This window comes from Anoplolepis gracilipes, chromosome 5, assembly GCF_047496725.1.
Source record: "Anoplolepis gracilipes chromosome 5, ASM4749672v1, whole genome shotgun sequence".
NCBI classification, from domain to species: Eukaryota; Metazoa; Arthropoda; class Insecta; order Hymenoptera; family Formicidae; genus Anoplolepis; species Anoplolepis gracilipes.
Window position 1 is genome coordinate 3,701,499 of NC_132974.1, and position 969,240 is coordinate 4,670,738.

The window sequence follows — 969,240 nt, forward strand, 5'->3', positions numbered from 1 at the left end:
TATGACTTTATTTCGTAGAAATAAACACATAAAAGCTGTTTTTAATTATACATATCATTACATACATATTATTTATTTGTAAATTACAGTCGATTACAACTGAATAGCTGCTGGCTACAGAGGTGAATGACACAATACAGTCTCTCAGTAAAATCTAAACTTTATGTGAGACTTTTGTCTTATATATATATATATATATATATATATATATATATTTTTTTTTATTGGCATTTTAATTTTCTCATACTGATACATTAATATTTCTTGGCACTCTATAGTATTAATTATATACACATTTTAATATAAAATTATGTAAAAACTATATTGATGTTTTTATTACATAACCAGAAGAAATTAGTTTATAATAAATATGTATAACAAATGCATGCAAAAGATAATCTAGTCGATAAATTTTGATATATATAAATAACACTATAATCTTCACATAGATCATGTGTTATTTTTAAATTAATAATGAGAACACAGAAAAAAAACACTATTACTTTATTACATATTGTTTGCCGGTGCGATAATTTTCCATGATTTGCTAGTATTTAATAAACACAACTCTTTAACAAATTAAAAACAATTGCGTTATATAATACGAATCCTGCATTTGTATTTTCTGTTTCTTACACAAAGATGAATATTTATTACATTTTATACTTATCATAAAATTGTGCATTTATATAAAACTTAATAAAACAGACAAAATCGCGTGATTTGATATTATATTTGAGATTATATAAAAAAATCATTTATTTAGACAAAAAAAAGTATAAAAAGAAATGATATATAAAAAAGTTTACTGAAATTGATAAGTCGAAATACTGTATTGTAATTAAAAATTATATCAAAATTTTTACTAAATTAAAATTTAAGATAATAAAGATTTAAATAAAACTAATAATTTATTTTAGAAAATCTTTATATTATTAATTGTTTAATAATATAAAGATTTTTATGTAAATCACCATAACTTTGAATATTATTATGTTATTAACCATGGAAAATAGTACTGAAACGCGAATTAATATACTAATAATATGACATTATTTATAGTGAGATTAAGGCATTATTATTACATATAATCATTCATAAAGTGTTGAAAATGAATATCATTAACATCATTACAATTTCTGCGAGTCTAACAAAATATAGGCTTCAGATAGCGCATTCAACTCGAGAAATCGATGACGTATATCATATTCGACACACGTGTCAAGATGCGCACACATGTGTATAACTCTACACATGAATGCTTTCAGTTATTTGCGCCGTTTGGCACGTGATATTGCCTTCACTGGTCTCAAGCGTAATATGGAATGTATATGGAATGATAAACACCTTTTTTTGTTTAGCATGCAATTTTATTATGAATAGCGCGGAAAATTCTCACAATTATGTAAATAGGATGGCACAATTTTTAATATAAACAGTCTAGTTTTTTATTAATACAAAATCAATTCTTTCGAAAATGTAAAAATGGGAAACTGCTTTTCAATTTTTAATAAGTTAAATATATGTTATAATGCTTGAATAGATCATAAAAAAATTTATCTCTTTTGAAATTAATTTAAATTAGATTTAGTTTAAAATATTTATTTGCATGTAAAAAGATATTAAAATTAAATCTTGATTATGAAAGATAACAGTAAAATTTTTTTGTTAAAAAAATTCGAAGATAAAAGTAAAAAACGAGAATTCTGTTTTATTCTGCATTTGCACATAAATATTTAGTTTAGTATTTATACTATTTATAGTTTGAAATAAGTACATGTCAAGCACCACAAATTGAAAAAACCAAAGATACTGGTTATATTTGGAATTTCATTAATATGAATCATCATATTCATCAAATTCGTTATATAAATTGAAATTGGCATAACGGAAATATAATAGTTTAATGAAAATTAAATTGTATAACCACTGTTGCACAAGTACATCTGATTTTATTTACAACAAAGTAAAATAACGTTTAATTTCATGCTATACTTTTAATTATTTTTCTGCATCTATCATAATAAACAGAAAAATATTCAACGTTCAAAAAAACTACATAATATTTTTGTCATAATATCTGTCATTAAAATTTCTTCTATTATAAAATTCTTACAGTATAATTAAAGTAAATTCTATTTGCCTATAATTTGTAACAAAGCCAGCTGTTGTTAAAAGTTAAAATACACAAATAAATAAATGATTCTTTTTAACATGTATAAATTATACTGACAGTTAATATATAAGTTTATAAATAAAATATTTTCATATTGAGAATCATATATAAGCCGCGTAAAAATTTTATATCGGATTTACATATGGAGTATAGATAAGACATACAAAAACCTGTCCTTATCGTTATCATTGATGGGCATCACTCGACGCCGCTGTTGTTTCAAAATCTAGCGCGGAGTTCACTTTCCACGTTCCGTACGTGGTGGAACGATGAACCGCGTAGCGAGCAGCGAGCAGGCGCTCGCAGCGAGGCACGGCGCATGCGCTTAGTATACTGCGTTGCGCTTAACCACGATGGTTGATTGTAACGACATAGAAATGTCGCGTGTGCCAATTCTGGTAATTCTGGGTGCTACGGGTTCCGGAAAATCGAGACTGAGTATCGAATTAGCTCGCCATTTCTCGGGGGAGATTATCTCGGCGGACAGCATGCAGGTAAGCATTGTATAATGATCGATTCTCGATACGTAACCTCGCGACGAGGTTAGGTGTCCGTGACACGACTTTCCAACGTGTTTACCGTGTTCGTGAAAAATGATCTTGAGAAGGCGCTATTATCCAAAAAGTTTTGATCTATGATCAAGATTTGCATTAGATTTATATTGTTTATGCGAATAATTGAATTAAATATTTTCTTTACTGATGCTGTATATTTTCAATATTATATGCGTTTCTTTAATGATGTTATATATTTTCAATATTATGAGTTTTCAATAGTGACGTAATTATATGCTAAGAAAGGTGTAAAAACAAGAATAAAATTACAACAAGAATAAATAGCGCTTTTAATTGATATTCTTATTAATATTATACGAAAATATTCGCACGCGAGAATGCGAAAGATGTTGAGATGCTCATGTGTTGTTATTGCGAAATTATATTTCTATTTTTCTAATTTAAGTCATTTATTAAGATAATTATAATCTAAAATTAAAATCGCTATCTTTGATAGCAAATACAAAAACATTAGTAAAATTAGTAAATAAGTAATTAAATTATTATAAATAAGTAAATAAGAATTTATTATCCATTATACATCAAGTATATATCTTTCGACTCTAGTCTTATATAATTTTTCTTATGTGATTGTTATGACTATCCGATATCGCTTATTGATGATGTCACGAGTAAGCGTAAATTATGCTTGTAAGTTAAATCGGTCTGTTCTGGCTACTTTTTAAATTGGTTTGATGAGACACTTGGTTAGAGCAATTTACGGGAGAAGAAATGTAGTGCTTTCTCTCTTTCTCTTGCATAAATCACTTTTTGACGTCAATGGCGTAAAATGATGATAAAACACACGTAAGAAAGCTCTTAAACAGTATTTATGTTTCCACGTGACAGTTATAGATTCCGACGTATCTCGTAACGTAAAACAATATGTTTTGTTATCATCAACGTGTCATTGTTTTAGCGTCATCGTACTTATTTTAATTTTCGTCGTCGTCCGCCAAATAGTTATGAATTGAGTTTTTAGTAAAAAAAAATTTACTATTCTAAAAAAGAATCAAGTCTAAAAATTTAATATATTAAATAGTTATATATAATGTATAAATAAAACATTTAATTAGAGTTCGCGATAGAGTCTTCTTTTATGTGACAATGAATTTTTTTTTGCGAGATTGTAGCACGTGTGTGCTTTGCGTGGGATCACGCTCAGAGCCTATAAATTAACTATTAATTGTCGCGTACGTATACGTATACATTAATACACGAGTTAATAATCTAATCTCACGACCTTGACACGTGGGTTAATCGCAGTCGTTATCCTTCATATAAATTGAATTCTATCGACAGACCTGTTGCAAAACTTCCGGCCAAGCGAATTTCCGGTGAATTAATAAAGATGATGTGTTCGTCTTCGTCGATACGGTGAAAAGTCAATGGTTCTTATATTTGCTTGTTTTTTTACTTGTTTTTAACAAATTAATTTTTTATTCTTTTTGTACGCGTGCATATATAGTATCAGTAATTAATTTAGAAAATCAATAAGTAATTATAGAAAATTATTTACTTGAAAAGAATTACACGATCGAATACTTTAGATTTAATAATTTTTTCTAACGTTGATATTAATATTTTTACTTCTAATTAAAAAAAATTATTTATAATTAAAAGTTTATTTTATATGAAGTTTCTTTATATGAACTCTGATTTACATATAAAAGAGATTATTTTGTACTAAATTTTGTAAATTATTTCTAGACTTTCTAACTTGTATTCTATAGAAATCCATTCAGCTAGATAAATGAAAAAGAATATATGTACATAAAAAAGTGTAATATTATATAAGAGGTTAAGTTATTCTTAAGATTCGCCTTGAGCGATGTACTTGAGAATTGATTCTCTCTATAGGCGTTTTTAAATTGAGATTTATTTCCAACCATTCACGAATACCCCTGATATATAGTAGTCATTTTTATTGAAATGCAAGATTCTCAATATGATTGTTAATTTAATGATCTCCGAATTTTGGCACGTGTTTTTCAATAATCTTTTTTCATAATAAATAAAGAATAGTAATGAAAGAGAGAGAGAGAGAGAGAGAAGAGTGAGTTTTAATAGAAAATATTTCTATATTGAAAGGCCATCAATAATATATATTTGTTTTAGCTCTTTCACTTTTTAATCTCGATTTATTTGATATTTAAAATTCGTCTCTTTCGCCCACTAAAGAAAAACTCTACGCGTATGTTCGATTTTCGTAGTCTAGTCGGTAATTTCTCGCCTTTGCGTTTATTTCTGTATCTTTTTCACGTGGAGCATCAGCTCCAAATTTTTCTTCCGCCATGCGTGACTTCACTCTTGTGCATAAATCACGTGCTCCCGAGCGGCCACGGCGTGACGCCTACACGTGCCGAAAAAAAAAAGATTTAGAAATTTCTGCTCTCGCAGACTGTCGATTCATATGAAACTTCAAACGATGCGACCTCGCTTGGGGAATCGCGATCAGTACCGGGATTGTTTCTTCTCGAGCGAAAATCCCTTAGAGACACATCTCACATGACTAGACGTCGTACGAGAATGTCTTTAATCTTTGTATGAAGCCTGGCTTTAACCGTGCTAGATATACGTAATAATAGTCATTGAATTTAGTAAGAAATTTTGTTAGATATTTTTATTTTTAGTTTAGACGTTTTTCCTTCACAAATATTTCAAATTATGAAAAAATTATATTTTACTATTTGTTTTTAATTTTTTTAAATTTTGTAATAGATTATATATCTAATTAAATTCTGCTCTATTTGTAATTTTACAAGAAGAGCGTATTATATTTTTTCACCATTTCTATGATGAATTTTTTTGATGAGTCACTAAAATTGAAATTTCACTCAAATGCTTAGAAACTTAATTTGATTAGAAACAGGTCAGACAGACAAATGTACGCCGAAAATTATTCTCCTAGAAATACGATAGATCGGCATTTCATTTCTGAAATATTCAGCGCATAGAATTTTAATATTGCTGTTATGGAGACGTGTTGGAATTTCACCGAAATATACCGTGAGCGAGTCTCTTGTATAATAATATATCTTAATGTCTATTAAGATGATTTGGCGGCTATATAGTAGAAAACCACAAAGTTCTTGGTGATTTGTGTCATGAGATTTTATTGGAGGCCGTTCTTCAACTATTCTTGAAATCATGTAGAATTGTAGAAGATCTTATAAAGAAGATGACGTTATAAAATCATAGATATAAAAGAATTTCGACTGATTCTTTAACATTTACAAGATTTTGTCAATATAACTTACTCTTAAGAATTACGTTTTTTTAGTCAAGATAATCGAGAATTACAGTTTAAATACAAAAAATATTTAATCCATCCTATAATACCAGAATTATATGTATATTATAATCACATGGCTTTTCTAATTTTACACTGTAATTGTGTGTAACATTAATTACGAACTGTAATTACATCAATCAAGAAACGCATAATTATCTCATTTTGTACGTGAATGTGTCTTTCGGCAATGTTAATTTGGCGTTTTATTACTGTTTGTATCGGTATACATATATGTATATACGCATGGTTATGATACCGCACGTGTGTAACTGCGAATTATGCAGGCCGCCGCCAACACACTTGATATACAGTTCAAGAAAGTGAATGTTTAGTCGCGACCTTTCATTAAGTCTATACACGTGGAGAAGGATGTTGGCGTTCGGGCAGCATGAAAATAGGAATGAAAATATAATTAATTTATAACTTAAATTATACTTAATGTATAACGAACTGTACATTCGAAAGGATAATTACTCATGATTGTGAATTTAACATGAAGATTTATCTCGCGTCCATATGAACACGTGCATCATCCGTTTTACTGTGCAAACTCCTGCGAATGCTATTATTATAAAGATTAAAAAAAAACTATTTCATGGTGAAATACAAAATTATCTGAGGCTTACTCATTCTCTCTAAAGATTGGTAAAACTGCTATCCGGAATAAGAGGTGGGGGAAAATGAAATAAAAATAGCGAGCGTTAAAATAATGCATTCTCTCAAAATGTATGGCGGTAATCTCGTAATACGGAACGTTTAAAGCCACGCGCTAACAAATTCGTTGATATTAATTGTGACATTGATCCACGGAAGGCAATGTACTTTGGTCTTTAAAATGTGTTCGTCGTCTCCGGTGAATTGGCTTCGTGTCGCGCATGGAAACTTTCGTTTTAACCCGCAAATGGAACTCCACGTGTGTTACACGGAAGAGAATTCGCTGCTAGGATGTTTATTTTTGCTTGCCTTTATTGTTGCATTTTACTTAAAGTTAACGTTTTCAACACAACCATTAATTAAAAATTATCAGAAACGAATATGAATTTTCAACACAATCATTAATTAAAAATTATCAGAATTTTTCGTTTTTTTCTAGCTCATTCCTCTATGTGTGCAAAATAAATATGAACTTATAAATAAAATATATATATATATATGTTTGCATTAGATATATTTTATCCGTATTTATGCGTACATTAATTATTAAAATTAGTAACGTTTAACGAAATTGTTACGTTATTTGCAATTATCATTGTAAAAAATTATGTAAAAGTTTACATAATTTTTACATCATAATAATGATAAAAATACATATAAATATAAAAATACACATATAATAACAATAAAAATACAAGTCGTTATAATAATAAAAAATACACGCTTAAATTAAAAATCATTAATGCAATAAGTAATTCCATTATTTAAATTGAAAGCAAATACTAAAAGCGCACAGTACTTTTCTCGCAAAGACTGACCTTGACAGCGATCATGCATACGGAAATGTTATAGTCGGTGACTATGGAATGCGCTTTGACAGCTACGACGGTGTGCGTTTCGTAATTGGACGATATGAAAATCGTGATAAAAATCGTAGGTTGCAGCTGCTTATATGCAGCAGGTTCCCCGAACAACCGGTTTTAAATCCACGGCGACGGCGACGCGATGACGCGAGATTTACGAGGCTCTTTTGTCGACGCGGATGCCTCGGGATACTTTCGACGGTTGTTTTATTACGGTGCTGAGTCGCAAGTGCAGCCTTTATCAAGACGTCCAGTGAAACCTCGTAACGATTATGAAGGATTAATGAATGTACTTAATTCTATAGAGCGCTCAAGTGATGTAATTGCCAATCAACATTAACATCATTTCGCGTATAATATTAAAGGAAATATGTCTCAGCAGATTTTTTTTGCGTTGCTTTTACTTTTATAGAACTATTGATTTTAACTTCATGTACAAAAGTAGTTATTTAGGTGACAAGTCTTTGAGATTGCTTGATTAAGATTGATTATCGATAATATTATTTAACACTTTAGAATTCAAATCTTGCCTAGAATTGATGAAATTGGATCTACTATTTAATTGGATTCGAATTTTTTTTTATAAAGAGACACTTTTTAATTATATGCACATTTGCTGAATCAAAGATATTTTTCTTTCCAGGATGGCAGATGCCCGGTTTACGCTGCGTGTCACTTTATCAATGATTCACTTTAGCATTTTTGTCAGATTTTAAGCGCTGGAGAATGCTGCAATAGTTCTAGAAAAAGTTGCATAAAATTATTAGAATTAAATTACACAAATTAGATTGTTCGAGACGTTGAACGTAAATGAAATTTGTATTATATCGGTGTCTCGGTCTAATTTGTTTAATAAATATTTTAATAATCTTTATGCATATCTAGAACTCTGTTCAGAAAATATATGATTGCAGAACATAAAAAAATAACACGAAATATCATTTAATGCGTTTATGTTTAAAATATATTATAAATATATAAATTTATATATATATATATATTTTTTTTTTTATATATTCAATGTCTTAACATAATATTGAATCTGAAGTACATGTTCTTTATAATTTTTAATGATAAAGAAGTGAAAATTTTATGCAAGTGAAAAATACTCATCTTATAAAAGTTATCTTAAATGTTTTTTTGATACATTTACAAATCTAGCACTTAAAATTTAAGAGACTATCTCTGTATTTTTTTTGTATGAATGAGAAACATTAGAAAACGTATATAATAAAAAAAAATTATTTTGAGGTAAATTATATTAAAAAAATCTTGAAAATATTTTTTTTTTGAATTTTAAATAATATAATAACAATATATAAAAAATCTAAAATTATAAAAATATAAAAAATATTTAGAAAATTAGAGAATTTTCAGAAAATTTCTTTATAAGATTTAAGTATTATGTTATTTCTTATTAATTATGAATTTTTGTCTTATTTTTCTTATTAAGTATGAATTATATATCTTGTGTGCAGAGTCTTTTGAAAATGTAGCATTTATCATCGATATTCTTAGATGTCTTGAAATAACGCGAGAACAATTTCGAGATTCATAAATTGTTCGAAGAATCGGTAGCGAGAAAGATCATAAACTTCTTGCGTTTATATGAACGACTCTTATTGTTTACAAATTATGTTATAGCCGATTGTAAATTCTGTATTTTCTGTAAAATCTTGTGCTTGAACGCGGAAGAGTTTTGCATATGTATCGCTTCCTATAAATTATTCTAAGTTTATTGCGTAACGCAACTCGCTTCATTCATTTAAAATATTTTATCTCGTGCATTAGTTAATGCTTGTTACGTAATATTCAAAAATATAAAAAGGAATGCTTTCAAATATATTGAAAATCAGCAACAAAGCAATTTTAATCATTTTTATCTTCCAAGGTTTTTTTATTTTGTCATTTTTCGTATTATTAAATAATATATCTTAAATTTGTGTATATATTTTTCTACTATAATTAACGTTTCATAATATATGATTGAAACAACAAATCGTTGAAATGTAATTCGACAATGTTATTAATTGTGTGCAACAAGTATATCTTCTCTATTTTGTGCGGTGTACTTTGACATAAAGTTAAAACGTGTGCGACTGATGTGTCATCTATTCTGCGATTAGGATTGCTGAGAACAGTTTGTCACACTTCCGGGACTAAGTCGGTGCATTCGCTCGTGGTATTATGTAATCCCACTCGGAGTGCACTGTCGTAATTGTATGATTACTCATACGAGATATCAGCGCTTCTTGGCGCCAAGTGGGATGACGTAGAGTTTTATCTGGAAAAAAAGAGAATAAATCGGTTTCAATGTTAATGAAAACTTTTTTTTTTGCAATTATTATCATCTTGAATATTATTAAGAATAAATATAGTCGAAATATAGTTTTATATTTTAAAAAATAATTCGAAATAATATTAAAAAAGCAAAAATTTGATTAAATTTCATATAAAATTCACAATTTTTCATATTTTTTTAATTTAATAAAATTAAATATAAAATTTTTTGTCTATTTTATACATAGTATTTTTCAATTATTTATTTCTTAAAAATTAATATTTTGAAAAATTAATTAAGAAAAAATTGACTTAAAATTTACTAATGAAAACATTCACAACACTTATTAATATATTATATTTATTATCAATTTTATACTATTGTATTATTACTACTGGTTGTAAATTTATAAAGCTACCACGATAAATATGATTGTGCAGTGCATACAATTATGTATTATATATATTATTTAATGAAATGATTACATAAACGTGTTCAACAGAGAGCGAAATAATATTTATGTATCCTTATTAATTATTTTAATTACGTTAGGATTTAGTTTATTTGACCAGCTTTCTTAATAAAAGCTTTTCACACATCGTTTAGACATAGACGAGCGTATGTTAATGCTCAATGACAAAAATACGGTTTTACGGTTATCGACCTCAAAGTGCCCAGACGTTTTTCAGACTAACACCGTTCAAATTCGTGACTATATATATATATATATATATATATATATATATATATATATATATATATAATTTGTAGGTCGAGCGAATAGAAATTTTATAATAATAGTTAGTAGCAATTCAATATCGTTTATTTCAAATATTTTTATTGTGTGATGATATTCTTTCTGAACTGATGAATTTTAATTAAAATAGAGAAGAAAATAAAAGAGGATTATAAAAAATTTATTATTGTACGTATTAATAGCTTCGCGTATTTCTTTTGTAAATATTATAAGTTGATAATCTTTTTGCGTCATAAGTTTTTATAATGAATAATAATACAAATGTATCTTTTCGCGTTGTCGATAGCCATTTTGACTGAATAATTAAATGCAAGCCAATAGTAACAAATTATGGTTAAATTTGCGATGTCAAAAAATGCAATTATTTTTATAACCAATCGATCTTATCGTACTTAATTAATGCTGATATGTTTCTTGAATAGAATGTGATTTCCATATTAAATAATCAATACTATATAATTTTTAGTGATTGTATAATTAGAAAGATAAGAGATTGAAAGCAACAAGATATGTTGTCGCCTTCTTTAATATGAAACGACTACAATATAGTATTTAAGTCATAACTATGATTTATGTGGAGTAATTTAATTAGATATTACTGCGTATAAAATGTTTAAAGTAAAAAATTATAAGACCGAAAAACAGTGAAAGATCGTTATACTCGTGACTTCATCTTATCGTTTAATCAATTTTAATACTTTATAAAAGTTTTCAGTACTCTTAGAACGCTTATCATTACAAATTTAATCACACTTTAAAAGATATTGATTACGGAAAATAGAGTAATAAGATAAGACTGATAAAATTTGTTTGATCCAATTCATTATCTTGAAGCTTGTGCGCATATGAATGTGTATTGATATCTTGAGGTTATCATTGCAACTTTCTCTCTCTCTCTCTCTCTCTCTTTAATTTAACGTTTTTCTGAAATTTATAATATATTTGAGAATATATATAGTTTATCAAATATATTTTTTAAAATGTTTGGAAAAAAAAAGAAAATAATCTGCAAATATTACTGGACTTTGTAATTGCATTTATCAGATTTATCTGTTTTTTGAGTCTTTAATCCTTCCAAATGTTGAATATATTGTAAACAGCTCATATCGTAGGAGTTGTTTTTCTCTATAAAAATGCTGCAACAGCATGCGGCAACAAATTTGCGACAGAAATGCCGAGTTTAGTAAGCAATATAGAACAGTGCTACGCAGAAATATATCTTGCAAACATATATCTTGGCTTATTATATAGAATTTAATATGTACATACAATTTTGTCGCATTGCGACAATTTCCGCGATTCTCCGAAGAATTCGTGTCATGAATGGGATTGAGAACAATTAACAGTGTATATATATATATATATATATATATATATATATATATATATATAAAGCTATATTATTTCATGGAAACTCATAATAATATAATTAAAAGTTCTGATTTTATTTTCAATAAAATTATTAAGTAGATCGATTTGGAGATATTGTGCAGTTTATTTTAATTTATTTTTTATAAGTAGAAATGGGTCCCATATCTTGTATGTATTTATTGAGCGTAACTTCAATAAGGTAATGCTGTATTACGGTTTTATTGGAAAAGTCACAGTGTTGCTTTGTTGTTTTTCTTATCGATAAGTCGTGCAAAACACTAAAGTGTAAAATTTAATTGACTCGTCAATTAGAACACGATCGTTAAGTGTTTTTCTGGACTAACAAGGAAAAGCCGAACGATTAATATCCTTTTATCGATTCTTATTTTACGCATTAATAAACAATTTTCTTCTTAACGCTGCGAACGGTATAACAAGATAACATAAAATGCTTTTGTGAAAGAAATGTAAAGGGCGCGTTTAGATTATTTGACAAAATGAGAAATAGGAGAAATTAGATCTTCGTTATATTTTATTTACCCTTTAATTATTACTTCATTACATGATGATTATGTAGATGGTAATCATAATCCCCTACAATAATAAGCCATAAGAAATGGCGATAATTTAATTAAATGGCGAAACTTTCGTTGAAATAAAATCGACAGCGCGTGTTGACTCGTTTGATAAATTAATTTTTTTCTTACAATATTACTGAATTGTTTTCTAAAAAAGAACGGGCTTTCTAAAATTTGTTTTACATATACATATATAGATTTGATTATTAAAACAAATTAAAACTTGACTGTATGTATTTATTACATAAATTTGAATATTATTGATAGAACGAATATTAAAATATGACATTCGAAAGGAAATGTAACACATGTAAAACTATAATATCATAGCACACCTAGTAATCACGCATAATAATTGAGGGTTAAGAAGTAGCATCGCAGAGAGGATAGAGGCGGACAAGCGATCCTCTGCATGTGCATTCTCGCGAACGTATCCGGGTGAGTTAGCTCATTAGCATCGTAGATTTCTGCTAATTATCGTAAACGTCAAGTAGACGTAGTAGGTACACAAACCCCGTCAGTTGAGAATCCGCGAGAGTTCAACGTTACAGGGGCATTAACGCAGCGAGTTCCATGATTTCTTGGATGACGGGTGTGTATAACGATTTCTCGTCTCGTAATTTAATATCTGTTAAACTTGTTCTCGCGCGTATTCTGTTTTTTTAATCCGTCTCATTTTTTAAGAATACTTCCCTTAAGTAAGGTTTATTACAATTTATCGCACACATTGCTATAACGCGTTCCACGTTGATAGAAATAACTGACAGATCCGAACGGAATGGTTTTCATACCAATTGAAATCGAAAATTATTACTGTTGTGCGTTTTTTGTCAAGCACCAGTACCTAAACTTACGTTTAACTGTCATTTATCGAAGTAGTAGTGTTGGTGAAAGTATTTACTTATCACTAATTCAAAACTTTGTTTTACGAAGTATGAAAAAATAAAATTTGTACCCTGGGCTACAGTATCAATTATTATGTTTTTAGTTTTATATTTTATATACTTTCTCTATATTTTATTATATGTAAAAAAACTTGCTTTACTTTCTCTATTAAATATTAATAAATTTATTTAAGATGAATATCCTAATATAATTTTTGAATATTAATATGATTTTGATAATTATTATACATATTATTGTTAACAATGAGATATTTGTTATCTCATTTTTAACAAAGTATATGCATGCAGTGCGTATTTGAATTATGTAACTAAAATTAATTAGTTATGTATTAATTAGTCTAAATGATTATAAAAATTTGAAAGATTACAAACTATTAAAATTAAGTATACAAAGTAGCGGCGATTTCAAACTTAATTCTGAAATGTTTTTCATCCTTTTAGTGTTCTCTGTGGATTTTTGAAATCCTCAATTTTAGATGTTTGAGATATTTTAGTTGAATTGATTTGTGATAGATGTGACGATTTTGCGTGTGATCTCAGAAACATTTCCAAAATTTGTATTACACTTCGGAATTGGGGTTAAAAATGTGAGCATAAATATTTAGAGGACGGAATGAAGGGGAGAGATCAAAGTGTATAGTAGATCTTGGCATGTCTCGCCTACGCAGGTCGATGATTTACGGATGATCGCAGACAACAAGGTGGAGAAGACGGAGGACCGGTTTCTGAACTTGATAAGAGGATGACGTGAGAAACTCTTGAATCGGGAACATACGGGGGAGAGGAAATGCAAAGTCTTCCGCGATGATGATCGAACGAAGACGCTTCGATCGTAAGAAGGAAGCGAGACAAGGAAAGAAAGATGGGGGGAAAAAGAGAGAGAGAGAGAGAAAGGAGACGAGATCGTTTGTATGCACCATTCTACTTCACCAGACCAGTTTTCGTGTAATATACCCCAAAGCAATACGGCTCTGCGCGGAATACTTCAAGGGCCGGTTCCCTACATGTGCTCTCGGGCTTGTCATACTTTCAGATTAATCTACTTGAATGGTACTTGCCCTAAGGACTGCCGCACTTGCATGCTTCCGTAATTCCGGGGTTTATCGGTCGATGAAAATGATCGAAGGCTTGATTGTAGATCACATATGATCTTCGCTGACTGACTAAAAAAATATACTTTATTTTATACATCGATATCAGCTTAATGAGTATGTTCATCTACAGTTATATAATGGTAATTTACGATGCATTTAGATTAATAGCAAAAATTTTTTTTTATGAATTTGCAATCAATTTTTTAACAGAATTTTTTTTAATTACAGATTGCTATTTGTCACAAATCTTTATCTTTTTTAACGTTTAATATTTTCATTCGTTATAATTAATTAAAATTTTGTTTAAAAAACATTAAATAACATTAAACTTATATTAAAAAGAAAGGTTTTGCTATATATTTGCAATATAGTATTATTTAGAAAAATTATCAATTATTTTTATCTTTACGATTTTGTAAAGAATATTGAGTTAAAATTACGTAAAGAATTTACATTAAAAGTTAAAATGTTTTATTTTTATTACCAGATACATACATTTTATTTTATGCATTTGATCTTATACTTTTTAAATATACACAGCTCGAATCTGATGTGATTTCGTAAAATATATAAAAATATATGCAATATATATTGAAAAGTATTTTAAATTCGTCACTCTCGCGAATCTCGTCAGTATTTTAACGAAAATATTTTAGAGAAAATTTCATTTATAAGTTTTTGTAGCGGGAATAATTGTTCGGTATGAATAATGCACGTCGCACTTGTTTAATCATGGACAATCTTTAATTTCTTTTAGAACAACGGATGTTCATGTCGCGGACTTACATACATAATTCATTTCATTTGTCGGCATTTAAGTCCCATCCCCAATTTTCATTGACTTGTACTCATAGTTAGCGATCCGGTTGGTAGCAACTGCTGTGAAAAGTGAGCCGACAAAGAAATTCCGCGTTCCCGAGAATTTTTACAGCACGACTCAGGGACTCTTAAGTGCACGTAGTCGTTTGCATATGAACGTTGCTTAAGATTCCATGAATGCACTCTAGAAGCGCTGTTCTACAGAGTTTCCCCCCTACTCTCTTCTTAAACTTTTTATATCTTATACGAGATATTTTGGAATAATTATACGAATAAATTAATCTAAATATATATAGCGTGAATTTTATTCACGCAATATATATTATGATCGCTATGTTTGTAACTTAATAATTTTGCTTAAATTTAATTCTATTATACAAGAAATATGTGGCGTTTTAATTTTAATTTTTCATATTATGGGTTATATATAGTCTTTATTAATTTTAATCATTATCATTTTATTTGAATTTTTATTAATATAACGTGCATGTTATGTATGCACCATTCATAATATGAGTGCATGCGAAGGCTGTTTCTTATTTTTAACAATACAGAAAATAACTTCAGACGTAAGAAAATTTTTACGTCTCGTTAGGCTATCAAATACTTGAGTTGATAACTCGATTATCGTAGTTCTTCAATGTTAAGAGAACCGACATTATTGAATGTCTTTACTATTTATAAAATAATTATTTTTATATAGCATTATCTGAAAGAATAAAAAATAATGATAAGAGTATTTTTCATCTCGCTAATAATTTAAATAACACTCGCGTATAAAACGATCGCGGATGATATTGCTATGCTAAGCTCGTATAAAATAATCGTGAAATCGCTAAAATATTAAATTGCAAAATTATCCTTTGAAGAATTACATAAGATCCGAATCCTCGATGAATATTAAAAAGACATGATATTTCACGAGTTACGTGAGGCGAAATTGAAGTTTTCATTTGCGTGTTCGCTTTAGGAAGTCTGTATATCGCCAGTGTCCTTCAATCGAACATTCTGCAACGTGTGCGCGTTGATTTCGGACGAAGTCGTCTAAGCGATTCTAATGTCGCGACAGCAACAACGTGTTGCTATGTGGCCTGCTTAGCACCGATTAAATATTCAACGTAGCAAAATCCACGTGTACTCTTCTTCCTCGCTTGATTTGTCGCTCTTGTAGTTGGTTCAGAACCTATCACACTAGAATTTAATACACTCTAGTCGTTTTTTTCGACAGAAAATTATTTTAGAAAACGTTATTTCGGAAAATATCGCACAAATATTGCGCTGTATAAATGTGAATTTTATATTAATCGTAACATGCTTCTCTAGTCTTTTCGTAACTTCAACTTCAGGAAACCGTGAAAGCGCCGTAGAAGCCATTGTTACCACGTAGTTTAAAGTTTCTTGGAAACCGAAATATACGTCGATTGGTAAATCTTGCGTAAATTATCCCACGATTTGCCGGTGACTTCGATAATTGCCGTTGCGAGCGTTGGGAGGTCTTTCGCCGAACGAAGGGTTTCTTGAGCGTTATAAATCACGGTGCTATATCCTCAGTCCATGAACTTTCCTCTTTTCGCATCGGGCACCGTTAGATTCGTCCGATTGGCTAACACGACGTGATACTTCTCCGGTCTGCTTCTTCAGACTTCACGACCTTGAATCTAAGAACATCGAGTTCTTCGGGGTCTGTTTCTCATCTATTTCTGAACTCTTGAATTAGATTTGTCTAGAGAATGGCCGCGACTTCCGCCAACGTCGTTGTCGTGGAATGCCACTTACTCGCTGACGAACTGATTATAAAACGAATAAAAAAAAAAAGAGAGAGAAAAGACAAGAAAGATAAATGGTATTTCGTTCTTCTTTGAACTTTGAAGTGAGTTCCGACGATCGCTCTACTTAAACTGCCGATTAATTCTTCCAGCTAGCTATTGCTTCTTAGCAGTATTTGTGATTGTGTAATACCTGTTCGGCGATTGGACTCGAAATTGAAACTATTTATCCTCGTAAGTTTCAATATCCAATTTTTTATGGAAAATCCTTTCGTAACTTGCGTTACGTCAGTTTTCAAGGTCGTACTTTTAAAAGTTAAAGAGCAAAAAAAGATATTTTCTGATTGAAAACTTAATTCAGGCTTATATTACTGGAATTAAAAAAAATCCATACATACATATATAATTTTGTATGTTTCTAATTTAAAATACGTAGTCTTGAAACTTGAAGCATTCTGTAGAACTCTTATAATTGCCACTGAAGCAACTGATTCGTTGTAACGGCTTACTCGTTACGATATCTTATTCACCTGTCCAATTTAAAAGCGTTAGGGACTATATGAGGAAGAGAGTACAACCTGTGTTCTCATTACACGAAAGTGAGTTTGGAGATACTAATCGAATTATAACATCTTCAATCATATTTAGAAGGGATGATATGCATATTCACTTCTATCACATTTAAAATTGCCAGATGTTTCTTTTTATAGAATGTTCTTAAATATAGAATAGAAATTGTGTCGAATATATAAAAAAATTTTATCAACTTTATTTATTATATAGAATATATATGATAATAACAAATCAAATATTTATATTTAAAAACTTAATGTTTAATATTTTTGTTTAAAAAATAAACCATAGAAAATATTCAAATCAAAATATAGAAAATTAAAATCTAGAACAGTTTTTTTCTTGATATTGAAAATTAAAATAATAAATTTGTACGTATTCAGAATATTTTATCAAATTTTATAGCACTATAATATCCGAGAGCATAATGTTACAGAGTACAAAATATAAGCGAAATATATATAGCATCCAGTACGATTTCCGCTAATTTTGTTAATGAAAGTCATTTTATTTCTGTCTTTGAGTTTTGTTGATACCGTGTTTTTATCATGTTATTCAAGATCTGTCATTTTCTTCTTTACACCGAACTCTTTGACAGAATGCGTGAAAGGAAAATACTACCAAACATACTAAATTGAATAATTAATTTCGGCAAAAACGGCGAATGATAATCAATATTCAAATTGCGCATTTATATTTGTTTGCGATCACTTCTGAAACAAAATGTGAAAAATTATATCGTGATATACAAATACATATACATATGTTGCTTCATTTCTTCAAATAAATTGATAGATTATTTATGTAAAAGTTTTCTTAACATTTGTTTCGAACTGTCCTTTGATTGCTTATCAATCGATATCGTTATATTTATTCGATTCTTAAACCACTGAATATAAAACAGTTTGTCTGACAAGTGGCTGATGAATGAAGGCTAATGAAGGTTGTGAGCGTAATCATTCAAGATATCCCAACGTGTACCGGAACGTTGGAAACCTGTTTCATCGAACGCATCACGCATCTAACGGATTGCTAGGCATGCCGATTAAACTCTTCACGAAATCGATAGATCTCATTCCATCGATGTCGAAAAGCTTTTTTTATTATTTAGAATATGTCTTTAAAAAACTTATTATAAGTACTTAATATTAATTGTCATCTGTACGGCAGCCAATATGTTAATTTTACAAGCCATAAAAGTATTGAATTTTACAGTATGGGAATAATATTCGTTGGGGTGGAGGGGGGGGGCCGAGCGATTTAAATATCTTGATATTATTGCCACCTGCGGCTTTAAAGTTCAAATAACTTACGTCATTGACAAGATAATATTGATATGCGTGCGAAGTTCTTTTGCTTATAAAATGACTGATAGAATCGGTAATGAGTTTTTATACGGTAAGACCGACCCGATATAATTTATCAATCAATAATTGGACTGGTCAGCAAAAAAAACGCCATTAGGCGCATCAAATAATTAAGGAATTCCTACTGGAGAGTCTTATGTTAGTGAATGATTTCTTAGAAGTAAAGTGTGTTAGCACGTGTCTGATTTCGTTTTTACTTCGAGTACGTGTTATACGAGTCCTGCAATCATTCTTTCGTTTCCTTTCTTTCTATTCCTTTACTATTGCGTAAGCAAGTCACGCAGCACCGATGAAACTTTGTTTGGTATAACCGGTCGATTAACGAACTAGAAAAGTGATTGAAGGTTCTATTGATCCTCCAAGCACGTACTTCACACTCGATTCTTTTTGAATTGAAGGAGAAAGAATATAATTGTGCCATAGGTAATGCTAAATTGTGCCATATTTTTTTACCCCAAAATACAGGAATATCGATACGAAAGACTGCTAATTAATTGATTATCAAGTAGATCGATAATCGGCGAAGTCGGTGCAAAGATATTTTTGGAATATCATTAATCTTATCGTTTTACTGTCATAACATAATTAAAAAATTTTTCTAAAATTTGATTTGTATAGATAACTCTATGATTATAATTTTATTAATATCTTGAAAATGTACAATTCTATTTTTTTCAATTTTATATATGCTTTTGCTGCAAAATATATTTATTATCTACTGATGGACTATTTTTGAATTGTGCATATGATTGAGTATAATTTATTCGTTAATAATTATTAATTCATTTTTACATTAGCACCTATATACCGGCTTTTGGTTTTTACAACACCGAGCCTTAGCAGGACTTACAATAATTAGTTAATTTCAAGTAGCAGCTGCTCGATCGATAGCCGATCACTGTTTCCGAGAACTTTGCCGATACTTTGTACGTATATTATGTTGCTGTACCACTTTTGTCTTCAACGTTCCCTCGTTGCAGAAGTGATATACGAAATTTCTTTGATCATCGCTATTTTAAATTAAATTTTATTAAAGATAAAATTTATTTATGTTTCTCTCGCAATATTAATAGAAACTTTTTTTCAACATCATATTTTTCTCTACGTGAAAATCATCCTTCACGCGCGTAATGACCTCGAACTCACATATATGTTACTTTATCGAAAATCATTGCCCATCAATAAACTTGATTGTAAAACAAATTTCCGAATAAAAAAATATCGATAGTTATTCTTCATTTGAATAATCGGATTGTGTTACTAGTACTAAATCTTATTAGTACTGTATTCTTCATTTGAATCATCGGATTGTGTTACTAGCACTTAATCTTATTAGCATTATTTTAGTATTTTACTCAACTATTCTGATATAAGCTTGTGTTAGGTTACAGAAAAATACACTTGTAACATTCAACTTTGACAAATGATATCAAATTATAGTCATTTGTACGTCAAAAGACTTTAATTTTGTACACATTGAAAAAAACTAAAAGAACATGATGGCATTTATAAGGCTTATTTAAAAGAAAAATAATGACTTTGACGAAATTCACGAACGACATTTCGATATTATTTGTGTTATTAAATGTCTGAATCGAGAGGAGTCCATAAAAAATTAGAAAATAAAATTATAAAATAATTAATAATCATGTTAGTGTGTTAATTTATGATTTTATCGAAAACTTGATAATATTTCTTGTTCCACTTCTGCACTTTCATCATGCTGCATTCGACTCCAATTTAATCTGACGACTCTGCTGGATCACAGTCACACCTGCATTATTTGTATTTATTTCTGACCGTGAATCACACAAGCGTCGTAATTAACGAAATTATTAGACCTGTCAATTTTTTATTCATATCTTATTTATCAGTTGTTTGTAACGAATTATAATTTCTTGTTATTTTGCTTTTAATTACGGTAAATATTCTGATCTATACAGGTGTACAAAAGTCTGGACATTGTAACTGCGAAAGTAACCACGGCGGAAAGACAAGCAGCACCACATCACATGCTGGACGTCGTGGATCCGCTGACCAACTTCTCCGTAATTGACTTCAGGGATATGGTTTTGCCGATTGTAATTTACACATCATTTTCGTTCCTTTTTTTCCAAAGATTTTGGTTGACGTTTAACGCGGCAACCATCCTAACATTACTACAACAATAAGGATGATTGTGTTTCACCGGCTTGTTAGTAGATATCTGCAGCATAATTTAGAGTTAGAGTTTTATTTATTAATGTATATAATTATTAGAGTCTATTAACATATATAAATTTTATAAAATAACTGAAAATTTAATTCAGCACGATAATAATAATTATTATATATGTATATACGTACATTAATATATTCTGTATCTAATTTAATGAGTAAGGATGCCTTCGTATGCTAATCGTAACGTCTGGAAAATAATGAGAATGATTAAAAAATCCATAAATCGAGATTATCGCAAGCAGATAAAATCTTCATTGGGCGAATCATCTTTCTCAGAACGTGTTAATGAAAAACGTACAATGAGTTCTTAATGAATCATACATATTGAAAGTGATACTTTTTTCGTTCTCTTTGTTTCGAGCCGCACAATTAACTTATTGTTGTATATTAAGAATTATAATTGTGCCGATTGGATATTTCGCGCGCGGCTTCATAATCACGATTGGTTCGCGCGAAATTGACTTCGTAAAATAAAGATCTTGAACGAAGCCAATCGGAACGCCCCTGATCCTGCGAAGACCTTGATACGATCATTAGCCACGGTCTCGCGCGGAATGCTCGGTGGTAAGATACTCTTGGTTGTACTCTGCCTCGACGCTCTGTTCCTTTTCCTATCGATGTAGATAGACAACCTGCTGACCAGGAGAAAAATGCCCGTTGTCGTCGGAGGTACAAACTATTACATAGAATCTCTGCTATGGGAGATACTTATAGCCGATCCGAAAGATCCGTCAGTGCAAGCTGATTCAAGCGCGACCAATCCGAGCGCATCTGTTGAGAATAAATTAGATGAGCGATATAACTTACGGGTCGAACGACAGAATGGCGATGACGATGATAATGAAACGACACCAAAGAAGTTGAAATTCGACGCGAGATTATGTGATGATAGCAACGAGGAACTACATCGAAGACTGATGGAGATCGATCCAGAGATGGCGCGCCGATTGCATCCTAACAACAGACGGAAAGTCATAAGGTAAGATTGCATTTATTTGTACAATATTGATAGGTAATTTTTGGAATATTGATGATTAAACAAATATCACACAAGAAATTATATACCCGACATTTTTAATTATATTAAATATAAAATTAATTGTTTAATTAATGTGAAAGATGTTTGAAAGAAAGTTAATGTGTCCAATGCACATCGTGTTTTATAAATATAATACATTTATTAATAAATATATTTAACTTAATTTATAAATGTATTTAAAATTATCATAAAAAGTATCATTTTAAAACTAATAAATATATTTAAAAATATGAATTTATTAGTTTTAAAATAATACTTTTTATGATAATTTTACTTTTTACTCGCTTCTTATAAAATTTTTAAAATATTTAAAATGAAATTGACAGAGATATATCTGAAATAGAATAAATTTGTCGAATTTGCATTGTGCAACATTATTTTTGACTGATAAATATTATTTATCGCAGCATGTTAAAGATATGAAAAGTTGAAAATTTTTTTTTGCATCCGATATCGAGCAGTTAATTACAGTTAGTGAAGTTTTACTGAAATTTACCAAGTCAGCTTCGTCAATGTTATAGGTTATTTAATATTCAAGAGATATAATGTCAGTTGTCACATTACATTTAAAAATTAGAAGAAACAGACATTAATCAAACGGACGGTGATATCTCTGGCGCATATGTAGGCATTAATTTAATTCATTGAATTCATTAGCATTTTCCATTCGAACACGGTGCAAGTAAGTTTCAAGGCGACAATCATAAAATCTCAAAAACGTTCCAAGCTTACGAAATCCTACTTTCTTGCGCCGCGATAAAATTCTGACCTACTTTCGATAACAGAACGAAGCTATAGCTGGCTTCGTTATCGGTTCGACAAGATATAACACTACATCTTACTGCGACAATATAAATGGAATTAATCATTATGATAAGCACGTTTCGTTAAAGGAAAAGTCTTCTATAAATAAATCTATTGACTTCCTTTTGTGTTAAATTTAAATCATACAAGAAATCATGGAAAAAATTGCATGCAAGATATGTTCAGGTGTCTAGTATTGTGATTGTATAATTTGGTTTGAAAATGAGTTGATAAAATTCAGAGAGTAACAGATAACGAAAAGTTAACACCTGAATCGATCCTACGTTCATAGCCGTCTCGTCGAACAGCCAATATATTTGAGTTTTTTTTTTTATTAATTAGTAATCACTTTCTACCCAAACATCAGCTTTAATATGACACTTGCAATTTGGTCAGCGTTATCTGAATGGAATATTTAGGAGAATGTTTCATTATATAATCGATTTATAAAATTCTGACTTAATTTTGACGAGAATTTTGAATAGTCAGACTGTGTGTGTTTATGTCGGATATATATATATATATATGTATATATAAATAGAATCTGTGAACTAATTAATGCCATGCGCGCTTTTGTTCTTGAATAAATAATTAATTGATGGACGCACCCGTAGAATGATATTGCAGATAATCTGATTTCTGCCATTGCGAGCAGAGTTTATGTTAATATTGATGATATTCATAGTTTCGTAATATCTAAAATCTTGTCAATAAATTTCCTTTATTTAAATCTGGATTTCCGGAAATTAATTCTAGAATTTAAAAAATATTTAAACATAACATTTCAAATATGTCTTAAAATTAAGTAATTTAAAATAAAATTAAAATTAAAAAAAAATTCTGTATATTCTGAAAATATTAAATGTTAATATATGAAAGAGACATTGATATTAAGATTATCTATGATAAATTGAAATTACGTCTAAATGAAGATAATTAACTTACAAACTTATACATTTTAATTCATGTCTTGGTAGATCGATTAATAAATAACCAATCAACTTTCTTTAGTATTTATAATTAGAATAATTTTTATTATACTATTTAGCTTTTTTTATAGATACAGTTTTTACATTGAAATGTTCAAAATATCTTTTCAAATTTCACAGATCCAGATTTAGATAAAGGAAATTTATTGACAAGGTTTTAAATATTACAGAACTAATTGCAAAATATTTTCTCGCATTTATGTATGTTATGATTCCATAATCAACTTTGGCATGTATCTAATTATTTAGAATTTATAATTTAAAAAATATAATGTATTTATAATTTTCTTTTTTATTTAAACTTTTTTATTTACGATTAAAACTTTGTTTGAAATTTATTTAAAATATCTCGGCTTTGGCATTTGATTTATTATAAAGGAGTGTTTACTGTTATCTTTTTTAAGCAATCGACTGATAGTATACATCGGCAGATTGTAAATGTGTCGTAACTATAACCGTAGGTCAGTGGAGAGTCACTTGGACAATTTTTTCAATCATGCTCATTATATATAATAAGATATAGATACGGATCGATGTCGAAAGATATTCAGGACACACAAGTGAATGAACTTAATAAAAATTAAATATGTGCATTATACATGCAATAGAAAGGAAGTTAAATATATAGAATCCAAATATACATATATTAAAAATAAATTTCTCTTATTTTGTTTGGAATTTACATTTAAAATATTTGCAATTTATCTGGAATTTAAATTAATTTAATTATATATCTATATAAAGTTTACAATTTTTTCAAGTTGTCTATGTGTATGTGTGAAATTGAATTTAGATAATTTAATATTATTGTAATTTTTTGTAGCTTTGGAATTTATAATTATAATTTTTTCAAAATTATTTAAAATTTAATTGAGATACATTATAATCTGCCTGTTTAAATTTTTCTGTTCAGATTCAAAATTTTTTTAATTTGACATTCTATATTAAAATTATAATTATCGTAAAGAGCTGTAATTTTGATCATATATTCAGTAATATGATTAATTTTGATACTCAAAATATTATAATCACAATTATGATCACGTAATTCTATTTATAAAATTTACTTTATGTATCACATTTCTTGTTGAAGACGCGCGTAAAATTCGATGCAAAAAGGAGAGAGTCGCAGTTTTCGCCAGAGTAGGTCCACTTCTTACTTTGCCGGCGTTTTTCACAGAATCGCGGACTTGTAAAGCTACGTTCACAGTTACAGTAATTCGCGCGGGGCATGACAACGAACGACGGTGATCGAATCCCGAAGCGTTCAAATGGATATCTCTACGCAATCGTCATCAATCAAGCGAGCAATTTTTTCCTGCGTTATACGTCACGATAATTGAAACTACTTCGTGTATCCGCTATTTTCGATTAATTATGATTAACGGTCCGGCACGTACCGCGCCACGACTAACATCATCAATGAATGTCGAGACGGTAGAATGATGCATTTCCCCACGTTCCTTTGACCTGACTTCAGCTTCTGTAGGATTTGCGTGTCCAGCTCCCGGTAGATCGTATACAATCGCTTTCTCTGTGTGAATGCGACATCGTTGCGCAAGACGATCGACAATGGCCAATTAGAGCAGGGTAGAGGCAAAGCAGAGCAGGGCACACGTCTTTTGGACAACTGTTACGCTTTCACAGTATGTCCACCAATGGCAGCTGCGCCTCGATAGAGTACCTTTTTCCTTCGTGGCCACCATCCTGCACACTTTCATCTGGTGCATGAAAAGACGTCGAACCCTATAGAATATTTTGGATCGGGTTGGGTTAGGTCAGGCAAGGATCTCGTGCGTCGCCAGCTGTCGTATCTTTCTTCCTTTATCCTGTCACCTTACTCAGCTCAGAGGTTTCAAGTTATATTTATTCGATGCTTCCGAAGCATCGAATAACGAGCGTCCAATTAACTTTCCGATTACTTCTTTATACAAGCATCACATCATATAAAAGTTGCTCAAAATCTTATTATTAAAAAGTATGATTTTTTTATAGCATTTATCTTTCCTATTACCATTAATCATTTTTTAACATATCTAGAATCAATATTTACTTAATTTCTTTCATTTTACTTTTATTTACAACATTATCTTATCATCTTAACGTGAAATAAAAATAGTTTTTGTTTCTATTATTGTATATTATATTTAATAAATTGATCTATTTTATTAACAATCTATATATATCTATATATGTTTATGGATTGAAAATACAATACAAAATTAAATAATATTATTAATTTACAAAATTAATAATTTACTCATCGATAAATAATTGATTTGTCTTTTTATTAACGGCTTGTGTTTGATAAGTTTCATTAGTATTAATAGCGACTTGATTAAGGATTTTAGGATACACATTAAATATTTATTCGTCAGATAGTCTCATCATGTAGTCAACGAAATTCAGTTCCTTTGATGGTTTCTTTACGAGGGACCGACATTATTTTACTACAAACGTTAAAATGTTATGAGCATCGTCCTTTACAATTTGCACTTTAACTTTTTAATACTCTCTATACGTAATAATATTTAACGTATAATACTTTCAACACACATTTTCTAAGAATTGACCGGATCGATTGCGAGTATTTTTTTTTTTTTTTTTTTACAAAAAGCTGTATAATAATTAAATTGTAGTTTTCTTCAATTCTTGTTTGCTTTGATACACAATGCGATAAGTCGAAATGGAGCTGACAAATTGCAAAATTATTAGAGAATTTTGCGACGGATATGTCTTCGTATATTTCTAAAACTTGAACGATCCTTTTTATGCTTTATTTATTTATTATTATGCCTAAGGGACTCATAGAGCTTAAGAGCCTTGTTCTGAAATATTTTTTTATGTATCGCCTCGTCGTCGCTACGACTCGTAAAAAATTCTTTTCTTCTTGCATCGATGTTTTTAGTAAAGTGATAAATTTTATAATCGATTGACTTTTTGAAAGCTTTATTTGTTATAGCAGTTTTCTATTCAAAGTTAATTACAAAACACAATTATTTTGAAAATTAATCTTATTTTATATCTTTTATTTTTTTATTTTATACAAATTTCTTTTATTTTTTAAATATATTTTTTTAAATATATTTATTTACTTAAAAAAGCTTTTTTATACTTAATAATATTTCTATGAATATGTTTTTATCACATATTAATATATACATACTTAATTGATAGGATATAGTTAATTGATATATTTCTTAAATATTTATCTTGATTAAAGGAAAATTTTATTCATTTAATTTTTTTGTTTGTCTAACAATTTAAACCATGTTAGATTAAAATAGCACGGATTTATTGTAATGTCGATATCGATGAAATGTGTGTGATGTTTTTCCTATTTAGTCTTCCTATTAGTATGACGAAGAGTCCCAAATCGCTCTGGTTTCGCTCCTTTCTCTGACTTCGGTGACACGTCGATGATGTCCTCGTCTCGTATGCGAACGTACGTAAACACACGTGGAGCGTGAAAATCACGATTACTCGTAAAACAGCCATCAATTTACCGAGGATAAAAAAGTGAGCTTACTTATTGCTTATTGATAGACATATCGTGCACGCGCGCGTGACGAGAATTTCGTGTATATATTATGTAAATTTGTGTAAATCTTCGCGCTCTTCTCTTTACACACATGTGTCAAGATATTAATAATTTTGAAGTTATAAAAACTTAAAAATATTGGATTTTTGGTTGGATAATTGATAGGTATTCAAATTATGATTAGATATAAAATGAGAATTACAGAAAATGAATATATGCACAAGATAATAATATTCACACAGTACTTTGTTGAAAATAGTTAAATTGTAAAATTGTATAAAATTTTAGATGAATTACTCATTTATACAAAATAATATTATTCTAATAATCAACAATTTCTAAAACATTCAATTTTTAACTTGATCAAGAAAAAGAGAGACGAAAATATACTTTGTTCTTTCATATTAAATATAATTACTTACAAGTAATATATCTATCGCAAACAAGAAAGGATTAGCTGAGTTAATTAACAGCAATCTGTAGACTAATTTACAACATATTTGCAACGTTATATTGAAATATTTAACTCTTTCCCGCTCTTGAATTCATTACTTTCCATAGATATCTTAAGCTGGCAGGACCAAATCAGCAAAATCAAATGGGACCTAATGGATTATTTAGTACTTATTTTGTGTTATTTTGTACCACCAAAAATAATGTTGTACCTCATGCCAATTCAGAAAAAATCGTGGCGCTGTTAACTTAATATTAAACTAGCAGGATCAAAAGAAAAAATTAAAAAAATAAAACAAAACAGATACAATTAGTACTGAATTTGTACTAATTTGTACCCCGTGCCAATTAAAAAAAAATTGTGGTCCTGCTAACTTAATATTCAACTATCGTAATAAAAACCATTAAAAAATGAAAAATAAAAATTGATCTGATTAGTACTAAATTTGTATTAATTTGTACCACCGAAAATAAATTTGTACCCCGTGCAAATTAAAAAAAAATTGTGGTCCTGCTAACTTAATATTCAACTATCGTAATAAAAACCATTAAAAAATGAAAAATAAAAATTGATCTGATTAGTACTGAATTTGTATTAATTTGTCCCACCGAAAGTAAATTTGTACCCCGTGCAAATTAAAAAAAAATTGTGGTCCTGCTAACTTAATATTCAACTATCGTAATAAAAACCATTAGAAAATGAAAAATAACAATTGATCTGATTAGTACTGAATTTGTACTAATTTTTTAATTGGCACGGAATACAAATTCATTTTTGGTGGTACAAAATTATTTTCGGTAGTGCAAATTAATACAAATTCAGTACTTCGGCGCGCGGCGCGGCGGTCCTTTCCCCCACTATGTCCTATACCGTGTCTTCCTACGTCACGCATACCAAGGATACAAACAAGGACGCGTCACTATTTTTTACAAAGGATATTCGGCATACCTACGTATATTATTTTATAGGCATAAGGAATTTGTTATCTTACATCGTCACACAGTGTTCGGCGCTCGACCTTTACAGACATAGCGCGCTGTTGCTCTTGTCATACGTACGGCGATATTCGAAGGAATAGGTATGCGTACTTCGTATATACCGTATTATTCTTTAAAATACGATTAGCTATTATTATAATCTTTATAATTAGCAATTGTTAACATAATTGATTAACTCTTATGATAAACTACACGATTTTTTCTGAATTGGCATGGGGCACAAAATTATTTTTGGTGGTACAAAATAGTACAAAATAAGTACTAAATAATCCATTAGGTCCCATTTGATTTTGCTGATTTGGTTTTGCCAGCTTAAGAGAGCAGCTACTTTCCATAATGTGCCGATTGTAGCTTTTTTGTACATAGCACAGTAGAAAGTTTTAAATTCTGTAGAAATGTTACATATTTAACAAGGCAATTTTTCTCAAATAAATCAAAAAAGTTTGGCCGTGCGAAATCAAGAAGAATGAATCAAGAAGAGCGGATTTTCACAAAGTTAAGGCTGTAAATTAGGCTTAATTTAATAAGCTTATGGTTAGCATAATTTCTCCGATCCACGATCTAAACTACAAAACCCTGGCGAAAATATTTCGTAAAATTTGAGATATAATCTGTGAAGAATTAGGAAATATATACAGATAATAACTACATCATGCAACAAAATGATAACACGTTTATAATATTCTCTTATATATTTTTGGAGTATTCTAATAATATATCTTAAACTTATTTTTTTTAAATACATCTTAAACTTATAATAATTTTTTAAATATATCTTAAACTTATAATCTTAAACTTATTTTTTATTTTTATTTTATTGTAACAAGTATAGTAGAAAATGTTAAAAAATCTACATTTATATTGCAACTTCTGTTTTAATATTGATCAAGTTAAAATCGTGACACGCGAAAGAGAAATGTAATTTAATCATACGAACATATGTATATATTGTATTATACTGTACAGATTATTATCTTATATATTAATTAAATTTTCTTATTCTATATATATATGTGTTCTCTCTCTCTCTCTCTCTCTCTCTCTCTCTCTCTCTCTCTCTCTTTCTCTTTCTGTTTCTCTCTCTCTCTCTCTCTCTCTTTTTCTTTTTTTCTTTTTCTTATGTTATATAATGTAATTCTGGCAATACATGAATGGCAGTTATGTAGAAAGAAGATTAATGAGATAATATCTCGCTGCATCCTCGCATGCATTGCAGTAATAACATTCTCTGTTAAGACGTTAAGGCAATTTACTCTTAAAGACAACGTAAGTACATGTACGTGCAAATAAATATGACTCTATGATATCTTTTCTCTCTCTGATAATTATACTTTGTAAGAAATTCGAGCGCAAACGTGTATTAATTTTTTTATAAAAATCACGGTTTCGCGTGTGTCAAAATTGTTTTAAATAACTTATTTTTTAGATTTATTTGCAAACATATAAAAGATGTAAGACAATTAAATAATGTACTTATTTTATACATATATTATTCATTAATTATGTATATTAACCGCGATTTGAGTGACGATATTTTTTTTATTATAAGCACTCGCGGAGAAACTTTACTGAACAAGTTGCTAAGGACAGTATAGTGCAAATGCGCGCGAGAAATATACCTTGTTCTAATAATTGCCGTTCAAGAAATTATCTCGAGGATAGCCTTCAAGCAACTTCGCAATTCACATTTCTGAGTTATTCCACGATGTAGAAGTCGGGATGCAGAATTTCTTCCTCGCACGGCGCGCGCACGCGAGTAACGGGAAGAAAAGAAAGAACGAGCCGGTTTTCGCGGTAATACTAATTTCACTGAATCAGCACTCGAGATAAGCTACTTGCGCGGGGCCATGATTTATGACCGCTCCTAAACAAATTATGTAGATCGCGGTATTTGATTAGCGGCGAACACTGTAGTATAAGGCCAATATAGCGCCACGTGCATGGCGCTGATAAGGCAACGCCTTAGTCCCTTTTAATATCTGATATTTATACGGATTTGTTTGACTTTTGTTTCACAAGATTTCTTCACAACTCCTCTCATCTCGAATTCGCCTAATATTTTTATATACATGTACGTACATACAATGACATTATGATCGACTCACCGGTCGAAATTTTGAACTCTTAGCTTATAACATAAGCTTCAGGGTGGTGCAAGTATGAAACATGTGTTAAATATGAACATATTGTTTTGCTTTATATTTAATGCATAATAAATAAATTCATTTCTTAATTTATTGTTTAGCGATAAAAAATATATTTATTTCTTAGAATTTCTTTTTAAATGAGACAGTTGATGTATTTTATTGAATTTCATAGTACCTAATTATAATCCAAAATAATTGTGTGAAACTTTTTTTTATATGAATATTATATTAAGTTATATTTTGTGAAAAAATTTCGCAAATTCTTTCAATCGCTTTTTAATGAACCTAGTTCTTTGTCGCGCGATATGGGCTTAAAACGCGAATAGTAAAGGGAATGTGTCTTTATCGTGGTCAGTGTAGCACCATTGACCCCGCCGCTTTAATAAAGCAGCGGGTTTTCGACTCGATCTGTCTGGACACGCCCAGTGATCCTTTCACGCTCCTTTTCCATCTCCTTGTCTCTCCTCATTCGCCTATCTTCTTCTTTCTCTTTTTCGTTCTCTTTCTCGATCTCTGGCCGGCGCGCGCGAAACAAATTTCGATCATACTTTTACTTCGTCCAAAAGAAGATACTGCGCCGCCGGGGATCTCTGGAACGCACGAAGTTCTGAAGTAATTAAACAGGTATAGTTTAGGTCGTCTTCGCGAAAAAAAAGATTATATACTTTGTTTCAGACTCGTCGGTCGAGAAGTTTCGTACCATGTGCGAAGTATCGAGTATCGTTCGCATTATTAAAAAAATACAATTTTAATTGAAAAGAGGTGATAATTGAATAAATTGATATTATATTATACGCGAGTGATTCTCTTGCATATGAATAATCAGAGAAATATATATAATCGATATCACAAAGAAAGTATATGCACTGTGAAAAATTGCCTAAGAATTTTTCACACATTTTTGTCTGAATTTTCAGATCTGAATATCTGAAAATAATTTCAGACAATCTGTCTTTAATCATCAGAGTCATTTTCCTGAAAGTTCAGGAGAATGTTTGAAAATTCAGACACTCTTCTAAAAATTCAGACAGTGTCTGTAAGGAAACTTCAGACACTCTTTGTCTACAGTTATTTTTTACAGTGTAAGTTTATTAAACTTTTCTACCAAACTATTATAGAAAAAAAATTAATATATTTTTTATTTGTTTATTCTATAAAAATACATGGGGGTTTTTATTTTTTATTCAATTCTTTTCATTCAGATTTTTTAAATCCTTTATACACAAATTTTTTAAGTAATTCTTTTCTCATGTCTTTATGTCATCCTTTTCTATGCCATGCGCGTTACTAACTTCTCTCATCAGAAAATTTGTTTGTAAGCTCTTTAATCTTTTCGATACTCCTGAATCCTTCACCGCCCCTTTTAAGCAATATTCAAATGTACGAGCCTGTCCCAGAGATGCGCGCTTTTTCGCGATATAAATCGCCACCAAATATTTCACCATTTCGCTGGCAATGCACTCCGAATCGCAACTACAAGCTGTTCAGGACAGACCATAAAAAAAGGCAATGAAACTGGACGCTTTCTGAACAAGGAATAGAAGGTCCAGATCGTTCGAGGAAAGTGAGGAAGATATTCCGAGTGCGCTTCGCTGAGACAGAGCCTTGCAATCACTGTTTGAATCTTTGCCAAGTGTTGCTGTCGCACTCCAACCCCTCGATGACTTCTCATGGACTTCTCATAGTACCTCTAACCAACCACGATAACTTCTTCCTTCTTCCAGACTTCAATCTGTCGGTAGTAATCGCGCGTTTTATCGACTCGTTACATTGCTTTGCGGTAATTTGGTTAAATATGGACGAGTATTTTTGCCAGCTGCGCTTGCTCACCTGTCAGGCTGTCTCGCGTAATTTCTCCTGTTTGATAAAAATATGATAGCGATGTTTTATTAAGACCGATTCTGTTTTTCTCTCAAGGGAGAATAAAAAGTATATCTTCAATATGTCGAAATTGCAGTACTTAATTTTTTTCTAACGCAAAAAAAATAGATTGAATAAAAGTAAACGCACATACAAATATCAATTTTATATTGTATTGTTCTGTAAAGTTATCAAAATAAAACTTGTATTCTTTGCTTTTATCAATCAATATAGAAATAGGAGGAATATTGAAATTGCAGGAAAAATGATTTTTAAGAAAATTGTTCTGTTATTTCATTATACGCGCATAACATTACACTTTTCTACTATATACAGGGAATAAGAATAGGGATTTCTAATCAGATATTGTAATAATGCAATACTATAATAATAATACGTAACAAATCTCCCACGAGACAATAGCCAGAATGCCTCGGGTGCGATAAAATATGGTCTATTGGGAATAATCGATACTACCATAAAATACGTCAATGTCCGTTTCATCAATAATAATAGCTATAAGGATCCTGCAATGTGGGTTGCGCCCCTTCTAATGTCACAATATTACAGTTTGCATCTCATTATCAACGATATTGAGAAGTTTTTATATTTAAATCCATTGTTCTTTTAAACTTTTCTGATCTTGAAAATTCAGAAAAAAGAAGAATTTGCACGTAGATGATCATCATTCGAATATTACTGTTGTTTGTAACGTAAGGAAACAATGTTAACGGATATTAAATAATATTAATTAATTCTTGGTTTGATATTTATCATTTCATAACTGAATATGTGGAATTATTTTATATTCCACAGAGGAAAAAGACGAGAATTAATTTTAAGAATTTTTAGTCGAAACTATTTCAAAAATTCTTTTTTTTTTTCGTTAATTCTTAAGAGAGTTATGAAGGAATAGTTGTGAACTTTTAGAAATAACATCTGACGTGAGAGTTTGTGTTTCAATCTCGCACACTCGCAGATGCAATTTTTTACAGATTTTAAAAATCTTTTTTACTAGGCTTCTAAAGTCGTTTGCAAAAGTTTACCAATATTGTGTTATGTTATTCCAGGCGCTATATCTCTTGCACGGATATACTATAGAACTTTTTATATTAAATAAATATTGTTATGACGTAACTGTCATTTTTAAATTTTTTAGCATTTTTATATGAAATTATTAGCCCCCGCGTGTTGTTTTTATAAGTACTTTAATTGCGAAGAATTTATCAATCCTCGTAGCAAAAAAAAAAAATTTTTTTTAAATCTAATTCATAGTTTGCCGGTAATTTTGGATCTCATTTAATTAAGTTCTAAAATAATATGTTTAGCTGAACTTTGTAAATATTTCTATCGCCGTTGTATTTTTATTTCCGATTTAATTTGTACTGCTAATATAAAAGTAATTATATATAAGACTAACAATAAGAAGAATTTATACAGGATAAAATAGATTAAAAATATTTTTTTAGAGACATGTTGATGTTTTTATGATTAGTAAGAATGATGCAATTCCCAAGAGATTACCTTGAGGTAGTTAATAATATGTGCATTGATAATTGATCTGTAATATTATTCCGACTAATATTATTCTTTTGAAAAACACTTGTTATTTTTATTTTTTTTGTACACGCTGCTAATCTTATTACAATGTAGACCTTACATTTTAATCATAAAGATCAATTTAAATGTTTCATATATATGTATATTAAATTAAACGAAAATAAAGTTTGACTAACGGCCTATCGATTAATCTCTCGAGTCTTTTTTAATCACAAATTTTTATCAAGATTGTGAAGGCTAAAAGTTACTCCGACTTTTTTAAAAATTTGTCAGACATTTTTTAGCGCCGAGCGATTATATAATAAAATAAAATCGTTAATAAAATAAGAATGATGTTATTTTGCAAACATTTTCAGAAATGACGCACGGATGTTTTTATTTTTTATGTATAATATTCATTAACTATTAAGTCACTATATATGGAATATTTATGCACGATACTTCTACAACTTCGAGAAAAATGGTAATATTCAAGAACGGCATAAAATATTAAAATCATTATAATGCGGAAGTTCAGAAAGCGTAGTTTTGCGTTTTCAATGTCTCAAGAATTATACGCGTGCATGTATACGTCACCCATGCTTATATAAATAACCAAATTTATAAATTATTAAATCATTACTATATAGAGATATTTATTCGATTCCGTAAAAGGAGATAATATTACCGTGTTGTAAACTATTCGAGTGATTGTAACAAGACACTGGGAAAATGTTAGCAAAGGTGGGTGGTACGACGAGGGACACGTGCGTACACGTGTGACGCACAACTAACGGACTACTTAAAGTGCCTGTTCCGTAAGAAATCGTCGAGGGCTCTCGGTGCTGCACCGTTACGTAACGTTCCGGTAGGGCGTGTTCCCACTGATAAATTCCATAACGATCCGAGTATGTGATAATTACGATTCGTGATCGAAAGATCAACAAGGAATGACTTGTCGATCAAGCTCAAGCGATTGAGAAAAAAATAAAATTGAGCGTACAAAGTTGCTTGCTTTACGGAGTTAATTTGAGAAACTCGGTTGGGTCGATAATTTCGCATCAACTTTTTAATAAAAACGCGATGTTTATATACGTGCTATTAGTGAGTTTTCAGCACAACGAGGTATGCAATCGTATCTTGTAATTAAATTTTTGGACGGTCTCCAATATCATAAATATTTTTAAAAAATAAAATTGATTCAGTTTTAAGCTTTATTATCCCAAACTTTACTTTCTACGATTGGGCAGCATCAAAATTTTTGCGAATATTTTTTCCTTTCTATCTCGTTGTTTTTTCATGATTACTTTATGTTTTCATATTAATTGGTAATATGATTCACATCGATGTTGTTCTGTTTTATACATATAATTTGACACGCTCTGCATTATAATTTACCACTTGTGATAAATTTTATAGAGGTTTTGTAAATTTAACTTAGGTTTTTCAACATTAAATAAGATCGAAATGTACTATTAAAACAACTGCTTTTTTGTTCTTATTCGACGGTTTTATCAAGAGTGTTTGCTTTAAACTTTGATATTCCATTTTTATCTTCTCTTTCTATTCCAGAAAGTTATTTTTAATTATTTTTTTGCATATATTTATCAAGGAATTGACTATCTTTAATTGAATTTTAGCACTAAATTAAAAGAAAGTTAATTTTGTTTTGTATTTTACATTAAAATTCAAAGTCATAGAACTTTGAGCTCGAAATATACGTCATGCTTACAATTAAAACAAGATAAAATACAATATAGCCTATTCAACATAAATACCATATATTAATTAATTTCTGATGGAGAATTCGTGTAATTATCGTGTAAATCATAGAATATTTTCTGCGATTAGATATTTAATGCAATTATAATAAAAATAAAATATCCGCGCGATATATATATCATATTGTTACATATAAAGAAAATATAAAAATTATTTTATATAGCTCTTAATTGCCTAAGATTTTTTAAGCTCATCTAGGTTTCTAGTCACGAACTGATGTCATTGTGAGCACGATTATCAACTTTATAAATGCAAAATGTTTAATATAATAGCGGAATAAAAGCGCTTTCTGTTATAAATTTAAGATTCCATGTACGTTCATTATAAGTTGCGTTAGCTCATTATTAAATGAGACCTTTTCGGTAGCCATTTATTATAATGAGCGTGTGTAAGCATGCGTAACAACTCTGCACTTTGCGGTTGGTCTTTCAAGTAAGTTCAATGAAATAATTCCAATAATTTTTTTTCAACATTATAGCTAATATTATAGCTAATATGCGTTTTATTTCAGGTTCATTGAAATTATGATAGTCTCTGTTGTATTAGTAGTGCAACAATTATGTAATTATATTGCAATTAGCATATATCATTTTTGTTCGAGGCTTGAAGGAGAAGGATGTTGAAATTAAAATAATTTCTATTATTTAACTCTTTTTTTAATTTCTCGAGGAATTTTGTTTTAAATCATTAGACTACTAGACTTTAAATATTTTTGCTGTAGACGTATAGAATTTGGCATTTTAAGTTCATTTCATTGCTTATTACAAATCTTTCATAATTATCGTACAAATATTTAAATTTTTAACAGATTAATATGCATATTTAATCGAATATAAACAGAAAATTGTAAAAAAATAGCAATAGAATGTTATTTTATAGAGAAATATAAATTTCGCTTTAGAAACCGTGCATTCTTGTGAAATACTATTACATAGCAAGTAATATCATTTTATTTTGAAAGTATTCCCGGGAAAATATATGACATTCATACTTATCCGTTAGTTATGCTTATCCCTTTATATGATGGTATTTACTTGCCATTCGGCGCAATTTATAAAATGGCCGAGTAAATTTGCTTGTTAAGTTGGTCTGTTGGCAAATAATGTTGTTAGGAAATTTATTCGTATACGTCCGTCTTACATGTTCCATTCGACCTTGCGGTCAAATAACAAATTGCAATCTTTAAATATGTTTATGCAATTATCAATGAGTAATTTTTATAATTCACCTCTTTCTTTGTCACATTACTTGGTATTGTACAAATTTTCTTTTCGGTGACACAGCAATGAATTAATCGATTTTACAGCTACAAAATATTTCAAAAATTTTTGCAATATTAATTTTCTCTCTCATTAAATAATTAAATTTGCTTTAGAAATGTCTACTATAATTTAGGCGCTAATATAAATTAACATGGTATGAAATTGTCAAATTTACATTACTTTTAAAACAAAGAACAAGATAATCATATTTTCAGATAAAAATGATTAACATCGAACGACAATTTGTTCATAACTATTGACAAAATTTTATCGATTGACACTTTCCGTTTTCATATTTTTACATCATCTCCCGTTACATTGTGTACTTTATCTTTATGACGTTTACCTTTATTTTTAACCATAATAACGAACTTATTGACGAATGACTTGATCGTTGCGTACGCGATAATGCACGTCACACAGGCTTATTAGATGTATTTTATCATCTCATGCTGGCTTTCGCATTGATGTTAAAAAACAATTACGTATTTCGTTATCACGTTTGGCTGGCCATTTCCTACGCTCTGCATCTCGACTGGCGCCGAGTGTAACATCGTGTCCGATAACTTTTCTTTCGATATTCTCATCGTTTCCTTTTCATCTCGCTTCGCACCACCATGAAAAGAGGACGCTAAACGTTTATGTTCACACCAAAGGTGTCCGGTGTTTCCTAAATGGACGTATGTAATATATCGACCTACCTCGAGGAAAACGCAAGAGACCGAGGTCTCGAGTCAAGCCGTTAACCTGAATCTGAACGTTTATTAGCGCCAGGACCTAAATATGAACAGGTGGTCTATACTTTATTTGATTACGAATTGCCGGTCGTCGATGATAATGATTGAAATAGTTGTACACTTGAGTGGCGCACGTGTTCACTGATTAAAAAAATTCCGTGACGTTTGAGAACTTGATGGCCAAATGATATATAATCATTCTCAAAATGAAACTCTCCGAAAAGTTAGAAATTCGAATTGGAAACAAAGTGTTATGATATTACAATCAATTATTTCTAGAGTATAGAGTAAACTCAAAAAATTCTTACGTATTTTAATACAGTAAATAAAATAGATTTCAAATAAAATTTGTAACGACGTAAGAAATATTATTGATTGACATTAGAAAAAAAAAATTTTTGATTGGAATTTTTTAGGAAAGGATAATCTTGATTTCGCAAACTCTTGCTTCATTTTGTCAATAGGTATTACATCTCTTATATACAAAGACTTTGCGGGAATATTGTTTATTCAATACGTCAATTATTAATATTTCTCAAGTGGTTAAGAGATTTATTTGAAATTTGCTCCAGTTCATCGAAATACGTAGGAAAATTTGAGATAATCTGGAAATCAATTTTGTGAAGGAGTATAATCATTCCGCCTATTCTCATCGTGATTTCAATTGCGCTACACCCAATTCTCTGGAAATTTTTCTGTTTTCTCATGCGACACAACATTCGCGGTTCGTCGGATTCCCGAATAATCGTGCGTATCTCGACGATGAGAATAGTCTAGGGTGTCGGCAAGGGAACGTGCCGACGACGGAAGCGCCGTTAAACGACGGCACTATTATTGGAACGCGGGTGGAATTACGTTACGCTTGTCTTTTATTAGATGACGGCGGCCACGGTAGTCCCGCCTTTACTGTTCTTCCTACTACTTGAATTCGTCGAGACTCCTGCGGGATGACTAAGGTCTGTTCGCGCTCTCCTTTTTGGCAATGCTCCAGAACTACTCTCCGGCGAGAGATAGATTTTACCCACGAGTCTCTACCTTTCTTTCTCTTTCTAGTCTTGGCACAACCTTGGCCAAGCAAGTACTTCTGTCATTGCCACTCGGAATGAAGTACCTCGACGAGATTTTTTTCAGCGGAATACGCCATAGAAAACAAAATGTTTTGTTTGCTTTATGGGAAGTAAAACGATCAATTTTGATAAAGAAAATTTTTACTCGTGTTTAGATTTCAGTCCTGAAAAGGATATTCAATGTATACTTTCCTTTATTATAGCTAAAATGTGATTGCTATTAATTACAGAATTAGTTTATTAATTTATTAATTATACAAAATTGACGCAAAGCTTAGCATATTCATAATTATACGTCTATACAAATATCTTATTTTTTAATAGAAAGAGGAAGGGAGGAGGAGGAAGAAACGAAAAGACTGCTACATTCATTACAATAAAAATTTTTAATTTTTTAAGTAGATTTTTATGTGAAATTTTCATCGTTGTTAAGATGTAGTGCCATCGTGTAATAATTGATGACTGAAAAGTTGATTGCAATATACTGTAAGATGCTCGAAAATTATATTTTTCTTTTAGCGGTGCAAATTTTAACTGCAGCAAATAATTTACAAGTAGAGAGAAGGATGCTAATTTCATTGTGTGCCATTGTAATTTTCACAAGGAGCAAATTCTCAGGGCATTGATATTTTAAATCTGTTCTGTCAAAAATCACAGATACATACATGAAATATTTCACTCATTTTAGCTAACATGAGAGGTCTGTAGAAAGAAAATTAAAATTTTGCAATGAATGTGAATGAATCAATAATATCTTTGGCAGTACACTTTCTCCTTCAATTAAAATATGAAACTCTAACTTTTTGTACGATTGCACAATAGTTTTTTTTTCTAGAATCTTTTATTTATCAATTATCAATATTTATCAATTAATAAAAACAAAATACTATATATAATATAAAATTACACATATTGTGTGATTAGATAGCATTAATAAATTGTTGTCTGTAGCTGAAAGTTACTTTTATTGATAGTGTTTAATATTATGAAACGTAAGCATATCAAGAACATTTCTCTTCTTGTTATCTACTAATCGACTTGTATAATATGAAAGTTTAAAGGATTATCCGACAAACGCAATAAATCTAATGTTCGCCACAAAAACAGCCGATATCAAATCTTCTCAAAGAGAGATGTCCCCTTTTCTGATACTCCCACTCATCAGATCTTATCATCCCCGTTAAAATTTAGTTATCAATATAAGTAGAGAAATTATACAATTCTAGTAATAATATCACTATCTGCCGTACTTTGTATCGTGGCCGTGGAGTCTATATCCCGTCGCGGCGGTACAATTTATGGCAACGAGTTTGCTCGCCTACGAACGAAAATGCGAATGGAAAGTGGCCTTTTGCCGCGCGGAACGGCTCGTAAAATTCTAATCTCGTATTATCTCTGCGGCCGGCGTACGTACGTTCTCCTTGCATATTTCGCTTTATGTGCCTTGTTCGCGCGCAGTGGTAGCGAGCATGACGTATGTTGGCGGATCGAGAAATCTAACGCAAGGGAAAGTACGACATAACGAATCGCTCGCATTTGGTGTGTATATATCTGTGTAAATGTGTACGTGCACCTATCGCTAGATTTAACGCTGACCCCATTCCGCTGTTCCAAATACAACGTGATGCAAAGTACGTGTAACATCGTTCGCGCATTCGACGCCGATCGGAAATCGGAGCGTGCGGGGGCGATCGACTTGAGAGAATCTTGAAGGATAAGATGATCGAACGTGTGGCGACAAGCGACATGTGCGTGTTACTCGATGGCACGCGGATATTGTTTCATACATGAACAATAGTCGAATATATCCTCTGATAGTGATAACTCTGGAATTGGATCGACCGGTTTGGTTTTATTCTATTCTTTATAGATACTGAACAAACGTTATGAATAACTCGAATGTGTTAAAAACGCCATAGCGGATCTATTATATTTATAATACTTTTATATAATTATAATATTATAATATTTATATATTATTATAATCGTATAGTATATAATATATAGTATAATTATAATATTAATACTAATGTTTATAATATTAATAATTTAAGGAACAGTATTTTTTCATGTTATATAAAAAAGATCGATTAGAGAAAAGATTACAGCGAAAGAATGTAAATATAATTTAAATTTTGAATTCTTTCTTTTTTTTTAAATAATTAAATTATTTGTTCGAGAAAAGTAACATGTCTCCCTTGTTATTAATTTTACTAATTTGTATATCAATTTAAATTGGCAGTTTTTAGTAAAAATATAAAGTAAATCTTCCAATGGAATTGCATGTTGTGGGAGTAACGCGTTATGAGAGGTATCTTAAGATTGATAGCCCGAGAGAAAGTCGTCTTTTCCATCCGCCGTCTTTTTCAATTCCAGTCGATTGCGCGCCGCTAAGAATTGCACAATCGATACCGGACGATTTGCGTCCCTGGAGAAAAGCGGGAGACTTATAAGAAATGGCGAATCGAAGTCGCGATGCGGATCGGAATCGAATCGTAGATATTTGTTTCAATTTTTTCACTGCGGCTTCTTTCATCTTGGCAGTCATCGCTGTATCTTACTATCAAAATAACTTCTCTGCGTATTGAATATGCAAATTTAGTTTGGAATTAGTTTGTTTCAAATTTAACGCGATAACGCGAATTCTTAAATTTTTGACGTACAATTTTTATGAGAATTCTGGACCAGCGCGATACGGAGCGAATCTTGACGATAAAGTCATGGACGTGTTGTGATATCAATATCTGCGCCACGTTTCGTGAACCGACTTAATTAAACGAAAATTATTTAATGAGGACCTCATCAAATATCTATCTTTATCCGAGCGATTCTCCTCGTCCCATAGATTAAGCCTAAATTTGCTTTGATAATTCGGCCGATGAACCACTCAAGCACTCGCATTCTTTCTCAATGTCTGCATATGAAATTTTGTATTTGACGAAGATATCTTTGAGAGGCATCGAAATGTTTCGCACGACTGACAAAACAATTCCTGGGATCCGTTCCACTTCAAGCTTTTCGCTTCATCGACTTTTCAGAGTATACTGTGACAAGTAATTGAAAAATGCAGCATCATAGTCGCGAGAGATGTAATATAGATATCGAAAAATGGATACTATATAATAATAATTACCTATATATATATATGTCGAGATTCGAAAAATGTGTAAAGACGGCAATCGGAAAAAAGCAGTTAATAGCAGTTCCTAAATACACTCTCTAATTCGAAAATGTGAATTTGAGTAGAAATTTTCATTTAATAATGTTCTCACGATATTTTAAAAATTTTAATAGAAAGCATATTTTAAAGTGTAAAATATTTAAATAATTTATATCGTGTCAATTATAATTAAAGTGGCTTTTGTATGACTTAAAAAGAAATTATGAATATTAACTGTCTTTTTGCTCTTTAAGCTTATCAATTGTTTTATATTGCAGTAACTCTGTTATAAGTATACATAAGATATTATATTATTATATATTCGTTAAGTGTTATATATCATTCAATCAATCTTAAATATAAAGTCAACAATTATATTAATGATTTGAAGATAATAGTGTTGTATGTGCGATTCGATGTATTATTTTATTATGTAACGAAAGAGTGTTCAAAATCACCATCTAGTTAATTATTACGAACTACATCCGCTGTCTGTCGGAGAATATACGATTCTCCGATCTCTGATGATACGAAAAATCATTGTTGTTCCATGTCATAATCAACCGATTGTTGATGACAAAAAAATTGCACGACTTTGAAAGATCTGTGACGATGGTTACTTTGCAAGCCATTAGACGTGACATTGATTCGTGTTGATAAGTAGGTGGGTGTGCTCTGATCCAATAATCGTGTGACTCGATGAAAGTTTCAGATTAATTATAGTCCGGAATACCATGCCGGATGTTTAGGCATTTAGGACTTCAACTGCGAATGGGCCCAGTTATTCTATGTAAATTCTGAGAACAGCATTAATACATACACTCCGGATTTGTACATCTACAAAATTCATTACATACATATGCATGTAGCTCTTTAAAATTTATAATTAGCCACAAAATAGATTTATATTGTTATTTTGTATATTTTATTCGCAGCACTTTTTATAAATATAACATTATTTGTTGTAACAAGCAATCTATATATTTTATACATTTCGTAATAATTGAGAGAAGATATCCGATCAGATTGTAACGAAAAATATTTTTTTGAAATATTAACAAGAGAGACATACATGTACCATTAAATCTATTCTACTTATGAATATCTTTTTGTATTTGTTTATATTGATTATAAACGTATATATCTTAATAGGCTTTTATAATATTAATTACATAATTCTCTCATTCTTTATTTTTTAGTTTATTTTTTCGTGGTAAAAGGGATATGTATTAGATATATTCAAATAAATATATTTAAAATAAAGATTTAATTTATTAATTTATTCGATTTAAAGTTGATATTTTTCTTTTTTCTCGAATGAAAAATATCCTGAAAGAGAGAGAGAGATAGAGAGAGAAACTTTATCTGTATTATAAATATTTTAAAAAATCCGATTTCCGTTTCTCCGTTTTCTCATCGATGGCAAATTCCCGCGAATGATTGAATTTCGCTTACTAGCTTATAAAAAATGTAACATGAAGTGCCACATTGTGCTTGCCCATTGCGTTGCGCGTCCATTCCACATTTTCATAATGCTTTGTGAGAGAAGCCAACGATGTGATTTAAAAACGACTACAGCCGCTATTCAGACGCGTGGCTTCTTAACATGTTGCTTTAACTCGCGTTACGTTGAAATTCTTCAGCAAACCTGCTTACTAAAGTCGAGCGTCTAAGATATGCGAGCCGCGGAACAACCACTAAGCGAAGTTGCTGGACAAGTTTAAATTGTCTTACAGAAGGAAACTCCGAGAAGATTTTTAACGATGTCTTTCCTTTATATAGATGCAAAGTTTCTTAACTGTACATGTATTTCACGGAAGTATTCCTTATAACAACTGTGTATTTATTAGAGAGTCTTCTTACAAGAAAATATAATATTTTTGCACACACACACACACACACACACACACACACACACACAAAATAAAAATGACACTGAACTGAAACAAAACAATTCTCAATGAATATTTTCAATGAAAATGTTTGCTATCAAGATTCGCTTTCGAGAATAAATCTTTTAAGAACACAAGTTTAAAATTAATTGATATGACTAAACGAGAAAACTGAAACTAGACTAAAAGGCAATATAATTATTTTTTAATATTAAAATTGAAAGCAGTGAACCTTTATAAGTTTCTGATGAGATTATGAGAGATGATTTCTTATTTGTAATATTATCGCGCTTAATATTAATATTAATATTAATATTATTATGATGAAAAGATTATACATACTATATAGGTAGCATCTCTTTCTCCATCCGTAAACATCTCTTTTTATGTTTGTAGTATGATGATCTTAGCTCATAGCCTAACCTAGGCCAATAAATTTTATCCGATTGCCAGAGACATTCGGGTCATTTACCTCGTTTGCGGCGCCGTTTCCTTCACAGAGCGATGCGCCGTCGGTGTGTCTAATTTTCATCTTTTTTTTTTCTTTTTTCGTCTGCCCCCCCCCCCTCACTCTTTTCGTCGGACTCGCTTAGAACGCTGACGACCGCGTCACGGAAATAGAAAGCAATGCTCAAACCCGACGTCGTCGACAAGTTAACCCAAGTTGAAGTTAACTTTTAGACCTCTCCCGGGATCCATTTTGTCGGCGATGATGACGACGACGACCCAGTCACGGAATTAGGCAACCCTCATCGTCCATCGGCGCAGTCGAAATGATCGTTAATTCTGGAGATAGCTTTCGCCACAAGCTTACAAAGAGGCTTTTGTTTCTACTATCACTGGCCAGCGCGTGTCCGACATGTATTTATACACGTGGTCGCACTTGTCAGAAATTTGTCATGCTCATCGCATGTTCGTTCTCATTGAGTCACACTATCCTTTTGCTGTTTTCGCAGATAAATGTCTGAACCTAATCGGCAAATCAATCACGCAACATTGTCGAGATTTAAATTGCAATGGCAATTTATAATTAGTTTACATCGAGCATGATACTTTGATATTTATTGAAAAGCAATCACTTTCAAACCTGCTTCATGCGAGACACTGTTTGTTACCAATTTGATACTAGATATTTAAAACGTCGAGATAAAAATCATGATGTTATATAGCGCCTGTTAATCTGTTAAAGCGTGTAATTAACGATTACTAATTATAAAGGCGAATTATTCTCGGTATTTCCTATCATTTTTAAACGATTTAATAATCCAATTCGCGCCTTCACATGACAACGATTTGTGATAATTTAGGACAGACTGATTTTTAAATGAAATATTTTTGTGCCGTCATTTGTCACTTGATATAAAATTTTGGGAGTTTGATCACGGATGAACTTAAGCATATCTGGACGAACACCATCGAGACGTTTGCCGATTTCATAAAGTGCTTGCTATAGTAATAAAAATAACGTCGAACGCGAGTCTTAAATCGAGGAATTTAGTACTGGACGATTAAATAGACATGCATTTCTATGATTGACAAGTTTATGAGGCTGCGCGAAATCAAGTTAGCTCGCTTTTGAGTATAAACATGTGTTGTATCCATATAATACACGCATTTATTGATGTAAAAATAAAATATATATATATATATATATATATATATATAATAAATTCTTTTATTGTATAATTCCCATAATTTATAGCTTTGTATTTATCAATGATATATAATGAGAACATATTTTTAATCTAATTACTTAAAGCGTTTATTTCTGTTTCGGTACATTGTTTAAATGTAACATTTGATATACTCTCTTAATAAATAAAATTAAAATATTGCACAGTATTAATATATTATGAGGATTGATAAATCGATAATACATATGTATATATATGTATATATATATATATATATATATATATATATATATATATATATATATACATCATAATATATTAATACTGTGCAATATTTTAATTTTATTTATATATATATATAATTTTCATTAAATAATGATAAATTACTGACAAATTTTATTACATATTAGCTTTCGTATTATAATTAATACATCAAAAATTTTACATTTTTCTTTACGAAACTATAAAAAAGTTTTTTAAAGTCAACACATGATACGATTGACATTGTGTTATTCAGTTCTAATTAAGAGACTTATCTAGTTAATAAATTTTACATGTACAATTATAATTTCATAAATAAGTAATAGAACAGATAGGATTAAGATTCTTTAAAAAGCGTAGTTGAAGATTTTGTGTTTTGAATTTGTGTTATAGATCTTTGGAAGTTTTTCATCAACACGGAAAAACACATTCAGAGCTTCTCGAAGCCCAACGTACCGCCGGTGGCTGCGGATTAGGAGGACCCCTTAGATATCCAAATTCCATTATCTTGTGGCTGCGCTGCAATAAGGTATGTTCAATGCACATTCTTTTGATAAATTGGATTTCATATATATTAATGAAATCAATACCAACGTACTATTGTCACAGACAGACCATCTGATGTATTACCAAAATAACGACGAAACTATTCTCTGCTTGAGTCTATTATTGTATTTGCTAGAACATTACTTTTCACAGTCTGTCTTTGTCAGTATATTTATTGGTTTTCGATTCATTTTTCCCTTAAGCAGAAACCGTAAGATAATAACAACTTTGTTTAAACAAAGTTTGTGGCAGAAAATTTACCATTTTCTAAACCTTTGAAAAGTTTACGTGTTGAAGCTCTTGTTTTTAAGAATATGTAATGAAAACGTAATTTTAGATAAAATAAATTGCAGCTAATTCGACTCTAATCATTGATTTAAGCAGAAAAGACATTAACACTACTGAGCATATAGTACTATCGCCTTGTGTAGTTAAAGTTTATTATGTGCTCAATATGTCTTGGGGTTCGTTTTATCGACGTCCTAGAAGCATCGTACTATTTGACGGAGCCATGTTCAGTATACCGTGATAAATATTCATAAATATCACTTTACGAGTGCGATAGAAAAATTCGAAGGACAGGAATTATCGCCGTTTACATGAGAACGTGCGAAAATGTCGTATAAATGTCACGTTTACTGTTAAAAATTATATTCTATGCGATGTTTTTTTCTCGATTCATTACCGTAGTGCGCTTGCAAGTTTTTCTTTGAATTAATTTATGAAGATAAGACTATTGGTTTTCGACTGTAGATTTTAACTGAGAAATAATATTATATCGCACGTTCTCAGCAGCACTGTTCGTTTTCCTTGATAAACGATAAAATTTATCGCCTTCGAATGCTAGTTGGTCTGGTTTATCATCGCCTACGATAGGTCGAGATAATTGATAGTGCCACTTTCAAGAGATACTTCGTTTAGCCTACCATTCTTAAAAGACATAACTGTCCAAGGATTCTCGCGGCAAAAATCACAGAGAGCATTACATGGCCGAGTTAATCTAACTTATTATAATTTAACGCGATATCAGGATTACGCTGTTATCAAAATGTAATACCATTTCACAACGAATGTTTGTATTAAATCACGTGTGCTTTGAACGATATTTTGAAGAGATATAAATTATAGGCCAATTACGAGGTGGTGGCGTTGATTGCATATCTTGCAAATTTATCGAATTTAATATGTAATCACGTTATATAAGCGGATTCCGGACAAAAACGGACAGAAATTTACATTCTAGTTGGCGTGTTATTTTATCGGGAATGTTTATTGAAGTGTAATTTAGAAGTAGCAGCGGAAATACCGATTGGCAGCTACACTGTCACGCGAACTATCATTTTTCCAGTAGCGCTTTCCGCGTTATTAATTGATCTACATCGTTCTGCTACATTGACTCGCTCGTAAATAGAAAAACAATTTAAGAGATACTTTCTGATAATAAATATCAGAATTGGCTGCACAAAGTATGCGAGATATCTTGTTTCAACATTTGCTGTAATAAATTTCTATTGCTTTTTTAAAGTATTATCCATAGCATGTTGTATAAACTTAAATAAAATATGGTTCTAGTTCTTATTAACTCTTATGTGCACGTAGATTAATATTATTTACTATTGTAAGCATATGAGCAAATTAAGGCTTACTGCTTCGTATTATAACATATAATTTTATGATGAAACAAAAAAGTAAATAATTAGTTAATAAGTCATTATTTATTATTTTTTATTTTAATTAGAAAGTACATATAATATTTTAATAGGAATATATTCTTAATAACATTATATTAAATGCAAAGATAATATATGTGGAATTAATGAATTCATAACATTAACAATTACAAAGAATAAATCGTAATTGCTTTGATATAGAAATTTATTATATTTAATTTTAACATATTAAATTTTTAATATACATATTTATATAAATATTAATATGACTATACATATAATTAATTAATCGAGATTTTTATGCATTAGTACTTTTTCTGACTAATCATTAAATATTTCATAGAAATTGTCTCATTTCCGTATCATACATTATTCTGATTTATTTTATTGTATAAAATAAAATTATGAGATATGTATAAAATAAAAATATGAGATATGTATAATAAAATAAGTCGGAACAAAGTATGATATGAAAATTCCTTCTATTCTATTTTATTTTATTTTTTATTAAATATTTTATAATTTAATACTTTTTATCTACTAACAATAGTAATTAATGCAAAAAGTAATAAAAGAATCTTCACGTAATTGCACATTTACCCTTGTTTCGCAATCACAAATTTGGCTTTATATAATCCGAGAAGCGAAATATTTTCGTAAGAACGTTGTTTCCATTCAGCAGTTAAACTACCAAAATTATACACATTTACACAACGTGCAGAGTCCAGTTCTTAATTAATACACGAATTGATTAACCTTCGTTTGATGTTTGAGCGAGACTCGCTGTCGTAAAAGTAAAAGCGAAGCCGATATATGCTAATATCACCGGCCATTTTAACGCGATATTCGAATCACAGTCTGACTGACACAGATACCGCGTACACGAAAAACCACCGTATCCTAGATATTGCGCGAAACGAATGATCGGATAGGTTGATTTCGAAATCGGAAGTCGATCCCTCGGCCTTGCCTGCTGCACCGGTTGAGAATTTCTTTAGTGCTACGTTTACCGCAAATCTGCGGTCCTGAGACTTTCCCTAAGAGCGTTAAGTAACGGCGTGTTCCCCGGTAAGGTCCCGTTCACACCATATTTCTCAATCGAATGTACTACGCCGTACTATAATGTAGTGGACAATGAATGGAGTTATATGTTTTATTTTGCATGGAACAGTATTTTCTAGTCATTTCATAGTTATTCTATGTAACTTTATCGTAGGTATCTCTGCCATTTATAAACACACACGGCACGTTTTATATTATATCGACTGTAATTGTGTCATTAACAAGTACATTATCAGTAAATAATTGCGTCTTTGATAAAATTGAGTTAAAAACACTATTTTACAATTTTTATCTTATTTTGATTTAATTTTCGATAAGTTTAAAATTTTTTCACTAAAATCTAATTTAAAATTAATTTGCAGAGACAACTTTTTTATGTAACTTATGTTTAATTTAAAACATAGGTGTAAGCTGAATTCAGAAAATGTTTAAGTGTCAAAATTATTAACTTTCAAATATAAAGAATGTCTAAATAATTGATAATGCATGATAATAAAACATAAATGTATTACTTGCATTCTTTGTGACGTAATATTTTTTGTGAATCTATTGAAAAAAAGAAGGAAGCAACGTAAAAACGGTTTAACATAGTTTGTACATTGCATGCATGGATCACTAACTGCGTTTCGCGAGTAGTCGCACTGGAATGTCGTATTTTTTTGCCATGGTGCAAATACCCCCTCCTCGCTACCTTTCCATCGATTCTTTACAATCACTTGCACATACGTGCGTGTACGTACGAACGCATACAACGTCGAACTTCCATCCCTCCTCCATTAGGTACTCGAGAGTGAGAGGCGATACGATTTGCTTTTCCCGTTATCGGTTGCAACCGCCACCTTTGATAGAGTGGATCGATTAAGTTCTCTCGCGCAATCGTGGACCTCATTGCCTAGATTAGTTGCAAAACTGCGAAAGAACTAGTGATTCCGAAAGATTAGATTCTGAGATATGCTCATGCAAATGCATAAAATGAACAAGGTAAGATAAAAGATGTAGCAAAATAAAATAAAATAAAATAAAATAAAATAAAATGAAAATAATATAGGCTAATAAGGGAGAAGAACACTGGTAAACACTGATAGAAAATTTGTCAAATGAATTACGAAAGATAATTTTTTATTTTGATTGTGGTTGGTTTTTTATGTCAAAATAATGAAAATGAAGACATAGTTGAAATCACACATGTCATCGACAATATTGAAATATTATAGAAACCATTTATCAACTCGTTATCATCTCATACCACAGACATCTGGCAGTGTATAAATAGTACTACGCCAAAATTATCTCTGTGCCTTGAATCACTAGTTATAATTTAAGAACAACGGCGACGGTTGTGTCACTCGGTCATTAACTGACATTCCGATTTCCGTCATTGCGTTCCTGGTATTAATAAATGTATATCGTATGTCACAAATGTATTTTTTTACTTCCGCGATAAATATGACGTCTTTAAATTTTTACAAACTTATCTCAGAGTTAAAATGTATATCAAAAGCTCATATTATATTACAATATATTATGTGAAAGGTCTCAAAATTCACTTCGCATTTTGTCGTTCTTTTTTTATCGAGATTTCCGAATACATTTCTCCATCTCTACAACGAAAGTTTTCTGTTAGCGATAAAGATAGAAAATAAAGAAAGCCGGATTTTTCAAACGCGCAAAAACTTGATTTTGAAGTTGCCAGCGAGAGAAAAAAAGAGACTAATAAAGTTTAATACGATGAGACATTTAAATTCACATAAACGTTCGCATTTGCTTTTCAATTCGAAAAGCATCTTTCTCGTATATTCGTTGAACAGTATCATTTTTATTAAATTCTAAGATGTCTTGAATTCATTAAAACTGAGAAAGAATTTGCGTGACAGCAAATATAAATTGAAGATGCTGAATAACTCTAGGTGGGTCAATTTTCTTGTCATTTTCTGCAATGATGATTTCCATTTGGGTCAAAATATTAATTCGGACTAGACAAACATGCACAAGATCTTTAATATGGCGATTTTATTTTATCAGTTGTTAAAGCCGATGAGTATATTAAACAATTTCTTGTCGAGACCGATGCGCCATAAATATTCGACAGTTTGTCGCATTTCGTCCGCATTGCGGATGAGAAAGCGCGGCGGGATTGTGAAAAATTCCAGTGACAAGTATGCTTTACGGATACTTGTTCCGGCCGTGTTAAATTCCGTCGACTGCCAAGAAGACAAAACTATCGCGAGAAGTTTTAGCAAAGTCCCGGACACGGTTGCTAGATCGGCGATGAATAAAAGTACGAAGCGATTTTTCCAGCCGCGAAAATTAATCGGAAAAATCGCGAAGTCACTGACTTAGCCGTCTAACGGATCTTACAATTATTATGCAATGTTGTATAAGCGTGTGCTTAAGTATGCTTAAACGGGTGCATCTTTACGTCTTAAAGCAGTTCAATTTTGGAAAGTTTTCTCTGGAATATTATCTGAACAAATATATAAACTTTTGCTCTATTATTGTTCTAATATTTCTTTGAACACACCATTTTACTTAAATCAATTTAAAATGTATATAATACTTAAAATATATATAATTACATCTGTATAATTATTTATTGTCTAATAATTTAGTATCATATTTTATTATTCCATTAATTAATTGGATAATAAGATGTGATATATATGCAATGTATTATTCGATATATGCTTCTTTAAAAAATTAATATATTATTATTACATGATATTATTGCATGAAATGTAAACATATCCAGAAAATAACTAGCCGTTTATAATTAACAGAGATTTTTTTCGTTCAAAAACAAATTATTTTTATGATCCCTACGTGTTATTAATGTTTCGACTTCATTTATTTGTGCAAAATATAACTGTTTGTCTGCTACTTATGTCATTGATGTTTTGCATTAAGTCTTTCAAACGACAATTTCCTAGTTTCCCATTCCCCGGAAAGTTCATGGTCGCTGCAAATGTATACGCTGCAGTTTGTATAAACAATTTGCGCTTGATATTATTCAGTGACTCATTTAATAACTTCATTTGTAAATACATAAACAGAACGTAAAATTGCACTTTATTATTGCAAAAATATATATAGTTTTGCATTCGTTAAGCATTATTAAGAGTTACTTACGTCAAGGGAAAAATTATTTATTCTCACTCAAAAATATTTTGCTATTTCTAGATAAATTTCTAGGTATCACATTAAAATTTAATCGCTATTTTTCATATCTGCCAGAATATTGTTTGTCACATATAGAATTTATAACAGCAATATTCTAACAATACTTCTGGAATATTTCCCATTGCTTAATATTAATCACAAATATATTTGTCCTTAACCGGATCAGCACTACAGATAAATTTTATATGTAAATTATATTATACAGTATAGATATAAATTCTAATTTTTCACATCCAGAAAATTTTTGCTATAATTGCAAAACTATTTTTTAAATACTAAGTCTGTACAAGTTTCTAGATTCAAAAAATAGGATACACTCATACACATTTACAATGTACTCTATATGATACCCTAATGATTAAAAAAGATAATAAACGTTGATAACAATTGAGCCAAAATTTTGTTATTTGCGTAACGTACTTAACCAAATAAATTTATTAGATTTATTAAAAAAAATTATTACAAAAATCTAAGTAAGTTTTATGACAAGATTTTATTATGTTTACATTATGTTTTATAAGTTAATTTACAAATTTATTATTTTTTATAATATTAATTATGTCAATACTAATAGCATAATTAAATTAAAACTATTTTTATATTACATTATTAATAATGTCTAGACTTCATTTACTCGGGCAAAATAGAGCTGTTTGTCTGTTATTCATGTTTTTGCATTAAATTTTCCTCCGGTAACGATTTCCTTTCTGATTTTCCTGTTACAAAGATTACAACCTCTGCAAACGTATGCTTTAGTTTGTTGAAATTTGAATTTGAAATCGTTAATCGACGGAACTCTTTTTATTTTTTATAAAGAACTCTTAAACTCTTTAAGAAGAAGCTATAACTCTAATCAGAACTATAAAAATTGCATTTCGGGATGCTAACTTTACACACCCTAACAATTGAGCAAAAATTTTATTATTTATGTAACGTATGACGCATGTAATTAATCTTATTTTAGATATGTTAGATTTATTAAAACTGTAAATAAATCTTCTCATAGAGTTTTTATGCTTACACTATGTTGTAAGCTAATTTACAAATTTATTAATATTAATTATGTCAGTACTAATAAACATTAATAAACATCATTAAATTTAATAATATTTTCATATAATGAATTGTTTGAGACAACTTGTAAATAACAGTCGCAAGATCTGAATTATGTACATTTTATGACTTAGAAAATTCTGTTTTCTTTTCCGAAGAATTATGGAAGTGTAACTTTATTCTCTCAAATTACGTTTCAGTCTCTGTTACGAGCCGTATTTTCTTATCGTCCATGCAGACTCGAGTAAATTATGCAAATTTTCTTGGGAAATTAAACTGTACCTTCTCCAAACGGGCCGTTAAAATAACATTCTATTGCAATTATATTGCATGTATATTGATTGTTTTTATTAAATTATTACCTTTTTAAATAAAATTGTTTTAAACAAACTTTTATACATATTGTTTGTTACATGTATAATTAAAAAATGCTCTGCATATATATATATATATATATATATATATATATATATATATATATATACACATACATTTTTTTAAAATATTTATATGCGTTATTAAAATATTAAACATTTAAATTTATTCTTTTAGCTTAATTACTTATATAAATAATTACAATTAAAAATATTTGAATGAAGTATCAAAGAAACGAATTTTATAAATAGGATATGATGAATTAATTTAATTACTATTAATTAAATTGAATATTATTAATGATTAATTTAATTATGATTATTAATTATTAATTTAATTAATTTGCTAAAAATATACAGAGAAAATGGAGTTTACATAATAGAATTGTAGGAACTCAATTTTGTAATACTCGCGAAAATATATATTATTATTGCTGTATTGGCTATGCAATTCATGGCGCGAAAGGAAATATAAATCAAAACAAGTGATTTATAAAATGTTCACGAGGTATAATGAAAAAAAATCAACCGCTTAATATTATCAGATACGATCGACATACGAAGCGTAAATGTACGTTGAGAATGACATCCGAGACGGCCGAAGGCGTCGTGCGCGACGAGCGTAAAATTCGTCTGACTTAAGTCGGTCTGTCGCTACTTCCTATAGCCACTTACTGGAGCCCACCTATATGTATAATACGTCTGCGTCGGTACATAGTCCCGTGTCGTGTGCGTGTGTACGCATTCTACCGTACGTCTCTCGTACATGCAACGGTGGAAGAGAAGGGGGGAGTTTCTCGTAGTAGTGTGCACGTGCACCGGCCATGTTATTTTTATGAATGGCTCACTGGCTACGTAATCCCCGCGCGTCACCTAGAGTGCCGGCCGGCGTTCGATAACTGAGAAAACTGAATGAATCGCGCAGTTTTTAACGATATTTAGTAATTTCGACGTTACCATCTACGAAAATTCCCTGAAAATATCGTTAAAATATCAATTTATGACTTGTAAAATTTTCAAAAAAAAAAAAAGAATTTAAAATTTTTATATTTTATCTTTTTAAAATGCTTTTGGTTCTTTAAATATTTTAATTTATAACATGCACTTTAATTTAATTTAAATATGAATATTAAAATCAATTTTTTGAATTATATGTTTGTATATATTTTTAATTAAATATTATTTTTGTAATATATAGAGATTTATATATAGAATTATATATATAGAATAAATAAATGTGTTAATAATTAAAATAGTATCATTAATTTTTTTGGAGAAAGAATTTTCATAAAATTATGACTCTGGAAATGACGAGTTTAGGAAAATTGTCGATATAATGAAAAACTTGTTTGTTAACTTATTTGATAATAATATTAGACGCAATTAAGTTTATAATGTAATTTAGTATATTGAGCATTCCTTTCAGCGGAACGCTGTTCTAAGAAGAGATAGATGATCGATTTTCTGTGGTTAGTGAATGACATGACCAGCTCAGTTGTCTACGATGTTTGTTGTTCTAGTTTGTACAGAGCCGCGTGATAAAACACGTTTACATTATATCACGTTATGTAATGGAATATTTTATGCGAAACGCTTCCGGAATTCCGCGCTAGTTTTCAAGGAACAGAACTATCGTGCGATAAGAAAGATATTGATGACTTAGATGATTCTATTTTCTGTTCTAAGAAATTTTATAGTAATATAAACTTTGGTCTCAAGTTATGTTGCAAGTTTTATTATTTTACGTAAATCAAGTATATTAGATTTATTTTAATCAAGCAGAAGGACTTTTTTGAAGGCTTTTTTAAGATTTTGGCGAGTAATTTCATAAGTCTTTCGTATCGATTTCTTTTTATCAGAAATTCTGCTGCTCGATCACTATTTATGAAGATAGGAAAAGTATCATTGATAGTATACTCCATAAGGTAAAACTCTACATGAAACATCTAAATATAAGTTTACTTCATTTCAAACAATACGATATATCGCCCGGTAAAAAACGTGAGAAACTTACAAATCGGTCAACGCAAATTATAGAACTTGTGTAAAATTATATCTTCTGTTTTTCGCGAGAAGAATATCATTTACATTTACATGATTATCTGTATCTCAAACTTCGTCAAGCACGTTTTGTATGGGAATGTCATTTTGCGTGTTCAGAAGAGAAAGAGGGAACGCTTCCTGTTATCTAAAGAACGTACCGCGATGGGAAAAGGGTCATCGAATGGCCCTGAGTTCGGGGTCATCCGTCTCGGAGGATGTCTCGAGACGTTAATTAAAATGTGCCGCGCATCTGGTCGCGTATGCCGTTTCTCTTTCTGTCGTATTATCTCTCTCTCTTTTGTCTCCCCACTCCCCATCGACCGTTTCATTCTTCTTGCGCTGCAACTCTTTACGCGATATTATGCTTGCGATCGCACGCAAGCGATTCCCGCTTGCGATTTTTAAAGCGCCCGAGGAGTGTCACTTGGATAGCAGCTGCTGGCTTGTCTAAGCGACAGGTCGCGATAGGCGGCTCGAGGATGTGTCGTCATTTCCTGCCGCCAATCGACCGATTACTGAGCGGCCGGCCGCTATGCCCTTTGGAGCAGGACGGGGAACACGTGGTTATGCCTTCGACGATACCCGATAGTTACATTTCTCGCAAAAACGAAAACGGTCCCGGTATGCGACCTTCAGACATCGCGACAAAAAGAGAATCGGTCAATCTGCTTTGATTCTGACAATTAAATAGTAATATAGGTTTTTTCGTGAAATTCAAAATGTATTTGAGATGTGATAAAAATAGAAAAATGAACGTTATTTAAATGTTAATATTATAGTTTATTAGCGACTCGATAGGAGATAAAAAGAGAAAATTCACATCGACTAACTAATTATATCTAACGGGATTTATTGAATTATGATGAATAATAGTTATATTAGTGTTTTTATTGTTATGTATATAAATAAGGTTCATTGTTTTCAGACACGGAAATAATACACTTGCTCGCGTACAAGTCGGTTCAGTGCCGTCCAATATCCTTTATTGCCGATAATAAAGCGTGGGTAGTAAAGTCAGGGATTGTACTGCCGTTTTAATAGCAAAGAAAGGCGAAGGTCACTCAGTAAAACATTATCTTTTCCATTTTATGTGAGTAGTTTATTTTCTTTCACGATGATTATCTGTCACACTCTTGCGTTCTATTCCTAGACGATAATTTTATTATAATAGACTAAGAAGAGATAATGATGTATTTAATAAATATTATAAGAAAAGTTATTATACCTAATATTAATATTTTATTGCTAAAAGTCCAATTTCTTTGTCGTATATAATGTACGCATCTAACTGAAAGAAAAAGTATGCACACATTATATTGTTATCAAATATGTGATAATATTTATTATAATATTTATTGATTTTTAAATTTCCGGCAGATGTATAAATGCAGTTCACATCTATAAATTTTCGGTTTTCGCCGGCTTCCTCTCAACTTTGTCGGCAATAAAATTGAAAAAAGTGGTATAAACGACAATCTGTACGGCCAGCCGTTCGACTCCGCTCTTCTCAGCGGGAGTATCCGTAGAAATTTATTTCTCACATCCACGCGCTATTTCGCAGACTCTAGTCGTAATTTCTGGCCTTTGTGGCACTACGTTGGAGAACGCGTTGAGTCAGAGTATGGTCGATCCACCAGTTCAGTCATTTACATGTCAGTAAAATTGAAAAATTCAGAAAATAAAATTTTAGAAATAGAATTTCGTTATCAAAAAATAAAATTGAGTTTTTTTTAAATAAAATAAAATAGAGTTAAAGTAAAATAGACCTAAGAATAAAATAAAGAGTTAGAAATTATGAAATAATATACCTAAGTATAAAAATTCTTCAATTAAAACTGATGATCATTATACAAAGAGAAAGAGAGTTATATGATATAAAAATAATATTTAATTAAATATATATATATATATATATATATATATATTACTTTTTTATTTTTTAATATTACACAATAGTCACTTATGAAAATATGTAAAAAGTCACGAAAACAAAACATTTCACTGAAACGAGTAGTAAATGTACCGCAAATTTATTCAATTGCCCTTTAGCATTTTGATTATATCAGACTAGATCCGGCATGAAATCTCTGCAGGAGATTCTTATCACTTTCTTATCGAGTTAAGTTTCCTCAAGTCGCTCTTCAAAGGAAGCTCGCAGAACGCATTCTCGACCAATACTCCTCTTGTTTTTTGGACCAGGATTGAGCTACCTCTTTTATCGCGGTTTCACAAAAATCTTCATCCCGGAAACCACTCGTGCCTCCAATCTATACCTCAGAATCCGGGAAGCTGTCGATAGAGAAATCCATTGAGTCCTTCAGCCACGAAATCAAAGTCTTCGGTAGAAAAATAGTGTAGTTTTTATCCATAATTGTCCACTTTCCGATTTATTACATTATTTACTTATTACTTTTTAATTGCTTGTACATTTTATGTAGTTTACTATAGTTATAGTAATCATATTTTTTTTTAATAAATAATTGATGTATTACTAATACATTTTAAGTTATACTGAGAGAATTTAAAGTTAATTGTAAAAGACAAATTATAATTAAGAACACACGTAATTAAAATTAAGAGAACGCGTATTATATTTTGTATAATTAAAGCACTTGAAGATTTTTAAGCACCGCATATTACGATTTTTTTATTTCGAACAATGAATTTCTTTTGAAAGTTGAAAATCATGAATTTCTTCAAGAAATAACTAGATCTTAAAAAATTATAAAAGCTTTAAGAAATTAGAAATTTCCGGAAAAAGATTTTATTATTATTTTATATTTTCATTGTAAATAATTATACTATACATAATATATTTACAGTAAAATGATAATATGGCTGTTAAATATGGCTCTTTTTTTAATACGACTGAAGATTTGCGACCATCGTCCAAGCAACATCTGAAACTTTTGACATGCGAAGCATCTTTTAAAATTAGACGAGCCTCCCACGATGTTGGTACCGTAGTGTGAATGCGCTCTTAATACGGTGGGCGCTATTAATAAAGCAATTATAAGGGCTACGACCGCTATCGTGGTTACTCGGTTACGAGTTCGCTCGCAAAATTTGTACATGCTATCAGAATTTAATCGACTCTCTCTCTCTCTCTCTCTCTCCCTTTTTCTTTCTTTAATAAATAAAATATATATCTATAGAGATAAAAAACTAGTAATTTAAAGAAATATTTTATAGCATACACACGTGTTTCTATAATTTTAAAATATTGCCAGATAGGTTCCTATTTCATGAAAATTATATTTATATCTTTTGATCTGATTATTGGAAAACTAATAAATAATAACAAGTCAACCCTCGGTTTAATATCACCGAGTAAGAAGGCTCAAAGTTATTTTTCCTCCGGGACCGAGGGATGCACGTCACGTGGGATCAGAAATCGCTCACCTCGGGAAAGAAGGCTCGAAGACAAACTTTCTCGCGTTTCGGGAGTGCCACGCGGCGTCAGCTTTTTCTGTTGCCGATCTTCTCATTCCCCGCCTCGCTTTTTATCGGTCGCGTCTCGCATGCGGATCTGACTGCGCGGTGGTTTTAGATACCACGGCACGCACGGCATTTCCGGCAACTCGACCCAGCAACGGCGCATCGCAACGATCGAATGCAGTGGTGGATAGCGACGAGAAGGAGAATGAGAGAGAACGAGGAGGAGAGAAAGAGATCTGGAAGCTGTCGCACTTTTTTTATTTGACTCTAATTCGCCGTAAGGATGAGCGAAACGGATGATGACGCATGTCGCGACGAGGTTACGACCGTTTGTACAGTCGGGTGCATTAATGATGCGTTCGATGCTCTCGTATTCGAATACGGTCAAATTTTTCTGTAATTAAAGATACACCCTTTTTATTTACACAATTCCGTTCCGTGTGGTTCAACCGCTTCGTATATACAAAAAATAAACAGAATTGATGAGTTGTGTGTCGTTAAGTATCCCTATGAATGTAAACGCGTCGGACATCATTGATGCATCCGATTGTACGCACTCGCGCCCATGCAGTCAGCGGAAACCACGGGAAGGATTATCGCCCAGTGACAGGGGTACTTCTTTCCAGACGTTCGTTAAGAGTTAAAAGCTATTTCTTGTCCTCAACACCGACTATATATTTCCACCACGTCCGCCGAACCTCCGGAAGTGGACGGAATTAAAACGGTGATCTCCTAATCCGTGGGTTCCAACATGATAGTATTATGTTTATGAATGTGAAACGGAAGTTTCCTCAATTCATCGAATATGCGTTTTGCTTTGGTATGTTGAGGAATAGTTAGTTTCGGTCATACAATGAATTCAGGTTTACAAAGTTTTCTATTTCTTTTTAGCCATTACAATAGATATATTAGAACTCTACATATTTTTCTATATTTTAATAGCAGAGAAAATTTTTATTATTTTTATAATACAGCATGTCCTGAATAAATTGTTTTATTATAAACTATTGTTTTTTCCTAGGGCGCACAAAATAAAGAAGAAAATTCTTGCAAATATTAATTTAATATAAAAATGTACGAAAATTAAATAAAATATAAAAGCAATCATTAAATTATATGCACATGTATAATTAAAAAAATTTTTTTTAATTTATAACTAAAAGTAATCACGAGTTCATATTGCATAATTGATCATAGATATCGAGTAATTATTTAATCATGCATAATAAAAATTATCTTTCATTTCAAACTCATAAAGGAATAAGATAAAAGAACTGACTCATAGAATTCGAAATGCATTGAAAATGCGGATGAATAATATATTACAACGACTTGATTATGCGTATTGGAAATTTCATTTTTTTATCTCTAAAATACATAGTAAAGAAAAAGGATGAGACAGCTGCGACTTACAGCTTAGGTATCGTTGTGTACACGATCGTTGTGTTGAAAGCGTTCGACCAATAAAAGCGCTCCAATTACCAGGTGAAAGACGGACGTTAACTACGTTCCTCTCGCCGTTCGCGATGCGGTAGAACGTAGTAAAATTAAATAGCTCTTGCAACGTAATAAAGTACAAGTTTCATTTCGCTGAATACTACGAGCGAATGAAGTCGCTAATGTCGCGTCATTAACTCATACATTGTGTCGGAAATTTATGTGCGGCGTGCGCGTGAGATACAGTGCGGATTTACGCTACGTAAATGGATTTTACTACTTATCACGAATATAGAATTATATATAAAATAGAATTCATCACCTTCCACAATTAAAGAGATATAATAATTCCTTCGCGCTTGCATCCACTACATATTATTATCTCTTGTTTATGATGAAAACAATATTGTAATTTAATGAGACAAATCTAAACATCGTGAATAAGTTAAATAATTGTGAACCATATGCAGTATTTTTTTACATACGTGCTTCGCTAATTAAATTCGCGTTTAAAAGTTTTATCCATTTTTTATGCTTTTTTCAATAGCATATATTATTACAAATCAGCTGTTAGATTTTAAAATAATATTTTTAGTTTTGGAGGTATTAATCGATTGGCATTTTCCCGTCTCCTCTAATTAATTTTCTTAGATTACAATTATGATTACGAGAAAAATAATAATTAGAATTAATTTGAAACTTTTATACAAAATTTACTTTGTTAGCATTAGATTCGCTTATATTTTTTGATAGCGGAGCAATTTCTGCGTTCTTAGAATTGTGTTTCGGCAGTAGGGACTGGGATCCTTTCGTGTTCGTGCCCTTGCTTGTTAATGCCTTAGGTCACACATACATATACGCGCAAGGCACGCACATATGGCGGCTTCTTTGCTTCTCTTTCTCTTCCTATCGTGCCGCCCCTTCGATCAAGAAATTATGCCCAACGGACCTGCATGGAGTTCGCGGTCAGAAAAAAAATGCGTGCAAATTTCGACGAAAATCCAAGATGAATAGAAATATTATTCGATTTGTTTAATTTCAATATTTTTCTGATTATATCAATTTTATTTTTTACGAACATGTCAAATTTTAGCTTCAAATTAAATATAATATTTAACTGAAATTGTATTAATAAATAAAAGTTCTTTTTTTTCTATATAAAGAGTTCCTTTTTTAACATAAAGATAAGGAAGTGAGAGAATGTTACTTCCTTTTTTTTACAATTTTATTTAATATATTGCCTATTTTAATAATCGCGATCATGTGCGCGGAATGATTACGTTTTTATTTTTATTATTTAGGATCTGGTAAAAGAACATTCTCAAGTTTCTTGACATTTAAATGTACTCTTGGCTCGATATTATTAACCGGCCTATCGATCTCATTAATTAAGACTCTTATTAACTATAATTATTTATTGTCTGGCTGAAAATTTACACGCTTGCCTTTTATATCTTCTTGCTTGCAAATTGATTTTCTCAATAATGTAAGACGTATGAGGCTGTGCTATATTTACATTGCGAATTCTCCATTTTATTTTTAGCAGTTTTTTATAAAATGTAAATTTATGGGCGACAAAATGCAATTACCTATTATTATATTTCCAATATTACATATAATATCCTAGACTCTATTTTATTTCACTATACATGAAATATAGATATGTTCTTATTTTTCTTGTACATCTATATAATTGTATCTCTTTTTATTTTGCAGTTGTCAAAATAAGATTAAGATATAGTACAATCTAAATTTTTTAGTTTTTTTTACATGTTAAAATAAGTTTTGCTTGTTAAACTCTTAACAGAAATAAATGAATTATAAGTGGACAAATCTTGGACAATATTCCTATTATGTGCGTTGTTTTTTTTTTCTGACGGCATTGCGTTTTATTTCATCTCGCAGCGGTTCTTTTTTGTAGGTCTAAAAAATGAACGCAAACGACCAGATTCGCACGAAAGTGTAGCTGATGCCGTGGGCATACCCTTTCGATTTTCCACGAAAATCATTTGTCTAAATTACAGGATGAATCTATCTCTCTTTTGCCTGTTTGTAACTCGTAACATTATAGAGAAAAAACACTTTGCATTTGCGTGCCACATTATACGATTCCAGAAAATGTACTATTCTCTGAAAAAACTGGGGAGATCGCAGACACTGAACTGGTCAATGGCCCCTTACCGGAAACTATCCCAAATTCTTCCCAAACGTACGTTTGACATTTACAAACACCTAATAATAAAATAAGAGAAGTGTTCTCTGTTCTATTTTAGAATATAAGTCTAAATTTTTTAGAGTGAAATTTTCACTCTAATCATGGAGTCACTGACCAGTTCACTTCATGTGGAGTAAACATTCACTTCAATAGAGTGAATTTATTCACTCCAAGATAAAAAGTGAAAAATTTCACTCTTATTTTTAAAGTGAAGTCCACTCCTGAAAGTTAACACTCGAAACTTCACTCCAATTTAAAGTGAAATCGCCTGCGTAGTTCTTTCCGCGTGTCACTTTTAAGTTGGAATAGCACAGCATAGGCGACAACGTACATAAAAAAAATGTCAGTGAAATATCATTCTTTTTAAGGAGTGAAGGATAAATCCAATAAAGAGCGAATAATTTCACTTTTTCGAAAAATTGAAATTTCGCTCTACTTCGACTGGCAGTATTTTCATTATTGCTTGGAGTGACTCCAAAAAATTTAGAAAGAAGATACGCTTATTTGCTTGAAATATTAAAAGACGTAAATGTCTACAGGTTTTTTTTTTATATTTTTTTCCGTCATATTTTCTTGCATAATACATAAATTACTTGATGATATTAATAAAACATAAAACAAAATTACACTCAAATCAATATGACTTACGTCATAAGAAACGATAAGATTATACCAAAAAACGCGAATCGCAAATCAGTAAATATATTACATTGCAAATTTGAGATGTCGGATAAACACGAAGATGCTACAATATACACATACATATATGATGAGATGACCGATACTCTTATACGTGTTATGACAATCGTGCATATAGTTATCCTTCGCCTTCTCTGGGCCAATCGAAGGAGATTAATGTCGAGGATTAATGTCGAGCGTCGTTCTCCTCCGAATTGCATCAGCGTCGCGGAATTCACGCCTGTTGCGTGCGTCGTTTCGTCGTTTTATCCGCGATCGTGTCTTATCCGTATGATCTAATCGCGTATTCCCGGTAGCGCCGCCCACACGACGACAATGACGACGGGACCCCGGGCCTCGCGTTTGTATGCACGCGGTTACCGAATCCGGCGGAGCGCCCGGGCCTTTGACTTTTTCACCTCCAGACGGGATCATTGATTTCGACGAAGGCCGCGGCGCAAAAAACGCGCAATACAACGCCTAAGCTATTTGCGGAACGTCCGTATACCTCCCTGTACTATCGAGTATTCCTTTTGTTTGTATTCTTATTAGCTCTCTCGTGTTCACTTTCAATTCATAAAGCTCACATTGAAGATCAGATACGATTCCTTCCGTGAATATTTATGTATATATTAAAGAATAGTAAAAACTATTTTGCAGACCTACATTTCTAAATTTGCTATTACATAGGATATTAAAGATTTATTTTAAATATGAAATTGTACATGCATTATGCATTTCTGTGCTTTGAATTTTTTTTCTTTCTTTCATATAGAGATATCAAATCTCTTTGAAAGAGAGACAAGAAATATCTTTTGCTGTCATCAGCTATCCTGTTTTGTAATCGCGTTAATAGAGTTATACATAAATTATGGGAGCTGTTCTGATGAAGTGTCAACGATTATAAATGCTCGACTCGACAATTGTATCTCTTACTTTACATTCGACACGAGAAAATTGAACGCCGAATTCGCCATATCATCACAGATACCATCTCTCAATGTTACCCACGTGTCGTACGTCAGACGTAAAATCTGTCATAAAGTCGCGAGCACGCACGCAGATACACATGGAATGTAGTTAAACCGCATAGTGATCGCATGTAGCTATTAAATACTGATTTTGGGCATCTCCTTGCGTCATCGATGGCTTTGCTCTTTCGGGCATCGCATGAATGAAACGAGAAGAAGAAAGCATGTACGTATATGTCCGCGTGCGCTCGTGCGTGTATGTGTGCGTGCGCGCTCACGTGCGTACATGTAGGCGTGTGTAGTGCGAGGCTCCAGCATTTAAATGGGATTTAAAGCGAACGCACAGCCGAAACGGGTTGCGGAGGTCGCGTTTTAACCATGAACGACCGTGAGAAACGATTCGGCGTCGCTCTTGATTTATACGCATCGCGTCTCCGTTACGTTTTATAGTGCTATAACGAGCACTCTCTCGTACAAAGTTCTTACACAATCGACGATTTCTGTCTGAACAATGAGACGCCGACGAAAACAGATTAAAATCCGATACTGCATACAGTAAATCGAGTCTCATAAGATTCGAGACACAAATTAATTTGGTTATATATATCACATACACATATAACAATTTATAACACGTTATACATATATACACCTCATTTAACTCTTTCTCTCTCTCTCTCTCTCTCTCATATATATAATTTAAATTTAACAATTTTATTAATTAATATGATTTGCTTTTCGATATAAAAAGCTGTTATAAACGCTTGTTAATTTATCACAATTTTATATATACAGCCTTGGTCAAAATTAGGTACTCTTACTCTCTAAATTTTTTAGAGTGGAATCTCACTCTAAACAATAATGAAAATACTGCCAGTCGAAGTAGAGTGAAATTTCAATTTTTCGAAAAAGTGAAATTATTCGCTCTTTATTGGATTTATCCTTCACTCCCTAAAAAGAGTGATATTTCACTGACATTTTTTTTATGTACGTTGTCGCCTATGCTGCGCTATTCTAACTTAAAAGTGACACACGGAAAGAACTACGCAGGCGATTTCACTTTAAATTGGAGTGAAGTTTCGAGTGTTAACTTTCAGGAGTGGACTTCACTTTAAAAATAAGAGTGAAATTTTTCACTTTTTGTCTTAGAGTAAATAAATTCACTTTATTGAAGTGAATGTTTACTCCACATGGAGTGAACTGGTCAGTGACTTCATGATTAGAGTGAAAATTTTACTCTAAAAAATTTAGAGAATAAATTTTCCATATTTCTTATTTTGTTAATAGTGTATAAATACTAAAAAGAATAAAAAATTTTTTAAAACTATCGATCTTTAAAGCTGAAATTATTTGCGATATTATTTTCAGATATGTCTGAAAAACACAGATTTAGTTTTAAAATTATATATTTCGGCTAAAAAAATTGTAGGAAAGTTTAAAAAAAAAAAAACATTTTGTAGGCAAAATGTTGTAGTTTATGGAACTTGACTTCAATTTTTTTTACTGAGCTGCAGGGTGTTAAAAATACAATAAAATTTTAAGAAACAAAATAATGTTTTTTTTATTAAAGCACAGAACAAGGAAAATAGAAAAATTTTTAAGATTACGGATAGCAACTTTAATGCGTTATTAATACATTAAAAATTTTTGTATACATAATTTTGAAATTAAATCTGTGTTTTTCAGACATGTTCTCGATACTCCGCGAAAAATTAACGCAAACGAAAAATTAAAAAAACATTTTAAAGCTTGAAATTTCAGCTTTAAAGTGCTATCGATAGTTTTCAAAAATTTTTTAATCTTTTTAATATTTATATACTATTAACAAAATAAGAAATACGAAAAATTTAAGGTGTCTAATACTTTTGACCAAGGCTGTATATGCGCGCGCGCGCGCGTGTGTGTGTAGTTGTCATGCACGTGTGCGTGCGTGCGCGCGCGCGCGCTAAATGATGTAATGTATATATTATTAACAATTTTTAATCAATTAATACGGTTTGTTTTTTTATAAGCTTTTAAACAGTTTTTATAAACGCTTACTAATTTATTACTATATTTACAAGTGCTTTTTTTAAATATATATTTTGCCTAATTTGTTCCATAGGCGTGAACATTGAGTAGTCTTGAAGACATTAAATGTTTTCAAATATTAGATTTAGATACGTTTACGCAAAAAAAGTGCGTATATACTTGATATACTCTTTTTCATCGATAACATCTTTAAGCAAACTCTTTGTCATTCGATTATCTTGTAACATTTGCACGTGTCTAATTTTGGGACAGTCGATTAAATCTCGAGCTTGAAGTTTGCATATCGCGATCTAGCTGCTTGCCGAGCGTTTATTTAATTACGAGTGTTTGCTAATGATAGCGAGTGTGTTTCTACTCTTCACATTCCGCAGGCCGTTGTAACGACATCACTATATGGAAGGTGCTTTATTTTGCTGCTCCCATTATCGCCACTTAATCGTATTCAGCCGACCATTTATTATTATTTATCGGTACTTATCAGTATTATTTTATCATTAGTGAGAATTATTAACAACTGAATCTAATTACTTTAAATTTTACGGTCTGCGGAATACTTGTTCGGCCTCGACTCGGACATTGACCAAGGCCTTCGAGCAATATGATAAAATACCAAACGAAGAGCTAAAATTGGAAGCAACATTTTTATAACTAAACCTTTTGCGTGCCTAATACGATTCCTTGTTGCGTAACAACGATCTTTTACGCAGAAATTAGTGCAGCTCTCTGATTCATATTCACGCGTTTCTGCGACACGTTAGATAACTGAACCGCAGTACCGCGCATAATCGCATTTACCATTAAAGTTTACATGCATGCAGCCGCGTATATGCATCATGCGTTTAACTGTATCTTTGTGCAGTTAAACGCATCATCTCTCGACTTGTTCTTTTTTAGACTGTTTCGAAAGATATTCAGTCGGTTACGAAATGAGTCGTACGCGATATATTCGATAGTAAATATTTTTCTATTATCCTCGTGAACACGGCGCCATGATATTATTACACGTGATCGCTCTTTCACAGCGATCTTTTGTATGTATGTGTATATATATATATATATATACATATATATCGGAATAGAGCGTATAAACGTACTTTTATTTGCAGATTGTATGTCATGAGTGATGTATGGCCCGTGTAAAACCGCTCAAAAACCAACGACACGCATGGCCTGCCGGGAATTTTGCACAGCTCGAGGACATGTTGCCTTCTAACGTCTTTGCCGTTAACCAAGGCCATATAGAAGAGAAATAATTGCAAAACTCCTCGGTGGCTATCAAGGCCACCGAATTTTTATTTCCTTTCTAACGGAACAGAACCGCGATATTTCTGGTGTCGTTGAACGGTCGATCGATAGCAAGGTCTGGCCTTGGTATTGAGCCTACATATTGATCGATCTTTCCTTGATGGTATCACGATCTGAATAGGGGCAGTTACCGAGATGTGACTCTGATTCATTCGACAGTGCTTTGCCCGAGCATAAAACGATAACGAACGTGTCCTACAAATACAATTTTACGAATACCAGGACATTTTTGTATATGATTGGCTCGCAAGTACTTTCAGTACTTTCTATGCAGCACTTTCACAAATTTGCTTCAGGCTGTAAAAATTTCAGAACTCTTTGCTTTAACAGAGTTAATGTTAATTAATATTAATTATCGTTAAGAAAATAATTTAATTAAATTTCTAATATGTTTATCTGTTTCTAAACTTTATTATTATTATTATTATTACTATTATTATTATTATTATTATTATTATTATTATTATTATTATTTGTTGTATTATTTGTCATTCTTCAACTCAATTCACTACACATTTAGTCATAAGGCGTAATAAAACCGATTGTTAAAATGCTTATATATTATAAATTCGATTCTGTCAAATCATGAAAGAAGTGATTCAAAAAGTCGTACGATAGAATACTTAATGTCCGGTATCTCTTATATGATAGTCACTATATGTCACTACTATTCGCACGCAAGCTTAAAACGCTATAAGGAATCGCGGTCAAGCTAAAACGGTTTCGAAATGCTTATAAACGTTTCTTAATCGGGCCATATCGTGTCGGCGTTGCTGTGGTTAATTAATAAAGGGGTTCTCCTTTCTCCAAAATTTTTTGCAGAAAGTCCTAGACGACAGACTGGACGACAGAGTCGATGGCATGCTGGAGGCCGGTTTGCTGCAGGAACTACTCGACTTTCATCGCAGATATAACGAGCAACGGATTAAGTCAAACATGTGAGTGCATTTTTTTTAATATCACTGTTTCATATCGCAAAATTCGATGCAAATTTAAAGGTTTACTGTTTATCCTGTTGATTTTTTTTTCTCCCTTTTAATTTTTAGTTAGTTTCTCTCTTTTCATTTTCAGTTTAGTTATATATACACATAAATGATATTTATTATAAATTAAATGATATTCAAATTTATTATGTCAAATATGATTTTAACAACGATATATTAAAATGGCAAAAATTGTATATAAAATTTAGTTTTTATAATTTTTAATTTATTGTATTAATAATTTATAATTTGTGCAATTTTTAAACATTTGTCATAAATTCTATTATAATATTAGACGCTTATCGTTATCAAAATGTTTAAACATTTAGAAAGTAGTTAAGAATTATCTAAGATAAGAGGATTATAGACATACTTGTCTCTAAAAGAGAGATTCCCATTCTTAAATATAAAAGTAAGGATTATAATTTGCACGTAATTTATGATGCAAATTATGATCAATTAAAATAACGATTATTGTTAATATGCGAAGTAGTAGTCAGTAATATTATTTGAATTAATGCAGGACTTTATTGATTCCGATCAGTCTTGATTAACATCTTTCTTCTGAAGGAACTTTGCGAACATAATAATAAGTTTTCAAAGTTTCCTTATTGCAAATAGAAAATACAAATGGAAATACGTCAAGGATAACGAGTGAATCAGTATGCGAAGTTATAGCACTTATGTAATTTGTAGTGATAAATGAAATCGACTTTGGACTCTAGTTCCAGTACATGTAATTCCATTCATTAAAGATGCCATTTATTTTCGAGACAATTTTATCTTTTTTTTGATTATAGAAATTTCGATAAAATTTGTTAATAATATTTTATTTTTGGAGCATATCTTATCGCAACTTTGTACAACAGTGCAAGGTGAAAGGTTATTTTTATTCTTTTTATTTACTATATAAATTTTTCGATTAAATTAAAATCTGTTTTATCTAAATGAAAAGAATTTTAGCATTTTATATTAACTATTTTGATAAAATAAACATTTTCTTATAGTTTTCGTTATAATTTTATTACTTTACATTTCTGTAGATTGATTACACATTGATATCTACAAATTAATTAACAAAAATAGGTTGTACACGAGTGTCAGTTAGAAATTTATTAAGAAAAATGTATAAAAAGATGAGCTCTAACTCTATCATATTCTGAAATAGTCTATATATTTTTTATACAAATGTAATGTGCCTCTTCGCAATGACAAATAACAAAAATGTCAGAGTATAATCGATTTACATACGACAAACACGTAGATAAGAAAAAATGAGTACATAAATAATTATTCTAATTATGAAAACTATAATTCTGACATAATACGCGGTGTTTTAATTTTTCTAAATTACAATGCTTATTTCATTTACAATGAATTTGCATTTGTTCAATCTATCTTAAAAACAAATCATTAAAACATCGCAATACAAATTGTATAAATAAAATATATAAACACCAATAGAAACGTTAAATTAAGAAATTGCTAATATTACATATAAAATAATTGAAAAAGAATTTTATATTTAGTAATCTCTCTTTGTCTCCCCCCCCCCCTCTCTCTCTCTCTCTCTTTCTTTTCTGTTCTGTATTTTTTGTAAAAGAAGGAATCTCGATATTTTTCTTTTCATTTAGTAATGGACTTTTTCTACATATATCCTACTATAGTTGCAGTTGAAGATTAAAAAAGCAAATTTAATCTTCATATCTTATGTGTGCTTTATCGAATGCACGCACATTCGCACGCGTTACCATGTCAATGCCATGCGTGTCGGCAAAGCATGTGATCCGACTACTGCTCTTATATTGCTGTTAATATAGACATGCTTTATGAATGGGGCTTACATGTTTCGCCTTACTCGTTTCCGGAAGTTGCGGCCGGATGTCGGTGTGAAAATAAAGGAAGTAGCCAGCCGCTAGGAAAAGCACCGGCGCGCGATTACATATGCTCACTATTAGCACAGATGTGCGATTATGTATGTATGTCCAGTGTTGGCTCCAAAATTAATCACCATCTAATGAGCTGCCGTCTTTTTCATTCCTCCTTCTTTCATGCTTGTAGTGTTAATATGTATCAGAAATGTATATGTATATATATATATAGTTAGATAAAGCATAACTTTTACCATAACCAGTATCGATTCTGAATTTTCACCATCAGAGGATGTGATAGCGCGGAATGCTAATTACTCGGCGAATCATGGTAATTGAACAGCGCAATTAGCAACTTGACTGACGTAGGGATAGGTATATTTCTCATGTGCAAATATGTGGCTAAGTCCAAGGTAAATATGTAATCAACTCAAGTTAATGTATTTGGCAGAAAAATTACAGTTTGGTTCACACGACACGGAGAGATTCGAAAATTTAAAATTAAACATATTCGTGTTTATTAAGCGAGTATATTCAAATTACGTCGAAGTTAATCGCAAATAAACATTCGAATGCAAGAAATTGAATCATTGATTGCAGCATTGATTGCAATGTTGACGAAATGGGTGAATATAGAGGGAAATATAGGACATAGGGAAAGGTAGCAAATATCAATTATTTTATTACAACCGATGTATTGATCAGATGTGACAGGTAGTATAGTAAATTATAAGAAAATATACCACAGACGGTAGAGCAGAGAGAGTGAGAGAGCAATGGGAAAATATCACGTGCCGTGATTACGACAGACAAGTCGGTAGGGACTGCGAAGAAAGTGCGGTCTGAAAACTAATTATTTTATCACGACCAGTAGCAATGCGCCACACGGGTGATAAATAATAGCGTGGCAGAAGTTCAGTCGCGGAAGAAAACGCCATTGAAGTAACTTTCTTGATCGCAAGCCAGAAGTTAGTAAGAAATCCTGAACAGTCAAAAAAGACATTAGTTAACTTCGAGTTTACATGTAACTATTTTCACAATGTGTAAGAATCGTTTTTATAATTTAGCATGCTCCAGGGATCCAAAATTATATTCTATAAACGGAGAGAAAGAGAGAAAGAGATAGACAGCGAGAGATAAATTTATAAATATTTTAATTATACGAATGCAGAAAATTTAATTTAGTTTTTAGCATTATCACTGCTTATTCTTTCATTTGAATAGATGTAAACATATTTTATAAGGAATTATTTTCAAGCTGATTCTTTGACGCGAATTTGTATATAAGTTTCAGTTTTTCTGAGAGTTTATACCATAGTTATATTCGGTAAAGAAAATGTATTTCTTCAATTATATCTAAACTAGCCAAAACATTAATTTTTTCAGAGGGAAAAAAATTTACGACTCTCACACAATCAGTACAATTAATTAATCCATTTCGCATATTTGATGTATGGAATTTGACACTATCTTTTCCCAGGAAGGAACGGAAAGTAACGCATATCACGATAATGTTACCACTTTGCGCATCGTGTCATATTATACATATACTGCACATTTTTGTTCGACGTATGATCATGTTGATACTTATTATATATACAAGTTGAGAATGTTTTATATATTGTTTTCTCTTATTTAAGAGAAGATATAAGATTATGTAACAAAACAGGAATATTAAATTAATAATTTAATTGGACTGTGATATTAATTGCTAATTTATTATTTTTATTAATTTTTGTGTAACTATATTGTTCACAATAATACTATTTATGCATGCTTCGTTTATCACGCAGCATCAATTTAATATTAAATTGGAATTCATATACTATTCATTACAAGTTTGTTAAGTTTTGTTATTTAATAGGGAGCAATTTTTAACGTTGCTCGCGCACGCAAGCAAGCAAATCGTCGCATTAAAGTACGGAACTCCGCGGTCGGTCGCGAGTCTCGATTCTTAGTTTATTTGCTAGTGTTTCACGTCCGCGAAAGAGAAAGATCCGACCAACATTTCACACCGCGTCATCGGATTCCGCAAGAATCTGATAGCCTTCGCGAAATATTTCACTTATCTTTCGTGCGCGCGCGTTTCCTTCGCAAAGAGAATCAACGCGAAGGGAACCTATTATTATTAGCACGCAATATAACATCCACGAAGTTTGCCGGTCGCGCCAAGTTGATTGATCGTTCTTAATTCGTTTCCTCTCCTCAGAATTTCGAAAATGTCCTATATAGCGGGGCAAAATTAATTTGTAAGTGGCCTAGTTCCAAGTTTAAAACATGATGAATTTAGATAGAACGGGAGAGGAAATTGAGAATTACGACCTACTTTAGTATTTTCGAAAATTAATTAGACGATTAATATAATATACATAAAATGCATGATTTGATAAGATCAACTTTTAATACGAACCATAGAAATGACCTTTCTAAGAATTGTAGTGATATAATTTTAATATAAAGAAATTACCTGAAACAATAATTACATCTTTAATTTACTATACTTACCGTAAAATTATATAAGTGTATAGATTGGAAAGCGAAGATAAATTTTATTATCATTTAATTTTTGTTGCTCGCGAATGATTGCACAAATTTTCTTGATTCTCGTGATACATGCTGTAGTAACTCTATTTTATAATTTCCTGCTGTCAAAATGCATACTACTTTCGACATAAATCGATGATTGCTCGCCGAATCTGGGTCAACCGTTTCTATCGGACAGGCGAGCTTTGCGGCGATATTCGGCATTTTCTTGCTCTGCCAAGATCTATGTTATTGTATGGTGATAATAGCAGGAAAGTCGTGCAATGCAAATAGAGAGGCATCGGTCACGCTCGCGTTTATTGCCGGACCCGCTTATACCCGTTCGCGTACACGCGGATGAGCCGCCTCAAGCCGTCTCCGAGATTTACGCGTTGCGAAATAGTTCCGTGATCACGCGGCACAGATGGAATTGTAACGAAGAAAAAAATAGCACTCCGCGTGAGGCAACCATATTAGAACTCTCGTGCCGCGATGTAACGGGCTTCCCTTCTTAGGCCGATAAAATTAATTAGATGATTAATTGATATCGTGTCTTTATCACTTTGGTAAACTATAGTTTGCAAGTGATGCAAAATGATTATTAGAAAATTATCCGCGATATCTTTCATTACTGTTTATCTCTTCCTTATTTAGAGTTTTATAAGTTTAATTAATATATTCAATTATTTATATTTATTAATGTAAAACAATCTTAAAGATAATTATCGAAATTGATAAAATGGAACATATTAAGCAGAACCAATTATATATGTATATCTTATATAAAAATTAGATTTTATTTATTTATTTTATGACCACGTGTATCTAGTAATTTACTTCAAAGCGTACGGATCGGATCATTATTTTCGTTTTCATTTTAAACGTTATAATAAAATTGGTCACAGCTCTTCTGTAACCGGTACGACCGGCAGAGAGAAATCGTGCGAGAAACGAGTATCGGACGCGAATCGCCTCGCGATTCTTTCCAGCTGGAAGGCGCGGTCGGTCGCGTTTCTTGTCGCATCGCGTGTGCGACGTTCCTCTTATCGGTGCGATTACATAACAGGATACAGCGTTAGGTAGATCCAGTCTTGGTTATCAGTCACAGCCCGCTTCTCTCTTCGCACACAATACCGGAACGGTTTCGTGGTTCGCGATTTCTCTCCGCGTTCGCTAGCTGGCGGCGATACCGCTTCGTAACTTTTCCCACTTTGTAGCGAATAAATTTCTTATCAGAAGGAAGGACACCGCGCCTTCCGCGATCGATGCTTATTATATATCGTCCGACCGTCATTATCGCTAATTATTGCCGTCCGCCCGCGTGTATACACGCGCACGCGGCGCGACGATGCATCCGCCGCGATGGCTATGCAAATTATACGCCAGCGGTGCAATTTGCAATCGCTGTGCAATCGTACGTGCAATACGTGGCGCGTAACGAGCTAGTGGACCGGATCAAACTAAAGGTTGAGACGAAAAGCAAGATCAATTAGATCCAAATATTTGCATGTTTGTATTGACGATTAAAAGTGTAGAGATGACACCCCTTTCAACAGTATATTCAAAGAGATGATCAGCTGACCAGAAATAAATAATCATGACTCAAATATAACATTATTTTTTCTTTTCATTCAATTATGAAATATTTAGCTGAAGATGACTAATAGTATCGTGTGCTATAAATGTTTTTAAACTAATAAAGATTAAACAATGAATATAATAAGTAATAATTGCGCACTGAACTTTAAAATATAATAGCATACTCGTGATATATGAAAAATGCACGGTTTGACGTACATATTTTGTTCGTGCGTAAGAAAAAAAGTAAATGAATTCATAAGATGCTAAAAGTTAATATTTATTATTTTTTTTCTTATATGTATGGATGTCGTAAAAATTACATGTAAAAGGATATCGCGGTTGATTTAAGTAGGAAGTGTAGAGGATGTGTTGGCGGTCGTTTTAGTTTGCGTAATATAATTAATGTGCAATTCAATGAAAATATAAACACTGTCGTTTTAACAATAATGATGTATCTATGTTAATAATTATCTGCTAATTTGAATCTTAGTGATATCTTTTTTTACTCTTTAATAAAATCTTCTCTTTTAATAGAGAAAACAATAAATATATAGATGGTACATATTAATGTTAAAACGACAGTGTTTATATTTTCATATATGAGTTAGGTCAATTTCCCTAGACAAAGCATTCTGCTGCAATCTGGCGATGTTAGATTAAACTGTCAGTTCTCTTGAGCACGGAAAAGATTACATTAAGAAAAAAATAGCATTTAGTTAATTAAGTATTCATTTGATTTACTTATTGTTAGCGATGAAAAGAATAACATATTTTAACTTTAAAAGAGAAACAATAGACTTTAATAGGTTTTAAATTAAACCATTTTTGTAAAAGTTTACAGTATATTAATATTAAAGAGGATATCGATGTTTGTTGCAATATAATGACAAAAATTCATGAAATCACATTGTTGGCATAACTTCCTAAAGTATTGATAAATTTTATCGAGCCTTATCATACATATATTCAGGTCACATTATAAAATCTCAATTTAGAAACGTTCTCGACAAAATAATTAATTATAAGATAATTCATAGATAGATATAAATAGATAAATCGATTGTAAAGATGGATAGATGAATAATTGATCAATTTGTAGTTGCTTTTAATTTTTTTTTAATATTCGATATTAGCTTGTTGTTCTGACATTCTTCATAATATTATTGATTATTGACAGATGGTGATAAAATTAAAACGTAAAAAGAATGAGCCAAATACCAAACACAAAAAAATATTTTTCATTTTATCGACATTCTATAGATATTGAAAATTTCAATACATTTTAGATGTCCAGTCCTACATTCTTTAAGAAATACGATTGATCTTGGCTATCAAATTAATAGATATTAGCCTCTCTTTTCTACAAAATATTTAATTCTTTGTATTATTGCTCGATATTTTATTATTGTGGACATGTAATTCTTATTTATAACAGTTAGCAAATGTCTCTTCATCGTTAGATCATTGATAAATTGCGAGTAATAATCAAGATCTAGTTTATCGGAACTGTATAAGTGGGAATTAAATATTTTTTATGTTGTATATTTATTTGCCAATTACTTATAGACAATACTTTTGATAGTATAAATAACATTCAGATAAAAATGGCACGTGGACTTCTCGTGATATATCACGGATGATAATCATATCAATCATGAGTAACTCTCATTGCATATTATGCAAATAGATCTTTAAAAAGGAGTTTACTTTTGGAGATATATGTATGTCTCTTATCTCAATACCTTCATTAAAAACTTATTTCCCATGATACTCGATTACTTTGAACAATTGCAACTGCAATTGCAATTACCGCGCATAAAATTATCGTAGATGCCTGATGAATTCCGATTGCGCATAAAAGAAGACATTTGATCGATGAATCACAAACGACGATCAAAGATTAGTATGTTTGATCTCTTGATGCTAATACTGACTGTTTCGTAAGCGAGATGAGCATGTTTGTCGTTCAAGTGAACGATCGATTGCAACAATGTCGAAAGAAGCTATCATAATAGTGATGAACGATTACCGGGACAATCATGCGTCAGAAAGTACGGCGCTATTGTATTACGCTCTGTTAACCTGCAACGATGCCGTTAATGGCGTAATCGTGTGCAATGTAGCATACATAATCTTATTATCGTGACCGTCGTGGCGAGCCAGCGACATCAATGTAAATCGATCGGCCTTGGATTGAAAGATTGGAGGATTGTTGAATACATCACTGACAAGCGGAACCTCTCGTGTTATTATCGATCGCCTTTGGCCGAAGTTTACGACTATGTTGATACTATTTATAGATTTGTCTATATTTAAAAAGATTTGAAAAAAAAGATTAAAATTTATTAGAATTAAAAAATTTTCTTCAAATAAATGTATAGGAAAGTATTAATAAATATGTGATAAATTCCGAGATAAAATATAAATTATGATAAATTATGAGAAAAAAAATATATGTATATATCGAGAAAAGAACATTATGTATAAACTCACTTTATAATATATCTTCTTAAAAGAAGATATATTATAAAGTGAGAAACATAATTAAAAAATAATTCTGTAAAAAATAAGAAAATTTATAAAATAGTGATCAGAAGCGAAAAGAGAGAGAGAGAGAGAGAGTGAGAATTGTATAATTAAAAATATTTTATCCGTCTTCGGGTCTCTTCAAATTAAAAGTCTCTGAAAGTTTATCGGTGAAAGTTTATCTCGATACAGATTTTTATAATATCTCAAATTTTCATCTATGTTAGTACGCGAATATTAACGGATAATTCTTGTTAAAATTTACAGCTCTAAGTTATTTTTTTTTTCTAATTTTTTTAGTATGTTTCGTGACACGTTCATTATTCGCATTTGGCTGCTTGGATCTTAGTCGACTTAGATGTCGACTAAGAAAAATATAAGCGGAGGAGAAAAGATAGCGTGCTTTTCGTTTCACGAAAACTATAAATCCTAGGAATAGAGGTGAATTATCTCTCTGGCAATACCTCTACATTTCGCGATAGAGAAAATGTAATATTATACGCGTGCGGTATATATGAACTGCTTGGCAACAAGTTGTAAAAATATTTTTAGTGCAGTTACGGAACGCGACACTGATTGCTGACACTCTGTCGTTATCTTAATTACAAACTCTAGCACTCTGTTACTGGCACACAAGTGCTATCATTGCTGCTACCACAATTGTGGCTCATAGTCTCTATCGTTAAATATCATCGTGTAACTATTATCAGCATTTTATTATTATCATTATCGTACTTACTTTGGATAAAAATGTTAAAGTTACTTAAGAATGTGAAAACGAGTCTCGTTATTTTAATGAATAGCATTAATGAATAGCTACTTTTTCCTATTGATACGCATTTGAATATGTCGATATATCACGTGCAAAACAAGGAGAACAGTTAATAAGAAATGGAATAAATAATTACACTGGAAATAACAGTTGAGCCTAAAGTTTTAAATTACATACAGCTGCTAAATATTTTTATTTTATATCTTTTATATCTTTATATTTTCATTGTAATCGTATTATTAGAGAATTATTTTTTTTATTTATCATGTTTTTTACTTTTTTATTTAATAACGAAAATGAGTTTAATCGTAAAAAAAGTCACGCTTCGAAAAATTTTAAATTTATGTATTATCAAAAAACAAATATGTGTGTTCGATGCTTCGATTACATAAAGTGTTTAAGAAAGTACAAAAAATGCAAAACACCGGGGATACGTTATATCAATAAAAAAAAGATAAATGCAAATGTTAGTATTTAAGATTGAAAAAATAAAAATTAAGTCTATCCGATCGATTTTATTTATGACACATGTTGTGGAATCGATTTCGATGTTTAAGAATTAAAATGCCAGGACAGCCTGTAAAAGTCTGAGGTGCGCAGTGCGCGGGGTCGTGAATCTAATTTCTCGACAGTAGTATGCATTCGGTATTGACACGTGTGCGAATTGGCAAGGCCGACGATAGCGACGCCAATTTTTTCCTGTAACATAGTAAGTCAGTGTTACGTCGAAGCACACGATTGTTAATCGGATACGCGTGATAAGATTTCGCGCGCAAAATGGAGGCGTATCATCGATCCTCAGCTAGCATTGCATTCAAATGATCGTAATTCAGTTGACTATAAATTTGCAAAATATGCAGTTGTTATAGAATTTGCTATCAAAATTGGCAATCTATATTCCGTTAAATATTATCCAGTTTCATGAAAACTATAAATCCTAATAATAACGGCGAATCATCTCCCTGGGAATACTCTATATTTCGCGATAGAGAAAACGTAACACAAACACACACACACACACACACACACACACACGCAAACAATTCTGCGAATGGTAGTTTTCGAAGTAAAGTAACATTGATCGATAAGCATTGAATTCTGTTAATGAATTAATTATCTAATGAACAGTGAGTTTTAGAACCTGACCTTTAACTGATAACAAATACAATAAAGAACAAATAAAATCAAAGAAGCTTAACGAAATTTGTGATATAAACGTTTGTACTCTAATATGACTTATAATATGGTCAAAGAAAAAATAAAATAAATAAAAAAAATAAAATAAAAGAAAAATGATAAATTTCCGTTAGGTTCATTATTATTTTGTCCATTCAATAATGCGCCTGGAGTGCTTTATACAGTTTTATTCATTTATACATCTTGCTTCAACGACTATTTTACATTAGCGAATTATCTGAGATAAGGAGATATATTTGCTAAATTTATAATTGAACTTTAATTCGAGTGTTACATGTAAGCATGCCAACATACTCAGACGATATTACATCTCTTATTATACAAAGTTGCAATATGATGACCGTAGTCATAAATAAAAGTAATTATCAGTGTTATCTTTGCACTTCCTCTGCCTGAGCGACGCATGGCATTATGTAATTATGGCTATCGGACTACTAAGAAATCTGAAATTCTCTTTATGAAATGTTAGCGATATGCGATATACATAATTTATCTGGTTTTGAAACCAACTATTGCAATTAATTTTAGACTTTAATCACTCTTATATGCTACTTAATCAGCAAGTACGCTGACAGTTTTTAAAATATGTACATAATTAAAATTCTTAATAAACTATAAATAGGTAATAGATTCAATATAATTGAGCGCTTGGATTCTTATTTGCCTTTTTGCTTACAAGCAAATATTCCTAATATTACATTTTAAGAAAAATATTACAAAATATTTATATATAATTATATATAATTACATTTTAGAAATTCTAATTTTAATATTTGTCACACAAATTCACGCATTCCTCGCTAATTAATCTCATTGACATTGAATGAAATTTGAATATTTTTCTTTTATTTCAAAATCTTGTAAATAACGAAAAATTCATGCCGTCGCAATTTCACTTTATGGTACATTGATATTAGAAAAATGTATATTTCTCTCTCTCTCTCTTGCTCTTATAAAATTGAGAGCGCTTTGTGCGTTTTTTGCTATCTACCATAAATTCGCATTAAACGAAGATTTTAAGTTTTTACGACTAAAATTTAAAAAGCTATCCGCATTAAAAACAGCCAGCAAATACTTCGCGCGTAATTTTTCCAATTGTACAATCGCATTTATACCAGGTGCAATATCCTGATTGAAGGTCCGAGAGAGAATCTTGATTTATTGATTAACATTAATGGACGATAACACGAGGGAAGAGAGAAAGGGAGAGAGCGAGAACTCTATCGAAATGACGGGGAAAATAGAACCAGCAGACGCGATCTAACAATATGAGAGACTGTTTACATTCCAGGTTACCCGATTACACCAAAGGCATCTTTCAGAGTATCGGCTTCAAGGAGTTTCACCCTTACCTCATATTGTCCGAAGAGGAGCGCGCGAGCGAGAAGGTAAGTCGACTGTGGCAGATGGCTCGTCGTCGGTAGGATATGTCCGTGCGATCAGCAGCGTTTCTCAGCAGCTGCTTCAGTCGGGATCCCCGGCTCTTTTTCTGCACCATTAAGGTGCACCGCGCGATTTGCGACTAGCTCTGCGGTCGTATCGCTCTTCGCGGTGTCTCGCGATCCTTTTTACTCCTGTCATTGCACGGTATCGCACTTAAATGTGCGTCGTTTTTTACGAGCTTTTTTGGTTTTAATGTTGTCAAACTGTTCGGTGATACTCGCGTGGAAAGAAGGATATTCGTAAAAGGAAAATCGTACGAATGTATAAGATATGGCGCTTCTAAATTATTTTGAATATGCGTTTATATTGACAAATATATATTTTATAATATATAATTATTCTAAAAATTTAATTTTATAACTTAAAAGTACATTTTATGAAATATATTTTATAATATAAAATATTTTATACAGACGGCGCGTGTGTGTATATAATATACATGTACTGTATGTGTTGGAGAAAATTTATAAGACTATTAAAATATTTTGTAATATATGCACTTTAAACGAAACATGTTTAATTCATTAACATCTATTTTTTATTACTTTCTGATGTTGAATGTGCATATTAAATAGAAAGCTGAAACTCTGGCATATATTTTATATATAATTTTAAATTAGTAAGTTGGTTTCGTGTATTAATTATTGATGTGACGTAAGTTATCGACAAAAATAGAAAGCAATCGTATATAATATACAACTGATATTTATTTAATTTTTTTAAATTTATTTTTACAGGGTAAAAAATTACTGCAACAAGGAATCGATGATTTAAAACTCGTCACTAGGAGATACGCCAAAAAACAAAATAAATGGGTGATGAACAGACTGATTCGGCGTGGCGATCGACAGGTAATTTATTTAGCTTGTTTCAGTGTTCACACTGTAAATAGTAAATTATCTGAAATAATTCAATCCTTATAAATTATTTTTTTGTGTAATAAATAAATAAATAGTAAATTAAATTCGAGGAAAGTATAAATATCATATGATGCTTTTTGCTTTTTTCGAGGTTCCTCCTATTTATTCTTTAGATTGCACCGACGTGACGAAATGGAACAGTCGCGTCCTAGAACCTGCGGTAACGATAGTTTCCGCAATAATGCACGGCGAAAAACCTGAACAGTGTCCATTGAATGAGGATTTCCAGAACCAAAAAACTACTGACAGCAGTACGAACACATATCACTATTGCGAGGTAATAATGAAGAAGTAACTGCAACAATTTATTTATTATTCTCCGATGCATTCGTAATCAAAATCCTAATAAAAATAATTATATATAATTATTTTAATTCTTTTTAATATATTTTTATAATATCAACTTCTGAAATTTTTTTGTTTAACTCTAGATGCAGCAAATTACATTACACAAATATAGAAATTTAATAATTCTAATTTATATTAAATTTTAGATATATATAACGTTCAAATTCTATTAATATTTTGTATCTTTTTTTAACAAAATTGTGTTAAATATTTTTAAATATCAAAATTAAATATTTTTATTTATGTACTGTCTCAGGTATGTGACAAAATATTTGTCGAAGAGAATCAATGGCAGGCTCATTTAAAAGGTGGGAAGCACATGAGAGTTTTGAAAAAGAAGAAAAAAACGGAGAAGGCACAGACTCAAGAAAATCGATTGACAAATTCGTGACACGTATGAGTTTTGCTATAAATGCGTGAATATTTTTGCGTTTACATTTAGCAAGTCAAGCTATCAAAACTGTGATTATACTCGCATTGGTTATGTTAACAATGCATTTTATGAATAATTATTAATGTAAATATATCACACGCCCGGAAAATAAACTTATATTCTTAAATTCGATGAATCTTGGTCAGTTGGAAGATAGAAATAGACGTCAGTGCCTCTTCGCTATGGTAAAAAAGATTTCTGACATATATTATAACTCACCTTCTGATGGTAATATTGATCGACTATCACAGATCTTATTTCAAGCATTGGCGAGACATTACGCAACAAAAGGTAAGTTACCAAGTGAAAAATAAAATAATTCACTCCGTCGATGTATTATAAAAAATCACTTGTTTAAAATATTCTGTCAAATGGATAATGGAAAAGAACTGAAGAATAAGAAATATATAATATAAATACCTATTATTGAGGAAGATAATTTTAAATTGTAAAATTAAAAATTTTATTTTATATTTAATGGATTAAATAATATAATTGTTTTTTAAAATTAATAACTCATAGTGCGTTGTTTTTTGTGTTCAGAAAGTCATGTTAAGGACGCCTAATGTACGATAAATCAATAATCAATTGTGTAGTTATTGATACGTCAGGCGAACCACATGTACAATGTTGCAATTGTAGTATCGCATTGAAATGTAAAAGAAATGCTTTTTCAACTAGTACAAAGTTAATTCACGTGAATAAATTCCTTCCGCTCTTCTAACATATAACAATAATAAATGTCGATTACATAAACTGTTACATAATAATTCTCTACGAATGTCATATTACAACATTGTATTATGTGGAATCTTTCTTTTTAAATATAAATTATATTTCATGCAGCTGAAAATGACATTTTTTAATAAAGTGTGTTATCGCAATAAACACTGTTCATGATAATACAGTATCAGAGATAAGGTAAAAGATTAAGAACACAATTGTCGATAATTGGAATTTTTCAATTTTTTTTATGATTTGAAATATTCTAAAATTCAATATCGTTATCTTTACGACTTCTTTATAATATATCGTGATATATCACGATACAATAAGTTTTTTATCGCCACAGGATTTACTATATTGGCTATACTATAAATATGACAGCAAATATTTTTAAAATATACGTATACATGTTGTCACGCGACGCATGTCAAGAGGACACATACTTCGGTTGCATGCAATTCACCGCTTACCGAGTCATTGTACCCCGGCACGCACTAATCGCTATTACATATATGCACGTTACATTAAGGCAGGTCGCTGATGCATGTCAGCGAGAAGCACTTTCGAGTAGGAAGCGACTTGTTCATTTCACTCGGTTCACAATGAAAGGCAGATTTTTTGAAAGCGAATTTTTCGTAGCTAATTATGTACGTGAGTCTAGCAAATCTCTAGAGAGATCTTTATTTTTGCCCTTAAATATAAAAATACATATTTTCTTGACGAGTGAAAATTAAACTTTGCAGAACAAATTACCATTTTGTGCATGAAACATAAAATATTCGTATGATAAAATCGTTTTCGTGAATACGAGGGTCAACGATTTTTGTTTGCCTAAAATTAATGCAAATAAAAATCCTTGATTTTTTTGTTCGTATTTCTGTATTTATGTATTTCTGCATTTTTGTATTTGTGCAATCCATATTTTGATATTTCTCGACGCGAACGTACTTTGATTATTGCATAAATTGGAATAGAAAGCCGGTGGAACAGGCGACAAAGTGCTGTAGATTCGATTTTGCACAAAGACACGATACGCCGCGAAGTAATTATTATACGGAATAATGGCTCGCTTGCAGTCTCATAATGTGATTCAGAAAGTTAAAACAAAAAGAACTATCGATCGCGCCGTTCTACAACCAATCGCTAACTTGATTACCTTGCACATTTTTTACTAATTATCTGATCAAGTTGGAATGAATAATATATAGTTCGCATGTCCTTTACTATTCTAACAATTTATATATCCTAGAGAAAAAAACAGTAAAATGTGATTTGCTTTGTCCTTTAGATACTTATAAGAAATATTGCAAAAATTAAACGTTTACATAATGCATAGTATTTTTCTAATTCTTTTATGAACTGAAAATATTTAATGAACTCATCGCGCGCAAAATTATCTCTAAAATATATTTTTTCGAAAGTCTTTTTTCATAAATTTCTTTTCCTCCTTTACAGCTCTTTTCGCAAGAGTGACACTATTTTTAGATTTGATAGCATTTACGATCTTCCTTCCTTCATTCTGACGTTTAACGAATGAATTCTCGAATTGTTGTATGCACCTGACGGAAACATGTACTGGTATTTACGCGTCAGCTGGACAATCAGCCTCACGTTTGCCGCTTCATGAGTCATTGCCCTTGTAATTCGCGATTCTTATCGTATCTAGCGCGCTTTTCCGCCGTTAATATATGATAGTTATGCACAATGATAAGTTGATCGAAGTCGACAAACTGTTAGATGGACGATTAAATTTTTTCTCACAATATTGTCGATAATTATAGAATTGCATTTTCAGAGATTTTTATAGTCAATTTTCACATAATAATGCTATTTATTTGATTGTGATTATTTAATAGCTACAAATATGTGTTTATAAAATAAGTAAAAAATAAAATAAATAAAACGCGATGGAAATGATATATATATAACATTAATGATAATTCACATTAAAAATGATAAGTGATAAGAGTTGAATGTAACATAAAAAGTTTATCTCAGAAAAAAGTAATTATAAAGCAAGTAAGCACAGAACTTGAATAATAATAATCAATATTGTTCGTACATGAAGATCTCTTAGAATAAAATATAATTGCATCAACCTTTATAAGTTCGGCTAGTATTTTCAAATACACTTTCTACTTTATCTGTAATCTACGTAAGCATATAAAAATATGAATCCGAATTAAATCCAAACGTTTCAGTTGAGATAAAAGCGAAAGTCTGATCATTTTGATAATGTAAAATTTCCATAGTAATAAATACTTGATAATTACAGAAAGGGATTATGGAAGAAGAAGAAATTACTTTCTAATGTTATTCTTCTTTCATTAAAAGAAAAGAGTTCATTTTGAACATTTAAATTTCCATAATATGTATCTTTAGATGTTAATAATTTATAGCAATTGTGCAAGAAAATTAATTATCATGAAAAATTATAATGAAACTCATAATAAAACAAAAAAATTTAACTTCTATAATAAATCGAATTATGAAAAAATAAAAAGCCATTAGATATACATATAATAAAATAATCTTTCACCTATATATTTTAACATCTGGAATGACACATGAGAATTTTTAATGAACCGTAAAAGCGTTCCGGGAAAGCAACATTATTCAAGATGCATGCAATTTATACGAACCGTAATTAAATAAACATATAATTATGTATTTAAATAAATTCAACGTAGGGATACAGCTTCTCTTTATATCGTTGAATTGCCCGTGGAATCGCAAATTTCTGAACAGATCAGAGAGCAGAACGATACTCTCTGTTACAACTTGGCGATGTTGTGAATCCACGCTGCGGGAGGCAGTGACGTGTCGAGAGTGGGGGCGTCTGACTGGCCGCGCTGAGCGAAACTGTCTCGGCGTTTGCTTTGACAGTGGTGTAACAACCTTCGTGAGAGTTGTGTCGTGTCGTTCGTCTCAAAATTGATGAGAGCTGTCTTGCATTTTCGAAAAATTGATCGTCGCGCCTCGTCACGAGGGGGCGATTTGCACTCTCACTCGCCGCTACTCATTCAAAAGTTTAACGCGGTTCTCTCGAATAAATTCTTTATCGCACGTCAGTCGAATTAAAATCATCCTCGTTGAAATTCAAAAAGTTAAGTCCGAAGTTTTTCTTTTTTTTTTTTTTTTTTGAAAAAAATCAAAGTGCAAGATTTATTACTGCAGACAATTTAAATTCTTTTTTTTGTGAGAGAGAGAGAGACAACAGTCGAGCTGTGGATTGATTTGCTCGACACGAGATCGACGACTTCAAAACACGTTTACAAACATTCGAATAAACATTAAAGAGAAGATAAAATCAACTGTTTCTCGTATTACAGACACAAGGGCACTATTATTTCGATATTTTACGAGCGTGTTGTGTGGTTTGTGCGCATGATAAACGTTATCTACGTGCGATACAAAATTCTTCCAGGACTGAAAGGCAAGAGTCATCTTCTTCAGGAAATGTTGGTGACGGTTTCTGTCCTGTACGGAAACACATATTAATCTCTAAGGAGAACAATGTTGACAGCGCTCCTCTGTGGCTCCTCATAAAAGAGTGTTTCATCGTGCCCATCCGTTTAATAATTCGATCGTTAAGTGATATCACGACTCGTTCTGTTTCGTTAAAAGGTAAAACTAATTATTCTCATACGTCATATATATATATATATATATATATATATTTATTTATATATATAATATTTATAGTAATAATTTACATATTGTAATTTACATGTTATTATATATAACATTATATTCGTATGTAGTTATCTTTTTCTGAATCATAAAATTACTACGCGTGTGCTAATAACATAATATTTACAATTCAAATATTTGTTCCAGACAACAAATTTTAATACATATCTATTTGGATTGTAAATATTATGATATAAGGACATATGCGGTAATTTTATGATTCAAAAAAGATAACCATATACGGATATAATATTATATATAATAACACGTGTAAATTGCAATAGGTAAATTATTTCATAAATTTTAATTAGGTATATTACCAGATGTTTACAAATATTTTCTTAATTTGCTTATAAAAATATAGAAAAATATATTTAGCTGTATGAATGTAAAACTCAAATATTGAATTAATATTAATCTTTGTTTAAATTTTTAAAAATTTTTTTCTATATATTATTATATATTCCATTAAAAAATACGAATTATACTTTTATCACTCCGTTTTTATCGCGGTTTCTTTTAAACCAACTTTTAGTTTTAATCTTAAGAAGAACAGGAAATAATGCATCTTATTTATTTCACGATAAATAGCTCTAGAGATAATAATGCGTGTTATACACGCAATTCATATACATAGTCTATACATGCGTAAATAAAACTCGTGAGTGAAACAATAATTATATCGATATTATCATAAAAAGTTACTTCCGTAGGGATAACACGAAAAAGTCAGTCAATGCCAAACAACGTAATAATAAATGCAGGAAATGATTCACGAACTTGAAATTGTACCTCTGGATAGCAATCAACATATTGTCCGATAATTTGCTTGAATGATTTCCATACGAAGATTTACTCGATGACATATCTTTCCTCAATTCCGCAGTCTCTGCATACTCAACGATTTACAGGATCTGTATATATAACGGACTTTCGTGGAATTAATTTTCACATAGTGATAAATTCTAACACGTTTGTTCAGACATGCAAGGGATAAAGCACGAAAGCAAAATAAGTACTAACGGTATCTACGGCTCATGTTTGGAATTGATTTTAGCCTTATAACATACTATCCAAAACTATTATATATAATTACAAAAATAAATATTTATAAATAACAGTTACGTCAAATTATAATAATATAGTGATAGAAAGCATATTAGAACTCTGACAAACAATTAGTTATCTAGAACGAAACTGTTTAAAAATGAGAGAAAGGATAATGCATCGCATTGCGTTTAATTAACACAGTAGGTCGAGTAAACCAAAATTTATCTACATTATGCTATTTATCACGTTATTTACGACAAGCTCTGCCATGGTATCTCGACGAATTAATTTGCGCGCGAATGCAATAATGTGCACGCACACAACTCTCATATAATTAATATATTATTATTAATACGAATATCGCAACCTTTATTCTTTTGAATAATAACACTTATAATTGCCGATAGAGCGAGAATTAGTGCGTGAAAAACAAAACGCGAGTTTCATATCGAGTGGTAAATGTGATAGTCGTTCTTTCAGAAGAGAAGTTTTTTATCATCTGATAAAAAAAAATCGCAAAAATTTTCGAAACGAGCGAAATATTTCTCGAGTGAGATTTTACATTTTTTACGGTGCGATGATTTCATCTGTTAAAATGATTAACCTCACCGACGATGCCGAATAATCGGATGAATTTCCTGTTAGATTGCTTTCTTGTGCCTGGGTTTGAACTTGGAAATTGCATTTGACACATAATTGTCAATAGCTTGTCAGCCGTAAATATAACCATGATGTAACGATGAATGTTTTTTCTATTTGAGACACGGCATCTCTGATTTCATTGTTCTTGTGTAGACCTTGTTATTATTTCGGTTGCAACTTGATTAAAATATCAACGCAAAATATAAAACTTGTCTAATTGTAAGCATAAAACTTCATTTCTCTCTTTATAAAATTTTTTCAATTTCACAAAGAGCATTAAATGGATATCAAAAGATTTGATCAATTATAAATGTATTTTTTATTCTACATATTATTGATCGGAAATCGATAGTAAATTACTTAATCCTATATCGGCTTTGTCGTTAATTAGAGCATGGACCCGCCTGTCGACAATTAACAAGTAGGTCATTCGATCGTTCGCCAGGAACGTAAAGGGAAAGCATAAACGCAGATTTATCAGTTGCTGATGGCGTGTTTCATTGATCGAATGATATTATCGAAGATTCCACATCGTATAAGCACTTAACGAAAATCGATTCTCCAAATTATTAAGCTCTCCAATTTTTCTCAGTAATTGAACTTACGAGATAAAATCTGATGAAAGTAAGAAAAGCATATTTATACAATTATGTTAAAAACTAAAAATATATAATAGAAATCTAAAAGAATTTACGAATATGATCAAATAACTCGCAACTCTTATTTTTTAAATTCTTCTACTATTTTTTATAAAAACAAAATATAATTTATAATAAAGTGGAAGAGTCATTTGTAATAAAAACTTAAATGTTTTTTAATTGTAAATAAATAATTACAAATGTTTCTCTCCTCTCTTTCTTAAGTAGAAAGTAAAAGATAAAAATATATTTTAAGCTTACTATATCTCATTATTTTAATATAACTTCAACACTAGAAGATATAATATACAATGTGTATCGAGATTAGATATGTGCGATGTATGAGTGTTGGTAAGTGAATGGAAACAACAGAAAATTGAAAAAACGCGAAATTAATGCGCTGACACGTAATAATCGATAAACTTGTTCTGACGAATGTCATGACGGATATTGAAAAACGATTTTAAACGTTTGTTCGATGATTTATATGTCAAACGCGTGAACTGTATGAATGCGAAAATCGAAGAATTTGCAAGTAAACTTTCGGTATACGAACTTTATAAGAGTCACTGATTTTATTTAAATATAAAGTGAAGGTAATAATGCGGTAATTCATCATATCAAAGAAAGCACATATCTGCAAAATTTTGCATCAACTTGAAAAAATTATTCTTAGAAAATTTCAGTGCAAAAATTATTTTTTCTTATACGTATTTTGATTGAATATTTAAAATATCTTTTTTAATTTAGAAGTTTTTTCATGATGATTTCGAATTTAAATACACTGAAAAGTAGTCAATATTCTAATGTTTAAATTCTCAGTTTGAATAAAATAGTTTGAATTATTTTTCGAATTACTTTGAATTATTTTTATTCTTTTTTATATACACAATAAAAATAATATCGTTCAATAATAATATTTTCTTAGAAATATAAGGCAAAGGATATTTTATATCTACTTGACAGCTGTAATATAAAGGCAGCTATCATAGTGTTACGTCACGAGCAAATGTTAAGGATACTGAAACGGAATCTTAAATGTGCTTGGTGTACATGCACGTGAAATTAGACCGCAGCGACCGTGCGTGCACTCAGACTTTAACATTTTGTAATGCCATGCGGGTTATTTGCTCCAATTAGAGATCTACTTTGTGCCGCAATTTTCGATTTTCTGGGTTAAATCTAGCATGTTCGTAATTTATTGCTTTCGTGCTTAAGACGTTTATGTGATTTCAGGTTGCTACTAAATTGACAGTGAATGTTCGTGATGATATACATCTATAATCTAAATTCTAAATTATAACAGCTTCTGTGTTGAACAAAGACATTGTTACTTTATGTTTTTTTGTTATTTAAAAATTATTACTCCCACAATTTATACAACTATCGAAGGAATATTTCTATCGGAATTTTTAAACGTTTTAAAGTTTTATTGATTTGCAATGCAAATCGCTTTTTTCATTTTGATGAGAAATACTCGCTCTTGCTGAGCGTGTGATTTTCGCTACTTCATCACTCCACTTTCGCCTCGTCACTTCTTTCCTGCTTTCATTTACAATCAAACGTACGCCGATGCTCGTTGACGCATATGTGCGTACGACCAGAGGGGGATTTTACTTGGAGGTTTCCTGTCTTCGTCCGGGATATGACGATATCCCCCCTGCTAAGCCAATGGCGTAAGCATCCAGAAAAGTATTTTGTCTAACGAGTTCGATTCTTAACAATTGCAGTGGCGCAGCAATAATTTTTTCGCAATAATAAAAAAAAATTATTTTTAATACACAAATATCATAATCAAAAACTTATATGTATATAAGAGTATGATTAACGTTAATTGACTCTTTGTTCATAAATTTTTACAATATTATACATTAAACGTAGTAAAAATAGAATGACATTAAGTAAATTATAAAAACAAACTTTATTAAAAAATAATTAGTCACACTTTATCATTAAACACTCACATATTAAATACCGTGTCATTAACTTCACAAACAATGTGCATTCTTCTAGCACGTTCAACTTCGTACATTCTTTGAACTCATCGTTTCTTAATTATTTAATAGTTTCTGGCATGAATATCTTCTTGGTAACTTTGCTTTTCTCATTCCCATTATTGTTTGGTTTTAATGCTTCAAGAACACAATTCTAATTGTCATCGGTTGCATAATGTCATATAATGAAACGTGGGAGAATGTCTCTGTTAGAAATTAAATCGCATAATACCAAGTAATAATCAAAATAAAGCAATGACATTAATCAAATAAACTATCTCAAAAGATATCTCTATGCAGATATATCCATAAAATATCTTGAAACTTATAAGAAAATCAATGTCTCCCTTTCTTTCTTTTTTGTCATGATTCTTTTTTATCTCTACCGCATTTATCCGTATTTTAAACTTATTAGTGACATAAATGAGTTCTTCTTGAGAAGACTTCTTTCAGCAGTTTACTCCTATAACACCGGGCAGTCTTTGAAAACATCACCGAAAGTAGGTTACGGTATCTCTCGGGATTCAAATTGCTATCTTGAATTCAAGGGAACCGTATAATTTGCCTTTTTAGCACGTCGTAGCATGCGATTACTCTCTCGTTTCGATGCGACTCGCTTTTATGGCTCTCTTCTGGAAAAAGTCGGTTACTTCGTCATCGAAGTACCCTCCATATTTTTATTTATCGGACGGCGTATCGGAGCTTTAGTCTCCGGATCGTTGGATCTCCGCTCGTCAACCCCGATAATTAGTCCGTTGTGTCGTTAAAGAGGGCAGGGTCACACCATGAGAAGAAAACTCGCAAGGCACGCTTACAGACATCGTCCTCAAAGGCATGCTTCGACATATCGCGCATGTATATAACTTAACGAGGCATCATCGTGTCCTCGTACAGCATTGCTTACGATCCTCGGTGTGACATTTAAACCACGTGTACACTTACTATATATTATGTGCGCGCGCGCGAGCTAATACGTGTTAGTAGACACGTTTGTCAGGGTCGCACCAGCCCCCATCTGGACTATACTTCGTAACTGGAAAAACAATTTTCGTCGGGATAACTATTTAACAAGCCATTTATGAAAATTGAAGATTAAAACAATTTAATTTTAAAGACAATGATCGGATGATCAAAAAAGCCAATTTGCTAGATTTCTATTTTAAAGTAAAAATAAGTATATTGAAAAACATTTCGATTATTCAAATAACTAAAATATAAAAATTAACTGTCTCAGCAAATTTTTTTCGTCCGTCGTCCAAATAATAGAACAGTGTTATTCTTCTTTTCTTTGTTGTTGTATATATTATATAAACAACATTTAAAAATCATACATTATACATTTTTTCAAATCAAAATTATTAGAATTTATATTATATGTAATTCTATTTTTTAAATTCTATAGTATTTCGTATTACAAATAACTGAATATAACTGTTATATACATATATTTATGAACTAAATAAACTAATATTAATAGCTTTACAATGCAACTTTCCTTAGTTCATTATAACTATTATTAAACTTTTAATTAACACAATGTTCGTTAACATGTTAAAGTTGAAATATAGAAATATCTCCGATTCTAGCATATCACCTTTAAGACTTTTTCTTCGTGTATGTATTACAAATCGTAGACATAATAGTCTTGTTAAAGATACTTTTTTGCAAAACTAAACTTGATGACATTTATATATATATAATGCCTTGACGTACTTTGACAAAAAAGATAACTCTTTTGTCTTTTGTTTTATATGACGAAACTAATTATTCTCTTTTTATTATACAAGCACGTGTGATGAATTTATTACGTCTTTCACATTGAAAAATTGATCGATAACTATTAAAATATCTAGCAAAAAATAAATTTCACTGCACATGTTATTGAGAAAACTGAACATTAAACAATTGCATATAATAATGGTTCATAAATGTGGAACATAAATAAAAGAAATGCAAAATAAAAGATACTTAAAATTTGAAATACAAAATTATTGTGTCGCATCATATAGGTATTAGAAGTGATGTCAAGCTGGAGAGTTGTGTATGATTATGGGGAGATCTCAATTGATTTGCTGGAATTGACGCACAAAAAGGCCTTTAATAAGCGTCGATTATCCTCGCCCACAATTTCCGACGATTATCCAATCGCGGTATTGAAAGAGGTGCAAAAATCTCGTCGCAACGACATTTAACCTATTGCAATTGTGAACGCATGTTGTGTCACAGCAAATTTGTACGACGAGCATAGCAAATCTTGTAACACATTTTACAATTAATTAATCGATTAAAAAAAAGCCTACTAAATTTTCCAGAATATATATTTAAAAATACGCAATGTATGATAACAAAATATCTTCTTCGTGTATTTTTTAAAATTTTTATATGTACATATTCAAGACGAAAAATAAATGAGCTATGCAATATAAAACATATAAAATATTTAAATAAATGTCATAACAGCAAAACTCACGTTCCATCGTATGAAAAAGAAAAACGATTCTTTTTATATGATATCTTTACAGAACGAAACTTTTTATTCTTATGTCACTCAATACTATAATATTCACAGATCTGAAACAAATCTTCTTTTACATATAACATAGTCAAAAAAGATTAAATCATTTTCAAGTGAGCTACTTTTATATAAAAGGAATCAGGACCCAGTTTTATTACTATTTTGAGTTAAAGTCATTTTGGGAATTAATGTTCTGAAAACGTGTATATTAAAAGAATTAATTTCAATCTTTTATCTCTTTATCTCTTATAAACGATACAAAGATAGAGAATGAATAAATAGCAAGCCAGTATTTTACTTGTTTTTCTATATCGGAATATAAATACATTTGTAAATTAATGAGCTTTGATTTAATATTATTAAATATTCTTATTTATTACCAAATTTTAAGCTCTGTTAAAATTTAAGTAATCCAGTATAATCTAAGTATAATCTAAATTTTTGAAAATTTATGAAAATGAATTTATATTTAATTTCTCATCCAAATTTAATTTATATATTGGATTAAACTATCAGATTATTACATATATGTATATATATAAAATTTTACTGCAAATTATATACATAGCATCGATGTCATGTACATTCTTCTTCAAAAATTTTTGTTTTTGACAGAGAGATTTTCCACCATAAAAGTCATCCTCATAATTCTCACACGAGAAATATAGAAAAATAGAATCAAACATCGATTACAAAAGAGAAGTCAATGATCATGAAGTACCGTCCTTTGCAGGAAGTCTCTATCGTAAAGTGTTCACGCTGTATGAAAAATCGAAGTCGGCCACGTCAAAAACGTCTGTTTACGCGACGAGCGTTGACCCACAAAAGCATCGATGCGATCTACCACGAGCGACGCGAATGCTAATTCGATTAGCTCCCCAAGTGACTTCGGTCCACCCCGAGAGACGTCGGCTGCCCTTACGTGACGTCAGTGTCACTCCGCTGGTCCGTAAAAAGAGAATATAGTAGTAGTACCGATAGTAAGACACGTGGTATATATACAGAGACCACTCGGTATCCATTGCCCCGCACGTGTATCAATCTTATTATTATCTAGGATAATATATAGCCACGTGCGAGGAACGTCGATTCTTTTTAACAGCAAATCAATACGTCGCAATGCGCTATAGAATCAATAAAGGGATATTCGAAATTTCATTATATTCGTTTCTATTATTCACACTGATAACATGTGCTGCATTTCTCTCATATCGAGGATTTCATTTCATGAAAGTACACACACACATCTATCACTATATTTGTCAAATAGGTCGATGCTTGGTCGATACTTGTCTCAATTTCTGTGAAATTCGTGATGATATTACATATATTCAAAGCACTACTTTTAAATGTGTATGTGAATGATACTTGTCTGTTCGTGAAATCTAGAATTACATATAAAGACAAAAATTTAATGTACATCACGAGATTGAAACTATGATGGTATTTGGTATTATTAAAGCGAAAAGAGATGCAAAAAGATGCATATGCAATCTTCTACGTTCAGAAAAGAAAAGGAGAATACTCAGTCAGTGTTTTATTTTTCAAAACTGTGCAAAATAATTTACTCTTAATTATAACATGGAATTTTATAGATATATATATCCTTTAATACACAAATAAAAAATCTTTTCTTTTTAATGTTATATTATTAGCCTTAAAAATATTATATTAAAATCAATTTTTAGAACAGTTTTGTATTTTACAACACTCATATTTATTCGAATCTCCTATTAAATTAACAAAATTTTTTAAAATTCTAATCAGCTTCTCTGCCATGTTAGCATACTTTATTCTGCAAAATTATTCTTCAATGAAAGTTAATGAAAATTCCAGACACGATTCTTCAAAAACAAAATAAAATAAAATATCTTTCTAAATAAATTCTATTATCGTATTTAGCATGCTCATTAAGAAATTTTAAATTATATCTTGACATCATTGGAACGATTTACAGCTTGTCGTCATTTTCTGGATCGCGATTTCCTTCCCATAACTATATTTCTTCAATCATGTTATATTGTAATCCAATCTCTTCGTTTATTTATTAAATTGTCTTTCTTTCACATCGAATAAATTTCTCTCTGCCAATCGTTTTTCTTCTTTTCTTCTGCTTTATTTTGCTTTATTTCTAAATTTACACACAAGCAGGATCTCGATATATATTTGGCAAACAAACCACCCCCGTTCAGCGCCATCTCGCTACCCTTTCTGCGAAGCAAACCCTCATCGATTTTCCGCGCCGCCGCCGCCGCCGTTTTACCAAATAAGGAATAGACTCGAACCAACCCCCCTCCCCCTCAAAATCTACAACATGGCCGGTCGCCGGATGACAGTTGTTGCACTCGCCTCGCCTGCCCGTTGACCCCGTGACGCATTCCAGCATCCCGTACGGCGTGCACCTGTCGGCGTCATGTGTTCGCGCCGTCGGCGCCGATTACGCCGCGATTCCGCGACGGTGAGCGCCTCGAACGTCACGCGATTAATCGTGCCGCACAGAATCCCCGACGCATTCTCGTAAAATCCTGTCAGGACTCTAAGTTCGAGTTCTTCTACGATCGAACCTGCCGCCTCGTTCCGTTACTTGTGACAGTAGGTGACAAATATCACGACTTGTAATTTCGTAATATTTAAAATATTATTTGAGCCAGCGCGAGACATAATACCATTGGTTTTGTTTACATTGGTCAATCTTAATTTAATTAAACCTTTTCGTGTTTATATAATTCTAGGTTTTAAAAACAAACAAAAAATTTAAATTAAAGAAAACTAAAATATGAAATTAAGCATCTGATGAAAAGTATTTAAAAGTTTGCTTTTGCAAAATTTATTTATCAATATTATCAATCATTGTTTATATATCGATAACAATAAAAAAATATTTTATAAAAACTGAAATCTCAAATGATATTCAAAGACTGTGATAATTTTGTTCATTGTGCATCGTCGGTCATCAGTCAATCAACGAGGCGTTTGAAATTCTCAGTGTGCAGGTTCTTGAACTCTATTTCTCATTATTCGCGATTGTGTGGCATCGAGTACCAGGAGACTGTTTCGGATAGGTCACGAAATTGTTTAGTGCAATAGTCAAAGAATATCCGTTCACATTGGACTGTCGTACGCATACACACATACACATACATAGCACTTTTATTGCGGATATCGGCGTAGGTAGGTAGGTAGGTGAGATGATAGGTAATATTGTGGAACTTGTTGATTGACAAGTCAATGCAGCAAGTGCGTAATACATTTTTAATTGAAACGCATTGAGACTTTGGAATTTCACAACAACGTAATCAGCTGTATGACTTTTAATTACAATATAAATGGTTCTTCTTGTCTCGAGTTAAATTGCTTTTATTGTCTTTTATATCTATTGTATGCAAATGAAATGCAAAACAATTACAAAGAAATAATATGGTAAGTCACGTAGATTGATATTTAAAAGAAAAGCAAATTTAAAAGAAAAACATTAATGAAATCATAATCTTCGCTATAATATTAATTTTCTACAATCGTAAATCGATGTCTTTAAGTTATTCCAGTCACAAGCAATATTACAAATTATGGCCAAAACATATAATTTATTTCTCTCAATCGATAGAAAAAAATACCGTGGAAAAATTTTAAATGTTTATTGAAATGGTAATTAAATATATGAGACTTAAGAAAATGTCGAAACTTGGAATATCATATGGATTTTTTGTGCACACGAATTTATAGCTTGTATAACCGATATTCTGTTGAATTCTAATTATTTTTCTCGATAAATATTTGGAGCATAATAAAATATATATATTCGGTTTGTATTATCGTAAATTTATTTTAGAATAATAATTATCACACATATACTAACACATACTAACAATAAGTATCTACATCTTTAAGTTTTTTAAAAAAAGCGCAATCTATTTATGTTATTGCTAATTGAATTGTTTTAATAATTATAATAAAATCATTAAAAAATTAATTTTTACATCACGATCAATTTCTAATATTTTAGACTTTGAAATTTAGAGCGTACGTTTTTCATACTTATTAAAAACATATATATATTAAAAGGAGAAAAACGTAGAGATGAAATGAAACACAAATAATTGTGCACAAGAGAATATTGCAACAGACACACATGTTACTTGTTTCAAACGTTCCGCACTAGAGAATGTCGCAGGAATGTCAAATGCAAACATTTATTTCACCTTGCAGCTCACAGTACTACGTTGCACATTAATATCATCCGTAGTCATTGATAAAATATGCTATTAATCGACATTATTAACGGCACAGCAAGAATCAGTTGGATACAATAAATGCCATATTTTTTAATACACTGGCGATCAAAATTATCGCATATGCAATTTATGCAAAATTTTGCATGATTTCAAATAAGCATAACTCCGTCAAAAATGGTCGTATTTGAAAAACGTTTTTTTTATTTTAAAGCTTAAAGTCTCTATTTTAAAAAGTATTTGTCAGATTTTGAATTTCTCCTTTCTCCTTTCCGCCGCCCTTTTAAAAGTGAGGACGTGTTTCGTTTCCAAAAAATTGCATAGTTTGACGCACTCCACGGGGTGGAATAAATTTTTTTCGCCAATATCATGACAACCATCGTAAAATTTAGACTTTCCTTTGCAAATTAAAAAAATTAAGGTTGATACGATTTTTTTTCGCGGAGTTATGGCGTTTTAAAGTTACTCATGCATTTTTGGTCAATTACCGCCAGCATTAGCATTACCCGATGCGCACCACGAGGAGGTTGCTGGTCGGATTTTGCGCATCGTGTGTGTGTATGTGTGTGTGTTTGAGCGAGAGAGATGTGGAAATGTTCGCGCTTAAAAATGCGTATTCCTGCCTCGTTTTCGAATTATACGCATATTAATGCAAGCTCTAATTGTGGCTTGAGGAATTTCATGCGTTGTATTTCCAAATGAGAAACAATTTCATTTTAATGCAGCATAACATTTGTCGAAGTTAATGAGATGATTATGAAATTTAGAGAGACCACCAGCCAATCTCCAAGAATTGAAAGCAACGCTATAACAAATATGGCATGAAATTCCTCAAGCCACAATTAGAGCTTGCATTAATTGCGTGAGCGTCTACAAGAAGTAATTCGAAAACGAGGCAGGAATACGCATTTTTAAGCGCGAACATTTCCACACCTCTCTCGCTCAAACACACACACACACACACGCATGCACGCACGCACGATGCGCAAAATCTGACCAGCAACCTTCTCGTGGTGCGCATCGGATAATGCTAATGCTGGCGGTAATTGACCAAAAATGCATGGGTAACTTTAAAACGCCATAACTCCGCGAAAAAAAATCGTATCAACCTTAATTTTCTTTTAATTTGCAAAGGAAAGTCTAAATTTTACGATGGTTGTCATGATATTGGCGAAAAAAATTTCTTCCACCCCGTGGAGTGCGTCAAACTATGCAATTTTTTGGAAACGAAACACGTCCTCACTTTTGAAAGGACGGCGGAAAGAAGAAAGGAGAAATTTAAAATTTAACAAATGCTTTTCAAAGTAGAGACTTTAAGCTTTAAAATAAAAAAAAAATTTCAAATACGATTTTTGACGGAGTAATGCTTATTTGAAATCATGCAAAATTTTGCATAAATTTACATATGCGATAAATTTGATCGCCAGTGTATGTACACACACGCGCGTGTTTATAATTTATTTAAATATATGTAATAATAAAGTTTTTATGAAAAGATTATTTAGGTTTTTGTATTAAATTTAAACTTTTAGTATATTTTTTAATATTAATATAATATAATCAGCGATTATGTTCAAATTGTTTAATTGGTTCTTTTTAGAGATATACGTTATAGAGATTTAATTATCCAAAAATTTAGCTTACATCAAATAATTAATATTTCAATGAAGTTTTTATCAATTATGAAACCTATTATTTTTTAAATATTTAACTAATATTTAGATAATATCAATTTCGTTAATCAATTTAATAATATCAAATTCGTGATTGATTAAAAAATGATCAATAATTTTTTATCACACGGTATAAAAAGCCCATTAGCAATTTTTAATATTTAATGAGTATTTATATATATAAATGAATATCAAGTTCGTAATTACTGAGTCTTTAATTAATATCTAAAATTATATGAAGTTCGTATGATTACTGAAAATTAATATTTACTGTTTCAGAATCAGGTACTTTTTTTCATAATAATTTTTACTTTTTCCTAATTATTCATAAACAGCCTTGGCTGCTAAAATCAGTATCGAATTTATTTCGAATCGCGAATTTATATTCCAAAATACTATAGCTATTTATATAAATAAAAAATCAGATTTCTAGAAAATGTCAAGCATGCACAATGTTAGACGTGCATCAGGTTTGTGACGAGAGAAATTCGCGAGAAGCTTAGCAGCCGAAGATGACGAGCGCAAAATGTGCTTTAGGTCCTAAAATAACGTGGCCGTTCGTTGGTACGGCGGAATCTCGTCGTTTGCAATTTTAGAAACCGTAAAGCCGATCGTCGTTCTCTCGCACGCAAGTGACAAGTACGACGAGCTTAGTCCTCCCGAACGTGTCACTCTCTCATTGTGTGTCCTCTCAGCGCGGTAAAACTTCATCACAACGTTCCCACGTGAGTCATCGTTGGTCCTTGTCGACGACCGAATGGAACCTCTTCGCGAACGTTTCAGGTGAGGTGAGGTCAGGGGGGATATCTCGTTCGCGGAAATTGATTAACGGGATTCATCCCCTGCTGACGAGTTCGCGGAATTCATTTGTCCTACGATATATCGGTACGGATACATGTTAATCCCAGCCGTCCAGGCGTGTACCTACATGTATATCGCTCGTATGGAATTAATGATACAATGTAGTGCACAGTGAATATATAGGCTCAGGCTCTCCGGCCAGAAATTTCAATTTCATTGTAGTCTCGGACAAGTTACCACTCGTCAATCCGTGCTTCAATAGGAACCCGTATAAATGTATCTTTTGTTCGCTGATTAAATTAATCTCGAATAAATTTTCGAGAATCGTCTGTATTAGCTACAAAATATAATTCCCTGTGAGCTCCCTTCGATGTGTTTTTAGCCAGAAATCTGTGTAAGAAGTGTATTAGAACTTGTATGTATGTGTGTGACATTCCAGTGTTTCTAAAATTATAATTCCGGATTCTTCAATAAACTTTAAATGGATTCCTTTGAAGAAAAAATCTCGAACAATATAAGTTGTGTGCATACTTTTAATAGTTATTAGTAAATTCTTGATAATTTTGATTAATCTTTTTTATAAATAGTATATTTATAAATATATTTGAAGCTGCAAAACTAAAGGAAGTAAATGGGAAGAGTTTATTATGTGATTATAAAAAGTAACTATGTAAAGAAATGTTTATTTCCACTCGCTTTATTATTGTTTTAGTCACAAAATATTTTCGAATTGATCAAAATAACTGTGATTAATAAAAAATATTAGTTAATGCTGCAATTATTATTCTTGTTAGAGATTAAGTGCTTATTTGTTATTCATATTACGTAAAAACTTGCATGTAAAGCACCTTACTTTGTCTTACAGATGCCTTTCACGTTGTAAAGTGACACTTGTGGAAAGAAGCAGTACTCTTACGATGGGTAAGCTTTTGAGTCTTTTGGCTCGAGACGAGTCTACCTGTTGCACGCCTCAAAAGTATGACGTTTTCTTAGATTTCGAAAGTAAGTCATATTTATTTTTTTCATAGAGAATTTTAATATTAATTCTAAGCACTATTTTTACATGAGCTATTACGTACTAATTTTTTTTCCCACGAAAAAAAGCGAGAAAGAGAGAGAGAGAGAGAGAGAGAGAGAGAGAGAGAGAGAGAGAGATTTGAGCTATGAAAAAATATTTAAAAAATAACCAAAAACAATTAAAAAGTAACATATTTTGTATATTTTATATGTAATAAAAAATATAATCCATGAAGCGTTTCATAAATTCTATACACAACGAAAATACATAAAACATATTGATTTTGACAAAATCCGTTTGTTTTATTTCTTGTTCTCAGATGCGCAGCCATCAGATATCGAACGCGAAACGTTTGAGGCAGTGCAAAGGGTGCTAAAAAATTCAGAATCTATTTTGGAGGAAATACAATGCTATAAAGGAGCCGGGAAAGAAATTAGAGAAGCGATTTCGGCTCCCACGGAGGAATGCCAAAGGAAAGCTTATCTAACTGTAGCACCTCTTGTCGCGAAACTCAAACGATTTTATGAATTTTCCTTGGAACTCGGTATGTATCATTAACGATAACAGGTTTTTATAAATAGAGATATTATATACTTCATCTCTTGGAGATTCGATATCGACGTGAATATTGGGAAAACTTCAATCTGCATTTACTTTTAGCCACATTTATGGCGCGTACTTTTAATTAATTAAATATTAATAACTATCCGGAGCGGAATATTCCATGAAAAAATATTTCGAACAGCAGTCTCTACATCTGATTTACTTTTTTGTATTAAATATTTGTGTGGATAAAAATATATTGAGAAATATCAATGATGATAAAAATATTAAATATACATTATTTAATCTTCTGTATTTTTGCATTTTGTTTTATTAATTACTCTTAATAAATGTCAATAAAAAAAGTCAAAAGAATTCGCGAATAATATTAAATTATTCAATAGTTATTATCGTTTTTTTATTAATATATTAATTATAATATAATATATCATATATAATATAATATATCATATAATATAATATATATATAATATTAATTTTCAATTATTAATATCCCATTATATGTTTGCTTTTCTACGTTGACTATATAATCTTCTAACACATAATCAATAATAATGATATAATACATATTCAGATACATAATAATAATAAATAATCAATATAATATTACTAATAATATTAGTTAGTAATATTAATATTAATTAATTTTCACATATATTTTGCGGGAATTTATTTTGAAAATTGTTATTTTGTTAATATTATCTTCGATGTTTCGCATAAATTAATTTCGATATTTATCTTGGTAATAATTCATTTATTTACATGTGCAGAAAGGGTTGTACCGAAAATTTTGGGACAACTATGTTCGGGAAATCTCTCACCGACGCAACATCTGGAGACGCAACAGGCCCTAGTTAAGCAATTGGCAGAGATACTGGAATTTGTATTGAAGTTCGACGAACATAAAATGAAAACGCCTGCGATCCAGAACGACTTCAGTTACTATCGAAGGACATTGACAAGGGCGTCGTTGGCGCGACAGGACAACGCCGAGAAGGATCTAGTTGTCGGCAACGAGCTCGCCAACCGAATGTCCTTGTTCTACGCCCACGCGACACCCATGCTTCGTGTTCTGAGTCACGCGACCATTACTTTCTTGATGGACGTAAGTGGTATTGCTTCTCTACATTATTCTCGTTCGTGCGGCCTCCCATTGTTGCCCGGACAATTATTGATCCGGCCAGATGCTAACTGATGGCAATTAGCTGAAATTCTGCGGTAATATAGGCGGTTACTCAATGTGTCCCTTAATTATTCCCTGGTTGAAGGAACAATTCTCTGTTTCTTTCGAAATTATATGGAACATACATAAAATTGTTTACTTCATTAGCATCGAATATATTTTGATACATGATAATGTATCTTCTTTTAAAAAATCACAAATATAAAATTGTTTTTAACGACAATTTTTTTAAGAATTAATATTAGTAATTGTAATTAATAAATTATTAATATTAATAATTATAAATTAATACTGACATTTTTCAAATATATTTATATATTTTTATATTTGTATATATTTAATTTTTCAAATATATATATATATATATATATATATATTTAGTTATATGTAGAAAAATATGTGATAAACAATACTCAATTTTAGCTTTAAATTAAAAGTATAGTAAAGATACATTTTGTCTATTTCATTTATTTAATAAAACTATTTCATAAATTTTGATCACGATGACACATATACAAATATTTTTAACGTTGCAATAAATCATCATTAGCTTTTGTTCGCATTGATTGCAATGACAAATATCAGCGTTACATGATCGACATGAAATACAATAGCAAGGCAGACAGTAAAAATTTGTCCATGAAAATAATGGGTCTGCTGAAGCAGCAAATTGGCAGGTATTCTGGTCTGCGATTTAAATTATCTCTATAAACTACATCGATCAAACAAACAAATATGTCATGACGAACAGATGTTCAATATTGTACGCAAGATTTTAATTAAAATCGATGACTAAATAATAATGTAATATTGGAGGTATCTTCAATTTACGTATAATAAAAATATGCATTTTAATAAAGAACGATGTGTTTTTTTCACGTAATATAAGCTGTACAACAGAATATTAAAAAAATCTAGAAATTTATATATAGAAAATATTCGTAAATTTTTTATATAAAGAGAAAAATTGTTCTCCATTTACAATAATGTTTAACCTCCATAAAATTTTCTTTATTTTTTTAGAACGAAGATATAGCAAGAGAAAATATAACAGAAACGCTTGGTACAATGGCAAAAGTGTGTCTTCGAATGTTGGAAAATCCGTAAGTACTGTGTCTATCAAAATGCAAAGATAGCTTTTACCAAGAAATTTCTTCGAAGCTAATTTGGGAAATATTTTCTCCCAGGAATCTGTTGGCGCAATTCCAACGAGAAGAGACCCAGCTCTTTGTTTTAAGAGTCATGGTAGGTTTGGTAATCCTCTACGATCATGTACATCCCCAAGGTGCCTTTGTAAAGGGTTCGAATGTGGATGTGAGTACCAAAAAATTGTAGTGAATTTTCTATTTTAGGAAAAAGTTTCTTAATGAACATTGCTTTAACTTTTTATTAATTTATGTTATAATTTTAATTTCATAAATATGTAGGTTGAAATATTCTAAAATATATAAATAATTTTTAAGAATCTGACAATACCACGTAGAAAAATATTCATTGTAAAATTTGCAAATAGAAATCTAGTTTCATTTATATTTTTTCAAGGACAATAATAATTCTATATGTCTAATCAAACAGGTCAAAGGCTGTGTAAAACTATTAAAGGATCAGCCGCCTTGTAAGAGCGAAGGTCTGCTGAATGCCCTTCGCTATACCACGAAGCACTTAAACGAGGAGAACACGCCGAAAAATATAAAAAATCTGCTGGCCGCATGATTACCGAAGCAACGCGGCTGCTGCATCAGAAGTTGAAGCTTGCCGAAACCGCATTTTTTCTCAGATACTTCTTGAACGGTATCGTCTCAAACGACCGTCTTTGTAGCTCCGCAGATCCAAGAGTCTTATTCGTGCGTAAAGCGGTCTTCTTTTCCGCGCGCACCCGGTTTGGCGGACCACACGCGTGTTCTCGGAATTACATCAAAAGCTGCCCTTAAACTGCCGAGATATTTGAAGTTTTCGAACAAAAAAATGATTAATTGACGTTGACGTCAAATTCGTAAAACGATCGATCCCAACGTGTTCCTTTTATTTTCCTATAGTCGTCCGAAACAGTTCACGTGTGTGATTATATATTACTTATTTTATTTTTGTCGATATTACATATTACGCGAAACATTGTTGTGTCGGTGAAACTTTAACGAACATTCTCTCTCTGATTAAGCATTTAAAGTTTTTATTAAGTATTTTGATGTTTCTGTTAACGATCTGCACGAGTTTTCAATTTATAAAATCTGCTTAACGATAGGAAAAATTAAGTAAAAATCGAAATAGATTTTTGCGCACAGTGACCATTTTTTATGCAGCATTTCAACCAAAGTTGTTTATTAACCTAATTTTCGCCTGAAAGGACGAAAAGTTGATTAGAGCATATCATAGTGTATTTATAGGATAACATTGATGGTGGACTTTTGGGGGTGTTACAAAGAGAGCTTTAATCACGTTATGAATATTATGGAGATTTTTAGCTCTTGTTTTCTTTGTTGAATGGCGGGCGAGAGGGTGGATTGTGAAACTGTGAAGTGTTGTAAGTCGCAAAGTCGAATACTGTGCCCCGGCACAAATATTATTTTATCAATATAACCCCATATTTGGAAAATATTCGGAATTTATATTTGAAATGTATCCAATATATTATTGTGTGATCTAAAAATCATATTTTCTAGCTTTCCCTTATATATGATTGAAAAATAGAAGAACACCAAAGATGCTTTTAGTAGTGTATAGTAAAGTTGCGAAAACGGCAGATGTTATTTATTATTATTATTATTATCATTACAATATATATATATATATATATCATATTATATTATTATTATAAATGATCTTATGAAAGTCCTATTTATAGTAACTACCACGAACTCGCATGATGTCAGTGATGATCATTTACATATAAATAGGGATGTACAAATGTAATTGTACACATAATTTACCGTATTTCCTCCTATAAGCAACCATACATTTTGAAGAAAAGTGACTTAAATCCCGAATTTTTTGCATTAAAAAATTTATTATTTTATTATTTTACAATTAATTTTTCGCGTTTGTTTTCTTACATTTTCACAGATTAGAAAATTATTCGATGTTTCAATTTCCAGTGCTAAGTTTTGTTAATAATTTCATATCCATTATTGATAAGATCATCTTGATATATGTATAAATTTTCTGTCTTCCTACCTATCATATTTTGTTGGACAAACCTTAGGATTAGTTTTTTATACATATGACGCGCAAATATCAGGAAAAAAATTTACAGGAATTTTGGAACTGACTTTAACACAAAACATCTTCTTGCACGTTTTAGAGATTAATACTTTGAAGACTGCTTGCCGACCATAATGTGAAACCTTGTGTAATAAGTATTACATAAAAATTGAAAATCACACATTTACATAAGAATTTACCATTAAACGCTCATCAGTAGCGAACCTCAAACACTCAGAACTATATATATACAGATTGTTATCATGTATTAATGACATTCACACAGATATTACTGTTACATTGGCACTTATCCATTGTAACAAATGCCCTGAATTATTGCCTTGGTAATTTTTAAGAAAAAGATAATGAACACAGTATTCAGTTAATTTTACATTCGTTGTATGTTTTATTTCATAACGTTATTCAATGTCAATTAACACGAGAAATATTATTACCGCACATATTACGATTGTACTTGAATTAAATTAAAAACCCCTGAAACGCATAAAGTTTATAATTATTTCAATGGTTACTTTGATGATTAATTCCTCGCAATAAAAATGCGTACATTACGCGATAAACATTATATATATGATTGTCTTCACCAGACCCTTCCTTCCTTTCTACTGCTTATATTGTTGATATTATTAATTTTTCATCAATCTATGCATTCGCGTGAATTATTTTACTATACATATTTTAATAACGTTATAACTAGACGATAAAAATATCGCATAAATCTTTAATAAACAATATTTCATCATCCATATGTAAAATTATTATGTTTTATATCTTATAACGATATAATTGAAAATGTAATATTTTCAAAAAAAAAGCATTGATATTTTATTTTACATTTAAAATTTTAAATGATTAAAATAATTATAGATTGTCAGAGAGAAGTAAATATAAAGTCTACTCTTTATATTTTTTTAAAGCTTACATTTAAAACCTAAAATATGCAATTTTATTTTGAAACTGAAATTGATAAATATATTTCAGAAAGTAATCTATTTTTACTACAGCAGGTTACAAAACTATTAGGAAGACAACAAATAAGTTATACATATACATCAAGAGGATCTTATCAGTAATGGATACGATATTATTAACAATAAGTAATATTATAAACTGTTGTATTATCAGTCGGTATTTCACGAAAGCAAAGTTTTAGGTAAAAGGATCATGACTTTTTCAAAAGATGGAACATTAGAGTTAAAAGCTGCTCATGGCCACGACAGTGTTATTAAGGCGCAATTCTTTAAATATTGATTGAAAGTGGGTTGGAGTCGATGGGTGGTGCTCGGTAGAGGGATGAAAGTGGAAGGTGGAAGCTGGTCGAACTAGCGAGATGAAATGAGAAAGTTGACCAAGAAGGGAGAGACCATTTATTATATATGATAGGTGCGGTCGCTATCTTTATGGATTTTTTTCATTATAATGCAAGCCATAGCAGAGATAAATTTTTAATTATCGGCTTAACAAAATTTGATTAAAACAGTTTTTATTCTTGAAGATTCTTGCAAGTTATATATATATATATATATATATATATATATATATATATATATATATATATATATAAATATCTATGTGTAAATTATATTTTTAAATTAATTATTCATAAGTGTTTTAATACATATTCTACTGCAGAATTATATTTATTACAATATTTAAATAATAATGCGTCATAATTAAACAAACATGTTTTTTAAATGACAATACTTAAAGCTGACTAATACTTTAAAAATTTTTCTTAAACAATACAAATTTGTAAAACAAAGTGCGATTTGTGTCAGATATAATCTTGTTTTGATTGGATATTTTTCTAAAAAAATTAAAATATTATAATAGTTTGAAAAAAGAAAACACGGATTGTCGAAGTAAAGCTATCAATGATCAAATATTTTTTCTCATTATACATGCTACATATATGACGCAATGGTTTAAAATTTTCTATCATTCCTATAATTTGATATTCCACACATACACACACACATAGAATCACAAGAAGAAATAAAATATTTTTTTATTATGAAAAAATTGCATTTTAGTCTATATCAACAAATATAAATAAGGTGCAAATAAATTATTTGTGAATAAAATTTTGATTGTTGAACGCGGTACAGAAATTGTACCCAGTGAATTAACAATCGCGATTGCCATCCAAGAGCGGCCATGTTTTCGAAGGCGTCCGAGAATGTCGCCCAGCTTTTGTTTTGCCTTTAGCACGACCGCCACCGCCATCAGCACCACCCTTGTAGATTTCCCCTCCGCTCATCCCTTGCCGCTACGCACAATCCAGCGACCCTCTTTTTTTCGGGCTGGATGCTGCGGAGTGAGAGAGATGAATAGAGGGACCCCTATGGATTTTTTTTCCGTACCGCGAGAGCACCCGCTCTTCTCCGCATCCCTCCGCTCGCAATGTTTTAAGGGCTGCAACAACGTCTGGCGGTGGTCCTAAAAAAATTCAACCTCCAATTTGTAAGGTTGGCGGCCTGTTTAATTGCGATATCCAATTCCTCTTCGCAATCCATCTTTTTTTCTCTTCCTTTTCTCGCTCAGCTTTTCTCTCTTTCTCTCTTTTGTTCTTTCATCCCTCTCGTTCGCGGTTTTCAAGGCGTCGAGATGGTTCATAAGGGCTGCTCGCTCGTTAATCTTCTGAGACGTTTTTTTTTCCTCTTTTTTTTTTACCGTTTCGAGATGCGACGTCGCCTCGGTCGAGAATAATAATGAGACTAATTTGCACGACACACCTCGTACATTAATTCCTCGCACGCAGTTCTCTTTTCGAGCCGCCACTTGAAAGTCTTAGCGATACGAATCGCAGTTTTTTTAATAACGATAATTTGAGGAGAAGAAAGACGACAGTTTCAATCATACGAAGAACAACAATTTCTGCAAATATGTCGAACATTAAACCATCCGTTTCTAACATGAATATTTTTAATATTTTAATTTTCTATTAAAATTGTGATAGTGCATAATGTATTCAATAATTAAATTATTATTATATAAAATAACATCACAGAAAATAGATAGATAAGTGTCATGTTTATTATAGTTATTTATAGTTGTTTAATATAGTTATGCATAATATTTTATGTCATAAAGACAATTGAGATTGTTGTAAAATATAATTTTTTCAAAATGACATACATTTTCTCGCACACAATATATTATAAATGTAAAAATACTAAAATTTATTTAAAAAGTACACTTTTTATATTTATCTGTAATATATATTATTTATTTTTATAATCATTAAAAAATTAAAAACTTGACAATTCTCTGGTAATAAAGACATACATCGTAATTGAATTATTCCTGTTTGACAAAATCAATTTGACATAATGCGTTGATAACCTTCTATAAGAAAGTAGCAAACGGAATATTCTCACACATTTCTAAATATGTGTCTCAACAAGATTTTTGTAACAAGATGTAACTGTGCCGATTTGTGATCAACTGCAAAAAAAACTGTACTCAGCGGGCGAGTATAATGCCGGAGTTTACAGTTTCGATGAGCACCCCTCGCGCGGTTAAATCATGCCACCCCTTTCTGTCCGCTATGCGGGACATTACGCAGCCTACTCTGGTGCGGCCGGTCTAATTGTGATATCGTTTTTTTCTCACTCGGCTTTTTTCTTATCTTTTTTTCAGCTCATCGCGTCCCGCTTACTCGCTTCTCCGCGCACACGGTTTTTTTGTCCGTTATTTTCCTGCCACCCGGTAATTATGTGGGCGCGGCGGACCAAACAAGGGAAGAAGCCGATGCGGCAAGGAAAAAAAAGTCGTTTTGCATATTTAAATCCCGCACATAGGGTGAACGGAAAAGGGTAGCGAGGAAGCGCGAAGTGCGAGTGAGGCAGGATGATGGGGCGTAAAAGGGTGAGTTCCAAATAACCCCTATGACGACGAAGCGAGATGGAGAACGGCGAGGGCGCGTGCGCCACGACAATGGGCCGTGTTTGCACACCCGAAAATTGGCCGACGCAGAAAAAGTGGCGACTGTCTCAGCATGAGACAAAAACTATTTGAAAAGAAAAAAACAGTCAAAGGGAAAACGATTAATCAGAGGACACGCGCTAACTACCACCAATGTCGTCACGCTGGCGCTTATTCGAAAGGATAGTTTGCTTTCGAATAAGATGATTACAGAACGATATATCACAGATATATTACGTAAGACACATTTTTTATATTATTTGAGACTTTCAAAATACTAAATTTTAACTTTTGTATCAAATTAGATATTTTAAGTAATATTTCGAATATTTATGATTGTGCTATAATTGTGATTACAATGCGGAAATGTCGAAGGTTTATAGTAAATATATCTCTTGCGATTGAATTGTAATAAATGTATATATATATATATATGATCTCTGATGTTAATTATAAACCTATAATTTTAAATGGATTAGTTATTAATAATAGAATTTATTAAATTGTAATGTATAAAGATAAAACAAAATCTACAACTATTTTCTATCTGAAAAGTTTCACTAATCTCTAATTAATTAAATAATGTTATTATATTGCAGAATTAATTCGTAGTTTTTCTTATAATAAAGTAATATTATTTGTCATCTCTGCGCTTAATGACACACTTTTCAATCAAGCCACAAATTGATTAGAATCGCGGGAATATTTTTTTTCCAGATGCTGTCATAATGCATCACGCGCTTCGACATATAAGATACGTGAACGTAGGCCAGCATCGATCGCGGGGATTAGTCCGATCCAATTTTCCGCGGACGATAAATTAGAATTTATGAAATGAGCGTGAAAGGCGGTGCGCGAGTTCTTCGAGGGTGAGCTCTCTCGTGAGGGAAGTCCAGTTTCTGCCTGCCATCTCTATGAGCACCTTCCTCACCCCCGCAAAACTCTCGCACTCTCCCTTCTCAACCGGAACTAATAGTTTTTCCTCTGTTTTTTTCACACGATGCCCCGCGGTGCCCGACAGAATTGCATCGTTCTGGTCGTCAGCAATTTTCGTGCTGACTCTCATAAAAGTCGTTATTATATCGGTTGGATGGAAAATAATTTTATCCTCATAATATAACTTGTACTCCTATGTGACAAGAATGAGCAAAAAATAAAGAGAAAGGAAGGATAAATAGTTCAAAGTATAATTAGAGACATAATAAGAATTCTGTTAAAAATCAATTTTTCTATCTATTTTATTTTTGAATTTATAATTATTCTAAAAGATGGCAAAAATTTCAATATTGTTCTTTGTTTAACATCTGATTTATTCCCTATGTATAACGTATTTTATATTGTATACGTATATATAATGCGTGATATTTATAACATGAAGTTATTTTAAGCAGTTATTGTGAGTAATATAACAAAAAAATTACTTATACGAAATATTAAATATTATTAAATATATAAAAATATATTATTAAATATATATTATAATTACATATTTACATTCAAGATCTTATTGCTTAAATATTATAATTTTAAATGTGTTTTCTTTTGTATGCAATATTCAATTTTTAATTCTTTTTCAAATTTCTTCTCTAAATCCAATTGTATGTTTATCAATCATTATGGGGGTTGCACGTTGAGAACACTCCATTTTGGAGCGCGAAGGACTAGTCGATCCGTTCGATAGACATCGAGGACCGACAGATGTTTCCCATTTTTTCACACTCCCTCTCCTCTCTCGATGGAACACCGTTATTTTCGCAAAAAAGTACCCCGAAACCGATCGGCCGCTTCCGCACACACGTGATCATGTCCCGTTTCACGAACGGATGTTTCGTCGACCGATCGTTCCCTTTCGAGGGGTTCGGAAAATGTTTCGTCGAACAGCTCGTAAGCATCGATCTCGCTTATCGCTTTTCTTCTTTTTAGTTCAGTAATAAGTCATTGCTTTGCATGTCGTGTGTGTTATATATAAATAAATTTTCGCACAAGTATACTGTATTTTGAAATCATGACATATATATATATATATATTAGTCAATTAATTTTAAAGTAATAAATCATGAAATGACAATCTAATTATATATTATATATATATGTGTGTATAAAAATGTCGAAAAATTAATATCAATAATGTTAATATTAATATAAAAATGTTAAATTTTCTTAAAATTTTTAAGTCTCTTTCTTTTCTAGTTTTGTACACACATACGCACACACACATAATATGTAGCAATAACGAAACGAGTACTGAAGGGCTTCATAAATGGCTCCGAACTCTGACATAAAACTCCGCTTTCGGCTATTGCGCCTTACAATACCGAATAGTGAGCAACTAGGTGGCGATTATTTTTTTCACGGAGATTATAACGACGTTTGGTCATTTCCCGGGGTGATAGCCATGTAATCCTGTCGTGATACACATGGATTCGAGACTTTTCCTGGAGAAAAAATCCTAAAAACCGTAATCCTGGATAGACAGGAATAACGAGTGTTTGATTACGGACACTATGGGGCTTCGATACCACCCAGCGACTGGTAATGTCCGGGACTAAGGGAGTTATAGGCAACTGTGAGAATAAAAAAAAGTTAGGGCACACGTTCTTTGGGATAGCGTTTTGTGCTTCTGCGTCGTAGGGACGTTTAGAAACTGACATTAGATTGTCATTTCATGATTTATTACGTTAAAATTAATTCACTAATTTTTTCCGAATAGTAATAAAAAAAACATTTTCTTTTACTCCGAATCAATTTTATTATTCTTTACTTTTTATTTTTGTAATTTTGTTATTAATCGGTTAAAAATTATTTATATTTTATTACGTAATTGACATGTTAATATTAATAAATATAATAATAATATATAAGCTTATAAATAATAATATAATTAAAAATTCGTATTATTTTAATATTTGTCTTAATAATTTTAAGCTCTAAATATTTATGTACAACAGCTATCACATATCATAACTGAATTATACAAAATAATAATTTTTACAGTAGGAATCTTTTCATTGCAAAACAACTGTATAAAACATATATTTCCCTGCCTATAATAGTATATTACAATGATCATGAATTTATATTCTACAATTCCGTGAACGCGTTTCGCGATCATTTCCTATCCCTCGCTACTAGTAGGTAGGTGAGTGACCCCCTTCGGTTTTTATACAAGGGTTTTCCTGAGGGGGAACTTTTTTACTCTGAGGGGCACCCGTGCCTGGGGTAGAGTTCTTTTTTTATAGACCAGCATCTGTACCCTCGTGGCTAGAAGAGAAAAATTTTTCAGTCAGCCAGTCACTCACCTGGCCTACTTCGGGACGGTGAGTTCTGAAAAATTTCATTTCGCGTTTAACACGAGTTTCGTGTATTTTAAGTGCAACCTGTGAATGTTTAAATTTGTGTTTCTATCAATAACAAATGTGTAATAGAAAGTAGTGCGCATTAAGAATGTAATGAAATTTATCACATTGATATGTATATATTTTCATTATCAAAGTTATTAAATTATCAAAATTAATTTGTAGAGTAATACATTTTAGCAATTACAAAAATAAATTGTGATAAGAACACGTTGTTTATAGCAAATATGTGAGTGTAATAAAAGTTGTAGCAATAAAAATGATTAATTAAGTATAAATCGAAACTAAACTTTAACTATAAATCTTCAAAATAAAATATAATAGAAAAATAAAACAACAAAAGTTAAATCGCACAAAAATATTTGCCATTATAACATTCAAATATATTGTACATATTTTTATAACGATATATATAACATAATACATTAAATAATACACGCGTAAAATATGCTCTTAAAAAATTTTTAGAAGACATTCATATCTATAATTGAAAGTTTTCGTTGTACTATATAAAGAAAGTACAAAAGTGATATGAACAATTCGAGACACGAGGGAGACAGAGTCGGACCGGCCGCTTTTTATCCTCCGCTTTCGTGGCCTTTCCATTAAAAAGAAAACGTTTTTTTCTCGCGCCCTACGTTCCCCCGAGATTAAAACATTCGCGAGTGACTCGTGAACTCGTTTGTCGTTTATGCGCGCTTTCGTCCCTCCGCTTTCTATTTGATAAACGATCCTTTTCTCTGCTCGTTTCTCGCAACGAGTCGCGTAACGAAGCACCGAGCATCGTGCAGCTAATTTTCCGCAATTTCTCAAAAAAGGAATGTCGGCGGGACCTTGCCTGCGTCACCTCTTAAAACTCACCCTCAACTTTGCCGGAAAGCGAGAGACGCCAGAAAAGGACGGAAGAAAAAAAGAAGGAAAATGAGAAAGATAAAGTAACAGAAGGAAAGAGAGAGTAAAGAAAAGAGTCGAGGGAAAAGAAAAATAATCTCTTATATACGACGCCCATGGTGTAATGGAGGATATTTCGCGCTGCAAAACACCCGATCCACCCCCATCCTTCTCCCCTTCCCGCCGTCCTCACTTGCCCTCCCGCCTTTGATAATCCTGCCGTGTTGCCTGAAAATAATATCTATCTCCTGCTAGCACAAGAGAAAGAAGAAAACGGAGAACACAAGCAGAGAAAGGAATCGCAGACAGTCCTCGCTGATATATCCGCGTTATGCTATCCAAGAACAAAAATGCAATTTCCAAAAGCCCTTTCCGAAAAAAATCCTAAAATCAATTATTTCTGCTTAATTTAACGATAATTAATATAAGCGGTGTTAATATCACGAGAGGCCATTTATCTTAATGTTGGAATAATTGTAACTCTTTCATTGTCTAAATAAGTAATAAAAATGCATTTTGCAAGACGCAATTTGATTCGATGCAATGTAACAATGTGGATTTTATCGATCGGCTTACGGAACGGAACGAACGTTCGCCGATAAAAGACGAAATGGAATCTCGCGGCGGAATAATAAATTCAAAGGCGGTGGGACAAAAAACAGGAATAATAGGCGCGAGAATCGCGGCGGTAAATCAAGCGGAATCGTACAACGATAAATAAAGGTAAATGACGGTGGTGATTCATAATTAAGGAGCCGGGGACCGGCAATGCGACAAGGCGACCGCGGCTGTCCGCTGGTGAAAAAAGAAGAGCTAGCATGTGTTGGAGAAATTGTGATAAAGGAGAAGACGACCCTTTTACACGTGAAATATCGTGGTATTCTTTAATGTTAATATATAAATAATCTCACGGAAATTGCACTAATCATATTTATAACTTCATAATTTTATACATGTTAAATATAATATATAAATAATAGAGAAATAATAATTTCAGTTATGTTGAGATAGGTATTTACTATCATTGTATAATTTTTAAACATGAATTAACATATTTTTATAATTATTTCGAATAATTTGTTATCAATGTAACATAGTTGCCGCTTTTTAATATTTCTCTAAAAAAATACAATATTTTATTGTTTTAATCTTTACTCATAATTTTGTTTATAATTTAGATTTTATACATATACCTATACCACTTATTCTTTAGTAGGTATAATTAATTATTTTATGTTGTTTTAAATAAAGTATAGTTGTATCTTTCTACGCGCTTTATATTTGTTATCCTATTTATTTTATTACAAAACATTTCTATGTTATTTATTTAATTACAAAACAAATAGCATAACATTGTAAACATTGAACTCAAAATTGAATCGTTTATCTGAACTATATTTATTGATCGGCAGTTTATTTGCCATAGAAGCCCATTTTGGAATTAGGGATTCCGCTTTCTCCTACCATCGAAAAACGCATTGTAAAGTTATAGTTCAGAAACCTGCAAATCTGCATACCACATTCGAGGCAAACTAGCATCCGTCTCTAGTCCGGCGGGAGAAACATTTCTGGCATATTTGCGAGATTTCCTGGAAGACTTGGTGTATCCGCGGGTATACGCGAGGCTGTATTGGCGAACGATAACAAACCGTATCGTGTCCAAAGAAACGTTTCACAAACGAGAAATCGCTGCGCGCCCTCCCTTTGCTCCTCCCGTCGACCATGGGCAGAGCTTTCCTCCAAGTGTACTCGAGATGTACTCGCGTCTAGAATCGAGTCCCGGAGCAGCAATTATCCCGAGAAGCTCCGTCGATTTTGCATTCGCATGAGGGAATACCTGGACCGGTGGAAGGAGACAGAAAAGAAAGAGGAAGAGAGAAAGAGGAAAAGGGAGAAGGGAGAGAGAAAAAAGGGATGAGTAGACGGAATGAGGGAGACGGAATGAAAAAGAAACGGTGAAAGATAAGGAAAGCGAGAATTCCGGAGAAGGATGCACTTTGCAGTGGCGGCGGAGTATAAGCGGGCTCCATTTTGTCCTACGGGGGTCCTTAGGCGCGTTCCCCTCCCGCTCCCTCGGTCTCTCCCCCCCCCCCCCGCTCGCTACCAAGCGCTCGTATCCGATGCACACACTCATTAGAAGCTGTACACGCATGCACACGGGCGCGCGCTTTTCGCCCTCCTTTCCCCTCGCCTCTCCGCCCCCGTCTTCTCTTACTTTCTCTCTTCTTTACATTTCTTTTCTCGCTCCCTCTGTCTGTTCTACGTGTGGACCTCGAGGGTTCGTCGGAAGGGATGCTGCACGCTGCGCATGCGCAACTCGCGAGATATTGATAAAAATAAGGTCCACCCCCCCACTCACACCCCCGATGAACCAGCCCCATCGTAGGGAACTAAGGAGATATTCTGACGTCGAGAGAGCCACCCCTGTATTCTCTCTGTCTCTCTCTCTCTCTCTCTCTCTCTCTCTCTCTCCTTCTCTCCTTTTTTTTTCTTTCTGACTATCCCTGCTCATGTCTCTAGACTGAGTCTTATATTACGACATTAACATAATTATTAATATTTTTGTGGCTCTCGTCCCGTTTCTTCTCCGGTTTCCTTTGCCGTCAAGTAATATGGCATCACCACCATTATTCGCACAATGCCTGTCGTTTGTGCAACGCTAGAATTATATCATTTCTGCTTTTTTAAATTTTTCCACTTGGAATTATTTCTTGGAAAATATTTTCAAGATTGGTATGTGAAAAATACCATTTATATACATATATATATATATGATCGTTTATATTATATATTTCTTTATACAAATTAAAAATATAAGTAAAATTTAAATACATTAATATAAGTAAAATATAAGCAAAATTAAAAATAAAAGTTCGTTCTTAATTTAAACTAATAATATATCGATGCATTATTTTGATGCATTGCAAATAATTCTTTTAATTTTAATAATAATTAAATAAAGAAATATTGTATATGTTGAAAGGCAAAATCTATTTCTTCGCTTTTTTTAAGTTTAAGAAATTAATATCTCTCTATTTTAAATCAATCAAAAAATATTTTTGAACAAATCATTGTTAATGACTCTTAAACTATTAGTACTATACTGTATAGTTGTGTATTTTATATATGTATTAATATAGATAATAATTTAAGAAGTTATTACGGACACAGCGCATACAAGTACAAATTCCACAAAAAGATTTAATCCTGAGAAATTATTAGTATTTTAATCTCACTTTGTTGCCATTTTTTCCCTTTTGTAAATGAAATAAAAGTCAAAAGTTAAATTAAAACGAAATTAATTTTACAAAGTAGTTTCTTTTCGCCCCTTTAAGATTTTTAAATCGTCTCTTTTATGTTCTTTTCTTTTTCTCTATCAACATCCACCCGCGTTTCTATCTTGATTTTCTTGTCCATGTTCTCGCAGGCCGATTCGCGCCTCTGTTTTTTCCCATTTTTCCTCGTTTCTCACCCCTCCGTGCTTCGTTCCGTCGCCGCAGTGCGGCTGAAACGTTTCATTAATCCTAACGACCCGCAGCTTAGCCAATGATCCGTTGTTCCCCCGTCATTGTGCGCGAAGATTTCCTTGCGTCTCTCAAGATTTTTCTGGAGAATGAAAGAGTGAGAGAGAAAGAGAGAAAGAGACAGAAGAAAGCTCGAGTTCCGACACTATCGATCTTCCTCTAGCATTAAGTCCTCTCGTGCATTTACGACCGCCCGTGATTACGTCACTCACAGTGTGCAAATCTTTTACGGATGTTGACATTCTATGTAACTATCTCTCGAAGAAGGATGACACTTTCACTTCAGTCACACAAACGAAAAATGGAAACATTTAAATTAAGTTATAAAAACAAAGACTTTTTTAAAAATAATTTATCACTACTACTGCAGAGAGAGAGAGAGAGAAAGAGATAATTTAATTGAATCTTCGGTGCATTAATTTTATAGGCGCCTACGCATTAAATATATCGATTATATAATAAATCTGGCCGGAGCAGAATAATGAGAGGAAAAGATTGAGGTTTAAAGTAACGGTAGCAAGAAAGAGAGAAAGAACCGAGAAGGTAGACTTTAGAGTGTGCGCACACATAAATGTCCTTTTCTTGGAATCAAAGAGCATCGTCTTGGATTTTTTGGCGACTTTTTAAGAAGCATTTTCTTCCTCTCTTTACGGTCGCGGTGGAACACTTGCAGACCAAGCGGAAACAATGAGATCGCTACGGGGTTCGCAATTAAAACGTTCTGGTTCAAGTGTTTCCCTTTGAGGATGCCAGAGAATTCCAAAGGAAGGTCAGGGAGGAACAGACGAGGTTGAGGAAAGAGGCCGATCAAAGGGGATTATTTCATTAAATCGACTAATCATGCACGCGCTTTGTTCGTACAATCTCTGATGAATTGCAACGAGAAAACGATTCGTGATTTTATTTATTAACAAGCGCGTTGATCAAACAAACACATTAATCAAAGGGCAATTGCTATATTTATTAATTGTTTTAAAGTGCGCACGTGCGAATTACAATTATATGAGTATCTATCTATTCAACAAGAATAGATAAAAGTGTTATGTGAAAAGCATAAATTTTAATTAAATTTTATTTCAGTAGAAAATCAAATTAAAATTTAAATCAATGAAATTTAATTTAAGAAAGAAATTAAAAACTTGCGACACAAGTATATATAATCTAAATGTGTCATAAACTTTATGATTAAAAGAATAATTACTGTTTCTTCATGCGTTGTGATTTTCTGTTCTTTTTTTTTTATCAAAATATGTTATGTCAACAAACTTTTGCGTATTTTAAACTCTTCGGAATGTATTAGTCTTCAGAATCATTGTTAAAGAGTAATGAAAACAAGAAGATAACGACAGGTGTATGATAAGTTTAATTCAAAATTATTTTTTGTCATCCGGACACGTTTTCAGTGTCCAAGACATTCGCATCCCGAGGGTATTTAAAGACTCTCCATCGTTCTACAGAACGGTGAAAGCAGGGGTTGGGGAAAGGAACGGGGACGTCAGGGCTCCTAAGGCAGTAATCCTTCGAACTCTCGCGTACGAGTATTAGTTTCGTGTATAAGATGAATACACATACACACATATACACACAGATATGCGTTGGCGTAACGCGCACGCACACGCCGGGAAAGCCGAAAACCGCGATCAAGTAGGATTACTTCGAAGCAATATGCTCCCTCTCTCTTTCGACCGCTTCTTTTTCTCCACCACTCTTGACCTGCCTGCTGCCCCGCAAACCCCGCCGAAGACACCCCCGCAGCACCACACACACGCGAAATATGTACACACGTGCTACCCTATCTCGCGGGCAATGGCCGTTATCCGGAGAAGCAGTCTGAAATAAGAACGTGCTGTGTGTGCCAGGCGCTGAAATCGCCAATCCACTTGTTTAGATTTGCCGCTAAATACCGAAAAAAAAAAAAACGTTGACGACAAATAAATGATTTTTTTGCGTTTTCTTTAACTTGTCATTTACGTTCGATTTCATTCATATCCTTTTATTTAAAATATCTAAAACCTGATTCAAACTTTTTATGGAGTTTGTACATACTCGCAAATTGATATCACTTTAAAAAAATATAAACTTCAATAAAAAATTTATAATTTAATATAATAAATATTTTTCAAACCGGTAACATATTGTTCGGTAACTACTGTTAAACAATTCAGTATAATTTTATATATATATATATATATATATATATATATATATATATTTATTTATTTATTTATTTATAATATTGGATGAGATGTAACGCTACTTGTTTCTTACATTTTGAAACGCTTGGTAGTATAACCGAAATTTCTTCTCGGCGCCCGGTGCTTTGGACTATTTTCTTTTGTTACGACGGCTCTTATAATATACACGGAGCGAATATCATTTTCACGGCTTGCCGAGTTGACTATGTGGTCGTTTTTAAAACTTATTCTAACATCTCGATGTTAGAAATGAATATACCACGTAAATTCTGTCATCCACGATGTCTACGTTTGCTTATTAATTCGGCAATTGCTATATATCGTTATATGTATCACAAAAAATAACTATACAATATTATGCAAAACAATTGTGGAGGATAAAAAATATGTGAAAATTTGTCTTAAATTAAACATTCTGGTTACGGAAGTAATTTGTCTTAAATTAAACATTCTGGTTACGGAAGTATTCTAATGATAATATGACGATAATAATAATGATGATGATGATGATACGATGAAAGTGATTAATATTTTAAGTAACGATCCTATTTAAGTGAAGTAATTTTGGATCCAACTGTAGGAACGGCAGTAGTGTCGAGAAAGTAACGTGAAATCCAAGACGCGTCGAGCAGTCAGCCTTAAAGCGAGTTAAGGATGGTTACACAGTCGCCCCGGTAAGGTGCAAGCATAATATTCCCGAGGCGGGCAAAGTAGGTGCCGCGGTGCGATGAGACGGCGAGGTGAAGCCGGATGAGAAGTAGAAGGTATAGAAGAAGCAGTCGGTGGAGAAGAGGACAAGAAGGTGATAGAGGAAGAAGCGAGGAAGAGCACGTGGAAGAAGGTAAGGAGGAAGAAACCGAAGAAGAAGCGGAGCTGCCACCGCGATGGGAAGGGTAAGGAGGAGAGAAAACGGAGCCGAGAAAGAGAGAGAGACAGAGGGAGGGGGGAGAGGGACGAGGGTGTAACGCGGGGTAAAAGTCCGCGAGCCATTTTTCCCCATATAATTATAAGAGAGGGACTGAGCGTCTCCATGGCAACCACACACCACCCTCTTCTCGCCCACCCCCGACAACCTCCCCGTTCCCCAACTCACATACACCCCCTCATACACTCTGCACCCCGTTTACTTATATGCCGGAGGACGCGCATCAGCACACATGCGTACATATACATGCACATGCGCGCGCGCAACTAGCTAGCAATGATAGTGTCTTTGTACGTGTGCATATGTGAATGTGTGTGTGTGTGTGTGTGTGTGTGTGTGTGTGTGTGTGTGTGTATATTCGCGCGCAATGTCTCCGAACGTGAGCGCGTGTATCTTCAGTGAGGAGAGAAAAAGAGACAGAGAAATGGTATGGGGAGGAAGACGGAAAGAACGGAAAGACGAGGGCGAATTCGTGCGCGTGTCGGAGACCAGGCGTGTGCTTATACGGAGAGACGGTGAGTGGCGCAAAGGAGGAGGTCGGGAGAGGGTGAAATTAATGTATTTGTTCTGCGGCCACCCTCATATGCTCTCCTGGGCGAGAGAAGGCTCGGCTGCTCTCGCGAGGTCTCACGGCAAAGCGGATGGCCGAGACGACGTGGCCCGGCTCCACGTAGAATATCAGCCCAGCGTTATTGCTTTTGTGTGCAAAGGACGTCTGTCCCCTTCCTTCTTTCTCCTCCATCACCACCCACCACCACCCGCACCATTCCTTCGCGCTAGTCGTTTCTTCGAGGCGCGTATGTGCGCCTATATCGCGCCTTCTAGGTACGTGTCGCTGCGATTCGACTTGAATCGCGTATTAAACTCTGTTCTATTTTAAAACAAAAAAATCGTAAATAATTAATTAGTTGAATCAGAACCTATCTCGGCATATTCAATTTTCTTAAATGATATTTAATATCTATTTAATAGATTGTTGTTAATATATCTGTATATTTAATTTATTACATATCTATTTAATAGCTTGTTGTCATTTTGTATAATTGATAAAATTATTAGTGACATAATGGTAATAAATTATGTAATTATAAATTAAGATTATTTTAAAATAAAAAATCGTACTTATAATACTAAAGTTTTGTTACCTATTTGCCTTCTTAATCCATTCACACGTTTACCTTCAATAATTGCAACCCACAAATTGTTTATGATATAACAGAAAAATTTATTCTAAATTTATCAAAAAATCAGTAAAAAGAATTATTGATAGAAGAAGTATATCTTTATATTTATTAAAATTAATATTATGTTGTAATATTATAATTACGAATTTAGAGAGAAAATTGCAGTATTTTCGGCTTGAATTATCAACGCAGTAACTAGTGCTGCGCTGAGAGATGAAGGGGTGGGGTTCGTTCGAGTTCCCCTTGGAAAAAAGCTATTTAAATAGGTACGATCCGTAGTGGGTGGAGTTGGCTTGATGGTGGGTCGGTTCTCCATTGCTTCATTCTGACAAGAGGCAACCGGCCATACGAATACGTAACATGGCTGGCTATGATGCTATAGAAAAACTCTTATAAAAGAAAATATAAATAAAATCGCAAATTTATAGAATAAGTATAATTTAATATAAAGACTTTTGCAATATTAATTATACAAGTAAATATTAAAAATATTTTTAATTACAGATCTTTGAATAACTAACAAAATGCAATTATTTAAAATTTAAAAAGATTGTATTATATATTAAAAGAATATATTTAATATTTTATCTTGATTATTCTATAAGTCATTCTATATTATTTAAAAAATTGCAAGTAATAGATTAATGCTAAAAAGAGAAACTAGTTATTTCGAAAAAGTAATATTGCTAATAAATTGTATAGTCATAAAGAGAGATTATTAATTGTACGATACAAAAATTACTAAATGCAATATAAATGAAGAAAAATATAGAATTAATTGCATTTAAAGATGTTATTAACTCTCTATATTACTTCATTTTCATTTATTCTAATTTATTTTATTTGTCTCTTTGTGAAAAAAACAATTACTCGCACGTCTTAATATTATATTATTTTCTGAAGCAAGGGAGTTTAATTTCAATTCACATTCCGATCTCATATTGATGATACTGATATTGTAATGTATTGATAATTACAGAATGATACGTGATTATTGAATCAAATCCATCCGGGTGTTGCGAGATTAATATTTCATATTCCCGATATTGAGACTGCGGTTGCATCGTCGGCTACAGTTGCCGCGTCACGCCGACATTTAAAATCACCTGTCTTCATGTTTACGTCCCGCCTGGCGGGATTCTGGCGGCGGCTAGGCGATGTTGAAGGGACGTCGCTTAAACAGTGGCGCCTGGAGATTCCCGTGAATAATTGAGCCGCGTAATTTATCGCACGGAATGCAGCCGGTGGCTTCCTTTCCCCGAGTGCTGAGGATCTCCCGAACGGTAAGGGGGTCGAGGAGGGGTTATAAGAGATGTAGAGAAGAAGGAGGAGGAGGAGGAGAAGGTAAAAGAGGGATGAGGCCGAAGGTAGGTAGGTAGGTGAGAGGGGTGGGTCGGTGGAAATTGAATTTCGATCGAACACCGCCACGGCGGGAGAGAGCCGGAGGGGCGGCTAAAGCGGGATGGTGGTAGCGCGGGGAAAGGAGGGAACAGGAGAACGCGCGGGATAAAGGGAGAGACGGAAGGTGGAGGGTGGGGAAGGGGAGAGGGGAGAGTTAGAAGGAGGCTGTAGGACATTACAGGGCATCCTCCGACCCCGTCACTACGGCGAACAAATGAGCAATTCTCTCAACCCCCGTGTCCTATGATGTCCTGCACGTAGAACCTGGCAATGGGCGTCTTCTGGGTCGATCTCGAGCCATACAGGTCTCTCCCCCCTCTTCCCCACCTCTCCCTATCCACCTCACCGTCTTCGATCTTCTTCCGCCTTCTATGTACTAACGCCGAGGCTACCCCCCGAGGTGATCGTAGTTTAAAATTTCTCACACGCGGAGCTCGGAAACCACCCGCGCTTCCTCTTCTCCTTCTTCTCTTCTCTTTCCCCGTTCAGTTCCCTTCAAGTCCTACGTCGACGACAATCACCCATCACCCATCTACCCGTCCGATCGAAGCACTCGTCGTGACATCCAGCTACCACGAATGCTGACGAATTATTTTTCGCGAGTTCGCGGCCTCGGAATCTCGTCGGCGGATGCGTTGCTCTAAATTAACATTCGCGATACCTACTGTAACTTATCGATTACATAAGTATTGCCGAATATAATAGCAAATGTATTTCTATGTTCGAATGTTCTTTCAGAGTTCAAAACAGATGCAGCGGAAAGGAATGCGTTGCCTTCTCGAATGTTTTATACCGCGATGAATATATCGACGATGCTTGCGGGCTCTTGCTAGAAAATATCGAAGTTCGAAATAAAACCCCGTTTCAAGAGAAAAAGGGAGAGAGAAATTTTTTTTACTTTTTTATCATATAAAAGTTATCTTATTTTGTCATACGCAGTTTTTGAAAAGATCTTGTTAAGTGACTTAATCACTACTTCAAATAAATCGTTAAACGTGCAATTTCACATTCACATAAAAAAGATGACTGTCCTATTTACAGTTTTATCGATCCAATTTCAAGACTGTGCATTCAATTTCGTGGTTTGGAACTACGATCTATGTAATGTCACGCGATAGCTACGACGAATAAACTCGTTTATTTACGAGTTTTCGTCCCGCGAATCAACGTTCCTCAACATCCTCTTTTCATTACTCGGTGCACCTGATCTCGACGACCCCGGAACGGGAAAGGCGTGCGGCAGACACGTTAATCAGCCGGAGGTACTCGCCGTATTCTCGGTGGAGGCAAAGGACTCTGAGCGCAGAGAGAAAGAAAATGGCCGGTTCGCCATTAATTAATAATAGAACCCAGCGGAGTCGCTCGGTTGGCGGCGAGAGGAGGAGAGAGAGAGAGAGAGAGAGAGAGAGACAGACAGACAGACACATAGATAGAAAGAGAGGGGAAAGAGCAAGATGGAAAATAAGAGACCAGGAAAGATGAAGAGAGACACACAAACATAAGGGTAGTTCTCTCCGCGATCTCCGTCTCTCTTCCCTCGAACGGGTAGGGGGTGGGGCAGTCTAGGGGGCGGAAGTAAGGGGGAAGGGGGACTGGAACGGGGAATGGATTTTATGCCCAGAGCGAGATATATGGCGGCCGCTACGCCCGGGCAAAAATAATATTAATATCGGAAAGGAAAGGAGGGAAAGTTTCGCAGGCAGGCTGGCTGGCTGGCCCTGCTTCAGGCAGGGGATATCAAGTATAATCATAATAATAAACGCCCGCACACGCGGGGCGCCATTGCTGGCTCTGCCACCCCCTTCTACGGTCCTTCTCCCTCCGCCACCCTCATCGCACACACACGTCAGTGACACACATACGTATATACAAATGTTACTCTCAGGTATTATACGAACATCTTTCTCTCTCTTATCCTTTGCGTATATGTATTTTGTATGTGTGTGTGTGTGTGTGTGTGTGTGTGTGTATGAGTGTGTGTGAGTGTATGTGTCTACCGTTGAGCCAGCTATACACTCGAGGATTAGATTAGCTTCCAGCGGCTTCGCCGCAAAGGCTTATATCTGTGGGTCGAATGAGCGGCAAACAAAAATGGCTCTTCCACCGAAAAGCGCCGCGAAATCGCCTGGAATTTTTCACCAATACAACTGCCTTTGCAGCGAGCGCCGTAGATTTATGATGGGATATAGATGCAATTTCCGGGGACATTTATGCTGATTACTTATGTCGCGGTTGATCGTCATCTAGATTCAATCATCCACGCACTACATTCTTTAATAAATAAATTTCAGTTTTTCAGTTGTGCTCTTAAAGACAACGTTAATTGTTTTAAGTTAAAATAAAAAATAATTATTATCGTACATCATCAATCATTATACGATTTATCTATGTAAATGAACATTATAATGTCAAAATATTTTTTGCATATTTCATATAAAAAACTAACTTAATCGTACATCTTTTTTTGTATACAAAAATAAATAGTACTACTCGAAATTTTAGGCAATATCAAGAGATACATTAATACATTCTTTTGTAAATATTAAAATTTAATTGCAATAGATTATCTATTTCTACTTGCTTGGAATACAAAAACTGAATGCTTTGATATTTTCCGAATTTACTCGAAATGATTTATAATAGCTCTTATAATGTAGGCGTTACATAAAATTTAATATACTATGTTTCAACAATATATCATTACATAAGGTATTCGCGCGTATATGTATATATACATACTTACATACATACATACACATACACACCTGTAAAACTCCAAATTGTTCAAAGAATTCACGAAAGAAAGTAAACGTGCAATAAAACTGTACGTTATTAAAAATTTCTTATAGTAACTTTTATCTTTTGCGTCGTAATAATTCGCTTACTTTTATCTTCTTCTCCATGTTCTATTCGATTCTCAGATTTTAATCTTCATCGTCAAAGAGCAATCCTGTTACTCCAATTGCTATTGGGACGAACCGTGTTTCCATCCAAAAGACGCCATTGTTTATACGGTATCCCAAAACCCTCGATCTCCTAATTAATCCACGCGACGGATAAGATGGCTTTTCCGCTCAAGCAGACACATCCTTCGACCTGCTCCCTAATCCTCGGTCGACCACCCCGCCCTATCTTTCCTGTCGGAACACCCTCTTACCTCCCTCGACTCCCGCGAAGCTCATAGGGGGTTACGAGTAGCGCAGATGCATTTATATCGAATTGCAGCTCGGTCGTATATTGGCTCTCTCGGAATGGAGGCTTTTGTCTTGGCGCGCCTCATAAGCGTGGATTTGCCCTTATCCTTACCGTAGTTTCTTCTCTTTCTATTTTCTTATCCACCCTCTCACTCTCGCTAGCGTCATTCTCCAGTCCACGCTCGACCACCCCCGAAGTCAACTCCCCACGTTCTTCGAGTCACTGAAAACGGGGAAGGCCGTTCTCTTCGTTCATCCTCCTCTCTCTCTCTCTCTCTCTCTCTCTATTCATTGTATTTCTCTATTTCTCTCTTTCTTTGCCTATCTTTCCCTGTGCCCCCCCTCCCTCCCCCCACTCCCTTCCTCTCCATTTTTCCCTTCGTCGCTAGTTTCGAAAAAGTATTTTAGCGCACGCTCGAACGGCGCTCGCTACGATTCGTTTCATTATCATATCATTATTTTTTGCCGGCACTCATAAATTGCCTTTTTCCGTGGATTTCTCGTGCTTTATGCGTCCCACTTCTGCCATTAATGTCAGAGACCCGGTTTTACTTCCTCCTCCTCCCCCTATCACTCCACGTCTCATTTCATGACCATTTATCCGGGATACGTGACTTTCGTTGCCAAAAACACATTTTGTCCCGGCTAGTTATTAATGAACGACCATACTAGTAAGGTTTTCTTTCTTGTTGCTCTTCCGAGGCCTTATTTTTCTGTTTCAGAAGTAACTGGCAATTGACATAAACGGGAACGTATAAATTGGTTATTATTATACTATATTAATATACAATATTGTTTTACGCACACGATACAATTTCAGCGAATCGTAATGTTCTCTCTGCCACCTGATAATTCTGAGTATGTGCGTTTATTTATAATGAATATAACGTCTACAGAAGATATGAAACGCAGCAAACTTTGTATATTTCGTATTTCAAGATAATATTTCTATAAAAATATAAAGTTTTACTTAAAAAAAAAAGTTAATTAGTATCAATTTTTAATTGCTCTTAAAAAATAACTGTATGTAAAAATAGTGTGATTAACAGATAATGATGAAATAATCATAATTTATAATTTTTAATTTCACCCCTAAAATACAAATATCTTTTTTTGTAAAAATAATCTACTGTTCTTATTAAATTATAAAATTAATATCCTCGTTAAATTAATATTATTCTTATAGAAATTAAAACATTCTTTGTGGTTCAGAACAGAGATGCTGAATAAAGAATTTTGCAGACTGCAAGAAACGACGAGGTTAATGTTTCAGATCGTCAAAGACAGGTTATCAGGTATTTGATCTTAAGAAGGAACCAAGAACGGATTGCACTCCTAGTGATTAAAGTAAATCCAGGAATTAGGTTGAGGCGGAATCGCGAAGACGGCAACGTCCGTTGAGGTGGCAAGCGCGGGGAAAGGGGAATCTTGGCAATCAGTGAAATGGCAGTGAAAATAAATGAATGGAAATCAAGTCTGTCTCTTCCTCTCGGCAAGATACGGTGAACGAGAACCAGCGGCCACGTTGCAGTCGATGAAACGTCCCACAAGCTTGCACGAGCAATAAGAACGGATTGCTGAGTTAACTCGAGTCACATTTGTGATTGTAAAAAGCCTCTGCTGTTCTCTGAGACGACTCTGTTGCATTATTGCGAACGCGCCTTCGGGGAATGTAACGATAGCAGAGTCACCGATACGAAACGACACGACCGGAAGATTTATAGTCATTATGTAGCTGTCTTTAGAATTATAGTCATTTTCGAGATTTAGATCGCCATTCTTGTGTAAATTGTAAAAGCGGCTTATGCGTCGATTGCATCGACGATCAATGCAAACATTGATTAACTCAAATCATTGACATTTTTTAATTAAAATAAATAATTGAACGAAAGAAAATTAAGAAATTCAATGACTCGAAAATTTGCACATGAAATTAAATATTAATTAATATTATCGTTACAAGTGTAAAGCCGTCAGATAAAAATAGTTAAATAAAATATTTTAAAAAGTTTTATATTTAATATCGAATGTTTCTAGGTTTTAATTCAATCCTATGCCTATTTTTATAAGGAGAAAGTTTTTTCTTTTTACGCGTATTGCAATGTCTACCGAAAATTTTTCGAAACTACTGCTGAACAAACTGACAGAACACATTAAAGCAACAGTATCTATCCTTTACTATATTTCGCGTGGAATCCCTAAACTAAACTATACCTCATCCCTATCGGCGAGCAAGCATCCCTACCCTCAAGAAAGCAAGCTTAATGCCTCGGAAAAAATAACACGCGCACATACACATATATACGCGCGAGTATTCCCACACGCATCGAGATCCATGCGTGTTTTCCGTGTTCTCTTTTTTGCTTGCAGGAGGGTGGACATTTAGGGCGACAAAAAAGGACACTCTGTCTCCCGCAGGAAGCCCCCAAGAACATGCTGGAATTCGACCTCGCTGATCGATTGAATCTGCATGTTTTTCTACTGAAATTGTTCCTCACGCAATTGCTAAAGCGACGATTGTCGCTTGAATAGTTCGAATAGTTGCTTTTGTTAAACTACATGCATTCTAGCTGCTCAAACATTATATAAACATCATCATTCTATGCATTTTGCTTAATTCAAAGTCGATAATTTATTTATTTAAATTATTGCGAACATTAAATAATTTACAATGACTCCCACCCCTTTCTCTTTCCCGCGTTTTTTAATACAATATTTTGTAAAGAATTGCTACTAAAAAACGAAAAGTATTTTAATAATTGATGATTACAAATTCGATTTTCTCTCTACAAACATTTTATAAAAAATCTAAGGACATAGATATTTAATTCGCAAAGAAAGCTTAAAGAATATATTTATATTATAATTCCTTAAATAATTTAAGCTAAATTTAAATAGGAATTTAATGTGATACATAATTGTTACGATATTTTTTTCTTAGAAATGAGAAAATTTCAGCTAGATCAGTTATATTAAATATTAGTTATTACATTGCAGAGATATATTTTTACTAATTACATATTTACCTTTTACTAATATTTTTGATATGATTTCTACTTATATTTGTAATGCAAAAAGAATAACATTAATATTATCACGCCAACTGCAAGATGTTTTAAAATATTGCAACTAATTACTGTAGTCTAATTAGAAAGTTCTTTAGTAATATATATGAGAAACACAATAATTTTCTTTGCGCGAAATTATATATTATAAAAATGATATTTTCTCCGTGTTAATTAGCAGGTAATTAATTAATTTCATTAATTATTAAGCCTAATTGCTCCAAGTACCGAGCCACACCTTTCGAATAGCGCATAGGTATGCCCAGGACCGTATATCTCGCCATCCCTCTGACAAGTTACAGAGACCGTCAGGCGTATGTATCGCACACTCATGTATATCCGTCACACACATGTGCTGTATTCAGTATAATTCCCCTTCCCTCTCCCCCAACCACTCTCTTATTCCCCTCATTTGCCCCCACTTTTGCCTTTCGTGGGTGCGGCTTCGGCCATTTTGGTACCACCTACCCCTCACGCGCAGGTCTTTCACCCTTCTGGGGGGTCCCACGTATGCGCGTGTGCACACGTACACAAGCATACACGCGCCGTCGCGCGGAAAGGTGCTCCAAGTCACGGCAGAGGGAAGGGATGATAAAGGGGAAGAGGAAGAGGTTGCGGAGAAGACGGTATGGGGAAGAGGTGGCCGAGCTTATTCCGGAATCCTACGTGCAGCGAGAGGAAGACGGTGAAAGAAGAGGTGTCGTTTCGAAGAACGTTGGGGCTGGGGAAGCGACTTAATTTCTATCGCCCCCTCACCCCTCTTTTCCCTGACATGTTTCGCCTTCCTCTCGCCCCATCGTGCCGCGCAGAGTTCACTCGTTACAAGCTTCGAGCTTCGAGCCACGGTGTAACTTTCCTCGTTGGAACGCTGGTACCGATTTTTCGAAGACTCCACGGTGCTTTTTTGCTCGATATAATCTTTATCGCGAGAGAGTCTCCAGCAGGAGGCTTTCGAACTTTTTCGCCGAGACGCGATCTTGAGGGAAGATAACATACGACCCTTTAACAAAACCTTTTATAAACATTCGCCCTTATTCCACAGTTAGTGTTAAATATTTGATTCTCATATTATGTACATTCTTGATCAAAATAATTAAAGTTTCAATATAATACCTATTTTATCTATATTAAAAATACAGCATAAGAATAATTTCATAATATATTCAAGCACCAGGAGAGAATTAAAATCAAAATCATATTTATATCTTTTCGAAATACTCTCAATACTCGATTATCCCGATAATAGTAAAGTTTTCTTTAAAAATAGCTCCTTTTTGGTTCTAGCATAGATTTACCTTCAAATAAATTTTATATTTACTATAGATACATAAATATAATTATAACATAATTATTTATATATATATAATAAAATAAAAATAATATTAATTGTTATAAATATATAAATCAGATATATAAAATACATAAGATATATCCAAGAAAAAAATCGTGTATCTCGTTATATAGATTGAACGAAGATGACACATGTGCGCAACGTTCTTGATCACAGATGGCGGCACTCATATACTATTCAGCTAATATACGCAATTCGTAATTTATTTTATAAAACGCAATAAAACATCTAAATAAAAATATAGATTTTATTACTTCATTTAAACATATGCATCTACATATATAGATTCCTTTGATTCTTTCTTGTAACTTGTCTTGTTTATTATGTTATTTATATTGTTTTCATCAACAATTTTATATAATTTTTATAACATAAAGTAAAATCTCTATAGCACAATTTCATTAATTTTCAATTATATGACTAATTCTATTTCCAATATTTTTAAGATGCATATCAATGGAAAGAATAACTTTTCTTTATAGCTCATTTTTCTTTGTACTATTATTTTCTTGTAGTATTATTGCGCTTGGAAATATACGCGTTATCGTTATAGTTGCATTAATTTTATTCTGAAATATCTTATTCATATTTAAGTACAAATTTGGTGAAATTTTTTGATTGAAAAAGCAAACTCTTCACACCAAATCAAACTTATTAAAATACGAAACTTATTGTGTCGTCGTCCTAATTGTACAATTTGATCATAAATGTCATTTTATTTCCGTCACTCAAGAATCATCTTAATTCCCTGTGCAAAGCTTACAAAATTTTCCACGGAACTCGATATAAATCCACTTCCGTGCCCTTCGCCTCCTTTACCCGGCGCGAAACATGTTTCCGTGAGAGGGTGGATAGGTTATAGCAGGGGACGAAGAGGCGTAAGTGCTTCTTGTCGGAAAAATTATATGATAGCCGGCAACGCGAGCTTTTTCCCTCGACTCGGTCCTCTGCTCCTTTTCCTCTAGCTTTGGATTAGAAAATATGATTAGCTCCGTGCCGGGAGTTTATTCGGGAGCAACGGCGGGGCAGGAAGCGGGAAAAGGGGTGGCTGTCGTTCGTACCCTTCGGATTTTATAGATGACCATGGTCCCCTACGTGCCTCGGCGCGACACTTTCCGGAAAAAAAGAAGCCTTTGCCCTTCCATTATTGCGTTTAATTTCGCACAAAATATCGCAGTTGTACCAACTTTTATGGTCATCACGTGCGTTTCTTTAATGTTTGTTAGCTTGCAAAAAATTAATTACATAACAATAATTGTGGATATTAAACATAGAAAAACATTACACAATTTATATATTCTTTATGCAGAGAGAAAATTACATAAGATGGGACGTCACAATCGAGTAAGAGGTTAACGGAATTACACTTAGAAATAACGTAGGCGATGCACGTCTCGCTCATGTTTTGCTTCTATAAACTTTTTTCATCTTTCTTTCTTTCTTTCTTTCTCTATTACAAAATCCTTTTTTCTTCTCTCTCTCTCTTTCTCTCTCTCTCTCTCTCTCTCTCTATATATATATATATATATATATATATATATATATATATATATATATATCACCAACTCTTATAAAAGATCACTTCCCTTTTATCCCGCAGCAACTAACAACACAATAATACAAAATTATGTATATATGCATATACATACATACATACACATATATATATATATTGATATAACGATATAGAGATTAACATTTAATGATTTATATAATGTCTGCTTTAATTAATTACACGCTTTCATAATCTTTTGCTTTTTTTCTCATTTTTGTAAAAAGAGAGAGAGAGAGAGAAAAGGAAGAGAAATTTATCATAACTAGTTATATGAAATTTAAAAGTTAATTATATCATGATCAAATTCATAGAGCTCATAAAAATTCAATTTGTATCAAACATCATTTTTAAATGTAGCTCAAAGATCATATCGATTATCAATCGCATACGAATGCTCGAGAAATAATAAGTATTATTCGTTCAAAAGAGAGAAGAAAAGTAAGCGCGAAAAAAAAACGACAAGCTATTTCGTACGAGAGATGTCCGCCATGAGAGCATGGGGTTGTGCGACGGGGTTGACGACGATGAGTATTTCCCAGAGGAGGAACTCGGAGTCGACTCATCAGACGACCCTAGCCTTAACACCCGGGTTGCATAATAAAGCCGTGCCAATTTTTATCGAGCTGTGCCATTGTGTCCCGCACGGGAGAACCAGCGGATCCTCACCGTTTCCACCTCCGATTTTCCCGGTATTCTCTTCGCGACGCCGCGCGACAGCCCGATGAAAACTTTCGAAACGCCACGAACCGTGGACGTGCGTGGAAAAAAGTATCGGTTTTAGTAGCAAACTGCGACCGGTTTGTCGGAACCGCTGAATCAACGAGATCCCGCGTGGTAATCGGCACGAAAAGTGATGCGAACGGAAATGGCAAAAACGAATGTCTAATATTTTAATTTTGTAACCTTGTAATTCTTCAATAAGTCTAATTTTTAACAATAAAAAGATCAACAATTTCTCTCTATCTCTCAAACTTATAAAGCTTATTAATTCTATTATCTTCTATTTATAGATATTTATAATATATTTCGATTTATAGATATTAAATAATTATTTAGTTTTTTTCAGATAACATTTTTCTAAGAACCACATTTGTATTTTTTTTCTTCTCCCGCGTATCTTTTATTATCTTGTTTATTTGAAATAATTTGCTAAAGGCAATCGTAATTTGTCAATTAAAAACCACTAAAAATCGCACAAACTATCGATTTTTTCCAGAAGCGAGAAACGACTAAATGCGAAATATCGACGTTACGTCACATTTCCTTGGTATAATACTTTCAACGTGCCGGCGTACCGATGAAATTAGATTCCGGAGACGCGAGTAGCAAGCGATGCATCGGGGCGAAGAGGGGGTGATCGATGAAAAAAAAGGGCGATCGGTTTCAACCCCATCCACGAGGTATGTTTGCGACCCCAGCGGATGAGAAACGATCCCCCTGTCTCCACCGAATTTATATCGAGATCGAATTATTGATCTTTGCCAGCGCGACCGATTGCGCCGACCCCACGTGTCAATTTTACGGTTTTAACGAACTGCAAACTCCAAAATGTATCGCCGCTATTTCCTTCGGACTGGAGTGGAGTCGGCATTGCTGGCACGCTGCCAAAACTATTTCAAAAGCGGCACGTTAAAGATATATTTATAAATATGACGTTAAAATATGTAAGAATTTTATTGTACACTATATTTTATACTTTGTGAAAAAATAAGTCAGAGATATAAAATAAGATTGTTTCGTATTCTAGATTTTTGTTTTAAAAAAACTGGCTTGCAAAATTAAAACAAATTTACATCTTTCTAAACTTAAATTGCTCCTAACAATTATCATCAAGTTTATTTCATTTAAAGGCTATTGAAATATATATTTAAAAAATACAATTAAAATATATATTTAAAAAAAATACAATTTTAAAAAATAAAATCCTTTTTAACTTCTCGTCTTCTGTCCCTTTTTCCTTTTCTGTCTTTTTTCTATGTAATTAAAATTTTAAACTTTTTTACCAGAATGTTATCTGTTACATTTTGTAATTAATATATTTATAGCTGTCAAAACAACTTTAATAATATAAAACTGTAAAAAGCAAACTTAAAAAAGCAAAAGTATGTTATAAATTTTCTAATTTTTTTCTCTAAGTCAATTTTCTTAAAAATAAGTTTCGTATAAAAAAATTGTACATATTCAATATTTTTTATTTATTTCTAGACAAAAATCCTTTTTTTCGCAATCTTGGACGTAACCTATACAACACAAATCTTAAGTTGTTGGATCCATATTGCTCGCTTTGGTTTGCTTCGTCAGCGAGTCAGGAAAAGCTTAGCTTGCGATTTATCGCAAGTGGTAAAGAGATACAACGACCAAGTAATTAATCTGGCTCCAAGCGAATCGCGAGCTCCGGCTAACCAGATGTCCGACCTGTCCGATAGCAATCGGTCAATGTCCAGTTCTGTTTTAACTGCGGATTAAAGCGAACTAACTGTCAGCCGTTGTAATAGGTATGTTGGTGTAAAGGATTAAGAAACGATGTCATCTCAATGTCGTATCTCGGTAACGTTGACATTTCAAAGAAATGGCTTTTATTGTCCCTATATTACTCATATGTAATTTGTACTACTTTCATATCGAAATTGACTGTCAGTAAAGTAAAATATTTTTTCAGGTACCATTTGGCCGTTAAAATTTTATTCACTATATTAATCGTTATTTCATTTCATGTAACATACGCACTAAAATTGCAAGACAAAAAAATAATCTGGATTAATGCGGAAAATATTCTACACAAAATTCTAATATATATGTATGTCGTTGTTTGTCTCTAAAACGCTCCGTTGCCAATTATTTGCAAGCCTTGGCGGCGTTGCAGAGAACCCCCGTTCGCGTTTACAAAATTTCCAGGGTAAATCCTCGTATATGAAATTCCATAAATTACGCGTCCCCTCGCTCACCGTCACGCGTAGCGTCCATTATTATTGGCTCGCGATAGCGAGAGAGAAGAAGAAAAGCGATCCGGTGACGAGTGTCCGTCCGGTCGAAGACACCCCCTTCGCGCTGTCGGATTCACCCTTCGCCAGCCGATGCGTGATCTTTAAGGGGATGTATGTAAGCTGTGGGCGGTGAAGGCGTCGCGAAGGGACAGGGCAAGAGGAAAAAGCGGCGAAACAAGCGAAGCCGTCCTAACGGTGCCTGCTGGTGATGGTGGGGTCGAGATGAGAACGACGACGATGGTGGTGGCGATGGTAGTAGTGGTGGTGGTGGTGTAAAATATGGATTTACTTCTCCTCCAGGGCCGCGGCTTTTCCTTCGGGCTCTATCTCCACGTACGTGTACCTCTGGGCGCGTGTGACGTCATACGTGGCGCTACCAACACCATTATATCGCGGGTAAGGGGAATGGTGGTGGCGCGGGGGGGAGGGTGTCATGGCTCGTTTGTTAGACGGGGCTCGGAAGATCCAGGGGGTGTTTTGTTAGTGTTTTCTTTGCATCGTCACACGAGACGACAGTGTTTTGTCTCCGTGCGAGGAAAGAAGCGCTGAAGAGGGAGAGCAAGGGTGGCACACAGGGTGCGAGAGAGAAATAAGGCGAAGATAGAAAACGGGAAATGCTTCGGTTAAGCGCGAAGCCGGAATGGCGAGCTTTCTTGCGAGCGTCCTTAAACGATTCCGTCAATTTGGTTCTTGCAGCACTTCGTTGGAAATAAATTGTTACTGCAAGGTAGATTTTGCGTATTATTTTCATTTTCTTCTTTTTACATGAATCTATTTCTCTGTGTCATTCGGGATATCCGTGAATTTTGGAGGATAATTGTAAATACCTCAGGACAGAAATACAACATTACAGCTGTTTAAACGTTACCAAGCCGTTATTTGCAAATCGTTTTGCAAAACGTCCTAAATGCCAAGAAAAATGTTTCTTTATAACATTCAATAAATATATGCATATTACTACTTCGTTCTTATAAATCAAGTTGCTTTAATAATCTTTCGTTTAACATTATTTTCTATAATAATAAGAAATTCTGTTATTCTTTAATTAAATTAATTATTCAATACATTCGAAACATTTAGATTTTAATGTTTGACAATAAAAGAGACGAGGAATATAAAACTAAAATATTATTCAAGAATGTAACTTCAGCTATCTAGTAGATCTTAATTTGTTTAATTGAATCACACAAGAGCAATTGTTAGTTTTAATACAACAAAAATGACAATTAAAAATTTTGGAAATTTTCTTCCTCTCACTTTTATTCACACAAATTAAAGCATTGTATGCATTTCTGATTTTATTCCTAATATTACATAATTAAAAACATGTGATAATTTTTTATTTCAAGTACGCAAATGTTCACCAAAGCATTTATCAGTTAAGTATATGTAAATCGTAGTCTTACGAAAAATAAAGGAGATGCATAAAGTCTTATCGCAAAGAGGAATACCGAAAGAGGATAAAGGTGCAAGGCGTTTCGTCTATTTTTATTTTTCATTTTCATTTTCACAACATATACGAAGGATCATTATTCTCCCAACACACACCATTACCTGTTCCTATCTATCGATCCACGGCAATACTGACATTCGATCTTCCGACGGTCGTTTCCATCTTATCCGAGTATACAACCTATACCTATATATGTATATCCGTGTACCTACGTGAGTAATTTAAAATGCGATTATTGAAGGGATGTCCTACATGGGAGCGGTGCTTGTGTCGATGGACATAAGAATAGCTAATACGTGGATACGATGAGCAAAGGAAGGTCACAAGAGCGAAGGAGGCAGGAGAGACGTCGGTTGGATGGCTGCCATTAAAAGATTTCATCCACCCTCCCCGCCACTCCGTCCTCCCCTGCCCCATCCAACTCGCCCGCGGCACCCATATATAAGGGTGAGTAATCTGAGAGCCATCCCTCCTTTCTTATTTTAACCATTCTCCCTTTTCTCGCTTTCTACGCGTTTGCATTCGTTCTTGCGTGAAAAGGAAATAGCGGCTGTGAAAAAAATAGAACGTGAGAATGAGTGTATGCGCGCAATTTATATCGGTATATATTTTATGTCTTCATAAAGAAATGTTAAATTCATCTAATTGAAAATTGTGGATCAGAAAAACTACTCAATATATTCGGATGCAGTAATAACTTTGTTTAGCAATAACACGTGTTATATAATAAAAACAATATTATACTATTTGGAGATGCGTGAAAAATTATCTTTTCTTTCTACATATTAAAATAAATATTTAGAATTAGAAATTATTTAATAATTAAGCTGTCTTGATAAGATACACATTTACAGTTAAATGGAAATAATCGATAATTATATTTCTGACACAAATAAATTATAATTGTTTCTTTAATCCAAATCATAATTCATAAATATAAAAGCTGCTGTAATTATCATATATAAACATAGTACATAACATTTTAACGTGTTCTAAAATAAAACTTAAAAAAAGAGAAATGCGATGCATTGAGACATATCATAAACTATGCAATCAGAATAATATTCATAGTCGAATAACTTTATTACAGATCTAATTGCCTCGTAATTACATATGAAAAAATATTCTTTTACTTTCATTGAGCGAACAGCAGTAGGTTCTTTCTTCGAAGCACGGGTGCATAAGAACGACAGAGATGTACGAGACCGAAGGCTCGAGGACGAGCGAACGCAGACACTGCACCTAAGGGATACGTAAGAGCCAACCAGCGCACACGTACGGATTACAGAGGGTAGGATTGGCAGCTCTGATCAATATTCGATTTTTGAAATATCTCCCTCATCCCCTGTGCCGACGCTATCCTCCTCGTCCGCCGCTAACCCTCCACCTCCCCGTCCTCCGCCTTCCCTCCGAAACCCACCACCTCGCCGCGCGTCCCCGGACCCCCTCGTGGAACGTTCCTCGAAAGCTCGATACTCCATTTGTATTTTTAAACTGGAATCCCTATACTCGCGCGCGCGCGCGCGCGCGCGTGTATGCGCGCCCTGCACGTACACGCACGCAGACAGCGACACGTCCAAAGCGTCCTGCCACCACCATCGCCATTCGCCATCACCATTACCACCGCCGGCGGCGGCATCGTCCTCCGCCACCCTCGGTCTTCTCGCAACCCTCTACTACTTCTTCGTCTTTTCCTCCACCTCCGTCGACTCTGCCGCTCTACCGCCCCTCATCTTCTCTTGCTTCGCCACCGTCTTCCAGGCTGTTCTCCACTACCTCCTCCTCTCTTTCTTCTCATCCTTCTCTTCTTCCTCTCGCGTGAGCCTTCTCTTCTTCTTCGGTGTTATGTGTGCTACGAGCACGCTTTCGACTTGGCGTGTGCATACGGCGCGTCGATGTATGCGTGTGTGTACGTAGGACGCCTGGGGGCAGGGGCATACGATCCATCGGAATTTTAAGGAAATAGAAGGACACTCGATGCATACCGTCGCTGTGTAGTAATGCGCCGGTGTTGGTGGTCGCGCGTGTGAGCGTTACAGGGCCGGCGATAGCGACCAAAAGCGAAATATTCCCAGGACGACGAGATTTGACGCGGATAACAATCCCTTCAAGAGTACATTGACTCTGAGCATGTAGATCAGATTATATCACGACACTATATATGCGCGGCTAATCAATGATACTTTCGTAATAATCGTAGATAATTTTGTTCGACTCATTGAATACTTAAATCAATTTATCTGGATCACATAATCAATTGTTGTATTAATTTTCAAATTCTTTTTACAATTTTTTACGTTATTTTACATGAAATTTGAATTTCTTATCAAGTTTTTAGTCAAAATAATAGATACCGAAAATTATAAAATTGTATATTTAAATTTGCATTAGTAATATATTGTATTTTACTGTAATTTACACTTTGTGTAAGTTTTTTTATTAATAAGATTTTATGTTTATTTTTTTGTTGAATGTTTTTGATTAAAACAATTTCTAAAAAGTCAAATAATTATTATTCTAATTTTAAAAATTCAATTACACTAAATACGCAATTAATCAATTAATCGCATCATGTGCAAAAATATAATAATGTATTTAGCGAGACAAAATGATTGTTTTGTAACTATTTCAATTATCACTTGCTAAATATCCCAACACATTATTAATAGCTTCTAATTATAAATTTGCTCGTCTTATTGACTTTATTTCATCTTTATATATAATATTGAAAACATAATGGCTCGCCGCGGATGATAACTCAGTTATCTTTAACAGCATCAACATGGAGGTCCCAGACGTACGGTGGATCAATTTTCAGTTGGCCCAGTGCAAGAAAGTAGCTCTTACCGGTCCTGTGCGTCTTTATATCTCGTCCTGAGAGACGCACACCCGCGTGCACTTAGAAATACGTCTGGCGAGCCCGCCCGCGCGCTTGTTCGTTCGCTCGCTTTTCAACGAAGGATGTAGATACGTGTGTACTCTTTGGTTGAGACGCGAGGTACCTATAGTCGTTCCTCTTTATCCGGCGAATTGGAATTTCTCGCCGCGGATAGAATTCTTTCGCCAGAATCACGAGGCGCCCCCGATATACGCGCGACATCCCGGGCGTCACGTTGCGCGGGCGCATTATACATACACAATGTGATTCATCAAAACGTGGTTACGCGACCGATCGTATATCGGTGCCCGTCTGAATTTCCCGGGATGTATTTTCCGAAACGAATGGCAACGCGAACACGATTTGTCCGCGTTGCCGCGATATATTATAATAGATGCGATCATCATTTGCATCGAAGACACCTACGTGAGTATTCCGATCATTGGCATATGTTGAGACAAGACTGCGCTAGCGTGATGATATTCGATAAGATGTCGTTCGCGTTACTCAACATGATATTTATTGCCTTCTGTAGAAAACTTAGAGAAATGTTTTAGAAATGTCTTTTCCTTTTACTTAAAATTTATTTATCTACATCTTCAATTATTTTTACCTATCATGCTTTTATTTTTAAATGTATGTAAATGCGTTTTTACTGATCCAACAAAAATATTATCAAAAATTATCAATTGTGAATTAATCGTCGCATTAATAATCATCCCTGGTGATCCTAAAATAGGAAAATTAAAATACTTTTCTCAAAGCAATCAATTAAAGAAATTAAGACTGAATAAGTTTCATTTTTACATCTAATGTTATATATAATAAAGTATATCTTTCGAAAAGACAAAGTTGAAGGAAAAAAATTAATTATCAAAGAATCTTAGATATATAAAGATGGACATTTAAAATAATTTCCAAATGACTCTGATGCGTTTCGAAAAACACACCATTACTCTAAACCTGCTGTCTGTCCCGGATGCGGTCCGCGCAGCTGCACCGGCTGCCGTCGATGCAGCGACGCCGGGCGATTAATTAAACGGTGGCACGGCGCACAGCCGCTCATTAGCGGGCGTCGATTGGCTGCTGGCCGGTCACGTGACATCCACGTTGGTGGTACGGAGTGGACGCGACTGGGGGTCTGACCGGAGAAGGGGGTTGCTGGTCGGTCGGGGGCGAAGAAGGACAGACAAGCGGCGGCAACGGCGGCGGCGGCGGCGGCGGCGGCGGCGGCGGCGGCGGCGGCGGCGGCGGTGACGATGGTGGATCGGGTTGGGGTTCGGTGGGGCAGCACTGCACATTCGCTCAGTTGTTTCTGCCGACAAGCAGCCACGCCCTGCCCCTTTCGTGCCACTAAAGGCGGATATCATTGGGATTAATTAAGACGCCCACCAACAAATGATATCACGCCGCTTTCGGAGCGCCGTGTTCTGTCCCTCTTTCGTTCTCTTTCGGGGAGCAAGAGGGAATGTTAATTAGAAGAGCGGAGAATGGAGAACAGCGCCCGATTGGAGATGTTGCGCAATGGGGGTTGGTTGGCTTCGTCCGTTCGACGTCTCTACCAGAGGCGAATGGACGGTGGAGACGTTTCACGTAGTTCATGGGCGGAACGCACGGAATAATTATAAACCCAATTAAGGAAAGCGCCGGCGAGAGAGAAAACTCTTTTCACTAGGAGATTTAACAGGATCAACGAATGGCCGCGTCTCATTATGCGGCGCCGATTACCCACCTCCCTAATAGCGAGCTTATTACATGATTGTTCAGTTTCAGTTGCGTCAAGCCAATTGCTTAGTAATTAAATTTGTAAATGCAAATGACATTAGTTTGTCATAATCTTGCGCAAATGTAATGAAAATTCAATAATGAATTAGATTAATTATTAACGATACGATTAATGATTAAAATAATATTAATTGTATCAATATATATATATATATAGTTAATCATCTTTTGTATTAACTCTGCTAATTTTAATTACAAAAGAACATTTATTTTTGTGATTTTAATCATCTGTCACAGTGTGTTGCGTGTTAAATTTTTTTTTTTTTTTTTTTTTTATAGCTCATCGATACTTTCTAGACAAGTGATTAAATTTCACGAGAAATAGTCCGTTGAAAATTTGCCACGGTCATTCCTCAGCGTCTCGACTATGCCATCTCCTTTGTCGCGAGCAAATCGGAATGTAGATTCGATGCAAATTGCCCGAATGCGCCTTCGAGAGGGCTCGATTGGCCACTCGGCGAAAACGTAGATTGGATTGCCGAGCGCAACGGCTAATCACGCAATTACTCGACTCGGCTTTAATTTTATCCTTAATTAAATCCAATTCTGCGAGTATATTGGCGAGACGCTTCTGCGACCCGAGTGTTCCCGTGGTGCTCGTAATTCCGAAAAAGTAAGGTGACGCGTGATAAATTAGATGAATTTTATTACGCGGAGCGATCGATCAACGTGAGCGTCGCGTTCTTCATCCGTGCTGTGATTTTATTAACAGCAGTAATGATACATGTCGGTTAATTTGCAATTTATTATATCAATTAAATTTAATTTCATATAAAGAAAATAGATAAAATTACAAATTGATAATAGAAAACTATTTTTTTTTCGTATTTCGATTCTAAAATGAAACTGTCCAAAAAAATTATTAGCAGGCAATTACAAAACACTATGTAATACATAAGATTATATGTTAATAGAAATAATAATAATAATATAAAAATAAAAATTCCATTTACATAATATTATCGTTATAATATTAATATTTTGTTGTATTTTCAAAAATATAGAATCAGAAATATAATTATTATTATGAAAAAGAAGATGTCTCGAATTCTAAATAATAAACTCATTTGATAAAGTGTCACATCTTATCCATAATATTTTTTTTTTCTAATAACGGCATAATCCGTTTCGCCCTTGTCAAGTCGCCAGGGTTCTACAGAGCCGTTGACGAACGACCCTGTTGACATTCGCCCTTTCTATCGCCAGCTACAAAACGAAAGGAACTGAACAAACTTGCCCTGGCCGTCGTCGAGGCCTTCATATTTCATATTTCGAACACCCTCGATCCCTCTCTTGCCCGTTCGCTTGTCTCCGTATTCCTGTAAATATACGTGTATCGCGAAACTCGGAGCGAGATTAATTTCTGATCTAAGCCGAAAGCCAGGCAACTCCTCAGGGACGCTCAGTGAAAACGGATTTTCGCGAGCAAAACCGAAGTTTACAGAGTGGATCGTCCCGACAACGACTCGCCGTATTTTTATTTTCATAGAATTGCGCGCTGTCAATTTCACGGCTTCGTTTGTCATTGATTTATAGTTCCGATTTTGAAAATTTATATTTCAATTCGCTCTACTGAGCGAATGGAAGAATGCCAAGGAGGCGTTTTAACTTATTTGTTTTACGTCATTTTTATTAGAATACGCATATTTGTGGGCTTTGATTTATATACATAGAATTAAAGAAAAATTTATTAAGTTATATCGTTTGCTTCATTTTTGCTAGCTGATCAATTTTTCATCGAGCATACAAATATCAAATATAACATCTTTGAATTGAAAGATATGATAAGACTTCAATGAAAGTATCGCTGTGATTTTAGCGTGAGACGGAGATTTCCATGGTTTGTGTAAAATAAGCCCGGCGAGCGGAAGAGCAAACGAGCCCGGGCTTGTTTCTTCGCGGCTTAATTTAACACGGAGCGCGGAGCGGGAAGGTAATTTTGTTTAATTTATTAAAACCCCGGAGGGAGACCACCGTCCGCCGCCCAGCTAATGACGTAATCCTCTAAAAAGTTATAAAGTTACCGAGTTCATTTTTAAAAGCGAGCGCACCCTCGCGTCGTCCAACTACCTCCGCCCCCACGCCACTCAACCTCCTTCCTCCTGACCCCACAACGATGTCTCTTGCCGGAGATACTTACGGTACTTTTTATTACGCAGTATTTCACGTCCGACGTAAGTTACTTCTGCATATTTATACAGGTGAATAACTAGGCTCTGTCTCCACGCTAGGGCTGTTTCAACGAACTAGAGGAACAATGACGTTAAAAAGTGGCGAAACTTAATAAAAAGGGAAAGGAAGTATGATCGACGCTTAACGCGAAATTCTTTTTTCTTCATATTCTCATCTTTTTATGTCTCGTAGAGTGAGTAAGAAGAAAATTATTTCCGACACATCTGCAATAAAAATAAACTTAATAATTATTAATAAAACGTAAGATAACTATGATTTTTTTGTTAACACATTGTGTATTTTAATTTTTTATTATAATTTAAAATTTATAACATATCTCATCGTGATAATTTGTGTACTATGGTCGTAGAAATGTTAAGTCTTCAATTTCGGATATTTTAAAATGCAGTTGAATCGATAACCGATCATTTGATTTTTGAATTTACGTTATATAATTCCGGATCGCGATACGATTCAGTACGAAGCGTTTTATTTTTACATTGACGAAGCGAGATAATATTTTTCACGCGAATTTTACTATCAAACTCGCGCATTTTGAAAATGCCAGTCAGATGATTGATCTGCCGAAAAATTGTTCCATCCAATCGGCACTGTGAATGCGCGTCGGATTTCAAATTCAAATTTCGTTGCAATCGAATTAGCCGACAAAAGAGCCGTTTGATCCATTTCGTCGAGCCTGTGGCCACGGAACTCGCACAAAGTGGCGCGGCCCCAATTATGAATAATTCGGAATATAAATTCGCTTAATTTCGTAGGCTTGCCTGAAGAGCGAGAGAGAGAGAGAGAGAGAGACAGCAAGGATAAAACGGAAATTAGGGCTAACGATACCGGTCCTCGATTGCCTTTATCTTTTTCATCGTGCAAATAATACGGCCAAAATTTTGCTTATACTACTAGCGATATTATCTTTGCAATTTTGCATAATTAAACAGAATACTTTGGCGGAACTCTCGCCGATCTTTGTATCTTGCTACATCAAATTGAAGTCAATCTTTTCTTAACAGAAATGTTGAAATATAGATAATTAACAAATTAATGGCGATTATATATATAAAAAGATTTAGAACTTTAAATTTCAAAATAAGTAAATATATAAAATAAAATATTATTATGTAATTAACTTTGTTTTCCACATTTACCATTAGTCACTAGAATTTAAAAAGATAAACATATTTAAACAAACCGCTAACTTAAATATTTAGTTCAATTTTTTTAATACTGTTTTTAATTTTTCAAAATATATATTTTACGGTAGTAATAAGTACTCGTGGTATCAGCCGATCCTATTTATGCGATCCTAACTAATCCGCTCATGGACAGGAGGAACAGCTGTGCCTTTGGATTTTAATTTATTTTGATCAGGAAAAAAAAGGAATCGAGTCACCTGCTATTATCTGTATTACCAGCATTCATCCAATTGCTCACCTACACTTTATCAATGTGTCATTATATCATTAGTTTGATGTATGCATGGCGAATATGAAAAAAACATAATAGTTAATTTGATTAGTTGCCTCCAATCTTGTTTTATCTCTTTTCATCAACCAATTATTATTTCGAGTTTTATTTTGTGATTTATTTCGTTCTGTGTTCTATAAAAGAATTTTTTTTTTTTTTAATAGAACATGAAGCAGTTTTATGCAATCATGTTTATAAAAACATAAGTTTAAATACAGAATCCAAAAGTTTAAAACTTAATGACATTATTTTGCATAAATCTTTTGTTGAAAAATTAAAAAGCTATATGATACTATGCAATTTTCAATTTGATCGACAATTAAGCATTTTAATATAATACGTTAGCAATGAGAATGCAACCTTTGTTGCTGAGATTATAAAACAGAATCCAGACATCACTCGTTACGAGAGTAGCATGGTTGGAGCACCACTGGTAGGAATTCACCAAGGAGCACTCGCCAAGGTGAGCATTTTTTCTCTTCGGTTTGATTGACTAATGTCAGTCACCGAGATATCTTGAGACTCGCCACAGTAAATTCCCATTCGGTATGCTATGTAGATGAGTACAGTCTCCGGAGAAATTTCATGCACGAATACTGTATCAAGTGAAGATTTAAAACAATGATCACAGATTTTACAATCTTAACTTTGTCATGTTTTTTTTGCAATTTTACATATTTTTCAAAAACATTTTATAAATACATACTCGGCGCACTTTGCTTGTGAGATATATTTTATTAGACAAAAAATGGTGATTTTTTTAAACTTTATATTATTATATTCAAGATAATATTATATATATCTTTGTAATTTATTCATATTTTATTAGAATCTTGCAGCATAATATATAAAAGAATATGTTACAATTAATATTTTATTCACATTACCTATGTATACATGATACATATATATAATACATCTCTATAAAAAATAACTAATTTAAAATCATCAAAAAATGGTATACATTTCATAGTAATTATCATGATTTAAAAAGCACTAAATTACTATATATAGATTGGACATTTAAAAAAATAATTATATTAAGAAAAAAATATGTTTAGTAATAAATAATAAATACATAATACAAGCAAAGATAATAGTAGTTCAGATAAATGCGTTGGCAGAACAGACGCGTACGCGAATTGACTTATACTCGAACGTGAGTGTAAGTTTGCGCATACAGTAAGTATAAAACGGAGTCAAATACGATGATAAAGAGGAAGAAAGAGAGAGATAAAGAAAGACAAGCAGGAAACAGAGAGCGATTTGGAGAGAGAAGAAGAATAGAGGTTTAGTGTAGGAAGGCAAACTGGCGACCATCACCAAGTCAAATCGCCTTACAACGCGCCAGCGAATAATCTCAAATTTAAATTAAGAACGGGTCTACAAATTTAAACAATAAACGATCAGATTCGTCACGATTCAAGTTTAACGTGGAAGAAAATGGATATAAAAGAACGCATTCACGGCATTCTTCGATCTTACCTTGATCACTACGCGTGCGTTATAATTTTAAACGTTCTCTCAGTACATTTGCATATTCAAAATTAATAAACTTGAAATTAAAAAAAAAATACTGATAAAAATAACTACAAAATTTTTGTACAGTAATTTTATGATCTGATATATGATTTATAATACAATTTATTAATCAATAAATAAAATTAATAGATATAAATACAGTAAATAAATGAGATGAATAAATAAGTGGATGAGATGTGCATTTATATATTTATTTATATGTCTCAAGTATAAATATAAATCTTGTTTCAAGTAAAAAATTATTAAAGCTCCACAATATCTATTGCAGATGGATACCAGAATTAATTTTTCAGTCGAGGATTTAGCAATAGATGCCGAACATCGCTACGGAAATTCAACCTCGTTACGAGACGGTGCACGGAAACAGAAAAAAAAACAGGGAAAATATTTTGGTAACCTGCCGACCACCAAAAAGTGAGTCTCTAATTCGATGGGACCGATTCGCTGGTCGAATCACCGAGCGAAACGGGTGTCGAGAGAAAAACCGAGGACGATCCAGCGGAAGCGAGATGTTGGAAGCAAGAAAACGACGCGCTATCCTGAATGAGAAAGGGAGGACAAGGAGAAAGATACCAGCGCGAAGAGAATCGCGGTGATAGGAGGACAAGCGCGGCAAGGAAGAGAGGCGAGGGACAAGAAGCGATCGGAACGTCAGATCGGATCTCGTTGGTGAATCAAATTTGGCCAAATAAACGAAGAGACTTGGGGGGAACTGAGACGGGAAAGGGAAGGTAGGACGGGGATAAAGAAGGGGAGCACGCGGGTGAGGACTGGAGGGCCCGCGAGAACAGTTGCGCTTCGTGCGTGCATTAGCATGCGGGGAGAGCAGCTAGAAAGGGGCGCTCGAGAGAAGTTGGGACGCAAGAAGGGATGAGAAGGACGCGAGGGAAGGAAAGAGGGACGGAAGAGAGGCTTGGGAGACTTTGGCAGCAGGAGCAAGAGGACGAGAGGCAAAAAGGTTGGCAAAAAGGGACTTTTCGAACTTTCTTTGTGTGCTAAGCAGCTTCCCGGGCTACTCGGCGGAAAGCAGGACAGGGCGCTCTGTTCTTTTACGTGTCGTTTCATCACCGATACCGAGTGAATCGGGGAATCGACGCAGCGCGTAAGTGCAAAGGCTCCTTCTTTCACCGATCGTTTCGAGTCTCATAATCGAGCGGTGCGAAAGCGAACACACAGAGAACGAATAATCTAAAATCTCGGTCTGTTACACACTAAGGGCCGGCTTCTCTTTTACATCGGATTTACTTTTAATTCATGATTTCTTATCTCCTCTCAGAGACGAGATTTTAAAAAAATATAAAAATTAAAATGACTAATCATATATGTATAAATATAAATTAATAATATATAAATCGATATACCCACATAATATTATGTAATAAAGACGTTATATATTATTATATATATGTGCTTAGAAATTTGAAATTTGAAACTTTGTTCACTTTTATTTTTTTACTTCTATAATATATAGCACTATAATTTAGAAGAAGATTGAGAGAAGTGCTATCGCTTTAAAGTTTAATATATTTTATCAATGTTATCAATTTTTATTATTATCATATTTATGGCACATATTTCTGTAATATTTGTTATTTTTGCACAACTATTTATATGTGCGCGCGTATGTATGTGTGTGTATATAAAAGATATACATAAAACTTGAAAATTGATGCTTGCGCCTGTAGTTAAGCGACCAAGAAGTACTTGCGCTGATGGTGTAGTATGTCTATTACTCATGAGATGAATAATTCTGTAGCATAAATTTACCAAGTAATGTGCGCACAAAAATATCATTTTTTATAATTAGAAAAGGTCACACATTTAATTAAAGACTTATAAATATGTAAAATATATATATTAAATTTATTTTGATGTAAAAAGTTCTTGTGGAAGAATTTCCGTTTTTATTTTCAATTAGATACTCCCGACTTTTCTTTCCTATCGGAGGCAAATAAATGGTAAACTTGTATCATTCTGGAATATACCACCGAAGCCACTTTTCTCGATGTATCGATGCGACATGCAGGACGCTCCGATATTTCTCTCTCTCTCTCTCTCTCATACATACACACATACACACACACACACACACACACGCACAAGTAAAAAAGATCCTACATGAAGTATATGACGGAATAGCTCCATATATAGATATACACGACACGCCGGGACAGCGCGTTATCATTCATTGCATCTCGAACTTTTGCTCGCTTTAAAGTAGAAGCCTGTTGAATATTAAACAACAGTGTCAACAACGAGGTTCAATGTTTTTCAAGTTATGCCGCGTTATCTATATTGCGCCAATGTTGTCGGTAAACATTCATGCTTGCATTTTCAATAAGTAAGCAGATAATCACCTATTCCTCATCGCAACGACAAATTTTCATGAATTTATTATCGGTATAACGTTTCTAGTATTCTTCACAGATAATAAAAATAAGCATAACATGAAAAGAAGATATTAAATAATTAATTTGAATAAAAGAGTAGTTATAGGAAAGAAATCGATCAACATCAAACAGAATTATTTTTACATCTATAATCACGAGAGGTTTAATTCAATGATTACTTAAGTGATGATATCGTTAAAGTTAATATTAATGCTCGTGTAGTTTCACGCGATTATCAATATCGACGAAGTGGTCCGTCATGAAACATTCACGAATTAATTTACTTTTATTAATGCACAGAAACGCGTGCAGGCGGACCGAGAGAACGCAGGACAAGGGCGACGTCGCGTGAATTTAAATCGTCTTCTTAAATGGAGCGTCGGTTGTCTAGCGGGGAGATCTCGCGCACGTTTCTCGGACACGTTTCTCTTAGGGGGACTTGTAAACTTGCTGATATCGTTACATGTGTATACGCACAAAGTCTGGTTAGAGACGAACGAGAGACAGTAGCCCACGTTCGAATGTCTGTGTCATTTACACGAGAAACCGCGTTTTACACGATAAATACATCGTTTACACGCTCGCAAACTCTGCGTAATCTGCGATCAGGCAATTCCGCCCAATTCCAAATCTAGTTTATCTGTTTAATAAATTAATGCCGTTGCATGGAATCTTAATACTTTGCAGAAGTGGCTAAAGAGACATTGAAATTCATTGACCTCTTAATGATAAAAAATTATATTAAATTAAAGAGTAGCAATTAATTTTAAACATCAACGTCAAAGACGAGATTGCGTTTAATAAATAAAGGGAAATATAAGCTCTTAAATTATTCGTAACACTATATATAAAGTAATCCAAGAATATATTGCGCAATAAATGATTAAATAAAACCATTATATTATAATCATTATTATGACTTATACAAATCAATTTAAATATGGAATAAATTATAATAATCCGATTGAAATAAACGCAGGAAAAGATATTCGAATTTGAATTCAATCGAGATTTACGTTGCGTGATGTGTTTATGCCCCTTAGCAACGCAAATGATGGACTCCGTACGCCACCATATACCATAAATGCTGTTCCCTCATACACAAGCCGCATCAATTAATTTATGCACGACCGACGCACTGTTGCAACACCTCGCAACGTGCGCGCTATGTGTGGTTTCGATCCACCTTAGTCTGTTATTAAAGCAGAATTCACGCGGTTGGCTATTAACAAATCATCCTGCATATTAATTATTCAAAGCAAAACATCCGTGAAAACAGGGAAGCTTTTTTTTCTTTTACCATTCAAGATTATTCATTTAATTGTTTCAACGAAAATATCCTCGCACGATTTTTTTTTCCTTTTTTTTCTCAACATGTGAGTCACTCGAAATAATCGTCGCGAAAGCGAGTTGTGCAAATTCGCTTTAATGCTCCGGGGGAGGAAGAAACGCGCGCGGGAGATCTTCATCTCTCTGTTCCAGCGGCGACTATCGCACGCGGCAACCAATTATTACGGGGGCGAGAATATTGCCGGCGTGGTGTGTTATTAGCGCGAGAGGCGTTCGCCGCGCTCTTCTTTCCGGCCAGTGTCCGGGATCGGGAGTATCGCCGGTGTCGATCGTTACCATCTTGGTACTGATGCGACGTGTCCTTCCCCGCTGCCATAACCCGCAGATGGGCTCGCCGATAAAAAGTGTATCGCCGCTACGATCACGCGGAGGTATTTTGAATTGTTCTCGCAGCTCTCTGAACGAAAGACGGCTGGTCTTTGCCGATTTCAACAAGTTGCAAGATCATTGGACATATTAATTTCGGCGGAATATTTTTTGTGTATATAATGGATATCGTTTATGTATGTATATATGAAATTATGTTTGAATTTTAGTTTGTAAAGTCACGACTAAATACTTATTAATTATTTTGCATAATATCTCTCTTAAATCAATAGTATTATATATATTTTAAATTTGCAGTTAATATAATAAAAAAAGAGCTATCAGAGATAAAAAATAAATATGTCTAAATTAATAGGTAAATTAATTAATCTCCTTGATCTGACAATTAATAAAAAAAAAGAGCAGTAAGAATCTAGACGCTTTATACATATATTTTCCGCTTAAAAGAAATACCGATTGGAGAACTGATTGGAGAACCGATTGTATTTCCATTTTAAGAAGTGGAATAACATAATCATGATCTCGCAGAAGAATACAAATGATTGATAAATTAAATACGTTTTTAAAGAAATTTTCTTGAATCCTCAAACAAATATACCATATTCATGTTTGCAAAACAAAAAAGTATCACTCAAATAAAAATGTTCTCTTCGACAGAAAACGAAACACGGGTCTTAACAAGTACTGTTACTAAATAGCATACACTCATTTATTATGCATACTCAATCGATACATATTGAAGATTGATATATTTTACTACTGGAATTATTTATAGCTGTGCACGATAATTATACATATAGTAAGAAATGTGAGATTTATAAGGGAAACGAACAATAAGAGGACTTGTCAAAGAGAAATAGTACCAAACAAAGATTTTGTCTTTGATTCTACGAGTTCCGTATTAGACGCGTGTATTAAAGTAATCATAATTGCTGTCCATTTATTAAAATTGCAAAAATGATTAGTCTTTATAACTGCTTATATTTCCTACTAGAAGTATTAATTAACTACATAGGACTTTTAATAATACAAAATTATTTCTTAGATATTTGTTTTAAATATATCAAATATACTAAATATATCACGTATATAAATATGTATAAATTGACGAACTTTTATTTATATCCAAGATGTATTTAGCATCATTAAAAAAAAAAACTTTTATTAAGAATATCTAACAGAATTATTTATTATTACATTTGTAGTTGCATAATAATCTGATATATTTTGTATGTATAACTCGACATTTCTTCCAATAGTATACATCGATTTTATGATTACATCCTACCTCGATCCAGTTTATCCTGATCCTTCATAAAGTGTCTGTCACTATACGTGAATAAAATTGGAAACTCGCCAACAAGACAGCGGTCAGATGTTTTCTATTCGAAATACATAAATGATATGTAAAATGTAAAAGTATAAAATATACCTACATATATATATATATATATATATATATATATATATATATATATATATATGTATATGTATATGTATATGTATATGTATATGTATATGCATATGTATATGTTTATATATTTCTCTGTACGTAGATAATATATATAGATAGCACAATATATATATATATACGTATATATATCTCCCATTAATACTCTATTATGAAATGAACAATATTATGTCACATTTATGAAAGATTCATCATTCAAATTACTTAAATATTACTTAAACATTAAGTCGACTCGAAGTATTGAAACATCATCCTTCTTGCGTAAACGTTTTTGTCCCGTCGGCGACACGACTTCTCGGCACGTGACAAGAATTCATGGCGACAAGTAAACTCCGCGGTAGTTGATCGTCTTAGGGATTACACCGCAGGGCATTAGGTATTCATCTACTTTCGAAAACGCCGATCGCAACTGTTTCTTCTCCTCTCGAGAAGAAACGCGCGGACTTTATCGGTTGTCGTTCTCGAGGTCTCGTTTCACGATGGATATCGTCGTCGTAGACGCCAATCATTTGATTTAAAAATACGAGATATTTTCACGCGGTATAAGTATATCTATTCGCTCACGGAACGGTCACTCGCGGAGTAGAAAAGTATCCGCGTCCACTTTCGAGAACCGTACGTGCGCATCTGGAATGCAGACAGAGACCATAAAAAACGGTACAATTGCATTTGCCGGTGCGTCTTCGACGCACGCACGCATAACAGGATGTAATGCGGCTGCATAAAGTCTCGAATGTCTCCGCGCGCGCATTTAACCTCCTGCGCTACGTCGAATGAAGAATGTTCGATGCTGCGCACGGAATGCTGTGATGTGTGTGTTCCGCGATTTATAAAACGAATAAGAAAATCCGTGCGAGATGTTGTACGTCGATGGTGCAAATCACGCAAATTGAAAATGATATACCATATATGAACAATTACGCATTGTAATCGTAGCAAGATCAATCGACAAAAATGTTTTTTAATGTATTAGAGAGATTACAAATTTTTAACTTATTGTGTCTTCAGCTGTGCTGAATAATTTTATGTGAGAGATAATCTCTTCATTCATCGTGACAATAAAAAATGGAATTAATGTTATTTTTCAACTCGTTTATCAAAGTTCTCGTATTTATTGTATAGAAAAGATAAGAGGCAACATCATACAAAATGCGATATAAATAAAAATTAAATTTATTAAAATAATGAAATCAAGTACTATAATAGAAATTATGGAAAAGTGTTAAAGAAAAAAATGTCAAGGAAAAATATGAAAAGATTCTTTTGTTAGTTTAGAGTCTGATGAAATCTTTCGACTATTTTGACATTATTATTCGCGCTTCACTCTAACAAGATAAAAATACAAATCGTAAATGAAACAATGCTGTCAAACAGTCGCTCTCGAACAGAAAATTCCAGGACTACATTGTTATCCGTGCATTCGAAATGGGTCGTAAAAGCGTGTACTTGTTATTCCCGAAACGCGAAGAGAAAGAAAAAGAGAAGGAGAGAAACACACGCACGTAAACGCACTTACAGGCAGGACAACGGTAGACGCTAATAGCGAAAGAGGCTCTCTCTCGTGTTCTCCACCCGGCAACCGAGAAGAATTCGAGAAGAGAAGATAGCGGGAGGCGGTAAAAGGGAACGAGAGGATCAAGGGCGGTAGGAACGCGGACGAAAAGCGAAGTAGGGTCCAAGAGAAGGCCGGGAATCGCTTAATGAATTCAAATATTTGAATTACAAGAGTTGCGCCCGCGATCTCATTCATGCGGCGCAGCGTTAGAAGATAGTTGGACTTAGGATCTCGCGCGGGGGCCTGCGAGGATTTCTGCCGCTGGTCGGGATCCTCGGACACGCAATCGGCCGGTACGATCAGAAGAAAAGAAAAAAAAAACGGGAGCGAGAAAAGAAAACTGACACGCAGACGGAGGCAAAAGGGGGTGAGAGAAAGGAGAAAGAAAGAGAGAGCGAAACTATATGCCTAAAAGAAGAGGAATCACGTACGGACCGGACCAGAATCATCCGTCTCGGCTGCGGAGGATTTCATAAACCGTAGAGGTCGCAGCATCAAAATTAAGATGATATTACGGATAAACGCGCACAGTAAAACAGTGAAGAATGCTTGTTAAGACCCCGCTTGAACTAGCCGATTCGGAGACTGCTGTTTTGTTGGACAAATGGTCGAATTAATATTTACGGAGGATAATTTTAGAAATGATTATAACTAGACGGTAGTAATATATATGCGTACAGTTACCCTCTCCCCTTCGATTTTCTCTCAAAATGCCCTAGTTGTTGAACACTGCATAATTATACAATGCAATTATACAATGTATTGTATGTGGTGCTCTCGATATCTCTTGATAATTAAAAATATTGACAAAAATATTGCTAATGCATAATATCTAGGATATCATAGCTGACAAGTTTCACCGTAATTTTCAGACAGACGAGCAACAGTTTATTTAAATAAGTTAAATTTCGAGGACTGGGCCCTCTTCGTTCTCGCGCGAGGCCCTTCCAGTCTCTTGTCTCGCCATCATCTGCTTGGCAAAAGTGCCACTTCGCGGCGAGAACTTTTTCCAGGAAGGATTTCGATAAGGACACGTGGTTCCTCATCAGAAGGGCCGTTGAGGGTCGCGACTCCTTCCTGCACCGAGAACGCATCTTTGTTAAGCTTGTTAGGTTAATTTTGCGCGAAAGAGGGCTTGGTAAAAGGACGGTTCTTCACACTCATTCCCAGCGCTCTTCCATGTCACACGTGTCGAAGGTCTCTACTTCAAGAATATTGCAGAAGAGAAGGTAAATATATTCTGTCACGTCTTACAAAGCGCGTATTGCGTTGATACCTATTATGATAATTTTACGCATATTAAAAGATGTTAGAGAAAATCATTATATTTAAATTAATATTATGTAGATTATAATTAATTAGTATTATATTAAAAATCTATGTATTAAATAAGAGAACGACTTTTAGAATTTTTTTTTAGTTTAAATTCAAAATACTACTGGTTAAGTTTTATACAGCAGGAATTTCTTAAGCAACTATCTTCCAAGAAAACAAGGCTTAAATATTTTTAACTGTGTATATAGAACAGCATCGCAACTACGCATAGTTCAGTTTCGAAATGTACAATCGTTATACATATATGGAGCATGCACGCGCCATTGGCAGTGAAAGGATCAAGGGACACACTCATCACACATCGTATCTCTCGGCCGACCTTTCGCCGCATCGATCGCCATCACCGATCGATCTCGATATCCGACGACTGTCGCTTGGTGTCCATCCGGGCGATCGCTCGAATGTCAAGGTTTCCCGTCAATTTCCATAGTCGCCTATGGAAATTCTCCCAACCGCGACGCGAAATGCGTATTCTAAGATACAAACGAGAAGAGAGCGCGAGAAAGAGAAAGAGAGGGACGGAGCGATGTATCTATATAAATAGATAGAGAGAGATTTCGTTACGAATACGTGTGCGCCTTGCGTAATGACCCTCGAAGCGAAACGCATGATTCTGAGAAGCAACGAATCTATTACAATACATCACGAGCCGGTTGAACGTCCACTCGAATGTATCGTGGACGTGTCGTCGATGGAACGAAAAGAAAATCTCTCCCTTTGCGGAGAGAAAGAGAGAGAGAGAGACGTAGAATGAGGAGAGAGTAAGCGTTAGAGATCGGATCGGGCTGATTTGAATTAGAACAATAGTCGAGCTCGACGCACATATACACACATACTGCGGCGCTGTCGGTGACGTACGAGATTAATGATCCGAAAATTCAAAAATCGAGACCCCGTGGGGAGCCCCACACCTACATCCCTGTCTCTTTCTCCTTTTCTTTCTTTCTATCCCTCTTTTTCTTGCACGATTCCTCTCGCACGTTTGGTCAGACTCACAACATCAACGATGCTCATTGATCGATCGCGCTTTGTTTCGGCCAAATTAATTTCAAATGCTTCGCGATGTAGCCGATGATGCCGCGGACAGATATCTGGCTGCACTTAAATCATTCTCGCCGGGGCGCGACGGGTGTCCCGAGTCGACATTCGAATGATTCAACGATGACGGCTCTCTCGGGACGATCTCGTAGTGCGAGACTGGCCGGTTAAATTTTTTCGGAATAAACATTGAAAACAAATCGCTAACTCGAAAAATCTGATACGGTTGAGGTTACAAATTACATGCATTGTAGTCAATAAAATAGTTGAAATTCAAATCATTTTGGTGTAGCATTATGTGAGGTCAATTGACATACAATCAGCGTCCGCCTGAAATAAATCCCATAAATAAAATTATGATTTTAAGCTCAATCTTATCATAATCGTTAGACGTTACAGATATTGTTGAAAAACGTTGCCTAGTCAACTTGATATCTATGATAAATGAAAATTTATATCTTGTAGTTAATCTCGATACATTTCCATCGCCGTCATCGTTAGCGGAACACGTGCAGAGAGTCGGCGCGAATGTAAAAAAGAAAAAAACCACAAAATCACTATGGCCCATCCGTTGCAACTAAGAGTTCGTAACGTTCATAATGCGCCCTGCAGGGAGGAGAGAGCCGCGCATTCCTGCCGACATTCCACTTCGACTCCCGCTTGTGCCGCGCGGTGGTCGGTCGGTTGCATCCGCGTCGTCGAGATGCACGTGCGTCATCCGTGATGATTATTGGCGCAATATCGCGAATACGCGTTACCCGCGTATAATCCCAACAGTATGACACGCGCACATGTTGTACTACGCCGTAAATGCAACCGTCCGTCGTACCGACTCCGTACGCGGTAACGTCATGACGATATAATGCAAGAGAAGTAGCACTACGACGTATGCGCGATAAAATGCAAGGCTGCTGTGTAAATGCTAAGATTCCACCATTCTGACTTACGTGCGAAACATATAAATGCTTTATTTTTTATTTAATATAAGCTATGGTAAAAAGCGGTAAAATGATAGCAATGCAGTTAACCGGAGATATTACCCATGAACAGTATTTTTATCGCCACGAGAACAAAAATTTATACAATTTTATCCAAATTTATAAATAACTTTTGCCTGTAGTTTTGTAGTTATAATTTTGCGTCGCGCATATCACAGAATACAAAAATATAATACTATATTGAAAAATCGACACAATATAATATAAATTCAATAATCGTAACAATTTTATTCAAACTGTGATTGCAACCGAGAGTTAATATCATAATTTTATGAAAAGGTGTTATTAGACTTTATTACGGCTTTAGTTGTAGAAATATTTTAATTAAATATACACAGAAAAAAAGAATATTCTTACTTTGACAATATCTTTAGTTTCAAAATGTAAATCTTGAAACGAGATTATATTGCGTTAAACAAAGAAAATTTGCTTGGATGAAGACATTTTATATAGTTCAACCAAGAAAAATATATTCTTGTTATTTAAGAATAATTTTCTTGAATGGAGAGGAAAAAATGTTGGATAGAAAATAACACATATTTAAATCGAAGATTATAATTTTCTTAAAGTTAAAATAATTATTTTGAAATGACAATCGTAGTATTGAAATAAGAGTATAATATTGTTAAAATTTAAGATTTAATTAATTTTTAAATTCTTCCAAGAAGATTATAAATTATTGCGTATATATGAAACAATGAACGCGTTCATACGAGTATATAAGTTTTGATTTGACACTTACTTTTTTTCTGTGTATATGATAAAATTTTCGGATAATTTAAAACATCAATTGAACATAATAATCATACAGCTAATCGTTATATATTTGACGCCGCGACTCTACTCCATATCGCTTAATAAGTATATTGTACCAGTGTAAAATGCACCGGACGCGAGATACACACGCCGGAAACGGACGTTTTGTAATTGCCCTAATGAATCTCCAATGACAAAAAGGGCGTTTGAAATTTCGTCGTAATCCACATGGTAGATAGCGATCGTACGGAACGACACATACGTTGTCGGAGGATCGGTCCGAGGACCATGACGACGACCGCGTGCTCGACGATAGTGATCGGTCTTTTGTTTCCATTCATCCCTCTTGGCACCTCGACGAGCACACCCTCGGCTAAGGTATCGGCCCTACTCGTCTTCTACAATCCCGTGCGCCTTGCCGACCAGCCGGCCGGCGAGGTATGCTAATCGGGAAACGATTCTCATTTGCTTAATCGCCGACCGAGACCGCGCACTTTTAAGTCCCCTTCGGTGGACTTGTCTCGCGTCTGTCTGAAGGGCACGAGGGTGGTAAGGGACCGATGAGAATGTTTATATTTTATATCGATCTCGGATGCGGCAAAATTAAAGTGAAGTATAAGTTGAATACGAGAACGTAAATTCTTGAATAAAAATAGAAAAGTGCGAATAAACGTGATGAGATAAAAAATATAAGAAAGATAAGACGAGTTTATTATAATAAAGTTATTTCAAATTCCGATCAATTTTCCATTATAATTCCTAATTTATGTAGATAAAAGCTACATAGAAATCACGAAAATTATTTTGAAAATAAATATTATCACATTAGAGTGATAAATCAACCTGCTGAAAAATCAATAGATCACGACATATCCGGAATGAATTAAGCTTTGAAGATTATAGATCTAATGATAAATTTAAGAAACGCTTGCCTGCTGTTGGAACGTATGTTGTCACCAGTTGCCTAATTGCCGCGTAACGGAAGCACATATACGAATTTATTTTACTGGATACATACGTGACGACATTTGGACGGCGAGCGTTCCTTCAAGTGAATTTACAATCGTGAAAGTCGCCAATAAAGTGTCGATTCGTTTACGTGAAGATCGTCAGTAACCGCTTTAATCAGCAAACCAAAATTCCGGTCGCAGTCTTTCGCATCTTCGATCTTTTATATGTCTTCGTGACAGGTTTTACAAATTTGTCGTCCGGGAAATTGCATTGCACTCGCGAAAGCTACCTCGAAGAAAATCGCACAACGGTCCTTGCAAATGTCGTTTTGCGACGTCTCGCAGGATTGTGAGGACGGTCGGCACATTCTATCGACGTAACATAGCGAAATTCGTGATATTTCGAGGATGCCGACCTGAAGGATGCAGGATCTGTGGGACACCTCTCCTTCCGAGAAGGTAGCTCGAGATTCTTGTTTGTAGGACCCGTTCCGCTCGGATCGCACCGATGTGTCCGGCGTGTCTAGTGTTTCTGTCGAGAACACAGACACGACAGATTAGATCTTAGTCTACTACTATATAAATCTCTCATATTACACGCAGTGTCGGTTTTATTTGAAAGCCGGACACACAGAAAAGCTTGCGTGCCGCTGCGGTCGGCTCCCGTTTTACTATCCTACCATGCCACCGTTCTCTCCCTTGTTACTCTTTTACGATTTACTTCTTTCGTTTCTCTTCGTTTCTCTTGGAGACTTCATGTTAACGATTTGATTCTCCCTTTTCTCTCTTTCTGTCTTTTTCTCTGAGCTCGTTATCAGTATTATGATTATTGCGCGATTATCATTATGACCACGTGCAGCTGTGACGTGTACTCGAAATGAAGCCGTACCACCGTGAGGATCCAGTGCCGGCAGCCTTATCTGCTAATCTTAATTTTCCGGGTTCCCCGCCGAGGCTCTCGGGTAGATATAATGTTACCGGCGCGTCCTCTCGAGTGTGACTCGATTGCAAACGTCCCTACTAGACAGCGAACAACGTCGTTGAGAACGTCGTCGAGGGATTTAATCTTATCCGGATACTTAGGGATAGACGATGAGATTGTAGAGCCGAAAACGAGCATATGCATGCAGCACGATCGTTAAACACTTTGTTCGTGCTCTGTACCTACTAAAGTAGCCGAAGAAATTAAAATATGTCAGATTGAAAACTTAAAATATTATTTAAATGTTATTATAATCTTAGAATAATAAATGTTTAGTCAAATGTTTAGTATGAATTTTACAATGAACAACGCAAAAATAAAACTTTTCAAATGTTCCGAAATAATAAACTCATTTCTCGCCAGATAAAATGTAAGACTTATACATTAGATGAGTCTGCGGAAACATGCTAAAAACATGATTAAAGGAAATAAAATATATCAAATAATCAGAAATGAAATTATAAAGTATCGAAAGAGAAATGCACTTTAAAAAAAGTTAGTCACATCATAAAAAGGAAATAAAAATATATTTGGACAAGAAGTTGAAATGCCATAATGTACGAACGAAGGGGGTGAGTTTCGCTCGTTTCCTGTCCGCGCAAGTAGAAACAATAATAATGACAATGGTATCTCTGCGCAGGGTGGCCCTCGAGATAGTTTATTAGCGCTCGCGAGACAATGGAGGTCGGGACCCGAAAAGAAGAAGAGGAGGATGAAGAAGAAAAACGAGGAAGGAGAGAAAAGAGATGAGGTAAGATTCAGCAACGGCAGCACGAGCCGAGGTCGAGCGAAGAAGGAAGAGATCGAATAAGAAGAAGACGAGGAAGAGCTGGACCCAGGGAAGGTTCGGTCCGTATTTAAGTATGCGTGCGCCTGCCGCCTTCAAATTTATGCACGGCGACAAATATTTCAAAATCATTCCCTCCGTTTTCTCCCTCTTCTACCTCTCCTTGCTCCCTCAAACCGTTGTGGCGGGACAGAAAAGAGGACGACAGCCTTTCGCGGGAGAACCACGATAATAACGCGCACAAAGATTCCCGAGAGAACGATAGAGCAAGAGAGAGAAAGAAACAGATTGTGCGAGGCCACGGACAGGGAACAAAGCGAAGCCGGGAGCTGAAATATATTCGAAAATTTAAATCGTCTATTAGAAACAACGGGTCCCGAATGCGACGATGCGTACGCGTCGATAGGTAGAAGTTTGGGAAGAAGCGGGCCCGAAGGCGAAGGCGGAGGAGACGATGGACACAGAAAAGAAGGTAGGTCCTTTTTTCGAGACCTCTCGGTAGATCCCGACGAGAGATAAGGCGGCGCGAGGGAGGAGAGAGGAAGTATATGCGAATTATAAACCGAATGATAGTAGTCAGTGGCTCTCTCTTTCTCTCTCTCTCTCTCTTCCCCTTTCTCTCGGTGTGGGTCCCCTATGTGCGGCTACATGTTCTACACACGTGCATGCGAGTACAGTGATCAGACAGGTCGGAAGGGTCCTTCGAGAGCCCAGCTGGAGATCTCCACGCGCGCTGCTCTGGTATTTAGGATAGGATCTTACCGAGGACGTGCCGAGTGGCGACAGGATTTACAGCGAGGACACAGCGGTAGATACACAAAGAAACGTCATTGGCGAAATCTTGAGGATAGTTTTGTCGCATATTCGAGATCGTCGGAACAGATATTAAATGTATGTAGATTTCTAATACACGTTTTTAGATGTTTCTTTAATATTTTAATATATTTTTGAATATTAATATTGCTGTTATTTTTTGTACATAATATAATGTTACACTTGAATTTTAAATTGAAATTTTAATAATCAAAGATATTTTTAGAAACTATATAAAAACATTTATACATATATATATAAAAAATTTAATATATTATAATATATTATTATTATAATTAATATATATTTAATATATTATTATTAAAATTAATAATAATAATACGCAATTATGAAATCTTTTTTTCTTTCATAATTGAATATCATAAAATATTAAATATGATTACAATCGATTTGTGTGCACTAAAGACAATATTTAAATCACTTATCACTTGGCATAGATGATTGTTATCATGAATGAAATCAGCAGAGTGTCGATATCACAATAGTGTAATAGAAAGATATATTTCGAGAAAGAATGTCAGGGCCATCCTAAACATTCTTGAATTTAGATTGACTTTGTATTACGGGCAAGCATTAACAATGATTGCCGCAATTGCATTTGTCGATTTTACCCGTAAGAAGACGGCCGCTCGAATGGCAAGGCATAAACTATCGTTGATCGTACATATTTAACTTTTTATCCTATCAACCGCAGCGCAATGTTGCGGCGTAAATATAATGACGCCAACAAAATAAAATTACTAAAATACTAAAAAAAAGGATCAACGATTAACGTAAAGTATTGCTCGCATGCCGACACGACGAGTACACAGTAAGATTTTCATCGCGAGAAAAACTTGTCTTTCATGCATCTTTTCGATTTTGTTTCGTAAAACTTTGAGGATTTTATTTTGTTAGAAGTTTCAACATTAAAAATTAAAGGAGACTTTAAATTAATCTCTTAAGGAAAATTTGGCTGTTAAAAATATAATATATAAAAATCTATTGTCAGAATATTCAAATTAAAAATTGCGTACATGCTGAGCAAGAAAGAAAAGGCTTCAGGAAAGTATAATTATGACATTTTTTAAATATCTTATTAAAAGCATCTAAAAATGAATATAAATGGATCACGCTACAATTGTATATTGATTGTGAGAAATAATATCCAGATATATTTACATTGCCATTATTGATCCCTAGCGATGGTCGCACTTGAACGCACTTGAACATCATTTACATGCGACAACGGAAATCATCGACGATTGCGAATATAGCGGCGTTCGTCCGGTCCGATTGTTCCGCACGTATCGATCTGGGTTTCGGGACTTAATTTCCAGCCGTGGCCGGAGATATTAAAGCGGACCGTGTGTGTGAGACGTCGTATGTATGCAAATCCCGCCGCTTTGCCCCGTTCCGTTTCAAGAGGGGACGGATGTGGAAGAGGAGGAGGAAGAGGAGAAGGAGAATGAAGAGGGAAAGAGGAGACACCGCTTCCGTCTGGAGCATCGCTGGAGCTTCGGCAACCGCGAATATCGAACGCACGCACGCGTGTACGCGTAAGAAAGAGCACACGCATATACGCTGTTCCGCGAAAAAACGCGGACATACATTGTAGATCATATATATATATATATTATGATGGCACAACGTGCGCGCGTTCGATTCTTGTGCTCTCTAAATATTCCGTACCCCCGATCCCTCGCGCACTGCGAAACGTCACGTCAATGTCGCGGTGTACGCGTATGTATTTCCTTATGCACGCATCAAGATGCACTACCTCAATGCACGAGTATCAAGAGCGCCGTTACTGCGGAGTATTGCACTATTCTTTCAACGGTACAACGTTGTCCGAAGCAAATCAAAATAGTTTCGCTTACGTCATGAGAAGATTATTAATAAGTATCGTTTGATAAGATTATTTTGTCTCTAAGAAGATAACTTTGTTTGACAATAGAATAAAATGCTAAAAGACTACTTGATATTCGAAGGAAATAATTCACGAATATTTTTATATTTAAAAGAAATTCGTTGTAAATTTATTATTTTCATATATGCTAAATATTTTACAGTTCTCTCTTTCTCTCTGTTTTTCTTTCTTTCTCTTTTAATATGCAGAGTATATGCAAAATTGTAATATATACAAATATATACAAATATATATACATTTTATCTGCAGCATATACATAAAATAATCAACAATTGTGTCCTGCAGAAATTTCCGAAATTACAATTTATATGTTTACGCTTAAAAAATAATAAACAGGTGTATATATGTGTAAACATTCATATTATATTATGTTATGTATGTATCCTATCTACTAAAACCACATACATATGTAACTTTATACAATTTCGCTACGGCACCATTTTACGTCAAAGAAAAGAAATTCCGCACAGTTAAGGGTTGAAAAAATTCTTTAGAAGCAGACTTATATCGTAGCTACTTTTCCGCAAGTAAAATCCTGCTATTGCAACGATACTACGTACATTCGGTTACGTGTATATGTTTCTCGTTAGTTCCATTTTAAGAATCGATCGATATAATATAAAGAATATATTACAAAGAGAACTTTGAGAAGAAAGAAAAGAGAATATAAATGACACAATGTAAGTTCTGCAATTGTGATAAAACAGATTCAATAAAATTTAAGATAATTAGATCGAGATCGATTAAATAAATATTTACGCCACGATCGAGCTATAATTGAAAAAAAAAGATTTATTTACGAATCGCGATATCATAGATCTAAGCAATAACCAGAGCGATAGATTGAGCGTGTCTTTTGAAATCGAATCTTGGCCATGTCACTGTCGTCTCTTGCTGGACATTGGATAAGTAAGGGGATGACAGGTAGCGGGTGTAACCGTGTAAGGGGTTGGTCAGCGTCGAAGAGGGATGATCCTCTATGTATATATAGCGGTGGGATGTGATTTGCGGCTCGGAACATCCAAGTCCCGGATTTGAATTTATCTTATCCCGCCTCGCGATTCCCTTACCTCCCTTGGATTCATCCATCCTCTACTACTCTCCCTTCTGAATCAAGCCATGGCTGTTCAGCCGGACACTCAAATGTACTTTCAGATCTCGTTTAAGGGTCGCACATTCTCGGGTGAACTTACACGGTGAGATTCATAAAAGAGGCCACGACGAGGATTACCGTATCTGTATGCAGATTATCATGTTCCCTGTGAAAATCGCGGATCTTCTTTCAGAATTTTTCACGAGTGACATTATCGTGGCACTCAATTGATTGAGAGATGATTGTAAGGGAAGAATAAATCGAAGATGTAGCAGTAAAATTTAGCGTTCTTAAAAATTATTCAAATATAAGTTGATAATATTTATTAACTACATATTATCATTTTCAATATTTTCAGCATTATTATATTACATTAATTCTTATTCAAAATTTTAAAAAGTTATTTGTAAAATTATTATAAGGTTTTTGTTTGCAAAGATTTAATTACGGACTATTCGTGGAAATTACTATTACACATGGTCGGTTTGTAACGAAACGGGCTAACGAAATCGTGTGATCGCAATTGCACAATAGAGTCGAACTGTGCGAAATCATGCACGATTGCAATACGTTTCGCGCAACGCGTACTCGCCATTATACCCGAAACAAGCGGCTAACGACCCGCTGTTGGACGTCGATTGGCCGAATTAAGCACGATACGTGCACCCGCGTAGTCGAGCATAACCCGCGGGGATGATAATTAGCTCCGTATGAATGAGGTTTAATTGGCCCGGAGAATCAACCCCTTTTGGGGAAGTCTCGCCGGAAGCTTCTGGAGTTGCCGCGCCCTTTGACTCGGAATAAAGTGATCAAGGCCGGGTACGCATTACTCATATATTATAGTTACATTATATATTGCAATATTAATTTAGCAATATAAATGTTTAACGCGAGGAAATGCAAAAGCCTATGTAATATTTGAAAAGCATATCTTTATCATACTAACAATATTAATAGAATTGTAAATTTTTTTAGCTTAATATAACAAATTGCAAATAAAGTTATTCTTCGTTACAAAAAAAAAAAGAATAAATTTTATCACAATTTAAAAAAGCAAAGTAAATGGTACTATACTTACTATAATACAAAAAATATAATTAGTCATGACATCTTAAACACATTAACTATTTATTTCGCGTATATAAATATACATATTCCGTATATACAATAAATACATATATAACTGTTAATGTATATAAATGTACATTAACAGTTATATGTGTTTATATATATGAAAAATGAATTGTTTATATGTTTAAAGTATCGTGGCTTATTGTCTCTTCTGTATTATATTTATTACTTGTAAAATTTTATAATATATATATACATATATGTAATTTTGTGAGTGATATTTTTCAATAATTGCCAAAAAACGTCTATTGTAAGCAAAATTCATTGAAAAAAACCGACTCTGAAGCATATCAAATATAAAGGCTCACTTCTCTAGCCCTGGCAGTCACACTTGGATATTATTAGCATTGTTAACCAACTAACTCAAGCGATACTCTCTGATGTGTGAGACTCGACCCTGAATTCCAGATCATGATATTCCTCAACCCTTTCCGGCCCTCAGGCCATTCTCACTCCGCGCCCAACTCTAATTGGTGTACTAACGTAATGGTGATCCGACCAAGTGATCACAGAACCCTCTACTCTGCCGTGCCTTTCAACCCTTTTGCGATTGACGGGAATCTCTTGAAATTGCTTCGATTACGCTTTTTATAGTTGATCTCGATAACGTTGATGTTCAAGCGCACGATGATGTCAAACTATACTTTTGTTATTATTATGCTATTCTAATACATTATTATTGGTAATTATATTCTACATTTCATTTATTATTGTATATTTTTTTTATACAGAATTCAAAACCATTCGTTTATATAATATTAGTTTAGAATTCTGTTTTATGTTATTAACATCATTATTTCTCTTTCTTTGTTATTAAAATTTTTTTCATAAAATAATAAATGTTTTGTCGATTTATACGAGCGTAGAAATTAAAGTTTAATATATGTTATTGTTTTAAATAGCGGCTTATTTAGATATATGTATTTTCTCGTCGCGATGTCAACCGGGAAGCAGAATAAATCCTGATGTTTCCGGCGAACACAAATACCATCGTGGACAAAGACCGCGACGGTGATGGGTTGACGGGGACGGAACAGCAGGAACGGGGGTGAAGAGGGGAAAATCGTGGAGACGAAAGTCGTTGGAAAGGACGAAAGCACGAGGCTGGCATGACGAGTCTCGGGTTGACGTTTCATTCCCGGCCAACTCCCGCACTATGCATACTAACTAGCCTTCGCTGTGTTAGCTATATTCTGTATCTACCCTGTAACCCTCCGCCCTTCTCTCCTCTCTCTCTCTCTCTCTCTCTCTCTCTCTCTCTCTCTCTCTCTCTCTCTCTCTCTCGCCTCCATGTCGCTCGTTTCTTACCCATCGCATCCCTTCTGCGCGTTCTCTTGCTCGGCACGGCTGGTTCTTTCGAGAATAAAAAGAAAGAAAAGATAAAGAGATTCGGAGATATGATGTCCAAATCGAGCAACCCCCGATTAGCTGAACCAAGGGGATGCTGGTCACTGGTTAGTTCGCGCTTTCGCCAACAGATGTAGTGGACTGTTACTTGGCGATCTGCTCTTATCACTTTGATTAGACTTTGTTCTAACCATCATCAAGCTCTTATACAAAATTTTAATAATTAATTACTTATGTTACACGCGCATTAAATCAAACACTTAATAAAAACATCAACTATTGTTGTTTTAAATTTTTTTTATTAAATAACAAATAAAAAAATAATATTTATTTATTAATATATTAACTAAAAAAAAAAAAAAAATAAAATAAAATACTTTATAAAATATAATTTTAATACAATAATAAAATTCTGAATCTGTCTCGAGCTTCAGTATAAGCAAAATTTTACTTTTAGCAAGAGTTACGCGAGATATTAGATCAATCAACATATGCATTTATAAGAATAAGAATGCAAGAGTGTGCAGATCGAATGTGTCTGAATTTTAATAAATATAAAATTCGTGTCTATTGAGAGAAAGTATTAGCTTCAAAATATAATAATTACAAGAGTAAAGCTCTTTTTCGTGGCGATTTTTTAACGACAAATATACCGCGGGTATTTCTGCGTGTCAGCTGTGCGGAGATCTTGAGCTGACATGTTCTCGCGGAAATACGTAAGCCAATGCAAATCTCATTAGACTTACAAATCGTGGACGTATCGCATACAAGGACAATGTAGATCTCGTGAGCAATTATTCGCGCTTTACTTGAAGGAAACGAACGAAGAGAACTAGGAGGCAGAAGGTACGGAGATTGGAGAGAATTTTCCTCGCTCGGCTTCACGTAAGAGCACACACGTAAGAATCGCGCATAGAAGAAGCACGTGAATTCTGCTATAACGGAGGCAGTCACGAAATCGCGAACGCGAATCGGCCGCCTAAAGTCCTATTTTTAAACGGTTTTTTTCCCATTACCCACCTGGCAACTATCTGCAACGACGGATCTAACCATTATTTTGGTCTAGTCTTGTTTTTAACCCCCCCCTCCCCCGCTCCCTCCTTCTCTGTCGGGCCATCGCCTTCCGACCAGACCGCTCTCATCCTAAAACTCCCCCTCCTTGGGGGGGTGGCTTTTATTTGCTTTTATTCCGACGTAATTGTTGGGGCCAGTCACCACTATCGCTATTGCCTAGCGATGCCTAACCATCCAATTCGCGAATGTTTCTCTACCACGCGACTCTTTTATATCTAGTCTTACTCTGCCTACCACAACCGTGCGGGCTTCGTCCTGCGGCTAGAGGATATCCTCTACACGTGCTTCCACGAGAAAACGGGCGCGAATCGTTTCGCGAGATTGACGAGTATCACTTATTTGTGACGTGCAAAATTTCTTTTTTCTTTCCGTGCCGAAATGCATATACGGAAGAATTCTTTTCTATATAAAAATTTTTTTTTTCTATAGAAAAAATTAAAAAAATTTAAATTAAAGAAAAATCATTAAATAAAATAACAATCATTACTATATTATAAATATATGCGCTTTAAATACATTATGATACTGTCAACGTTATGACTTCAACAATCTCTTAGTTGCATTTTTATTTTTGAAAAACAAAAGGTACGTTAAATTGATGATGACTAATACTTTAAGCGACATATCTTGATCCACGTATGGCGTGTCAGGTTTTTATCATGGCACCCTATTGTCCTGCATGACAGATTACACTCAATGTGCAACTGTCTTATACGTAATCCGAATTAGTGGCGTGAACCCCTGTTCGTCCAGCGTGGCGTGAACAAAATGCGCGAATGCAAATTTCGAGCTGCGCGATTTCCCTCAACAAAATGTCGAGAGCAAGAGAGAAGCAGAGTGAGAGGAGAGAACAGTAACAGCAAGAACGGAAGGAGGGCATGGACTTCGGGAACCAGCGGGACATAGCCGAGTTTAATTATCGAGTTAAACGTAGCGAACGCTGATTTTGATGAGAGTTCCGGATTCGAATGCCCTCTCCGGTACGTGACTGTCACCCTGGCGAGCCAGTTAACTAACTAACAGTCCGGGACAGTTAGCAAGTACCGGGCACAGAAGCCGATCCGTGGGGGAGATACGGCACGTATAAACCCCCTCCCCCCCCTGTCCCCGTCTACCCCTTCCGCCAGGCCCGCCTCCGCACTCCGCGCAATGACATTGTTCGCACTCGGATTCATATTCAAATTGGCTGAGACCCGGGCGCGATTGTGATTATTGCGATTATTACTGCCGTCGATGCGCCAACGGTGTTACGGAAAGGGGGTGAAGGGGCTCGAGTTACACGCCCGCGATATTCGTCACGCTGTTAATCCTTTCGCCCCAACTCTCTACACGATGTCTCGTATTGCAAATACATATTCTTCGCATTAAAACATCCTAAATATTATTTGTCCCTATTTAATTAAAGCTAAACAGTGTCAAAGAATGTAATCAACGTTTTCGTGAAGAAAGCTTTTTTTTAAATGTAAATTTTATGATACTGTAGAAACGTCAAAAATATTTTGTTCATTACTCTTATAATGTAGATTAATCTTTTGTATTTAGATATCAAAAGGATACCCTTTTTTTCAGATGCTTTATCTTTATTTAGTCATTTATCGAAGAAACTGTGTATACATTATGAGAGGATAAAGGCAGAAAGAAATGAGAAGTTTGTAAGTTATTAAGCTCCGGAGAAAAAAATGTTGAACATTTTAACGCGCGTTCGTAAACTACGGAAGGGAATTGGCTGCGAGAGAAAGACGAAAGAACCGTAGTATAACCGCAAACGTAATCAGCGGTGAAAAATGCGGCACCTAATGAGAACCTACGCGAGAAAAAGAGAGAAGAGGGGCAAAGAACGAGGGATCGTTGAGAATAATAATAACAATAAACACAGGGTGTCGCGCTCGCGGACGAAGGATTAATGTAGCGCGAATCGTCCCAATTAAAAATCCAATTAAAGAAACTGCCGGTCGCTGCGTTAAAATTTGAACGAGGCGGGAGAGGCAGTCAACGAATCAAAATCACTTCCGCTCGATAAAGTACGCGTTCATTTGTTAATGGTTTTCCCACTGTTAAGATTCCGCCGTTATTTCTCCTCGTTCCTTCGTACGTTCCTCTCTTTCTCTTTCTCTCTTCTCCTTGCCGTTAATTCTTCACGTTCAGGCGTTAGTTTTATGGCTCGTCATTTTTTTAAGTGCAAATGAGTTCTCCGCCACCGCCTTCTTGGCGCGAAGAGAGAGAGAGAGAGAGAGAAAGATCCTTCCTTTATTTCTTTAATTTAAAAAACGAGACGATTTTTACACGGGGGATAGCTTTCCGGATTAAAAACTCCACACCGCTACGGAACCATACCAACGTTTCCTTTTAGCCGTCAACCCTCGTTTTCTTACCCTCACTTTTGACGACACAACTTTTCTCGCATAAAGCAACGTGAAGAAAGGGAAAGAGAGAGAAAAATTATATCTCTGAATTAATTACGGAATCAATCATTCTTAGATCAATGTTTCACTTTTACAGTATTGTTGATGCGTATTTTTAATTAATACTTTAATCAATCAAAAAGTTATTTTAAAAAATATATTTAGATAATATTTCTTTAGATAATACATAAAAAAATTATAAATTTTGCACAAGTTATTTTATAACAAAAAATAATTATAATTTCTTCTCTATGTGTTTAATAGATTTTTGATCTTGTGATGATTGTCCGCAATTTTGAAGCGAGGTATGCAAATTACATAAATAATATTATCTAAGTCATTCAGCACATTAATCGTTGCATTTACAATTTGTCAATCAAAATGAACAAATCTTTAAAACGACAATTATATTAAAGTCCAATGAACTTATACACGCTTCGGTGATGACGACTAGCTGTGGTACCCCGAACAATAGTAGATGAAATTAGGTAGTAATTACCAAAATAACGAGTGTACCATAACGGATGTTTGCTTCGGGCCGTGGTACTATCATTAAACACTATAATTGTCTGCATCCTGCGCGCGTTTCCGTTATCCTTCCACTTCTAAGATATCGTTTCGAGTCAACAATGTGAAAGAATCTTTCTTGTCAATCTCTTTGCAGGTTACCGGCCGATTTCGCGCTTTTTATCTTTCGATGAATATCGCATTCCACACTCAAGAAATTAAAAAGTTCTATATTGACATATTAATTAAATTATCAATTAAAAATTAATTATTGTTGTAGCGACAATTTCGTGACAGAAAAATGCGTTTTATAAATAAATATTATTATTTAAAAAATTTTTAAAAGATTTAAAAATGTAAAAATTTATAAAATCGTTTCATTTAAAATGGATTCTTCGTTTACTACACATATTATTACTACTCAGCTATTATTATCCTAGAATAATTGATATCTTTCCTGAATATAATTATAGTATTTCTCGTATAACTACAAAATCGGCCACAGAACGACATAAGTTAACTCCTAATCACATAGATACTACACAAGAAACCACTGTATAAAATATTACACAAATTTACCATAATTATATAATTATTTAAAAATAATTAAAAAGTTAAAACGTTATGTTTTACAAATTTTTTTTTTCTAAGAACAACGTAAATTGAAAAATTCTATCTGCGATGTTTTGAATTCAGATGCGGCCAGCGTAATTACAAACGACTTTGGCGAAAGAGACACATGCGAATTCACAGTTCACTCTCGTACTTTTAGCAGCCTCCCCGTCGTGTTCAAGCCGATACTTGAAATGGCTATGCGTACAGGGAATAAAGAGTTCGTTATTAGACATTCCTTCGTTACACCAACACATCCGGCAGACGTCGTTTCTCTCGCGTACCGCCGGATGAGTACGTGAACGGGTGTGTGCGCCTAATCGGGTGTGAACGCGCCTTTGTGGGGTGGCGGACGCGCGCGCGCGCGGCCGGCTCCGAGATATTGCAGGTTGTTTAATTTCGCGTGCCCACGGTGCTTTCTCGGCCGCCCCCTTTGTTTCGAACGGTTCAATTTAAATCGGACCGCTCTCTCGGTCGATCGGCTCTGACCGGGTTAGAGGAGGGTTGAGGCGCCGATCTGTTATTAATTAGAGCGGCGTCGGGCGGAAAAGAGCCGGCTCCCAGAAAAGAGCCCGAGCTATCTCTCGGTATTCTCGATTTCGGGAATCTCCCCCTCCCCCCCCCGGACGCGATCCCGCAAAACTCGTTCGCCGAATTCGCGCGAAATTAATTGCCGACCTAGCTTAGGATCCCGTTTGACTGCCAAACCGTTCGATACGTTTCTCGGTTGAAAGGGAGAGAAAGGAAGCGATTTCGTCCTTGCGTCGCGATCCTTTGTTGCGTGATTCTCCGATCGAAACAATTTATCTTTATTCACGATGTTTAGCCCATGATAGTTTACTAGGATAAATTACTAGGATGCGATGTTAGGATTGTATTGCTATGATAGATATTTATAATCATTGTTTAGCTATATAAATATTTCTCCTATTTTATAATATAATTTAAGAAATAAATAACGTAAAAATATTAAACAGAATAATTATTGAAAATATAATACCTCTTTTACACGTTTTAATGCATAGAAATATGCATAATTAATTTTAATAGGTAAACGAAATATAATTATAAGTACCTACATTTGTGTGCTTATAAAATTATTCAAACTTGGAGTACACATATAAAAATAACATTATTTTATAGTAATGTGTGTACGAGTAAAGTGTGACAAAGATTTTGCATTTTTATTATATCATTATTCTATAATTACAGAATATTTCGAATTTTGCGTAAACCAATTTATTTATTTAAAAAAAAATTTTTAATATTTAACGATGGTAAAAGTAGAACTGTTAAGATGTCGAGATTGTAATTAATTAAGTCAGCGGCAAGTGCTAAGGGTACACTGTAGGAAAAGGATCTGATCTGATGTCACAAGATTTCTTTGGAATAGCGTCCTTCCGCGAAGCTTTGCGTAATTAATTCGAGGACAATAAACTTTCTCGTTGTGAGATCTCTCGATATGTTGGTCGGCGCTTCCTTTAGCTGCTTTGAATAAACGACACGAGGAAGGCAAATTTTTATAAATGCAAAAAAATATTGTCATTAAAACAAGAACAAAATTTATATTAGTTTGTAATTAGCAATAAATAGTTTATAATTAGTAATAAGTATTAGCACTAATCTTTTATGCCATATATATATTGTATGCTATTTTTCATATATGCACTAATTTTATATGTATCAACGTATACTTGTTACTGAATGAGTCTGTACAAGGCATTTAAAATGCATTAACTTGTGGCAATTCCAAGTTCAACTTCAAAAAACTTCACTCTCTCTCTCTCTCTCTCTCTCTCTTGGAATATAATTTGCAAATAAAAAAAAAACATATAATTTTTTGGCGAATTGAGATGTACGATTTAATATAACACAGCGAAAATACACTCCGACTCCCAATAAGTTAACTTTATCGCATACATTGAGCATGTACAAGGTTGCGTCTGCAGGAGTGATTTATCCTTAATGATAATACCGCACCTGGTTTCGAGCGATCAACGAGGAATGCGCATATAAGCCCATAAAGTCATGAGGGGGGCGAGTTAAAAACGCGCGGTGCAGAAAAACCCGTCGGAACGGCGATGAAGAGGAAAAAGGGCTTATCGCTAATGAAGCGAAACGCCTTCTTCGCCATCGAGCACGGCCACTGTCTTGTAAGAAGTCTCGGTACAGCGGCCGTCATGTAACGAGTTTTGTAACGGCGAATCGAATCGAACCTGCTCGCATCAAAGGGCACCGTAAAAATCGAAGACCTTCGTATTGACGGTAGCACGGTGCCCCCGCTGGTCGCGTTAATTGAACACATCTACAGCGAAATTGCGAGATTGATTTCGTTGCACCTTTCGCGCTTCGAATCTTAAATTATTATAACTGATGTATGCGATAGCTCGAAAAAAAGCCATACACGCATTCGGTACTTGATAGAAATTCGAAAGTCTTTCCGAACCAATTATATTTATCAATATATAATTTATAGTTAATACAAATCAATTAAATTTTCCATGGTTAACACAAAGATATATAAGCTTCTTTTTAATCCAATTGAATTAAGATAATAACGCGATATCGAAAACGTTCACGTAATTCACCCTTTTAATTTTACGATACATATCAGAGACGCTTACAGAGATGCAAAGAATAATATGTATAAGTTTAAGAGAGGCGCGTCTTTTGTCCATGGAACGAGACGTCTCGACTTGCGCCGATGCCATTAAGGTGGATTAAGGCCAACGTGGCTAATAAATAAAATATAATAAGAATAATAGTGGCAATTTTGCCGGCGGCCACCGGAGGAAGTCAGGTATTATAGTGCAGCGTAATGCAATCCGAGTATTTGAATACCTAATAGTTTTCAATGCATACATTAAGCCTTAAATGCCTATTACCCTGACGGCGTTGTCCTATAGCGTCTCAGGATGCTAATTTTAGCCGGGCCGAATTCGAGCCCACGTACAATACAATACATACGTCTGTATATTCTCGTATGCGTTTCTTATGTGTATGCGACATCAACGTGTGTCTTGGCAAATGAGAAAAGGCTCGTATATAATCGTGACGACGGAAGTTTTTAATACGCCGCTTCTTCTATACACCTTGCAGGACTCAGCTCTTCGGAATTCCTTCGCATTTTACGATATTAATGCAATCTCATTACCCGAAGAAAGTCACCGATTCCTGGCAAAGAAACGTGAGCCTTTTGTCATTTTTCTTTCTCTCTCTTTTTCCTCTTTCTCTCCCTCTCTTTAAATAACAATGCTGACTATTTATTTTTCCGCTATTTACTCGAGAAAACTCGATTCACTATTCATGTTCCTTTTACTTACCGACCGTTACTTTTTTTTTTTTTTTTTTTCTTATTAGCATGCGATCATTTATTCCGACGTAATGCCCGCGTCATTTACGATAAAACTTCTGAGTATTCGGCTTAAACGCAAGCAACTTTAAATGATCGCGGAGAGAACCGGAAATTAAATCGGAAGACGGAGGAAGGCCGCGATTATAAGAGAAAGAGAGAAAGAGAGAGAGAGAGAGAGAGGGGGGGGGGCGAAAGGACGAACGTACTAATTTGCCGCGTTTGAATCAGTCTGCAAAGACTGTGATCGCGTCTTCTGGCGCGAAAGGAGAATTTCTAAGTCCTCGATATGAGTCGTGTAATCCTTCGTAATGAACCTCTCAAGATCGTCAGGAAACGTTTCAAATATTTATCCAGACGAAACGTCGTTCGCGCCCTAGCTCTTAATGGCAACTTGCCATTCCTAGTAGTTTCAAGACATTATTCGAGAAATGTTAAGCCGTCGCAGCTGCACTCGGGAACTCCGAGAAGCGAAATTTGCTACTGTCCAAAGAAGTTCTCGACTTTCTTTTGCATTTCGCATTACGTATAACGAATACAGCTATAATCCTGAGAATTTAGATGCAGTTATACACATACCTTGATGTTTCGTTGCAATTACGAATATTTTGTACGCGTTATGTACATCGAATCAAATGTAATTAATCTTGTGCCACATAATTATATAATAATACAATATGATAACATTTATCTGTATAGCTTTGATATAAATAATAACGCATATGTAATGTTTTAAAAATACAAATATATAATATTCTATAGCTTTGTCGAAAAGCACTATAGAAAGTTATGACATGATCGTTTTATAATAAAATGCGTAATAATTTACGCAATATTTTATATTTTAAATTCGTATCACATATTTGACAATATAATTTATATGTATGATAATATCAAAATATGATCTTTATGCAACAGACAAATAAAGTTTAATATCAAAATATTATTAGTTTAGTGCAATAATTAATGTTAAATACCATTATATTTATATCGATCAATATTAATGAAAATAGATTTTAAAAATATGACTCACCATGTCTGCCATCAATTTATCAACTTGGCCAAATCAATATAGGTATGTCATCAATAGCTTTCCGGAATCATTCGGCAATCGCTGGTTCATCGAAATTATTTTCGGAATTATGTTCGTATGTGGTAAACACTGCATTCCTTCGACACTGTACAGAAAATTATAATTAGAAAATCTAATCAAACTTCTTTTTATAATAGTGCATAATGATTTACACATTTTATGCTTTAAAATCGTATCTTATGTCACACTTTAATTGCGACATATATGTATATCTATAACAGAATATATCAAATTGTAATCTATGCAACGACAAATAAAGCTCAAAATCGAAATGTTTATGTTTATCGCTAAATACAACATTTTTATATACAGACCAATATTGACAATTGTATGTAATTCTATGTAAAGCTATGACCACTCATCATTGATTTCATCGAAATTATATTTCCAAAATCGCGCCCGTGCGTGGTAAATGGGTAAACTGGCGTCGTGCATTCGCGAGAGACTTTATTTGGCTGCTTCATGACAGATGGCGCGGACTGTATCGTGCAACTGCGTCTAGTTGATTTTCACTGCCGCGCCGGCGAGTTCGATTGCGGGAAGCCGCGTTTCACGTTTGTTAACGACAATAAAAGGATTAATTTTTTTTTTTTTTTTTTTTTTTTTTTCGAACTGTCCGTTAGTTTAATCACCTTTCGAGATTCACGAGTCGCGTAATTTCGATGCTCGCAGATCGATCATTGTGTGTGTTCTCTATTATAATCGAAGAGATATTCGTCCAAAGATACATTACAATATTTCCGTACGAGTTGTAAATATCACCGATATGTAAACATGTTTATATAACAAGTTCCGTAATGACACACAATGGCATTGTTCGAAAAAAAATTCGTGAATTGTTTTCAGGTACGACCTACTTTGAACTTGGGTATACGTCTGCGTCGAAAGAAACACACATCACAATACATTCTCTCAATCACGATAGATTTTGTAGTCTATTTGATGAAAGTGAGAAGACTAAAGTGAAAAGATTAAGTGTTGTGATTTTAATCGCAGTTTGTTGGTGGATTTGCGTTTGATTATTTCTAATAGGCAGGTATTGTAATCTCATTTATTTGACCTATCTAATTAATGAATTCTTCACTGAATATATATCTCTTTTTCATAACATTTATTGATACAAATACAAATGAAAGAACCGCAATTCATAATAGACAGAACGCTTAGTTAACTACAATTGAGGTTAACTACTCGATTATAGATGCGTTGATTGCTTGTATATTATTAGAAGATATGGTTTTTTGTCTTCATGGATATGAGTATTGTATAAAAATCGATAAAGAGAGCGTTCATGTAAAAAGGTGCGTGGTTTTATTGTAATTGTCGCGCGAAAATTCAGTGCAAATAACACGTTAATTGTGACAATATACTCAAATTATATCAATTACCTGAGGAATATTAAGCGCGACGATCGTGATTAAATTTGATCGGTGCTCGAGTGACGATCGCGCATTTAACCTAATTAACTTCTATATAATCGTGCTGACGTGTGAGTAAGTCAAATGAACTTGGTGACAAAGACTGCTTGCGTCACCGAATCCTGCGAAAAAATTGCTGCCCTTGTTTAACAACGTGATGGTGAGTACTTTTTTTTAAGATATATTATTATGAATATAACAAAAATCAATGTAGCAGATATGTGATGTATCGTCAAAGAAATATATATAATTTTAAAACGTTGCTGAGAAAAAAATACTGATCCTCCTGGCATTTCTTGGAAAGTTTATTTAAACCAATTTATATATAATTAATCGACATACAAATTGTTGTAAATTAATTTAAAAAATATTCTGCTGAACGTTCTTTCACTTATTATTTCTTTAAATTTCGAGATCTGTTCAATGTAAGTAATTAGAAAAACTAATTAGAAAATAAATGTCGTAATTATTTGATCTTATTATTTCATCTTAATTCAATTGGATATAATTATGTTTATATTTAAAAATATCAGTGATTGAGTCTTAAATTAAATACATGCTCGCAAAATAAAAATTGATTATTGTAAGTATCGCGAGATAAAGTATAGATCATTATCTTAATTGGAATTATTTGTAGTAATGTTTTAGTCAAAATGTATTTTTTTGTACAAAATACTGATATAATATGCCATTATTTCAAAAGTATGTTACTTCAAATTTCATGTATAATCTCATCGAAGCATATTCTCTTTTGTAATTTAGAAAATTAAAAAAAGTAGAATTATAAGATAACGTTATGCTACGCATATTAATATATTAATATATTATGTCATATGCCGTCAGTGGGAAAGGGTTATATATCATATATATTATCTCGTAATGACTTTCGATACTTTTCCGCGTTGCATTACGCAAGAAAATTTCTCGGCTTTGCACGAAATCGCGAATCTCCTCCATGTCGAATCTCCTACATTCGCAAGCGTTCCGTATCGCGATAATTAATAATGGCCGGTGAGGCTTTTGTACACAAACGTGTTTCCGAGAGGCCCTCGTGGACGAGCATAATAGCGGAGTGACCGTACGAAAAAATGAGAGCTGAAGATCACCGTCGAGATATGACCCGAGATAGCGGAGCGGGCCTTATACATTCGAGCGTGCCGGAGAGGAGCGCGGATATATCTCTACCTACGTATATATAAAACACGTGCCCAGAAAATATTTAAACCAGTTTCCACTACACTCACCGCGTCTTCTCTCCTTCCTGAGAGGAAATATGAGACAGCGGACCAGTCATTGACAATTCCGCAGAAGACCGTCTAAACGAAAAAAACCTGAATCACATATGTAATCTTTCTTCATCGAATTATAAAACTGTCAAGATTTATTCAATTCTATTTAAGTAATTAAGAAATCAAATGAATAAATATTTAATTACGACAGATTAACTAATTGAATATAAATAAATTTATATTAAAAAATATTGTGATAATTGAGTAATTAAATTAAATAATCGTAAAGTTAAAATTAAATTATACATATTGTGTGTGATAAATATTTTTTACGGATATCACATTAAAATTACTTACTAGTCTATTATTATTGATTTAATTATTACCATACGTGTGATTACTGTTTTAGTCTCATTAATTGCAACGATAATAAATATAAAGATAGTAAAATTATATTTTATTACATGATTCATTATATTTTAAAGATGATCTAATTTAAGACACTAGGAAAACATATTTCTTTATTTTTTATTATGCAAAAATTATTTATATTCGCTCTTCTTAAAAGGAGTTTGTAAATGAAAATCAAAGTATGTCAAGTTTCCAAGTGTATCACAAAATGTCGTTAATCACAAAGTACGAGCCATAGAAATAATTAGAATTAATTTAGGCGGGAATGTTAAATCTAGGCAAGTGGGCCCGCCGAACAGGAATAACTCAACCGACTCTGATTAGTCTTAATGTGTTAATTAAAGAAGATGGTTGTCTGCTTCTCCTCTCCCTCTTTCGCTCGTCTTTCTTCTCCACAGTGCTCTCCGATATGTCGCCAAAGTCTGTTGATAGGTAGGACGGCATAGTGGAATCGCGATAGGGGAACATTTGAAGGAGCGAAGGGGGTAGGGAATAGAAGAGCGGTAGAAGAGAGAGAGAGAGAGTTTACCGAGTATCATATTTTATTGGGCATCGGCGTACCGACACGCACGCACACATATTCGCTTTCACGCACACGTGCCCACCGGTCGGATCATTAATCACTATTATCTCGAGGTAATTTTTCTTCGATATAATTTCGTCTGTTTACCCCCGCGCGCGAGTTGGCGCGCGAGCCTGCACACCATGAAGAGCCGGGGCACCATTTCGAAGAGAGTGGCGCCGGTTTCTCTCTCTCTTTCTCTTCTATTCTCTTCCTCCAATGCCGTTTTCATTGTCGTCTTCTTATTTTTCCTCTCCTTCTTCTTCTTCGCGGTTCGTGAACTCACGATGTCGACTTTGTGTATACATATGCCTGCAGCTTCGTTAGCCTCGACTCGCGTGTCTCCACATCGATGAGTGTCATATTCTTTGAAACTCTTTGTCCTTATCCACGCGGGGATATCATGATCTCGAGACTCACTCTAGCTAGCGCTAAATTTGCGCGCACTACCGATCAGCTGTTTCCTCACGTTGTCATCGACGCGACAACACTTTATTAAATTTCATTTAAACGCAAACTGCTAAAGTGTAAATATGTTTTATGTAAATTTATTATAATTTGAGACAAGTATTGCTAATGTAATCGATTCCTATAATTTCTATCGCATACTACATATACGCGACTTTTTACTGATTAATTAGATAATTATACATTTTTACATTAGATAATTATACATTTGATAACAAAAAGTATTTTTTAGATACACAGCATATAAAAAGTTTATTATCAAATAATAGTTTGCATTTATCCGACGATCTTTTATGATTGTTTTATTTCTCTAATGATCCATGAAATATATCCTTCAGACATTAAGTAAATGAGATAGATATTCAAAGTAGTTGATATAATTAACGATCAGATCATCGCGTCGATTAATAAAGCAGATGGAAAAAGTTATGTATAGGTTGACTATTAAAAATTCTCATTATCTATGGAGTTCTTTTAATCATTAGATAAATTAGACATCTAACAAATATCAATAATCTTGACTCGAATATTGGATAGAACGCGAGAGCATTGAAACTAATAATAATCATTGATGCAATCGAATGAGAGATTTTTGCTGCGATTTGATTTTTTTCGTTCCTTTTATACAGATATGAAAAAATCATACTTCTAAAAGAAATGTTGAGTGGTTTGTTATTATTTCATAAATGTAAATGATTATTTTATTGTACCTGGAATTCTCTTTCGCCAAAGCATCAGTAATTTGTTAGCTTCCACGATTGGTCAGGGAAGCGTGGAACTGGCGTGAAATTGCCGTAGATACAATGCAGAATATTTCGCGTAATAACTTCCGTCGTTTCAAACATTGTTTCGACATTTCATTGTTTCGATATTTCTCGCTAATTCCTCGAGTTATATCGCGTTTTAACAATGAATCAATCACGCTATATTGAAAATGCATTAAAGTCAGATATTGTTGTTAGTAATGAACATACGTAGTTGTGTTTTATTAAATCACATTTTATTAAATGTTGAAATCTCGTTTTACAAAAGTATTGGCAGGAATTTTTTGGAACTTTACAAGAAAATAGTGGAAATGGGTAGAGGGTAAGAGAGAAGTAGCAAAAATCCACTCCAAGATACTTAAGACTCGCGATGCCATTTCCGCTCTTTTCTTTTCGTGTCTCCTCGGCGTTAAAACACTAATTCTTATCCAACCACTTGTAAGACAAATAGCTATTTACACAGTTAATGCGAGTACTTGTTCGCATACTTACCCCACAGAAAGAAAGGGGGATAACTTAGCGCCATGATCTCGACCTATTGCCGCGTCTCTGTGCTATTTTAACATTGTTTGCCTCGGGGAATATGCACTTAACTTCGCGAGTCGACTAACCAATCAAAGTTGGCGAGAGCCATTGTGTTAATTCTTTCTCGGAGCGCACTCTCTCGTGGACGCTTTTGTTCCTCACACCTTTGTCCACTCGAGAGGTAATTTTATGCCGTACAATCGATAGTTCTCCACGAATACATCAAATTTTTTTTTTTTTTTTTTTGTTTGATATTAAAAGCACAAGCGCAAATAATTATTATCTTCGCATTCACGAACAATCCGATATAATTTTTCTCGTCCGCGTAGTCTTTTTTAAATTTTTCAATTCAACCGGCCCATTTTGTAACAATTCAACGAACGTCGAAGATTAAACAAACGATTATTTTGAATGAGAACTGAAACAAAAGAAAATTATATTAGCTGCAACAGAGAATTATATGTTTCGAATTACATTCGTGTAATTCGAAGACTCCATAGAGTTTCCACATTAAGTCTCTATCGTACCTCTACCAGTAAGTACCTCTCTCATCTCCCTGCTCGTCTGTGCCATCGTAGGGACTAACTATCCTTCAGTGACTAACTAAGCGCCTCGAAGATCCTGTAGATCTTTCCATGAGATGATGGTCATTCGACCAGCGGGTATAAATCACCTACGAGAAGTGTCATCCTGGAGTCCCACCTACCCCACCCCATCCCACCGCCCCCGGCATTCCTTCATTTGAATGCAACGCTCTTTCTCTGTCTCTTTTTGCCCCCATCATGCCCCTCGATCCCTCCATCGTGACATTATGAAGCATAGACACACGCAGCAGTAAATGAATATTGTATCAGTTGGCTCTGTTGTGTTGTCGGCTCTTTTTTTTTCCTCTCTCCTCAAGTCATTGTAGCAAAGGTCTACGGAGATGAACTCTTTCGACGTGTGGAAATGAACAAAGAGGCCTGTGCGCACGTCGAATGCACACGAATCGATATGTATAATTGAAATCGATGATAACACTGCGAGAGGAATCGGGTTCTGACCCGACTAGCTTGTTGCAGCGGATTCGGTTTATTGTAATTGAAAGTTAACACATCTCTGATAATATTTGTTTGCTGTGAGAATATTTCATTTATAATTGTTCCACAGTTTTTTCACAGCTGTATTAAAATTTGATAAATAATAATTTTGAAAAATAATAATTTTTTGTACACGCAATGTATAAATTACTATAATTTATAATATTATAATATTGTATTATAAATTACGAAGGAGAAATTTTAAATTCAAATCATTAACGAGATATTAGATGTACAAAAGTGTATCCTGTATAAGATTTTATAATTATAATTATATATTTTAATTTTCTGTGAAAAATATAAGACACTAAGAAAATTATATCCTTTTCTTGCGAATGGAAATGCATGATATCTTTCGACAGTACGCATGTATGTATTGTTCGCATATCTCTTTCTAACGATCTTTCAATAGCGAATGTTCACTTCCTACGCAGTTATCGTATGATATCGAATACATACATAGCATGGTAAAGTTTGTTTTTAGCGAGAGGAGGGGGAGGGGGTGGAATGACGAGTCGACGGATTGTGAGATGTTCTTAATTAATCATTCATATTCAATAACGAGAGGCCGAGCGAGAGGGCTTTGAATACTTCGACGATGATTCTGAGGTTTATCTCCGCGTGCTCGAGCACATTAATAATTAGGAGGAGAAAGAGAAGGAAAAGAAAAAAAGAGGGAGTGAGTTTGTAGTATCACTCTGTTAGTCGGTGTTGATTCGATCAACGACTGTCTGAGATTTCTTCTTCACAGCATACGGGCGAGAGAGAAACAATCAGTGTATGTCTTTGAGAAAGAGAATGTTCCTTTTGCACAGATTGAAACGATTTATGCCACATGGTGGGATCGAATTTTTTGGTCCTCTTGTTAATCGAAATCGAACGAAAAGCACTCTGAAGATTAAAATTCTTTTCTTTTATTTGTACAGCTCATTGTAATATATTTTTATTTATTTAAATAATTACATACTTAGGGAGAAATTATATCATTCTATTTTTAATGCCTTTTTAGATATAAATAAATTTGTTTCTCTCATTTGATCCGACTGATATTAAAGACAGTATCGTTTTAAATAATTACAGAGAATCAAGTTTTATTATTTAACTATTTTTTGATAACAGAAAAAATTAATTAAAAATATATCTTCGTAATGTTTTTACTAGATCGTTCGATAATTTTTCAAATTCCATGTCATGGCTATCGCGAAATCACTTTGAAAAAGATCCGGCATGTAGTCCCTCGACACGCACAATTACAACTGTAAAGTCACGGAGTGACCGGTTAAGATCTTCGCTAATTATCATCATTTATAATTGTCCCTTCTCGTGTCTCTCCTACCGCGGCCCGACCTCGCGGAGGGTGGGAAGCAAGCGAGCAGACATATTCCGTCTTTCTCCGCTCCTCGAGGTTTAATATTTCAAATAAATGCGTGCATTAACGCGCTATCTCGGCACGATCCTCTGTTGACTCCTAACAACGTCGAGCGAGCCACTATTATGACTTATCTGACCGTAAGTCTTGTTACAATGCCTCCCCCGTTGTCCTGCTATACACCCCTGCTGTCTCCATTCCATTGCTAATAGCTGCTCTTAATATGGCATTGCCAGGCAATATCATATATGTTAAGAAGATATTAAAATATTCGATATAAAATAAATGATTTCAATTTCAAAAATTTACAAATAATATATAAACCGACATATCTAAATAAAAAGCGCGAACAAGTGTCCTACTGTTTGCAATAAAATTCAAAAATTAAAGTCTGCACAAATTAAACATATATAAACAACATATGTATTATATATGATAAAACCAAATATATATATAATTAAATTTATATGTCATATCGTATATTATTTGTTCAGATATTTCCGCATTGTTAGATTAACATCATTTATTTGATTAAACATGAACAATAGAACTATCCGGAGGTTAAAAGGTTCTCTCAGTTGGACTGATGCGTTTACTCTACGCGAGTAATAAGTCACCGGATAAAACATTCGTTGCCACTTGTGCGTATCCATTAAGAGATCGGTGGGTTCTCGTTAATTCTAATGATGCAGATCACCCCTCACCGCACTTTCGTCTCATCTCTGTCTGGAAATATGAGAAAGACGCTCCCCCAAGCAGCGTTGGTCGTGTCACGTCTTCGAATTTATCTTCGGCTCATTAATAAGAGTAGACAAGTATCGATATAGAAATAAGGGCCGAAGACAGTGGACCTAACCTAACCAAAGCGAAAGGACGAATAAACAAGGAGCAGAAGGAAAGTTAGACCAGGTAATCTCTCGTTTATCAGTCAGGTCTCCTGGTCGCGTTTCTCGGTCATCAGTCATTAACGCGCTACCGGGTATCTGTGAAAATGTTCTGCTGTTTAATGAGCCGATCGTAATGGCAGGATCTGGTCCGGACATCATTCGGTAGGGCGGACAGGTTTCGACCTTGTAACGACGACCGGCCTGTCCGAAACATTCCCGCGAGAGTTTGTAATTTCGTAACTGATCGTGAGATTCCTTCATATTTGTCCTTCGAACTTGACTGTTCTCGGGAAATTAGGATTATTTCATTTCTTGATAGATTAGAGTATTTTCAAAAAAAATTTCTTAATCTCTCCAGACTACAACAATTTTAATACAAAATTTAATTGAATGACAATGAGTTATTGTAATATCTCGAGTATTTAATATAAAAAAGAAATTTCAATTGTCATTTTTCAAACAATTTTCGATGCGGATAAATTAATATTAAACAATTAAAATTATTAAATAAAATATAGAATGAAGAAAGAGAAATTAAATATATTATTAAAAGTCAATTTTTAATATACTTAACATGTAGATAAGAACTATCATGTAAATTATAAATTTATCGTTAGCAACGCTATTCTGAAAGCGCGATAAATGTTTCAGCATCCGTGATCCATAATAGAAAAATTGCTCTTGCATATCTGGTAACGAGAGGAGAACATCATCGTAAGACACATTCCTACTCAGAGATTTCGTATCGACCGCACCCTTTAGCCGTGAGGCCCTCATACACACTTACTCTCGCCCTCTTGAAAAAAATACCACACCCCCCGCCGTGAGTCAGTTCTCCACTTCCCTCGCGCTTCTTTGCGCGCTTTCCTCTATCTCTCTTTTTCTCTTTCTCTCATCCCACTCCTAATATATATTTAATCAGGCCCGAAAGAGAGTGCGCTCGCGCGGCCGTACGAGAAGGAACTTAAAATCTCGACTCACACTCGACACACGATGGTCACCCACACTCAGACCGGGAACATTAAGCTGACACCCACACGAACGCCGCGGAGAGACCTTCCTTGTTCTTTTTCTCCCGCTCGTTCGTTCCTTCTCCCACCTGCCGTCACCAGTCGCGGCGCTCTCCTTCTCGAATGGATTCGAACACCTTTTTTGAATCAGAGGGTCAAGCGACTCGGCCGTAGATCATCTTAATGCCTCCATTGTTGTTTTAGGATGCCCGCGCCTGTACCGGGTCTCCGCCGCGATAATGTCGACGTATCTCGCGCGAGAGCAAGGAGAGAAAAAGGACGAGGAGAGAAACAGGCCAGAAAGAGAAAGAAAAGAGAGCGACAGAGAGAGAACAGAGAGGATGCGGGAGAGGAAAGAGATATGCGTTATTGACCAAATTCCAGGGCGTGTCTCGACACTTTAATGTCTTTTCGTGCCGTAGGATTGCGCCCAACGTGCGATGCACACACCGTGTATATCGCGCGCTCCCGATGTGTCCCGAACTTTTATTGCGGTCGAAAGTGAATTTTTACTTTATGCTGCGAGTCATTCGGCCCCCGACCCGACTGATCTTCCGCAGTGTGTACGGCCCGCTGAGCTTTCCGAAACGAATTCTTTTCAGAATTGGCTCATAGTACTCCTTTGTCGCGTATTATATGTCCCATCGACCGTAATGGAGAGAGATATAAGAATAATTTTCCCCCAATTTATCGTTACGCGTTGATTTTTTATTATTAGTCTCCTTTAATTCAAATCCACATAGATTACGTGAATTATGTGGCGAATTTGTCGTCAGCAAAATTATAATAATCGCGATGAGAACATAAGAGCAATCGAAATCTCTTACGAAAATATCACATCTTTATTTTTTATATTCTCTGTAAAACGTGATTCTTACTCACTGATGGTTGTGCACGGATACATCTTTCGTCTTTAGCGATATATCGGAATAATCACGCACGTTTTTTTTTTTTCTTTTTTTTTGTACATTCCACTGTACGTGGTCCATTTTTTCGATACTTTCCAACGATTTCAGAATCCGGCGTGGCGAACAGGAAAGGCCACTCTTGGTCGGCTTGTAAATCCGCTGCTCCTTGTAAATCCACCTGTAATTCGCCGGACAAGGGGACGCAAACGCGGGAAAGAAACCGAAAGGGGGAAAGAGAGAGATGGAAGAGAAAGAAGAATTACGATCGACACGGATCGCGAATTACCTTTCGGAACAGGCCGCGGTAGACACCGGAGGTCGCAGCCGTTGACATCGGAAACTACTTCGATCTTCGATTGCCCGTTCGCGCGATCCACCTGGCCTCAGATTTAGACCCCGAGAAGGGTCCGGTGAAGGGGCCCTGACCTTCGTGAAAAATTCCTTTTCGCCGAAGAAACAATCTTCTTGGCTTCTGCATAATTTAATTCACCTGCATAAGCAAAACGTAAATAAAGAAATAAATTGAAATTAGCTTTTTACATTAGTGAATTACATTACATGAAAAATTATTCCACAGTCTTTGCAAGCGGCATGAAAATTCACAAAATATTTAAAATATGTCTGAAAAAACGTTATGAAAAATTAGAACGATTGTTTAATTTCTCTATGATCTTTTTAGATATTTGCATTATGTAGATTCTTTCAAATGTTTTTTTGTTTTTATCAAAAAGATATAAAAAAGTTAAGATAAAAAATAAATAATATCGGTTTTTTATACATTAATTCTATTAGAGATTTCTTTGTATAAATTGAATATGCATTATATAGTTGCATTACAAAGAATCGATTTTTATCGATCAATGTAGATGCACTTATTGACGAAAGATAGATATCTTTGCGTAGGAGTGAGAGTAGCAAAGCAAATAGAAGATGGGGCACGTGTAATAAGAAGGGCGCAAGGTGGGAGAGGGCAAAAAAGAGCATTAAGAGTTAGACAGGTAGAAATCAGAACCCAGCCCTGACTAATCCGACCGTAGATCTGATCTCGCATCAATAACCTTAATAAACCAACAACCACTCACGCTAACGTGTAACGCACGACGCAGACGCGCGATATCACGTGGTCCTTCTCCCGGGCCCTTTAGCTCCGGGGCCCTCTACCCACAATGCTCCAGCTCGATTGGCATTTAACCCAAGGTCCCGGAGCTCTTTTACGAACCACCTTCGGACGCGCCGCGCGCGCACTCGAGCTCATCTTCGACGCTCTCAAGATCGATGAAGTTGGTACTTTTTGCCGCGGCGAAATTCAATTTGGCTCGGCACCGGGTTAGCGAATCTAAATGCGCGACCAATTCGTATCGGCGAATTGATCATTATCCTCGCGAATCCTCGGCGGATTCACTATAATATCTTGGACTCGCGATTTACTGGCAAGATACCTCAATATCAGACCTTTTTTATACATCGCGTTTTATTTCTCTTTAATATATCAATTTCTCTTTCTCTTTGCGCACTCTACCGAGATGTTGATGAAAATTTTGCAACCATCCATTCGCGCGATTTCTATTTCTACGCGGTTTTTTTTTCGGAAATATACGCACGCGCAAGATTTAGGACCCCCAAACATATCGACATAACAACGAATTTCGGCACTGTCGACTGTTATACGCGGCGAGCGACATAAACTCGGCTCGTAACGGCGTTTGCTATGGAGATTTCCTTGCTCTGGTCCTCTCACCCTCATTCGCAAGTCCGGATGAAGGAGTTGAAGACGACGGAGCGGGAGCAGGAGGAAAGGAGTAGTAGGTGGAGGAGACGTGGCATATGCATAAGCGCGAACCTTACCGGTCTCTGACACCTTCGAACCGCTAAACCTCCTGCCCGCGCCTCACCAATCTCGCCTTTTTCTTCTTCAGACCTTTTTGGCTTTCGCCCGGGCTCGTTCTTTCGTTGGTTAATTAGATTTTGATGGCCGACGCGAGCATTTGCATTTGCATGCTTTATCCCGCAGATTCGCCGTTCCTCTCGCGCTCGCATTCTTTGCTCTCTACTCTCTTTGTCAGACTGGAAACGAGGCGAGAGAAAGAGAAAGAAAGAAAGAAAGAAAGAGATAGCAGAAAGATACCGCAGAATGTTCTTTGGGCGCATTTTATTGCTTTTTCTCTGTCTCTCTCTCTCTCTCTCTCTCTCTTTCTCATTCTTCTTTTCCGCATTATTTTCTTGCTCCGCAGGGGAGAAACGTTTAGACCTGCAAACGTTTAACTCCAAAGCGATTTAGCGGCCCAGGGGCCAAGTGTCAACAAGCCCGCACTGTCCAGATACGCACGTACGATCTAAGTGCAATATTTCAAAACTCTGGCCCTTGGTTCATCCTTTCTTCTCTCTTTCATTCACTCTTTAACTTTCTCTTGTCTTTTTATTATTCCGTGACGGACAAAATCTGGTCAGCACGCCTGTCAATTTATAAGCACATCTTGTTTTCATATCTGATTCCTTTTGTTTGTTAATAATTCTTGACAATTATCAACATTGACGTTAAGCTCGAAAGTGATAATCATATAATGGCAAAAGATCATTTAAAAAAATATTAGAGACTTAGTCTCTTATATCTTATTTTATTCTCTTTGCTTTCAAAGATTAATTTTATTGTCAAATGTGGTGGCTAACATCTTTCAAAGTTTACTTTGCCATTATTTTTTCAATAAACATTCTATGTTTATTGAAAAAATAGTAGGAAAGAATAAATTGTTAAATATTTTCAAATATTGTGATATTAAATTATGTACTGATAAAAAATAAATTTTTTTCTTCAAAGCGTTTTTTTACGAATGTCCGAATAATGTAGTTAAAACTTTACATCAATGTAATAAAATTATAGCTTTGATGAGTTATGTTGCTCTTAAAACTGGATTGTATATACATAAGTACATGGTAGCCGCCGAACTTTGTTGTCGACCTACATAAAAATTCGCGAATCAGCCCGATTACGGGAGAGTTTCGCGCGTCTCGAATTCCGACACGACGGCATCGAAGGAACGAGAATACCTGGCGTGAGGGCAAACGTCAAAACACACCTCGTCCACCCACACGTGCGCGGACTCGTTCGGACTTACACGCTCGCGCACGCACGCACGCACACATACACGCGCGCGCGTTCAAGATTCCTATGGAGCGACCAATGACTGGAATGACTTGCACTCGATGTCGAACCGAAGATCCCTCTCGGTCTTCCACTCCGCTCCCCCTCGTCCACCCGTTCATCGTCTCCGTTCGGGCTCGCTCGGGTTACCTTCTCCGAGGGAGGTGCGGGCTTAATTTAATTAATTCCATGCGCCATCTTGACAAGTGTGCGCCCCGTACGTGCATCCACAGAGAATAATTTTCATACTCATCCACCTTCCCCTTCCCCTCTCCTATCTTCCGGCCCTGTCTCTCTTCTCTTCGCCGATCCCTCACCTCGTTCACCGGCTCCTCTTCGTCCGCCACCTCGTCTCACAGACCCTCGCTCCGAACGCTCGAACCGTTTCTTCGGTTATCAGATCCCCGATTCATACTCGTCAAGCGCGAGCACGCTGCGAGGAGGCAAGGGAGAGGGGGGAGAAGGGGGTTGGGAGGTCAGGAGAAAAAAAAGACGCATTTATCTGCTTCCATCTCGCTGGGATCATTTGTCTTTTTGATGTCGCGCCGTATCTGATTCGTTAATTGCGAGACCTTGCGTGTGATCGACTCTTCTCGGCTCATACAGGGAAAACGAAGAGTGTAGGAAATGAATGCGGTGCACGAGGATGATACCTCTGATACTGTTATGGATTTATCTGCAGAACGTTAGGATCGAAGTTACTATATGCTTGCTGGAACACATTCGTAAATTAATCTCGGTGATCTAGAGAGTAGGTCGATGCTTATAGGTGATAATTCGTGAATAGAATAGGTCAGGAATTTTAAACATGGATGAACTGAATAATCGTGAAAAAACATCAGACTCATAAGATTTAAAAGTTATAATGCATATAAGATCTGGTATATTAAAAAATAGATACATATATATTTTCAAAAATCGATTCACATTATACCACACAATAAAATAATTTTCTATAATATCTAAACATATTCATTTATATTGTTATCTACAACGAAACACAAATATTACACAATACAATATTACGTTAATATTTATGAAAAAATATTATGTCATATTTTATCGTATCAAATGTCATTGTTATATAATGTGAATTAATATGAAATCTGTTAGTATATGAACTAATAGTTTATGAAAACATCGGATAAAAAAATTTATGTTTAACAAGAAATTTAAAAAGAAATTATTTCGTTATTCTTTAAGACTTAAAAAGAACGCATAATTCTCAGGTTGTCAGAGTTCACACATATATAAATACTATATACATATATATGGATACATAATGAAGCATAGTGTAAAATTCACTCGCGTTGCTATTGACAGAACTTGCAAAGCTTACGGGCCAGTAAAAATTCTTGGACAGCGAGCAACAAAAGTACAGACATCAGTGGACGTGTGCGTTATACGCAGAGATGGAGATAAATCACAAATCGGTGGGCTGGATCTCTGAAACGATTTACTACGGTCTTCCCGAAAATAACCAGCGTTTAAAAAATTTCAAATAATTACGTACAGGCGAGGAACGCAAAAATGCGCGATCCGTCGGGCCACTTTGCGTTCCACCCGCGGTCGCTCAAGGCGATACCGTTGTTGAGCATCAGCCGCAGGAAGGAAAGGAAAGAAGACGAGTCCGTCATTTAAGTCACCGGCCTCAAACCTTTAGCGCAGATTTATGGGTAATCGAGCGGCAAAGGCGGCTATCATCCGCGACGAGTTACCGAGGTTTCGCTCTTCCATCGACCAGACACAATCGAAACGCTCGCCAAAACCGAAAGTTGCAAACAGAGAGAAATTTATACAACGCGATTCGCACAACAAAAGTCCTCGAAATATTCCGCTGTATTCTCTTCAGAAGGTTCTTCGAAAATCGATTCTCTCTCTCTCTCTCTCTCTCTCTCTCTCTCTCTCTCTCTCTCTCTCTCTCTCTCTCTCTATCTCTCTCTGATAAATGTTGGAATTTGCGCGTCATATCACTGTGCAGGCATTTAAGAATAAAGAATAATATATTATAGATGTGCGCTTGATTTCTTTTGCGAATAATCATCTTCTTTTAATAGTGAATAGTATATAAATATATTATAATATATTATATATAATATATTATAAAATATATATATCAAAAATAATTTTGAAATTTACATCACGAATAAAAGAAATGTCTATCAATGTTTTTTTTTTTTTTTTTTAGAATATTATCCGTTCACAAACATTTTGCAAACGTTTTGCTATCTATCATTATTGATTATCTATCATTAAAAGAAAGTGACAATTGATTAACGATACCACGTACATTTGCCATGTAGTCAAAAGACTGGGACTGATCATTCTTCAATGATCGATACATTCCTTTGTAAAACATGTCGCATTCTCACAGGATGGCATTTAAGCTCCCTAATTTCCGATCAATCAAGAAACTTTTCGTGGAAATAAAAAATAAATGATGATGATACGCCAGGCGATTTCTGTTGCTAACTAGACGCACAATGCCCTGGCATTAGAGGATCTTACGTTCGGATTAGGCTTGTCAGACTTGGTGACCACTGATGGCACAAATAAAGTCGATAAGAGAGAAAGAGACAGAGAGAAATAAGGGAGAGGTAGAGAAATCGTCGCGAGATTTTCGATATTGAAGGTGCGAGGAAGTGCGTACGAGAAGGGAGAGGAGAAGATGTGAGATAACCTCTCTCTTCATCGGGAGCGATGAGAAATAGAAAACGAAGAATGACCCCTTGAGATTGGTCCGTTGTGAGAGGTATCAGGGTATCAGGGATGATGGTCTGGAGTGAAAGAAAAAGAGAGAGAGAGATTCCCGCGATCGATAACTAACTCAGCGTGATTACTGAAAAATGGCTGTCAAACATTCTTGTCCTTTTAACTCATGGGCCACCCCACCCACAGAGATCGTCCTCTCTCTTGATTTTTTCACTGTCCCTCCAACGTCATTCTCTGCTTCTTCGCCCTCCTCGCTAGAGGAGGCTCAGACGAGAGGAGACTAATGGTTTACGAACGTGACGGGCCGTGGTTCTTCTCAACGAGCACAGATCACTAATTTCCGGGATCCTGCTGCGGGTACCGAAATCTTCTCGATTTGGTATTCGAGTACTCGTGTTCTTTAATGATTCTTTTATCGATCTTATCAATTTTACATTTTGCGATTATATTTACATCCTCTTTAATATGAATAAGCGCTCGCGAATTTTCGTGCTGCTTTTAAAAATCAATTATTGTGAATTTATTATGCTTATGTGAAGACTAGAGTTCCTAGTAGAAGAACATATTTATAATATTTGTTATATTACAGAATCTATCGTTTGAACGAATTTGCTTTCTTATAATAAATATTTCTAATAATGGTTAGACAAAATATATATTAAATATTACTTATATTCTGCTAAATACTTTATTAATCTGAATCATATGTTATAATAATCAATATTATTGAGTCTTAATTTTTTAGATATGTATGTTTTAATATAGAATCATTAAAATTAGAATGATTATTTATGATCAAATATGTTTTATTAAAGCGCAATTTTTTTTATATTCGATATTTCGCATATGGATATTCGTTCGACAATACTTCATGAAAGGTTCGTATATTTATATTATCTATAGTTGTCATCCTTTAATAGAAATGATGTGGCATCGAGTATCCCGCTATTCTGTCGAAATTTCACGCACGTATCCACCCGCTGTTACACGCGACGTAACACAAACGGAGACGCTGCTCGGTTAAAGTCAGCGGCAGCCGCTAGTGAGATTATGAACGAGCTCGACTTAAGGAAGGTCCGTCTGTGTTCAAGGGTTGTGCTCTCGCTATATTTATTTATTTTTTACCCTTCTAAGAGCTCAATCTTTTCCGCTCTAACGACTGTTATATATTTTTCTGTAAATGGTTTCTAACGACGTGGCTATCATAATCTGCCACAACGGAGTATAGTAGCGGAAGAACCTACTTCTTGAATATGCTCAAACGGAAAGTATATTATAATTTAAAATATAGAAAAAAATGAAATATTCTACAATTTATATATGGGATAAAATTTTCTTTTTCCCTATTATTTTTTATTATTTATCTTTTTATTTTTTTATCAATCAGTAGGATATATTTCAAAACTTTCTAATTTATTTAAAAAATGGACAAAATTTTTTTAGTATCTATAATCATCAATGGTTTATTAATCATGTAGAAAAAAAAGCTCACGAAAAGTTTTGGCATTGAAAGAATTAACTCATTTTTTTTTTATCAGAGAAAATGCGAAATTGAAAAGAAGCACTTTAAGCGATCCGTTTCAAATCGTGCGTTCTAGCGCATCACGAAGTGAACGCGCGCACGTCTTCGTCTTGTCGGACAATCAACGAGAATCGACGAGAACCGGACAGATAGGAGAAGGAAGGCAGAAGGAAGGGAGAGAGCGCGGCGGCGGCGGCGGCGGCGGAAAGGAAGAATAAGGAGGGAGAGGTGCGGAGGTGAATGCGCGCGGAGAATATGGCGAATGAGGCCGAGAGAGGAGAGCGGAGATCGGGTCTGGTCCCGCGTGTTGCCCGGGGGTGCCAACCGCAGGATAATAATTTTATAATTGGGGGAATTACTCTGGCTCGCCGTAGTACAGTCTCGTCCGTGTACCACGGCGTGGGAGGGTCCGCCGACATTGTTTCCATCCGGACGTACGACCGAGCGATCTCCACACCGGCTGTATCTCCGGGACGGTGCCGTGGGTGAGATATGGCCGCATAATCATCGAATCATTATATCCACTCTCGAAATACCACGGGTCCGCGTAGCCACGGCCGAATTATAAGATTACGCGCCCGCGCGCGCGGCTTACTCGTTAAAAAGATTATGAGCACTTTATCACGAGGGAGAAACCTAACCCACGGGGCCCATGGTCCATGGTCCATGGTCCATGGTCCATGGTCCATGGTGTTGCGCGCGCATCTTCCTGCCGGCGCGGCGCGGCGCGCATCCCGCCGTATCCTGAAGGTCCTGTCGCGCGGGACGGCCCGTTTAACCCGTGACCCGCGGGCTTCTCGCTGCTTCTCCGGTGTCCAGAAAAATGATTGACCCGACGTTGTCCCGCGGGACAGGATACCGTGCATGGAAAATGACGCTCTGTAATTATCGAGCGATTTAGTAATTTCATGCGAGAAGTTGCCGACCGGAGCTCCTTGGGTTCTCATCATTCATGCGTGAAACCACTCACGATCTCTATCTCGCTGTTTCACATTATTTTTTTCTCTACTCGTTCTTTAATTCATTAACGGCGACGTGTAAATGCGATTTCGTATTAATATCGGCGGTATTCAAATGCGCCAAGATCAGCGAGAGGCATCGCGGATCTATGCAATGTGTACGATCATTATCTCAGACAATTACCTCTTATTCCTCGAACCTCACGCCTTATCCGTACTGAAAGCAACAACAGAGTTGTACGCCCGCAGGGGTGTACGGAGTATTCTCTCTCATATGGTATGTTCGTAGCAACTTCTTCTAGATTGTCCGACAAGACGTGGCAATCGTGACCCTCCACCTTCTCGTTTCATCTCTTGGATGCTTTATATATTCCTCTCTTTTTTTTTTCCTCCTCAACAATGATGAGAGATCTGAATTGCTATTCTAATTCAACCAGCATCCAATCGTAAAACATCACTACAAGGTTATTTCACTGCATAAGCTCGACGCATACAAACATTATACGCGAGGCCCTTGAAAGTGCATCGTATATTATAGGGTCAATATCCTGAATCTATTTTGTGGAAATAAGTATTCTCCAAACACGAAGTATAATTGTAGTTAATTGTATTAAAACTTTGGGTTAATTTATCATATCACAATATATATGTATATATTATCTAAAATGCAATTTTATATGCCTTAAATATTTTAATGGAACTTTTGAATTAAATTTTTTTACTTTTATATATAATGTAAATTTTTGATAATAAAAATGCGATTTCTTCTTCGCAAAGCAGCGTTGTTTTGAGAATAAGTAAGAAAAGAGAATATGTCATGTAAAATTTTCGCATACTTCACAATATCGCGGTAAAAATAAAAGACAAGTAAATTGCGATAAGATTTTCTCGCACGATAAAATGACCTCGCCGCGCGTGAAGTCGAAGCTTAATATGGGCCAATCCATATTCTAATCCCTCGGGATTGCACGATTACGAGGTTCGAGCAACGAAGCGTACGATATTCGCGGCCGAATGCAACAGGGCGTGCAGATCATGGCCGAGAGGAATGATTGGGTTCGCACGAAGGATGAGAATGATGATGCGGAGAGAGGGGAACGAGGCGTTCGTATTTCGTGAGGCTGCTAAGGTCGTTGGTTAGTTGCTTGGAAATCGAAATAATGAGGCATCGCCTCCTGGGCATAGTCATTGGATCACGTGCCACTGCGGTCGCGATCATTTTCCATTATTATTGTTATCGATCGAGACGTTCCCTGCCTCTCCACCTCCCCACCTCCACTCGCTTTCTTCCTTCTCCTTCCCCTCTCCCCCGACCGATATTGTGACGACTTGTGGTGTATTTCGAAGGATAGAAATAACTCGAGTAAATTTAACTTTCGATCTCATTTCGGAATATGCATACCTGCATGATTACACGCAACCGATCCGTGGAATGGTTCGTTAAGTTTCACATCGATTCGATTTCGTCTCAATCGAACGTGAATTCAATAAGCGTCAATGAAATGAAACTATATTTTTAGAATCGCATTCTATGCATTCTCAATAATCAGATATTGTCGCTTAATTAATCCAAACATCTTTTATTGCTTGCATAGATATATGACACTTTTATATGCAAATGAATGAATTTTTTTATTCGAAAAATATCGGAAAAATAATTATTTACAATGTATCATATATTGTAAGAAAAGATTGCTACAACGATGCGTGGAAGACTTTTCATAAAATTTTGAAAGTAATAATTTCGTATATTCTTTACACAAATAAAAATCTCTCAGAATGTTTCTTGCAACACTTTTATAATTCGATATTTCGTAAGAGAGACAGAGATTGTTCGCAGGTGGTAATACAACAGATTGCAGCGAGAAATTTTTAATCCTTTTATCGTTAAGTGGCGGTCATTACCGGGCGTGCGTTATATCGAAACTTCGGCAATAAAGAAGTTCCGCAAACTGGTATACGGTTCGTTCATTACACGAGGCGGAATGGCTCAAGCGATCTTGAACGTCGGTTCCATCCACTTAGGCAGATTCTTGGGTGAATTCCAGTGGACAGCTGGTCCATCACGGAGCCGGGGGTCTAATCTAATCGCCAAAAACTAACTCTGCGCGCGCGCGAAGAGAAACTCCCTTCATTTCGTTCGCGATATACATCGCCCTTTCCTTCCTCTTCCTTGCGGTGGACTTACGAAAGTTAACAAACTTTAGGAACGTGGACCGCAACGAGAGAGAACCCCTCGAGAGGTGGCGCCTCATCCAGGGTTATTAGTAAAGTTCTTACCGCGCGTAAGGCATCTCCTTAATTACGCTCTTTTAGCGGCAGTATTAATATCGGCGAACTTTGATTTATCGCGGCAACAAAAAATTGTCGCGGTCCAGGCTAATGAGATTAAGAAATGTTGTTTTAGAGAACGCGCTATCGGATATCGTACTACAGATATTTCGAAATCTCAATTTAAACATTATTCGGTATTATGTCTAACGCATATCTCGAGTAATAAAGTAGATATCTTTATTTAATAATAGTAATTTTCGTTGTATTCAAACTAAATATTTTCCTTACATTAAGTACAATCTGTCGCAATCTGTCATGTAGCATATAATTACGAGCAGTAAGTTTACCTCAATCGGCGCAACATCATCGCTGCTACTGACTGACTTTTCTTCTCGCTTTTAGACATCGCTCTACAGATATCACTCATCGATATATGCTTACGCGTTATTCGCTAACGGTACCGTTACACCCAGCCACGCGATCGAAAGTGCAGATATATCCGGGGGTCCCCTCGACGTAGGTTCCACCGGTGTAACGTTTCGTTCCCCGTCATCGCGTTCACGCGGAAAGATAGTCGAAGCTGGTTGCGCAGATAGTTGCATGCAGCGAGCAGAACCCTAAGCGACCATTAGAGCCTGTGCGCGAGCACGGTCCGGCGGAACCGAGTTGTATAATGATCGGTAAGAGAGGTCGCGGGGTACACCTGGAGAGGGACGGAAGGGGGGCACCGGCCGGAGATGGCCGATAAGTAGAAAATCGATGATTCGGAGGCATGCTAATTCCAGGTATAGAACCCACCCGGCCGCCTTCGTGCTCTCTCATGACGGCGCGGCGCTCGCCGTCGGCATTAATGTAACGAGATATCGCGGTCGAGAGCGAGAGGCTACAACGCCGCTCTGATGAGACTCCACTCTCGTTCCCTGGATTGTGACAGTCTCCATTTTCAAGCTTGTTACCGGTAATCAGCGTTTGACATGGAAGAACGAACGGATGGCGGAGCGCGTTGAAAGCCGCGTACTCTTCTCGCATACCTCGACACACGAAAAGTGTTGGCTAATAACGGAAATGAAATCCGCGATCGATTCTATTTTTTATCCTAAAGCGTTTCAAGATTTTCATTCGTAGGAATAATTTATATAAAGAGAAGTATAGGAATATATTTTATTCTCTTTATTTTTTCGAGAGAAACCATTTGTAATTACTCGTGTAGTGCGTTTCACGTCCACGTAGCACATTACGTGTGTATATGCGATACGGAATTAAGATTTTATTTAATGTTTCGTTGTCTCCAAAACTTAATAAGTATATTTAAAGACAAGTTTCTAGTATTTTTTTTTTTCATACTTATTATTTCGAAATATATTCGGACATCTTAATTTAAAATTTTTTTTCAAATTAGTTTTATTTACTATATCATTTTTTAAATGTATATTTTTTAATTATTTTGCCTGTAGGCACTATCTGCTTTGAAGGCTGAGTAATCAACTGTTGGATTCGCCCAATGGTTAAGACTTATTGCGATTTTTTTTCTTTAGCTAGGTGCGAACGAGGCAGAATTGAACGGCGCATATAATATATTTCCATCTCAGTTACCAGCGTAGGCTATGTTGCTTAATGATGAGAATATTTCACAGGCTGAAAATCAATGGTTCGAAGAGAGCTAAGCTAATTCCGAGCGTAAAACCCGCTTCGGTCATCGTGCCCTCTCACGTGTCGAGCCGCGCTCGCCGACGGCATTAATGTAACAAGAAATTGTGGTCGAGTCGGCCGCGCGAGCCGGTGATGGCACTCTATTTGCTCGCATTATGACATTTCCCGTCTATTCCCGGGCTTGATACCAATAATCCTCGCGCGTGTGTTGCACGCTTACGTCTGTCCGCGAGGAAAGCAAGCACGTCTTCGCTTATGCAATTTGCATTCGCGCGTGTATGCGTCGTATCGGTATTCCTCATCCGTTTTCTCCATCTGCTCGCTCCCTTAGGATCGTTACGGGTTTATGTCGCGATGTGCTTAGCGCAACTCGTAAATTCGTCCGGACATCGTGCGTGTATTGCACGACGACGGCGGATTCATTCCACTGGAGATTGTCACGCTTCGAGTCTTTTCGTCGAGCGCGCGCTTCCTTATGGTTATCGGAGCAGGTAAACGAGAGAAGCCCAATTTCGATATTAATATTTTACAAGCTAAACTGTGCATAAATGTTTTCCTATCAAATGTGTGTGTGTATTTGTAAATCGATAATTATAAATTATATCAATATTAATTATTACCACTTTTTTACGGATCGAAATATATATACAAGCCACACTTGAAAGGAAGAAAGAAAAAAAAGCGATTGTATTTTCATATACAATATATTATAGAGTAAAACTGAATTAAAATACATAGATAAAGATAATAAATAAAGAGATTTATAATATATTTCATATATTCAGCACAGAGAGACGAATTTGAACTCTCTCTCTCTCGCACATAAAAAAATTGGTTATATCCTACGCCACTGTGAGCGAGTTACGCAATACGTTTCGAAGAATGGTAGGCTGAAATATTCCACGGAAATCTCCATGGTCGGACCGACGGATGGCACAAAATCCGCCAACGGTGGGCCTGACGGCCCGATTCCCGTAGGGCTAATTACCGAGGCACACTGTAATTAATCCGTTGCCGAACGACGACGCACACCGTCCGGCTCATTGTCGGGATTCGTCGGATCCCTTCTATCTCTCCCCCCTGCCGCTTCTGTTTTTCGCGTGCACGCGCGCACCCCGGACCTTTTGATGCGGCGCATATGAAAGGGGTTTTCGGGGAGGAGGGCGGAAAAGAGAACACGCGCGAGGAAAAAAACTCACGAACTCACGGGGCCCAAAGGGTGCTTCCACCTTTTCGAAACCGTGTCAGGGCTCGCTGAAAGAGGATGAATGGACGAGGGAGGACGTTTAGAAGCTGCTTTCTCTTTTTTTTTTCTTTTCTTCCACCCGCCTATTCTCTCTCCCCGAGCTCTACCTCTTTCCTCTTCTCTCTGGAGAAGAGAGGAGAGAGGGGAGGCTTCCCTACTTCATCCGAGCGCGCGTATGAGCTCCTCGGTCCCTTTTGTCCTCTGATACCGGATCGGAAATTAGCTGCCTTCCAGCTATCGCTTTGTTTTCCCACCGCACCGGGCCCCGCCCCAAAAAACTACTTATTACGCTAATTATACGCGGATGCCGCGCGCGTCCGACCCCCTTTACCGCCCACCCGCCGCTTATAATCCCCTCGGCGCGTATGTCGCGGTCTTTTTGTTCCCCGCGCGATTACCGCCAACTGTCGAACCGCGTGCCCGCTGTCGATTAAATCCGGTATTTAGGCAGCGCGCTGGAAACACCGTTGATTCGCGTCTCTTTCTCTTCCGTCGCATTCAACGTTAGCCGCTAAGTCGCGGCTCGTGAGGAGGTTAACACGCGATGCACGTTTAAAAACAGGGCTTCCTTTTGCCTGTTTCCGCATATGCGGAAGAAAAGGAAGAAAGAAAACGGGGCATCTTGTGTAAAATGACTATATACATTGGAAATGGCGGTATCGAACCTGGTGTTCTACGACAGAAAATTGTAATAAATAAAAATGACATATAATTGTCATAACACACATCTGTGAGATGATTCACCAATTCAAAATTTTCTCTTTTCTTATGTTACTTTATTCTATTATTCCTTTTTACTATTTTGTTCTATGAATTGTAAAATTATTTTTGACAAGTTTTAATTAAAAATTCGCCTCGCGAATTATCATTAATTTTATTTCGAGTTTGATCGTTGATTTTATTATTCGCCACATAGCGCAATGTGCCATTAGATTTCACACGTTTTATTTCATATAAACTACCATCTGTCATTTCGCGCAAAATTAATTCGCACGTTAACGTACATTACGAAAATGTGTCATAATGCGCTCGGCGACGTAATCATAATCCGACCGGTAATCGTCATGATGAAGGGCTTGAGGAAGGACGAAAACGTCCGCGCGACACCGTGATCGTCACGTCGGCATTAATTACTGTGTTTAGAGATAATTACGAGCCGGGCTCGCTCGTGCGCTATTTATTCCGCGTGCATTGTGCCGCTCGTCATCGCATGTACCGCTTCTCCTTCACACACGCGAACGTGCTTATTTTCGGCGAGAGAAAAGGAGAGAGGAGAGAAGAGGAGAGATAGGTAGCAGGTACGCGTGATCGCGTGTGCGTCGAACGCGGGGTGCGTGCGCTCGGGCGACGGATGTAAGCAAAGCCGCAGATGCAGTCTTTGTAATGCTAATGTTTAGTTTACTAACAGCGCAACACGGCGCCCTTCTGCTCCGTGTCTATGTGTGCGCGGGGTGGGATAAATTCGTGCCCTAATTCTCCCCCTCGTAACGCGCTATCTATTTTTTTCCTTCTCGCGCTGTCTCATTATTCTCTCGAAACAACTCAGAGCCTAATCGATAAACTATGATTCTTTCAATCGGCATAGCTCTCATATATGTATAAAGTCTGTATCTTTTTTTTTTAAATATGTTAGCTAATTTTTTACTTGTTATACTTACAAAATTATTTTGTCCCGTATTCAAATACTTCAAAGGCAAACATTATTTCGCGTAAAAATCGAGCGTACCCTTTCGACGATGCTAGAAGGTGTTATACGAGAAACCTCTGACCGCGGCCGTTCGCCTTCGAAACAAGATCCCGCAGGAAGAGATGGGCCACGCGGGGGCTCTTCACGATCCGCACCACGTTCTTCTTTAAATATTGACGGAATGAGATAAACGTATAAATTACCAGCCATCTCCAGAGGAGAAGAAGGACCCTCCGGCGCGAGCCCGTCTTCTCGTATCTTACACTCGGACGTTGATCCGGGTAGTCCGGACCGCCAGTACCAAAAAGGTGCCAAGGCGCGCCGTCTCGTTCACCTTCTTGATCTCCATCCCCTGAGCTCGCGTTATACTGTGCTGTCGAGCAACTTCCTCGAAATCTGGTATCAATTATCCCATGTAATGTACAAGCGGTAACCGCCGCTGGGACGATTATGAACACGTTAATGGTCTTCGCGTCTCGAGATGCACGACAGACGCTCACCGTGTAATTTGGTGTTATTTTACGTGCACTCAAAATACACGTACATATATTATACATATATCTGTCGCGTAATCATGAGAATTTTGGCGATATTTTTATAATGGATTCTCGCTGCTTATGTGCGTGTGTCAAAACGTCGTAGGTGAAAATTATCTTCATAAAGAGTGAGAGAGAAAAACAAACCTAATAAATCTTATCTGATACGCATTTATTTTGAACGTGATATTTATTTCTGATATCATGTTTTATATATAATTGCATATTACATGTACATGTAAAATTATTTATATTTTTATAAATAGTTTACCCCTCTTTACTTAAACCATGTTACCTACAAATAAAACTGATGCATTTTATCTTGCAAGAAGCGCATTCTCTCGTTCACATAGTTTCCCATCGCACTTAGTCGAAGACGCGCATTATGAAACGTCAGAACATACGTCATATCGCGATCAACGTGTCGATGGGGGCAGGTCGTGCGCATTCGTCAACTCATGTCTGCTCTCTCCTGCACCTAAAAGGGATTCAGGGGTTCAGGAGAAGGGGCATGTCTAAGCGGAAAGGTCTAGAGAACAGCGAAGAGAATTTCGCATAGCATCTCCCGGCATGGCATGTCCGTCAGACGATGAGGTGCTAAGTACCCTCTGGCTGATGTTCGGTCAGCCGAGAAACTATTTCTGTTCCCGGTGGCAAAAAGGGGCCGGTGGGACGCGCGTAACACACATATAGCGGCCTGCTAAGGCCAGGAACGCGCGCGATTCGACCAACAGGCCAACAGGTGCTTTATACGCGAGAAGTCCGTGCAAGAAGAATCGAGGAGAATCGTCCCCGGGGTCCCCGACGTGACGCCGGCACCTTTCGCGTTCTTCACGCGTGCGTAGATACGCGGGTCCAGTCACGACGATTACGATACCGTCCGACGACAATCCACGCGTGTCTTGAACCGTTTATCGGACGCGGAACACCTTTAGTCTTTTGCGGCGCCACGTTTGTCCGACGGCACGACTCGCGATTCTACGTAATTGTTTTCGACAAAATAACCCCCGGCAAGAAATAACGAATTACATCTTTGGATATAATCTCCACGATATATCCCATGGAATATAGAAGAATCCGACGATTCATATGTCAAGAAATTGAAATTCAATGCTGCCTTTTTGTCATCCGAATATTAATATGAATTTTTTCTAACTCTTATCCTATCCTTATATAATTTGTATATAATTCTTTCTTTAATTACAATTATTTATTTATATAATTATTTTGTATATACTTAAAAATTGAGAATTATAGAAAAATAAATTTTCTCATTTATTAAAATTTAAAACATTTTTTTTTTTTAAGATTTAAACATAGATAAATATATATTCCGAGGAAACTAAAAATAAATTTCAGGGTGATATTCTAAACTTAGCACTTTCGATTTAGATTATTGAATGATATCATTTTGCGATATTACAAATATTACGAGAAGTAAGGCGCGTCATATATGATAAATTAGCGACTTTCTCTCTTCTCCTCCGACACCTAGCTAGCATATATTAACAGAACCAATCCAATTAGCTTGTAACAAACGATGCAGCAACCTTTTGCGCCTCAACCATTAAGAGAGATCGTCACTTTAATACATTTCATAAATTGTTGTGCGTTATATTTTGCTATTGACTGTAGTACACATGTAGAAAGAAATGTCGTACGCGAATCATGGATTACTGTAGCAAACACTTCCTTCATAAATCTGCGTTTTGATTCTATTTCTACTTCCGGCACGTTGACGCAGCAGCAGAAGCGTGTCGCGATGAAAGATGGAGAGACGAAGAAGAGGGACGGAGCGAAATTGTCGTGAGGATGTTGCTGTCTCGCCGAGACGAGTCGGATTTAATCGTGGCATATGCTATTACTCCCCGATCGCGTTGACGGTGCTAGTATCAGGCGAACCTCCTCGCCAGGTGTACAGAAATCACTGCAACAACGACATGGTGTGCGCTAACATCACCAGTACCAGCAACGTCGAGCAGCGACTCGCTAACGATCCCGTAGAACATGGATGAAGGTAGACGAACAAGGGCGAGAGGAGGGGATCGTGGGTGGGTTAAACTCGAGCTTAAATATCAATCAGTGAGCAAGCGAGAGGATGCGCCGACGAGAACGAGCACTGGCGAGAGGAGAATTGATGCGGGCGGGAGAAAGAGAGATGAAACCGAGAAAGTATGAGAGAGAGAGAGAGAAACGAGACCCGTGTGGTAACGCAGAACCTTTATATGTGTGTGTCAAAGATTTGCACACCCGTGTGCCGAAGCACTTCTTCGCGGGTGTTTAATTAGCAGCTCGGCAAACCAGACGCCATATACTCAGAACTCAATCAGATCCCTTCATAAGCGCGCATCTCAGTTCGGGGCCCCTCGTATGCATAATACACTAGCCGTATGTTCCACGCGCGGACGAGATCTCTTGTATCGAGCCAATGGAGCACTGAGGGAAGGGGAGAAAGAGAGAGAGAGAGAGAGAGAGAGAGAGAGAGAGAACGAAAAATAATTGCAAATAGTTGTCACCGCGTATTATTATCGCAAATCAGCAAAGTTGTTCATTATTAATATTAATTAATGATAATAATTATTAAGATAATTAAAATTACAACTTTTTTTTATATTTTTATGTATATATTCTTTTTTGTATTTTATGAGTATTCTTAAATTAAAAAAAAAAAGAAACTAAAAATAAAGGGATAATATAATTTCAATTTTTATCTTTTAAAAGTCTCTACTATATAAATTTAAATTAAAAAATCTATCATTAAAATTAAGAATTATGAATTCAGTGATATTATCTCAATTGCAGATTTCGCGATATTCTACATATTTGATATATAATTAATATACATATATATCAGTTTAATAATATATAAATTTTAATTTATTTTTTGATCTTCATATTATTAATCGTTTAATAATTTTAATTATGAGATTGTATGATGAAATATAGAAGAAACACAGTTCACGCGAAATTACGTTTAAATATATTGAGCAGTGAATATATATCCGGAGTACCGTTGTTTACGCACAGCTGTATACCGAGAAGACGAACGATGCTGCTCGCGGCTGTTTAATTAGCAGCTCGGCTAACCAGATGCCATTTACTCAGAACTCAATCAGATCCTTCATAAGTACATCTCTCCGGCCTTCGTATGCATAATGCGCGGGCGCATACAAGCGGGTTTCGAGATAGACAACGCGAGCGAAAGAGTAATTAAATTCTGATATTGTGCTTCGGGATAATCGCGCATCCTTCAAACGAAGAGTAGATATGTTGAAGATACGCTTAACGACGAGCGCGCGATTTTAACGACGATTATTATAATTAACGATTACAAGCGAGTCATCTCTCAAAATTGCGCAGGACTTTTTCTTCCTGTGCTCGTATTTATTTATTTCGATCTCGTGTTTCGTGTCCAAGGACTGGCACATTCGAGTTTTCTTAAGATAGTGTTAATTTTAATCGTCCGTCAACTCGAGAACGTCGCGAAACATTTAGCTCGATATTAATATCCCGCTTTTAAGTACAATCTACGCACCTGCCGATCAAAATTGTGCGTTCTCCACTTGAGTCAACTTCTCCAATTACATTCAATGAAAAAATCCACAAACGGATCACTTTAGCGCGATACGTTATTAACGGAGAGAGAAAGAGAGAGAGAGAGAGAAACAGTCTACCAAGAAAATTCATTACGTCGAATGACCGCTGGAAACGATTTTATCGGAGAGGGGGAATCGGCGGTTTCGGTTCATACATAATTACCATTTCAAATGCTCACCTCTGCCCACCCAGGACTCGCTCTCGACTCCTTGTTCTATTGCACCGGGTGGTCCCGGTTCGGGGGTCCCGGGAAGTAGCAAGGTAAGTGTGGGCTTTATTATTTAGTTTCTTTCTCTCCGTCTCCTACTCGCGCGACTGTCCGTCTAATCTAGAGAGAGATTCGTCTATTCTCATTCTAATCAAGTCCGTTGCGACTTTTGCTTCAGCCTTTAAGCGTCTCGTCTCTTCGCGCCTCTTCCTCTTCTCAGCGAATCCGATCTCTTCTCCCGCGGGTATTATTATTTTAATGTCCTCTTCTCTCATATCGTATCGAATGACTTCCCCGCAACATCGCGCGACACGTGGAACACCGTTATTTTTCTAATTGACGTGTCAATAACATTTACCGATGATACTTATTTAACGCGCATGATAGGTTTCTGTTAAATTTCTATCAGCTGTTCTCGAGACGAATTGTTGTGCGATCGAACACTCGCTGTTTTTTTTCGCGGGCTATTTATCAAGGCTGGAACTCGACGCTACTTTTAAAATCCGTAATCACGTTTACATTAGAATATCTCTTTTGGTCGCAGAGAGTAATACGCCAAATGATTTACATTCGCGCAGGCATATTGGTGTGGGGATTTATCGCTGTTTTGGCAGCGGTACTTACGGATGCTAAAAAAAATTAATTTCTCAGCTTTGTGTTAAATTATTGCTGGCTGCGAGGGATTTATTGGTCGCGCAGAAATAATTCACCAAGATAATAAAGTAAATTTCGCTTATGTTAATTTTTATTTTTGTTTCCAAAATCGGTGTCGCGTTACATGAGGTTCGACTTAACTACCTGATCATAAGAGAGGCAGTAGATTGCAGTTAGCAAAATTTTCATGTTATGCGGCCGCGAAAGTTTGTTTCTTTTTCTCACTGGAAGGAAACTTGAAATTTATGACTAATATCTGATCGATCTTGATACGTAGTCCTTGAATTTCGGTAAAGATATTGATTAGTAGTCGAATTTATAACCTTAATACTGAAATCTATTCCTCGCGCACAGTTTTGTCCAGTTGCATGATTAGTATGCAGGTAGCCTCGATCTGATGACTACAGAGAAGGCGAAGGCAGTCACACGCGAAAAATCGTAAAATGCGTATCAAATGAAAAATCCAGAAACGTGCCGAAGCTCGTACGAATAACAAGCGATAGCCACCTCAGCAGCGCCTATAAATGGCAATTTCTTGGGCTCTCGTCTGTCTTTCCGCGGGAATCTTCGTCTTCACCGACACAATGTGCTTGGAAACGAGTTCTTCGGCATTTACGAGAAGACTGGTCGGAGGATCCAATGACTCGAACCTCTTGCCGACTGTATGATCTGCTTGCAGATATAACATTACATTTATTCATATATTTATTCATTTATGCAGCAATAATTTAATTAACTCACAGAATAATTTTTTTAGCATCATAATTTTATATATATATATATATTTTTTTTTTGTTTTTTCTCTTTGCGATAATTTAGTGCATGTACAATTTTTTCTTTTTATCACATCTGACAGACCATAATTGTTGCGCCATTACTTAACGTTGTTAAAATAGCAGTGAGAAAAATAAAGTATAATACGCAGACGTCGTAAATATTTTTTCTCGCCGTACTCTTGGGGATCGCCATTATCGAACCGTTTATCGTGCGCATCCGGGTCGGCCGGCGAGAGCCGTGGGCTCGTCACGCCAAAACGAATGGATAAATAGATCAACAGGAGGACGCACGGTAATATACGAGCATATACGCGCCCGAGAAGTGCCGGGAAGGAAGAGTCGTCGTGGCGGTGTATATTACGCGCACCGGGTATATATAACGTGGCACCGTTTGTGTGCCCAGTTAATTACTCGCGTAGTAAATTATCAGGTAATGAGGTGCCGGGTTCGAGCCCGGGGCCTTCTTCTCTCGTCTCTCCCCTCCGCCTCTCCCTTTTCTCCTTCTTTCTCTACTTCTCTTTCCGAGGCCTCGCGAGATATTCTGCTCTCCTCCCGTTGGACACCCTCCGGTGGAAAGAGCGAGAGAACCAATAAATCCGCCAGGGTCTTAAGGAGGGATATTGTTAGTTGTAAGGTAAATCATCTCCGCGGCTCGAAAACGGGCCTCTTCACCTTACCGCGACCTCCTCTTCGCCTCGCGAAGCCTCGAGGAGACGTTTGTTACCTCCGCTCGTCGTTCTCCGCAAGATTCTCGCAAACTTCTTTCTCTCTCCCTTTTTCTTTTCTCTCTCCTCTCTCTCTCTCTCTCTCTCTTTCTACATAGCATCGCCACTTTTGCTTTTCTCGTCTTTTTTGTACCCTCCGCGTCTCCCTTTCCCGCGCCTTCAGCTCGCCTTTCTCGCGGTCGGTTCAGTTAGCGTCAATATGCGGACACATATCCTCGTCATTAGCGTCATCGGATCCTTGATGCCTGCAGCAGCCCTTAACGCGCTAGCTTGATCCCCAGGACCGCGAAGTACCAGACTTTCCGGAATGTCTACTGATGAGACGCTCCCTTCGGGATGTTACGCAAATGCGTAAAATATCGCCAAACATAATAATTTATTACGAAGACGATACGTACAAAATGCAATTTTCTTACAGTTTGTTGAACGTATGTTATGATTTTACTTTTAAAATAAATCTTATTTTCTTTTCTTTAAGGCAATTCTAAGGTGCATATAAAAATGTTAATAATTTTTAATTACTAAAAAATAAAATATGATATACTGTCCGGTTCGTTACAGACTCTATTCACTACAGTGCTTTCAAAGTACATTTAGTGTAAAGTTGTTGCGCTAAACATAATTGATAATTTTTAAATATATATATTGCTTATACATATACGATAATTTAAATGACAGGAGGATATTATTGGCGATGTAATAGTAGAGAGATGCGAATACGAATCAGTGATATCATCACGAAAATATCCAGACGCAAAAGAATCTTAAGACACCTTCCCATGGGTCATCATTTCTTCCTTTTACTTTCTCGTACTAAGTTAGTTTTCATATTGGAGTTAGAGCTTCATTGCTAGTGTCATCACATTCCTAACGCCTGTACAATCAATCCATAGTGCCAAGGCGTGAAGTCATCGTGGGACCGTCAACGATGTCTTATAGTTCATAGAACGCAGCGGCGTAGCGTGACTGGCACTTTATTCCGATTAACCACGGCAAATTATTCTTAAGCTGGCATATATGTATGTTGTAAAAATAATGACACTTCCGGGCTCTCCCTCCTCTGGTTCAACTTGTTACCGTCGATTTATCAAACCGACAAGGGAACCTAACAAACTGATCATCGTCACTTCTTCGTCCCCCCTTTTCTTGGTCAGTTAGTGTCACAACATGCGGACACGCGGACCCCGTCATTAGTGCCATCAGATCTGTAACGCTTGCACGACGAGTCCTTACCAGCGCTTGTGTTCCGCGAAGTCCTGTTATCGTTCCTGAAACAGTAACTCGAAACCTCTCGCCAACACGTATTACATGCTCAAGCACTTGTCGTATCTTTTACTTGCAATTTAAAAGTCTTTAAAATAAATTTTTATAACAACATTTTTCGCGAAGCAGAAACAAATTTGCGATTATGAACATCATTATTTGTATAATTATATTCCTTAAAATGTATTCAGAAATAATTTTATATAAACTAAAAAAAATAATGTTATCAACATGATCGTAGAAAGTTTATTTTATTATAATTTAATTTTAGTTTATTTCATTAATTCTATAACATTACGAGTCAAATCAATACATGGCGTATATTAGCAATATTGTTGAATTAAAAAAATAAATTAAAATAAATAAAAAATAAAATAAAAGGACAAAATAAAATAAATTTTAACTATAATGATGTTATCAATTCAATATTATTTTTTTCAGTGTATATTTGTTATAATAAAATAATTATTATAATAAATAATAATTATTGATAATTATGTGCTACAATTTTATTTCAATAATAAATATAGCTTTGTAAGTAAAACAAATTTCTTTGTTAAAATTACATTCCGATATATTTTTAATTACATACATTTCTTAGAAAAAATACGCTTTACTTTATCGAAATAGTCACATAATATAATATTTATATATGTAAATAAAATATTACAAGAGGAAAAAAACCTAATTTATTAAAATTTAAATATTTTGTCAAAAATAGAACATTAAAAATAAGAATCCTAAAATATTTTCCCCTCAAGATTTTATCGCATTCTAATAAAGAGCGTGTTTTAGTTTTAGATTTTTGTCGCGCTTAAAGGTTATCATGTTTTTTATGTTCTATTATTAATTAACAAAATAATTACAATTTCATTCAAATAGTCTATAATTAATACTTCCAATGTTCTTATTATTGGCACTTGTGTAGCCCTGTTGCCGTTTATGAAACATTATTTGTTTATATAAACGTTTATATAAACATATTCAAATCTTACTCAGGAATAAAAAAATAATTATTTACTAAATGCTATATTTTCTTGTTGCAATAATAATCTCGCGTAAGTAAACTTTTAATAAAAAATAGAATATAATTAACAATAAAGCAAAATGAACGTACAAAGGAAATTTTATTACATTGAAATAATACTATGCATAGTAATTAACCTTTCATGATAACACATTTTCTTAACTGTGGGTTTTTGCAGTTATGCATGTATTTTATGTATGCTATCGGGTTTCCCATCCATTGTGTGCTTCTGCCACGCCTGCGAACCTTTCACTTAGATATACTCGCAACTGTGTAATTAGATAATTTTGTTAACACTTAATGGAGTATCACTTTCACTCGGAACGGCTTGTAACGACGTTTCTCTAAAATTGCAAACTCTATAGATCGTTTGTTTTTAAAGCGAGCTTATATTTGTTAAGTAAATGTTTTTACATTGTGAAATGTATTTCACTATGTAATTCTAGAATAGAAAGTATTTCAATTATAAATGTAAGTAGATGTTTTAATCATATATTGGAGTTTCTTCTTTTTTGTAAAATTAATCTTTTTTTTTAGAAGACTTACAATTAGTCTTTTCTAACATAAAGCTTAGAATTTTTATAGAATTTTTACATTTTATAAAATTTTTTAATAAAAAGACCTTTATACAAAGAGCCTGTATGCAATAGTCTTTCAACGAAAGACCCCGAAATCTGGTTTCTAGTTTTTGGGACTTTCGAACAAGATTTTCCAGTAGATGAAATGTCATGCGTGAATAGACAATGGATCCACAGGATTTTACCTGTCGAAATCTTGAAGTATTTAAAAGGAAACCACTTCTCCCACAGACACAGGTTTTATAGATATCTTACTAACGATTCGCTAGGGCTAGCCGTCCTCTACGCGTGACGAAGTATCTACGTTCTCCACGTTATTGTTATAGAAACAACTCTGCTGCACTCGAGTCATTAGTAGTGCAATCGTGTTGCCTTGTGTTTAACGAGTAACTCTTCAGAACTCGCGACATTATTATTCGTAATAATTTATTATCTCCTGATCCACGTCGAGGTAAATTGCGTTTTCTATCTTACGTTTGAAATCGGACGTAATACTACATTTCATTTAATTGCAGTGTCGATATTGAACTTTGTAAATGTCCTTAAAAAAACCTCTATTTTACTTCGGCGTTTAAATTGACACACATTCAAAGCGATCGATAAAATAACCATAATACTTTCATTATATTCATTATTAAATAATGTCGATTTTTATCTTGGAAAAATATTATGGCTGAATAATTTAGTCACATTTTCTTATGAGATAAATAATTATGTGAAAATAAATAAAATTGTAATTTAATCGATTCATTAGAAAAGTACGTGTAACTTATTTACTATAAATCAAAAAAAAAATTCTCGTAGCTCTATTTTGAATATGAATATGAATATCTTAAATCACTATGTAGGAAATACATTCTATGGTGGGTGATAATTAATTACCAGCGGCCAATCTTGATTTAGGCTTTCCTTATGGAGCAATGCCGTTATACATCCGGTAACTGATGTCGTGAATACCATAATATCGGTACATCGATCATGCCACGCCGTTTTAATTAACCCACGCTAAATCAAATACAATCAGATTACCACGCCTATCTCTCTTATGCATTTAACTGGCAGCATTTATTAAGACCGTGTTCATAGTAGTTAAATCATGCAGTTAAGCTTTCATATAATTCCATTACTATTATATTGCTCTCGCGGCTTTCAATTACGTAATTATTCATTAATTAAGACTATTAATTCTCATAAATTCATAATCTACAGAATCTATAATACATTAATTAGCTTGACGTATTATTCAAAAGATTAATTTATACATATGCATTATAACATAAGCATATATTCCGTCCAATTTTTTTCGGTGTCGTTTCAATTCTGACGACTTGGAGATGAAAGCCGCCGAACGGCTGCAACGAGTCCAGATCATCGTCGAGAACATCGACAGCCCGACGCGTACCGGCTTGCGTAAATCATGCGTGTCCACCGCCGTTAGTTCGCGGTTAGATCGCGGACCGCGTGCGTCCGACGACACACGTAATAATGATCGGTCAAGCTGGCAATTACCCAGCCAGCGTCTCGTGACCCCCTTCGCCCCTCTCCGCCGAATTGTCATTCAGCTGGTGAACGGCGAGGCCCGTTGTTCAACCGCGGAACTGACTGGAATATTATACGATGCTCATAACAAAAGTGCGCTCGTCCAGGCCTCCGCTGATCGCGCTGACCGCTCGTTCGCTCGCTCGTCGTCATCGTTCGCCAAGCCGTCCTCGTGGAGCTGACACGAAGAGGCCCCGCGGGATACGCCTCGAAAACTTGGCTTATGGTTTCTTTCTCTTTCTCTCGTCGCACGCTCTGACCTAGCTGGGGCTGTTCGCGCGTACTGTAACGCGGGCCTCGGGAAAAGAGCCAATGGGATTGTGCTTTGCCTACTAGAGTGGCGGACGTTATGGATTTTTCCGACTCGCGCCGGTCTTGGCATCCATGGGAACTCTTCAGGACGCGCGGCTCGCGAAGCCGTTCTCATCGGCGGTTCTCTGCTCTCGGTTTTACATCGCGCGCGTTTTTCGCTCGTTTTTCAATTCGCACTCGAGACTTGAGAGAGAAAGAGAGATGGCCACATCGGGCTTGCTGTAATAAAATCGCTTCCACCGGATCGCGCAGAGGAAGATGTCAGTTTCCTCTACTTTTCCTCCCGTTCCTCGTAGTTTAGTTTTACCGATTATCTCGAGAATAAAAGCGATGCATCGAGGCATCCATCGCGGAATGAAACGTCTTCCCACGTCGTAAATTATTCTTACTATCCTGCCGGCTACTCTTTTTAACGGTATACGCGGTACATGTATCTTTTCTGCTTCGACATATTCAAAGTATCATCCTGTACTTCAGCTGAACGCGAACTGATCTTGACTTCGGAGACTTAAGTCGTTTTTTTCCCAGTATTCTAACAATACGAACAATTTCTGATTTAATGAATGTCTTCATTTTATATATAAGACAATTTGGATGTATAAAGTTTCGGCTAAAAAAAAATCTGAAATTTCCTTTTGCGATATTTGTACACGAATAATCTGAAATCACAAAGTTTTAATTTTGCGGAGCAGTCTCAAAAAAGAAACAACATCGACTAAGAATGTAAATCGTTCTCAAGCCGCGCATAACGAATACAAATTCTCGCGTAACCATTCACGCGCGTAAACTTCTCTCGACGGCATTTAGAGACGTACAAAGAGAGGTGGATCTCTTCTCTGTACGGGGATTCGCTCGGCGTTGCGTTCACAGCATCCGAAACTCAAGTACCGACAAGGCTTTATGATCGTGAGGGGGCCGTGACTATCGTAAAAGTCATCGCGATCGATGGGCAAAAAGCTGTTCGCCGGATGATTCAGCCGCGCGTTGCATCGCGTTACATTTAGCAATGGGAAACGCCCGTCGTAAAGATGAGGACGGCGCGGTATGAGAGAGAATCGGTCGCACTTGGTCGGCGGCCTATAAAATTCAGAAGACTGAATGTAGATTTCAGGGCGCAGTGTATCGTTTGACCGTTTTGTAATCTCACGCTCTCGCCCCGGCCATGCGAGAGACTCGCCGTTAAAATGCAGTACGCATGGAATATAACGACGAAGAATATTATGACGTTGGTGCACCGTCAGAAATTTGCGCTGACAGTTCGAACGGTATTGTCACAATGTACAGTAATTATAATAGCTTTGTGGTACATGTTTCTTTTTTATTCTCGTTCCTCCCATTCTTTCGTACGTGACAAATCATTATGGTTTATTATTAGCCAGATTATCATAAAAAGAAATTCATCAATCAAATTCAGGGCTACTTTCTGGGAAAATATGGAAAACTGGGAATTCTCAGGGTCTTTTGTATCTGGAAAAATTAGGGAAACTCACTAATGGAACTCGTGTGGAATTTTACTGGGATTCGGAGAATTTTTTCGAAAATTCTTTTTTAATAATAATTTTGTTCTCATAATGTAAACAGTCAGCCGTATGTGTAAAACTAACGCCTCACTTCGTGGAAACTCACTAATTGTTGAGAGTTTTGACTTTATTTTTAATAATTCTAAAATTCTTGATAAAATTGAACAAATAGTGCTTGTTATTAAACAAAAAAAGTGACTCGGGACAAACTGAGATGTCAAGTTTACGCTACGTCTTAACTTGTTCGCTGAGAATTTTTTTAGTATTTCTTATCAAAAAGTGTTCTTATTAAAAGTGTTTATAGACTGACACAAAATCCCATTAAAGTTATATGTATGCATATATATATATAAACTATTCGACAACAGATGCGACAAAAAAAGAGTAATTCTATATAATAAGACGAAAATCAAGAGTAAAAAATTTCAATAGAGGCTTTGTTTTGTTTAGTTATAAATATTTGAAAATTCACGTAAAAATTGAAATATGGTAATCCGATTTCAGACATGAGTAAGTTACATCAGTAGAATCATCAATCAAATCGGCTGCATCGATAGTATCGGTTAAAATACACTGCGTATAAGTATGCAGTGTATTGTCATGCTTTAGGCACCTTTTATGCGAATGTTCAAATATTCATAACTAAAAAACGAAGCCTTCACCGTAACTTGTTATTCTTAATTTTCGTATTATCTTATTATGTAGAATTACTCAGTAACCCTATAAAAAAATTTACGGAACGTGAAATCAACAAAAAAAATATCAATCTTTAAATACAAATTAACAATGAATTTACAAAATGACATTTAATTTACAAATTACATTTACTTTAATATCACAAAGTTAAAGTTGATAACTGCTACCAAGAATGTGTTATGGTTACTAAGGGGACGTTATATAACAAGGTGAATACGCCACCTTACGGTAAAAAATTAAATACATCCATAAGTTGTCGATATATTACTATGTGACTTGAAAGTCACACCGGGCTGTAGAGGGTTAAATTTTGTTTCACCTGTTATTGAACACCTTGTATACACACACATATATATATATATATATATATATGTATATATATTCATTGTCTTAACATAATATTGAATATGAAGTATATATTTTTTGTAATTTTTAATGATAAAGAAATAAAAATTTTATACAAGTGAACTATTATCTCATGAAAGTTATTCAATCTTTTTTTTTAGTACATTTACAATCTAGCACTTGAAACTTAAGAGGCTCTGTGTTTTTCCTTTGTATGAGTAAAAACATAAAAAAATTTATTTTAGAAAAAGTTGTATAAAAAAAATCTTAAAAATATTCTTTTTACTTGGAATTTTCAACAAAAATGTCAAGAAATTTTCAGGGAATTTTTTACAAGATTTAATTATACTCTAAAATTAGACGATGGTTGTGGGTCTTCTCGATTTTGAAGAAGAATGTACGGGCATGTTATTTTTTTGTATTTTTATTCTTCAAAGTTGTGCATTTCTATTCTATTATTTTCTTCATTAACTATGTAATCGATAAATTATTAATTTAAAATTAGTAATAGCATCGTAGATATGCGAAAATTGTTTCTCTCTCTCTCTCTCTCTCTCTCTATCTATCTATCTTTGTCTCTCTATAATTTATAATATATAATACCATGGAAAAATTTTAATATTATTTTATACCTTCTATATAATCATTTAGGATAATTATTCGCTATCGAGTTTATTGTGAATCGCAATTTATGTATGTATATATAATATATATAGTTTCTTCAATTTATTTAAACAATTTCTTAAATGATTTTTAAAGACAATTCTTGACCATGATTTTTAATACTCGGTAGTATACTCGGCATTCACGATTTTTTACGATGTAAAAAACCAAAAGGAATGTCTGTTTCTTTTCAAACAGACGGTAAAATAATAAAAACGTTCCACACAGTATTCTCTGTAGGGATAATTGGAGGATGAGCCGCAAACGGCTAGTACGAGTTTAGCCCTACGCGACAAAAGTAGTAGAGTGGAAAGGAAGTTGAAAGAGAGAAAAAGACAAAAAAAAATATGCGAGGGAGGGCAAAGCAAATTCTTAGAATGAAAAGCAGGTTGCTCAATAAAATCTTTTGCGGATAGGCCTCTAAGAATAGCGACAGAGAAGAAAGAAAATCGTTAAAATGAACTACAAAGCGTTCAACTATCAGCTAGAATCTATCATGCGAATAACGATAAACAGGAAAATCGAACTAAGAGTGAAAGACAATGGATAGAGACTAGGATGACGATCCTGATTGTAGGCAAGGTGCACTATCGAGACATTATCCACTTAAGGAAAATTATCCTTCTTCTAACAGACTTGCAGAAAGCGTACGCGCAACAGAGTTTTCTTTTTCTCTCCTTTTCTCTTTAGCTTATTCTTCCTCTTTTATTCGGCAGTCGGAAAAATGGTGGCGAGGAATAGCCATTGTATTCGGAAGACAGAGAAGAGAAAGAAAATTCCGAAAGAAGGAACAAAGGAGCTAAGCGAAAGGAAACGTCTTGCGCGTTTTCCCATTCTCTACCGTCTATTTAAGTGTTAATCGTTGGCCATCGAACAAATTACCGGTTCTTGGTGTACATAGAGCGAAAAAGAGAGAGAGAGAGAGAAACTGCCATCGGTCCTTTTTTTTTCTAGTCATGGTTTGACGATCTTCGAGACCATCTCAGAAACGCCATACCATAAATATTTTTTCGTTGTACCCGAAACTGTTTCGCTTCTAGCCAGTTACCTTTTTTTCCATCTACAATACGACCAGGTTGTTGAGCAATCTTGCACAAATTTGTAACGTAAACAAACGGGAAATTCGTACCGTCGTACATCTCGGTAATCACTACCATACAATTCGATGAAATTGTCGGGTCTGCCTTAGGTAAGTATGAACATCACCATCACTTATCTCTCGTTCATCCTTTCTGCGTGTTTCGCGACGTGCGTCTAGCGCATAATTTTTAATCATACGCACTTTCCTATGCTCCGCAATTCACATTCCTGTACGCTATAATAGTATTCTCTCAAAGAGAGCTTGGTTTCATTACTACGCCACGATAGGTATGTACACATATTACGATTCGATCAATTTTCCAATGATTGGTACAAGCAATGTGCGATGAGCGAATATACTTAAATTAGTACCTCTTTGCTGCATATTTTTTTATCGAAGCTATTTTTAAAATTCTCTTTTAAATTATTTTTGAAATTTTAATTAAAAATATTATTGGGAGATTTAAAAGAATTTTTTTTTTCTTCCATATATACAAATCACGCATGCTACTGAATTTTGCAAAAATGCGATATCTCGCAACACGTCATCCGTACTAAGAATACAATGCAAAAATATATGACGACGTACGAAGCAATTGAATGCGTGTTCGTTCGGTGAAACGCACGCGATTTATGGGCGGCGGCGCGATTTCGCTTTCTAGTCTAGACGCGCGAAAACCGACGCGGCTGATCTGGATTCGTGTCGGGCATACGTATCGGGAGCTCGTCGCAACTGGACGCGGATAATTCTTGCGGGGGCCCCGGGGATACGTATATTTACACTATATGCATGCATGCATACATACATACACATACGCGTACGCAGACGTGCAATCGTAGGCACCAACAATCCGCCGCGCGGCGTGGGAGTTAAAATCCACGCACGCATAAATTACGTTCGTACATGCAGGAGCGCGCGATAAGTTAAGCGGTTCACGTAGACGCCGGTAATTATGGATGCGTTTAAGCCGCGGCGGTTCGGGTACGAGAATAAAATAATATACGTGAGCCAGCGTTTTTATTGCCGAATTAAGGGCGCCCGCCGAGACGTAGCTGCGTGTGTCGCGGCCTTATCTGTCCCTCGCATCTCGATCTCCGACGAAGGGAGGGCCAGATGTAACTATGCCGAGAGTGGTCTCATCTGATGCATTGAGGAATATTTAATAAAAGGCTGCAAGACGTGTGTGTAAATAACGCCTACATATTTTTCGCTAAAGAAACTTGAATGAAGGACGATTCTGCGCAAACTAAGATCTATCATAACTTAAGTTATATTAATCTGACGATCTTGTTATATAATATATGCGTGTGGTGCGACGTGATTTTTTTATTAACTTTAGATAAAGAGAGGAGATATTTCGGTAGTTTATTACTCCATTGTCTATCATGGCGAAACGATTTAACATAGCGATACGCGCTTATCGTACTAGCTACCGATTTCGCAATATTAAAATTACCGCTGAATTTCGCTAAACTACTGATCGACCGAAAATATATCTTACGTAACATCTCGGCAAACCGTTAAACCAGACGGCATTTTCAACGCCAGGTGTAACAATGGCAGCGCGTCCGAAGAACTCACGCACGTCACTACCGACCATCGGCGATTTATCGGCGATATCCCTTCGGACCCCCTTCGGTCGGGCTTCTTCCTCCGTGGTTACTACCTCCGGCAAAAGGAGAGCGTCGCGACCGCAGAACCGCGGTTATTATAAAACAAAAGGCGACGGTCGATTCCGATAATAAAGAAGAGATACGCGCGCCGATGCGTCCCCGTGGGAGCGAGAGGGTACCCCCGGGTACCCTCTCGCCGGGGAAAGGATCGAGGCAAGTCGAGAGGAAGAGAGAGAGAGAGAGAGAGAGAGAGAGAGAGAGAGAGAGAGAGAGAGGGGGGGGAGGCTTGATACTCGCGAAGAGAAGAAGGCAACGGGCGCGAAGGATGTGGTTCCACGCACCGCGATCGACTTAATTCGCGCGCTGCCCGACTCTTTTTCCGTCCGGCGGAATCATCGTGCCCCCCCCCCCCCCCCCGCGCCCGGATTGCGACGTCCTTCTTCAGCATTGCCCGCGTGCAGTGCCCCTCCGCCGTCGCATCACCGTTCTCTCCTCGTGGCTTTCTTATTTAGTACCCCTTTTACGTGCGCTGCTCTCCTCTCTACTTCTCCGCTCTCCTCCATCAACGCTGCCAGCCCGCTTACCGCCAATCATCATTTTCAATTCTCCGTGGTGTAGCGTCTCCGCCACCTTCTCTCTTCCCGTCTCCGGGTTCTCGTCTCCTCTCTCTCTCTCTCTCTCTCTCTCTTTTTTTCTTCTCCCTCCTTACCTCCCCCGCGCGCCCGCCCTCTCTTTTATTTGAGAGATATGCGTGGCCCCGTAAAAAACTTGGGAATATTATTTCCGAGACCGAAGCAACACGACTGCCGGCGGTTCCGGTCCGTGCTGCTGCCGCTGTGAGTCGTTAGTGCGTCGCGATTTGATGCGCAGACGACTGCCTCTTCTTCGGTAAACTAACGTGCAAGATCGGCCCCGCTGTGTGCGGGGAACGTCAAAACCTAACCCACACTAAGACGCAGGCGTCACTGCGAAATGAAGGTTTGAAAAGGGCTAACACAGAGTGATAAGATACCGGATGTAACATAAACGACGAATAAATTCTGTTATAAAATGTTTTCCTTCATAAGGATTTAACACCTTAGAGATGCGTGAAAATGATTATTATAATTGTCATAGAATTGTATTTATTTCTTGAGCACGAAAAAATTATTTTATACTTTTTTTCTTTTCGTATCATCTCAATTCTTCCCTTTTTTCCCCTTACTTTTACGTGAATATAATAATAAGAATAGATACGTTCGGATCGCTCAAGGTGATGTGACTTATGAGTTCTCGTAACTTCTTTTCGCGTGACATCATTTCGTCCCACAATGACAAAGAATGGTGATTTCTCTCTTCATTAGTATTCAATGTCTTTCGTTTAATGGTATCGTCGTATCAGTTGTTTCGATATTACTTCGTTTCCTCTCTTCACATTGTATACCTCTTTCCTGCCGGACGGAAAATTCCAATTTCTACTTACGTGCACTTTAACGATCCGAGTCGTGCAGGATTGTCGTGCTACATAAGGAGATTCCGTCAACCTAAGTAGAAACAAACGAACGTGTGTATGTACATGCACGCAAAATAGGAGGAGCCTGTTTGACAAAGGTGGAATCCGTGGGACGTTTAAGAGTATTTTCACGAGGACATAGATCCGCCTTCTCTCCCGTATCATTGTGAGAAGAACGAATGTTGTTTGTCCCATCGTGATCGTATTTTTCGTGCGGACCATCGTAAATTGTATTACTATCGAACAACAATGACGATTACAGATGCAGTCGCGAAACTTCTTAGTAAATCAGGAATAAATTTTCTATTTCTTATTTTCCTTTAAACTCGTATTCTAATATCTAGAATAAATATCAGGAGGAAATAAATATCAAAATTATTTTTAGTCAAAGAGATATATCAATTTATCAATTATTATGTATATTTGTATTTTTATCTAACCGCGATGCTAAACATTTTTAATTTATTTTTGTATCATGTATGGAAAAAATCCAATATATATTGACTTGTATATAAAACTTGTTTATAATATAATTCTGTATATTACATATAATAATTAATATATAATATTATATATAATATTTTTTTTATATTCGTATTATATCTATTATATATGTATATTATTTAATATCAGCATTATCAATTTATAGTATATTTGTAATATATATCAAATTTATAGTATATTTTCTAATATAGGTATATTTTACACAAAAATTGTAATTTTTTTTACGTAAAAGTAAGAAAAAAGTATGCTATAAAAAATGCGAAAGTTTATTTATTTTTCGATATCTTAAAAACATCTTGAAGCAAAAATTTTTATTAATATCTTACAAAAATTTCTCTAAAATCTATTGAAATAAATTAGATTTATTTAGCTCAACTCTGATTATGTTCTCTTTATACGATATTCTGGCAGTATCGATCGTACATATGTAAATCGTATGCAAGGATATCGTGTTTCTTCGTGACGTTCTCGAAGAGGAAGCTTTTCTATCGCGATAAATCGTCCGCACTGTGACATTATTGATACGATATAGTGAGCGTTTAAGAGCACCTCTAACTCGACAGACTCTAACTTTACCCTCGCAACTGCAACATCGTTTGTCGTTCGCGTACTGTCGCGTACTCCGCGCGATTTCTTTGTACGATTGGACCCTTGAGCCCGGTTCACACTAGCTCGGAGAGTCACCCGATCATTGGTGGAGCCCGGTGATGATGGTGTTGAGCATCCGCTGTTATTCTCTTTATCTCGATGCTCTGTTTCCCTCATCTCGTTCCCTTCACCTACATCTCCATCTCTCTCCTTTTCTCCTCTACCCTGTTCTTACGAACTGTTAAAAGCAAGGTGCCTCGACCGTCGCGGACTGGTTGGTCCGATGGTTCGATGTTGGTTGAACGACCTAGCCCGCCGGTCGCGTTCATACCGATCGCCTTCTTCTGCCTCCTTCCTCGCCTTTCCGTCCAGGCTCATGCCCATAAATATGCTTCGCGTATATACAGCCGTCTCTTTTCGATACATTTTAACGCCCGGAGTTGTAATGCCAGTCGGACGCACGCGGAGCGCCCACCTTTTATACTCGCGCGACTACGTGTCGCATTGATGGTCGGCTTGCGAATCGCATCGCATCGGCTATGGAATCTGCTGCTACAGTATGATTAACTCTAGCTACATATATATCTAAAACAACTCTACGAGAATTCTTCACCCTGTCTATATTATACATATACGTAATCGCGATAAAAACTGTATTTGAAATAGTATAATTAAAAACAGTATTTTCTGTTGATATAATCTACTGAAATAATAGAGTCAAAATAAAAAAAAAAAAAAAAAAATAACATTAGCAAGAAAACAAGATTGTCTTCTACATATGCTTTCAGAAATATTATTGTTATAACTGATAAGAAAAATATATATCATATGAAGATGATTTTGATCATAAATAAGTATTTTAAATATTTATTACGTACACACATATATTGTTATATTAAAAATCGTACATTTCATCATACGAGTGTATCGCAATAGAATTATTTATCTTGAGAAATTGTTGCACTACTTTGCATTTTTGACTATATATCCTTCCAATTTTGACAAACTTGAAAAACAGAAGCGAATTATAAACGATGCGAAGCGCGTTTATAAACGATGATTCATTCAGATTGGACGATGGTCAATTTTCACTGATGTATCAATCTCGCGAGCTCTTGAATAAATGCATTGATGTACTTGAATATATCTTGTAATAATATCTTTTTTTAATTTCATAAGTGTGTAATAATATCGTTTTTACAATACGCATGAAATATCTGTCAATCTCTCACGTCCTAACGACTATTTCCTATTTTAAACGGTTTTAATACAAAAACTTGATTATTATAAGCCTTCGATTGGCACATGCACATTATCGATAGGAGCATAATGCAGTTGTAACGCACGACGAGCCGTGTACTTTGTCCGACGACAATGATATTCCATAATTGTGCTCATGCGGCGTGAAAACCGATTTAATTTGATAAGAATATTCAAGTGCAGCGATGAAAAGGTACTGTCGTTAACTCGGACCGTACATGAAAATAACGGAACTAACGATCGAGAGGCTCGTGAGGGAAAGGAAGGGGAAAGAGGGGACAGAGAGAGAGTGCCATTAATGGCCGTAGCTTCGAAGAAAAGATTTTATAGAGACTATTGTATGATCGTCATACCTAGAGTTACCCTTGCCAACTCGTGTCGGCTCTTTGTTTCTGGATTGGCGCGTACTCCACAACGCTAAATGCTCTAGCAACGGGCGCTCGAGAGCGAGAAGGGCGCACGCGACGTATAACAACGTTGACAATACAGTCAAAACATTATTTTTTTATCCCTCTCAAGTCGCCTTCATTCTATGCATCGGGTACGAATAGTGACAGGTACTTTCGTTGCCACTTTTACGTTGCATATCGTATTTCGCGATCATTTACGAGATCAAAGTTTCGAGAGTAAACGAATTATAAGATGAAAGGAAAAAATAATTATTATAAATAGCGGTTTCGTCAATTTTTTTGTGGAAAACGTCTATTAATTGTTAATGAACTTTGTTAATAATCTCAATGTTATATTTCAATGCGTATTAATAAATACACACACGTACACAGTTTATAAAGGCGATAGATATTTTGGGAAAATGAATACGTAACAACGACAATGAGCATTAATTAATTCAGCCGTGTGATTTGGACTGTATCTTTTGTAACGCGATGAATAGAGAAAAGAGAATCGTTCGAGTTTTAAGTACAATAGTAATTGCGACATCGTTTCCGTTGCATATGTTCGCGCGTTTGAACAAAACACATATCGCGCATCTGTCGCACTTAAAATGACAATAATTGTAATTAATTTTTCCGCACGCTATTGTACGAAATAAATAATACCATACTACATTAATAACCGCAATTTTAATATAGTGAGTTCTGCAGTACAAAGAAATTGTACGTTCTACAGAACTATATATATATATATTGTATAATAATATAATGCGTAAATAATTATAATTATTTCATGATATAATGTGAGCAACAATTTAGTAAATTAATTCGTAAAATATATAAAATCAACAAGTTAGTTTTTTTCTATCTATCTTTACATCCATTTTATATTCACTTTTATTTATTACATATTTAAAAATTTGTCTAGTTTATTTTTTAACTTATTACAATTAAGTGCGTCTGTTAACTTTCTGGATCAAAAATTGCTATATTGTCATTGATGTACGAAGTTACCAACTAGCAGCTGCAACGAACCAAGTTACTTTGTTTTATATATATAATAATGATCACGATTAATCGATGTCTCTCTTCGAGTCAGGGACATATTTAACACTGTGCAATAAATATTTCTGAGATTATCGAAAATTACCCAAAAAAGAAATAACCAAATTGAGACACATTATTCTTACAATTAGTATTTCGAATTTTATCTTAAACATCTTATATACAGATATCTCATTAAATTGTTATTTCAGTATAATCACATTAAAACGAAATTAAAAATATCAAATACAATATTTACAAGGTTTCTTGTTCTAGTATTATAATTCTTTTTCTTATATTTGATATAAAAACATACACACGCTCATATATATATATGTATGTGTGTGTGTATTTTGTCATGCTGCATTTTAAGAAAAGATAGAATACAGTCTCTTGTGACTGACATACGGATAGAAGAATATAAAATTAGCACGAAGCTGGCCGTTCGCGAAATATTGCAAAACCGAGATTAGTATGTCGCACCTGTCGCAGTGAGAAGACGAGAGAAGAAGCACGCGATGAAGAACAAAGCCTCTTCGCTCCGCAACTTCTCTTGATTACTCTGCAATGTGTACGGCCCGTTTAGCGATGACACTGATGTTCTCGCGCAAGGTATCGAATACTTGACGCCATGTATTAATCTTTCGCACTCGTATGTGTGGTAATCGTCTCGCGCGCAAGATATAAATTTCTCGAGCCAAGTTTCAAATTATCGCGAGAGAATTACGAAATCAACGGCTCATTAAACTACTTAAGCGCAGTAACAAAAATTATGTAACAATATAAACATTAATTTACATATAAACATATATTTGCGCGAAATATATTACATTTATATCACATTTATTGCGATATATTATTTGCGGTATCAATAAGTAATTCTTGCTATTAAAAATATCGAATTTTCAGAATGGCCTTATGGCACAAATGCCTTGAAATTAATAATATCTCCCTCTCTCTCGCGCGCGCGCGCACGCGCGCGCACGCACATGATTTGTCGCACACACAGCCTTCAATAGAGATCGTTTCAAAGGGTGTCACTGAATCTCTGCCGATCGGACCTGATTTTGCAGCGCAATTATCATCACGATGACACCGATCTTTGTCAACCTCGTCGGCTACCCACTACATTTCTGACGTAATTCCGACACTGTGATTCTCTCTTCTTTTCTTTCTTTCTCTTTCGCACACGCGTTGCAAGAGACCGGCATCTCCGCTATGTCGCTCTTCTCTCTTCATCCCTCGGTATCTTTTTCGCCGCCCTCACCCCTCGATGCCTCTCGCGCGCTTTGCTCTCGCTGATTGTATAATTGGGAGGCAGCAACGAGCTACGTGCGTCACTCCGATGATTTAGCCTCCCCCTCGACGTCGCCTCGCCCTCGGCCAACGGGCCCTCGGTCAATCACGTCGTAATTACTTTTAATGCTGGACGACTCGGCTGACACAATATCTAACCCGTCGACAGCTCGTCCCTCTTGTCTTTCTCTCTCTATCTCTCTGTTTTTCTCTCGACATCCATCTTTCTCTTTCTCTCCCTCTCGCTCTTATTGTCTTTCTCTTCTTCTTCCCTACCGCCCAACCTTGTGCTCGTCACTCTTCCTTTTTTATTCTTGTCTCTTTTGCGCACCGTGGTCTAACTGTCCGCTCACAGCATACTTCGCACGATCGGATTAATTGGTAATAGAGAGCGCGACAAGGACCAAGCCAGGCAAATATCGCGATTAATATTGATAGGGCCACTTTGCTGCTGTTACAACCGAGCGAGCGAGCAAATACGCTCGTCGATGATATCTTGGATAGGTGTTAAATCAATGATTTTTTAAAAAAAAGATAAGCCACATTTTTATATTTTTTAACTGTTACTGACAGACAAAAACTGTCTGAAACATTTTATTTTCCCGAACTGTCTTTCTTTAAACAGACAATTGTGTATTTCTTGAAACTGCATATATGGTCAACATATTTTAATCGCTGTAGAATAAAAGAAGAATTTAGTTCAAGATTAGGCTAATTTTTTAACTAAAATTGTAACAATAAATGTATTTTATTTGCTTTACTATACATATTTAATCTTAACGCACTACATACCGTTTTACCTGCTCAAATATCAATCAATCGACTACTATTAAATTGATTATATCTCTTGGTTTCAGATTCAAGACGTTGCTTTCGATCACTTTGCGACAGAATTTTAATAAAGCAAGATTTAAACGGAACATTGGCTGCTATAATTAATATGCTCTTAATAATAACCGCTAAGTAATTTGTCTATCTAAAAGAAACCTACCTTTTGTAAATCAAATTTTTAATTGTTATCTCTTTTAATACATTTCGCACAAGATGTTTCTGCAATAAAGTTTCTAAAGTGTCGTGTATAAAAAACTTTTTTTTTTTTTTATATTACAATGTATAATTATCATAATTTTAAGATATAACACAATTTGTGGAATAATATCTATATTTTATGTACAATAGCAATATCTGCAATATCATTAGCAATATCATTAAAACATACTCGATGAAAGATGAAATATCGTGAATTGAACAAGAAATGATACGGTCGTACGATCAAACGATCCACGTCGATAAGTAATTGTCTGTACTCGAATGTTTCGTACACAATTCGAGCCGCTTCTATTTACATAATCGCCATTTCGACTTCTGCGTGGCTTATGATTACGGGAGACTCATAGACGATGTTGACAAAATTATGAGATCAGGCTTCCGAATGTCCGGAGCCAAATAGGTCGCGATGGGCCGCGTGTAGCGTGACTAAGAATCTTCCATAAACTTCGCCGAATCGACGTCACGTTGATGCTTTGTTCGAAGATTCTTATTAGAAATGCTAATTTGTCCCAGGAGTGAGTTCAACTTGCCCCGACAGCGATGAAGCATAATCGCGATCGCTCATGCCCGGTACAGAAAGATCGGCAGGAGTCGCCTATATTTCGCGGTTCCTCGGTTAGTCGGATAAAAAGAATAAACGATAAGGATGACATAAGAAGGAACAAGGAAAAGAATATGTCTATAGTCTCACAATTCGAAGTGAAGCGCATGAGGTAAAATCAGGATACGAGACGAATCGTCGTCGTCATCGTCGTCGGTACTGAAAAAGCAAGCGACTCGCCGTCGATGTCTCATCGCGTTTATTGGGATTATAAAGCGTGCAGAGGAAGGAGGGCAGGAAGGAGAGATTTGTTTGAATTATTCAAATTAGATACGAAATTGAATGCGTGCTCTGCTCGTGTGCAGGTAATGACGGCACTTGCATATAAATGGTAATTATTGTCATTATTCTGCCCCGGTCGTCGTGTCCTCTCCTCTTCGTTTTCCTCCCCCCGCCTCATCCTTCCTCTCCCTCGCTCCCGTTCGTTCTCTCTCTATCTCTTTCTCCTCTTTCCCCGCTGATTGTTCTCTTCTCTTTCCGTCTCTCTGCCTATGCGCCGTGCCCGTCGTAATGCCGTGTGTTCCCATACACTAGTTGAGATAATTATCAAAATTGTTTTATTGTTGCTATAATTAGGGGGGACATGCCATGCTGCCTCCTCCCCCTCGTACGTTCTGGACAGGCGAATATGCGCGTTTCTTCGCCGCCGTTCCCCTTCGTCCCCCCGTCTCTCATCCCTCGCCGTCGTCCCCTCCGGTCCCGTCCTACCCTCTTATTCCTCTTTCTGCGCGCGAACTATAATACGGTCAGCTGACGTTTCGCCTTCTCGAATCGCTTCCGAGAAAATCGGCCTCGCGCCGGCATCGCAATTACTCGGACCCGCAATATTGCAATCACGCGAGTTAGTCGCGAGTTCGTGGCACGGGCTCAGCCGGCCGCTTCCGTGTGAATTTTATTCGAGGCCCCGTCGCTTTGCATCGCGTTCGCGCATAAGTACATCGCGGTATGCTGCTAGTAATATCGCAAGACTCATTTGTGTCAGAAAATACGACCAATTTATCATTTCCGTTTGACATCAGGAAAACAAAGTTAGTTTAATACAATACTACTTTTCAATTATAAAACGTCAAATAACACAAACATAAATACATCAATAAAAAAGTGTACATAATAATTAAATCATATATAAATTGATAATAAAATAATTATATAAGAATTAAAACATGATAACGCTGCAGTCATCTTTAGTATGAAAATCTCAATTATTATGGCTTTTTTTAAATAAAAATAATAAAATGTGTTTAATATTATTTATTATCTTAGCAAATTTAAAGCGAATATCAAAGGATTATCTAGTAAAATTAATAATGAAACTGCTAGCGTATATACTTAAAGCTCTTTACAAGAACAGAGGACGAAAAGGAATATAGATTGTATTCACTTCTCTCATAACTACCGACGAAATCTTCCTCTTTTCTTATTTTTCTTCTTTCTATCTACACTCACACTTGTGAGCATGTCTCTCAGTTTCTGGTTTCATGATCGTCTCTCTTCGGAGGACACACAAAATCATAATAAAGCCAATAATTAAACCGCAATATATATGTGACAAAGAGGAAAATAAAAGCAACATTTCTCCTACTCATTGTCCTTTTCAGAATAAAAGAAATGCTATAGAAAGAGAATGCGAGGAGTCCTCGTTTCGCGAGCTCCGTCAAGGAAACAATAATCGTGGTAAGGATCGCACAATGACGGAATTATTAACTTCCCGGCGAATTAAAATTGCCGGATCTTTTCTCTTTTAGCACTAAAATCTTCGTTCCACCTACGCTCCCGTTTATTCCGATACCATTCTTTTCTCTGGATAAATCTTTCTCATCGTCTCGGCTTTTCCTTATTTTGTCACATTACGAGATTCTGTCACAGTATTACGTATGCGTTATAATAAGAATAATTAATGTTGATGGCCAAGAAATTGCAGGAAAATGTAAACAAATTTTCTATAAGAAGAAATTAGTAGAAAAATTAATTTACCAACTTGCATTCGAGAGAAAGTGTGTAATGCATTGAATAGCCTCTTACAGTAGTAGTTTATAAATGTCACACAGTCTATTTTAGTATTCATTCAATCTAATATTAGCAGTTATTATTTTTTCATGCTCTAAATCTAAATGAATAGATCGTATAGCTGGCTCGATCAATCTTTAAGCTTTCTACGAAGTAAAATTGCAACGTAATTACATCTTATTAAAAATAGTAGAACTAGTAATTAACAAGTCAATAACGTTAAAAATGCAGCATGTCGATAATGTTATCGAGCGCAGAATATAATTTATTTAACCTCGCAGTAATTATATATATATCGCGTTCTGCTAGACTGGCAGTCCAGTTCACATTCTAGATCTGTCAACCGATCACCCGATACTCAATTCTCCAAAACTCGATCTCGAGATCGATTTCTTTCTTATTCTTATCGATCGATAAACTCATTTGATCATTTCGCTTCGACGATTGTGAGGGTCAAAAAACAAAAGTGAGAGAATGTCACATACACGCGACCGATCAGTCAAGAAAAACTGGAGGTCATCGAGGCGTTGACGCGTTAAAACGTTCTCTCTTTGCTCTGTCTCTCTCTCTCTCTCTCTCTCTCTCTCTCTCTCTCTCTCTCTCTCTCTCTCTCTCTCTCTCTCTCTCTTCAGCCTTGTCCCTCGTTCCTCTCGATTCCTCTCAAGATCCTACATCTAGTCGAAAATAGGATAGAAAGAAGTCGCACGTCGCGCGTGCGATCGGGGCGAGAACACAAAAGATAAAGAGGAGGACGCGATACAAAAACCAATCGCTCCTAGGAGGAAACGAAAGGGGACAGAATGACAGGTTCTCTCCGTGCCGCTTCGGAGGAGAGACCTGGTGTGAGGAGAAAGCAACGAGAGAAAGACAGAGCATGGGTACATTTGAGAGTAAAGAAACGTGCGAGAAGAGAGAAGGTTATATAACTCATTGTCAGTTCTCCTTCGCGGTTGGCATCGTCGGTGGTGTCGGTCAGGGTGCATCGAGCAAAAGAACAAGAAGATGCTAAGAGCAGAAAGAGAGAGACAGGAAGGGTCGTCGAGAAAAGATGGCAAAAGGAGGAAACAAAAGGCGATCGCGTATGAGCGGCAATTAGCCCCTCTAATGGCGCGCGAAAACAAAACAAAGGAGAGGGCAAAGCGTCGAGCTCAAACACAATAAAGCCCACACTCGCGCGGAGAAAAGAGAAAGAGGAGGGATGAGAGAAGGAAGAAATAAAGAGTGCCAAGGAGGAAGGGAGGGAACAATGGCGCGCGAGCCACCGCAAGTCGTGCTGCCGTTGCTGTTTGCCGCTGTCCGATGTCGTTGTCTTTGCCTTCCTCCCTCTTTCTTGCTCTTCTTCCGTTGTTCCTTTGCGCTTTTCTTGCTTTTTTTCTTTTCTTTCTGTTTCTCGCCACTGACAACACCACGCGGCAACTACTTCCGAGTAGCTCGGGAAGGTTCGCTTTGGAAAATTAAAAGTCACTAATGAGGCTCCCTAGTGGTTGAGTCGGTGATCATTAGAATTTTTCTCTGTCTCGAGGTAACTTCAGGCTTCCACATTATCGCTAATCTTTACGCGATTTTAGTATTTTTCATTGTATACTCGTATAATTAATTTTGTTGAAGCGAAAGTATGAGTGCAGCAGTGCTCGGCTATTTTAATTAAATTAATGCAAATTATTTGCTTCAATTATGTATGCGTGCTGATTCTTCAAATTTTTCTCTTTACTCTCCTTCACGATTTCCTTTAAAATATCGATATAATTATCAATATATTAATTGCTCAGGAGATATACAGAATGTTAATCATAGCGAGTATGTAATTAAAATGTCGCTGAACACGCTCTCGACTCTCGACAATATTTCTTTTTCACAGTGATTGTGATTTTGTTTCGCGTTTAACACTCAATCTAAATTGCTGCGCAAAAAAAGTTAATTACTTTTAAGATATGTCTTCTCATGCTGATGTCGTTATTATGATCACGTAATTAACGACTATGATTTTATTTAATAATATGCATAAAACGTGTTTTAATGCAAATATATGTAAATGTAGATACGTTTGGTCAGTATATGAGTCTACAAAGTTGACTAAGAACTACACCGGAAAATAAAATGCCATTAGTAGAACAAGCAAAACGAGTTAAACCTTTTGGAATTTATATCTATATCAATTAGAGCTATAACAATTTTGTCGATTGAATATTAAAAAATTGCATAATGGTTTTCTAATACATTTGAAACTTCTGTTTTTTTTCGTCTTAAATATGCTAATTAAAGCACACTTTTATAATAAAAAATGATTACTTCTTTTTTCACATATGGGATGCCATTTCTTAACAAAAATTAATTTTGATAATTAATCTGATAAGATTGACATTAACACTGTTGATATTTGCCCATAGATGAATCGAATCGAATTGAAAAAAAGTGGGTCATTTTTAGAATTTCGGCTAACAAGAAATATAGCAGAAAAAGTAAAACATTTTCAGTAAAATAATGCGACGCGTCCGGTGTTACTTTAATTTTTGAATAAATCCACTTTTCGCAATAACACACGGTCCGACGACGGGAATGAAATTATTAATTGTCATCGAGCTACAAACTGCAAACGTTCCGTGGTCACGACGACATTTGCGAGACGTCACATTTGCGAAATGTGAAAGCAATTAGTTCTGCATTTGCGGTCAGTTACGTATAGTATGCATCTCACACACACACACACACACACACACGGGTACGTAGTCGTCGGGACGCTTAATAGAACTGTCCGTTTACTTCGTCATTACTAAGTCAATTATGTCTGCTCGCCGTGCCAGTAGACTGCCATTATTTCGTCAAGTATGAATGCGTTATTGGATTTTGCGATGTTTGCTTACTCTAAGCAGCCGCCGTCGCCGCCACTGCTTCGCCTTTTAACGGATTATATCATCTCCGCGGCGGGAGTCTTGCGAATTCACCGTATGTTTGCCTCGTAAGGTCACCGGGACGACTCATAAAATGTTGCGTCTATGATGTAGCACACAGCTCTTTGGCGTATGGTGCATTCGCTCGAATGATAAAGGCGCCGGCCCCGGGGCGCGTGTAATCGCGAGTAAACCTTCGCTGTAAATTCATATTGCGCTTCTTCCCTCTATGTCCACATAACATACTGATGCGAGGAACTTCAAACGATGGAAATTGCACGATATTTAAACTGATAAATGATGTGCCTGTTTCTCTTTTATTTTACCTTTATATTAGACGCTCATTTTGAAAGTAGAAATACAAGTTTCGCGAATTTCTTGCTGAACTTTGTTTCGAACTATAAAAAATAAAACTTGAGTAAATTGATGTCTTTTATCGAGAGAAAAAGTCGCATAATATTTTTATATTCTTAAATTTTTTTCTTTTATTCTGTTTTTAAATTTTTTTCTATATATATATATATATATATATATATATATATATATATATATATGCTTTAATTTTAATTGTAAATATTTCTACATTCATGAATTAGTAGTAATTATAAACTCGCAATGTAGTAGGAAATATATTTTCATTAATTACGTTTAATTAATCTTTATATCAAATTAATAACACTTTATAATGGATATGGCAGTCAAAGAGACTGTCAAAAGGAGCACGTCACGTGAAGGATTATGATTTCTTACAAAGCACCATCAACTTTTTTTTTCATCAACTCCGCAAGTTTTACGAGGTATACGTAGACGATATCGGTCGCAATGCACGGATAGAAAAAAAGGGGATGGAAGGGAAACTGGAGAGCCGTTGGCAAGGAGCAGCTGACGCCTCGAGTTCTTTAATTAAAACTGACCGCCCGCTTTTCTTCTTCGGCCAAGCAATAACGAGATTTATTTCATAATACCTCCGAACTCGTTCGCCGTGTGGACGAGCGTCTGCAATTTCTCAGGAGATAGCATTTTGCGGAAAAATCTGATTAAAGTAATGATCGCGATAATGGCCGCAACAATAGAAGCAATCTTGCGCAAACTTTTGAAAGGCTCTACAAGATTTACAAATACAATTTATAAACGTCTAATGAACTTCATAGCTTTAATCTATTCGTCATTAATTCACATGAGTAAGAGAAGAATTTCTTGTAATTATAGAAATGACGATGCATACAACACACATACACATACGTATTAAGCAATTGTTATAAATTTTTCGCGTAGCAAAGATATATTGATTTAGATTGTTGTAAGCAATATATAATATTTCATTCTTTCTTTCTGTTGCTTACTTCTCGCAGATTGTATAACAAAAAGATATTGTATGATATACACGGCGGCGTATGTACGAGGCAGATCGAAAGAGAAATTATGGGATTCTAATCAGAGACCATCATCAGTTTGTATCCAGCGCGCATACTTAATGTGAGAAATCAGCATGAAGAAGTAGAAATCGTCGATAGTAGAAACACGTCATTACGGCTAATTGGTGTACTGACGGTCGTTTCTAAACGTAGAAATCTTACGGCATATATAATAATATATAAATATATTCTTAAGAAATCCCGTCCAAAGTAAACAGTGACAGATGCTATTAGAAAGATTAATAATCGCCATCGTTTTTGCGCGGACACACAATGACGCACACGTGGCTCACAAATTTTCCAATTTTTTAAATTTAAATAGATATTCTCTCTCGTTATACGAATATATACGAACAAAGTGCGATGCTTCCTTATAAATCGATGACGGTATAAAATGTGATAGGCACTTTATTAAAATAAGACGACTTGAATTAATAAAATGGATGGATATTGCAACACAATTTATTTAAAGGATGAGTTAAAATACAAAAAATAGAAACGGCTTAATAGCTTGAAAATGATGATAATTAAGAAATAATTTTTTCTCACTTTTTTCTCGATTTTTTTTTTAAAGGATAAGATTTTATGAAAGGTTCAAGATCTGCGAGATTACGAAATTACTATAATTAAACATTGCTTCTTTGTTAAATTAGACAAAGTGCACGCTTTGTGAGGAGACAATATTGAAGTGGATTCTTGCGAATAGCCAACTGAGAAAGTCGTGAAATATGTTAGAAATATTAACTTTTATAATCGCATATATTTACAACGTTATTATAATATCTCACTCGTTACAAGCAAGATGCATTATTTGTATATCGGAAAAATATACTTAATTACGTGCACTTCTTTTGTATAAATAAAATTCTATTTCCTTTTTTATTTTTATACATGCTGCATAAGATTACATGTAATGATATTTTTGATTTAATAACGTCATTAACGTTTAAATATATAAAACAAATTGTTAAATATATATTGCAAAAGTACATGAGCATTCATTACATAGTTGCCTAGTTAAAAACAGATTTTACATTAGTAAATTGTTATCATCTATTTGAGTCTTTCTTATCTTAAAAGTTTATTTTAAAAGCGTTAAAACTTTATTTTAAAACATCTTGATAAAATCAAATGACGCATATGTTTAATAGTTTACCCTAAATTGTTACTGGAGAAGCTTTTATGTCACGTGAAACGTGATGATAATTCTGCATGATGCTAATAGAATATAGATTGTTATATTCTGATATGTATTTTATTTAATTCACGTGCTACTTTTTGTTACGGTTTTATGTATGCACACAATTTGTTCTTAGTGATATTTATCGTAAAAATCTGTTTGTAGATTCGGATCATTTCTTTCGAGAAAACATATCGGAGGCGCGTTTGCGTGGGCCGTGAATCGGCGAGGGAAGAGAGCACAATAAAATTTATTACGCTTAAAGCGTATCTCGTAAAATAATGACAGCGCAATACAGCGACTGCGCTCGCGTTCACGCGAATGCACCATTTATCGGCACTTGCGATGGAGATTATCACCGTCTCTCTCTCTCTCTCTTTTTCTCTCTCCGTACAAGCGTGATGGCGTCGGTCAATTATCGTCGCCGCGCAGGAAATTTAATTGATCGTGATAAACGATCAAATTGCAGAGAAGGAAGAGCTCGGTTGGTCGCAATTTTTTTTACCGCGCCCAAGTGCGAAATTAATCTTTGATATTATGTTTACGGAGTTAGCGGCACACGAATCGTTAATTCTTATCACGTTAAATTGGCCAAGTATTTTGATAAAAGTGGAAAAGTGTGTCCTTTAGAAGTGCACGAACATTTTTATTATTAATATTAATCTTGAAAAGAAATTGAAAGAAATACATCGGTTAGTAATCCTCGGAAATTATATTTTCTATGTTCTCAAGCAATTTTCCATGTATCACGAATATAACAGGTTCATGAGATATATACTTTGATGCACTCAATTAATGTGTCAGAATTTACTATGACAATAATTCGATTTATCGACAACGTGCAAAAAATTACAAATTTCTAAAACTTTACGCTCTAAGATTCATCAAGATCATCGTCCACTCGATCGGAACGGCATAATCCGACTTTTTCTGATTCGCGTGGAGCGATATTAGAATATTCCCTTTTTTCATGGATAGTAGCACGTGTTCGGAGAGACGCGCTATTTATCACGCCCAATTAATTTTACGAACGGCACGATTTTACCGAGATTGTAACCAGTTTGTTCGCCGACGATCAATATCGCGGGGATTTTTTTGCGCTGCACATCTCCGAAACGAAAATCATCATCATCACTCATCGATCAATTGATCGATTGGTGGCGAACCGTTACGCATCATTGACGAGGCGATAAGAAAGCTAGAGTGTCTACTAAACGCGCGCTGGTCAACGCACCCGTTATCCTTGTTCACCGATTTGCATATTCATAATGCTCGCAGTATGGTATGCCATAAGAATGCAGGAAAGCAAGCAACTCGAGCGACTGCAATCGTGTCTCTTGCCCTTTTGCGGCTCTGTAACCTCTTCGACTGCGAGACGTCATAAAAGTAAGTTTTTTTTCGCCTCTTGCATTATCTCCTGTCGATCCTTACGCGCGAAAATTTTCGTTCTGCTCCTTTGTCGAATCGCTTTGCTGCTATATTGTTGCTGTGTTCCACGGTATAATGACCGCATGAAACTATTATAGTGATATCTCTGACAGTTAAATATTTTCCACCCTTCGAATTTTACTGAGTGAATTTGAAATTAGGAAATTTAACATCGATTGTACATCCGCGATTAAGAGATGATTCGGGACATATTTGATATTAGACTTGATTTGATATTAAACTACAGATGTGTAAAATTTATTTTTTCAATATACATACTTATTAATCTTTATAGTCTTATCAATAGTGAATTTATGAAATAAAACGTTACATAAAAGCGCAATTTTTTTTTAGAAAAAAATGAATATATTGGAATTAATATTTAATATTTATTATTTATAAAATTACACATGAAATAATATTTATTATATATTATCAAAAATTGTATATACATTTTTTATCTACGTTCAAGATTATTGAAAAGTCATTACGAAAGAGGAGTCTATTATCATAAAACAAGCAAAGATTAAAGAAAGCATATAGTATAGCTTTTAATTTCTACATCGATTCTTGTTTAGGGAAAATTCAATGGTTTCAACACACAGCTGTTCACACTTTTACAAGAATTCGATAAAAGTGACTCGGTCAGTTTTCGACTCACAGCCGCATCAATTCAAGCAGCGAAGGTTTCGAAGTTTTCTTTATACGCTCAGCTGTTCTGCGCGCGAACACGTGCGCGCGCGATTGACAGCGGGGGCGAGAGTGTGGCGCACGCGTGTGCGTGTGTCCGCTCTCGTGTCGAGCGTCTCGCACGTGTGTATTTGCAGAGGCAAACAGCAATACATACACATGCATGCGCATATACACAACGGCATTCTATCTGGCGGGCGTCGACGCGGCGCGATGTGTGCATGCGCGTATACGCTCCCCCGCTTGTACGTGGCGTTCTACGTGCACCCACCACACACACATGTAACGGCACGCGTGTGGCGGTCTCTGTGTTGGGGACCCAAACGAAGGGAGGCGAGCCAGTAAGCTCGGGCGCGCCGGAGCGGCGAGAGCAGCCATTTTACTCGATTCCGGGTGGAAAACGTCTCGCGCTCTCGTCACGACAACGACGACGACGACGACGACGCACCACGTCGACGCCGTCGGCGACGACACTCTGCGTCGCGACGTGATAACGCAACACGCGACCGATACCGGCGATATCCGACCCGAGTTTTACCGGGTCGACAGCGCTGTCTTAAGAAGGATACGCGATCGCCGCCGCTGTGCCGTCTGCACGTGTATCACACTCACGCGAGAGAACATAGAGAGAGGTGCGCGATTGTGTGTGTGCGTGTGTATGTGTGTATGTATGTGTATGTGTGTGTGTTCCATCTCTATCGTGCACACTACGAGGAAAGCGTGCGATATATGTATGCAGCGGCGCATCCACCGCAAAGGGAGCATTATGAGTGTGAATGTTATGTATGTGTAAAAGAGAGAGAGAGAGAGAGAGAGAGAGAGAGAGAGAGAGAGAGAGAGAGAGAGAGAGAGAGAGAGAGAGTATGTGAGGGGGAGGGGAATCATAAAGAAAGACAGAGAGATTCTCGAGGTACTCTGGTAGCACGAGGTGAGGCTATTCGTTCTGCGCAGGACCGTTCAAATTCGCCGCCTGTTTTGCATACCGCGTTTTCACCGACCGTCCGCCTCCACCCCCGCGCCATCCCCGATTTCATCCGCGACCCGCCCTTCGCGATTTTCCACGACCAACCCCCTAGGATTCACTCGGGTCTGATTTCAGCAGCCGATTTTTCGTGATTATCCACATTCTTGAAAATTTCCCTCAAAATAATATTATTAAAAAATTGTTCCACTATTATTTATAAGTTGTATTAATAAATTTTAATATTTAAATACTTTAACAGTTGTTTGATTAACATATGAGTAAAAATATAAAATAACAATGAACTTATACTATTTTAATATTTTAATAAGAATTTTTTGGCCTCGTGGATTTCGTGCTGACAGGATTTCGTTGTTTATAGTTGACGACTACACTCGTCGTTATTATCTCTTTCCTTCTCTCTTATTGCATCAGCTGTTCGATCGAAGTTTCTCTTTCTCTCTCTCTTTCTCTGCAATTCTTTGGAACCATGTGTGATGAGAAATGACGGTGTGTTTTTTTACGTTATTTATTAATGGAGAATTTTATTCGTTATAATTTTCAAATATTCGGTCTCATGATTACGTCACGAACAGATCAATTGATAGAAGCAGAATTTCATAATGACCACTCTTAAACGATGATAAAATCTTTTAGGTCGTCGTGTATGTATCGATTCGTAAAGGTTGTTCAACGAATGCGAACGAAAGAGACGATAAGTAAATCTAACCGTTCATGAAAACGTAAGTTTCTTTAAACAGATTTTCAAGAATACGTCGAATTAAAAATCTTGATACTTTACATACTTTTGGTCGTAACCAATTAAATATTTGTGCTTCGGTTGTTATCGTGCGATTATGTTCGTGGTAAGCCAAAATTTCATTTGATGCAAACTCACAATAGCACCGAATTTTTTATTACGCGAACACATCAATCACGCCAATGTGCTCCATGACGACAACACTAAGCAGCATTGACCTAGAAATTCGCTAACAGAGAAGGGAATCGTGACATTTTCAAGGACTTCACTTCGAGCTGGCTATGTGCAACGAGAAAATTTTGAAAAGTTTGCCACGGACACCGGAAGTCGCGGCGATACGGTACGTTTGTAGAGCATCGCGACGCTTCGTATAAGACACGCATCATTCATTTCAAGTGCAGCGCTCACGATTGCATCAATGCTTTGATAATCAGTCTTTCTTTCTTAATCCTTGAATTGCTCAACGTTAAAAGTACTGCATTTAAATTTTTTTAAAATAAATAGCAGTAAAAATAATACTATATATAATAATATTATTATTATTCTCTCTATATAAAAATGTTATTCTTTATGTCAATAATTTATAACTTTAAATGATTGAAACAGATTGTTTTAGGTTTATTTCAAAGGACTGTTTTTTTAATTTAAAACTTAATTATCCAAGTCGTAAATGTGTCACAATAAATTAAAATCAATAAATTTGTAATTCTTTAATTATTTTCTTTTATTATTATTGCATAATAATTATGTGAAAATAAACTTTTAAAGCTAGATCTTTAAAATAAATGTAAAAAAATATTATTAATGTTTTTATTTTAAAATATTGAAAATTATTGTGTATTTAAGAAAAGGTACAATTTTTTATAATATTCTGAGTACTTCGAAAGATAGCCGCTATTATGTCAATATATAATGTGAGAGAGTTTTCGGTTAAAAACAACGCGGGAAATTCCGGCATGCAATTATTCCCAATTTATTTTCAATAAATTCACGGTGATTTCAAGCGAGAAAACGAGTGCCAAACGCGAGACTACTGATTTATACGTAGATATTGCCTACTCTATATACGTATATATGTATTTTGACATGAGTGCGTATATGATGCTCAAAACTCTCTGGCTGCACCGACCGCGTTAATGCTGTCTCGCGTAATGAGCGACTTGGCTCCAACGGACGCATATTTTCTTTTACGATGCCTAAATATAATCTTAACGATGTTCTTATGGCGTATAGAGCAGACGCGCACGCGGCTTCGCGAGAAATCCAAAATTCTGCGAGGCCTCGGGAATCGTTTGTCCGCTTCGATTCGATTCAGTTGCGTCTTTACGGAAGACTCGCGAGATATCGTCTATTTTGCGCTCGCTTTTGTGTGTTGTGTGCGTATGTGATATGCGACGAATTTGATATACTTGTAGCATTAAATTTCAAGGGTCCAATGCTACTGCTTAGTGAAATTGAAACAAGTCAGAAAGTTGACTCATGTAAATGATTTTATACATTGAATATGTAATGTAAATAAGATCTTTGATTTATGCGTTATTAAAATTAAATAATTAAATATTGAGTTTTTTTTTACACATGATTATGACCTCACTAAGCAGTAATATATCTTCTTTATATTGCTTGAATACGATTATAACAGTTAAGATGTCAAACTGTTAATGTAATTGCGTTTTCTTTCATTTGCGATGCGTTTCGTGTAGAGTTTTGTATATGTTAATAAATATGCTTGCGTCTCTCTCTCGCTTTGTCTGTTTTATTACGCTCCTTGTGTAATTGATTGTAATTGTTATATGTGCCTGTATTTCTGCTTCAATTATAATATATATTATAATACATATATACGATACTCTATATTAATTTTTAATTCTCACATATTGTATTTTATATATTAAATATATAAACGTTACAATGATTAAATTATAATATTAGCCATATATGCAGCAAAAGATTTCTTATCAATTTTTAGGTGCTAAAAAATTACATTACATGTAATCTACGAAAAATTACGTCAACTGGATATTTACATTTATATCCTCACTCAAAAATGCGACCAATAACATAATTCTATATCTAAATTCTAGTCAATTATAGTTTTGTTTCTCTCGGATTGTCTACCCGCTCCTTTTTTTCCTAGATCGTCATGATTAAGGATCGAAGTCACGTACCAACGAGTTGGCTGTCGATTGTCTAGCGATCGTGACGTGTCAGATGATTTTCTCATAAAAGCCGCGGAATAACTTTCGATCGATGATAATCAGCGATTATTATCCGCATATCCGGCGATCTTCCTCGACGTAGAGGTCTGATCGTGCCTCTTTATGATCGTGCCAAGTTCTGAACCGGCAATTTTCTGCGACTTGCAAAGTCGCGAAACAGAAAGTAGATCAAATACCGATTCTATAATCGATTGTGTAGGAAAAATCGCGTAGAGCAAAGGTTAACATATCGTTTACACAAAACTTTACGCATTTGTTTCTAAAAAAATATTGTACTTCTTTTTTTCTGATACTTTATTTTAATTGAATTATTATAAAAATTGCTGGAAAGTATTATTTCTAATGTTTATAATTGTCAAGAAGAAAAATATTTTATTAATAAAAGAATTATTTAACAGTACGTTTTTTAAATAATATTTTAATAACTAAAGAATGTTCTTGATATATTTTTATGCATTTGAATGGAAAACTATTAACTCCAATAATATTTCACAGATTTTTACGGAAAACATCAAAATGCCTGGCGTTCAATATTTAAGAAATTAGAACTGTTATTATTTTTACGGAAGGACTACAACGTCGTCGACTGCAAACGTATTCGTCACAGAAAAACTTTTTTTCATACACCTCGTGGTAACATTTGCGTGTGGTCGATTCAGGGGTACATTCATCGACACGCCAGAAGACAATTAACCGAGCGAAGCAAGTCGCACGCTTTCGTCTCGCCGTCATTTCTTTTTGAGTCTTTCAAAGGGGTTGCCAATGCAAACCTATCATTACTTCGATTATTCTTCCGTAGCGGCTAATCATTGCTGTCGCTCGTGTCATGGCCTCACTACGAATCATTACTTTTCCTACTTCGCCCCCCTTCCTTTTCTTTATGAGGCTCCGCTCCCCTGAAACGCTACCGATGCTTGTTCAAAAACAAGATGAATGAAAAGAGATTGACAAAAGTTGATTCTCTATAGAATTGTGTTTGTGCTAATTTTTTTTTGTTCTTTTTGATTATTCACTATATTAACTAAATTGAAACGATAATTAAATACCGTGCAGATATGTAATTTTTAATTACATTATTTTAATTTGTATAAATTTGAACTAGTTTTTTTATTAATGAATTTAATTTCCAGTTCTGCCGAAAGAAATTCAAATGTATAAGAAATATTTCAAATCTCTCTCTCTCTCTTTTTTTTTGACTTGAAGAAATTCATAATTTCGCAGATTGAATTCCCATTGATTTCTCTTGGTTCGTCTATTTTTTGCAGGCGTCGCTCTTTCGCAATCGCCTCATTCGACGGCCGCCCATCCATTGCGCGCCGTTTAATCCTACGCGTTCGCTCTTTAGCTCGGGCGAAAAAGCCCATTAGAAGGGAAGAAATTAAAGCCTCGCTGTGTATGCGCGGCACGAGCTTAAGGGCATTCGCGCTACCCGATCGTTTCAATCGAGCTGCCCGAGACTCGACCTCGATATAGCGAGGTGAAATGACCGACTCGCACTAACGGTCCGAGTTAATTAATCCTGGTTCAGCGATTTGTTGTTCTATTTAGATTACGGTTATATCGTGATTTTACTATTTCTCGTTATTTAGATTTAATCAGTGTGATTAAAAGATTTAAAGATTTTTATGTAATAAACATTTGAAGCCCAAAAATAAACACAGAACATCTTAGTCTTTATTTTTTAGTAAATATATATATATATATATATAAAACAAGATATTTAAAGTAAAATGTTAAAAATGATAAAAACTGAAATGCCCAATCTAATTTCACTGAAAAAAATGGATTTCAAATTGATCAAAGAACTCGTGATGAAAGGCGAGGAATCTGTGTATGGCACAGCAAAAAAAGAGTAAGTTAGTTAATCAAAGTTAATGTTGACTGATGTATTGATGCGAAGACTTGAGACTGGTGAAAATCACTCGATCAAAGCCGAATCTCGGCGAAAATCTCAGTCGATCGTCTTTTTCTCTTTCGCCGTCGTGAAATTGTCAAATGTAAATGAAACTTCTGCGCAGAATTGAATCCGCGCCAACAGCTAATTAGACATCAATACGAGCTAAACAAATTCAGTCGTAGCATCGAGAATTATTGCGTCGCAATTTCATCACAAAGATAACATAGTTGGAACCATGTTGCGATATCGCATAACGTATCAGATTTACGCTACATTCATTTTTGAACAATCTGACACGCATGACAGTTTCGTAAATGAATTACACGCGGCGTCGAAACTGGATGTGAGTAACTCGCGAGAAGCGGTGATATTCGGCATGATGAAAGGAGGATAGGCGATAAAACAACTACAAGGATGAGGAAAGTCGCGACACCGAGGGAGAGAGAGAGAGAAAAAGAATCGTGCTTTATCCGGTGCGAAAGGGACAGCGAAATATAAAATAGCAAGCGGCGCGTAGACCGGTTGGACTATATGCTCTAATTTTAGGCGATTGCCTCGCTCCCTCGCCCAAGGATTATAATTAGATACAGAAATACCCGCGAACGCCGTCACCCACCCACCCATCCGACCGACAAGACGAACAAAATCACGGAGTCGAGAAAGCTGCATACATACAGCGTTCTCGTAATTCGCGCTGCGTTCATTGTCAATCACGATGACGTTATGCATCTGCGGCTGTCCGCCCGGAATGACTTCCATAAAGTGTTTTAGAGTTAAATTCGAACGAACTATTATCGACAGATGAGAGATTTTTCTGCAGCGATAAATCTTAAGGAAGTTTAATCGCGTAAATTAATTATTGATAAATTACTGAAAACATTCTTGCGAATAAATTCTTCGACACAATATGAATGATAAAAACTTGTTTTCGATTAATCTGACAACAACGTAACTCTATTTTATAAAGATAAAATTCTTTGAGAAGAGAGAAAGCTTTTACAAAACTAAAAATGATATTTGTCCGTATAATTTATTTTCTAACAGCTATTTATAGTTTTTTTACTACAGCACATATATGAACAATTTTATAGACATTGATTAAATGCACAACAACAGTATGTGATATATAGAGACAAGTGTGTCATTTTATTAAGTTGATGAATGCATTTTTTCTGCATTAGGACACGCTATTGTATGTAGGCTTTATAATAAATTGCGGAAACCACCGTGCGTGACAGGCAAGTTTATACGTAATATTGTTTGGTCAAGCTGCATTCTAATGCGAATCAAGAGCAAAGCTAATTTTAAGGCCGCGAGTATACGCTCTGTGGCGCAACGCAAAATTGCTAATATGCTACCTCTGTCTCTATGAAATATGAGGACTGCATTTGTTGTCACCGCGGAAAAGCTTGCACGATAATAATCACATGTTCACACAGACGCATATATATATATATATATATATATATATATATATATATATATATATATATGATATTAAATTCAAATTGATATCTTAAATAATTTTCGCTAATTAAGCACAATCGACTACATGTGCTATTTTTGTAAATATATGTATACTCCAAACTGGATATTTTTAAATAAGCATTAAAAAATGCTTTAAAAAAACTTTCCAATAAGTTTTACTTTCGGCTCTTTGAAAGATCCTTAGAACATTACTTAAAGAGAGTTCAGTTCCACCCATATAAAGGTCGCGAGCGTTTCTTAGGAACTGCCGATTGGTTACGCGGTACGATCGATGCCGCGATTCCCAGGAATCCCCGGACATAGCCGGTCCGCCTCATCATAATCGGCAAATATTTATCCGCGACGCGGATAAATAATTAATTAACACGGCCAACGCGAAGGATTGGACGACGAGCGGAGCAGCTGTCGATTCCCCCTTCGTTGCCTCCCGTCACTCTCCCTATTCGTGGCAGAGTCTAGTCTAATAGAAGACAGCAGGGCTCGTTTGTGCCACGGCGGAGGGGGTTACCACCCCTAATGCGGGAGAGGTAATTATTATACGAACCAATCGATACTTCGATGAACGAATCGCCTTCTAGCCCGTGGAAAAAAGCGCGGCGCGCTTCGACGAAGTCGGCGGCATTCGAACGAAGCGGAGTCGTTAACAACCGTTCGTTTCTTTCCGTGGAAACTTCTACGCACATTGTTGCACGACGATAAATCATTGCCCCTGTTATACAATGGGCACAAAGAAGCGCGTGTGTATTACTCGTGCGCGCGTGTGCACGCAGCTTCGAATGTATGGATATTTTGACGTGCGTAAATTGTAATTTCCTAAGCAAATTCTTCGATATATTTTACTTTCACAAATAAACGCAATCTCAAAATTATTCATTTAATATATATCTTTAAAACTTTAATAAAATATGACAGTTGTTTGGCAAAATTTCTATAACATTAAGATAGGAACGAATTGTAAAATATAAGAAATAATTTGCAATTACATTTAATTAAAATTAATTATAATATAATTTGCTTGTTTGAGATTATATTATATTGAGAAATATTAATTTAACATATTTACATTAACATATTGTAAGAATAATTGAGACAAAGAAATCGTTCTAACATTGCATATTTCATTGGCGTGTTGCCGACGAGGAGTCAGGCGAACCTATTAATAATATCGATAATTACCAATTATTTTTAAAAGCAGTGAGACTGGAGTTAATTTCAGCACGTGAGCTCATGCACTCCCACGCTAGCATCTCGTGGCATGCACAATGTAATATGCACGCAATACGATACATATTGCTGAATGTTATCTCGTTTATTTCTGTTATTATTTTAAATTCCAAAACAAGTTTTACTTTGTAATAAAAAATATTTTTTACATTAAATTGCATAATTAATTATTGCATTTAAATTTTATATTTTTATAATTTTCAATTTTGTTCCAGTAGATTTTCTCTCTATTAAGTTTATTCGAGATTAAATGGATTATAAAATATTTTTTTTATTTTGGATTTGAAATTTAATTTATGAAAAATCCTCTTAAATTTTACATGGCGTAAGTAATAAAAACATTACTATTGCTTGAAAATTTTTGTTAGAAATCTAAGTATCTCTAATTCGAATTTATTTAAAAAACCGATCAACCAGAAAAATATTTTGGACGTGCAAACAGTCAAAGATATAAAAATAATACATAGAAATCTCTGGATAACCAATTGTCTTCGGCGCGATACGCGCCTGCACCAGATTACGATTGTTATAATATGGAGCTCGGCCGGTCCCACAGCCCTGCCTGATTGCTGGTTGAAAGATCAGCGGACTGTGACAGAGAGGGCCGTTTCTCTCCGGCGGGCGCGCAAGGCGTACCGGTGACACACGAGGCCGAAGAAGCTGCGGGAAGGAGGGAAAGAGAGGGAGGGGAAAACGGGGGTGGGCACTCGAGGATTCATGGTCTCTAATTTTTACGGTGTAACCAACATGCGCGTCCCGTGCCGTCTATATTTACAAGTACAAGTAGCCATTCATTAAATCCGATAATTAATTACAATCGTCTCTATTAACGGGAAGACTTAATTGCTGTTATCCGCGCGGCGCTCCGCTAGAAAAGAGAGAGAGAGAGAGAGAGAAAGACGTTGTAGCGGGGGCGGGTTTGATGGAAGAGGCCGGTCCCCAGGATATGCCTGAAGAATGGGCCAGTCGATTCGTACGGACGTTTTTTCCCTGTGCGTTTCGAACGGTAATCCTGACCGTTCGCCGTGCGAAACCGACGACGAAGTTTCACGGTTAAAGACTACGCGGATTCGTAATGAACGAGGAGCTCTTCTTTATTTTGCGTGACAACTCGATTATTTCTGAACATGAGAGTTAACGTATATCAAATTATCGAGAAAATATTTTAAGACAAAATGTCTTGGGTATTTTATTTATATGTGATAGACTTCTCGTTTAAGAAAAGCGGAGTGCAATCAGACGTCATTTTGTTTCTATTGTCAAAATACTCCTTGGGACATTGTAGAAATATATATATTATATAATACTTAAGACATTTTTTATAACAAGTTTAATGACTTTATTTCTTCCCACAAAAAAAAAAATTAGAGATTTTGTCATTTTGTTCTGTCATTAATTGTAACCTACTCTGACTCTGTTGATCGCATCATTATGCGATTTTATCCGTTCGAACTATGTATTTGTTCGACAATTGGTCTCAGTTATTACTGAATTCATTAGAAGCTCGCACTCTATATATCGTAGCAAAATATTTTTACCAAAGTAATTATGGCTTGGTAACACACCGGTAGCGTCACAACTAATTCGTGAGGTATCGCAAAAGTATACGGCCAGGCGAAGTCACCACAGCAGCAGCAACAGCAGCAATGTAGCAGTACGCGGGTTAAGACCCGCAGTAACGTCCGCGTAACTTTCGCAGGCCAAGAGTCTCGGCCGTGGCAACGGAATATAACACACACGTTCACTCATACATACACGTATGCGTGCAAGACGTACGTGGTTTCTCTTAAACGCTCGCGCGCGCGTGTCGTACGCAGACAAACGCGCGCGGCTTCTATTCGTATACGTGGCTATCTACTTACTTTAGTGGTCAGCGCGGAAGAAAAGAATTAGCTAGACGAGGGCGCGTCTCATCTAGGTCACCCACACCGTCTCACGACCGATCCAATACATGCACCGTTGTGCACACACACGTGCGTCCGCGCCCAAGGAGCCTCATTACGGGAGCACGGTGGCGAGGGGGTGTGCAGCAAAAGAGGCGAGCGTTAATTAAGAACAGACTCGCCACCCTCTAAGTAAGGAGCACTGACCAACCCTGCTCCTCCTCTCTTCTCACCCTTCTCGTCTCCGAACCTACCACCTCGACCAGCCACCACACATACACACATATACACCCGCCGTTCTTCTATTTCTTCATGGTCACCTTAACCACGGCCTTATACTCTCCACGAACTCCCACTGCGAGAGGAAAAGCCGAGAGGACTTGGTGCGAAGAAGACTGAAGGGGGACCGAGGGATGGGAGGTAGGAACGGAGAAAGAATGAGAGAAAGAAGCGCACTTTTACGTTTCTTAACGTTGTCGGATTAGACAGATTGCAACTTTGTACGTATCGCGATAATTAGAAAATGGTACGGTGTCTCAAAGAAAACGTTTTGGAGAAAAAGATCGTCGCGTATAATTTATCGGCGCTGCTCTGCGCGTCTCACTTCAACCGCCACTCTCCTCTCTGTCTTTCAGACTGCTGGTCGTAGTCATGATTTTACTCACTCTCTCTCTCTCTCCCTCTCTCACGTTTTGCCTCTGTTCTTCACTTTTCCCTGCGAAAGGAAGGGTTCTGACGTGTAGAATGTTTTCTGCGGCGATGGGAAAGGAAGACGGAGAGTGACTGCAATGGAACGTGGCAAAGAAGGATGACCGCGAAGGAAATTAACTAAGATCCGCAATATGCCACACTGACCATAATACTGTCACACACTCATTCACAAGCTGAGAATTCGCGTCGACGGTTCGTCACTTTGTTCCGATCGATTTTCGCTGCTGATCCAGCAGAAAGACACTATTGAGATTATATAGTTTTTTTGAAAATGATAGGTGACAATTTCCTAAAACTTTGATTTTAAGATCAAGTCATTTAAGAATTACAAGTTTTATTACTAAATTTAAAATGTCAAATTTGATTAACAATGCTATTTTTGAATAATATATGATACCGCAATGATAATCAAACGGAAATTAAAATATCTGTAATTTTATTAAATCCGTAAATCTTATTATAACGTTATATTATAAATGATTGTTTTTTACAGGCATACTGACATTCATCGTTATTAAATGTTTACATCTTGTTACATCTTATTAATTCGAAGAATTTTCTTTAATAATGAACGCAAGAGTGTTCCTAAATCATGACACAGCGATGATCAGTCGATCTCGTCGTGACGACACGGAGGCACACATGTTGCCAGTATTACACAATAGGTGTTCCTCTTAGACCAAAAAAAAGTCACCCAACTGTTCATCCCCCTCCGTGAACCATAAGCTGGCTCGTACTAGGGTGAGCCGCGCCTGATTGTTTCCAACAGGTTTGTCAGCTTTTGTTTCAGTCCGTTCTCATGCGCGGCGGAACTGGTCATTGCTCGAACCCCAAAAACGGTTGAACAATGACCCTTCACGGCCGTTACATTGCGCTGCAATAACGACCCCCATTACCCCGAACTCAATGAGAAAGAGAGATCTGGACGGGCTGAGAATTAATCCAACGAATCCCAACGGCAGTAGGATAGATGGATGATGAATTTAAATAACGCGATGCGATCTTGTGTGAAGCTAGGGTCTCTACATTTCCCCCCGTCTTCCGTTTCTCTACTGTCCCTAAAAAAGATATATAATTATTCTTTTTAAAAATTTATTTTTATCACCAAATGGGATCGTAATTGTAAACCCATATTTTACTATGTAAATTCCCGTTGATTACTGCATTTATATGAATTTTCAATATAGCTAATAATTTATGATTTATGATTATTTATTCATGATTTATATGAATTTTTAATAGTTAGATACATAGATTTTTATTTAGATACATAGATTGTTTTCTCAAAATTAAGATATTTATAATGCTGTAAATTATTCAACAAAAACTAAATACAAAAAGTAGATTTTTAACTCTAGATTATTATAGAGTAAATAATAGATATAAAATAATAAATTTAAACAGTATAATTTTCTCATTGAAAATTTAGTCGACGACCGAAATTTACTCGAAATATCTTATTCGATATTGCGTAATAAAATTTTGAGAAATGCCAGCGTGTTCGTTCTAGATTCTTCAAATATCTTTCCGCATTTTATGAGTGGGAGCTTAATAAGACAAATTCGCAAGGGTTCTCAGATCTCGCTAGCAAGATGTAGACGATATCACTATCTAATCTTTAATCTAATCGAAGGCTTCCTATCGTTTAAAAGTCTGATTTTGTGTGCTTTATTTATATGCACGGAAATCAATAGAAATTATGATAATCGTTTGTTCATAGTCGCTGTGACTGGACTTATTACATTAGTTTTATTGCCTCATTCTCATACATAGAGCGCACTGTGAGTTTTTATGAAATTACATATCACGTTGCTTGAACATAAAATTATTCTAACAATAAATACATAGCTTGTTTCAAATGACAAGTATAAATAACAGTTTCTTAAATAATAATGTTTTTATTTTAAGATACTCTTATGAATATCGCATGATGTGATAATTATAAATTCGTATCGTACTTATATACATTGTTTTATGCTGGGAGAAAGAATTGAGAAATGTAACGGAATATGAGATATTCTTTTTTAAGTAGAAGTTGAGTTGCACTGAACGAACGGTTCCCTTTTGCGTAATTTCGGAGACACAAACCGACGAATCCGCAAATTAAACAAACACCCTATTGACGTGCTGATCCTTCGCCGAAGAGGCATCCTAGCTCATTCGCGAGGGTGAGAAAGACAGTGGAGAAAGAAACGATTGCCACCTCCAGTGCCTTCGTTCGGCGGATAAGAAGGACCGGTATAGAGAGAACGGGGAGAGACGAGAGAGATAGAGACTTGGCAGTTCGAATGAACGAACTACACCGCATACAGGGTCTTAGCAGGACTTAACGAATATTGCTGTCGATATCCAAGAGTCCCCAATTCGACACTGCTCCCTTCAAATGTCTTTTGTCCCTCACGTGGAGACGCATCACGGATATTCGTTCGTCAATTCTTTGGTTATCAAGTTAATTTCGTGAACCTTGTCTTCTCTTCATACCAATCTCTTATCAAATACGAATCTCAATTTACTGTTGTTTTCTCGTAGTTGAAAAATTATTAAATTTTAATTATTTTATTCAACAAGTATATTTCTATATTATAGAAAAATCTATACATATTTATATTATATTTTACGTTTTTGAAAAAATAACTTTGCAAAAATCTGATATGTATAATATTTTATATAACGAAAACAGCGCGATATTTTGAAGAATAATTTATATAAAGTATAACACACAAGCAATTATATACTATAAATCGCGCAAATATTATTTATTTTGAAGTCATTAAAGACAATGTAAAGATTTTTCTAAAACTACAAATTTATAGTAGATATTATATATCTTTTCTTCTATTATCTTTTAGAAAAGACAAATTGCATATGCAATTGTGTTAAAAAAAGACTGTAGGAGCGTACTTGCATTTTGCTTGCGTAAATTAAAGCGGGGCGGATTCTTCGTTACATTACAGTTGTCTTTCGCGTATGTATCGTACAAGGGTCGAAAATGTCCAGACGCGGAGACCAGAAGGAGCCAGACGACAACCCAGATAAATTAGTACGGGTAATGAAGACTGAGCCTCGTGTCTGATTAAACAAACACAGAGAAGCGCAAATAAGTGAGAGAACGCCAGCAAGGCGAAGAGAAGAGAAAAGAGAGGTCTGAAACATAGAATGGTAAAGGAAGGAACGAAGAATGTGGCGCAAGAAGAATCTGTGATTCTTCGGACCTTTCTCTCATTTTACTTCCAATTAACTTAAGCAGACTTAGTAATACACTGCGTCCAGGTTATTGTCTACCATTCTTTCTTCGCCTTTCGTTCGCCTTTTTCTTTTCGTTTCATTTGCTCGCTGAACTATGATGTAAAGAAAAAAATTTATTGTCTGATAATTTAAGTTAATGCGAATTCACAGTTCAGTAAAGAAGCTTTATGATATAAAATTTATCTTGAATACAATTATTTTTGATTTATCATAATAATAGTTACATATGTATATAACAGATGGATTTATCGCATTTTTTAATAATTTACATTTTTCTATATTTTCATAACTAATTTATGAATTTGTAAATTCCGCTTAAATGAAGTTTCCCTTTGATATTGATTTTTATTAAATCCGCATGCAATCGCTACTGTCATGTTTTAATGACACCTTCATTTCTCTCAATGTTATTTCTAGAAATAAATCTTTTTACGGACCTCCGATTCGTCATCAGTTTATCATCATCTCATTAACATATTTTACGATCCCTTTCCCCAGTCTAAATCGAGAAATTCAAATAGAAGAGGGACGCCAGGTGTCAGACGCGTAATGTCTGTACCGTGCGCGGCGCCAGATCGTAAATTTATTTATAATCCTCGCTCTTTTTTAACTGTCCGACATCGTGCCGAAGAATTAGTGTTCGCGGATGCGACGATTTCATTCCAGTGGAACAACAAGGATGACAGTAGGCGAAAAAGCAAAAATAAGAGTCCGCGAGACGTTAATAATTATTGTCGAACCGGCCGAATCGAGCGTCAAGGCGCTCATAACGGAGGAGAGGAGAGGAAACGACGACGGCGACGCTGTTCATCGGCAAGGACGTTCAAGTTTAAATAAAAATAAAAATTCCCTCGCACGCACCAATACACTAATTATAGAATGCGCTCGAACGACCGCCGGCTAAATCGCATACGGTTACGTCGGCGCCGGAGTCTGGATTTTTCTTCTCCGATTTTTGCGACGACGATTATATGAGCACGTACTAGACGCGTCGACCGATAAATCGCGCAAAATTAATATCGTTTTTATCGGCGACACAAGATAATTAGCTGCGCTGGCTCTTGGCAAAAATGCAAACGCAAGCATGATCGAGGTGATCTCGTTCACGTTCAGATCGATCTGTTGAGAAAAGTGGTGGTTTAAGTCATAATAAAAGTTTTAACATTTATGTTTTTTGATGTTAATTTTCCTAGAAATATTAATCTGAAGAGCGTAATTTCAATGAACTTAAATTGGACATGGACATTGGACATAGATAATTCGTGACGAAACAATTTTCAGACCGTTTTCATAATGTATATTTTTTTATATATATATATATATATATATATATACTTAATATACATATATCTGGAAAATTGAATTTTCTGAAATTATATTGATTTACAAATTTCTGCTGATAAATTTATTCTACTCTAATAGACTATGAAAAATTTTATATTTTAGGAGATAAAAGATATTTGAACGAGATTTAGGTCGTGTTAAATGGAAAGTCGCATATATGTATACCTTAAATGAGAGAGTAGGTATGTCTACATAAGAAACTTGTAAATAAGTTTTTAACCGAGAAACGAAGGCGCATAAATATTTTAACGGATGATCATAAATAAGTGTTCGTATCGAGAGAGACGAAAAAAGCTTCATTCATTCTCTCTTTTGCCTTTTTATAAGATTCTCGCGTGCTCATAGAACTCGCGCGCGTTATATTTATTTTCCGTTTCTTGCATGATTAAATTTTTAGATAAAGGATCTGGCGCGCGTGCGAGACGTCTCGCGCGTGCAAATTTATTCAGTCTCCGTCTACTTTCAAATTCGACATCGTCGTTTAATGCAAATTTTTTTTGCGTTTTAGACTCGTACGAAGGATGTGACGTCAGCGATGTTCGTAGAATGAAGGTCGTGCTGATCGCAGAACGGTGAGTCACTGATTAATCAACATAGTCGTCCCCTATCCCGGCAATAATTATTTAACTTGGCAATCGAAGTAATTACCGCTCATATTGACACACCTATCCTATTTCATATATATATATATATACGTACACATGTGTATATGCGCATTACTTTTGTGTCAGATCGCCGTAGATCGGCTTGCATTATTAGAATGACTATCTGACATATCTGCTGTCACTGCCAATCACGGTGGTCTTATTCTTAAACTAATATGCATATAATAGTAAAGCTTCGCGTCGGATTGTGATCGAAATGTTACACGAACGTAAACGATATAATGCTAATAATACATTTCAGCCAAACGCAAATAGTATATCACTAGACGAGAAAAATTGTGTCACTGTTCAGCGCTTCTAAAAGACATACGTCGTTTAACAGTGACGACGACCATTTTTATTCCGCGCTTTTTTTATCATTTTAAGATTATCGTAAAATCCGAGAAAAAAATTAATCACGCGTAATTATTGATTTATTTTTCGCACATTAGCGCAATTTATACAGGAATTTTCTTCATTTACTTTCATTATCGCAATCTTGAGTTCATATAATAGAAACGTTTTTAAATACTCTGTATTTTTACGGGCAATAAAGAGATATGTATCGTCGAAAACAAAAAATGACACCACGAATGTGAAAAAATTATTCAAAGAATATATTCGGTTAATATATCTATTAAAATAAGTAGTATCGTTTAACTTTAACGTAATTTTACGGCTGAAAAAGTATGTTTTTTTCCCGTGTGTTTTATCGAATGGATAATATAGTTGAAGTAGAAAGTGAATAAAGTTTGGATATTATATCGTAGACAGATGAAGCTAAATTTAATCCAAAAATTCTTTATCTCCTCTGTATATTATATTTTATTTCGGTTAAAAACAAAATGTCCTCGGCTTTCTCAGAAAATTGGCTATTAATATCATGTTTCGTTTCTTCCTCAATTACAATTAAAAGAACATCCTACACACGCATACAGTTCCTCGAGTAGATTCAAGATGTCGACCGGTTCTCAGGACTGATTTAACACGAATACAATGAGCGATCCAGCGCCGCGGCTATTATATCTAATTCCATTCGAATAGAAAAGAACTTCGCGCATATCGTCCCTTGCCGTTTAACGAACGAAGAAAGATGAAGGAAGGAAAGAGAGATGGGAAAGGGGAGGGGGTTACCACACGCGCGGTGCCCTGGAGCGACGCGGAATCACTCAGAGAGCGCCGGCTGTTACTTCATTTTTGCGGAGCGTTTACAACGTCCTGTCCACTCGCGTGGCATCGTTGCTGGCATTTCGATGCATAATAAACGACCGGTTAGCCCTGTGCTCGCCACGGCTAACACCTCTGCCCCCTCTCTACGATGACGAGCTGCGCGTAGAGGGGTAAAGGAACTTCTCTTTTTCGCTTCTCTTCTCCTCGTCACTCCGCATCTCCCTCATCTCACTCTTCTCGTTCAACATCCATAAGCCGCATGCACTCCGACTTCCTTTGTGGACTTTCTTCCTTCGCGAGCTGCATCTAACGAGATGCGGAGAGGAATGAGAAAAGCGTACGATGCGAACGAAAAGAGACGCGTGTCGAGAGAGAGAAAGAGAGAGAGAGAGAGAGAGAGAGAGAAAGAGAGAGAGAGAGAGAGAGAGAGAAAGAAAGAGAGAGGAGGAAAGCCGTTACGAACGAAGTTTAACGAAAGGAAATCCGATTTGCACAGCGCGCGCCGGTCTCTCCCGTCTCTTCCTAACCGCGTCCGATTCTCGCGTGCACGCACGAGATGACACGCTGCGCGTTTCACGCGAGCGACGTCGTTCCAGGATATGTACTTTGTATCTTTAGTTTCTCGAAGACTGTCATATAGTTTGTCTGGAACTTCAAAGAGAAGTGGCATCTGATTAATACTTAAAATTTTCATAGTCTAGAATTTTTCTCAGCGAAAATGGCATGTTAACAGGAATATTTTTTAAGATATGAGACAATTACAATATATTAAAAGTTGTATTGATTTTATATATATATATATTTTATAAACCTAAAACTAATTTGTATATAATAACGGGAATAATATTAATAAATATTAATAACTGGAATAAATTACACTACGAATTCTAAATAATAAATCTTGTTTCGTGATTTTATACATTTTCTTTTACAAGATTATGACAGTATTTATAAACCGATGGTGTGAAATATTCGCGAAAACAACGCAAATCGATTATGATGTTCATCCGAAGGACACTCGATAAAAAACTGGAACCAGCGTGTGGTGAAACGATTATTTGCGCAATCCATTCATAATGGATATGAAAGGGTGATTTGAATTCAATCTCTGCGAATGAGTTCCATTTACTACAATTACTGCAAATTATTGTGGTACAAGATTTGCGGATTTGCATTGCGAGAAAAATTGAAGAGGCAATGTATGATAATGTAACGATAAAAAAATGTTTTTTTCTTTTTGTTTCCACTCCTCTCTTCCCCTCTTTCTCTCTCTTTTTCTCCTTCTCCAATATTTTTACTTTATAGAAAATGTATGAAAGACATTTATTACATGTCGAAATTATTATATATAAATTATTTATTATTTATTATTATTTTTTGGTTATTTGAATAATTAATAATTATAATAAAATATATTTAGTATAGAAAATTAACGAAAATTAATAAACATAAATATAATAAATATAATATTTTTACTAAAAAGAAATTGAACTTTACATTTGTTAAGAATTTTATGGTTTTATTTTTATGGTTAAATAGAAAAACGGAAAATCATAAAAATTATAATTATAATTATTAATTATATATACGTATTGGCTATTTTGCAAACATATTAACAAACAGGAATAAAAGAAGGTCGTATAAATATTATACTGACACGTTTGGATTAGTTCAAGCTTTTGAAGCTACCCGAAACCGAATGTACTCCGATCGCGGTACCAAATCGATGGTAGACATGCCACCTGTGCGACATGCCGCGAAAAAGTGGAAGCGGCGTGCATCGGAGCGATTATTTGCACCGCGCGACTATAATGGATACGGAAAGGCCGGTTTGAATTCGCTCGAATGGGCGTATGAATGGTCGCCGTTTAGCGTAATTATTGGCGCATTGTCTACGGTACAATGCCGGGCGCGAAATTGGCATGCAAAAATCGGATGCGATCCCATTGTCGGCTATTGTCCGATCCCAAGCTACCGCTGCATCGTTGCACCCCCGCCCTTTCTCCGTGTGGCCTCAGTTTTCGAATATTTCGTCGTTTCGATTCTCTCGATTCTAGTATCGTCGATAGATTTACGCAAGCTAAAGCAGGCAAAAGGAATTTCCCCAACGAGCACAGTAAATCTTGAATGAATGTGTGGGGCGCTATGGGCGCAAAAAACGCGGTTGTTGACCCATAAAAGTATTTTTCTATAATATTAAGCGGAAAGAAAAACATAACGGAGAAATTTTTAATTGTTATTCAATGATAAATATTAACAAGTAAAAATGTTTAATAATATTTAGACATTCGATTTTTATGAGAATTTAAATTGAAGAAGGCTGAAAGATTTATCTAAAACAGTTTGTATAAAAAAAATATACTTATACAAACTGCACATTCTGATAGAAACATGCTACTATTTATAAAAAAATATAATAAATATTCTGATAAATTGACCAAGTTAAAATGACATTTATAGATATGTATTTGTGCTTGGGTATCAATAGGCAATGCAACATATAAACTCACTTAAAAATTCTTACATATTTAATCTAATTCATTAATAACTAAGAAAATAGTTAAGGAATTTTTCTATAGGTGCTTTTCGTTTAGTGACACAAGCATCATCTTTTTTCAACATCCAATTACAACAAAGATAAAATGACACTGTCGACGTGTCGACGTGTGTCACTAAATGAAAAGCACCATGTGATTCGATATTTTTGCTACTTTTAAAGTTATATTGCGACCATAATGTTTATTTTTCGCATCTTCAGAAGAAAGTTAGATTTGTATAGAGGTTGAAAAGGCTGACCAGTAAATTTTGTCAGTTATTAGGCAGAGATGGTTCGGCGGTTTGATTCCGGCTCGTCTTGAGAGCAACCATGGACTTTTTGTGCGGCCAGATTGGCGGCCATTATGCCCACGAAATTGGGCCTTAATTGTGCCAGCGGTAATGAGTCGGGTTGCTCTAATGTATCGGCACCAACCAACCGCTACATAGTATATCTTGCGATACCGCCATAGTATCCTGCTATAACGGGTGACTCTTTCATCTAGTTCCTGATTTATGTCATGTATCTCTCTCATATTTCTTCTATATTTATTAAAATGTGTAACTTTTTATTATACAATGTTTTAAATAATAAATTTTTGTCAAATAATTAAAACAAAAAATTAAAAAGAAATTTAATTTTTGTTTAATTTAAATTGACAAAAATTAATTAACGTGTCTTTGTTAATATTTAAATATAATTTAAATATAATTTCCATCAAATTCTTTACAAAATAATATTAAGTATAACGTATAATTTATTCTATATTTACAAAAATTGTGTTTTAAATTATATTATGCATTATATTATTAACAAATGTTGAAACGAATGCAAAAAATATAATAAAGATTTTTTTAGACACCCAGTAGAAGCAAAGGGCAGTAGGGAATGCTACTATGTGGCGACGTAGTATTATTTAATTGCTCTTCCGTTGTTTTTTCGTCGCCAGATAATTTGTGTACCTGGCGGCGATCTTCCCTCGTCTTTCTTCTCTGTCTGTCACCCTGATCTGTCCTACATCTATCTCTTCCCGAATAGCTAGATGTTTCCCCCTCTGTCTCTCACCCTGATGCACCTCATCTCTTCTCGAGCAGTCAGTTGTCTCTCTTCCATCAGTTTATATTCTGTATAGCTTTAGTCATCGGTGAAAGAGAGAAGAAGTTGGTAAAAAGAGTACGAAAAGATAAAGGTGGAAGAGAAACAAACAACGCAAAGGACGAAAGCTTGAGAGAGAAGGTACAGGTCTACTCCTAATTGCATGTAATTACCTATGGAGGCCAATTAGCTCAGATTGGTCGGACGACCGCAACTAGCCCGGGGACTTCAGGCTCCGACAGGATCTTCGTGCCTCTTCCTCTCGAGTAAACTCACGCGAAAGCAACCAGAAATCGTCTTTACTTCGAAGATTTCTCAAGCGATAAACGAGCGGTTTTAAAGAAGAATGTGGCATGGATTCATTCGAATAATGCGGATTTACGAATGAATTACTCTATTCTCTGATAATTTATATACTTAACTCTCTCCCTCACTTTCTCTCATTCTAAATAATGTTGTTTTTAATATTTTTACCAAGATATTTTACCAGTGGTACGTTATAATACCTAAGCCCTTTGCATAACTAATAAATTAACTAATAAAATATTTTCACTCATCATACTGCTATGTCATCATATTAATGTCATTAGACTACAATATAAATTATCATCTTTAAAGTGAAGGTGAATAAGTATAGCTCATAGTGAAAAAATTAATTTTTTATTTAGAAGTAATAGAAAGACATATTGTAGTCTAAAATGACGTTAATATGATGGCAGAGCAGTATAATGAAAATATTATATTAACATTATTATATTAATTATATTAATTCACTTATTAATCATGAAAAGGGTTTAGGTATAATGATATATCTAATAGTTAATAATAATTAATAAAAATTAATTTTGGCTTAATGAATCAGGCTTTTTTCCTAATAATTTTTTTATACATTTATAACTATTGTAAATATATAAAATTGTTTTTTAAAAATTCTGTAGAGGCCAAAATTATTCTTATTGGCTCTTCTCCTTTTATTTAAAGGTTTAATAAAGGTTTAATAAAAAATTCGCAATATATCTAGGTATCGAAATATACCGATACCTCTCGATATCTAGTTATCCATATCTTTTGGTATATCTAGATGTCAAGAATTTTTTAAATTTTTATTAAAGAGAATTTTTTTACTGCGAATATAAGGCAATGTTTACAAATAAGCAACTAGAAACTTAGCGAATAAGAGCTAAACGCGAATGTCAGTGCGTCGATTTCGCAGAAAATAATTTTTCTGCGCAATTGATAAGTGTACAGGGCACATATTTTTCTTGGTATATTTTACCAATATTTTAATTCTCATTTTGGAGAATTTTATAAACCTTTTCTTACCCCCTAAAGAGACGTAGGCGAGAAAAATATTGGGCTAAAGTCGCTGAATCGGGAATCGAACCCGAGTTTTTCGCTTGCCGGGCGACTGATTTTACTACTGAGCAATTCAGCTCTCACATCATCTCTCTCGTCTATCTGTTATAAATCTATGGATATGAGAAAACCCGAGAATTATTTTATTTTTATTAAATCTTGAAATATAATTTCTTTTTTAATTTTTATAAAAAATCTATTTTTTCTAAGTTTGAGTTTGTATACGATGTAGATATCGAAAGATTACAAGACCAACACTGTCCACTTCGCTTTATACGTACTATCGTTTCCCACAATCAAGACGAATATATACCTGTGGCACTTGCGTTCGCGTGTAGTTACAAATAATTGCACGCACATCCACAGCCGTTCCCGGAACACGCACGTAATGAGCAATCAACGGTCGATTTCCTCAACCGAGAGAGCAATAACTGCTTCATCAGTGCGGAAATGTACGTAGCATGACGTAGATTACGTTATCACTTTGCAAATCGAAAATCGGACTTAACTGCATCATTGCAAATGCACTATCAGAAATTCGCTATGCTTTTTTATGATGGCTTTCAATACAGCAAGAAACATTTTCTCGATTAGATTCATTTAACCGTTCTCTAAGAGTTATCAAAATCGTAAAAGAAAAAGATAGAGTCAGATAATTTATTATAAATGTAAAATATATATAGAAGTTGTCAAAAATTTTTAATATTTTAATGTTTTTATTTTTGTATACATATAAGATGAGTTTTAAAATTATCAGGCGAACTGCATATTATACCTAGGCAGTTTGATAATAAAGATATAAGCATTAATTAATGCCTATATATATATATATATATAATTATACGTAATTCATACACGCAATCTAGAAGTTACGGGCAGGCCTTGTTACATAGGAAAGAAAAGTAGTAATCGTGCAAATGTTGTCTTCTATTCTTTCACTGGTCAGAGTTTGGCAAGCAAAGAACAAAATAGCCGATGTAATCGAAAATTATTCCAAATTTGAGGTACTTGCAGTTACCAAATTTGTGTAAAGCTTAAATTACGTAATATTATTGAAATTAAAAGGAAAACATTTAGTAGAAATTTTATATTATCAAAATAGTACAACATAAGCATTGGCCATCTTACCCAACTTTTAAGGAAAAGATGACCATATAGCGACGGAAAGATGGCCATAATATTTATCAAAAAATAGTGAAAACGAAAATAAAAATTATAGGTCATATAACAATTTACATATCTTTATAATATGTCTAACGTCGATTACGATAGCTTAACTGTAATTTATTCGATGTTATAACAGTTTTTAATTAATGCCTATATGGACAAATGAAAAACTTTGTAGGTAGTCAAAAGTAAAAATATGATATAAGATTCATAATATCGTTATTTCGAATAATGTATGCACATAAACTATTGTAAATATTGATTATCTTTGATAATGACTAACAAAGCGCACAATGTAGCAATTATTGAAAAAATTACAACTTATGGCCATCTTTTCCGTACGTCCATCATACCCTAGTTTACCCTATACAATTCATATATATATACAATTTTAAATCGATATTCCATCAATTAATTTTTAAACAATTTTTGACAATTACGTCCAGCACGACACCTACAATTAGTGAAAATGTGTCGCGCTGATGATTTTCGGCAGGTCTAATGGTGGTTCTCTTTGGATATTTCTGCAAGAGTTTTATTATACATTAGAATTATTTTTAAAAAGAGTTTCCGTTATTAATTATTTTTTAATCAATTTTTAATAACTATATTTTAACTCCAGCACAACAATAACTATAGAGAAGATAAGTAGTAGGAATAAATCATGTTTATATATTTTATTCATAAATAATTTAATAACATTTTAGCAATATTATATCATATTACAAGAAAAAATATATCTTTATTAATAACAATTATATATTTTTATAATAAAATATTGATTTTTGTATTCACAGCATTTCTTTTTTTTTTCATATCATCTTATTCGTACCAGTGAGCTCCAGATCGCGCATACGTGACATATTGTTCGCTACCGTTAGATTTTATATAATGTACTATACCAACTAAAATATATTTTTTCGAATTTAGCACGATACTTGTAGCGACTGTTTCAAGACAATGTGTGATCGTTTAGCCTATCGCTCGTCAGAAAATATTGTAGTATCAATAATGTATAGAATTCTTGCAGAACTCTCGAGAACTATCGTTAGACCTGCCGAAAATCATCAGCATGACATATTTTCACTAAGTGTCCTGCTGGACGTAATTGTCAAAAATTGTTTAAAAATTAATTGGTGGAATATCGATTTGAAATTATATATATATATGTGTGAATCTCAATTAGAATTATTGGGAACTCCTGTAAAAAATGATAATTTTCAATTTGTTTTAATACTTTAGAGAGGAAAGTGTCGTGCTAAATTCGTGAAGTTAGTGCGGTATTTTTTCAATTTTTATTTGTTAATACAAGAAATGCAGAACTCTTTTCAATTTTTATCAAGAACTGTAGAACTATGTAAAGTGCTATTAGAACTCTTAGTGTTTTTTTAACTATTTGTAGAATGTCGTGCCAGCTTCACAGACGTCACGTTCACTTCTTTGCGTTATCTTCACTATTATAACACTAACAAGAACTATAAATGATCCTTTTTGAATAGAACTAGATTTTTTTTCTTTTCTAAAGTTGATTGCAACATAGTTTTTTTTTAAATCCCTTTTAAGTTTCTTTTCAGCCCTGAAAAAAAAGAAAACGGAAGAAGATCCTCATATTATCCGTAAAAATTACATTATTAATACGTAAAAATAACATTTTTAAGCATGAAATCCATAGACTCCTTGCTAATCTTCATGCATTTGTCTAAGTAGCAAAATAGTCGAGCAGTCGAGCAAGTTAAGTTGAGAGAAAACTCAAAGGCTCATCATCTCAAATGGTCGTTTCTCATATTTCATTGATTCTAACAGGATCAATGCGTGATATGCAGGTGTTTTGCAAAAATAAATAATAGAACTCTAGACACGCAAATAAAGAAGGGTCTAAAATATATTCACAAGACTAAATGGCAACATATAATGCCGAAATTCCTAGTTTTAAAGTTCTCACACTGAAAAGTTTCTCTACCTGCACATTGCACTCTGCAGTTTCACGTCTTTTATAAAACCGTGAGAAGAGTGATTTTTGAATGGAAATATAATAAATATACTAGAACGGAGCAATAGTAAGCAACGGAGTGAGAAGGAAAAATGAGAAAAGAATTAGGCAGTAGAATTCAGCATTAGAATTAACCATCAAACGATGTAGGAGCTGTGACTAAATTTTTCTTTCTTTCTACACATTCGCATATCGTTTATCTTTTGAAAAAGAAGGGGACATCTGATTGTATTTCTGTTTATTCATCGCACAGCTGCCATTGACATATACATTTTATCTTCAAAAAGTGTCCTTTGATTTTAACGAAATAATCTATTTGTAAAATAATTTTATTATATCTTTTTATTTGATAAAAGTTAGTTTAGAAAGGAAACTATTCTCCTAAAATTTTATCCTTGCTACATAGCGTTTTTAAAAATGTTTGGAACCGCGATAGAGATAAAGAAATTTTTAAATTAACGTTATAATACTGCACGCCCGTAATAATTAAACACAATCTTTTATTGGGCGTCTCAATAACGCAGGGCATCCATGTTTTGTTCTCATTGAAATATGTGGATTTTCATCAGCTGTCCAGATTTCTTCTTAAATCGTAAGTCTAGGAAAAACAAGAAATTAATTTATGCTGTTACATAATAGTGTATCACACATATTATTTTGTATGATCAGGTGGATTTTCATTTCACTGTTTACTTGGAGGGGCTGTCCATTCTGTGGGCTCCTACAATTCATGTGAATGGGCATTCGGGAGTGATTTTCCTCGAAGTGTTTCTTCTTTTGTCACATCTTTTCTGTCCTTTTGCATCTTTGATCTATCCTTACGTTTTCTTTAAAATAAGAAAGAATATATAAACTTTTTAAATTGATGATTATTCCCAAAGATTTCGATTATTAAAATAACAGGTATACAAGGTGCAAAATGAAAAGAAAGATCTTGGACAATGAAATTCAGGTTGAGAAATCTTTGCTTTGTTATTTCGAATGTCGAAATAACAAAGCTTTAGAAAAAGCAAATATAAAAGGTATTTATACGTGCCAAAATGGGGATCGCAAGTTCAATGATCTATGTCAAGGTGACTTACTCTAGGTCAGAGTAGTTACTCAGGGTGGTTACTCAAACCTCCCTGAGTAACTACTCTGAATAACTTCCAATAGATTTTTTAGCCGTCACTCGTTGTTTATTAAAAAGTTATAAACAAAAAAAGTTTTATAAATAGATTTTGTAACACAGGTTGGGTTGGGTTAGTTTTTTTGTGGGGTGGAGGTGCAAGGGTAGGGACAAAGCCTCTCTCCCGCTCACGCATTTGTTAACTATCATTAAAAGTATAGATTTATCTTGAATATCTTTTTATAGATTTTTTTGTCTTGGTTACTTGTATTTTTTTCTCTGGGACAGTTTTGCGAAACAAAACGCTCGTCGTAGTCGACCGTAAAAATGCCAGGGTTCTCTCGAATTTGTTAATATCTTTTCTTTCACCTTCGTAGTCCTTATTTGGGATGCTGTTCCCTGTTCAAAAATTCCATAACGCTCTTTTGTCTAATCTTCCTGCCAGTTTCTTCTTGCAGAAGTAGTAATTGTAATCCTATTTTTTCCACTAATCTATCCATAAAATAATATAATTCTCAAGCATTTGTGAAAAAAAGCGCGTTTAAAAATTTACATGCTATTTATATACCGAGTTATAAAAACAGATTTATAGTTAACAGTCTAATAAGTATGAAATCTGATTACTATCCTGTATATTGCTAGTTCGAGTCTTATTATTTGAATTTTTTTTTTTTTTTTTATTTAATCTGCATTGAAGCGAATTATTGTAAATTTTTCTCGCCCGCTATAATTTTAGTTTTCTTGTTTATTTTATTTGTTTATAAGCTTTTATTATTCTCTTTACGATAGATGTCAGATTCTGAGGAGTACCCAGCATTATAGTAGCAGCAATTGCAGAAGAGCTTAACGAGGTATCATGCTGAATCGTAGAGCGTCACGATTGCTTTTAAAGCCGACATACCGTAGATCTCGGACATTACGATCGTGCAATCCTCACGTACTGATCTCGCATCGAAAAGATTGTGACGCGTGGAATCCGCAGGCTCTCGGTGGCATTGAGCCTAGTCGAAGCAGAAAAGAGAGAAAAAGAGGAAGGGGATAGGAACACGTGGTTCCCATTCATGGTGCCCGTGGTATACTACTACAGTTTGTGTGACTGGAGGTTGAATAGATGGAGGATGAAAGTCGAAGAAAGAGAAACAGAGAAAGAAAGAGAGAGAGAGAAAGAATGGGATGGCGATGCTACCGATGTTAGAGAGTAACCCCGTAAAGGTGAGGGTGAGAAACGGAATCAGAGGCGGAATCGTCGTCGTCCATGGTAGGATAGAGAAGTCCACTACTACTACATCGTCATTCTTCGAACTCGAAATAAGAGAGAGTCTTGACCTCTCGATTTGTGCCAGGTCAAAATTTTTCTTCTATTTTTTATTTCAATCTAACATCTATTTTGATGCTTTAAGCAGTCAAATCACTTTTTTTTTAAAATTATTTAACTTATAGTTTTAATCTATAGTATAGGAGTCGAAAGCTCCTTGTTTAAATCTTCTTAAAATAAAAAATTATTTGTTTACTATCTGTTTGAGATACTACAAAGATATTACAAAGAAGTTCAATACAATACAATATTTTTTTTTCTATTTTCTATTTTGTTCTTTATTTTAAATACACTGCGCTTATAAAACCGAAAGAGATGTCTTATTTTTTTAATCAAAAAAACTTAAATGATTTATATTTTACTTTTCATACATAAAATTAGGATCATTTTCTTTGAAAAATTTTTTTTTTTTGACTATTACTAGCAGTCATTTTTTTACTACATATATATATATATATATATATATATATATATATACTTAATAGTATTTAGTTTAATACGCATCTAGTATTAATATGATTTTGTTTTAATATAATCGAGAAAAGAAGTTTGTTTATTAATTAAACATGACTTCTAGCTTATGCAGAAAGTACAAAAATGTTTAAATGTCAATTAATTTTTGTATAAATTTCTTATTATTTCTTTTTATATTTCTTTGCTTATAATTCTTATGTAGTTTAGGCTGATTTCCGTTTTACTTCTCCCTGTGTTTCACTTTCTTTCTCCTACGTAGTCTTTTACAGAAGAATTTTGAACGATAAATACGCGCGACGTATAACTCAATATCGGGCCACACGAAAAAGAAGGCGGTGGGCACAGAAATGTTCGTGGTTCGACCTCGAGGGCAGACCGAGCGGGGCATTAAAAGGGAGAGGACATTAAGAACCGCCACAGATCTTGTGTATAAGGATCCGTAGCTGCGAAGAGAGGGTGAAGGGGATACCGTTGGTAGAGAAAGATAAAAGGAGGCTGGATGGTTGCAGGGGAAGGTGGCGAGGGAGGCGGAGGCAAGGATGTTCACGTATGAGGCAGGACCTCATAACTCCTTATAATGTCCTCTTTTGCGGATGCCTAGCATACACCCCCGTTCCCGTATGCCGTCTCGGGAACACCGTGAACACACTCTCTCTTTCTCTCTATCTCTTTCACTTATTCTCTCTTCCCTATCTTTTCTGTATTCGTTTCTCTCTTTCGCGCTTGCTCTTCGTCATCGTTCTCGTATTCGTCGTCCAAGTGTGGGTGGTTTGTGTATACGTGCCATAAGGCCTGCTTGCAGTCTCTACCTCCCGGCCGTTCCACCTCTCATCCTCCCTCGGGAGCCTGTGTACTTCTATATGCCCTTCTATACGAAAGCCATACCTTCGCCAAGGGAATAAGAGAGTTAATCTTGATATAATGGCCGCGACTGTCGCGGCCCACAAGACAATAGTCCAAGATATATCGTTAGCTTCGCCCTTTCGCGTCTCGGTGCCATTATACCGGCACGCTCGATTCTCTTTCCTTCTTCTCTTCTTCTTCTTCTTCTTCTTCTTCTTCTTCTTCTTCTTCTTCTTCTTCTTCTTCTTCTTCGTTGTTGTCGTTGTCGCACTTGTCTTTTTATTCGCGTTCTTATTCAGCTTCACGGGGTGTTATGGTGAACGTGGAGTTTCGGCGCAACGATAATGCGATTCGCACTCGATACGCCATCGATGCGAGCTTCGAGTTTAAAGATGGGAACACGCAGGCTTAGGCATTTCAGAACCAAAGTTGGTAAAAACCACCGATTAGAATCGCAGATTATAGTCACATATGTTGTATATATTTTATTTAATATTATTTTTTATACTATTTGATATTATTTTTACAAAATTGTGACGATTTGTATATATTGTATATTTGTATAATTGATTTTATTTTATATTACAATTTTGGAGATATATAAGTAAGTGTAAATTAAATATATCTTTAAATGCAATTAATTTTATAACAAATTTGTCTTAAGACAAATTAAAGAGAAAAGTGTATTTGTCAAAAATATTATTAATTATTGTTAACTTTAGAGGATATTTTTATTAAATTTAGAATAATATAACTACTGCTTTTTAGGCGATTATTTAAGCAAGTATTAGTAATATAGAATTTACAGAGTTTATAGAGTTAATGGAACTTTATTTGATATTATGAAAATTGTTTATGTCTGCATTTTATATCGTTGAAACAACGCCAGACTATAATTTTACCTGTTATTGCTATTTCATATTTCATTTTTATTGAACATCCAAAATGTGAAATATCAGTTTGGGAGAAAATATAAGAGTGAATCACAAGCTTGAAAAAATCTCGGACACCACAATTTTGACGAGTTACCGCGGTCCCTCTAATCATGAAGAAGAGAGACGATGAAGGGGGAGCGAAGAGCCCTACTCTCTCCTCGATACCAGAACTCTTAAAGACCTCCACCAGCTTCTCCCCATCTCCTCGTCAGCCTCGACTCCCCCGCAAAATCATAATCTGATCTCGTATTAAGGATCCGTTCTTGCGCTTCGTTCTCCTTTCTCTTCCTCCCCTCCCCTTCTTTCCTTTCCTGATACTCCCCTATTTTTATGCAGATCAGAAGTGAGCGCCCCAAGGTGGGAAGCTGCGCTATAAACGCTTTATAATCTCGGTTTCGCTCGCTTCGTGCCATCCGTTTCGAAGGGCCAACGGGCATACTTCCACACGTTCGTGACGGAAATCGATTAATCTTGAAGGGAATGGAATTACGAATTTCTCGATCGAGATAATTGATGAATAAAGTTTATCGAATAAACATGCATGCAATCGAGACATCTGTAAAATTGTACGGACGAACATCAAATTTTTATTGCAAGCTGCAGGTGTCTTTTTAATGATAGGATGTCACATACGCTATCATTGTATCTTTTCGGCCACGGATAATAGAGACTTTAAGAAGATTGACGCTTACTTTAAGCAGCAAATTTTGTAATCCTTTAATTTCGAGAATTAAACATATTTAATATGACCTATGAATATAGATTACATAGATGTACGTAATTTAAATGAACGAATATACACTTTTTTTTATCAGTTGTGTTTCTTTTATCAATTATATAATATTTATTCATCTACCTTTACTTATTGTATTTGACTTCAAAGAAATAGCCACTCGGTATTTTTACATAGTGTCTGAGGCGTCGAGATGGAAGGACGTCCGTTGATGGTGATGGGGAATCGTATTAAACGTATTCGGACGTTACTTGACAATGAATTAAGCACCCCTGGGCCCCGGTGCGACATCGAGGGGTAACCGACAGGACATACAAGGATTCGGCTGCTCCTTCTTTCGCACAATGGTTTCCGGGTTCGTGGCATTACCTCCCGAGGGGAAAAATTACCCATGAAATATTGACGGACTTTGCGATTAACCCTCCATCCAATTGCATCGCGTACGCTGCATAACCAGCACTTATGATGTTCATGTTTTTCATACAGGTGTGCTAACCGTACCTCTACCCCTGAATTCTACGTCCATTCTCCTCTATTATCAATCACGAGATCCGCACTACTTTTATTAGTAATTTACAATTGTCGAAGGAGCATTTTCTCAACACGACCGACCAAACCCTTCAGAGCGGCTACGCGCGAATACCTACTTCTAATCTCTATAATTTTAAGCAACTCGCGCGAGGTGTTTGCGTTTCAAAAATTGACCAGCCTCAACAAAAGTATCGATTACTTGAATTATACCCCACATATTATATTGTAGTCCTAATATTTTTGCTAATGGCACGAAATTATGTGAATTCTAATATTATTATTTAAATGATTATTCCTTATTTTGTTATTATTGACGATTATGTTATAATGTAAGAATAACACTAGTAAATTATATATATTTTCCTCGATTTTTTCGTGATTTACAAATACAGGATGCGTTTCCTCGCCGAAGATTACTTTATATATGAGCAAAGTTATCAATGATAATCAATGTACGTCACGCTTGTCCCGCTCCTACGAACGCTATTGTTTTTACCGGTGAGAGGAAGAACTGAGCGGAAAATCGGCCCGATAGATTCGGGGATGTTGTGCCCCTCTCGCAGCAAGGGTGATAATGCCGGTGTATTTGTGTATGTGGGCGAGCGTGCATGTTTCTCTTTGTATGTGTGTGTGTATGTGCGTGTGATAGACCGAGAGGGTAGAAACGTCGATCGCCACACAACGGCGGCCGATGCTTATAAGAATCTACTTGGCGTACTTCTCGGGTAGAGCGTATCCAGAAAGGCATCTCAGAGGGGTAGTTGGCGTGGCCATTAATTCATCTGCTCGTTGATTGCCTGGCGGCCCCCGCAGCCTATCGTTCTCTCTCTTTCTCTCTTTCTCTTTTTCTTTCTTTCTTTCTTTCTCCGCACTTTTCTAATTAATTTCTAACTTGAGGTTGGCCTCATCGGCCGACCGACCGACCGACCGACCGACCGACCGACCGGCGTTGCCTGCCCTCCTCCAACGATTTCTTCTTCGCGTGGTAAGAGGGAATGGTACGTTCTCGTCGTCACTTTTATAGGCTGGCGTAATCGATGCCGACGACGGGGGCGAAGTGAAGCAGTGACTTCTGAATAGTCTGGACAAAGCTACCTACCTACGCGCGGACTTGTAACTTTGCAAGGAGAGATCTAGGTTGATCATGTAAAGCACGCATACAGTCTGCAAATAATGTAACCAACAATTATTCAAGAATTACTTTTTTTTTGTCTTTCGCTGCTTTAAATATTAAATTTGGAGTTATAAGCTACTGACGATTTATCAATTACAACATATTTAAAAGTAGACAAATTCTTATAGTAAATCAAATATATGTAAAAAATAATGTACTTTTAGAGTTACAAAAATAATAAAATCTTATATTTAAGATATCGTTAATTTAATATATTTTAATAAGAAAATTTTAATTTCAGTATTATTAGGCCAATAATAACAGGGATATATTTAATTATATTATATAGTATTTGCAGGTATTTCATTGAATTGACGTTCGATAAATGATACATACAAATGTTCAATGCGCGCGAAATTTCTATCTTGTCTTCATGAAATACGTCGCTTCTGATATCGCGTGATATTGACTCGTCGTGTCCTCGTTTATTCGAATCATATTAGTCGCGCGCGACTAATCGTGTTAAATCGCACCACTAAAATAGAGAAAAACACGGTGTTTCTCATATACGCGCAAAATAATATCACGTCAATTTTATTCATTACATGTAATCAGGTGATGAGTACTGTTAGTGATTTCAGGTCAAGCTTATCAATTTTGGGAAAGAGATCAGTATTTTTGTTTCAGATAAACGAAATAAAATAATTTAAATCCAAAGATATCGATATCAAAGATTATCTTATATAAGAAGTTACCAAGTATGTAGTCATTATTATGTACTAGTACACGTATTATTAATTCAGATGCAAAACCTCTTAAAAAATTATTGATATTTACTTCGATAAGCTGTTTATATGTTTACTTACGAGTCCACTGATTGAAAGACTTCAAATTATTTTGTCAATGCAGTATCCAATACTTAAAAATTTTTGATTATTAATAACTATGCGATTGTGAAAAAAATCATAATTTTTATACATATATATATTCTATTTCAACAGAATTTTAATAGCTTTACAAAAGGATGTATATATTTTTTTAAACGGGATTCTGTTTAAAATATTCATCTATCTCGATTGTCGCTCATTAACGTTAACGTATCACGTGGCTTTCCGTATTCCATATTTCTTGCGTTACGTTCGCACGGGACACAAATCACGACGTTTCGATCGCGTGATTGAATCTTATTGTTATCGTGGCTCGCGGACTTGTCATTATTTCCAGTATTTTCTAAATTATCGTTATATATCAAAGCGATCATTATTCTGGTACGTTCGCGCAAAAAGGGAACATAGCCTTGATAATTAACCGCAACACATTCACTTACATAATTATAAGAATTTTAGTCCACGTTAGAGAATGATGGAGTCATTGACGCAATGCGGACACGCGTTGGATAATGCTCGGAGAAATAACCATAGCGTGACCGGACGTGTAATTTCTAAAAAAACTGCAACCCGCGCGCGCGCGTAGTCGCTCGTCATGGCGTTCCATGGCTGCAGACAGAACAAGTTTCGTAATCTCGTTGCTATATGCTTAATTAAAGTTTTAGTTTCTAGATGCAATATATCTTGAATTGTCAATTGGCAATTCGTTTTTAGTTGCTTGAGAATTGGCTATCGATGGTTTACATGTCGATATTACATCTCTCGTGTTGGTAATCAAAATAGATATAAATGATAAATAATGAGCTGTCAATAAGACTGCTGATACTGAAAAAAATCTCGATGGTAAACATTGCGAATAATTAATAAGTACATTTTTAAATTTCTCGATATTTTATCGATATACATTAAACGGATTTTTTTATAACATATTGTCACAGAAATATAATGATTTCCATATTAAGAGTTCTCGATCTTGCTTTTTTAAAATCTTTTTTTTTTTTTTTTTTTTTTTTTTTTAATAGTAAACGCTGCTTGAGATGTTAAATATAATTTTATGCGTAGAGATATCATAAAGGATCATTTTATATTGAAATTAATTGGATTATATTAAGCGCGCTAATTGATATAACTTCCAATCAATAAATAAAAATTACGTAAGAAGACGTAATTTCACGAGAGTAAGAAACCGACTTCCTTGCGCTTATCTGTCGCTGTTACAATCTGCTCTCAGTCGTTCATGGCTGCCGGCATTTTCACTTCGAGTACCTTGACTCCGGTTCGTCGATGCTTCTAACTGGCTACCCGCAGGATAGTCAGCATCTATAGCCAGTCTTGTCGCCTCGATGACAAGAACTACTCGAGCGTTTAAGAATCTTGCGTACCCGTTTTGCACCCGGTTTAAAGGACCTCGCGTAAACAAAAGGACTCCAGCATTAACCGAAAGCTGCAACACTTTTTTTTTTGCTGCCGCTTTTCTGTCTCTCGCTCTTCCTGTCTTTCTCTCTCTTTCTCGACTAAGTGTGCCATTATGTCGCTATAGACTGCGCCCTATACACGCGCGTAATAAAGCAATGAGAAAGACGGCGATCGGACGAAAGACAGAGAGAAGAGAATCGAGCGGTCTGTGCGGTGGGCAGACTTGGGGCATTGTGATGCAAATGTGTCTAATCGGCCGAGCCAGCCGACCATATGTCCGTTTGTGCGCGACGAGCCCCGACATTTGCGCTCTACACCGAGAGAGGTACACGCTAAAACCTAACCATTAATCATTATTGCGCACTAATGATGATCGCGGACATCGCTTACTTAATCGTACGTTTTGTTCCCAACAACTTCGAGCGCCGATGCGACAAGAGCTGTCGCTTTAACCGCCGCTCAACGTCGTTCCTGACATTCTTCCAGAAGAATTCCGCATTGAATTCGTGTGCGGTATAAACTTCTGTATTTACATCTTCCTTCGCATATATACTTGCTTATTCTCGATTCATTCTCTAGACGACTGGCTATTTTTGTATCTTCTCCCGTTAGCATCAATGTAAGAATAGATCAAATAAAATAGAGACACAAAGAGAGCAATTTCTAATATTAAAGTGCAAATTTGCGATAACCAAGAGTTTCATAATTTTTATTTACAAAAAATATACTTTAAATTGATTAATAAATTTATAATTACTATTAAAATTCAGGTTTTTTTATATATGCATGAAATGTTAAGTTTAATGAAAATGTTTTTTTTTTTTTTTCAATATCATAATAATACAGATGTTTTGATACGGATTATTCTGTCACGTTAATTAACTCGGATCATAAAGATTGCGCTGTATTTGAAAACGTGATTTAAAAAGAGTCAGGTGTGTCTCGACATCTGCCTTCCGTCTCGCAACTTAATTCCGAGTTTATCGCGACAACGGCAGCGGTAATTTGTACGTTCGTAACTTGATACAATTCCATCCCGATCGTCGCTCGTCATCCGGCTATCCGGCCTAACCGCGGTATCTATATGCTAATGACGGCCGATTCATTACGCAAAACGCAATACGGCGGGGGAACCATTATCTTTCTTTTTTTTTTTTTTTTTTTTTTTTTTTATCTCTTTGCGAGAGGCGCGGCGCGGGAGTGATGCCGGGGAAAAGTACGTAGAAACAGAAATGCGGGAAAGGATGTGGGAAGGGGGGGGGGGAGAAGAAAAAGAAGCGGAGGAAACGGGCGATCACCCGGTAGCAGCCGATTTCCATACGCGTTAACGGTTCGCGAACGGCAGTTGGTACTCGAGAAAGAGAGAGAAAGAGTAGGAGTGAGAAGATTTCGCGGACGCATTACCGCGAGCTCCGACGTATATTTAGGCCTCGATTATTTATGATTACGATTATCCCGGACGGCTTTCGAGCGCTTTATTGAATGTTTAGCATGTGCCGGCCACGCTAATTCTGAGCCGTACGTTTATAGCATATGGGGGTGGGGTAGAGAGGGAGAGAGCGCGATGGCTGGGAGGAGCATCATCCTCTTTCCTCCTACATGCGTTCTCCTTAGACGAGTTTTCGCTCTGTCGCTAATTCGACCCGTTCGATCAAATTACTCGCCGACGAAACAGCCTCAACCCCTCTCTCCTGCCCGTCGTTTCGCTCCCCTATACCTTCTTGCTCATGTTTCTTTTTACCCTTCCGCCGTGCTCTTCCGCCGACTAATGATCATCGTTAATCTCCCGTCTTAGCCCTTCCACAACTGGGAAATATTTTGTTCGCGATTCTATATGATAATCATTTCCGCCGTGAATTGAGCGCGAGCCGAAAAATTGATGTCTGGGAAGAGAAAAGAGAGGGGAGATTGGCCTCGAGATCGTCGGTGGATGTCGTTAACTAATTATAGTTGCGCCCGCCAAATGGTCGCCTATGCCGCCGTGAGTACTAATGAACACTTGAGTAAACACATTTTACCGTTTTCTCTTCGCATCTCGGAGCTATCTTGAAGCGGTATTGAATCGTCTCTAGTAAGTTGAATGTGCTAATGACATCGGTGGGAGAAAGGAGAGATTTCAGCTCGCAAAGTGTCGATGCTTGAAGAATCAAGACTTTCGAGACTTTCGATACAGAATATTCTATACATTGCATCTTCAATAGTCAAGATTGGTACATTTTTTTTTCAACGTACTACCGTCATTTTGTTTGTTTTTTTTTTTTTTTCTATTAATATTTAACTTATATGGTAAAATAAAAATGGCAATATCAAGAACATTAAATCTCGGCAGTAGAAAATTTTCATGCTCGGCATTTTCATATTTTAATTAATATTTAACATATCGATATTCAATCTCTATAATTTAAGAGAGCGGTGTTTACTTCAGAAATAGACAAAGTAGTAGTGTATTTAAAGTAAATATAAAATAAATATATAAGAAACTTATTTTGTTTTGTTGATTTTGATTTAAAAAAGACAAATAAAGGAATTTTCTGTAATTATTTAAAACTATTGTTTTAATCGACATATTTATAATTTCTATTATTTTATTTTGAATAAATCTTTCCTGGATATCAATATCTATTACTCCACGAAAAATAAATTGTTTAATAATACTTGATTTAAACGAAGCTAAAAATGATTATTTTCAATAGTTTTACGCATTTGAAATGTACTTAGCACACTATACTTGAGGTCATCGGAGCATCATTAAAATTTTCCCCGTTTGTGGTAGAGTACTATGTGCTGCGGTCGACCTTGCAGTCTAAGAAAAACAATGAGAAGTGGTGTGTACCGCGGGTGATACGTATGCGGGCGTGTGGCTATTTCGGGTCACAAATGTTTCGCGCTTCGACGAGTCACGCGGACCGTTGCGCCTGCCGGCGTAGGTGGCGCGCAATTTATCCGAAATAATTACCGCAACGATACCGGAACGGGTGCCGGATTTGGGACACGCGGGCGCGCCGGCACTCTATTTCGGGGCGCGGATGTTTCGACTTTAATTAATCGGTCCCTTTTGTAATGTAGGTGGCATCGCGCCGTAACATTCGAAATAACCGCGTAAGTCATAACGCCCAATAGCGCAACCGGTTCCGCGATAAATCACCCGCTATGTGTGATGCTAATTGACAAGAAGCGATTGTTAAACTTTCGAGCATTCGCCGGCGTCGGAAATCATCACCGGCCTGGCTATATAATCGCCGCTATGTGTGAGAACATTTCTACATGGAACATGATACATCTCTTGCGAGATCTTTTATGATCGAGCCATCATGTTACATGATTCATCATCTCTTACAATTTATTGAAGTTTTATATAACTGAATTTATATTAAACTTACACGTTTTTCATGTAAATCTATTTTCGAAAGAAAAAAAAAATATTCTACCTTACTTCCAAAGAATCGAATTATTCATCTTTTTAATTTTTAATACATTTTATATTTTAATATTATTTATTAGAACGTTATACGCAGTCTATCATATATATTTCATCTTATTTCATAGATTTCATACGTGAAATCACACGTGCGATCTTATATTACAACATTCATTCTTTTAAATCTTTTAATATTTTATTGAATATTAAAAAGCGATATTAAGTCACATTTGCTGCGACTTTGCAATTGTTTCTGAAATTCAGCGTGTCTCGGAGATAAACGTCAGCTATTTTCGGATGGTAACGGCTCGTGTATAAAAGCCGGTTCGTAGATAACTTCCTGTCGTAACATATGGTGAATCGCGAATAGCGCATAGCACGATTCGCTATTTCAACGAGAATGATAATTATAATTTTAGTGAGAGAGACGTGCTTTTCCAATTCCGGATCTCGAATATATTAACCGACCTACTTTAGCCGCCGTTCATTTCAGGAAAAATATTTCATTTATTCAAATAATTACCCGTCAATTAAGTACAGAATAAGCCGCAGGTAGGCGAGTAATCTGCAATAATTATCGCGTCAACTTGCGCGCGGACTGCGATCTTTAACGCCGCGGGCGCCGGATATTTCGAGCCGCGCATGTTCCGGCTTTAGACGTGAACTCATTGATAATACTTTCCGGTGAAAGCGCGTTGTACATCTAACATAATACTGCGAAAGTCACGCTTACGATACGTATTATTACATTTAACACGATGTCAGCTCGCTTGGATGTCGAATGCTTACGTCATGTTAACGTAAGCTTCTATAAATGTCGGTTTTATATTACTAACCGCTGCCAAATTTCATTTGTTCAGGAAAATTCGTCCAACACATGTCGATTATTTCGCTTCTGAAAAGATTCAGAACGACACCGAAGCCAAGAAACCTTCAAGACTGCCAGATAATTTTTTATAGAATAGCAATCTTGATGATTTAAACGAATAATTTCGCGTGCATACATATTTAAATATTAATATGCATGAACCAACTTTCTTCAACTGCTAAATATACAAGATACAAAAATAAATATCATTAGCATATAATAACACTTTGTGCTATAGGAATAATTTATCTTACATAAAAAACATTTCTTTCTTATTGTAATCGATCCTGTTGCATTAAAGCGTACACCGATACGGATAATCGAACTTGAACTATAAAAGAGAGTCATCAACAAAGCTGAGGTCTCAGCTGCAAGTGCACTTCGCACTTACAAATGGATCGTAAGATAAATTCAACGAGCGTGAAGTGTCCGTACGGCAAAGTTCACAAATTTAAGTGGATAAAGAAAGCGTCGTGTCCGACTGACAGAGTCACATTTCCACTCGTTCATATTCTATATGACTACGCGCGCTTGACAATAATAATATTATCCCTAATCGTGACTGATACTCGTCGTTAACATCTACATTCGCGCGTTCACAAGCATCTAGCTCGTTTCGATCCGTGCCGGACGTCACAGAGTACGTTTATTGAAAATAAATACACGACTCACGGCCGCCGCCGCGCCTCTCATTACAAAACTCAAAGACGAAACCGAGTCTTAAGTGCTGAGACCTTTCGCCCCGTTGATTACCGCCGACGATGGTATCGCGTGAAAGGTGTCTTTGCACTTACGGTGTTTTCCACCGGTCCAAGTCACGTGCTCAAGAGAGAGAGAAAGAGAGGAGGGGGACAAGTGCACGAGGAAAAGAATACAGCCTCTCGGCTGTACATCTCATCTTTAAATAGCGCTGGACGTCGCGCGAGCGCAACAGCAAAATCCATTTCCAAGTAGCTACGAACGTTTTAGACGGACCACCCATGACGACGTTCCTCTCTCGACGGCGTTGATCGTTCGCGCGCCACGCACTTCCCCAAGGGTTAGGTCTGCCCCGACGCTCTTCCGCGAATTAGAATTACACTTCCTATCACTAATGTCGTCCAGAGAATTCCGTAGGTGACATACCTCGCGTTTCGCATATTTTCCTTAACCTTGTAGCGTTAAATTATTCGTGCACACATTTTGCAATTTTCTTATGCAATTCTCTTAGCTCTAATTTTATAAAAATGATATAGTGACATGTCTAATAATGATATGTGTAAAAAATCTAAAGATATCTAAAAAATGTCCAAAAAAACAATGTTAAATATTATTTCTAAGACTCTCGTGCTATGTGTTTTGAAAATCTGATTCAGAAATTACAGTGTTTTGAAAGTTTTACATTTGAAGATTAAGCATCGTAACAAGCTCTATAAATTGTACAAATTACAATTTTATGTTCCTACAATTGTTCACATATAGTTTAGGATACATAAGCAATTATAATGACCTTTTTGTTTCACTTTATTATTATTCTCAGATGATCAATAGCATCTGTTACAAAGTGCTATTCTGCAACTATGTCAATTAGATTGTTTGCCTCTTTGAATTATGTCATACGAATCGAGATTCTTGACGTCACGAAATGTTAATTGTATAAGTGCATATGATATACGACATGATACCCTGAAATAATCTTTTAACGAGGACTGTACGCTAACAATTATACACGGACATGTGCAAAAGAAAACACGTAAAATGTGTTTAAACGCGTAATGACAAGAGGTGTGAGAAGTAAATGTTCACATAAGCAATGCTCAAACAACACTGAGATTCGTCTATCAATTGCAAACTACTTTTTCGAGATTCTACCTGAAACATTAAATCCAAGAGAAGATATCACGAGATGTTTTAATTCAATGTAATTCTACCTAAAGAAGACAGCCGACGTGACGTGTTGAAAATAACAAACGTAAACTATCAAGAATAGAATTGAGACAAGTATGTAATTAAATAGAAATAACTTATACTAACTTGCTAATTGTGCACTATCGCATAAATCATATAATAATACTATTAGAAACTGCTAAATCAAATAAATAAATGCTTGGTGAAATTATCAAACTTATTTTATTATATATGAAATTTTGTTCTACTATAGCTTTTTTTATGCACGTTCGTTAAATTTTCAAACCTAAGCCTTAGTTATCTATTCATCAATCATGATCTCGCGCACTGGGATCAATTACGCAGCGAGAGGCGCGAACAAACGCTGTCTCTCTTTCTCCCTCGCGAATTTCGAGTATCGCTACTCTTGACGTCACCGCGGCGTTTAATGAGCGGCTACCAGGGAACAGTTCTCTCTCCACGTCCTCCCTACTCGCGCGGGGATCGCGATCAGAGGGAGACGGAGCGAATGAGGTGGCGATGGAGGGGGCGTAGGGAGAGCGAGAAAGACAGATAAGAAGGGGAGAGAGGTAGTATCGTGTCGGACGCTGGACGAAGCGCACGCTCGATGCGAGGCAGCGCGTGCTTTCATGCGTGCGGTGATCGGAAGAAGCGGTACCAGGACCACGGCCAGTCCTGGACGTCCACGTCGTCCTGGTCGTAGGCGTCGCCGCGATCTGTCCCCGCGAGCTGCCCTGGACCAGTTCGCAAAGTGGTTACGGACATTGCAATACCGTCAGCCGTCACCGCCGCCGCCGCCGCCGACCACGCGGCACACGCACGTATACACGCGCGGCCAACACGTGAGAGCGATAGAGACGGACAGCTACCGACCGCGATCGAACACAGACGAGGATCCGCAATCGTGGCTCGAGGCGTCCTGGCGTGCAGCCGATTGGTCGACGGCCCGAGGAAGTGGTCACCGCCGACGAGATTCAGACCGGGCCGCCACGTGAGTCGAGTGCAGCATCGCGAGATAGAATAGCGCGCGCGCGCGCGCGCAAATTTCCCATCTTCGGGATACTTTCGTGACTTTCTGCATCCGGAAAAGAATTGGAAATTTTGATCGGCAGCTGCTGCTTCGGAGAGAAACTTTGCAGGTTGCGGAAGCGGGTTGTGATCCGAAAGTGTTTTGGTGTGCGGTACCAAATGCGTGCGTAAACTTGGAGAACGCAATGAGAACGTTGTAAGAAAAATGTATTAAGAGAAAGTGAAGAGAAAAACGCTTTGCTCTTTATATTTTACAGCTCAGACAGAATTTGACATTATTTCGGGATAACGTGGATCTTTTATTTCCGATAAAAAAAATGTTCATTTTGAAAAAGAAAAATCATATTAAGTAAGATATTGCGTCATTTTCATTGAAATAGAACTAATGAAATTTATGTGATTAAGAGAAAAACTTGCGAATTGTCGTTATACTCACGTGACTTTGCCGAGTCATTGTATTCATAACGGAGAAGTGGTGTGTAGTGTCTTTAAGGATTTTAATACGCCGTCTAATCTCGAGAATCATTAGAAGTCGTCTCGAGTATTCGTGCACAAGAGATAAGACATTGGTTTCGTGTTTCGTCCAGCTTGTGCTGTACTAGAGTTTTAAAATATTTATGTATTATTCGTACTAGAGAGTTTTAACATATTTATATATTACTCATATATATAAAGTAGTTGACATACAAAGTATAAAGTAGTTGACATATGGTCAGTGGGCGATTTTTGACTGAATTTGACGTTTCAAGCTAAAAGGGAACATGCAAGTGCAACGCGAGTTGATGCTATGACTTCGCCATCGATTTATTTAATTTCTGACACGGTTCGAGGAGACTGACACGTTTTGACGTTGTCGTCGCACTCGCCACGTGAGTGATCGATCGATCGCGACCTAGGACAACGTCACGTGCGCCATTCCTTCGCCGAGTACACAAAGAGTCGCGTGTTTTTTTTATTTATCCGGAAATGAACTCGGGCTAGGAATTTCCGGTAGGAAAATAAAAATTCAATTCAATGAGAGTGATAATCGAAAATCGAGGAACGAGATTTGAGTCAGTGCGATCTCGAAAATACGTGCGAAAATTGTCTTCGTAAACGAACGACAACTTGAGTCCATTCTGATTTCCTTTTCGCGATCGCCGATACTCTTCATCGTCAAGATAATAATCTTGTTGCGTTTTACGCCGAGTCTCCGGGCGACGAAGAGCGCGCGCGGTGAAACGCGTCGAATACGACGAGCGATTATATCATTAACTTGGATTATCGGCGTGACGTGAGCGTGGAAACGATTACGGGATTTGCTCGGTGATTATTACCGAGCACATCCGGAACGGACATTTCATAAGAATTTTGCAACCATTGCGAGCTATTGACACGCGTGAGACACATATAAGTTCTGGTTCGCGTAGTAACTGAGATCGCAGGAATTGCGCGAATATTATAAAGACTTTTTACAGAAAGCAGGAGTCGAGTTGCAAATGTACATTGTCAAAGATTAATCGGGACGATGATTCGTCAAGCACCGCAATAAACTCAGTGAACTCAGAATCGACGAAAATCGGAGAAAGGCAGGAAAAATAGGTAAAAAGATACGGTGCGCGCGTGCTCCGAGGAAGTGACGAGAAACTTCAGAGTCGCCTGCGGACGCGAGAAAAGTGTACCATTTAAAGACTGTCACAACTTGGATCAAACTGGATTCGTGTCTTTGGTATGTCGCCTTTTCCTCTTTTCGAGTTTCGATATTTTCGCACAACTCTCTTTCTGAGAGATGAGCAATAACAGGACAAATATGAAATATTTATAAATCTTTTTATTTTAGCAGATTGCTTTTTTAATATTTCTAATAATTGCTTGACACCCAAGTCAAATATATAGAATAACACTTTGAATATGGACAATAATATACATGTATGATTTTCTCTGAAATTGATGTCTCTGTTTCAAAAAGTGTAAGGAAAGAGGAAGTTATATGAATCTATTAAAGTAATTTAATTGAATGACATCCTAAATTAAATTGAATTTAATTTTAATGTATTTAATCCTAGTCATTGTTATATTTTAATCGAATGAGTAAAAGTAAGATGTAAAACTACCACAAACGAAGGAAAGAGGCAGTCCAAAATATCTCACAAATGGAGGTCATTCCAATTTAATGAGATAATCCAAGGAATCTAAGAAGGTTAACGAAAAATGTATTTTGCTCGGAAAAATTGCTCGATGCTTTCCATTGATCGCAATGTTATAATTAGGACAATATCGCGCAAAGCGCCGTTCCATCATTTTCGAAACGAAGAAGTAAACAATTTAAAACACAGTACGGACGGAAAACATCGCTGAAATTGGCACTTGCATTGATGGTTATTAATGATTCGTAAAGTAGTAGGTGCATCGCTCATGAACTCGGTAATTATACGATTGACACGAATAGACTGAAAAAAAGATTCAACGCCTTACATTCAATATTCAAAAATACACAAGAAAAAAACACTCAAACACAAAATGAAAAAGTTAATATATTTGAGCCATTAAAATAAAATAGAAAAGTATTCACGCATGTTTTATTTGAAGGGCTCTTTTTGTGTTCAAAAGGTAAGGCAACTTTTCGGGTGCACATTATTGCGTAAACAATGATTTTGCTTAAGAAATGCATAGATAAGTCCCCTTTTTTCTACTGATTTTACGCTTATGATTATTTCTCTGTATGAATGTGTTCCATACTGAACGTGTGTTCCATACTGACAGTGTTGACAGTAGTGTCACTTATTGTCGGTAGCTGCCAGAAACGTCCACAGTGCACTAACTACCATAAAGACCAACTAGTATAATTCACGTATAACGTAAGACGTAAACAGCATGTAAAACTGCATTATACAATGACAAAGTCATCGAAAAATTACGTTCTAACTCATTCTCTTTATTCTTAGACATTTATTTCAATATAAAATAAAGACTTGTTAAAACTTATATATAAAATAAACTAATATATATAAAATAGAGTCTCTATTAAAGCTTTATTTTACGAAGTGAAGAAAACTTATTCCAAGTGTAGAAAAAAGCAAATGTTCTCCCAAACATTTGACTTCGTAGAAAATTCGTTTCCCTTAAATGACAATTTTCCACAATTTTTCTTATTTTTTTGATTTTTTAAAACTGAATCTGTCTCTGGCAACATTGCGTGTTCTCGCGCGAACGTCGCGCTCTAATCGTTGTTGGTCGGTAAGCGAGCGAGTTAATGACAGACCGGAAGCGACGTTTAATTAAAGTACGCACGTCCGGCAGAGACGTTTTCACGAGGCTCGGTTGCTTGTCCGGCCGTTGCGTAATTCCGAACGAAGGGAAGAACAATAAATTATCGCGGCATGCACTAATAAACCTGAATTTCTAAGTACATATCGTCATTTCGCCAGTTAAAATCCCGCAGAGTCAACTGCTTTTTTTTATCAAACATTATGTGACACTTGTTATTATTATTTAATAGGTGTTAATAATACACTAACACATATTTATTTATACGATAGCATAATTGTTGTCCATTTCTTAAAATAGGATACGATCGTTATATGCAATCATATATAATTTTAAAGCTGAACATAACAAGTTACATCGATTTTGACAGCGATAAACTTATGAAATAGTGTAACAATAAAAAGATTTAGTTTTTCTTTATTCACATCTTATATATTTTAATCTTAATATCAATCTCTGTAATGTATATTTATAGAGAATAATTTATATTTTAAATATATATACATATATATAGAATATAAATTATTTTCTATAAATATACATTGCAGATATATGTATATCTTAACAAGTAATATTTTAATATTACACAATTTGTATTTATATAAAATTTTGAATACAACTTTAAAGAAACAAAAAAAGTTAAAAAAACAATTAAATAAATTAAATGATAAATTATAGAGAATTTTCGTTTTATATTAAAAGCGTCAGATAAATATATTTTCTTATGTTTCATAGCACTACTGATATTTAAAAATAATTCGACTCACAATCAGAATTGGCGCTTCGCTGGCGATGGTGTCTAAAAACGATGCAAATTTATTACTGAAAAATTAATTGATACACTGCCAATGCGACTCGTTTTGATCGCGTCGCCATGAATAACGGTACTGAACTTTTTCACGAAGCGAAACGTGAGCGATCGCCCACAATGGTTAATGACTTCTGCGAACTTAAAGCATATTAATAATTAGTTCACGGCGATTTTTAAGGTTGAAATTTATTCGATCACATTCATGCGCCAAACGTATTATAGTATATGAAAATAATATACTGATAAATATGGCAAGAACTTTTTTATATTTTTATTTTTAATCTTAATTCTAATTTCTTATCATAATTATCTTTTGATAACAAACACTTAATAATTAGAAGTTTTATAATATCTTTTAGAAACATGTTATCTTATGTATAAGTAATTAAATACATTTGCATTAATGAGTTTTGTCAAATGAGTTTTTTTAATTTATGAGTTTTATTAATTAAAAAGTATTTTTTGAAAATTAAATTGATTTTGATCTCACACATACACACACACACACCCACACACACACACACATACACAAAAATACATTCTTTTTAGATGATAAGAAAGACATAAAAGTTTTTGATATTTTTAAACATTTAAATATATTTACATATTTTAAATATTTTATGTATAACTAAAGTTTGATAAAATATTTTTGCATATTTTGAATATATATACGTATATATACATAAACAGATATACCTATATATTATACTTTTATAAATCCGAAGTAGGTATTAATCTTAGTTTTTCGTCAAGAGATATTATTTTAACAACTCTCTGAACATTTTGACGCGAGAGGCGTAAAATCAAGTGATCAAGAGTCACGAGAAGGATCCTTGTTTAAAGTAACGTAATGTCAGTCAGGTGATCCGACAAAAACCGATGAACTCGGTCGGCCGAAAGTCACGCCGGGGAGAGAGAAAACGATTTCTATGGATCATAATAAACGGACGGGCCGCGACGGACGGCCGGCCGGGTGTAAATGATTTTATTGCTAAGTGTGTTACAGAGAGAATTAACGATTCCCAGCAATTATTTCATCGTTTGGCCTTTTATACGCGAACGGTTCCTGTGGGAAAGAAGCGCGCGAGCTCTTTTCGACGCACGCGGAACCGCACCGCATCTCGTGATCGTTACAATGTAACCAATTCGTAGAAATCGTTGCCCAATTAGCGCCATCGAATCACCGGTAACGTCACGAAAGGGCAATTTCACACAATACCGATTCTGATTTTAAAAAATTCTCGTTTCCCACTTCGTTCGTTTCTGTCTTTTTTCTATGAATATTACGATTATAACATCAGAATAGTTTTATTTAATACCGCATTTCAATTTATTACAGAATATAAAGTCTATAATATAAAACAATATGTAAGGATAATGACATTTTAATGACAAATATTTTAGTAAAAATATACATATGTTGATTAAAAATATTTCCATCTATTTTACTGATTTTAATCACGATGATTTTTAACACAGGTACATATTATACGATATCTAAAAATCATGTACCGTAAGTACGCTTCTTAATCTGTGCGAATACCAGTTGCGTGTATTTGCAGTTTGAAATACGCGTTTTTTGAGAGTAATATCTAGCATCACAGCCGTTAATTATCTCAGCGCGCGGTCGCTTATTACAGCAAAAACTAGTGCGCTTAGTTAATAAAGTAAGACCTGTCAGATATGTAAATCCATTTCATGAGGGTTTATCCGTTGTATACATTGTGAAAATCAATGGAAATCAATGCGTGCAACACGACACATCATTTTATGCTCTCGGAGCAAATGATCTTTGTAACACGCAAAGCACTAATTACATTCTTGTGGATTATTTCATAACGCGTAAGAATTAATTATACTCTTGTGCTCTTAGCTCAAAGTTGTTTGGCTGACGCGATTGATAAACAGTTCTCACGTTCTCATTACGTCTTTCATCTATATATTATTGATCTTTTTGCTAAGTAATTTTCAAGAAAAACTTTATTTTTGTCATTGGTTTTGTACGTATGATTAATATTACACACATATGCTGGTCACGACGTTAGATGTAAAAATTTCTATCCATGTTATATAATAACTCAATCTGTCAAGTATAGTAAATTAATCTTTTGCAATGTTTTTTTAAGTTTTCTGGAAATAATATCTTTTACATATGTTTCTTAAAAATATTTTTAATATATATTAGGGAAGATCTTCTTGAGCGATTCTACGTGTGTTTAGGATTAATAAGACCAATTCTAAATCACCATGGATCATTTTTGCCGAAACACAGTAAATTTCCAACTTGTTGGCAACAAGTGTCTCGGCGCGTTACATATCTCGCGCGGCTTAAGTTTCAGCCGCGGACGCGCCGAATTTCCGCCACACCTGTTGCGAAATGTTTCGAATTTGCCAGCGAACAGTACTTTCCACGCAGTATCGTAATGTTCGCTTTAATTTCGGAAATTATTATGTCTCTCTTGCGCACTCGTCTCATGCACACACACACACACACACACACACACGCACGTACACACGCACATATAACTCTCATCCTCTCTATTTTTAAATATTATAGCCACATTCTCAACACCGGCTCTCATGTTCCAGTCCGTACGATTCGTCTTGCTTCTTTTTTCTTTTCTTTCATCGAAATTAATCGCGGTCGATGGATCGACGCTCTGCGGCGACTACCAATCTTCTATTTTTACCTCGCAATTCTCTTCTCGGCGAAAATAAAACTCGCGCGTGAATAAAACGATTGAGAGGCTTAAGGCTTTCAAAGATGGACCATTTGTCTATTCACGATTTTAATCATTTAAAATCGTGATTGATAATGGATTTTTTTCAATTTCTGTAATATTAATAATCTTGAATTTTAGTCGCAGATGTGCGGATTTGTACAGCATTGTCCAAGTAAAATTGTGCCACGAAGGTAGATGCAACCTTGAATACACAATGTTGTTCACTCGCTTTACTTCTGTTCCAGTTTTGTGCAATTTTTTACGATTTCAAATCAGATTTATGGGACAGTTGCGCTTCTCCATGATCGCTGCGTCCTTCGGATGATGCAGCCTAATGACGCACGGTTACGACTGACGAAGCGTCTTATTCGCGTAACATGTCGTAATCATCTCCTTGTCAATTAACACCGCGCCGAACCATGCCCGGCTTCATTACTCCACCTTTGGATGATGCGCGCATATGAAACAGAAAGAGAGAGAGAGAGAGAGAGAGAGAGAGAAATATTTTGCGTCGCCGCAATGTTCTGACTAATATTTTTTTCTGGAATCCCTATCCCATCTCGCAGGTTCGGCCTTGCTCCAGATAATCCAGATAGTCGTCAAAATGTTCGACAGTCTTTAATTTATCGTTCGACGTGATCGTTTTTCAGAAATCAACATTCAAGATTAATATCCACAATCGTCGACAGAGACAGAAAAGAAATAATCGATTCATTCAATATACCGAGAAATCAATTGCGGTATGTTTAATTACTGTACGGAGGTCACACGGACGTAATTACACGATCCTGATCCCCGTGTTGTATTGATTGTATGAACGTGATGTCATTTGGAGAAGAAGTGCGTCATGCTATTCTATATATTGAATGTAATTATATTCGATTACTATAGATAATTTTTATAGAAATTTTTATGCATCTTATATTTTATGTAAGTTTTGAATGTATTACTTGTAAAAAAATAAAGACAAAAATTCCAAAATATAGTAGTAGATATTTAAAGCATAAACTAATATTGCTCAAAAAAATATTTTAAAGAAAAATTATTAAGATTTATATTAAATAATAATAGGTTTGTTACAAGTACTAGCATATTTTTAGGAAATTGTAATATTCACTTTTTTAAACAAATATAAATAAAAATTGAAATAAATATTTACAATAATTAGCAAAATTAGTAAATTTAATCAAATTTGAAGTATATTTATTTTTATTATGAAAATTTCAAACATCGATATCTTTCTAACACTCTAGAAATCGATTCAGCGATGCAATCCAAGCATTGGTGGATATGCATTTCACGAATAATAGTCTCCTCTTTAATAATTTAGTCTCACTCAGTCCAGTTTTCAGAGACTTTAAAAGAGAAAAACTGAAATTAATTCTAAATAACGCGGTTTGTAAACCTCCATCGAAACTAACCATACATATGCATTCTAAAATTATTGACAAGAGAAAACGTTAGTACAGAGTCCTAAGTCTTAAGACATGTGCTTTTTATAAATATATTTATCTATATTTTAATTTATAAATGTTACTTAATTATAATAATCTAATATTATAAAAAATATATCATTTTTTTGAAAGTAAAAATACATTTATTATCATTTTGCCATTACATTATATTGTTATCAACCATAAAATTATGACAACACACAAATAGGTGCAACGAATAGACGAAAATAAGAAATGTAATGAAGAATATAACTAAACGATTAGAAAATATATTGTGTGATTTTTTTACCGTAAATTTGATTGCTAATCACTAAATAATCAAATTGTGTATATAATCAAATGTGATAGCAAGGATACTTAAGGTCATCGCGAACGATGATTGATTTTATAAGGGATAGAAGAAAATTGAATGCTATTAATACTTAAAATAATAATTCGAATGCATTACGCAAATAGACAGTTATTAGACGCAAAATGAGTGGCAAAATAATAATAATGAAACTATCAATCTACCGTTAAGGATGAAAAATGTAACTCTGTTAACTAGGAAATGTGGCCACAAATAATAGCATCGTAATAGCGTCTGCCCAAAAAGTTTGAATATGCAGGTGATTATTTCATGTCGCTCAAACGTACGGACATATATACTCAGCATTCCCAGACGAATATTATTCCGCCGAATGACAAAAAATTTACATTTCTGTTATTTTGTTATTACATTGTATATGCTAATTAAAATACGTTATTCAAATATTCGATGTGTGACAGAATGTTATGCGACAATTTTTTTCGAATAATCAATGAAAGGACAAAATAAGAGTATTTCTAATTAAAAATAGCATTCATGTTTTATGTAGGTTATATATGTTTTATTAAAATGTTTTATTGAAATATATAACCTTATAAAAATAATAATTATATGAACATGCATATACACACGTATAGATCTCTTTTTATACACCAGGTTTTTTTATATTAAACGAGAATTTTGTTAAACGAAATACTATGTTAATATAATAATTTCAAATATATGTTTTATTAAAATGTTTTATTGAAATATATATAACCTTATAAAAATAATAATTATATGAACATGCATATACACACGTATAGATCTCTTTTTATACACCAGGTTTTTTTTATATTAAACGAGAATTTTGTTAAACGAAATACTATGTTAATATAATAATGTTAATGTAATAAGGTTTTAAAAATATATACGTCATAAATTATATCTTGCAAAAATCTTTTTATCTTTGTGGATTAAACTGACTTTAAAATAATTTTGCTTTTTTAAAAATAATTTTACCATTATGAACAGCAATTATATTTGTAAATTATAATTTCAAATATAATTGCTGTTCATAATGGTAAAATTATTTTAAAAAATTTTAAACAAAAAACAGGTCACGCCAAGTGTTATATTCTTTAATAAAAAATCGAAAAATTTGTAAAAATAACAATTATATTTATAGCAAATATATTTGATATCTTGCACATAATTGATTTACTTTTCTGTATAGAATCTTATCTTTGTAAACCGTAAGTATTTTGTTTTGGATTCATATTCACACAAAAGGATTATATTTATTCGTCTATGTTTCAATCATTAGATGCCAAAATGTCTCTAATTTTCGCGAATCGCTCGATACACGACACCCACACGAATCCAAATATAAGCTTAATTATCAGCTCAAAGAGTACAACAAGTCGCATGACACTCGTGGTTGGACAGTTAACAGGCCTGAGTGTTTACAATCTAGCGCTTAGCGACAGCAAGTGGCAATCAAGTCGGCCAATTAATCGGCCAGTCGGGCCTGCTCGAGCTAGCTTTGTACGTTCGCGGCTCGAATTCCTTAATTTGCAACAATTATGCGCGGCCGAGTAATTATTAGGCCCGCGCACGAAGCGCGCGGTACTTTGTCCCTACGAAGTCGATGTTTCAACAATAAAATATAGATCGGACTTTTTCTTCTACATGTGTGCGCTACAGATGTGAAGAATATGAATCGCGAAATATCACACCAGGTCACACTTTCTAATTGATAAGTCTTAATTCGACGCGGATCACAATTGCGATGTAAATAACTTCTTCCTGTAATAACTTCCTAAATAACCTGTCTGTTCTTTTTTTTTGTTTTAATAATATCAAAATATTGATATTGATAAACATGCATTAAAAATATGTATGATACTCTTTTAACTTTGTTTTTATACAATTTATACATATAATTATATGTTGTACACAATTTTTTTTGTAAATTTAATGCTTTAATAAAAACCTTTAATTAAAAAACACTCTTTTTATAAAATGTCAATTTAAAAAAAGATTTAACATTTTATGAAAAGACATCTTTTTGTAAGAAAATCTTTTTGATTTTATAAAATATTTACAACATAGGTATAATGCATTATTCTAGTTTAATTTAGTTTAATGACAATCGAAATAATTCTTTCTTTGCATTATCTTTTTTTTAATAGTACTATCTTCAATGTGTTTAAATATAAATTTTTTAAAATTTATTATAATGATAGCTTTAATACGCATGCCTTAGCGAGCATTTTTCCGAAACACGCGCATAAATACGCCTATTAAATGTGAGTAAAACGGCACCAGCTGAAATAAATTATTCTTTAGCGATACCAGTTACAGTATCACTTTCCAAATCGTTTCGGTATAGGTCGGCCTGCAGTTATATAGATTTTTAATCTACACCATGTCTCGAGCAAGTCATCAGTCGATCACATTAACCTTCAAGAACGGAGGAGTCAAACATTACCAGGCTAAGAACACGTTCTTATCCTTATTGTTTCAACGCCAAGGTTCTAGATCGTAGCAACGCAAAAGTAATTGAACATCAGATTCAACTGGCAAGTGTACGTCATTAATTGGTCGTTTTTGATCCGATCTCCTATTATTATGGTTACGACCATCGTAGATCACGTGCAAAGGGGATACGGTATCGGGGAGAGAATACGTGTACACGGCAAATTACGGAGTGCTCGCGAGAAAGTTTATCAACTTAGATTAAACCTCTCTCACACAGTCCTGAAATCGGAGATTCGAGATTCCTCAGCTTTACATTTTGTTTCGTGAGACTCGTTGGATCTTAAATTTGAGATCACAAACTTGAGATCAAGAACAGATTTTTAATTCTGTGAATTTTTTTAAATTTTATCTCTCTTTAGATTGAAAGGCAATATAATGTTTCTATGTAAGAAAAAAATCATGAATATTTTATTAAAATTTTACTCTAGAAATTCACTTTTATCTTCGCGCTAATTAGTTATAAATGTATTTGAGTTTTAACGAATTAAAAGTCTGAATATTTTGAATCTTAAATACTTTGAATTTTAAAATTCTTTAACTCTTATATTTTGACAGAGGAATATTTAGGAGGCGTCATCATTTTAAAATCTTGTATTCTGATTTTACATAGATACTATGAATTGTTAAAAATTGTCTGCTACTGTATCTAAAAAATAACCAAAAAATGGAGAACAAAAGATTATGCGTGCTACGTGTTAAAAGAAAGAGATTCGGGCAGGCAAAGTGTCGTTCAAGACAGCCGGATGCATGTTGCTCGTCTGGGCAATTAATAATTAATAGCCCCCAGCGTCACAGAGACGAAAGGGCGACACTCCGTTAATTAATCGAGTCTACGTGGCCGCGCGAACGCTAATTACAATTTATAATTAAGCAGCTTAACTTCGCGAGGCCCCGAACGGCGGCCGGGCCTGACTACGTGCAATTAATATGATTAATCGTTCCGCGAATTGTCGGGACCCGGGCCCTCGACACACTGACTCTCTCTTTCTCTCTCTTTTTCTCTTTCTCGACACACAGCACTCACATTTAAAATCGCCCGTTACGATCTCCGGTTCTTCGACTCCGTCGTGATATCTGCGTGTTTAAAACGTCGCGGAAAAAAAATGAGGCGAACAGCCTTCGGGACATTGTCGGCAAAAAACACTTTTTTTCAGAGTTTTTTTATGAATAGCGATTAATTAAATTTCTAAACTAAAGTCAGAAATCTTTTTAATAACTATTAATTGTACAAAAATCTTTCTTTTTATTCTTACATACTTTTATCTTATACTCTAATCAAATTTTAAAATCTTTTATTTTTTATTTTTTACTAATCTGCATTTAATTCAATATATTATGTTTAAGCATTTTTTATTTTCTAATGTGAGAAAGAAAGAGAGAAATATTTACTTCGCTATTATTTAAAATGTTAATTTCTCGATGCATTTATTCTTTATATATGTTTTCTATTTTACAATTCATGAGTTAATCAATAAAAAGCGGACATTACGTCACGCTTAATTTCACAGCAACTTCTTCCTTGATTTAATATCGACTCTCCCAGTGCTGCGAGCATCCGATTTTTTGGTTCAGGATATACGGGCGTTTTCTCTGATTTAGGGAACTTTCTCCGCCACTTGTGCAACGAGGTGGAGCGCCGACGCGCGTTTTATGACGCGGACCGGGCCACGAGATTTACGATGTTTCCAGATACTTTATTATTTATTTTGAGAAATTCATTTACAGATTGCATTGAGACGTTTTCTGCGACACGAATCCGACTCTTACTATGATAAATCGCGAATATTTACGTAGGATGTCGTCATTATTTTATAAAACGATCGTACGTATATAATATAATAATTGCCGTCACACGAAATAAAGATAAGCATGACTTTACATTAATGTTATCTATTAATTAAATCTCGAGTGGCAATTAAGAAAAATATAGATATAAGCATTAATAATAAAACGCTGTTAAGCAAGAAAAAATAATTTTTCAAATGTAGAAGTAATATTTTTTTTTTACAAAGATATGCGTAGAAAGACATCTTAAATGTACGCTGCGAAGAATATATACCCTCGCCCTACCCACAATGGGAGAAACATTAATTACAATAATCTGATATACGAATATATCTGATGCACGTACCGGTTAATTAATCGTGGCGGCCGAATGATAGTATTAATTTTTTATAACGTCACACTACTTTCTCGAATTACTCGCGAAAAATATCGTATTATATGCAATTATATTAATACCCTCAATTACCGATCCTACGATCCATATCCGGTTATGTTCATGTAATTATAAAACCATCACAAATTTTGTTCTAGCACGTTATTTTAAAATATTATTTAAAAAAGATCCATGCATCTTTATCAAAGCCATTAAACGCATGTGCACGAAATAAATTATCATATGTTAAGAAGCATAGAACTAAGAAAGATTAAGGATGTGGATCTGAAACGTTACAATAAGCTGTTTTTTATTTTATTGTTCTGCAAAATCGCTGACCCAAGCTCGGCGAGCGAACTAAGTATCAAACGATCGATCTACGAGAGCATCGTGGAAAATAAGAAGGGACATTAGTGTGTAAATGAGGGGTTACGAGAGCGAGAGGGAGTTTGGCGAAAAACAACCTTCACCCGATATTAATAAGGAATCGTTCGTTTCTGCTGTCTAATGAAGGTACACGTAGAGGAAAGACTGCGGTGTGTGTATGTATGTGGGCGTGTTCGCGAAATAACGCACACACATACGGCGTACACGCGACCACAATGGTCGGGGGGGGGGGTAGGTCCGTAGCGGCGAGAGAGGAGATCGGACGGGGCTCTGATTGTGTTTCTCCGAATCAATATCATTAATGTAATACAGCAGAGTGTGCTTGATGAAGGCGCGATTACGCCCGGAAAAATCCACAGCACTTCTCTAATCGCGGACTCCCATCGATCGGGCGCGTAACAGATCCGCATTCTGCTTCCGGTTCTACGTTCTACCACGAGTGTTTCTGATTCAAGAATTCTCAGCGAGCGAAAGGCGTGGACGGCTCTCACGAAAAGGAAATATTATTTGGCGAAAATAAAAGTATTTTTATTCCTCTATTTTTTTAAATTATTTTTTGAGATAACATGCTGGTATGTCACACTCTCTTTCGATATTAAAAAAAAATTTTTAAGTTGATTTTATTTTAATATTATAAATTATACTAACAGTACTAAAATTAATTTAAAAATTATATACTTGTTAAATAATAAATTAAAAATTTATAAATTATCTTTTGACACAAGTATTTTAACAATTAGTACTTTAACACATATATTGAATTTTTAGTAATTGCAAGTAAATTGAATTACAAGAGCTTTATAATTCTATAGCAGATATTTTTTTCTCCTCTATTCGAGCATATATTTTCCTAATAATGAAAAATGTACGTTAAACGTTAAAGGTATTTTTTGATTATGTTAAATACTTTTCACGATATAATCTATTATAATTTATTCATTACATATACACATGTGATAATGTTTCACGTAAACCGGTTATGGATCTCTACGATTACTGTCTGCAATAATTATCTATTTTTTTTATTCTGATTGCAACACTTTACGAACAAATTGCTTTTAATTAAACTGTAGCTCAATGTTCATAATGATATTCCGTATCGATGTTTGATACGCCGATAAGCCCGTTGTCAATAGCCGACGAAAAAGTTCGATTTTAGATAATTACGCGCTTTGTTCATCACGGTCGTGATTAGAGTGCAGATTAAAATCAAACGTACACCTACAGCGACTTAATATTGGTACTCATATCGTATGTTAAACACGACGGCGCGATGACAGTCATGTTGCCAATGACCTGAACAAGTCTTGATTTCAAGTACTGCTTATAGGAAATTAACATTGTGTGAAAAATGCGGTTAAATAACGGTCTCTTGCATTTTTTTAAATATACAATAAACTAACAATAAATGTTAACAGTTTCGAAAAAAATGATTAAAAATTTTTATATTTTATATTTATATAAAATTTTAAAAATAGCAGAAAGAACATTCTTTTAGAACAAAACAACACATATATCATATAGCATTTTTTTAATATTCAAGATTCATATATAATATTATATTATTTATTATCATTTACATATCAATTATTGTTTATTAGCCAACATTATTATGTAGAAAAATGCTACGTTTTCGTTTACGGCTTCATTCACCCCCGCTCGTGATGCGAGTGCAAACATACATTAGCGCGGTCATTCGTATCTGGTGTTCTCGTCACGCTTTATCGCGACGGAGGCGCGAGGACGTTTCTTAGGTATGTAATTCATGAAAAGAATATTCAATGGAAATGCTCGGACATTGGCAATGGATATGCTCGACGTGCACTACATTGCAATTTACAGCGATCTAATCGCGACTAAAGTTCAGGGCTGTGTAGCCTCGAGCGAACCCCCGCAATACAGATCATATGATATCAGAAAAGACTCAATTTATCATCAATCATCGCATTTCTTACGATTTAATTTCTTGATGGTTTTGCGAGGATCATTTGCATAATGGAATATCCCAATAATTTGCATTTTAAATAATCAAATGTAACCTTCATAGTTTTAATATTTATTACTTAGAGAATACGAGAAATATTTTATTTTTATTGAAAGCAAAATTTATCACTGGAAACAAAAATAATTAAGAATGAGACATTAATTTTTTCTAGTCTAGTCTTTTTAATCAAATATCGAAAGCAGATGACATATTATTTAACTCTTACATATATCGTAGTATTTTCATTATTGATACTTTAAACTGAAGAAAATAAATAATTCGTTATTTTTTTGGGGGATTTAGCAAGTACAAAGCTATCCGGTTACTTAGAAAACCAGTTCACGCGTCCAACTCAATTTTTATTTCTCGAATCAAGCGTCCGTATCTCATATCCTCGTATCTCGTATTCCATCCTAGAGCGGCCGTCGCGATAGATTCCGCTAGGTATACATAGTACAGGACGAGCACGACGGTTCGCACGCTCCTCTGAATCGACCGATCGATAGCTCGCGCGTCTTTGGAGAAGCGGCGACATGCAAGCGAGAGATAAAAAGAAGTGTTAGTATTGTTGAGCATTCTCTCTCTGTCTTTCTTTCGCAAGAGAACGTGACGCGGCGGATATAAGTTCTTTTTTAAAAAATCTGATATAGATAGGTTGATGAATCATAAGTTTATTATAAACGGAGCGTTTCAGAATTTCTCACTTTAATTTTAACAGATTCTTTTAATGAAATTGATATCGATTTTTTCTTAAAAGACATTTCAAAGGAAGCCATTATATATAGTTATGGTAATTACATCTCAAATTTAATGTCTCGACATTTAATATATCTTGAGAAAAAATTTTTACTTGAATTTAAATAAACTAAAAAAATTTCAAATGAAAATAAAATTATTTTTAAGTTTATCAGAGAATCTCTCATATAAATATTAAGATAGTATAGTTCGGTAAATTAAAAATATTTTTTCTAAAAACGAAATTAACAAATACAACTACACAAGAAAAATTATTAGGCTCTCTTTAGTCAACAAAATTGCGTTTAACAATTAAATTTAAGAAATTTTCTGCAAAATTATTAATAATTCATTACATATCGATAATATATAGAAGTCGCAAAAGAGAATGCAATTGTGATAGATCGTCTTTATTCTAAGGGTAATATAGTATCTTCGATCGTTAGGTTGTGAGTTAATTAGAGACCACTGTGTATATCACTCTTTTGTCCCTTTTTTGTCCACCTTTACCAACGTGATATTTCTCGGTCGAACATGAGAACGGAAGAACCTCCGTAAGGGCTAGGCTTCACCCTAGTGGGGGTGTCGCGGTAATATCTAGTACGTGCTACAGGTCGACCGCTTATTAAAAACATCGAGCCTCGTGTAAGCGCGTCCCTTTCTACCTTTAGGGCACGAACGTTCGCGCGATACACGCTCACATAAGCGATATGTGTACACATGAAGGCATGCGCGCACACACACTCTCACCGGCAGCACGTGTATTGTAACGCGAAAGAATGTTGCCGGCTCTCGCCCTCGCACATGGGCTAAACTCGCGGCTTATTACCGTCCCTGGCAGGCAGCAACGGAGGATTATTAACTTTCGCAATTTTACGCACGGGCCCCCGATATTGTAGACTCAGCAATCCTTGTCTATTTAAATTTGCACGATCCTCGGCCCGACACGTTGCATACAGCGGTGGCTTCCTCGCGAAATTGTGTTGCATCCTGTGCAATCTCGCAGCCGGAGCTAATATGGGTATGTACGACGCCCTACGTGACCCACATTGCAGATATTTGCAAGAATTTATATGAGCACCGAGTTAATCTGCGAGATATGACTTCTGTGTATTTGCTTTTACATTGGATTTGACTATATATTTATATGTATTTATACACGCACACATCTTTAAAAAATCATATCTCAATGAGATTTAATGAGATTAGATTTAATGAAAAGATTGTATTGAATTTATTTCTGTTTTAAAATTTAAATTTGTGGAAATTATTCAATTTTTATTATTAAGTCTTAACTTATAATTAAATCTAATCATTATTAATCGAATACAAATTACGTCTATAAATTTTGCTTACTAATATATTCTGTGTTGCTTCTGAAATACCAAGCATAGGTATTTTACCGCAGAATAAATATTCTATTATAGATATCAGATTCTCGTGATTTCTCTAATCGAACATGCTATAAATCAACCAGTTCATTATGCATCTATCGATGCGGGCACGAGGAGAAATGCGATAAATCGCTATAATGATCGCCCGGGTCGTGCTTGATGTGTCGCGCAGTTACCCTTCTATTGCGGTAAATACCTATACTGCAGGAAATTGTTGCAGTGTAGCATGTCACGGTTGCAGGTGCAATTACCTGCTATCTGCGTTTGTAATCGTACCGCCACACCGCACCAACGCTTTTCACAGAACAATAGAAATGCGGCCACGGTACTTATTTATCACGCGTCTCGCTGTAAATTTGTGCCTACTGAGATCAATTTGTACGGTAAAACGAACCTCTAACCAACCGTTTGCCTCTCTTCGCATCCATTTCTCGCAGACTATTCTCGCCCCTTTCTTCCATCGTTCGCGACGATGATGTTTCTATCTAGAGCGCAAGCAATTTCTCCCGCAAAATTGGAACGAGTCTATAATTGTGTCATTCGGATTGATAATTGTCCGACTTTGCGTCGATCTCAACATTGGCAACGCAAAGACTTGGTAATGAGCCAACTGATAATATTGCTAAGTTAGAGTCGAGTAATAGTTCTCGAAATAGTTTATGACTTGCAATGAAATATATTCGTCGTGTTATATGCATGGTACAATTTATATACAACTCAATAGAATCAGACAAAATGAGCTTAAGAGAGAGAGGAAAAGAGACTTATTTACTTTTTATCTTTTTTCCAAGTTTCAAACTTTTATTTAATTAGTTATAAGTTTATAAAAATATAAGTGTAATATTTATTATATTTTATCTAGTATAATAAATCTTGTTTTTCTAAAAATTGCACGCACGCCCAATGACGAGTCAAGTAAATTAATTAAAATTAAAAGTATAATAGTATGTATAATAGTCAAATATGTATCATAAAAAAAATCGTTGATAAAAATCTTGAAAATGCGTCAAAGTTTGAAACACATTGACAAAATCCTCTGTTGAATTTCTTCCGCCGTGACAACGCCTTCGGTAATATCGCATTTCCCCAGGGAAGAAGAGGGGGGAGGGGGGGGGGAACAGAATTAACGAGACGTCATAAGGGCCGAGGCATAATTGCATTAATCAAAGGTATATAATGGGAGTAATCGCGTACTAGCGTAGTCGACTGCAACGAGCTTTACAGGATATGATAAGGAAGAATACAGACGAACGCACTCGTGAAAGAGTGGATAGAAAGAGAAAGAAATAGAGTGGGACAGAGATTGAGAGGAAGAGAAAGAGAGAGAAAGCGTCTCATAGGGGAATGAAACGGAATTAAGGAGAGAAATAATGCGACGGGAGAGAAACTGGCCCCTTCACGGAGGTTGCTCCGACAGTGATACGCACACAACTGCGTGATCGCGTGGAAAAGGCCTTGGTACACGCGTTGATGACCAAGACTCGTCCCTAATTGCGCCTGATGACACCGTGTCCTCGGGGGTGGAACCGCAGAGGAGCACCCTCCGGACGTCTTTCCTCTTTCCCCTTTTCCCTTTGGTCGTTTCTGCCCTCCTGACTGTCCGACAGTCTCGAACCCTCCGTGAACGACACGACCAGGGAAACTCTGGTCGGCCGGGACATGTGTCGTGTTCAAGCATCCGGAAAAGCACACTGGGTTATCTAGGATCTGGACCAAAATACACGGCACACACTCAAGGGTTCTTCGCTTTTTTCGTTATTTTCTTTTTTCCTGGCTTTCTCGCCAATAGATTTGCAAAGGCGACAATTGCTTTTACAATTGTATTTATTGCACCGTGACTGACCGCAAAACGCTAAGCTTTCTTACAAGCATTTGTTATGAGAAATAATTTTCATTTATCTCAATAGTAGTACTAATAGCCTATCAATGTTATATAATATTTTCCTCGAATTTATATTGTATTTTATTTGAGGGATGCAAAACCTGATGATTTCTAGGAAATAATTTTACTGCAATGCAATAGTAACAATAATACTACGTTGATTTGATGAGTACAAAGCGCCTAATAATGAATTCCGTTTGACGAGCGCGTGCTGCACCTAATGACTGGCGGGCATCATTATTTGTTTCGAAGAAAGATATCGAAGAAAAATATTCAACTGTTCCTAACGTCATTCAACATTGTCTGCTTTGAACCACCTTGAGTAAAAAGCTTGTGATATAATGGAAAATAATCGCAATCTTGAGAATATTCGCAGCATGTATAAAAGAATAAGATTTCTATTGGATATACTCGGTGTCTTTGTTAACTTCACTTTGATCGCGTTTTTTTTTTTTTTGCTGTGACTTATCGCTCGACAAGATATATAACGTCTATTATATCGCATTTAGTAAAATATGATGAAAATAAATTTTAAGCTTAATTAACTGATATTTATTATACTATAGTCTTGCGCACAGTTGTGATTTATAATTTTGAAAACTATATAGAATTTGTGAGATCACATAATCGGAAGCATATTTGGAATTGCACCAAGGAAGTTGAGATAGAGACTACCTAGTATAAAAGGAGAAATGAAATTTCTCCTAAATAGATTTATTTATTATAATTATTAGAGAGAAAGTCTATCATATTATATTTATCTATTTTTATCTAATTTGTAACTCTCTTAACAATTTCCGCGACATCTAAGCATTGACTAGGCGCCAATTCTCTTTCGGATACGACCGCGAAATGTAATTTCAACGTCGATCGATTAATCGGCGGTCAGTCTTGGCGCTGAATCGAAAATGAGTTTCGCCGGCGCGGAAGAGCGATGTACCGAGAAGCGGAGATAGAACGTCGGGCCAGGCACGTTATGAATATATTATATCTCCGGCTGCAAGGGATGCTGGCACATGCGCCGACTGGGTGGCTCCACCCTGTCTCCCGCCGGGACACTGTCTTCCTCTCTCTCCCTTCCTCTCCCTTTATCTCGCTTCCTCTCCCGCAGCCCTCTTGGTCTCTGCTTGCGCTAATTATACATGCGCTAACCAACCCACCTCCAATGAGGCCCGACCTGTCGCCCTCTCCGTAGAGAGGGTTGAACCACTCTTGTCCTCGCGGCCCGGAGGCTGGGTGGAGCGTGGACCCGCTCTCTGTGTCTACTACAAGCCTCACTTTGCTTAATTAACGCGGAGGCGTTAACTAACTTTCGCCCACCCATGCTTTGCAACCCTTTGCTTACCCGGGAAAGGGAATCGTCAAGCCGTTGATTGGCTCTTGCACGTCCCGGTACCGTCGATTCCGGAGAAACGGAGTTTGAATGGTTAATTGAGCGCGAATTATCACTCGGGATGATTTGAATTATCATAGAATACATTATAAATAAAGATGGCACTCTTACCTTTACTGCTCTAATCAGTATTTGAATATGAGAAGTATGAGAGAATACGAGAAATTATTTCCCCTGACATTAATATTAATCTACATTATTTTCAAAACTTATATTTAATGTACAACTGTAATTATTAAAACCCCATTAATTCTTAGATCTATTATAATTAATTTTGCAAATTCTCATGAATTAGCATGAATGTCTTAAGTTCTATCATAATCTGTAACACGCACATAAAATAGTTCCTATATGAGATCGTTATTGTATTCGAATATCTTGTACATCTGAAATTTATTCATCGATTGACCGTTTCGAAGTCTATCTGAAAAAAGGAACGTTGTACTTATTATAATTTTAATCATACTCTTTTGTATCATTCCCGTCACGTTTGTCTCGTCGCAACGACCTAATTCTCGACCACGAATGAGCTGCCGCAATTTCTACGAATCCCAGAGAAACTCGTAAGTCAGTATGTACTCAGAATTGACATAAACTTATTTAATTCGAGGGGTTTAAATATAGTTTATATCCATGACGTAATTAAAGAGAGCAAATGGATATTTTGATATAAAATCCGTTTTGATTTAATATCCGTAATAAACTGAAACCAGACATCGTTGACACGAACAAAATTTGACATTATCTCTCTATTGGAAATATGAATAATTTACGATATTAACGAAAGAGAAAAGAACAAACAACTGTAGCATTTATAAAATATAGCTACATCGTGCTTATCGTTATTATGTTGAAAATATTTTTATCAATATAAATCAATATTTCTTCAAAAAGATAAAATATATGCTATTCTATATTAATTGCCCAGTCAGACAGTCAGACGTCGCTTTATCTATCTGTGTCACAGCATTTACCTTCGTTATTTTCTATATTCACAGAATGGATATTTATTTCTGTGAATATTTTTAACAAATATTCCGCAAAAAAATAACGATCATGCAATGTCCAATTTACGACAGTGCCACGCACTGCTGCCTAGGTGGAAGATTTCTCCGCTCCGACATGCTCTTCGTTTCCATCGTGAAAATGACCGAGACGAAGCCGCGCAACGCGCCGGGGCAACGGGATAAATAAGAAGCGGGCGAGGAGACGAGGTGGGCGAATGCGCGCAAACACACGGCACCCGGATGAAGAAGAAAGACAAAGAGGTAGCGGTGGCGGAGAGAACAAGGGGGAAAGAGGCGGAGAAGGTTGAACGGAGGGTTGACGGTCGCGGAGGATGAGGGGAATCGAATCTCTTTTCCCTTCGCGAAAGAGGAAGAGGCCAGGAGAGAGCCGCGAAACGCGGATTCGACAAATCGAAGTGTGCCCCTCGAAGTGCGCGCGGATGGGGAGATGGCAGGGGAGCGCGAGAAACGCGAGACGACTGTGCTAGGTGAAATAAGAGAGAAAGAGAAGGAGAAAAGGAAGAGAGATAACGTGGGTGGTGGTGTGTATGTGTGTGCCGCCTTCGACGCGCAGGCCCTATGCAAAATAGCAAGGCTGGTGGGGTGACGGTACCGTTGGAGACCCCCCGGAGCCGCGCGACGGGGCAAACAACCCCTTAGTTCTGCCGTAGTAGCGGCCACAGACGCCCCCTCCACGTGTGCGTGTCGTGCGAGACGCCTTTCGCCGTCGTCGCCGTCGTCGTCATCGTTGTCGTCGTCGTCGTGGTCGTCGTCGTCGTCGTCGTCGTCGTCGTCGTCGTCGTCGTCGTCGTCGTCGTCGTCGTCGTCGTCGCCGTCGTCGACCGTTGTCGTACGTCGTCATCGTCGACGGTAGCGCCACTTCCGACCGGAAGACCCCCCGCGTTTTTGTCCCCTCCCCCTCTCCCTCGAGTGGTCATCTCCTCCCGTGTGTATAGATCCCGCGGGCCAAGTGAATCTTGCCGACTGGTTTCGCGAACGATCCCGGGATCCGCGGCGAAATATCAAGTGAAGATTAGTGAACGTGTATATACCGGAAGCGGGCTGTCCAGGGATCCTAGGAAGGATGCGACGTTACGGCTAACGTGAAATCGACTCTTAAACAAACGAGGTAAAAAGCTGGTTTCGAAATCGACACGTTTTAGAATGAATAATTAGTCCGACTTTTGTCCGGTTCTTGATGAGACTCACGATGAGCTACGTCAAATTTATTGTGAGAATCAGTTTGATCAGAAATCAATCAATGGTGTTACGCCGAGTCTATGAATCCGTAGTTGTATCCTTATCTTGTCTTCGTAGTGACTTATTTCCCAAACGGATGTAGCATGTATGGAGATTATGTAAACGATTTATGATGAAAATTACGCCGCTTTACAAACGAAGAATTTATAATCGCGAGATGTATAAAACAAAACATTCAGATTTACGATGATAATAACGACTGGTTAAGACGGCGATTTAGCTATTATAGTTTAGTATCGCTACAAGATTTCGCGCTAATCACAAGTCAACCAGAGAACGTATCATAAGAAAACATCAATGTGTAACGCGAACGATTTTGCAGGAACCTCCTCCTTTGCAACCGCGTAATTTCCACTCTTTATTCGCTCATAAACTATGCATGCATATTCGCGAAACGAAAATGGAATCGCCGAGCCATTCAAGACGGGCAATTAACGACGCCTTTTGTAATTAACATGCTCGTACGGCAACGCTCGTAAATATTACAGAGAACGCGATAATTGTCATCGCGAGGTCCGCTTCCTCGATGATTAACGAAGTTCCCGTGGGTCTTGTAATTGAGCGATTGAATTCTGGGACGAATACTCGAGATGAAGGATCCAAGATATGAGAAGGAGCGACGGACGACGCAATAAAGAAGAGGAAGGGAGGGGAGGGGGGCAGGGAAAGATTGAAAATAGGTAAAGAAGAAGTTGATTAATCGCCGATCAATTAATAGTTGCGGGACCCGGAGGCGGCCGTTACGTCACTCACTTCGGCGAGGCTCTCATTAATTAGTTATTAACGGCGCGCCGCGGTAATTACAGATGCAAATCGGTCCCATCTACGATCTACGCCCGTCATTATCTCCACGGCGATTTCGTAATCCCGACTCGATGCGAGAACGCCGCAACGCCGTGAAAAAGTGCGCGAAGGTGGAAGGTCGAGGTAAAGACTAATCGTCTTGGGACGGATCGAAAGAGTCGAAGTCGCGGATTCAGGCGTCGAGCGTCTCTTCGAAAGAAAGAGATGCGATCGGCTCTTTCTCTCTCTCTCTCTCTCTCTCTCTCTTTTCTCTTTTTTTTTTTTTTTTTTTTTTTTTTATTTCTGACGTAACGTACACATGCGAGCAATTAGGTAGATACATTTCGGGAAATTATTTATGACGCGAGAATTTGCACGCAAGGAAAAAGAGAGAGAAGAGAGAGACAGAAAAAGGGAGAACGACGCAGGTAAGTCGGAACATTCTGTGCATCGCGCGTCGATAAAATCCGACGAGTGTCTCTCTTTATACCACGTTTATGTAAACTATATACGATAATACGGTATATCTCCTCGGCGTTTAATATTTTAACGGAATAAAAGAGAGACGCCTCTCGATGTGTTTATTGCCGAATCTTCGATAAGAAGGGACGGGAAAGGGTATAAATTAAATGGAAATTTCAAGTGAAGACGAATCGCTTTCGTACGACTCGCTGTTTAACGTTTCGCGCGAGTCGTACGAAAACTAAGATGCACATACGTCCGAGAAATTATTCGCTGTCCGGGATTATTTAAGACCGCGCGCGTTTTCTTGAATAATGTGTAACTCGATGAGCCGAATCCGCGCCGCGGTTCGAGGTGGGATCCATCTTACGCTTATTGGCAAAATGCCATAAAACAAATGCGCCGATGATGGGAGAGCCGAGGTAGAAGACGTATCGCGTTCGTTTATCTTATATTGAAAAATCCATCGACGCGTTTATTTCAAACTTCTCGTCTTTTGCTCCTTCGAATTAAAGTGCGACGATGTAACGTGTTTCCGCATTTTAATAAAAATCGATCCACGAGCGCTTCGTCGCGTCGGCTAATCGTCATGAAAATATAATGGCGGATAGGATCGAATTTAAGATAAATCGCTCAACGACAAACCGACCGTTGACTTACGACTTAACACTTGACCTTTGAAAACAAGATTCCCCCCCTTCCCCCTTAATGTCGTAATCATTTCTGTAAACAAGTCAAAGATTTATCTTAACAGATCTCTCTCTCTCTCTCCCTCTCTCTTTCTCTCTCTCTCTCTCTCTCTCTCTCTCTCTCTCTCTCTCTCTCTCTCTCTCTCTCTCTCTCTCTCTCTCTCTCTGTCTGAATAATTATTTCTCTATTAATTACACTTCAAAGCTTGATCTTAATTGAAATATTACCGAGTCGTCAGTATAGAATACATATAATCGTTATTTTTTTTTATAAAAAATTAATTTTATAGATATTTTGCAAATATAATAGTATATATTTCTAATAATATTGAACTGAAATGATCATATTTAATATATGATTAATTTAAAATAATCAATCTTGTAGAAACACTTAATAAATATTAAATAAAATTTGATATGTAAAAAATATAGTATGTTAAACATGCTTTCACAATCGATGTAAAATATATAGTATCAATTATCAACATCAAAGTATGCTAAAAGTATAATTTATATGCCTGTTATTTAATATTATACGGATAATGACGCTTTATAAATTTGTCTACAACAATTTTATTACGTATAAAAATTTTAAATGAGTATGACAGTCATTGTTATTCAAAGAAATGTATACAATTTAAACGACTAATCTTTCGGTCTTGATACATACACTTTTCATAGCAAACCTAACGGGAATAAAATGCGTATTCGTTCACTTTCCATTCCTCCTGCGTTTCGTCCTCGCGTACGTCGATCATCTCTTTACGATCTACGATCTACAGTCGCGGCACCGCTGCCTGACAGGAACGAGTCGCGCGATAATTACGATAAAACCGACAGCAGCGCACCGACCGGAGTTAATTATTCAACGCCACGCGTGCGCGCCCACGTTGTGTCCCACAAAGAGAAATACTTCGAGACGATAACCCTTCGATAGGGTATTTCGAATGAAACGCGCATTAACTAGAGAATAATACATGTAGCATTTTATCCTACGCGATTTTATGACAAAAATGATGCTGAGAAAATTGCTTTGTTTATCTAAATCGATCGAATCATTAAGTTACGATAATTGATAAAAAAGTTGTTATGAATAAAAAACTAATTGTTCTGTTATTTACTTTGCACGATAATGTGTCATATTTTATCGTATACACTATTGTTCTTTTTTTATTTTTGAATTAATATTTTTAATAATATTAGTATAGATTTTAATACATGGTATATAATATATGCATTATATTTTCACTGATATAGAATGTTTTATATCATTCTATAATATTTAAAAAGATACTGTTTTTACTTGATTGATGTATGCAAAAAACGGGCCAATCTTTCTTTTTATCAATATTAATCGTTATATCTAAAAAAAATTAGCAAACATGATTATTTTTACTATTTATGTTGTTTCGAAATTAATAAGCAAACGAGAATTATTTCTTTGTTTACGAGTTTAGTAGAAATCCGCGGAACACGACATGCAGAGTTTTTTCCAAAATCGCTTGCTTGACGTAATAAAATCCCTCTCTCAAATCAAAAGTTTTTACATCGCGCGTGAGACGAAATGTTGCGTTTCCTGCCGTGCTTCGCCACGATTTTACGACGTTTCGAGCAAAATCGAAGGGCCATCACCATGGAGAGATCGGTAACGATCGTCATCTTGTTGATTCGCGAGAGATTCAGAAGTCTTCGGCAGGGATCACCGCGGGCGGTCCACGATCGCTCGTGTGGTACATTCGAGGGTGGGCAAAGAGAGGGTAAAATCCCCCGCCGAGGAGGGAGCAGGAAGGTGTTCCTTTACCGGATCGACTACCAGCAACATTGAAATCGGCTCGTTGGAGAAAGGGAGACGGGCGTAGGTGGTCATTCGTTGCTGTTTATTAATTCGAGGCGAGGCGAGATGCGCGTCCACTTTGTGCGGTTCGGTTGCTCGTTTCGCCCACGCGCTCGTCACTGCGTTTCCACCCGACACGCATGCAAGCACACACGCGTGCACGATGATAATGCATGACATTGCGAATAAAATACGCCCAGAGAAAGAGAGAGAAAGAGAGAGAGAGAGAGAGAGAGAGAGAGAGAGAAAAGGAAGAGCAAGTATATGGAATCTTCGAAACTTGAATGAAGACTTTTTTTAGAGTACTCAATAGCGCGGGGTGCATCGAGTATGCGAAAAGGACATCGTAAAAAGGCGACGATAAAGGCGTCGCTACTAAAGTGTCGCTGCCATGGTTTTTTACTAGCCACTGGTATCCGCGGTGTTATTTTATTGGTGACAAGCGTAATGAGGCGTCTGCCGACTAATCGAGTGACGGTATTCCGGATCATTAATAATTTTATTATGCGGCACAAATTATCGTTCGAAAGAAAACACGATTAATGATGTTTGATAGATGCATATATTAGCTGGTGATATCATCCGTAAATTTAAGAAATTAATTTCGTCGAACATATATTACGCGAGTATTAAAAACATTACTACCGGTATTCAGGCAGAACTCAAAATTTGAAAAAGTAAGTTTGAATTAGCAAGTTGATAAGAACACCAATCAAGACACTTATTACTTCTCGTCAACAGAATAAATTTTATGCAAATTACATTTATCGCTGTATTTTAGAAATTATAAACTTTCGATACTTTGCAATTATTCTACTTAATGTCAGATATAACATTGCACGGTGATTTGTTCGTTATATCACTTGCAAAAATAGCGAACATGACAATTCTGGGCAGCTCAGTAGTATCTATTAAGTATTATGCCTGACTTTTACAACAGCTATAAAGTTATAATTATATGTTTGTGTTCTAAAATCATGTTTTTAGACTAGTTGATGAATTCGTGCCAGAAAACCGACGTGACGCCACAATACGAAGCTATATGAAGGGTCAAATATTATATAAAGAAGATGTGTCATTCATCTACTTGAAAAGCTATAATACTTCATCGCTCATCCTTCATGAAATCGTAAAGCGAATTGTTTTGATTTTACAAACGAAAAATCCATACACAGTTTGTTTCACTAACATCCGTAGCGGCTATGATGCATTCCTCTTTCCGGACGCTAGAGGACATTAAAAATAACTGTCTAAAGGCATTCTCGTGGTGCTAAACCACCCACGTTCTCGTCTCACGTTACGATCGCGTATCTCTTTTAACGCAGTGAAAAATCTCTTGGCCGATACTTGAATACCATTATACAAAATTTTTTTTCGGATTTCGCAGGAAATCGTATCGTATCGACGGAAATAGCTGTCCGCCTTGGTAACTGAAACAACTGGCAACCGAGCAAATCGCATTTATTACATCGAAAAATAGACCGAATTTCTTCGTCGTCTAAAATTAATCCGATACATTTTGTCTAGCTTACGAATTATGTTAAAAATGTTTATTCATCGTCATAAAACAATATTTTTCTACATTTTCTGACTCTATCTTGCGCGGTCCTCTCATCAAAAAAATGCGATATTATTAATTTTAACTGTTCCTTAAGATTATTAATAAATACATTAAAAAATATATAGTTTTATCTCTTTTTAAATTATTTCGAAAATATTTGCTGCTATTTTATCTGTAAAAAATTAAGATAGAAACGAAAATATATACGTTCTAATGAATTTTAATAGAATCTGGGAATTTTGTTGATGATAAATAATTGATAGAAAGAAAGCTTTTCTCTCAAAATTTCCACCAATTTCCAATTTGTCGAGAAAAAATTGAAAGTGTGAGATCTATGCGCACATGATGTGCTATATAATTTTTTTAAATATTTATTTATTAAAAACAAGCTGTAAACACGCCAAATCTAAATTTTCAATTATGACGCACACTCGAAATCTCGACTTGGTAAACAATTTGTCGGACATTTGCGTTATATAGATGGAGGGTTCTATCCTAAAGAAGCGAGAATTACAGTCAGGATCGTAAAACTTAAAAAATATCCTGATCGAGACGCGCGCGGCGGATAACGAGGTCGGACCTCGGGGGTACTTTCCGCGCTTGAAGAGGAACATCGATGGTTATTATGGACAACACCATGGGGACCCGTTGCGTTAATATGCCGTTGGGTTGCTGTAGGTCCGCGAACTTTTTATAACATATATAAGAATATATGTATCTCTCTCTCCTGCTCTCTCCCTCTTTTTCCCCTCTTTCCACACACCTTCTCTTAACGGCTGTAAAAAATGATTCTCGCGGCGAAGGACATGTAAATTTATGAAGGCTCGGGGTCCTACGGGGTCGTCCCTTCTTCTTGGCGTGCTATATCCCTGGCCAGCTGACCCGGCCACTAGCATTGTTATGCTAACAATTAATTAATGTCACTGTAATTATACTGGCAGCACGTCACACTTCCTATTCGCATCCTTGTGCTTCCTCTCCTTCCTTCTTTTCTTTCTTTTTTTTTTACCGGCAACGATCTTCCTAACGCTTTCGAAAGATGGAAATTATGCTGATTAAAACGGTTCATTGTTTCTGCTGGTCTTTGTTGCGTCTTCAGGTGTTTGAGGAACCACTAAAGAGGCTTGCCGTACATTTCTCTTCATGCGTATTATACGTGTAAGCGAACGATTAGAAACGGGGCTCGCGCTTTGTGTACGTATTGTCTCGCGACACGCATTGTAGTTCTTTACGCAATGCGAAGAGCTATACTCGGTTTGATTAATTATTGTTTTGTGATTAGATATTTTCGTACACGCACACATTATCTTTCTTTGGCAAGAATTTCATAGAAAATTAAATAACTAATATTTATATTAAAGTTTTTTAAAAAAATATGGTATATTAATAATTAAATATTAATATACACGTATTGATAATTTAAATAATAGTTCAAACATATAAAAGACTCGCTGAGTATATAAAAAAAATAGACCTTTTGTTTTTTTTTTTATTATAAAATAAAAATTGTCACTCACCGATCGATGCGCAACAGCGGAGTTGACTACATTGATCTGTAACATACAAATATAAAATTCAAATTATAACAGCGTCCAAAAGATAATATTTCAAAAAATTATTATATGGATTGAATTTTATATTGGATGTGTACAATAATAACCAAATATTTAATAAACTAATTTTAAAAATTCTGAAAAAATTTTATTTCTTACTAATAAAGTTCTTATGAAATATAAAAATATTTACAGGATTAATCATGTAATTCAAGTCATACGTACTACACAACTAATATATAAATAAACTACTTACCCCAGGGTTGCTCCGCCGATGCCCGATATCTCTCCTAGACCTCCTCCTCCTCTCGGATTGTTAGGGTCAGCAAGGTCCATTAATTCACGTTACACTCGCAAAAAGTTTGTACAGTTTAATACACGCGATACTTTGCATGGCATTCTTGCACTTAGACGCGCGATATTTTTAACGGCACTCCCGCACCTAGATACTTTGTATGGTATTTCCGCACTTGGACGACGTCTTAAACGGAGGTACCTGCTCCTAAATTTACAATAAAAATAGATATAGATATAGTGCTACACTTTGCACGGCACACCGGAATTTCGTGATCGCGGAACAATGTCTCGTTTCACGCGAAGGATTACATTTTGAGTCAACGAAATAACTTTGAGCAAGGATTAAGTTGAAAGCGAAAGAAAAAGAGATCGACGTGAATAAAGTTTGCCCCGACTATTGTCTCAAAATATTCGAATTTCAAGTGACTCACTTAGATATAATTCGTTATGATATCATAGCGATTTGTGATATTATATCGCAGAAATTGTACTAACAAGTTGATCTAGTTTATCAAATCAAAATATATAAAGAAAAAGCGGTGGTGTTCAATGGACTACACATAAATTTATGATATGGTGACACCATTGATGAATGGTGTATGTGACAAGAGGCGAGACGGAACTAAACGACGACCTCACCTGCCCTTATCGGGCAGTCGATCGAACTCTAACCGATTCGGGCTCAATCGCTTGTCGGAGCATAACGTGCTTTTATTGAGCATTTGCGATTCATGACAATATCATATTTAGGTACTTAGCTTCCCCTTCGGGCTAAAATTTCCAGGTGCTAAGCCCTCCCACCAACATCAAAGTGTACCCGTTGGCAGGGTTTTGTCGGAAAAGCCGATGCATAGATATTTAACGTATGAAATAATTATATGCCAAATATTTTGTTTCTCGTTTTTCTGATTAATTATTAATCAATTAATAATCCATAAGAATTTTTTTATTATCTTTATTCGATTCAACGATTCATTTATTATTCTCTATACTCTACATATCAATTATTTTTTGTTATTTAATTACTTGATATTACTCTTTTAATTCGATAGTAATAAGATAAATGATAATTAATAATACATTATATATTAGACAATTTTAAAGTACAATGCAAAATATATTCGAATCAATATTAAAGAAATATTAAAGAAATTATCTCCTGTATTATAAGTATCACAATATCATAAATTAAAATTTTCATTTTTTCTATTGCTTTAGATAAATTATTTAGTCCCTCGACGATTTAGCGTGAACATAATTGACTAATTTTTTTATACCATACCTATATGTATATTTAATGTCACGATGTTACTGCTGTCGTTTATTCAAAGTTGAAAAGGTTGTCAAATAATGTTCAAATATTTAAATATTGATTTTACAGCTATTTTAAAATTTAGTTTACATTTATCTGATTTTCTAGAACAAAATAATCTCGAACAAAGAATTAGCGTTCACAAATTTGTTCACACATTTATCTGTGTACTAACCATCAATTTTTTGTTCTTGTTGCAGGACGTAAGGAGGTTCGGAGGAGAGCGTAGATGAGTTCTACTGTTTACGTCCTCGGTAAGTCATGCAAACTTGAGTGTTAAGCGAATGTAGAGATCACGCTCGCGCTGACAGGATCGCGAAATCGCGGGTAAAATATATCGCTTGCGAAAAAATTACGCAATAAAAATTCTTCTCATCTTCTATTAGGATTGGCTAATTATACATCACGCGAATAACTCCAGATAACGGATGCGTCACCAAAATGTTTAATAACTCCCTGCCTCCGCGAACATGAACGACTGCGGCATTAGAACCCCGCGTTCCATGAGTGTTTTATCGGTTCTGCATCCTTCGCTCTTCTATCAGAGAATTGATCTATCTTTGACCGCATGCACCATCAAACAGAACAGATCTGTTGCTTCATCGATGAAAAAGATATCGATTGGTGTAAGAGAACGCTATGACTTTGAAAATTTCATTTATAATTATATTAGAAATGTTTTATAGTGAATCTATAAACTCATTATTTATACTAATTTCTCAAAATTCTTTTGACGAGCTTATTATGTTTTTTTAAATTGATTGATTCATTACCGTGAAATAATTTTATTCTAGCCAAATAAATATAGATAGACTTACAGTTTTTTTATATTTTTTACAATTGAAATATATCTTATATAAACAACTTCTTTTTTATCTTTAATTTATATTTAAAGCTAAAAAATCTATTTTTAAAGACATTTTCATATATAGGATAAACATCTTTTTTTGCAAAATGATTTGCGTTTTTCAGATAATGATTCTATTATGAATATTGATACGATGCTAATACACGCATATAGACATATGACCAGTTGTAAAATATTTGCATTGAATTCTAGGAATTTGATATTTTATGATAAACTTACACACTTGACTTAACAACTACTATTTGCTATGTCATTAGTTTTAAATACAACCACGCTATTCCTTTATAATTATTGTATAATGTAAAAACATCTTCAAAGCTCCGTAAATTACGGATGCCACAAATTAAAGTCCCGTTTATGTAATTATTGTAAGAATTGCTAAACTATGTATCCATCTAATCCTCTCGATGAATTTAAATTGACGAATTTATAATCTTAGCTCTTTTAAATATTGACAAGAACTATGAAATTCTGATTATCAGATAGATTCGAGAGCGCTTTTTTTGTTCTTGTCGCTATTGACGAGCGCGCATATATGTAATTGCAACTCTAAATCAATGTCAACGAGTTTGCATCAACAAAATATGTATAGATTGAGAAATAATAGTCAGGATGGTTTGACATGTTTCTTTTGCGTGTCGATCCGCGTGCACTCATTTCGCTTTACGATATTTAGAACCGCTTACGTAGATCACTATTCGCAAAACAAAAAAATTCGCAAACGCAGGCGCAAAATAACGTCTTCTCGCATGCAAGATGCACACGGACACAAATCCATTACACGCGATAAGTTAAACTCCAACTTTTTGCGATCTATGAACATTATCTGCGAATTGCGTTTTACGAATATCGATATATGTAGACAAGCTTTTAATGACTGCCGTTAATGTCGATTGGTCACATGTTATGGCATTATACGACGTGATACGTCGTCGCGGCTAAATGCAGATTGCGCTGAGCAACAAATTAATTAACGGTCAATCGTAATGTTCTCGCTCTCGAGCATCCATACTGGCGATCGACACGTTGCGCAATTCGCGGATTTGATTAATGACTCGCGTGCTGATTAATGAATGCAAATTATCCTCGGGTTAGTGTATATGCGCGCAAAAATGTAAACCAAGCGGCGGTTTTTCGTGCGACAAGCTCGGATCGATCAGTCGCGAGAGGCACGAGAGGGTCAGTTCCAAGGTACCTCGGACCTTTTTGGTCGATTCGACTTTAGACGGTGGTTTCCTTTCAGTCTGCGCCGCAACGAGCGGAAAGGAACGAGAGAGGCGCAGGCGAAGAAGGCGAAAGGGAGGAAGAAGATATGCCTCCTCCTTCTCCCCATAAATACAGATTTAGTCGCGCGGTTTACGACCAAAAACGTGTCGAGCCTCGTGAGTAGAGCCGCGCCTAAATTATTAAAGTCGTAAACGATCGAAATCGTCGTTAAGCGCCGCGCGAAGAAACCCATCGGTATAGCGGTACCCATCTCTCCGCGTCGCCTTCGACAAGGATCGTTTTTCTCGAGGTTTCATTGTTAGGTCGCGTTAGGCGGACCTCCGATAGCCCCGGCCAGAGTTGACTCCCGACACGATCCGTCGTAGGCGACAGTAAACGGGCTGACCGCCGCGATTTTTGCGATGGACTTCTGCGAAACGTCCGTGCAGATTAAACTCGAAGATGCGGTAAGAAGACACTTACGACAGATAATCATGCGGTGACTGCGCCTACCAGTCGTGCTATGTGATCGATTTTTAGTTAGTTTCATTTCAACGCTCAAAATAATTAATTTTTTATCTATAACATTCACATGTTGAATATATTGCGAAAATTTGATTACAGAAAATTTTTTTTCAGGAAAAAATGTGTGCTATTAAAAACTTTAATGAAATAAAATTTATTATAAAATTATTGTACTTTCTCTTGTGTACAATAGATTAGTATTATTTTATATATAACAAAAAATAAGAAATGAAACATGTTTCATGAATAGATTGAGTAAACGGATTATAGTTATAATAATTAATGTCGCGCCGCGCAGTGGAAAATAAAACAGCGTAATATTTTGATGAATCAAAGATGAATTACAATAACTTCTCGCATAATGATTTAAAAATTGCTTTAATGTCAAATGAGATTCGAACGAAGAAGTGTAATTGTATAACATTAGCATATTTGCAATTATCCGAGTTTGTTCAGCGTGTTGATCGGCCATAATTATTACGATAATTACTAGATAGTCGTCACATTTATTTCTGTAGACGCGTCCGCGCAAAAAGTCCGAAACAACACGTCACGTTTCCACGTTTCATAAAGTGAATACGCCGACATGTGTTGGCGAGCGACAAGAAACACGATTAAAATTTGTAATTAAAATCAGCTGTGTGGCATATTATCTACGCAGACAATGTAGCCGTCAAATTGCAACGCGGTTACCTTACAGCAGTGCGAAAAATTTTAATTGCTACATAATTGCTTGTTATTATGTGATGATTGACGCAACGTGCTTTATTGCCGCGATAAGCATTCAAATTGAAACGCGATTATGTAACGCGGCTATGTCGATAGTTCAGTAAAGAAACGTGTCTTAAAATAAGGACTCTGCTCCATTTAGCTACGGGATGTATAAGATATGAATTATCGTGCGCGCGCGCGATCGCTATAAATATCCCTCTCCCAAGATTTCCTTATAAATAGAACGAGGAATAATTTAGTTGCACCTTGGTGCATCCGTTTTTCTCGCGGCGCGTTAAACGAGGTGCACCACGTAATGACGTTTAAGAATCTTCCTTTGTCGGATCTCGTTACTTTGTAATTTACTGCTTCCCTTTGAGCGTCGCATTAAAGATTTTCTCGTGGCACAGGCGAGAAAGAGAATACGAGATCGCGTGTAACGATGATACATGCACATGCAAGCATATCGCGTTGTATCAAAGTACGAGAGAGAAGGAAAGAAAAAGAGGACGGAGAGAGTGGCCGCGAAAAAAGGTACGTGTATATGTGTCAGAAGAACCGACCACCCGGTTTTTCGATGGTGCTCTTCACTCCGCAAATATTCTTCAAGTCTAAGTGCGCATGCAACGAGTCAAAGTCGCTAAGAGTCTATGCGTTTTGTCTTTAGTTTTCTTTTATTTCGATTTATCAAAGAGCTTCAGCGGTGAGGCTATAGCGGAAGCTACCTTTATCATTTGAATTATTATAAAATTATGTTCAATATAGCTCCTCGTTTTTCACTTTACTTTTACTTGTTTACTCTGAATTGTTTGACTAATAAAACTGACTTTTCTTTAGAAACAAATTTCAATACAACCTTCTCTTTCGCGATTTTTTTACATGTAACTTTAAATATCTTTTTATATATTTCTAACCATTGTTAAATTACAATTAATGCTTGTTATAAAAATGAGAATAAAATTTTGATTATACGAGTAAATTAATGAAATTGCAAAGTTGTATATTTCTCTGACGCATGACAGATATTAAATTATTTTTCCGTAACGCTATGCAATGATAAATTATTCAACGAAAAAAGATTGCAAAAATACGTTCGCATTGTATATTCAACAAGATAAATATAAGACATCATTTATAACATATACATACGTTTCTTATCACATATCTTTTCTTCCTGCCAATACTTATTCGTAATGAGAACAAACACAAGAGTAGAACGGAATAAACATGAGCTTACACAATTGCTTGAAAAGAGATGTTATCCAATTGCGTCTATTCTCTGGAGCGAATAAAAACTTGAGTATGAAAGAAAAGGAAGAACTTTCTTCTCTAGATCAAAGATGTAATTGTACATGCACGCATATTGCTGGTCAGAATATTTCTAAATTATTAGTGCAAAGTTTCCCTGTAGTATCTTTATATTTGAGATAAAAGTTCTTTATGTTAGATAATTGTATGCTTTTGATAGCAAATATAGTCTTATATATCTGATCTTTTCATCAAAATTAATTAATTCCTAGGATTCTCTATATAAATTCATGAGATGACTCGCGCTTTTCTCAGATGAAGATATCATTACGAATACTGATCCTCCGCTATGTGACTCGATGCATATACTTGGCGATGATCGATGATCTCTTCTTTCTCGCGAGGAAGAAATGTCCCCCGGTCTTCCCACCACACACACACCTGTCCAGAACTGTCCGGCACGTTTGAGATTAGAACCTAATTCCGGGAAGAGTTCACGCGCGCTAGAACTGCGTGCGGTGAGATGCGTGTCGGGCTACCGCGTCACGTATCGGAGATAGGTGGTACACGCACTCTCTAGGTGGCTGACTACAAAGAAGCGAAATCAATTTGCAATTTAAATCTGTCGGCGTACGTGCCCGCGGGATCATCCGATTGCCGCGCCGATGATTCCGCTGAACCTGGGATGGGTACGATAACGGCGCGCGAGATCGAGAGTCGTCCGACTGCATTTCAAAGCTCGCGGCTCACATGAATCCACAGTTCCGAGGTTCCTGACCTATGCATTTCATAGACGATGCAGAGTCTCCGCGGACGTGCCGCACCGAAGTGAGAACTCCTCAATCGATATTGTCGATTTTATATCAATCAGTCATTTATTATTATTATAGGTATTCCTGCGCGTCGTGAGAGGAGCGTCGTTTCTTCCGCTTGCGTTTTTTTTCTTTTTTTTTTTTTTTTTTTTGCGATTGTGTACTATGATCGAATTTATTTTTTAATTTTTAAATGAAGATATTACGTTGAGATTATTCTTGTGATTTTTGTACATCTTAAAGTAGATATTTTTTTATCTCTTAAAATATTATAAATGAGAATAGAATCTTTTATTTAGTAATTTTTTTTCAAATGTTATTTAAAAACTTGTTTTTAAACATTTATTACAATTTAATAATATTGTTTCCGGCATGAATAAATAATTATAAATGATATTCCTTTATTAACTACAATTAATAATATTAGATAATTTTTGTAATTACTATCGATATACGTGATTAAAAAACTTATTTTATTATATATTTATAAAGATTGAATATTTTTAGAATATTGAAGATAATATTATTATATTTTTTTCGTTTGTTTAATTTTAGGGGTATTTAAATTTACATCTTACATTAAATTAAGTATATTTCATCAAAAAAAAAAATAAATCCGTGGAAAAACTGTGTACAGTTTCTTTCGCGCGTTCATAATCTTCTAAAATGGACACGTTGATCCTCGAATTAAGAGACTCTAGGGAATAGGTCTAAAGAAAGTCTGGCTTAAGATCGTTCAAGAACAGTTTCTGTCTCTGTCTTCGTATCTGTCTTCTCGTTTCTGCAGCGGCAGTTTTTTCTGCCACTATCAAGATAGCTTGTGTAATCGCGGTTTTTGTCATATTAATTGATTCGAGCTGAACAACACCGTTAAAAAACGCATCAGTTACAAGCGATAAGTATCGGCCTGTGTTACAAAAAAATACGTAATTATTAAGTACAAGGCAATGAGTCATTGACTTGAGATGAAATCTTCCTCGATTATACATCATATCTCTCATCATAAAGAGAACGATCGAAATGAGTTATACTTATTTTTAGTTTTATTTATTTCACCAGATATATTTGAAACTCATTCACCCTCGAATAAAAAAGATGCGAATAACCCTCTAATTACGTTTCATAACGACACGTTAGTTCACGCAATCAGGCAAGTTCACAGAGATGGTAACGCGACATTTTTCGTTTCCATCCTCAAAGACGTGAGGAGTTTCCGATGGAGACGATTCAAACAAAGGAAGAGAGGGAAAGAGGGACGAACACCCTTCCCGTTTCGTCTTTTCTCAAGTAATGCCATCCCTTATGCATCCGTAACCCTCCCCCGACGCCCGTTGTCACCAAAGTCTCGCCCTCTCTTTCCTTCTTTATGTTTCTTTGTATGCTTCATCTTTCTCAGTTGTCTTCTTCTTTTTCTGCTCTTACCTCCTCCCTCTCCCTCTTTCGTCTGTCCTTCGTGTCTCACCCCTATGTCGATATTTCCCTATCGATTGATCCGCAAGGAGGCACCCTTCCCGTCACTCTGTACGGTTCTTTTTTATCTCTCTTTTCCTTCCATTCGAGCCTTTCTTTATTCGAACCAACCCATCTTTCCCCTTTCTCTGCTAACCTCTACTTTTCTCACTCTAGTGTTTCTCTACTTTGCTCCGACTTCTTTTCTTACTATCTCTATTCGATATAGGTTATATCGGAGCGTATTCTATACTATCTTTAGATTTGTAAGATTAGAGTAAAATCTATAGCCTAATTTTATCTATTTTTCAATAAATAATATATTATCTATATAATTATAAATTGTGATAATTTTACATTAATAAAAGATCTTTTTACTATATAATATAAAATTCCAGTAATATACTTTTCAACAAAATAAATGACATTATTTTAATACAGACATTATCTTACTAATAGCAAATTTAATTTTATTTGAGAAACAAATTAATTCTATTTTTTAATTATTGTTTTTATAAAAAATTATAGAAAAGAAACAACATGTAAGATTGAAAAAGAATGAGAATTAAAAAATTTTTTCAATTCAAACATTTATTTCGGTCATAACAGTTAAAAATTGAAAAAGTAACCCCGTGTTTAAATAAATAATGGTCAAATTGTATACAAATATTAATAATACAATTTGTAGATGTTTGTCAAATTCATGCTCGTTGTCAGTTCGAAGACAATTGCAGAAATCGGTTGGCAGGTGGCAACTATTCGATCTTGGGTTCGTTGTCCCTACAAGAGGCAAGAATATCGAGTTCAGAAGGGCCCTTAGAAATGGTTCGATCAGTTCGATCAGGCCCCCGTGCAGAGTTTTGCCCCTTTACACAATGTTTCTCACGTCACACAGACAAAGGAACGCAAATTCTACGTGAAAATCCGTTTCAGTGTCGATGCGTATGTCACAATGAAGCCCACATACTCACACGCATGCATGCGTGCGAGAAAGCTGGCAGCTATGCCGTGAAATCAGTTACGAAATCACGGGGTCCCGTTGCCATAAGCCCAGCGTCCCCTCGCCTCTTCTTCTCTCTCCCTTTCCCCTCTCGACCTCCGTGAGGTCGATCATTAATTTGTAACGAACCAGCGCCGCCTGTTATTATCCTACGGTTACGCGATCACGTGATTATATATACACGCACATATCGACGCGTTGATTTCACTCGCTTAATTCTATCAGAAACCACAGATTTTTATGACGGTTCGAAAATTTTACGTAGTTCCTATCATCAGATCCTGAAGAAACAATTACACTATTTAACTCGGAAATGTTGCGCATTAAATTATATAGTATATGATAAAACAAAGCTATATAAATATAGAAGCGTAATTTTGAAATTATTTTTGTATGCATATATCTGAAAAAAAGTACATATCTTATAGTTTGCGTTTAAAATTAAAGCGAAGTATTTTATTTTATATTTGCTTACATTTGCCTTTCATTTTATTTTTAATTAAATATCTTCAAAAAAATTTATATTCTTATTACTTTGTATTATTTTATAATTTTTCTAGCTATAATTTTCGAGATCTGTCAATTTAATTGCATTTTTATTTGGACATAAATTTGATCAATTATCCCGTTGCTCAATTACCGTTTTGAGATAGAATCAATTAGCTTCTCCAGAGGAATCGGCTTGAATAACTTAAGAGGAAAGCGAGAACCGTAGAGGAGATTTCTCTCGGTGTGTCCTTCTGGCGCGAGGAAAAATGATCAATGGTGAACGAGACGGGCGATTAGCGAATTCGATCGACATGCCAACCGTGCCCCAGGTCGAGCCGGGGAGAGACTATCGATCGGCACTTCCCGGAAGGTAAGGGGTCGTCGTCGTGTAATCCGTCGTCGTCCGCCCTGAAATGGAGTTATTTCGACTTGGGTTTCGATCGTCTCCACTCGACACGGCACTGTCGCGTCCTACCCGCAATCGAAAAGTTAACCGTCGGAAACGCGCCCTAACGAATACTCTCAACCCCTATTCCTCTTCTTTCTTCAGAGGAAGAAAACCGTCTTTTTTCTTTTCCATCACTAAATTACGGCCTACCACATGTCTGTCTCGTTATTTATGTCTTTGTTTTAAGATTTAAGCATAGAGCCCGCAGTTATTTATCTTATTGCGTCTTCGAGAAAATTTGAAATGCAATTGCACAATGTGTAGATACATACAACGTATTATGTCAAAATATATCGTGGTAAAATTATTTCTCGCAGGGTTAAGAGTCTTCGATTAGTATCAATATATTTAAAGAATTTAGTGTCAAGAATTATGTAGCTCGTTTTATATTATTGTATATCGTATTATATAATATACATAAATTGTTATCATGTGTTATAAAATCAAGAGCAAAAGATTGCAGTATGCATCGACGTAAACATCGGTGTAATTAAGTGCTGACCCCTTGTTAATTGCATTATCGCTGCGTCATTGTACTTCGGTCGAGTTACGAGAAATCCGATTAGTAGCGATCAACGCGACGTTACATTTGAGCACGTGGAAGATGCCGCGGGCTCGAATGAATTTGTAAGATTTGTGACGCTTTATCGTACCACTGGACGATCGATGGCGAATACTTCAGCAGTCTTTGTTTCGATGCTTCCTGCTAATGATGTGATTTTTCTTAGAAATATATCTTTTTATAGAATTTTTTTACAAGCAGATATAAAAAAAGATTAAAAGTAATACTCGGTCTTTTCTGCGAACAAATTATGTAATAGAAAGTCTCTCGTATTTATCTAAAAATTCCAAAAGACTTTATAGTTGATTTAAAATCACCTGGCTAAGCAATATTTTCCTCCTTTAAAGGGCACTTTTCATCTAGAATAAAAAATTAATCTTTCACGATCATATTTTTTTTTTACGAATCCATCAGCGTGACCAGTCAGACAATTCGTCAATCCTAAGAGTTTCATAATGTATTCATCACCATACGTGATTCTAACTATAGCAATGTTAATGGCTCGCGTTAGTTAAGCAATAACGTGTATTAATAGAGTTTAGAAATCCTCGCGACACATTGTCGGTCATAAATTCCGCCTCGCGCGCGGCATTGATGTTATAATTAAAGTCCTCGATATCAATCAATACCGGTCGCAACAAGCGTGCGTCGGCGTACGGGCATAAATTGCCGCTCGTCGAAACAACGGGGACACCTCGACTCTCTCGTGTGACGTAAATCTATATATTGTACGTACATATATATACATATACATATATATATATATATATATATATATATATATATATATATATATTTATGTTACACCCCAAAAGTTTTATATTTATAGCGTACCATTATTAGAGAACGGCAAACGTGTCGCATTACGCGAACGGCCTTTCTCTCATATAAACAATGTGTACGTGGTAGATTCGTTTCACGCGACAAACGACGGGAACATTCCGAGAAACTGAGAGCTCGACCGTAATTAACAGTTGGCGCGACGCGACGTTTAATTGCAATAATTACGATAATTACTGGCCAGCGTGGCGGGTGTACCGCGAGCACCACATCGTCCGTCACGTCACGACATGTTAACGGCAATTTGTTGTTAACATTTCGCTTCGTGTCATCGAGTGGCGGCTCGCGTGATCGTCTCGATCGATACCGCTTGAGATAAGATTGTTGATCTCGCTCGCAACATACGGTGCGCGATGTTGGAAATTTCGATCGGTATAGCACCTCGGAAATTTGTTTGCAGATCACTCTTGTCTCTTTAAGAAATATTATTATATATTTAGGTTAACGATCGGAAATAAAAATGATCTCTCGCATTCGGTTTTATGTTTTGCGTTTGTTCCAAGCAATAATGTTCTTTATTCTCGAAATTGCAATAAAAGAAATCTTTCTCGCAAATTAAAAATTTCTATTTATTTTTACACGATATGTGTAGGTGTGTGCAATTTCGTCCTTTGAACCATTTATATACTGATCACTTTTTACATTTATAGCGATATCTGAATTTAGATTGTGAGATATTTCGGAGACTCGAATAAGTGCGTTCTTCTGCATAACTCTCTTTTTGGAAAATATTAATAATATATGAACTTTTGATCTACAGCTATCCAAATTCCGCAAATCTCCACACATCAACGAAATCTTCTCTCTACAAAAAAAAAAGAAAAAAAAAACAACAGAGAGATAAATTAACGTCGAGATCTGATTTTTGAAAAATTGCTGTCATTCGCGACTGACGCAAAGTCGAGAGATGAGACAAGAAGGGCTCGAGGGCAGGCGCGAGGAAGGAAGAAACGGACCGGCATAAAACTCGCCCCATAGAATTTTTCGTTCGCACGGTTTCATTTCAATTAACGTTCCCTCGTCTCAGGAGGGTTGCCATCACTGTTTCGTGTATGTGTGTGTGTGTGTGTGTGTGTGTAGTATGTATATATACACATATAGCCTATCTCGATGTCTCGCCGATAATTGCGCCGCGGTAACACAGCCGAGTTAGCGGCTCCTAAAGGGATGGATTTCCGAACCGGTTTCGCGCATTATGCGCGATTCTCACCCCAAGGCATTCGTAAAACCTTAGGCAAGAATTCGCGCCGCGGTCGGGGGAGGAGAAAGAGGTGGTCTTGAAGACCCTCCGATCGATTCTCGGTGACTCTACGACTCTCGAATTCGCCTGATTCAATTTAGAAACCTCGTTGTGCCTTGTTGGACTTTGTATTGCTTCTGTTGTTTCGCGCTGGTGTAAATGTAATATCTGTATAAAAGTAAGAATTGCACTTAGGTATGCAATAATTAAAATATACGTAAATTAATTAGATAATAAAACAGTATAGACTTTTGTATAAAATTAAACTATTTTTTTCATTATCTGAAAAATATTAAAATACTAAATTATAATAATTTTACGTATTATTAAATTATAATTACTTGTAAAACAATAAAAAAAATGTAAATCTTTTCTAAGGTAACGAAAAAGAGAGGAGATACTCCCAGAAGTATTATAAGTTTGATATAAAAAGAATATTCTAATGTAAATTCTTTCAAAGATTGATATCTTGATATAAGCTTATATGATTAATAAACACAATTGTTTTGACATGAAACGTTGAAGAAGAAGACAGTTAAAAAAAGAGAAAGAAACTTAGCACAAAAGAGGCTTTAATACAATACAAAGATGGGACTTTCGATCGCAAAATCATGGCAATCAAAGACGCGAGACTCTCAGCGGAAGTTACGATTTCGATTATTTGCACTGCACATCTGGCAACAAGTTGCAATCTATTCCTGCCCGGTGCATCAACGTGGTAACCTCGGCGATGCGTACATACAAGCGTGTGTTATATGTGTAAAGACATTCCCCACGGCGGAGCATACAAGCACATATTTATATATCGCGTACGTGATATTCAAAGTAATTTCTAATGAGTGAATCGCGTTAAACGGAAAGTGACTAATACGAATTTAGATACGTTCATTAACAGACTGTCGTTTTTTTTTCGCTAATGTGATTTATTGCCGCCGTTTTCATCCGCTGACCCGATTCTGCAACAGAGGATGTGACACGTCGGCTCCGCAAGTCGACAACCTTCGTCGCACGCGCTTGTCTTTTTCAACTAATACACTTCCGACTACCATTCGAAATGAAATCTGAATGTGATTCAGAGTGCCAGCATTTTTATTACACGATTTACCGCGCGCGTGTCACATAGAAGGTGATTAATTATGTGCTTATTAACCAATGCAGTAGCTAAAAACGTAAACCATTCAGATGTCAGCGTTGATAATCCCGGATAAAGAATATCCCTTGTAAGATTGTTTTTAATGCTCTTTCTTTTCTGAAAATATTCTAAAGCTCATTTTAATTATTAAATTTTCTAGAAATTGACTGCTTTATATTTCTACTTAATATTTACGAGAATCTAAAATATATATTAAACGTTGCATTTATATGCAAAATAGATATTTTAAAATACTTATCTAGGCTTCTAGAATATATTTGAGGAAAGTTAAAATCATTTAATGCTATGCTACATCAGCCTTTAAAATATTTTTTTAATCTTCAATTTTTAAAAAGGGATTATAATTTTGATAATTCTTGTTTAGAATATTTTATAAATTATATAAATTTTTTATTAATTTTATATATTTTTTCTTCTAAAAGTTTAAAAGTATATATTTAATAATAATAATTAGAATATATATATGTGATTTCTTTATTTTTAACCCAACGCCAAACTAACTATATACTTATTTAATAGTTGGGCAATAACTAACTCTAACCCTTTCGCCATACCTATTGAAATTTAGAACTTGGTCTAAACGTTACAAAATCCAACTCGTCTATTGAACGAAACTATGAGTTGACGGATCAAACTCGCGGTATTAGATCCATTAAAATCGACGGTACAAAATAATTAAGTGACTTACCCCTAATCTATAATACTCGCCCCTGGCATCCTTACTGCCCTTTAACCACCGGCCTCATTCCATCATCCTCTTTCTCTCACTCTCTCTCTCTCTTCTGTTTATTTCTTTTCTTTTTTACTGCAATGCACGGAGGCTAAGAAACACGACTTCGCCAGAGTCGCACGCGTGGCTCAGCGGTGTAATTATGCCGCGCAGTGATTGGCGTGGTTCGTGGAACAGAGGGTGGCGGCGTGGCCTAAGCACGAGGGTGGCGGTCGCGGTCGGGAAGGCGAGGGGACATGCGAGGGGAAAGAGTGGTTTTTAGCTCGAATTCATTAGAAGTAAAAATCGATAAGGCGACGCTCTCGCTGCCTCCGCCGGCGGCGGTTCGCTCGGTAAAAAGAATGCGAGAGCGCCTTGGCCACCCCTGAAAGGTGGCTGCCTCTCTTTTTCTCTCTCCCTATTTCTCTCTTTCTCTCACTTTTCTATCCGCGAGTTGCACGTCTTCCTCCGCTTCCTTCATTGCCGCCACCGCACCATCCCGTTCCAGAAATCACCCTCGACCCGGGCTATCCTCAGCCTCTTCTTAGCAAGACGATACTCGGTGTTTGAGAGAGAATTGCAATTTAAGATTTGGTCGCTTTTTTTGTTTCATTTTTTTTATCACAGTTGCACTATGCGATGCTTATATCGTGCAATTGTTGCACTGTTTTACGTAATAACGTTTTCTTACAGACAATCTGAAATTGTTATCAATAGATTGTTCATATCAAAATTATGAAATAGAAAATATACCCATAAGATTTAAATTTTTCTCAAAAATGTTGTTGGTATTTATATTATATAGTTGTTGCTAAATATGTGACCAGATGAATCTTAGTGTGTACATTATAACATGAAAGAAATACACGCTAACATTACATAAATCAAATTCTTGTCAAAATCAAACAAGCGAGATCTATTTTTAAATTTGTATTATGAATACGAATTTTCGTTTTTTATTAGTGAAGTATTTAAATCAGCAGAAATAGAAATCTGAAATGTATCTGAAGTACAAGATGAGATTGTACAATGTTTAATCTGATTATTCGTTTGAGAAATATTACGCTATTGATCCTGATATTTATATAAATAGCGTTGCAAAATAGATACAATTGTGTAATAGAGACACGATGTCTAAGAGACAGAAGAAGAAGATATTGTGACTTTCTTGTTAGCGTCATATCTCGTTCTATAACAGTCGCGCGAAATGTAAATTCGAAACTTGTACCCACCACATACTATTTCCAAGTTGCGCTTATTGGCTCTTCAGTTGGATCTTTAATGATAAGTGAATGCAACTGGGATGCTCGCGTGTATAAATATGCCGTGTCAGAAATGATCGCCATGTCGTCTGCGCCGACACTCGCGCACGTGTAAATTACAAACGAACAGTCGTACAGCTTTCCAATTGTGCTTTTCCCGCCGTGTATTATAAATTCGCTCGATATCGATTACATGGTATATTGCGTATTTATGGCATAGGAAGAATTAGTTGTACACACGGTTTCTAGCGATATAACATTGAAGTACATCAGTTGACTCGAACAGAATAAAATGTGAAGCACTTTTATGCTACATTTGTCGACATCGGTGTACATTTTGGTAACATATTTTTTGTATTTATTTATAATAATCTATGATTCTTATTACACAAAGTATTATTTACTTTTAATCGAGAAATAAATTTATATAAAATGCAAATAATTTTGTATAAAATTCAAAGAGAGAGAGAGAGAGAGAGAGAGATAGAGAGAGAGAGAGAAAATTGATTTTTCTCTATCGATTCTTCTACAAAGATGATCGACTTTCGAGCTACCCATTGTTTTTCTGGGTCACCCTATGAGCATTAGCGAGGGGTCAGGGCGAGTGATGAAGGGGAAAAAGGAAGGAAAGGACGATGGGCAGACGATTGTACGGGGGTAGTTGGGCTGGTCCAAATTAACGGTTACCACTTCGGCTCAGTCATTAGGGAAAAACTTTCTTTCCACTGGCGCCAACCAATCCCGACGCAAAAGTATCTCGGGGACCTAAAAGAATTTTCAATCGAATCACAATCCGTAAAACGTTTTCGTCCTCGTTTTCACATAACCAGGACGCCACTGCCATCTCTCTATTTCGTTTTCCTCCAGCGATCCCTCCGACCAAGCCATCTCGTTTGTTTCCTCGAATACGCCATTCCAATTCCGGTTGAATGAAACGAACGATCCAAAAATGTACATCGATGAATCGGGAAGTGATAGTGTAAAATACATATTTGTATTGATAGCATGAAATTAGATAGGCAAAATAGTCGATATAAGATATAAGCGCGTACACTATGTATAATATTAAGCGATACCTTTTTTGATACCTTATTTTATCTGTTTAATTGTGTGAAAAGGATTGATATGCTAATATATAATTGATTTAATTTTCAAATTTATCATATAAGTTGAGATGATATTTGACAAATGCATACATGTCCAATTATATACTAGTGATGTTTACTATTTATAATAATTCTCATTTTTTCTCTCTCTCTCTCTCTCTGTCTCTTTTATCTTTTTTTTTAATATTTTAAAATATTGGAATTCTGTCTTTCTCTCAATCTATTCAAATTATAAATTTATAATTAAACACGATGAGAAAATGTCAATTAGAATAATAGTACGAGACGAATATATATTTTCTCTAAATAAACGTTTGAATATTAAATAATAGTTATTATGGGAAATCCTCTTTTTATGCTCTTTTTTTCTTTATTTTCTTATTTTAAACTTTTATAATAATAAAGACATGAAGTAAATGGAATATATTAGCATATCTAACAATAAGTAACACGCGAAATTTTTAATATGCATAAAACATTATCTCCAGGGAATATTTATAAGTGGTATATATATATGCATGTATTATATATATCTTATTATTTCTAATGTTTTCTAAAGTCAATAACCTATACACTCAATTACAACAGATGTGTTGTAAATGTTTCGCAAAAAATTGGAGCGACGCGTCTGAACCTCGTATATTAGATCTGTTTAATAATCTATATTGTGGAGTGCATTGACCAGCTCAATTGTCATGCCGCATACGTACTTTTCATTTTTAATGCGACATAACGTTTCACTCATGGAGCGACACAAAAAATATGAACTTTTTTCCACGAATATAAATTCGCACGATAAAGTTTCAAAATACGCGAGCACCCATAATGAATATGTATTGTCATATTTACACGCGAATAGTCTATTGCCAAAATATTCTATCTCGCGTTTATCGTAAAACCATGTCGTACTCTTTATATCCAAGAAAAACTTTTTCTCAAGACGCAATGTCTTTCGTCCTTCGTTCGCACCATCTTTACCCGGCTCTTAATTACGATCCGGCGACGACGAAAGAAGTGGCGAGGCTAGCGGTGGCTATTAACGTCCGGCGATCGAAGGTAAGAGCGTGCCGGAAAGGTAGAAAGAGAGAGAAAGAAAGAGAGAGAACGAGAGCGAGAGAGAGAGAGAGAGAGAGAGCGAGACAACGAAAAAGAGCGTGATAAAGTCGAAGCGGGAAGAAACTAGGTACTTTTATGTATTCTATACCCAACGTGTGTGGTTTCACCGATCGGTCGCGGCTACGATGCGGGAGTGTCCAGAGGAGAAAGAGAGAGAGAGAGAGAGAGAGAGAAAGAGAGACAGAGAGATAGAGAGAAAGGGGGAGAAGGATATATAGGAGGAGGGTGCGGTGAAATCGACGAAGGAAACTGGCGGGGATAATTAGGCGGCGAGAGCGAGAGGGAAAACGTTGTGGAAAGCAGGAGGTAGGAGAGGGAAAAAGGAGACTTCTGGGTAAAGCGGCGCCAGATAAGACTTAATATTTGATCGCGAATCCACCCTTGGCTCGACCGCCGAGTCAACTCGCTTCCACGTCCCCTCCTTCCCTCTCACCTCCGATCGATCTCCACTCCGTTACTTCCTCTGGACAAGGGACTACCAAAGGGAGAGGGGGGGAAAAAGGGGACAAATCTGTTGACACTACTGTCCCGGAACCTTGTTTCCGATTTCCGCGTAAACGTCCACGCGTGGGATCGGCCCTCGGTGTCGCCCGATGTCTTTCTGACGTTACGCTCGATTAACCAGCACGCGAGACGGATTTTGTCTTCGTGCGCGTCAGATCGAAAGTTTGATCAAATACTGCTCTCACGACTGCGGTGGAAGTGCAGCTTAACACAGTAGTTTTGAGGCGAAGTAAAATGTGAGGATTTTTCACTAGCTTATTCAAAACAAAAATAATAATGATGAAACGGGTTCACTGATGATAAAATCAATTTGAATTAGATTTTTATCATGCGTTTTTTTTTTTTTTTTTTAATTAATTATCCGATTTAACATCACAAGATGCATTTGAATGAAATGAAAATTGTAGTTTGAATTAATTTTGAGAATATTATATCTAAGTTTAATTACTTGGTTCGCGAGCGACAAAATGTTTTAATATCTATTTGAAGTTTGCGCTTTAATTGTGGACTATAATATTACTTGGAAAATGTTTGGTGTTCATAGGGGTTTCGTTGGTGTAACTTTAAGGGCTGCGCGCCGCCTTGTCTTCATTCCTTCGTGTCCGTGGTGAAGTCACGAAATTCGTTATGTACAATGTAAATGGCCTTCGTGACTTTAAAAGCGTTTGTTTCATTGCGCTCATTTTAATCGGGGACAGCACGGCTCGTAAACCTTCGCAAAACGTAATGAGGTATTTAAAGCCTGAGAATTCGAAGAAAGCGGATCGATTAAGCGACGCGAAGCGCTAGTTTATTCCCGTAATCATACCGCTACTTAACAAGAAGATAGGTACTTTATAATTTTTTTTTTCGTCCTTTTACTTCCAAAGTTTATTTCAAGAAATATTGGAGACTTCAGAATTAGTAAAACAAGAATATAGATTTACGCTATATTATTGTACAATTTGTGTATGCAGCATGAGTCGCTTGTTTCCTCATTTCAACTTTTATCATTTTTTTTTTCAAACAAGAAATGATTATTAAATAATTATGTAGCTTCGAAAATTTGTAAGCATATTATGAATCATCTTTCTTTTTTGTATTTTTATTTATATAATTATTTTTACATACATACATACATACATACATATACGTGTAAATTATTTTATATGTATGTATTATAAATGAATAATAATTTTTTAATCAAAAAAAATATATATCATATATTATACTTGTTCAATGATTATTAAAAGCATCTTAATTATATAAATAAGAAAAATTAAATAAGTTAAATTCTTAATATTCTATCATGGATATTAAAACTGGAAATATATTATACTTCGAGACCAAAGAAGAAGATTATAAAATTGCAAGTTCGTAATTCAACACAAGGCGTTGTCTCTCGCAAATGCACGCAAATGAAGTTTAATTACGGTATTCTGAAAACATCAGTCTCATTTGAAGCGTTTATACTGCCAACCCGATCTGTCAATTAACAGACTGACTGATTGACATTTATCGTATACGAGATCGCGTACGGATGGAGCGGTACTAATCTGTACGAGTTCGTCATCGTCGGATCATCGAACCTGCGGTCAGAGAAGACAGAGGCGTCGGGTAGGAAAACGAGAGAAGCGGGAACAACCGCGAAGAAGCTCCGTACGAGATGGTAGGTGTTGCAGAAGAAGGGTAGCCCTGCGGGCTTCTCGAAGAAATTTCCATGTCGAGGCGGCGAATCGATTAGACGCCGGTCAACTCCGACCCTGTCGAACTGCAGACTCGATATTCTCCGCTCCTCCCGCTCTCTTCGTTTCCTCCCTTTCTCCTCTTGTCTCACTGTCTCTTTTCTTCTTTCTCTCTTCCGAGACTCGAGTTCGAGCGTATAATTATCAGAGGCACGCGAGCCCACGGACTCTCCTCGAGAGGGCTCCTCTCTTCCTCCTTATCCCCGACCCGTTCTGCACCTCTCCAAGTGCCCCTCTCCTTGACCGCCTCTCCCATTCTAGTCTCCGGTTCGCTAATACTAGGAAGAAACCTAGACTTACTGGGCTCCTACACAACTCGACCCCACGCTGGAGGAGCCGCGGTACCCTATTACCATACGATTTTCATGTTAGCGCCTCCGGGCCCCCAAAGCTGCACGACCGCGCATTATACTGAACCTAATCCAAGTTGCAATGTGATGTACATATGAAAACGTTCTCATACGTAAAACTGAAGTCTCGGATATATAGTATGTATATATACATATATTACAAGTTAAAGCGTAAGTGTAGATGTAGCAAAATCATGGAATGCTGGCTAAGTAATTGTACCATACATGTAGACATTTGGTTCTAGTAGCGTAAGCGATCGAGGACAGAAAAATTCTTTAAGGAGACAAAAAAAAAAAAAAAAAAAAAAGATCGAAAATAAGTGCATCCGAAAAGACTAATATCGCGTCCGTGTTCAAGAAAAACCATTGCGTCAAAAATTCTTATTTATTTTTCTCTCTTCGCGTGTTTCTCTCTTGAAGATAGAAGCTCTTTCTACGCATCAATCAATACTTCCGTTACATGTGACTGCACGATGTTTTTAATAGGACGAAGAAGGGAATGAACGCAAGGCCCTTAGTCTACGTTAATGTTGAATTTTCCCACCGGATATACACGCATCTAGTGCAAGTGCGGCCGCGCATAATTATGTGTATACATATAGAGTTATTTGCAACAGTCATTGATGTATGCATTGACAGATAGTTTTGTTTAATTACCGGATTTAATTGAGAAAAAATGACGACGTGAACGTCGACTAACATTCGACTGAAGTATATGCGTTTCTCATCGCACATGCGTGTATGCGTGTGTTAAAACGAGAAGATTGAAGGTTTCACAATACATTCCTTTTATATACACGAAAGTTTCAACTTCAATGAGATAATTTTGCATTCATTACTCTACCTAACGTAATATATACGTTACGTGTAATTAATGAATTATTATATAATTTTGATATTAAATAGATGCACATTTATTGTCTTTTCAGGATATATTTGATCTTTCTCTTTCCTTCTTCTAATCTGTTGTAACTTCATTATTTTTCACTAAATTTATTTCAATTTTTTTTATATAATATTATCATACGACTTATTTCATTATTATTATTATTATTATATATTTTATAATTTTTGCGATTAAATTTTGTAGTAAAAACTAATATTGTCGCATCTACTAATTTATTAATAACATTCGTAATATTTTTTTTCACGCTCGGTAAAGAATTATTAGTTAGAATCAAAGAGTTATTTACTCTTCTAAGTACATACACAAAATTAAAAATAGAGATCGAAACGCATGATATTTGATAACTTAATTATGTTTGTTATTAAATAGAAATACTAAGAATTTCTTATTAATATGGAAATTTTTTATCTACATGGTAAAATTTATCGTTATTAAAGCGAAAATAAATAATAATGCGCCGCGAGGAACATCACGAGAAACACGACAGGAAATCTCGTGTTTAGAATCCGTAAAGCTTCAAGAGGCCGTTTGCATGGTGCAAAACTGTAAACGACGATCGCGGGAGTAGAGAGACTTGCCGTTGTTAGACAATTACTTATTCCCCAAGAGAGTACCGACATCGATGCAATTGTATATGTACGTGTTATTCTCCTATCAAAGTTTTAATTTACGAAACGTGAGTTATGCAGGATTCAAATACTCGAACATACCGATTCAGTTACCACAAGCCGAGCTCTATGTTTTAGTCCTTATTTTCGAGACATCGAATATCCAGATCATAATCTCTTTGATGCAAACAGAGCTACCAATGCAAACACGCTAGCGGGACACTGCGAACGTAATCAGTCATGTTGACATTGAGGAGCGATTATCTCAACAATGAAGATATTTAATGTCGATATACGAAACCTTCGAATCTTTTAAGATGTCTTATCAATTTACTGATACTCTTTAGGAGGTGAAATCTTTTTGCATACATTACATAATGTTCTCATTGCAGGTATTATTTTGGGATATATTTGATTATCAAAAGTTGTATTTTACACATACTTATCGAGTCATGTAAGTTTTGTAAGTGTGATATGCAGATTTATTGATAATTTTAAACTATATTATTTTAAATTTTCACGCACAAACTAAGAAAGTTGAATCGGACCTATAAAAGTATCAAGAGTTTGAAGAAACAAATGTGATGGTCGCGATATAAAGCTTTAAAACTCTTAAGGTTGGTAATATAAATTTTTTTGTATTGTCTCGCTGGTTAAAAAATATAACCGCGGAAACAACGAGTACACTCGCTCAGGCTTCATGATTTGCTGCAACTTTTTCGCCAGATGAGTATCCGTGTTTATCATCAATTCTACGAGACTTGAAGCTACAAATGTCGCATTGTAGTCCAGCCTATAAAATCGCTACGCTCGCCCACGCCGTGAAATCTTTTTCTCGTTTCCTCCTTTTAGTCAAGCATGAAAAACTAGAAATATTTATCGGACATATCTTCTAAATGCATCCACTCTTTGTGATTTTTTTATTCCATTTGAGGTGTTTTTGCGACAAACGAGCGATAGTATAAAATCATCTCTTGAGATAACATTGAGAACAATCAAACGCAAATATACAAAGAATATAATGTTATTAATAATGTCATCTATCAATTGTTTCATTTATTTTCGTAACTTTATTTTATATTAGAATTTTTTTTTTTGTATTCTAATAACTAATTTTATTAAAGGAATTTATGTATTCATTTAGTACATCACGTTTATGATACTACACAAAAATCTCTAAAATTTTACATTATTTAGTTCACTTACAATTATGAAATACATTTTGTACCTATATTTAAAAAAAAAGGTCAAACAATGACTAAAAAGAATACTGTTATAAATATAAAATATTGTTATAATAAAGAAAAAAAAATAAACTTGTCATGGAAAATCAATTTTCATCGTCATTTTAATGTTTGTGATTTGAGTTTAAAAAGCGGGAAAAGTCAATAGTTTTTTTATTGATTATATCGCTATTCGCTCGGTGACGGACTTTGATAAGATAGATTTACGAACTTACGAATAGATATATTTTCTAATAAATATTTATGAGGCGTGTTGCCGTGCACGATCGTAAACTAGAAACATAATTCGAAATTCGTCACGGACGCGCAGACCATTTGCATCGATTTTAACCGTCATCGTCGCCGTCTCGTCACCGTCATCGTCGTCGTTGAAGGTCCACGTGTCGTCACGTGTACCTTTACCTTCTAACGCTCATAGAAATCCCTTCATCGAAGATGCAAAAACGATCCATTTTATTGAGGTACATATAATCGAACATCCGTCCTCCAATGAGACATAGCGTCATTCTTAATTTTATTATCTCACAACATAAAGCCGTGCCATCCGCATAAATCTGCAGCCATCTTCAACGACACGCGACCATTCGAAATTTGAATATCGCCCGAGCGATTCTTGTACCAAGCCGTGCCGATCATTTGCATCATTTTGATTTTTCACTCTCATCCGCTTTGCATTATCCTCTATACTCTCACTCTTTTGACAGAGGCCTACTTTCGGGCAGATGAAACCATAACAATCCGTTATGCGAAGACACATTATACCCGTTGTAAATAAAGACACCGCATAACGTTTCGATTGGGTGATTTTTATTTTCCGAGGCGTTACGAAACGCTAAACAAAAGTATGACGACAGAGATTTACATTTAAAAAATTTTAATTGAAAAAGTTACTAATTAAAATATAAAAAGAAAATGTATTACTGTATACAGACTCGTCATTAATTATATATTTAGATACATAGATAAATTTTTAATTTCGATTACTTATTCACGTCAATGTAAAATGTATGAAAATACATGAATATTGTGAAAAATAATTTTATTAACACAAAATAACGTCATTTAACGTCTGAGATTTTTATATTCGCCGCTCGCAAATAAAAGATCTTTATCTTCCGCGGAAGAGAATGGTTGTGCGCATCACTGCTATATATTCCTGTTGCCGTGCAACTGTCGTATTGTGTATAAAGTACAACGTGTCACAGACGAACATCGCGAGTCAATACGCCCGCAGTAAAACTAAAATCGTTATTGTCACCCACGAATCTCGCCAGGATGAACGCACGGCCCTTCTGTAACGTCGCAAAAATTGGCACGTCGGGCCCTCAACGTCGTTCGGCAACTCCATTCGGATGCAGGTACGACCGTACAATTATTATCATTGTCACCCACGGGTTTCCATACTCGTCAGAAACAGCGTCCGTGGACCGCGCAGCCGTTAAAGCAGGGAGGGCCCCGTGGAATATCGCGAAGGCGACCTCGAAGGAACGCCCAAATGGTCGATCGATGGGTCGTACGCACGACAATTATTACTATCGTCATCCGGCGATCTTCCGTGCCGGTTGTAAAACGGCGCGCGAGAACTTCGTTAACGCGATAAAAATCACTACGGAGGAAAGATCCGAGAACAGAGACTAGTCAAGGTAGGCTCGAAGGAGATGCGAAATCGCGCGATCAATCGACAGTTATTGCCATCGATGAATCCCCCGCGAAAGTGTGTGTTGTATACGACAAGGAAGAGAGAAAGAGAAACAAAAAGCGGCTCGCGAAACTCGAGACATTGGGGTTTGTAACCTGGACCTTGTTGATCGCGGTAAATTTTTGTAGCAAGTTGTATTCCGCGTTCCCCTTTTTCTTCTTCTTTTCCATTCGAAAATGAAATCCTGAGCGACGTCGATAGACGCGATTAAAATCGGGGAGAAGGGCCGAACAGTTCGTTTACGACCTTCCACACTCTCGATAGCTCGAGTGGATTTAAATCGCGACGGTTTACGACGTTATCGAAATCTGTGTTACTCTGGCTCGTCTCTTAAGTAAGATAGATAATTAACAATTTTATGATATTTTTATTTGTTCCATATGGATAGAAATATCTCAAATTATTATTTAAATTACAGAAAAATAAATAATATGAAAATTTTTATATAGATAATAATAAGTAAATAAATTAAATTATGCGGAAAATTGTATTAAAATTTTATAAAAATATCGGAAATTAAACTCATTTAAATATAAAGATTAAATAAAAAGAAAATTTTTTTAAAGAGCGCATTTGGATTTAAATGTGATTAATTTAGTTATTTTTCTTGATAAATTTCTATATATAGACTTCTCTTTTTTAATATATTTTACCTTAGCCTCGTATTAATACTTTTTCGACCCTCTCTGTATATATTACATAAATCTCCATTTTTTCATGCTCGGAATGCTACTTATGCAACATCCCTCCTGTATTCGAGGCAGATTCGAGACCCCGAATAGAGAAGACTCGTGCCTCTAAGAAGCAAACAAATCATGCAAAGCAGCGTGCTGGATTCTAAGAGTGGAAATCAGAAACGATGCAAATCGCCGCTGGGCTCGTGGCGGAATTCGAATGTAATTCAAATGCAGTCGCGTGTCCTCGGTTACATCCTGGACGCGCGAGCACGCGCGACAGGACCGCGTCGCAGGATCGGCGTCGGGAAGAGAAAATATTCAAATCGGTCTTGCGAAGAGATTAGAATTAGAATCGATGTTTCGTCGGACACGTGTCTACTTATTGGGAATCGTTATACGGTTCGAAACAAACTGGATGGAAAGTGCGCGGTTCGCGTGGATGGGAGAAAAAAATATTTAAATTTTTCGACCGCCCGACACGAGCCGGATGTGACGATGCCTTTGTCATACGGTATTTGAGTGAATGATTTATTTACATTGTATGGTGAATGCGCGAGCTCCTCGTATAAGAGATGAGCTTATTAGAAAAATGTTTTACATAATACTCTCATTTTAAAAGTACGATTTATTCATTTGTTTTTTTTTTTTTTTTAATTTAATTGAAAATAATTACTTTTAATTACTTGTAATTCTGAAAGCATTGATATATTGATTATTTAAAAAAATATCGATTCCAATTGTCCTAAATATACTCATTATCATAATTAGAAGTATTTTATATTTATTTAGCGTACTGTGCGCGAAATGTAGATATCAAAATGAAGTTGTTAATTGTCGAAACGCGATTTATATAATATGCAACTTTCGAAAAACGCACAAATCCTATCACTGGTTGACAAAGGTGCGAATGCAGAAGTCACATCCCTGCTCGATTGGAATAACCGTTGCACACGAGGACAAAGCTTCTGCATCGGCGATTTAGTCCTCGAGATTCAGCGCGCCGGAACATGTCGCCATTCACAAAAGGCGCGCTCCACTTCGTCATCCCCTTTCACGTGCCGCCCATATGCAAATTTCAGGATCCGTGACCGCACGCGACCGACCGCGAACAGGATTCAAATTCAAATTTCTCGCTGGGAGGGTAGATTCGCGCCCGTTACAGGTCTTACCTTCTCGCGACGTTTGCAAAGACCTGGTACACTTGTCACCCATTTTGAATACCGATGATACCTGTCTCTCTTCAAGAGAGAGAAAGAGAGAGAGAGAGAGAGAGAAAAAGAGAAAAGAAGACGAAAGGCAAAAGAAAGAGTATAATAATAATAGCAGGGGGCCCGGCGGGGGCCCGTATCGAGCCGGAAACCGCCGCTGAAAAATATAAAATCGACCATCAGATTGTGAAAACCAACCGTCGAATCACGACTGTAGATTTCGTGAATCATGGGAAGACTATTACTTTTTCCCTTTCCCTCTTATTCACATCCTTGTTCATTCAGATCCTTGCTCGAAATAACGTGGAGTCTCTCATCGATATTAACATGCATACCTGCGACAGTCAGCCGCGCACACAACCTTTCTCTCTTTCTCTCTATCTCTCTACTTTTCATTCTAGATATTCCCACATTCATGCCCTACACATAAACACCTTTAATTCGGGCCATTGTCCTGGTGCCCGACTAGCCCAGACAGATACAGATATCCCGCGGGAACGAACTTTGTCACTCTCGATGCGCTCGACGCGGCCCACAGGGTAAATGCACACGCGGATCGATTCCTCTCCATGATGTTGAATTAGAAGGAGGATAAGGGGGTTCTAGGGACTCATGGAGAGAAACAGAAAGAAGGAGAAAGGGGGCGCCCCTTTTGAGACAATAATAGAAACAGTGCCCGTACTATACCCCTCACAGGCATGACCCAAATACCTTAAAATACACGAAGCCCCTTTCTCTCTTCCCTTTTCCTCCATTTTTCCTCTTTCCCCCGGGCTCTCATATCTGCTCTACCTTTTCAGTTCGCTGATACAATTAAAGTACGTTGCGGTCTTTAAAAGGTCGCCCCGCACCTTCGTTTGTCCGCCGATTTATGCACGGCCCGCAGGAGTGAAAAGGGAAATCTGGGACAGTGTCATGGATTCTACCTGTTTCCGGGGACCTGGACCCCGATAGCATGCCCAATCGGATCGACCCTTTCTGCTATTATAATAACCGAATCTTCGGTGTACCCTTCTTCCTACCCGAGAAATCGAAAGGGCTCGCTCTGCGTATATTCTTTGATTTGTCAGATATATCGCGGGACCCCCGCTCAGCGGTCTATAGTTCGGTTTTGTTATTAGGGACGCGTATGGCCCACCGTGCCGGAAGTCGCCTCTCTCGAATAGCAACACTATAGCTCATATACTTTGCAAGCCGTAAATTTCAAACGCTTGCGATACTCATGATTTAACCGTTGAAAATTAATACAGGATGATTAGAAAATAAGTTTTAAATAAAAAATTATATAAACAACATTCTAATTTAAAATATATGAATTTCATATTTAAATACTGACAGATAATATATTTCTCTAATAGCTCTATATATATATATATATATATATATATATATATATATATAACGACAACTTTTTTATATAAAATTAATAGACTAAGACAAATAATAACTTTTATCCATATTAGAATATCATTATTTTTCTATTCTATTAATATTTATATGAGTATTACGATGCATATAATGATGTCGTGAAGAGACTTAGGATTATTTAACAAATTGAAATTGTCAATAATTGGAATATTGAATTACGCGACACAAGGATTAACAATAAGTAAATATTTCCGATAGAAAATTTCGCGATTAAGAGAATTGCAAACTGTTCAGTCAGTAAAACTACATATTGCAACTATAAGTCTATTTATGCCATCCGGCATAGGTGTAAACAGTGTTTTAAAATGTTCATTTATTTGATAATCGAACATTATTGAACCCCATACCGTTATCTCTGCAATGAATGTTTGATGACATTTTTTTATTTTTATCAAAGCGCCGAGATAGCTGGATCCAAGATTTGCATGTCATTTTTGTTGCGAACGATAGTATTGATATTTACGATTGTGTTTAGCAGAAAAAAAAACAGATAAAAAAGTTAATCGACGAAGCTTATAGATGTCGACAGTCGAACTTTGCCTTTTATTAACGTTGAATCGCGTTTGTACGTGCCAAATATATATATGATATAAGAACAGATATTATCATTAATAGCAAGTTTCTTGAATACTAACAATAAGATTGATTATTTCATTAAAATGGCTCGTAATACCGTATGTGTTATTAAAATCAGTGCACTGTTTACTTGTCATATTAATCGCTGTCAAATTCTTTCAAAAATACTTTTTTGATTATTCCACTTTATCTCATACATTATATTAAACTGGCATACATGCAGCGTTACATTTTTGCTTATCAAATTAATTTACAATAGTCGCTAATGCATCGAGCATTAGCAGTTTCCTGCCAGCTATTCTGTTTTAGTCTTTATTACTTGAAAATATTTTAAGCACATAATAGTATTAAATAATGAAATATAAAATATTACAATATTATATATATTTGTGTGCATATAATAAGAATACAAAATATAAATAATTTACTATAAATTTTTTTAATCTGTCAAATATAACATCTCTGGAATATTTTATATGCATTATACATCACATGATTTAGAATAAATTAGTATTGCGAAATGAATAATTAATATGAATAAATAACAGTTAAAATAAATATAAATTGAATAAATTCTTACTCACACACTGCCATAGTTGCTTTACTGTTGCTCGACGCTTTTCAAATCTCCTCTCGTCCTCTCAAGTTATCAGGATTTGTTGCATTTGGTGCACTCACTTTCATTCACTCGCAAAAATACTATTTTAATTAAAATCGCGCGCGCAATAATTAGCAGAATATGAGAATCGCACGACACATTGCATGACACTCCTGATATTAATTGCGCGTGACACGCATTTTATTATATTGTGATGAAAACAACACGAAAACTTACATCGCACAAGCTATGATTTACTTGGAACTCACAATTCACGCGTCACTTACAGTGTTACATCTGTTAATAGCGAAAAAGTATACATTTTAATTTTACTAGGAGTATCTTGTATTATTAAAGCATAAATATAAATATACAAGTTAAAATTAAGAGAGAAATCTCTGCGGAATATTTCAAAATATATCATTGCTTTGCCATTTACTCAAGTGATAAATTTCGATTGATTATAAATTATATAAAATACGTATTTTAATAAATCAGACGTTGATATACCAATAAATTTCTGCATCGATATTTTACTACGTGATTGCTATATGTATAAATAAAATATATGATTAATTACAACTGTGTGAATACTTGTTATTTAAACGCATATTATTTAACTTCGAATATCTATTTATATATTCATAATGTTTTATTAATAAAAAAATTTTTAAAGATATCGATGTGTAATTTTAATCTAATATGACACGATACTAACAATAAATGAAACAAATATTAGGTTAAAACGCGATGGATTAACAATGTGGAAAATATAGAATTGAAATTCATTTGAACAGGCGATACATTTTAAATATATAAAAGTCGTGAAATAAATATATTGTTAAATTGCCTTTATATCACAACTTAATCGATAAATAGCTGTCGACATACTTGATATGCTTATGAATTGTTAATTCTTTCAATGTAATTATAATTAGAAAAGAAAGAAATGATATTTCTCGACGAATAATAAACAACATACGCGGTCCGCGCAGTTACTTTCCACTTGAGTCTTGCCGTGCGAATGACAAGGTGAACTATGGCGTATAAACAATACGCGTCTGAACTAAACATCTCGAGATAAGGTCAAACATAAAAGTGGAAAAGTTATTCATTACCATCACGAAATATTTAAATATGAAATATTTAATCACGAAAAATAAATTTATGTAGAATATTTCTCTCTTAAACTGAATCAATGAAAATGTCACTGATTAAAGTAGCAATATAAGATTTTACCAGAGAGAGATCACAATGAGAGTATGTAATATTATAATATAAAATATATTTTAAAATACCACACAATTGAAACCGTCACTGTTATTAATTGATTATTTTTCAATGAAATTTCATCGTTATACTTTTAACTAAAATCAATAATTAATGAATACTTTTTAATGATAATATACTAATTCCATAATTTAAGAGAATCGAAGTATTCTTCAATTTCTTTCCAAATTAGTAATGAATGATGAACATATTAGCATTTGTTATTACCTCAATCACTCAATTCGTATATTATTGCGCGTTTTCGATCCGAAAATGTGATTACAAATTAATTAGTAAATCTACGACAAAGCCATGCGACAAATTTTTGAAATAAGGTACCGTTAAGAAAACAGTTATCGCCCACATAAATACCGTAATAAAATAAGGATTTATAATTCTTCTATCATTTCAAATCTTACATCAAGAAAATAAGTCACACAAATTATCTTTCATAAATAATCGTCTTTGATTACAAGTTGTTAATCGCGAAAATTAATTGATTACGCGAGTTGATAATTATAATAATAATCATATTTCGAGAGATAATCCGACACGTCGTCTCGGTACACCTACGCCGGAAATTAATCATTCGCGAGATGATAATCTGTGCGTAGAGAATAATCGCATTTAGCACGTTTTAATACCTTGTCGTGAGTGATCGTATTTAGCGAGGTAATACGACGGAGCGGTTTGTGCCATCACCTATCTGCCCGAGTGTCGTCGCGTGAATGACAAGGTGACACGGTATAAACAGTTACGGGTTACGGCGCCGAATGTCGAGAGTCGTGACGTAAGCGCGCTACGTATCATAACAAATCTATTTACGACATTTATATATTTCACATAAGAGTCGACGCGGCGAACAAGGAATATAAATTGCGAATAATTATTTTATTGTCATATTTTAAGAGGGATAATTGTTTCTTTAACGATACTTGGATCGCTTCTAATTTCGGATCGTGGAATAATACCCGAATCCCGGCATTAAATATTTCAAATCGATTCTAAAAGTGAAAAGTGATCAACCTTCTGTTAATGATCTATGTAAGAGGTAGAAGAAATAAAATATGTACAATCTGTATGATATAATTTGCTAGTCCGTTTTAAATATTTCAAATTATAACCTCTGTATTTTGCGGTGTATACTCGCTATCGTTAACAGGTACTTGTTTAATTATCACATTCGCACGACACGACACAATATCATTTTTTTTTATTGCAATTGAAAATTAAACGATGAACGACTCCTAAGCATTAAAATGATGGCTGTTTTTCAAAGCAGATATTCGTAACTCTAAATGAAAAGTGAAATAAAGCATGATAATTATTGTTACATTTCACGAAATTTATGATAGTAATTATTTCATGAATGCTCTACTTTGAATATATCTTGCTTCGCATTGCAGCTATTTGTCAGAGTAAATATAATTGACATATCATTATCTAATCGAAATTATAAAGTAAAACACACACATGTATCATCGAATAAAAGACTTGATTAACGAAAAGACATGACATAACGAGCGTTTATTTTGTTAATTGATTTTTCGATAGGTACTCACAGTAGCCGATTGCGATAATATATAATATTTCTATCAGCGTTTTGATACCACAAATAATCGCATAAAACACAGCAAGTTGTAAACGAGCACTAAATAATTACCCTTTCTCTCCAATTCCATTAGAGTAGTATAGTTCAATTCCGAGATTCCGCTAGCCAGAAAAATTGGCGCGCAAATGCACGTCGTGACGAATATATTTACGTTGTGTAATAGGGAATTTCGGAATCGGACCATAGTGCTTTTTAATAAAAACATAAATGAAAAATGTCATTGCTTTGTATTGGCTACACTGTATTTTATACGATTATATGTAGCAGCGAGATACTTGTACTGCAAATATAATCGTGATCGAGCACACATTAATTTGAAGAAATAACATTAATTATAATTAATGTTCAATCAGTTGCAATTGCTATGGCAATTATATTACGGTAAGATTATTATACAGATTACGATTTATATATTTTTGAACATATTTTTAATAATGTATAAAACATTCAAACACGTAGTTTGTCAATTTGCAAGAATTAATTAAAAATAATAATCTCTAGATGAAGGTTATTACATTTATTATGCAGCTGTATTGCATAGAACGTGGAATAGAATAGCATCTATTCGTAATATAACTTAGGTTTTATTTTATCGGACCACGTATATATAGTCGAAAATCCACACAAAATCCGTGTTAAGCGCATCGTTTTTGTCCTTCTATTACTTTCTGTTCTTTTTAGAAGCAGGTGCTTATCTCGTTTCGCAGAAATCTCGTGTTCGATGTAATATTATACGTCGTCACATCTACATGAATTTAGCTTGCTTTTGTATCCGCACTGTCGTACATATATATAAACAACGCAGCTGGGCTCGCGCTACCGAGAATCCCCCCTCTCCGGCTCCTCTCCCCCTCGCGCGAGACGACAGCGAACTCTCATTTTTTGGAATAGATGTTAGTATTGTCTAGACTATCGCGAGGGTCAGATTGAATTTTTCGAGATTCTCATCAGCATTATAACCGTTACATTATGTACGCAATATTGTGTAATAATATCAAGAGTGATAAATCAAGTTGTAACGGGTCGTCAAATAACTAGTGACAAAACCTCGTATCATATGCATTCTGTCCGATACATTTATCTTAGTTTATATTCAATATAACGCGTCTACGTTTGCGTTGATGTCGCGTTTAATAGAAATTAAAACGAACGATTCACATAGTGAATAGGTATCTCGCGTAGTGTAAACTCGAAATCTCGGATATCGAACTGCCCTAATGAAACCGGAAGTCGACATGTTTAGCCGCGCTTGTGTACAGTGTGTTGTGTGCGATCATTTGTGGCGTCGGGATGTGTTTGTAGTATACATAAATATAATCGCGATCGAGGATCGTGAGTGTCGAAGAAACGGAATCAAGTTGATCCCCGTCATCATAAAATATTACAGTACGATATTATAATATATACAGTTATAAGAATCATATCGAATTACGATTTTAGATTATTGGAAATAAGTATTGCGTTTTTTTAAGTAAACGCGTTTAGTGTATATCAATCGATCGTTTTATTATGCGTAGAGATACGATACATCGCGACGGTAATCCGATAGCTTCGTGATTTTCAGTTTCGCAGTTTCGAAAGAAATAAAATTGTCCAAAAGTTACGAGAATAAATATTGTCCGCGAGTAAAAGTGCGGCAGTGCCGAGAAATGTGTCGGGAATACCGAAAAAAAAGTAATCGTGATTGTCGTAAGAACGGAATTACGTCCACCGCTGGAATTAATGCTGCGATCGCTACATTGATAATTATATTACGGTATGATATTAAGATTTATAAAAACTACTTGTGTTTCTCAATACATTACGATTTTATGTTATCGAGAATATATCGCCCGCAGAGCTTGTAATATCGGGTGTACTAAAAATAACATAGGACAATTATATTAAACACATTAGCTCTATTTTGTTTACGTTTTTTATATACTTCGCTTTCTCTCTTTCTTTGTTTCTGTTTTTCATTCTCCTCTGCCTCCCTTTCTCTCTGTCAAATATACATTTGTCTCATTTCAAATACAGAAAGTTTAAGGAAATAAAGTGAGCAGATATACCCAAAATATATTGTCACTATAGTATAAATATGGCAATTTTCTATCAAATAAATTCTTTATAGTCGGAAAAACATTGTTAAATATATTAAGTGATATATTAAAGATGATACATTAATTTATAAATAAAGCAATAATTGTTTAATATATAAATAAAGTAATAAATGTTTAATATATAAGAGGGAAAGAATTTTTCCCTGATTTTCTAAGACTCGTATTTTATACATATTTCAGAACATGGTATATCTGCTGGAAAAAATGATTACTCTTGTTCTATTTTTTATTTAAAAAACGAAATGAAAAAAAAACGAAACTCTTTTTGAACGACAGATTCGATTTCTATATCATAAAATATATAAAAAAAACGTGAATTTGAAAATATTTTTACATTGAACATTTATTCAACACTGTTTAAAAGCTTTATAAATTTGGATTATTTATATGTAAGAAATCAGATTTATATCATATTTTTAAAAAGTATACATAAAATATTTGGAAATTGTCATTTTCTTGAAAATCTGTTTAAAAATCAAATTTTGTTTAATAATTAGTTTTTAAAATATTAATTATTTTAAATATCATTTTCTTTTAAATACATTTTTTTATTTTATTTTACAGATCGACATTGTGTGCTACAATCCTGCTGTTGCGCATCGTGCCGGTAAGTAATAGTGATTTGAAATATTATAATGTTATGTAATACACATTTGTACGATTTCTCATGATAGAGAAGAAATAGTTTATTAATTGTAAGGGTCAAAACTTGGAATTTCTTGAAGGACATTATAACTCGAAATTCTTACTCGTGTACAAACATATGTATACATATATTTCTAGCTGTCATTTTCTGTCGTTTTGTGTCAAAAGATACAAAGTGTTGTGTTTATATAGTACTTTTCATTTTTAATTACATAATAAACAAAATATAATTTATCAATAGTGAAGACCCGGAAGAACTCTGTTCACAATAATTTACGTATTATTTTACATATCTATGCAATCATTTTGGCAGGATATTTATTTTTGTTGTAAAGTAATTTCTCACTTCATTTAGCAACAAATATTATAAGATTCAATAAAGTATTATAGTCGCGGTTTGTACCATTTTATTCATTTTTTCTTTTTAAAATTGTGCATGTCAATTGTTACGGAAGTGGCTTATGGGTAACTGTGGGAAAACGCGTGAGCAAATCGAGACGGAACATCTTTCGCCGCATTCCTCCATAATTCATCTTCGCTTTTCTCACTACGCTTGTCCTTTTTCTGCTATTTCTCTCTCGACTTGCGCCACGATCCGTGCTTATTCATTCAAATTCCAGGCACCTTCTCGCAGAATCGAAGACGCGACGTATTCGATATGCATTCCCATGTATACGTATATACACGCACGTATGTGCACCATACGCACCGATCAGTTGGCAAGTGGTGAACGTGGGCGTGGCATTATCACGAGCGTAATTTTAAATTAAAATAATATATTGCCACTTCGTATCACGCTACTATCTTATCTCGCTTTAATTTATTAATAATAATCACTAAACATATCGTATGTGAAATTCTCGATTAGTAATTCAATAGAAATTCGCAACGGCAGTAGAATATACTATTTCTCGAGTATACTAATTCTCGATTTCTATTTAAGTTATCAAGTATATAATGAATAAATACATAGGATATAGTTGCTAGAAAGCACATTTCACTATTAATTATTAATAGCAAAATAAAAAATATGCGTGTATAATATTTCAATTTTGATTTTAAAATTGTAAAACTTTATAAATTATATTTTTCAAAACAAAAAATGTAATTACATGTATTTATATCAAGTTTGTCCTGAATTTTGCACTAAATAATGTAATTGAGGTTTGAAAGTGACACCCTGTATAGCTACTGTTACGCACATAACTATCACCGGTGAACGACTAGATACGCATCGCTGCTTTTTTCCCATCGTGCCAAGCGATCATCGATGCGATCGCCAATTCAAATTTGAGCCTACCACCGGAGGCTAGAGAGACGGTTCTTTTACTGCGACCCATAACGTTTCCGTCGAGTCGCGAGAGAACGGCTGCGCGCACGTGGATTCTTCGAAATTAATGAACCGCGAGATTCGAAGCTGTTTGCCGAAGAGGCGCATCCGAGAGGCCTGCAGTAACGCTAATTATCTGCGCGGGTAAACTATGTGGCGGAAAATGCGAACGCTCTATTCTCGACGTCGAATCATTTTTCGAACGGCAGTATAACGAGAAATACACAATGAAAATCATATACATTATTGTGTGCCAGATATAAATACTTTTTGAGAAAATAATAATGGACTTCTATATAATTTATTTTTTCTAAATTCTAATATTTTTATAAAACTTTTGAAGACATCATTTTACGATTAAAAATCACTGTTATTATTTGATAGAGCAAAATATTATATATTGTGTTTTAAATATTAAATATTATATTTTTCTTAATTATATAAATTAAAATACATTAATACAAAGTATTTTTATAAAAATTGAAAACATTCTTAATAATGTTTAAATAGAAATATACATTATAATTATAAATATAAAAGCAACCTCGAATATCAAAATGATAACTAACATGATTAGTATAAATGAGTATTACCTATAGATTTAAACGCTCACTAAAATAGAGCAAATAAATTGGTTTCCTTCAAAATAAAGGCTGCGTGAGAGCGCATTCGTGTTGCACAAATGTCCAATAAATATAAATAAAACTTAAATTATCCGAACGACTTATCTGCGTCGCGTTAGATCGGTATCACGATCCCGGAGAAGCGATCATAGGATGTGTGTCGCTGCGGGCATCTCGCGAGCCGCATACGTCAGATGGATTTTTCTAGGTGTAGCTTCCTGTCTGACGTCACAATTAGTCCGATTATAATTACGAGCGAAAGAGAGAGAGAGAGAGAGAGAGACGCGGCCAGCGGTTACACGCCAGAACGAGGAACAGAGAGACACGCATTAACGGCGTAGCGAACGACGGTACTAGAGCTGACAAGCGGGATAATTAGGCGGGATGGGACAGGACGTGCGCATTAATTAATTAGCCCAATCTAAGTCCACTTCGCTTATTGTGCGCGCCCGTACGCGCACACGAACTGGACGCGACCTCAAAACCTATGCACTACGATTTCGAAAGCGATATGTCGCACGATCGCGCTAATGCAGTATTTCAACCAGTCATTGAATCACGAAGGTAAACCGTTAATTTTGTCGGAGATATTAGAGTTTCTGTTCACCGACAAATTTCAAATGTAAAATGTAAAACCTCTTAACTCGCCAATTCTTATCAAAGCTTATATCTATATACATGATGCATGACACATTGATGTGATATTAAAATGATATTTAATCTTCTATTATTCCGGTTAAGAATTGAAGATTTCGTACACAAGTTTTATTATCTCAATTATCAACAGCTCTCGATTTAGTAATAATAATATTTAAATTTAATTCTTAATCAAATAATCAAAATGTATAATGTCAAAAATTGAAAATTAAAAGGAATTGGCTTTTATTAAATTTGCGCTAAACGAAGATGGAGTGTAAATCCATTCAGGAATCCGTGTAGCCGGCGGCTAGTACGACTACAGATACGCGTTTTATTTAATGGGCCTTAACATCCTGACGGAGGACAATCAACCGTGAGATCCGCAATGCGGCGTCTCGATTTCCGCGCGCCCGAGCAACAAGCCATCAAGCAACGAACGTCCGGGACTTGAGATCTTTAGCAAGGCCAGACCGCCCCTGGCTACCCTGGAGTTCTCTCCCTCCGCTGCCGCATCCCTGAAAAAATAATTAATTTATGCTAACGAATGAGAAGCGTAACGGCTGGCGCTCTTAAATTCGCGCCATTGAGCGACCAAGTGTCCGTAAGTCCCTTCTGCGAACGAGAGCGTTCCTCTTCTCTCTTCCCGCTCTTTTCCTCTCGCTCGACTGGTTTCCGTCGAACTGTTCGAAACTGGTTGCAACCCAAGGGACGCGGACACTCCCGAGATCCAGGAGAGCAAAGCGGAAACGAGCGGAAGAGTAAAGGATTGAGATCGGGCCGAGTCCTTGAGGAGAAGAGAGTAGATCTCTCCATAATTAATTTTATTATTAGAAATTAAATCGCAATTCACAACGAATTCTGTTTATTTCTCGAACAATAACTTTTGCGATTACTTACTGATTTACAATGAAGCTACACTCAAAAAAATGATCTTGCAACTTCAACAAAAATTTTCTAGGTGTAAAAAATTAACTGAAACAGATAAATTATTAGCAAATGCTGTGATACTGCATATATTTTGCACTTAATTTAAATGACAGAGACAGAATTTATATCTGTACTATTAGTTTAATTTAGACAGAAAATTTTTCAATGATGCTTATCTTTAAGGCCTATTGTCGAGGACAATTTTATTTGTGTTTAATATTTGGCAATGGGATCTAAATTTTCTACAGGTATTGCTAGAATATTGCTGCTTATAAATTCTATACGTGACAAACAATATTCTAACAGATACAAAAAGTAGCGATAAATTTTAATTGAGACATCTAGAAATCTATCTATATTAGCAACATATTTTTTTGAGTGTGTAAACCGTAAAAATTATGACATTTTTTAAAATAAATAATTAATATTGTAGATATTATATTTATAGAAGATATGCTTTTTTTCTAATCTTTTAAACTTTAATTATGCGTATAGAAAATTTTTCAAGCATCAGCGAATGTATTATTAGTTATTCCGACAATAGCGGTGAATGCTTTAAGACCTTTTCAGAAATATTCGTTATCGTTCTCGCTTAATTTCTTCTCTCAGGAAAATTAAGTCGAATTCAGGTGCAACCGCCCGAATATAACTCATTGTCAGTAACAATGCGTCGTTGCAAGGACAGCTTAGACTTTTTTTCTTTCATTTTTTACGCTATAAAACTATTTTTTTCAAAAGAAATCTGAAATCTTTATCTTTCTTTACATACGTCTACTATTCATCTTGCCAACAAATTTTATCGATGCAAGTTATATTTAAGCACAAGATTTTTACGACTATGAAATATATACAGGCGCGAAAATTAATACAGCATCTTTAAAAAATAATGCAGTAAATTTTTACTGAAGCTTTAATCTGTAATTTTGAAGATACAATAATTAGAAAGCTTAGACTCTGTACAATATCTAAAAGTAATCTCTTCGTCAGATTAGATCACGCGAACGAAAACTTAGTTACATCGCAAACAACGCGTAAATTGCTGTGCTGCTTTAAGCATTGCAGTGATTGAAGGGAGCCACTCGAAAGTTACTCCCTCGGCTCCACGAAATTTTACACAGGGCACATCCGGGGAGGGAAGCAGCCCGGTGTGACGGTGGGGGGTGCGAGATGGGAATTTTATAACGAATAAAATTTTAAGCGCCTTATAAAACCCGGCAAGTGTGCACTAGCAGTCTGTAATATGGGCCGTATATCCATGCACCATCTCGTGTACATAAAGTCCGTCTCTCTTCTTCTGTCGCTTCCTTCTGAACTCCCTTCCTGCCATTCGCACATCCTCTCTAGCCCCCGCCATGGTTCTTCCTCTTTATACATTCTTCGTAATATTTATTATTTTATATGTGCTTTGTTTATTATTTCGCTACGATACAACATAGAATCTACACAATTTTAATGAGCCAGTATTATATAGCGGGCTTTTCAATGATTGTGCATATTCGCGAATTTCTGCAATATAATATGCATATAATGAGCATATAAAATAATGACGGAATAATAGTTAAAATTTTATGCGAAACATTCTAAATATAAATGGCTAATTAAAAATTGATTTTATTGTTAATCTAATTTTAAAAATTTGAGAATTTAAGTCCCATCAAAATCTAATATTTTTATAATATTATTGCCGTTGTGTTGACTCTTAATTACGATAAATAATCCAGGTATGCGTAAAACGCAACCGATTTCAAACCCAATTTTCCAACAGCACCTAACAGACACTTAGAATTGAATTAAGAATCTCGTATGCAACATGCTTTTTTATATACGAGAGTACGCGCGTGCATTGCAACTTAATGATATTTTGGAATGTAAAAATGCTCTCGGCCTAGCTAGACTCTAATTGGCTGACCGGCTATTTCTCTATGAAGAGAACTTCGGTGGCGAGAGTAAATGTATATGTTATCCATCTTTCCTTGAGGCCACGTTTCCGAGCAAATAAGGCCAGTAATCTCCTCCCTTCCTCTCTATTTATTCGCGATTTCCTGCGTTTGCATACTATAGTTGCGTACAATGTGTTTCTCTATCGAGATGTGAAATAGCCAAAGGATATAGTAATCTTTTGTTTACGACGAAGATATAACATCGAGATAAAAGACAATTAAAATAATTTTATTAATATACTATATAATCAGAGTGTTTGCTTCCTGAAAACACATGGAAAACCTTGAATTCTCAGGGATTTCTTTTTTCTTTTATCTATTCAAATTCTTAATATAATATTGAATATGAAATACATATTCTTTGCAATTTTTAATGATAAAAAAATTAAAATTTTATGCAAGTAAAAAATGCTTATGAAAGTTATTCAATTTTTTACTATATTTATAAATCTAGCACTTGAAATTAAGAGACTTGTGTTTTTATAAATGAAAAATATTGGAAAACGTATGAAAAAAAAAGTTTTTACAGAAAGTTGTATTTAAAAATCTTGCAAATATTCTCTTTACTTGTAACAAAAACATCTGGAAAAACAAAGAATTTTCAAATTTTTTATAAGATATGAATAGACACCCTGATAATAAAATGTGTCAACTTTTAATTCAATAAAATTATTATTAAATTAATTCAATACAATAGAAATGTGAGTACAATTTAAGGCGTAAATTTTATTATAAAATTATGCATTATATAAAAATGATATATGCAAATATAAAGTCGACACAAAAAGATAATTTTATTAGATTTAATGTATTTAATATTAGTAATTTTAATTTAACTTTCTCTTTCTCTCTTCTCCTTCTTTTTCTGTATGTGTATTTGTGTAGTAAAATTGTCTGCACTCAGAAACTTTATTATTTATTTGCCAAGAGTGGAAAATGAAAAAAAAAACATTGGGCAAATTAACGCAAGCGATGACAACGTGCAACAGATTTTCACCTCAATAATCAATTATTGTTTTATTGTCTGTCATCCGATCACTTTGGAATCAGTCTTATGTTAGTATCGATAAATGATGCAGCGCATTATACATGTTACTAAAGATCTATGGGATTTATGAAATTACTATTCAGATATATATACCTGACGCATTAATCGTAAGAAAAGAAATTAAAAAAAAAAATATATATATATATCCATATGAAAAAATACTTTTAATAGCAAATTGCAATGTATCTACTTGTAACATATCCTATTTGTCGCATAAGTATTAAATAAATCCCACACGATACAGCTCGAGAGGACGATGGCGTTATCTCGCGACCAAGAATCAGCGTGGTACTTTTTAATGATCGGCGAAATAACGTGTCGTTAATAAATTCTTTCACATTCCTTCCAGGCATATATATACAGTGTAACCGATGTAACGCCGGCGCTAATGCGTCTAAGACGAGATAATAAATTCCTCCGCGTGGAGAATAAAAATTGCGACGTACGTAACGCACCTGCGGGAAAACACCTGCCGAGAGAAATAAGATACAAGAGAAGAAGACGTGGTCTCCTGTAAACGCCGTAAAATCTAGATGCTGCTTCACGCAGCCGTACACAGAATGAACGGGCCGTGAAATATTTATCGCTCGCTAGTAGATTACGTTTATTTACGATTTTCACCATGATCCATACGTTCAAGAGAATATCATTCAATCGGATATAGCAATAAACTATGTTCATCGTGACTAAACCGTTTTTATACTCGCCATTAAACATGACGCGTTCGGTTTACCTTCGAGAAGAAAGAGCTCCCCGAAAATAGACTAAAATCAGTTTGGAAGGAACGCGCCTAAGGATCTCGATATTATTCCTCGCGTCCGGTGTTATAAAATTCAGTTATGAGGCCCGGTCGATAAATTCCGATCGGCCTACCGAAATTCTGACTTCGAATTCGGATACGAGGCGGCCACCGGGAGCGGTTGCCCCCCCGCGGATACGCCGGACATTATGCCCATATCTTATCTATCATAATTCTCGGAAAAACCGGCTTGTACCTCCCTTTCTCTCTTTCTCTCTTCTTATATACTTCGCATATATGTGTACGCGCGTACGCATACACGCACACATACGAAAGGCTCTTATGAGTAGCTAATGTATTAAAATGCATTCTAAACCTGCTCTGACCGATGTCACCAGGGTCAGCATGGGGACCGCAGCTTCTCTTTTTTTTTTTTCCTGGACCAGTAAATCCGTTTTATCGTCCATTCTAGTGAAGATCATCTCGGTTTCATTTCGGACATAGTCTTTTTCTTTCTCAGTTTTTGTTTCTCTATCTTTCTCTTTTGGTTTGATCTTTATTTTTCGTTGATTTCTAACTACCGTATCCCTCTTTTCATCGTTTTACGTTTCAGAGATGCATCAAAGCGGTCTCCTTTTGATACTTGATTGAATTCATTCAAAAGCCTACATTTTCTTCGTCTTTAAGATTCCAACCGTCATTTGGTGATTGTTGCATTGATCGATGATGGACATATTTTTCGATGAATTATTTCGCGTTTTGAATAGTATCGCAGACTCACGTAAATATCTTGCAATTCATTATTACAAAAATGTTTAAAAATACACACAAAGTTGTATAACTTAAAAATAATAGTATAATATATATAATATGTAATTATACTATTAAAATAATAATACAAACACATACACATAATAGTAACAAGTAAGATAATAAAAATATATCATTTTTATTATTATTTTTAGAATTTATTTGATCTTTTACTATTTTTATTAAATTAATGTTTTCATTTTCTAGCACAAGTAGATAATATTATATAAGATATTTATGTATTCTATACATAATATCTTATGCATTATATTTTCTTGTATGTTATTTATCGCAAAACATTTATATTTTGAATCGATAATTGTTTTTTTTATAATTTATATATAAATTCTTTAGCTTGTCGGAATGAAAACGAACAATCATCGCGCTTGGGTGATTTCTTTGCAATAATCTTATTCTTTACAGAGTCAAATTCTAAGGAACGAGAGTGACAATCTTCACCTGGCCGTTCTTTCTTGTTAAAAGGACAGTGAGGTTTCTTGTTTACACACCTGGATGCTATTGGTGTGAATGGTCCATAATAAGAGCGAGTTTACACGTGTGTGCATGCGGTCTCTAGAAACGTTTCCTTGAAAAGCAGGGTATAATCCAAAGATGTGAACGAAAAATTAAAACAGTCGATTTCTCGCACAGCTTCTTGGTTATAAATAACGCATCTGAAAAACAATTCTTATTTTAGTTTCATGCACAAGTATGGAGCACACAATAAAATAAACGAATCTTTCTATAAGTTTTATACGACAATCTATCATACGGTTAATAAACACACGTGGTTGTGGTATATTAAAGAGAAAGTTCGTATATGCAACATTCAAATAATTATTTTGAATCTTCCTGCAAGATTAGAAAATCGCCGCTTCATTCCTGCGAGGTGAATGGACATCGCGTATTGAAGTCAAATGTTAACGCATTGCAGATGCGGAATTATTAGGCCATTAAGCGATTATCATTAATCGATTCCTCAATAGAACATCAATCGGTTTAAAAAAGTATTGCATAAACATAATTAACATTAATTAACATTAATTAATACTTTTTTTTTACTCGATGTACCGTAATACACATTAAAATATAATTACATAATTAAATATAATGTAATTATACAAATTATATTAAGTCTTAAAAAAATCCTATCTTCAATTAACTTTTTCTTAATATTTTTATTTATTACCTATTTAAATCTGCTCATTAACATTTGCTTGATTATTTTCGTTTAAAATCAAGCTTCCATCCTATTTCAAATGTATCGAATTTCAACGGTACGGCAGGAAATTCTCTACATTCCTGATCGTCGAGAGAACAACGATGTCGCGGTTGCTACCACAGGCAGCGGAGGAAAACCTTCTCGAGTTTCCCTCCCTCTCTCCATTTTCGACTGATCGATCTCTCGATCAGCGGGATCGACGTCCGACGATGGTGCATGCGTACGCTCCGGGGAATTGGCTTCAATTTAAAACGAGCCGCGGACACGGCCTAATCACTATATACCGGGGATATTAGCTAATCTCGACCAATTAGACGTAATGGCTGGATTAAGACGGGTCGCACACGCATGCTAAAATTGAATATTATATAATCCTCGGACGGAACCATGCCATGTTTCCCACGTGCGTTATATATCGCGAACTCTCGGCCGTCATTAGCCGCTGACTTCTACCTACCTACGATCGCCGTCGCGGCCGCGTGTGTGGGACTCGAGGAAAACGAGACTAACGATCTTCTAGGAGAGCGGAGAGCGATTTTCTGCGCCGCAGAGAACGCCGCGCGGAAAGCTTTTGTTGCGTGGACACGCGCTAACGTCTCACGAGCTTGTTGCAGGCACCGCGGTAATAGAAAGTAACGTATGTTGTGGAGTGTGGAGGGAGGAAAGGGGCACAGGAAACGAGAAATTCACAAATGGAGATAATAATTGTACGAATCGGTTGTTCATTAAAATAAGATTGGAAATAATCGCGTTTCTGCAGGCTCATGAAATTTTTTTTTTTTAGAAGTTAATTAGCGTAAAAAATATTTTACAATATATTATACTATTATCGTTGAGAGAATAAGAAACTTAATAATTTTAATAAAATTTGTGACACGAATATATCTGCAAAACTATTATGTAAATTTATTTATTACTATAAACGTATTAATTTCAACTAAATTAAAACAATATAAATGTCAAAATATATATATATATATATATATATATATATATATATATATATATATATTTACGCGGAAGCCTTAGATTAGCCGTAAAGTAATAAAATAGAAGATAATTGCTGACAAGTATATAATAATAGAAGAGACATGTGGAACATTAATGCTCACAAAGTTAATTATAGTTATAAAGACAACCGTTACATGAAAGTTCAGCGTAAACAGTTATCGCGAACACACAGCATCGAACAGTGAAATACAATTCGTAATAATAGGTCAGATCTCCTAGAGAGTTTCAAATAATAGCTTCTAATAATTGATCACATTGACATCAAGAAGACGTTTCTTTGTCGTGTTTCTACCAAACTTGTGATATGTATCTTTTCTTGTTACTAACGGCTTTTACAAACGTTACTAATTATTGGAATTTATCGTTAAGTTTTAAGAACATAAGTATCGAATATTTCACGTCAATCATAGTTAGTTTTTATTGGATTGCACAGTGTGTGTATTATTGTTACTACCTTAGTGAATTTTATAAAGAGGAAAACGATATTGTGAAAATGAAGAACTTGCACGTAGATCATAACTCCGATATTCAATTTGGCAGATTGATCTCTATTTTTCTGAAATTGACATGACATTCTTCAAATGCCATCGTAACTGTAGACTTATAGACTATTTGTGCAACCTATCATAATCTTTTTCTTTTTGAAGTTATAATGTGTCAACATTATTGGACACATTAAATTTTGATGTCATAAATTTTGTTACCGCTTAAAAACTACAAATATTTTGAAGAAATGAATGATAATATAGCGTCGTAAGAAAATGTCATTTTAACGCGATATGTGATAATCAGATTATTGGAAAATATCGAAGACTATAATCAGTAACGTTAACAAAAGGCTAACTTGACAAATACCTGTGTTGTCCCCATTTCCGGGGCCCAGGCACGAAAGAGACTTACATTAGGTAGATTCCGTGAGAGCGCAGGTTTATCGCTGACTCGATTATCGTACCTGTGCAGCGAGACTGGGTCTAAATACAATAGTAGATAAAGAAAAATTTCATGTTAACTGCGTCGGGACATCTGTGTTTGCTGTGTCTGCGCCTTCATCAGATCGAGTTTATGAAATAAGTTCCGAAACAAATGACGATGCCGAAAGGACGTCATTATCGATTGTTTGCAGTATTAGGGTTATCGCACACAAATTGACATAGCATGTATAGCATAAAACCATCTGAACCAATGAGCATCGAGCATTAAGTCGCTATATTGATTTACATAGCATAGCATAAGCAAAAGCTCGATGCCCATGGTCCAGATGGTTTTATGTTATGTCAATTGACGTGCGATAGCCTTTATACCTTTGATAACTATAATCTAAAATACCTACTATCTTGGAAAGTTGGATGTTTCTTTTTATTATTTGTGAGCATTGAACAAATTTCAATTCGCGAATTTGCAGCTTGCAAAGGGACGGTTTAAATAACATGTTTTGAAAATCCCGAAATAGATAAGAAAGGTGAGAAACCATCACACCTTGCGTGTATCGCATGTTTTATATACAAAACTCGTTTTCTCTCCTGAAAAAATGTGTAGAGGAAGTAATTGAAAACTTTAAAGATAACATAGGCTATAGCGCATGAATTAGAGTTGCTAGCTAATTTTTCAACCGCGACTATAAAGTGAGATATCTGAACATTTAATCTCGACAAATAATCTTGACTTTGAAGAATTACCATAAAATATTGCTGTATTCTAGAGACGTTGTTGGATTTTTTCTTTATAGTTAACTGAACAAGTTTCACCGTGTGTTTTACTTTGAAAGTAAACTTTGTATTGTGCAAAAACAAGGAGCGCTTATTAGAATCTATTTTTCATCGATTTGCCAAAAATAATTGAAACACTAAATTCTACAGAGGACGAATGTTTTTTATAGTAATTGAAACTGCCATATTTTTGCAATTCTCACGATTCAAGTTTGTAAGTGCCAGTTTCTTTAACGACGGTTAATTTTAAATCGGTTTAAAAGTTCGTCTTGTTCTGAAAAGGAGACGAAGATATAGTAGTTTAAGCCGAGATTAGATTATAAGATTAACATTAAGAGCCTTTAAAGTTATTTAAAGTTTTCTAAAAATCAGAGAGATGATTGAGCTATGTTAGATTAAAATATTAATATTAAATTACTTAAAAAATATAGATTCAAAAATTCCAAACCAAATTTAAAAAAAATGTCAATGCGATAATCCATAAGTCCAATAAGCTCTTCGTCAATTCTAGAATTCTGTAATTTAAAAGATGAAAGATTTTGAGTTGGAGTAATTTCCACGCTTGGATAGGTGCGAATGAGAAACGGAGAAACAATAGAGACGATAGGAAATTCGTATCGGCAAAGATTCACCGACCTAATCCACTGGCGAAAAGATCTCGAAGCATGCTTTGGTTGGTCGTCGTGCGGTTTGTCGACGGTCGAACGACAAGCGTTCCCCAAACACAGAGGGACAAGGCCAACCCTCGAGGGTAGCAGGCAACAAGTGACCACAGAGCAGACATATACGAACAACACCCGTGAGCGCTTTTACTTCCCCCGCTTGCTCTTTCTTTCTCTATCTATCTGTATGTCTTCTTTTCTCTTTTACCTTTGTAGCTGTCGACCAGCCGGTCGTCGTTCCTCGACGACAATCGATATATCGATCGTCCACGGAAACCCGACGTTATGTCGGGCACACGTGAAAGTAGGAACACTAACGTGTATACACACATCGGTGAGGGGACCGAACGGGGACGAGAACGGATCCTTGCCTTACGTGGGTTGTGGTAGGCCACGGACATCCGTTCATCCGTCTTTCGTGCCCTTCGAAGGTCTGCCATCAATAGTGAACTCTTTCTATCTTGAAGAGCGAGCTATGATTGCGCGAAGGTGAAATATCGTATTACGCATCGTACACCGATTTTTCTTTCAGTTGATTCTTCTTGCGCTTTCTTCATTTTGAAGATGCATTTTGATACAAATTAAATCCTTATAAATTCTCTTTCAGCAAAATTTTAATTGACGCGATAATAAAGAATTTTATTATATTACCGTAAAATATATTGAAAATTGTTTTAATAATTTAAGAAAAAATGAAGAAAAATAAAATTTTAAACTTCAATATATGTATGCGAACATTAAAATAAACATTTAATATTATATGCAATTAATATTTTAATTAAAATTTGCATGATGTTTTATATTTCATAACATTATATAAAATAAGATTCATCTTATTAAGATAAGATTATATATAAATATATTTTAATTTTTTGTTGTAATGTAGTTTTATTTTTAATATATTATTATACTTTTTGCTTTCATTGTTGCATAATTTTTATTTATTATTTATTTAACTTTATCTTGCGCGACTATTATATATATTATTAATATAATTAAATCTTTACGTATACTTTAAAATCTAATCATATAATAAGAGCAAATATAATATATTCTTAATGATTATATATATATATATATAAAGTTAATTTGATCAATGATCTTTATTTGATAATCTATTAAACTTTTCGAGAATCAAATTTCCTAGCTTATATTCAGAAAGAAATCTCACGCAAAATTCTTTTATATCTTGTCTAATGAAAGATCCACGTTGCGTAAATTTTGGTTACTGATCAAATAAAGATATCAGCGATGATAAGATGAAGACAGGATGAATGATAGGGAAGAGAGAGAAAGAGCAAAAGAGCTCAGGCGGTAAAAGGGTCGAAAACCGGAAGTTCGTTAGCCGCGCGGACGGAGGAGACGCGGTGGCCGCTGGCTAAGGGAAAACACCGCCCCCACGACGGTATTTCTTTCGGGTTTTACACGGCGGCGTCTCGACGTGGCAATGTTTTAGCGTATTGATCCGTTGGGGGTTTAGTCGAGTCGGTGGTAAGAGAACCAACACGGCTAGAGCCAGCGGGTTAGTGACGGAGGGGTGGGAGATGGTTGCCGCCACGATGGTGGTAGAACGGTCAACCGGGGCTGCGGGGAGGGGAGGGACGGTAAAAACTGGACGGCGGCACTTACTCGCTCATAATCACCCCCCGAGCCACTCCAACCACCCTCGACACTACCCCGGCGTTAGTGCTTCGCTGCACTCTCATCGACACACGTAACGGGTTTCGTCTTTATGTGGATCTGCTGCGCGCGTGTGTTTGTATCTATGTGTGTACGTATATGCGAGGTAAACACACGAAGGCGACGGACACCCAACCCCAATGTACGTGCGACGATTAGGAGCCGCGTGCGAGCATTAGCTTCGAATAGTTACGTGCGTTCGGTGGCGGCCGCGGCCGGTCGATCCCGAAATAAGGTGAACTGATATTTCTGTAGAACAGAAAAGATTGGAATAAACCGCGTATAAAGTATATCCTAAAATTGTACACATACATTTTTATTTATTGTCAATGTTTATATTAAAGTTTAACTTATTTATATAATTATTTTAACGTTATTGACGATATATTTCGTAGATTCTTGATAACTGTTTGAAAAGTAATTGCATTAATATGTTGCGCAAGTAGAAAATTAAATTGAATTTTATTCTGAGAATTTCATTGCAGAAAAAAAAATTATGCTTCTATTTAAAATATGCTATTTCCCTTTTATTCCAGTAATAGTCTTTCAATCTTTCCTTATAAATATTTACACTTTAATTTCTTTCGTTGTGTATTGTGCGAATAGAATAATTTAAAATTTTTACAGAGATATTTTTATTGGAAAAAAAGAACATTGTATATTATATACAGACAAACATTGTTCTCTTCTATATTTCCTAGTATACACTCCTTCTATTTAAATATGTAAATTTGTCTTGCATTTTTTATAAAAAAATTCTTAAATAGAAATAAAAAAGAATTACAGTCTTCAAGGAAGAAAGAACATGGTTTTTATCTTAATAGCCTAATAGCTTTTCCTTTTGTAGTAAAATTTAATGCAAGAGACCCTTCATCATAACGGGAATATAGCAGTGATACCGACGAGGGATCATAATTAACCCCTCGAATCAACACAGCTATTATCATTCCCTTCTTGCGATAGTATCGCTTGTTCGATATCTACACGAATTCGCATCCAGTTAGACTTTACTAAAGTTAGAAACTTACTTTGCGATTTTATATAAATAATCGTTACATCCAAGGTTACATCAAAACCTTCTCTATCTTTCTTTGGCGAGTCCACGTATCACTCTCGCTCCCTGCAATCGATTTTTACACAAATGTTCTTACACGCGATCTGAAATCTCGCGCTTCGATCTCTAAAATTTCTGACTTCACGGTTCGCAAAACGGCGAGCATTATCTCGGGGCGAAGAGCAAACATCGGCTGCGAGCATCATTTCGCGTCGACGTGCATATATGTTACTTAAAGGTAGTAATTCTTAGAAAAAGTTACGAGTTTGCGGTTCTACCGACAACGACGTGGTGATCGCGAATCGATAGACACCGGCGATAGACGCGGTGTCCAACGCTCGAACGAAACGCCGAAGTCCTACAGAGAAAGTAAGCTGCGAAAGAGAGAGAAAAGAGCCACCCTCTCGTTACGTATGCACACCCTTAAATAATTGCGGCTCGTTCGCGCAAATTATCCCAGGGTTTCCGCATCCGATCAAAGTAAAATATAATAACACGGCTGGTACGTCGCGCGCGTGCGTGCACGTAATGCGAGTTGTCTTTCTCGCCTCGTCTGGGCGATTTGCTTGCGCGCGTTTAGGTCCATGTTCGTGCGCGGCCGATCGCATCCACATAAGTAGGCTTAGGTATATGAACACTTACGTCCCAGACAGCACATAGACGTCTAAAAGATGATTAAAAGATGACAGATTTTCGGCAGGGATATATTTTTAGTCTGAGCGTATAGTCGACGAAAAAAAATGACTAAAAGATGTCTTATGTCTCATTAAAAGTCTTGTAGCGTTAATTCATAAGATATCTAATTTTAAACATCTTTTAATTATTTTTTTAAATTACATTTTAGACATCCCAGTAGCAAGCATACGACATTTTGACGTCAGTTCAATGCTTTATAATTGCATTTAAATTGATCATAATTAATAATATAATAAATTATATAATATTTTATATTTAGTATCTGTTCTTTTAGGTTTTATATACAATTTATGAAAACTTGAATACGAGTTATAGTTAAGTCTGAGCCATAGCGAACAACAAAGGCACACGTATATTATAAAATACATCTTTTTTGTCTTGTCAAAAAGATGACCAAAAAGACATCTTTCGTCGACTAAAATTAATTATGACTTTTAGAAGACATCTTTTAGACATCTTTCAAAAAATTACTTTTTTGTGTAGGCAGAAATACATCTTTTAGCCTTATCGGAAAGATAACTTTAAATAAAACATCTTCATCTTTCAGTTTTCTTTGCTGTCTGGAGTGAAACACAAAGTGTGAACGTGTATTAAAATCTTTGAATTATCGTAAAATTCCCGGAGGAGAGAGAGAGAGAGAGAGAGAGAGAGAGAAAGATAATGAGCATTCGCGTCGCGCGATAATCCGTATTTTCACGGGCGTGTTTCAACCAGCAAAATCTAAATGACAGAGAAATTGACTGACAAGGATCAGATTTAGCTGCATCATGTATACGTTGATCACATAATGAGGTGTATGCTGCATAATCAAAACAGAATTTTTTGCTTATTTACACTTAATGACATAATGTCTCATCGTAGATCATAAACATTATGGTTTAAAAAGTTGAAGCAATTTATTCTGAGTTTCACACTATAAAGAGTGTTAAAAAATTTCAATATTTTATATTATTATTAGAAGCAAATTTTATTCTATTCTCTCATGTCGCGTGCAACGGTACGTTGCGTGAAATCGTGTTATGCTGAATTGTTTTTACCTCTTGGATTATTTCCTAGTACTCTTTCTCTCTATCTTTATGTTAGATCTGAATTTTATAAAACATTACATTGTGTTTTTCACGACTATTACGTCCTTGTTTAAGATCTGAGAGAAAGAAAGAGAGAGAGAGAGAGAGAGAGAGAGAGAGAGAGAGAGAGATTGTTTAAACTTAGCACTTGTGTTCGTATTTTAGGATTTCAGTTTGCACAAAAAAAAAAATAAAACTAATATAGCTATAGATAACTAATATAATTATAGATGTATTTATGAAAACATGAGACCTTTATTTTCTTCAACAAACCTTTTTTTATTTGTTTCAGAACGAGCTTCCAGTTCTATGCTGGCGAACTTATTCGGTGAGTCAATAATTTCATAGTTCTTGTATATAAAGTGATATTATTTATATATAACAATTGTCTACAAAATTTATTTTAAACAACTAAAACGTTAGTATATTCATATAGCGCCAAATAATGAGGGAAAATCTATCACGAAATTATTGTACATAGGAATAACTCGCGCATAACGTTTATCTGAGGCGAACTTTAACGAGAAAATCTTAGGATACTATATTTAACCTTGTGATACTAACAGATATACATAATTAAATCTCACGATGTTGCTGCTGAATATAATGAGCGCTACTGATTTTTAATTTTTCTCGTTTCTTCGAATTTGTAATCTAATACACGCTTAAACGAGTTTCGCTCAAGAATAATTTATAACCCTTGCTAGAAGCAGCGACGTATTTCCGTCACTTTGAAATCGAGATGCCACTCGCACATTATCGACAGATCGTCCTCGTTTGCTACGGAGTTTTTCCTTTTTCCACTCAAACTCTCCGCGATCGGAAGGGTCGAGAAGGGAAGCTGAGGGCGGTTGACGCGGTGTAAACGCAGGCGTGTAACACACCCGAGGTGGTCGTTGGGACGCGCACGATTACTTACTCCGCGCCGGCGAATTAACGACGAATCACCGATGGGAGAACCGGTTGCCGGTTGCCGGTCGAACGAACGGCACGCAGCCTAACGACTTCTCTCTCCTCGGCTTCAACGGGCATTCCAACGGCACGAGTTCGCCCCGCGACGCGAATTAATGGAAACACGCCGCGGCATGCCGCGTATGCGCTGATAAAGCGGAACGTACGTCCTCTCTATACCTCTCTATCTCGCTGTCGCGGATCGTTATGTTCCATCGCGTATATCCATCCGTATATTAAGCGATTGCTGGTGAAAAATTTTTCTTAAAAAAATACTAGATCAGGAAGTATTTGAGTCGCGCAGAAAAAATTAGAGATTTTTTATTATATAATTGAAAGGTATTTAAATCCCAATTATTATGATTGGAATTTAGACATCACTTGTATATATTGATAGGTTACTTTTAATTTAAAATAACTAAATTATGTAATATAATTTATGTTACGGATTAGAGAAAGTAATATTCATTTATTTTATATTTGTTTTTTCTTTTGTACAGCAAATAAAATAATATTTGCATATAGAATATTACGTGGAAGTATCAGAAAACGTTAAATTAATAATTGTTAGCAGGATATATTCGAAGAATTAAATAAAGAAAGTTACACGTTATTTTTACTATTAAAATTTTATTAAGTTACATAAATATATTCTTACTAGAATATACATAATTTAGTTCACTCGGAAAATTTTGACAATATTCTCAATTAATTTCCATGATACAAAATGTTTAAGCAATAGAAATTTCGTCTAAAGCGATTATTACGCGTTGATGGAAATAAGACGAAAATAGATAAACTGGTTCTGTTTACTTCTGCTTGTTTTCATGATATATTTCACATTTGAAATTAAGTGATTCAGCGTTCACGCATGAGCGCGATCGCCGATATACCTAATTATCGGCTACGAATTACACGGAGAAAATATGAAAGAACATAATCGATTAAAACTGTCTTTTTGCTGTTTAATATTCCTTTTTAAGCAGGTAACTTTTTCTTTCCAGCAATCATAAATACTCGACGCAAGATCTTCGTTTGCTAATTAGTGAAATAACTGGCGCCCTTCCGTGTAATATATTGTGGCTCGTTATATTAATAACTCAAGATTAAAATGACTAATTCTTTGACTAGTAAAAAATTTTGGAAAATAAATGACGTATAATGAGACATAAGACATTTATAAAAATTTATAGTAATTTTAAATGAAATTTTATTTTATTCCAATATGTTGGAAAATGGAGAATAAAATTTTTATTTCGAGAAATTAAAGATAATTGTAAATATATATATATATATATATATATATATATATATATATATATATATATGTATGTAAGATATATTTACAATTATCTCTAATTTCTCGAAAAAATATACATATATTTATAAGATATATAGAAAAAAAATCAAATAAATTGCTAATTTACACAAATGAGTAACTACTCTAAAGACCAATTCGTTTGCTCGATCTCAAATGAGAGTTTAAGGATTTTCTCGCCATTTCGGATAAAAATTAAGCCGCGCTATCCTAAAGTGATGAGGGTTAATTGGATTTAGTTTATCAGATCTGAATCGGGGACTTAGTTACAGCCTATATTTCGCGAGTGGGTCGGCTCGCGACAATATAGCAAATTATGTTGCTTCGTCTCGCCTTTTATAACCCCGATGACTCTGGGACATTCCAATGGCACGAGTTCGCCTCGCAACACGAATTAATGGAAACAAGCCGCGGTATGCCGTACGCGCGTGCTGACAAACCGGAACGTTTGCCATTCTGCGTCCGCATCCTCCGTGTCCCCTCCTTCTTCCCAACGATTCCGGTACGTTTGGATTAACCGATTTCGTGTTCATGCACGCGTGGAAAAGTGTAAAGAAATGGAGACATGACACCTAATGTCACGTTAACATTTGTAACGTGGTCCTTTTGTGCTACAAATGCTAGAATGTTTCAATATTTGCGAAATTTCTGAAATGCTTTCTCATGACATTTCTTAATTATCTTATTTATCTCTAGATCGTTGAAGTAAAAGCGAATATTCAATGCATATTAATTATTTAACGTTTGTTTTATAAATTTTTTATATCGTTTTTCTCTTATTTTTCAACTAGGTATTTAATAAGGATAATAATAATTCTTATGTTAATTTAGCAATAATAATCAAACGTTTGATTATTATTATTATATGTATATTTTTTAGATAATAGAAAAACTTAAATTTTATAATTTTTTTGCAATACTTATTTCAATTACATATCAAAATATATCACTTTTCAAACTGCAAAGTTACAGTCGCTATATGATTATTAAGTATATTTAAATTTTATCGAAATTGTTGCAAATATTAAAATTATTTCAAATTATTATTATGAATACTGCAATTAACAGAAAACAAGAAATATATATCACGTTGTTTATTTTCTGAATTGTTTCTTTGCCAAGTACATTGTACAAAAAATAGGAATTTCCTGTGAGATTACGAAATAACATTGCATCTGATTTGAATGATTTTAAAATTAAAGTTATGTCGTTGTCACGATATAACGGTAATTCATTGAATTAAATGAGATTTGGTCGCTTGAAAACGATTAGAGGAACCGTGATTTGTTCGGTGTAAATATGTCGCCTCTCGAATCAGGTTTAAAAATTCGCTCTCTCGGGTGGCAATAACATCGTCGCGGTTTTGTAAAGAGTTAACTTACCTCAAATTGCCTAACGACTTCGTCTCTCGGCTTCGACAAGCGTTCCAATGACATGAGTTCTGTCTGGCGACAGAATAAATGGAAACACGACGGCACGCCGTAGGCACTGATAAACCGGAACATCCGTTCAACGCACCGTCCTATTCACGTTATTGCCTCAGCACATTCTACATCAAACGATTTAATCCCAACGCTCAAACGATGCTATATGTTAAAAAGATATAGATTCACGCGCTTCTTCGAGAACACGAGAATAAATTTTTAACAGCAATCATTTATCTATAATTGTTGACGATTTTAGTCGTAATTTTAATCTAAATATTTGTCGATTAATAGGATTAATTCATATTCGTATCATAGTGTGTCTAATGCATATAGAAGATTTAAAATTTAGAAAAATATACAAGCATTTTAATATATAATATGTAAATAATATCTTTGAGTGAAAAACGTAAGAAACTTTCTCTTTGCGTGTTCTCTTGGTATAACCATCGATTTAATTCGCGCTCAAGAACCTTTTCAACGCTGTGAAAAAACGTCTCCAAAATATAAAATTGTTACACTTTGCAATTTCTCACACGACTCTTATCGATAAAATGTAGTTTCTAACAAAACGCCAGATAACTCCCAACATCACCGTAGACAGGCTAACGACTTCTCCGCTTGACTTTAATGGACATTCCACGGCACGATTTTACTCGGCGATTTGAATTAATGGAAACACGCTGGCATCCCATTTGCACTGATAAAGCGGAACGTCCTTCTCGTAGTCTTTCCCTCTTTCTTTCTCCCTCGCTCTCTTATTTCTTTTCTCCTTCTGTCTCTTTCTCTCGTCACGTGTTTAGCTCTCTATCAACTATCTGAACGATTTCAAACACGTTTCACGTCGCGTCGCCAATGTCGACGTATTAAGCGATTACGCGTTAGCTTCAGCCTAAGCAAGCTCCGTACGCGAGCGTATGCGTATTAATCGCGCGGAAAGTCTCGCACGAGCGCCCAAAGCGTATCCGCCGCGAATTCAGTTAAAGCGCGAAAATCGACGTGCGTGATTACAGCCGGAAAACAAACAATCACGATAAAGTTCTGTGTAACGGTCTCGAAACGCTTAGGATCGTCATCGAGTATCTTCCGAGGACATTTTTCAAGTGAAAGCTTTAATTGAATTGTTATGACTAATTTCTATATCCATGACGTTATCTCATATATTTGTTGGAACAAGTTGTATTCGATAATTATGATCTATCTATAATTATTTATATACATGAAGAAATTTCCGATACTCTTTATGTGATTATTAAACGCATTAATTTGTAATACCGTCAAATATATTTTTATAAATTCTCTTAATTCATCAAATTTATTTATTCTAAAGAGACTGTCGTCCATAAATGCCTAAATTCATCATCATTAATTCACTCATTAATTACGGGTTTCACACATTCGTGAATAATTAAACTGTTAAATCCATGATTTATTTTAATCGCTTGGTATTTTAGCAGATTATGTTAACTGTATATTTACTGTCTGAAAAAATAGAAAGGCAAAAATACAAGAGGAACGATCAAAATTATACTGTTGTCGCGACTAGGATGCGCGACATTATTTATAACACGTAGTCAGCAGATCGAGAATGGTAATTCGCGATATCCGGAATGCCGTACCACACTTGAGAGTCGTCTCGATAACGATCGTCATGACGATTAATCTGGTGCCTGTAGAAACCGCCAGAGGTGACGTGGCGACACGGGCGGGCACACGCAGCTCCGGCGTTAAATTATTTCTGACGCAAATTAACCGGCCAGAGCAGATAAAGCAACGCGCTTGCGTGCGGGCTGAAACGTTGGCGGTATGATCCGTGACAGAAGCGAGGAGGAAGCCAAAGAGGAAACGAAGCGCCGAGAGCGAAGGAACTGAAGCGAGATGGACAACGAGCAGCGGTAATCCGACTCACCGTATTGTTTCACCGACGGAAGTCACTCTTTTATTATGGGACACTTCCGGCGCCGTATACATGGGAGCACGTCCACGTTCCTGTTTACAAAATATACATACAACGTGGAATACGTTTCCATGAAATCCGCGTTCTTGGTAATTTTCAAATTACCATAAACAAACTTCTTCTTTATATTATTTGCAATTAGTAAGAGAAAAAAAACTGAAATATATATGAAATTTTTAATATGTAATTATTTTCAATTTAGGAAAATTTAATTTTAATTTTAATCACGATTTTTTTTAACATTAGCTTCATATTTGAGAAGGTAGGTTTCAAAGTCGTAAAAGAACACATACCTGAACACATATGGTTTGACAGGTCTCTCATTGTACGACGTATAGGTTCACAGGTAGCAAAGATTTTGATAACTCGCTCGAAAGTTTCGAGACAAACACGAAACGATCTTTCGATTTACGTGCGACCAGGAATATGCATGGCGAAACACGCAATCACCTCCCGCGTGGCAATGTCACCCACCGTGTAATTAAGGTGACCACGTTAATTTTTATAACTGAAGAAAAAAAAAAAAAAAAAAAAAAAAAAAAAGAAGAAAAAGGGACGAAGAGAGAGAAAATCGGCGCGCCGCCGCGTCGCGTCGCGAGGCGTGCTCGAGTGCGTTTCTGTCGCTTCGCTGGCCTAATTGCGCCCCACGAATTCCGGTAATTATCATAATTGCCCGCCGGCCCCGTCACGCCCGAATCGAGACTCGGTACGCTCTATAGGCACGGTCGTTCGCGATGCGGTCGCAACATAGCCGGCGGGACCTCGATTCTTGTTTTGTGTCCTCTCTCGGGCATTGCCGATGCCGCCGTTGATTTCGTGCGTCTTTTGCACTTGGCAATTTCGGAAATGAGAACATAATTGCCGGATTGGCCCATGTCGTCGGGGACGCGCAGAAAAAAAGCGGTGTTCGCGCTCGCTTTGCCGCACATGTAAAGTCGGACACTCTCGTGCGTTTGCTTATGAAACTCCACACCAGTCGTGACGAAATTATTAACGCGCAACGAGAAGATAATTTCATCGGCAAAAGTATGTAAATCTCAACTGGTTGCTGAATTGGTTCAAACGATTGGTTCACGCAACAATGTACATTTTATTTTATATAATTATAAATATTTTTAAAAATATACTTTTTTTTTTTTTTTTTATCAAACTCCGTGATGTAAAATGTATATTATAAAATATTCAAAACAAGGAAATTCTTTTTTATTATAGGTAAATGAGAGCAAAATAAAATACACAATTTTTTAAGCTTAAAACATATATGTTTGTTATAATATTATTAAATTAACTAGAGGACATTAAAAAGAACATTTTTAAATTTAACTTAAAATAATCTATTATTATGATTAATTTGTAATGTTTAATCTTTTCTTTTTTGAATTTTCTCATCTTTAATGCACGAGAAATTAGTGTTGATTAAAATCTCCAGGCCAGTTTCGGACAGCAGATTATTACAGCGCCGACAGAAAAAGATATTCTCCACACTCTATTATTTTTCTGTCTGGCTCGACCGTACGATTTGTATAATTCATGCTCGCTAGATAACGCGCATCCTCCGACTCCGAATGAGGTACGAGATTGACATTTGATCCGGGAACGAAAACGCTTGGGCAAATGTGTTGGAATTAATTACTCGGCGAACGCTATTTGTACAGCGGAGAATCAAACGATTGATCAAACGTTGCTACGGAATCGATCAATCTATAACCTGTACACGCGTTCGCCGGGAGTTATAAATTTACACCGGCTATTAAAGGGATCTTCCGAACCTTATCGTTCATTTATAACTGTCTGCTAACGTCTCATTAACCTCCCGCTTCCCGGAACAAAATGCGCGGGAGATAGAGTCACTGATCTCGAAATATCCGCGAGAGCTAAAAAGGGGGAAGGAGAGGCAGGAAGATGAAGTAGAATAGAGGAAGTAGTGGAGGGACAACAGATTCGTTCTAGTCGAGAGATTCGAAATGCCTTTGCGTGTAGCGACCGGATATCGCGATAATTAATTAGCAAAGAAAGAAAGGAAAAAATATACCGCTCGAATCTCTTCCGAAAGAGAGACGCATATATCTGCAAATATTTCAAGAATATTGAGAAATAAATATGTTTGATGCGTTGAAAATATGTGTGTGAGAGTGTGTGTGTGTGTGTGTGTGGGTGTGTGTTGTGTTATGTTATGTGTAATATGCTTCTGTTTACCTTTTTAAGAACAGACGAAACCACGACGGTGTTTGTGATCGATGATGCCTCATTCTCACCGGCAAAGCGTCAGCTTGCCAACGTTAATTATCCCGGAAATTAATTACCGGCGACAAATGCACTCGACGATATTGTACCGTTCTCTCAGACACGTCCGGACGCCGGATACGCCATATCGAGCTGCTTTTCCGCAAAGACACATTATAAGTTTTTTCTCCGGGGTTAATTTCGCCGGCGATAGCGAAATCCTTTCCTTCCTCCCTTTCCCCTGCCTCTCCTCTCGCTTCCACCCTCATTTTGCCATCCTGCTCCGGCTTTATATTCCAGCACCCTCGTCCTACCCTCGGTCAGCTCGAACTAAGAGCAGCTAAGAGTCGGTAGGAGCGTCTCTATGGTTAATTAAACGCATAGATCACCCCCTCTCTCCCTCGCAATCTCCACCCGACTCTTCCTCATTTACCCTCTGGCCGCCCACACTAGACTTCTTCTTCGGCAACCTCACGAATGCGCGCACACTTCTTTCGCGTTATAAGCGTGCGTGTGCATACTCCTTTATAACAGCAGTGCTGTAAAGAAACTTCCCAACGAATTTTTGTTTTGACATGTATAATTGTTGGATATATGTTTGTTTACAAGCTACAACTCAATGACAAAGGTGAAAAGAGATATAATGCTCTTATTAATTAAAAATCTTTAACTTACAAATTCATGGCAAAATCTCTTTAAGAAGAAAATATTTTTTATTGATTTTAATTATGTCACATATATAATTATAAATATTAACAATAAGTATTATTTTTTTTTTTTACGATTAATACATCGATCAATTCAGATTGTTTCGGATCGTTTTGGCGTAGTTTGTTTGCCAAATTGCACCGCGAAAAAAGCACGTTTACGCTCGAAACGTCTTTTTACGTGATTTTACAAAAGAGATCGCACACTATGAACTTCCTTCTCCACGCCCACGTGATGTAAACGAAGAAGAAGAGGGAAAGCCCTCTAGTATATACCGGTTCTTCAAGAAGGCGTAACCTCGGCTTCAAACTACCGTCCACGCTCATTATCGTTTACGCCGGTATCTCAGTCGTCGATTCGTCACCTCTTCGGCTGGATCGATCGATCGAACACTTCTTGTTATCTACTGATCGTATATAAGTATGGCGTGCTTCACGTACACGTATATTCGCCTCCGTTGTAGCGTATTGAAAAGAAAGAGAGAATTGATATATTCTAAATAATTCTCAATGTATTTATAAGTAAATTGTTAAAATCGACTTGAACAATATTTTGCATTAACTTTATGAGGATGTTTTTTTTTCAATAATTTATAAATATATAATATTTAACATGTGTAAAGTTTTATTCGGAAAAAAAACTCTTGTGATAAAAATGAAGAATCAACTTTGAAATGGGAACATGAATGTCGTAATATGGAGAATGATAAACAAAGTCAATTACACAAATTAAACTAAATTCTTAAATGAAAACTCAAACGTGCTTTCTTTACTAAAGAAAAATTTATTCTACAATCGTTGATTAATCGTTAGTAACATGTTGTTTTTTTGAATGTGGATTTTTATTTTGTCGTCACGACTTTATAATTTCAATACAAACAACTTTTATTTTCTTTTTAACCGAAGTAATATTTAAATCGTCGCCAGGGTACCATCAAATAAGGATTGGTTACGTTCCTGTGTCGAAGGGTGCCGACGGTGATGATGGTGTTGGTAGTAGTATATATATATATATATGAGGAACCCGAAGGAAACGAAGGAGGAAAAGAAGGTGAAGGCGGGAGCGGAGGATATTCTTATGAATCGATGAAAGAACCGCGAGCATGCGCGCCGGAATCTTAATAACTCATGCGATACTACCTTCTTTCTCTCCTTCCTCCTACCCCTTTTCCCTGGCACTCGCCCTGACTCGCCCTAGCCTGTTATCCAACCACCCCTACGTTATCAAATGCTCGCCGTCTCTCCCTCCCCGTTACAGCAGATATGCCATCGTAACATGCAGGGGTGGCGTAAACACGAGAGCCGAACATTCCTTTCGTACTTTTGCGAATATTTTGTCACAACCGCCGAAACGCCCTTGTCTCGTCTTAGACATTGTCAGAAATTGTCGAGTATTTCCTGAGGTGACACTTGAGGAACATCTTGCCCACAAAATGGTTGTTATCACACTTTTTCACGTTTATAGGTTGTTAGAAGACAAGGATTACGTGACTTTTGCGTCGAGAGATAATGATTCATTCTTTTTTTTATAAAATATTTAGTGAAATCGAATGATAAAAATTCTTACTTGAAACATATTTTTATTTGAAAATTGTCGTAATAATATATAATTTAATCTCAATCATGTGATTTATCTATAAGTATTCATGTCATGGAAATGCATCTGAATATGCATTACATATAACACACACATTTAAATAATAATTTAATCTTAAAACAATTTTATCAACATATTACTGTTATTTAGCAGCATTATATATAGCTATAACAATAGCTTGACTATATATATTTGGTATTATATAGTTCTTTAACAATTATATCCAAAGAGAATTCTTGATAAAAAAAAGTGTATGTCGATCTAAAAAGAAAACTCTTACATCAAAAAATTGTGGCGATTAGTCTTGTAACACACATATAAAGATGTGTATATAGAAAAGAAAAGAGACAGAGACAGAGATTGCTATTCACGGAGAAGAGACATCAGACATCTCGCGCTCGTATATTCGACTGCTGGCGAAAAAGAACGTGAGGAAGGCAGCACGCGAACAAATTAGCCCTCTATCGAAACAACTTCTCGGAATAGCCGTTACTCAGCAAGGATCGGGACCGTACTGTGGGCCGAGCAAAACGACAGAGAGAGAGAGAGAGAGAGAGAGAGAATGTGTCGTGCGAGAAGTCGAAAACTGAAAAAGGCTGGAGATGCAACGGAGTGAAGGGGGAGGCGTCGAAGAGGCGAGCGCGCCGACAAAGAAAATAAAAAATTACCGTACGAGGCATTTCGAATTTTTCAGCTCGGAGTCTCGCGGGGGAGGTCGGGGCGATGGTACCCTTGTATCTGGTCAATCCATGGATAAACGAGTCGTTCGAATGGTGTTGAACAGGAGTGAATATTTATACGCGGGTCTTGCCTTCGCACCTTTTTTGCCGTTGTCGTTGTCGTCGTTGTCGTTGCCTTCCTCACGTTTCCACTTTCGCCAGCGATATCTTCTTGATTACCTGGTCCTAATTAATTCCTCAGGCTTATCTTTATTTTTACCACACCACGAAACCGCTAACGCGGCGACTGGACAGACCGATCGTTTCTTTGTGCTAAGGTGGAAAGAGGGATGACGGTCGCGAAAAACTAGTATGGTCATCGACTTTTGGATGTCATGAAGACACTACTGTTATTTACCAACGATTGCGTGGAAAAGATTACACATTAATATGATCACGTCGTTCATCGTAATTCTCTTATATCTTCGTAATAGAAATAGCTGTTTTTATCCATATTAATCATCCGCACACACACATTTTCAAAGTATTTGAAGTAATTGTTTACCATCAATAACTGTCTGAAATCTTTATAAAATGTTTTAAATAAAAAATAGAGAATTAGAAAATGGTGGTTATTTTTGGTCATCGACAAAGAGGCTAAAATAAAAAAATTATTGATAAGCTCATTTATGAATATTAATTCGGAGTGTAATTTTGTCTTCTCGAAAGAATTCTTGAACTGCAAAATATTTCGGCCAAATAATAAAAACGTATGACTGTTGAAATTGTAATTAAATATTTCTCAATAATTCAATATCTAAACGTACATTAATGTCTTTTACTTTTTTCTTGGGTCGTGTAGGCGTCATTGGTGACGTCATAAAGAGAGGTAGGTCACGGCCAAGCCTTCGACTTCGGCGAGCGGTTCGGTCCGTAGCTATAGAACGATATTCGACGGAGGTCGAACGTTGCACGTGTCATACGGGAATATCACACATGTGAATTTTTCCTGACAATAACAGTTGTTTTCCTCAGAAGTAATTCACAAAAAAATAATAAGTACAATACATTTGTTAGCTGATACCGATCAATTGGTACTGAAGGTTTCTCAATCAATCGTTAATGGATAATGTTTGATCAATTATCTTCAAATGTAGTAAACACAATATTTGCACTAGCAATATTAGCACCTAACTATTTTTATTTCTTTCTGTGATCGATTGATACATTACGACGTAGGTAACTATATTTCTTAGTAATTAAATACGCGATTTATTTCGCTTGCCACTTTTTTTTCTAAAATTTACCGATATCCTTATTACGAAGTACGAAATGACGCGTGCCTGAAAATATACTCGGTAAAGAAGTAGTGTTTAGCAGCAGAAAAAATAATGAGGACGTTAATATTGACGGTACGATCTTCTTGATAAGCGTGGTAACGAGATGTAACCGCGCGTCTCTACGCCGGGAGGTATGTATCATTTTTAAGCGCCGGAAATGAGTTATTAGCGGATGCGCGGCATGCATTCAATTGTCCTGATTTGGAAACCTCTGATCTGATCCCCCTTTCGGGTAGACGAATTTAAGTCACTACGCTTCCGTGCCGCTGATCATTACTGTCAGCAATTTCTTCCATAGCGAGAGAACCGTCCAATAACATAACGTCATGTTCGGATTGAATTACTGCTATATCGACAAGATATTTTTTGCTTCAAAATTATTTTTCGCGTAATCGATTATTTGAAATTATTTACATTCATGTGCTTTACATGTTCTCATGCAAAATAATTTTATATTTATTTATTTTACACATCAGAAGGAGCTTCTAAAATTCTACAATTATGAAAGAAAATATAAATTTATAAACTTTAACTTTTTTAGTCATACACATGACAGTTTTTTTTAACACTATTTTTCACGTCAATTTTACGCGTACCTCGATTATTTTAAAAATCAAAATCCAGAAGTGGATTATTTTTCAATCTGCACGACGACCTCGAATTTATCGAAACGCTCGGCTTTTAATTATGATAACGAGTGTATAAATTAACTGCCAAACTGCCGATGGCGGATGCTGTTTTAAATTAGATTTTAATTAATTTACACAGTCACGATCGCACGCTTTTATCAGATTCGCGTGGTACGACGACGCACTTGAAATTCTGAGAACGACGGCACTTTACGACGACCTAACGAAGCCACCTGCCTAGCAGCTCTGTCCACTCTGTTAATTTTAATCGGGTGAGACGCTTTCTCGCGAATTAGAGGGGGGGGCAGGGAAAGTGAGAAAGAGAGAGGAAATTTGTGGAATGAGGTGAGAAAAGAGAGCCACTCGGTCCTGTACGCTCGTAAAAGACCTTCGTATCGAAGTGTCGCACTAGCAGAGTCGCTTGGGAACGCCGAGCACGATCAAATGAATCAACAGAGACAATTAATAGCCGGGCAAGGGCCTTGGAAGAACGTCGGGACGCTGTCACCCCCGCGAAGCGAGGGTGCGGACAACAGATCTATCTGTATGTACGTTGAGTACACATTCCGAGAGTGTCAAAAACGCGAGGGACAATTTCTTAATCGACACGATTTAATTTAAATATTTAATAATGTGTTGTATATAAATCTGAACAATTTGAATTATTTAAAAAGGAAATATTTTTTCGACAAAAAAATTACGTCAAAATTTTATTAAACATAAAAGTTTATTTAAAAAAAATTATTTTAATGAAATCGAATTTTTTTTATATATAACATTGCATGTATTTTATAATCTGAAATATTTAATCAAAGATAATTTATCATAGACTTTTTAAAGTGCCAATACACGGGTGACACACACACAAATCTATTACCCGATAAATGCGTTACTGTGAAAGTTGGAGCTGACATAAATTCTCTATCAATATTCAGTAGCGATATAATCTCGCTTGTATGATTTTATAGCTACAAATAGGTTTAATATAAAAAATTAATGTTTAGATGATTAGACTTGATTAGACCGAATTACATATTAAAAGTTTACTGTATCACATAAACAGGTTTTTTAGCTTTTATTTGTAATTAGTTACGCGCGTGTGTTTACATAAATTTGCATAAAACTACATTACATACATTCATAAAACAAATTTAAAAAATAAATCTTTGTCATAGCAATACTTGACTTATCATTGTCAAGTGCTCGACTTTCCGTTACGGGAAGAGCGCTCGATATACAAATACGCAAATCCGTGGGCGTCAACGGGCCACGAAAGGAAAATCTCTGCTCATTTAACGAGCCCAAGGGTTCAACCCTTCCGACGTTTCCACCCTCCGACAATATTTAATGCATGTTTTAAGCGTAATTAAATGGCAGAGGGTTTACCGTCTGCGACTACGGTCGCCCTCCCACGCAAATTATCGCATTTAACTCCCTCCTTGCCAACCACCTCATCCTATCTACTTGCTTCCCTTCACCCCCGGGTCTCTCTTCGGCCACCCACGACGTAGCAACGGTATTTCAGAGCGGCTTCGTAAGTCATAATGTACTTTTCATTAGCTCCGCACCCCTTTCGCGACGCACATTCAGTCCTGGAATATTCATCGCTTCTCGCAACCCTTCCCTTCAGAAAATTCACCACTTTATAACTTCTACAGCGCACTCAACAGGTTTTAATTATCACTGACACCTCATCGACAAACTGATTTTAAATGTGTGATGATTTATACTATAAAGTATAATTTTTCTTAGCTTAATTATTAAAAGTATTTTGCAATCACAGATTAATTATTTTTACCAATGAAATTGTAAGAAGTAAAAGTTTGGGTTTTAAAAAATTATTAGAATAATTTTTTTATAGTATATAATTGAAATATTAAATTAATGATTAAGCCCTATGCAAAGAATACTATTTCCAATATACATAAATTTCCAAGTCTGTTTGTAAGAAAATTATTAATAGAGAAATTATAGCGAATTAATAATCGATTAATTATTGTAATTATTTCGTAATTTATCTCCAGTAGCATGTACATTTCTATTGAGAATATTAGTCAAGAAATGCATCGCCTTTAGTATCTATTACAGCGTTGCATTTTCTAATTTAGCGAGACCACCGCCTCGTTGCATCACCCTTCACGAATCGGTAAACTTACTCTTTCCGATCCTCGCAAGGGCTCCAAAGCTAAGAATAACCCTTGCTTTGCATCTCACCTGTTGCTCGCCAACCCTCGACATCCCCGATACCGGTGCTTCAGCGCGGGTGGCTAATTAAAGAGTCAGGCGGCGGCTGGTTTCGCGGCTGCTTAATACCCGGCACCTTCCGCTCTCCGAGCAGTGAGTTCGTAATCCTCCTCTTCCCCGTCAGTCGTTTGTTCTCTCATTCTCCTTGCCAGGGATGGGACACGGGTCGTGACATTCATTCCCGGTCTTTGTTCCTCTCGGTTTCCTCGAGAAATTAATTAGTTACTCCAGTTAAACAGGGGCGGACGGCGCCGCAGCAACTCTCATTTAGGGGATGTTTATTTTAATTTCAGCCTCACAACGCGGTCTCCTCTCTTATCCGAGCTGAGTCTCGAGAGGCTGGTGACTTTTTTATTACTTAATTAACTTCCTTCTACTCCAAGATCGCGTCTTTCTTTCTACGTCACCGCTTCTCCAGTCACACGACCGACTTCTTCCCGCAAAGCGTACCCTTCGCGTCACCCTCTATCGCTGTGTTCTACTTTCTTTAACGTCGTATTGAAAGAATAACTTCTTTTAACTAACTTGTAATTTTCTTTTAGAGACTTAAATATTCGCAGATGATTTTAACACATAATAACAGTACATTACTGCTTTATATAGTAGTTATTTTGTATAGTAGTCACGTTATAAAATTATATAATAAGTACAATAATATTTAATCTTGATAATATGTGGTGTCTAAAAAATAATGAGAATGATATTTTTATACTCGTAACAGCCCTATGATAAAGGGATTGTTAGTGATTGGAAAAGTCATTTAAATTATAACATTTTGTACAACAAATTATTTCACTAATACGACAAATGATCACACTACGAAAGCACAGAATTGACTGAATTAGGTCTATCTAGAGCAGGTCTTTAGAAAGGAGAAGCAACAACTGATCATTGTGATCACCTTTGCTTTTGCGACCAGCTTTTTTAGATTCTAGAGGCAACGAGGTAAATCCGCCATTTGTTATTGTCCAGTTTTTTATTGGCTACTAGCTACTACGATCTCATTTAAGGAACATGTATATAAACATATTTCTTCTTATTTTATAAATATAACATACTTAAATATAATATATTAACGATTTAAGTGGTCACGTATGGTCAATTTTTTCTTTATTCCCGATTGCTGTCAATCGAAAGCAAGCAAAAACAGAAAAAGTATACGTTTTATTTTCACCAATTGCATTTCTTGTACATACAGTGAAGTTTTACAAGACAATCTAAAGGCCATAGCACACGGAAAAATTTAAACAATAAAACTTGAGACTTAAGAATTTTCATTCATTTCAGCGTTGCTCTAAATAACTACTTACGTTCTTTTTGATTGGCCGATTCGCTTACTATTTAAGTTTTTTCTCGTGCCATAAACACTAAAATATAAGTATACTGGAAGAGGCCAAGACCAGGAAAACGTGGTAAAGATACATATCTTTATCTAGGAAATTGTATCATATGCACGTTTTTTAAATCTGTTTGTCACGTAGCACTCCTGAAGGGCACAGAATAAACTACGTATTTTGTGTTTACGTTAAGATAGCCCACTCCCACCAATAGAATTTTTAGACTGTCTATAAGAGCGTGGTTATATGTACCATGACTTGTATAATGTTACGATAAGATTACGATCTTGGACTAAAATATTATTTTATTTTTTTAATTCTTTATTGCTCGTTTTTCATATATATTATAAATTTTTTTTAAGAAATTTATTACGACTTTAATTCTCAAAAATCGAATTGATGAACGAATTGTATCAGTGGATTAAAAAATCGATTTTTTATTAAAAGGATTGATTCATATAAAATCGAAGGAAAGAATTGAACAGAAAAGAATCAATTTAAAAAAAATCGATTTTTGGAAAAAGAGATCGATCTTCTGAAAATCGATATCTCTTTACTAGTATATACCTGTGTATCGGATATAGAAGGATTTACTAAAGAAGGATCGACAAAAAAGATACATTGTATCTCTCTTTCTGTAGTCCCTCACTTCGGTGTAACACTCTTGTGCTTGTGAGAAAAAAGAGCAGCTTATACAGGACGACTACAATGATACATAGATCTGTTATGTTTATCATCTAGTGTTTTCTGTTCTCTTTCTCGATCCTATTTCAGTGCGTCAGAGTTCCTCCATTAATATAAGCTCTATGTTTGATTGTGAGACACACCTCGTATGTCATAAGATATTTTCGTGTCTTCTCAAAAAATTTCTCAAAAAAAAGTTCAATTGGATGTTTAAAAAATTATGGAATATTTTGATGAATAAATTTAAAAAAGAAATTCTTCTAAGAAACGAAATTTATTTGAACAACTTCGTCGATATATCAGCGTTTAAATTACTGCGAGGAACAGGTTTCGCCAGAATTCGTTAAGAGATGCGCAGCTTGACACGGATCTTACGAAACACGTAATTTCTGTATAATTAAAAATGTAATCAAATTGTTCCATACGGCGGTAATTAGAGATCTCGCATCCCCGGCAAACGAATTAAACATCGATCATGATCGCGCAGCACGTCGGACGAGGGCAACCGATCCTTGGAGAGTCGCATGCGTGCTCGCTTCTCGATGAGCTCTCTCTCTCTCTCTCTCTCTTTCTCTCGGCGCAGTTTGGCCGCAATTATTTCCTCGTTATTTTTCACCGTGCGAGCGACTCGCGACCCGCTGCCTAATTATCGCCGTGAAGATAATCATTCCGATGGACCGACCGCCGCCTGCCACCGCCCTCCCCGCCGCCGCCGGGCGACCGCCTCGTCCTCAAGAGAGAGAGCCTCGGAGAGGAGAACCCTGTGATTATAATACCAGTATCGAATACGAGTCCCGAGTACGACGGTGTTAGCGCGAGCGAGAGGTAGAGAGAGGACGCGAATCGTTTCTCGCGAAATTGCTTACGGCTCTCCGCATTTCTGCACGTGAAACCCTCGCAACGCGGTCGGGCCCGAGCGTGCCGGTCAGGGCCGGGAACGCTCCCTTGCGTGCCGCGGTACTCGAGAGGACACAGCAAATTAGGTGTTAGAGAACCGCGAATTTACGAGGTGACTTTTTTACGTACACGAGCGACGTAGCAAAAGACAAGTCTCGCCGAGAAAGAGTCGTACACTTCGAGTCTTCTCTTCCTTGCTGCTTACCGGCGAATTACGAAATGGCCACACATCCGGCCCTCTCTCTCTCTCTCTCTCTCTTTCTCGTTGAATATGTTTCCGCAAGAGAAGTATGTTCCTAGAATATAATTAGAGAATAATGAGTTACGGGGAAAATGGGGATTTAGCGAGGTCTCATTAGTAAATATGCGTTGACGCGTCAATGTTTTAAGTAATTGATCTCTGTTTTAATTATCTGCAAAAAAAAATCATGAATGTTGTTTGGTAAATTTAAATATCATATGTGAATTATATTTTTGAAATAGAGATATTTTTTTATAAAATATTTTGTTTTGTTTCTATAATTTAATTTTAAAACAAATATAGATATAGATACCATAATTATAGATAATAATATAGAAATTATCTTTCTCGTTTTATTTGTGTTTCCAGGAATGTATTTTAATGTACATACTTTCAGAAAAAGTAGATATAAAAAAGATAAGATATGCAATGTAAGAATATAAAATATATCTGTTTATTAATTTAATTTTTTAAGAAATAATATTCTAAATATTCCAATCTGAAGGCAAAGAATTTTATAGTATGAAAATAATCATAAATCAATTAATTTCAGTAAACCTCTGTTAATGTATTGAAATCGTTTAAACGAAGCATGATTAACGAGGGGTTAGCAGTAAAGCTTTTAACCTCCGTGACACCGAGACCGGAAGTTCGCCTAATTAATTTCGGCCGTAGAAAAGAATCCCTCTGACGGGGGTTGGCTTTGCAATTAAGAAAACTGCGGGCAAGAAGGTGACGAGGAGGAAGAAGAGTAGCAAAAGGAAGTCGGTAGGAGGAGTGGAGAATCAGGATTATTTCGTTATGTCTCGCGGCGAGCCGAGTCGTCCGGCAATTAGCTGTCCTATAATTATCTCCCTCAGTCTTATTAGCTCATTCCACTTGAAGCAACGTTCTGTTGCGTTGATTAGGGGACAAAGTAATATCCGGTAACAAAGTGCAATATCTCGACTACATCCCGCTTATCGCGCTGATATTCCAGCAAACAAATAAAAATATTTAATTAAGCTGTGTGCTAAGTAAATATAAATTAATGCGATAACTAATTCTCTTATAACTGTTATCAATTGAAACAATTTTAAAAAACGCAAATACATAATTACAATTTAAATTCCATATATTCTACATTTAATATCAAATTTAATCATTTAATTTTGATTGTTTTTTTTTTCTTGTAATTATTATATCGCATTATACCATGAGTTAATAAGTTTATACTCCACATTTAATTAAATATTTTTTTTATGGATACAGTGTGAAAAATGCGTAAGGGAATGATGCAGACGTAACATCTAAAATATATTTTTATATAACTTGTATCTTCTAAATCAGTTAGAAAATTGCAACTTTGAAACTTAAATAGTCAGATGCTTTTTTTTATTAGTATATATTGTTACTTTTTGCAGATATTAGATACGGTTCCATATCATTTTTACAGTTGACGAGTTTGAATAAGCCAGCATATTGAAAGTTGTATTTAATTCTTATCTCTGTCTTGAATTATTTCTTTAATATTGTGATTAATATTGAGAAAAAATATTTTTTATAACAGAAGAATGCTTTCTTTTCAATGGCTTAAACAATATTTAAGAAAGCACAGCTTTAGAATTATAAATTAAAGCATTATAAATTATATTATTTAATTGTAAATTCTATTGTAAAGTTTTTCTAAGTACTTAGTCTTATTGCCATTTATCCTTTTCTGTAAAATCTTGCTACTGTATAATGTAATGAGCACAAGAACAAAAACTGTTTATTTTGTACTTGCATTTTGTACTCACTTTCTTGCATTCTTTGTTATTGCCTTCATGCCCATATTTTTACCGAAATAAAAAATCTTTTTATTGTACAATTAACATATCTTCTTTTTAATACTCCTTAATTCTTGCAAATACGAATAGAAGAAGCTGACAATGAATGCAACCTGCAACTTATAATTTCCATTTTATTATGCTATCATATGATAATTTCTTTCATATTTCGTACTATACAAGACATACCTTGTACTATACAAGTAAAAAGTGACCGCTTTTGAAATGGATTCTTGTTTTTTGTTTTTGACAGCGTAAAAATTGTCTTATGAGTAATGATTTCTTCAATTACTTGAACTCTAGACTACACATACATTATAGTTAAAGAATAATATATTTACTTTGAAGTTAATTTCGATATTGTAGATAAATAGCATCATAATTTATGAGCAATTTATTTAATGAGTTATCTAATGATTCTTTAACTATTTCTTTTTTGTCTCATTTATTTTCTGCATTATTCTTATTTTTACTATGTGTGTATTTTCATAAAATTTCTATATTGACCAGAAAGTTAACTTTCTCACGGCGCATGTATAACTCGTCGATCCCGCGGTACGTATTTATCACTTTAATTCTTGACGCTGGGTCAAATTTCGCGGTGTCGCTTAACAATTAGCGCCGATACATCAAACCTCGCTCATGCCATTAATCTTCATCAATAGCATCAGCATTCCTTCCTCTCTCGATACGTCCGTTTCGCCGTCTGCAGGTTGATCGAACGCAGCATATCGTAAGCTATGTCGTTTGAAAATCAGAAACTATGATTATAAATTCTTATAATATGCAAGTCAATGTTAATTACATTCTTAAAGATAAGAAATAAATAATAGCGATTACCAATTCATATATAGAATTTAATTCTTTTTAATCTAAAAAACTGTATACTTTTTTCACATCGAAGATAATTCCTTACGTTACATATAAATTTCAATTTATCAATCTTATTATACTTTTTACTATGATAGAGATTTATCTTTTCAATAAAATATTTACTTTATCTATACATGGTACTAGATAAGAAATCGAAATTAAGTCCCTCGCTAATCAAGTTTATTACTTTTTTATTAAACTGACTAGAGAGATTCTTGCCACCACGCGGAAAACTACTCTGCTCCTTCAATCACGGTCAAGATTTTGTAGGGATCACGTGTTGCCACGTGAGAATGCGTGTCAGCGACGAGACCCGAGCGCCGCCGTTGTGCGCGGTTGGTTTAAGCGCGATTAATCTTCGTTAAGTAAGCAAGCAAGCGAGCCCTTCCATTCCGTGCGAACGCCCCGCGCACGAGAAACGCGCTCCCACACACACATACACACACACACACACACACACACACACACACACACACACACACACACACATACACATACACATATATACACAGGCACCATCGACACCTCGCGCGTATGGTGCACCATGAGTAGCGAGCCATCTCGTCCGTTCCCTCCCTCGACTCTTGCTCTCTCTTTCTTATGTTGCTTTATGCACCGTCTCTTTCGCTTTATCCTCGTTTCTTTCATGTCGTATCTCTTCCTCGCGTCTCTCCGCGCCCGTTTAGTTATGCCAGAGTCCCGGTGTATACACACCGGAGCGCTGATTAAATCTGAGTAATTAAGGGAGTTAACCTCGACTTAACTTGACTTAACGCAGTCACGCCCGCTTGCCCACCCCTCATATTTGCGTCGTTTACACGCGCTTTACATTGTTCCAGTAGAGAAAAAGAGAGAGAAGCGCATCGTTCTCATCCTTCTTCATCTTTCTTTTTTCTTCGCTCTTCTTTGCATCCTGGGCCTCCTCATGTACGCATGCACGCATGCTCGATTCACGGTTAATTACTATGCACCGCTAATTACACAGCTCGTGCCCGTCAGGGAAAAAAGTGCGCGCCGTTCCCGATGCAAATTAAACGCGTGGGCTGCCAATCGCGTCAGAGTTGCGCGAGCAACGAAATTGACTTTGTTGGCCGAGGGAATGGCGATTGGGCGTTGGTTAATTAGGGTCTCCGTGGTTTAGCGAGCGTGATTAGTGTCCGTCGAGGCGCGCGGGTAATGGTCGCGTAAGATTTATTTCTGTCTCCCGTGGCGTGTGACACGCATCGTACGAGCTTAAATTCCCGGTGTAACTTAAGTCGATTGTGCAAGTTTTAGTTCATACCGATACTTTCACCCTTGTAGTACAAAAGTCATGTAAAGACATAACTTCGTCTGTATGATCTACTAATTAATTATAATTTCGACAAGAGGAATTTAATAATAAAATTCATGTTACAATTTTCTCATATATTAATTTATCTATTAATTTATACAAGAAATATAATTTTTTTTAAACAAAGCATAGTTATATATGTATAGCTTACATTATTCTTTTTAATTATTTTTTGTTATATATTTAATAATTTTTTAAATTTAATCTAATTAATCATAAAAATATTTAAAAAAATGTGAATCCAGTTAAAAGAATTGTTTAATTTAAACTTACATTATAATACTTGTGTTTTTGATTGAAAACATTTTTTTTCTTTTTCTCTCTTTCTCTCTGTTTATCTTTCCGCCATCCTTGCCAAATTCCTAGCGAGATATTAACCAAATGTCTTTCTAAAAACAGCGTCCACCTGCTTGATCAATTCGTGCAAAAAACGCGCGGAATGGAAACAAGCGTCTTGTCATTAAACTAGTCGGCCTGACATCGCCTATTGACATAAGCGTTCTTAGCATCAGCATTGTAAACCAACGCATAACTCTTGCACGCGTACACTTTCTCGCATGCAGCGCAGCGCAGCGCAAGGCGTCGCGACGCGCATGGGTTCCGCTCGCGTTCGAGCATAGGAGGAGAGGTGCTTTGCCTAATTAACCCGGTCGGGTATTTCCGTCGCGTGACGTCACATGAGCCAGTTCGCCTGGCCCGCGGCCAGCTTTTCTCTCTTTTTCCCTCCTTCCCTCTCTGTTAAACTATAAACCATATTTTCACACCCACGCAACACAATTAGCCCGCGCCCCTCTCACAACTCGGAGAATTATAATATCCACGAAGATGCGGTTGCTCAGCCAGAGATGGTGATGCACGAAACGAATGTTGCAAAGATAATGCGAATGTGCGGGTGGCGATGATGCTGCCACATGTAAATTTTCAACAGCGCTGAAAAACCCATCATATTAAAAAGACACATATAATATTGCATTTTTTATTATTTTTTTAAGTAGACTGTAAGATTTAATTTTATCATAATATTTCGTGATTGATTTCATTGGTAATCGAGAATTCATGTTTTATTAATGCGATAACTATAGATAAAAGAAAGTTATGACGCACTTTAATGCACCAAGTGTCGTAAAAAGATGTAAGAATGCGTAACATTGTCTTATGTATTTTTCACAGATATAATTTTTTTATTTTAAAGACAATTGTGCGTAAATGTTGAGAAAACTAAAGCGAGGAGGGATTTTTGAATTTTCCTCGCGGCAATACTGGCGAGTTTGCGCCACAGATTTCGTCGTAATCTCACCTACGCCTTCCCACTCTCTACTGCGAATACCAAGTTTCGACTGCACTCGCCTCTCCCTGCACTCTCCGCTTCGCCATCCGTCGACCACCCCCGTCGACGAGACCTCGAGACGTAAATACAAATGCGCGCGAGAGCCCATAAACGCCACGATCATTTCGCGATTGCGAGAATTCCCCAATTTTTCTGACGCAAATTACAATCTTGGACTCTGATGACATCATCAGTCATTAATTAGTATTTTTTTAATAATAAAAAATATTTAAAGAAAAGAAGAATAAATACGAAGTAAATAAATAATTATATAGTTGTATATTATAAATAATTATATATTGATGTAATGATATATGAATAATTAAAGAATATATACATATACGTCCTTTTAAAGCATGCGTAATATTAAATTCTTAAAAAGTATTTTTTAAATATATATATATATATATATATATTTAAAAAATACTTTTTAAGAATATAACGCGTGTACATATAATAACAGAATTTCATATTCAAAGATGTTAGGGAATAATAGCGTATTTTAAAGAAGTAATTAATAAAATACTTTATTAACATGAGGGACTTGATTAGAAAAATCTCTTACATTAGACACTGATTTACTCTCTAACGTTCCATGACATCTTAGTTCACTCAAGCCAAATCTTGATGGAGATTGATGGATTCTAATATGTCTCTCGTCTAGATTTTCTTACTTTGTTATTTTGATTGCATCATCGTACTATGACACACTCTAACTCATTTCGGTTTTCTTTGGCGTGCTTTCTCAGTTGACATTGGCTTCGTAGATGTAACTTATTTTGCTTTATACTAATTTTCTCTAGTCTATCATCGAGAATTAGGAAATATTACATTTTATTAAATTAGGTCTAAGTATCAGTATGTAGAAGTCGATTTAAACTGTCTAATTAATAGCAATTTATTTTAATTTTTTCTTGATTATTTTTTCATATTAATATTTTGTATATCTTCTGTATGTATTGTAAAGCTACATAGCTTAATATTAAACCAAATCATTGTAAAAATAACATATACATAAATCAAAGCAAAAAATAGTAAATAATTTGAATATTATTAATTTTTTATTTCGACTTATGCGCTAATTTTACAATGATTTAGTTTAATCTTAAGTTAGTCCTTCATAACTTTTTAGTAGTTGGAGCCAAAAATTACTTTTGAAAATAAAAAAATCACAAAAAATTAGTAAATTATTTTCATGTATTATTTATTATGTTCTAATAATTTGACTTGGATAACTTATAATTGCCCTATCGCAGTATTCGATTTAATCCACGTATGTACAGAATCTGTTTTGCTAAGAGTACATAATCTGGCATCTCTGGTAAACACATGATTACTTTGATAGACAAGATGAAATGATCTAACAATAAATGTTTACAATTAATTTGTGAGCAAAAAAGATTATTATAAGACGCTAAAAATCCTCAACATTATAATAAGTTAAAAAAAAGTTAAATACGAACAAAAGACCTCAGATTTAAGTACTCGTGCGTGTAATATAACATGAAACTGTTATAAATTTTAAATGAATTTTATCAACGTTTGTAAAGAAAATAGTAAAATAAAACAACTAATTAGTGAAAATCATTCACCCATAAAGTTCTAAGAAAATATAAATGTGATAATAAAGTTATAAACCGGTGATAAAGTTAAACGTATAAATCGTTGATAAAGTAATATATCTAATTTAATAATTAATAATTTTCTTGATGAAAAAAAGCGTCAAAGTTTAGAAACAAAACTCATCGTTTTTGGCCTCTTTGACGCCAATTTTCTCAAAATTGATGTAATAATAGCGTAAAAATTTTTAAACCAGATTCGTATAGGCAAAAACTATTCATTTTGCTATTCATTCATGTCACAAAAACGATGTCAGACAATATGGACTTTTCTATGAACATCAAGATTGGAAAAAATACTATTGTATAGAAAAAATAGAATAAATCTTATTGAAATTTACGGAAACTCGGAAAGGTATATCTACCTGACAGAAGTGAACTTCTCAAAAGGTAATAATTTAAAACTATTTGTAAATAAACAATGGTCGGTACACCAAAAAAAACTTACTTAAATTAGTTGCGTAACCTTTTTCCCCAGGGAGTTCCAAAAGGTATTCGCATAAACCGACGACTATGGCTAGCGAAAGCAGGGCTAATGAATTTAAAGATCATCAGAGACGTCTCAGTAGGACAACGTCTTTAAAATGTCACAAAAAAAAACGTTTTAAATTATACATTATTTGATCACGTGACGTTATTAAACCAGAAATAACCAGTTTTCTACGTCAAAATGCTTACTACTTGGGGTAATTGTCGCGACTAAGAATCTTATTATTTCGTGAAACGGAAAGATGGTAAAAGAAAAAGTAAAAAAACGATGAAATATCTCGGGAATAGAGAATCCTCAAGAGAGGAGCGTGCCCTCGGAACCCCTTTGAAGGCGTGGAGGGATTCCCCGACTTCAACGAGAGGAAAAGACGCGGGACGGATGTTGGGAGATAGGAGCTGAAATGCTTGGTAGAAGGGAAAGGAGGGAACGGAAGTAAGTATTGATTCAGATTCAGCTAGTTAGCTATGCCCTCCTTGCATTCACCTTTGGCCACCCTACTCCACCGTTCTCCTCGTCTCCAGTTCTCCGAGCATCTCGCTCGAGAGACTGGTCGGTGGGAAGGTGCTCCGACAGCGCAGGATGAAGGGGGAAGGAAAAAGGGATGCAAAGTGAAGGTAGGACGGAAGGAGAGAAACGTGTGGAAATCCACGGTGGAAAACGTAGGTGACAACCTATCTACTTATCTCTCTTCAGCGATTTCGACCGCGGACAACGAACTATCCTTTCCCCCCACGTGCTCTCCTATGCCACGTTTTTTTTCTAGCCTTTTCGCTTTTTTCACCGTTAGTTTCGTTCTTTATTTGAACGCCTATCGCACTGAATCTCTTTGTATCTTCGTGATAACGGAACGGATGCACTCCAAGTGCAAATGGATATATGATAATGCACAAGTCACTTTTCACGAGAGTAGAAGAATACATTTTTTTCTTCGAGGACTGCAACATTAAGAATCACGCGCGTTTTGTTTGAAAACAAGATAACTTTATGAGTATTAATAACATAGAAAAACAGATAATTTTGTATGAGAATAATAATAAAATCGTGCCGACAATATAAATCTGTATATTAATTGTTCTAAATTATATATGTATATATAATCAAATTTAATTTGGCGAAGCTTAATGCGATTTTGCAATGACGCAAAAATAGCAAGCACAAACTTTTATATGATTGAATTATTGTGAAATTGAATGAAAAAGACGGTCACGCAACGCGCGCGTTAAAGTTTAATCGTCACTCTTACAAGCCAATAATAGAGAATAACGCAAGTTTTCAGGCGTCGCGTCGCGACACCTTTTCTTGTTCTTGTTTTTCTCACATTCTGTTCTCTCAAAGCTCGTAGTTTTGCGAGCGTCTCCATCTCACGGAATTTTCTGCAACCAAGGCGTCGCGACGCCTTCGCAGCTAATAAGAGACGCCGCCAGATCCGCGATGCTTGCACTCGTGTCGCGGCGCTCACTGCAGACGCATCTTTACGTAAAAAAATAGTGTAATATAATAAAAGTGGTATTGGTTGTATCTTTTAAATTCATTACATTATAATATACATTATATTTAAATATATTACATATGTAACATACATTATATTTAAATATATTACATATTTTTATATGCACGAATAGTCTAATCAATATCGATTAATGCATGCATATTGATTTTATGATTAAAATTTTGTAACTCTTGGCGATTTTAAAAATAATAATATAAATCTAATATGAGAAAATAATTTATTATTATTGTTATTGGAATTCTGTTGTTAAGTACTGGAATTCTGAATTTATTATAAAATTTGTTCTAAGTAATTTCTGTTTATATATGTGCATATATATACATATACATATATATATATATATATATATATATATATATACGTATGTATGTATGTATGTATGTATATGTATGTATATGTATGTATATGTATGTATATGTATATTAATGTGTATGTATGTGTGTGTGTGTGTGTGTGTGCATTTGCTTTGTATCGACCTTAGGACTATGAACTTCTTGCTTGAGTAAAACTTTGACTAAAAAATTTAAGGAGTGATTCTACATGATAAAATAAGAAATCAAAATCAAAAATAACAAAATTGCGATAGAGGCTTCGTTTTTTAATTATAAATATTTGAAAATTTGCGTGAAAGGTGCCCAAAGCATGGCAATCCGTAAAATTTTTGGCGTGCATGGGCTACATCGACTGAATCGTTCTCAAAATACTTTGTGACGCAAAAGTATGTAGCACTCCCTAAATTTTGTCCCACTTGTTGAACACCCTGTATATATGTATAGGTCTAAATTATATTCGTATACATATAAATCTATAATAAATATAAAAACGGATTGTACGAATGTCGGCTTAAATCACTAGTTTTTGTATTAGTTAATTTGTACTTGGTTATTGTTTTAAACTCCAAATAGTTCAATTTGTTTCAGTTATTCAAGCTTTAATTGACCTTAGTTTTAATCCTAGTAATATTTCAGATTTGCAAATTTACAGCTTAATAGTTAAATTTGTAAGCTTAGAAAAAATATTACATTGAAACTTCAAACGGGTATCCCTCAAACGAATCCGTTCCATGCACTGAAGCTATGTACTAACAATAAGTCACGCTCCGTAACATGAGTAGTAATGACAACGACTTATTGTTAGCAATAGCTGCACAGACATGCTCATGCAAATCTCGTGAGTAAACAGCATACAGAAAAGCTTAAGCGTCATCACTTAACGTAAGACTTAAGACTTATGCCGGGATTACGATGAACTTAACGTAACGGGACGCGACGAAACGTGAAGTAACGTAAAAAACCTAAAATACATTGTATTATAATGAAGCTGATTACGATCGTTAATTTCATCGTAATCCCGGCAAGATGCAGGAATTCAATTAAAATCAGGTAAATTTTAAACTTTAAAATTTAATTTTCACATTTTAGGAATTCAATTAAAATCAGGTAAACTTTTACCTGATTTTAATTTAGGTAAATGTTAAATAATAATAATAATAATAATAATAATAATGTGTTAAATTTAACACAAAATTTACTATTCTATAGAAATAGCTGCAAAGAAAAAAAATATCATATATTATAAACACAAAAAAAAAAAAAAAAAAAAAAAAAAAAAAAAAGTAATAATAGAAACAAAGAAAAGGTCAAAAGTGTTAAGCTTATTGTTTTCACAAATTTTTCTTTGTTTTTTTATAGTGACCCTATCGAAAGAACTATTACGTCTATTAAAATAAAAGATACAGACGCTACGGACGCACCACTATATTGTTGGTTAATTCATTGTAACCCGGCAAGATGCAGAACTACCGACAATATACTGGTGCGTCCGTAACGTCTGTCTCTTCCATTTTAATAGACGTTACGGGCGCACTTAGGTTTTACGTTACTTCACGTTCGTTAAGTTCATCGTAATCCCAGCATTATACGGAATTTTCAGCGTTGCTCAGATTTGAAAACGATTGCGTAAGTTTTCGACTATTATTAGTCAATTCGTTTACTGCTTACATTTTTTCGCATTGTTCCATTGTGCATACCTTTTAAAGTTCTGAATGAGAATTATTTCATTCATAGCCCTTAGTTCTAAGTCATACCCCTTACAGTGCACAGCATCCGAATAGTTCTTTCGATAGGGTCACTATAAAAAAACAAAGAAAAATTTATGGAAACAATAAGCTTAACACTTTTGACCTTTTCTTTGTTTCTATTATTACTTTTTTTTTTTTTTTTTTGTGTGTTTATAATGTATGATATTTTTTTTCTTTGCAGCTATTTCTATAGAATAGTAAATTTTGTGTTAAATTTAACACATTATTATTATTATTTAACATTTACCTACAGGTAAAAGTTTACCTGATTTTAATTGAATTCCTAAAATGTGAAAATTGTTAAATTTTAAATTAATTTATTAATAAACTACACATTTAGTTGTGTGTAAATTTACTTATCCGTTTAATTAGCAAATTATATATACGCGTCATAATTATTATTTTATTATACAAATCAGCACAGATGATTAAATGTACGATTTAACCAATCACCAACGGATGAAAGCGCTTAACAACTAATCTCTATTACGCGTGTTTGTTGATTATAAAAAATGTCTCATCGTATTTCGTTTCTTACGCATACAATTATATATGTATAAATCTCATCGCGCGATTCGAATTAAGAAAATATAGTAATATATAAAAAAATAATTTAAGCTATATTAAAAAGTAATTTAAAATCACGATCTTTACGTCTTAGCTTTGATAGATATGATAAAATAGTTCATATATCGATGCCATTCTTTTTCTTATTCGCACGCTTACTCTAATCTATAATATCTTCTCTATTATGTAATACATATTATGTAATTTTTTCTGATCTCGGATTAATTGATTTTATATAAACAGAAATAGATAATTAAAATTACGCTTTTATCTGTCGTTCTTGATCTCGAATGACTTTATTCACAATCGCGATTTAATGATTCCTGACATCGATCAAGCGAATAAACGTTGCTTAAACCATACAAAAGCTTCGAATGAATATTGTTTCGTCTGGTATACAACTAATTTACATGTTCACGGTAAGAGAGATTTTTCCCGTTACATCATCGTGCGGTGATTTATACGCGAAATGCATTCCGTACTACTACTATTTTTTCTTTTTTTTCTTTCTTTCTCGCTCTCAGTTTTCCTCATTTCCTTAATTATAGTCGCCAATTGCAATAGTCAGTATTACTATCGTGAAGTATATTCTATTACTGCGCACTGACATCCATCACGTCGGGTCGATCGTTTCGTATTTTTATGCCGAGCTCGTTGATCTAATTTCCTTAGCAAGAAATGCCGATATTGATTACGCTTGCACGCTTGCTGCAGTTGTTAGTTGTGATTCATATGCCGCTCTTCGCTTTTGTTGAAAATTCCATCATTCTTTTAATAACATATTTATTTCCTTTTTAATATAAATCGACTGTAAATATCTTCTTCTGCCTTCTTTATTTTAATTACATTATTTAATTACAATTTTTAAGTATAATTAAATTATATTGTATAATAAAATATGTAGTTATACATAATTTTTTTCAATTTAACGAAAATTATTTTTTTGGTGCTTAAACTTATTTTATTCTTACAATTAGATATACGGTCTGCAATTAATCGGACTGACGTCTGTCGCCTATCGCGCGATCTACGGCCCGGAATTGATATCGACGCGAAATCATTACTGTCCGCGAACTATATTGGCTGTAATTTGCGTAACGATAACAATCAGCTTTAAGTGGAACAATAGGCTGCCGTGACGGTAATTAGTGCCACGTAGTGTCTGGCGTGATGACAATTGTGATGGCAGCAATGAGTAAATAGTAACATTAATAATGGCCGTCGATAGCGCAATATTCGCGGCAGTCTGAAATAATTCTACGTTATATCCAGCCGGCTTTCATATATTCGAATAAACGAAGATGTACGACGATTACTCGGAAATGGCCATGACGTGTTGCGTGGATTAACCCGCGCCAAAGCGTACTACAAATACAGATACCAACAACGATAATAATTCTTTATTGCTCCTCGATATATCTGCATCGACTATATGAAGACGGTATTTTGAGACTTTAATAGGTCTAGTAGTTTATCATTATATAGTAAAATTGTGCAATTAAAAATATTATTTCACACGTCGAATCTTTCGTGCCATTATACGCTATATTATAAATATATTACAAAAGAAAATGACTTAAAACATACTGAAATTAAAAACACATTTAAGAAGAAAAAGTATAACAAATATACTAATGATGAATTAAGAAAAATTACAATTTTGTCATAAACGCTTTAAACCATTTGACGCATAATAATTCGAAATTAGATCTTGACACAAATGATATACGAGCAATTCGCAATTATTATAGCGATGAGAGAAAAAGATACAGCAGGCGAAAAGGACAAAAATCGGTGGTAGTCTCGTTTCGTGAGACAACAACAGATCAGCATCTTTCTTTCACGCATATACATACGCATAGACAGCATACGCGAGACGAAACGTTCCGACTCGACGACGCATGGTTGACGTTTATTGGAATATTTATGGCGGTCGGCTGTACGCGCGGGACGAATTTTTATCGATCGGTTGTGTTTGCCGTGCCGTCGATGTCGGGTTCGAGTTTCGATCTCTTCGGTGGAAATCGCGATATTTATTCATAAGCTCCGGTTAGAGCGCGCGCATCGCGCGCATAATAAAGCTCGCAGATTGCCCGACCGGCTGACGCTCGTTCACCTTCTGAGAGCCGCAAATCTGAATTTCGGGAATACAACTTGAGGAAAAATAACGTTTCCAGACACAAAATGTTTAAGAGTCGCAACTGTTTACATATTTCTGACTTGGTACTTTTTCCTTCGAATTACTTCTATTTCCATCTGCGATTAAACAATAATATTAAATGTATCAATTTGTTGATACATTTAATTTTATTTCAACTACAAATATCAACAGATTTTTATATCTGAAAACAAATATACAGATTTTTACTTTTCCTTATTTATTTTGACATAATTCGTAGTTTGATAAAAATTTTTATCGAAAAATATATTTTTGTCTGTCTAACAATTTTTTTATGTAGTATATAATTGAATATGTGTGTCTTATATAGGTATTGTATTTATATACACAGTTTTAATCATATCCGGTATATTTAAGAAGACTCCAATTCTTCTGCATGATGTTTCTAAGTTTCTCAAACGTTATAATTTTACCGACCGCGTGATGGTTTCTTGATTCGACAGTCTCATCACGTTTTTCCGCCGTTTTTGTCCTTTCCTCTCCTTGGCCTTTTGTTTTCCCTGTTGAGCAAGCACGGTCCCGGTAACGCCCACAAACCTATTCCCGAGTGCTCCTACCGTGGGTGTTATTAAAAATTAGGGAGCGGATTCGAGACGTCGGTTGCAAGTCACCCGGCCTGAGTGAGGCGCGCTTATGTAATTAAAAAATTACAGGGCCGGCAGAGCCTCATTACTTTTCCATCGAACAAGAGGGACATCGGAGGCCGAAAACAAAAATTCTCGAATAGTGCCATTCATAGCGCCACGACGCTACGTGACGCTAAAACGTTATTTGGCCCCATGGTGTTACATAACGTCATTATTTATTTGTCTGCTCCGTGCTATTTCGAGATTATTTTCTCGAACTTTCTTGTTTTATATTTATTTTTTGAGGATATTAATTTTTTTTTTCTTTTAAGGCTTTACGAATACATAATTATTTATAACAAATTATATCAAGTAGTTTTAAGCACACAAAAGATCACGTAACTATTTATTTCGCAATTACAAACATGTGAATATGTTATGCAAAACGTTGATTTTATTCTTAAAATACTTAGGTAGATATTATTCATAAAAAAACAAATATAATATCAGAAAGGTGAAAAAATTTGCCCAATAAGATGTATCGAATATAGCCACCGACGATTGTAATAATTCCGCGTGGTATATCATTTGCAGACTACATCGTAATGTTTGCGTAAATTACACATTGCATCGAGGACATATCCAAATAAGGTCGAGCTCTCATTTGTGATTGAACCGTCAATAACTTCGCTGCTAATCGGGGTCAAGCTTATATGTATGAGGAAAGAAGATTTAGTTCGCGCGATAAATGTATTTACTACTAAGAATCAATTCCTCCCAGCATTGATTAACATTAGATGTAGTCGATTAAAAAAAGATGTTCTCTAGTCGTGATTATTAATTATATTATAAATAATACAGTATTTTCTCATTAACAGAAAAACATTTCGCGTTGCATTATAAAAAAGAAAATCATACTCTCCTTTTTCGAGTAAATATTATTTAATTATCTAGCTAGCAAAATGTTTTGATGTTGAAAGACAATTCCTAAAAGAGAAACAAGATAACTTCATTAAGATGTAAGCATTTTTTATTAATGAAAACACATATATTTTATAATGTTAAGCAAATATATATATATATATATATCTCAATTTCATTTCTTCTCTAATAAAGAGAATCTAGTATATAGAACAAAAAAATAATATTGCGTATACAGGAATAAAAATGAAGAGGAAGGAAGAAAGAAGAAAAAAGAGAAATTATCACACGCGTGCAACTCGTACCTTCCTCGCAGGCAAACCGTCTTAGTCGATCCCTTCTCATCCGTGATACTTTAATATCGGATATAGTAATAAATTACGTATCGACCTGGAAGCGAGTTTCGCCCCCACGCGCCCCTGCCACCTTACCACTACCGCAGCCCTTCACCTCGAGACGGCACGAAAACTTCCCCCTTCATTCCACGGCGGGTGTACACGTGAACGGGCGGAGCTATATAATCACACTTAATGACACTCGATACGAGCATGTAACATTGGCCTTCTGTGTATGTGTACGTGTGTGCGCGCGAGCGCGAGATACTAGAACGATAAGAGACGTGTTTTCGGGCCGCAGGCACATTGTAAGTTCCGAGGCGCGCCTTTCGTGTACCTACGCGTTACCTTCTTAGGTTTCGTCTCCTAAAATGCATACATAAAGGTTTTGCGCGGTACTCTTGACTACGCGCAATTTAATCCTTGAACCCATGCGAGGGGATTAGCCCCGTAATCCCGAGCGTTTTTTTCACCTAGCGGTATCTTTATTATCATATCATATCTGCAACACTTATTGTTAGACTCTTTACAGGTGTTTGATTCAAAATTTTGCTTGTATCTCTCATCTATAAATCTGTGGTGAATAACCTCTGTATATATTAATAAAGAAATCGCGCATCGAAATTAAAGCTGACTGATATATATATATATACATTTTTAAATATTGTTTGCGAAATCTATCCAGACAGGATTTAATGAAAATATCGATAAACTTCTAAAAAAAAAAACCGCTATTGACGTATCATGACGATATTATCGTTACCCGTGATATAAAAAAGGAGTTATATTAAGACAGATAAAATATATTTTACTGTTTCAAAAAAAAAAAAATAAATAGAAAATGATATCAGATTGTGTAATTCGTAATTGCCGAAATTGGACGACTGTCGCGAGGAATATGCCATGTGTAAAGAGCAAATATATGTATATACCGTTCCCTATATTAGCATTTAGTCATTACCTTATCCGACTGATCAGCCTGTAGTGCGGCATATCGGGCTTGTATCTCAGTTACGTCCTTCGCGCCTTCCTGGCACGCGAACGATTATTGGTGCCCCGCACGGTGCATCACGAACGTGCTCCCCCGAATCAGCAGTGCAGTCTACCTTCTCATCGCAATCATTATTTTTCCTTTGACAAATCGGTAAATCGCAGAAGCGTAGCGTGCGTTAATGCTTATCGGTATCTATAATCGTAACATTCAGAATACAGACATATATGACACACATTTATATAAACAAGAATTCGATTAAACTATGTGTTTATTGCGATTCTACATTTTTTATTTTAGTGTCGATCATAAATTTATAAAATAACGAATTTTATTTTTAAGCTCAATTATTATCTTTTTTATGATAACTTTTTTTTTTTACAAATCAACCACATTAGCGTGATATCTAGAAATTGTGGGAAAGGATTTCTTAACCAAGTTCTTACAAAGTCGTTCAATATTAGAGAATCGAGCTTTCTCGTCTCAAAAAACAGCAGTAAAATATGTTTAAATCACTTAACCGTTTTTCGAGAGCCTCGATATAATCGGATTGGAAGCTTCCGTGGATTTTTTATATTTCCTTTTTTTTTAAATCTTGGTTTTGAGACTCTGAACTAGAAGTAAATCCGGTACCGTTAACGAGCACATAAAGACGAACGACATTCTACCCCGCTCTCTCTTTCTTTCGTTTACGGTGCGCGCTTCTCTCACAGTGTACTCCCGGTAATTCCATTTTACTGCACGGTGTACTTGACACCTACGATCGAACCGGTTCGAGACCACACGATAGAAACTTCACGCCCGCTTCGGTGTACAACGTAATCGGCTCCGTCGGAATTTACTGTAATCTGGAGGGATGATCACACACATATATGATCATTTTAGCCCGGCAAATTAAGGCTAAAAAGCGAGGAGGAGCACTTCTCACTCGTTTCGCTCACCTTGCTTAATGTTCGCGCGTATATACTTCGCGAGCAGAAATTAACGACACAACGTCGCGTCGTGTCCGCGAAAAATATTTGTGTATCCCGCGCGGTGATTATATTGCAAATGCGCGGGGATTTTTTCGCGCGATAAATTATTCTTACACCTTGCGAATTGCGGATGGTATCTTGCTGCGTCATGGGTGGGAACGGATTATGGAACAACGGGAATTGCTCGAGTATAAGAGGATCCGTCTCTGAGAAAGACTGACATTCGTAAACTGTTTATCGTTAATAATAATAATAATAATAATAATAATAGCTCAAAAGAGCAATAAAAGATTACTGATGAATAGGATAGCAACGTTCAGGGATTTCTGCGTTCAGTAGACAGACGGATCTGATATTTCCTTGACATAATATCTCTGATGTGCGTGCGATTCTTTTGAATTCTTAGTAGAATTTATCTTACTAGAATTTATCAGATACTACGCACAGGCCTCTCTCATATAAAGTTCTATTCGATATTGTTATTTATACGTTATATTCATCAAGAGCGTCACAAGAGATTTTATCTATTTAGATAATTGCTGCAAAGTAAACTTCTCATAAAATCAATATTCTATTCTCGCAATTTATTTCTATTACAAACTACGAGTATGTACATACATATGTGACAAATGGTATTACAATAATTATAAATTACTTAAACGATATTATTAACATTTTATTAATTTGATAATCATTTATGCATAAATTATATAGAATAATTTTTTAAATAATTATATGTATATTATTTATCAGAAACACTTTAGATTGCATACATATAAATATAATTCATTCTATATGTAAATGAGAAAATTTTTTTTCGAAACTTTTCTAGAGTAATATTGATGATAATGGAGTATCGATATATACTATGTTATATCAATACTTGTCGAATTACAGACATTTTCCGGTGATAAACGAAAAGTAAACTGATTTTGCGTAAAAAATTGCTGGGGTCCTTCTCGACGTAGACCTCAACTGTTAGTCTAGTTGGACCGACAGGCGGAGTACCGGTGACGTCATCGCCCTTTCGTTTTATCGCGAGTTACGGTCGCGAGCTTGGGGAAGGTCAGGGCTACTCTCTCTTTCTCTCTCTCTCTCTCTCTCTCTTTCTATGTCGGCCCTCGAACGTCCTGATTCCGTCGATGTATGTGCCTTGACCATGCATGGCTGTATCTCGGTGGTGACCACGCGGAGGTTCCGTACACGCGAGAGGCCGCGCGCGTGTGCACGCGCACGACACGGCCCAGCACGTGGTGTACATACACCTAAGTACATAAGTATAGCCATAACCGCCAACTTCGTGAATGGAGGAGCGGCGAACGATCAATGCCCCCTTACGTTTATCTACCGCCTTTATGTGCGTTGCGCTTGCTGCTCTGTAGTCGAGCTTTCTGGCGACATGACATAAAGACTCGAAAGCTCAGTGTAACAAAGAAGGATAATATTATTTCTGAATCTGCACCTTTAAAACAGAAAAGATCTATGTTTTTAACGATACAAGCCTATATACATGTTCGACATAGATTACAAAGCTACATTAAGCGTTATATAGTGTCGAATTTTTCAGATTAACAACGCAGCAAAATTATTAATCAACATATATATAAATATATAAATAATATTTTTAAAAATAAAGAAGTTGTAGATATACATGAAAGTTCATACAAAAAAATACATAAAAATATGGCAAAAGAAATTTAAAAAATTGCGTCTGAGGACAATATCTTGTTAAATATTATTTAATAAATATATTTATCATAAGGAAAGAAAGAAACATTAAAATAAATTCATATTATTATATTTTCTTAATAAATACAGAACTGAAATTTGCAAATCAAAATACTATAGCAGGAAAATTAAATAATGAAAGTATTTGCGAAAATATTTTTATTTCAAGCAATGATAGGTGTTTGAGATGTAAGAATGTAAAGTTGATTAATCAGGGTGACGTTCCATATGACAGTCAGAATTTCAGAAAAGTAATAGAGTGAGAATCAATTAGAATCATTTTTGTCGTCCCGATTTTTACTCTCGACTGCTGTCAACCCAAGGCAAAGAACCGTAGGGAGTTACTCCGAGCTCAAGTCGGTTTTTACCTTATTCAATAGCCTCGTTTTCCATGTAGAGGCCTTTACCGAAAATGGAATGCTCTTGGTGAGGATCAACCAATTACAATCTAAGCTTACACAAAAGACGTAACGGATAAAATTTAGATAATTTTGACTAGTTGATTCCCACTATAGCATTCCGTAATCATCACTACATAGCGAACGAGGCTATTGAAAAATCGAAACAGCAAAAGTTTGATGATTCTGAATAGTTTATCCTCTATTATTCCATTGATTAATACTTCAATACTTTTTCGAAATTCTTTTAATATAAATAATTTGAAATTTTTTTAATATGCATATGTGATTGATCAGTTTTAAATTCTTATATTTCAAAAATTATTGCTTGAAATAAAAAAATACTTTCATAACTTGATTTTTCGAGAATTTCTCTGTTATAGTATTTTGACTTGCAAATTTCAGGATTCTGTATAAAAACAAATGATCTATTAAATCTGTTTTCTACCATTTATCATAAAAACTACATGAGCTTTTTTTTGATTACTTTTAATTATGTTTTTTATTAATGTATTTTTATAAGATAATTAAAGAATTTTGATTATAGTAAAGAAATTAAAAGTTAAAACCGACAAGAGGAAAGAAAATGAAAATGCTATTACCGAGTAGTGATAAAATATTTTAAGTTTATTAAATATTGTATTTTAAGAGATAGCGATAAGAAACTTAGAGCGCGCGGTTCATTTGTATATCGAAGCTTCAGCTACATATATTTTGCATTCGACGCCTCTTACTTGGAGGCAACACGGTATATCCGACCACACTGAATAAAACTCACTCGAGAACATGAGGCTATACACTATTATAGTTTATATCTTCGACCCGCGCGAGCAGGATTACCACCCGCGGTAACTATACATATGCGCTTATAAACTATTATTATCTTACGGTCGACGCACGTTTATGCACTATGTCGCAGTTAGCCTGATCGATGCTTTACATTGTTCTGACAAGGAAGAATGCTCGAGCAAAATGCGCTCGAGTTACTAAACTTTATAGAATAATATCGAACATCGTTGCGCGATAGAATCTTATTAATATATCGAATAAAAATATCTTGAAGAAGAAATACAAAAAATTACAGGAGTATTATTTTTTTTATAATGTTAATATACGATTTTTTATAATCATAAAATATTTGTTATTTAGCTATAATCATATTAACAAATAATCAATAATATTTGCTAATTTATATCAGAAATTATATTTTAGAAAAGTAGCGAATTAATGAAAATCAATTAACAAAGATTGCTGATACACTTCTTAAATTAAAAAAAATCTATTATTTCATATCTGATAATGTCTAGTAAAAAATTTAGAATGTAACTTACTATATATTTTTAATTTGTCTGAAAAGAATTTGATTTTAATCACCGGTCCTCTCTTCTGTGGATGAAAATCAGTATCTTGTCGAATATTAACGGAGTCATTCTCTGCCATCGAGCGCTCGAATTATAAAACCCGTTTACCAGGAAGGGACATGCCTTCTTTTTATCTTCCGTTGGCCGAATAGTAATCGCGGGGCTATCCGGTTCCCATAGTTTCGTGCTTAGGTACTTTTTCGAACGTGACGGTTATAGTCATTAAGGCTTGGCGTAAACGCAACACACGAGGACGACTCCTCGTTTCACCAACGTGACTTCGAGGTTCCTTACCACGGTCTCGATTCTCGCGTGGTAAGACACGTTGCAGCGCCGCTCTTTCGGTCCTTTTGGGACCACTCTCTAATTGCGACTAATTTCGTTAATTACCGTAGAGGCACCGCGTAGGGAGACCACTAATTCGGGGGTCCAAACATTGTGTCTAGACCTTAAACAACATTCGCGTATCCCACCGACCGAATCGTCGGCTTCCTCTGTTCTTTTACCTATGCGGCTTCAAACCAATTAGACGGTACCATCGTATCTCCGACATTTTTGCATCTCCCCAAGAATTGAACTAGAATTAGATCGTTTTTGTTATTTTTTTATTAATGTGCAATTAATTAGGCATTAGTAAAAACGAGCATATTTTATCGTCTTTACGTTTATTTTGGAATATTGATTGATTAAAATATTGACATTAAGAAATATTTTATATTCATTGGAGAGTCATCATTAAATTTGTAATTGTATTTAAATCATTAAACTTGAATTAATTAATATTTTTGCCAATTAATTTCCTTGTTTAGCTGTATCTAGTAATTTTAAATACTATGAAACATTTAGAATAATTGAAAAAATGATTAACGTTTGGATGATGCAACATAATTGTTAACGACAATCATAAATTTGGCGAAATAAATAAAATCGAAGGTATTTTTTGTATTAAAAAGAATTTAAAGGAAACTTAAATGAAAATCTGAAAATTTTTTCATAAAAGTAATGGCAGAATTTTTTTAATGGCGTTGGTCACACAATAATTAAACCACATTTACAATTCTTTAATAACTTTTCCTATATCTTTTTTCTTTTGATGAATACTTGCCACTATTAACTTATTAATATCAATAATAGTATTAGGACGTATAATATTAATATTATAATATAAAAAATTTAGTGATATTTTTCATCCATTTTTATGCATTAATGTCAACTATATTGGATCCGCTATTTTAAATTTTGAATTTTTGACTTCAGAAAAGAATACCATCAAAAACTCCCATATATTATCAAGTTTTATAGAATTCGAGTTGATAGTTTCCATATTACTTATTATTAGTAACAAAGTTATAAATATAACAAGAGAACATGTAGTATAGTAGTAGTATAGTATTTATTTAATCCTTGCCTTTCGGCTTAGGATAAACTTCTGGTTTACATACAATATATTATCATAATTAAACAATAAAACAATATTCTAGAATGATAAACTAAACAAAAGATCAACTATGATAATTAAACTATTATCAATCAAAAAACAAAAATAACAAAAATCCATTATTCTCTATTTTCCACTGTTTTCCACTGTTTCCATCGCTTTTAAAGCGTTTATATATCTATATATCTGATTCTTCTTTTCTCTCTATCCCTTCTCCTTTACTTCCTTCTTTCTACCATTTTTGTATCGTAGCCTAGCTCTGCCTTCTCTCTTAACCTCCTGTTTCTCTGTCGTTTTAATCTCTTTGTTCACCTCCTCTTTTTCTTCTCTCCTTTTCCCCATTTCTCTCTTTTTTCTACTATCTCTTTTATACTTTTCAGTCCTTGTCCTTCTCCTAGGAGAACATGTATATGACTGAGAAAAATACTGTTAAATCAATAACATCAGTGTTAAAATTTATTTCATATATTTAATATAATTATTAATCAGATCAATATGCTATGCTTTTGTTTTACGAATTGATATCTTTTCTTCAATATATATATTAATTGACAAATATCGAGAGAGAAAGAGAAAGAGAGAAAGAGAGAGAGAGAGCGCCTTCGAGTCCTTGAGGGAGTCGAATAGCTCTTCTAGAGGGGTACGTTTGATGCACACGCGACACTCGTCGAGGGTGAACCATGTGCACGCACGTGAACCAAACAATTTTATCATATACCTGTCCTTGGGGGGACTCGGCGAGGGTGAGGTCAGGTTTCGACCTGCTAAGCGGGCGTAGTAACCTAATAGAATTATGCTAATTTTTTTCAATACACATTTATGTAATAATAGATAATCGATGCTATTAAGAAAGAGATATATATTATTCGAATGTCGAGAGAAAGTACGTTTCATAATAATGAGTAGTTTTAGGTAGAAAGTCATAGAAAATTACGATAACTGAAATTAGAATAATTTTTAAACACATTATAAAAAATACAAATGAGAAGATGTAACCTGATTCATTTTAATTATATATATAAACAAAATTAAAAATTAATTTCTTCAACTATTTCCAGGATAACCAATTAGACAATTATAAAATTCATTTTATTAACTACGAATCTTCATGAAATATATTTTTTATCTAATATTACTTATTGTTAGTAACAAAGTTATAAATATAAAATTTTTTTTGTAAATTTTGTTGTTTCAACTCTGGGAAAATTATAATCTTCGATTTGAGCATGTGTTGTTTTCTGTCTAACATTTTTTCCTCTTTTTTCCGGTTATTCTTAAATGACGGCCCAGCAGCGTATCGGTTACAAACAAAGGTATCATACTGATTTCAATTGTTCTACAAATCTTTTTTTTATTTGAAAGCTAATGTATGTACCTGTCTCTAAGTTTCGAGAAAGTTCTTAAATGTCGCATAAGTGTACAAAAAGGTGCACAAACTTGGAAAAGTCTTTATGCCGAAAGACTCCGTTGCAGCAACATGGAACGAAACGTGTACTTATATAAATATAACATTCTGAAAGATATTTAAAAAATAGTAGAAAGTATTATTTTAATATCTTATATTTGTATGTGATACAAATAGTATACATTGATATTGTGTAATGATTTATAATGTTAATTATGCAATGGTTTATATCAAATAACATGTTAATAAACATAAATAGTTCAATTTTTGGCGAAACGGAATACGTCGGCTATATTCTACAATCTGTTGAGGCGCACCAAAGTCTACAAATGGCAAATATACTTTACATCAAAAGTAACTATCCAGGTAATTAAACCAAAAAATTCTATTATCTTAAAACTATTTCACTTTTCATAATATTTTTATAATATCTTCCTCTAAATCTAACATAAGAGAATTTTCACGTTGTACGGCAACAACATTTTCTGCAACGCAATTTTTCTTATCTAGGCTTCATCTAAGCTTATTTCTAAAAAGTTTACAAATATTCTTTTATGCAATTCTGTCCCGGAACCACCTATTTTATTTTTTGTGTATAAATTGCAACTTTTATATTAACCAAATATATTATCTTGTTAGGTTAGAATTCGATCGATAATCCATGTCCTTAAGTTTTATATTTTTTGTAAACATTTTTCTCTAAAATGCTTTATTTTCGAGATATACGACCGTTCCCAAACTTTTGGGCCTTCCTGTATTATTAAATAGGATATTTTCTTACCAATTATACTATTTAATATTTGGGTTTATTAATTTTTATGATAACACACAAAAAATAGTTTTATAAATGGACATTTTTTATTTATTAAAACTTTAATCAAGTTAAATATACAGTTTTAACTTAATTTATAAATAAGATATTCTAAAAAATAACACATAAAAAGAAAATATCCTATTTATTAAAAATATATATTAAGAGGACTTATAAAGTATACATTTCGAAAATTGAAGAGATTGATTAAAATTTCCTTTTTTTTTGTCTTATGGTTACCTTCATCATGGAAGACATAGTTTTGCAAAAAATTGAAGGAACCTAACCAATATTTTATGATATTTATATATCTATTATTTTAATTTCTCAAAGTTTGTTTGCGGAATATCTCGAAGTTTCTTAACGTACACGTGCATATAATTAATTACTTAACCCCACATCACTAGTGCTAAATTAATTCTAACTTATCTTAAAAACTCTTAAAATTAGGTGTCAATTAGATACGAATTAGGTGCTTAAACCGTTTGGCAGAAAATTAAATTTATATTGATAATTGTGAGTGAGGCTAACTTAACATTAATCCGGCGGATGAAACGCATTTTGTAATCAAAAATTCGAATTGATTCACAATCTAATAGTCGATGACGCTACCGCGTGACATTTTACTAATATAATAATTTTTAACATATTGTGTTATATTATTATTATTAATTTGTTTAAAAGAATTCCTATTTATTAACAAAAAATATATAAAGGAGAAATATAAAATAATTGTGTAAAAATAATTTTTGTAATAACGCAGTTTATTCACTTAAATAAATAATTTCTAATTCATTTAATAAATAATTTTTAATTTAAATAAATAAAGAGAATTAAAGAAAAATTAATGGAAATTTTTTTTTAGGAAATAACACTTGACGTCTCAAATTTTAAGGAATTTTTTCAAAGAGGAAAATTTTTTTTGAGCATTTATTGTAAGTACTTTAAACTATATAAAAAAATTTTTTTTTAATTTTTAATGTTGAAATTGAGCGTGTAATTTCATTATTTTTTAAACGCGGTTTTGGCCCGAGTTCAAAACAATGTCCATGTATACTCTGCAGTGATAGCTAAGCCTGGAACAAAAAACCAAATATATTTATTTTCTACATATTTTCTTTTAAATTAATGTTAGTATTCCAAATTAATAAATAAATGATTGATGATTTAATTGCTGAGTTTAAATATCTAAAAAGTTTTGAATAAGTTTACAATTTGTATCTTGAAACGTGAATCTTTAACACGTAAGCAAAAACTTTATAAAATATTCTGTATTGAGCATCAAGATTTCTGAACTTTGAATCGGATGTATTTGTGTTTTTCTAACACATAAGATACACGTCATTACATACAATATAATGTTAAGGTATATATGCACCGTGATTATGTAAAGTTGTTTTTTAGTAATATGCAAATTATATTCTTTTTTATAAATAAATAATCAAAAGTTAAACGCAAAATAAAGTAATTCAAGAAAAATATGCAAATTGTATTGTTTTTTACAAATAAGTAAAGATTTTTCAAGTACAGAAAGATCGAAAATTCACAAAAAAATGATTTTTTAAGGATTGTGTGATTTCACCCCATTTTTTGTAAGCCGCAATTAAAAATTTCTAAATTTATCTATTTACTCTTTCTACATGTGTGTAAAGTTTCACCAAAATCAGAATTTTCGATCTTTCTGTACTTGAAAAATCTTTACTTATTTGTAAAAAACAATACAATTTGTATATTTTTCTTAAATTACTTTATTTTGCGTTTAACTTTTGATTATTTATTTATAAAACAATATAATTTACATATTACTAAAAAATTTGCTAGGTTCTCTTGTCAGTAAGTTATATGGTATTTTCCAAAATGCCGAAACCTCTTATTTTTTTCTAAAATTCTTACAACTTCTTGCGGCCATCGAGAAAAAAAAACTTTATTTCAAAATAGCACTTGAATTTGCAGTCTTAAAATGAAATGTTCCGAATTTTTACATTTTCTTGCTCATTATCCTTTTAATCAATAATAGATAATGGTCACTTTTAATGAATTTATTGTTCACAGTTATTTTCTTCATCGCAGATGGAAAGAGAGATTTTTAGTCTTTGAATTAAAGAATTGTGGCAATTTGTTAGTATTTCTATTAATATTATTATTATTATTATCGTCATTTTTTAATATTTTTAATATTCTTTTTCACTGATAATATACCTAGATAGAATGCTAATAATACATGTAACATAGTGTTAATAAAGAATTAAAGCAACAGGATTTTTTAAATTATAATACAAATTTTGATTTAGATTATATAAATAGTACAACACAAATTTTTGTAAAAGTTTATGATGATGTATATCCTACACACATTTACTCATTTTAAAAAGCTATTTTAAGTACAAATAATCATTGTGCATATATCTTAACATTATATGTAATGACGTGTATCTGATGTGTTGAAAGCGCAGAAACATCCGATTCAATGTTGAGAATTCTTGATGCTCAGTACAGAACATTTTATGAAGTTTTTGCACACGTGTTTCAAGATATAAATCGGAACTTACGCAAAACTTGTTATCACTAAAAAAAACACGTAATCAGCACAAATTTCGATATTTGAGGGCGCGACAACACTGTTCACGATTATTAACCCCGTTTACATCCGACGTCTCGTCGGAAGAAAATCGGCGAGAGGAAAGAAAGACGAGAAAGAAAAGAAAGACCGGGATAAATTCTTTTGGTATGACGGACGTAACCGTGGCAGTATCATCGACGTCTTCTCCACGCCGTTCGGAAATCCTGGATCTCACTCAATCGAGCCGTACGGCAGACGATACGTCCGGACGCGTAAGTGGAAGCAGAGCGAGTGAGATGGAGAAAGGCATCGAGACTCCGAGCGCGAAGAGGAAAGTTTGCGGAAAGATATCCGGAAAGTCGCGCAGGGGCCGGCAGAGGAGAGAACCAGCGCGACGCGCGCGCGAAATCGCGCCTCTTCTCCCCTCTCTATCGCTCTCCCTCCTCCACTATCGGATACCACCGGCGACGTCCTCGTTCCCGGCTTCTGCGCTCTATTCGCGTTCAGACTCCGTCTTCATGGTTTTCTAGACGAGCGCGATATACTCGATCGTGATAGTAATCTGATGGTAATAATAGTAGTGGGGATGCAAAGGTGGTGGTAGAGTGGTGGCAATATGGTGCTTGGTGGGGTTACAACGTGATCAGAGTAGCGGGAGACCTAGTCATTCCCCACCAGATCTCCAAACCCATACACACGCAGCTTGCAGAACACAGTCGCAAACCACGCCTTGCTGATCGTGGTTGGTCAAACTTCATCCTTGCTTCACCCTTCTTGTGACCTCCTGCCGCGCAATTTTCGTTTCGTGTGTCAGAGTAGGGGCAAGCGTGGCAGCGGCACAGCTTACAGTGGGAGATGGTTGATGGTCTGTGGTGGGAAACGACTGACAGCGTCGAGCACTTCTACATTGCTTGGAGAGGGGCGGAAGTAGCCGGCTGCGGAGGGGCGGGGAAACACACAGTTCGGCAGCGCGACCCGACGTGGGCACTTCGCTCGGTCGGGCCTTTCCTTCATTAAAATATTATTCTGTGCGTGTAGAAAGAGGAGAGAGCCCGCGGAGCCCCGGTGAGAACCCTCGCTCTACCCATAATCGCGCTACGAGCGGACGTCACTCTCGCCACCCCCTCGTCGGCTTCGCATGCACGTTCGCGCTCACCGAGGGACTGTTTTTTCGGGAAAATCTAACGCGTTGGTGTCGTTTTTGTTTTCGTTCGTTTTGTTGTGAAAATAAGGGATGGCAAGAGAAAAACAAGCAGCGAAACAGAAAGAGCATCTTATTATTACTGGAAGAAAGGATCTAAAAGAAACTGAAGTACTGTATCCTAACGTTCAAGACAAATATCCATTAAGTTAAGAACGACGAAGAAAAGAAAAAAAAGAAAGACTTTAGGCTACATTCCGATATACATTGTTAGTAGTGAAAATTTATAATTCACATTACATATAAATTTTCTGCCACTTCATGCGTAAATCGGAAAGCACCTTCAGTCAAATATAAACATTGGAACAATGGCTGTAGATGACATAGAAAAAACGATGTTGATGCATTGAATGTATCTCCATTTGGTGTGTGGATTGGTTCGTGCCAGAAGAAACTAAGTTTTAGGGACCAAGGAGTCGCCGATATTAAAGTGCATATTTTTTTCTCCACGCGTGTATCATCGAATATACATATATGTGAAGCACGAGTGGCTGAATCAGGAATCGAATCCGAGATCTTTTGCTTTCCGGGCAACTGCTCTTATCATCTGAACTACTCAAACCTCTTCTCGAATATATATATATATATATATTATTAGAGTGAAAATCTCTCTCAGAGAGACTATTCCATTTAAAGAGCAGTGAGAAAGATTATATTGTTCGATAAATTCTAGCATTCAATCCATAGTTTGTTGAAGATGTCATGATAGATGTCAGTTCATGCTATGACATATGTCAGTTGAGCTACGAAATGTCAGAGAGGTGCATCGGTGCTCGAATAATGAACTCACTCGTTGGGTCACGGACGACCCTCGAAGACTGTGTGTTGTGTGTGCTCCAATATCGTTCCTTTCTACGTTCCTATCGCGCTTCCTCCGTCCGTGGTTCCTCGATTTGCGCAACATAGTGGAAACTCGATTGAGAGTGCAAAGTGCTGGACGCTGTTTATATCGATTATATCGACAACGTTCCCTACAAAGTCGAAAGATCGTGTGCTTTAAAAGTACAGTGAGAATCCAAGGGGGCGAATTTGGCTGCCGGCTAAAAGGGAAATTGCGAGTTGTCGGGATATGAACCCAGGTATGTGAAGTTACCTTTCCACCATCTTGCCATCATCGTGTCATCTTGAATGTCATCTCGATTATTGTGGATGGAGGTGTTGTCTCTTTACGTTATTTAGCGTTTTGTTGTTGACTGTTAATCAGTGAGTGTAGCTCGTCGTGCGATATCGTGATAGCGTGTTTCCAAGAGTGTTGAAATGTTTCTTCTTCGTGATAATCGCAAAATCTCATGATGTAGTGAATACACTAAACGTCAACGTATATATAATTCTCGTATCTTCTCACATTATTGCTTGAAGTGAATGGTACATCTTTTCGTTCTATAACATCAAAATGTCAAATCGTAACAAAGATAAATTGATAAATTGCGCTGCTATCAAGAATACAAACTACAAGAACACCACAAAATAATTTAATAAATCACATGCACACATCTGTAAAAACCTTTTCGCCAATTTCTAAGCTCTCGTGAACGAACATTAATCGTAATTCCACTTTAATCTTCCTTCGAGTTAAATCATATTCACTTTAACTATATTGTATGATCCGTGCATTAAAATGAACGTGATTTTAACAAGATAATTAGAGAGAGAAAGACCAAAAATTTTGCGAATCCGTAAAATAAATATTAAACTGAATTTAAATCAGTGATGTGATATCAATTGACGTGCTATTCCATGTATTAACTAGTTCTTCAAATTCGTCAGCATTGAATTTCCGATCACGATCTAAGAACACGCACAATTTGTTACCACTCTATGAAACACGCCACATAAGAAATCACTTTCTCTTCTTCCATGTGACTTTAGTATAGCGTTCAGGATGAAGACATTAAATGCATTGAAACAGACCTTGGAATTGTTTCTAATTACAGTTCCTGTTTTAGTCCTAGCTATTAAAACAATAGGGTTTTAAATTTTCTTTCTCATTCCTTAAAACTGCGATTAGTCACACTTATTTTCATTCACAGCCAAATTTTCAACACATTGCAAGCATCAGGCTAAGAATTTAAGAATCTATCGTTGACTTTCGTTTCACAACACAATTTCTTTAATCTGCTGATCGACGTTCGTTATACTAGTATGTCAATAACTAATTTCAATTATATTCTGTTCAAGAAAATTTATCTTAGATATTAATCACATTGACACATAGTAATTGATTACTTTGCGAAGATAAATGATATAAAAAAATTATTTAATTGTGACAGGCTTGTCATCGAAATTCTTAGAGAGCGAAGACTGTTATAGCGCAGCTATTATAAATTCAAAAATTTTGTCATATATGTTGAAGAACGTATTAACAATTCTCAGTGGTGTAATTTCTACTTGACATCTCAAAGCCTTATGTCGTAACACATGATTTATAATATGACACAGGAGCATTACACAATTAATACTATAAAAGCGCACGATTCGCATACAAGAATGTCAAATTCTCGTTGACATATGGGAAGAGAGCACACATCCGACAAGATTTTGCGGCTAGCAAAATTTGTGAGAGCTCGCGATGAAAACCTACGCGACACACCGGATTTTGATGCGTTCGTAGAGATAAAAAGGGAACCGGTATTAGGGATCGCATCTGCAGGCACGATAAACCAGCTGTTAAAAAGCGCGATATATATTTAGACATCGCGTTCTTTTTCTCACCATTCTCTTATTGTCGAAGAAGTGTATTAGATTTCTTGAAAATGTCAACGATGCAGACAACGATTGTTTAAATCATGCATTGTCAAATGCGCCATGTGTCATTTATTTCTTACACACATAATCTGTCATTGCAAATTCAATCTAGATAGATTTTAGATAAAATCGAAGTTTTAATCAAATGTTTAATAAATAACTTTGATGAATAACTCGTATTTCAAACTTGAACTTTAATAAAATAGCAAAGTGTGGCATTAAATACGTATAAACATGCTATGAATATTTGTATTATAATAAATGTGAGAATTATAAATCACAAATTATTAGATTTTATTTATTAAATTTTAATTACAGACTTGTTTATTCAAGCTACCGATATTAAATGTCAAATTTGTGAGATACTATGATGCGCATTAATTGTTTTTGTTAATGTAAAATTATCTATATATGTTTTAATATATAGTATGTAAACTTAACGAAACTTCAATTTTCGCGCAGATTTAGCTTACTGCTTATCCCTATGCCTTACTCTCTTCAAAGTTCCTGTGACGAAGCATTGAAAAAGATCGATCATTAAGGAAAAAGTATCTATTTACTATGAGATTTTTTATAGATTTGCTTATCAGATTTTTCAAAGATTCATTCGTAGAACAAAGTTTAGGTCTAATTAATTACGGCTTGCAGAGACAAGTTCTTTTTTTGGTCGCCTGTTGCTGGCCATTAATTCAAGCATGAACTTTTTTGTGAAGAAAAAGAGAAAGAAGAAAAATTAGTAAGAAAGAAAGAGAGAGAGAATTCACCATTGGGGTCAATGATGTCGCGATGCCAATAATTCTTGTATATACCATACATCGTTGCGATTTATTCTCGCGCCCACATGATCACGGTACTGTGCGTTTGTCGACCACTAATTAAACGCGATTGATATACACAAGTTTGTCGTTGGAAAGCGTAATTGCTGTCGCCACAGACGCGAAACGGAAAATTACGAAAGGCAGAGAAATGTGAGAAATTTATCGATCGACTGTCACTTTCCGTAATTATTCCGCGATCGTGAGAAAATCGTGACGTGGCGGATTGTAATTAATAGTCATGGCTGAAATTATTCGTTATTAATCGGCAATAGTTAAGATGCGAGAGCACACAACGAATATGCGCGTAATATTAAGAGCGATATTTCACGACGATATCCAATCAAGCTTTACACGTTTCACTTATGAAAGCGATCTCGGGACATTTGCGATAGTGAAGCATAACTCGCGTCACGGACATTTGTCTAATTGTGATTGTCTTGATGAACGATGAAAGGAATATAGGCTGAACTAACTATTAGAATTAACCAATCTAATTAATAAATATAATTAATAAATAAAATTTTTAAATTTTTCTGAAAAGAAAAGAACAAATATTAAAAATAAAGTAATAAAATAAGTAATTTATTTTTTTTTACTTTTATCTTTTTTACTTTACTTTTTAAATAAAATAATGTTTTCCATAGCTTTCTTAATAAGAAAAAGAGAGAGAACATTGAAGAGAGAAAAAAAAAGAAATCGAAAACATTAAAAAGCAAAAATAAACAAAGTTATTATAATCATATGTGGATATAATAGTCTCACAGTCAATTATATAACCATTTTTTATATTTAGAAACAATTGTTGAACAATAAATTTATTAACAAAGATATTAAAACATTTTTTAAAATATTTAAAATTTTTATTTAAACTATGTAGCTTTCTTAATTAATAAATACTTATTTAAACTTACTATTTACTGTGTACTTTCTTTCTGGAGCATATATACTATATTTTGCAATTAAATTTAAATTAAGATCTTTCATTATGTGTGCAATTTTATTATATTAATGCAACTTTATTATATTTTTCATTTTTATATATTTTTATAGTTATTATTTAAGTGAACAGATTCTTACTTATTGCTACATGATGGAAACATTATCACTGAAAATATATATTTATAACAGATAGAGAAGGCTGAAACTACTACTCAAATCTTACTAATTTAATATGTTAACAATTCTAACGAATAATTTTCATAGTACTCAATCTTTTCAAAAGTGTGACATATATTTTCTATATATAATTTTTCGTTAATATAAATGTATCAATGTTTAATCGCAAAAGTGATTTCTTCTAAAGGAAAGGTACAAACAGCGATTTCTTTTTTCACGCAGTTTACGTGTTAAATTTTCTAATACTTGTACAATTTGTTTAGTCGGATGAAAGAGGGAAGTAAATAATTCCCCCGGGGCTAATTAATTACGACAGCCTGAACGCTCGCATAGGAAACGTTCGCTCGCTCGCTTTCTCTATCTCTAATTAGACCGAGTAAGCCTAAACGAGTACACGAGGTTTTTTTACCGTCCATCCGCAGTTTCGCAATGTGTCGATTATTTCGCAAATGCATAAATCATCGCTCTGCGCCAAAAACATTGACGCAGGCGCTACGTAGGAAAAAAAAAACTGTATAGAAAAATAACTCTAAAATTCCTCATAAATTATTTAATTTTTTCAGAGTCAATTAATATTATAGAAAAAACGCGCGAGTAATTTATTCACACACTTGCGACTCTGTAATATAAGATTACGAACGTAGAGTTTGTTATTAATAACCTAAACGCGATGTTAACAGCTCCTAAGCGCATCTCATTGTGGTCAAGTACGGGCGGACAAAAAAAAACTGATTGAGATTAAGTGACTCATTTTACCGAAGCGGCGCCCCGTCTCAAAAGTCAAATCCGCGAAATACATTTAACGGCCGTCGGCCGTTCGTTCGTTCTTACGACGATAAATCATTAGAGGATTGGTGGATAGAATATCGCACGGGGCCGAGCGTGCCGTTATCGCCGTAGCCGAGCCACGACTCTCTCGCGGAAGAACAGCCGGACGGACGGACGGACGGCAATTAAAATAGCCATAATTTATTATCTCGCTTTGTGTGTAACTTGCTTATCTGCGGCCGTGCGGAGGCACGAGGCTCGCGCGACAATTAAAACGCTCGTTAAAATATATTTTTACTCTTGCGCTCCGGCAGGCTTTATCGCGGAAATCCAATCGCGTGCTTCTCTCTGTCACAAGCGGTTGACGAGTTATCTCGTCGCGCTGGCGCCGCTAAGTCGTCGAATCCGACGGATACGACGCCGCGCGTTGAAATCACCGCGACGCCCCGCGTCGAAAAATTAACCGCAGTTTGCACGATACGCGACACTCCCAATTACTTGAAATTTGAGTAAAAGTCGTATGTCTGTGCGTGGTGGTCTCTCTCCATCTCTCTTATATCATATCTAAAATAATATTAAAAATAAATAATATTAAAAAATAAATTATAAATTTTTACTATATGTACATACACAGAGATTAATAGCAGATAAAAAAAGATATTTAAAAGAGATAGATTATATATATATATAACACTTTTGTGAAAATTTCCACGAGCTATAATAATTCATAGATAGTTTAAAGTAACTGTGAACATAATTTAATTATACTTACTTAAATGTACGCATTAGGGTATAATGTGTTAAAAAAATTATAGATCTTTGAACGCTTCTCTAAAGTTTCCAATGTGTCCTGATTTCCAACGTCTATCTGTTCTATCCATTTAAATGTGTCTATCGATTTCGATATAAAAAAAAAAGTTTTCTTTAACTTTACGACTTCTTTGATTGTCCGTGAATCAAAGTACTCGTCGTACAATCTTCATTCGAACGTGGTCGCGCTGTCGTGTTTCGACGACGATTCGAAATGTAATCCTGTTATCTCGCGCGATCAAGCTCCATTAAAACGACTTTAGATACTTTCTCTATCTGAAACGATCAGTCGTTTAATGGACATTCCGAGCGGGCGGGCTGCGAGGGGCCGGTTCTCGATTTGCGCCGATTCAATTAAAAACGAGGGCGTTCATTCTTCGGCCCTCGCGTTTATCGCGCAGCCGCGTTAATTGACACGACGACCGTGATCGTCGGCACAAACGAAGAAAAAGTTGTCAAGTCCAATCGGTTTGCAACGAAATGGACATGCCTAGTCCACGAGCGACAGCGATACGCTTCGTCCTTACCGCTAACAATGCAGGACGTGAATTATGGTGATCGTTCGCGTCTACTACATGAATTCTCGGCAAAATGCGCGTAAATTTTCGAAACCTATAATTAGCATGCGAAATAATTGACGTATACCATTTTGCAAAGAAGTTTGCTTTTTTTTCTCTGTCGTTTATTATCTAGAGTTTATTATTCAAGTTTATTATCCAAAGAAACAAGTCGAAGGAAGTTTGTCACATTCTTAAAAAAGTTTAGAAATCTTCATGAATAAATTATTAATATAATAAATTTAAAGTTGCGATAATTTTTAGTATAGTCGAAAAAAGCTGGAAATTTTTTTATAGTTTAATCATATGACTAAATTTGTAGAGTTGAAAACATTATAAATACTCTCTTTCACAATATATCGAAGTAGCTAATGGAATACGTTTTCTAACGGCAGACATACAGTCTGTATGAAAATAACAGTAGTTTATGTCTGTAGAGCATATATGTAACGCTATCTATATATGTCTCCATTTAAAAAACATTTATACTTCAATAACAGCACAGTTTTTTTCTGTTCCTTGCATAACTTTGAAATATTTTTGAACAAACTGATGCAATCAATTTTGCATATTTCAATGGCGAAACAATGTCAAATTTGTATATATAATCTGTATTAATCTCACATTATATATTTAAAACATTAAAATGTATACTATAATACTTATAAATCAAGTCAATAGATTTAAAAAGTTATTATATGAATTTTAAATCTCTGTTACTAAACTGATAAAATTAATTCAATACCACGCGCTTTATTAATGTGTAGTTAATACCAATGAATTAACATTACGATCGAAAGATTGCTTGTTATGTTAATTTCAGATATATCACGAGACTACATTGCAAAATTCAATGACGCGCAAATTAGGGTTGAACATGCAAAACTTGGACTACGTCGGTGGCTTGGAATCCGTGATATTTTGCGCTTCGTTGAAAAATACGTGACGACTCATTCGAGGACACGAAGCAGCCGTAAAATTTTACGTCGTTGATCGAGCGTCGATGCGACATACGCACGTCTGCCATTACGTCGCTGCATCTAATCGCAAGCGAGGGAAATAAATATCGTGGAATTGAGTCGACATACATAATGCGAGTAATAGTTGATTATAAAATTGAATTATTTTCTCGCGAGTTAGCTATTATATTTTTATTTATTAGCCACGAGACGTTTTTTTTTTTTTTAATTTTCGTAATAAATGTTTATCGCGTAATAATTTTATAGTTTTTCTCATTTTCTTACGCATACATTTTGCGTGTGTTTATTCCATTAGTATTAATCGCAATTTTTACGCCGCTTGCGAGAGAAATCGCGAAAGATAATACAAACAGGTATATCGATGTAATTACATTATCTTTGTTCGCGTGATAAGATTAGCTCCCACTATTCTGCTCTAACGTATAAATATATCGTAGGTAATATCATTTGATGCTAAAATTAGTTTCTGAAATGTAACGATATCGTTACAGCTCGCAATTTCGGAGCATAGCGATTATTCCGCCATAGATTTTGACAACGATGGTAAAGAAAAAAAGAACGTGACTTGTCGCGACGTTAACGTTTAACTGCACAATTGTAGAATTGTACCAGCTTTACTAATAAGCACAATTTATAATGAATGGGGCGGCATAAGCCACCGTCTGTCGTCTGTTTGTCGATTAGGAATTCCCGTTTCGTGCTCGTTCCTAGTTCTCGAACCGCGGTGACTTTCGCAGTGCCCTAATCTCGTATTCATAAAGAAGGCACCCTCTCTTTAACTCACAGAAATAAGCCCGATTGAACTGTAAGTTATCACCGCCGTGGTTACGAACGCATCTCGTAAATGTTTTGTCAGAATTATTTTTCAAGTCGCAACAATTGCTTCTCTTTCTCGGCTTGGATTCTCCTCTATTTTTTAAATGTTAGATATAATATCTTTCTCGTTATTAAATCAATTTTTCTTTTGAAGTTGCATAAAATTATACCTCTCGAGCATTTTTATTAACCAATCTAATGTTAAGTTTTTAAACTATAATTGTTTCGATAATTTGTTAAATCTCTCACTATTATCTCAAAATATGTTACTTGAATAAATTGGAAAATAAAGGGATATTTCAATGAAAGTAGAAAAATATTTGAGTAAAGTTATATTTTTAACAGAACCTATTGCTTTGCTCAAATAATAGTTGTATGTCATTTTAGAATTGAAACGTTAAAAATATTATGTATATGTATCAAAATGCAAGAGAAAAATCTGACATTTGATGCATTAATTAGAATTAATTTTTTATGATATAAATTAATTTTTTTAATTACATGTTTTTTTAAATTAATATAATATTTAATTAAAAAATATTTTGTATTTACTATTAAATTAACTATTTTTAAATATATATTTTTCTTTCTTTTTATGCATCAAGATTATTACAATGTAAGGAAGATTTAGATTTATATTTTTTTAATATTCTATTGAATATTCTATTTAATATTTACATTTAACTAATTGAGTGTGTTTACTATCTATCTACATATATAAATTACTGTTTGAAAGTAGTTGTATTTTTTGGTTAAATAAACAAATCTTTTGTTAATATATTCAAAGAAACCGTCTATGATAAAAGTTTATTGTATATTTCTTCTTTATATATATTTCTGCTTTATAGATAATAGTCTTTTTCTAATCATAAACATTTGTCTCAGAAATTAATTAATAGTTAACAATTTTTAACTACTTCCAAACTTTTGAAGTATATATTTAATTTTAACTTACACAAAGACTAGAAAATATACTTAGTTGATTTTCTTATTATACGAATTTTCTTATGCAATTTATGTGTGCATAAAATACATGAATACAATTGACGTTACCGAGCCGGAAAGGGTTAAGCACATGGCACTCGCGTGCGAGAAAATACATATATGTATTCATCATCGTGTGCTCCTAAAGAGGAGGAAGGGAATCTCTCTCATCCGATATATTTACATAAAAAATTCGTAGAAATTTTGATGTAGGGGTTGATACCGACTTCGAAAGAGGAGAATAAACGAAGAGAAAGGTTTCTCTCTCGTCTGACAATAAACAGATGCTATTTAAGAGCACGCGCGAGCTACGCGCATAAAAGACTTCAGTTCGCGATCCTCTTGCACGCGTGCAACCATATATTCGTCATCTTTGCATTGTCGCTCGCGTGTGCCAGACATACGTCGGAATTCGTTGGTATAATTTAAGTGCGTTTATAGCCAGATTTCGACTCGACCCTTTTTTCCATTAGATGAACTTTAAGGAAATCGCTTCACGATAGGGTCCGAATTCTATACTATACTGAAATGTTTAGTATCGCATTAAGAAAACGAGTCGCAGTAAAAGTAAAGAGTATAAGTCCTATTTTTTTTCTGTCTTCAGTAATTTCTGATTGTTCGACGATTTTCTGTGATCTTTTCTATAACCAATAATATAATAGTAGAAAAAAAGATATAGATAGTACTTATCTTCTGTCTCAGTCAGCGCTTTTTTCGTTTAACTAAGCATTCCTGTATAGTAGTTCACTGGATCCAAATCAACACACCGAGATCCGGATAAAACCGTCTGATATATCGCTAATACATTTCGCTCGGCGTCACATATGCCGTAAAGGGAAAATTAAAAGAGGCCGTAAATTATTTCGACGTGGAACGCATTGATTTTAGGGAAGGCGGTCGTCGTAAAACTCCGTCGAGCAGAATCAGATCTTTCTGTGAATCGAGTCGTTCCGCACTATGGATATATATATCTTAGGCTCAAAACAGGTAACTCTGCGAGCAGTTTGTTTTTATACTTGATTTTTAGTCACGATATTTTTTACGAACACGTATAATTACACAGTATTAGCGTGCTAATATATTCAATGCGGGCGCAACAATGGACAAGTGCTCTTTCGTAATCGCAATTTCTTCGCGGAAATTCTTACTGGAGAAATCGGCAATTATTTATTTATCTGATGACACAAATTATTCCGATATTACTAATGTAATAGATATATCGTAGAGTACATATTAGATATAGCATAATAATTTACATAATACATGCAAATGTGAACGGTAGCAATTTAATAATATTTTATGCTTTTCTATCAATCTATTTTTATATTCTACCGTAAACATCTATATCTTTATTATATGACTAAAGTTATGGTTAAAATATTTTTTTCACGGAAAGTTTAGTAATCGTATAATATGCTCGTAATATAGTAGAAATTATTTGCGCGTTATTTAGAGCCCGATACAGCTCATATCTGCAATGTACTCGACATTAAGAAGAAATGATACATTGCAAGTGTGCATTGAACTGAAAAGATTAAACCCTGATAAAATATGGAAAATTAGACGAGCACGCGTGTTAGAGAGAGTAATTCGATTGACAATGGAACCGAGTTCTTTCCGTTTCCCAAATTAAGTAAAAGTAAGCTATTATTTTTGAGCTACTTTTTTTTTCTTTTCTCTGCCCCTTCTCTTCCGGAAATCTAGCCTGGTCTATAAGCAGCGCGTTCTTTACGACACTTGCCGCGATCTCGTGACACGAGAGACAAAGACAGAAAGAGAGATCCGTGAATATAACTGAGACCCCGGTATTAGGTGCCTTTATATCGGGCACAATGCCGTTTATTATCATAATCTATTATCGCGGCTTATACGCGTACGCGCCTCGACCGTCCGTTACTAACGCAAAGCCGGGGTAGCGGCCAATACATCGCGAGAAATCCTTCCTCGCTCGTTATCCGCTTCCCCTTCCCGTGCTGGCTCTTCGATGATCGCTCTTGATTACTCTGTTCCGCGTCGTTTCTTTTAAATCATTTCCCCACGTATCATCTCGTCTCTTGGTACGGCGGACATGGAATTAAAATCGTTATAAAGCGTGTTAGCATTCCCGCGTATCTTCTGGATTGAGAAATTCTTCGGAATTGTTGAGAGGTGACTGAACCAGTAAAGTTATTCGATACATTTACTGTCTATTATTTGAGCGGGATTGAAAGGAGAGAAGCACTATGAGATAACATTAAAACATTAAATCTCAAAAAGAAAATTCGGAGATGTGCGACGGAGATGTAACACGCCAATACATCGTACGGATTAATTATTCGTAACAAGTTCCGATGAGCTGGGGCTCTTGTCCTTTAATACGAACATCGAACGTCATAGGCACGATTCTTCGAATACATCACGTGTGTGTGTGTGTATGTGTGTGTGTGTGTGTGTGTGTGTGTGTGCGTTTGATTAATATAAATCAGTCGCGCGGTCGCTAATGACGCGAGCGGCAGATGTACAGTGTAAAAGTACAGGTATTAAATACCGCTTAGCATTCTTCGGATTGTCTCGCACGCACGATTATGTGCTCTCTTATCTCCCGTTCAAACATTTATCAAGAAACGACGCGTGACAGAGGTGCACGCACGGGTGAGTCGTACAACCGATTCGGAACGCTAATAAATATTCGCACGTTTTCGATTTTTCGAATAAGTTCATGTGTCTCATTTTCTATGTTATTAGCTCCGTCGAAGATTTGCCTATCTTCGAACGCATTCGATCACATACTTATTATAAATAATATATTATGTAAATTCAAAATTTCGCAGGCTAAGAGACCAGACGCGGTTGATCGTGCATCAATTTATCGCCTACATTTATTCAGGGGCGTAAAGAAAGACTTATTAGAATCTCGAATTGAGATCTATTTAAACTTAAAGAACCAATCTATTTTGATATAAGAATTAATACTCGTTCACATTAATCAGTTTCATAGAAAAATCATTTTTCTATGGAACTGACGCACGATTATTTTTGCGTCTTTTAATAACCCACCCAACTTGATGTGTAATATTTCTCTTGCATTTGTTTTTTTTTTATTTTACTTTAATAACAGATTACTTGTTACAAAAGCACACTATAAGTTTCTTCAACAATATCATGTATATATACATATATATATATATATATATATATATATATATATATATATATATATATAAGGAATCGTTTTATGATTTTATTGCGTTATTATATAATTTACGCAGAAATACCGCAGAATATTATGTTTAATTGGTATTTATGATTTGTGAAATTTTAAATTTGACATCTTGCGAAATTGAAAATTTGTACGCACACACACCTATACCTGTAATTAACATGATTTTGCCTATTATTCGGTTTATTATCGACCCGGCGTGCATGACGGTTCATCGAGATAACAGATCAATTTTCTCTCGGTGAAATCTCGTGCGCTGCTTATCCGAGAAGATTGGCCGAGCTCGGCATCGGTTTACCAACAAATTGAGCATTCCTGGCGTAATTGCGCTCATTACGCGCCTCGCCCGGTCGCCCGCGCGAGAGCGTCGCCATTACGTCCGAAAGCGCGTTATTAGCGTAATAATATCGATTAGCGCCGTTCCCGAAATCTCGTCGTCGCGTTCGCGGTATTTTCGATCCGTTCCGTGCGAGGAATGCATCCGAGCTCGCCAGAGATGATGGCGCGATCATGCCGAGTCTGCGGTGTTGATTCATTACATGTCCCTTTTCTCTCTCGAAGGTGTTTATTTTATTTGATAATTATCGCGAAGGTTCCCACCAATCATGAGAAATGCTGGCTGCAGCCACGAACGGTCCATGATGGTCATTAGCAGCTTAATTATATCTCAGCAGCGATTATTCCGGTATTTCTGCGTATATATACATACATACATATACGCTCCGTATGCGTTAAGGGGAGGTTGGCAAATGCAAGAGAGAGAGAGAGAGAGGAGAGGGGTTAAAAAGAGAGAGATATATAGGTTGAGCGGGAATACGAGCTTATGGTGGACTATAAAGGCCATCCTTGGACGGACCCTCGTAAAAACGCACTTTGTTGCCTCCTTAAATCCTGATAATTCCACGCTTCGCTTCTACCCGCCGATTACGGCGTAATCGTGCTTTGGCGGGCTTCCCGCTCTATATATGAAAGATCTTTTTGCGTCATGATACGAGACCGCCGTGACCGTCTTCTCGGATTAATTGCCGACGCTTTTGTCTCGGGGCGATCGATCGAGTTTTAGTCGGAAAATGTGTGCCAGACAACACAAATAACTTTGCATCGAGTCTTATATTTCGAGAAAGGAATTTACATATTGCCTTACACGTAATTATTCATTCAAGTCGAATCGACAATCGTTCTGTCTACAATGCCAATGTTATAAAATTCTCTTTCAATGTTTTATTCTATTTTATATACGTTAATATATTGTAGATTATTTATGCCAACAATAGTCAATAGTGGATCCCACGATCCGTAACCAGACAAGCTATACGAAATAATGCAAGGCAAATAGACGAAAGGAACGACATTTGTAGAATCGAAGTAAGCGAACAAGAGAAGACAGATACTTCGTTTTAATCCCCGTGGAAAAGTCGCCGTGCTGCGATTTGCATTTGTTAACGCGGCTTAAGCCTCAGCCGAATGATCTTTCCGGGTTCAACCGGTTACGACGAGCTCTTTTGTTGCATTATTAGCTACCTATTGTATAGCAATATCCGCGAGTGCCGAAGCGGATCTACGAATACTTTTAAAGGGCGATCGAACGAAATCTAACTATAATCAGTATTCAGACAATTAAAACATTTCTTTGTAAAATATTTCATACAAAATACGCCTGTATCTTAAAGTTACAGGTACATTTAATTACAACAAATAATAACATTCACATTTAAATTAAAAGATATTGATACTGGGGCTAAGAGAAATCAAAATAATAAAGCTAATGCGATGTCGAGGAACAAATCGATATTTATCGCATGTGATCGGAATAATTCCAGGCGGGTTGTACGTAACGTCCCGTATCGTCGTTTGATCACAAAGAGAACCCTCATAGCCATTTTAATTGCCTCCATTATACATGACTATAGTTTCTCAATTACATCGACTTACACTTAACTCTATGTGTCCTATGTGGAAGAACGAACGGCAAGCTACTCTGTGCTTAATTGAAACCATTGTCGAATATATGTACTTGCGTAACGTGACAAGCACCGTCACAATATTACGATTTTATGCTGCTACTCTGTCAATTAGAGAAGATCCGATTCCATCTGATGAACATCTCGAGTAACGGACATCGATAGACAACTCGATTGACTTAAGTCTCAGGCTTTTTCTTCGATAAATAAGAATAAACGAGAATAACATAAATTAACATTTAATACCAGACTATTATAATGAGAGTATTTCTTTTACGCAAATGTTTGATATAAAGCATTAGAAAGAAAATGCAGTTTATTTTTAGCTTGTCATTTTATATCTTCATTATTTTGCAGATATAGGTGTAGTTTCTTTTAATTTATAATACAAAGGCGCGAAGAAAAATGAAGAATAGTATTTACGAGCTTCTCAATTTCAATAAGAAAGTATAAAATATATAAGATCATTTATTTAAAATAAAATATGTGAAAATAATCGCTAAAAACTAAATGTTAGATTGTATATTTTTATCTCAAGAACAGATTTCTAGAATAAATTAATTAAATTTTAGAATCTTATGTCTCTACATTTATATCTATGCGTTATACATTATTATTATTATTCATGCACACAGCCATTATCTTTGCGTTTTGTAACTTCTCGCAACGATTCGCAGATTATTGATGACAGTTCGGTCGATTAAATCGAGCATCATTGCATCTTATCAATCTAGAGGTCAAACATTACAACAGAAAAATCTATTACTAATATCAAAAGCATTATTGCTTTCGCGGAATCTGATGCTCTCAGTGATGTCGCGTTTAATAGATTCCTGTAATCGACACGTCGTGACATATAAACTAATTTCTGCGTCTTATTTTTCGCTTATCTTTCTTGTTCTCTCTCTCTCTTTCTTTACATTGATGCTCCTGAGAACTCCAAATTCTTTTGAAACACGATTTACGAAGTTGACCGACCTGATCTCACAGATGATAATCGTCGGGTGCAAAATAGTGTCGCATATTATCGCGCGATCCGAGCGAAAGTGGAAAAGGGTGCGCTCTCGACAGACTATCTACCATTCAGTATACGATTTTTTTCAATTAACATCGTTGATGGGGCTTATTTTAATCTAGATGAATTAAATAAAAAATCGGACAATAAAAAATTTACTATATAAAAAAATTATAACTTATTATTAACTTATTAATATATTATCATATTATTATAAACTTGATTTTAATAATTATTTTATATTTTTGTTTCTTTAAAAAAAAAAAAATAGATTTTATTAATAAATAAATTGTTATTAAACCGTTTATAGACAACGGAAATTTTACTGCATGTATTAATAAAACATAATGCAGTGTTGCGCTTGAAATGAATTACGCTAATTGGCGAATACACTCTGATTGTATCGGTGTTGCGTCTGTTTACGATCACCAATGGTATCTGATTAAGTTCTGACGAGCGCGTTCGCACCTTTTTTTACGCATTTATCACTCGCGACGTGGAATGTAGTTAAATTAAGTGAAGGAGAATTTGTATATATTAGTTGCGCGCGTTGTATGCCATTGTAACTCAAAGCACTAAATAAATGCGAGCCGCTCTTATTAGCTGTCCACGCGATCGGTGGACCATTATTCGCGAGTCCGCGTTCCCGAGGTGCAACGGACGAGAAATGAAATTAAACGATGTCGTTACGCGTTTAGCGCTCGTAAACGCCAGAACGCGTAATTTAGATCGCTTTAAAAATTAAAACGTCCGATGTGTCGCGCGAGAAGAAGCACGTCCACGAATAAGTAACAAACTCATTAAGGTATGCAAATTGCCGAAAATTAAGAAATATCTATGCTAATTGCCGATTGATCTTATCTCTTTCCTTTGCCTTCAACCATTTCGTTATTAATCAGCTTAACGCGCGGCTTATGATTTCTAAATCTGAGACCGATTACACCTTCGCCTCCTCCCTCTCTTTTCCTCAGTCTCTTTCGTCTCGCTTCGATTCTACGGTATCGATGGTACCACCCAGAAATCTCGTGTGTACCGACGCCGCTATTAATAGATGGTCATGCGGTTGGCGATGCGAACATTAATCGACGTGTCGTTATTCGTGCATACGCGCTGTGCCTAGCATGGAAAACAATATTTCACGTCGGTGACAATAGTTGTCGCCCAGTCAGACCACTTCTCTGTCTCTCTCTCTCTCTCTCTTTCTTCCTTCACACCGAGGTCTCTTTCTTTTTTCATCTTACTCTTTCTCTCTCTCTCTCTCTCTCTCTCTGTCTCTTTTTTCTCTTCTCGCCTCCCAGATCATTCCTCTCTCTCGTATGCGGTTTCCTACGTCGATGTCTCTCTCGCCTCGGGCAGAAACTTAGGTTTGTCTCACTGATGCGAAGACAAATATGTAGATTCTAAGAGGCATGTGCATGTATACTCGTCAAATCTATTTGTCGAGCGAATCAGAACATTAGCGATTTCTACTAACACTCACTTTAACTTTTGGTTCACTCTTGTTTTTTCTCATACGGTTTCAGACTATCTTGAATAATTGTTTCTTTTATCTTATTGCCTCTTTTCTCTCTTTCTCTGTTCCTCTTATGGTATACGCTATTAATAATTCTCCTTAGCATAGAAACCATTATTATATAACTTCAATTTTCAACGCGCTGTTATTGTTCATTTTTTAATTTTATATTTGTACTCGACTTTTACTCGGCTCCTTCACTTCTCGCATAACACATTCATTACCACCATGACACCATAAAACGATACGAACCATATCGATTCTAAAAATGCTCTTATAAAAATTTTCTTAATGAAAATTTTCCCTCTGACATTGATTTTGCATTATTATTAATAAAGTCTTTGAGAAGTAATGTCGATGTTTATAGTTTTGCTGTAAATTAAATTTTTTTATTTGTTGAATTTTTATTTGTCCCATATAAAATATAAAAATATTGCTAGGAAAAAAATCATATACACACACGCACGTATTAAGTATCATTTATCGCTTTAATCTAATATATTTAAAATGTTAAGCGAAAATTTATTCTTATTGGTATCGGTTATTGCTTTTCTGATCCTTGCAGGGTACAGTATCTCCTTTCTCCAGAGCTCGTAACTTTTATTATTTACCATATGAGATTCTAATCCTTACTCTTTTATGATGTTTTTTTTCTGTAAGGATCCTCTTTTGTGAATATCTCTTGTTACAATAAATTTTATTTTATTTTATTTTTAATGTTTTTCGCATAGAGAAAGTTTCTACCATTCGTTTTGTAGAAGTTTATTGTGCATTCAGTAAAGGCTAAACCTTCCACACATGTGAACGGACAACTACGAAGACTACTGACATTCTACCTAATGAATGCGCCGGCACATCCGATACCGTCGTAGCAAATTAATCCGGCCGACTAACGAATCAACTTATTTGAATATCCCTTTTTCCCTTTCCTATCCGCCAGAACCCACGTTGCGACTCATCTTCTTCTGAATAAATACTTGTGTCCTTGTCTTTCCTGCGCCCAAATTCTTCCTCTCCTTCCTCTTCTTTCACTCTCGTTCGTCTTCACGGACTCAACATCCCTCCTGTTTCTTTTTTTCTTTTTATTATCAATCTTTCTCTCTGTCTTACGATTTTAATCTCTCATAATCCCTTCTTGCTTTAACATTCACGACTGGTTGCGCGAGCATGTGCATACCAGTATACGGGCTCGATGCCCACACACAATGGGCCCTGATTGCGGATTAGGGATTAGGAGACAAAAGACCTGAACGTATGAGATCGAATGAGGCTTGACAAATAAATGAGACTGACTTCGATTACTCAAACTCGCGTTTCATTTTACTGTGTTGTAATAATACAATAAACAAATTAGTTAAACTTGATAATAGACAAGCGATAATTTTTATATGGATTTTTAATTATATAAAAATTTGTTTAAAAGAATTTTATATCTATTTAGCTTAAAAATTAATAAAATATTTTTAAAAATGTTTTGTGATATATAAATACATATTATATGAAGGATATTTGAAGGATGTGTAGGAAATGATTGAGTAAAATTTTCAATAATTTTTTGCACTTTAAAAAAAGTTTTTATGCTTATTTGATAGTATAATGTATAAACATTGCATCAATATCGTTGTCACAGTCGTTAGTCTTTTGCTGCGACCTACTGATTTCTGTCCTTTTAGTGAAAGTGAAAGACGTATTATATCGAGTGCGCGAGTCATTACGCAAGTAGATATTAATTATTATCCTCGTAATATGTATGTGTTCTCTTTTATTACGCGGATCTCGAATCAGTATCGGAACATTACAAAGCCTAGCTCTTGTAAGAGCGTAACGTATATATATTTCTTTCAAATATTGTATATGACGTAAGACTATGGAGGTATATAATACTGAAAATTAACGAAACAAATTAATGTAGTAATTAAAAGTGAATAAATTATCAAATTATATAAAGTGTCAATAAAAAGTTTTGTATAAGCCAATAAGGATTCACTTGAATTCATAAGTCATGTTCGAAAAAATTTTTTTATTACAGCAGCATTTTTGCATTCACAGAGAGTTCGTTGCACTGAAGTGCATCTCTCGTCTAAAAACTCCACTCGGGGCTTTATATTATCGGCACGTAAATATAAAAATGTCAAAGCGGACATCGCGCGCAGGTCGTGGCCCGACGTGTTAGTTTGTAACCGGGTGAGAGATGAGATCGCGGATAAGATGTGTTGTCCGGCTGTAGTATAGATAGCCATTGGTCCCCTCTTCTCGTGTCACAACTGGTCTGATACACGTTTTATACCGTGCTCGTTCTGCTCAATCCCTTCAGCCAGATTGAAGCCACGTGATTTTTTCGCGCCACCGTGCGATTTACATCGAGAGCACATTGTTCACGTATTCTTGAACAAACTTAATATTGACCACGATGACATTCCTGTCAATTAACAAATTGCGCATCACAGATAGATTCGCGTAATTGTTTTACGCGAATCATAAATCTGATTCTACGAGAATAAATTAAATACTATTGTTCTTCATTTGCTTTACGTACGCTTTATCTTGAGAATATGTCACGATTAAATGTACATCTCTTATAGTAAAATAATGTGTTATCATGTTATAAGAATTTGACATAAAAGTGATGAAATATCGAATATTTTATACTATTATTTATTATATAAGATAAATATTAATTATAGTGAATTAAAAATAAAATTATAAATTGTATCAACGTACTCGGCGTCAAGCGAGCTTGAAACAGTTTAGAGAGATTTCATTTCGACATTGCAATCAGTTGCATGTACATACCTCAACCTTGCATCGAACCGGTGATTCTCGTTGAGAGGCTTAATAGCATGGCGCGAATTTGGTGTGGGCGCCGCTTGCGATCTCTCTCTTTCTCTCTCGCTCCCATTCTTTCTCTCTTTTTGTCTTGCTCTCTTTCTTTCCGTTTCGCCACACCTCGCATATTTGGCGCGTGATGTCGCGACCAGATTGGTTCGACATGCTGTACGAATGTAAAGGTCGAAGTCGTGAACGGACTACTCAGAAGGATGGCGAGTAGATTTTTAAAGCGGCTACATATATAAACACGGGGGGAGGGGGGAACGCGATACGAGACACTCCCTCGATCAAATTTAATACACCTGCCTCTCCATTTCGCTTCTTCTCTTTCTATTCGACACCTTATGCTATCAAGGGAACTAATGAAATTAACACTCTTGTTTTTTGTTTTATTGTTTTTTTTTAATTTTAAATAAGCAAGGTTTTCATCCATCTCGATAATGGATTTAGAATGAAAAGTTATCTAAAAGAATGTTATAGAACATAATTGCAAATTAACCAAGTCCGTATATCCTTGTGACGTAACACGATAAGCGCAAAATAAAATAAAACCTTCAATAAATCAATATATCTTAAGTTATATAGCACAAGAAAATTGTATACACTGATCGTATATACAAAAACAATTTTGCCTCTAAATATATTAGAGAGTTAATAAGCGCGAAAAAGTTCCGTATTAAATATCTCCCGAGTTTAAATATATTTTATTTTTTTTTATCTCACGATAGTCTCATCCGCGAGTGATCTTAATAATCAAAGATCTGATTAAACTACGCTGATGATTATAACTTAGCTCGAAGTATCACCAGCGACGAGAGCGTTATTTATATCTCGTTGCGTTGTTTGACAATGTTTGTAACAGTATCGGCAACCGTGATTATTGACGGCAGGATTTAATTAGCGTTACGTAACACCATACTGGTGATTTCAGACAATTGTTCGCTCCTTACATATACAAGCACATAGACATGCTTATACGCGCGGAAATTGTATCGATTCAATGTGCCCAGTTCACTTCGTTAATTATTTTGTTCGATCGACAAAAGACTCGGGCGAAACAGTTACATGGTCGATTCCGGCGACATTCTCTTCGTCACACACGCAGCGTTAAGTATTAACTATTGCTAGGATTGATTCTTTCGACATCGATTAGTATTGACCTTAGCTCGCTATATATTGTTCATTTCTTTAATAGTGTCTATTAGTGAGTTTTTGCAGTATTACCGCATTCTTTTCTAAGTACAGGTCTTTAATCTCACGTGTTGCCGATTAAACAACTTACATTTCTATGTATATTTTATTGCATCAGAAATTGTAGAAATTTTTCCTTGACTTTCTGCATTTGACTTTTCCAATCTTATAGCAGTTCGATAATTTTCTTACAAATTTACGAAGCTAAAGTGGAAACGAGAAGAAGGAGAGAAGATGCCACTAAGAAAGATGGACAGAGAAAGAGGTTCTCTTCGGCTGTCTTTCTCGTTTATTTTCCGGTCCGGCGACATGCCCGCCGGAATTGACGCCCGGCAACTCTCCGATAGACAGCCTTGAGATGTCTATCGGTGATTTAGAACAGATGGAGTTTGCGAGAGGGAGGGGAAGAGGGGAATGTCGCGTGTTTCTCTCTCGGGTCGGGCGCGTATATGTACACCTGCATAGGTATGCTTACGTTGCACGTATGCGACCGGCCTTTGAAGCGACTTTTTGCGCGGCGCCCGCGCTTCGGAGACCGACCCGCCAATAGCTGCTGCACGAAGATATCACCCGCTGCCGATGGCGATCTCGTTTACTGTCTCGTCCGGATCTCAACATCCGGATCTAGCGCAGCTTTTATCGGTTCATTTCGCGTTGCCTTACTCACATTGTTCCGTGCGTTGCTTCTTTAATCAAGCTCTTCATAACAATTGTCACAAAACAACATCAGATCTAAATTCTAGTCATTTGCAATATTTCTTACGTCTATGTTCTGTATAACGCTTGTGATATTAATCTATATTTAAACATATTTATAAAAAAAATTATTCCTAAGTGACAAACTATTTCCATTTGAATATATTTAATATTTATTTACAATGGATGCTTTTCTGACTTTTAATAGAATAATATTGAAAGAAATAAATCTCTACAAAATATTCAATTATTTTTTATATTGATTCGATAATGAGACAAATATAAATCTAAATTGTCAACTTGCACATATGTACATACATATTTATATGTGTCATTTATCGTAAATTATATTTTTTGTTTGAATCTTCAATTTATATTACGTCCTCCAAATAGTCCTCGAGTGTTGTAGGATCGTACTAAGATCGTTCTTGGCACGTCTTGCAAGAGGACGTGTCGTGCTTTTCTATTGTAACACACTCGTTGCGATAATACTTACATACGCAGCAGAATCACACATTGACGTTGTTTATCATATAAATTACTTGTCCAAGTGTAGCTTTACTTTCCGTAAGTACCAAGCGTGAACGAACTGTACTAACATGGGAACAAGTACTTGCACGTGGAAATTTTGCATTTCAAAGAAACCCTCGCGCTACTTTGGCGAAAATCGATTTATTAATGTGAGAAAACTTCCACTTTTGTTCCTACTCACGTACACGCTACAGAACACGTGAAACATTCTGTTGTCTTCTTTAAAATGTTATATAACAACAGCGATATAATAACAAATTGCTTCAATATTGAATATACACAATTTTTTGTAATATAAATAATAATTTTTCACTCAACACTATACTTTAAGTAAAATATACGTAAAAAATTAATTTTTTAAAAGATTTATACTCTCGGTTTTTTCAATCTACACATAAAATAACAGATCAATTTTTTTATATACGTATACTTTTATGTAATATTCCTTAAATTTACAATTAATTTAATATAATTCATAAGATATACATATTGATGAAAAATATAAACTGATATAAACAATAATTCTTATTTTTTTTATGAGATGTGAATCTATAATCAAGGACTAAGATTAATGTGCATATATGTCTTATTCGTTTCTCTTCAAAGAGATTTATATAGATGATCTTAATTTTCGCTTGGCACAAGAGCTATCTTATTTCCGTGATACATATAATAAAGCCATCGTGCTTGAATCTATTCAGAAGTTAATCATCGTCGATTGGGCTTTCAATGGTGGGACTTAGGGCCCTTCGCGTTGCACAGAAGCGCGAAGGACCCCGTTCGCATCCATCCAATCCGCAGATTGGATCCCTTCTCTTTCACGTTTCTTCGTCCTGATCGTGTCCTCGTTACCGGCGCTTGCAGATTTAACTCTGTTCGCGTATCGTCTAATGCGCGTGCATCAACTCTGCCGATCGCGCCTCTTCAATCGAGTCCTTTCGATAAGCGCCAAACGCCGTGTCATCCCGCTTAATTCCGTGTAAATTTTAGGCGACTCATTAAGTAACTAGAATGAAACGCCGTGAATGCGCGGACAAAACGGGGAGAAGTAACAAACGACACAATTAAATAGCAATCGTCGCCGCGACGCTCGTTAATGGCCGACACGTCGCGTTTGCCGACGCGCGAAGTTAAAGCTGTTTCACTCCGTCATTATTTGTTTGTACCAATTAAGTAGTACCTTCGGTTGGAACCGGAACGCCGCGTCATTCCGTTTAATTCAAGTCGAAATTTCAACCGGTTCTGGTGCCTGACGAAGGTCGAGACAATAAAAATAGCGAGTACGCCGTTAATGATGTAATTAAGAATAAATAACGTATTTTTATAAAGAAACATATAGTATAAATAAAAAAAAGAACGATAAAAATTTAAATATTTTTAAAAATGCTTTTCGAGAAACGTGTGTGCACTTTATAATCTCACATCGCCGTATAATTCAACGATAATTCAAGTGTATCTCCTACATGTACAATATATTGCTGTCACTTGTTTGGGTCGAGTGATGCTTGTTCACCCTGAAATTGCTAAGAATAATATTTTTATTTTTAATTGTTGTCATTTTCGCGATTGGACACACATCTGACAGATTTTTTTATTGTCACCATCGTCATCCTGTTGTCATGCCTGTTGTAACAATCATCTGCTCGGATAGATAAATTATCTGGCTCGAACGAAGCGATCGAAAGGAGAAGATCAGTTGAGTAACAGCTATTTTTATCGTTAATTACATATTAAGCGTATATATTAAGTTAAGCTAATATTAATTAAATGTAGATTTTATTTTAAACAATAGAGAACAATCTTTGCTGTAAAACAATCTTGTGAAAAGACAACAGAGGCGACATCTAAAGAATATTGTATTTTACTTCAAGGTGAGAATTGTTCATTGTTACGAATGTTGAGAATGAATCGTTACAGTCAATTGACTTTGTTTTGTTTTCTTAAAAATTTTAATGAAATCAACATTTTTTAGGGAAGAGAGAAACGTATCTAAACCGACACGAATCTTTATCCAATTTTCTAAAATTTTAACTACTTTAGTCTTAAAATAGATCTCAAGATTTGGTGAATTGCATTCTTGTCATAATATATTCTTTTTCTATTCAATCGCGCTACAACTATGGCAGTCGAATAGCGATCCAGTTCTAAGATAAATCAGGAATGGTCGCTTCTGTTTATCGATAATTTGAAAAAAAATCGAGAAACATAGGAATGTTCGATTACTGAAAAATTAGACTATAGTGATTTTATTAACGTAATAAATGTTTATTCATGTTTCTATTATGCTTTCCGATATCAATCTAGTTTCTTGGAAGTTGATAATAACTCTTCTAGAAGATATAAGATGATAATGCAATCTTTACTCGAATCATTCAGTAATTTGTGTGTATTTATAACTCACTATCTTTAAGTATATAATTAGACAATTTCAGTAACAATACTATTAAAAGTTAGATAAACGGTAATCATAACATTTCGTAATATTAAAATATTTTATTTAGATACATGATACGTGAACAATTTTACTTGCATCATGCTTTCGTAAATAGGTTTTTTAAACTATGTATATATTAGTAATTTTTAAACTTCATAAATCTTAAGGTTCAGTAATAAATAAATCAATAGTCTAGCAAGAGCCAAAAAGAATTGGAAAAGAGAACAAAATTCTATTTAAAACGGTCTGTCAGATGATGAGTGTCCAATCTAATTTGAAACGGTAATTAGAAACATTATCGATATACATACTCAGATATTGAAAATTATCTTCTTCTCAACTCTATCCAGTTATTCTACCTTCGGCACTATGTGTAAATCGCGTACAAAGTACACGTAATGTACGAAAAAAATGTCGGCGAGGCAACAGAGAGACAGAAGAGGAAGAATGGTCGACGGGAATTACAATCGTCGGTAGATCGACGCGGAGAAAACGAATGACTTCTTACTACATGTATAGATGCGGCCGGCAGCGACGACGACGGCGGCGGTACATGAAGAATTTGAGCGATTAGTACACGCTGCGACCTTCCTTTCACGAGGCGAATACAAATCAACGCGACGACTGCCGCGCTACGCACAGAGAAGTTCTGCGTCCACGTTGATTTAACCGGTCATGGGATATTCACACTTCAGACTTTTCCCAAGCCTTGTCTATCTGTCCGTCTATCTGTCGGTGTAATCGAGCGGACACGTGCCCGCGAATGAGCGTCCTGAGAACCAGTCTGACGGTATTGGCTAGTGCAGACGAGTATCATCTACTATTCACTGGACTTGCTTGTCCAAGTAGAACACGATCGATCAAGTGACAAAAGAATACACTATCGCAGAATTCGCCATGGCGTCGCGATTATTATAGCTATTATTGATTTTCATGACCATAATCGTACGATAATCGATCAAACGTGTTGAAACTGCTGTATTTTTTTAACATTGACTGCGAGTAACTAATTTGGACCAGGATAAAATTCGCTATCATTAAACTAGATCTTGAATCGTCTAGTAAAGTGAATTATTCAGTTGGTCGAAACTATATCAATTTTCAGGAAAATTTCGACATAAACTAGGGAAAATAATTATAAAGGAAAAAGTAAAGAAATGTGCCACTGCAGAAACAAATTTAAGGCGTATCATTTTCTGGGCAGACTGCTCTTACTAATTCATTTTGTATGAGACTTTATATAGCAGTAAAATTTTTAAAAATATATTTCATCCTATGTATGCGAGCTATGTATCCTAGGTATATTTTATAGCATGTAAGAAAAAAATATTTAAAGATGCACTGAAAAAATATTAGTTATAAAACTATAATCTATAAGCTGAAAGATATTAAGTTATACAACTATATATCTTTTATACAGCTAGTCAAATGGCGAACAAAAGGACATGTGGTACACTTGGAATATTTGACAACAATAATATTGTTCCTGTTGCAGAAAAAGGTTAGTCAAATAAAAACATAAAAAGTTAATATTTTGAAAGCAGAAATAATATATAACAGAAACAGACTTATAATATATACATATGGTTATATGAGGTTAAATATAATATAATTAGTTAAAATTTTAATAATTAATAATAAGATAAAAACACATTACTCATTTATAAAATAATTACATAATAATATTAAATTTAGAAAACAAATTTAGAGAAAGAATTTAGATACTATTACGAAACAAAATAAATTAACAAAAAATAAAAATTATATATTACACACATAAATTAGACATCTTAAAGTTTTTATAATTATTATATTATGATTTTTATTTAACCTTAATTACAGATTTCAATTTTAAAATGGTTGAAAAAAAACTGTTTTAAACATATGTATATGTCACTTTATATATTTTTGATATTTTAAAATTTATAGCACACTCCTTTCTCGGCGTTACATTCTATCATTATAGAAACATTGTGATAATTTACGACGGTCAGTTTTGGAGTATGGTCTCAATATGTGGCACAGAATGCACTTAAGTATTCCATTTCTTGCTGTTTTTATTATATAATATACAACTCAAATATTTTTAGAAATATATCAAAATATTGTTAGATTAAAAAATCTTACAAAATAGAATTTACTTCAAAATGTAGTAAAATAATCCTAGTAATATATATGTATACACATATTTATATACATTTTCTTTCTCGATTATTATTATAATATATATATATATTTAATTATATATTTTTGTATTTACAAACACACTATATCTCATAAAGTTTAGACCTATAAAAATATTCTTTATATAATATTTTTTATAATTTTTATTATAATATATTTTTAAATTTGCTTTCTTAATTTTGTTAATTTAGAGTTTGAAAGACAATTATGTTATTATATGTTGACATAATAAATAGTAATGTTTGATAAGCAGGTTTCCAAATCGTTTGGTTGCTGGATCTCTACACGTAGGCTTTTTATAGAAACAAAACGATCGATTTTATGCGGCGAGATTGTTCGCGTTGGTTTACACGCGCGTTTCTTTGTTGACGCACAATATGGCGAGTGCGGTTGCATTCATTATTGCAATCATATCTTTCAGTGGCGACGCTGCGCTTCCGACATAGTGGGTAAATAACACGCGTGTCAAAGCGTGAGACGGGTTGCTCGTATGTCACGTCAGGCAAATTAACCGCTAACAATATGCACGTCTCTCAGAAAACGCGGAAAGACCAAGAGCAACTTGGAGATGCAACGGTAATGACGAAGTTGCATACGCTGCTATATTACTAATTTGTTTGCAAAGCGATCAAGAAGAGGTGTGCGCGTAAATTGAATAGAGACACGCAGCTTTACGATTTTAAACTTACCTTGCTATTTACTCATAAATGCGCAACCTTTATCCGCAAACTTAAAATTGAATTAACTATTATGTCTCTCTTTTCTTTATAGAGATACTATAATTTTTTCATACAATCCATCGTCATGTCAGGCCCTCGAATTTTAAGAAAGTATTGACGCAAAAATATGATTTTTTCGAACGACACGTTATATATACATCATTTAAAAAATATTTCAACACTTTCAGAAAATTTTTACTAATTGTAAAAGATACAATTACAAAGCAACTACTTTAAATTAATTAACTTAAAAAAGGTTTTTTATCTTGAGATATTTGTTCACCGATTTATTTAATTTATCAAGAGCTATTAAAGTTGAAGTAAAAAAAAAAGAAATTTTATAATAATTTTCACATATATACTGTACAACTTAATCACTTATTACTTCTTGCGTACACAATAATAGATAAATGTTTTATCGACGTATAATATATTTTATTTAAGTATTAGGAAGTTTATTGAAAGAATATAATTCAAAATTATTAAATTTGAAAATATTATAATTTTTATTTTTAAACATTTCAAGTCAATAATTTCCTTTTTCTTTATTTAATTCACACTTAAACGTATAAAGCATTTGTCACGATTTGACAAATATTTAATATAACTATTAAAACACTTATAAGATAAGAGAGAGAGAGAGAGAGAGAGAGAGAGAGAGAGAGAGAGAGAGAGAGAGAGTTATTACGAATTAATGAGGCATATTTAAAATTATAAAATAAAAATATTGACTTGAATATAAATAACAATAGCTCTTATTAAGCATGCATATAAAAAAATAAAACAATAGCATGAATATTATTGTATTATCTATTCTTGTTACGTCCAAACGTTAAAGAAGATGATTTTATCACGATAGAACACGATTAATCGCACGAATAAATTAATGGGTTCACAACAAATATACGTATGTTCCAAGCAGGAACTTTTCTTTTCCAAGCGGACGTGGGCGACCCTAACTATGTGATTCTACTTTTCGATAAGAGTACTCTGCGACTAGGAGAACGCATAACCCTACGAAGAGAACACAGAAAACAAGGACATTCCTCATGTCCCTTCCAAATAGGATTACCTTGCTTCATTCATCCCTTGAAGAATCGTAGAATAGAGCATGTTACACGTGGGCGGTGTGCATTATATCGGAGTTTCTCCGTGCTGAAATCGAAATATATCACAAATCAACTCGCTGCTTCAGTATCTACAAAGTCGCGAGGATTTTCTTGAATTTAATATTTGCAGAGTATTGTTTATTATTCATAATATGCTTTATTAATTTCCAGATATTATAAGATGTTATATTAAAATATAAATGGAGAAATTCTCTAGATTTAAGAAACAAGCTTTTATGATTTTATTTAAATTACGTGAGAGAAAGAGAGAGAGAGAGAGAGAGAGAGAGAGAAGAAATATAAAAATTTCTAATTTTATTGATTTGAAAATATAATTATGTTGTTATTCTGGGGTAATAATTATCAACAACACAATTATTTTTTATAAAGCCACATATATTTCGAGTAACAATAAACTTTTCATTAAATCAAAATTTAATCTTCTTCTCACAGGTGCATTCTCATCTCGTCTCTGTGAATCCTACGACCTAAGTCGGCGATTAAAATCAGCATGATCGTCCAGAATGACGTAAAGATTCCTTGACGCGCACCCGTGTACTGACTCACAAGTCATCCAATCAATCATTCACCGCGTGACTCATTGTACGAGGCGCGGATCATCGACGCCGCAGCTCTCTGCCCGCTATCGATACTTTATCGGCAGTCACATTACACTCTTTTCTCCCTCTCCTCTTCCGCCGTTCCCCCATCGTCTTTCCCACTTTCTTTCCTCTTTCCCTGTTCTATGTCTATTTCCTTTTTCATCTTGTCCTCCACCTTTCCCCCTTGCCGCCTGGTTTCCCCCGCGACTCCCCAATAATGACACGTTGTTGGCCGAGGAAATTACACCAGTACTTACGAAACAAGTTGCGCGCCGCGCGCGCGAATCCCTTCGTGTCGCATACACCCGGTATACGTGCGTCGGCTAATGGTATATGAATAATTGAATATCCGCCTTATCCAACTCATATCGGCGAACCGTGCGAGTACATCATTCTACTAGAGCACAGTACAACGGGTGTCTGGGCAGCGATTCAGATAGCCATCGAAGGAAAGACAGCGGTTTCTCGTCACCTTTTATCTCGTCGCTTGTGAAACAATACCTTTCACGCTTCGTCATGAATCGAGGTGCGACTGATTCCAAAGAATGCTCTCGATAACATTTAATCTCTTAATTTCTTATCTTTTTCTTTTTCTTTGGAAATTTTACTTACACAAGATTGCTTTTCTAAAATCTCTTCAGACTTGAAAACAAACACTAATGGGATAAATATTTTTATGAATGGATTTTCTCTTCGCGTAGCTTTTTTCCGATCAAGAGAATTTTGAAAGAATGTAGAGAAAACACGCATATATAAAATTTATTAATTTTATTGCTTGTTGATGTTATGAATTTCGTAAATTGCGACAAATTCACTGCGCGAATCGTTAAAAAAAGGATACCGAACCTCTGAAACCAGAAGGTAGTTGGGTGGAGAAGTAGCTGTGACATATCTATTTAAGTATAGTGATTAGATATCGATGCGACGTAGATAAACGTCGCGTCGCGCGCCACGACCGTGTATTCTGAGAGTCCCGATGCGATCGCGTGTCTACGGCGGATAATCCTCGTGGGGGACAGTTCCCTAATTCGGCTTCCGGCCGTTGCTCGTGACAATCGTGGCATATTGTCGTACATCTCTGAAATCAAGCTCGGGATACCGTGCCGTGCGACAGGCGTTTTTCGTCTCGTACGAATGTTTACTTCACGTGCCAATTGCGACGATACATATATACAGTAGAAGAACAATAATCATAATTGCGGAGATGATTTAGTTAAAGTGCTTGTTAAACGATATGCAAACATCATTCACTGTGGACGCGAGTTTGTGCTTGTGAAGTGGATCTTCTTTAATATTTTAGCCCATAAATGATTTAAAATTATATAATTTTATAAACCTTCCATCTTCTATATTATTTATATCTTAAACGTATCAGAGAATTGTATTTAACATATTCTGAGAATTATATTTAACTTATTCTTTCTTCAAAGAATGTTATAGATATGGCTTAATAGGAGAATAATATACTATGCTACATAAAACGATATTATTGGCGAGAGTATAACTGAGAAATGCCATGAATTGTTAATAATACTTAGTAGTCTGCAGTCTTTATTCTCTCTTTAACGTGTATATATCAAAGGAGAGAATTTCTGATTATAACTATAATAATGAAACCTTTTAATAAATAAATTAACGATATACAGTAGTCTCTCGCGTGGCATAGCATATTTCTAGCTCAAGAACCCTTCAATTCATTTCAAGAACACACATATACACGTCCAATATTATATATGTGCCGTATGTATGTTTCATTATATTTTTTTCCTCTAACATTTTCACCACCGTATAATTCTCATCGTCCAACCTCAAGTTAATAAATTATGACTGGCGCACGTTTTTCTCTTTTCTCCGTCTTTTATTAACTTCCTTTTTCTACATGAATTACTTGTTTTTCGTCCGTTGGGACGTGATTTCGACGACTGTGTCTCGAGCAAGAGCGCTCGCAATCGCTCGAAGGACGACCGGCAATTAGTAATAATTCCAACAGACAATGTGCCCGCATATCTCATTCGCGAGCAGGACAATAAAGAGACGCACACGCGACACTTAATGGACGCGCGATGACGACGTAGTCGCCATTGGTCCATTGTAGATGGACAAAAGGTCTATGATGTTTTAAGCATATTAATGTTTCCATGTGCGACACTTGGCGAGTGAAATGAAATCTACTCTTCCGTGAAACTGTAATAGTTTTTCAATTGTTAAAAGAGAATTTACAAACGACATATATTTTAAAGAGAAATATTGCGTTAAATATTTTATTAATATAATAAAAGGCGATAAAATTTTTCTTTAAATATTTTTCTTCTTATAATAATTCCGACATTTTTTTAGCATATTTTATTTCTGGACGAATAAAAATTTCTGTTAAACATTCACTTTCTACATCATGAACGCATCTTGCCTTTTTCAGCGCAAAAAACGATCGGATATTGTATTTTCACTTTGAATCGCACGAAAGACCATAATAATGATTTCCTCGCTTGAGAGACGGTGCGCGACGTGTCGCGCAGCATCTGCCGATCGTCTTCTAACAGGTGTCATCGACACTTCTGCGGCTCCAGATTGACGGCTCGTTAACGGCGATCTTCTTCCCCGTCTACACCCTCTCCTCCCTTCGCTCTTCTTTCGCCATTTGTACTCGCCGCGAAGACGAGACTCCTCGACGACGCTTTCCATCGAATAACGAACACGTTTCGATCGATGGAAACGAACGCAACGACTCGACACGTACGGTTTTCTTGTCCGCTCATCTCGACAGCCTCTCTAATGATCTCGTTCGCGCACAGGAATTTGATAATTCTTCAGCGAGCAGCAAACAGTTTTTCTCCAAGAATCTAGCGAAGCGCATAGCGTTTTTCAATCGCATCGCATTTTAACAACATTATGGAAAGACAGATTCTACAACTATCGATATTTCCTCGTTTAAAATGGAAAATATGTAGAATATTTGAATTATTTATCTCTTATTTAGAAAATAAGTTAACAATATAAATAAGGAAGTAGAGAAACTTAAAATGAGAAATATATATAAATTATATATATATATATATATATATCTACTTTTATTGCTATTATTTTATTCTGTTTCTCTAACCCAACTAAAAATAAACGCGCTCCATTAAAAATTAAAAGATTTCCAAGGCAATCAATATTTTATGTAAGAGACTACATTCTTTAAAATTATTTATACTCTTGAGATATTTTAGCTCGAAATATTCTTACTTATATGTCACGTGAAGGATTCAATTGTGTAAAATTAGGTTTTATTCTGCAAAAGCAACTTAAAGTTAAAACATTATTATTTGCAAAATCTTTTACAAAGTACGATTAAATACTTTTGCTTTAAAATGTGATCTGTTTACTTTTAGGTCTATCGCGGGTTGTTTTAATTCTGTGCTGAGATAACAGTTACATTTAATGATACAATGTAGAGAAATTGTGAAAAACAACACAAAAACCTTCGTAACTTATAATGTGTACAGCGCACATAATTGGGGATATAACGATCATTGAAAGGTGAAATCTAACTGTTCGCTTAGCTCGACATGCAACCGAGGTCGATTAGCCCTGACATATGGTCGTTCGATTAATTGCGTTTAAGTAGGACGATTAAGTCTCGACAGAAAACCCAATCGCACAAGCCACATCTTTTGCTCTTTCTTCGTTGTCTTATAATTACCACAGGAGAGAAACGTTACACGAGATATTCTTAACTCTAAAGATCCCATGGATCCGGATATTGCTACTCTCTCTATATTTCGTATTTGTTAATTAATTCGCTCTTAATTAAAGTTATGGTCCTAAAAATAATTTGCTCCGAGTCTTGATATCTTCGAGAGAAAATAAGAAAAATTTCTGCGTGTTTAAAACTGCAAATTTCGATAAAAATGTGATATCAGTAGTTAAAAAAATTGCACATACAGTCATTTAGCTTATTTAATTCTTTTGATAGTGTTTTATATATCATTATTTGTGCTTTATAACCAAATTTACGATTTTTCTAATTTTATAATAAATATTGTAAGAAACTTTCCATCATGTCATCACTAAAAAGATTAAAGAATTTCGTATGATGCGTATTATAATGAAAAAATTATATAGATACTTTTTTATTCAGGTCTAATGTAATAAGCAATTAGATCGATTTGTACAACATGTCGGTTATGACATGCAAAGCAATTTCTTTTCCACGGAATATGTGTATATTCTAACTGAGAAGGGATTAATTTCATAAGTGACCTTCCTGTGCTACCTATCTCGAAAAAACAGGAAATAATAACACAACCGTCATCGCAAAGCGAAGAATCGAGTCGAATATATATATATATATATATATATATATATATATATATATATGTATATATATATTCATATTTTTTAATTTAAGGCACTGAAATATTTTCTTACCGCGACGATATCACACTTTCGCGAAATATCAAAGGCTGAATGCAGTTGGCCGGTAACAAGGTTTCGTTTGTTCGCGATGCCTTCGATCCACCTTGAGGTGCGAGCTCCATTCCTTCCCCTTCACGCGTCACCGTCCTCTCCTTCGCCTCTTTTTCCCACGTGGAAGCGGGAGACCAGTATCCATAAAATAATCGCGCGGGCGTTCGAATTACCTACTTGATGCGCGTGCGTTCGCCGTGTAAAGGGTTACGCGATCGGGAGGGTAGGATGTATATCGACGTCGTGGTGACGACGGGGACGCAAAGGAAGGGGGACACTAAAACGCGAGAACGCGCTAGTCGCTATTATGCCGCGTATTGTTTGCTCTTGCGGCTGCCTAATGAGATCGCCACTGAGAATCTAACGACTCTTTGAATACCGCCGATCCACCACTCGGATTTACAACTCGCAAATGTATAACGTGGATTTATGTGAATTTTTTTCAACATAACATGTGTTTCTCTTACTGATATAATTGCGAGATAACATCGAGGTAAACAAAAGCGCACTTGTCTCTTTCATTTTATGCATGAGAAAGAGTTTATTGCTCTTGATAATCGCGATATTTGTACAATTTTAAAGTCTACACCTCTCTCAGTCAATATTTAATCTCTGTTTTTGTGAAAGCGATGCGGATAGTTTGCGGATTTATCCATGATAGACGCTTTTGTCGGTACGCGGTGCCGTGCTGTCGAGCAATTGGTAGGTGGGTGTACGGACCGTTTAAATCAATTTGTCGACACGCACGAGTACGCGCGACGAGAGGCCCCTCGCATTTCCAGCCTTCCGCTGACAATTCTCGATGAGAGAACGACACGCGTAACCAGTTTCAGCGGAACATCGCCGTCAGGTTCGGATTAGCCGGGCTTCTTTCTTCGGCAACTCTATCAGTCGCGTTACACACCACGTTTTTCCACGCCCGATTGAAGTTTATCGACGCTTGTTCACCTCGCTCGCCGGCGGAACAAACAACGATAAATAAATAAACATACCTTGGCGCGCGATTACCAGTTCCGGTTACACCGTCGTCATCGTCGCCATCGCCGCTGTGTATAGACGCTCATCAATGTTTCCGAGCTTACTTGTGCGTCATCGGCGGGTGAACCCTTTGTCCGAGAGTATAATTAACCCCGCGTACGCTACACTCGAGCTTATGTGCATATAAAAGCACCTTCTGTCCATCTATCTCCTACGAATCGAAGCCACGTGTCACGCCATGCCATGCCATGCCATGCCATGCCATGCCATGCCATCGGCGCGTCGCATCGTGTCACGTTGAATGCCGCTCGGTTTTATATAAAGTTTTACACCAGGCAAGAAGTCGCATTGTGCAAGTGACGGACTTTGCGGCTTTGTTCGCGTCGAATGAGAACGCGATGTAATTTCGCTACGTCATAATGTTAATTTTAAAGCGTGCAACTGGTAGTAGTCTCTATGTTTTATACCTTTATGAAATTTTATCTTTTAACGTAAATATTGCAGTATAATTTAATTTCATTTTAATAAAGCGTATACTCTTGAATAAAGCAGCGTGTTAAATTAATTATTAATTTTATATAGAAAAAAACTGGTAGACGAGAAATTATAAATTTGTTTTAAACAAAGGTTTAAAATATAATGTTAGATGATTCATATACATATATTGAATTAACAAATAATTATAAAGACAATCCTTGTGCTTTAAACATAAGTTTATTCCATGATATTATGAAATTTGCTTAATTATAATAAATATTAGTTGGCTTTATCCAAAAATGAATCTACGATTATCTAAATCGTACGCTTAGACAGATGAATTTACTGGATCGTGAAACGTCGCGTTTTGCGCCGCGATGGTATGCGCAGTGAATTCACCGGAATCTTGGACGATCATAAATCAATGCAACGCTCGGTTCCCTTGGTGCGAGGCATCTGCTAACGGAGATCATTAGCGCAGCACCTAGAACCGGCCCGGAACCTAATCGGGGAAGGGGCCACCCGCTCGCTCTTGGATGCCAAGCCACGCGGGAGAGTTAATAAAAAAATTCGACCAACTGAGAAACGGGAAATGCGAATAAATTTATCAAAATCCTGCGTTATATATATTTGACGAAATCACACAAATGGCAACGATAACGCTCGATGTATAAATAATTCATTCAGCAGCAATCTCGCTGCGATTAAAGTAACTTTTGTAAATTATAAAAATACAATTGTATTAATATCAGACTTGTTTACTACTTTTATAAAATTAATAAAAAATTCATTAGAATCTATGGTACTTCAGGTTTCTCGCTTAGAAAGAGATAGAGAATCCAAGTATTACTACCTCGGGGTGAGACGGATAGGCACGAACTAACGACGAAGCCATATCGATCACATTAAGGGATGTTTTTACAATAATTCCTCCCCAGCGCGACGGTGGCCCATAAGCGTGTATAAGTGCTCGCACACAGACACATCCGCAAGTCGTGATAGATCGCTAGGTAGCTGGGTAGGTAGGTAGCCGCCATGTCTAATTATGTCGCATTGATTTTGTCATTAGCCACCCCACGTCGACCGTCGACGACTCGGGCTCGACATCAGGGCAAAAAGCACTTCCTACAATGTTCGTGTGAAGCCTCGAGGCCGCGTTCCTCCTCCCGATCTTGAGACGCGAGTGTGTCCGTCGATCGAAGTATCGGGATCGTCAAAGTTCGGATCGGAAAGTCGCAGTCGAGAGAGAAATGTCCGATAATCGTCTTGGATCTAGAAATGGTTTTGTTACACGAGAACGTTCCGATCTGACGTTTAGAAAAAATTGCACTGCATCGTGGATATAAAGTCGATTGCATCGAGTCTGTTTGCGGAAAATGTTGTCTTGAGGTAAACAATTATACTATACACTACTGTCGGTACTATAACTGTTATGTTCCGCGTCTTCGTTTAACGCTGGTTTCCTCTGACGGTCTGTCCTTAACTTTTATCCGAGCTACCGAAGCGCACGCAACTACATTGCGTGGACGTTCTCTGATGATGTACGCGGGTCAAGTGTCACCGGGAAGTTAAATGAGATCGTTATGGAACTCGTCTCGACGTTAACAAACGAGTCGGTTGCAGGTTTCACATCATCTCGCGCACTGCATCCCCGCAATCTGTTTCCTGCATATGAGACGAGTGTTTTGCTTGCTGTCCAAGTTTTCTTCGAGCTCTTACTTTGATGAGTTTTAACTTTTCACATTTCCTAATAATATTAAATATTTCTCATATTATAATAATAATATTGATCACGTTTCAAGAAAATCGTCTATATACTATAAATAATAAAAAATAACGTTTAATTAAAAATATTGATTATAATGCAAATATCTTTAGAGAAGATATTTCTATTAAAAAATTAATTTAATAAAATTTGTAAAATTATTAACAATTTAAATTATACATTTATCATCATTAGCATTTCTCAGTAGTGAAGAATAGAAACTTTGAATTAACGAAAACAGATGATACATAGTTTTGAAAAATGTAAGGTACATTTATCTCTCTAACGATCCGTGTTTCTCTATTATTTATTATTATAGAAACAACAGATATTACATAAAGTAATACATTATATACTTTAAATTAGCAAGCGAAAATTAGCAGCATGGCACCTCTCGTTGCGCCGAAAAAGTATCCGAGTTGTGATGGATCCGGCTTGATCATGGATCCCGGACTTCTCTCACGGCTGGCTTAATTGCGGATCCCCCACGCTAACGGGGTTAATTGGCGGATTCGTGTCTGGACCGGATGCCTGCGCGCGGACGACGAAAATTCGATGAAATCTAATAATCGATGACCGCCAATGAACAAGCGGGAACAAGAGGGGCTCTCTCTCTCTCTCTTCCTCTCAGTGTACGTGCGTGCGCGTGCGTGTTACGGGCGAGTTTCTCACGGTGCATTGGGAGGAAATTATAAGGGAATGGGTTAAACCCTGGGTTACCTCCCCTCCCCCTGAGAGGGGATGGGAAGGCCCGGAGGAGAGGGAGAGTGGAGAGAGAAAGAGAGAGGAACGAGATAGAGGAGAAGTCGGGGCGGAGGTGGTGAGGCCCGCGAGGAAGACAAGACTGCGCGCTCCCGCGAGAAGGAGGGGGAGGCGAGGGGAGAAATCATACTTAATTGATATCACAAAGAGGCCCTTCTCGCGCTCAGCACCTAACCCAACCCTAACTTCATAATCGTCGGCTCCAACGTCGGATTAAACGCCGCTCGGATCCATGTTGCACGTAAATTACGCGCGCGCTCGCTCGCTCGCTTGCCTGCCTTCGTGCGCTCTGCTGCCCTTCACTTATTGCCGTTGTCTTCGAGCGGGAGAGGGCCCGCACCGCTCTCTCCCATCCATCGGTTCTTCTGCTGCTCCCGGCCCCCGCCCCCCGACCCCCCTTTCTTCGTAACCTTCTACCTACCTTGCCTTTATGGTCTGCTCTCTTCTCTCTCTTTCCCTCTTTCTCGCCTTCCAATTGCGAGCGAATATTCTATAACGGAGCGGATTCCTTCGGGCAATCGAAATAATATTGATTATATCGGCGCTTATCAGATACCGCGAAGACGCGTTGGCTCCCAACAGAGAGTGCAGCAGAACGAGCGCAAAGTATGAAAATGTCGATAAGATGAGAAAAACTTCCGCGCAGAATTGCGAGTCATTCGACTTGAAAAGAGCGAGAGACGTCTCGGATTTCTCTCCGCACTCGACTGCGATCATCGATCAGGAATGAAATTCTTTGAGAAAATTTATTTCCTTCAGCCATGAGAAAAATGTTCATACACACTGAATACATATTTCGAAGAACACGAGTTCTCAGCATTAACAGCCACCCACCTCTCTATAATCATTTATATAATTTTAAACGCATTAGTCGGTACCTCTCTCTCTTTCTCTCTTTCTCTCTCTGTTAGAAATGAAGATAATTATCGATCGCGTGTTACTATGAACGAAATTATCGTGTTTTGCATTGTAACGAGTTTACGCGTACTCGTATTATAAATCTCGAAACACTGCTCATTATCGCGGTAACGGTCAATATTTCTATTACGAAACACGAGAAACAAGAGAACGATCGGTAAATAAACCTATTATCTTTTATTACGGTTTTTTGTCATTTGTGCAAAGTCTTTACAATGATACAACACGCAGTTTACATAAATGCAAAGTATTTAGCGAACGAGACGCTTTCGAGCGCGATGATCATCAGAAAAGTACTCTTCTCTTACCTCTCTCCCGTTCAATGATGATAGCTCAATCGAAGTTGACTACACCGACACAGGGTGTAACTATAATTATTTCATACCGACATTTACATACAAGACGTGGAACGATTGTAACTCGCATTGCGGCTTTAGCGCGCGAGTTTCCGCGTAGCTTCGTATGCGTCAACTATACGTGGTCGTCATCCGTGGATAATTCTTATCAAGCTCTCAGCTCGCATATATTAAGTAGAAAGCCGTTCAAGTCATGTAATAACAATAATAAGAGAAATACAACCTCGTTTAATTGTACCATGGAATCGCAGTGCGTTGCACTTGGTGATTGATACAGTCTAATGCACCGTATAAAACGTTGTCTACAATAACTATTCCTTTTCTAAAAAAAATTAACAGATTACATATAATTTAAAAAAGTATTAAAGAATCTCAAATATTTTCTTCATCACTATTAACATACTCTGTAATATATTGTGTGAAAATATTTAAAGTAGACGTATGCAAGGAAGTGATCAATTTATCCAAAACGCATTACACACACATACACAAAACACACAATTTTACTAAAATAACATGTATAAAAACAGCTTTCACAATGATTGTATTTCGTTTGTAGCAACGCTAAATAATACTATGAAATATTTTCGAAAGATTATATATTTTCTTTGATGTCCAAAAATGTTTATTATATCGATTACTGATGCAGAGAAATACGATCGAATCGAATACGTTGTACTGAGATGTTTTTAGTAATATGCCTGTTTATTCTGTACGCGTCGCGTTTTTTTTTTTTTTTTTTTCTTTTCTTTTTTGGAGCACACGAAAGTCTGCGGTGCGATTTGCGCAACGCGGAATTACGACAACTTCCGGTTTGGATATTATATATATAAGACGAACAATCCCCACGTCCAGCGAAGTGTCGAAACTCGCAGAAAGGAACCGCCGTCCTACTCTCCGTCCTTCACGGAGGACACCCGTTTCTCTCTTACCGCGACACGCAAACTCGCCTGAGAAATAAACAGGCACGATATTCAATAAATAACGAGATGCGTACGAGATAATTGAGAGACCATAATTGCGCGCATCTTGCGTATTTCGTGCCGAATAAACGCGACCGTCCCGGCTGGTTCGCCATGTGGGCCCCGTCGGGGGACCGCGGATGACTCCCTTCGTACGGCAAGATACAAAGGGACCTTAGCCGCGACAAACAAAAGGGCTCGGTGCGTCGACTTCGCGGTCGCTCCTTCGCCGAACGTTTAACTCCCATCATCGGGGCCTCTTCCCTCCGCCGAATCGTCCTCGCTCTCGCCCCCTCGTCCCTCTCTCCTGGTCCCACCGCGTGCCCTCCATCGTCTTTCATCCCGCAGCGTTATGTCATGCGCTTCCCTTTTCCACTATTGAACACTCATCAGCCACCTGTGATCGTCCTCGACTTTCTCCAAAGTTATAATTATGTCGGACTTTGTATAGACCGCTGCGTGTGTTACGCTTGTAGATCCATCGGTTCGTTCTTAGCACGCCTTACTTCCGCTTGCTTGGTAAAATATTTATCTTCATATCTCTTCTATTTTAAAAGATTTGTCAAATATTTGACAACTATTATCGAAATTGTTACGATTCAACGATTAGACACGTTGAGCAAAAAACATTTTATATATTTAAATTTAAGTCTTTTAACTTGCATATTAATGAGACAGAATATAAAGTTTTACAAGTATAATTAATTTTATTATTGTAAATAAAAAAAGAAAAGAAAACTCATTTTTATTTGCTCATTAAATTTATAATAGTTTATATTTAATATAAAAATATTTAATTCATTAATTTTAGAGAGCACGTTTGTAAATTTATTTAGTTATGATAAATATTACAAACGTGTGACTTTGAAAATAAGCTAAACTTATACATACTTATGTCCTTGTTCGTAAAAAGATAAGATCATTTCAAATACTTTTTTTATACGATAACTTTTACAGATTTGCGTCTTACAAGCGTACGAGCAGGAATTATGACGATGCAATATAAGAAAGCAGTCGAAACTTGACGCTCTACCCTCGGTAGATCGCGGCCATGAATCGCCGCGTTAGAATGGTCGGGAGACAATTAAGATGGTATCGTTTAATTAGGGCCAGGCCCTACGAAAACAAAGCCGTCCGACGCCATACGCCTTTAACGTCGACGCGTCGACGCCGCTAGTCGGTCCTGCCGTCCTTCGTATCGTTACCAAAACGCGTGATAAATTGACTAGAAATAGGCGAGTCGAGGCAGGTGATGTCAGATTGGCAGATGTTTTTCGTTACCCATCGCCTTTTACCGCGACGTTATTATCCTCGTTCTTCTTTTCATACCCTTCATACATGTTGGATATGATAACGTATCACTATCGTTTATGATATCATACGACATCAAATTGTGAATCCATCAGATTATTATATTAAATGTCAATATTTTTTTTGTTTTAATTCGGATTATTCTTAATTTTAATTTCGGACATTTAATTCGGAAAAAGATGATGATTTTATATACTCGAGAAATCAAGGCAAAAATCTAAAAACGACACTTTTATTTTGCTTTCCGATGATGCAAAGGCAACACAATTCTTTGCATCTATAATATTACAAATAAAATAAAAATGAAAAAAATTCGTTAAAAAAATAACAGTAAATATCATGCTCTCACAGATTTAGCGCTACAATATCGATAGGATCAAATTATGCCTCATTAATTTAGTAATTTGAGCACTTGAATATATCCTTGCTATACCATAATTCACATCTCAGTATTAGTCGAAGAAGTATCGTGTATCGACGTCGTTATCAAGAATTACATGAAGCTCGGGGATAGAAGAACGTTCTCGCTACATATTTATGGATGTATGTTAAAGATGCATTTCTCTCTCTCTCTCTTATTTAGCACCGTTCCAGTACTCTAGGCAATTATATTCCGCAAAGCGTACGATTTCGTCTTAATGAGCGCTGTCGAGCAGACACCCGTTTTATCGTATCGCGAAACTCGTCTCTCAGCGCGCAGCGGCACGTGATTGAGCACGAAGGATTCGCCTAGGATTAGCGGTATCGATCGATGATAATCCAAGGGAACGATCACGGCGTACCTCACGCATTATGAAAGCGGTATCGTTCGAGAAAGAACGATGCCGGGGGATACGGTGACTAGATTATGGAGTTTGCACCGCGCGGAATTATAACTGTGGTGATGGCGCGCGGGACGATGAGGTGGTGGTGATGATGGTGGTGGAGAAGGAGGAAAAAGAGGGGACGCACGGATGAAGGAGGGAGCTTGTATATGTAGTGCCACGTATGTACCATAATGTCCGGCGATACCGCCCGCGGGTGAGAGGAGGAGGACGATCGAGAGGGAGAGGGATCTCGTTCTCCGAGAGCTCTTCTCCTCTTCCGCGAGATATGAGATACTCGCTTGCGGATCGTCACGCCGTTCCACACCCCCGTAACACACGCATGCACGCGAGCCAGCGCATAAGGGTCCGTATACACCCACTCGGCTCATCTTTAATCCGTTAGATTCCGTGAATGCTTGCGGCCAGCCTCTACCTTTCTCCTCCGTCTCCTCTGCTCCCCCTCACGACGTTGATTCGAGACCGCGATTCCGCGTAATTGGGATTAGATTATTAGAGTTCTGTGCGCCTCTGTACCCCTTCTCCTCCGCCCACTTCTCTCTCGCTCCCGGCAGGAATTCGCATCATCCCGCACGTTTGAGTGGAAACATGGATTATGCTCCCGTGAGCGTGATATTCCCGGCCCTTCTCCCTCCTTTTCGCGGTAATCAAAGCGACCGACATATCTTGTTTTAGGAGACGCGCAAAATGCGTTTAATCTTTTTCGCGTAGTATTTTTCCTAACATAGAATTGTGCGATGAGTGTACATATGTACATACATTTGTGCAATTTACAATTTAATCTGTCTAACCTGAAATTGAACAATTTCAACGCAGTAAGATATCTTTTACGTTTGAAAGTGAATTTTAATTTATCTTCGATATTATTAACTCGTTTTACAATATCAGTAGAAATTTATACGTCCTATAATACAATAATTTGAAGTGTTTACTTTTATGATTTTTAATAGACTTAATATCTGATTATTTTTTTAATGACAAAAGAAAACACAGAAAAATAAATAATAATATGTGAAAATTGTGGCAAGTTTAGATTCAATATCATGAAAAAGTGAAAAATAAAATTAACTGAGAGAGAGAGAGAGAGAGAGAGAGAGAGAGAGAGAGAGAGAGAGAGAGAAGTTAATTCAGAATAAAATGTAACTATTTGTAGACGCGAACAATGCTCTATTTCATAACAGTATATGACGAAAATATATCTATGTTGACAAAGAGGAGAGAAAGACATATGTATATATAAAAAAGACGCGACGAAGAATCTTGAATCCGCGTGTACAGACGAGCATTCATTGCGACGAGTTTGCCATTGAATTCGTTGCGCTCATTTCGTCTTTCGTTCTCACATTGCCCAGAGCGGAAACATTGATATTCCGTCGATAGATAAGCTCTCGGCCGATCGATCGCAAACACAGCTGGGTTCACTCAGGTAATCCGAATACAACGAGCCGTTGTGTTACCACGGTGGTTCTCCGCGGCTTTGTGTATCTTACCCGCCGTCTTCTCCGGACGATCCTCTGCACACGCAGCTTGCTGCAGTTCTGCGTATTTCGCTATCTTTCGGCTGGTCTCGGAAATGCAGACTCTGTTTGACTGGACTAACTGACTAGACGATTCCTAAATGTACGTTTGCAACATCATTCTCTCACAAGCAAGCTAACTAGTCTCATCTGACGGAAAGAATTCGAAATATTTTTAAAATTCATGTAAGATTTTTAATTTTTTTTAAACCATGTGCTATATAAGATAAAAAAAAAAATCAAATATATTTACAAAATTAAAAAATAAAAAATACATATACAAAAACTTTTAGAGATATAAATCCTACATAGATATATATATTATTAACATTTAACACACGTACATCAGTCTTAATGGTTGATTTTTATTTGTTTGCAGGTACGACCTGGGCTTACGTCGGGGTAGCTAGTGAACCCTCTCTCGGTGGCGAAAGGAAGAATAAGACGAGGAGGCAGTCGGGGAGAAAGCGGGCAAGTCCGCGTGGAAGAAGAAGAAAAGGAAGTCCGGAAAACGCAGGCGCAGGCACCGTAGGTGATGTGAGGCTGGCGCCCGCCTCACGTCTGGGGTGATGCCCTCCAGTGAGCCTCATCCCCTGTACCACCTTCAGCACCATAATATTTCTCCGTCGCATATACAGCAACACACGCCGAGCGCGATCGAGCATCAATTATTTCAGCAGCTGGTGGCGGTTCATCATCATCAGCAGCAGCAACAGCGACAGCAGCAACACGGCGGGCCCTTTCAAAATTCCACGTACGCGCAACAGAAGCAGGAGATGAGCCCGGAGGAGGAGGGGGGTCGAGGGGGTGGGTCCCCCCCGGCGGCTGGGGCTGTGCTACACCAGCCCCACCACCCCCGCACGGCCAGTCCACCTTCGGGCACGGAACCCTGCACTCGCGACGCGATACCGACACCTACACCTATCGCGGACACCACCACCACCACGACCACTACTATGACGATGCAATCGCAGGGTCAGCAGCAACAGCAAGGCCCTAGTCCGAGTCCGAGTCCGACAGGCGGCGATGTGGAGAAATTCGACGGTAAGATCGTCTATAATCCGGATGGGTCGGCCTACATCTTCGAGGGTGAGAGCGAACTCAGCGAAGATGACTCTCTACCCGACGGTTGTATAGTGGATGGGCGCGGTGTATCAGTTCCTCACTCTTTAGTTTTTCCGCAAATCGCGAACGCGTATTATGTATCGCGATTGTACGCGCATCAGGCCTATCAACAACAACAACAACAGCAGCAACAACGCTCGACCGCTCAACAGCACAATCCCGATCTTCCCGTGATGCATAGTTATCGGGTGATCAGTTACAGGAGCGCAGAGGGTAGTAAACAGCAAGCTACTCCCAAGTTCACGGCGCCACCATCGCCTGCATCAGTGCCCATCAAACCTATTTTAATGTGTTTCATATGCAAGCTCAGTTTTGGATACGCGAAGAGTTTCGTCGCGCACGCTCAGGGCGAGCATCAACTTACTTTAATGGAAGACGAACGACAAATACTCTCACAATCGACAGCGTCGGCCATCATTCAGGCTGTGGGTAGAGGAAAGCAGCCACTTGTTAGTTTCCTAGAGCCTGTCACGAATTTGGCTTGCCCTCAGGCGTTACCCGCGCAATTACCAAGTCAACAGCAACAACAGCGTAACGAGTCTAACGAACACGAGACAACGACAACGAACACACCGGCGAGTACACCTAGTGTACCTAGTAGTCCTCAACAGCAGCAGCAACAGACGCAGCGACCCTCGCCGAGTACTCCCACAACACCGACGTCACACTCGAATCATCCTCTCACATACAATCATCAACAGCATCAATGGACCGGCGCACAAGTTAGTGCCGTATCCTGGGCCAAAGCTCCCGATGTCATGCATTATAGCTCACCACCGCCGTCGGCTTCGTCAGCTAAAGGATCTCCATCTTCATACGCACTTACTCACCCTCAGAATCCGCCAAGTTACAGTGGCGGTACCACGATAGGTGTGTGTGCGGATCACATGCAAGGCAGGCCAAGCGGAGTAGAGTGCGGTAGGTGTGAATTGATATTAGCTACGAGTCGACTCGCCAGTGCCGGCGGACCGCTCGCTGGCATTCACAGCCGAAACTCTTGTAAAACCCTGAAATGTCCTAAATGTAACTGGCACTACAAGTATCAAGAAACTCTTGAGATACATATGAAAGAAAAACATCCGGAAAACGAAACATCCTGCATCTATTGCATCGCAGGTCAACCGCATCCCAGGTTAGCACGTGGTGAAACCTACACCTGTGGCTACAAACCATACAGATGCGAAGTGTGCAATTATTCTACTACGACAAAAGGCAATCTCAGTATACACATGCAGAGTGACAAGCATCTCAACAACATGCAAGAATTGCAACAGGGCAGTGGGGGTAGCACCGCTACCAGCAACCCCTCCTCGTCTCAGGAGGCGCCAATGCCGACGCGGAGTCCTCATCATCAACAGAATCACAATCCACACCTGGCTGCTCAGAGTAGTAATCAGAGTAAACCGAAGCATTCGTTTCGCTGCGACGTGTGCAACTACGAGACGAATGTCGCGCGGAATCTAAGAATACACATGACAAGCGAGAAACACACGCATAACTCACTCGTTTTGCATCAGAATATTAAGCACATGCAAACATTATCTGTGCTGTCCCAACATCATCAAGCGCAGCAGCATCATCAGCAAGCACAACAACATCAACAACAACTTGAACAATTGCTTCACTTAGGCGGTCTGGATAAACCGCAGCACGCGGAGGCGGCACTGGCTGATATGGCTTACAATCAAGCGCTTCTGATACAAATGATGACCGGCGGTCCATTACCACAACAGCTCCCGCCTGAAATCATGGCGAACATGGCTGCCATGACTAATCTTGGCGGCGATGTTGGACTTTCGCCGGACAGTATGGAACCACCACCGGAACCGGCCGACCAGGATCCCTCCCATCTCTATCACTGTTGTGTCTGCAACAACTTCGCGACGGATTCGCTCGAAGCTCTGGGCCATCATCTGGCCATTGATAGAACGAGAACTCGCGAGGGCGAGATACTTACGGTGTTAAACGCACATTTTATTTGCAAACTCTGTTCCTATAAAACCAATCTGAAAGCGAATTTCCAGCTGCATTGTAAGACTGATAAGCATCTGCAGCGGCTGCAACACGTGAACCACGTGAAAGAGGGTGGTCCACGTAACGAATGGAAACTCAAGTACTTGGCGTCACCCACGAGCGCCGCGCAACTGCGCTGCCACGCGTGCGATTACTACACTAACAGCGCCCATAAATTGGCTCTGCATGCAGCTTCGCCCAGACATGAAGCTGCGGCGCTTCTGCTCCGTCATCTTATTGAAGCGAGCAATAACATTCAAAATCCTGCGAAAGTATATCACTGTGCTCTGTGCACATTCAATACCAAGCACCGATTACCGCTTCTGCAACACGTGAAATCCATGCGACATTTTCAAATGGAGCAATTACATCAGCTTCATAGGAGAAGCAGCCTTCAAGGAAACGAGACTCCGCACACAGATATCAGCGATGTGTTTCAGGTACTGAGCGATCCTGATGCACCGAGCACGCAACAACCAAGCCCGACTACACCAACGACTCCGAACGCTACGAGCAGCAACAATGGTGAGTTACACACGCCAAATCTAATAAATATACTTCTGTCATAAAATATTAATATTGTTTATATAATTATATTATTAATGTCCAAAATCAATAACTTTTTATATGTTAAAAATATCTTTAACCCTTACGGCACCCAAGATACGCGACCTCATTTCTTTGTCGTTTTAATGTTATTAATTTAATGTTATAAAATATAATGTTATTAATTTAATGTTATAAAAAATGTTATAAAATATTAATAGGAAATAACTTATGACTGCGTGTCATGTAGAAAAAACAATTAAAGTGGCATATCTACAAGGACTCGCATGTCTCGTAGAGTCCATTTGTCCTTAGCTTTTGAATAAATCGCATATTCTGAGGTAGTTACATACTTATTTGCTCAACGTATTGCTAAGTCAAAAATTATTTTTTTTTTTTTCATTAGGTCAGTATGGCTGCAGATAAAAGATCGGATATAATATTGTTTTTTTTTGTTCTATAAGTTTTTTCTAGAAGTTTGTAGACCTTTTTTTTAAAAAGTTTATGGATCTTTTATAATAGAAAGAAAAATTTGAATTATCTAAATAAGATCTTCAAGATTATATCTGATTTTTTTCCGTTGCGATGTCCTCAGTAATAGCGCTCGCAGTTCGAGTTTTTCAATTTTCAAACGATTTTATTACGATCTTGTTTATTATGTAACTTTATCTATAGTATATTTAGAAGAAGATTCTGAAGAAGATTCCCAGTCATAATCATCGAGTAATGAGAATAGTGGATCAGCTATTTTGAATTTAGGGAAATTTGACATCAGATTTCGTGATCAGCAAAAACATACAAAATATCATAGAAATTCGTTAAGAAATAGAATTGCGCCAGTGAAAAGATTATCGTACTGATGGCACCATCACAATACAGAAAGACACTAAAAAATCAGAACATTCACTTTCTAATTATCATACGTTCATTATAAAAAACTATACAAAACAAGGTAGGTTTTTGCTAGATATAATTTCTTTTATGACAAATTTCTTTTATGTTTGACTTACACCCTACATAGTTTATGCGAGCAAGGAAAACCTGCAATTACAATCTTAATGAATTCACTGGTTTTGTTATCTCACAATTAGCCGACAATGACGATAATTTTACATGGCATATGGCCGTGACGTGTGCCATGTAAAATTATGCCGTCACTACCAACACGCACAATATTGCGTGTTATGTATGTATATATATATATATATATATATATATATATATATATATATATATATATTAGTTAAATATACGTGGAGAAATGAAACCAGTAAACACACGTTGCTTCGCGCGCTTTGCCAGACGTCGCAACTGACGGTCATATCATGCAAGTGAGTTTTCGGACAATGCCGCACGATACAGGTGATGTTCTTTCGCCTTTTTTGATTCGCCTCTTTTTCGTTTCTTTTTTTCTTTTTTTTTTTCTTCCCTTTCGTAGAAAACGGTCATCATATCAATTCCACGTGTGTCGATGCAGCCAATCTGTAATTTGACATATTATTATTGTAAGACCGGCGCGAGAGCATCTGCGACGCGTGCGGAAGACTGACCGTTGGTTCCTTGTCATCTTCCTCTTTTCGACTAATTATAAACTGGAAAACTTTCTCTCCGCAATACGTACGTACATGCGTGCGCGTTTTGCTTGCGTAAATCCTTCTGTTCGCGTATCGAAACGACCGGAAAAGTTGTATTAAAATAACTTTTATATCAAACATTTTTAATGACATGAAAATCCAACTAATTCTTATGTTCAGCATTCTTATATTAGCTTCAATCCATTATGGGCGATAGCGAATGTTCTAAAAGTGGTATGAGTTTTAATAACATTTGTAAATTCGCTATATCTACAAAATTTGTTTGTAATTCTAAAAATTTTAAAACAACATTTGGTTATATAATTAGTTGTAGTAGGTCCTAAATCTTCTACATGATGCACACTAAATGCTATTTTTATGTTTTACATATCGGACACGTGTCGATTGTTATTAGATGTAATTACAAATCACTGGTAAACGTTTGTCATTATGTGAAACTCTGTGACTCAAAATATATTTGTTTATGGTACTGATGGCGTCATCATAATATAGGAAGACTAAAAAATCGAACATTCACTTTTTAATTGCCATATGTTGATTTTATCTGCTACAACCTATGGTACCGATGTATCATTGACATATAATATTAATCAGAATATGTAATTGCACCGCTAATGCCTTCATGAATCGGTCACCGGATGGACTGTGAGATGAAAGATCGCGAATGTGGATAAGTCTAATCAATTTAATAGCGCCGCTAGAGAGAATGTTCGCCGCGACATACCGCCGGTGCGTACGTGACACTAAACGCGAACTTTACGTTGCGCAGCACTGTGCCATAGTTTAGCCGGTAGTATCTATAATTTACTTTCTCTTGTGGCGTTTCAAGCTAATGTCTCCGGGAATGAATCGCTGCGAAATAGATGGCTGTCTCCTGCGCGCGTCTGAATACTTAATGCCAAAGTTACAGGATGAAATGTCTGATTTATTGTAGCAAATTTCGGCGAAATCGAAACGTAAATAATATGATAACAATATATACTATAATTACTTGAAAGAAATTATAATTGTGAAATTTTCTACGGTGCGCGAATATTATATAAATGGTATTTTTTATCACTCCTTACACATGTCAGCATATACACCATATGTGTTTTTAATTAGTCGTTTACGGTCGAGAAATGCGATTTAAAATATTTTGTGATGAATAAATATTGATCGCAGAAAATAAGTTTAGTAATTTCAAGAGCCGTACTCAGACATTCGTAAATATTATAATATATATAAATACATCGTAAAAAAAACTTTTTTTTCCTGCATATTTAATATTGAAACTTCCATTTTGTTTTAATTTCGCATCGGAATGATCAGAAATACCGATCGATAAATGTCAATGTCAATTTAAAGACAAATATATATTATATATAATAATTTAATTTATCTAATTTTACTTAGGAATTTCCGCTAAGTATAGCTTTAGAAATTTTATATATATCTGGAGACACTCCAGATTTTACTCTCACATTTAACATATTTTTTTATATGCTCTGATCTTTTAAATAAAATTATTTTTAAATTTTAAAAAATCTGCTCTTGTCATATTATACTTTTCCTTACAACAAGATTAAACGGACTATGACTATACATTTTTTTTTTAATGGTGATATATTATTAACATAATATTACTTTACATTAAATTAGAGCAATAATAATTTTTATTTTTAATATAAAGATTCTAATAATTAGTTAATTGTTGCACTTAAAAAGAATCTTCGAAAACAATTTCTTTTCGTCTAATTTCAGAACGACGAGAGGAAGGTAGTGAATGCGGTAGTGAAGTGAAACAAGAACCGGATAATGATCCAGAACCGGAAGTGGAGCCGGAGAATGATCAAGACGAAATTACGTGTCTATACTGTACGTATCAGCCGACATCGCGGGAAGAATTACGACAACATTTGCAAGTGGCTCACGTTGATTCGGAAGAGAAAACCGAAACAATGAAGGAAGAGCCGACGCCAGAATTATTATGCCCCTTGTGCCAAGATGGTTTCAAGGAACGTCCCGCTCTCGAGAAGCACGTGATGCAAATTCATTCCGTTAACACTGATGGCCTGCAGAGACTATTACTACTGGTGGATCAAAGTCATTGGCTGAATAATCCGAGGAATACTTCAACGCCGGCTGTAACAGTTGCAACGACGCCAACGTCGCCCACGACAACGACGAAACCTCATCAGGAAGAAGACATGAGCGAACGGAGTGGCAACGATGACATCGAGGAAGTCACCAGGACTGTGTGTACTGTGTGTGGTCGAACGTATCGCTCTCCCGAAGACCTTCAGCAACATCACAGAGAAAATCATCCAGCTACTATGCTCACTTTAGCAGTTAGCGAGAAACATGTTTACAAATATCGTTGCGGACAATGCAGTCTCGCTTTCAAGACTTTGGAGAAGGTTCAACAACACTCCCAGTACCATGCGATTAGAGACGCAACCAAATGCACTCTCTGCGGACGATCTTTTCGTTCGGTTCAAGCACTTCAGAGACACTTGGAATCTACTCATGATCTCCATGAAGACGATTTACTTCAGTACAAGCAAAACTTACATGCACATCCATTGTTTCAAGCGCTCACAGAAGAAACGTTAAAGAGACAAAACTTATTTAGCGAACAGAATACGGAAGATGACGCCGGTAGAGGTGACGAAGAGGAAAGTGATGCTAGTGATTCGTCCCCGGGAGGAAAGGAACAACGTCTATTAGAGGATTATTTAAATAGTCAAACAATGGCAGAAGATTCTTATCAGGATGCTAACCGAAAATTCAAATGTCATCGATGTAAGGTGGCTTTCACACGTCAGAGCTATCTCACTGGTCATAACAAGACTTTATTGCATCGCAAAGGTGAAAAAATGTCTTATCCAATGGAAAAATATCTGGACCCTAACAGACCGTACAAGTGCGATGTTTGCAAGGAGAGCTTCACACAGAAGAACATACTTCTCGTGCACTACAACAGCGTGAGCCACTTGCACAAGCTAAAGCGAGCGATGGTGCAGGAGCAAGGTAACAATACGTTGATCTCAGTAGTACCTCCGGCCAGCCCGACCGAGTCGCCCGATTCTCAGCAGGATCAGGACAAAAAACCTTACAAATGCAACATCTGCAAAGTCGCGTATAGTCAGGGTAGCACCTTGGATATTCACATGAGAAGTGTTCTTCACCAAACGCGTACTAGTAAACTGCAGGATCTTGCAGCGAGCGGTCAGGTAGACCTTGCTCGGCCATTGATTGAGCAGCCATCGCCGACAAGCCCGACTAGTTCACCTGTTAATAGTAACACTAGTAATGCAAGTGGAATGCTTTGCTGTTCCCGCTGCAGTGCTCTGTTTGTAAATCAAGAACAATTGGCAACGCATCAACAACTATACTGTATTTTTAGTAATCCACTGGCATTATTTCAACAATTGGCTGCATCACAGCAAATGACTTCATCTACTCCGCCTACTAAGACACCGCCTCCTACATCCACGACGCCAGGACCACAACAACACATGCAGCAAGCCACGCAGCATTCGTCGCAGGACATTCTTTCCCAACCGCGACATAAAACCTCGCAAATGTACAAACATCTCTTGGAGAGCTTCGGCTTCGATCTCGTCATGCAGTTCAACGAGAATCACCAAAGACGGCAACGCAAGGAAGAGGAAGCGGCCGCTGCTCTTCAAGCGCAGCAAGAACAACAAAAGCAGGAGCAGCAGAAGCAAGCTCTCGCTGCTCAAGCCGCGCAAGAGAAAGAGGAGGAAGCCGATGAGGCTCAAATGGATGATGACGTAATACCTGAACTTACACGCAGCACTTGCCAGCACTGTAATAAAGAATTTAGCAGTGTTTGGGTTCTGAAGGCTCATTGTGAAGAAGTCCATCGAGATCTTGTACCACGCGAGTTCCTTGAAAAGTATGCACAGCAGTTCAAGTGTGAATACGAGAAGAAAAGCGTGGTAGTGACTGTCGCGACGTCCTCATCAACCACTACGGCGCCTAGAAGCTCTACTCCCGCTGCTGCACAACCACAAGATCTCAGCTCTGATAAGGAATCGCGCGAAAAAGAAAAAGAGGAGAGCACTGAATGCAAGGAACGTATTAGTCGAACACCAGAAGCCACGTCGACCACTCCAACGACGACTCCGGCATTGAGTAACACTCCTGTTTCAAGTACAGATTCTGCGACGCCGACTGTATTGCCTACCAATTCGCATCATATTTCACAACAGCAGCAGTCACAACAGACACAGCAGCAACAACAGCAGCAACATTCACAACTTACATTTGCTCAACAAATGTCCGAAATGCAAGCTGCTTTGAATGCAATGGCGGCGTCGCAACTACAGCAGCATCTGCAACAATATCCCGGATTGATGATGGGAATGATGGGATTACCATTCTCATTGAATGTACCTGCTTTAGCAGCCATGAACTTACAGCCGCCTTTAGTGCCAATGATGTTACCACCACCACCGTATGATGGTGCCGCTGCCGCCGCATATCCACCAATTAATCAAGCAGATCTTCTTGCTAAGCAGCATCTTGCACTTCAACAACAACAGGCGGCGGCAGCAGTAAGTAGCATGAGTGTTCGTAATATTTACTTATAATATTTATTCATTCGTCTTTTTTTTATTAACGCAAACAATTCTTTGGACAATAAATAAAATTACAGAGTGCCGACGGTAGTAAATAATATAGCAAAAAATAAAGATATAATCACGAGGATGTTAACATAGATTTAAAAGAGACTATTTAAAGTTATAATAGATGCAAAAATGAAAAATTGTCTGAAAAAGGTTTTTTTTTTAATATTTATCTGTCTATCAATCTATATTTATTTACCTTTTGCATCATAACTGTCGAGTATCTATTGCATATGTCAAAAATTAGCAAGCGGAAGGAAAGTACGAGCAATTTTTTTGACCTTTCAGGCGAACGCAGCTGCATCACAGAAACGAGCGCGTACGCGTATCACTGATGAACAACTAAAGATACTACGCGGGCATTTTGATATCAATAATTCTCCCGGTGAGGAACAAATTTTGGAAATGGCCGCTCAGAGCGGTTTGCCGCCTAAAGTTATAAAACATTGGTTCCGAAATACGTTATTCAAGGAGAGACAACGTAACAAGGATAGTCCTTATAATTTCAATAATCCGCCAAGTACCACTCTGAATCTCGAGGAGTATGAAAAGACCGGTGAAGCGAAAGTGACCCCGTTAAATTCTAGCGTATCTGGTAGTTCCTCCGATGATAAAAGTCCAAATAAGCAAGTCACGCCTCCACCTATGCAAAATGCGAGCACATCGCAACTCACCGAGATTAAGCAGGAGATGCCGGAGCAATTACAATGTCAACAACAACAGCAAATTCAACAACATCAAGAAGAGCAACAACATCATTCGCCTGGTAGTTCGGGTGGCCAACAATCACGACCGCATTCTCCTGCGCTCAGTATGAGTTCTGTATTCTCGGGCATCCATCATGACGTTTCGTCTCATCCCCCATCAACCACAAATGCTCCGAGTACTCCAATGTTACCGCCGAAACTTGCGCCTCAAAACTTTGCCAATCCCACTCCAGGAACAGGTAATGTAGTGTCGAACGCGATCGTTGGTATGGCACTTACACCGCAGAGATCTCTGAGCCCGGGCCGCGGACCAACAGATTATTCTTTCGGCGGCAACAGTAATGGCAGCAATACTTCCGGCGGCAGTTCCGGAAAACGTGCCAATCGAACGAGATTTACCGATTATCAAATAAAAGTTCTTCAAGAATTTTTTGAGAATAATGCTTATCCGAAGGATGATGATTTAGAGTACCTCAGTAAGCTTCTCGGGTTGAGTCCACGTGTGATTGTGGTATGGTTTCAAAATGCCAGACAAAAGGCGCGTAAAGTCTACGAGAATCAACCCGCCGCTGAGCCTGTAACAGCGGGTGGACGCGAAAATGACGATGGTTCTGGTAGATTTCAAAGAACACCGGGATTAAACTATCAATGTAAAAAATGCCTGTTAGTATTTCAACGATATTACGAGCTTATACGCCATCAGAAGACACACTGCTTCAAAGAGGAAGACGCCAAAAGAAGTGCGCAAGCTCAGGCTGCGGCGGCTCAAGTTGCCGCGGTTCTAAGTTCCGAAGACAGTAACAGTAGCTCTACCACAACTACAAATAATACGGTAGCCAACAATCCGTCGGCCGCTCCTGCGCTCACCGAACAGTTACAACAACCATTGAATACCGCTACGCCTCCTCATCAACATCAGCAGCAGACTCTGTCTCAAACGCATCAACAGTCCCAGCAGCAGTCGCAACAGCAGCAGTCGCAACAACAGCAGTCACAAACGGAATCGAAGGAAAGTAGCTATCAGTGTGAGAAATGCAACTTGGTGTTCGGACGATTCGAGCTTTGGCGCGAGCATCAGCTAGTACATATCATGAACCCGTCCCTGTTTCCGCCAAATTATCCACCTGATACACCTTTCGGAATTCTGCAGCAGCAAGCACTTAATGCTACCTCCGGAGTTACAACGGACACCCCGCATCCGCTCATCGCCATGATGCAGAAAAGAAAATACGAGGACTCTGAGGAGGGAACGGGCAGTGACAACCGTTTAAACTCGGAACATAACGAGCAACCAAAGGACAAACGTTTACGAACCACGATACTCCCGGAACAACTGGATTATCTCTATCAAAAGTACCAGATCGAGTCCAATCCGTCGAGGAAAATGCTGGAAACGATCGCCCGCGAGGTTGGCTTGAAGAAACGTGTGGTGCAAGTGTGGTTCCAGAATACACGTGCTCGCGAACGCAAGGGTCAATTTCGCGCTCACAGTCAAGTGATCAACAAGCGTTGTCCGTTCTGTCCGGCACTGTTCAAAGTAAAGTCCGCTCTGGAATCGCATCTTAGCAGTAAGCACGCCGATCAGGTAGCTCGCGGTGAAGTAAACATCGACAACATCCCGGACGAGGAGCTCTCGATGGAATCCGCTCCTTCAAATTCTAGCACTGCTCATATGATGCCACCGCTGTTTCCACCGCTCAATAGTGACATGGAGGCTATAAAATCTATCAAAACTACTTATTACGAGGAAATGAAGCGATACTTTAGCGAGTTAGCGAACGCTAGTAATGGAAAGCAAGATTTACCATCAATAGCGAATCATCAAAACATTTTCAGCAGTGGCGGCGAATCACCCTTGGATTTGAGTAAACCGGTCGATCTCAGTCGACCCATGAAACTGACTCTGGGCAGTCTAAGTAGCCTTCTCGAAGAGCAACACTCTCTCAACACTGCCGCTCACTTCCGCGGCGGCAGCGACTGTGGACCCTTGACTGATTTATCCGAACGCAGTATCTGCGACGACGATAGCATGAGTGAAACCACGGAATTCCTAGACGATGAAAGTGGCCCGGCGAGTCCGGCTTCGAGTACTCAGAGCTCGAGGCAAGGACCCGCTAGCGGAAGCACCGGGAATACATCTGGGCCGCCAGTGACCAGCGCACAGTCTAGCGGCGGGAACAGCACTGGTCAATCCGGCGGCAAACGGTACCGCACGCAGATGTCAGGCACCCAGGTGAAAGTGATGAAGTCGCTGTTCTCGGATTACAAGACACCGACGATGGCCGAATGTGAGATGCTCGGCCGCGAAATTGGCCTGCCGAAGCGAGTGGTCCAGGTGAGCATCGATGGTCAATTGTGCGAGCCCGACTCCGAGCTCGTAATAAATCGTTAATAATCCACGAGCTTAAGGAAACTGGATGCGCGCGCATGTCTAATCTCGATCCAAGTTTACGGAGACTAATGGAGACGAGTTGCAGGTGTGGTTCCAGAATGCTCGTGCCAAGGAGAAAAAAGCCAGGCTGGCGGCGGGTCTGCCGGCCGAGAGCTCAGCCATTCAACCGCATCGCGGACCGACAGGACCGGACGAATGCAGACTTTGCTCTGTGCGCTACTCGGCAAAGACCCCGCTGCAGGAACATGTCTTCTCGCGGCGGCACATCGAATCGGTACGCGTCGCCGTCGAAGAGGGTAGTCTGGTGCCACCGACTCCCGGGGCACCGATCGTGCCCGGAAACGGTGGTGGCAACAGTGGCGGTCCTGGAATCAGCAATTCCCCGGTAGTTGCCACTACCAGTCAACAAATCAGCCAGCAACAACAGTCGGACGAAAATATGATGTACGGATCCGTGTTCCTCCATCCCACGGCAATGTTCCAGTCGCAGCAGCAGCAGCAGCAGCAGCAGCATCCTGCCGGTGCTACAGCCAGCGCAGCTAGCACCACTACCGGTGAGTGTCTAGCTGACCTATTAGACGACTAAACGACGCTGGTTCGAAATTCGTACTAAACTAACAAATAGCTATTTCTATGTATAATATATATATATATATATATATATATATATATATATATATACATATATATTAAGTATGTATACATATATATATATATATATATATGTATATGTATACATATTTATTGCACATTTCAACGCAACTGCGAGTTTTCGCTCGACTTGGCAGTCGCGTAAAACAAAATTTTTGTCTCGACTTTATGGATGATTTTTGTTATAAAATTTGTCGATGAGTGTGGATCTCAATGCGTTCGCGTTAAAATTGAAATTACGTTACGAAATTTCGAATTCGCGAGCGTTAGTCGTTTATAAATATGTCTGTACTATGTATATATTGCGATGGTATTGTTGATATGGTAATGATGTACGTATTTGTAAAATTGGGCCTGTGTGATACTTTAAAGGGCCTCACGATTACTGGATTCACTACTTTGAGTGGTTTCGTTATCCTTGTAAATCTCGTCACTGATATTCTTTCCTGTTAACGGATATACAATGCATATGCGGAGAATTAAAATAGTTTAATCTCTGAGATAATATACTTTTTAATGTATATATACACACAAACATACATGTATATACATACATATAAGTACACACGTACACGTAACACGCACACACACACACTACACACACACACACACACACACACACACACACACACACACACACACACACACACACACACATATATACAGAAATACATACATATATCCAAAGTAGTACAACATACATAGGAAGAATCATGCATACATACAAAGATAATCAAATAATTTAATTTAGCTAAGCAGATATATATAATCCGCGAATATATATAATATATCTAGAGCTAGGCAATTACTAAAAGTTCCTTACAGTTATCATCAGATAACTATTAGCATAAGAAAGAAGTAGATAAAGATTTCGGTGATACAGCTTAAAGAGAAATGACTGACTAAGAATGAGAGAAAGAATGGGGTGGGAGAAAAATGTGTTATAAAAAAGAATTATGAAACAACTTCGTGAGCTATTTTGAAATAAAATGTGCGTGTTTGGTATAAGCAATTTTTTTAATGATCTAATCAATTGAAGCATAATCGTCGCTATTAAGTAACTAAGAATTTAAGCTGTTGTAAATCGCTGCATAGTTGAAGAGAGACTCAAATTAATGACAATTTTATTATATTTTATATTATCTGTTATATGAGCGTATATCTCTTAAAAGCGCGCGTTATTTCTTTTATTTCACCGATTATTATGTGAAGAATTTTCTTTCGATTGATATTGTTTTGTTATATCGTCGTCGTTATTATCGTCCTTATTTGCGAAGCCATTCCAACATCTTCACGCCCTTTATGAATTTCTTCCGCGTTACACGTGTTCTACGTTTACTGTAAGTACTTCGCAAATTCTTACTGCTATCCGAGGCTACCCGAATCGGAATATCGGAGCCCGAACGAGAGTTCTCTTTCACGATTGACTTTTTATTTAAGTATACACGTAAACTCTTGATGATAACTAATTCTACATCTTAGGTTACAAGCAGCGTTTAGTACAGTAATGCCTTACCTGTTATTAACGACGACGTCTTACACGACATTGAAAACCATACGCTATAATATACTGTTATTTTATATCACACATGTATATTATTTTTTTATATTAATTATTTATAAACCCTTTTTTTTTCTTTTTTGTGATGTGATCACACTCTCGTCTGCCCACGTCCGATGAGACTCGGAATCGGAAATGTTATTAATTATCATCATCACTGCTGCCGATATATTATATACATACATATATATATATATATATATATATATATAACATATATTTTAATTTCATTGAAACGAGTATGTGTGCGAAAAATGCACATCTGTTATGTGATATTGAGATAACAGAGAAGAGCCACGAAGCGTAATCACGCATATTGGAAGACAAATTAAAATAGTATAAAAAATTCAATTCAATTATATTGAACTTTTAAAATGAGTAATAATTATGAATGAGCTTAAAACAATTTTATTGTTATGCGTTAAATGCAAATTAACGAAGAATAAAAAAAATAGAATCCTTTTGATCTGTTTTGCAAAGACTAAATATAAATACGAGCAGTATTTTCAGACGGTGATGGCATCTATTACTCGAAACAGAGACAGAGATCGTATGTGATCATACTGAATACATTTACTTAACTTAATCAGTGACATTTTGATTTGATTGATATAATGATAATCGTAAATTACGATAATTAATTAGAAACATTTCTCTAGAGTTGAATATTATTGAACATTGTGTAAAAATATTATAGATTCGCTCTTTTTTGGATAACTATTATTTTATTTTTCTCCGTACAGTGTTTTGTAAAATAAAATAAAATAAAATAAAGATTTTGGAGATTCGAATATATATTGTAGAATTATATGTAAACATATCCTGCAAAGATGTAGTGCGTAATAAAGAGGTTCCCATTATTCATATAAATAGATGCGAGAGAGAAGCATAAGGGATGGCATCGTTAACAATTTTTAAATGTTTCCTGTGATGTTATAGGTAAGGTAGTGAATAATTCGTTTTCAAAAAATATACTCGTAATTGGCAGCAACATTTGTTGATTGATACAATGACAGTAATCTTAAATAATTGGCGATGTGCATCCATTTACTTTTTTTTCTCTCTCTATCTCTCTTTTTCTAATTTATTTTACGCTGATATCTCCGTGGCTGACGAGGGTGTGGCTTCGCTTTTCGCTTTTTTTTTTCTTCACACATATAAGATATACACTCATTTATATTTTATATCACATACATATAAGTACATTCATATCCAGACATATAATGTTATGTATGTCGATCGCTACACTATTTTCCTATCACTTTCTTATGTATATATAATATAGTTTATTATTATTATTATTATTATTATTATTATTATTATTATTATTATTATTATTATTATTATTAATGATTATTATTAATTTAACGTTTAATTATTGTCATTATTATTGATTAATTATATAATAATAATAGTGTATTATTTTGTGTAATTAGTCAAGAAAGAGTAATTGATTAATATTATTATATAATTAAACATAAAATGATAATAATTAATATGATTATGATTATTACTTTATGTTATTAATATTATATTATTTTTCCGTTCTAGTCTAAAATAAAATGTAGTACTACCACATTACTTTTTTGTTTTTTTTCTTGTTTCAATTTTTGGATCCCATCCCGAACATCCTTTTCTAATTCCTATCATCAAGGAGCCATCAGAAACGTTTGGTAAGTCGCGATTGTTTTGAATTTTTATCATTTAATTAAATACAAAGTCGAAATAAATGACACGATTATGATTTTGACTCGCGCGGGTGTGAGATTTTGAGATAAACTTTATTTTTACATTCCGATAAAAACCGATGTGCATGCTATAAGTGAAGGCAAAGTATATTATTTGAAATGCTCGGTAAAAACATTTCATCACAGTAAATCGTATTAATATACATATTAATGTATGCATAATTAATATATACTTATTATAATACACAAATTCGATTTACTTCTAGCGAATCAATGCGCGATGTAATTTGTTACGATATTGGCTTTTAGGATTTCGATCTGATCGACATACATGGCATTCTAGCTACTAACCAAGCCTATAACTTCGATCATATGACGAAATCATAAGTCAAATTAGTAGTTGCAAACTGGGAGACTAACTCGCATCCGCCTAGTAAATTAAAAGTGACATTCGCTTCAAACTCGTGCTCATCACTTACCACGTTTCGATTGTTCCTCACAATTATAATTTTTATTTTTAATAAAAAATATATTTTTCTATTATTTTTAAGAAATATAAACAGTTAATTAGTTCCAATTAAATCTACTCTTTCTAATTTTCACAGGACATACAAGTATAAAATATTGTAAAAACGTTGTAAGTATAAATGTTGTAAAAATTTCAATATATAAAAGAATTATTAAATTTTTTAGTTATGTTTTCAGAACCTCGTAATTTTTATTTAGATTTTAATTCAAAATTTGTAGGTGCGTTTGAATTCATATATTTATAATTGCTAATTAATATTGAATTCAACTTAATACTAATGATTTACTATGAAAGTACCAACACAGATATCAGCCATTAAAATTATTCAAACTTTTATAATTGACATAAAAATTCACACGAAATATATTCCTAGAAATGCAGATTAAAGAATCATTAAATAATTACGGATAATTAGGAATTTAATCTTATAATTCAAATAAAAGAACAAGTCTTCACATTACATAATTATATTAAAGAGTTAATATCAAAGAGATACATAAGAGGGAAGAATAGGAGATTGTTAAAATGACCGGGGATAATATCATGATTGGTCGCAAATTTGAAAGGCGCGTCTGTACCGCTTCGGCAAAAAGCTCGGATATTAATTAGTCACGGTGCTTTTTCGAAGCATCTTAGGCGTAACAAAAGCGACGTAGATATATGCGACACTGAGCGAAGAGACGAAGCATCATATAAACCATTGTACCGTGTGGTCATGGTCGTTCATCGATAGTCCACCATCGGCGTCAGCGCGACTGCTTCGATAAAATTTCCTAAACGACGCGATCAACTGTCTTGAATAGGACGAGACATGTGAAAAAAGGGAACAATAGACAACGATATTCGATGAGAAAATTGATTTTCTGGTGATGGAGTGCTGTCGGCACTTTTGAACCGAGTTGCTTCATGAACGAAGATTCTGCGTGAAGTTTAATCTCTTAAGATCCCTCATAAAATCCTTGTTAAATGCGAAAAAAAACGTGTGTGAGACTTTACATATTTACTTACTATTTTTGCTCGTGTAAAATAGATTTAGACATTCTTAAATATTTATCCATAGCATAAACGACACAGGATTTCATCTAAATAATATACGGAATGTTAAAAGAAGCAAAAAACAGAGAGCTTCTTCGAATTGATTTTTATTTCCCATTATTTATGAAAGCCGCAGCCCTAGTATTGAAGTTCTTCTCATGAAGAGCTCGAGAGACCGAATCTCTTATACATTCCATAGTTACATACATGACGTCCGAAAGCGCTCCAAAGAATAAAAGCAAGAAAATCTATACGCCATCGGGGCATTGAAATCCCATGCTAATGCTGAGTATACACGGCGAGCGGAGCGAGCAAACGTACCGTCGTGTCGCGGCACGTGTCACATCGACACTTCCGTATATACACCTATGTCTAAACATTCACTCGAGTTCCACGATCCCTGAGTTTCGGCGCTACGCGGGGGAAGGAAGGGGGGGGGGCCTCTCTCTCTTATATAAATTCACCGGATCTCAACCCTTCCTATCGCGTCTCGTGGTTGGAGCCCGGGGCCCGGAGCCACGTGTCATTTGACAGAGGACACCGGCGCAGGCGAGACGTGTATGTACACACGCGGCGCGCGTCACTCCATCGAACTTATGCTAATATCGAGTCGCGGGAACACTCGCCGTACACGAAACACTATCGTCGGCACTTTTTTGTAGCAGCGGCGCGACGGCGGAACGATTATACGCGCGATTCGTAAAATTATGCAAAGTACACGGGCGGAGGAAACTCTCCGCTTCTCTCCTCGCCGCTCGCGTGCTTCGCTCGGCACGTCGAGGGGGTACGCGAGCGGCGCGTGGCACCGCGTTTGCAGCGGAAATGCAAATGGTAACTTCTGGTCCCGTGGGGTTGAATACGTTCCTCTCTTTGTCCCAAGCGGGACGACGACGCCGCGGCCGTCGTGTTGCTTGCGTGTGCCGGCAGATATTAAGTCGTCCGGTATAATCTCAGATCTCCCGTTCGCCAACGATTCACAATGCGTAAAATTACAGCGTGGAATTTCTCCCGTTCGACGGTTCCACCGAGGAACCGTTTAGAATCGACGCGTTTCGGCTCACTCCAAGTCATATATTTCAGTATCGTGATTCGTATAGTATGTACAATAAACTAACAAGATGAGAAAAAATTTGAGAAACGTCACATTCTCGAGTAAAATATGAAAACTTTTTTCAAAAATCCGTATTTAAAAGAGGATACAAGAAAATTGAGCTATATGTATAATTTTATCATTGTGAGAAAAAGATATCAACATGCATTATTTCTTCTCGATGTGACACAAAAGAAATTAATTAATTTAATAGATTTATAATAGGCATGGCATCAAATGTTGTGCGGTAAAGAAATTTTCTGCAAGGACGCCTGGCTTAGAATTATAAATGTATCCGGTATTGAACACGTTTCAGCCTTAGGATTACTTTATCTTCATTATTATGTCTTACCTTCCTCGTAGATCAGGATCATGTCAGCTTTATCTCGGTAGTCGATGCCGTATTTGCTAAATGGCTTTTTACTTTGATAAAAATTGCATATTAATGGAAGAAATTTTAAAATTGCAGAAGACCATCGATTTTATATATTACTATCTTGGTACACACATTGAAAGATTAAATGATGACTCAATTATCCAATAATTAAGCTGTAAAGGTATGATCACAATAATTTCAAGGAATTTCTTCATTATTTCATAAGTATTTATAATTAATACATACTTTATCTTATTGTTAGCCTATTTACATTATGAAATAATTATTAAAACATTATATAACATATTCTGTACTTATATCAAAATAATACATTTTGCTTGTAAAGAATCTGCTTTAGAGCTTAACATACATCTGCTTAAAACACAATTAAGGCAGTCGGTATAGTCCAAAGGATTCGAGGGAACGAAATGCGTTCTGGGTAGGAGTAGAAGGCCTTGTGACGCCACCAGGTAGGAATTAGCATGCCGTGACGCGAATCGTCTTTTTTCCTCGACGTTGGGTATTCGTATATTCGGTTTTAATCCCTTTCGATTCAGCGGGTGGGACCGCAAACTCTCGGTCAACTTTGAAACCGCACGGCGAAATCGGTTTCCTCTCACCTTTTGCCCGCGCCTGTCTCCTTGGTGTCCCGTCCCGGGCCATATGTTACCTGATCCGTGGCTAAGCTATTAATTATATCGATCTATATAGGCTGCGCATAGTTAACGGCAGCGCGAGCAGCTTCAAAATCGGTGACGCTTTATGGGCCATTCTCTTTCCCCCCGTTACCGACTCTCCCCCTTCTTTTTCCCTTTTTCTCTATCTTTCTCTCCTTCATTCTACTCCTCTCGGATTCTCCGACAGCGGGGCGAGAACCTAAAAAAGTTGGAGCCTCACGCATTGCGCAGAAATACATAAAACCCGACCGAAGGCATAAATCATTAGGGCCAATGTGGAGAAACTATTACGTGACTCATGGCTGGGGATCGGGAGAACTGAAAAGGGGAGGGAGAAAAGGAGATAGCGAAGATTATGTGAAAAAAAAATTTGAGGGGTTAGCGGTGCATTTCCTAGGGGTACCGTTCGTGAAGCTCCAGTTAACATGTTATTCAAACCGTTTCAACGAGCGAAATTTCGGCCGCGCGTTTGTTAATCGTTTATTTCATTGAATTATATAAGATTACATTAGATGTGACATATGACTTTTTTTTCGATATAAAAGAGAATTTTTAAAAATATAACAAATAATTTTAAAATATTTTTAAAAAATGATACAAAAAAAAATAATTATTTAAATTTGTATTCCTATAAAAAAATCAATAATTACTTAATTTTTATTTCTATCAACTTTTTACAAAAATAATCTTATCCTATTACGCGCAAACACAAATATACAAACATACATTTATCATAATATGGTTCCAAGATTTTTGAAAGAATTGAAGTGAATTATCAATAATCATCGTAGACAAAAGAAAAACCGGTGTTACGAAATACGTCTTTCGTTTTTCTTCGATTCGTGAGTGTATGCTCTAGCATTGCGTCATCCGAATGAAAAGAAGGAGGATTATTCCTAGACATCGTAAAGTATCGATTCTGCTGCTCTTGTACACGAAGTGAATCCAATGTCAGCTCATCACTTTCTCCGCGGACGAGCGTTACATAGCAGGAGGTACGGATTCCTCCGAGGGTTTCTTTGGGCCCTCTTCGGTGTCTCCGCGCGCGGGCTTCATCGAGAACATGTGGACGAGACGTTGGGAGAGGAGCCGGTGGATCGTTCGACGAGTCACGAGATAACCGTTCGTGAATAACCTAGTAAAAGTAGTGAACTGAGAGAGAAGCGGTCTCCCTCTTCCCTCCGCTCTAGTGTTTGTCCAAGGCGCTACTGGAATCCGGTAAAAAACTCGCCGGTCGGCTACCGGCCACTCTAATGCTATAATGTGCCACGTTATTTCCCGCCATCTAGCCACGCCGAGCCTTTCAGAGCGCGCGGGCTTCCTCCGTGACGCACTACCTTCGGATCACATATCATCGGCTCGTTTTGGGTACGATTGAAGAAACGACTGATTAGGAGAGTAATTACGTTTATGTGTCATGTGGCGCAACAAGTTTTTGCCGCGATTTTTGTCAATCTCTTTAAAATCTTATATGCAATCTGAAATCTAATCAGATAAAAATAATGAATCTAACATAAAGAATTTCTTGCATCTTGCAAATATTTGTATACAAAAAATAATGACGAAAAAAAGATGTATTTTACTGGAAGACACAACGTATTATTCAATTTCAATTTCAAGAAAAAAAGAGAAATCTTTTAGATTTTTATCTCGTTAAAATTTTCTCGGAGAAGATTACTTATAGTTTATGAGTAATTAAATATATATATTTAATTTTTCATTTTCTTAAATGGATGGCACGAAGAAGTTCGTACTTCGAGCGCATAAATTCTCGGATCTGTCAGTCGCACGAGCAGCGGCAGATTTCGCTAAAAATACGAACATGATTGCGCGTCGGGCATACCGCAGCGACCGAATTGTTACGACCTGAGTGCGCGTGAACGACGATGCCATAAACTGCACGAAGGTAACATGGCGCGACGAGTTATGGCAATGATGCTGGGAGTTCCACGCATGACTCGGCACGAGGCAACTACCCGCGGGCCTTGGGCCAGTCAAAAAAGAGAACTCCGGTCGTTTAGTGCCTGGATGCGCACCGCTCGCTACGTCCCGCAAAAAAGATCGATCACTAATTACTAGAAACCGTCTTGATCCTTGATATGTGAAAGCCGATTATATAAAGACGATCTCAAATATACTTAAGTACTAGTAAATCAGAAAGTTAACGGTATATCCGCCAAGACTTACCAATGAATCAGCATGGAAATGTCACGAGGAAATATATTTGCATTCGCAAAAACGATTGATTGGTTATATTTACACTTCTGATTGGATTAGTTTCCTCTTATATATTATTATTTTCTTCAATAGTTAAAATATTAGAAACGTTTGGAATATAAGAAAAATCTTATCTCTTTCTCTACAGCTAAAAATTTATTAATTCTTTTTGAGTTGATAACAAATAAAATTATATAAATTCTGAAAACGTTTCACTATGAAATAAAGATATGTCAAAATTAGTAAAGTTTTGAATTAACTCAAAGTAAAATCAGAATCTAATTGTTGTCATCGAATATTATACGTTAACAGCTTCGCATATATTTTTAAAAGTCATAGAACAATATTAGAGTATACTAAAAATTGCCAATATATTCTATATTGCTCGAGATTGAATTTCTTAGGTTTGTAGTACACGCGTAATTCGCGGTTGACCATCCATCGTCACGACCTTCAAAGAGAAAAGCTCGGGTAGACCTAAGGTAAAGAGGCACACGTAGAGCCGAGTAGTATAACGTGGATGCCTTATACCTTGCCCAGGCTCCGCTGACGACCGCAGATCGCAACAAACCCCCGGACTCACCGACGGGCTTGTCGGCGGTGGTCGACGGTGGTTGATGTTGTTGTCTGAATTATACTCTGATTATACTGCGAGCGTACGGCGGGTATGATTAAACATTAAATAACGCCATTACGCGCTGGATAAAGAGAGGAGCGAGCGAGGCGCACGAGACGCAAAACGCCCCGTGCGAGATGAGGACGACGAGGATGAGGATACGAGGGAACGAAGAGAGGGCCCGGCGAAAGATCCCTCTTCTCCCCCTCTCATCTATCCCGGGTGACCGCGGCCGCTCGTGTCCTCCTACGAGTCGAGGATTAGCTTGTAATTCCTCGCGAAGGCGCGGCGCGCTGACTCTCTAGCTCTGCGGCCGCGCTCGCCTAACCAGAAACAGGAATGCCAAGAAGCGTAATTAGCTATTCGCCCGCGAGAGGAGCCTATTTGCTTTACCGCATTCCACACTACCATTCACGACGGATGAAGCTGGTCGCGGAACGATCCTCGTGGCAAGAGTTCTAACGAGAGGCTGGCAGACACAAAGATTCATCTCGCATCCTTCCGATACTCCGAAAAAAGATCAATTATATAGATTTTTTTATGATAAATTTTAACAAAAAATTTAATTTCATATCATTTGTTTATTAATCAAAATTTATTAATCGTACTTATGCGTTTTTAATAAAAATTAAAAAGTAATTAATTAAATAATAAAAAACGAGCGCTGTTATATTTCAATGTACTAATTGACACTTAAGTCAACGATTGATCGTTTCTTAACATTACATTTTTTAATGATTTAATTTAAAAAATATGATTTGTGAAATTAAAAAAATTGTTACGAAAAATGAATAAAATAATATTATAAAAATTTAACTATTCGTAAAACACTTTGATCTATCGCTTATATTGACTCGATCATGGAAAAGACATTTTCAAAGTTATGACACGGAAGGAACATCAGGCCTCATCGTCGCGAGATGTAAGTGACGTCGGCACATAGTTGTTCACCATTTTGCCTGCAGCTGTCTATACCGTAAATACGGTTAGTTACAGACAGACCTCGGTACCGCGTGACCGAGAACGACGAGAATTACAAAATAACTTTGCGAACGATTTCAACAGCCGCTTTTGTTCTTACCACGAGGGGTGGCGTCGTTGAGGAGAAAGAGGCAAAAAGGAGAATCGTGACACTTTTAACAGTGTATGTAGAAGACACTTAACGGATCGGTTTCGTTCAATAATGCTGCTCCACGAGGTAATACTTGACAGTCTCCCGCTAGAATATTCTCCGAGTAATTTGTTCCTTACACTGGAGATTCAGAGTTATAAATCGATTCTTAAATAATCAAATAGTTCAGCATTCTGATAACAAACACGTGAATATAGAGACAACTATTTCTGAGAGACGAATGCTTTCAGAAGATGTGGTTTAAATCAAATTAATTTTTGATGTTATTACAGTATTATATGTATTACGATTTGTGTATATAAAGTTTTACTATAACATATTCTTCAGATTTTTATAAATTACAAATTATACATATTTCTTATCTATTTTGAAATAAAAATTCTAAATTAAATATTTTTTTTTATTTATTTCTCTTGTAAATAAAATCATTAATCTATAAATATAGACAGCTGGTCGTAAATTAATCTCGGATATTGATACAATCTAATGTGATAGCAATTAGTGTTTCGAAAGTCGGTACGCGAAAAATTGTAATCGTCAACGTTTCTTTCTTACCTTGTTGTCACGATCCGGGTATGCGCCGCTTAGTCCCCGACAATTTTCAACCGCTTTTACGTCGACCGTGTCCCTTTCCTCGACGCGACGAGAAACCTAACGATCCACCGTGCTGTCGTCCTAACTCGCTTATAATAACTCCACGGGCCGGTAATGACGATCTGGTCGCCGCATTATTGTTTCTGCGGCAGGTTGCCCGCACGTTCCTCTCGACAATTATTTGGATAATTCACCGCCGCCGTTATTGCGATACCAGTGTGACATAAGCCTGTAAATTATATGCTAGAAAAAAAAAGGGTGGACAAAGTGCTTCAATATATCTCGTTGAAGAAAAAATACAACCGAAATAAATTAAAGAATTGTCTTTCTTGATTATTATATATAGAAGTATAATAAGAAATAGTGTTGTATACGTAGGAAAAGTCAAAAATAATACAGGATAAAGTAAAAAAAAGGTAGTAGTTGTTTTAATAAAAATTTCATTGTCGAGGAAAAAAGTTACTAATTTTACGGTTGAAACGAATTTTTTATATGTTTTTAAGACACAATTTACATAATTTTTAATATATAAAATTTTGACAAGAGACAGTCAGTTACTACATTTACACAGCGAGCTAATACGAACTATTACAACGTATGTGCGAAAGTATAGGCGCAAGAAAGCGTGCTCAGGGAAACGTGCATCTTTTCACACTATGACCATAAAGAGAAATATTTCTTGGATATAAGTCATCCGCTAGACAGAAGAAAGGAATTAAAGATGGCTCTGATTGCTGTTGGATTGCGGCCAGAGACGCCAGACGTAACTAAGTTTTTCGAGCTTCTCGTCGTCGATAAGAGATTCGAAGGCAGGGTACGGGAGGGGGGTTTCGTATATTAGGAATTCATATCTTCGTTGGTTGAGGTGGGTGGGAAAGCTGAGGTTTCTCAAGTGTGATCAATACGGACTCATTCTTACCAACAGCGATGCTCAACCACGAGGAAAAAAAAGGAAATCTTAAATTAAAAAAAAGTTGTGTGTTACTCCAGAAATAAGCCGAAAAAAATGGTGATCTTGAAGAAACGAACTCTTTTTGTGAAATTGACAGATTAGCTTGGCAAGGTTGTGACACTCTTATCAAATAAGAGAATTATTACTCGACGCTAACGATGAGGCCTGAAATGTTTTATAGCCGGTATTAATAACTGTTATTTCACGATCAATCATTTTAACGACGTTTTATTGATGACCGGTTTTGCCAAGACCGGTTAACTTCAATCTTAATTTAACTAATTTTTCGTCTTGTGTCTTTCTCTCAAATATATTAGACATAAATCTCGACTTAATCGGTTAAATCAGATTCGAATTCGTGACAAAGTATTTTTGAAAGTGATGTTTCAACACGAATTAATCAATAATAAATTATTACTTCTTAATAATAATAATAATAAAAAATATGAGAACCATCGTTAAGAGATATTTTTCGCGCGACTATAGAATCTTTTTCTGGATAACCGAAATCAGAGTGAAACGAACTTGTAGACATACATTAATAACCTCAAGATGCGTATCTCGCGTATTCCACCCTCAGAATGATAGAGAAATACATCCCTTATATAAATGTGTACGAATATGGAGTTTGTTGAAGAAAATCGAAAACATTGTCGTATCAATCCTTTCTGCTTATTTCTAAAGAGTATTTGCTCTTGGTCTCCAATTTTCCTTCCTCCAGACGTGATACATTGATATAGAATATACACACACATACACATATGATTCACCTTCTCTTCTTAAATGAGAATATAAATGCTAAGCATATTTACATTTTGTTAAAGCTTAGGTAACAAGAGATTTTTTTCCTTATTTATTAATGGTAACTTTTTTACTACGCAATACTTCACGGTTGAAACTATTACGATATTCATTTAGCTCTATTATTATTTAAGTATCTACTGCATACAAAGTACTGGCTGTAATCTCACCTAATGTCACTAATTTCGATACTTTATCGCTCGAGAGAGAGAGAGAGAGAGAGAGAGAGAGAGAGAGAGAGAGAGAGAGAGAGAGAGAGAGAGAGAGAGAGAGAGAGAGAGAGAGAGATTAACGAGCATATGGCGATCCGTTTTATTAGCCGAGACGGCGCGCGCGTCATAAATTATTAGCATTATCGTTGAGGGCGCGAAAGGAAACATTCCAGCGAAAAGGGAGATATATCCTCCGCGGTCGCCGCGATCTCTCACATACTCGCGGTCCCTTGAGTGCGTGCCTAACGTATAACTAGAGCATTCAAAGTGCAATTTGCAGAAACGTCGAGAGCCAAGTCCAATTCTCCACGCCCAGGCGGATCTTGCGCGGATATCAACGTAACCCTGTAATCACGCCCTCATAAAGATTTGCGATTAAAATAATTATATCGCATACATTATATCGGAAGCCTACAGACATGGAAATTTTAAACAAAAATCGTGATGTTTAGATTTGCTTTCAAAATGACTAAGGACACTGTGGTCATTTACTCAACACGTTTTGTTTACACTCGGACGCAGAAATAAAAAGGAATTATTTGTTTTTTAAGATAACCTTACAACACACATATGCCTGTATTTTATGATGATAGCCAACTTTATTAGCATTTGTGGATTCGCATATTAATGGGTGAATGATTAGCTTAATGCAATATAAAGAGTCTTTATCGAGAAAACTGAAAAGAATAAGTATATAATTGGAAAATACTCGAAAAAATGGATATAATATCATCATAAATATACATAATTAGATATGAAAATGATTTGATGATATATTTAATTTTAGATTATCATGTATCATAGTATCCAAAATTTTGCGCGATAAGACCTTATATGATCTTATATAATCATAGTTGGATAGATTTGATATATTAAAATATATATGAAAACAGCTGAATATAAAGATAAAATCATATCCCAAATTTCGGATATTATTATTATACAATAGTCAAATTATATCGTGTCATATCATATCAAATTTCAGATTAATCATACATATTATATCATATATCAATATGATATGACGCGATATAATTTGACTATTGTATAATAATAATATCCGAAATTTGGGATATGATTTTATCTTTATATTCAGCTGTTTTCATATATATTTTAATACTTGTATATCAAATCTATCCAATTATGATTATATAAGATCATATAAGGTCTTATCGCGCAAAATTTTGGATACTATGATACATGATAATCTAAAATTAAATATATCATCAAATCATTTTCATATGATATGATATAATAACATAAATTCGTTTTTTCCCGAGTAGTCTGTGGAAAATGAAGATAACTTGTTTCTAATGTCAAGTTGATTACTTCAAATGTTACAGATATTAATTTATAATTAATCAATAATTCCGCATTTTTTAAATCTCTTGTTACCTAAGCTTTAACAAAATGTAAATATGCTTAGCATTTAGATTCTTATTTAAGAAGAGAAGGTGAATCCTTTGAAAATCATATGTGTATGTGTGTGTGTGTGTGTATTCTATATCAACGTATCACGTAAGTCTAGAGAAAGGAAAATTGGAGACCGAAAGCAAATACTCTTTAGAAATAAGCAGAAAGGATCGATACGACAATGTTTTCGATTTTCTTCATATACATTTAATTATCTACAAAATAAATAACTTTATTACCTTAAGAATAGGATTTTTCATACCTATAATGGATATTAATAATAATTTCATTTCTTTTGATAAAAGCGATGAAGAGTATAATTGCGTCAAGTTAAATAAAAATAATAATGAAAAGGAAATGAATAAACTTAAATGATAAACTCTAAAAAATTCTAAACAAAAAGAATAATAGATGATAGAGAAATTTAATAAGACTTAGTATAAGAATAAGTAGGGAGACTGTGTGAAGATGAAGACAGGAAAGAAAGTCATTTACTCGGCCATTTTCATACTCTCTCTCTCTCTCTCTCTCTCTCTCTCTCTCTCTCTCTCTCACTTTATCCTTGGTCTTTTTTTTCATCGGATCGCACGGGGGTCTACCCTTGCCTGTAATCTCGATAATACCACCGTAAGGGACTCTCTCTCTCTTGGTACACCACGCTTTACAGCCCGTAGACATCGAATCCTGAGCAGTTAAGGTATCACGGTCTGAATAGTCAATAAGATTCCGCGGGGCACGCGAGACTCGCGCGAACCACCGTGTGAATTCGAAAATGGAACGCGTTGGTCCCGATTCCTCCTTTACGAGCGGTCAAACATCCACTTCCCGGTTATAAGATAACCAAACAGAATATTTATTATATGTTTCTAAAACTGGTTTCAGAGATTTTTTTTGAGGTTTACAAGCATAATTAGGAAAAAAATATAAAAATCTTATACTTCAACATTTTAGTATTCAATTATTAATATTTAATATTTATTTCATCATTAAATATTTTTTAAATAAAATATCAAATTTTTTAGATTCTTAGAGCATAAATATTACCTATATTTTTAAACGAAAAATAAGAGTTCTTATTTAAAGAGAGAGAGAGAGAGAGAGAGAGAGAGAGAGAGAGAGAGAGAAAGATAAGAAGAAAGATGCAAGCAAATTATACTTGCATTATCAATTAAGGATTTATTTTGCTGTATATATTTTCAAATTCTAAGCTCCCTCTTACATCATTAATGGTTATTAAAAATAAAGCCGTGTAAAATATACAAAGGGAATAGTAATGAAGGGGATATAAACTCGTTGTTACGATTCTGAACGTACAAAGACGGTAATTGAGCGAATACTAATGAAGCGAACAGTGGCCCGCTACAATTATCTGGCATATAGTACCGACGTAATTACCTATAATTATGCGTTTCTAGTATTGCAAGCACTAAATGATGAATGGTGCAGTAGCAGGTAAAGAAGATTCCACTTCACTCTTTGAATTAGTTTATAAAAGTAGATTTTTCGTAATATCTAACAATATTTAAATCCGCGAAAAATAATAAATTTCGCGATATAAATCCTTGTAACAAAGTATCTTTCACTCAAATATGTCTTTTTTGCTTAAATACAACGTGAAACGATGATGATCGGATCACATACATTTGCAATTTCTTTATCGCATTGTAGAATGAATTAAAAAGGAGTCGAGCATAAAGGAAAGCGAGTTCTTGTTCTGCTGACATTGTCGAGTACTCGTTTAAAGTTGAATCTAAGAAAGAAAAAAAGAGGGGTTTTCGAGGGATTCCAAGCAAGCATCACCTATCGATGTTATTATACGTGAGTCTAAAGAAAAAAAAAAAAGAAAAGGCGACAACAACGCTCGAGCTCGGTTGAAAGAGAGCTTCCCCTCTAGACACAATCAAAAAGAGGACGCGATCACTAATAATATCGATGGAAGCCCAAGAATTCGCAAAGAGGCATTCGTCTGCGTGGTGAGCCGCCCGTAAATCTGCCCGCGTCACTGGCTTGAATATTCCGAGACCCTACAGCTTTGTCTGCTGGTCCATCCATCCGTCTTTCTCTCCGTTTTAACATTTCATGTGAGATTATCGACGTCTATGAAACCGGCGAAAATATACTGACAAAAACAAAATAGGAAATGAGGACCGATATTATCGAATATTTAGTGAACAAAAAAGTAACTCGAAAGTATGTAAATATAATTAAAAGTAATGATTAAATTGTACTTATAAAATTTTCATATAATTGTTTTAATTATATAAATTTTGAAGAGAAATATATTACCAATCACAGTTTTGATGTAAAAATATCTGAAACTATTATATAATTCTAGAGAATTATTTTTTTAATAACATAATGAAAAATGTATAAATATTAATTCACGTAATATGAACACGGACTTTCAGAAAATGTTGACTTCTAATCTTTTCTATTCTTCTCATTATATTAATTTTTTTTCAAATTTCACATATATCAAATTTTATACTGTTTATCATAATATATATAAATTTGATATGTTTTAATTAATCGTCAAATCATTAACAATAGCTGGAATTGATAGTATCAAGTATAACTAAATACAATTTAACTCTAACGTCATAAATGGAAAAAATAGTTATTGCCGACAAAGACCTTCTATCAGAATGATAAAAGTGCGAATAATCAAGGCAGCGAATTCCGAGGATGAAACCCCCCAATTACTGCGCTGCTCACGGATCGCTCGTCAATCCGCGATCTACAGCTCAGCGTCAGCTGATCGCACGTCGAACAGCATAACACGTTCTATCGTCGTCACCGCCGCTGAGTTGAACGAACCTAGGCCACCTAGCCGGCGATAAGTGTGTATAGTCACCAGCTTCTTCGATCGAATGCCGATGAAGCTCATGCACGGTCTCTTTCTCTCTCTTTCTCTCTTTACCTTTCTTTCTTTCTATCTTTCTTTCTTTCTCTCTCTCTCTCTCTTTCTTTTTCATCGCGCTCGGGGCGGAATTTGGCGCGCGCGAAAAATTCGCGCCAACGGGGGGGAAACGAGGAACGGATGAGGGGGGTAGTGTATGGGGGAAACCGTCGGCTACGCCCCTGAAAAGAGGTGGTCGCCATCCACGGTAGGAAGGAAGCGCAAATACCGGGATTGGTTCTCGCGTACGCGAGACAGAACTCCGAGGTCTCGGTACGCGACGTGACTCCTTCTCCTCCTCATCGAGTTCTCCTTCTCTGCAGCCGCCGCCGCCGTCGTCGCCGCCGCCGCCGCCACCACCGCCGCCTCCACCACCCCCTTCTCTTTTTCCTGGACCGCGCATCTTGGTGGGGACAGATTCGCGCTTCGCGCGCTACGAACTTACGTTGCACTATACGTTTCTGTCCACTTACACACCGTTTCTCTCGCCTACCTCGCTCGGAGAAGCCTCGAAGACTCGGAATTGACAGAAAAGGGGCGGCCGAGAATGCGAGATCGACCCAACGAGAGGAGCATTAACCCTTTAACCCTTGCGCGTCAACCCCTTTTCGCGGGATATTAATCATTGTAGAATTAAACCGTCTCATAGTCGGACGATAAATTGTGCTTCTCCATCGTTCTTCGGCAAACCCGGGTTGGGCTTTACCCGAATAAATGGCTTTACAACGAATATGAAACGAATCGAACGACTTTTAACATCAAAGAAAGGTTAAAGTTACGCCGCGTTTTGATTAGAACAAACAAAGTAATAATCACAAATATAGAGTAGAAATTCAAATTAGTGAGTTCAGATTTACCGTGATTAGTTCACACTTCACTTACGATTACTAACGGTTGATGCATTATTCATGAAAGATCTTATGTCCACACGAAAAGAAAATGATGAGAAACAACAGTCGAGATATCGATAGTCATGTTTCTTTTTCCCTCGGTCTTGGCAAGGTTTACCGCCTAATATTTTCAAGCACGTCAATCGTATAGGAAATAATACATCTATAATATATCAAATCAAAGGAGACGTTGCCGCTTCGTGTTTCTATCGAGGCCCGTGAGAATCGTTAATACGGAACGCATCCGCAAGAATGGAACGTCATTCCGTCATAATTAAATAATGTTAATAAAATTTACTGACACGTGGAGTATTGGCTCGCCTCCGCGTGCAGATGGCAATCTCTTGTGCAAATGTATAATCAAAGTTCGCCTTCCATGTTGATTGGCTGATCAGATTACGTCGAGCAATGCTAAGTAAGCATTCACGGCAAGTAATTACGACTACCTGTAATTTTCCCCGCAATTACCTCAACAATGTACGATGCTAATACGGGAATGATCATGCGCGAGGTCACGAACGTTTAGAAAATATTACCGTTCGTAGATGCACAAGCGATGGTAAAATAACTCCCAAAGATTTTTGTAAAACGAAGGTAAGAGGGATGTGCGTCTCCCCTGCTACTTTATTAAACACAAAGACTGCCCCCCTACCTTGAAGACGGTCTCACAAACTAGATTACGATCTCCGTTTCCTCGTCACGCCGTCGGCGACAAAGTACCTTCGTTTAGAGACAGCGAGGCAACGGCCGTTGAAAACGCGGCGCGGAATAGGGCGACCCGGCTATTGTTCGCCAGCCAGGACCCCGGCAGGAATGAGAGATTTCTGGATGCTGTAACAATTTGGATCCTAGAACACCTGGTCGGATGGCACTGTCTCGCGATCGCGCGGCGAGTATAATGCAGCCACACAGAGGAAGAAAAGAGAACCTTCCAACACACCCCCGATATACGACGGAAGCGCAGATGACAAAGCGTTTTCTCGCCCGAAACATAGCACAAAGACCTCTCTCGATTCCTGAGATTACCCAGGGTACCCCTGAAGAAGGACAGAAGTATGTAGAAGGAGACACGATGCTCGCCTGAGAATCTCGTATTCCAACATTGATCCTTCTTAATGCGTGCGAGGGTGTCGAATAGCCGCGCGCGTACTCAAAGTTTTTCTAACAATTGTCAGAAAGAAAGAAAGAACGAGAGAAAGAGAGAGAAAGAGAGAAAGAGAGAAAGAGAGAGAGAACCACACTGATTATGCGCATAGATTATGGCCGGAAATCGACGACGACACGCCCACACGAGCCTATTTTCCTAGCGGTTCCTAAAAGCAAGCTCGATGAAATTGAATCTGTTATAAATTACACGAAGCTCCTCGAACGGAAAGAAATATCAGATTGTGCGCTATTAGAATGTACAAGGTATGTATTGGCCGCGATAAGCAGCTTGGTTTCATTAAAAAAAATGCAGTCGCCGAGACAGTGGTCCACTTTCACTACGAAATTCTAGCTCTACCGCAGTCAGAAGCTGATCTTCTGCCGTGTCGCTTAGCGAGCGGGAAGAAATTATAATTGAGTTCGAGATTAAAGGTTTGTCCTTATTATGCTCGACAGCGTATAGGGCAAAGGCTCAAAAAGAGCGGGCCCCCGAGTGGCGGGAGAGATTCAGTTTTTACCGGCCCCCCCGTCGGGCACGCAGTCAACCGTCAGCTCGAGATCTTGATGTATCTCCTTCACCCGAGCCTGCCCGTTGGCTTTTCATTCGGTCGGTCCTGCCTCCATTTATATCGCATTACGAGACTCAGCTCCTTGGAATCCGCCAAGACAAGACTGCCCAAGAAACCGAGATCCTCTGCTGCCCTTGTCTCTCTCGGCCGTGGCACTCCTGCACACCGTCTTCGAGGTGAGCCAGGTCAGGATCACCAGTTTCTCAAAGTGGAAGGATTTGATTATAATCAATAGATATTTATTGATTTCAATTCGCGCAACGAGAAATGCCCCGAAGATTACGTTTTTAATAATGCACTTTGAATGCCAAAATGCGAAACTATAATTGGACATCACACTTGTAATTTTCATGTTTCATAAAAATGTAAAAACTATTGAAAATATTTCTTATTGTTAGTGTTGTATTAAACAGACAAATATATCATATTGCGATCAGATTAAAAATAATATATTAGTTTTTAATTATAATCTATAAAAAGTTTACAAATTTATTATGTTAGTGAGATTATGATAGCGAGATATTTATAAATATTTTGCACCAAATGATGATTCGTATGTTGAAAAATTGTGTTACTTCTCATTTTTCAAAGCAAATGTTCTTCGCATTAACGTAATGACACTTCGTAACGGCGACGACACTATTATTCTCGAAGTAACAGGCTCACCGCCAGTGATCAAGATGAGTTTAATGATCATCCTCGGATTGTCTTTGGGGGGTTACGAGTCGAGGTAAATTGGATCCCAATTTTAGCGTGATGACAAATGACTCGCGAGTCTACGAGAATGTTTAATGCGGTACCATCTGTGCTCCGGGCTGGTGCAGGAAGCGAAACGTGATGTTTCGCACCGAAAAAAGGAAAAAAAGGAAAGAGATAGATAGAGAGAGAGAGAAGTTGCGAGAGGAACTGAATAACGAAAAAAAGAGATAATGCGAGCAAAATTGATAATGCCGCCGGATGTAAACCATTACAGTTGCACTCCTTGTTCTTTCTCTTTCCTTCTTTCTTTCTCTCTCTTTTCTCTCCCTCTCTTTCTCTCTTTTTCTCTTGTCTACCCAAATTTTGGCGACGGTATCTCAGCCAAGAGGGACGTGCGAAATCGATTCGCGCCTCGATATTTTCTTAAAATGTGAGTACAAAAATCGCGCGATCCACGTTTGCTAAACCGGTTTGTAAAAACGACGACGTAATGGCAGGCAACCGACGAGGGTGAACTTTTTGTTCGCGAATTTTAATCTACCTTGTTTTGTATCACGACGCTCGCTATCAGAAACCTGTTAATTTGCTGTCAACGCACGACGGGATGATCATTTTCTGTCGTTGCTTGCAACAAAATCGACTTTCTTGCTGTTCAAAACAATAAAGATAAAAGTTGGAATTATGTTAAAAATCGTGTATAATATGGTGGGACATTAATAAATAGCTAATTAAATAATATTAAAAAGTTATTTAATTTTCATTATATATATTAATTATATAAAAAAAAAAAATCATCCATCTTTTTTCCCTTTTTTAAGATTACTATTAATGCTTTTCATATATTATTAAAGAAAATAAAATACAATTAAATTACAATAAAAATACAATTGATAAATTTATTCATTATTATTAATCGTCTGGCTTATATTGAAATCGAAAAACCTAACATGAAATGCAACTTGTTTGCGTCAAGGTAATTCAGAGTCGATCAGATTGACTCGGCAACTGCATTGTTTTTCTTCAGAATTATATCCGAGCTCGCGCGGTGAGGTGAGGTCAGGGACGCGAGATGAGGATTCATGATTGGAGCAGCCCACACGATTCTTTCGAGCGTTCGCGATACTCTAACGCAGAGCGCACGAAACGAGCTGTTGCGCTTCTCGCAATGAGAAACAACGGTCGACACTCGTACATGTAGATGCGCCAAATTCTGGTTCATTGTCCTTAGAATTAAGCGAAAATTTCGTTACGCGCGAATCTGCTGGCGACCTGCCTTGTGATTTACGCGGTGTTTATACTTATTTATATTTCGAACGTTTTAGTGCATACCGTGATGATCTATGACTCGCATTAACTGACTCTTGTTAAACAGGGCCCCGGGGCCAATGGTTCGACGATTCTATGGTTCGGGATACCGGGTGTGTTCCCGTCCTCTTACCATTCCGACCGACTTCTTCTTGTCTCTTTCTTTGCTGCCCCCATCTCTCTCTCTCCCTCTTTCTCTCTCTCCTTTCTCCGCGCTTCTCATCCGGTCTCTCCCTCGTCTCTCTTCCCTTTGTGTCCTCTCGCCTCGCAACGCTGACCGCGCTCCATGACCTGACCCTTCATAAACTAGGGCCCAACTGTGCTATATTTTAAATGCATATAGACGTAGGCGTGCATGCGCGTTAGAATAAATACAACAAGTACCGGAGCGCGTATCGGTTCGGGTATAAACGCGGGCCCTCCGACACCTCGTTCGCCCCGTAAAAAAGAACCGCGAAGGAGAAAGACGCGCGCACACACCAGGGAGAAGATCCCCGAGAGTAGCCCCCTCCCCCTCCCCCTCATCCCGCTTTCATCGCCAGCAGCAGGCATCGTATGCGCGGCTTCGGACACATCCTAGGCATTCCAAAGGAGTTTAGCTTCGCGTTGCTTGTCTTCTAAGGAATGTTACAGCGACTAGGAGAGAGAGAAATATTGACTAAAGATATTAATGGTTTAATGACTTTTTTTAATAAACTTTATGAATGTCTTGAGAATTTAATATATAAAGTATTAGTTTCTTATTATATATATATAATTTTAGTTTTCAATATATGTATATGCGTATTATTGCATATGTGATATCACTTGATCGCGATCAGAGAAAATCACTTGGCATCATTTGAAAATAAATATATAGATTTTAATTATTTTATTATTAATTTTTAATTAGTAATTTAAATACTATTTATATGCATTATTATATTAATTGAACAGTAATATATATATATATATATATATATATATATATATATACATATATATACATATATATATTATCCTAACATTGTATAGAATTAATGCGTAAATTTTTAATCAGTGATTTATTTTTATTACGTAAAATTAAAAATCAAAAGATTTAAGGTTTAAAATCGGTTTTATAGATTAATAGATGATTACAAATGCGTCTCCATATTGCATGGCGAGAATATAATCGAATTTTTATTTCACTCAGAAAATATTTTTGTAGTCTGGTTTTTCTAAGAAATACTCGCGGCAGGAATGAATTAACGTTCGGAAGAAGCGAGCCGATTCGTCGGCTGGTCATATATGAGCGCGCCGTGAAACAGACTCCAAGCTGTCTGGGCTCCCTGGTGAATCCTCGGATCGCCTATATCCCCTCTCGCTTTATTGCTGCTATACCTTTTTTCTTCTCTCCCTTTCTCTCTCTTTCTCTCTCTTTTTCTCTCTCTTTCTCTCTTCACGGCAGCCCTTGTATCTCCAGCGGATCCTCGGATTCTCGCCGCTCGACCGCATTGCCAAGGTTTCAACGCGGAGAACGAGGGGGGCACGACGAGAAAAGGAACTCAGGGGCTGAGCCGTGTAAAAACTTTGGGCTACCTAGTTCTCGCTGAAGTGTGTGTCCGCTGGGCTCGATCTACTTGAAACTCACCGGGAACGGGCGAATCGGACCGCTTCTTTCGTGAGCGATCAGGGAGCTGAATGTAAAACGTAGGTGCTTAGAGCGAGTATTCAAAACGCTTGGCACGGTATTTCGTATTCACACAATCGTTCTTAGCATAATAAAACTCAAACTGACAATTCGTAACACGCTTATTGTCTGACGCGTAACGCTCGCGACACGCGCTAAATCTCGCTGCAAAATTTCGTGTCGCCGCGTTTATCGCGTAAATTACGAGCGCGTTACCGAATCCCCTCGGAGTGGACAGAGAGAAAGAATACGAGATAACCCGTTTTTCAGGGACATTGCGACCAAAGATTTTATCTCGAGGCGCGACGTCTGAATCGAGAGTGCATCCGGTCATAAGCCGGTAACTCCTTCGCGCGGGAGGTAACTCGATTAAGGGAGAACCCCGTACGAGCGCGTTTCCCCTCTTCTCTTTCTCTCTCTTTTTCACGTGCACAAAAAGAGAATACACGGACAGGAGAGAGGCAAGAAACGAACCTCTCTTCGAAAACACCTCACTAGAAGTGGTGGCAATACGCTGGTGCATGACGACTTCCTCGAAGGAGAAAGAAAGAGAGAGAGAGAGAGGGAGGGCGCGGTTATACCGCGAGAAGGAATCCCGCGGTAACACATGGAAGGATAGAGTTATTTATTGTTATAGTCGCCTGCAGCACGGCGTCGTCATCGTTGTCGTCGTCGCCGTCGTTGTGTGTGGGTGTCGAGAGAGGAAAAGGGAGAGGGGGGAGGAGCTGCGGAGTCTCCGGTTCGGTCGGACTCTTTCTTCCCTTCCTTCCCTCTGCTTCCCCAGTCGCTTCTTCTCTTCTTGCCCATCTTGTCCCGCGCTCGCTGTCAGGCCACTACGTTCGGTATCTACAAATACAGATACCAGGCCCTCTTGGTGCTATAACACAGCCACTCGAGTCGGGACCACTGCTCTCGGTCGATTCTCTTCCTCTCGCGCGCCTTCCCTCCCTTATGTCGTTCTCTGTCAAGGCCCTTCGTTGCAGCGCGCGTATGCAACGGGCCGCCCACTCTCGGTGTACCCCGCTGGGTGTCCAACACCTACCTACATGGCCGCGGCACAACTGTATCCCCGTCCGGTTGACCCGGTCCGCACACCACGACCGCCGCCGCCAGCATCTTCGCCACCGACACCTTCGTCGCTGCTGCTGCTGCCGTCGCCGTCACGTGGGCCTCGCACTAAATTTATCCTCCTGAACGACTTTATTACATTACTGCGAAAGTTTAATACCAAATTATTACTTAGGCAGGACTCTCTGAGCCCCGATGAAGCGGAGGAAGGCAAGCGGCCTCAAACGCGGGGCGAGACGGCGAGCAACTTTGATTTACGCGCCAGTAAAAACTGCCTATCCGGGGAGCAAAGACCTCGCGAGGTTCCACCGACCGTAGACCCTTCCGAGTGTTTCAAAAGCGATCCTACGACCATTCTCGAACCATGCATTCGCAATTCTAAGAACTACAGAGTTTAACGCCCTAGTTAATATCCGATGAAAGGAATGAGTCGACGAAAGGAAGGTTTCCTCTGAAATCGAAATTCTATAACGATTCGTGTCGCAGTCAAAAATCCAGGCAAACCAGGTACAAATAAAGAAAGAAGAACGCCTCGGTACCAAAGTAGATCCACGTGCGAATTCGAGGCGTTTTACGACAACGCTATCTGCGACGAGCGCCGGTGATGGTCGAAAAAGAGCACGAGCGCGCGCTCGTGATATCGTCCCGAGTCGTGTCGGGAGTCATGAGTTCCGTTCAATCCTGAAGAGAGAAGAGAGAGAGAGAGAGAGAGAGAGAGAGAGGGAAAAAGAGAGATATTTTTACGAGTCTGGCTGAGGTTAGTCTCGGGGTTCGACTCCTCGCGGTGGAGTTATAATTTACAGCCCCCTGCCTCACAGTCTTTCTTCTTCCGACTTGCACTCCGCTCTCTTTCTCTCATCTCTTCTCGCTTCGCTCGCGTCGCCCTTCCTTCCGCCGCTCTTACGTATGATCGCGCGCGCAAGCAAACGCTAGTGCCTAAGCCGGCGAACATCGCGACTTAATGGTGTCTGTGCGCCTGTCTGTTCGTCTGTCCGTCCGTCCGTCTTTACCCGCTGTCTCCCTCCCTGCCGTTCCATTCTCGAGAGTACGTGTGGGTTGTTAGTCGGCCAGTTTATGCCCGGTTCGCCCGCATACCCTTCCTACTGCGTTTACTTCTCTTCGTTTGCAAACTCTATCTTCTCTCTTTCTTCTCCGCTTGTCCCGCGATCAGGGAGAAGTGCTCTGCTTTCTCGGGAGAAGATGATGAACAAGATAACGAAAGATATCACGAATGCTGCATTGTCGATAGATTCTTTTTCGAAGAAATTACTATAACTTTTCTTTTTAAATATCCTCAAATAAAATTCTAGCACTTGATATATTGAGCCTTCATTAAATGTGATATATTTTATTAAGATTTCGTAGAATTTCTAAAATATTCAAATGAGTATATTTGAATTTTTTTCAAACGTTAAACACAATTAATTTTCTTTACAACACATTTAAAAATATGTTTGAATAGTAAATTATTCCGACCACTTCTCGTATTGTTCCCATGAGCTCACTGATAAGCTACGAGTCTCCCACTCGCCATTATGTCGCGCTAGATTCATAGAGATCTGTATCTTCACGTATATACACGGCAGAGAAATGAAAACGATGAGGTTGAGCAATGATCCGCTACCAGTCGGCCATCACATTGTTACAGCGGATAGTGTATATAGCGTAACCGAGATACGGGCAAGAGAGCGCGGGACCGTGTACCAAGTGTTGTTACGTAGGTGTATCCGACCGGCAGCAGGAGGGGAAAGGAAGGAAGGAAAGGAACGGGGGGAGGGGAGGGGAGGGGAGGGGGGAGGAAGAGAAGCGCAGGAGGCGAGGAAACCGACTTGGAAGAGAGCCTCCGTGGTAGCGTCGGTAACTCCGGCGGGCGACGCGTCGTAAACTTTCGCCTCCATCGGCGAGCGCCTTCGCGCCTTCCTCGTCCCACTCTTCGCTATCTTCTTCCTTCTCGTATCTTCTCCTTTTCTTCCACGCATCGCCAGCTTCTTTCCCCGCTGCTTCTTCCTCCTTCTCGATCTGTCCTCTTCCTTTTTCTCTGCCTCTTCCACACCGGAGAACGTACCCTCGCTCTCCCGCATGCATACAAACAGCTTGAACGCCTTCCTATTCTTCTCGCGCTCTCGCGTATGATTCAGCTTCGCTTCGGTTAAACGCTTATGCAGATTGCCGATAGTAAACGGCCGCCCCGGACAGAAATAGAGGCCGCCGCCGCCGCCGCCGCGCGGTTGCCGCGGACTGGAAGGGGAGCGGTCCGGACGTTACCAGCGGGTAACGCGTTTCGTAGGCCCGCTCTCCCCGTACGTCTGTGTTGCGTGCATGCGTACCTGTAGGCTTGTGGGTGGTACGGACTCGTCAGATGTGATGGGAATCCACAGAGGCGACGGTGCGCAGCTCTCAGCGCACGCTGAATGTTTCGGTTGAAGGTGATGACGTAAAGAAAGAGTCCAGGATGGATCCTCTGGGCGTGCATATTGTGGTAACCCTCCCTTCCCTACCCTTTTAAATGCGCTTCCGTGTGACCTCCGGATTACGAGTCCATAACTTAGCATGGGAATATCATAAATTATCGTATCACGTGGCGCGATTCGCGCGTATAAAGATAACGAGCGAATCTGTCGCGATAAGGCAGCGATGGTGACAAGGAAGGGAGTAAATTTTCCTGTAGTGACTTGTCTCTCCTTGGCATCTTTCCGTTTATGTTTTATTAATGTACGGGTACGATATATTACCATAAAAGAAATATTTAAATACATACGCATTTAATCAAATCAAATTAATGTAACAACTTGTTTTGTTAAATTCTCGATGCAAACGTATTCGTAATAAATTAAATAATGAAAGAAAGTCCAACAACTACAGAGCACGAAAAAAAAAAAAAGTTCAAAGTTTGAATTACAAGGTATAATTGGAATAATGAATAATGTTAGATCATTCATTCGTTTCTACTAATTCATTCTAATACATTTATTGTTAGTAGAGGAATAAGGAAACTTAAGCTTGGACAAATGATGCCGGATACGAAAACTTAATCGGCCAAATGTGCAAATGATGCCTCCTTTCTCTTTTAGCTATTTAAAAGTAATACCTAAGGAACTTAACGGACTTCTTAAAAATTCGCATCACGTACCGTTGTTCTTTCTTTCTTCCTAAAAAAAGACTTAATTATCTCACGTCCATCGTAGGATCATTGCGCTCACAAATAAAGATTTTGACATAGCCATCATTCGAATCACGTAGTCGGTGTATAGTTAAGTCTGACTTTGAATGCGAATGGTGGAACCGATTCCTCTGCTCGCAAACAATATCTATTTTCGGCGTTTACGGACCGAATGTCTTTTCCTCTTAATGAATTCATTTCTTTCCATATACTGTGCAAAACAATTCTCCATGAAAATCTTAAAACTCCAAAGTTTTATCAGATTATCTATAAAATATGATTTATGTGATATGTATATTAATTATTATTGATATTATATATGTATTATTATTGTAAATTATATTATTTCATATCAGGGGATATTACGAAATTGGTGTACAGATATGATTATCCTTTTTTTGTTTTCAATTTGTATCAAATTGTAAATTTCATGAAAATGTGTTTCAATCAATATTATTTGAAAAGGAAAAAAAATAATGGAATAAATTTTTGAAACTATCATCTTTCTCAAGCTATTTTAAAAAGATACCCATCGCCAGTGACTCGGAGTCCGTTAAGTACTTAGAACAACAGAACACCAGTGTGATCCACGAGTTCATTAGAATGCCTCGCATAATGGACGGCATACGCGCGGATTTCTATAGGCGGGCGCGGCTAATGAATATTTATCCAGCAATTAGACAGCGCTGATTCCGGAACTGCGACCCGATTTCCCGCTTCGCCCTTCACCGCTGGTGAAGTCACGCTCGCTCGCAATGCGACGCGGCAGGCGTTGGGTCATTTGTCGCTTCCTTTTACATGAGCACGAGCGGCAGTAATTAATAAAGTAGCCAGTGGCCGTTGAAATTACCAGAACGTAAAACGCGAGCGCAAACATTCGAGCTCTCGTTCCCAGGTGGTACTAATTGAGACGCTCCCTTGGAAGACAGTCGTCCTGCTGCGCTAACGTCCCGTGTCAACAATCACCGGCGGCTTAATTATGCACGCCTCTAATTACCACCGGGTACTGGGTGTCGGACGGTGACGGAGAGAGAGAGAGAGAGAGAGAGAAAAGGTAAAAGAATAATGGTAGACCAGGCGCATAGCTAGGTAGATAGATACTCGTGTCCAGTTTTATCCACTCTCGACGTTTCTTACGTCAGCCTCGTTTAATTTGTTTAACTAATCGGGACAAAGCGTTAATTATTTAATTATATAGACGCGCGTAGAGGTCGTCGCGTGACTAATGACGTCCACAGTCAGATCTCAGGCCGGAGTCACATTCGTGACCAGATCGTGCTAATTGTCACGACGTAAACGACTCGTCCTAATTGACCACGTGAGAGAAAGAGACCAAGATGAAGAAAGAAAGAGAGAGAGAGAGAGAGAGAGAGAGAGACGGGGGAAAGAAAAAAATTGACCATGAGGAGAGACAAAAAAATCTGGTCTTCTTACACGGACATGATTTCGATTAAAAGATACCTAGCTACAAAACTGTTTGCATTATATTGTAATTAACGCGCCGACTCACGGTGGTCTTCGCTTCAATGTTACTTTACGTTGCATTCTTCGCTGCATTCGACCAGCTGCGGCCGGTCGTTACTTGACGAGATTGCGGGGCCGACTATTGATAATGCGCGAGCACAAAGTTGCATCTCTACTTATTTTTTCAATTTCTCGTCGATAAATAATATTCTATTGCGTTGGCTTTGTGCAACTCAAAGCCAAGCATATTCATAAGAATGATTCACTTCACTTTTCATTGATAATGAGTCGAGATAAATACCATTCCATTTTGCGAATAACCAAGAGAGAGCTTGTCCTGTTAAGTATTGTATTGTATATGACAAATTGCTATGGGAACAAATGTAATTGATAATGTATCATTAATTCAGAGGGGATATTATGTTGGAAAGTACTAGCTAAGTATTATAATACACTCACTAAGACATTCGATACAGTAATATTCTATTATACCGAAAGTGAAATAATGAAATATTCTGAAAATAAAAAATGTATGCCGATCGAAATATAATCGTCGACTGTCATAAGATGACAGGCAGTTGAATTAACTTTCTTCTGGTGGCTTGTCGCGTTCAGAGATATAGCAGAAAGCAGTTAAGCCGCTTCTCGTGTAGGTCAACGAGGGTCCAACGGGCCAAGTCCCCGTTTCTCCAGCATTACACCCTCGTGTCCTTCGACAATTTTATCAGTTATTCCGCGCTATTCCCAACCGTGCGATTCTACACGAGCAGATGGAGGAACGGCACGATTCTTACTAGACTTTTTTCACGACAAGGTAGCAAGAGCAGCAGTGAAGAGTGGGAGGTACGAGAGGGACATATCGTTACTTGAGTATTCCGAGTGAGAGGCTCGTCATTCGTGAGAGGAACGTCTGGTATCCTCCGTTTCGTCGACGTACATTACGATATCGCACCCAGAAGAAACCGAAGAGTGAGAGAGAAAGAGAGAGAGAAAACTTTCTTCTTCCCGACAAGACAATCAGGTAATGCCTGCTCAGTATGCCTGCTGTCGGTTCTGGCTCGCCTCTGGGGTGCCGTAAGGCACGGCACTGGCGAAAAAAAGTGTGCTGCAGCGTCGCACCACCTTCGACCTCTCCATCTCGCGGTTCCTTCTGAATTCTTCATCGGCTCTTGCCTTCTTAACGGTTTGCGCGCACCGCCCAAGTTTGCGAGAATAGAAGACAAATTCGCGAGGAGACTTGGAAAAAGAGATACATACAACTGAGAAATCACAAATCATCATTATCTTTCTTAGGAAAGAAATAAGGATCTCTTGCGCGATGATTTTACCGGTCCGGTAAATGACTACTGTAATAATGTTTATATAATTGTATTTTTTTTCTCAAAAATATGTATAATTTTACTACAATTATGTGAAAAGAAAGCAGGTGGTTATTCGCCATTACATTAATGAAACGCGCTCGCTATATCTGTTGACGATGAACGTAAGCTAGTAATTTTAATACACATCTCTCTATATTGAAGCTTATTAGAAGCAAAATTGATAAAGCAGAAATATCGAATAAACAGCTAAATTACTCACAATCAGATCGATACAAAAATCTCGTCGCTTTTACAACAGCGAAGCGGCTAATGCTTTCTATATGGGAATGTCTAACCACGATGCGCCTGGAAATCATTGCGCGTGTTATTTTCTCCGCAATTATATTACAAGAAAATGAGATGAGAAAGCCACGTCCGCGCGAAAGCGCGGCTGCTAATTACTTCCTGTTCGCACTTTACGCCGCATCACTTATCACAATTATTTGCAAATCTTTGCAGATATGGAAAACTGGCTGCTTAATGAACGCGGAATCGATTCATTCTAGACGGTTTATATCGCTGCACAATCTATGCAATAGTAAATTAGCAATTTATACAGCAATTCTGTATTTACACAACTCACCTTCTTCGCCAACAAAATTTTCTTCGTCGCAGATATAATCGGATATTATTTATTTCTATAATTTGTACATTTTATTGCTCGAAACTCTTTTATCGATTTTCAAGATAATGAGACACGAAGAAAAATGCGGAATTAGACGTCGAGGGAATACAAAGCAACGGAATAAATGCTCCGTATCGGTCGGTGAAGGGTGACTATCGAACGGTCGATGACTCAGGGTTTTTTTTTTTAGTATCGTCAATGATAATTTACGTCAGGGGTGTGCGACACGATCAGCAATCAATACCTCGAACGATACTTCCCCTAACGTTTTTTCTACGATACTTCGATATATGTTATCCCTAACGCTAACGAAGTTGAAAGACAGCCGTTGCCATTTGGCCGTACCGTATGCGTCTACCGATTTTTATTATACACAAACATCAATGTAAATTATGTTACATGAATTTCTCATCTTAAAATAATTTCTTTATATATTTTATGTATTATATAAACGTGACAAAAATTAATCAGCTGTTTCGAATAATTTAAAATTGATATTTAAAAATGATTTTGTACCCTGGCAGAAATTTTGAGATATACTATTTTTTTCGTACTTTATCATATTTGACATAGAATCTCAGAATCTTTTTTTTTTAATTATGTAAAAGTATAATAATACAAACTAACTAATTTTTGTATTATATGTGTATTTCTACAAATCTCAAATTGCATCTCCTCAGATAAAGAAAATATGACCTAATAAATGTTTGCAATGTATTAAAAGAATTTCAAGTATTTCGTATATTGAAAAAATATCATTGAACATGAAAAGTAATCAATTTTTGCGGAATTATTAGACTTAAAAAAATTTCTTATACATGCTATGTGTAATAATAAAATGCATATTTTAGTATACACTAGCCAGAAAAACAAATCTACGTATTATAGTGCAACATAGATGTGATAGGTTTTAAAGTTTAGACTAGTGGAAGGTTAATACAGTTTCCTATAGTGAATCTGTCAACGAATCCCGAATTCGAACTCGGGTGTAGGTTCCAACAGCAAGGGCCAACTCGTAAGAGCAGAACCCCTAATGACATTCGCCCGATCAAAGGAGGGCCACCCTCGGAATAACCAAGGAAATTTAAAACGCGCCCTTTTTTCAGCCCAAAAGAAACGAAGACTGACGAGGGTTAATGCTGATCACGTACCCGCGTACGCGAAACCCTTCCTTTCCCCCCTGCCCTTCGGGAGGCAAAGTTCACCCTTCATTTTTCCCAATATCCACCAGTACGCACCATCGATCAATTCGAACGGCTCAGAAGAATCTAACTACGATGCCCGATGCGATTTATTCGTGAATGTTTCAATCATAGTATAAACACAAATTTATAAAGTTTTATAAATTTTAAAAGTCTATTTCATTATTGATCTTAAGTAGCATTTTGTATGGCACAATAAGATATTAATTATAATAGATAGAAAATATTATAAAAAAATGATTAACAAAATTATTATTTCATATAAGAAAAATGTTAAAACTAATTAATGAAAAATTATTTTATATAAGGAAAAGATGTCTTGAAAAGTATCTTTATTTAATAATGAAAATTTTGATTCTTGTTGATAATTTATTTTTTAATATACGTGAAAACACAAAAAGGAGAAATCAAGCAACTTGAAAGATTATGAATGGTTCCGTTTTTGCGAACATGTCTCGCAAATCCTGCGATCAAGCACCTCGATAACGAACAAACCGGTACTTAACGAACGCCCACGTGTCAACGATACTTAAGCGACGCGTACGTTTAATTTAAAATCCGCCTAGTACTTCGCGAGACGATCGTAAAACGTGTCCAGAGTGATCGACCTGTGGCTATTGACGTCACAGTGTACGCTCAAAGGCACAAAAGAAGCAAAGTCTCTCCCTCTTACCGATCGTAGTCGCGTACAAAGATCAGCTTGATCAAAACCATCACGAACATCTGGATCCCCAACCATCTTGTAAATACTCAACTACTGGCAAAGGACATTTCATAATCAATCTTGATGAAGGCCTTATATACCGCTGATGTTCGATGAGAGAGATTATTAATTAGAATTTCTAGATTGATAAATGCATACTCATTATAATAAAAAATTTTAAGATTAATATAAAAATTTACATAAAAATTTTTTACTTTAGTTATTATAAAATCGTCAGCGTTGTGATAATTTATCATAGCAATAAAAAAATAAAGTATAAAAAATATAAAATATTGATGCGATTATATTTTCTATATATTTCTTTTAACTCTTATATAATTGTAGTAAACTAAAAAAAGATATACGTATATGTGGTTACGCATCAATTTTTAACTTGTACGTAATGATCAATTCGCTCAAACAAAACCGGAAAAAAAGATAATGTTCGTATTAAAGTATTCACTTATCCTCGTTCATCTACCTTGAAATTTGCCTCGGAGCAAACTGATCCATATAGTCATCGAGATTGCTAACAACTGTATGCAATCGTGCACGAAGGATAAAAATTCTCCCTTCGTTGCCGATCACGTACAACGACCTGCTCGATCAGAACGTGTCACGTACAGATAATCGTAATGGCACGCATTTTACGGATAATCCGACTGTGCGCGCGAGATGACGGACGCATCAGTATGCATATATTCATAACGAGTCTGTGCAACAATTCTCTCTTCCCTTTTTCTTTTATTTATTATTATATAATATTTAACGTAGGAATTCTGATACTGATATTAATATCTGACACTAAAAAGATATTTAATGTAGAAATTCTGATACTCGAAAACGCTTTCTAATATAAGATAAATCTTCTTCGATTGTGAAATCACATCATTAGCTATCATATTTCGTATCGTAAGGAATCGCGAAATCGCAATACTTGTTAAACCCGACTTTTTTCGTCATTTCTCGATCTAATTCCGTTTATCGGCGACTTACACCATCTGTTACCACCAATAATCGAAAGTGTCGATCCGGACGGCCGACCGACGATCTGAAATCATCGGCATCGCTGCACGCGAACGGTCACAAAGGGTAGGAAGAAAACTGCCCTCTTACCGATCACGTACGAAGATCCGCCCGATCGAACGTGCCACGGACAGACATCTGGATCGCGGTGCAACGTACGGATAATCATAATAGGAGGCGTTTTACGGATAATCCGCGTGCGCGCCGAGTAAAGAAGAATGCATCCAGGTATATATTCCCGATGGGACTCACGGATACCCCTCGTATATGTCCGTGTTAGTATACACAGGTGCGACTACGGGCGTAGCGGACTGTAGTCCGAAACAACCGCAGTCCTGCTTTTTGTTCCTTTTTTTTTTCTTCCTACTTTTGCTTGAGCATTCATTCGGCCGAAGAAGAACGGTTGAAGTAAAAAAAATTGTCAGCGTTTCTAATATGCTTTATTATATTAAATTTAAAAAATATTTTTTGCAGCGCAATTGTATTTGAATCTATTATACAATATTATATTTCATGCGTGTGTACGAGAGAATTAAAAAAAGTTCCGAATAAAATAAAATTGAATGACATTAAAGGCAACTCGTATTCGAAATCTTTTGATAACATATGAAGTGGTAGCACCTTATGTACATATGTTAGTATATAGAAATGACATGCATGCGAAAAGTGAAGTGCATCTCGGAGCGTAACGAGGACCGCGAATGTATAGGAAGAAAAGATCGCAGAAGCAAGCGAACCAAGCAACTTCTGTCGGATTTACATGACATGTATGTACATACATACATGATACATGCATACATGCACACATTCGTCTTGTGCAACGGTGCACATATAAATAATTTTATGTAGCATCGTGCGCGCTCGTCACACGCGATTCTCTACGCGCACACATCGTCGCCGGTGGAATATTTGAAACGAAAGAAAAAGAAAGGAGAGAGAGAGAGAGAGAGAGAGAGAGAAAGAGAGAGAGAGACAGAGCGGTGTAAGGAGAGGAGGAGAAAAGAGAGGAGACGCGTCTTTACATTTCAAATAAGTCGACTCACTCGTATCCACGTTTCTTTTCCCTTCTTCGGAAGGGGAATCTCTTCTTTCCCCACCGACCTCTTATACGTATTCATTATTGGTACGCGCCTGGTTATACCGCTCGAAACGTGCGTACCTGCGGGCCGAGTTCTCGTATCTGTCATAAATCAGCGCCAAATCGTGCAAGCATCCAAGAATTCGTGATTTCGAGTTGTCGCGTTTACGTCTGAACGTTCAACATTGTCATTATAATTAAAATCGTATTGTGATAATGCACATTCTACAATTTGATGGAATAATTATCCAAATTATTATACTATAAATATACATTTATATCGAAAGCAGATAACAAAATAAAATGGAAAAAAATTAAATTTCTTTAGACTAAAAGTTCTTTCGCTTAAATTCAACTTTTTAAATGCTAGATTAAAAAAGATTAAACTATATTATCAGATATCATAAATATAATATAATAAATCAATATTTGTCCTATCTTCTTTTCCTGGTTCGCATAGTTAAAGATTGGTGTGCCATACATATGTAATGCTATTTATATGTCATTAAAGAGTTATTTTTTAAAGAACTTTTAATATATAAAGCATAGAAGAAGGTCCCTTTTTTTCTGTCGTCGTTTTTATGCAAGTCGACAGAATAAGGTTGAAGAACCCCGAGAGGAGCTCTGAACGAGTCTAACGAAGCCCAACCCAACTGCCGCTCCGCCAAGGGCTGTCTCGTTATCTTTTACAGATAGGAAGCCCACCTCCTCCGTTCCCATCGCCGCATCGCCCTCATTCGGCTTTCCACGTGGAGGAACGAGCGCCATTATCACGAGAATCCTTATTTATTGGGAATCGATCGTATTCAAATCCCCCCAAGTTCCTGCCTTGGACGAGGACTGATGCAAACTTCTTTTTCCAGTCTATAGAGAATCGTGGACCAGAAAAGGGATTTATCTAGTTCGATGCTATCGCCGCAACATTGTTATGCACTGACGGACCGAGGAAAAGTTTCTTAATCGGAAAATAAGAAATTTGCGAAAAAAATGGCGAATTGTAAAAACGCTTCGCTAAATTATCATCGCATTAATCATCATTCTGTTTAGACAGGCGTTCAAGTAAGCGAAAAGTAAGGTTAAATTCACGAGTTAAAATCCTTGTTTAAGAGATCCATTTCAGGCAGATGTTTTATTGCGAAAAAAAGCAAAGTATAAAATTTCTCTCGGCAAAATTCCCGATAACCACACGATAATCATTAATTCGTCACAAACGATAAGCACTGCGACAGGCTCTCTCGAGCTTGTTCTTCAATTACGGGCGCGGATGTACCAGCGGTATAAAACAGGATTCAATGTTAGTATCCGGGCGTAAGATACACAAAGTAAGACGGACACCCGTAAAACGCCATAAAAACAGGCGAGTTTATCTCGCGCAATCGTCACTTCTCGAGTCTGTTCGACGTGAAGGCGCTTCGAAGCGGCTCTTACGCGCGCGAGTGCTGCAAAAAAGAGAATGACGACAACTCCGGGAACGTAATGCGGCAATAATTGTGCTTTTTGCCGACGACGACGACGACCACGACCACGACGCGCCACGAAAAAGAATTTCCGCTCGTGAACACCGCGTAAAGCATGCGGACCGGGTGACTTTCGTCGCGTGCGATTATCCCGTAAATGTCAGAGGGAGAACCGTGGCGGAGAAAGGATGGGGGAGAGGGAGATCGTTGGTGCTTTTACGTGCCGCTTTTACGAGCGTCCTCTAGGATGCTCCTCCGAAAAAGGGACGTCTCATTCGGCCTCGCGCGGACACGAAGACGCTTCACGCGATAAGACTCCCTGACACGTACCCCGTTTCCCAAACTAATGCTTTTAACGATTCCATTTTACTGCGAGAGACCGTATCCGGTTTAGCAATTACATATTGATTGATACGACATAGAAAGAATGCGTTCGCATGGAAATAATACGATTAGAATCGCCTTGATTTTAGTGTACCTCTCGTATTTCAATGAAATGTGTACACAAAATATTATAGAAGATATTTCATTTTAATATTCGAATACAGATCAGGTCAAGTTTCGCAAGATTGCGATGAAAAATTTAGTTTACATTTTACGTATTAAAATTTTATTCAAACAGATATTTATTTAAAAGTTTCATTTTAATTAAATATATCTTGATACTCGTGCAAAACGTCTGTCTGCATATTTTCATTACACGCACGTTGTTCGCAAAATATTTTTCAGTCCATCTATGATATTTTGTATCGCTCGCGAAAGATAGATACTTACTGTCTGCTCGCCATAATGGAAGGTAATATATCTCGCGATCAATTTCTTACGCGCGTTTGCGTTTCGCGTAGCCTCTTCGGTATCTTCTCGCGCGGGGATATTATTAAGAAGAGCGGCTTGGCGAGCGGTGCGCGCGGGGGAGAATACGAGGGAGAAAGAAAATTGACTTGAAGAAAAACCCCGGCTTGGAAGGCAGCCGGCTTCGGGACTCGTGTGTAAACTTTTCTGAATTTCCTTAGGCAAATATTGGCCGGGTTCGCGGGCGCTCGCGCAGAGTCGTGGCGAGGCGGTGGCTCTTGGGGGAGCCCTTAGGGCGAAGAAAATGAGATTTTTCTCCGAGAGAGCGAGCTACGCGCAACGTACTCACTCAGGTAGGACGACAGTGGGTAGGGGCTCGAATTCGAAATTAGCTCGTATCGAGGTCGTGCACCGCTGCCGCCGCCGCCGCCGCCGCCGTGTCTCGTATTACATGGGAAATATATATATATACACACACACACACACACACACACACATGTATATATACTTCACATACACGTATACTCGCGCCGTGCTCATAAAAATATTCCTTGATCGTCGCAGAAAATTCTGAATTCTACGAAAAGTCACGTAGGAATGAACCATCGCCTTGAGCGCATACGAAACTACGATGTACGAATTTTGTAGAAGCGAATACTGAAATCTGTCATCTCGCAATTCTTCTGGCATAATATTGTTCATTATGCACATGAGTAACATACGTTTCTTTTGCAATTTAAATTAAAAAAAAAAAAACAAGTTGTTAACGAAATGTCAAAGACGTATTATTTAGCGGATTTAAAGATGATTTAAATATTTTTTTAAAGAATTAAAATATGAACACACATAATAACCAAATATATATTCATTGTGCAATATGTATGTATACATAAATATATATACATATATATATATATATATATGTACTTCAATACATGTCAAAATTAGTATTGTTCTAATAAATAATATCAAGAAGGAGAATACTCGTTACAAACTTTCTAACAACAATTCGTCAAATTTCTTCAGAAAATATTGTAACATGAGAGCGAGAACAACCTTAATATTGTTCCTTGGTATTCTTCGATTATTGAACGTCAGCGGGAAGATACTTGGACAATAACCCGTAGGCGAATTCCTCCGAACTTATAAGGGAGCCTAGATTATAGCCGGGTAGAGTAGTGGTAGTAGTATAGGGCTGGAGGTGGCTCCCGTGGGTGAGGAGGGTTGCCGGTGGCTCGCTGTCGGGGGTGGATGGAACGGCAATCATCCCTACTTGATGAGTTTTTCTTATTTTCCCGGCGGAGTTTTAAAAATGGCCGCTTGGCATGCAAGTCTGCCCGCGACCTGGTCTCTAGGATTTATTTCGATTACTTTTTTCCACCCTCGTACACGAAGCCATCCGTGTCATTCTCCTCGTCCTGTCCGTGTCACGTTTACACACATTTATTCGCCGGTGTCTGAGAATTTAGATTCCACCTTCGATCGCTCTCATCTTTGTTGCGCTCGAGATCTATATATTCACATCTCTGCTTCTGGAATTCTTTTACAAAAATTTATATGCGAATATATATTTCGCTTTTTCTTTTATTTGAAATAAAATAATAATTATATATAAAATAAAATATTATCTTCTTTTTTTATTCTTAAACAAATAAACATTATTGTGATAGCTTTATTTAAAATAATTTATCTTGTTGTGTTTCTTTTTGTTTATTATGATGATATAATAAAATCTTTAATTTTCATAAGCTAGATTAGCTCCTCGGACAAGCGAAATGTTCATAGATTCTAGAGTGATGTCGTAGCGGATCTAACAGGATCTGTATGTCCAGCAATCATCGAGCATTGAGCGAAAGATTACATTAGTAATAAGCCATTGATATTTCATAAGGCAAGATCCCGTACCGCTGCGCACACGCACGTATCGCGATCTCACAGACCTGCTCCCAGGAGATCTCAATCAAGGCGAAAAATAATTTTTATCCCGACCCACGTCGGCCAGCTCCAATAATCTTCGCCGACTCTGATCGAGTTTCCTCGCGCAATCGATGAGAGAGCGTTACACATACACGTACCAAAATAATACTTTCTCTTGAATTCTCTAAGATGGCAAATTATTTACATTATATATATATATATTTATTTCACAATTGCTACAAATATTCATCAAAGTACTTTGATATTAACGCAATACAAAATGTCATATAAAGATTTAAGGTCGCAATACAAACTTTTGCATAACGTATAATGCATATGCATAAGGATTTTGATTGGTCCATTTTCTTATGCATGTGCTAATGGATCAAATCGTTATGCATTATGCGTTATGCAAAAGTCTGTGCTACGGCCTTTAATTCCAATTCTTTTTTTTATTCTCTCTTTTATTTCCAATTTAACATTAATTTATTTGCCATCCAGCAAAGCGATATCGATTAATTCCGAACGCGTTCCACATCATAAGAGATACTTTAGCTCTGTCGGAAATTCGGAGAATGAAAATTGCATCCGATCATCGTCCTTCGCGCAATCGAATTTAAACGAAAAGAGCTAGCGACGCGATCGCGAACCCGTTTTTCTCGTCGTCGTCGAGCGCGTCGAGATCATTAGGTAGGAAATCACATCAGATAGAGAAAGAGCAGGCTGGATGTGCGACGACCGTATAGCGGGAATGAATTTTTTGAAGGATCGTCGCGTTCACGAACGACAGGGCGAACGATGAGGAAGAGAGGAACACGGCGCGAGAGATCTCGTCGTCTCATCTCCTCCTTTCTTTGTCCTTGTCTTTCCCCGTTCTCCCTTCTCGAGTCTCCCTCGCCGTTTCGTCACACCTCCGCACCTCCTTTGTTTCAGCCGCTTCACCCTCGGTTTTTCATACGGCTTTTTGCCCGCGCGTTTCGCCACTTAACTCCGGTAGTGTCGCGTCATCGCCGTAGCTGTCCAACGATCACTAAGGACTTCGTGCGGAGATATTGGCGGTATGCGAGAGAGATGTCTGGTCCATCTCTCTACCTTTGATACGTCCCCATCTCCTTTTCTTGCTGACTTCTTCCTGTCTGGGATCTAATATCGTGAAGGTTTCGCGGTGCAACGACGATGAGGTCAATCCGCTGAAGTCGGCGCGGATTAGATTAGATTCATATTGTCTATTAGCACTGAGACTATTCTGCGTGTATAATCAGTCATAAAAGAGAAATAATTTTCATTATTTTTTGTTTAAATTATTTAAACTGTGATTTTTAACTCTAAGCTCGCAATATTTTTCAAGAAAAATCTTTTCAGAGTATTATAGTAAATATATGTGCTATAAAAATTATATATTACAAATTATATATTACAAATCATACTTTTCATTCATAATGATTGCTGTTATTGCAATTAGACTGTTGTGAGTTATCGCAGAACGAATTATGTCTCGAGCTTTTGTGATCTTATAATGTATATACTTAATATTATTTATGCATAAATGTTCATCTTTTTGTGCTTATTTTTTAAATAATAATAAATTTTTAAAAAAACTGCTGAAACAAATGGCGTACTGATCACTCCTCAACGATAAGAGGTGTCCAAAGAAAATAGAACTGAGCGCTTTCCTGCCTCTTGCCATGACTATTGTTCCAAGCGGCTCGTGTCTTAACGAGACGAAAAGAATAATGACGGGATATGGAGAGCGCGGGACAATTAACTTAAAATGCATTGGCCTGATTGAGAAAAGGTTCACTCGGGCGTCTGCCTGTCTGTCTGTGAGCATGTCTGACAACGTTGAGCATAGCCGTCTGAATGGGTCTTGGAATGCACCGCTGCCTCTCTCCCTCCTCTCTCTCTCTCTCTCTCTCTCTCTCTCTCTCTCTCTCTCTCTCTCTCTCTCTCTGTCCTTCTTTCCCCTCCCGTCTCAACATATCATCCGATGAATTCCCTTTATACGCAAACACGTATACCTGGGTTCCTCACCCACGCCATATATAGAACACCCGTCCAGTGATGGATACGAACGAGACATGAACGTTGACCGTTTCGGAAATATCAATAATTATCATCGTTTGTATAATTCTTCGATAATGTAGCGCCGTGAGAAGATACAGTTTCTAATTCGAGAAGATTATTTTGTAGATTAATCCGAACGACGACCGCGAAAACTTTCGAAAATCATGAATTCATGATTATATCCGCGAATGTCGCAACATGATTTATTAATTCAATAAAGAACTATTTTCTGCACGCGAGGCGCTCGTTCTGTTAACTTCATTAACAATGAGTTTACACCATAAGAGAACAAAAAACATTGGCGACGTCATTTATTTTATATCTCTATCCAGATATTATTACGGTAATATTTTTCTCTTTCTCTCTCTCTCTCTCTCTCTCTCTCTCTCTCTCTCTCTTTCTCTGTCTCTGTCTCTCTCATTTAGTATATAAGCAATTTCTCTTCTTTTTTGAATATAAAATAAATTTGTCATAAATGAACTTTTGTATTCATTAATTTGGATATTACACTATATGTAAACAAAAATGAATAAATTAATATCAAAAGAATTTATCCTCTATTCTAAGAAATAATTCGCTTTCATGTAAGTAATATTAGAAATCTTAAAATATTAATAGTTTAGCAAAAAGTTTGTTGAAAGACAAGTTAGATTTTGTTGTATACTTTCGTAACTTTCTAGAAGTTTTATTTCGATCACTTGGACACGTTGAGGATACAGTAGGCGATTTTAGGCGATTGTTTAATATGTACTAAGGTTGTCATTGGTAATGGCAGAGTTTATTCTAGTACTATGTCCCGCAATCAGTTCTCTTCTATACAGATACCTCATTGCTTGGTATAACATATAGTATCAATCAGATAATAAAATGTCTAACTATACCTCTAGCACAAATTACCAAACACGAAAAATCTTTTCATACTTAGTTTGGTACTTTGGTGTCTATACCAGAGTCACGCATAAAAACCGTCTAATATTATAATTTTATGCAGTTATTTTATCACAAATTCATCGAGCGCGATTGTTTTTTAAAAAATTAATGCACATGCGAATAGATCTTTATTATAGAATTTACGTATTATTATTATTAGTATCATCATAGATGTATTTCACGAGACAAACAAGAATGTGTTTAAAAAAAAAAAAAAAAAACATCTCTTCTATTACAATGCAATCTCCTACTACCGATAATGCGGCAAAGAATAGCGCGGTCGCCAGATCCGCGCAAAAAGATCCTATTGAAAATCAGGGTTACGCGATTATGTGCCCGCCGATCCAGAACCCCCGGCCTCTTCCAATTATCCCGAAACTATTGTCCTTCCGCCTTGCGATCCTTGGTCAATATCTTCCCTTTCATGCTCTGGTTCCTCGCAAAAGGCGCACAAAGGAGCGGGTTCCTTCACGGCAGAGCTACGACGCACTGATTAAAAATTATCACCCACCGACTACAAAGGGGGCACTTGCCCGCCACTTGCTGTCTCCTTTCCTTCTCTAGACTGCTATTCCCTGCCATCTCCTTCCTCGTCTTTCTTTTCTTTTTCCTCGCCGACACTTCGTCTTCTTATTTATCTCGCCCTGGTCCCCACGAAAGCTAAACAAGCCGCGGCCGCTGAGTTTACAGTCGAGGAAACTTGGCAGACGAATTAAAAGTTACTCTTCTTCCCTCCCCCCTCCCCCTTCCCCTCCCCCTCCCTACTCTCCTGCGTAGGATGAGAGTTTCGATTTGTAGTGAGAGATGTTTATGGAAACGAGAAAGGAATCGCCTCCGCAAATACTCTTGGAATGCAAGATGTGGCGCTTCCTACAGCTGAGAATTTAATTTTTTTTTTTTACGTTATGCGTTGTTCTAATCTTTGTTGATATGTTATATTGTATAATAGAATTTTGTTGCACTAATATTAATAGCCGAATATCATCTTTATGTATCGTAAACGATATATGAAGATGTTATTATATATAAACATATTATAAAACAATAATAAATACAACTATATAAAATAATACACAAAATTAAGTAGGTTAATGTAAATAAACAGAAAATTCTGTGTCTTCAGATTTCAGATTTCATTTTAATTGTAAGCTGAATGAAATTATAATATGAATTACATACTATTATATACTATTTATTATTTAAACTCTCTTTATTGAGAACAAACAAATATCATAGATAATAATAAATAAGCGATTAAGCTGCCCATTAAGATTTCTAATTGCAACAGTGATTTTAGTCATTCGTTGTCATTCGGCAAAGAATTTTGCATTCTCTTTTCTCGATCGAGAGGCTGAAGTACCGCTGGATTGACAGAATTCTAGACCGTGATTCTTCACTTTCGCGGGACGATAATAAACGCGCCTTTCAATCATTATTTAATTCCCTCGCAACCGGTATTTAATGTGCGGTTTCGTCATAATGGCATGTTAATCGCTACAGGAGAGAAAACCGCTACCGCTGCCTCCGTACGAACGCCCCGGCTCGGCTCCTCGATCCTCCTCAGGATCGATCCTTCCCTTCTGACGTACACACGAATACGCCCATCGGCATTCACGAGCATCGGTCACGAAAGAGGCCGTGACTCGCGACGTGATTCGCACGTATCGTTGCCCTCACGATAATCCCAATGCCAGTGAACTTACAATCCCGAAGGAGCTCCGGGCTAACCGTCGCTGAATTCCCGCATCACCCAGTCATTGCTATCCACTTCCTAACTGGCACATCGATGAAACATTGAACTCACATTGCAATCTCACGACCGCATTCTCAGTTGTATACAAATTTTTATTTAAAATAATTAACATCACAAGAAATACACGTTATTTGCGAATATTTAATTTCCATGATTCTTTATAGAATAGCCTAAATTTTTTTATATAGTTTAATATCATATTTCTCTAATAATAATACGATTTTAATCTGGTTGATAAAACAGTAGAGATTATATGATTAAATTCCGAATAGATCACATAAGTGCAATAATTGTGAATTAAAATTCTTTTTTTCAAAGTTTTTTAAAATTATAAAAACTGAAGTTGATTTATATATATATATATAATTTAGTTTGTACAAATATACAATCGAATTTATATTTTATTATAATCGATATTTAATATGTATACATATATACTGGATCCACGTTGGTCAATTCGACATGCGTGTAATATCAGAAATTTCGAATGCACCGTGTGAAAGGAGTCGCCAGTCAGTCGGAATATCTTTGGCACAGAATTATACCAAAGCATTGAAATGAGTTCTGAGAACACGGGTAGAGGACTTCACTGTCTTAGGTGCCGTTCTGGAGTCCATGAAATTGATGACTCCTCCTAACTTATGTTAGCCCATTGTATCCAATTTGCTAATTTTAGACAAAAGTCATTACGAAGTCATTATCGAACGGGTCTCCACATAGATTGCAAAGAATCGTCTTATATATTTGTAAACATTAAATATATTCACAAAAGCATACCAGAGTAACGGAGATTTATAAAATAGCAAAAATTATAAAACATTGGCCAGTTCTAAAGACTTGAACGTCATATATGTATAATTGCTTCATTGAAATTATCAATATTATATCATTATCAATTTGCACATGAATTATTAATACTGTAGGTCCGTCCCATCACGTGATTATCAAAGATTAGAAGACAACAGAGAAATTGGGGCATATTTTTTAAAATCATTTTTCTATCCGGTCCATTTCTATTAAAAATTTTCTTATTGTCTTGTAATATTCTTTGGCATGTATACATTGACTAAAAATGATATTATCCGTTTAAATTTTAGTGATAATCCCGGAGTCGCTGAATTTCGGTATAAGGTGGAGAACGCTTGATTTGGCAGTGCACGAGTCTACCACCCGGCTGCACTATAAAAACCTTATCGACGATCTTCTTGCAGCTCGGGTGGGGACGCTTAATATTAATGTCTCCTCTCTCGCGGAGGTATCCTTGCATTCGTACATACCGGGTGCTCCGGGAAAGAGTCACGATTTATTCCTGCCGCTTATTCGATTCCTCTTTATAATTCGTCGAATTATCCAAAGAGATTTAAGCTCGCTTTAAACGATTCATATATAATTCGCGATAAAATTCAGAACAAAATTTTATTTATAATTTTATTTGTCACGTATAATACAAGATATACTTAAGATAAAAAATTTACACATATACATGTAAAATACATATCTCAAGATGCACACCATACATTAAAATATGCGGCGCATAAAATTATAAAGTTATTTTTTGTACAGTTACTTTTTTTTAATTCTTTCGTGAATTTTAGATTGGCTAAAACGAGTTTTAGCCACTAATTTAGAGTTTTTTTTAGCTGGCAAGATAAATATATTGAAAAGCAAAAATAAAACAAGATATATTAAAAAATGAAAATAGCATAATAAAATGTATTAAAAAATAAGTATTTTTCGTATGAAATATTTCATAGTACTGTACTTTCTTAATTAGATTTTATCTATCTTATTTTTATTTGTTTTTATGTTCTTGTATTGTATTTGATATTATTAAAAGTACAAAGAAAGATTTTTTTAAGGTTCCAAAATTGATAAGTAAAAAAAATAAATAAATATATATATATATATATATATATATATATATATATAATGTTCTAATGTAAATATATGTAATGTAGCATTTATAAAAATGAGACGCTCTCGACAATTTATGCCAAATTAATGTGTCAATCGTGCAAAATAAGTAATTGTAGATAAGTGATTCGTGTCAACCTTCGAACTCATTTGATCCAGAAATAAATCGCAGTCTGTGATGCAGCCTTGATCTTTCATCCTTGTATACCGAAGATTATCGCCAATACTGGAGGATCGAAATCGTCATTAATTCCACGTGACTCTGTCCCGCCCCACCAATCGTTCTGGCGTTTCATGCTCCGCTCGTTCTGGGCACCATGACTTTTACCTCTAATTGCGAGTCACCTCGCCCAGGGACTTTTCGCAAGACAGACCGTTGCACGCAAAGGTCACCGAGCCGTTTACGAAGGAGCAAATGTTATCCTTAGGCGCGATAATGGCTATCATGATGAAGTGGAAACGCTTGACACGTTGTTAATCAGACAGTCAATGCTTCATAAAAAAAAAATAGATATACAAAGAAATATCAACTCTCCTGCGATCAGAATCTTCCTACGTAATCATGATAAATGCTACTTTCACGAATTTACTTTAATCTATCGATATAACGGGAGGGACAATTATTTTCTAATAAATAATTCATTTTAAAGAGTACTTAGAAAAGAAATAATAATATTAATAATCGTATAATAAGGATTTGACTTGTTCATATGACAAAAATTATGACAGGCAGTAGTAATATAATTACACCGCGTCTTCTATATTTTTATGAATTCCAAGACAAATTTTTGGTCACCGTATATAAGATCTCGTGGCCGCATATATAGCCGTGTACCAGGTACCAACGTCTCGCATCCCCCAGTATAACGTATGAACACCACAGGCCCGAGGTAGTATAGGAGTTTAATTGGTGGTAATATGAATCCACGTAATATAAACCGCCATCAGTCTCTCGCCAGGAGAGAGAACGAGTGAGAGGAGGTCCGACGGGCGGATCGGAGCAGAAAGCGAGAGAAGGAACACGCGGCCCGAAACGGTGTCTCCACCTTCGTAATACCGACGGCTCTTTTTATCACTGTCGCGAGATTTGGTACTCTTTAAACGCACCGATCGCTGATTACGCGAGCAATAATTCACGTAGGACGGACGGTACCCTGGTACAGTAATCGGGACCTCTTATCAGATGCAAGCTGCAATCCTTTGTTGTTACAAAGAAAGATCATTGGCAAGATCTTTTGCAATTGTACATATTTTTCCTTTAATAATAAGATATTTAATAGTTCCAGTTATTAAATATACTATTGTAAATCTTTAATTTATCTATTAAAAGAGAAACAGCTTTCAAACATCATCAATTAGCTATACATTTAAAAACTGATAGTGAGTGTATTGTCTCAAAGAAATTTAAAGATCAGATTGCTACGTGATAAAATGTAATAAATTCGAACTTCAATCGTTCATCGGGATTATACTAAAAAAAAATCGGGAATTGCGCCAGATCGCAAAGGCATTCAATAGAAGGGCGGTAGAAAGACTCGAAATCCCGCAGGGAAGCCCAAGAGTGAGAAGTCGTTGACAAAAAAAATTACACTGCTCGCAATTCTCGAGCCCCGTCGAGAGAAAGAAAGAGAGAGAGAAGAAGAAGAAGAGAGAAAGACAAAGTTCGTTGACTTTCCAGGGACGCGACCCTAGTGCGATCGGTGGAAGATAAATACCCGAGCGTGGATGCGGAGGAGGATTCCGGAGCATTTTCCTTCGGGAACGAACCACCCCGCTATTCCTCAGAATCCTCCCTTTGCGCGACCCCACCTCCACGCATTTTCTCTAATGTATTCACAAATCTTCGTTTCTAACGCGACGTTATCATTCTCCCAGCAGCCCCGACCGCCTTCACAAGCGAAACCGGTATGCTTTCCGCATATACGTGCAACGTCGTACGCGAGTATGCGAACGGTCGCGACGGGCGCTCTCCTTTTTTCCACCCTCCGTCGAGGGGCGGAATTCATTTCGCGGCCCAACGCCCTCGTCTCCCACGAACGGCATCGCGTTCGATTGCTTCGATTATCCTTACCTTATTCCTCGAAGCTCATCCCTTCAGCCGTTCTCCAACCACTTCGGCGTTGGAAAAGAGTTTTCTCCTTTTTTTCGATCTCGATTCTCCGTTTTCGTTCCGTGACATCGGGAAACGTCCTTATACGTCGCGACGATGCGGACGCCGTCGCAGAGATCCATCGCCGCAAGTATACCCAGAGATCCCAGATGGATTTCACCTACATCAGAAGGGAAACACTCTTGAAATTTACCAAGGGAGAAAAAAACGAAAAGACGATGGTGGGCAAAATTAAAGGCAGTCAATCGAAAAGTTTGACGATACTGTAAAAGTACTGTATTCCAATTTCAAACATAGTTAAAACATTGTAAAGGAGATATTTATAATTATTAAAATTTTATGAAATAAATGTTTTACGTAAATTTGCATTATTTCATCGTAATGCATATAAATTACAAAAAAATTTCTAAATACCGATATAATTATTCCTAAATTCAATTAAGCATCTATCTTATCGATCTTATAATTGAAGCAGTTATAAAATCCCTTCGGGTGTTAAATAACACTATTTCCATTTCGTTTACAATATCAACTCCTAGAACTCACTCAACTTTTCATAAAACTTTACGTTTCCGATTACATCCAAGCACGAAGGGGTATTCATAATCATCGCGGGTACATGCAGGATATTTCGAGGGTAGAGATAGAAATATCCCGACAGGACAGCGCAGCAGGGGTTGGACGAGGAGAAGGAGGTGAATTCGCGTCGTCATTCCAGAATATGAGATTTCCAAGAGCGTTGCCGACGGCTAGGCAAGAGAGGATCAGGCAGGACACGGGGTCGCGAGTCCGCGGGGGCGGAATTTCAGAAGCGGATAAGGCGGACGATCGCGCGAGCTTGGCTCTTCCGTATGTAAGCCGTATAAGCCGAACCTGCACACGTGTGTGTGCAACACTACGTATCTACAACGAAAAAGAACGAGAGAGAAAGAGAGAGGACAAGAGGACATTATTGGATTCTGAGCATTCCCGGAGTTATTAAAATTCGAAGCCAGTTGCGAGGAACACAGTGGCGTGGGTTTCGCGGGAAGGAGGGAGGAGGGACGGAAGGATCCAGACAGGGTGCACGAAAAACCGCGCCGTATCTTGAAAGAGGGGTAGAGAGATGCTTCTAATATTAAACCCGCGATACGGGCTGCCCCTCTTTTAAGAAGGGCCCTCCGTTACCTCGGGCGTAACAGCTTGTTCTCCCGCGCGACCGGCTAACCGCGAAGAAGAGAATAAGAAATGGAAAGATTGTGTCCCGTAGAAGAGATACTTAACAGGGTAGAAAGTTAGCTGGGGATTGGTCGAGATGAATACTCGCAAATCTCGTCTACATGCTGTTTGTATGGCAAGCTTGAATTTCTCAAATTTAATTTATGCTAAACAGAGTTAATATATCATGCATCTATACGAATGTTTTTAATTAATGGATTTTTGCAATATTAAAAAAAAATCTCGTCATATTTTATGCAGCAAAACTAGTCTTATTAAAAAAAATTGATTGCTCAAAATTAGATTATACTTAAAAGACATAATCTTTGTTTATTGAGCAATGAATATTAAATGATATGTGAGAAATGACTATAAAAAAGTTAAATGACTAATAAATTTGAACTGTGTTGTATAATATATTCTACAGTTTAATTCTTTCAAAAATTTTAAAAAAAAGTTATTACATTAATCTGACATTTTTACTAAGACAATTATCATAAATTGTTCGCATAAATTTATTAAGATCTGACGAGCTAAATTCAGCGATGTCCAATGTCCGATTTGCCGTGACCTCATATTCCCCCTTGGTTTTCCCCCGCATATTTTCCTTTCGCTTTTAACATAACTGGACTATTATCGAGGAGAGGCAATCGATCATCCGAGCCAATAACAAATGTCCTCGTCGAAAGTAGTTCTCTCGACGTCGCGACAAACACAAAAGACGACGGCGAATTTTCAAGAGGGTCTTTTCGAAGGGACGTCCAGGATTCACCTTCGTGAGGACCGATTTGGGCAGGGTGGGGCCAGCGTAGATTTTACCTACGACTGCTAACGCATGTGAGCAAATATAGAGATCCTCAACGTAATCTGCGTAATCGCCGAATGACGTCGTTCATCAATCATGTCGCGACAATAAACCTAATATGATTTAGCGCGCGGAGCAATATGGCCGTGTGGAGAGTTGACCGTGCGGTTCGAAACGCACGTGATTACCCGTCGATTCCATTATTTCGAAACACATTGTATGTACACGTGTGCCATTGTGTGGCGTACGATCGCCGCCAATTGCCATTTACACGCGGTATTTATCTGTATTTGCGTAGGATCCGTTAGTCATCATTGCACACTAACTTTCGTGACAGTTCGTAGTTTTAAACTTACACGTGTATCTAAAGTTATATTTAATAATAATTATTATTATTATTATTATTCGCGGCTAACATGGTGTGCGTATTCGGTTACATGGACATTAAAATATTAAATGTCAAAAAACATAGTGAGCAGAAATGTAATCGATTATTTAGATACAATTAGATAAAATTATCTAGACTAATTTATGTATTCACGAAGTATGCTAGATTCTTTAGGGAAATATTCAATTTTTCTACGATTTTACAAAATGATAACAGAAATGTTTCTTTTCAATAGCTTTTCAATAAATAATTCTTATAATACCAAACACTCAAAAAAATGATCTTGCAACTTCAACAAAAATTTTATAGGTGTAAAAAATTAACTGAAACAGATAAATTATTAGCAAATACTGTGATACTGCATATATTTTGCACTTAATCAATTTAAATGACACAGACAGAATTTATATCTGTATACTATTAGTGTAATTTAGACAGAAAATTTGTCTGCGATGTCTATCTTTAAGGCCTATATTGTCAAGGACAATTATATTTGTGATTAATATTTGACAATGAGATCTAAATTTTCTAGAGGTATTGCTAGAATATTGCTGCTATAAATTCTATACGTGACAAACAATATTCTAACAGATACAAAAAGTAGCGATAAATTTTAATTGAGACATCTAAAAATCTATCTATATTAGCAAAATATTTTTTTGAGTGAATCGATTACAGTCACAGGCTATTTTACATTTTTTATGCAGTGACGAAGTGTCGGATAAATTTTATTAATGGCAAATATAGAAGAAATGATGATCGGCAATCTCGTAAATTTTAAATTATGTAGGTCCAACCGAAGGGTTTGATCCTGTGGGACTAATTCTCGTTATTCGTAGCACCCTTTGTCGTCGAATAGATCACAGCGTTCGTTTTTTTACCCTTATTTTCGATCGATTGGTTACATTGTTTCCCTACTTGTAAGAACAAATTTCTATTTAAAATTTTAAAACATATAGATCCAAATATATCCAAATATCTTTAAAGAAAAAAAACTTAAACACATTTATACAATTTTAGATTTACAAAAATTAGACTTACAAATATAGATTTATGTAATTTTAAAAAATTAATTTTCTTTGTCTATCGCTTTAAAGTGTGAAGATACAATACGTTCGTTAAGCTAATTTCCTCGTGGAAAAGATCGCAAGGAGATTTCATCGTATACAAAAAGCCGAGCGTACAAATAAAACCGTCGAGATCACGAATCACAAGCGGGAAAAGCGAAACGTGGGCAAACCCTCGCGCGCACGTTTGATTTTTGGGCTGGCATTACTGCCTGTCGGCCCGGAAGGAAAGCCTTTTAGAGAATTTTTCCGCCTGGCAGGACCAACCGAATATTTTTCGTTCTCGAGCGAGAGATGGCAGACCTATCCAATCCACTCTCTCATTTCCGTGATTGCTGTTTTAAATAATTGCATCTCTCTATACCACTCCCTTTCAATTTATCCGAGCGGTTTGTGCAACATATTTCATACTTTTGCTAATCTTTTACTACGTCATTCATTCCCTTTATGTACCGACATGAAATGGTTCTGGATTTTTAATTAAATGCATCCGTTGAAGAGAATTTGCTGGCAAGCATTTCCGGAATACACTGCCAACAGTCAATCCATGGAAATCACGATTGTGAATTTCCTATAGATTCCTATTGATGATGTTCTTTTTTACAAACGTATATGGATAGTATTGAGATCTATTATGGCAGAAAAAGCATAAGAATTACAGATGAGGCGATATGTACGCCGTAGATACAAATATTTCAAATTCGTGAGGATTATATATCAAAATTAGTATTTTGTATAATAATGAAAAAATTTTCTATCTGAGTAAAGATGACGATTCATATAAATATAATTAAAAATGTAAATTCGAGACATATCAAAAACTCAATAATATGCACGAATATTTGTTTGCGAAAATATCGTTTTCTTTTTTGCACTCATCACTGTGAATAAAATTTAATATCTTTTAAGTAAACTTTTTCAAGATAATATAAAATTAATGTATACATATATTTATATAGTGTCCAGAAAAAATATTCCTTGCAATCATGGTGTTGTGAATTAGAAAACGAGCTTTTACAAAGAGGGTTTTCCGGACAGGACTAGAATGCGCGAGATTCGCCGTTAGATATTTTTTAACAAGCTATTGCAGGGGGGAGAATATAATATTTCTGTAAAGCCAGGCATTTCTCTTTCTCGACCAGCCCTTCGACCAAACTTCCCCTTGAACTTCAGTTACCGCGCTGAACCCCATAAGCGATCGATCGTCTTGGGGTAACATCGCCCTTCATTGTTTCCGACACCCCGGAGCTAGCGGCAGAGAAAAATTTACATCGTCGTCCGTTTTCGATGTAGCACCCTCTTAGTTCACGGTAAACTCGGGGCGCCGGTGATAATACGGCTCGAAACGAAGGATGAAACCTCATCAAGCGGTATCAGCTGAACGCCGAGAAAAATCTTTAAATATCTTACAAAATTACCTCGAGGTGTTACATGATAAATAATGGTAGAAATTTTCTTAGAGCTTTAAATTTAACCACCAATGGAATAGCAACATAAATACATCATAACGAATTTTTATTCCTAATTGTCTTCGTACATTACAAAACGCCAAATGGTTTCTTCTTCGAATATGATGAATTATTTCAAATAATGAAATAATTACATTTTGCGCGTTAAATTTTGAAAATCCTCTTATCTGTCAAAATGAAGAAAATGTGACTCTTGAAAAACTTGGGCAGAATAAGAGTATAGAACGGAAAAAGGGGAAAGTCGGAAGAAATAAGACGCGAAGTATCATACAGTGGCAACAGTCGTGCGAGATGGTCCTGGATGGTCCTGGATGGTCCTTACGATTCAAAATCGCTTCATGGAGGTGAGCCGCGGGAAACAACGAACATACGAGGGAAGAAAGAAGTAGGGAAAGAGGGAGACGGACAAACGTTCTGGCGAGACGGGTTGCAGCAGAGAATTGGGAAGAGAAAGAGAAAGAGAGAAAGAAAGATAGAAGCATGCCCCGAGCAAGTGCTAAGCTCGATGCCGAGAGCGCCCAGGCTAAAGCCCGAAGGCAGAGAGAAAGAAAGGTTTTATCTGCTCGCAGTTATTTATCGCTTTCCGTTGTAGCGGTGGCGTCGGGGCACGACCAATCAGAAGTCAGTATCCCCGGGTACCAGTCCGCGCCATCCGCATACATTATCGTGCGGAGCCTCGGCCATTGTCTTTCCACCGTTGTAAATCACATTTTATTCCCTCGCTTACGGTTTCGTTTTATTTATTTGTCGGAGAAACGTATCGCTACCGTACTCGTGGCCAACGCGCGCACGCGCACACATCTGTGCACACGTGCACGCGCACACACAAGTGTATGGGGATAGATGAGAACGTGAGCGCGTTTGTGTAGGTGGACACACGTGCAAAATCGAGAGACACGTATTTTACAGCATGTGTGCGAGAACGCGCAGACGAGTACAAGCAGAGGGAGAGAGGGGGAGAGAGAGAGAAAGAGAGAGAGAGAGAGAGAGCAGTGCGCCCCAAGTTGGCTTCGCCTCTTGACCGCAGAACGTGTGAGGGGGCGGGGGGGAGGGACCAGGGGGATCAGGGGACCGCAACGAACGACTTCGATTTTTATTAAGCACCCGAGTCCGACCGTCGTCGACGACTGTTTAACCAAATTCCATCGCGAAATCATCCCGCCTCGTACTATACAAGAGTCATTCTAATGCTCTTTTCGTTTCTCTTCACCCCACTTTCTTACGTCGAATCATTCTTGTTAATCTACTTGGAATAAAGGAAAACAAAAAATTGGAAATTAAAAATCTAACCAGATTGTCATAAAAAGTTGTAAAATTATTCCAATAATTGTAATCATTAATACATTTGTAAAAGATGAAACTATTTTTCGCGTTAACCTGCTTTCTTCTTTGAAAATATATTTTCGAAATCTGCCTTTGATATAATTTGAATAATTTTGATAGTTTAGAAAAAAATGAAAATCAAAGTAGAAGGAAAAAGTTAAATATTAAATATGTTTTAAATAAAACATGTGTCTATTTATGTGGTAATTTATAACGTATTAGATATATAAAATATTTGTATTGAATATATAATATTTGAAACAGAAATTGGTAGCTACCTATTGTGAAAAAAAAATTGATTTAATACAATACATCGGACGGCAAACTTTATACATGTTCTTCGTGCTATGTCTTAATTATACGTTAGGTCGTTGCATGCAGATACTTAACTACAGTGTTGCCATTCCGGCGAGGCAATGCATTTCTCGTTTTGGAGTCGAAGGTCGAAGGGTAAAAATGTCTGCATAAAGAGAAGGATCGATTGCTGACGATTGAAAGCAATCGTTCTGTAGAAATCAGAGATTTTAGCAAATCTGCGATTTATTTGTCAGCGCTCGTGACTCCGGTCATATTTAAGCGATATCACGAAAAACTTTATATTAACCTTATTGCTTGCAACATAGTTGATATCTGATGTTAATGCATGCAGGATGTTGAAAATGATGCTTGACGTTCAATATCCATATTATCTATTTAAATGTAACAACGCTGCGACAATGACAAATATGTATTTAAAAGCACTAAATTAAATATGTACGTGAATAAATGAAATTTAAATTTTAGATTCTAAATTTCTTTTCCGATTATTCCTATGGCATGACTTTATTTGACATATTTGTCAATTTTTCAAAGTTATATATTATGTAAGATACGAGATTTCTCATATTTTCAGTAATACAGTCTTGCTAGTGAACAATCTTTCTCCTTAATGTGCAAATATTTCAGCGAAATATGCTGTAATAAATAAACGAAATTGCGTATCAGCGTTGCTACAATTGATAATAGTAGATATAAGTAGAAACCGTTTCCTTTTTTTATGATGACGATTAGAATAAGGCTGTGAAAGAATTCTACGCATTGATGTTGGAGGTGACGATGGTCGAGGCGGAGAGAGAGTTTGGCCTGTAGTTCCGTTTCTTCAGAGTATAAATCGAGCAAAATAAAAAAAGAGAATACAGAGAACAAACAACGTTGTCGATCGGATGATGACGTTTCGCGAAGCCCTTCGACCTGCTTCCAAGTCCAAGTAAAGTTCCTTGGCAATGCGTGATTCTGTAAATGTCGATCCAACCACTTCCGATTCCCACCCTCAATTCTATCCGTGAGTCTCATTTCCGTAAAAAAAGAAAACAAAAATACATTAAAGCCTAGCGCAATGGAATAAAATGCCAAATGCTTGTGACAGTTTCAGCGGTGCAAGTAGACCATGCAGGCCAGGCTCTCTCCCAACCTCAGTCGCGTCCTGGCCATCAACAGGTCAGTACGATAAATATTTTTCAAAGTTATCAATGTATCCAACTCCCGCCCGATAGAACCACGACGTAATGCGACTTTACACGAGTTTATGTAATATAAAGATATATGACTGAGGTTGATAAACATGTATTTGTATTTCATTCTATAAATAGTAAAGTGCAGATTGCTCCATCTTATGCTAAATAATGCATAAAATAATAATAGCGGCTACTTTATACATGTATTTTATATATGTATATTGCGGCATATGTTTTGATAAAATTTAATAAATTAAATATAATTGTGGTATCAAAATAATTGAATAATAATTTGGTTGTATAATTTTAAAACTACATGTATTAACTTCACCGCTAATGCGTTTCTTACGTGGTCTATCGGACGTCTAAGTTTATCAAAGTGAATAATCATTATGATTACTTGAAAAAATTCCCTGAATGCAGAATATACCGCAAGTCTTCAACAAAAAAAATTTATAGTACGCTTTAAAAAATTTCACATTACGATAAGCGACGTGCCTGGCGCGCCCTGCGGGATCCGAAAAAGCTCTTTTTATCCCCGGCGACTCGAATTTGTCTCTTTATATGACACTTATATATACATATATATATATATATATATATATATATATATATATATGTATATAAGACAAAAGAAAGGAATATATATATATATTATTTTTTTTTCCTTTTCCCTTGTCATTTTTGAAACAACCCGCTGATCGGAAGCCCGAGTGGAATAAACACGGAAAAACGATCGTGAGGGAAGAGAAAGTAGAAGGGTGGTCAGGACCGGAGAAAGGGCGGTCTCGGCAAGAAGGAGGTGAAACTTTAAATCGCTATAATTCGTTTTCATGGACGTCCGCCAAATCCTACATCGTCTCTGATCCCAGCATCCTGACCACTTTTTCAAGCCCCTTCGAACTATACATGAGCATTTTTTTCTATCTTATCTCCGTACAACTTTTTTGTTGTCTGTAAAATTAGTCCTAACTTTAAATCAAGTCCTCGCCTATTATTTTATGGAATTATTTTACTTCAAAGTAACTTGAAACTACTGGTACTTTCAAGTCTTTCTTTTGACCCTGTTCGGTATACCATCAGATTATGTATACCATTGGTATGTATATCTTTCTGATTCTCCATTCGAACACGATCCACCTTTCGATGCAAATAAGTGCATCGTGATTCTTGATTTGCACCGCGTTCACACAGTTAGAAGGTATCTTCTAACATAGTTCTGGAAGTGACAAAAATTTTGCAGCTAACTGGAAACATATCTTTCTGTCTATATTGTTTCTTTATATTTATTAATATTATCAATATTATTACGTTACTTCAGCGTGACTGACATGTATTTAAAGAATAGTTCGTTTGAATCCAACAATCGCGAACCAGAATAGAAAAGATGTAAGATATCAAGTTAATACCTTTAAATAAAAATTTGAAATTTATCAAAATCTCTGAAAATTTTAATATTAAATATTCGAATTTTAATCATACCAAACTTTGTTATAACAAAATGTAGTTTGAATAGATAAATGGTAGAGAAAGTTATAGAGAAGAGTCGCTTGTGTCTATGCGACATGGGGGGAGGAGGAGAAGAGGAACTGAAAGGGATAAACATAGCATAATCGATAGTTATAAACGGACTGCTTCTATGGACACAAAACTGTCACGTTCTGTTGCTTTTCAAAGATTTATATACCTGCTTATGAATCGATTTCTCCAGATGCGTCAACGTTACGCCTATACAATTTAATATACTTAACTTGTATCCAATATTCGGTTATTTTGCAACATTATGATTATTATACGATAAATAAAATTTATTGCAAAATAATTTGAAATTTTTTATCAACATTATTGATTGCATACTAAATGATTAGATAAAAAAATATTTAGGAATTGTTAAATAATAAAATCTTTTGTAAAATTCTTATTTTGCAAATTCTCACTTTTCATGATTATATTATTTTATGTAACCACAAAAAAATATATTATAATTATAAATTAATATATTTGAATTTTCTGTACATTATTGTCTATTATATAGGGAAAACTCAATAATGACATTCTATGATCGTGTTATGTATCACCCGAGGCGACTATCTGTGAACTCGCATTTCGCACGATATTTCAAATAGTTACCGCGCTTGACGGGTATCCAATTACACCCAGCGTCATTATCGCCCGGTCACGGTATCCCATCGTATAGGAGTAAGTTCTTCGACAAACTAGAGAAACGGGGCGGAAAGTCAGACGGTCGCCAAACGGGGATGGTGTCAAGGAAGAAGGAGAATCCGATAATGAGACGTCGCCGCTTTGAACTCCGCGCCGCCGATCGGTTGCGAATCGAATTCGAGGAAGAAGGGAGGAAATACGGGCGAAAAGATGCAGTTGCACCTTCGGAGAATTGCGAATCTTGGTGTTCTGTGCACGACGATCCGCGGGAGAGTGACGTATCGACTAAACAATGTGCCACAGTTCGAGAAGACACGGCGCCGAGCGTGAAAACGACATCCGATCGAAACGGCTATCCGCCTCTTCCGCATCGCCTTCGTCCTCCGCCCCCGCATCCTTCGGATGCTCTTCCGTGACTATCGCGACTCGTTGTCTCGACTCTGCGACGTGTACCGAAATGTCACGGCGAGGCACGCCGGCCCGGGTTCGTCGCCCGCGTGCTCTGGGATTAAATCGTCCGGGAATAAACGTCTCGAACAGAAAGCATCGTTAACACGCTCACACAACGAGGAGAAAAGAAATTTAAACAAGCACAAGCGTTGAAAAACAAACTTCAAAACTTTTTAGCTGTATTTCATCGCATCGGTCTGTGCCAGGTTCTAATGTCTTACACAAGACGATCTGCAGCTACTGCATTTTTTTATACTAGCGATTTTTTTTAATAAAATGTGATAGGATACATTATCTTCAACTATTTTTTTAATTCTTTCTTTCTTCAATATTACATATTTTTGCCATTAAAACTTTGTCGAAATAGAGTTTAGTCGAATTTAAAAAATTAAATTTTCATTATCTATTTACTCTCTAAATTTTTTAGAGTGAAATTTTCATTCTAATCATAGAGTCACTGACCAATTCACTTCAATAGAGTGAATTTATTCATTCTAAGACAAAAACTGAAAAATTTCACTCTTATTTTAAAGTGAAGTTCACTCCTGAAGTTAACACTCGAAACTTCACTCCAATTTAAAGTGAAATCGCCTGCGTAGTTCTTTCCGTGTGTCACTTTTAAGTTAGAATAATGCAGCATAGGCCACAACGTACATAAAAAAACAGTGAAATGTCACTCTTTTTAGGATGAAGGATAAATGCAATAAAGAGCGAATAATTTCACTTTTTCGAAAAATTGAAATTTCACTCTACTTCGACTGGCAGTATTTTCATTATTGCTTGAAGTGAGATCCGACTCCAAAAGAGTGAGATTCCACTCTAAAAAATTTAGAGAGTATGTTTCTTAATTTTAATTCATTGAGCTTATTACGCATGTTCGCTTATCACTTTGAAATTATCGATATTGTAAATATTATGAAAATCCGTGTTAAGAATCCGTGAAACAGAAAATATCATGTATGCACAATGAAAAAGGTTCCTATCTATCGCGTTTGAGAAAATCATTTTGTCTGGTGTGATACGCAAGCATGCGATATGTATGGGATTTTTTTTTTAAAAAGATTCTGATAAAAGCGTACAATTCTTTTATACGCATAATATGCAATTCAATACGAGTTTCACTGCACACGATCGTCAAGGCAAACGACCACTGTGCACTGTGCGCAAGGTCAGGGGTCATCCCTGACCCTGCCACTTTTCGACCCCTCTAGAAGAAAAAAAAAAAGTCTGTAATAATCCCTCGTGACATAAAGCTATTTTTTTCGTCGCCTCCCACTTGCACCCACCCTACACCCGCAAATGACATGCCCCCGCAACGTAAAGAAGAATAAAGGGGCATATAATCGGCGCACGTATGTATGTACGTGGAACCCCACGACGTGAGTTCACCCCGTCGATCCTCTACCGCCGTATCAATAATAATGACTCTTCATACATACACGCGAATAGTGACTTATTTTTTCTTTCATTTACAATTGTCCAAAAAATAAATTAATCATATTGTCGTCGTCTTTTTAGTTTTGAAAGAAATTTTATCATCGAAAAAAGAAACTTTGCTTTAAATATCGAATATGTTAAACTGTTTACTATCATAATAATACCGTTAGTTAATAATCTTTTTTTATATGTAATTATGGTGATATATAAAGATTCTCAGAATAATAGCATAATAACAATTTTATGCGCGTTTATAGTAATGATTAAATAATAATAAAAATTATTAACAATCATTTGATCAATATTTTACTTTGATGATATTCGTGAGTATGAATATAAAAAAACTAAAATTGTCAAGAATATGCAGGTTTCAATAAAAAGTTTTCTTGACGATATATTTTCGCTTGCTAATAAATTTCGCGAATCATCGACATCGTTACAATAGACAATCGCAAAGTGCTTCTTAAACATTAATATTTATTACCCTTCGCTTGGGTACCTACTATTATCCGGGTGGAGGGAAGAGAAGCGGTCAGTGGAAACCACCGATAAAAGTTTTACTTGTCCAATGATTGTAGCAACGTGTGTAGTATGCAACGTAGTCATTTGGTGAAATGACGTTCGCGGCAGAAATAAAGAAATAACGCGAAAAGTTTCCACCGTCATTCGAAGCTTCCCTGCTTTCAAGATGTCCGACCTGTCATCGACTCAACCTTTGCGGTATAGCAACCCTCAGTTCCACTTCGTCATAATGATTATGTATATTAGATTATGTACAACAGAGTCACAAGTTTATTCGTGCGTGGCACGCGAATTATATAAAATGATAGATTTCTATTATTAAGTTAAAAAAATTCCCTATTTTGAACTGCCATTAGAACTACATTGTTTATTGAAGAATAGAAGTTTTATGAATAATGATAATAAGAACTGATATTAATTTCAATGTTCAAATAATAAAAAGTTTCAATGTTAAAATAATAAAAAAAAAATCAATGTTACATATATATAATTAATATATGATATTCATTTCACACAATATGTATAAGCAATAATCATAACAATATTTCTTTCATTTTTATTTAATATATAGAAAAAAGTACTTTTGATATTGATCTGATACTGAATTTAAATGTAATAAATACGCGATTATATTTCTCTCTCAAATTATTATGTGCATCGATCATTTATTAACACGAAAAAGTATGATGATTCCAAATATATACAGCAAGAAATCTATACAAAATCTACAGCAAAAACATTTTCAACAAAATACCGCACTCACACCGCGTGTGAAGCGGTGCGTACAAAATATGCCGCTTCTACCCCACGTGAAACGATCGCCCACCCCTGATTCCGACTCTTCTCACTACGCTCGCTTATATCACGCATGGTTATTAACGTAAAAAAAGGGCGCGCATTAACGCCACCCTCCTGGCTACCACCCTACCTCGGCGCCATAAATATAAAAAACAACCCTCACCCCTGAGATACCCTCTATCATCCGTGTCTGAACGCGACGCGTGAAAAACACGATTCGAAACCGACATATGGAGTCCCATTGGTCCTCTCCCCCCTCTCACCCCGATGGCAGTGACGAATGTCCGTTAGAAAAAAAATCTATTGATTTTACAACATTGTACTTAATGTTGCATAACGTTGCCTTACCTTAGTATTCTAGAAATTGCTTTCGATTTTTTTAAAGATGATATTTTGATTATATAAGCTAGATATGTGTTAGATACAATATTTTATAATAAAAAATACTATATTTTATAGTAAATACAGTTTCAAGTAAAGATATTTTTTCTCTAATAAAAAAGTTATTATAATATACATATCTCGCACACTAAGGTAGAATCAGGTAAATTAAATTATCTTCTTATAATAAATGTATAATTCGAAGTTATTAGATATTAGATTGATATTTTGTGTGGAAATTAAATGACTATGGACATAAGTAGTGCAGCATACCACATAGTCAATTCATGATAATAATTTCATTATTATATTATACTGTGTATATATAATATTAATTGCTGTGATTGCATTATCATATAATATAAATTAATTATTTGATAATTCGAAATATAATAAAAATATTTTGTCGTGAGTTTGATTAATAATACTTATGTATATTCGCTTTTGCCAAGATTTAAAACACATTACTGATAAATTACTGATAGTATTCCATATTGCAATAATTGTAAATCAATTAATGGCTTACATATAACGAAATGATAACGAAATAATGAAGGATATAGCTTCATTCTTTTGCACGGTAATGAGAAAGAGGCTCGATAGATGGAAAAATCGTCCTTTCCCCGTACTTGTACGTGTGTTATATGTTGCCAGGAGCGGTAATAAAAAATAACCAAGATATACAGGCCGTGCTTTGGGGGGCATAACTCCGCTAATGTACCCTACTGAAACCTATTCTCTGCTCCTTCGCTCTTTTCGTCTCCCCGTTGCTCGCCGGTGCCGTCACAACCCTTAGACCCATCTCGCTGTTAACGCGACGGAGGGGATGGTCCTTCGCATTAAGATCTACGCGCCACCGAGACACGATATCCATAAACTTCCTGCCGAGAGATCGTAGTGAGCTATCTCGTGCGCGAAACACCCACGACATGCGTGAAAATAAATTCGTAATTACATTAATGCCTGATAACATTAATATTGTGTTGTTTAAAAATAGTAACTTTCAATTGTGATAACGTTAGAATATTTGCAACGTTATCGCATCAGATTTTGACTACATATTTTTTTATTGGAAGTCAATTTCTCTTTGCGCATATTGAATTTTTAACACTCAACGTTAAATATTTTAATATAAAGCTCTTATGAAATTTCTGTTCCAATTCATTTATAATTAATTGCACAATAAGATTATGTTATTAATTTATATTTCAGGATGTCTATTCAAATCTTGTAAAAAAATTCTCTGATTTTCCACGTATTTTTTCAAAATTCCAAGTAAAGAAAATATAACAAAATTTCTTAATACAACTTTCTCTAAAGAAATTTTTTATTACATTATCTAATATTTTTCGTTCATGTATAAGAAAAACACACCTTTTAAGTTTCAAGTACTAGATTAAATTAAAAGTGCTAGTAAATGTACTAAAAAAAACTGAATAGCTCTCAAAAAAATAAACATTTTTCACTTGTATAAAATTTTTATTTCTTTAGCATTAAAAATTATAAAAAATGTGTACTTTATATTCAATTATGTTAAGATATTAAATATATAAACAAACATATATTTATAATATATTTTAAATGTAATATTATAATTTGTTTAGCTGACTGATTGGTGTGTATGAAACTTGCGTCTTACTTTGTAAAAATTCACTAATTTTTTAGAGTTCTGGCCAGTAAATAAAAAAAAATCTTCAGAAATTGAGACGCCAAGTTCATGCTCATGCATCTCATTTTATCTGTTAACAATTTTTTAAGCATTTCTTGCCAAATTTTAAACGCTTGAGAGTTTATTAATAATTCTACAAAAAGTTTTATACGTAAAAATTATTAGAATATTAATTAAACAGATTAGATATCGCCCGAAATGCCAACCGTATCAATACCGAAATGAGACACTGATTGTATTTTGATAAAGTTCTATCGACTTTAATGAGATTTCGTATCAGTAATCACTTTTAATTTCCAGAGAGAGTCAAAATTATTGGAACATTTATTAAACAAATTAAATCGTCCGAAATGCCAAACGCATAAATATCGAGATGTATACAAGAAATTACGCGTGAATATTTTTAATATAATATGTATTATATGTATTCAAAAATAACATCTAGTAAGAAATGCTAAAAAAAGTCAGCGGACAAACTAAAACTTTGACACTTCAGTTTGTCCCGAGCCATTCTTTTTTTACTATTTACTTAATATTCCAACTCTATAACTATTAAAAATAAAACTAGAATTCTCAACAATTAATAAATTTTCACAAAGTCAGACGCCAGTTTTCACACATAATAATTGTTTACAATATGAGAGCAAAATTATCAAAAAGAAAAAAATGTCCTAAATGTCAATAAAATTCTATGAGGCTTCTTTGATTTTTCCAAATACAAAAGAAATCTCTGAAAAGTTCCAAAAGATTTTCCATGTGTTTTCAAGGAGTGGACACCCTGTATTCCTAAGATTTAAGCTAAAGTTTAAGATCGGACAGTTTAATCTTAAACATCAAATATTTCTAGATAATTAAATCGCTGCGTACAGATTTAAATAATTAAGCAAAGAAAAAAGATATTCATATTAAAAACACATTGCACATCAAAGAAGAATTCTTGTATGAATAAATAATTTTAGCATGAGACCTACACTTCTGGCTTTTCTTAAGCGACGTCAGCATTAATTACGTGGCATCTAACTGGAGTGCAAAAGGAACAGGGATAGCGTCGTTAGTCGAGGGCTGCGGAAAGAAGCGGCCGCCGCGGAGTCATAAACGTGAGTTATGTCAGCAGTTAGATAGTTGAATCTCAGTATTCTGTGTGGCGCTCTTTCGGTCCGTTAATATCTTCATTACTAAATCATCCTCGTCTTTCCCCGAGATTCTTCTCTCCTTGCGCGCCCACACACACGCGTGCACACAGAGTTGTACACGCACGTGTAAGTAGACCAGACAGCAATTTCTGGATATGGTCCTAAGTATCGCCATTTTCATCCACGGCACATCTCTCTTTTATACTACCGCCCGATAAGGTCAATGGCAGAGGCAAAGTTACAGCTTAAATTCCTCGCGAGATTTCGCAGCGAATTACCGCCACTAAACTATAGTGTACTTATAGTGCTCATGATAAGAAATGATTCATTTTTTGCGAAAATTTTCATATTCAAATTTATTGTTTGATTCATTTACTAAGAAATTATATCTAAATAATATGCTGATATAACTTAAAGTTAGATTTTATACTTCGTTGAACTTTAAATTATAATATATATTCAAAATAAATATGTAAAGAAAAAAATATTCTTATATAAAAAAGTAATTTATAAGCGTTATTTATAAGAGTTATTTATACATATATAACAATCTATATATATTATATATGATAAAAAAATGTTATATAACAGTATTTTTTTTCAAACCTTTCTCTTTCTCTTTATACTCGCAGAAATAGTAAATTATCTTATATTTAGATTTATACAAGTTTTAAATTACTGTTTCAATTGAATATTGTTTTTAGAAATTGTATATTACGAAATAAATCTGTGTCATAATCAGATTAAATATTTTTATGCAAGTGATATGCCAAACAGTCATGACGAACAAACTTTCCATAGCAATGTGAATGACAAGAGATGAGCGGCGCATTTGAATCGAAAGCCTACCTCTCTCACTTCTTTCTCTCTACTTTCCTTGTTCTCTTTCTCTCTGTCTCTATTCCAGCTACTGTTGCAAATGCGCTTTCTACCAGGAATTAAACTGGCAACTTTAAATTAAACCGTTCGTACGAGCGGGTCGTAGGGCCTGACACTTACGATAATTCACGTCGACCCACGTTGACGGTTGAGCCGTGTCGCATACAAATGGCGAAAATTCGTACGATCGTTACCTCTGCGCAAAATAAAAAAAAAATTTACCGACACGGACTCGCCAACGAAAATAAAAAGGCAGAGCGCGGGAGGGCAAGGAGAGAGAATATCGTGTGCAATGAATATGTATCGTTGAGAACGAATGTCCTGAACGTAGAGTAAATTGTTAATTCTTAACTAGGAAGCTTTCTCTACTGTTTACATATATAATTATTAGAAAACACAAATACTTCTTCAGAATAACGTGAATAATTTCAAAAATGTTATATAGCATAAATTAATATACTCAATATTCAAACTAAATTTTAATTAGATATTTATTGCAGATTAGAATATTAAGACTAATCATGTGTAATGATGATAATGAATGCATTCATCATCATTTCATCTAAATAAAAGTAGTACAATATACTACGATTTATTATTTTTTTTTTGCTATTTTTTATCGCATATATAAAAAATAAAGCTTTGATTGAAATAAATTTATACGTAGAAAACATATATAAATTCACAAACGCGCGCTTTGGTTTGCAAATGGGAAGAATCAGGCGGTGTTGAAATTGAAACTCACGGCGAGTCCTTTAAAAGTTATCGCGAAGGGGATTGCGGAATCTCTCCTCGGTCGAAGGAGCAGAAAAGATCGCGTTAACGACGTGCTCGACAATTAACCCCAGCCGGAAGGGCGGAGGACTTTCCGTCGCGGTACGACGAACAAGCTGGGACAATTAATTAATGCCGGCTCGCTCGCTTAATTCGGGGCGCAAACGAGTTGGATCGTCGGCTTACCGGGCGTACCGATAACTCTTGGCTCCTGATGCAACCTGTTGCTGAGGGCACGAGAGAGGAGAGGAGGTACGAGAGAGGCGCAAAAAGAGGAGAGAAAAAGAAACAGAGAGAGAGAGAGAGAGAGAGAGAGAGAGGATAAGAAAATCGGGGTGTCAGATGTCTCGATGGTGGCCGACTCGGGGGCGGCCGTGATGCTGCGAGCTGGCAATTAAGCCATCAACCCTTAATGAATGAACTCGCTCAAGCCGAGCCACCAACTCTGCCAACCCCATTAGCTAACTAACCCCGAGTTATTTGCATGTCTGACGGCGAGGGTGAACACCGAGATTCGCCGGCACAATTACGAGTGACTTTATGGTCAGGTGCTTAAAGGCTTAAAGCTGACGAGCCCTTAAATGACATTCTCGCTGTCTAAATACGAAAAGTCCACGTCGCGAAAGAAAATTGTTACGAGAAAAAATCGTTTATGAGATTCTATCGATGGAAACGTGTTAATTTGATTTTTTATAAAAATATATTTAGATTAATTCTATACCTTGTCTATTTTTTATTAACTTTAATAAAAATCTACGCATAAAATGTAACGTTGAAGAAAGAATTTAATATCAAAATTTCATAAACCTATGCATATATGCCGGTTATGCGACAGTGATCACGACGACGGACTCTTCCGACCGAAGTTAAGGAGCGTTTAATTAGAGCAAATTGAAGCGTCCATCGCTCGTTCTACCCAATTTCACACGCGAATGCACCCCACGTAGAACGACGAAGGGCGATTTGATCTCAAGGCGTGAAAAGCGATGAGATAGTCAAGCTCCTTGACCACATGGGTTGTCTTATCTGCGAAATGGATCTCAAAGGACACACGCCGAACGAATCCTTCCTTCGGTGGTTGTACGACGGTGCGAGGTGATGCGTGAGCGCACCTGCAAACAATCGGGAATGCGTATCGCAGAAATTTATGCCTTGAGGGAACCGAAATAAACATACGCAACACTGCCGTTTTATGTTAACATTCGCGCATCCCTGCATCGCTGTAAACAAGCTTTAAGAATATCAAATATGCTACGGCACTTTCGAAGAATTTTATATATGCATAAAAGATTTACAACACACATGTGCTGTTTTCTTTGAAATTACTTAAAAATTCACATACCTTATAATTCTTTTTCTTTTCATTATTATATTTAATTCAGAAATATTTTAATATTACAAATGATGTTTGTATCTTTTTATATATTAATAGTTAGAAATATATTAATATTATAAATGATGTTTATATCTTTTTTCATTCTTACCATTTGCATTAAACTTTGTATTATATTTTTTTACGATATTTTTCTATAAGAAAATTTAATTTATCTAACAAATTTTACATATTTTTTTCTTAAATATGTTTAAATATTTCATATCTTTTTTACAGCCAATTGTTTATTTGTCAAAATAAATCTTCACTTTTTTTCGAGTATATAAATAATAATGCAAAAATAAAAATCGACAATTATTTTTTTAAATGACGCAATCTCGTAAATTCCGGGTGGGTTTGATCAAAAGGTGTATCTCTACTTGGGGAAAGGGGAAAGGGCGAATGTGTTTTGTACCTGCACGGTACGGTGAGATCGCGTGTCGAGACGCACTTTGTCCTCCTAACTCCTTATGCCTTATCCAGTCCTTAGCGCGGAAACGCTAATTCGTTGATTATCCTAATGACTGTCGGGAAGTCAGCGGGAAGGAAGCAAAACCACGCGCGCGCCATGAACCTCGTCTTGATTTATTCAGTGCAGAGTCTTTGAACGTGCCGCGAGCTCCTCGTTACGCGTTACGTTTACTCGATCATCATTGTTTCATCGATAAAACCGCTCTTACGTTCGCGACCTTCGATTAATTCATGAGAGACGCTTAACTACTACGTAACTAATGTGATTTGCGAGCGAGTTGGGAAAATGCGCGACCAATTTGCGAAATTAATTGCCAATGAGGTATATCTTTAATGACGTATAGTATCTAATTAATTTCAAGGTCTTGTTCCCCGAAACACGTCATGTTGACTATACCAATTTGGATCGTTAAAAAGAAACGAAACATTGCATAATCCTTGTGTAATATTGGCTTGTACGATTAAGTGTTAAAATAACTGAGAATATTTTCAGCCTATATTGGTTTGTTTCTTCAATTATTTTGAATAACATTAGCTTATATAACTGTGATATTTATTACATGTCGCGATATATGCGTCATGCTTAACATTCTAGAATTTTTATTTGTATATATTAAAGACATATATTTAATTTTTACTTTTTTACATATAATTTCGTAATTGGAATGATTTATAGAATTTATATTATATATTTTTTCGCTAAAATAATATTCAGAATTCACTTCTGTTATAATAAAAATAATAAAATAGATTATTTCTGGATTAAACCTAACGAGTTCTGATGAATCTAATAATTGTATCTGTATTATAGTAAGGTTTCTTAATCCAACGTGACAACTCTGATGCCCCAGTTTTTATCCTCATTTACATATCTATAATATACACCTTTATATACAATTTTAACATTTTACCGATTAATATAAAAAATTTGTAAGATTATTAAATGTGTGTGTGTGTTGTGCATCATTTGATACATTATAGAAATTACGTTAAACCAAAAGTAAAAATTTGTATTTTTATAGTTTTCTGCAAACTAATCATGTGTTTTTGTTTTTCTCACAATTCTCGAGAAAGAAAGTAAATAACGACCAAATTTATAGTAGTTGTAACAATAAAATAAAAAAGAAATATATATATGTTACTGTTTAATCATATGAAAGTAAATCAGTCAATAACTAATCATTTAACATAATATAAATCAATAATTTAACTACTTAACATAATACAAATCTCATTTATGTTATGTAAAAAAATTATGGTAACTTTGTTTTATTATCTATTTAACTTATCTATAGTAACTTTTACAGTAATTTATAGTAACTCAAATATTAATAAATTATCGCACAAAACAAACTTAATGTAATTTTAACTTCGTTTGTGCAAAGATTTATGATTAAATCTAAGTTTATTCGATGCATAGACAACGATGAATTTAAATTATTTCTGTCATAGTCGTCACCGTGATAAGGTTTCTTAATCGTACCAGAATATAATACTAATGTCCTACTTTCGCGCCCTCCAGTTGTCCGTATATAATTGCTTTCACCCTGTTTCTATTATCTAATACGCGAATCGATAGCAGCGAGTATTGATGCATCACTAGTCTATAGTACTAGATATACTTGCATGATCAAAAAATTTAAATATTATCATATACATACATGTATCTAGCTGTTTAAAGCTTATTATTCGAATATTCACAGCAAACTTTATTTATGCTTTAATTAAGAATCATAGAATTTGTAATAAAATGTTTTTTTTTCCTTCTAGATGATTAAAAACTATAAAATATTCTAGCTTTAATTTGAAAGTCATGACAATCTTTAAAAAATTAAGGATTATTAGATTTATGCCAAAACAAAGCGTAATGATTTTACATAGAAATACACTTTTATTATATATCATTAAAGATTTTAATGTGTTTATTCTTTGAAATGCTAGACAGATTATACATATTTTTCTATATATTATTCTTCAATTTCAAATTTAATTTTATAATTCTCGATATTTTTATTTTTATTTTTATTTATGTTTTAATATAATAATAGAATAATAATATAATGATTAAAATGACAAATAATTGCTTGAATTATCTACTGTTTATTATAGTTAGATTGTCCGATTCTGAAGGATTCTGACATACATCTCGTTATTTCTTTTTGTGACGATAATAAGAGGCGATAATAAACGCCAAGGCCTTGGATATTAAAATCTCTCTCCTCAGAAGTCCTCGAGTACCTCCTCGGGAACGGATGGAAGTGGTACTTCTGGTATTGTTTGCAGGGTCGACTTGAATCCTCCTAATTAGAAAATTCTCATCGCGACCCCGCTGTCGCGTGCGCCTTCTTTCTTCGGTGAACCTTTTTATTATACGAGGGCGTAACAAGGACCAAGGGGGTGCCTCAGTAATTATTATTCAAATATTTTCTTTTGCCCGTGCCCGCCGCATTAATATTTACAATGCCTTCCCTTTGGCCAACCCCTTGCCTAGGGGTGTCTATTGAGAAAAGAGTTCGCGGTTCGAGCAGACGTTTCCACCTTTCTTATCTTGCATCCCGAAAGCAATATTTTTGAAGAAAATTATATTGTTTCAAAACATTTTTATACAACTTGTTTTTAATATTGCAATGCAAGTTATAAAAAAATAATGCTTGAGTATACTGTAATAAAATAATTTTCAAAGAAAAAGTATGTTTTTAATTAATGAAAGACATCTTAATAATTTATACATTTGGGATGAAAAAAATAAAAATAAATTAAATACTGAAAATATTGCGAGATGACAACAGCAATATTTTTCGAAATCATCATATAAATTAAAAGTGATGCTGAAAACTTTGTTTAATTGCAAGAAAATCTTTTAAGAATCATAATTTTATATGATATTTATTATCGCATCCATATCATCGCAAGCTTTCCTAAAAATCGATAAATTATTACTTTCACAAGTAATAGAGAAGTTAAGGTTTTTGTTTTATGCTTCTTCTATATTTTCTAGTATTATTGAATTATTTCTGTCAAACCGACACAAAATCAATTAAGATGTCGTATCTTGCTATTCGATAGCTAAGAAAGCCGCTTCACGGCAAGGTCAATCTCCTTGCGTGACAGAAAGAGACTCGCCGAGCGTAACTTTTCCATGCGGAGTACATTCCGGGGACGAGTGCATTAAAGTTGTATCACGTTGCGACGTCCGCGTATAAGTTAGGTTTGCAAGGTGCGCGCATGCATAATGTGAGGCAGCACGTTCTCCGTGTCGAAGAGGTATGATTCCGGCCGCGTCTGAGATGCGCGTAACAAGCCGCACACCGTTAGTCGAGCCCAACCACTCGTCCACAATTCCTGGCGGAGAAAACGAACCCCTTCGGTTACTCCCTAACGATGTGCCAACAAAATACGGATAAGGAGACGAGGAGCGTAAGCAGATCGAGGGCGAAGCTGACGAGCGTTACACGCAAAGACGGAATAAAAAGTAAGGGTGCTGTTCGGGGTGGAAAGGGCGGAGGTAGACAAATACGCAGTAGCTCGACGAGACACGACGAAACGAACTGAAAATCGCTGGCAGCGAAGACGTCTGCCTCCTCGTCTTCGAGAAAGAGGTTTCTTTTCCCCCTCCTTAATTATCCGACTGACAATTATTTTTAACGACTTCGCGATATCTTAACGAGACCTAATCCGCCGACGTGGCGTCCGTTAAAAAGAAAGAAGCGAAAGGGGGAAGATGGTAAAAAAGAGGTCGCGCTATAAGGGGTGTCTCCTTACCGCTTCTTTTTAATTCCTCTTGCTGAAATCTCTTATTACCGTGCTGTAACATTCCTGCCGGTGGGCTACCCTCCGGAAAGATTCCGAAGGACCCGCTCTTTCTTACGGTTGACTTTTGTAACGGCGACACGGATCCACGCCGTGCAATTAGAGAGCGAATAATAATAATCTTCGTGACGAATTGAGATTCATGATTCTCCTGTCTTATTAAAATACTGAGGCGAGCCTGTTTTTTTTTTTTTTTTTTTTTTTTTTTTACAATCTTAATGTTTGAATAAAAATTTAAATATAATTTTTTCAAATATAAATATTTATAAAATTGTGCTTAAATAAAAGTATTAAATGTACCCTAAAAAAAGGATGTTAATATTATTATTTACAAATTTTTTGTATATAAAAGTATAAATAAAAGTCATTTTTATAAATTATGAAGTTGTTTTATTTTTAGAAAAAAAAATTTTTTAATCAAGCGATATTTTGGTTTTTACAAGAGAGCATAGTCAATCGAAAAGTACAGGAATTGCCAAATGCGTATTAATGTGAACATAACGCAAACAACAGGAAAAGTCTATTATTATCTGACGCGACTCACGTGAGAGCGTCCACTCCCATTTTCGATCCCCATTACCGTACGGTAATCGTCTAATAATTGAAGTGAGGTAATTACCGCGCGATAGGCTACTTCCCACGTCCGGCGCGCCTGGCTCATTAAGTCGTCGCTTAATGATAGTCGCAATCGGTCAGTCTCTGCCCACTATGGTCACGGCAAAACGCATAGTCATAACACTCGGCGCCAGTATTAGTTAATCTCGTTTCATTATTTATCGCCTCGAAGGACTCGGATTTATTCTTCCGCGTTAAGCGAAATCCAATGACACGTCATTAGTCATCTCGTGTGATCGTTGTATTTTATTTATAATTTATAGTATTTTATTTATACCTCGCATCTACAATGAAGACGTTTTGCATAATAATCATGCAAATCTGTAATTTATTTTCCAAACACTGCCTCTCTCTCTCTCTCTCTCTCTCTTTCTCTCTCTTTATTCATCGGATAAACGAGAATTGAAACTTCGAACCACGGAATAGATGCTACCGCGCGTACGTTGGTGCGTCAGGGTCAACGATGCTCAACACCGATGCGTATTTATAGAGATAAATACCAAAGTGCTACCGGATACACCGCTGCCTCGAGCCCACTTGTCACTAAGGATTACTCGTGTTCCCACTGAGCCTAGCCTGCGACACTTTGGGCAGGGGCGGATTAGAGGAAATAAACTTCAATAGCAAACAGATTCTCACGCGACGCGTTCTTTAATCGCAAGTTTACATATAAAGATAATAAATTGATTAATCAATGACAAGTAAGGTATTTGTTAAATTCACAAAAAAGATTTTAACAGGACACTAATTACTTAATATATGTTAGTATTTTTATTTATCAAATATAATGAATATTACAAAAAATAAAGCACAATAATCAATAGATATAAATTAATTCAATCATTTAAAGGATAAAGCAAAAATAATTTTTGTTATTGTCATGAGAGTTTTAATGGTATGAATGATCAAAGATCTCACAAAAGATATACGCGGATGCATTCAAATACGACCAAGTCTCGTATCTCCGCAAATCCGCCCCTGTCTCTTTAGGGGGCTCTGGTACCCTTCATGCCGGGTCTCCGCCGCGGTTCTGCATTTAAATAATTAAAGATCCGCCGGGACGGATGAACGCACGGACTCGTCGTATTAATGGGATAATCGAGCGTTCAACGTCGACCGAGAAGCAGCAGCTATAAGAGCGATGAGAGGAAAGAAGGGAAAGAGATAGGTGGTGGTGGTGGTGGTGGTGGTGGTGGTGGACGGGTGATAATGATTTTATAGTCAGCTGAACTGTACGGGGGAGGGGGATGTGAGACAATTGACTCGATAATACGGGTCTTCCTGCCTGGCACCCGTTGATACCGACGGCGAATCAAGTGCGAACACCCGGCTAAGAGAAAAAGAGCGAGAGTTAGCGGGAGGGAAAGGGAGAGAGAGAGAGAGAGAGAGAGAGAGAGAGAGAGAGAGAGAAAGAGAGAGAGAGAGAGAGAGAGAGAAAGAAGGAAAGAGAAGGACAAGGATAAATGCTCCATTCGCTAATGACCCCGGTGCCTCTTTAGGGACGGCTCCTTGACTTAGGCTACCGGTCGAAGACCTCTCCATCTCTTCGTGAGATGCCGAGAAATCAAGTACCTGACAGCGGACTCCACCTTCTGGCTCCTGATGCATCCTCGTCGCGTTCAGAAATTCGATGCTGCCAGTGACTCGTCACCTGCGCGGGAGTTCGAAGCCGCCTGAAAGGCTCGCTAAAGCGCGTTTGATCCAGATATTCATTAAAGTAATAACGCACACTTGGATAACGCGACGAGGGAATAATCAAATGTCATAAAACGTAAGGTGGGACATATATAAATAAAAATCCACCAAAGAATTGGTATAAGATCATGTTTTTATCCGTGAGAAACTTGAAAAATATTAAGATCTGATAGATAGATAATAATTAGAATGATAAATTTTTAAACAAAGTGCGATAATCACCGCACCAACAAGAATAGAAATGGAAATGAAAAAAAAAACAAATCATATACAATACATATATAGATTTGTAGAAACTTTCGAGTTCTGCAAGCTTGAGCAAAATTCACTGATAAAATACTAACTCAAATATTCTCATAATTTTTTAAACGATCAGAGATGCATCTACAATTTTACAATCAAAAACATATTTATCTTCTTTTTTATAGCCAGCCTATTTTCTAAAATATATCAAAGATTTGGAGAACGGTCATTACTGAATTAATACTGATATCTAAAACATTTAACATATGGATACTTGCATCTTTCCGTCGTAAAAAATATTTATTTCATTATACCACTTTACTACACTGAATGATACAGGTGTTGAAGGAACACCTGTCTGTAGCTACACGCGGATCTGATGTTTTGCACACAAGACTTTTAGATTAAATATTGTCCGGCATCATCATAATCCTTCAATATATCTGATTAGAACAATATGCAGTTGATTTTAATCTTGAATACACAACGTCAGATAAAACTTAATTACTTTTCATAACGTATCATCGATAGAGATTTATTAAATTAAATTTATTATTTCTTACAAATCAATACTTTAATAATGATTAAATTTGTATAAATCAGATATGTAATCAAAACATTTTTCTACATTATTAATTAAAAATTATACTTATAAATTCGCTAGTTGTTTAAATAGTTGCAAAAAACTAAACTTGTAAATAAATTATATATATATATATATATATATATATATATATATATATATATATATTGTGTATATATATATATATATATATATATACACAATACAGAAAAAAATTAATTAGTATTTCTTAAAAATCAATATCTCAATAATTAATTAAATTCATAGAAATCAGCAATATAATAAAAAAAATTTTCTTTTTTTTTAATCTAAAATTGTTTAATAAAAAAGTTTTTAATAAAAAAATTATATATTATAAGCTCGCTATTTTTTAATTATATAATAATCAGACTTAATCATCTATATATATATATTATCAATAAAAAAAATAATGTTAAAAAATAATCTTACACATTTTATATAGAGATTATTTTTATACAAATCTCGCATATAGGGACAAACTTTTTTATTAAAAGAAAAGCGAAAATCAACTCTGTAATTTTGTTGGCGAGAAAAAGATTCGAAATAAAAGGTGGACAGAAAGGCGGAGGAGGAAGAAACGTCCGCTTTCGCGTGCGGAGGGTCTGAACGAGCGTAAAAATAGCCCTGGGACACGTCAATAATTAATTAACGGAATTTATCGATACGCCGGCGCCGTTATCTTGTCCGATACGCGTACGAAGCGATTTCGTGGCCGAGCCGCGAGATAAGCCGTCGTCAATTCATTCGGGTCTGCGTCGTTCGCGTGGAAATTACGACTTCCTCGTGATCCCTGACATCTAACATTTTCTGAGAGGGACGAGGGGAATCTGCTTACACCGAACATCGCCCAGGGTATTAAAGTCGATCGAATGAGCAGGTGACTGGTTGAGCTGATATTTGGTATGTTTTAAGTTCAAACTTTAGACACGACGTACTACTTTGTTTGCATTCTCGGTGTTAATCTCACATAATATGCATATAATAATATCTAAATATAATTTCTCAGTCTTAAACTTTTTATAGGATTTTGCAGTATGAATTTTCGATAAATATAATATATAACTTCAATTATTATATATTATTATTTTAATTTTAATTTAAATTAATTTAATTATTAATATAAAATTATTTTTTAATCTTCAAGGTAAACTCAAAAATGCTCATGTCTATTACATTACTTATATTTCTTTTGCAATGTTAATGTGTATTAATAATATAAAATGTATCATTATTAATTCATAAATAAATTTCTGCATTTACATGTATATTATCGTCAATATTCGTAAAAGCATAATTTTAATAAATAAGACGTGACTTATTATTAGCCGCGTATATTACCGTATATTAATAAAAAAAAAAAACATTTTGCGAATAACTTTAAATTATTACTTGTTTATGACATATTTTTTCTCCATAGTGTGTTCCCTTAATCACGTAATCGCAAGACTTTGTATAGCGCGATGCCATATGAATTAAACAAATAATCAAGTAAATTATGGCATTGCTCACGGCACTTTTCAGAAACATCTCCTCGCCGTAGGTTAATTATAAGAATGGCTATCGCGATTTCTCGAAGACCGAGGAGAGTCGCACCTTTACCACTTCGCCATCGCTTTAATCGGAATTGACCTGTTTTTAACGAAGCCGCACTTTGCGTGAGCGAACAGGCAAAGCCATTGATCCTGCGGTTCGCCAGGACACGATTTACCTCGAGGACCGTGTCCTCGGGTCCCGCATCGGGTCTCAAAACCCTCTCCAACATCAGGCCTTGACGTCTTAAGCGGGGTGGGGCGGTCATCGAACGAGATAACGAAATTAGCCCGACCGCTAATTTATTTCCTAATTCCCGCGCGAGCGGAGGTGTGAAACAGTCGTTTCGGGCCATGGTATCGACGATAACGGGTCTGGATAAGGAATAAAAAGAGGAGAGGATTCCTTCTCGTACGTGGTCGGTCGACGACGGGCGCGTGAAAGAAAGAGAAAGAGAGAGAGAGAGAGAGAGAGGCAGAAAGAAAAAGAAAGAGAGGCAAGAAAACGAGAAAAGAAAAAGAGAGAGAAAGAGCCAAGAGGAGATAATGCGAAGGCAGGAATGCACGCCCACGTTCACGACGTGTTTTCCTATACACGTATACGTGTGCGGTGGTCAACCACGTGAGAACGCGCTAGCACGCACACGCGGAATGCACCGTTGTGCATACTTCGCGTAACGGGCAGTTATGGCACTCCGCAGATCCTTTCCTCAGCGGTACTAACTCCACCTCCGAGATTCATCTGCCACGGTAGTCCACGAATTTCCCCGCTCTATATGATGAATCTCAAACCAGAACGCGCATTACAAGCCGTTAAAAATTCCACGTTAATTTTCTTCGTTGTTTAATTATTAATTAAATAATGAGGTAATTGACAAGACGCGTGACGAGAAAAAATATCGTATATTTATTACCTTAAGCGTAAAATATCGCACGTTTCGCGTTATCATATTGGCCTTTAGATGTATTTCCAAACTTGATAGATATTACGGTTTCAGCAATTCTTCCTCCTTTCTCTTTCGTCTCTTTCTCTTTATCTTTTTATTTCCTTACCTATCGTATTCTCCTTTTAGTATGAGCTAATAATAAAAGAATACTTTCTTAAGAGCATCGTTACATTTGTAGCTTCTTACTTGATGTTAAACAAATCTAGGCGAGGAAGGACAGTTTATAGATCTAAGCTTTTCAAGAAATATCAATAAATAAAGAATACCTTATAAGAGGATATAATTTTCCCATTTTTATCAGTTTAACTTTCGTTTAAAAAAACGTATCTATAATTGTCGGATTGTCTCGATAATAAATATAATAAAATGTAAAAATATTTACTCTCTACTTTCTGTAATACTTTGTCTAATATATCATATATATATATATATATATATAATCTAGATATAATAGTTATATATAATAATTATTATTCTGTAATATAATCACATGATAATAATTTAATAATTTTTTAAATTTTCTTAAGAGAAATTTAACAAATTAATAAAATAATTCAGACGATCGATTCTAGTCACGATCACTGACTGTCATTCAATGACGTGCTACTTCGAACAGCAACCCGTAACATGACGAATTGCATTTTTCCGCGCGCGCGTCTTTGAAACAGCCGTTAAAATTCCTGAACGCGTTAACTAACGACATTCCCGATTATTCTGTTCACCGGTCCTCGAATGCAAGTTTATGGCTGCCAGGTTATACAGACTTATACCTACTTACCACCAGAGTCCATGGGTCTGACACGGAAACTCGCTCGTAAATTCCCGCCGAACAAATTTCCAGCATGTGTCGTGGCAATCTTGAGGTCAGTGGTTCTCACGTATAAAGAATCCGAAAGAAAGGCAAGGTCTTCAGATCTATAACAATTAACAAAGTAGCCAAATTAAAAAGAGTGCATTAAAAGTTTGAAAAACACGAATGCTTCACACAATTTTGATGTATAGTGCTAATTTAAGAAAGATCATTCAAGATATTTTATAAATGACATGTGTATACTTCCACAAATCCTACAAATAATTAGTTTAATTATTTAATTAAGTTAATTATAAATATCTACTATATATATATATAATGTAAAAAATATATTTAAACTATAAAATAAATATAAATGTAATACATTTCAATTATAAATAAATATAAATATAAAATAAATCAATAGAGAGACACAGTCTCTATTTAATAGCACAAAGAAATATTTTATAAATTAATAAATGAATAAATTTGATTAGGAATTAATAAATTTGATTCATAAAAAGTGTTGAACTTTTTTAAGTAAAAATGAAAATAAATTAAAAATATAACGAAACTTTCTTCCCTGTAATACTTGCTCTATTATACTTGAATAAAAAAAGCTAATAGGTAACACATGCTAACTCACATTACAGAGTCACAGAAAGTTCGTTTCAATTGAGAGCTGTTTGCGCGTATTGAGTACCATATAAATGCGCTCCATTAGCATCACGGTCAGAGTAATTCCCGGCGCAAAGGATTAAAGCATAGTGGCATGCTGAAATTAAATAATGAGTGTCCGTGTCGCGATGACGATCACTGGGGACTTGGGAGCGGCCGGCAATCAGAATCTCGCGCATACACACGCCGGTCACACATTTAAACAAAAACACACATCGCGACATTACCGAAGCACTACTATCTCAATCCGTACGCAAATGAGCCCCACTGAAAAGACGGGACGAAAGTGATGTGCGTATATAGTGGCGAGTGTGTGCCTTTCGTCTCCGTATTTGCACGCGGGTGTGTATATACATATACACATGTACGCATGCAAATGCCAAGACGAAAAGCACACGCGCGCGCACACACAACACAGCCTCCGTTGACTGTCTAGGAGGAGAAGGTGCCGGAGGACGGAAGGGAGGACGAATCAGAGCCACTCAAAGGAATAACTAGTGATCATTAAGAGTAATAATCTCTCTCCTCGACCGTTTTGATTGTTTCAAGGGTGTCACACGAATCGTCCGTGACGCGCTACGCGTTATTTATATACAACGATCTTCCTTATTATATTATATATCGTTTCTGTCTCTCTCTCTCTCTCTCTTTCTTCTCTCTCTTGCATGCGAAGAAGCGATAGTGACCTTGAAATAAAGAACACTAAAGATATTACATACATTAAGTCCGCTTTATCTCCGATTGGATGCTGTACAAAATTCAGAACGGCAGAAATAATGAAAATATCAATGTTTATCAATTTTATATCTCGATGGCAGAATTAAAAATATAACTTTTTCATGCCAAAATAGATATTTCTAAAGTTCTAAAATTTTTTTATACATGCGTATAAAATTTATATAGGAATCACTTTTAATCGACAAAAATTAGAATGATTTTGTTTAAATATTTGAAAATTTTTGTATACAAAGATACATGTACATAGTGATGCAATAATAAACAAACTCTGTCATTATCTTAAATAATTTATATAATATTATTTTACAACAAAGAAGTATTTATCCAGAAAATCTCGCAAATTAAATTTAAAAAAAATCTCACGGTTATTCACATGGATTAAATTAAACTTGAGCAAAATGGTTCATGATTTTTGTCTTTCACTTAAAGATTACGATATTCTGATTCCATAATAATGCCTGTCGTCCACCACACGTTTCGCGCACGTTTATTTGCGCGCTCGACCATCATTATTCAGCCGATTATATCAAAGAGCGAGCTGCCTCCGATACCGAAGAGCGAGAGCCCGTGGGGCCTCGGTAATGAATTTGCCACATTCCCGCGAACGCTACAGAGCCGTAAAGGGGAGCACAGAACAGCGACCAGAACTATACAACATGGTCAATGTTGTTGCGTTAATCCCCCATTTATCCGTAACACTTTTCTCCCTTCTTTATTGCACGGCCGTGCCTCCTCGTTCCGAGAAAGGCCTTTTCGATGGCGAAACATAAAAACGCGGATTATTTGCTTGTCCAATCGAGGTAAAACCATAATCCACGCGAGTGCAAAATACGCGAGAGAAAGAATGGGAGAACCAAGAGAAAGAGAAAGAGAGAGAGAGAGAGAGAGAGAAAAGTGTTGGTCAAACAGTGGATCACCATGCGTGTGTATCAAGGATTCTCATTAGACAACAAAGAAGGAACGGAACCGGGCCCTGGCACTTTGGGATTCTGCCGTTTAATAACTATCAATTCCATCGCCGACGTTGAAAGACAAACCGGAGGAAGAGAGAAAGAGAGAGAAAGCTTTCTCGCTTCCTCCCCTTTCGTTGCCCTCCTCGTCTTCCTCGCGCCTCCCTACCAGCTCCGATAATTACAGCCGTGCGTCCAGCGAATGAGCAGGGGTATCATTAACACTTCCTGTCTCATAACGACTCCTCATCTGATACACGATACGCGGCGATATAGCTGTGCGTCACTGCGTAAACCTGTCAACTACTCGCCTAATCAACGTCGAAACGTAAACGCGCTTCTGCATCCTTTCTCGCGATCGTGCATAGATTGTATCATAGATCCGAGTCAAATTAGTTCGAAAGGAGACGTATCTTACGCTTTTCTTTTCAATTACGTTTCTAAAGACAAGAAAGAAAAAAAGGTGACAGTAAGTTTGTTTCACTTCCTGCTCCCCGCGGCGTACATGATGCTAAAATTAAAATTAATCGTTCGATGAGGCGTCAAGAGCCTTTCGATACACGGACTTTGGATCGTCGAGACGCGAAAATTATCCCGTCAATGTGCATCGGCCCGCGGACGAGTTAATAAGTACCAATTTACTTGTCTCGCTCGGGCAAAAACAGGTTCCGTATAAATTCTTCTCCGGACGGGGATGCTATTATGACAACTATAAGGCACAAATCAATTACGCACGAATCTGCCACCTAGCTCATTTTAATTTTTTTTTTTTTTTTTTTTACAGAAGTTAGATAATTTTATATTCTTTTCAAAAATCTTGAATTATACGAATTGCAGCATTTACAGTAATTTCATAATTAGATTTCGAAAGAAATCTTTATTATAATTACAGTTTCTTTCAGATATTCATACGTATAAAACAATTTAATGCAACTGGCATTTATTCTTCTCGATTGCAAATTGCTTTACGTTATGAAATCTGAGAGAATCTAAGATTGATCTCATATGATAGCTGATATGTATAATAATAAAATACGAGCCGATTGTACTCTGAAAGTAAAAGTGTAGGTCCAGTTTGAAGATAAATAAGTGCAGAGTAAAATGATTTTATAGCAGGAAAACTTGCGCGAAACTGGACCGACACAGCAGTCAGAGATTAAAATGGCTCGCGCGACAGTTGTGTAATGAGTTTTCTTACGAGAATCGATTTCACGATTTGCTTTCAGTAGCGGCTGCGGGCTTGAGCGGTGGCCTACTCGGGGGTGGTCTAATGTCGCTGCACGTGGAGGGCGGCACGCAAGTGCAGGTACCGCGGGCTTTGATGCAGGCGTTCCTGCAACAGGACCCAAATCACCCGGGCTTGGAGACGGTACGTCTGCCGTGCGTTCCCGACGAGACCAACGTCGCGCCGGCGCCGGCGTCGCAACACTGCCGCGAGGCGGAGATCGAGCTGTGCCTGGTGTGTCGCCGCTGTGGCCGAGCGTATCCGCAAGAGTCGACGTTGCTGGCGCACCAGCGCTCTTGCTACCTGGGCAATCAGCAACGTCGGGGCGCCCTACGTCTCGTGCAGATGCGCTATGCCTGCTCGCTTTGCGAACCGGGCGTCCTGACGCGCACTTACGCTACCGTAAACGAGTGGCGTCGCCACGCCGAGACGCTCCAACATCGTACGCGTCTCGAGGCCACTCAGCAACAACAACAGCAACAACATCAGCAGCAACAGTTCGATGGCGGTGCGCAGTCCGGTGAAGAAACGAATCCGCTCACCGACGAGATGGAGGACGTCGTCAATCAGATCACCCTGTTGGCGGCTCGCGCGGCCGCTGAGAGCACGACTAGCGGTCAACCGCAGGTCGGCGAGAGAACCGGCGGTCAGGACAACAACAACGGGCCTGACGCCAAACGGCAAAAGCTGGTGCAGGAGGTCACCGCCCTCGCTGGGGCACGTTAAGTGCTCCCGAATTAAGAGCCCAGGGATTGGTCTATCTCTTATCTTCTCCAGAAATAAGAGACATGTGCGCGATGGCATCAAAGATTAAGTGGAAAAGGACGCAAGAGCCAGACACATCGACAAAAGACGGAAGAGAGATGAAAACCGGATGGACGTCGCTCGAAGAAGGTCCGATTCGAGGACGTCGCAATGGACGAGCCAATGTTCCTAACCGGCGATGAACGGGCAGCACGGGTGTACATCTTGGTGGAGCACTCCGTCGCGTCGGGGGCATCTGCCCCGTGGCGGTAAGAGGGGGGTAGGCAGGGGAGGCATTACTACTCTGGCGCGGACGGTGGACTAATCGTGATCACTGGAACGCGCGACGTAATCCTCTCGTAATTTTCTTGTTCGTGTATCACACCGTCACCGCGCATCTCGTCCTCCACTGCCTCCCTGCCCCCTGGCCCCCGCCCCCCGATTCGCCTATTATTTTTGTAATGCGAATCCCGCGCAGCGCGCGCCGTGAAGTCGCGCGCTCTCCAAAGTTCCTCTCGTAGCACGAAAGAAAGAAAAAAAAATGATAAATAATGAAGAAGAAGAGGGTAGCAAAAAAAAAGGACAAAGAGAGACTCTCGACGAAGACGAGCGTCTAGGTGGAATCGCCCGGGGGACGATCGAACAAACACGATCGAGAAATCCAATCTTCTTTGCCGGTCAACCAACCAACCGGTCGATCAGTCATCGGTTCGATCGGATCGAGCCGATCTTTTGGGCCCATATCTCAGAGCGATGCGCGCGGTGGTACATTTACAGGAGAAGAGGGTACGAAAAAAATCCCGTAGGGGAAGGGAGGGAAAGTGCGTCGTATGCGACGCGGAACGACGCGCGTCGAGGTGGGCTAACTTAAACGTTCCTATGTAAAGTAATAATAAAGATTTAAAGCACACATACACACACAGAGTTACTAAGAAAAAGAAGGAGGAACAAGAGGAAACAAGCGGACGCTGCTTAGACGCTGCGTTTAATAGGATAGATGGTGTGCGGCGCGCGAAACTAAAAAACGCCGCCATCGTTACACATACGTACGTACATATTCATATACATATATATTATATATATATATATATATATATACATACGTCTATATATATATACACACACACGCATATATATATATATAGATATTTGACTGTCTCTCTCTATCACTCTCTTTCTCGTTTTGACGCGCGTGTGCACGGACCTGTGTGTATGTGTTTGCGCGTGCGTATGTGTGCATGTGTGTGTATGTGTCGTAAATCGTGCAGCGACTTCGACAGTGATCGTGAAAAAATGTAAAAAAAAATTGTGACACCATCGCGTATGCTTTGTACTCGTCGTGAATGAGATAGAGATGTCCGCGATTCTCGGGAAAGCGACGAAAGAATGAAGAAAAATTCACATAACAAACGTATATATATATACACACATACATACAAATACTTACTCTTTCTAACTTGACATACACACACACACACACACACACATACACACCACACACACGCACGCACGCACGCACGCACGCACATTCTCTCTCACACACACACATATATACATACGTGTACACACACACACACACACGCACGCGCACACCGTATACACATGTACACATCGGGCTCGTCACGTACATTTTTTAACATTCTTCATTTCCCGTAATTTGATAAAAAGAGACGTAACAAGACGGCAGACGGAAGGGAAGACGATGGTATATAAAGCGGTAATAAACCCTCGGTGCCCGTCGTCGACACGATTCGCGTGCACGAACGAGCAAGCAAGACCCACAAACATGGTTCCTATATTTAATAAATTATATTTATTAACACTAAACAAATGATTAGTAATAATGTTAATGATAATAATAATATTATTAATAATAATAAGTAATAATAATAATAATAAAGCTAGTAATAATAATGATAGTAATAATGATAAGTATTAGAGAGCTGTCGGTAGTTATAACGATTATCGCTAAGCAACGCTCGATGATCGAACAACCGATCGAAATACATCGACGCTCGGGGGAGGGGGGGAGGGGGGCACCGTCGTCGAAAAGACAGAATCTGACTTCTGTGTTCTCCGATCTCTCTCTCTCTCTCTCTCTCTCTCTCTCTCTCTCTCTCTCTCTCTCTCTCTTCCTCTCTCTTTTTTCCTCTTCCTCTCTCCCCCCACTCTATCTCCCCCTCCTCTTCCCTCTCTCTCTCTCTCTCTCTCTCTCTCTTTCTCTCTATTTATGTCTTTCTTTCTATCTATCTATCTATTTATCTATCTCTTTCTCTCTTTTCTCCATGTCTCACGCGAGCAAGAAAAATTCGAGCGAAAAATACACCCGCGTAAAAATAGGATTTACAAATCCTTTGGAAAAAACAAACAAGGACCTAATATACGTATGCAATACAGCATAAATAAATAACATTTTAGACATTTTCGATTATGAACAGATATTATTATTACGTAAAGTCGAGATGCTTCAGTGATGCAATCCGAAGCTTTTTCAAACAGTGTAAAACAAATTAAAGACTGCAATCAAGGATGAGATTTAAAAGATCATCTCACGTCTAGAGCAAAACATCTTATTGTCAGAGACAGACATCGCCCTGTATCTCGCACAGGTTGAGGAAAGGGAGGGGGGGAAAGAAGATTGCGCCCTTTCGATTGGCAACAGGAGAGAGATTGTATAAAATCGAGAACGACAAAGAATTCACTACTAGTTGGTAAGTTACAGATAAATTACGATTAAACTGTAGAATGTAAGGAAAAATGGGAAGTACATGCGCATCTTGACAAAGACGGTATACACAGGCAAATACACAATACACAAATACAAAATACACAGTCTCACTCACACATATAGGTATATATATATATATATATATATATATATATATATATATATATATACAGAGAAGAAAGAAGTATATATATACATATATATATATACATATATATGTATAAATAAAAAAGATGAATGAAAAGTGAAGAGAATGAATAAAAAAATAATGAATATGAAAAAATATATATATATATATTTCAGTAGATAAATATATATATATACATATATAAATATATATATATATATATATATATGATGTTGTGACGTACTAGAATTCTCGCGGGTACTATTCCGGAACGGTGACGTGTCTACACGCGTACGTACGTCGTGTTCCTTGCTTTAGAAGCTTATTCTGGAGCGTTTACGAAGAAACGAAAATTTGCGCGTATGATGCGGCGCGTATGCATAGCTATGGAATACCGGAAGTGCCATCGGAAGTGGAAAAAATAAAAGAGATAAAATCACGATGTTTTACGCGCCGCAATCTTGAATTTACGCGAATCATTAGGGTAAAAAACAGAGTATACTGCGGATATCAGAGAAGAACAAGATGGATATCGCGTGGAACGAAGGGCGATGCTGAATAGAAAAATGTACCGACGAATGGGCGCGTTCGATTTTAGAGATAGAGGGCTCGGAGAAAAAAAAAGCGCGAGAAGGGGTCTGAAAGATTCGATGACGTTAAACACGTATGGTGGTCGTTAAGATCAAACGAAACGCAAAGTAATAATTATTTTTAAGGTACTAAGCAACTCGAGGTTCCTGTCTGCAAAAGATGCTTTTTCTAACGTAAAGTTGGTAATGATGCGATTATTAATATTATATTTGAATTATTATTATTATTATTATTATAGATTATAATATTATATTTATATGTACGTGGTCATGTATTGATTATTATCTATATAAACGTTACAGCGTTGAACTAGTATACATTTACATATTCCAAGAGACACACACACACACACATACACACACAAAAATATACAGGCACACACACGTACACTAGCAAGAACATCTAATTGAATCGTTAATATCGAAATTCTCAGCCGATCGTCTTTCCGACCGGCACGGTCCACCTTTACAGGACGTACCGGGAAAATTCAAAGCGGAATCTCTCTTCATGTAAACCGATACCTCGCAAAATAAGACAATTAATTACGGTGCGATTGAATACCGTAAAATATTAATTAAGGCGATCGTCGCGCGCGTTTAGCGACAGCAAAAATTCGTACTGTCTCTTATTCAGAATTATTGCAAAAGAATAACTCTGTCACTATCACTAGCACAAGGCAAGATGTTCCAAAAAGCGTCTTAACTTAAACGCTGAGACATTTAGACTGTGAGAGAGAGAAAGAGAGAAGCGAAATTTACATATTTTCCTTCCCCGCGTTTCCTATATACGTGTTACAATCGTAGAAAAATGAGAATACACTTGAACGCACAAGAAGATGCGCTCTTCGACGGTGTCCTTCGCGATCTTGGTCCTTCGAATTTGCTCGCCGGGAGGCAGAGGAGGGCGACGCGTTATCGTAAGGATATCATAATATTCATCAACATCAAAACACACACACACACACACACACACACATACACACACACGAATCAAGCAGACATACGTACACAATATATACACATATATATACACACGCGCGCGACACTGAAATCGAATTTTGTGTATGAACTCGGAGCTACACATCGCATACGAGCGTGATTCTCAAAACGCGACTACGTACGTGCGCGTGTACGCAAAACCGGCGCGTCGCGGTTTTGGCGTTTTGAGTTTCGAGTACGGGAGATTGCGTGATAGAGTAACCGAACCTCGCTAGCTGTTCCTAAAAATCAACAATGAGTGAGTGATGAGCGTACGCGGATTATGTAATGGAGTGATGAACTGACGATATAAATGAGAGGAGAAACGAATGCTATATACATATATATATTACTGCGTTGCGAAAGAATTTTAAGCGCGGTCGACGTCGCCGACGCCGTTTTTTTTTTTCTTTTCCGTCGTTCATACGAAAAACCCGGACGCCTCTCCCGCGTATTAAGATGCAACAACGATCGATACAATGACAATTCGTCTGTCTCTCTCTTCCCGCGTGCGCAACGCGGTCGATGATCGGGATCGGGCGAACGCAAACGCGAGGGCAAACACATCAAGAGCGCAGAAGAGAAGACTTTTCGCCGACGCGCGGTTTTCCTCCCTCGGCGCGGAAGAGAAAAGAGATATATATACGGTCGGAACAATTTGTACGAGCTTGCTATATATGTACTTTATGCACACTCGATGACACTGACCATATATAAGCGTGTCGTGGTCGACGAGCAGTCGGAATGATTGCGTCGGTAGAACCGTTCGACGACGGAAGAGGCTACGGTGACGTCCAAGTTTTTCATTTTTGTAATCTCGTTGAGTTTTTCTACTAAAATGCGTTGAACGTGTCTATTTATTATTAACTTTATCGATTGCCTATATTGCTATTGTGACTATTATTGCCATTATTACGATTATTATTATCATTATAATTGTAATAATAATTATTATTATCATCTCATTATTATTATTACGTTATTACACTATTGTCATTATTATTACAATTATTATTGCATCATTATTGCCGATTGACTTGCGAATTTGTTCGAGCGGTACTTGATTGACTATTAATTAATAATGGATACTAATTGATAACGATAGCGACTAATTCTTGTGAGAGATTGCCATGTGTATATCTATATGTACTCACTATAGGGCACACCGTGAGCCACTGGTGGGTCCGCATACCCATCGACGGCGCGGGGCACCCGAAACGCCGTCCCGGGCAACTCCGATGATGTTGGCGCCACGCATCGCGGCTCAGCACGCGACTCGACAAAATCGAACGTAAGATGGACCGAGTGAGATCTCGTCGCTTGAAAAGATTTTCTTTTGAATGGACAATGACGGATAAGCGCCTCTTTTCGCGCCTCTCGCTGGACCCTTTTTGTAAAACGCGGAGGCGCAAAGAGATCGGCGACCAAACGGGACAAAATGACAGCTCGGAAAACACGTTGACAGATGACGCGTGTATCAAATATGACTGACAAAATGCTTTATAGAAAAAGATATACATCTCGTGTATGTTTTTCGACGAGAAAAGTAGATTATAAATTTCATCGCGATGTGCGTAGCATATTTTCTTTTGCAAACAAATACGTAGTGTTTCACTGTATCTTTGATGTTAACTATATATCCGCACCTTTGGTTCTAGTCAGCTGGCTGAATTCCTCGCGGATTCGTTTCATCAAACTCCCCGTTTAACCTGGTTCGTCGCGTCGCGCAGACGTTAATGATTTTACCTGATTAATGATTATGCGGGGGAGACAAAGCTAGTCCGCTCGGTCACCGCTCTATGCCACTCTTTTGTGTGTTACATGTACAGACTTATTATCCATTCACATTTCCATATATACGCATAAAATTACATACGCGCGTTTAGATTCTGTCGAAAGACAGCAAAGAGAGATGTGTCACACATAGATGTATCAGGACGATGACGATGACGATGACGATGACGATGACGATGACGATGACGATGACGACTGTGACTATGACGACGATTGTGACATCAAACACGGTTGTACCTGTATACGCACGAGGCGAGAGATACGCACGAGGCGAGAGATACACGCGAGCGTGAGACACGCACGTATACGCGTGCGTTGTGCCAACCTCGAAAACGGAAGACGAAAGAACGGAAAGAATGAGAAAAGGAAAAAGGCGGTGGAGCCGCAATCGGAGACGCCAACATCGTGCGGAAAAAACGGGCACGGTGCAATCATGTTCCTATTAGGTTTCATATCTAAGCGAGTAATTAATTATACCAGTAAATATAATGATGATGATGAAGGATATGATGATATTATATATTATTGGATATATATATACATACATACATTATATGTATATATATATAAAACTACATATAGTCTGCGATATTGCAGAATTATCCGAACCTTTCTTTAATTTTTCCCTTAAAAACAGAGAGACAAAGTGCGTGTAGCATACATAATGCATACTATTATTTTCACATTAATGAGTACGTACATTATGCGCAGCCAATGCAATTCATTTTTACACAGCGAGCAAGACAAATACAAAATTCTCTCTGTCTCTCTTTTCCCTAGGTATCTCCTGCTCCCTGTCTCTATCTTCTTTTTCCCTCTAGCTTTGACGTTAATTAACGCACACTGCATGCAAACCAGAAATCATTTCAGACTTGAAAATCCCCAGCTTCTAGCTTCAACCAGTCTGATCGATATGCGGGTGATAGCGCGTCGTCCCGAAAGCATTATCTTCATGTGTCAAGGAAAGTCATTTAAAAACGAGGACAGCATAATGCGTGATGAGAGAAGCGAAGAAGAAGATTATGATGTAAAATAATGCTGCTTCCTAACCCGTCATTCAAAGTCGACAAATGCCTTTTGAGTTAACGTCGTATTCTATTAAACTTTATTTGAAAAAAATCTCCTTTACGAGAGATATTTAATAATTTTGTTACGTATTTCCTTACATCATTCGCCTTCCTTTTTTTTTCAAGTTTCAAGAGTCAAGCTCGAGAAATTCACTTTTGCTGAAGTTATCGATTGGCAAATGAAATATACTTCTTTATGCATTAATTTAAATTCTTTTTATAAGAATCAGATTTATGTTTTAAAGACGCCACTGAAGCACAACGTAATGACCAATATTTGATATACATGCAATTTGTTGTATAAACTTGAATTAACTATTAAAACAAATACAATATTTAATTATTAATATTAAATTATAAATATCGTACACGCTATATTATATTATTAATTAAATATGTGTTAAATATTTTTTATATATTACCGTTATAAACTTATAAATAAATCAAACTTGTACGCAAAAATAACTTACGGATTTAATTATAAAAAAAAATATATATTGCAAAAGTATCGGAGTATAAAAATAAAAAAAAGGTAAAAACTAATTGTGAATACATTCGAACTATCATAAGTTGTTGAACTATCTCTAAAAAGTTCACAAAATTACATGACAATGTTGTCGAAAATTTTATCAGCGCTCGATCGCGAACACTGTCGCGGACGCGCGAGCTGTCAAGCGGCACTGCCATTCTATTACGCTGGATTTCATTTTATTTCCGGTTTGCGAGGCACCCTATTTCCGACTGGCGAAATATTAGTTCACCCGCAATTTACATAGAGACGCGAAACACGCTCGCTTGAAGAACCAATGTCGCGTGATAAATTCGCTTATCGGCAGCAACGACGACTTGACTGCCATATTTTCAATCACGACTAGTGCTCGCGTTTCTCGGCACGATCGGTGTTCACGTGGTAAAATATGTTGCCGATTATCCTCTATATTCCACTTTACGCAAAAATAACATTTTACATAAATAATATTATATGTATATCAAGCTAGAAAAATCGTTTTTTTATTAAATTATTAAATTGAAATTTTCGTTTTGATTATTGCAATTGAATGACTGCACTAGAATTTGCATTCAGCATATCAAACATCATTGTTATCGAGCTACCATAGTTTGGAATACATCTCCTATTATCTGTTCCATCCCTTTCGTCTTTCGATCCCTACACACTGAATTACAAGCTCGTTTGGCTTTCGGAAACCAAACGAGTGAAATCAGACTGTATTAAAAGAAATTTCGACGTATTCTATTAAACGCTAGTTTATCAGAAAATCAATATTCCTGTTTATTGTTTCCTTGAGCTCCACCAGGATGACAGCGCTGGTTTTAATGTACTACTTGGCCCTTTCCACAAAGAAATTAGATTGAGCTTTTTATTCTTTCATCATATCTTGATAAGATGGGAAGATTTATTTCAACGAAAGCTATCATACAGTAAGTATGGATTTCAATTATTTCAATAAACTATACTTTTTTTTTGTATCAGTAAGACTTTGCACAGTTACAATATTTTTATCGAAACAAAGTCTTTTAAATAGCTATTTCTGAATTTAAAATTAGGATAATAAAAAAAATTTTAATTTCGTCAAGAAAAATATGTGCAGCATTAAACTTGTATATTACAATAAATATATATGTTAAATTAGATAAATTTATAACTAGCAGTAATTTTAAAAATAAAAGAAATTATTTCCACATAATTATATAACAATATAATACGATATTTTTTTGTACCACAACATCTTTCTCTTATATTTAAAATATCATATATTTTAAAAAATCATTAATTTATAATATTAATTTGTAATCTTTTATATCATATTGTGATTCTGAAAAGAACTTTCGTATAAACTTAACAGAATTTTTGTATGAAACTTCAAACTCTGAACTCCAAATATCGAGTGTAAATAGATAAATATGTCAGATTGGTCACTTTTTTGAAAATAAAGACGATACACTTTCGTATCAGCCAGATCACGCCCAGCGGGAAATTCGAGCTAGTTCAAAGAGCACACCCAACGTTCACGATACACTTTTCTTGTGTGCTTATGACGTATAAGAGTGTCGCTGGTAGCTAGTGTCAAAGAAAGATTACGACGGAAGTAAGAAGAAGGGAGGGAAATAGAGAAGAGTCGCGAGCTATCCGCCCGTCTCGTTCTCCAAAAGTGTTTGCTCGCGAGATGGAACGCAAATTAGGTTTGGACGGGGATCGAACCCCCATCGTATCGAAATAAAGGCGACACGTAAAATATACGCCATCCAACCATCCGTAACCTTTCGGAGCGAAAGGAATGAGGAAACTATACCCCTACACTAAAGCTTGTAGACGCTGTCAAGTCCCCCTATACCATGGAGCAACGAAACGCTTACCTTCGCAATGTCATTTCGTATGCCAACCCTGATCTCGTAGATACATGTCTCTCTTAAAAATTGAAAAACATTATCGATCTATTGTATAATAGATATTGTATAATAGATCGATATCTAGATGCAAAAGAAAAAGAGAGCTAATAATGTAGTAATGTAACTTGCTAATTAGGGACTGTTTAACAATATAAGATAACACATCTACTTTTCTTTAATCGTTTCTCATTCAGGCAAAAAATTGCTCCCTATATATATAAATATATTCTCTAATACAGAAGATCTAATGTATCACAGCAATATTTGTATTCATATGAAATGATAATTGCATGTATAATAGTAATCGTAGTAATAATATTTATAAAATAATAATATCTATAATATCAATTGATTGATAAAAAAATATGAAGAAAAATGCACATATACACAAATGTACAATATTGTTTAGAAATATTTATACATGATATAAATATATTGTATAATAATAAATAAATGAGATAACATAAATACGTGAAAATACTACATTTATATCTTAAGTATATAGTTAGTAATAATATATTCATGAAAAGCGGGGAGCGTATAATCAGCCGAAACGACTCAGAACGAGCATTATGTTAATTTCGAAACCTCAAGATATTAATGTCGTTTTGACGCAGTGCTCTTTTCCATTTCGTCAAACCTCGTTGCACGTTTCTGCATCACGCTTAACTCAACCGATCCGCGTTGTAATGGCGGCACGCCGGGAGAGTGACGAGTGTCTCTATATAAATTTAACGACACGCCGTGCATAAAAACATTTCTCCATTATACGGGATACGCTCTACGAGGTAGCAGGTGTTAACGTTATTGCCCATTACAAAGTGCTCCTCTCGAAAAGATTTGCATAAGACGCTAGACGACTCATTTCGCGCGCGCGTTATCGCGCCATTGTCGCATTATGCATTCTGAAAGATACAGCCCGCGGTACCTTGCATAATTTGCGAGCGTAAAAAGACATCCTCCGCGATATCTCACTTAAAGGCGCACCTGGTTGAGGAAACGGGGGAGTCTAGTGAACGGCGAGAATCTGTCGTTTAATAATTGAATCATTGAACGGTATGAGTTACTCTATTCTTTCTCTCTCAGAGAGTTCTGGAGAGAAAAACTTTCGAGAAAAGATAAAAAATCTCTAACTATTTTAAAGACGGGAGATTTTTATGAGAGATAATTTTGAAATAATTACATCTGGAAAATCTTAAAACTCTCTAAATGTTAAACTATTATTCTTAATGATTGTCTACCCACTGTGTAGACAAATTCAATGAATCAAGTGAGAAAAAATATTTTGATAATGACGCACATTATATTTCAACTGTAGTACACGAAATTCCAGAATTATTGAAAAGCCATGGAGAAAAGTCTCTATAACACAAGGAAATGCAGAAATAAATTCACCTATATACAGTTTCCGCGTAACCATTTCCACTCAATCGCATCGAGTACATCTACGCCATTACGTATCAAAGTATCTGGTTACTCGTGTGGCAGTAGTATATATCTACAAAACAATTTGTATCGAACTCGTCATAGTTCTTATTCCACATGTACAGTTTTCCTCTTGAGGAATAGAAGGCATAAAAATAAGACAATTTTCTTCATGAAAAACAATATTAAATTACAGCAATTAAAAAAAAATATAAAGATCAATATTTAAAAATTTAATAGAAAATTTTATACACTCTCTAATACTAACACCAAATTTAACGATGTGCATTATAAACAATTATTATTTTACTTTTGTTTTCATGCCTGCGAAATATTCGTTGTTTTATTACTATTTTATCTTATATCGTTTTATTACATTTGCTATATTACATCGGTATTGTCATAAATCAATAGATAACTCTAAGCTTGTTAACGTTGCTGGTTCGGATAAAGCACGTCACGTATCTAAAGCTTACGTCACAGGACGATATTAAGACGCGTTATCTAGAACTATTACAATACATCACTCTATTAAACTTATCTTTTTCATGTAGTGAACTTTCTTTTAATATTTTATGATCACGCAATAATATCTACTAAATTATTTATGAGAAATTATTCATTTTCCATGAATTAACATTATAACAAACATTATAATAAGTTCTTTAAATTACGGATACAATGTGCCCCGAAAAACGCAGTAAATACAAATCTTTTAATGTAAATAAAAATTCCTCGCACAAAATATATTTTTAGTACAGTTTCCATAACGTAGTATCTTTTCTTTTATTTTGTAATTTATAAAGTTAAAGCAGATTTATCGAAAATTTACTATTGCATATTAAATTCCGATATCGATGGCACAAAATCATTTGGAAAGATAAAATGTATATGTTTAAAAATAAAATTTCCATGTAGTAAAACAGATTATATGTATAGTAATACAAAATGCAATCTCGATATAACGCAATCAATACGTTATATAGTGTTTAACACTGTATTTCAGTTACCTCGTTGCTGCTCAGTTAATTTGCAGGCAGACGTATATATCATCGATTTAGAATCGCGCCACCCGGTACGTAAGAAACGTACGTCTTCACGCGCTGCAGCACATGAGATGACTATACCTATATACCCGCTTACCAGGAGGTCGTATCTTCTCGTTAGCTGCGCGATGAAGCTACCCGCGCGCTCGGTAGAGTCACGTTTTTAATTTCTACCAGGCCGACCTTAGTTCATTTTCACACCCCCACAAAGAGCGAGAGAAGCCGCATAAAGCGAAAAAAGAGAGAGAAAGAGGTGAGCGTCTAATAAGTAAATAATAACTCGTTCCGCCACATAATTCCTGTTACACGGCTGAATTGTTGGGAGTTTTCTCTCATGTCCGAGCCTGTTACTCGTGTCATACATAATTAATATAGACGATAATCCCGGGCGATATCTCCCAGCCGTAGACTTATTTGTAATAGATGTGAATCTGAATAGGATGGCACATTCATCGCAAAATTTGAAAAAATACGCCTAATGTTTCTTCTGGTTAAAATTATGCAAAAAGTGAAATAAAATGTAAAAGTGAATTTGAGCAAAAAATTCGCGTTATAAAATTGTAATGCTTTCAAGGATTTATTATATTATTCCATGATTAATATTCAATTTTTAAAAAATATATTTAAAATATTTTACTAACAAAAACACGTTAAAAATAAAATTATTATAATAACCGAGATTAAAGAGTATTTTTACACATTATTTAATAAATAGTTATTAAAAAAATAGCTGTTATATATGTCGGAACATACTTTAGTAACACTACTTTTAATTTTAAAAACGATACAATAAGAAATTTCACCAATCTGCCAATTTCTTGCTAATGTTAATTAAACTTTCTGCAAGAAATGCATCATTTATCTAGTTCTTTACTTTTCTTCTTGGTAATTATTTTACACATATAATGCGTTTCCACACATATGTGATATTTATTTATTTATTTTGTATCCAGATTATAAAATACTTATAAACATAAATATATAATTATATTACCAAAGTTATCGAACATTTTAATAAAATTGTTTTAGAATTAAATGTGCATTCCATTATTCAGAGTATATACGCGCGTCTAATCATACACATTATCAATATTATGTACAACAGTTTCCAAGGAAATTCTAAGAAAATAACGTGGATATATTTCCCTGACATTTCCCATTTTCACCTCGCAATTTACTGTTACAACATTTTAAGGATATTAACATCATCGCTAGTAATTTTGAAATAGATTCTCACCGCAATCGCGAGCGCAACGATCGAACATACACGCGTGTGCACCTGAGATAACTGGCGGATGTATCTAAAGGAGGAAATAAAACATAGAGGAACGAGGCTTGGCACAAGTATCTTCTCCCGAGTGCCCGAATACATAGACATGTGTGTGCCGCGGGATAGAAAGGAGGGCGAGGGGGAGTCCGAGAGAGAGAGGTGGATAGCCCAACCTCCTTAGGATGCATGTGTTTGCCTTTAATACATTTTTCGACGATGTTGACCGAGGCGTATCTCCAACCGATTCACGTGTGCGCGCATATGTATGTGAAGCCAACAACCTACAGGGTGCCACTAAAATATTCACCTTGTCAGAGCTGGCCCGCAAAATGTGGCTGGCAATTTCCGCGGTGCCAAATTCAAAGTGCTGGGAAATGAGAATGAGGAAGAGGGACGAATTCCCCGGAGAAACGCGCGTTTTGCCCGACTCTGTGAAAAAAAGTATCTTCGCTTTAATATGCATTGCGACTAACAATTTAAGGTGGAAAGCATTTTCTTCTTGCTCTTGAACTGTTTATTCCGTGTTTAAAGAAATAAATTTGAAAATATGTTGTTCCTATCTGCTATTAATAGATATAAAATTTTATACATATATAAAATAAAATAAAAAATATATGTAATATACACACATATAAATTAAATAAAGTAATGTACGTACATTATATTAATATATTAATTCTAATTTTTTTCTATTTTTATTATAATTATTTTAAATCTATTAATCTTTACGACATATAATATACTTTCTTTACTCACCCTTATTTATCTACTTGTGTGGAATAAAATACAGCCACAATTATATGAATTGCATAATTATATTTGCGTTTATCTATTTAAATAAGTCTTTCCCGTGATCGCACGTGACGATCACTGTACAAGGGCTACCAACAATTTACGATATAACGCGTTTTGTCGTCTATCGCTACAATGGCCGAGCAATCTCCGGGGTGATTTCACGTGACGTGCATTTCGTCGTGAAGTCTCGCGGCGGCTCGTCGATCCAAAAGGTGGATTCAAAGACTCGCTGGCGCTATTTCCGCGAAAATCATTCGTGAAGGATCTCCTTATCTCACTATGCAAGAAGAAAGAAGGAAGGGGATAGAAATTGACAATTCCTCCGGTCTCAACCTGCGAGCAGCCCCCCTCCCTGCTCCTCATCCTCCCCCGGGGTTCGTAAAGGTCTGAAAAGATGAGAAGCACGAGAAAGCAGTGACGAAGGGAGGGAGAAACGCGACGAGTGTCCTAGTACGATAGAAGAAGAGGAAGTTCGTGAAATCTACACCGGAGGAAAAGAGAAATGTATACGAAAGCCAGAAAACGAAGAGATAGACTTAGAAAGAAGAAGAAGAAGAAGACGACGATGAAGAAGACGAAGAAGCACTCGTACAGTGTTTGTCCAGGAGGAACCGAAAGAGTAGCGAGTGTGTTCGTAAGGAACGAGGGCAGGGGGCGAAAACGAAAGGGTGGCCACCCCTCTCACCCGTCGGCCACCCACGTAGGTGGTGGCTGTGTTGCAGAAGAGCACGGAGGTGGGACGGCTTCGAGGCAGTCCTCTCTTAGAGCATTTCAATATATGGCGAGGGCCTTTGAGGTTGCGGGGTTCCGGCGCGGGATAGCGGGACGAAAGGGGACACCTACCTCCAGGGGGAAGGGGGGATGGGACGAGAGACGCTATTGATTCTTCTTTTAATCTCGTCGCGACCCATCCCTCGTGCCGACGTAGGGGGAAAGCGAGTGAAGGCGAAAGAAGGACCTAAGGGGCGACGGGGAGGAGGCAACCGTCCCCGGGCGAGGGAATCGGCGGGGATGAACCTTACTTATTTGAATGTGTCGTCGCGCGAGACAAAAACGACGACGAATCCTTGAAATCGATGTGGCGTAAGCACCACCACTGACTCCATGCCGACGCCGTCATCGACACTTGGCGGAATCGCGGAAACTCGACGAGCGCGAGCGTCGACACGCGCACGTGTGTGACGTGCGAGAAGAGATACACGTGAAGCGTATATGCAAGAGAGCGACAGAGTGAGAGAAAGAGAGACAGAAAAAGGGAGAAAAAGCGGGAAAGAAGGAAAGAGAACGGGCTCGCCGAGATGATATTTATGTGTCTATTGATTGAGTGCAGGCACACCAAGCCCGGGGTTATTTCAATTCTTGCAGAATCGAGCATATATCGAAAAAATTTTAGTGAAATTTAAAATTCTTCAAATGGTTTATATTAATTAATGTTTTTAACATTTTTTTCAGTTGACATAAATCAGTACTCTTTACATAAATCATTACGATATATCAAAATAAACTTTGTAAGGGATTTGTGATAAGAAAATATATAAATAGAGAGTATTTTGAATGAAATTTAAAATAAATATAAAACAGAAATACTAAAATTTATCAAACTATAAACTTCACTAAAAAATAAAAACTCGAAGGATGTTAAAGAATTTAGACCCAAAGCTAACTACGATAAAATCATTCTTAATAAAAAATGACATCAAATTTTATATTAACACAATTTCATACTCAATTATCTTATTTTTTATTGCTTTCTTGTACTGCACTGCTTTTATATATTATATAATGAATAGAAAAAAGTATATAGCTGAAAAGAAAATTAAGAAAAAAATATAAAACAATAAAAATATTTTCAGATTTTCAACAATATGAAAATAAAAGTCTCTCGTAATCAATGCTTAATTATTTTAAAATGACATAAGTAGTTTTAGTAATTCAACTTTAGATAGTTCTATAAGAGCATTTACATCATACGTATTGCATGATTTTTATCGTGATAATTTAGGTATCTCACCATTGAAAGATTATAACGACATGGTCGTAACACAAAATTACGATATCCGTTCCGATTTTTGCGAGCATAACAACGCGTCGCTGCCTGCCAGCAACAGATCCTTAAAGCGTGGGCGTGTCGCACGTGCCAGCAAGGCATTAAAAGTCCATAAGTATGGGCCGCATGCAGCGTATAAAAATTCAGGAAACGCAATAAGCGCAACGGAATAAAGTCGCGCAGTTTCTTCCGTTATCCGTTATACGCCGCCTCGTCGCCCACCCCCGCCCGTGGCAGCACTCCCGTGCGCACCACCCTCTCCTCGCTTCGTCCGACAGTGTGCCAGGAAGACTCTGCACCCTTAATAGAAACAGAGAGGAAGAATGGGCAATACCAGAGGCAGCGGGAAACCGGGGGAAGAGAGAGGGGAACGAGGAGAGTGGATGGAGGGTGGAAAAATCAGCCCCGCGACCGGAGCAGTCAGGGAGCAACGACTGAAACGACGGCGGTGGAAGACGACGGGGGTAGTCACCCTATTTTTTTTACCCCGCGACTCTGGGGTAAGATATTGATTTTTTTATTTTATAATTAGGGGCTCGCACCATTCCTTGCCTCCTCTCCCCCCTTTAGCCAGAAAAATACGTCACCCTGCGAACCGTTCTCCTTCCGAAAAACTCGCTCCTCTTTCACAATATCCTCGTATGGTCCATAAACGTGCCATTTCTACATCGACAAACGTACGTAGTGCTCACGTACGCTGGAACATTATCGAAGTTAATGTTTCGAGATTGCAACGTAGTTTCGATATTTTCCTCGACAGGTTTTGTGCACCAAAGGATGTCCTTTCTTTTCCTCCTACTTATTAATGATTCTTTAATATATAATTTAATAATATTCATTAATATTAATTAATGTTAATTTATTACTAATTTAAATATTACATTTATATTTTTATATATTATAGTTTATAGCTAAATCACGTAAGAAAGGAATGTTTAAAAAAATATTGTAAATCAAAATATATCTTGATTTTTCCAGAAGCAATAAAAATGATATATCTCAAAGATATAAATATTATTTTCGAATGAAATGTAACATCTAGATTGTGATATTATACTATAAATGTTAGACGAATTATATTATTTTAATATAGATTTTTGTATAGATTTACATTTTTATGTAACATTCTGATGAACCTATATATATGTATATATATTATGTTCTTCTGACGTTGTCTAAATAAATTTATTTTCCATGTCGAGATCAATAACGTGTCACAAGCGCTCTCGCGCAACATCGATGATTTCACAGGAAGATATGGCACGCTGCGCATTGGATTAAATTGAAATCGCAATCCCGTGCATTTCCCTATCGACACGTTATGCTCATCCATCTATACATAATCTACATCATTTCCGATTCCATCTCAAAAATTAAAAAAGCCTTAATATAATCACACACATTTTATTCAATATTTATGCATGTGAAGATACACTAAAGATCTATATATACTTACAATTATATATATATATATATATATATATATATATATATATATATAATCGTAACATAATTATATGTTACTATTATAACGTACTCTAACTATTATATAACTATTATTAATAAACGATTATTAAATATGTGCATGTGTATAAGTGTGTATATATCAGAATCTTTTAACCTTTTTATTTTTTTGATATTTATCTTTCTAAAGATATATATTTAAACTTATATTATGAAAGAATAAAGAGATGTTATATGCAAAGACATATACATAATCTATCATGAAATCATAAAATAAATTTGTACCATTGTAATAAAATAATTCTAGTACATTCGATAAATTTTGAAATTCTACATATACTTCAATTTGCATAAAATCTGATTAGTGCTCCAATCTTCTAAACATATGCAAAGATTGACTGTTTAATTAACGTTTGAGCTATTGTGCAAATGACTTATTTACAATTTAGCAAATTGCGAAAGAAATGATGATCAAGATCGTAGGAAATTAAAATCACGTCTCGAGACACACGCGTATCCCATTGCCCGCGTAACCGTCACTTCCGATTCCCTTCAAAAAATCAAAGGCATCCCCGTAAAACTCGTGAGCACGCCGGCGCCCCAAACAGGGAAGAGAAAGCCCGCTGAAAATCACGGAACACCGGGCTAACTCCCTATTTCTTTCTCTATTTCTTTCTCTCCTTCTTTCTCAGACTCGTTCGTTTCTCCATACGAGATTCCAGGATTCGTAGAATTTCCACCGAGAGGGTGGCATGGGTCGCCGAGTGGGTGGCAGGGCTCGTCGACAACGACGATGGGGTAAGTTCACTCGCGAGGCTGGAGGCCGCCGACGAGGTATGGGAGATTGCAGCAACCCTGCAAAGTACAAAGAGGCGGCATAGGCGTCCCCCTGCCCTCTACCGCACCCTTCTCCCCCCTCCGTTCCTCCCCGGCCACCACCCTCGGGCTCCCTTTCGCGCCCTCTATTTCTTCTCGCTCCCACTTTTTACACACCAGGAGCCCCGCCGGGCTCTCCTCGCCCCTCCTCATCATTCCTCGTCGTCGGAGGTGACAATTCCTCATCTGCCTCCGCTCACACCTCTAGCTGATTCCTTTGCAACCCCCTCTATACGAGCGCCTACGCACACGTACACAGTCTCATACATACTCTTGGACGCGAGCGCGCGCTGGTGGGTAACCCACACCTACACGAGCATACATAACGAGTCGGCTTGTCACACACAGAGTATAATATGCAAAGACCCGCCTCCAGGTTGCCATGGAAACTTGGGAGCTGGTGCGAGAGGTGCCCGGCGAAGGGAGGTCGAAGCGGCGAACGTGGAGTAAAGAGAGGATGAGGAGGAAAAGGTGGTTCGAGGGAACGGAGGGTGGAAGCAGACACTCTTGGAAATTTGTATAACTACCCCCAGGGGCGGCCAGAGGCGGTGGATGGGTAAGAGGGGGCAGGGGAGTGCTGAGTGTAGAGAAGGCGGGGGCACACACATCGATCCGGGGAACCACCCCGCGCCCAGAGCTCCTTCGTCATCTCTCAGAGCTACTGCCACCCGTCCACCACCTTGCTCTCGCTCCTCTATCCACTTTTCCCTGCTCCCTCCCACCATCCTACCACCCCCTCGTGCCGCCCTTTCTTTCACGGGCAACTTTCTGCATGCCTGCAATGCCCCCTATGCCGAGTGTTTATGTCGTCATTGACGTTAAAACCGTCGGCTTCCCTAAAGTTCGATGCACTTCGAATGAGAGAGGCTCGTCCTATCTAGTTCCTCCAGGCAAATTAAACGAATAAACTATACGTTCCGACACGAAGCAGTTCGAATTGTACGTGCAAAAATTAGAACTCTTCAGAATTAGGTTTGTATAATAATAAAGTCACAAACAATAAATTCACATCAAGCAGAAAAAAACAAATTTTATATGTTTAAAACTAGATGCTTGAATATATTTATACATAATTTACGCGATATATTTTATTAATTTTTGTAGAATTTGATTCCCATGTTTTTAAGATAAAAAAGTATATGTAATATATTATATATTGTACTACTAGTATCTCTTTTTCTCTCTCATTATATATGTAATAAATTATAATACAGAATATTTAATTAATTTTTTGTATCGATCAATGTTCCTTAATTATTTCCGATTTATTTGAAATACATGAATCTAAATAATAACATGTATTTTGCAAATTCTAATAACTAATTTAATAAATATTTAGGTAATGAGATAATTAGAGATTAAAAGATAAAAAGAAAAACTTCTCGTATGCTGACATTTCTCACCGGTAAATATCATAAAATAATGTGATTAAAATTCACCGAACGCATTGATTATTTATCATTTTAATACTCAATTAAGCTGTGTGCATAAAATATGAGAGCATATTTTTAACACAATAAAAATATCAATTATTCATGTAAAATCATCAACGCGTGTGTACATTTAAAGCAATGCCTGATTTCGCATTGTGCCTAAAGAGGTCCATTTATTAAGACGTGTGGTGTCGAATGAAGAAGATGAGACTTTATTCTTAACAAGAATCTCAGGATCGTAGTAGTTCATTTGCCGCGTGATAAATCCATATGGTATGAACTCGTAATAACTTTGCTACAAGGATAGATTGCCCCCATATCTCAACAATTGTAGCGGAGCCATATATTATTTAACGCAAACATTATGCAAGGATTCTAGTTACAATCGGTAATTGTAGTCCCACCAAGATAGTCTTCGATCATGTGAGCGCGGGCAGCCCTGGGCAAGAAATTCTTCTTTATTGAATTGCTTTTGCTGCTCTCTCGAAAATAAGCGTATAAATCACGCCATGAGAGCGTGAAAACGACCCGTGGATGCTTCTATTTCGTTCGCAATCGCTATTTTGAAAGTAGCTCGATCTTTTAAATATCGGAAATCTATTCTTTCCTTTATATTATATATTGTATATTATTATTACACAAAGATTATTAGACCAAAATTATTTATTGTTTGAACCTTCTTCATGATTAAATATCATAAATTGGAAAAGTATTAAAGTGCTTAAAAAATTTGAATATAAAATTTTTCCTTTCCATACCTCATAAGTACCAATAAAATTGCACTCATTAATCAGTATCTTTTTCAAATTATTTATTAAATAAATTAAATTCTTTAAAACATCTATTTAATTAGTTATATTTCTAACAGATGTAGTAATCTTTTTTTTTCATTTTTATATAAAGAATGTTATATAATTTTAATTTCTTATAATTACACACTCGCACACACATATTTAGTTCTTTCTTTTATAAATTATAATATGTTTAATTTAATAAATAAAAATATTGATACTGTACGTATATGCGTAGATAATAAAAACATATACACAATCGTCTTACCGTAATAGCATAGAAAATGAATCTATTCAGAATTTAAAAATATATCTTCTGATATTAAAAAGTATAAACTGACATTGAAAATATAAACATAATTTCATGAAATATTAAAATTGATGAAAAAAGCATTCTATTGCTTTGAGATTCATTCGTCTGACCTAGAAATCTTGCACGGGGCGGTTGCGAGACTATCCAATGGATCCATCCAACAGTTCTAGGAAGTCCGATACTACCTAGCACGACCTCAAGGAAAAGAGGTACCATCGATTCCTCGACCTCTCATAATCCGTACGCCGAGCAGTAGATATCCGCGATGGAAGTATCGCTCGCGGCGAATCCTGACCGCGGATATACACCAGGGTGATTCTAATCGAATTAACTGAACTTTCACCCGACTTTCCCCCCTCTTCTTGATCGTCCGTCGACTGGTCCCTAGCAATTACGATGGGGTCCATGCATTTTCTATCCGCGCTTCTCCTCGTTGAATGCGTTTTTCAAAATCGCGCGCGTTCCCTCATCTCTGTCTCTTTCACGCTTTCTTAGACGAACGTAAACCATCATTCCTTCGGTTCTCTGAGTTGCAAGTGGTGTAACTAACATCTATTTATCGCGTGTTAAAACGAATCACGAAACAAGCAATAAGTTCCCACTCTAATGAGAAGGATATGTATTCATTAAGGTCATGATGGTTGTGTAAGTGACGTTTCATCTAAAAAAATTATAGACTAATGTCTAATAGTAATGTTGACTAATTGGAGAGAGCTGGCTAACGTAGTCAGAAAGTTGTAAATCGGACAGTTAATCCGTGATTAATCAAATTTTGACGTTATTCATACTAGATTGCGATAAGATGTGCGAAAAATAAACTGGAACAAACTGCAACGTTTTCACTTATAAATAAATTACATAACTGTGTTATATAGGTGAATAGATAAAAGATGAAAAGCATAAATGGCTCTTACTCGCCTTCTATCTCATCGGATAAATGCACTTGATAAATGTACTTGTTGCGTGTTTGACGCAAAAAAGAATACCATAACCTGCACAAGAGAGCCCACAAGGCTTTCTCTTTCTCTCTAATCCAGATCACGATAAATTCTAAACAATTAAAGAGACGAAAATTATGAGAAGAATATTGAGAAAAGGGAGAAAAAGACGCAAAAGAAGTCGCGTTACAAATCAATGGCGAGCAATAATGGGGGCCGAACGCAGTCATAATCATTATAAAGATAATTACGTAGGTAAATACTGTGGGTCAAGGGAAAAGGGAGAGAAACAAAGAGAGAGAGAGAGAGAGGGACCCGATTCGATTCCTCTGCCGACCAGCTGCCTCATTCGATCTTTCGTTAATTATCGTAAGCATCGAGTTAATTGCTACACTCGCAGTGCTTCTCACCCAGCGATTGTTTGATCGGTCCTTTTTCAACCCTTTGCTCGTCCCTTTTCTCCTTTCTCTCTCACACATAAATACTCTCTACAACCTCTCGCTGAATCGCGCGATCCGTCGAAGTATAACGTGGGACCACGTGCCTCAGCTTTTAGAAGTCGAGATCCACATCGCGCAAAAGAGGAACACTCTCTTCTTGAGGAAGACCCCTTGATGGCTTTTAGATTATCTATCTTGCACGACCTTACAAGTAATTTTTTGTAATTCTAGATTCTAAATAATCACAAAATTCTAGTCTAATTAATAATAAGTATAATTTTTTATACCACGATGGTTATTAATTACACACCATACTATATAAATTTTATTTTTTAATAAGTATAACAGAGAAAAAAGATAAAATTTTTACAAACAATTTGCAAGAATAATAAAGGTTTATTTAATTGTTAAATTAAAAAATTCAAAAAATATCTAAGTTTAATACAAATTTACAAGATTGATTAGAGAATGCAAATGAAATAATTAACGCTAAGTTTGAAAGAAACATAACTTTTCTTTTTTTATATCGTTGATTTTATAAACATTCTTACGTTTTCAATTTTTTATTTTAAATACGCATGTTTTTAGGAAACAAATTGAATTCTGACTCAATGCCAATGTAATTTCAGCGCGTATCATATTTGAGAAATTCAGAGATACAGACAGTGAATGTATTGTATTGCTCTGAAAGCATCTTTAGAAAGAGACACGCGCGGATACAATGCTATTTCATACATAGTATAAGCAAAGTTAAGTAATATAAAATGTAAAAATCAAATACTGTATGTATGTATGTATGTATGTATGTAAAAAATTCACTATTCTTCTACTGCTATTACTGAAATCTTATATCCAATCTTATATCCAATCTTTTATGTAAATAAATAAAATTTAATAATATTATAATAAATAATGCGAAAAGTTATCTAAAAAAAATGATTTTCCTTTTTTTAAATAAAATCTTTGTAGAAAAAACTTTGCATGGTAAATAATATGTTATACGACGCGTAAGTATATTGCAAAATTTCTAAAACATGCACTACCGCAAACATTTAATCTCCAATTCGAATTGTAATCGGATGTAATCGGGACGAGAGTGTTGCAATTCAAGAAAGACCCGGCACGATCCAAATCCCCAAGACATCTATCCGGACGATAGTGTACTTGCGTGATCTCTAATTCGAGGTCGCACGGGGCGCGAATCCAAATGGGCCGAAACGAGCAGAGCGCGCGCGGTGGCGCGCAAAAATGCATGGCGCGGGGGAAGATTACAATGTTATACCGTACGGTAGAACGTTGAATTGCAGAATCGCGAGACGACGGGTAAGAAGAAAGAGTGGAAGGAAGGGGAAAAGCCTTAAGCTTGTGAAAGAGAAAGATAAGGCAAGAGAGAGAAAGAGAATACGATCACGCTACATAATGTGTGCGTGGCGTAGGTGGAGACTGCCCCATGAGGGCCTACGGGCAGAATTATCATACCCACACACACAAATATATATACACACAGCGGAGCGCGGAGCGGGGCCTGATCTAATCACACTCCCATATACATAAAATAACCGCTCTACGGGGCCCTATGGGGCACACACCGTGGCCGGGCTCGGGGTGTAGGACACGAGAGTGAGATCGGAATAGCGAAAGACGGAGAGCGAGAGAGGCGGATTGTTTTCAGCTGGGACTCGAGTATAAATTGGCCAATTATTCGGAAATAAGGTAATTATATAAGAAGGGAGTGATCTCCGATCGCGCGGATTCTCGAGAGGAGAAGGAGATGAGGGTTGGCGGCGCGGACAGAGAAGGGCACGGAGAAAAAAAGAGAGAGAGAGAGAGAGAGAGAGAAGGTGGGAGCAGCAGGGGACGGCAGAGGCGAGAGGGAGGAATCGAAGAGAGAAATCAAAGGCGATTATCTGCCTATGAGGTAGGAATCGTCGGCTGGCGTCGGTTCGCTCGCTCTCTAAGAATTACTCGCCGTTGGGCCCGGTCGTTGCCGGCGGTGCAAAAGTGTTCGATGCCGAAGCAGATGTTTTTTCTAAATGGAGACGAATTAGCCGATAAATAACGATCGATCAAGTGATCATGCCCGCGACGTTGCCGCGAGAGTGAGAGATAGCCACCCCCGAAAAGTGCGCGAGACTAAGCGAAGCTTTTGAGCCGACAGGTGTCGGATGATCGTCTACGATAATTCCTTTCGTAGATGGACCTAAAAGATTTCTCGTATGTTTCGCAAACTAAATTCATGGAAAAATCTAGAATCTGATGAAAATTAAGGACTGCACACATAATTTGAAAAACATGCGCTAAGAGATCCATGTCTTTATAAAGTAATTAATTATTCTTACAGAGAGGAAGAAAGAGAGAATTAAAAAAACTTTTATTTGCTTTTACATTCACACAGTTGCTATTCTATGGGTGTCATTTTTATCATTTATTTGATTTGATAGAAAATCATAAAATATAGTGCGCATACAACGCATACATTCAAGAGATAACAGTTTAGATTCGATCAAAATTTAATTTTTTTCGAAACCATTTCATATTGAATAAAGAACTGTAGAAAAAAAATCATAAAATATATACAAATTAATATTTATGCCAAAATGTGTAGGTGTGTTTATTATTGTAAATATAGATTGTGTAAGATTATTATAATAAATTAAAAATATAACAAGATTTTTAATAAAATCTAGCTGTATCTATATATATTATATGAATTAATTTTGTGTTATAATAGTTGCGCATCGTCGTTTATCGGTGAATTTATAGTCACGAAAATCGTACTCCGTTCGCGGCACTGCCGCTTTGTCGATAATGATAATCCGCGCGATGCTCTGTATCGGTATCCTTAAATATCTTCCGTCCGCAATAAAGAAGGAAGCGACCGAGTATTTTTCGATACGACAACGTACCAGCTTGTCTTGAAAGTCAAACAAATTGCAACTTTTGCGATGTAACGGGATAATACGTCGCAATCTTCAAAAATCTCTTAAACAATTAGGAAGTCGAAGCAATTATGTAATGATATGTATTGACATTGCAAAAAACGTAAAAAATCAAGTTTTATTTAAAATATTGTTTTAATGAAAAAATATAAAATATTCAAATCCTTTTTACGATTTCTATATATAATGTAATATTGAATAATAAGAATCACAATTGTAGAGCATAAAATTCTCACTTACAATTTATAGAAAGATAATATAGAATGCAAATGTAATAAATATAAATACACAAACATAAATATTGATTAACTGAAAATTTGATTAAATATTTTGTTAATGAAAAAAATATAAAATATCCAAATCCTTTTTACGATTTCTATATATGTATAATGTAATATTGAATAATAAGAATCACAATTGTAGACTATAAAATTCTCACTTACAATTTATAGAGAAATAATATAGAATGCAAATGTAATAAATACACAAACATAAAAATTGATTAAATAAAAGACAAAATTATTTTGATTTTGAAAAAGCACAAGATTGATCGGATTTAAAATATTATTTCTCAGATGTATTATCATTGTATTCCGTGATATCTCCAATTAAATAAATGATAAAAATGATCCACGTAGCGTGAATATACGTAATCATCGAGATGGAAGAAGTGAGAGGTAACAAGGGAGAGAAGGCATTATCCCAATTACACGTACGAGCGCTAATCGTCGTCGTGTAAGCCCCATATAGGGGCGCCCCCGCGCCAGGACATTAACATTCCGAAAAACCGGTGATTCTCGCCGACGGTACCGACGAGACTCGGGCGAGGAGGATGCCTCTATAACTACGAAGATACACTCTCCGGCCCTCGCCTCTCTGTATATACGAGCGCTAGTTGCCGGCATAAGAGCTGCTCAGCTGGCTATTAAGGGCTGCGTGGTGGCCCGAGGCCGGAATTAGCATACCCTCGAACCGAACTCCACCTCCGCACCGATATCTCGGCTGCACGAGGAGGAATATAACTTAAGTTCAAGCGGATATTATGCCACCATTCTTCCCTCCCCGTAATCTGGCCCTCTTAACCATATAGGTAGATGCATCGGCTGCACCGTAAGAGCCGATAGAGCGGGCGGTTGAGAGAAGAAAGGAGAGAGAGAGAGAGAGAAAGAAAGGAAGAAGAGAGAATCATAGGGGGGGGGGGGTAGGAGAGGGGAGGGGAGTGGGGGCCTGGAGGAACGTGGACGCGGAGGTCGTCTTCGTTATCGATACCGATCTCTTTTAATTGTAATTATATGCAGTCCAGCGTGCACGATAAGTATCGAAGGCAAGAGTAAGACCCCAATGGGTCCTGGATATCAGTCCCACCCAAGCGCGTGCCGTTGACGCCCAGGAACTATCGAGGTTTGGGAGCGAGACGTATTAACGCGAAATCCGGCCGCGCGATGTCTTTTGCGCGAGATCTGCCAACTCACGCACAAGTTTACATGCGCTCAACTTTAAATTAAAAATATATTTTTTTTTTTACGTTAACGCTATTTAAATTTAATATTCTAAATATAATAATAAAGATAGGAAGAGATATTTTTTAAAGAAAAAATAGTTCTTTTCGCGAATTAACCTGTGGAAGAATAAATAGATAATTAAAAGCTATATTCTGCAAATAATTCAAGTTATTATTCTATTTTAATAAAATTTTAATCAAACTTTTATAATATTATAGAGAGATATTTTAAATTGAAAATTAAAAACTTAGAGAGAGAGAGAGAGAGAGAGAGAGAGAGAGAGAGGCAAAGAGAAAAAAATAGTAATTCGATCAAATCGTGCTAAAGAAATATCGACCTTGAATAACACAAAGAATCTGTTGAAAAAGTCTAGTGTTATTCAAAAGCCTATATTTATTGAATTAAGAACAGCCAAGTTCTATTTTTTATAAGACTCTCAATTTCTGGCAGATGCGACAAAATAATATTGATTTACATTTCTAGGAATTAAAATTGGGACGAGCAGTTATTTAGCAATGTGCTATAAAGCCCAACTTAGCGAGTAAGCGATCCGATTCCGTGCCGCGGGCGGCGAATTTCCGGCGCATCTAATTTCGCATCGAATATTAAATTATAGCCGTTTTAAGGCGCCATTGTACAGCCCGGCATTTATTTTTATAACTCCGTTTCCACAAGATAGGTGCGCGGTTTGCTTGCAATCTATTGTACGATCTTTCTAACTCTGCGGCCTATCATTAAAGAAGAAATTCGTAAGGCGGCATTTTTAATAGCAAACTTTCAAAATTCCTTGCTCGTATATTTTTGACTAAATTGTAGATTTGAAGATTTGAAAATTGTTAGAAACAACAGTTTAAATGTACGAGAAAGAAAATAGCTTTTAATTTCCGAAATCTATCGTCATTGATAAAAGAAATATCCTTTTTGATTAAAATCGACGAAAAAATAGTATCCATTCCTTTGTATCTTAGCTCTCAATCGTTTTAAGGTGAGAACTTCGCTCACACGATCGACAGAGTAAAATGTTAAAATGCATCGTGTGCAATCATATAATTATCAAGTATTAAATAATCAATGAACGTTCTAGAACAACGTGACGCGTCGCACTTTGACATTTCACTGCCACTTTCAAGAATTTCTTGCTTGCCAGAAAAGTCTATCTTTCTATCGTCCTTTACGGCACCTTTTCCGCAAGGTAGAAAACCGGATACGATTAATCCGGGCCCAGCGGGCCTCGATGATATTATGGCTGATAATTGGTCGTTCAAGGATCTCTCGACTGGATGGTTGAACGGTAGAAGGGAAAGCAGGCCGGAGGAAGAAAGAGTAGTGTCGGTAGAAGATGAAAAAGGAGGGAAGCAACTAGCGAGATAACACAGAGCGCAACTTTGTTCGACCAACCCATAACTAAGCTGCACCTTATTTAAGGCATTATAAGGACTCTAATTAATACAATGTGGGGGTAGGTGAGATTTTTTACGAGACCGCGGGATTTTATCGCCAATTAAGTGTACTACAAAGATCGGATGGAAGGAAAAAAAAGCTGAGAACCAGTCAAGAACTACATCAGGGATAAGAGTGAAAAAAAAAAAAACGGAAATATAAAAGTAAGGACGAGGGGAACAGATGATACGGATACACAGACACATTACTTGATAAGTTCCAAATAATTTTGGTTTTGTTCTTATTGTAACTTGTTTTTTTGCCACGTAGTTAGTTGGAAATGAGGTGATCTAATTACACAAGCCTGTATTTATATCAAACAATATATCATGTCAATAAAACTCAGAATTATATAGCCTTTAATTTAGCGCTAAATACGATACTAATTATTATTTCTATCGAGCGAGGTACCTATATTGTGGAGTAATTACTAATTGTAAGTAACAAAAAATTATAAATTAATAGATGCAATTTTTTGAAATTGAAGCTTTTAATAAGCTGAGCACATAAAATGTGCAAATTCTTTTACAGAAAAAAAGTAAGTGCAGTATCAGAGATCTTTTATTTCTTATTTTCTTTTTCCTCGTTGGATAGAGATATTGAGGTTGGTTTTAACAAATCACTTTATCATTTCGTTTCCCAACGTGAAAATAAAAATGGCTTTGGATAGAACGGTTATAGAGGAGTCCGCTTTTTTCGCTATTACGAATAAAGAAGCTTCGCCATCGAGTTTCACTGTGTAATAGAGTTACTGATATTACGTTTTCGATTAAAACGGAGGCATAAAATGACTCACGCAAAAATGTATCGGGATATACGAGGCACAAGCTCCATTACAGCGTGCTATGCGGTAATATTACATAAATTCAATGGGCACGGCTACAGATATCGACGTCAAGGGACGGAAGGAAGAGAGAGAGAGAGGGCAGAGCAGTTTTATTTTACATACCATTTTGCGACGCGATCGCGACCTGCCAGCGTTCTGGAGAGCATCCTGAAGAGCTACTGAAATAAATAAACGTGCCGCGAAAGAGCCGTTTCAAAGGCTCGAACCATATCGATTCCCCGCGTCGCGTCCAAAAAGAAACATCCGGCGGAATTTAATCCATTTTCCGCCGCGCGCGCGCTACGCCTCGTCCTCCCGCGTCCCTCCTACCCCTCCCAATCCATCCCACCCGTTCCTCTAATCGAAGCCTCGCCGATTCCATCGTGGAATTGATTTCCTTCTCATCTGAATATCATTTTCCCTAGGACGCGGCCGCGCGTAGCGGATAATCACGGAGTTATGCCGTAACACCTCGGAGGCATCATCCACCGTGCCTGTACAGTACATGCATTGTGCACAGGGAACGTTCAACCTGCGCCGCCAACTAACATACAACGCACGTGTGTTTCACGTTGTCTCTGCTGCATTTGCGTTGAAAATTTTCAAATATTATACAGAGATGCTACGAACGTTTAAATTTAATTCCCTCTTTAAATGTAAAGTATACTGTATATATACTGCATATGTTATAGGTTATTTATAAATTCAGCCATTTTATAAACATTTAATTCCTTTTTAAAATGTCAAATTAGAAACAGACATTTCATAAAAAAAAGCCTAAACTTTTTATAAAATAATTTATGAAGATCTCAATATACACATAAATAGTTCGAAATTGTATTTTGATTATTTGATTATCTATTTTCATTTTTTAAGCGTGTCACTTATACGTATATATTTAAGTACAATTAGATTTAAAAATTCGTAATGACATGTGAAAAGAAGTAATTGACAAAATTAAGTGGTATCTTCTGCCGTTTATTAATTTGTGATAAACTATAGAGCATAGGAAAAAATATGTCCAGATGAATAAAAAAATATAAACACAAAATTCGCACGTTTAAATACGTACAATTTAATCTCGAAAAGAATATACGTACGATTTAGGATACGCTGCTGTCAAAGCGTCTATCACGAACAGATATAAAATTTTGTGCGCGAATATACATCGCGATACATTTATGAGTGCAACACCATGGTGGAACAATTCGTGACGAGAGGTGAAAACAAGAGGTAAGAAAAGATGTATATAGAAAAAGGGGGAGCGAGGAAGGGAAGAGAACTTGCCGATCATTTCAATAGTTACCGTTCGAAGTATATTCTCCTTGAGACACGAGAAACCTTTCTCCTCAACCCTCACAAGCCAGCATCGCGAATTTATCCACGTTAAGGGGTAAGAAAAGGGAAGCAACGCGTTAGAAAATATGACATTTTGTTGCAATGTGAATGGGTATTTGAAAGTCTAAGAAATTTATGAAATAAAATTCTTGAACATGCCAAAAAGGAAGTAAAAAACAAACAATTATGAAACGATAATCTTGGAGAACAAAATATTAAAGGAATAAGTATTAGACTCGTATTAGTGTTGTCAAATGATATTTTTTTCATTTGGCGTTTCAGTATCGCACGTATCATTTTAAAAGATTATTACATGAAACGCTGCAATTTATAGCAAGTTTTATGGACGATTTAGTCATAAATGAATTTATCAAAAATTGCAAACTTTAAATTTCAAATAATTGAAACATCATAGAACTTCCAAAATGAAATAAAGCAAAATCAACAATGTTTAAATCAATAACTATAATAATAAATTAAAAATTGTAATAAAAGAAAGAGAAAGAAAGCTGACTAATGAAACATTGTAAATATGTAATGTACATATTACATAAGAAATCATATTAAAATACATTTTAATCCTGCATTAAGGATATTAAGAAATATATAATTCTGATGTTATATATAATTATTGCTGTAAATACGAACTAATTTAATCACTTCGATACAGAATTAAACAGGCAGCCTTGTTACGACATTCTGTACATTTTCAAAGAGCTTGTAAAGTAACGAGCGCACTTCCATCGCAGACATCGAAGTTGCATCCGACGGTACGCATCGAGACGAGCAACACATTGTCCTTCGAAAATATATCCCCGACGGTATTTTTAAGACGATCGTAAAACACCGTCGTAGTTACAGCCATCTAACCGCACATATTGTCCGTTGCGTCCGCGTGCGCGTTTAAGGCACTCTAGCAGAGCGGGCCCTATCCATCCGGCCGATGGAGAGTGCATAAATAACCGGGCAATCGTGGGTGACGAGTTTTCGCGTCGCATATGACGACCTTAAATCTCTCTGCGCTCCGAAGTGACGCCTCGTAATGTCGGGGTTACTCGCCGCCGACCGCTGTGCCCGCCGTACCCGGCGTTGTCTTGGTCGGGGGGCCGCGCCGCGCAAGGGCGGGCCCCGTGTTCCAACGGCGCGAAACGGCGTACAACATCGGCGTTACGGTCCTGGCATTGGCAGGCGTTTGAAATACACTCGGCTGAATTATGAACCGTAAAAACACGGCGGCGGCGAACGATGGGACTTACCCGGGGCTTTAACCCAGGCCCCCGGTAACCGTATTCACCCTCGCGAAGGGTTATTACCGGTGCGCGAGCGCGCCCGACTGCTCGATGTGGTCTGCGGTCCCGGACGGACCGCGGCCGGAATGCCTGCGAAGCAAAATCCGCGCGAGAGAGAGAGAGAGAGAAAAAAAGGAACGAGAAAGATCGAAAGGAACGGACGCGACGATGATACACGACGACGGGGCCTTTCTCGCGCGGATTAGAGCAGTGGTCGCGCGTCTCGTTAATATTTCGTCTCGTTGCGAAAATCAGCACCGTCCTCGCCAATTCACGAGATGTTCGAACGTGTGTCGTTCGTACTACTAACCGTATACACACGTCCAAATGAGGCTTGCGAGAGCGTAAGCTCGTGGGAATTTTCAAAGTACCAAACGCTTTTACATCTTGTGTGCCAACGCGTCCCATAGGAAAGCAATAGGTATTATAATTTTTCTATTAAATGAGATTATTATTACTTTTGTCTCTCTTAATACTTTCAATTTTAAAATATAAATTATGCAAAATATACATTCTAATTTGTGTATGCGTGTTTAATAAATAACTAAACTCTTTTCACATCTTCCTTAAAATTAGAGTGTTTTGATTTCTCTTTTTGCAAAAGATTATTAATGATATAAAAAGTATAAATATTTTCGTAATATTCTTTCGATTCGGTTGCCTTCCATAATTTTTTGTCACTGGCAAGACATTCTAATAAAAGCAATAACAACAGTTTACAATTCAGTCATACAATTAAGCCTCTTTATTTAACGTAAAATTATAATCGACGAAATATCAATACGAAAATAGCAAAATAACCGTGAATATCGTTGTCAGAAGCATGTTCGCGGTACATCAAAGGACACTTCGTTCACGTGGCCTTCTTTCACTGTTTCCGCAAAGAGGTCCACCTGCCTTTAAGCCGGTGAAGGACACCTGCCGTTTCTCAAACAACCCCCGCGGACGCTCTCCGCAGGGCGGAACGAATACGTTTGTACGTGTGCGACGCGCTTGTCATACCCCCTCGTGCAACCACGACGCCGCTGTTAAAAATTTCATCGCCTCCTCCCCTATGTTTTTCTTACTGCACATTTTAATAAAAAAAAATCGCGTGCCGTTAATCAACTAGCTTACTGCACATTCATTAATTTATGTACCGCATCTGGCGCTTCCTTTAATAATCGTTATTCTAAAAAAAATAGTTTTCGCGAAATTATATGAAAAGCAATTTGTATGTAAATTAGCTTTAATTTTAAGACTCTGACTAATTTAACGAAATAAGTTCGAGTGCATATATATGTATATGAATGTAAAAAAATCTTTAGTTAAAAGATTAGTTTAAAAAAAAAAAATTTCATAAAAATGAATTCACAATTGAAAAAAGGTGAATTCTATTCTACAGAAATATGTATATGTAATATCTATATGCATATTTACACATACCTGACATAAGTGACATACATCTAACTACATTTATCTTTGTTATTATATAGGTTTGTTAAAATGAGAAAATTAGTTTTAATATGAATAATTTCAAATTTCAAATAATAACAGCATTTATAAATTCACAGCATTCAAATTCACTACCAATGCTATAGCTTGCGCTTAAGTTTCTTGAGCGCCATGGCTTCACAGCATGACCATAACACGCTTTCAATCACAAAGAAGATTTCCCAAATGAAACTTTCACCGTGCAGAATACAGCTAACAGTAAAAACACTCGCATCATCAGGCAACCACCATAAAAAAGGAGATCGCATCACGAAAGTTAAATACCAATCAGAACGAATTCTCCTTAACTTCTCCTAGAAAACTGGAAGTGCATGTAGTGAAGCTACTCCAAGCGCGTCAGAAAGCAAACCGTGTCAAGTATACTTGGTAATGAAGGTGTGGTGACCAGAAGAATGAGAAGAAGAAAAAGAAACAAGAGAAGAAGAAGAAGAAGAAGAAGCGTCGAACGACGGATCGAGGCGACGCAACGCTACGCGACGCGCGGCACAACGTAGGAAAGGAAGGAAAGGAGGGAGAGAGGGAGAAGAAAAGGAGATGGACATTAGCGTAATGACGTCCAGAGAGTGAGGCGTAATGACACCAGGGTCATCGGGCGATACTGCAGCGGATCATTCGCCGAGGTCGTGATGACGAGGTCGTTCCCTCCACTCGAGAGCCACCTCCACCATCATCTCACCTCCTTCTCTCCCGGTCGTTTCTTCTCCCACCGTCTCCCCCGCCCTCAACGTCCCCTTTCTCCTTCCTACCACCCTTGGTTCTCTTCTCCTTGATCTGCTCTCTCTCTCTCTTTTCCCTCTCCCGCCCTCTCCCTCTCCGACTCCTCTTTTCCTCCTCGTATTCGCAAATGCGATCCCGCGGAATGAGCCGGCTCGGGCCGAGTTGCCCGCCAATAATAATTCTTACCGGATTCAATTTGAATAATGCCGCGTGCGGTTTCCATCGGCATGCCCGAGCACGCCTTATTATCTCACGTACCAACTCGCCTACTCGATATCCATCGATGGTATACTACCCCACCTTGCTGGCTACCATTATATTTTTCCCTCCCTTCTTCCATTCTCGTCCCCCCATGACCAAAGATCTCCGCTTCGGTTTTCTCTTCGCGCTTCTCTCGCACCGCTCTTCGACTAGTTCACGCCGAGTCTGTCGTTATAATTTGCTGAAATTATCTTGTTGCTTTTATTTAAGTTTTAACGTTATTATAGCTTACGCTCTTCCATCGTTGTAATTCGTGGGAAATCGTTTTGCGTTGTCAACAAAAGATTAAAAACATTAGAGATAGCTTTCTTGTAATTATATGCTAGAAATATTAAATTTCAAGTAGCTAGAGCAAGAAATGAATTCGAAAACAATCCGCGTCAAAAACCGATAAAACTCAATGAAAATTTCTAAGTGTGCGTTAATAATAATTTTCTCCTTTGTTTTTACATGTATTAAATAATATATTTTTTACTTACAGGTTACGATAAAATCTAATTACTATAATTATATATAATTATAACAATTTAATAAAATTTAATATGGAAATATCTAATATATAAAACGCATTAAATAAGAAACAAATGATTTTTAAAGACCTAGTACTAATCAATATGTGAGCAAGAAAATCAGAAAGCCATAAAGAACTCTATTCTTTTTTGGACGTGTTTAACATAATTTTATATCCCTTTAAATGAATCATCGTTCTTCTCGCGTCCTCCTAGCGACTAGCACACAAGCATTTCCAGTCTCATATTTTCTCATTCACGTTATATCTAGTAAGATATGCGCTTTGTCATAGTCCACGCAGAGAACTTGTTCGTCTCCTTCAGGCTCGGCATAAGGGGCGCGAAATGCCAGCCAGCTGACGACAGAGCGGCGAGAAAAAGTCGATCCGTCGATTGAACGCGTTAAGAACGCTACATAACTCATTGCTCGCTTTCTTGCTCGACTTTGGTTTCCTCTAAGTCGCCGTGAACGAAGGAAAACATCAAGTATAACAACAAGCATCTATGTACTCAAAACCCACTGTTTATCAATTTATTCTCGATTTACTACAGGCTTCCCTCTAGACCATAATAATTACGAATTAATTACTATTGAAAAGTAATTATAATTTACAAGATAATTGAATATGATTTAAAAGAAAGTAATTGATATTTTTATTATTTTTTCATCGAAAGCCCTTCTTCATAATTGGATGATAATGACGAGTTAAATGATCTCAATATACATGTTTCCCTTTATACGTTTCCATACGTGTTTTAAATATACTAATCTTCATTTAATTATACAAATTTTTTTTTAGATTTTTGTAAATATTAGCGAATATTGTCTTCAATTTTAACTGCTTACAGCAGCAATTAAAAGAAAAAAATATAAATTTTATCAATTTATATGCATTTAACTTTACATATATGTGTACAATATAATTTCAGTTTTATTTATTTATTTCATTATTTGCAACTATACATTTTCAATTATAATATAAATTGTCTTGTAGTATTTTAATCTTTTACAAATGCAATATAATTGAAAGAAAATGCCCTAATTTGCACGTGTATGTATGTGTGTGACTATATCTATAAAATAAACGACTCGAATAAATCACACATAATAGGTCTATATAAATGGTAATAATGTTTTGTTCAATTCAGTACCTTTAAAAAACATTACTCCCGCAAAGCTATAATGCAATTTTCTTTCATTTTACAGGATGCCTAATGGCACACTGGTAGCACGCTCTGAAACATTAAAAGAGTAAAACCTCCTCGACGCAGCACCAACGACTTCGTGCTAGTGACTTCGGTAAAATGTCAACCTCGATCTTCCCCCGTTCGTCGGTATAATGTCCTTTCAACCCCTTTTAAAACCCCTAAGAAGTAACAGTTTCTGTGTAAGAGGCGGCTTTCTTCTGTAGCCTCATCGGCCTCAATACTTTGGTGAGAAAGAGGGCCGTACGTGACAAGCATGTGAAGAAAAAAAACTCTTCCTTTTGAGGTGTTTTTTTATCTTTTACGATTAATCGAACATAAAATGTTCATAGAATATATGTGTCTAGATATATAATCACGATTAATATAATTAAAATTGGAGTAAATATTATTCTATTGACATTAATTTAACACAACAGGAATTTTTAAATCTATTTTTTATATACGATGTACAAAAGTCTATTCTATAAATTTAATTGGATCAAAATATTTGTTTAAAGCTTTAAATTAAATATATACATTCAATTTTATGCGTGTCTTTTTATGTCTTAATATATACATTTTTTTTATAATTTTAGAAATCAAAGAGATTAATCGATTTGATATTTATAAGAATTTAACGAATCTAATATATGTGAATAATAGATGAAGGATAAATTAATAATATAGTATTAACAGATAACAATATCTATAAATCTACTAAAAAACGATGATAAACAAATTAGACGTGATGTCGAATTTAACGTCAGATACTTCCACTCAAATCGAGAATTTCCTGCACACATATACACCATTCGCTCGGTTATTGATTACCTGTCGCAGGAATCAAACGAGGGATCGAGCGGACTTGCGGTTTGAAAGAAAGATCATTGTAGCACATGCGTCCCATAGGGGTGCTTTTTATTGAACCTATTATAAAGGTTTCCGAAAAGTTTTCAGTGCCACGTCTCTTATTTCGACCATAACGCACGTTATATGTCGAGCTATTCCGATATAATCGTAATAACAAGGGATTTAAGCATTATATAATAAAATGTGCGTACAGAATACAGATATATAATAAATATAAAAATTATTAACAAAATATATAACATTTAACATTAAAATAAAACGTCAATATTAATATGCGATAAGCAAGCATTTTAATTGAATTTTTTAATTTTTTCAAATGAAGAATATCGATATAAGATTAATATTTTCACATTTCAATCTTTTTATTTTTGAAGCTAATATAGAACTAAATAAATTTCTCTCTTTTTATATATACGGAAAAAAACTATAAAATGTACGATTAAGTAATAGTATTTTACATTAATACGTTCTTTTTTTTTAAAACGTGCCGTACATTACGATTGCACCTAACAGCTCGAGTGGCAATTTGCAGGAGCTAAAAGCTTCAGTGCGACTGTTTCGCAATCACGACGCGTGAGTTGTAAAAAAATGCAATCCGCACACGTCCTTGTTCTCTTCGCGGCAGCACCCCCCGTTCCGCCCGGTCGTTTGCGATTCAATACGACACAAAAGTCGGCCCTGAGAGAGAGTCGCCAAAACGAAAAGGACAAAACGACCTCGGCACGTAGAGCGCGGCTCTCCTCTCTTACCCAGGAGGGAGCCGCAACGCGGTAAATCGAGAAGCCGCGCCTGTGGAAGTTAGTCCCGGGCGCGGACGAGCGGAGAGGACTCATGATTCAGTTAGGAGTTTGAGGTTTGAGGTCTGGCCGTCATTATGTCGCCTGCCGCCGTAGCCTCTCGCATTCGACGAAAAGGAGACGAGAGACGGTGGCGGTGGTGCTGCAGTAGCAGCGGCAGAAGGAGAAAGAGGTGGTGGTGGAAAGAGTCTCTCCAGGAGAAGACGGTGGTAGTGATGGTGGCGGACCAGGGGGGACAGATGAGAAGGTGAGGAAAGAGGACGAGGAGGCGCAGGAGGCAGAGAAGGGCAAAAGCAAGGAAGGAGGAGGACAAAAACGAGGCATTAGCGCTACCCGTGCTACCGTATGTTCCACAATCCGCCCGACCGCCCGCTGATGCCCATTTCTACTTACCAAATTAGCATTATTACCCGCGCGCGGACGCAAAAATGCAATCAATGTGTATATCCGTCCGTACGAGGGATACGCGCGCCCTGTATGTATATATATATATATATATATATATATATATATGTGTGTGTGTGTATATATATATATATATATATATATATATATATAATCCAAAAAGGAAGGTACCAACCTCCGGGCGATCCGCGTCGGCGCGGCGCACCCGGTGTTAACGACCCTGATTTCTGCGCTTCGCCGAAGACGTACGAGTTCTTGCGCCATCGCCTTATGCGCGCGTCGCCGACTCCTCGCCGTTCTTTTCTGCTACTGCCGTATGCGCCGCAAATAATATATGTATGTACATACTCGGAAAATTCGTAATGAGTATTGAGATTGTCGTCCGTAAGATCTCGCGGGATCATTTCGCGGTCGGCAGCTGGAGGCAAAGAGCACCCGGCTTCTTATTTATTCTATCCCGTTGCGTTTTATGTCTGACCAGATCTACACTCGTATTAGTTTGAATAAGACGGCACGTGACAGACGAGTATTCTATTTCTGCGGCTCTTTATTAGATAATTTATAATATATTAATAACATGAAGGAAAAAAAATTATAGAGCTTTTTTTTTATATTTATTGAAATATATATATATGCGGAAGCTATCGTCAATTTAATTCCCTCGAAGTAACGACGGCGTTAATGACTGTATAAGTTTAATGCGCCATGGCGCCGTTCAATGACTAACCTTAACTCCGTATAGCCAGCTATTATGGTAATTTATTCACCACATATTCAAGTTTTTATGCATACATGGAATGTGTCCGCAGAAGGATAAACGGAATATTCATTTAAACATATACTGCCCTTTCACACCTCTAAAATCGACATCGACATTTATTCGTCCAATATTCTGGTAACGAAGATTTGTCGGCTTAGAAGCCATTGATGGAATTCCTATATATAAAATATATTAACATACACACACCCAAAACCCTATAACCATTAACTATACTGATATACTATAATGATAAAACGAATGCGTGTCCCTTATTTTCCAAAACTGATAATCGTAAATTTTATCATTAATGCTAATGATTGATGCAATAAAACGAGTGACAATATATTAACATCAAGAAATCCACATATACGAGTTACAACATTACTTGTATGTACTCCCATCGCGTGGACAAGTGGTCTAACTACCTGTGGCGGACTCGTTAACATCCCCGTGACTTTACACCATCGCGCATCCCGCGGCGTAATTAACGCACCTTCTCCGAGAACGAGAGATTCGACTCGTAGCGGGGTGGCGTGTAATACAAAGTCGAAACATAGAGCGTGTCCGACTTTGGACACAACCACATTCTACATTCGTGTCGTCGTTGCATCGTGGCGTGCGCGCGCGCGCATGTGTGCGTCGTCCCGTATATACGCACGTGTACGCGCGTGCGTGTGCGACGACGGCACAAGCCGAGGGACTCGACTTTGGGATGCCTCCGGGCATGTAAGACGTATATAGGCTACCCGTCTTACGCATCTCGCCGCACACACGAGGCATACATCACTCCGCACGCGTGAACTCCACACGCGTCTCCGCCGCCGAGTCGTTTAGGCGCCTCTCGCATACCAGCCATTCGACTCTCTCTCTCTCTCTCTCTCTCTCTCTTTCTCTCTCTTTCTCTCTCTCTCTCTCTCTCTCTCTCTCTCTCTCTCTCTCTTTCTCTATCTCTATCTCTCTCTCCGTCGCGTGCACGCGCGCTTTGGTAATTATTATTACGAGGGATATAAGAAGAACGAGCCACACGGCGAGAGAAACAGCGGGGATCGGTGCGTGGATCTCTTTTCGGTGCCTTTTCCCCTGTAATCAGCCGCGGACTCGACTCGGTTAGAAGATGTAATTCGCGAAGGAAGAGAAACAAAGAGGCTGTGCGCCTCTCGGAGAAACATTTACCGATCCGAGATGATTGCGCGAATATATTTAATTGATTCTGAGAGATAATATGATGCATCAGGAAAATATGAATAATATAGTATAAATCGAAAAGAAAAAAATTATGTTTACAACAATTTAGAAGTCGTAGATGTATATGCAAATTAATTAATAAAAAATTTAAAAATCTGTTTATAAAGCAAGAACAAGATTGTGTTTCAAGCAGTAGTGTGAATATTTGTAAAGTTTTTTCATAAATGATTTCACTTTAGATACATATATAATATAACAATATACAACATATAATTAATAAATATACAACATATAATTATAGAATAATATAATACGAATTATCATCCCTGATCACAATCCTTAAATGCTCTAAAGCAATAATTTTATATTTATGTATGTAAATTATTTTATTACACTCTAATATTAGTATTTTTAAATTGCTACGTAAAATCTTATATTTATTTTATATAATTTATATCCAATTGTAAGATTATAATGTAATTGTATATAGATTATTGAAAATTTTTTAAAGATATTGTAACCACATATATATATATATATATTATTTTATAAATTCAAGATATGCATTTCTTTCTGTCTTATTTTAATCGACACGTGGCAAATTATAATCTATAACAATAATCAAGATAATAATTGAGTTTTCATCTAATCTAGGCCCTCCCCCCTGTTATTATAGTCAAGAAATATCGAAATAATAAATAATAATCTGATAACTCATTAAACATTATTATGAGAGAAAGATCATGAGAGAGAAAACAAGATTCATTAATCTGCGTATGTCTCGAAAGATAAACGCGTGTGATGTATAAATATATTCTCCCCAACAATTCTATGATTGTTATCATGAATTAACGCAGTCGGACGTCAAAGCCCGCCTTACGAGTACAAGCTACATCGTCGCGTCTCCATTTAGAGATTCTCTTTCGATAGGCACTTTTAAGAAAAACGTCTTTGGCTGGAATATACGTAGGTCCATCGCGCATTAAACGTCAAATTATCGTCGTTCTATCCCTTCGTAATTAAATTATTTCTCGAAACATGTGCCTGGAATTCAAACCGTTTTACCGCTTTTGGATTATCGCGCCAGCATCGACTTATGTACGCACTTATACACGCACAAGAGACGCGAGTCTCAACTGCATAATTATAGGCAAGATTACTCATCAAGCATATACATACGCATTCATATACATATATACGCGCGCGTTTTCTAATAACGGCTTACATCTTCGCATAGGGATTAATTAACGTTTTCCACACGCGTACCGTTAATTATGCTCACGTTTGAAAAAGAAAGAGAAATGTCCTCATTATTTTAAACACCGGCTTTCGGTGTAAAATCTAGATTTGCTCGGATAAATGGAACAAAACGCGCCTGTCCGTATATCTCCTCTCGGCACCCACTTCCTCTTCGTCTTCCTACCCTCTCATCCCCCCACCCCGCTATTTTTCTGTTCGCCGGCGCTTGTAGAACGATAAATTTTCAACGCTGAAGAAAGACTTTAGATGCCTGAGGGGCACGTTTTGCGCCGCTTTGTCCTTTCGACTTCTCTTTGCCTCCCTCATCTTATTCTTTTCCCTGACTTGCCCTTCCCTCCTTCCCTCTTGTTCTTTCTCACTCATTCTCCCTTTCTCATTCCCTTTCTCTCCTCTTTCTTTTCTTAGCTTACCTGTCGTCCTCCTTCACTCGGTCCTCTCTTCTCCATCTCTCTTCCGCTCTCATCCTCGCTCTCGCTTCTGCACTTCTCCGCTTCTTCCCTGCAAATTTACAATGCCCTCGGTTGTAATAAGCGGTTGCGCGCTTCGTTCACGATTATGAGCTCACTTCAGGTACCGAGGGGACTTATCGAGTTAAGGCCCTTCCGAAGCGCCGGACGTAGGTAGGAATGTCTCAAAATGGGACTCTGCGGGAGAGTGGTGTACTTTGACTTGCTAATGCGATTTATATTTTACGCGCACGAGGAATCTCGTACCTACGTCGGGCAATAACAGCAGTCGCAGTCAATAAAATTCGCTGTCTATTCCAAAGTTGATTCAACTTTCGATAAATCTTATATATTATATAAGAATAAGCGACAGCTGATTATTTAGCATATCCGCAAAGAAATTATCATTTATCTCAATACTTAATCATTAATAATTCACTCACTAATTATTTTTAACAATAGATTATCAAAAATTTGATAACCGATAATTTTTCAAATAATAATTCGAATAAATTATTAATTATTATATTATGTAGTTTATTTATTATTACATTATTTATGTATTTTTCTCATAAAAAGTAAAATTCAAGTAAGCAATATTTAAATTATGCATTAAATAATTTTATTAAAATTACATGACAAAAAGAATATCTCTGATGACAAAAAATGTTTTAAATATTAAATAGTATTTTTATTGTTTTTATATACATTATCATATGTTATTTATTGCCTTTGAAATAGAAACTCAAGAAACCCATTTTTAGCTAAGTTTTGTTGTAAACGAGATAAAAAGTATCAAGTTTGCGTGTACATAACATTATGACTCAAGGAAACACATTGATAATTCGTAATAGGTTACCGAAAATATTCGAATCGTTCGTGGAGGCCATTGTCTATCTGAAAAAAAGATTAGAAGAATCGAAAGAGACAGGAATGTATTGCAAAGCAGTTGCACACGTGTGCCACGCGTTGTTTGGACGTTAAATATCGAGCATAACCCAAACAAGTCTTCGACAAGGTCAGGAACGATGCTATTTCATATAAATTTAAAAGCAACCTCACATCACGCGCTTAGGAAAAAGATAGATATATTATAATTGTACTCGAGTCTACGTTTTTGAAAAAATTATTTATCAAAATTAATTTAACATATTATCTAAAAACATGTACTATGCATATATATGATTCTATAATTTTATTCATTATTTGTTCCTTCAGAAGTTAGTAGTTGCTATAATGGCGATAATAAAATACAGAGGAAAATATAATCAATTTATATTATATATAAATCTATATTACATAGATTAATCTAATCAAAGATGCATGATATAAGATCGCTATAAAACATATTTTGGTTCGCGCAAAATATAAAAGACCTTTTCAGCGTATCATTGTCAAATTTAAGAAAGTCATTATGCACGGCGTATCTCATGTCACAGTCTCTCTTTTTCTCCTCTTCCTTTCTCTCTCTCTCAGTCTCTTCAATATGTATTACAAGAAGAAATGGGGAATATTCGGAAGCGGGTGGCAGGGTGTCAGCGACGGTGAAAAATTCGCCAATTAAAAAAATCTCATTTCTCCTGGTAACGAGGGGTGGCGCGCAATTAATGTCAGACGCGAAAATGATTTATGGCGTGTGGGAGAGGGAGAGGATGTGGCCCGTGGGCGGCACGGCCGAGCTTATCATAAATTAATGAATTATCAGCGCGCGCGTGCGAACGAACGGACCGATGAGAGCTTGCGAGGAAGATAGAGAAAAAGAGAGGGAAGGAGTGAGAGAGAGAGAGAGAGAAAATCGCGCACGATGCGTCAATATGGCGTCTAAAATATTCATCGGACCGGTGCGCCGAGTACTCTCTCCCCGTGCCATATTTATCCCGCCTAAAACTTTCATGCTCAACTCGGTAACTTCCTGCGGGGGAGAAACGTTGGCCGATAAAAAAATGTGAGAGATATGTAAACCATGCTTGTGATGGTTTTGGAGCACGATATATGCTTCGTTAATTTCGATCATGATGCTGATTATTTTATGTATTTTTCGATCGGAAAAATTACGTAATATGTAAAGAGAGAAACATATATATAAATGTGTGGATTTTAAATATGATGCACAGGGACAATACTCGATGCACTCTGGTCTAATAAATATTTTAAACTATTTTATATTAATAACGCATCGTATACGTTTAGCGACAATATTTACCTTACGATTTATGCGGAATGATAATACATATAACTACATCATGTTCAACAAGAGAGCAATATATCGTTATATTTTTATTGTTTGAATAAATATAAGGACTATACTTCTTATTTGCAACATCATTACTCATATATTCGTTTATCAGTAATTTATAGAAATACGAGTAAGGAAGAGAGAGAGGGACATACTTGATTTCAATTTTCCGTTCTCCTTACATCATGATCATGTTCCGTTGACTGTTCTCGACGTACTGATTCTCTCATTGTACTGACGCACGTACTTATAACATTTGATAAAATATATACGAAAATTCGCCGAGGAACGCGCAGAAAAACTATGTCAACATCGCCTACGACGCGCGACGAGGCAACAACTTACCGCATTTCAAACTGATGACGTCACATGACTACGCGGTGCCGCGCGTCGCGCGGTCGGCTGATCAGTCGTCGGTCGGTCGATCAATTGCCGACAACCTCTGACGAGTTGACGAGTCGTTCGTGCGCGCATCGCGCGCGGCGCCACCATCGCAAGATGGCCACGTGTTGAGAAAGTACGGTGTTTACGTGACGACGAAGCGCCCGATTTACGTTTGTACGGGTTGCTGACGTCGCGATTGACGTCGTGGATTCGATGATTCACACCACGCGATATCGCCGCTTAATCACTATGTGCCCGTAGTAGTGATCTGTCGACGTGCTCGGACGTGTGCGCGTTAAATCACGATAAGCATGGCGACGGGCGCGGATGAGTCCCAAGTCGTCAGGTGTCCTTACGGCTGTCAGGATACCACCTGCTACGTCGCCGGCAATGTTGACGGACGCGGTGACGATGGGACCGCGGGTCATTCCGTACGAACTTACCGGCCCCATGGCAACCTCGCCAGGGTGCTCTACGACAAACGGAAGGCGGACGAGTGGCTGGCTGCGTTCGACAAGCGTAAGGTGAGTGAGATCATTTCTATACAGCTATCAATTTAATGAGATTATGCAACGAGACGCAGCGTGCGAGATGTAAATTTCTCTTTTTCTTTTCTATGAGAAAAAACGTATGCGAGATACGTAAAGCATAGTGTCACGTATGTATTATGTCTCGATAAGAATGTGTGTGTCTTATCTCTCTCGCACTCTGTCTCACTCTGTCTACGATCACATGCGATCTACGGTAATGTTTACCTCTCGCCGCTTGCCGCTTGGGGTCACGTCAATGGTCTCAGGACCGTAAGCGTCACGAGACGCGCCACGATATGTCATGGCTCAATAATTCGACGCTCAAACATATTAGATTTGCATTTAATCAAATAAATTGCTATTAATAGAAAAAGTGATAATTAATTAAAAATAAAATATACACATATAATATATATATATATATATAATTTATAAAATAAAAACAGATGATACAGATATACATATATGTGTACGTGTGTATGGTTGTAAAAAGGAATATTGCGCGCGTAAACTAATCTATTAAATATATTTTCAAAAAGTAATCTTTCAAATTTATATTACATATTACATGAATATAATAAAATCAACAATTTATCGATATAATTAAATTATAAAAAATAAAGTTATAAAGTTTAACTTGTTTTGTATTTGATTTTTTATAAGTAGAAATATAGTAAATAAAGTACTATTTATTTATTATAATTGTAATTTTAAAGAAAGTTATTAGATTAATCTCGAATTACAAACACAATTTTTTAAGAAATGTCAAGAAACTAAAAACTATTATATTAAATAATATTACAACAAATAAATTATTACATATTTTCTGTGAAGATGCAGTTATATTGTTTTTTTTTTTTTTTTATTTTTTATTCTTTTTTAATCATCGCTAAATTTAACGCGAAACTATACCGATATTCTATCTTACACTCACATGCCTTATATTAATTCTTTGTCGATTACCCCTAATTTATGCAGCCCTAAATTAATTACGAGAATTCCAAGAAACCACCATCAATTTTACGACAGGCATATCTCTCTTGGGCGCTAACAAAGATTTTTTTCCAAGAAACGAGGTTCTGAAATCTTCGCGAGTCTCCCGATTCTCTCTCTCGCGCGCGCGGGCCAACAGGGGTAATTGGGCGGCCGGGGGGAGGAAACCGGCGTTGCATGGGGGCACGGGCGCAGGCGAGGGGGAAGGGGGCAGTAATAATTAGTACAATTACTGCACAAGGCCAACCACTGACTATCCCCACTCGGATAACTGCCGAGACGTAGAGCTGTTCAAGAGTCAAGACCGCGCTCGGCAATTACGGGATAATTACGTTCTCGATATTCCTGAAACATCCTCGGGGCTGCTTCGGGCACTGTCCACGACGTATCGAATCCCTTCTCCGCATTTTCTTATCCTATTTATAATTACGGTGAAGTCTACGCCAATTTAACTCGCGGCGATCACGATCATGCTCTTCACGACGATTGAAGTGAAAAATACCGGATCGCGAACTTCGTTCATCTGGAATGTAGATGTAACCGGAGACACGAGAAACTAGATTGCTAACTTATTAAACATTACTAAAAAGTCGTAAAACAAGATATTTCGGAAGAAATTTTTGGATATAAGTTGTCATGATTTTTAATTAGATATGAATTATACAGAAAAAAAATTATTTATTATTTTGATAAATATAATGAGACTTATTCTTACATATATTATGCCTCCGTTATTCATAATATATTTTAGTAATAAAAACTAGACATATGTTCACAGATTAGCAAAATTTTAAATTCATTCTGCAATTTTTATTATTTATTAGAAATTAAACGATTAATAATTTTTTTTATTGAATTAGTCGGTTGAAAAAAAAGAACTTTTTTTTTTATCTAATTGTAAGCTTTCAATGTCGAATATGTTTGCAATTGAGTTCTTATTTATTTTTCATAATCTCTGAAAAATCTAATTGACTGAATTTAACACAACTTGTTTAGATAGAGATTGATATTATATTGTACAATCATTATCATTATAAACAAAACTGTTGAACGTAATATTTAGCATGTTTTACAATTTTAAAGCACAATTCAAATGTTTTAATAATAAAATAATATTAAAAAATATATTTATTAAAAATAATTTTTAGTAGAAATATATGAACTTTGAATCTTACCGTTAATACCTTATTTATTCTGAATCTTTTTTAAGTTATTCTCGAGTTCTCTTAAATTTTAAACTTCTGAGAGTTACCAGAAAATATAAAGCATAAAAAGTATGTGTCTCACTGTTTTTGTACATTATTTGCATCGTAGATGATAAACCATTCTCATCGATTATGTCTTACGAATAATCTTTATTAAACTTTACCTACATTTTCTTAATAGTAATTTTTTCCATATCATACACGTTAATTTTCAAGTGTTATTTCATTCTCTGAAAGTAATTTTCTAGAATTTTCCTATTCATTTCGAGTTACTTTCAAAAAATTTAAGAGCTCTCTTTGTTTCTCCACTCTTGGTTTTGCTTTCTGTATGAAAGTTTCCACAATTTTGCTCTGTACGACCCTCGAACTTACATATGAATTTACAGTCGAAATTGCATCTTCAGAGATTGAGCTCATCTTCATCACTCGAATCAGTCCGAACAATTCAGTCACATCTCGTCCGCGAGATAAGAGAGAGAGAGAGAGAGAAAAAAAAACAGCGGCTTTTATCTCTGTATTTCGCGAGCACACCATCCTTCTCCCTATCTCTTCTTCTTTCCGCGAGACGCGGAGCGAATCGATCTCGACTCCGACGACTGCGGCGCGTACTTGGGCAGGTGCTCGCTCACGGGAGAAGGGAAGAATCCCATTTGGTCGCGTGAAACGAGAAATTTGAATTTCGAACGGAGCCAAGGGGTAGCGACGGAAGGGAAACGCGGGGGATGAGATGCCCCGCGAGGTTTCCTTTTTCCCCTCCTTAATCCCCTCCGAAATCGACGCGAGACATCACTTCGTGTCCCCGCTGCCATCGTCATCCTCGTTCTCGTCGTTCGGGGGGGCAAGAGGCAGAGGGTGAGGACGTCGCGCTCTAATATCTTCCTCAGCAAAGTCTAAAAACTTTACTCTCGGCTGTGTTGATGCGGCAACTTCGTTCTGGTGTTTTAAGCTTTTAAAAAGAGCGACATGGGCTCACAACGACGTCCGCGCGTCTCGGGAACGAAAGCAGGGGTGGGAGGGAAAACGTTGCGCAGGGCGCTGCTTTGAAATATTAAGTGACTGATGGATGAGGCTCCTGAGGCGAGGAGAGAGGCGAGGAGAGAGGCGAGGGATCCGGGAGAAAGACGCGCACAAGACGAGTATATCTCGTCCTTGCTCCGTGTTTCCCCCATGTTGTCGTCCTATCCCCTCAGTCCTCCATCCAACCCTTGTTTCGCCCTTTCCCTTTTCCTCTGTTCTTTTCTATACAAATGTGCGTCCCGTTTCTTAGGAATTTTAAATATGTCGTACACAATCACCATGATCAATGTCGTTTCCTGAGTCATCGACGCACGGATGCGTGAGATCGCGAAGTGCAATTATAGCGGTACTTGCAATGATAATATTCAGTGGAAATGGGAGGGAAAAGAAGCAGAGATAATCGATTGTTACAAATAGAAAATGATAAACCGATCATTATTTATCGCAATATATCAATTAATTTAATATTACGATTTTACATATATAAATTATTATATTTTATTAATATTGTTATTTTACTATCTTTACATTTTACAAATGCACACACACACACACACACAACTTTAATGAATGATATTAAAAAGTACTAGTTTCGTAGATATTTTTTTTTTTTTTTAATTGTTGTATATTTTATTATTAATATATCATTTTAATCTGTAAGTTTATATTTTGACAGGCTAATCAATCTTTTCGATATCATAATTTTTTATCAATCAATCAATCAGTCACAAAGTCGGATCACTAACATCAGTAATCAGAAACACTTATCGATCGATCAAAATCTGCATAACCTCGGGCGAATTTATGGCACACGTGTTAACGTTACAGCTAGTTCTATCGATGCTGCAACGCGTTCTAGAAGAGGAATCTAGCTATACGGAAGTATTCAGAATGCGAGAATGAATGCGAAACAATCCGTTACAATATGATTACAATTTGCGTAACATTTTACGTCGAACGAGATGCCATCATACGTGACGTTATCTCGGCGATTCCGTGACGAGCTTGCTGTAAATACCGATGTTAAAGCGAGCCTATCAAAGTGGGATCGCAATCGCACGCACGATGCTAACCCCCGCTCTCCGATTCTATGATATCCATTACGCAGTTTATTCATGGAGGCGTAAAAAAGAGGCTGCTATAGATGCGCTATCGCTGCGTGATGCAGACGCACGGGATTATTTGGCGAACCGAGCAGATGATGTGTCTCGCGCGCGTTTACAACCGTTTTACCTTTTCTCTCTCGCGACGCGCTTCCTTCTCTCCCGTCTGGCCAGCATCGCGAAGGCGGATCCCAAGCGGAAGATCCGCGATAAATCCGGATAGCCGGTGGATCTCTGCTTATCGCGCCGTATAATCGCACGTGGCTCACGCGCGCGGACCGATTACGTCAGAAAACTGACTTTTCTGCGAACATACCACTTACCTTTTCAATATTGTAAAGATGAATATAATTAAGAATCCTCTCTTAATCAAGATCTTGTACCTACACAAAAACGCGTTTTTTTTTTTAATTTTACGCTAAGATTTTCTAATATTTAAGTTATTGATTAATTAATTACGTGCGATTTTTTAATAATTATTTTACGTTATAATCATACTTTTATCATAAATGACTTGAGGGATTTTTAAAGAAGTTTGACTGACAAATGTGGTCGCATTTTTTCTTATCCTTGCACGTACAAGAGAATAGTATGTGTACCGGTTCCCGGGATAAAAATAATATATCCAGCAAAGTAATGTGTAAAAGAAAGAGAAAGAGAGATGTGCTTTGTGTGTCGCCGAAAGTTCACACAAAGCTGAAACTTGGACTTTAAAACGCCGACTTTAAAATTACGCGAGATGGCTTTTGTGAGAATGGCAGAGATGAGAGAGATCTCGTTAGCCCCATTTTCTCAGACTTTTTATTCGGTTCTATTTTTTTATGAAAACATTGCTTTTTTTATTATTGCGGCTGCCATATTCTGAAACAGCGCAAAGAACGAAATGCAAAACGGATAATATACAGCTCTATTTAACATATGATTCGACAGTAGATTGACTTGCAAACAAGCTTTTAAATATACATGAATAACTTAAACAAAGACCTTATAAACAATATCTTTTGCTATAAATTGCATTAATATATTCTTTAATAAATTTTTAAGCACTTTTTTAGTGGCTAAATATTTGCTGCTATAATACATAATTTATTTTTTAATATTTTGGAAGTTATTTTATAAATTGAAACTTTTTTCAACTTGATCATGTGGCAAAATATGATGACGTATTATATAAAATTAAAATTATTACAAATCTTAAACTAACTCATCGAAATTTATAAATGCTTGTACAGCAATTAATCTTTTCTATTTCAAATTAATTTCGACACATAAGTTAATGTTAAATATTTTATTCTTAATTTGATATTAATAGTGTGCCTGACAGATATCAATTAATTTTTCTTATTTAACAGATTTTGAAATCGACTGCAAAACTATAATTCATTACTTATGATCATTCTTCGTTTCGAGCGTTTGGAAAATTGTCACAAGTTACAATGTGATTGTTGCCATTTTGATAGAGAAATCTTTTGAGAGATTCACGTCTCCGTGTTTTTTCGTGTTTGCCGCAATTTTGTCTCCAAAAATTCGTTTGATATAAAGTTGAGGCGCAAATCGAAAAGATGCGGATATATAGGGGAAGTACGAAAAACGAGCCAGTCTCGTTGAAATCGGAGAAGCTCCGAATAACCGCGCGTTATAATTTGCAAGTTATTTCGCGCGCGCGGCTATAATACGGATCGGATAACAAAACCGCGAGACGGACAGTACAGATTGTTATCGGCTCGTTCTCGAAATGTTCCTCGGGGGCACGATACATACGGGGCAAGTCCAGGGATGTATGCGACAAGAGAGCGCCTTTTCTCGTCCAACGTTTCACGCATGATCGACTTGGTGTCACGCCGAAAAAACGGATGGCAATCGGATGGATCTTCTCATTGTCCTCTCGTGCGTGTTCATGTGTGCGTGCATCTGATAGAGATCTTAAACACTGAACTGTCCATTCGTACATGTTACGCTGCTGCTCTTCGTTATCTTCAATATAATTTATATTCGATCGAATATTGTGATCGTTTATTAATATCTCAACATTAATTATTAGATTAGCATTGTAGTATGAAAAATTTTTAGAGAATTCAAAAACTTATTTTATTGAAAATAAAAGTAGAAAAATAAAAATATTAAAATTAAAATATGTATATGTCAAATATGAAAAATAATAGAAAGAAATGAAAAATAATAGAGAGAAATATATACAAAAAATAATATTGTATAAATATAATATTTCTACTAACAATGAAATACAATATTATCTTTTATGAATAAACAAAAACCTAATATTGAAGAATATTTTTTATACAAAATTCTCTGTTATTTCCAGTAATATTTTTGCAAATATTGAAAACTACAAAACTTTAGTTTGGTTACGATCAAAAGGATTAAACATGAAAATATATTGATTATTTGCTGTGGCCATTTCTTTATTAATACTCTGAAGGTATTTTCCGGTTCCAAACACCTCTCCTTTTGGCGTAAACGAACTGATATTCTAGGCGCGATCGGCTTCGTTAGTCTATCGTCGATCTCGATGGAAACTTCTCACGGTTAGTTACACCACCGTTGCTTTCTCAATCAAGACATTCGTATAACGCTCCCTTCGAGTGATTTTTGCGAAAGGGGTACCAGCTTGCTTCGCGCTTCCACCACTTCTCCAGTTTCCCGTCGACTGCTCTCAGAACGTTTCATAAAATTTTTACCTACGTAAAATAAAATTTTACAATTCGGCTCCTTGACGTGGGAATTTTCAGTATTTATAATTTTAGTATTTAAAAAATTATCATATTGTTTATACATAAAGAAATAAGAAAAAAAAATATTTTAGAAAATATAATCACAGGTATGTTAATGCGTCACATTATAAAGATGTAGATAAATTCATTTCATTGCACTAAATACGCATTTTTATATTTGAAAAGAACAAAAAATGATTAGCTTTTTTAGATTAGCTTTTTCATAAACTTCTTAGACTTTATATTCTATGAAATAAACATATGTATATCTATACGAATCTTTTAAGCAATTATTTTCGTCTGTGCATATGATCTTTCGTTCGAACATAACTTCTAATTTTGATGCCAAGCGATCGAATTCCCTTTGTAAAGCGCAAAATCTCGTCACGTGCCTTTGCTGCGACGAGAAGAAAAGCTCTTTCGCTCTCTCTGTAAAAAAACGAAGTCTGTTGAAAGACGAAGCTCTCGGCTTCTCTCCCACGGCGCCGATATAACGTCTGTCGACCTGCCGCCACCCTGGCAGCAATAACATAATGGCACAGGAAGAGAATGCGTTTGACTCGCGATCCAACACGCCTCAGGAATCTGGGGAGCCCCGCGTGGCCAAACATCCCCAGTATGTATTCCGCGCGGAAAGCATAAACTGCTCGACGCGGCGTTGTTTATCGCCCGTAGTTTGCGCCGGGTTTACGCGTACCCCGCTCGATTCTCTGTCTCCCTGGACGTGAGAAAAAGAAAGACGGAATCTCTAAACCACGCGAGAGATGGTAGAGAACTCTAAGAGTTTTCAATCTCATCGAGAACAGTAGGGTGGCTGGAGCGTAGTTAAAATGAAACGTATTTTTCTTAATCTTTAAGCAAAAGTAATAACCTTTTTCCTATTATTAGAAAAACTATGCTATCATTCTTTATAAGTAAACATACGACACATAAAGTATACAGCAGTTGTTGACGCAATATATTCTTTTCGTTTAAAATTTTAATTCAAATTTTAATTATAAATATGTATGGATAAAAGAATTTTGCTACATATGTATTTATCAGAAAGAATAAACTTTAAATTCTGATAAAATTTACAGTTGCTAAAATTTATAATTAATTTTTATATTAGTATATTAGTTATTAAAACAAAATATAATTAAAATATTAAAGAATAGAGCGGTTGATCAAACATGCTAATTTTTTGTATCTCATACGCTATACAAGTATATATTGCAAGAATTAAGATCCAGCTGATTTATAACTATGATACACATCATATAATTGATGCAATGAATAAAAATAATTTCGAATACATCGATTTAGCAAAGCATGTCGCGAAACACAGTCTGACCATCTATATAATGACCACCATTGCAGTTTATATTTCCACGTTTATGTTTAACAAGTTTTCCCATGCATCGTTCTGCACCGGCATAAAGCGGCGCATAACCATCTCAGACGAAGTGCATCTTCAAACGTAACTCCGCGATAATCAACAAACTCCACTCGTGGATCTGAAATCATAGAGCGAGACTTCCTCCTCGTCGTTGTTACAAGGCGAATGGCATAATCACGTAACAGGAACGTGTTACCCTGTTATTTTATATTTGAGACTGTATAAAATCGTACTCGCATCTCTATGGCGCGATGCATTCCTTGATATACAATTTATATGTAATATTCTTTCATCTCTATCAAAATCTATTACGTGAAATAAATAGTCATGAATTTTAGAAATGATAATCTTTTTTCGTTGAAAAGTTCAAATATTTAGATAATTAAAGGTCTTTCGAAAATTAATGATCCATCAATATACTATGATGGATAGAAATGATTGTATTTGTGAAATTCTAAAATCATAATTTGTCCGAATCGTAAAGTGACGTATCTTGCGAATACTCGAGAACGTCAAATCTCTCGGCGTTATTTCGCCCGTTCGTCGCGGTGAACGCGCGACGTTGATTTAGATGACTGCGATTTCCGAGTCGGCTACTTGTGTCGGTGCTGAGAGGCGCGATTGGTGCGTGCTACACGGAAGGCAACACGGAGTCGATTGTCTTGCGATTCTTCGTCTGTGTTGCTCCATCCAACAGATCCTTTCCTTCCTTCCTTCCTTCCTTCCTTCCTTCCTTCCTTTCCTTTCCTTTCCTTTCCTTTCCTTTCCTTTCCTTTCCTTTCTTTTCTCCCCTCGAATCCCGCGCTGCGCAGAAAGTCCGCGCCACTAATGACACGAAGAGGAATGCTGTCCGGCAGCGCGCGCGACCACGTCAGTAGCCATTTGTAATGCCCCGGGGAAAAAGTCAAATCAAAGTGTGATGACGTGGGGTGAGCGCGTCGGGCTACCTGCAATTAGCGACACACGCTGGTAGCCATAATTAAAATTGCACGCGCGGCGTCCTCTTTGCACCGCGCCGCGCAAACACCACAAAGCCGCGCTCCCTTTCGCACCTCCACACATTGCCGAGTTTCTTTGTTTCGATATTATCCTTGAGATGATGATGGCGCTTTTTACGCCAAGAGAAGTAAAATAGAAGTGGGAAAAATTTAGCGCTAAGCGCTATAAAGATATTTTGCTGTAATAATTATATTTGGTTTTTTACGTAATTATTTACGGTAATCATTGTTTCTTTTTCTTTCTTCTCTCTCTCTCTCTCTTTCTCAAAGGTTCTAATAAATAGAGACATTTAACATATGCATTTGATACATTAATGAATTAATTTTACATATATGCATATATATATATATATAATGTGTTTTATACTAATTTAAATTAAAATATTTTATTTGATATACGTATACATTTCTATAATAGATTCATATTCCAAAATAAAATTTTCCGAATAAAGGTTGCAATTACAAATCAAATTATGTTCCCATTTATATAAAATTTTGCGATTCACTGTGCATTATGAGATTATTTTGAATTATTTAAAAAAATTCCATCTTTGAAGGATGTAGTACGTAAAGAAAGCTCGTTTGAAACACGATTACTCATCCAGCATCGATTGAAAGCATTTTGCAAAAGTCCGACATTCTCATATCGTAATGACTTGAGGTGTTATATCGCGAGTCTTATCGATGCCGAGCAAGCTGCTCTCGGGCCCTTGTATAAGAAACGTGACAATCCGTCGCGCCTCCGCCCGGTGGACGATGACAAAGTCGATTGGTGAGGCCGGTAGAGTTAATGTGTACCGCCGCGGCGAGATGAGCGGACTGTTTTAATTAGAGAATCTAATTGATGGTCGGCTACGCGGCCGCGGCAGCCGAGCAATCCATAAACGACTTCTTAGGGCCGCGCACCTGGGTGTTAATTACTCTCCTTCTGTGGCGAGGTCCTTCCATCTCCCGGCTTTTTTCCCTCGCTGGCTCTTTCTCGTTTTTCGACTGCTCGACTACCGAAGAACCGTGCGAGAACAGGTCGAGGGGAGAGAGAGAGAGAGAGAGAAAGAGAGATTTACAATGAGAAGAGAAGGGGGAGGGGGAGAAAAGAAAGAGAAGTAGCGATTAACGAGATGAAGGAAGACGGAAGGACGAAATTGAAGAAAAAGAGATAAAGTGAGACGGAGGCGAGAGAAAATGAGGGAGCGGGAGAGGAGCGGAGCTGAGCGGAGCTGAGCGGAGCGGAGCGAGCAACAAGTGTCCCCCGTCGCGAGGCGCAAAAGCATTCCTAATTACGCTTCTGCCCTGCTCGGAGCGAAACGAGACAAAAAGCGCCTTGATTACATTTTCGTATAATTTCATCGGCCGGCTCTCTCGCCATTAATAGCCGCCGCTCCGCCCCGCGCCGCGCCGCGCGCGCGCAAATTAGATCGATTCCTTAATGCCCCGGGGCCGCGTAATTGGTTCTTATTCTCGGAAGCTGACGGTGAAATCGGATATCTGTCGTGTAGAGCAGAGCCCGGTGGACCGACCGACCGGTCAACATAATTGCTTTTCGGACTGTGTGGCGTTTCGCGGTTCTCTTGGTGGACGCGGAGCGAAGAGAGTATCGTTAATGTCGCGATACGCACCTTTGATAATGAAGCGAAAAATATTCAACTGACGCAATGCGAACCGTTTCCCGGTCACGCGGCGCTTTATAATGAAATATAAGATCTCGAGTTTTTATTTTCGGGTATTAACGTGTCGAAATACTCCGCGTGGTCGAACCGAACGGTTGAACGATGAATGTCCTCCCGTCGGTGATGTATGTAATTTCCAAAAGCGAGGGAAAGAAATGAGAGAAGAAATCCGGTAGCACGTAATTGCGCGAACTCTTGAAATGTCGTGTGGTTTCGAGGGGAAAAATTGATTCACGACCGAAGAATATATGTATCGTTAATATCGTAATATGCGGTTGTAATGAAGCGAGAAATACATTTTCGGTGGCCCACCCGGTGAGACGTTAATGGAATGTGTTGGAGCTTCACGAATTTTATTCCCGCAAATTGATGTACTTTGTACGGCGCGATGATTTTAGCGATCGAATGATTTCGTCCATAAGATTGCACAAAATTCTGAGAAAATCAATTTTCATTGAGGCATTATATCTCGAGTATCATATTCTTTTCTTGAAATATAATTACATAAGAAACTGTATAGACTACATTTACATAAAATTATAGAGTTTTATAAAGCTAAAAATTTATTGTAGAAAATAACTTTTATCTTATAAATTTTAAAAAATATCCAACACATTACGCATATAAAATTAATTTTTATTAATTGAGTTGTTAATATTAAAATGAAACTAACAAATAATATTTATATCATTATTTATATAGTGTTGTGTGAAAATCTCAATAAAATAAATTTGCACTAATTTTATTCATTATTGAAGAAAAAATGTAATATATTTTTACAGTGGTATAGAGTGGACAAAAGCAAGATCAGAGAAGACTTGCTGGACCTCTGGATTCCACTCGGCATCGGTCCCAATGCCGACCAGCCCGACAAAGCCGCCGAAATTTTCCTCGTGAGATCCGCAGAGAGATCCGACTCGTTGCCCCTACAAGCTTGGCACTCGTTAGCCCGCTCGGCTTTATCCTGGTTCATCAGTCGAACATCCATAAATGGGTAAGTGCTCATTATCTACACTGTCTCGTATTGATTTTTCCGTGAGATATCTCGAATGCGCAAATCGCGTTAAATTAAATTCTACTTTTTCTGTAAACTTTATATCGTAGAAGATAATTACATTTGTTGTAAAAATATCTCTTTTATATATATTTTTCATGCGTTTTTATTAATAATTAAAATAAGTACAAGAATTATTTTTAAACAGCCAATAACAAAGTTATGCTTATTTGTATTATACAATACATTTCTGATATTCTTTGATGCTGATAATAATTAAAATTCTTATTCATAAATGTAATATAAAATATTACAATTTTTTAAGATAAAATAAGATACAAAAAAACGATATTTACCTTTTTTAATTTTTCAAATAATAAAATATTATAACACTGTCTCTCTATTCGTAACTAATATTCTTCATTGCTCATACATTTCGTATAAACTAATAAAATAGTTGCATAATCGCGTCTCGTTAGATATTCGAAAATCTCCGATATGCTTAACAACACGTGCAATGCATAATTTCGATGAATTCCACTCACATTCGTAACGATCTGTCCCTTTGGACACGAAATCGGATTTATCAAGCGAAAAGTCCCCGAGTTGCAGCTATATGCTAGGGCAAGGCCGAAAGCCCTCTTTCGCTGAAGGCGAGATCGTTTGCGAGGTGATGAAAGGGGGCCTTCCCTTCTCGCCGGTTAATTAATAACCACGGAGATACGATCTCCGCCTATCTCGCTGTCCGCTGCGAGGCTCGACAAGCTGGTGGCAAAGGCCCTGGCATGGCCGCAGGTCGGTCAGCCTGGCGTGGTGGGCCGTTGAAGCCTCGGTGTTGGAAAGAAGGGAGTAAGATGAAGCATATATGAACAAGAGAGGATGAGAGAAAGAAAGAAAGAAAGAGAGAGAGAGAGAGAGAGAGAGAGAGAGAGAGAGAGAGAGAGAGAGAGAGAGAGAGAAGCAACGCCGTGGTTATTGATGGCCAGCTTTGTTTGCCCCCCGAACCGTTTATTAAAATCCAGCGTGGGTGATTAACCTCTCCCCCTCAGCTGCGTCGTCCTACCGGCTACCAGGCAACACCTCCACACTTTGCCGCGTACGTTATGCGCGCGGGATCAACGTGTACCGAACAACCGTTTATTAAAATTTCTCTCGACACGGGAGGCTAGCCACGGCTACTAGGCGTGACACCTTTGCTTGGTCGGTTTTGTGAGTCGGATTGCTGAGCAAGAGTGCGAAAGATCGACAGTCATTTCTAAGAAATTGCTCTTGGGCTCTGATAAATATTCGAAAATATGTGAATCTAATTGATAAAGATTATATTTTTCAAAAGTGTTAAAGTATTGATCTGTCTGATATTTTTTGCAAACTCTTCTTAACAGCTTTACAATTTTCGTTTCTCTCTTTTCTTCTTTCATTGATTAACATTTTTTATTTAGCTGATTTTTTGAAAAAAATAATTTGCTGTTTTCGATAATGTCATTAGGAAAATAATTAGCAGGCTAGAAGAATATTTATTTCGAAAATATATGAAGTTATTAATTAGTTAAACAGAACAAGTAAATAAGTACAAGAATATGGAATATTTACAAGAATTAGAGAGAGTATGAAATTATATTGGTCTTTATACATGTAAAAACGAAATTGGAAATATTTTCTAACAATAGTCTTAGATGCATTGTCTTTAAATAGAAAATTTTCAATATAATACAATGATTTATTTATGCGACCAAACTGGCAAATCAAATTTATTATTAAAAGATTGACATCGACGACGTTTCGACCTTTGGTTTAGGTAGTCTTGATTGACGCTGATGGTTGAGATGTTACAGATCGAACATTAAACTTACACATCAGAAAGTCGACTTTTTGACGTATAAACTTAATGTTCGATCTGTAACACCTCAACCGTCAGCGTCAATCAAGACTTGAAAAGGACCTAAACCAAAAGTCGAAACGTCGTTGATGTCAACTTTTTAATAATAAATTTGATTTGCCAGTTTGGTCGCATAAATAAATCATTGTATAATTTTCATTACTGGTGATATAAATTAGTATCAATATATATATATATATATATATAATATTTTATAAATTAATCATAAATAATAAAGTATGTGTGTATGTGTATAAAAGAGAAAGCTAAGAAATTTAATGAACAACACAAGGAGAAATTTCTTTCATCCAAGAGTCAATTGTAGAAAGGATATCATTAACTGTCAAAATCCTGAAACACATATGTTTGGTATAGAAAGACATAGCGTATATACATACTTTATACATATACATAATTTACATAGGAGAAATATCTGCGATCGAGACATGTGAAGTATCGCGTAAACTACGCGACACGAATTTAAATCAAATCGTTGGCATCGGGCCGGAGAAATGTGAGATAATCTACGTTCGTTCACCAGTCTAACAAAGAATAATAATCCATAGTTACGAGGAATAAGTTTTTTTTCTGTTTTGTGTTTATTGATTCGTCAGTACTACGAATAAACCGAATCCAATGCAATTTCGCGATGAGTTTAAATGAGCACCGTTCTCGTGGTCGACACATTGAGGAACTTTAGTCACAGTGGAACCAGCTGATCGGAAACTCGACAATTTTACTACTAGCAATCACACTTAGGTATTTATCTTCGTCATCGCCAAGATGCACGTAATTAACCCTTTCGCCACGCCATTGTAAACTCCCTTTTCCTTCCCTCCCTCTTACCCTTTAGACGCAAATTGGTTGGTGTAATATAATATAATCACCGATATACTATATTATGAATCGATAATACTAGTCACGTCCAAAATGGGCAGAGCACATCTTCAATTTGATTATATTAATAAATAAAAAAATATATATATGTATAATATTGAATTTCTCTTTGAAACTATTATTCAAATAAAATTTCAATATGAGATGATAGAGTTTTGACTCTTTCACAGAAAGTCATAGAATTTCTAATATATCTCTATCAGTTATCGAATCAATTCGAGAATCTAAAAATAGAATGCTAATTTTATATGAATATAAAATTATATCTGTTGCAGAGAATTTCGCGTATAATAGTAAAAAGTATAAAAATATAACCCGCCAGTAAACAAACTCATATAAGTAATAATGAATATATAATGCACTAAAGTGTTTCCATAGCTTCATTATACTACCTATTATTAAGAAAAATTATGTTCTTTTTATGAGTATTCACCTTGAAGTCTTAATTAACGTTTCTCGGAATTATTTTCGATAATTATATTTTGATTATAAGCACAGTATAATTTCATGAAATCGGCGATTATTACTTGGAAGAATTTCTTGTCAGAAGTTTATAAATGGTTTTCAATTCCACGCAGCGTCAATTGACCTCGAAGTAATAAATAATTATTGATAATTATTCATAATTACGTTAGACCTATAATTACGATCAGATGCTATTTGAAAAATGATAAAATCATCGTGGCCTCGTGACATCAGCACAATTTAATTCGTATTAAGCAGTAATTAACAATAATTGTTAATACGCAGTTATACCGAGCATACAATTATGGTATATTTCGAGACTGCAAAATATTTAAATAAGAGTAAATATGGAAACTACGTCGGTATTGTGTAACTTTGTACAGCTGTTTAAATATTAATCTTTACAATATTCTTATAATGTACCTAATCCAATAAAAATTATTTTCTCAATGCCAAATCCTCAAGATATTACATTTTTTTTTTTTATAAATTCAAGGAACACTATTGTCTAACAATGCGCGCATTAAAGAAAGTAGCTGACCAATCATGAATAATGATCGCGCAATTATATTGAATTCAATCAGAAGTCTAGCGACTTTAATTGACAGACCACTTATATAGTCTCCTTTTCCTTCTTACAGATTTTAATTTTTCTGAATACATAAAATATTGATAAACATAATATGAAAGAAATAATCCGAGTGTAAAATTAAATAAAAATATAAAATATTTATAGAGTCAGAGATCTGTAATTTTTAAAATTGTAACATAAAATTAATGGAATTCAAAATTTAAAGAATCAAAAATACGGAACAAACAGTGTATTTAAGAATCAAATATACATTATATACTTCTATTTATTTTGAGCAATCGCAATCTTTTATAATCTTACAGAGGCGCTTTGTCTTTAATAATACACACATTAAAGCGAGATCGTTGTCGCGAATTACTATCGCGAGATTATATCGCGTGCCTATTAATTCATTTCGAGGAAACGGTCTTATCTGAATACGCGTTACCCTTTATAAGTACACATACATCGTTTACATGAATAAAACATTCGTAAAATAAATCCACTGCTCAAAATTAATTCAAGATGCAGCGATAATCTATTGAATAAAGAAGCCGTGAAATTATAGAATCGAGAAAACTGTACTTTTATTTGTTTCACAACGTATCCGACAAAATCTCTCAATTTATAGATTTTTAAAAAAATTTGTTTGCCCCTCAAGCTACAGATGCATAAAGCTGCAGAACAAAGGAGTTAAATTTATATATCAACGCGTAATTTTCATTCCAAACGCAATCGAGCGCTTTCGCTCGCGTCTAATAACGCGCGCATTAATGACACGCGGGATAACCAGTCGTGAATAATCATCATGCAATTATATCGAACGCGTAATTACGCGGACCGAAAGAGCCTCACTCGGAACGGGGAAATCATCGACGGAGTCACCTGGGTGACGTTCACGTGACGTTGCAACGCTGTCCTGCTGAGAATATTAATTACGTCCTCTCCCCTCTTTCTTCAGCCCTTTCCCTTCTGCATCCTGATCCCCTGCGCCCTCGGTAGCTCTCGAGTTCGAGGTCCTCGCACGCTCGTCTCACAAATTAATCATAATTAGCGGCGAGATGTCCTCCATCAAAGTACTGGTCGTCGTTTCGTCCTCGAGAGAGAGAGAGAGAGATAAAGAAAGAGAGGAGATACCGCGCGGGAAAAGGACGAGAAATCACAAGTAGAGAAGGGATCGGTGGGGGTGAGAGGGGGCAGCGAAGAGAGAAGGTAGAAAATTAGCCACTCGAAGCGTGCATCCGCCCTGGCGAGAACTCCAGGCTGCCTTTTCGAATCCGCCGTGCGCGCGTCGTGCCCGTCCATTTTGATTTTATTTTCGCGCAAATTGCGCGCAATTTTCGCCGGATTGGCAAACGCGCGCAGGTGTATCTGCACGTATAGAACTCCCGGCGAGGGATTCGTTTTCGCGTTTTTTTCTCGCGGGGAGGAGGAGTTCGTTTGACCGATGTTAATTAACATTGATTGGCGCGGCGGAATGCGTTATTACTGTTAATTGCCGATCCCAGAAATCTTTCCCGATTCGGGTGGGACCGCGCATAAGGCGAAGAAAGAGTTCTCCTCGTTTCTCTGATTGTATTTCGATGCAAATTTGGTTGTTATATACCACAGGACGCGCGCCTCTCTCCCGTGAGATTACACGCGTAATTACCAGCTCGACGCTCTCGTTTTAACATTCTGCTATCGAGAGAATGCGCGCACAGACTGCAAATGCATCCCGGATTTGAGCTTTCTGATCGTCTAATAAGAGAGAGAGACGGTCCGATATGTAATTTCGCAACTCTGCTGTTACTCGCATTTGGCTTACTATCGGTTCCTGTCAGAATCATTGTTTGATCGGTGCACCAAGTACCAAGTTTAACTAGCCATAAAGGGAAAAATAATATATGTGGCGTGGTAAGATCTTGTGATTGTCATAAATAAATAAATAAATAAATGGCTAATTTATACGGAAATGAAAAATTTTCTATTTTCATTAAGAGCAATTAGAAATATAAACGTAATAAAAATATGGTAATTATTTACAATTTTACTTTATATTCTACCTGATCATTATTGTGTATTACTTTAGCACTGCGAGTATTATCATTTGCAATTATAAAATAATCAGTGATATAGATACTAACCATTGATAATTCAACTGATGAGTGATAAGACATCCTGTAATATCAATCTAATATGAAGAAAATCATAAAATCGCGATTCAGCGGAACAGACAGATTGATAGTGCGAGCGCCAGTCAAAGGGTTAATCATTCGGTAGCCGATTCATGTGAAGAAAATGAAGAGGAGAAAATGATGTGCTGAGATTCTAGCGTAGTTAGGCCGACGAGAGGAGCAGAGGCTGAGGGAGCGGGATTATCAGGCATCGCGGCCAGAGACGGAATCCAGTAGCTAGTTTTTGTCTTAGGGCCTCAACCTGTATGGGACCGACAGGAATCACCGGTAGTGGGGCAAGCGAGTGAGGGAAAGGAAAGGGGTATTTAGTTCCGCGCGCCACCTGTTACCTCCCTGTCTTCTCTTCGACCTCCCCTCTATCTGGATCTGACTTCTAAAAGGTGATCGGACCTCCGGCTCCTTTTCTCCATGTACAGATGATATATTTCATTCAGCGATAGCTTGGAGAGTCATTTGAGATTAAGATAAATTAATTATATAAACAGTAACTATCGATTTTAACTATCATCAACTCGATGTGCCATTAATATTGCAGAGATTATTTAAATAATTATTTATATATTAATATATTAAATTTTAATTGAAATATATATAAATAATATTCCAACTATAGATAATAAATAAATATGAATATCGCTTGCTTAATATATGCAATATTACTCTATGTTAAAAATAAATTTTATGCATCTGAGTCTGTGGTTATTATATTGAATATTACGGCGTGTAGAAAGTAAACACGAGAAGTTACGTGATAATAAAAAAGACGGAACAAAACAATTTAAAACTTTATTATCGGAAATTATATGTGCGCGCGATTGTGATAGATTTCATCATGAGTACTTTAAAGCCATTAACTCGATGCATTTAACTCTGTCGTTGAAAATTTTTATTAAATAATCCTGCAATAAGAGATCTTTTAGAAACACACGTACACATTACTTTTTTTGTTTGCGTGAAAATTAAATGATTATTAATCTACGATAATTGTAATTTTTTTTTTTTTATGAGAAATCTTTTTTATCATTTAATACAATGTATAGTAGAAAATTTTTCCACTTGAACAAGAAATTCTTTAAGTTTCTAACGATCCAATTAAATCTAATAATTATTAGAATAATTAATATCAATAATACTATTTTCAGATAATTATTGTTAATTCTCGCATATGTCCGCATTTATTGGATGACGTTCAAGTATTTATTCGCCATATCCATTCGGTACATTGTTCTCACATTACAGTTCGTATCTGTCCTGTATGTTCGTGTCTGTCGCTATATGCCAAATATGAGACAAATGAGCGGACACGTATGGCACATTCGAGCGCCACGAGGTAAATTCGATTTTAATGAGCGAAAAGAAGCCACGAAGGAATAATAATGCGCGAGGGACCGCAAACTTTTTTATTTTTTTTTTTTTTTATAATTTGCTGACGGTTTAGACGATAATTTTCCGGAAACAAGCCATCGTCGCGCTCGTAACACACGTATTACCAGGAAGAAATTATCGAGGGAGGATGAGACAGTAAGAGCAAAACGCGACGCGTTACATTCCGCTTCGCTATTTATTGGTTGATGCGTAACGCACAATATGCACTTTTTCCGGATGCATTGACCTCATCGTTGGTCATAAAAATCGTGCTGCGGCCAGGCGTTAAAAGAAAAGTGACGACGTTAAGCGAAACACAGTGGAAATGCGGTTTCACGAGACCGAAGCTTTGTCTTTAACAATCTTATAACTATCCTATATAGTTTATTTAAAAGAAGGAATTGTATATATATTTTTTGAAATACTAACAGTAAATCGCATATTTAACATATTAAAAACATGTTAACTAAATTTATCAAGACAATTAGAACTTGCAATCAATTATCAATTATCGATACAAATAATATTTTATACTCATAGTTATTATTACATTTTTTTTTTAAACTGTCACTCTTTGATATGATAAAATTTTTTCTCAATATATTCAATTGATTATTAAATTTTCGTAAGCAATATTATATTATTTCCAGTAATTTTCTCATAATATTACTTACATCGTCAGCAACTTTTTATACATTGTATATACTCGAAGTTACCGTTTCCGCGATCGACCACTTTCGAGCCACCCCCGAACCACCTCCGAGCCTGCTTTTTCTCTTTCGCTTTTCCTTTCTTTCCGGGCAGCATCCTGGGATTGGTCCGCCACGACACGACGGCGTCGGCCCAATTGGTCAGTAATTATCATTAACGCGTTTGCGCGAGGGGTGGCTTTTCCTCCGATTGGCAACCCTCTCCCGCGTGTAATTAACGACGGGGCGCAGGCGCGAGTTCTCGCGCGCCGAGCGGAAAAGCAATATCGGCGCCGCCTCGTTCACCCTCTCGGAAAATCGACTCGACCCGACGATCCAGGATCTCGCTCTGTCTCTCGGTCAGTTATGACCAGTAATTACGAGGAGGAGTGGCGCGCCGAGGGATTATTTCAGAACCGCCCGACGAGACGTTGTACCGCGCCGGCGCGCGTTTGCGCTCTGTTAATTACTCATTAACCCTTTCTGGAGAAACGGCATGCGCCAGGAAAGGGGCGGATTCGTGTCCTTCCGTAACCGCGAAAGGGGTGTTTCCTGCGCGTGACTTTGTTCGTGCCTCCATTTTCTTCTTAAGATAAAGATTCGCTTAATTGATTAGCGAATAGATTATTTCGAAAAGAAATTAAAGTTGCTTTTCAAATCACGATAAAGTGATATTCTGACATTCTATATATACTGAATTTTTTATATTTGTATATAATCTCTATTTTTGTATATAGGTATTAATGTATGTGTGTGAATTAGCTTATTATTCTCTATAAGAAAAAACGATAGCTGTTTTATTTACAATTTAATTTTAAATGATGATGATAATATAGCTACTTTAAATTATTAAAAGTTATTGTAATTTTGTACTTTGATAAATACAAATAGCTGTACAAAATTCTGTGACAAACAATTATACAATATGCTTTATTAATTACAGAATATATAACGTGCTTGCTATCGAAACTGATACGCGCACTAGTCGTACGATATTGATTTGCCTCAACATTATTTTCGTAGAACTACGTATAAATGCATACAAATGAAATTGCTACCTCAGACAAATCAATTAACATTCATTATTAAAACCACTTTATTTGTGCATACTAAAACAAGGACAGAACATAATAAGACATAAATTATCAACAAAATTATATAATGTAATGTGAATGTGTGTGTGTGTGTATATATATATATATATATATATACACATATAACTATTATATATTTATATGTAAATGTTATAAAAAATATCTCTTTTTCTCTTTCTCTCTCTTTTTATATCTTAATACTCTTAAAAATGTATATTTAATACTACATTTATTAATATAATTAATTAAATACATAAGAATTTATACTACATATCGCTAGAAAGAGAGCAATCTTTTTAAAATATATATATATATATATATATAAGATAAAGATATTTTATTTATTTATTTATTTATTTATTCAAATTGCCTTACACAAGACAAAATTATGAGAAGAAGAAAACAATTTGATATTTCCAGTAAATTTCAAAGAAAAATTGGGGGAAAAATATTTCTTAAACCATCAGATATATTATGACATATGTAATATTTTAAGAAACGAAATTATATAACATTTCTTTTACTTTTTCTATAATAAACATTCTATAAATTCACAGAGATACAATAGAATATGACAACGAAGTTGAAGTGAAGATGCTTTTCGTACAACAATAACAAGCCTCGTTACTTACATATTAATCGATTCTTTCCAGGAAATGCTAGGTAAACGTGATGAAAAAGTAGCGCGTTTCTTTTCAAGGAGTCTTTTTAAAATTCACCCTTTATCTTTGCAACGCACGCGATGCGCGTAATAATACAGCATTGTTGCTTTGCTCTGTTTTTTTCTTTTTTATGCAGTTTACTAACTATCAATCATGTAACCTTACATAAACTCACATTACTGTAATATTTCACACATTCATTGCATGAAAATGTAACGTGATACAAAAAGGATAAAACCATTAGAAACTAGAAAATATAATATTGCAAAACAATTGTAATAAGTAATACAACCTACTCACTACATTAATTAATCTCTATAATGTTGATAATATTAAAAATATAATTACAATATTGTCAAGACTTGTCAAAACAATAATTGGGATTATTGTGCATATAATATTTAATATTGCAAGATATATTACATAGAATAGGTACTACATATCGTAAAAAATATTTTATTTTGACGATACGAAATACTTTTCTAATATTATTTAATTTCTATTATATATTTTTCATATTTATATTGCTCCATTCTAATGTATTTATCCTAAAATAATAATATTGAAATTACTTTTGTATGTCGAATTTAATTAATCTCCACGATAATATAATGTCTTTCATTCTATATTAAAAATATATTCTTTCAACAGTGACACCTCGTCGGATTTAATGACGATATCACTGAACATATTTTTTTTATACAATCAAATTTTTGGAAACGTATTTTCCAATCATCCTTATTCTGTGTGTGACTAATGAGGATGAACATGCAACCCGAGTGCAGACATGCAAGCGCACGGAGTTCGGCTCGGCTCTGCCGAGTCTGTCAGTGCATAATGCACATGCCGCTGCTGCATCCGAGTTGCTGCCGCTCGCATGTACATACATATGCTTCCGAAACGAGCGCACAGCCAAGGAGGACGGATATGTCCCTGTCTGCTACGTGCGCTGCTAAATATGTCCGGTTAAATAATAAATCCCCTGATTCATACCCATGCCAGCGCGTCGTCTCGACTGTCGCGGATAAGGATATTATCCTGAAACGAAATCAAGATTTAATTCTTTAGTTGCAGTGCATTCTAATTAACCGTTTCTGAGATTACTCGAAAGTAATCACGATACGTACTCTCTAAATTTATAAATATATGTATATATTTGCATAAATTAATCGTTCTTTTATTCCTTAATTTTTGAACTTAATTTCTTTCTAATAAAAATTCGAAAAAATATACGCGATCACAAAAGTATTCTCTGCATTTTTAATTAATAGTATAAGATGCTTATTTTTCAATATTACAATTTCATAAGCATTCACGATATCTTTGAATGGAAATTAACGAGATTAGATGTCTGTCTTTCTCTTTTTACGACATGACAACAGTACGCACGACGCTCGTACGCGAATCACGTTGTTTAAGGCGTCTAAAATTCAGAAATGTCCCCGTCAAGAGAGGGATTTGCCGTAGCCAGTGCCGGGAAGGAGAGAAACGAGTTATAAAAGTGTATATTTCCCTAGCGAATAGTGTGCGCCTCGTCCTCTTCGACTTCCCGTCCGCTTGAAAAATCCGATGGCGTCGCGCGACTTCAGCCGAAATTAACGACCGCCTTCGCTGTCACGTTACACGAATAAAGCAACTTGATATTTTGCAGTCATGTTGCGTACTTTTTTTTTTACAATAAAATTTCTGAAAAGATTGACCTATATTGATGAATTTTCTGCGACATTAAATACATACATATATATAGAACTAAAACTTACATTAATAAAAATTGATTTAATTGGCATTAATAATTGACAGTTTTGCAACAAGAAATAGAGATAAAAAAGATAAGAAATGTAAGAAAAAAGTTTTAAAACACCCCTACGAAAACTGACAAAATTAACGAAACGAAACGGAACGAAGCGAGGAACAAGGTGTTTCATAAGGCCAGATAGCGACAGACCAAAGGGGTTGCGTCTGCTCTCAAGCTTCGATATGTGACGTGTGATCTGTGTGTCGTGCAGAGAGACGCACACAATCTCTCGTTTCTATACATACGAGTATGTGTAGACTCTTTTCCAATAGGAATTCACAGAGTCGTCCACTGTACTATATGCGCGCGTCCACTGTACAACGGCAAGGGGAAAGGGAGGGTGGTGGTAGAGTGGCGGAGCGGCAGATCTAAGGGGTAAAACGAGCGGCCAAGTATATAAGAGCAGGGGTGGGGAATGAGAGAAGAGCAAGAAATAGGAGGAAGAGAAGGTGGAGGAGGAGGAGGAGGAGGAGGCAATCGTAGAGAGAGTACATAGAAGAAGGAAGAGAGCAGAGACTCGCATAACGATCCCGTTTAAGAATCACTCCCTTCTCCTTCCCTTTTTCGTCTCGCCTCCCTTTTCCCGCTTGTAACCGGGCGAGATAGAACGGGCGACCGTTCCCGACACCCACTTCGTTCACCGACATTTTCCCTTCTCCTCCCTCTCTCCGCAACCTCCCCAATCTCCGACAACCCCCTGTCGAAGGACAGCAAAACTCTGGCGTGTATAATAATTATTATTGTCCACGGTGCCTCTCATCCCTCCTTTCCTCTGTTACCCCTCGACGCCTCTCGTCCGTCCGCCCCTCTTTCAACGGCGGCGATGGCGTGGTCTCCCCTCCAACTGCTGTGGACAGGGTGGTCCATGGTCCACGCCTACCCAGCATCCCCAGCTTCGAGTGACGTTCGCTCAACTTCCCCTCCGCGCGCGCTTTCTCAATCCCTGACACCCACCCCCTTGGATCTCGCGGACTCGTTCCCGCGTTCTATGTGCTCTGTCAACGAAGAAAGACCGACAAAAGTGGAAGGAGGGAGGGAAAGAAAGAGAGAAAGAGAGAGAAGATAGCTAACGAGAAGCCGTGCCGGTACAGGGAATGCTAAATACACCTTGGTTCCCTCTACCCCTCCGGCTCTCTTTCCGCCATCCCCTTCCTCGATTCTCCGATCGGTCCATGTGTCTCGTCGTGTCTCTTTCTCACTCTCGTGCCGTGACATCCCCACCCCCGCTAGAGCGGACCCCGCCGTGCGCGATGGTCCCCACAAAATAAATTCACCCCCTCCGTCGCTTTCCTCTCCCTCGTCGAGTCGAGTCGAGTCGAGTCGACCGGCTGGCGAAGGTGGCCGATGTTCGCCGAAGACTCCACTTACATTGTCACTACGAGAGCGCACACGTCGCGCAAAGCATGTCGTACTTGTTAGGTGCGCTTGTGTGGGTGCTACGGCGTTTACAGGCATGTACAACAGTAAACGCGCACCTTCTGTATACGTATTCACGTCTGCCATCTCCTGTGTGAGCATGTATATGTGTGTTTGTGTATGCTTGCGTGTGGAGCTAACGTCGATTGTATAATCTCGACGAGAGGGATAGAGAGAAAGGTACGGGGTTACGGGGAAGATGGGGCGCAATGATATCAGAACGAAGCATCCTCGGTTCCTTTCCGGTGCGCTTTCTTTCACGCGCGCGCTTCCCTTTTACGTCCTTTCACCTAGCCATATTTTTGTTCATCACATATCGTCGGCCAACTATCGCGTACATTGCCCTTTTACCTTTGTACCGGCTCGTTTACGCTATTTAATGTTAAACTTCAAATGTGTGACATCCATCTTCACATATTATTTGGTTTTACTTTTAACCGTGCAAATTTATCAACATTTACGGTATAATTAATAAACAGAAGGATATAACAGATCATCAGCGGAAATGTTCTTTTTATATTCCTGAGAATGAGAGAATAATTTATATCGTTTTATAAAAGCTATAGTTTCACGCTTATTTAGACTTTAAGATTTCTTTAAAGAAAATTTTCATAACTTCTTGCATTTGACAATGGCCAATGTTCTATGAAATTTTCCTAGTTTTACTAGCTCTTTTGCTTTCTCCGATTCAAAATACATTTTTCACGCTGGCGGACATTGATTGAGTGCATCTAAGGAAAGTAATATCATGAGAATTTACCGGTACCAAGTTTTGTTCAGCATAAGATATACTGAAAATGAGCTATTCTATTTTTTTTCTCAACAATGTCCTACCACCAAATATATTGTATAATTAACATCTAATCGCTCAAGTATAAAAAATGTATTACTGGAACATTTTATAACTAAAACGTTATTAATTATGAAAGAAAAATATTATACATGTAAAAAATTACAACGTACATTTTCACATCAAGTCTCGTCAATTAAGAAATTGATATTAATATCTCTAAATAATTAATGTATTAAATTTTGTTTATACACATCGACTATATATATATATATATATATATAAGATATTATAATAACAGCGGTAAACAAATAAATCTTACATCGCATTAAACTGTGATAACACGAATGTATTAACGAAAGCAATCTCGTCCGATGATACAGAAGGAATTTGAACGTATCGGACGAACTGACGAGAGAATTGACATCGAGAAAATAAAAAAGGAAGCGCAAGAGAGAAAGGTCAAAACGCAACTCCGTTCAAAACGACGACAAACGAAGGTAAAGATGACTGGTCAGATTTCTTAAGTGTTGCCCCAATCAGATCCCATGTCACTCGGTTCATTAATCCATTCAGGACGAACTCTGAAAAGTTCCGTCCCGCGCCATATTACAGAATTACATTTCGTTCGCGCACTTAATGACGCGAATACGTAATGGTCGTTTGAGTCGCGCGTACTCTCGAGCGTGACGAGATTCAATCGAGTTATCATCGTGCTACATGTATATACATATCTCTTATAATCCTTTAAGGTGTACTAACGCGCAATGTCCTTAACGCACAATCTTCCGACATGATTTTCGATACAATCAATGCGAAAAAAAGAAATAAGTATGCATATATTTATTTATATTATTTATTAGTCTTACAGCTTCGTAAATTCTTTTTTCTCTCAATGTAAAAATGTCAATTTATAATGAGAATATATTCAAAGTAGCGTACTACATCCCATGTGTTATTAACTAATTTATGATTGATTAAAAGACAATAAAAAAAAAAATTAAAAAAATTAGATATGACTATTTCTCAGAGCGATCATATCTCAGAATACACAGAAGATTTATCTTGCCTAATGTGGGGTCAATAATGACACCAATAACAGTAAATCATCTGATATTTGACATCCTCTTCGATTACGTTACGCCCTAGGTACATCGCGCGTCCGCGAATCGATATCGCTCGCGCGTGACGATTATGCTCACGCGTAATATCCGGCGAGGGTACTTATATTGGCGCGCGAAAGAAGAAAATCGCGTCGAGCGAAGAGAAAGAAGGAGAAGAAAGGGCTCAACCATGGTGCCGATCGCCGGATCGCTCGACCGAGGATTTGCAAACAATGGCGCCTTAGCGCGCGGCGCGTTCTTTCGATGGCGGCTCGATACGTATCGCATTTACATATTATTGCTATTATTAGGTAAACGATCCTCCGCCGAGCGCCTCTTTAACACTACTCGCTCGCTCGCCTGCTCTCCGGACTATTTTATGACCGTGAGGCCCCCCTCGCCATCACGCTCCGATAAAAGCCCAAGCTTTAAGCTCCGACAGAGCGTTCGGTCCGGCGACAAAAATTGAAGCACCGCCCGGGCCGAGAGAGTGGGTGGCTGGAATTGTAAATAATCGTCCTGTGGGGAGATCCTTATCGGCCGTACACGGCGCTATCCTGTCCTCGCCGCCGGCGAGCGGACTATCAGCGTCCGTGGCATCTACTCCTAAATCGATTTCGAACTGGCATCCCTAAACATATAGATAAGTTACGCGTTAGGAGTATTAACGAACGGAATGTTTGTCGAACTTTATTTTGATTCTCATATCGGAAAATAATCCATGATTGAACTTTTTTCATTGAATACGTTGAATTATCAATTAATGGATCGTCTAATAATATCATTTGAAATCTTCAATATGTGTGAGAATTAATATTATTGATAATATTGTGTTAATATCTATAATATCTATTTATGATATTATATCTATAATATTTATGCTCTTTTATCACTCTAAAGATAAGAAATGTTCTCGTACATACATGTGAATATTATTTCAAAATTAATTTTAATATTTTCTAAAAAACGCAACGATATAAACAATATTATTTAAAATAAAATATATATCTCCTGTATATATAATCATTACATAATATAATCATTACATAATGCAATATACATTTTATAAATGTTTTTAGTCAATATTTTTTAGTTATATTAAATCTAAACGTAGTAATATCTCTAACGAACAAATAAGAATTATAATTTTTTATTTACAATTCTTAAAAAAATATACGACAAGTTTAATATTTGTTACAAGTGTCTGATAATGACATATGATTGAGATTAGTGTCATCTTGTATCTTGTATCTCCAGATATAATTGTTGCACGTTTCTCGACATTTCTTTTTTTAAGCGCGGCAATGGCGTGACCGCGTAGCTAGACCGCATGACGCCGGGCCCGAATTAAAGCCGCGCTTTTACGGCTTGGGGATATGCCCCATCGCCTCCGACGAGTTCGAACGAGGCAAAAAAGATGGTCTGATAAAACAGAACGCGCAGAACTTGAAGAAGAAAGAGAGAGAGAGAGAGTGAGAGACGGACACGGGAGGAAATTCGAAATCGCAGTGAGGAGGAAGATATGGTGGAAGGATGGGGAGCGGGGAAGCGGGAGAGGATTGTATGCGAGTGGATATGCGCATACAATGGAGCCCAAGAGAAGAGGAGCTGGGAGAGCAAAAGCGGCGAATTAATTGTCGCTCGCGCCGCCGACGAAGCCGCTGCGATCTGCGGGGCCTGATTTGTGAACCGCGCATATATATCACTGAGGGCCACACGCACGCGTATGCGTGAATGTGTCTCTCTTTCTTTCTCTTTCTCTGTCTCTCTCTTTCGTTCTTTTCCACTCGGAATTCGCGACGGAGATTGCGAGGACGATGCGACTATACTGAGATTGCTGCTAGTGGCTGACAATGGAAACAAGCCCAGAAAAGGAGAGGGTACATGGAAGAAAGAAGATACGTGTACGAAGGAGAAACATGGAAGATAAAGAGGGAAGAAAAAAGAGAGAGAGAGAGAGAGAGAATAGGAGAAAGAGGGAGAAGAGTAACAGGAAAGAGGAACGAGGAGAGAAAACAGGAATGAGAATAGGAACGACATACGACGTTGGAGCGGGAAGAAGGAAGATGGGAAAGAGAGGAAGAGGGGTGACTTAAGGATCCGCAGAAAGAAGGAACAAGGTAGAGAAGCTGGACGATACGAAGCTACGAACAATGCGCCAACCGGGTCCGCGAGTTTCCCTCCGTCGTCCCTGCCTCTTCCTTCTTCTCCGTCCCTGTTTCTCGTCGCGCTCTCCGTTTCTCTTCACTCCTTTTCTTATTCTTGTTTATTATTCAATGGGGCCAGAAGGTGCTCGTTAATTGATGGCACCGGCCACAGCCGAACGGCGGTGCGGAAGAAGGAAAGAGGAAACCGAAGGGAGAAAGAAAAGAAATCGAAACGGACGAGGAAAGGAAACGCGGAGAAGGATGAGTGGGAGGAGGGCAACCTCTGGACCACCATCGCCTTATTTATAATGCCGGGGATAACCGAATTCACGATCAAAATCCCGCGTTCCGCGGCATTGATGGATCACCGTGCGCCGCGCGACGTCGCGACGACTCCGGTATTTTCAAATGAACCCGCCCCTTTTTCCTCATGATGCCTCCGCACACGAGAGGAGAAGCCGAGGGATGGGGGTGGAAGCCAGCCGTATTCCCCTGTCCTTTTCTCGCTCACCGTTCTCTCTCCTCCTTTTACCCTGGAATGACATCGACGAATTCCGCGGGGCAACCTGCTGCCGTCTCAGAGATGCCTCAGGGATTCGATTTCTATATGCAGGTGTTCGTTTCTTCGATCGATCGATAGTGAAGGACCGCAAGATCGGATTCTGTCCCAATGTCTTTAAAAAGCAAAAGAATAAGTTAAAAAGAAGTTAGTAAAATAAATACGCGTCAAATTAATTTGATTGAAACATCATGTATTAACGTATTAACAAATTAACATGAATATCCATATTTAAATATAGTTTTTATCTTAAAAAATATAGATTACTTAAATATGTCATACTAAAATGAATTTTTCATTTTAACGAATTTATCTCGTTATATCATCAATTTTAAAATAAAATTATATATTTTCCAATGTTAGAATTATTTCGATAACTTATGCAATTTATATTATTGATTACTACGACATAAAATTTGATCAAAAATAGTTGTCAAAAATGAAAATATCTATTATTCTTTACAATATTTTGATCATCTTCTTATATTTATAATAATCGTTTTTATTTTTTATCTAATTTCACATTTTCAAGTTTTAAATTAATAATTGCTAAGTCTGAAAATAATTATATATATATATATATATATATATATATAAATATATATATAATAATTATAAATATAAATTATTACTAGAATTATTATTAGAAGTAAAAGGATATTTTATTAAACACTTTGTGATTGTGTAGGATAGATGTTATAATGAAAATTATTTTTTTTTAATTGTCGCAGATTGCTCGGCCGTGGCGCGATGCACGTGTTCTCCAGCGAGCAATTTCAAAAGCTAATGGACGCAAGTGGCTTCACGGGTCCCTGGCATTCCTTAGTAGACCTCGGGGCAGGTGATGGCACAACCACCGCCCACGTGGCGCATCTCTTCGAGAAGGTGTATGCCACGGATATCTCACCCCCCATGAGATGGGCTCTGGCGAAGAGGAAATTCACGTATGTAAATTCTATTAAACAGCAGCGAGTCTGGATTCTCTCATATTATTTTGATTTTTAAAATAGTATAGTAATAACGATAAAGATAATAATAAATAATCTTTAGAAAAGTCTATAATAAAACATTGTGATATGTTTATAATAAATCGCGTTTAACTCAATTTTATTTAAATTTAAACTAACATACGAAATATGTTAGAAATTTACATTTTTATTTCTTTTTAATTTCTGATACAAATATAGTTTAATCCATCAATTTCTAAAAATTTCGAAAACTTTGAAAGATTTAATGTCAAATTTTGCGAATACTTTTTTTGTTATTTATGTGTCAATAAAACTTAAATAAAAAAATACATTGCGCGTAAAACTCAGTTTGTTTAAAGTTTGATATTAGTAGATATATTTGAAATTAAGTAAACAAATATTCTGAAATGAATCGTTATTACAGTCATTGTATGTGCATATGCAAAGGCTATTCGATCTGAATATCTTGAAAAGAATCCGTACTGACTGGGCGAGAATTTTTCAACTACAAAGCTCCCTTGCAAGCACAGAGTCGCATGTGCGAGAACGTGAAACAGATTACATTCTTCGAATCGAATACGAGCGACCAAAGGTGGGCGGCGGAATCTCCGTTACTTGAATGTATATTTGCATTTTCTCGGTGACACACAGATTCGCGCGACACGTTTTATTCTCATCACAGTTTAAAGCGCTGTATTCGCAACTTAACGTTTTCGTGTCACTCGTGACAATTATTTAAAATTCCTACATTTATTTACGCCATCGTACATGATAATAATTGCAATGATATTTATAGACTGTTCTACTCGACACACTCTTCAATTTGTTCTTAATTAATTGAAAATTTTTCCATTACAAAAGTTCTCTTAGATCCATAATTTTCTTTTTTTTCTTTTACTTAATTTTCTTACATTAAATTTTTAACAAATTAAAATTTATTTGGAATCAAACGAATGATAAAGTTTTGTTATCTATTATCCTTGAAGCTGCATTCTCAAAAATCTCTTGATTTTCATTTAATGGCTTATACCTTATAACACAGTAATTATTGCCCTTACATTATTATTACGAAAATTCGCCTGCAAAAATCAGATTAAAAGGAGTATAATAAATCTGGATTATTCTGTATAGCTGCAACTGTCTAATTTTTACGAAGATTATGTCGAGAAAGAAAAAAAAGATGCATTCAATTTATGCAAATGAATGTAACGCAAATCAGATCAATAAGAGATCAGTGTGCGGATGTTCGCGGTTACTCGATACAGATTCTCGATAATGTAAGCACGCGTGATTATGCGCGCCGTTCCCGAACGAATTGAAGAGCTATCACGAGCGGTATTATTACGGTTATCTCAAAAACGTGGGTCTCATTATAAAGTGAGATAAGATAATTGATCGGGTTCAGTCCATTCTCGCGTCGAATGATGTATAAAAAAATGGCACGCTCGTCGATACGCTTACATGTCGATACGTAATGTCATCAACACTACTAACATATTTATTGTGCCGAAATAATTGGAGTAGAAGTTTTCAGAGTGGCTTTTATACTATCGACGGGCACCATCGCCACTCGAATTTTAAATGAATGTCCGTGGAATGATGCGACGGATTCATAACTCGCTTTGTAAGAGTCTATCCTATCTTCGAATTTCCTCCGGTTGTTTCGCGTAAATTAGCAGAATAATTAAGTTTTATTGTTCGATCTTCGTTTTTGAAAAATTACATCTCGATATTTGTCAAGAAAGACAAGCAAGACTCAATTTTCACTACGTGACAGACTCGTAATATCTATCTTATTAATTATATCTTTAAGTATGAGAAAACTTTTTCCAGAAAAAAATCTCAATTCCTTCATTGTAATTGTGGATAGTAATCGAAAAACAATCAGAAAATCAATTAAATTCAGTTTCGAGAAAAATTCACAAAATCAAAGTCGACTAATTGATCTCACAATCAGTTTAGTAATTATCACACATATACTTATTATATTAATGAAACTTGTTAAACTATTAACAAGATAATTTGAAGTAATAGAAAGTTAATTTTTAGTTATCATTATTAATGCAGAGAATTTTTTCACACATGTCTATCAAATGTCTTTTTATATTTTCTATATTCTTTCTTAAAACAAAAATGAAATAATGCTGCGAAACGCTAGAATTATAAGAATTGCACACAAACGCTGTAAACATTCAAGTAGCAAAATACAGAAAATCTCTTCTTAACGTATTTTGGTTTTACACGTTTTTGTACAGAGTACTCGATGTGGAGAGATGGCATCAGGAAGCCGGCCCCTTCAATGTCATTCTCTGCTTGAACCTTCTCGACCGTTGTGACCGTCCAAACACCCTACTGAGGCTACTGAGAACTTCACTGGCTCCTGGCGGCAAACTAGTCGTTGCTCTAGTGTTACCATTTAGTCCCTATGTCGAGGTCGGTGAAAGGGGTAATCATAAACCATCGGAATATCTACCGGTGCGAGGAAACAGGCTCGAGACTCAAATAGCCGGACTGATCGATCGGGTTTTCGCTCCGGTGGGTCTGCGATGCCTTGTCTGGAGCAAACTACCGTACCTCTGCGAAGGTGATCTGGGACAGGCGTACTACTTTCTGGACGATGTGATCTTTGTGTTGGAGGCGCAGCCAGTTAATACACGATCCTCCGAATTTGTCGTGATAGATGATAGTGTTTCATCGCAAAAAAACTTTTAGGATTTGAAGCATAGACTACGTGTATGGTGTGAAAAAATAGGACATGGGAGGGAAAGGAAGAGAAATATATAAATAAGGAATAAAGAGAGAGAGAATGATCCGAGACGACTTTTTCACACTTGTAAAAACTTTAATAATTGCTGTCATGAGTTAGAATTATGCGAGAATACAGAAGAGCAATACTGGCAAGCGACGACGAGCTTAATGTGCAGACACAGCGGTTAGCGTTTGGTGTACGAATATCGATTGGCGATCCGAGTTTAAAAAGGGAACAACGGATCTACACAACGGTGCGCATTTTACAATCGTTTATCATCTTACTGTCGAATTCGGTGCGGAAACGTGTATACGGTTTTCTATGGTATAGATAATAACGAGCGCGAGAATAACGAGATCCGGAAACGAAATCTGTATTTATTCTTCTTTTACCTTTTTCTTCGTGTATTTGATTCCGTTCGAGAACGTCCCTCTAGAATCCAAGCCTTTGTGATATGTCTCGCTAATTATTTATAATGATGAACGATTAAATGAACAAAATTATGTTCTCAATAAAGGATATTAAAGTGACTATGTATGTGTATATATGTATGTTATGTATGCCTGTGTGTATGTAATGTCGCAGTGACACTGCAGCGATAAAATTAATCTTTACAAAACGGGTAATGCGAAAAACGAATCGTTTAGATTTTAATGACAATTTAATTAATAGAAACGTAAAACGATGATATCATTAAATTTAAAGTCTACAGCGAATGTAAAGCAGAGAGTAAATACATATACTGCAGTCTTGGGATTTTTGCTTTAAAAAGATAGACTTCTCGTCATACATTTTGAGCAATTGCATGATTGTGTTCAAATAATTAATAGGTAAAGATGGACTATAGATTTATCTCGAACGCAGCCTCCAATATCTCATGAAATTCTATTTTATATATATATATGTCAGATTAACTCTTCTTCTCTCATCAGACTCTGTTTCCGCGCTCCCTTTTTCTCCATTTGGCAAAGTTGCAGCGACTTAGTCATGGATATGCTTAATTGTGCGTCGGTTATACCACCGACCAATTGCGACAAACGGTGGTACGTTTGCATTTTTTTTTACATAATAACTACTATAAGAAATAAGTCCATCTAGTTATTGGAAATACACTTTGGTGTACAACAAGTTATCGTCGAATTGTGAACCATATTTGCTGCCATATATGCTGCTAAGAAGCAGCAGCCTCTTTGTCAATAATATATACGTATATGTATGTCAACAAAAACGCAGTCTATAGAAGCCGGATCTGCGTTCGTTAATTTAAAACAATCCGTGAAAAACAAATAAAGAAAATTCTGTTAATGCGAAAATTATTAAATTGGTCAGACTTGTATTTCTGCATGCATCCCATTTCTAATTGCAATAGATACAGAATGAAAGAGGGAAAATAATATAATATAAAAGAGTAATAATCTGTCAAAAAAGAAATAAAACGAATTAATTAATACTTTGCACATATCATGGATCCGACTCCTAAAATGGTAATCGATCGGCACATTCGCTGCATACGTGTGTAGTAAATATAACAGATACATGTATAGAAAGACATCTTCAACATACGCGCATTCATATAAAATTTTGCTATTTGATAGCCAAAACTCCACATTCTCTCTCAGATACACCACACATGCAGCTCCCACAAAACACAGCCCACGCATTCGAGTGCCGCGCACTATTTTCCATTCGCGGTATACATCGCTTCTTACACGTTCAAAGACGAATGCTTATTACTTTACATTATCGAGAAAGAAGGAAACATTTTATCTCGTATCGTTTATATGCGCATATAACAATCGAGTGGAAAACGGTTTTACTCCTGCAACTGTTACGATATGCCATTTATTCTCGAGGCAGCGATCGATCGAAATCACAAACGCAGTCCTCCAATTCGTAGTTTTTGTCTCGCAAGAATAAAAACGTTTCTGCATAATAATACTTAGTGCACGGTGAAAAGTCTTTGAGCGTCAATGCGAAACCCTTTGAGAGTTTCCTAATCACGCAACGATTTTCGTTCCTTTTCCTTTACTATATATATATGTATATATATATATATATATATATATATATATATATATATATATATATATTAAGAAATAATGTTTCTTAAAAAACATCTATGAATTGACCAATGACTTTTTTACGTGCACACCGCATATACTGCCCATGGAGCTTAAGAAGTAGTGCACAACTTTTAACATTCGTACTCGCGTGCTCGATCAGCGAACAGTATTAGAAATAACAACAATATATATTCATTTTATCCTTAAAAATAAATAATATATAACGCATGCATACCTTTTTGGAAAAAATATATATATAATACATAAATTGAACACAACAATTTTTTTTTGCTAATTGAATAACTACCTTATGTTAATTGAAAGCTACTTTAAAGTATATTATCTTATAAAACAAAATTAAAAACATATACGAAACAAAATAACTTAGTAATTAAAGAAATTGTCATTTCTTTACGCATCTATACTGCAAACGTTTAATATCAATTAGTAGCAAAAGCTTTGTACCAGGCCAATTTAATTTTTGCTTCCGAGACTTAAGCTTATATATGTATAACAATTATATACATAGTATATAAAAAAGTCATTTACGATATATTATTAATCAGGTAATCATTGGAACACAAGCGGCAAAATTGTTAAATTGATACAGTAAAATATAAATGCTGTTCATACTGTGTATTACTTGCATCATAGCATCAATCGACATTTGGTATATATAACGCGGAATTAGTCGGTATATTAGTCACCGAATAAGCCCCATAGGCAGAGCAATTACGATACAAAGTTAGATTACAGCGATGAAATAAAGCTAGTAAGAATCCCTAAGATGACGCGGTGTGAGTGTTTAGTCCTACATATAAATCTTTTTTTTTCTCGCTACTCACGTTTATCACAGTCCACGCATGACTCATTTTATCTCTTAGTATTTGAAGTCCTAAACGCCAACAACTTTTTTGAGCAATCCATCGGGTTGTTTAGATACGAAACACCCAGCTAATCAATAAACATCTTGTGACTAGAACATCATAGAGCGCAAAAAGACGAAACTCTGTCTGTCGCGAGTAAAGCGAAGACGACGCTTAATCTAACTTACGCTGCTCGCACAATTCTTCTATTGCACCAGCTTTTCTGTTAAAATAAGAAAACAACATTAATGAATTAACAATAAGAACTAAAAAGGTATATGTTATAAATATTAAAATACTTACAAGGATGACAAGTAAGGAGTACCAGTGTGATCTAATCGGTGTTTATCTTCATTCTTCCAGCTCGAAACTGGTATATGTGGAGGTGGCAAGAAACTTCTCAAGGATTGTATAAGCTGTATTGTATCGACCAATGCTGCAATTTGATAAAGAGAATCGATATAAAATTTTGCAGTGCAATAAATTTATGGTGAAAAAAAGAAAAGTAAAGAAGAGAGAAAAACAACTTGTAAAGAATTGAAATTACTTTTCTGCAAAGCCTCAGATTGCTTGCCGTATGGTTTGCACATCGCCGGCCGTACACAAGCTTTCATCCTTGCCATGTTTTTCATCACCTCTGCAAAAGCACGCACAATCTTGTCTTGACCACCTGATAATAAAAATAAATCCAACATATACATACATTAATATAATTTTAATGTTTTTTAGAATACATTTGAAAAGTATTACATCAGACATGCATTATATCACGTATATACATTGTGTTATATATATGCTTAATCACCTTCCGAATTTGCAGATGATGATCGAGTTCCCTTTTCACTTTCTAAAGGCCATGCACCATTGTGCAATGCCAACAGATCTTTATTGGCATTTCCTATTCCTTGTAAGTTTCCTAAACCAAGTCCTGTGAGATTGTCCAAGTTATCCAAATTATTGCGTAAGAAGTCTGTCAACTTATGATCGGAAATTGGTATATTAGGTATTAGAGATTCATAATGCTGCTTGCTAGATGACACTTTTTTCTCTTGCGATACAGGCCGATGCGGAATATTTAATGATGGACGGCTTGGAGGACGTTGAAGATTCATTTGATTGCCAGCATTTCTCATCTCCGCTAAATCTGCTGCGGATCCTCCTCCCAAATGCGTATTCGGATTAGCACTACCTAGTGTCTACAAGTAAACATTAAATAAATAAATAAATGTGTGTGTGTATGCATATTAAATACATATACACATATTAAAAATGAATAATTAAATTTAAAAACTCAATTCGTATAATAGCAAGTAAAAAAAATAGAAACATAAAACTATCGCATAAGAATTTTACTCACTGCCTGAAAATCTGTACTATGTGAAAAACCACTACGCAAAAGAGACGCAGTCGCTTCATTTTCCTGGATATAAGTCGGTGCCATGTGACCCATCTTCTGAGTGAGTTCTAGTTGATTTTTGTAATAACGACAAGCAGGATTGGGACAATTTTGCACGACTTCTACGATAAATTCCTTTTCCATTCCAAAACATTCTCTTCCGATGGTATAAGACTCCATAACTGCTCTGACTGTACTCTCCAAGCCCAAATGTAAACCATGCGGTCCATTCATATGTTTCAACATAACAGCATTAGCAAAGTGTTCATAGGGAAGTATTATTTTTCCATTCTCTCTGAGGACTAGTCTTCCCTGCGAATCCAATGCTACTCGAGATGCCATCATCCTGTAAATAAATTAAACATAACAAATATTTTACATAAACAAGTTGTATTTATGTATACTAATAACAAAATATCCTTACTGTAAGTAAGCAGCGCTTGGCATCATCGAGGCATCCTTAAATTCCGAAAAACATTGTAGCAGTTCGATACTAGGATTCCATCCCTTATTTTGCAAATATGCTTGTAACAACATATACATCTTCTCTGTGACATAACCAGCACTGCTTGGTGTAGCAGAGTAGCTTGACCCTCCACCTGGTGGACCCATTTCGGTTTGCATACCTTTGGCAACAATGTTCTTCATAGTTTCCGCCAAGTCCATTCTGTATGCATGTATAATTGGATATATAAATCTCTTGTCGCAATAAAATTTTTTTATAAACATAAAATAAATCCTCCTGATATATAAAATCTAACGTAATATTTAACATCACACTTGTGTATATTATAAAAAGGATGATCCTCCAAGCACAAGAGGTACCTATGCATAATAAATAAAAAAGTAAACGTACACAAATAGACATTTAACAATCAGCCAATCGATATACGCCTCGATAATTTCCCGTTCACCCGTTATCGTGCGCGATTCCACGACTCGGAGAAGAGTCGTCGGGATCTCGCCGGTGAACGTCAGCGGACATTATCGAGGACGTTGACGCGCTGAGATTCCCGCTGTACGGAACCCGAGTACGGTGTCTCATCGCGAACCCGTCCATCCGAGATAACCGAACGCGCGGTTTGCCGTGCTCGAGTCAGTCTTCGACGACGACGCGTAACCTTCACCGTCGTCGTCGTCGACGTCGTGAGCGTCCGGAGCGACGACGCCGAGTGCGCTTGCCGCGGCTCTCTCATTGAGCACGGCCATTGTTATCGTTCCGAAGCGAGCCGGCGGAACCGATAAAAAAGTGCTCGGCCGCGAGCGAGCCACCGCCCCCCTTCCGACAACGCGCAGGGGGAGACCGCACAACGTACTCTCGGAGTAGTACACTCACCCCGTATCGCCGCCACCGCTGCTCCACTCACGTGGCGTAGCCGGATAGCCCCAAGAGCCTGTCCGTCGCCGCTAATCACCCTTACTCGGCATCGCCTAATTAATTAAGCGCCTCCGGATCACATTTGCAAATAACATAAATCGCGATAATTATTTCCGCGAGGGTCACTTGCACGGTCCGCCGCCAGGGGCGCCCCGCGTTCTACGCGCTTTTCGGCATTACTCGTGTGTACATACACTCGCGTGGAGCCTTACGTATGTGTATGTGTATGTGTGTATAGACGTGTGCCAGGGTACGTGCGTGTGCGCGTACACACGGACGACCCGGCTGCGCTTACGCGACGCCACTTTGCGCATTTATCAATATTACTTTTTGCAATTGATATATTACGCCGCCCTCTCTGCGACCGGCCCGGTACACGAATTAAACCAACCGCCCGCCCGCGCGCGCGCGCGCATCCTCGCCGTCTCTCGGCTCTCGGCTCCGAAAATTGCGCGCGGTCGTTGAACCCCATTGAATCATTTCCCAAACGCGACATCGATGCGATATCAAGTATTATTAGATTGAAAAAAATTACTGTAATCATACAATACAATGATGATTATATATTAAAACCATGTATAAAGACTTTTCTGTTAATTATATCATATTTTTTTTTATTTGTACAATATGTTGTGGGTGTAAGAAAATTCGAAAACTGATTATGTTTTCTCGATGAATCATTTGACTTACACAAGTGCACGGTGCACTTATTTTATATATTCTTATTTATGTCGTTATATATAAATATATATATATATTTTGACACGTATTTTCAAAATGTACTTTTAATAAATACGCGCATTTATTTCTAAAATTTCTATAGTGTAAGTAATGTAAACTATATGCTAAATACGCGCGCTTTTATCGATAAAAGCACATTCTGAATATAAAATAAACACTTGATTAAATAATGCCATATGAATGTTATATGTAGCATATTTAGCATATTATTGAATTCAATATACGTATATAGAAGCTTAATAGTAGAACAGAGCTATGAAATATGAAAAGAGTTAATCGATAAAATACCAAAATACATTAGTACCAAAATATAGTTTGTCACGCGATGTACGAGACTATACATCAATATCGCGCATGATTTATTAAAACGCAATAACAATAAATGATGATTGTCCATTTTTAGTGCGACACGCACGTGTCACCGTGATTTCATCGAGGCGTAAATTTCCTAATCGCACTTTATACATACATACACTCGGCATCAGGAATGCTTTAACATACGAATTTCTATACATATCAAAACGCACACTCGTATATGTATATGCAAAATATATAAATAATTCCTAACGCCGAGCGTGCATACACGCATACATAATCTCTTTGTAAGCACGTACGCTTTCGAAAATTTAAATTACACATGTAATAGATCGCGCGACATTGATGCCAACCTTATGTACATACAGTCCCGAAGTTCCCAAATAGTGTAAACATGGCCTCGCGGTATAGTCACGGTGTTCAGCGAGTTTTGGCAAAATTAGAAGCGTCAATAAACTCGGAAAATTATTATGAGGCTCATCAGATGTACAGAACTTTGTATTTCAGGTGAGCCAGCTGATCCGATCGCCTCGCGCCGTCAAAGCGCGCTCCCGCTCACGTAAACCTCTGCTCGTTTAACCTCCTACGCTTACAGATATCTCAGCCAGAGAAAATACTCGGAACTTTTGGAATTGCTATACAATGGGTCAATGGTTTTATTACAGCACGAACAGGTAAGTAAATATCCCTTGAGTCTTCTTATGGAATGCCTTTGAAATTTTATAGCTTTTAAAAATAAAAAGAATTTTATAGACATCGTGTTGCAACCGTATATTTATTGTAGCATGCAAGTGGAGCCGACTTAGGAATCTTATTTATCAATGTTTTAACACAATCCGGAACGGAACCCACGCAAAGCTTCTTCGAGAAGATCACGAGCTTGTTCAGCTTAATGAGTCCTGCATCACCGGAAAGAGAAACGTTTGTGCAACTGGCACTTAAATGGAGCGTAAAGAATACAGTTTCTAATAAAACTGGTCATCCAGATTTGCATCAAAAGATAGCTCAAGTTTTTTGGAGAGGTACTATTGAAACTGGCATTAATTTGTGATTAAGTCACTTTATACATTATTCATAAAGAATTTATTTTTTTGAACCAGAAAAGAATTACATAATGGCAAGGCAACACTTTATACATAGTAGAGATGGCTCTGGATGTGCAGCAATGTTGGTCGAACTTCACGAGCAACGTGGGTACATGAATGAAATAGACCTCTTCATAGCTCAAGCAGTCTTACAGTAAGCATGTTGTCAATTGACATTCTTATGTCAATTTTAATGTTACAAATATTGAAATGTAGTATAGAAAGAAAAGTATAAAATAATATTAAAAAATTTATGAGATAAAAAAAGAAAATTAACGAAAGATATTATTTAACTTAAAACAATATTTATTTGTAATTATAGCAGAATTATGAATTTATCTTAGGTATCTTTGTCTACAAAACAAAGCAACGGCACAAGAGGCCTTTAATTCTTATACTTCAAGGCATCCAAAAATAAATAGTGGCCCGCCATATCTTCTTCCTTTATTAAACTTTTTATTTTTTCTATTAAAAACAATTGACAGGTAGGTTGTATTTTATAATATTCAATAGATATATTGTACATTTTTATTGTGATAAGTTTATTTCAAATTTCATTTTAATTTATATTTTTTCCAGTGGTAAACTAGCAGTGTTTACAATTCTTTGTGAACAGTATCAGATATCTTTAAATAGAGATCCGTATTATCGACAGTACTTAGATAAAATAGGTCAACTCTTTTTCAATATTCCACCTCCACGTCCACGTAATCAAGGATTATTCGGTTCGTTATTACAATCTTTTTTCAATGGCCTGGAGGACGACGACTCGGATGAGGAACAACGAAATGCAGCTTCAACTTCACATGCTGCACAAGATGCACAAGAACTTGATTGATTAAAGGTGAGGCAACACTGTGCAGTGTGATACTGAATATGAAACTTTTAGATATTATTTCTTAATCCAAATACTTTCACCGACTGCTCCCGTGTTATCAAATAATAATAAAGTTTCAAATCGTAAATATTATGTTTGCAATTGAAAAAAAAAATAGTAATTCTGGTTTATATGTGTGTGAGTGTGTCCTGATCACTGAGAGAAAAATTGGGACGATTTTTCTTGTCAAAAGGAAATTAATCAAAGTTTGTAAGTTATATACATATACTGAATTCATGATAGTAATATTACACATTAGAAATTGACATTCTAATGACCTTGTCTTTTTACATCATTATTCTAATTATTTTATATATAGCTAATTAGAGCTAATTTTATACATATTCTTTGTCTTTTAATCAAATAAAACAAATGTGCAATAATATAGTGTATTTTTGCATAATATAAGTTCAGTCTAGAACAAAACCAAGTAAAATTCAAAATTAATAATATATAACAATATTAATGATATTATCAAGAATAATAATAAATATATATCTTGATAAATATAACAAATGATAATATTATTGATAATATATACAAAATTTTATAGAAACTAAATTTTAGTTAAAATCATACTTTATAAGATAAGGAAGGAGAATAAGTTTTCTGGGGGAAAAAATTAATATTTGCGTGTTATTCCTATATAGACTATTTATGAATTCAATAATTATATACTTTGAATAACTTTGAATAAATTCCTCGTCATTAGCTAAAACCTGTATACCATATATATAATCACATCAATGTATACCTGCGTGTAATTGCTGGGAGATCAAAGATTTATTTTATATAAACTACAACACGCGTATGACAAATAAATGTGACATAATTATAGCTTCCATAAAAAGAACACTTAATGAGATTGCTTGTTGCTTGTGTTGAAAAACATCGAGGACATAAATTATACTCGGAGTAACAAGTAATATGTCTATTTATTCAATTCTATACGAACGAACTTTAGAATTCCAACGAAAAACAGATATTTAAATAAAACGACCACCACTATGTAATAAAGTTCTTCACAGCATTAATTTTAATAAAAGTAATATAATATTGCTGTGTATTAAAAGGAAATGGAAGCGTAAACAATATTCAGCTAATAAATTAACTTTGTAATAAATATATCCTTCTATATACACACATGTAAGTACATTGAAAAAACATTTTTGATTTTTATATTACCTGTCATTTTATCATAATTATTTAAGATGCAAAGTTATATGTTATGTCAATTTGTGATAATTAAACCATTCTCTTTCGTATTTATTATATAACAATCCAAAAATTTATACACAAATGATTTTTTATGCAAAAATTAAATAATGTATATTAATTTAATGTAAAGTAATATTATACGCATAATATTAATTTAATACTTTCGATTATATGCTATTATTCTAAAATAGATATTCTATACATGGATATCACATCACAGGCAGATCACGTGTGAGAATGCAAGATTAGTACTTTGAAAAATTAATTTAGATATTATATTTGTATAAATCACTTGAAGAAAAAATATAATGACAAATAACAAGAGTTGCTCGATATATTATTCTAAATAGCAGTTGCTCTTTTTGTCCATTTCTAGAAACATTTAATTTAACAATTGTATATGAACTGAATGAAGTGTGCAAATATGCCTGTTTCATTGTGTTCCTAATTAAAGATATTTACTGTCTTACAAGCATCATTGATATTCACATAACTTCTTTTAAGCTATATCACCCATATTCTTGAAAAATTTTTTTATCTCAATATATTCATCTAAATTTATATTATTATATTTACAAATAATTATTCATTTATCAAACAAGCAATTGCATAGAGTGATAAATGCATTAACTTTTTTACAAATGTAATCAATGTGAAAACAATATATTAAAAGAAAATGATAAAATCGATGATTATAGATGATAATTAGAAATGACATGTTGTAAAGTATATAACAAAGAAGTATCAATATGAAAACATCTTGATCATATATTGATAATAAAATTGATAATTAAAACTGAATTAAGTGTGCAAATATGCCTTTCATCATGTTCCTAATTAAAGATATTTGTTATCTTACAATATAATCATCATTGATATTCACATAACTTCTTTTAAGCTATATGGCCCATATTCTTAAAATATATTCTTCAAAAACTTTTTTATCTTAATATATTCATCTAACTTGATAGTATTATATTTGCAAATAATTATTCATCTATCAAATAGACAATTGCATAGAGTGATGAATGCATTAACTTTTGTACAAATGTAATCAATGGGAAAAAAATATATTAAAAGAAAATAATAAAATCGATTATTATAAATGATAATTAGAAATGACATGTTGTAAAGTATATAAAAAAGAAGTATCAATATGAAAACATCTTGATAATCATATATTGATAATAAACTGAGTATTGATAATAAAACTGACTATGGATAATAAAATTGATAATTAAAACCGAGGTCGGATATATGAAATATAATTTTGTGATAGTGTTTATTTAAATATTTATATTTATCAAAAAATACTTACAATCAATTTTTATTACAAAGTTGTTAAAATAACAAATTAAACAGATATAGATATATTCTATATTATTTTTGTAAGAAATTACCCTATATTCCATAGTATTAATAGAAAACTTGAATAGCAGGATATTCACAAATTTTATCATCTGGACTATGATACAAATCTGTAAAAAAACGCAATTTGATTTAATGTATAAATAATGGAATATAAAATAAATAGGAGCATTGTAAAATATTTTTGAAATTTACATTGAGCAAATCTACTTACGAAGTAAATGCTGCTGCTGCTGCATAATTAATATATTTCGTTACCAGGCATTGAAAATTGCTTTGCAAAGGTTTCCACTTCCTCCTTTAGTGTCGCAACTTTTGCTTTAATATTTTCATCAGTACTTAATACTTGCTTGAAATCAGGCAACTTCGGTCCCGAAATAGCGCTCACTTCCTTAGAAAGCTGCAATCCTACAAGAAAATAATATAAAATTTATTATACGAAATCGCATTATACTTAGATTTCTACTTAAATTACAATGTTTGATTTATTAATGCTCAAAAACTATCCCTCGAAAAAAATATGGTAAATATATAATAAATATAAATATATATTAGCAGTACTTCTCGTAATTTGACAATCAAAATCACACCGAGCACTAACGAGTTTTCAAAAGATTCAGTATTACCTTTATGTATAAAAGCGGCGACTTGGTCAATGTCTTCCTCGATTAAGCCCCGAGTAGTAAGTGCGGGTGTTCCTAATCTAATTCCGCTAGGATTCAATGCACTTTTATCACCGGGAACAGTATTTTTATTGCAAGCAATAGAAATATCTTCCAGAATTTTTTCTGCTTTTGCACCGGTGATACCCGTCGATCGTAGATCTACCAATAGCATATGGACGTCTGTGCCATGGGTACTGATATTATAACCGTAATCTTGTAATTTGGCACACAACCTCTTCGCATTAGCCGCTACTTGTTTTTGATAAGCGATAAATTCTGGTGTTTTAACTTGTTTCATAGTGGTGGCTATACCAGCGATAGCATGATTATGAGGCCCGCCTTGAAGGCCCGGAAAGACTGCCTGATTAATTTTACTCTCTAAGTCGTACATAATCTTCTTGCCATCCTTTGCAACACTTCGGACGCCTTTTCGGTAGAAAATAACACCAGCGCGTGGACCTCTGTACAAAGAAGATATGTCTCGTTATTATTTTAATCGCTACAATGAAGATATATGTAAACTTGTAAAAAATTACTAGAAGATATATCTACCGTAAAGTTTTATGCGTAGTTGTCGTAACAACATCACTATGTTCAAAAGGACCTGGTATTACACCAGCGGCAACCAATCCAGAGACGTGAGCCATGTCACTGAAGAGATAAGCATTATTCTCGTCGGCGATTTCGCGGAAACGTTTATAGTCTAGACACCTGCTATAGCAAGAAACTCCAGCGATGATGACTTTCGGTTTGAATAATCTCGCCTGTTTCGCGAGCCCATCGTAATCGATGTAACCACTCTCAGGATCAACTTTATACGGCATCGATTCGAAGAAAATAGATGTAGCGGAAATCTTCTTGTTTACCGTGAAGAAGCCTATATAACGCATGATTAAAGTTTATAAAATAGTTTGGTAGCTGTATTGATTTATTATTCAAATTCTTGCCATGAGTAAGATGGCCACCATCCGGCAAATCTAAACCCATTATACGTCCGTGAGGTTCCATTAAGCCGGTGTACACTGCGAAATTTCCCGGGCTTCCTGAGTAAGGTTGTACGTTACAGCCCCATTTTTCAGGATCTAAGTTGAAGGCTTCCAATGAGCGTTTTTGCGCCAATAATTCGATTTCATCGATATATTCGTTTCCACCGTAATACCTGTAAACATATAAATATATGTATAAATAGATGTATATAACAGTCAAGTGATAAGTATTTAGAAGAGAAATGGTCTGAAAGAGCAGTCGCGATCCAAAAGCTTGCCTTTGGCCAGGGTATCCCTCGCTGTATTTATTGTGCAAGCACGAACCTAGACACTGTAGAACACTGAGAGATGTAAAGTTTTCACTGGCAATCATTTCTAGACCGCAATCTTGTCGTTTCTTCTCCTTTTTCATCAATTCGAAAAGCTCGGGATCAGTGTCCCAAAGATTATTATGGAGTATTCCTGCCATTTTCTGTCAACAATCAAAGAGTTTTTATATCAATTATAATTCCAATTTTACTTTATTTTAATTATATATTTTAATTATATATTTTTACATATACATATATAATTATTTATTACACTTTATTTTATTTTACTACAATTTAATATTTATTCAATATATATATAATTGCATACATATTTTTTACATTTTATTTATGCAGAAATGAACAGTTATAAAATTATAATTATTATATCTAAATAACAATAATAACTCTGTCATTTTAAATTATATAAATTTATTTAATTTGACATTACTTTATCGTGATGAATTTATACCAATAAATTGTATAACAAAGTTTCGTTAATCCACACTTTGAATCACTTAAAAAGCGAATGTGCTACCTCGAGTGAAACTCAATGTCATATAAAACATACCTCATATGTATGTATTGGACTCATATACTTCATCAAAGTTCAAAGTTTTCTTTGATAACCCCACACATAGTGTAATGATAACGACAAACATATTATGTGTATCAACATGTTTTGGAACATATAGTGATCGATTACAATTCATCGTTTCTCAACAGTCTATACTGGATAAATCAATCTTTCTAACGAGTATTATGCGATAAATATATTAATGTTAACGCAAAGACAAATAAAATAATTAAGATAATTTCCAATAAATTAAAAATACACGTCTTATCTAAATTAAATAAAAATATTATCAAATAATTTTCTTCTAATTTTTATATACTGATCAGTCGTAATAATATTTATATCAATTTCTGTGTAACGTATATAATCGCACGTATCAGATAAAAATACAAACATAACAATAATTCTTAATTTATAGAAAGGGAATTAAATCGTGAAATAGGAAAAAGAATTAGAAAAAAATTAATTACACGAATGCAATGTAAAAAAAAAATATTTTATATGTATATAATTATGAATAAATATTTAATTACAATGACGAAAAGAAAGTTCGATATTATTTTACTTTCAAATCTGAAAATATTTAATCGTGTTCAAATATACAAACCTATATTAAAATTTCTTCACAAAAATTTCACAGCATTCAAAACTTTAAAGAATTGTTTTTATGATGTTTTTTCTGTATCAACAAATTCGAAAATTTATTATTTGATTGAATAATATATAAATCACTGCTTTTTTCTTATATATGATTTTCACATCATTTCATCGTCCATTCAATCAATAGCACTGTCTAAGTGTTGATCAAGATACTTAAGAAAATTACATGGAATTATTTTGTAACAACGAGATTATCATATGACTCAAACTATGAAAAAACGTCCTATGATATCTGTAAATTCAAAACTAGCAGTTATAATATTATAAAGTAAATTTTGATATAAAGTGTAATTTCATTAATTTAACACAATAAAATATATACATATATTTTCTTCGATATCACGTTCGATATATACAATAAAAATTGAGCGATCGACTTTATGAAACCCGATTTTATCTGATAAGAATATTATAATTGTAAGAAAATCGATCTCGAAAACAATCAAAAAATTTGTATCGACACTGTAGAGGAGTGGGAGATTTTGAAAAACAAGCTTTTGTGGAAAAGATTTCCGTTCGCTCTCTCTGCTACGACCTATGTATATTCCGAATCGACAACACGTGTTTTGAGTACCGCGGTTAAGAGAATAAAGTTTTTTTTTAAATTTGAGATATTCAAGTTTTCAGTTATTTAAAGAAAAATTACTGACTCTCTTACATAATTGTCAATCACAAAACGACCGTTACTTTTGCCGCCAAAATTTTAACATAAGGATTTTTACTTACTCTCTCCGGTACGCGACACGTAGTTGCAAGATGTATACTTCTGCAAGAGCCATAGACGGTTAGGACATGTCCTTGAGCGGCGAAATTCTTTATACGGTGGCTTCGGGCCCATAAAAGGTTCTCAACCAATTGAAAACCACGACGATTCAAACTCAACCAATTCCCGGCCATTATCGTGGATATACTGACAGTAAACAGCTGAGATCGAGAGCGTGCGTACCGCGTGTATATTCACTGCACGTGATGTAACTGATGTTTTGCACGTGATTTAGCGTTTTCTTAACACGTTTTTGCTTCGTCGATCGGACGACTTGATACATGCGATTTCTACTTACAAACTCAAAGCACACTATGAATGGCACTACGTCTAAAGGACAAAAATCCAAAAAGAATAAAAACCAAATCATAATGCTCGGTTTTTTCTTCTTTGTTGGATTACCATCTTCCAGCCACAGTACAAACATATATGATTTTATGACATTATTTGTTGACACTATTTATTGACTTCGACCATTGTATTTCAGGAGACTCCGATGACGCACACTGTGCATTAAATAAAGAACGGGAGTGAAATGTGCCTTGCGCATGTCTTGACGTCATAAGCGCGCCACATACAATTATTTTAAGTTTGGAGTCTAAAATATTTTTCGAAACTCTTTAGACAAATTTTTAAACATTAAGGATTATAAAAATATTTTTCAAAAGATTAATGTTTAAGAAATATTATTTGTTTATTTATGTAATTCTTTCGTAGTTAAATCTTAATATTTTTCATTCTCTCTTTCTTTCTTTCTTAAAAATGAAACATATTTTTTATATATTTTTTATTACATATAATTCTCTAATTTAGATTCTTATTTATATTTTTATTTTACGATACAATTTTACTCGTTTTCGATTTTTATTCGTTTTCTCTTATAATATTCTATTACATATATAATTTTTTACTTCTAAGACTCATGATTAAAATATTGTATATTATTTAATCCGGTTAAAAGATCGTATATTATTTAATCTAAATTATATTATTACATCATCAATTATATATACCAATAAGATATCACATTTCATAATAAAACACTTCAGCTTCCAATTAACGAGCCTATGATGTATATTTCCACATATAGCGACAAATATATTAAAATTCTATTAAGATTCACGATTAAATACTCACAATTTTTCACAAGAACGGTTTTTTCATTATGTTAAAAAAGAAAGAAAAAAAGATATGTTTACACGTAATGTAAAATTTGCGTGAATAATAATTTGAAACGAGTTCTAATCGCAAAACGGCTTGTTTCGACGGCAGACAAGTTGTAAACTAGTAAAGGCGAATTACGGAATTCGAAAGTAAGTGAACGATCGATGACTTTTTCTCGTTCTACCTGGACCGCTGTTCACCAGCCAATCTAGTCGACATGTTTATCAAGATAGACTTCCAAATGCTTTCCCTTATCACATACGCTTAGTTTTTCGTGATATTATTGTTACTTTTATCGCAAGCTAATTTTAATTTGTTGTTTTATTGAGACATTTTTTTTCACTTACTAAATATATACATATATAATCAAATATTTGCAGAGTAATAATTTAATCTGAAATAATTTTTAGAAAAAAATCTGTAATATATTTTGCATTGTAAAATGAAATAAGCAATCAAATAGAGCTGTGGTATTGTCTATGGTCTATGTGATTATCACATTAATTTCTTTTTAATTTATCACAAAAACAGTGTCAATGTCCGCATGTCTGTTTGTAGTATTGCATTCGAAATGATATCGGTTTAAAAGTGTGTAACAAATATATGATGTGATAATCACAACGGAAAGAGAGCTAAAATAACTACGAATATAATAGAAATAATATCTCCCCTAAAAAGTGCAAAGTGCAAAGTAATTAGAAAACTACATTGGGGAACGAAGCAACATCTCAATGAACAAGATAGCGGTATCTATTGAAAGGGAAAAAAATATGACAGAAAAAGAAAAAAAAAGTAGATATTCCCATTTAATAAAGAAGAAAAGAAGGGGCTATGAAAGGCGATTTTGTGAAGACACTATGTAAAACAGAACCAAGAGAAAGATGATTTAAAGAAGATTGACATTATATTCCAACACAAAATAGATAATAAGAAGGGAACAATAGGAGAAAAAATATCGTGAGTGATGCCATGTTTAAAAATGTAGCACCATTAAAAAAAACTACACTGTGTTTTATCGAGAGAAAAATTAAATAAAATTTCGTCGCACGCGATCGGTCGTCGTTCTGATAACGCGTCTTATTACGTTCCGGTCTTTCACCTCGATTTTGCAAAATAAGCATTTACTTGTGACGCAATACGTATCGATGTAATCGAATGCAGAGAGAACGCAAGACGAGCACGTCGGAATCAATCGAAGAAACTTCCAAGTAGAAAAATGTTCAAAAACTGATTACAAAATACACTGCTCAGTTTTTACTGTTTTCAATTTACTAAACGGTAACTGCTCAACGACCGAGTAAAAAATTATGCTTAGATAAAATCCTATTTAGATGACTAGCTACCAATCAGTACATAGATAATTTTATTTTTTAATAATTTTTTATCATTAATTAACTGATATTGTTCAAAGAAGCATTTTCTGAACAAAAATAGTCAGAAACCAATCAGGTCAAACGGATCAGTAAATGATAATAACTGGTTTTATGTTTCTTAGCAAGAACTCAGACAAAGTTATATTCTAGAGTTATACGAGACAAACTGATCAATAAATGATAGCCAAAACTCTGGCAATATTCTAGCTATTATTTTTTGATCAAAAGACTTGAGATTATTGGTTACAATTTGACGTATTTCCTTTGAAAATAATACATGTGAGGTCCTTGGAATGCTATAAATCTTTATAAATTTAAGAATTAAAAGTGCACAGAGATGAGATATCATTAATACACCCACATGGTGAAACATTCAATTTGTTAATGTGCCCTTTTTATCATGAATTATAAAATAGCAAAATGCGATACTCCAGCGAAAACGAGTTAATCCGATGATAGAACTCTCAATCTAATGTTAGAGAAAGTTGAGTTAATGATACGCTTGCACATGTAGTGCCTCTTTGCGCAACTGCAAACATTCTAAAATATAATTTTTCGCTTAACATAAAAGTTAGATATATTCGATTTTATTTAGCACACAAATTAGGAGTATATAGTCGAATTCTTCTATACGTAGCCAGTGTCTCTGTTCTTAATCGACCGATACCCTGTAAGCTCAACTTCGTTGTTCTTTCACCATTTCACATTATCACACGTTTTATTCTTATATGTTAGCCCGATATTACGTATTGTCAATATCTAATAAATAATACAAATGAAGGAAGAGAAGTAGCTTCGTAATATACATAAAACGTAATATTGAAAATAATGACGCGTCCATTTGTATTGCTTTTATTATCGTTTTTTTTTCTTTACGCATACCTGCATCTCGCATTTGTCTCGCTTACTTAGAGAAATGAACTATCAAATATAAATTTATACAATCGCAATTGTGTGAGCAGTTTCTTTTATGAAGTCAGCTCTACAAAAACGCAAAAGTATCTGGTATATAATCTACTACAAACAATCATATGCCGGATTTGCTATTCTCGATTTGCTTTCTTCCTCGGCGTGTCGTTTATTACAATTGTTGGCCGTAGATGACGTCAATAGTACAATTAATAATTTAAACACGATCTCGTCAAATAAAATTTATTAAAAAATAATCTGTTTTTCCTTGCAAAAAAGATATAAATTTACTTTTTTATTAATCACTGTCTTGTGTATCACCTTCGATTTCAAGAGAGAGATTGCCATTAGTATCATTAATTTCTGAGGAACTTAATGAAATTATATATATATATATATAACAAAATGCGATTCTTTCCATAATTATTTTCTTTATCTACTTATAATGTTATATAATTGCAACAAACTCGGATGGGAGAGAATCCGTTTCATTTTTTTCTTCCTCTTGTAGACTGTATAAAAGATCACTGCTTTTATTATAAGAGATCTATCAGTAACGAGCGTTTCCATCTGTGATTCGGCAGAAATCTTTTGTAAAATGATCAATTTTTTTGCTCGTCTAAAAAAACCCTATATAAGGAAAAAAATGCAATCATAAACATAAGCAGTCATGCTGATATTGAAACATCAACTTTTAGGCATACAGAAGATACTCGACTTGCTTGAATAAAATATCTTCTTAACAATCTATAATGATGCTTTTATAACAATTGATTTATTGTAAAAAAATGCCGCACTCTCTCTTTCTTTCTCTCCTTCTCTCGTATTCGCCTTGACACCTTAATAAGCATGTTATTAAATTATTATAAACAAATTCAAATAAAAATACAGAAGTAGAAAGCAAAACAAGTTTGTCCCTATAGTGTAATTTGAAATAGTTTTTTAGATGCATTATATTACGATTAAGATTTTTCATATATGCCACCAAACAGTACAGTCTGTACAGCCACATTTAATTTCTTTCTTTTTTTTTACAAAATATTATGATGGTTTAACTTATGCGTCCAGTCTTCATTAAAAACTATTGCACGTCACATAATTTGTCGTTTAATATTATTATTAATCGATCAGATAAAACACACACACATACATACAAATTTTCCGATTTGCCGCGTAAATATGTTGAAACACTTTAGTAATTTATTTATATATGTGTGTGTGTGTATATGTGTGTTGGTGTACCATTTTGTCATTTCGCAAAGTGCAAATTTCGCTTTTGCACTTTGAACACATTACGATGTTGTTATGACTTTCAAGTGGTCTGCAATCCTTTAAAAGTTTAAAATAATGTAGCTTAAAATTACATCTCTAAGTTTATAGATCTAACTCATTAAAAACTTATGAGTAATAAACAGCTTCTTAACATAAAAAGAAATTTATTAAATAATGCACACGTAGAAAGCTCAGTATCCCCCTTCTTTTACATTTACAATTATGCTATTTCAAATATTCAAGAGGCGGCGATGTGGTGTTTAAATACACGTTGGTTAAATTGAATTGATCACAGTAAGAAATAAAAAAATAATAAATGAAAAAGGATACGCAAATAGTAGCTCTTGCGCAACACGAAGGTTACTTTGCTGAAAGTAACTCATCGCGAGATCTATTTTTTTTATCATATTTTATAAATTAAATATAAAAAGAAAAAATAAAAATTGCAAATTTATGATCAAATTAAAGAATACTAGGATGATTTCTTGATGATTAAATCGTTATTTCCTATACATTGCTTCTCAAAAGCGAAGTGGTTGTTCAGTTCATATTGCTGTAAAAAAAAAGAAAATTTTTCGAATATTCCATTATTATGTGCAATTTGCTTAAACTAGCGTTTGCATCTCATCCAGAATTTCTTCATCTCTAGATTAAGCATCGCTCGTTTTGTCGATTTCTTACTTTAGATATCTATATATTCTTTTACATTTGCATACCAGCATTATAGAGTTACGTACCAGCATTATAGTTTTGTAAAAAATATACAAGATAAAGCACGCAAAAAATACACTTGAATGGAAAAAAAATTTCTAGGAAAAGCAACTTAGAAATTTCGCTTACGCACTTTCTAGCCTCTTAAACTCTTCTTATAACGCGACATGAGATAAAACAATTCTTTAGATTTTTTTTATTCAAGAACACAAAAAAAAAATACAAGAGAAGGAGAAGAATTATATTTTGAATCAATTGAATAGATTTATCTTAAATGTTAGAATTTTTATGTGACGGTATACTTGTGCCACGAAATCTTTGGGTAAATTAAAAATGTGACATCGCACTCTTTTTCTAGGGCAATATTAATAGTAAGCTCCATATTTCGAACATTCTGAATATAGACAATAAAAGAGGAGTGTGTAGGCAATCTTTCTTGATGCTAATAATGTTACGAGTGTTAGATGTTACATCATGCAGAACATAATACGGTACCTCTTGGGATGTAACGATTACAAATTTTACGTGATAGGATAAAAACCGGTATATTTCTCACACAAAAGTCACGTTTTCCTAATAAAATTAAAAAAAAGAAAGAAATAGTTTATTAGAGAGAATTATCAGAGACACAATAATATTAGATACAATGTATGTGCATTTTATAATCAAACGTTCTCGAAGTCTAGGCGAAAATCCGTACTGAGTGACGCCAAAGTAAGCATCGGACTAATAAAACTTTTACAAATTCGAATCGAGGAACTATTTTATCGTTCTTCCATGATGCATAAAATAGCACTGCACATTTCATGACAGTCTCTTATAATCCATAATCCAAAGCATGGATTTACCTTTTAATATTGTTTTTACAATATTAAAATTGCATAGTTTAAACTGGCTGAAGAAACAAATACATAAACGCATTTTCCAACCTTTAGTATATCAGACGTCGCTCTCTTACTATACAGAGTCGTATATAAATTATTATGAGTGGCTGCCTAATTTAATTTCTTCTTCGTGTGGTGGAAATTTAATTGTAAATCTTAATGGCCTTTTCGAGGTAGTTGATGCGAGAGCGCTTTGGCGCTTTGTTGACATGTTCCAGGCCAAGCCAAGGCCTGTGTGGCGATGTGCCTGCGTTTAAAAGTGGATAAACTACAAAATTTATTCTTCATCAGCATTGTATTGCAATATAATATGTAAATATAATACTAAATATAGTGAGACTATGCGATTATTCGACGCTCACTTTACTAACATGCGTTAGAAAATAGAAAGATAGAAACACGTTTTATACTCACTCTGACCGGAAAATCTAGGAAGGAAATCATCGACTTTGATACAATAGTCCGGCGAGTCGATAATGAACTGTGGCTTGCCCATCGACACCACCGCGAACTTAAACTTCAAAGTTTTTTTATGAATTCTCATAAGAGATCAAAAAAAATTAGCTAAGGATGCCTACCTTTTCGAATTCTTTTTCCTGAACTCCTAATTTCTTTAGCAACCTGTCCTTCATTTTTGGAAAAGGTTCACCCTATAAAATACAATGTTATGATTATTAAAATGTATCGTGTTATATGAATATAAATATATATATATATATATACACAAATTTAAATTCGAAAGATCACTTACGTTCTTGATTTTGAAGAAAAATGGTATACCGAACGTTGAGAAAACATCTTTGTGAAAATGCGCAACAGGAACCAGCATTTCGCCTTCCGCTAGATGTAATTCGTCATTCGGAATTTCTTCTATCCTATACAGCTTGGTGCCTGACGAGTTTAAGTTATCTAGAGGTACATCGTCTCCAGGACCGGGTAAAAGCTTGTTGCAATTTATTTCTAATATCCTTAGTTTTCCCGATCCGTTTTCCGATAATTCTACTTGCTTCTTAGCCTCCTCGAGCAGAGTGGCAACGGTACCATTTTTATTCGGATAAAGTATAATCTCCTTCTCCTCCTTAAGTGACGGGCCGACCCATATGCACTTAAACTGTTTCTTGTTTTCTAGCTCGTTCACTCTAATACTGAGCTGTTGATAAAATAATTTCTTTACTTTCGACTTGCAGTACGAAACCAGTTCTTTGAGCGTGCCTTCGAATGTACACTTTAAAGGATGGCCAGGAGAATCTTTATAACTAGAAAAAAATTCAAGGATAAGATTTTTTTCGTTCATTCAAAAAGTATCTTAAAGTAATCTAAATATTTTGACGTGTAATCAATATTAAGTTACAAGTAGTAAATATAAATTCTTACTTTTGACATTTGAAGAATTGTAAAAGATACGGATCTGTGCCGACTCGTTGTGCTACAGCCTTCGCCATTTGATCGTATGTCATTCTTAGCGAAAGTTCCATCGTAAAACCTTGATCGTTGGGAATCGTTTTATCACAAAACGTTACTTCTACCCTATAGAATAGATCTCTGAAAATGCAAATCGTTAGATTAGCAAGTGTTGTAATAGATTTAAGAATACAAAAAAATTCTCATACCAGAGCTATAAGAAATATAAATATTAAAATGTACCATTACTTACTTAAAATATTCTCGACATGTTGGAAGTTCATACATCTCATTATCTCCTTCCTTTTGAAATACAATAATGTCACCATCCATTAATTCCTCCAAAACTTTTTCCAGGGGTTCTGTTAGATTGTCTATTTTCTCAACTAGATTTGGTTTAATTTCTTCATATAAAGCAAGTTCTGTGTCTGGTGGGAATCCCGCGCGTTCGTTTAAAATTGGTATAAGCTCCTCTACAAAATTTATTATCAGAATTTCATTAAAATATTCTAATTGTATAAAAGTACATAACATATATGTTAAAAGAGAATATCCATGATATATCTATGATATTTAGTACAACGATATTCAACTTACGGACTTTGGCTACAACAGGCATATAATGATGACCACAGTAATGGATTTTCTTATTTTTGGGATCATAAAGTTTAAAAAAAAGTAAAACATCAGTGTCCTTGTCGAAAGGCGGTAATGCCGTCATGTCAGAATCAGGAGGAACGAGTTCGACGAATACATTCCATGGATTGTGATTTTCGGCGCAATCGATGATAGGCTTTTGAAGATCAGCATCCGGCTCGATTAACGTAGGTCTGCAGGTTTGATTCGAACGTTGGCTGAATGGCCAAATACGAATCTGTTCTATTGGATATTTCTGCAGAATAAATTTAATGATATTAAATACTTGATTTATTTTTCTCTGTATAACTTTTTTGATTTTCTAAATTGAAAATAAATGTTCTTTTCATAATATATAATTTTACAATATTATTTTACCACGCACAGGTAAGTTTCATATTAAAAAGAATTTACACTATTTTCAAAGAAAAAGAATATTCTTTTTATTGTTTTTTTATTCTTATTCAACAATATCTAGTCTCTTTTCTGGTTTATTACCTACCGTCATGACAGTATAATTTAATAAACCACTGTGATTCATATACAGTAGCACAGGAAATATATTAGATGTTACACCAGTATCGATTTATTTTGTAAATAAATCCTGATACATGTATAAACACAATCAACCTCTAAGCGATATAACAGCGTGTGAAGAAGCACCGAAAGCGCAAAATGTCTTTACTAACAGCTTACTTACCAGACTATCGCTCAGTAGTTCGAGAAACTCGTGCACAGTGGCCTGCTTACGTACGCGAAATACACGATATAAAGCGTGCTCTGGGTCGTAGAGATCATTTCCTTGGTGACCGTCAAAGCTATCCTCGAGAAGGACATTGACGGTCATGTACAAGTACGCCTCCGTTCTTTCCTTTCTTCTTATCTGTTCCAGCCTCTTCTCCTCTTGCAGCCTCTCCACCAGCTAGACCAACAAAATTAAAATTATCCATGTGTGTACTCGTTTCGTTCTTATTGAATCATTTTTTCCTCGACTGTCTTTTTAATTTACATAATTTTGTCTTCCTTTTTAGAAAAAGAATGTATCATGCTTTTGAGATTCGAGAACAGATTGTATTCGAAACATCAAAAGAATGACGGTACATTTTCATTCTGTAATTTTAATTTTGTTCATCTGCCGCTATATCGACTACCACAAGTCAAACAATTACACAATAAAAATTATTTGGCGGTGAGTGATGGTTCCCAGTTATTTCTTGCTGGCTAATAAATACAATATCACACAATAAGTATACAGTTAGTAATTAAACATAAAAAATTAATACAGTAAATACGGCGTACAAAAAAAGTATGATATATGAATCCTATAGTATTATTTTAGTTACATGCTGCGTTAACGTTTCAATATCTAGAATATATAATTATTGATCAAAAATAAATTTTAGCAAAACAATGAAATACCTTAGTTTAGCTATTTACATGCATAATACATACCTATCAAAACACTATATAACCACCACCCATGCCAAATAATTATAACAATGTAATGTGTAACTATAGTAGTGTGGAGATGCTTTGTGTGTAACTTGGAATATCTCCATTACTCGTAATCGTATAAAGTAGATGAAAGAGAAAGCGGTAAAAATAAATAAAATTAACGCGATTGCTGCCTGTGAAATGTTCTAGTATCCAACAATTTATTCGTTATTCTTCTTTTTTTATTTTTATATATAAAATAGTGATGTAGCATTTAAAGGTATCTCACGATTAAAGCTATCATAAAGTATTTACTCTATCGATAATGCTTTAGCGTTCTTCTGTCTCTCTCTCTCTCTCTCTCTCTCTCTTTCTCTCTCTCTCTCTCTCTCTCCCCTTCTAGTTATTAATATATAACAACAAATAAATATATAGATAGCATCTGTCAATGATCATAATCACTATTAACATGAAGAAAATTTAATGAATTAACGAGTTGTTTAAGTGATTCTCTGTTGAAATACAAAGCTCTTATTTTACTCGTTATTCTGTATGTGTGACTTTAAATATTAGTTCACAAAAACCGCGAAGAGATGAATAATATAAATCACATTGTCTCACTCACTAAATAATTCAGTTAAATAACAGATAGCCTAAAGAAGACATATCAAGGAAGCTGATGTTGCCAACAAGTACTACTTATATTGATTATTTTTTTCCTTTTTCCCGTATATATATTGCAAGAGCTAAGACTCGTCAGCTCGAATCGATACTTATTATATTCTCACTAATAACTCTTTTTGCTGTTTTCTAATTCTCTTATACAATTACTCACACATATCCAATTTTTTCTTGCGATATGTTTGTTCACTTTTCATTCACGGTTTTGATATACTACAGTACAATGATTAAATTTGTTATTGTTATAATATTATACAATGTTTGTTACAATAAAACATTCCCAAAACAATTCTAAGGCTCATCACGATATTAGTCTGACAATCAGACTTCAAGTTTACCCAATTCAGGATAAATATTTCCGACAAGAGTGACAAGAATGTAACACGCACATTATTATGAATCTTTCTCTTTAATTCCTTGCGTTACCGATATAAAATTGAGTTAAGATAAAAATAAATAAAAGATCACATGTATGTGATTTTCTTATATACGCCTCAAACGCCTGCACTGAAAATATCCTCATCCTGTCCAAAAAAAAAAAAAGATGTCAAAGGTATCCTATAAAACAAATCTCTATATAACATGTATTATATAATTTTGTCATTGTAATGTACATATGTTTACAAAATCTTTTTATATCAACCTTTGTATCTTTCCAGACATTAATGTATTATCCTTAGTGTATTTAAATTTAGTACATTAGAAATAAAGTCTGATAAAGCATGCCTAATCTTTGTATCAAGTATTACATTAAATATAAAATATAAAATTGCAAAATAAACATGATTTATGTAATATTAACATTTATCAATATAGCAGTTTAAAGCTGATAGTAATGCAAATTTCTGTTAAGACAATTCAAGATAAAAAATTCATAACATAATTAAATTCGAAAAAAATATAAAATAAAATATTGAATTTTATCAAATAAATCCTCTAATTTATACATAGATACATATAGAATCTTAAAAATTAAACTATCAATGTGTGGTAGCCAAAATATATATCGCAACGAGGACAAAAAAATCTCCTCGAGTCTTTCTCATATGTATATTATTCCTATTCTGATGTGAGTTTAATAATTCTATGCTATGAGCAAGCTGTGTAGCTCGATACAACATTAAATTTCAGGAAGAATTTGATCGAGAAGCAACGCAAGTAATTTACAACTTTTTCCGCCTATTTCCACTTATATCCGCGTTTGTCGGTTAAAAATCATGAATATAGAGATTTGGATTTCGAGGATTTTGAGTGCATGGACGAAGAGTCGTCGTCTCTGTGTGTGAGTCTTTGATTGAGTCAGTCGCGTCTTTGTCACGTTCAAGGTCGCTCAATTCCTGGGAAAGCTCTCTTTGAAGGACGTTTCTGACCTCTTGAGGTATATCCTCTTCCTTGACTTCTTGTAAAACATTTTCCAGCTCTGAGTTTCTTATGTAAACCAGCATATAAGCGTTAGTGCAATGTTTCACAGCCATAGACATATCCTCGTCTTGACCACCATAGTTGTGTTCGATAGCTTCCTGCTTTGTACATCGCGAAACAACATCATCGTCGAACTTGCACCACTGCCATAGAACAGATAGAACAAAAAATCTTTCAGATAAATGTAATTATATAATATGCTAATGTAATATTTAAATCATGTAATTATTGTTGAAAGAAATGTACAAGGAAGATAATGTATAATTATTTTGCATAGTTTATGCTCTTGAAAATTTAAAAAATTATTTTTTTTTTAATTTTATACAAAAATAACATTTTTTAAATATCAAAGATGTAAAAGTATATGGCTGAGAAGAACAGATTAATTTATTGTTTTAACAAAAATATAAAAATAATTATTAAAATTTAAATATAAAATTTAAAATGTAAATAGTTACAGAATTATGTATACATAAAGTATATTAAGAAAATGAAAAAAATTTATAGTATATTTTTAATTCACGATATATGTAAAAACATATATTTTACTTACCTTGCCATCACCAGCAGGATTAATAAACACAACATAGTGTCCACCATGATTGTCACCACTATGGACCAGAACTGCATGTAATGTGTAATCTGCACTTGTTGCTTCTTTGTTTTGCAGATATTTGCCAAGACTAATCTTTTCATAAAACTCAAACCTAAAAAAAAAAGGTTTACATAATTACATTTATATGGAAAACATAAAATAAAATTTATACATATTTAAACAGATTTATAAGATAAATATATTTTTTTTGTTTTATAGAAATTTATATCTTTATTTTAAAAATTACTAAAACAATTATATACTATTCAATTATACTAACAATTATATACTATACAATTATATAACTATATACTGTACTATACTATATAACTTAGATAAATTAATATAAGTTCTAATAAGTTTCAATTTCTCACCTGTCGTTAAATTTGACAGAACAATCTGTAACTGGATCATACTGGAAACGCATTAAATGTAAATGTAAAACCGGTGGAAATGAAGAAAAAATTACACCCTTTTCCGCTTCTTGTAATCCGTGCTCCCCCGCGTCATATTTATTATCCCCATCGAGACTTTCTGTACTCACATAATCACTAAAAGACTCGTAAACTGAAATATAAAAAACTCTATGCATTTCTCATCACCCACATATCACATGCAAAAACATGTTAATTCCAATACTTACTGTTCTTTTTGCCTTTTATATTTAACTGTATGTCGTAAAATGTTTCAACTCTCGTCGATTTGTAGTCTATGTTTTTACACTTGATAAAAGAGACCATTTTTCCTTCAAACAATTTTGGCACTGTACCTTCCACGCACGTTCCTTTCATTTTGCTCTCCAGCTTATCTAATAACTAAAAATGTGCAAAAATAGTTTATATGTGTGTATGCATATTAACACAATACAATAGTTTATACAATAGTTTTTAGAGTAGCAATGCAATGAGGTACATAATGTATTTACCACACGTAGAAATTCCTGAACGTCATGTTGCATGAAAGAATCCAGCGTTTCCCATCCAAAACTTTTAGTTAATTTCTTTGTACCGACAGGTTTGTCAGAAAACTGTAACTCGTGAAAAACCCTCTGCAAGGCCAGTGCAACACTCTTACTCGAATCGTCACTTTCTGTTGGCATTTTATACACCGCTTTTCGCAACTAGAAAGAGAATAAAAGATACATTAATAAAAGATACATGAAAACAAAAAAAATATATTTCCCAAGTTCACATTTTACCAACCTGGTTTGTGAAATACAGAGTTTGTAGTAAAGAATTCATGTAACATGTAGCACCTTGGTTCTTCAATCCTACATATCCTGTGTGTTTTTTACTGTCCCAACTGACTCCATGGGGTGCATCAGCCACTACATGAACCTAAATAACAAATAACAAATAACTAATTACAAACAATAAATATTAAAAAATCATACATGTAAATAAATTTCTTTATAAAAGAGTTAAATAATACAATTTCAGCGATAATTGAAATAATAGATTAAAAAGAAAATAGAATAAAAAATCATGAAAAATCTCACAATATTTAAAAGACATTTACTAATAAAGATATGTTACAAACCTCAAGCGTGATTGAATCATCTTTGATAAAACCTCTATCAGGATCCAAAACATCCTGCCATGTCATGAAATGGCTAAAGCCCCAATCATTCTCTTTACTATAGAAGAGATGTTGAATTTCTATAAAAATATAATTATATTATTGCAAAAAAAAGTGTCAATTTAGATCAAGATAAAGTGATGTATGTTAAAATAATTTAAAGAATTATATTTACTTCTGTTAAATGGTTCTTGTGCTTCTTTACAAGAAAGAAGACGTAACTCAGCGACAGCATAGCAACTCCATGATGTCGATTCGCTTTCTCCGTTACATTGAAGGAAAAATCCAAGCGACCTCTGCGGCTGTCTTTCTTGTGTCTGACTTGATCGTGGCATTACCATTATTTTCCATGGTAAATTGCGGACATAACAAGGAGGTGACAACTGTGAATCTTTCATCTTGGATATATTCTCTACAGTATATCGAAAAGTAGCTTCGGACCGAGCTTCATCTAAAAAAAGATAAATAATTAAATAAATAATAAATAAATATAGAATGCATTAATAGAATAAATATATATTGAGAATACAAAAAATAAAACTTGTATCAGTTATAATAATATAAAAATTTTATATATACATATTTTAAGATTATATTTAAAAATTTATTTCTACAATTATTTATACAAAGTAATTTAAACAAACCGGTATGAAAAAAAAAAATTATTATACCTTCTTCCATCTCTTGATCTTGGACTATACACGCTAATTCTGGTTCACCATTTATAGGACGATTGTCTGTTCCGTCCCCCCCACCATCATTTGGAGTTTCTACAAGAGAGTAATATCTTTTTTTTTAACCAATAAAATTAACAGATAAATCTGACATACAAAGGAATTTGCGCAATATAAACTAATACAGAAGTTAACCTTAAATTTCTTCATATAGCTTATACAAACAATGAATGTTTATGCAATTGTATTAATTAATTAATCAATTCACAATATATATATATATATATATATATATATACACACGTTAAGCATTTATGTATATATTGAAAATATAAATACATTTTTACACACACAAATACTGCAATGTAGCGCAACATTGATAAGCAATTAGTTTACCTAAAGCTGCATGGCAATTCTGCAAGATCTTTTTTATAAGAGCATGAAAATTACAATTTATAGAATACTTCATGTGGAACGTTTTGTTAATAAATAATTATCACAGTGTGATTGGTGGAAAAACTAAAAAAAAAAAAAAAAAAAACAAATTTTATCAGATGAAGATCATTAAGTTATTATAGGTTAATATTCACACTTCGCGAGTCGCACAAGATATGCTTGTTTGATTCTAAACTAAAATATATTGTACACAAAAACAGAATTGTCAATTTATACATGTAAAACTATGAAAATGACAGATGAAATATAGTGACTACTTGTTCAGTAGCTGTATGAATAGAGAATAATTTCCTTTATCAGCAGTATGATTACATTTATTTATCCACGAAAATTTCCGATAATGAGACCGTGACGTAATACATGCCGTTTTTATACTACCTGTAATCAGATATATTCATTATTTTGCCATAACATATAATGTATACTATTTAAGTGACATTTGTTATATCTCGCGAAAAAAAAGTTTATGCTAGTGTGAGTCTCGCACCTTAAATAGAATAAAACAGAAAAAAAAGTTGGAACATAAAATGCAGAAATAAAACAACATGCAATACAAATTGTTAAATGCAATATAGAAACTCGTATTTAATGTAATGTAATTTTTGAGACTCTTGCAAAGAGACGTGCGCGCGATTTTTCCTCTCTCGAAAAAAAATTCTAATATTTTTAATAGTTACATATCGTAAAGTCTGTAATATAAATTCTTCCGTTTCCCTGAACATAAGTGAAATGAAGATAGAGAAAAAGGTTAATCCCTATCGCACTAATTAACACTCATGGAAAGCCACCGTCTCTTATACACCGTGTAATATACTAACAGCGGCAACGGCAACGGCAACGCACGAACGGATCTATAGATTACGCCTTGAAATAATTTTACGAATGCATGTAAAGCAGTATCGCTACGAGTCTCTCCCTCTCTCTCTTTCTCTTTCTAAATATATAAAAATAGTTTGGCGCATTGCTTACCATTGGGACAGAAAAAAAAAAAATTTGAAAAAAGTAACGACAAATGCGCGACAAAGAGAGTGTTTTTTTTCTCTCTCTCTCTCTCTCTCACTCTCTTTCTCTTGGCGAGAGCGCTCGCTTTTACGTTCTTAGCGAGGCGAGACGAAAGAGAAAGAGAGAGAGAGAGAGAGAAAGATAGATAAATAGATTCTAAAGAAAGACAGAGATCGAAAAGTGCACTCACCCTCCTGCGTGTCCATCTCCTCGACCTCGTTAACTTGAACGGGTGCGAGGCTAAGCTGCTTGAGATTCTCCTGGTCGTTTACGTGGTTCATCGCGAAGCCGATGTTGATGGTCGTCTTGATGGCGCCGGGTACCTCGGTGACGGCCTCCGCCGTCGAGGTTACGTTGTCCGCGTTGATCGGTGCCTGCTGCTGTTGTTGATTATTGTCCGCTGCTGGTTGCGCGGTTGTGAACGACGAGCGATTCCGACTAGGCGGAGTTGTCGTTGTCGTCGTTTTACCGAGTACCTTCCTGATCTGATGTACCGTAACCGACGATGTACGATCCTGTTGCGGATGTTGCTGTTGCTGCGGTGGCGGCGGCGGCGGCGGCGGCGGTGGTGGCGGCGACGATTGCCGTTGCTGCTCTGTTCCTACAGTCACCCGGCTGCTATCCAAGCTCACGTCGCTACCGGGACTCGACAGCGACGTCGCTTTACCGCACTCCGACGATAGATGTTTGCTCGCAGTTCGCCCAATTTCTGCGGCCATCAAGTGCCCCCACTCGTACGGGGGACGCCCACAGCATATATTCCACCCTGTGTGTTATTAAATCGCTAGGTCCGCGACTCGAGTACCCGTAATAATACCCGGTACACGTACTCCCTTTTCACGTTCTCCCGAATGTCGCCACGGCTACGATCGCGGTTACCTTCGCGGCGGTGGTAGTAGCGACGACGGCGACGGAGACGTTTGTGATGATGATGGTAACAACGATGATGGTGCTGGTGGTGGTAGTAGTAGCAGTAGTAGTAGTAGTAGTATATAATAATAGTAGTAGTAGAATAGCGTAGTGGATATGGATGGTGCTGCTGCCACTGCTAGCGGTGGTAATGGTGGTGGTGCTGGTGACTGATGGCAATGGTGTTAGTGGCGGCAGCCGTCGTCTCGCTTCACGTTCCGGCGCCTGGCGCACCGACCTCCCCCCCTCCCGCGCACGTACGGCCGATCCGTGAAGAACGGTTCTCGCTCTCGCCTCTCGCTACGCCGTTTCACCGGCCCTCGGCGACGACGCGATACACCGTCGACGACTCGTACGTCGTTGTATCGTACGATGGACGATGATCGCGATTGACGACAACAACTCGCTCCGTTGTTTTTTTTTCTCTCGCTCTCCTCTTAGCTCTTAGCTCTTAGCTCTTAGCTCTCAACCTCGGCCTCGGCTGCTCGTTCGGGTTTCGGGTGTCGCGCACGGATCTCGATCGCGCTGATTCCGATTCTCTCGATCGACTCGTCCGCGATTTCCGACCGTGAACTTTCACCTGTTCCCGTTGTTCCTTTAACGGCTTCCTTTTCTTTCTTTCTTTCTTTCTCTCCAGCCTCTGGAGCTGGACGTTGTTTCAACAGCACGAACGAATACGCGCGAGCCGATCTCGTACGCCGTGATCGTCGCTCGCGGATCTCTCTCTGTCACGCGAAAATAAACAAAATGGCGGCGAGTGTGGCGGAGCAGTTGCGCTCGTTACCAAACGGCTCCAATCGCATACATACTGATATACACGCACGTACACACACGATACTCTTCACAGCTCACAGTGTGCAATCTGCACGAGTAAGTTTTATTCATATAGAGTTTTATTCATATAGATGGTCGACTCGCTGTAAGATGGACCAGCCGTGAAGATTAGAATGGGAGGGTCCCGTTAGCCCAACCATACATATTGATCGATGCCTAGGGTAACCAGCACAGTTAGCCAATCAGAAGGCCCTAATGTTCAATGGCCAATTAGCATTGTGCGTTATCGGATCCCGTTCGATTAGAATTATTTCTATTGTAGACCCGGCCTTAGGGTTATCGCACACAAAATGCATAAGCTACCAATAACCATTGAGCATTAAGTCGCCATATTGATTTACATAATATTATTATTGGTCCGTACGATCTTATGCCATGTACATGCAACTTAAGGTCATTTTACATTAGTCGCATCGTAGTGTCGCAAACGTCATAAGTGCCGTGCTATCCAATCAGAATCAAGCTAGATTGACGCTGATTGGATCACATGACTTGCGATGCAACTAATGTAAAATGACCTTTATGCAAAAGTGTGTGCTTCGCGCACTTTAGGCTGAATTCACAATGCATATTCCTAATGTTGATTGGCTTGGAATACAGTAAAATCTATGTTCAAGATTGAGTAAAATAGCGGGAAAATTTAAAATATATGGAACTACATATGTTCAATTCGCCAAAAATAGTCCAATTGGAAGATATAAATATTTCAGCAACGACACATATAACTGTTAATTTAAACGTATATAAGCATATATTTGAATACATTTAAACATAATTCTTTTCGTTTTCATTATGAGAACATTCTATACTTGTCGAATCAATATACGCGATGTATATATAAACCAAACAAAATTATGTGCTTATGTTGTCGATTTTTTAAAATTTGCATAGAGTCCTGTGCGTTTCTGATTTACGATTGAGATAAATCTACACTTTATTCCACATTGACCGGTTCGCATGTACGTTTGAAAATGTATCACAGTACAGGAAGAGTTTCAAGACATTTATAAAAAGAACAGGTAACATATTACTAAGAAGTTCATACATTACAAGAATTACATAAATGTCTCAAATAATCTCTCATTGTGTATATTAAACTATATATATATGTTTACTTAATAAGCGCTCTCATTGATATTTACATATATACATGTGAATACCTTAATGATCAAAAGTTTTACTAATTGTAATTTAAAATTGTATGTTTTAAAAGCAATTTATTTATAAACAATAAATAATCTACGTTGGGTATGATTGTATTTACATTTTATCCTTTATAACATTGTTTTATTTTTTAAGTTTTTTAAAATATATTAATACAAATAAACCAATTAATATGTGTGTTATATAATTCTAATACAACATAAAATTATAATGTGTGTATATATATATATATATATATATATATTCATATATTTTGGTAATTGCAGACATAATTACAACATAGATTATTTTATTTTACCGCGTGTTTTATTATATTTGTAATTAGACCAGAGATCTAAATCGAATATATAATTTTAATAGAATCGTAAGCATACAGATTGAGTACATAATTATGTACGTAACGATTTAGATAAGGCATGGTTAGATAAGGCAACCTGCTTGGTAGACTTAAAAATCCTGACCTCAACAATTTTTATTTATTTTCGCTTCATTGTTGAAGCTTCAGAATTAGTATGCAAAAGATGTTTTTGGGCACCTAGATTGGCAACCTATCTGCATAGTTACAAAGAAGTTATCACAAGTCATTAAAGTATGCAACTCGATACGTGAGATGTATCAGGATATATAGAAACACATTTTTCTGTTTTAACATTAATCTTTTGATTATTTGTTTGGAGCACGCACGAGCACCTCATTATTTTGCATCTTTTGATATTTTACTCGCAATCAAACGCAATAGAATACATACGAATTTAATAATTTAAGTAATAAACTATTAAATCACATCTTTCTTAAAATATATATATATAATTTATAATTTACTTATTACCTAACATATACATTATATATTTGTCTTTTCTTTTTTAATATATTATGTTGTAATAAGTATAAGCGCTCTCTTTCTTTTCTATTAAACATTCTGCAATATTCTTGGAACTTTTTAAGCGTATTAAACTCCACTCTTTCCAAGTACATACATTGTTGTGGAGTTTAATTTACATAGTATATACTATTGTTTGTCAACATATCTATATAATTACATTAACATTTTATGTTAGTGATTTATTTTTATATTGCTTTTTGTCAAGCAGTAATGTCTATTATTATCCTTTCTTGAATTACTAAATACATAATATTCCCTAAATATATAATATTGTGTCTATTTTCTTTATATATTAAATAAAACTCTTGAAAATATTATAAGGCAATCAAAAGTAATAATAAAATAAATTTAATAAATACATATAATCAAATAATCAACAACATAATCATAGTAAATTATAATCAAATTGAAAAATATACATTTGTATTTACGAATTTGTTTAATATTTTAATAGATATAATTATATAAAAAATAAATACTATATAAATTCAAAAAAGCCAAAGTTAATTATAAAATATTACATAATATGACTATAAAATTAAATTGCGTGCACATGTTGCACATGTACACATCTATTTTTCAATTATTTATCACATTTTTACTATAGCCAAAATGTTAAATCTAATATTGATACATAGACATCTTGTTTGTGCGTGCATACTTGTTATTGTGTAATAATATTGTATATAAGTTTGGGGTTTTATAATTAGCCATAATTTGTTATTATTATCAATATCTGTAGTACAGTGTTGGTAAAAATGGTAGGACATCTCATCATCAAGAATCATTTTGTCACTCTTTAAGATTAATGTTGTACACTATTCGAAACTAATAATATAATTCAAAACAACAATACTAGTCAGCATCAATATTTTTCTTTAATTGCTAGTAATTATGTATATAATTACTAAGCAATTATCTTATAATGCATAATGCTTAAGAATACAATATTGAATTTTGTGAATCTTTCTTTGTGAGACTTGATACAATGTGTGGATATGGTCCCAATAAATAAGAATATAAACTTAATAAACAGAGATATTTTCTCTAAATATTAGCGACTAATATAATTCTATTACAATATAATGTATTGGCCCAGTAATTTATAGTCTATGATTTATATTACACCTAAGTTGAACATAAAAACATTCTTTTTAAACTAAAAGAAAAAAGTCAAGTCAAAATAAGTAAAGTAAATTCAATAAAGAGACAACATAACTTGTAAATGTTAATTAACTTCCATTCATAGCATTTCTTTCTTGATATTCATAAAATCAGTATTTTAAAATACTATGCACAAATTCTTACAAGTTTTTTTGAAATTTTTGAAATATAGTGAGTTGCATTTTAATAAATACTACAATATATATATATATATATATATATATATATATATATATATATATATATATGTATCAATAATTATTGTAAAAATTTATTGACATAATTTATAAACGTTATTTTTGTAATTTCTTGGCAAGATTGAAGGAGTGCCACACATATATAGCCAAATAATATTTTACTTCATATAAGTTCTGATATAAATTCTCTAATATACATGTGGCACAATAGGAGTGTCGGAGATATACCGACGATACGTTTACAAAATTGTTATATTATCTAAATCATTAAACGAACAATTTATTTCACTGTTTGACTAGATTTTTACAGTGTTCACTGGTAATAGTAATCTATTATACAAATATCTCTCTTACTATCAAAATGTTTCTTATCATTGTTATAAAAAAATGGACAGACTTAGTGAATACGTAAATCGAACGAAAGAAACGGCATCTATTATGAAAACGATCATTTTTTCATATCGCCCGAGATATTAATAATCCGGCAAAATCTTTATATATAATATCTATATAATCAAGAGCATATTTATGCGCTCACAAGTCTCCAATATTTTTATTGAATCGAACAAACCTTTGAAGTTCCGAGAGAATCATCCATCGCCGCCGCACGCCTTCTAATGCCTTCCAGGTATACTTCGCGATTGAAAAGACCAGCGCCAAGAGGAATTCTAAAAATAAATAGTAGCATATGTATATTGTTATCGATATATGTATATTACGTGTAATATACATATAGAATTATTTGAGCTGTATGAGCCTTTGTCATTTGAAATTTCAATTAATGATAGATAATGACAGTACGTACGTATCGATACCCGGTCTCAACGTAGTTTTAAAAACTCCCCAGACCGGTTTGTGATCCGAAGTGCAAATACTGGGAACGGAATCATACACCAAGCATTCTATAGCTCCGTCTTTATGCGAGCTGGCGCTCTCGTGACTAACACGTCTGATGTATCCCCTGGTATGACCCTTTCCTTTGAAAAGGATTCTATCGGTATATGCGGGAGTGCGTTGCTTGCTGCTGGAATCAAAATTCTGCGTTCCTGGATCGTATTTGTAAGTAGGAGGAAAGGTAATTGGGGCTTCTTCGAAACCGCGCAATACTGCGCCTTCGCTTAAGATAGTTCTCAATTGATCTTTGCGCAAATTTATCGGTGATTCTTGCGGAAAGCACGTATTTGTGATCCACTGGATCACTTCCTCTCTCGGTTGAGCTAGACGGAAGTTTAAGTCACCGCACCAAAATACGCAATCGAAATTTTGTGTTACATCTGAAAAATGTCACATTTATTACGTACAATGTATGTTATTTATTATTACGTGTAAATGTACAAGATGCAAGATTATCGATTTTAACATTTAGAATACCTTTGCTTTTGTGCCTGGTAGGTAGTTCTTTGGGAAGGTCAAGATTTCTAACAATTCTCTTTATATCATTGATCCGTTCTTTCACTTTATCTTGATGTGCAGTCAAGTGAGCAGTGACGAAGAGAAAGCTGGTGCCAAATATCATGAGAGCTATTGCCACCGCGCCCTTCGTTCTAAACGCTGTTCCGGTTCTTGTCGAAAAACTATCTTCTTCCGGAATGGAGCAGAACCAGATCAGATCTCGTCTCAGAAATAATGCGAGATGAAGTGTACCGAGATTACTGCTAGTGAGCAGCACGTGCGATGGTCCAAGTGTTTCTTGCAGGGCTGCTTCCCATTCGTTTCGCTCGGAACATGACTCTTGTGTTCCTATAGCTAATAAATCAGGAACAGTCTCTATGTCGGATGGCAACATAAAATCGTTCAACTCTTTTGGCGGAGTTTGACCGTTCATATTCCATGTGCCGATAAAAATTTTCAATTCTCGATTCGGCAACACTTTTTCAAGTTCAACCGGTCCGAGTAAAGAATTGGCGGCGATTCTTCCGTGAAGAAAATTTCTACAAAATTGAATTCGGTTTGTCATCAGAAAAGAAAATAACAAGAGATATAATAACGCGAAAAAAAAATTTCTTAAGAAAAAGTATACCTTTCTCGTGCTTTCTGAGTAGGAATCAAGTTTAGTACATGTGCGGCGAGTAACGATTGCTTCGCTAAGCTGTCCATAGACGCTCCCGTTGTTTGACAAAAGTAACGATCTTTCTTTTTGGATAGAGCATCGTGCGACGTTGAACGTGGCTTATGTTGGATCGGTGCACTTTTAATAGATTCTGGACTAGAATGTCTCATAGAGTTTGTTGGTGAGTTTACAATCAAGTTATCCGCGGATCTTCTATGAAGCAATCTACGACGTAAATGTCCTGATATACTTGGTGATAATGATCCGGAAGAAGAGTTTTCACCTGAAACAATTATAATTATATGATTATTAGTCATACGTTATATATATGAAATTTTGTTAAATTGGAATCATATATCAAAGTGTTGCGTCAAGAAAAAGAAAAGATCATACATAATTTTGAAGCAAAGAACATATATTGATTGAACAAATATATTTTTGTGCTTAGAGATTAGATTCATAACAGCATTACGGTATTCTGCCGTAATGAAACTAAATTGTTTCAATTACCGCCTACAATCTTAACACTCTAACGCAGATTTGCAACATTATAGAAGTTTATTAACATTCAATTGCGCAGCATGATTTATGAACACTTTAAAATGTTCTTGTGCAATCTAAGACATATACACTGGTAAATTATTTAATTCATATAATCATACATATTTAAAAGTAGAATAGTCCATGCTAATTAAATCAAGCAATTTGTCATACTAGTTCCAGATAATATTGGTGTTGTTCCAGATCTAATACATAATTATGTAAAACCTATATATGTATAAAAATCACACCCTACTAAATATATGCACATATATATGTATCCTAATATTTTATAATTTAATTAGAAAATAGAAATATGTAAAATACAAACAATTACAGATGCGCACAAACAACATCATAGCATTAGACATATATCTTTTATTTAACATTTATGTTTCTAATCTAATCTAGATATAAAATAATTGTATATAATTTTCTTAATAGAACTAATATGTATACATATACACACAACATGTATCATATATATACCGTCAATTTAACAATTTTATAATGCTAAAGAGAAAAGTTCAATATCCCATAAGAGAAAAAAAATGTAAAATAGCAAAAGTATAAGAATCAAAATTTTAAGCAGCATATAAATTTCGTGATCATTTTGTACCTTCTTTCCCTGGCTTTTCGCAAGCAGTATCATGATACTGAACCATACTGTAAACTTCCATAGGATTGTAGAACTGCCGTTCCATTTCCAGGAAGAAATAAGTAATATACTTTCCCTTTGTAAAGTAATCATCCTTAAAATATTTCTTAATTTTTTCAGACTCAATCAGGTCATTTTCATCTTCTGAAGATTCTTCGAATGAGTCTTCCGTCGAGTCTGCAGAGAAATCACTATCTTCACTATTCTCTTGAGAAACTGCTTTCGTTTTTTTTACTAAAAATTTGCACGTATCGCTCGTAACACTAGCATTATTAGAAAGAGATTTTAACACTGCGCTATTGGAGTCAAAATCCTTTGTTTCATTATTACGCAATTTATCAATATCTCCTAATGACTGAGAAATTACATTTACATTTTCCTGTTTTAAAAATGCAATTTTTGTACTTATATGTCTATCTGATCCTAATTTAGAATCTTGCTCATTTTCTCTAACATTATGTTTTTGACCATTTGCACTCTTATTATCAGCCACAACATTAAGTTTGAAATTTTCACTTTTTTCAATAATTACATTTTTACAATCTCTTTGCATATTTGACAAATTTTTATAATCTTCTTTTTCAGATGGACCACTATTTTCCACAACTGTTACACAAGTTTCACTATACTCAGCAGTTGTCACCGCAACCTTTTGATCAGAATTATAAGATACATTTTCCATATTGTCAGTCTGTCTATTATCAACTGTTTCCTTCTGTTTATAAAATTCTGTTTGCCCTTCTAATTTATCTTTTTTTTTAAATACATTTCGTAACTTGTCAAGGAAAGATCTTTTTCTCTTTTTTCTACTCGGACTGGACATTTTTAATGTATTACTCGCACTTTTAGTGATAAAGGGAAAGACATGCACACAATATGTGTCACAGATAAGATATTAAAGATAACTGATTGTTACTAGCTCCACGTCTACAATATATTCATAGCTTTACATCAATACATACACTGGAAATATTATGCTCTGTTTTGCACAGGCTTTAGAATGTAAAATAGAGGGGATGTGCAAGGTCATCTGAGCATCATCAAACCATTACACCATGTACATAAAAAGAAGAGGAGTAATACTTAAGTGGAATTAGATACGAGGTAACATCGGAGCTTCTCAGAAATTGTGTATTAAAAGATTTTTTCCACAATAATTTTTGTAGAATACAATATTAGATTCTATTATATATTGTGAGTATGCCCATTTTATTATTCAGTCAATAAATTAAAAACTTATTTTTCATACCAGGATGTTTTTAATATGCAAATTTCATATTTCTACTTAACTCATTAATAAAACTTGATTATTTTAATGAAAGAGAGAGAGAATGTGTTTTTTCAGTCTTACCTTCTATATAACTACTATAACGCTGCTCCTTCCTCGCTGCTACATTATTTCTTTTGATTACAGTCTCTTGAGTCATCTGAGCTTGATCATTTGTAACTTGCATCTCTTCCTTCTCGACTAGTACATCCGTTTGATTATCCCCGTTGATGGAAGCTACTTCGGATTTTACCGAAGTACGACTTAATGTAGGAGAAAGTCTACTGACGGTTAAGCTCTGGGGTGGTGTTCTGCTACGTTCAGTCATGGCGCAACACAGGGATAGTTTAGTGCTAGTTTGAGATCCATGTTGTGAGTTTTCTAACTTAGAATTTTTATTAGAATCTTCATCTTTGTACGATGATTCCAAGCAGCCGACTTTGGTTTTCTTGTTCATGAGTATGCGACAGAGAGACTTTTTCTTCTGTTTTGATTTTGGAGATACATCTACTTTGGCGATATTTGAAACACTAGAGATGTCATTTCCATTGCTCTGCTCCATAATACTTGCAGCTAATGCATTTAGTATAAAAGATCAGTGATTATATTTTCTATATTATTTCCTTGATTATTTGAATACTATAAGATCAATTTTTATGTCTATGGTTAGTAAAAAATTCTTTACTTGTACAGTATGTATCAAAATATATCATAATAAAAAATTAAAAAAAAAAGGAGAAATATTTCTTCTATAAATGATCAATATACACACACACATTCGTATAAAATAAAAACATATAACATGCAATCTCTCTTATTTGTTATTATATAAATATATCTAATTTGAAACTTCTTACATTGTCACTGTTGGTATTTAAAAATGCCGTTCTTTTATGTCAACTGCTTGTGCTTCAATAAATATCAAAGCTTATATCTAAATTCCTCTGTAGAATCAATTGCAACATAATGCATTATTACATATTTTATAAGTACTTATCATCACATAATGTTTTGGTATCAATTCCATTTTCAGTCAGCTATCCTGTTATGGGGCTACAAGTCAATCCAAATGTTTAGCGTGAGCAGATATTAAATATTTGTTTCACTCGATGATGTACCCCCTAAGTAATAATATTGTACTTAAAACAAATAATACTTTTAAAGCTTGGACTAGAAAGTCGAAAAAACAGTGTGCAACTGGCAAAATTGAACGCTGACGTATCTATTGAATGCGCATATCGTTCCGTCAGCACAATTGAATTTTTGTGCCAGAGGCACAAAACGAATCCACCAGACGAGTTACATCTGGTAATTACGTCGTTTTTCATTCAATACACATTTTCAATTCTGTCGCATTTAATATATTTTCGTATACATATTTCAGAGTCTAATTGACAATGTCGAGCAACGACGCTAAATACGCTTTCGATTCGCGTATGTTTATTTTACGGTATTTGTTCCATGTACGTATGTATTACGTACATATATACATACGAGATTCGGCTCGCGGTCGTTTGGGGCTAACATTGACGATCGGCGTCGACACGTCATTCATGCCCGATAATCCATAATAAAACCCCCGTGATTCGATCGAACGCGTCTGCGGTCCACTCTGACCTCAGCCTCCATTCCCGCAGCGTCGACGTCTCGGGCACATCACGCGTTTCTCACAAGCTGCGGGCGTACATTCCTTTCATTTATCTGTCGCCGCAAGTCGTCACAACACTGCGATCATCACGACCCGCATACTCTGGCGCCAACGGCCGACCGCCGACACGATTCGCGCAGCCGTTGCGCTGCCGCAGCAGACGAATTTAACGATCGGCGAATCTGACGTTCATCTCCCTGCTGTGAAAAAGGGATAAAAAAATGGCCGGAAATTAGTTTCTCGGGATAAAACGTCGCGGTGTAGAAAAGTGCGCGCCTACGAGAAATCGAGAGAACGACACACTCGAGAGAATCATCTGATCTGCGATAGCGCACAAATGTCAAACCGAGCAGACGACAAGAACGGCCGCCATGTTGATTCGACGCTGTCGCGTCAAAAGTAACTAGAGCACCGGATGTCACCGAACATGGCCATATTTATTCCAGCGGACCAATAGCGAAGCGTCGTCATTTTTTCATATTGACACTCGACGTTCGTTCTTAACATCAAAAAGCTGTCATATATGAGAAAAAATGAATTGGTATCTTTATTTTTAATCGTTATTTTTATTTTTTTTTTTTTTTATTGTGAAAAGCTATCTCGATATGTGGTTGATGACGCACAGACCAAACATGGCTGATCGTTTCTACGTCTCTCTGTTTTCATGACTCTATCGTGTCGCACTAGCACGTACGCAGTGCACACATACTTTGTTGGCCAGTGGCGGGCTGCGTCGCGATAATGTTTTGTTTACATCGGGTGCTCGACGACAACCGCGATTACGACCACAATATCCAGGATGCTCGACGAAAATGCGAATGAAGAGTCAGCTCGCAACGGCAGATATAAAGGTATACTTTTCAATTTTTTTCTGTCAAGCTTTTGATCGCGTGTCACGCTTAAGGCGTTCCCGCGAAATTCCCGGCCGAACAGCTGATGACAAAGGGAATTTGCGCATCGCAGAATCACGCTCAAAATTTTGCGAGTGCGTTTGCGACACGAGAACGCAACGTAATATCGGTGACTGTAAGTTCTGCGAAGGAACGGTCGACGAGAAATCGGAAATTGACGGTGCCTCGCCGTGTGCGTTTCGCGCCACGGGAATATTCGAGAAAGAGGCGAAATAGGAGCAGCTGTCACGTCATATATACAAACATGCATACACATTCGCACACACACACACACACACACACACACGTGCATCTATATTTTACGTCCTGCGCCTTTCGCGCGAATCCCTGCTTCCGAATAACATTTTCGAATATAGCACCCCGAGGACAGAGGGAGCGACCTTGGTTGTTGCGCTCGATTAGGTATCGATAAATAGGTTACTACCAGCAACGGTTATGAACTATTCTTCAAAAGGCGAGTATTAAAATAAAGCTGAATTTTGAGATTAGAATAAAATATCGACGTTGATTCTAAAAAAAACTATGTGCTGTCTTGCTCTCTTTAGCGAGAAAAAAAAGAATATAATTCTGCTGAAACTTTGTCAAGGAGGCAGGTTTTTAAAATTGTAAACAATATGCTTCGCATTGTGACAGGAATATATAAATTTATAATAATTTCATCAAGTTTGATTATCGATATTTTAGTAAATTTAATGGCGAGTAAATGGTTTTTGAAATTATATTCTAATATATGTGTATTATCAATCCGAAACTCTGTAATCCGAAATACTTTTATATCTTTCCCTATCTCTGTTTTTTCTACATTGTTTGAATTGTTCTTAATAAAATCAAGATCTTTTTATTATTAGAAAAACTCCAATTGCACGATCAAAAATGATTTGTATACATATTAATAAAATTTTTCTTAATTAAATCAGGCTCTTGATATTAGAAAAAAAATCTGATTAAAAATAACTTGTAGCTAAAAATAACATCTTCCTAGAATGGAACTAATCTACAATAATATATTTTTCAACACGAAGAGATATATGTGGGGGGTAAAACGATTGAGAAACTCTCGGGTCTCGGGCGATCCCGTTGTGTTTTCCTCGCGTCGCATCGGCTCTCGGCTCTCCCGAAAACGGAAACGTGAGTCGCGCCGCCACCGCCAGGTGTCGGGCCGGCATACGGCTGCTTTGCTGTGTAGACGGCCACCATTGTTGAAACACTGCTTTGGTTGATGCCCCGACGATTTTCGGGGCGAAAATCGCAAATTCGGCCGTGCGGAAGGGCCTCGTTGCGGTAGGTGCGCGTAAAGTACAGTCTCGCGATCGTGGCAGAGTACGTACGTCGCGACGACGGTGTCTTGCTCGCGAGCTGTGCGAGGTGCGAGCGGGATCACAACGATCGGGCACACACATCTCGGTAATAGTCGTCTGTAGTCGTCGTCGTCGTCGTCGTCGTCGTCGTCGTCGTCGTCGTCGTCGTCGTCGTCGTCGTCGTCGTCGTCGTCGTAGTAGTAGTACGGGGGAGAGAACGGCGTGCCCAACCGGGAAAAACGCAGTGAGAGACAGACTAATAGTGCGTGGCTATCGATTTGTACGAAAGACAGAGAAACGAGACTCGCATCGTCGGCGAATCGTCGCTTTTCCGCGTGTCGTAATTGTCGGTGCGATCGGAGCGCACACACCGGATCGCGCACGACGTGCGCCCATGGTCGTCGTGTCGGTGCGACGTTAGAACGTGCGTATTGTGCGTGTGTCCGCCGGTGGCAACGCGACGCCGTGCGTAGTGCGTGCGTATCTACATTCATTCTCGCGCATCATCTTCGAGAGAGAGAGAAAGAGTGTGTGTGTGTGTGTGTATATATATGTGCGTGTGTCTCGGTGGCTGTGTGCATGTATGTATGTATTTATGTGTGTGTGTGTGTGCGTGCGTGCGTACGTACGTGCGTGCGAGCGATACGTGGATTCGCCACCACTGCTGGCGTGTGGCGTGAAAAGTGCCAAGCACACCGGTCGTCTCTCAATACGGCGTCGCAACATACTCGGCGACTACTACTTGTACGGCATTTGTGAAATTTCGACACACACGCGTGCGCGCGCGCGCGCGCCCAGATACGTCGTGCACGCATCGGCCGGCGGTGACACGCGGGTACTCCGGGAAGAAAAAAAAAAAAAAGTACACGGGCGCCTCCTCTCTGCCTTTCGTTCGAATTAGACGTCTCTTTCTGTCCGATTTTTTTCTTTCTCCATCTCTCTCTCTCTCTCTCTCTCTCGTACTCCAAGCTCGCGCGTGCAATAGTATTCGCGCGGCGACGCTATCGATGTGTAGTACAGCCGCGTAAATGTACAGTGTATTTACGTATACGAAGTGTACAGTACGCATGGAATAAACGTGTTCGTCGTTGCTGTTTGCCTTTCGCGTGTATATGTACGTGTGAGCGCTGTCCGCTCCCTCTTTCTGTTTCTCCGTCTCTTTCTCTCTCTCTCTTTCCCGTTCTCGCTTTTTAAACGGTGTGTACGCGCATGTATGCGCATACGTACCACCGGAATTCGCAAAACGCACGCCACGAGTTTGCAAGGTACGCCGATCAGCGGTAATCGCGAGCAGCGTGCGATACCGGAACGGAATGTCTCGTGGACGATGATGTCGGAGCTGATCGACCGATTGTTCGTTTGCAGTCTCGGGGCGAACCGTTAGACACGTTTTCACTTCCAGCGATCGCCGGTCGACGCCGCGAAACTTCCACTCGGATTTCTGCAATCCAAGCGCTAATTTTTCTTCCTTTTCCTTCTCCGTGAACGCGCAAACATTTGATATACCACGACAATCGCCGCTGTTATTTTCTCTAATGTCGATTAGTTATTTGCTTCTGTAAAAAGTCCTGAAAGAAAGTTTTTCGTGTAAATGCCTGGGTGATAAAAACTCGCGAATGAACGCATCGCGGAGTAGTTGCTCTTTTGTGTCGATTAAACTTGAAAGTGTACGAATCAATGAATCGTTGTACAGTGAATGATAGATGTTTGATAATCAATGTCGATGAGTTGTATGAATAAAAGCAAATGCCCTTGGCATTTGAAGTGTCAAACGTGTATTTTAAAGTAACAGAATAAGAGACACATGAAAAGTCTATTTTATATTTCTTAATAAGTACTCCCCTTGTCTTTATTAGTTTTGTGTCTTTAAATACTTGTTTTGTGTAATTTAAATATTTGTCTTGATAAATGATAGCGTAAATATTTTTGTATTTAATTCAAGACAAACAAATATTGTGTATCGGAATACAAGCTGTTAACTGTTGTAATCTGTAAATAGCAGTTTGACAATTTATTTGTTCTATTAAGGAACATTATTGCTTTGCTTGAAATTTAATTACATTTAATTGTTGTGTTGAATTTAATTATTGTACATTATGAATGTGTAAAAGGTAAAAGAAAAAGTATTTCTTGCATTCTTTGAGATATAAATTTTATATTACAAATAAAATATGACTGTATTTATTAACAGCAAAGCAGCTTGTTTAAATTAATTTAAAAGTATAATATCTTTTACTCAAATTACAATAAGAAAATGTTTCTGTTACAGAATCTCTGCATGTATCTAAACGTATATCACAAGAAGAGAAGTTTAAGTTTCTGAATGTAGAGCGATATTACTACTATTCTCAAAATATAAATGAGCGACATAATAAAAATAATTCAGATCTTCAGTATGGTGTGAGATGTCATGACTCTTCTATTGTTCCCAGCAATGGTAAAATAATATTATTATGTTGTCATTATTTTATATATATTTTCTATTAAAATCAAAATAATGAAATAAACTATATTTTATATTTAAAAAAAAATTATAATGATATCTATATGTAATTGCAAAATAAATTTTAATACAATATCTATGTAAAGTTCATTTGTTGTTTTTTCTTCACAATTTAAGCCATATTTTAATTTTCTTTACAATCTAAACTCTTGTTGTAAATATGAATTATTAATTTTTATTTCTAGGATTACACATATTTGACGTTGCGCCACAATGGGCGCTATCAAACAATTTGCAGTGGGTTGATCTGCAAGCATTGGTAGCACATAATACTGTGCAGGACATATATGATTTACATCACAAAGGAAAAGATATCACAGAAGCTAGTAATAATCTAAGTTCAATACATTCTACAAAGTTGTTGCAAACGGCACGGCATAATGATAGGATAGTAAATTTTAATGTACTAGCTGGTACGATTAATAAATCACTATCCGAACAAACAACAAAACTGCAGAAGGAACAAAAAGATAGACTGGATAATTGCCGGAAGGATTTCGGTGTAGAAACAAAACTTTCAGAAGAATTATTAAATATCACTAAAACGACGGAATCCACATATTTGTTCACAAAAAATCAAACCAAAATTTTGCCTGAATCGCGGAAAGAAATTTGTCATGAGACAGATATTAATTTTTTTAGTTGTGTGTCAAATAATTCAATTAACACACAAAATATTGCTGAACTAAAAATCGCATCAAACAATATTGAGCATAATAAAGAAAAGGAAGTTTACGATTCTGATAGCACCATTTCTACAGTCGATAATGAGCCTCTTGATTTAGTAATAAATTCGAAAGAAAGTACACAACGCAGCCATATTTATAGTGAGACGAAAGATCGAATCTGTAATTATTCATACTCATCAGTTGGCGATAAAGGGACACCTTTGGTGGATGGTGCCATTTTAAGACAGATAGATCATTCCCTTAATGTACAGAGTTATAACACAGAGTACAAGAATATAGATTATGGTTTATTGAAACTTTCTGATTTAGATGAGTTGTCGTGTAATTCAAGTAAAGATAAAGAATTGTTGGAAACCATCAGTAAATTGCATACCAATAGTAGTGAAATAAACGGAAGAACTATAACAAACAAAAATTTGAAACGAGAGAGAGCACATATTTTGGACAAGTACGTCACGCATGTATTACCACCGCGCTTAAGTAGTGAGAGTAAAACATCGTCTTGGACACATTTGCAGTCGAATGCCAAATGTAACAAAATCAAGAAAGAGTGTTGCACCAAGGAAGAGGCACACAAGTCAGAAAATACCGATCTGGTGCAACTGACCGCCTGCATCCCAAAATTAAGCAACTGGGCGTGTTTCGAAATGTCAGGACAGTATCCAGGTCATAGCCGACCACCGGTTGGCACACCTCCACCGCAAACTGTCTGGAACCATCTCACTCACACCATGGCGCAGGGACAAGGTAATTTAAGTTTCTAATCGGTTATATCGCCATTACGTCTTAACATTTTACAACGCCATATATAATATGATAATGATTCTTAATATGATAAATAATCATGACGATTGTACTTTCAGCTCTCAATATTCATCCGACAGCATTGTCCGGTGCCGCGTTGAGTCCAGCCGGGTTCTACACACATCCATCTATGGCGCGAGCATCCCATCTACCAACTCAACTTACTCCTCAACTCGCTCATACGCAAGCACCGCCGACATGGCACACGCCCACAGTTCCCTCGAAAAGTGTAACGCCGGCTAACACGCCAGGCAATCCTTTATTCAATTTACAAATGCTGGTGGACAATCGGCAAAATCAAAATCAATACAGAAACTCGCCCGGCTCGCAAAGCACGTTAGATCTTTCGTCCACGTCAGAAATTATTCCGGAAAATTATTCTCGAATACCTCAGGATATTCCCATCAGTTTGACCGCAAGAAATGTGGACAAGAGCAGTCGAAACGGCAACATAATTTCACCACCGATACCGCTGAACGGAGAGACCTCATCGGATAGTGGAATCAGTTCGTCCGTACCGACGCCAAATTCTGTCAGCGAACCGGTCTCACTATCAACGAAAGAGGTCATCACTCCTAAAATAACAGTGAAAAACTTTGAGAGCAATCTAAAGGGAGTCGCGAATCTTCACGATAAGATTAAGGAAATAAATGTAGATAATTTTTCGCAAAAAGTGATAAATTTGCCGCCTAGTGTGACGATAGAGAGAGTGATCGACAAGAAGGAGTCCGAAACTCCTGTAAAACCTAAGGACACGCTGAGTGTTATTGCGCCAGTGCCAAGGAATGTCTTACCTGTTATAGTCAATCTCACGTCCAAAATGGAAAAGGATGTCACGGATAGTCCTAAAAGAGAATCTTCTTCCGAGAGAGATAGGAAGCATGACGAGACGAGTGTGAGATCGCCTAAGAATTTACCGAAGAGGGGAAAAAAAGGTGTTGATTCTTTGTTAGAGAAATTAGAAGGTGGGAATAAGAAGCTCGGGAGTACCGAGAATATTGGTTCAGTGATTGTGATGCCAATTGAGGAAAAGGACACGTCCAGTGTTAAAAGTATGTCGCCAGAGAGACAAAAGTCTAAATCGCCGAATCGCGAGGATGAGGTCGTGTCGCCAGCTTTCAGCAATGACGACTCAAACGACAATACCAAGCAGCGAAGGAAAAGAAAACTTGAGAAACCTGTGAGACTGAGTAAGGACTCGAAAACGGAAGTCGAAGATATGGAACTGGAACCTACGGAACCCACAGAACCGAGAATTATCGATCCGGTATCGGAAGAGACGACTAATTCCGCACCAACGACTGGTGTTAAGGCCGAGGAGCAGATTGCTAGAAGAGCGGAAGAGAGAATATCGGACAGGACAATGACGGATGAAAATGCGGAAGAAATATCAGAAGAGAATCAACCGATTCGAAGGCGAAGAAGCAGCGAGGATATTGCGATTAGTAACTTGACGAATTCGACGAATCAGAGGATACGAAGAAAATCCAGTGACGATGCGTCAACAGAATTGTCCAAGGTGATGAGTCCGAAAAACGCGAACAACACGACATCGACGACAACGAATGCCTTTGTCGAAGTCGAGTCGGAACTGGAGAAGATGTTTGCTGGGATCGTGGAAGCGGATTCAGATGTCAAAAATGAAGAATCAAAAGCGGAACTCGCGAGTGCGGAGATTCAGGGCGACAGTGATGGTGCGAAACTCGAGAGTCTCGAAAATAGTATTCTATCAATGACAACGGATTCTCAAAATACTCAGAATAATCCTATTGACGTTTCCTCTACTGTGGATACAAAATTGTCGGGGAAGAAGGGTAAGAAGGGCAAGACGCAAGGTAAAAGGAAAATATGCAGATCGGAGAATATCTTCGGTTCGACGAGTGATTCTCTACCAAAGGAGACGAAGAAGAGACGGATATCCAAAAATTCGAAAAAACAGGAGCAGGCTTCGAAGAAAGCAAAGAAAAACACTAAGGTCGATGGTCTCAGAGAAATGGCGTACGATTCCGGTTCGAACGCGAGTTCGATCAGATCGCGGGGCCCGGTGGTACACGTGGAAGGTCCTAGAGACAGTCCGTTGAGTATCCAAGTGGTCAATGCACCGCGGGAGGAAGAGGAGGAAAAAACCAAGGAGAAACGGAAAAGTGTCGGCAATGGAAACGGAGGCCGAAGTAAAAGGCTCAGTCATCAGAATGATTTAGATTATAGAGGTGCGTACGCGTACACGCAATGGAAAATTGTTTCTACATTTTGTTGTATCACAAGATTCACTTTATCGTATATTTTTGATTGTAATTTTTAATTATAATCGACAGGTAAAGTTAGTAGAGCAGGTCTCTTCAGTTCAACCTTGTCATCACGGTATGATGCGCACACCACAGATTCGACCTGGGTCTGTGTATTCTGTAAACAAGGTCCTCATTCTGTTATACCTGGAGATCCGTCTAGGCCGCATCCGAATCTGGTCGGACCGCACATTGCAACTGGAACATACACAGTATGTATTTTTTTTAAATTACCTAATATGTCAATATTAATATACGAACTAGATGCGATATTATTCTACTTTTAACTTCATATATGCTTAACTGAGCCACGTCGTATTGAGTTTAAATGTGATTTTTGTATTTAAAGCGATTAAAGCGATGTGATTTGAAAGTGACAAACCGTGTATTTTGAAAGTGAGATATTTTTAACACTAAATGCAACTTTTTACATGCATAGAAGCGAGAGGTCGTGCACTAGCAATATATAAATAGAAATATAATGTGATAAATGTGCGCAATAGGTTCCAGCTGGCGTGTTAAGCGACTTATTTGGACCATACTTGATCGGCAAAGAACGATTGGAGGATGGTATTTTATCGGCCGACGAACAAGAGATTACGACAGAACAAAAGAAAGGCGGCAAGAATAAGAGAAGTTTGAGGTATGCGGGTTTGGCGGATCAATTCTCCGCAAAGATGGGCAAGAAGAAACGGAACTCTGTTGAAAGTAATACAAATACCATCTTCACGGGTATGACTCTGCATCCCGGTGGAGAGGAGCAACGGTGGGAAGTATGGCTTCACGAACAATGTGCGGTATGGGCAGCTGGAGTTTACATGGCGGGTAAGACAATATCGCATGTAATGGAAATATATGTAAAACAATAAGTAAGTAAAACAGGGAGCAATATAAATATGTAAAACGTATTTTCGATAGGCGGTAGAGTGACAGGATTGCAAGAAGCAGTCTGGGATGCTGCCAAGTCAATATGCGACTCCTGCGGCTTGACGGGGGCGAACATTGGTTGCGTGAAACGAGGTTGCAAAGCTGTTACGCATTATCCATGTGCATTGACGAAAGGTTGGCATCTCGACACAAATCAGTACATACCTAAGTGTAATATTCATCGAGTTACGTGAAACTCCGGTGAGTCTGTGAATATAGGCTAATGTGAATATTATGTTGTATTCACATTATATCACACTGAAAACCGGCTTTAATTAGATGCACCGAATAAAGGGCAATAATATAAGAGACTAAGTATATAAATCCGTTTATGACTGAAGATAGCCTTACTAGTTAGTAAGGTATATTTTAGTTGGCAAAGCGCAGGAGCAAAACATCTTCATACGCGATACAATCACTTGATATGTAATAAAGTTACATTGTTGATTGGAATCTAATAACAGATGCGGAAGAACGATATAATTAATATAATTATAAATAGAGAAAAAAAACAGATGATTAATTCGATATATTCTATTTCCTCTAATAGGTATAAATTGATCTTGTTTAATAAAATAAATGTGAGATGTTTTGAGATTACGCTTTGTATTATTCAACGTGTAAGTGTGTATCTGGGGTGTGAAAGTACAGTATAAATGTTAAAACAGTTATACTAATTTCCAGACATCAAGTGTAGAATCAATATGCTCGAGAAAAAAATACTTTCCAATGTACAAGATGTTTAAAAAAAGAACGCTATTAATTGTCTCTGATAATTAAAAAAACGAAAAAATAATAAATAAATGACGAACGGAAGTGAAGAAATAGAAACTCTTTTCAACGATTGAATTTAATTGATTTTCTTGGCCTGTGGCCTTGAACAGTGGCCTTTTCGACTAAATATAAAAAAAGCAAGATTTTTTTAATTTTGAATCTGTAGAATAGACGGATCGCTATCGAGGAATAATGATAATCAAAAAGAAAGACGTTTGCTTTTTTACTCACATTTATGAAAAAAAAAAAACATAAATTTTTTTAATAACATCATGTACGCAGGAATACACTAATAGGGCATATTGTATTGAATATTATCAAATTCAAAATCTGCAAAATGTGGCAGCCATCAAAATTGGACATGCTTAAATACAGTAAGATGAGTAAGTCCAAGTAACATATAAGCAAAAATTGAATATTCTCTGTCTTTTTTTTTCACCAAGATCGAGTATGTAAGGCAAGTGTTCTCTAGTAGATGTAAAAAAAAGAACTTTGTACATATAAAAGAAATAAAGAAATTATACACACATATTGAAACATTATGATTCAAGATTTTATTAGAAGTTTAAAAACTTTATATTTATTATTCTCATGAAAATATATGTATGTGTTTTATAACAAAATTGTCGTGATAATTAATGTTTTATTTTCTTTTGTTTGTATGTCTTTGCATGAATCATTACCTATACATGTGACTGTTCATGTAAAGTTCAATTATTTTTTATTAATATTTTTTGTATAAGTGCTTTATCACGCAAATTTTTATTTTTGCATGTTATAAATTGATAATCTCCTGAAGAGAAATATTTTTATGCTTGGATAAAGCAAAATGATTAAGATGAGAACACTTGTAAAAGTTTATTATCTCTGTAATTCTATGTAATAAGAAAGAACAAAGAACATATATTTCATTGCATTCAATGATATGTTTTGTACATCATCATACTCACTGTTAGTTTACTAATGTGTCTGTATGATCATAAAACCAGTGATTCAAATCCAATGTCCTACATGATTTATTGTTAGTGATTAAATTAATAGCTATATGCATTATTACAAAATTTGTAATAATTATATAATTATATTGCTAATTTATACATATGTATATACATATATGTGTATATGTATGTATGTATGTATGTATGTGCGTACGTATGTATTAATTTTTTTCATATTAATATTGTCATCTTTACTGTCATTGTTGTCGTCATTATCGTTTTCATTGTACTTTATCAGAGCGTGAGAGAGACAAGTTTTTGCTATGATAAATGTAAGAACATTAACAAGCGGTTTTTTTGCTGTATTAAGAACTATATAGCGAAAATCAGGAAAATTGTATAAAAATAATATTATATATATATATATATATATATATATATAGATATATGTATACAATGTGTACATACTATTAATTTTCGTAGAGGAAAGATATAGATTACATATGTGTATATATATATTTATATATGTGTATATATATATATATATATATATATATATATATATACACATAGCACACACAATATACACATCAAGTATATATATTGAAAATAGTTGTCACATCTCCCAGCACAGAGTATGATATAAATTAGATATAACCATTTTTAAATAGTAACTATATAATCGAAAAAGGAGATAAAATTATTGAGCATAAAAAAATTCTTTGTACATATATAGTGCATAGCAACAAATGTAAAAATATCTCTGAAAACATTTTATTTAGAGAAGCATATAACTTTGTTTTGAAAAATAATAATAAAAGATATGACACGTTCACACTTCGAGAAAAAGTACATAAAGCCTAATTTTCTTTTCACGACACTTTTTGGGACACCACTTTTGACTCCTCAGTGTTAAGAACGGACTTTGTATAAAATGGATGCGAATACAGCCAAAAAAAGAATACTACTTAGATGTGTAACAAGAAAGATATTGAATTGTAAACGAAACGCTTATACTCTACAATTGTGTATGAAAAAGGGAAACAAAAATTTTATTGTAGAAAAATAACTGTAAAAAAAATATATATATATTAATCTTATTACTTGTGATACAAAGAAAGAAAGAAGACAAATTCCGTAGTGAAACAATCCGACGAACGATATTCGAATCATTTTTTCATCGTCGAGCGACTGCGTACACAGAGCGGTTTGCGTGCGTGCGCACATCCTCATGTACAGTAGAATTTTTGTAGTAAGTAATATAAGATTGTATATTATCATTTAGATTCCGTATCTTGTGGATAGATAAAATCTAAGGACAGATATTGCATCACCAAAATTGTAGAGACTCCCTTAAGAACAAAATCTCTCTCTGTACGCAGAATCGTGCGCGCCGAAATTGTGCTATGAAAAAAAGTGTTTTCGCGTTTATCATTTCGACAATTTGTATAAATGGATCATACTTGGCTTGTAAATTGCACGTCGAGGGTGAAAAGCGTAAACGCGAGGCACCGAGATGAGGATAGTTGAGCGCAAAGAAACCTGAATATCACAATGCCTAAGTAATTTGTATAAAAAAGGGATAAATCTGTAAAGTAAAAAAAAAAAAAAAAAAAAAAAAAAAAAAAGAAACTGTCGCGTCGTGATATATGTGGGTGTAAGAGAAAAAAAATAGCGCGAAATAGGCAGCAAAAAAAGATGCATCATATGATATCGTTAAATGCGAGAACAAAGAGTTATGCATCTCTTTATTTCTATCCTTCGTATATTTTATTTTAAGTTTAATTTTTGTCTTAGAGAGTTTTTGTTTCTGTCTTTAATTTTCTCCACTCTGTCTTTTTTTCTATTCTTCTCTTTGCCAGTAGCATTCGTCTGTCCTATGTATTTCTCTTCTTTCGAATCGGATAGATATATATTTTTTGTGACCTGGTTTAATATTAATAATAATTAAGAAAAACAAGATTGATTCTATTTAATAATATGGAATGGTAGAGAAATTCGGCGAATTGTATTTGAGATCAATACAATAATACGATTAAGTATACATCTTTGTGTAATATAAATATAATAAATAAAAACACGCTATATATATCTATATATATTATATATATATATATATATACATATAATGTACTGTAAGCTATATTATAGGTAAAATTCTCTCCTAACTGTAATCCCGATAATTACTGCAGTACCGTAATAATGATAGAATCTTTTTTTATAATGTAAACAAAATAATATTTATTAATGCAAAAATCATTTTATCATAATTCGATGGAATGTAAAAGATTTTTATTCAAATTTGTGAGAATCTTAGGTTGGCAGTATAGATTTATAAATATATATAGACAGAATCATATGCACGAGGGGAACTGACACTAACGCTAAAAAGAAAGAAGGGGAGTTGTGGTAGCATGGTAATTTAACTAGTTCCGCGACATCTCTTCCTCATTTTAACGTCATCACATGACAAATATGAATAATAGAAGAACTATGCAAGAGAAGAAGTGGAATAACGTATCGGAGGATATCCAGGGTAATACACGGAGATTTGATTGTAAGTGTTAGTCTTTAAATACACATACTTTTGCCACAGTTTAATTGCATGTACATAGTTATGTAATAGCCGAAAATCAGACAGAAATTTTTAATTTATGCGTGTACGAAAGATACAATTAGCAACATGATGATTTTCGATTTGTTTGTATATTTTAAGATTCATTAATCGCTTAATATATTTCCGGTATACGAGTAGATAAGTGTTTTTCTGCCCTGATATTTACTTATCATGATTGATGAATAATTCATACATTTTTATTTATTAATATTGCATGAATTGTTAATTATTCTTTGAATCGCTCTCTCCTTTCTTGTGTTTAATCTTGTGTGCATATTAAATAATTACGCTACATTATATTGACAGAACCAAAGTTTATCGGACATATTTATCAATTATTTGTCGAAGGAAGAATTTTTGGACATTTTTATATATATTTAATTTCTATACATATTTAATAAACTTTTTGCCGAATGTAATATCAGACTCACAAATGCCATATTATCAGAGTTTTCAGTCACGCATATAAATAGACTAAATTATAACCGAAAACAATCTGATAATCCCGGGTATCAAATATGCTATTAATGAACTCTGGTCTATATCTATCTGCAAAAGTGGTTTCAAATTAAAAACATTTAGCGCGCTATTTTTCTTCTAGACTCTAGAGACATTTCGGAGCATCTAGTGTTTAGTGACTTTCTCAAGGATTCTTCGTTCAACCGCCGACAGATAGCGTTAGCAGTCAACTTAGCGGTTTCAAAAAAAGCACAGGACAACAATACGCGCGGCCGAGTCCGATGAAAATTGTAGAAATGGTGAAGTTGTGGTGTGGGTGTACTACGAGTTAGGTGAGTACATTAACGAGCATACGTAATCAAAGTGATAGCGTTATCGAGGAAAAGTGAGAAACGGGACGATAGTCTGGCGTCGTGCGATCGCATAATTTTATACGTGTTTTCCTTTTCTCGCCATCGTCCCCGAGAAACACTTTGCTCTAGTGCTGGGAAATTGTTTTGCATGCACCACTAGGTGTCTCTCTCTCTCTCTCTCTTTCTCTCTCTCTCTCTCTCTCTCTCTTTTTCTCTTTCTCTCTCCGACGATTCTTACCTGCCGATTTCGTTCAACTTTGACGGACGAAACCTCCGAAAAGGACGTTCCGCGGTTTCGTCGTGTCGCGCCACGATATCGGCAGGTGCATCATAACCTCTCTCCGATGTTGTGCGAGACGTTTTATAATTGCGCGAGTTGTTTCATGCGCTTACACATCGTCCTCGTCGTCGTTATGTCGACCACGACAGGTGTATATACAAGAAGTACATACGCACGCGGCTCGCGTGTACACACTCACACGAGTGACGCGTGACGCGACGAGGCGAGCGGGACGAGTGCGAATCATCTGTCTAGCTCGACCAATTTTTTTTTTTCGGCGCCAAGCGAAATCTTTTCGGAGCTGGTCCTCGAAACAAAGGCATTGGCTCCGTCTGCGTTTTCCCACGTTTTTTCACACATCTGATTGTTTGTGAAACGAAAAATATAATAGATATTTTTTTTTTGCTATATTAGTGTGAGAAACGCAAAATGTAAAGGCGAAATTTTTACGTGAAAGGAGCGAAAAGATCTAATTAATTTCGAACATTTCAAAAGCATTGATAGAATAAGTTGTAAAAATTGTATTCGTTCCAAGAAGAGAATTGTTGTGTTGATATACATTGGCAGTTCACGTGAAGTTAAAAGAAGTATAAAATATAAATGTATATTCCTTCGTTTGATCGAATTCACGATTAAATATCAGACCCATACACTACATTCATCAACGTGACAAGATTTTGCTTTTTTTAATTACGCGGATTATGCTCAATTATGCTCAAACAACTGCTCGTATATGCACGTGAGAACTTTGAAAATGTATTGAATCCGTAAATGGAATTCCGACATTCCATATATATTATTTCGTAGCGTGACAATCAATTTCAGATTTTAGATCTAATATCTCGTATCTTAATTGAGGTTGAATCTTGTTGACTCTCTTTATCTTTAACAATCGTTTCATATCAATTTGTTATAAACTCAAAATGTACGTCAGAAACGTGATATTAATGAGAAGAGGTCGTTAATTGTGTTACTAATTAATAATTCTAAATTTTGCTCGTTTGCAAAGATTTCCATGTACAAATTAATGAATTCATCGAGGAAGGATTTTTTTCTCTGTTTCGCCCTCTCCCACCCTCCCTCGCTATCCACGCGCGTCACCAAATTTGCACGCCGCTCTTATATACTCCCCCTCTCTTCATCTACCCTACCATGATCCAACCTCTATTGATTGCTTTACCGCACTACTGCCCTACTTTTATGGCTTTACCCCACCAACCCTTCGACGACTCCTACTCCTCACTCTCTCTCTCTCTCTCTCTCTCTCTCTCTCCCTCTCTCGGACGTCACGTATCACAGCCATAGACATGCGGGAGGTAGAACACGGTCTCCCTACCGAGAAAGTGCTGCTCTTGCAGGTGCGCAGAAGGTGCAGCGTTGCTAGGCTTCCGGAAAAGGGTTAGGAGAGGAGAAGAGAGAGTGAGCCACCCGAATCTCGGGGGTGCGGTCCCTCGGCTCAGATCCGTATTTTCAACACGTGTTTAGCGCCAGATAGGACTGTTTGACCCTAGTGTCAATCATATCAGAATGTCGCAAAAAAAGAGAAATTTTAGATATGATTGGGAAAATTTAGCTCGAAATCATACGTGGTACATAATAATATCTAGCATTGAATAAAGAATTGAGAATGTTTAAGGATGTTGCGCTTACAAAAAGTACGTTTAGTAATTTCGATTATAATTTTTTTCAATGTAAAAATTTCGCAATATGAGATAGGTAGGTCCTTGATTTCATTTTAAAGATGTTATCTATTCCCTCTCTTTCTCTAATAAAAATATAGAGAGTATATATACAGTATTATATAAAATTATAGAGTATATACATTATTTCAAGGATATATATTTTGTCGTCTATTGTTTTCCTCTCAAGGCAATATATATTTTACTACAGATATCTTATTCTCAATCGTTATTATTCCGAATTATTCCGAGAATTATTTTTGTCGAGAAAAAATTGATCTTGAATATCGCACAAACTATTTAGAACGGAAAGAACATTCGACGATTTTATATCTGCTAAACGCTGATGTAGAGGATGCGTATTATCTTCATGATCAATGTCGTACGTGCGTATAAAATATACGAACATTGTCGAACGAAACGCACAATCTCGGGCATAAATCGCGGACTTTCGCCGAGTTGGTAAATTGTCCTGTAAACGTTATATATGCCGGCCTCGCAAATATACGTCGCGTGCGCGAAAATCAAGGCTGCATGTGGTGTAAGTTTATTTTTGAGAGTCCTGTAGGGCTGTTTTATCTCTCTTCGCATGGACAAGGCTTTTCGTCGAGCATATCGCGTGCCAAACTCGATGCGTGCGGTATTTATACGATCTTTCGCCCGCCGTTTCGTGTTAAAACGGAAATGCATCACGATATGCGATTATATCCTTTTTTTAACTCTAACAAATCTGGCTAATAAGACGAGCAGGCAATTTTGGGATCCTTGAAAGAGGAAAAGCGTTTTACTCGGCCTTGCCAGCTTCTCATCGACTTTCACCTCGCCTGACTGTTTTGCTAACACCCGCTATAACACATCTTCCGTCTAACAAATTATCGCTGCGTGGCGTGACCAGTGGCAGTGAGATTTCTTTTTTTAGCATATCAGCAATCGATAGTTTTAGCCGTTCACGCGAAACCAATCTTGCCGTCCGTTTTTTGGCCGACTCTGCGGTCTAAACGCATCTGTTTCGCTATTTCCGCCCCTAAGAATTCCGTGGATCCTCCACAATTTGTCATTCCGCGTACACGTGGCATTATAGTCACTGCGAGGAAGTGGCGTGACTCAACGTGAAATCAGACGGCCGTGAGTGATGCGAGTGCGTTCTGGTCATACACGCGTTGACCCTACTCGAGTAGTGGTAGCGAGCAAGCTTAATCAGACACGTATCATTTCTAATTCATTCTCTGAACAAAATTCCTCTCTGAAGAATACCTGAGCGAGATTTTCCTCGGGAAAAGATTCTTACTACATCGTCGAAGTAGCTTTTGATTTATCTTCTTTGAGAATATAAATATTGTTCTATTAAATTCAATATTGATATATATATATATATATATATATATATATATATATATATATATATATAATTGATATTGATAGATTTAATAAATTTTTATGCTAAAAATACATATTTGTGAATTAAATTTGTTTTTTGTACGCGGAGATACAGTAGAAACCGCAGTTTTGTAACTATATAATGAATCAGCAGATTTGTTTATCCTGCTTATATGTAATAAATTTAAGTGACAGTTATTTATTTTAAGTTTCCTTGTCATAATTCTTCAACGCGACATATTTTAGGAAGTGCTGTTATATATGTGATGCTATTTCTGTTTGGCACATCATGGTATTTAACAGTACATATCTATGCTTATACAAGTCACTAACCATTCGTATAATATCTATGGCTTGCAGCTAAAACAACTTCGTTTATGTCAACAAGTGTAATTCGTCTTCTATTTTTGACTCACGGCTTTGTGTAAGTGACAAACACGTTTTCGTGCAAAGTGAGGATCCAATAACGTGATACGATCGTGCTAGAAGGTATATATATATATATAGGATAGGGAAAAACATCGGAGCAAAGTGACGCAAAATTATGAATTTAAGTATTATTAAAAGCCGACTCTTCCCTCGCGTTTTAAGTTAATCAATCACGAATTATCGATATTCCGATGAGTTGTTTCGCATAATTTATTACAACGTGGGCGACTGTTATATTTTGTAACTCCGGATTCGCGTGATTCGCAATCAAAAACAATCAACGAAATTTCGACGAATACAGGGATCGCCTATCGCTCTTCGTTTGCCGTTCGTAAGGATTATATCGATAATCTGCGCGTGGCCAATGTCTTTATTCTCCAAGGTCATGACTGAAGGCAACAAGGCAAGATGACTCACACGCGCGATTCGCCGAATCGCGGTCGGATCGATCCGGGTGCGCGGCTGCGTCAGAGACGAATTATAGATTTCGGTGGGTCGGGGAAGCGCCGATTTTTTGGGACACACGCGATTCCACCACTGTCTCTGTGCTTCTCCTCCTCTCCTTGCTCTTCCTCGTGAGTCGCTGGCACGTGTGACACGTGAGAGAACGCGTGTCCCGTAAGCGCTGGCACTCGATAACCTTCCTTCAAGGGAATTCCCGCCCTGCGGATTCGATCGAAGGTACTCGGCCGAGGTGAAGGTCAAGTTTGCTAGTCGCCAGTTGGCAATATCTGATAATTTGCCTGCCATTACGATATCTCACGGGATATCTCGTTTTACTACGGGACAGAGCGATTTAGACCATTGGGCTTCTCGGTTTTCCCTCCCTCCTCCCTTTTTTGCGAAAGTTCCGTCGCGTGGCGGATATAATTTATCAGTCATTACATGAATAAGTACACACGGAATGACAACCTGGAGGATCTAAGAGATTATACTTATATATAATATATTGTTACAATATATTATATATATATATATTATATACATTATAAATCTTTTGATCTTATGTATCATAATTTATTTGAAGATTACCTATTTAATCAAACATTTAATTCTAATTTAAAAAAAAAAGGATAATTAAAATTTACAATTGAAAAAAGGAAGGAAGTAACAGATAATGATTTTTTTAAACTTTTATAGAAGTATTAAGTCGAAATTTGTCAAGGAAGCTTTAGGAAAAAAATACAATAAATTCCAGAACGTTTCAATCAGTCGTATATTGATAATAGTGCATCTGTTTTTCGATGCCTGTATTTCGATTATGCATAAGTCGCAATACGATAATTGTGCGTATGCTCGATAAGATTGACTAACTTTTAGTTTTGCTGTCGATACTTCAGCTATTATTTATGTGAACCGATATACGCACATAATAATCCGTAGAACGCGTATCGGGCAACATCATGCTTTCCCTGGATACAAACTCTGAGTCATCCGTTGAGAGTCAAATTACATCAGTTGCCTGCGCAATGTAACAACAAAAGTAATGCGCTGACATTTCAAGCAGCATGACCTATGGTATATTACTTTTGACACGTCATTGTTAAATATATTCACTGTATTAAAGATATATCTCGTTTGTTCATTATTTATTAATGTTTTATATAATTAGCGACTTTAAAATATTTTCCCTCGATTTTATGCATTCGAGCTTTCCCTATTTTCGAGTTTTCTAGATCTTTATATAGAAATATCTATTTTTCTCTAATTAAATTTTAGCAAAAATATATGTATATTATTCGCGATCAATACATGATATATTTAACAATTATACATATAGCACAGGATAGCACAGGACTTCTAATAAATTTCGCGTTTTTCAAACTTGCATCTAGCAGGCAAAATAGTTAAATTATATCATATTTTCGTAACATGGACGCGATGTTGCAGATAAAAAAAACCAGGCCGATAGTTCGTCGTATTTCATCCGTGAAATGCTACTAACCTGGGGAATTGAGAGCGAAAAGAGCGACGATGTTTTACACATATGTATTTTACACAATGTCCTAGAATCATTTGTGACTCTTTCGCAATTTTTCAGAACATTTGAGATTTATTCCAAATTTGTTTTTCTCGAAATATCTTGTTAACATGCAGAGAGTATCAAGAAGATCGATTCGCGCGCTGACTGTATCGCGTGCACGTGAATTCGCATTTGCATTTATTATCGCGTGCATGCTTACAGAGAGCAAACTTTTAATCAGCTGTAAGAAATATACGTATCACGTCAATAGATGTAAATTGTAAATTCCACGGTTTCGTCCTAATGCGGCGAAACATAAAATTCCAAAAAATCGCATCCGTTGAGTTTTGAAAGCATTTTAAATTATAAAATATTTTATTTTAATCAAACAGTGAAATGATATTTTATGACAATTAATTTATGATTAATGATTAACTCGCTTCACGGCTTTAAAAAATATTTTATTTATTGTATTCATTGTATTTATCATACATTCTTTTGATCATTTTCTTATAGTACCGTATTTAATGAGGAGTCACACTAGTGATTGTTCACTTGCGGAACTTACAAGAACTTTACTCGTGAAATAATGGTTTTGTTCCGGTGTCTTTGCTCTCGGAATATAAGAATGCAATGACCGCGGCATGTTCTTTCGCATGCATTGTGAATATTTTAGAAGATAATCGACTTATCTTCAACTTATCTTTGAAATGAAATTGCGAGGGAAAACGACGAACTAAACGCAGCTCTTGCTATCGTTCACTTATCACGTTTTATTTTTCTGAGATACATATGTATATGCCTTATACCTAAAGAATTTTTCACAACGATATTTATCACTTTATTTTTTCTGATAAAAAATCTGTATTGAATAAAGATTGTCACTGCGATATTATATACAATTAATATCAGAAACTTTTGTACAAGAATGTATTCTTCATCTCGGAAGATCTGATTAATAATTTTTTTAAATTCTTGCGATTATGAAATGATCTTTATCTTCATGATGTCTATATGTTCAATTCTTGTCTATACTTTCTCGTGTTGATGTATAGTTCCAGTCAATACGAAAAGCGGTATGATATTTAAATAATGCAAAGATGCGAAGTCTACGTTTTTCTAGCTACTTGGATTGTACTTGAGTGCAAGCATCGCTAACGGACACAAACTTCGTGAATACTAAAGTTTGATAAGTTTTCTCATTAAAAATTACGACGATCGTTGGCAAAAACGTTTGCCGACGTTTGTCGACATCCAATAATTCACATAACACAGTGTGTTTACTTCTTTAATTAATCAAGAACAAACAATTTTTCAAATATTTTGGATTCTTTGACGGATTATAAAATCTTAAATTCAATTATTTATCATAATCGTCTGCAATAAATATTTCAGTGAATTAATTTGTTAATAAAAGATAAACAAAAAGAAATGAGTTCCAAAAATAAATAGAAATAAAGAAGGAAATTAAAAAAAATATTATTTTGTAAATATCGTGAAAGAGTTTTAATAATTATATAGTTATCGTCTTCGTATCAAAATTACGCTTATTATGGCGAGAATCGTATTTCTTACACTGCCAAGAAATTGCGAAATTCATTTTGACGTTAATTCACGGTTGGTATTTTTGGTCAAGCCTACAGAGAGATATAACTGTTGGAGATTCTCTCTGCGTACAGCCTGTTTCTTCTTTCATTGATGCTGGCGTCAGAGATCGTCTTGACGTAAATTTGAATGCGAGCCAAGAGAATGATCATTCCTCTTATCCAAAATATAAGCCAACGTTTGTCAATTTTTAAGCAATTTACAAAGAGATTGGTGATCGATTATTTCTTTACAGAAATGTGATAGTAGTCCAATTGTAAAATTATTTCGGTTGTTTTATATCTCTTATAATTAGTTTTATTTATTAGCGAGTTTTAGAAAAAAAAAATGTAAAAGGGAATATTGTTATTAGAAAGTATTCTATAGCAATATTTGGTTATAGTGTTTAACTAACATGAATGATTTTGCGAATTGAATTTTTTATCCTTGAATTATTTTTTATTTTTTCATTTTATATTTTCTCGAAACATCTTTCCAACACATTTTAATTTATTGAGTATTCTGCGGAAGATCGCGTAGATACATCTCAGTGTCAGACGTCAGCTTTAATTTGTGTCGGTTTTCAAAGCATTCAATTTCCGCGTTAATAAATTTAAGCCCTGAATGATACAATAATTCTGCGAAGAGGAATCAATTCGAATACATATATTGGTTACTTTGTCAATTTGTAATGGATTTTCGTGTAAAACAGTTGATGCGCACACACGTCTCTAACATTCGATCATTGCCTTTAAATAGTTAGCACAATCTGAAACTTTACAAAATACGATTTAATCATTTTCTTGTATCATTTTATTAATCATTGAAACCATTTAGTTTTAGAGCAATCCTACTAAAGTTTGAAAAGGTTCCATTTGCAAAATTCTCGCGCGACACGCGATTTCACATTCGCGAAATTTAATGGATTCTGAATGCGCGAAAACCTGTCAACACTGGATCTCATGGGATGACAGCAAAATGCAACTTGTCAGTCGGGGAATGAAGCGACATGTGGCTCCGGTATTGATCCGCACGTCCGGCGAAACTACGCGCCTTTTCGCGTATGCTTCCAATTTCGGTGCATTCTTCCCGAGCGATCGTCCGTGAAGTTACGTTTTACGCCGCACACAACACATCGCCTCTTTGAGCATTTTTTTCCCTGCAGCCGAATTGCACGAATTTCTTCCGATGAAATTCTCTTTGCAAAGGTAGTACACCGAATCGAATCTACGGGTTCCATTTGACTAAAATCGAATTGTTCTCTCGCTCTGAGGACAATAAAAATATAGTAATCGACGATCGTGCTATTTATTTTTAACAAGTATAAATAAGCGTAAATATACGGTCTTCGATTATCTAGAATTAATGAAAAAATGTTAATTACGAAAATCCGTGAAGTAAGGAGCGACAAAAGAGAGAAGAGTGTTAATTATACTATCTAGTTAATAATTATTCTATGAAGGGACGGGAAAAGGAAAGAGGGGAGTAAAGACGTCAGAAGGTTGTGTGCCCATCGATGAAGGTATATATTCACGTACTCTATTCCTCGCTTATTTTTACGATAACCGATAATTTTTACGAGCGCGCTATTATCATCGGTGCGATTGCAATGACTAAACTCTTAATTGGAGAATCTAAAAATAACAACAAGATTCGCGTATACAAAGGGATCTAGCCCGTTTGATTGTAGTTTCGATGTTCTCAGTATAATTTTATTTTTTAATATCACTTGTGTAGAAAGAACGATCGCGCCGTGAAAGAAGCTGTCGTGCACGAAGCAGGAGGGCGAGAAAAAGAAGGGGAGAGAAAAAGACGTCACATCGACGAGAGATCGAGGCTCGTAGGCGCGCTAAAAACGCGCCGAGACGTGTATCCGTCGATAGATATGTAGGCAGTGATGGTCGGTATCGGAGCTCGACGATGATCGCGAAAATATTTTCATTATAAATAGCGGTCGACGCGCGGAAGGTGCAAGCGAACCGCTCGCTTCATTTCACGGTCCTGAATGCCAAAGAACGTTAGAACTTCTCAAAAGAGTTAGAGCCGCTTCTAACGCAGGATTTTGCAAACTTAAAATAAACTGGTAGACTGATTTTCTTTTGTCAATGCTTTTCCGCAGAGTCTTATAAGAGCGAGAAGGTTATAAAATAAATAATAACAAAAATAGTAATAATAATAATCCAGTTTCTCAGTAGAAACTATATTAATACAATGTGATTGTATACGTAAGTGTATAAATATAAATAATGTAAGCAATTTCATAATGCGCCTTTATTTTCTGGCTTCTAAATAATAAAGGAATAACTAATGGTATATATGTGTATATATATATATATAACGTTTGCATTTTACATATAAATTATTTTTGCGAGAAAAGCCACATACGCATGATTTTAATGGAACTATATATGTGTGCGTTACATAGTTTAAAAAACTCTTATCTCTACTTTGCAGCGAAAAATTGTCGAGCAAGAGAAAACGCTAATATATTTCTGTTCGACACTTGTTTGAATTTTATTTTAAATCTCACATTTCTTCGGAATAAAGCATAGTTAAAAAAAGAAAGAGAGAGAGAGAGTCGTTATAATTTTTTTTTTTTACAATAGAAAATCAAGTGATAGATGCGTTTGTTTATTGATCGCGTTACAGAAGTCACGAGATTCTTTGTGAAAAGCCGTATTCTATAACATTTCGACATAACGAATAGTTTTTCCATCCTCACAATTGAATACTAAACTTATTTCTATTTTATATGTTATTGATTTAATTTCCGGCGAAATACTGAGCCAACTGATGAAAATGTCAAAATCATTATATTAACATTAGGAGGGCCTGTCTATGGATTATCTACGATATTAGATAAGAAATATGAAGTTTCCCATAAAACCAATAAAACAAATTCCTACAAAAACTATTTCGGTCGCGAAGAACGAGCCACGTTCGTCTTCGTCGTTTATTTTCTGACCTATTTGCCGACATATGGGTCATGGAGTTCAGCAACCCAGGTCGGTACCCAGGTCGACCGCTATAACGGGTGACCCGAATAAAATTGATTAGAATCGCTGTTTCTGTCACGAAAAACAATTTCATGGATAAATATTTTGCAAACTTACACGTGAGTCATTTTCTCTCCGAAGAGATTTTATTGAATGATATAACTTAAAAATGTTCTGGATTTTCGGATTTTCGAGTACGGATATATATATATATATATATATATATATATATATATATATATATATATATATATATATATATACAATATGTGTATATACATTACACAGAGAACGTGTCATGAATAGAATTACTTGGCAGTGCGTGGCGCACTAATTGGACAATCGTGAATCAAAGTATATTTTACCGGCCGTCACGATCTCATTAGAATCTTTAACACTTCATTTTATCTTTTTTCTCTCTTTGTCTTTCTCATTTCAAGTCATTTCAACGCGCGCACATGCTAGCAAATTGGAACGAAGACAGACCGTTCCCCTCGTCTCGTGACAACATCCGATACATTCTTAATACACTTGGTACATAATCTTTAGACAGCCAATGCCGGCACATACACAGCCGTCGCTATGAATGACTGTGGCAAAATATAGTAACTGTACCAATTTTAAACGGATGCAGCGATGTGTTACTCGCGTCTCGCTGCTTTTAAAATGTACTCTACAATTTACATTCTAAGTATGAAATTTCAAAAGAGCGGAAAAACGAGAATAACAAACTGCGAGAAAATTCCGAAATATATAAAAAGCAAAGAGCGGACACAATGAACTTTTTTACTGCATCGGTAACTCGTTAGGTTTCATTTCACGACACAGCCAGTCACGAGTGTCAGGTACATTTATCCGTAAGTGGTTGCCGGCTTTAAACACAGAGTTGGTCCAGATAACCGTCGGAGTCACAGAACAGTTGGTTGCGCAGGGGGACAACAGATGCTGGGAAAAGAGGGAGGAAAAGGCAGTAGGGGGCGCGAGGACTTCAAAGAGCGCCCGAGCGGATATCCTTATTCGAATGTTTAACTCTTGCGCGAGGGTGGCCGACGCGCGTCCGTCCGGGGAGAGTAGGTCGTTTCCATGGCGACAAGGGGTGCATCGGACTGGCACTGGTATCGTTAAAACTGAACGGAGCATCCCTTTCCCCTCTGCCTGGTAAGGCGGCCTCTCGTCCTCTCACTCTCTTCATCCCATTTCGCGAATACATCCCGTCCCTTGCGGAATATCCTACTAGGTGCACCTACCTACCTACTTTGTCTGTTTCCTGGACGTGAATCCCTCCCTATAGGTCATCCCTACGGCGGAAATTGGGTTAGACCTCGGAATTAGGTGCCACCGACCGGCGAAGCGGCAAATCCACCACACCGTGGAGACTTACGAGTTCAAGAGAATGTACTTGATGCGATATTCATACTGTGATTAATATCGCGATGTTTATGATAGTAAATATGTATAGTAGTACGTATATAACACAATGAGGAAAATTCTATATGTAATTTCTCTGCCACTTAATTTTTGCCACATATAATATATATTAATTATTATATTGATTTCTCGGATTTAGGATTTGACACATTTCCTGAATAAAAACATAATCGAATTACTGAATTATAAATGATTAAATACAAAACGTGTTCCGCGAAGTGAAATACAGGGAAACAAACACGGATAACAAAATTGATTCTTTATTTGATATCAAATATGTGACTTTAATTTAAGAAAAATTAGTGCGATAATTATTTAAAAAGATATTTAATAAAAATTGCAACACTTGCGACGAACGATAATAACATCGATGTTTTTTTTTTTTTTTTTTTTTTAAGAAAACTTAATTCAAACTCGTTCAGAAGGATCTGTTGTCATTCTAAAATTCTCCAGATCTCTATTTGATTGAAAGTGTTGCATTTGGTAGACTTAGAATTTCAGAGAATATCTCGGTATCGGTTGTCGTTATCGGTTAATATTTGTCACAGTAGAATTATCCGATATCTAATTAATTACGGACTTTGCTTCCTGCGACGGGAGGGAAAATCACGTCGACTTCCCTTCCTTTATCTCTCTCTTTTCTTCCTTCTCGCGTCATCTAACGCGCTGTCGGTCTCGTCTACGATCGATTTATATAACACAGAGGAGTTTTAGGGTCGCGGGGGGGAAAATATTTGTGCGGGGAAACCGAATGTCATCGTTGGTAAACCAAGCGCCTCCTACTCGCGCTCCATGAATTCTGACAAAATCGTCGTAAGACAATATGACTTTTATATCTGATTTGATATCCCTTATAGTCTCGATGATGATCGATATATGACAGTTTCAACATTGCTCATAAAAAATATTATCGTTTTCTCGATCGATCTATTTTGAGAGATTCGTTAGCCTTGAATGTTTAATTTTACTTATCAATATTAATATTTTCTTTACCAGTGTTTAATGTTTTATACTTTTATATATATTAGGTTTATTTGATGTTATTTCAATTTAGTTATTATTATTATTATTCATAAATTTTTTTGCTTATCAGATATATATATCAGTTAAAATCAGATATATATATATATATATATATATATATATATATATATATATCAATTAAATGAACCGATGTGATTTTATGCGTTATACTTTTTGTACAATATATTTGAATCGATATCTGGAATTTTTTTTTTCAAACGAGACACCCAGTATTATTCCAGGGAATACAGGGGTGCACGACCTAGTTACGGTTGGGCGTGTTATATGGGTCATAGACAACATTCGCACTCGGCTACACGTGCGCGCGCACACGCGTGTCGACTGCACTGATTCACGGGACTAGTAATTCACGAATGTGGGACGAGAAGGTTTTGTCACTTCGCTTTCGTCGTTTTCGTGATTAAAAAGATATTTTGCTTAGATATCTAAGGAGATATTTTGGCGAAACATCTTAAGATTTCGTTTTTTTGTCGAGAAATTTTGTAAATATATATATATATATATATATATATATATATATATATATATATATATATATAATATTGATAGCACACATACACATACATATCTTTTTTACTTGTATATAAGATTAAAATTTACTCGCAAACGAAATGATATTTACTTTGACTACAAAAACTTTGTCTTTTTTTCTTTTACATAGAAACTATGTCAATTTTGTTTGTTGCGAGGAAAATATGATTGTGACAGGAAATTAGATTGAATGCTTGATGATAATTTAGATTCAAAGCAAATATAGATTTCTCTGCGACAAACTACATAGTTGCTCTTTTCTGAAAAATATTCTTATTATTTATTAGCAAAATTTTAATTAGTCATTCGAATTTCTATAAATAATCGATTACATATAATTTGATTATTATACTCGTCCCGTCCTTTCTAAAATTTTTCCATCAAGCTAATAAAACTTATTTAGTAAGAAAAAAAATCAGAAAATACTAGTATCATTTTATTATATTGAAAAACAATTCAAGTTTTCGTATCATAATTCAACAAATTCGTATAACAAATAGGAATAATGTCTATAAAGCATTAACGTTTCGTCGAACTAATTGTCAGAGGAACGAAAATTCACCTAACACGGTTCTTTTCTAGACCAACAGAGTTCCCCGATGTACACCGCACGGATTACACGCGCACGCGTGCATTCGGTCGACACGTTCTTCTGTCGTTCTCCTTCTCTCTTTCTTATCTTCCTCACGTTATCGCCTATATCTATCCTTTGTCACTATTTCCCGCGCTTTGCCATCTCCTTCCGACCATCTCCATCTTTTTCTCGCATCTCTTTTCTCTGACATCTATTGGCAATGACGATGTCTTTGTTTTCGCTCCCTCGTCGCTTCTTCCGTTATCGCATCTCTCCTATCTTTATCGTTCTCATCACGATTCTGCATCTATCGAACTAGAGAGAAAGAGACGACAGATGATCTTCTCTCTTTCTCGCTCTAACTTGTACATCACTCTTCTCACTCACTCTCTCTCTATATCTATCTCTTTCTTTCTCACACACACACACACTCTGTCTCTCTCACTCCCGCTGGCTTCGCGATATTCTCGTTCCCTCCGACTTGCCACCCACCCCCTTGCCGCTCTTCGTCGACCCGGGTGAGCCGCGTCGCGCGCGCCTCTCAGTCTCTCGCGCAAAGCGGTCCCGCGGCGACGCGATATTACACTCGATAGATATTGCGGCTGGTCCAGGTTCTTCTCTTTCCTCGAATCGCGCTCGTTCGCATCTTCTGTTTCTATCTCTCTCTTCTCCATTGTTTCTTGTTTCCTCCTTCAGGAATCGCATCTCCTTTTTTTTTTCTCTTTCTCTCTCTCTCTCTCTCTCCTTATCTATCTCTCTCTTTCTCTCTCCTTCTCTCTCTTTGATCTCAGTGAAATGCACGGTACACAAAAGAAGAGAAACGTGGCAGCACATCGGACTCCGCGCGCGTGAGGAACGCGATCGGTCGGTGCGAGAGGGAGAGAGAAGCAGAAGTGTTCTGCTATTTTCGAGGCGCCGCGGAACCTTGCCAAAGCGTTCTCGAGTCCGAGAAACCAACAGCGAGAATCGCGACCGGAAGGTCACGCGATGATCCGCATTTCCGCTCGATCGGTCCTTGGGAGATCGTCGATCGACATAAAATATCGCCGAGGTGCGCGATCTCGATATTTCGGAATGCATCGTCTGGGCAGGATATGACTTGGCGATTCATCATCAAAAATTTGGCATCGATATAACTTTTCTGTCATTGATTTTCCGATATCGATATAACTTTTCTGGATGACGAATATCTCGTGAGATTGTGTGATCGGCGATAAGGAAATTAGAATGTGATAATTCCGGAGTCGTGCCCAGAAATAATTCGTCAATAATTCTAGTGCCGTTTAAACTTGGATTGTCTATCGACAGGACTATATTAAACGATTAATTAATCCTGTCCCTCGAATAAAATTTTATTATTTTGAAACGTAAGAGATGATGAGACTACCAGAGAAAATTGGATACTCGGCTGTAATCCCGAAACAACCACTACGTTTACATTTTTTGTCATAACGAAACCTGCTCATCAACTTATATCTCTCTAGTGGAGATTTTCGGTGTTCATCATATTTCCCGCTCGCGGCAAAGGTCGAACGACGATACCTTACGAGCGCTTTTACGAGCGAAACACGACCTACGGAGATTCCCGCGGTAATAGTTGGATAATCAACAAAGAAAATGAGAGGAAGAAGAAAATCCACACCTCCGTAGATCGAATCGTGCTCCGATCGATGAATCGTTCCGATCGCGTTACCTTTACGAGGCCAACCGTTTATCGGCTGTAAAACACACGCGTCTAGCCGATAGTATATAGTGCTTCACAAAATTACTTTACGCACATGAGATAAGACCGAATATCGAGAAGAAGAAGGAAATTGATGAAAGAACGAAATGAACTAATCATATTGATAAACACGAATCGATTTAATAATGAAATAAATAGCGCGTTGATCAGCTGGGTCAACTATTAATGTAAATGCGAAGAGTTATTTCATAAAATTATAGACAAAAAGGAAAATTTTGAGACGTCGATCAGCGAAATTCGATCGGTAGGGGTTTACACAAAAGTTCAGTTGAATGAAGACGAGACGGGAATAGATGAACGATGTGCATGTCGATTGATAACCATTGAGTACGCTGGAAACGTCGAGCACAACGACATAGAAGAAATAAAAATAAGGAAAGAAGAGAGATTGCGGAGAGAGAAAGAGAGAGAAAGCACAAAGGAAAAAAAAAAAAAAACGGGGAAATGTGACGTGCGTCCGATCGACGACGATCGAGAGCGGCTTGTGATCGACACGTCGCGGTCGAGAATGGAGGATAAATTTATCCACGTCGCGAGAGGAATGCGGCAGAAGCGACGAGGAAGAATGTACACGCACCGTAGTCGCATTTCCGATATAAATTTAACGCGATGATTCGCGTGCTTTCGCAATTAGCCGCTATGAAGACTACTGAACTTAACTAGAGGTTTGTTTGGACAGAGAGAGAGAGAGAGAGAGAGAGAGAGAGAGAGAGAGAGAGAGAGAGGGAGGAAGGGAGAATTTTTACTATCTGGTTTATTTATCTGTGATTTGCAAAATTAACAATAATTATTATTATATATATATTTCGCCTTTTCATAATAATCTTTAAGCAACTGCGTTTTTATAAACTTTTACAACACTTAATTATAATTTAATTAGTCTTCCGGAGCACAAAGGAGACTAAAAATTTCCGTGAACTTTAATTAGTATTTATGAGAATGTAGTGCTACGGCGATTAATTTAATAAATTTCGTTGGAAACGTTAGATAATATTGTGCAAAAATTAATAACGTTTGACTGTGTTAGCATGCCGATGCCTGTATCACACGTGTTATTAGAATTTATATAGAATCATTTTATTCACGCGGAATATATTTATCGCTTTATATTATATAGAGCATAGTTATCATATATTGGCGATCGAGTTAATTTCTCGAATACTGGAATATTCACGCTCGGTCAAATTATTAAACTCTTTCAATGATTCAGGGAAACATCGCGTATCGGCAAGTGTTAATTCTACCCAAATATGTCAAATTTATATAGCGAATTTATTCGCTTACACGAGGATTACACGTGTAACGATTTCGTAATACTGTTAAAACATTATATATGATAATACTGCTCTCGTAATCATTTTCGTTGCGCGTGATGCATAATAATGTACCGACAACAATACACTCCAGCCGTACAATTGTCATATGTGCTCGTAAAGAGTAACTCCATCATTTAATAATCGAATAACGTCCCGCGGACAAATGACTCATGGAGTAACGCTGACCTATAGAGAAGCTCATGATTCATAGCTCACCTTTGCTCACGTAATAATTATCGAGAACTTTACATAAAGATACGATAATACAACGTAGCTTCTGTTATAATTGATAAGAGAAATCATTTTTTTTTTTTGTAATATTTTTTCACAATAATTGTATACGTTTAATTTCTTTTCTTTGTGTCAAGTAACGCGTGATTGTTATATTAGCAATATGCGAATTTATTTAAAAATAGCGTACCTTTATCTTGCAAAGATTGTACGATAAACATATATGGCATCTTGTCACGCTGTTACATCTACGCGATAAACTAAATTCTATGAATTAATCGATTAAACGAATCATTAAGCATGTGCGATCACGCGAGCTGGTACAGATTGATATAATATCTTGCTTTTTATTATTTTAAAATGTTTGTTAGCGTGCGCGCGTGTGTTACATTTTTCTCTTTCTTTTATTTTTGCACGAGATCGTCACGAGCGTATTGTGTCTGCTTACAGAGTGTACAATGTCGGAAGGTGGACGTGCAGTGATCTGGCTCCTAGTATCAGCCCTTCGAGCTGCACGCCACCCGAAAGATTCACGTACTAACTACTAATTGCACCTGCGTGTTGAATCCCCCACCAGTTGCAGGATACTGCACCCCGTAACCCCATGACGCATTTAACACATGGCTCGTCTGGAGAGTAAGTGCCTCTTTCACTGCGCCCGCAATTTTTGCGCGTTTTTATGCGTCAATCCCATCGCAATCGGTTCCGTAATTTATCGCGTATATACGCTACACACACGCCTGAATACGCATACATCGATACAGAAGAGAAGTGAAACGATCATGGATCGCGTATCGGAAGCCTCGATACTTTCTACTTTACGGCTGATAGTGAGATCGTTTATCGATATAAGACAGTATATTGACAGTATGAACGCACCTCTTTGTACACCAATATCGATGAAGAAAATACTTTTGCTATAGAAATATTACCGGTAGCCACTGCTCGTACACGATAGTCGCTTCTTAATAGCACATTAAATTACTTATCTTGCATCAATTGATAAAGCATTGATAAGTAATTATTTATTTATAATTTATTAATTATTTATAAAGGATTATAATATATATAAGATTCAAAATAATAATGTGACCAATAAAAAATAGACTGATTGTCAAGGCCGCCGGATGTCTTTTTTATTACAGATTTCTCGGGCGATTGATTTGGAATCGATTTTTCTTTGACGAGGTATTTATAGATATTTTAGTTTTTGAATAATTAATGATACAGCTTCAACAAAGAAAATTTTACATATATAGATTTTTGTTTTAAAAATAAAAAATTTAACATTTAACATTTAAGATTACAAATAATATGATTTCTATATATATATATATATATATATATATATAATAAGATTTAATAATAATATACAATATTAAAAATAAAATACCTCGTTGAGACTTCGTTTCCATGTTGCCAAAAAAAAAGTCAGACATTCTGTCAAAATTTTCTTGTCAAAAAGAAAAGTAATGCGATTGCGGTTTACGCACTCGATGATTCCAGTACCAAGCATAGTGGTGTATAAAGGAAGCAGGTCGCAAGATCGACCTGAAAGTCCCACGGTGGTGGTGCGAGGAGGAATGCCCTCACTGCCATCCTCCAGACAAGGCCTCGGCATAAGTGGTGGCTCCGGGGGTGGTGCGCTTCACCAAGACGCCTTCGAGTCGGATATGATAGACGGGAATGCCAACGTCGGCACCTCCTCGGCAACGAACACGTTCCACCGTCCTCCCTCGTCTTGTCCGCCGCCCGACAAATCGGACACCGAGAGCAAAAACTTTCGCAATCGGGTGCGTGTGCCATTAATCGCTGCTAGATTATTGCCTCACATTTTGCTCGTTTTTCCTCATTACGGGTTTCAAGGTACGTTTGGAAAAAATTATTAAATTAAAAATTAGTTCAGACGAGCTGTAGGTAAAGAAAAATTTGGAATCGTATTAATAATTTATTCTTTTTTTAAATATATATCCATGTGATACGTAATTGAAACAATTATTTAACAAATTGATACGTACCGTGCGCACCATCACATATACAACAATACGCTCTGCTGGCCGTAAGCGAATGTAATGATTCTTGCAGACAAACACGAAACTGAAACTGCTGGTTAGAAGCCATGCCATGAGAGAATCGACGTCTCCCCCACGGGAGCCACACGGCAACGGTCCACCGTCGCCGCACAGTCCGCAATCAGTGGACGGTGAGAAGAAGATCGTGTGCAGCCTCTCGCCCAACTCCAACGGTGCCAAGCTCAATAACAACGAGTCCATGTTCAATAGCAATCTCGGTCCTGCTCAATCTCCCAAGCAAATGCGTAACACAGCGACTTCGCCGACATGTCGGACACCGTCGCGAAATGGTAAACAAAAACACGATTTCTTTTTCGTTACACGTGAAAAGATTCGAGAATCTTTATCTTTGAACTTGGTTTTACAGGTCAATCTAGTCCCTCTCAGATACACTCACCAAAGAGCATCACCTCTCCGACTAATGGCAATAAGTTGGAGAATCATCGCTCCAAGTTTGCGAGCGCGAATAACATTCAGAAATGCAATAACTGCGTGAAGAACAATCAAAATGAGCGACCGGGTTTACTACAAACCCCAGTGTCGCCATCCAAGTCTGGTCAAGCGTTACAGCATTCGCCGAAAAGCACCAATCTCGCCCCGAGCGCGCAGAACAATCAACACAAATCCGAGCAACGCAGGCCGAATACGTTGAACATCTGCAATAATCAATGCTCGGCGCAATGCGGCAACACGCTCTCGGTGAGCAGGCCCGGATCCAGGCACAAGTTAAGACATCAGAATTCTTCTCAGGGCAGTTACGACAGTGCGTCACCATGTCTCTCGCGCGGTACGTTATTCAAAGGATGTATAAATATGTGCAAAGCTGTTTCTTTCGATTCTCTTTGGCTTTTGATCATTTTTACTATTATAAGTTTTACATTTATTTACAGATAGTAGCACGGAATTATATACAGATAGCACAGGAATAGATCTTGAACAGTTCATCGCGGAAACCATAAACCGTAATCAAAAAGATCGCACGGTGCTGCTAAAGATTGAGAAGGATCTAATTGACTTTGCGAGAGACCGGCAGAAAGTTTCTCACAAATTTCCAAATATGTCATCGTACAACAGGATGCTTGTGCATCGAGTGGCAGCTTATTTTGGCATGGAACATAACGTGGATCAGTCGGGCTTAAGTGTTATCGTTACGCGAACTAAAAATATGCGAATACCGGACACTCGTTTTAGGGAGCATATCAGGGACGACATGATTCTGTCGGAGGAGCCGCGAAGAAGTATTTTAAAACGGGATTCAAGTTCGTTCGAAGACAGCTTTAATTTCAAATCGCCAGACAGGTTATCGGGCGATTATTGTCGACGCAGTAAGAGCTTTGAAGAGCGAGAGGAAGAGTACGAGCGTGCCAGGCGAAGGATATTCAAGGACAGCAGTGGAGAAAGCAGCGAAGTCACATCTTGGCCGTGGTCTTCGTCGGAGAGTTCGGACGTCTCGGCGAGGTATCGTTTGTTACATCCTTCAGATCACATAATAAGGTAAATCTGTTTCCACATTCGCATATTTAATAACTAGTTTTCGTAATAAAATTTGTTAACAATTATATTGAAATATAAATAATTTATAATTTATGCAGTATATAAATAATTAATAATTTATGAAATTTACAGGCATAATCGACTACTAAAAGGCGAATCTTTTGACGGAAGAGATTCGTTTCGCGGCGCGGTATTGCGTCCATCCGTTTCTAAGTCATTTAGTTTTGGTGGATACACTAAAGGCATGTTATCAAGAGGGGACAGTGTTACGTCCACACATAGTGCAGGAGCTCGCCTCATGAAACAAGGTAGTTGCATGTAAATTTATATTAAAATTGATAAAGATTTCAATATAACCATGTTACGATGTATTCAATATATCGATGTCTCCGTTCATTATCGCTTTAATCATCCGATCATATGATAATCATAAATGCTCTTAATACAGATTCGGGGGCCAGTATGTGTTCACGTTTGAGTCCGAGTCGTTCAAGCAGCGGCTACAAATCACAGAGCCAGCGCAGTGATGCGACGATATCACCATCTCCGTCGCCCTCTCCTGTACCAGCCACCATGATGACGTGTAGCCACACTCAAGTATCTAGTCAAGATCTAGCCTCGCCGGAGAACGGCAGCCAAACGGTCATGTGGGCAGTTAGTAGTTTGTCGAGTGTGCCACCCGGCAGTATAATAATAAATCCGCAGACCAATCAACCATGTACAAATCCGGACGGCTCGATCTATCGCTATGATCCGGATAATCCACCAAAGTTTTATACCATCGAGAATGAGAACAACGCGGTGTCGTCCGGAATTAATAAGCAACAACATGTAGAATCCACCGAGCCGTCTAGAACGCCGAGCGGCATTTCCAAGAATGACAGTAAGAAGCGTTCATCGCAACCGAAGATGAATACCGTTAACACATCTGGAACTCAAGTGACAAACACAGCGACGTCGCCAAGCCTACCGTTTACGCCGCCGCCACCGCCACCTCCTCCCCCTCCTCCACCTCCTGCTCCTGTTCCTGTTCCTGTTCCTGCTCCGCAAAACCCATCCATTCCGCAACAGCAGCAACAAGCGCAGCAGCAGCAGCAGCCACAGTCGCAGCAGCAAAGTCTAGTCAAATCGTCAACAACAATGCAGACGTGTAGTCATACTAACCAAATAGCTCAGCAATCGTACGCGACCTACGTACCTACCTCAGAACCGTACAACCAGGGTGTCTATCCGCCTCCTATGGGGCAACCAACTGTGATGATGGCGCCTCATCCGACTCAGGGTCAAGCAAGCATGCAGAATGGCGGTCAGGGAGATATTGTTTTCAATCAGAATCAGGTCTATGCCAATTATGCGGTACCTGTACATCAAGGACCAATACCACAGTCAGGGGTAAGAGAGTGTCTTTTTAGAAAATTAAATAAAAATATTATATAGACTGAGTATACATATCAATACAAACATTTAAATGCGTTAGACTTGTTTTGAGTTAAAGAGACAGACAGTCGGATAAAATATTGTTCAATATATCGGATAATATTATTGTGCAATGCGCTAGCATCTATTATTTAACAGTGACTATTTGCTTTCTGACAGATCTAACAATATTTTTATAAAAGAACACAAGATTTTCTTTACATCGATTAATTGTAAGTCTTCTTATACATCTTTATCTTCATAATAATATAAATAATCATAAATAAGTTTAGAGAGAGAAGAAAGGTTTCTCATAACCATTTCTTAAAGAAATCAACAATAATATGATTGACTAGGATGTCACCGAATTATCTGGGTATTTCTTGGGGATGAATATCTATGATCAACGTAGCAGCGGGGACAGCCATCCGACAACTCCACATTCTACGTATCCACAACCACCATCTGCGAACCAAACCATACAGAACGTGCAGACGGTACAACCAAATTATTGGCAACCATCGCCAAATCAAATACCAGTACGAAATTTGAAAATATTATCCAATTTCTATTCTTAAACGTATTTTTATTATATATAAGCAAAAAATGAAATTTTTCAGCCTCAACAAACCATGTACTTTATGCCTCCACCTGGAACGGCTATCTCCGTCAGTCAGAATCCGGGAGATAGGCAACAACTACATCAGCAACAGAGGTTTCCGACGAATTATTCTTTCAACACACAAACGATGACGCCTCCGAGCCAAACAAATTGTATGTTACACTATTCGCGATCGTTACATCTCCCTCTCTAGTTTTCACATATTTTATATAATTAATGCTATATATTTTTTTAGCTAATTACGTGGGCAGTTACCCGGTACCTTACAATTCAATGCCGGCAGTAACCCCAACACCGGGTGATTATACGTATCAACCTCCGGTCCATATGGTTCCTACGTATTATCCGCCAGGACAACCGGCGATGCAACCGCCGCCCGTAATGTACAGAGTACCTACACCACCAAATACACCGACGTCCAGTCAGGTAATCGCTTAATTATTAATATTAATATTAATATTAAACGTGATACTACATGATGACACACAAAAAAAAGAAAGAATTGCATTAACAAAGTGTGTCCTATTTGATAAAATTGATAGATACCTGGTATGCCATTGATGTACGTCAACTCGAGTAGTTATGCGGCTCCGACAATGGTATCCGGTGGAACATTTGGCCAGGTCGCCCACAACGGCACTTCTCCGGCGCCGCCTAGCGCATATATGGCACCCACGCTGGTTCCCAATCTCGTCTTCAGGCAAAACGTTCCTGTAAGGATATGATACACAGTAACAATGTCTATCTCATTTACTAGTTACCATGAAACTCTTCATTAAGAAAGATGTTTTTATTAACAAAGGTCGTTCCCGGTGTTCGAGCGACAACGCCAGGTAATTCCCAACGAGCTAGTCGGTCGCCAACTCCAGCGCATGAGTTCTTCGGAGGTGGGAGCGGAGACAGAAGCGCACAATCTCAACCACGTTACCCACTGCCAATGTATCAGGGTGTCCATATCGTGCAAGGTAATTTTAAATGCGGCGTGTATTCATTTCAAATCGTTTTTTTTTTAAATTGTTGTTTAAATTAACTTTAAATGTCGCAGGGGATATGAGATTGATGCATCCTGGCGTACCAACCAACCCTCGGTTGCAGTATGCACCAGTATCATCACCGCCTGTTGTTCAAGGTTGCCCGCGACCGTACAGGCCGCCCTCTTATTCGTCTAACACCTCGGGGGCTGGCACGCCGACTTCCTTCGATGGTAGAAATCAGAAGATTCGCAAACAGAGGTAGTCTTGGAGCTTACGTTCTGTTCTCAGTGTGTAAACGTCACTTCTTCTTGATAAACTTATGTGCTCGTGAACCTATTCAGGTCCAAAGTAATGTCTTTGCCACCGAGCGGCGCACGGCCCAATCTCTATCAGGCGCCTTCCATGTCATCACTCTCGTCAAACGTACCCAAAGATATCAGAGAAGGTATAAACAATTAACAAAAAGCATAAAGAAAGAGAGAGAGAGAGAGAAAGAGAGAGAGAAATTCGATGTTCGCTCAATACGTCGCTTAAGATTTAGTTACTTTCTGCTTTCATTTCGCTTATAAAGAATAAAGTATAACACGATTTTGACACAATCTTGTCTCCCCTTAAAAGCAAAACCTGTGGAAGACAGTATGATATAAGGTACAGAACTTTCGTATAAAATACTACACACAGAACACAGTGTCTTCTTTGTACGATAGGGGCTTCTTCACGCGTTGATTCATCTTTCTCGATACTTGTTTTTTGGTTCGTATACAATAATATACTGGAAAGTAATTCCTACTTTCGTAAATTCAATTTATTTATATAAACATAATTTGTATCAATTATATAATCTTCTTGATTTGTTGCTTTGCAAATAAAAATGTTTTGACAAAAAAATAAATTTGTTTAAAGGCTGTAAAATTTTATGAAAGAAAGTAGGAAATATAATCTTTTCATTGCACACATATGATGTATTTCATTATCGCACTATATATATGCTTAAACACAACGCGCACGGGATAATATCTTTATCTGCTAAGAAAATGTTCACAGAATTGTTTCTATCCAATTTTCATATAATTATATCAGTTTTTTTCGTAAAAAGTATCTTACTCGATATCATCAATTTGAAAATTGGAGAGATATGATTCTGGGATGTTTTCTCACGATACATATCGTCCTGATGACACTGAATGTATTCTTTGCACATCTTTTTTCACAGTTTTAATATTGCTAACATGATATTTTTTATGCTTACTGTCGCACTCAACAAGATACAAATAATATAATATAATTAACTTTGTCAAGTCGACGTCGAAGAACATATTGTTCTTCTCACTCTTTCTCACGTCGACTATGACCATATACGATTAAAGTTTGCGTGATGCTGTATAAATATATTATTTCTTCTTATAAAACATACTTTATATTTATATAGACTTACGAAAGCTTCTTTTAATGAGTTAGAGTTAACATATTTACTACAAGTCTTCTCTTTATTTTAATAACATCTGTTTATTTGCATCTGAATGCGATTTATTTATATTAATATGTCTAGGAAAATAGAGATTTACTCCTAAAAAATAACATTTTTTCCAGGAACGGTAAAGGTGACGATTACCCGTCGGAACCAGTTGGTACAATTTTGAGTAAGCGGGCCGGTAGGATAACATCCCTAATATAACGCGAGTCACAGTCCTGATTATCCAACAACCAAGATTAGCAATCTACTTTATTATTCAGAATTAAATGTGTGTGTGTGTATGTGTACACACACACACACACACACACACACACGTGTATGTGTGTGTGTCATATTAATTGCCCTAAATTATTTAAAGAGAGTCACAGAAGTTACTGGGATACAATGCATATATGTGTATCCTAAGTAAAAAAGTATAGCGGTGAAGATAGTATACTGTAACGCGAGCGTTTGTTTTCTTTTTGGATAACGTAACAAAAGACGAAATTTAATCATTTTAAAAAACTTTTAGTTGCACTGAGTAAATCTGAATTATTATGACAAAAGAACACTAGTAAAGCAAAAAGGAACGAAACGTAATCACATGCTTATGCTCAAACGTGAAAAAAGAGCGAAAGATAATGGTGTACCGAACAGAATTACTGGACAAAATTTTAATTACTATTACAATATATATATATATTATTATTATATAGTATATATATATATATATATATATATATATATATATATATATATATATATATAATATTATACTTGAAGATATTTTAACTGCGATTTTACAGATACTATATGAATGTGAAATTTACTTTTAAGAAGCATTATTAAGGTCAAATAAACGCGCGAATTTTTCGAGGCGGTCGTCACGACGATTGCTGGCCGCCGAGAGAGAATACGTACGGTGAATATAATAAGCTAATGTACAAGAAAAAGATATACTTTACTGAGTACGTTTACAAGAAGACATGCGAGTCTCTCGACATTAAAAAATCGTATAATCTACAAAAGAAATATTTATATTATCTATTTATTATCTGCTAATTTTTTATACGCGCTGCCATCGCATCGGTCAACGAATGTTGCGTTAATTAACGTCGCTGCCCATTCCGAGTCCATTTTTTGAAAACAAGTTGTTTGCTACCTCAGCATAATATCGACGAAAATTCTAAAAATTATTCACGCGTTGACGATGCCATCTCTTACGCTTCTCTCTATCACACGTATCTATTGTACATGTGAATAATGAGAATCTTTACTACGCACTACGTCTTTGCAGGATATTTACATATAATTTCTATAATATATTTGAGTATATTATCTCTCTCTTTCTCAAAAATTTCTATTTTATTTTACAAAAACTAATGTGTACGGATTTCGCAAGGAAAACGAAATAGCTATCAAAAAAAAGCAAATTTAACATTTTACACGATATTCTGTAATATTCAACTCAAGAAAAATATTTCTAATCAATTATCACAACTCACGATTATACCAGTGAAAGCACCACTGATTAAGTTAAATGTAAATATGTAAACGTATTCAGTACACATACGGTCTCTATGTCTAGTTTCGAGTAGTAGCTAAGCAGCGAGAAGCCATCACCGCCTGAAAATACTATTTATCCTTGCAGAAAAAGACGACCAAAATAATTTTATTTTTTCATTAATTTGTTGCATTTAATACATCGTTAGATTGCTTTAGCTCATTCATAATTATTAATCGTCTTGAATGTTCAGTACAATTAACTAGAGTTTTTTATACCTATATGATTCGTCTTCCAACATGCGCAGACACGCTTCGTAGATCTCATAGAATCATGTTCTTTATTCTTAGTAAAACGCAACAGATGTGCATTTCTCGCATACACGCTCGTTTCAACGAAATAAACATATACATTCATATATAATATATCAGCAGCGGTGATGGTGACACGCAATAATTAATAACGTTTCCGTCTGTGAAAATTAGGCGGACCAACGCGGACAAATCTCGCGTCACTAAAATATTATCGCACAGTATCGTTTTACTTTATAAAACGCGGATTAAACTACACAATTCTCGCAAGATCGAGTAATAGTCGCAAAAAAATAATAATCGACCGTTTAGTCGTTACTTTGTAGAGTAGAATCACGAGCGTGAACACTCGCGGGGAATGTCCACGTTGCTCTGCGATACAAAACCAAGTGGAATCCATCCAGAAGCTTCGCTTACGGTGATTGTATTTCAGAAACGTAGGTGAAGGTGTGCCTATCTTTTTATGAGAGTTTAAATAAGCGAAAAATCGCGATATATATACGTACACGCGAACTTATCTATCTAGCCGGGTGATATATAAAACAACGGGAAACATCACTTTTTCTTCGTGAGAAAGTGTAAAATAAAGATTTTAATCTCGTTATAGGCTTAAAAAAAAGAAACGAAAGAGACCTGAGCATATATTAAGTGAAAAAAAATAGATTCCAGAATACTTCAATTATAAAGAGATGGGCGCACAACTATAGTATTTAACTGTACCTAACGTCGTCGTAGTGATTAAAGCAAAAGAAGAAGAAAAAAAGAATAATCGTACCTATTAAAAAAAAGCAGTTCACGTATCTCTTACGATAATAATGATAAAGATGAAGACAAAAAGAAAAAAAAAACTTATCGGAACCATCAGACATTGAATCGCCATCAAGTATCGTCCGACACCTCGGCAACTTTCATATATTTTCTAGATGATCGATTCGTGCGATTTGCCAAGTATTTCCTATGTCCTGATAAGGGAAGTAAATAAAAAGATCTAAGGATGTGATATGACAGTATACAGTGATACAATATCGCGCGGACGTTACTTGTTAGGCCATCGCTTTTCTTCTTTGCGAATAAACACAGACGAACTAGAAATTCGCGTAAACGAATGATGAACGATATCGTATTTAATTATTTCTTCGTTTGGTTACGACACTTTACTGTGTACATTCGATATCTAATTCAGAATCGCGTTATACACGGATCCTCTTTAAGTTAATCTCCATCAATATCTCGTTTATTTATACTTATATTAAGACTCTTGGTTCCCTTTGCAATTATTGAATTACGATCACAAACAAAAAAATCATATAAATATTTTTTTATTTTGATTGTTTAAAATAGATTAAAATATAAAAAATATATATGAAACTTTTTTCTTTTCGATTCGTGAATTAATAAGCCACTTCATATCTTGATCGATTGTCACAAGATTTATTTTCGCCGGAAAATGAAAATTTTTATACATGTGCAGATTGAGTTATATGAATGCTTACTAATTCAGGATAAGAAAAATGCGGTTTGCGATATATTTTATCCATTCATTATTAAATACGAGTGGTGATTTCAAGAAATTAAATTTATTTTAACATGTAATGCAAGAAACAAAGAGTCTTAAATATGTAAAGCAATCTCTGTGTCTTTTAGTTATTGCTTAAATATCGTGTTGGAGCGTACTGACGATTATTCTCGACATCTACTTCGGATTTATTATAAAAAGATAAAATGTCGAAAGAATTATCGTGCGTACAGTAAAAATGTGACGAATTTTTCATTACTGTCAATCTCGACTGATTTTGTAATTTCCTCTCCGTACATTCTAAAGACCGAAAAAACGAACGAAAAAAATGAATAGACATAACCGAAACAGTTACTCTTCTCGATCACACCGATCGAGGATAATTCGCTTTTAAGAAAAATCTTAAAGAGAACAAACGACAGAAGAGAACGGGTAATATAAATCTCGTAAGCTTGCAAGACACCTCATATTCGTTTCCTACTATTTTTGTAATGCGACGTAAGACGATTGATAACGGCGAGCAATAAATCGGCGTAAGACGGAAGGATGATTAGAATGACGTAATAATTTAAAATAAGAAGAAATGAGATTACAATTACGCAAAATGTAACTCTCTTACACGAGAATTGTCATCTCTCTTTTTCTTTCACCACGTTTAGATGAGTCCGTTGATTTGGGCGTCCCTTTAACGATTGCTAAATATTATACCTTATTCTGTGTAACAATTTACGAAACAAAATTGTTCGTTTTCTTATTTGTTGTATATCTATAATATATCGATAGAACGTGTGAGAAATATCAGATACTGACGTTTTGATGCTTCTCACTAAGGATGCGAGACGCGTGCATTAGAGCGACATAAAAGCAGAATTATCTCAATGTTAAAGCGAGGCATCGTATCGTTAAGCATATCTTTGCCACATTTGCTTGTCTTTAAATCTCAGAGCGAGTAGAGTCCAAGAACCACCCGGTGGATATGCTTGACATTTAAAACTGGTCGCATTGGTAAGTCGGTTAATATCCTGATGAATGAATTGGCGAATTCGTTGATAAATTGCACAATTTTTCTCGTTCCATATATTCTACATAGAATTATATATAGAAAAGTAGCCAATCTTTCATCCAGGATCCAAAAATATTTCCGCATTCTCATCTGAACGGGAATATTATTCTCATCCGCCGTTCAAATTGGGGTTGAATTGTAATTGGCACAATTTCACAATGGAATTTGCAGTTGCAAGTTTTATCTGGTTCCCGTCTCTAGATGTCAACTGCTGCTATTAGAAATATAGAGAGATTTATTAGCTTTAAATGATATTGACGAGACCGATCTTGAAAGTGCAAAGTTAGTTGGATGACACGGACAAGTTGCGAGTATATCGACATGTATTTTTTTGCGCATACCGTGATATATCAGAGTACGTATTATAAGGATGAACCAGTGGCTGTGCCTCCGATGCTTAACAATGTACTTTACCGCGATTGCGTTCTTTCCTATTTCGCTAATCCTATATGATAGAGAGCGATAGCTTATTACGCCACTCGTTGCTTGTCCGAACGTCCATTATCGAACATGTATGTACAATGCGACGACGTGTGTACAAGAGATATATAATTTATATTTATTAAATAAGATATATATTTCTCCTGCGAAAATGGACAGATATTTCAAGTATATTCACCGATTCGGCCGCACGGAGCTTAGGCGTTAAGACGATATGATCTTAGTCGAGAGGAAAAATAAAGAAAGGAGCGAGCGAATTGACGAAGTGAAGAAGAACCGACCTGAATTATCCGTGTGTAAATATAATTGCGAGGGTGACGAGAAGAGAAAGCGAAGTAATTGACAATTTTGTGGCGTAAATAAAGAGCTATATTATTCTCATCCGAAATGCACAACATCATAGAGTCGGAAAAATGTTTGATATAGAAGTCATGTCAGTCTAATTATATTTCTTGTTATATTATATCATATTTTCCAAAAACGAATTATATATATAATTCAATAAAAAAAGAAGACACTCTCGTTTGATAATTTGCCGACACATTGATTATTTCTGTGTTCGAGACATTCTCTTCCGCACGTGTTCCTAATTTTACCTTTTGTTTACTTATAATCTAGGTAATAAGCCTATGCCTTGATTACGGAATGAAAAAACATTGGAAGAAAATGTCATCTTATAGTTACCAGCTTTATTAAGTTTTCGTTATTTACACAGATTCGTTGTAAATTCTTTTGACAAAGGTCCAGAGGAACATTGCGGGAACATCAAAACTCGCGTTTATTTTAAACAAAAAAAAAAAAAAAAAAAAAAAATTCTATCAGGCATTTCTACAGGCATTTTCGTCCCCAATGATCACTATGAACCAATGCCATGGCGCGGCCAAGAGATCACGCGTGATCTGTTCGCCGAGCGATTCCAACCCTCGACAGAAATTCCGCGGACCCTCGCAGCGCTTCGAAATTATTGCACTTTTCGAGGGACAATACTGGACCATCAATTTGTAATACGTCGAAGTAAAAGGAAAATTATATCGTATGTAAAATCGCATCATAAAATCATTAAGAATAGGTTTCATTTGCGTTACAAATGCTTTAAAACAGCTGATTAATCAATTATCGATAAAAACAAATCTTTGTTTTTATAAGCAAAGGGCATCCTGAGACTGCCATATGCGCGTTGTTGAAAGACTAGAAAATACTGAAAAATATATCTATCTACATTCGTTAAAATCTGTAAGACAAGCAGATATGCTATTGAAATTTCGAAATTATTTCTTTTAACATTTACATAAGTATTTATTGAGCGATTTTGAAAAAAATTTGTAGATCAGTGAAGATTTTATCCGTTTTCAGCAAAACGATGGTGCCAGTATAAAAAAAAGCGTCACTCTCGCGTTTTATTCGAGACGCTAGGGTCCATTCAGAACAGCTGTCGTCACATATCGTTTAAAAAACTACTACACCATAACAATCCGTTCCTGCACAGGAACGTTTAGCGTATTAGCGCTTCATGAATTACGTTAACGAGTTACGCGTGTTGATTTTTCTCTAAAATGTAAAATTTTATGGTCATATACCCACCACCACGTTGGACCCAGTTACGCGACTGCGTTGGCAGTATAGTTTTTCTCCTTGTCTTTGTCAATTAAAATCTAAACGCTCCAAGATGGTACATGATGTCGGTATTCTTGTTTTACGTTTTTTTCTATTTAATATTAAATTAAATTTGATAAATTAGATTATATCAGAACTATTCGAAATGTGTATCTATTATTAAAAAACATTTCGTATTCGTTCTTTGTGATTATTTTCGGATTCATAATACCGACATTGGAGCAACATCTCGTTTCAATTAAACTAATTAATATTAACATTTAAGCGTTATAATGGATTAAAATCTTTTTATAGCTTACGTACGTTGCATTCATTCAATATATCGCCTCGTCGTAGACATCCGAATAATTTGTATACATTTTTATGTATAAGATTTTAATCGACTTGTGCTTCTACTATTTCATTTTGATAAGTATTTAACGTTTCTACGACAATATCCATTTATACATAACTTCATCGGAAATTTATAATGCACCAACACACATCTTATTGAATCTTAGTTGCGTATTTTGTAATTATATTTTCTGTAATAACTTTATCATAATTGTGTTTCCGATTTCATTGCGATTACATTTCAATCATAATTAGATGTTTTTAGTGAATAATAGTATTGTATAAATGCAATCAATTAACAAATTATTTTTATTATTGCTTTGTTCTATTGAAGATCCACTTGAAAAAAAAAACTTTCGTATTTGATTGCTATAGGAAATTTTTGAATTCAAAGATAAAAGATCAAATTTATATACTATATTATATACTATATGATCGGCACCAGTATTACTTTTATTTATATATATTAAGTCATGTAATAATTAATAAGTGCAAATTAGAATTTTCATTAAAGTGGAACGTAAAAATATTTAATGATGTTTAAAACATCAATTGCACGCAGAAAAATAATGATACATTAAGATATCATTGAAATATTTGATTAAATTATTTGAAAGTTCGCAACAAAGTCAGATTTAAACTAACTAAAATGAGTTCACGAACAATTAAATTAAATTATCGAAACGCGCAACTTGGACGGTGCTTTCACATGTGTATATTATTACGATAGGTAGGTGTTAGATAGGACAGCGTATACCGGACTAGTATACAGTATAGTTTATTACGTGTATGTGTGTATATGTGTATATATACATACATACACATATATGAAGGCTAAATAACCCTTGACGGGAGTGAATCATGTCGATGCGTTAGCATTCGCAATTGGAATTAAGAGTTTCGCTAAAATATACAACTCATTACATGCATATATTATAGATACTTAAAGAACGGAATAGATACGCAAATACAACATTTTTCGTTCTTAGCATGATTCTTTATGTGATGGAGGCTAATAGATTATTTTCAAAACGAAAAATTTGTTTGCACTCACTATTTCAGATAAATTTTAAGAATTTTTACGATAAAAAAAAAAATACTGTAATATGTGTAAAACTCTCTCTCTTATAAAGATATAATTATTTCATTTTTTATAATATTTTATGCTATTTTTTATATTTTCTTATGATAAATATTATTTTTATTGTAAGAAATAATTTTTATATTTCTTTTAATTTTTTAATAGCACTGTATCAAATATGTAGTTTAGTTGAGTATTCAAATATTGCATCATTTTGAATCTAAATATAAATTCTTCATTAAAAATCCACGAATTATCGTGACCTTGTTGTAAAAGTTTCTTGTTTGAAAGAACGGTGTAGAGATGAAAAATAGACAAGCTAGGTACTTGGGATCTAACCATCGTTAATTCCTCAGATATCTCGAAGCACCGTCATTGTTAGCTGAAAATCATATGAAACACGGAATTAAGAAGTATAGAGCGGAGCAGTTGAGCAAGAGATTCGCGTTTCGTTTTACTATATATCGCGCGCAGTGGCTTCGATTGTCGCTTCGAATCGACTTCGCGTCGAAAGCAACTTAACACTAAATTAATTTTCATCGAGTGGACTTATCATCCGCTGAGATTTCGTGTATAGATAAATATAGACAAATACAGATCCCACGAAAAATCGCAGATCTTCGGATGAGGCTTATTCCGCGGCAAACGAGGCGGACTTAGCTACTGTGGCTGTAGGCAGTGTTTGTGTACGGTCCACTATAAATGGACGATCCCGTAGTTGAGACGCTCTTGTGCCGTCTCTTTGCGAGCAGTACCAAAATGGCAGCCACTACTGCCAACATGAGTATAAGACCGGCGATGGCGATCCCGATGGCAAAGCTCCTTTGCGATATGCAAATAGTATTGGGATCATCGATAGCCTAAGAAAGAAAAATCGCAAAATATAGTAAGATATATTTGATTTCCTTTTATTCAAAAAATTTTCTTATTTAAATTACTACTCAGAGAATGATCAGAATGCACGATTTGAAGTTATTGATACTTTTAATGACAGGGAAATCGGCTATTATTTTGCGTTACCCTTTCTCTGAAGACGTCGTCGGAGAAATCCGATTTGGTACTAACGTCCGAGGCTTCGTTGACATACAGACCGCTGTAAACCTCGATTGTAGCCGGAGTGCCATCTAGACTTTCGACACTCTTCATCTCGTTATCGTTGATAGTGTCCCTACGTCGTCTAGCTATCGAATTGCACAACGGCGGCTGCAAATCAAGAATAGTAAATGTCAATTTCTAATGAGTCTTTAGAAAATGATCAAACTCAAATATTCTTTTTCAGAGTCGGACATTATGTAATGTTCTCCGCGTGTTTATTTATATCTGCGTAATGTATTTATTAGACAAATTTAACGGGATAATCATGACAGAGAGAAGTAAATATTATTAAATCATTAAAGGAGGCTAAATATAATACTTAATAATCTTTATATAGAATCATTATGCGAGATAGAGCTAACACATTTATGTATCATAAGACGATTATGTACCGTATTAATGCATCCTCCGCCATGCTTGACGCAGAGTCTAACATTGCATTGATAATACACGCTCGCCGTATACGGGAACTTGTGCGCTTGGAAGTTTACCCTGGCCTCCGTCTTGTCCTCGTTATACGTAAACTGTCCCATGATCTCGCCGTCCACCGGACAACTGTGAACAAACACGTATATCAAATAAAAAAAAGTTAATAGATCGTTAAATATCACTTTTTATTATTGAAAAAAATCTTTTACTATAAAAAAAAAATCTTTCTCTTCTCTAAAATTTTTTGATATCATGTACTGTTCCGACTTACCCTTCATCATTTATCAGCCGTTGTTCACCCCATCCGAGACCGTCACGGACCAGACAATCGGAGATTTTCAGACCAAACATCTCTTGTTTGTCAATGCTTATGACCAGGGTCAAGGGATCACCGATCTTCACATTCTCCGCTACATGATGCTGCGTTGGATCGCCACTAAAAATCTTCATCGTGCATCCCGGCATCGGCGCGGTCGCCTGCGTAGGCAGAAGAATTTGCAGTTTAAATATATTTCATGTTAATTCATTACACGTTCATTTACATACTTATCTAAATACTGGTACGGAGATATTTAGATATTGCGTAAAGATTAATATTTCGCGTATACATTGTAAAGTTATCAACATAATTTCACTGAGACTGGTTTTATCAAAGTTCACCGATAGAACGAGATACATAACGAAACATTTTAATTGGCTAATGAAAGTTTGCCTGATAACATTTTTTTCAGAAAAGAGTAGCTTACACATGAACATTTTCTTACCTGCAACGGTAGAGATTGTAACATGGACACGTGGGTCTGGTCGTTCGTTACAACTTTGTCGCGCGTCTGGTATCTACATCTCACGTGGAAACCTCTGCCCTGGTTCGTGACCAGCTTCAGGTGTGGCTGCACCACGATGGTGTTAAAGTACTCTATACCACCGTCGTCCTGCGAAACAAAGGCAACGAAATCGTGAGAGCGTCGGTTGTAAATTTCCTGCGATACGCAAAGATTATGAATCAAAAAATATTGCGAGAAATATTATTTCTATTTTAATATTGCCTTATTTTAACTACACGTTTATTTAATTGTAATCAATTTATCTTTTTATTTAAGGGTAAGAGAATTCGTCGATCGACGGCCACGTTGAATGTTCAAAGCGCTAAGTCGAGATGTGTGAGAACACTGGCCATTGTTCGACCGACCGCTGCGTATCCGTGTTTCGGTGCCGCGAATGTCGCAATCTATACGACGGGGTCTACGTTTTACTATCTTTTCAAGGAGCGTATAGTAATACGCGATCACGTTTCTCTTGTGGCCACTTTCAATATTGCAGCAGCAGCAACAGCCGTTGCCTGTCCTTGCACCCCGCCAGCAAAAACCGGACCGCTGCTCCTTCTCCTCTCGTCGATTCTGTCTCGCTCGTCCGAGATATCCAGAAAGGGAATACCTACATGTAATTTACATTCTCGCTGTTCCCTCGTGGACTTTACCTTCGCCATTGTGCTTTCTTCGGATCTTCCTTACGAAGCATGGAGGTCCGCCTCTCTTTGAGAAACTAAATATATCTTCGTCTTTGAACGACCCTTTCTGCTGCAGCGCTAAAAACTGCGTCTTCTTCTTTCGCGATGAGCAAATGTTACATTATTTGTCAATCGCTGAAAATCTTTCTCTCAATCAATTATATTTTTTATATTGTCTGATGTTATCTAATATTTCATCAATGCTCTTTTTGCGAAGGATAAAGCTTGAGTCCACTTCTGATTTCGTCATTTAAAAGAATGATTCTCATTTAAATAAAGTTTCCTTTGAATTTCTAATGTTCTTCTGCATCATTTCCTCATATTTCATCGTAGGTATTTAAGTTCTTTCGCGAACAAGTCATTCTCCAGATATCAGCAATCAGATTTCAGTAGTTGTCTGTGTTGGCAGACAACCGTCATTAATGCTGATGGTGATCGCTAATGAGGGTATCCGTAAATCCGTAATCGAAGAGTTTCCTGCTAGTTCCGCGGACAATGAATGTAATCAAATGGATAATCATCGTTCTTAAAGACCGATCGTCCTCGATGAGAATCGAAAGGAAGTCTCGAACTTGGTTACCCTTGGAAGTGGGTACACATCGACTATTTGGTAGTAATGTGATGGCACGATAAAATTAATTTTCTACTTGCTATTACACTGCGGTATACATGCCATTTCTATGCGCGTGTAATGCATAATTCCCGGTTATTACATAAAGTATGGACTATATATATGTAACTCACCGATGTTATATGTTTATATAGAAAATTAATGTTCATATCGTACATTTGACTTATTTTGGTAAAATTATAAGCGAATATCATCAGACATCAATATTATATAGTACTGCGTCACGTTTATTTCTTTATTTATTAATTTAATATATATATATTACCCTAAATCTGAATATTATAAAATTTATTAAAGCCGCAGAAGAAAATGTAAATAGAAAGTATAAATTTATATTAACATTAAGGCATCATTGTCAATCATTCTTTCAATATTTTTTAACAGTTTTTTTTTTGCTGTGTATCGCTTTTTTCGCTCGTGCAAGATGAAAAATTATTTTAACATGGTATTGAATTAATTTTTCAATTAAGGAGAACAGTATTTAATAAATTAGAGTTTCGTAATATCTCTCTCGCGGTAATTGAGGGACCGAGAGAACGGACTGATGTTCTTAGACGAGTACCGGGTATATCGCGAGCAGGCAACGACCTTCGGCGGAGCCTCTCAGCGTTCGACCTCAGCAAGGATACTCGCAATCTGCGGTGCATCGGCCCGAGAGAGCCCGGAGAAACGTCAGATCGTCGACTTTATGTTTCACACACCCACCTAGCAACCGAGCGGAGATCTCCGGTTTTATTACGGTAGAAGGAAGAACGCACGAGGCGGGGCCCTGTGTCCCCCGATTACGGTCCTGTGACCGGTCCTTTTTTTTTTTCTTTCTATACTGCATACCACTATACGCACCAATAGCAGGACACTGTCACGCGATACGGGTTCGCCGAGCAAAAGGATGGACACTTTTAGCGTTGTGTTTTCTCCTTAGCTCCTGCCATAGTGTCGACCACCCTCGTGGTCTACTCGACGTTCACGTTTCCATATTTTTACCCTGATCGCAGAAACGATTTTAGCTCTTTCAAAAAAAAAAGTATCGTCTTTTTAAAGTCTCGCGTATGCGCACATTTTTTTTAATGTATTTTTTTTTTAATTTGTAATGTCAAGTATGAGTACGCTGATTATCGATATTTTTACTATTTAATGTCATTTAATTTAATAAACTTGTTTTTATTATCAATTAAGGAACTTTGAGAGATTCCTTCCGTTGTAGAAAATGTTGTTTGTGCTCATCCGATCGTTACGTTGTCTACAAACACGTAATTTCCTCTAGGTATTTCAACTTCGAGGAATTTCCATATCAATTCATTTACATTCGCATACGCGACTACTCTTCCTGAATCGTATATAAAGATATTTAAGATCTCGAGATAGCTTTTCCCCCTTTCTTCCTCCCCCTTCCCCTGAGTGGTGGAGCACAGTATTTTTGACGTTGAATGCCTGTCCGACGTATCCTCAGCGGAGACGCGATAAATTGCTTTTCCCTTGTTAATTGCGCGATACACGGCACTCATTGCAAGATTTTATCTCGAGCTTGCGTATCCGTCAGACATACACATTCTTGTACTGTTGTAAAATTAATTATATCTCCAATTGTATTGCTTACCAACTGCTTGCGATTGTCGCGAGAGTATCATTTCATGGATCTCTGACAGTTCAATGACTTTTGAGGAAAAAAAAAAAAAATTGCCACAATTCATATTAACTCAAATTGTAAAAATCGTCGGATAAGATCACCGATTGGTCCTCAATTAATTCGACACATGAATGCATATTATGCATTTACCGGTTTCGCGGCGCGGAGAAATTACTTTCCACGCGAGAATCAAAATATATCCGAACATTTAAGATATAATATACGGTGCGTATGCCTATTGAAGTACGTCTTACGCAAATACGTACCCTTTGTACATGCAATTTACGGGCATCCCTTTGAGCTGTATCCATTACCGTATGTACATATCCATCTTCTCTGACGATCCATGATCGATGAACACGCACGTTTCGCGCGTGAATCAGCGTCTCTTTCCTCGAGAGATACCTCATGCCAGATCTATCATCCGAGGTGTTTTGCCGTGTCGCACCCTTTGCCCCCTCTGACGTGAATCATCTCGCACTTACCAATACATGCGTATGTTGAAAGACGATGAAAATTTTCGTGGATTCCGCGCCGATAGCGAAACCCTCCATCTATGCATCACGTGATGTTTGATGCGCGTGAGGATACGGCGCGGAGAAGACGGTATAGACGACTAAAAGGCGAATAAAAAGGCGAAAGATGTGGATCCAGGGAAGGCGTGCGCAAACGTCGTACACGTGCACTCCCATCGTACACGACAGCAGTGCGAGAGTGCATGGAAGCGAAGCTCACTCTAATGCCAGGTATTACTTGACGCCTACTTGACTGCGAGTCTTACGCCATTATCGACGCGCGGCGGTCTCTTTATCGTCTCGAACTTCAATAATCTGAGAAGAAGCGCGGAATAGCTGTATTAATGGTATATCAGAGTAATCGACAAAAAAAGATGGCGATCAACAGTATTTTTTGTACGCTGCCAAATGAGTCGTTATCCTTCGAGTAGCAACATCATCTTCTCTCGCTATCGTTAATATCGCTTGAGCGATTTGTCGATGATAACGAGATATTTTTATATGTGTTTTTCAGCATGATTTTTCCTCTCGTTACTGCTATTCGCACCGTGATGAGAAAAAGATCGCAAAGTCACGCGAGCACTCGAAGAATTTTGCCATTAGTTTCCAAGTCTTGATCTTTATGATCTCATTAAATAAAAATGAATTTTTCAATCGATTGTGCTTTCTATTTTTCCTCTTTTAAAGGCTAAGCTCGATTACGAGGAGCGATCATTATTGTCTATACGAGACCGCGGGATGATTATTCGACCTGCACGAGAGTGGATCTGCTAAAAGGCTCGAGAGGGAGGTAGTACGTCTATTACGGACATCCACTTTCTGCCCTCTAGCATGAATAGAGGGTACAGTAGCTAAGAGTTCTCATGCAAATTGGCTCATCAACCGACTCATCAGCACCGCCTTTTTGTCATTATTATTAATGCTCTCGCGAGTCTCTCACACGTAGTACTTAATGTAACATGGCACGTAAATGTAACATAGTTTTGTAATATTACGAGCGTATTGTGATTAAAGATATAGTTCCAAGAGAGAGCTTATTCATTCAATTTATCTGAATTTATTTTAATCTAAAAAATATATATACCCTTGTTATTACAATGTATAATAAATAAATACACGCACAATTTCAGAATTTTATTTCAAGAATGTATTTCGACGCTAACGTTGCATTTTTTAATTGTAAATTGTGTAAGTATCGCTTTCTTTATTTCAATATATCGTAACGTACGTACTTATATATCAGGATACTCCCTGAATTCTCGAGAAGACGCGAAAGACAGAAGGACTAACGGCACCCGAGAGAAGATGCATGCTAAAACGTCGACTTATCGCTGCATCCGCTGCAAGCTATACGTCCATGGCGCATTTTCTCATCCGTCCAGGAGGCTGAATACATGCAATTATAATTCATGCACGCGTATAGTAAACTGTCATAGAGAATTTCGCATCCGTTGTGTAGCGCTGTATACGCAGTTCTGTTCATTTCCCCACGTCGGTCATGCTAATAGAATGCTCGTAACAGTATGATGTACATATATAATTCTACGAGAATTACGTCAGCGAACGCGGTACGCAGTCAAATTTGCGACGTGGTTTACGTGACGCATAAAAAACGTATAGCGGAAATTATAGCCACGCAGAGAATATTAAAAGTTAAACCTTTACACCCACTCGTTAATAAATTATGCCTGTGTCAATAAACGTCGCGACGAAAAGAAATAACAAAAAAAAAAAAAAAAAAAATTATTCGACAGTTTTGCGTAGATGAAAAAGTTTGTACAAAACGTGAAACTGGAATTCGCGTTGCGACTCGTAAACACGATTGCAATCTAAATACAGCACAGAGCAAGGGGAGCTCGATAAAAGTTTATGTATACCGTAACGCTAATTTCGCGTAAACCAGGAAGCCGCTAAACTTCTTATTAGCCAAGGTAATTTCCTCGTACCGCAACGCAACCGGCAGAAGCAAGACAGCGCATCGTGTATGCATGCAAACGGAGGGGTATCTTCTGTCTTTCTGTCTATGATTTACGTGACGACGATCGTGCCGCACGCTAATGTCTCTCGTGCGGCAGAAGGAAATCTGCCCCTCGTCGAGCGACTAACGGGACCCGTGATTGGAAAATCACAGGTTTTTCTACTTGCGGTCGATCGTCGATACAACTGTAATAGAAGATCGCGTGCGTGCGAAAAGTATCTACACGTGCGATCGGAAGATTCATGTGTCAAACCGTGTCGAGCGAAATTTATCGTGAAAAAATTACAGGTTACTCGCATCGCGGCTGTCAAAGATGAAATTTTACGAGGATAAATGCAAATGGATTCGCACGACCGACGACGGCCATCCTCTGCCGGGACTCGCCCTGCCTGTGGGGCACTTCGTGCACTTATTACGATACATCTCTCGCGGAACATTTCTCGGGTTCGACGGCCGGTCAGTTCAGCAGGCTACGGCGACTGCAGCTGCAGTTGCAGCGGCACCGCGCCGGCCGGTTGACTGCACGCTCGTTTCGTCTCTCTTTCTCTCTCACGGCAGCGACGTACGAACTTCTGGTAGTAACCCCGGCGTGATCACGACATTTGGGAATGTTTAAGTAACACACGACAGGTAACACACGTCTATCATCAAAGAGGTTGAATCGATCATCGATGACCTTGTGACTTTTCCCACACCAAACTGCCTTCTCGCGTGAGAAGACGGCAATGCGATAAAAAATGAATCATTTTAAACTAATTAAAATTATTTTTAAAAACTAGTATTTTAAAATAAAAAATTAGCCCAATTTATACGCTTTACAATTCGCGAAAGAATTCAAAAAATATTCTATTTATTTATTATTTTAATTTATACATATGTATATGTAAATGTGTATCCTACTTTTCCTTTTTTCAAGTGTTTTTTTTTTTTCAAATTACAAAACATATAAGATTATAAATGAAATTTTGTCACGAATAAATTACTTAAATGTCAGCTTATAGGTATTTTATATTAAATGTAAAAAAATTTCCCCGCCGGCAACGGCAGTCACGTCAACGGAAATAGCGATGCGTTAAGAGATGAAATCATGCGGCAAGCACACGATCGGCTCAGGGTATAGAGAGGCGGAAACGCGCGAAACGTGAAAAAATGCCACGGATCGACCGGCCGATGTTTGCGCCGCTTGTTATACGGCCCCGTCCAATATTCCGCGCGCAACATCCCCGTGAAATCTCTCGGAATTTTTGCGACTTGGAATTCTGCCGCTCGAAATATGCGCGCATCGCTAAAAATAGCCCGCGCGAATCGGGAATTCGCGCGCGAGAATTTCCCGCTTTCTGCTTCGCTGCAGGAGCGCGCATTCACGCATGATGCATCGCAACGAGTAGCCTGTCAAATTATTTTACCTGCTGTACATTGCCGTCAATTACACAGTAAAACCGATAATCAGCATCGCGATTAACGGTCGCATACAGCTAGTTAGTTATCTTGTAATTATTGGGTGCGGTCTTTCCGAGAGAGAAAAAAATACATGGGTAGATCCGGGTGTGAATGATCGAAGAGAGAAGTGATGAAATATCCGCTACTTTATCCGATGCGATTATCGTTACGTCTCTACTGATTATCTACGTCTGACAGGGATTCTTCAGATGTTTCTGGCTTTTTAAGTATATTCCACACATGGGGTTCTGTACAATTAATCGAATAAAATTTATAGGAACATCTCTTTCGATAATAATAGTTTACCTTTTATACGAGTGAGAAATGTTGCAGATTTTTAGAAATTATTAAATAAGTTCCCTCCGTCTACTTATGCGAATAAAAATAAATAATGATGCAAAAATTGTACAAAAACTTAAAGTTTATCTTATTACAGTGTAAAGAAAAGAGCGAGGGGAGAAATCTCCATTAGCGCAATCGATACATATAGTTGCGTGTCACACCACGGTTTGGTCAAAGTATACAACGTGACTTTACATAGAAGTATGTCAATGAAATTCAAAAGTGGTGCGATGCGTATTAATGAGAAGGTAAGAATGTAACATTGCAGCATACATGTAACATCTGCTATGACGTAAGAAAATGACGGTTACCGTTGACGACGACAGTAGAAATAATGTTTTTACAACTTTCTTGCATAATATTGGCTTTCGAAAGAAATAGCACAACTCGTCAACAATTGAATGACAGAGTACTAAGAATATAAATAAAAAATAAAAATTGTAGATTTAAAAAGAACAGATAGACTATAATTTCGCAAGATTTAATTTTTTTAACTACTGCACATCGCGAGAAACGTGGGTGAAATTTCATATAGACAAGTAGGATTCAACGGAAACAATTAACTCTAATCTCAGGACGAAAGAGTCGAATCGCCGATGACGTAGGCGAGACATCCCAAAATTGGCATTTGCGTGGGTAGTTTTATTCGGTGGATGACAAGACGATATTGCGACCTCTCTCGTGTGTCCTTGTGAGCCTCGTAAGAAATCGAGTTTCTTGGCACACCCACCTCGCTCAAATTCTCCCCTCGGGCAATGCCTAAATCGGATTTTTCTCGTGGGGGCGTCCGTCCCTCGTCTGTGCGAGAAAACAGGTATGTAGACAAGGTGAAATCTGTGCGACATTAACCACCTACATACGTTTCTTACATGAGCCGCCTCTTTTTACCGAGAGACTGACAGAGTCGTGAGATTTTGCAATACACTCGCGCTTTCACATGGTGAGTAAACGTTGGCGTCATCGACATTTTCGGATGACCGTCTTTTCGAACGACAGTCTCATCCGTCGTCACGACAAAAGCCGTGTATTCTTGTCACTTTCCCTTAATATTCATCGATATAATAATGTTTGTGTGCCTAAATATACTTTGTGCTGCCGCTTTAAATTTATAATTTTTATAAATTTGTGAAAATCAAACAAAATTCGAATTAATTCGAAAAAAAAATTAAAATTATTTATATCTGATTAAAAATTTTAACTTACACGTTATCCCTTTCTTTTTTGTAAACATTATATTATATATGAAATTGTGATGTGTGAAAACATATATATTTCCACAATAAGGTATTATGAGAAAGTATTGAAGATATATTTTTCCAAAGATGAGCGGCGGCGAACTATCGTAGTTAGAATTATCTAATTAGACCTTACCTCCTAGATACATCATATCTGCAATACCCATCGAAACTGCAATTTCCTCGAATCCTCCTTACTTCCAATTGCCTTCACTACTGCGAAGTAGCAAACAGTTCATCATCACGCAAACACAGCTACCGTAACTCCGCAACGACCTTCTCCTTCAGAGGGAGGTGCACGGTCGATGGAACACGGAAGGTACGTGGAAGCGAAGCCGAAGGGAAAAGACGGATTCAAGTTCAGGGCAAGAAACGAGTTAACGACGAAAAGGAAGAATAGGAAGTGAAACGCGAAGAGATGCCGCTCCGGCGAGCCGCACGAGTTAATGACGCGAGAAGCTCGGGAAAATGATTTCAGCGTACTGGCCATCGCGAATTATTATTCCCTTTCTTCGTTGACTTGACGCTTTTCTTTTCGCAACCCTAGTCGCTTTTTCCGGAGACACATCTCGCACCTGAAGTCGTCTTGTCCTTCTGTCCCTGTCTCTCGTTTTTTAATCCATCTTCCTTTTACGTCTCCTTCAACATACTTGACCAACTTCTACAGCCTCGCTCCCTCTTCTTCTCTCTTCTTTAATCGAAACATTTAATGATTCTTTAATTTGTTTTGCCAAGATTTCGCGTGTCTGTTCGCCATTTACGTATTTTTATAAAGTCTTTTAAAACCGGCCTTTCAATCGACGCGCAGTCTTATATAAATATGTATGAAAATATGTACGTGTTTTGCCTTTTAGCTAAAAACATCGATGATCTCATGATTATTAATGTCTTCGCATAAATCGTATAGTTACCGTTATCAGATGCTTGAATAATGTATATAAAACCTGACAGCTGTAATCAGCATTATGGTTGGTCAAGAAAAACATCTGATTCGGCATTTTGATGGATTTTATTCTCGAAATAAAATCTTGATCATTGAAATTCAGATTTTTCATATCCGCAATCAACGTTTACAGCGCGTTTTTTATTTGAGCGACATATTTATAAGCCATATCGTTATTCTCGTTGTCCAAGAAAGTATCCTTATGAGATTGAATGACCTTGGTTACTAATGCTTATAACGCTTAAGTATTGCCTACACAGCAAAGACTATTTTTCGCTTAGACGCACGGATTTATGTAATTGCGAAAACAAGCGTTATTACAAGCCTGCGCCGATTTACATATACGAACTCTTGAGAATTTACCTGCAAGAATGATTTCGCTCATTTTCTTCATTTACCTAGCTAATTTAACGACCGCTTCTAAAATGTTATACAGATTAAGTGACCAGTATAAAACCTCTATCATATCCCAATGCATATATATATATATATATATATATAATACTTGTTAGTATTTATAGTAAAAGATTAATCACTGTTTTAAATCAAACGAGATACCATTTCACAAGCTTGCCAAACCAATTTTTGAAAAGCCAATTTGCCATAAGCGTTTCTATCTTGCGTGTGATATTTCTTTCTAAGAGTCCGACGAATTTTTTTAAATAATTAACGCATGGATAAATCGGTCAGGACGAGCCGACAGTCAATGATGCACAATTTCTTCGAGTTTGGTCACGAAAAGTGTAGCCGCCGCTTCCCCAGTGCTCGCATTCGAGGTCGGTAGCCAGCGAGCTTCTTCTACGCGGAAGGTCTCGCCGAGGATTTGCTTACAGAAGATTAAATGGTTGTAATCCCGCGGTTATTTATACGGGATATCACGAGGACGAAGCGACGACTCTTCCTCGGGCATGGGTATTGAATAATCGTGGGAGAGATATCCCGTCGAGATTTAAATTCTCCTTTCCTCTCCTCTCTTCCTGACTGTACTACACTTCCTGCACGCCCAAGATCGAGCATAAATCCCAGTTATAACCGTCACGATGTATAACTTAATCCCTGAACCTCGACCGTGGCCGGTCCGGGTCGAGGTTTCTGATCTTCCGGATAGCTTATCCGGAATTTATGGGAAACTTCGATCACACCGACAACTATGGATCGCTTCCTCGGAAAGAAAGAACGGGATATCCGGTAACACAAGTGCGTGAAAAGCTTTCCAAATAATTTTGCAAATAATAATATCTTGACGTATCCTACAACACATACACAGAATTATTTAATAAATCTACCGAATTAAATAAAATTATCATTAATTACTATTTCTTTAATAAATGTAAGAGAATAGAAGAAAGTACCAATATGAGTTTCCTGAACTAATGTAAAAAAAAAAAAAAAAAAAAATAGTTGGCGTTTGGTATTTTTCCTCTATGTATTTAAGTTCGATTCTTTGACCAAGCAAGCCACGACAGCTTCAAAACTTCTGCTGCTGAAGAAACATACAAACTATTCACAAAGGCTTATAAAAAGAGCTAGAAAACATTGGAATGACGTTCGAAGCCTGGTATTCTGGATAATGCGGTACGATCGTATACACGCTTGTCTCGAAGCCAGCATTGTTACCGCCTTCTTGTCTTCTCGGAGCGACGAGGATCGATGGCACTGGAGCGTTGCCAGATAGAAGAGGCGCCAGCCAGGTCTCTCTGGTAAAAGAGGAGACCGGTCCCGCCGTGAAGTTACGGGGCGAGTGTATTCTTGCGAACAGCCGTCCTCGACAACTTGAAAAACTAGCCGACGCGACGCGGCGGCTTGTTCGCCCTCAGTCAAAGGTCAACGAGGTTGAAAGGACCTACACGTTGATCCCATATATTCTCAAGAGCGCGTCGCGTATCTCTATACAGTGATTCTCAAAAAAAAAAAAAAAAAAAAAAAAAAAAATGGATGACATTTGTCTGCTAAAATTTTCTAATATTTTTTTCTATTATCTTTGTAAAAAAAGTCACGATTCAAAAATATTCGAGTCGCATCTTAGGATTAAATTATAATTCCTACGGTATACATTCGACGTAAACATATCCATTTCACTTGTTACTTGAATCATTATTGCTTATTTGAGTAAAAACGATTTACAAGTGAAAGTTTTACCTTAAAAGTTATCGATCCGCCTGTTTCAAAGCGGCATACGTCAAGAATATTCGCCAAGTTAATGGAAAGTCTACAAGGCCGCATTTAGATTCGCGCGACTTAAACCGCAGAACAATAGGTCGTTTAAAGAGGTATTCCCGGAGTGGACGCACCGTCTCGGCTTTATCCACTGTGTGTAGAAAGCGGGCAGCTTCTTCTCCGACCCTTACAAGGTTCGCAGAACCTTGCACTCGTCACGTATGCAACAGTGATGCTCAATCCAACCCGATATAGCTCACGAAAAGCGCCAATTATTATCTTATATGTAGTGATGTCGTTAAACGATCATTCTCTCGTTACCGTAATTTTTTGTTACGTGTCGCGTATATATCAAGATAAAAAATAAAATATTATATTGAATATTAAATTAAATTTATAAGTTAAAAACTCACAGGCCGAATAGATTGGAATTACACAAACGTTGCGTTGCAAAACTCGGACGATGATTGTCAGCGGATAATGAAAGAGCATGATACAACGATTGATAGAAATCTCGTTTATCACTCTTGGCGCGATCTTCATTTATCGTAAAGTGAATCAATCTTTCCTGGGTATGGCAAGTACGGTGACCTTGCGCTATCGTGAAAAGTTAACGGACAGCGTAACGGTGTTACTATTAGAGGCGTAATTCGCCGTGACCAGAGACGCATCAGAATGCATTAAAATGTTGTATGTGACTTTTTGCCAAAGCGCGAAAGAGGGGGATGTCATTACAGTGCACTTGAGAGTGCAGCCGGACAAGTTCTCGAGGAATCGGACACCTCGGATTTAACAGTTCGTTCCCGATTTTATCCCACTCAGACCCGCGAAGAACGCGAAATAAAATGCAAGACGTCCGTTAACTAAATCTGTAAATTCACTCCGATGCATACATGATGTGCAAAGTGCCCGTTATAACAATCATTATTTTGTCATTACTCTTGGTACAAATTGTGTTATAAAAATATTTTTCGCACCCGTTATCGCTGTAACACATCGACATACTTGCCATACTTAACGGAGTCATTACAATAAAATCTAACTGTTTAAAGATTTAAGAAATACATTAGTACATAAGTGAATTAAAATATAATCGGTATAAAATGATCAGAGAATGCAAAACTTAGAAAATTTCATTTTATTAATATGGTCAATAGTGTGTTATTATATTTTTATCATCGCAAACTTAACTATGATTTTACTGTAATTAATTATTAGTTCTTTTAAGCTAAAAAAAAAAGAGGAAAAAAAGTAAAATAATTCGTTGCCAATGATATTGAACAGGTGGAACAAGAAGTCAATATTTGTTTCGGAGGAAACAAAAGAAGTGAAAGTCGATCATTAATTCCCGGGTTCCAAAGATATATCGGTTGCGGCATGTGGGTAAGATAATCACGAGATGACCACGTTGAGCATCAACGAGTTCTTTCTCACGACGTTTCCTTACGCCAATGATTATACGGCGTGTAAGAGCGCAAAATTATAGCCGCCCATGCCTCAAGTGACGTAGATCCTCGAGAAATTTTATTTGTACATTTTGCAACTATCACAGAGAGATTTTTATATATTCGTATAATCTCTGGGTTTATATTTTATTCAGAAAAATTGAAACGAGTGTTGCTTCGATGACTATGAGATATTTAATTAGAGAGGAAAATTACCATATTTATAATTTATATGTCCACGTAATACATATTATCTTGTTATAATTAAATATATATATATATATATATATATATATATAATACTTCAAATTAATTTTCTACGCTCTATATAAGATTTATAAAAATGATAAAAAAAGTTATATTATGGAGTAGTATATATATTTACCAGCCGCCTTTTATAGATAATGTAAAGCTAATAAAAGCTCTGCTTGAGCTCGCATTACGAATCGCGATTAACCCTTCGCCGAGTTTTCGAGTTAATCATCGACCCCGTGTTGCTTGCCAGTTCATAAAGTAAAATTGAGAATAAGGTACACAGCCTTTGGGACGATAAGTTCAGCAAAAAGGACTGTCGCTAAGGGAGCGAGCAGCAAAGCGGGGTAAAAGCAGCTTGTAATTTCCAAGCCTCGAAGCCAGGATTTTACGATTTAATTGGGCCTCGAGGAGAGGAATGGCGGTTCGCCTGTAACCGGTGGTTACCTCACTACTAGGAAGATATTATCCGGTCTACCCCGCGCGAGCGAGCGAGCGAGCAAGGGCACCGTTCGCTCATCTAATGGTGGTGGTGCGAGAAAACGCACCGCCCGTTGCGTTAAACGAATACGACGCGAGATATACCGACGGATTCCATCGGAATGGGATGGATGCTGCTTTGCATCTAATAATGATGCCTCTCGATTTACTGGTCTTTTATAATTACATCCCTCCGTCGCATTTGAATTGATGCGCGTCGCGAATATTCGCGAATATTCTCTATGAACGCGTCGTCTAATTTATGTACAAGATTCGTACTTCTTTATAAAGATACTTAAATTAAATTGGGATTAAAAATTCAATCTTATAGATGATATGTATACGTGTATGTATGTGCGCGCGTAAACTTTGTTATCAAATAAATAACTTTTTATGCGTAAATATATTTTCTACTTTTACTTTTCTATTTCTACTTTCTATGTAGAGAGAACATTTATGCCTCTCTTTTCATCCTAACGATCGTGTTTGCAATTCCGCAATTAATTTGCAGAATATAACTTTGATCGAGAATCTTACATATCGATGAAACGCGAGTCGACGTAGCTCGGTGGAAAATTCTTCTAATCTGGAGAACGGGAAAACTTGAAAACCGTTATCTTGATGTTGAGTAACGCGTTGTTCTACGAAAGTTCTGGGAAACTTTGTCGAGTACGTTTCTGTCGTAACGAAAACTGGATCATGATTTTACGGTAAAGATACATAGATGCCCAAGAACGGGACTTAAAAATGAAAAAGATCACCCATCCTCGCGAAACGATTTAACTTTATCGGCGAAAGCTATGGAATATATGGATCCTGTACATGTCATACATGTTATATACGCGATAATTATTAAATATTTCGCGATGATTATACTTCCACGAAACGCGTTCCGTTCTTCATAGAATTTAAAAAGCCGCCTCGTTTGCCGCTCGTATGAATTTCCTACGTCCGATTAATCGCTGGGCATTATACGTGTAATGCGTCTACGCATTGCATGCGTATGCAATTGTGCGGCGCATTTGCAAGGCCGTAGCCAAGGACACCCGTCTTCCCGGTCCGAGGTTGTTAGAACAGGATGCCAGTCGATGTTAGCCGCAAGCGAGTCGCGCGACATGATTTAGTATAGTCGGCTCGATCGATTTTTCCTATTCCCAGCGTACTCTATCCTCTTGTAATTCCGCCGCAGAACGATTCCGTTAATCATTTTTACGGCGCAATCCGACACCGGCGATACGTTGGCTGGATCGAAACCAACAATAATTGAATCCGCGTTAAAACTCAGAAGCGATCCGAGGGAGTAAATTTATCGTGTCGATTAAACGGCCGATTAACAGACATCGTAAATATCAATCTCGACTTCCTTCTGACGATATTCGCTTACCATTGACATCGTTATTAGAATGTAATTTTTTTGGATTAATAATGAATGTAGTTGATGAACAATTTATACGATGTCGTTCAGGCAACCAATCATGCATCGCGTCGTCAACACTATCGCATTGAACACTCTTGTAATTATGTGCGTTATATTCAGTGAACAACCACGAAAATGACATGTGAGAAAATCGAGAATATTTTTTTTTTCATGCACTTTACAATTTTGCACTTTATATTACCAAGTTAAATTACTACCTCTTTAAATAATTGAATTTATTCTGGTTGTGAGTTCATGATATATAATAGGTTTTTAGCGTGTATAGACATTTCATATTATGAATGACGTGTTTGAAATTAATGTCATTCATGAAATTTAAACTGTCCGTACATTTTAAATTAGTATCGTTGATGGACTTTATAACAGAATATATGAGTAGATAAATTAAGTGCATAAAGATAGAGTAAAATAATGCGCTACCGTGCGTCGCAGGCAGATGGTACATAAACGGCGAACATATTATATATGTATTGTCGAACTGGTTTGACTACTTCTGACGAATTCTTTTCTCGTGAGTTTGTATCCTCTCCGGTAGAAGAAAACTGCCAAGCTAATTTTTTATATGCATTAAAATGATTGATCGCGATGTCTTTTGTAATCTTTTAAAGAAAATAGATTATTAAAGAGAATTTAGATGAAGAAAAAGAACAAAAATGACAATTAAAAGTTAGGAATATTTAATTTAAATTTCGAAAAGAAAAAGTCATTGAGAAACAAAAAAAAGGAGATCAAAAGTCAGATTATATAATAACGAGTTTATCCGCAGGTGGTCCATCTTTCGGTAAATGGAGAGAAAGTCACATCGATTTCAACAGACTGGCCACTTAAATCTCATGTAACCATTTCGAGTAAGCGACAAGTTCCCTTGGCAAAATTTGACGCGATTCCTCTCGACTAAATTTCTCAGCGCCTACCGGTTACGTAAAATTATAAGACCCACCCTCTACTAATCCGTTCTTAATTATTATATAGATATATATATGGTAACAAAAGTTTGAAATCTTTTTTAATCATTATACTGCCATAAATATTTATATATAGTAATTTTTTAATCTATATTTTTCAGTAATTTTAAATATCTATTATTTTATTGATTAAAATTATAAAATCTATTATCATGTATTTTACATTTTGTATCATATATATATTTTTTTAAATGATTTATAGATTCGCAGAATTTTGAAAAAGTTGTAAAAATTTGTATAGTTGCATTGAATATATATATATATATATATATATATATATATATATATATATATATATATATACATTAAAAATACGAATCAAACTGGTCGCTAACTTTACTTTTCCAACACTAACGTAGGCAAAATTCATGTTAATGCCTTCTCAGAAAGATAGTGGCCCACTCAACTTAAGGCTTACTAGTAAATTTGCAAGTAAAATATGAAAGACTGCGAGATTGTAACATTTTCGTAAGACGATTTTACATGTCAATTCTCATTGACCGTAAAAATTATTTATGAGAGAAGTTTCGAAAGATCGCGAAAGTTGAATGAAACATTAATTCAAGAGCGCAAGCTTGAAAAAAATGTATTTATTTGAATTTTAAAAGAAATTCTTAATGATATCGATACTCCAAAGATAAAATGAATTTATTGAACTAATAATAATTGGATTTTTTGCGTGAAGGAATTTAAAAACGCACAGTTTGTATTTCTTTTATGCGACGAGTCTTTTATTACGTAACATCGAGTCATCTTGTGTATGAGCAAGAATGTGCACTTGAAGGTGATTATGTAAGAATCGCTTAAGATACAGCTTCGCCATATTAGGATGTAGCTTCTCGAGTATCATTTCATCCGTGCTCACCCTACCGTTACTCGGGAATAAAGCTAAGAAAAAGAAAACGAAGCGGAAAGGTATAATTTTTGACATCCTATAATTTGCTACCTATAAAAATATTTCTGTACTCCCTTTCTATAGTCTATAATTTCTCAGCATCTTAACACTGTACAGTCGCGCTTTTGTCTAAAAATAATTGAAAAAAAGGCAATCAAACAGACGCAAATTTATGCAGGAACGCTAAAGTTGTTCAACGTCGATTTAACATACGCGCGTGCGAAAACCACCGACGCATGTTCTACCGGCGCGGCGCGGCGCGACTGCCCACGATGGTTCGCGTCGCCCACACCGGAGAGATCCACCAGAGAATTACCGGGAAACCGCTCGTATACGCGGAGGTCAAAGACTCCCCCTTGCCTTATCCGACCTCGTCTTACGAGCGAGCGGCGTCGTACCGGCGCGAATTATTGTACCCTTCGGCGTGCCAGCCCTTAAATTATACGGCCCCTCTCGGTGTCAGACGGTATACGTGCTGTTGCCATTACACGCCGAGAGAAGCTAGTCTCTTCCCCATCGTCGTCGTTGTCGTTGCACCTTTGTCCTTCCGAGGGCACGCAAGTGACGCAGAGTTTTGTACCTCTGTCGCGGTTGGTAAATCAAATTGTCGGGTAGCTACGATTGTAAAGCGAATTACCAAGCCGTACGGCTCACGTCGAGTGCAACGATGAATGCAATGTCGGCGAGTTCAATCTGTTGGTCCGTTAATGATATAATACAGCGCTAATGGAAGTAGCTCATATCCGTCGTAATGAATAGTTTGTTGAGATGCAGACTCCCGAGAATATACGTGTTTGCTTTTATTCGCATACAGTTACTTTAGTTTATGTGCGAAAGGAATAGAAATAATTAGTATATCAATATAATTCTCCGTTATAACGTTTTTTGTTGAGTTTCTCAACTGGATATTTATCTTTGTTGTTATTTCTTTAAGTCCCATCCTCGATTAAGTTTACAGCGTCTAATCTCTACGTTATCGTTCCCGTGATTATCACGACCGTCTACCGCTGATACGGCGAAACGTGTTTCGTATCGCCTCGGGATCTTCTTGGGTGTTATTATCAGTCGATCGAAGGAGCAAGCAATTCGTTAAAGAGTCAGCGGCTCGACATATATTTCGCAATCTACATTGCAGAAAAGAGGCGTCAGCTGCGAGCTACGTTATCTCCCCTTTATTCCCTGCCCAAGATCGCGTTAACCGAATGTGATTCACACAATACCGCACACCCGATAATTACAGCTCTGCTACTTTGTAGGCGGTTTGTGAAATATTCGACACTACAAATTTATGTGAATGCCTTGCGGCTCGCGGGAAAAGCCGACAATTAATAAAAATCCATTATATATATGCGATGTGAGTGTTGCCTTATATCGATCTGGAGCATATAATGATTCTAAAAAATTATAGCGTTTAATATAATAGCCTAAAGAAAATATGGTTTTCTATACCCTGCAAAAATAAATTTATACAATTTAAATAAGTGTCAGGATTATATTAATTCAAAAGTAATCTTTCCTCGACAAGAATATGTCCAATAGTTCCTCAATAATTAAATGACTAACAGTTAAAAATGAGAAGGTTTTCTGTAACAAATTAAGAAGAGAAGACAAAATTAAATTTCTCAGTTGATTTCATTAAACTTTAATAGAAATTTCTCCTGAAATCTAATTACAAAGAGCAATATATGAATATATACGTTAATGTCTCAATCTTCTATAATATTAGAATATTTTATATTTTCATCGTTTTCAGTGTTTATCAGAGTTTACGGCGAATTGATCGAATAAATTCGAACTGTGTCTTTTTAATAAAGCCTCGATTAATTAAAAAATAATCTTTCCTCAACAAGAATACGTTCTATAATTCTTCAATAACTGATTAACAGTTAAAATGAGATTTTCTATAAATTAAAGAGAGAAAAGAGAGAGATAGAGATAGAGATAGAGATAGAGAGAGAGAGAGAGAGAGGGGGGGGGAGGGAGAGAGAGAGTGAGAGAGAGAGAGAGAGAGAGAGAGAGAGAGAGAGAGAGAGACAAAACTATATTTCTCAGTTATAATTTCATTAAACTTTAATTAAAGAATTTCTCTTAAATAAAATCTAATTACAAAAAGTGACATACGAAAAATTGAAAATAGATACTAAAAAATAAAAATTGAAAATAGATAATAATTTGACATGTCACTTCATAAATAATTTAAATAAGTAATATGTCTTAATATATTTTTGATAAGCTAAACCTTTGTTTACAGATAAAAGCGAGGCTGTGAAAAGCACTCGTTCTAATTCTGCGACACCCTGTATATCCCTCTTGTAACGCTGCCAAGAAGTAGAAGGCCTCAAGTCCGGTCACATAACGGTCCAGTTATGGTATGGCGAGGAAGCGATCTCTCGCCTCGACATACGATTTCCTCGTTACACGAACGTGTCCTCCACCACCTCCGCCACTATCGCATTTCCGTCCACTACCCTGTTTATGCTTTAGCCACTACCCATGTGCCTAGCTTCTTCGTGCATCCTCGCGCCCGCGTACTCGATTCCTTTTTCTATATATTTTTATTACTGACGAATGCGATCGCGAATGATCGTTATACAGCCACCACGATACGTGTTGAGATACTCGACCGCAAACAAGCTCGCTTTTCCCCGTTTGTGTATACATCGTGGTCGACGATAATAATAACATAATGACATAATAACAATCGTTACAGTAATATTAGGAATGTTAATAGCGCTCTTATTAGCGTGATTATTGCGATAATATCGTGCTCGTTACACGGGACTACGCCTACATACAGGACTTCCTTCCTTCAACGTCTTTGAAACGAATATTTATGACTATCTATTTAATCAACAATTTTTATCGATAAAATCAGCAGTTATCATTTCATTCTTGCAAATTAATTTTCATCGTTATATCCCTATATAATTATATCGTTATATAATACGTTTTTTTTTGTTATCTTCTGTGTACTTTTAGCAAATTGCTTTTTAAAAACGATGATTTCATTATATGATATATAATAATACTAAATATTTTTATTATCGATAAAATCAGCAGTTATGATTACATTATTGCAAATTAAATGGTCGTTATATAATAGTCTTTATACGATAATTTTTGTTTCATTATCTTTCGCGTATGACTTTTAATAGATTGAAAATTACAATTTTGTCATACGCAACAAATATGATTCTAACATATTTTTCTGAAATATCATAATTTAGAATCACAAGTGCAGTGAGCATAATAAGTACAGTTCTGCATTCAAGTGTATCGAAATAAGCGAGGAAAATAAGAAATACGAAACGCTTGCGTCACAGATCGAAGATTACGGATATCGGCCACTACTTCCACTTCTGATTGAGCCTTTCGAATAATTTCGAACCCAAGCTATATAAAGCACGAGTCGTAATTACTGCTATCGATAGATACCGGGGAATTGGCGCGGAGCTAATGGGCAAAGAGGCGATAAACCAAATTAAAACGATCGGTCAAAGGTGCAGATGGGTGATGTAACGTAATAATGAACACCCTCCTGATAATTCTATGGCGCTTGTTAAGATAATGGGTAATAACCTAATTGATTTACACGCGGGATTTTACGTCGCCGTCGACGCGAAAAGCGAGAATTGTCAAAAAGGAAAAAGCAGAAAATAAATATAGAAAATAGAAAAAACTCACCGATTCATAGACTCAAGTAATTATTTGAGAAGGAAAAAAACTCACCAGTTCAGTAGGCATGGTGTTGCAGGATCGCAGAGGCAGATTGTACGTGATCGGAACGGGCTGACTCCTGTACTCCTGCAGGCAAGAACTGTTCTTTGATAACCCACGTGGGTAGACCAGACCGTGAAAGTCCGTGTTGCCCTCCGTCGAGATGTGAACAATTATCGATTCGCTCGCACATTCGATTTGCACGGTGCTCGCTATCGGTGCGGTTGCTGAAACACGAAATAAATTATAATTCGCAAATTACACGATATTATTATATGCAAATTATATTTTGTAGCGTAAAATAAATCTAGATTATAAAGTCTAATCTATATACGTCTCTCTCCCTCTCTCTCTCTCTAAATTATAAATCTAAATATAAATTACGAATTATCGACGTAATTGCGAAAATTATTAAACTTTGATCATCAACTTTAAATTAGACGCGTCTCTTCGAGTATTATATATCGAGACAATTTTCAAGTGTAAACAGCGTAACGGTACACCTTACGAGCGACGTGATCAATTAATTCGATATCTGTGCCGTATTCGTATATGTCAAAGATATACTTGAATGAGCAGCGACGTTCAATGATACGAATCGATCGTCGACACCCATTGAACGATCCTTATATTCGTATAGCTTGCGCGGCCGTTGTACCTATATAGTACGGTAATTTATTGTTATTAATGCCCGACACATCAAGAATACAAATTGCGTAAGTTAATAGCTCGGAGTTTAGTAACCTCAGGGTTCACCTATTACAAATCGCGTCTGCTCTCGATTTCAAGGTAATCATGAAGTTGAAGAACGTGAGATTTTCTGTTACTTGAAGCGGGCCTAATTACAGAGAAGAGTCGAGCTTTTTGTGATTTTTTTATGAAACGTTCCGCCGGCAAAATTGTTTTCCGGTGTAATATCCGTGTCTGTTTAATTTCGTTATGGGTGCTGTTTCGTTCGCAATCCATTAAAACGGTCGGAAGACGAAGAGGATTCTTCGGATCAGCTGCGAATAACTATTTGTAACGCTGAGACGAAAGCGAACGCGCCGCGTAACTTTGCATGGGCCATAAAACGTGAAAATGAGCACAATGCGAAAATTCGTGCCGATTGTAAGATTGTTGCGGTTGGACGAATGGGCCGCAGCGATGTAAACTATCGCTTTCTGTTTAATCCGTTTCATTTTCGCAACAAACAAGCCGAGCGTAGTCGAAGCGCGAACTATCTTCGCGAATCGGCTCTTCCTGACATTGCAAATCATTGATTTCGATAATAATTGCGAGAACTCACAATCCGCGAAGCGTCTTGTTGGAGGATTCTTGCATTGTTGGATTTAATAGTAGAATGAGATACTTTGAGAAATTATAATTTAATTACAACGATGCATCATCGCACACGCAACGCACGCAATTTACGTGAGATCTGTAAATTATTTAATACTCTTCCCTTTGTTACACCATTCATATGATGTTCTCGAGTAGTTTGCACAGTAGTTACACATTCGCAATGAAAAGAGTAAAAAGAAGCGAATTGTCTTGTTCACTTGCTCGACTTTGCCGGCCGTAGAAATTTCACGATATCGATGAAAATTCGTTTGTATCCGTTGTCCCGTAACTAATTAGCTATAAAAGTGAGTTCGTATACCGAAACGGTACATAACTCTCATATCATAAAATCATGCGCCGTCCACTTGGCGTTACAATTTCGTTCATCAACTTTGCGCAATCGCATTACTAGAACGATGAGAACTGTAATTAAATTTATCGTGTATACACGGTAGTGTGTGAAATTACGAAGTCAGGCTAGCGTACCTTTTTAACGTACGTTGAAAATTAAACGTGGAGCGAATAGAATGGTAACCATTAACAAAGCAACCATGGCTAATATACTGTGATTACATAATGCATAATATACAATATATATGTGTATGTATATTTTTTCCATTCTTTATATTATATTTTATTGTCGGAAAATATCATCTAGTTAGTACGACAGGGAAAAGGATATAATCGACGAAATCTGCCAGTGAGCAATTAAAACGGGATTCGTGCACATTCATCGCGTCTAATGAGCCTACGGATTATCGCTCCAGAAAATTCATTAGAGCTCCGAGCTCGAAGCGACGAGTAAGAGGAACGGCGCCTGAGTAAATTGGGAAGCTCGCATGCCAAGCGCGAGCTGTAATGACAATAATCATCGGTGGATTATCATTATCAGCCAGCGAAGAGACAATGATGAGAGAGTTGTGAACTTGACTCTCGTCGTTGCAGGCAGTCACGTCAGGCAGACTCCGGCACTCTCTTCCTGCTCTCGCCTGGAGAATCTTATCCAGACTCTCGATGTTATATCGCATTATTCGGGTTATTATCCGTCAGGGAGTATCATCAGGGATTATATCAAAGATTGCTTTCGCGAAAGGGAATGTTCTTCGTCGTTCACAGCTCAAAACATTTATTCAAAGTCCGTGAATTTTTAAATTCAAATGAAATGTTCTATTCCATAAATGATACATTTTTAAGTCATTTTTAATTCCAAAAAAATTTTTTACTATTATAAAAAAAACGTAATAAAAGTGACGAAAGAAATAAACAAAAATATCAAGTAGCATGATATAAAAAAGTAATTTTATTAATTAATAATTCAGTAATTATTCATAAAAGTATTATTTTTATTTATTTTAACTTACTTTCGTCTCTCTTTCACAATGTGGGCAGGGTAAATAATTGCAAAAGTCCCACCTTTAGATGGACAATTAAAAGTCACGTTTGACGAACGTTTCCTTAATTCTATTGTCCTCTCTCGTTACTAAATTAAGAAACGACGCTCAATCACGGTAGAAAGCAATTAACGGCACGCAATAAGTTAATGATGCCACTCCTCGAGTCCCAATCATTTAATCACCGTTGAAAGTATCGAAATGAGATCCTGAAAGTATCCTGGAATCCGCGAGGTCGACGACCGGCCATGTTCATGCGATTCATTTTGTCTTTTTTTTACTTTCCGTTTAGCAGATCAAAAGGAAAAGAAATCACAGAGAAGAAAGCTGCACGAATTTTTTATTTTCTATTGTAATTTCCAAGAGTTCATCTCTGTATCAGTCTATTAATTTTTGCGGATAAAAGTTTTTGTTACATTGCAAATTTTAAATCGTATTTAAAAAAATTTTTTTTTAATTAATTAAAAATTAATTATATTAATTATAAAATACATTTTTGCCTATTTTTGTTTGATAAATATAAGATGTTCTCGTGCAAAAAGGTATGCTAGTTTTAAGTAGTCGCAGCGCGATATTACTTGCAAGTTCTGTCATTACGCCATTGAAATTACAAAATTGGTATCATCATGTAGAATCATTGGTAGAATCAATTCTAGATATCTAAGACCACCAGCCGATGCCGCACTTCCGTCACGCGATATCTCACAAGATACATATCGTTACTCTCAAGGGAGATTAAGCATCAGCGTGTCGTGATCCAAGTCGGGTCGGAAGTCGAAGGGTACTTGACCTTTCGGCTTCTCTCTTTGTACCGGGGACAACTCGGATAAGATTCACTTGGACACGTATGGCGAATGTGATGTCACTTGTCACGGCGCGGCGCCGCAAAGCAAGTCCGCAAAAATGCTAATGAGCCTACGTCTCACGTCTCGGCGTCGCTTTTATTCGGTTTTCCTTTCTCTCGCGGCGGCCTTTTCCCCTCCGCCGCGATCGTGTACACACAGAGGTGAGGTATTCTTTTCTTTTTCCGCCTCTGACTCACGAGTTCCCGAAGGACGAAACAAAGGTGCGTCGAAGAAGACGTTCCCCCGAGCGAGTGTAATTTGCAAACGACACGCGAGCCTCGCTGTGCGACTTCCGCCGCTTGTAGAATCGCTGCATTAGAGAACTCACCTTCGCATCTCCTCCTCCTCCTCCTTCTCCTCCTTCTCCTCGTCTATTCTTTTTTTATCCGTTTTCGTTGAAACGTATCTTACGCGCGAGCGCTTCCGAGGGAGGATTGTTGCCGTGAGACGCAAGTTGGCTGAGAGCTATATTATTGGATAATATTGAGAGTCAAAAAAAAAATGTATGCGATATGTTCTTATGAAACAATTGACATTTCTACGCTCTCCTTCTCCTGTATATTTCGTTTGAATACGTTTGCATTACCTTTTGATAATAGTGATGTAATAATGAAAAAGCTTAATGAAATAACGATGAAAGTCTTGTAAATAAAATTAAATAAAATTATAATTTTCCTCTTAAACATCAAATGCAAAAATAAATTTACAGAAAAAATGTAGTTCTTAAAAGTAACGAGTTAGTAAACGCATGATTATTTATATGCATTTTTTAACATTTTCGTAACATTACGAAATAATAACTTATGTATTTTACCTGATATATAAATATATAAATAATTTATATATTTTAATCTTTCTTAGATCTCAGGATAAAGAATAAATATCGACAAAGCATGGATTGTACATATATACGGATTACTTAAAATCGCCTACCACTGTTATCTGTGTTCTGTCATACAGATTCCTAAAACCTGCCTCAACTAGCCGTGCCTTCGGCAAAGAGATGTGTTTCTGAATTCTTCTTACAAGCCGCGGTTCAATAACCTTTGTGGTTACGGTATAATTCATTTAAGTCCTTGCGAACACGCAAGTAATTCAGGATGCTAAAATATAAAGGGGAATTAACAGCTTCTATAAATCCCGTTGTGTATTATATGCTACCGATAGCAATCTACATCAATGAATCTCTTTAGACCATCGCGAAAAAAAATATATACGTACGAGATAGAAAAGGTCGAGGCAAACAATTTTAATTATAAATAATACATAATTATTAAATTATTAAAAATAAACATTATTATTATAAACAAAAATTACATAAAATTAACATTTTTATGACACAAATGAATTTTAGCTGAGAAACCCGATCATTATATAAACTTTATTTATTTCTTTATTTGCAAATGGCAGCATAAATAAATATTAACGAAATCAATCACAAAAACTGTGAAAAGTCTAATCTAAAAAATTAATAGCGTACTGTCGGAGTGGAGTGGTCCGACACGGACACGCAGAGTTACGCAAGAACTCGGGTGTTTTGCGTGCGTAAGATTTTAATGTGTCGTGATGGACATGAGCGGCATAAAATATCGAGAATATAACTGGACGAGCGACGTTCGACTTCCTGTCGTCAAACTCGCTTCGCCGACGACGCGGAAAATGTTGCACGCGATTGCCTTGGAAAAAACGTAAGAAATGCACTTTTTGCAAGATAATAGATTGCTTAAATTTTACTATAACATAAAATATGGCGTTAACGTTAAATTCCTATCATAAGAAAAATATAAAATTTGCAGAAGTATGTTTTCGTCGAAATTATCTAGTTTTGCATTATTATAAATTTAATATAATCTTTTGTCTACTTTCCTTGGATCTTGGAGCGAAAGGGAATAAAGATTTGTGAGATAAAATTTACGAACCGACGATTAGCGACGCAATTATACAGCTAATCGTCCAACGGAACGAGGTTAACGATCCAAAAATTCAGCGGTGATTAATTTGCATAATCGTCGAATCATCTCGCTTCTGCGGATCTTGCTCTTGCGAGAAACTCGTGACGAAATCGGAGGATTTCAGCTAGCGCTCAGAGAGAGAATCCGAAGACGAAACGCCCCGTTGAGCGAGCATCTACGTATAGTACCTAGGCCGTTACGCTCATTAAGATTTTCGGCAAAGATTGCCGGATGTACTTTTACGAAATTTCACTGAAATCTTCCAATTAACCTCAGATGTTAGATATTTAACACGTTAGATAAGTTTCGTAATGTATTTCGATCAATTCAGTACAAGTTTCTAACGAGTTTTATCTTGTTATAAGGAGTATTTACATCTTTTGTTCAGCTGTCAAATATACGAAATCATCAATTGCTATATTTATCTAATTTTGATTATAGTGCTGTATAATTTTTTTTATTTAAATTTCGCAATCTTTGTCCAATTTACAATCTTTTCCACGAGTAAAGAAATATGCATGTCAACCACATGATATAGACAATTATGGCTGGTATGTACGTTGAAATAACAACTCCACTTTATTGAAAAACAGATAGTAGCGGTATCCTTCGGTGATTTGGACGAGACAAATCATACAAATTCGCGACTTTAATGATCGGCTAGTTTTAAATCCTGTTAGAATTACGAAATGTGTTTCCACAAACTTGTCGTCGTTCATGTGTATTATAACTGTTATATTGCACGCATTTTGCATCTGCATTGTCCGCATCGTAGTCCCGCTAGCGACCAGCGGAAATGAGCGGTGTTTCTCTGCAAGAAAACTTTTCCTAGGCGAGACATTACGCATACATAACGCACGTGTTTATTATTATATATTGCAAATGTGACAAATATTTTTCTTTGTCAAAATTGTGAATCTTTTTTACCGCGATTGCTTGCATCGCATGTTTAGATACACGTTCAAGACACGCCTGTATTTCCGTTTAACGAACAAGTTTCTAATAACGAGTTCGATGGAAAAGATACATGCACGTTGCATATGTTAGTGTACGTGTTATACAATTTCCACGAACGATAGAGCATGCACCGGGCATGAGCCAAGCATAAAGAATGTAAGTACGTAAGTGCACTCTTCCGGTGCCGGAAGAAGGGCTGTTTTCCGTTAAGATGGAAGTTAAAAGCGCAATATTCGGCCGTGTCCTTCATTTCTCGTGAGGACTACGACAATTATTCATCGCATAATAGTCAGTGTAATGACAGCAATAGACATGACATAATTTCCTGGACATCAAAACGATTCTGATGAATGTTTTTGCGCGCGTTTAATTATTTAATACGTTAATGAAAAACAGCGTTGAATTTAAAAAGAATGTAAATGTAAAATTACCGAAATATAATTGAAATAATTTCCAAAACCTGACAGTCAAAAAGGCGCGCAAGTTTTGAGATTAACACCTCTACACCGTAATTCGATTTAAATCGTGCGAAATTAGAGATGCAACATGACATAGTTACGCGATGTGGTGAGGCTAACATAAGTCTTGTTTGAATCAAGATTGAGATTACAGTCCCAGATGCATAAACAGAACGTGTCCGGCGTACCGAGGAAGAGATCTTTGCGTCTGAGAGCGAGGACCTTTGCGGACAATTGAAAGAACCTAGCACGATCTGGATGCATCATCTTGCAATCTCATCTTTCGTGTCTGAATGAAGAATCATCAAATATTGTATTAAAAAAAAAAAAAAAAAAAAAAAAAAAGAAAGAAAAAATTTTAATAGAATAATCGCAGGAAGATTCGCGAATAACGATAAGAGATTTGCGCGGTACGGATCGCATTATGCAAGGAAGTTACGTGTACATCGAGACGCGCAAGGTTACATTTGATGCTGCAATCGACGGATCACGCGATTTACAATCTGCGATCCGTTATATACGAGCTACATCATTGAATTGAGTTTTTCCTTGAAATTCGTGAGATCCGTGAAAAACTCTCACTTTTTCCGTTATCGCACAAAATTGGATAATCGTTGCACTAACTGTACAAAATTGGAAAAAACCTGTGTAAAACCGTAAGATGTAGGTATGCATAAAATGATTCTAACGTGAGAAACGCGGAAACGGCCGCAGAGATACCAATGAAATTGGATTAGGATGGAAATGAAATTGTTGAAGGTTTCTTGTACGCCCAAGCTTAGTAATTTAAAACGCATCGAGCAATCATGCTCGACGTTCCAGCCGTCAGACCCGTAAATCCAAGGAAAAGTATAAAAGCAATTCGGTAGATGAATAGCACTCTGAGGAAACAGTTCATGCCGAGATGTCCAAGTAATTACGATCACCTTGAAAAGACGAGCAAATTGTTTTTTTTTAAGCTGGTGCTGTTCAAAGTATTCTATCATATTTATGATATTTATTGAACTCAAAGATACATAATTTTTCACGAGTAAATAACGTTACAAAAGTGATTCATGAAGAGAAGATTATTCTGACCCTGGCAAAACATCGCTTTTGATCCTATAAACACACACATGATTACGTGCGTGATGCTATAACAAAAATTTTCTTCAATTATTCCAATTCAAAAAACGATACAATAAACTCGAATAATCTATTATAATTGCGTTTACGTCGTAACATAATATGTTCTGGTATTGTTTGAACAAAATCCAATGGATACAGTTATACAAATGACCAGGGGCGGATAGGAAGCCGGAAATGGGCGGCAATCAATGATTCAAACTGCAGAACGAGAACATCACCGTAAGAATTCATATTATTCACGCAGCAATAATGGATGATAGCCAGCTCTCAATTATAAAAATCGAAACTCAATTGGCGAACGAAAAGACTATCTAACAGTCTTGTCTATATTCTTTTTTTCGAACCAGGACTGTCCTCGACGCGAACAAAGGCACCGGATTGCTCGATTCTCGCGATGCTTATCCGCGAATCGACGCATCGCGCCGCGTGGCCCTGGCCGGCTCTCGTTATCTCCCAACGTTCCTCGATCTCTTCCATCCGCTATTTAATTCTTCAAGTACGGATATTGCGTTCGTTAATAGTCAACGTTACATAGAAAAAGAGAAAGAGAGAGAGAGAGTAAACAAAATAAGAAAATACTTTCTGTTACTGATCGATTTTTTTTTTTATATTAAGTGATGGCAATTAATATGCAATATAAAATTAATTATATGACACATAACTGATTATGTTATAATAAAGATTTGAATGTTCGAATAGTTGCAGCTAAATCTTATATCATTTTATTTAGTAACGGGAAAATATTAGTTACACGACATAAAACTTCGTATCAAAAAATAAAAAAAAAAATTTTTTTTTCCTCTACCTGAACGACGACTCTCGCAACCTTGATGCGATCGACACGCTTCGGTGCATCCTCATACTTACAAAGAAACTTCGGCGCTTTTATACCCGCCTACACAACGGAGTTCCACAGTCGCTGCACGGTCTATCATTCGTTACGCTGCCAGCTCGTTGGATTACTTATTTTGAATAATAACAAATCGACGCCTTTTGATGACGTTTCCGACGTCTCTCCACGAAGGTCTTCCGTTGATTGCTGCGGTCTGGTAACCTTGACGCTCTCGCATCACCGATCATCTTTGCATAGAGAGAAAATCTTTGCTCTGGTTGACGTTCACAATAGCTTGTGTATGTATCTTTGGTGATGCTGCGGAAGCTAATCACTGAGGTATAAGCGATAAATCGTCTTTTTCCGGATGTTTAATTGCTTTTGTACACGAGAGAATGAGACCGTGTCACCGCAATGAATTGGTTCGTTCAATTACTATTATTTATACATACACCGCGTAGCTTCGTGCGATGTAACCGGCCTTCACCGGTTGTACTTCGTAATGATGAGTATTTATTGTTAGAATCACGCCGTTTTTTTATTTCAGAAGGCCGTTTCTCACGAACGCGTCTGACAATGAGATACAGATATGTTTTAATCCATCATATAAATCTAAATATGTCGAAGAGACGATGACTCGCTATTGAATGTAGGGTGAAAATTTATTTTAATAAACATTCCATCGCCTTGTTATTTATACTCTGTTGCGGCTATTTTGTTAATTTTATTAATCAAATTAATTAAAATCTTAATAAAATCGCGTACGTGATATTTTGATTTTACAACCCTCTATATCAATAGTTGATTATTCTGAAAATTCCTGACTGAGATACCGTTGATAAATTCGCCATGGATGCGTCTGAAGCTCGATCAAACACGGACAAAGTATATACATACATGGCGCAATTCTGATATTAATCGCACGGTGCGTTAAGTATGCGTTAAGCGCGCGTTATATATATGCAGTGCAATTACTTCGATTTCAGATCCAAGGTCGATGTGCAGTGGAGATTCAGTGGAAATTCCTCCTTGCAATATTATATTTAACCACGCTAGTCGTCACGAGAAATCCTCTCGTTTCTACCCTCGGCGTCACCGAGTCACTTACCGAGTATTAAACTTTTCGCTCCGATCCGACCGTGCCGACGTAATGCTTGTTCCCGTAATTAATGACCTTTCAAGTCGCGTCTATTTGTGGTCGCGGCGAATCGCGGAGGTATCATCGAGAAAAAAGCTAACCGCTGACTTTCAGGGTTGGCCTCAAGGTTCCTCGCATATCTCCGTGCGATTCGTGAGAATACATCGTTCATCTCTCAGAAAAGGAATTTACATCGCGCATCTTTAATTATCTTTAATTTTAATCGACAGATGTACTCGCGCACACGTCAATTAGATCTTCTACGCAGTACGTAATTACCGATGTTTCAATGAGATCGTACCCTCATTTTACTTCAATCACGTGGTTTGTTTTATTGTTTTCTTTTTTAATATTTCAATGTGAGGAATAAGGAGAAAAAAGATAATTGATGGACTTTTGCATCAATAATAGATAAACTTTGTTATATAGTAGAATTAATTAAAAATTACTCAAAATTCAGATTCATTCGATCAAAATATATAACAAAAGATATACAAATTACAATAAAGAATATACTTATACAAAGTATAAAATATCATATAATAAAATAATAAAAATATTAGTATTTAATGACTCTCGTATAATAACTTCCTTTTTATATGCCTGCTTTCTTTCTTCTCTCTCTTCTTCATTATATTAATACTAATTTTTTTTAATTTTTTGAGACACGAAATTTTATGTCATATAACTATTTTACCGTTACTAAATAAAATGATATAAAATTAGCTACAACTATTTGAATATTCAAATTTTTATTGTAATCATTATTTGTCACTGTCACATAATTAATTTTATATTGCATATTAATTTACATCACTATTAATTGTGAAACTTTTAAAACAATTTCGTGAGTAACTATAATCTCGGTAAAACGTTAAATAATAAAAATAAATTTAAAGAAAGAATCACGAAAATATATATTGGTTGAGATAACGTATAAAATTAGCGAGAATATCAAAAGTATTCCAAGGTGTCTACTCAAATCTTGTAAAAAAATTCTCTGATGATTCCCTGATTTTCTAGGTATTCTCGTTCAAAATTCCAAGTAAAAAGAATATTTTCAAAACTTTTTAATACAACTATCTCTTAAATCAATTTTTCTATTAAATGCATTTTCCAATATTTTTCATTCATATGAAGAAAAAATACGGAACCTCTCAAGTTTCAATGTTAAATTATATATATATATATATTAAAGAAAACTGAATAACTTTTATAATTTTTCATTTATATAAAATTTTCATTTCTTTATCATTAAAAGTTATGAAGAGTATGTACTTTATATTCAATATTATAAGTATATAAACAAAAAAAAATATATATATATATATATTTATATGGGACAAACTGAGACGCTAACTTTGTTTCGAACTATTTTTTTGTTTGATAATCAGAACTATTTGTTTAATTTTATCAAGAACTTTAGAAAATACTTTATTAAAAATAAAGCCAAAACTCTCCACAATTAATGAATTTCCACGAAGTGAGACGCTAGTTTCACACGACTGACTATTTACAAGATGAAAAACAAAATTATCAAAAAAAGAATTTTCGGAAAAAATTCCCTGAATCCCAATAAAATTCCACAAGACTCTTCCCTGATTTTTCCAAATCCTTGAATATTCCCGATTTTCCATGTTTTTCCAGAGAATAGACACCTTGGAATTCGTACAAAAACGAAGTCATTGACCGTAGTTGAGGCATGCTGTTTGACATTATGGTTTCGCGCAAACTCTAACGGCTTCGCTCGACCAAATTGATTCTTACGCAAACAACGTCTGTAGACGAACGGCACGAATGAATTGCCGTGGATTCCACATAAGAGGGATATACCGTTATCGGTTCAGGCATTCTGAAATGAGTGGCACCGCCCAACGAACGATGCGCAAAAAAAACCTGAACTCACTTCTCAGAGTCTGCTCTTCATGTCTCATTGTAAACATTATTCGAACCCTTCAACGGCCCTCTTTAGGTGCCATTCTTCTCCACAAAGATCCACGTTGAATAACGCGATAGCATCCCTAATTCCGACGGACGTTTGTCGACACTTCGGAGCTTCCGGAAAGAAACGCGGCGAACCGTAACGCAAATCTTCCTTTCGATCAGAGATGCGATCGCACAAACGATCGCTTCTCAGGTCGATTCATTGTCCTCCACCGGATTACACGTGGCTTACATCGTATATGTAGACGTTACTTTTTCGTTTGACACGAACGGACGATGGCGCGCAACTGTGATGAGAAAAACAAAACAACGTATGCAAACGACATGCAAACGGCAAAGTAGAACTGCAATATCATCGTTGCATCGTCATCAGTGATTAAGGAGATTAAGGCGATGTTCGGTAATATTATTTCCGTCGTGTCAACGATTAGAGCAGATGCACGACGAGGATGAGGTACAGAAAAATTCGCGTCTTTCGAGAAAAATGAATCGAAGGAAGACTCGTTGGTATATCATTATGTAATTCAAATTTCGGTCAGGAAAAATATTCGACAATTTAGTTAATTTGCGTGTTTAATTCAGCTAACGGATCACGGTCGTTAACTACGGATTATAGTAATTGCATGCGTCAGATGTCGATTTTCGTGTGTAAACGGATCGTGAAAACCGATCGGACTAAATTCGTAAGTAACGGGACATTAAGAGACGCGCATTCGCTGTTGACCGTTTAATGATACTGCAATCGTCATTAGGTAGGATCATTTATAACCTCCTGCTCTTATCCTATTTACGGTCCTCTCGTAATGCTGTCCGCGCAGGTCATCGACGATAATTGCAGATTTATACCAGCGTACGGTCATAAGCCATGCACCGTAAGCTATACGCATGCAAATGCATTCAAACACAATTGCCAGTCACTCTATCGTGGAGTCGACGAGAGGAACTATCGCCAAGGTCGATGAAATTAACGTTAACCAAATTAAACTTACGACCGAGTTCGAATTATCGCGAACACGAATCGCAAGACATAATTGCACGAAAAACATCTTCCTAATTTGCAAAACAATAGCTTTAGTTATAAATTCAAATTACTGCAAAAATTTCAAAATTACTGAAAAACCATTGTTCTAATTTCGTATCGTCCTGTTAATTATAATTAGCATATTTCATGCACTAAATTATTGAGTGAATTATTCTCTTTCTCTCTTTTTCTATTTTGTTGAGAATATATATAGAAGAATAGAATTACTAATCTAATAACGCGATATTATTAATGTTCTCTCTTGTCATGAGAAAGAAGATGTGTAGTATGAAAGACAACTACCGCTGTTTAATATAATAACCAATCTTGTTATTATTATATTAAGTCTGGTCTATCGAAACGTCAAATTGATCGCTGGCCGTGACATAAATGCGTTGTAATAATGAAATCAGATTACAAGATATCGACGTCGAATCAACAGTCAAGCATAACATATATTAGTTTGAACATCGGATTAATGACGTAAAGTTAAGGGAATAATTAATGCGATGCAACAGCACAAGATCGATCGCCGGAGATAAATCATGATAAATGAACGACACGACTTTGACATCATATCTTGCTTCGATTATTCGATTATCGATTACTTTTCTACAGTTTCCATAAATAAATTCCAGCTGCACGTACAAGACAAATTATCATAAATCGTGGCATTGATCGTGAAAGATATCGATTACGTACCGCGTACGTACGTGGGCGTTCTTTGCGCACAAATCGCAGCGAATGAATGTTTCGCGTAGACAGATTTACGTAGCCAATTCAACTGGCTATATTTCTCGAGAAAATTCATAGGCGCGAGTTCTACGTACGTTCTTATATATCCCAAAGAGGCGTGTAAACGGTCTAACAAGATTTTTCTCTGTGAGTGCAATGCAAGAATCGCTACAAATAATCTCCAAGATACCTCTAGAGATATTTTATTTAAGGATAAAGGGTGAATATCAAGATCAATATGAGCTGATAAATACTGATTATGAAATATGTATGTACTATGAAATATGTAAGTACTAAAAGTATATTTCTCGTTAATGGATTTTGATTTTTCTTTTGCTGTTTTTTATGGCGAAAAATAAAATATTTAATGGGCAAAGGCTAATTTATTTTGTCTAAAATATTTGCATTTTTTCAATAAAATTCACGATTGATTTATAATTTATGATGTATGATCTGTAATAATTGAATACTTTAAATATATCTCTAAATACAGCTCGTGTATTAGCAGTATTGAAAATAATTTAAAGATATATAAATTATTTATATGTTATATGTATATAAAATTTACATATTTTAATTATTTTTGGTTTTTATTTAATTATCTTTTGTTTTCATTATATATTTTTATAATATTCAAATAATCATAGTTTTTAATTATTACGTACTAATGAGTGATGACACTCATTCAGTATGAATAAAGGCAGTGCAAAAAATTCTTCAAAGGTGTAAGAAAACAACATATGCAAATATGCATTAAATGTGAGTACACTAAACGCGAACAATCCACACGACCTAGATTTTTTTATGACATGTCGCATCGCTTGTCTCTGTATCTTATTCTATTATGATGTTTTCTCAGGAATTAACTATTTTCCGAATGCCATCTCTCATTCATTAAAGAGATTTGTCCATCTCTGATATTGGAAACCGTATTTATGCAAATTCCTTTCGCTTTCTGCAAAATAGTTTCCAGTCTGTGATTTTAGAACATCTTTCTAAGATAAAAGTGCCAATTAAGATTGCGATTTTTTCCAGTGGAAAGTGATGTTTTCTCCAAGATTTTAATGCGTTTTTAATGCGTGTCAGTCGACCATATGAACGATAAGCAGAATAATCTACTTTTCAATGCTCACGTTTTTTAACAAGATTTAATAAAATGAGAGAAAGAAAATGCGCGTGGCAATTATTAAAAAGAAACATCTGATAAAAACTGTTTTTAAATATCTTTTTTACAAAATAAATTTTTAATCAAAATTTGTTCGGCATATTGATTGTATATGTTTAGAGATACTTAAAAAAATGTACGCTTTAATAAAATTTGTTTTAAAAAATAAAGTTCATCAAAAAGTTTTAAAAAATACAAAAATCTATTATAATAATAGTTATATTTGCAAAATTTTTATAAAAATAGAACTATGTTTAATTTCAGATTATCTTAACGAAAATAATCAAACAATAATGTATAACGTCCAAAGCAAGGTGCATAACTTTTTTCTCTTCTACATGTATTATTAGGTATATTTTAACAAAATTTTATTTGTAAATAATATTTTCAAAACAAAAAATATATCCCAATAAAAGATTTTTATTTATGTGTGTGTGTGTGTGTGTATGTGTGTCACTTATTGTTAAAAAATTTCTTTTCTTTTCAGTTTCCAATAGAATGTTTCCTCTTAGATATTTAGCAGGTAATCGGGCAGTCAAACCGCAATTGCTATTGTAATACATGTGAGAATAATAGCATCTTGTCCCTCGCAAGTGTAAATGAACATTTACGTACGAAGGTACAAGCGTAAAAAAATACTTTCTTTTAAGACGTAGTTTCTCTTCGAGAGTGAAGAAATAACAGTTTGGAAGGCATCAAACAATACTTCGATTTCAATAGTGATTAAAATACTCAGTATAATGTAGTAATAAAAACACAAATCTTTCTAATTAACGAAAAAATCGTCATCTTTTGCAGATAAAATAAAGAATCCAGATTTTGAAACATAGAAAAGATAATATTTCTTATCAGGGCAGAACGGAACAATTTCATTTCTCGCGATGACACTTCAGCGGAACAAACGACAAAAAGTAAGAGTCTGAAAGCGTCCACAGAATCTTTGACAATGAATTTCAATTTGTCACTGTCCTGAGAAAAAACTTATGCTCATCTCATTTACTATCGTCATCTTAATACCTCTAAACATCCGTTGCTAAAGAGATTACGAGTCTGCGCACAATCTATTTTCTCAATTAAAACACTATTTTAAAATAAACTTGTGCTAAATTGCAATTTAAAATGTCATACTAATTTATTTCAATATTTATTGCATTATTATAACATGTGTATAAAGCTATTTTCACGAGTTATCTAAATAAAAAGAAAAAATGAATAACTTAAATAAAATAATATATAATTATATTTCATCCTTTTTGTTATCTATGATCAAATTTAGTGGATATAAGATTGGTGCGATTTGTAATGATTTTATAATAAATTTACATTTCCGTTAATCTATTATCATATTATTATAAATTCGATACTAACATATCTTGAGAGTAAATAATTTGGAAAACATTTTAATGTTAAAATTGAAGAAACAATTAACATTCACATAGTTTATTCGTGTATCGAAATTAGCAGTAGAGCATCTTTTCAATTATTTTTAAAAATTTATTTTGCAAGCAACAAATGCAAGATTCAAGCAATAAATTATAGCGCTTAATTGTATTACTTTCGCGATTTTACATTACTGTTCATTCAAGTCTCATCACGCAACTGATATGAATGTTACACAAAATGACAATATGTAATTTATTCGATCAAAATTAATCGCGCGAATCAACAAAATAATAGATATTTGATGATTGTACTACGCTCTGTGGGCATATTTATCTTCAATTTTAAATTGTAAATCTTCGTTTGTGTAACAATAAAATGCGTACATTATTCATCAGTATATTAGAGATAGCGTTGTGTGAATTCGCGTTTCAATGCCAAACGAATCGTAACTTCGTGGTTCTTACATTACTCCGTCGCAAAAAATAATAAAATGTGTAATATGCCATACAAATCGTAGCTTCGTGTAATCATGATTTTCGCTTTCTCCATGGCAATAAAATAAAATATGTATGTGTCGTGTGAAACTAAACGTTAATTTTACAAAGATATTTCCTTGTCCTGTTTGTATAATTGAGAGATATTACGACGATACACGGAGTGCTTAGCGCCGATATTACCCGCTCGACTCTCGTCGCGAAAATGCCAACATATGTGCGTTACATGGTGTCTGTAAAGTTGGCACGACATTTTATTAATTTTTAAAAAATAATAGGAGTTCCAGTAGCACTTTTCTCATAGTTCTATAGTTCCTGATAAACATTAAAAAAAGTTCTGCATTTTTAATATCAAAAACATCGAAAATAAAAAATGACGTGCTAACTTCACGTTCCAGCATGGCACATCCTCCTCTAAAGTACAAGAAAATATCGAAAATCAAGATTTTTATTAAGAGTTCTCGTTAGTTTTCTACCAATTCTATAATTATATATCATTTCAAGGCAAAATTCCAATAAATTACCAAAAAAATTAAAAATAAAGAATGACGCGCTAACTTCGCGAATTTAGCACGACACTCTCCTCTCTAAAGTACTAAAACGAATTGAAAATTCTTATTTTTTACAAGAGTTCCGATAGTTCTAATTGAGATTTACATATATGTACAATTTCAAATCGCTATTCCACCAATTAATTTTTAAACAATTTTTAACAAAGAATGCATAGAACTCTTGCAGAACTGTCGAGACTATCGTCAGAACTGCCGAAAATCATCAGCACGACACATTTTTTACTAAGTGGCGTGTTGGACGTAATTGTTAAAAATTGTTTTAAAAATAAATAATGATTGGAACTCTGTTTAAAACTAATTTTAATGCATAGAACTCTTGCAGAATTGTCGAAAATTATCGTTAGAATTGCCGAAAATCATCAGCACGACACATTTTTACTAAGTGTCGTAATACGTAATTAAAACAAAAATTGTTTAAAAGTTAATTGGTGGAATATCGATCTGAAATTATATATATATATATATATATATGCGACTCTCAATTAGAACTATCGGGAACTCTTGTAAAAAATAAGAATTTTCAATTCGTTTTAGTACTTTAGAGAGAAGAGTGTCGTGCTAAATTCGCGAAGTTAGCGCGTCAGTCTTTATTTTTGATTTTTTTTGGTAATTTGTTGGAATTTTGTCTTAAAATGATATATAATTATAGAATTGGTACAGAACTAACGAGAATTCTTAATAAACATTTTGATTTTCGATATTTTCTAGTACTTTAGAGGAGGATGTGCCGTGCTGGAACGTGAAGTTAGCACGTCATTTTTTATTTTCTATGTTCTTGATATTAAAAATGCGGAACTTTTTTTAATGTTTATCAGGAACAATAGAACTATGAAAGTGCTACTGGAACTGCCATTATTTTTTTAAAATTAATAAAACGTCGTGCCAACTTCACAGACACCGCTACATGCTATATTTATAGTCGCACAAGTTGGCCATTATTATTAGTCATACCATCTCTCGAAGTACAATCACAACACAAGTAATATACGATATTATAACAAAGTACGATTTAGCAAGAAATATCAAATACGATTATTTCCTATCATTATTATAATTCCAATTAATTGTCATAAAACATGTCATATGAAAAAAATGTTCATATAAATGTACATGTATATTAATAACAGAGATAATTTTGTGTAAATTCGATCGCACAGTTTTCTAATACTAAACAGATTGTAACCGTGAATTATGAATTATGTATTATTATGATATAAAATAAAGTGTGCGAATAACGTCGAAAGTATTATCGCGCGATTATCATATTTTGATGATTAATATATACGCTTAACCATAACGAGAGTATTTTCACGAGTGTTGTATAAATGAAGAAACTGCAAAGGATAAACAAGAAAGAGAAAATCTGAGATGCCATCAGGTGATCGTAAAGCAACTATAAAGTGAGCAATTTAAATTATTTGTTATAAAATTAATTGTTCGCTTATTTTCGCAATAGTAATTCATTTATCTAGCATTATATAAAATGTATATAAAATATTCTTTCTTTCAAGTATTATTTTTTTATATGTATATAATAAAATATTTGATTAATAAAATTTCATGTTGTATAATTATTCCACAGTTCCACATTATCGATAATTGTTAAATAATTTTTAATCTTAATCTCAAAATAATGAATCTTAAAAAATTGTCATAGATATATCAGTAAAAAGTTAAATTTTCAAATTTTCTGAAAAATAATATATGTGTATACAAAGAGTCCCAAAGCTCGCGAAATAATTACATATTATAAGACAATTCTGAAAAATTAAGAAATAAAAATATTTCAATAATTTTTCTTAATTTTGTCAATTTTTTTCTTTTTTTATTTTTTTTTAAACATAGAAGATTAAAATTAGCTGATCATGAGCTACATTTAGACAGTTGCGTGTTTGTGAGTCGCGTGCCAAATAATATTAATGATTAGGCGAGATCTCCATTAATCTGACACCTTCACCAAGGGAAGAAATCGTGACTAGAGCAACAAATTAAGCAAATTAAAATTTATAATTGTGCTACACATTTAATTAAATTTGATATCTCGATGTGATATTGAATATTTGAATTATAAACTTTGAATTATTATAATATCGTATATGAATTATTATATCGTATATTAATGAAGGTTAAAAGTTATTAGATTTACTCTATCTCGAGATGAGATATTAAGAATAAAAAATATCTGCGGAAATATTATTTCGCCGATAAATGGAGGCAAGTCTCTGTAGCTATATATTGTGCATACGCTGTATTTCCGTTGATTCGACAGGTGAAATTTGACTCGCGGTCTCTCGCGCAGTAAAAGGCTGAAAGTGTCCGCCGCCTGTTCATTTACAGGGACTTTCGATTCACGTCGATGCCGCGGTGAATATCGCGCTGTTGTACGCTCGTCGTCCCCCGGTTATAATCGTCATCTCGTTTCGTGCCATTTACATCTCATATCACGTTCTCTGTCCCTCCTGCGAACGCGACTTCGCTCCTTTCCACATGAGAATCTAGGTCGCACGGCCGCGTTCACCTTCTAGCAAAAGCAATGTCTTTCAAGGAAGGTCGTCGGTTGGTCTCGTCTGGAAAGGCTCTCTTCCGAACGACCATGCTTTTCCCTTTCGTTAAATTATCCGTTCACGATTCGATTAATTGCCTTCGATCTCGCGGACGGACGTAAGAAAAATTATGATCGACTGGAGATTATTCCGGTATCACAAATAGAAAAATAAATTTCCTCCTTTTTTTTGTCGGCTATTAATATATAAGTTTTTGAAATGCGAATAATTTTCTTAGCTTGTTTATTATCGCTCGCGTGCAGTAGTTTGATAATTGGATTTAATTAATTTAACAGAACACTGTTGTTTTAATTATAAAAATTTTCTTAAAACATGTATTAAAAAATTATTCTTAAATATTTGCATATCTCAAGCTACTTTGACATACCTACATAATTAAATCTGTCAAACACAGATCAAATTTCTAGATGATTTTCACGTACACGTGCGTGTGTATATTTAAGCATATGATTGATTCAAACACGTAAGCAATTAGCCCAAGTGATTAATTAAACCTCTTTCTTGAACAATTCAAGAAATTACAGAGGTAGATCAATTACTCCTTTCTAGTAATTACGTTTACTTCCAAATTGTTATACTTCGTTACCACGAATATCCCTCCTCGAATCATTGTCATCAAGTTTATTGTGCCGTCATTAGAAAGTGCGCATCATGTGGAAAGCGTCCACTTTTATCTGATTATCCGGCACTTTGGCTTCGCGAGAGGAATAGCACGCGCGATTTTTCCGCAGGAGAAAATGCACCATATGTGACGATACTTTATATTTCGAGGTGAAACAAAAAAAAAAAAAAAAAAAAAAACGCGATCAAGAGATCGCGAATTTTCGCATACACGAGTTTTAACGCCTAATTTACTCTAATTAATCATTACCGTTCGCTAATAATTAGAAAGTAAGTCTCGCATTGTATACTCACACGTCGGCAGCTGTTGAGGTATCTGGGCTGCGTGTGCGCTGCTGTGCCTCGTTATTGTGATCTGAAAAGAGAGAAAAGATAACGTGTTTTAGATCCTTTCGCATAATAAGATACGATTGTTAGCGCTAACTTAACCACGCTATCACCGATGTTAGTCGTTGGTAGTGAGCGTATCGCATGAATACAATTAGAATGCAAGCGCAAGATACACGATATTGTACGTAATACGACATATAACATGCGTAGAGAGTGAGCACCTTAAATATTTATCACTTAAGTAAGAACACGTTAATAAGCTTCAATAAAATTTCTTCAAGGCTGCACTTAGAGCCCGATCGGTGAGATATATAGGCGACATAAATATTTAATGATGTAGTCGACAATGGATGAAAGACGCGGAAAAGAAATTTATAAACGGGGAAAAAGAAAGAATTGTGGAAAAAGTTACGTAAAATTCTAGATATATATAACCAAGTAGTGTTAGGTAAACACTGCGAGAAAGGTGCGGAAAAAGACAGTAGTGTCTTCGTCACTTTTACCGCTTAGATCCGATCCGTACTTATCGGCAGATTATTCCCGGTGACGGAGCAAGTTGCCACAATTGGCAGTGTGATATCATCAGCGTTTGTGATGAAGCCAATGACGAAATAGACGCGCGCAATGCTGCTTTGAGAAAAAAAGAATCGGACTCTCTGAGAATTATAAAACGTTTCGAGACGGATGTGTGCGGCTGCACATTAAAGTAATGCACGTAATTACGATCAATATAAGCCATGGGGGTATGTAATCAATAACGGTGAATGACGATCTATCTTGACTCAAATTTCATTTAAGTCTATATCTATAAATTTTATGAGCAATTTTGTGGTGTCATTATACATTATAACAAAAATCTCATAACGCGCTTTATGTTACGTCATTGCAAAATGATTAGAGCATTATATCTCTTTTAATCATGATAAAAATAAATACTACTGTAATAATTTTAAAAATAGAAAACTCATTTATCACACTGAATCTTAATATGTCGAAGAAATTGGCGGTGAGATTCCCTATAATTTATAAAATGATCAATGTAATTTGAAATATAGTTTCCAACATTTTTATAATGTGTTATATATGATAGACCTTCCAACATATTTCACGCGTCCAAGCATTAATTTAATCGATGTAGGATCAATCGATGATTGATCGTCATTCGATTAAAGAGCACGATATGAAAGTCTCGTGAAAATGTCAAGCTTTAGACTTAATGACTAGACTCGAACTTGTCTCGTTATTTTGCCTTTCAAGATATATAAATCATATATGTTTAATTTCCACGTAGCATTAAATCATTTCAGCTGATTGTCGTCACTATTAATAAAAATTTGCCTAGAAAAAGTACACTTTTTTAAAACACTCGACCTTATCGTTATCGACAATCAAAAATTATTGGAATGATTATTTGGTTACACGATTTATAATCTATTGTAATATTCGTAACTGACATGAAAGATTATTTTGCAAGATTGTTATTATGCAACATTAAAAATTATAAAACAGTAATATTTTATCGTCTTTCAACGCGGAGAGAGACTGAAATGAAATAATAAAATCATAATTAATCTTAAGTAATACTTCTACTTACAAGATCATAAATAAGTGAAAGATTTTGTATGTGAAAAAAACACGCTGGTGTAGTCCGATAATGAAAAAAGCATGCAAACGTATTAATATATCCGCAAATAACATCGGCTCTAATTATGCCATCCGGTGAAACACGTAACGACACAAGTCTATTTTTAGATTAACCAGCGACGCGATGCAGTAATTGCCTTCCATTCATCTAATTCAAAACTCATTACTGTAGTGCATCTTGAAGCACTGGTAATTTCGTGTAACGCATAATGCGCGATCATAATGCAATTATAACGCGAGAGATGTAGCTTCTAGACGATTTAATCGAAACGGTGCAAATCGCGGTTTGTGCGCTCGTATGAATAAATCGTTTTTATCAGCGGTAACTAATTAGATATCATATGTATGAAAATTGATCTGTATACACGCAGATCTGCAGAAACGTCAGTAAGCGGAGTGATAGTGAGTGTAAATAATACAAGGACGATCGTGTGTCTCGCCACGACATCATTTCCCCTCGACATACTTTTATTTCCCCGTCGCTTCCAATTTAGGTATCGATAACTAAACGAGTGGAATCAAATGAATCGGATGTATATACGATAGTCGATTTTTTCCAAGTAATTTTAAAAGCTCCTCTCGCATGAAACTTTCGCGTTTTTTTTTTCCCAAACGGAATGTTCTCGCTCGTAACTATATATATATCGGGACATATAAAAATTATTCTGCGTATATATATATATATATATATATATATATATGTGTGTGTGCATGTGTACGTGTGAAGTGCTAAATGATCACTTCGACGTTTACTTATGCGACAGAAAGTTTCACGACACGAGTATCCGCGGCAAGCACTGACGTCAACACGGTTGACGCGTGTTCGTCCGTGCAATGAAAGTGGTCTAACGAGTCACTGGCCATTCAAGTATATACACGCGACGTGGTCGCTGCACTTCTCTTTCTCTCTCTGGACTGCGATTTGCGATTCTATCTAATAATAACGCGCCAAAGTGAAGGCGACAGTGAGGGAACTGTACAACTTGGCAACTGGCCGATTTTCATCGCGGGAATACTGTCCCATTAATTTGATAAACGCCTGTGGCAAAGCAGATTATCGCGAGATCCGTGTCGCCCGAAGTGATTCCCGTGATAATTGGATCGAAACATGGACATGAGTCAAACGCGAAAAATACAGTAACAAAGATACCTTGATATAAAACGCAGCGTGCAGAGTTATCCACCAGTCAGACCATATAAGGGTCGTGACGTTCCATCCGATGGAATCTATCGAGAACTGACCTTCCACAAAACTGAATGTACGTCGTTCTTTGTAACACGACAGAAAAAAAAAACTGAGAAACTTATTCGCGCTCTTTAATATGAATATTACGATATTAATTAATTTTATTCGCGATATTGTCGAAATGGTCTATTAATTATCGTTCAATTAACATGGGAATTTTCATTAAACATATGATATATGTATTAGTTAAAATTACAGTCCGCGATCTCCACATCAACGTCATCGTGAGACGTGAGACTCTTTGAAATCAAGTAGTTCAATAGGTAATTGGAGCGGCAAACGACGGTCGATCGACAGCTGCGATCGCGGATCTAACGTGGGCAGGAGATCTCCTTGAAATCACCACCCATTACACTCGCTCCTTCGCTATTGCAGACACACTCTGCAACTCTTACCAGTTAGTCACCCTTGCATACGCAATTCCCCTTGTCGCGACGCGTGCTCACGTGACGTGACGTCGCGATTTGACGCCGCGAGCGAAGTCGCGATTATGTCATAGTAGAGCGTTTAAGTATTTAGCGCCGACACGAAGCTCTCTCGATCGAGAGAGAGACCTCCATCAGTTTGTCATCTTGCGTAGGCGAGGAGATCGCGCCCATTTCAATCAATGACTTCCAAACTTTAAACGCATACCCACGCGAAACCTACATCCGCCTATCAAATGTACGTGATTCTATCGATTTCTAGTTAAACGAAATGGATGATTCGATTTGCAAATCCTAATCTGTTCTCCTAAACCTGAATAAGTGAATAAATGTATGAATAATTGTACAAACTTCACATATGAATTGTCAGTGATCTTTATATGCATAGTATGTATAGAGAAAGTATATTTGACAGGCGAAATTTTTTTCCTCTTTTTCTTTTTGTCAGCATATATATTTTTATTAATTTTTCCAACCGACTCATTATTACCTAGAATAAAATATGTGCTTGCAGTGTCTCTCTTTGCGTATCTACTATATTCCTCTAGTTCACGAATAGCTTAAAAAATGTTTTCTTCCACTCAAAGAACTGATTCTTAAGAAGATAAAATCTTTGAATAAAAAAAAAATATTTAAAAATGTTTGTAACTTTTTCCTTTCGGTGAAAATCTGTTTCGAAAAGATTTAACACTAACGACATGATGTAATATATGACTAAATCGTAACACGTTGTTTGCAGGATTTGATCTTTCCATGTTGTAATAAAGGAATGAAAGAATGCATAATATTACGAAAAGGGCATATTTAACGTCATACTTTCTTCCGGTTATCGACAGGCTTTCGTAGAGTGAAACGTTTATGGAAACGTACAGCAAGCTCCAGGCTCTCTAAGATCTCGAACCGATATTTTAAAGAATACAAAGTAAAAGTGGGCGTGGTGGTTCTGAACGGATTGTCTTTCCTTCTTATATGCATGAAATATTCCGATAAAACTCGACACGCGAACCCGTCACAGATTTCTCGTTCACGCTTCGCCAAAAAAAAAAAAGAAGCTTGAATTCTATTTCACGAAATACTTTCTCATAAGAGGCATTTGCAAACATTAAAGTTATTTATATGGTATTGAATACAAGTTCTTGTGATGTAAGATTCTTATGACATTTTATAAATGGAGTACAGATCGTATATTGAGATATATTTTAACTGTAATGATTTAAATTTTGGAATTTTATTTCATATTTCATGTAAAGTAATCCATGTTAACAATGAATAATTTGAGAACAATGAACGGAAACGCTTACTTATGTTCTATTCCACTCATTAACATATTTTAAAGATCCTGCTGTAGAGACCTTCCAAGTCACGTAAACGCCAAGTTTAGCGTAATTGTCAATTATTATGTATTACATAACGCCGGGATTGCCGCCTCTTGAATGGCTTAACGATTTTAAATCCGTCAACCTCTATCAAGAGAACAATCCCACGACTATTGTCGGAATAGTGACAACATTCTCCGAAACCACTGCAAAATATCATCATATTTAAATACTTGCATTGTCACACTTTTTGTTTACATTGTTTTTCAATGCCATATATACATAGTTCTTGCTTCAAAATTAACATACATTGCATTGCAAATTTTAATTGGTCAATTAAATTTAATTGATAAGTAAAAAATTTAAATTTTTTCAAACATTTTAATAAGGTTTATATAAATTGGTGATTATTTAAACAATTATATTATATAATAAGTAAATTATATTTATCCTCGCTACTCTACAAGATATGTAGCGAGAAACCGTATATAATTTATTTTCATTTATTAATCCCTAAATATTTTCTACTTTTATTATTCTGGTTGGATACTGGTTGACAAATGCAAACAAAACAAAGTCATTGTTCTACATAAGAAAATTGTTTTCTGACAATTTTACTGTCATGCTATCTTAACTTTAAGTGTACTATGATTAAAAAACTTTCAACAGCGACATTAAGCTTTGCTATGAAATCAAACTCAATTATCAGCCAAATACATTTCTCCGTTAAAATTCAAAAAACCAGGCAAAATTCAGCTGCATAATTAGAGAGAAAATCTGATATGCGTATATTTTATTTATACTTGAAGATCGTGAAAGCCATCCAGCTGCGTTTTTGAAAAAAATCATCAAATTTAAATATTAATATTATTATAACGAAATTTCAATATTAGAGTCGCAATTGTTTGACGTGGTTTAACAATTGCAAATACTTCTCTGGGATGTGTTGTGTGCCAACAAAGGAGATTACATAATGCATCACATACCTAACCAACACATATGTGCGACACAGTACGCACGGGAGAAAGTATGTATATATACTACGGACATCATTAATCCATGCTATCCGAAACGATAGCGAGTTTACAGATCACGTATTCCCGATTACATATTATGTTTTGTTTATCCTTCAACTTTTAGGATGTCAAATCGAGTGGAAAAATAATCGATCAATTAGTTTCTTTAAATAAAACTATCAATGACAAAACAATAATACAAATTGATGCAAATAATATTTGGATCATATAATTACTTGCTTTTTACGTGTTGTCATTATTAAGTCATTATATATTATGTTAACTTTGTTTCATGCGAATTATACTTAATACAAAAGATGGATTTAGAACAATTAAGATGTAAATTAAGTAATTTAAAGTGAATCATTTATGATGCAAAGTGCATATTTTCTGTAAGAGAGAAAAAAGATGAAATTTGATAATATTTTTAGATCAAATAAAAAATATAAGATAGATAAATAGAAAACATATATTGATTACATAACAGGATTACATAATAAAAAAGAAAGGATAATATACATTTAACCAATATACATTTGTTCTCTATGTCTTTTCTTATAAAAATTCCATTTTTTTAATAACCAATACTTCTACAATGTAAATATTTCAACATATTTTAATTTTCATTTCGCAAGAAACCCAAGAATTGACTCACTTAACTAATTATATCTATAAGCCTCTTATATTTAAGATAAAAAAATGTTTTTTTATTTACTCACCACTAAAAATACCAGTGTGACTCTCCTCCAGTCCATGGCTAAAATAAAAGAGAAAGTCTTATTAATAACTAGGTCGAACTCTGTGAGAATATGATCGACTGTGCAAACATCATCTCCACCATAAAATATAGGCGGTAATTTGAAAATTTATAGTTTCTTATCACACTTACACGCTCATCCAAAATATGTTTTGTTATTATCAACGACAATAAATCCTTTAACTCCAATAAATTTATCGAAATAACTTGATTTTTTTTTTTTTAAGAAAATATTAAATTAAAAAATTAATTTCTCGACAATCACATCTCATATAAACAATTTTTATTTTATTTTTTTCTCTCAACTTTCAGTTTCTTATAATAAATAATTTTTTTGTTGATTATATTATACATTTTGGCTTACCTTGTATAAAAAAATATAAATTTTAAGAAAAATTTGCTTTTAATTAATAAACTTTTTTATTATTATATTATGTATTTATTATTAAAAAAGAGTAAAACAAGTATATTTGTCTAACACTTTAAGATATAGTGGCTGAATCACTTTCGCTCCACACAACCCTGATTTATTTTTTTCCTATCACTATCTTATTCTCCTTCTCGACCTTGAGCTCGTTTTAGAGAGTTGTATCTCATACATTCCCTATGTTAATTTTATCTAATCTATAGAAGGGGTCCGTGAAGAGAACAGTCGCCCTAGCGTCCTCTATTATATCTACTATCCTATAAATCGAGACAGGGTATAACAAAGGTCCATCTTTCTCTCATTCCATTCCACAAATCGCAGTTCGAAGCGGTCTGCGGTTGTGCAAAAAAAAAAAAAAAGAAAAAAAAAAAGAAAAGAACAAAGATCGCGATGCTTCATGATGTCACCCTGAACGAGGGTTAAGACCTCTCTCTCTCTCTCTCTTTCTCTCTCTCTCTCTCTCTCTCGATGGGCAGACGGTGAACGTTTTCAGGCGGGTTAGTATATAACGGGGCCCATTCGCGCGTTCGGATGCAGGCGTTTGCTTGCCGAGAAAGCGCGACACGTTTGTTCGCGAAGGCGGAGGCGGCGATGCACGATGCAACGTTCACTTTTTAGAATACCACGATAAGCTACGACGATGGGAAATATGATTGACCTCGACCACCACCGGACCACCATGGTCGGCTATGGCCGCTATTATCGCGAGTCCTTTTCAACTCTGGCTGGCGCCGGATGTTATATCGCGACATGCTCCGTAATTTATGAGACTGCTGGGATCGACATCCCTGCGCGACGTCCCGTGGCTTCCTTTCTTACGATACGGGATTATCATGATCAGATTCGCGATCGCGGCCAGGGACGTGTCCTTCGTGATGTTCGTTGCAGTCGAGGGTAAAAAGAATATTTTCTTTGAAGTGTCTTGACAAGGTATTTTTGGAGAAAAATAAAAAGATTAAATAATAATAAATAATGATAATAAAGATCGAATAATAATAATATATAATTGTAATAATTATATTAGAAAAAAAAACAAATTATTATTAATAAAAAATTATATTATTTAAAAATAGATTATCTTATATCTCTTTTACTAAGCATAAAGTTAATATAAAATATTTTACAAAATTTCTTATACAAATTTATATTGGTGGCTAGCAAGGTCGAATGATTTAAGCAGCAAGTGTGGACATTTCGGCGGCGGAAACAGCTGTCGTGCAGGTGATTTAAGGTTTCGAATGTGCGGGGGAGAGCCACGATGGATAATCGAAAAAATTCAAGGACAATATAACGAGCGATATTTACGTGGGAAAGGTCCCACGCCTGGAAATCCTCTCTCTCTCGATTAGAAAATTGGAGAAAATAGCGCGGTAACCCCTATACATTATTCTTCATTATAGAGGCTATGAGTTATCCTTAACATAAATTTAATATGCGTTTTCTCATCAATATATATTCATATTATTTATAATAGACGAGGTAATAAATATTAGTTAAGTATTAATAAGGGTTATATAAGCAGAAAATAATTAATATTAATAATTTAGAAATTTATGTATTTTATGTATGTTAATATAATTCAAAGCCATTATAAATTAAATAATTAATTCATGTAATATAGTATACAGATAATGTCCATATAAATGTTAATATAATACTTATGCTGAAAGCGTTAAAATCACTGGAGAATTCAATGCCTGTATGTAAGTGTGTAGAGCAAAAGTATTTCCGGTAATTTTAACGCCGTACTTTATGCATGTGCTTTATTGCATAAAGATTCATGATTATTATAAATAACTATTAATTTTAAAAATCGACACTGCGCATAACTGTACATATTAATTCGAAAGATAAACTTGTCATTTTTATGACACTTTGTTGTATACGTAAACCTACTATGAAATTGCTCTTTCCATTTCCATAATAATGACTTTTAAATGTTCTAACCCACACGACTTTGTAGTACAGGCTATTCGAACCTTGATAGGTGCATATTTGGTTAAAGCTCGCCCACAACGCGATGCGCCGATGAGCTTAACGAATAGCCGAAGCCTTGGGCTCATTTTCGTTGCATAAGTCATTATTAAAGCAACTATTAAGTTGACATTATCTATCTGACAGTTATCATCACGCGTTTCTCATTTGTGCATTCATTTATCCAGAAAAAAAACTTTACAGAATTATCTTCAGACATGTGTTGATGAAAATGCAATCTTTAAATCGAATTGTCGAAATGTTTTATCAATTAATTAAAATATCGATAATAAAGATAAATAGACGAAAACAATAAAGTGAATAATAATTTTATTTTTTATTTATTTAATAGTAAAAGTGTATGTGATGTGTGTGTATTTATGTGTTTTTTTCAAACCATTTAATTAAAGCAGCTAGTGCGTTCTTGAATGTCCATTAATGTAATCGTGCAAGATTTTTTATACGAAAAAAATGATGCTATCTAGGTATTTGCAATTTAAATCAGATTTAATAAAATTGAGAATATGTAGTACCTAAAATCTATGATTGAGATGATAATAATAATAATAATGACTTGCAGAAATACTTGATATTCATAAATTAGTGAATTAGATATTATCTTGTTTTTCATTTTATTATAAATTTTTATAAAATGTTTATTCAAGGGGTTGGTCACTGAGATAATTTTTGTACAAGGGCTAGGTAATTCAACGGCAATCCCAGCAAAATTTTGGGTAATCCAAGGTTATTTTTGGTAAATTTAAATAATCTTTAGCGTTAAAATAATTTAAAGTAAAATTTCTTTTTCAAAATTTATTTTTAATTTGAAATACTATTAGGTAATCTTAAATAATCCGAGGTATAATTTAAGGATAATCCGTAACAAAGGGTAATTTTTGTACATTATAACTGTTAGTGACCAACCCCTCGTGTTTATTATATAAATCGGACAAGCGTGCAAGCATATTTGTAGGAATATTTGCATCACAGAGTATATCATAATTTGCCAATATATACCAGAACAAAAATAATGTTTTGCAACTTATAATAGAGAAATTTCGTTAAAAAAAATATTCTAATCGAATTAATTGGATTATTTTAATTCGAATTAAAAACGATAGCTAAACTATTTTAAGAATTTCCAAAAACTAATGTATAATATAACAGCAACTATAATAAACGAATCTCTCACCTGCTGCTCCTTTTCCGAATCTCCCGAGAATAATTCCAGGTTACTCGCACTGCGTTACGACACCGAGTGACAGCGAAATTCTTCTCTTTCTCTCGCGCGTTCACCAACTCGAGATACAAACGTCGAGACGCAAATCACCGGAAGAAAGTTCCGCGATAACGTGATCAATCGGTCCGGTCGATCATCAATAATCTCAGCTGCAATGGATCGTCGGCGGTTTAGTGAAGTGTCGAAAACGCGTCCTCGCCGGCCACAAGATCCACCTCCTGTTCGTCGACATCCCAAAAGAATTCCTAACCTTGCTTCTGCTTCTGTCCCTTTCTCTCTGTCTCACTTTCTTACTCTCTCTTTCTTCTCTCTCTCTCTCTCTCTCTCTCTTGACAATTTTGCAATCTTTCTCGTCTAACCTTTCGTAAACTCGCAAGGCCGATGGAATAGCTTTCTTCAGCAATTCTCACGTGTACACTTAACGCAACTCACGTAACTTTCGATGATCACTTTTTGCGTAAGATCCATGCCGACAAACCGATACGTGATTCTTTCTCTCGATCAGCTGTATCAATTACATATTACATGAACGATGCGCGTCGTCCTGCCTTTCTAAAGTTATGTTCCGTTTGAACTGGCAACTGGCAATACGTCATACATGAATGAACATATACACATATGATTTTTCAATACTGCCAATATTGGCAATCTAACACGCTTTAATACAGCGACTTTTTTTTTCAAATGGCGCTTTTTTCGCGCCCGCAGATATTTCTCGAATTCATTCGAATTTTAGTTTCGTTTCAATCTCAAAATCAATCACGCAGATTTGTTACAAGTTCTGTGTGTTTTTTTGCGGCTTTTTTAATTTTATTATCATAGAAAATCGAATGACGCGTTTAATAAATACGTAAATGAATATACATATAAGATGTTGCTTATATTCGTGATGTCGGAATACCTATGTCGTTCGAATCGTTGCTGTTCGTGTCGCGAGTGCATGTCTCTCGTCCATTGTTGATCCGCCGAACCGTTTCTCCGCTCTGTCCTCTTATTTTGACACTTCACTGCACGTATTGGGCCCGCAGTTCTCCATGGGACCGATCAAAGAAAAGTGCAAACGGAAAGAACGTCCGCTACGATCAACGCGAGAGTCAAGACTGAACGACCGTTCGCTTCGTGGCGCCACTCACCACTCGCCACTCTTCGCGCAAGAGTGGGAGGGAGAGAAAGAAAGAAGTGTTCGAATCCGACAGAGACAAATTATTTAACTGCACGTACGCGAGAAAGAGAGAGAGAGAGAGAGAAATGGTCGAGTTAGACGAAGAAGAATAATCTAACTGCGAGAGAGATATATTTCCCAAAAGGGGGGGGGGGAGAGTATAAAAATTATTTATACAGAAATGTAAAGGAAAGAGAAAATGATGATAGAAAAGAGAAATGACGATAAATTATGATATTTTGTCCTGAAAAGGATAGCACGATTGAAAAGCGAAATAATGACACAAGAAGGAATTTTAGCACTAGTTTTTGCAGAGCCACTTTTTTTAAATAGAAAAAAAGGAAAAATGATTGAGGAATGATAAAATTGTATCGTATGAGTGTAGGATAAAGATGAAGATAATAAAAAAGATATATAAACGAGAAAAAACGTAGGAAAAGATAGGAGAACTGCATTCGCGATCGATATGTGAAAGATATAGAGATAGGTCATGATAAGACAAAAATATATAAAGTATGATTTAAAATAATAAATAAAAAAAAAAAGAAAAGATCATATTCGTCTCCTTGTTCGATTAACGGATGTCACGTAGCTACGGGTGCGAAAAGATGCTGCAAGAACTCACAATCAGATGCTTACGAGAATAAAGGAACACATGCGACAGCAATGTAGGCGGGAGAAGAAGCAAGACAGAACGAGTTTACGTCATCGTCTGAATTGGTATCATATGAACGCGATTTCTTTAGATATATTTTATCTTTATTCCAAAGATATACTATATTCCTAAGATTACTATAATGACGCTTTTTAAAATCTCTATGATATAAAAAAAAATAATTACACAATAATTTAAAGCCCGGAAAAGTTTAATCATTTTTGCAAACCTTTTTAATATTGAATTTAAAATATTTGCTTCAAACGTTTCAAAATTTTCATAAAATATATTTATTATTCTGATAATTTATTGATTGATTGAATATTTTTTGAGAAAAATTATTTTAATCGACACAATTTTAACAAAAAAAAAAGTTAATTAAAATTATTAAAAACAAAAACTTACATATTTTTTTATATCTCATTCTTTTTATAGTTTATGTGTATAATTTGCTTTTTTTTAAGACGTCATATTTTATGAAAGTGCATAGATTGATATAGATATAAATGTCTTAAGTAATATATATATATATATATATATATATATATATATATATATATATATAAATCTAATATAATGATAAATGTTTAATATGAATATATAAAAAAAAAGAATGGAGGATAAAGAACATATAAAATGTCTCTCTTTTATCTCTAAAACTAACTTTTTTTATTCACATTGCCCTTTTATATTCATTCTTATTGTATCCAATGTGATTTAAATTTTCTCAATCTCATCAGCTCTTGTATATCCCTAACTATAATACTAGAAAACAATTTCATGTACAAAAATAATCATAACAACAATAAGAGACGATGAACAACAAAGATATATAATTCACACATTCATATAGAAAGTAATATGAACTTCTCTTTATAAATGGATCATATGCAAAAAGGGTAAAGTTAAATTTTATGGTCCTGGATTCCACACTTATATGTATATATTAAAAGGCATCCCCATATTTCAGTTTTTTGCTACGTAAAATGATATCCCCAGTGTTCAAAATATTATTATGGATATGTGTATGTCATATAATAGAGAATAATTTGTTATGTTATACGGTAAAATTATCGGCGATACCCGAAATAGCAGAATTCTGATCTTACATATAAAAAGTCTTCTTAAAGTATTACAATCTTAAGTGGGTATAATATTGTTTTGTTTAGCAACTTTCTAATGTTTTAATGCAACATTTCCAAAGATTGAACAAAGTTGTTTCCAAAAGGATTTTCTTCGATAATACGTATTTAACGTTGAAAATTTTAATCATTAAACTCGAGACTTTTAAGCTTTATTTTATCTCTCGATTACTGTGATTCTATTTTCTCTCGATGGTAAGTTATTGACTTTTTTTTAAGTAATTATCTCCGATTTGTTTTACGCTCGCAATATACATTTTAAATGTTAAAATATTTACTTTCACTAATTCAAAAAAAAATATATAGAATAATCCTTATTATACGTATCATTCACAAACAAATACAACAATAATAATAAACATCTGAATGAACGCACTATGTTATGATCACAATGTTATTCTGTATAGCAACTTGTAATAATTTTATCCGTTAAATATCGAAAGTTATACGCAATTCCGCGTCTCTAGCAGCAATGTAGCGATATAAACCTCGCAACAATGTTCTTTACGCATCGCACTTTAACATTCAATGTATTAATGATGGCGTAACTTCGTGTGCTTCTTTCACTCACTGTGAACATCGGTTGCTTAACAGTATCACAACATGGACCTTCAAACATGTAATACAGCGATATTTGGACACTCTACTAGATACAATGGATAAATATATTATAAGTCATATATATAAGTTGTATGACACGCGTATTATAATATTGTACATATCTTCTCCATGGAAACATTAAGAAAGGAAGTGTAAGTAAAAAGGCACTATTTCTGGGTATGGGAAAGAAGTTTCTTAGGCCTCCCTGACTTTTATCAAATCCCTCCGTGACATCACAGACCTCACATTGACAGAAGTTACGCCGCTGCGAAACGTGTCACCCTCATTTCATTACACACCTGCATACTTCTTAAGTCTTAATCCATTATTCATCCATCACAGAATATATATTGATTTTACTAAAGTAAATTATAAATACAGCTCCATTCTCTTAAATTCAATATGCTCAAGCATACCCAACAAATATACTGGAAGCATAAACTTATTGTTAGTTGGTTTATAAACTAGATTGGAATTCATTATCTGCTACAAAACAATGGAATTTTCTCTTATTTATCGCATACAGTTGACTAGTCATTGGGAAAATTATTAATTGGCAAGAGAATGTTCAATTGTTCTATGCACAGTTTCAACATGCCATTTTTTTAGTCACAATTAATATCAGCTTGTTGTAATCGCATTATGTAAAAACACCGGTGTTATTTTATATTGACTGTCGAGGATGACATCGATTTAACAATCCTTCCATTAAACAGGTGTTTCATGATCAGTCTCTTCAATTCTTCCCAATCTCCAAGCATTTGGATCTCCTGCCGCTGTAAAATAACAATAAGTTCTTTTTAACAATCTGACAATATATTTTTCATCATAATGTAAAAATCACATTTAAAAATTGACTTGTTCAATATATATTTTATTAGTTGTATTTTCTTATATATTCATAATGAAGTTGTAAAAATTGTATATTATTTTCTAAGATCGATATTACATAGATAAAACCAAAGCTTTTATATTTTTACATCAATCAAAAAAAAAAAAAAATAATAAATAAAAAGTAAAAGATGTAGCATGCAAGAATCTAAATATTTTAATATAGCTTATTCTTCTTTTCAATATTGCTATTTCAATGTTTCTACAGATTTTCAAGATTAAATATACTTAAATATGCCACTATGTTTAATATCCTTGTTTTTCACATATATGGATTTATTATGAATAATAATTTTTGAAAGTATAGAAAACTTACCTCTTAGTACTCAGGAAGAACAATAAATGATGTTACTCTTTGACATTTGTATAATGTACACACATCCATTGCAGGAACATATACAGCACATATGACTTTGTGCTAGGTTGCACAATTGGTAGGCAACGATATTATAGTGAAGTCTGAGCATTGTACGGCATAGGATGTGAAGGAAAGGGTGGTACACATAGAGGGTTTGTTTGGTGTAAGGTATTATTCAATACTTCTTGGCTCGTGTACAGTAGCGGCATTCTTTCTTCTATTTCCGAAGCAAAATCAAAGTAGATGCAAAATTATAAAATAGGTGCATATAAATAAATATGAGAATCTACAATATGTATTAATCATTATTATATCTCAACTCAACAAAGATTGTATTACTTTGAAAAACAAATATGACAGTATTTTATAAAGATCTAAACATAAATTTACAATTTTTTTAATTAATGGTTTTTTCTCTTAATTATTTTGTATTTATTGGACTTTAATCAATATAATTTTATGCAAATAGTCATTATATTGGTTGGTGCAAATTTTAGCAATAAAAATAAAAAAAAAATATATATATATATATACATATGTAATAAATAGAATTATATTTATTGGAAATCATATTAAAAATAAAAAATAATATTAAAGATGAATTAAAACACTGGATGCATGCAAGACATGCACATGCTTAAGTTCTATGGAGAATGTGCGTTTTGGTAACTATAGGGAAAAGATAGATTGCTGATAAAAACTAATAAAGAATATACAGGATATAGTTGCAGTCGTTTTCTTTTTAAGAAGAAAAATAGTGTCACAATATATTAAAAAATATTGATAAAAGCAAAATTCAAAGTAATACAAAAAAGAAAATAATTTATCATACACATTTTGTTTGAATTTTTTGATAATAGTAAGAATAGAAATTGTAGATAAAAATAAATACGTACCTTGAAGTTGACGACTAATGAGAGCAGTAATGCCTTGACTGTCACCAGTCTTTTTTACAACAAAAAGTTTCGTATCAGCATCATTTTCTAAGGCTCCGATTCCACCCAGACCAATTATCTGTCCATTTTGCTGCTGATGATTGCTAGCAGCCATTGTTTCACTCACCTATTGTAAGCAAATGTACCAAAGCATACATATTAATTTTCTTTTATATAATGTATCTTTTATTTAAAAAATTTCTTAATAAATAATTTGTGTTTTTTTAATTATAAAACATAAACTTTAATCTTTTTATAATTTTTTTAATAATTCTATAATTATACTTAATATTTCAGTTAATATTTAATAATAAAACTGTACCTGCATCAATTTCTTAACTACATCTCTTCCCAGAATGTGATCAAATACTGCCTGCAGGAATTGATCGCTAATTATGCTTAATTTTAGTTTGTCCCTATGCCATAATAATATCCTTGATTCTTCCATAGCTGTTATTGACACCTAAGTAAATATATATAATATAATGTATTTAATATAAATATTTAATAAGTTACTTATATTTAATGTCTATTGGAAATATTTGATAAACCTGTTGAAAAAGTATTGACTGTACAATAAAAGAACTGGTTGATATGAAGAACACATATTGATAATAAATTATATAATAGCATATGTGTCTGATAACAAATTTACCTGGAAATATTCGTCTGTCGAAACACCAAACCATTCTGGAGAATCCAGGAACTGATGTGGGAAGACAATATGCAATGCTCTCCCACTTTGTGAGACAACTAGTCTGTGAACAATAAGAATAAAAATATATTACTTTTAATAACTAAATGGAGGGTGTTTATACCAATAAATAAAAGATTTAAATAAGGATTTAAATAAAAACTAAATAAGATGTATTCTTACTTTCCCGACAGCACCAATGATAAGGAATCGACTTTGGTCACTTTTTCTTGTGCATAAACCTCTTGATACTTCAACTGGCGAATGATCTTCATGCAATTTAATACTTTTCTGAATTGATGACGAGAAACCCGTAATGGCTGGAACACTGCAATGTATACCTACATGAAAGAAGATGACTGTGAAACATTTTTATTAATCCTGATTGCTTTAAGTATGAAAATAAATTTAACACATTAAGGTCAATTTCAACAGCATTATTGGACCATATTGTTAATATACTACTGGTTATTGTCGTTATTGGTGTTTGCTTATTATTTAAAAATAAATTCTATACATTATTCTATCACATCTAAAACAGAATTGATAGCAAATTGATCTCAGCCACTAGATTTCATAACATACAATTTGATTTTGACAGGCACAAAATAGATATGTTATTTGTAATAATGTATTTATAATAATAGTGCAAAAATAAATAAAAAATCATTGTGTATAATACAAATGCTGTAGCCAGACAAGAAGCAATTACACAGAGATCATATATAACTACTTTTCAAGTTCTTAGTATCTATATACGGGATTCACAATAATAGAATTATTATTATCTTTAGAATTAAAGAATATAAATAAACGAGAATTTTTCACATATTTAGCACAACATGTTACATTTTGAAATATAAATTAATTTGTATATTATTTTTCCTATCAAAGTGTTACAAATTATTAATATGTATAATTAATTTCATAATCATAATTTAAACATATTAGATCAATGTTATACATTATAGAATATCTATAAATAAAAAGAAATGAAGAAACATGCAAATTATCTATAAGTTTATGAGAACTATAAAAAAAAAAGAAAAAAAATATATATAATATTCTTTCTACAAATTCATTCCTCTAATATCTCTAAAAGAAACAAGAAAGATTAAAAAATTGCGCATAATACTTTTAAACCTCAAAAAGATCTAATATGATTTTTAAGATCAGATATTGACACATTACTCCTCAAATCGTCTTCTACTTGCTCTTCACTTACCTCTTCAATTTCCCTTGTAAACTTGATAGGCCTGAGTTTGTAAAGAAGCGTGCATACATGGACGAAGTTGATGGCAACAAAGAGAGCATTCCAGAGAGCAGCGTCCAGCCAGCAAGCTATTGTCCAGCCCCACAAAGCAAGAAAGGCACAGCCCACGAGTAGAGTGCACCTTAAATAGAGTACACCATGTATGCCGCTTGATGCAAGATGTGACAATAGGAAGAAGACATTTGCGAGTTGAAAGTAGATGTGGTTCACGTAAATTCCTTGATAGGGTTGGCAGGTAAGAGCTCCGTACAGAAAAGTTGGAGGCACTATCGGCGAATGAGGATAACCGGATCCATGGCTGACCACTGACAGTCCAGTACCTGTACAGACATGAGAGCAACATGATATTTGAATTTCCAATGAAGTGGTTGTTGCAAACCAAAACTCATTCTTCGGTTAATTGCAAACGATGATTGTCAAATGTACCCTCTCTATTGTCAGTGGTCACATTCCTGCATTCGTCGTTATCATGATGTGCCGACGCTGGTAGCGATACCTCCGACGTGACGGTACTACGTGGGACATTGGATGCAGCTGCATTCGTTAAACTGGCATCAATGGTAATGGAGGTCCAGTACAGAAGCACGACGAACGAAATGGAAGTACCCCAGCCTACTCGGCTTTCCGTTGGGTCGAAGCAGATCCACATCCCCGCATTACCATCAAGCTGGATCAATTTCGTTTCGCTCTACAAGAGAATTTATTTGCATATTGTAATTATATATTAATAATTATATTGTATTAACAATATTCATATTTATTTAAATGTAATTAAATCGGATTATATTTTTCCGAATTATAAAATACTTGTTTAATTAGCATATTGCACTTACTTTAAAAAAATTATTAATGTATTAAATTACAGTGTATATGTTATTTTAATTTTATATACATATATTTTATATATATATATATATATATATATGATAATCTTCAATATCATATAGTTACATTGTTATAATTTTTATTAAAATGCAAGTTAAGTTATTAATAGCAATTGCATTTCATATATGCATTTCATAATTGATTATCATTCATATATATATATATATATATATATATATATGATAATCTTCAATATCATATAGTTACATTGTTATAATTTTTATTAAAATGCAAGTTAAGTTATTAATAACAATTGCATTTCATACTTATTCATAAATGATGTAAAAGTGAATGCTCTGTGCCATTTGTGAATATGCAGTCACTGCTCACATTTCTATATTACTCTCAGCTAAAATTGGAACTGGATGACGAAAACCATCTTGCAGACTTCAGATCAAGGAAGAATATTTGCATTACCAGTGGCTCTAGGAAGACAATATTAACATCTGAAATTCAAACAAATAGATGCTCAATCACTATACATACATATATATATATATATATATATATATATATATATATATATATATATATATATATATGTATAAATGTTTTATAAAGATAAATTAATCATATTTTGCAATCTATAATTATCTTTTTTTTTTTTTTTTTTGTTATATTTTCCAATATTTGTGTAATAATATCATAAGATAAGATCATTATCATTATTAGTAGAAAAAATGAGATTGTTTTCAAGAAATTATCATTATATAACAAGTATAAGAGACATGATAACTTAATTTGAAAAATACAGTTTTATTATCTACTAATATCACCTCAAATCTTAACTCATAGTAGTTTTAAATCTAATTTATATATCTAAAAAAAAATTTATATCTCGAAATTAAAACATATCTGCAAACAAGGTGAGAGATAAAATGTTCTTAGATATTAAACGTATCACAAATCCAAAAATATAACGGTAACTTCAATAACATCTAAAAACATATATAGATACAAAAGGAGTACATAGGTGCTCATTCATACTCATCCTTATAAGGACTCAAAGACAGTTTAAATTGCCGGGGAACACGCAGACAATTTAATCCAGTTTCCACGATCCCATTTCCCGTTTCGCTCAAAGCAGCAAAATACGTTATGTATGTATATAAATGTATTCTTTGACCTGCCATTTTATACCACGATTTCTATATTTTCTATCCAACATATATTCGGCTACGTTTCAAGTAGTAACCGCGTGTACAAAAGTACACGAGTTTCGATCCGCGAGCGCCGTTACATGAAATTACATACCGCGACGCGTGTACCGGACGGCACGGGACGTCTCGTTCGTGCTCGCGAGCTCTTTACCGTAATTGGAAAAAAGAATCGCAGATCGTTGTCATGTACATATTATTAAGAAAGTATGTCCCTTTTGAAATCAATAAATAACTTACTCATGGAAAATCGGTGACGGTGGGGGCGTACGCGAGGCATACAGATGAAAGGGCGAACGATGGTGTGACGGTCGTCGTCGTCGTAATCGTCGTCGTGGTTGTCGCAAAGGAAAAGAATCGTCGTCGTTGCCGATACCTAGACCTAGACTCGCCGGAATCAGGAAAGCGCGCGCGCGCGCTACGTACAAGGTAAACTGAAATCGCTACCGTTGACAACGATCAGCTACAATCCCTCGTCTACTCGATCGTAACGGAAAACGTCAGACTAGCGCGGCCGCCGATTGGGAGCGCGCGACGTTACAAATCCGATCGTCGAAGGGGAAGCGGGAGGCGGGAGGGGTGCATAAGATGGTAGGGCAACAAAGGCGTCGAAGTCGAGACTCGAGACTTGTCACTTGTCAGTAATTGGAATGAGTTCGGAAATCCATTCGTCAGAGTGGAAATAGCGTTCGATCGACCAATTCGTCCAATCAGGACGAAAGAAGCAAGGATTTCTCCGCTCTGATTGGTCAATCGCATAATTGGTCACATACGTAAACGCTAGTTTATTCTGATTGTGATTTCGACGAGCAGATTTTCGAACGCAACCTTGTCCAGCAGGAATTTTGAATCAGAGGCGGTATTTATTTTAATTGCATCTAACCACACATCAAAATTATATTTCGGATTTCTTCGAGAGATATTGAGTGAAATACAGCGTGAAATGGCGACGGAGAAGGATTTAGTAAATGGTACATAGCTACGTAAATGTTGCATATATATATAAATATTACGAAATCAAGGATTATGGCATATTTGACAAGTAACCTTCAATTTCTCTCTATAGTGACATATATTACGGTACAAGAGAAAAGATTTCGGTCATTTTTTCATTGTATTTACTATTGCTTATTATTATCTTTATTCAAAACTACATAACATATATTAAATATATTTTATTTACTTTTATGACACATGTGTCTATTTGTTCTATATCATTTAATTTCTTAAAAACACTCATTAACATCAATGGTATACTTATAAAAATATGTTTTTTGTGAAATAAAAAAAATATATTATCTATTCTTGAATTTGCAGCTGTAAGAGAATCGCTAAAGGCTGATGGAGACCTGGATCGTATAAAGGCAGAAATGCGTACAGAAGTGATAAAGTTACTAGATTGTTCCAATAAAGAGAAGTCAAAAATTGTTAAACCTTCCCATGATATCATATTCCTCAATGAACTTGTTAGAGAGTATTTAGATTGGATAGGATACAAGTATAGCTCCACTGTATTTATCGCAGGTATAGTGCTATTTTAAAGAATCAGCCCTATGTATCATCATACTAAAACTTACTAATAGAAATGGCATTAAATATAAAATAACAATACGTTTTTAATAAAATATTAGAAGCAACATTAAAAAAAAATGTTATTCCAGAATGTGATCTTCCAAAACATGCCTTGGATCGTACGCTTCTTGCACAGGGTCTAGGAGTAAAAGATAATGAAAAGAGCAGGAATTTACCACTGCTGTGTGGTCTTGTGCAAACATTTACTAATTTAAAAAATACCTAATAATAAAATTCCACACATATAAACATAAATTATTCAATATGCAATCTTGCTTTTTAAATGCTATTTATTTATTTCAGATATATGTTACATATAGATCACTTAGATATATCTTTTTACATATACAAATAAGAAAATGTATGCACAAATTTAAATGTATACAAATTATGGTATTTATTACAATAAAAAAACTATACAAAGAAGAAACAATGTATTAAAGTATTTCATTTTCAGTATACATGGTGTATATTGAAATTAAATGGTATCTTCAAAATATTACAACAAAATTATAAGATATAATAAACATTATCAACATAAAATATGAAATTGTATATGTAGTATTGTTTTGATGAGTAAAGAAAGTTATTAAAAGAATTTTATTATTTTATTTCGTGATTTTTCTTACATATTGACATTAGATTATGAAAGTACAATAATGCTGAAATAGCAGAGATCCTAAATGATATTGTTCTTGACTCATTACATAATAATTATTGGATTTCTTTAAGATGCTTATTATATTTATATATATATATATATATTTTTTTTTTTCGGCAAAATTATATCATAAGGTACATATGGGTTATAATGTACATCATTTATTTCAATAATAAACTTACATACAGTACTTTAATATACCAAACCGGAACGTGATAATTATGCAAAGGCCATATAATGTTATCTGTTCCTCTTTTTAATTTAGAGCAACTCACATATATATACACAAGCTGCTCTTTTTTTTTCCTACCATTCGTCAATCTGTTAATTTGTTTTACTTGTCAAAAACAGTTATTTTTTTCGTGCCAATAAATAATCTATTGCTAAAGATTATTCCTATCTAAAATAATTTCATGTTGAACTCGAGCAACATCGCAAGTACAAAATAACCTAATTCTATTTGACAAATATGCAAATAACATATGATCTATTTGTAAATTGATGAAAATAAAATAATTCCTGTAATATTAGAAAGCGCTCAAAGAAATGAGCTCTTGTTTTTTTTTTTTGCGCATTTTAAAATCTTTTTTTTATATTTTTCAGATAAAATGTCTTTTGATCGAGCGTCAAAAATATCTAGTGATGTCATTTATGCTTGGATTTTTTCTTCTTTTTCGACTGTTTGCTCCTGCTCTTTGATTTCTTTGACTTCTTCTTGTGTTTCTCTTCGTCGCTACTACTGTCAGACGAATCCGAATAAGTGTCCGAGTCTGAACTACTGTCTTTCTTAACCGACTTCTTTTTCTTATGTTTTTTATGCTTCTTTTTCTTCTTCTTATGCGATTCGTCGCTGCTGTCCGAATCACTGCTTGTCGTGTCAGAACTGCTAGATGTATCCTCACTACTACTGGACTTAGATCGCTTTTTCAAAGACTTCATCTCTATTTCTTTGTCTAATTCCGTTTCGTCCAGTTTCAATTTCTTTGCTGGTTGCAATCCCTTCCCGTCTTCACCATCTGACTCCGAGTCCGAAGCCGAGTAATCGGGTTCGAAGCTCGCCTCGTCTAATATACTACGCTTGCGATCAGACACCAGTCTCGGATTCTTCCTCTGTTTCTTCAATGACTCTGCCAAAGGTGGCTCGATATTCTCGTAATTGATTTTGGTCTCGTTGCCGTCCGATTTTCCATCTTTCGAAGTTGTGCCTTCTTTATGTTTCTGTTTCTTTTCCTGATTTTTGTCCTTATCTTTCTTGTGCTTCTTCTCCTTGCGCTTTTTATGTTCTTTAGATTTACTTCTACTACGATGCTCCTTTTTCCTCTTTTTCTCCTCTCGCGATTTCTTGTCGCGTCTTCTCTCTTCCTCGTCATCTTTCGATTTTAATAAACTTATTTTCGTCATATCTGTTCTTTTGAAAGCGCAAGACGAAGGAGGCGTCCTACCTCTGCGTTCACGATCTCGCTCTTTATCGCGATCCTTTTCCACGCGTTCCCCCTTGACATCGTTTCTATTTGAACGAAAATCTGTTCTACAATCAATTCTACTTTCCCTCTCCGAGCGCAAATCGCCACTATGCCTGTCGCCTCGAAAATCTGACCGTTCTTTCAACCGATCGCCTCTATCTTTATTGTCCCGTTTTCTTTCATCTAGGTATACCTTTCGCTCGCCACTTGCGGGTAAACCCAACGAAGATGGTTCTACACGTCGCTCTAAAAGCGGAGGAGAAATCCTCTTCTCCCTTCTCGGCGATCGACTTCTCGACTGATTCTCGCTCTTCACGTCACGCCTTTCTAGAAATCCTTTTATAGGACTGATCTTTCTCTCCTTGTCCTCCTCGATTTTTTCACCGAGTCTTTCTTTGGCGGACAGTCTAGTTGGCGAATAGGCTGTTTCCGGAACGGGCTTGAATTTGGTGCGGTCAAGCTTGGCTTTCTTCACTGGCTCTGTGATTTCGACATTTCTCTCGTTTCTGCCAACATTAATCGTCACGTTAACGCTCTTTCGTGGCTCTCGATTAGCGGTTGGTTCCACCGTCTCCAATACTTTAGGTTCAGGATTTTGATATAATATCTTTCTACTTTCGCTAATCTTTTTTATCTCGATTGGTCGAATCGCGTTGATGGCTTTTTGAAATATAGCATTTTCTGCTCGTTTTAGAACCTCTGAAGTAACCATCTTCATTGACTTTGGTTCGTCCTCTCTTTGTATTTTCTCCGACGGCGATTCAGTCGCATTGTTGTCGTCCGGCTTCTCGATTGTATCGTCTCTCTCCCACTTAGACAACTCGGGTATGGGTGCCAAGAACTCGTCCTTCTTCGGAGATTTCTCCGTCGATAGCATAGTGGTGGCTTCTTTCGTCTCAGTTTGGGAATGATCCGACAATAGAGAATATTTCTCTGTGATCACGGTATTGATCTCCGTGTCGTCCAGTCCACCATAAAGACTATCAATTGGTTTCATGTCCGACTTAAGTTCTGGAATCGGTTTAAAGTTCGGATTTGGTGGATTAGTACCGAATTCCGCGCGATCAAGCCGACCGCTGCCGGGACTGAGTTCATGGAATTCCGGCGGTTCTGGATTCATTGCCAGAGATTTGTCCTCGAATTCCTCTTTGATTGGCACGATAGGTGTTTCATTAGCGATACATTCTATCCTGTTCTCAATATTGTCCTCTTCGTTGCATGTTTTCACAGTATCAAGCTTGTTGAGTGGTGAAGACGAAGTGTCATTCGTCGTTTTTTCCTCGATTAGCAGCGCGTCTTCTACCTTAATCGTATCATCCTTAGGTATCTCCTTTTGACTGGATTTCTTATCTTTCTTCTTTTTCTTTTTCTTTTCTTTTTCATCATTATCCTTCTTTTTCTTTTTTTCCTTTATCTTCTTCTCTTTTTTCTTTTCTTCCACTTTCTCCTCATGTTCCTTTTCTTTCTTCTTCGTACTTCGCTCTGGTGACAAATCCTTAGGATCGCCTCTGGATTTCTGCGAATATGGACTTAAACTCTTTCTGCCCTTCTTCCGCTCTAGGGAACGTCTCTCGTAGCGTTCGTGACGATCTCTATCCTTTTCTCTCTCGGATTCGTATTCGCGCTCGCGTCTCTCCTTCTCTCGCAGCCGACTCTTGTCATCTTGCCTGTGACGATCTCGATCCTCTCTGTAACTGTAGCAAAAAAAGACGGACATATAGATAACATATTTGTTACAAATTTAAGAAACAGTCGCCAATGCAATAAGTCGCAGTTCTTTTCAATGCACAATAGTTCAAAATATCTATTAAAATATCTAACGTATTGAAATTTTTAATTTGGCTATAATTTTTTAAATTGATTATTCATTTAATTTTACTTGTTTACACAGAACATACCGATCTTTATCGTAATCCTTTTTGTCGATATGTCTATCATCATCTCGACGATCACGAATATGTCTATCGTCTCGTTCCTTTTCCTTTTCTCTTCTGTCACGTTCATCTTTTTCTCGTATTCTCTCCTCATGATCTCTCGGCGGAACTTGTCTATCACGATCCTCACGATCTCTGTTCACGATTCTACGATCTCTGTCGTCCCTCTCGCGCAAACGATCCTCACGATCGCGACCCCTTTGAAATATATAGTATGTATATCACAAATATATTCTTTTAAAATACGATTAGATACCTTTTTTCAAATATAAAGTGATTAGGAGAAAACAACATTTTTGTTAAATAAAAGAGTTATTTCAGATTTGACAAAATATTCAACATTACCTGTCGTCCCTCAATCTGTCACGTTCTTCATTGTCACGATCCTTCGACGAATGTTCCCGATCTTCTTGATCTCTCAAGGAACGCTGTCGTTCTCGATCTTCCCTCAATGGTCTATCGGAATGTTCGACGCCCGGTGGCGAAAGATCATAATAGCCTTCAGTACCAGGTGGTGCGACATCCTCGAATCGCTTATGAGGCGGAGGATCCCTCAGAGGACTGCCGAAACGCTGTGAGGAAGGTGGTCCGGAATATCTGTTGACAGAAAATCAGTACAGTGCTTGATACATCGGTCACACTGCAAAAAGTATAATTCTTTATGTTTTTCTTTTTTTTTTCCTTTTCTTCAATACATATGCGATTTTATAAAAATTGGCATAGCGCATATATAGAATAGTTGTTAGTGAAAATTTGGAATCAAGGTGTATACCGAGAAAATTAATCGTGTTAAGGTACTCGTAGAAAGAAAAAAAAAACTTTGTTTGCCCTTTAAATTCTCTTTCGTATATTTGTTAAGGAGACTGCTTGCTATACATGGAAGACCTATCCAATTCAAATAACTGGGGCACGAATGTGTCGATATTTTAAGATAACTTAATTTCTTTAAATAATCTTCGTACAAGCTGAAAGAATAGAACATCACAATCACCTGTTACCCAGACTTTATTAAAGTCATTAACTAAAATTATAAAATCATGAAGAAAGCAACATTTGTAATTTTAAATGGCTTTAAAGTACATCGAAAAATATACATTCTCACAATCATAATTTTTTTGTATTGAATATTGAATAATTATATTATAAATACAAAAGTTGAGAAATTGTATATCTGTGCAATTTATATTTAATTTATTCATTGATGTGATATCATTTCAGTAACACATCCTGAGTTTAGTACTGAATAACAAAAGTAATTTTGTTTTCATTACAAATGTTGATTTGGCCCTGAATTCACCTGATTCAGAAACCATGCAGACGTGTCAATCAGCTGGCTAGCTTCTGCAATCTCCACGATGGGCCTCCATACTCTTCCTTGCTTCTCTCTTCTTCTTGCACTTTTAGATTATTACTATATTTCACACATAATGTAATATACATATATTATATATATGTATATTTATATATATTATATATATGTATATTATATATATATATACATATACATATATATATAAGTATATAAATATATAAATATATTATATATATATATATATATATATATATATATATATATATATATATATATACACAAATAATACACAGAATATATGTATTATCTGCATGCAATTTACAAAATTGTATATTTAATAATATTATAACGATATTTAACAGATAAATAAATTACACTTACTGTAATAATAATGCTTATATAAAACATTATGTTATATATATAGCAAATAGTAAAACTAAAATTAAGAATCTTTTTACAAAAGACTTATAATTACACCATAAGATTATTAAACTGAAATAAATCTATAAGTTAATATCTATCTTGTATAATAACAATTATCAAACATTATATATAACAAAGTTCGCACATAATTTAACAAATATTCTACTTAAAAAATACAACTACAAAATAGTGTAGTTACGCAATTGACAATATTATGTTATATTTAAATAATTTTATATTCCGAAAACACATATATAAAGATATGTTACACAAAGCATAGATATTATATAATAATATATTCATAATAATATATATTATACATATATACAAATATTATTAAAAAAAAATATATATATATATTCATTATTACAAAATATATCTTAATTTATCTAATTAAATGTGATAAATTTTCGTGTATATACATACAACTACAATTCATAATAGTATAAACTAATATTTACAGATATATTTATATAGATTAAAATATAATGACTCTCATATTTACAATTTTAGAAAAATGCATTCTGCATATTCTGCATCTTTCCTTAATTAAGGAATATCTTTAAATAAACATACAAAGTATCTGAATTAAAATAAATATTAATACAATACATATAAAATACACTCACATACAAACACATACGTGTATACACACACGCACAGTGTATATGTATATATTAAACTTATAATAAAACTCATATATATAGAGAATACTAAATTAGAAAAAAATATTTTATTATTATATATTTTGTTATATATATATATATATAAATATTATACTTTCGTTTAATAGTCAAATGTTAGCTTTTTTCATCATTGAAAAAATATCAATATATTCTTAATACGAATAAGAATTTGACAATGTAATCACTTAAAACTTTTTCGTATTTTACACCATTATATTATTTCTATTAATATTCTCTATCTCATGTTTATTACCCGTAATTTTATTTGATTTTATTTATTTGATATTTCTCAATTGGTATATATTCTAAATTAAATCATGCTAAAAATAGAAAAAAAAATATATGTATAAACCTAAAAGAGGTTTAAAATTTATTTATTTATTTGGTTTTTAATACATTGATTTCTAGAACAGAATGCAACAAATATTGGTTGAATCAATTTTAATCATGCTTATGTCAAAGAAATAATCTTAAGTTCTTTAGTTTTCTTATTAAATTATTATGGTGATAATAACAAGAAATATAAGAATTAAAAACGTAGATGTATAATAAAAAATAAATACAATAGGGAGAGATATTATATGAATATATATGAAAACCTCATATATATAAACATTCAATCATACATTCAATCACACATACAATCAATCATTCATACATTTTATTGTCTTATTACTTATTTTCTTATTGCTATTCTTAATAATATATTCATCTATAAATATTTAAATAATAAATTACGCATTAAATTAAAAAATATATATCACAATATCACACGATTAATACAACAATATTAATCAGAATAAAATTATAACGTGATATTATATCAACAATAATACTTTAATTATTAACTAAATAATAGTAGTCGAGAAATCTATGTAATTTTATAACTTTAGTTATTTTATTGTGATTATATTTTGATTGAAATTAATGGGATACGTTTTATTATAATTTTTAAAAATTATAATATTTAATTTATGTATATAAAATAAATAATTGAATTGTAAGTAATTATAGTTTGATAAAAAAAATGTAAAAATTTGTATATACATTTTTATGAATATATGTAAACGTATGTAATAAATATATGTAATTTTACATAAATGTATGTATAAATATATATAATTTTTATAAGTATCTGTAAATGTATGCGTAGAGTGTAAGATATAAATATAATGTAAACATAATTAATCTTTTTAAAAATTTGAATACTAAAATATATAAAGCAAGGAGAGTATATAGAGTTTATATATAGGGAAAACATATTTAAAATAATATAAAAAAATAATATATTATATTACTATATATTAGATCTTTTTAATGGATTCATAATTAAGAGCTCTCTCTCTCTCTCTCTCTCTCTCTCTCTCTCTCTCTCTCTCTCTCTCTCTCTCGCTCTCTCTCTTTCTCGTTTTTTTTTTAAATTATTAACTGTTTTAATTAAATCTTTTAACATAATATGAATATTTGTATTATTTTCAAACAAAATAAAATATGCAATTCTAACATAGACTTTTATGGAATCATGTACGTACACACACACATATATATATATATATATATATATATATATATATATATATATATATATATATATATATATATATAGATAAATAAAAATTTATTCATATTACGACGAATATTAGTTGAGTATTATTCGGAGTAATATTTGTATATAAATTTAAAAGTCAACTTGTAAAATTCAAGTTGCTTTTCAGACATAAAGTCTTAAATATGCAGCTTTCAAAGCGCAAATTTTTCTAATCAGTCTTTTCTTCCATTTTCACAGATAAAATATAAGTTTATAAAAGAAATATATCTTGATTTTTGGGTACAGTCGGACATCATAAAAATATAAGTTAATTATAAATCAAACACAACAATCTCACAGCATACAATTTCCAAATTATCACCCTTGCAAAAATATTGCTATAGTAAATATCAATTGCATAAATTTGACATATAACTAAAACTCCATTTGTATACATGTATTTTAATTGTATATTAAATATATTTGTGATTGAATTTTTTTCCCAATTATTTATCGTATTTACTGGCTTAATATTTACTTATTCAAGGACAAAGTAATGAAATTATAAATAAAAAAAAAAATGAGTAAAAAGATGAATTGGTTATTTATCGTTTGCAATTTAAATTTTTTTAAATATAAATAAATAAATAAATTATATATATAGTGTCTTAGGAATTTGATTCGTTGTGTATATGGCAGTATTACATTATTTTCATAGTAAAAATATTTTTTCTTTATCCAACAAAGTTATGGGATAGGAATTATAGAATGATAGAGAATGATTGGAATTAATGAAAATGCTTATTGGCAAATTTATGCAATGATTATATGTTTAACTTATATATGCAAAATTAAAATGACTTCTAGAGTCATTTTGGTGCGTACAAATTTTTCGCTAACAAGACAATTAAAACTTTGTACTATATCGCTTTTATATAATTGATCAATAATTATTCCACAGTCTTTATGCTTAATTAAACTAGTGGTATAAGTATGTCGATAGATTGTCTGCTTAACGTGTACATGAATGAAAATACTATTGAGGCGAAAATACCTGTTGTAGGAATCATAATAGTCTTTCCTGTCCGTAGGCGGAGGTCCCAATGACATAAGCGGCGGTGGATGACCTCCAGTGACTAGATGCGGCATCAACGGCGGTATATTGTGTTGGGACGGTTGGTTCCTTATAGGATATCTCGGCAACGGCCTTTCCCTAGGCGGTAAATCACGCTCACGATCACGGAATTGATAATCGTGAGCCGGTGAATCGCCATAATAAGTACCGTATCCATCTCGAGGCTCACGTGATCGCGGCCTATCTCTCTCGCGATCCCTTTCTCTTTGAAATCTAAAAATATAAATCATTCACAATATGTTTATATTCTATATAATATATTCTAAATGCATTTTAAAAAATGTGTCTTTTCTTACGATAGACAAGGATATTATTGAACACATACCTTGGAGGTGATCTTACTGGCGATCGATATCTTGGCAATAAGTCACGATCTCGATCTCGTTCGCGGTCTCTTTCGCGATCACGATCTCTCTCTCTATCTCTTTCTCGATCTCTGTCTCTTTCCCTATCTCTGTCTCTTGACGGAGATAGCCTCGGCGATTGACTGCGAGAGTACGATCTAGATCTGTAATGTCAAGTGATGACGTGAAACTTGATGAATTCCGACAACGATTGCGTATTCTCTTTAAAACCACAAAAGTACCTGCTAATGGAGAAGCTACCGCTTCGTGACCTACGTTTCGGGGTACGACTACGAGGTCTGAGCGGTAACGGTGATCTCGATGATCTTCGTTTCGACGGTGGACTGCGAGATCGACTAATGCGAGATGTAAATGGCGATCTACGACTAAAAGAGCGCGATCTCGATCGAGTATAGCTACGTGATCTAGATCGTGTTCTGCTTCTTCTTCTGTGCTTTCCCAAACGTCGATCTCTTTCGTCTTTCTCTCTAAGCATACGCTCAAATGCCTCCAATGGATCATCGATAATACTGAAAAAGATAAGAGTATCCATGATAATGATGCAATAAAAATATTTAATATATTTTGATTAAGATTAATATGAAAAATTAACTTACCCAGGTGGATTTCCATTGTGTATGCTTCTACCTAAACCTGGTGGTGGTGGTTGCAAATTTCTATATCCCACTAAAACAAAATGTATTTAAAATAAAATATATACCAAAAATGTAATAATAATGAGTTACACACAAAAAAAAAAAAAAAAAAAAAAAAAAAAAAATAAAGCAAATTATTTAATAAATATAAGTAAATATAATTGTTGGAAACAGTATTTACTTTTAAAAGTACTATTGAGATATATGTATATGCAATCAATAAAGATTATAAATTGTAAATTCATAATTAATTTCATATATAATATATGATAGCCATATAGTGCTATATGGTTTGAATATCGATACTTGATCACATTTAAGCACATATTTCAAGATGAAATATGAATCAATTTCAAAAATAAAAAATTAGACATACAAAATGTATAACTTACTTTATTTTAAAACAAACACTTTTTTATTTCTATTTTCCATTAAAAGTAAAAGCATCATTTTATTTATATAATCTGATAAATTTGGCAAATTAAACTTACTGTGGTGCAGCCCTCTCATTGGTCTAGGCGGCCCATTGTAGTTTCGAGGTGGTTGAGACGGCCGATATCCTTGCTGTTGGTAAGGAGGTCTATCATATCTCGGTGGTCCATAATGAGAGCTCTGCTGATGTGGATATATCGGTATTCGATGATTCAAGTATGGATCCGGCAAAAGTGGGGGATTATGCGGGGGTACATTCGGTGGTGGTTGATTGTAATTTGGCGGCGGTATACGCTCCTCACCCGGTGGAAACGGCAGTAACGGTGGTTGATTGCCGGACGTGGGGACATGCAAATGCGGTTCGTCGACCTAAATATTACAGAAGTGTATGATAATAAAATTAATGCAAACGTTAAAGTAATGATTTTTATCTTCAAATGTAGAAAACGCTCGCTCACCGTTGGAGTGCCCGCGCGGTCCTCGTTAGATCTACGTATTCCGCTATCATAATGCATAGCAGGCGGGTAATGTCCATCATCCGCTAGATGACCTTGATAACCTTTGGAAGGAGGTGGGTTCATTAAATGAGGCAGCACCGCACTCGATGATGATGGATATTCACCGTGCTGAGAATGTCTGGGCGATAGGGATCGATTTCGGCTGCGATTCAGCGGACGTAAATTCTCAATCCTGCGACCACGTTCTCCACTTCTAGATTATAAATGGATAATTTAACAATTATTCACTGTCACAATACCGCGATATAAATTCGATAGTGTTTCTTGCATTTTCTCGCGAAACCGCTTACCTCTCACGATGTCCTCCATCTCTGCTAAAACTTCGTCGACGCTCCCTCGATTGACGTTCCCCGGCATACTCATTGTCCCGTTCTTTCTTATCACGACTAGGAGGATCACTTCGTTCGCGTTCTCTCTCCGGCGAACTTACGATAGCAGGGATCGGAAGTAAAGGCTCTGTCCCTGGAGGAGGAGGCACCTCAGTTTCCTCGTCAGTTGTTAGTTTTGTTACCGAATCACTTTGCAAATGCGATTCTGAAGTGGATTCAGGCAGAGCTGTCAGAAGCACACATCACGTATGATTAGGCGAGTCAAATCGGTGATTAAAGCCCGCTAAAGAGCGGATTGCGATGCATAATGACACTTCGAATTACGGCACGTAAAGACGTACCACACTGTTTGAGGTTATGAGCTTAAAATTGTCAGCTGGCCAATACAAACTCGAAATATATCGTCAACAAGGTATGATATAGCACGAAATTAAGCAGCAATCGATCGCATTTCATCGCAATGAAGCCATGTTTCTAAATATTATGCGCCATGTGAATCAAAAATGCCAAAGCTAAATTAGTTACATACTCCAATATAATGGCGCCTGTCTTTCTTTCTCTTTCTCTCTCTCTCTCTCTCTCTCCCTCTCTCTCTGTCTTTCTCTTCTGTTTATGAGAATATCGTACGAAAAGGTAGAAAGTTTAACTTGTTCAAGTTCAAATTGTAAGATGTAGATATATATAATATAAAATACATGACGTTAGATATAATATAAAATAAAGTTAAATATAATATCAAATAAACTTTCATATAAGAACTATGTTACTTGTTTGATAATATAATTAAATAAAGTTTCATATAAGAACTATGAAATGAGAGATCAATAGTTGTTTTTGTTTTAATGTTTATATTTATACTAGCTTTTGAATAAGGAAATTTTTTTTGTTTTATTTTATAATATAGTTCAAGAAGTCTAAAATATTATGCAAACATCAATATGTTCATCAATATCTGAATATGAGTAAAATTATTTAATTATATTTATGAACAAAAGTTTGTAAATAATATTCAATTAATAATATATATGTGCCTCTGTTTATAAATTATTTCATATGTATATACTTTATAATAAAAGAAATAAGGAAAATCACATTTTATGTAATGTTATATGATTAAATTAGTTTAATTAATAATAATGTAATAATTCTCTGTGATTTTTTAGGTGCTAATTTCAAATATACAAACCTTTTGATCTTATTAGTAATATATACATATATAAAAATACTGCTACAATATTTAACATAAAATAATGTAAAAATATTATTAAGAGAACTTTAAAATTAATAAACTCTTACTGAATATTATCATATATGTATGTATAGATATAAAATTTTCATATAGTTATGTACTGTATTCCTTCTCAATTTCAATTATTATAAATTAATACATTATACAAAATATAGCAAACAAACTTTTTTGATTATGTGATTGAGTAGACTTTTTAAATAAAATCTCTTTCCTCTCTGTATATTATTTAATAAATAATTTTTTTAACTTTAATGTATTTAACATTCTATATATATATATATATATATATATATATATATATATATATATATATATATACATACTACAATCCAAACATGATTAAGTATGTACTAGTTTCATACAATTGTTAGCAAAGTGACACATGCTGTCATACACTAATTTCACATTGGGACTCTATATGTATAGCAAAATATAATTATTGAATCAAATCTAAGATAAGTAAGTAGTATAATTATTGAATATAATTATTGAATATAAAACTTTGTACAAGATATAGTAATTTTGACTGCATTAATATATTTAGAAATATGTATTATTGTATTACATACTTGGATCTAGTTTTATTTTTCTTTTTAAAATTATATGTACATCAGAACACTAACATTAGTTACCAAAAAACACTTACTGGTTGATGTCTGTGGCTGCAAACTGGAGGTGGCAGTTGGGAAATGTTGCGAGGCAGATTCAAGATTAGTGGGTTGCGATTCCACAGATTCTTGTGATGGTACATTAGAAGTAATGGACGATTGTATAGTTTGAACTTGAGAAGGTACTTGACTCGCAGTTTGCTGCGCTTCAACTTTTGGTTGATCCGTTGGTGCAGCGGATTGTCCACCACTTTGAATAGGAGGCCGATAAGTTTGTCTTTTGGCATAACCAGTTTCATTCTTAAAATTCATTACTGCATTACGTAGGAATCGATTTGGAATAAGAGTTTCCGGCGATACATCTTTCTCGTTACAATCCGGACATTCGTGTTCTTCAGATTCTAATAGAAATGTGCGAATACCTGTCATACAAGAGAAATATACAGATATAAACAAGATAATCTTACATAGTTAAGTGTAGTTAGTAGATAAGTGTAAAAAAAATATGCATTAATAATTTGTAATTTATGATAAAAGATTTACATTCATCACAAAAGGAATTTCCACAACATGGAATCATCACTGCATCAGTCAGAAGATCTTTGCAGATATTGCATAACAAATCCTCTGGTATCTCTGGTTTCTCTATCACAGGTTCTGGATCTTGTGAAAATGGTGGTCGTTCCTTCTTGCCTTCTTTGTAAGCTTGACTAAAGACAGAAAAAGCAGTGATAAATGTATATACAATGTGCATTATGTATATGTATATGTATATGTATATGTATATGTATATGTATATGTATATATATATATATATATATGTATATATATATATATACATATATATATATATTTATAATTAAAACTTACTGATCAATAGCAGGAACAGCATAGTGTCCTGTAGGTGTCATCATAGCACCAGGTACCAAAGGCCCCTCAACAGGTACCATAAAACTTCGGGGAATACCTGTACTTTTTTTTATTTCAATTGGTTCCTGATTTGTACCTAATGGACAATTTTTAATCCAATGTCCAGGTTGATGACATTTATAACAACGATAATTTGCAGGTACATCACCAGTCTGATTGGCACCACGAATTTTCATATAACTATTTAAATATTATATATATATATATATATACATATTTATATTGCAATAAGTTGAGTAATAAATTATGCCTACTAAAATAATAAATATAAAATTGTATACTTTGAGGGATCATAGTCTTGAGTTGATTGTGTCATCATTGCACGAATTTTATCTTCCTCTGAACCATCTAATCTAGTGAGATCTACAGCTCTATTTAAATTAGCTTCATCCTTTAAATTACTAAATGGAGGAGTTTCATTTCTATCCCACGAGCGTTTTTGTTGTATTGTTAATGGAACTCTTGCAACAATAAGGCTAGTATTTTTAGCAATTAATGCATTATCATCCGTATAATCTATGAAAGATAGTATAGTTATTGAATATTATATGACTAAATATATTATGAATATTCTATTATACAGATTATAATATTAATATAAATATAGTTAATTATCAAATATATAATCTTGCGAGCTAGAAGTAAAAAACAATTAACAATAAAATAAGATATTTGCCTTCCTTCGTTTGAGCATTTGTAATTTGTAAATCAAAATCTGTATTTTTGCCAATACGTTTCTGATGAAATATAGCCTTTTTCAAATCTGCTACTGAAATATGTAGTCCATCAAATGATACAGTGTCATAATCCAAAGTAGATTTAAATTTGTAATGTACAGACATTGTTATCACTTAAGAAGCCTGAAAATGTATATAAGATTATAATTATCAAGCATTATAATATTTGCAAGATAAATAATTGTGAAAAAAACATTATATAAAAATTTTAATTTCTTCACAGAAATAAGTATGATATAATATTTAATATAAAATATTAAAATTGTATTGTGTTAATCTAAAATCTTGTAACAAAAGTATAAAACACAGAAGAGCGTAACAAAAATATACATAAAAAAACACACTGACGCAACACGTCGTACTATATATACGTAAATAAAAAAAAATAAAAGTTTCAGCCAAAAAAATACACATTGTGGCGTATTTTAATCTTATATTTACATTATAATACGCGATACATATTGCACATTTCAACAAAAGGGTCGTCTCTCTATCTCTCTCTCTCTCTCTTTCTCTCTCTCTCTCACTCTCACTCTTAAAACCACTACCAAATTATACAACGCATACGTACGAACGACACACAACATACCTCCTCGCGAGAGCAGTCGACGATGATCGCAAGTGGACAATGCATGCGGATCGAATGAATTGCAGATTCACGAGGACGAAAAATGCTCAAGACGCGAAAAAGGTTCCACGGAGAAAGACACAGCGATTAGGTTAAATTGAAACGGCGAATGACGCTCGACCGCGACAACGCGGGCTTCTAGCCTAGCAGCCGCGACGTAATGTCAGCAATCGCCAAATGTGCGAACTTGGTACAAGTGGGTACAAGCGAGTACTCACTGCGTGAAGACGCCCAGCGGTAGTCTCGCAGCGTCAAAGGGCGAGCGGCAACGGCAGCTGCTTTGACGACGTTACGAGCACAAATACATGAGCGTAAGTGCAGTACGGTGTCGAGGATTCAAGGTTACGTTCGAAAATCTACTCGTAAAAGTAGAGCTTGATCGACCAATCAGGACAAAGAGCACGAGGATTTCTTCATTCCGATTGGCTAATCGAGCGCTACTCTGTCGAGTAAGATTTTCGAACGCATCCCAAGTTACACGACGAGCGACGAGTGCGGAGCTTCGTCGACAGACGAACCATAGGTTTTCATTATAACCTATATAATTTTATCAATGACGACGAGATGAAACGATAATATTCGACTTTGAATATAAAAATCCTCTAATTGGAAACTTGATATAAAGCTGCAATTTATTATTAATTTATCCATTTTGTATAATTGTTCATTTTTCATAATTTGCGCTATTTTTTTTATTGACCAATCGCCGTAGATTTTATTATTTTGATTGATCAATCAAATGCTTGCAACACTTATAGCATCAAAATGAACTAGCTCAAGTATTATGCTCACAGCAAATTATAGCATGTTTTTTCAGCGATTCCTTATCATATATGAACCAAAAAATCTTTTGTTCATGTTTTCACACTTATTTGTCATGTATAATTTAGAATAAGAAAGCAAATGTAAGACAAAGCATTTGCATTCAATATATATATTAGAAAGAAGAATGTTTATGAGAAGAAAATATATCTTAAAATCCTTAAAAATAAAAAAAAAGATCAATTTTGACAGCATTAGAATAGGAAGAATCGATTGTATTCAATCGCATTAAAAATTGATTTTATTATGAAATTTAATTATCTAATAATGTATGTTAGTTGTGTATAGAATCAAAACCAATTTATTACTTTTTATGCGAAATGTACAATTTTAATTATAAATATTTATTACCAGCGCGCGCAGAGTTTTTATATATATATATATATATATGTGTATCACTTCATAATTATTGGTATCATTATTTTAGCTTCTTTATTTATGTCTGACAATGATATTTTTATTTTTCTTTTTATCAGGTTCGACCTGATCAGGAATTATCACAATGAAAGTCGCCCTATGCGCGATTCTCTCTTAATACTATACTATACTTTAACAATTAAATGGAAGCGTTAAAAAATTATGAGCCACTGCAGCCAGAGAATACACATACAGATGAGTATCTAATTTCTTATAGGTAAACATCTGCTTAAATTTAATTTTAAGCATTTGTTCAATTCATAGAAAGCAAGAATATATATTAGTAATACATGTGCGTCTGCTGAGTAATGTATATTTGTATATTTGAAATGTAAAAATTTAATAGGTAAATGCTGACACAGAGGAAATTTTTAATTTTACAATAAATCCATATAAATTTACTATGCTGTTGCTATAAAAACTATTTCTTTTTATATAAAAGATTCAATAAAAGTGTATTATTGATATAATTTATAATATATTCAAAGGGCAAAATTTTTTAAATTGTTTAAAATAGAATGACTGAACGAAATAATCGCGTAAAATATAGTAAATAAATATATATTCAATAGTAGTGCAATATATTATCACTCTACATTTATATATGTGTAATATATAAATAATAATTTAGTAATTTAAAAATATATATCGCGCGCGTGCGCACGTATATTGCGCGATGTATATTTCACATCAAATCCTCTGCATTAGCATAATTTTAAAATCTAAATCGTACTTTCAAGCCTTGGTATCTCTATATTGTACCTGTTGTATCAGGTACTGCGGACAAAAGGACGGTGAACATTTTTAAGCACGATACTTCTGAAAATATCTTGCAGAATGTCGATTCTTTTTCATTCAGGCTCACATTGGGATAGAAAATTATAGAGATAAGATCGCAGTACAAATATATATCTTCTTGTTGAAGCCATCAATATCTTGATTTTTCATTAATTTCTTTCAATACTAATTCGATAGAGATCTCCCTGGTGTCTCAGAAAGACATGGTACTATATACATGTATATAGACAACCTCGCAAAATCTAAAAAGGGCTTCCTTTTTCTCTTAATAATCTACAAATCATTGTATCATTGTTCACTGTACTAATACTCAGCTAATATCCCTCCTTTTCTCAGCACGTTATCAAGGCTTTTTCTCCTTTAAATAAAGATAAAAACGAATAGAATAACTAAAATTAAATTGGTACATTTCCATTGTTTATAACATTGTTATAAATGTTAAAATTGCATCGAAATTTATATCGTGTCACATTATGTCAATATAAGTTTAGAACAAATTAATACCATGTATACATTATCTTAATTAAATATATATATATATATATATATTGTATATATGTATATATACATATAGTTAAAAGAAAATGTTTGAATCTTTGTGTAATGGAAGATATTTCATTCATCTTTACATTTATGTTAACTTTTAATGGTATTTTCAAAAAATGTAAGAAATATTGAAGTATTATAATAGAAACTGTATATACTTGTACACACTGTATCACAAATTTGGATTGTGAGAATTCTGTCTAAACTTGTCCTTATGTAAAATTACATTTTTCATATTTCCCTGCACAAATTCCTTTGAACAGAATCTTCTCAAGATGTTCATTATAGTTTTTCAGAAGAAATTTTAGTTTAAATACGGAATTTATAGCAAAATTGTTCTAGTTAAATATTTTCTTTTTTATATAAATGTTAACAAAATTATTAAAATAATGCAGAGATAAACTTTTTGATTTATAACTTATTGTGTTGATGTTCTACATTAAGTAATTTTATATGTTATATATATATAAAATTTTGACAATTTGATAAAATTTCTTTCTTTAGCTGCTTAAAATTTCAAATTGGGAGAAAAACTATAGTAACACAACCACATATTATGGATTATTATATCAGTAAACTAAACAAAATAAACACTAGTTATTATTATATCAATATTTACCATTTTTTTCATATCCATTCCAATATTTAGTCTTTTTATTATCTATTAGCAATATTTGTTTTTTTTAAAGCTGCAGTTTTATTTATTACTATATCAAACTTTTTTTATATCTTTTCTAAATTCTTATGTGATTAATGATAATTACATGAAGAGATATTGATATTTATAACATAAAAATGTTCTACATATCACGAAATTTCTTGTGAAAGAAATAAAAAATCTTATGTAGTTATGCATAATGATTAGATTATAGTGTTATGGTCAAACAAAGTGTAAAAATACAACTTTATGATAAATGTATACTTTGTTCTTACAAAAAAAACTACATAATAATATGTAATTTGCTGTCAGTATGTTAAAATAACAATATCGAGATTCCTCGCGTACTTTTTCATAAATGTGTATGTGTGTGTATGTATGTGACAAAACATAATTAAATAATATTATATTAAATAAATTCTATTTACATTAGGAAAGAGAATGCCAAATATAAACAAAATGACGCAAATATTAACAAATATAAGATCTTTTAAAGTAATAATCAAGAATATAACTTCCTTGATACTAATAAGAATAAGAGGTCGATCATTTCTTAGAATAATGCCATTTAGACGATCCTGTTCAAAGGTCGAATTTAAGACAATATTTTTCTGCTTCACTTATTATTGTTATTTTCCTTCAAATATGAACATTAATCTTTGTCGATAGAAGAATTTTTCATAATATCATCTTTAGTGACATTTTGGTTCATTTGGTCATTTTCATACTCCACAAAATCATCGAATAAACTTGGCCATGCCTCTGCATCATCGTAAGCACCAAGATCGTCGCCAATACTTTCAACAAAGTTTAGAAACATATGCCAAGTATCTTTAGGTATCGCTCGGATATGATGGCATTTGAGAAAGTTAAGCCATCTTATCAAGATCGGAGGTTCACGTATCGTGAAGACAAGTTTCCAAAGATCGATTGCCATGTCAGCCGGTAAAATTCTTTGACCAGACGTTTGGTCAAGACCAAATTGGAATGTGAATCGATAGAGATCTTTGAATAACTCATTATTGACCGTCAATTCCTGAACAATCTCAGGCAACCGAACCTGTATACCACGTATACTGTCGACCTTCATAAGCTTTAATCCTTTGATAAATTCTTGGCGGGTGAATTGGCACATTTGCTTTGCTTTTAACTTCCATGCAAGCACAAGAACTTTAAATTCATCAGGTGATAATTGTAAATCATCACAGAGTCTTTCTATACCATCAGCTAATATCGCATCTTCATGAGGATCCTTAAAAATAAATATGTAAAGTATTAATCATATTTATGTTATATAGCTTGCTTTTTCTCTATAATCTTATAAAGTTATTTGTATAATTCTAGATTATTAAAATAATTATGTTCGACATGTTTTTTTAATCATATATTTTCTATATATGTATTTCTATGCAAATTAACATGTATCTTCTGTACCTTATATTGGTCAAAAAGTGCGTTTAGTTTGTTCTCCGATGGTTCCTTTTGTTGCTTAGGTTCAGTAGTTAAATTAAGACCAGATGATGTACCAGATCGTCCTAGTGGTTGTAATCGCGCATAAAATCCTCGTGGCAAACGTAGGTTATTTTGTACACTAGGCACAGGTCCACAATTATCTGAGCCTACATTATTAAATGTAGATAGTGTACTTATAGATTTTTTATTCCCATTTACATATGTTTCAGGCACAAAAGGACCAGATTGTTGGCAAGAATTTGGGAACAAACCTCTGAGTTCCATTGTTTCTATAAAATATAATGAAATTTTGAATGTAGAGCTATCTAGAGAGCAGTTACACTTTGAGAATTAAGTACATGAACAAAATAATCTATTATATCAGTTTTCAATAAATGCAGAATGTAATTACATTTAAAAAATTAAAATTTTTACAATATTGTCTGTCAAATATAGTAAGCGGCATTTAATGCACTCTTATAGTATACAATATAAAATCTATGATTATAAAATGAATATATTAATACAATAAATTGATACAATAATATAATAGCATTGAATGTACCGTCTTTATGTTCCAATGCAATTGATTGATTGGTATCGGTTGATGGTGGAAGTGGCACCTTAAAGCACGAGAAACAGTTTCCCATTGATGCTGACCGTACTTGACATCAAAGATGATTATCCCATGCATCAGTATTTCAGTCTTACATTGGCAGTCTTGATGGAAAGCTGAAGAACAATAATATACGTCAGATTATTATTATTTATTCATAATCTATATTAAGTTCAATATTTTTGCTTTATCATTAACAGAGTTCACTTTAAATAAACAGACGTATAACAATATAACATTCAGATAATATATCAACAACAATAGGATAAATCATATTATAACGTTAAATATAGGATAACAATTAGAACCAAACTGACAAAAACCGAATGACATGATAATTTGCAGGTATTCAGGATTAAAAGATCGTTTGTTTGACTCGTTCGTAAATCTAAGAAAATTTCGTCGACAATTTTGACGCATCAAGTATGTACTTGTCAAAACAAGATTACAGGGAAGGAGTAGGAGAATCGTGCGAGCGAGAAGGCAAATTCCGTGGAGAGTAGGGAATGAGTCACGCGCGCGAAATTGCTAATAAAAGGAGAGGGGAGGTAGAAACAAACTAAAGCAGAAAGAAATTAATTAAATGTAAAGAGGCAGCCGGCGGCGATACCTTATTATTGTTATAAGACGGTTCTTCGACCGATCCGAGCGTCGCGATGATTGTTACGTCTCAACCAAGACCTGCCGCGAAACAATACCTCGCCTCGACAGCATTCAATCCTCGCAGCAGCAAGGAAATGCAGAGGGATGCTCCCGGACGTGTTGTGCGTGCGTGTGTACTTGCGTTTGTTTTCTGAAAAAAAATCGCCAGAATCAACGGGAGGACGCCGCGCTACTCCCGATATCCCCGGACATTTTTCCTACGCGAAGACGAACGCCCGGCGGTAGGATTCGGCCTAGCAGCCGAGTCTGCGTCATTTGCGACGATGCTGTGACGGAGCTATGTGACCGCGCGACGTCGACGACGACGACGGTGACGATAAGGACGATCTCATTCCAAGCGCACAGCGTTCATCCACAATCCCAATCACAGCAGTCGACACAACACGTTCACCACCATTCACCACCAAACGATCGTCCTGTGAAAACACCGCGACGAAGACATTCCTCGTGTCTCAGATCTCAGTGTGTCACAGATAAGAGAAAAGATCCCTTGGTCTCGCGACTGACAGATGGCTAGAGATATTTGTCTCGCCTGCGCTTTATGTTGCACATACATATACGTAATGTCAGCCAATCGGCGCATTATAATAAAGTTGCGTTCGAAAATCTAAGCTCCGTAAAGTTCGCCGAACCACTTTGATTTTTTTATAATTAAAATGATTGGTTAAATTTTAATCTCAATTTTTAACACAGTCTTAAAAAAAAAAAAAAAAAAAAAAGAGCAAAACATTTCTTTGTTCTGATTGGTCAATCGAACTTTATTCCGACAATTAAATTTTTGAACGCAACTAAAATCTCCTAGGGACATTTTTATATGAATCTAGTGTTTTTTTTTACTCTGTTGACACTTGATGTCGCAATGAGAAAATAAATATGGCAGATTCGAATCGGTAAAATCGCATGACAGCTGATAGTCGCATAAGTGCGATCAGCGGAAGCGTTATCTGAGATTATCGCGGTGCTATGGGAACCACATTACGAAGAGATAATTTTTTCTGCATTGTTTCGATAGTTGACGATCACCGTTCTTGTTGCAAATACAAAGTGATTTATTATTGAAATTTCTTCTCGGTATGTAAATCGATTGAAATGCAATTATTGTTAACAAATCCGCAAACTGTAGATCAACGAATAATAGTCATTGTTAAAGTTTATAAATAACATATTTATTAAATGTCGAGGAATAGCTTTTTGTTAGCTTAATTTATTGTTTCAGATATATATAATATGTGTGTACTTTTGTTTCTTTCATTAAAATTTTACACATATGTAAAAAAATATATACCTACTTTGAGAAGTTTAACTTTTTTCTGCAGTACATATTGCATTATATCATGTAATACTTTTGAAGAGATTTCACAGTTTTATATATATATATATATATATATATATATATATATATTTTTTTTTTTACAGATATTAAACAATTTTACGATTCTATATCTTTGTAAAAATATAAATTATGTTTCTAATGTTATTTATTTATAATAATTATTAATAATATGTTATTTAATTATATATATTAGGCTAATTTGATATCACAGCCAGATAATACATTGCACAATTCCAAATTAAAATCTAATATCAATCTAATATCAATAAGATTCAATGCTTTTGTAATAAGAATTGCAAATAATTGAAATATTAAAGAAAAGTTCTATGTTTTCAAGTTTTGATGCAATTTTAAGTATTATAATTTATTGGCTATCTTATATAATTTGATATTTGATCATGTTCATAACCTACTTTTAAAGTGATTGTTTTATTAGAATAACTATAAAGAAACATAATTAAAAGCGTCATAATCTATCTCTTAAAAAAAAAAAATTATTAATTTACTTATGGTTCAAATTCATTTGAATCAATCTTGAAACAAATAGTATAAAAAAATTTATTTTATGTATTATAATATTAACTTAATAAACTTTTTATTCAATCTTTATCTGCAATATATATTACGATACATATCTTCATATCATTATAAATAACATTTCATAAATCATATATGTATGTACAAAATATAAGATATGATATATATCATATATATATATATATATATATATATATATATATATATATATATATATAAAATCTTATATTTTATATTAATATTAAATTAAATTTGACTAACAGGTAATACACAATGTCGAAATTACCACGTATTACTAGATCCTTGCGCATGTTTACTTCTCTTGAGCGCAGAGAACCATTAGACGCTGAATCAAATGATTTAATGAGAAAAAGGCAAGAAAGGCAAGAACAAGCAAAAGAATTAAAAAGGTAAATTAAAATTTAAAAAGATAGATTTTGTATTTGAAAGAGAATTTATAGAGAATGTTTAATTCTTTTAAGACAGTTGTGATATATTGTATAAACCAAGCAACTTCTAAGTTTGCAGATCAATAAACTCCTGTCTCTTTCTTCTTTCATTTTGATTAATATAATGTTTTGATTCGAAAAATTAAAATAATCAGTAAAATAAAATTAAATTTTTGTTTATTTTTTTTTTTTTTTTTTTTTTTTTATGATTAGCAAAAAGCATGATTTTACAATAAAGAATAATATGTGTTTCATGTATCTAATTATGTGGCATTACTATAAGAAATATAAGATACAGTTTTTGCAACATCTTGGTAATTTTACAAATTCATATATTATAGCACTCTTGATTGGCATGACATATGTAAAAGTGCATCTAAAGATCTTATGGTACATCTGTTAGCATTGAAAGATGTTGTGCAACAAGTTTTAAGTGAGTATTAAAGATAAAACACTTGTCTCTTATTATTAATAGATATAATTTTCCAAATTAGTTTCGTTAATTAATGAAGTAGTATACATTTTTTTTTTCACATAATATACAATTATGAGATATAAATTTGGAAAAAATATTGTATTTAATACTAATTTTATTTTTTATTGTAAATATTTTATAATTTTTATTTTCCTTTTATTTCTTTTTTTTCAGATGATGAATCTCCAGATGTCATAAATGAATTCACAGTTTATGTATTACGTTTATTAATCCAAGATGAAACCTTAACGCGAGAAAGATATAATATGCTTGGGCAAAAAGTAGGACATCTGACATTACGTTCTGCAAATAATATGATGCAAGTATGTATTCTTATAATTTATATCAATCTATGTCATGTCATTGACTGCTTAATTTTATATCTACTTAATTCTAATCAGATAATCACAAAAATTCAAGAGCAATGTTATGAGGAAGTTATAGTATTATTAATAGAGTCTAAAGAAAATATGGACATTTCCAATCCGCGTACTTTTGGTGTAAATATTCCTTACAATCAAGCAAGAGTTGTATGGCCTAACACCAATGGACTTCACAATATGTCTACACAAGGGATAAATTCAAGTACTGATAAATTTACAATGATGATACATGACACAACATCTTCAATACAGAAGAAATCTGCTGTAAGTGACATATGGATATGGATAAATTAATCTTTTTCAATTTCTTTTTCCATTTTGTTAATTGCAGTTTGACAAAGCAACATTTACAAAAGGATTAAAAAATTGTTGCAAAGTTGTTGCAATGTCATATCACGATTTTGGAATGGCAATAGTGGATAAACTAAAGAATGTACAAACTGAGAATATACAAACAGAATTATTTGATATGTTAGGTTTCGAACATCTAGAATTTATCGAATACATTATTGAACATCAGAAAGCCATTGTATCGACATATTCATGTTCAAAAGTGCCCAAGAGATTTCAAACCATTGCACAGGGACCTATAATTAGTGGTCAAGTAACTGTACAATCCGAAGTGGAAAAGCAGTTATGTAAACAAGTACGTAAGGAAGAGAAAAAATTAACTAAAATGGCAAATAAACGAGACGTTAAATCGGAAGATCAGGAAACTGAATTTATTCCAGTCGAACTTCGACTTAAGAGACAAGAGGCTTTGACAGCTATGCATGCACCATTGTTTCCTAAAAAAAATACACTGAACAGAGGTATACAGGAACATTATCCATTTGTATTTGATTCTACAGCTAGTGCTAATCAAGCAAGTTTTGTATCGGGGCAAAAGTTAATGCTAGCGGAAGATGTTAGAAGAGAAAATAATGATCTCTGTGAAGAAGTGCAGATACCAGCACCAAAAAAGGAAGATATTAACGTTAATATAGATACTGTATTGATATCTTCTCTAGATGAAATTGGTCAAATGGCTTTTAATGGCATAATGTCACTAAACAAAATTCAGAGCATAGTTTTTCATGCGGCATATAATACCAACGAAAACTTACTGATTTGCGCGCCAACCGGAGCTGGAAAAACAAATGTAGCAATGTTGACTGTGGTGCATCAATTAAAACAAAATATTCAAGACGGAGAATTGCAGAAAGGTCAATTCAAAATAATCTATATCGCGCCCATGAAAGCTTTGGCGGCAGAAATGACAGTCAATTTTAATAAAAGACTCGGGCCTATGGGCGTGTGCGTTCGTGAACTGACCGGTGATATGCAGCTGACGAAACAGGAGATCCAACAGACTCAAATGATAGTAACCACGCCAGAAAAATGGGACGTTGTGACGAGAAAAGGTACGGGTGATATCTCCCTCACTAGTATTGTGAAATTGTTAATCATTGACGAGGTACATCTACTGCATGGTGACCGAGGACCCGTGGTGGAAGCGCTAGTTGCAAGAACTCTGCGTCAGGTAGAATCATCGCAAAATATGATTAGAATAGTCGGTCTGTCCGCCACGTTGCCGAATTATGTGGACGTTGCGCGATTTCTTCGCGTTAATCCTAGGAAAGGATTATTCTACTTTGATCATCGCTTCCGGCCGGTACCTCTCAGTCAGACTTTTATTGGCGTGAAGGCTATCAAACCGCTACAACAAATGAACGATATGGATCTCGTATGTTATAATAACGTTATAGAGATGGTACGTCAAGGTCATCAGGTCATGGTATTCGTGCACGCGCGAAACGCTACCGTGAGGATGGCGAATGTGTTAAAAGAACTAGCATTGAAGAATGGTACACTTAAATATTTTCTATCAGAAGGACAATCGAAACACATGAACAAGGCTTTTGTCAAATCGCCTAATAAGTTTCTCAACGAATTGTTCAACAGTGGGTTATCGATACATCACGCCGGTTTGCTGCGTTCAGATAGAAACTTGGTCGAGAAATATTTCGCTGACGGTCTAATCAAAGTGCTGGTATGCACCTCCACGCTGGCTTGGGGTGTAAATTTGCCCGCTCACGCAGTTATTATACGAGGAACTGAGATCTACGATTCGAAACACGGTTCCTTCGTGGATCTAGGCATACTGGATGTCTTACAAATTTTCGGCCGCGCCGGTAGGCCGCAATTTGACACATCGGGTCATGCGGTGATTATAACGTCGCACAATAAATTGTCTCATTATCTGTCACTACTGACGAATCAAATACCGATTGAGAGCAGTTTTATTACGTATTTGGCCGATAATTTAAACGCCGAGGTAGCGTTAGGTACAATATCGAATGTGCCGGAAGCAGTCGAATGGTTGAGCTACACTTATCTGTTCGTACGAATGAGATTAAACTTTCAGTCATACGGCATGGTTTATCAAACCCTCCAGGAGGATCCCAATCTCGAAAAGAAACGAAAAGAACTCGTGGATGTCGCGGCGAAAGCGTTAGACAAAGCGCAGATGATTAGATACGATATGCGTACCGGTGATCTCAGCGCAACCGACTTGGGTCGTATCGCGAGCCATTATTATCTTAAATATGACACAATCGAGATCTTTAATGAACATCAGAAGCCTATCATGACCGAAGCAGAAATTTTGGCAATGATTACGCGTGCTCAGGAATTCAACCAACTTAAGGTGCGAGAAGACGAAATGAAAGAGCTGGACGAATTGATGCAACAGTGCCAGATAATGCCACAAGGTGGTGTAGAGAATGTCCATGGCAAAGTCAATATATTGCTACAAACGTATTTATCCAGGATTCGCGTGAATACAACGTCATTGATATCTGATCTGGCATATGTTACGCAGAATACCGTGCGAATAACCAGAGCACTATTTGAGATTATGCTCAGGCAGAACAACCCGATAATGGCGGGACGACTGCTAGAGATGGCGAAGATGTTTGAGGCACAGCAATGGAATTTCCTAACGCCGTTGCGCCAGTTCGACTGTTTATCTATGGAAGTTATTAACAAGATCGAGCAGCGGGATATCACGCTTTATCAGTTACAAGAAATGGACGTAAGGGAAGTTGGTAGTCTTTTGCGAGATGAACGGGCGGCGTTATTGGTGAAAAAGTGTTGTCACGAACTGCCCGTATTAGACATGAAATATAGTTTACAGCCTATTACGCGCACCGTTTTAAGAATACGGCTCAAGCTGAGTCCGCAGTTTCGTTGGAACGACAAGGTTCATGGAAAAAGTTCGCAGGCCTTCTGGATTTGGATCGAGGATCCAGATAATAACTTTATTTATCATCACGAATACTTTATATTAACGAAGAAGATGGTTTATCAGGATCTCGAACAGGAACTCGTGATCACTATACCGTTGTCCGAGCCGTTGCCAACTCAATATCTAGTAAAAGCCACAAGTGATCATTGGCTCAATTGTGAGGATACAATTCCGTTGTCTTTTCATAATCTTATCTTGCCGGAGACTCATCCGCCGCACACAGATCTATTGGAATTGCAACCGTTATCGATAACTGCTTTGAAGAATCCGGTTTTCGAAAGCCTGTACAACTTTTCTCACTTTAATCCCATACAGACACAAATCTTTCATTGCTTATATCATACCGACAACAATGTTTTGCTCGGTGCGCCGACAGGTTCGGGGAAAACGATCGCGGCAGAGATTGCCATGTTCCGTGTCTTCAAAGAGTATCCCGATCAGAAAGTCGTTTATATAGCACCCTTGAAAGCTCTGGTTAGAGAACGCATCAACGATTGGAAGATACGACTGGAAGAACGTTTAGGCAAGAGAGTGGTGGAATTGACCGGAGATGTATCACCCGATATTAAAATAATAGCCAGTGCAAATGTGATTGTCACGACGCCCGAGAAGTGGGACGGTATCAGTCGAAGCTGGCAGACACGAAGTTACGTGAAGAAAGTTGCACTGATAGTGATTGACGAGATACACTTGCTAGGCGAGGATCGCGGACCAGTGCTCGAAGTGATTATCTCTCGGACCAACTTTATATCATCGCACACGCACAAAAAGGTTCGAATCGTCGGACTCTCAACTGCATTGGCTAACGCGATAGACCTGGCTAATTGGCTTAACATCGATGAAATGGGTCTCTACAATTTCCGGCCATCCGTAAGACCCGTGCCGCTGGAAGTTCACATTAATGGATTCCCCGGCAAACATTATTGTCCGCGAATGGCGACCATGAATAGACCGACTTTCCAAGCGATTAGGCAACATGCGCCTACCAGTCCTTCCCTCGTATTCGTATCTTCTCGCAGACAGACGCGTTTAACCGCCCTGGATTTAATCGCTTATCTCGCAGTGGAGGATAATCCCAAGCAGTGGTTACACATGCCGGAGGAACAGATGACCAACATTCTAGAGAATATAAAAGACCCGAATCTGAAGTTGATGCTCGCCTTCGGAATTGGTCTTCATCATGCCGGTCTTCAAGACAGGGATAGAAAAACTGTGGAGGAGTTGTTTGTCAATAACAAGATACAAGTACTAATCACTACAGCAACTTTAGCTTGGGGCGTTAATTTTCCTGCTCATTTGGTAGTGATAAAGGGCACAGAATATTACGATGGCAAGCTGAAACGTTACGTGGATATGCCAATAACAGATGTTCTGCAAATGATGGGACGCGCTGGCAGACCACAATTCGATAATTCTGGCGTGGCGGTTGTTCTCGTGCACGATTTAAAAAAGAGTTTCTACAAGAAATTCTTGTACGAACCGTTCCCCGTGGAATCTAGTCTAATGGAAGTATTGCCCGATCATATTAATGCCGAAATCGTCGCCGGCACTATCAAGACGAAACAAGAATTTCTCGATTATTTAACATGGACGTATTATTTCCGAAGATTAATGAAGAATCCAAAATATTACGACCTAGATGTTTTAAAACCTAAAGATATTAATAAGTATCTTTCAGAATTGGTAGAGAAGACCCTGAATTCGTTGATCGATTCACATTGTATTGATTACGATGAGGACGAGCAAGTTTTAGTTTCACTACCAATGGGAAAGATATCGTCATTTTATTATTTATCGCATAATACAATGTTGAAGTTCACGCACTCGCTAGAAGAGAATTTGACATTAAATCAATATCTACTTATACTTTGCAACTCGTACGAATATAATGAATTGCCTGTAAGGCATAACGAAGAATTATTAAATGAAGAATTGGCAAAAATGTGTCGTTACCCCGTGGATCAATATACCTATGATTCTCCACACACAAAGACATTTCTTTTGTTGCAAGCGCACTTCTCAAGGCTATCATTGCCGTGCACCGATTATAACACTGATTTGAAATCGGTGCTTGATCAAGCAATCAGAATAATACAGGCAATGATCGACACGGTCGCAGAACGTGGCTGGTTAACGAGCACGCTGACTATTATGCAATTGTTTCAAATGATCATTCAGGCACGATGGATGGATGAATCTGCAATTACAACATTACCGCATATAAAAAAGGAAGACTTACATTTATTTTCATCATTATCAATAGCTCTTCCGGCTTTGTGTTTTAACACGCGCAATCATTATAATAAACTCACAAAGGTTTTGTGCAGAGAATATTCAGAAGAACAAATACGCGAGGTAAGAGAATTCATTATAGAAGTATCAATTTCCTCATTGCCTATATTATAAAAGGCATATTATATTTATATTATTAAGTCAATAAGTTTTTTTTCTAGATACATGAAGTAATTAAAAATATGCCAATAATATCTGTTGATTTAACGCTGGAGAATTCATGGGATATCGACACTAAAAGGAGGAAAATATTGAAACAGAATAACAGCGAGTCTGTAATTATTCGACGGAATAAAGAATATACATTAATCGTTGGACTGAAAAGATTAAATAATTCCAAAACTTTAAAAGTGCACTGTCCAATGTTTTTAAAGGGAAAGGATGAAAGTTGGTTTTTGATATTAGGCGATATTCAGAACAAAGAATTATGGGCTCTAAAGAGAGTATCTGGAATAAATAACCAGTCAAAATATCATCAATTGCAATTTACTTCACCTAATAATTTGGGTAAAGTTGTCAACTTGTATATATTGTAATTCCATATTTTCTTCTCTCTTTTTTAAAATAAAAAATTGACAATTTTTTTTTTCAGGAATAACGAAATTAACATTCTTTTTGATTTCTGATTGCTACATGGGATTGGATCAGCAATACAATATTTCTTTAAATGTAACAGATTAAAAGTTTAACAATAATCGAACAGAACTAAGACTGAATAAAACACGGGTGATATTGCGTTCAATTACACAAGTCTTTATATTGATAATATAAGAGACAGAGGAACAAAATTAAAATCTTGTTAATATGTATATTAAAATGGTGTTAAGAAGCTGTAAGTATGTGCAAATGTAATTAGAACATATATTTATCGCAGGTTATGTATTTAGAAACACTTGTATATTTTTTCTTGCATAATTTTATTACACGTCTATGAAACAATATATAGGTATAGATTATACTCTACTTTTTTCATACAAATATAAACCTTATTACCTCAGTATATAAAGATAGAAAAAGCAACATGTGCAGGATCAGTTGTACAATTCCAATCTTTTTCCTTTTTCTTTTGTCATTATGAACGAGTAACTTTACTGCGAAACATAAATCGATTACTGTATACCATCCGTTTTAGTTCCTGTTCGAAATATGATTCTATATCATGGACCATTTACAATTTTAAAAAGTAATATGTACGTTGTGATGAAAAATTTGCAATTAATGTAAAAAAAAAGAAAAAAATAAACACACGTTATGAGTTTGAAGACTCACACGTATACATTTCAGTTATATGTACTGACCCCATTTCAGACTTACATCATATTACAATAATACAATAGATTATTCGATTTAATCTCCTATGCTTAGGTAACAATAGATTATAGAATAGGAAGGATATGAGATCATTCCATTGCTTTGTATAAAAAGAAAAAAAGAAAACAAATATATATTTTAAGTCCTAACTCTTGTATTGATATACCGATATTACAATACAAACGATATTGATACAAATTGTTCATGCTAAAGGCACAAAAGAGACTTTACAAAACATTTAAGAGTTTACTAGCAATTTAACACAATTTAGGACTTCACAATGAAATAAAATAATGCAAGGCAATTAAATTTCTTTCATATCAAACTTAACTTAATTGAGAGAACTGGAAAGTTGATTTCTAAATTACATGATTTTAAAAAGTAATATTATGTTAATACTTTTCAATATAAAAGTTCAATAATAATATATCTTTACACAATCACAATTTAAATTAATCTATATTAAACTAAAAAATATTTATTCTTAAAATTATACTAATTTGTATTATAGTTGAGACGAAAAAATTTAAGCACCACAAATCGTATTTTTATACTAGAAAGATTATTTAAATAATCAACTTATATAAGAAATTAACACTTTTGGTTTATATCTAATTATAATTTTGTTTATAAATAACAATATTCTCTTTTGTACCGATAGTTTGAAATTTTCTCTTTCAAACACGTGCACATTAGAAACGAACACATTTTACTACTATATATCTACCATATAGGTAGCTGTGTCAATAACCAAAGCAAAGAAATATTTAAGCTCCTTCCTATATATTGAAATCTGGAAGTACTGAATATCTCTTGTAAGTAATAAACCGAAATGCATTTATACAAATGATTTCAATAATGATACACTTTCCATTTGTTACATATAACGCAAGAATTAACACTTGCCCCGACACCTGTTGTGTAATAGCCACATAATACAAATAATGTTACAAATTACAGCAGAGTGTTAACTTTTCACTTTTCACCGTGTTCCTTTATCTTCCTTCTGCATTATAAAATCTTTCAACGCTGTGCCTCTAATCTTGTTTAATAATTTATAGAGAACCTTATTGTGTGTCATGCCAACCCACTTTAAGAAAATGTTTATATTCAGGTTGGTCAATAACCATACGCTCAAATTATTTATTTTTATCACTCAAGAACTAGGGAAGCACTAGCATAACTGACAGAACTGTCATTCATATTGTTACATTGACTACTTTGAGCATATTTCAAAAATTTCAAATTCATTCTTTGACCATTTGTATTTCCCTTGAGACTGTGAATGGCCTGCAAAAATAAAACATATATATATATAATATTATTTAGTAAAATTAAATACATACAGAATTTTTATACAATGCCTACATGTACACAGTTTATACCTGCAATAAAACACCAATCGGATGTCGGCCGCATATAGTATTACCATATTTCTTAAGATATTCAGTGAACATTGCAGGATTCAAAGTTTCTATTATGTCCATACCCTGACAAACATACATGTCCATACATTTAATGAAGACATATGGAATAAAAAACTCTTAAATATTCTTAAATTATGATAAAAAAAGATTCTTCTCTCTTGTTCCCCCCGAAATAAATTTAAAAATATATACCATTTTATCAAGGTTTTGAATAGATCTATGTATAGGTCCACATGATCTATCGTAGTAAGTATAGCGAAAACGTTGTCCCCAATGGCAGAAATCAGAGGAGATGACAAATAATGTTTGCGGATCGGCCATGTAAGGAGCTAACAGTCTTCCATAAAGCGCTTCTCTATCCGGGCTTAAGGATCCCACCAAAATTGGGATTATGGTAAATGAATCCTTAAATCTGTGTACACATATAAGACATCTCCACATGAGTAATGTTCTTATTTTTATTCATAATAAATAGAAATACAACTCTCACTTACTCTGCATTATTTTTCATCAATATAATTTTCCATATTCCGATTATATAATCGGGAATTAATTTATTTCTAAACGTACCCTTCCATAACTTTGGCGATGAACGGCAGCTGCATCTCAATGCTATGCTCTTCTTCATCTGTGTTCAGATCCATGCATTCGAAATGACCAGTTTCTTCAAGTTCTCTCCTCACTGTTAAATGTATGTACGTTAAACCTTTTTCAAACATTCTATTTGTATATAAAATGCTTATACATAACGTGGTTAATATTTTTTTGTTATATGAGAGCTAAGCAAATACTTTAATAGGCAGCATTAATGCAGAAATAAGAATAAGAATCTGCATATATGCACCTTGTTGATCAATATGTAGATCATACAACGGTGTTCGGTAAATGGAAGTCGAAGATAGGGCACAGCCTGGTAATCTCACATGATGAGAAGGCCCTAGAATAAATATCCTACGGCTGCATAACAGCACGTTGCACGTTTCATTTGACTGAGAAATTTGAAAAATTACAAACTATACAAATATAAAACTATACAACTATACAAATTACAAATTATATATATTATAAAGGCTATCATATGAAAATTTATATTAACAATGCAGCATAATCAATTTCTTTATTGGCCTACTGTAATTAATCTAAAGAAAATCTTTAATATTTTGATAGGGAGGGATTGCTATAAAATACTATATAAATAATAAAGATAATATTACATACACATACATACATATATATATATATATATATATATATATATGTATGTATACATATAAGACCACAAGGCTTAAATATTTTATCTTTTTCTCATATAAACAGTAATAAATTGTAAACTATTACTAGAATAATTTAGTTAGTACATAATCTACTTACACAACTACAGGACTAATTTGCCGATAAGCAAAGCCAGCACATGCCCCACAATAACTATATCCTGCATGCCTGTAAAATTAATTATATGATTATAATTATAATTATATAATTATATTATCATACATATTTGTACAAATATATATTTTGAGAAATTTTAAAAATATAATTTGTAGATGATTAACTAACGGGGCAATAATTGCTCTTGCAGGTCCGTGAGATAAGTCAGCCGCACCCAACCAACCTTCTAATTGTTTACTCAACTCTGAACCTATAGAGCAAAGAATTACAATTTTTTTAATATTACATAATTCAATTTTTTGTTGTGAACACATAAAAATACAAAGAAAGTTTTAAATAAAGATGTATATGTATTTCTATATGCAAAAAAATCTATATATATATATATATATATATATTTGTAATATATCTAATATATATATATATATATATGTATTGCATTTTCATAGATCTTCATCAGATCCAATTTTAACTTCTTTGGATGACAAGTATATTCTATTATTAGTAATCTATTTTTATTTTAAACGATAAAAATTAATAAATTGTTTAAAATTTCAGTCTTGCAACATTAATATTTTCTGGAAATTTATTCATTAATACTTTATCAAATAAACAAAGTTGTCGACGTGTACGAGCAATAAAGTGAAAAATGAAATGCATTTTTCTCACAAGCGTTCCTTACCATTGTCAGAGTACCAACTACCAGCGTGAGAAGCTCTCCTAATTAATGCCATTTTTGGACCGAACGCGCTTGTCTTTTTCCTGGAGCGTGTCTTTTTCTTGGAGCTTAACGCTTAACGGCACTTCATCTAATGTGAACGAAACCTCGGCGAAATCAGGCGTGATAAAAGTGACTTATATTTTAGCCGAGAGTGTGTAAAATGTTTATAAAACGCTATCACAAAACCCCCCTTGGCTATTGTTCTTCCATAGATTATTCAGTGAATATTCAAGTTGACCCACCGATACGCGTCGACTTGATAAACAAAGAAGTACAACAATATGGCAGATTCGTAATCTCTCCTCGAATCGGGACGCGATATGGATGCGCTTTTAATTCATCGAGTTAAACTTAAGTTTCGTTTGACACTACGAAAAACTTCGAAGCGTTTGATTGACCAATCAGAGCAAAGAGATTTTTGTCCCTTTCGTTTTGATTCATCAATCAAACAATACGAAATTTTGAACGCACCTCTGGTCCAAAAAAAATGCATAACAATATATCCGAGAAAATACCCTAGACTCGCGCGATGAGAACTCGCGCATCCTTAGTCAAGTTCGAGACTGTTGCGTTTTCGCTGAGAAAACGACGTATTCGGCGATATTTTTATAATGTGAGGTACAGGATCGAGGCGAAAATATCACTCGGAGATTTATTACGCGCGATGTCAGTCCGTTAATCAATTCAACGCGCATCTCGGGTCACTCGTTCGAGTAACTACGTAGAAATTATTAATATGGCAGACGTTCGTGCCTCTAGTGTTGTTTAAGTTCGTGAAACTACGAGTGACAAAACAGTAGGGCCTGTTAACTGAAGGGCACTGTGATGTGTATGAAATTCTGATTGCCGCGTTCCCCAACGTCCACGTGCGTGTTCGCAGTTTAACGCGCCCGCGACAAAGTGACAGTTTTGGCCGTTTGTGTTCTCGAAGTCGCGCGAAGACTCCTCACCGAGAGTCCACCGAGACACCATCACCACCGCCACCGCCAGAACCTCGCGACCGAGAGAGTCAACATCGACGACGTTTTCGCGTGTGTGTATTTTTTTCTTTTTTTTTTTTTTTTTTTTTTAAACATTCATCTTTACTCTGTCCGTTCGTCGCGAGCACGATGGGACTCGTCGCGTCGTGATACGCAGCTGGTGGCTACCTCGTCCCAGGTAGTATCGCGGCGTGCCGCACTTTTTCCTTACGCTATTTTTTGATGTCTTACGCACCACTTTATAACCTTTTGTCTCTTTTGTGCTTGTCTATCTGTCCCGATAGTGTCAACAATATCGTTGATCGGCCCGTGTTTATTTACTGCTACGCGCGGCAATTCGCGCTTTTATTCGCGAACGGATCTTAGGTGTCTCTCTCTCTCAGAGTTTTTGAGAGAAATGCGCGGAAAATGAGTACGCTAAGCGCATTATTATCGTACATCGTCTCTTTACAAGATAGAATTGGCATTAATGAGAGACGAAATTTACATATATGCTTTTGATTATCAAACTTATTAGAATTCTATCATCTTTTTTTAACATGTGCCATGAAAAATATGGAACAAAATTAAATTAGATTGTTAAATGTATATCAAGATTTTAGATTTAAACTTTAGAATTTAGAATTAGATTAGAATTTTTCATTTTAGAGGCCTCAATGTGATTCTTGTTTAAATTCTTACATGTGACATAAAGTAACATACATAAAAGGCATTTGCTATAGTTATTACAGTGCAGTGAATTTACAAACATTTATTTAGAACAGAACTGACATAAATTTAATAGATAGATTGATATATTCAAATCTTATAAATTGTTATATACAACATTTGGAATTCTCCAATTCTTATCATTGATATATATTTAATCTTGTTAACTGTAGGAAACATATTTATGTACATGTTTTTATAATATATATATATATATATATATATATATATATATATATATATATATTAGATTAATGTCTCATAAATATTATACTAATATTGTTTGTTATTATAGGTATGTGCATTCTCATCTCTGTGCTACATTTTAATGTAACTGTTACTGAGGGATCGTGATAAGAAGAAGAGGTAAAACAATAATATATATTTTAATAGCGGCTCAATTATCAATAGAAAAATAATTGCAATCTCTTTTGTTTCAGGTCGCAAATTTTTGTCATGGATCATTGGCGATCCCATGAAATCAAAGTGTCTTTGAGTGTTGTATTAGAAAAAGAGAAGTGGATGTGCTAACCAAGTTTTGCAAAACGAGAGTGCTTGGTGGTGTGCCTGTTTTCGGGCAAAAACATTTTCATTAACTGTAGTGCCATCGGGCTATGGCCAATCTGAACTTTGAACAACCGCCACGCAGTATTGCGAACGCAAGTCTTACTTCACGTGCAGCCGGCGGTGGGGGGGGTTTAAATACATCGACCCTCGCGGGTCATGTCACGCCTACCTCGGGCATGTTCTCAGGTTCGTCTGCAAGCACCTCGAGTACAGCCAATTCAGCGGTAGTCGCCACTAACGTTTATCCCGGAGCGTCGGGCTCTGGCGGACAGAATAGCCATCAGCAACAGCAGCAACTCTCTCCTATGGGCAGTAGAGGACTGTTTGGGCAGAGAGCTTTTACCGACAGACGTACGATGCCTGCTCTTGGGTTAGTTCTCTTTGTTAACTAAATTTGTATGATTTTTATTGTGTGATTTATATCTGTGTCTTTTTTGATCCCACTGTCGTGAGTAAATTAGATTATAATCGAGCGTAATAATATAAAGCCCATAGTTTTTCTTTTTTTGTTTTTTTTTCCCCTTTCTCTCTCTGCAATCATCTCCATCTATATTGCAGAGCTTCAAATCCAATGGGTAGTATGGGCAGTTTCGGAATACCTCCAAGTCGTAATTACGGATCTCAAGGTGCGGTTAACAATTTCCACTCTGTTTTTGGGAGTGGAGGTGGTGGAGATACAAATACTCCCCCTCTGTTAGATCTCTCGGAGTTTCCCTCCCTAACGAATAGAGGTCAAGGTGATTCTATGCCGCAACCTAGTCCCATGCCAGGGAAACAGCCTTATGGTTAGTGCCAAGAAGAATGCAAAAATACAAGAGCAAATATATTTTTACTGTAAAACAATCAATTATTATAGTGGACCTGCTGGTTTGATTATTTTATTAATCTACTTTTCTTTTTTTTAAGCAGAAAGATTTTTATGTGATTTCATAAAAGCTTATTGTATTTTCAATTTTATCATGTTGCAATAATACAATCTCGGTATTGAGATATGAAATTTCAGAATAATATAAGGCAATTGTATTCCATGTGTATACATCAAATTTATATGTGCTTCACATAAATATAAACAGTTTATATTGCTGATGTAATTGTCATTCAATGTAATTGTATGTTACAGTTGGGATGGTCAAGCAACCAACATCCGAATCGAGCGAATTTACTATGAGCTCGGAAGATTTTCCCGCATTACCAGGTACGCAGAATCGAGAAGGTCCGTCACCTGGTGGCAGTGTATCTGGTGATAAAAATATACCTGTAGGGCTCGGTCCGGAGATTGGACAGGACGTGCTACAGGCGAATAGAGCTCCTGGATCTGAAAAATCTCAGTCTTCTAAAAGAGGCATCCAAACATCTCCTGACGGTAACTAAAGATTCGTTGAAAGATTGGACAGCATTTTGAATAAAAGATTTGCGATTACTTAGCTGGATTAACGTTTAATCTTAATTGTTGTGTGCAGGCAAAGTGACAAACATACCCGCAAGTATGGTGAAAGATCAATTTGGCATGGTTGGACTTTTGACGTTTATTAGAGCGGCAGAGACGGATCCAAACCTAGTGTCCCTGGCGTTAGGTCAAGATCTTACTGCGTTAGGATTGAATTTGAATTCGCCGGAAAATCTTTATCAGAACTTTGGTGGTCCATGGGCGGAAACACCTTGTAGACCACAAGATATAGATTTTCACGTACCACCGGAATATCTTATAAATGCCGCGATCAGGTTTGTTTACTATACATTTTGATACATTGTTCCATATATTATTGTGCTGTCTGCACGATTATAATAAAACACTATATAAATGTTTATTAACTGCATATATCATAGAAATACTCGAGATGTTCTTTTAGATCTGAATATATTAATTTAAAAGATAGGTGGAAATTATTATTAATACTTGAAATATGAGTACAAAATTTGAAACAAAGGTGGATATAATATTGACTTTGCATTGAGACAAATATTTTATCAACAAATTTAACTTTTCTATGTTGTTTCAGGGATAAGCTAGCACCAGTTAAACTAAATCGATATAAAGATGATCTACTGTTTTATATGTTTTATACAAATGTTGGGGATGTATTGCAATTAGCCGCGGCGGCAGAATTGTAAGAATTATTGATTTTCATACTTGAAAATATTTGTGTAAGCATGATATTAATACAATTCCATATGTATGACATAAAGGTACAGCAGAGAATGGCGATATCATATGGAAGAAAAGGTTTGGATAACGCAGGCACCAGGTTTGGGAATTGTAGAAAAGACGTCGACATATGAACGTGGTACTTATTATTATTTTGATGCGCAAAACTGGAGAAAGGTAGCTAAGGAATTCCATTTGGATTATACAAAACTAGAAAGTAGACCTCATCTTCCCGCGAACTTTCACCAAACTCAGCCTTGACTACAGGTGTGTACTTTATTTTATTTATTTATAAACATATATATTTATATAAAATTAATATAAATATATAGAAAAAAAATTATATGTATAAATTTAATGCTTTCAATATTGTATCAATACCATGGCACTTTTCAATTGTCTCTCCATACTCTTCTATAGTTACTCTGTAAGAAAAAAATAGACAATTTTTGAATTATAATCGAAATTATATATTATCTGTTCTAGACTTGTCTGCAGACCATTGTGCTGTCTTTAAGCTGGAAACGAATCAGCTATTGTATAAATGAACAAATTTAATAATCTTTAATAAAAACATAAAATTTGAAGAGTAATAAAAGAATTTTTTTATCAATAACTAGGCACCTTCACCTCGCTATTAGTTATAATTCATTAGTGTCATTATCTTACCATATCATTCTTTCACTTTTAGACATGCTTGTAGACATTTATTATATTTCTTCATGATTGTTTCATATTGTATTATAAGTTATATTGTAAGTAACTCTTAATTTTTCCGCTTGTATGGCGATATTAATTATACTTTCTGAAGCATTTATGACAAAATGTTCAATGTAATTCCGACTGTTTTTTTCACATTCTTCTAAGAAATATCTAGAGAAGAAATAATAAGATTATATATTTTTAATTTTTTTTAAAACTAAAGTCAATTCTCAAATGTATACCTATAGTTCACCATTATACCGCAACTATTTGCTACTCCACGTGGTGAAGGATCAGCCATCCAGTTTATTCGCCACATCACAGCTCCGTTACGTAAATGAAAATTAGCTATAAAATAACATAAATTATTCAGAAAAATCTTTTTTATATACAGTATTGATCATTTATTATTCGCAATACTTCTTATTTTATAAATATGCATAACTTATGCATATGTAATTCATTATAAAAGGAACAAAAAAGAGCAGCATATAGAACATACCAACATTATTTAAAGCATAGCCACGTCGTTTTTCCTTATATAAATACCATGTGCATGCTCGAAGTAGTGGTTCTTTTAAAGATTCTGACAATTGCTTATCATTTGTCCATAATGAAGTGCTCAGGATCTTTTTCAAGGCTGATACCACATCTTTTGTTTTTAAAATATCTTTTATAATTTCATATTCTTGCATGGTAAATATGAATGCTATATCTAGAATAAATATATTTATACATAATTTTGTTTTTATTTTTTTAAATAAGTATTTTTTACCTTGTTTTATTTTGTTGAATAACCAAGTTTTAAAGTTTGGTATTGGTGATAAGCTCGATAATTGTTGCACAGCTGGAAATTCAGTTGTAATCTCACTAGCTACTTCTTTTATTAGATAATTACCAAGTTCAATACCCTGCACAAAAACATTCATATAACTATATATAAAACTTTTTACCTATGCATATACTGTATATGTATAATTATAACAAAGTTATAATTTATATATATGTATGACATTTTTGTTAATTTGTGATATTTTAAACCAACAATTGAAACTTTTATTATAAACCTGCAATCCTTTTTGTGTAGATGTTATAGAATAAAATATTGCTGCTTTTATTTTCGATTTATCTTCCTCTAAAAATGTTATATGTCTTTTTGTATTTCCTAATATTCTGGATTCAGCTTCTTCGATACCCTTCACAGTATCTATAAATCAAAGATATATAAAGATTATTAGCTGTATTCTTATTTCTATAAAACAATTTAAATTGGAAAATAAATTTCTTTATATTTACTTGGTATAATATCACATAATGCTGTATGCAACACAACAAGGGGTTCTCTTGGCATGGATGGATGTGTAAATATATAACATCTTCTATATGGTCCAACTCTGCGTTTCAAGTCCAACCAGTTTCTTATAGGATGTATGGCTTCATAATCAGAGACCTTTAAATTTGCAAATAAAGAATCAGAAATGTGGAAATTAAAAATAAACATTAATATAGTAAATATAGAAGCTATTATTACCTTTTGTAATATATCACACGCACTTTTCCAAGTTATTCTCTCCATGTGTAAGAAACCTATTGAAAACCAGAGCAAAAGCAAGTCTCGCAAGGTATGATTTAGCTGCTGTATTATTATACTTTCATCCGTATCTTTTACCTCTGACATTAGTTCCTAATAAAAGTATCTCAATGGAAATAAAAATCTAGCTTGATAAATAAAAATCTAGCATGACAAAGATTTTTACTTTATAAGGAGAACTAAATCATAGCACTGTCACTTGCAAGTAAATGATTCGTAACAAATATTTTTGATATTTACCAAAACATCAGTTCTTAAATCGACTAAAAATTTCACACCATGCTGCAATCTTCCTATGATAAAAAATAACCAATGATAAGCAGGTGTAAGAACATTCTTCAGACTTCTCTCATGGATGATCATTTGTCTTTCGTTTTCAGGCTGAAAGAAAATTAAAATAATAGTATCTTGCAACTTTATAATTATATATATATTTGTAATACAACCATATTTTCTAAAAAAACAATACATATTTATGCATATGTACGATAAATTTATATATAACTTTTTACAAAGTACTTAATATACAAAAGAAATATATTTGATATACATTCAATCTCAATATAAATATATTTAATATTAATATATCATATCAAAGTTTAAAATAAGATTTAATATATTTCGAATGTCATTTAAAGTATCACATATAACTCAGTAATATACCTTGGTACAAACTAATTTCTTTGCCACTTGGCATATATCATCATGTTGCACAGCGTACTGTAAAGCCAATGTTCGTAAAATCCGCTGACGATTCTCTTTGTTGCTTTCAGTATATCTGACACATAATGCACATACCCTGTTCTGCAAATATTTTTCTAAAATGTAGAAATTTCTAAGAAGAAATTACATTTTAAATCATAATAAAATTAAGAATTACAACAATTAACCTCTATAATCCAGTTGCTGATCTTAGTATTTTTGAGTTTAAAAATTTCCTGCAGTTCTTCGTCCACAGGCAATGTACTGCTTGTTTTGACATGTAATGAAGTGCATAATCCTCTACACTCATATTTAACAATCCGTTTCAATGTACAGGTAAAATTTATTTTTGTGAACTCGTAATGTCGGGAAATCGCCCGAAATTCAGAGAAAAATGTTTTCAACATTGTAATTTTTTTTTATGGAATTTTATTTGCTTACAGCTGGAGATCCGACTTTTTGAAATAGCGTCAACTGATCTTCTGGTAGAAAATATATACAAATTGTAGAAAATATAAACAAGAAATCTTTTAAACTTTAATTAAATATCTTCTTTCGTATTAAATCATTCTTTTAGTTTAATAAAACGAAGAATAATTATAATTTTAAATTAGATTCTAATGAGAAATAATAAATTAAACTCTAAAGATAAACTTTATTTTCAACAGGTGTCACGTGTCACGTATCAGCTGCTTCAGGGATCAGCTGTTATCAAACTTTTGAGCTGTGTAGATAAAAACATAATCATTTATTACCTACTTTAGATAAGATCACTGTCTAGGAAAATATTGATATTGTCGACTCTATTCTAATATTCCAGTTATTGGGATTATTGATCGCACATGTGCTGTTCGTGAATGTTGGTAGACATGGAATGCATTAAACTTGATACTTTCGCTTCGAAGCGAAATGGAGTACTTTGCGAAAAGTTTTGTACTTCGAAGTGAAAATAGCGTCAAGTGGAGCGCACCTATAAATCAGACAAAATGGCGATTCAGTCAGCGAGAAACCGTCAAGGATTTTGTTGTCAGTGCTCTCGATTAATGTCAAAGTAATTTAAAAATAATCGCGAATGTGACACGTTCTACTAACGTACAAAATGCAAACAACGGGTTTCTATTGCCATTTTATTTGGGGTGTTTGGTGTTTCTTACAAGGTAATAATGCGTGACAAATTAAATATTGCTTTCTGTTCTGTCACGTTGCATTGTCACATATTTTCTTCATTCTTTACTTCTACGTTGTTTATACACTCGCAGCGCGTTTCTTGTTTATCGTTGCATAAATTTTAATTGTGATAAACAACACCATTTTTGATTATTTAATCATTTTAATCATTATTGTTCAAAAGTTTTTAATCATTTTGCAGTTACTGCCAAAGACTATATTAAACTGTCACATGATGGACCAACTATTTTGGGTGGTACAATAACTTTTAGAGCGGATTTATACACAGAGGATAACAAGCAACCACATGGGTCTTACAGATACACATGGTTTGATAATACACCGATGAAGCATAGATATGAGGTTTGAAAATTATGATATAATCTCATTTGTCATATTTCTGATATACAGTAACTAAACTGTTGCTTGAAACTTTAAGTTGTTGAGTGGTTTTATTCAGTGTTTGACATAAAAGATTGTAAAATTGAAGACAATATTAATCTAATTGGATTTAAATTTATGGGTATTCTCATTTTTGATTATTTATAATTATTTTTTACTTCTGTTTGTATCCTTGATATATTAATATTTTTTGGTTATTTTATTTTGTTATTTTATCACAAAAGTTATTTTAATCAATTTTATATTATCCTATATATACCTTATAGATAGCCAGAACATCAAATACTACAACATTTTGGAATGTAAATTATCCACAACAAAATAATATTCTTGGAAAATACATGGCAACAGTAGAGGTCTGCACTTTCTCTTGGGCAATTATCTGTTTATCTGATGCATCGGCTGAAATCAAGTTTGAGATTACTGGTAAACTTTGTTAAAACACTTTCTTTCGCTACTTTTCCTTCTTAAACACATATTATTATTTATATTTATATTTAATTCTGTTAATTTCAGAAAATCTCAATGGTAATTTAATGATAAAACAAAATAATAAAACCATAATGGGAGATTATATCTCCTCAACGAACGAAACAAAATTAATGATAGATATACGTAAGGGAGATTATGACTTTATAGTAGCACATATGACGATATCAGCATTTTGGTTTATCAACTGTCAGTATTATGGCCAAACAAATGATTTAGTTTTTGCTTACAATTTTACGAGTCCTGGCACGACATATGAAATAGGAGCTTTAGTGATCGCTTCACACAATCCACCAACGACAACCACGACTACAACTACGAGTACAACCGCTTTGCCACCTGCAAATACGACTGCGTCCCCTAATATAACGATAGTCTCACCAAACGCTACTACAATAAATTCAATCGGAACTCATGCCACAGTTGTAACCACAACTATGTTGCCAGCAACTGTCGCGAGTATAAACCCGTCGATAAAGCCTACGACGATTGCATCTTCGATCACTGTAAGCACAATAGATGCTGCCAATATATCTTTGCCTTACATTTGTTCGAACACTTCTGTTATTCCACCGGCTCCTGACAAAATATATGGATACTTTTATAAAAAGGTCTATGTTCGTGGTTAGTAAGATATGCAACTAATATTTTATAGAGAAATTATTTTCGTTTCTAAACAAATTTATCTGTAAAAACTAATGTTGATAATTTGTTGAAAACTTTTCTTTTTCAATGAATGCCTTTAGCTCCTTTGTCAAACATCTCAGTGGAAGGCACAAACTGGATCCAACCATGGGATATGTTATCTATGAATGTGACTTGCAAAGGATCAGGACCCATTTCCAAGTGTCTTCAATTCCATCGTGGAAAATACAACGTAACGGGAAACGAGACTTGCAACAGTGTGGAACACTTGAATTCTTGCAATTTCTCTATTCTTCATTATTTCCTTGAGCCAAGTGTATACACAATATTGATCATATTAAACAACGAAGTCAGTACACAAATTTACCCATTAACAATAAACATTTACAAAGGTAAATTCTTATTAAAAAATATCTATTAGGTATCCCTAAGGGCCAATTTCACCATTATCAGTTATCTCTAACCTTAGGTTAAACGATATCTTCGTCTCTTTTTCTTATACTTATCTGAAAAAGACAAAGATATAGTTTAACCTGTAGTTAGAGTTAACCGGCGACGGTGAAATTGGCTCTAAGTATTTTAATTTATTGACACAATCACAATAATGTAATGTGTTTTTGCAGTTACAACAAAACCACAATTGTCGGTCATTGTGGTACCCGTCTCTTGTTCGCTCGTTGCTGTAGTGCTGATAGTATTCGGCGTAGCATATTATATTCAAAGCAGAGCGAGATTTACGGTAGAAGTCGCAGACTTCGATTTTGGGCAAAGTAATCCAGAAATGGAATACAAAACGTTTAGAGAACGTTTACGCGACTCATTTAATAACACTGTAAGATCTGGAAGCAAACGGCCAAATATACGTTATTATGGCAGCATGAATCACTGAAAAGGCTATGTGATTTATTGCCGTCTAATCTTTCTGTTACTTTCAAATGCAGTATGATCTATTACTTTTTGCTTTGTTTTTTTTATTCTCTCATTTATTCCTTATTTGCTTATTTCAAATTTAATTTTATTTAATTTGAAATTTAAAAAATGATTAGAACGGCTAGACAAATTCTTTCGATAGACTTTTTTTCACTTCTTGCCGAGAAAAATTTATGCTAGTCGCGGCCACTAATATAAATTGTTTATTACAGGGATATAAACCACTTAGCAATCCACAAACACTTCAATAATGTTTGCATGGACAAGAAGCAACTTTCCAAAAAGCGACGTTACATCTCTATATAACAAACGTTTTTGCGAAGAATAAGCAAAAACGAGAGGCTCATCAGGCAAAAAATATTCATCAACAAATTCAATAATATTTGATGGTGAAATTGAAGGTTCGTTGGATTTTTTTGCAGTACTAGATCTTTAAGTAATTTCGCTTAAAGATCATGTGATACCTATTATAAAAAGGAAAACATTTGCAATTATTCTTTCAAATAATTTGCAAATGATCAAATTGAAAATTGTATATATAGAGACAAGGAAGGAATGTATATATAGGCTGTGAATTTAGTATGCAACAATGTATTAGAACTGTTCTTAATATGATAAATGGAGAATTTGATATTTTTTTAAGGTTGCAACAAGAAAATATGATCAATTTATAGTCCTTTTTATGATTTATAATACGTTATTATGTTGATTACTAGTAATTATACATGTTTTACATTAATACAATCTAATGAGTAACTAATTCTATATTTTGTTAATTTACATAAGTACATATATATAGAAATCGCTAATATATGAAGAAGCTTTATTCAAAGACATTTAAGTCACTATTAAAAAATTCTTTTGTATACAATGTTATGTTTAATATAATTTACTATCAAGCAGATTTTTTTAAAAAATTTGTCTAAATAATTTTAAATTAAATTCAAGGAATAAAGTAGATTTTTTAGATGAAATTTAAGGGACGAAATAACACGTCTATGCGAGATGTTAAGCTAGATGAATTGTTTAATTCTAAAAGCATAATTATTACGTGATATTGTGTGGCGTATTTATCTATATCTTTAATAAAAAAAAGAAAGTGTTAATGTGGGAATGTCTGATTATTATTTCCCACATTATTGTCATTCAGATTGTTATATTATCGATATAATAGATTTGTCTTGTCACATATGTAACATTCATTAGAAAATTATTGTAAAATAATGTAATAATATTTTTTCATTAAAAATAGTTTAGTTTTAACTATATATAAGATATATGTAATTTACCAGAATTTTAATCTAATATTACAACTAGTAAAATGCTATGAAAGTATGATTAAATATTTTTTTAATATAATTTAATGAATGACAAGTAACAAGATAAATATTGATAAACAAAGAAATATTTTCGTAAAATGTTATATAATTTTATATAATTTTTTTATATTTTATTTACAAATGTATAGTGTTGATTATTGTGGAAAAAAGAGAGAACGTAAAGTTTATCTAGTCATAAAAAGTAACTATACACTACATATAGAAAATTCATTCTTTGACATTGGCAACCCTGATCTCTAATTGCAAAATTTCACGTTTTCATCGTACGAGGTCTTCACGTCAATAAGTTGGATACGGTGGCATAATGTCAAACTTGTCGATGTGAGCCGGGTAAATAAAAGAGAGCAAGGTACATAGTACAAATTATTTATCGTGCCGCTTTTTTCCGGCACGATGAGTAACGCAAAGTTGCGTAATATTTTTTCACGATAGAAGCTCGTGTCTCATTATTCTATCGTTGCGAAACACACATTACTCCATCAGCACTATGGCATGGCTCGGTACAATCGCGAATAATGTGCTGCGAAATATTGTCTTCTCGGATGTACCGCCGAATGTCATTCAAGAAGTTCGACCGGAACAATACACTAATCGACGTATACATTCCCGCGAGGATGGCATCGTTCTCTACGGACCTGGTGAAACTAAAAATCAAGATAAATATGAGATTGTCCTACACAGACCCTGCACGGAGACCTTACATCAGGCATACAGGTGCATTTTATCATCGTCATTATTTTATTAACATAAAATATATGCAGAGTGATTGATTTTATTTATAAATCTTTGTATTTTAAAAACTATACTGAATTGAAAAACGTTCTTTTTTTTAGAGAGTTGAAGGGCTCTTTTTGAGCGAAATGTTGGAATATGAAAGAAAATTTGCTAAATAAAGGTTATCAAGGAAGTTTGAAAATCAAGTGCATGTTTTAAAATGGAATAATTACTTTTTTTATGATAAAATTTGATGGAAAATTGAATACTAAAAAAAGATATTACGATACTTATATCCTGAAACTAATAGTTTTCGAGGTACAACTTTTAATTTATGTCATATTACTTATTCTGCAATGGGCTTTGCTAACAAAATTGATAGAGAGCAAAAAAAAGAAAAAAAGAAAAATCACAAGATTGTTATTGAAATTTTATTGTATGAATGCATTTCATGGGCCTTATTGTAGTCATTTTAACACTTTATTATTCAAAGCATGTTAAATATATTTCACTAGTCAATTTGCTACCTTTATGTCAATGTTATTGATAACTAACGAGATGGATATCTATTGAGATAGTAGATATAAAATAATAGTCATTCTATTTAAAAAAGAACATTTGACTTTTAAATTTCCTTGATACTTGCACTTGGCAAACTTCCTGTGATATATTTCAAAGTCACTCTCAAGTTCTTAAATATCTACAAAAATGTTTGCAAATCAACATAGTTAAAAATAAATATTTACAGATTAAAACGGATCAGCTTGTAGATTATAAAAAAACAATAGATATGATAATGTATATATATATATATATATATATATATATATATATATATATATATATATATATTTATATATATAATGTGATGAATATTTTATATAACAAATAACTATTTGTATGAATTGTGTTAAAAATAAATGAATATTACTTCAACAAGTAGACTGAAGAAAATAAATAAAACGTCATTTTTTAGAGAAAATTTGTCACTTTTATTATCATAAGTATGCAAAAATATATAATATTTTAATCATTTAAATATTTAAAATTTAAATATTAAAAGGAGACATTATTTACTTGCACACATGAACTATTGAAGCATGTTTTAAAAATATTATCCATTGTACACAAAACTACAATCATTTGCAAAAACTTTTTGAAATATGAAACTGCAACTTTATATTTCAAAGTTTTCGCAAATGGTTGCAGTTTTGTGCCAATTCTGATGGATAACATTTTGAAGTAATAACCATTGTGAATTAATGATCAACTTTAAAACAACTTGTAACACAATTCAAATCACCTGTTACATAATTATAATTAATAATTTATATGACATTTGTATGTGAATTTGTTTACTAATGGCAGTTTTTCTGCATTTTTCGACAAGTATGATTAGTATTCTGTTATATTATTTCTTTATTGACTTTATTAATCTGAATCTTAAATATCTTCTTAACATGGTTTTGTTTTCAGTTTGTTTCGATCGGAAACTCTGGAAGGAGCGGATGTACGATTCTTAATATACAAAGACAAAGTTCCTGTACTCGTACAGATAGCACGCGAGGTAATACGTAGTTTTTTAAACTTTGAACACATTTGTAAAAATGATTCTGTTTAAGTACACCTTAAGCAGGAACAAGTTTTGTTGTCATATATCTACTGTATTTTTTACGTATAAATTAGAAACATATTTGGTTATTATACATTAACTTATCATTTTCTTTCAGATGTGCAATGTTGGGAAAATTCAAAAGCTTTGTGACACTTTGGTGGAACATCCGACGTGGACCCTGGCGCATCTAGCGGCCTATTTCGCGCTTCATGATGCTTTCATGCATGCCATTGTCAACAGTCAGTTAAACAGTGGTGATTTGGAGACTGGAATTTCACCCTTGCAAGTCGCTGTACAGACCAATAACTTGCGTACTGTCGAGATGTTAATAGCGGCAAAGAGTTCGTTAGAGCATTTAGATCACAATGCGAATACGGTTTACCATTACGCTGCTACATCCACTAAGGAGATTATTCTCGCTTTGGGTTCGGGTCTTCCAAACAGTCTAAATAGCCGTAACAGTAATGGTCACACTCCTATCCATGTCGCGTGTCAAAATGACAAGCCCGAGTGTGTCAAAGCGCTTTTGCTAATCGGCGCCGATGTGAACATACCCGCCACTGAAGGTCAGCCTTCTAGTCCCGGCTATGTCGGCGATTTTCTGCACAACAAGCCAAACGTGCTTCACGCGGAAGACATGAAGTTTGGCGGCACGCCATTACATTGGTCGCGCAGTCGGGAGGTGATAACGGCGTTAATCGAGACCAACTGCGACATCGATGCGCTCAACTTTGATGGACGCACTGCATTGCACGTAATGGTGATGCGTAAACGACTGCCTTGCGTAGTCGCCTTGTTGAGTCATATGGCGTCCGTTAACATTGTTGACAATGATGGCAACACACCATTACATCTCGCCGTCGAAGCGGAATCTTCGGCTATTGTACAGACACTCATTGGCTTTGGCGCCGATATCGACGCACGGAACTGGAAATTGGAAACACCCAGACACAAGGGAAACATCGATACCACCGAGGGCAACAAGATAATTTATCTACTCGACGCAGTGGGCGCGAAGAGATGCCTGTCGGAGATGACGGGCTGTCATCTTGGTTGCAAATACGGAGAAAACTATACCGGTATCGCTCCATCGGAACCACCGCACTATATGCCGCGTACAATTCTCGATCAGATGCTTCATGTATCGAGCATGGAGAAGATGGCCGAACAAGAACGCGATAAGCGAATCAAGGGCGGCAGGCTGCTCTGTCTCGATGGTGGCGGTATTCGTGGATTAGTGCTCATACAAACACTGCTAGAGATCGAATCAGTGCTACGCAAACCTGTGATACATTGTTTCGATTGGATCGCTGGCACTTCCACTGGTGGTATCCTGGCGCTCGGCCTCGCCGCTGGCAAATCCTTACGTGAATGCCAGGCACTCTACTTTCGTATCAAGGAAGATGCTTTCGTAGGTTCACGACCTTACAACAGCGAGGGTCTCGAGAGGGTGCTGAAAGATTGCCTCGGTACGTATACAGTTATGTCGAACATCGAGAAACCAAAGATAATGATCACGGGCGTGCTCGCTGATCGGAAACCCGTGGATCTTCATTTATTCCGTAATTACGAGTCACCCAGTGCCCTGTTAAGAATACCGGAGAATACGATGTTCAAGTCAACGTTGTCACCGCAGGAACAACTTCTCTGGAAGGCGGCGAGAGCGACCGGCGCAGCGCCGTCATATTTTCGAGCATACGGCCGATTCTTGGATGGCGGCTTGATTGCTAATAATCCTACCTTAGATGCCATGACGGAGATTCACGAATACAATCTAGCGCTGAAGGCCACCAATCGCGAGAAAGAAGTGATACCGCTATCGGTGGTGGTCTCCCTCGGCACGGGACTCATGCCGACTACCGTTACCCTGAACGAGATCGATGTTTTTCGACCTGAGAGTCTCTGGGATACCGCCAAGCTTGCGTTCGGTATCTCAGCTTTAGGCACGCTATTAGTCGATCAAGCGACAGCCAGCGATGGCCGAGTAGTTGATCGTGCTCGTACTTGGTGCTCTATGATTGGCGTACCGTACTACAGATTTAATCCGCAATTGTCGACGGATGTCGCCATGGACGAGAAGAGTGATGAGATTCTGGCGCATATGATTTGGACTGCGAAGGCGTTTATGCATGCGAATCGAGATCAAGTGAAGGAACTGGCAGCTATCATCAATCGCGATACTAATTTGGACAGTGATTAAAAGTAGTGCATCAATCCCTTGCCGTGGAAAAGTACCTGGTTGTAGAAGTATGTTGCATATCTGATATATTATATCTCGATCACTTGCCGCTGGTTCGGTTAATAATTATGTGATTAGTCTAGCAACTATCTCATCACGTAGCATGTGTATTAGAGATATTATTTCACTGTTACTCGCTGTCGATTTCTCGACGAGCAAATATACGAGTTACATTGTTGTTTTTTACTCATATAACAATGTAATTTATGAGAGATTTGCATGTATATTCTTTCTTTTATGAACTTCTAGTCAAATCAAAATTCTTTTTTTTTTTAGCTATTTAGAATCTCAAAATGAGACAAATTAATATATTTAAGATAATAGATAATTTAATATATTTAATGTATTTAATATATACTGTTTTTTTAATATAATTTGTGAGTCTACTTGTAAATTCTGTGTTTAAATATTTCCTTTTTTTTTTTTTGTTTTGTTTTTTTTTTGTTTTATATAATTGCAGATAATCTCGAAGAATATAAATGTTGCATGTTGAGTCTTAAAGCAAGAAGATAATAGATCTGATTTATTTGCATTGTCACAGAGTTTACAAAGAAGAATAAATAAAAAAAAAAGAGATTACAAAGCAATCGGATATATATTTCATTTTATAGAATAAGTTTATCAATTTCGTCATTAAGTACAACACACTCACTACCGTTTAAATACTTTACAGAATTCTGATTACACACACAATACTCGATAGATTAAAATCTTTAAAGATCGCTAATGAACGATTGTCTACGTTCAAAGTGTATCGAGTGATAAGACAATATCCATATGCATTATATATCCATATTCACATGAGACGTAATCATCTCATCGTGATTCGTAGACCGATAGGTGACGCGACCTTTGTTACGTTATTTTCGCAAAAACATTGTTCCAATTGATCTCTATGTATGTCCGTAAATTATATTAGTAACTTTCTATTCGGCTGATAATTATTTAATATTAATATATGCCACGCACGAAGAGAAAGTCTAACTTTTCGACTGTAAGAATAGTCTTACGTCACATCACTTTCAATGGGCTCGCGATCTATCGTGGTCCCATGTAGTACGGCGGTTGCGTCATCGATGCCGCCGATATATAGGGATAAAAGGAGGGATGCGACGACATGCTCTGTGGCTGATAATCATTTTCCTCGCCGTGGACGGTATATCCCTCCGCGGTAGGATAATATTGTCCGTGCACACAGGCGTAAGGAGCCTTAACGGCAGTGGCGGTGCCGCTCATCTCCGCAGGATATTTTAGACTGTCCGGATATCCCTTAGTCTCCGGATATTTGGGCAAATCGTAAGATTTAGCCTGCAGGTCCGGATACTTGGTGGTAACCGCTGGCTCATGATGGTGGTGATACTTGGTACCGGTCATCTCGTGATGATACTTGGCGACTTCGTGACACTTTACCTCGGCGTAGCTCCTCGACGTCGTCTCGTACGTCGATTTACCGAGATGATCGGCAGCAGGATACTTGGCGACCGTCTCGTTGACCCAGACCGGTCTGGCCAAGTCGTAAGCGCTGGCTTTGGCCGGATCGTGATAGGTCGCCGATCGTTCGTACGCTTTCATGCCAGCATCCGGATAGAGACGAGTATAGGTGCAGTCCGAAGAACCAGCTGAGGAGTCGATGGAGGTTCCTGGCGACGCAAGTCCACCTCGGTGCATGATAATACCCATTTGATCGTCCGACTTTGGCTTTCTTCGACGCGGCTGATACTACGAATGGTAACATACTTGTTAAATTTAAATCTTAAGCTATCTTAAAATTTCTAATTCTTTATTGCAGCCATATTAATTATTAAAAAGCAAAAAAGTAAATTTCTTTTTTTGCTTGAAACTTTTTCTCTACTGAGATTAAAGAATCCAATATGACTACAGCAAAGGATTCTGAGAGGGATAAATAAACGAACGTAAAACGTCAAAAGATTTGATTAGGAAAATTTCGTAGGCTCTGAGAAAAAACAGATATAATATAGTCATATATAATACATAATTAGATATAAAAAGATCTGATATGTAATTTATATGATTATATATAACAATATCCGAAATTTAGCGTGATATGATCTTATATGATTATATCTTTATATAAAGATAAGATCATATCACGCCAAATTTTGGATATTATATATGAACAAATCATATTATATATGTCTAGATGCCAAATTTCCAATTTAATATATGATCATATATGTATAATCACACATGTTAATTTTTTCTCAGGGTGTTAATCCGTTAATTATGAAAATTACGTTTTGCAAACGCGATCGCTCGAGGATTAAGCGCTGTGTTGCATCGTAATAAAATATCGCAAAACCAAAAACAGACTAAACAAGAATAATTATTTTTTAATAAAACCGGTGAAAACTTTGCTTTTTTCTACGTGATCTACATCTCGTCCAACGCGTCTCATCGCCGCCGCTCGACTTTCTCACTCGCATAGAGCGGCGACACGGATGGCTTCATCGGAGAATCCATTTCCTCTTCTCGTAAATCATCGCCAGGGCGGCGCGACGCGGCGGGATTTAAATCGCGCTCCGGCGATCGGGCCTCGATTAACCACTCGAGCGCTTTGAAACGAATGCGTATTGCACGCGCTAATTCGTTTCGCTATCCCCCGCGAATCAAGATCGATCTTGCGTAATTTCGTAACGCGCGTGAAACATTTCTCATATTTTTAACGATGCACCATTACATTGCCGCCCTCATTTTCATATGAGCTCACTCTCCATTATCTCAATGCTAGTTAATTAATTAGTACCTTGTAGTGCGGATGTTGTTTCTTATGCGCGTTTCGTAGTCTCTCGGCTTCCTCGATAAACGGTTGCTTTTCGCCGTCGCTCAAAATTCTACGGCAGATAAATCATAATTTTTGATATCGCGCCGTTGATAAAAAAGTATTTAAAAGTAACGATATTACGAATGCAATTTTAACGAGGCGATTTTATACAAATCGGTTGTTGATTTTCTCTTTTTTTTTCATTATATTTCTTTAATGTTTAGAATATCCATAATTTTCCTCTTTTATATTAAATATTTTTATTAGCATCGATATTATATTATCTAATATTATTACTATCTACAACACACGTAATTAGTTTTCCGGAGATGAAAATAATGCCAATTCTTTAACGCTTTAAAAATTAAATGACTTGCTTGTATTTTAAATCAATACTTAATCGAAAAAAAATACTCGACATCACGTTTACATGTCTATATATTAATTTAGTCGAGGTAGATTACCGCCACAATTTTCCCAATGTCTTCGACAACTCGGCGTTATGCAATTGTGGGTACTGATCGGCGAGTCTTCGCCTTGCTGCCTGTGCCCACACCATAAAAGCGTTCATGGGACGCTTCACGTGAGCGCTTCTTCGCCCGCCGGCGCGCGAAGTCACCGGAAGTAGCGTCCAATCGTATCCTGCAAATATAAATGATAGAGATTTATAATATTTATACTAAAATCGCGAAAAAAGTACTAAGGCATCTATATGAACACTGAAGAAAAAAAAAGAACCTTACTCTACTTATATAGTCTGACATTGAAAATTTCATCTATAATTCGACTATAATGGGAACTTAATAAACTTTTAATTTTCTCAGTGAAAAAAACCTGCTTCTGATATCTTTTTCGAGCAATGATTATAACGTCACTAATCTGTGCTCAAAGAAAGTTAAGAAAGAAATCATCTATATATGTCGATTTTTTGAACATCGAATATATCGTTTTCGATTGAAATTAAATACTAATTATTTATATAAGAAAAAATCATTTTTAGTTTTCAAAATATTGAATAATTTTCATTGCAGTACAATCATAAATTATATATATCATATTTTACAAAAATTTTAGAATGTATTAAGCATAACATGTATGTGTCAGTAGACATGATAATATAGTATTGAAATTTATTATAAAGTACCTATATTTTTTAGTAATCGTATAAAGTCGAAACAGTAGTGGTAAATGCTTTGAATTACCGAAAATTCCGCGCCGTTTAATAAGGATTCGGTTCCGGATGTTTTCCTACATTTCACTTCGTGGGAAAAGAGCCCTATAAGCAAGCCGCGGTCGTAAAACCTTGTCTCCCTTTGAACAAATGTATACCGACTTATGTAAATCTGTTCTGCGCGATCTCCTAAATCTTAATTCCTTGGCTTGAGAGCGGTCCGGGAGGAAAATTTGAAGGAACGAGGAAGAGATAGAAATGCACAGATGGGTAACTAGGGAGACTTGGAAAATTAATAGTACTCTATGTGTAAGGTTGAAACTCAACGACAGCAACATAAACCCACCCCTCGATTTAGATAGTGCCTTATTATAAAGTAGCATATGTTTTATTTTTACGACAAAACATCACCTAGGATAATCAAAATAGTTAGAAAAAGAGTTGTCTTACATTTAAAATTGATTTATTATTTTTATATAATTATTCAAAATCTCAGTCAAAAATGTACCATATAAACCGAGGGAGGACTTTGCGTAAAACATTTATTATCATCGTAAATTTGAAATATCAATCTATCTATATCACTAATAAAGTGTATTTGACCTAATTGAGTTAAGTCGATAAAAAAAATATGTTCGTGTTTCTAATTGCCATTGCTCATTAGAGAACAAGGGAGAATAGAGAAGGGTGGAGGAGAGAGGTATGGGCGAGACTTCGGGAGGGACGATGCACGTGACGAAGCGTCAAGTCGGAGTTCGGAAAGCTGGTGGGAGCTAATTACCGTGGGTCTATGGTCCACTGGCGCGGCACTTGTGTCGGCGTCTTTAAGCGTCCGGGGGAGGTCCTTCGTCGACGCCTGCGCCGATAGCCGCGACGTCGAAATATAATTTTACATGGAAACGCGGAAGGGCTTTGCGGAGAACGCGACAGGAATAGAGGAAATTTCGCGCGAATCGGGCGAAACACGACCCTCCGGGGTCAATTAGGCATGCAAAGAGCATCGGACCCTCTCCTAAAGAGCCGTCTGTATGGTCGGTCGCTTTTTGGGGCTCAATGGTACACCGACAATGTGAATTTAACTACAAAAGATACGCGTAGAATGGTTGAAAAAAGTATTTTCTGTGCATTTTTTTAGAATAATATTATACAAGAAAAGATATTTTTAAATAGAACGCAGAGAAGTAAAAACAAAACATTGTTATATTACAATATTATGTAGAATAAACATCAGAAAATTCAATCTTTGACATCGAACATAACTGTATCCGGCATTTAAATAATAAATTCAAATAAATTGCAATTAAATAATAACTTCAGATAAATTTGTCAAATTGCGTTGAATCTTAATTTTTCTGCTCTTCTATCTGTTTTGATTTCATTAATTACGAGCATAACGACCCGGCGAATCGGTGAATTGGCGGCACACGCGAATGACCGAGAAGTCACGAATTTTTCCAGGATTGTGAATGGCTTTTGAGTGGAGATCAGGGCCGTAGTTAGCGCATCCGTGCCGGGCTACAATAGGCGGGTTGTGTGGCCTAGTGAATGAACCGGTGTGCTTGGGCATGCCGGCCGTCAATGGCGACCTGTCGAGACTCTTGCTACATTAACTCCTTTACAAATCCGCCTGTTACAAATCCCCCGGCCTTTAACGAGTCCCTCTTTAACGCTTCGACACCTTGTCCAGTCGATGTTTGACATTACGTAGTCCGTCGCCACGTGCTCAACGATTCTCCGACTCGCACCGTCCGGTCTCGGAAAATATATACCGGGAGAATTTATCTTTATACAATACACTATATTTAATATAAATCAGCAAAGTAAATACGTTCGCAGAATTAAATAAACGACGAGATAATATTAAAATTAAAATTAAATTTAGATTAAATAAGACAATTAGATTTTAAAAATAAATATACAAAAAATTGCATTAAATAAGAAAGTGATATATATATATATATATATATATATATATATATATATATATATATATATATATATATATATGTTCATTCATATATGTATTCATTTAAGATCGGATAGATATACCAAGAGCCACCTGTATATTTTCATCGTGTCGATATTTTGTAATGAAATGCGTATCGCTTAACGCCGCTGGAGCAAATATTTACTTGGGGTAGACGCAGGCTTGTCTCTCTTCTTGAGCGATAAACCATTTTGATTATATATTCCTGCAGTCGGTTTACTAGTATCTGGCGCGTGCCATCGGTTTTTCAATCTCGATCAACGAATTCAAGTGTCCATCATTCCGCTGTCGCCCCTGACATATTACATCATATGAATAAATTCTTCTCGAATTTGATTTTAAAATAGGAACAAATCCTATGATTCATAATATACCATATTTTGAGAGCGAATCAATTGTCGCCAGAACATGTAAGATGTATGTTATACGTCAAAATAACAAAAATAATGGAAAACAACAGAAATTTATTTACTAAAATTATATGCATAAAGAGAACACATTTCAGTAAATTTATATGAAAATTATGAAACAAAATATTTAACGAAGGAGATACTAATAGCCTAGATGTATCTTGCATCTAGATTTCGCTAGAATATCCAGCTAAACTCGAAGAGAGTGATATATCCGCGACTCTTCCTTGTAATCCGTTGCATCGACTAGACCTCATTAATCCTTGTAATTATTTGCGTCGCAATTGTCTAATATTTAAACGCGAGGATAAAATTAGTTCGGCAGAGATATCATCCCCCCGACGATATTTCCACCTGTCTATCTGCTGGTCCCTGACGACGATGTACGTGCTTCTGGCGAAACTTCGTCGTCGTGAAGACTAAGTCTCGACGCGCTTCATAAATCACGTCTTACGGTCCGCACGTATCGCTCCCTTCCCCTCCTCCCCCTTCTCCTTTTCTTCCGCGCAGCACGCGACGATCTTTCAAATTTAATTCGGTACTAGCATAATTAGTGGCGGTGGCAGGCGCGTTCGCCTCGTCTCGCTCTGTTCGCAGCACCTGCCGTGCTCTCGAATTTTCCTCGGAGGAATCATCATCTCTCTTCGCGAGGCGAAGATCTCTTCAGTTATATTTCTCCGACTTGTCTGACTCCGCGTCGCCGTCTTTCTCTCCCTTCGAGTTTCTACCCCTTTCTACTCTGGCGAATATCGTCCGGATAAATCTGCGAGCGGCCAAATGGAGAAAAGAACGATGTGGCCGACGACGCGGGCTTTCAGCGCCAATTACCACAGTATATGCCTTCTCCCCTCCCTATCTTTCCCTCTTAAACGACTCGATAAAGACGGCAACAGGCGAAAAAGAACGAACAGCGAATGGACGCGCGTGTCTCGCGTGTTATTTCGGGAAATTGATATTTTTCGCCGGCCAATTTTGAATTAAATGTCTTGTTGACGCGTTCGAGATGCAGATTTTGTAAATCCTTTAATAATTTTTTAAATATTTTTTTTTCTCTCGTTCTTCCTCTCTTTGAAATAAACTAGTCTTTTGTAAAAGCTAATAATAATAAAAACATAACACTAAATTAAAGTTGAAACTGATTATATAAATAAATCTTCGAGCTATGCATTAATTTTCTAGCCTCTGGCATCTTTAAAGTTCTTAATATTTATTTTTATCTTTTATTATAATTTTCTCTTTTATGATTGATTAAATTATACGAAAAATTATCGTCCTTCAAAAAATAAAAAAATATTCATAATTATAACATAAACTCGATATAAACTCCTATTTTTTAAACACTTCTTTCGCTCTATAATATTTATTTTAATTTTTATTTTTCGTAATCTTTTTCTAAATATACTATATAATTATACGTTTTAATTGCAGTACAAATGCAAAAAGTATAAGTTAAATATATGTATACCTTGCAATAGCTTGCCCACAGCATCGTCCAAAGAATTATTGCTGCCGTGTTCGTTGCTCGACGAGCTGGCTTTACTTTCCAACGAAGACAAATCGTTATTATTGTGATGGATATCCATTTTTATTCCTGTTAAATCCACGATGCAAAACACTTTCTTCACTTATGACCAATGTTTACACAACCACTGAAAACTATAGATGTCAAAGGTTCGCGAACTCAAAAAAAATCCTTTTGACATATAAATGTCGAAATGTTACTTAAAAAAAAATCACATAATCGATGATAAATCCAATAACAAATTTCGTCGAGAGATAAACGCATCTCGTGGATTTTTTGTCACAGATAAATGATTCTCGGTAAGAGATTTCCGTTGCAGGAAGAGAGAGGTTCAATAATTAATCGAGGGTTATCAGGGCGCGATTTATCGGGTCGCGGATAGGTCGCCGAATCTTCTTTATGGCTACTTAGCCGACCCTGTCAACCTTATACCCGCATCGAATCTTTTTTTATCTCGATATTAAGCTGATTCCTACGAACTCATTGATCATCCAGAGATTCACTTCGTTATCGGCTCCAGGAAATTATTAGACAGAGACCGATGCGATGATGATGTGTTGAGAGGAAAGGTATACTCTTCAAAACTTTTTCGACTAGTTCCTCGACTTGCTTTTATCGAACGATCCGTTTTCGAGTATATCGATTTTACGTTCTTCTCGTATTCCATATACGCGAGACGTTTCAAGGGTTAAATACGGCACGTTATTTCTGACCAAATCGAACAAAAAAATATTCGTTCTGATCGACCTCGAGATTATCGAGTCGTGTCATAATTAAATCCACGTCTAATTTACCGGAGGAACATCCTAGTTATCGTTTTTCTCTTTCTCTCTCTCTCTCTCTCTCCCTCTTTTTTTCGTTATTGATTATCGAAACCAGAAAATATAAACTCTGCGATGCCGTGTGTCGTTCCTCATACGATCCTAATCGCGTCATCGATAGATACGAAGATCGAGAGACGTAACGGCACGGACAGCGGTGCTGGCGAATCAGGTAAACTCCGATGGCTGACTGATCGGCCGAGAGGAGAGACGCGACGATGGACCCGATGGACTCAGGGAGGCGAAGGAACCCGTCCGCACGATTCAACCGCACAGGTTGGTCCGCACGGGTGGAAGAGGCTGAGGCGAGATGAGACGAAACGCACGTCTGGCACACGCACCAAAACCATCAGGCGGATGGCAGACCGTCCGCGGAGGCGGTTCTGTGGACCACCTACCTCTGGTGGGGAGACACGTAGGATCTTCCTCCTTTCTCTTCTTCATTCTCTTTCGTCTTCTCTCTTTATCTTCAAAGTCATCGTTTCCTCGCGCTCGTGTCAATCCCTGTGCGTATATCCTGCGTACGCGATCCCGTTTCTTGCATCCTTATGTTAGAGCGAATCCCTTAGGTCCTTGTGTGGAAAATTGCGAAACCTTCATGTAATTTTAGATTTTAATAACAAGTGAACTATTGAAATTTTTTCTACTAGTGAAAATTTTTCTACTTTTTTTCTATTTTATTACAAAATAAAAAAGTTTCTGCCGTTTTGACATACTAAATTTCTCAAAAAAATCGAATCATCTTTTAAAAAATGACAAATTCTTTGATTAATTTAAAGTTGATTTTTCTTTAGAAAATATTCACGAAATAAATTTTAATAAGTCAATAAGTAAATAATGAAGCTACATTTTCTTTAAATAATTTTAGAGAGAGAAGTTTACTTGTTTATGAAATTTGAATTTAAAAGAGGCTTAAAATCATCAAGTTTATTGAAAAAAATATAATACTGTTTATAAAACTATTTTTCTTAAATTTACATATTAATTAGTGTAGCAGTGTAGGATCTACAGATCCATACAGATAACATGCATCCGGCTTTTAATACTCATTTCGCGAGTTATTCGCGACGAAGCATCAACTAATTATCGTCCGTTTGTTGTCGCGCATATGTGCCTTGTACGTGAAAGGTCGCTGGCAAGTGGACCTAGGAGTTTATTGATCGCGTCTGCGAATAAATGATTAATGACAAAGACCCGCAAAGGATATCCATGAACGCATTGAACGTGACTAAAAATATTAGATATTAGTGGCTGATATAATCTTTAAGTTACACCTCTATTTAGATTTTTAGATGTATACACTTTCATAGAGCGACCATTCTATTGAGACAAAACGCGACTTTTAATTCCGCTGAAGAATTTATATTCTTATTATATTTTTCAGTACCTACATCTAGAACATAAATTCGAAAATAATATTCGCGCATGTCTTGCATCGAGACGCTCGCTGTCGCGCGATCGGAATGCGAAAAAAAGTACGCGCGACAAAATAGAGCAGTGTGTTTTACGCATGGGGGAAAAGCACCACCAAGCCCCGAAGCTGTTCCCTCCTTCGTTCCAGCGAGCCTAATTATACAACAAATTTAATGAATGAGTGAGCTAGCAAATACAGTGGCTCATACAAACCACAGGCATATATAAACCACGGTCAATGCCGTGTAGCGGCTTTTGTGGAAAGATCAAAGAAAGCATCTTGCTCGCGGGATTAACTCGCGTTGCCGGCGCGTAAACGCACGAGTGCGTGAGATTCTCAGGACTCTCACGGATTAAAGATTACATTTTTATCCAAATCTCTATGCCAAGAGCATAGAAATCTAGCGAAAGTCATTCCTGACTCTTCCTATCTCTTTCGTGTGTGTACAAGTGTGAATGATCTATATTGAATCTGCTGAAAACTTCACAAACCTATCTCCATCAATCTAGAGTTATTATTTTTTTTTTTTTTTTTTTTTTTTTTTTTTACAAAGAAGTCAATTTTATAATTTATTGCAGATTCAAGCGGAATAGGTATTTTCTCTTCTTCCGCTATCGAATTAGAACTGCAATCTTGTTGATGTATAATTTATTGTGTCTTATTTCCGGATAAAAATGTGCAATCAAAAATCAATATATTTAAGATTTATAATTTAATAAAGATAAAAAGAATCGAACAAATTCATTATATGTAAAATATTTTTCCGATCTTTCAATTCTTCAGTTCAGGTTTGTGATACGATAATTTATTATATTTATGAGATTAGATCATCATATCAACAAGAAAATAATTTATCTCATCGTATAAACAAATAAATATGCGATAAAATTGATGGATAACTTTTAATAATTTGTAGATGATTTGCCTATAAAAAATTGTAATGTAGACTTGATAAAAACAAAGCTATTTCGCTGATTGTGAGATTACAAATGATAGTAATAAAATAAATCGAGCTATCGCGATAAATACTTTTCATCATTGTTCTGTATTCGAAGATTGCAGATTCTCCAAATGTCTGTCCGGGCCTACGCTCGCATTATGCGTCGGCCGCGATGCGTCGGCAATGCAAATTTAGCCCGACGGGAACAATAATATTGATTTCACGAAGCCGGAATTTTGCTCTTGCCGGGATAAACATCCCGGCGCGTACGCACGTGGCGTCAATATGCGTCTTTCGTTTCTCAGTGTACGTAAGCGAGAATTCGTTTCAGGGCCGTTCCTGAGACACAGCCTCGACGTTTCTTCGAGAGGAAACGCTTCGCGTTTGCGTTTCTCCACATTTCGAGACGATTAGTGCATCCCTTTAAATAAATATTCACGAAACCGCGTTAATGGACAATCAGAAAATATAATTTTGAAAAATATAATCCTTTTGGAAAAGTCATATTGCAGATGAGAGATGCAGAAGTTGTAACACTCTGCATTTTCCAATTTTTAATGAATTTGTCTGCATATTTATTATATATACAAAATTTGGGAATACTAGATGTTAGTTTGTTACAAACACAATTTTTATTTGGAAATGATGGATAGTAAAAAATTGGAGAATATTTAGTTCTTAATATTACTTATTTTGCGATAAGTACTGATTATGTAACACTATTAATCACGTGTATATAATATTCATGTAATTTGAAACAATAAGGAAAATTCTCCTTGAAAATCTCTGCGATAGATCTAATTGTAAATGGAGTGAATCTAAAGATGTATCGAAACAAGTGATTTTCGCGCGCGGTTCGCCGGAATAAAATAATAATTCCAGCAATTCTTGAGGGTCGGCGGCGTGCCGTCAGGCACTTGAAAGGATTCTGAAGGCAGGGGAAGGGGAGTCGATCGAGCCCCGGGTACCCGACACATGTTAGCCCCCCCGGGTGGCAAGCACCGCGACCCCCAACGGAGACACGAGCTTCGACACATTCTGCGCCGTCATCATCGCATCCCGGCAACGTCATTGCGTAGTACACGAGGCCGATCACTACACGTGTACGAGTGCGTACGCGCGTCCACTCGATTTCTCGCGATTAAACTATCTTTGCACGAATGTTGCGAATTTCAAGAATTGTCTCGCGGAAAAAAATATTAAAAACCAGGTGATTGCTTAAAGTAACTTTTTTTCTTACACCTAATAATTGAAAGATCTCCAATGTAGATTTTAACAATAAGTTTCTTCTTAAATTTAGAGAAGCATGTTTCAAAGCTGAAGAAATTTAAAATTTGATTAATATCTCCAGATTCTTGAAAAATGCAATTAAAGTATTGTTGCGGTCTGAATTATATGCATTAAATCTCTAGACCAGTGTCATTAAAATACATTTACATAATTAAACAATAGATTATAAAGTTAATTATTTATTTCAATGATAATTTATACGTAAATAATAAAAATTTACTTTTTTTTAAAGAAATAATAAATATAGCGCAGATCTCTCTCGCTATGAGAGATATTGAATCAATCATTGTCAATTATCTTTATCTAGAATGCGTTACGCATAGAATGCGTCGGTAGTTTAGATATGTGAATTATGATGATTTACAAATTAAATAATTTTCTTCAGATCTTAATGCAAATGTATTATTAAACAATATAAAATATAATAAAATTAATTAAAATTAATTAAAAAGCCGAGTTAGTGCACAGCTTTATCAGAATTTGCTTCTATCATTATTTAAATAGTGCAATAATCTTTCGAACAAATTAGTTGTTGGAACTTTATCAAATTTTTTTTCATATTATTTTTAAAATTTATCTAGCAAGATAAGACATGTTCTACCTTACAATGGATAGAATATAAAAATTGTATTTATGAAAACTGACCGCATCTAGGAACGCAGTTTTGTTCTCCTTATCTACGAATCTTCCTCTCTACGCTTAATTTGCGTTGCGAAACTAAATTCCTATTACTTTCTGATTAATTCGCTCGGAGTGAGGCTTACGAAATCGATAATTACAGCTGACATGATTAATGATTCTAGCCGCGTTCCAAAGACATAGTTGCCTGAATGTACTAACACATATCAAGATTTATACGTACTGAAAATGTATAAATGCAATTTTGTGACGACAAAAATTTTGACGCTTTGAAGAAATTTTTGCGCTGGTTCATAAAACTTTCGATTTGACAAAACGTCAAATGTAAAGTACGTAACGCGTTAGAGCAAATATCCGATCACCACGAGGATCGATCGATGAGTGCAATATGCAACCATGAGTGCAATCGGCTTGTTGCGCGTTCTCTTCTCATTCTCTTCTGACGTCATAATTGCATCCGACTGGCGGACCAATCGAGGGGACCGGCTAGAAGAAAGAGATCGCGAACAGAAATGACGGTGAGCTGCGAGAAGGGACAAAGAAAAAGAGAGAGAGAGAAGGCAGAAGAGGGGGAGAAAAGAAGAGTGAGATGAAACGAGAGATAGGTGGAGCAAGCAGAACCCGATTGGTTCTTCTCCCGGAGGATATCGTAGTCATGGAAACTCTCTTGTCAGAGTACCGAAATATAAATGGAATGACCGGCAATCCGGCAGTATAAAGAGGGAGGAAATGGGGGAAGAAGGAGGGATGAAGACCTGTCCAAGAACGAAAGGGAGATCGCGTTATTATTTATGGTCTGATTGTCGGTCAGCCAATAATCTCCCGTGCTAAAAAAATTGCCAGAATATGACAATGTTGCAGTCATATGATGCAATGTTATTGTAACACGAGACTTTTATTTTGGCCAACAAACATTTGATTTTCTTTCCGTCTTGGCACATCATCGATTTACCAAGTGTCAAAAGAATTTTAAAGAGATTGCTGTAACATATATTAATAGAACTAGTACTAGAGAATTAAATCGACACCGAAAAATGATTAAGTGCTTAGCATATATATTTTTTTAATACACATTCTCTCTCTTTCTCTCTCTTTCTATACTTCATAGGAAAAAAAAAATGTTAATTTATATATTTCAACTTAAATGTATAATAGAGGAAGTATACATGATCTTAGATTATGTATATTTTCTTCTCCAATTAATTTTAACTACATGTGATTTTCCATTATTAATTATAATAAAAATTAATATAGTGTGCTCATATTTTTTAAATTATTATTGACATCAATTATAACAAAAATTTCAATTTCAAACATCGACTGTATAAAATGAAAAAGCAAAAAGTGTAGTCGATCTCTCTCTCGTGGGCTACTGCCTTATTTGGCCGTGGTCCTCGTCGAATATAGAGTCTAACGACGACCGCAAGATACGCGGAACGAATGCCTCGCGCGTCTCTCCTCATCTCGCTACCTACGTTGCCCCACCGGAGCAGTCGATCTCCCTCCTGGTGTACGGACTCGCCGAGACTTACGGAGCAACAAGTGTTACCAGCACGCTGCCTTTGCCCCGCCCCCAAACGAACCAACTGAGAAACGATGTCAGCCTCGTGGTGGAAACTGCCCCGAGGCGATGCAACCACCTCACTCGAGCGCCGATCGCGCGACAAGCATCCACGAACCCTGCTTTGAACTCGGCGCGAGTTTCGCGAACGCGAACCCGGTTCGTCCCGGCTCGGTAAAAGAACATCGAACGAAATTTTCGAAATCACTTCGAAAGTCGCGCGGTATCGATATGTGAAATATTTGAACGCCCACGAAAGAAACTATTTAGAACAAAAAGGTGCAAGTCGAACAAGGACTGGTGCGAGTTAAATTGTTTTTCACAATTTGAACGCTTGAATCTATTAAAATTCTCTGTCATATATTGCGAAGGATCTTATTATATATACTGGAGAACAATTCTCTTCTCCAGTGACGTTACGGACGATTTTACAACGTAACAATACTTGGATGCTGCTTCGAAAGAATACACATCGAATGGTAGACCGATACAAGATTCCGTTTAAACGCCGGTGGCATCTGTAGAAACACGTGCTACTCAATCGAGGGTGGTCGCTAATTCACGTCATCGCTAAAGCAAAGAAATAATCTATCGAAAAGTATAAAAAATCGACCATCGAAGGATGCGATTAGCGCGCGATCCTCAGTTTCATCATTCGAATTCATCTTCTGAAAAGAAATCCAAGAGAGAACCAGGTGCGAGACTTTCAAGCGCCAAGATACACGTATACAGACAAAGAGAAAAACGGCGCAGATAAAAAGTGAGACGGACTTGACGAACCAAAGGATAGGACGAATACGCGTCACTGCGAGTTAATCGCGAGCGAAATTAATTAAACGTGACAACAATCAATAGTCGAAACGTGATTTTCAAAAGAGAAGGAAAAAGCTATCGAGGCCAACAATAAAAAGATCGGCGACGTCAGCGAAACCGAGTGAAGAATCGCGAAAATAAAGTGATACGCTCGTCGCGATGATAAAGCGATAACGAGGCGGCAGTCTTATCGCAACAACTATTAATTGATTGACAGCTATTCTTCGCGCCGGTTGAACCGAGATGAGCGTGTTTTCCGCGTGTTGCGCGTGATAAATCTGATTGTGCGACTCCTCGATCCTCGCGGCTCTCATTGTTCGCGCGACGACGCGACGAAAGGGATGAAGATGAACGACGTCAAGCCGGAAAGTTCCAGCACGTCCATTTCATCGCCAAGCGGAAACAATAATAATAACAACAATAATAATAATAATAATAATAATAATAATATTAACGGCAATGGTAAAGCGGCAGCCGCTGCCGCCGCGACGGTAGCTGCCAATGGCGGCGAAGGGATCAGCGCCGCCGTCGCCAAGGTTCTCCAGGGATACGACTGGACTCTGGTACCTGTTGCTACCAAGTAAGTGTATCACGTAGCAGATTCATCATTTTCTTTTCCTCTTTGTCTTTTTTCAATCATCATCGCTCTTTCCGAGTAACGATTTTGGAAGATCGCTCGCACTTAAAATGATATGTATATAAGCTTTATCGATGCAAACTGTTTCGTTAATTGAAGAGATTGATAGAAAGAGGGTTGAAAAAATTAATAGACGAATGAATTCGGAAAAATATTGATACGGTTAGGGTTTGAGCAAAGTTACACTACTATTTGACGAATAAAATATTTTATACTGATATATATATAATCACGTGGATATATATTCTGAAATATCAATATATTTAATTCTTCTATCCTTAGCAGAGAAAAATTAATCAATTAAAAGGCCTTTTTTTTGGGCATACCTCTTTCGTTTTTTTCCACACATTTCGTAAAGCATTTTAATCACTGCGAGTCGTATTAGCGTCGCGTTAACATACATATACACAGGTATACACGTGGCTGCCGTTAAACCCCGCGGGCTTCAACGGCGCGATGGTAACGTTGAAAAAAAAAAGAAAAAAAAGAGAAAAGAAGGAGAGGAGGAACGAAGAAAAACGGATGCGACGAAGTTGCCAGGGGAGAGAAGAAGAGGGCGAGGAGGAGCGTGGCGCGGTCTTAAAAATACGTAACGCTAACTCAATTATGACGTACTCGTTTCCCCGGCCTGGGAAACGCGCGCCTCGCGGGAAAATGTCCTCGGTCGCCAATTAACGCAAATTGGCTAATTAATGCCCGATCGCCGCGTCCTCCGCACGGCTGCTCGTCGATCGTGGGAAGGAAGCCGGTCTTTGACAAGATAACTGATAACAGTCGGGAAAAAAAAAAAAAAATAAAAAACGATTTCTTTTCGCGATTGCAAGACGAGTCATCGTGATGCGTCCTCGGTGCATCATGCTCGCGGAGAAAAATTATTAGATCGCAGCGAGCTCGATAAAATCGTGTGCGCGACCTCGATATGCAGAAAATTGTGCAATCCGATTGATCCGCGACGTAATGCCTGCCGATGCTATGATTTTATATCATATGATATTCCTGATTGCTTGCGACAATCGGGATTGCTTCCTGTTTTTATAAAAATGAGCTGACAATTTCACAAAAGTAATTTACAAGAATATATAAAGAATATTTCCTGCTCATTATTTATCTTAATCAGTCATTAATAGAACAAAGTACAAAGGTTTAAAGGTCTTCCGGAAGATCGCGGCTGCCACGTACGATCGGAGATAAAATACGGAGAGAATTCGACAAAATAAAAGGACAATTATGTTAGGTATGTGGTTTAATCGTAAAAGAAAGCATGCCACAACGGAAATAACGGAGTGTGTATATCGCGCTTATCGCTAACCCCCAATTACGGGGTTATCTCGGGGTAGCTGCAGGGTGCGGTGTTTATTCCTGACGATAGAGACCGATAAAATACACCAGTTTTTAATATACTCATGGATTCCGTAGGAGTATATCGTGCATCTCGCAGAAACTCCGAGATTATCTCTGGTTCTGAAACATACGATATTGAATATTAATTTGCGAGCGCATTATAATAATAATTCGGGATAAATTAAATTAAAGACATAATTTTTCTGCAGATTAAGAGAATTATAATTTCTTTTTTTATTTTATTTTCATACTCACTCTGTTTCGAGACCCTAAGACTTTCGATGTTTCATCGCTTGTAAAGCTGCACGTTTGTGCCATTTTACGCAGCACCACGCCTACGTCGCGAACGTCAAGTCGCACACGTAAGCATTTTTTGCGTGTATTCAAGTAAAAACACGCGCGCGTCGTGACGCGTACATCGTGTATGCCACGTTCACGTTGAGGAGCGCCGTGAAAACCCTCGTTAGTGAGCCCACGCTAATTACCAACGGCTCCACGGGTTTACACACGGATTTAACGCCCCTCTCATTTCAAAGAGGCCGAAATATACGGGGGAAGGGGGACCGCTTTCGAATCCTTGAGACGCACGCCGGAGTCCTTTTCACCCGTGTTACGCGCATTCGTCACGCTTATCCCCCATGTAATCCACGCGCGAATCGAGCGTTTATAGGTCCGATTACATAAACTAATATAACTACGTTATCCTTGGATTCTATTTCCTTCGATAGAATCTCAATCACGATATTTGTACCACATACATATGTATATCGACCAGCGATATTAAAATTATCACCCTATGTACTGTTATCTCTTCTAATGAAGATTTCTTCAAAGGATTTTATTTTAGAATGTAAAAATTGTTTATTTTTTAAATTTGTATCTAAGAATTTCTGATAAAGAATAATCTCGCGTATATGCCGTCCGTTCTTTGCGCATCATGTTCGCTCGAGCCGCGAGAGTCCTTAAAGAATCCTCGATTAAGGGCAAAAAGAAAAAGAGGAGGGCCAGGATATCTCTCCGGCGCGGCAATCACGTCAGTCACGTCGATCCCTGGCTGGACAAGGCAAAAGTTTTATGAAGTCATCTTCTCGGAAAGAAAGGGATACGTCCATTCCTATATACCCGTCACACGTCGGCAGCCACGGTGTTATTTTAAGGCCGGTTTTAAACGCTCCGCACGCTCGCCAGGATGACCCGGGGGTAGCCCGCCACGGCAAAACCCGATACGGATATGTATATGTGTGTAGATGTATATATACGTACCGTCTCGCCTCTGGTTATTTTCTTCTGCAAGTCACCAGATTATCTGCCAGAATAGTCGACGAGGTAGAGATAGATAGATGGATAGATAGATAGATAGAGACAGAGCGAGAAAGAGAGAAAGTTCTTACCATCGTAACATTTCGCTTTTATTTACATCAGCGATCGAGTGATCTAAAACATCTATCATCATACGTAATTTTTGAAATCGTTGAAAAGCAAGAATACCTAATATGCAATTTTATGAAAATTTGAAGAAGATTGTTTTAGTATTAAAAAAATACCATAAAGAGATATCAAAATTGCATTGCAAAATATGTTATATAAGACATTAAATAAATTGCATAGCACGTTAGTTGCACATTAATTAAAATCTTTATTAATAGTATAATAATTAGATAAATAAAATCTTTTTTCTTGCGGATATATAAACAAAAAAAAATCGACAACTTTGATTGAAATGTTTGCGTTCACGTAAATTTGTAAAGAGGTATCGTTTCCAATGAAGATAATGTCTTCGAATTGCAGGGGCTCTGGCGACAAAAGGGCGGCACACGTCAAGAGGCCCATGAACGCGTTTATGGTGTGGGCCCAGGCTGCGAGGCGAAAACTGGCTGATCAGTATCCTCAACTTCACAACGCTGAGTTGTCAAAAACGCTAGGAAAGTTATGGCGGTGAGTGTCGTGTTCTTTAGTCTTGCGTCAATACTTTAGAATCATCAGACTTCTCAACAGTAGTATAAATTAATATTATATTATGACAAACTCTATATTTTTAGGAAATACGACGTTTAATTATTTTTATTGATGTACAATTGTAGATTTTGTGCGTTATATTTTATAATACCATTAATAATTGATTAAAAATATTTTTTTTTAATTCTATTTTCTAGAATCATATGATAAAAAATCGATTATGCGTGTTTAACAATGAGATATGGGTATTTATGAGAGATAGAGATGTCGAATTCTTTTTTAGATTTTCTTTCGTAGTTTTTATTACATTATACGTATTCAAATTAATATCTAATAAAATTGCAACGAAAAAACGGATAAATGTTTGTTTTAATTTTTTAATTTGATTTAATCGCATTGTTTTGATTGTATAAAACTTGTGCACTTGAAGATTAATATGAATGCGCACTCAAGTGCTCAGCCGAATAATGTTCAGCGGCCTCCGCGCCTGGCAGAAAGACACTGTTTCGATAAAATTAATCGCTACCACGTGTCTTCAATCGGATGCCTCTCCGTTCTCTCGATCTGATAAGCTTAATTTTCTCACAAATACGAGCTTGCCAAGCAGCGGTCAGCCACGCGAGAGAATCGCGCTCGTTGATCTTCATTCGCGCTCGCCTCGTTCGGAGAAAAAATCGGTTTGCGAGCCGCACGGAAATCTGTTGTTGATCGTTTCAGCTGTCGTTGATTCAAAGCCACCTGTGCGTTTATCGTGCGATTTAACGGTTTCAAAGCTCACGCTTTGAATTCGCTCGAGGAAGCATTTATAATCTTGGCCAACAAGGCTTAACGATATTACAATCTAGTAGCAAACCAGTCTTTTCATGCGCGTGCTTCCTCATAATTGCAATTGTTAATTTAAATGTTGAAAATATATTTCTTTTTCAACTATTTCTCATAAACTTCTTAGTGATTCTATGCTGCGTGAATTACGTTCTCTACAAATCTAAACATTTTTAATTTTTCTCTTGCAGTTAAAATTGTTAGACAAAATTCAGCCGTTAACAAAATAAATATAACGTCCTTTTGTTTCAATGATTTCGAAATCGTATAATTTCGCTTATGTAAGACAGTGCATGTGATTTCGATCAAAATCACTGGGCCGGAAAGAGTCAACATCGTCCAATAAGGATTGCGTGAAAGTTCGGAGTCACTGCGTTCCAATTCCTGTAACCACTTGTTCATATACGTAACCCGTTCTATTTTTACCAACGAATTCGCGAATGCTTTTTTTCCTTCACTCGTACCACACGTGGCGCCTAGGCTGCACGTGGTACAAGTGTTCCTGCTTCTTGAGACCCATGAACTCGGGTCGCACATATGTAACAGCGAAAAACACACTTTCCACGTTGTCGGTGGCCCTCTTTTACAATCAGATACAATTCTCCTTAGTATTCGAATAATTTCATATACTGTTTAAAATCTTCCACCTTTTGACTTGGTTTGCAATAGAGTCGTAAGTCATAAGTCGTACGAAATTAATCAATCTCATTATTCTGCTCAAATTTAACTGTGATTGATTAATTTCTTACGACTTACAACTTTATTATAGATCAGACCTTAGATTTAAATTTGAATTTTTTAAATCTTACCACAAAATATTATACTTCTATTGTTAGAAGGAAAAAACTGGCAATCGAGAAAATAGATTGAGACACTTTAAATAAACAAAATATGCATGCAATGTATAAATCATATTAAATTATAAAATTTGTGTCGATAGTTAAAAATTTATTTGATAATAATAATAATAATAATTTACCTAATAATTGAAGATTTGTAAAATATTTTTTGTTAAATTTTAACATTATATTAGGTTACATTATAAATAACGCTGTAGCAACATTTATGCAAAAAAATCTTTCCATTTAAATGCTGTAGGGTCCTTAAAAACTTTCAGCGTTTGAAAATTATGTTTAGTTTCCTAGTGTTAAAAACCAATTGAAAAAGAAAAAGAAAAGAAGAAAAAGTATCTGATTTTTGAGACACCCTGTATACGTAAGCTTCAGGATGACTTGTGGATGATTCCGTTTCCTGGTTGGGACTAACGAGGTGCCCCAGTGGGCCATATAACGATCATCAGAGGACGCGCCGACAAGGACCCCCGTTGCGAATCATTTAATAACACTGGTCGCGATCGCGATTGCTCGCCAAAGATCGACGATTGATATTTCGACGATTGTCACGGCGGAGCTTTTGCCAAAAGATAAAATGCTATCCAGCATTAAAGATCAATCGATTTTTTTCTAACACCATATCGAGGGTCATTAGCAATCTCTCGGTCTGTAACGCGTGTCGATGAAATCAACGGTTGATGAAAACGTTCGTGACGTTTATTATCCGTATATTTAAATCTTTATCTTTTTGTACAACCAGGACGGACGTACAGGAAAGATAGGAAGAAAAAGAATATTTTACGTCGGAGATTAAAAATTGAAAGTGGAAATAATTTTCTGATTATACTTGTAATTTGGAAGAAGCAACAGTCATCCTTGAGACAGGGTACGTTCATCTTACGTTTCGACTCTTAAAAAGTCATTATTTAACACCTTTTCGGTATGGGCCTAGTACCAATTAACACTCTCGTCCGAACACGAGAGATATTTCCATGATTGCGCCAAGGCTCCTTGCAATAGACGTAAATGAACTAGCCAAATCGTCTCTAAACTCCTTCGTCGTGCGCAAAGAATCGAATTGACGCGATTGAGAGACATTGCCATGCACCGCTCTGACGTTTTGATCTACCTTACGCTCTGAAACAAATGATACAGTCATCTTCGATAATGAACACAGTACTAGAGTGATTGTAATATGGATGAGGTTGTTTACAAATCGATGAGGCTGATAAAGTACAAAGTTCAGCAAAGATCAACGTATATACAGATCGAAATTCGCGATGGTTTACATGTATATGAAGCTTTGCTTATAAGAATTGAATCAAGGAGATGAGATAATAAATGAATGAAAGAAATATCATTACAGTTGAATTACAATATGTAACTTTACACGTACAAAGAAATATTAGAATGAAAAAGTATGAAAATTAGAGAAATATTTAAATGTATAAATATAATAAAAATGTAAAATAAAAAAAAATAAAATTATGATATAAATGATTTCCATAAATAGTCGAAATGATAATTGAAGCGGTAGAGTGGATTTTGTCTGATGCTTTTGGCACAAGAATTTTAATCGCGATCGTGTTAGTTGACCCGTCGAATCCTTGCGGAGTTCGATGCCGACTTGTCTCATGTCGATCTTGATAACAGGGCCAGGTGCTCGAATGCTTGGAAATAAATCTTTTTCTCTCTCTCTCTCTCTCTCTCTCTCTCTCTCTCTCTCTCTCTCTCTCTCTCTCTCTCTCTCTCTCTCTCTCTCTCTCTCTCTCTCTCTCTCTCTCTCTCTCTCTCTCTCTCTCTCTCTCTCTCTCTCTCTCTCTCTCTCTCTCTCTCTCTCTCTCTCTCTCTCTCTCTCTCTCTCTCTCTCTCTCTGTCTCTTTGCGCCGTCTCAAAACGTATCGCCATTCGGATACACTAAACGCGACGTGTTTGTCGACAAAAGGAAAACAGATATCCCCTCTGGTTCATCCTTGGCGCGTGCTCGCAGCTGCCGGCCGGTTCCTGTCGGAGATAAAGGGGCCCCCAGGGACCACAATAGTCGCCTTGTGCCCGTCAGGTGAATTTTTCCGAACCTGCCCTTCCGTTCCCCAGGCCTGCCTGCAAATAGCGCGTGACGAGAACAGGTAAATTTGTCTTATCTCCCGGAAGGAAAGATTCTTCCACACATCGGATTTCCTTCGAATGTTCTTCTCTAAGATTTTGCGGTAGCATTATCAGCGCTAACTAAAAGCGTAAATCCCCCTTTCAACAATGATCGAAAACTTTATAATTTTATTATCGCTAAAGTCTGTATCGTGCTTGTAGAAATTATATAGAGTTCTTTCTCTGTCTTTACATAAAGCTATTATTAATTGCAATTTCTTCATATTTGACATTACATACATATATCTTGTCACACGCGACCACTGTTGCTTTGACACTTTAATTAAGGAAGGTTTCGAGAAAGTCGGGCAATTTCACGATTTGTCGACGATTATCCGAGATGACAAGCGTGATAATTCAATTAAAATGATGAAGATTCATCGAGATTGAATTGCGCGTTCTTTGGCCGTGTGAATATCTTTTCTCCTTCTTTATGCGAGGTGTAACATATTTACTGATATATATATATATATATATATATATATATATATATATATATATATATATATATATAAGTAAGAGATACTAGCGACAGACAGATTTAAATTGGGTGACCCTGTGTTGCATCTGGTGAGAGAAAAGAAAAGCCGCGACGACTCACTATCGTCGGCACTCACTAGTGAAAAAAAGCTCATGGCAAGTCCATTGACCAGATGGGCTTTCTCTTCGTTCCTTTCTCACTCTCTATCCGTCTTCCACTTCATCTATCTCTATCGTTCTCTCTTCCCTTCCGTCAGTGACAAAACAGCGTCAGTTAAGCTTTAAGATACGCGGCTTCAACGTGTGTCAATCCATTTGAGAGCTTAGCTTCTCGTCGTGGAATTTAAATCCCACGAGCTTGCAAATACTCCAGATAATATATTAAAAGTTTCCTCAGACGATTCTTAAGACATTATGCAAAATGTATTATTTACAATACACACACTATCGAAGAAAATGAAATTTTAACAATTAAATATTTTAAAAAATAAAAATATCAATTATCAAATGATCAAACAAGAATCGATGCCTTTAATCAAGGATATTATAATCAATCTGAGAAATAATATAAATTTATTGACATTATTTATTGTTTATTAATATAGTGATAGTACGCTTAAAGAATAAGTATCGCGAATCGCGACATAAATCATTAGCAGCGGAGCATGATGGAAATTCTCGAAATCTCTCTTGGAAATTTTTTTATTATACCGGAAAACCTTATCTCGGAGTTTACAAATCTAGTGGGAATATAAACACAAAGTATTAAGGACCATAACCGGGCACCGAGAAAGTCCGCACGTTACTGCTACGAAGCGGACTAAGTCGGCGTGTGAGTTGTGCGTCTACGAACGCCTTAACGCACCCAGAAACACTAACCAGATCCCCCATTTCGACTCTTCGAGAGTATATCAGACGCCGATGGAAATGTTCTCGTTCAAGCCTCTTCTGATGCCGAGCAGCGCGAGGAGAGACGGTCATTCGCGTGTATATGTAATACATGCAAGCGCGAGAGACATGAATCACGTCAATCCGACGACAGATTTCACATGCAGTCGAACCTGAAAATTATTCCACAATATTCATATACATATATATGCGCCGATATGCGTGTGTAGAGAAACTTAAAAGCATATTGAAATGCAGTTTAAAATACGTATTAGCCTTATAGTGCAATCTATCTGTCAGAAAATGAAAAAAAATAATTGTACTTTTTGTTGTATTTATTATTTTATTTTTATTACCGTATGACTGGTTGTAGACTCCTGTCCGATAACGATAAGAAACCCTTCATCGAGGAGGCCGATCGCTTGCGCGTTATCCACAAGCGCGAGCATCCCGATTACAAGTATCAACCCCGACGTCGAAAGCAGAACGGGCCTTCTTCTGGTCGTGACAGTTCACCATCGAGGAACCAGAGCAACGTGACGTTTAGCGTTTCCAGGTCATTGAAGCAGGAGGATATGAGTCCCAGGGGCGTGCAAGGACCTAATTCACCACAAAGTGGCGTAAGTTCTTCGCCACCGACGACACCTGGCCAAGGTCTTTCACCGCCGACACCTCCTACAACACCCAGAGGACAGCATTATGTCAATCAGGTATTTAATTTTTTCTTTATGATTTTTTCTGACTCTAAATTTTATAATATCTAATGAAAAAGAATTAATTTAGATAATTAAATATTTATATAAATAATTAATAATAAATATTTAAATATGAATATAATTGTCATTTTAACTTTATTACAAACATTAAGTTATAAAATTGATTAATTAATAAAATTAATGCGAAAGTAACAACGGTTGTAATAATAATAGTAAACTAAATGGAATACATATATTAGGATGAAATAAATCTATGTTGATTAATATTCATTTTGCTTCTCTTCTTGTAATCATTATACTTAAACGAGAAGAGAGAAAGTAACCAATTTTACAAATATAATAATCTAAGATTATATCTCTCGCTTGATGAACCTGGTGCTTCGCATCCCCGATGATGTCTAATCGTTAAGTTCATGCGAAATGAAAATGCTTAATGTGCAGACCAATCAGCCTCCGCAGAACAATACCGTATATTATCAAGAGTTAGTTAGCAATACGCCGTCGAGCGATTCTTCGCATCAGCAACCGGCAGTCGATCTTCGATACATCGAAGTCGGAGACGGCCTTCCCGGCGAGGAAAACCAGTTGAATGGCCTCGGCACTTTGGGCGGGCTCGGCCTGAATCTCCCAGTGAACTTCCAGGAGTGCGAGGTCGAGAGCAACGAGCTCGACCAGTATCTACCACCCCAGACCGCACCGATACATCAATATCCACCTGTGCAAGTCACCACCGCTTCCCAATGGTTACTTAACAGGTACAGAATCTTAGTCGCATCTTACTTTCGTTTACGAATTGAGAAAGTGTATACTGAAAAAAATGTTAGAATTAATTATGGCATTCTTGAAAGTTTCCTTGAATCTAAAGAAATGATTATGGGATATTTGCATACAAGTGTAATTTTAAAAAATGATCTTGTAAGATTAATATCGACATCTGAAAGATGTGGAATTATAAATATTTTACTTAAAGAGTTACAATTATTACATTTTAATTTATAAAGTTTACTCGTACAATTAAATATTGTGTGATATATTTATATTCTGATGTGTTCTTTTTCGAGAAAATTTGATTATATTGGAGCTAAATATAAAAAATCGTTCATAAATAATTTCTACTTTTCCTATTTTTGCTGATTTTGTTTAAATATAATTTATAAGATATCGAGATATATCGTTTCCAGATATGAGGATGAGATCGAAAGGCCGATCAAGCGTCACTGCTCGGAGCAAGCGATCGCTGAGGTTTCATGGGAGGATAGGACCCAGGAGATGGTCAGGTATCACGAGTTGCAGCCTCCCCTTCCACCGGTCCAGTACATATCCGCCCATAACGCGCACCACGCGACCGCGCAGATGGGTCATCCACACGTGTCCACGTCCTATGCGCAATATGCTCATCGCTACGTACCTGGCATCGAGACATGGCCGAACTACATGTAGGATCAAATCCAGGTAAACACGACGATGGTTTGCCATTTTTATGTGAGTGCTAAAATGCGCCGTAAAAAGTATCATTGAATATTTGATATACGCATAAATAAGCGAGTAAAAGAAACTCGCATAGATCGTCTCAGATTCGCTGAAAAGTATTTCGAGGACAGATTTTTGGAACATCGATTTGATACATCGATATCTTTTCTTAATATGTTGACAAATATTATCTTTGATTCGAAATTTTTCATTAATTCAATATTTAATTACAATATTAAATAAAATAAATTTATTACGCACTAATACATCAATATCATATAATAAAATCATACAGTTTTTGAAATTGCCTTTAAAATTATTTAGGAATCAAAGATTCGTTACACGTGAAGGAGGGAGAGTTTAATCACAACTTTTATTCATGCATGTGAAAACGGTTTTATTAGATTTTTTACATGAAAAACGCTTCTCGTTAAGAGAACATCGATATCAAGTTACAAAGATTTATCTTTAAAATATTCTTTAGTAGAGATATCCGGGAAGCGTTTGTAGATACGGATATATATTTTTATATGAGATGTGTTAAATGACGCGTTAAAGACTTTATTTTGTTATATCGACGCAGAATTACAAACGTAGATTGTATAAACAAATTGGATTTACATCACCGCGGTGTTTAATCCCTGTGGCGTTACTGGGCATCAAGCTCGAAAGATAGCCAAATACAACGTAATTAACGATTATAATTACAGAGATGAATTATATTAATAAATATATACGCGAATTAGTATATGTGTATGTGTGTGTTTGTATGTGTGCGTGCGTGTACGTGTGTGTGTGTGTGTATGCGTGTGTGCGTGTGCGTGTGTGTGTGCGTGTGTGTGTGTGTGCGTGTGTGTATCGTGTGTGTGGTCGCAAACTGTACGCAGAATGCGCAGTAAATGCGCGAGCTTTGTGTGATAAAGTTTATAATATTAACATATGCAAATATTTCAGTTATCACTTGTGGATCGGTTTTAGGAGAGCGTTTCTTCCTCAAGAAGAAAATCTTAATATTATTTCTACGTCTAATAATACATTGCGAATTTAGAAAAAAGAGAAGTACAATAAATATGAAAGTTATATATTTTGAGACTGTTTTCTGAAAATTTACTAGAATTAGAATTTTATTGCGTTCTAATTCCATGTACAAATTCGACACATTTACATACGTAATATATCTGCCTTAAACCAACTAAAACAAGGAATATATGAGCAAAATACAAGAAAAAGTTTGTTGCATCGGATCACATTTTTTGAAAAGTGCAGAATGTGAAGAGCATAATATATATGACATTTATATAATATTGTGAATATTTTGAAAAAAAAAAACTTTAATAAAATTCGTCGCGAATTCATTTTTTTCTCTTAATTTAAATAAACTTAAATAACGAATATAAAGGAAAATATATATGTAGATTGCAGAGTGGTTGCGCTTTAATCTACTGTATATATATATTTTTACTAGAGATACTCACAAGCCAGAGATTGGCAAAATCAAATCACTAGAGCTACGTTTTTTCTAGTTTTCAAGCTTTAAGATAAGCACACAGAATCACATTTCTTCATTTATTTTTCTCCTCAATGTTTATACTTTTTAGAATTTATTATATCTTTTAAAATATACATTTGTTTTATAGTTTTGCATCTAACAAAATCATTGTTACAATTTGTATCGTTATGTTTTCGTTCAATTGAATTTCATTATCTTAACAAAAGAGAGATTAAAAATTTTCTTTTCAATATGAAATAAGAAATTAAAAATAGCCTTTTTTTTAAATAAAATATTAATATTTTCTTCATTTTAGAATCTCTGATAGTAATAATTATTCATATAAAATTATTTATAATTATTGAATCCGAGAAACGGTCGCTTTACATACTTTTTGCACGATACGAAAATGGCAGATTAGCCATTCTCCGGCTTGAGAGCCTCTACTATACATATGTGGACGAGGCGCGGCCACGATACTCACCATGACATCATTCCATGACAGCCGGCCATTCCAAAGCGCAGAATTTCAGGCCAAACAAACAGGCGGCCGCTCGATATATACGGTGCCCAACGGCGCGTTCCAAATGTAATAATATATACTACATATACATATATGCGAGACGCTATAAACCATCGATCGCGTACACCTCGTTCAAATAAACGACTGAAATACGATCGAGGGTGGCAACAAATGTACGCTTGGCGTTTTTTTTTATTTAATGATCCAAAGTATTTCAGCATTTGAAAATTGTCGTATAGTTGAAATTCGTCATTTCGACTATTCCAATTATATTCCAATTATAGTCATCTTCTTGAAAAAGAAATTAATTGTGGAAATTAAAAAAATTGAAGATTTAATATTATAAAAACTTTATCCTCTTTCTATTATATTTATAAATTACAAATACTGTTCTTTTGAATTAATTTGGATTTTGTAAAAAAATCGCTGCCGGAAACGACCGACGTATCGAGGACCGATTAGCCTGAATATCAAGCGTGCAGCTAATATAAATGAGCTTATAGCTCCGTACTAAAACATGTAGATTGCATATATTATTAACACTAGTTACTACGCTGACAGCCGTGCTTTTGTACTTAGATATTTATTCACAATATTACGAGAATTGAATAGAAAAAGCGTAGATTAATGTCTCAGTGTAGTTGTGCACGTTGGAAGGCGAGCATTAAATTGTAATTTATAAGTGAGATGTACGCCTATTTGTAGAAATAAAACAAAAAGAGACTAAAATCAATTTTTTTGTCATTTAATCCCTTTCTTTCCTAACTTCCCACATTATATGTAGATGTATATTTTCTATCACATTTTTTTTTATATGATTCACATGATTTTCGAATTCAATTGTATTCGCGTAAATGTAGGAGAACCGTGCGACGTTTCGGCGACGTCAACGTGGAGTCTCTTATCTTTCTTAAATGATATTTGCAACGATATATACGCATATAACGAAATGGAATAATATAATGCGCACTAGGTCACACGCGGTAATAATGTAGCTCAAATATTTGTCGAGTCCTTTACTTCCCTTTTTTAACAGCCCAAAAACCGCGAATAGACTCTGGGTCGACGCTGAGCAAACAGAGCGCTTATCGAAATCTACCCGGCACGAGGGACGTGGGAATGTCGCGACTTTTATGTCACTTATCCGCATCTAGGAGATTAAAAGGAGCGGAGACGCGCACACACACGTGTAAACGATACGACAGTTGCATGCACGCGTATATTTTTGACACGTGTACTTTGACACTCACAGCATTCAACTTGAACTTGAGCTCTCGTAGTTTTTGAAAATTTGAGGGATAAATCATTAAATGTAAGTTTAAATTTTTTACATACTTTGTTCGAATCTATTAAACATCACAATTATTTTTTGTTTATTACAAAAAAAATGTTTGAATTTTTTATCATGTGTTTAAGTATTTTTTTTATTTCTCTTTCAACATTTATATTATAATTTCTAACTTTTTCTTCTACTAACAATAAGTCATGTGTCTAATTTAGAGCTATATAACGGATCATTTTAATAAAAATAACTCGATAACTCTTGCGACGATCGTTTATGATGGGTTTTGGATTAGATCAACTTGATTGGCCTTTTTTTCTTTTTCTTTCTCGTCATCAAAGAAAGAGGAGAGCTCGATGAGCTTGAGGAGAGTCAGCCCTTCGTATCATCGTATGGCCGTCTAATTTTTTCTTCACATCGTTGTCAGTCATCGAGATTTCGATAAAGTACCGACGGGAATGAGGAACGAAACGAAATAAATCGACGGAAATCGTGCGTGAGCTCTCTTGACCCTTTGGCACGATAGGAATCCGTGGAAAGGACGAAAAAGATGTAGCAAAGAACGTCCGAGAAACAATCATGACGCAAACGTGACAGTACTGTCCATTGAAGTATACGGCTGTTGGGTGTCGGAAAGAGCTATATTTATCTATTTTAATTTCGTCGCGTATGTTTGATTTACTGGAAGAACGGTCGTTCTTTAACATCGAATGACTTCCGGATGCTGGTTCCTGGAATCCTCGTTTATCTCGATACAAACATCGATATCTCTTTTCAACTTAATATATTTTCATAATAAGCCTCAATAAAATAGTACTCTGCTAGATGCTTCAGTTGTTAATAAAATGTTGTCAATAAAAATATATTTAAATAACTTACACACGCGAAATTTATACAAGTATTTGACGTACGTTTTTCGACATATTTTCTCAAATTATAATTTTTTTTAATCTGCATCTTCTATTTGTTAAATATGATGATGGAAATTTAACGCAAAAATTGTCAATATTGTCAATATTAAATAAATAATTAAGAGATGAATATTTAAATTATACATCTCTTGTTGTTATAATTTGTGCTGATAATGTGAATAAAATTGATTATTCTCCTAAAAAATGTTAATCGAATATTAGATTTGTATCTTCGCTCAAATCAGGATATTCTACTTTTTCGAATAAAGGACATTCCCCTTCGAGAATAGGATCGATCGCGAGTGCGTTGACATTTCGTACGATGACTAAATATTTGACCGCTGAGCACGATAGTATTGATAAAATTTTCGACAGTTCGGGCATTCAGCGTCCTGCAGAATAAAGAGTTGTAAACCTCTTACAGCTGTTCAGATTGCGGTACGCTATCGGTTGGTTATACATATATCCTTCCTACTATCTATCCATTCATCGAAATCTCGCCTCATGGCACGCGTAGGCCATTGTAAGTGAAAAGTTTAGAATCGACAATTTCATTGATATTTTTAGCGCGAGAATAATTTTATAAAATAATTAACAAACCGCATTGAAATTGTATAACATGCAAAAATAACTAATTTTTGATACTGCATAATTATTTTAAAGTTTTATTTAATAAAGTGATTTAATGAAGCTGTCTTGCATTTCAGAGCTTTAGTTGAGATTATAATATTTTATTAGGAAAGATTTGCACGATCGTCATGAAGCTTTCGTTTCGATCATTCTTTTTATATATATGCATAAGAGATATATAGAAGAAGGATCGAAGAGCGCTTATCAGCCGTTACGGCGATAGCTCTAATTAGTGCGGCAATTAGGCCGTTTTAAGAATCGCTCTAAATAGCCGAGATAAGTTTCGTCTATTTACTCGCGCGCCGACATATTATCAATTAAATTCGCCGAGAAGTCGCGCGACGCGTTATTTTCCGGTGACCAAAGAGACGACATCTCTTTCCTCTCGTTGTTCTTCCACGAGCGGAAAAGTGATCGCGCCAATCTAATCGATCGCTCTCTTTCGGTACACACTAAGCAGATCCACCACGTGTGAAACTAGACGGGACGGCATACCCATAGAGAGAGAAGGCTTTACCGCGATGGATGGTCAATAGCAAGTCAAATACGAGTAGCGTTTTATCGTGGGGTTACCATGGTAATTATGCGATTGATATCGATAAACCGCGCACCTAGGTACACAGTAGTGCCGATACAAGTTTATCAGTAAGAACCAAAAAAGGGGGTTCGCGTCCAGGAATTTTAATCTTCTCGATGCATAATAAATTTTGATAAATTATGATAAATCGTAATCTTATCACGAGATCTATCAGATTTTTTTTTGTAATATAAACTTTGTAAAAGTAAAACACAAAATCGTGTTAATTGAAAAATAAACTTTTACATAAGTAATATTATAATATAATATTTATATATGTCTTTGAAACAAGAAATAAAAATATGTTGGTTAAAGTTAAATAAATTTTAAAAGAATTATAAACGTGTTACATTTTTCTATGTTTATTTTCTTTTCAAGAAGATAGATATATTCTCAGTTATCAGATAATTTTAACAATAAGAAAAAATAATGCATTACATGAAAATATATTAATTGATAACGTTTTATCGTGTAGTATTATTTTATATTTATTATTTGTTGTGATTAAGAGAGGTTATACTTATCAATGCAAAAAATAACGCATGTATTTTGCAATTTAATTGGCATCTCATCGACATTTCACGAACTCACGCTCTCCTTTCGGCGAAATTGAAATATGTGTACTTCTTCGTCCCTTGGCAGCCGATATTTACCGTCTTTCCTCCCTCCGGTCCCGGTCGTTCCACGAGCGCGGCACGTCTTAATTGCCAGCGGCGAGTAAAGATAATTGGCATTTGGCAGCGAGTGATCCGCGATACGCTCGACGATGGCGGCATGACGCGGTAGCTTCTTCTTGGAAAGAAGTTTGTCTGTTTGTACGTTTTATAGGTCTTGAATTTACCGCAGGCGTCGCCGACCGCGGCCGCGTCATCTTCTTCGTCCAATGCCGATGTTAGATATGGGAAGACGCCGTCTGAAAGACGGCAGGGCTCATCCATCCCTTTCCTCCCCAGATCTCTTCTGCTCCGTTTTTTTTTCTCCATTTTTCTGTACGGACGGTTTTCTCCACGGCACTTACTGACGTCGATGATGCATTAATGTAATTGCGTTTCGTATACGAGATAAGGCGAATCTGCCAAAAGCCCGTCTTTCTTTCAAGTTGACTGAAAATTCGAAAGCTTGTCTCAAAATCTCACGACCGCTCAATAATCATACGTTGAAATATTTTGAATTTACTTGAAGTTCAAGTCAATTATAGTTTCTTTTCATTATAATTATGTCTTTTAATTTATGAGAAATATAATAACTATATTTTTCATTCAAAATAATTATATTACCTATATAAGCATTATGATATTTCATAAAAATATTTCATAAAAATATTCATCAATAAGTGTCAATAATAAATATCAGTAATAAATATGTTTGAAAAAATAAGATATTTACTTTTGTTTCTTACTTAATAGTAAGAAAAAATTTTCTATTCACTTATCTAACTTGCATACCTATTTCAATATGTCATGTAAATCTATAAAAAAAAAAAAAAAAAACATACGCATCATATGTGTATACAAAACTTGGCTCTTTACACACGAGTCTCTCTTTACATAACACGTTTTCAATCACTTTCTTTTTCTTGCAATTCTTAATATTTTCTCAATATTTTCTGATTTTTATCCATCCTTTCCACTCACACGAAGAAGAGTCACTTGTTATTACTTCTAAATCTTTCGAAGGTCAAAATTCTCAGGAAAGGAAAGGATTCTGTTGCTTCTGATCCGAAAGTTATTCGCAACGAGTAGAAAAAACTATAAATGCCGCGACGTCACCTAAGGTGGAGGATATAAGAGGAAAAAGTGAGAGGAGAGTCGAGGCCTTCTGCACTGTCTCAAGCACTCTCTTCGTGAGTGACTCTCGACTGGTATGGCTGACAAAGAGCGAGAATATCCACCAGTATCGAGGTACTAGAAGCACCATGTGTACAAGTGTATCCGTGAATATTATCGGCTTAGCAAAATCACGCTGTACGAATATTCGCGTCGACGTAAGACTTTAACATTTTGACAGGAAAGAGGAATCGGTATTCGATAGAATGACGTTACACAAGTTACAGTTTCAATAAAATAAATATCGCAAAAAAATGATAAGAACATAGTGTAATATATAGACGAGAAATATAGTTTACGTATAAATTATTATGTGTTTTTTTTTTCTTTAAATTATTCAAAAGTCAATTGTTATTTTTATAGAGAAAAAGATTGTAAGATTACAATCAATACTATAAATTATGTAGCCAAAAGGGAATATTTACGCCATCAATTTATAATCTGTAACGTATTGTCGTCCATAATGTGTTTGCAGGTTCGAGAGGGTAGAGATGTAATTATAATACTGGCTGATATTTATATTATATTTGTGGAGGATTTTACCCTTTCCTTCGATTCTCTTAACGGCGACTTTGACGCACCATATAATCATGACACGCAGCAGGTACGTCTCACTTCTCGGAGCCGGTTTTGAGAAGCTTTTGAAACTCGAGAAGCGACACCGACACGTGACCTACTGATTCGTTTCGTGTACGAGTCTTTTCTTGCAATTGAGACCTATGAAATATATCAATCCGTCGGTATATATGTCAATAGTATTTAAAATTTATATAAGGCGATATAATAAATATATGTTAAGAAAAAAAGAAAAAAATAATATAAGTTTTACGACTTCTGTTTTGACATTTTTAAAATTTTAATAAAACTAACAATAAGATAATTATAACAATTAAATTAGTTTGTCGTATTTAGTGACGTAATTATTTCTCGATTATTCTAAATATTGTGAGAAAGCTAGTAGTATCAAAATACAAATCTTTAATTATGGGATTTTTTATAATTTTTATATTATGTACATATAATATATTAAATATAATATATAATGTATACAAGAAAATGCTCATTACATTTGTATCAACATTTTTTTGTAGTACATGCATATTTTAATAAGCTATTTAAAGATATTTAAAAGTTTATTATTCATATATTAAATATTAAATAATTTAAATAATTCTTCTGTAATTAAAGAAAAAATATTTAAACATAAATGGACTTCTCCAACTTTCTCCAACCACCAGAGAAATTTTTTCTAATATTCAATATTAAGTATAAGACGAATTAATAATACCATAAATAATAATTCTCTCTTTCAAAGACATAACGTTCGGTGTCCTACAAGTCATAATCGTCATTAAACAAATGGATAAAGAAATCTATAAGTTCTTTTTTTCAAAATCATACGTAGATAAACGCAAACATTCCTTTAAGTGGACTTAAATGATCACGCGAGAAGGAGTTTCTATCGGAAGTCGCAATGAAAAATTGCCGCGATAACGGTCAAACACAATAAACTCCCCCACTCAGGTCGCCCAGTGGCGACTGAGACTAATTGCGGCTCCGATTACAATGTCCTCGGCTATTATTATAATTTATAACTCGGTATTGTTGTTGCGCGATCACGTTATCGGTGATGTGACGCGCGCATGCCTTTCCATCGTCGAAGCCAACGAACGAAACCTGTTCGGTTGACATTTTATGTGATATGAATTTTTTGTTTTGATTTTATAAAACGGTAAAAAGCCCCATTAGTTTTCGAAGGCAAGAACTCAATTATTGGAAAGATTGTTAGCATGATTTTTAGGTTGACTTTTAAGTCAGATCATAAAGAATTGAACCGCGGTAGTTGTGGTTCACAGACGTCAATAAAAATGACCCTAAATTGTCTTGAATTTCACAGTGAATTGGATCGCAGATATGGTGTATTATTACTGAGACCCATGATTTTTATTTTCGAAAATTGAAACAGATGGTTACAAATTCGTGGAAAAACTCAACATATTTACAAGTATATCTATCGAATCTAAAAAACTTTACGCAACGTGTTTCTAACCATTATCCGACATGTAAAAAAATGTAATTTTTATAATATTTTATAATAATATAATATGATATCTATCAATATTATAACACTAAGATTAAAAATTAATGAGATTAAAAATATTACTTCTGATTGAGTTTTTTGAAAAATGTTGAACTTTTCGTCTAGTTTTCACTGTAATTTTACGTAAAAATTTAATCGTGTTAAATACGTATATACTTCATTGGCTAAATAATTATAATGGGTTGCCATAAAATAAGAAGATTCGCCCAATCATCCCGATCCAATTTTATCTTATGACCTTCACATTAAACAAATAAAGTTAATAATTAGAACACCAAGGCAGACTGTAACGAACAAAATAAATGCAATATTAATGACGAATCGCCGGTGATTGACCTCTTTGTGGGCCTCGCACGTTATTCCAACGCGATAACAGGGCTGATTTGATAAGAATTGGAATGGGAAAAAAAATTATATGCACTCTCCCAAGTGTTTTGGGGGATCTGATCGTAACAATTATCGTGACAATTACGCAATTGAGTCGGTTAGAGTCAGATTTATTATCATCGACGTAATATGGATAAGAATCGATGTGGATATCGAGTCATTAAATACAGATGCGCGGCTCCATCAAAGGTTTTTATCGTTGTCTCATACGTGAGTTTTCCCGAGATTTCCTCATTTTTTCTCTTAGCGGAAAAAAGAGAAATTATCATCGTCGCGTATTGTCTGCAAGCGTGATAGAGAGGTCTTTCGGGGTCAAGTTGCAAGAGCACAGTGCCAAGAGGCGGTGTTGCCGGACAGATGGATGTAGCAGAAGGGACTTGATCCATTTATTTATTTAAAGATTTACACAATGGAATCTATCCATCGTGTAATTCTTGTCTCATTTTGTGATAAACAAAATTAATCATTTTCAAATAATCGAGTCTTAAAATCATAAAGGAATTTGAAATGTAATAATCTAAAATGTTTACAACTTTATTTACAAATATTTTCTTATCAAGTTTTTTATATTCCTTCATGTCGCTAATGGATTGAAAATAAAATCAACACCACTTTTCCAGCAGTCAACGTTGGAAAATAAAGTTTTTCCATCGCACATGTCTCTTCCGCGTTCGCTCGCAAATTCCGTCGACCGCGAGCCGTCATAAATTTATTACCCGCTTCGGCCACCCGCCTCGGTCGCGATCCTCAAAGCTCGCAGGGCACACACGCAAGGGAGAACGAAGGCGAGAGCGTAGCCTCAAGGCGGGACTTTTTGCTCGGCACACATGTGGCCAAGCGGCTAGCGGCGATTCGGACCCGATAAAAGCTCGGATCCCCGAGATGATGACGGCCGAGAAAGAAAGATAGGCAGAAAGAGGATGGGGCGGGTGGAGAGAAAGAGAGAGAGAGAGAGAGTCGGCTGGACCTCGCTGTCCGCCAACTTGAGCGAATCGCATGTGCGATGGTGCGCACATCCGCGAGCTCGGACAGAGAGGGAGAGGGAGAAGGAGAAGACGGAGAAAGACAGAGACGTACGCGCGTACGCGTGCGTGTGCCGTGCATTATGCACGTGCATCGCTGGTCAGCGATGGCGGACCAGCCGCGACCAGCAAAAAGCGGCTCTCTCTCTTACGGCCAGTGTGAGAATGAGCGCGGTTATCGATTACGCGCGACGGGGAACGCGATGCGATTCATTAACTCCCTTTGCGGTCCTCCTCCACATCGAGTGACTTACAAGAAATTAGAGATAAAATATTTCTGCAATCTCATATTTTAATTGATTAATTTTTTATCGACATATTTCATAATGTGATTTTTCGATGGGAGAAGAATAGCAAAAGGAAAAAGATCCAGCTGACTGATTTTGGGAAAAGCACAATTTGTTTAGTATTCCTTCGCACTTGTACGCGCATGTTCGAGTTGTCAAAGTGACATTTCTCGACCGAAATAATCATGCGAACGAGCGAGGCACAAGTGGGTACTCTCGTACGAATGAGAATTTACGAGTTTTCGAGAAAATCATGCCAGACATTTTTACGATGTCATTTAAAACTCTCTTCATGATGAGAACGACAATGACGTCGACAACGCTCGTAAAAGTCGTTTCGCTTTTGCTGTGATATAAAAGTTCTGGACCGATAAGACGGAAATTCGATTCGAGTGCGGTTTTGGAAAAGTACCCCTGGCGCCAACTAATTATTCAATTTTACTGTATCACATTCACTTTACGACACTTTTTAACACTTTTTTTTCTGAGAAAACTCATTCGCTTCAACCGTAATAATAAGTAGTTAACAATAATAGATATAATCTCGTCGTGTAGATAATATTACTTTCTCCTCCTGTTACCTTGTCAACCGAACTGCTATTAAAATTTAACTATTATTCGAAAATAGATTTTCTACTGTCTAATTTTTGTAACATACTATAATCTATATAATCACGAAGAAAACTGTAACCTTTATTGTTAGAAAAAGATGTTAAAGTATTGTATTTTCGATTCTCTCTCAAACTTTTCATGTAATAAAATTCTCTAGTGATAATAGAAAAAGCGATAATTTTAAATATATAAAAAAATAGTAATACTTATAAATGATGATACCAATAAAATTTTAATTATTACATAATAATAATTGAATTTGATCATAGTTTGCACATTTTGTTATTGTTCGTTTCATTAGTCTAAGGATTCCTCTCGTTATACAAATTAAAAATAATAATGTAACAACACCTTTAAACTGGAGTAATAGAGCGTTTTTGCGCCTTCCGATTAGAAATTATTTTTTCTTTTTCGGACCACAAAATCTAAGATTTCTTGATTGCATCAGATGAGAGAACATTCCCCAAGCCTTCACGTTTACGACAGTGGATCGTGCCCCGGTGGCACGCTTCGGGTCGCGAGCGGTCGTAAAACAGCGAGGCCTTGTTTCGTCTAATAGCTCAAAACATCGTCGCCAGGGTTGGCCAACGAAAAACTGCCACCACCTTACCCATGTCCGTTCCTCCTCTCCTCTCCTCTCTTTCGCCCGCTACGCGCCGATAAATTTCCTCGCGCGCTTGTCAAAACGTTGGTGGGACCATAAATTTCATCCGGTTCTCCCGAACCGGAGCGGGTTATTAACGCGCGACCGACGTTTCGCGGCCACCAACGACCCCCGCAATAGCGTCACTTCTCCGATACCGGCATCGCTAGTTCACCGTCACCCATGGCGAAACACGAGCGGCACATCATATATCACCTTGGCCTCTCCAATTTGCCAGGTGATTTTTACGAGCCGCCGCCGCACACAGCTTTTACCGGGAAAACGTGACGAATCTATATCGTCGATGATGCCATGCGAACAAATTTCAATATATTTTAATGTATTTTTAATATATTTAATATATTTTTATTGTATGAAAAAAATAATATGTAATAAATCACAAAAAAATGTTTGATTAATTACAACCACACTAATCTGACGTTGTTAGCAGCAAAATAGAGAAAAAGAGAGGAAAGAAAGAAGGCTTAACGCTTTAAGTTACCTCCAATATGCGTCACGTTCATCGTAACGGGTTGACTCAAAAGTTATCCACTAGAGAGATCCGCAGAAGAGGAGAGCGCGCGCTTCCTCGAGGAATGCGAAGGATGCGCCCAACGTTCGGAGAAGCCGAATTTGTCCGGCTCGAGGATCTTAGCGTGTAAGGACCGGAGAGACGGGCGGGTTCTTCAGGCTCGAGGACACTCCGTCGTTCCCTCGAGCTGTCATGCGCCTGACGCGAGGCAAGGGTTTCCAAAGTGCCCGATAGTGTATCCGTCGAGACGGATAACCCGCGCGGCTCGAGCGTCGCGATATGTCGGTGTTATTATATGGACACCGTATAAAGTTTCCTGCCGCTCGCGTTCAGCTGCTTTTCGTCAAAAAGAGAAGCCCGCGACGGCCACGATACGCGTCTTTAGGACTTTTTCTTACGTTCGGCCCGTTTGACACTTGATAGCGTTAGGCGGACCTATTAGGGCGTGTATTAGAATATCTACGCAATGCGTACGTACCCACTCATATATATATATATATATATATATATATATATATATATATATATACACATGCGACATACGTGCGTATATAGAGATACATAGGATGACGTAGGCAGACATAGACACGTGGTGCGGGCACGCGGGTATGGAATACGAGGCCTCACGAAGCATTCTCCTTCTTCTTCTTTCCCCTCTTTTTCTTGTCTTCTTCTTCTTCTTCTGCGTCTTCTTCGACTTCGAGGAGTCGTTTCTTGCCGCTGTCCGCGTCCGTCAGATATGATCTTTCCCGTTTGATAAATCACTACCGGAAATTCCGACAAAAAAAAACATTGCTCTCTCTCTCTCTCTCTCTCTCTCTCTCTCTCTCTCTCTCTCTCTCTCTCTCTCTTTCTTTCGCGCTCTAAATGTTTAATTAGTGAGTATCCGTTAGAGCATTCTTTTCCTCGCGAAGGAAAACGTTACTTCTAATGTATCGTACAATATTGTAGACTTACTTGTACTTTATCTTGCATTGAACCCTTTGTATTCCAGTTTAGTGTATATGTATAGTGTAAGGGTGTATTTTGAATAAAATGTAAAAATATCTTAAAACTAACATAATTTTTATATATGTTAATTGTCATTATAAATTCTTTCAGCTTCTAATTATCTCATTGTTTTGTGTCAAAAACAATAGGGTGATCTCGGCAAATTCGCATAAAAAAGTTTTCATTTTTTATTTCTCTCTACTTCTAGAAAAAAATATTTTACTAAGATTGTTAATCATTCCATATACATATATCTTATTATATATAATTAGTTGCATATATTTATATTTATTTATATTGTTATATTAATTATACATACATCCATGCAAAATTTTTATTTAAATAAGTTATTAATAAATTTTTTTATATATTAAATATAAATATTATAAATATTATATAATTAAATAGTAAGCTAATATTAATTACATATACTTTTATGTATTTTGATTCCCCAAAACTTACTATTCATTGTTTTATCTTTGTTCTTCGGATTTAACTTTCATCAAGATTCGTCCCGTTGATACTTCAACAAAATCAGCTTTCACAATGATCTCAGAATCATATCTATCTGTCAGTTCATTGTGAAAACCAGTTTTGTCTTAATTGCCGGCGATGACTCCAATTTCATCGAATAGTTCGATAGCGTCCAATCCGTAAGACGGTATATTCTAAAATTATATTTATTAATTAAAAACATGTTTATATGATATAATAATCTCGAATTGCGCGAAAATTGTTCAAAAATTTTCTATAAGAATGCATTCTAATTGTATTTCTCCGTTTTTTGCGCCTCGCTTGTCAACAGTCCTGAAAATAGAAAAAAAAAACGGATCAGTTGCGACAAATTAGAAAATAATAAAAAGAGAGAGAGAGAGAGAGAGGGAGAAGAAGAAGAGAAGAAAAGAAAAGTAGGGAAGAGGACTTTTCTGCGTCGTTTATGCGGCTTTCACTTCTGCGGATTTTTAAAGTGGGGCGCGACGAATGGCCGATGCCCTCAGGAAAGAAAGACGTTCTTACCGGGCCTCGAATTTCTGTGAACGTCCTAAAATAACAGGCAGACGTGTGCCAGACGTTGCCGAAAATCGTAATTTCAAGAATCGGTCACCCTTCGTGACCGCCGCCCTACTCGTTGTCTGTTTGTGTCTTAAGTTCCCTTTCGAAAGAAAAAAGGAGAATGGCAATACACGTCTATTACAGGAAGAATACACTTCAATGTGCGTTTCCCTAAACAATAAATTCCTCAGCTTTGTTACATATCTGATAACGAGTTAAGATTTTGAAAGATCCGTAAAAAAGTTACAGATTTCAGAAATTGGTAGATTAGATTAGATTCAAAATTGAATCATTGTACGAAAACATTTTATTCTGTAAGTACTTTATAAATTATCGCCTCTCTGAGGTTCGAACGAAAGGGAAACTGAGTACTTGTCCGCATCAAAATATCTTTAAGAGATCATTAGAAAATGTGTCGATAGATCGGACTAAGGATAATATTCGCCTCAAGGGTCTGACGAAACAAATGTTAATTCCACAACATAATAAAGCAAAATTTAAAAAAGTTATAAAATTAAAAGAAATCAAAATAAAGTTAACTGAAATCAACAATAATTAAAAAATATAATAATAAAACAATGCATGGCTTGTCGATTTCAACGTAAATATCGAATTTAAAAATCTGTGCACTTATTTATTATCTATACCAAATTTCTTCTTACTGATCCGTATTATTACCGAGACATTTTTTTTATATCTTTAATAAAGTTATGATAATGAAATATTTGTACTTTTGTAGAAAATAAATTAACGTTCGCATAGAGTGTGAGACGTACGGAAACCGGTGTCGCTGGACAGGTCAAGCATCACACGGACCGAACATGATGACCTCGAGGAATGTGGGGAACGATGATCAGTGATATTTAAACTCTCATCGATCCTTAATCGACAGATCTACTTGGGAGGTTTTCATCGTGCCAGCGGGGAATGTTATAAAGCGATTTAAAAACCGATACTTAACAACCTCGCGCGCGGATGAATAAACGTTTCTTACATAAACCCGTATTATCGCGTGTCTGTTAATTCCTTAAATGTTCGCAGCAATGCGGCAGTGTGGCACCTGCGCATTCTTTAACACGATGGTTTCTCTTACTATTTCTCAATTCAATCAAAATTATTTTGTAATCGCAATTTTCATATAATTGGCTTTATCATTATAAAAGAGTAGCGATAATTATCAATTATAATATTAGCAATAATTAATATACTATTATAATTAATATATATTATTATAATATATTAATAAAAATATATTATATTATTTTTTTATTTTATTTTTATTATCTATTAATGTCTCTCTCTACTCTATATTTTAGTATACTAAAGGTGGTGTTTAATTTCGTTTATTCAAATAAATAAATAAATAATTTCATTGTAATCTTTTTCAAAAAATGTGAATTGATCAATCTGTGAGATTTTTAATCCTTTGGAAAGATGGAAGATTAATCTATTTTAAGGAATTAAATTTTGCATCCACAAATGCAAAATAAACGCGGATAAACACGATTTTACGATTCTTCGCTATTGGACAGTAAACGTTCGTAAGGGTCCATCACGATATATATTATTTTATTCGTGCTTTATCGGTCTGCCGATAACGGTGCGGCGGCAGTTACACGGAGTCCTGATAAAGATACGACGTGACCTCGCGACCCGCTGGCTATATTCCATGGAAGAGAACATCAGCGAAAAGAGGAAGAACACATGCGAGGATTCGATCTTCGTTTCCTTTCAGAAGTACTTTATAAAGTATCAAAAGCATTACCGCTAGTCCTTAGTTAATGACGATTGTTTTATTATCGCTACATTGTCATTATTAATTATTCAACATTAATGAGAAAAAAGTTTGGTGAGAATGAAAATGTGAAATAATTGATGAATCTCCCGTTTTACGATCGACGTTATCTTTTAATAATTTAATGTAATGCTCAAACGTCAAGGCAATTTGTTCTCTCTCTCTCTCTCTCTATCTCTCTTTCTCTCTGAATATAATAAAGAATATTTGTGAAAGTTATAGTTTTCACGATTTTTTCAAAATTTAATTTTAAATTTCTTATAGAACCTACGACTGAAATGACTTGTCCAGTGACTTTTTGGAGACCAGAAAGTTTACGATGATCTGCAACGCGACTTTTGGGCTGTCATTTTTCTTGAACGATATTCACTGTTTTCCTCTCTATATTTCTGGAATAGCAAGGGAGCGCTATTAAAAGGAGGGAAGTACGACGCATCGTAATGTCGATATCTCGTAATAGCATGCACCGTCGACCAGCTCGCTCACTGATTACGCCGTGCGTTGGATCCTTCCGAGAATCCGGCCACCGCTTTTATCTAATTAACGCGGTCAGATCGACCGCGACGGTCTTAAGCGGTCGTAAAACTTAACGAGTAAGAATCGCCGGAACATATCGTGATGTACGCACGCAAAGTTGCCGGCTACTATCGAGATTGCGTGTTATCTCGTTGCGAAATGTTGCCTGATAATCGTCTTTACGGATAACACAAAGGATAGAATCGCAGAACGACTATCGAAATAATTCTTCAATGAATATCGAATCAATGTACCGCAAATTAGATTATTTGAATGGATAAATCAATTTTTTTTTAGGTTCACGCTTCTGCTGAAAATAATTGTTGTAATTTTCAGTTAAATAAATAAAATCAAATGACATGCATAAGATGATTAATTCATATGATGAAAAAATATATAAGAGATTGAGTAGGTATTTGTTATACTTAGAAAACAATGGGAAATATGAAATAAATAATAAAAGAGGGGAGGACACATTTAATAATTAATTACTAATGTAATACACGCGGAAAATTCATATATAATTATTATTATTTATGTAAAAAAATACATTATTTCTTTATCAATAAAGAAAAGCTAAATTAAGAAAAAATTAAAATACATTTATTTATTTTCAGCAATTATAAGTTTGTCCAAGAACACATTTACATCACGGCTCTTTTATAAAAAAAAAATATATATAACAAGTGTCGATAATTGATCTAAGGGAAAACAGTCGGTATATTTAATAAAAGATACTCTGTACCGACAGACTGCAAGTTACCGATTGCAACTAACATGAAATCTCTACATGATCATCAATCATCATTAAGTTCTCTGCTTTACCGACCAGATATTTTGCATGATCCAGTCAATGCTCGAATATATATACTGTGTGTAATGCAAGACAAAAAAAACTTATGTAAAAGTTTGTCAAGCAAGTTACTTCCTTATAGCACAAATTAAAAGATATTAAAAGTCTGAAAAGAAACCAGATAGTACTTTTATATCAAGACGATAAATTTATATCAAGGATTTTGTCAAAATTTTTAATCTCAAAATATGCATATATAAATATAAATATTTATACATTTAAAATATTTTTTTTTTTTTTTTTTTTCGAAAATAGTTTTATTGTTTCTGCTTCTTCGTAAAAGCTTGAAACCGATAGCCTATCGAATTCAAATCTCGACATTTTAGTCTAGACTCTAGACAGTTAAATAAAAAAATTTTTCTTATATTTATTCATGATATAATAATAGGTATGTAAGATTTTAATTTTTTTACGTCCACATCACCAAGAGCTGAGCTCACCGAAATTTTAATCTCGCGCGAACTGCCTCGTGCGAAAGGGCGTAGTAAGCGGAAGAGGCGTAAAAGTCATTCAGTCCAGCGGCGAGCCATTGATAGAGGCGACGAAGCGAGGTCAGCTATTTGTACGCGTGACAGACCCCTCCGGAGAATCTCGCGCACGGACGAGAACGGTGGCATACGCGCGCACGCACGCACGCAATCGCTCGGCTGTATACGTGCGTGACACATCCGCGTCGCGTTGCGTAGCGCGATTCGATTCCGGAGCTCGATACAGTGGTCGAAAAAAAATCCGACAAAAAAGATATTGGGAGATTATCTGAGTCTCGTTAGAGCCTGATCGTTATTCATTCGATACATCACGCGTCTTTTCTTCACGATAGATCGCTTTACACGAACGTTTACACAGCTGTCGAACCGCATTGATATCTGGAAGATAGAGATTCTCGTTGTCTCTAGTATTTTTTTTTTTTTTTTTTTTGGTGTAACTCCATATATTTACAGTTGTAACTATGCTGCTTGTATATTATATGTTTTATTAAAAAATAATTTAATTTCTTAGACACATCTTTTAAATATCTCTTACAAGACTTTTACATACGTCGTTTGGAAGATTAATACGTCATTTGCAATTATCGTTATTTGTTAACTATTTTTATGCAGTATTTTGTATAAAATTCGAAGTTTGCTATTTTTAATCGTATCCGAGAAATTTCGATCAACAAAAATTGCCCTTACAAGAAAATTGTTACGTCAATTGTATTTCAATTTTTAATTTGTAAAAAATATAATATATAAAAAATAATTTTTAGCAAAATGGAAATTTTATGCTATTCATTATATTTTAGCGATGTCATAAACTGCGTTATTCGCGGAAAAGAATGATAATAACGGGCTACACAAAAAGATTGAAGATTTAATCGCGTAAAATTAATATTCAAAGAATGAATATATATGTTTTTATCCCAATAATAAAAATTATACTTTATAATTTTTCTTTATATAAAACAGGTGGATATCATACACATATTACCAGTATATAATATATATAACGTGTAAATAATCCTTAATTTTTCCATCGTGACCGGACACACACACAAAGCAAAGCAAAGGTCGATATTTGAGCGTTACAGTCTCGCAAATGTGACACGTCCCGAGATCGATTTGCATACAATGGAAGCGCTGGGCATTCAATATGGTTCGGAGAACATCTCGCGCGGCAAGCATGCGCGGGTAACGAGCGATTAAAGAAACATTAACGCGTTACAAAACCGCATTGAAAAAAGGCGGCGGCGGCGCGTTGATGTCATCGCCGAGTCATGATCGTGAATGCCGATTAAACGAATGCCGCGTGCGTATGGCATACGATCATGAGACGGGGATGGACGACCTGGGGTGGTGGTGTACATACCACGAGGCAGATGTTTTCCATGCAAGTCCTATCGCGCGGAAGAGAACACCTTGACAAGGTTGCCGTTTTTTTCGAACTTATTTCTCACGTAGGAAATTGAAAATAATTAAGTAAACAAACAAATGAGAATATCTATAAATAATATTTTTGAATCACAAAATTGAGTTTCCCTTGCTTATAAACCGGGTTTCTTTTAAGAGAAATATTTATATTGACAAATTGTTTTAAGTTATCTATGTCACAACATGAAATAAAAAATTGGTACGATTGACATTAATATATTGTAATCTGACGTCTAAAAATCTTTCTGATTTTGCAAGAATAATGAATTAACAAAAGTGGAGGACCTAAAGTTTTTAACGAATTTTTAATTAGAGAATTATAATAAAATTTAAAGCTAAAAGTTATTAAAGTTATAATGATGAAAGACAGATCTAATCAAGCATTACAAACTACTACGGCGTTCCATTACTTTTGGATTATATTCTGATAGAATACTGATCGGTTAGCAACGATACGTAGAAATACGTATAACGATAAGATATCGATATCAAGTATTTTGCCTTTCCCCCCCCCCCTTTCTTTTCATAATTCATTCAATTATTGCGAAACAATATCATTACAAACAAATCGATAGGTACTCGGGGGCATCATAGAGAAAAACCTTCTTCCCGATTGACGTAATTTGCTCTAAACTAACTCACGATCGATAGAAACTTCGCTGCACGAAGGTCGAGATATCGAACTATGTTTGTACGTCCTAAAATTATTCGCTACATGAAATCAAATAAAGGAAACTTTTATTAAATTAAATCTTCCACGTTATGCGTAAACGATTGCAAAGAGAAGCAATCGTCAATAATTGCTTCAGTAAAACTAATTTTTCTTTTACTTTGATAATTTCGACAATTATTGGATATTGCATATTTTATTTTGTTTTATTTTTTCATTTGCATGCAAGCAACCTTTGACTTTTGAACTACAACTTCGTAAAACTTAACAATCTGAAACCGTTGCGAGAATCATACATTTCTTATATGTATTTTCATTTTCTTTCAATTTCGGAAATATGTATTTGTAAAATTGATGAAATATAAATGTTTTTATTACTTTTTTTCTTGTCATCTTGTCATCTTCACGAGATTTCGATTCGTCATACAATAAATAAATAGAACGCTTGCAATCTCCGTCGAACTATCTGATCCGATATGTGTGTGTGAATTAGTCGGGATGTTTTCGTTATACACTAGTAAGAGCAGTAGCACGTGCGACAACATGGAGATCGCCGCATGGAGCTGTCAAACTTTTCGTTCTGCGTGGTTGTCGCTTTGCGTTTCGGCAATGGCAGAATTACTGGGCTACTTTCGAGAGTTTCGAACAAAACTTTCAAGCGACGTGTATTGTTATATCGCACATGTGTATACACATTCGCAAATTAAATATACACAATTACAGAGGAAAGCTTTTACGTATCTTTCTAACGCATTCTTTATTTATTTCTATAAAATTTTTTCTACAAACCACCTTTTATTGTTCCTCTTTTTTGTACTTTTTCTAATTCTCAATAATAATTAGTGTCAATAATAATGTCAAAACATTAACATACAAAGCATTTATTAAACAATTCTTTATCCTGCTCTTTATATTGTTCTTTATATTCAAAACATTTTAAGTTTTTTTCTTTATCTTTTCGACATTCCACATGCGTGTATGATTGAATAATTTAATTTTTCCACACTTTTTTTACGATTTCTTCCCCCCTCCTTCCTCGTTTTACTGTTTTTAATAGCACGCAATAGGAAGACGATAACATTGCTCATTTACTATACGAATTGTCATGATGAACATATGCAGCAGCTCTGACGCACATATGATACTGACATGACGCGTCATCTTTCTATTCTTGGAGCAGCTAATTGTTCTAATTAAGAGGATTGCAGCTCTGGAATAACTTGACGGGTTTATATTTGTCCAACGAGACGACCGACGAGAATCGTTCCCATGTTGCTTCACGAAGACTACTTTTCCACGATCCGGCATTATTTTGAGAACGACATTGAATCCTCCTTAACCTTTGTAATGAAAACTCACTGGTAGAGAGAAAAAGATAGATATATTGATAGTATTTATTAATAGTTATACGCGAGATGTTTTAAGCATTATGCTTTTGAATGCAGAGTATATGATGACTTTCGACTCGACTTCTCATTAAGATTCTCGTAAAAGATTCATTCTCAAGATTGTTTCACACATACAAATTTTAAGTCTTCAATTACTAATTTATCTAAATACAATATTTTTAATGAATTAAATTCAAGCTATAATACTGCCAAGAACGGTTCATTGTAATGTAAAGTTACTTTACATTCCGAGCCATATAATATCGTTTGCTGTCGGAACTCACTTCGGCAGGAATCGCGGAGCATCAGAGCGGCGCGGTTTCTTTTCTTCATGTACGTGGCGATCTGGTTACCAACGGGGAGTTCGAAGAGAAAAATAGACGAGATCGTGAACGAAGTGCGAACGACCGCGGGGTGTCCACGGAGGAGGCGACTAATGAAACAAGCTCAGGAGAGGGGAGAAATGGAGAAAGCCGTAGGGGACCATCGTATACCATCACTTCACAAAGTGTGAAGTAGTGCCGCTCTCGAGCGAGAAGATAATCGAAGGATGAAGGAATAGGAAGTCGGAGGAGGATGGCGAATGCGGCGAACAGGGAAGACGTCTCTCCCGTCTTCCTCCAAGGACGAATTCCGCGATAAAATGGAAATGATTCGCAGAGAGATGAGACTTGTTCACACTGGGACAACTCGTTGCGAATTTCGGGAATTTCGCGAAATGTATGCGGGGGATGTCTTCATCGAGGACTCTCTGATCCGGTTGAACAGGGCGTCGAAGTAAAATAATGAAGAGAAGGAGTAGGGCAAACGAAGAGACAGCCTATCAAGAAGGACTCTCCCTACCTTTCTCTCTCTTTCTCCGTGGAAAGAAAAGAGACGTAAGAAACACGGAGGAGAAGAAGAGAAGGAAGAAGAGGAGGACGACCACCTATACGAAGATCTACACGGCCAGTGGGAATGGAATGCAGGTACGAGTCTAGTCCTCTGCTTCACTCCCGCCTCTTTACCTTCTGACCAGCCACCCTTCCGTCCCTCCTCTTTCTTCCCGTCTCTACCAGGCGTTTCTTCTTCTTTTTCTTCTATGCTTCTCTTTGGCATCCACTGCCGACCACGATGTTGCTCACCGAATCATCACCGTGTTCTACCTTTCTGCTGGCTTAACCATTTACTACTACATTACTGTGTCTGTTGGACTACTACTATCACTACTACTTTTGACTGCTGTTGCTGCTACTGCACTACTACTACTACGCGTGCACACGAGAGCTCATTTGCGAATATTCTCGTTGTTCTTTTTTTAATAGATTGATTTTATTTTGATAATATAACTCTTTTGTAAATTTGTTTGTGATTAAAAGTAAGAGATTGCAAATTTTACTGGAATTTTCCACGTTCTAAATTATCAAAATTTCGAACATTTTGATCCGATCGAAAGTTCGATTATTAGTTTGAATCGCTTGAATTCGAGGTCTTCAAACTGTTTCTATTTCTATCACGGAATTTATTCGAATCTGCGCTTTGCACGTTGAAATGAGGTCGACGTGCGGCCCTGTCGAGGTAGAGACGTAGAAGCAACTAAAACCCATACCTAGTATCAACGCGTCGTTGCACGTTCGTCTCGCATCGTAGCTCGTTAGTTTATAGCCCGTGCTAGTCCGCGGATAGTCACAGGTACCTTCTGGCTATCGTGCCTGTCGTGGCTATCGTGCTGATAACCAGCCGTTTATTCGCCCCGAATATTTATACCATAAATCTCTCTCGTCTAAGAAAAAAATTACGTGCTCTTCGTGTTTAGGAGGGGGCAATCGTATGGTATTATAATTTCACGATGAATGACGTGATCGGTGCCACTCAAAGCATTCGTGTACTAAACATCAGAAGCCACCACATAGTACATTCTTGAACGCTCTCGTAATGCATTCGATTAGAATGACCATCGTCTTTATTGCGCGCCACTAACAAATAAAAAATCTAGAAAAATTAAAACGTTTGTAATTCTTAACGAAATGACAAATTCAAGATCTAATTAAAAAATTTTTTTATTGTAAAATTATTTTATCTCATCATCAATTATCTATAAGAGTATTATATGAAAATGCCGATAAAAGACTTTTAATTTCGATATTTCGTATCTGATTTAAATCGATAAGCATTGAAATTACATCTGACTTGTTGGTCGTAAATCGAAAACACACTTAACGCGTTTTCTTATTAATTATAAATATCATAGAAAAAATATGTCTAATTTATAAATTGTAAAATCGCTCAATATTCGCACGAACGATGAGACACTCGCGAGAACGATACTCAAAATCGAATATACATTCTCAGATTAAGAGGATAAAGGCAATTTTACCTTTAGAGAGGTTTATTCGCGATGAAAAGAGTCGACGTGTGTCACGTCAAGTGCGAGAGCACTTTTACGATTTCAATCCTACTAAAATGTGTTTTCGAGGATTCGCTGCGCGACGTGAATTGTCCCGATAAAGAGGCCGTGACGAGGAGTGACGAGATATCTCGACGTGCATCCCGTACGGAAAGGTATGCGTGCGTTTCGCGTGTTTTATTGCGATTGCGCTCGCGCGCTCGTAGGCGACGCGGCGCGGCGCGGCGGTTTGAAGGCTCGAAGGGACCGTCTATCGAACCCTCCTTAGGTGTCACGAAAGTGCAAGGATCGTCAAACGCAGATGAGACATTATGCGCGCGCACGTGCGAGATAAACTGCAACAGGATCCAGGACTCGGCTCTGTCTGGTTATTATTCCCGGATGCCGCTTTATTGCATTGCACTTGTAAGCCGAAGCATATCGTGTGTAATCATGTTGTCGCAAAACAACTTTGCAACTGGTACCATGTCGATATTACCCGTTCTATATTAATTACATTGCATAGAAAAACTTTAATTTACATGCTCGAGAAGTATAAAAAAAGAAAAAAAAAATATTTCAATTTAATTTGTTATACAAAAAGGTATTGCAATTTAAATATAGAAGCTGTTATGTTAGTGCAATAATCACATCTACTATTTATATGCCTTGAGTATGAAGCAAATTCTCAAGTTACAGCTTTGTATATTTTCGTAGATAATAACCTTTATCTGTGTAACCGAAAGTACCTGCCGATATATTTTTAGAAAGTACACGTTTGAATCGAGGTCTGTGGAACGCGAAGACAAAGTAACATTTTATTTCGTCATTGCTATTTGGTTATTTTAGTGTGACGATCATATATATAAAACTAGGTAAACTGCCGAGACGCGATATTTATTCGGCCTGAAAAATTAAAGCACTGAATTAAATGTAAAGCGAGAAATACAGACAAATTTTATTTTTATTCACATTTTTTTTAGCAATGACGTTAAAGCATTTCATATTCTAGCACAATAACATGCAGTTATTACAGGATGCGCTTGCTTCATTTTCTTATAAGCATTAATCAGGAGAATGTCTTTGCGAATAGAAAATGGACAGAGACATCGGTAGATAATACCTGGAAATTGAACAACACGGAAAATTCGAAGAGCTTCGATAATCGATTCGTCCTTATTATAATTTATCGATAATCTACATAAATAATGGGACACACTCATCTTTGTATACCAATGCCTACTATGTCACTGTCAGTATGCAATTTTTAAAAGGTAGACGACGATCGTTACATAATGGATTAGAATCAATTCGTGTATACGGACCTTATGTTTCTACTATTATATTTAATATCGTATATTTTAACAATATTTCGTAGAATTATTCTTTGCCTATACGTTAATAGAAACACAATAGGTTCTTAAAGATTTAAATAATATTACCAATTTTTTTTAATAATAGAGAAGGCAATATATTGCATAACATTCCGTAGATTTTGCATGTACGATTCCGACATCGATCATCTTTAAACTGTATTTTTCGCTTATTTGCAATTATTCATGAATTCTTCGGAGGCCAATATTTTCAAAACTATCGACACTGCATCCGAGAAAACGAGATAGAGCGGAACGAACAAAAAGTTAAAAACAAAAAAAAAAAAAAATGAAATCGTTCGTCTAGGATATGATATGAAATTCTGAAGAACTTTCACGAAGAGAGGTCTTCGACTTCTTTGCTTGCACAGCACCCCAGATCACGAAGATCGATCGTTGCTATTCGCGATCGTTAGCACGGGTCACTGCATTCGGGTCGAAGGAAGTCGAAGTAGAATCGAAGTAGCCGCCAGAGGTTCTCAGAGTGCCGCATCATTTTACTCTCGATCATAGATTTATGAATCAATGTCGACAAGAGACTTCAAACAATCGTTTTATTAAAAAAAAAGGATAAATAAAAGAGAAAAATTTTGAAAAATTTTATATCTTTTTCATTTTGAAAAATTTATATGTTTGAGAATCATCATTATTAATATTGTCGTTTCTCAGTAGATATTTTATCCAACAAAAAGTATTTTATATTAGCTAGTTATTCGAGTGCGCGTAAAAATCTGCAAATATTGTAAACAATCACGTGTTTTTAGGAAATTCGAAGAGAAAAAGAACTGCGGAACTTTGGCATGGTTTCCTCGGTTAGTTTTGCTTTCTTTGTGAGTCGAACGTCGAGAAATGACCTGATCTCTTCCTCGCGTGGTAATAAAGTTGTAAAATATTTCGTTTTTTTAACTTTTATGAGAACTCGATGATATCTTTCATAGAATAATGGAATATCATTGTTCTCCGTATTCGAATAAATTTTGTATTCCTATCAACAAATCTACAAGATATTTCGTAAGTAATTGGCAAGAATTAGGTTCAAACTCTATGCCAAATTTCAAACTTTTTCAGATGAAAAATTAGGTTACAGACAAGCTTTAATTTTGTGTTTGGGATATTAAATAATATTAAAAAATTTGACAATTAAGTTTGTTTTCAATAATTTTAATAAATTTAATATTCTCTTCAAAATAAAAAAAATTTTTTTTATTTTAATAAAAATAAATATTTTAAATAATTTAAATTTAGGATTTAATCGTCATAATATTTAATGTCGAGTTTTCGAACATTGGTAAGTGGCGGTAAAAAATTTTTATTAAGAGAAGATTAGCGTTCAAAAGATGTAATGGTAACGTTTGTAGTGAGATTTATGGAACGTATAAGCAGAAACATTATTATATAAACATGCAAAGTGTAATCGCACACGGGTAAAGTCAATGCGGGTATTATTTTATGATTGCCAGCTTTTTTACTACAATTGGCTGCATCATGACGATGAATATTTACCGGAAACCTTTATCGGGCGTTCAACATTTTTTTAAATCATTATCATATACATATATGGAGGTACCCATAGTCTGCAAGTAATTAATGATTGTAAATAATAGGTTTCTGACAAGTCTTTCTGTCTCTCTTTTTTATCTCTCTCACGACAAAGAAAAAAATGGCAATGTATTCATATTTCTTGGTCAATTTCACACGGTCTTATTTTATAATTTAGAATTTAATTGAATAACGGGGTGTCAGATCTAAGCCCCGAAAGAAGAAATAAATGAGTAAAATCATAGCCTTCAGTCAATTTCACATGGTCTTTGTCTCATCAGTATTTTAATTTCAAGCTTAGTTACAAGAAAGGACATTAAGTTAAAAGTAAAAATAAAGCGAGCAACGTTTAAGAAAAAAGCATCTGCAAATTCTAGCTAAAACATTTACCATTAAAAAATAATGACAGAAGAGACGGCATTTTCTGCCTCGTAACCGCGTATATTTCTCGACCAGAGAACTTTCGTGTTTCGGAATGCATGAGTATCGCCGCGGGATCACGACGCGTATCGACGAGCGTGGTGTCGATCGCGTAATGGTATCGAGCAGGAATGCGCGCTCGATATATCACGCGTAATGTACACGCACGTGTGTAAAACGAGGCTTCACTATAGATGTATATGCGTAACCGCACGTTAGTGCATCAGCCGTACGTGTGTGTGTGTATTAATGTGTATATACACCGTCCATAGTCCCGGCGTGAGACCAAAGCGACTCAAAAAGTCGCACGGCGCACAGCGGCTCTCAGACGACGCGACGTAAAGCTCGCCTTTAGGCATACACGGGAACTGAATTGAAACTCATTGAAGACAAAATGTAGAGATATTATCACGTCTCTTAGCGACAAAGTTGTGTAACGAAGATGAGGTGAATAGAATTCACTGTGTGTGGTCGAAAAGTTTTGTAATTTCCACGAGTCCTAATTTCGAGCCTTAATGTCATCGAAATATACATTGAATATTATTGAGAATTTCATATTTTACTGCGAAAGATATTATAAATGAGTACATTTTTTTTTAATAGGACAAATGTGCATATATGTCTGAAGACAATAGATCGGTGGTTTTCGGACTGTCACGTATCAATCTGTCATACGGTGGTCCCGAGGGTTCCGATGTCCCATGAGAAACATTCTAAAGTATGTGCAGTTTGTTAGAAAACTTGTTAAAAGTATCGTTTTTCAAGCCAGAGAGCGGTCAGAAAAGATGGCGAGTTTTCCGCAAAATATTCATCGCATCGCTTAATGACGTTTGCTTTTCGAAAGAATTTGACACGACATGCTTTTCTATAACCGTACATTCCCGAGACTGGTTCATGAATATGACCAACATCTGTTTCAAACTTTCTTCATCTGTATGAATTTCTTATTAGTAACGACTTTTTGCTAACAATCTAGAACGCCAAATCTCTCTAATGATCGCAGATCATTAACAGCAATTTACAAAGATTTCGAGTTTATTCGTGTATTACAATTTCGTAATATTTTTAAGTATTAATATTTGTAATAATATCGTAATATTTTTAGGTATTAATGTACTTGTGTAAATTTACATCAATAAAATTACACATCAGTTATTAAGTCATATATTAATTATGGAAAGAGAGTCCATACTGCAATTTTGCAGTATGGAGTTTGAAACTTTTGAAAATTAGCAATATGATAAAAAGTGAATTATTTTCATTAACGAAACTTATTTTTGGACGAATATATCTATAAATAAAAACTCATTAATTGTACAAAAAGGAAAATCTAAATATTGTTCCTTCCATTTAGAAGACCTCTATACATGAGTGATGATTTTCGTAAAAAGGATTTACCTAAAATTCTTCGAAAGAATAGTTTCTGAGAAAAGAGCTTTTATAATTAAAAATTCTTTCCACATGTATATGTATTGTGTGCATGTATACAAAAAAAAAATAATTTAAAAGAATTTTTATTTTATGTGAGATGGAATAATTTCGTATCGGACTAAAAAAATGTTCTAAATGATCAATAAACATACGACAATAAAATAATCGGTTTGAGGTATCCTGAATTTGTCAATGTAGATCCCTAATGACCTTCAGATTTAATTGGTCCGTGATTTCTTTCTGTAGAGTTATACATTAAAGATAATTGTTTGCGGAAAACCGCAAACTATAAGTGATTTGAAAAACTATAAATGCTTGAAAATGATTTATATCACTTAATGTGATCATAACATTATATATCTTGTTCTTATTAATAAGGATATTAATTCTTATTTCAATTCTCCTCGATTTTGCACATAAAAATTCCTCGAGCCAAACGCCGGAAGACTGCATCCTCGGACAGGTAAAGACCTGCAAGAATCTCTCGTTGCGCAAAATACAATGGGGCGCGAAGCAACGGACTCGCTGTTACACCGGTGCGAAATCCGCTGTACAACGAGAGCAGCTGGTGCGTCCCTTCAAGCCGAGGAGAAAGAAAGAAGCACGGGTGGAGAGAAAGGAAGGAAGAAAGGAAGCGACGTGACGCAGAACGCGAAGTTCTACTACGCGAGGAGAGACCCTTCCTTTTTCGGCGGTTTTCCGCTCTCGTTCCTTCTCGAGGCGCGATACGAGTGAAAGAAAGAAGAGGGCCAGGAGGGTCCGAAAAATGGGGACCACGTAGCGGGCACGTGTCTCGATCAGGACATCTGCCGCTGAAAAGGACCCACTGTTACGTCCCCATTATATCGTTTACCTTAGCAGCAAGCCACCTCTCTTTCTCGCCCTTCTTCTTCTTCTTCCTCCTCCTCCTCCTCCTTCTTCTCTCCCCCCATTTTTTCCTACTACACTGCTCGCTTGCCCTTCATCTCCTTGTGTCTAGGAACAAGCAGCTGCCCTTTTCTCTATAAAGCGGACCTACGCACCTGCCCTTCGAGGAGGATGACTGTTAACCGGTCTCGGGGTGATCATCGTGACGTATTGCCGGCCGATGAGAGAAAAAAGTGGGCTAACTACTGAGATGATGCAACCGAAAAAAATGCACCGATCAAACAAATATTATGGTTTTAAACTAACGATCCGTGATGCCTTAATATAATAAAAATGATATTTTATAGCTTTCTTACAATTACACAAATTGTGTGCGTATGTGTGTGTGTGAGAGAGAGAAAGAGAGAGAGACAGAGAGAGACAGAGAGCAACAAATAAAACTTTTGCATTTGTTTGAGATTTTTTTGTTAAATTGAGAATTTATTAAGAAATGTACTTTAGAATATGTCTAAAATCTATCTGGCAATCTTCTATTTATAATATTAAGTGCTAAGTATGTAATACAGAAAATCAAAATAAAATGTATAAATGTAAAATATCAGAACATATGTATAAAATAGGTAATATATAAAATCATAAATAGATTCCTGTTTTGAATTTTATCGCAAATTATAAATCATCTAAAGCTGGTCTTAAACATGTGCATCATCATAATTATTTTGCTGACATTTCTTCATAAAATAAATAACAATGATATGATAAATCATCGATCTGTCTCTTGTGTCGACCCGGAAATCGCAAGACTCAGTAACACATTTGGTCAAACGCGGACTTTCATAAGTGACAGAATGTAACGAGCATTGCACGGCGTTTCTATTCCGGGACGACGGACGTCGACCCGCAGACGACTCCCAGACGATACGGTAATAATCAAGATGAGGTGCTTGGGAGAGTCTTTTGAAGACATGGGGCGCAAAATCGAGAATTTTATTCGTGAGCGATATCCGTCGTTAATAACGCACGTGTCGCGTCGTGTGCGAGAACAGATCAAGCAAAAATTAAATACGTTCGGCTCTTCAAACAATATCTTTCACTAAAGTGCATAAATTAAATTCGTCATAGACGTGATTTCTAGTATATCTACATATTTATAAGAAATTACGATAATACTTTTTTGCCAGTGAAATTTTTGCATTATATGTATGATGAGACGAGATATGAAAAAAAATTAGTACAATATATATATATGGACAAATCGTTAAAAATTTAAGTATATAAAATTATTAAGGATATTAATAGAAATTATATTACGGTATTACTTACATTATATATTACATATATATTTTATATATAAATCATATTGAAAGAAAAGCGCTGATATAATAAAAGCTCAACATTAATTATGAAGTCTATGCACATTAAAGATATCACAATTCGAACTTACTTAGGTCATCAAGAGCATCCTGGATAAGAATTTAAAAAAATATTATTTATGATAATCTGCGTAGCATGTATCATACAATGCACGCATAACCATGCCAAACACTATTATGATTCATAAAAGTATATTACCAGTAATTTCACAGTATTAGTGCTTATTATTATCAGTATAGTTCATAACTAATGATTATTTAATTTGTATGTATGTTACTAATGGTTATCTAATAGCTAGTATTACAGACTCATCACATCAATGTTTCATCAACTTATTTATTATAAATACGCCTTAGACACAACAATTGATTCAGATATTCTCAAACAAGAAGCGTGAAATTATCGCGATCATATTGCTCGAAAATAACGGAAGTTTCCCAAGCGTGGTTCATGTGGGTCACGCGTGTAGAACATGTTTTTGCTTAGAAAAAACATTTGGAGATAATTATATGAAAGCAAAATAAGACTTACCGCATCGTTTGAAACTGCCAATGGGCTTTTACGCACGCACGTTGCACGCATGACGCACTACCTGTAACCAGACAAACAAAACCAACAATTAGAACATAGGAATTATTACGATTGGTAAATATGATAATTTTGCATTGTGTAGGACGCCTCGCGTACAAGAGCCCTGCTACTATGTCGAGGAGGTGAAAAGGGGCGGTGTTGTCGTCATTAGGATTCTAACCGAGCTCGTCCGCTTTCGAATGAACGACCCCTCGACAACGAAACGGCCGCGTGCACACATACAAACAAACACAAACACACACACATATACACACATATCCATGCACGAAGTAATGCGCGCACGCACGGACGGAATACCTTGTAGGTACGAAAGGAAGCGAACTTCCTTCCTACGTCCGATGTCACGCGCACCACCGTTTATATAATCCATCCTGTGACGTCATGCTGTGTTTAATCCATTCATTACTGAACCGGCTCTCTGTCTCCGTCTCTTCTTTCCCGCTCCGGCGCAATAAGCAGTGTTGCACACGCAGAAAGGGACATTGACAACAAGCATAAAAGCGTTGTATTGATACCGTCTCTCTTTCGACGATGAAAAAACGATTAAAGAAATATATAGGCCACTTATATCTTGTCAAAGTAGTATACATATAAATATAAGGTTTGAAAATCTTTCTATTCAGTGAGTTGCTATAATTCTTAAAATAGAAGAAACACTTCAAACATTATGTATTTATATTCTCTTGCTATATTTTATACTAAAAAATAAACTTTATGTTGTAAAAAGATTTGATGCATGCGGACATGTATGAAACTTTTGCTCATGCTATGTACATATTAGCGTGTAACAAGTCGTTCCGGTAGATAAATTTATACAAAAAGCGAAATTTTTCGCCTCGGTAGATAAACATGTGCGATAATGATTCTGATGCAAACAGAAATCGATCTGCGGATGAGATATTTTTCTGTTTCATTTTTGTTATCCAGAGAAGAGGCTGAAATCTTCTTGCATAACAATAAATATTTAAAATGTTAAAAGTGACAAGTATTTTGGATTTTATATAATTTTTATTTATTTTCGGCATCTTTCATTTCTCTTTCTCTGATATGTACCGTTATAAATTATAATTTACAAAATTGATTAAATTATTTGCTTATGCAAAGCATATATTCTGCCAGCTAATACAAATGCAATGGTTACTCACATGCAATTTAAGCTCCGAGTGCATTATATGCATGTGTGTGTGTGTGTGTGTGTGTTTTATCTAATAAATAAGAGTGGGTTTGTTTCGTAAGGTGTCGTGAGTTATGAACGCGAGTATAGGCTGTATAAAAATAGTTTTATTTGTCGTCCTCTTACTAATAAAGAATCAGTATTCGACAGTTGTTGACTTCGCGATTGACATTTTCAAAATTTTATTCTATCGTTCTCGAGAACATGAGAATTTTATAATTATCTTTTCGGTTTGATTTTTAAACAGTGTTAATTGATAAATTTTATTAAAATATAATTAATTGTCAAATTTTCAGAAAATTCAATTGTTCCGCAGTATGACTTTAATTCTTTCGTGAGTTTTCGAATATTTTTTAAAATCAACGCAGTAGATTTATGCATGTTTTTGCGATGCAAAATTTTTGAAGTTAGAGTTACATACACTGTTCACGTGCAAGCAAAATCGGACGAAACACAGAAATGGACATGTACAAGGAACAAATGAAATTACTTTTTAACATATTAATAATGGAATTTAATGAAGACTTGAAGAAATAATCATAACTTTATGAAACACGCCACATATTTATATGCACGGAATATAATTGCAACAATGTAATAGATTTCAATAGGACGTTACGATATGAAAAGAGAGTTCAAAAGAAACGTTTCATAAGAAGCATAGTTCTATTTTCAGTATGACTGCACTTGCTAAAGTATGCGTGAGGAATATATCTGCAAACCCGCAATGAAATAACATATTCCGTGTCTTCGCTCCAGCTCACAACCTTCACTTACAAGCGTTATTAGCTCCTATGCGTTGCGTAGTCGTTGCATGAATGCAACATTAAGTCACGTTCATACTACACACAATAACTTTAATTATTCGATATTTACTACTGCAAAAAATAATATGTTTAAACATGAGCATGTGTTAAAAATTTTTCTTGTAGTTTTTTTATAATCGAAAAGTGTTCCACAATTTTTAGTATTTAATTCGAGCAAACAAAGTTCGCCAGGCATAGCTTTCGGACTCGCATACGCGCAATTCTAAGTTCGTCGTTTATGATCATCCAATTATGATTGTCACATAGCGAATGCGTATTATGTAGATCTTATTTTGATAATACGTTACTTTATCACCGATTGCGACACATAGTGTGTACGCAGCTTGCGGTGACAGCGACAACGTGTGCGGCGGCAGCTAAGTGGGCGGACACCGTATGGCAAACGATTCCGATAGAAATACCGCGGTACTCACCGATCCGCGCACACGCTACGAAATTTCACCTTACGTTGAAAAGATAATTGAAGCGATCGGGAAACCGGAAAAGGAAATGCTCGTATAACACGCTAATAACCCAGCGAAGTACGCCTTCGAAGAAACTCGATTGCAATTATTCGCTGCTGATGAGTTTATTCTCTGAGCTTTAATTAAACGACAAACGGTCAGCCGAGTGGAATCAAATGAAAATGTCCTTAAAGAGTGCAAACAAAATGTATAATTGTGATTGTATATAGGTGTTTTGTCATAGAAAATTGTTTCCTTGCTCGTCAATCTTCCCGTTTTCCCTGTGTCAATATATCAAAATTTTCCTTTCAAATAACGCAAAAAATATTATCTATTATCTTCAAAATTCGATAATTATATGTAAATTTGTGGGGAAAAGAAGATAAAAAATTACTTCGGAAATACACAATTAAGAGATGATAAGGAATCTGTTATTTTTTTTTAACGCTTTTAATTTAGCTTCATCACATATATGCTATTATTATGTATATTTAGGGTTCTAAAGTGCAGGTGCACTCATGCAACACAATAATTAACCGATATCGAGAGATGCGTTCTCCCTCCCTTTTTTCGTGCGTCATACATCGAATAACACAGTTCGTGATTTGGGATTAACCCGTATCGTGACCTTCGTACGATTGAAAAAGCAGCTCGAGGATATCGAATCGCTCCGCCGAGCGACATCCGGCCCCGATTGTCGACGATGCGGTGGCGCACCGTGAATGAAGTTCAGCCTGGTGAACGCGAATGGGGAACACGCGTTGGATGCATGCGTTTAAAGAGACCCCGGAGCGCGACGTTAACACGAACCGACACAATCGTGCGTGTGCGAGCGATAGCGCTGCGAGACGTTCTCCGAGGAGCACGATAACGTCTTGTTGGAAAATTGTTGACCGTTCTCATAAGCGACACCGCCAGCCGATCTCTTGAAAGCGAATTATCATGTATCGACGTGTTGCCATAGTAATTTCTCGTCTTTATTTTACACATCATAAGAAATTAATCCATATATAAACAAAAGCTTTTTTTCTCGTAAACTTTATTTTGCATATCATGAGAAATTAATCTATATAAACAAAAATCTTTTAATAAAAGCGTTTTTTTTTCACCTTTAAAAGCGCAAAAGAATGTAAATCTTCTTATTCAAGATACATAGATTATAGATTTATATAGCATTTTAAAATCAATATTTTACGATATCTTCTTTTTTTACGTCTCGAAAATAGATGAGAAAAGTAAGAAAAACGATTGTATAATGAAATGCTACTAATCAATAGTAACTGCATATTGAAGTAATAAGAGAAGAAAATGGAAGAAATGACTGTGGGAAATCGAACTAACGAATCCATCGCACGTTCTATTTACGTTGAAATGACAAATTAATCTTATTTTGCGTTGCCGTAAAATAACTCTCAGAATTCAATTTCGCGTTTATGTGTCAATGAAAGATTTCATTATTGCAACACAATAGTAGTACCAAGATGTAATTATAATTAGTAGTACCGAGTTTAATTATAATTAACAGCAATATACGCGCGATCTGCTTGTAATGGACAATATATTTGCCGCGTGTCTCGCGTATGACGTAATACCAGAGTGCTCCCCGGCAGTCGATAAGAATTCTGACGCCTCCATTCAGAGACGAGAAACGGGAGAAGAATGAAACCTTCGGAGGCAAACGGAGCGAGCACGGGAGGTGACGGGTACGCAATCGGACACTGATACGGAAAGGAGAGATTACGAAATCGAGAGCTGCGAACGCGATTCTTCTACCCGAGAAGTCTTGTACTCTCTGGCGCCTCAGATAAGCAATTTTTTTTTTCTGTTAAGTATATTTACGTACGAAGATGCTATCGTGATCGCACGAAAAACGCGTACGAGTCACAGTTCAACGAGTTGATTTTAATGCAGCATTCTGTTTTTGGTGCAACGCAAGCACGGAAGTACGCGTATATATGTATGAATAATATATCCGCTATATATATATATATAAAATAATAATAATAATATATTCACTTGTGTATAACATATTATTTTTATATCCGTGAATCCATAAAAAGTCTACTCTAACACTATATCTTTGATTTATTTAATTATCTGTCTGTTATTTTCTTATTCTTCTTTCATTAAAGTATTACATAAAGCTTCAAGTGCAATTAATAATATATGATGTTAAAAAAAGTTCTTAGAGAATTTATTGTTAAAGAAAACTTGAGAGTACAACTTTTGTATATTATTTATTCTCGGCAAATATATATTATTTTCGGCAAGTTTTCATGAAAAAAAAAATAACTCTAAATTTAAATTATAAGATCTAAAGATTTAGCGATAAGTTTGTTTAGATTTATCAATCTTTCATTAAATTCTAATTTAAATAACGTCTACATACATATATTGATTAATCATTTTTACTCAGCAAGTACTATACTATAGGTTCATTACGAGAATTCTGAACCCTCTTCTCTTTTATATCGTTTAATATAATTCTCTGATTTCTTTTAATGCTCCTTTAATTTAAACGGCAGATAACATATCAGCGTTATAAAACGGGGACAAACTCGTAATTTTAAAAAAAACTTGTTTAATCGCGTTATGCCTTTATGGACAACGAAATAAACACCCACGTTCGCATCCCACGTTACGCAATATTGTCTTTCGACAACTCGCGCGCGCAAATTTACGACAAATTCCCTATATTCAACGTAGATACATACAACATACGTGTGCACACGCGTTACAAGTGTATTTACGCAACAGGCCGTGCATGTGCCTGGCGCAGGTGGCGTTATGACGCAAACGTTTTATCGGTTATTCGGTTGTGTCGTGCTAGATAACAGAACCGACAATCGAAATGCGAACACTCAAGTAAATTACACATATCATACTTCTAATTTTTCTTGTCATATATAATATATATATATATATATATATATATATATATATATATATAATGATTCCAGGTTGCCATGCGTTCTCCTCTTCCCTCTTTCCGTGTTACATGTATCCATCAACAAGTGATCATTGAAATTTAAGATAATTAATTCTCTCTATGGTTACATATAGATCATTTCGATTTTTGATCGATATTTTAACGAATAGAATATCCCGAAAATCAATAAAAAAAATATTTAAAATGATTTTAACTTTTGTTGTACGTGATCATTTTCTACAAATATATTATATAAATTTGTGTAGGCTGGCAGCTAAAACTACGATAAGACATTGTGAATGGTGACTCATATGTAAACAGGAAAACAGAGAAAAAAAATTTAAATGACCTCTACTAAATTAATATATATTAAGAGCACTAGAGTCTCTTTCTAATAATGTCTCTCTACATTACTAAAACAATTCGTAGTTGTTCATCTCTGTCGAGCTGTGCTTTCCGATTTATCAGTGTGTCGTAGGCGAACCGGAAAGGGTTATGAGATTGTTAGGAGTCGATATCTTCTCTCCCTCCCCCTTCAAACGTAGGCAACGCGCCGAAACTAATTCTCGGCTCGAATGTAGGGAGCACACAGACTTTAAAAACGTCTCGATCTCATCCGGTCAACCCTCTTCGGTTCTTCGAATATCGTCCGAACAGCACAGACAATGCACACTACACCTATGCCTCTATTTTCAAACAGAAAACCGATCCTTTCTTCCGTGCAAAATGAATCATTAAACGAGATTTAATTCGGTTTTAATAAAATAAATTTAAAAAATCATTCCACATTTTTTTAAATGTCACACCATAACGTTCAACATAATATATATTATCATTAATCGTCTTCAGACATGAGTTTAAAATTATATAACTTTTACGTACGTTCATTTTAAAGTGATGAACATTATGGCACTGTCTGAGATATAGTTGGCACAAAAGAAATGATGTCACGACCGGAAACAGGGCGTGCGTGTATGTGCAATATAGATTCATAGAGACATGAGTGCGTGACCCAATTATAATACGACAAAAAAAGCATCGATCGTATACTCGAGTAAAGGGTTCGTTCACCTTGCTTTTTTCAAGAAAAGTCCGATAAAAGACTCCAATGAATATAATTTAATATTATTTCTCTTAATGTAAAATTGCGGTTTATGTTATATCCTTTAGTGCGTAATCAGGTGCTTAACCACAAATTTAATATTGCAAAGTTTCATAAACATAATAAATAAAATTGCATATTAGCTTGTGTTTTTTTACTTATTACACACATACGCATGATATTCATTTATATTAATCTAACTAAGGATGTGTGAGGACACTTATAATTATGCGTGGTTGACCACGTGTCGACAGTCAATAGAATCGCCATGATCGGCAGTAAACATCGGTGAATATTATTTTAGTGTCTTCACCCAATCATGTTTTGTGGTCAAATAATAATCGTCTTGACAGACACATACTCAAAAAAATATTTAGGAAATTATTAAAGAAATATAAAGATCACGTACAACAATACATTGTTGTCTTTGAATAACTTTAATTTTATCAAAATATTTTCTATCATATGACAGATATGAGAGATATGTCATTTTAATAATATTTGAATTCTTGAACATTTGATGCTTAATAAAGTTAAAACACAACATATTTTTATAAAAAGCAAAATAATAAAATAATTTTATATATGTGTTTATAGAATCTGCTTTTTCATTCATTGTAAAGCATTACCAGACAAGTAATATTACATATAATATTTATTTTTGTTGTAATTTTTGTAAATATATCCAAATTATTTGGGAAAAGGGGGCTTTACTTACAATTAGTAAATAAACAATAATATGTCTATAATTACTGCTAAAACAAACATCGTGTAATATCACTAAAATAATATTTGTTCAATGTTAGCGTTTTGTATTAATATTTTTACAAATGCAACATTGCCATAATATCTGTCTAAAAAAGATCGACGAGACAGCTTCGATCTTCAAAGGATGGTTATTGTGGCATTAAAGTGTGGGAAAAAGCGTTCGCTATACAGTAAGAATGAAGAGTCTGCGGTTCATTCATGGCCAGTATCTGAATGGAGAAAGAACAAGAGAGAAAGAAGAAAAACAGAGAAAGAGAAAGAAGGAGAGTAAAATCCATGTGCATGATTGTATACATATACATACACACGCACCCGCTCATATGCATCAAGTATTCACACTGCAACATAAATAAATACTCATGCACATAAGTGTAACGTACTGCAAAATATGGGGAGGCTAATCGAATTCGAGCATATCAAAAAGAAGTGATTTGGTTATAAATTATAGACAAAATAAAATTTGATAGCAAATATAATTTATAACTATTTCATGAATATTAACGATATATTTATAATTTTTTATTTTAAAAATTATGTAATATTTAAATATATTATTATAAAGAAGAGTGAGTGAGTGAGTGAGGGAGTGAACGTAAGCGTGTGTGTGTGTGTGTGTGTGTGTGTTTCATTATATGTAATATATACCAGATATATTAGTATGTGTTTCTTACAGTTTTCGTGATTAAAATGTGTGTGACGTAAAAATCTTTCATTGAAATTAAAATAAATATTCCGAGTTATCTTGTATACATATTTTCTCTTTTTTCCTTTCTCTTTCTTGAATATTGCTTAAAAGAGTTTAGATATATCATTTCATAAAAGCGTATTAAACTTTGATACTCTAATAAGTAAACAAGAGAGATTATTCTAAAAAAGACATTCTGAAAGAGATATTTAAATCTCCTTATAGGTTTCTAACTTTTCGACATACATCGCGTAAAAAATCTTAAAAAATTTTCATTTTTTAGCATAAGTGCTACTTTATCTATAATTAAATAAAATTAAATGAATATAAATAATTAACTCTCAAAAGCAATCTTGTTAAACTGGCCATTTTTAATTATTCTCTTGTTATTTTTAATTTTTGTAAAAAATGAAAGCTTTTAATAAATTAAAATAAAAAAAAATGGCAGAAAAATTTCAAGTGCCTTTTCACTATTTATGATTATTTGCTGAAAGTAATTGCGAAAAAAAAAAAAGCGCGAAAAAATCGCAGAAAAGCGGATTCACCTGATGTGTCGGAAGCCTTAAACAGCGGGAAACAGTCTGCGCACGTTGCTCATTATATAACGGTGCGTATGTAAAATACTCATACATTCGATATACACACTGCCGCGCTTAGATACTCTACAGGACGTCTGTAAAAACCCACTGTGATGGCGCATTGTGAAGCGAGCCGGCTATAAAAAGCGCCGCTAAGCCGCTCGTAAAACACGGCAAAAACTCGCCAAATAAAGTACGCAAGAGAAGCGAGGAGAGAGAAACGAAGGAGAGAAAGATATACCTACGACGTCCGGCCTCTTCAACTAACTAACCACCGCCACTTCTCATCTCGTCGGCGGCAAGCACAGATCCGAGCAAGTTTGACCTCCATTATTTCCCCGCATTCCACGAAACATTGACCCATCATCCCCGCTGTAATTTCCTATCGAATCTCGCGTTAAAGATCCCGATGCTATTTCCATTCAAGGTAAGATGTTCAGCTTTAATCCTTTTCTTTCCATTTGCTTATTCATTACAATATATCCTTTTTTATATTCGTGTAAAAAAAAGCAAATAGAGTAAAGTATACTGCTTGCACAAGTCACTTATAAGCGAAGTCCTTCAATTTTTTTTTGTTTCATTTATTTGTATAAATATTTTTTACTATGTTTCCAGTGTCCGAGAAGAATTTATTCAATGCATGCCGTATCAAGTTAATTTAATAATTTTCGTAACAAGAACTGAGACATGTGAAACCGCGGGAACGCGGCGGTTTTTTTTTATCGTCAACGTGTTTCTAATTAATCTCCGCTCGTCTTTGCGCACGTACCTGCGAAGAAAATCGTGAAATTAATGTGCGAACTTCGATAACGCACTGTTCGTACGGCAAATCGCCGGATTCGAAACTTAAAGCGAGGGAGTCATGCGAATTTCCGGCCAACAATAATTCGGCCCGATTGAGCACCGCTGCGTGTACCCCGAAGGAGTTCCCACGCTGCTTCGCGTCACACACAGCTATATCGTGGCTAGATACGATGATTCGTCGGTGCTGGTCCACGAGCCCTAGAACTCTGTTGATTGGATGATCCGAGAACTGATTACGAGGGAAAGAATAAACGCGCTACTCGTATATATACATATATAACTGTTTGTAATGTGTGCGTGTCTCTATTACTCTTTCTCTCCTGTTGCTATTTTCGAGACGCAATAGCAGCTATAGCGATCAATTGTCGAATCGCACTTTTTTCATACTTTTACGTTTTGAAAAAATCGGTTTAATATCAATTCACTTAATATCGTACACTTTTTCATACGATAAACACATTGAAGTTTATTAATTATCGTGGTATTATTGTCACAAAAATCAATTTTTTGGGGGGGCTATAAGAATCATTCTTTCGCGGCCACACACACATATAACTTCTTAAAATTACGTAGTTTTCACGTGATATTGCTAATTTGGTTACTGGCAACATATATATGAACGTGACTATGAATAATTTTATGTTAGGATCCGACTGATGCTGCAAATGTTTATGTAAGTGCTAGAACAATCATTGTAAGCATCGATCGTTAGCACTCTCTACAGGTAGTAGTCGTAAATAACAATGTAAAGGATTACAAAATACAAAGGTCTTAGCATCCGTTCAGTACAGAAAATGCCGGTTAGAGAATCTGTACCCCTAGAGTTACAAAGATGGGCAAGTTTCAAACAACGATATATTACAACGTGGGAACTGTGTTCTCCTCGGTTATCTTAACAGTAGTGTGATACCGTATTGTTACGACCGTCATCGCCTCTCCCTTCTTCTTTTCCCGGCACCGTCGTCATTTTCCAGAAAGTAATAATCATACAAGAAATTTCCCGTCGTCGCAATAACACAATGCTGGCCGTGATAATCGTCCGAATTAACTAGTAAAAATTATTATTTTTTATTACACGTTCTCTCTTATGTTTCGTGCTTTTGCCCTTTGTATACATGTATAATTTTATACTATTCCATTAGTGAAATTATAAAACAACGATATTATAAAAGATTGCAGGAGCTTAAAGCTTAAAGGAAAAAAAATTTGTTATAATGTTAAAATAAAATATATTTATAAAAAATATTAATAAGATATATCCCTCTTTATGCATACGAAATATATTTGGACATATTTTGCATTTTTAATTAAGTATTTTTTTTTTTTTTCATTTTTGTCTTTTTATCCAATGTTATAAATCTTGTTTGTTCTCTGTATTTATTTTTTAATCGTTATAAATAAAATATTGTTACTATTAAAACATTTTTTATATTTGATAATCAAAAAAGGAAAATAAGTTTTTATTAGATTAAAAGAGAGAGAGAGAGAGAGAGAGAGAGGGGGGGAGAAGAGGGAGGGGGGAGAGAGGGAGAGGAGAGAAGAGGAGAGAGAGAGAGGAGAGGGAGAGGAGAGAGAGAGAGAGAGAGAGAGAGAGAGAGAGAGAGAGAGAGAGAGAGAGAGAGAGAGAGAGAGAGAGAGAGAGAGAGAGAGAGAGAGAGAGAGCGAAAAAAAGTTATTGGGTTTTGAGAGTCATTTTGTTCAATTAACTAGTATATATTCTGTGAATCACGCAGTATACCCGCATGCACTTCTCCCTTTGATTCAACTTACAATTAGCAATAAAGTCGCTGACTTCGTAAACATATCTACTCTCTATCTTTTATCGGTGTTGCAGGAAATGAAGTTATTATTACACATAAATTATTTTTATCCATTTGATGAAATACTGAGCATAGTCACTTTTATCAAATGTATCATTTTCTCCGAAATGACGTTGCAGCATCCGAGATTTTACATGAATTCAATATCTCAAATAACAAACTTTCTCCAGTCAATTCTAAGGAATGCATTATATATTCACGCACAAATATATTTTGTACTTTTCTATACAAATGTATATCCGTAATTTTAATATTTTCTTTTAGAAGACAGTTCTAAACAGCTTTCATACAAAAGAAAGTTCTTTAGCTATGAAACTTCTACTTATCTAATCTTTCAAAATATTATAACAAATAAGATAAAAAAAAGAAAGATACTAAATAATTTTACATAATAAAATTTTTAAAAAATGAAAAAAGAAAACTAGAAAAATAATAAGTCATTTCGGCGAAGTATTTCGTGCTCATGTGGACATGCCCATTGCGTTGGCGAACAAACTAGAAGAAAGAAAGAGAAGGAAGAAGGGAAGAATCTGTGCGTGTGGGAGAGAGAAGGGGAGATATTCGTGCGTACGTGCACGCGAGTGAACGAACGAACAAGAGAGACGGATAAAGAGTTGAACGAACCCACGCGCGGACCGAACCTCGCTAATTTTTTAAAGACCCACCTCCGACCAGTATTTCTACTATCGGAGAGGCCACCGTTGTAGCCGATGAAGGTTCTGCTGCGTAATAGAGGCGGGTTTTCGCGGCGAGTTTTAGAGGGGAGACCTTCTACGCGGCCGTAGAGTAGCCGCAGTATTTTTACGGCAAAAAAGAACTGCGGCGTCAGATATTAGAGATCTTTCACCGAAGCTATTTCAAAGAAATGGGACGGAATTTAAATCACCGATGACAATCCACTAAACTATAAGCTACTTTCGATAGTAATCAGCTTCAGTAAGATTATCTCTTAACACAATGAGTATGATAGTTTTGCGCAGTATGTTTATTCAAGATTGTCGTAAAAATATTGATAAATCATGAATAAAAATAAAAGAGGATATATATATATATATATATATATATATATATATATATATATATAGAGAGAGAGAGAGAGAGAGAGAGAGAGAAAATTTATATATAGTAAATTATTTTCAATTCTTGTATCTGAAATTTTTACAATGTTGCAGCGATTATCTATATTAAAATAAATAATAATATTGCTGACAAAATTTTTTACATCATTATTAATAAAAGAATAATAAAAATATTCTATTTACGCAAGAGACAATATTAAATTAAATTTAGTCAGTAAAATGTTAAGGGAAACCTATGTTTCATGTAGCATTAACAAAAAAATAAATATTTCAATAAAATATTCCTAATCAGATCAATCACGTATCTCTCGAGTGATCGAGAATCTTTTACGTATTACTCTTGATAAGATCTTGCAAATCTATCACGGATATATGTGTGCATTGTCTGATAATAAAATATTTGTATACTGATTATATATGTACGATACGAGTATTTGAATAGCAATTAATAGTCATTTAAACGCCACAAAAAGAATAGTTTCTGAACGACAAACGAGAGCATTCATTAATATCTCTGTTGTTCAAAAATATATTTTATATTTTCCATTTTGATTATTTAATTGTTGCTTTACATTTAAAATATAATAAAGCGTATTATATCTGGAAAAAATTGACAAATTGCGCATTTTATTTCACTTTCAATTAGTTGTTAAGCAAATATGTATTAACGTTTAGAAAGTATTTCCGCTGATCAAGTTTTATAAATCGCATGCTTTTACACAGGGATCAAGAAATTATAAAAAAAGTCGCCAGCAAAGCATTTGGTACGGTAAATTTTACAATTTTATAGGACTGTTTATTTTTGCTGCTTAAATCCGCAGAATGTAATTTCAGCACGTATACAAATTTCAAGATCGTGGCGTGTCTCGAGAAATATTATTTGCAAAAATAAAAAAATAAAATAAGTATGACGAATAAAGCTACGACATTATAACAGAGGCACGTTCACGAAAATTCGTTTTGGATATTAAATATATACAATTATAATGATTATATCTAATACACGTACAGAGGGAAGAAAAAATAGAAAAGAATCAAACAATAAATAAAACGAGATTTTTTAAAATAAGATATTTAACGCATCATAATTGAATGCTGTCCAATTATGATAGAATCGTAGAACAATTTTGCAAAAAAGGTAAAAGATAATTTTGAAACAATTTTAAATTATGAAATTTTGTGTAATACTTATTATATTATAAATTAATTTTATTTTCTACTTCATATGTTCTATTTAATAACTAAACTGAAGAGACTGCACTCATATAAATTTTGATATAAAAAAACTTTGGTATATAAAATCAGTTTACTTTTTTCTTGTGATTACCGTACTTTTCATGATTATCATTTTAATTGTAAGAGCTTTACTTTACGTTCAATTTCACCTACTTCGAATGAATCTTAATATAATGTGTAATATACTACAATGGCAATATAGCAGCGTACATAACATTATACTCTTATATATAGTTTGATTATCTCTCGCGAGAAAACGGAAACGACCGACGTTCCTAGCAAAAGAACATAAAACGCCTTTATCTCTTGTGAACTTAAACAACATGTGATACCGAGTTGTGAAATAATAATTAAATACTTGCCGTTTCGCCATGTATTTGCGACGTAATGATGACTATTAATAACTAGTGAAGAATATAGTTACCTGAACAAGAAGCGACGCTTTATTCCTCTAAGAAAACATAAAAATATTTTAAAAACGTGAGAAATATTTATTTTGAACAATAATATCTAACTTATCTGTGAATATTATCAGAACATGAGTATTACTTGCACGTTAAAATGTTATTTTGCACGAGATTATGGCACTTTCTGAAGATATAGTTTAACGTTGAATTTTGAATCAGAGATTTCTTTCTATGAATCCCCAGTCACGTATCCCAGTATCGTCGCTATCGATGTTCACGATCGCGAGGTGTCCTAAATACTAAGGAAAGATACGAAAAGAAGTTGATGTCGATCATAAAGCGTATGTTTTCGGCATATTATGACAATTGTGCTATTTTCTAAAGAGAGACGCCTGCGCACGTGACCGGGCGAGAAAGCATGCGCGTGACGTCAGCGTGCGTCTGGGAACAGCTGACCGCATTCCACGATAATTGTTTTGCATAATCGCGGTGGAAGCGGCCGTGCGGTGGAAGCCTTACTTACTGTGTTCGCGAACAAGAGAAAGAGGCCGACACGAGAGCGAGATAAGTGGGGGTGGAGAAAAAAGTAGAGGGGAGAAAATTCGAAAGGGCCCTCTCTCGTTGTCAGGGTAAAAAGGGGGAGGGGTGGTGTCTGCGGACCGACAGCGGCGACCCTGGTCCAGCTCCGTCAATAGTTTCGCGGCCGACTCGCGCGTTGGCTTTTAAAGTTTAAAGATCCGACCGCGACGGCGTCTAGGCATGCCAGCGGTGCTCAACTCGCGGCATCATGACAAGTTTTGTTCGTATAATGCGGAATAGATAAATATAATATATTACCTAAAGTGCATAATATAAGTTCGATCTCGGATTATGCATTAAAAAGATTGAGATTAACTAATAATCAGGGCAAAGGAATCTTTGCTCCTTTTATTCTAATTATTTAAACCCTTTTTTAATTTTTAATATTTAATATTGACTTAATTATAACAGAGAAATTACGCAAGATTAATATTTTCATATACAGTAAAACTTCGATTAGATGCTTTGATATTTTTTTAGTTCACGACATTAATGTATCTTTGCAGTTAAGTATCGTATTAAGATTACGTTACATTCCACGTAAAATAAAATTTTATTTCCTATTTGCATTTCCTAGCGATGACTCATTTATTGATATCGACTATATTTCGAGACATATCAATGATTCGATATTGCGAAAATCAATTATGCAATTTTTACAGTAGAAGCAAATAAGATCGCGACTAACAAAATGGTGACGAAAGATCTTAGATGAAATATCTACAAAAGGAGGTTAAGGAAAATATCACGGACCGAGCACAGCTACCGAGATATTTGTACCGTATATGGTTCTGTTTAGCAGCATCTTGCCACGTCCCATGCGACCCACATTACGTTCATTTCGCGAAGACTGGCTTTCAGCGTATCTCATTTAAAGGTTTAGGATCTTAGAACTAGTAAGACAATTATAAAAAATATTGTCTTGGAAATTATTTTATTTACCTTTATGGAGCAGAAGTTTGAAGACATTTTTTTGTCCTGGTTAACATCTGCGAGTTCTAACTACCAAGAGGCTCTTCTTAAAGCTGTAGAAAAAAAAAAATTAAAATTTATGAAATTTAATTTTCATGGAATAAAAAAAAAATATTAAGTATGAATACATGAAATATGAGATATACATGTATAAAAAGCTAAATATAGAATTAAAAATATTAAAACTATATAAAAATAAGAATTTTATATTTAAATGTAGAGATGTATGTGACTTCTAAAGATTTATCGTCTACTATATATAATAGCTCGCGCAAAAAGTTATCACCTATTTATCTTGTTTCATATTGATGGAAAAGGTTAAAAGATATGTGATAATAATTCTGATAAAAGACATTGTATTTAAAAAACCAATCTAAGCTAGCATCAAGATTATGATAAATTCCTGATGATGGTATCAAATCGGTAAATTGTTCAAAAAGAAGCTGACGCAATGACGAAACTATGCATATTCTATCTATCATTGTAGAATCATATCGCGACGTCGGTCGTTCAGCAAACTACGAACGTAAGACCTTTTGCAATCCCGGCCGCACGTCTCCGAGAATGGTGTGTCGCGCACATAGTTGTCGCGTGACGTTGGCGGAGAACCGACGCCAACGATAAACGACCCCGGGAACGGCGATACGGAGAATAATAAAAAGAGAGACGCGGCCGCGGTCATCCGCGGTTCCGTGAAAAACTCAAGCGAACAAATATCGCGTCGTTGGGCATTTACGCATAATCGATTATGCTCGTTACATGCCTTGTGTTTTACCGTCGAATCATGCAATAATATTTGCTCGCGTGATTAAATCGTCGCTGTTTTAATTAAATTCTCTAAATTATGTCGCGCGCGCGCAATTATATGAAGATTATTATATATGTACATTATTTATTTATTTATTTAAATTATGATAATTATGATGAATTTTACACATATATTGAAGTAATCAGATAAATGTTTAAGATAATCAGATAGATATCTGTTAGTTAATCATAAAAATTTTATTAGAAGGCAACTACAAGGATTCTGATTTTTTTTTTTTTCTTTCGAAAGTTTGCACGAGTTTGACCACAATTTAATTCTAACGATAAGTCCTCCTTGGTATTTCATGTTTAGAATTAAATTACGCATCGCATACAGAGCAATAGGAGATACTCGACTCGTGTAGACTATATGCGATACCGACATACGATACTAGGTTTTCTTACATGTGCGTGTCGGCTCTACCTGCAGCCTGCATTTTTTTTCGCTCTTACGACACCCGTTATCGGATCAGGCAGATCGAATTAGCGGAACTGGAAAGAACTGAGGAGGAACGCGACCAAAATTAATTTGTGTTAGGTTGCGACCTTCGCGACGGCGACTCGCGAACGAATTTCTGCGCGCGTGGCAAGAGAATGCTGGAGGAAGAGAGGAATATTTTCCGCGATGATCCACTTTTATCGCTACATCCTGCAGAGAAAGAGAGGCGAAGAGAGGGAGAGACAGAGAGAGAAAAAGAGAGAGAGAGAGAGAGAAAAAGAGAACGGCATTTTCGATGACGTAACTTGGAGCGCGACGCACGCCGACGATTGGTCACACAGCCAGATTGCTCATCCGCAGTTTATCCTATACACGATTCTCGTTACCGGCGTGCTATCATGCGCGGACTATGCTCCCCGGCTCGTTTTACACGATCTATAATCCAACGAGAGGGAATTCGCTAACTAGTCGATATTTTAACTTCTTCAAATTCTGAGTAAAAAATGTTAAATTGACGAGCGCGTTAGAATTTACTAAGCATGTTCAAAATAAAAATAACAAAATATGTCAAACCATATGTCAAACTGACAATATTTTAGTTTATGATGATCAAGCGATATTTCTTGCCGTTTTGTAGTACTGAACAAAGATCAATGCATATAATAAATATATATAATAAGATAAACATGTGCTGTTTTAGAATTATCTGATCATTTGACATTTCGGAAGTGAAACCAGCGTGTCAAGCTTAGCCGGAAGTAAAGTATCGAGGCACGCAAGAATACTCCCGGTATCTCGCGAACGGAGCGATATTATCCAAGTATCGTGAAAGGTGTGTAACGGGGCGTCCGGCGGTTACCACTATGAGAATTCTAATTAGAGATAATGACGTCATTAAGGTCTGAGCCGCGACGAGACGGGATGGTCTACTGCGCTTACTGTACATACGTTCCCTATTTTACACACATACAAACATATACATACACGCAAGTCATGTACTCGCACGCGAAACGAACTTTGTTTCGAGAACGTCTCAACATCGTCTTTCTACGAGAGCACTATTGTTAAAAAGGAACTGGACGAATCAGCGTAAAAACTAATAAATCTAATATATTTCAAGATTCATTTTGATATTCATGTACAAAATACTTTTAGCTTTTTATAATGAATAATGAATTTGTGAGTTGAAATAAAGATTAGCCAGTAGAATATAATTTAATTTCAAAATTGTAGATATCACCTTATATTGAACTAATTTTTTAAAAATAAGTGTATCACGAAAATTTTGTAATATAAAATTCTATACTATATATAAAGATTCATAAAAATAAAAATTTTAATTCTACAGAGCAAATTTTATATTTTCAATCTTTAGCAAATTAATTATTAATTTTATATTTTTAAAAACTAAAAGTGTTTTTGTGCAATTTATAAATCTCGAAATGTATTAAATTTATCAACTTTTGACGTAGATAATCCGTCCAGTTCCTTCTTTAACTATTCCCGGGGGAGATTTACATCGCGTTCATAGCGGACGGAAAAGGAAGAGGTGTTCTATTCACGACCCTCTCTGTTCTCGCTTATTAGATAAGGCAAACGTCAAACTTGCAATTCAAAACAGTTCGCAAGGTTTATACAGCACATTTATGAATTGTTTGACCGATTTTAACTCAATATTTATGGAGGAAACTCAATAAAGTTTTATTTTTTAATAACATATTCTGCATGCATGTATTCTGTTGTAATAAAATTTCTAAGATTAATTTTCAAGGAAGTTATTTTTAACACTTTATCATATAAAATTATTCTCTAATTCTCTAATTCATAAATAAAAGATGGCTCGATAAGTCTGAGACATTTTATACATATACATATCAGAAACAATGATCTCTATATTATCGGATACTTTTTAAAAATAAAAACTTTTCAATTTTAAATAAAAAGAAAAGAGATTTAAAAAAATGCTCTATCTTACTTTGACAACACCAATTCTATCGAATTTCGTTCTAGAGAAACTAGTTTATCTTATATTTAAATATTACATTTTTTTCTTCGATTAGTAAGTTTTTTAATCTTAATATAATTCACCGGCCCTTATTACTCTCTATCGTTATCGATATGTATTACTTATCAGGGTGGAAGCGACTCACATGAACGGCATAGTCGCGTCACGTCCGGAATAATAATCGCATACGAAAATAATGGCAGCGCCTGTTATCTCTCGTTTCTGCGCGCATACATTACGACGCACGGAGTCATTCCGTGATTCATGACGTTGTTAAAGCAGTTCGCGGAATTGCAGTAACGGACACGTCGGCGGACACGTCGGCGGACCTCTCGACTCCCGACGAGAGCGAAGGAATTTGTAAATAGAAACTTGGGTGCGCGACGGAAGTCCAAGCAAAGTTTTGCGGAGGTGAGAAAAATTGCAAAATTATATCCGCAATTTTGAACAATTTTCGTAATACACTCGCGTTTGGGCACACTATTATTACGGAAACTCTTAAAATTAGACTCTTTGAAAGAATCTATCAAGTATTCGAAAACTTTAGAAAAATACATATAATTAAGCAGAAATTTATACTATTTATAATTATATTAATTTAAATAATTAAGCGATATTTAATTTAGGCAAGAGTCACCAGTTTCAACTTGTATCTCGACTTGTAGAAAAAAATTCAATCAACGCGATTTTTAATTTCTTCCGATCGATTTGTCAGCGTAATAAGCGTGTACCATCGTCGACGGATACGTCGCTGCTCGTCGCATATTTTCGCGCGCGCGTTGGATAACAGCCTCGTAACACGGCGCGTCGCGGTGACACAACTCGGTTCGAGTTAAGCTCGGAGCTCGTCGGCCAACAAAGCGGCGAACGGAATGAGGAGAGACAGTCGCGGAAAAGAAAGAGACAGCAGATTCAGCCGACGTTTCAAGTCGAGCCAGTCTCGCATGTGCGTGTGATTCTCCGAGTGTCCCCACTATGGGCTCACTCACTCACACTCACACACACACACACACACACACACACACACACACACACACACACACATACTCTCTCTCTCTAACTCTTGGCGTACTTTTTCCGTCGGTGCGTCTCCGATCTGATCGCCCTGTCTCTGTCGGCGGGGCGTCGCATATCTCTCTCGCTTCGTTCTGAACATGTGACGTCAGTGCAGATACCTGTTGCATGCCGCACTGAGAGAGAAGCGTTGGTGCGTGCAAGAATGATCGAGACGGCGGCGCCAAAGAAGCGAGAGAGAAAATAAAAATTGATTTTACTTCGGGATAAAATCTCTTTAGATTCTCTTTAGATTAAAACTTCAACTTCGCACAAGGTTAATTACAAAATTTAATTAATTTAAATTGTTACAGAGTTATTAATTACAATAACGAAATAACAATTATAAAAGCAGTTTGTTTTTCTATGACATAAGCACACAATTTATTTTATTTCTGAAAAAAGTTACTCATCGCGAGAATGCTAGGAGAGACGTATCGGAATATATCGTGATATTCTTAAAAATGTCAGATTCGATGAGATAAATATGTATTGTACAACATCGTTTCTTTATCACTCGTGACTTTCGTTCAGCGCGACACCGATTTGTCATGATTACTATCATCTTTATAGCGATATTAATCGCGTTCATAGAGTATGCCGACGAGGCGGCGGCAGTCATTAAATACCATTGGCGGAAGGAGTATCGAGGGTGAGCACGACTAGTTCGCTGGGCTGGCTTTTCAGAAAGATCGGAATCAACGAAAATAGACGAGGCACGGGGCTGCCGTCTCGTTTGGACGTTCGCCAATAATGTGGCGGAAAAATTTCTATGACGAGAGAGAAAGAAAGAAAGAGAGACAGACAGACCTTAGACTCGTTTCATGCGAGTTATTTTGCTCTATATGTGTATTATGCTTCTTTTTCTTATATAGATATTTGCCTCTCTCGGAAATAGTGTGTATAATTATTACTCTTTCCTTTCTATTCATATTCTTTCTTCTTTCGACAATCTTGCTTATTACTCTAGCTAACTTGCCTTGTGTGACATTTTTATTTAAGAATGTTTAAAATGTCTAATAATCATTTTTCTCGTCCAAATTATTCAAATTAAATTCGATATTAATAATAAATCATTATTTTTTACGTACACATTAGATTGGCAATCAATCCGCTGTGTCATGTTGGAAGTAAAAAAGAATAGCACGATTATTATATCTGTGCGTATGCGTAAGAAAACGTGTAGTCACTCAGCTGTGGTTCTCGCAATTTGGAGAAGAAATTATCGCGCGCAATGTTGATAAAAAGCAAACAGACCTATAGCAAGCAAGCAATGATAACCGCGACCATGCGTATTATTCCGTACCCTTCTCATTCAGTGACTCTCTAATCGGATACTCTTATCGAGCCACGTAAACGACCTGTGACTTTTACGTACGCACTACAAATCATACATTTGTTCGTCGAGGAATATTGACCGATTTAACATGAGCATTTTATATAGAAGATACCTACTCATATTTACTTATATCAAAGATAAAATGACGTACTTAATAATGTATAGAAATACAATTATCATATAAATGCATTAGATTATTATCTTGTTAATGTGTCTGAAAGTTTTCCTAGTAATTTCCTACACAAAAAAGTCTAATTTATTAACAATAATCGCGTATATATGTATATTAATTTTATGATTCGTAAATATTATATAACAATCACTAATGAACAACAATATTATTTACATATTGTATTATTACTCATAATATTATGTTTGTGATAATCGCAAACAATAAAAAAATTTATTTCAAATAATATTTATTTTGTAAATAAGCAAGTTTAGAATATTGAATATGTAAATTGAAATTAAAAGATTAGTGACTGTTAAATAAGAACTTCAAATCAGAATGAGATACAGCAACAAAATAACATTCTCGGTAGAGATATTCGCTAACATTACTATTAATACTTTAATCTCTTATAAATTTCGACTGATATCACGATATCCTATGTACCATCTTTTGGCATCACCTCGCGATCGACCAGTCGATATTCATCGAGTAGCAGTATCGGACTTCCACGTCCATCGAGGAAGTCGGGGAATGCGGTTGAGAGTCGCTGTCTTAAAACACGCTCCGGTCGCCGGCACGGAAATAGAACGATTGGACCTTAACGCGCACTTTTGCGCCTTTATGTAACCCGGCCAAATTTATGGCCGTTATCTATTTAATAATACGCGGATTTACTCGCGCCATTCGCAAAGATCAAACGATCCCACGCACGCACACTGTTGCAGGCGAGCGCGCACGTGCGTGCCGCAATACATACGCGCGCGCGCACCACACACACGCACGCACGCACGCGCGCGCGCACGCACACACACACACACGTGTGTGTGTGTGTGTGTATGTATAGATATATATACATGTATGTGCACGTCTGACGTAAATTTTGCGCTAGTACGTTCACCTCTTCGATCTTCATCGCTTCGTTCTTCACGGACGCTTGAATGTCGAGTTGTTAATTCTCCTCGCTCGAGGAACATCGAAAACTACTGTTCGATCGACGGCTGGCTGTCTAAATAAAGGCACGTCCGCCGCTCTGCGCGAATCCGTCGTGTTCTTTCTCACTGGACTTGTCCTGTTTTCGGCTACGCTTCCTTTTCACATATTAGGATAAGTCGAGATATATGTGAAAACCGGGACAAAGGTGTAAAAACGAAAATGTTCGATAAATTTTTTTTCTTGTAAGTTTGCCACAAAAATTCAAATAAGCCTCTTTAAATTGTTCGTTGAGAAATCTTGTGGAAAAAAAAATTGACTCAATGCTTTTATTCAGTTCATTGTTCCATTAATCTATATTCGAGTTTATTAAGAGTAGTTAAGTTAGCTATTTTTTTTATCTGAATGTATAAGAAATAAGAAAATGCTCCGTTTTTCACATTACCAATGTAATTCTCTGCAGTAGTGCTAGTTATTGGAAAAAACTAGTAAAAGGCATAGCAGAGCTTGTCTATATCTAATTACATCCGTAATCGGTAACACCATATAATTGGCACATTTAATCGCTAACTATATTTTTTAAGTCTACTATACTTGTACGTTTCTCTGTATTCTTTATATTCCGTTGTTTCGATCGTGTTTACATATATATTTATTAGTACTTACACGCGTATGATTTTATGAGCATGTAGAACGTACTTTGATATAGTTGCACGATAAGACTTATCTTACCTCTACATAGATTTTTGACCTACATAGGCCTTCATAAAATAAATTCAATCTCCGTCATCAGTATCCAATTTTAAACTTAAAAAATCCCCATACGCTATAATAAGCAAAAGATCTATTTCTGTAGTGATAGATAATTTTTCCTATTTTTTACCGTTAGATAAAAAATATTCTTTATGCTTGTGTGAAAATCATGCAAGCCAATCGTCGAGAACGATTCGCAGCATTACTTCACGAACTAATATGAAATATCATTTGTATCTATATATGTGTCTATATAAAAGTCTATTTAGACGAAACGATTTCTAGCTGCACATAATATATCGTAGAAGAGCAATATAATTTAGCTTTGTGACGTATTGCATATCGCTATTATTGATTAAATGATTCATATGATATAAATATATCTTTAAAATCTTCTTGCACTCTCTGACTGTACAATTTTTTAACTGCAACAATAGTCGCACAATAATTTTCATTATATTTTAATTTTCGAATAGATTACTGTAAGCAATATTCGAAATAAATTCACAAGAAATTGTGCATGGAATGATATTTTATTAAAATCTTGTTAAAAACCGTTTTTCTAAATAAACTTTTTAAGCCTGGAAATAAATTTGAAGTTCGAAAGAGAAATTTAAACTCATCAAAGTTATACTTAATAATTTCGATGAGCTTAAATTTCTCGATGTTACGTAAATGAGAAATGTGTAACATAAACATGAGAAATATGTAACGTAAATATAAGAAATGCTTATATTCGTTATAATATAACGCGTAATAACAATAATAGTTAGTATAGTTTGTTTACTTTACATCACATTTTTAATTATCATTAATTAAATTCATTTTAATTCGCGCGAGAGATTACGCACTATTACTCGCCCGCCTGTTTCATCGCCGGCGATTCGCCAATTTCCTGCGACGTCAAATTGACGTAACGGAAAGGGGGTAGTGACGGTATTCCGAGCAACAGCGCGAGAAACAACGAATCGCTCGCACATGACCACTTTCCGCAATGGACATTTTTCTGCTCGCTAATAACGCATTATCGACACATACCTTTACTCGTAGTGTCTTCAGTGACAGCTGCCTTCAGGATGGTTTCCTGCTTTCTCTTTCTCTGTCGGGTTTGCGTTTTCGTAACTGTCACGATGTCAGAAGATAGTGCGATATTTCGTCGTGGGAAATCCAAATAGTTCCGGAAAATAGAGATAGCGGCCATCGCGACAGCAACGCGATAGGACAAGCTCTCGCGCTATTACGCGAATCTTGCGAAACGCGGCGGCAAGGTCACGCGTGACACGGAACATTTTTTCGTTTACGTGGACTTTGAAAATCGACGGATCATTCGTACGCATTACCGCGATAATACCTTCTCGGAATCGTAACGCGAAGAAAAAGGAAGAACGCGAAGTGCGTGAGCACAGTCGATCTTACAATTAGCCAAGGAAGCGTCGCAAAAGGCGTGAACTGTCAACCGTTTTCGCCGTAGATAACCGGCTGGCAGACGGACGAGGACTGAGTAGAGTAACCGATCGCTCGCAGATCCCCTCTCTCGCTCACACGTTCCGTACTTCCCCTTCCACCTTCCCTCCCGCGCCGCGCGACGCTCACCATCGTTCTACGTCTCGCGCTGCTCCCCTCCCTAACTCCTTCGCCGTTCCGTTCCCCTGCTACGCCGCGGCAGTCGGCAGTCGGCAGTCGGCAGGCGGCAGTCTCTGCGACACATTGCTGTGAAGCATGCGTGAACATGATGGAAGGGGGATACACGAGGTCGGAAAACACGGAAATCGTACACACATACATGCAACGTAAACATACGCGAGCCGAAGAGACACGCAGCATTGTGGTATACAAGTTTGCTCGCACGAAAATCTTTGTAGCTTATATCCGGCAAATTATGCTTACAATTAGACGAAGAGAGAAATAGAAATAGAAATAGAATAGTAGAGAATATTTGTATAGTATACATGTATCTCCCACGTTATAATAAACAGCTTAGAATAATGATAAAAATATATTTAGAATATAATATACAAAGTTCTTATATTAAGCTGGATTCAAACCAAGCAAACGAACGAAAGTAAATTAGTGTTAACTATTAATTTAAAAAATTATTTTTAAACAATTTTTTATCAATTTATATATAAAATAATTTATATAAAATTATGAATTAAATAATACTTTTTTTATTTATATTCGATCGTTATGGTTTGTGTTTTTTTTTTATTTCTAGTTCCAGCTTTAATACAAGAAATATCGTTTTATTAAAACGCAATACTTTGAAATATGTGTAAAGTTGCACGTCTGATGGTACGCAACGTTTATAAACATTTGCTATTTCGTCTCGAAACGACATGTATTTCTCAACGAGAATACTAACAACTACGGTGTACAATTTAAATGTCCATTTTACACACTAATATATCAGAGTAAATGAGCTATGTAATGATGCAGAACTTTATATCGATCCGTAATAAATTCCTTTCATAACAACTTTATGAATTATATAAAACGAAAAATTCTGAGATACATTATTTATTATCATGATTATTTAAATAAGCAAGCCACAAATAAAACAGTATTACGTTGTCAGAATTTTTTAACAAACGTTAAATTTTAATTATGAAATAATAGAAATTAATCATCAAAGATTACATAAAAATACTAAAAATTATAAGTATATATAATTGAGTTCACATTATAATAACGTAATAAAAATATATAGCTTTTCAAGGGAATTTTTTAAGTGTATGTTGCAAATGCCAGTGTTTTTAACATGCTGATTTAATGCATGAAAGAGCAAAGCAAAAATGGTACTCTTTCTTCAACTATGTATTAACTAACACTAACATGCGCGAGCTATTAAATTTTTGTCGTCAAAATTCATATGGCGCCTTCTCCTGGCACGCAGTGTGGCAAGCTTTCGAAATGGTTTCGCGAAATGGCCGTCGCTCTTATTTCTTCTCCAAGAACTTTCTCGAGCGCTAGAAATAGCTAAGTAACGACAAAAGCGTCCGCAATTGCGTCCTAGATTTAATTTTAAATATGATTAATTCTCTAAATGTGACTTTTCTCTCATTTAATGATGACGTCCAAACACGAGATATATGTATTTGAGAAATTAGTAAAAAATATATAATAATGTTCTTACAATTGTCTTTTTGTAATTGACTCGTATATATATTGAATTCTTATGCAATTAATTATTATCGTATCGTATCTCAATTTAAAAAACAATACGTAATATTAAGTTTATTGAAACCAGTCCGAATCGGTCGAATTTTACCTTGGAGTATCTTTAGAAGTACACAAATAGTATGCCGTATTACAAATGACAAAACAATTGAAATGCTGGGTCAATGAAATACGATTTGCGTTAATGTCGAGGTGAGTTTCGGCCCGAGTGAGCATCAGCCATGGCGAGTTCATGAATTATGAAAAAGCTAAATTTAAAAAAAAAAATGCGGCCATTGCTGCGTTTAATGCGCAGAAACGATAAGCAATGATATATGTATACAAATTTATCATCGATGCGAAAGAAAAACATGAAAAATAGAACGTGTGTTAAAAAGGCAAAATTTACGGGATTTTCTTGTTTAGAAAAATATAAAAATTTAATCTATGTAAAAGAGTATTCATATTCATGCGTTTCGTACGGTTTTTTTTATGTTTCTTCGCATATCGAAGATCATCTTTTTGTGCGTGTTCACGGAAACGCGAACACGTAAAATTTTACAGAAACCCGCGTGCTGATGTTCGACGCCCATCGTTTCATACTGCGTATTTAGACGCAGTCGCACGCAATAACACGCGATTATGTCTATCACGGTTGTATTGGCATCCTTACAACGGATTCACAGAGCCGCGTGATGTTCACGTGGAAAGCGCCGATGTTTAATGGCCACGCCAGATCGCGTTGCTAATTGTTCGATCGAATGCGATTACATTCTCGAGGAAATGTTTCACGCGGATGTTCGCAACGTTAACGATATATCGTTGTCAGATTAAAATCCACGAAAAGCCGAAATAATCCATGTTCGTGCAAGTCTGATATATTCGTGGGTCGTTGTTTGCAACCACTTTTGCAATCACTCGCTAATCTAAACTGCGCTTATTCATGTAGTAAAATCTATAAAAATATGCAGTGAAATAATGAATAAAAAAAGAGGGAGTTTTTAATGTTTTGTGGTATAATTTTTGTTTTAAAATACAGCGGTTTTATGGTTAATAAAAACATGATCAATTAGATGAGAGTTAATATTGGACAAAGCCTTGTATCGATCGTTGCTGACCTAGTAGAATAATGTATATCGAAGAAAGTATATCTAGTTACAGTCCGATCGTAAATTAATGTTTGGCAAGAAAGTAGGAAACAGAAGCAGGAAATGTTTAATAAGATATAATATGAGATTCATATTGATCCAATACTATGTGCTCTAGATAGATAATTGTCTAACCAACGCTAATCCAATTGGCCTCTTAATATAATTGGTTTGTATAGAAAGTAAAAATAAAAATAAAAGAAAAATGAAATTGCCGCGTAATTAAAAAGCCAGGTTGTAAATTAAATTTTAATTACGTGTTATTTTATCAATTACTTTCTCGAAAAGAATTTATCGATGTAAAAAAATTGTTCCGTACAACGCACATTGAAATATTATAACTTAAAAATAATGTAAAATAGCTCATCAAAATTATTTATTTAAAACTATTGATGCAACATTGGAAGTTGCAAGATTTAAAAAATCTATAATTTTCTAAAAATGGGTTAAAAATAAAACAAATTAATTCAAGATGGAGTAATAAAGTTAAGAAATATCAAATATGTAAGAGAAAGAGATTCGATTGTACAAAGAATTTCTGCCGAGAAGCGTAGAATATTATTTCGTCCGTACTCGACGATTCCTCATAACAGCCTATTAAACGATATCAAGTGTATTAGCGCAAACGAGCAATTTAGTCTTCCTCGCGCGATGGAATCGCGTCGCAACGAGAAAATTCAGGATGTGCGATAGAAAAAGCAGAATCATATATAAAGTGACGGAAGTCTATAGAGAATGTCCGAATTTCAATTTTGAGTAAAAAATTATTCACAAATATTAGGACAAAATCTTTTATAAAATATATCCTGACGAAATGTTTGTATTGCAATTTTTCTTTCTTTTGTTATATATATCCGACATGAAACATTTTGGCGATTAAGCCTTAGGAATTCCGAAGAGTTTAAAGTGTTTCATTTGCATCGCGGGTCATCCTGCAAATGTGGTGAGCATCTTGTGACCGTTTCCTCGAAATATCGCAGACGTATAAACTCGTCGCGGCGACGCCGTCATGTGGAAATAGAGAATAGAAGTAGATTTAGAAATAGAGCCGCCAGTCGTCGGTCTAGAATGTGATCGGACGTGGCTAACTTACGCCGGATGGCATTGTCGGACGAGTTGGAACGTGCCTGTTTCGATACGATGCACTGGGCAAGCTCGTGATGAATAATAAACAGGAGATGTGAGACGGATCTAAGCTTCGATGGTATTGAGAAGCGTTTTCGCGAGAGTATCGTAGTAGTCTTAAAATAATGGACGGGCGTACGCCGAGTTTCGCCGGGAGCAGAAATGCCGCGCCGATGAATAAGTCGTAACCGAAAATAGTCGCGTCGAAGGGTTCGATATTAAAGACTACGAGGTGTCAATTTTAATTCCGTGACGAAAATATATTTCGCTTTATATTAACTTAATAATTTCAAGACTTCCGGATTGTAATGTACGTTCGGGATTTTTTAAATGAAACATATGTAATAATGTAAATTGAAAAAAAAAAAAGATTGAGAATTTTTAATATATATTACTCGTTTGAAATTTCGTTGATAATTTCGAGAAGGAAGAACACACGTACTTGCATTTCTAAGACTGAAGTCTATCTCTTCATCGAAACAAAAAATTAATCTAAATAACGATAACAAAAAGAGAGGTCTCCCTTCTCGTTCCTCCTCGAGCCATCCACCCAACTGACCTCGATGGCCTCATTAAGAATCGCCAAGAATTTGAAGGTATTTAATTAAACGATGAATAATGTACGATACATCGCGATTAAAGGTACCTCTGGTGCGGACGGCGGTGCTCGTGCGGACCGAGTTACACTTCCTTGAATGCGGCATCCTGTCGGGCAAGTACTGTCCAACGCGGCCGTTCCGCGTTGACGTATCAAAAAGGACAGTATTTACGCTGCCGCGACTTCCTTCCTACGTAGAGCGAGCGAGTAAATGCGTGCGCGTATTATCGTCTCGTCGCGTAGAAATCGCGCGCGCACGCACGCACGCACGCTATCTGTGCGCGTAGTAGTTTCATTCATAAAGTCACGCGTTTCGCGAGGAAACGCCTGCGCGCGCGCGTTAACGACAGGACAGACAGCTTCGCCCGCTTTTTCTTACATACACACCCTCGCGAGAAGACGTTAATACGCGCCTTCGAAACGAACGCTCCGTATCGGCTTCCGGTTGGCTCGGATGTGCAGCGTCGGAGGATGCGCTGCCGGTAGCAATAAAAGCAGAGAGTTAACGCGCCTCTGTCTCTCTCTCTCTCTGTCTTTCTCTCTACCGCGCTCTATAAACCGTGGGATGGATTGCGCGATTTCCCATTCTCTTGTCATAGCATCGCACTCGGTTCACGACATCAAAATTTTATTTCTCTTCATAATTATTTAATACAAAATTAAAATGTCATCGCAACGGTTTTCTCAATAAAAAATGATAAAATACAACTTTTGTTTTTTGTTTATAAAAAGTATATATGTAAATATTTTTCAGCATTTTTTTGCTCAATTAAACACCAAGGGAGTTTCTCATTTTTTCAAATGTCAAGTTTTTCATTAAGAAATTGAAGTTAAATTTTTCATAAAATTCTTTGAAAAATGATTTAATTATAGAATAAAATATAATAAGAAACCAAAAAAGTCTTTAAACTTCAAAATTATGAATTTTTGGTACATTTGTAAACTCTTTTTTTTATTTGATCACTTTTTATCAACATGCTTAATATGTCGTATGTAGATCTTATTGAAATAACATTTATATAAAAAAAATATTATTCTTCAAATTTTAAATTCAATAGTCCTTGTGATCTTTAAGAAAGAACTACACGAATCAATTACGTCAAAAGTTAATAAATATAATATTAAATATATAATATATAAAATTTCGCAAGATTCATGACATTGCACAAAGCCTTTTCAAATTAATAATTAATTTGCAAGTCAAAGTATAGATGCGCTCTGTAGAATTTTAGCTCGAAATCGTAATTATTAGCTTATACGAAAATTTTATAGTGACTCCGAGTACACAAAAATTCATGAAAATAAAAATTTTAATTCTACAAAATAAATCCTTAATTCACAAATTAATTATTAATTTTATATTTTAAAAGGCTAACGTGCCTTGTACAATATCATGCGCAAATTCATGAATCTCGAAATGTGTTAGATTTATTAACTTTTGTCCTAGTTAAGCCCTGCAGTTCTTCCCTAATGTCCAAAAAAACATTAAAATTTCGTCAAGTATACGCGCGGTCTTGAATTATGCCTCTCAAAGTGCGGTGACCCTACAGGCTTGGGCGGAACTCCTTCGCTTCCGGTGCTGTTCCGCTGCTGCTATTTCTATATATAAACCCACACGCGCTTGTCGGCATAAAACGCATACACGTATATGGAAGCTTCGTATATGTACCGAATACCATCGCAAAACGAGGGAACGACTCGTTATATGAGAAGTTAATTTATAGGCCGCGCACTTTTGCTGAATGATTTTCCATAGAAATTACTTTATAGTTTTACGCAAAGCAATTTCATTGTAGACAATAAAATATACATATATATATTTATTAAAGAAAAGAATATATAATTATCATCTCGTAAAATGCTTACGTTAACATTATATTGATAATAAATTAATTTATATTTTGAAAGATTAAGAAGCCTTTCTTCATTCTTTAGCATGTCGTATTTATACATATGTAATTCGAAGTATCATTAATAAAATCTATTCTGTCGAGTAGAACAAAATGCGATATTTATAGAAGTTGCGAAGGAATGCAATAAAACCGCCAAAGTATGCTTGGCTATGCTATAAGATCTATGACAAGCCAAGAACAATAACGGGATTGATTCCCGAAGAATCTGAAAATAATTTTGATTATGTGAATTTTTTATTTTACAACAATATAATATGAGATATATTAACAAAATAATATTAGTTTATAATATACAATACAATCTCGATCAGGCTTGTAGAAATCATCTGCGAGATATTTTTGCTTTAGAGAATAAAGGTATATACATATATATATATATATATATATATATATATATATATATATATATATATATATATATATATTTAAATATTTTTATAATACATTGTGAAAGATATTCCCGAAGTGTGTCCCTAAAATTTATTCACAGTGCAATTTTTCTAAAACGTATTTTTAAAAAACCTTAATTAAATAAAAATGTGAGCAAGTATGTTTTATCTATTTTTTAATATAATTACAGAGAAAATTCGTGACAAATATATTTTTAAAAATGATTACAATATATAAATATAACTTAATAATAATAACAATATGTGTAAAATAATTATAATTAATAGTATTATAGTATTATTTAATTTAGATTAAATAGATTGATATTATTTGCTTTTTAATGAACTAATTATTCTCATAGATCAAATAAATGAGATTGATAATTATGAGTATAAATTATATTTATGCTCCTTTGAAAATTAATTTTTGAAATTTATATTTAAATTTAAATGAAATAATTTAATAATAGTCTAATAATATAATAATAATTTTAAGAATTTTATTTCGTTGATGAAGTATAAAAATAGTTATGTCGATATAAATAAGAGGCATTTAAAAATACGTTTTATTATTTCATTATATATCTCTGTCAATCATTTTTTATGATAAACACAGATAACGCTGACCATCCTGTGTTCTCAATTTATTAGTACAATGTATTTAAAACAGAGAGAAAGTGGTCATAAGTCAATCTTTTATAACACTTTTTAAACGGAAAAATTCATGAAAAAAAATGTCTGAAGGAATTTATAACAAGTTGCTGCACAACAGGCAGAACATATGTCACAATAAATATAGATCAAAAAAAGCATAGCACGTTTCAGTATAGATGCTGTAACCGTAAATATTATTAACGATTATTAAAACTTAGATTAAACATTTAAAACTAAATATAAGGAATTAAAAAAATATTTAAAAAATCAAATTTGAAATGTATCAAGAACATGCTTTAGATGCATATTTTGGAGATTTAGTATTTAATAAACAAAATTATTTGTTTGTTTGCAGAAATTGTTTTACATTGTCATCATAATTACATCAATTTAAACTTTGCATATAATCTAGAACAGGTAATAATAATAATTTTAGTTTTAATGAAACGCGCGCGCAAATTATTATATTATAATAAAACAATGTTGTATACTTACGTTATATTGTCCAATTTCTCCGAGTCTTGTGAACAAAAATTCATTTATCCCGTATTGTCGATTTCATTATTTTTGGTGCTAACATAAGATTAATAGCAATTTAACGTCGGATATCATTATACAATTAGTACCTTCTTACAACTTCCGGTAATGGATATCAGCAATTCCTTTATGTGAGAAGTTTGTTAGAGTAAGTGGGAATGATGGAAATGATTATTAGAATCAAAAGATCCTGCTACACGTTGTCACATCAAGTTAATCGCGTTTTAAAGGCAATTTATTATCCCAGAATTCAACTCAAGTCCTTGGTAATTTTTATTTTCATTATTGGACAAGACTTATGATTTTTCTTATACCAATTATTTTATTGAAAAATTATTGGTAGTTTTTTTGTTGAATAAAATATACATTTAGCGAAAACATGAAGAAAGACTCTTTAACCTCTGATAAATTTTGCAAGTTTTTCAACAAATTAATTCTTCCATTGTAGTATATTTACATTTTGAAAATCAGATTTATATATAAATATAAAAAATGATATTTTATTGAAAAAATATATTTATAAATATTGTCTAAATTTTTTTATAATAGAAGAATGTGATGTTTTTTGTAGAATGATGTAAATACGTGTCATTAAGAAGGATAAAAAATGCAATAATAAGCATCGTACAGATTAGTATGAAATGTTAATACGAATATAGCGAAAAATTATATAATAATCAAGTAAATCTACATTAGCTGGACGAAGCATGAGCGATGTTGGACAAAACGTGAATTAAGGGAAAGGACAATGTTCTAGGGTAGATGTTTGCGAGAACCGAGTTTCGTTTTAGAACGCACCCTTGCGTATCGACGCGCAGCGAACCACGATTCTGCTAGTTATTTCCTAAATCGACGTATCCGTATAGGCAGTAAAGTTCTCGTACGACTTGAAGTAAATTGTCAGGGAAATCCGGAGATATCGAATTAACTCAAGAGTATTCGCGACTTGTTTTTCGACGGTAATTTAACGTTATAGATTACAATTGTAGCGAGTTAAAATTTGCATTCACTGCGTTAGGCGTTTAGTCCAAATTGACTTTCTTGATTCCTCGCGTGATTCAACGTGACATTTATCACCGGCGTAAAGCAAATGACGAAAATTGGATCACATTTAGCACTAAATAACAGTGCATTGAATATAAAGATTTCACCAAAATGTTGCGGTCATAATAAAAACACGAAAGTCAATCGCGTTAATAAAATCGATAAGTGCAGTAAGATATATGCTGTGCAACACAGGATAACAACAACAATAATAACAACACACTGTCATCACCAAACGTCATTATAGCGACGGAGAGAGAGAGAGAGAGAGAGAAAGAGAGAGAGAGAGAGAGAGAGAGAGAGAGAGAGAGAGAGAGAGAGAGAGAGAGAGAAAGAGAGAAAGAGAGACAGATATAAATGGACAGAAAGAAAAAGAGAGATTTGTCATCGAACCGCGTTACACGTGCGCCGTGCACCGAATATATCAGCTGCGGCGCGCAGGGCAAAGCGTATTGTGAGACTGCTGTCGGGTGCAGCGCCGGTGTCCCGGCTTTCCTATGCAACGCACTGCACCCTGCCTCCCACCCTCCTACCGTTGCCGTTTTTCGCCCCTCTCTCTCGCCTCTCTACTTCATCCCGTTTCTAGATCGTACGCGCATCGCCGCCGTACCAACCACGTGATCACCCTCTTTAGCTAGGCCGATTACTGCACCACTGACGACCATCCTTTTTCCGTCTCCTTCCTGTTTTCTTAATCTATTTTCTCTTACCTATATTTTTTCATCGTATTATTTCTGTCCCGCCAACGTGATCACGTACTGTATAATATTCACGATTAAGTTTTTTTTAATTAACATATTATTTGATTTTTATTGATGTATAGATCTCTTGTGCAATCAAGTACTATTAATTTAATCTCTAAATTAACTTTAATCTTTGCTTTTCCATTTTAATCGATATTATATCGGTATATATATATATATATATATATATATATTCCTGTACTCGTATCTTTTTAACAAGTTATATTCCATTGCATATTACTTCAAGGTTAATTTTTTAAAATAAGGAGTAGACAGATAGATAGAGAGACAAAGAGAGAGAAAGAGAGAGTTTATTTCTCTTTCTCGCGCACACCCCTCGCATTCCAAGCGCTCGCCGCGCGCGGACGCATTCGCATCTTCGCGTCCGTACTTTGCTCGCTGGAATTTTTCGTCCCCCTTCCTCTCTACGTGGAGAGGAACACGGTTCGTGTTCCTCTACTACGACCGGCCGCTTCCATCTTTATCCGCTCCCTTCGTGAGCGAGCGGGATGGCAGATGCGCGCCGCTTCTCCGCTGTTGCACGCGCGAATGTACTTCTCTATACATATATCCCTCTCGTGAAAACGGACGTCGTCGTTCCACCGGGAATGCCTTCTCTTTGTTTCTCTCACTCTCACCACTTCTGTCGGACTCTACCGACTACTGCGTCATTTCTGTTCGCTCTGTGCCGCTTGTTTCCTCTCTCCTTTCCTCCTTATCTCTTTCTCTTTCGTTCTCATGTCAGCCTCGCACTGAACAGTGGCGGATTCACACATACTGCTCTAAGTACGTTAATTCGAGACCATCCCTCGTTGAGACTCCCCATATTTTTTTTACATCTATTCCCTGTGCTTTTTATTTTTATATTTGATGTGGGAAAAACCGGTGGAACAAATAGAAAAGAAACTATATATAGTTAAAAAAAACAAAATATTAAACCAGTCTAACAATTGTTGACCTTTGCGAATTTTTTGCTCTACAGAATTTTATTATTAAATTTTCAATCAGTGTCATCAACAACAATTATACAGTTTTATCAAGTCCACATATACGTGCAATTACTATGTCTTATCGAAAACATATTCTTGCTTCTGAGAACTAATCTGCTTTTTCCTGCCAATTTATTCCTAAATCCGCCACTGTTCTCGAACTGGCATACCTCTCGCGATCAGTGCGCCCTACCACTTATACTACCTACCTACCTACCGCGCGCTCGCACTCGTTGCACCGGGAAATCGAGCTGGCGATGCAGCCGTCCTTGTCGCGCACTGCTCGGCTCCATTCATGTCTCGATTCTCCTCGGGTTATGCAACTCCGATGAGAGACACGAAGCGAGAAGATGCGCTGTGCCGAGTCGAACCGAGCCGAGCTGAGCCGAGCCGCACCGACACTTTACCGCGTCTGAAAGTCAAGGAGAGAACTCGGGTAACTTACCATCGATGCATCTGCTCGTACGACAAGTGTTCTTTTCTAGTGTAATACCATCTATTATATTCGAATCACAGTTCTTCTCTTTTCTTACAAAGATGTTATTACTCCAAAATCTTTCTCTCTAGAAACACAAAAGAACATTTGCATTAATACTAGCGTTAATATAATTAAATAAAATAGAATAGAATAATGATATTAAAAAATTCTATTCTACTGTTCTCAGGTAAAGCAAAGAGGAGATTATTACACGATACGTTTCTAATATTATTGGTACAAATAATTCACAGGCTAATTTTAAAGAAAAAGAAATGGAGTGGATGTGTGTATCTTATATTACATACGTATATTTTAATGTACTATTTTTATTGTACATCGTTGTAAACCATTACACCGCAACAAATTTGAATTCGCGATGAACATGTCTTGAATACGTAAGATGTAAAGATTTCGGGACGAACTGTCAATTTAATCTTTACGAGATAACAAGTAAACAATAATTACATCGTCGCCTCGTTAATTTTTCAAATACTTAATATATTCCTATTTAAATGAATAATACTAATTAAGTTACGAAGGCACGTAATTTAATCGAAAAAAATATTCATAACATTCACAATAGTTTCAGTTTTCCAATTATAAAAATGAAAAGAAAATTAGTCACGCGATCGTGTCTGTCGGGAGCCCATAATACTATTCATGATATCTTTTAATTAATGTTATCATTTTCACTGATATATAAATTCCTTGTGCAATCAAGGTAATAAACGCCAAATTAATAAAGCAGTCATAAATTTTAGCAATTTACACGAATATGTCTGCAAAAATTTTACAATTGACTGTAGGTACTATATCTAAAAGTACAATATGATATAATCACATGATCCGCGTAATTACATGATTTATTACGAAAGATATATTTCGCTAAAGCACCGCTCGCGCATATGTCGTAATCAACGCAATGTTGTACCATCAACGTTGATCGAAACGATTCTCGCTTCTATCATCGAAGCTTTGGCTGATGCTTGTTCGCACTGGTTTAATATAAACCAGTGTCGGTGGTATACTCTTTGAATAGTAGTAATTGTACTGATTGTCCGGATCGAGGATCATCGAGAAGATCTATCGGTGATCATTCACAACGATAAGAAAAATTCTTTAGAAAAAAGTCTAATTGACTTCGAAATTGACAATCTTATTTGGTCTTATAAATTACTATCATCAATAAGCATCAATATTATAAAAACAATGCTAGGATTAATTTCAATAAATACATAAAGCGGCAGTGGGTATCAAATCATTGCGACATTAATTAAAATTATCTGTAAAAGATGCTTCTCGACATCCATAAAACCAGACGGTCAATCTAACGAAACTAAAGTAAGAGAAATTCTAAGCACAATGTAAACAAGATGTAACATTGCGCATGTAATAGCGATAGCATGGAAAAAAGTGTCAATCAAAAATTGATCCCCAAGTAATTAAGAAAAATAAAATTGTCTTATCGGAGCACCGATATTAATATTGGCAAGTATATTACTTCTTATGGTTTGGGACTAATTCTTGATTGCGCCAAAAAGTTTCGCTATTACTTTGGATCCATGACAAAGATTTGCCTTTTTACGTCATGGCTTTTTTTTTATACATACTAAGTGTCGGCACATTCGCATATTTATTCCTAATATTTTACTTTATTAGTCTATCGACAGTGTATCAAAATATAGTCTTTATATTTTAAATGTACAGCGTTAAGAACCAGACATCAATGATTGATCTATTTTTTAATTATTGCGAAAATACGCGTGTCACAAAATATTAATCGAATGCCGACTTGCGACGATTGCTTTAATAAAAAAGGAATATTATACTCGTGTATAATATTCCTAATATTGAGAACAAATTATATATAAAGTATAACATAAACAATATACTTATATATAATTTCTGATGGAATGAGAAAAATCAACATCCTGCAAGAAAAAGATAAAATGATAAACTTAATATATCTTGATGTAATTTATATATATTTACATCATTTCTTCCTTTTACTTTCAAATCATGGAATAACAACTGGAACATATATGTTTCATGCTATAATATGTGATACATGCCTTGTATCAATAGTAAATACAAGCGTTATATCGTTACTAAAATTGAAATATAAAAAAGTTAAACTTTTTAAAAGTTAAAAAAAATTTTTCTTTTAAGGAAAAGGACAATATCACGTGGATTTTGCGAAGTGGCCTGTTCTTATGTTAACGGATATGGCAGTAACCTCGTTACGTGTTGCAGGGTAAATGCTATATCATTATAAGAATGAAGTTGCATTGTACGCGCACTCTGTGATTAAAAAGGTCACGTTATAACAATAAATGTGTACAAGTTTATACCTTTCAGGTATGAGAAATCTAAATAATGATTGCATATACATGTATCATGCGCACGAAAAACATTACGAAATTTATTCTTTTTTAGAAACTTTTGTTTCAGAAAAAGACAAATTTGCGACAATAGTCTTTCATTAAAAAATTCATTAAAGAATTACGACAATCAGTCGGATATGTAAACGAATGATTTAAAAACAAATTAATTCTCTAATGAGAGAAAAATCTGCAATAAAAATTTCGTATATTAACATTACTCAGTAACTTGGCCGAGTAATAATACAAGTACATGTTTGTATTATTGGAGCACTAAATAACACCGATGGATAATAGTCTTTAAAAATATTGCATAACAAATATTGCGGTTCCATTTAATAGCACAATATAACATGAAAAAAATTAAAAATTGCAATTATATAATGAGATATATAAAAAAAACACACAAAAATAATAGATTGTATTTTATAGGAAATCAATAAATAATCCACATTAATGCATCAATTAATTCCATTAATTGGAAATTGTCATAAGATATTTAGATATACAAAAAATATGTTTAAATATGTGATAAAAAATTAATGTTCTCATTTATATCTTTGTAAAATATCTATTATTGATATTATATTGTCGATAAAAAAAGGAATAATAATTTGAGAAAGTTAGTTCCTTTCGATAGTTCTTGACGCTGCACATTGTTTCAATTGCTTTATCTACTCGATAACTAGACAATTTTTTGCGATTGCATTGATTTTACAATCGTCTTGGTAATCCTGAAAGACAAAATTCGATGTTCGATTTTAAGTTCAATCCGTTAGACTGTTGTATGTTTTCGAGTCTACTCGATTTTTGGAATCGCAGAAGACTAGATACAGGGGAAGACGTTTTTAAAATGAAATAAATTCTAAGAAAATAGAAAATATTTCAGTTTAAGAAAATATCTTTATTTTGAGCAATTAAACAACTTAACTTTTGCTAGCACATTAATCGAACATCGAATCATAACAAACTCAAGATTAAAATGCAATCTCCAATATCTTCGGCTTAATCAATATTTTACCGAAATTTAAACTAGTATATGATAATGATAGCTTCGGTAAATTTGGTTTTTAATATTGTATAAATATAATGTTACAATAAAGTGATTTCGTCTCTCTCACACATGTATTTGTGTAGTAACGATAATGGAAATTTGGTAATTACTGTAATAAAAAGAGTGTTTAGTAACATTATAATAATTTCTTACGTTAGGTTAAATTCTGTCTCGCGGTTAATACGTCAGGAATAATGGAAATACGTCTTGAATGGAAATACGTATGAATCACGAACCTGATTGGAAATATAGCGTCTTTCATTCTTATTCGATTCTCCTGAGTCTTAAGGATAAAAGAGTGCGTTTCGACGAATCAAAAGAGATGGATCAGGATAGGAAACATTCGCTCTAGCACTTAATTTTCGACTCTTTCGACAAAAGGCACTATTGTCCAATGGAAAACGCGAGTCGAGGAGACATGCCTTCGCGATTGCAAACACTCGTTACCGCTACCACATAATTTTTACACGTTCACAAAAGCGTGGACGCGCTATGACTACTTTGTGGACGACGTCTTTAACCTAGGCCAACGTCTAGAGACATCATCACCAGGAAACCGACGATAGCTGCCCAGCTAGCGAGTTTGCCATTTCCACTGTAAACAAAAAAAAATACACGCGATTCGATCGCATTAAGATTGCGGAGAATCACAGGTTTGCCTGAATAGAGATCCTTACGATAGTGTTGATTACAGTTATATGTCATTTTCTATTCTCTACAATCTTATTCGAACGTGTATAATTTTGTATTAAAAAAGTTTTTTTTTTATATATATGCACTAATGACCACACGTGTTAGGTTCTTTCTGTGCAGTGTTATTATTGCGTTTTGAGAAATTGCGAGTCCTCTTAAAATTATGCAAAGATACAAAAGAATCCTTTAAACTTTCTTTAGATGTCTTTTGACTTTTCATCTCATTTGATCTGTCTTGTGCAACATCGCGGTTTGGTTTAGGTGAGATTCATGCTTGGCAAAAAGCGGGAGGGGAATTTTAATTAGTGCAACCGGCAACGCGCAGATCGAACGTAAAAATCGAAGGACGCGATGGACGAAGGGGGGACAAGGGACGAGGGTACGGGGAATTAAAAAGGCGGCACTGGCGCCGTCGCCCACCACTATCTTCGTCGTCTCGCTGCCTACGGCCCCGTGGCAACGACCTGGGAGAAAGAGAGGCCCAGGATGGCGAGAAATAAAAGGGTTTTCGCGGCAAGTAAGTAGGGATTAAGCACATACAAAGCACACACTCGTGCCGCGCGTATATACCCCGGTATTGCACGCGTCACGGCTTGTTGATTTCGTAAATTATATACGGCCATCAATTTTAACGGCCGGCGAAACGCGTCGTTGTATTTCGGTGGGCGTTCTACTACATCAATCATATCCGCGCGGTAAGTACCTCCTTTCGGTGTGCCTCAGAAAATTTGTATTTTTATTGGTTCATTATCGTGTCTCACACATCGCAATAGTAGCCGAGATAACAATGTCGCCTTCCGATGTCGTCGATGTTCCCCTTGTCATCATCGTCGTTTGCTATAAAACTGAACCCTCGCATAAAATCGCGTTTGGCATCCGCTAAATAAAAATTGATCCTTGATTCAATCTTTTCGTGTATTTAACGTAATTTTAACGTTATTGAGTTTGAAATGTTAATTTCTTGCGAACAATAATTATTCTTATTATATTATTCTGTATATTTCTTGCTTTTCTAAAATCTTTCGACATCTCAAAATATGTAGTTACAATTAAAATATTACTCATGTCCAAACATTTTTATTGTATTAATGTGAATATTCTACATATTAAATCGCATCAATGTTTCATTAATATGGATATTTTTATTACAATCGAAATTGCATAATGTGTTGCAGAAGGAAATGTTAGCTAATTATTCGATTATCTTCGAATAAGTGAAAGTTTCGATAAGGCAATAAATTTAAATATCCCTATCGTAGAGATCGGCCGCGTCGAACATGGAGTGCGAGTATCATCGGTGAAGCAGGCGTTCCTTTTCGCCGAGCAGAGGAAAATGCAAATTGCACGAGGGGCGACCGTTCCACGAAACGCGCCGAGTCGAGCCAAGCCGAGCCACGTTGATTTTTGCCGGCACTTTTTATTCCGCGAAAGTACCAAAGTCTCGAAAAGATTCGAAAATATATTTACTTGTTCTTTCAATCATTCTGCTTTTTCGACTTACAATTAGATTGACATTACATTGCGTGCAAGACCCAGTTTTGATTGAGTAAACGCGAATGATTTTGCAATACAGCAACTTTTTCCCTTCTCGTAATCTTGGTTACGATATATTATATGGATATGAAGAAAGTTCTTTTTTATCAACAACTAACATAAGTGCAGGTTATGGTTATTTAACCCATAATTTTTAATACTTTCTTTAAATAAAACAAGATTTGACAAGTATGGTTCTGGTAGCTCGATAGGAATACAAATATTACAAATTGCGAGTTGGGCACTTATGGCACTTTAGAATATTCATCGTCATTCTCAAGGAATGAGGATTTGTTAATAATGTACACATATTTGTACGCGCGTTCACGTATAAATAGAGAATTTTTATTTCTAAAAAACTTGATCACATAAATATACTCCTCGAATGTAATCAGCATTAGAATTTTGAAGATATTGACGTGCGGACTGCATTAGCGTTAAGCGAAAAGCAAAGTTAGATTACGTGCAACCTATGCAAATGCAATTCGAGATCGAGCGAGAACTTTCTTTCGTGAAGAAGAATCGCGCTCACGCGGAGAACTCTTCTTTCGCGGAGGTCGAGCAACGGTTTCCGCGAAGAAGAGGAAAGACGAGGCGAACGCAACGAGCGAGCGATCTGTTTTCACTTTTGTGTTTTCCGGCCACCCGGAGAATTCCCGAGGGAGCGAGTCGAGAACGACTATCTCAGAGGATCCGTGCGCCACGAGAGAGGAAAAGTAAAAGAGAGAAGGAGAGCGCGCGCTTGGGTATCCGGGCGGTTAGATCGCACGCGAAATACAAAAGGAGCCAATTATAATGACAATGCGCCTTCTTCAGCTAGGCCGCCACCGGGCCTGGGAAAGAAATTCGCCACGTCCGTTTCACCGACGGCGTGCTAACTACGGCACTGCCGTCACGCGCCATTGTACCGTAATCGCTCTCAAATACGGAGACATCGTAGATACGTATGCTTGTGTCCGCAATGCGCCTGTTAATATCTGTGTATGAATATACATATATGTATATATTATATGTGCGCGTCCACTTGACACAAGTAGAAATTCATAGGACATATAGAACACGAATCTTTCCTTCTCATTATTTATGCGTTGTGTTGTGCTCCGCACAGTCATCAGAGTTCTAGTAGCTTCGATTGTACGAAATGTTTCCGAGTTACAGAGGGTTTCGTAATAACGTTACAAATTCAAGTGGTAATATTATAATTATTTCAGCACCATAACGCTAATGATTATTATGAGAATTGCAGAAAATATTATGTTAAATTAAACAGAAAAGAGAAAGAGAGGGGACTAACTTTTAATTAATTTGATAAATTTATGCAAATTTTTTAGAATACAAACTATATAGAAAATATATAAAAAAATGTAGATTGTGAAATGTTCGCCCGGATTCCACAATGCAAATTATTTACATTACAATTTATCACCGAGTCGCAATCTTTAAATCAATTATTAGTAGATTGTACTTTTGTCTTAATATATTACAAGTGTATATATATATATATATAAATGATGCTGATTGCTCTATATATATATATATATATATATATATATATATAGAGCAATCAGCATCATTTTTTCGATACAAATAATATTGCTGACAAAAAAGGATAATAAAGACCAAAAGATACCGGAACGATAACGAAAAAGAAGATCAGATTACTCGTAAAGCGAGAAGTCTGCGGAACGATTGGGTTGGAGAATCGCGCATGGAGAAATCGCCATCGAACGACCATCCACGTCCTCATCTCCAATGGCGAGAGAATAAATCCCAAAATAAAGGGTCATTGTGTCGGTGGGAAAAGCGCCTTCCGCCCTTCTGACTCCATGCCTAGGCCTGGATTCTAATTCGTCTTGAATGGGCCGAGGATGAAACGTGAGACGGAAACGGGTGCAAGTGCACCGTAGACTGGTGCCTCCGATACAAACGGTATTTTAAAAAAACCGAAAGAGAGAATGAGAGAGACAGATAGAGAGATAGAGAGGAAAAGGAAGAAGGGAAGAGAAAAAAATGATGAGAAGCCGGAACCAGTTAAAGGAACGAGTTGCGTCCAAGACCGTTTGTGCGAACTAGTTTCACCCTTCTGTATTCAACACCATTTTCTACGTTTTTATTTTCAATAAAACGTGTATTTTCCAAATAATATGACAATTAGTTTATCTCCTTTTGAAAATATAGTCAATATTGAAAACATTTAATACAGATTTATTACTTGTGATTTTTTACTTAATTATTCTATTGATTTTATATTTATAGCGCAAATTAAAATATAATAAAGTGTGTCATCCACTAAATGAGATCGCGTTACTTTTATACATTTTTGAGAGATTTCTATCGAGCATTACAGCGATCTTGAGAACGAGTTAAGTGACCGTTAGTTGTAATTTTGAGTATTGTAAAAAAGAGCGCGCAATAAAAGTCGTTTAGCAATTTCAAGTTTTCCCGGACAGGTGATTATACGGTACATACCTTTGATGCGCTTCCGGGATGATGTCGTCGATCACGACATAGATCATCGCGCCGGCCGCGAAGGCAAGTGCATAAGGTAGCGCAGGTGCAGCGAGCGTCACTCCGGCTGCGCCAAGCACACCAGCGATGGGTTCCACCATCCCCGAAAGCTGACCGTACCAGAAGCTCTTCAACGTACTAATCCCGGCAGCCTGGAGGGGCAGAGACACTGCCAATCCTTCCGGAAAGTTTTGTATTCCGATCCCGATCGCGAGGTTTCTGCAACAAATTTCAAATGTCATTTTTAAACTTTTCGTATACGCGTCATTAATTATATATAAATCAAAAATATATAATAATGATTTCATCGTAAATATTAATAAAAAGTCTGTATTCCGTAAAATCTTTCGAATCAAGGAAGAGAGAATCAATCTTTTTAATAGCATTAATGAAAATAATTGTAATAAATTTTATATCCTTTATCTATAGTTGATTTTTTCATCAAAAGTTTTCAAAAATGTTTCAAGTGTGTCTCATCGTGACATATCCGTGTCAACTGCAGCGAGACTCACCGATTACTTCGAGTATAAGAAATATCCATTTGTGAATTCTATAAGATGGAAGCGCAAGGCTGCGCTGGCGGATTGCAACGGCGGTATGCAAAAATAGCAGCCGTTTCGTCGTGGAATGGGAAAAAGAGAGAGAGAGAGAGAGAGAGAGAAGCGCTTAGTGCGATCGCACGATAAGAACGAAACCAAAGGAGACAAGGTGGCTCCGCGCGAGAATCAACTTGCGCGCACATACACACACACACACACACACACACACACACACACACACACACACACACACACACACATTTACACCCTGCACCGACACAGCGGTGAGTTCTTGAAACTGGTCGACGACTTCGACATTCCCTGGATTTTTCCATCTTCGCGAGCGGAGCAGAGCGCTCGGAGAGCCGCGAGGCTTCCTAGATCCAGCCGGTGTGTACCGCTCGCTCTTTCATGCTTACCAGAGAGCGGCAAAGCTTACTCGACTAGGATCGCCGCTCATAAATAAGATGTCAATGAACGACAAAGTCTCGAGTTTCGCTTCCAGTTACGCAGACTGTAACGTCTGGCAGCGAGGTAAAATTATCGGAGAAATAGCCGCGAATAATTGATGTAATGTAACGTGTTCACATTATTAACATTAATAATTAATTATTATATTAATTGTATGTACGTGTACGGGAATGAGCGTATCTATCCACTAGTCATTTACATATAAATGATATAAATTAACATGCGACTATACATTTGATTGTCAAATATAATTAGGATATGATTTTAATATGAGCAAGGATAAATCTCTTTTTACACACATTAAAAAAAAAGCATTCTGGACATTATTTGCCAACATAATGAAACGGTGTGTTAGTGACACGATCGATACAAAAGGGATACATAGCGTTAGCTTCGTTGTAAGCTCGCGGGACCTTTTTCCTCGACCTCGGTTCATCTCTGTCTCTCTTTTCCGCGACCTCGCGGACCGCCAAGCGTGATCTATGGTCCAAGTAATAGCATGGTAGAATCACGTCGAAGTATGAGGGAGAAAGGCAGGCAGAGCGAGAGCGAGCGAGAAAGAGGGAAAGGAAGGAACAGCGGGAGAGAGAGAGATGTAACAGGTGAATGAACGACGAGATCGCGTACACAGTCTAACACTCATGCCGGCACACAAGCCAGCGGGATATCTCGCATATTGCACGCCGTCGTCGCGGAATTCTCCTCATCTTCGGAATATCATCGCGCCGAGCGCTCTCGACCCCGCGGTTAGCCAATCCCGCGACGACGAATCCTTCCATTCACTACTCTGAGCAGGTCGAGAAACGCAGGTTGAACTTTTCGAATCGAAACGTTGCGAATGAATCAATCGCAACGTTAATAGATTCAACTCCGCGAGATGCGCAAGAAATGAGCTATTTATTTGTCGAATTATGCATGTGAGAATATTTTCAGCAGAAAATAGGTTGCAGTTTTTTTGACGATAATTTCGAAAGTAATTATAATTCCAATAGTTTTTATATATCTTTATAGTATATTGGAAAATTATTAAAATACATGGAACAATTTCTTCGACTGTCGGCGAGATAGAATTTCTTGCTTCTCGAGCGATGGTTAGATTTTCTTCGAAGGTAATTGTAAAATCAATTATAATCCGGCTCTGGAGTTATCACAATGAATACATCAGTGCTGTTTCTCTCTATCGGTAGAACTTCAATGAGAGATTCTCAGAATCGGCGTAATAGTACTCCTATAAAACTAGAACCTGAGGCCTCGCAAGAATCCCATGGTCGGAGTTGAATTGAAGAACGGGAAACGGTCGAGAGACCCGTTGAGTTAGGGTGACGATCCAATTCTAAGACTCATAAGAAGCGAGAAAACGGTACCGGGCTTCATGCAGGAGACTAACTATCCCAATGAATGGCTCGACCGGATCGGACAGAATCGCGCGCGCGCGCGCGCGCGAAGCGACTGAAACGAAGAAAAACCCTTCGGTTCTGGTACGTGGAACGCGGTAACGAAGATCTTCCGCGATCTAGCTCCCGTAATTCGATATTCATGAGCACCAGACGATGCGCACGCTATAGCGAGAATAATTCGTAGGGCTTCAGAATCATCGTTGTTAGTAATCATACATTGCAGCTAGAGTATAAATTTTTTTTCTTTGTGCTGAGAAATATAAATTAATCTCAAATAATTAAATTAACAATCACAAGTATTTACATAACTACAATTATTATTTTAAATATATAATTAATATTTTCTATTGCGTACCCTATAATAATTTTTATTTTTAACATAGTATATGCATTATATCTCTAAATAAGATACAGTTTTAAGAATATTTTGTTCTCCAGCTCTCTCTCTCTCTCTCTCTCTCTCTCTCTCTCTCTCTCTCTCTCTTTAAAAGATATTTTTTTACAATGTTAAAATTTATTGATAAAAATCTATTCCAATTACATTACTACGTTTTTGAATATATTTTTTGAATAGATTTTTTTAACGAAATAGAAGATCAATCAACGAAATATTTCGCGAATTTAGCGAATATTAATACATATTGTTCCGAAAGCAAAATTATCTTGTCAAGAAAATAAAATTCTTGTCCTCTTAATAGAATGCTCACCTCCAACACGATCGTGCAAAAACGTCAGTATCGCAAAGAATCATTACCCTTATTCGCAAAAATGTCTAACTACTTGAATGCAAGCGAATCGATATGAAGTAGGAAAAACTTAGAATCGAGCGATTCAGATGCAATACAGTAGATTCTTTTTGCGAATCGTCTATCCGCAAAACGATCGAGATTTACAAGAAACAATAGATCAATGCGAATGACAAGAGAGGAATGACAGCGAGGTCGGTAGACGGCGGTGAGAGAGCGTGGTAGAGGCAGCACAGGTGAATGAATGACGTGATTCGTGCTCTTGCACAGGGCGATCATCCAGTATAAGGTGATTCTTTCCTCCGTGGGCGTACACGATGGGAGCGAGCCCTCTCGCGCGAGCCCACAGGGTTCTCGGCGAGAGGTATGTCATGCCGCGACATGTCGCGCGTTATTTCATGCGACGACGGCATCATCGTCGCCGCATTCCTGCGGCGTCGAAGTACATAAGTGGTTGTACAGTTAACCCGTCGAGTCCGGCTGTTCGCCAGTTGCATCGGGGGAGGTCATCCGAGTTCCGAGAACGATCGTCCTCGTCCGCCCGTCTCCTCTCGCCATCGCTTGCAATGTTATGTGTGTGTGTGTGTGTGTGTGTGTGTGTGTGTGTGTCTGTGGATGTTTGTGTCTGATCGTGTATCGTTGCTCCTTCTCCTCACCGTTGTAACGAGTACGGTTATCTTTTTCCCTGAGTACCCCACTACCTTATCGCGGGCCCTTTGACGCACACTACCATCGCCGGTGGTTCGGGACTCCTTTTCCTTCCTGAGTTCTTTCTGCTTTCCACGGTCAGAGCCCTGCTAGTCCCGATTCCATCTATCGCGTACACCAAGCGACTAGAGCGATTGATAGTTTTTTTGGAATCGAGAGAACGAAATTCGCGCGTGACCATTGTTTTATACAGCGATGCAATTATTTGACATTTTATTATTGTCATTGTTAAATTGTTCATATACGGCTAAGAAAGACTAAAGTGTCATTTATAATATTATTGAACTGTTCTTCGAAATGAGTAAACGAGTAGTTATTTAGAAAGGTGAGATTCTTATTTTCTTTTTAACGTTTTTAATTAATCTTATTACTATTTTTAATTAATCTTTTAATTTATCATCAAGATAAGCTTCATGTTTCTCGACGAGATGTGCAACGTATCAATTAGCATCGACCTTTCTCTAATGCTGATCATATTGCCATAACATTTATGCGTTGCTAATCTACTTATTAGCAAAGTTATCATTCTTTCGTGCCGACGTGAACGATGTAGAGGTGACCGCATGTTAACTTGAGGCTGCGAAAGATTCGAACGCAAAGCAACAGCCGGACCGAGCAAAGGACGGTGAACGAAGGAAAGTACACGATGAGAGAAGTCGGGTAGATAACCTTAGAAACGGGGAGGCTGAGAGCTCTCTCACAGGGAGAAGAGGATGCCAAGTCGAGGAATGCTTCGCGCGGGGAGTTCTCAGGATCCGGGAGAAAGTATTGGCGCGAGTAAGTCGATATGCGCGTAGATCCATGACGAGTTTTCAGGAGGAAATTTTTCTAGTGAAATCCGTCAGCTCTCTTTCGCATGACCGTCTTAATTAAAGTTTCGTGCAGTGTGGGTAAAAAATCGATGATGTAATGGATATTCCAACCATTAGAAATAGAATGGAATAAAAAGAAGATAAAATTGATAAAAAATCTAGTTTAAAAAGAAACATGAAAAAATTTAGACTTGTAATTTTTTCGTACAAAATGCAAATAATTTTCTAATCTAGTACATCTTTTAACTTTTCTTATCTGTCAAAAATTTTGCAATTTAGTAAAAATAATAATAATATCCTGTCGAGTAAAATATCGAGAAATAATATCGCACAGAAAAACAAACGTTGCGTGGTAAATTAAAAATCAATAAATCTATAAACTCCAATAGCTTATAAAAATTCACAAATTTGTCAAGTAAAATATAAAATTCCTGAATTTATTCTATATAGAATTAATGCAGAAAAATGTTTCATTTTAAGCTCACGATATATAAAGTCACGAAAGCCTTTTTGTCTCGACTTGATAAAGAAATTAACAACAAACGAATGGTTATCTTAGTTCTCGTATATGTGCGGAGAGATGTTTAAAAAAGCCATTAGAGACCGGTATCTCTTTTTCTTCGAATGTCGCTTGTGCGTAGATTAGAAAGTGTTTATCATGTTGGTGGTCCGCCGGATCTTGTTATGCGAGATACGTGACGGTGAGAAAGAGGCTAACAGGCGGCTATTCATTCATAAAATTTCTCTACAACAGTTCAAGTAAATTTGTTAGCTTTAATGTAAATTCGAAATTTTTTTTCATAATTTTCATAAAATTACCAAATGATAAAAAAATTAACTTTTCCTTTTACTTTCATTATTTATTGGTTTTTATACTGTAAAACGATAATTAAGAGATGTTTCATATGTGAAGTATACGATACTGGCGTCGAGCCGTCTCGCGTCGCAGACCGCGGATTTCTCCTAGTAGAAAAAAAGAGATCTGACCAAGGGGGTCGGTCATCTCGGAGCGAAAAAAAGTTGTGTGCGTGTGAGTTTCGGCACACAAATGCACGACTCGACACGTGCCAGGTTTTCGTACCGTTATCTACGCATATTCAAGATCCGAGCTGACCACAAGTCGACGATTTAGATGATCTTTTCGCGAGAAAAAACACGATATTGTCCGAATTTTCGTCGCTCTTTTCTCCACGAAACAAAAAAAGATAAGGTAAAAATAAGGATGTAAAATAAATAATAATATTGTAGAATTAAAGTGCACCTTGATAAATTTGTAAAAGCATTTGTTAAATTGCGAAGCCAAAGTCCGATCGTGATACTAAACTAACATTAATTTTCTATTAATGGAATAAAAAATTAGAAATCAAATCTCAATATCAAGAGTGTGGCGTAATTTAATAGACCATCCATGTCGACTATAAAGTTTGTTAGTACTAACATGGTGGTCGCTATAACTCTGTTGGACGCACCGTGGACGCCATCTTGAATTCCATAAAGCCACGGTTGTCCTTACGTGGCAACACCTATCCGTTCCTCGCTGCAGGACGAAGAAGGTAAGCAGTTATTACTGCGCGAAAATATACACTTGTACAATATATATTAGACACTTTGTAATCTGTTGCTATTTATACAATCTGCTATTAAAATTTCTTCAATACTTGCTATAACAATGACACCATTATTTTCATCACATGAAAAGTTTAGAATCTCGTATTAAATACAGATTATATATTAAAAATTTACAAATTTATATATAATAATATATACATATATAAAAGTTATAAAAAATAGAGAAACAATTAGCAGCAGCATTAAAAGTACAATATTATCTCTTAGAATTATCCTAATAAAAATTAGTGTATAATAATAGTATATTCGAATATGTACAAAAGAAATTTAATGCCAGCAAATCAGATTAATCTACAAAGATTATTGGACGACGTATCATTATTGAGACATAATTATATTTCGAATAAAATGAAGATCAAAATAATAATATAACAAAGCGAAATGCATAACGCAGCTCAATACTGCTTCATCTCAATGTATTTCCTCGGCCTGATTCGCGCAACAATGTTGCCCGTTGGGCACGAGTCGATCGGTTAAGATGCCATGACGAGGCTTTCCTCGCCGCGACGGAGTTCGGCTCGGTTAAAGAAGCGTGTTCAACGAGAAGCAGAAGAAAGTCGAAGAACAGGACGAGGTAGAACGGTTGGGTTCCGAGGGAGATGTAAGGGTGTTAGCGCAGGGATTCGGTCGTGCGCGCGAATATGGATCCGCGAAAAAGCAAGAAAGAAAGAGAGAGAGAGAGAAAGAAAGAGAGAAAGATAGGAAGAGGCAGATAGAGAATGACGTCTATCGCGTACGCGAGCCTATGTACGTATACATATATCACGGGTGTAAACGTCGAGACGGAGAATCAGGGAACGGAGGGAAAAGGTGAGGGGGATAAAGAAGAGAGGAAAGCCTCACGAATTCGCGTGTGTGCCCGCGCGGGAGACAGAGAGGAATCTGAAAATGAAAAAAAAGGGCAAGCGGGAAAGGAAGAGGAAAAGGAGACGAAATCTTCGTTTGTAGTGTATATGTGTCATATGTATACGTATATATACTAAAGGAAGACAGAATAAGAGGAATGAGATGGAGCGTCGAGAGCGCGTACAGAGGTGCAGAGTGAGCGCGGCGTATCCGTGTGAGAGAACGAAGGAGCGAGAAAAAGAGAATAAGAGAGACAAATCGAGAGAGCGAGGAGAAGTGGAAGAGAGAAAGAAAGAGAGGGATGCCCGGGACGAGAGAGAGCGAGGAGAGGCGAGAGGGGCAGTAAGGAATGCATGGGAACGAGGCGCAAGCGGGCCGACCGCGATTTGCCCGTCCCGCATTCCACCAACGCCAAGGCGAGCTCTCGGGCTCTTCTCGGCTCCAAGAGTTCCGGGGGAAGAGGAAGGGGGCGAGGGGGCCACCGGCCACGGTCTAACGCCATAAAACCATAAGACCGTAAGATCAACCCCGATGCTGCCGCCGCTGCTGTTAACGTTCGTCTTGTGGCGCGAATCGCGCATTCGATCGCTATTCGATTTCGTACCTTCAACGTAGAAATGATTCTTCCGCTTTCCTACACTAACATGTTAATCCTTTATCGTTTAATGCGACTTTCATCTAACGCTCAAAAAAATTTTGCATTATTTCTTTTTTCTATTTTCGTTTCTCGATTTATTATTATTGTTATTTCTAGCCTTTGCGTCTTCACATTTACACACAAATTTAGTAGATACATTTAAAAGCTGTAGAGATAACGATACTGAGTATCATACTAATTGATCGTGACATTGTTCGATTATTCATCTGTATGAAATACGTTCCGCGTTATTATCTCGTTCTTCTCTACTATTTTCGATCAAGTAACACACACCGTCAGCCTGGCAACCGGAATCAATTAACTCGCATTAGCCGATCGTGCCTAATCGGAGAGAGGGGGATTGGTGCTCCGAGTTCTTCGCGTATCGTGGTATGTGGCGAACAAGATTAATCGCTCGCGAGTAGCAATAAAGGCCAGGTAAGGTAAGGTAAAACAGGTGTCTCCCGCGTTGCAACAGCGACGACGTCGTCGTTGGTGCATTTGCGCGCATTAGGAATTTAGGTGTCTTCGCGGCAGGAAAAGATAAGAGAGAAAGAGAGAGAGAGAGAGAGAGAAGAGAGAGAGAGAGAGAGAGAGAAGAGAGAGAGAGAGAAGAGAGAGAGAGAAAGGCAGGCCGCAGGTCTCGGTTAAGTCCCCGCAGACGATCGTGAGGTCGTCGTCGAGGGACATAACGGATCCGGCTGTTCGTCTGTTCTGAGTAAGGGATGCGGTGCGCATGCGTAATGCCGTCGCATTCCAGACATTGCGAAGACGTTGCACCGCGTCGCGCCGGTGCATCGGCCCGCGTGCGCGCGAAAGGAAGAGAGCGAGCGAGCGAAGAAGCTGGAGCGGTGGCGAGTCCAGGCGATCGACGTGAGCGCGTCGTCAAAGCGGCTGTCAAACGCTCTCCTAGAAGACGCGTTTACTGATGGACGGTTCAAGCGCGGTCGATGATTCTTCTCGCCGAAGAGAAGGAAATTGTTGAAACATAACTCGGTGTAGTATTAGGAATCCCGGTAATCAAACGTTTAACGTACCGGCAAACTCCTCTGCGAGCTATTCCGTTAAACGCTCGTTAAAATTTAATCGAGATTCGAACTAGTTTTTCTATTTTATTTTGAGGAGAGAATTAGTTAAACTTTGATTAACTGTATAATCCTTTAATGTTGCGATTGTTAATTCAATCACAGTATGTAAACGATCTAGCAAAAATATCTAATTAAAATAATAATGGAAAATTTGACAGTTCTATAAAATGATATATAAACGATTTTTATCGAACGAAATAAATAAAACAAAAGTTTGAAAAATAGGAACAGATTACATACTTATAAAAATTTATGGATAATTCTCATTTTTCAATTTTATTAAAAAGTGAAATATATATTGTATTGTACTTCGCTTTTTAATAGATGTATCTACATGTATTCAGAACATAATTATATTGACGCTACTTATTAAATTCAACGTCTATAATCTAAAATGTTAAATAACTTATCGTATTTTATCCTCTATTAGATTTAAAACAGTAATTGGAAGTACGTAACATATCAATGCGTACAGTATAAGTATCACATTTATCTCTAGAATGCCTTCATATAATTATGTCAAACTTTTCCATGATTATTACATTATACATTATATATGAGCTAACATATATTCTACATATATTGAATATACTGTCTTCATTTTTTAAAGCATTATGATGTATACTTAAATCAAGAAATGTGAAAGGCTAAGAAATTACAGAAATATTTCATGAATTGACGATTGGTAAATTAACATTAATCGCGATTCTCGTGCCGGCGTGTGTATCATGCATTAAGTATGACATAATTATTAAGAAATTTGTGACGCGGTAAAGTGCAACAGGTGCCGCGAGGCCGATATAAATTCTAAAGTCAGGTTTTAGTATTTTGTGCTGCTGGAACAGCGATTGGAAGAGGAAGTAGGGAGAAGAACGAAGCGAAAGAAGGAGTGAAGAAAAAGTTATCAGCAAGGTGAAGGGAAGGGAGGCGAAAGGACGCGTGAGCGCGAAATACGAGACGAGAAAAGTATCAGTGTGGAATGTCACTAGCTTAGAGAACGTCTCGCGAGTCCACTTCTCAGAATCGCTCGACTCGTGAACAGCCCCGTCTGAATGATTATAAAGTGCACCGGCAAAACGGGAAGAGATGCTTATCGACGTAATCGCGTTTCATGGAATAATGAGGCAATCGGGGGAATCCTTGAAAAAGGCGAAACCATGGCGTATTGGGCCCTTAAGGCTCAGAGAGTCCACTACTTGATCTGCGATCATTCGATTTTCGTTCAAAAATTTCTTAGGAGATTCAACACGGAAACGTTTTTAAATTGTAAAAGCGATGTGTCAAGATATTTTATTAAATTTTCATATCTAGTAAATTTTTTTCATTTTAAAGGAAAAGGCTATTACGACAGATTATTTATATAAAGGACAAATCGAGATTGTTGTACACAAATCAAATAAAATATCTTTATAATTAATAAAATTTCTTTATAATTAAGAGTCGTAGTGCAATTTTGAAAAATAATTAGCATTTTAATAAGATTTAAAAAAAACTTTAATATATACGCATTTTTTATTTACTGCTTATGTCTTGTTCACGAAGTGGCAATTTGTCTGTAATATGTCGCTGCAATATAATTAAATGCGAATGTTATGTAAATACGCGTGTATAACTTTGGCATCTCTGATTTAATATTCCCATTCTTGCCTCGAATTTGCGATTATAACGCGCATAAATTTATATTTTCGCAAATGTTGTAAAACGCAGCGAATGAGCGCTTCGTGCTAATAAATGTTCATCTAACACACAACAATTCTCATAAACGTCCAAATCCGTCGTCCAATTGTTTCTCTCTTGTTGTTTTATTTCATATTGTATTGTATTGAAATATCAAGAGAATGAGAGAAATTAAAAATAATTTTGTTCTTTGCTTTGTATCGCGAGATAAATAATATTATTTTTAATAACAATCGCCACGTGCATCGCGTGAAAGAAAAAAAATTACATGCGATAATCTGACATATAGCCGCGAAAGACGATGAATTCGGAAGCGCGATGCGTGACATTTTGGCGGCGTATCGGTAAAGGAAGAAACGTCCTCCGTAATTTACATGCCGACGGGCACGAGATCGAGAACGATGTTCGAGGAACTGGTTGGTCTCTCGCCGACAACAGAAATTACTTCGACACGCACGAGCCTCTCCGAGTTAGTGCTGGAGCTCTCGGTTAACATGACATGCTTGTATTTGTGTCTAACTGCACACGCGCGCACGTGCATCCCACTGTGCAGAGAGCCTAAGCGGGAAGTAGTATATCGTAGTAGACTTCCGTCGCTATTAGCGCACGTCAGAATTGGTTTTCCGCGTGAGATAAGCTGCAAAGTACCCACGACGGAGATTAGAGGTACGAATACGAGCTTTACGAGAATCGTAACAGGCCACGTCGCAGTAGAACGCTGGAAAATGTTCAACGATAGCCGAGATTCACACTAATTTGATACCGTTATATTTAGTTGAGCCTGGAAATTAATGTCAATTTTGTAGATATTATCGGCCAAACGCTCGCGACAAAATATTATTGTATGTAGGTAAGAAACGAACATCCTAATATCCTCTCTAGATTAAATATCTTTATAATAACGTCTCGAATTAAAATCATGAAAAGTTAAAGCTATTTAAGATTAAACGAACATTTGGTTACTCGAAGACATTTTTAGCAGTTTAATCTCTTTCTCTCATCTCTTATCGTTACAACTTACGCCTCAATATTCTTGTTAAAAAAAGTCGATCAAAAAATGTTTAACGCGATGAAGGGAAAGGAAGTCTATTTATATCCAAAGTTTACGCCAAAAAGCGTTTACTTTCGCGTCGGCGACAAACCCAGTGATATAAATTTAAAAACCCAGGGCATCGTTGAAGATAAATATAGTGATATTGAAAAAATCAAAAGCTTGCTATCTTGATCTTTATAGCGTATCTCACATTGGACGTGCATGGGATATCGAGAAGAAACGAGAACAGAATGAAGATAAAGGAAAGAGGAAGAACGATGTTGGAAGAAGGTAGATTTTGGTGAGTGAGGGAGAGAGGTCGGGGGAGAGAGAGGGAGAGGGGAAGGGCAGGAAGAAGTAAAAGAAAAGTCCAATATAAGCGGAGAGGTAAAAAGAAGAGAGGACTAAAGGGACGAGAAGATATCAAGGGAGGAAGGAAGAAAGAAGGAACGCGCCGAGCGCCGGTCGGCCGGTATATAATAAGGCAGCTGAGAGAGGATAGCACCGAAATGAGATGGTTTCGTCGGCAGCTTTGTCCGGCGCCATGTTTAACATAGCACCACCTCATCTACGTGGCGCAGCGACTCGGAGAAGCCCGCGGTTCCTCCGCGTTTTTACACACGCTCTCTCTTTCCTGGTCGTTCTCTCTCACTTCCTCCTTGTTCAGAAGTAAAAAAGGATCCGTAAAAAAGGACGAGTAAGACTAACGGAGGAGAAGGAAGAGGAGAAAGAATAAGGGCCAATGTGTATACAAATCAGATCCTCGCGCCCTTTGTGCGATCGTACCCCGCCTACGGTGATCCGAAACGCCGTATGTCCGCATTTACGTCGCGCTGCAAATAAATTTCGGAGAGAACGGATTCTTAAAAAAATATATTTCCGCGGTTAGGATAAAAGAAGCTACTTTTTACGTTATCGTATAGTAATGAGAATCAAACACATTAACGTTGATGTTAATTTTAACATGCGTAATGGTCTCACATAAAACGTATTTTAAAAACCGATATCTTCCTTTTTTTAGTACACATCCTACGAGTAATTTCTGTATTAACTAATCTAATTAATAATTGATTTTAAAAGAAGGAAAATTTAAAAAAATTATATATGCTATATAGTATTCAGCAGTTGTTCTTTTATGTGACAAAATTCGAAAAGTATAAGTTGTAATAGATTAATGATAGAGAAATGTGAAAATTTCTGGAAAAAGTGTGAATAAAGAGGAAAGAAATAAATATCTCAGACACACATTCCATGAAAAATTCGTATAGCACTGCTCGTAAATAGTGAGTCAGTACCGGATCTCCTTGAGCAGTTTACAACGAGCACAAATTTGCTTCGGCTGCCTTTCCATCTATCTACTAACGCCTCTCTCTTTCTCTCTTTTTTCCCTCTGTTTCTTGTCGCATCTCCGTCAGTTGTTCTGCAATATTGCCGAGACTGCGAAACATTTCATTCATGATTCTTTCAGCGCTGTAGCGCACCGGAATATATTCCCACCTCTACCGTTACAAGAAATTATGTTTCCTTGAAAAGGACGCGACATGAACGTAGATCAGTTTATTGCTAACCAAGTCGAACCTGTCGCTCGAGTTGCGCAAAAATATCATTTCCATAACGACGCGTTTTAACGACGTTCTCCTTGACCAGCACGCGGTGTGTAACAACGGTCTCCTTCGAGCCTTTTTTATCCTATCCGTTGCGGATATTGCAAATCGATAACGTGATTTATGAACGGGAAACTCGTTTAGTCATAGAATGCTTATGTAATGTCCATAAGAGTATTATTATATCGAGGTAATTTCTCTTTTTTTAGAGTAAAAGAACCAGCTGCATTTCATTTTCGTTTTTTCTTTCTCTCTTTGAAGAGAGTAGTCTCTCTGATCTATCGTATTTCGTATTAACTGTATTATAAAATAAAAAATTGCAAATAATTAAAACAGATTTGAATAAGGATTATCAAATTAATTATTAATTATTAATTTTTAATAAGAGTATTTTTTCTGAACACAATATATTTCTTTAAACCGAGAATTAAAGTCTATAGTTAATAAATTAATAGAATAATTAATTTAACAACAAACATATTAATAAAAAAAATTAACAATAAACTTATTAATACTTCTAGCTCCAAAATTAAAAGAAACTCACTTCTTTTCAAGTGCTCTTCTTAGTTATTCATATACAATACAGTTAAAAGCAAGCATGGGTAGCGAGGGATATTTTATATATACAAGCAAATTCTACTGCGCGAGTTTATAATGCAGCTGAAAATATATGCAGGACCAAGAGGGTTAATCGCAATCGTCGTGAGAATGGTATGTCGTTCGTTATGAACTGGTCGAGACAGAAAAGGGCATGGGCTAGGGTCGTCCAAGGTTGAACGATTTTTCCAAACGAGCATTAAGACTATGTCTCTCTCTCTCTCTCTCTCTCTCTCTCTCTCTCTCTCTCTCTCTTTCTCATATACACACGTACATACATATATACAACGTATTCGAAACAGGATCAACTACTACTCGCTCTCTACCCCGGTAGCATCGAAAGCGTTACAAAGCACGATGTTGCATGCCATCGTCAGAATTTCTCTCTTATTAGAACTTACCAATAACGGGCGTACAACACCGTGAGAAGTTTCACTTCCGAATTGGATGTCGGCTATCACGCGACTTATTACTGCCGCTTATTTGATCGCTTTTAAGGCGATGGTGTTAATTATCTCGCGAGAGCGACGCAAAAGACGCCAGTATTCCCAGGTTAGACCGTAGTCGTGATGAAAATTCTTGCTTTCGTTGCAGTATTAATTGCTCGGTTTCTCATTGACGTTTTTAACCGTTGCCGAGAACGTTTTTATCTTCATTATCGCCGGAAACAGCGGTTCGCGTTATTCAATTTTACATTAGATCGCGGATGCGTAATTAAGCGGCGCGCTTGCGACTTCTGATCACGATTGTTGAATATTAACAGAATATCTGCTAAATAATGTTGCTATGATGATAATAAGATTAACTTTTTATTTGTTAAAAAAGGAAAGCGAGAAAAGAAAAGCGCGTAAAAGACATGATCCATTCATCTACAGATTCTTAATGGGACCCTTCGCCACCGACGCCGCGGGATTCCGGGACCCGGGGCCACGTCGTTCTCGTGGTCATCGTTATTTGAATGCACTGGAATGCCGCTCTGCATCGTCGGTGCATGTTAAGTTTTATATATACCTATATATATATATATATATATATATATATATATATATATATATATATATGTATAAAGACTTTGAGTATTTGATACATGTCGAATAATTCGATATTGTAAATTTCAAGTGAATATATGATGGAAGAGCTTGGAAATCAAATGACGTTGCAACAATGACAAACAAATTATTTAAGATTCGTTTCAGATGTCTGCATTCCAATTTCTTGCGAAAAATTGAACTTATTGGCGGCATATGTTACAAAAATAGTATACACATAAATCAACGACAATCATTAAAATATATAATAATTATTTTAAAAAATGTCAAGCAATATAATAATTTAACAATCCTTAATGTCATTACTTTATTGTGGTGAAAAAATCGGAGAGAGAGAGAGAGAGAGAGAGAGAGAGAGAGAGAGAATTTGTTGTATTATATTGTATTATATTGAAAATAAGGGGCTTGTGATTAATTGAAAAATTCGATATAACAATACTCTAACACGCTTTTTAAAGAAATTGAAAAAGATCAAATATATTTTCAAGCTTAATAAAATAAAATTTTAAAAAATTAAACAAATAGATTATTATAAAAAAAATGATTATCATGAAATAAATGATTATCACTTTTAGTTAATCACGCTGCTTTTGATCGGACAATAGTTTACATAAGATCAGTCATTATTTCTACTATTCATTTCCTTCTATTGCCTATTTATCACTGTAATTTTAAAATATAAAGCTCAATATTATGATTTTTCCATTTATATCTTGGATATTGCTCAAGTTTTAAATCTTTTTTCTTAACATCCTATACATGAAGAAAAACTTGCTTGTACAAGTTAGCATTTAATTCTCAACGCAACTAGAGATACGAAGAAAGGTTGCTTAGTCAACGTCGACCGTTGTAAAAGCGATATATAAACGCGATGTCACGTATCCGCTCGCGAATCACGTAACGATAGTAAATAAGTCGTCAGAAACAGCGAACGCGCCCATCCTCTTTTCCGTGTAGGTATAGGAAGTGCTATGCGAATTGCATGTTGATTCATACGTCAAATAACAATGATACGGTCAGATGAAAAGTTAAGTAAATCAATGAGAAATAACGTTTTTTTTTCATTTCAAGTGCACAACCACGTGCATGTATTCACTCGATATCTGATAAGCGCATACTTGATCTTTTTTTTCTCGCAATGCTTACTCAATATTCCATTAAGATCTTCCGCTAGATTAATATTACGTGCTTGTAGTTTCATTAAAAGAACACAAATTCATATTGGCAACAAAAATATCTACTTCTATAAAAATTTTAGAAAATACTATTAAAAATATATGCTGTTTGCGCATATGTATTATGTATTATTTTATTATTTTTATTTACTTGTATATATTTTTATTTATTTTTCTGAGAAACCAATTATATTTTCTCCTAAAATCAATGTTTACAAATTTAGTTTTAATTATAAAAAAATTGTTATGCACATAAAAAGCAATTGTCAAGAACATTTTTGACTTCTCGTTCATATGTTATTTCTAAGTTTTAATCCACGAAATATATATTTAGTCAGAATGCCCGCAAAAATAAATTTCAATTGCAATTGAAAATTAATCAAGATTATGTTAATGAAAATATAATGGAAATAATTGAAAATTCAATATTCCATATTCTATACTAAAGTATATCAATTCTAAGTATCTTATCAATTAGCATATTATTCTAAGATACTGTGGCTGAAAGAAATCTCACGAGGCATCTCCTGAATTTCAATAGCCTTTTTCACGAAGAATCTGACGGTTATGACAGGCCGGCGTAAAGTTGCGTACGATGAGACATCGAGAAGAATACGACAAAATTCTCGAAAAGTAAACGCGAGTCGAAGAAAGCGAGTTCGAAGACATCTCAAAGGAGTTAAAGCGAGACGAGAGGTAGCAGCGCAAAAGAAGAAGCGGGACATGTAGGCGCGTGATAGGTAGGTAGGTAGGTAGGTTGGTAGGTAGGTTGGTAGGTAGGTTGGTAGGTAGGTAGGTAGGTAGGTAGGTAGGTAAGTGACAGGAGGAAGGAGAGAGGGATCCTGGAATGGAATGCGCGGCGCCTAGGGCTCGTCGGATTCCAGGGCCACACGTGCCCTTCCCTCCCTGCGCGCCCGCGCGCCTCAGGCACCGACCGAAGCCAATAAACTTCGCCTCCAACTGGCGGTCGCGGTCGACCACCATAGAGCTCATTCATGGAGACCTCCTACCATGCCGCGGCCGGCTCGCCAATCGCTCGTGACCTCGCGAATCATCGACATATAAGAATATATACAAGCCATATAGCAGACACTGCCAAATCAGGGCAAGAAAAGTATTGATATTAGGAGTAAAGATACTTATCAAATCGTTTCGATTTGATATATCATTTGGCTCATACTTATTTGCTTTTCTCTTTTTCGTTTTTATTGAATTTCCTTCCATTTGAGAACGTAATATCAAACTGTTCTTCCTTACTTCACTTGTGATAATAAATTCGATAAGGAGTAGCAACAGGAAAAATGGCGAAAAAGTCACGTGAAAGATATGTAGAGTTACCTGAGAATCCTGATCAATTAGGCGCGAGGTGTGAGCCGAATAATGCCGAGTCAAATTGAAATGGTCTATAATCTACTACCATTAATCTTAGCTTTCTTTCGCCGAACGAATTTATATTCTTATTTAATGTTGCGAATACTTTACACAGCTGCCATCTAGCACGGAATGTGAGTTTCACGAGGAGTAGTAAAAGTAATCCACATCGGATAACATAAATTTTAATATTTAAAAGAGAGAAATATAGAAGTCTCTTTTTCATAGAATTATAAAAAAAAATTAATGTATTCGAATTGTGTTTCATAAATATAAGATTCTTTTAGCTACTATATTCAATAATTTCTCTATTATATTTATGTTGTTATTTCGTTAATGCACATATAAGTTGCTCACATTGATAAAAATTTATTTCTTCCTTAAAAAATTAAAAGATTTGAGAGAATCATTTTTTATTATAGTAAAACTACTTGTTTTCAGCTGATGAAATATAAATATCTTATCATATTACTCTAATATAATTTACACATTTTATTATACAAAATTATTTATTGAAAACGCATTTTGTTTGAAACGTGATACAAATATCAAATATCATATATTGTGATGCAACTATTCAACTGCTGATAAAAATATTTAAAAATTGGATGTCAGATATTTTTATAAAATTCGAAAATTCGTTTTCTTTTTATGGATTAGAATGTAAATAATATAATACTATTTTTTCATTGCTCAACAAGTATGTTTTCTTTTTTTCCAATTCTGCGTAACGATAAAATGTCTATGATAATACTTAAAATTCGCTTTGCTAACTTCGCATTTAATGATTGTGTCATGAAGATTAAATAAATTTAACCTTCATGACATAATCAATTGAATAGGCAAGATTGATCTAAACCACTAATACTAGACTGCCATTATTAAACTCTGCTTGTCGCGACATCATATATTCAGGGGGAATATATTATTTTTGTTTTAAAAGTTTCTTCTTTTATCACACCATTAGGTTTTCAATCATTATTCTTACTTTCATGCGGACGATTTTACTGTCTTATTTGACTTATATCATTGTGCATCACAATTGTTTATGACAATAATTTTATTATAATGTTTAATTAATGAGTCGCAAATATATGAGTGCAAAACTTTGTATCGCGAAGCATACGTTTACGTCATCAATAAAATATTCTATTTATTACGAAGTCACCTAATCCAAGATGTGACACTAAAAGACAAGTTTTACAACAAATTTTTTCAACTATTCTTTTTGAAAAAAAAAATTATACCATTATTTTATCAACACGAAAATGCGAAGATTTGTCAAATGTATATTTCGTAAAAGATTTGGCAAATAAGGCCGTTACTTATATTAAATAAAATTTTTAAATATTTTGTGATAAAAATCTCATCTCGCTTGAAGCGCGTCCGTAGTATATTTTTTTATGTTCTTTGTTTGTTACAAATTATAAGTTATGCTATCTATATATGCATTAGAATGCGTATAGCGTACCTTGCATTTTCAAAAGTCGCTGATGCGCTACTGCCTATTGCTCCGAAGCCTACACCAACTGCAAGGCCCTCAGGAATATTATGTACCTGATATAAAAAAATGTATATATTATTTAATTGGTAAATAAAGTATAACATGTAATGTATAACTAATGTATAACATTATGATCTACATAGTTTGCATAATTATTTATTATCTTGCGAAAATATACCGTAATAGCAACAACGAGTAGTAGTATCCTCCGCCATTGATTGTTCTTCGCTTCGTTATTAGGATCCTCGTAAACTGTTCCAATTTCTGCTGATTCCGATGATCTGTTTATATTCGCTATTTGTCGACGTCTACTATTCTGTTCGTAGAAGCCTGAAAAATTAAATATTCACAACAAAATGTATCACACATTCTGCACCAGCACAAACTTTGAAAAACTAAATGATGGGCACAGGGTCACTTCATGCAAATGCAATTTGTACAAGATGAAGGATTATAAGAGAACTCTTTTTTTTCACACTGACAGACGTACTTTCGATGAAATTTATTGTTGTTAGATTTATTTAGGCAGGATTAATAAGATCAGTTTTTTAAGCTCAATGGAACTTTTCACACAGTTTCAAAATTATTATTTATTTTATTGGTTTTTATTTTATTATATATTTATATATTTAGATATATTAGGTAAAATTTTACGCGGACGTGCACTTTGTATTAATGATAAGTTTAAGTTTAGTATTTTTTTATTCTGTCTTTATTGTTTTGGTTCGCTGTCTTTATTATTTGGATTTATTATTTTTGTCTTTATTATTTCCGTTTTTATTATTCACACTTTTAATCACATCACTCGTTCGAAATTTAAGATTTCAGGATTTAAACGATGTATTTATTAAGCGAGTCGGATATTTCTATTTATTTAAAAGTTTATATTGAACCTGTGTGCTTAAGTCCCATGTATTTTTCTACGAATAATATATCATGCATATGCTAATACAAAAGCTTGGGATATTTTTGGATTAAATGCATATATCAATCAACTATTATATTTCTATCGAACATCACTTTTCATGAGGGAAAACATGTACTATACCAATTTATATGGAACAAGACATTTGTTTGGAATAAGCAATGATCTCTGATAAATTAATTTAAATATTAATTATATAGGCATATTTCAATTTAATTAAACATACTTTTATTTTCAATGAAGACAACAGAGAAAGAGATATGGTCATTTCGATAAAAGTAATAAAAAGATAAGATAAAGTTTCAATGTCGATAATTTCGACATATATTATATGCGTTAATACTAATTGATCATAATTATGTTTTGATAAATGATAATAATATATTAACGCGTACAATATATATATATATATGTATGTATGTATGTACATTATATGCGTTAATGATATTACATTTATTATATATAACATCATGGTTATATATAAATGTAATATCATTAACGTGTATAATATATATTTTATGTCTTTAAATTTCTATTAAAGAAAAAAAGAAGAATATTATATCTCGAATCAAAAAATTATAAGGTGAACTTGTCTACATTATGATGTTTTCATCAAGCAGTTTTACTATACTATTACTTTCTGCATAAGCAGCTTTCATCATGCTACATGCAAGATTCCAACTATTGTATCTTAAGACAAGTTACAGAATGCATTATTTCTCATGAAAATAGCACACAAAAAATTTGAGAGAATGCTTATTCCTGAATAAAAACCATGTTATGTCTGCGATAAAGCAAAGAGGGGCGAGTGTATACGGACGTTTGTATAGATATATAGAGATATATGTATACACATATTTAGTATACATGTCATGAACTGATCCCATTTTCCAAGCCTATAGAAAGAGAGAAAAAAAAAACTGCAATTTTACGAGAAGAAAATGAGATACCATCGATCGTAGTCGATTCGACGCGAGTGTACATCTTTCCACTGGAAATTTGTACGTCGTTAACATCGTTAAACAACGGATCATAATCATTGTCCTCGTCACTCTTTAGTTTCGCAATGATCTTGCGTCTTTGTTTCGTACCGACTGATTGCATAGCTAAAAGCACATTGGGGGACTGAATTCCGAGGGTAGATATCAACACGTCCGTCCCGTATACGAATGCCGCGCCGATGAGAAATCCAACTGCGACTGGCACGAATGCGTACTCGCCCTTAGCTCCATATATCTTGCTCTCGGTTGCCATTTCGATTGCTGGTTCTAGCAACGACCAGTAACTTGCAGCTACCATCACGCCAGCGGCGAATCCCAGGCTGATATCGAGCAGCTTACGCTATAGAAAAAAATTATCAATATATAAGTAGTTTTTTCACTTTTACGAAAATTCGTACAATCTTTTCATGCTATTAACAATGTATATTTATATATGTCTCTTTATAATTTTACACTCTGATTAGTTTTATGTAATTTTATCATAGAATCTTTGTATTTCAAATATTTATTCATTTAGTATTTAAAAATTTAATTTATCCTATTTTGAGAAAAATTAGAGATTAATTTTATACAGGTTTTGAAATTTATTAACAGAGAAGTTATTAGCATTAACAATAATTTAAATTTCTCTTAGAATTGTAATATAATATATATGTATGTACATGTATATTCACTTCTCCTTGCCTTTGCCAAGTTCAAGATGATTTACAACTCCGATTTAGCTTTCGTTAAAACGTCAGAGGTGTGGTATACATGTGTTTACTTAAAACGTTCATGCGTTAAGTTTACAAATAAATATCAAAAAAATATCGAAAAACTGTGTCAATATTGTGCAAGTAGCATGCGTTTTATCTCATATATCAGTTGAAATGTGATCTACTATATCTCATGTTAATCAAGTTCATAATATCAATTAAACAAGTCATAAAGCAAATGTCAAAATTTTCTCAAATATTGACAAGAAATATCTAAAGTCTAAAGTACTCTTTTTCCGGTTTTCAGTAAACAGCTCAAAAAATAGAGATTGATTTTCATACAAAGCATTAAAATAATGTAAAAGAGAATATTAATTTTTAAAAGAATATAAGAACATAAAAAAGAAAAATAATGGAAGTGTGATTAATGTTATAGAATATCTTTATCAAATTATAATTTAATTATGTTCCCTAATATATATGTGTGCATATATATAATACTATAGGGTAAATTCCATTAATGATGGTCATATAAGAGAGATGGCCAACGAAAAAATTGTAAAGAATTATTCATCAGATAACGACACTTTTTTATGTTTTTATTATTAGAAGTCTAATTTGTTTTGTTAATTATAAAGAGAAAAAATTAAAGTTTATGTTCAAATCAATTTTGTGATTTTAATCATAAAGGTTTTTAGTTGAAAGTGTTAGGAAAATATTATGGCCATCACTCTCTGACTTACCTTATATGTGTTTAATTATTTATATACGTTCCCATATACATCACGTTCTTTATTCGTTATAAATAATAGAAAAACAATAAGCTCTAATATAAAACAAATTAAAAAAGATAATGGGCCAAGGGCAAGACAAGCGCAAGTTAATTATTTTTCTTTAATAACCAAACATTACGATCTTTATTTTGAACTGTCTTCAGTGATAACTACAAAAAAATGTTTAAAAAAGAGAAACTGAAGTTATTATGCTAGATTATAAATAACATCGAACGATATCTATGTCAACATATTCGTAATGTTAAGTATTTTCAATATCAGCCATATACTAAGAAATAATAAGAAAAAAAATATACTATCTTACTATCATATCTAGATTAAAGAACAATGAAAAGATAGCATCAATCATAAAAATATCAGAAAAATGATTTTAAAAATAAATAAAATTTATCACATAACTCATCGTTCTAATAATAATAAAGTAAAAATTAACTCTATACGCTAGAATTTAACTTAAACTTCAGACAAATTTTCTTTTTGTATACTATATCTTTGTAATTGAATTTCTTTAGCAATTTATACTAAAAAAATTTATTTTACAAACACACATAACTTAATCTAGCATAATGTGTTAATCTAGAATACATTGTTATAATTTTGAAATTTAATACAATCAAGAAATCGAAATATCTTGCAGATGATAAAATACTTAATATAATAGAACTTTGTCTTTAAGATTATTATCAAATAATCAATATATAAGATGACATAATGTATAAATGGAAGAAGCATTCTTGAGATTATTTTAAAAAATATTCTATAAATATTTTATATATACATATATAATATTCATGACGGTTATTTACAGATTTAATAGATACATATTACTGCGGAAGAATATCATTTTCAACAATTTAACTTAAATTTTACTTCTTGTTTATATAGAGTAAGTCACTGAAATCTGACAATTTTCAAAATGAAGTAAATAAATCAAATATAATACAAAAGTACATAATTATAGTGTTATAGTTAATTTAATTTTTTGGAAAATGTTTTATTATTTATTTTTTTAATGAGTAAGATGAAATAATGCAATGTCAAATGGTATTTATATCTTATTGTTATTTAACACGAAATAAATATTTAAGTTTTTTTTATTTATTTCATTTTAAAAATTGTCAGATTTTCGTGACTCAGCCTATATTTGATTTACAGCTAAAATTTTCGATTTTCAATAATAAAATGTCTTCCAAAAAATTAAATTAACTATAGCACTATAATTATGAACTTTTGTATTTGTATTTGGATAAATACAATTAAACCCACGTTTATAAGAAATTTACAACGACTTCGGAAATGTTGTATATTACGTCAAAAATATATTACAATAGTATAGTACAATATATACATATTATTATACTTGTTTAGAAGACTTTATTCTATGTAATATTCTATGTATACATGTCAGATTTTAGTGATCAATGCAACTTTGTGATATTCCAGATTGCCGAACAAAAATTTATGCATGTTATGTTCGGATCAAATATTAGCCATCAATGCAATTTTGTGATATTGCAAACGTACATGAAACACGAGTTTCCGTTTAGAATTATAAAGAAAACTATTTACTACTAAGCAAAATTACCGAAAGTCTGCAATTATATTTAAGACAGCAATTAGCTAAATAAAATGCAAATAGAATTTGAACATCGACAAATTGCTCATTCATGAATTTATTAAAAAGGATACGTATAAAGCATGTGTACAGAGAAATTTTAATTGGTAATATTTATTAATATACAAGATGCAGCTAGAGATACTGTCTCCTTTATATTATCGTTTAGCTTTTCTGTGCATGCGTATTATGGCATAGCAGCATCTCATGCAAATAGAATCTAAACAAGCTTTAACAATGTGAAAGCGTCTGATACGAGCCGCTCTCATAATACGCGCGCGAATTAAATCGCACGGAGGAAGCGGCGGATTACGCGAGCCCGCCAATCGTCGTTGCAGCAATTTCATTGAACCAGCTCTAAATTTAAATGCAACGAAAAATCAGGCCAAAATAGTCCCGCTTACGTAAATACTGGCGTTTTTGCATAATAATTCATCGATAATTAAATGTGATTTTTGTATACGGCAGGAGCGTTAAATCTTTTCTTTTTTATAATTATTCTTTACACATAAGTTATAAATATCAAATATTTTTTCAAATACAATTCATTATTGATATTAAATTTTTAGAATTGAAAAAATAAAATTTACGGAAAGCAAGGAGAAAAGAAATGTAATTAACATGTAGTTACGTTATGTAACAATATAAAATGCTATATATATATTATATATATTTCATTAAAAATTAAATTAATTGATATTAATTTATTTCAATTTTCCAACAATGTTCTCTTTTACTAGCAATTTCTACATTTTGATTGATAAATTAAACGATGGAAATATTTTTTATACAAGAAAATAATTGAGAGAAAGAATAAATTAAATGTTTTTTTTTACATTTGCCATAATTTTTTTATACTCTTGTATTCAAAATAAAACAAATATATATAGAAAACGCAGAGATAATAAAAATGTACAAAGCGCAATTGAAAGAATTCGCATTTAAATCACAAAGAGTGTGAAATAAGTGCAGTTAAGAAGAAACGGAGCAAATCCTTGGTTTCGAAGAGTACGTCGCGCATCACGGACGGATGCGCCGATAAGGTTAAGTTTCGCATATTTAAATTTTAACGAACAATGTCATAAAGACGAGTGGCTTTACAGCGTGTTGAACGTCAAAATGTCAATGACATATCGTTGGAATCCACCATGCACATAGAATGCGGATGTTTACGCACCTGTTTGCCTCGGATGACGACGACAAGCGCGGCGCCGGCCGCGGTGAGGGCCCACGTGAACAGGGTTCCGAGGAGCGCCTGAACGATCGGCGAGTGATCCTTGAGCATCGCGTGCGAACTTCCGTCACATCAGGCAAGGAACTACTACGATCGACGCGCGAGTCTTGCGACCACAACTGTGCGGACGTGAGAGCCGAACGAAGCGAGATCTCGCGAGACCAGTCTACGTACACTCAGTCCCCCTGCTTATCTCAACCACCAACGCACAGAGCATCGAGCCACTACTACACACTAACTATACACTACTACTTGGCCGATTGGTGCCACGCACGTGTTGCCAGTTACCACTCCACTGTCCGTCTTCCCGTCGGCCGACCGTCAATCGAGATTTCCGAATATCCGCACAGGCGCGACGTACATACACACGACGTACACACACACACACACACACACGAAATAATGCGTCTCTTCTATACGTACGCGAACCGGAGACGAGCATGCGTGCGCGAACGCGGGCGGGAGCACCTTCGATTTCTCCCTCGCGCCGATAAGCAGGGTTGGTCACGTCCGTGACGTCACATGGGACATTGCATTCGCGACCAACTTCCGCCAATGGGCGGATCGCGCGCGATACGTGTATGCGGATATATGACGAGGGCGAATAGCGCGTTTTTCGTCCGTGTCGGCGCCGTGCCTCGGGACTCTGTCCGTACCGGTTATCAACGATGTCAAGGTATTATTTCCTTTGACATTTGCCCGATGGTGAAACGCCGGAACGCGAGCACGTTTTGAGTGAAACGGAGCATTTTTTTGTCGGCGCGCGCGCGACGTGACCTACAACGTTTAACCGAGAGCCGAGAGCCGAGAGGCGCCACTGTCAACCTATAATAATAATATATACATAGAGCAGACGACGCACTCGAATTGTCAACGTGCAAACATGGCGTCTGCAACGGTAGGTGTTGTACGGCGATCTTTCACATAATTGACCGCATATTGACGCCACATGTTTTTTCATTTTTTTAGTCGTAGCGAGTCCCGAAGTATATTCGATTGTCTCGCATGCGAAATATAAGAATCGTGTTTTATTACGGAGGAGATCTTGAGAATAATATTCTAGTTGGCGAAAAGTCGGCGGAAAGTCGGTTGTTCTGACATTCGCTTGCGCACACATTTCCGTATGTATATATATTAGCGAAAGAAGGGTTCGTATACATGATAGTTATATTCCGGTTCTGGTTGCCTTGCGGAAGAATTAACGTGGACAAACGTTGTGTCTCCGGGGTTTTTGATTTTCACCTGTATTCTTTTCGTTTTCGAGAAACATTTTACGTTTTAAGTTTTTTCATCCATATCATAGAAATATATAAACATAAATATATGCATGAGGCTTGGGGTAAAACGATAATTGTAGCAGAAATGTAACGGGATAAGTATATCGATGTTTATTTAGAATGTACACTCTCATTTGTAGGTACCTTTACTGATGGATGATGATGCAATTGCTTTCGGAGAGGAAGAAGCTGCTCAAAATGCCAATAAGCTTAAGTACGTATAACAAGGATATATCTTTTAACGCGCAAGTGAATGTATCTCTCTTTGTAAGATTAAATATTATTTCTTATAATTCTAGACACCCATATATTACACTGTTTCACTTGGCCTTCAGGATAGCAGCTATAGTAGTTTATATGCTTTGTGGTTGGTTTTCAAATAGCTTTATAGCGAGTTTTGTAACAGTGGTACTACTTTTATCGATGGATTTTTGGACCGTTAAGAATATAACTGGAAGATTAATGGTCGGTCTTAGATGGTGGAATTACGTAGATGACGATGGCAAAAGTCATTGGGTTTTTGAGTCTAAAAAGGTTTGCTTGATTATATATGTTTTAAGATGTATTTTGATTGACTATCATTGAGTCACTATCATATCAAGAAATAATTTGAGTTTTATTAAATGTTGAATAATTAATAATATATTTATAGAAAAATAATTGGCTTCTTCTGGCGGTGACGTAACTAGAATTAATTTTATATTTAAAAGAAGATGTAAACTGATATATTATTTCATGTTACATTACATGTTACATCACATAAGTTTCAGTTAAATGAAAATATTTAAGTATAGCTCTTTGAATTATCAGTAATACTTTCATTTGTCATGTTCCAACACACAATTGCTAATTTAAATAGATTGAGTAGTTCAAGGTTTATCAGTTGCCGTATGTTTAAGTCCTTGACATTTTTTGAAATCACCGTTATTGCTTAGATTATAAATAGATAATAAGAGAAATAGAATTACATAACAGATTTATGCTCCGTTGCACAACTGCTGATTATTGTAGATATTTATTAAAATGTAGCTTATATAAATTAGATAAGTTAAATATAATTCTAATATCTAAGTTCAATACCTGTTATGTGCCCTGTGTTTCAGGGTGCACAACAGAATCGCATTAATGCAACAGAAGCGCGAATCTTTTGGTTGGCGCTAATCTTGTGTCCACTTTTTTGGTCAATATTATTTATTGTTGCACTGTTTGGTTTTAAATTCAAGTGGCTTTTACTCGTTTGCATTGCCATTGTTTTGAATGGTGCAAATCTATATGGCTATGTTAAATGTAAAATGGGAAATGATCAAAATATTTCAGCAGCCACCAGTGATTTCATCAGAAAACAAGTGATACAAAATGTATATTTATATATTTAAAATTTATCAAATAATTTGTCTATATACTTGACATATATAATTCTTATTTAATTCATTTTGCTACAGGTTGCTTCAATAATGACCAGGAGTCCTCCAACAAATAATTCCAATCAACCAACTAATGTAGTATAAATTTGTAAATTTGTAAGCACACATTAATGTGTCATCTCAGATTCATATATGCCTGATAATTTAATAAATATTTGCAAATGTTTGTAATGTATATAATAATGTTAGATAGTATCTTTTAAGTATTCTATAAAATAAATCATTATCATTCTCCATTATATTGCAACATTTTGATAGGATTTATTTATGATGGCGTTTCTTGAGATGCTGCCGAATCAAGGAGATTGAAATTAATATTTATATAAAAACAACCAAATTTACGTTAGTACTAGTTTATTAATGCCGCGAGGCAATACATAATGTACACGGTATTTTTCCTTGTCAACAGACTCTCTTCCTATTACACAATATTTAATTTGTATAGTTGTTAATTAGTAACATTGCATTTTTTTTATCATCGGTTTACCTCAGCCTGTTGTATTCTTTCTGGCAAGAAAGTATCACAAAATAATTTCCCATTCTTTCAACGATATTTAGTATTTGACTTATTCTTTGCTTTTAAATTCATATTCTTCTTCGGATCTGCGATAGTCGCTTTACTGATTCATCTACAGATGAAATTGAGGCGATCTTATACACAGTAATAAACTCGCTATATATTGCACGGAGCTATATAAAGCAGCCGATCGTATTTTTATTATCAAAAATGCTCCGAAGACACACGCGAGTTGTGTATGTATCAAGAAGAATACAACAAACCACATATTGCTATACATTTTAGGTCATAAAAAAATTATAAACACTAACAATCAATCATGCTACAAAAGTACAATATATACGAAATAGTTTTGGAATGATATAAAAAAAACTTAGCAGTATTACAATTATTATAAATGCATGAATATTGTGGACTTCTTTGTAGCAATAAATTTTAGTGATTATAGATTAACGATAGCAACTTATAACTAGGTAGTAATATATTTATACAATAATTTAATTTCGTTTTTTTTGTAACATATTTTAGTCTGAAATTTTAAATTTGAAGCCATTAAGAAAATTAGCCAATATACATATGTTGACAATAATTACATTGAAATCTCTCTTAATCAGTTTTCCACAAAAAGTTTTTCACAAAAGTTCTGTCAAGTTACTGCTGTTAAAAAACAATGTTTTACATTTTAGTATTATTAGAAAAGTGTTTAACAAGAATGAACGTTTAATGATTTATTACAGATGAGTACCTATAATAATGAAATATTTGAAAGTTTTTTTTTTAGGAAAAGTCTTTAATATATATCTCTTTTTTTCCAGAATAATAATTAATAATAAAACTTAAACCACAGATGTGTACAGGGCGTTTGACTTTTAAAGTTTAAGAGCTATCAGTTTCTTTATCAAGAAATGCATCCATAGTAAATACTACTTCTCTCATCAATTTAAACAATTAAGTCATTTAATTCTAAGTTGTAAACTTTTGAATTATTCTACATTGTGTTAAAGATGAAAGTATTTCAGTGGAAATAAGTTAATATTATTATTTACAGGTGAAATCTTCTGATACATATAATTGTTAAAATGTCATCCAAGTATTTTTTATTTTAACATATTGTTTTGAGTTTTGTATCTAGTTTTCAGTCATATATTAAAGCTAATAAACATTATTCAGTCATACACCATGTATAACATTTCGTTAGCAATATCTTGAAGAATCAAGTGAATCAGTTTGAGTCTTTAAATACCAATTGTTTAAATATCAAAAGTTTTTGAAATTATGCATAGTATTTGAAAAAATAAAAGATATTGCAAATTATTTTTTGCGTTTAAAAATATTTATGATTTTTTGCATAAGAATAGTAAATATATATTGAATTTAATTTTGTTTAAAGTAACAAATGTCAATAATGTTTGAGAGAAGGAACAAAAAAATTATATGAAAAATACTGTATAAATATATAATATAATATAATTCTTTCCTAAAAAAAAATAAAAACTCGAAGCTGCATATTGACGTAAATAGGTTATGATTACATTCTGAAGGCCAAAATTATCGAATTGCAATAAAGGGTGCCAACATTATAAAAATTAATTCGATAATTCAAAAGTGTCGTTAATACAAAAATTTAAAGTGTTAATATTACGTAGTGAAATTTGAGACGTAAGGCAAATTGTAGAATTATTTTTATATCTATTATTATTATTATTATTGTTACAAGTAGTAGTATAATTATCATTACACTATAATTTAGTGAAAAATGTCAAGGTTTATCAGGCAGTGAAAAATTTGATGCAATTATGTAATTATATACGTACATTTTAATGGTAATGAAGTAAATTAAGTACCTTTTTTTTAAAAAGTATTAAATATTAAATGCAAATATGAGATGGCCCTCAGTTTGTTAACAAAAGAAAAAGATTCTAATAATAAAGCAATGTCGTTTTAGCATTATATGCATCTCATCACAATTGATAAAATAATATTTTATACGATATTTGTATAGAAATATGTCGATACACTATAAACATAATATAATAAACATAATTAAAAAACAGCATTTTAAAAAG

The 969,240-nt window shown here is 35.5% G+C and overlaps 27 protein-coding genes and 2 long non-coding RNA genes across 89 annotated transcripts; 14 read left to right on the plus strand and 15 right to left on the minus strand.

Moving 5' to 3' along the window:
- The first annotated feature begins 2,493 nt into the window (after positions 1–2,493).
- Positions 2,494–83,163, plus strand: LOC140665616 (tRNA dimethylallyltransferase). Its single transcript, XM_072891917.1, has 9 exons — positions 2,494–2,670; positions 20,997–21,134; positions 21,897–22,252; positions 46,833–46,968; positions 69,262–69,377; positions 81,184–81,280; positions 82,073–82,186; positions 82,347–82,532; positions 82,860–83,163. Exons 1-9 carry the CDS (start codon positions 2,530–2,532, stop codon positions 82,992–82,994), a joined length of 1,419 nt encoding a protein of 472 aa, XP_072748018.1. The 5' UTR covers positions 2,494–2,529; the 3' UTR covers positions 82,995–83,163.
- Positions 83,164–86,631: 3,468 nt separating this feature from the next.
- Positions 86,632–106,552, plus strand: LOC140665617 (CYFIP-related Rac1 interactor B). Of its 2 annotated transcripts, none has more exons than XM_072891920.1 (7): positions 86,632–87,389; positions 101,863–101,999; positions 102,335–102,559; positions 103,350–103,684; positions 104,786–104,865; positions 104,950–105,076; positions 105,338–106,552. In XM_072891920.1, exons 2-7 carry the CDS (start codon positions 101,915–101,917, stop codon positions 105,473–105,475), a joined length of 990 nt encoding a protein of 329 aa, XP_072748021.1. In that variant the 5' UTR covers positions 86,632–87,389; positions 101,863–101,914; the 3' UTR covers positions 105,476–106,552. The 2 variants fall into 2 exon arrangements, with proteins under 2 accessions (XP_072748021.1, XP_072748020.1); XM_072891919.1 differs by lacking the exon at positions 86,632–87,389 and adding an exon at positions 100,582–100,979.
- Positions 106,553–177,080: 70,528 nt separating this feature from the next.
- LOC140665792 (uncharacterized) lies at positions 177,081–312,655 on the minus strand. 2 transcript variants are annotated; one of them, XR_012046658.1, is made up of 5 exons: positions 312,102–312,655; positions 310,574–310,819; positions 310,282–310,317; positions 188,052–188,255; positions 177,081–177,220 (listed from the first exon to the last, which is right to left on the minus strand). It is a non-coding gene; the product is annotated as an uncharacterized lncRNA (long non-coding RNA). The 2 variants fall into 2 exon arrangements; XR_012046657.1 differs by lacking the exon at positions 177,081–177,220 and having other exon boundaries at positions 187,885–188,255.
- On the plus strand, positions 177,742–552,352 carry Zfh2 (Zn finger homeodomain 2). 18 transcript variants are annotated; one of them, XM_072892289.1, is made up of 11 exons: positions 177,742–178,713; positions 254,164–254,227; positions 312,127–312,180; positions 345,738–345,780; positions 363,265–363,300; positions 436,039–436,119; positions 453,934–457,217; positions 460,577–463,398; positions 463,759–466,512; positions 466,655–467,123; positions 549,513–552,352. In XM_072892289.1, the coding sequence occupies exons 7-11, from the start codon at positions 454,124–454,126 to the stop codon at positions 550,235–550,237; spliced, it is 9,864 nt and encodes a 3,287-aa protein (XP_072748390.1). In that variant the 5' UTR covers positions 177,742–178,713; positions 254,164–254,227; positions 312,127–312,180; positions 345,738–345,780; positions 363,265–363,300; positions 436,039–436,119; positions 453,934–454,123; the 3' UTR covers positions 550,238–552,352. The 18 variants fall into 18 exon arrangements, with proteins under 18 accessions (XP_072748390.1, XP_072748381.1, XP_072748393.1 ...); XM_072892294.1 differs by lacking the exon at positions 436,039–436,119 and adding an exon at positions 523,551–523,621 and having other exon boundaries at positions 177,743–178,713; positions 549,516–549,646; XM_072892296.1 differs by lacking the exon at positions 436,039–436,119 and adding an exon at positions 523,551–523,621 and having other exon boundaries at positions 177,743–178,713; positions 549,513–549,642.
- LOC140665791 (uncharacterized) lies at positions 478,890–594,581 on the minus strand. 3 transcript variants are annotated; one of them, XM_072892336.1, is made up of 5 exons: positions 594,404–594,581; positions 591,977–592,064; positions 545,909–546,045; positions 515,858–516,056; positions 478,890–478,978 (listed from the first exon to the last, which is right to left on the minus strand). In XM_072892336.1, exons 2-4 carry the CDS (start codon positions 592,027–592,029, stop codon positions 515,881–515,883), a joined length of 366 nt encoding a protein of 121 aa, XP_072748437.1. In that variant the 5' UTR covers positions 592,030–592,064; positions 594,404–594,581; the 3' UTR covers positions 478,890–478,978; positions 515,858–515,880. The 3 variants fall into 3 exon arrangements, with proteins under 3 accessions (XP_072748437.1, XP_072748439.1, XP_072748438.1); XM_072892338.1 differs by lacking the exon at positions 478,890–478,978 and adding an exon at positions 506,393–506,748; XM_072892337.1 differs by lacking the exon at positions 478,890–478,978 and adding an exon at positions 513,832–514,278.
- Positions 594,582–594,719: 138 nt separating this feature from the next.
- Positions 594,720–628,939, plus strand: LOC140665786 (protein-L-histidine N-pros-methyltransferase). The gene is made up of 4 exons (XM_072892328.1): positions 594,720–595,156; positions 607,035–607,246; positions 625,584–625,796; positions 628,076–628,939. Exons 1-4 carry the CDS (start codon positions 594,944–594,946, stop codon positions 628,530–628,532), a joined length of 1,095 nt encoding a protein of 364 aa, XP_072748429.1. The 5' UTR covers positions 594,720–594,943; the 3' UTR covers positions 628,533–628,939.
- Positions 628,642–634,447, minus strand: LOC140665783 (uncharacterized). Of its 2 annotated transcripts, none has more exons than XM_072892321.1 (7): positions 634,231–634,447; positions 633,319–633,561; positions 632,856–633,240; positions 632,304–632,694; positions 632,046–632,168; positions 631,802–631,934; positions 628,642–631,721 (listed from the first exon to the last, which is right to left on the minus strand). In XM_072892321.1, exons 2-7 carry the CDS (start codon positions 633,558–633,560, stop codon positions 631,673–631,675), a joined length of 1,323 nt encoding a protein of 440 aa, XP_072748422.1. In that variant the 5' UTR covers position 633,561; positions 634,231–634,447; the 3' UTR covers positions 628,642–631,672. The 2 variants fall into 2 exon arrangements, with proteins under 2 accessions (XP_072748422.1, XP_072748423.1); XM_072892322.1 differs by lacking the exon at positions 634,231–634,447 and adding an exon at positions 633,751–633,983.
- Positions 634,448–635,684: 1,237 nt separating this feature from the next.
- On the plus strand, positions 635,685–638,830 carry LOC140666405 (Golgi to ER traffic protein 4 homolog). Its single transcript, XM_072893569.1, has 6 exons — positions 635,685–635,835; positions 635,924–636,002; positions 636,113–636,350; positions 636,429–636,567; positions 636,758–636,898; positions 636,993–638,830. Exons 1-6 carry the CDS (start codon positions 635,723–635,725, stop codon positions 637,249–637,251), a joined length of 969 nt encoding a protein of 322 aa, XP_072749670.1. The 5' UTR covers positions 635,685–635,722; the 3' UTR covers positions 637,252–638,830.
- Positions 638,831–639,776: 946 nt separating this feature from the next.
- Shmt (serine hydroxymethyl transferase) lies at positions 639,777–644,267 on the minus strand. 4 transcript variants are annotated; one of them, XM_072893567.1, is made up of 8 exons: positions 643,799–643,927; positions 643,020–643,304; positions 641,806–641,999; positions 641,489–641,700; positions 641,094–641,418; positions 640,503–641,002; positions 640,091–640,284; positions 639,777–639,986 (listed from the first exon to the last, which is right to left on the minus strand). In XM_072893567.1, the coding sequence occupies exons 3-7, from the start codon at positions 641,994–641,996 to the stop codon at positions 640,118–640,120; spliced, it is 1,395 nt and encodes a 464-aa protein (XP_072749668.1). In that variant the 5' UTR covers positions 641,997–641,999; positions 643,020–643,304; positions 643,799–643,927; the 3' UTR covers positions 639,777–639,986; positions 640,091–640,117. The 4 variants fall into 4 exon arrangements, with proteins under 4 accessions (XP_072749668.1, XP_072749665.1, XP_072749667.1 ...); XM_072893564.1 differs by lacking the exon at positions 643,020–643,304 and having other exon boundaries at positions 643,799–644,267; XM_072893566.1 differs by lacking the exons at positions 643,020–643,304; positions 643,799–643,927 and adding an exon at positions 642,287–642,407.
- A 2,941-nt stretch (positions 644,268–647,208) lies between these two features.
- Positions 647,209–661,803, minus strand: Usp7 (Ubiquitin-specific protease 7). 7 transcript variants are annotated; one of them, XR_012046748.1, is made up of 19 exons: positions 660,218–661,803; positions 658,567–658,665; positions 658,071–658,346; positions 657,857–657,975; positions 657,520–657,654; positions 657,243–657,437; positions 656,961–657,132; positions 656,692–656,884; positions 656,276–656,429; positions 655,671–655,865; positions 652,886–653,107; positions 652,147–652,441; positions 651,803–652,022; positions 651,523–651,690; positions 650,900–651,404; positions 650,727–650,798; positions 650,563–650,665; positions 650,194–650,416; positions 647,209–649,106 (listed from the first exon to the last, which is right to left on the minus strand). XR_012046748.1 is itself a non-coding variant. In XM_072893562.1 (19 exons), exons 2-19 carry the CDS (start codon positions 659,036–659,038, stop codon positions 650,292–650,294), a joined length of 3,321 nt encoding a protein of 1,106 aa, XP_072749663.1. In that variant the 5' UTR covers positions 659,039–659,088; positions 660,218–660,358; the 3' UTR covers positions 649,833–650,291. The 7 variants fall into 7 exon arrangements, 6 of the variants coding, with proteins under 6 accessions (XP_072749663.1, XP_072749664.1, XP_072749660.1 ...); XM_072893562.1 differs by lacking the exon at positions 647,209–649,106 and adding an exon at positions 658,966–659,088 and having other exon boundaries at positions 649,833–650,416; positions 660,218–660,358; XM_072893563.1 differs by lacking the exons at positions 647,209–649,106; positions 660,218–661,803 and adding exons at positions 658,966–659,088; positions 659,338–659,403 and having other exon boundaries at positions 649,833–650,416.
- Positions 661,804–663,159: 1,356 nt separating this feature from the next.
- Inpp5e (Inositol-3-phosphate synthase) lies at positions 663,160–671,774 on the minus strand. Of its 3 annotated transcripts, XM_072892314.1 has the most exons (7): positions 670,551–671,774; positions 669,778–670,266; positions 668,388–668,603; positions 667,199–667,511; positions 666,550–667,109; positions 665,984–666,452; positions 663,160–665,846 (listed from the first exon to the last, which is right to left on the minus strand). In XM_072892314.1, exons 2-7 carry the CDS (start codon positions 670,253–670,255, stop codon positions 665,732–665,734), a joined length of 2,151 nt encoding a protein of 716 aa, XP_072748415.1. In that variant the 5' UTR covers positions 670,256–670,266; positions 670,551–671,774; the 3' UTR covers positions 663,160–665,731. The 3 variants fall into 3 exon arrangements, with proteins under 3 accessions (XP_072748415.1, XP_072748416.1, XP_072748414.1); XM_072892315.1 differs by lacking the exon at positions 668,388–668,603 and having other exon boundaries at positions 670,551–671,773; XM_072892313.1 differs by lacking the exons at positions 669,778–670,266; positions 670,551–671,774 and having other exon boundaries at positions 668,388–669,443.
- Positions 671,775–671,966: 192 nt separating this feature from the next.
- On the plus strand, positions 671,967–682,061 carry LOC140665775 (uncharacterized). 2 transcript variants are annotated; one of them, XM_072892300.1, is made up of 7 exons: positions 671,967–672,192; positions 675,820–675,987; positions 676,239–677,489; positions 677,606–679,756; positions 679,862–680,043; positions 680,335–680,656; positions 680,750–682,061. In XM_072892300.1, the coding sequence occupies exons 1-7, from the start codon at positions 672,141–672,143 to the stop codon at positions 680,950–680,952; spliced, it is 4,329 nt and encodes a 1,442-aa protein (XP_072748401.1). In that variant the 5' UTR covers positions 671,967–672,140; the 3' UTR covers positions 680,953–682,061. The 2 variants fall into 2 exon arrangements, with proteins under 2 accessions (XP_072748401.1, XP_072748402.1); XM_072892301.1 differs by lacking the exon at positions 671,967–672,192 and adding an exon at positions 674,689–674,815.
- Positions 682,062–685,715: 3,654 nt separating this feature from the next.
- On the plus strand, positions 685,716–716,472 carry LOC140665776 (uncharacterized). 9 transcript variants are annotated; one of them, XR_012046654.1, is made up of 17 exons: positions 700,270–702,193; positions 703,526–703,711; positions 704,582–704,868; positions 705,161–705,437; positions 705,515–705,934; positions 706,038–706,641; positions 706,774–706,949; positions 707,090–708,033; positions 708,414–708,596; positions 708,678–708,831; positions 708,915–709,105; positions 709,222–709,392; positions 709,482–709,644; positions 709,725–709,911; positions 709,995–710,098; positions 710,272–710,406; positions 711,244–716,472. XR_012046654.1 is itself a non-coding variant. In XM_072892304.1 (17 exons), exons 2-16 carry the CDS (start codon positions 703,696–703,698, stop codon positions 710,298–710,300), a joined length of 3,906 nt encoding a protein of 1,301 aa, XP_072748405.1. In that variant the 5' UTR covers positions 700,270–702,193; positions 703,526–703,695; the 3' UTR covers position 710,301; positions 711,244–716,472. The 9 variants fall into 9 exon arrangements, 8 of the variants coding, with proteins under 8 accessions (XP_072748407.1, XP_072748409.1, XP_072748405.1 ...); XM_072892304.1 differs by having other exon boundaries at positions 710,272–710,301; XM_072892302.1 differs by lacking the exon at positions 710,272–710,406 and having other exon boundaries at positions 700,273–702,193.
- A 143-nt stretch (positions 716,473–716,615) lies between these two features.
- Pio (zona pellucida domain-containing protein piopio) lies at positions 716,616–774,070 on the minus strand. The gene is made up of 9 exons (XM_072892327.1): positions 772,911–774,070; positions 769,280–769,317; positions 762,878–762,938; positions 742,073–742,287; positions 721,258–721,425; positions 720,765–720,970; positions 720,457–720,619; positions 719,990–720,172; positions 716,616–719,829 (listed from the first exon to the last, which is right to left on the minus strand). The coding sequence occupies exons 2-9, from the start codon at positions 769,313–769,315 to the stop codon at positions 719,626–719,628; spliced, it is 1,236 nt and encodes a 411-aa protein (XP_072748428.1). The 5' UTR covers positions 769,316–769,317; positions 772,911–774,070; the 3' UTR covers positions 716,616–719,625.
- Positions 774,071–776,309: 2,239 nt separating this feature from the next.
- LOC140665873 (popeye domain-containing protein 3) lies at positions 776,310–783,271 on the minus strand. Of its 4 annotated transcripts, none has more exons than XR_012046669.1 (10): positions 782,951–783,271; positions 781,820–781,999; positions 781,095–781,356; positions 780,621–780,988; positions 779,579–779,736; positions 779,357–779,459; positions 779,024–779,164; positions 778,663–778,828; positions 777,725–777,980; positions 776,310–777,293 (listed from the first exon to the last, which is right to left on the minus strand). XR_012046669.1 is itself a non-coding variant. In XM_072892451.1 (9 exons), the coding sequence occupies exons 3-9, from the start codon at positions 781,315–781,317 to the stop codon at positions 777,226–777,228; spliced, it is 1,227 nt and encodes a 408-aa protein (XP_072748552.1). In that variant the 5' UTR covers positions 781,318–781,356; positions 781,820–781,999; positions 782,951–783,270; the 3' UTR covers positions 776,310–777,225. The 4 variants fall into 4 exon arrangements, 1 of the variants encoding a protein (XP_072748552.1); XR_012046668.1 differs by having other exon boundaries at positions 777,725–777,983; positions 781,884–781,999; positions 782,951–783,267; XR_012046667.1 differs by having other exon boundaries at positions 777,725–777,983; positions 782,951–783,267.
- Positions 783,272–783,486: 215 nt separating this feature from the next.
- Positions 783,487–784,642, plus strand: LOC140665874 (centrosomal protein 20). The gene is made up of 3 exons (XM_072892452.1): positions 783,487–783,681; positions 784,028–784,234; positions 784,372–784,642. Exons 1-3 carry the CDS (start codon positions 783,654–783,656, stop codon positions 784,506–784,508), a joined length of 372 nt encoding a protein of 123 aa, XP_072748553.1. The 5' UTR covers positions 783,487–783,653; the 3' UTR covers positions 784,509–784,642.
- Positions 784,643–785,084: 442 nt separating this feature from the next.
- On the minus strand, positions 785,085–800,201 carry LOC140665713 (uncharacterized). Of its 2 annotated transcripts, none has more exons than XM_072892158.1 (16): positions 800,074–800,201; positions 799,167–799,350; positions 798,772–799,006; positions 798,431–798,670; positions 798,104–798,270; positions 797,599–797,982; positions 795,665–795,929; positions 795,315–795,567; positions 794,916–795,225; positions 794,386–794,455; positions 794,011–794,298; positions 793,750–793,932; positions 793,344–793,637; positions 788,686–788,937; positions 788,305–788,538; positions 785,085–788,100 (listed from the first exon to the last, which is right to left on the minus strand). In XM_072892158.1, the coding sequence occupies exons 2-16, from the start codon at positions 799,330–799,332 to the stop codon at positions 785,589–785,591; spliced, it is 5,853 nt and encodes a 1,950-aa protein (XP_072748259.1). In that variant the 5' UTR covers positions 799,333–799,350; positions 800,074–800,201; the 3' UTR covers positions 785,085–785,588. The 2 variants fall into 2 exon arrangements, with proteins under 2 accessions (XP_072748259.1, XP_072748258.1); XM_072892157.1 differs by having other exon boundaries at positions 799,817–800,163.
- A 3,286-nt stretch (positions 800,202–803,487) lies between these two features.
- On the minus strand, positions 803,488–806,295 carry Sccro3 (defective in cullin neddylation 1 domain containing SCCRO3). Of its 3 annotated transcripts, none has more exons than XM_072892330.1 (4): positions 805,775–806,295; positions 805,114–805,280; positions 804,531–804,838; positions 803,488–804,348 (listed from the first exon to the last, which is right to left on the minus strand). In XM_072892330.1, exons 2-4 carry the CDS (start codon positions 805,196–805,198, stop codon positions 803,749–803,751), a joined length of 993 nt encoding a protein of 330 aa, XP_072748431.1. In that variant the 5' UTR covers positions 805,199–805,280; positions 805,775–806,295; the 3' UTR covers positions 803,488–803,748. The 3 variants fall into 3 exon arrangements, with proteins under 3 accessions (XP_072748431.1, XP_072748432.1, XP_072748434.1); XM_072892331.1 differs by lacking the exon at positions 805,775–806,295 and adding an exon at positions 805,482–805,627; XM_072892333.1 differs by lacking the exon at positions 805,775–806,295 and adding an exon at positions 805,478–805,624.
- Positions 806,296–806,717: 422 nt separating this feature from the next.
- Positions 806,718–815,853, plus strand: Obe (activating signal cointegrator 1 complex subunit obelus). The gene is made up of 8 exons (XM_072892299.1): positions 806,718–806,898; positions 807,961–808,107; positions 808,488–808,579; positions 808,796–808,944; positions 809,023–809,268; positions 809,336–814,648; positions 814,747–815,092; positions 815,178–815,853. Exons 2-8 carry the CDS (start codon positions 807,971–807,973, stop codon positions 815,264–815,266), a joined length of 6,372 nt encoding a protein of 2,123 aa, XP_072748400.1. The 5' UTR covers positions 806,718–806,898; positions 807,961–807,970; the 3' UTR covers positions 815,267–815,853.
- Positions 815,479–819,772, minus strand: LOC140665790 (protein MEMO1-like). 2 transcript variants are annotated; one of them, XM_072892334.1, is made up of 8 exons: positions 819,395–819,772; positions 818,881–818,962; positions 818,695–818,763; positions 818,168–818,280; positions 817,894–818,005; positions 817,516–817,735; positions 817,282–817,386; positions 815,479–817,186 (listed from the first exon to the last, which is right to left on the minus strand). In XM_072892334.1, exons 1-8 carry the CDS (start codon positions 819,444–819,446, stop codon positions 817,049–817,051), a joined length of 891 nt encoding a protein of 296 aa, XP_072748435.1. In that variant the 5' UTR covers positions 819,447–819,772; the 3' UTR covers positions 815,479–817,048. The 2 variants fall into 2 exon arrangements, with proteins under 2 accessions (XP_072748435.1, XP_072748436.1); XM_072892335.1 differs by having other exon boundaries at positions 817,062–817,186; positions 817,265–817,386; positions 819,395–819,754.
- A 214-nt stretch (positions 819,773–819,986) lies between these two features.
- LOC140665782 (CCR4-NOT transcription complex subunit regena) lies at positions 819,987–824,435 on the plus strand. Of its 2 annotated transcripts, none has more exons than XM_072892318.1 (9): positions 819,987–820,591; positions 821,417–821,487; positions 821,562–822,058; positions 822,247–822,473; positions 822,809–823,051; positions 823,149–823,410; positions 823,689–823,796; positions 823,876–824,101; positions 824,321–824,435. In XM_072892318.1, exons 3-8 carry the CDS (start codon positions 821,736–821,738, stop codon positions 824,093–824,095), a joined length of 1,383 nt encoding a protein of 460 aa, XP_072748419.1. In that variant the 5' UTR covers positions 819,987–820,591; positions 821,417–821,487; positions 821,562–821,735; the 3' UTR covers positions 824,096–824,101; positions 824,321–824,435. The 2 variants fall into 2 exon arrangements, with proteins under 2 accessions (XP_072748419.1, XP_072748421.1); XM_072892320.1 differs by having other exon boundaries at positions 819,987–820,466.
- A 130-nt stretch (positions 824,436–824,565) lies between these two features.
- Positions 824,566–827,516, minus strand: LOC140665780 (malonyl-CoA decarboxylase, mitochondrial). Its single transcript, XM_072892316.1, has 10 exons — positions 827,018–827,516; positions 826,791–826,931; positions 826,368–826,508; positions 826,068–826,220; positions 825,833–825,986; positions 825,604–825,743; positions 825,312–825,447; positions 825,039–825,251; positions 824,779–824,884; positions 824,566–824,707 (listed from the first exon to the last, which is right to left on the minus strand). Exons 1-10 carry the CDS (start codon positions 827,234–827,236, stop codon positions 824,566–824,568), a joined length of 1,545 nt encoding a protein of 514 aa, XP_072748417.1. The 5' UTR covers positions 827,237–827,516.
- Positions 827,517–827,801: 285 nt separating this feature from the next.
- On the plus strand, positions 827,802–831,576 carry LOC140665781 (uncharacterized). Of its 2 annotated transcripts, none has more exons than XR_012046656.1 (7): positions 827,802–827,986; positions 828,199–828,359; positions 828,665–828,824; positions 828,915–829,511; positions 829,634–829,924; positions 830,156–830,472; positions 830,675–831,576. XR_012046656.1 is itself a non-coding variant. In XM_072892317.1 (7 exons), the coding sequence occupies exons 1-7, from the start codon at positions 827,929–827,931 to the stop codon at positions 830,711–830,713; spliced, it is 1,515 nt and encodes a 504-aa protein (XP_072748418.1). In that variant the 5' UTR covers positions 827,802–827,928; the 3' UTR covers positions 830,714–831,576. The 2 variants fall into 2 exon arrangements, 1 of the variants encoding a protein (XP_072748418.1); XM_072892317.1 differs by having other exon boundaries at positions 830,156–830,364.
- A 362-nt stretch (positions 831,577–831,938) lies between these two features.
- Positions 831,939–837,299, plus strand: Ipla2-via (calcium-independent phospholipase A2 VIA). Of its 2 annotated transcripts, none has more exons than XM_072892310.1 (3): positions 831,939–832,516; positions 833,993–834,083; positions 834,247–837,299. In XM_072892310.1, the coding sequence occupies exons 1-3, from the start codon at positions 832,290–832,292 to the stop codon at positions 836,329–836,331; spliced, it is 2,403 nt and encodes an 800-aa protein (XP_072748411.1). In that variant the 5' UTR covers positions 831,939–832,289; the 3' UTR covers positions 836,332–837,299. The 2 variants fall into 2 exon arrangements, with proteins under 2 accessions (XP_072748411.1, XP_072748413.1); XM_072892312.1 differs by lacking the exon at positions 831,939–832,516 and adding an exon at positions 832,617–832,834.
- An 83-nt stretch (positions 837,300–837,382) lies between these two features.
- Positions 837,383–845,346, minus strand: LOC140665788 (uncharacterized). Its single transcript, XM_072892329.1, has 4 exons — positions 844,186–845,346; positions 839,617–839,794; positions 839,135–839,222; positions 837,383–838,089 (listed from the first exon to the last, which is right to left on the minus strand). The coding sequence occupies exons 1-4, from the start codon at positions 844,301–844,303 to the stop codon at positions 837,409–837,411; spliced, it is 1,065 nt and encodes a 354-aa protein (XP_072748430.1). The 5' UTR covers positions 844,304–845,346; the 3' UTR covers positions 837,383–837,408.
- Positions 845,347–850,596: 5,250 nt separating this feature from the next.
- On the plus strand, positions 850,597–865,782 carry LOC140665784 (transcription factor Sox-9-B). 4 transcript variants are annotated; one of them, XM_072892324.1, is made up of 6 exons: positions 850,599–852,300; positions 855,487–855,633; positions 861,196–861,532; positions 861,980–862,293; positions 862,720–862,990; positions 863,963–865,782. In XM_072892324.1, exons 1-5 carry the CDS (start codon positions 852,062–852,064, stop codon positions 862,976–862,978), a joined length of 1,296 nt encoding a protein of 431 aa, XP_072748425.1. In that variant the 5' UTR covers positions 850,599–852,061; the 3' UTR covers positions 862,979–862,990; positions 863,963–865,782. The 4 variants fall into 4 exon arrangements, with proteins under 4 accessions (XP_072748427.1, XP_072748425.1, XP_072748426.1 ...); XM_072892325.1 differs by lacking the exon at positions 863,963–865,782 and adding an exon at positions 863,333–863,674; XM_072892326.1 differs by lacking the exon at positions 863,963–865,782 and having other exon boundaries at positions 850,597–852,300; positions 855,505–855,633; positions 862,720–863,674.
- Positions 865,783–871,332: 5,550 nt separating this feature from the next.
- LOC140666322 (uncharacterized) lies at positions 871,333–919,860 on the minus strand. Its single transcript, XR_012046743.1, has 3 exons — positions 918,905–919,860; positions 910,339–910,421; positions 871,333–894,966 (listed from the first exon to the last, which is right to left on the minus strand). It is a non-coding gene; the product is annotated as an uncharacterized lncRNA (long non-coding RNA).
- An 11,066-nt stretch (positions 919,861–930,926) lies between these two features.
- On the minus strand, positions 930,927–964,040 carry Zip48c (Zinc/iron regulated transporter-related protein 48C). Of its 2 annotated transcripts, none has more exons than XM_072893365.1 (6): positions 963,900–964,040; positions 959,709–959,958; positions 957,871–958,022; positions 957,660–957,745; positions 938,771–939,028; positions 930,927–934,670 (listed from the first exon to the last, which is right to left on the minus strand). In XM_072893365.1, exons 1-6 carry the CDS (start codon positions 964,005–964,007, stop codon positions 934,592–934,594), a joined length of 933 nt encoding a protein of 310 aa, XP_072749466.1. In that variant the 5' UTR covers positions 964,008–964,040; the 3' UTR covers positions 930,927–934,591. The 2 variants fall into 2 exon arrangements, with proteins under 2 accessions (XP_072749466.1, XP_072749465.1); XM_072893364.1 differs by having other exon boundaries at positions 959,568–959,958.
- LOC140666321 (uncharacterized Golgi apparatus membrane protein-like protein CG5021) lies at positions 963,920–966,998 on the plus strand. 5 transcript variants are annotated; one of them, XM_072893375.1, is made up of 6 exons: positions 964,719–964,854; positions 964,926–965,077; positions 965,374–965,447; positions 965,533–965,767; positions 966,337–966,591; positions 966,676–966,998. In XM_072893375.1, the coding sequence occupies exons 3-6, from the start codon at positions 965,386–965,388 to the stop codon at positions 966,739–966,741; spliced, it is 618 nt and encodes a 205-aa protein (XP_072749476.1). In that variant the 5' UTR covers positions 964,719–964,854; positions 964,926–965,077; positions 965,374–965,385; the 3' UTR covers positions 966,742–966,998. The 5 variants fall into 5 exon arrangements, with proteins under 5 accessions (XP_072749477.1, XP_072749473.1, XP_072749474.1 ...); XM_072893376.1 differs by lacking the exons at positions 964,719–964,854; positions 964,926–965,077 and adding an exon at positions 963,920–964,032; XM_072893372.1 differs by lacking the exon at positions 964,926–965,077 and having other exon boundaries at positions 964,691–964,854.
- Positions 966,999–969,240: the final 2,242 nt, after the last annotated feature.

Excerpts from the sequence above, each read along its gene's own strand:
- LOC140665616 (XM_072891917.1), top strand. The coding sequence starts at position 2,530 with ATGGTTGATTGTAACGACATAGAAATGTCGCGTGTGCCAATTCTGGTA. Across the intron at positions 2,671-20,996 it reads TCTCGGCGGACAGCATGCAG|GTGTACAAAAGTCTGGACAT; the intron begins GTAAGCATTGTA and ends TGATCTATACAG. Across the intron at positions 46,969-69,261 it reads TGTGGCTGCGCTGCAATAAG|AAAGTCCTAGACGACAGACT; the intron begins GTATGTTCAATG and ends AATTTTTTGCAG.
- LOC140665617 (XM_072891919.1), top strand. The coding sequence starts at position 100,954 with ATGGAACCTCTTCGCGAACGTTTCAG. Across the intron at positions 102,000-102,334 it reads CGTTTTCTTAGATTTCGAAA|ATGCGCAGCCATCAGATATC; the intron begins GTAAGTCATATT and ends TCTTGTTCTCAG. Across the intron at positions 104,866-104,949 it reads CTTCGAATGTTGGAAAATCC|GAATCTGTTGGCGCAATTCC; the intron begins GTAAGTACTGTG and ends ATTTTCTCCCAG.
- Zfh2 (XM_072892289.1), top strand. The coding sequence starts at position 454,124 with ATGCCCTCCAGTGAGCCTCATCCCCTGTACCACCTTCAGCACCATAAT. Across the intron at positions 457,218-460,576 it reads CGCTACGAGCAGCAACAATG|AACGACGAGAGGAAGGTAGT; the intron begins GTGAGTTACACA and ends GTCTAATTTCAG. Across the intron at positions 463,399-463,758 it reads AACAACAGGCGGCGGCAGCA|GCGAACGCAGCTGCATCACA; the intron begins GTAAGTAGCATG and ends TTGACCTTTCAG.
- LOC140665791 (XM_072892336.1), bottom strand. The coding sequence starts at position 592,029 with ATGAGAGCGGAAGAGAGATGGAGAAGAGAGGACCGAGTGAAGGAGGAC. Across the intron at positions 546,046-591,976 it reads CGAGTGAAGGAGGACGACAG|ATCTGAAGACCTTGCCTTTC; the intron begins GTAAGCTAAGAA and ends TAATTGTTATAG. Across the intron at positions 516,057-545,908 it reads CAGACCCATGGACTCTGGTG|GTGAAATCCATCTGGGATCT; the intron begins GTAAGTAGGTAT and ends CTTCTGATGTAG.
- LOC140665786 (XM_072892328.1), top strand. The coding sequence starts at position 594,944 with ATGGCGACGGGCGCGGATGAGTCCCAAGTCGTCAGGTGTCCTTACGGC. Across the intron at positions 595,157-607,034 it reads CTGCGTTCGACAAGCGTAAG|TGGTATAGAGTGGACAAAAG; the intron begins GTGAGTGAGATC and ends ATATTTTTACAG. Across the intron at positions 625,797-628,075 it reads CTGGCGAAGAGGAAATTCAC|AGTACTCGATGTGGAGAGAT; the intron begins GTATGTAAATTC and ends GTTTTTGTACAG.
- LOC140665783 (XM_072892321.1), bottom strand. The coding sequence starts at position 633,560 with ATGGACTTGGCGGAAACTATGAAGAACATTGTTGCCAAAGGTATGCAA. Across the intron at positions 632,695-632,855 it reads ATAGTACAGATTTTCAGGCA|ACACTAGGTAGTGCTAATCC; the intron begins GTGAGTAAAATT and ends GTTTACTTGTAG. Across the intron at positions 632,169-632,303 it reads ATCATCTGCAAATTCGGAAG|GTGGTCAAGACAAGATTGTG; the intron begins GTGATTAAGCAT and ends TTTTATTATCAG.
- LOC140666405 (XM_072893569.1), top strand. The coding sequence starts at position 635,723 with ATGGCCTCGCGGTATAGTCACGGTGTTCAGCGAGTTTTGGCAAAATTA. Across the intron at positions 635,836-635,923 it reads TACAGAACTTTGTATTTCAG|ATATCTCAGCCAGAGAAAAT; the intron begins GTGAGCCAGCTG and ends CTACGCTTACAG. Across the intron at positions 636,351-636,428 it reads AGCTCAAGTTTTTTGGAGAG|AAAAGAATTACATAATGGCA; the intron begins GTACTATTGAAA and ends TTTTTGAACCAG.
- Shmt (XM_072893564.1), bottom strand. The coding sequence starts at position 643,969 with ATGGCCGGGAATTGGTTGAGTTTGAATCGTCGTGGTTTTCAATTGGTT. Across the intron at positions 641,701-641,805 it reads GAGGGATACCCTGGCCAAAG|GTATTACGGTGGAAACGAAT; the intron begins GCAAGCTTTTGG and ends ATATGTTTACAG. Across the intron at positions 641,419-641,488 it reads TGGTGGCCATCTTACTCATG|GCTTCTTCACGGTAAACAAG; the intron begins GCAAGAATTTGA and ends TGCGTTATATAG.
- Usp7 (XM_072893558.1), bottom strand. The coding sequence starts at position 660,746 with ATGGCCGCAGAAATTGGGCGAACTGCGAGCAAACATCTATCGTCGGAG. Across the intron at positions 651,691-651,802 it reads ACATGTCGAGAATATTTTAA|AGATCTATTCTATAGGGTAG; the intron begins GTAAGTAATGGT and ends TTGCATTTTCAG. Across the intron at positions 650,417-650,562 it reads TCCTAGATTTTCCGGTCAGA|TTTATCCACTTTTAAACGCA; the intron begins GTGAGTATAAAA and ends TAAATTTTGTAG.
- Inpp5e (XM_072892313.1), bottom strand. The coding sequence starts at position 669,249 with ATGTCCAGTCCGAGTAGAAAAAAGAGAAAAAGATCTTTCCTTGACAAG. Across the intron at positions 667,512-668,387 it reads CGAAAAGCCAGGGAAAGAAG|GTGAAAACTCTTCTTCCGGA; the intron begins GTACAAAATGAT and ends TAATTGTTTCAG. Across the intron at positions 667,110-667,198 it reads ACTCAGAAAGCACGAGAAAG|AAATTTTCTTCACGGAAGAA; the intron begins GTATACTTTTTC and ends TCAATTTTGTAG.
- LOC140665775 (XM_072892300.1), top strand. The coding sequence starts at position 672,141 with ATGCTCGACGAAAATGCGAATGAAGAGTCAGCTCGCAACGGCAGATAT. Across the intron at positions 675,988-676,238 it reads TTCTATTGTTCCCAGCAATG|GATTACACATATTTGACGTT; the intron begins GTAAAATAATAT and ends TTTTATTTCTAG. Across the intron at positions 680,044-680,334 it reads TTGCAACTGGAACATACACA|GTTCCAGCTGGCGTGTTAAG; the intron begins GTATGTATTTTT and ends TGTGCGCAATAG.
- LOC140665776 (XM_072892302.1), top strand. Across the intron at positions 708,034-708,413 it reads GACCAATACCACAGTCAGGG|GATGTCACCGAATTATCTGG; the intron begins GTAAGAGAGTGT and ends ATGATTGACTAG. Across the intron at positions 709,912-709,994 it reads CAGAAGATTCGCAAACAGAG|GTCCAAAGTAATGTCTTTGC; the intron begins GTAGTCTTGGAG and ends GAACCTATTCAG.
- Pio (XM_072892327.1), bottom strand. The coding sequence starts at position 769,315 with ATGGACTGGAGGAGAGTCACACTGGTATTTTTAGTG. Across the intron at positions 742,288-762,877 it reads ACCTCAACAGCTGCCGACGT|CAACCGCACCGATAGCGAGC; the intron begins GTGAGTATACAA and ends TTCGTGTTTCAG. Across the intron at positions 721,426-742,072 it reads ACACCATGCCTACTGAACTG|GACGACGGTGGTATAGAGTA; the intron begins GTGAGTTTTTTT and ends TTTGTTTCGCAG.
- LOC140665873 (XM_072892451.1), bottom strand. The coding sequence starts at position 781,317 with ATGTGGATCTGCTTCGACCCAACGGAAAGCCGAGTAGGCTGGGGTACT. Across the intron at positions 779,165-779,356 it reads CGACAGACGAATATTTCCAG|GTGTCAATAACAGCTATGGA; the intron begins GTAAATTTGTTA and ends ATATTTACTTAG. Across the intron at positions 778,829-779,023 it reads TAGTTAAGAAATTGATGCAG|GTGAGTGAAACAATGGCTGC; the intron begins GTACAGTTTTAT and ends TGCTTACAATAG.
- LOC140665874 (XM_072892452.1), top strand. The coding sequence starts at position 783,654 with ATGGCGACGGAGAAGGATTTAGTAAATG. Across the intron at positions 783,682-784,027 it reads GGAGAAGGATTTAGTAAATG|CTGTAAGAGAATCGCTAAAG; the intron begins GTACATAGCTAC and ends TTGAATTTGCAG. Across the intron at positions 784,235-784,371 it reads CTCCACTGTATTTATCGCAG|AATGTGATCTTCCAAAACAT; the intron begins GTATAGTGCTAT and ends ATGTTATTCCAG.
- LOC140665713 (XM_072892158.1), bottom strand. The coding sequence starts at position 799,332 with ATGTCTGTACATTACAAATTTAAATCTACTTTGGATTATGACACTGTA. Across the intron at positions 798,671-798,771 it reads CAAGACTATGATCCCTCAAA|TTATATGAAAATTCGTGGTG; the intron begins GTATACAATTTT and ends ATATTTAAATAG. Across the intron at positions 797,983-798,103 it reads AAATTCCTTTTGTGATGAAT|GTATTCGCACATTTCTATTA; the intron begins GTAAATCTTTTA and ends CTTGTATGACAG.
- Sccro3 (XM_072892330.1), bottom strand. The coding sequence starts at position 805,198 with ATGGGAAACTGTTTCTCGTGCTTTAAGGTGCCACTTCCACCATCAACC. Across the intron at positions 804,839-805,113 it reads TGCATTGGAACATAAAGACG|AAACAATGGAACTCAGAGGT; the intron begins GTACATTCAATG and ends TATATTTTATAG. Across the intron at positions 804,349-804,530 it reads CACTTTTTGACCAATATAAG|GATCCTCATGAAGATGCGAT; the intron begins GTACAGAAGATA and ends TTTATTTTTAAG.
- Obe (XM_072892299.1), top strand. The coding sequence starts at position 807,971 with ATGTCGAAATTACCACGTATTACTAGATCCTTGCGCATGTTTACTTCT. Across the intron at positions 808,945-809,022 it reads CTGCAAATAATATGATGCAA|ATAATCACAAAAATTCAAGA; the intron begins GTATGTATTCTT and ends AATTCTAATCAG. Across the intron at positions 814,649-814,746 it reads CAGAAGAACAAATACGCGAG|ATACATGAAGTAATTAAAAA; the intron begins GTAAGAGAATTC and ends TTTTTTTTCTAG.
- LOC140665790 (XM_072892334.1), bottom strand. The coding sequence starts at position 819,446 with ATGGCATTAATTAGGAGAGCTTCTCACGCTGGTAGTTGGTACTCTGAC. Across the intron at positions 818,764-818,880 it reads GCAAGAGCAATTATTGCCCC|GCATGCAGGATATAGTTATT; the intron begins GTTAGTTAATCA and ends TTAATTTTACAG. Across the intron at positions 817,187-817,281 it reads CGATTGGTGTTTTATTGCAG|GCCATTCACAGTCTCAAGGG; the intron begins GTATAAACTGTG and ends TTATTTTTGCAG.
- LOC140665782 (XM_072892318.1), top strand. The coding sequence starts at position 821,736 with ATGGCCAATCTGAACTTTGAACAACCGCCACGCAGTATTGCGAACGCA. Across the intron at positions 822,474-822,808 it reads GCCAGGGAAACAGCCTTATG|TTGGGATGGTCAAGCAACCA; the intron begins GTTAGTGCCAAG and ends TGTATGTTACAG. Across the intron at positions 823,052-823,148 it reads CATCCAAACATCTCCTGACG|GCAAAGTGACAAACATACCC; the intron begins GTAACTAAAGAT and ends TGTTGTGTGCAG.
- LOC140665780 (XM_072892316.1), bottom strand. The coding sequence starts at position 827,236 with ATGTTGAAAACATTTTTCTCTGAATTTCGGGCGATTTCCCGACATTAC. Across the intron at positions 826,932-827,017 it reads TCAGCAACTGGATTATAGAG|AACAGGGTATGTGCATTATG; the intron begins GTTAATTGTTGT and ends AAATATTTGCAG. Across the intron at positions 825,744-825,832 it reads ATTATGTGATATTATACCAA|ATACTGTGAAGGGTATCGAA; the intron begins GTAAATATAAAG and ends TTTGATTTATAG.
- LOC140665781 (XM_072892317.1), top strand. The coding sequence starts at position 827,929 with ATGCAAACAACGGGTTTCTATTGCCATTTTATTTGGGGTGTTTGGTGT. Across the intron at positions 829,512-829,633 it reads TAAAAAGGTCTATGTTCGTG|CTCCTTTGTCAAACATCTCA; the intron begins GTTAGTAAGATA and ends GAATGCCTTTAG. Across the intron at positions 829,925-830,155 it reads AACAATAAACATTTACAAAG|TTACAACAAAACCACAATTG; the intron begins GTAAATTCTTAT and ends GTGTTTTTGCAG.
- Ipla2-via (XM_072892310.1), top strand. The coding sequence starts at position 832,290 with ATGGCATGGCTCGGTACAATCGCGAATAATGTGCTGCGAAATATTGTC. Across the intron at positions 832,517-833,992 it reads ACCTTACATCAGGCATACAG|TTTGTTTCGATCGGAAACTC; the intron begins GTGCATTTTATC and ends TTTTGTTTTCAG. Across the intron at positions 834,084-834,246 it reads TCGTACAGATAGCACGCGAG|ATGTGCAATGTTGGGAAAAT; the intron begins GTAATACGTAGT and ends ATTTTCTTTCAG.
- LOC140665788 (XM_072892329.1), bottom strand. The coding sequence starts at position 844,303 with ATGGATATCCATCACAATAATAACGATTTGTCTTCGTTGGAAAGTAAA. Across the intron at positions 839,223-839,616 it reads ACATTGGGAAAATTGTGGCG|AATTTTGAGCGACGGCGAAA; the intron begins GTAATCTACCTC and ends TATCTGCCGTAG. Across the intron at positions 838,090-839,134 it reads AACAACATCCGCACTACAAG|TATCAGCCGCGTCGAAGAAA; the intron begins GTACTAATTAAT and ends TACCATTCGTAG.
- LOC140665784 (XM_072892324.1), top strand. The coding sequence starts at position 852,062 with ATGAAGATGAACGACGTCAAGCCGGAAAGTTCCAGCACGTCCATTTCA. Across the intron at positions 855,634-861,195 it reads ACGCTAGGAAAGTTATGGCG|ACTCCTGTCCGATAACGATA; the intron begins GTGAGTGTCGTG and ends GACTGGTTGTAG. Across the intron at positions 862,294-862,719 it reads TCCCAATGGTTACTTAACAG|ATATGAGGATGAGATCGAAA; the intron begins GTACAGAATCTT and ends TATCGTTTCCAG.
- Zip48c (XM_072893364.1), bottom strand. The coding sequence starts at position 964,007 with ATGCTCAAGGATCACTCGCCGATCGTTCAGGCGCTCCTCGGAACCCTG. Across the intron at positions 958,023-959,567 it reads CGAATCGACTACGATCGATG|GCTTCTACGAACAGAATAGT; the intron begins GTATCTCATTTT and ends TTAATTTTTCAG. Across the intron at positions 939,029-957,659 it reads GCGACTTTTGAAAATGCAAG|AAACCTCGCGATCGGGATCG; the intron begins GTACGCTATACG and ends AATTTGTTGCAG.
- LOC140666321 (XM_072893372.1), top strand. Across the intron at positions 965,448-965,532 it reads CAAAATGCCAATAAGCTTAA|ACACCCATATATTACACTGT; the intron begins GTACGTATAACA and ends TTATAATTCTAG. Across the intron at positions 965,768-966,336 it reads GGGTTTTTGAGTCTAAAAAG|GGTGCACAACAGAATCGCAT; the intron begins GTTTGCTTGATT and ends CCTGTGTTTCAG.